General features: G+C 40.3%; 49 protein-coding genes, 3 long non-coding RNA genes and 3 other non-coding genes across 163 annotated transcripts; 26 read left to right on the top strand and 29 right to left on the bottom strand.

Moving 5' to 3' along the window:
- Nucleotides 1–13505: 13505 nt before the first annotated feature.
- On the top strand, nt 13506–19386 carry nr2f2 (nuclear receptor subfamily 2, group F, member 2). 2 transcript variants are annotated; one of them, XM_086073226.1, is made up of 3 exons: nt 13506–14761; nt 15215–15760; nt 17192–19386. In XM_086073226.1, exons 1-3 carry the CDS (start codon nt 14302–14304, stop codon nt 17464–17466), a joined length of 1281 nt encoding a protein of 426 aa, XP_085929352.1. In that variant the 5' UTR covers nt 13506–14301; the 3' UTR covers nt 17467–19386. The 2 variants fall into 2 exon arrangements, with proteins under 2 accessions (XP_085929352.1, XP_085929353.1); XM_086073227.1 differs by having other exon boundaries at nt 13517–14761; nt 15233–15760.
- Nucleotides 19387–37819: 18433 nt separating this feature from the next.
- Nucleotides 37820–207064, bottom strand: LOC147175440 (uncharacterized). Of its 12 annotated transcripts, none has more exons than XM_086073907.1 (13): nt 206757–207064; nt 205989–206041; nt 200385–200481; nt 163223–163297; nt 162601–162693; nt 127208–127339; nt 115704–115787; nt 75661–75757; nt 61575–61646; nt 49331–49363; nt 49134–49226; nt 43064–43240; nt 37820–41060 (listed from the first exon to the last, which is right to left on the bottom strand). In XM_086073907.1, the coding sequence occupies exons 1-5, from the start codon at nt 206782–206784 to the stop codon at nt 162620–162622; spliced, it is 327 nt and encodes a 108-aa protein (XP_085930033.1). In that variant the 5' UTR covers nt 206785–207064; the 3' UTR covers nt 37820–41060; nt 43064–43240; nt 49134–49226; nt 49331–49363; nt 61575–61646; nt 75661–75757; nt 115704–115787; nt 127208–127339; nt 162601–162619. The 12 variants fall into 12 exon arrangements, 11 of the variants coding, with proteins under 11 accessions (XP_085930033.1, XP_085930029.1, XP_085930032.1 ...); XM_086073903.1 differs by lacking the exon at nt 162601–162693 and having other exon boundaries at nt 37820–39000; nt 39077–41060; XM_086073906.1 differs by lacking the exon at nt 162601–162693 and having other exon boundaries at nt 200385–200497.
- A 45735-nt stretch (nt 207065–252799) lies between these two features.
- Nucleotides 252800–303044, bottom strand: LOC147175439 (multiple C2 and transmembrane domain-containing protein 2-like). Of its 4 annotated transcripts, XM_086074465.1 has the most exons (23): nt 301168–303044; nt 299864–300756; nt 297702–297761; nt 297505–297610; nt 294837–294979; nt 294657–294733; nt 293691–293805; nt 293586–293609; nt 288118–288288; nt 287410–287540; nt 287141–287327; nt 285884–285977; nt 285705–285807; nt 285514–285637; nt 285001–285102; nt 284848–284922; nt 284293–284412; nt 268492–268611; nt 266233–266274; nt 260563–260672; nt 260369–260478; nt 257427–257524; nt 252800–254089 (listed from the first exon to the last, which is right to left on the bottom strand). In XM_086074465.1, exons 2-23 carry the CDS (start codon nt 300746–300748, stop codon nt 254030–254032), a joined length of 3057 nt encoding a protein of 1018 aa, XP_085930591.1. In that variant the 5' UTR covers nt 300749–300756; nt 301168–303044; the 3' UTR covers nt 252800–254029. The 4 variants fall into 4 exon arrangements, with proteins under 4 accessions (XP_085930591.1, XP_085930589.1, XP_085930588.1 ...); XM_086074463.1 differs by lacking the exon at nt 301168–303044 and having other exon boundaries at nt 288118–288285; nt 299864–301114; XM_086074462.1 differs by lacking the exon at nt 301168–303044 and having other exon boundaries at nt 299864–301113.
- Nucleotides 303045–303778: 734 nt separating this feature from the next.
- Nucleotides 303779–407068, bottom strand: mef2aa (myocyte enhancer factor 2aa). 11 transcript variants are annotated; one of them, XM_086073428.1, is made up of 11 exons: nt 406676–407068; nt 350050–350310; nt 343763–343966; nt 323379–323510; nt 323176–323310; nt 320195–320411; nt 313765–313949; nt 311297–311323; nt 309069–309198; nt 308852–308975; nt 303779–307872 (listed from the first exon to the last, which is right to left on the bottom strand). In XM_086073428.1, exons 2-11 carry the CDS (start codon nt 350101–350103, stop codon nt 307515–307517), a joined length of 1566 nt encoding a protein of 521 aa, XP_085929554.1. In that variant the 5' UTR covers nt 350104–350310; nt 406676–407068; the 3' UTR covers nt 303779–307514. The 11 variants fall into 11 exon arrangements, with proteins under 11 accessions (XP_085929554.1, XP_085929553.1, XP_085929552.1 ...); XM_086073427.1 differs by lacking the exon at nt 406676–407068 and adding an exon at nt 376362–376625; XM_086073426.1 differs by lacking the exon at nt 406676–407068 and adding an exon at nt 373087–373257.
- A 2480-nt stretch (nt 407069–409548) lies between these two features.
- On the bottom strand, nt 409549–418509 carry synm (synemin, intermediate filament protein). Its single transcript, XM_086074629.1, has 5 exons — nt 417941–418509; nt 416315–416635; nt 415442–415566; nt 413907–413986; nt 409549–413826 (listed from the first exon to the last, which is right to left on the bottom strand). The coding sequence occupies exons 1-5, from the start codon at nt 418418–418420 to the stop codon at nt 411935–411937; spliced, it is 2898 nt and encodes a 965-aa protein (XP_085930755.1). The 5' UTR covers nt 418421–418509; the 3' UTR covers nt 409549–411934.
- A 1121-nt stretch (nt 418510–419630) lies between these two features.
- Nucleotides 419631–507850, bottom strand: LOC147175436 (insulin-like growth factor 1 receptor). The gene is made up of 21 exons (XM_086072847.1): nt 506886–507850; nt 497694–498248; nt 447627–447927; nt 446433–446569; nt 445736–445880; nt 443632–443840; nt 443429–443555; nt 442685–442920; nt 442432–442599; nt 440659–440866; nt 435375–435661; nt 435160–435302; nt 434810–434975; nt 434630–434732; nt 433169–433239; nt 432863–433092; nt 430096–430200; nt 429845–430004; nt 429589–429718; nt 426381–426515; nt 419631–422244 (listed from the first exon to the last, which is right to left on the bottom strand). Exons 1-21 carry the CDS (start codon nt 506974–506976, stop codon nt 421758–421760), a joined length of 4194 nt encoding a protein of 1397 aa, XP_085928973.1. The 5' UTR covers nt 506977–507850; the 3' UTR covers nt 419631–421757.
- A 3924-nt stretch (nt 507851–511774) lies between these two features.
- Nucleotides 511775–516077, top strand: LOC147175435 (high-affinity choline transporter 1-like). 2 transcript variants are annotated; one of them, XM_086073863.1, is made up of 8 exons: nt 511775–511982; nt 512090–512203; nt 513104–513259; nt 513368–513516; nt 513651–513797; nt 514010–514163; nt 514320–514537; nt 514602–516077. In XM_086073863.1, exons 1-8 carry the CDS (start codon nt 511799–511801, stop codon nt 515124–515126), a joined length of 1647 nt encoding a protein of 548 aa, XP_085929989.1. In that variant the 5' UTR covers nt 511775–511798; the 3' UTR covers nt 515127–516077. The 2 variants fall into 2 exon arrangements, with proteins under 2 accessions (XP_085929989.1, XP_085929988.1); XM_086073862.1 differs by having other exon boundaries at nt 511843–511982; nt 513651–513749.
- On the bottom strand, nt 514664–527185 carry LOC147175434 (high affinity choline transporter 1-like). Of its 3 annotated transcripts, XM_086073861.1 has the most exons (12): nt 526837–527185; nt 526407–526640; nt 526197–526310; nt 524647–524802; nt 524292–524440; nt 524005–524151; nt 521223–521376; nt 520890–521107; nt 519119–520100; nt 518103–518225; nt 517483–517527; nt 514664–515540 (listed from the first exon to the last, which is right to left on the bottom strand). In XM_086073861.1, exons 2-9 carry the CDS (start codon nt 526588–526590, stop codon nt 519576–519578), a joined length of 1647 nt encoding a protein of 548 aa, XP_085929987.1. In that variant the 5' UTR covers nt 526591–526640; nt 526837–527185; the 3' UTR covers nt 514664–515540; nt 517483–517527; nt 518103–518225; nt 519119–519575. The 3 variants fall into 3 exon arrangements, with proteins under 3 accessions (XP_085929987.1, XP_085929985.1, XP_085929986.1); XM_086073859.1 differs by having other exon boundaries at nt 526407–527185; XM_086073860.1 differs by lacking the exons at nt 517483–517527; nt 518103–518225 and having other exon boundaries at nt 514664–515014; nt 526407–527185.
- Nucleotides 527186–527380: 195 nt separating this feature from the next.
- On the bottom strand, nt 527381–531482 carry LOC147175433 (high-affinity choline transporter 1-like). Its single transcript, XM_086073864.1, has 4 exons — nt 531469–531482; nt 530906–531107; nt 530488–530644; nt 527381–530360 (listed from the first exon to the last, which is right to left on the bottom strand). The coding sequence occupies exons 2-3, from the start codon at nt 531087–531089 to the stop codon at nt 530523–530525; spliced, it is 306 nt and encodes a 101-aa protein (XP_085929990.1). The 5' UTR covers nt 531090–531107; nt 531469–531482; the 3' UTR covers nt 527381–530360; nt 530488–530522.
- A 3184-nt stretch (nt 531483–534666) lies between these two features.
- Nucleotides 534667–544023, bottom strand: LOC147175432 (high affinity choline transporter 1-like). Its single transcript, XM_086074248.1, has 9 exons — nt 543727–544023; nt 541967–542168; nt 541768–541881; nt 540489–540644; nt 540209–540357; nt 539929–540075; nt 536548–536701; nt 536030–536247; nt 534667–535930 (listed from the first exon to the last, which is right to left on the bottom strand). Exons 2-9 carry the CDS (start codon nt 542148–542150, stop codon nt 535403–535405), a joined length of 1650 nt encoding a protein of 549 aa, XP_085930374.1. The 5' UTR covers nt 542151–542168; nt 543727–544023; the 3' UTR covers nt 534667–535402.
- Nucleotides 544024–546080: 2057 nt separating this feature from the next.
- cfap161 (cilia and flagella associated protein 161) lies at nt 546081–550878 on the bottom strand. The gene is made up of 7 exons (XM_086073058.1): nt 550634–550878; nt 549987–550076; nt 549667–549881; nt 549502–549583; nt 548547–548705; nt 548364–548437; nt 546081–547315 (listed from the first exon to the last, which is right to left on the bottom strand). Exons 1-7 carry the CDS (start codon nt 550724–550726, stop codon nt 547081–547083), a joined length of 948 nt encoding a protein of 315 aa, XP_085929184.1. The 5' UTR covers nt 550727–550878; the 3' UTR covers nt 546081–547080.
- Nucleotides 550879–551959: 1081 nt separating this feature from the next.
- Nucleotides 551960–560332, bottom strand: cers3b (ceramide synthase 3b). Its single transcript, XM_086073057.1, has 11 exons — nt 560108–560332; nt 558334–558507; nt 556745–556862; nt 556345–556463; nt 556202–556259; nt 556067–556117; nt 555903–555995; nt 555149–555277; nt 554794–554900; nt 552630–552783; nt 551960–552549 (listed from the first exon to the last, which is right to left on the bottom strand). Exons 2-11 carry the CDS (start codon nt 558504–558506, stop codon nt 552436–552438), a joined length of 1116 nt encoding a protein of 371 aa, XP_085929183.1. The 5' UTR covers nt 558507; nt 560108–560332; the 3' UTR covers nt 551960–552435.
- Nucleotides 560333–561237: 905 nt separating this feature from the next.
- ano2a (anoctamin 2a) lies at nt 561238–582545 on the bottom strand. Of its 5 annotated transcripts, none has more exons than XM_086073051.1 (28): nt 582062–582545; nt 578777–578973; nt 578353–578664; nt 575304–575399; nt 574612–574784; nt 574223–574277; nt 573588–573639; nt 573076–573131; nt 572935–572982; nt 572789–572853; nt 572321–572455; nt 571671–571831; nt 571312–571394; nt 570936–570947; nt 570053–570127; nt 569912–569968; nt 568837–568911; nt 568375–568576; nt 567540–567651; nt 567402–567459; nt 567231–567331; nt 566980–567143; nt 566751–566903; nt 566527–566579; nt 565508–565674; nt 565280–565385; nt 563813–564359; nt 561238–562320 (listed from the first exon to the last, which is right to left on the bottom strand). In XM_086073051.1, exons 2-28 carry the CDS (start codon nt 578948–578950, stop codon nt 561743–561745), a joined length of 3870 nt encoding a protein of 1289 aa, XP_085929177.1. In that variant the 5' UTR covers nt 578951–578973; nt 582062–582545; the 3' UTR covers nt 561238–561742. The 5 variants fall into 5 exon arrangements, with proteins under 5 accessions (XP_085929177.1, XP_085929181.1, XP_085929179.1 ...); XM_086073055.1 differs by having other exon boundaries at nt 563912–564359; XM_086073053.1 differs by having other exon boundaries at nt 578798–578973.
- A 684-nt stretch (nt 582546–583229) lies between these two features.
- Nucleotides 583230–610977, bottom strand: vwf (von Willebrand factor). Of its 2 annotated transcripts, XM_086073938.1 has the most exons (54): nt 610817–610977; nt 610694–610745; nt 609692–609835; nt 609274–609376; nt 607807–608015; nt 607424–607545; nt 606923–607000; nt 606437–606656; nt 605542–605664; nt 605353–605464; nt 605226–605272; nt 604578–604714; nt 603978–604116; nt 603687–603787; nt 603407–603602; nt 602380–602595; nt 601897–602143; nt 601500–601594; nt 601065–601216; nt 600699–600802; nt 600489–600627; nt 600271–600405; nt 599627–599773; nt 599409–599549; nt 599168–599266; nt 597781–597937; nt 597243–597410; nt 596099–596234; nt 595653–595953; nt 593593–594709; nt 592764–592868; nt 592328–592471; nt 592120–592254; nt 591523–591681; nt 591350–591396; nt 591087–591264; nt 590707–590936; nt 590435–590624; nt 589970–590311; nt 588379–588617; nt 588110–588212; nt 587957–588028; nt 586714–586818; nt 586403–586608; nt 585553–585702; nt 585310–585426; nt 585053–585233; nt 584663–584703; nt 584423–584539; nt 584229–584327; nt 583933–584061; nt 583804–583843; nt 583624–583721; nt 583230–583523 (listed from the first exon to the last, which is right to left on the bottom strand). In XM_086073938.1, the coding sequence occupies exons 1-54, from the start codon at nt 610820–610822 to the stop codon at nt 583338–583340; spliced, it is 8556 nt and encodes a 2851-aa protein (XP_085930064.1). In that variant the 5' UTR covers nt 610823–610977; the 3' UTR covers nt 583230–583337. The 2 variants fall into 2 exon arrangements, with proteins under 2 accessions (XP_085930064.1, XP_085930065.1); XM_086073939.1 differs by lacking the exon at nt 606923–607000.
- A 1749-nt stretch (nt 610978–612726) lies between these two features.
- cd9a (CD9 molecule a) lies at nt 612727–620072 on the top strand. Of its 2 annotated transcripts, none has more exons than XM_086073957.1 (8): nt 612727–613147; nt 616008–616110; nt 616626–616723; nt 617332–617406; nt 617502–617603; nt 618459–618548; nt 619229–619312; nt 619384–620072. In XM_086073957.1, the coding sequence occupies exons 1-8, from the start codon at nt 613079–613081 to the stop codon at nt 619447–619449; spliced, it is 687 nt and encodes a 228-aa protein (XP_085930083.1). In that variant the 5' UTR covers nt 612727–613078; the 3' UTR covers nt 619450–620072. The 2 variants fall into 2 exon arrangements, with proteins under 2 accessions (XP_085930083.1, XP_085930084.1); XM_086073958.1 differs by lacking the exon at nt 612727–613147 and adding an exon at nt 614862–615037.
- Nucleotides 620073–621617: 1545 nt separating this feature from the next.
- On the bottom strand, nt 621618–635542 carry bbs10 (Bardet-Biedl syndrome 10). Of its 7 annotated transcripts, none has more exons than XM_086073955.1 (10): nt 635395–635542; nt 632269–632374; nt 631844–631978; nt 627932–628039; nt 627226–627347; nt 625101–626435; nt 624227–624429; nt 622541–623548; nt 622019–622464; nt 621618–621917 (listed from the first exon to the last, which is right to left on the bottom strand). In XM_086073955.1, exons 7-10 carry the CDS (start codon nt 624418–624420, stop codon nt 621841–621843), a joined length of 1725 nt encoding a protein of 574 aa, XP_085930081.1. In that variant the 5' UTR covers nt 624421–624429; nt 625101–626435; nt 627226–627347; nt 627932–628039; nt 631844–631978; nt 632269–632374; nt 635395–635542; the 3' UTR covers nt 621618–621840. The 7 variants fall into 7 exon arrangements, with proteins under 7 accessions (XP_085930081.1, XP_085930074.1, XP_085930077.1 ...); XM_086073948.1 differs by having other exon boundaries at nt 621618–622464; nt 625101–625989; nt 626364–626435; XM_086073951.1 differs by having other exon boundaries at nt 621618–622464; nt 626364–626435.
- LOC147175426 (synaptotagmin-A-like) lies at nt 626383–634746 on the top strand. The gene is made up of 9 exons (XM_086073956.1): nt 626383–626508; nt 629795–629945; nt 630063–630232; nt 631352–631465; nt 631548–631715; nt 631835–632002; nt 632288–632405; nt 633082–633215; nt 633384–634746. The coding sequence occupies exons 1-9, from the start codon at nt 626440–626442 to the stop codon at nt 633585–633587; spliced, it is 1296 nt and encodes a 431-aa protein (XP_085930082.1). The 5' UTR covers nt 626383–626439; the 3' UTR covers nt 633588–634746.
- On the top strand, nt 635323–675896 carry otogl (otogelin-like). Of its 8 annotated transcripts, none has more exons than XM_086073946.1 (57): nt 635323–635424; nt 635925–635959; nt 637025–637070; nt 637933–638011; nt 638080–638172; nt 638890–639044; nt 639199–639320; nt 639419–639624; nt 640497–640621; nt 640860–640966; nt 641078–641184; nt 641536–641682; nt 642463–642571; nt 642649–642695; nt 642770–642915; nt 643271–643397; nt 644578–644755; nt 644831–644955; nt 645776–645985; nt 646163–646331; nt 646674–646748; nt 647333–647376; nt 647557–647722; nt 648156–648263; nt 648823–648961; nt 650398–650532; nt 650614–650760; nt 651792–651911; nt 651986–652102; nt 654191–654347; nt 654422–654448; nt 654527–654706; nt 655624–655902; nt 657098–657215; nt 657291–657370; nt 657869–658452; nt 660054–660231; nt 660317–660459; nt 661369–661392; nt 661486–661578; nt 662057–662246; nt 662323–662540; nt 662690–662831; nt 663846–664031; nt 664258–664470; nt 665720–665824; nt 665902–666009; nt 667822–667923; nt 668065–668169; nt 668239–668279; nt 668370–668436; nt 668529–668707; nt 669879–669983; nt 670069–670188; nt 672109–672154; nt 674360–674439; nt 674525–675896. In XM_086073946.1, the coding sequence occupies exons 8-57, from the start codon at nt 639540–639542 to the stop codon at nt 674723–674725; spliced, it is 6804 nt and encodes a 2267-aa protein (XP_085930072.1). In that variant the 5' UTR covers nt 635323–635424; nt 635925–635959; nt 637025–637070; nt 637933–638011; nt 638080–638172; nt 638890–639044; nt 639199–639320; nt 639419–639539; the 3' UTR covers nt 674726–675896. The 8 variants fall into 8 exon arrangements, with proteins under 8 accessions (XP_085930072.1, XP_085930071.1, XP_085930069.1 ...); XM_086073945.1 differs by having other exon boundaries at nt 637025–637103; XM_086073943.1 differs by lacking the exon at nt 635323–635424 and adding an exon at nt 635514–635632 and having other exon boundaries at nt 635920–635959.
- A 2080-nt stretch (nt 675897–677976) lies between these two features.
- On the top strand, nt 677977–719353 carry ptprq (protein tyrosine phosphatase receptor type Q). Its single transcript, XM_086072716.1, has 53 exons — nt 677977–678021; nt 678063–678215; nt 678283–678427; nt 679132–679212; nt 681000–681293; nt 681395–681700; nt 683736–683999; nt 684079–684239; nt 686772–686883; nt 688213–688321; nt 688408–688522; nt 689850–689919; nt 690006–690205; nt 691127–691358; nt 691504–691632; nt 691703–691849; nt 692036–692199; nt 693578–694013; nt 694104–694265; nt 694339–694518; nt 694596–694703; nt 696158–696439; nt 696517–696798; nt 697023–697143; nt 697219–697364; nt 697442–697590; nt 697728–697899; nt 700485–700805; nt 700880–701155; nt 701951–702102; nt 702385–702526; nt 703518–703781; nt 703876–704220; nt 705639–705748; nt 705830–706016; nt 706487–706731; nt 707161–707230; nt 708357–708515; nt 708598–708841; nt 708920–708993; nt 709179–709278; nt 710331–710459; nt 711538–711582; nt 713272–713298; nt 713634–713715; nt 713787–713877; nt 714235–714311; nt 714414–714548; nt 714628–714753; nt 714826–714971; nt 716221–716356; nt 717960–718083; nt 718745–719353. Exons 1-53 carry the CDS (start codon nt 677977–677979, stop codon nt 718780–718782), a joined length of 8610 nt encoding a protein of 2869 aa, XP_085928842.1. The 3' UTR covers nt 718783–719353.
- Nucleotides 719354–722523: 3170 nt separating this feature from the next.
- Nucleotides 722524–773224, bottom strand: iqsec3b (IQ motif and Sec7 domain ArfGEF 3b). 4 transcript variants are annotated; one of them, XM_086074657.1, is made up of 15 exons: nt 772450–773224; nt 761687–761761; nt 755645–755765; nt 752263–752649; nt 749766–750466; nt 747209–747370; nt 742462–742584; nt 735409–735575; nt 734224–734363; nt 732080–732211; nt 731871–731970; nt 730894–731052; nt 730558–730650; nt 728898–728976; nt 722524–726516 (listed from the first exon to the last, which is right to left on the bottom strand). In XM_086074657.1, the coding sequence occupies exons 1-15, from the start codon at nt 773010–773012 to the stop codon at nt 726114–726116; spliced, it is 3405 nt and encodes a 1134-aa protein (XP_085930783.1). In that variant the 5' UTR covers nt 773013–773224; the 3' UTR covers nt 722524–726113. The 4 variants fall into 4 exon arrangements, with proteins under 4 accessions (XP_085930783.1, XP_085930784.1, XP_085930786.1 ...); XM_086074658.1 differs by having other exon boundaries at nt 722524–726533; nt 728930–728976; XM_086074660.1 differs by having other exon boundaries at nt 726348–726533.
- Nucleotides 748241–780822, top strand: washc1 (WASH complex subunit 1). Of its 3 annotated transcripts, XM_086074666.1 has the most exons (13): nt 748241–748547; nt 755666–755841; nt 760991–761087; nt 774716–774856; nt 774939–775050; nt 775265–775411; nt 777326–777462; nt 777640–777775; nt 777912–778101; nt 778163–778312; nt 779908–780066; nt 780396–780464; nt 780540–780822. In XM_086074666.1, the coding sequence occupies exons 4-13, from the start codon at nt 774717–774719 to the stop codon at nt 780680–780682; spliced, it is 1383 nt and encodes a 460-aa protein (XP_085930792.1). In that variant the 5' UTR covers nt 748241–748547; nt 755666–755841; nt 760991–761087; nt 774716; the 3' UTR covers nt 780683–780822. The 3 variants fall into 3 exon arrangements, with proteins under 3 accessions (XP_085930792.1, XP_085930793.1, XP_085930791.1); XM_086074667.1 differs by lacking the exon at nt 755666–755841; XM_086074665.1 differs by lacking the exons at nt 748241–748547; nt 755666–755841; nt 760991–761087 and adding an exon at nt 773300–773944.
- A 1066-nt stretch (nt 780823–781888) lies between these two features.
- Nucleotides 781889–797656, bottom strand: ddx11 (DEAD/H (Asp-Glu-Ala-Asp/His) box helicase 11). 3 transcript variants are annotated; one of them, XM_086074663.1, is made up of 29 exons: nt 797422–797656; nt 795995–796071; nt 795066–795204; nt 794776–794991; nt 794600–794686; nt 794115–794251; nt 793974–794034; nt 793779–793886; nt 793318–793405; nt 792905–793107; nt 792726–792800; nt 792535–792612; nt 792404–792450; nt 791301–791380; nt 791189–791230; nt 791020–791087; nt 789537–789575; nt 789318–789456; nt 788830–788964; nt 788639–788751; nt 787583–787655; nt 786213–786316; nt 785874–786023; nt 785094–785162; nt 783786–783889; nt 783550–783634; nt 783297–783372; nt 783052–783202; nt 781889–782279 (listed from the first exon to the last, which is right to left on the bottom strand). In XM_086074663.1, exons 3-29 carry the CDS (start codon nt 795192–795194, stop codon nt 782075–782077), a joined length of 2862 nt encoding a protein of 953 aa, XP_085930789.1. In that variant the 5' UTR covers nt 795195–795204; nt 795995–796071; nt 797422–797656; the 3' UTR covers nt 781889–782074. The 3 variants fall into 3 exon arrangements, with proteins under 3 accessions (XP_085930789.1, XP_085930788.1, XP_085930790.1); XM_086074662.1 differs by lacking the exon at nt 797422–797656 and having other exon boundaries at nt 795995–796139; XM_086074664.1 differs by lacking the exon at nt 797422–797656 and having other exon boundaries at nt 782110–782279; nt 783052–783206; nt 795995–796139.
- fkbp4 (FKBP prolyl isomerase 4) lies at nt 796428–806817 on the top strand. Its single transcript, XM_086074668.1, has 10 exons — nt 796428–796803; nt 799902–800046; nt 800125–800267; nt 801307–801427; nt 801658–801814; nt 802675–802849; nt 802921–803106; nt 803482–803625; nt 806006–806101; nt 806189–806817. The coding sequence occupies exons 1-10, from the start codon at nt 796699–796701 to the stop codon at nt 806285–806287; spliced, it is 1371 nt and encodes a 456-aa protein (XP_085930794.1). The 5' UTR covers nt 796428–796698; the 3' UTR covers nt 806288–806817.
- A 4773-nt stretch (nt 806818–811590) lies between these two features.
- Nucleotides 811591–829683, top strand: b4galnt3b (beta-1,4-N-acetyl-galactosaminyl transferase 3b). 2 transcript variants are annotated; one of them, XM_086073473.1, is made up of 20 exons: nt 811591–812057; nt 817513–817565; nt 817640–817699; nt 819790–819885; nt 820097–820187; nt 820276–820376; nt 820468–820535; nt 822106–822184; nt 822311–822377; nt 822581–822718; nt 822798–822907; nt 824235–824335; nt 824905–824972; nt 825161–826007; nt 826075–826334; nt 827146–827299; nt 827991–828063; nt 828143–828296; nt 828386–828512; nt 829129–829683. In XM_086073473.1, exons 1-20 carry the CDS (start codon nt 811922–811924, stop codon nt 829238–829240), a joined length of 2895 nt encoding a protein of 964 aa, XP_085929599.1. In that variant the 5' UTR covers nt 811591–811921; the 3' UTR covers nt 829241–829683. The 2 variants fall into 2 exon arrangements, 1 of the variants encoding a protein (XP_085929599.1); XR_015094584.1 differs by lacking the exons at nt 827991–828063; nt 829129–829683 and having other exon boundaries at nt 828386–828498.
- An 836-nt stretch (nt 829684–830519) lies between these two features.
- Nucleotides 830520–862666, top strand: c2cd5 (C2 calcium dependent domain containing 5). Of its 19 annotated transcripts, none has more exons than XM_086074621.1 (32): nt 830520–830939; nt 831877–831985; nt 832526–832612; nt 832699–832870; nt 832948–833043; nt 834130–834285; nt 834417–834663; nt 839613–839770; nt 841388–841600; nt 842834–842922; nt 844051–844086; nt 845734–845842; nt 849934–850048; nt 850159–850257; nt 850738–850849; nt 851112–851191; nt 851281–851467; nt 853054–853218; nt 854275–854319; nt 854756–854896; nt 855458–855521; nt 855601–855662; nt 855906–856004; nt 856261–856350; nt 856417–856495; nt 856928–857020; nt 857113–857181; nt 857995–858027; nt 858285–858386; nt 860715–860911; nt 861002–861148; nt 861296–862666. In XM_086074621.1, the coding sequence occupies exons 2-32, from the start codon at nt 831896–831898 to the stop codon at nt 861419–861421; spliced, it is 3558 nt and encodes a 1185-aa protein (XP_085930747.1). In that variant the 5' UTR covers nt 830520–830939; nt 831877–831895; the 3' UTR covers nt 861422–862666. The 19 variants fall into 19 exon arrangements, with proteins under 19 accessions (XP_085930747.1, XP_085930728.1, XP_085930727.1 ...); XM_086074602.1 differs by lacking the exon at nt 841388–841600 and adding an exon at nt 847511–847564 and having other exon boundaries at nt 830527–830939; nt 858315–858386; XM_086074601.1 differs by lacking the exon at nt 841388–841600 and adding an exon at nt 847511–847564 and having other exon boundaries at nt 830527–830939.
- Nucleotides 862667–863126: 460 nt separating this feature from the next.
- lmf2a (lipase maturation factor 2a) lies at nt 863127–871487 on the top strand. Of its 2 annotated transcripts, none has more exons than XM_086074622.1 (14): nt 863127–863396; nt 863996–864249; nt 864319–864347; nt 865341–865534; nt 865936–866114; nt 866211–866349; nt 867965–868093; nt 868169–868274; nt 868356–868452; nt 868578–868760; nt 869613–869781; nt 869903–870014; nt 870531–870639; nt 870804–871487. In XM_086074622.1, the coding sequence occupies exons 1-14, from the start codon at nt 863303–863305 to the stop codon at nt 871161–871163; spliced, it is 2154 nt and encodes a 717-aa protein (XP_085930748.1). In that variant the 5' UTR covers nt 863127–863302; the 3' UTR covers nt 871164–871487. The 2 variants fall into 2 exon arrangements, with proteins under 2 accessions (XP_085930748.1, XP_085930749.1); XM_086074623.1 differs by having other exon boundaries at nt 863142–863340.
- miox (myo-inositol oxygenase) lies at nt 870665–877822 on the bottom strand. Of its 2 annotated transcripts, XM_086074625.1 has the most exons (11): nt 877571–877822; nt 877419–877493; nt 876440–876520; nt 875637–875799; nt 875398–875465; nt 874086–874195; nt 873824–873891; nt 873022–873071; nt 872825–872937; nt 871587–871732; nt 870665–871513 (listed from the first exon to the last, which is right to left on the bottom strand). In XM_086074625.1, the coding sequence occupies exons 1-10, from the start codon at nt 877586–877588 to the stop codon at nt 871624–871626; spliced, it is 855 nt and encodes a 284-aa protein (XP_085930751.1). In that variant the 5' UTR covers nt 877589–877822; the 3' UTR covers nt 870665–871513; nt 871587–871623. The 2 variants fall into 2 exon arrangements, with proteins under 2 accessions (XP_085930751.1, XP_085930750.1); XM_086074624.1 differs by having other exon boundaries at nt 870665–871732.
- A 2461-nt stretch (nt 877823–880283) lies between these two features.
- Nucleotides 880284–886932, bottom strand: adm2b (adrenomedullin 2b). Its single transcript, XM_086072892.1, has 2 exons — nt 886594–886932; nt 880284–881409 (listed from the first exon to the last, which is right to left on the bottom strand). Exons 1-2 carry the CDS (start codon nt 886698–886700, stop codon nt 881055–881057), a joined length of 462 nt encoding a protein of 153 aa, XP_085929018.1. The 5' UTR covers nt 886701–886932; the 3' UTR covers nt 880284–881054.
- LOC147175412 (uncharacterized) lies at nt 886291–909140 on the top strand. 3 transcript variants are annotated; one of them, XR_015094533.1, is made up of 10 exons: nt 886291–886316; nt 886565–886772; nt 886911–887052; nt 887876–887951; nt 888997–889114; nt 890062–890315; nt 896653–896853; nt 898521–898590; nt 907635–907824; nt 908507–909140. It is a non-coding gene; the product is annotated as an uncharacterized LOC147175412 (long non-coding RNA). The 3 variants fall into 3 exon arrangements; XR_015094532.1 differs by lacking the exon at nt 886291–886316 and having other exon boundaries at nt 886331–886772; XR_015094534.1 differs by lacking the exon at nt 886291–886316 and having other exon boundaries at nt 886331–886772; nt 896653–898268.
- Nucleotides 889686–897795, bottom strand: LOC147175413 (MOB kinase activator 2). Of its 2 annotated transcripts, none has more exons than XM_086072890.1 (5): nt 897410–897795; nt 892702–892841; nt 892531–892627; nt 891277–891401; nt 889686–890302 (listed from the first exon to the last, which is right to left on the bottom strand). In XM_086072890.1, the coding sequence occupies exons 1-5, from the start codon at nt 897484–897486 to the stop codon at nt 890040–890042; spliced, it is 702 nt and encodes a 233-aa protein (XP_085929016.1). In that variant the 5' UTR covers nt 897487–897795; the 3' UTR covers nt 889686–890039. The 2 variants fall into 2 exon arrangements, with proteins under 2 accessions (XP_085929016.1, XP_085929017.1); XM_086072891.1 differs by lacking the exon at nt 897410–897795 and adding an exon at nt 896910–897376.
- On the bottom strand, nt 900335–910561 carry ppp6r2b (protein phosphatase 6, regulatory subunit 2b). Its single transcript, XM_086072889.1, has 24 exons — nt 910060–910561; nt 908659–908817; nt 908476–908574; nt 908204–908390; nt 907633–907770; nt 907492–907557; nt 906786–906898; nt 906602–906715; nt 906376–906496; nt 906131–906292; nt 905868–906071; nt 905730–905794; nt 905531–905646; nt 905213–905298; nt 905063–905140; nt 904886–904983; nt 904768–904825; nt 904537–904658; nt 904299–904453; nt 904056–904206; nt 903066–903133; nt 902766–902961; nt 901719–901847; nt 900335–900770 (listed from the first exon to the last, which is right to left on the bottom strand). Exons 2-24 carry the CDS (start codon nt 908784–908786, stop codon nt 900737–900739), a joined length of 2688 nt encoding a protein of 895 aa, XP_085929015.1. The 5' UTR covers nt 908787–908817; nt 910060–910561; the 3' UTR covers nt 900335–900736.
- A 984-nt stretch (nt 910562–911545) lies between these two features.
- On the top strand, nt 911546–918806 carry dnaja2b (DnaJ heat shock protein family (Hsp40) member A2b). The gene is made up of 9 exons (XM_086072535.1): nt 911546–911757; nt 912717–912776; nt 914957–915183; nt 915431–915511; nt 915613–915746; nt 915847–916043; nt 916144–916288; nt 917346–917473; nt 917540–918806. The coding sequence occupies exons 1-9, from the start codon at nt 911680–911682 to the stop codon at nt 917726–917728; spliced, it is 1239 nt and encodes a 412-aa protein (XP_085928661.1). The 5' UTR covers nt 911546–911679; the 3' UTR covers nt 917729–918806.
- Nucleotides 918807–918808: 2 nt separating this feature from the next.
- LOC147175408 (uncharacterized) lies at nt 918809–926765 on the bottom strand. Its single transcript, XM_086072534.1, is given in 18 exon segments — nt 918809–918970; nt 920115–920206; nt 920277–920383; nt 920386–920605; nt 920937–921023; nt 921125–921456; nt 921575–921809; nt 921892–922055; nt 922155–922275; nt 923553–923658; nt 923729–923848; nt 924394–924501; nt 924609–924747; nt 924833–925008; nt 925721–925794; nt 925886–925999; nt 926306–926385; nt 926509–926765. Coding segments are annotated over 17 exon segments (2313 nt in total). The 5' UTR covers nt 926333–926385; nt 926509–926765; the 3' UTR covers nt 918809–918879.
- Nucleotides 919286–925319, top strand: LOC147175409 (uncharacterized). Of its 10 annotated transcripts, none has more exons than XR_015094507.1 (7): nt 919286–919572; nt 919726–920025; nt 920143–920216; nt 920324–921471; nt 921555–921740; nt 921946–922062; nt 924849–925319. It is a non-coding gene; the product is annotated as an uncharacterized LOC147175409 (long non-coding RNA). The 10 variants fall into 10 exon arrangements; XR_015094502.1 differs by having other exon boundaries at nt 920143–920242; XR_015094508.1 differs by having other exon boundaries at nt 919726–920242; nt 920324–920852; nt 920928–921471.
- A 75-nt stretch (nt 926766–926840) lies between the features above and the next one.
- On the bottom strand, nt 926841–960068 carry kcp (kielin cysteine rich BMP regulator). Of its 4 annotated transcripts, none has more exons than XM_086072529.1 (46): nt 959699–960068; nt 957885–958417; nt 957003–957075; nt 955340–955644; nt 954702–954870; nt 951680–951738; nt 951425–951518; nt 950358–950440; nt 950043–950139; nt 949819–949898; nt 949669–949754; nt 949507–949597; nt 949304–949403; nt 948176–948261; nt 948006–948099; nt 947770–947919; nt 946468–946574; nt 946287–946380; nt 945905–946078; nt 944727–944809; nt 944484–944577; nt 944217–944399; nt 943497–943670; nt 942595–942768; nt 941425–941507; nt 941251–941341; nt 940212–940294; nt 939975–940148; nt 939707–939886; nt 938192–938456; nt 936985–937067; nt 936816–936909; nt 935774–935947; nt 935599–935681; nt 934553–934673; nt 934335–934417; nt 934162–934261; nt 933996–934084; nt 933065–933167; nt 932853–932995; nt 931333–931505; nt 931151–931262; nt 930053–930154; nt 929828–929992; nt 928573–928873; nt 926841–927538 (listed from the first exon to the last, which is right to left on the bottom strand). In XM_086072529.1, the coding sequence occupies exons 1-46, from the start codon at nt 959784–959786 to the stop codon at nt 927318–927320; spliced, it is 6294 nt and encodes a 2097-aa protein (XP_085928655.1). In that variant the 5' UTR covers nt 959787–960068; the 3' UTR covers nt 926841–927317. The 4 variants fall into 4 exon arrangements, with proteins under 4 accessions (XP_085928655.1, XP_085928656.1, XP_085928659.1 ...); XM_086072530.1 differs by having other exon boundaries at nt 943497–943667; XM_086072533.1 differs by lacking the exons at nt 957885–958417; nt 959699–960068 and adding an exon at nt 957276–957850.
- A 1872-nt stretch (nt 960069–961940) lies between these two features.
- On the top strand, nt 961941–972708 carry LOC147175406 (cadherin-related family member 5). Of its 3 annotated transcripts, none has more exons than XM_086073490.1 (16): nt 961941–962128; nt 963686–963791; nt 963858–964072; nt 965443–965499; nt 966375–966467; nt 966531–966617; nt 966706–966750; nt 967176–967346; nt 967841–967931; nt 968017–968123; nt 968279–968479; nt 968560–968691; nt 969871–969949; nt 970031–970221; nt 970296–970316; nt 970453–972708. In XM_086073490.1, exons 2-16 carry the CDS (start codon nt 963722–963724, stop codon nt 971302–971304), a joined length of 2412 nt encoding a protein of 803 aa, XP_085929616.1. In that variant the 5' UTR covers nt 961941–962128; nt 963686–963721; the 3' UTR covers nt 971305–972708. The 3 variants fall into 3 exon arrangements, with proteins under 3 accessions (XP_085929616.1, XP_085929614.1, XP_085929615.1); XM_086073488.1 differs by having other exon boundaries at nt 966706–966816; XM_086073489.1 differs by having other exon boundaries at nt 961941–962132; nt 966706–966816.
- A 590-nt stretch (nt 972709–973298) lies between these two features.
- On the bottom strand, nt 973299–977289 carry LOC147175405 (calumenin-B-like). The gene is made up of 7 exons (XM_086073491.1): nt 977143–977289; nt 976131–976328; nt 975747–975940; nt 975517–975671; nt 975375–975435; nt 975068–975261; nt 973299–974756 (listed from the first exon to the last, which is right to left on the bottom strand). The coding sequence occupies exons 2-7, from the start codon at nt 976325–976327 to the stop codon at nt 974652–974654; spliced, it is 906 nt and encodes a 301-aa protein (XP_085929617.1). The 5' UTR covers nt 976328; nt 977143–977289; the 3' UTR covers nt 973299–974651.
- A 1001-nt stretch (nt 977290–978290) lies between these two features.
- Nucleotides 978291–981754, top strand: LOC147175404 (uncharacterized). The gene is made up of 3 exons (XR_015094580.1): nt 978291–978426; nt 979286–979469; nt 979783–981754. It is a non-coding gene; the product is annotated as an uncharacterized LOC147175404 (long non-coding RNA).
- Nucleotides 981730–984345, bottom strand: LOC147175403 (calumenin-B). The gene is made up of 6 exons (XM_086073423.1): nt 984101–984345; nt 983511–983704; nt 983272–983438; nt 983125–983185; nt 982771–982967; nt 981730–982619 (listed from the first exon to the last, which is right to left on the bottom strand). Exons 1-6 carry the CDS (start codon nt 984319–984321, stop codon nt 982515–982517), a joined length of 945 nt encoding a protein of 314 aa, XP_085929549.1. The 5' UTR covers nt 984322–984345; the 3' UTR covers nt 981730–982514.
- Nucleotides 984346–985760: 1415 nt separating this feature from the next.
- Nucleotides 985761–988383, bottom strand: gtf3c6 (general transcription factor IIIC, polypeptide 6, alpha). Of its 2 annotated transcripts, none has more exons than XM_086073422.1 (6): nt 988237–988383; nt 987953–988033; nt 987788–987851; nt 987247–987291; nt 987051–987158; nt 985761–986834 (listed from the first exon to the last, which is right to left on the bottom strand). In XM_086073422.1, the coding sequence occupies exons 1-6, from the start codon at nt 988258–988260 to the stop codon at nt 986740–986742; spliced, it is 417 nt and encodes a 138-aa protein (XP_085929548.1). In that variant the 5' UTR covers nt 988261–988383; the 3' UTR covers nt 985761–986739. The 2 variants fall into 2 exon arrangements, with proteins under 2 accessions (XP_085929548.1, XP_085929547.1); XM_086073421.1 differs by having other exon boundaries at nt 985761–986837; nt 988237–988377.
- Nucleotides 988384–988904: 521 nt separating this feature from the next.
- LOC147175401 (B-cell receptor-associated protein 29-like) lies at nt 988905–994899 on the top strand. 2 transcript variants are annotated; one of them, XM_086073420.1, is made up of 8 exons: nt 988905–989047; nt 990042–990146; nt 990661–990761; nt 991307–991454; nt 993058–993193; nt 993274–993370; nt 993621–993721; nt 993808–994899. In XM_086073420.1, exons 2-8 carry the CDS (start codon nt 990055–990057, stop codon nt 993841–993843), a joined length of 711 nt encoding a protein of 236 aa, XP_085929546.1. In that variant the 5' UTR covers nt 988905–989047; nt 990042–990054; the 3' UTR covers nt 993844–994899. The 2 variants fall into 2 exon arrangements, with proteins under 2 accessions (XP_085929546.1, XP_085929545.1); XM_086073419.1 differs by having other exon boundaries at nt 988960–989047; nt 990007–990146.
- Nucleotides 994900–995498: 599 nt separating this feature from the next.
- On the top strand, nt 995499–1023678 carry cnot1 (CCR4-NOT transcription complex, subunit 1). 4 transcript variants are annotated; one of them, XM_086074090.1, is made up of 50 exons: nt 995499–995644; nt 997965–998263; nt 998351–998458; nt 1001039–1001137; nt 1001268–1001336; nt 1001452–1001506; nt 1001592–1001795; nt 1001944–1002112; nt 1002201–1002327; nt 1002391–1002501; nt 1003640–1003810; nt 1003968–1004095; nt 1004203–1004443; nt 1004656–1004775; nt 1004906–1005028; nt 1005106–1005257; nt 1005361–1005511; nt 1007046–1007259; nt 1007415–1007564; nt 1009125–1009249; nt 1009392–1009678; nt 1009772–1009850; nt 1010136–1010384; nt 1011943–1012083; nt 1012160–1012339; nt 1012415–1012531; nt 1012642–1012752; nt 1012826–1012903; nt 1013581–1013758; nt 1013852–1014006; nt 1014214–1014510; nt 1014594–1014734; nt 1015547–1015651; nt 1015742–1015861; nt 1015964–1016158; nt 1016244–1016386; nt 1016524–1016632; nt 1017390–1017559; nt 1018165–1018396; nt 1018475–1018723; nt 1019459–1019622; nt 1019698–1019815; nt 1019895–1019996; nt 1021145–1021318; nt 1021457–1021606; nt 1021707–1021887; nt 1021961–1022093; nt 1022239–1022373; nt 1022547–1022612; nt 1022754–1023678. In XM_086074090.1, the coding sequence occupies exons 2-49, from the start codon at nt 998162–998164 to the stop codon at nt 1022593–1022595; spliced, it is 7161 nt and encodes a 2386-aa protein (XP_085930216.1). In that variant the 5' UTR covers nt 995499–995644; nt 997965–998161; the 3' UTR covers nt 1022596–1022612; nt 1022754–1023678. The 4 variants fall into 4 exon arrangements, with proteins under 4 accessions (XP_085930216.1, XP_085930215.1, XP_085930214.1 ...); XM_086074089.1 differs by lacking the exon at nt 1022547–1022612 and having other exon boundaries at nt 1001045–1001137; nt 1007046–1007247; nt 1010145–1010384; XM_086074088.1 differs by lacking the exon at nt 1022547–1022612 and having other exon boundaries at nt 1001045–1001137.
- On the bottom strand, nt 1022518–1028025 carry setd6 (SET domain containing 6, protein lysine methyltransferase). Its single transcript, XM_086074097.1, has 9 exons — nt 1027763–1028025; nt 1027068–1027139; nt 1026579–1026723; nt 1026208–1026349; nt 1025920–1026114; nt 1025364–1025511; nt 1025054–1025234; nt 1024669–1024787; nt 1022518–1024400 (listed from the first exon to the last, which is right to left on the bottom strand). The coding sequence occupies exons 1-9, from the start codon at nt 1027787–1027789 to the stop codon at nt 1024077–1024079; spliced, it is 1353 nt and encodes a 450-aa protein (XP_085930223.1). The 5' UTR covers nt 1027790–1028025; the 3' UTR covers nt 1022518–1024076.
- Nucleotides 1027526–1054886, top strand: polr3b (polymerase (RNA) III (DNA directed) polypeptide B). Of its 2 annotated transcripts, none has more exons than XM_086074092.1 (28): nt 1027526–1027561; nt 1030607–1030639; nt 1030769–1030825; nt 1031169–1031233; nt 1031451–1031526; nt 1032598–1032698; nt 1032989–1033080; nt 1033199–1033316; nt 1033805–1033913; nt 1035072–1035194; nt 1036807–1036923; nt 1036998–1037132; nt 1038886–1039047; nt 1040196–1040396; nt 1040507–1040669; nt 1041859–1042012; nt 1042079–1042153; nt 1042233–1042331; nt 1043371–1043498; nt 1044897–1045106; nt 1046031–1046189; nt 1046433–1046550; nt 1047509–1047651; nt 1050989–1051092; nt 1052296–1052462; nt 1052844–1052957; nt 1053042–1053215; nt 1054737–1054886. In XM_086074092.1, exons 4-28 carry the CDS (start codon nt 1031181–1031183, stop codon nt 1054864–1054866), a joined length of 3225 nt encoding a protein of 1074 aa, XP_085930218.1. In that variant the 5' UTR covers nt 1027526–1027561; nt 1030607–1030639; nt 1030769–1030825; nt 1031169–1031180; the 3' UTR covers nt 1054867–1054886. The 2 variants fall into 2 exon arrangements, with proteins under 2 accessions (XP_085930218.1, XP_085930217.1); XM_086074091.1 differs by lacking the exon at nt 1027526–1027561 and adding an exon at nt 1029529–1029848.
- Nucleotides 1028132–1028203, top strand: trnap-ugg (transfer RNA proline (anticodon UGG)). The gene has a single exon. It is a non-coding gene; the product is annotated as a tRNA-Pro (tRNA).
- trnap-agg (transfer RNA proline (anticodon AGG)) lies at nt 1028441–1028512 on the top strand. Its single transcript has one exon. It is a non-coding gene; the product is annotated as a tRNA-Pro (tRNA).
- Nucleotides 1032338–1032409, top strand: trnap-agg (transfer RNA proline (anticodon AGG)). The gene has a single exon. It is a non-coding gene; the product is annotated as a tRNA-Pro (tRNA).
- A 761-nt stretch (nt 1054887–1055647) lies between the features above and the next one.
- rfx4 (regulatory factor X, 4) lies at nt 1055648–1082376 on the top strand. Of its 3 annotated transcripts, none has more exons than XM_086074095.1 (19): nt 1055648–1055790; nt 1058130–1058311; nt 1065612–1065698; nt 1065792–1065852; nt 1066241–1066364; nt 1067423–1067484; nt 1068377–1068590; nt 1070042–1070119; nt 1070206–1070369; nt 1070738–1070838; nt 1071433–1071491; nt 1071602–1071746; nt 1073034–1073128; nt 1073700–1073817; nt 1074951–1075070; nt 1076190–1076339; nt 1076588–1076735; nt 1078404–1078542; nt 1080501–1082376. In XM_086074095.1, exons 1-19 carry the CDS (start codon nt 1055651–1055653, stop codon nt 1080777–1080779), a joined length of 2466 nt encoding a protein of 821 aa, XP_085930221.1. In that variant the 5' UTR covers nt 1055648–1055650; the 3' UTR covers nt 1080780–1082376. The 3 variants fall into 3 exon arrangements, with proteins under 3 accessions (XP_085930221.1, XP_085930220.1, XP_085930222.1); XM_086074094.1 differs by having other exon boundaries at nt 1076549–1076735; XM_086074096.1 differs by lacking the exon at nt 1055648–1055790 and having other exon boundaries at nt 1058170–1058311; nt 1076549–1076735.
- A 1667-nt stretch (nt 1082377–1084043) lies between these two features.
- Nucleotides 1084044–1092513, top strand: ric8b (RIC8 guanine nucleotide exchange factor B). Its single transcript, XM_086072912.1, has 10 exons — nt 1084044–1084224; nt 1084587–1084634; nt 1084893–1085525; nt 1085693–1085787; nt 1086748–1086898; nt 1087316–1087411; nt 1087497–1087641; nt 1088159–1088303; nt 1088531–1088650; nt 1090382–1092513. Exons 1-10 carry the CDS (start codon nt 1084141–1084143, stop codon nt 1090488–1090490), a joined length of 1626 nt encoding a protein of 541 aa, XP_085929038.1. The 5' UTR covers nt 1084044–1084140; the 3' UTR covers nt 1090491–1092513.
- Nucleotides 1092514–1092534: 21 nt separating this feature from the next.
- Nucleotides 1092535–1099965, bottom strand: LOC147175392 (NAD-dependent protein deacetylase sirtuin-3). 5 transcript variants are annotated; one of them, XM_086072913.1, is made up of 8 exons: nt 1099782–1099965; nt 1094970–1095164; nt 1094724–1094885; nt 1094426–1094658; nt 1093491–1093591; nt 1093265–1093426; nt 1092984–1093196; nt 1092535–1092777 (listed from the first exon to the last, which is right to left on the bottom strand). In XM_086072913.1, the coding sequence occupies exons 2-8, from the start codon at nt 1095161–1095163 to the stop codon at nt 1092670–1092672; spliced, it is 1173 nt and encodes a 390-aa protein (XP_085929039.1). In that variant the 5' UTR covers nt 1095164; nt 1099782–1099965; the 3' UTR covers nt 1092535–1092669. The 5 variants fall into 5 exon arrangements, with proteins under 5 accessions (XP_085929039.1, XP_085929043.1, XP_085929041.1 ...); XM_086072917.1 differs by having other exon boundaries at nt 1092535–1092774; XM_086072915.1 differs by lacking the exon at nt 1099782–1099965 and adding an exon at nt 1096223–1096367.
- A 353-nt stretch (nt 1099966–1100318) lies between these two features.
- Nucleotides 1100319–1104394, top strand: tmem263 (transmembrane protein 263). The gene is made up of 3 exons (XM_086072918.1): nt 1100319–1100481; nt 1101802–1101870; nt 1103056–1104394. Exons 2-3 carry the CDS (start codon nt 1101804–1101806, stop codon nt 1103352–1103354), a joined length of 366 nt encoding a protein of 121 aa, XP_085929044.1. The 5' UTR covers nt 1100319–1100481; nt 1101802–1101803; the 3' UTR covers nt 1103355–1104394.
- Nucleotides 1104395–1104687: 293 nt separating this feature from the next.
- Nucleotides 1104688–1107739, bottom strand: LOC147175390 (zona pellucida sperm-binding protein 4-like). Its single transcript, XM_086072910.1, has 8 exons — nt 1106757–1107739; nt 1106457–1106641; nt 1106273–1106370; nt 1106028–1106188; nt 1105762–1105954; nt 1105353–1105500; nt 1105042–1105120; nt 1104688–1104955 (listed from the first exon to the last, which is right to left on the bottom strand). The coding sequence occupies exons 1-8, from the start codon at nt 1107709–1107711 to the stop codon at nt 1104864–1104866; spliced, it is 1911 nt and encodes a 636-aa protein (XP_085929036.1). The 5' UTR covers nt 1107712–1107739; the 3' UTR covers nt 1104688–1104863.
- A 3192-nt stretch (nt 1107740–1110931) lies between these two features.
- Nucleotides 1110932–1117100, bottom strand: LOC147175389 (zona pellucida sperm-binding protein 4-like). The gene is made up of 8 exons (XM_086072909.1): nt 1115883–1117100; nt 1115384–1115568; nt 1115195–1115292; nt 1114755–1114915; nt 1114494–1114686; nt 1112158–1112305; nt 1112004–1112079; nt 1110932–1111914 (listed from the first exon to the last, which is right to left on the bottom strand). The coding sequence occupies exons 1-8, from the start codon at nt 1117045–1117047 to the stop codon at nt 1111829–1111831; spliced, it is 2112 nt and encodes a 703-aa protein (XP_085929035.1). The 5' UTR covers nt 1117048–1117100; the 3' UTR covers nt 1110932–1111828.
- Nucleotides 1117101–1118309: 1209 nt separating this feature from the next.
- Nucleotides 1118310–1149195, top strand: LOC147175387 (uncharacterized). Of its 4 annotated transcripts, none has more exons than XM_086074819.1 (20): nt 1118310–1118461; nt 1120528–1120698; nt 1120804–1120910; nt 1121311–1121425; nt 1122048–1122164; nt 1122489–1122550; nt 1123003–1123158; nt 1124081–1124272; nt 1124379–1124478; nt 1125187–1125328; nt 1126151–1126334; nt 1126417–1126516; nt 1126598–1126731; nt 1126813–1126844; nt 1127073–1127185; nt 1128038–1128192; nt 1129356–1129450; nt 1129529–1129607; nt 1129680–1129788; nt 1148646–1149195. In XM_086074819.1, the coding sequence occupies exons 1-20, from the start codon at nt 1118377–1118379 to the stop codon at nt 1148720–1148722; spliced, it is 2325 nt and encodes a 774-aa protein (XP_085930945.1). In that variant the 5' UTR covers nt 1118310–1118376; the 3' UTR covers nt 1148723–1149195. The 4 variants fall into 4 exon arrangements, with proteins under 4 accessions (XP_085930945.1, XP_085930948.1, XP_085930949.1 ...); XM_086074822.1 differs by lacking the exon at nt 1148646–1149195 and adding an exon at nt 1148139–1148312; XM_086074823.1 differs by lacking the exon at nt 1148646–1149195 and adding an exon at nt 1134416–1137673.
- LOC147175388 (kelch domain-containing protein 10-like) lies at nt 1132083–1139586 on the bottom strand. Of its 2 annotated transcripts, none has more exons than XM_086074824.1 (10): nt 1139328–1139586; nt 1137767–1137859; nt 1137471–1137692; nt 1135976–1136130; nt 1135751–1135899; nt 1135588–1135672; nt 1134829–1134895; nt 1134685–1134732; nt 1134435–1134574; nt 1132083–1133322 (listed from the first exon to the last, which is right to left on the bottom strand). In XM_086074824.1, the coding sequence occupies exons 1-10, from the start codon at nt 1139410–1139412 to the stop codon at nt 1133113–1133115; spliced, it is 1254 nt and encodes a 417-aa protein (XP_085930950.1). In that variant the 5' UTR covers nt 1139413–1139586; the 3' UTR covers nt 1132083–1133112. The 2 variants fall into 2 exon arrangements, with proteins under 2 accessions (XP_085930950.1, XP_085930951.1); XM_086074825.1 differs by having other exon boundaries at nt 1135588–1135666.
- Nucleotides 1149196–1153433: the final 4238 nt, after the last annotated feature.

Here is a 1153433-nt window from a genome sequence, read left to right as displayed (position 1 = left end):
CCTGCTTAGAAGCACGATTGTGGGGTGAGAGTCCTCAGGTAACGACGGCGTTGCGCTGATGGTAGTTCATTTTGGTAAAAATTTAATATATAAATAAAACAATCCAAACAACAAAGGAACACTGTTGTTTAGCTCTCTAAACCATTTTCACCTTAAAGACAACGGAAGGCGTCTGACTGTGTAGTCGTTCATTTGCTTGGACACGGACATTTTTGTTGCGTTTAACACTATATTAGAGTATTAACTTCCAGTGTGCCAAAAGATGATTATATGATACTTAATTGTACACTGAGCTACTCCAAATAACACACTTGATAATATATCTTTAAAAAATACATTTTTACACCACCTTCAATTGAAGTTCATAATCAACCTGGCGGTAGGAAATACTCTTGCAAAAGAAAAGACTGGTTTCATACCTTTGCATTCTCTCAAGTTCAACATAAATGATACATTACATTTATTGATATTAAAGAGGAGTTTTTAAGTACTCGAGGGCATTGGATTTTTCCTCCGTCTGCAAGCCACTCCAATCAAGAAGCCCAACACTGACTGTGAGGCTTAATTGCCGTCCGTCTTTATTGTAGCAAAAGAAGGTCACACGAGTTGGGAAAGCTTTCCTGATTCTCCCGTGAAAATCCTGGGACGGTCCCGTCGTAATTGCGTTGGTGGCCATAATTTTCACTCTCCGTATTTGCAAACCGGTCCAAATAACCCGACTACCTTTTCATCGCCACCCTGTAATAAAGTGTCCTCATCTATCCCATTATGCTGCAAACGCTGGAGCATCCCCGGGTATAAATGTCAGCCGCCTTTTTGTACAAGTTACACACGTGCCCACATTAGAGCTGGCCCGATTGTTCTGTACATAAACGCTGGCAGTGTAACAGAGGGTTGGATTTCAGATAACGTAAAACCAGACTAATGGCTTCCAGACCGGATGGTGCTCTTTGTCCGAAGACTCTAATGTGAGATCGCGCTGCATGTCAGGGATGGGATCAAATTGACACTTGTGTGGATTACAAAGTCCCTCATTTTGATTTGTCAGCTAGTGTGACAGTTGGAATTAATTTGGATTTTAAAGGGGACGTATTATGGAAAGGTGACCTTTCAATCATTTGGATACCGTTAGTTACCCTGTCAAGTGTGAAATGTAAGAACCAAGTAAATATTCATCTGCGGTAAATTGTTTGAATTTGTTTGAACATGACTTGGCTGCTAAGCTGGGTGAGGATGCACCATTTTCAAGGGACTAGCGATCTACTTGTGTTTGTTGACGATTACACAGATCTATTTGTGCCAAGTGTAAATAGGCAGCTAGGTGACGAAGTGTTGCCACTGCGAGTGAAAATACAATTCATACTTTTATAGTTTAGGCTTTAAAAACGTTTTTTTTTTAAATTCAGGACTCAACAGCCGACTTCTTGCTCTGCTCATTGTCCTCAGGTTGGTTGTTTGGTCCGTTCATCCATCCGTCCGTCAGTTGGTAGGTCGGTTGATTGATTAATTTACTATCGCCCGTACGCATGTATTGTTGAAAACTGTAAGTTATTATTTGCGTTGACTCTGATTAATCACAAAAATATATTGCATTAATCATGTATTAATGCAGATTAATCACACTATTAATTTTGATCATCTGTTATCTTGACAGCGGATGGTTATTTTAAAGGTAGCACAGGTTGCGTTTGAGCAATAAACATACAACACTACAAACAACACTACAAATTATGCAAATAATTAATTTAATAGAAAAATAGGAGGATGAGAGTGTGCAGTGGATCAAAAAATGTTGAAGACATCCTCATAACATTAAATATCGAAAGACGTAACAGGTGCTCTTCAAATTTGGCAGGCCCAAAAAAATTTGTTTTAAATGATTAAAAATTCTAAAATGTGATTAATCTGATTTAAAAATGTTATCATTTGACAGCTCTAGTAATTATCATAAAACTGTAGTCAGTAACTTATTTCCAACATTTTCAAAGTTTGTCTGGAAATTCAACACGTAACAATAAAAATGACAAACCGACAATAATTTCAACTCATTGCTTTGACGAGTGTCGTTCTTCAACACTTGCTGTTTTGACTGCAAATGCCATCGTCATTTAGCCGAAAAGCAGTCATGTGACGGTGTCGACAATCCAAGGACCTCTTTGTCCATTCATCAGCACCCCTGATTGTGCCTAAGTCACGGTTAGCTGCAGGCAGGGCCCGCAGATAGAGATCAGCGGATGATTGGGCGCACACATTCTTAACATGACTGACCTGTGACATCTCCAGGGCTGTCCGGCAGCCCGTCATTAGCCGCACAATGCCGCGCTTTCTTCACCTCTTATCTTTGGCCGATGACATTGAGAGTTTCTGCATTAACTCGTCAGCCAAAAAAGCCCGTCGTTAGAGGCATCGCCGTGATGTTGCATCACCGAGTGTGTCGGCGATTCTGTGGCAGCGCGATGACAGAATGGCACCGCTAAGGGCTCGCTCTGAGACCCGTTACCTCCCCCAAGCACAGCATCTGAAAGTACCCGTCGCGATTCGTGTGCGTTAGCATATGTTGCATTTTCTTGCATCGTTCTATGCTATCCTGAGCACTTGAAGAAATGACACGATGAAAAGTAGTCAGTGTACAGATTATATAACAATGTAAGTTTATTGTTCCCTCAAAATAACTCCAAATACAGCCAATAACAGCTACAGTAAATGCCTGGCAACAAAAGTGAGTACACCCCAAAGTGAAAGTTGTGGCCACCATTACACTCTAAAAACAGTTGGGTCAAAAGTAACCCAACTATGGATCAAAAATGGACCCATCCACTTTATGGGTCAATTTGACTCAACTTTCTGGGTTGTTTTATACAAAATGGCCCAATTTTTTGATCCAAGTAAAGGATCTCACCAATATTTATGAGTTGTTTTACACTAAAAGATCCATTTCTTGACTCAGAGTTGGGTCAAATTGACCCAAGTAGAGGATCGGTCCATTTTTGACCCAAAATTTGACTCTATTTAGAGAGGGACCAAATAGACTCCGTTTTAGAGTCGGCTAAGATTTACACAAGAAAGAGAGTCAAATAAAGAATTGAAAGAAAAAAAGAAAAGTCGCTCAAGGGTTGAGGAGCGAACTCACGACCGTCAGTTTGGGAGACTGCCACACTACCACCTGAGCTACCACCCCCTTCTACTGTTAATTTATCTCCGAGAGACCAAAGACAGTTTTTGGTCTCTTGGAGTTAGGAAGATTCCATGAAATCATGGAATTCATCAGCGCTTCAAAGGTTGCAACTGGACTAGGAAAGAAAATAACACGGTTCCCACCTGTTTTTAGGCCTGGCTGTTAATAAAGTAAAAGTTCCGTGCCATCTAAGAAGAGTGTTGAGCATAATGAAATTTCTCTAATTTTATGGTAATGAAAGTTTACTCTTGATCTCATCTGGACTTGGACTTGTGGACTCTGACCTTTGTGACTCAAATTTGACTAATATCCAGCAGTCCTGATGCTTTTCACCATAGAACATTAGTAAGAAAATTGCACCCAAAAAAGAAAAAAAAAAGATATGATGGAATTGGAAGTGTTAGTAGAAGAGGAAAACAGACACATTATAGCGTTACAGAGAATGATGACTGATCATTTTGGGAAATGTATGTAAATCAGTAATTCAAATCATAATCTAATCACAATTATTTATTACCACAATATCTGGGAAGCAAACAATTCTATGATCCTTGAGTATATTAATGGTCTCGAAGAATCATTAAATCTAAGTAAAATGGCCATTAAAATATTTTTTTCTTTTCTTATCACTTTTCATATCTCACTCAATACGCTTCCATTATGATGTTGGCAGGATGCCTTCATTCCTCAATAGCTTGGATTTCTCACAAATGTCACGCGTTTGCCCTCATTACGCTACGAGGTCCATATGTGTGTGCGTGTTTGCGCGTGCGTCCACCCACAATCAAGTGCAAAGTGAATGAGAGTGCTTATGTGTTAATATGTCATTTCCAGCGATCAGTCAGCGCTGCCTTTCCTCTCTTGTTTACGGCCATGCCACCACAATTACAAGCGAGGGTGGGGGGGGGGGGAGAATAAAATGTCTGTGAAAGATTGATAGCTTTGGTCTTTAGTTCAATTGTAAATTAGAATAGCAAGTCCCCGTGGGATACAAGAGCTCTATTTATGATTAAGAAAAAGCTTCCATTATGGAGTGCCGCTTGGAAAAGTTTGCTCCCTCTTCACAAACAGGCAATTAGCTTGATGGAACGGGTTCTACTTTTTTTTTTCGACCCACTTACGTGAACCCGTATTATGACCATCAGCCTGATGGTTTATGGTATTATTTTCATGCTGTTTGAATAAACTCATTCCTTTTCCCAGCACTAAATCATAGACTGTATAGTGGGTTGGAGGGGGGGGGGATTTTACTAACTCAATTGTTGGTAATCTTTCATTAAAGAAAAGAAATTGGAAACGGACAAAAGTAAAACTGGCCTGCACATAAATGATGATACTATCGGTTTAGTTGTGCATCCTTTTGTGGTCATCACTCAAATCGAATGTTGTCCAAGTGACTTGTGCACCTGTCACCAGGTACTTTGGCCAACTCCTCAGTGCTTCAGTCGACTCAGGTTTGACAGCTGCTTTCTCCAGACGATGCGTTTCAGCTCCTTCTGCAGATGTTCAATAGGATTTGGATCAGGGTCAGAACCATTGAAACCAGCCTAGGGTTTTGCTCTTAGCCGTTCTTGGGTGTTTTGTAGTGATGGGAAAATGAAGCTTCATGAAGCACTTGTGATATTTTTTGACTCCCCTGGTTTAAATATAAAGGCTAGTGCAAAGGAAATTGATTACATTTCCACTGCATCTTTCAACCAAGAGTGGCATCTAGAGGAGTCAAAAAATATTACAAGTGCTTCATGAAGCTTCATTTTCCCATCACTAGTGTTTTGTGTCATTTGATGTGCGGTAAAACAATGAACACATTTTTAGGAGAATAAAGCTTAATTAATGGAAAAAAATATTACAGAACTTTTGAAAATGCTCTTTAATCCTCTTAATTCTATCAAATTGTCCTTGATGTTGTTTAGTAGAACATGACGAAATGTCATGAATCGGGTTTTAAACAAACTGACATAGTATGACTTTGTGTCACTCACAGTCTCAGTAATAAAACGTGGACAGGTCTCAAGCCCTGACATGACATTTGACAAGCATTTGATTTCTTCCTAGTAAATGTTGCTGCCAGCTACTTGCAAAGAGAAATTGTGTTTATTTGTCACTTCCACGTACTCGTCCTACCCCGTACTAAATATAAGCACTTTGGCACTATGCGTGGACACACACATTGCTTTTTTGCTTGTTACATGATGCCACTCACATGAGCAAGTTGAAACTTGAAAATATTTTTCAACTACAGTACAGTAGTACTCAAGCGTAGACCTCCTCCAAGGCCAAACACCTGAGCTGAACCAACACTTTTCTAGATAGCCAAATCCTGTACATGCATTTTTTTTAAGTCAATGAAAATAGATTGGGATGAAGAATATTAAAAATTATCAAACTTCACCTTTTTCAATATTTAATAATTTTCCTTGCTGAATTATGTGAAATTGTTTATTCAGATAATTAAATGAAGAATTTATTTTCATTTTTAAATATTAGCTTTAACTATTTGTTTAAAGAAAAAAGGTTTGTTTGTTTTTTGTTTTGTTTTGTTTTGTTTTATAATAAATCAATCAACCAATTAAAGAAGAAAATAATAATTAGCCAAATACTTGGGGGGGGGGGGGCACAGAAGGGAAATTCCACCTCTCTAAAATAAATCAACAAAATTAATTATGAATCAAATACTTTTTTTTTAATTGAGTAACTTTTTCATCAATATGATTTGTTTGCTGTTCGCAGGTACTATTTACATGACCTCATGAGAACTCTCTAAATACGCTAATTACTTTGTCAATGTTATCTGCAATGCTAACAATACACAGCAGCGTCGTCGCAGTCATAACGTCCAGAGGGACTTCAAAAACAGAATGTCTTTATTATCCTAAAGTTTCTGTTTTGGTTGTTCAGTCCACTCTTTGCGTGTCGGGCAAGACGGTGTTAAGCGAGTCTATCTGGTGGCCACTTGACCTGTTGACGCCATTCTGCTAAAGTCTTCGTCTTACGAGTGAAAGTGATACTCACTGACCTTTCAAGTTGCCGCGAGCTGTCGTCTTGTGATTGTGTCCGACGGCTCAGGGAACCCTTCCCCGTGGAATTTCCTTGCCAGCCCTGAGAAAAGTGTCTTTGTTGACAAATTCCTAATAATTAAAAAGTAAATTAGAGGGATACATTTTCAAAATAGCGTTTTAATGATGTTCTACTGTCAGATAATTTTTTTACAATATGTGTGTGTTTTTTTAATGCTGTAAATGTTAATGCTAAATTGGAAAATGACCAAAATGACTCTAAAATGGCTGCTTAGAACCTAAATGGCAGACTTTCTGTGTCTTTTAAAGCATGGCTTTAGACTTAAGTTTTGAGTTTGATACTCACTTCTGAAACAAATGTGCTCAAATTAAATATATATTAGCTTCCTGTTTATTATTATTATTATTATTATTATTATTATTAATTGGCTAAGTCCACGACCAAATTGGTTGACACAAAAATGTCTGCCTTGAAACAGGGGCGGAGTGATTACCAGAGTCATCGTAGGAATAGTTATTACTTATAATGAATGACCTTTATGATTTCTCACAATAATTAGGAAACAGTGATCACTTCTCCAACATTCTTAGAAAGTCACAATGCCTCATTGCCCGCTGAGCTGTTTTTTTTGGATCAGGCCTGCTCGCCGGTCTCGTATATCTCGTTGAATTTTGGTATCCATTGCACAAATTCTGTGGGACAAGTTTAAGTTGCCAGCAACGGGTTTTCAGTTATGGAAAACCCCTCAAAATGGTGACTTATGTGTTGTAAGAAAAAGAACAGTGCCGTTTGCACAGATAAGAAGAAACTTAAATCACATCGTTCCACTCGCCTGTTGCTAGAAGTTGAATAGTCACAATAGCAAAACAACAGACGAGCTTTTCCGAACACCAGCAGCGCCTGCGGCTCTTTTTTCCCGTCACGTTGAAAAAATTCCTCTCGATACTTTGCATCACAAGCCAGATGAGTGTTCTCAGCTCTATCACAGCACAATGTGTGGCCGCCTTCGCTTTCATGCTTTGGCCCGAGGGCACGTATTCCTCCGCCTGCTGCTGCCGCTGAACATTACACCCGTTTATAATGCCATCATCGAGCCAGTCGCTCGCCTTCCGCCGCCGCCGCCGTTTACTGCTTTTCTTCCATGCCTGCTCGTTCATGCGGACGAACAACGTGTACTTGTGTTGTTATTTCATCATCTTCTGTTTAGGGTTCTGCCGTAATCATTGTTTATTATACTTCCTGAGAATTACTCGCCTTTTGGAGGGCTCCGAATGCTTGAGAACTCACCAATTTTTGCGAGGGTGTGTATTTAAGTGGATTGCTCCATTGTGACCAGGGGCGGCTTGAGGACTTTTTCTCCCCTGCAGCTAAGGGGGGGACTGATAAATGGGGGGGATAATGTATTTTTGAATAATGTATTAAATTTAAAAAAGGCTTGATTGGGGCCTAACTGGAACCCCCCTTTTCCCCCAGCTTTGGTATAGCGCCATCTCTGATTGTGACCAATCGAAAGTAACTCAATAGTGCCCCCTGGAAAGTTTAAAAGAATTAGCTTCGAACACCAGTTTCAGTGGTAGGGCCTGACATGCGCACAAAAATGAACAGGAAGTCGGCCATTGAACTACAAATTTTGGCCAGATAAGCCCCAATCCGATCATCATGGTGGGAATTTGCAACACTTGAAGTGATCAATATGTAGTTAATAACTTAAATTCTCAATCTATCTGAGTAATGTAAAGGGGAGGAGACATTTTGCACATTGTTCTCTTGCTTGTACTAGAAAGCATGTGAAATGAAAACAAAACAAAACATGTATAACACATAGAGGTGGCATTTTCAGGAAGGACAGACAGGGTTTTTGTTTTAAATGATTTCTTTATTTCAAGCATCTAAAATTCAGGATTTTGAAATACTATTCAAATAGGATAATGACTTTAAAAAAAATAATACAAAAATACACATACAAATAATTGGTAAAAAGTATTTGATGTAAAAAATAAAATCATATGCATAAACATGAAAGATAATATCACAAAAATCCATCTAAAAAAATAAGGTACGTCTTGTCCAGAATGAATACATAAAAATGTCAATATAGCTTATAAAAGCTACAAATTTGTCTGAAAAGTAAAAAAAAAAGTTTCACTATTGTATACGGTGACGTTCACTGTCGCTAGGGACGGTCGGCAGGTGGTCCAACATTATTCCCAAATACACTCTGTATAAATGAATAAATGATAAATTATTTTTTATTGCTTGCATGGTTGCAGTTCCTTAATCACATTCAAACGATCTAACTATTAAAAACAGACTCGTGCTAGAGCAGCATAGGAATACAACAGAACTCAACGACACCTTCGGTTGCTGTCGCTTAAGACGCCGTCGGCTGGACGGCAGACGCCTCAGAAGAAAAAGAAGAAGGAAAAAAATGGGTGCACAGTTTGAGTCGAAGGCACTCCAGCTGCAGCAGGTCTTCTCTGAGGGGATGTGTGTGTGTGTGTGGGGGGGGGGGGGGGGGGGTCCTAGCTTTACAACAGTCGTGGCAAAAATATACTCACACTCTGTACTTAAGTAGAAGAATAAATACTTTTTTATTTATTTTTTTCAAAGATGGTGGAATTACTGATTCATCTTCTTTACGTCATCCTTCCGCGCCGCTTCTCCTCTCAAAGGTGACAGGTGCGCTGAAGCTGATCCCCTGAACTGGTCGCCAGCCAATCGCACGGCGCGCGTAGACAACACTCACTAATCACATTCACATTATTGAGCGATTCAGCGAGTTCGCTTGAGCTGGATGTGCTCATTTGGGAATGCGGGAAACATATGCAAACGCGGATTGAAACCCACAACCTCAGATGTGCTAACCACTCACCCTCCTTCAAGAAAAAAAAATCATCGACAGTAACAAATCTCCATGTAACGTACTTAACCCTGAAAAATCTATACAGCGAGAAAGTAGTTGTACTTGATTACTTCCCAGTTCCCATTACAACAGCTCTCCTTTCAAACTGCCGCTCATGTGTACTCAGCGTTGGAGCTTCTGATTCCGACAAGCAAGACTAAAGCGGGCTGGCGGTGGGCCCAAAGAGTGATCATTGAGACAAATTGATCTCGATCTGTGCAAATTGCTACTGTCGTCTGTCAGTGGCAAATGGAGCCGCGAGCTACAGCGAATGCAACTTTAGGAATGGATCCACATCACAATTAACACTTGCATTATTGCTTATTTGGGCAAATTGCTCTGTACTGTATTTGGGCAGAACAAACACACACGCGCTGTCACCACAAAAGCCATAAAACAATGAAATGAGCCTATAATTTGAAGCTGTTGTTATATCCGAAGCCACAACATTAGGTACGTCTGAAAAGATGGCACTTTTAACCCAGTTCATTAGACTTAAAACTATAATACACAATACAAGTTCATTTTATGAAATGATGTTAAGTATTCAAATCATAATCATCAAACTGTGCAGAAAACGTGACGTGCATAAAAATGTCATTTTACAGTAACATCCCTTATTAATACAAAGTAGGCAAATGATGACGTTCTGCTTATATCAACATGTATAGGTGCAAACAAACATAAAGTAATATAGGATATGATAATAATAATAAAAAATGTCATTGAGGAGATTTTAAAATGAATCTGAATTGAAAATAATAATAATTTTATAAAAGTCTTTACCTGAGTGTGTGAAAAGTGTCCCCGTAGTTGCTGACGTGAGCAAGTGGCCCTCTTGAAGTTGATTAGGCGGGTTAACCTTTGCACCCGCGCGGCTCTGCTGAGGTTAATCAGGCCGGGAACTTTACGGACCCCCGGGGGTCACTGGTCCGCTATCTGCGCACAGATAACATTAAGCGAGACCCCCCCCCCCCCTAACCCAAACACACACACACACACACACACACCTCCCTTGACATATTTTGTTCGTCTTTGTATGACTATAGACGGAAAGGTGACGTCTTAACATGATTGATTATGATACATCAACTTGTCAATTTTGGGGTGGGGGGGGGGGGGGGCTGACCTCGAGCAGGGCACGTCTGAATTTATATTTGTATTTTTAATTCATTCGAATTCAATCTATTTTTCTTTCTTTTTTTTACTTTACTCACATGGGGAACCCAACAAAATATTAACTAGATCAATATATATACATATAAACATAATATTGAAATATTGTTTCATCTAATATATTTATTTATCGATTGGCACCGCTGCCGCTCATTGCGTCATCTCACGTGCTGTGGCGTGCGCGTGTGTGCGAGCTATGTTCTACAAACATGGGGAAATCATTAGCGTGCGGTGCGGTGCGTGCGTGCGTGTGCGTGTGTGATCAGTAAATATGAAGTACACGGCGACATCCTCGTGTCTGTCTCGTCCTGATCGATTGTTGTTGTGCACACACACTTGATGTAGTGTGCGTGTGTTTGCGTGCGTGTGTGTGTGCGTGTGCGTGTCTATCATTCCGCCTGAAGGGAGTACAACTGCTAATCACACACCATAAACTGTCGCAACCCGCAAGGAAAATACATATCAATTCAATTCAATTAAATAAATTAATTAATTTGCATGCAATAAAATATATATTTTTTAACAATAATAAAATAAATCTATCATTTTAAACGTATTGTAATTTATTTTTGCACGAGAGACGTTGTAATTATTTTTTTAAAACCTCACAATTCATTTGAAATTGTTATTACAGAGTATTTTATATCATTTACAGCAAATACACGTCATTATGATAATGGTTTATATATGTATTTTTAATTATTTTTATGATACATAAGTGCCGTTTACTTGCCACCAGTTTATCCTGAGGGCTATTTATGATATTATCTTATATTCTATTACAGTAAGTCATTTAAACGGCGCCATTTATGTTAATCTGTGCATGCTTAAATGAGAATTGAAATATGTGGACGTATATGTCACATATAATGCATGCTTCCCATACATACAGATTGTACACAGACAGGTGCCCCCCCCACCCCCCACCCCAACCTTCTCGCTCCCTCCCTCCCCCCTCCTCCCACCAGCACCCCCTCCCTTTCTGCTCACTCCATCCCACACAAAGCTTTTTTTTTCCTTTTTTTTTTTTTTTTTTCAGTTTGTGCGCTGTATGAAGGAGAGAGAAGAGAAAAGACGCCGGGGATGTTTCTATCTATACTTTGTGGTCGTCGTCGTCGTCTTAATTATTGACAAGCCTTTGAATTTGACTTCATTAATTTCCAGATTAATTTATTGCGAGCTTTCTGCAAAGTTTTTGCACGCAAAGACATGACTGTTTTGCAATAAACGACGAGTTCTTTCTTGTTTTATTTTTTTGTTTTTTTACTCTTTAAATTATATCCTTTTTTCTTTTTTTTTTGCATGTGTGGAAAAGAAACCCGCCTGATTCTCACTCCAAATTAAAGATTTGAAAGGGGAGAGAAGATGCACCCCGCCACGGACGAGTCAGCAGCGTATGCATTTGGTAGGTGTGCTGCCGTAACAACAAATCACCATTAAAAATCACTTTGCATACATAATTTGGATTATATTTGTAATTTAAGGTGATCCGCGTAATCTAAATAAATCCGGCAGCTAATATTTACTGTTAATGCTAATTTCTGCTCATAAAGTGTGCAAAAATGAATACTTACCAAAACTGAAGCGAGGCTGCCTCCGAAATATTTAAGAAGCGTTTCTCTTATTTGCAGAATCAGCAAATAAAAGCGACAAAGCCACGCAATTAACAGATGATTTGTTTTATAAAAAAAAAAAAATGCTGAATCTTGAATATAAATACACGTGGAGTAAATCCAGATTGTCCAACAGTGTGTGTGGTCGCTGGTTTGAGTTGGTCCGAGGCTGTGGCGAGCAGACGACTGAAAGCAGGCAGCTTGTGGAGCGTCGACATGCGCGCGCCTCGCAATGAACGCGGGGCGGGCAGGCGGGCATGCAATATATTTTGAGACGCTAGGGGGCAGCCATACCCTGCGCTGGGACCACAATGCATAGAGCACACAATCGCGCACGCACGCACACACACAAGAGTTCAAGTGTCACAGCCTGTGGTCATGAATGAGGTCATAGCCTGGCTTTTAATAATAATATTGAGGAAAACTTTATTGACAACAACAGCAAGCAGATTTGTGGACTTTTTTCTACTGAAAGTGTCATTTTATTGAACATATGGGTTTATAATTCTAATTATCTGTTTTGTTTTGTTTTTATAGTGACAATTTATAGGCATCTTTAAGACATAACATTTTGTCTTTTTATTTATTTATTACCTTGCAACTAATCCCTGTTGTAATGTACAATAAGTAATATTATTCGCCGATGTGTGAATATTCTCATATCATATACGTGAGGCGGCTTGAGCTGGAGTATGTCGTTGAATAGAATTAGAGAGAACTTTTGTTTTGCATCCATCCTTCCTTCCACTTTCTGGATCGCAAAACCTGACGGCTGCGCGGGACGCATGCACAAATCGCTGTAATAAGCCCAATCACAGAGCTCGTATACATTTTATTTGTGCTTTATTTTTTGCAGATATTAGATTTTTTGTGTGTGTGTGTGTCATTTTATTATAAATGTATGTAGGCTATACAGTTGATTTACTTGTTGTTTGCCTGTATGCACAAAGTATTGTAGTCTAATGTGGATGAATGTGAGATAAAAGAAAAAAATAAAATGTTAATTATTTATATAGCCTAATTATTTTTCATTTTATATTTTATCTCATTGTTGATCTGCAAAATCGTGTAATAGTCTGTGTATTTGTGAGATATTGGGGGGAAATGCATTTTTTTTTAATGTATTTACTTATATTTATTTATTTTTCCTATAGGTAGGCTACACAATTGTATAGAGTGCGTGTGAATGGTAACTATAAAATGTACAAGAAAACAATGTTCTCTTTACTTTTAAATATTGTATATATTTTATTTAATGCATTTTCTTTTAATAATGTACGTAATCATCCCCTTGCCCCTTCCCCCCCCCCCTTTTTTTACCCATTTATGTTGTTGAAAATGAAGATAAAAGTCAACAGTTGCTTTATTTGTGTTTAATGTTGCTATCCAAGACATTGTGAGACATATTTTTCATGTTCGGTATGGCCGAGAAGAAGAAACTACTCCCCCCCCGCCTCCCTCCTCGCCCCTTCTTCCTGGAAATCCGCCTCCTTTTAGGACCCGGCGGCCCTGGCTCGACCTCGGCCGCGTCTTGGCTCGGCACCAAGTGGCACAGCCGCGGCTCAGCAGCCAATGGGGAGCGAGGGGGGCGGTCCTACACACACTCCGCCTTCCTTATATGGCAGCGCGTCGCCATGGCAACGTGTGCTAAGTTGCAGCAGTCGTGTCAAAGTTCACTATATAGAGAAGCTCAGCGAGCTGATCAGAGAGAAAGCATTCTGCCAGCCGTGCTCCTCTTAAGCCAAAAACCTCCCCGACCGCCTTTTTAACATATTTCCGCACTTTGATTCGCCTTTTTCGACCGCATTCGAATCATATTTTCATCGCACGGAAGACAACGAGAAGAAGGAGACGCGAGGATTCTAAAAAGCGGAGATCTCCACATTTGCTGGTTTAAGAAGCGGATTTTTCCCTTTTTTTAAGTGGAAAGAATTCTTCCAGACTCGCAACCCGGAGCTTGTTGGTCCACATTCGACCGCCGGTCTTCTCCATCCTCGCCCCCCCTTTCCTCCTCCTACTCTTCCTCCTCCTCCTCTTCCTCCCTCCAAAAAGCCAAGCCGGTCCATGCTGCTTGCTCGCTCTCGTCCCGGCACTCGGCCCACCTTCCCCGCCGACGGTGGTGCTGGATGGCCGGCGGTAGGAGCCCCCTTGACTCGGCCTCGCTGGTGAGAAGCAGCCTCCCTCTCGTCGTCGTCGTCGTCGTCTTCTTCCTCCGCCTACTCCTCCTCGTCCTCGTCGTCGTCGAGTCGACTCATTCCGGGAGCGGAGCGTCGAGCGCGGCGCCTCGGCTGTGGTGACATCCCACCCCACCCCTCGCCTCCCAGGTCGGCGCGTGGAACGACAACCCCCCGAAAAGGTCAAAAAAGAGACAAAACGGCCGAGCAAAAAGTTTCCCCCCCGTTGACTGAGAGGCAGATATGGCAATGGTAGTGTGGAGAGGCTCCCAGGACGACGTGGCGGACACCCAGGGCGCCCTCTCCTCGCAGACCCAAGGCGGGCTGGCGCTGGGCAATGCACAGCCGGGCCAGCTGGGTCTGACGGCCGCGCAGGTGGCGCCGCCGACCCCGCAGACTCCCGCGCAGGGCGGCCCCAACAACGGCCAGTCGGGACCCGGCGGCGGCGGCCAAGGCGCGCAGCAGCAGCCGGACAAGCAGCCGCAGCACATCGAGTGCGTGGTGTGCGGGGACAAGTCGAGCGGCAAGCACTACGGCCAGTTCACCTGCGAGGGCTGCAAGAGCTTCTTCAAACGCAGCGTGCGGCGGAACCTGACGTACACATGCCGGGCCAACCGGAACTGTCCCATCGACCAGCACCACCGCAACCAGTGCCAGTACTGCCGCCTCAAAAAATGCCTCAAGGTCGGCATGAGACGGGAAGGTATTGGGACTTTTTGTTTACCTCACCTTTTCGGCTTTGTGTGTGTGTGTGTTGTGTGTGTGCGATGCAGCGGGTGCTCCCTGGCGAGGTGGCCGGTCGGAGCGTGCCTCAGTGCCGCCTTGTGCCGGCGCTCGAGTCGGGGGAGCTCCGCTGGATCTTTTTTTCTTGTTGTAATATTCTCACCATAAACGATGAAATATAACTGCAGACATCGAATATGTGTAGCTGTGCTGATTAAAAAAAAAAAAAGCATATAAAGGCTCGAGTCGGCGTCCACTCGAGGTCTATTGTTTACCGAGTGTGCGTGGAGTATTCTTGCAAAATACAGCCGCGCGGGTCGAGGGTTCCACACGCCTTTGTGCTCCGTTACGTGTTGGTGCGTTATTGCTGCCATTTTGCGAGCCGCTATCGGCCGCCGCTTGACGTGCAGAATTCAGGCTTCAATATCTGTAGTCTCTCTTTTTACTGCAGCCGTGCAAAGGGGACGGGTGCCGCCCACGCAGCCGCACCACGGCCAGTTCGCGCTGACCAACGGGGACCCGCTGCACTGCCACTCGTACCTCTCGGGATATATCTCGCTGCTGCTACGCGCGGAGCCCTACCCGACGTCCCGCTACGGCAGCCAGTGCATGCAGCCCAACAACATCATGGGCATCGAGAACATTTGCGAACTGGCGGCGCGCATGCTCTTCAGCGCGGTGGAGTGGGCCCGGAATATCCCCTTCTTCCCGGACCTGCAGATCACCGACCAGGTGGCCCTGCTGCGGCTGACGTGGAGCGAGCTGTTCGTGCTCAACGCCGCGCAGTGCTCCATGCCGCTGCATGTGGCTCCGCTGCTGGCGGCGGCCGGCCTGCACGCCTCGCCCATGTCGGCGGACCGCGTGGTGGCCTTCATGGACCACATTCGGATCTTCCAGGAGCAGGTGGAGAAGCTCAAGGCGCTGCACGTCGACTCGGCCGAGTACAGCTGCCTCAAGGCCATCGTGCTCTTCACCACAGGTGAGATCATGGGCGCGTTTCTCGCTCTCTTGCTCCGCCATTTGTCACCCCGAGTCTTGTTTGGGGTCGCTGACAGATATAAATGATGTGTGATGTGAGTGTGTGAGGGGTGGTGGTGGGGGGGCTCAGACAGACTGGGGGCAGGGGGTACCAAAATTATAGAGACAGAGAAAGACAAGCCTAATATTGCACAGGGTGTGTGTGGGCAAGTCAAGTTTTAATGCTAATGTTTTGTTATTGGCGACGTGCCATGTAAATAATGTGTACAAAGGAGCTCGCACTTTATTTGGACTATTGTAATGCTACACAAAAATAAACATTTTAATTTGAAATTTGTAATGCTAAAAAACTAGCTAATGCATGTGTAGCCCAATTTAAAAAAAAAATTAAACATATGCTCTCGTAACTAATTGTACTGTTTAAAAAAATGACAAAAATTAAACGTAAGTTTGTTGAACATGAAAAACTTAAAAAATTACATACCAAAATATAAATATAAACCAGTATAACAATATGTGTATTGGCTATTGTTGCTAATGATATAGCTTTTTAAAAAAAACATGCTAATTCGTGCTGCTCCCAAAATCATTACCGGTAATATATAAAAAAATAAAATAACTGTTTTTAATTTTTGTGAGATATAGCTTTATAATTGTAATATATATGACATGTAACCAATTTATACATACGCCTACTAACCATATCGCACAAAACAACAAACTAACTCGATAATAAATTTGCCGTGCAATAGTAAACTTTAGATATTATTTTCATACAATATTGAACTAATTTTTTCTTATTTGTAATTGTACTGCACACACACACACAAAAGAGAGCAACCAGGGATGGCGCTAAAGTGGGGCTAGCGGGGGCTAAAGCCCCGCCAGAAATCTGTGTAGCCCAAGTTAAGCAGTTCATTTGATATACTAAAATATATTTAGAAATTGTTTTATTTTTTTGAGTCTAATTCCACTTTAAAATGTTACATTTGTTGCACAATGAAGCATATTTTTATTGTCCATTTCCTTTTTGGGTTATTGTCACTATATTGGGCACATATATTATTTTATATGTAAGGACTATTATACGTAAGTGTACTGCTACAAAATACAAACTCTAAAAATAACGTAATAGAAAAATTAGTAGCTGTATAAAATGATAGTTATTGTCATCAATCCACCAAGATAAACACAAGTTGATTATAAACTTCCACATAGTGATGATGTGGAGTGAGGAGTGAAGGGGGGGGAGGGGGGGGGGTCTTCCCTAAAGGTCAAACCACCATAACAACCCCCCTCTTCTTCTTGCACCTTGCACCAACATACACTAGCAGCATCATGCATGTAAATTACACTGAAATTGAGTTTGTTTGTTTTTCTCCCCCAAATCCCCCACCCCTCCACCCTCCACCCCTCCCCCCATCCTCCCCAGACGCGTGCGGCCTGTCGGACGTGGCCCACGTGGAGAGCCTGCAGGAGAAATCCCAGTGCGCCCTGGAGGAGTACGTTCGCAGCCAGTACCCCAACCAGCCCACCCGCTTCGGCAAGCTGCTGCTGCGTCTGCCCTCGCTGCGCACCGTCTCGTCGTCCGTCATCGAGCAGTTGTTTTTCGTCCGCCTGGTAGGTAAGACCCCCATCGAAACGCTCATCAGGGACATGTTGCTGTCGGGGAGCAGCTTTAACTGGCCTTACATGTCCATTCAGTAAAGGATGAGGACGGTGCTGGTGCGTGAGGGTGTGGGTGGGTGGGTGTGTGGCGAGGGAGTGGGGGGCTGCTGGCCGGAGAGGACGATTCGATGATTTTAGCTGCTTCTTTTTTTTTTGTGCTCTGGAGGAATATTGGAAGGACACAAACAAATACACACACACAAAAAAAAAAAAACTGTGAATTTTCCCCTCCCTCCTTCCACTCCAAAAAAGGACACCGACTCTCTGAGTGACTGAACTGAAAAGAGGAAAAACGTGGGATTTTGTTGAGGACATTTCAAGTATTAAGTGCATTTTATGTTGAAAAAAGGAAGGGAATTTTGTTTATATCACTTGTGTCCTGTGTCCAAATGTATAGTTGTGTGTGTGTGTGTGTGTGTGTGTGTGTGTGTGTGCGCGCGCGCGCGTGCGCGTGTGTTTTGTACTTTCCTCCTTGTTTTTTTTCTCTCTCCGGTTCCAAACCGGCTTAAAATGTGAGCGTGTCGTACATTGTGTTATTTTCCTTCCGCGTGGGAAATAATGTGTACAAAAGAAAAACAAAAAAAGAGAGGAATTAAAACCACAGCAATAGTTGTTGTAGACTTTTTTGTCATCTTAGAAGCTTCATGCTTGCAAGCGCACTTAACGTTTTCAACGAAGAAGAATACTTTGCATTATTTGTCCTCGTTCAACGATTGGCAGCCTTAAACTCGTTTAGTTTACACGATGACATGAGGGGAGGTGATCAAAAGTGGAAAAGCCAAGGCGATGCGGTGTTTAATAGCAGTATTATGTGATGGAATAAAAGCAAACCTCCCCTTTTTCCTCCGATTGAAGTGCCTGACAAGCATGACGCCATTTCTCCACAACAACCTGCATGGTGAAACTGGTGTGGGGTGGGAGGGATTTTCCTCCCCGATTGTGCACCCTTAAGATGAGCGAATCGGCCGTGCGAGCATGCCGATGTGAGGCAGTATTGTTGTAAATATAGGTCAACTTGTTTCTTTTCTAGCAGCTCCGCGTGGCCCGGAGCAAATGTGTGGTTGCCATCATTTTCGCTCGTCTTTCCAACGGAGTGTCGGCTCGGTAGCACTGACGAGTTCTGTACATACATACATATTATTATTATTATTAATTATTATTATTATTACAACCACATTTTCTTTTGTTTTTGTTTTTACTTTTTTCTCAGTTTGTTTTTGGTTTCATGTATATTTAGACTGTGAATGCATGGCCACAGGTCGCTAACCTATTTTACCCTCTTTGCTATATAAATGTAAATGTTCTTTCTTTTTATTGAGGGTGGGGATTGGAGGGTGGGGAGGGGGGGGGGCTGTATAGATATAATCTGTGCGTTCACTACACACGAGCCCTTGTATTTAAAGACATACACACACTTAAAAAAAAAACACAAATAAGTGAAAGTTCGTCAGTTTATGAGGACTTTGAAACAGGGTGAGCAGTTTAGGGGTGCTTTGACGTGTGCGCGTGTGTGTGGGTGTGTGCGCGCGCGTGTGCGAACAATCCTTTCAATTGTTTAGAGGCCACAATTTCACACACATAGAAAAAAAAATGATTAAGAAAAAAAATCGTGATCACACACACGCACGCACGCACGCACACACACGTGGACCAGAGAATGATAAATGATTGTAATTATGAACCCACCTTTTTTATATAAATATATAAAAAATATATGACTGCAGGGTATTGATAACGTATAGATACTTTTTTTTAAATGATGAATTAATTGCAAGTGATACCTATGAGTGTGTGTGCGTGTATGAGCGTGTGTGTGTGTGCGCGCGCGCGAAAGTTTCTAATAGTTGAACACGATTCTCGTTCGTTCGTTCGTTTGTTTGTTTTGTGTTAGCTTATTGTACAACGAAGCATTCTGCTGTAAATTTGTTCTTGGTATTAAATTATAATTTATGAATTTCATATCTTTTCATGGCTTTTTTTCTCCTGGTGAAAAATGAATGGTGGGGGATAGGAGATCCCCTTTCTCCAGTTTATTTCTTCTTTGGTATCGGCCTATTTGCATTCAATTGTCGGGTGCACCTCTCAAAACTACTCCGATCACAAATTTCTAGAGACAAGAAAACTTGTTTCCCGGGGTTGTGACTATAATCAGTATTAGCAGTGCTGATGAGGAAAAAGGTGCAACTTTGACTCCTGCTGCTGCTGCTGCTGCTGCTGCTGCTGCTGCTGCTGCTGCTGCTGCTGCTGTGTTGCGCATGCGTGCTTGCTAATGATGACGACGATGATGATGATGGCGTCATTAATCTACTGTCTGCGATATTGATGACGTCAAAAAAATCGCAACAGAAAAACATCACTAAACGACGTATCGGCTTTAAGATGCACTTAATCAACATTATTATTATTATTATTATTATTATTAGAACAGCAGGACCACCTAATGAGGTCTCTTTACATAAGTGATGTAACAAGGTTTTTCATTTAGTGCATTAAAAAAAATCTTACGATGACGTGCCCATTAAAATCACAATTCTTAGTATAGTGTATTTATTTGTAATTCCCCCAAACACCCCCCCCCCCCACCCCCAAAAAATACTAATACACCACTCTTGGTTAAAATGGCAATTTATCATCCACAAAATTCCCCTAAATCATTTCATTAATATTTGTTGTAACGTGTGTTAATGATGTGTGTGTTACTGTAACATGTCCTCCTTTATCACGGTCATGTTCATGATTTATTTATTTACACACACACAAACACACACACACTGAGTATATAGGCCTATTGCACACGTCGGGCCATAAATGTGAGAAAACATCGCCATCTACCCGCAGAGTTCGAAAGTGCACATTGAGTGGACCCTGGCGGGCAAGAGTTCAGCGCGCACGCGGGCGCGCACGCACGCAGGCAGGGTCATCGACTTTGTGCATTCGTGAAGCTTGTGAGCTGCAAACTTGATTGACGCTTTTGCTGCCCTGCCACACACTGGGGACACTACATTAGGCACACCTGATGACGTGTCCATTTTCAAAAAGTGATTTTCGTATTATTGTTATTGTGCTGCATTGCACCGAGAGAAGTTTGGAATAATTGAACCAGCGACCAGCTGAGGCCAAAATATTAGGAACAGCCACGCCCGATGTTAAACCCATTGTTCTATGAAAAATGGGAGGGGAGGGGGGTGGGGGGCACTTAAAATGTTTACTTTTAGGCTGAAATGTTGCATTTAAATACTTCCTTTAACGTGGGCAGTTGCAGTTTGTGTATTCAAATGACACGCATACGCTTTAAACACTTTGGCGACAAAATTCGAATTATTTCTCAACTGAAAGAAAGCCTTGCTCTCTCGTGCATGGAAACAAAACACAATTTCTATAATGATGGCACTCATCTGAAATATTACACACATATTGTACTATAGGCTGCTGTACTTAGTACTGCATTTAAAATGGATGAGTTGGAAGGACACACTTTAAAGCCTTAAATACTCCCAATGGCATGTTACTCATTTTATATATGATGATACAGTACAGTTATGCACCACACACACACAGACACTCACGATAATAATAATAATAATTATAATAAAATAAAATCATAATAATAATAATAATGAATCCATTGTTTATTTGAAAACCAATCAAAATGCAATTAATTATCGTAATCTTTGTAAATGCCCCCCCCCCCATTTTGCACTCATGGTGTCTTAAAAAAAATTGTGCACTAACCCTACAATCAGACAACCTTGAGTTTCATTTTCTCGATTTTAAGCGTTTTGTTTTCTGCAATATGTGTGTGTGGGGGACGAGAAGATCATATACCAAATACAACACATTGCATTGGCCGTTAATCATGTGCTAAACTCCCAAAATAAACTCCAACTTTATTTCACCTCAATTACAGAACCTCGATTTAATTTCGTACAATAGCTGAAACAAAAAAATACTTGGGGGGCGGGGTGGTGACATACAGATGATGCGGATGATGAAGGATGAGGGCATGCCTTTTAAATATTGAAAACGCACGCACGCATACACGCACGCACACGAGCACGCACAGTCTACTATACTTGCACTCTGTATTATTTATAAAGTCTTGCATTTCCAGTGGTCAGAATGAGACTTTAAAGCATTTTAAAGCCTTCAATATCTCCACAAATATATTTTATTGATAGCTTATTGGAGATAGGCCTCGCTTTACAGGTTGCCACTTTTTTAAAGCACACATTTTTATTGTGCACCCTTTGATGTTATTCGTGTAATTTCATAAATTATCTTTTATACACACGATCACTAAAATGATACAAATTCGTTTTTTTTCTTGTTTTGAAATGTGTGTTTCGTTGTTTGGAGGACATTAGTTGGGGATAAGACATTTTAAAGGCAACGTTTGATGCTTATAAAATGCCTGGAAGGACACTTTCAAACATTGAAGTGAAATAAAAAAATAATTGGGTTGATTTTTATTTTTTATTTCATTTAGTTTATTTTTATTGAGCTTCACACTTTGGGTTGCCAGTTTCATGGATGTGTTACCCGGAAGAATTTGGAAAGCATGCTAGGGTCGTGTAGAAAATAAATAAAGTAAAATAAAGGTGACAAGTGGATTAAAAATATATCGGCTATATCAGTCTCAAAATGCTTTCTTTCTTTCTTTCTTTCTTTCTTTCTTTCTTTCTTTCTTTCTTTCTTACTTTCTTTCTTTCTTTCTTTCTTTCTTTAATTGATAGCTTATCAGGGATAGCACTTTAGATGCTCATTTTTAGGAATACTCCACAGTCTTCATGCTTTTTTCCCCAATTTGGAGAACACACGTGACATGTTCCCTTTAAGAAAAAAAAATCAAAAATCAAACAATATTTATGAATATTGGTTATTGGAATCATACATTATTACGCATCCAATAACCACTGATTCGGCGTCAATTGGCGACCTCAAAAAATATCATCATCATCATCGTCGTCGTCATGACAACCATTATGATTAACAACCCAGGCCTTTCACACCTACAGGTGAAAATCACCACAACAATTCAGCGTTCAAGTAAAAACGTATAAGATGCTTAATTTGGGGATTCGTATTGTAATTAGTAAGCAAATGCATGCTGTGCTAAATGTAGTTTATTGTTAAATGACTTAAAATATGTGCTGACGTGTTGGTGCTAATAGTAACTTGTAATGTCCAATCTCTCGAGACCTTGAGATGTTGGACATTAGGGATGAAGAAATGAACGAGAAAAACACAAACACGATTTACATTAATCATTTGTATTTAATGTACTTCACACACTGAGCATCCACGTTATTTAAATTAAATAATCACATTCATTTTACAATTTGTAAGCTATCACACACACACAAATCGTACTCGTTTATTCGCTTCACACTGTCTACTCACATAAAAATATAACAAATACATTGTTATTGTTTCAAAAGTAAAATTACTCTTTAAAAAAAAAGAAAGAAAGAAAGAATAGGCTAAATCCATCATTCCTTGTGATTCCTTCTCGTCCGTAAATGTGCTGATGTGCGGTCAATTGTGGAGATGACATTACAGGAGGAGAAAGAATACACTCCTGCCTCCTCCCTCGTGCTCGCCCCCGCCGCCGAGTGACCCCCACAGGACCCGGTGAGTGGCGCCGGCCCCGCAGCACTAATGACCAGCGGCCGGGAAGGGAAGACAAGCAAGAGGAGGGCGGTCATGCTGCTGCAGTGACGGCGGCGTCCTGCAGAGGGCGCCCTGAAGCATCTTTCACCTCACACGCCTGCTTCTCTTTCATCCGCTTGCTCTCTTTCTTCATCTTCATTTTTTTCATTCATAAAGACGTGAAAATATTATTTAGGTTTTTTTTTTAAACAGAAAATTATTTATAAAACGAAAAAGTTGAAAGAAGTATTTTTTTTTTGTAATGAATTAAAAGACGCAATTGGCCACTGAAGTTTATTTTATTTGTGACATTGAATGTGACTATGTGGAAAACGAAATCTAATTCGCTATTTCAAACTATTGTGAAACAGATCGCATTATTTGTTATGATTATATTGATTATAACGAAAAAAACCATCTCAAGAAATTAGAAGAGTACATCGACATTATTTTGAATATGGAATGAATTTCCTGTGTTTAAAAATGTATAATTTGAGTTTCACGTTTATAAAATTGAAAGAAAAAAAAAAGAACTTTCCTACCATATTTTCATTTATTGAGTTACACCTGCATGCTTAAAAAAATTAGACGTCAGACATTTGTTATAAATGGAACGTACAAAAAATCGTATAGTTTCGTTTCATTTTGTTATCTTCTAAAGACTTTATTCATTCTTACTTGAAACCAGGATTAGTTTTTATAATAATCTTTTGGTTCGTTTTGTTTTTATTGCTCTTTTAAATGTAGACAAATACTACAGTGGCATTGAAAAAATTAAATTATTTAAATAGTCCAAAATGTAAAGAAAGAAAATATTTCCCCTCATCGTTAAATGATGTATTTTCTTGCCACATTTCGCCTTAATTACGTTAAAAAAAATGTTTTATTTCAAACCATAGGCAACGAAATTTGATATTTTAAAAATAATTTTCGTAAATTTCAGAACTGCTTGCATTCTCCCCAAAACAATAAAAATAAAAAAATGCAGGAAATGAAAACGAAAAAACCCCACAAAAAAGTGAATGCCAATTAATGTCTGAATTTTGAATCTAACGTTAAATATTGTCATTGTGTGGAGAAAAAAATGAAGAAAGTTCACGCAGTACATGTCGTAAAGTAAATTAGCAAACAATTCACATTTCACGCCAGTAAATTTCGGCATCATGTGTGCACATTTTTAAAAAACGAAGAAAAATATGCAACGAATGTGGTTAAGTTGAATTAGATTACATTTTGAATGTAGTCTTTAAATGTCAGATGTAATAACTTCAACAGGTTTGATGAAATATGTATTTATTTATTTGAGAATAATGTATACATGTCATCAGAATGGTTTGCATTTTTTTCCGTGTGTGCTGGAATTCAAATGAAATGCCAATTTCAAGTCTTGAAATTCAACATTGCCTCAGTTTTGCTGAACTCATTTCAAGATGTTAAATGAGCAGAAAATGTCAATTTGCATTTATATATTAATTATTTGTTAAAATGTTTAAAAAAAAACGACAATACTACTACCGCGAATGTAAATACATCCAAATGTATTTAGATAAAACATGCCACTTGTATGGTAAATGTTTGTAGTTATTTTGTGCTTAAAAAAAAAAAAAGATAAGGTGAAATCATCCGAATGATGTCTTTAAAAGTTTGAAGTCGGACTTTGTTTACTCACTCTTGACATTCCCAAACGTGCACAGTCAAGCCGTTTTGTTCCCGCTTTACTTTTGTGGATGCAAACTTAAATTGCTTCGGTTTGTTGTTGTTGTTTCCTTCTTCTTTTTTTTTTTTTGCTGGCTGCATGTGGACTTTTATCGTGCTTGTGTGGTGCTTTGCGGTTGCGCATTGGCGGCGGCGGACAATAACGCGCCAATTGTCGATGCTTTGTGACCCAGCAAATGCGAGGGTGGCTCTCGTGGCTTTGCTATGTAATTATGCAAAACACTTTGCATAAAGACTTTGCCATCCGATCTAATGATAGGAGCCTTTTGCCCGCATGCGTGCGTGCATGCATGCGTGCATGGAGCCGGCCGGCCAAAGCAGACCGCCGGACGGCGGAGGGCTGCCGATGCTCCTTGTGCAGGTCGTGCACGCGCGACGGCGGTGGTGTGTTCAAACGCAGAGGTTTTTTTTTATGTGAATTCGGGAGATCGATTAAACACGGTTGCGTTCAAACGCACTCGTTTTCTGTCTATGCATGCCGTCAAAACGCCAATTTAATGTTGGGCTACACAGTCCGTAAGTTTACATTTATGGCAACAATGTTCCGAAAGAAATTGCTGAGTTGTTTCTATTTCTATCTATATTAAAATTAGTTGTTTAATTGCCTAACTTAAAATTGTTATCAGTTTGTTGAATAAATTTGTTTTTAGTTAATCGAACTTTTTACCCCATTATAAACAAATGAAACCAAGCTAAATAATTTCCAAAAATAGTAAAAAATTAATGTGACGTCATTACAAATCGGTTGATTTATTATTATTATTATTTTGTAGCAGGTATGTCCAAATTAACTGAGATTTCACAAGTGTGCACACCCTCTTGTAACTATAACTTGGAATTCACCCAATCACATTCCAATGTTTGAAAAGAAAAAAACAGCACACACCTGCCATTCATTCAAAGTCCTGATTAATTCCAAAGATGTTCAAGGAGGCTTTTTTTTTCTCTAGCAGAAGCCGGAAGATTTTGTGCTGAGATATTGAGAACTGTTCGTAATTCCTTCCACCTTGACTAAAGCCCCAGTTAGCTGAATAAAAAAAACTCCCTCAAAGAATAATATTGCCACCAGCATGCTTCACTGTAGAAGAGGTGTTCTTTTTTTTGTTTTCGTTTGTTTGGAATTTGGAAATTAATTTGTACATTTCTCTTGACTTATACATTTGAGATGCTCTCTTGTCAACCACGGCTTGTGCTGCAAGGACCACAAAAACGTCAGGAAAAGCCTACTAGAACATTTGACGGTGGCAGGTGTGTGCGGACTCCCATTTAAAATGAGTTTGAATGTGATTGGTTCATAAGAGGGTGTGCACATTTATGCAACCACATTTCAGTTGTTTGTACTTGCTTTTTTTGCTTAATTTAACAGTGGAACAAATTTTGGTCTCATTTTCTATATTACTGCATTTAAATGGGGGGGGGGGGCTTTTTATAGCCACTATATTTACCATTGGTGTGTTCAAATAATTTTTTTGTGTGTGTCTAAAGTGCCGACACAGATACAGCGGTGGTGTGTTCAATGACAATCGTTTGTTTTTGTGTGCGTCTTGAAAGCAGCAAAGGCGATTTTGCCGCAACTTTGTAAGCATCATATGCGATCCGTGTGACATCCGCGCATGTTCTTTCCTCCCTCCCTCGCTTTTGTGGTGCACTCTGCCATGCTTGTGTGCACTTAATAAACACTTGCAGAGGTGTGAATCCGAGAGCTTTTGCGGTAAATGAAGTGCCAGAAGAGGCAGAGAGGAATAAAGGGATGTGCAGCTGTCAGGGGTCACAAGCAGGCAGGCGGGCTGAGATTGCTTCCACACTAAAGAAAGAAAGAAGAAGAAGAAGAAGAAGAAAACACGTGACACGCGTGAAGACTTTGCTGAATTTCAAGCTGAGATCCGTGAAGGAAGGAAGGAAGGAGGAGGACATGTGGCCTTCAAACGCGCAAACGTGAGGGAGGAATCAAACTTGCATTCAAACCTGCGACACGTCCTCTCATATTCGCCTCCAAGACAACCAAAGCACTGCCGAGTCTTTCACAAATACAAAGAGATGTTTGTTTTTCCACTGTAACATATTTAAAAATAAACATGATCAAACTACAAATGGAAAAATGTCTTATTCTCGAAAATTCATTTTATTTTTGTAATTTGCAATTCATATTTAAAAAATTATATATTAATGGTGTATATGCCACGCAGTAGGCGGGACTTCCGATTTCCGGGTTTTCACTCATCAACTTTGTTTCAGTGGGCCGAGTCCCAGTACTTGCGCTTCCACCTTTGTGCCCCTCAGTTGCACGTTCCCGTCTACGGGTGCGAGGCTGCGAGTGTGTAGTGTCTGTCTCAGTGTCCGAAGCCCTCCCGCCGATGAGCGGGAGCGGGAGCGCGCGGTTAATGTGACGTGATAATGCTAATGTGTAAAACCCGGAAGTCCGTGGCCTCTACCTCATTGCCTTTAATTATTTTTTGCTTGTATACCTCAAATGTCTCAAAACAAAGCAAAAACGTATACACTTAAAAAAAAAAGAAAAAAATAACGCTAACAATGAAATCTGTAAAGGTGAATCTGTGAGCATGGTCTTTTTTTTTTTGAATACTATATGAAGCTAGTTGGATCTATCAGTGCTGTGCTTCCCGCTGGCCGCACTCAAAATGTTGTGCAAATCCCCCTCAGATTTGTGGTGGTCTCTCTTCAGCTCGCTGCTGCTCTTCATTATTAAGCTGGAGGGTTCTCAGCGGGACACGAAACGGACAGCGAGTTCTTCCTCAAGCTGATGGGAAAACAACGTGAAGATGATCTTCATCATTTCTGAAGATGATCATCATTTCAACAGCGGATTTGAGCGAGATGATAGCGCTGCGGCGTTCACACTTGCTTGCTAAACACGCCACTTACTATAAAATGAAGCTGAAGGCGAATGTAAAGGATTGTGGGGGTTGAAATTTGCATTGCTGTCGGGCAAAAAGTCACATTAAGGTACGACATATTCAAATGTATTTTTTCTGGAGCGCGAACACGGCTTATGTGGCTAATGCTACGAGGAGAACAAATACTGCTTCACTGCTTTAAATTAGCACAGCGCCAGACTGCAGCTGTCTGTACTAATTAAACATTCCGAGAATGTGTTTAATACTAGTTTATGGTGACGCGCTAATGCTACGTATGAGAGCACACAATTACAAGCCCCCTTGTTTAGATTAGCACAACGTTCTGTGCTATTTGAATCATGTTTTGAGAGGATGAATGTTTATTTTTGGTGGCATGCTAACATGACTAATGTGGCTAATGCTACAAGGGGGAACAAATAATTGGACAGTTCACTGGTACTGTAGCTGTTTGTGTTAATATATCATCCTGAGAAGGTGTTTAATACTAGTTTATGGTGACATGCTAACATTGCTAATGTAGCTAATGCTACAAGAGGGAAGACATAAAGAATAGCCCGCTGATTTAAAGCAACGCACCAGTCTGTTCTTGCTGAATCATGTTCCGAGATGAACATTTATTCCAACACGTAGGCCTATCTAATGCTAATGCTAGCTTATGAATCTATTACTGTGAGCGTAGCTCACTGTTTTAAAATAGCCTAGCTCTTTTCTGAGGGTTGGCGGCATTCTATCATGTCACATGTTGCTAATGCTACGAGGGGGGGGGAACAAATCATTTATGCTCTAAGCTAATGAAATCATATTCTGGGATAATGCAACCAATTCATTCTTGTTTTTGATAGAATGCTATCACGGCTAATTTGGATAATGGTTGAAATAATCAGATCGGAAAGCTTGAATTTGATTTTAATTCTCAAAAATTATTCTTGTTTTTAGTGTCATGCTACCATAAATAATGCTCCAGTGAATTAAATGATCGCACAGTTGAAATTTACAGTAAATGGGAGCATATACTACTGTAAGTAGCCATCTGAGCGAGTTGTGATGGATGAATAAATATTTATTGTGATTTTGGTTTCATGCCAACACAGCTAATGTGGCAAACGCTACAAGGCGGATTACATAATCGTCGAGCGTACGTGTTTTAATTGCACACCAACACAACGTAGTCAAATAATGTAACATACTGTATGCAACGATGACAAATATGACTTACAATGAAACAAAAAAAAAAATTTGATACGAAATGTTAAATTCAGCATAACTTACTGAGTTAAATAGAATCTTTATCAGTGTTTTTAGCTAACAGCTGAATTTAACACTATGTGGGAGATTGGATAGTTGGATAGTTCACATTAAAATTGCACCACATTTTTTATTATTTTTTTGACATTATTAATGATTTGTCTTGTTTTTGGCATCATGCTAATGCTAACATCACTAATGCTACAAAGTAATTTAAATGTTTGGCTACCTCTAACCTTAAAAGGGACCATGAAAGTTGCGAAATTAGGACGATGAATACAATGAGGCTAACGCTTCTCGGCGGATTCAACAATGATGTTGAAATGAACGCATAAACACGACTTTGACAGCTGAAAAAAAATTACGTGACATTAGCATGCCCGCTAGCACAGTGGCGAAAGGGGACACTGACTCCACAGACTCACTTCAAATGAATCATGACTTAAACAACATTTGTCTTTGGCTTGATCACATACTCAAAGTTTTCCGCCACAACAGAGATGAGCAACCAGTTGCAGTTTTAGAAGTGATCGTCTCTTAGCGGGGCTTTGAGAAGAAAGTCCTGGGCTCCAAGGGCCTGCGCGGTGTTAAAGAGCTCTGATCTGGGCCGTGACAGCTTTTGGACCAATCAGACAGTTGAACACGCCGCTCCCACTGTCACTTTCAATTTTGGCGTGACCCCGCCGTCCCGGGGTGGGGGAGAAGTGTCACAACGTGCGACTGAAAGCTCGCATTATCCATCTGACAGCTTCACTCATCTGGACGTAATGACAACAAAAAATACACTCGAGGCAACACAGGTGGGTAAATCATGGCTTGCGGCCCGCAAATGGGCTGCTTCGTTCTTTTATCCAAAACATTTATTATCATTTATTTAATTACATAATTTGTTAAATGAATACATAAGATTTCATTAAATAGTTGATTAGTTCCTTATAATTCATTCTAAATAATAATAATTAAAAATATATATATATAATAATAAATGAGCACCACTGATGATAACTGAAAATGTTAGACGTGTCACGACAATGCAGGTACATTTATATAAACACTCAACGACATGGGCCATTTTTAATAAAACATTATGAATGCTGCCACATGTAATATACGTTCAATTTCCTTGACCAAATGTTTTTCCCCCCCTCTCATATAAAAGAAGATGTGACGTTATCAGCATGGTCATTATCAGACGTGCTGCTCGACGGTCGGCTTCATTGTGTTGGCCACCGACTGGATAAAAGTACGTTCCATTGTGAATGGCGTACGTACGCTAGCCTACTCATCAAATCCAAAATAGTGTCTACATGTTTTTGCCATTTGACTTGGATTATGTTGGCGTTAAACCACACTTTGAGATTATTTACGTTTTTGGTGGCACAGCTCATGTGGCTAAACATATACACGATGCATCACAATGCAAACATTGTGCATTTGACATACATCACGTTTTTGGCGATATGCTAACATTGCTAATGCTGCAAGACGGAATCAATAAGCAAACAACTGAAACATTAAAACGGTATTTTATATGTGGCTAATGCTAAGAGTCAAATGATACATTGTTGTATATTGTGATTCAATCTTCGCATACCTACCATATTACAGCGGCTGCATATAGGGGAGCCAGCGATACATCATTCATAGCGGTATGCTAACATAGCTAATGCGAAAAAGCTAAAAACTGGAACAGCTGCTGCAGCCTTATGAACAGGTTAAATAACAAGCTTTGTGCTAAAATGTTTTTTTTGTGGCCAATACTAAAAGATGAATTGTAGCGATGGCACAACGAATCACAGCAACGCAGCTTTCTGAACCACCTAAATGGAGCGTTTATTTATGTGAAGGGTGGCATGCTAACACGGCTAATGATTACATTGAATGAATTAACTGTGGTGGGTAAAAACAAACATGCAGGGAGCAGGGGGAAAAAAAGGGGGCTTTACGTGCTAAAATAAATAAGTAAAAGAAGAACTAACTAAATTTATAACCACATGGTATACCGTACTATATGGTATGTATCCAGTGTATATAATCCATACAGTACATTCATGTTGCTGGCATGTGTTGATGACATCATCAATGGTCTGGTATTTCCCCCTGTGTTGTGTTGTGTGTGTCATTAAGTGAGCACTAATGAATGTTGACTAGGAGACTGGCTGGCTCCCGCCGCTGACCTCGGCTATTATTAGCGTGACCTCCCTTTGGCTTGACCAACAAAAGCAAACAAAAAAACAGTTTTTGATATGATTGCAGGGAGTACACTCGGACCGACGAAGGGACGGCCTGCCTGCTGCTCGTCGAGCTATGAAAGCAACATTACTCACATATTAGGCATACATTTGTGCTTGAGCATTAGCAGCAATGTGTACGTTTGCCGGATAGACAGTAAACGACTCGACTTCACCTAATGAGGACACGAAAATGGATGAATGTTGAGCAGCAAACTTATTTGAACTTGTTAGTTGAAAAGGTAACACAACAAAGGTTAAGAAAAGTTATGCGCGTTAATTAGTTCTTGTGGTACGGAATTGTTTCAAAATGCCAGTGGTTGGCCTCGGGTCGTAGGTTCAAATCCAGGCTCCGGCCTTCCTGTGTGGCGTTTGCATGTGCTCCCAGTGCTTAAATACATTTTTCCTAAATAATAATATTAATAATAATTTAGGAGGATTTTGTAAGACAAAAGTTATTGTAAAAATTAACAATAAAAATTTGCTATTAATATAGCATATGGTAAGTGACATTCTCATGTGAATTTAGTAGGACTTATTTTAAACTGCAGAAAATAGTTTTTAAAAAAGAAGCAGTATGGACATGTGTGCACATAAATGGAAAAGGAGCTGTCAAAGGACCTTTCATAGAATTTAGTATGTTTTTTGTACAGTACATTAACTTCTACTGTTTTTCAATTCTGTGCATATGCAGTATAATATTATATAGGCCTATATGCTGCTTTTCTGTGCTAAATTCACATTATGCAAATATTAGGATTTTTTTTGCATATATTTATTATTTATTTAAAGATGTTCAAAAACATAGTAAACATCTAAATCACACATATAGTCAACATATTGTGGGTATCCCATTGGGAATTTTGACTGTCCATTTTGAGAAAATGTATCGTGTGATTTTCTCAGACGTTTTCATTCGTTTCTTTAACTCAGAAAGTATGAAACGGGACAACCAAGGTCGTTTAACACAACACAACACAAAGTAGGCCAAATGCATATCATTTTGTGCAGACAAATTATCTATAAACGAACCTCAAAAATACAATACTGTATTTCTTATGGAAAGTCCAAGCAAACAGTATCCTCTTGCAGGCCTGACACGAGAAGACCAAGCAGCAGCAGGGAAGATGTCACGTGACGACACCTGTCCTCATTGCCACACATGATTGGCCACTGGTGTGCGCTGCTGACCCCGCCCCCTTCGGTTCTTCCCCACCACCAGTCAGGTTCACTAAAAGGTTTGTTATGGCCAACAGTTTGCGTGGGTGGACTTTCACGCAGAGAGCGCACACGAGGGGCGGATCGGGTCACAATTAAAAAGCCAATCATTAGTCCTGTGCTGACATTTTAATCAAGAGGGGTCAAAGAAAAAAAGAAAAAAAAAGCCACACGTAACCTCGCTCCTCCTAATGAGAAAAACACACGAAGTTGTTGACAAATAAAAAAACGCTGATATTTTCTATAAAAAATGGCGTTATATATTTTAAATGTAAACTCTTAACTTTTGTAGTTTATGAAAATCTAAAACGCTAGAATTAGACCTTTTAGATAAGTTGATAGAAAGGAATTATTTTTACAATAGGTCTACGTTAATTATTGTGCCGTGCAGCTGAAATGCAGTAACTGTAAGTAGGCTAAATGAGGTAAATAAAATATAGAATCAAATAAGTAAAACAAAAAAGCCAGGTAGTGATTTAATTTCAATAACACACACACACACACACGTACACAAAAATAATCGAAAGTACATCGTTGTTTTAAAAGATTAAAATAATATAGCACATGAAAAAATGCACTCACCTATCCCTGACTATCAAAGCACGAGCGGTGCAGACTGCAGAAGAGAATCTGCTGATGTGGTGACAATGTGCTAAATGTGTCCAAGTTGCACCTTTGACACGCGCTTTAAGAGCAAAATGATGGAAGTCATCATCCTCATCAGGGGGGTAATTATGGGTTGGATGATGACTTGGCTCCAGTTGCCAACAACAACAACAACAACAACAACACTGGGCGCTTAAGCATCTTGTCTTTGTGGCAGACATTATTGGACCTTCCTTCCAGTCATTTTTTTTTCTCAAAATATAAAATCTTTTTATTCTTTTAAACGCCGTCATCCTCCCGTTTATTTTTATTTTTATTTTTTTAAATGGTTGGCCACATTTGCACCTGACCTCTCCCGTCCATCCCTCTCTGTTTTTCAGGTGAGGCCAATTAATTACCTGTTGGTTTGAAACCACTTGTGGGCATACTTCTTCTTTCCAAACACAACACGTGAGTTAAAAAGAGGCGATGTGCCCGCATTGATTGCCAGCACTCGATCGTCTCCTCTGCGAGCTGGTTGGCATTTCATTACAGACGAGAGCAAGAGATAAGTGCCCACAAGGAGCGCCGCGAATCCGCACAGGGGGACTGTTGCGTTGCTAAGAGACGGAGAAGGCGCCAAACTTTCGACTCGATTCTGACCTTATGCAAATGAGCTTGTGACAGCCGTGACACAAATATTAATAATAAATAATAAAGCAGCGCTTCTGGATTGGATTGATGCACTAAATAAACATCTGGACATCACCTGCCGTCGGTTTGATATCCAATAAACTCAAACTTGTAAAAATTAAAATAAATAACAATAAAATCGATCTTTGTGTTTTTGTTTGTACATTTATGCTATAGGATTAGTGGTTTTTGGTATTACTGTACAGGGATTTTAAAACGCACCTTCGGTGCAGTACCATATTGTGCCACAACATGCAGGGCAGCACTAATGGAAGAAATTCACAGCAAGAAGATGCAGAAAATGTCACAACTAATTCCAACCAAAAATTATTATTATTTTTTAAATTGATTTTTACAGTATTCACATGTGATGCATTCATGTGTGGGAAAGGAGAGCCACAGTCAATGCAATTTCTAGCTGTTTATTGAATGACAACAAAACAATTAAAACACTCCCACGTCACATTGCACCCCACCAGGCCCCGCCCCTTAAAGGCTTGCATAATACAAGTTTGTTGGTTTGATTGTCTTTGCATGAAGAAAACCGTTTGGAGATGCTTTTTATTGGACGTATTTTGCGACATGCTAAAATCTCAACGCAAAAAAAGCAGTTGCGTGACATTTGGCGGCAAGATTATTCACATGTGAGACATCAAAACGTGGAGCACCTTTCTTGACCCGCGTGTCATTTAACACAAGAGTGATAATGACGCCACGGAAGGGGCTTGCTTACACAAGGGCCAGTAGAGGTTACGACCCGCCAGAGAGGCCGTATCGGGTCCATCCGAAGAGGAAGCCGATAATGGCCTTTTAGGATTCATCTCCCCGTGCCCCACCACCACAAAGTCAATCAATAGTGCGAGTGGATCAGCATGAGGTTACTGTATGAGCAACTGGTGAGCTGCACGTCGGCTAATTGGCAGCCAAGGAAGTGCACCGCAGCGTCAGACCTAATCCATTCCACCAAAGTTGTAGGTTATTCCCAAAAACATGTTATCATCGCAGTGTTCACTTCAGTGACACTAACTTGAAGGCGGCAGCTTAAAATATGATTTTGTAAAAAAAAAAAAAAATTGTAATATGAGCTATGTCAAATATAGTATAGCTTACACAGATTCAAGCACAATTGGAATATGCATCCAAAATCCATGAATACCATATCAACAGATTGGAATCAGGCCGCTTTCAAATGTGGATACAAATAGGATCTGATACGGTCGAAATATTAAAAGCATATAAACATGAAATATGGTCATTTAGGTGTCTAGCGATCTAAAGATAAAGTACGACGAGTACAGACATGATTTGTGTTGTCCATATAATAGAGGTGTAAAGGCATATGATCTTAATATTAGGTTTTACACGATCAGGATTTTGGAGCCAATCCCTGAGGAGCAAGTTAAAATAAATAAATAAATAACCGATCATTGGTCTGATCAGAAGATGGACCAACATATCTATTTAAACAACTTTAAATGTATTTACTGTACAGTCAACTGCCACTATCTGCAAGGGATTTGACCCGCCCCGGCCCACAAACAGCTAAAATTTGCATATTGATGGCCATTGAACTGCATCAGGCACAAATAATAACAATTAAAACCTAAAAATTCTCCCCAAAATGCTGGTAAACATTCAATACACGGAAGATAAATAAATACAATCTTAGAAAAGATTAGAAAAAAATAAATCTTAACTGTACATGCTGTGAACCCTTACATGACGTCAATGACATCACAGAACATCATTTGTGTTGGATGTAATGTTTTATTTCACGGATCCGATGACATCATTGATTGATTTGCAAACTTTGACATTATTGCTGATCGCTCGTGTTGTTCCGATACCATTTTTTGGCTTCCATCTTGCCATGCCTCAGTCACTGCTCTGTTTTAAGCTAACTTTTAAACAAGAGCAAGTATTAGCCAACATGGTAGTTTGGGGCAACTTGTCTCAGTCATTTTGGGGTTTGTCGTCACATATGAAAAGAATGGGCCAATAAAAAATGCACTTTTGACAACTCTGTTTACGTAAGACAGAATTGCCCTTCAGATGAGTCTGAAAAGTGAGAAAATTAGTTTGCTAGGTTTTGTTTCATTGTTTAAAAATGGATTTTCCACTTGTTGAACTACCTAAAGCCAGGACAGATTTAAGTTTCATGATGAACCAGCAATCAACCCATTAACCAAAATTCTTTAGTTTTTCAAATTTAATTGAATGAAGAAAAACGAGCTATGACCTACATGCCAGCAGTTCCTAAGGACTTGAATCTGTTTCATAATATTTTATGTGAAAGTTTGCTCAATGGCTATGGTGAATTTCCAAGATCAACGATAAACAATTTCTCCGTCTGTAAAAACAAACAAACAAAAAACAGGAAAACAAGGATAATTGTGTCCTTGTTTTATTAGTTGCTAAATCCAGTTTGACATCTTACCCCAATATACAGTAGTGTGACAACTTACCCATTGGTGGGGCAACATGTCACATGTTCACTCCCTCTATTCGATTGCTTATAACTTTGCACTGACACAAAGTATGTAAACAAAAAATATACCTAAGACTTTGGTCTTTCATCTGGTATACATTTTATTTATATATGATGTATTGATTCCAAGAAGTCTATAAAAGTATAAAAAGTGATACAACTAGCCCCGGTCTCCCCTACTTGTTGATACCAATGCCAGCGTTTTAATGCGGGGCCCCTCCTGATACTGGTATCGGTACAACACTACTGAACACCCACCGATTTTGCGTAAAACAAAATACCCGACGATCTGATCTGTCTACTAAATATGCTACAATGTTGGTGTAAACAAAAATCATATATGGTACATTAGACATTGAATATGGTGTAAATATGATTAACTCAAATTGTATAATTCCAATCAATTGGGGAGGGGCATTTAAATGCTATGCGCCCTTTTTTTTCTCCATTTATCCATGATTTATGGATCATTGTTTACATCTGTGTTGACTGGGCCTTGCGTTGAAGCTTATTTCTGAGCGATCACGTCCATACGGCGAACGTGCCACTTGAAATGGAGACAAGACTGAAAGACGGGACGTAGGAATTAAACGGGACTTGCGCACTTGGACATCGAGTGTAAATCCCGCCATAGATCCCAGTCCTGCCGCGGTGCTTGCACAACGAGGGGGGAGGAAGGGAGGGAAGGAGGTGCCGAGGTGAGTAAAGAGAGCGGCGTTCAAAGCCAACCTTGTCAATAGTACTCACAGTGGGCCAGGAGAGTGTAATAGCACTTGGCTGATTCCACATTGATATCATATAATCCAGTGTGCCCCCGTTTCACTATCATATTTATCTAACCTGCTGGGGGACAGGCTAAGGGGCGGCGGCGTCCCCGCTGCTCGGAGCAGACGCGCTACACGGCGCCCTCGTGTATTCTTATTGATTACTCCCACCCGGCGGCCCCCCGACACCGTAATTTAACTCAGCGGGCGCTGCACTTTAATGCTGGAATTCAAACATTGCAGCCACACTTGAAGATACAAAAACAATTGACACTTGCAAAATGGGCACCCGCCTCTCTTAAATGGGATCTGAAGGGGAATGGATCATTTCATGTTCAGGTTTTTTTTTTTTGTTGTTTTTTTTTTTAACTCTCACTCTCTTGCTGCCTGTGCGCAGTCAATGTTTTTTAGCACAAGAAAATAATGTGACAGTACAGCAACTTGCTCATTCTAAGCACAGAGCTTGTATTTCATGTTTTACGTGGAAACATGGAACAGTGAACCCTTCCATTGTGTTCTCAACACTGTGACCCACACACATTTAGTCATAAAAAAAACACAATAAACAAAATTCAAATACGTTTTTTGAAATGATTGTAAAATTCTTTTTTTTTTAAAAGGTATAGCCATATGAATTATTTTGATTCCAATTTAACAAATACACAAAAATGAGGATTACATTTAGTAATTTTGAACCTCAACATAACATTTAATCAAAAATTTATTTAAAAATATATAATTAAATTAGTAATACGCAAACGTAAAAATAATGAAAACCATGCATAATAAATGTAATTCTCATAAACATTTTTTTTTTCAAAAGGGTCATTTTGACCCACACTATAAATGATAAAAAAATGCTAATGCAAAAAAAAAAAAAAAACATTCGAAATTATTTATTTTATAAAGACTTAAAAATAAGGAAACCATAACAAGAGTATACTATCTATCTTTAAATATTATTTAGCCCTGGATCTTCAAATGACGCACATTTTAACAGGAGGCTTAAAGCAATGATAAGCTCTTTACACTGGCCGAAATGAAAACAATTTAAATACAGTATGCAAATTATGAACCCACCTCAAGTGATATCATGAGGTGCACACAGAAAGGGAGCAGAAGGCTACCTGGAGCCTCGCCCTGCTAAATTTGGGCATGAGGCAGGCATCACATTCACTCCTCGGTGTCGACTTAGAGTCTTCACTGAACCTGTTTGGAATGCGGAAGGAGGAAAACCTGGAGAAAAAAACCCCACACAAATACGGTGAGAACTTATTAATTCCATACAGGAAGACCGGGAGGCAAGGTTCGAACCCAGAACTGCAAAACTGTTTCCAAAATTTAAATCCTTATAAATTGTTTTGTTTTTCTGCAACATTACTATTTTTGACAACAGAAACTTTTTTTGTTCCAAATGTTTTTGACAGTACAAATATCTATTTTGAATAAAATAAATAAACTAGAATACTAAAAATATATCTATTTTAAAACATTTTTTGGGGGCTAATTATATAGTCAAGTATTTCACACATAAACTTGGGCAACAAATTGAATTATAATCACTTTATGGTCAATTGCTGAGATCAAATGGATCCCAAGAATGAAAGATGTCCCATCTATAAAAGCATATTTTTTTTGAAAACCAAGCTGATATCAACACTATCAATTGCATAGACAAAAAGAAAAACACATTCCAAAAAAAGGTTGTGTTTGACCGAGTGATCCAAGACTGACTGACTGAGGCCTCCATAGTGCAGCTAAAAGCAACATCAGCCGGGAAGAAGGTGCATCAATGAACTGTAATGACTTTTGTTTCCTTTAATGAGAGGGAAAGGATTTGATGTTAATGCTGTTGATCACCACAGACGCTTCAATACGCCTAATTAACCACACAACGCACACAACGTAATCAATAAATAAAATGATGTTTCCTCAGGGCTACAACATCGTACGTTTCTTTCTATAGAATAATGAAAAGATTGCGTTTATCTGATGTGTTGTTGTGGCTGGCCGGCCGGCCGGCAGCCCCCTTCCTTCCCTGTCGCGGGCTGTGCAGCGGGACGCACTCCAGAGATCCATCCATCTCAATCCCAGGCTGCAGCTGACACCTTACAAAGAGGTACAATTAATAAGGGCATTATCCAGCGGTGGGCAACAATAGAGCCCTAACGCACAGACACCAACCTCGGGAGGCCCGCCGACCAGGAAAAGTGTGTGTGTTTGTAGGGAAGAGGGCTAGGGAAGGGGGGGGGGGGAAGGGTGTGACACGGTGCTTCGAAATTGGACGCCTTACAAGCAACGTCTTGAATCGCGACAGTCCATTAGGATTGACAACGCGACCTCCAAGGACATATTTTCATTCACATATTGGACAGAACTGAATGCATCCATTCAATAATCACAAATGAATCGAGCTGGTGCTGGAAATCTAACAGCTTTAAAATATCAACACTTTTAAAACCAAGTATAAATTTGGAGGATCATGTGGCGGAAAAAAGCACAAATTAGTAGAAATGTGATATTTTGTGTGTGGTTTTATTTTATTTGTTATTATTTCCTACTAAACAAAGGGTAGAAGGAACCTTTTCCTTTTCATCATCGGCCATTTTAGTTTTTAAAAAGGTGTCATTAGTAGAAATCAGACTTTTTTTTGTGTGGTACTACTCCCTACTAATTGCACCTCAATTGCATTCGTTCCAAAAGGGGTTGGGAATTCATTTCCCACATCAGTTGCCATTCCAGTTTTTTTTTTTTAAGGTGTAATTAGTAGAAATCTGGCATATTGTGTGCTTTTTTTTTTCCATATTATATTCAACTAATTGCACGCTAATTCCATTTTTTTTTACTCCAGAGGTGGTGAATCTTGTACTTTCAAAGGGTGTAATTAGTAGAAATGCTTCAAGTTTTGTCAGTTTTTTTTGGTACAATTTCCAACTAATTGCACATCAATGGCAAAGAGAGTCCTTTTTCAGTGACCATTATAGTCTTCTACATGCCATAATATATTTATAAAAATAAGATGACGCTACATTTAAGTCCCATGGAAACAACAACCTTTCTACTCCTTTTCGAACATGTGTGTGTAAATGTGTAGTTTATGATCCACTGCGAAACTTTCCTATGTTGCTTTCGCTGCTTTAATGTTGTGTTTGTTGCTTTGTATGTTTTGTGTATTTTGTTTTCACAAGTGTACTTTTATTACCAGTTGTTTTTTTTTAAATATACATGTTCGAAATAAATTAAAAACAAGCAAATAAAAAAAATACAATCTTATATTAACATCATTTGTGGGTTGATTGTTGAAAAAAAAAACTTATTTTTTAAAATTCTAAATAACATATTGTCTGACATTTTCTGTTTTTATAATGTTATTGCCGGCTGGATCAAACATTGTTGCGGACAACATAAGGCCCACGCCCCGCAGGTTCCTCACCCCTTCTGTACACATTTTTTATTTTCATGGGACTTAAAAAAAGATTTATCGTTATTATTCATTCTGTTATGTTGTGGGTCAAATTAACCTGTGCTAATATTTTAACCGTCGTATTATCTTTTTGGTCAATGATCAGTGACGTCATTGTTTATTAAATGGCAAATTTCAAATTTGTAAAATAACAAAATCCTATTTAGGGGGTCCAACATTTAGTAACTCAAAAATAATCTTGGTTAAAAATAAAATAAAAGTCAGTTTATAATTATTTTCTGAAGGTTTAAATATAAGAAAACTGAAGTTAACAATGCATATTTATGTCATTTTATAGTTGAGTTTCCATTAAACTAGGCAAAAGTCGGTTTAGTCATTAAACAGATAAGAAAATAAATAGGTCAATCAGATAATTAATAAATATATTTGCATACAATAAAATGTGAGGGAAATAAGATTATTGTCGCGAGGACATGGTGCCCAGATGGAGAGAGGACGAGCAGCAGTGAGTAGATGTGCAGCTATCAAACAAACAGGACAAGCGATGATGGCGCTGCCATCAAAGTGTCCTATTAGTGCAGCTTGAGCGCAGCATTGTGCTTCACAGGCGAGAGGGCGGAGACGGCGCCGCGCTGACATTTACAGCAAAACCAGGGGTTGTTTGTGGTCACTGCACTGGAGACAAATGCCGGACCCCGAGGGTCGAGGGTCACGGGCTACATTTCACCCGCGGCGGAGGTCCCTCTGTTGGAGAAGACAAACAGATAAAGGAGCCGAGGTGTGATGAGCTCCCACTGTCGTGGAAATCAATGCGAGGACTGAAGGAGGAACTTGTACGTCTCCTCTTAGTCAGTCCTCCGCGTTGAGCTTTTTTTCTCTTTTCCCCCGCTCGTTCCGCAAGGGAAAGGATGAGCTTGGTTATGGATTAACGCCGTGATCAATAACAAGATAGGAGGCTGCAAAGCTGAGCAAAATTAATTCGAAATGCAGTCAAACTCTTATCGACCCGCAGCCAGGGTAGCAGGTAGCTGATAATCCACCAATATTGTGATGAGCGGCTAATCTCTCATTTTAAATATGACCTCCACTGCAGCATAATAAAAGTTGAGAGCGGCCACCCATTTTGTTGGCGTCTAATCAGCCTGGAGATTTTCTCACCTATTCATCTCCATCCAAGCGCTAATCTTCCTCTCTGAGCCCCAGTCAATTAAAGCACTTTCATATCGGCAGTGCTTAAAAGAAAAAGAAAAAAACACTCACTGAACTTTGCAGTGGCATTTGTGTGGCATAGCCAGTCGGGAAGTCAATTTTGACATCGCACGTTTGCCGATTTGTAAACACAATAGACAAATAATGGGCTTGGACGACTTAAGACCAACTTAAAATATGATGGTTGTTAAATTTTAAGCAGGTTTATGCAGCTTTGATGAAGAACTGAATTTATTGTCTCACTTCTGAAAAATAAACGTGTTCATTGCTGGGATACAAATAGTTGGGTTTGTGGAGAGCCTACTCACAATTGAAAAAGTTGAAATGGGTCGTGCCCGGAAGAAGTTGCCACTCCAAGCAAAACACGATACACTCTAAAAACAATTGGGTCAAAAGTAACCCAATTATGGATAAAAAATGGACCGATCCACTTTATGGGTCAATTTGACCCAACTTTCTGGTGGGTTGTTTTATACAAAATGACCCAATTTTTTGGACCCAAGTAAAGGATCTTACCAATACTTATGAGTTGTTTTACGCCGAAAGACCAGTTTCTTGTCAAATCAACCCAAGTAGAGGATTGGTCCATTTTTGACTCATAGTTGGGTTATTTTTGACCCAACTGTTTTTAGAGTGTAGAAGTCTCAATGCCTTGGTGGAGGTCTATTGCGCGTCTACATAATTCTAGTACAACTAGATATCACAATTTATTTTTGGTGCAAACTATTCCCAGTTTTTCACCCGAAAAGTCACCTATTGGTATTTTCTTAGTGTTCTTTCGAAACACCCTGAAATGCCACAAGAAGTGACCAAAACCCTGTCTAATTATAAATTGGTGTCAAGGAGGTACGATGAAGTGATATAAGTTCAGTGGAAGTTAACTTTGAACTCGCACACACATCAGCCCTGGCAAAAAAAAAAAATTTATCTATGAAAATTGGGAAGCATAACAGCCCAAGACTTACAAAAAAATACTTTTGGAGTCATACCCCAAACCTAACAGGAAGTCCACCATTTTGATTTTATTTTGTAATTTGGCGCTCTTTTTTTGGCCTATTATAGAGGTCATATTTCAAGGAACTCCACTGAGAGAATTTACCTGATCGTCATCTCATCTAAATGTTTACGATGAAAACATATAGAAAGCCTTTTATTTTATCACACGCTGTTGCCGTGGCGCTGACATTTTTTTAAGGGTTATGTAAGTGAAGTTTGAAATGTTATCGTGCTTTGTGATCATAATTTGCGTTATAGTTCAAACAATGCAGGGAGTAAAATAGATTTGAGATTCTTGGGAGTTCTTTTTGCTATTTGCAGCACAGCTCGTGAATATCGGGGGATTACTGTAAAGTAACCCAGATTGTGAAATTCAACTTGAAATAAGATATTTGTTACCTCTATTTGTGTTATTTGTTCAAACTACAATGCTGATCCAATCCAATCAGTGGCTCTTTTGAAATATTCTAATTCGATGCTCGTGGAGTGCAAATGAGGCAATCATTTTGTGTCAATCCATCTCATCAGCACACGACGCTCACCGAAATATCATCTTAATTATTCCCCACTGAGGTTCGCTAACTCCAAGCTGTCATTCACTCCTTCCTGCGAGGACCAATCAGCGCTCCTGGCCTCGCCCCCGGGCACCACTCGGGACCGGGTCACCTCCGACTCGCATCCCCCTTCATTGGGGGTACGAGCTGAGGGGAGCGCCGGCTCTGCATCAAAAGCAGAAAAACAAAGCAGGTTAATTGGTGATCAACACAGTGGGACTTTAATGAGGCTCGCTCGCCCGCGGCCGGGCCCGCTCCGCGACGCAACTTTCCCGTTGTTTTCTTTGATCGCTTTGGCTTGTTCCGTGTCTGTCACCGTCGCCCGTAATTACCTTTAGCGCCAAATGGTCGCCGTGAGAGATAGGTGTCTGTAATTAATAACATTTCCATAAATTTGAATCGCTAACCAGTCTCATTAGCCGAGTCCCCCCGTCTTTTTGTCTCGCCTCGACTTCTCGTGTCATCTTTCTCCAACTCCGACGATGCACAATAGTGCCACTTAGGGCGAGAGACTCACTTGATGTGTGCCACATTTTTCCAGTAATCCAATTTTATTGCAGGTAATTAAACGCAGCACGCGCCAGGTCAACGCGATTGTTGGAAGTATGGAAGTTTTTTCAATTAAGTCAATCAAACTTTGATGGAGTGTAAACACCGAGGAACAGCGGCTAAACGCTATTGGCACTTCCTGGTTTGGACGGCAGTCATGTTGGCAGCGAGACGGCCTGTGTTGTGTTCACTTGACGACTACAATTACCCAGAGGGGAGTGTGTGTGTGTGTGTGGGGGGGGGGGGGGGGGGCTCTTTAAGGAAACACCTGTTGTTTTGATGACTTCCAACACGTGCCAACACAAAGTCTTTTATCGTGACGAATAATTACTTGTTCCCCTGCCGAATTTGTAAGATTGCTCACTTACAGAGAAAGTAACAATCAAAAACATCAGTCAAAATGACACAAGTTACATAACATTGTGCAATTGAGTGAGATCAGTCTGGGATCCCCTTGGAACCAGAATTCGGGCTCCCCACAGGTTGTCAATTGGCCAGTCAAGTAGCAATAGTCCTGATCTGCGTTGTGTCATGTGTATGAAATACGCCTGTTCTAACAAGGCACTCTCTACACCAACCATGGGCAAGACAAAAGATGCTCGAGAAAGATGTCCATCACCATGGCGTCTTTATTCCAAAGTGGAAGACATAAAATGACCATCAATTTCTTCAGCAAGAACACTGCAGATGGATCGCGGACGAGTCTTCCAGCATTGCAATGACTCAAAAAGTAAGAAGTGGCAACAAAGAAGAAGCAGAAAGAAGAAGGTCAAACACGCACATACAAAAAAAGAAATAAAAGGAGAGAGAGCTACGTCTCATCAGTGTGCCGATAAACAAGATTTTTCAAGTACTAGCTTGGGTTTTGCTTTGTGACCAAATATTTTGATTTTTCATCCTCCATTCGAGTTGCAAACAAACAAAATGTTCACAGGCAAACTTAAGGTGGACTTTTATCGCGTTACAAACGGGCTTTCTTGAGACTACGGTTCAAAATGCCTTTACATCATTCCTACAGACCAAGCGTGATTGTTCATTTTCACCTTCTCCCCAAAACATTTGCTGATGGTTTTGTAACCCATTCCAACCTTGTGCACCTCTTTAATCTTGTTACAACGGATTCCAAAAACATATTGTATTTCACAGGACTCGTTGATATCAGCAGTATCAGCAAGTAGTTACATTTACGCACTCTTGATTGATATTCTGTCTATCCCTATCATCAATAAACAACTACACCAATTTGCAAATTTCTTTCAAAGTGAGCAAACTTCCACATTCACAAGAGGCTCAAATCATTATTTCCCTCTTTGTAAACCGAGAAAACACACCAGTCTCTCCCTAATGCCACCGTATTAATAATTCATTCCCCATTAAAGACGAGCGGACGACCACATATGCCATCAACGTTATAATCTGTGTGTGTTTACCTGCCAGGAGTGAAAATGAGGCTTTTGCTCAATGATAGCCGACCAAGCGGGCCAGTCTTTGTTACCTCCGCTCTATAATCTGCTGGAGAGCAGCCTATCATTAGAGCGGGCGGCGCCCTAATAGACTGACACGGATGCTGTGGGGAGCAATTGATTCTGCACGTCAATCAGCGGGCGGCGGAGAAGTGGCTTGTTTGTGCCGCACGTCACAACAAGCACCTTGGAAAAGAGAGAGATGAAGGAGAAGAAGAAGAAGAAGAAGAAGAAGAAGAAGAAGAAGAAGAGCCTTCGTGAGGAGGTCATTAGCGGATTCTTCATCCTTTGTATGCTGTGCTTAACGTGCATATCTACACTGGAAATTGACTATATATGATTGGAATAATATCAATACGTCGCCATGACCAATTTTAGTAGCTCGTCTTAGAAGTACAATTTGGAATTTTGCTTGTTGAACTGCTTATTGAAGTCAATAAGCGGGGGGTTCACTGTAATTGACAAAAAGGATTCATCGGCCAGCTCGAACCTATGTAATAGGTTTCCAGGCTTTTATTAATCAATGAAGAAAACTAAGCAAGCGTCCCCTTCCTCCTTTTAAGACGCCGACCCTCGTCTTTATCCGCGGACATCTGAGCCCACTTGGAATGAAAGTCGCAGCTGGATGGAGAGAATACATCTCCCTGGCTAAAAGGGAATGGCCCCACCTGATTAAGAAGGGTAGGGAAAATACTTTGGAAGGCCAATGGGAAGGGGGTCAAGGAAAAGACCACCCTCGTCCACCCACCACTGTCATTTTTCTATGACGGCACCTCCCCTTGGGTCAAAGCTGAGGCCGACTTTTCATGAACAGAGCGCGTCCACGTCAAACATGAGATTAAAGCGGCACGGTGGCATCTTGCGGGGACCAAATGAAAATATCAAGCGCTAAGCCTCCCCCACCCGCCCCCTACTACTATCCCCCCCACCCCCCCTTGTGAAAAGCCAGGGACAGGTATCTCATATTAGAGAGGCAGCCTAGTTAGCAGAGGTGGGCCTGCTGCTTTCCACACTCTCAGCGCCGGTCAAAAGGCCAGGCTGGCTTTGGAATTGCTTTATTGCTGCAATATATTACAGTAGAGGCTCGCACAAGCAGCTTATTAAGGAGGCAGGCGAGAGATGCCCTCCCGACTCACCCGCAACAACCCGGAAACTTTCATACAGCGCGGAATAAAATGATGTTTTTTTAAAAATAAATGTTCTTCAAAAGTCAACTCAATTACTATATATTTTTCTTTAACACAAACATTTTGACGAATAAAGAAACGTATACAGTGCCGATGGGTTTATTACTAAGGAGCCACACAGAAAAGAAAAAAAACATACAAACAGAAAAAAACACACGATGATAATTTAATATTTATTTTTTAACAGAATAAAGTTGCAATATTAAAAAAATATAAAACTTTTTGTTATTTTCGTAATTGACAATGTTTGTCTCATGGACTGAAGATTGCAACTCTTATTTTATTTTATTAATAAAATACCCTTGTTACTTCTTTATTAGTATCTCTCCCATTGGTTTCTCCGAATAGCTTTTTTAAAACTTCAACACTATTAGCATAACATCTTTTTTCCTCATCATGTGACAATTTGATTTTTTCATAGCATCGGCACTTTTGTTCTCAAAATATGAACGACTATTTTACAAAATGTATACATTTATATTGAAATATATTTTCCTTGAAAAGTAAATAATATATATACTGATGATGGCGACTTTTATTCTCTTATATTAAAACATTGCTCTCGTTACATAGCCTACAAATCGTTTCTCGTTATAGCCATACTTCATTTTCATAACCATTTTTTTATGCTTCAGGACTATACGCGTAACATGGATCCATCATAATGATATTTTCTCATTGCTTCACAGTTTTTTTTCATGATAAGAATGACTATTTCACAAAGTTTACAAATTGTAAAAAAGTGCAACTTTTGTCTTGTAAATTTACATGTGCACAACTTTTATCTCGCCATTTTTTTTTCCCGTTGTTCATTTTCACCAATGTAGCTCTTTTTTTGGGGGGGGGCAGATAAATTGTCAAACTCGATGTATTTCGGATAGGTTGAAATGCAAGAGATGCCATTTTGTAGCCCACCAATGACCATCGTCATAGTAACGATAAAGTAGAAGTTGCAGGGCAGCAGAAAACACGTAAGCTGCAGCTTCAGCTCTTTAAGTGGCTTGGAGGGATGAAAGAGGCTTATCGGCCTCTTGTTTCCACATAACATACCCATATATGAGGGCTCGAGAGGGCAAACTATCTATCTATCTATCTATCTATCTATCTATCTATCTATCTATCTATCTATCTATCTATCTATCTATCTATCTATCTATCTATCTATCTATCTATCTATCTATCTATCTATCTATCTATCTATCTATCTATCTATCTATCTATCTATCTATCTATCCATCTATCTATCTATCTATCAATCATGGTTTATGCATCAGGCCAGTTTATCTAATACTAAAAGTCTAAAAAAAGAAAAAAAGAGGAGAAAATGTGAGAAAACACCCTCCAGCCTTACGTTTTCGCTCCTCTTTTTTCGTGGAACTAAATGGATAAATAAAGGCTACAAAATATTTTTCCAACGCGGCGATTTTTTCCTCCCGGCACATCCATCGTATTTCTAATCATAAATTATAGTAAGACATGAGCTGATCTGGAAGGCTTTTCTCTAATCCACCCCCGCCCCCCAGAAAGGGGGTCTTTACTGGAAGGCGAGTTGTGTGATGGAGCGGGCCCCAGTCGCACAATGTTGCATCGGGCTACAGCATTCAAGCTTAAGCCAACTTATCAACTACATTCAAAGCACATCCATTGAGCTTCGCTGTGACCAGATTTTTTTTTTTTTTTTTTTGCAGATCTATTAGGAATACTCTTATCTGTATTTAGCATATGCTGTGTACGTGTGTGCGCGTGCGTGTCTGGCAGCTTTAGACGGATTTACACTCAAAACACCTCAAGCTATTCTTGAGCGGGAACCGCTGATAACATTGGCAAAACTTGTGCAGACGACCACAAAACGATGAATTTATTTGACAAACTGTCATATCGTTTTTATTTACATCCTGACGCTTTTGTCCATTTATTTCCTTTTAAAACATAATTTAGCATTTAAAATGGCGAGTTTGTTTATTTGTTGTGCTAAAGGTTACACGTTTTTGCGCATTATCGTGTTTTGGGGTTTAGAATTGAAGAAGACGCGTGAAAGAAATGTTGCGAGTTAGCAGGAACTTTTCCTCCACAATTGAGCCACGGCTAATCCGAGCGTGAAGCCTTTCACTGGGGAAAAAAAAGTCCTGCTGCAAGACAGAGAGAAAGAGAGAGAGAGAGAGAGAGAGAGAGAGAGAAAAAAAGCTGCTGCGGCGGCAGAAAGTCTGTTCACAAAAAGCCGTAATTGCACTGCTAATTAGGCTTACATTTGCTTTTAACTACAATTAGTCATTAAAAGGGAAATTTTGATCCGTGCACCGAATCATTAGGAGAATTTTCTTTTTATTTTATTTTAAAGATTTGATTTGAACATTCTCCTGTTATGTTTGCTACACTAAAAAACAGTCAATAAAAATGTAATAACAAAAACAAAACGTTGACATTTCTGGCAGGGTTATATTTTTTAATTTATAAATAATATAAATAAGAAAAGAACAAGCCGATTTTTTGCATCCTTAAAGAATAAAAATAGGTCAGTTTACTTACTTACAAACTTACTTGAATTTTAGAAGAAAAAATATATATGCAGTGTGAGTGGTCAGATTAAAATATATATATTTTTAAACGTTAACATCAGTGAATTTGACCCACAATATAAAAGAGAGTAGCAAATTAATTAGTTAATAAAAAAAAACCAAAACCCATTGCACAACAAGAGGCTTAAATGCTTAAAAAAAAAAAAAGAAAAAAAAAAAGGGGTCCAGATAGTTTCCTCATGATGTTTTCAAGACACAATGTTAATGTTTTTCTTCCTAAATTTCGTATGACTTCTCCAGATTCATTTTCCAAATGAGCCCTTTTATAATGTATTTTTTTTACCTTCTGAGAGCCTCTTTTCCTTTTTCTTTCTCGGGGGGCCTTTGAGAGAGGAGTGCACATTCACAGCTCCCAAGCAGCAGTGTCCTCTCGTACCTGTTGAGAACACTTTCATCCTTTAATGGGGCTTGTTAGCCACATTGTTAACGGCGGCTGTGAGGGAGCAACATCACAGCTAATAATAATAATAGTTTACTTACTTATTCAGATAACGCTGCTGCACATGCACCGCCCTGCAGGCAAAAAACACAATACAAATGATTACTAAAAATAATTTGTACCTTTGTTATGTACATAATTTACATGCTAGTTGTGCATAATAATAAAAAAAAACATGTAGTGTAGAGGTTTTGTGTGCTTTTGCTCGGACTTCAGTGGATGAATAAAACACATTTACACTCATAAAACCACACCGCCATCTCGATGAGAGTAACTTTATAAATTTTAAGTAAAATTATATAAGAAAAATGTCCTATTTAAAAGAAGGAATCAACATTTAGAAGAATAAAGTTTTATTTTTATTTTTTTTTTAACAAAAAAATAAAGTCTCATTTCTACAACACTGTTGTTAACTGCTGGGTCAAAAACAATCCAATTTTGGTCAGAAATTGGACTGACCCGCCACTTGGGTCAATTTGACCCAATGTTGGTTATTTTTGTAGCAAAATAACCAATTTTTTGGGTTGTTTGGTACAAAAAAATATATATATATATATATTTTTTTGCACAACCCATAATAACCCAGAAAGTTGGGTCAAATTGGTCAGTCTAATTATTGACCAATTTATTTTTTATTTTTGACCCAGCAGTTTTGAAGTAAATATATATATATGTTACAAGAACGGTCGTTTTTTTTGTGTGTGCAAAAAAAGTTACATTATATAAGAAAAAGACACAATATTATGAGAACAGAGTTACATAATTGAGAAACAAGTTGTAATATAAAAAAAGGCATTTGTCATCAAAAAACACATATTGTATGATAAAACATGTCACAGTACTGCACGAATGTTATTGTTTTTATTATAAGAAAATGATATGATATACGGTATATATAATATATAAAGTAAGATAACGTTTTGGAAAAAAGCAATTTAAATGTCACAATATTAAGAGAATAGATTAGTTAAAGAAAATTGTTCTTTAAATTTAAAAACAATTACTTTATTATTATTTAATATTATCACCAGCGATATATATTTGAAATGTCATAAATTTACAGTACAAACGTGTAGGACTTTTTTTTTTTTTTTTGTCCTCCAGTGTGTGCCTGCTAGCACATTAGCGGATAAATGGGTTCCCCAAAATGGAAGCTAACTCATTGGAATTAAATTTATCAGCATGTGTGCTCAGAGGTAATAAGCTGTCAGTTAGAAAATGAAGATTTGTATTTAGATATATGACAGCAAGGAGGCGGACGGAGGAGGGGGTGGGGGGTGGAATGAATAGGTTGGAGTAAATGAAGCTGCTTTACAACTAAATGACTTATTTGGGAGGCGACCAAGAGAATCGGCAGGACGACGACGACGGCGATGATTGCAGATAATATTCTCCCCCGTGGAGCTGAAGATTGCAAATATGAAATAATAATGATGTAAGGCCAGTCCGCAGAGAGTTAACAAGGGAGGGGGCGTTGGCGGAAATGCGCACAGTGAGGTCTTGTCAAACCTTGCAATTATTATAATCTCATTAACAAAAAAACAAACAAAAAAAAAAGCTGCCATGTGTTGATGAAAATCAATTTTGTACTCATCCACCAACTCATTGCGCGATCACATGGAAAAAATGTCAGCAGTCAAAGCAGCGCTCACTTAACCTGTCTGTTATGTTGTGGGTCAAACTGACCCGTTTGAGAAATAAAACAAAATGTTGCCCCCCCCCCCCGCCCCCAGGGTAATTTTTTTGTATATTTTTTTAACAAATACATTTTTGTTGTATTTTTAACATTTTTATATAATTTTAACCAAAAAAAACTATTGAATAATTATCATTTAATAGTAACAATTTAATAATCTGTGATTGGCTGGCAACCAGTTCAGGTTGTACCCCGCCTCCTGCCCGAAGTCGGCTGGGATAGGCTCCAGCACCCTGCATTGTGCTAATAAAATTTTTGGATGATCACACCGTGCCACACTGACCCGTTTGAATATCTAAATATATAGCTATGTATATATTGCAGAAGAAAAAAAATCATAAATTTTTTTAATAAGAAAATTAAAAAATCTAGAATATTGCTAAAAAATATGATTTAATTCACTTCCTTTTTATTGCAAAAAAATACATTGTACTATATTAAATGTGTATGATTAAAGATAAAACAGGTCAAGTGAACCCCTTTTATTATCTCTATTTTTTTTTTTAAGTTTCATCCTTTTTTGTGTTTTAACCTTATCGTGAATCACATGTAATTACTTGAAAACGAGTAATATACCGATAATGAAAAATGTTGGATTGGATTTAATTTAAAAAAAAAAGGAAAAAGAAAAAAAAACACAACTGTGATGATTACATAAAAAATGGACCATTTCAGAATCTAGAAAAAAAAATAGATTAAACTTATTTTCCTGGTCATTCCATATTTCCTTCTTAAATTACAAAAAAAAAACCTCCATAAAACTCATATTTACATCCTGTTCTTAAAAAAAAGTATACACAAAATATTTATTTGCATTGTGCTGTTGTCTTTTTTTTTTTGATGAACAAACATAAAGCAGGATCAAACTTTTTTCTTTTTTGAAGCCAACAGGAGAGTTTGACAGTCCCGATCGTTGTGGAAGCGACGTATCGGTTTCAAACTGAAATGTTCATCAGAGCAGGAGTTCTCTTTTTAAGAAGTGGCTGAGCTGATGAAAGGCAGTCTACGTTACAACCGAGCTTGGGGGGGATGTGTGGGTGTGCGCGCTGCGCTAAGGCAGCTGGATTTCAATTGATTAGCTAGCCATGCGTGATGAAAGTTTTTTTTTTTTCCTGCCTCCCCTCCCACAAGTGACACCGTCGCTGTAGACTTTCAAAGAGAAGTACGCCAGGATACTGCCGCAAAAGTGCCAGAAAGCACTCGAGAGAAAATTAGAGCAGTTGAGGAGTGAACGCCACACATTCAAAGTAAGCACATGTGACACCAACTGTCTTATTAGCACCACCACTACTTTTTATTTCAAGGCATTTGTCACTTGTGTAATTGCGTTATTTTGGACATTCATGTGTTTATTGGTGAATATGTTTCAACCAATTTGTTCAAAGTGTTGTTTTTTTTCATTTTCAAAGGGTCAGCGTGACTTGCTCACAATGTTTGCTTGTTTTCTTCATTTGAAAAAGAAAAAAAATAAGAAAATGGTTTAGTCCTATTTTTAGTAGATTTTTGTAGGTTTAAATGTTAAAAATAGAATAGCACAATGCTTTTTTGAAAGGAAGGCCATCAGAATAAGTTTATTAATAACAAGAACAACAAAATCCCTCTACATTTTCAGGACACTCTGCAATAAACTCAACAAAAAAATACAAAAATACAAATGATTATTATTGTTTTAATTTTAAAACCGACCAACATAATAAATGTAATGTAAATGTAAGATTTTTCTTCTTCTAGATTTTCAAATGACCCACAATTGTTCTTTCTTGATTTTAAAACTATGAAACACGTCAATCGGACCTGCAACACACCAGGAGGGTTAAAGGAATGTTCCTAGATTTTTTCAAGTGTGACCCTTCAATTATATTTTTTTCTAGATTCTGAAACAATGAAACATGTCCATTTACCCCACAACATGCAGGAAGGTTAAAAGTTTTTTTCTTCTCGATTTTAGACACTGTCAGCCACCTATTTTTAGATTTGAGATTCTAAAAATGTGATACATTTGACCCACAATACGCCAGGAGGATTCAAATAAATGTTTCTAGATTTTTGACAAAATGACCTAGCTATTCTTTTCTAGATTATTAAACGTTAAAACGCGTCAGTTTGTTCTATAATACACCAGAAAATTTTAAACTATGAAACATCAATTTCAGGAGGTTTAAAAGAAAGCTTTCTAGATTTTTTCTTTTTTTAAAAAAAGCTCAGTATTGTTCATTCAGGTTTCTAGATTTTTGACAGTGTGACCCACCATTTTTTTCTAATTTCCAAAACAGTAAAATATCAATTTGTCCAACAACACACTAGGTAGTAGGGCCCGTTCGATTAATCGGCCGCCGATTATAATCGGCCGATTACTGGCCTTCAAACATCAGCCAAAACAATCGGCCAGTTAGTTATTTTCCCCTTAAAACGTTATCATCAAAGAACACCGAAGTTTCCGACGCTGTGAAAGTACCCCGAATGCACCATTTTGCTTGTGTAGCATTAGCAACTAGCAAGTGTGTAGCGTATGTTATTCTGGTTATCTTGTTGTCCCTAAGGGTCCTTTAATATGTTTAAGGACACCTCAGTTGGAGTTAACTGCGAAACTAAACACACGACGTTAAGAATTAAATTCACTGTATATTTAAATACAAAACATACTTCTTTTTAAACATCGCTAGCTTAGCACTAATGCTAAAAGCGAAGGGAGGATCCTATTCAAATGCTAACAGGAAGCTAGCATCGACTTCGGGAGTGTTTTTCCTTCAAATGAACGAATATCCACACACAAATCTTGTGGGAACACATACCCACACATGCGATAATACGCAAATTCTTCCCAATGTGTGAAAAACGAGTTATTTCAAAAAAATAGTAAAAATAATATAAGATAAAAATATATAAAATAAAAGGTTAATGCTTTACAACAGTTGTAAACAAGTAAGAATGGTTTTATTATTGATACATAAATCTATACAATAACCTTGTATACTTCATGAAATTTGTTAATAAGGTCATACTATGGATTTGTCATTCAAAGCAGATAATCAAAATAATAGTGAAAGTTTGTGTGTAAGTGACACCCATTGAAAAGGAATTGGGGAGAGGGATCACTGTATGCGTTATATATATATTTTTAAATAATCGGCTGATTAATCAGTACTTTTTTTTTTTTTGCCAAAAATCGGTATCAGCCTAAAAAAATGCATATCGGTCGGGCCCAGCTAGGTAGGTTAAAATAAATAAATGTGTCTAGATTTTTTACAGTATGACCCATATTTTTTTTCTAGATTCAGAAACTGTGAAACGTGTATTTTGTAGAATTTTGACAGCACGATAACCAATTCTCTTTCTAGTTTTTGAAACAGGAAAATATAGATTTTAAACTTTGAATTTAGTTTTTTTTTTTTTAATGATCCATCAAAAGTGAACATTATCTGTCTTCCATCCAATTGTTTCAAATTTTTAAAGCGAATTTACTAAATAATAAAGCGAATATTGAGAAGGGACTCCCCCGCTGTAGGTGGCAGTATACACCGTAGAGAAGCGATCCACTAGTCATTTTTTGAAGAAGAAGAAGACCAGGAAGCGACTATCGCAAAAACTTTCCACAGCCAAATTTGCATTTTCCTTTTTTCGATTCGCTTCAAAATCCACCCCCTCCAAGCGTCAAAACTTTTTGGGTGCAATTTCGTATATTTCTACCGCTTCTCATTCAGTTTTAATTTCGCATTTGTTGAAAACTCAAATAAAAATGGGCGTATGGAAACCCAACGTGTGACGAGGCACCATTTTTTTCTATTCTCCTCCCAATAATTGGCGTTCAGCGGAATGACACGCATGCGTAGGCGTCGGTTTATGTCCCCCGTGGACAGAAAGAGTGCGATGCGATAGATAGACGTGCTTTCATGTGAGCGGCGTGGTGTAAACAAGAGTCTTATAAAAAAAAATGCAGCGTCTGTATAGGGCTCATGTCAGATGCCTGTCAAATCATTAAAAAAAAAGAAAAAAAAAAGAGAGGGGGAGCCTTATCGGACGGCGAGGATCAGCAATAGTGGCGGCCGCATCATGGGGACGTCTTCCACCCGAGCGAGGACGGGGGGCAACTTGAGGGCTTTTGTGAATTTATACAGGCGGAGAGATAAAAATCAGCTTCATATTTCTCCAGCCAATAGCGCTGATGAAAGCGGGCCGAGGGAGAATTACACGGCAAGAGTTTGGTCAGCGCACCCGACGCCTTTCCAAAGCAGGGAATTGAAAAGGTAATGAGAAAAAGGCGCGCTGCAGGTTGGCTCTGTTTAATAAGTCATCATGCCTCTCTATCTATTGTTGAGTCGCGCGCACACCCACAACAGATTGCGCCCCCCCCCCCCTCCAACGTACTCCGCAGCTTACAAATGAGCATTAGCGCCACACCGATGAGGAAAATAGGAACGTTAGCAGAAAAATAAGTCTCCATATTATATCTTATTTGAACAACAAAAAGGTTGTAATAGAGTAAGAAAAGAAGCGCAATATTATGTGGAAGTTTTTTTGGGACAAAACGTGAAAAAATAAATAATCTTGATATATTTATTCTCATGCTCAAATGCAAGCCTCGTTAAATGTGTGACTTTTTATGTGGAAAAATATATCATACCGTGGTAGAACATTGTGACAATAATAATCAAATTCTTACATTTTTTGATCATTAAAAACAATTCCTGTAAAATTGTAAATTGTTATTTATTTTATTTACAATATTCCTTTCGGTAATATTTCACCAACTTTTTGATCAAAAACCTCAACATTTTTTTCCTTCTTATTTAGTAGCCTGTAGATTGTATTGCGTTCCGATTATATGTCACTAATTCAGTTCCCCCCCAAAAAATCTGAATTTATTAATCGCGAGGGCCTTTGGTGTACGATCGTCAGTGAGGAAGACGTCAGCGTTGTCGCGTGGAATGCAGAGTGACGTAAACGGCGGCAGATGAACGCGCTTGTCATCGCCGTGTTTTTTGCTCCTTTTGTAAAAGTGCTTCTTCATCTCGTCGCTCATCAGACAAACTGCCGGCACGCCACTGATCTCTTTTCTTCTCGCCACAAATGATCTGTCTCCCAGTAAACTCTGCACACATGCAGAAATTAAACACCACCCCCCCAAAAAAAAAAAAAAACGACGAAAAGGAGCCTGAAGGAAAATGAATTTCAATGTGAAGCCAGTGATGATGAATGAATAAAGCGCGCTGATGACACTTGACACACATTTGATGAAAAGGGAGAGTAAAAGCAAAAAAGAAGAAAAAAAAAATCAAAAATAAAAATGACTACTTTTGTGTGTGCGTCTGTGTGTAATTACAACCTGACACATATAATGGACCATATTTCCCATTTTGACAGCACACTTGACAGAATCGTCTTTTGTCTCTTTATCGTCGCCTGTGGCTACACGTGAAAACAACACGATTAGCGCACGCCAACCGGAACGGCGTCTTTGTGGTACACTTGTACGCTTCCATCTCGCTACGCCGGGCAGCGTCGCGCACTCTGATCATCCCGCGGGGGCCGTCGTCCGGGATTTCTCCGGCGGCGTTCTTAACATGGAAATTGACCCCCCCCTTTCCCACTCCCCAGGTCGCCACATCTTCGGACCTGAGCTACCGCTGGCTGCTGACAGCTTAAATCAACGGGCAATTCTTTATAATGTGGCCTGATGATTAGCCCACTTAGCCTGGCCAATTTCAACCTGCTGGAAGAATTTAAAGGCGCTGATTGGGAGGACCTAATTTCCACTATTTGCAATGGGAGTTAGGTAGTAGAAAGCAATTTTATGTTGTGTATTATGTCTTTAAGGGAGGGTGCTTCACACCGTTTGAAAAATAAATCAGAACAATCAAGTCGTAGTGAAATGCTGACCAAAACAAATGTGTTTGACTGCTTTTTAAAAATGTATATAGAAAAGTATACGGTTAATCGATTAATCTAATAATCCTGTACAATTTCATTTTGCATTAATGTTCATTAAAAAATGTTTTTTCCATATATATATATATATATATATATATATATATATATATAAATAATCGATTATTCTACCGATTATTTCATCGATTAATCAAATAATCCGATACAACAACACTACATAATTTTTTTTTTCCCACAGATGAAGCTTTATTAACCATTTATTGTTGCTTATTTGGTATTGTAACAACATTAACACATAAGAGTGATTGTAGTCACCAAACTTTTTGAAAGGTATAATTAAAAGTAAAGCAGAAGTTTGCAAATGTCGTATTTTGATTAAGAAAAATAAATCAGAGAATAATTACTGTTAAGAGACTGAAATCAGAGGATTTGGACAATTTTAGCTCCAAATGATTACTTGACTATAAAAAGCGTTGATCTTGTTTTTTTCTTTTTTTTATAATCGATTGCTCTTGACTCCTCTAGTTACTACACAAACCATAAGTTAGCAAATGTCTTATCTTGATTAAACACAAATCAGATAATAATTAACTGCTGAGCAGCTGAAACCAGAGGATGTGGACAATTTGAAGATAAACCGTGTCTCTAAACGATTACTCGATTATTCAAGTAGTTGCCAATTAATCGATTCATTCTGACATCTCTACAGAAGAGGCAGCTTTAATTGTGAATTTTGGGCGACCGCAATGACAGGACAATAAACTGACAGCAGAACCATCGAGCATTGAAGACTGTAAGTGACGCTAGTGAATCGGAAAACGAACAGGGAGTCACCGGAAGACAAAACAGGAGGAGTGAAGTGACTCACTATATGAGATCTAGACAAACCGTCTCCTGAAGTTTTGTTGACACAGGTCACCCGGTCAATTAATTGCCAATACTATTTTTGCTACAAAATAAATAAAAACTCTATATTAACCAAAAAAATCAAATAGAAATCCTACCTGAGAGGAAATGCGGCTGATTTCACCAAAGCACCCCATAAACTAAAGAAATCAAAGAAAACCACCATGGAATAAAAAGTCTACTTTTTATGGGTGAGCAAGTGGACTGACCAGGACACTTGATACAAACCCGAGCCAAGACTCAAAAGTGTGAAGTGCGTTGAGCGAGTCGGGGAACAGAGGAGGGGGGGGGGGGGGTGTGGGGGGGATCTGTCAACGTCCAATCTGGGATGTCTTTATTTGACATCGCGGGGTTTTTGTCAGCGCTTTTGGCGAGGCCGTCCGGCCCCGCTGGTGTCCCTTTCACCCCTAAAAGGCAGCTGGGCCGTGACCTCCGCACGGGGGATGCTACCCCCCCCTCCTACCCACGACATCTCATTCATCCCCCCCCCCCCCCCTTGCCGGATAACTTTATTCATCCCGCGCATGGTAGTCGCCACATTCACGCCGATACAATGTGGACACTCGAGGGCATTCAGCTAAAAGGGAAGAAGGGGAGGCGTTATGTCTTCATTTCTCCGTTTTGACAGCTAAGGACGGAACGGGCTTGGAAAGGAGCTATAAATGTGGACGAGGAACCGGCGAAGTCCATTCCAGTCGTCGTCAATTGGCCGAGCGGAGATGAAAGCGGCTGGCAGGGACGGCGGAGCTTATTTTCACCTGCCTAACGGCGAAAAGCAGCGCTCGGAGCGGACCACCCTGCTCTTCTCTCATCATTCATATTCAAGCCAGGGCCTCTTGACAAGTCTGCTGATCTCACTCGATGTTTTGTGAGTGGGACAATACGTGTTCAGTGCGTGGGCAAAAAAAAAAAAAAAAAAAAAAAAAGGAAAAGCAGAGGCCCGTCGCACTTCTTCGTGGCTCATCCGGGTTTTCTCCTCCCCAAAAATGACGCAATCCAAAAAACTAACAAACACAGACGACAAACTAGACAAAGTGCAATTTCTGCAGAATGCTAAATGCTAATAGCGGAATGCTAAGCCGAATGCTTATGAAGGAAACTGAAAGATAAATGATGTGATTATTCCACATTTTTAATTGTAGTTGAATGACAAATGAATAAAAAGAAAAGTTGTGTTGAGACGTTATACGTATGGAAGTGGGCGTGGAAAAAGTTCAACGTCAGTCCCATTGAAAATGAATGGCAACAAGTTGATATTTAACATTAAATTGTGCCGATACTGTAAGTAATGTGGAATCAGATGATATATTCCCAAAATGGCGTGAATTTTTAAAGCAAGTTGAAATTGGAACGGTGTAAATGGGATGAATTTTGTGGGAGTTATTGCACGGCAAAAAATGCTTCCAGCATTCCCACAATAATCGGTTATTTGTCATTAACAGAACTTCCGACTGAGATGGAGCCAAAGGCGCTCTTCTGGCATGTTTAAGGAAACCGGTATAAAACCTGCAGAAATTGGCAGTTCTCAAACCTGGTGTTGTAATCAATGTCTCACTTTATCACCAACAACAAAACAGCTTTTGTTTTGTAGATGGAATTGGATGGATCTGGCAAATATTTAACAAGCCACTAGGTGTCAAAATGAATCGATCAAACGACAACTAATCGTAATCGTCAACCATTTGAACAACTATTGTTCAAACGAGTAATCGTTAAGAGCCATTGTTTAACTTAAAATCGCCCAAATCCTACGATTCCATCTTTCCACAGTTATTCTCCGATTTCTGAAGTCCTTCATGAAATCTGACGAAAATGTGAAAATCAGAAACCGAAGCAGAAACAGAATCGGTTCAAAAAGTTTCATGACTGCAACATCAAACCCTCTCATTGTTTAGTTGTTATTCTAATCAGTAAACAATACCAAATAAACAACAATTGGTTAATAAACAATAATTAGTGAAAAAAAGGTTTTGTAATACACTTCGACGTAGAGGCGCAACGATTAATCGACAACTAATTGATGATTAAACTAATCAATAATTATTGTTAATTGATATAAATATCTTTTTCAATGTAAAATTGTTCAAATGCTCGGAATTTCAGCTCGTCAAACAGTAAATATTCTCCGATTTCTGTAGACCTCATGAAGGTGGACCGATTATTTTTGTTTTGAACCCCCCCCAAAAAACAACAACTGCAGCACAATACAAACAAAAAACTAGTCTAAAATCAGAATCATTGCAATGGTTTCATGGAGTGCATGCCCAAATTAAAAAAATCCCTGTAAAAAAAAGTGTGAACATTTGGGATGGAGCCTTTCTTTCTTTCTTTTTTTTTGTGGGCGTGGCGATTTTGATATCTAAAAGGGAGGTTTATACATTAGCGCAGTAGTTGCAAAACACTGTTGATATTCAAATGATTATTGTGCAAAATCTGGGATAAGCTTGTGTGTGAGAGCTCTTCTAAGTGCCTACAACTATTGCTAATTCCCCTCAGCATTGTGGGCCGAACAAAGGCCTTAATCCCATCTCACTTTTGCGGAGGGCCGGGGCTATTTTCCCTCTCGTAAACCAACAACACTCCCCCCCAAGCCGGAGCTGAGAGCCTCTGAGAAAGGGGCCAGTGTGTGTATACTTCAAGGCCTTTTTTTTTTTTTTTTTTTTGTGTGTGTGTGTGTGTGTGTCGAACTTGGCTAGTGCTCTGCATAAACTTTTAAGTGGTCCCAGTAGACCACAAACACCTTTTTGCCAGAAAAATAAGCTAGCGCAAACTGTAAGAAGAAGGGGGAGGAGGGGAAACCAAACACTCTTAACCTGAACAATGCGAGAAGAAAAAAATATGAGCTCTTTTATGCGTCAGGCTGCAAAGAGTTAACTTTTTTTTTTTTCTCTCTTCTTCAGGCACTTGTAAATGAATTTTCATTCTCCTGATAGCGGACCTCTTTCTGTGCATTGTAAATGGTGTAATACATTATTTATAACGCGGCTGGTCCACTATCAAAGCGAGGCGAGCTCGTTGTACTTTGTAGTTGAGCTCGCCGAGCGGGAAAGGAGAGCACTTTCTCTGGCTTTGACTTCCTACTTTTGTTATTCAGCCCACACTTCATGTTTATGATGTCATTGATTACGCCGCAGGGATGCAACTTCAAATGGGACAAACATTTATCAAATTAGCCAAGGACGCATATGAACTCGTTCACTGCCATTGACGGCTATAGACGTCAAAAATTCATTTGAACTTTTTCTATTAGTTTAACATTTTTTTCCACTTTTGTTAACAAGAGCATGAAAACCTATATATATATATATATGTTTTATTGTTCATTTAGAACAGATATAACATTTGTGATTAATAGTGAGTTAACTAGTGAAGTCATGCAATTAATTACGATTACAAATTTTAATCGCCTGACGTCCCAAATTTTTAATAATCTTTTCTTTTTTTAAATCGCGTCAGGCGATTTTAATTTTTGATGGTAATTAACTGCATGACCTCAATAGTTAACTCACGATTAATCACAAATTTTATATCTGTTGTAAATGTACAATAAAAAAAAGTTTCTAGGTTTTTATACTCTTGTTAACAAAAGTGGAAAAAAATGTTAAACTAATAGAAATAGTTCAAATAAATTTTTGACGCTTATAGCCGTCAATGGCAATGAATGAGTTAAAAATTAAATGATATCGTATATATCAAATAAAATCCATGTCTCAATTAATTTCAGTTTCTTTATTATTCTAATCCCTTCAACCGAAAAAAAAAAAAAAAGTGGTCGGACAGCTATGCGCACAACTCACATCTGGTGTTCCACAGGGTTCAATTCTGGGGCCTCTGCTGTTTTCATTGTATTTGCTGTCCGTGGATTCCATCTGAAGAAAAAACAGCGGTGGTTGTTATAAAGTGCTCGATAAATTTACACTTGAGTTGAGCGACTGCATGATTTGCGATGTCAATTAAAGGAACGCTTTTAAAAATTGAATTATTTTTAGCTGATTTTGACTCTTTATAAACATGAGAACAACATGCCAAATTTGTTTTGGGAGTTATCTCATGTTTTTAGTTGTTATCGTGGACGCCAGGATAATATGGCTGTTAACGTGTTATAAACTTACCAAGCTCATATGTAAAAATTTTTACATGAACATCATGCAAATCAACTTGCGACTGTGATTGGCTAGTTAAGATCCAATCATGAACCAGAAGTGTTGACATCATCCAAATTGTGCGTTTTATTGGTTTAGACACGCAAATATGTCATGTCCACTGCAACCATCTCTGAAGGGGTTCAAATGCACGGAAATGGGAAATAATTAATTTAATCTGCACAATTTTTGAGGTATGTACAGTCGTCTTATTTTATCCTGCAAAATTGGGGGTGGGGGGATTTAGCAAGGGTCATATTATTTACCAACTCAACTTTTAGGGGATTTATGGTGGTCTTATTTTATCCTGCACAACTTTTGGGTGATTTACGGTAGTCTTATTTCATATTTCTCAACTTTTGGGGTTCGACGTTACAGTAATAATATTTTACCTATTGATTGATTCGTGGAATTATTGTTCTTACATTTTAACAAATGCTGAATAGATTTTCATCACAGAACAGTAAGCAGAACATCATCAAACGAAAACGACTCATTTGACATCAGATGTTGGACTATAAACTTGATCTCATCAGAGTTTTTGGGCGTACATGGACATCATGGATACAGTTTATGAATGTGTGACCAGCATGTGAGCCATGTACGGTGTGTACTTTAAGGGCAAAGCAAAGATAAACCAAGCCCCCCCCCCACCCATTCACAAACAGTCTTCTTTTAATCTAAATCAATTAGACACCCATGAAGGGCAATCAACTGGCAACTCCTGTCAGCGCGCACAATGCAGTGTCAAGAAATTCCAATTACATGCCAGCGTAGACAAGCTGAGCTGCACTTATGTCATGTTGGTGCCGTTGACTTGCAGTAAAATACCCCCCCCCCCCCCCCCTCGCTAAAAGACGCCCACAGGACTCCACAAGTGTTGTCTTAATAACCGCAGGGACGCACTGAGGTGAGTGTAACCTTTCGCATACAACGCTCACTCCTGCAAAGTGATAGGCCTTTGCTGGATGCTAATGCTTGCTAGCATCCCAGGATAGCACCATCACGTATCTGTTGTCCAAGCCGGCCTGTAATGTTATTTTCCCCAGCTCGCCTCTGACAAGACAGAAAAGTGATGAATCGGTTTCTTGTCTGTACAGAGGACCACTTGAGACCGTTTCCACTGGATCTGGACCACTACGATTAATAGCTCCACACCAAGTCTGTAAATAGATTGATGATGTAAAGAAGTCACCGCCTCTGGGGGTCAACGGGGATGAAATAGGACAACTTCCCAGATGTCTTAATAACATGTCAGGGACATGCGGTCATCAAAATACCCCAAGGGTGAAGAATGAAGGTGGGTGGGGCAGTCCGGTCTTAGTCAAATGGCAGGCTTCTTTCTCAATTTGTTTTTGGCGCCAAATGTCGTAACCTGAAGTCAAACAAGTATTGCAGGTCGCGAGAATCTTGAGGTCACGTTTAAGCTCCTCAAATGTTTTAAGATGAATTTCTGGTGGTATTGTACAAATGGCAAAGTACAGTGTATAGTCATAATTAGGGCGGGGTATACCAATTTCCTGAATCAATTTGGTTTCGATTCACACAAGTGAGGTCACGTTTAAGCTCCTCAAATGTTTTAAGATGAATTTCTGGTGGTATTCTACAAATGGCAAAGTACAGTGTATAGTCATAATTAGGGCGGGGTTTACCAATTTCCTGAATCAATTTGGTTTGGATTCACACAAGTTCAATTCAATTTAGATTTTCTTTTTATTTGATTCAATTCAACTCAACCTAATCCAATATTGATGAGGGAACATCAATTCTTAAATATCAATGTCGTGATAAAAACTCACAAACATTAAATTCCAAATTAAATTATGCAGAAGAAGTAACTGGTCAAATCACTATAATAATAATAATAATAATAAATATTATTAGTCTATTTTTTTGTCAATTTAAGTAACACGTTATAATCACTTACTGTAAGTGTTACACAAACATTGACATCAGCAAGGATGAGATGAAAATACTATTTTCATAATTATAATTTGTTATTGTAAATTGATGGAGTCAGGACGAAACCCGATAAATCACAATTTGGTAATTTTCATATTTCCCCCCCAAAATGTATACTTTTGGTCAGTCCACACGTGTGTGTGTCATTTCTACGAATTATTGACCAAAAAGATTCTTAATTGTCTTAAAGTGAACTAAGTCAGGTCTTTAGTAAATGTAAGAAAATACTGTGGGAAAAAAACCCATTTAGGCCTTTAAGATGAGATGGTTTTTTTTTGTTATGAAAAAAGAATATAACTTGTCCCATTTAAAAATATGAAAATAAAAGATGACTTAAGCCTATTATTACAAATACTGTAATATTTTTTGTTTAACCCTTCACACGTAACTTGAGGTTTGAACATGTAAAATTGCATGCAATATGTTCAGGGATAAGAATATATATATATTAGAATATATATATATTTTTAAACATGATTTTACTTTTAAAAAGAAGTAGGCTACTTAGTCCCGATTATCTTAGCCGGACTATTACAGTAAATCATAAACTGGCGTGATAACTTGTAACTTCTAGCTATTCATTAAAATAAAACCTCTTATCGGTCTTGTGGCGGGATAAAAAAATAAAAAGGGAATTTGGTGTGGGGGGAGCCATGTTTCACCTCAGAGTTTAATGAATAAGGAAGAAGTTGCAACAATAGCCCCCGCTGCATTGGAAATCTTAACCCCCTGCGCCCTCATTTGGAGAGCGGGCATATCTGCCGGCTGCACCGGTCTAATCTGTGCCACGTATGTGTGACCAGGTGAGACGCGGCGTTAATTCCAGATTGCGTGGAGAGCGGCGCAGGCAGGAAGAGCGACGCTACGGGAGCCCACGTGTGACCCCGGCAGGGATTGGCGGGCGGGGGTGTTAATTGGACAGGAGTGCGATGGGACGCCGGAACTCCTTCTAGACTTCCAAGACGAGCGCTCATCATTCCGCGCGCTTTGGATGCAACCCAGCAAATTATTTGTCCTCTGATAGTCACGTGATTTCGCTCCCGCCAGGCACACAGATAAAAAGGGGGATGGGGAGGTGTAGAAATGATTTACAGGTATTCAACTTCGGTCTGAAAAGGCAGCTATGAAGAAAATACTTGAGCAAGTTGGGGTTGAAACCATCATGCCATCAGCGCACACATGAAGTCTGCCAACCGGTTTTCCGGTATGGTAACGTAACGTTCGGTGTAACTACGGAAGCGCGGAACTGCCACTGTGGAGTAAACGTTTTTGACTGGTCTATGTCGTTCGAACGTATTGTAAAGTTGTTTGAACATAATCATAAAGTGGTTCGAACGTCTTGAAAAAGTGTTTCGAACACATGAATAAAGTTGAACTCAGCTCATCGACAGTGAAAGTTAAGTAAAGTCAACATTGATTACAGAAAATGCTGAGGTGTGCCCCAATAATTGATTCACATAAGAATCGCAATTCTTATTTACTATGATTCAGAATCGATATAAAATGTCATAAAATTAATTTTATTTATTTATTTTATAGTATACAAGCTACAAAACTTATAGCTAGCTACATAAAGCAGCAGTTGTTGTCCACACCCTGTTTTTGTGGGGGGAAAAAAATGCACTTTCCTTCCATTCAAATCTAAAAAAAAAAAAAAAAAAAAGGTAAAAAAAAAAGGAAGAAGACACTTTAATATTTCTATTTGTCATTCTGTCTCGCAAAGCACACTGGAGTAGATCGTGATGATTCTTTGCACGAGTATACATCGAAGCAGAAATCATTGTCAATCAAGCAATTCTGAATCGAAAATAATTTTGAATCAAAAATCGATTCTGAATGGAATCACAGAGCCAAAAATCTGAATCGAATCAAATCGTGAGACAGTCAAAGATTCCCACACCTATTGCATTTTCGGCATTATTACATTGTTCGTTGCTATCTTCATCTTGTCCACCTGTGAAGTGGCTGCAGTCAATCCCTCGTGGCCGCATGGGAAAATGCAGCATTTATGTATTTCTGTTTTACTAACAGGTTCGAACAACTTTACCAAGACATTCAAAATGACTTTATCGATACTTTTGAACCACTTCGCAGTACATTTAAACAACGGAGCCCAGTCAAAACGGTTTAGTCCACATTGGCAGTTCCACGCATAATATAACCTGATATTAATCTACGTCTTATTTCTTTTCCCAGATGGAAAAAAAGGGACGTTCCAGCTGGTCACCGACGGCCATTATTTGAGGAATCATATACGTTTTGAAATAACAGCGACGACAATGGCCATGTTTGGTATTGCCAAATGTAATAATTTTTTTTTTTTTTTACTTATTCATTCATGGACAAATTAAAAAAGGACATCACAATTGTTTGTTTAATATCCCGCATTTTCCATTTGCCTTTACAATGAAAAATTGGACATTGTCATGCAACAGGCAACAATTATTGCTGCTTTTATTTCAATATGAAACCGTATGCAACCTTCCTCTTTAACCTTAGCCATTGTGTCATATGCAGATGAGTTTTTTTTTTTTTATACCTTTGTTAAGAGGACTGCATCTTACTTTCGATAATAAGCCAAAGGATTAAATGAAACTACATGCAAGCCAAATCATTTTTTTTTCTTGGCGCATCCATAGAAAATCTGCGTAGAAAAGATAATTGTGTTTAACAGATGCATTGTAAAAAATTGGCTCCAAAATTGGCAAATTAATGATGATTTGTGGTAATTGATACATTCGTTAACATTTCATAAAGACTTAAACTGTACGCTAAACGACTAAGAACTGCAAGACTCACCTCATACTTGCCAAATAGGGAGACTACTGAGTTTGCAAACAGTAATTGAGACGAGCCAATTAATTGGGTTAGACCTTATAATAAACAATTGTAAATGGTAAATAAAGTGGTTATCATCACATTTGTAAACAATTTGAGAATGGTGACATAATGATTGCCAAATAGTGAGCCTACTGATTTTGATAGCTACAAATGGGACAAGCCCTTTGTTTATAATAAAGGTTTGCTTGCGAATAGCACGTAAAGTGCTTAACACATTTGTTACTGCTTTACAAAGACGTAAAGCTAATTCTTGCCAAAAAGTGAGCCAACTGAATTTGCAACATCTTCGAATGGGTTTGGGAAGTGCGCATTTGTTAACGCTTCATAACAATGTTGATCTAAAGCTTGACAAATAGTGAGACATTTTTCCCCTTCAATTTTTCTAGGCAAATGACAAATGGGGGTAGCTTATAAACATTTGATGCAAATAGATATAATTCGTTTTTTTTCCTCTCGCTCTCTCTCTCTCTCTCTCTACATTTTCCCACACTTGGGAGCGGGCGTAATAACACTAAATACATAATCTAATATGGTGGTTATGGTCTGAATGAATGCTCTTTTGGCCGGGTTGTCAGCGTGCTATAGATTTCTCAACAGCCGTGGACGAGGCCGCTGTGAGCTGTCAGATTTGCGGCTGATATCTCTATTAAGCAAAAGGGGGAAATCTATTGTTGTCCGGGGGGGGGGGGGGGGGGGGGGGATTTCCAAGCGGGCCGACTTTTTAAAAACGACAACCACAATGTGCACGTTCAGCTTGATCAGTGCGGGAGGATTTCGGGGTGCGTCGGTGGGGGGTGGGGTGTGTGTGGGCACTACTCTCTTTGTGACACATGCAGCACGGACATAATGAATTATATTATAATTACAAAGCGCAGTCTGTAGAAGTGGACAATATAGATATTTGGCCAGGGGGGCGGAGTGTGCTGCTCCATAGAGACTGGCCCACTCCAGACTGCATTTCTATTGAGATCAATTTAACTAAGACACATCTCAATATGAATGAATGGGGCTTTGTCTGGGGAATAAAAACATTTGAACAGGGATGCCTCCTCCTTGTCATTCGTGCGGGCCGAACACGGACAGTTTTTACACGCTGGAAAAAGCATTGGAAAATGGATGTATTTTTCAATGATTAAATATATAAGCGGTCCAAAAACTGTTATGTTATGTTGGAATTGACCGACCCGTTCTGAAGTTCAAAAAATGATGAACTTTGTTAAGTATTGTTTTAAATCAAGTTCAGTGCCGGTTCTGGCAGGGGCACCGCAACTTAGCTCATGGTAGCTCGACAGTGAAAATAGGATCATTTCATTAACAGCTTGGAAAATCGAGTAGATTCACTATTTGCCAAGCAAAAGACTTTATAACGCATTACCAAAGGTATCAATGACTACTTAATACACCATTTACATATGCGTTCTACACCAACACAAATGATAAGTTAGCATCATTTGCGAGCAAAATCGGTAGCAGGTGAGTGTGGCAGTTTTCGATTACATAGCAGTAGATTCAGTTGTGTTCATTTACCAAACATCTAAATAGAAAATATTATAATTAAATTATTAGCTGCTCTCATTAAAGCTATTGAAAACAGTAGGGCAAGTGCTCTCACTATTTGGCAAGCATGAGGTGATTCAAATGAATAGTAAATGGTGGTAATTTAGTAATAAATAGCTTTGTTGTACAGGATAAAATACAGATGTGTGGCACTTTCCATTTAGTGGGCCCACTTACTGTTGAAAGCAATTAATGATTGTTAATTATGCATTTAGTACTTAGTTATTACACTTTTAAAAACAACTGATATTGCATGTAGTAGGATACACTTATTGCTAAGTAGTAGTGATATTTCAGAGCCATCAGAGAGGCTCGTGTTGCTTTTCTGTCTAGTGCGCCATGCTGAGATTGGGCCAAAAAAGCAATGGGGAGGAGAAAAAAAAAACTGGCAAGCGGCTGAGCAGAGGAGGATTTGACGGAAAGGTGACAAAGAGTTCAAACAAAATGAGGCTTGTAGATTAGCAGCGCTCCCCTCGGTGACAGGTGTCATCTCTGGGGGCAGTCTGTCACTCTGCTGCCTGCCACTCTTCATCCACAATGAAGCCAGAGAGGATAAGGAAGGGAAGGCGTATTCTGCTCTACCTGCCCGTGACCAACCAAAAAAAGGTGGTCAAGCAAAGCAAATCATAAAAAATAATAATAATAATAATAATATATATATATATATATATATATATATATATATATATATATATATATATATATATATATATATTAGGGGTGTGAATTGCCTAGTACCTGGCGATTCGATTTGTATCACGATTCATAGGTCCCGATTCGATTCGATACCGATTAAACCCGATACGAATCTCTAAGTTGATTATTGCGATTTTTTTGTATTACTCAAATTAAAAAAAAATACTAAACCGTAAACTTGTACATGTAGACAGTAAGATTTGTACGAAAATGTATTTATTTATCTGAAACTTTAGGCTTCTAAGTGTGAGCGACTTTATTTAACAAACGATCTGTTGCAATCAGTTTCATGTTTGAACAGCATTGAAATAAAATTTTTAAGGCTTAATGTTCCATTAATATAACATTCTTCCATGCTTTATGTGTGAACCCTAACCCTAAGACGTTGCGCGCTGTAATATCGCAATATATTTTAACACCCCTAATATATATATATATATATATATATATATATATATATATATATATATATATATATATATATATATATATATATATATATATATATATTCTATCCAAGCATTAAAAAAGCACACCGGTGAGGGCGGCAAAGGGCACACAGCATAGCAGCAAACATTTTGCCACCAGGGACGGAAAGATCACAAAACAAAGAAGCCAGCCAGACCGAAGCTATTGTTCTTTTGTGAACGGGCCCTGTGAGTTTTTGCCCAGACTATTAACAAGTCTGTGATACAGGAAGGCATTAATCGGGGCAGATCGGAGGCAGCCAGGCTGAGACCTGCCACTCTTCACAGCCATCTGCTCCACAGATTGCGGCGCGCCAAGCCACTGCCGGACCCTCCAGCGTAGTCCAAGTGGCCGGAGGGTCACCCGCCGCTACTTCTTTATCTCTTCTCTTATTGATTAAGGTTGGCCAGGTATCATCATCTGGGCAGGGTGACAAACACAAGCCGAAGAAAAGGAGCGAATGGCATGAAACATATTCCGATGTTTGGCTTTGACAGATGAAGGATGCCCCCTATTGACTTTGTCAAGAAAGATCGAAACCAGCGAAGAGAGAGAGAGAGCGAGCAGAAATGATGTAGAGGAGCTCACATTAGAAGAGAAATGGAGCTCCAAAGGCGGACCCGACGATAAATTCACATTTAAAATATTCATTGCACAGGTTGGGGAGGGAGGGGAGGTTACATCGAGTAGTTGGCACCATCACCAATGGTGAAACTCATTCTGAATAGCAAGGGGGTTCTGTAGAATCAGACGTCTAACAGATGAGGTGGTGGGCGCCGCGAGTCCACAACATGTATAACATCCTTTTCACATAAACTATGCTAGTTTATGTAAATGACAAAAGCTACATGGTTGCAATCAGTATTATGCTGAAATGAGAGGAAGCGTGGTTGAGTTAGCGTTCCTGCTGGTAAATAAGAGTACACAGAAATGAGTAGAGTAGCACAATTAGACAGTCACTAGGGCTACACAAAATCTAAATCGGGTAATTATTGAGTTAGTGGGACGACACTAATATTAGTGAGTAGGATAATACAAACACATACATATAGGTAGATAGCAGGACTATGCTAACGCTAAGGTTAGTTTGGCAGAATTTGTACAGTTATCAGAATTGCACAAAAACTGGAGTTAGTTACACAAACAGAAAGACTAACTTCAGAACTATGCTAAAACTTGGCCAGCGAGTTAGCAGTGACATGACAACAATACTACACACAAAAGTTAGTTATGACAACACAAACTACTTAGGTTTAGCAGGACTAGGCTAAAACCTGGCTCGTTAGATAAGATTACACAAAAACGGTTCACTAGTTAGTTGGAAGGATTACACAAAAGTAGTAGGAGGACTACACTAACATAACAGTTAGTTAGTTTGAGGTTAATGCAGTTAACAAATTAGAATTACAGAAAAAAGACATTGGTAGAGTAGGACTACACAAAACCTACAGCAGTGAGGGAGTGGTAATACACAACGACATTGAGTTAGTAACAGGTTATGATGAAAGTTACAGTAGTTAGTTGGTTACTTAGTAGGATTACACAACTCACTTACGCAATAGCTAAATAATAGCAAGATTACCCTAAAACGACAATGAACAACCTTATAGGTCGTTTTGCCATGCAACAAAATACGACCTATTGTTACGTATTGTAGTTTAGCGACCTCAATCGGCCATGTTAAATAGCGAAAAATTGGTAAAGTGAACCTAGGGGTGGGCGATATATCGATATTAAATAGTTTTCTGTGAAATCGTAAATTTATAATAAAATAATGGTGATATTCTATTTTTGCAAGATCGCCCACCCTTAAGTGAACCATAAGTGGAAATGAACAGGACTCAAACCCGGGTCATCTGGTTGGAAGACGAACATCTATCTTACTGAGCTAACAGACCTGTTCATATTTTTGTGTATTTTAGTGTTGACATGTTACAGGGTTTTTCCTGGCTCAAATTGGTATCAGCCTGACTATGATTTTACGATTAGGGACTATAAATTAGAAATTAAATTAATATAAAGTTAGCATTAATTTTTGCCATTTTTTAACTACAATAATAAAAAAAAAAATCATCCACCAGTGCATATTCAATTGTAAATATACTTCAGCGTTGTTGTAAAACACTTATGTTTATTGCATATACTGTGTTTTTATGACAACAAACGGTTGCTCCATGATCTGTTTCTTCTTTGGTACATTAAAGTTAAAAAATAATTTAATAAAAGAAAGAAAGCTGTTTGTTCTTCGGTTGCTGCTTCAAGTCTTTCCGGTGCACTGCCGTTGATATAGCGCCTCCATAATGGCGCCACACCGCAACTGCGCGCTGAGCGATATCAGTGGCTCAGGCTGGGGGTGGAAAGCAAATTAGGTGGAGGTGGCCATTAAAACCCTGCATGAATGTAAATTTGTCGTCACTGGGACTAATGGTTAGGGTTAGTATCAGGCTTTCGTTACGTCTTTACATGGGGTGCTAATGGTTGAGGTTAGGAAGAGGCTGAGTTTTGCGCTGTCGCTAAACTATAATACGTAACACTTCATCGTAATTTGGCACATTTCAAAACAACCCATGTGGTCGTATTGTGTTGGGGGACTGTTTCAGGTATTGAGTAGGCTTACACAAAACTTTTGTTAGTAGCAGGATAACGCTGAAACTAGTTAGTTAGTTAATTAGTGTGTTTATAGGATTACCCCCCCCCCCCCCCCCAAAAAAAATAGTTAACATGACAAAAATAAAATTGCAGTCAATTTGCTGGTCAGCGAATGGGATTACACAAAATAGGACAGGACTAAATGGAGCAGGAGTCCGCAAAAACTATACTTAAGTTACCGAGTTGGGTAACACAAAAACGACTTGAATTGTATTTCCTTTCAATAAATGTAATAAACTCGGCACTCGGGTACACGAGTGCACACACACGCACACACACACACACATAGGCTCTGTGAACCGAACGTCCGCCGGGGGAAACGGACCACCCCCGGGCACAGTTGTGCCGGAGTGAGTAATGAGGCGGGCTGTTTCCAGCCCGGCTGATGGAGGCGCCCATTAACAGGCACGCTTCAGGGTATCTCCAGGCTGCCCAATGGAAATGAGATCTGAAAGAGCATGTAGAATGTGTTGTCACATCCAAGTGACACTTATTAGCTTTATTTCCTCCTCATTGTTGCTGGCGCACCACCTCTGGGTAAATCCAATATCTGGCGCACGGTTGTTGTTTGACTGCTTGCTTTATCGTTGTTAGTAGTTGATTTCTGGAAATATTTGGCATTTTGCAATATTTTGTGACTACTACCGGCCATTGGGCAGAAGTTCTTGACACGAGTTATTGTTACGCGTGAGCTACAGATACGACGCCGCTCGACTGAAGTGAATTATAACACTGGAGCGATTAAGGTACTGTGTATTGCATGTGGGCAAGGAGAGCCGCATTGACGATACACTTTTTAGTCATTTATGTAAACGAGACAAACAACAGAAAATGAGAACGCTCACAAAGAACTGCTGTGGGCCACAACTCACGCCCATGACGTTCCCACAATGACTAACGCAACTTTTGACGTTACTCGCTAGGCCACGCCCCTTAAAGGCACACATCCAACACACAAATTGACAGCGCATTACATAATTACAATATATAAAACAGTTCATTTCTCTAAACTCTCATGTCTTGTTATGTTTTAAACAAAAGAGTGCTATTTTCCTTTATTTTAAAACAACGTATTTTTTTTATTGACGGCTAGGACAGGACAAGATCTTTCTGTCATCCATCCATCAGCTGCTGCTCTTACAATTCAAAATGACAAAGTACTAAATGACTTTTTCAGGCAAATTCAGTGACTTAATTTCAAATATGACACATTTTTGTTGAATATCCACTGTAGAATATCTGCCACTGTTCTTTCAAAGCCACACATTTCTCATTTCATCTCACCGCAGTCCAGAGAGTGGATTATTTGCACTGATGCATTCTCTTCATGTCTTTGCGACTGGATATTGGCGGGTGGACGACGACCATCACAGCACAATTATGTTTCCGTCCACCCAACAGCGTTGAGCGCATATAGTATTTTAGCGGCGTGTCCGCCGTATGGCCCGGCTTTAGGAAGGGTGAGTGGCACCTCATTTCACGCAGCCTAATGGCTTGACACCGAGAGCACAGTGAGGAGCTTCCCTTCATTTTTGCGCTGGAACTTTTATGAGACGCACGGATTAGGGCTTGATTGAAAGTCACCGTGAGCTGCCTCCTACCACAGCAGCGTTTTAAACTTCTCGTTGACGGCTTCATTTTATTAATGACACGCGCGTACACAGACAGCAGTCAACGCACCTCGAAGGAGGTTTGTGCGAAATATTCGGCACTACACGAGTCAAAGATGAAGATCGATAGATGCAAAGTGTGTTCCAAATAGTTATGCATGTAGGATTTAATTATATAACATGCTTAAGTTCACACAATTGCTTCATACTCCCGATAGTGATAATGATCTGATGCTGACGTGACAGAATATTGTACCGTATGGAATATTTCAATATAATTCAATACCACTTTCTTTCAGACCAATTCTTGAGCAGTCACCGATACCAATACCACTAGTACTTTGATACCGACAATTTCCCGCAACCCCCCCCCCCCCAAACAAAAAAAACAATGAATGACAGATCGTTTTAAAGAAAGACCTATATACCCCAATATCGTATTTTTCCTTAAAATTGAATGAAATTAATGGCAATTTTCTATTCTTCTAATTTCTCATCGTAAAACGGCCAAAAGACAGGAATACCACTACCTTGAAATAACGCCAGGTATCGGCTCGATAGATACCTGGTACTCGCCCGTCCCTAGTCATAATATAAAACTGTTCTCGAAAAATTATGAATTTGATTTAAAAAATATTGAGATTTAGCTAGAAACTATGACTTTATCTAAAAAAAAAATTTTTCCCCCCCTATAACCTCAGTTTTGAAAATTATATATATATAAACATTTCAAGCAGCTCCATGTTATAACTTCTTATCAAAATCATATTCAACTTTTTGAGAATAACATTATTCTTATAATAATAAGATTTGAATCTCAAATTTACAACTTCTAATTTTTTTAAATATTTTTTTTCTCATGTGAAAAATATCACCCTTGTTTCATGAAACTAGATGAATCTTGAAATTATGGTACCATTTTTTATAAAAAAATATGTATTTGGAAAATACACGACTTGCACTATCTATAAAATATATATCTTTAATGTAGCAAGAGTATGATTTATGTTGGATATATTCAGCTTTGTTTGTATAACTGACTTTAATTTTGAAAATATACAGCTTTTTCTTATACATTTTACAAAAAAAATTAGGACTCGTACTGTAGTGTTTTTTTCGTTTCTATGTTGTCTCAAAACTCCTCAGCAAGTTTTTATCTTACCTATTTTTTTTACACTGTTATGAAAAATAAATACTGTTATCAAAGTGGTTTTGTTTGATAAAACCCTCATTATTATAAAGAGAGTATAAAAAACATTCCTTGAGAAAAACAACATCTACCTAATAATTTAGAACACAGTGTATTCATGACACACCCACTAATCAATTGAGTTTTTTTTTGTTGTGAATTCAAAGATGAACGCACATTGGGGTGGGGACGGGGGCAAATATATCGCCTGCATGTGACAGACACGGCAGCCCTCCGGCTTAGTTGTCACAAAACCGGCGACCAGCCAGAGCTCGTCAGGTCGCCGTCGCGGCATAATTGTGTTGTGACACCTTGAACCCGCCACTGGTTGTGCAGCGTGCTAATTTTCTGATAGCGTGCCGCGTGGGCTGCTGGAATCACAGCTATGATGGCTGTAATTTGTGCGGCAAGGGGGAAAAAAGGAGGGGAGTGGGGGGGGGACATCAACAGGATAAATACAAATTAAAATTGATGCGGGTCTTTGAGTAGTTTGCGTTAGGGGGAGGCTGTGCAGCGAGAGCTTGCTATTTGGTCCCTCCATTACACGGCAGGGCCCTGAAGGCAAAGATGTGCTGCAGCATGTGATCACAGGCTTGATAACAAAGCTTAGAAAGCACCTGCTTTCATGGGCGCCGCTTTGAAAATGCTGCACGGCGACATGTCAAGGCTGTTACCCTCCAGTATTAACACGGCGGAACAACTGTATAAAAGAATCTGCGATTTATCAAACAATGCTTGTGGACTAAGAGCGTATCTGTGTGCGTGTTACCGTCCCGCAAAGCCAAAAGGGGCGTCCCGCTGGACTCTCGTCTCACCGCGTCTCCACCCGCCAGTTCAAGAGCTCTTCATTACACAATCCCGAATGTCTGAGGGGAGAAAATAAACAATGATGAGCTCGCCGTGTGCACGTAACCTTTCTGAGGCTTCGGTCGACGGCGACCGAGCGCGCCGCCGGATCAAAACGAAGCAGGATAAAACGCAGATGCAAAAACGTTTCACTCAACAGGGCACATCATTACAGAATTAATAAGAGTATCATGCCCACTAAACATTTTTAAAAATATGTATTTTTTTACAGTATCCTCATTATAATGCTCCTGCATGTGGGAAAGGAGAGCCACATATGCCAGTGCACTTTTCAGCTATTTATTCAATGCCGGGAGAACCATAAAACACAAACACACAAACATCATATGCCACCCTGCCAGGCCCCGCCTCTTAAAGGCACATGCATGTAAACATACGACAATCCATAGTCTAAAAACAAATTCTAAAGTGGGTTGCGGGGGTATATACTCTTTTTTTTATTTTTTATGTGGTGCATTAAAAAAAAAATAGGGGGGGGGGGTTGCGGCGGGGACACGGACAGGGGACCGCAGCGGGGGTATATACTCTATCAGGACATATATGCGCCTCTACAAAAAAATACTTTTTCGGTGCACATAAAACGTTTCAATGAGTCACGACCGAAAAAACCCCCCCACAAAGCCCTTTTCAAGACAGATGTGTTAATTTACGAAGCATTTTTAACAATGCCGTCTAACTTGGGCGGAATATCATTTTGTGGATTCGCTACTTGCATCTGTAATTATGATTACAGTTTACAGCGGCTGTGGCCAAGCCACAAAATCTGTAATTGTGACGGTTCAGCTTTTTGATACGTTTTAGGAATTTACAGTCAATTGAGTCATGTCATGTTGTTGTTTCCAGTATAATACTTACTTGCTACTTGTCACCACCAGTGTATCAAAGTTCACATACACATAAAACCGCTTATAACATGGAAACCCGTAATGCCCTCACATGTGGGAAAGGGGAGTCACTTTTCTGTTTATACCACACCACAAAATTGCCAGCGTTAGATTAACACTGAAAGTCTTAAATCTAACACTAGAAAAGTCTGTCCACACCAATGAGTGTAAATCTGACACTTTTCAAAGTGTTACTTCTTTCACACTTAACCAGTGTTACTCCAACACTGTATAGTGTTAAAAAATACACTGGTAAACACTGAGTAGTGTTGAAAAGTATTCTACACTAATGTCAGTGTTAAACATTTAACTCAAACTACACTTTAATCTGGTAAATGGTACTTACTGGGGGTTCAGTATTTTGCTCAAGGATACTTTTGAAAGAGTCACACTGGCCTGGGATTGAACCCGCGATCTCAGGGTCGGGAGGCGACCACAACTGGATGTATTGCTACTGAAATGTCGACAGCGCGCTGGAAAATGGGAAAGTGTCTCCTTCACCAGAAATGAGGGTGTGGTCAATTTAACAGTCAAGGTAGTGCTATTCAGGTTACAACCAACATCCGCCCCAACACTCAAGGAAATTTACTTTACTTTAAAAAATGAGGTTTTAATCCCAACAGTGTTGACATAACACTGCTTACTGCATATTTGATGGAACACTGTAAAGCTAGCTGTGAACAACATGCACATGATTAGATTTTTTCATGCTTGCAATTTTTTAAGTTCAAATTCTACATTTTTTACTCAATTGAAATGAGTAGCAGATTTGAGACCAAACATTCCAAGCAGCGCCATGGATCCGCCGCTGAGTGAGTGTTTTGCACAGAGGCGAGGAATGGAGCTTGACAGGCTCATCAGCGACGCGCTTCTCGCAATCCACTGATATAATAATTATAGCGTCCCCCGTCTTTAGTGCAGGTTGATTGTTCTTGCTGTGAGCTAACACACTTAATTGTACTATGCAAATGAGAGCAATTACAAAGCTTTTAGGTGAAGCGATGACAGCTGAGCTCGGTTTTCCACCGAGGCCTCGCCCCAAAACCGTTGTCATGGGAACCTGCCATAGAATCACACACGCACATACAAACCCGCACGGCTGTCTAATGGATATAATCTCATGATATAGCCGCAAATTGCCTCCTCTCCAGTTGCCGGGGTTGATCCATTCTTTGATTACTAAATATATTCTCAATTTGGTTTGACTAAAAAGGAGGGTTGGGTCGGAACAACAACGAAAATTCATTTTTTGAAACAGACTTAATGAGATTGTAAAATACGCTCTCATACACACAGTGAGAGACGCCAGTGTCAACAATCAGTCCAATGTATCAAAAATAATTTGAGATGATTCGCCCCCACCCGTCGCTGCGCGCATTTAAAAGTTTCTAATTGCCAGCGTAATGTTGTGATCAAAATGGCTTCGTTGCGCAAGTGATACGCTGATGAAAGATAACCACTGATCGTATCGGGATGCGTCAAAACACCAAAGCTCACAGCAAGTCACACTTTTTCAGACAAGTATAAATCAAGCCACGGATGGTCGTCTTCATCTTCCCTACAATTACATTCAATATTCCCTGCAATGTATCATTTGGATGGAACTCTTAGTTGATGAATACACAGTTTTAATCTCACGTTTTTATTTTTTTTTATGCCAAATTAAAGGCAATAAGTGGAACACCACTGCAGTGTTTGCGCCACATCATCTATATGACAATTAATCTGGCAGAGTCTTTCATGAATTAAATATGAACGAGGTGTTCTGGAGGTAAATGACAAGAGGCAGAGCGTAATTGAGGTGGCGGCAACACGGCCTTCCCCGACTAATCTCTGACTGGGTCACGTGACTGGGGCCGCTCCCCCAATGGCGGCCGCTCTTTTCGCCACAAAAGCCGGGGCAGCTGGGAAAATTGATTTCCTCGTGCAAGGTGTATTTGATAGCTTTTGAAATCAAAAATTGAAATGAACTAACCTGCGCCCCGCACGCAAAAGAGCAAATTAAACAAGCTCGGTGGCGGCGGCGGCGGCGGCGGCGGCGGCGGCTGCTTTTTTTTTTGTCTTCCCTCAGAGCTCTGGAGAGAAATGTTAAAATGCTTCGCAGACGTACAGTAAATTTGTGTTAATATCATATTTATATGCATATAAATATTACTACAATATAATACATATCTAATGAATTGTTTTGGTTTTATTGACAATGAAGGAACTGGGAATAATTATTTAGCAATTTAACAGTAAATATGTATTTTTTAAATTCAACATACAATATGTTTTCTCAATATAATAATATTGTACAATGAAATATATACGATTATTTATACACCTATGCATTTTATGATTTACAACCAGATATATATTTTAAAACTGATTGAACAATGAGTACCTCATTGTTTTAAATATGTATTTATGAACGTAAAATAATTACCTTTTTGTATGGTATGATAATGTATAATGATTAATAATATATATATATATGTGGTAAATTATTTGGTATGACTTCAACCAAATAAATATTTTTAAATTAATAAAATAAAAATTGTATATAAAACTACATGATTACTGATATGCTACATTATTTCAAAGAAAATTATTAATACATTTTTAGGTATTTGACAATTAACTATAAATACATGTGTTTTTGTATTTATGTTGCTATGGTTTGTTAACATACTGATAATCAAAATAGTCACCACAATCCGAGTGAAACCAAATCTCACTACATTAACTTTAATATTTCTAAATAAAAGTCAACTATAGAAAGTATTTTTTGTTTTCATACTACGCCCACTCCGGAATGTTTAATTCCCTCTTCATTACAGGAACAATGTAAACAGCCGCGCAAACACAGACGCCGGGTCCTTTGTGCGAGCGAGTCAAAGTGGACTAGACGAGCCGAGGAAACACGAGCGCCGACAAAAAAGGACGGTGCGGCCAAACAGATGTTGCTGCAGGTGGACGCCAAGATCAATAGGCGCCGGAGTTACCTGAGCCTCGGCAACTCGTAGCAGATGTTAAACAGACTGATGCCCCCTGGAAGGCTGATCAATGGACAGGAGGCAGATGGAGGAGAACATGGGGGAGTGCTGCGAGGCGCCGCTAGTTACAACACAGATATATTAGAAAAAAAACAATAGGAGTCACATTTTAAATGCAAGTTTAACTCTTAGGAGGATTGCAATTCCTGCCAAAACTCAGTCATGTTAATTACTGAAGTCTTATTTACAGGTCGCTGGAGCACGTCGGTGACCAGGTGAGAGGGAACGGAGGACTCGTGCGCTTCATGCCGGGCTACAAACTTGAGCTAATTAGGAAGCAGCGAGGAGGTGTCACACGATGCCACACCACACCAACCTTTAACGCCCATTAGTCGATTAAATACACACTCAAATGGGGGCCACTCGTTTGTTATCAATCTTCTTCTACGAGGACCAGTCACTAAATTACGCTTGTTTGCGGTGAAGAAATAGCCTTGTGCTATGCCATACATAAATAACGATACAATATTCATGCAAATATGTAAAAATGGTGTTTCTATATAGCTGAAAAACAGAATAACAAATTGTATTATTATTTAAGCCTCCTGGTTTTTTTTCTTTCAATGACACACATAAAAAGTTGGGTCAACGTGACTGTTCTACTACAGAAAATAGAAAAAAAAATTATTTTCTTGTATATTTTGGGGGGGAAATTGTTAAAACGTTCATGGGTCAATTTGATTCGCTGCCCGCTTTTTTTTTCTTTTTTTTCTCGATTTTGGAGAAATGAAATCCAGAAATAAAATAAACATTTTGCATGGCATTATATTCAATATTTTTGTTTTTTGGTTGTCGTTGTTGCTGTAAACAGGTCAAGTTGACAGCAAAATAGCAGGAGGGTAAATAAAAGCGTTTATTTACTTTTTTAATTATCTTAACTTTCCGTTAAATTTATGTCTTACAAAAATGGCCATGGGTAAATTTGACTCAATGCATGTTTAACATGCATTTAAACAACAAGCAATGAATGAATGAATAATAAATACAGTCAATGTGGTAATATTGAAAAATTAATCACAGATATAAAATAAATTATATTCACATAGCATTTACATTACAAATAGCTTGTTTTTATAAAAAAAATACAGTTGTAAACTTTAAAATATTAAATTTTCATTCATGGTAACAATATAATTAATATTTTAATAACCACAGCAATATGTATAGCAGTCTGATATATTTTCACAATAATGTTTATGATCCATATTTAAAATGTATTTTTTTAATGCACAATATTTTCAGGTAATGTATTATTTGAACTTTTATTTATTTATTATTATTGTCAACATTTGGACACGCTCTTCCACGATTCATATATGACATAAATGCCAAATCATTTTACAGTGTATTTTTTTATTTCACAGTATATTGTATTTGATTCATTTTGTCAATTTGGATAATTTTTTTTGTCTTCTGTGTGATTGCGTTAAGCGCCTCTCCTGCTGTATGCGCCATCAAACCTCATCTGTGAATGAACCTATTCTGACTCTCAATAGGATGCATTGTGCGCATTAATAGCGGCTCATACACACGACACACATTTCAAACTGAAACCATTTCCCACACACCCAAACTCCAACGTCCTGCCAAACGGCAGGCACGCAGCAAGGATTGTCTGACGGGGCACGTCCCCGTGGCCTCGGCTGTCCGAGGAGCAACTTGAACCGGGCGATAACCCGACAGACTTTATCTTGTCTTCGGTGAAGCCTGAAGACGACACTTCAACCGCACGCGCCGACGTACACCCCCCGAGAGCCCTAACCTTCCCCTGGTCCCCGCCGCCGTAGCCTGAAAGCTGTCAGCGGCCTGTTGCTTATTGATGTTTCTGCATGTTTTATGTCTCGGGGAGATATGACGGCCGTGACACGGTGCTGATTTCAATCAGCCTCTGCCGAGTGACAGCTGGGGCAAGTGAGAAGAAGAAGGAGAAGGAGGAAACAAAAAAAAAAAGGGTTGGGATGTCATTGGCTCAGATCAGATCTGGCCTCGTTCTCCTCCTCCCTTCTAATGAAAATGTTTCATTCACGTCTCACGGCTCTCTCCCCCTGGCTGATGAATTCAAGGAGAAGAAATAAAAGGAGGAACGAATAGCGGAGGGGAAAGAAATTCGGCTTTTGTGCGATTGGGCCGGGGCGAGAAGAGAAGATGACCCCCGGAGCCAAAGGTTCTGACACCGCATCAATCCCTTTAGGGGGCGAGGCCTGCCGGTCCGGCGCTGGCTGGAGATTACTTGAGCACATCTGAGGGATGGCTCGCTCTATCTATTTCACACGTTCTATGCAGAGGAGAGCCGGCCTTGTATGCTTTGGATCCTGAGCTGCCCGCTAAATTAGGTCTGAGATCATTCCGCCGAATGAAGGGGAGCCATCCAAGGCAATTCAATCCCACAAGCATTGACAGAGAGCTTACTGAATCCCAGGAAAAAAAGAAGAAGGGGGACGTGCATTTATTCCCTCTTTCTCTTTATGATAGCGATGAGGGGAATGTACCCCGAGTAATCCCAATAAGGCTCTTAACTTGCAAATTCAAGTATAGGCACACATGTACCGGTAAGACGCTCCCACGCTGCTTTCTCACATGCTGCTGACAAGCATCTATCCTCGCGTCACGGCCGCCTTTTCAATTCCATCGTTTATTTCAAACTCTTCAACTCGTTAATATATAAAAAAAAATAATCTACAAGCGCTCATTTACAAATTACCGGTAAACACGCACAATAGCTCGGTAAATATTTTGTACACTAATTAATTTTCTCATGAGTAAGCTTTTCCAAGACATAAATGGAATGCAGTTGCACCCTCACAACATGTACTTTATAGACTTTTGTTGACTTTTATGGTGAAAGTATACTACTACGGCAATAAAAAATCTGGAATATATTACATTAGAATTGCAAGTATTTAATATAGGTAAAATATTCTACTAGGGAGGAAATAGTTAGCTGATAAAACCTGGGTAACATGGTCAAATTTTAGACGCTTATATAAAAAAAATTAATTGTTAATAATAATTTTCGTCAATACCGTATTTAGGGTATCTGACAGTCGTGTTGTTTCGAGGTTACGAATGGTGCACAGTGAATTTGTGTGCCAGTGTAAGAATACTTCAGAATACTTAACCATCAGAACAAGCAGGCATGTCAGTTACTGCCAGATTTAATGTTTTTTTTATTTCAATGTTTTTTTCTTAAGGCCTGGTTTTGGTTTTCATATGAATAAGTACTGTCACTATTGCGTTAGCATAGGTTGTTGAAAGTCTATCGGGTCGTTCAGACTTTATGTACAAACTTGGGCTACGCAGCCGACATAGAAAAGCAATGTTTGATAACCCAATGACCTTCTGTATTGTACATTTATATTACAACAATTTAGCCACAACATTAAGACCAATTGCTCTAGGCAGGCTACAAGAAAGCTTTTACAAATGTATCAAATATTCTGCTGGTGATGAAACGGTTTCATCGTGACAACATTTCAGTTACAGCGTTACAGTATATTGTTATTATTGTTAATACCATATTTAACACCTCTGGGGGTAAACGGCTCATCGCTGGCTGCGTTTTGTATTTGGTGACGCAGCGTGTTATTTGCGATAACATCGGCAGATAACAGGAAGATGCTAGGTGCTAATGGTATGCCTCCACCTTGCTTGCAAATTCATTATGGTGATGAAAATACATGTGGTTGGCACATAACCATATTTGATTTATTAACTTAATGCATATGTCGCCATTCAGGAATGAGGATAATGTGTTGGAATAGGGTAGGCTATTTGTCGGTAAATGATTTACTTGAAAAAAATTTTTTTTTTAATTCATGCTTTATTATTCTCTTATCATTCGCTTTCTTCCTGTTTACATTCTAGAAACCAATTTTGTGATCTTGCGTGAAAATTCATTTTGGTTGCTGGATTTTACAATTTCCAACAAAAAACAAGTGTATAAACTTGGTGAATTGGTATTTTTGTTTATAATAATACTTAAGGAGCTTGAATCAGTACTTTTTTTGTTGGTACTTATACTTAGTATACTAATATCGTATTACTATGATAACTCTGGTTATTGTTATATGTCCCTATCGTCTTATCTTTATATTTTGTCTTTACAAAGTTCATAATCTAATAATAATCTAAAATGTGTTCATGTATTCTTGTAGTCGTTTATTTTTTACTCTTATTTAAATATTAGAGGGACCCAAATTATTTGACATTTTAGACTATGATGCAGTCTTGCACAAAATATTGTTACATACTCTGTCAATCAAAACTGAAAATGATGACGAAATATTTGCTACAGCTCTTATATTGGATATCATAGGATGTGTATTTTAATTATAATATTTTCATAACTACCAAACCGCACTCCTTGAATTTTTCGTCTTTTATTTACTCGTGTCAGTCCCTCGTATCTATTGCGTTCCTCGCTGTCATCGCTGGTCATTTCAAGTTAAGTCTTCTCAAAGTTTTTGTTTTCTTCAATCAGATAAAATGGTTCATTCGCTGTACTGTCAAATTAATAGCACAAGTATCTGCTTTGCTTTGAGTGCAGTCGCATTTCTCTTTCATTTTTTTTCCTCCTCGCTGTAGAAACACAATTACTCTGGGGGGCGGTCCATAATGAGATTCAAAACAAAGACTAAATTAGCTGTCATTAAATTATTTCAATTTCCTTTCCCCGCTAATAGAAGATTGTGACAGGTGTCATAGTTGGCGTCACGTTGGCCCGGCAACATGCTAGAATGGATAATTGATCCATCAAAACGCATCAAGCCCGGGCAATAACTGGCTCCAGACAGAACACGCATGGAAAATCGAATTTAAACCCTGGCATTGACAGCCCTCCACGCCATCGCTCTGTCAATCAAGTATGCATTCTCCTTCTGACAACCTTGTTCACATGTTGTTAAATCTAAAGCAGTGGTCCCCGACCGCCGGTAAGGGTCCGCGGAATATTCAGTAATGGGCAGCAAAATAAGATTACACTTTTTTTTTTTGTTGTTTAGAGTTTAAAAGTAGCTTAACATAGAAGCAGAAGAAGTTTCAAGAAATATAAAGCTGCATTTCAGACGCAATTTCAGCAGTTGTACTTTTTCTGCAACAGTAACACACCTTGGATGTGACCGGCTTGTTGAAGGGAAACTCCTAGCAATTCCACCTCCGCCGCCACCCTTTTCACTCTGCGCTTGGATTCATTACTCTATATCGTCATCAGCACTTTATTAAACTGGTCTCATAATAACCACTCAACACTTCCAAGTGACTGTTTACTGCTTTTCTAAAGTTCCATCTTACTGAAGTACACAACAGTAGACATTTAAACGTAACTATAATTTGTTACCATTTTAATAAAGAGGGTTAAAGAGGGCGTGAACCTGAAAAAATTATTTACAATAGTATGTTCTATGCATCCCCATTAGTCTAAAAAAAAGCATTCTGAAAAAGATTGTAATTGTGCAATTTGAATTAAACAGCAAAATTCGCCTGTTTTTATCCATCCCAGAGAACGGCCATTTTGCCACTTGCTGTCGTCTAAAAACGTCCTAATCGCGACACAGCTCGCGAACGTCATATGACCAAATTCAGAAAACAGGTGAGCTGTGTTTGGTCGTTACCCGAGCACTGAGCAACTATGATGTCATTTTCAGTCGACGGCTAAATGGCAAAATGACCGCGCCCTCAGATGGATACAAACGGGAGGATTTTGCTTATTTAATTCATATTCGACAAGTGCAATATCGATCAGAATGCCGTGTTTGTACTAGTGTGGGCTCATACAACATATTATTGTAAAAAAAAAGATTTTAGGTTGACTTTCCCTTAAAGAACGATTTTGCTTTTTAATGTAACTGAACTGTGAACGTTTGCTTTGTTTTGTTTCTGTCCTCCCAACATGACGGCTTGCTCTCAATGATTTCTCAAGATTGAAATAGTATATGGTGAGTTGCTACTTTGAATAATTTAATTATTTGTTTGCATGGTGCATTTTACGTAAAAAGGCAAATAAAGGTTGGCGGCCGCTGTTCCAAATGAGAGGAGGAGGAACATGAAAGAGAAAAGCATTCTCCGAGGAACTGTCACACAGAAAGCAAGATGCCACGAGAGGGGAGGGGGGCGGCTGTTGTAGGAATGCCTTCAGTGGCTCAGCTTTTCACATTTTAATTTGGGGTCTGCGGCGGTAGAGCCTGAGCGAGCGGGTCCTGGGAGTCGGGCCTGGTGCTCTGACCCCTGAACATAGACTGTCAGCCCAGCCCGGCGGAGGATCACCGGGGGCCGCCGTGCCGGGTGCTTTGAAAGCCGTCGCCAATTCAGCCCTAAGATGCGGCTGAATAGCCGCCGCCGCTGCAGACGCCGCCACCAGTGAATAAACAGGTTGCGCCAGGAAGAGAATTTGCTTTCGAAATGTGTTTGTCCTCTGACCTCGCATCCAACCTCGTGGCCCCACCGCCTTTGAAGCCCGGAGTATGTTTTTTTTTTCTTATGGAGGATGCTGAAAGGAGGGCCCCTGTCAGTATAAATATATTAATAATCTGACAGCTTCATCTGCTTTTGAGGGCCCAGCTTGACAGGCTCACAAAAGGCCGGGCGCTGTCTACACGTCCGCGTCTTCCTGTCTGAACAACGCACGCACACACACTGCGTTTATTAAGACATCACACTCCTGCCAGCCATTGATTTTTACAGCCATCTCTGTCACTTACTGTACGAGGGCCCCCCCGATGGCAGCGCCCAAATCGACCGCGACAGCCTCGTGTAAGGCGCAGAAAATGTTTGAGAGGAATGCTCAGTTCAAGTAAACGTGTTTTTTATTCTGCTGTGTCTCTTTAATCTCATATATGCTAGCCCAGTTGTGGGATCAAACGTGGATACATGACAGAAATTGATTCTATTTGATTTTGTTTGGTAAAAGACAAAGAATGATGGCTTTTCCACCTTGTTTTTTTGTTTTGTTTAACAAAGACAGTTAGTATTGCCAGCAACAGGGTCACATTTAAGCATTTACCCTACATTCCAATCCAAGACTGAAAAAAAGACCAGATTACCGCATTTTTTAAAATATTATTTTGAGTGATTATCCTGTGGTGTGGGGTATGTTAAAAGTGATTTTTTTCTTCCTGATCTTCGGCTGGGTCCAACGATCGTAAACAGTTAAGGTACACTCAGACTGATAACCAGCCTAAATTTGAACAATTTCCATCCCTTCTGATCAAAATCAGCAAAGGCCCTATTGTTGGTTGTCTCTAAATATTATTGTAGGATGCAGTGTGCTACATTGTTTTTAAATGTCTTTAAATCTTAAACTTGGACTGAAAGCGTGTAAATAATGGGGCCAAATTTGAGCCTTCTCCATCATTTGCAATCAAAGTGCCCCATTGTTGGATGTTTCTAAAATATTTTTCCTCCTCAATCTGCTTTGAAAATCGGTCAGACTAACAATCGTGAATTTTAAGTGGGGGTACACACATACTGATATTCAAACTCAGCCAAAGGCCCAATCATCAAACATCTCAAAAAGATTATCATGAATAATTATCGTGTGGTGTACTTTGTGTTAAGGACTTTATCTTCACCTCTTGGTTTGGAAAACAATCGTAAATGTTGAATTTTTTTTGAAATATTTACAATAACAAATCCTTCGTGGTCAACGTGGAATTGGGCGAAGCCAACGACCACAGTTGGGTTTCGATCCAACCATTTTTATTCGAATTTTCAAGAGATGCAAAAATAAAACTGAATGGAAACACTAGAAATTCAAAAAAGGACCAAAAATTTGCAAACAATGTTTTACGCTTAGAGGGGGTGGATTTTGAAACGTATCGAAAAAAGGAAAATGCTCATTTTGGCTATGGAAACTGGATACAAGTCACACGTACGCTTGTAGTCCCAAAAGCAATGTCGGACAATAAATTAAGGTATTTTTGGGGGGACGAAACAGAAATTTTATTGGAATTAATTAAAGAAGCGAATATTAATGCTATTTTAGATGGAAAACAGAATTACAGAAGGAAACTCATACGACGTCATCGCACGGCGCAGTTGCTTCCTGGTCGTCGTCTTCTTTTAAATTACTGGTGGATCACATCTCTTAATGGTGTACAGTATACCGCCACCTACAGGTGTGGAGTCCCCTCTAAATATTCGCAAAAGAAGAACAGATGGAAACCGGCATAAGTCGCATGTCTGTTTTGCTAATTTTTTAGTAAATTTGCTTTAAAAAATGAGAGACAATTGGATGGAAACCTGACTATTGTGATTGTGACATGAAACCGAACGATAGCCAATCAGGAAGGGGGCACTTTTGCCAGGCACAAATAGAGGAGAAGCAACTGGTTGTGATGAGTGCTTGTAAAACCTGTTACAAAAATCGTTCAACCAGAACAAAAATGACAAGGGGAAGAGTCTGCGTAGTTATTTGACAAGGTAACAGTCTACTACGACTCTTCCTCTTTTTATTTTTTGTCCTTCTTGATGCCCTGTGGCACAATGCTGCCACTCACAGGTCATTACTGGCACTACAACTGATTTGGTTATGGGTGTGGTGTGTTAGTCATCTTCAGTACACATTACACAGAGCAGTAAACACAGACATGCTTTATTTCCTTTTGTGTGGTGTCTCAAATTTAAATAAGCAATTAAGATGCTAAAAAGTGCTTTGTGTGTACTCTGCTTAAGTTTTGATAGAAGCCTGTACGAGTTGAACAAAGAAAGAAGGGGGTGGATTTGTGCATGTGCCTGTGGAAAAGAGCCCCGCCTCTCAGACAACGTGGAGAGACAGAGGGAGAGCAGGGGTCAGAGGGAGCACAGGTAATTGAGGTGTCCCCGCCCCTTCCCTCTCCTCTCCCCCTTTTTTTCCGGGGCTTCTCACCCCATCCTTTCACCCCGCCACCCTCTATCGGCACAGCGGGCACAATTACGCTTCCCATCACCCCACCAGCTGGCCCCCGTGATCCTGCACTTCTTACTAAACGCGACTCCATTGGCCCCTTTCCCTCTTAACCTCTCAGCAGCCGTTCTGGGGGGAAATAGGCCGAGTTGCACTGCACGCCAACAGCAGGGAAAAAAGAACTCAAGGCCGCTCTGCTACTTTTCAACAGTTTGGGAAAATAGGGTCAAATGCAGGTTGTGCATTGAGAATGAAGAGTGGGTTCATAGCAGGTGCAGTATGGCTAACTGCATGTGAATCATCCACAAATTTGCCACTGACTCAGAAGTTTTACTAAATGCTGAATTGCCCCAATTTTTCACAACACATTTCTATTATATTGTTGTTCTAATAAAAAAATGTTGTTTTTTTCTTTGAACGACACTTACATTGTAGATCGAATTGATTACGTAAACAACAAAATACATTTGAAAATGTATGTATAAAAGCATATTATTCAAAATGATACATTAAAATATTTTCGTTTATTGTGCTTGTAGTTGTAGTAATGTATCATACATGTACTGCATATATTTTTAACATGTTTGATTTTCATGCAACTCATTGAGGTAACTACAATTACTGTGTAAGGCATTCAATGTAATTTATTAGGCAAACAAACCTAACAAACATTTTGAAGTGCACAGTAGTAGTAACATTTGCCTTATTGATTACGAACGGCGCGTAATGAACTAGTAAGAATACAAATAATATAAGAAAAGGTTCGTTACAGATTTTCCTGCGAGGGTTTTACATTTTGGGCCTTGAAGTCTTTCACAGAAATGATTACAACAATAAATAATAATACATTTGAAGAATACTCAAAAATTATTTACAGTCCAGGCAAGCAATACGCAATCAGACTTTTCAATTGCTAGCATAGCTTAGTGATACAGGCTAGCTCGTGTTCTGACTTATTTACAAAATCGGGAATGGGACTGTCGCAAGTTGAAAACTCGCTAGACTGTCCTTTTTTATTAAAAATGTAGTTTTTACAGGTACTTTATCAATATAGTATTGTCAAACACATATCATAAAACAATTGCAGTCATTCTTTCTAGAGGTTGAAATTAGATGAAATATGTGATGTGTGAATGGATGTAAGTGACAAACAATCGGAATTTTTTTTGTCCACTTGCTGCGACACTAACAAGTTGAATCAAGCAGAAGTGCCTTTCAACATGTATGTTAATTGCGGGTTTATTTCAAGACGCAGGCACCTGCGCGTTGGTCTGATCCGATTCCTCCAACACGCTCGGGGTGTTTCTTGATAGACAGCGTTTTCACCCCATCCCCTCGCATTAATGAGCCGCGAGGCGCTCCAGCAGCGTTATTACCTGAAATAATACCATATGGTAAAATGTAAACAACATCTGCATATTCATGTCACAACTTCATCTGTTTAATTAGTTCCAGCAAAGCAGTTTAGCCTCTGAGCCGCACCCCCCGTTAGAGCCCTGTCCCGCTGTCGTTCCTGACAGTCTTCCCATTGTTCAATTGACACCGCCTAGCACTGATGCTTTCAACGCCAGGAGTGTCTTAAAGGCCACACATCAGGTGAAGTCAGCTTCTCAAACCTGTCTTGCCCCCTTTTTAGAGAGCGGATCCACCAATTAATTGACAATCATCTGTTAAAAAGGTTCTCAAACTGGGGTACGCGAGTCAAGATGATTCTGACGCTGATAACTTCGGGGGCCACAAAATAACTTGTAATTCATTATTCAATTATTCATTAGTCAACCCCTGTTTATTGTGGGAGCCTTTGCTAAAAATTATAGGTTAACTCCTTCCACACACAGTTAACATATTTGAACTTTATATATATAAACAATTGAACAGAAAAATCAATTGCAAGAATAAAATGTGTACACGATTGTGCCTTTAAGGGGCGGGGCGGCGTGTGACTTCAGCGTGACATGAATAATTCATCTTTAACGGGTAATATCGATTTACTGTCATGAAACTGCAAATGTAATGGTTGTCGCTGACCAAGTATCACATCTGATGCATGCCTAAGTGACCAATTACTAATTATCAATTTGACGTTTGTGTCAGATTCAGTTCCATGTAGATTTTAAGTGACACACATCCAATATGGCCGTTTACACGGATAAAACACATCATACAACCTGTATCCGCAGATGCCCAAACTGCATGAAGATAAGTCCAAAGGTGTCAACATCTGGTTCCCATTGGGGGCTCATTTAGGAAAATTGGCGAGGTGGAGTTGGTCAACGTAACGCCCTAGAATTAGTCAAAAAAGGCTGCTTCAAACCAAAATGGTTGAATTCCTCTTCTATTTTAAGTGATGATGATGATGTCCCCTAGAGTGTGTGTCGATTGGTGAAACTGGTGTCGGGGGCTAATGATTAACTTTGGAAATATCTACAAATTGATCAAATTTGGATGCCATGCCAAGAGTTCAAAGTACAAGCCCTGGAATTTTTCCCAAACTGCTGCTTCAATTTAAAATGGCCGACAAAGCATCACATTTTGGATGTGTCATTGAGGCTTTTTGTGCATACTCTCATAATCAACTTGTTCACCCAATTTCATATTAATTGCGAATACTGTGTAGGGTGTGTGTAAGAGTTGAAAAAAAAGGCAAATTATTTATCAGAAACACAGAAATTCCAAATGGACCTTCATTCTGCCTGGTGCTTGGACCCTCCAAAAAAAAAAAATCCATGGCACAGCAAGTACAGTATAAGTGGTGCGACACAATGACGGCACAAGTGGCAGAAAATTCCCAGGGTCAATCTTAAATTCTGTTGGGACTTCATAATGTAAACTCATTCAATCAAAGACAATAAAGGCAGGGAAATGGTTAAAAAAAAAAGAAAGAAGGAAAAACAGAGCAATGTGGAATGAGAAGCTCAAGCGGGCATTCTCTAATTAAATTCCCCTTCATCAGACGCTCATTTGTGCACAGGCATTAATACTTTTGACCCCTGTGTAGCCTGAACGCTAACATGCCTGAGGAGAAGGGGAGGGTAAAAGAGGAGAGCAATGAAAGAGGGGGGAAAAAAACATGAAGGAATATCTTATTAAAGGGAGTCAGGCGTGTTTTGGCCCCGCTCGCTTGATGGCTGGCTCTCGGTGTCGCGACCTACTGGCGTCGGAGCTAATACGGCAGTGTACGCCGCGTCATTGTTCTCAATCAATAACTAATTATCAAAGTACTGGCTCCGACTGGTATTGTCCTCTCGGCCCGGAGCCCCTTGTTGCGCGCTGAATGACAGAAATGGGGAAGAAAGGGGAACAGAGGGTGGCTTTTGGCTGCACACTGATGTGCTGCCGCCACAACATCCTTGCAGGCCTTTCAAGAAACACTGTGCCGTCAGTTTGCATTAGCGTCCCATACTAATTGATATGAATTAGAACAGAAGAATTATTGTTGCGGCTGAATGTCATAACGATATCCTGGGAGACAAAGAGGGGAGAGAAAACGGCACACAAAACACACAAGTAAGAAAAGAAAGGCCGAGCAGACTGCTGCTACCGACTGCTTTAAACCAGTGTTAGCCAACCTTCATTTAGCCAATACATTAGAAGAATGTCATGGCACACCTCCAAACTTAAAGGTTACAGAAAGTATACACTATTGTACAAAAGTTTGGGGTCACTTAGAAAAATCCTTATTTGCGAAAGAAAAGCAGTGATTTCTCAATTAAGAAAGCACTGATCAGAAACCGAGGTGATGTTGTTGGTAGAAACCTCCGCCTCGATCTATGGAAATGTTTTTCTTTTTAGTTCGAATTGGCTTACCTTAACTAGAATCCCGCGTCACATTGTGGCCAAAGATAGAATCCTGGTCGGCAATTGCGCCTTCTAGTGCTGGAAACATTGTTGTTGTGGTGGAAGCCACATGCTAACAGCGGCAGCAGAGTTCTAGTTCTTCATCTACTTCCATTTCTTCTTCTACTGTCTTTTAGCAGTTGTCACACACTTTTGGTGCATTACAGCCACCTTCTTTAGTATGCGACTATGAAGGTGACCGCCGGCGGTAATGAACAGAAAGTCAACATGATTAGGGAACGGGGATTTTTTCAGTCCGAGCTCGAAATTTAATATATAAATCAGACCTGAGTGTAAGTTGTAGGATCAGCCAAACTTCGAAAATCTGAATCAGTTGTAATCTTTTTTTCTTCTTCAATTTTACAAGAGAGGAATCATATTCAAAGAGCAAAAATGTGATTAATCATGATTAATTATGTGAAACTGTGATTAATTAGTTCATACTTTTTTTCTTTTTTTTTAACTAAGTTAAATTGGATCATTTCCCAGCAGAGTGGTTGGGAATCATTGCTTAAAACAATAGGAAAGGGGGGACGGTGAGGGTTGTGGTGGGGTTGTAAAAGTAGACGGCCATATTTAATTATTTCAATCTTGTTTGCAAATACATATCAGAACTGTTAAGCCAACAACAGTGCACCTTTTTCCCCAAATAAAAAAGTAGGGCCTGCTGTATCTTAGGCATCACCAGGTTTAAACACGGTGCTCTAATCGTTGATACAATGTCCTTTTATCACCTTGTCATTGTTGGTTGCTTTTTACAAATGAGCTGACAGAAATAGAGGGAGCCGGTAATTTGTAGCTGGCAACACTGGCCGGATTGTGTGCTGGTGCCTGTCTGTCTCAGTACTTCCTAATGGGGTGGCTCGTCCTGTCATCCCATGTGGCAGCACAGTTCACTTCTCCTCAATCCCGTCGGTGCCACAGGCACCAGGACTGGGGGGAGGTGGAGTGGGGTACGGTACGCAGCCCCCCAGGAACCCAGGGGGTGGCTGCTTGCTTGCCTCAGTGGTGGGCAAGGGTCAGCCTGGTAAAAAAAAGTGCAGCCTCAGGACAGCGAGTCTAATCCCACAGCAAGAGCACAGCAGCTGGAGCAGGCCGTCCGTTCAGACTGTATAATGATATCCCTCGCCCTGGATCTGATGTTTGACCTCATTACCAGAGTTTAATTGTGTTTCTAACGCAGTTTTTCTTCTTCCCTGCTCGCCCTCTTTTTCACAACTCTCCAGGACTTCCCCCTTTTTGCTTACCAAAATTAATTCATTACTAAAACTATGTGGACATTAATGGACTGAACCAGTTTCAAGAACAGGAAAGCGGAATGGCTTCATACAAGCAGATATGGATGTGAGACAGCGCAAACGTTAACAAACACCTGATTGCATTCAATATACAGTATGTTATGTTTATTCTCAGCATCTACCTTAAGCGGCATCTAAAAAACAAGGCCTAAGTTATTACAAAACTGATATTCAGAAATCTCATACAATTAACTAATTTCTCCTACAAACAGGTGGTTATTGTAATCATAACGGTTCAAAATAGAACAGAGGGTATTACCCAACAGTTCATTAACACTTTTGGAATCTACCTGGTCCTTATCACTTTGTGTTCATTACCAAGGAGTGTGAAAAAGACAGACAAACTACATAAACAATGACAGTGTTGCCAACACTTCTAATTAGGGAACCATTCGGAATTTACTATTATGTACCTGCCATTCTTTTGAGCTATTTGGATGCTAAACCCAACCAAATTGATTGTTGATGTTTCCTCCCCGACAGTAAAATGAATGAAAGTACGTCAAATTACAACCCTCAAAATAAATCATCAAACACTACAAGAGGATATCAGTTTACAAAATCCTCAAGACACACAGACTTATAAATGGTAAAAGTGTTTTTTCATACTAATACTGTCGACTGTAATTTACAGCAGCATTTGCATGGGCTAGTGACAGACTATAAGTTGTGCATCTCTCCCCAAAAGACAACTGGATACGGTTTTCGATACATCAGATGCTAAACGATTAAAAGACGGTTCAATCTGAAAGTGGAACGATTCGATTTGGTCAACTCGGTGGATTGCGATTCGATTCAATATGGTACGGCTCAGTTTGAGAGGGTATGAATGAATCATTTTACATACATTTGAATGAACTTGCCAGTACTGTAAATGTGCCATTTCCTTCTAAGATATCTCTCTCCATTAAAAGACGATTCAATATGTATCCCAATATATTTCAAAGTGGAATAAGTTGATTTGGTTTGATGCGCTCGTATGTTTTAAATAAAAAAAACGATTTTCTGGTTTAAACCGGCTTTTAATACACCCCAAGTGGCCACCGTAGGAACCAAGCCCTTGTGAATCAAGGACCCCCATTTACAAAAATGGAGAAAAAAATGTGAAGCAGATTTTGCACCAGAATGCCCAGATAGTAGGATGCGATTATATAATATAATTTCTTTAATGAAATAGTACCAAGAATTGTTTGTAGATTGAAGAACCAGCGAGCTAAGCAATGCACTTCCACTTTGCCAACTACCTGTAATGCCATTCAATATGAATAATGGAAGAAAAAAAAATGCAGTAGATGCTAGGTGCCATAGAGAGATCAGTGCTCTTCCCTGCCGTCATCAACATCCTGCCTCCCACACAGATCAAGAGCTATTGTCACCAGTCCAGCTAAGTTGCAGCCCTCGCAACCTGCACGTCCTTGCCCGGCTACCTGTGTCATGCGGATGAATCCTCTGCTGTTCCTGGCGCTGCCACTCTTTTGAAAACATCACATCTCAAATAAAAAGGACACTCCATTGTGTGTTAAGTGTAGGCGAACTCTGGAGTACGGTGTCGGTGAAAGGTCAGAGGCAGAAGGCATCCCGCGTGTGCAAACAGAGTGGCAGTGAAAATGATGATGCGCTGTATTTGAAAATGTCTCATTACTACCCTCCGTTCTCAGTTTCTTGGGCTCAGCCAGTGCAACAATGTGCCCTTGAGAAACAGACCCCAATTAATTTGTTTGCATTGTGCATGCGGACAGATTTTCCAATATTTTCATCATGAAAGAGAAATTATAATTCTACGATTCATAACGGGCACAATCCATTTCGATGGGGCTATTGTCAGAGTGGAGCATAACACCACGAAAAGCACTAATCCTGCAACGGGCAGCATACTTTAATGAGCAGTCTGTCTCCAGGCATGTGATATCCTGGCTTAGGGCAAAGCAGTGCGTCGCGGGGGTCAGCTCCTAATGGAAGGTTCCACGGCTTTCCCCCTCTCTGGAGATGGGCGGAGACAACTTAGGTTGACCTGGTAAGTCAATTTACTCTCCTCTGACCCTTAAAAACGATGACTGGATATGAGAGATTGTCAGGATATCTACCTGCTACTTTAGAAGCAAGAATCTTTAGACGATGCAAATTCAAATCGCAAAACGTGGACCTTAGGGCGGGAATTGAAGCCAAGTTGTCGCTTCGAATTAGGATACTGTCGGGAGTTGAGAGCAGGGGCAGTACACCGATGTATCAGATCACCATCGTAATGACATCAGTGACCGATCCCAGGTGGCATATAAAAAAAGGGGTCGTGGCCAAATGGCATTAGTAAAATACAGGCAAACGAAGGAAGAAATGAAATGGGGAAGGAAAAGTGTGCATGTGATAAGGGGAAAGCAGGCTGAATATTATTGCTGGACTTGACCAAGCTGTGCAAATAGTCACGGGATTGTAAAGTCAATAATATGTGCAATCTTCGCAGAGAGGAAGCATAATCAACAAAAACCCATATGGAGGGTTGAATGCCAGATTTTTCTTTCCAAATGTCAGAGGAGTGTGATTGCAGAAGGGCAGGAATGACAGACGAAGATCGGCGAGGTGAGCAGCAGAGACACTGGGACATGCCGACTCTGTGCTGATGAGGTCCTGGACAGCCAGAAGGAGGCAAAGAGCAGCGGCCCAGGGGGGCAGGAGAGCACCCTGTCCCAAGGCTGCTTCCTTCCCAAAAGCCAAGACGAGTCAGCCGAGCCGCTGCTATCTAATGGGAGGTGTCGGCTTGAAACTCAATAGGTTAACAGGACAGTTTGGAGCAGGGCACTGACAAATGGTAGCAGGAGGGATTCTGAACTGAAAGCACTTGAAGGACACATGCAGTATTATTTTGCACAATTTAAAATAGTTTTGAGGCGTTTCGTCAAAATTACTCTTGGGTCACAAATTACAGCACAGCTTTCCCCCCCTCTTTTAGCCTAGCTGAATATATCCAGTTTTAAGGGAGGGGGCCTGTATTGACTGCAAGGTGACCAAATGTGAGTGAGATTGTGTTTTATTAGCAGCAGAGCTGTAGTATTGGTATCGGTATCTAGTATCGGTATCGTTGACTACACAAGAGCCGATATTGGTATCCTAAGAAAAAAAGTGGTATCGAACATCCCTAATTAGTTGTGGTAGGAAGTGGTTACTTGTTGAACACGGAGCCTAAAAAAGTGCGAGCCCCGATGAAGACAGTAAAGGAATGGACAGTATTTTCACTAGTGAATTTGATCGATTATGGGGAATGGACTAGTAATTCACTATGTCCTAAACAAATGGTAGCAGGAAGGGATTCCGAAGACACTTAACAGGGAATTCAAATATTATCTGCAGCCCAACTAGTCTAAACACGATATTCTGATTAATTCTGTGTTTATGGAATATCAATTAAGCAGCAAAATCGACTTGATTTTATCCTTCTGCACAGGGCTCAGGAAACAACCATTCACGATTCACCTGTTTTCTGGGTTTGGTCACGTGACGTTCGCAAGCAGACCTGTGATTGGTCGTTACCTGAGACCTATAGGCAACTGTGATGTCATTTTCAGTCGAAAATGGCCACCCCTTGAGATGCATAAAAACAAGTCGATTTTGCTGCTTAATTGATATTCCACAATTCCACATTAATCAGAATGCCATGTTTAGACTAGTGGGGCTGCATAGAACATAGTATTGTAAAGAACATTTTGGGGTTGACTTCTCCTTTAAAACAATTCTCGCTAAACTACGCTCGGTGTCCTGGCTTTGGGTATGTGGTGCATGCACCGCACATATCGGCAATTTTTTTTCCAATCCACCTCATCAACAGCTGCAGTAAACAATAGCGTATGTGTGGCTTATTTAGCTCGCTCTGGACTTTTAGGTGATACTGTTTCTATGTAGTGCTGGCAAATGGTGACCTTTGCCCTGCATCGCTGCCAAGTCCTGAGCCGAGTAACTTGCAGTGGGGACAGTATTATGTCAATTAGCAGGCTTGTGACATCACAATTGGGCCAAATTCAAAATTAGCCAGCTCACAAGACACATTTTGGGGAAAAAAAGCTGCTCACAAAAGTTGTGTTGTGTAATTTCACACTTGAGGGGTGGGCAGTCACTCCAGAGCACCCAATTATTTGCATAAAAACAATAAAATTGAGTCAATTTTCATTCAAAAATGTCTTCTTTAAGTAGCATCATTTTAATGATGTAGGCATGTTCCACTTTCAGCCACTTTAACCCGTTTTCTATTTCTCCTTCTGATGTCATTGCTATTCTTCTTTTCAGCTCTTTTAAGTCATTATAAACGTGTTCCCTCTCTCGCTCTAGCTTGCGCTGGCTTTAGTCGTCTTGAATAAAATAAGCACAGATTTGCTGGAAAATCAGTGGCTTTTGTGTGTGGTTGCAGGAGCATGGTGAAATGTTTGGACACTAATACCCATTCATTTCACTAGCGCTATAAATAAAAGCTGCCAGCTCCGCGGCCGCCGTGAAGTGGTATTCTTTGGTGCCCAGCAGGATGTCCTGTCCACATTAGCGCAGCGGGGAAAACTGGCCCGGAACAGCCAGACAACTAAATCAAGACATTGTCAACTTCTGACAAAATTGCCATGGGAGGGGGGGTGGAACGGGCGAGTGCATGTCTGCTTGCGCGCATGCATTACAATACAGGGAGAGCGGGGGGGAAATACATCTTTTCAAAAACATGCTATATTCTTGAAAATAATTGCTTTAAGACTTACACCATGGGGTTCGCATGAATACGGCAAGATAAGAGAGGCAGCGCTTAGCTGGAAAAATATAAGCTTAACCTTCACTTCTGATAAGGTCTGTTTTTTTTTTTTCTCCATCCATGCTGAAATTCCTTGCCAAACTCTAATCGGATGGAGCCAGCTTCAAACAAGACTATTATGAGGAGCATAATTGATTAATTGATTGTTAAGAATTTGGTTGATTGTGTGGAAGTGATAGAAATTGAGTCAAAATGCATGATGTCCTCTATGGGAAGTTGAGCTACAGTACATGCTATAGCTATTGTAAATCTACGTTGAAACAGGAGTCCAGAACAGCCAGAGAGCTGTTTGTGATCCAAATTAAGTATATATAATTATATTGGTGACTACTCATGAGTTGAGTACTAAAAAAGTGGTATCAAACATCCCTAGTAACATTACATTACTTTTTAGGAATAAATCTTTATTTTCTCCCTTTTTTTTTTTTAACACTATGACCTTCTATGACAGTGTTTTTTTTTTTATGTTAGTAATGATGATGATGGTGGTACTTGGAGAGCATTTTTTGAGGAGGTAAAACGTTCTGTTCTAGTCTATTATTAGTTTTAATAATTCCTCAAACTTGTCAATACATTTTTCCACAAGCTCTATGTTAACTGCTCACGTTCTTACATCTAATTTGTTCACATTGGATCATTTGCATGATGGGCTGTGTTAAACAGGTTACAAATAAAATAAAATAAAGTTCTAATGCATTTCATTTGGTGGGTGTGGCTTATATGATGACATGCTTCCAGTCATTTTTCGTCACCTAATTAAAGTGCACATGACCTTGCAATCCGTACATCAACTTTCCTAATCCTTTCCAACTAAACGAGGGCGGGGGAAGATCAGAGTCAACTCTTACAGCCTCTGTGCTAAACAGACACAGGGTCAGGGCGAACAGCGCACATGTGACATCATGTCATAAAGCGTACGCCTTTTATAAGCGCAGCAGCATTCGGGCCGGCCTTGGGCAGGCAAGATTTGCAGGTGGTTGATTGCCTGATCTTCACAGAGGTTAATTCTTAGGCAGTGCTAAAAGCTGCTGGGGTCTGAAAGCGAGTCCCTATCATCAGAGGAGGCCTTAGTGCCAACAAGACCCAGATAATGACAACTTTGACCTCAGCTAAGTACATAACACAGCAAGAGCTCTTGGATGTGCTGCCCGGAACAATGTACGAGGGAAACGGGGGGAAAAAAATGCTGGGCCAGAGCCACAGCTGTGTCGTACCTTGCCAATAGGGCTGCCATTTTGATTAGGACCAAGTTGAGCTGTTTCATTTAGCTGGATGTGAGCAAGAGAGAAAATATATGGGAGACAAGGTTTTCCCTATTTTTTTTTCTATTGTTCAGGGATTGAGCCATTAGGTCAATTCCATGGGAAATCAAATGAAATACGGTTTGGCAGTGCCACCGTGAGGTTGCGGCAGGACTTTATGCAGCGCAGGACAATCTGGACCAAATCCAGACCACCCCCACCCCCCACACCTCCCTCTTTACTTTGGAAATATGTGAACTGGAGATGAGAGGACTGCTCCCCTCTCTCTGCGGGCTCTAAGTTGGGAGAGTCTTTGCTGCAGGGTTCAGTGGACCTTGAGAAAACACCAGCAAAATCAGTCACCATCATCCCTCCTGGGAGCAAAGCTGACTGGCCACTTCTGAGGCTCCACTGACCCAACGCCTGAACCCTGCTGCTCTCCATTCCCTGCCCCGACTCAGCCACTGGGAATCTATGACCTCAAGTTCATTTGGGAATCACACACACTTCTAAGGCCGTAGCTGCCTCTGTCACGTTTTTTTTAAACGGCATGTGTGCCCTCCACTGGTTCGGTTACAAGACAGGTTTAGTTGTGTAACTTTGTGTTCGATCATATAGGCCAGATGGCTCTTAATTGGTTGGCCGTGGGAGCATTTTATCAAAAAGGCGTGAGAGTGCGATTGCTGCTGTGACAGACTGTCTACGTGACGAAGAGATGGAACGGTCGCACAAAGGAGTCGCCAGCCAAGCATGCGGGCGGGGAGTGGGGGGTTGTGTTTTGGGGCGGGGTCTGTGTTTCTGCAGGGTATGCGAAATAAAACGTGTGGAGGCATGGAAGGCCAAAAAGATGTCAATGATCTACTCGGGCACATTTTATTAATCAAGTTGTGTCAGTATTTAATCGTCTCAGATTTTTTATATTTTTTATTTAATTTCAGGTCAAACAACATCAATACAGAAGAGATGTTTTTTAATGTTATTATTGTAAAAATATGTTGAGCAAATGTCATTTTAGAGAAGCTTCCAGCACATTTACATTTTATTTTAAAACAATAGTACAATTTGTCATGCGAAGATTAAGGAATGGTTAAAGACAATGACACAGTATGCTAAAGCATGCATTAGTTTCACTTTTTGAATCGAATTACTGAATGATATGGATTTTTCTTGTTTAAACATTTATTAGGGATGGATGAGAACTGATACTAGGTATCGATATTGGGCCAATACCCGGCCTTATTTCAAAGTGTCGGTACTCGCAACAGCGGCCTATTGGCTGCCCTCTTATGGACGTTTTATCATCAGGAACTAGAAATTAGAAGAATCATTTCATGCACTTTTAAGGTAAAATGCTACATTAGGATACATAGGCATTTCTTTCAAATTATATGTCATTCTTTTAAACTGAAACTTTATGTATCAAAAATACTAAGGGTATCGGTACTTGGTATTGGTATGAGTGACTACACAAGAGTTGAGTACTCATACTGGTATCGGTGTAATTTTTTTTTTATTGAACATCCCTAAAATTTATAGCAAGTCACTTGTATACACATACTGTATAAATCAAACTAATCATATTAAGTCAATTATACAGTAATATTATTTCATGAGTTTATAGCAAATGTTGCATAATAATCAACATATGCTTTATTGTTCTATAAGTGTTTTTAATGTTTAAAAATATTGTTTTTTTAATCAGACTGCAAATAGAAAACAGACAAAGACAAATATTAATAACAACGTAGAAAAACTTTTGCAATACTGTACTTACATTTGTCACAAATAGTTGCTCTTGTAAAACACATTTAGAATTTACCTTCACAAGATTGTGCTAAGTTTAGAGTTGCACGAAAAACTTACAACTACTTAATTGAATATCGTTTTTTAAGACGCTCCAGTAATTACAACACTAGTAGTAAATGTATTAGTACAGAAAACAAGCACCGCGATCTTCCGATATGGATGCAAGAGCCAACAACTAAGATCCACTGCTGAATATCCTAATAATGTAAACCTAACAAGTTTGGGCAAGGAGCTGCGGAAAAATTGCTTTTTTTCCTCTCCTCTCTAGCGTTGCCAAAACTATACAAATCTGCCTCGATTGCAATCAGACACAATTATTAGCACAGCTAATAGCCAGGCCTTTGTTGGGTGAAATCCTACCACTTTTCTATAACAAGATGTCTTTACTAGTAAGTGGCAAATGAGGCCGTGTCAAAAAGGAAGGTCGAGGGAGAGGTTGAAGAAGACGTCAGATCAACAGCAGTCCGACACAGGATCCTATTAATCAGTGACACTGTACAGGTGCCCTCAGCCAAAAGCCTGCGGCACTGTAGAAGTTTAAGGTGTTGCTTGATTCATTAGAGCTTGTGTCTGGCCCGGGGTGACGGCACCCTCGTTGTCCTGAGAGGGCTGCACACCGGCATGTCTCTTCTTCCTGTCAACACTGTGTCACTGTAATTTCTTTTTCCCGACGCCCCAGTCTTGACACCTGGAAAGGTTTGACCGAGCGCGGTGCCAAGAGATCATAGGAGAGTCCCATTTAAAGGAAGTGGTTGACACTGTTGACATTTCATTCTCTCCTTTCTTGCTGTGCCTTCCCACTTTTTTTTCCACCTCACCGCGGTATTAAGAAAAAGGTAGACAAGTTGTTCATTGTTTGAAAGGCCAGATAAGGATCAGTCATAACTCTGATGTTCTTTAGGAATTAAGCCAGACATGAACACCGCCATCTGCATGTTTGAAACTGATCACAGATGGCTTAGGGAGATGTAGATAATAAAATATCTCGCAGTCCGTTGAATTAAAGATGTAATCTTGCGCACATCATTAGCAACAGGGAAAGACAGATTTATTCAGGCAATATTGGTGATTACGGCCACGCTGAAGTTACAACTAACTAAAAAATCACATTGTGCTTTTTGTTTTTGTCTTGTCGGCGTCTTGAAGTATTTACTGTATGAAGTCATCCATGATATACCCCAAGAACATAATAGCTGGCAATGCACGTGTAGTGCTAATAATGTAATGTGCCCCTCCCTGAGGGAGCTGATCTCCTCATCTGGGTCACTGTGAGTATTAAGAGGGTTAAGGGTGCACGGTGAATTTATTGCAGGTCTTGCAGCACCAATGGGCCAGAGCACTAATGGATGACCTTGGGGTTTGGACGTTTCAGACTTGAGGAGATCATGTCTCACCACCTCCCTGCCACCAAGATGACCCCGGCCATCTCTGCCCCTGGCCTCAACCTTTAACTCACTGATCTTTGACCAAATTATTAAGCAGACACCTGCTTTCCGGTGTATGGTCAGGGCAGGGGGGGGGGGGGGGGGGGGGGGGGGTTGGAGGACTCACTCTGCGTACGCTAATTTGATGGGGATGTGTGCTGTGACACCATCCATCCCGCTAAAGAGAAACCCATCTGTTCCCAGCAGTGTAACTTTCACTGACAATGAGTCATCTGGTTAATGTTTACATTGGAGAAGCAGGGCTCTTTACTTTCCTATTATGCGCATTTTAAACACTAATGATTTACACTACTGGCGGAGATGAAGTCGAAAGTCAAACGGCGACTCCAGGAATATCATGAACAAGTTTAGCTTCATTATTTTATTATACACATTACACTGTCTATCGCTTGTTTGTCATAGAGCAAATAAGCTACTTTCTACACATTGTTTAACTGAACTTTAAATGTTAAGGTGCATTGTGCCATTTAAAAAGGTCATATTAAAGCTTTTTCTACATCACGCATGCTCCACCAATGCCCAGATGAGTACGAAGAGTCCTGACTGTTTTACTCTGACTGCACCTATCAGCTTTTATCTTCCCTTGATAGTAGAGTGTGCGGACCCTTACACTCCAGTTTCTTTGGGGAAGGGTGGAGTGGTGGAAGGTGACGTCATGCGCGTCTCCGCGGAGTAGCGGACATGTGGCGCGCACTTAAGATCGTGCATGTACTCGCACGCGCACCATGAACGAGCCTGACACAGATGTTGCAGTTACGCTTTGGGAGTAAAAAAGTGGCAAACTGCATAAAGATGCTTTAAATTTCACATTTTACACAATTAAAATATTTGTCAATAGTATCACTACATACCATAAGTGACAAAAGAGTATTGGGAAGTAACTAAATACTTGTTACTTTTAAACACAAAAAGTATAGATTTACTAATATATATTTTTGGTCAAATCCAATTATTGCCTAAAATTTGGTATAAAATCTAGTGACTCCAGTTTCATTGTGGTGGGCAAAAAAACATACCACAATTGTAGTTTTGTTGATTATACTGTATATAAGTAGAGTTTTTATTATATAAAAGATGCCATTAAGACAGTGCTTCTCAATTATTTTCCGTTACGCACCCTTCAGGAAGAAAACATTTTGCGCCCCCCAACTCTCAGCCACAACTAAAAATAATTTAATTTGTCTCTAAAATGATTAGAAGTACACTTCTAGATAACATTGTAGCCCTAAAACGGTGAAAAGAAAGCAATATAGATAAATTCACAACAAATGTTTTTTTATTCTCTAGCATTAACTATATTCACCGCATCATTCACTGAGTTCCATGATGATATTACTGCATGTAATATAGTGTAATTTATTTTGTAAAGAGTATATTTTCTTATGATGCAATGCTTTCTAGGTGCCCTTGTGTGGGCGTAACAGACCATCTGAGCAAAAGGATGACTGTCTCCACCACCATTTCTCTTTTTGGGCAAAATCAAATGTTTGAATTCTGTACCAAGGCACAAGCCATGCCTCTTTGAGATATTCTAGTGGCTGCACACAAAGCATCAAGTCTTCTTCCAAAATGCAAGCTGTGTGGTCTTTGTGATAGCCCTATTACAGCATGAAGGACTCTTACTTTGGGCTGCATGTCTGTGTGTGTGTGTTTGCTTGTATGGATAACTGTACTTTCCGGCAGGAAAAAAAAGAAGATCTTAAGAGGAAGTCTTTGAATGTAGGACAGTGGAGCTGTCGCTGCTAATCTCCCCCTACGGCTTTACAGGCGGCTGTGGATTTAGGAGTTGGCATCCTAACTGACCAGTGCTGTTTGATTAGATAACAGGGGATCTACTGCAGGCATCAGTGGTCCGCCGTGCTGAAATGAAACACTTTGCTCTCTACCCAACCTGCTTAGAACGCGATGGGGGTGATTCTTCATCTGTCTGAAAAGTGACGAGCTGCCAAGCGGCATCCCACCCGAGCGATACCACTATGGCGACGCCACGACGGGGACTGTACCTCACTTGTAGCAGATGTTAGGAATTAGCCCTCCTGTTGGTTGCTGCGGCGTGCCCTGCAGCTCTCCTTGAAACTCGGAAATGTGGGATTGTAATGCTGACGAGCTGCCAAGCGGTCACAGAATCATACAGTCACAATTCATTCCGGAAGTCAATTAGTTCCAACACTCAGCGACTCACCAACTAAACTAAATACATGAATGGAAATAGAATGAATGCATTGTAGCCCCAGAACTAAGTTATGTCTACCATTTAAAAAAAAAAAGGTTGAAGCCTTGATTGTTTGATTTTAAAAACATTACAGATAGTAGACTTCACCAAACCAAATTGTGTACATGCTGTTGAATATAAACACCAACATTATTCTCATGTTTTGGTATTATGTCCTTCTTTTCCTCAAACACAATACAATTAGAATTTCTAACAGTGAACACAGAAATGTGTGATGAAGCATATTTGTTTGAATTATCTCTTTTGTGAACCGAGGTTTGATTGTATCTAAGTTGTGTCTTTGGGTTCCAACATGCCATTTTTGACTTTGTATTTTATGTTGGTTGACTAACAAAGCTTGAATGCTGCCACTGTAATGATGATCAGTTTGAAAACATGACAAATCTGTGAGTTAGGAGCTTAGAAGTTGCAATACAACATATTGCCAAGGCTAAAGATTTCTATCACAATAAAAGCCATTAGGCAATAATCGATCCATGTCACGTTGTATCGTATCTACAGTATCTAAGTGAAAAAGGGATATTCTTGCACATTTAGCATACAATTTATTGCAAATAAATGATGGCATTTTATAAAAACAACACAATCATACATTTAGCATCAGCAATAGAAATGGTCTGTTAACAGCTTTTTGTTTTTAAATGTTTAATCGGACATGGACACGTAATGTTCATTATCACAGGTTTTTGGCACTTGTTTTATTAAAACAAAGCAATGGCTATTAGCTCCTTTCTGCCGCAGTAGCAATCCAGCTAAATGGTCAAATCCAAACTAAACAAAAATTGTTCATTGGCCGTTTGCAAACATCAACTAATTGATTATTTTTTAAATGACTAGGGACTAAATCAATAGTGCACTGACGAAAAGTGTAATAGTCCTATTATTAGTTCATTGTGCTTAATTCAAAAACTCAAAATGACAACTATTCTTGTGAAAACATTTGGTTGGTCGTAAATACAAAAATAATTGTAAATCAATAAGTATGGTGATAGCTGAGTATGCCTTCATGTGCCGCCTGATTTCATATTATTTTGCTGTTACGCAAGCTACTTCATTGATTCGCAACCTCTAAACATAAGCCATTTCTCAGTATGTGTTGTTGTCCATTCTTATTTCATTGTGATTTTGTGAAATGTCATCAGTTGCGGCCCAAGTACTGTTCTAAATTTGAATGCAAATACGCATCAATCAAAAACGCAACAATACCCAGAAGTTGTTCTTGTCAGCCATCTTAAACCAGGTAGCTTAAATGCATCGGTTTGATACTTGTGAAGATTCTGTGAGGAAAATATCCCAAGATGCATTTCTTGCTGCTATCGTGTCGGGGGAAGTTAACAATTACACAGCCATTGCAATTTACAAAGAGTACGTTCTTAGGAAGACAGTACTTGGCGAGTTCACAAGACTGTACTCTGTATTCTTCATATTGAGAAACGGCCTTAGTCTGTCGGTAAACTGGGGACCCGTCATTGTCTTAAGAAAGTCATTGTTGGGGATTGGAATTTAACTACATTTCATTGATCTGACTCTGGCAAAAATTAACGATTGATTATGTCCTTAGCTGCAGCTCAGCAAAATCACAGGTACATCGCAATAAATTCCAAAGGGCATTCATTTTAATATCTATCCTCTCAAAGCTAACTAACCTTTCCCACTGACGAGTCAAAGCAGGCTTGCCACGCTCCGGCGGATGCAGGGCCCTTTGTCCGCGAGAACGCAAGCGAGTGCATTGGGGTGGATCTCGCATCTGATACAGAAATATTTGGGGGTGCCTGCACGGGAGCGAATAATGTGCAACAATGATATCTTTGATCATTGCCACAGCTCCCCAACATAGGGACTGTGTCGAGTGTGGTTATCTTCAAGCCATTTATATTCCCCCAGCACAAATCACTGCATAGTTCCCTCATCCCCTGTAGGAGGACTGGGTTTCAAAAGCAATTTCAGCTGAAAAATAAGGTGCTTTTCTTCAATTTTCAAGCCATTTGTATTGGGGGTTAGTGTTGTTTACCTAGCTAGCACACTGGTATTTACATAGCTCTTTAAAGGAAAAAATGGCTGGGTATGATTTATGGACTGCACCAAGAGTGCAATTTTCTATGTCGAACACCTAATCTGAGAGGCCGTGGAGAAAGGTCACATTGGCCATACAAATAGTGTGGCCCTTGCACATGCTGTGGGTGGATATTCATTCTCTTTAGGTCTGATTTATGATATGCAGAGCACACTGAGCTCCACATCTCCTTTGCTTCCAGACATACACGTATTGCCATCATAATAGAGAAGAGATGAAAAGGGAATAATCATTTTACTTTAAATACTGATTTTGATAACACACCGGTTACACAACACACCTATGGTATACAAAGACAGACCTGATGTTATTCTGGTATTTTGTTTTCTTGGGCATGTTAGCGATACTTTAAAAACCTACAGTGACTACATTTACATGCAGTCAAACGTTGATAAAAGTAAAAATTCCAGTTTCTTAAACATTTATTTTGGGATAACCCGTTTATATGCGTAAGCGGACACAGTTACACCCGTATACATTGCAATTGGAATACCCTCATTTAAACGGCAACGCAAGGAAGCCATAACGCAAATAGACGCCATTTCTGCTTCTTACTTTCTACCGTCAATTAACCACATTATATTCATGTCATTGACTACAAAAGTCTGGTGGTCCTGTGCTGCTTATGAATTATAGACACGCATATAATGTGTGTATTTATACACACTGTAGCATTTTCGCCATAGAGAATGAAAATAATGTGAAAATGCTATGGATAAATCAATGTATTAGTTGGGCTCGCTTATTGAGAGGCAACGTAAGATGGCCGTCACAGATCCCTTGCGAATAGAGCATGCGCAGAACACAAACAAATGTTCCTTTCAATGGCGGAACCCCGAAATGCATATAAAGTACAGTAATCGGGTTAGAAAAGGGGTAACTCGGGGGCTTATTTGGGTTTTTAAAAACCTGAATAAGATCATATTCGGGTTTACATAGCCTTTCAAAATCTAAATATTGCCAATATTTGGGTTTTGAAAGGGTTATTGACTGCATGTAATCGGAGTCAGTTCCAAAAGCAGAAAACAATCCTTGCTTTTGCAATTAACCCCCCCCTCAAAAAAAAGAAAACAACTAAATAAGAGACAAAGAGAAACAGAGAACGCAATGTTGTCAGGTGTTGGGATCAATGCCATGTTTCACAGTTGTAACCTTTAGCCTACCCCTTGACTTCACGGCGATATGATACCATGTGTGTGCTAGAGATGGACGGATATTTTCCCATACTTCGAGAACTCGATACAGCCAGGAGACAATTTCTCTCCTCTTTGATTTCCCACATTCATCTTTCTGTTACTCAATTTGATCCGTACAACAGGATAGAAAACTGATGTTTAATGGATTATGGTCTGAATAGTTTTGATTGCTAAGTATCTGTAGCTAGCAATCATTTTAATTGATCATGTATTAAAAGGTGACACTGACAGTGTACCTTCATTAATATTAATGTCAACGTCTTACTCGGGTGGTATGGCTTCACAGCAAGGAAACCTGTTGTCTATACCGCAGACGAGACATACAGAAAGGTCAGCCAATTCACAGATCTATTGAAACTTACTAACAAAGGGCATCACAATCAAGATATCAACCACTGGGTTGAAATGACAGAACTCAATGTAGGGTTTTTTTCCATGCCAACTGAGTGAGAAACTGTGCTGTTTCTAGAACTTGATGGGAATACTGTAGTAGTGACAGCAGTATATTCAAGTCGAATTTGAAATGCATTGTTGCACAAAGAAACACCGTCTGCTTCGGTAAGTGACTGATGGTTGGAACTTGTTTTCCTCTGGCACCATGACGCATTTTCCTGGGAAAAGTATAGAATGTCAGTTTTGTCCCTGATTCCATTTCACATTGGAAATTAAACACCCGTTATTTACAGTGCGCTCACTCCTTGTATGGCCAGACCAATTTATGTAGGAAGAAGCAGATCAAGTTCAGTCCTTAATGACAAAACCTCAGCTGACCTCTCCAGAGAAAACAAATGCAGCCCCAAGGTGATGCTCCAGTATGGCTAACTACTTGGGTGTCCTAGGGAAAGGAACAGATGTAGCCCTGAGGACCAAGAAGGGGTGAGTAGCGGGTCAAGGTCACCATACGCCAAGGTTAGGGTCAGATAAGCGCGGCTGGGCTTGGGGTCTTCACATGCCCGCGGGCCTTAAAAGGGAGGCGTGGACACACACTCCAGCGCTTTGGCTGAAGTGTTATTCCACCAAGGGCCTGAGGGACGGGTGAGGGAAGGGGGCACCGAGGTTCAGGACAATACAGTATGCTTGTGTTGCACACTTTTCGTTGGAGGGTCTTTCTTTCGAAAACACAGTTGTTTACTTGCCATTCAATTGGCAAAGCATTGTACAAAGCTAAGAATAAACATAGGCTTTTAAGTGTGTTCATAGGCCACTGATAGAAGGTCGGATTTAACGATCTAAAGATTTACAAACCAAAACCTGAAACTTTCTACTCTATGAGAGAGTTAGAGCTCCTGGGTTTAATATGGTACAACCAAACATTTGACGCTACGAACAGAACGTATCAAACTATTTTGATGTCCTAGATGCAACTAAATTCATTTATATAGCATTTCATTATCCAGTTAACAATTTAAAAAATAGTTTTACTAGAATACATGCCTAGAGTTTTTACAGTCTACAGAATAAATTATTCAAAAGGAAATGGACTGTAAAGGTCTTTTTTCCATTATTTTTTTAAACTTACAATCTAAAAACAGTTGGGTCAAAAGTAACCCAAATATGGATCAAAAATAGACCAATACAACCATAGTTGTTTTGTTTTTTGACCCAACTGTTTTTAGAGTGTACTGACATTTTGAGGGTAAAGCACACATAATGAACAAAGTTGTGCAGCAACATAAGAATATGTCATCATATGGCACAAGACAAGACAGCATGCTCAGGAATCATACTTCCTATTCTCAAAGTTTTTTAGTCATGGCCTACAAGTGTTTTAATGCAAATATTTTCTGTAATTATAGCTTTACAAGTGCAGTACCCGAGGTTAGACACAATTTAAGTTGTGTTTCGGTTACCTTACTGCTGTACGATTGGAACTCTAGAGTAAACTGAGGTCCCCATATAAAGCCCCTTTCCTCCTGGAAATAAAATACTAATGGCATCGTAATTAGTGTTACAACCACAGCAGGTTTCGCAGTTGGTGTCTTGATAGAGGGGACATCTGTCAAACTGACGTAACTGGTGTTAGAAAAGTAGTGCCGTATTTCTGAGCAAATGATGTTGTAATACAAGGGGTCCTCCGTTTACAGTGGGCCAGACATTGTCGTTTCGAGGTTACAAACAAGAAAGCATGTTCGGTTACTGCCATAATTGCTGATTTCCATTTGATTGTTTCTTTTAATGGCAGATACGGAAGTGTTTTTCATAAAAACAAAATATATATTTACTGTAATGATTGGAGGTTAGTGACTAAAATGCGTATTTAATTTGCATGAAAAATGCTTAAGCTGAATGTTTCCATAAACTTTTTCCAAACTATTTGTTAACATAACAACTGTTCCATCACTGCTGCAGCCTTTATACTATTTTTCTAAGTTCGACAAGGCATATTTACATGATATTTGGTCCATAGATATAAAAAAAAAAAAAATGTTGCTGTTATGTTCTAGCCAAAAGGAATTATCTCTAATTGGAAAAATCTAAATAAATGACTTGAGGTTGTTTTTTTTTAAGACGAGGAAATGTCAGCCTGCGCCATTAGTTACAGCGAGAGATCCCATGGTATTTGGAGGGAATAAATTAGTCAGAGCACATTTATTTGGACTTAATTAATAAGATAACCTAAGTGATTTATTTGATTCCCTAGACTGTGTGGCGCAATAATAAGCTACAGTATGCGGTACATTCGCTGAATGGGACAACAGCAACACAGTGAGACAGCAATTACTGTCATATTTACGGGGAAGAGGATGCTAATGGGGAGATTCTCTTTGCCAGGATCAAATCAAATGTAAATGTATCCGGGTGCTTGTGTGGCTGCCTCTAATTAGCAGGCGCAGCAGAGTTTGATAAACTCTTAAAGATTGTGCTTCCTACGGTTGTCAGCTCATTACGCGCATGTTCACGCTGTAAGCAGTGCGCATTTCATTCCAATTCTGTTTCCCTCAAGCAGCATTTATAAGTAATAAAGAGCTCTTCGCTTGCCACGCAGGAATGAGTGAGCTGTCATATAGAGAAATAATACGACAGTGAGAAGATGAAAGAAGGGGAGCTAAAGAAGTACTCCGCATATTTCAAAGGGAAAATAGATGTTATCTACGGTGTTTACAATGCAGACTAATCAATCCAGCTCTATGTATGTACCTGTGAATGCATAGCTCCCATGCACAAAAACACTTTCCCATAAAAGGAAGCATACATCTGACTACTGCACACACTCATATTAACAATACATAAATGATCAAACGACTAATAGATGGCTTCAACAAGTATATTTTGTCAGTGTGCAGCAATGCATTTAGTGCCATGACTGAAGAAAGAGTTTCGGTAGGGAAGCAACTTAATACGACACATTTTACTTAGAAGCATGCTGCACTATTCTGGACTGGTACAATATAACTATAATTACATTTTTAACATTGTATTATTTATTTAACAAGGGACAGTGCATATTAATAGACATTTACATGTAAACATGCCAGATTATAACCGTCAGATCATTTACATCTCTAGTCCCTTGATGTGATATTATGAATACAAATACAATTAAAAAACTAGGGTAAGAAAAGTCAATGCATATGCAAAACACACTACAAGTACGCAGATCATTCATTCATTAAGTGGCAGCAGTAAGATGCCAATATGTTTAAGCAGACATAGTGTTGACATGTTCTGATATGTGTTATATTGACCAAACGGATAGTTTACTTCAGGCATACTTAACAAATATTAAAATGGTGTGAAAATACATCATACTGTAATTGCATCCATACTGAAAACAACTTCACATAATAAAACAAAGTCCTCAAACAGTAGCCTCCACTCTAATTGATGTTTTGCCCCAAAATAATTACATGGTTGTGCTGTCCAAATAAATGACATACCTCTAATAAACACCTCCATCTTCCCCCCCATTGAAACACAGACTGTCCCACAAGGCAGTAATTACCTAAGTCTTTAGCAAAACACACGTGGCCTATAGAGGAGACATGGCATCTGCAAAGCTGACTTTTATGAGTCATTCAAAAATCATTAAGGGACAAACTTGTAATGGTGCAAGCAGATGCAGTCTGAATCAAAGTGTATGAGATTTCAGTGTGCTGTCGTCATAAATATCGGTATCTATGGATGAATTAGCCTTCACCGAATCAACTGTAGTCAAGAAAGTCTATTAAATCAGATTAATTAGACCTCAAAAGTCAAAATTAAAACGCCGCACTCTATTTTGCAAACAAAAAAAAGGTTTCTAATTAGTGCAATTGCATTGTACAAATGTTATTTACTGCTATGTGGTTCAAATTCTTTCCCTGGCTGTCGAATCTCTGCAGAAAGCTTTTGTTGCTTTTCAGCACTCAATGATGATAAAACAAAGCTCATGTTGTTTTCTCAATGAAAAAAAGTTGCCTCAAATGATTCTCAAAATGTCTCAAAACTCTTGAGCATAATTAAATAAATGTGGTCCATAAGTATAAATACGTAGGTGCCTTAATTGATGACTCACTCACTTTCAAGCTACATTTAGAAAATCGTGTAAAGAAGCTGAGGCTAAAACTAGTTTTTTCAGTTTGGAAACTAGCTGTGTTTTTCTTTTAATGTAAATGCACACATATAAAGGTAGATTCCCTTTGAAATACATCGCAAAATCAGCATACAAAGTATATATATCTCTAGTTGTAAAATGCACTTCACCCGTAATAGATTACTGGTACTCTGCAGTTGAGTAAATAAAATATATTCACAAATAGCTTACTGAATACTGTCATCAAAGCAGTGACAAAGCACCATCAATGCTTTAAAAAAATGAAAGTGAAAGAAAGGATGAGTGTGAACGGGTGGGGATGAAGGAGAGAGAACGATGACACCACAAAAGGTCACTCCTTTTTCTGTAGTCAATCATTGACATTTAAACGCGACGTTTCAAACGTCACCGATAAAACGGTGGCAGATAATGGCGAGCGGGCCGCCAACGCAGCCGCGCAATTATAACCGTAATGAGATGCAAGAATGCAAATGTCTTTGTGCGTGCTCGGCCTCTCTTTTGTGGGGTGCGGCAGTCGGCGGCGGCGGCGTCTGCGGAGGGATGATAGATGCCACGCTGGTGGCGGCTGACAGAATGGTGACATGTGGGTGTGTGGGAGCAAGTGGGGGACAGAACTGGGGCAAAATGTGTCACAGATATCCTCCACAAAAACGGTAAAAAACCCACAACTGAGTCGAGTTCGACTGAACACAATTGTTCATGTTTTCGCTGTCGGTTAGCTTTACAGTGGGTGACTTCAAATTTGTTTTAAATGTGTTGTTAGTGTATTTCGATGATGTCAAACTGGCAATGATGGAGCATGTCCATTCTGTGCGTTTACAGTAAAAAAAATAAAGAAATGAAGAAAAATGATTTGTTTTAAGCCTTATTTAGGACTTCCTGAATTGTTTAAGATGGCCAAAACTCAACCGATATTAAAAGTGTATGTACAAAAAATAAGTACTTAAAAACAACAACATCAATAAATCAATCAAATAAAGATTATGTTCCCACATACCTGATCAAGGAAAATTTGTCAAAGTCTATCGCTAATTGTGTGAAATATTGTGTGTAATTTCCGAATTCTTAAATTTGGGTACAACATGTTGAATTGAATTAAAAAATGACCCTTAACTGTTTAAAATAATATTGTTTTCTCATATTGTATACAGATAAAACAAATAAATAAATTAGCTAAATTCCCATATCCTGGATCAAGGAGACAGTCCCATAGCTAACTGGGACCTCCTAATTCAATAATCAATTAGGGGTTCAGCCAGAAAATTCCTGCATGGACATTCGGACCTAAAATTAGCAATTAAAAAACATAATTGGTTAAAATAATCTTTTTCCCCTATGTATTTAAAAACAATAACAATTTAAGTACCTGATCAAAGAAACCCCAAATCAGGACAAGTTAATGAATAGGAGTTAAGCAAGAATAAAAATGTTTCGATAGTTGAATGCACGTTTGACTAATTTCTGACGTGCCAAATGTGGGTATTAAAAGAGGACGGACTCCATCATGTCTTCCCATTTTCACTTCATTGACACTTGAGGTAATTTAGTGTATTGTGACAGTGCATAGACCTCACATCTATGTGTCTCATTTTAAAAAAGAAAGAAAAGAAAGCACATAATAAGAAACTCGGGTACAAATTCCATACTTTGTAGGTTCATCCTCTTTTAGAAGTGCAGACCACCCTTCTCCATCAGGAGGCCTGATAAGAATGGGAAACAAAACATGCTAGCAGTCATGCTGTTTGTTAGAGGCAATTAATTTCTCGGAGGCCTTGGTTCCATTCAGGGCGAGCTTTTGTGCTCTAAATCCCGCTATTGGGGAGCGTCTCTTGTGCGGCGTAGGAGGCTCTGAGACAGAGCCGAGGATCGGCAAGGAAAGGGAGAAGCTTTGGGTGACAGATTATCTTGGGCCAGTTAAGCATGTAATTGCTCAAATGAGTTAAAATCCCTTCAAATAGCTGTCTCGCCACCTCACCGCACCACTTCATATACTCAAATATTTGACAATTGGCAAAGATGAACCTAAAAATGGTCCTTAGTAGTCCACTGCTAAGGCTTTTTCTTTAAAAAAAAAACCCAAAAAAACGTATTCAGTGTACTGTTAATTGTTAAAGGGGAGATAAAATCACATTTTACTATTTAATTGCTTGTATAGAAAAAGTTGGGTGCCTCGAGTGCCTACCCACCAATCAAGTTGCACACGATTAAATAGTTCATTTTGTTCCCCAAAATGAGTCTGTATGCAAGCTGTTTTGCAGAATTCAGCCATTCAGCCATTTTCTATGGCACATTTGAGATGAAGACTATCCTAATTGACTTTGGCTGAGGTCCAGGGTACACCATGGACTGGTCGGCAGTAAATCACAGGGCACATAAGGACAAACAAGCATACATACTGACTTTCACACCTATTGTATTTATGTTTAACTAAAGTCTTCAATGAACGGAAAATGGATGTTACTGGAAGGTGAGAGGAAGCTGGAGAAATCCCACATAAACACGGAGATCAAATGAATACTCCTCAGAGGAAGGCCAGATGAGATTTAAACCAAGAATCTTACAACTGTGCAGCAGACATGCTAGCCAGTAGTCCACTATGCTGCCAATGTAGCTAAATTGTGATGTAACAAGTGTCCGCTATACAGAGTTTGCATAATTCTGCGACTTGGTGATGAAGTGCAGGGAAAAACCAAACACGGCTCACCTGTCTTCTGAGCTTGGTCATGAGAGAGTCCTGATGCACTTTACTGTCATTTTCAGCCGACATCAAGTGGCAAAATGCCCGTCCCTAAGATGGATGGATAAGCATAATATTAATCAGAATGCCGTGTTTAGACTAGTGAGACGGCATAGAACATATTATTGTTAAGAACATTTTTGACTTGACTTCCCCTTTAAAGTAAGATAATTTCCTAGTGCCGTTTGCCGTTTTGCTTTAGTTCTTAATCCTTGAGATATTTAGATGAAAAGATATAATGATATATAGGAACTGCTTTCTGTTTTCTCGTTGCTGCGCATCGCTGGAACGACGCAAAACCAGACTGTGATGTCACCACCGCTGTGCAACCACTGATAAAGATCACATACAAGAATGGAGACGGTTCAAGTGAAGCGACAGAGGGAAGGTTTCACACGAAAGCAGACAGATTTAGATCTGGAGAATGTGTGTCTCCTTTTTGCCAAGTCTTTATCACATAGCCACTGTTGCTACACAGGAAGGAGCCATGACTTAGAGGGAGGCTCTACTCCATGCCAGTCCGCAGAGGGTAATTGAATTGACTGTTCTCTTGAGTGTTTTTTTGAAATCATTAAAACCAATCACAGATTTTCCTTTACTGTTTTGTATCAGCTTCATTCAGCGCTAAATGTGATTATACTGTACATACATTTTCTATATGGTGTTATAAAAATGAACGAGGGGGTGCGTGGGGGACTACTTTGTTTTGTGATGAACACGATGAGTGGGGCGGGGGGGGGGGGTGAATGGGAATGGAAACACGTTGCCAGGTGTGTTCAGCCCACGCCAAATGCCACCCTCGGAGCAGGGAGGGTGTCCCGCATTGCTCTCCCCGAATGAACACCATGGAGGGCGTGTGCGTATGTCTGAATGTTATTCACACCACATCAAACTGGGCTTGCAAAGAGGTGCAAAACTGGGGCTGGCAGCTTCCCAAACCAAAACAACCTGGAAGAATGTCATGCATTACACAGGCCCGGAACACAGTTCATGCATGAATTATTGGAGGGGAAAAAACGGAGGATGGTTCAGCTTTCACAAATAGGTGAACTGTTATTGCAGACGGAGGCTAGAATAATGAACAGAAATTAGTTCCTGATCTGAAAAACAACGATAACTAGAATAATTAACAGAAATAACCAAGAACATGGTTTGGTTAGCATATTAATTTTAGTGACAAAAAAAACCCATGAAAACATTTGGCGAACATCTGGTCAACGTTGCAACCTTGAATGAATCCTGACCAACTGATGAGAAATCAACATTCACTACCTTCAACGTTCACCCGCCTCAATGGGATACGGGCTTAAGACCTATACACTAAAGTCAATTCAGCTACAAAGGAAACAAATTGCAACAACAACTAAAAATATGTACAAATCCCAAAAAAATACAAATATGTGCCAATCGAAATGGCATCAAATCTGGAAGAGATCAAGATGAAACTTGGTTTAACTTTACGGCTTCTGACCTTGTATATACTCGACAGTGCAACGCTCACTCAAACTGGATAATACTGATTTTACTCATTTTATTGATTGAATTTTTTAGTAGATTGCATTTAATGGTAAATACATTTTATTTGGGACGCCTACTCAATCTGAAAAAAAAAAAAACCCCTGTAAAGACAAAAAACAACAACCCTGGAGTTAAGACTAAGAGGGCACAAACAGGTGCTCGTCAAAAAAATAGAATATCCTCGAAAAGTTGAATCATTTCCGTAATTCCATTCAAAAAGTCAAATTTTCATAGACCATAGATTCAGGGCCCACAACTCGAGTGATTTCAAGTATTTATTTTTTACATTATTTGGGCTTCCAGCTCATAAAACCTACGAAAACAGGATGTCAAAAAATGTTAATAATGTGAAGAAATCACAATGCATACTTCCCAGTGTTTGGAAAAATGGAAAAAAAAGATGGATGGTATTTTCAAAGCAATATGTCAATCTTCAATAGTTGGTTGGATTCCCTTTGACTTAACCACTGCCTCCATGCGCCGTGGAATCCAACCAACTATTGAAGATTGACATATTGTTTTGAAAATACCATCCATCCATCCATCTTTTTTTTTCTTTTTTGGGTGATTTCTTCACATTATTCTAATTTTTTGACATCCTGTTTTAGTGGGGTTTATGAGCTGGAAGTCCAAATAAAATAAATACTTAAATTGTGGGCCCTGAATTTATAATTTATGAAAGTTTGACATTTTGAACGGAATTACAGAAATAATAAAAATTTTCGAGGATATTCAATTTTTTTGACGAGCACCTGTAGTGGACAAAACAATAAAAACAATCTAATGGCAGAGCTTAAATGTTACAAGCCAGCTTTTAAAATCGACAATACACTACAACACAAACTAGATTTGTGAAGCAATTACAATCATTTAGGACTGTCGACTTTGCTAAGGTGAGACATTGTGTGGACTGTCTTCACCGTGGCTGACAGGTGACGGGCAGACAAGGTCAGTGGATGTACATGCTCTCATTTAAAAACACAGACACGAGAGCAGAACCGGGGTTAGTTGGCTCTATCGGAGCTGTCAATCAATTAATGACAATTATTGAGCAAGGACATTGTGGGAGGTGACGGAGAGGCAATGTGCACGACCACGAGGTGGAGGGGACGCAACACAGGGAACGGGACGAATTATGGAGATTGAAAAATAATGACCAAAACTGAATGATATTAGCAGCCCACGCAAGCAGATCGCTTGCTTCCGCGGACGTGTAAAGTGTGTTCAATGAGCACCGTGACAGCCATTTTGGATCTTGATTTGCTCATTAAGACGACATTCGATAACTTAATAGAAATCCCATGAAGAAGGAATGAAGCTTAACCAAATTACGGGAAGAGTTAAATGAACCTTAAGTCATTTAATTGTGATATTGGTTGGCTTTTCTCGCACACTTGTGCGAATAACAAGCCACTGCATCCCATCCCACCTTGCGCAGGGTTGCACAAATAAATACGGGACTGTCTGAAGCAGGACAGGAGAGGAGGTAGGAAAAAAAAGTGGGAGGGAGGCACAGCATTCCGAAATTATCCAGCTGGCAGGCTTTAATTCTGTACCGTTCTAATTAAAATGCAAATTAAATTTATAATTAGCAAGTGCTGTATCCTGAGAAAGCACCTTGCGTGCGGCCCCAACATATGGGGCAAGCAGCGGTGGGCAGTGCTGTCTCTAGGACAGTGCTTCTCAACTGTTGTCACCCTGGGAGCCGCATTTGCCAATTGTTGCCAAGTCGCAACCTACTTCAAAACTTAACAAAATGGAACGTGTATTGTTCAAGATTATCCTTTGAAAATGTACCTTACAGATAGTAATGATCCCAAAACTCTTTAACTAAATTTTTTTATTCATTTGACAAAACTGACCGTAGATATACAGTACAGGCCAAAGGTTTGGACACACCTCATTCAATGTGTCAATTGCTATTTACATTGTAGATTTTCACTTTAGGAATCAATGAATGGATACGTGGAGTTATGTACTTCAAAAAAGGTGAACTAATTGAAAACATGTTTTATATTCAAGTTTATAGTCACTCTTTGATTTTTTGGGGGGGATTTTTTTTTTTTGCACACTCTTGGAAATTCAACAATATTTAAAATAGTTGATATCCAGCTCCTGAAGCAGATAGAAACATAATTTCATAAACATTTTAGAGCTTATGCCTGTGGCGTTCACACAAACCTAAGTTTATTATTATACACCTTCAATGTAAAAACATAAATAAATAATCAACCAACAAATGTTGCATCTCTGGGTATATAATTCCATAGATATTTACCTTCAATAATGGAGCGCAGTGGGATCAAGTGGTAATTATTCGTTGTCCATTCAGTTACAAAATTTTCAACATCCTAATTGCCTACAAACATATTTCTTAATAGTATGTCACTGTTGACTCGTTACACTGATTCGAATTCCTCCCGCGCCGTCGTCAATCGCGTCATTTGTTTCAGAACTCCCGTGAATCTGCGTCAACCATAAATGCTCGAATACAATTCCAGGACATGCCACGAGGCACATGTCACCTTCTTGCGCATATTCTGATGCATTTAATCGGCTAAGAGACCAAGAATTGGTCAAAACAAAACAAAATCACATGTCCGCGCTCCTGGCTTTAAAGGGAGAAGTGCACTTACGGATCGTTTCATTAAGTAATGTGGATAAAATGACGACTACACATACAAACATGAATGCTATGGCTATGCACAAATCGGTGGTGACTCAAATCGAGATGTAAACCGGCAGTTAAACGAACGCCGAATCTGAATTTTCAGACTCACCTTGTGCATTATCAGAGAGGGCTGTTTGTTTCAGTATGATATAAACGTATGCACATAGGAAATGCACATGCGTGAATGCTTTTTTGTATTCAAGTTAACCGGGTAAGAGAATATGTCATTTGTAAGTAAATTGAGATGAGATCATCATCGTTCCTTTAGCATAGCAATACAGGCTACCTCTTGCCACATTTTTGTTCATGGACTGCTGTGAATTTTTTTTTAATTTTGTGAATCATGTAAGCCAATAAGTCAATAAAGATAAAGAAACTCAGCTTTAAGAGTCCAGCAAGGTTTGTCGAGGACAGGGGTGAGAAAGCTGTCCCTGTCCGCCAGACCTGACGAGGCATGGGGAGCGCGTCTGACTTTTATTCTGCTGCTGCTCGCCCATGTCACAGGTCAGTGCTCGTGTCACCTCAGCGAGAGGCACGAGTGCGGCGAGATCGAAAGGTTTCTGACCAAAATTAACCTTTGCTGAGTCGAAGATAATTATTTTTTCATTGATGGTGTATCTTTGTAAACACAAGACTGTGGTATCTCTTTACCAAGCGCCCTTCCGCCACCACAATTGAGCTTTTTTTCTTATACAGGCACACAAGCAATCCCGGGCTATTATCAGTTTGGGGGATGACAGGCCACAAACTGTAGTTGACTCTCTTTTGTTGTCTCACACAAGCTGAAGTCAGGCCATTCGGGTAGGGGGAAGGCTTTGTTTGAGATGGCTGACTTTTCCCACTGACACAGCAGAAACGGCACATCAGTCAGCCATCAGTTGTCACAGCTCGCAGCGAAGGGTCACCGCGGCTCACCGTCCAAAAAGAAAAAAGGCCAGATTTCGCCATGCACTCTCGCCCAGCTGGATGGTATGCTGGTGGCACCGTGTCAAGAGACTGCTATGCCGCGCTGAAGTCACTCTTTTGTGAACGACTTAGGCAATGAGAAGGTCTCACGTGACCTCTTCAACACTTTCTGTCCACCTTGTCACCTAGGCTGGACCATATGACACAGTTAAGTCTCTTGAAGGCAAGACGGATTTATCTCCAAAGCTGTCACTTGAGTTAACCTGTCAAGGACAATTGGACATGGCCCTATGTCACAACTCACTGTCTTCTGTCAAGACATTCAGCAAATAAAGCAAAGGGCACTTAAAAGGACTACAGTGAACCCCCGTTATACTTGTAGGGTCGGGGACCAGGCCCTGACATAAATAGCGAACATCAGTGAGTAATTGATTCACCCCCCCAAAAAATAAAAAATAAAATATATTATTAATTTAACCGATTAAGGCCTAAAGTACGGAAGCCTATTGCATTCACTTGAGAAAAAAAAGTCCTGTTTTTCTGACAAATTTTTGGGGGGAGCTTTGTTTTTTTGAGTTTTTTTTTTTACTGTTTTAATTTTTTTTATTTTCCTCTGTTTTTCTGAATATTTTTTTCAGTTTTTCTGAGTATTTTTTTCCTGTTTTATAAAATAATTTTATAAAAGTTTTTTAAAGGGGTTTCCCCATTAGAGAACAAACCACAATACAGTGGAACACATTCATTCCTTTATTGAGAGCCAGTAAGTAAACATGACCCTCTTATTGCATATGGAGTTATGCGGGAAAGTGTCCGCTTCTGCTATTAGCGAGTCTGCAACAAGTCACTTGGAGTTCAGAGGTAAAAGAATAAAAACAAATTACCAGCTGTTTTTCTGAATATTTTTTTTCCGTTTTTCTGAATAATTACCCGCACACCCCAAAATGTTTTTCTGAGCAATTTTCCTCCAGTTTTTTTTTTGACAGAAAAAAATATTCAGTTAAACTGAAACAAATATTCTCAAACACAGAAAATAAAAAAATACAAATTCTCAAAAAAATAAAGCTCCCCCCAAAAAAGTTGTCAGAAAAACAGGAGTAGTTTTTTTTTCAAGTGAATGCAATGCACTTCCGTACTAAAGCGCCTGGCAAAAACATGCCTCTAAAATCTAAGGGTGACTTTTGAGTCACACCCTGAAAACCTGAAAAATGTTCCTGAAAATTTAACAATATTAAAAATAACATATCTCAGCTCCTGAAGCAGATAGAAACATAATTACACAAACATTTCAGAGCTCACACCTGTGTCATCCACACAAACCTAAGTTTATTATAATAAACCTTCAATATATATATATTTTTAAATCAACAAACAAACGTCGCATCTGCGGATATATAACTACGTTGACTTGTACGTTGACTTTAGCATTATCATTGTTTTTTTGTTTTTAAACGAAGTATGTATTGTATTTAAACAATGTGTGTAATTATTTTCGTGTGTTTAGTTTTACAGTCAACTCCAACTGTGGTGTCAATAAAGCACTATTACAGAATTACATCACACACACTTGCTGTGCAAGTACCATGATGCATTCAGGGTACTTTCACAACATCGGCAACTTGCACCAACACACCGCCGCTCAGCACATTAACTCATTCACTCCCAGCCATTTACACTGAACCAATCCTCTTTGCTCCCTGCTGTTTTACTGGATTTTGACTGATTTTGCAAGGCCCACAGGATATTGTGATCTATTGCTATAAAAACATGGAACCTACCCAAAAGAAGATTAGAGTCTCTTCTTTTAGCAGGAAAAAAAGTATACTTTTATTTGTTTCTGTTTTGCAGCAATTAGCATTAGAATATAGCTAAGTTTCATCATTATTCACAAATCTGCTTAGAACTGTGCGTAAATCAGCTTGTTTTCAACATGGCCCTGGTTGATCTCTTCTACTCTGCTGGCCGTTTTTGTAATAACTACTATTGCTTCAACCGTTTTGTGCAGTTCAGAGGCTGCATCAAAGCCTTCTGTATGCTCTAGCATTAAAAAACAAATTGTTTTATAAACACATCTTTGGGATACTTAAAACATTTAAAATAGAACGTATTTATACGTTTTGGGGAGCAAATGAGTTAATTGTTCTTCTATTTTCAATTGCTTAACATCGAGAGAAGCGAAAATTGAAATCACGATTAAATCTCGATTAATTGCCCAGACTTACTAAGCAATATTGATGAGCTTAAGACTGACCTGTCAACTTGGACAGAGTGTGTGTGTGGGGGGGGGGGGGGCTTCTGCCATAATAACCCCATGACAGTGTTGGACAAAAAAAGTCAAAATGATGTATGGCTCAACTCATTTGACAGTCAGCATGAGACAAAACACAGTTTTCTAAATATAAAGTCACTATTGTGCCGGACCGTCCACGACGTGTTCACGCTAGCGACTTTGGTGGCGCCACCTGTTGCCTTGTTAATCGTAGTGAGAAGATACTCATAAATCATAACGTTCTTCAATTAATCACGCTGTCAGCTCCTAGGTGAGAGGTTGCGGCGGGAAGAGACAGAGGTCGCCGTCGTGGTGTGAACAGGTCGACGTTTACGCAGCATCTCTTATTCTTGGGAAGTGTCAATGGAGAAGCCAGCCGAACAAAAGGGGGAATCAAAGTCAGAGGGATGGGAGGAAAACGGGGGTTGGGTCGGCGTGGTAAACGCAGAAGAAAAGAAGCGGGGAGCAGAGCATAAAAGGCCGTCAAATTGACCTGTCATTACATCAAGACAGCAGTGCCACGCCGCCACATTATCACACTCACCATACAGTTTGAGATGACAGAGTTTGCACAACTTACCAGGTTCCTGACGCATCTCCATTTGCATAATTAACTAGTCATTCACATGTCACTCATTGGACTTCCATTCATTTGTCGGAGACTTCTGATTACACGGCATGCACCGTATCAGTCGTCACATGATTGGCGCCAGTGAAAACATCAATTAAAGTCTATTAATGAGGTCTTACGCGTTATGAGTTAAAGGAGCGTGTATAATCATTGTTACTAAACAATTTCACACTGGGTATTGTGTGCCTGATATGTAACTTAAAAATATATTCAATTACTATACATAGATGGAAATTCAAGAACAGAACTATATACTGCTCTGGAAAAGCATAGAGATACATTTTCCTGAAAACCAGTCAAAATTTTGTCTGCATGTAAGTATGCATCACTATAATTTGGAATATGGCGAAAAGGTTTTTATTTCACTAGGTCAATTCAAAAGTGAAACTCACAGATTCACTACACTAAAACAGCACTTATCCTGTGGAGTATTGGGGGGAGCTGGAGCCTCTCCTGAGTGACAAATATCACTGGACTGGACAGACATCAATTCACACTCACTTGAACTTTTACAGAGTGATAACTGTGCATGTGCCCGTATGTGTACGGAAGTCAGGAGAGTCAACCGTTTCTTCATCTGTGACCAAAAATATAATCAAAAGCTAAAGTAATTTCAGCGTTGCAGCAATTGCCTTAACAGAGAGAGAAAAAGTCCTTATTTATCATAGCAGGAGGCAGCTACGAGGTCTCCGAGGTCTGTCCATCATTTATCATCGATAGCGTTAGTCCTCATAAGTGTCACAGGTGAGGTGGAGAATATCCCTGCGGATATCAAGTGGCAGGGTAAACTCTACACGGGTGGTAAGCCAATCGCAGGTCTCTGATGTCCAGACTGTCATATTATTTTACTTCTTAGTCTGATGTTTGCATTATGTGCATATCAAATGCTGACAAGAACTCGTCTGGTTCAGTTTCCTGAAGACAAGCAAGAAATCCAGTGGCCTGAAAGAGTCAAAAGAGGCACTGGAATGATGGGAAAAAAGCCAGGGAGAGCCACAGGTCCATTGGATACGGGGCACAAAATCTTCACACTGGAAATGGATTCGACATTTTTGTGTAATTCCACATCTTGTCACCATGCAATAAAAAGATGACAACATCTGAAATATGAATGAATATGAGTAACTCGAGACCATGATGCCAATGAAGTCAATGTCAAACCATTGAAACTATGTGCATGATTGACTGTCTGCCATTCAGCCACGAGCTTATAAATCTTCTTCAACCCGCTCATTATAGATTCGTAGTCGTGGCATTTTAACCTTAACATATTGCAGTTTATCAGTAAAAAGACCTGAGCAAGCTAAGAAAATGTAATGTAGAATGTTAAACTGCAAAGTCTTCTCAGTCAAAAATAAAAATACAGTTGTAAACGTGAACTGAAGGAATCCTCTTTGTGACACTGCGTACTCATAAAAGGTGATTAAACGTAAATTTCCTCCAGCTATAGAAATTATTCCTGACATTACTTTATCTCAGTTTGTGCCGCTCATTTTAATAAAAGATTGCCATTTGCGAAATATGCGCCACTCTTACCTGCGCTTGCCATGCTTAAAAGCAAAGTATTTTAACCCTCAATCGAACCGGGTCACAGATGATCGCGACAGCCTGTAATTTTGCATCTTAATGTGCTATACATTAAAGCTGAACTTTACCAAGCTTGAGATGCCAATTTACTCGATTTATCTCTTTGCATTAGTGACTGACATTTAAGGCTTACAAATGTTGCCGTGGGTTTTCCCACTCATTGCCCACCTTGGAATTTGCCAGGGATTTTATTCATTGATTACAAGGTGTTTGAAAGTCTAATGCAATTATTTTTGATCCTGAATGAGTCTACTTTGTTTAAATGGTACTAAGGTACCTACCGATCAGGGCAAAGAAATGGGTCTTAGCTCAGCACATGGTTTAAGTTGCGACAGACTAAACAATGATTATATTTTATGCTGCGTATTGTTCCTTTTATTCCTTTAAGACATGCAGGTTATTTATGCATCATTGGCAATAGGGCTTCTTTAGCACTTTGATTAAATGCTTTAATCAATCACAATCCTGGGCTGTTTATTAATCACTTTATCAAACAGTTGATGCATTGCTGCTTTTAATGGACTCCATTTATTTTGATTTCTCCTCTCTTCATCTTATGGAAGGCCTCTCCCAATCTGGGACAGATAAAAAAAAAAGCGGGGGTGGAATGCACGAACGGCCTTGTGAGCTCGTTCAGTGTGGTGTCCTTAACTTCACGGCAATCACTCTTGAGCAATTTATTCATGACAACACGTGCCCTGAGCGATGGCTGTAGGTAAGCCACGTAGCTTAACGCAGATGAACAGGCAACCGTTCATTTGTCTGCTCACCTGACACCAGGGTGATGTATGATCCCAATAAGATGCATACACTTAAGTTATTTCCCCCCTTCTTAGTCCGTACAGGATTCGTATAATGTTACAGGACAATGACCAGAGATTTGACTTTCCTGTAAGAATTGGAATTAAATCACAATCACTATTTTTATTCGAATTTTCAAGAATTGCAAAAATAAACCTGAATGGAACACCATGAAAAAAAAAAAAAAAGCCTAAAATTCAAAAACATATTTTTACGCTTGGAAGGGGTGGATTTTCATAATAAACCTTAGCATACCGAAGAACACATGGACATTAATGACTTGGGTCGCTTTTATTTTGAAGTAAAGCGTGGAGGCTGTCTTGACTCGTCTTTTGACTCATGGTTGGAGCCAATTGATATCGCCGTCACAAACTCTAGACACCAGTATCAACACAATGCCATCCCAAAATCATGTTCAATTGGTAATTAAGGACAATAAAAAAAAAAATAATAATAAAAAATTATTATGCTGATAGTCAGCCAAGTGTCTTGTGGAAGAGAGACACTCTCATATAGCGTCATCTCATGTCGCATTCTTCAATCCTCTCAATATACGCAAAAAGAAATTGCTGATATCTTGTACTATGCGCTAACATCTCAAACTTGTCTATTTTTCATCTGGTTATTCTCCACAAAATAGTTTGACCAATTCCAAATTGTACAACTAGAACGTTCCAAAGTTTTTCGATCCAGGTCAACAAATTCCATAATGAATGAAACTTTCGAAAAAAAAGACACTTGTGAGCCTCCATTTCAAGTTGGATACACTAACAGGACCAAGGTAGTCATTGAACCTGCCATGATCTGGTCAGAAATAAGCATAATTAGCAAACAAACCACCTCCTTTTAAGCTTCATCCCTGCCAACCCCGCCATCACTCAACCGCCAAAGTCTGCCGGTCTGGACTCATGTGCAGACTTTCTGTCTCATCCATTTCTATCCCCCCTGTCTGCCCTCCTGCTTCTCCTCCTCTCTCTATTGTGCGCTAAAAAGCTATTGTCTGCATCATCTGAAACCCCGCTCAGCGTTATGAAGCGATGGTGAAAAACATTAGAGTGTACAGGTTTGGAACATTGAATAGAAAATTGTACTTAAGTGGTCTTCTCTTGCCCGTCACCTCTGGCCTCTACCCTCCTCCACATGAGAAGGGCTGCAGGGGTGGGCTGGCAGGGGACACCAACGGGGCAACGGCGAACTTGAAAGCCGCCAGCGTTTGCAGCACTCTTGAAAAAAAAAAAAAAACCAAGCATTTCACACCTGAAGCCTTTCATGCGGGGGCCTCGAGGCATCCCCTTCAAGGCTTTTAATTGGCTATTGCTTCAGGGCTCGTTCAGAGCGCCCATTATGGCGAGGCGATGAGCGGCCAAGTATGCGGAGTGAAAAGGGTGCTTCTCCCAGATGGGCCCGGTGGCATTAGAAAGTGCCCGATCACTTCTTGCTGTTGACTGGCAGAGCGTATTTCACAAGTGCACAAACGCAGTGTTGCGGAACTCAATCATAAGACTTTTCAATACGTAAAACGATGGGCGTTGTCGCGGCATATTAATGGCATCAAGTAAGGCACACATGGCAGAACAAGCTTTTCTTTGATACCTTCAAGTCTACCATTCCTGTTTATAAATGACGGCATGTGAAGAAGCAAGAGAAGGATTTAGTTATTAACACATTCAAACAAACCCTGCAGCGTGCCTGCACACTTCAGGCATTTTGATCACTTACAGCCTTTGAAATGAAGACATTTGTGGCTTCTCCCTACATATATTTCATGCTTTAATCTTGGCAGAGGCAGGCAAGCCCCGAGGATACGATGTTCCACTTTTTGCTTGGCAGATCTACCTTAAAAGATCGAGTAGTTTTTCCTCGCCCGTGCCATCTGCTATCTGAAGTTTCAACCGGCCACAGCCCCGAGGCAGAGAAGCATCTACTGGCAATCCTTTTCGAGGGCACCCAGTCCCTGCGGATGGACAGCCACGGGGGAACTAGATAAACTAGGCGTTTAGTCTCTGGGCGGCTGATGAGGAAGGGATTCGCTTTGAGCTAGGTTGCGCTGCCAAACTGTGATTACAAAAATTGGGAGGCGACAAAGATAGAGCTCAGATTTGATAAATTTCCCTACTATTTACTTACAAGGAAGAAAAAAAAATAATACGAAAATGAAAAATAATTTTTGGGGTGGGGGGGGGGGGGGGGCAAATGCGCAACAATTATAAAACACAACCCAACAAACAACAAATCCTTAATTACCTCTTTCACATCTGTCCAGCTGCCTGTTACACTTTTGGCAAAAAAACACTTTAAAAAGATTAGACCATAAATGACCTGCTATATTTGCATTAACACCTCAGCTGGCGGGCACAGACAGCACCAACACACAAATACAAGGCAAAATCATTGAAGAAAAGTACAATGGGCCTCCCGAGCTCACTTCACCATCTTTGTTCAAATAGCGAGTGTCAACATTAAAGAATCTTTGACGTCTTAATAATCTCAAAATAATAATAAAAAAAATTGTCCAGCAGTATATTATTCAAACAACAACTTTGGATTTAGCCCAGAAAGAACTACACGGTGGTGTAAATAATCACTTTTTTTAAATACTAAACATTATAAATCAGTGAGTGACATTACTTGCTCTATAATCTATGGACCACTAAAGTACCACATTGAGACTATATATACTGGTCTGTATTTTGTTGATTGCTGCATTCCAATGATCTTAGACTCCCACTGGCAGCAAACAGAATTTAAGTCTTACAAATTTGTAACCATATTTTGAAGATGCTTTTAAATGCAGGTTAAATAAAACTGTACTCTTCCCATACCTATGATTAAGGTCTTGCAAAGGATTTTCAAAAGCATGTTTTCAAAGATCTTGTTCTTGCACGTTCTGTGGTTTTAGTAATTTTAGTAAAATATTTTGTATTTATTTCCTTGGCTTTCAAATCTCTTTAACTCTTTTAAATGTTACAGTTTGTGCAGCATATTGTTTTATGTTGGCTATGAAATGTGATATAAATCTAATTTACATTTATTTTGCAACACCTTGGTATTTCCTAGGTAATGGTTAATGCCAAATGTTAGTTTCTTATTAAGTCCATAATATAATTGATAATTGATTGATTTGAAATCGTCTTCTTTTTTTTTCCTTTTCAAATAGTGTTATTCACGGGATTTTACAGTAGTTACATGATAAGCTCTCACTTAGCCCAAACTTTTGTATTTCTTCTTCCACTATGACTCTTTCTTGTCTGCATGCAGTGCTGCCTCTCACAGGTCAGTCTTAGAACCACACCAGACATCTATTGGTATCTTATATATAAAAAAAACGGTATGTCTGTGTACCTAGCTTAAGTTGCCAACACTGCCCAACGGAAGTAAATAAAATTTCCCACAGTAATACGTAGCGCTGCATTTTCAAGTCAGCCAGGAGATAAATCTTCTACGCCGCTGTCATTGTTCTTTATTGCATTACGATTCATTACATGTGAATGTGCTTAGCATGCTTCTGAAAAGCATCACGACGGCCATAACGTACTCATAGCTCATAATGGGTTTATACAGGGGAGCATGTCAGTGGCTCAGATGAGTCGCATTTGTCAAGGATAAACTGACAGTGCATGATGAAGCAAGAGATTGCTTGGGAATAACTTCACTGACTCTTTTAAAGCACGCTCTCTCTGTCTCTCTCTCTGTCTTGTGGGGGTTAAAAGAGAAGGAAGTGATTTTTAGAAAGGCACCAAGGCGGATCTAATCATCGGCCAGCGGGTTTTGCAGGTAGCATCCGTCAGTGCCACGCTGCAACGCGATACGAGACGCGGGATAGATCACTGTCGGCGGTGCCACTGTTCCCCGAGACCTCATCCTTCACAGGGGCCAAACTGGTTGCGGTTAGGGAACTGAACTTGGGATGGGGGGCCATGGGTTCAATATCTCCGCCAGACACCGAGCCGAGATACTTAACCCGAGCTGCCGCGATGAACATTTGGGCTAATAAATAGATGGCATATAAAATGTCAGCGCCGCTGCCTGTAGAGAGCCGCGCGGCAATAATAGACCTGAGTATTCCCGGACTCTGCATATCACAATAAAGCAGACAGACAACGCCGGGAGACGGCAGGGGCATGTTTTCGACGTGCCTGACATATAGTATACTCCAATTGCTATTGGAATTAGTGCAGACTGGAAGATGCTTTTAAAAGGCAATAAAGAAATCTCATTAGATTTGATGGCTTGTTTATTTGACTACTTTTTAATTCATATTTTTTCCAGTAGCTGCCTTTACTCTAAAAATAATTGCAATTTATTTTTATTTTCATGTGGCCCAGTGGTGAAACCCTAGAGTAAGCTATAGTCTATTTCTTGTATCTTGACTTAAGTTTCGCTCCAATGTTCACAGAGTAAGAGGGAGAAAAAAATAAATCAATAAAGCAACACGACAGCAAGTCTCAAGAGGGTTTCACTTTGGATTAAGAAAAGAGCGGCAGGGGGGAGAATGCAATACCGGGACGCCATTGACATTATTATCAAAATCCTTATTGATTGCTGATGTGTAAAAATAAAAAAAGGCAATCTTACAGGTAGTAATTGAATGAGAATCCAGCACCGCGACTGGGAATGATAGGCAATGACGTGACATTAAGCAACGTGAGGCGAGGGGGCAGTGGTTTAAGTGATCTGGCAGCCCTCCTGTCAGGATCGATCAGTCTCGCTGAAATTTAGAGCAACACTCCAAATTGGTCTTAATAGCGTGTTTCATCCTCCCCGCGCCAACAGGGAGCCAGTGCCCTTCATCGCGCCGGGTTCCTTAGCCTCTCTTTCAATTGGGGCGCAGCACTGATCTCGCTGGCCGGGCAAAGGGGGCAGCCCGCAGCATCAAGTGGCTTAAATCCCCACTTCTGATAGTCGTGAAGGTTCCTCTCCTTGTGCTAAAGTGCTAAAATAGCTTGGAAAACAAGCTGCGCCAAAGCCCTCACAATTTTCTGATCAAGATCCACAGAAGGGGCAGGAGCCCGAGCGAACACTGCTGTCGCAAACTAACTGGGTGCTAAGGCAAAGAAAAGAGAGTCACCGAAGGTCCCTCTGGCACTCTATTGGAAAGTCATCTGCTTACATCATTAGGCTAAGCATGCTGAAACAAATGACCAGATGTTCCCTTTTCTACTCATCTTACTGTTAACATTTTTTAAATATGTATCACCATTCACCTTGGTACAATAATGCTGTTTGCAAAATAATAACAAGTACCTCCTGCTATTTTTTTTCGCTAACTTGCTGTGTTCGTGGTGTTCCATTTGAAGAGGATCAAGTCACACCGTTACTTATACTCTCCACAGAGAAGAAGAAAGGCAATTGAGGTCTCGTCCTCCGCGACCCACCACCCGCACTCGGTAGGGGATTTTTTTTCCCTTCTTTTTTCTTTCTTCGGGAGGGTCTACATTTGCTTAGTACATTTACAGATAGGAAAATGGTGCTCCTTAAAGAAGTCTGGAGCCTGCTGAGCATGCAAACACACATTTCATTCTGATTGGGGATTTTCTTTTCAAGTATGTTCATGGAATATTAGCACCAAAATCAATAATCCTTCAATGTACTTGTCTTTTCCTGCACATTCTTTTTTAAAGATTAATTTGGGTTAATTGTAAATAATGACCATTATGTTATTTAACCAAAACAAAACAGTGATCTTTAAATAAAATGAAGCAGCTATGTTTTATTTATATAAGTGGTGGCCAAAATTTGCTCCGCTTTGTGCTTAAATCCATCCTCCAATTGTTCAATTACAATGTTTTTATTAATTCTATTTCATACTTACATTTATTTATCTCATTAAATAAATTAAATGATTTACTGCAAAGAAAAGTGTGTGTTTTCTTTCTCTCTCGCTCTGTGTGTGTGTGTGTGTGTGTGTGTGTGTGTGTGTGTGTGTGTGTGTGTGTGTGTGTGTGTGTGTGTGTGTGTGTGTGTGTGTATATATATATATATATATATATATATATATAAAGGTTACTATCAGTTATAAAATAATTAAAAAGGAGAATTATTATAATATTCAAATATAATGATAATAATGTAAACGTTCCATATTTTACAGACACATTTAATTTTACCTGCTATTTTTTTCTACAAATGAAGTATCCGTTTTAAAAATTCCATGCGGCCCTTGAGCACAAAAGTTTGCTAACCCCTGCTCAATATGGACGTGGTTTGAAAGATGGCGAAACCCCTCTTTTTCTTGACATCTACAAGAAAAAAAGACTGATTTTTTTTTTCCCAAATTGCTCACGCATTCGCCTCTTATCAACAGCCCGGCAGCGATTGTGATTCATAGCAGTCATTTAGTTGATAATGTATTCATTCACTACAAAGTGGTAAACACACACATATCTAGGGTATCGGCGCCGTTGCAAGGATGGCTGTGCTAAACAGGAGGCAGAAAACTGAAGATGGTGTTGATTGATAAATTGACAGGTTAATTTTGGGACGGATAATGAGAGTAGGACCCTAAGAGATGCAGGAGAGGAATGCTCTGGCCTCTTTGCTCTACTTTGGATGCAGTGCCATCTGTCTATTACTGAAAGAACCGCATGCAGACTCATATAGGCTCAACAAGGTTCTTCTTGCCTTTGTTCTATTGTATTCTAAAAAAAAATCATAAAATAGTCAATTATTTCCAACAATATCGTACATTTTTCTTTAAAGGATAATGTACATGTACGTGTCTTCAATCTCTCATGTGTAATTAAGAAAGGAAAATCTTGCTTAATTAGAGGGCAAATGGTGAGAACGCAAGAGGAGGTTTAACTAGAGGTGAGTAAAAGGTTTCTTATACACATTCCCACTGCTTGTCACTGCAATGTGCCAAGTCGGCTAGCACTTTTAATTAAGTCTGACTACTGTTACTGTACATCTCCTTCTCCATGAATCAGCACACATGTCCCTAATGATAATCAAAGGCCAATGTTTTACTTGCACACCTAACGCCCATTATCCTGTCCAAAAGCATCTTTTTAGCCAGCAAGATGTGTGAAACGTGAACATCGGAAATCATCACAATTAAAAGTGACAAGACAGGCATAATTGCACACTGGGATTTTACAGAATGCCTACAAAATTTGCTTTTAAATAAAATCTAATAAAAATGGAAGCTGAATGATGTCTTGACACAGTGATCGAAGGCAATTAAATTTACATATTGTCGTACTACGGGACTTAAAATGACCCAATTTATTTTTTATTCTTTGTAGCGAGGCTTCAAGAGAGCTTTTTTCCCTCTCCTTTTGGTATGTGGCTCGATAGAATTTTCTGGCAAGTCTGTCTCTTTGCAGTCTCCATTGCGAAGCATATAGTAACAAAAAGAAAGTATAATCTAAATGAATCAGAAAACAGAATTTTTAAAAATCTGCACTGTGTGATTTTATTGAGTAATTATGAAATGTATGTAGAGTATTTGTAATGTCAAAAATGACTTTGAAATTGCAGTGAAATGGCAAATAGAAACGTATATTTGGTCTTTGTGTTAGCAAAGCAGAAACCTTTGTTTGCTCTAATATAAGATGATAATGATGATGACCGTGGCAGATGACAACTCTGTCGCCATGGATGCGACCCAAGGCAAAAAAGAAAAGAAAAAAGTTTGATTAAAAAAATAAATAATAATTTTTATTTATATCATGTCCAAACCGCATAAGTCACAATTTGGTAAAATGTCATGTTTTCAAAAATCTTTATTATTGGTGAGTGTGAGTGTTTTACAAATTATTGATCAATCTAAAGTGTTGAAAATGGCTTGCTCTCTTTGTTGATGCATTTTAATGGCTCAACAAACATGCCGTTTTTGGGGTCTGAGGTACAAAATTTTGCCAGCGATATATACATATATATGCACGTATATACATATCTAAATATATTTCTATTATAAACTAAATATGTGCTTGATATACTTATTTTTTTATGTCCAGGGAAGCGAATCATGAATACTTGATGATGTGTGTTGAAATCATTGACGTGCATTAAGCAGCCAAATTTAGTATGAATAGACTAAAACTTTTGGCAACAATGCTGTGTTCCACCGCCGTTTTCATCTGGTTGCATTTTGTCACGTATTGTTGTGAAAAAAAGAGCGCAATTGTGATGAGAAAAAGCTTGGCTTAGTGTGTTATTGTAGCGGTGTAAACGCCTGCTGATTATAAATAAGTGCACGGTTGCACCTAAGGAGTTGCTGCACTCCTCCCCATTTGTTTCAGCATCGTCCTGAACTCTGACAGACACCAGCGGGACCAAAAAGAAGAGGTGCAGAGGACAACTCTTGGTGGGGTGGGAGGGGTGATCCACCCTCCTGTTTCTAAAGCATCCAGCAGCTTGATCCCGTGTCACACGGAGGGCAAGGCTCGGCTCTGCCTCGATTTGCCTTTGAAATCCAAACGTTTAATTGTGGTCAGTGAAAAGGAGGTTCAATCAAATGAATGGTTGAGGCGTATGAGCGGAGGGCGGTCCCTACTGAGGAGCGTCAGGCTGTAAAATGAGTACATAAAAAAAAAAATTAAATCAAGAGGGAATAATGAAATTAGGGATGGCATGGCGGGAGAACTTGAAGCGTTGACCCCGATCGTCCACGGTGAAAAGCAAGAGATTAGAAAACGTTTCATGCTAATTTCCATGGAGATTTCTGTAATTTCGCAAAAATTACTTCTTCCCGCTTTGATTTGTCCACATTGGCCGCCACTCCCACACCCCCATCTCCTGCTAGCATTGTCGGGGTGGTCCGCTCTATCACGCCTCTGCTCTCGTGGGCCCTTGATGGCCCCTCGCGGCGGCCTGCCATCGTGAGATTACTGAAGCGATGCTGACGTCTCTATCAGCCCCAGCGCCACCGCCATGCCCTCTCCCACCCCCACATCCCCCCTACTCGACTTCTTTTCTGCCCACCCACAAGCAAACTCTCCCAGATCCGTCAGATGATGGCTTCATTGGTTTGCGCGGCACCCTGCAAACTCGTACCATCCTATCCTCCGAGAAGACCCCCCCCACACACGCTCACCCAACCCCCTCACATTGTAGACTGTTTCACCTTTCGCTATCCCTCAGCCTCCTCTCCCTCAGCTTCATCCTGGTTTGTGCTTCTGCCTGCCACATCAAAGGAGAACCTGGGGTCACGGAGCCACAGGCATGGAATATAAATGCAGCCAACTGTGTGGCAGTATGGGAAATCAATCCTCTAAAGATAGCCCCATACTCTTCATGAACCCATCAGCATTCTCTGATACATATAGAAACACGTATGGCCCCTTTGTGCATTGTGCAGTGACGTTCTTTTTACCTTTGTGTTCAACATTCCTTGTCAACTTTAGCATGACAGTATATCATCTGAAGAACAATTGAATCAACATTGGGATACTGTGGATTAGCTTTACAAAAACAACAAACATTTTGGCCAAGTTCTCAGTATGATTAAGTGTAGTTCATAAAGTTCTTAATGAAGACTGATTCATATATGATAGTAATACGTTGGTACTGACATGACTGGATATAGCATAATTAGATGGATACTAATTTCAGTTTCAACAAATATAGGTGAATATTTGTTGATTGATTACATTGGTTTTCAAAGCCAGAAAGAAGAGCACTGATTGGGAGACATTTTGTTTTATTTTTGTATACATTTTCTGAACACACATTCAAAAAAAAAAAAAATATGTATCACACATATTTAGAAAATAAGTGCAATGAAGAGATAATTTTTAGTTTTTTCATTTACACAATTAAGTTTTTAATTATATCTCCTTTTTGCAAAGCCAGAAAAGTAGTACTTTTTGTATTGTACTTCTGTAATTCTCCTTGTGTATTACATTTAAAAAAAATAAGTATTCTAATATTTGCGTGCCATTTTTTTTTTTTACATTTTTGTTCAAGTCCTGATAATTTGTTAAATGAAGGGGAAACTTAAATTACGTTTTGTGGTATTTATTTTTGTGCACTTTAAGAAAATAATTCGGACATGAAAAATATAAGGTGAAAATGTTTTATGATCGTTCTATTTTTTCTTTTTGACAAAAAAAATTATTATATTTATTTACAGCTTGATAATGAATCTTCCGTTATTAAAAAGTATTACTGTTATTGGTTTATTTACTTGGTATGACAAATTATAAATATAAATATGACGGTTTAAATGCCAGTGTCAATTGAGTGCATTGTTAAATTTATGTAGCACTTTTATTGGATTCCAACAAATTTACCAGGACTAAACATGCGAGTCCATGCAAGAAAATGAGAAAACCACAGCAGCACAAGTATGTAAATAACATCTGTTGGAGGTCTGTTTCTTGCCTGCATAAACTGGGGATGCTTCTTGAAATGAGTCATGTAAATTTAACTTGACGTTTGACACCTGTGATACAGTTGAACTGACAAGTGAATGGCGGTAGGGGGGTGAAATAAAGACGTGGCCGACAGACCTCGAATTGTATCATCCTTCAGGAATGAACGGGTGTGTGTGTGTGGGGGGGGGGGTGTAAGCTCCACGGTCGGTGAGCTCGTACGTCGCCTTGCTGCGGTTTAAGCGCAGTAGATAAACACTCTGTCGGAGGATGTCATCGTCTACATTAGTGATGGAGATGCCATGCTGGCCACGCCGTTTGACTGACACCATGTTTTGTGCAGCTTGACAGGGGCTTGTAAATGCTAACTCCCTGTGGCAGGGTCTCATGGCCTACTGAAGCCAAAGCATGGCAACACCTAGTGGTGCCGAGGCACTACACTGACATTCTGAGGAGATAATGTATATTGTCTTTACCTGGGGGGCACATGGACTAACACAGGTGGCACTGGCAAATGTACTCACACTCTGAAAAACTACAGACTCTGTAATGTTTTTTCTGTAAGAAAAAAAAGCAAAAATGCATTTGTCAAAAATATATAGAATTTGAATGGTAACTTGGTACGATAATAAAAAAAGGTTATTTGCATACATTTGTTTCCCTTCATTCATTATCTTACATATAATGTAAGTTACATCTAGCATATTGTTATGTAAAAGCTAGCTAGCTTGCTTCAATCAACAAGCTACCACAGATTCTTTAACATTGTAATTTGAGTTGCAAAAAAATAAAAAGTCAACCAGCTAATGATGACAATTGGAAAAAAATAATACAACTTGTAAAACATCACTGAAAAAAACGAGCCTACTTTGATCAAATAAGGAGCATAAAGTACATGTGTGTATTTTAAAATAAATATTCAAGTTTCGAGATCTGAAAGGTCTAATTAAATCCAGTAACAGAGTATTTGTACATCAATATTTCTAACCACTCTGAGCTATATTAACCTATAGTCAGTAAGACGAACGTACACATTTAACACAAACAACAGTCTTAGATGTGTAAAAACAGCACAAAGAGGAAGGAAGGGGCTTTAAGAAACACTCTGTGCAAACCACAAGCAGACAGGCATCATCTTGAAGTGTCTCTACCACAAAAGGCTTCACTTACCACAATATGGAAGATGTGTGTGTTCAGCACAAGCCTAATGCACTTACAGTCCGCCACAGCACATATACACTGCAGCCGCACAATGGGCGCGATATGGGTTTTTCCATGCTTTCAGAAAGTGGATACAAGAGTTTCCCGCTCGGTTAGAGTATTCCCGTCAAAACTGGGTTTGTTTGCTTCTTGCTACAGAGTGTTCGGACCACAAGACAGTAAAACTTTGAGCAGAAAAATAAGATCGAAATGACTAAAAAATAAGAACGCTATCTTTTAAGAACAAAAGCTACATTTTCACAGGGACAAAATTGTTGTTTCAGAAAGTAAATGTCAAAATATTTCACCTACTTAAGCTAATGTGTTTCTCTAAGGATGTGTCATACACACCCAAACAGATTGAAGTTAGTCCTTTTTTGAAATGTGCATATCGCTGGTGTCAAGCCAAAACCTTGTACCTCTGAAATTGTCACTTTTCAGGAGACCCCAAAAATGTCATATTTGTTCAACCGTTAACATTACATCATCAAAGAGAGCAAGCCATTTTCAACACTTTAGATTGGTCAATAATTCGTAAAAATGACACCCACACATGTGGACTGACCAAAAGTATAGATTTTTTTTTTTAATATATGAAATTTGTGGAATTGTGACTTATGAGGTTTCAGCCTGACGCCGGAATCCTTAACATGTACGATTATGGAGAGAAAATATGAGAAATGTTACAAGAATAAAGACAGAAAATTTGTCACTTTATGACAAACTGACAAAATTACGAGAAAAAAAGTGTTTTGTTGTAAATCTGTAAATCTCAAATGTGTTTGTCTTGTCTTAGCTGATATAAAGTAACTTGAATATTCTTCTGGCTAACTTCTTAGATAAAATTATGCACAACAACATCTTGTTAGTCTACAAATAGGAAAAATCTTGAACTCCATGCGATTATTTCATCTTTTTGTTCCAAAAACATTTTGCATTTGCAAACAATGGCATGGAGAATTCAAGTGCCTGCAGCCCCAAAAAGAACCCTGGCCATGGATGTGCTGGAGAGTTGCTGTGTAGGCTGGAGGGCTGGACAGTGTACACTTCTTCCACCCCCTAATGCCCTGCCCATTGATCTTTCCCGTAACTACAGCTCCCCACAGTAACCTGTACAATCTGTGCAGGGGAGTGCTCCCAGGCAACCCCCACTTCAAAGGTGCATATTTACTCTTAGAAAATTTAGAGAAAGTGCAGCTGTGGATGCATCCTCCAACCTCAATCAATGATAGGGCTGCTACTCCTGACCCTCCCCCCTGCTGGCTAATAAAGTGCTTCTTAGGCTTGGTGGTTTCTTGGCGAGCCTTATGGGCTTGGTTCAAGCTAGCACTTAGGTTGGTTTCCATTGTCTGCCTCCATCAAATTGATTCTGCTTCTTCTTTTTTTTCTATCTTCTTGTTGCTCAGCAAAGTTGCATGCATGACGTCAGAATTTGTACTATTTAAATTTCCTTTATCCCAAGACTCCGTGCTGGTCCCAAGCAGAACAGGAGTCAGGTAGGGTAAACATATGTCAAATATTATATGCAAATGAGCTTGCAACAAATAGAGGGAAAAATTAGTCAACGAAATAAGCACCATTACCAAAAACATTAACTCGACTTGAGAAAAGCTGGGAAAGAATAAAAAAAATTCCTGGAATTTAGAATTGTGGCTTTCTTAAATATTCTTCAGAAAGTGAAACGTCTGGCGCATGTAGGTTGCTTTTAATTCACTCTTTTTGTCTGTTCATCCCAAAAAAGTTCAATTGGGTTAAAATGTGGAGATGAAATGTACTTTATTTTCTTAGTTTGGGTAACCCAACCTGTTTTTTTAACCACTTACTCTACTTTGGCCCTTAAGGTATTAATTGAACTTTAATTAGATTATGTTCAATAAAAAATGTAAAAAAAAAATATTAAGATTGCGGTGTTTTAAAACCAGTACTTTAGTTTATATATTGTTTAAATACGGCATGTCTCCGGGCGTCATTCAACAGTGCCTCTGTTGACTACAGCAAGGTAGTGCACTCCATTCTGCCTGAACTGCTTCCGGGCCCAATTCATTCCATATTAACAACACAATTCGACTAAGACTATTATTCCTATGTCTACACGCAAGTGTACTCTTTTTAATTAGTGTAATTTAGTAGTTGGAGCGAACAAACAAGGGTATTAGCCAAAAATATCCTCACAATTCTAACTGTATGATAAAATTAATAAGGCACTTTAGACAAACAACACTGTAATTAACTAAAAACTTACTGGAATATAAAAGTGAAAACATTTATTTGGGAGTTGTTTGCATGTACATATTATATAATTATTTTTAAAAACAAAACGATATTCTTAATGTTTCCAGCAAACAAAAATTGCTCTGAAAATATTCATTAAAAAGCTGTTTCAGAAAGAAAGAAAGAAAGAAAGAAAGAAAGAAAGAAAAGATTTAATAATTTTATTACAAATGAAATGCATACGTTTTACACTTGGAAGGAGATAATTGATCATTCTTATTCTTTAAAAAGATATGACAGTAGCTAAAATGAAGGGAAAAAATACTGGTAATTAAGTGGTGCGATATTCTAATTAGCGAACATTCAAGCTCTTTTCTCTGCTTTGGGTCCTTTCCCTGCAGCAATTACAAAAATAAATGTCAGCTATGATTTTCTCTCCCTTTTATTTCTTCCTTTGTTTCACTTAAATGTCTGCAAAGCGTCCCAGTGGGATATAAAAAAAAGAAAAAGAAAAGAAAGGAAACTGTCCTTGTTTTCACTGTACTTGGCAGAGAAATCAGCTTTGAAGGATTGGAGTAAATAATGTTAAAGAAGACTAAAACTAAGTACTGCCATGGAAAAAAAAATTGACAACCAAGTGTTCTCAATTTTCTTGTTGATTTTATTACCTGCATGGTAGCACTAAAAGTGTATCATATGACTGACAGACATTAGAGAAAACATGAAATGCGTTTAAAGCACTGTTTTTGTCACAATAGCATGATGTAAGACCTTCAGTGATTTTATCAAGAATAGCAAGAAAAATGGTGACATATCAGCTATTTTTGTTTTCATTATTAATTGTATCCAAACAAATGCACCTTTTGTAGCAGGCATTCAAAATGAGCAAAAACAGTGGTCTGATCATTTGTTCTGTAACTACCAATAATTTACCAATTGTTTGTTTCACAGCTAAATAGCCCTAAATAATGGCAAACGTGTTACTGGTAGTACAAGAACATTAGAGAAGATGAGAATTAACAAGAGCGTTTCACAAAGATCCACTAACGTGGTGGCGCACCATTAAAAGCTTTAAGCAGATAAAACTGTTCAATGTGTCCGTAAGCAAAGTTCCGGAAGAGCTCGTGACAACCACCAGCCCCACAAGAGGGAGAACAAATGGTGGAAATGGTGGCTGCCGGTGTCAAGGGTGCAGAGAAGGTCGTTCAGTAACCAGAAGGTTGGCTGTTCGATCCCCGCTCTCTCCAAGTCATGTGTTGTTGTGTCCTTGGGCAAGGCACTTCATACACATTGCCTGCAGTGCTAATCACACTGGTGTATGGAAGGTGCGGATGTTTGGTGGTGGTCGGAGGGGCCGTAGGCGCACACTGGCAGCCACGCTTCTGTCAGCCTGCCCCAGGGCAGCTGTGGCTAGTTAAGTAGTGTACCGCCACCACAGTATGAATGTGTGAGCGCATGAATAATTTATCCATTCCATTGTAAAGCGTCTTTGAGTGTCTAGAAAAGCGCTATACAAATTGGATGCATTATTATTATTAAATGGTATAAATTACCAAAGAAACCCACTTGACAATCATGAGCTACAAATCCGAACGATCAAAATCCTGCATGTTGTAGACTTTTTCATTCTCAGGCACATCGTAGCACAAGTCTCGCTCGGCGCTTCGCTAACATGTTGACAGCACTTTGTTAGTAGGTATCAGCTTGCTGTGAGCAGACACCGGGAGGGGAGCGAGGGATGTGGTAATCATCTCTATCTTTGGCTCCTTTGGCAGCGTTTCTCCCCCAACCCTTCGCGGCCGGCATGCTGGCAGACACTCGCCATTGAATGGCTGTCAGGCAGAAAGGGGTGCAGTGATGTGGGGATGTGGGCTCGGGGCTAAGCCGGTTCACAGTCATTTCTTTCCAAAAGGCGCTGAAGCTAAAAACCCTAAGTGGCATTCCCCATTTTACCTGCACTGGCAGTTTTGACAATGCTAACAAGGAGAGCAATGGGAAAGAGTCGAACTCGATTATGCCTCCCTGGTGGGTTTAGACCGGCTACTGCTGTGCTTGTAGTTTCAAGCTTTGTAACAGTAAAATGTTACGGCTTCTGCAAAGAGTTAGAACGGTCTCTTTAAATGCCACAAGCAGTCTACCGATGAGTTTCAGAGGGTGACTTAAAAGCAATAAATAAAAATTGCCGGTGGGGGGATGTGACCTTTAATGGTGTTTACAGGGGAAGTCAGCCCAAAAATTGTCATTATGATAATATGTTCTATGTAGTTCTAACAGTGTAAACTGTATTCTGATTAATATTGCATTTGTGAATTATGAATTAAGCAGCAAAACCCACCTGTTTTTAATCAATTTCAGGGGGTGACCATTTTGCCACTTGCTGTCGTTTGAAAATGACTACAGTTGCTCAGAGGGAACGTACAATCATGGCTCAGCTTGCAAACGTCACATGACCAAAGTCAGAAAACAGGCGTGATTGGTCATTACCTGATTCCTGAGCAACTTTGATGTCATTTCCAGTCGACAGCAAGTGGCAAATGGCCGCCCGAAATGAATGATATGTTGGTATTGTAGAGTTCAGTGGTGCCAATCAGGTTGAGATGACGGTTAATATAAAATATGCTTTGCAGTATAGAAACCAAAAATATAATCTCCAAAAACAGTAGAGTTAAATAAGATAAAAGAAATCCCTTCCACCGATATTTTATCAGATTCCCAACTAGATAACGCCATGTTTGTAATGACTTGTGTTTGTATCTGGTAGAGAATTCAATTTATATTCAGTGTACATCAACGGTAAACACAATCGCAGCACTCCAATTCCCTATGCTCCATTGTGAAGACATTTATTAGATGCCTGAATAATAGTCTAGCACTTTGCTGTAATAAATAAACAAATTAGGCATGACTTGTGTGTAAAAACAAAAAAAGCGATAGAGCCCAATTGTTCATGCCAAATTATTTGGAAATGTATCTAATCATCAAAAGGGAGAGACAAACAACAAAAGGTTAAGACTTTGAGGAAAAAAATGAAAAATAAACACTATGGAAAAGTAGTCCAACTTAAATGGCAGAAAACAGCAGCGCGCTTTGCTAACTTGCAGTTTCTCACAACCTGGACCTGTGATCTTTAGAATGATACCCTGCAGTTCATAGCAACAAATACGCTCAATCACTCGGGGAGATCCGAAGTCTCTCTGTTGGCCAATTACTGCTTCTTAAAAGCCCGGGGCGTAGAGGAAACTTTGACTCCTGGAAATAAAGACCAATGTGAGAGAGAAACACTGCAGCTATTAAAATCTTTATAATTCTGCAAATCACCAGCGATTTGTTTTGCCTCGTGGCTTGTTCCACTACATTCTTGTTGCTATTGCAAGGGGCACGGGGTGATTACAATTGAGAAGAGCAACCTTATTTTTACAACTCTGCTTGGGAAATAAATAAATAAAATAATTGTGATGCCTTTTTTCTTGTTGTTGGGAGGGCAGAAGGCAAAGATCTCCTCTGTGTCATAATTGCCTGAAGTTAGAGAGTAAAGGCTCCGGACTGCTGATGTTAGTGTGGGCCTTTCATCAGGAGGGCTGGAGTCAGAACTGCTTTATAAAATCAGGGACTCAAGAGAATCACACCTCTTTCATTTATGGAATGAAAGCCTTTTGAAAAAGAGAAAAGTTATCACTTATCTATTGCTGAATTAGACCTTTCCTTGACTTGCTCCGCTGCTGTTGGCTTTGCTGTTATTGTTGGTGATCATGCGTCCCATTATTCATGGCGGATTTTTGCTTATTTCTGCTTTCTATACCAAACATGCCACACGCTGATTAATTTTCAGGACAGATTTTGAAATTAGTTTGCTTATTCAGATAGAATGGGAAGTCAAAAGTGCTGGAGAGGATCACACAATTATGGAGTAAAAATCACTCCAATTAAACACCGGCGTGTTAACTTTTTAGAGAGCGGCTCACACTTCACCTTCGTAATTAAAAGCCCGCCATGGGGAAAAGTGGAAAAGGAAAACACCAACATTGGCAATGGGGGCATTTAGCAAGCTGATGGATTTTCCAAAAACCCTCCTTTGGCTCGCCTGGTGCTCCAGGTTAAGAACGGCACTACTTTCCCCCATTCAGCCAGGCAAGCTCCCAGACAAGAGCCCCGACTGAGGACGCTTTGAAACTTCAGCCTCGAATCACCAGAGTATCCTACAGCAGGAACCTGATGGACGAATGGTTCATAAGAAGGATGTCCCGACCATAAATCAGACTACGGGGGTGACAGCGCACAAAATAGGTGAATTGTCCTTGGGTGTGCAATGCAGGCGGTGCCCCTTGTGTCCCAGCGTCGCACCACCCTTTTTATTATTTGGGAGCGAGTCAAACGGATGCCCTACCAGCCATTCTTCCCTCCCCCTTGTGTTTCCTACCCCACACGCACACTCTCCCCGGCTGGACCTCGCTATGAACTGTTTCCAGAGTCAGTTACTGGTGTAATTGAAAGTGCTTTGTCATCGCTTTCAGCCAAACACTGATGGATGTGAAGTTGAATGAGGTTTGGGGTTTAGTTATACGAGTGAGCCTGTGTGAGATTTATCACCAGAGGCTTAAGAGGCTACAAGAGACCATTAAAGTGCCGCCGCAGCCTACATCGTCGCAAACTGTTCATTATTATTCATTAAAATAGAATGCCTTTAATATAGCTACTTTCCAATGTGAGGGGAAAAAACACTGCATTTACACACAAGAGGTGTTCTTAAAGCAAACTCATCTGAAAAAAAAGAAACCCCCGACAAAGAAAATCATCAGGAGTGGATTGAATAGAATAACTTGGTTTAACTTTTTTTTTCTGTTATTTTTTTAATGCTTCAGCAGTTTCAGAATCTTCAAAAATCTTCCTGCAATTAGCGAAAATAAATTATACCCTGGATACAATTTAAGTTAAAGTGAATAAATAAATCAAGTGGAAACATTTTAATGTGTGAAGAGATTTTCATTATCATTTGATGCTGATGTTGATTGATATGATTTAATGCGCCAGATTAAAATTGCAGGTATGTCCTCGGGATATGCTTTTTCTAAATTGAAAATGCTCAATATTTTCTTCTTAGTTGTTTGCCAATTCATTGTGTCAGTTCCAGCCAGAAGATACCCATAAAATAATAAAATAAATTACTCAAAATTAGGAGCATTTGATACCACGTTTTTCACTCTGATCCGGTACGAGAACTCAACCGATACAGATACCATGTACCGACTAGCATGTTTCTTAAAAATGCAAAAATAATGGCAATTTTCTATTCTTCTAAATTCTAATTTCTAGGCGGCCGATACATGATAGTGAGGTGTTGGCCCGTTACTCGCACATCCCTTCTCAAAATGTAATATGGTTGGTTTGATACTACGTGACTGAGCGGACGCAATTCCGATTTTTTTGCTCTCAAGCAAAAAAATTAAAAAAAAACAGTAGTAGTGACATATCTGGCCTTCTCTCTCAGTTGACAACAAATTCATACTTTAAATTGAATATTACATTTTTAAAAACACACAGTAATGTTAGATACCAATTGACTGTGTACTACATATCGTCACTAATAAAATGACACTTGTCAGTTCAAATGAAGTGGTCTGAACTGTCTTATAACTAAATATAAGTGATTTAAATTTGCAACTCTAGAGTTGTGTCCATAATTAAATAAGGAAAACAATTGCAGACAGAGGAGGAGTCAGCCAAGGCCAGATAAACAGTAAATAATATAAGTATTTATTTTGTACTTAATTTATCATGAATTCTGTGAATGTAAACATAATCATATAGGACATGCACCACTTGAAATAATCATGACATCATGACAACAACCAAAATTTCTTATAGGCATTACATTGGAAAGCGGGCACTTGGCCAGCACTGTAAATCCATCCTTTGAGTTTAATGGTGCAGTTTATCAAGACTTTATTGCAATTTTTCAATGATCAAGTGTGGTTTCCAGGAAACCAATGGAACCATTTAATTTCATTTCTAGATCAACAACCTCATGCAAAGCGTGGGAGGCGCGCTAGTTCTCATTGTCTCCCACTTATTATAGGCTGCTCCCAGCTGCCCAAACTGTGAGGGCCTGGATCACGTCCAGCATCGGCTCTGATCTGGGCCTCTTTGTGATTTTGAGTAGTACAGAGCTGCTGTCCTAGAGCCATGTTGGAATGCAAGAGCAGTGGTGGAGAGGTGCAGAGGGAAGTGACCTCGCTGTATGATGCGAGCGCAAGTAACTGGGCAAGAGTAACACACTGAGGTTGGTGGGATTATAAATAAGTAGCTATGCTGAAGACAGCAAATAGGAGAGGTGCCCACAGCGTGGTTGTAAACGGTGCCCTTTTCCAACATTGGCCCGAAGCTACCAAGACAGGACGGATAAAATAGGACTAATGAAACCATTCGCCTTATTCCTTCTCACATATTTTACAATTCCACTGCAGTTCTTATTTTGTTTGAAGGACTGAATAGGAATTGGAATTTAAAAAAAATATAACAAAAATCTTTGAAAGTAAAATGCTTCACTGGTAAAATCGTAGATTGACTGATTGAAAAATGTGTCATAAATTTTGTGAGAAAATGTTGTCCAAAAGATCAAGAATCCCAAAACAAGATCACAATGAAAACTGCACGGATCTGGAACAAAGCATACTGATATTAGCGCTGCCTCCTACTCTTGCCTCCCAATCTGTGGTGGTGATTTTCTGTTTCTATGGTATTACAGTGATAATCCTATGCCTTGGGAAAAAAAATGACGAGGACAATACACATTTTGTGGGACTCAAGGGCAAGATTTGCCACGCATTTGAAGTTTCGGGCTGTTTTATTAAGAGTTACCTGCATAACTGCTTTTTGCACTTACATCACAATTTATCTGAATGTTCAATGAGTAAAATTCATCAGAAAACAAATCTAATCCAAGGTCGAATAGCTCCCTGCAATTTAATATGCTTAAGTGTCTGAGGTTCCAAGTGGGTCTGTGTCCACATTGAGGGACACACATGACTGACCGTTTTGAGGCCGGTGTGTCATCATGTCAAGCAAAAGACTTTAAGAGGACAGAGACCTCGCCACAGGCGCTAAATACCTGACAGGAGAGACAAAGGCAATGTCATTAAACAGGAAGCAAAGTGTGCAGCATAAACACTGCTAACTGAGTCACTCAGTGAAACTAAATATTGCTTAAGGAGAATTAAATTTGAATGTGGACCATATGGTGATGCGCTCTACTCTGGAGTTGGTCTTCCCAAAAATTTTAAATGGGATTTATTGTACTGCTGTTGTTGTTTTAACAAGTTGTACCTAACATATTGAACACAGTCAAATGGAACATTTCGTGCATTGCTAAATGCGAATAAACCCCTCAAATCAAAAGATGTGTTGTTGCCTGTGGGAAAATTAGCATGGTAAATGAACATTAGCTCGCAGATGGTTTGTGATGGGGCACCGCCGTGGCTGCTAACAAACAATTGATTAACTTGTAAACTCCCATTGCCCAGCTGTTATTCAGGCTGTTTACCATAAATAAAAGAGGGGGAGTAGGGAAAGAATCCAGATGCTTTGAGTGTGGCAGGAAAGCAATCTGTCATTGTTCTCAACTAACACTGATGGATGCTGCTTTGAATGGGGATTGGTTTTAGTTAAACATGACAAAGTGAGGGATGACACGCCACTGGTCACAAAGGTCCAGGGGTCCGACAACGCCTCAAGCGCTTGCTCTTTTCGGCCAAGGCAATGTAATGTTCATGTTTCAGCTGCCAATAAAAGAGGCATGTTGTCAACGCATTTAAGTTTTGCCGTGCATTGTCAAGGTGAGAAATGAAAGAACTGACAAGTATGTAAGTGCACCCTGATGGTGGTTCATTAAGTTTTTAGTGAATTAATTTCTCGCTTTAAATTAGACTAGTTGCTGAATATAACAACAAATTGAACAACTCCAGCGGGGTCAGCATTTGCCACATTTGGCTAATGAGAAATACACTTGGAATTTGACGCCTTAGGGAAAGCTTCAAAATGAGAGAAAAGCTCATTTGGCAGAGATTGGCCAGTCGCGAAAGTTAAATAAATGCTTACAGGTTTTAAGCACTTCAGGTGTCTAAGAGGAATTTATGCATTTATTCAGAGGTTATTTCACAGGTTGCTAAATCTCTCTCGCTCAGTCGCTCAAATCACGTGATTGATTATTTTATCAGTCATTTTCTCCCAAATTGATAAAAGAAATAAATAATTAAATAATAATAATAATAATAAAAGTGTGAAATACAAAATGTCACTAAAAATTTCACATTACTTCATGGTCAAATGACAGCCAATTTTCAAAGTATCTAATAGTTTATCCTGAATTGTAAAAACTTAGTTTATTGTTAAAATTAGGTTTTAGCTGAATCCACATATATTCATAATTTAAATGAGGTCACATTTTTGGGACTCATTTTATTAAGAAAAAAAAATCCATATTTCCAACTTGACTTGATATGTCTCCCCGAAGCATTTCTTTCTACTGAAAAACTTCTACTGGTGATACAACTGCAAGGATACCATGTTCATGTTCTCAATAAAAACAAAATGATGTAACCAGAGAAGTGTAAAGGAATGAATGGGCCCTGAAGTGATAGCTTTCCAAATTCTGGTGGGGGAAAAATTATACTGAGCGTTCATCACTCATTGTCAAATATGGTATGTCACATTTAACTGACTGTAAAACATTCAGTGCTTTCATGCTCTATCTACTTGTTCACTCACACAGCAGCTTGACGACATGACAAAAAATATGACTATGAGCTCTTGTGTGCACTAAGTATTCTGATACTGTATTCAGGCCAAAACATTATTTGACATGACATTTTTCTAATGAAGTGTCAAGAACAAACCAAATTAATCTCCCTGTGGAGCAAAAAACTAGCCCGCCATCTCCATGACAATCTGTCAATTAGATTTTAATATTGTTGATTTATAAACATCCAAAGGCTTTACCAAAATGTAATTATGATTGGACAGGAAAAGACTGCCTGCTCCAAACATGGACCGTTTGATTTTGTGTACAAAACCCATTACTTAAATCAATACTAATAACAAGTCCCCTGTACTGTATTATTTGTGCAACTCCACTGAGTTGCTTTATGGGTATAAAGATACTTTATCCAGAACGCTTGTACAAAACACACTAGTGCTACATTTATAAGATATGATCCTTGTATTTTCAAAATACAATTGGTCATTTCGGAAGCTATCCATCCAATTTTTATTGCACTTAGATTTATTAGGGTGACATAACAAATCTCCAGACAAAATTGATTGTTCAATTGAAAAAAAGTCTGAATTATTTAATAATAGTAAGCTAATGATGAAGCAGCAAGTCAAGCTGTAGACGCTTTTTGTCAAACACCCTGCCGCAGATTGCTTTGCACAAATACATTTCTAGTCATCTGAGAGACAGAATGTTAGATGGGCATGTTTTGTGTGATGCTGCTTTTATTTCTTTAATGTGCTTCCATGTGGCCAGGCTGTTCGCAGTCTTGGCTGCGGTGCGGGCGGCTAAAGCAAATTGTCGATACTAGGCAGCAGAACACAAGGCTGCCTTCTTAGAAAAAGAAACAGTGGAGGAGTTCTAGCAGTCAGCCTACAGACAGGAAGACTCAAGAGGAAACACCAGAAAGCCATTAACTAACCACAGTATTATGGTAATCTATTAGCTGAGAAGAGCTACAGACAGCTAATGAACTGGACTTAGACACCCCCACTTCCCTCCACACTCCTTCAGAAGCCTCACCAACCATCAAACACACAAACACAAATGCACAGCACGTATACATGGACTGACAAGCGCATTGAGAGGCAATGCAGAGAGTCCTCATCTTGTACAAAACAGCATGACAGATCAATGCCTGATTCCCAAACCAAGGAAAAGGTTACTCACACTCTCACTGGGATTACATTTGCAACCCCGCTACAACAAGACACTCCCGTTCCAATTTAAACCTACTAGTCAACCCCCTACCCAACCTCAAAAATAAATTTAAAAAAATGCACCATGGGCCTACATATCTCCTAATTACGAGCAAGATGGTAGGGCTTTTTGTCTATGGTTATGCTTGCAGCATCAGTGTGTGGAGTGTGAAAACAGATCTGATGGACTGGTGCCCTCGGCTCCCCCTGATCAGGCTCTAGCAGGTATCCCCCATGATTGACAGCTCACAGGTCAGCCGTCCATCTCCCAGTCTGTTAGAGGGTGGGCGGTAAAGAGATTTGGAATGCCTGGGACCCTGATTGCTTTATTGCTCGTCTGTCAGAACCATTGTATAGCTCTGTATTATTAGGGATCGCCATCTCTCACATTCTGGAAGGTGCCGCGCCTCGGCTCTGCATAAAGAATCACCACTCTATTCAAAATCCCCCTTTTCTTTTTGGCTGAAAAGGAAGAAAGCGTAGATTCTTCCACGAAAGCTCCTGTATTTGGTTTGTCAGATAATGCGACGCATGTCTCGGGGGAATGGTTGGATGGCGCGAGCAAGCAGGAAATTTGCCATCCCATTTGGCAGCCATTTTTCAAGTAATACCAACAATGGTCTTGAACATTACATTGGGATTACTCTGAAGTCTCTGATTATGTATCTAATTCATTATATACATCTGTGGTATGCACTCCACTGAAGCTTATGTCTTTATTTTTATGTTGGAGTTTGACGCCTTCCTTCAATATGCCAAAAAAATTCAAGCCTAATAATTAAGCAGAGTACATGACAGAGATTTCTCTTTTTACTATAGATATCCTTGATGGACTACTAAAATAACTCCAGTTCTAATGCCGGTGTTAATGCTGTCAGAAGGAGTTGTGCACATACCGTGGCTGTAGCTCAACCTCCCATAGCTGCTTGATACCATGTTTCGCTTTAGGCCGCAAACTACAGTAATTGTATCATCTGCTTTAGACGTTCCTACATTGGCGACGTAACCCAAATTCTGACAATTTGTACTGTCTGCGAAAATCTCCTGAAGCCTTTTATGAACCCTGACAAAAACCTCAAATAGCTGCATTCGCATGCATTTGTAGCTCAGTGAGATTTTCATTTATGGATGTATTTAAATTTCCACTTAAAAAAAATAATTATGCTGACACTGGGAACTCCCTACGCTTTTTATTTTAATAATTAAAAAAATTAAAAAATAAGAAATTATGTAGAAATTTTGGAAAAATGTATCCCCAGTAGAAATTTACATGCTTAGTTTTTAATTTTAGCATAACACATGCTGATGACTCTAGAAGCTCCCTGCAATTTTTGTTAGAATTTTTAAACAAAACTGTCAATTATTTGTATGTTAAGGATTAAAAGAAAAAGTACATTTTTAAAATTTTTACAATAATATTTGCTTTTACTGAAAATTATTATCGGCTTGAAATATAGGCTATCGGTCTCCTTGACGACTATGGCCATGAAAAAAAACACATCGGTCTATCACTAATACAGAGTGTCAGAAAAAATATTTACAAAATTTGAAATATGAATTGCTGACTGACTACGTATCCTAGCCAAATTAAATTAATGGGTTTCATGTTGAAAACTAAAAGATTTATCAAAATTCCAACAGATTTTAGATTTTCTAACCAAATTCATAAAGCTTCATTAATACTATGCATGCTACTTGTGTTTCCACATATGCGAATGCTGTTTTTCACCTTGGGAAAAACAAAGTACTGTATAACATTAAAATTAAGTTTACAATTAAATTTGCAGCTGTGGCCACATTCTGGTTAGTAAGGTAGCATGGCTGATACTGGTATATATTAAACAAACAAACAAATCTAAAGTTATAGAATTGGCACATAACTTGTATGCATTAAAAAAATGGGATTTGAAATGAAAGATAACATTCATGACTAAAATAGAGCAAATTGTGTGTTAGCAAAATACAGGCAAAGAGAATTATGGTGGGATAATGTTCTGAAAACGACATCTTTCTTTCAATGTAACAAAACAAAGAGCTTAGTCCAAAGATACAATGGTCCAGCAAACAATGCCCCACCACAAATCCCTAGCTGTTTTTTGTTTTTGTTTTTTTGCCATGTTATTCCATGGCTGAGATGACAGACTGGGAAGTTGTCAAAAGTCATCGAACCAGTGCCTCTAAGTCTCACGGAGCCCAGGTGATGGCCATGTCTCTTCCCCTGGTGCTCCAGGCCAAGGCAGCTACAAGCCCACTGGGGTGTCATGTCAGCGTCTCAATGGAAATGAGGCGACAAGCACAGACTCACACCTTTGAGGCCAGAGAGGCATCTCGGAGGAGAGTCCCGATATCACTCCCACCCAAAAATCCGTGACCATCTCGTGTTGTTGACTTCTTGAATGCCACAGTGAGCGTGCGCTTCACCCTCTGTGTCCTGGCAGTGCTACCCTTGTGAAGCCTGCTGGGAGCGGTGGTGAGATGTTAGATTAGACCTGCAAGTCTGGACTGGCTTCCAATGGGGTGGGGAGGAAGGGGGGTACATCCCATAGGGACTGACCAGTCTGTCTATGGGCCATGCTTCATTATCTCGGGGTGTGAAAGCCTCTTTTTCAAAAGCTGTCTACTTAAAATATCGTCCAATTATTGTCCATTGGTGGTCTTCTTTTTTCTTTTTCTTTTTTACTGAGAAGCAGAAGAAATTACGATTTTGTACAAAAGTAACAAATTCATTAGGTGGAAATAGATTTTTCAGCTGTTTGAAAATGCTTAGATTTTTGTTAACATATTTCATAACAACTTTTATTTGTTTAAGTTTAGAAAATAAAGTAATAATAATCTCAATAAAATTTGATAACCTTTTGCTAGCTGTGCAGTTATTTTTTTTAACAACAATGCAAACATGTTTTGGTAGGAAGCCCTAATAAACATGCATTTTCAAAAAAGTGATTGATTTGGTGGAAGAATATTACACAACAATTCCAAGTACAGTAATACTGTCTGGTGAGTAAATAAGCAATAAAACTCAGTCTGAAGAAATGCAATGATAAAGATGTGAAGGTATTGCGGTTGCAACTGCCAATTTATTGATTGAAAACACACAATAAGGTATACAGTACACTAAGGACATGTAGCGCTCATTTTAGCAAACAATGATTTTTAATTAGCGATAATTGTTTCTCATTGTGTTTCTGTGATTATGTGAGAAAGGAATGATAACCTCATCATCCCTCTCACTTAAAAGCCTTCTTACTGGAAGCCATATTGATTTTGTTAGTCTGAGAGTCCTTGCTTTGCCTGGCCTTTACCTCAGGGACAAATCTAATTGTTTATCTCTGGACAGACTTCTGCTTTCTTTTACTCCCTTCTGTCTCATTACGTGCCAACATTTGTCAAGTCAAGTCTCTCCACACTCTCAAATCTCGCTTTACAGCATGTCATTCGGCAGCCCACTACAGATGGCTCGCTTATCAGCAGACCCTCCCACATGGAATGCTGTGAACATGACAGCACTAAAGACGTATAAAATAAATAAATAAAAAGTGTACTCAAACTGACATACAATTTAATCACTCACAAGAGACAGAGTCTGGTTTCTCAGTTAATTTCTGGAGAAATAGTTTGTCTGATAACAATTCCCTATCACACGATGCCTATCACAGATCATTGAGGAAAATACCATCTTAAATTATGATATTAAGTTATGTTAGCTATTGGACAAAACTTGAAAAGTTTAATTAAATGTCAATCTCCAGACTTAAGTCATAATTGGCCAAAGGATGACAGCAACACGAGGCCTGAGGAATGGGCATGCTCATCAGGGATCAAGAATATGGTCAATTATGTGAAATTCATTGTGGATTAATTACGTTTCGTAGCAAATGAGGCAAAATGGAGTGCACTTCTTGGCCAACACAGGTGCAATTGATTGAATCTTAACTAGTTTGTGATCTAAAGAAAGAGAACATGAGGTCAGCTACTGTATGGGAAATTGATGTACAGCACCGACATGTAGACCATGACCGCATATAGGCAGCATTACAGTTACGTTCATGCTGTAAGCCCCCCCCCCCCCCCCCCCATCTTTAATACCTGTTACTTAAACAGAAAAAAAGGATGCAGTTTATTAGCAGATTTGACAGATTTTCCCAAAGTTTAACATTCTTGTCTATTCTTGGCTTCTCTTTAATCACATTCGCTGTTCATGAATTTTGCAATGATCTCCGGCATGTCGAAGTGTTAACTGTTCACATTTTAAAATCAAACCAACACACAATGAAGCAAGTGGGCCGCATTCAGATCTGTTTTGCACACCCTCATCTTGCCAAAAACGCAACAAGAAAGCGAGACCGACAGTGATGAACTGTGCTGCTTTTCTTTAACTTGGGACACTGAAGGCAAAGATTTTTGTGGATTCAGTAAACAGGTAAACGTTAATAAATTTGATTACCCTGAGATTCTGGACATTATTTTTGCTGCGCTTAATTTATGTTACTGACTGAATTCTACGGTTCTCTGCTCAGTATCAGTATACTATCAAGACATTCAAATTAAAACACCAACATTATTACAAGGAAACAGTGAAATATGACTCACTGTACAATTTTCCATTTGACCTGCTGTTTTATTCCATACTATGCACCTATACATTTAACATTATCCGCCTCTTTAATACAGTGAGTTTTATTTTGTAAACACAAATTTTGACTTTTGCATCGTAATTTGTTTGCATCTGCACTACAAAATAACAAAAGTTCTACTACACAGCTAATTTTTCTTGCGTTTTTCTCCAGCAGGATAGACTGGTACCGTGGCCTGCTTACTGGACTTTCTAAACGAGTAATATACATCCAGAATTCTGCTGCTCAAGACTGGACTAAACTAGACCTGACAGACCAATTGTCCAAATACTCCTGGGCCTCAACATACAGTACGTCAACTGACCAAAAACAATCAATCATGTAGAGCTGTCCTCCTTTGTAGTAAAATTGACCACAATCATATTAGCCCAGTGTTGCGGTCTCTGAATTGACTCCCTGACCTCATAACAGCTAAGCTTGTGAACAAGTCTCCTACTGGAGCCCAGAGTCATGACTAAACACAGTAAGGCAACGTTTTAGGTTGATGATGCTACAATCTGGAACAGTCTTCCTGAATATGTGAGACAATGTTCAAATTCAGGCTGAAAACAGTTCTATTTAACAGTACATACTGTATGAAAACTAAACGCATTTTACCTGCAGCACTCCTCACTTTTAATTCAATTAATTAATCACTTGGTTTTATGGAATGTCATGATTTTGTCTTGTAATTTTATGCAGCTGTGAAGCATTTTGAATTTCCGTGCGTACGAATTGTGCTCTACAAATAAACTTGCCTTGTCTAATTGCAGTATAAATTTCTCTCTTGTTTGGAATCTGACTTGCTACTTCTACGCAGGGTCACTGTAATCATTTTAATAAGTGCTTAAAATCAAACTTTTTCAATTTGAACTACTTTACCCATCATACTCTACACATCTTCTTAACTGGCAACTGCAAACGCTTCAAATAGAGCGGACAGCAGTTGGCAAATTGGTGTCTCCAAGTTGTGCCACGATGACTAAATCAGGTTTAGAAATGTTTTCTTTAAACATCGTTAGCAGCCATCCAAACACTCATCGTGCTGTTAGAAGCCCTCGGTCCAGTTTTATCAGAGAGTTAACTCCGGCGAAGTAGGCCAGATCAATAAGAACATTCTGAGGGAGCAGTCGGAGACGAACGTTAGAGGCCCGGGGAAGGGTGTCGGGTGGGGGAGAAGGCGAAAAGCAGGGAGCAATCAGAGCGCTAAAGGTGTGTGCGTATGTGTGTGTGTGTGTGTGGTGTGTGTGTGTGTGTGTGTGTGTGTGTGTGTGTGTGTGTGTGTGTGTGTGTGTGTGTGTGTGTGTGTGTGTGTGTGTGTGTGTGTGTGTGTGTGTGTGTGTGTGTGTGTGTGTGTGTGTGTGTGTGGGTGTGGGTGTGGGTGTGTGTGTGTGTGTGTGTGGGTGTGTGTGTGTGTGAGTGTGTGTGTGTGTGTGCGTGAACATGCGCCTTCAGGAGTGGATCGATGCACTGACAGCAGCTCGGCTTTGTTCTGGCATGGTACTCAGATGTTAGGCGTGCGTAACATGATTGCTTTAAGGTTTTTGTTGCGGCTACTTGTGTTTTTGTTTGTCACTTTGCTCGACTCCTCGTAGCATGTCCCCGCTGTCGCTTTTGTCTGCGAGTTAGCTGGGTGTGCGTTCTCATTATTTCTTGTACATTTTCTTTAATCACCCAAGTGCCATTTTAGTCGTCACGTTTTGACACATTTCTGAATGTGGGATGAGCGCCAAGGCCAATGCCTAAGGGCAAGAAAAAATGTTGTGCATGAGCAATTTTGAAAGAAAAATAAACAAGCATCTGCATGCTTGTGAATCCATTTGAAGATTAAAAATATTAATTTAAAAGCATTAGGAGAGACGTTGGTGCCCCTGCATTCTTTTGATACAAGTAATGTTTGCTTTTGACAGGAGAGGTGAGGAGCGGGGGGTCTTTGACATCGCTCGTCATTTCTCTAGTTCCAAAGAGCTTTTTATCTTCACAAAAACACATTCTTCATCCTCATGCTAACCAAGTTAAGCACTTTGCATCACTAAATACCCCACGAAGAATTATTTGCGATGAGAGCTTGGGTGTGCCTGCCTGCTGACTGAAAGGTGTTGACCGCAAAGGACAAGTAGGTGTCAATAGACCTGCTCTCAGTGCCTATGGGACGTTGAGACGCATGAGCTCTTTTCCAAGGCTTTAATAAGATAGCACAGATGCGCTCTTGTTTGAGCACAGTGCTGCGTCTCATTGTACTTTGGCCTCCCAACCCCGCCATTGCAAGCCCTCCATTGCTTGGGACGCATGAGAGGGTCTCATTAGGACAGGCAAACGAAAACCGGGGTCAAGGTATAAAGGTAGTCCCCACTAAGAAGCATGCCTCCGAGATGAGTTGGGGAGCGCCACCGCGTCCTAGCGGCCACCCCTGCGGACCTCTGGCCCTCCCCATCCATGACCTCCCATACCCACCATTATTTGATGAAGCAGAGCTTGATAATTATTTAGTGTGGATGAAGAAGGGGGCACAGTCTGAAAAGGAGTGTCCCACTCTAAAGGAGAGGATAGTCGGGGATGATAGAAGAAGAAAAAAAACTAACAAAAAAAAAGATCAAAAGCAGGCCTTTCGCTTTTCATGCCTCAGAGGCTCCAAAGAGGATAAAGAACAATTGGGCCCTGGGTATTCTGTCCTCTCTGGCAATTAGACTCAGCTGATGAAGTGAAAGGGATGAATGGCAGGGTTCAAGGCCTTCTCTAGGATTCACACAACAGGGTGTGTTTTTACCCTCTCCTCCTTTATCCCTCATCTCCCCAAATGCGGCTGAAATATTTCCAGATGAAGACAATGTGACTCGAGGTGCCAAATCGCAATCACGGGCGGGGGCTGACGAGATTGAGGAGCTTTAAGAGGAGCCGAGGGGGCACAAACAGACCGTTGTGCAATCACGTGCGCAAACACATTTTCTGCAAAGTGCCCGCCAAATAGATGGGCATTTCTGATCACAAGAGTAAAGTCCAATCTACTTTGCGCAAAGATTATCTTGGCACAGTCCAATGACTACTCCACAGGTTCCTCAACTAGTAACTGCACTTTTGCATCGTTAAAAGTAACTGATTAAGACATGGAAGAACATATCTGAGATTAATTTGACTACATTTAACAACTATTTGATAGGATTTATCTTAATTTTAGTTTTTCAATTAGAGAGCATAATTGATAGTTGATATATTTATGGATTTAGGTCAACTTCCCACATCTGATGTCACAATCCTTAAAAATGAGGAAAGTCACTTATAAAGTGGAATTTACGGGACAATTTTGTTTTTAAAGGGGAAGTCAACCCAAAAATGTTCTTTAAAATATGTTGTATGTGCTATTGTGCCCCCACTAGTCCAAACACGGAATTCTGCATTTGTAGGATATAAAGTTAAGCAGCAAAATCCACCTTTTTTTTTTTTATCCATCTCCGGGGACGGCCATTTTGCCATTCGCTGTTAACTGAAAATTGCATCATAGTTGCTCAGGGTTCAGGTAACGACCAATCATGGTCCACCTGTTTGTCACCACCTATGAAGTAATTTTCAGTCGACAGCAAGCAGCAAAACGGCCGCCACCTCAGATGGATAAAAATGGGTCGATTTTGCCGGTTAACTCATATTCCACAAACAAAATATTAACCAGAATAAAGTGTTCAGAGTGGTGGGGCTGCATAATACATATTATTGTATTTATTAATTTATTTTTTTACTTGACTTCCCCTTTAAAATACTGTATATATATTTGAGCATATCCCTGCTGGCGTGCACTGCTTACACTAAAGACACGGCTGCAATGAGAGACGAGCAATTCTAAAATGTTGTCAGTGTTGATAAATTAGCAACCTTTTCAACCCCTCTCGTGACTATTTTATTTGTTTAAGCTACTAGAAACGGTACTCCCCCAAAGTAATAAACATGACGAGCAGAATCATTTTCATTGTTTTACATATGACAAGAAAGGAGCCAACGAAATCACAAAGTCAATTGCACTGAACATTGATTTGCAAAAGCAGTTATCCACAATGCAAACTTCAAGCCTAAAGTAAGTGCTTACGAGCCACAAAAAAACTAATTTGGCTAGCCTTACCTTGAAAACTCTTGAGAAAAAAACATGACAAAAGACAGAAAGGTCTGGAGGGAGTGTGGTGATAGCCTTGCAGTTTGACAGCTCATCTTAGGATGTTAAATTACTCAAAATGGTTATTAAGTTGTTTTGACAAAAGGGACATTTGTGAGAGGAAGCAATTATTTTCACATAACCAATAAAGAAACAAACATTTACAGTATTCTACTATTATTGTGGAAGTTGCGGGGGACATTTTTATTTTTTGAAGATTGTTTGATATAAGAAAAAATAAAGCAAATTCTAGTAGCGGAAAAAAACTAATCTAAAAAAGCAAAACTTCATTATATATTTTTTCTCATGAATGACATTTTAGATTAAGGTCATATCTGCGCAGCGCTAAACTCAATACTGCACAGAATTCTGGAGGTTCAATTCATTAACATGTCCATCCATAGTTTAAAATAAAAATATAAAGAAAAAAAACATGACGGTTACTTTCTAAATAAGTACAGTAGCTGGAGCTGAAACCCTACACTATTGTAATTGCGTACAACCAATGTATACCAGTCTCTGTCTTTAAAACAAAGCGTGCAATCCTTGTCAGTTGATATATTTAGGCATTCATTATTCATTAAAGACTCACAAGATGCCAAGTTATGATGCCGCTGTGTAGGCGGAAATCTTAACCTGGCAAATGAATCAGGCTTAATGAAAGCTGCGGTTTGAGGTTCGCTAATATGTTATTGTAAATCTTTTAGCACTTGATTTACATTTTTGATGAAAGTGGGAAATGAGCCCAAAAAAAGGGGGGGGGGGTCTCAGTTGAAGGCAAAGGTCCCCCCCGCTGTACACTGAATATTGACTAAGTTTGATTCATTGTAATATTATTGAACTCTAACAAAGTAATGCCATCAATTTCAGTTTTTGGATAGGATTTCAGTTGATGCAGTTCTAAAAGCATAGCTCGCTAATGACTAGTCACCATTACATTTGTGTTTATTTCACTGTTCTTACAGTGTCCCAAGCCGGTGAATGGACCTAGGAAGGCTTTGATGATGCTGCCACACTGCACTAAAACCTTAAGATGATTAGTGATATTCTTAAAACCCAAGTCCGCTGATAATGTGTTTAAAGAAGCAATACGGCTTTCCCAAAGCTTTGAGTTCAAAGTCTGAGAAAGCATGGGGTCAGAATGCCAATGAGCCAAACAAAGAGTAGCCAAAACGGGCTTTGGAGGGGATTTGAAACTCAGGGCCCAGGACTCTTTTGATGGAAAAATAGCTGTAGCCTTAGACATACTGTGTATCACATGGTCAGGCTTTTTTTGTTGTTGAAGGGGGTTAACGGTGAATGACAAAAAGTTCAATTCACAGGGTACAATGTAACACCTAAACTAGTTGAGGTATTTGACTGTCAAGGTCTTATAAGGTTTTTCAACACCAAAAAATATCAATACATCCACCATTCCAACGCAATTCCAAATACAGTGGTATTTTGCATTACGAATGCCCCAATTTACACCTTTTTTTTTTTCAAACAGTCGCTTGTTTACTTACTTTACGAGACATTTTATGTATAGTCAAACACAAATAGAAACAATTAAATCCTAGTAAAGAGCATCTGGAGTAACATAGTGGTAAAAGACTGACCTGACTGAATGAAACTTTTGAAGGTCACTCATTAGGCCCACCTCCACAAAGGTATATCAACATATGTTACTGCTGTGCGTGCGCACGTGTGAGATTTTTGGCTTAATTACACACTAAAAAAAAGTTTATTAATTTGTATTATTTTTTTTATGTTTTATCATGTTTTATACAAATACTTTAAAATGCAGTGCTTTAAAACATGTAACAAAGTTTGGGTGGTGGGGGCTGGACTAAATTATTGTCATTGGGGAAAAGTGATTTAATGTTTAAGTACAATGAGTTATGAGCTTGGTCATAGAACCAATTAAACTTTTAAGTCAAGGTATTGCTGTACGTGCAACTGTGATAAGGCACCAGATTATTATTTTTTTTAAGCACTGCATTCCCAGAAAGGGCCAAAGATGTTATGCAAGTCATTCTTAGCTTAAAGTATAGTATAACCTAGCTTCAATTTTACTCTGTAATGAACATCATATTTAATACTTATAATTACCATAAACAATTCCATTAATCAATCAATTAAAACTGGCAGATGACACAGATAGATGTTTCGCACAAAAAAATGTATAATAACGGGTGTCACTTTTTAATTGCTTACATTTTCTCCCACTTTTTTGAAGGTGACAAGGCCATTACTCTAAAGTCGCCACTTATCGCTGCCATCGCAGGAGGATTAATGGTCTCACTCGGGGCCGGTGAGAAATGTTTAAGTTGTCCTGATTATCAGTGCAAGAAAAAGAATCGTGGTTATTTGTCATTGTGTTAAGCAGTGAGAGAGACTAATCAGACAACCTCCAGAGTTAAGAACGTGATTAACCCTTTCGGCGACTGTCGTACAGACAGGGAGTCGCGGCTAAACCATCCATCAGCATTGCTGTTATGCTTGGAAAACCTGGAGTGTCGGTTGATATGATGAAAACATAAATCCCCAAAAGGCAGTGAACGGAAACTCGCAAAAGGTGCGTAAACTATTGCCTTATTGCAAACGAGACCAAAATATAACATAACCTGCTAGTCAAAGACACCATTAGAGAATAATCGCACATTCTTCTTCATGACAAATCCTCAAGATAGGAGCACTCCTAAAATACTGTATGCAATTTCACCAGGATATGCATGCTTGCAAAATCACAAACTTTTCCAGCATATTGAGGCCCTTAAAAGGCAATTCAATCTTCAGAAAAATACTTGATTATTTCGAGAGGACCTTCGCATGGGCTAGTCACAGGCACTAATAACCACCTTACAGTTATTGTACTACAACACAAAAGTCTCCCAACCTAATGTCAATGCTAAGCACTTCCTAATTTGAATCCAGTAATAAATTGTACTTACAGCAGGAATCAGAAGTTGCACTTCATTATAACCACATCAAATTACTATTGCTGCCATAGTGACATTTAATTCAATATATTTACTGTACATATATTGTCCTGTAGCAGTATATAGCAGTAATTTAACCAAACAAACTCAACACTACTATTAAACATCATCTAATAATGAGATAATTTGGGCAGTTGGCTAGCATTATCAGATTTATATAATACATTTATGTTAAAATGCTTTGGGACACATTTCACTTTTTTCAGTAATGTATTGACACTTCGCTCATTGGATAAGACAGGTCACATGTTCTACTGCCATTTCGACAAATAAGATTCCTTTCACTATAAAAGGGCAACGTGAAGACTTTTAGTTTGTTTTTAACTGCAATCACCAGATGCAATAGCAGCTGCACAACCCATTTAACACATTTGTGTCATGAAGGAGATGACCCCCCCCCCCTTACTGGTCCCTAAGGCGTTTGGACTAGCCAGGCTGGCTACATTATTTTCCTTGTCTGTCACCTTTATAGTATCTGTTAAGACACACTGCGCTTATCTGTTGGTGGAAGGTTTTGTCTTCCTTTTTTGCCCATGAATGTTTTATATAGTGGAGGCAGAAAGATTGTTCTTTGCAATGAGAGCGGCCGGCGAAAGACAAATTGCTCAGGAACGTCTAAATGGCAGTCAATGATAAGTCATTGTAAGGCAAGTAAGTGACTTCCAATAGAGTGGCTAGGGAGACAGAGAATAATGGCAGAGCACAGGTGAAAAATAGATGTTTGGCTTGGTGTAATTACTCCATTAGGGGGCTCTCTGTTAATCTGGTGCCGCTGAGGCAAGTGTTTTTCCAGCAATTGGGGGGCGGGGCTGGTGACGTGAAAATTAATGCGGCCGTGGTACCCAATCGCAACACGTACTATGAAGAGTTTACTAGGGGAAGCTACAGGGGAGCATCCAAAGTCCAACCAGGACAGTACATTCCTTGATGCTGGTTGAGACAAAACTGACGAACATATTGTACAGGCAAACATACCCTTCATACAAATATAGAGACATCAAGCATGGTGCAATAAATGAAGCAAACCACTCCCGTTCCAAAGAAATAAAAGTCAAAACATACTTGGGGTGAGTTGAATCCTTCATAAGGTGAACAGTTGTGACACTCGTTGGCTTCCAAGTCGAGATGTTCTCATTTCAAAAGGCATGTTGCCAACTGGAAATAAAGTGAATCAATATGTTCCAAAGTCAGCTTGAAAACGGCACATAACCAAACTCAGAAAACAGGTGAGCCATGATTGGTTGTTACCTGAGCCCTGAGCAACTGTGATGTCATTTCCAGTCGCCAGCAAGTAGTTAAATGGAGAAATGAGCCAAATGAGATGGAGAAAAACAAGTGGATGTTGCTGCTTTATTGCAAAAATAAAAAATCATCCTTTTTTCTCTCCTCTCATACGCTGTCTGTGGTCATGTCGACTGTATAGTGTATTTAGAAGGGTTCCCTGAATTAACTTTATAGGGTCTTTTATATTCTGTATACTTTATTGTATTGCTCATATTGTAGTGAGAAGTCAAGCACCACTCCCCACTCTGTGGTTATTATACGTTTGACAAAAAAAGCAAATACAAAGTAAAACTTATTAAGGTCCTTTAGAGCCCTCGTGAGATTCGATTTGAAATTATCTCTTTGTTTGGCTTTGATCGTTGAACTCCAAACTACAACCTTCAAGGTGTTCATTAATTACCTGTGATATCGTCCCATGCGACATGTGGTGTGTGTGGACAGTGCTTCAACTTCTTGTGTCTCAGGTACCGCAATCCTGATGAAGAAGAAAAAACTGGGTTAGACCAGAAAAAGGGGGACACGAGTGAAAAACAACAACAACAAAAACACCCACACTCCTGATTTCCACACAATTTTTCCAACATTTGGTGTTTGCTTCTTCCGCCTGAAGCTATCTAGACAAAAGCAGGAGGGGGGAAAAAATGCTCCAATATGTTCTTATGCGTTTACTCTGACCACACAAGCTGTTTTCTCCAGTTAACTTTTAAAACAGTGCTACGAGCGCTGCCCACAGCTTTATCGCCCGAGCTCAGACTGACCTCATCCTCACCTTTTCGCGCTAGTTCCCATCTGTTTGGGTCCCACCCTACAATCCATCCCAGTTGGCTGTAGGCCCATAATCACTGCGATGGACTTTTTCAACGGAACCCCCGAACAAAACCCTGCAGCCAGGAGATGAAGACTTAAATGTGTGTGTGAGTGTGTTCCGAGAAAGCTCAGCTCTCGCACCTCCAAGTTTTCTTGGACACCCGTCAGGATTGGAGAGTGTAGACAATGTACAGACATTACCATTGTTTTTACTCCATTTTGGTTAATAACAACAATTGGTAACAACAATAATAATAGAATGATTCTATTTACATGCTTATTCATGGAATTAAACTACAAAATGTATACACAACTGATATGTCTATGTATAATACCGGTACTCTTCTCGAGGCTTAAATTGCGGATTTCAATTTGACCACTTTAATTTAAAAAATATATATTTGTAGTATGTATTGTACATTTTAATTTTGAGGGTAACAGGACAGTTACACTGGCAGGCAGGTATACTGGCATGGTTTCATGACATTTTGCTAAACTGAAATTCATAACACTTAATAATTATGGTTGTGACTGTAGCGTGCATGCATACTACAGATGGGTTTAATTTATGTGCACTGCTTTTATTGGTAGTAATTATATTTTGAAAAGTGTTTATAGGAAGCAACAGTGTAACCACCACAAACATTTACTCATGTGTAATAAATAAAGTTGGATTCTGCGGTTGTGTTCAAAACTGTGAGGAATGAGGAACAGAAACCTGACCACTTTCATCTCGATGAGTACCAAAAAGACTGGTTGTTAGAAAAAAAAACAAACAGAATTACTCCTAGAATTTCCACCAATCTGATCGGATAGATCGAAGTGGCTGTTATTTTGCATTTCATGTGATTGGGTGTAAAACCATGGTTTGCCGAATCATTACAGCCAACACAATCTGGTTTACTTGGGGGACGTTGTTAGAGCTGTCGTTTAGTCCGAAAGTCGGTCTATTTTTAACCTTGTTTTTGTTTTTTAGCTGCGAGTCTTGTGAGCGGACAGCCTTTGCGCTGGTAGGCGGAAGTTCCGCCTCCGCAGCTTCCACCATCCAATCACAAAGTAATAGTGTTGACATTATATGAGAGATTATACAGGAAACAAGTGTCTTAAATATGTATTTTTCCATTTTGTGATCGGATCTAATCTGTGATCTTCTTCTTTATTTTTTTACTCTCTGATCGCACCCAAAAATGTTGATCGCGTAAAGTCTCATTGCTCCTTTCTTTCACCGTTCTTTCAATTTCACAGGGCTGTGATCTGAATATCAGAAGAATAAAGTTGGAATTTAAAAATACTTAATTAAGATGAAAAGAAAACCTATTTGGAGGATTGAAGTAATTCTACAAAAAAAAGGTCATTTTAAAAGTCATGAAGAGTCTCGAGGAGGCTAGCTCGAGATGCTAATGTAACAGTTGACCGCTTCACTCATTGCTCTGCATGTCAAACATCACAAATAGATAGACTTAAACTAGCGTGGCAACCTAGGATTCAGGTTCCGTGATAAGAGAGATAAAATATGGGAACCCCTACCTCTTCAACCATGATCATTTTCACCAGTGTCAGACCTGAGGTTCTCAACTTTTTGGGTGCAGGGACACCTTAAAGGGGAGAATTTTTTTGCAAGGACTACTTCATAATACGTGTAACACTAAATGCTATGGGAGTGAACATATTGCCTGGTATAAATAAATTATTTATTATTATTATATTCAAAAAAGTCCAAATGTTACAATAAAGTAATTCTAAAATTTCTTTGAATAAAGTAAGCACAGTAATTTATTAATTTTATAAGACAAAGTTGTAATATAATATAAACTTCAACACAAGAATAAAGTAATTTTAGCAAGTGAATATCAAAAGTGCAACTTTTTTCTTGTTATATTACGCCTTTTATATAATGTAAATGACACATTTACTCTACAAATAATAATAATAATAAAAAAAACTATAATTCAAATTTTAATCACAATCATATCACACCTTTTAATCGGCTCAGAGCTAAGGTATGGATGGAGGAGTAATTGATTTAGCGTGTTTGATGTTTGTCTCATTGACGTGCTGGGAAGAATACGTTGTACCGACTCACAAACTATGGCTTGCAGACTGCAAGGGACCCCAGTTCGAGAGCCACCGCGTTAAAGACTTTCACATAATCCACCATTTTGGCACAAGGCAGTCTCGTCTGTACCTAATGCTGTGGCCAGTAAGAGTACCACTGCGCGGCCTTCCTTTGCTTTAAATTGCTGATCCAAATCCTCGCAGCAGCTCATTAGAGGAGTAAGCTGACCTTCAACCGGACGAGCTATTAGCAGGCAAAGGCGTACAGGTCTCACACAAAGCCGTCAAACGAGAGTGGGTGGAGGAAGGGGACGTGAAGGGGACGTGGTGTGTACACAATGCGTCCAGCTGGACTATTTTCACCGCCCAAAACGTTAGAGGTTCTAACTAGACGAGTTCCGAGGTGACGTGAGCCCTGCGAACCGTTGGAAAAGGGACAATTTTGGGGTCACGCTCTTGTTTTCTGTGTGTTTAATTTCCTATCGATGGTGACACGGACCGTGGCGTGAACCTATACCTGTGGTATCATCCTGCTAAAAGTCTGGCTTCTCTCAACCCCCCCCCCCCCCACACACCCTACCCCACCCCTCCGTCTACACACACACACACATACACAGTCGTCACTGACACCCAGGCCCAAAGCGAGTTTATTGGCCATCCAACTCAGGAAAAGGGAAACATGGAAGTGGCGGCCTGCAGCGCCCCCAAGTGTATAATGGCCGAACTGGCACTGGGTGATAACTCAGTAAATGAGATTGACAATGACTGAAAATGTGATTCATTTCAGTAGTTTAGTGAAACTCATGCAGATTTACAGAGTAAAATATTTTTCTTTATTATTATTTTTAAATATAATTGATTATTATAACTTAAGCTACATTAAAAACAAATTCATAAAAAATATTATTAATATAGGAAATGGGAAGGAATTGTTTTTATGAAAAGTATTATCCAGTTCAAAGTTTTAAAATGTATATGTCAATATATATAATAATATTTATATAAATAAAAAAAGATGACATGATGAAAATAAATACTTTTACTAAAGAATATGTATTCTGTTCATCATTTTCTACCAGGATTTCATCAGTCCGAAAAAAGTGTTGCCTTCATTTTCTTCAATAAAAATAATTGTATTCTTTATTTAAAATAGCTATTTATTTACATATAGCAAGTCATTAATTCACTATTTCAGGTCAAGTGAGTTGTAACATTTCACTATCCTGAATCCCTCTCTTCACTAATCCTTAGTGTGAAATACAACACTAGCCAGTATTAAAGCGCAGTTAAAGATGTATTTGGTAATAGCTCAATCCAATAGATACAATGTATAAAACACAGTGTATTTTGAGTGTGTACTATATAGGAAAACCTGGTTTAAAGACCTGCATGTGAAATTTCCTGGAAGTGAGATCGCCATTTTAATTTGCAGGTTAATACATGCAGAAAGGTTTTTTAGTTTAGTTTTTTTCCGGTTACTATGAAGCTACATGCTGCACTTTCACCTGAGCTCAAAAGTTTGCTACAATGGCATTTTTGCTCAGCACAAACAAAGTTCACAGTGGCACCAAATTCTCAGGGAACCCGTTGCATCACAAGCATCACTCTTCCCTTCATCTGATGCTAATGTAGAACAAAAAAAGAGAGCAAAAGAGATATCTGGCTTTAAAGACATGGCCGTCTGCTGCGCTCGGCGTTTGAAGCCGTAAATGTGACATAAGACTTCAAGAGGAAACCCCAAGACTGGCGGTTTAAAGATGAGTGCGAGGCAGCCACGGCAACACGGTTCGTCTCCATCCAGAGGGATATTCTGCGGCCAAGCTTGATTATTGGAGATGAAGGACAGCCTGAGAGGATGTGGGATTGTTAAACCCTTGAATCCTTTCAACAAAGCCCTCCTATAACAATCTTCTCTCCGCCGTCGCTGCATTTATTGTGTGCACCATTGAGTTTTCTCTCTTTTCTCTCTCCCGTGGTCACATTCAGGTAGAATAACAGGCGGGGGGGGTATATCGTTTTTGGCATTCAGTGGTGAAATGTAGGTATTTTATTTATCATCAATTACGCGTGTATTGTTTGTTTTGAAAACCAAACAGACCTTGAATGACTAAAGGGAAAAAGTGTTGGCTGCATTTCACAGGCTCATCCTCGGCACCAACTAATCACGACGCCGTGCTGCATATGTAGACGCCACTTCAACCGTCATTAGTATTATGCGAAACCCTGGCTGCGGACTCAAAACCTCTGCTCCCCCCTTTTGCTATGAGAGGGCTGCGCTTCATTTAATGCCCTGTCCATTATTGCCAGCATATTTGAAAGGTGCTAAGCCTTGAAACGGTTCCCGTATTATTTTCGGGCCCGGCTGAATATTTCACGGCGGGAGGCAGAAAATGAGACCTTCCCTCAAGAGACTGCCTGCAGAGCATTCTACACGGTAAGGTCTCACACTGTGCAAAAACACATTTGAACAAACAATTATATATTTATCCGCAACGCTTTTGAGGTTCTGCTTTATTTTTCTCCTCGTGCTGCACCCGTTACAGGTAAAACAAGAAAAGCTATTCAATATTGAAGTGCGCCGCAACTAAAGCTTCCTCTGGCTAGCTCGTGGAGAGGCAAGATCAGTGTGCGGTGAGTAATCAGCGACCCTAAAATAAGGTGTTTTATCATCACCTCGGCGATGGGAGCATATTCCCGGGAAAGTGGAGATCCCTTCAAAGAGCAGTAGTGGGCTAAAAACAAGGACCTCGCAACATTGATTGCTGAATCACCTTGTACTGCCTTGAAATCAGATCTCAGTCTTGGGAGATTAGCCAGGAACGGTCTGTGGACTACTGCATGATTTAATAAACGTGTATAAACGTGTAGACAATTGTCTCATCTGTAACAAAGTTTTTTGTTTTTTTTTGGTATTCCTGCCTAGAGAGTTTGCTTTTAAAGCTGCTTTAGTAGAGGCTTTCTTACATGCTTACAGGCACATGAGTCTTTGGTTTGAGAAAAGTTCCTTAAGACAAAACTGGCAAACGTACACAGACATACCAGTAATAGAAGCAAATGTGAGCATTTTTTGGTTCTTACAATCAAAGTCAGCAAAACAAAACAAAAAAAAAAAGAGTCTGTTCTTTGTGTGCATGACCATATCTACAGAACATATAAGAGAAGCTTTAATGAGTTGAAGTTCACTTCCAAGCAATTGCCTAAAATTTAAAACATTCTAAAGTTAGTGAGCCAAACGTCTGCACTGGAAATGAAAGGGTTTTAAGGAACATACTGGAGCTATACAGTTATCAACCCTTAAAACTGCCTTCAGCACATATACTATAGGGCTGCAGAATATATCGAAAAAATATTGCTATTGCGATTTTGGCCCATGCAATATGCATATGGCAAAGACGTGCAATAAGTTCCATATGGAATTGTATGCTTTTATCTGAATTTGACCCATCAGACGCTAACTAAGATGTGCATCGCCATCCAATAGTTGAACATTATCGAGAGGAAAAAATTAACTAAGAATACATTGAGTTTGCTTGTTTGCCGCATGAAAAAATTTAATTCTTTCATTAGATAATAAAAATGTAATTTCTTTAGGTACATGTTAAATATCACAATAATATCGATATCGCTATATTCAGCAACTATTACGCATGTTTTCCCAATATCGTGCAGCCCTAATATACTATATACATTGTTTTTATGAATCACCATATTCCACATGCCAAACAATATTTCTTTTTATTCAGATGTGCACAGTTTTAAAATGTCATTTCCTGCTCAGCCCGTGATCTTATCGTTATTTTTCTTCCCCTCATTGACATTTTGAGTCAGCATTAATAATAAAATTATCAAACACCGGGGGGGAAAAAATGCCAACCCTTTGCAATTTAAGATTGACATATAGAAAATGATTCGATTCCATTCTCATAAAGCTGACGTAACGAGGCGATTTGCACCTAAAAGTAGATTTTACAGCAGCAAAAAAGTCAAACAACAAAGCTGCGCTTAATCATTGAAACTTCAGCCGGCGCTGACCTTTGGGAAGGATCTATATCTCCCTTTCCTGGAGGAAACGATGTGGATAGCGAGGCGCTTGTGTCCTTTGTGTTTTGTGAAGATATTGAGTGTTTGAAGTGTTAACACTGACACTAAGCCTTTGGGGTGAGCGGGCAAAGGGAACATGTCACACAATGGGACAGGACTTGGATCTTTGCTTCACCTCTACTGACCTCTCAGCACTCTCATTGGTTTTTCGGGGTTCCTCCAGTCAAGGCTACTTGGAGCTGACTGTCTGACTCCACTTTATCACCCCTATATGATAATGGAACCTCGAAATTCAAGTTGTCTATTCAATGATCCCTTTTTATACAATGTTAAAGGCCTCTCTCAGTTGACTTTTGGTACACTCAGGACTTCCTGCCAGTTAGTTGCAGGGCACATACACATAGACAACAACTACTGCTATGTAACACAAACGTGTACGCAAGTTCACAACCACGTACCGGTAGATTCAATCGCTTATTTTTAAGTTAACACTGTTGTCAAATCATAATTAATTACAGTCAATATTTGTATGAAAACCCCATCATGAATATATAGTGTTTAAATTAAAACAATAAGAAACAAATGCAAAATATAAGAGATGCACGATAATGCTATACTCAACCGATACCGATAAACCAATAATTTAGAAAGTGCCAATGTTGATAACTGATAAGAAAGCTGATAATTGTTTGCAAAATTAACTTTAATACAAATATACTTTTGAGTCCTACTATAAGGCTAACATGTACAAATACATTGAAACATTGTGTAAAGCACAATGAAACTGAATTTTATTGATATAATTTTGAGTTTGCCAAAACAAAACAGTCACGTTTTAAAAATGCAACAAAAAACTGCGAAGGTAACATGTTGGGAAGACACAGTAAAGAAAGCCCACATTGGCGACTGCCATGTTGCCATGATGCATCTTCTGTCAACACGAGGTCCGTTGTGCGCATTATGACGTCACAAATATGCGACACTACCATAGGAGAGGGGAGGGGTTGAGGAGTCGGGCACAACTTGAGCCACAACCACAACAGATGGACCAACGTGGCAAGTCTATTATCGGCGGACTTCTGTATTATCCGTTTGACGTTAAATCGGTCGATAATTGCCAATAATTATCGGCCAACGATATTATCGTGCATCCCTATAAAATATTGATTTTTATGCCAGGTCTGATGTGTGTGCAAAGTGTCATGCGTTTCCACCTGGTTTTAGACCCTAAACAACAGTATCAGTTTTCTATGTGAACAGCATACCGCCACTATATAACTTTTATGTTATCCATATTTAGATAAATTCCCAAGGGGTAGTTAAGTAGAAACTCAAAATAGGCCAAAAACTGCGACAAATTCCAAAATAAATTCAAAATGGCAGACTTCCTGTTTAGTTTAGCATATGGTTCCAAGACTTCTTTGTAGTTCGTTGGCTGTTACATATGCCGCCCATTTTTTGTAGATCTAGGGGAAACGCAAAATTGAGAATGCTAAACTAAGAAGGAATTTTGAAAGGCTAAATTTGGTGCCCTGCCTCCCCGATGTTGTTCCACGTGTTGAGATGGTGCAGTCCAAGTTCGAAGTCTATCAGGTTAACCCTCTACGTAAGGGGGCAAAAGTATAACCCTGTAATTGTGCAAAAATGGGCCAAAATGGTATATTCAAATACTCATAGCTCACTTCCTGTACACCTGTACATATTAGATTATGGCTTTTTGTTGTACATCCGAAGATGCTAGATGTGTCTCCCAATTTCCGTAGCGCTAGGTCAAACATACCGGAATAGGAATCCATAAAACCTCTGTGGGTGGCGCTACAGCACCATATTTGTTTTTGTACAACAAAAATTATAAAATTTTACATCTGGCCCGATGTGTGTGTTAAGTTTGGTGAGTTTTCGTTCTTGAATGTCAAAAGTGTGAATGTAGAGAATTATTATTATTATTATTAATAAAATCGTATTATTAATATAATTACATGTATTATAATAATTGTCAAAACAATTTAAATGATGGTAAAATTACAGCTTACTTGGTGGCCTATTAGGCATTCGCTGTCACGCAAATGACCTTTGTTAATGAATCTTTGGATTTTGGTTGACAATGTTTTTGTGTGATCTTCCCATGTTAATGCCTCCAGTAGCTTGGCTGACATACTCCATTGAGGCCACACATAAAACAGTGTGCCATCTGCACCTGGAGCATTGCTATCGGCTCACGGTCTCCCCCCACCCCTCTTTCTCTCTATGCCTGTACTCGGGCTTCCTCCTGCCTGACCTCTCTCTTCCCATTCCGGGCTACACAAGCCGAACCAAAGGCAGCTTTCAAGGGGGGGCTGTCTGCTCGTATCAAGTCAGGGGGCCTTTTCAGAATCGGTTCAGAGATCATAGCAAGTGGAAGTCATGGAAGAAGATGACCCTTTCCTCCAGGCTTGATCGGATCTTGGCCCAGTCAAAGCCGGCAGGGCTCGGGTCTCTGGACAGCTCCACCTCTGCGGGCTTTGACTCTCTGATAGCGGGAATGAAAGAGGGCACTGAGAGAGAGCAGCGGTTCCGATGTGTCAGGCTCAATGTCCTGGCCGTCTCGCAGAGCCAAGTGGGTAAAGCAAAGGACACCGCCAGCAGGCAGCAGGCCAGAACAAGACCCCTATATTGTGTGACATGTCATCTAATGGCTGTCGTTTTGCTTTAAATCTGTGCGTCGGAGATCGTCCGGGACAATGACATAGTTCATAAAGGGTAAGGAAAATAAACAACTCCGAGCCAACCAATGAACATACTGCTGGTAACAACAACAAAAATACAGACAACAACCTTTGCCTATTAGCACCAATTAGCATCTGTTGATGTCCTACAAACCTCTCTTATCGCCATTGGTAATTACTTGCAGATGTTTTTTGTTTACATGGTGAGAAAACAACGTCTCGCTTGGAAAGTTATTCCTTTTGGAGTTTGGCACCTATTTTTTGCAGCAGAAGAGTCAGATGGCAGACAAACCTTTGAACTTCGCTCACTGTAAACACGCATACATTGACACAGAGGGAGCCAGTTGCTTCTTGTTGACACGTGAGATTATTCACCATGCGTGTCTGACCCTCCTCTACTTGACTCAGGAGCCCCCACCCCATCCTTACTTGTCCCGCCACCTCCACAGATCCCAGCATTTATTAAGATTACGTATTTACTTTAAGTCTCTTTGCATAATGGTGAGCAGGTTCCCCCGGCTGGTACTGTGTCTTTCAAGTGATCGGCAAGGATGGGACTGAATTTTAAACGCGCCGCGCCTCGCCTCCAAGTTGACCTTGTGCAGAAAGCCCAGTGATCTCATTCTTTGCCGTGGCGCAAAGCTGCTGATTTCCTCTGTAGCGGCGTTGCTCGTATTGAAGAAAGGAGCCTTGTACGGCCCGCACATCACTGCGGGCTACTTCCACGGACTGGCTTTCTTTAAACAGAGCGGCTAGGCAGGGAAAAAGGCTCGATTCATAACGCTTTGATATGGAAATCTAGGTTAATTTCTCTCTCCAAAGGGAGTAATTTCCAGGATTATTATCCATCTTTGGCAGGTAGATGAGCGAGCACAGCCATTTCAGACTGAAAAGCGCCTCCAGTTATTCATTTGAAATGATAGGTAGAGAAACAAGACTACACCTACGGAACTAACTAAAATAGTGCGCATGAATATTATACACACTACGCCAAAAATATTAGAACAGTGAGGCCAGTGAAGTCCATCCAGTTGTGCTGGAGATTAGTGGTGCAAAAATAATTTTCATGGTGGGCCACATTGCAGCTCTGATTTTGATGAATGTGAAACCAATCCATGTATAATGCATAATTAACACAACTAATTGATAGAAAACTATTTTGGAAACCAAAAGTCAAGCAAAATAGTATTGTACTATTGGACGTTATTTTATAAAGGGATTTAGTTAAAAACAAATTGCTTGCAATATCTAAACATTACTAATAGTGAACACAATTTGCATTTGAGCCAAGTGGGCTAACTCCACTCATGTTATTTTTAAGTTAAGTATATGAGTAGAGAAAGATATTCAGCTAAATATTTGTCTAAATAAAGGTTTAGTTGCAATTTTTTACATAAAGCAGCCCTGCTTTAGTCCCTAATTGCACACAGGACTTCTCCTTATTCACAAATGCAACACTGGGCCAATATTCCAGAAAAAGAGCTTCAAAAATAGGTAGATGTTTCAGAAAGTAATGCTAAGCTTGGGTGCCACTGTACTTTGAAGCATAGAGAAGATGAAAATTCATTGAGAACCAATAAATTAATTTACCGCCCAGAAATTGTGTCGTAAGGGTGAGAACATGTGAGACAAATCTGCACTTCCTGTTTAGATCAGCCTATTAAAACAACAGCTTCTTACACACGGCAACATTTTTCCACCTTTATTCCAGGTCCTGTTCTGTATAAACAGCACCAACACAGAATCAGGCGGACAAAAACAATAGAATTAAACCTTAGCATTAGTATTAGCAGTAGCAGCATGTTCATCACTGCACGTAAACAACATAATGTGTAATTTATGTCAACCGTTTCAAAATACCATTAAAATGAGTGGTTTTTAGCTGTTGGTGCTGCATTCACACTTGCAAAAAGTATTTAAGACTTTTCTAAAAAGAGCCTTCACTTGCCAGTCATCATGCTGGTACCACTTTATCCATGTCTCTAAGTGCCTGAAAGCATTTATTAGAGTGACGCCCAACAGTTACTCTGATACTGTGCCTGTCAGTCTCAGGCAGTGCAGGGCTGTCCAATGCAACTCAGGCGGGTTATGAAGGTTAATATTGCCTAGCGCTCCAAATTCAAATGACGACAAGACGGGTTCATTGATGAATGACTGATAGTCGACCCCATATTTCACTTGTCATTGCGGCGGCTAATGCTTCCTCAGACAAGCGTTGTCAGGAGAGGTTTGCAGCTTAACCCTTGCTCGTATTCTCCTTGCCTCGCCGTCGGCGTCACAGCCGATGACTCAGCACGGCTCGTCGTCAAATGTGGTTAGGACGCCTCCACGGCATCAGTCGGAGCGTAGATTTTCTTTGAATGTGTATGTTTGTGCGCAGTATGATCAGTCCATTAATTCTGCTATCACAATGTTACAGTCCTAGCCAAGCCAAACTGATGAAGCCTACTCAGATGAGAGGCAAAACATCTTCTAAGACAGAGTAGTCTAGTTGCAATCGATTCAGTAAACTGAAATGATCTGTATGAATGAAAGTATCCAGAAGCATCCTGCTATCATCTTTTAACCTAATAATGTGGAGTTAAAGTTGCAATTTGTTTGGACATACGGCGCACAGAGCAAATAAAACCTTATAAATCACCAGTCGAGAACACATATTCTTCTGGAAAAAAATTTCAGTTGATTATTCAACAATTTTCATAGAAAATGTGATCAGCAATTGTGAGGTGGTTTAGTTTGGTATTGAAATATTTTGATTTTTCTTTGACATTTCCCCTTAAAGGGGAAGTCAACAGCCCCAAAAATTTATAGTGTTGTATATGTTTGATGTATTATCTATTTTAATGTACTTGTCAATCAATTTTACTTGTTTATAACACCCCAAAAATATTATGTTTTCCATACAACGCTGACATTCATTGCACATTTCCTATTAACCTTGATCAGTGGGTTAAAGAATATGTTTTTACATACCGTATCTACTGTATCTGTGGCGCTGCCTGGTGGACAACACATTTTTTCTAGGGTTCCCTAGTTGTACCTTGTGTTTTTGCAATCGTTTCTGCTGCTGCTGGTCGCATTGCTGCTCTTGCGCTTTGTACAGTACTTCCGCAAGCAACATTACGTTGACCAATAAGATGAGCGGATTCTGTATCGTCATACTCGGAATGAATGTGTTGTTAGCTAATGGTCACAGAGCAGAAGGTTCTTGGAACGTTACCGTAAGTTGTCACATAAAAGGCCTTGTTCATTCATTATTAATTCCACTGACATTTTATGGACTGTTTATGACTCTCACTGTATTATGGGACAAAATGCGTCCCTTGACAACTTAATACGGAACGCATACTTATAGTTCTAAATACGGGACGTTCCGATTCCGTATTTTAAGGGACGGTTAAACCCGAGTTAAGCAGTAAAATCTAGCAGTTTTTATCAGTATCAGAAGGCAGCCATTTTGTCACTTGCTGTCGAGTGAAAATTAAGTCACAGCTGCTCAGGCCTGAGGTAACAACCAATCACAGCTCAGTTTTAGAAAGCAAGTGAGCTGTGATTGGTTATTGCCTGAGCCCTGAGCAACTGTGATGGCAGCAAGTGGCAAAATGGCCGCCCCCTGAGATGGATAAAAATGGTTGGATTTTGCCGCAAAACTCATATTCCACAAATGTAATTTTAATCAGAATGTCGTGTTTAGTGAGGTCACATATAACATATTATTGCCAAGAAATGTTTAAGGTTGACTTCCACTTTAATCCGAGAGCTGGACAAAAGTGTTGCAAGACAATTTCAATCAATTCCTTGTTTTCAAAACCATAAAAAGATTGTTTGAGGTTTCACTAAAAAACCCAAGAGAAACACCAACTGTTCTACTTCCTGGGACTCTATAATGTCTTGTCTGTTAATAATGACCTTTAAAAGAGACATTTTAAGGCTATGATACATAGATCACCTTAGTAATGTCACATGCTATATTGTTAGATGGCCTTCAGATAGTAACCTCCTCAGGCCGAGCTGGATCCTCGATATGCCACCGCTTTGTTCAGGTCTCGATAGCTGCCTCATGCCCCTGGGTTTTGCTCTTTGTAGATTTCACTGATGAAACCTTGCGGTGATGAGGGCAATATGCCAGATGGGAGCACTTTGAGTGGTAAACGGAAGCGGGCACAATAATGACTTGCGTCATCTGTGGTTCAGTGGGCACAAAGTCGAAGGGCAAAACGATAGAAGAGGCATATTGCGATGTAAAAAGGGCACCTCAGTCAAAATGGATATTGCAATGATGTTGGGTTAGTTGTCCTTATTGTTTTTTATTATTATTTATTTTCCTAGAGGTAGATTACAATTGCCTCTCTAGTCATTTTGAAGCAATTTGATCCTCGAACAGGGAAAGTCACTTCTTCTCTACTCCAGCATGCTTCATCATATCTTGCTACTTGTGAATAAAATATACATCAAGCTTATATATGGAGTAAAACATCATAGCCTTCCTGCGTCTCAGTCGACATGCTCGTGTTCCGTCTTCCCAGCCTCAGCTCCACACAGCCATTAAGCACCATTACCGTGCAGGGCCATTTCATGGTCAGAGAGCATTTCAGTGTTGGCCCTCCCTGGGGCCACGGAATCAGCCAAGTGACTTCCAACCCTGCTCCAACAACAAATGTTTTACATTTTGTTGTGTTTTTCACTCCGCTTTTTCCCTTTAACATCTACTCACTGTGCACTTTGACTCATCAAGTGTAACTCTACTATACATGACTGATGCCAGTTCGGTAGCCGTATTGAACTACAACCCGCAAGGATGAGTAAACTCTGTTCCTACTGCCAGTTATACTTGATATTGCTACCTTACATAGTCAAAAAAAAGCCAAAAATAATTTACTGAGCATGCAACAGAGAATTGTTGATTATTGCTATGGGTCATCCCCACGTGTCCATGTATTCTTATGCGTAAATAATAATAATAATAATAATAATAATAATAATAATAATAATAATAATAATAATAATAATAATAATAATAAATTGAGACGCACTGGTGGCATAGTGACACGAAAAAAATACCGCCACATCGTGAGAACCCAAACATCTGGGTTTCCTCCGAAAGGAACTAAACCAAGTTGAAGTCAAGCTGCTCTGCAGAGTTTGTCCCCAAGAATGAAGCATCAGCATCCGAACACATGGAGGAGAAACCTGTTTGTGAACAAAGAGCAACGGCTTGTGGCATCAAGTCCAACAGAAGAGTTTTACTGTAGGCAACAAGCAGGTGTTGTGAGCAGTCCCCCCTTAAAGTGTCACTGCCACCATCAGTTTCGTCTCCAACATGATTTTAGCAAAGTTTTGATGCATAGTGTGAAAAAAACAAACTGATTGGCGTCAGAGGAAAATGACACCACCACTAGGAGACAGAAAGACCACCCGCTGTCAGTTTGTGCGCCAGCTGAATAGTCAAACGCTGACAGCCACCACAGATGCAGTCTTTACGCTACCTGAAGCCCCTTTGCACTACACAAAGCACAATAATTTGCACTTCTGTTGAGCTACAGATTTTATTAAATTAATAAATTAGCCAAGTGATTTGAAACCCTGCTCCAAGAAAATAAGTTTAGATTAGTCAAATTGACTGAGTCAAAATAGCTGTGAAACTCTTCTTTGCTTGTTTAAGATTGTATAATACAGTTGCAATCAAATGATGCCGAAATGTTAAATTTAGTGGTGTCAAAGTTAAAGCGATAACTAATGAATTAATCATGAAAAATTATCGCATTAATCATGAATTAACGCACGTTGATCGCACTATTAATTTTGACCACAGATGGTCCTTTATCTTGACAGCGGATGGTTACGTTAAAGATAACACAGGCTATGTTTGAGCAATAAACATAACTACACGCATTAAGGTAAAGCATTTAATAAGTGTTTGTGTATGACAGTCAGAATATTTGTTCATGTCAAAATATTGGGGTCATTTTTTTCCCATTTTAAATCATGCAAGTAACTAACAGATTAGAAAAAGAGGAGAATGAGCATATGCAGTGGACAAAAAGTTTTGAAGACGAAATCATAACAATAAATGACGAAAGAATTAACACATAACAGGTGCTCTTTAAATTTGGCAAGCAAAAAATGTTGATAAAAAGCCTTTTTAATTAAGCGTTAATCGTGATTAATCAAAATTTTAAGAAGGGATTAATCTGGTTTAGCAAATTTAAGCGTTTGACAGCTCTGATTAAAATTGTTATATTCTATTCAACTATGTTATAACTACACTTTTTTTTGCAAAATAGACTGATAAAAAAAAATAATAATAAAAAATATGAAAATGTTTGTAAAATGTATTTTGTTGGAACGGATTAACAACATTTCCATTCTTTGGAATGTGGAATGACAATTTCAGACTTCTTTTGAGTTACAAGTGTGGTCAAAGAACAAATTAAATTTGAATCTCAAGGCATCCCTGTGATTCATAAATTCATAGATGTGTCCCTTACTGCTGAGGCTCCTCCCCCTACTTATTCATAACTGCATAACAACTTGAACAAAAGAAATAAAGTGAGCTTGTCAGAATACGGCTCAATCAGGAAAGTAAGGAAGCGGCACATACATTTCATAAAGATGACACCACCAGTGGGAGAGAGACGGCGAGACCACCCACTGTCAAGTTGTGCACCACCTCAACAGTCAAGCGTTGACAACCACCACAGATGCACTCTTTACGCTATCTGATGCCCAATAATTTGCATTACTTCCAACTCCAGAAAAAACCCCAACTAATAATATTTCTCATAGATTTGCTACTTATTTCAATGTTTTTGTGAGATAAAACGGATTGCGCAGGTTGCTTATTAATTTGTGCCGTCACACCCGTCAGCTTGACGTTGTCGTTCAGTGCGGCGGGAATCCAAACATGCCGCTTCTGCCTCACGCTGCTGGCGGATGACACTCGGGGAGAGATCACTGGAGCTCAGTAGGAAGCTTCCTCTTAGCTGAACTACACAGCTGTTCAGCTCTCAAAACTTGACTGCTCGGCATATGTTGTGGAAAATCACTCCAGTGACAAATCTGCGCCTCAATTCAACACTGTCTTGGTAAAAATGTGATGGATTTCTTGTGGAATTAAGGATTCAAATGCTATCATCAAAATTATTTAAAAAAATTTAAAACATGAAATATTTCACGAGTAGTGAAACAATTTACAATTGTCATAGTGATGAGATAGTAAATTAATAAATTGATTGGTGGTGCACCAAAACTGACACTATGAATATTCTCAACACGCATAGGTTGACGAGGGGTATCAGCCGTCAGGCGATTACAATTTTTTATCATAATTAATCGCATCACTTTAGTCTAGTTAACTCACGATTAATCGCAAATTTTATATCTGTTCTCATGTACAATAAAATGTACAATAAAGTTTTCATACTCTTGTTAACATAAAAGTGTGGGGGGGAATAACTAATAGAAATATGGCTGCATATTTTCGTTATTGATAGTTATTTCATAATAATTCAAAAATGTAGTTAAATTAAAAAGTTACTGTAGTGTAAAAAACGAGTGTAATATTGATTTGTGGTGAGGTAATTTTTCTGCCACTAGATGGCATGATTGCATTTGTAAGACTTTGGTGACAGCTCAGAGCATTTTTCTTTTCAGATTAAGAGCGATCTAATCTTTAACATGAAATAACTTGTGAAATTCTGCACATTTAAAAAATAAATATCTGCATTATTATTATTACTGCAAACTTTTGACGTGTGTCTGTCTGCTGCGTTGCAACTGGAATTTCCAAGTAAGAGGCGATCATTAATCGCATGTTAATAAAATTTGTGGCATTAAAGGAACTTTAAATTAACTGAAAATTAACACACTTATTTTGACACCCTTACTGTTGACTAATGTTCCAGAGTGTTTTTATTTTATTTTTTATTTTTTCAAGTGGTCCGACCTAGCAGGACAACACAGCAGGCCTCAGGACAAACCTCCCTGTCTCCTGAGATGGAGAGACTGGCCAACTGTGTTGACTGATTGTTAGCATTAGTGGCTGTGAGTGTGATTAATATGCTTGCCCCCAACATTGCGCATGGAAAAAAAAAAGGGGTGTACAATATGACTGAAGTGGCATGGCCGCATTTCACACATTTTAAAGCAAAAAATGGCACAACGTGAATGTGGCTTAGGTGTTATTGCATTAATTCCTCCAGCCTGGTTGTGAGGGAGGACACTGTGGGCCTAATGAGCTGGTTGTGTGGGATGCTGTAAGTGCTGCCGAGGCGCTGGCATCTATTTTAGTGAGTTTTCGGGACGGTGGTAATTGCTGCAGTGTGAGGTTATTTTCTTCATTCACGCCTACAGCTGCAGACTTCCTGTCTGGATGGAGAGGTTACTGCACTACCACACTGCTTTCGCCAAACATTGACCAATAATTTGAGAAGTCACATCTCATTACAACCTCTTACTAGGCTGTCACCCTTTAAGTACTTGATGACACGAATGCCAAACCGCTTCTAATAAAAGTCAAGCTCATCATAGAGGATACTATTTTAATAAAACCATTAGGGGTGGGAATCTTTGAATGTCTCACAATTCGATTCGATTTCGATTTTTGGGTCAGCGATTCAATTCAGAATCGATTTTTGATTAAGAACGATTTTTGCTTCAGAATGATTTGATTGACAATGATATTTGCTTCAATCTATAGATGTGCAAGGAATTGTAATGATCTACTCCAGTCTGACTCGCTAATGCTAATTAGCGCGCTACCCGCAGCACTTTTATCACTCAAAAGAACGGCTCCACACTGCAAAAAAAACAACTTTTATTGGAATAACTTGATCATGACTTTTTCCTTCTACTCTCTAATGTGGCTACAACTTAACAGTGTATTAGACCGCATGGAACCAAACTGCCCCTAAGTGGCCAAATCGGGTACAACATGAACAGTGCTCCAAATACAGGCACACACAGAAAAGCAAAACAGTATAAAATATTTTAAATAAAATCACTTTTGGGACATTTAAAAATCGATTCTGAATCGTACTAAATGAGTATTGTGATTCTTATGAGAATCGATTTTTTTGCACACCCATAAAAAACATACATTTTTTTTTTTTCAAAGACTAGTATGAGCATGCTAGAACTCATACAAAGGCCCCAATTTTAGCATCTTGCAAATGGGACATTTTTAGTTTACAGGTATTTCAACAATCTTCACAAATACTGTATGATATACTATGAGCTCCAATACAAATATTTGACTAATTTACACGAGGAAAAAATGCAATGTGTGTTCTTACTCCTCGTTTGGTGCATTGCATTCAACATGAATAATAAGCAAAATAAGTAAAATTACAACCTCTCAATCACGCTCAGATCCAGTTCCTGCAAGTGATGGTGTACCTACTCGAGTGTCTTGTACAGTAAGATCACATCCACACAGTCGCTTATAATGGCTCTATAGTATTCCATTTACGTGCGGGTGTGGGGACATAAGATAGCGTAGCGATTAAGTGAGCAGCTCACTCAACATCTGTCAGAGGTTCATCTGTGTAGCAGAGATCCATGGATCGGGCACTCCCTCCGTGCCCCTATGGAAAAAGAGGCCTGCCAGAATGAGGAATGATAGCTAAAGCCCTTATTATTAGAATTAATTGTCTTTTAGTCATGCAGTGGAGCAAGAGTGCCAGGGTAAAGCAAGGAGGGGAATAATGAGGGCTCTGCAGCAGTCGTCATGTTTTCTTTTAAAAGGCAGCCCATCACAAAACAATCGCTGGGAACTTCTCGGCTCCATCAAGGTGATTTAGCTCAGTGACAAGTGGGAAGTCATGACGACGTGAAATGCGTTCTGTTAAGAGTAGCGATGAAAAATAAAAAAGATCACAGTGATTGCTTGTTCACTTCATTCACAATGACCTCCTTTCATACTACTTTCTGTTGTTTGAATTCTTAACAACTGACGTTAGGTTCAAACAATGAACACTTATGAAACATTTAAGATACTTTAAATATATTTTGCACCAAAACGTCAACAAGTACAGAGGGAGTCCTGTTTGCACCAGTCCCCTTCCCAACCTGAATTTTGAACCAATTCTTTACAGTACACAAATCACTAACCAATCACTAAGAGCTCTATTTTTCAAGATTTTGGAGCCTCATTTTACATAATTGGCAACTTTTTTCATACATTGAAGTTTTACTTGCTAAGACTCCTCTTTGTGGTGTGTCAAACTTATAAGAGATTTAAATTTCCATTTAGCCCTCAAAAGGTGAAGTTTTGAGTTTTTGACACATCATCATTCGCGCCTTCTGTTAAGTATCACAAAAAAATGGTTAAAATAAAATACAATAAATACAAATAAATAAGTAAATTAAATAAACAGAAAAATTAATTAAATTAAATCCATAATAATTGTTGCACATTATTTTAACTATATAAAACGTGATCACATGTCTGTGGCTTTGTGAAACCAGTTCAGAAATATAAATATGATAAATAATTAATTTAACTTGGACAAGACATTTAGTAACCTACATTTGTAACCGTGTAAAGTATGATGAGACCACCATAAACTGAAGACACCTTGCTCAATAAAATCCTAAATATAGACTCCACTTAAACCTTCACGCAAGTTACAGCTCAACAGACAGACCACAGTCACTTTCCCAGTAAATTTATACATAACTGGTAAATAACTCTATTGCCTTTAAATACATTGAAGAAGTGTGACGCAGCAAACACACAAGGCTGGGCTTCATGTCATAATAGCCTCATTTTCAATTGTTTAATTACTGGATCTTAGCAACCGAGGATGAATTTAGTGCATGTCTCCTGTCAATTGGTGCAATTAGTTTGCGTTGGCTTCAAGCAATACTAATCTGTGCTAGAGCAGACAAGCCCCTTCAATAACTTTCACAAACTTCCACAAACATGATGGAATATCTGTCAGCGGGGCGGCATTAACATTGTACATGATTAAGTGAGTATTAACAAAACTCGTCAAGCGGAAGATGTGTTTGCGTAAAGATGGCATTGAGCCGCGAGCCGCTATACTATTTATTATTATTATTATTGTTATTAGTATTATTATTATTAATTACAGTAATATCCTGCTATTCGAGGATAATAAGGGCCAAGCCCTGCCACAAATAGCAAAAATTGTAATAGGAATAGAAAATTTCCATTAATTTAATGCAATTTTACAAATTTTAAGGGAGGATACATTTGGGACCAAAAAGGGAGTTTTTCTTTATAATTGTTGTTATTATTATTTATCTATTTATTTATTTTCTTTACAGTAGACCGCCCACTATTCACAAGCGGATAGAAACCAGGCCGGAACATAAATAGCAAAAAATCTGTGTATAATTGACGCCCATTGAAATGTTTTGGGGAGGAAAAAAGTTTTTACGCATTATGATTATTTAATTAATCGAGCGATTAATCAAAAATCTGTGTCTTCTTATGTCAAATATTGGGATCAGCCTGAAAAAATCCATCTCAGTCAAGTTCTTCTTGAGGCACTGACTGTTTGGAAATATTTAAGTATAATATCACATTTTGAAGCTAGCCAGGGTACAGCAATTATTTCCAAGTTCTTTGTCATCCCTGCAGCATTTCTTCATACTTAGCAATTATACAGTAGTGATTGGTTCAAATCCCAATTTAAGCTTTGCTCTGACATATTGCCCACTCAATGTGCCGTACGTGCGTTTGCATTTTTTTCATGTGTATTTCTATGTTTGTTTGACTGTGCTTGTGTTTGTGTGCCGTTACTGTATGTGTTGTGTTCACGGTGGAGGTGGCTGGTGGCACTGTACCAAGTCGTCACGGATCTGGGGGATGAAATTTACCATTTCAAAAGACGCCTGTGTTTCTAAACTTTACACACGTACACGCAAACGTGCGTGCGCACACACAGTCGTATAATCACCCACCCACACGCCGCTTCCCCAGCTTGTCGACGTGCAACGTGGGCTGCAGAGGCTTGTGCGAACAGATGGGAGGAACCAGCATAAAATAAAGTTAAACTGGAACAGAATGACTATGCAAGTGGTGTGGCTGCCCTTTGTTTGCTAGGAAGGTGATCCTCAGCAGCTGGGGATGATGGAACGCATGATTAAAATTACCAGAGGGAATGATTAATATCTCCTTAAAGCCCACACTTCCAGCATATCAATCATCTCATTACAGTGAAAAGTTAATTGTGTGAGGGGAGGGTTGGGCCCCCTAAACCATGAAAAAGTAGCCCACCCCTCGACATGTTTACACACACAACAAAACTGTACTCCGCACTTAAGAAATGTTCAACAACTCCCTTGACCTCAGGTACGTAGTCACGAAACTGGATTTAAAAGACTGACAAACTGAGAATTTATTTGAAATTTATTATTTAGGAATGTTAAGATATATTTTTTCTTCCAGATTCCACCTTACATCCTGACACTTGCCTGACTCCTGCAGTCATAAAAGAGCATGCGAGGGCCACTAAAAATTACTAAAAATTCACCAGCGGCCAGGCCCCACGACCGTCATCCTGAGTCTATCATTATTTCAAGCCGAACCAAACTGTAATCATCACTGCGTCATCGTTATTTTAGCGATAGTCAATCGGCATAGAAAATGTACCAGTAGCATGCCTGACATAAGTTAACCCACCAAAGGACCCCATACTTGTCCATCAACATGCCTGACGTAAATTAGCACACCAAAGGATCCCATTACAGGGGTTTTCCTGGCTCAAATTGAGGCAGAGGTGGTATCATCCTGACAATGACGGGTGTCTTATTTTAAGGTATCGTACTCACGGCGGTGACGATACCATTATCGGCTGCCCTTCTGCGGCTGTTTTACGATCACGGACAAGAACCCTGCCACAGCTGTCCAACAAAATGCCTGACGTAAATTAGCACACCAAAGGATCCTATAGCTGTCCAACAAACATGCCTGACGTAAAATACACAAACTTAGCACTAACTAACAGCTTTAGTGACGATTCCAGTAACGGACGAAAACCCACTTCCGTCGGTACATAGTGTGTTAATTTTTTGAAGTTTCCGGACTGAATAGTGACGGAATGTCCACCTCTAAGTAACACAGCATGCCTTCTTATGCTGCATTTCTACATATTCTTGTGCCACAAACTACTTTATTCCGCATTGCTCATAATCTTGAATCATTGAAAGTTGGATAAGCTGTCGAGGATAAGCAGTACATATAATGGATGGACGGGTGGATGTGTCCTATGGCTTTTTGATCAATAATCAGGGTTTCACCAGCTAGAAATTTGCTTGCCAGATGGCCATGGCCAGGATTCCAGGACTGCTGGAATTCGAAACAACCTTTCCCATTCGAAATAATGGAAATATTAATAATCTATGTCAAAGTTTGGAAGATTCATCCCTTGATAACCACCTCAACTGAATGAGGTACTCTTGATTGACTCCCTACTGTGTTCACTAAGGTGAAAAAATGAACATAAATACTTGCCATGTTTGCATATCTGCTTCATTTATTAGCACTACGACATTACAGAAGTTTGGGATTCTCGCGTACACACATACAGTACTAAACTATGACAAAAGAAAGGCAAAACAAATGAAGCAGTGTACAAGGCCAGATGAGGGGAGATGAGAGTTCCTATGCCTATGGTGGCCTGCATTGCCCTTGCCTTGCCTTCCTATCCCCTAGCTGCCAGTATGTCCTACTCTTTGCCCTCTCTGCTCTAGTGCGCTCGCTCCCGACCGCCCCTCCCACCTCTCCCTGCGTGCCTATGCTTCCTGAGCCAGCTGCTCCCACTTCATCTTCAGCAGCGTCACCAGGCGGGGTATTAATCATGTTTTTCGAGGGGGACACTCTGCTATTTATCTCCCTGACACCTCCAGCATTCAGAGGCCCGTTGCTGGGCACAGCCCATTGAGTAGTAAGATTACACATTACTTCGCTCCATTGCTTTCTGCTGCCCTCTCCATTGACTAGCTGTTCAACGGCGGCGATGAGCTTGCACGATCTGACATCATTTATGCTCTACATGTATAACACGCATAGTCCAATTTCACCGTTATTGCCATATTTCACATATTTGCCAGTGTTGAGCATGTGTACACGAGTCAAAAGGCTGTCGCATACCAAGCGATGCGGCCGAAACCGACTGACCTCTCATACAGTGTGCAGGGTATGCCAACTTTTTCCGGAGAACCGAAAAAAGTTTTGCGGCACTTCGTATTGTGAATTGCAGCTGCGCGATGTGATGTCACAGATTACAGCTAGTCAAAATACACATGAACACTTACACATTCTAAAAAATACATAATTAAAAGTAAATGAATATATGTTTTCTACTTAACTAATAGTATTTTGCTACCGTAGGATAATCAAAAATAGTTGTCACACAGGCTAATTAAATATTCATGCAGCCAACTCTGCATAAATATACAGAACGAGGTTACTACTGAAGGGAAGAGTCCATCAATGAATCAACATGGTACTAAAATAATACATTAAATGCACAAACCACCTAATGTTTTGTCCTTTTTTTTTAGCAGTCTGTCCTTGACCATGTTCTGCTTTTCACTCGATTCATTAGTCATTGCTATAAATTGAAAAAGTAATATTTTTGATTGCTTGCAAGGTTTACAATCCAAGACGCACTCACTTAAGCTTTCGGAGTCCGTAGAAATGATAGCATCTCTGGAATCCAATTTCACAAGTTGACCCTTTACTTTTTCTTTTTTTTTTTACTTAGACTGCATATTGGCGCACTCACGTCAATTACAGCACATGCCACAGCTTAAAATCTCCATCCAGTACCTACTTGTGCTTTGAGGAGGGGATCAAATGCAGGAAGGGATGCACTGCCATTTTCCACATATTGGCTTCAGTTGGGTAAAAGTGTGAGAATTTGTAGATGGCAAGAATCCACTACCTCCTTCTGGAGGAACATTATCAAGCAACTGAATTAGACAAGAGGTGTCTTGGAGAAACAGGAAGCAGTTATGTTGGCTGATGGTCAGCCTAATGGGGTGATGGGAATGCTGGATGAATGAGGGATTCTCCAGGGAAGCCCGCAGTGAGTTCTGCTCGAGTGTCAACCAACTCCACTTGTGAAAATGGAGGATGAAATTGCTTGAAATCCTGCCAAATAGTTAATCAAATATGTGTTCAAAAGGGAAGTGAACATTTTTAGAACAATAAAGCTAAGTACTCTCTCAACCTCCCCACCATTCTTCTTTGCTGTTATGATTATCACTTTTTCCTTTTTTTACCCAAAAGCATATTTAAAAACTAACTAGTCAAATGTTGGCATAAGACATTTGTGTAATGATTTTCAAGATGCCTTGATTCAAAAGCCCATTTTCTTTTCTTTTTTTCAAACACAAAGGCTGAGCTATCAGCAAAGGTTTTTGAAAGCTTGGTCTGAATCCAGGAACATTTTGGGAACATAAAAAAAATGATATTCTGATTAGTACTGCGGATTGTTGCAAAAATAAAATTGTAAAATACGGTACATTGAACCAGCCTCAACTCACATTAGCTACACGAAGGCCAGCTACGAGCATCACTGCTTTACTAATGGCAGAATTAAATGTCAGCAACTATGCAAATAATGCTTCAGCATACAAAACCACACCAGTGGAAAACCACAGATGAGTTTAGACCAACCTTTCTGGACCACTAAAACCTTAACACAAAACACCACCATAGGACAATGACCATCCAATCTCTACTGTACAAATACAAGTGAAGCAAAGACATTGGATTTGTTTCAAATAAAGAAAAATAGTAAGCAATCAAACGGACTGTTGACGTGCTATTGAATATGTTTGCAAGCTGGCTCTGTCATAAAAATATGTTAGCCTAAATGAATAAACTCCCCCGCTTAGTAAAATTCACATTGCGCAAAACACCAGCCCAGGAGGTGGACAGAGAGTTGCTCATTTTAATTTCAGTAAAAAGAACATAAACTGAATTCCAAGAAAAAGCACATGCACTCCCACAACGCAAGTGCAACTTTTTCTAAGTTCCTGCCATATATTTCCCAATATTTTGTTAAAAGAAGACAGCAAAGAACTAACAGCCTTAGTAACCTAAAAATCTGTGAATCATAACATGACAGGGTTTTTTTTCTATGTCATTGGCCAGCATGTGGTCTTCACTTGAGCGGTAGCATACATATTAACATAAACCAAACGGGTTTGAAATGTTAAACGTCAGACAGGCCACTGCTTCTTAAGACTGTTGGCTTCTATATAGAGTCGATCTCTCAGATGAAAGCCATGGACTCTCCTCAAAACCTTGAAAATGGAGCACACTATATGGCAGTGATAACAAGAATTTGGCTTCAAACAGGTAGAACATCAAATAGGCCTGTATGTGTCTCTCCGACAGGTGCGCTTGTTGGGTGTGTGACCGTCCATTTACTTCTGTGTGTGCTGTACATTTCTGCCTACTTCTCTGCCATTATTATGTTATGTTAGACTGAGTGCATAGGTGTGTGTGTTTCTATCAAACCCCCAGTCTGGCCTCTAATAACACTGTATATTGTACCTGGGGCCGCCGAATTTGGACACATGTTCACCTCGCTTTTGATGGCCAGAAATGGAGACGGGAAGAAAGGGGACAACATTTGGACCGGGGATTCACCAAAGGGAACAAGATGAAAAGGAAGAGACAAGATGGCAAGAGAACACCCCCCCTCCCCCTCCTTTCCCTTGTCATGACCGACAGAGTGGCCCATTCATCTGCTCTAATTCGGGGGCATTAGTGCCTCACAGGATCAACAATGTCAAGGCTACAAACAAGAGTTGTTGTTGACTTCACTGCTGCTGATCCTTTTTCATGTGTCCCGCAGCATTCTTTTGTACAGTACATTTCACAAGTGTGGCACTGTAAGGTTATTGTGGGCGCATCAAAGTAGAGATCTACTACTACACACACAGACGCAATAGATTGAATTTTAAAATTAGCATTACTGCTTGTGATCATTTGGATCAGTATGTGATATTCAATTTGCCATCTCTATTAAACATGGTGTGTGGAGTGTGATGTGACCTCCAGAGTCAAAGGAGTAATAAAGTGTTCGAATGATGAATCACCCTATCTGTCACAAATTCCTGGAGGACTGCTGATATTCCTTCTACAAATATTCTATTGATTCTGATCAGCCCGTGGAAAGTTGTGGCATGACCTTTCTATACAATTCTCCGGGTCCTGTCCAGGCCAGCATCTGCGTCTCTCAGCAGCTGAGAGGCTCATTAATGCTTTTGAAGGTACGTACCACTATGTCCTATTTTGGAAGCTGTGATTTATTGTTGGCATACATTGAAACTGGAAATGCTCTTTGCAGTGACAGTTTTGTTCGTAGTTTTCATTACAAAGGTTGCCTGTGTTCCTGTAGCCTCATGTTAGAATATACAGTACAATTCAAGGCTACCTTCGGAAACAAGTGCATTTCACACCAAGCCTGGTATTCACTTTTTGAAATGTGAATATATATTTTTAATTTGCTTCAAATATGAACTGTGGTGATGTTCAAAACTCTATCAAAGCTCAGTGTCATTTCACTGTGTAATCAGCGCTGTCATTTTAATTAAATAGTCCTATTTCAAATGCCTGCTTTAATAACTAGCCTGTTCGATTATTCATCTGTTGCGGTATCTTTATGGCCAGCATCAATAGATTATTAGTAACACAAAGTGTGTTCCAGAGCTTATAATTATAGTTGTGGCGCTGAAAATTAACCTTAAAAAAGCAAGGTTAATTCTCCACTGTAAGAACTTCAAAAAGCTTTGATCACACATTTTAAATCGTCACATGTATTTTTTCTCTACTGTATAACCAAATGCAACAAATTACCAAGCATTGCCGTAACCATCTCACTTATCAGATAATATTTCTTCAGAAACAACTAAAAACTGAAAGAGGCTGAAGTAAAAGCCTGGAAAAGCTTTTCAAATGAAGACTGCAACTGTCTGACACTTGGAAAAACGAAAAGCTTCAAAGCTTCTCTCCTGAGTTGTTTAACACATCCAGATGAAAGTACTATGGAGAAAAAAAAGCTGGAATTTTGAGTTTTCGGTTCATATGATGAATGGATGGATGGATGTCTCATTCATCAACCCAAATGTCTTCAGTATACTGTACAACACAAACAAAAGAACTGACCATGCCATTCCAATAATTTGGGAAGGGACTGTATTCGCACACACTCACACACACACACTCAGCATATGAAATTAACTGTCAGTCTTGCGGATAAAAAAATATATTTTTTAAATATTGAAATGATTCGTTTAACTCGAGTCAACATTTTATACACAAATCTCAAATTGAATACATTCTATTTAAAAAATCATGCATCTGCCGCAATTAGCAGTTTAATTGAAGAGCTGTAAGCTTAACAAGTCGCTCATTAAGAACTCTGAAATAGAAACTCATGTTTAAAAAAAATATATTTTGCTTTTTTTTTTAACCTCAATCTACCTTAATTTCACTTCAATTAGATTATCCTGTCTCCTGGTACATGTAATACATAAACTATTGATCCAATCAGAGATAGTCGTAATCAGCACTGTGCTGTGTTAGGTCTCTTATTTCACAGCAAGTAATTAATATAGTTAAGTTCAGAGAACCTTTAAAGAAACAGCTAATCCTTCAGATTCTGTTTAAACTGCTGCTATTGTACTGCTAACTGTCAACAAAGCTGAGCTATGGTTGTAGTCATTCGTGTATTCATGTCCTTAATTTATTTATTTAAAAAAAAAAAACGGTTTAATTGTGCTCATTAAATTGTGCCAATGTTTCTGATGTGGCCAATGAGTACAACTGAGGCCATTTATTTGAACTTCACCCTCAAATAGAATCACTGTGTATCCCATGTGTATGCAAAGTGAGGAACAGCATCGATCCTTTAATCCTGTCCCAAAGGTTCCTTTAGAGAGGTGCATTAAAGAAGCCCTTAAAATCCGGAATTGCCAATAATGAGCAGTCATTACTCAAATTACCACCGGTCCTGATTGGGTTTAGGGTAATGAAGAAAACATGATCAATCATCATCACGGCCTGGTGACTTCATGTCAGATCACCGGGCTTGCATTATGACTGGCAGGGCAGAGCTCCACCTACTGGAGTCACATCCTTTCAAAATGAGCCTCCATTCTCAAAATGTCAATGACGCATGCAGAAAATGCAGTAGCCTAACTCCAGTAATACCCCTCTATTCACAGGGAATAGGATCCAATGGCTGTCATGAAGAGTGGAAAAAAAGTGTGAATAGTGAACTACGATTGTATATTTCATATTAATAATATATCATATTATATTATAATTAACCCGGAAGTGAGTGTATGTGAAGAGTTAGCCAGCTAATGAGCTTTAAATCAACTGTTCTGCATGTAGCCCATCTCGGCAGTGTATCAAACCTCTGGTTTAAAGCTGCGCTATGTAACGATTTGCCCCAAAATATTTTTATAACAGCCTTTCTTTTTTTTTTTACCATTTATGACTGAAACATTTTTTAAACTTCTGCAAGCCTTTTTCGCCAATAGTATTCAGACTGAATTCTGGTTTGAATTTACCGCCCTCTGTCTGCGGATGTGACTTTGTGTATGTGTAGAAGGGCGTGTGCAGTAAAAAAAATTGGCCACAGGTGGCAGTAGTGATTCTGAATTTATTTTTCTGCATTCAGCAGCTTTGAATCCTTTTATTTTTTATGTCATATAAGATTATTGTTGTAATAAAGCATTCCACGTGTATTCAAATGTTAGCAGCCAGCTCTCAGAATTCACATGCAATTTCTCCAGAAATTGCACATTGCCTAGTTAGAAGATGTTATGTCATAAATGGTCACATAAAATGGCTATTCCAAATATATTTTTGTGCAGCTTTAAGTAAGCCTCTCTTGCCATCGCATGACAAAAAAGTGAAAGGCATCGCCCCAGAGAGATTGTCTCCTTAGCTAGTTAGTTTATGTCGCTGAGACCGCTGGTGTGGAGGATTTTTTGTTGTTGTTTGTACAACACCAATAAGTGCAATAACCGACCTGCACCTCTAGACACAATGTGGAACGAGGTCTAAGTAAGCCAGTTACAATTTTTTGACATTTAACAGGAGTTAAAACAGTGGCAGTTTGCTGGTGGCTACCCAACACCTGCTCGCTGTCTTAGTTCAATAGATTCTTGCTGTTGTTTTACTTTTGGCTTAGTAAATTTGCAAATAAGTGATAGTGCGGCTTAAAGCTCTATTTACCATTTTAATCTTTTTTTTTTTATTTAATCTGTTGGACAGGGACAATTATTTTGTTTTGTCTTGGGAAAAGCCTATGATGCGAATGTATTTGAATACTCATGGTAACACGAATGGCGAGTGGAGATTTTGGGCGCAAGTCTAAGCTCTTCTGTATATCATTTCAAAGTCATTTTACCAATCTGTTAGTTAGGCTGATCAGGGTACTTCTGCCAGGAATCTTATGTGTTGTGTCAATTGTTAGTTTTACTAATCTCTACCATAATATAAATTGTCAATAACTCAATTTTTTTTTCTATCCTGATAGGGATAATGTAACCGGAGTGACAACAATGGAGTCCATTCAGTATGCTCATCTTCTCCCACTAGTTCACCTGCCCTCAATGTCTTGCAGCAGACACCGCAGACGGTACAGAGCAAAGTTTTATTGCTGATCCAATCCTAGTTTAGATCCAACGCGCACCAAAGCTTCTAAAGTTGCCTCCCATCAATAATGAGGTCTCATTTACACAAATTACTCCGAACGCTGATTAGGTATTATCTAACAGCGAGGGCCACTCCGATCAATCATCATCAGCCTGGGGACCGTCAATGGACATCGAAAGGTTAACCCAGATCTTAAAAGGGCCTGCCAGTGTCAGCAGAATGCAAGCGCGAGGCCTCCGTGCTGTCGATAGAGCAGTCCGACAATTAGGTAATGATTAAAATAGCAGCACCTGGGACTAGATGAGAAAATGAGCCATCGTGGCATAATCTCACAATGATTTGTTTATAAATCCATCCGAGCAAGTAGATAAAAGTCACCTTAGTGTGAGGTAAGTATATGATTTGTTTGCTTGTCATCGCAAAATTGTCTTTAGTGGAGACTGGAAAAGAGCAATTTGATATTCTAGTTTGAAGTTAGAACATATTAATTGTAAATGTCTTTCAAAATATTAACCTTTTCAACGAGTTCTAGTGTATTTATTGACGGCTCTTTAGTATTATATACGAATAATCAAGCGGAAATGCCCATCTTGTCGCACCGTACGTCAATCTTCTCATTCAAGATTGATTTGCCTTGTGACTGAAGACCAAATTTGTTCATGGTCCAAGCAAGGAACGAGCGGATTTGTGTGACAGCTTCCTCAGCTGAGAATATTAGCGATGGATCCCCATGATGGCGCTATGACAGGGCTAAGTGGCATCCGATCCAATCCTGTCCTCGCTCCATAAATTTGCTCTGGCAATTCCATTTCTTGGCAGGATGAAAAAAATAAGAGCTTTTTAAATATCACTTGAAGGTTGTTTCTTTTCAGGTAATGATTATTTATGACAGAAGAGGAACATCTATGTCAACAACGCCGGGTGTTTACTATTTGATTCTCATAATTAAATAGCACATTTTCTGTCATTGTTCCATCTCACTTATCATAACCTACATTGTAATATAATTTGACTATTTTCTTTAGTTAAAAAAATTAACCCTGACTGTAATGACAAGTTTGCTCTATATGATTTATTTGGTTGTTACTAACATAACTATGAGATAAATTTTTCAAAAATCATTTCCAGTTTAATACATTTTGTAGAAACTTTATTTGTACGTTTACGTTGCAACACATTCAGGGTGGACTGATGTAAAATGGCGGCTGGCTCTGCTGAGCTATGCGAAACAGATATAAAGAAAGGGAGGTAACCTCGTAGAGTTCCCTAAAGAAACAACATGCGATCGTGAGCGTCGCCTCGCCCACGCCATGTTCTCCACCAGACGCATTCAAGAGTTGTGATTGTCCCTTCAGGAACGCTACAGAGCTTAGTAACAATCAAATAAATCATAAGCAGCAAACATGTCATTACAGTCAGGGTATCATTTAATGAATTTATGTTAGGTAGTTGACAAATGAGTCATTTAGCAAGGGTCTGTTTGATCTGCAGATTTACCCATCCAGAGAGATGGCCATGTTTGACACTAAGTGGATGGATTTACTGGCAGGAGGGTCATGACACAAAGCCCAAAAGCAGGACAAACTCCTCCAAAACCCAACTATCTACGAATTACTCCTTATTCGGTGCCAATTAAAGGCCACCTTTAGCCAAATGCTTTCTCATTGCAAAACCTTGTTACCCAAATCAGCTGGTGGCCATCCGCATACATCTGCCCCATCAGGGTTGAAGGCCAGAGCATGCTGTGTGCCTCCTCTAATACAAATGAACTTCTTCAGATAGGTCTGACTCTTACAGCGGTGAACAAACGCTGCATCCTCTTCGTGTAATGGGTAGCAGTGGGGCACAGAAGAGAGACCGTAAGACATAAAGGGCCACTGCCTCTGGATGGGGGCGAGTGCTTATCAGGGCACTGGGATTACTGCACGTCCCCCGCTGCCAAGTCACATGCACTTGCTGCTCTCGTACAACCAAGTCGCGTTACAAGTGTTATTACTTCACCTTTCATCGGGTTGCTTCTGCTCGTGAGATCATCTAATGAACCACAGGGCACCACAAGTACATAAGCCACTGAAGGTAGGCGACTGTCTTGAGATGCTCGTATAGGTTGTCCTCAAGAGAACCAAAATGACATGGAGGTGAGGCCTGACTATAATGGCCGTAGCCTTTTGATCATTATGTGCTTAACACTGTAGATCTTCATTACCGATGCTATTTTTCATTGAATTTACAGTGCTAGTCCTGAGTGACCTAGTTCAACCGAACCGACTGGGAGCCCTCAGCTCCAAAGGGATGGTGAAAAGTAATGCACAAGTGCTTATTTAATAACGATTCCTGCCGTATATTTGAAAAAAAAAAGTGAAATGATTGACAACATCTATTCAGTGTGCGGAGCATTACCATACATGTCCATCCCGTCTGGTGGGAGAGGATGTCCCTGTCATCGCTTCCCATGAAGTGGTTCTGCCTGATCACTGTCAATAAATAAATCTGATAATTGTCAGCGCAGACAGCTGTTTGTGACAGCTTTGTTGTCTTGACTCGCTGCATCCTGTCATTCCTGCCGAGGGAAAGCGGAGTCTTATATACTGTGACTGCCATCCGGAGAGCGGGAACATTTGCACATGAATCAATTGTCAGCATCACTGTTCTCTGAAAACTCTGTGACAGCTTAGATAAGCCGACCGTGTTGTTGTGCACATTTCTTCTCAGCGGCGTACAAAGTTTTCACAGATATTTTTTTCCTCATCATGTGTGATTCAAGGAATCTGGAATATCAAGGTTATAGCTATCATTATAAAAACACAAGTGCGGAAATCTTCACAATAATGGACTGGAGCATAACGGGCAGAAAAGTAGATGAAACAACCTTTTTTAAATAAAAAATAAATATCTCCCTTTCAACAGCTACTTGAAAGTGAGCTTTCCCGATTGTGATTGTTGCTCTTGTTGCTCAAGATAACTGCTTGACATTTGCTAAATCAGTCAGTGTCAGTTTTGCCTACACTACTTGAAAGCGCTCCCAACTTTGCCATTTGCCAATGTTCTGTCACTCAAGTGTTTTTTACTCGTGAAGAAGATAAACAAAAACTCAGAAAGAAAACAGCAATTGTTATTTTATAAATAAATACCAATGAAAGGCCCCATGAGTTATCTTGTTCAATCATTGGTATAGTAAGAGCAGTATGTGTTGATCACCATACATGCATTTCTGTGACAGCGCGGAGGAGCGAAGGAATACTCATTAAATATTCTGTTTGCATTTTTTTCTAGGCAAATCTTAGGAAGGTGTGATATTTTGGGTCACCTAGAAAAAAAAATTAATCAACATGCTAAGTTTAGGTTTAATCAGCATAAAAATCAAAACCAACATAATTTTTTTTCTTTTCAAATAAAAGTGCATACAGTATCTCCTTTAAAGAACGAAAGAACACCAAATTAACACAACCGTGCCTTAATAAATCAATCCTAGGACAGGTAAGGACCTTACCCAAATGTCTCCCACAAAGTTGAAAGTATAGAATTGTCCAAACAAACTAATTAAGATTCAAGGACAAACTAAGTAGTCCAAACGAACCTCTGGTTGATTCATTCATGTTCAGTAGCGTTCTTGGCATAAAGTAGCTATCCTAGCTCAGGGGTTAATAAGTTTGGGCCAATGAAGAAGAACCTGAGCCAACAAAAAGCCACTTACACCGGTAGGCAGCGGCCCATTGATCGACGGCAACGAGAGGAAACCCTCTCCAGTTGCACTTAATCCTGCACGTCTCTTCAATGTTTTGGCAGTGTCAGTGCACTCGGGGGGGCTCCTGGTGCAACGATAATCACAGCGATCAGTGTTCTTTGAGGCTTGACCAGCCACAATAATCTGTTCACGTCAACGATTGTGCACGCACTTGTGCCTAATGGCTCTTAAGTTCCTCTACCCTCCAAGCTTTCCCTGCACCCTCACAGCCTGCAAAGCTCCAAGGGTGATCAATTAAAATCACTACAACATTTAAAGGCCCATCAATAAACAGTCCCCTATGACTCAATGCAACCTGTTGAAGTGTGAATGGATTTGGCTCGCATGCATTCTCTCCCCCCATGCAGAGCCAATGGGTTGCAGTACAGAATGACAGAGAGTGAAAGAGGGTTAGCTCAGCCAAACTTGGGGCGAGGACCCAAAATGGCTGACCAAATATTTGAGTTACACAAACCAATCAAGGATAGCACTGCAAGATGTGCTAGTTTACCTAGTGGCGTAAGAATAACTCAGTCAGTCACCGTTATACTTAACAAGGTGTATCTTATAATATATATTTTATACATATATTTATATTCATGGTCAAGAAATGTGTGGTTTTTCTCTTAAACAGAACTAGACATTTGCAATTTCTGGAGAAATTGTGTGAAAAGGCTGAAAAGGCTAAATGGGGGGAAAAAATAATTGAAGCAAGTAAAATGCTGTGGAGTGATTCTGAATGATGGAGAATGATATTGAATAACATGGAATGACAATGACCTGCTGCTTATGTTGGAGTGATTTGAATCTGTAAATATATGTGGAAAATGGAGGATAATATGTACTTTTGGGGGGTGTTAGAAAATTTTGTGAATGAGAATAATGAGTGAGACGGCTTGAACATGGTGAAGTTGGAATGGTTTGAATTAATCAATAATATTTAAGGAGGAGTGAATAATGTAGAATATGAGATTATTTTTTAGCATGAAAAATTTGAGATTTTTCATATGTGCGAAATTTTGTCATGTTGGAATTTCCAAGGTGAATTGAATGCACTGAATGATTTAAATTCCAAATGGGAATGATGTAACCCTGTAATGTTAAATGCACCATTGGGAATTAATGTTGAATTTTTGTTGAAAAATTGTGAATTTCAGAAAAACTGAATATTTGGAATGAGAAAAATAGTAGCCCCCATGGCGTGATATTTTGGAATATGTTGAAATTAGAATAGTGTGAATCTGATGAATTATATGGAACTAGATGTATGCCAAAAAAGTGGCAGGATTAAAAAATAAGAAAAACATATGTGTGAAGGCCTTCAGCATTCACACAAATATACACTGACTTCACTATTCTGTGAGTGTGGGTAGTGATGTATTACAGCACGTTTTGAAGACTTGGGTCTATGTCACCGCCCTAGGAACGGATCTCTGTCGTAAACCGAGGACCCCCTGTAATGCTGCCGAGGCGATACTCTGCATAATAAAATCTACCATTAACATTTACACACAGGAGGTATAAAGCATTTACACCAAATGATTAAAGTCTAGGAAGAGTTGAGAAACATAAAAATGGCATTAGACATAGCAGGTCAAAAGCATTTTCATGAGCAGTGTGGTTTTACGGCCACCTTTCTGTTGTTACAGAGGAGATTGAAGTTGATGCTATAAATGGGCCGAGGAAGTCCCTTAGGAGAGAATCAGATGACACGAGTTACTAAATCTTATGGAGACACCATCTGCCGCTGTATTGGGAATGCCGACCTCTGCCGACATTTATAACTGATCAGACCCCCGAAAAGCAATGTCAACTGTAAAACTGTGGGTCAATTTCACCATTGCTTATTTTCCAACAGAGCTGAATGAAGTTTAGCTACCACAAACTACTGTTTGTACATATGTGTATGTGTAATGCTCCTATTTGGAGCAAGAACTGCAAAAACTTCCCTTCTCACACTCCGTGAACATATTTACTGCCTGGAGCACTGTAAAGTGTTGGCTAGTGTGTATGGTGATTAAATCCAGGCCATGTAACTGACACTATGGAGTCGGTCGTGGGTGGATACGATCGCCTGCGGCGCGGGGTCGTGACACTGAAGTAGCAGACTTTCTCCCTGTCCTTAGCAGGGAGTGACACGGCGAGGCCGCTCACTGATGCCTTTCACGTGGGAATCGCAGCCGGGAGCAATACCGAAACAAAACCGTCTGTGAGACTATGTGGGAAAATTCAATTTTGAGTTTTGAATCCCTTCATGTTTCCTCTAAAGTAAACTTCAAGTCCAAAGTTTATTATTTCATTCTGCATTTTTTTTTTGTCCAAAGAAAGGGAGCAGCTGTGTTTTGAGGTCATACAATCGAGGCCAACTAAAAATAAATCGACTTGTAAAGTCTTGGAGCCATTGTTGTGGATTCGGAGGCCAAGTTATTTGCTATCAGGGATATAAGACTGCATTCACTGGGGAGTTATTTTTGATTTAAAGAGTGGATTCTTAATTGGCAGTGACAGTCAAGACGCATTAGCGTTGTCATTTGGTTAAATATTCTCAGGGTTTGACTGCAAAGGTGTCAAAGTCTCTGCTTTGCTGCGCTAAACCTCTGAGCAGTGCTAATCAGTTTGTGCGCATTGGAAGTTCTGACTACTGAGCCATACAATCTCCACACCTCAAAGACACCTCTCCTATGGAACAGCAGGGGGGCCGCTCGCTTTACACTCGGCAAGTTCTTTTGCAGAAGTTTTGCAGGCTTATTACTCAAGGGGGGTCTTTGCTGTTTTTTTCTTGCATGTCCCATGGGTGTCTTTTCCAGCTGTAATGAGGCCTCCTAGACCAGAAAGCTCCCTTTAAAACAAGGAGTAATGAGTCCTTGTTGGCAGAGAATAAGGATTTGCGGTACTCGGAGGAAAGGGAAGGTCACAAAGAGGAGTTTTATTTTGGGAAACTGTCTTGTTTCAGAAGCAAACACGGCTTGAAGGAAAACACTACAAAGTCCTCGTCCAGGAACTGATTGTCACGGTCTGATGGCATTTCAGCACCTTTTGATGCACCGAGGTAGACTTGACAGCTTGCGTTCTATACCTGATGTTTGGAATTGTTGGCAAAGGAATGGTCTTTAGGGTGAAGTAGCTGTTCCTCCCCTATGCTTGCATCTCAGCGGATGTACAGTATGTTGATATTCTCAAGTGACAGACAAATCAAAGCCAAGGGCAAACATGCAGACAAGCGTGGCTGTCGTCTAAAACGGGATAGTTAAGTTAAACATTTCATTCTGTCAAATATCATTACAGTCATGGTATGAGATTTCCAAGGTCAGATTCAAGTAGGATGTTTATAGGGAATGCATACCGAGTGCAGTGCAAGCTACTATATGATAGACTATTGTATATTTATATGTATATCCCCATGTGTGCCGTAAGAGCCAATACAAACATTGACGTTTACAATAGTGAAATTTAAGCAATCGCATAAAATAGGTAGTCACTGGACACTCCATGCATACCTTAGCCCGCAAATAGGTTGTAGCCCAACATTGACCTTCAGCATAGGAGATTGAGTTCAGCATTTGCTAACCTGCATTTGGGTGGAGAGGCCAGGCACTTGGTGGCAGCCTCACGTCATACCTCCGTTTGCAGTAATAGCAGCCGAGCCGCCAGCCTCCGTGACACATCTGAGCATAATTGGCCCTGACAAGAGGGCAAATCATCAACGCGGGCCTGATAAGCATTACAGCCCGATGACAGCACGCAGAAGTGTATTAGCAACAGTGTGACATATCACATTACCGCAGTGAATACAATAAAGGAGATACTAAACATTATGGCAGCTTCAATGACCGTCCATTTCTCTGCTCTCCCGCCAGGCCCATTACGTCCTGTTTTCCATTGCTAATTTGTCGCACGCATTTGTGTCACCTTAAGACAGACTAAATGGGTATTATGACGAACATCAGGGTGATACTGTACATAAGCAATTAATTCATGAGGCTTTAAGACATTTCTTTTGTCACACTTACGCCTCGATTTGACTGTGGCACTGAAATGATCATTAGCGTGTGCTCAGAAGTGCAGTGAAAATCCTGACGCAACCCCCATGGAGGTTGTATTTTTATGTGTCCGTTTGCCGATATATTCACGTTGTCCTTCTGGTGGCTGTTTTATGATCAGGAATTACAAATTAGAAAAACTGAATATTGTCATTAAGTGCATGCAATTTTAAGGAAAAATTCTATACGGGTATTGCGATATACAATACTTTCTTTAAAATGATCTGCCATTCTTTTTGGGGAGGAAATTTTATGGATCAAAAGTTCAGTACTTGTACTCGTATCAATCTGGAAAAAAAGTGGTATCGAACGCGTATATATTTTATCTTCAAGGTTTTTTTTGTTTTTTTCAGGGTGCTCCGATTACAGTCTTATGCTGCTCATTTCAATACCGATCATCCATGAGTGAAATCGACCAATACTGATCACATCGGTTAGCTGCACATTTTTCAGTTATAGAGCAGCTCACAAATGACTATCAGGCTTATGATAACTGGAAACGATCCCAGCTGACAATGAGCAGGAGACTCAGTAGGTTACACCCTGGACTGGTCACCAATCAATCTTAGGGCACATATAGACAAGCAACCATTCACATTCACTTTTATGGGTAATTTAGAGTCTCCTTTGAACATGAAAATTGTTGTTTTGAAGTGGGAGGAAGCAAGAGTACTCGGAGAAAACTTACACAGATGATTTTACAGACACTGGAAATCGTATCGTGAATGTCAGGCTGATATGCAAACTACTTTTGCTGAATGTTTTGCATGAATATTTTAAAGAGTAAAATCATCTGCAAAAAATGTTTAATCAACTTTTCCATATAGCTGTTGTCCCTTTAAATAAGGTAATAACAATCGATGCACTCCTAAACTTTAGTCTTCCAATTAACATATGATGCTTGTGCCACATAATGCTGATGAAACTCTAAATTGTTATGCTTTCATGTTTTTTGTTGAATTTTCCTCCAGTTTCTGTTGCGAGACGGCTGACTTCTCACATGCAGACAGTGGAAAATCCATTTCAGCAGGGCAGTGCACAGTGTGTAACCGGAGCCCCAGGGTACCGCGACAGGTCTTGAACCTGATAACTTGTACATGTTTTATAGCTGTTACATTATAAATTATTTCCACAGGCCAAGGTCTTGTGGGAGGGGGAGTTGTATTCTCTCAGCTTCAGTTACTGGTAACATCTTTTAATGACATTAACAAATTTGCCGCTCTAGTGTTACAAATGCTATCTAGGAAATCTTAAACGCCTCCGCAGTAAATATGAGGTTATGATATTATCTGGCACAGCCTATTGTGCGCTCGGTGGAACGTATGGCTATTAAAAGTGGGCCAGCAGTGGTAACAATTACGCACATGAATGCCCCGCGTTGCCGCCTAACAGCCTGTCTGCATTTCCGGTTGTAACAGTGAGCTATGGGCCTGAAAACACCCGTTTTATTGGCTGCAAACACGCCTTTTTTACAACTTAGTTCTACCGTTTTTTTTCTTAACCACTCATTAACATTTTGCTATTCCTACTCAGATTGCTAATGAGGCCCTAAGAAAAGCCTTTTCCCACGTGCATGTGTTTTAGGGCTCATAAGTGTGTCTGTTGTACATTAAATTAGCCTCATGTTATGTGTACTTACTGTATAGCCTACCCTTAAAACTGCTGGGTCAAAAATAACCAAATTTTGGTAAAAAAATGGACTGATCCGCTACTTGGGTTAATTTGGCAAGTTGTATCAAATTAACCCAATTTTGTTTTGTATCAAAACAAAAAAAGAACCCAAATTTGGGACAAATCAACCCAAGTAGCAGGTCAGTCAAATTTTTCACTTAAATTGTGTTATTTCAACCCTAAGTTGGGTTAAATTGACCCAACTTGTTTTGTATCAAAACAACCCAAATTTGGGCCAAATTGACCCAAGCAGTGGGTTGGTCCATTTTTTGACCAAATTTGGGTTATTTTTGACTCAGCAGTTTTAAGAGTGTATGGGTTCATGCGGCAACCACATTCACATCTATGTGTTACACAGTGTGGATAAACAGTACATACATAAGTAATGTGACGTTTTTTTTCCAGGCACATAATCGCAAATCAGACACCCATCCATGTAATGTGTTACGTCATGAAGTAATAAAACCCAAGCAGCCTAATGTAATTCAAGCTTTGCCCTTCACATTAGTCAATGTACGAGTGGAGGCAAAAACTAATGGCCCGATAAGACGACGGGACGCTAAAGGAATTATATCATCATTTAATTTAGCCATGCCTAGTGTTTTATTTAAGTTTGCGTGACATTGTAATCTAGACAAAATAGAAAAAGAGATAAGGACGAGAATTTCATATCTAATATCGATGCCTGGGAAGTAATGAGCTGCCAGATATGATCCTAAAAAGCCTGGAAGACTTATTCTTACCTGCGTGGCCGCACGAGACATGACAACTTTTAATCTTGGTGTGGAACTGCGCCAAAGCCCGTTTTATCCCCAAAGACAGGGCGAGGGATTTGCTAGCACTAATGGAGTTCATAGATTGGAGCGTGTCAGATAAGGAGTCAGTGGACGTGAGTGACAGCAGTGGTCTCATGACTCTTACAGCCGTTTTTCTGCAACAATGCTGACTTGAGCTGTTGCGGCGCAAGTCTTGCGGCATTAGAGCCATACGAGCACACAGCGAGCTGACAGATATTCATGGGCAATGACAGTTTGCAAATATCTCAATCTGGAGAGAGCCACTCGGGGTGACAATGAGGAGCGCTGTGAAATTGGAGGAGTCAGCAGCCAGCGTTTATTTCATCAGGCCCTTTTCCCGACGAGGTGCAATTGCCTGACAGCTGGAGGTGATTGGTGCATATGTCAAGACTCCCACAGGCCCGTTGTCACCGCTCGTTTCTCTAATGAGAACGTGCGGTGCCGAGACAAAAGAATGGCAGTGGAGCGCATTATAGCATGTCTAAAAGGTCTGAAGTCACATCCAAGTTGTCATGTGGCATCATGATAGGGACGAATGAAAATTTGTCAGATAAACAAACAGGCGCTGTGCTGAGTTGGGCCAAAACTGGCAATAATGTCCATTGTGTTGAAGTGATGGCTACGAGAGACTGACATTTCGGACGCTAAATCTAATCATCTCATCTACAAAGTCAATCACCAGACCTTAACCCAACAGAGCCTTTATTTAACATCCTGAAACTCCCAGAAACAAACAGCAACTGAAAGAGGCTGCAGTAAAGCATTTCAAATGAACAATGCAACAGTCTGGTGAAGTCATTGGGTTGGTTGAGTTGAGTTGGTGGGTTGGGTCTTTGAAGTTATTGCAAGTAAAGGTTCTGCCACCAAATATGAAATGTTATCCTCTTTTAAGTTAATTTTAATACATTAACATTTTTTGACTAATTAATTGCAAAATTTCCCATAATAAATCGCAATTAATCACACTACTTCTACTTCAATTTTTACTATTTTCTACGAAGCTTGTAATAGACATTTACTTGGGTAAAATATTGAATTAATGCAAAATTATCAAATTTAAAGTACATTTTGATTCAAAGGCTGTTATAGCTTTCTTTGATCCTTGAATACGATTCTGTTTCTGTAAAATACAACTGTTGAACAAAACGATTAAAACTGGTTCATCTTTCATATTTTCTTCTCATTGAAACAATTCTCAAAACGACCAGTTTACAGATTCAGTTCTGCCCATGGATACTACACTCCTAGTAGCGTATTTACTCAAAATTACTTAAATTGATTACATTTAGGCAAATTACTTAAGATTTCTTCAACAAGCATCAAGCAAGTAAAACTGTAAGTAAAACTACCTATGTTTGCTCATTGCACCGGTGACTCCACAGAAAGGAAATAAAACTTAGTTAATGGAGTTATTTATTTTTAAAAAAATAATAATTTTGGCAGCCCTTTTTAATTTTGTATTTTTATTTTTGCACAGTCAGAGTTAAGCCTGTACCCCATTGTGGGGCGAATTTGAATTGTTGTGAAGGTAGTGAATGTTGATTTCTTGTCAGGGTTCATTCAAGGTCGTAAACGTTCACCAGTAGCAGTTGCCTGTCGCAATGAAATGTTGAACGTGCTCAAAATGTTGTTGCGACAAGAACACCTGTTAAAACTCTTGGCAAACGTCTGGTGAACGTTTGCAACCTTGACGAGAAAACAATATTAGCTACCTTTGCAAATGTTCGCCCCTCAGTGGGATACAGGCTTAATTATGACTGCTCTTAAAATAAAAACCAACCTACTCTTTTAAATCGGGTCGTGTCAAAGGCAATGACGGGCACGAGACTTTTTATTAGAGGAGATGGAAAATAGTTAACCACAAACAGCTGAACCAACAACACTCAACAAACTTGGAAAATATTTTCAGAAGGAAACGGGTAATTCCCCCCTAAAATCAAGAGCAAGGTGAGGACGAAGACGCCACAAGCGAATTGCTAGCATCTGAGCTTCCACCCCCGTGACCCGCGTCATTTCCAACTTGTTCTCCCCGTTTGAAACAAAGACATTTGGTTCTTTGCAGCGCTCAAGTGACACTTGCAAAAGTAAATATGAACTCAAATCCCCCGCACCAACCCATCAAAATGTAATTACGTTAAGTGCAGGCATATGTTGAATCACAGACCTGGTGTCGCGCAATTGTCATTTGAGTTAACTCTGACCTTTTCAATGAGGTCTGGAACTAACTGATTTCATCTGCAACAGCTGCCTTATTTTTTTTGCTTTTTTTTCACGACTTGTGAAACGCTCAAGATCCAAAGAGGCTCACGTTTCTGTCCACTTGCATGTGTCAGGACCTTTCTCAACACTTTGGGTTTCAACTAGTATTATGTTGACCCGTGTTTAATTGAGCATGGCAGTGTGTCTGCGGCACTGCGTCTGTCACAGAAACACTATATGAACACGCCACCAACTCTTTGCACCGCAAATGATTGCCTCTTTTACTGTAAAACGTTTGTACTAACATCCGTTCTTGTCATTAGTAGGCTATACAACATACAATGGCTTTTTCTCACAGGAGCTCTTATTTACGGTAATGTCAATAAAATCCAAAATATTGTGTCAATTGCTTTTATTTTATATAATAGGTATATCGTATGAGAGACTTTGCTGAGCTCTACTTACCAGTTTGTTGAATGTCCTACTCCAAAAGTTGGGGCTACTATGTCTTCCATTATCTGTGGAGAATGGAGACAAACATTTGTGGACATCAACACAAATTCAAAGTACAAGCATGACAAATTATCAATATTTTGTGTCTCTTTTCAGCCAATATACGCTGATAACAATCTATTAAATCACTTTATGCTCTCCCTACATTTCTTTTTACTAGTGGTGCAACGGATCACAAAAGTCAGTCAGTCGGTTCAGAATGGATCAGGGATTTGAGTCACGGATCAGATAGTTTTTTGGGATCAGCAAAAAATATATAAAAATAGTACTTTGTCTTCATTCATTTTGTAAAGCGCTTATTCCATTAAATTAAAGGGGGAAACAAACAAACCATCAATTCGAAATGTCTTATATAGCCGTTTAAGATTCAGGAATACAACTTTTAAGTGCAATATGTGGCAGAAACATTCATATTTTTACATGGTTCATGAGTACAATAACAAGGTATTAATGGCTTAAAGTTGTGTTCCTATAATCTAAACAACTAAATTTGACATTTGGTGTTGAATGTTTTTCTGTTTTTAATGGGCAAAAGTGTTTTATAAAATAAATGAAGTTCTATTTATGTTGTTTGTCGTTTTTTTATGAAAATATCTCAACATGCAATTTAAGGCACAATCCCTTCATTTAAACATGAAGAGTGAATTACAATGTAGCCTTGGTCCAGAATATTGAAAAATAATTAAAATAGGTCAGGTACCAGCTGTCAAACTTACTTACCAGCCGGCAGCCAGACACTCATGCACATTGGTCATGCTAGCCGCTAGCCGCTAGCCGCTAGCCGCTAGCCGCTAGCCGCTAGCCGCTAGCCGCTAGCCGCTAGCCGCTAGCCGCTAGCCGCTAGCCGCTAGCCGCTAGCCGCTAGCCGCTAGCCGCTAGCCGCTAGCCGCTAGCCACTTACGTCGGAGACTTCTGACTTTTCATACAATGACGCCTGACGGCATAATTAATTGTCGGTTTAGCGTCCTAAATTTGCGATTGGACATGAGTTCGGGATTGCGTTGTGTTGATGTTGGTCGCAACTACAATATCACTCAAAGAAACGTCTAAAAGGGAAGTCAGCCAGCCATTACATCTCGACGTGAGAATACTTCAAAGTAAAAGTTAACTAAGGCTATTCGCATTGCCGACAATGTATTACTGTATCTGGCAGATTTATTTTGAAGTTAGGTTTAGAGTTTTATGTTTCAGCTTCCTTGACATGTCATGTCAGAATGGTATTGACTGTGAATGCGCACTTTGTTTTGATTTGCACCCCCTATGGTTTATTCCTATTTTTTTTGTTTTTTTGTTTTGCAGATTTGGAATAACATGTAGGACAAATATAGTATGCCACACGTCGCACAGGATTCACCACTGACGACTGAGTCAGTACGTTAGTGATAGAAAATGGCACATTTTGAATTTTAAGCACAAAAACAGGCTACACTAGTGTCATGGTAACGTATATTGAGGGGCCCCGGGGTAATGTTAGTACAAAGTATTTTTTTATCTCCTAAATGTTACTGATATTTAAATGAATATGTCATGTGAAAAAACTGAAAATGGAAATTAAAGTAATTGGCACATTTTTTTGTAGCTAACATTAGTGTGGTCTTTGTCATTTTGTTTTATACTCTGGGAATGCTCACGTTACGATTATTGTCGCGAGCACAAAGTTAATGGATGGATGAATACTCATCAAAACAACAATCCATATGAAAGTGAAAAACAAGTAATCATGTTTAATCAATTCACGCCTGATGAGCAGTTTAAAGCAAGGTCAAAACACGCCACCGCCGCACGTGCTTTGCAGTCGGCGAGACAAAAAGCGGATGTAAAGCACACCATTTAGAAGGGACTTGTGAGGTGATACTTTTTAATTGCTTCAGACAAATTTGTTTGGAGGCGGCGCTCGTCAAATTCAAAAACATGCAAGTGGATTTCAGTGGGTGAATGCGTAAAAAGGTGCGTCCTTGGGGAACGCTGTGTTGTGCCAGTAATGAGTGGTGGGCATGAAAGACTCCACTCCGACAGATGTATCCATTTAAAAAGAGGAAAGGCTGTGTTTAGCACGGCGCACTGAACAAATTGCATGCAACTTTCACTACCGCACGTATTTATTTTAGACTCATGGGGATGGGCCATTCTTATCAGGCCCCTAAGGATGAGGATGAGATTCCCAATAGCCCCTCGGTCTAAATGAACCGTGATTAGTATTCTACCTTTTAGACAAGCTGGCCACAATGTGTAGCAATCATAATTGGGGTGACATGGAAAGCAATTAGCTTTGGGAGTTGGTGGAGATGTGCCAGCTTGCTTCCCTTGAGCAAGGCAGACCATATGTAATGCTCAGAGTGTACGTAATAACTTCTGTACGTGGAATGAATTTAATTCTGTCTGACAGTATAACACTCAACAAAAATATAGAAGCAATACATTTGTTTTTGCTTCCATTTTTTATGAGATGAACTCAAAGATCTAAAACTTTTACCACAAACACAATATCATCATTTCTCCCAAATATTGATTACGAACCAGTCTAAATCTGTGATAGTGAGCACTTCTCCTTTGCCACGATAACATCCCATCCTCACAGGTGTGCTTTATCAAGATGCTGATTATACACCATGAATAGTGCACAAGTGTGCCTTAGACTGCTCACAATAAAAGGCCACTCTGAAAAGTGCAGTTTTGTTTTATTGGGGGAAGATAATCTGGTAACTCAGAAAACCAGTCAGTACCGGCCTGTAAAGTGGGATGGCAAATAATCTTGGCAAAGGAGAAGTGCTCACTATCACAGATGTCTTAGACAGAAATGAAATGGTGATATTGTGCATGCGGAAAACGTTTTAGATCTTTGAGTTCATATCATACAAAATGGGAGCAAAAACAAAAGTGTTGTGTTTATATTTTTGTTGAAATGTTTCCATGTTAAACACATACTTACCATATTCAATTTGATGATATTGTGTATAAAATATGTGTTTACATTCCCCTGGCCAACACATACCAAAAAGTATATACAGTCCAAGCGAGACTTTGCCACTTTTTGCGTGGGCTTCATTCAGGGCAGCATGGTTTCTCAGCTAATATTTTTTTGACAAGGTCATTCCCACTTGCAGCCTGTACCATGAGGCCCTCTTGTCAAGTACTCCCTGACTCCTAGTGAACCGCAGAAGGTCAGCGGACTCAAACGACAATGCTGGCCACTTCTTCATCCCGCTCGGACAGGAAGTTAAAGACTTTTGTTCCACTCCTTACGCGGGCAATTATTTGTGCCACGATTCCCCCTCCCCGTAGGCTCTGTGACACAGATGTGGCTCTAGGGGTGATGGATAGTGCTCCATTGAATGAAGATGAACCTTTTCCTTCTGGCGAAGAGAAGGTGTTGACACTGTGTGCTCTTGGCTTCCTCCACTCCTCCTGGAGGGTGCAGTCATTTATCCTGATTTAGTGCAGAGAGGTACATCAGTACTTCCTTTTAGCACTGGACAGAGACGGATACGGTGGCTCTCATGATGCAAACCTCTGAAGGATGTTGTTTGCGGTGGTGGGATGTAGTGAAGCACAAATATTTCCTTACTGTACTTCAGTTTTTCATTTACCGGGACCTTATATGACATTTTGCCTTTACTCTATGCATAACCTGTACTCTGTACTCCATAATTGGCCAAAATAGGCTTGCTATCTTTTTCAACCTCCGTGGATGATGCAACTTGGCTCTATTAAGAGAATTGTGTGGGAACACGTTTTGATAGCATAAAAGTCCGAGCCAACACTAACTAGCTGGGGAAAAAAAAGCCAAAATATATTATTATTATTATTATTATTATTATTATTATTATTTCTGGAGGTGGATATTGCACCATAGCTTTCCCACAGAGACCTTTGTGAAATGGGCTTATCACAAAGATCCCGAAGCCCATGGCAGCAGGTCACTGTAATGCCATTTTCACACTGCACTCAGTGTAAAGAAGTCACGCAGCAAAGGAAAATTGAAAAGTTTCCAGCCTGCCCATATTTTGGAAGCGATGACGTAAGTTAAATTACGGAGATTGTGCCTACTGGTGCTACAATAGTCTAATCTAATTACAGATACTAGGATCGGACCAAAGAGGGCTGATTTAAATAAAAAGTAAAAAATAAAAAATCACAATATGTACTACTGTCAGGTCTTAATGACAGCTTTAACAAATGTGGCAAAAAGTGTCGTGTTTTTTTTTTTTTACATATACAAATCCCGCTTTTAAGCAAAGGAGTCAAAATTATATATATATATTTGTGTTTGTTTGTGTAAAAAAAAAGAGAAAAAAAAGCAACAAGTTTGTTGGTAAAAGGCGTCACCAGCGCTTCCCACGCCGCTAATAGCGAGCACGTGGAAATGAGTGGCTCGCCGTGCAGTGGCAACGGAGGCAGAGGATGTGTTAATTGAAAGTTAGTATCACTTTGCGGCCATTACGCAAGGATACCTGAGACGCGTAAATGCCAGCGAGTTAGGCGGCACCTGCTGTCACCGGCTAATTGCGTTGGGCTCGGTCATGTCTGTCACAGAGCGAGTGTTCCCCATCATGCTCTTCGTCCACTTACGGTTGTATTACCAGCTGAGCTGACATTACCCGGGCGGCCACGGGGGAACTGGAGCCAGCGTGTGACCTCAAAAGCTTATCATGTCATTATTCTGCCATTTGATTGCTTTCTTTGCTGTAGTTTATTCCTCTTTGGAAATTTGAGTACATAAAAACTCTGTATGAGAACACATACAAAATATTGTAAGTATCAAATATGGAGGTAGATAATGTACGTAATGTGAGCTGGGAGGAGGTGAGTGTCTGAGTGTGAGCTGTGGCCAACAGCAGTTCCTGTGTAAGTATGTTCATTGTGTTTTTGTGTTTGACTGTTCCCCCAGCATTCAATAAACAGCTGAGAACTGTGACTGTGGCTCTCCTTTCCCACATGCAGGGGCATTAAGTAGATAATATAGCTTACTTAAACCACAGATTTATGTGGTATGGCAGGGATTTGGGCGATACATAAGAAATACGTTCAACAAAAAATATTCAATGTAGAGGGGCCGCAGTACATATTAAATAAATAATTTTTTCTCTGATATCATGCTATTGAGCTACTGGCAGCACACACAAAAAAAAACAAGCTGTGTTTCCTATTCATCCTCACTTACATATGCATCAGTGCCATACCAGGGTGCCGTGCAGATGACTCACCGAGGAGCCATACTGTGCTTTTGAGGACCCTGCTAGGGCTTGCAATGTATAATCTGATTTAGACCAGAGCACGCTCCTATTTATTTTTAATTGTCCCACTTTAGCATTTAAGAGCTATTGATCGCCCTCCCGGAAAAGCGTGAAGTGACAGAATCACTATTGTGCTCCCTGCTTGGAGAAGGTGCATCAAAGGACATTTTAATGTCACTGACTTTCTGAGGGAATTTGAAGGGACAATTTGAACTGCACAGAAGGACACATATCAGTTGCAGTCTCAGGCAGAAATGTACAGTATGTGGCGTGACGGTCATTTGTAGTCAATCAAAAAGGGTTGATTCGGTGTATATAGGGCAGAGATTTCACACAAACATTTCATTTATGTCTCATAAAATGTGTTAATTAAGTTATTTATTTACAACAGCCATAAAGGTTTATTGTTCTTCTTTAAACTTGTATCTGGGATTAGTCAAGGTGACCTTTTAAGGAGACTGAGTGAGGGGAAACAAATGTTTCTGAGAAGAGTTACTGTACTTGACTACACATGTAGTGTTAATTTAACTCTTGTTTAGCAAATTTTGTTAAGTACTCTCTCTCCCTGTGTTAAATATTTAACAATTTCAAAAGTGTTGATTTAACTTTACAGAGGTCTGAGCTATACAAAGTGTTACAATCAACTCTGAAGGAATCAATTAAAAACTGGACTTTTTGCTGTTGACTGTGCCATTAGAGAAGAGTTACTTGTCAACACCAGTAGTGTTAATTTAACTCTGGTATCGAGTTGAAAAAAAGTGCTCTCTCCCAGTGTTAAATATTTAGCAATTTTAAAAGTGTAATTGTGACATTATAAATTGGCAAAATTAACTCATTCTCTCCCAGCCATTTTCACTGAAGCAACCCTCTTCGCTCCCGGCCGTTTTACTGGATTTTGGCTGATTTTGCAAGGCCCACAGAATATTGTGTTCTATTGCTATAAAAACCTACCAAAAGAAAGATTATCTTCTTTCATCAAGAAAAAAAATATATATTTCTATCTGTTTCCATTTTACAGCAATTAGCATTAGAATATAGCTAAGTTTCATCATTATACACAAATCTGTTGACAACACTGGGGAAAAGCGCTTAATGCAAGATGGCCCTGGTTGAGCTCTTATACTCTGCTGCCACCTGCTGGTCGTTTTTGTAATAGCTACCATTGCTTTAAGCGACCTCCTCAGGTCAGAGGCTGCATCAAAGCCTTCTGTATGCTCTAGCATAAAAAATACATTTTAAAAAACAAAACGTATAAATACCTTTTTGGGACAATGGCAATATTTAAGTAGAACGTTTTTATACGTTTTTGGGAGCAAACAAGTTAAGAAGTGCTTTCCCACAGAGACGTTTGTGAAATGGGCTCATCACAAAGGATTTACTTGATTGTGGAATTTCACACTTGAATGGTGTTCAGGCACTCCAGACACCAAACTATCTCTATATTAGCAATAAAAAAAAAAGTCAATTTTCAAAAGTACTTCACCGTAAAACCTATTTTCTCAGTGCTTTAAAACTATTGTAGGTAAATATTTTACCTCTTTCTGCTCTACTGTAACACATTGATTTATTTGTCCACTAACCTTGTAACCTACCCAGCACTCTGTGTTCTCCCCGAAATGCATCCAAGACCTCTCCCGCCCTCCCTCCTTCTTCTCCCACCGCCCACAGATGTTTTGATTAGCAGCAACTCGTATGCTGGTCAGATCCCGGGATTAATGATGGATAATTTGCCTAAGGTTGGCACGGCACACCGCCGCACTGCCAGACTTTAGATGCCATATGGGCAGAAGCAGCTGTTTTCATTACTCTCCCTTGCCCAGATGTGTCAAACAGGATGCCGACTTCAATCCGCAATCTTGCTGGCACTTGGTAGGGGGCTGCTTTCTACTAGCTTGGCAGCTAATTACTTTAATGTAGCCTAGGATGGAGGCCCTGTATTTTTTTTTTTTTGAAAGGCCTTTTGCAAACAGCCGAATGCCAGCTGTCACCTCTGTGCACAATGAGAGAAGATGGATAGGTAGTCGCCGTGGATCTAATGAGGTTGGCCGCGGGCACCAGACCGGGATCAGGGGGCCGCCACTTCTCAGGAACGGCGGGAAGGTCATTGCAAAAAATACCCGCCGCTCGGCACACGTGGCAGTTCCTCGGTGACTTTTACATCCCGTCTTGCCCGTGCCGTCCGGATTGTCCGCGACTCTCCCTCGCTGTTGAATTGAACACGTGGAAAAGGCAGTCATCGGAGCCGCCGGGCGTAACGTGCCAAGACCACACACAGGAGAAGCTGGCACGGGAACAGAGAGTGGCGAGTGAAAACAGAGAGGAGGATGCTGCCAGAATGTCAGCTGGGCCTATACATGGAGTTGCACGCACCATGGAACATGTGTTGGGCGTGTTCTCCATCCTGCTGAGCAGCTCCCTTTTATTGTTCGCCGATAAGTACCCAGATTTGTCACTAATGACACTCTTTTCTTTTTTTTCTTTTATACATACAATACATATATATTGTTGCTTCTGTGCAGCAAAGCCCTAGTGGTAAACACGTCTGCCTCAAAGTTTTGAATCTGGCTTTCTCAAGGTACACCAACTTCTTCCTTTACATCATCCTTTTTGCGTGTGCCGATCACCTGCATGGACTTCAGCGGGTCCGTTTCTGCTTCCGCCATATGGACTGTGCACCTATCCGACGCTGAATTTAAAGGGGTTCCACTCCAATAGCTGCTCAGCAAGTCAGCTGTGTTAACTCCCACAACGGTGTAAATGTCTGTCTCCATAGAGCAAATCGGCAAGTGTTAAATTTCCAGTGTTCAATCAAATACGCACTAAGCAGTGTTATTTCAACACTTTTAGGATTAAAAATGTACACTGTCAGAGTACATTTCCTTGAGTGTTGGGGCGGATGTTGGGTGTAACCTGAATAACACTACCTTAAGTGTTAAATTGACCACACCCTCATTTCCAGTGAAGGAGAAACTTTCCAAATTTCCAGCACGTTGTCGACATTTCAATAGCAAATTCATCCAGTTGTTGTTCTTGGGGTGGCGTGGCTCAGTGGTAGAGCGGTCGCCTCCCGACCCTAAGATCGTGGGTTCCTAGGCCAGTGTGACTATGTCAAAGTGTCTTTGAGCAAGATACCGAAACCCAGTTGCTCCTGAAACCGTGTTATCAGTAGTCAAAATGTAAAGCGCTTTGATGGCCTCGTAAAGAAGAAAAAATTATGTATGAATAAAGTACCACTTACCAGAGTGAAGTTTGAGTTACATTTGACACTTGTTAGTGTTTAAAACACCAGAGTTACGTGTAGTTTGGCCGAATTAAATGTTTAACACTGACTAATGAAAAGTACTTTCAACACTACTCAGTGTTTACCAGTGTAAATCTTTCACGATTCAATTCCGATTTTTGGGTGTGCGATTTGATTCAGAATCGATTTTCGGTTAAGAATGATTTTTGATTCAAAATGATTTGATTAACAATTATTTTTGCTTCAATTTATAGATGTGCAAAGAATCCTAATGATCTACTCCAGTCTGACTCGCTAATGCTAATTAGCGCGCTACTCGCGGCACTTTTATCATTCAATAGAACGGCTCCACGCTGCAAAAAAACAGCTTTTTCCTTCTACTCTCTAATGTTGTTACAACTTAACAGCGTATCAGACTGCGTGGAACCACATTGCCCCTAAGTGGCCAAATCGAGTACAACATGAACAGCGCTCCCAATAAAGGCACACACAAACAGATTTTGGGACAATTAAAATCGTACTAAATGAGAATCGATTTTTTTATACAGTGTTGGAGTAACACTGGTGTGAAAGTATGAAAAAATAAATACTTTGAAAAGTGTCCAATTTACACTCGTTGGCGTGGACACATATCAACTTTTTTCTAGTGTTAGATTTAACACTCTTTTTTAACTCTCGATTTTTCTTTCTAACTGAGCAAATCTGTGAAAATACCAAAATAAATAGAATGAAAAACTCCATGCGCACATGTTAGACCACTCTATCCGCAAACCTAACGGGGATAGAACATGTATTTAGAACTTTCTTCCAGCATGGAGGTGATTGACAAGGGCCAGATTAAACATCCCTCGCTTTCTGCAGCATTGACACGCGTCAAACCGGCTGAATGATACAAATAATAGCTCGGTGCAATTCAATCAATTCCATCATCACGGCAGCGCGGGCCATCAATACGTTTTCATTATGTTGAGATGCCATGTCTATATTCGCACTTAAACAGTGCCCGCCGGCGAGGGTTTGGCAGCGACATCGTGATGGAGGGGTCAGCGATGCCTGTCTGCAGCCTCTCGATATTTCCCTCAATAAGACGTAATGCTTTCATACCTGCGCGTCCTCCATCGAGAGGCCGCCGTCAGTCAATAGGCCGTCACGCTTCACTACAAAAGGCGAGCGTGATGGGTGGCGGTGGCTTCATCTCGCCAAGGGTGCCACGTCCTCATTCGTACGGCTTGACATAGAAAATAATGCTTGTGAGGCAATGGTTAGAAGATGTGGCTCACAGTTATGAGGTTATGAATTTGAATCTCAGGTCTGACCTTCCTTTGTGAAGTTTGCCAATACATGATAGATTCATTGATTAGTTGGAATTGGTCATACGTGTGAACGTGAGCTTGACTTTTTAACATTTTCGAGTTAAACGTGTCATTTATGATTTTTTTGATTTTTTTAAGCAACAAACCAAAATCTGAGTCATCAGTGAGCTTCAGATACGCAATTGATTAAGTGAAATGGAAAATGGGCCGGCCCGTGATGGGCAAAAATCCATGTAGAATTGACATCTATTGATGTCTTCTTTTTTTCAAACCCCCAAATTCTTGAGGAAAAAAAACCTCCAAGAAGTGTTTTCCACGAAAAATGGGGATTGCCAACCCTCTGAAAAATTTAATATAAATACGAGGTTGTTGAACTGTGAGTATGTGAGGGTCCACTGCACTCTATTGTAATGCCCTCATAAGTGGGCAAGGAGAGCCACATTAGCTGATGCACTTTCAGACATTCGCTAAATGGGACAGCCAAACACACAGATAGAAAATGAGAACACTTACAAGGAGCTACTGGAGGCCACAAACCAGCCAACCCAACTCCAGCTCATCATGTCACTAACAAGGCAACACCTCTTAAAGGCCCACATCAAACGCAAGAATACTAAACTATGTACAGTAATTACTAACGATTAATTGGCCGGCCAATTAAACCAATATTAATTAATTAAAATATACAAAAATCCGCTTCTTTTTTGTGTGTGTGTTTTTTTTTACACATTACTGTATAGCTAAGACAAAGATAATGACTTTCAAACAACCCCTTCCTCCAAAAAGGAGGATTTCTTTCTCTCAGTTGTAAAGAATACGAAGGTTATGTCAAATGTTCTGCTTATAATTTATATATTTATTTTTATCAACATGCAACAAGGAACAAGGAACCAAAAACTTTATTTAATTTGACAATATATACTTTTTCATTAATCGGCAGATTAACCGGTTATTTAAATTTTATTCTGAAAAATATCGTAATTAGCATTGGCCTAAAAAAAAAAATCCATATTGGTGGTATGAGTTTATTATGATTTCCTTTTTTTGCGAAATACATTGCTGTGACGAACAAAAAAATAGTTGGACATTTCAATTCATATCACTGCAGAAAAATTATTTGATATACAAATCACGCAACATCACCAGGGTTTTGTATCGTTTGCAGCTGTCTGTTTTTGCATCAGTATTGATCTTAATGTTACACTTCATCTTTTGGCGCCCGTTGGGGGGAAGGACGAGCAAAGAGAGCGTTTAGCGAATCAAACGACATTTTTAGGCAAGGCTTTCTTCTTCTTCTTTTTTCCCCTCCTCTTGTCGGGCTTTGACTGACATTTTGCTCAAATTACCAGCAATGCCTGAGGGAAGGTGCATGTCAAACCTTTAAACTGTTATTATTCCGTACACAAAGCATGTTTTCAGTCGTCCAATGTATTATTCAAAGTGGTGTTTGTTCATTGGGGCTCCCACTACACTTTTCCGTGTAGTGTGCATCCCCTTCACAACACTTTATAGTCACGCTCACTTTTGGGCCCCTGAGTGGCTTCTCCCACAGGAGCCTATTATCCTTCTTAGCATATGCAAAAAGCTCGTCGGATCGTGTATCGCACTCACTTAGGGACTTGACACCCGCATTATGAGACCGCTACTCAGCCAACAGTATTGCAGGGGCCACGTCTCATTAGGAAAAACTCTCTTGGCGCGTATGCTGAGGGGGCTTCTCACAAAGAAAGTCACTTAGCGTTTGGAGTAAACATGAACGGCCACAACAGCGCGGAGATACGCCACAATCTCGGTGCTGATCAACTCGAAACAGACAATATTTTAATGACAGAAGAGTTGGAAGCTGGAATTAATTAATTAATAGCTTCCATTTATTTCAGTGTTTATGTGTAGGCGGGTTGATAACGACGTCATGGTATATTTTTTTTTCAGTTTTGTTTTTCTCTCAAAACTGCCTCAGTAGCCTCGCGCTGACGTCACTGTTGTCTGCCTTCTGCGCTTGACGCACAAGTGCGTAGTGATAATCCAGTAGGCCGGGTTGTAACTGCAAAAGCTGTGGCTAACTGTCATAGCTCACCAGCGTTAGCCACAGAGCCCGAAAGTTTGCGTATTTCACCAAAAATACTGAAGAGGAATGTGATGCAAAAACCTTGCTACAGAAACAGACCAACATGGACATTCGTCTCGGTCAGTTATTTGGCTAGCTAGCTGCTACTATTTACGTCACTGTTAGGGAAGCTACTTGCTTATAACTGTGTATGTTAACATTAGCTTAGGGCTAACAATGATAATATTATTAGCCTTAGCACACAGATTATGTGGGTGGTGTGACGATATAACCACAGATATGAAATAAAAGACGAGATACGCCAGTGCGCTGTAGCAGCCTGGCTGAGCGGTGTGCCTATGCGGCGGCCATGTTGGTGGGGGCAATGTTCCCACCAAAGGCCTTTTTACTTTTTTGTCAAAGTGTATGCTAATTAAAAACATCTGAAAAAATTTAGTAATATTTTTACTGTGAAAGGTTATTTCCCTTGTTGTGATTGCAAAAAAATTGGGACGTTTTTGGCTCCATTTTAAAGTGCACTGCACATTTAAAGCTAAAAATGAGTATCACTTCCTTTTAAATTTCACTGTCTCAGGAATGCTGGCACAGAATTTGTTCTTCTAAAAACTTAACTTGAAAGTTCTTAGAATGTGAGAGGAAGCTGGAGTACTTATGTGTAAGATTCCAACCTTGAACCTCAGAAGCATGAGGCAGACGTGCTAATCAGTAGGCCACCGTGCTCACAGTCGTCACTGGTATTACCCAAATGCGAAACTGACAGAAGACATTGAGCGCCATTTTTCGTAAAAGACCACATTGTGCTCTGACTTTGTTCGCCTACACCCCAAACTGCAAAATTGGATTTCCTTAATTAAATTATCCCCCCACCTCCCCTCCCTCTTGCTTATCGGAAACTCGGGGGGGGGGGGGGGTGTTGGCTCAAGTCAGTGAGAAAATGTGTCTGGGTATTTTTTTTAGCGATGCATAATGCTGGTTTGTACAGAGAATGAAATGTTTTGTTCTGCCCCCCCCCCCCCCCCAATTCCATTCGGACTGCCTTTTTTTTCTGTATTTAACGGGCCGTGTCTGCTTTCTTCTCTGTGTTGTGCCAGCATCAGCCCCTGAGCCTCTCGCCGGGAGAAGGCTTTGATGTGTCCTCGCAACCCCCCCTCCACCCAAAACCACCCCCTCGAGCCCTGATTGGCAGAGAGCTGGTGGGGCTGGCGGGCCCCGACGTGGGAGTGGGACAGGGGGGGGGGGGGGGGGGTGGATGAAAGCTCGTGGGGCAGCAAGGGGGCACCTGTACATAGAGCCTGGCCTGTGCGCCTGCTTCATCTTCAAGCGTTCAAGCGTTCGCCTCGACCGTCGGCTGAACTCGGGTGTCAGCGACCATCACACGGTCGCTGTGACCTCCCTCTCTCGCAATTTATTTCCTTTCTCTCTCACTCCACATCCTCCTCTTTTTTCTCTTTTGGCGCTTTTGTCTGCGTGACAGGTGAATCTCTCTATTAAATAGGAATGAAATGAGATTCTCACGAGTTTTAAAATGCATACAATGTTCGACACAAGTTGGAAAAAATGACCATTAAAGGGGTTTGTAAAGCACAAGGCTGTTCTCACTAGTCTGTGGGAATTGGATTAAGCATAAAACGATCCTCGGTGCCATTTAGACTTACCCAAAGGTCAAAGAAAAAGCGCCAACCCTTCTTTTCTTTTCTTTTTTTCCACTGAGATGTCCCAGCAATACGAGTACTGTTTAAGCATGAATGTGCATCTCTGTCATCTTATTTCCTTTGAATCCCAAAGAAAGAGGACTTTTGGTTCAAAGCTAATGTATGTGTGGCCAAGGATGTTGGTGATGGTCACATACGCTTATGAAACAATCCATTCAGTACACCTACAAGTGAAAAAGTGTTGTTTAATAAAATATTGCTGCTCTTATTGACACTTCCAGAAAGGCATTCATTCGTTTAATTTGTGTATTAATGTAGTGCTGTAGTAGAACTGTCTTATATCAAATTTATATTTGAAAAATAATCCATACATCCAAATTTTGCAAATGGTAGGGCACGTACTGATAAATAAACATTCACACTCACATTTGGGCCTATGGCCACTTTGTAGTTACAGTTTCCCTCAGAGGGCCAATAAGACGATGAAACCAAATAATTATTACATGTACAAAATAAATTGATAGATTACTATTTTTGAAATCAGAAGTCAAGAATAATAGTTTGTTCAAGTTAATGTAAACAGAGTAACAAAAAAATCTCTGTTAATGTTATTATTTATTACACATGACACTTTGAAATTTTGGTACAGATTTTAGCAATTTTATTTTAGAAAATCAGCTTCCACATATGACTTTTAATTTGTGTCATATTTGATACATCCGGTCACAATACTTTTACATTTATAATTGTCAAACATATAATAATAGACATATCAAACATGTTAGAATTTCCCAAAATTCAAAAGAACATTTCCTACTTTTAATAAATATAGGTGTCTCTCCTTTCTCAATTGGGGCGATGGCGCAAGGATGCTGGTAAAGTAATCAACCGGGAGATACTGCCCTCTAATGGATGAGCCATGCAATGCATGTGTCAGATCATATTCGTCAGGGTTCTAATGGGGAAAAAATATATTATACTATAAATGTCTTGTATTTCATATGAAATTTTTGGCTTTAAAAGGTTAACATTTAGGATCGGTAGCCTTGACTATTTAAAATTGGGAAGCAAAAATGTCTCTATATGCCCCTCCCCAAAAGAGGATAACCACTCTTAATAATCTTTTAGACATCTGATAATCGGGACATCCAAATTTGCTAATTACGGGTGTACCCTGCTTTGGAGCAACATATATTTCACTTCCAATACCTATATTGATAACTGACCTAATGCCCAGTGTGCCTCCACGATGTATCGAAGGTGTTAGCAGAACAATATTTTGATCGATTGTGTGACCATCTGTGCAGTGTTGCTGATGTGCATCGTGTTCCTCTATTAGGAAATTATTAAGAAGCCTCTCCATATTTTGGTAGCTGTTTGTAAGCACAAAGCTCTCGGTTGACCCCGTGTAAATGCAGTTGTTGCAGAGGTGACCCGCTTGTAAATGAGGGTCATGGTTCAGGTGCTGGAGGTCACCACCATTGGCTTTCTCCGGCGCACGGGGGCACCTTAGCAGCCCGATGCTGTCGACCCCGCCGAGTGCTGAACGTGCATTTGATTGCGTTAAGGCCAATGAGGGTGGAGCTGGGAGGTCACCTCCGAACTCATTGAGATGTGAGAGGTGACAGGCGGCATCTGTCAAATGCGCCGGACAGGAGTGTTTGCTCAGCAATCACAGCACATTCTTTAGAGGGGACCAGGGTTGTTATAGTTTTGGAATTTTTCATTTGAGTTAGTTTTTATTTTGTTTTTTTTAATTTTGTTAGTTTTAATTCGATTTCAGGGTGGTTCTGTTAGTTTTTTATTTGTTTTAGTTATTTCATAAATGCTTAGTTTTAGTATTATTATTTTTTATTTTTTTTAAGGTGTGTATTACTTGTGCGCAATATTTAAAAAACACCATGGGAGCAACGTCATCTGAAGGTGCTTTTCTGTTGGCTGCTGCTAGATGACGTCACTTTTGTGTGACACACTTTCAAATGTCCTTATTCCGGTTAATATCAAAATATTATAAATAGACATTTTTGCTATAATTATATGTATATGTAGTTTTAGTTTTTTTAAGAAGCATTTTCGTTTTTATTTTATTTCGTTAATGAAATCGTTTTTTGAATTTAATTTTTTTCATTAGTTTTAGTTAACTAAAATAACCTTGGCGAGGACACAAGCACTTGATAGCCTGTCGGAAACTACTGACGATATTATTAAAAACAAGAGAAAATACAAATATTGATTATAAATACAAGCTGTAATGAAAAGTGATTTGAATTCAAATCAGTTTAGATTCAAAAGATGAGAGCGCATCGATTTGAACCGAATTGTTTCACTTTAAAATGTATCCTCCTTGAACATATCCTCTGACAAATTAGCATAGCGAAGGTACCTGCTTCCAATCGAGGATCGTGGGCGTATTTTCTAGTGTTTAACAAGGAACTGTGCCATTTCAGCCATGGGTCCTTGAAACTTTTTCGTGCGACCTGTCATGACAGCCGTGTCTTTCTAATCACATGTGGAAATTCAAATTGAGGGCAACATTTTTTCCAACTTAATCGTGATTTTCATGCCGAACACAAGTCTAGCGCAACACAGTCTATCAGAGGTTTCTTTGTTTTGGTATTTTGGTTGACGGGCGTAATTATAAAGGGGAATTTGGCCATTGTGGGCGTGAACACAGCCGACTTGTTTCCCAGCCAATGGGAGCGCAGTCTTTGATACTGTCAAAGCAGAAATCATGTCAAGTTGGCAAGCATGATTGAAATATAATAAAGATGATAGTTCAATGCACGCTGTTGTCATAATTGTGAATGAAATACGATTTCATCCACCACATACGTCCAAACAAACTGCCTGTGTCTCAATAAAATCCACCAAAATCACATTACACCCCCTGCGCCACAACTTAGACCTGTCATAAGCTGATGTAAGGTCGAGTCTACTTTCAGCCACACAACTGTCAAGTGCGCCGGGGGCGTGTAATAAAAACATGCTCTGTCCACAGAAAAGCCCAACATGGTCTGCCAAATTCCCAAACACGGTAAACTAGACTTGAAAATCAAGATGCGACACTTTTTAGGCCAAGTACACACGTGTTGTCGATGAAAATAGCAACCTAAACTTGGATTTTAATTCTGCCTGTTAGCGAGAGCCACAGCAGCGTTATAACTGGCATTGATGTTTCTGTATTAGGCAATTTGTAACTAATGGTTGTGTTTCCATAGTCAGGAACCCGGCTGCTGCCAGCGGGATCGAGCGGATTCACCTCCGATGGGCACCAGGGGTTGATATTCGGATTCACGGCATGCCAGTGGGTTAATTCTGTGGGTGCTGTCCCCCCTGGCGGGGAGTGGGCGGGTCTGCCCCTCTGTTGGCTGCTGGGTGGCGGCTGCGTCTTGGCCGTTCCCTGGGTCTCTTGGGGGGTGCTGCGTTGCGGGGCTTTCCCTGGTGTCGGGGGCGGCGCCGTTCCGGCGCGGTCCGTCGCTCTGGGCCCGGCGACGCGGTTCGGGGCCTGTGGGCCGCCGGGGTGCCCGGTGGTTCCCTCTCCCCTCCCCCTTCCTCCCCCTTGCTGCCTCTCCCTCCTCGCCTCTCCCCGCCCGTCCTCCGCCTCCCTGTCCCCTCTCCCTCGTCGCCCTTCCTCCTCCTCTCCCCCTCTCCTTGCGTCCCTGCCGCTGCCCCCTGCCCTTCTTGTCGTCCCCTTCCCTCCTCCCTTCCCCTTCCCCGGTACGCCTTCCTTCCCCTCCCCTGGGCCGGGGGCTCCATCCATGGCCCGGGTCTCGGTGCTATGGGGGCCGGCGGGGGTGGCTGGGGTTTGGTGTCGTGCCCGCCCCGCTCCGGTGGGCGTCCTGACACCTCGGGCGGGACCCAGTATCCGGGGGGCGAGCCCTATCGCCCCGCCGGACGGGTCCCATATGCCCGCCGGGGTCCTGGTGGGGTGGGTGGGGGCTTGGTGGGCCGGTGCGCCTCCTGCCCCCGCCCGGTTGGGGGGGGCCCCGCTGGTCACACCTCTTAACTCACTACACTAGGTTTGCACAATACACTTTTATAGACATATAGGGCACATAACACACTTTGGGGGGTGGGGTAGGGTGGAAACACCGTCTTCACCCTACAACTCCCCTCCAATTTTAATACACCACACAACTTGTGGGTGGGGGGGGGGCTTGTGGGGGTGCCATCGGTTGGGGGCCGCAGTATAGAGCAGTGCTGCGGTCCCCTGTCCGTGTCGCCACCCGCCCCCCCCCCCCCGCCCTATCTATTTTTTTTAATGCACCACATACACTCAGCAACATGCTTGGGTGGCGGGTGGATCGGAGCGTGGGAATATCATTTCCATCGGCTCCGGTTCACCTGCTCCTAATTTTAATGCACCACACACACACACTTGTATATACACTGGGTGGGGTCACATTCACGGTTTAGGGGTAGAGTTCGCCAGTCCGCGAGCTGGCGGACTCAGTAACAGGGGTTAATTTTCACAAAGAACGCTGGGGTGACGACCGGGGCCTTCCCCCGCTGGGCCTGGGGTTCGGGGGTGTCGGCCGCCCTCCGGTGCCCCCATCTCCCCCTTCTGCCCCCGGTGTTCCGTCCTTCCACACGGCGGGGGGTGGGGTGGGCGCGGCTGCCCTCTCCGCTCCGCTGTCCGGCCCCTCTTCGGCGCCGGTGCCTGGGTGCGGGTGGTCCCCGGGGGCTGGGGGTCGGGGGTTGGGGGGCTGCCGGTTGGTCGGGGTGGGGTCGGGGGGGGGCGGCTTTGTTGGGGGGGGGCGGTGGTGGGGGTTGCGGGGTGGGGGGGTGCTGGGGGTGGGGGGTGTCTGGGGGATTGGGGGCATGGGGGCGGCTGGGGCTGGGTTGGGGTGGGTGGCGGGGGTGGATGGGGGGCGGGGGGTTGTGGGGGGGGGCGGGGGTTGGGGGCCGGTGGGGTGCCTGGTGGGCCTGCAGTGCCCCGTCCTGCTGCGTTGGGCCGGGGGTGCGGGCCGTGTTGGGGCGGGGGGCGCTCCTGCTCCTGGGTTTGCTCTCCGGCCGGTGGCCCTGGTGGGGCCCGGGGGTCGTCCTTTGGCGCTGCCGCGGCCTGGGGGGCCCTGAGGTGTTGCGCTTGCTCTGTTCCGGCGGGGGTCGACGGCTCCCCTCTTTGGTGGAGATTTTCATGCATGCCAGATCCACCACACCAGCATCTACCGAAACTCAGACACAATCTGTTTCCTCCTCAGGTTATTGAATCGGTGGAGGCTGGTGTCTCGGATCTCACGCGGCTTCGTCTGTCCTTCCTTCCTTTTCTCGGTCTCTCCGTTGGTCTCTTGAGGCCTCCCTGATTTTATGTTTTTTGGATTTGTTGGGGTCTGGATGTTTCTTGGGCTGGGGAGGAGTTCTGGTGGGGGGTGTCTGGTCGGTGCTGGATTTCACCTTCCTTGGTTTTCTTCGGTCCCCTCGGGTCTCCTGGTGTTCGATTTAGGTGAACGGTATGAGATTTTTTTTCTAATAGGTTTTCTGGTGAGCTAACAAACACACGCACGCACGCACGCACGCACACACACATACTCACCCACACACACAAAAAAAAAAAAAAATGTATGTATGTATGTATGTATATATGTATGTATATATGTGTATATATATATATATATATATATTAAAAAAAAAAGAAAAAAAAAAAAAAAAAAGAGCAATGATGATGACATTTCCGAATGAACAATACTGAGCTCTTATAAAAAAAAAAGAAAAAAAAAGAAAATAGCAACCCGTTGTTTACTTGTTACCAAGGTTCCAACTTCCTCAAACATGGAGAGGTGTTGGATCTCATCATTGCCGTCACACAGACAACAATCACGTGTTTGTCATTGATGAAATCCAGCACACTCATGTACCCACCCCTCCCCCACCCCAAAATGAATACCTGGAAGAACTTATGACAAAAAATAAGAGAGGGGAAAACATGTCAAAGACTTTCAGGGCCGCCTACTTGTATGTGCCGGAGAATGCGGGCGCACCACAGCATCACCACGCACATCACTTAGGCTAAATCCCAAAGGCCGTGACTGGCGCAGTGTGTCCCGCATTAGCTCCACCGCAGCTGGCTGAAATGCACTCGCCTGAGTGGAATGAGAGCCGCCAGGCACCGCGCACACCACGCCGGCGGCTTTGTCAGACACAGATCAATGCAACGCGGCAGCGCTCACTCAGACCCAGACGCCCGCGCTCACATGCCTGCAAGGACAAATGCGGCGTCTTGAGGGGGGTCCTTGATACGCCTTGAATGCGAAGGTGTTTGTTTGTCCCGCCAATCGAGCTTCCATGCGTGGACTGGCGACCGGTTTAGGCCGCTATTGAAAGTAGCCTACGCTCCGTGTACACTATGTGAGTGTGAAGCTAATGAATTTGTTCTAATAGAGGAGTAAAGTATGATTTGGTAAATGCTGACACTAATTCCGAGTTTGATAAAGGAGAAAAACAATAAACATGACTTGCGTCGAAGCACTAAGTGAAAGTGGGTCATTATTGTGGAGCTGAACTCCGCTGCAGCCGCAAAGCAGCACTGAGGACAATCATTTATTTATGAAGTGGCCTGTGACTTGAGAGCTCTTGAACTTGGATCTGTGGATCTCCTGAGAGGTTTACTGTGCATGCTGTAACAGAAGCGATGTGCGTTTAACACAGCGGAGGTCGCCAATATGCTGTTAATAATACTCGTTTGATACATTTGCTCTGCAATGTGCAATTTGTCTTTGATGGCTGGACGGAACGGCACGCTAATGTACACTGTAAATTCTGCAGAGTAAATTTGATTTGATTTAGTGCGGGACCAAATAGACTCAGTTTTAGAGTAATATTTACACTTGGAAGAGAGTAAAATAAAGAATTGAAAAAATAAATAAAAGTCATTAATGGGTTGAGGAACGAACTCACGACCTTCGGCTTGCGAGACAGCCAATCTACTCCCTGAGCCACGCAGATCCCGTTGTTTTAGTATATTGCTCGTGTCAGCTGGAATCATTCTAACTCTAGAGGGACCAAATTGTATACAGACCAAAACATGGTCTCTTAGAGATAAGCAAACAGTAGGAGGGGCATAGCTCAGGCGGTAGTGCGGCAGTCGAGCTGAAGGTCGTGAGTTTGGTCCTCAACCCTTGAGAAACTTTTATTTTAGTTTTTCAATTCTTCTCTATATTAGCCTACTCTAAAACTGAGTCTATTTGGTACCACTCTAAATAGTCAAATTTACTCTAAATAAAGTCAAATTTACTCTGTAGGCTTTGATTGTATAGTGCTTGTCCTCATTAGGGTTGTGGTTGAGGTAGCGCTGACAAGCAAGCAAGCATTCGCACTCACATTCTATTCTAATTAAGAGTCACAACAGACAACAATCAACCATCGCTGTTTTCTTAAGAAGCAACCCAGGGATGAGCATGCAGATACAATGGAAACAGCAGAGGCCCCAGAATTGAACCCTGTGGAACACCATATGCGAGTTCATATTGCACATATTGATTCATTTGACCACTTTCTTTTTTTGCTGGACATGGTTAATATAAAGGGATTACAATAATGAAGAAATCACACAATAATGAAAAAATGACACAAAGTTAAATTTAGGGGTGGCCCACAAAGGCTATCTGCTAATCTGTTATTTACCATTATTTTACCATTCCGGCCCACTTGGTAATATTTTTTTCCTCCATGCGCCCCTGAGCTAATATGAGTTTGACACCATTACAAATTATGATCACAAAACAGTTTAATATAATATCAAACTCATTTTACAAAACATGTGTAAAGACTCTTAAAGAATGTTTGCCTCTCAGTCGAGATGACTTTGTTTTACTGTCTTGACACTAATTCCTATTTAGGAAACTTTGGACGATTCAGAAAGAGCACAAAAAATGGACCGGTTCCTCAAAAGGCACAACACAAATGGTGAATTTATGAACCATAAATATCCACGATTACCGATACGTGAATGGCCTCTAATTAAAACAGCAGACCGTGTGACACCAAGTGTCGGAAACAGGAGCCTTCAAGGAGGCGGAGTTGAGGTTCAATTGACACAAGGGGAGCACCCGTCATCACCCGGCCATGTTGTGGACATGATTGGCAGCGCCGACTGCTCATCACGGCTCAAAGCACTCTGTGGCGGGGAGGACTGTAACTTGGGCCCTATTGTTTAGCAGCTCCCCAAGACAGGAGGACACCGAAATTATTCTGAAGAGCAGGAGGCACACGCTGGAAGGTGACCTTTAACTGCACTTCCTTAGCTGAATCTCATCCAATTAGAGGACTGTATATTTTCCCTAATAGCGGCTGATGAGGCCGGGCGTATGAGCCGGCACGCCCGGCCGGCGTTGCTATGCAGCGAGATGGCTGCTTAGCGGCGGAGGAGCGCTGGGGAATAAGTGAGCAGAGAGCTTTAATTTGATAGGGTTAGAATCCTGCAGGCTCTGGGGTCGCGGGTCACCAGGAGCTCGCCTCGCGCCCAATATGAAGAAATCACAAGTAAATTGCTTACATCTGCCGCCGGTGGCTGCGACGGCCGTGATTGGATCCCCCGGAGGTGAGGCGCTATCTGACGTGGGGCTTCTGCGGAAGGGGGGGCCAAGGCGCAACCACGGCCTTGTAATTGGAGTAATTGGGAATAAATTGTGTGAAAGCTTGGAGAACATTCACACATATGTTATTCTGAACCTAAATTCTTTATATTTATTATTATTCTCAACACTTTTTTGTCCTCATAAAAAGTCCACACTTCTCAACCGATAAAAACTTGACATTTTTCGCTCATATAGAAAAGCCGTGCTAATATTTTTCACATTCAGTAACGTTCACTTTCCCCATAATTCTAATCATGGCCAAAAACTCACCGATTTTGTAAGCACGTCTATCCTGGTGGAAATTTTGCGTGTATCGAAAACAGCGGCAAAATTCCTCAGTAGTGCCTTCTGGAAAACCAACACCAGTTTCACTGATCAACAGGAAATTGGTTGGACATTTTTGTCACAGCAAGACGCACAAAAAAAAAGTCTCAAGGAGCCATTCATGAATTTGAACAGGAAGTCGGCCATTTTGGTTTTGAATCAGTTATTCTGGGCAAATTCTAGGCGGTCTCGTACTTTGACGAACTCCTACGGGGGGATTCACACAAATAAGCCCCAATTGGGACGGGCGAATGTGAGTGCAAATAGTTATTTGTCAAAATGTGGTATTCTATGAGAAAATTCCAAAATCAATGAACAAATTCAATAAAATGACAATTTCTCAGCTGATTTAAATCATTATAACTTCAAAATATTTTAGTATTAACTCTTTTAGTATTCACCAATATCAAGTACCGATTCAACTAGTATTTCAGTGCTTTTGATACATAGAATTTTATTTAACAAAATTACAAACAATTACCTCCGGCAGAGCTTCTCCATTGTGCCGGGGGGATGCGGGGGACGTTGAGTCCGAGTGGACCATGTTCCGTGCTTCCATTGTTGAAGCGGCCGATCGGAGCTGTGGCCGTAAGGTGGTTGGTGCCTGTCGGGGCGGCAATCCTCGAACCCGCTGGTGGACACCAGCGGTAAGGGATGCCGTCAAGCTGAAGAAGGAGTCCTATTGGGCCTTTTTGGCCTGTGCGACTCCGGAGGCTGCTGACATGTACCGGCTGGCCAAGCGGAATGCGGCTTCGGTGGTCGCTGAGGCAAAAACTTGGACATGGGAGGAGTTCGGTGAGGCCATGGAGAACGACTTCCGGACGGCTTCGAGGAAATTCTGGTCCACCATCCGGCGTCTCAGGAGAGGAAAGCAGTGCGCCATTAACACTGTGTATAGTGGAGATGGGGTGCTGTTGACCTCGGCTTGGGACGTCGTGAATCGGTGGGGAGAATACTTCGAAGACCTCCTCAATTCCACCGACACGCCTTCCTTTGAGGAAGCAGAGTCTGGGGACTCTGAGGTGGGCCCCCCTATCTCTGGGGTCGAAGTCACTGAAGTGGTTGGAAAGCTTCTCGGTGGCAGGGCCTCGGGGGTGGATGAGGTTCGCACGGAGTTCCTAAAGGTTCTGGATGTTGTGGGGCTGTCGTGGTTGACACGTCTCTACAACATCGCGTGGACATCAGGGACAGTGCCTCTGGATTGGCAGACCGGGGTGATGGTTCCTCTTTTTAAGAAGGGGGACCGGAGGGTGTGTTCCAACTTTAGAGGGATCACACTCCTCAGCCTCCCAGGTAAGGTCTATTCGGGGGTGCTGGAGAGGAGGGTCCGTCGGGAAGTTGAATCTCGGATTCAGGAGGAGCAGTGTGGTTTTCGTGCCGGCCGTGGAACAGTGGACCAGCTCTACACCCTCAGCAGGATCCTTGGGGGTGCGTGGGAGTTCGCCCAACCAGTCCACATGTGTTTTGTGGACTTGGAGAAGGCATTTGACCGTGTCCCTCGGGGAGTCCTGTGGGTGGTGCTTCGGGAGTATGAGGTACCGGGCCCCCTGATACGGGCTATTCGGTCCCTGTACGACCGATGTCAGAGTTTGGTCCGCATTGCCGGCAGTAAGTCGAATTTGTTTCCTGTTTGGGTTGGACTCCACCAAGGTTGCCCTTTGTCACCGATTCTGTTCATAACTTTTATGGACAGAATTTCTAGGCGCAGTGTTGAGGGGGTCCGGTTTGGTGGCCTCAACATTGCATCTCTGCTTTTTGCAGATGATGTGGTGCTGTTGGCTTCTTCAAGCCGTGATCTCCAGCTCTCGCTGGAGCGGTTCGCAGCCGAGTGTGAAGCGGTTGGGATGAGGTTCAGCACCTCCAAATCCAAGACCATGGTCCTCAGTCGGAAAAGGGTGGGTGAGGTGGCTCGGGCATCTGGTTCGGATGCCTCTTGGGCGTCTCCCTGGGGAGGTGTTCCGGGCATGTCCTACCGGCGGGAGGCCCCGGGGACGACCCAGGAGACGCTGGAGCGACTACGTCTCACGGCTGGCTTGGGAACGCCTTGGGATCTCGTCGGAGGAGCTGGCTGAAGTGGCTGGGGAGAGGGAATTCTGAGAGGGAATTGAAGACGGAACGGAACGGAACAAACAATTACGATCAAACACCTTTATTTCTATATAATAAGTCACCAACGTGTCAAACTGCTGCAATATAGCACCACCTACTGCTGAGGAGGACTTAGGCCCGATCCTATTACTTCCTCTTCACCCTGCACCCTTTGTCTCGTTTATCTCTCCCTTCTCTCTTCTACTTCTTTGGGGAGGCAAAGACAAAAAAAATGCCTCTAGGAATTGGGAACGTACTATCGTTATCCAATCCGCTACGTTGTTACCCCGAGCCGCTGCAGCTGCGTGCTGGTTGAGCCAATTTCTTCCAAAGTATAGAACATTTGATAAAACCACTATGACACTTAATAAATATTAGCATACTTACATTTACATGTCTCCTGTGTTTTGTTATTTCCTGGTGTGGCCATTACTTCCCGCGGTGTTGCAGAGGGGGCGTGACTGTAGGAAGGTCGGCATCTATCTTCGTGAAAATTGACCTGCAGCCCGCATCTTTAATCCTCACCCTACATTTTATGGAGAATTGGGAAACTCCTTTGTCCACGTGAACGCTCCTTCATAAGGGGGAGGGACGAGATGAGGGGTAAGGGGCGGTATTGGGATTGGGCCTTACTCGATACGATACCCGTTATCGGTACTCGCTCGAACCGAGAAGTTCACATTTTCAGTCAGCAAAATCTCACATTAATGGTAATATTTTACAAATTGACATCTATCCTTTATAACGAAACATTCTTTTTTTTTTTTATTTATCCCCATTTTATATTGAAAATTTCACAAATAAATGGAAATACACTTTATTCAGTTCAGTTCATTCATATTTAAAAATAACCACTTTTCTTTCATTCGAAATTGACAAACCCCGTTGAAATAATGGTGAGAATAAAAACAAAACAAAAAAAATGCTACGCTTAAATTATTTCAGCTTTTTCCGAAGTTTCACATTCGACATTTCTAATGAATTGTCCAGTGTTTCAATTCAGCGTCAATTCACTTTTTCTCCAGAGATTGCATCAACCTTGTTGATGTTGAAAATGCTTCGAGGGAGGAAGCGTGCAAGCCGTTGTGTTGCAATCCCGACAAGCGGCTGCAAAGTCTCCCCGATGAAAACCGAGCCCACAAATGAGGTGCAACAAAAGTGCCGCGTAAAAATGACTATCCATCAACAATGTCCCCGGTCTGGAACACTGGCAATAATACAGCCAATGAATAATCTTATATCAGGTCAAAGTTGGAGACGCTCCATATTGCATCCTCCGCATTCCCGCCCGACATGAAGCGCCTTGTTTGTCTTCTATTCATTGTGATTATAGCTCAGCCGTTTTTGCCCACACGTTCCTCATCCCCGGCATTGGGACACAGTCCAACGTAAACTGGGCCAGCTTGTGAATTATCGCAAAAAGCTGTGGCACGTGACACCTCGTTGCAAGGTCTCTGTCACCAATTACGTGTCTATTAAGAACCAGTCAATCAGTCAAGGCGCAAATGGGCCGGCCTCCGTGGGCTGCTGCTATTGACGGCATGCTGTCAATAGTCCATCTGATATGATTTAGCCCAGGAGAAAACTGTTTGCGCCACACACGTCCCTTTGCTTATTGACCAACAATTACTTTAACAAGCCTTTTTAATGGCGTGTATTATTATTCACATTGGATTTGCAGTTTGTCAACCACTCCATCAGCTGGAGCGTACAACGATTTTCTTTTCCGTTCATTATGTTATGACATGTTTTGTCTGCTGGCCGCATTTGACAACGCCGCACCACAAATTGGATGTCTGGTTGACTAATTTGATTCCTCCTCCCCAAAAAAAAGCCCGAAAGGAAATCCCTGTTAGCTGCCTCTAATGATGGACGCTAATATTGTGATTTCAACCATCCCAACCTAATCGAAACAGTTATGATTGCATCCTGTTGCCATTTTCGCTTAAATGACTGGAAAATGACGTTATGTGCTAGAAAGCCTCAAAGAAGATGAAGAATGTTTTTAAGCATTTACATATGAAATTCTTTAAGGTGGCATAACGGGTCAAATTGACTTGTGAATATCGTCGGGTCTCCAGAGTTGCGGCCTCCCTTTCAAGAGTGAGATTACACAAGCAAGTCAATCTTTTGTGAGCTGCCATGTTCCTAAACTGTGTCTGCAAATGAGCTGTTCTGAGTTTTGCAGATTTGCAAAGTCACAACCGGTTACTTCAGCAGCAATGACATTACATCACATTGTGATTTTGATAAAAGACTAAATAGTTGCAAAATGCCAATTAAAGCTGCAAAAAATGTCAATTTAGCATCGGCCATCTGTCGAGGATACCTGCTTCTGATCGGGGCTCATCTGGACCAACTCCCTCGTTGAACTTCGCCGAAGGACGAGCCATTTGGCTGATTTTGTTAAGGGTTGAACCATGGAATTCCGGCAAACTGACTGATTTCCCGTTTGATTTCACTCTTTCATGCAACCTGTTGGTAATTTCCTTTTCTCCTTTCCAAACGGTTAAACGGATTACTTTCCCCAGATCTATTTTGGGAGCCCTACGGTACACGCGTAGGCTACATTTGTACGGATTTCATCCGCATTTGCTCACAAAACTAAAATGATCATCATAATAGTGACTGACAGTGGCCAGACATTGTCCTGATTTTTAGTATCAGACTGATCTTTTGAAACTCAGGCCCTTTGTGGCGGGGTTTCCATCCACCCTTTTTTATTCAAATTTTCAAGAAACGCGAAAGTAAAACTGAATGGAAACGACCTGATACACGTCACACGTTTTGACCGGATATTATGTTTGTAGTCACAAAGCAACGGCGGACAATAAAGTAATGTATGTTTGGGGAACGGGGGGTGAAACAGAAATCATTTTGGAATGAATTAAAGAAGTGAATCTTAATGCAATTTTAAGTGGAAAACAGCAATGAAACGCTACGTTTTATTAAGAATTACAAAAGCAAACTCATACCATGTCATCGCACAGCGCAGTCGCTTCCTGTTTTTCTTCTTCTTTTAAATTACTGGTGGATCACATCTCTATGGTGTATACCGCCACCTACAGCGCCGGAGTCCCCGCTCAATATTCGCAAAAAGAAAACGGACATAAGTCGCATGTCCGTTCTGCGCATTTCAGTAAATTTGTTTAAAAATTCGAAACAATTGGATGGAAACGCAAAGTATGTCATGTGAAACCCGGCTGATGGCCCTCAACTCTCCTCCGTAATCAAAGTGAGGCTCTCATTGATTTTTCTCATCCATTTTACCGACGTACATCTGCGCATACTCATATTGTGGTCCCTGAGATCAGTGGTTATCAAACTGGGGTCTTGGGGCCCTTTCTTCATGGCGTAAATGAACTGAGCCCTGCTGGGACGAGCAACAAACTGTAATTGAGGCTCCATCAAAAAGTTAGAAAAGTAATAATAAAGTTTATAGTCCTCTATAGATGCTATAAGATGTTGCAAAAGCTTCTACTTTTGGTTTCGACAGGGTATCATGCTATCCGATAAAAGCTCCTCCACTCACTCCAACATGGTTCTTTGGCACCAAGATGTCTTCGGATATTATCTTGGATGAACGTGACTTTCGGGCATTCAGGAGGAAACATCAGAAGTCCCTGGATCCAAAAAGTTTTGAGAATCATTGACGTACGTAGAGTGGAAGTCTTCTAGCCGTCCTTCCACTGGAGGATTGTTTAAAGGCAGACAGGGATTATCTTAATTAGTCAAGGATATCGACGCCGCCTTTCCCGACACTGCGGAAACAACAAAAGCAATCGTGCTAAAACGAGAAATGAGCTTTAACGCTCTCTGGAGGGTTTCTTCCTATTTCTGACAAAAAAAACAGAAGGCCGTTCCTAAGATCCAGCTGAGGTGGCTCAAGGAGCCTTGCCTTAAAACGCGCTCCCGTGCTAATGGGAAGATCCGAGGGTCAGTCGGGGTCTTTCCTCAACAGGAAATGAGCTTTTGGTAGCCCGTGTTCCCAAGGTAATGACAATCTATGTATGTGTTTAATCTTAGCTAATATTGTTATAATAATGGGATAAACTATTAAAAACAAGCGTGCGGCGGCGGTCCAAAAGACCACCGGCGCAACTTGACTTTTGTTGCAAGGGGAAACTAAACGTTCACTTTGTCACGGAAGCATCATTTGAGGTTGCATTTAAAGGCAGATGAGTTATAAAGAGATCCTTATAGCGTCCTTCAAATGTAACATTTTCTATTAATTTTTTTTACAATGCATTGCTTGTGGCCCAAATGAGAGAGGCCACATCATTTGGAGGCTGCATTTGAAGGCCAACAAAGTCATAAGGCAGACCCACTTCAAAGGCTTCTCAAATGGTGCCTTCTTGTGTTTTTGCCCAATGTGTCTCAATTGAGGCGCAATTTAGAGGCTGCAACTGAAGTCCAATTATGTCATAAGGCAGTGTCACTCCAAAAGGTCCTTCAAATGTGGCCTTCTTTTCTATTTTTGTCCTGCATGATGTATTTCTTTTGTTCTAGATGAGGTGCTTTGGAGGGAGCATTTGAAGGCAGAAAGCAATTAAAAGACTGTCCCCACTTCCAACACTCCTTCACATGCAGCCTCTTTTTTATTCATGCAAGCTATAAGCGCTTTGTTACACCTGCAGCTCTTGTGAAATCGCCATATAAATAAAGGTGAGCTAAATTGAGATGATGTCATTTCAGGATGCATTTGAAGGCAGATGGCATCATAAGGCTGCACTTTAAAAAAACCTTCACATGCAGCCTCTTTTTCTTTTTTATTTATTTTTTTGTACACCGATTATTGAATTCTGCATGCCAGTGTCTGTATCAAGAACACAAAAAACACACACAAAAAAAAAAGACACACACACATGCAGACACGCACACACAGGATCCTGCGTCCAGAAATCCGGGAAGCCAAGACATCAAATACTTTAACTTGCATGCAGCTAACTCTCGCCCGAGACATTTTGATCACGTCATCCCCTCTGGAAAATTGCAATTAAGTTGCGAGAGATAAAACATGCCAACTACTCTGCATTTCAAGGCTTGATTGGCCTATCAGCGAGGCAACGCGTCGCCGCGGTTTTTCATCACTGTTAATTGATCCTTTCTTTAATTAACGTGGAAAGAAAAGCCCGTATCTCGCGCGCCTCGTGTCTGTCTGTCATAACACAATAAAGGCCCTCTTCCTCGCGCCCGTGTCCCTCCGCTGGCTGGCAGGCGGCCAAATGGACTATTTACGGCGTGGCGATCTCACCGCGACGAGTTCAATGGCCGGCTTCATTAACGGGCGCTTTTCGCGGCAAATTCTCATTTGCATGAGGTGGCGCCTTGCTTTTAATATGCATGTGAAGGTTAGTGGTCGGGCCAAGCCGCTCTTTCTACTACTATTGCTCGGACTATTGTTCCTCTGGCTCCTCCTTGAACACCCCCCAATGTCACAGACACTGACACTTTTCCCCTCTGATTCAATTAGACCGGCTTTGTCTTTAACATTTTTGTCGCCCTCTGTGGTCTCTTGCCTGAATTTAATACAAGCATGGATTCATATTCTAATTTGACACTTACGAGAATAAATGCTAGACAAAAATCTGTCGAGGATCCCTGCTTCCAATTGGGATTCATTTGGGACCATTCTTGAGCAGGACTAAGTTAAAGCACAAGCCTCGGAATTTGCGCAAAATGCCTGCTTTAAAACAAAATGGCCGACTTCCCCCTCAATTTCAGGAAAGGTTCCTTGAGATGTTTTTGTCCATCATGTTATGACAGATTAAATTGTTGATTTTTGTTTTTTCTCTGTTTTTTTGTGTCGGATGCAATTAAATTCGAAAAACTACTAACATCTTTTAAAGGACAACTATTTTATATAGGGTAGAAATATATCATATTCAAGCATAAAAATAAACCTCTTGCTTTGTTCTAAGCAGACAAAACAGACAGCTCTCCTTGCCCACATGTGAGGGCATCAGTGTAACTTAACAGCTCAATTGATGTTTTTGCATTAATATTTAAGCGGCGACATGTCTGAAGCTTGCTTGCACCTCAAATCTCGGCTCGCGACCCCGAAGAACAACAGAAAAACCAACCAGGGAATAACTTGTAACTCAAATAATTTTCCAACTTCGAAAGGCAAATCTATAAAAAAAAAATTAAAAAAAAAGGACTTCAAAACAATGTTGGTAATCTCCGTATGGTGGGTATTACCATGCCAGAGTTTTCTTTGTTGAAGTTCCTTGGGCGTGGTCTTCAAGACTTACTTTTTGATATTTCTTTTTTCAGCTTTTTTTAGACTACTTTAGCAGTTAGCCTGCTATTCTGACAGCTCTACCTGGCAGTAATGGCCGCCTCCAGGAGGTGTGAAGTCGGGTCTTAACACTTGGCCTTTTTCCACAGAGCGTATGTGCAGTCGCCATTGGAGCGTAAAAGTCTGTTTTTCTTTTTCCTCCCTTCCTCAACAGAAAGGCTGCAGAGAAATGAACATGTGAGTATCTGTTTCCGTCTAATTAAATCCACTGAACAGCCCTCAAGCGTCCTCTGCCAGCACCGCGCGTTCTGTGGGTGCACACTGCCACCTACTGACCAAAAACAAATACAAACCCCAAACATCCACTCCATCCTCTCTGGGCCATCTCACTGCCTTGATTGCTGCTAACGGCTGATGGTGGCATCAGTCGCGGCGTGCCAGGATAAAACAACTCTTTTAAGATCACATATCTCTTTTGAAGGCTTCTTTATTACTATTTGTACAACACGGCGGGCCGCCTCTAATGGCTGCAAATCAGCCGAGCCGGGGGCGTAAATGCAAGCAAGCAAGCGCCGGCGCTCTTATGTGTTATCATTGCTGCGAGGTGTGTTTTGTGCAAAAGGCCTCCTCATTTGCCGTCACTTGCTTGCTGTTGTTGCTTTTGGAGAACAAAGCCGAGAAGCAGAAGTGGTGGCTGGAGGAGCAATTTTTGTCCATCAAGGGGGCTTGTTGAGGAGTTCAATTATTTGTCTTGTGAAGTATTCCAAGGATGTGGTCAGCTCGTCAGCAGCAAGACGACGACGAAGTGTTCGGCGCATGGACTTGAAGGGATGATGTCCTTTTGCGGGGGATACAATGAGTTATGCAGTCAACTCGGCTTATCGTGGGGGAAATCCTACTTAATAAGAACATAATACAATTTATTTGTAGTTTTGCACATCCCAGAAACATATTTAAAGTTCACTTAAAGTTTAAAGTATGCTAGCTTAATGCAAACAAATCATGTGAAACGCTATAGACAGGCTAACGGTCATTAGCATAAATGTTCCAGTAATTGTAAACCTTCAAACAACTGCTACTTTAACACGCACACAGAGCAACAACACATACAAAGAGGGCATGTAACAATACTCGCGGGCGTATATTCTCTCCGTTCTGTGGGAACAACAACTTTAAGCTTAGGGTAGTTGGGGACCTTCTCTGCCTCTTCCTCTTGCTGTTAATTACACTGCATCTCTTCCACTAATATACACACATTACTAGTTAAGCCAAAATACACTTTTCCAAAACTCTATAAATCCATTTGGATTATTCTGTGTAAAAATTAAATACTCGAAAAACGTCACGCCAAGATTGATCCTTTCCAAATTTTACTTCATCCATTTCAAATGATTTGTGATTTTTTTTTTCCTGTAGCAAATTAATATTTAGCACAGGGTCTTCAAAAAGTTATTGTGCACTCACATTATTATTATTATTATTTTTTGCTAAAAGACATGTCAACATAGACTATTTTAGCTCTGAAAAACTGCACAGTGACCTTCTGAAAATAAGGACAGGCCTATATATGTATGTGTGTGTTTGTAAAATAAATAAAACAAAACAGTATATGTCCACTATATTTTGACATGAAGTGGAGATGTATGTCTTTTCAAGCTGGAAATGCAGCCCCTATAAAATGGTGACAGCTAAAGATGAAAATATGAAGGATAGTACAATACGTACTGTTAACAACGCGTTGTCTTTAAAAAAAAAAAAAAAACTTTCTAAATAATGTAATCAGTAAAGTAACTAAGTTACTTTTAAAATTGAGTAATCCGTAAAGTAAGTTACAGTTATAATCATGTAATCTGAAAAGCAAATAAATTGCTTTTTCAAGTAACTGTGGCAACATTGTGTAAGTATTTGTTGTAATATGGGGACCATAGGGCAATGCATCAGTCTGTAAAGGATGCTCAAGTGTGGATTACATCCCATCTTTAGTTACCAGCGATTTGAACATACATAATAAGAAGCTTCGCAGACAAACCCCATACTGTATTCTCTGCAGTTTACAATGAAATCCATGCAATCTGACGTCTCTCGCCACACACTGATTGCGTCTGATTGGCTCTGAGGAGCATTTTACAGTCTAGCAGCCTCAAATTATAGGAAAAGGGAGGCCTCGGCATCCCCTCATTGCCCACCATAACTTGAGCCACGCACATTGCAGGCAAGAAAAGGAAAGAATTGAGATCCAGTGGAGTTAAAGTGGCTGTTAAAAGTGAAATCCATCACCAGTTTGTGTAAAAACGGATCACTTTCAGAACTCCTGATAATGTCCATCCATTTCTGGCAGTCAAACAGACTCTGGAGAAGTGACTGATTTTACGGCCAACTCAATCATCAAGAAAGTGCGTGTAGCTTTAAAGCCACGGAGCTCCAGTGTGCGCATGTTAACACCATTAAATCACCTCAAATGTCTTCATGATTCAATCTTTCCCACAGCCGACGACAAGCCAATTGGATTTCCCCAAAGTGGCTGTCCATTTCCTGTCTGTGTGTGACGAGTGGCCGCTCAGCTGTGTGTGCGGGGGATTGGAATACCCGCTCGCTATAACACCCCCCCCCCCCCTCCCCATATCACGTTCAATGTAAAGCCTGTGGATCAAGATTATTGGTCAAAAATAATAGGAGTGTCAAAAGGAATCCGTTAATTTTGAGTTAATTTAAAGTTCCTTTAACGCCACAATTTTTTTTTCACATACAACCGCCCCTTACTTGGAAAGCCTGTACTGGGGGATCCAAGTCAAAATTGAGCAGGAATACATTTTATAATAATGCATATATTTGTGAAGACTGGGGTCAAGTTGCATTTGACACTTTTAAAAATGTGCAGAATTTCACAAATTACCTCATGTTACGGATTAGATAGCTAACTCATTCATTGCCATCCACGAATTTACTCGGGTTTTTAATCTACCCGCTCAGTGCCATCCACAAATGAACTCGGGTTTTGCGTTTTTTTTTTAATGCACGGGACGTAGAACAACCCTCATGCAAGTCCCCAGCAAGTATTGAGCTTAAAATGTATTGTAATGAGGTGTGGTTGCCAGTAGATGGCAACAGTAGCTTTGATCAGAGGAGAGCCAGCATATTGGGGGGGAGTAGAAGAAGCCCACAGTAGACAAGGAAGTCGGTGGTAGCATGTGGAGGAGCATTAGCTTAGCGATAAGAAATGTGTTAAGACGTGGGAAGCCACCGGGGGTTCGCGCGTCTGTTTGACTTTCTCATTTTCTCATTTTACGATTACAAACTTTAATCCCCTAAAAACAAATGCTTGGAGTCCAAATTTTCAAGTGTTTTTTTTTTTTCTTGAACATTCAGTCCCGGAAGCCAGTGTTACTCAGCAACATGACATTTTGTAGGCATGTCTATTATGAACCACCCAAAAAACCGGAAACCTTCAAAGACGGGGTGACTTGTTGGTGGACGATGATGACTCACCATAAAACAATGAGTTGATACTGGATTTTTGCCACCTGATTCTCTTGACATTGCATATTAAGTTATATTACATATTACGCATATACCTGCTCGAAGTGTCTTCATATTAATCCTTCGCCACGTATTCGTTCCTGTTCTTCAAGGTTGGATATTTTGAGAAGGCATTCTTCTTTTGTCACAAGGATATGTTTGTCGGCAGCCCATTCTGCTCTCCAAATTTTGGGGGTGGCGTACACCCAGATGGGACTGTGGCCTTGTGGAAGGCTGTCAGCGGCGCTCTATAGCACGGCGGCTCTTAGCGGCCATGACTCCAATGACCTGCTTTCCCGCTCTCTGCTGAATAGCTGCTGGCACCTCTCCCTGGCCTGTCTGCTAGATGAGACACAAGTTTAAAGAGATAGCTTCCCCCTCCTTTCTCTCACCCCCGCCCCGCGACCATTACATTTTGTCCTTGATTATGTTATTATCCTGCGTGTGTGGCTATGCCCTGCAGGTCAATGGAGAAGAATCACACACAAATACAATAAAATAACTCCTCTTCTGTCTTCTTGATTTCCCTTTATAAAAAAAAAAAAAACGAGGGAAGCTTTTCCCTCATCAGGAGCCATTTCAGTTTTTAAGTAAATCTTCCGAGGGCACACTGAAAAATGTGATGAGAGTGATGCTGGAACAATTATGCATTGTGAGGTTTTGTGGATTAAATGCTTTTCAGCTCAGAAGTTACTCTGAGGTTTTAGGGATTCGGGTTAGACTTTGGAGTTTGGTGTAACAAGCCTCTTAGTTGTATGAATAAAAACTTTGAGGCTTACGGACATATGAGGAGGTTGGTGGTTGGAGTTAATGTTGGGTTTTAGGGGTTGGAGTTAGTGTTGGGGTTTTTATTTGGGTAAGAATTAGGATTAGAGTTAGGTTTTGGTGCACACTTGTGGTAACGGGGTTATGGTTTAGAATTAGTGGGTACGGGTAACGGTAAGGTTAGGGTTAGGCAAGACATGAAGGTTACTGTTAAGGTAAGGTTCAGCTGCGTTTTTTGGTTAATATTCGAGACCTTTATACCATGGTTAGAGTAGGGCTGCAGCTAGTAACTGTTTTTTACGATTAACCGTGGTTTTTAAACGTCAGGATTATATAACCGCAGGCGTTCAACAACACCGGTTATTTCCGCTCACAACAGACCGTCAGTTTAAACTCCCAAGAAACGTATCTCGGCATACGCATTTGGCTGCAAAATGCCGACGTGTGTAGCGGTAAACTGCACAAATCGCCAGTTTCCCGTGTAATTATGATTGAAATGGAATGAAATTGAAAGATGATTTTTGTTTTAAGATGAAAGAGAAAGAGGGTACATACCATCCACTTGCTATAACTATAACATCCAATTGCCCAAACCCTAGTATTAGGAGACTATGTCTAATCTGTATGTGCAGTATTCTGCTCGCAAGATGGGAGCACCAAGATGGCTGCCCTGTGGCTTCAACAGCTAGCGCGTACGGGTATGGGCTATGGCTGATCCAATAAATAGCGCAGATCAGTGGGCTCAGTTAACCATCGCTATGACAATGCTAACACACACCAGATCGCAAAGAAAACGAGCTCTTCCCTCGGTACGGTAAAGTGTCATTTTGGTTCTGATGCAGACAGAGGCTCGGCAGAGTTTGTTTTTCAGAAGGGAAGTACATACCAGTACCTAATATGTTTCACTGTTAAGTGTATAATTTACGTTTCAAATGGCAGCTACTTTATATTTTATTATTCAGTTATTTATTTTCAGCTTGTTAAAATAAACCTAAAGTTAAAGCCAATTTGAGCTTTTCAAGTTCAAAACTATATATATTTTTTAACTTATTTGTGTGCTTTAAAAGACAGCAACCTTTTTCCCCAGTTATTTATTGTTTTTATTGATTTATTGATAAGAATAACCGTAAAACCGCGTTTTTTTCTCAGACTATAATCGTACACCAAAATCTGAAACCGTTGCACCCCTAGGTTAGAGTTAATGTCACATTTGGGGTTGTTGCAGAGGTACACAGGTATTAGTTGGACCCAAAACAGGGAAGCAGGCAAGAGAGAGTTCAGGGCGATCTCAAAAAAGTTTTTCTTTTCAAAAACAGAACATAAAAGGTACAAGGTAGCACGATCAAGGGTACAAATAAACGCGACACACTCAACATCACAAGGACACAACGGCGCTTCAAAGCCAGAGGAAGAGGGTACGGAAAACAGGACAACTAAATAGAAACAGACCGTCCAGACAACAAGGCACTCTTGGACAAAACACAAGGCTAGAGAGCTGATTGGTCGACACAAGCGGAACACAGGTGGAGGCAAACGAGCAAGCTGGGAAGACTAACCAAAATCACAAAATAGGGAACTGAAATGACTTGTACAAATGTCACGTGAAACCCAAAACCAAAGGACGAACTAAACACAGATCAATGAGTTTGTCTTACACGACTCCAATCAGTTACGGGATTAAGGAAAGACAAACTGGGCAGACGGCTAATGCTTGCATTCCCTCCAACAGACAGACTGGACCAGGTTTGCTACCTACTTAATCCTCAGCGTATTTAAATGATATTTGGCATAAACACACTGAAGGGAATAGCCAACTCTCGATTGGCAGAAGCACCTCAGTTGATTCCCTGCACTCAAGACATATCTCCATTATTCATCATTATCATCTTAACAAAACAATACAGTGTGGACACGTTTTTAAATACTTTGTCCTTCACTCCCCAAAACATATTATATCGTTTTTTTATGTTTATTTTATGCAAGAGCATACAGGAGGCTTTGATGCAGCTTCTGACATGAAGAGGTCGCTTAAAGCGATGGTACAAAAACGGCCAGCAGATGGTAGCAGAGTATAAGAGATCAGCCAGGGCCATGTTACAACAAGCTCTTTTTAACAGTGTTTTCACCAGGAATGTGAATATCGATGAAACTTTATTCTAATGCTAATTGCTGCAAAACGGAAATAGATACAAATACACTCTAATCTTTGTTTTGGTAGGTTCCATGTTTTTATAGCAATTGAACGCAATATTCTGTGGGCCTTGCAAAATCTGTAAAATCCAGTAAAACAGCCGGGAGTGAAAGGGATTGCTTCTGTGAAAATAGCTGTGAGTGAATGAGTTAACAAGAAACATTGCGACATGAAAGCAATAATAACAGTTAAGAGTTGCCAAGTTCCCACTGAAGTCGCGGGTACCAAAAGCACTGCCCGCTCCTGAGTTTCAAACGTTAAAACGCGAGCAAACACGTCTCTCGCGTTCACTTTTATCACGCTTGGTTGAGGTACCGTAATTGCACATTGGAAGAGGAGGCCTTTACGCTAAATGAGAGCGTGCGGCTCTGGCGGCCAGCGGGTCAGCTAGCGGGCGGCGATGAGACGAAGCAGAGCACAAAAGAGCGCCGACGTAACATGTGGGCCACATTAGAAAAGGTAACGGCGGCGGTCCTTGGGAGAAAAAAAAAAAACGCCTTTGAGGGCACCGGGGTCCGAGGAGCAGCAGCAGGTTAGTGCGTCAGCGGGGAGTCCACGTATGAGAATGATTAGAGGAGCAGGTGCCGCTTTTAGCGCTGCTCAACGCACCCTCATTAATCTTACATTGTCATAAGGCATTACAGCAGATGATACTTTACGAGCGTGTCACATTCCTCCTCCTCGCGTGTGTGTGCGTGCTTTGTTTCATATGGAGAATATTTGGAGCGTCATTACCATTATGGAGCGCTCCTTCATTACAGCCTTGAATGTGCACGGAGAAGAAAGAAAGGGGCCTCTTAATCACTCTAAGTGGATTACCTCACCTCGTCCATGACATCATGCTACATATTACATACATCATGTATATTGTTTGACATGATCACAGCCCAACAATCATCTGGGTTGCAGATTTTAGAGAGGCTACTAATTTGGACGTGCGACAGGTTTCGTCGAACCGTGTCGGGGTTTTTATTTGTAGGCCAATTCATTTGTTTTTATACTTGTATGAAAGTTAACAGCATGTTGGACAAGAGGTTGGCACGTCTGCTTCGTAGTAGTGAGATTCGGGTTCGAATTTCGGCTTGCGCCTTCCTGTGTGAAGTTTGCATGTTCTACTCTTGCTTGCATGGGTTTTCTCAAAGTATTTCTGATGCATACACCACATGTATGGACCGTTTACATTGATTTATCATTGTGTGATTCGGGGACTTGATGAAGTGCTGCATCCATGAGTGAAAATAAAATCCATACTTTTACTTTTAAATTTTTCTTACCACGCTAAGATTCACACTTGTACTTTCCATGCAATCCGCACTCATCATTGGCCCCGCAGTATAGGCGGGGGCGGGGTCAACAGTGTCTCATTTGCATGATTCGGAACCACCATGAAAACAGGATGATTTCAGTGCGTCCTGCAATTCTTGATCACTTTAGGTATTTTGACAAAAATCATATTAACAGATATGTTAAGACACTTTGGATCAGTTTAAAAGTGTGGGAAAAAATATTTGTTTAAAGGGGAAGTCAATTTTTGGGAGTATGTGCCTCAATACTCCACACAAAATCATTTAATAAATGAGTATGAGAGGAAGAGAGAGAGAGGAAAAAAAGGAAAGCACCTGTTTATCATACAGCTCAGGAGGCGGCCATTTTGCCACTTGCTGTCGACTGAAAATGACGCAAGCAAGTGTGATGTAATTTTCAGTCGCCGGCATTTGTCACACAATGCAAAATGGCCACCCTCTGAGATGGGAAAAAACAGGTGGACTTTTCAGCCCAATTCATCTTCCACAAACACAAAATGAATCAGAATCGTGTTTAAACTCGTGGGGGCGCATAGAACATGTCATTGTTAAGAAATATTTTGACTTGGCTTCCCCTTTTGAGAAAATCTATACTCAGTTACCGAAACAACATGATTCCTTTTCAAATATTTTGATGAGGTTTTACAACAATGCATTTGAGTTTGTGAAACTTTTTACACTTACATAATGTGCTTCTCCCAAACTTTTGCCCGAGCCAGCCAAACTCCTGTGAGTGGGTGTCGTCGCCTCAGTAGCGATTTACAAACAATAAGTGGAGGAATGAACAAATCAATAAATCACACTCTCTCTAGATATTTGCAAGGCAACCTTATTTTTTATTATCTTTTTTTTTTTTTGCCTTACTTTCTTCATCTAAGGTGTTTTATTTGTTTTTTTTCTTCTACCTCTGCCAGGCAGGAGCCCAGGAATCCCAAATTATCCAGGGGGGTTAGGGGGCGCCATGCTCCCTGAGCCCCGAGCCCCACAGTGGAGGTAACGTATTCAATGGCCCGCGGCGAGTGGAGTAGAGCGGGCGGCCCCGCTGCATACTGATGGCGGCCAGAGGAGCCTCGTAATTGGAGCTGCCGAGGAGAGGGGAGAGGAGGGCAAGCGCGCTGAGATGATTGCTTTGTTTTCTGGCTTCCTGTCGGCGCGCCTCAAAACTCCTCCCCCCTCCGACATCACCTCCCCCATTACTCGCCCCCTCCTCCCCACTTTGCTCCAAGTCGAGCCATGAAGAAATTGAATAGAGATAGGCGCTAATTGGTCTCTTGCTGCTTGCTAAAAAGGACCATAGACATTTTTTTCATTTGCCTATTGCAGTGTTTGCCAACCTTTATTGAGCCAAGGCACATATTTTACTCTTTTTTTTTTTTTTTTTCACCACCAAGCAAAATTATCAAGTAAACCAGTAAACGATATGTTCCAGACCCACATCTAGCGCGCAGACTTTGTCTCAGATCCCAATCTAAACTGTGACGCACGGACGTCAATACGCAAATACAGAAGGCCTATTTTCCACTTTTAACTTCCTATGATCAAAAAATGTATATTCACGTCACTCTCCACACTAAAAAAGTAGTCATTTCCTCCTTGCTGAAAAATTGTGGTTATGTGCTAAATATACACGAGGGTATCAAAATTAGTGCGTTAATTTTGAGTTCATTTAAAGTTCCTTTAACACCACTAAAAAAAAAATTACGCACGATAATGAACCCCCCTTGGAAAGCCTCGTCCACGTCAAAATTTAGCATTAATAAATTAATTTAATAAATTAAAAAATAATGCATTTGTGAAGACTGGGGTCAAGTTGTATTTTAAATTTTTAAAAATGTGCAGGATTTCACAAGTTAGGCTACTTAATGTTAAAGCTAATAATATGAAAAGAAAAATGCACTGAGCTATCAATGTCTTACAAATGCAATTATGCCACCGAGTGGCAGAAAAATGACCAACACAAGTCAATATCACACTCGTTTTATACAGTACATATTTTTAATTAATTTAACTCAATTTTATGAAATATTATAAAATTACTGTATCAATGACTAAAATATGCAGCCATAATTGTATTAGTTTAACATTTTTTCCATTTTATGAAAACTTAGAAAAAAATATTTTAATTGTACATTTACAACAGATATAAAATTTGCGATTAATCATGAGTTAACTATTAAAGTCCAGCGATTAATTATGATTACAAATTTTAATTGCCTGACACCCCTAATATACACACTGTGGCATTTTTGCCATAGAGACAGAAAATAACATGAACACGGCACTGAGAAATCAATGCAATCAAGTTAGGCTTGTTTAGCGAGTGGCAACGTAAGATGGCCGCCATGCACACAAGTAGTTCCAGTACTCAAAAGATCAAGATTCCTGGCGGATAGAGAATGCACAGAACAAAAACCAAAGTTCGGTTCAAAAGAGGTCTACCGATCACATTTACATGACCAAATATTCGAGTTAAAAAGAGGGGTCTTATATTTGGGTTTTTAAAAATGCTAATTCAGGATCTCAGGACGTGCGGTCCAATGGAACGAAACTTGGATTCCTTTCTTAGTGTAAATGAACCCAATCTGCTGCACGTGGAAACTTCCTGCTGATCTGGGAGTCAAGAGTTGCTGGGACTGTTTTGCCAAGTTGTTCTACAGCGGGATCTTTTTAATCACTGCCCAACATGCAAATATGTAAAAATATACAAACCACCCCCGGCTGTGAATCCCAAATGTGTCTTGTACAACGACTAACAATAATGTACTTTTAGTCTTGCGCGCAAATCAGGTCCCGACTGTCACGTTTGCGCTTCCTTCCTGCTGCTGATCTGTTAATTCCGCCCAGCGCGCTTCTTCCTTGGGACCCGGCGTATCCATATTCATCCGCAGCCTATAGAAGGTGTCAAACGGAGCCGTCCTAATTGTGTCCTTGATGAAAGCCTATTAATATTGAACGCTTGTGCGCGGCCAGCGCAAAAAGCGGATGCGTTCACGTCTCTAATGATACCTGATTCCCTCGGGCCGTGCGGCCAGACTCTCCGCCGCCGCTGCCGCCGATTCATCACGGGAAAAAAAAAAAAATGGCGCCGATTCCTCGGGAGGCGGAGAATCACGTAGTTATGTCACTGTTAATGATAGGAGGAAATAGCGGTTACTGGATCCTACCTTTAGCTTGGGTAGGCGTCAACAATAATACTTCAACACTATTAAATATAATCAATATCGATAAATGATGGCTGGATCTTTTACTCTTTTTCCTTAAGTACCAGAATATTTTTTTACACAAGTATCTGTACTTTTGCCACGTCTGCTCTTTGCATTGTTTTCTCGCAGCCACTATTAGGAAGCGAAACACATTCACATGCAGCGCGAGTCGCCGTTTTAATTCCACTGGACTGGCAAGTGGACTCCCATGCCACCTCGTCTTTAAGTGAGCCACTTGTGGTCCTCGGGTGTCACGGCCCGGCAAACCTCTGATCTCGGGTCCGAGACGTTGCCGGTGCCGCGGGCGCCATCCCAGCTGTTGTCTTCATTTGAATGCGCTGGGAATAATATTAAAGCGGAATGGGCTTGAATTTATTAATGAGCGGGGCCCTGGGAGAGGTGCTTTTAAAGGCCAATGATTTCATACGGGCACTTAAAGGCCATCGTCGTCTTGGAAGAATGATGGTGTCGTAACAGCGCTGTAAACTGCTATTAGTCACCATTTTCCCTCTTTTGTTGCTTCTGCTTGGCTCGAGTCCCAGTGCGAGTGGACCAGACACAAAATGGTGCACCTGCCTAAAGACATCCCATACCAACCCCCCCCCCCCACCCAAAAAAAAGCTAATAACGCTCACTTTAGATTGACACTCTCAAGAGAGTTATTCATGAATAGAATTTCAGTTCCATATACTTTAAACTATATACAAGTAATAACCCAATATAATAAAAAAATAAAATAAAAAAATAAAGATATTTGCAATGCCTGCAACCTATGTTCTGTGCGCAGACAGCCGGACATTGGATTCTTCCAGCAACAGAATTCTCTCTCCCTGGATTACACCGAGGGTTCCGAATTGTTTTTGTCCTCGAAATTGTCAAAATGTTTTATGCAAAGCGGATCTTGGTTTGCTTGGAAACGTAAACACGGGGATGGAAATGTGCAACTTGAGGTCGGCCACCTAAGATTTTAGGATTACAATCGGGTAAAGGATTTTTTTTTTTAATTCATTAAGATAATTTCATATATCATTAAAGCCCCTTCAGACCCATACATGGTTGCAGTGGACATGAGATATTAGCGGGTCTAAACCAATAAAACGCATCATTTGGATGATGTCAACACTTCTGGTTTATCGTCCTGTGGACAAAAAAAAAGGTTGTGCTTTACCTTGACTAGTTTCGGCGACGACGAGGAAAGCGGCCATTTGTAGACAAGATTTTATTTTTTTTGCCACTTCTGGTTCATGATTGGATCTTATCCTAGATACACCAATCCGACGCCGGGAGTCGGACAGCGTTGGGCCGACAGCATTCACCGTCTGATCGGTGTATAAATGACTGTCGTTGAGTCGGATCGAGTTGGAACGCGTCAGAGGGGGGCGTTTCCAGCAAATTCGACATGTTGAATCGGCGTTGGGTGTTGGGGGCATTTGACCCCTGTGATTGGCTGTTAGCTAGCGAAGTAAGGAACGCGGATAAACAGTACTGATGGAAAGCCTGGACCATTTTTTCCCCCGCTCATTTTGCGCATCGTCATCCTGCTGTACGTGCTGCTGACGTGACTCGTCGAGTTTGTCACGGCCCCAAACTTGCGAAAGACGTCAGTGACACAACTTCGTCCTGAAATCACGTTCAAGCTCCAGTTAAGCGCGCTAAGGCATAAATGCGCTGACATTGTATTGTACGGAATCTGTTGCCAGCGTTTAACGGAGGCTGCCAGCTAGCAGCACAAGCAGTAAGCTAGCCGCCCTAGCTAGCAGTGCTAAAGTTCCCCAAAATCGCAACTGTGGCACTGACGTCACTTATCGCCGCATGGACCAAAATCTATGGGGAGAGATTCAGAGAGGAAAATAGTGTACTGCTAATGCACAATTTTTACATTTAAAAACTTCAACACATTGCAAATGCATTTCAACACAAAATAGCAAATTGTAAGCATAAAATATATAGAAAACGCCAGCCATATGGGAGTGTCTGTGCCTTTAGGAGGCGGGGTTTACGCCTCTTTTCATGCTCAATAATTGGTGGAAAAGTGCATCAGCGACTGTGGCTCTCCTTTCCCACATGCACGGGCATTACAGTCGGTAAGCAGACTGTGAAAACGCCGTCCAATATTGAACCACGATATAGGGCAACACCCTTGACTGGTCGCCAATCAATCAATAGTGACGGACAAGCTTTGGCCCGACTGCCACGCAAGCATGACTAAGGATATGCCGAGACGAGCGGAACATTCAAATGAAGACGTTTAACATGCAACACAAGAGGCCCTCTCTCTCTCTCTCTCTCGCGCGCTAGTTTGACGCCCGCTCTGGGGCTCAACATCAGAGCAACGTCTGCATGGAGAGGAAAACAGGTTGTATGGGGGTCCGCACGCACGCACGCACGCACGCACACAAACACGCACACACAGAGCGCCTGTGGTGCTGCCTGAAGGACTGCCATGGAAACAAGTCGTGTGACAGGCTCTGGATGTGTGCGTGTGAAGTGGGGGTGGGGGAGTGGGGGGGGGGGGGGGTCCGCAACAGCTGCAGGCGCTTCCTTTTTTGACAGCCAGATGAAGACATCACTGCCACACCATGAACAACAACTACTGGGGAGTTTCAAACAGCGGGTCTCAAAATGGGGTCCCCACACACATTTCCTGGGGTCCACAAAATGATTTGCAAAAAAATGATTTTGCATCATTTATACGGTAAACGGTGCAAAAAAAATGCATCATATCAGTGGTCAGCCCATGTTAACTGCTGTGTGGTTAAAATGTTCATGAGCAAGTTTGCAAAAATATCCAGGGGACCAGCTTGGAATTCTTGGACCAGCTTGGAATTCTTGGACCATATTGCATTGTGGGACTTTGTGTTCCCCTTCGGGAGAAAACACTGATAAATAATTCTCGCAATATAATGGCATGTCTTCGCAGTCCAAGCGCGCCAGTGCGTGCAGCAACCGGCGTAACCCTGCTGTCACATTCTTCTTTACGATCCGTTGGGAGGCGGCGATTCAGTGCCTAATAACCTCAGTGATGCGCACGGCACACATCTGACAGCTTTGGAAGCACAACAAGTCATTCACATTGTGAACTGTTATCAGGTGGGGGCAAACAATTTGTAACCAATTCAAGTCATATATTGTAGTTATCCCCCCGCTATTTTGCGGTTCACATACACTTTTGTGCAAAAGTGGTGGGCTACTATAGCTTTGTTTTTATAGTACTTTCAATGCGCAAAATTTGCCCCAAAATAACAATGACATCATGTTAAAGAAAGACTTATATGTGCCATATAGCATTTTTCCTCAAAATTGCAATTTTCTATTCTTGTTATTTCTATTTCCTGATAGTAAAATGGCCACATAACAAGGCGTCTGCCAATACTGGTATCGGTTACTGATACCTTAAAATAAGGTCGGGTATCAGCCTGATTAGGATTCCTGGTATTGGTACTCGCACATCCCTATTTTTATTGTTTGATTGTTTTTAGTGTTACTCAATATGATAGCATTTGAACTGTCCATCCGCAGGACTCATATTGGCCCCGCCCATCTTTTCCAATTCTTAATTATTATATCTAATTACTTAATACTTTATCCTTGGCGGGGGTTTACACTCCACTAATAATAATTAATTAACAGTAAGGCCAAGTGGAATCTTCAGAGATATAAAGTAGGCTACCACATTTGGACATTTTAGTATTTGTTGTTCCCACAGAGCAGAGAGAATCTGTTTTGCATGCATTGTTGCTCCATATGTGTTGAAGGAGCAGTTGTTTTTATATATGTTTATAACGTGACGTCATCATCTAATCATCACATTATAGGCCTATGTTAGCATTAAGACAGAGGAATTATATGGTCTGGTTGAATGTTATGGTATTTAATATGCCGGCTTGACAATGAACTGCAACTGGGAGTGACAAACAGCTTGAAGCGAGCACACTTGGCCTCTTGGAGAGCTGTGAGCAAAGAATAAGGAAAGGAATACTATTTAAAAAAATAAAAAAGAAGAAGCAAAAAAATAACTAAAATACTAGAGAAAAAAAACAATACTAAAAGAAACATAAAAAATACAAATGAAAAAAAGTTAAATGTGTTTAAAACATGCCAAAACTTTATTATTATTAATATTATTTTTCTTTTATGTGTTTATGTCTTTTTTGCCTGTGTTGATTTTTCAACAAAAATTAGAAATTAGTCTACACCCCCCCCCCCCCCCCACGCCTAAAAAAAAAAATTCTAGTAGTATCACTAATTCATTACTCCCCAAAATCCATCTTTGAGTATTCTGCAAATGATCTGATGGAACACCCAAAGCCCACCACAGCCAAAACCAGGCCCCGGGGCCCGTGCAGAGCCACCACCTGAAGGCGGGTTTTGTGCACCAGTGTGTGTATGTGTTTGGGATTTAGCTAGTCAGAAGCTCCGGGGTCACCTCCACACCTCCCTCTCCCTTTTGAAACGGACCCCTGGTGGCAGTTCCTGGGAGAGCCAAGTGATGTCTCTATCAGCCTGTCAAAAAAGAGATAGCCCGGGGCTCCACCGGGGTCCCCCCCGAGCCAATCAAAGTCTTCACAAAGCACAGATGGATGCTCTTTCACCACTGGGCTACTGCTGTTGGGGAAAGGGGGGGGGGGGGGCATCAAACCCCCCCAACCTCAGATCAGCTCTGACTATGATTATGTTATATTGTCAGCGATTTTTCCCCCCTCTTCCTGCAATGAAATATAGCACTTATACAGAAATAATCTCGTATCAATATACTCAAAATACACATTGTCTGCATGTCAACAAGTGGATGCACAAATTAATTGAGCTTTTTTTGCCATCTAACAGAGGCGCATTCAACTCTTCTGCCTGTTATTATACATCACTGGCATAAATAGATGAAAATAAATGAATAAAGAAAGTGAATAAAGTGAATAAATAAATAAATAAATATATATATATATATATATATATATATTTTTTTTTTTTTAATGGGTAATTTCCCAAGCCACTCTCGACGATCTCTTGCAGTACAGTTCTTGGGAAATCACTGAAATTATTGGCAGACTGATTGAGATTTTTAGGACATTTATTTATTTTTTAAATAACAGCATGGTGTGAAAAATTAGTTGCAGAGATTAAATACACTCTAAAAAGAGAATTGTTGAACCAATTTAAGTCTAAAAAGATAATTGTTGACCAACTTAATTGAATTGCTGTGGTAGCACCCAATTGAATTAAGTTAATTAAAATTAATATATTAAGTTTAACTCATTCACTCCCAGCCATTTTCACTGAAGCAACCCCCTTCACTCCCGGCTGTTTTACTGGATTTTGACTGATTTTGCAAGGCCCACAGAATATTGTTCCAATGCTATAAAAAAAAAAAACATGGAACCTACCAAGATTAGAGTCTCTTCTTCCATCAGGAAAAAAAAGTATATTTGTATCTGTTTCCGTTTTGCAGAAATTAGCATTAGAATGAGCTAAATTTAATCTTTATTCACAAATCTGTTGAAAACACTGGCAAAAAGAGCTTGTTGCAACATGGCTCTGGCTGATCTCTTATACTCTGCTGCCACCTGCTGGCCGTTTTGTTTTTGTTGTAATAACTACCATTGCTTTAAGCGACCTCTTCGTGTCAGAAGCTGTATCAAGGCCTTCTGTATGTCCTAGCGTAAAAAAATAATTTAAAAAAATAACGTATAAAGATGTTTTTGGAAGTGAAGGACAAAGTGTTAAAAACTTATTTGTATACGCTTTTGGGTTTTAATGAACTAATGTGATTAAACTTAATGACATCATAATTAATTAAACTTAAAAATATATCAACTTGGATTAACTTAATTCAATCCTGTTTTACCACTTGAAGTAATTCAATTAAATTGGTCAACAATTCTCTTTTTAGCGGGTCAGCTGACAGCATTCATATGACATCCTTGCCAAAAAAGGACAGCAGCTTGGCTTTTAATGATATTAGTGCACGGATCAAGAGTACATATAGGAATATATTGACATAGTTTGTTTTAAATAAAATTTAGCTTGGGGCGAAAATCTGACCAAAAAAAAAAAGTCAAAGACACTTTTTTTTCTTCTTCTTTTTTTACCTCCCGGCTGGTGATTGACGGGGCCGTGAGCTGCCCTCCTCCACTTCCTCCTCCTGCTGTCAGCCGGGGAGGCAAACACACAGTCCAGAGGGCGACGTGGGGGGGCAAGGGGTGCCGAGCCGGGGCACTACAGTGGAGCCCGGGTGGCACCGGTGCGTTGTTTGTCAGGCGGACTGGGTCGAACCTCTGCTCTCTTACTTCTTCTTGCGTGGCAGGTTATGGCCGGTGGGCGCTCTCAGTGCGCTGTAGTGCACCTGCAAAAACAAGCAGGAGTTTTTTAGCGGGAGGCAGGTAATCCGAGCTCAGCCGAGCGCACGGTAATGGCTCCCCTGAGGAGAAGCCGGTGCAGTGGGGAGAAAAAGCAAGGCGGGCTTGCAATGTAATGAATCTTTTTTTCTTTTTCTTTTTTTATACGAGAGCAGAGGGGATTAATCACGCACAGGAAGCATTACCGGAATCAAAGGTTTTGTACGAAGGTCTCATTCTGCAGCCCAATCACAAACATCAACAGCTGAGATGACCTGCAAAGTTACTGAAACTTACTGCGCTGTGTACATCCATAAAGAAAACGTCCAAGCCTGAGAAAAATAATCCTCATACTTTTTCTCCTTGAAAAGATCATCAAACTTTTACGCCCATATCGACAGCATAGGCAAAAACATACATTTTTTGGGCAGATTCCTACTTTTGATTGAGACTCATTTGGCGAATAAACTGGAATTAAAAAAATTGCTGCATTAAAAGCAAAATGACCAACTTCTTGTTCCGTTTCATGCATGGGTCCAAGAGATTTTTTTGTCTGACTTGTCCACCAGATTTCGTGAAAATGGTGTCGGGCTAATTTTTTGTTTTCCTTCTTCATGGTGAGTCATCCAAATGATCATCACACGGTGTTCCTTACACATTTGATGGCATGGGTAAAAAAAAAAAAAAAAAAAAAGTACAAAAATAAAAGGTAGTTTACTTAAATTATTAAAAGAATCAAGAATCAAGAAAAATATTTTTGAAATAAAACGGCAATTTAAGGATTTTAAAAGCATTTACACTTGGGGCTACTCTTGGCAACTTACTCCATTTATGTGCAGCATGTCAGGTAAATGCTGCTTCGCCGTGTTTGCTTTGAACTTTAGCTCCACTAATTAAACCTACATGGCCAACTTCATTGATCAATTCCAGCCATGGGTTATTGGGACTTTTTGGCAGACATTATGACATGCATGTGCACCCAGTTTTGTATCAATGAAACTGGTGCCCATGTTTCTGCATTTCCTGGACAAACAACTGGAAGTAGGCAAAGGATATTTGGAAACATTTTGACTGACTTTTTTTTAAACATTTATTTAAATCCTGGACCATAAAAATGGTTTGATTTTGTGCAAAAGTGTTGCAAGGTAACATCTTCTTCAATTCAGTACACATGTCAAATTACCCAAGACTCACTCAAGTTTTCAGCATCCACAAATCATTCTTGCTTGACACTCAAGAAGTACGATTGGGCGGTGTACACTTTTCAAGTGATCACGGGGTGTCATGAAGAGCAGCGAGCTAAAAACATGCTAAAAAGTTGCTTTTGAAGCCCGACGGCAGGCAGGCGCTCAAACAAGGCGGCAAATCTGTTGAGTAAAAAGGTAAGGAAGCGTTATGCTAATTAGCCGGGCGGGCCACTATTAGAAACAGGAGATGGGAGTGTGGGAACAAAGTGGCAGCCTGGTGCATCACAACATGAAACTGCGCTCAGAACTGACAGATGCTTCTCATTTCCGCGTTGTCAGAAGTCTTGCGTTTGAGGACGACTTTGTAGATTTGTGCAGCCGCTAATTGCCAAGTCACATTTGCAAGAAGGACAGGAGTCCATTTGCAGCCTTTGTGGTGGTTTTTGTTGCATCCGACGACTGTTCCAAGTCAACAAAAACAAAATATGCGCTTTCTTACATGGGGCCTCCTGGGTATATGATGTTAAGGTTATTTCACCTCCCCCCAAAGCAATAATAAAAGGCACTTGGGATGAATCTTAAGAATGTTGGAGCTATTTCCAACATGTACTTTCTCTCAAAAAAGTATTGTTTCCTTGTGTTCAAAGCTGAATTTTTTTTTTTGTATCCCGACAGGGGAGGAAGACGGACAAAAGGAGCTGGAATCAAAAATGTATCCGCCACCTTGTTTTGCCAACTTGGCTGTCCAAATCTCAAACGAGACAGGCTCCAGCGACATCACAGACGAGTTGGCCATGTTGGACATCAAGGGTGAGAGAGTCTCGCCTGGATTCGCACCGTCAGGATTTTTTTTCCCCCGGGGTTCGGCGAAGGGGTGAACTACCTGGAGATGAAGGGAAGCGACGTGGCACCTCATTTCCTAGCAGGGCAAATCTCGACTCCTTTACGGAAGCTTTGGGATGCCGACGTCAATGACGCGTCAGCCGAGGTTAACGTGTCAGCATTCATTGACCTTCGTCACTCTGCAGCAGAGGCAGTGGAACTAACAAAGCAAAAAGACTTTGTCATTGTACTCATTGCAGTTTTTCCTAATGAATTTCAATGGGCATCAACTACATGCGGATGACAAACATGGAACCAACCCAAAAAAAAAGATAGAGTAGAGTCTCTTCTTTCACCAGGAAAAATGTATATTTCTATTGGTTTCCATTTTGCAGCAATTAACATTAGAATGCAGCTAAGTTTCATTATTATTCACAAATCTGTATAGAACTGTGGGGAAATCAGCTTGTTTGCAACATGGCCCTGGTTGATCTCTTATACTCTGCTGCCACCTGCTGGCCATTTTTTGTAATAACTACCATTGCTTTAAGCGACCTCTTCAGGTCAGAGGCTGCATTAAAGCAAAAACAGAAACAAAAATAAATAAATATATGTTTTAGTATCACTGCCATATTTAAACTAGAACGTTTTTATACGTTTTGGGGAGCAAATTAGTTTTAAAGGGGAAGTCAACCCCACTCCCCAAAATTATTTACAATAATATGTTACATGTGACCTCACTAGTCTAAAAAAATACATTGTGATTAATATTACATTTGTGGAATATGAGTTATGAAGCAAAATCCAGCTGTTTTTATCCATCTCAAGGGGCGGCCATTTTGCTGCTGGCTGTTGACTGAAGATGACATCACAGTTGCTCAGGTCTCAACTGTGCTGTTATCTTCATCTGCTGCTTAACCCATATTCCACAAATATTATTATGTTTAGACTGGTGAGGTCACGTTTAACATATTATTGTCAAGAAATGTTTAAGGTTGACTTCCACTTTAAAATGAGACGATTGTGCAGCTTTAAAGTATAATGCTAAGGCTTGAAACTTATTTACGACTTGCACATACAGTATGTGACTTACTCCCTGAGGCCGCATTGCCTACCTGAATATCAGCGCTCCTTGCCCAGACCCGACAGATCTGAACATCTCCCCACTGAGGATAATTGGGCCGAGGGGCCACTTTAAAAAAACGTCGGGCCATTAATAATCAAACAAAGCCAAAAGATGCATTTCCGGCGCGCTTGGGGACTCTCGTACGGCAAATAATGCAAACGCCTTGTGGGAATCGGGTCCCTATTTGTTTGTAAAAATAAGGCCCTTTACCTTCTCAACATCAGACGGCATCCTCTTGAGGAAATCCAGCAGCTCGTTATTGTCGATTGCATACGGGTTGCGTAGCTTCTTGGTAAATTTGTGAACGCCTGTGAAAAAGAAGAATGAGTTCGTCAATGGATGCTTTGCTTCTGCCCATGGTCTGGTGAGTTATCCCAGTATATACAACAATACAATAATAACATACAAAAAAGAAACAAATAGTACAACATAATCATGCCCGGCTCTTTATGTCTTTATCCAAGTTACAGATCCTTCATTCATGTATTTATTTTTATTGTCAGCATTAGACCCTTGCACATATATAGATACCAACATTCGGGCTGAATCTCAGTTTCTGCCCCCATTCACATTAAAGTCAGTAAAAGACTGATTATCCAAAGTTTTTAAAGATTGTCCTGAGCGAGTATTCGGTGGTAGAGTGCGGTGTTTGCGAAGAGTGATTATTGTCCCCAATCCTCTCAGAAAATAGCCAGGGCTGGAAGCAACTCTAATGTATTAAGTACATTAATCTTGACGATTAATTTCATCCATCTATCCATTTTCGATAGTGAATACAGTACATACAGGGGACCACAAAGGATTATCCTAAAAGAGTTTAATATAATTTTAAACTCCTTTTATAACATTTGATTTTGAAAATGCTGCGGAAATGTGTGTGAATGAGAACATGCAGCAAAGACAAACTAAGTTAAACTTAATTTCTCCCTGACATAAAATAATACAGTACTTCCTTGAAACTAGTAACTACTTTCCTATTAGAGAGAGAGAGAGAGAGAAAGAACACAAAAATACTAGGGATGGGCAAGTACCGATACCAGGTTTTGGTATTGGATCGATACTCTGCCATATTTCAAGGTATCCGTACTTGAGACATCAGCAAATAAGTTGCCCTCTTGTGGCCTTTATTTCAATCAGGAACTAGAAATTAGAACAATAGAAAATTGCCATTAATTACGTGCAATGTTAAAGAAAAATGCTATTTTGGGATTTTTTTTGTTTTAATGTATCAAAAGTACTAGTGGTATTGATACTTGGTATCGACATCACTAACTACTCAAGAGTTGAGTACTCTGGAATCGATCTGAAAAAAAGAAGCATTGAACGTCCTTAAAAAATACACAAATATGTAACGCTTTCAGAGAATAGTTAGGGAAAGGTTCCACATAAAAAAAACATACTTTGTAAGTAGTGAATGACCACGAGAAGGAGGTTGACTGTATTGCTTCATTTTGACAGGACGAGCCAACTTCTGCCCACTTTCAAGCGCAACTCTGTCAGACGCTAACGCATAGAAATGAGTGAAAAACACATCTCAGCGGTCTGGTAATGGGACTAATATACTGGCAGCTTGCGAGTGCCTCACCTCAACGTGCAGACAAAGAACCCCAGGACCTAAATATGTGCACGCAACTTGAAAGGCTTGCCTTGAAACCGCAGGGATGGAGGTTAACAGGGGAGGCAGAGAAGCGTCTGCGTGTTTTTGTTTGATACGATGTGGATTTTGGTATTGATTGCGTGGAAGGCTGCGTGGAAACAGAGAGCGGCTGTGGGCTGGCGAGCTAGTGGAGGAGAGCCCGTGGAGGGCAACGCATCTCCCTGACCACTGAGATGACGGTCTGCGTTGTATAGCCACACTAGATAATGAGAGGCCTTCAGACCGCCCAAGGATATGCTGTGTTATATACAGCTCCGCAGCTCTCCTTTGTGTTCCCGACAAACCCGGGGCCTTTGCCTGCACTGGGCTTCACCATCGCAGCCCACACGGAGCCCGGCGTACCTCTGCACACGTCTGATCTGGTTGCATGTGCAGAGGTGTATGGGAGACGTCTTGAAAGGACTCATTAAATGATGGGTGTAAAGTTAGGATGGGCAGTGAAATAGTAGTCGTAAACCGAGGGTGCCCACGAGCTGGAGCATGAGGTTCCACGAAAATAATTGGCAATAATTATTATTAGTTCGATTAAACTTCTTTTCCAGACAGATACCAGTGCGAGTTCTCCAATCTTAAGTAATCGCTAATACCGCCAGTGCATAAAATTCCACAAAAATTACAATTCATTTGCTCCCACAAACGTTCTATGTTCAATATTGCCATGGTCTCAAAAACATATTTATACACTTTTTTTAAAATGTTTTTTTAATGCATACAGAAGGCTTTGATGCGGCCTCTGACTTGAAGAGGTCGCTTAAAGTAATGGTAGTTATTACAAAAAACAGCCAGCAGGTGGGAGCAGAGTATAAGAGATCAACAGAGCCCTGTTGCAAAAAAGTTTTTCCCCAGTATTTTCAACAGATTTGTGAAAAATGAAGAAACTTAGCTATATTCTAATGCTAATTGCTGCAAAACGGAAATTGATACAAATGTACTTTTTTTTTCCTGATGAAGGAAGAGACTCTAATCTTTCTTTTGGTAGGTTTCAATTTTTTTTTATAGCAGTAGAACACAATATTATGTGGCCCTTGGAAAAATCCGTCAAAATCCAGTAAATAGCCGAGAGCAAAGGGGGTTGCTTCAGTGAAAATGGCTGGGAGTGAATGAGTTAAAAAAAAACAAAAAAAACCTACATATACCAATATAACATGTTTCCATAAAATTTTCTATTTTCAAGATTCTGCAGTTCCTTATGTAAAATGACCACAAAGACAAAGTATCGATTATTATGTTGTTTCACTGTTTGTCAGCAGTTTGGCCGCGACTATAGCTGGGATTCCATTACCCTCAGAAATGCACAAAATGCAAATTGCGCAATAGCAAACTGGTAATGGAAACACATAATTTAAAAAAATGTCAATCTTCGGTCTACAAGTAGAAATTGTACTAGGTCGAAATTGTAGAAATGGCGTTTTTATTTTGTGTAAAACCGTAATGGAAACCCAGCTCATGTGATATATTCCATTAGAATTTTCCCCAACAGCGTAATTGTACTTACCCCATATGAGCACAATGTAGCGCAGTGGAATAAAATATAATAGTGATGTGGCTGCAAAGAGGACCAGGCAGGCCAAACACGACATGAACGGAACAGACCAGTTGAATAAGCTGCAAAAGAAGGAAAATCGCATCAAAATCTATTTGAAACATTTCTAACGAGGCCAAATCTGGTACAAAAATGCATTTGTTTACTTCTTTGTCCGCTCCGCGATGTTTGCAAGTTCTTCCAAAATGTTCTGGACGGTCAACACGACTTCTTGCACCATGTGGATCTTGTCCATTAAACCCTTTTTTCCAGGTTCCTAAAAACATAAAACAAAAGCCGTGATGAGGTCAACTGTTTGGTCATTGGGCTGCTTAGACGAAGACTAAAGTGTGTCTACTTAGATATGTGTTATTTGTCTATTGAATGGACGTAATGAGCAAACAACATCCATTTCGGGACCGTGCTTTTCAAAATGACACCAAATTTGCTTAAATTTTTTTTTCAATTAATCCAATTTAAGCTCTAAAAATACATGCACAGAATACACAAATACTACATACATGAACAAGTAGTCAAAATGATTATCTGCATTCAGTTTCCACTTTGCAGACGTTCCGTTGTGGCAGCCTGCGTGGAGTGCGTTCCAAAATATAGAAAACTGTGCAGCTTGGTTCAATAACCCAAAGTATCTTTACACTTCCTCCACATGCTTTACCGTTTGTCAAGACGTTATTTGCATTTAACGCACTGACATCATAATTGAGTGTGGCAATGCAATAAGTCAACACGTGTGAGGTAGGAGGGGGGGGGGGGTGGAGTGTTTGTCTTTTTGATCACATCAAGGCACGGAATAAGGACGCATGTGAAGCCTTCCAGAGGGAGAGGAGTGCGTCGAGATAACGCCGCCTAAAGAGGCCTGAAAAGGCTCACATCAAAAGGAGGAAATAATGACAGGAATGATGACAGCGGAGGGAGGAGGAGGAGGGCAGTTGCCACGCAGGCTGGAAGATGTCTGCCGTATATGTTTATGATAGCAGACAAGTGCATTGACGTGGTCCAGGCGGAACGCCGCTATCACAGTTCGGCGAGGCCGCCCATGGGAACGCGCCGTCTGCAAGCGGGGAGAGAAGGGAGAGACTCCCCGCTGGCAGGCCCACAGGAAGAGAGCCATTCCCACACTAGCGCGTCCTCCCCCACCGGGTGTTGGATCCTGGCTCCGCATTGGAGGCCAAAAAAGGCAAAAATATGGCAAATATGCTTTGGTTGAGAGGAACATCTCACGCTCGCATCAAGGGGATTATCAGTGTTTGTACTTAAGTTTGGTACAGTGTGCACTTTTGAATTGGGGCGGGTACAAAACCACTACAGTCAACCCTCGTCTATCATGGGGGATATATTCCACACTCATGCGCAGTAGGTGAAAACACGGGAAATAGAGAGACCATAAAATTATGTAAACAAATACACAGCCTGTGAAAATAGCTGGGAGTGAATGAGTTACTTTTTAACATTACCTGTCAATAAATTAGTACGTACTGCATGTACCTTTGGTTTAATGTATGGTATCGGCCCCGTTCACGTTCAGAGAATAAAATCGGAACCGTAAAAGTCATTTTCCCATAAAAAGCATCACATTACATTTAAAATAAAATGTAGAAAAAAAAGAGAAAATTCTCAAATGTAAACATTTAAAAATAGCTACAATAAAATGATAATCACCGTATGCTAGATGACATACAGTGGTAACATAGGGAGTCCTAATTATCACACATTTATCAAAAACAATATGTTTGTAATTGATTGATCAGTTAGCATGGCGCCTTTTCGTCACGTTTTGTTACTCTTTGACATCCTTTAGTGACAATGATACTTGTAGTCAGTGTAGTTTGTTTCCTGTTATGGAGGAAACGGTTAGCAGCTCAGAAGAGGAGCTCTTCAGTTCCTTCAGCGGCAGACTTTTATACTCTAGGTGCAGGAAGGCGACTCTTCATTTGCACTTAATATGGTCACCATACAGCACAAAACACATTCACATGTTGCTTATGCGCAATATTTTCTATTCGTTAAAACCATGATGCTGTTTGTAAAGATTAATTAAGAATTTGCATCCACCCCCCACCCCCCTCATTTTGTTTTATTTTGATACTAATGTTGTATATTATCTTCTGCTGCTCTAACCAGTCTACAGGTCAATAAAGTCATCTTCTTCTGCACCAAGGAACAAAGAATTGTTAATAATATATCAAATTCCATACACTGGATGTATATACTGTATAATAAGCACAAAAATGCACAATACAAATATGGCAGGCAAGAATAAAGAGCAAAGGAATTGGCTTTCATATGTGAAAGAAAAAAAACAGACAAATAGATGTCCTGTGAAGTATAAATAAATAGGCGGCTCTCTGAAGATGATCATTATTCATTTCCTTTCGCGGGGAAAAAAAAAATCATGAAATACTCCATCTCCTCGGTGACAAGACATACTTTCCATTTCTTTCTTCCTGGAAATTTAAATAAAACAATTTGAAATGGAACGCACAAATCCTAAATGTCTACTGATTAGAAAAAGCTTCTAAAAACACATTTTCATCTCTCAGCTCAAGTTGTTAAAAAAAAAAACTGTGATAATGGAAAACCAATATGATCACCTGAACAAAAGTAAACATAAGATGTTTGTGATAGAAGTGGGAGGAAAGCGCGATTGGACTCCGATTAATTAGAAGAAGCGGTGGAAAGTAAGATTCTAGTCAAAGATGGGGCGCACCAGAGGTGTCAAAAGTACTCAAACTGTGTACTTGAGTAGAAGTACAAATAGTTATGTAAAACGGAATTGATTAACTTGTACTGTCATATTCATACAATGAAAACTGTTCACAATGGAAAATTATTATTATCTATGAAGTTATTAGATGGTCATTGTGTCGTCATCCATGAGGTTGAAAAAAAATAAGGATCCTATTTTGACAGTAAGTAAGTAAGCAATAGAAAGTAAAGGTTTTCATAGCGCCGCTGAGCAGCGCATACAAGCAGATCAATTAAGCTCAAATGTGTTGAGAAGGCAATTATTGTGGCATGGCATGCTCCAAATGATGGCATGGACGGTCTGGTGCACTCAAGGAGACCCGGCGGTGACTCTCGGCTGAGGAATGGAGCGACCCAGCAACCCCTCTGGCCCAGTCTCGCACCCCAACAACGACCTCCTCTGCCCCCCCCTCCTTTCCCTCCCCCATAACTTCCCTCTGGGAGCAAGTGGAGCTCCCAGCCCGTTTCATCTTCCCCTGTTAAGTTCTATTGGAGATCTATGGACTCCTTTTGCCTCTTCTGTTTCTTTGTGTTATGATTAAATAGCGTCTGTGTGCACAATTGATACCTAAGGCCAAAGGGAAGTCACTTTGCCCACATATAATTTGTAAGCTGTTTGGTCCCACCCCTGAGGACAGATTTGTTCACAGGCCGAGATCTGTTGTGTATTATCCAGTTGTAACACCGGGTCACCTTTCGGCTCTCTTTAACATCATGCCTTAACGTTCCCGTGGTTCGCATATTTCCCTCCTCGGGGGGAAGAAGGGGGAATAAAAAACATATTTTGGGTGGTAATCACAACCTCCTTACGGGAGGAGGGGTGGAAATCTTTCTTCGCATGTTAGCGGAGAGGCTTTGAAGGCGTCAAACTTAAAACTGATCACTCTTTAACCCCAAATATTTGAAAGGCAGACTTTGATAGGAGGTGTAAAGCGACACGGGCTTGATCTCGCCGAGCGATATCGCGCTCAAGTGACAGCGCAGACCATAACACCACTTTCAAATAAGCCACTTTAAATTAAAGATGACAGCTTAAAACAAACACGGGCCGCTGCTTAATTAGTAAATGAAAGGAGATATTTCATTTTTTCCCTCTCGCAGTGTGCAAAAGGGCTTAGCACGGCTCACGGAAAAAGGGAGAAAAAAAACATTTCAGAGAGCTTTAAGATGAGAGGGAGACGCTCGCATCGGCGTTTCTTCGACTAAACTACAAAGACCTTGATCATAAGCGGAGGTTCAAGGTGAAGACAAATGTAATAAATATCCTCTGAAGCGTTGCTATTACATTAATTACACTGCGTCAATCCTGTCACATAGCTATAAAGAACAATTTTAGTGCTATTTTCCGTTAACTTTTGTGTGTGTGTTTGCAGACATATCGTGCGAGTTTCATCATCCTTGCAGACAGGATGTGATGGTGTATATGTTTTTTTTTCTTCCTCTTTTCTCCCCCGTAGCCCGCGGTCACCGCAGCAGAATATATTGAGCGCATTATGGATATGAATGCCGGGCTTAGACGCGCAGCACAAGGGTCAGCGCTTGCAGGCTTTGCGTTGGGTCCGCACTTCATTGCCATAAAGCAATAATGCACATCGCTGTTAACTGTCCCTTCCTTACACCAAACGGCGGGATGAGTGTAATTGAATGTGGTATTCCGTGGCATGGGGAGAAGTCGAATTTTTCAGGCTCCTTAAACATTTCCTGTTGTTTTAGTTTTCCTGCAGACAGTAATAAAGATGCTTTATGATTTTTCTCACCAAGTGAACAAGTGGAAGTGGCTTGTAAGCCCTTAGGGCAAAAACGCAAGTTTTTACAGCTACTTTGGGAGTAAATATCACCCGCTGCTTTTCCATTTAGACAGTAATGACACAAGAGATCTAAATCAATCCACCAAATGTGCTTTACAAGGCCAGAAAATGTGAATATATGTGTTGCAAAAAGGGTTGTGGGAGCTTTGTGGATTTATTTAAGTGACGTCGAATACCGCAAGGTATGCTTTGTCTGTCATTTATAGAGGCTATGCAGGGAAACATTTCTAGTAGTTGATAATGTGAACAGGCAGCATGGCGGAATACTGGTTGGCTCATCTGCCTCACAGTGGTGAAAAATCTCCATCTCGCGTTTGTATGGCTTTTTTTCTGGTTTCCTCACAAATTCTAAATATTGTCGCTGTCCTGTGAAAAACACTTATGTCCAGTTTTGTCATATCTTTACGTTTTCACATTTATGGAATGAATCTGAATGCAGACATCCCAAAACGTAAAGAATAAATAAATAAAAGTATCACGATGCAGAGGTCACGATATGATACGCATCACGATACATGCTCTTCAAGGCGATACGTATTCTGATACTTTACATTACTTTCCATATGAAAACAGACATGTATATATACCCAAATGATATTTTTATTATGCTGGATGGCAAAAACGCTTGCTTCTTTTAATGTTAGCAGCGCTTCAGGTTTACCGCCATCGCCATGCCTGATTGAAATGCATGCGCACTGCATAACAAGAAGCAGCTTTGGGCACTGGAAAACGTTATGACTGAAAGTGCAATTTCGATTCTGACGTCTCCGTATCGATACGTGTACAGTATTGAAAAGAGGTTAGCAACACTATATTCCCATATCAATTTTTTGAGCACACCCCTACCATACAGTCGTGATCAAACTACAGTCAGCAACTCATACCGGCACACCCGGCAAATCACCCTCGCACACATACCAACTTGCTGCAAAGGATAAACTGCGGCCTCCGATGTTCCTATCGGTATTCATGTTGGTAGCCCAATTCGTTGACTGCACTCATGCATTTTGGTAACAAAGAATCTCAATGCTTCACTTTTTAGCCACAATTAATACTGTAAACACATTGTTTTCATAATAATGTAATGGTACGGCTTTACAGTAGCCATAACATATTGTGACATTAAAACTTTCCTCAAGCCTCAGTCAGTCAGCATTCAAGGTAAACATTAAAAGGTGCACCTGGATTATTGATAAAACCTCAAGACGTAGCACCAAAACACATTATCCCGTAAAAATGTTGGTGCGAGGCGAGATAAAATACCTTCTCGTCGTCCTCCTCATCCTCACCCATGCTCATGTTTACCTGGGAGAAAATAAAAGGGCAGAGAGAGATTCAAGTGAATGGTGCATTTGTGGGACGGGAGCATTTTTAACAAACACCTCGTAATGAAATTTCCTTTGAGTACATTCACCCCTATTGGGAGAGGCTTGTTTCCATAGAGACGGCATCACGAGGTGACCTCAGACAAAAGGAAAAGGTGAAAGAGAACCTTCTTCACGCGAGCACTGTCACACCAAAGCAATCTCATTTCTTCGCAACGCAAGCACACAAAAAAAACCAGGGGGCGAAGAAAAAAAAACATTTAATTTGGATGTTGTTGCCGATATCACTTTATATCAAGTCATCCCTGACCCTGCTGTGACATTGCCTGAGAACGGAGCTTTTGTCATTGGCACCCGGAGGGCTACGGCAACTGCATGTGGAGGGTGAGCTCGGGCTTTAACATTGCCCAGGGATGCAACCTTTGCCTGCAGCCGCAAACACACTGGCTGCTGATGGGGCATCACTTTGGGGAGGATGTGCGAGCGGGCCAGGCTTGTGGCAGGGGTGCGAGTCGGAAGTGTGAACAGCATTAACCTTCAGAGGCGTGTGTAGGGCAAACATCAAGCCCATTGCGCTTCTCTGCAGGGTGGAGAACGCTAGCTTAAAAGCGTGCGATACAAAAAGGATGGATGGATGTTGTGTGTTTGTTTACATGTAAACATATAAATACGGTACATACGCATACTCGCCCTTGAATGGAACGAGGGTGAAAGGGATGAGAATTGTCCATTTCACCGTTATTGATGACGTTAGCAAATTCAATGTTTCAGTTAGTACGCTATGAATAACTGTTCGGATAAAGGACGGACGGATGGATTTTCAATACATTCGGAATCTTGGGTAAAAGATTTAAGGTTTTAAAGATTTAAAGGGGAAGTCAATCCATTTTTTATTTTATTTTTTTACAATAACTCATTCTATGCAGCCCCACTAGCCTAAATATGGTATTCTGTTTAATATTGTGCTAGTGGGGTATGAGTTAAGCAGCAAAATCCAGCCGTTTTTATCCATCTCAGGGGGCGGCCATTTTGCCCTTTGCTGTCGACTGAAGATGACATCGCAGTTGCTCAGGTCTCAGGTAACAACCAATCACAGTGCAGCTTCAGAAAACAGGTGAGCTGTGAGTGGTAGTTGCCTGCTCAGGGGGAGCAACATTGATGTCATCTTCAGTCGCCAGTAAGTAGCAAAATGGCTGCCCCCTGAGATGGATAAAAAAGGCTGGATTTTGCGTCATAGCTCATATTCCACAAATGTAATATTAACCAGAATGTCATGTTTAGACTAGTAAGGTCACATATAACATATTATTATCAAGAAATGTTTAAGGTTGACTTCCACTTTAACATTATTTCGAAGGCTGCCCCGTCATTATTTTTGTGTACGGAGGAAGTTCTAAATTTGGTCGCATTGTACGCACAAATTCAAGCACGAACATATCAAGTCATCAACAACACGTCACAGATTTGTGCTTATGCACTGTTCGTTCGTGAATGAGACCCATTGACTTGGCTGGTCTAAAATCATTCATTTATTGCCCCTGACGAAGTCCTTTGTTATTTTGTCTGGGTGCTTTGGTTTCGGTTTGCTGCATGATAAATTTTCTCAATCCGTTTTGCTGCATTGTTCTTGAATTTGGCAGGCAACATTTTTCATTTCAGAGCAGATAATTTCTTTCATCAAACTTTAGCCTTACAATTATCTTGAAGAAGGATAGAAAAACAGATTATTAAGAACTTTTCTTGTTTCCTTTTTTGTGGCAAATTCTGCGTTCGGTGAATTTTGTAGGTTACATTGAAATGGCCTCTCCTGTCTCTATTTCAAATCTTAACGTTGATGGCACATTTCTGTATGGTTGCAATGCGCATCATACTTTCTTTTTGTGCTTTCTCTCCCTCTGTCGACTTTGTCTAACACCCTGCGGGCTTAATTTGAACTTGTTGCACTCCATTTTTCTGTTTGGAATTACCGACAACCCACACATGAGACTGACACTTTTCCTACCCACACTTTAACTATAATTCCAATAAATTATGTCAAACTGCCCACTTTTTGAGTCGTACGCCAGCACTGAAAGATACTGCGGGTATTAAGCCTAAAGACAGACTTGTAATAATATGTAAATCACAGATTGTGTAGATTTCAGTGTCTTTATCGTGCTGGGTTACTTATGCAAACTGCAATGCGAATTTCCCTCACCAGGTCCTGGTTGGAGCTGCCGTTCTTGCCACGGAGATGCATGTAGTTCCAACCGATGAGCAGGAGCAGGAAGAGGGGAAACATGAAGAGCTCCCAGTGCCATACTGTCACCAGGAAGATCTGAGGAGACAGGACAGGACAGATTAAATGCGATACAGCTCATCATAGTCATGCATCTTCAAAATCCCCATGTGTGCACCGAAAACAAAATCTAAAATTGATTTAAGCGCATTTTAAATCTCTTGAAAAAGCACCGCAGACTGGAAAGCCTTTTGAGAGTTTGGCAACAGATTATGTCTGAAAATTCAAGGGACAACTTTTTAATACGTCCAAATCCTATTTATACACACGGAGATAGCGCTGTGTTGGCATAGAGCACTCTTGCTGAACAGAAAGTATGACGGATAGGCGCGGTATGCCGTCTTTTTTAACCAGCGCGTCAAATCCTCTTAGAGTCAGAGACAGCGAGAAGCTCTGACGAGGCACATATGGCAACCGGAGGAGCATTTGCAGCGTTTACCCCCTCGGCTGCGATGATCCTGACCCCCGGTAGAAATAAGGCGGATCATGCTGAATGCGTAATCTCTTATAATTCTGTAAAGAAGTAACGCACGAAACGCCGCTGCATTTCACAGCGGAGTGCTAATTGGATGGTTGCTTTTAAAGCCACTTAGTGGCAGTCTAATGAGTCTGCCTATAACCCAAATCATCAGGAACGTGTGAAAAGGATTTTACCAGCCGCTTGACAAGGAGGAGGAGGGAAAAAATGTCCCCGATATTAAGTCTATAAAAGCAAAACTATGCAAAGTATGTGTATATTAATTTACGCTTCTTTTGTTAAAACAGGGTGCAGGCATATTGACAAATGTGACCTTCAGTCAGATCAAAGTCAGGAAAGGCCTGACTGTCAGTTGCCACCAAGGGTGAAAAAAGGTGCACGATCGGGGTTCAAGGCAGTCTCTAATTGGCCACGTCACATGCAAGGTCGACTACATCACCCGCAAGGGGAGATCTTACAATTAACCTGTATATAAACAAACTTTGCAAATGCCAATCGAGTCAATTTCTGCTTCCGCAATGTCAAGCACCTCCCTGATTTTTAATGGGAATGAGGGGAGCCGCTTCAATTGGCTGGGAGTTGGCTTTGTTCCATCCCACAAAAGTGCAAAATGCCTTATTCTATCTGCACTTGTCAAGCAAAATACCAAAAACAAACAAAACTCCACCCGTGCGCACAGTTACACTGCACTTTGTGCTAGACTGGTGCTGGGCAGAGTCTTCAAGGAACCTACCATGCATGTTTTTGGCATGTGAGACAATAAAATAAAAAAAACACATATTCAATCAAAGTTAGCCAAATAAGTGTAAACAAAAAAAAGTGTTAGATTTTAGAGCAAGTACATTTTTACCTTGCAATGACATTTAGAACCCGCACTCACAGTATGCTAGCGCCTTGAAGCTAGAAGATAACAACAGGCTCAAAAGAGCTGCAGGCTGCTTGGAGAGGGAACAATATGTTTGCATTAAAGCCCGAGACAGGACGTGAAATACGGAGAGAGCGAGAAAGAGCTCGGGGCCTCGGTATAGCGGGGCCTCGCAAACAACAGACTGCTCGTGTCACAGCCACCACGCTTGGCGCGTGTACACGTCGGCTCCCGGGGGCCAGTCTACCTAGTGCCGCACCAGGACGCAGGGAACAGTGAGTAATGCCGACAAACGCCCCCGAGCCTCTCCACTGCACCACTTAGTATCCTTGACAGAGCAGTAGGTGAGCTGAAACGACGACAGTAAACCGCTGCTATTCGTAGGGAGGACCGAGGATTGCTGCAAATTGTGAAGAAGAAGAAAAGCGCAAGTAATTAAGAACACAATTGGTTGTATTGGTGGCAAGTTGTACATCAGTGATTCACTGTTTAAGTACAGTACAGTTGATTTCAGATTATATTATTGATTTATTTATCCAGTTACAACCTGTCCAAGAACAATGAAAATAAGAATGACCGACCCATGTTTCTTAGATACATTTAAAAAATAAAATAAAACATAGTTCAAGCTCTGCTACTTTAAGGGAGGCACAGTATGAACCTGGAAAAAAAGACTAGGGGAAAAACAGGAAGAAAACAAAACAAAAGTTCTATGTAGCTAACAATCTGTGCATCATGATGAATTCATTTGTTTGTGCGACTCGGCCACTAGGATGCAGCATAGTGTAGTGAGTTAGACACAAATGAAGAAGAGTTTCACTCCATTACTATAAGTGAACCGGTATTCTGCAGTAATATTAGTCGTTTTTCACAGAGGATAAAGAATATATAACTGTCGAGTATTCTTATATTGTTATATCTTCCACTCCTTAAAACTTTCTCACACCATCACAAAGATGCCATGTATTAGCCCATCTATGTGTTAGCATTAAACTTCCGGTAATGGACTTAAAGTGGAAGTCAACCCCATTTTTTGACAATAATATGTTCTATGCAGCACCACTGGTCTAAACATGGTATTGGCTGGCTGATATTGTGTTATTGGAATATGAGTTAGCTAGCAAAATTCACCCGTTTTTATCCATCTCAGGCGGGCGGCCATTTTGCCACTTGCTGTCAACTAAAGATGACATCAATCTTGCTCAGGTCTCAGGTAACAACCAATCACAGCTCAGCTTCAGAAAACAGGTGAGCTCTGATTGGTTGTTGCCTGAGCAACATTGATGTCATCTACAGTTGACAGCAAGTGGCAAAATGGCTGCCCGTTGAGATGGATCAAACCGTCATAACTCTCATTCCGCAAATATAATATTAGTTAAAATGTCATATTTAGACTAGCGAGGTCACATATAACATATTATTGTCAAGAAATGTTTAAGGTTGCCTTCCAATTTAAAGGCAAAAATACGTGGTTATTCGAAATATGCAACACATACTTTTGCGGCTTGTTGTGAACTGAGCTGAGATGAGTTCCTTGCTATAAATTGCTCCTATCATTTTTTTCCCTCTCAAATCAAAGCAAAAAAGAACAATTGGAGAATCGACAGTTCGTATCGTAAAATACTTGTAAGTTTTGTTCCTCGTATCTCCAGGCAGTCACCAGTGAATCTGCAAATAGGCGGGGGGGTTACTGTACAACGAGTTTCACAAATAGACAATATGCTGCTGTTATTCTTTTAATAGCTCATTTGCATTACAGCGACAAACTAGCACAAGTGGGGGGTAAAAGTGGGAAAAAAATAGGTAAACAATGAATATGCATGGAGGCTTTGTTATGAATAACCTGCGTCATGTGTTTTCACCTCAGCTCCCGTGAGACGCTTCCAGAGCTATGCTCACCCCCCGAGGAATTCAGCTGGCTGGCCGACTGGTAGCTTGTCATATTCCCCCCCTTATTCCCATTATAGATAAAAAAAACAAAAAGGGAGAAAAAGGGAGGAAAGGAAAAGTGACACGGGCCCAGCAGGAATGTCGCACCTCCTTGCACTCGCCTGGCAAAAGCTGCCGCATTAGCCACTAAAAGTCTAATTGCTCGGCCTCCATCTTCCCGCGCGAGTCAACAGAGGAGGCCAATTCATTTCCGCCCGAAGGGGGGAGAGAATCTGTCACAGGTATTCATAATCGCCCACTAATGCAAATTTCTGCTCGCTACGTTCCGGCTCAGCGGACAAGATAAAAGCCTACAGGAAGACAATGCCTGGTGTCGGGAGAAAAGTGAGCGCCTAAATGAGGCTACAAAACCAAAACTGTCAGACATAGCTCCACCATTCCTCTCTCACTGGTGTGTTCTGCCTTTACAAGATTTCTTTGGGATGAAAAGTGAAACATCTGGGTGGTAAAAAAAATAAAATAAAAAAAAATCACTCAGGTTGTTGTCAAGTATCCCAAAGTAATGAGCAGAGGCAGAAATGTACTCTTCCTGCTCAATGTCTCCTCAGTAGAAAGGAGACGAGACTAATTCCCCCCAACTAAGTGGCTTGTGTTTTATTAGCAAGCGGTTGAGTGATTAAAGGACGCAATAGACAAAGTGCAACTGTAAATCTGTATAAAAATAATCCGCGTTTTAATTTCCGTCAAAGACGAACGGAGGCGCTTTTCTACTTCTCCCTCCCCACCTTCGTTCCATCAACAAATTACACTCGGTGAGCGAAACCTCGACCTTCTGAAACATGACAAATGCGTTAAAGGCAATAGACGAAACAAAGCAAAGAGATGACAAACAATGTAGGTGAGCACGCGGCACAAGTGCCTAACACTGGGATGGGTAAAGTATGGCTCAGGGGCCACATATGGCCTACAACTTCCATTAATTTGGTCCACCAAACATTATTAAGAGTCCTGTAGTAAATGTTACATTCTTTTATCCATTTCCCACCCAGATTGGTCAATTGTAATGTATTTATCTCATGAAATTATTGTTTTTTGATTTATTGTAAATAATAAAATAATAACTGAACCAAGTAACACGAGTTGCAACATTATGAGAAAAAAGTTCTCACATCATCACAACACACAAAAAATCGGAATATTTCGAGAGAAAAAAATTCAATTTGATGAAAATAGAACTGTAATGTTATGACAATGTTATTTCACATGAAATAATTATAGTTTTACACATACTGTGTTCATTTATTTAATTACATTTTAGCTTCACAGCTAAGAAAATTTAACTTAAATGATAACATTTGAAAATGACAATTATTTATTTTATTAGGAATTGTAATTATTGTGGATTGCAAATAAGTAAATATAATATGACAAAAACACTAACCGAACCTCATGATGATGATTATTATTATTATAATATGTATACATTAATGATAATTAAATTAATTCAAAATAAATAAAATAACAGGAAAGGGAAACTTTATTTGTCTCAGAATGGAAAAATCAGAATAAGAGTTAGGGTTAAATAACATAAAAAAATAATAATAAAAGAGAGAGAGAGAAAAAGAGAGAGAGAGAGAGAATTAATTACTGTCTATATTTATTATTGTTCAAATAAACACTTGGAAATTTACATATTTGAAATAAAACAATACATGCATTTTTATTTAATTTCTTAAATGTTGCTTAATTATTTAGAATTGAATGAATTATAAATAATACAATTTAAAAATGTGAATAAATTGTTATTATAACTACTTTGCATTTTGTTTAACCTCATCTACAAGTGACCTGACCCACCTGTCTGTATTAAAAATCAAATATGGCTCTTAAGCAACAAAGTTTGCCTACCTGGGCTAACAAATGTGTTGTATTTGAACAAGTGTTAGTGTATAAATTAGGGAGGCGCGTTGCTACCTTTTAGCTGAAAAATAACTGCATGATTCCAAGCGGGGGGCCGGGAAGGAGGAGAAACAATGTATTCATAAAACAATTAGCACATAGAGGAATTTTAACTGTACTTATGATGGAGATGCACTCTCTTTAGCCACCTGTAAGCGATGGGAAAAGAGGGCAAGCAAATCTGCCAGCAGGGTTAAGAACAGCCTGACAGAGTTGTTTTATAGCACCATTAATATGATTCCACTGAATGTAGCACGCGAATCCCTCACAACCACCGCCCTTTGCTTAGTAGCATGGAATTAGGCACCTAATAATAAAGCACTCAGCGATTCAAAGTGTGAATAAAACAACTTAAAGCTGAGCAAGCATGGCGGCTCCAGTGCCACCCACGCTCTCCCGGGAGGGAGCGTAGAGGATAAAAGATCAACAAAAGGGACAAAGACATGCCGCAAAAGAGTTTCTGACATCCTGTAAATTGATTAACAAGAGGAAGAGGCGGGGGGTGGCGACCAGTTTAGCCACACTATGCGAGTGACTGGCAGGCGTAGCAGCATATTGGCAAATGTTTCCTTTACAAGATGGACTCCAAAATACTGAGACTGTGAACCCCCACCTTTTCACGGTTTGCTATATACGAATTCACATATTTGCCTTTTATTTCTGCGGAACCCATTTGCTTAAAATAATACACCAATTTATATCTTAAGATGATGTCACAAGATTGCAACAAATATTGCGGAGGTGGCAAATCCAGGTCCTGAAAATATAAACCCGGCCACAGTTTGGCTTTAGCCCCTGATACTAGCTATCTTTTTTTTCCTTTTCTTTAATACACTCACACATATATACAAACATGGTCTTCCGGGTGGAGAAGCGGGGAAGCGAACCCACGCTGGCTGCATCAAAGGCAAGTGACGGTAGCACTTCGCCACCCTGAGCCCTGATGCTAACTAGCTAGCTAGCAATCTCCCTAGCAGGTAAACAAGCACCATGGGCGCTAGCTAGGGAGCTAGCTAGCTGGCACCTGGGGCTAAAGCCAAACTGTGGCAGGGATTTTACTTTCTGGACCGGGATTTGCCACCTCTACAAATAAGAAAGTAGTAATTGGTGACTGCAAAAAGCAGCAAATATCACTACAATTATCATCATAGTTTCAGAACCACTACCAGCAGTCATATTTTTTGTGAGGTTCTAGGTATCCACCCCCCCTCCCAGTCAAACTTTAGAAATGACGTTTAAAGGCTCAATATGTCTTTTGCGGTGTAATGAATTAACACGATAAGAAAAATCTGATCAAATCAAAAGGCACACACGCTTGTCGCTGGTCTTGAAACCGAGGGCCGGTTGCAGAGGAGCGTCGGGGCTCTCAAGCAGCTGTAAACGCAGAGCAATGAGACATGTAATGTGTGTTGAGCTCGGGCCAGTGCGGGGACAGGCTTTCATGGGCGGGGGGGTGTAGAGGGGAGGGGTGTCGGCAGGCAGGCAGGCGGAGGAAGCGCAGATAAGATTTCTCTTCGGGGCACGAGGAGAGAGTGTATGTGGGCAGCCGCGGCGCTCTGAGCAAATTATTTCTGAATAAATATTTCACATACGCTCAGCTCAAGTTGTATCGACTGAGGAGGAGAAAGAGGAGGAGGAGGAAGGGAAACATATAGTAGAGTGGCTGCTTGGTGAGAGTATGAAAAGGAGGGAAAACTGCTTTTTTTCCCAGGTAGAGGTCAGTTGCACTTGGAGTGCAATTCTATTTACAAGTTATGAATGAACTTGTGTAATTGAAGGTTGGTTTTCGGTAAACTGATAATAAAATAAAACAGCCCCTGTTGGGACTAAATTTACTTCATAGTCACAACACCGCACACAGGTAGCATCCATTGACTGGCTCACTAACCCTGTCCTGTCCCATTTGCTACTCGCATGTCCTTTCCTTACTGTTCCAGCAAAACGATGCTGATCCAGATTCACGGCGCTGTTTGACTCAATAATGAAACAAGACAAATTGAAACTAAATAACACACACATGTATTGTTGCATATGACCATCAAATTTTGACAGTCTGCTTAAGAGAACAATAGACTACAAAATCATGTCGCATATCTGTAACTGATTCCAATTGGGCCTCATTTGGGCAAATTTCTCAGAAGTAGTAGTAGTTTTTGGTGCACTATCATGATAGACAGCCACAAAATTTAACGTTTATTTTTTATTTTTTAGTTAACATAGCCCAAGAGTGCTATTGAGTGAGTTTTGTAACAGAAACAATCCCATCTGTAGCACGTCATTCCTGTGCTCTATTCTACAGGCATGCCTAATCAATTTACGTTCAAGATATTTGTAGGATTAAGCGCGGGTTGATTGGTCACGGATGGAAAGTAAGGCACAAGGATGACGCAATAGAACGGAAACTGTTGTTGTTATACCATCTCAGACACTACGTTACGTACGTTAGTGTAGCAAGAAAACTAACACAGTACCCCACATATCAAAATAATGATATCAACGATTATATAGAGGTGGGCGAGTCAATGAATTTTGAGCGTCCGTTATTCATCAACAATCGGGACACACTTCCGTCATTGTCAATCCATCAATATTTCAACCAAACTGTAATTGTCAATCGCTATTCCTCAGCGAAATAGCCGTCAGTCATTGTTTCCTTCATTCGTCAGCAAAATTATGTTAGGACTGATCCAGTTATTGATGATTACATTGACATATAAAACCCACTTCCGGCAGTGCTTAGTCCGTCAAAGTTTCTCGTTAAAAGATAATCGGAAACACAATGGCCGTTTGTCATTGACGGAATGACACACCTTCCTTTAATATTGACAGAATGTTCACCTCTGGGATTATATCATACGGTAGATGTTTTTATAACGTAATGCCGTATTGCTCTAAATTGAATTGAAATTTCCTCTTCAGAACATTTTCAACTTATTTGCAAAGATGAAACGACATATAACATCTCCGTATTTAAACAAAACTGTTCAGGCATGAAAAGGCAAACAGATCTACTTCACTGCATGACTGACTGAGGGAAAAAAAAGAAACTAAATTTAGCAGTGATCAGTCATTGTCACTTACTTCAAGGCAATTAAAAATAAACCAATTTGTCCGACTTGTGCGGAGAAGATAAGAAAATGCTCGTAAGGACGTCTGCACAGTCTCTCCATCGACAAGCAAAGCATTAGCATGTGCTCCCAAGGGCCAGATCTAGACGTCACCCCCCCCCCCCCCCCAAAGCCCCCACCCCTCACCCTCCCTGCATGTCTGACACATGCCAGGGCCACTGCAGCACCAGTGCGAGGGGGGTCGGTCAGCAGGGGGTCCCGTAGTGCCTGTCAGCGGCGGCCACGCTGACCCCGCACTCGGGCGCTGGCCACTAGTGTTTAATCCGTGTCGGGTGCGTTAACACTGAGCGACCTCCTGGGTGACATATCTGCCATGTGAGCCTTTTCCCCCTACCCAAAGGGTGGGGGTGGGGGAATGGCATGGACTCGCTGTCAGCTCCACTCACACATACATTAACACACCAGGGCATAGGGTCCCCCCCCCTCCTCTTCCCGTACTGGGGCGAGGGGTGGGTCAGCGCCTCAAGCGCCTGGGCTTGAGATGTCCACTGTGGCCAGTAAGGTGGCGAGTAAGTCATTAAAATACGACACACACGGTGGGGTTAAACACAGAGCATTCCTCCGTGAGGGGTAACTTGTATTAAATATTTGAGGGGGGGGGGGGGGGGGGGGATAGCGAGACAACCACAGGCTTCCGTTTCTGTATAATTTGAAAATTAATCGTTCACTATATATATTTTTATTATATTTAGCTTTGTGGAGTTTTTATTTACTTTTTCCCCATTGGAGGGCATTACAATATGCAAATATAATGTAAAAACCCACAATATAAAATATTATATATATATATATATATATATATATAATATCCGTGAGAACATCGCATTTTTTAGCTTTTTTGTGATAAAGCATCTTACCATGCTTATTAATTTCATAATAACTACTGATAATACTTTAAAAAAAAAGAAAAAGAAAGACTATTACTCAATATACAGTACATTAATACAATAATGCCTTCGGAAAAGAAAGAAAAAAGCCTTAGCCCAAACACGACTATGCCTGTAGTTCTTATTCCCACCCAATGAGATCATGAGAGATCATCAGGTGTGCCGCTAGAAATAATCAATGTTCACTTTAATAGTCTGAAAATTATTTATTTACTACAAATGTATTTGTGTTCATCAATCTATGTCAGTGATGTATAGTGACAGGCAGAACAATTTAATTCCCATCCACTAGATGGCGAAGGCACAATTACAATTACTGTTGTCATTCATACGACAAAAGACACAGAACCAGATGTCGATAAATTATGATAAGATCATCACTTCAATATAAGCACATTTGGTGACATTTGTTGTTCTGTTGTGTGCTGTTAGATTTTCCTAATGAACAAAATGTGCCTTGGATCAATAAAGGTTGGGAAACACCGCTGTAAATAACCACCTGGCACCACTATGTGAGCAAATATGTTATCTTGAGGCGGATTTAATGTGATGAATTAGACTTTAAGAAGTCACGACGAGTGAAATGTGAGTCGTCATCATTTTCACAGAAAAGTTGCTCTAATAAAGAGGCTGTGTTTCAAGGTTGCACATGGCATTCATTCGACCCCGAGAGCTGTCGCCCGATACCGTGGTCGCAATACCGCCTTAAATCAGGAACTGCTGCCGGCGTATTGTTTAATAATTAATAAATTACCGACTCCAAACGGCGTGAATGCACACACACTTCACCGTCACGGCCGTCGTCGGTTTTGTTCCCGCTAGACGCGTTCCCACCGCACAAGCTGTGAGAACTCCCACAGCTCGGGGGGAGCGAGAGAGCGTAACCCCCACGGGAGTGAAGAGCGGCACTCCTTTTGAGGCCTCCAACTTTTTTTTTTTTGTCACCCCCGAAAAGGAGAGAGAAAACAGATGCAAAGCAGAAACAAGGAGACGATTAACAGCCGTGCCGCTGGACTCCCAAAGCCTCCACTTTTCAGGGACGGGTGTTGACAAGAACAATTACCACTGAGTCTGATTGCGTCTTTGATCTGGGGTGTTCTGGTTAATGGCCGCCACTGCCAAGGGTTCTACACAGGTGGTCACCCGAGATCCCCGGCAGGCCCGAGATGAACCCTGCCCTCGCCTTGACGTCGATTATATCGGCAGTTACCAAAGATGGCAAAAGTACTCGCACTTTGTATTTCAGTCTCTTGTACAAAAAAGGAGTCTGGTAAAAGTAGATGTTCTGATTCAACTCTTTTACTTAAATGAAAGTAAAAAGTACAGCCTCTGAAATACAAATGTATCCTCTACAATGCCCGTTTTGTGGTGGTGATAACCTGAAGAGTAACATGTCAGTTGTTTTTAAAAACAAAAGCTCTCAAAGTGTTGCTAATGTTGCAAACAACACAAAAATGCACATTTAGCTAATGATAGTTCAATTGGGGGGAAAAAGATCACCTGGTTTGTATGCATGTTTTCCGATTTGATTTTTCAGAGGTGCTTATGACGCCGCAAATCATTCAACATCAAACTTTGCTCTTAGACAAGGATATAAAAAGAGGAATATCTTGCTTCTTCAAATCTGAGTCAGACTCTCAATCAATGTCTTCTTTACCGCTCTCTACTTGTCTCGTCATCAACTGAGATTGAAAAAAATAACAAGCCATTTTGACAAAGCAAGGGGAACAACATGCATTTTTCAAACATAGGGAGTAAAAACAAAAAGTTCCCAGAAAAATAAATACTCCATTACAATAACCTGAAAAATCTATTTAAAGTACAGTAACTAAGTAGTTGCACTGCCAAACGTATTTACGACGGCGCCGCATCAAACATTCATCAAATGCCATCTTTACAGTGTGTGATGAGAGCCAATCAGCATTTCACAGGCCGTCAAAAAAGCGGCTGGCAGGGTCAAAAAGAAAAGCCACTCCAGCTATATACAGGTTTCCCAAGCACGTTGAAATATTAATTCTCCTTAAATACTTTAAGCACTTCTAATGACAGTGAGGCTCCGAATCAGCTTTCAAGTGCAAATCATCCCTTTTCTCTTTAACTCTCAATCAAAAGTTGAACTTCTGAAGACGATTAATTTGCCTGGCTAATACGTGCTAATTTAAGATTTCTCTTCCAACTTGTATTTTGCACGGCTCACAAAACGTAGGATCTCACAACTAACTTGTTCCCCAAGAAGGGCTCCTATGGGGGGGGGGGGGGGGGGTAGTGTCAGATGGCCCTCGTTCACCATCTCCTGCAGTGCTATAGCGCCATCTTAAGGCTGCATTCAGACATGCAACAAAGAACTCTGCATGACCCCTTTTGGAGGATGTATAGCACATTCTTCTGGCTCTGCATCTTAGCAGGAAAAATAACATCTAAAGGAGGTTATTTTATGAAGATTTTTTAGCTGTCACAGTTCCTCGCTGTTGTCAAACTCTTGAAAAGCTCCAATCCAAGGCTCATTACCGTAGCACAAACACGCTGAGAGGTGGGAGAGGAAAAATTTGAATTTTCTTGTTTATATTTGTGTCCACTTGTGAAAATGTTGATGACCTTCCAGAACTTCGTATCTGTTTTAAAGAGTGTAACAACATAATGTTTTTACCTAATTAGTAAGATACGTTTTACACAACATATTCAGTGCACTGGTGGCAAACTCAACTAAACTTTTTTTTTTTTTACAACTACCAACATTTATTGCCATCACAAAGCTTTTAAAATATGACCCAGGGAAGTTAACTCCACACAGAGATATTCCATGTGGGCGGCAGACGAGCTAAGGACGACTCCACCATGCGGATGGTCACTTTTTTTTCTTTTTTTTTTTACTTACAACAAAATACACACACAAAAATAGGAACAAGTTATCACTATTTCATTTTAGTGTAGGATTGTCCAAACTGTCTCATATTCGGATTCTAAGACAAATAAAGGCTGATTAAATGTGTGTCCCAGGAGTTTGTGAATATTCCAGTATGTCTCCAGTATACAACAGAGTTGCGTTCCTACCGTAGCAACAAATCACTAATTTACACCAATGCAGTAGTAAAATTACAGTATGATCACATACTTTTTACGCCTTTGTGCTAATTATTTCACTCCTTATCGCTCAAAACAGCGCATGCCAGTACCATTGTAAACCAAGGACTCTCTATATTTTGATTTTTGTTGTGGTACAAATCTGGAACATATTAGGTAAGGTACAGAACGTGCAACTGGTTGGAGCTTGAGCTACAAGTCTCCTCCGTAAACAAATACAGTGCAGCTCAGCTTTTGGCAAGACAGGGAGTCCTCCTCTTCTTTTCCAACAGTGAATTTATACGCAAGTCGGAACGCGGCTATCCGGCGCTGACACTGTTGTAAGTCATAGCTAGTTACTAGTTATTAGCTTTCTGTTGAAACGCCATCAGAAAAACGTCAGCTGCACAGCTGCCATGTCTGTAAAAACGACCTACCGTGACAGAGGGTGGTAGCAGTCGTGTAAAGGTAACTACAGTGCCAACTAGTCACAAGTATGTTATCTTTTTTTTTTCTGATTACAGATTCTTGGTTTACGTTGATGACGTAAACCAAATTTGTATGCAAGTTGTAACATACCATAAGTAACAAACACAGCACTCCTATTTACATTACATAATCGTATGACAAACATGTGGAGGACATACTGTAAATAAGAAACAGCTTAAAAAAGTATGGCGGTAACTGAGCGAGCCATTCAACACTCCTTGCTAATACAATGTTAGCAGCCAAAATGTTCCTTTTCGCATCCTTTTTATGCGGCAGGAATGATCCGTCATGTGATAATTTGAATACCTTATACACGCCAATGAGGTGTTTCATAATGCATACATGCATCTACATAAACAGGATAAAAATGGAGGCTGCATGCCGCGCCGAGGTCAGAAAATTGGCCTGCGGGACTGAGTGATATAATAGCTAAGTATTTCTGGTAAAGCACTCGGTGAGGAGCATCCCCGCGGTCCCAGCAGAGGCCGCGGCGGCTGTAATGCATTACAGGATGTATGCGGTGTAAAAAGGCTCACGCCGGTCCACCCGGCTTGATAAATAATGTATTGTAATGTATATTGAAGCGGCGGCGCAAACTGCGGCGTTTCCTACCGGCGTACCCGGAGAAGCAGACACTAGTGGTATAATTATGCACATCGCAGAGGCAAGCAGAGGCCATCTGTCAATGTCGGAATCAGTTACCTTATTACCACTGCCTAAAGATATAAAGATAGGAGTGGGAGCCGCTTTCATTAGAGCGCACGGGCGGCGGCGTACTACACCGTAGACGGCTCCAAACGCTAACCTAATTGCCGATGATGACTGGGAGGAGGGGTCGCTGGCCTCGAAGTGGGCAGGGGCATGGCACACAGAGGCCCACTCGTTAGCCTTTTGAGCTAAGACGGTCGTTTTCTGTTTGATGATTGTGAATGATCGGTAAAGAAAAAAAGTTTTGTATAATGCTTGGTTGTGCAGAGTAGGGCTGTGCCCAAATCAGTGGTGATTCGAATAGAGATATGAATTCACTGTTGAAATGAATCAGAATCAGAATTTTTGTATTTAAGTGGGAATTATTGTCGTGTGTATTAGTGTCACAGGAGTGTTAGAATAGCATGTGATGTAATGTTCCAGGTTAGCTTAGTGCTAGCTAGCTAGCTACTATGACAAAACGCGGATGGATTTAAACCAAAAAGCAAAAAATCGAGGTGGGGTGAGGGGCGGAGCGGGTGTCAGTGTACGGCGAGGGAAGTTGGATTTTAAAGCTGCAATATGGAACTTTTTTTCCCCCAAAACATCTTTACAGTAGTCTTTATTTGACCATTTATGACTGAAATGTTTTTCTAATTATTAGATTAACACCTTAGCTCTTCACAATGGGCACTCCTGAAAGCCTCTGGTACAGACTGGATTTGAATTTCCTGCGCTCTGTCTGCGGATGTGACGTCGTGTGCGCGTTGTGAATGTGACGAAGGGTATGTGCAGTTTCATTTTTTGTCAGTAGGTGGCAGTAGCGATTCAAAATGGAATATTCTACGTTCAGTAGCTAAGCTTTCAGCTTTAAAGCTGAAAAAGAAAACCATTCCATAGTTTTACGCGGTTGCATCAATGAGTCGGATATGCTTTGATATATTTTCTAAAAGGTAAAGTTTTGAAGAAGCGCTTTGAGAAACATTAGGTATAGATAAAGCAAAAAGTGCATTCCAGTTACATTATGATCAAATTGGATTTTTTTATTTTTTGGACGACGACGAGTTTTTCGACAAAAGTACAATTAGTAATGATCCAACAATTCAACAATTAGTAATGATCCAGCTGAGAATTTTTTTTAAAGGTTTTAAAGTCATTATAGTTTCTTTCAGAGTTTCAGTGCACGACCTGAGTTCCATCGTTTTCGGTTTTCGGTTACGGCCAATAATTGTCATTTCTGTGCATTCCTAATCACTATGTATGCGGTGTGCTGTTTTGTTCTTCTGGAGAAAATTAGTGAGCATAAAAATGCCATTTTTGTTCTGATTGCGTGGAGGTCCCTCACATTTTAAAATCAGTTAAAGATGTTACAAATGTTACCCAACCTTAAGAAAAACAAAACAAAACAACTCCTGATTAAAATTGTGTGTCCTAAAACTCATGTACATTCCATACCTTTGTGCTTGGGTCTTTTCTCTGACCCGTCACCTGTCAGCCTTCACTTCCTCAATCTTGCCTCCCACTCTGCTTCTTATACAACCACCTGCATTGTTTTCCACCTTCCTATATATCTGTGCGTCCCCCTGCCTGTCTGTGTGTCTTGCCATTTCAGGCGAGGCTGAGATACGTAGGCCTAAAGCCTCAAGGCGAATCACTCCTCGGGATCAACGTGAAGGGCTTCACAGGATATGGCAGGCGCGAGTTGCGTGCCATCCTGAGACGGCGCCGACGGAAAGAAAGGTGGCGAAAGGCTAGCTTTTCACTACACGCCCCGTCTGTGACCGCCTCCTCACCCTGACGAGTGTGCGCTCTTAATCATGACATTACAGCGTGCCGCTCTTGAGGGGGATTCACGGGGGCGATTTGAGATTATTTTACTTTAGGACCTCAGATCACGTCGCCTCATTAAAAACAGCTAAACAGAGACATTTAAAACGCTGGTTCACATCTCGGAGGCAGGCCGTCACTCCTCCACGTGATCCTCCACCGTGATCCCTCCTCACGCCGTCCCTCGGGTTGGGAGGCTTTGCTCTCAAGTCAGACGCACACACGCACCAAATTTCGACTCGAAAGTCATCAGAACTGAGGGAGAGCCATGCGGGGTTTGATTGAAGGATAAAGCGCATACACGTGGGACCAAAACAGAAGGCAGACATTGTTGTTCATGAGGAAGGGAAAAGGACAAGCGGGGAGGGAACCAGCGATTCTCCCCAACAAGACAAAAATGTCTCACCTGGAGGCTCAAAGGCGATTCATGAACGTGAGGCAATGGCTTACCAGAAAGGCGATGAGACTCCGTTGCGTGTTCTCCCATTGAAAACAGCTCTTAATGTACTGTAACATGTACAGAACCGCTGTGCTGGTTTTCCGAACCCGGTAGATATTATTGGCAAGAACCTTAATGGGGAAGAATTGCAGCAAAACACCGGTTAGTATTATTGGGTATAAGAGACATGATGTTTATGATTGAAAATCATGTGGTAGACTAACTTATAATTTAAAACAATAGATAGTTAATTCCATAGTAGAGGTAAAAAAAAATGTTTTGCATAATTTATCATTTATTTGATTAAAGTTAATTAATCACTTAGTTCATCAAAAATATAAAATGAATAGGCCTCTGTGAATATATTAAATCAAAATGTATTTCACCAACATTATTCATTATATAATTTACAATGACGCAAACAGATTGTTTAATGAGAAACAAAAATATACCCAAAAAATAAATGAATAATAAAATAAAAATGTTTAGGAAAATGCTCACTGGTAGGAATTCAATATTTTCTTTGCCCACCCCTGCTTGATCATAAAAGACTACGGCTGTCATACCTTTTTCGAGAATTTTACGTTTTCCTCTGTAAATTTTTCTTCCTTTGGTTGGAAACTTCTAATACCAGCTCGAACCTAACAAAATACAAAATAAACTGTTCATTTCAAATTTCAAGTTATCTGATGCATCCTTCAAAATGCTTTTCTGCTTACTTTATTGTATATAACCTCCAACACAAGCGTGATGGTTCCTTTGGCTGGGCCACTCAAGTCCTCTTTCTTCAAGTAGAGACAAATCTGCTGCTCATTTTGAATCTTTGAACACAGTCAGAAATATTGTGAAAAATTGACTTTTTAATTGCTTGTATACAAACACAGCGTGTCAAGGTGTTGTCATTTGTGTTTGCGGTGTGTCTCCTGCATGTGCCGTGTCCACAGAGCTGAACACTAATCGATAATTTGCTTAGTTGGTGATGAAGTGCTTCCACCACGAGTGAAAATACAATCTATGCTTTTAGAGTCTTGATGGGAGTCGCATTACACTCGGGGCTCAACACCTCCCTAAAGTCATTGTTGCATCGGCACACCGCACAGTAGACAAGTAGTACAGGGAGTAGACTTTTTTTTTGGGGGGGGGGGGGGGTATGGTAAACATATGGTGAAAAAGTGAACAATATCAGTTCTTTACACAAGACAAAATTGCAGTACATAAATGTAGTGACTTACAGTCAGTAATGGAATGGCCACTTTGCCCAAAAAGCCTGGTGCTTTATCTCCGTTTTCATCCAGGATGATCAGCTCCAGCACATCAAAAATGTCCTTAACAGGGCTGCAACACAACAGAAGCAGACTAATATAATACAATATAAATCATGAGGGGAAAAATATATATGTAAATATGCCATTGACCTTCTTACAATGTGATTGCTTTGTTCCACTCCGGATTGACGTTCTTGTAGACGGTGTGGGTTTGAAGTTTGCTATTTCCCAGTGCAATCACACAATAGGGGTTGCTTTTCCCTGCAAATGGCAATGCTGCGTTAATAATAATAAAGACATCAAATCATCGTGAAAAAGCGGCGTGGTGAATGGTTACCATTGATGTCTGTAGCAGGAAGCTCATTTGCTTTTAAAATCTTGACTTGGAGGAAACCAATTTCTCCCATGCATTTATATGACTTTGTAAGGCTCTGCAGGAAAAAAACAGGGGGGGGGGTAAAAGAAACTAAATTAGGGTTGGACTACATCCACTTGATTAAAGTGAGCAAATGAAATAACAAATCGTTAACCTCAGATTTTGGTGTAAATGCATGCTGCTAGTTTACTTTCAAACTCGGCTTGTGAAAAAAACAAAAAACAATGTCATGTTGACACAGAGAAGATCCGGCACCTTCAGAGTGGTCAATGGAGATTTAAATTCAACATCTTCAAACAACATGTGATACAAGAGGGAATAAAACTCTGCACTTCCTGTACGCAAAGTGCCAATGAAAAGGAAGCTATGGTGTATTTACAATGGAGAAGATTTGGCTTGGTTATTTATTGATTATTTATTGGTTATTGATTTATTAATATCATTATTAATGTTTTATGTTCTGTGTATAGTGCTTTGTTACATCTGGAGTTGAGTTGAGAGTAAATAGTGTGTTTATTTCTTAATCACAGATTTGCCAGAGCATCGTTATATCATGTATCTGTTTAACTTATTTGCTCGCAAAAACGTATGAATACGTTCTATTTGAAATATTACCATGCTCCCAAAGATGTATTTTTTTTTAATGTTTTCTTTATGCTAGAGCCTACAGAAGGTTTTGATGCGGCCTCTAAACCTAAGAGAAAGGTTGAAGCAATGGTAGCTGTTAATATTACTATTTTATTAATAATATTACATTTGTGGAATATGAGTTATGAAGCAAAATCCAGCCATTTTTATTCATCTCAGGGGGCGGCCATTTTGCCACTTGCTGTCGACTGATGATGACATCACAGTTACTCAGGGCTCAGGCGACGACAAATCACAGCTCACCTGTTTTCTGAAGCTGATCTGTGATTGGTTGTTACCTGAGAACTGAGCAACTGTGATGTCATTTTCACTTGACAGCAAGTGGCAAAATGGCCGCCTTCTAATATTGATGGACTTTGCTGCTTAACTCATATTCCACTAATGTAATATGAACCAAAATACCGTATTTATAATAGTGGGGTTTCATAGAACATATTATTGTCGCAAATTTTTTTTTACTTCCTCTTTAACACTATTATAGTTATAAAAGCTGTGGATATTTCACTAAAATAAATCCACAGTTTGTCTGCACATCCCAAAATGTCTTGTTTTATTTTTGGAAATACTCACAAATGTTTCCACCACAGCGTCTCTCTCGTCAGGCTTCTCCAAAGGAGCGGTCTCGATGTCGGAGACCGAAACCCCCCAGCAGCGTAGAAGAGTGACCAAAAACACTAGCCTGCCCTTTCCTGGATCCAGCATTTGAGTGTAAAGCTGCCTCTCATTAAACACAAGGTTGGATAGGTCAACCTCAAACCTGCAACACACCAAAAAAAGGGGGGAGTTGGTTGCACTGGAAAAGTAAGCTACATTGACATTACCCAGCAGGAAGTACTCACATTCCCCACGATTCCTCACCCTTCCTGCCTCTCTTTAAATACACCTCCACCTGCAGAGTTTCCTGGTTATCTGCAAACTGATTGAAGTTAAACCGCTCTCTCCACTGGGGATTGGCTTGAATGCAGAGGTTCTGAGGGGCAATAAAGACAGACTCATCTCATACACGCACACATTTGCATTAAACGCGTTATCAAACTCGACAGTGCCGGCATGACAGGTGGATTAAGCCATCATTGCAGGACAACCAGCCGAGAAAACGAGGCGCTCGTACACTCAAGTAGCCACGCAGGGATTGCAAACACTGACAGCTCCCAATTAGAATGGGCTTTGTTCGACAAACAAACAAACAAGTGGAGAGGGACGGCTGAGAGGTTTACAAAGAAATGACACGACAGCAGCGAGGCGGGTTGGGGAGGGTGCTAGGGAAAAAAACACGTGCAGGTAGACGAACAGAAGCGTGCTGCGTATGCAAATGAAAGAGGCAACGGAGCCCGGCAGCGCCGAGTGAATGGCAGCCCGGCCCACTCTAATGAGCTGCCTGTGCCACGGCCCAGTGAGCCAAGGTGGAGGTGAGTCACACGCGGGTACCCGTTGCGGCGGAGAAGCCCCAACCGCAAAAGAAAAGACTTGAAGTCAAAACAGAATGTGTCACGAAGAGACAGGAGAGCGTGAGAAACCGGCCCAGGGAGGCTTTTTAAAAATCGAACCTTGCTCTTGTACTTCTGATCGCCGAGACGAAAGCGGACATAGATGTCGCCTTGGCCGTACTGGGGTAGATCCTGGCCCTCCACCAGGGTGATGGCGAGAGCCCCCGTCCACAAGCGGCTCTTAGGTTGACTCCTCTGCATCTCAGCCGGGCTCTGGTACTGCGTAGCCTTCTGTGCAATGCAGATGTTACCAGAGGTGAGAAGATTTTTTTTTTCTCACGACTATTTTTTAGTCCCTACAAAAGCAAATATCTGTACTTTCTACCCCTTACTATGTTTTAATATTGTGTTTTTCAACGTCTGCAAATAAATGACACAAAGGCAAAAAAATACATAAATAGGGAGAAGTAAAGACAACCATGGTTGAGATCATGACTGATTAAGACTTATAAGGTGGAAAATATAGGTGCAGCGGCAAAATTGAAGGATGCATTAATAACAACAACAACAAACTCGGATATAAGATATTCCCCATTTATGGCCTCAATTAAAAGAGTTGTTTGTTGGTGCCACTGCCAACCTAAAAAAACGGCAGCTTCTGGAATTCATTATAATTCTCCATCTCATTTGAAAAACAGATACAGCTAATGCTAATTTAGCATTTTTGTTAAGTTTTGTTGGTGTAGGACATGTTGTCAGTTTAGTCTTGATCAGCATGCTAAAATTTATATGAGTATCGTTTTTTTTTTTCTTTAAATACAAACTATACACAAGTTAATAAAAGAGGGAAACTATTATATGAGTGTGGTGAAGTTTTTGCGTGTGTGCCAAGTTATTAAAGCGTAATGTCCAATACTACTTCAGTGATCAGTACCAAGCACCAAAACCCCCCTAGTACTTCTGATACATACAATTTCCCAAGAAAAACAATGACAGATAATTATAATGAAAGACCTGAAAATTTTGTGAAATTAAACATTTTTTTCTATTGTTCACAAGTACCTACTTTGAAATAAGGTCGTTTATCAGCCCGATACACACCTGGTATCGGTACTTGCCCATCCCTAAAAACGGATATTGTATACAACTGGCAGTAAAAATGTATTGTTACTTTTTACTTTTGTAACATTCACAGTCGCTACATTTTAACTTTTGGAGTTGAATCAGTACTTCTACTTCAAAAAAATAAAATAAATAACACAAATATATGCACTTCTACTTACGGTATGTAGAGGGCGTACTTTTGCTACCTCTGGTTATAACCTTGGTTTCAGTTGTGTCTCAACTAGTTTTGCACAATAAGACAACAGCAGAGTTCAGTTGTTACAATGGCTAAATCAACTAATTAGTAAACAAAAACACACATGCAATAAATAAAAAAAACTGCCACTTTTCACAAAATTGACCTGGCTAATAAGAAAGTACTATTTGTTGTCAAAGATATATGTTGAAATGTTCCAAGATCTTAGCATGATAGGGAGGAGCCAAGTTTAGCATGGGATGCTATGCTAGTAAAAATTACCCAGAATCATTCGGAGCATTTTTTCAAGATCAAATAATCCGTAAACCATTTATATTTTAACTGTAACGTTGCAAGGTGAGTTTTAAACTGATTTGGGATCATAGTTTGTGGTATATTTAAGGTTTCAAATTAAATTAAGTAACCTGCTAATGTGTGACTGTATAATGGAGTGTATGGGCAGTGACTTATTTTACACAATTCTACGGTAGTTAAAACATTGCCAACGCAATGGTTACAAATCGGCGGTCGGGGAGCGTCCCGGAAGGAAATTATATTCTACTGTACGTGCAAATTGCGCACGCTCCCCACCGCGTACACGTTCCCGCCTCAGCCTGACACCTCGTCATGTTTCGCCGAGCGTTTTAAAAAGTAAGACAAGGGTTTACACTACGCAACACATCTCTGTTGGAGGACATTAGCACATCTCTTTTCTGACAGGCAAGGCTGGCAAAGAGCGAGGGAGGAAAGGGAGCAGGACGACAGCGAGCAGCCAGATGTCCCGGGCTGTGACAGTCCCACTCATCACTGGCTTCCAGGCTGAGTGTTGGGAGTCAGGACACTTGGCACGCTGCACCGGAGACAGCAGGCGGCAGTGAGTAATGATGCACAGCGAGCGCGCACACGGCTCTCTCATCAGCATATTATGCAAAAAATGCAGCATGTATGGCCCACATTACAGCTATATGGGTACATCCTTGAGATTCATATACTCAACGGCCACAACATTAGGTACACTTGATGAAGTCCAGTAGCAAAAATGCTGCCTTTAAAAAGATAATAATACTCCATTTTGAGCGTTTTTACTTGTAGTTGACAGTGATGCAGAGTAATTGATTGGTTTACAGTATCTCACGAAAATGAGTACACTCCTCACATTTTTGTAAATATTCTATTATATGTTTTCATGGGACTTTGCTTCAATGGAAAGTAGTCAGAGCACAGCTTGTATTACAGTGTAAAATAAAAATAAAAAACATTTTTATTTTTTATTTTTAAAAAGATGATCATTATTAAGACATCCAGCGCACAAATTATATTTGTTGTGTGTAAAATAATTCTGGGGGCGGGGATCAATAAGTCATGGCTTCAACCTGTTAGCCCTTCTTTCGGATGTTGTTAATGTTGCAAATGATGTGATCGGTGAAATCTGTTGTAATAATACATAATGTAATGTCCGAAATGAAAAATAAAAAAGTTTATAATCCCCTAAAAAATATTTAAACCACTTGTAACAAAAGTGAGTACACCCCTAAGTGAAACAGTTTCTCCACCCCACCTCCCCCACTCCCTACATGGTCTGACATTATGTCAAATAAAAAAAGGTAAGCAGAGATGCATGGAGTTTTGATGGGATGCACAGCCAGATGAGAAAGACGGTATGGTAGACAGATGCGCCGCATTTTATGGACTAATGCACAAGTTGACAAGCAGATGAAGTGCTGCCTAATATGTCAAACTCATCTTACAACATTTAACCTAACAAATAAATGATTTAAAGATTAAAAAATATATCTCATTAAACTCATTCACTGCCATTGACGCCTATAGACGTCAAATATCCATTTTAACTAGGCTGCCAGTGAATGAATTAAGTACACGTGTACTCAGGCTCAAAATAGCCCATGCTTGTCATACTGTACAAAGCTTGTCTCTCAGTCAAGGTGTATCACTTGGAGATACTTCCTTGGACCACTTATACTACTTTCTTATTTAGTCAGGGCTCTGGAGTCCTCTTCTGGCATCTTAGGGTGTTTTCAGTGAACAATAGAGGATTGGCAAATAGGTGAAGTTGCAAAAAGAAAAACGCAAACGTGAGTGGGATTATTGTAAAACAAGCCAATAGAAAAACATGGAAAGCACGACCTTGACATTGGTTCTGCGGAACAATGAGCGGGGATAGCTGCCGTTCATTTTCATGATCTCAACACCTCAAAACGGGTGTTCTTGTGAGGTTTATAAAAGAGGTGTAACTGAGCTGTCACCAACATCAACATCCAAATGTGATTATGCCATCTAGTGGCAGAAAAATGACCTCAACAGAAATCAATATCACACTCGTTTTTTAGAGTACAGCATATCTTTTTAATTTTAACAAAATTTTATGAATCATTATGAAATTACTATATCAATGAATAAAAGATGTAGCCATATTTCTTTTTTTTCTTATTCTATAAAATATTTATATGTAGCCATATTTCTATTAGTTTAATATTTTTTCCCACTCTTATATTAACGAGTATGAAAAATTTGAAAATAAATATTTTGTTGTACATTTAGAACAATTAATTACGATTAAAAAACTTAATCGCCTGTCACCCTTAGTATTTTTCATAAAATCATGTCACAGAAGTATTGTTACGACACCTGCGCTTTAAAAAGCATGTTATTAAACATAACATGTTCTCATGCTTTGCATTAGTCAACATGTCGGAAATTGAGGACAAGCTTGGCAAATGGACTCTTCCCGCCGTGCACCGCAAAGGGAGTAAGACAGAGCGGCCTTGATATGTTTCCCTGTTAGTGTTCCCGTGAGGCTGCTCAGTGATAGCATGGTGCTTTAAAAACACAAACAACAGAGAGGTTGCGTCAGGCCGACGGTAATTAAAGAGCAGGACCATCATCGGCTCAAACATCTTTGATTGTCCGGCTTCTCGGGCCGGAAACAAACAACTCCCCCGCCGCTCCAGCCCCTTCTGCCCCGCTACGGAGGTCTCAACCTGCTTTGCCACCCAATCCGGAGGGGATCAAAGCTCATCTCGGGGACCTGAATTAACACGGAATACCGCAGGCTAGGCCCTATAAATATCAGCCCTCTTCAAAAGGAGAGAGAACAGAGGGAGTGGAACGGCGATAGAAAACAGACCTCAGCCAAGTCGTCCCAAGTGTTTATCTTGGCCACGTTTCTATCTCAGCGGCCAATAAAACAATTCCACTTAACTGCAAGTGGCCCCCGAAGAGAATCTATTCCTGGTCCTAAAAAGGGCCGCGCGATGGCTTCCATATGGCGAGACAGCATGGGGACAGGCGCAACGAGCTCAGACCCGGGTCCATTTGGCCGCCGCCTCGCCACTGTCCGTCCGCAGCTGTGATATTACTCCCTAACATCTGGGTTATTGCCCACTTTGCCTGGGAATTATCAGCCGTGCCGATCTTCGGCATGTTGCTCTGGCAGTGTGCCGCCTTTGCCGCCAAAGCCTCCCTACACGCTTGGAAACGGAGTTTTTACTCCCGTCTCCGTGGTGGCAACACGCACGGGGGAGTGAAAGCAAAGACAGAGGGGGAGTGGAACTGTAAAAGCTGGCGATTCAGCACTTCCAGGATAGGTGTTAAACGCAGTAAGATATTGTCAAAAATGATATGAGGGAGGTGGGGACGGTGGAGGGGGGCTGGCATTGTTACATTGTCAAATTAGCAGTGTGACTTAGGCAGCGGAAACCCGTGCAGAGTCCCACTGCACATTTCCCATCTCCCTTTGAGTACCTTTAACCATCTGTAGTGCATGAAAATGGCTTCATTCCTTTGTCATCTCATTTCAAATTGAGATTGTCTGCTGGACCATCAAGAGACGAAACAGTGGCAGATGTAGAGACTGCATAGGTGTGAATATAAACCCACTCGATGCGGTGCTCGTCAGTCCCAAGCAGCCGCACAACTGTTTCGCACTGAATCTAATTACGGCAGCAGTGTCCCGAAAGCCACTTGAGAGGCGACGCAACTTTGTTTACTACAAAACACAATTACCGTCCTGTAATATTCATCTAAGAGTGGTCAATGTTATTATTTTGGTTTGGATCAGAATATCATATTGTGTCTTTTCTGCTGATAAATTGCAAATATGAAGGTGCAATGTGAAAGCACCATAGTGGTTCTGAAACCAAGGTTGCAATACAAAAGTCCACAGTCCATCCACCTTGGTCTTTGTTGCACGATAGCACAGTGAGCTACTGCCCCCTAGTGTTCTCATCACAAAACTCATCAAGTTGAGGCCACATGTTGGCAATCTTACCTTTGGCTTTTTGGCTGGATATCTCTGTACAAAAATAACATGGACAAGAGTCAACACAACACGGTTTTCATTGCTGGGCATACTTTCCACATTACAAATACTCACCCACTTTCGTTTGATGGTGGCGTCTCGAAACATTAGGGACACATCCACGAAGATGACGCCCAAGTCGCCCTCTTTGCTTTTAGGGTCAGTGAGGGGCAACTCCAATTCATAATTCCTACAGAGAAAGGTGACATTTCATTTTCATGTCCTAGAAAACTTTTTATGATGTCAGGCCTCTTTAAAAATGACAGTAATATTTCACTGCAAAACAAAAACAGTGGATTAAAAAACTGAAAAAAGTTTTTGAAAATATATCTCTATTGTGTTAAAGGGTTATCTGTGTTCTCCTTCATGAACCATGAAAAATAAAGAGTCAAACAAGGACCAAAATATATTTTATAACAGAGCATGCGTTTGTCATAGGAGGCTATTTATTACCTTTAAATGGACATGTGAAACTCAATAAAATAGAATAGGTTGGAAATTTTCTTAAATTTTGCTGAATTGATAGACATGAAACTCCTATATTATAAAAAAATTTAAAAAACACATTGGATTTTTTTTAAGAATCCCTACCTAAATTTTATATTAAAATCATCTTGAATTGTTTTAGTTGTAATTTTCAATTTTTTTGAAATGGGAAATTGTGGGATTACATTGGTTAATTTACTAAACTCAAAATATAAAAATGATCAAAATGTGAAATTTCGCAGTGTGTAATAAATGTATACATAATTTACATTATATATCATAGATAAGTGTCACTTTTTGAATTAAATCCAGAAATAAATGAATTTTATCGAGCTGCACCTATATATGCCTTCAACAGCAAATCCATGTACAGCATATACAGTATAGCAAGTGGTTGTCTGAATGCTTTATATGGCTGGGGTGCTAAAGCTGTCCATTAACATTGATGGGGAGTTTTTATGAAATACTTTTTGCTGTAAAACACATTTCATTGCCTACACCTGTCTTATATTGTTTTCATAACCCACAACACAGATGTAAAGGGACGCCACTCACTTGTGAAGTTCGAGGTCCTTCAGCGCGATTGTGCTAGAACCCATGAATTCATCAGTAGTCAGATTTTTATTATAGACCTGTAATGAAATGGAGTAGATAAATGATCAATTGAGAGGGTTTCGACTGTGTGAAATCATGTATTTCCATTCAAATCAAAAGTTTGAGGACAACTACGCCTACCCGGACATCCACAATATGTTCTTTGTCCCGCAGGGGATACGAGAAGAACTCATTCCACCTGGGATTGAAGTTTTTATAAACCACTTTGCTCTTGTAGAACTGCTTTCCTTCCAGTTTGAACTTCACGTAGGGGTCGCTCTTACCTTCAAAGCACAACGGGTACATATTAGCATAATGTATCGCATCGTAGAGGTCGTCAAATTGTCTTATAGAAGAACACACATGCTCTGATTCCTGAGGAGGTGTACCACACACACTGCCCGCGTAGCCGTTTAATTGTGAAAGAGCCGAAACACTCGCCAGCGTGAGACGAGCAGAAAGCGAAAATCTCGAAGCAACCAGTGTTAATCTCCCAAGCTTGTTAATAAAGTCTGGGGTGAGGGTATGAGATTTCTTTGTTTCTGCAATTGCAAAAAGAAAAAAGAAAAAAAGAAAGCCATTTCCATGCCTTCATTTGTGTCGGGGTGGGGGATAAAGGGGTGTCGGAGAGAGCCTGCAGGGATGCTTGAATCACATGACAAAGGCCCTGTGGGGATGGGCTGTCAGGCCTGTCAGCTCCCTACTCCAAATGAACATCTCGCAAAAGGCAGGCAGGACCCACAGCAGCTCCACCCTGCCAGCCTGTGACAGGAAAACCTCCAGGCAACTTGACAGGGGGAGAATGTGGCAGCTCGTGAGGAGAAAAGCTCTGGCACAAGCGAGGGTCGGTGACGATGTAAATTAATGGGGGAGGATGGGGGGGCAAACCCAAAGAGTGCGAGGGGGGGGGGGGGCTGGTCCCTTTCAGAATATGTAATGACAATGTACGCCCTTGGCGAGCCTTTGGCACACCGCTGATTGTTGGGCAAACAGGGGCGAGGCACGGAACGTGTGTGGGTTGCATCATCACGGAGCCATCTTGTCAGCGATGAGGGCACCCGGTGCCCTTTGATATCACATTGAGACGTGTAACGCCAATACAGTCAATGGCAAGGGATACATGAAGTATATCCCTGTTTAGTCAAAAATTTAAGGGGTCATTAAAAATAATATTAAAAAACACCTTGGAGGATATGCTAACCGCTCATCTGCCTAAACAAGCCTCCTTTTTTAAAATTTTGCACATTACGTGTTTCGGCCCTGTAACTTCAATTGCATTATAATGTTTTAATTTTATTCATCTTGTGCTGGAAAAGGTGCTAATTTTGTTAGTGATTATGTGTGGTTTTAGCATGACGGATGAGTGAGAATATGTAATGTTATGCCATATTGTTGACAAATAAAAACAAGACTAAATGTGGTTTACACAATAAAAGTGTTGCTAAAATGTTTCTTCGTTTTTTGTTAACAAAAACGAGACATGACGAAAAGTCCCAAATTTCACTAAATGTCATGTTGTCATTTCCTAGTGGTAGCAGTATTTCGATCAGAAGAAGAACGCCGAACAATTGTGAAAGGGACCGATAACCGCTTAAACGCTAAAATAAAATGTCATCAGTTTTCTTTGACTAAAACTAAAAATGCAGTGGTGGCAAAACCAGATTGAGAAAGTAAAAACCTGGCCGAACTTTAGCCAAGCCAGACTGTGGCAGCGTTTTTACTTTCTGGACCAGGATTTGCCATCTCTGTTAAAAAAAAATACCATCACTTACCTTAAAGTAAAACTGACTAAAATGCAGTGTTGGGAACGTTACTTTAAAAAAGTAACTAGTAATTGTTACTCATTACTTGCTTAAAAAAGTAACTGAGTTAGTAATTGAATTACTTCTTAATAAAAGTAACTCGTTATCAGGCAAAAGTAATTATTGTCGCTACTTAAAAAAAATGATATCAAATAAATTTGGATTATTATTATTATTATTATTATTAATGCTGATGACATTTGACTAAAATGTCATCAGTTTTTGTCAACTAAAGCTTGACTAAAATATTCATGGACAATTCTAACTAAAATAAGAATAAAATAGCCAGACTTGTAGTCGACTAAAACTTGACTAGACTAAAAAAAGAGCATGGACATGACTGAAACTATAAACAAACTAAAATGATAGCTTTACTCAAGGAAAGGCCGCCAAAAACAACACAATTCAATTGGCTCACAATGAAGTAAAATTCAGACTTGTACATGTGCCTCTTCCTGGTTTTGGATTTATGAAAACTTGAACTAAATTGATTCCTCACTTCATTTAAAATACCAAAAATAACTTTACGGAGGTTTTCCTGCAGCACAACAAAGTGAATGTTTAATTCATTTCAGACAGTTAATTGCCAAGTGGGCATGGGAGTCACCCTGTCAGCACTGGGATTGTAAGGTGATCAACCAGAATAGGCTCCAGTTCACCCCGGTGATCCGGAACAGGGCGCCAATGTTGCATGGACTTGAGGATACAGTTTCTATCCGCATGTCAATTTGAGTTTGTGAGATTTTAATATCCTGGTGAACTGATCACATTCTGCGCGTTCTCATACTGGTCTGACAGCATACTTGTCAACTGTGATGACTGCACACGACCACAACCCTTGGCAGGAGACGACATCCTCGCTAGCAAATACCAGCTACTTCTCATCTTGCTTTCAAAGACTTTTGACACACTTTTAAAAGGGTCCAATGGGCCCAAAACAAAAGCAGTGAAAGGTCAAGTTAGGGCAGACTGTAAATCAGTCAAATGTTTCAATATTGTTCACCTACCGCGTTTGTCCCGTATGACCAGGTTTTGTCCATGTTTCAAGCTGATGCAAAGCAGGTACCTCTGGAGTGGGGCCGGGACTTGGAGGTCTGACCCTGCAGCTAAAAACTGCCCGCCCCCCCAAGGAAAACACATTTATATTTGTCTACATTAGTGCTTTAAAAACCTTATTTTGGCAAAATAGTCTTGTGGCACTCACTGAGCTTTCTAGTGGGTCCAGAAGAGTTTCATCAAAGAATTCACATGGTTCACTAGACATCTGTATTAGGAACAAGTCAAAATGATTGCGGGGAATACAAACATCTAAGAAGTTAATGAAAGGAATGTGAATGTTTTCTGAACTCGAGGATTGAAGCCCTCAAAAAAAGTGTACTACTTAAAAGGGACTGTTGCGTTGGTCCAGAGTTGAGTTGGTCGTCGGTTTACAGCGATACTGGCATACCTTTTGAGTTTATAAACCGCTCGCATTGAACTGGATTGCGCAATGGTGTAAGAATATGTGGTCACACGGCACAAGAAGGCATGTTCAGTTACTTCCATACATACTACTTTTGATAGTTTTGTATTAATAGTCCAGAAAGTTTTTGATGATTTATTTAATGTCAGTACATGATAGAGTGTGGATCGCAACGTGCAGCACTTTGGAAACGCTTGTTTATAAAGTGTGCTTTTGAAATAAAGTGGATTGAGTCTTTTGTCAAGTGATATTGTGTCTGCAGTTACTAAACAACAGAATAACCTGACCACAAAAGTCAAGTTTGTGCAGCAACACGGAAGTAATCAATAACAAAATAATGAATACACAAATTAAAGACAGTGTAGCGTACTCCCTAATGCTTTCACTGTAGTTTAAAATTAAGCACTTCATTTTGATGGTATTTTGGATATACAGTTTGTGTTTTGATCGGCCTATTTCAAGGGCGCCTGGCTCACACTGACATGATCTGATCTTTGCATTTATGCTGCATTTGCATCGGCAGATATCTGCGTTATCCACATTTGGAAGAGGCCTGATCCTGTTCTAGGTAAAGATAAACTCGTCTTTATGATCGTTTCAACAACACAGCCAAATCCCAGGTGGTCATTTAACTTAACACTGAATAACAGCCGCGTTTTATCAGGTTGCGCCAGCACAACACAGTACCGCCGACAAATAGACTGGGATTAAGTGGAATGAAAACACAGACGAAAACATTAGCATGCCAAAAGACACTAAACAAGTGCACCTCTGAGCCTGCTAGGTGTAAATATTGAATATGTACCAATTGGTAATAAATGTAGCGGCAAAATATTGCAATACTTTTAAAAGGAACCCCGACTGTAATGACAAGTTTTCGCTTTATTATTTATTTAGTTGTTACTAACATACTGTAACTATGAGATACATTTTCCAAAAATAATTTCCAGTTTAATACATTTTGCCGAAACTTTATTTGTACGTATGCCACCGTTGTTGTTTACGTCGCAACGCTTTCTGTGTAGTGACGTATAATGGCCAATCACTCTCTGACGAGCAACGCAAAACGGGTATAAAGAAAGTGAGGTAAGCCTCGTAGCGTTCATAAAGAAACAACATGCGATCGGGAGAGTCACCCTCTCCCACGCCGTGCTCGAGAGCGCTCCCGATCGCATGCTGCTTCTTTAGGAACGCTACGAGACTTCCCTCGCTTTCTTTATACCCGTTTCGCGTTGCTTGGCAGAGAGCGAGTGACCTTTTTTTGGGGGGTTTTGGTTGTTTTGGTTGGTTTATTGAACATATAAACATAGAAATACATTACAAGTATAAAATATAAGAATAGGAAGAAAGAAAAGAGTTGACATGCTCATAAGGGAGTCGGAAGAAGTTAAAAACTCATCTAGTCCTACCCCTTATGTTTTGACTCAATAGATACAATAATACAGTAGCATATGTACATGTAATGCATAGGCATACATCATAATAATTCCTCCTCATATTCACACATACAATTTTCATTACACTCATACTGATACCATTCTACAACACTACGCAGATCCAATGTGACGTAAACAACAATGGCGGCGTACGTCCAAATAAAGTTTCTACAAAATGTATTCAATTAAACTGGAAACCATTTTTGAAAAGTGACTCTCATAGATATGATAGTAACAACCAAATACTACGTAAGATTTGATGTCCACCATGTAAAGGCTATAATATTCTACAATTCTTCAAACTATCAGGACCCCCACGCACCTTCAAAAATAACATCTTCCAATCTTGACTCAACTAGAACAAAAAAGTTTAACTGTATACTCCAATCAGTAATCTCCCAGTTGTCATTGACACCAGAAATAATCACTAAACTAGCAAATATATCTACAAATGTATATCAAACTGACCTCAATTTCCTCTTGAGTGCCTCCTTCCAGTGAAGATTCCTCAATGCTGTAGTCGTTGGAGGAAATCACAACATCCGGGTCCAGTCCCTCCGTGTCCGTCAACCACGGCATGGCCGCCTGGTCCTCGCCGGACCAACAATACTCACTACCACTCTCTGCGCTGTCCAGAGGTTTACCGAGAGTATCCAACGTCAGAGGCGTATTTTCTCTGTGTTCTGACCGGCTCCCTTTCCCGGACGGTGGCCTGAATTTCACAACCTTTGAACGTGCGTTGACGTTTGATTGTTCCCCTATTGAGTTTGCTCTGTCCAGCGCGTCAGTGATTTTCACTCTGTCTGCGGGAGTGTCCTCGGGTATCCAAGATTGTTCGGAGATCATTGCGGAATTCGGTCTCGGTGATCTGGCTGATGCTTTGGTAAAAACGAATTTTGGCATTGGAATAGGGTCAAAGTTTAAAATGTGTCCTTTCCTCTTGGCTACGGGCGTGTTTACAGTCTTCTGCATGCTTGAAATCCCCACGTTATTTACTTCCTCATAGAGATTTGCAGAGTCCAATGGAGAAGTAATTCTATTGTAGCCTATGTCTACAGGAAGCCTTGCGTCAATTTCTTTGTCGAAAAAAGTCGAGCCATCTGGGATAGAGCCGCTCGCAACAGAATCACTATCACTAAATCCAAATGATGTAGCCTCGGATTTTTTGGGCAAGGCGGTCTTGGGTGGAACAGCCACGCCATGTTTGAGACTCAGGTCCGGTACAGATATACTGCGCCTGAGGCCTACTTTTGGTTTTTGCTTGTCTGATGCCTTCTTACCGGGTTTCATCAGATTGGCCAGCCTTGTTTTCATGCGGAGATTGTCTATTAACTTCTTTTTCTTGACCTCCATTTTGTTTCCTTGGAAATGAAAGAGTACACACATTAACTTGAAATGTGCACAGGCCAAAGTTGAACGATGACGACCTCCTAAAAGACAATTGCTACTCTGAATCAATTGGTGTCTTAGGTTTAGGAATGCAACATTCTCACAATTTGTATGAACCGATTAAAAACACTGTAGATGGATTCTACCCTGAAACATAGTGAAACTAAAATGTAAAGCTTCCAAAGTCATAACATAATACAAAATTGTCATTTAGCTCAATTAGAAACAGAAATAGTGATGACATTAGTGCAATAGTCATGATAAATCTTAAGCATTATCCCATAAAGCCAAAATATTTCCCATAAGTCGGAAATAATATGTCAATAGAATATATTCCTTTATTAACGTACTCTGCAAGTAGACTGAAGTTCAAAACAAGCTACCTGTTCTGTCGAATGTCGTCCCAAAATCCGAGTTGCTTTCAATGAGGTGGCCCTGTCACATTATGTCTTTGATTTCAAAGGATATGCGTCAAAACGTGCCAGTCGTTGATCGGTCATTGGTGGGAGTGGCCCCACTGGCTCAAACCGGCCATACCTGTCTTGCGAGACGAGTTTCAACACCTGTGAAATGCAACTGTAGCATTTCAAAGCCGAGCCGGTAAAAGCTACGTTCCAAGGTTGTGCAGGAGGATGAAATGATTCCTTAAATGATTTTACAAAATTAATTTCGGGACTAGGGTTGATCTTCACTATCTGACAGGGAAACATGGAAATACAAAAATAGACATCAAGAATCATATCGTTGCATCCTAAACACGTTTTTTTAACAGTTCAGGCAATGTTTTCAGGAACATTTTAACATTCTTAACATCATTTTATGTCCGTTTTATTGGTGCACCCTGCTCATTTGTAGGTATGTCCTTTTTCTTTTTCTTAATACGACAATCATTTATTGTGAATTATTTTATGTACTATAGTCCCCTGCGGGTTTTGGGAACCACTGTGTTAAGACATCCGCCAATCAATTGCTGTGATCGTGAGGGCGGGGGGAAAAAATCTGGCCTAATTTTTTCCTGTGTTGGCCTTGCTTTACTAGTGAAACTCTGCCTTCTGACTATCCAAAAATACTGCTGGATGGATAGAGTGACAAGACGGCGGCATATGAAATACTGGCAATCTTGCTCATTTCAGGTCTTCCAAAATGCATCTCTACCACCACACAAGCCACCCCCCTCCCATGTTTGTTTACTCATCATTTGTGTTTGCAAAGTATAAACTGTCTTTCTCCATCCACACAAAAAGTGAATGCGACAGACCCGCCGGTGTTCAACTGTGTCTCTCCCCCATTCTACGCCGCCAGTAGAGTGGAGACTGTATGACAACAGATGCGTTTGAGTCTAGGCCCAAGCTTGTTCAATATTTGCCCAGGTCTTAACGATGGATCAGGCCCACACGAAAGAACCCCGGCTTGGCTCCCGGTTGAAAGGCGGGATTTGGGAGGATTGGAACAGGGCAAGCCCCTCCGGCAGGTGGCCCGTAGCCCCTTCTCACGCAACTCAAACAAGGCCCAAAGCCCACTTGGTAACTCTACACATGCACACTGGACCTGTTCCCGCCTGCTGCACAGCTGCTCCGAGAGACGGCAAACCACAAAAACGTAACCGATAGCACAAAATAGAAGATTTGACATGTTAAAATACACAAGGGATCTTCATAAACCCTATTTTCCCTCTGCTTTGTATCCTCATGTTGAAATTTGATGATGCATATACATTAAAAATGTCATCATCGTGCAGTTTAGGTACAAGGTTATAGTTGAATTAAAATGGTTAATTTGTTCTCAATTTTGAAACTAACTACACTTATAAACCATTTACCTATATTAGTGCTTGTCCCTCATATTTTCATTTTAAATAATTCAAATTATGACCACTAATTCCACTTTGTAAACATCAAAATTTAAGAGGTTGAATCCCTGCTTTATGGCCATAATCTAAATGTATGATGGAGCAATATTTCATATCACTATGAAAATGAACTTTAAAATCTTACTAAAGGTGGCTTTATCACTGTTTAGACATTAAAGACACATTATATCAGCAATTTAATACTTTAAATCACAAATTCAGTGGTTTACATTTCGATTTAAAAAACAAAAACATTACTTCAGTGAGAAACAAGCGATTTTTTGTTTCGTTTGCCATACATTACCGCTTTTTACCCTTCTTCTTTGATGTCATCAATTCAAGGGAAGAGTGGAAAAAAATGATCCATGGTTTTACAGCGTCAATTGCAGGGCGGGTGGTGAAACTACAAGCTTAACCTTTTTACCTTGACCGTTCCATTCTTCTTCATGAATTCACTTGGCTAAAGAGATGCAAATTATTTGTTGTCTCACAGCGCCACGAGCAGGCCAGTTACTAGAAGTACAACAATGTGACAAGAAGGCCTGCAATCCATCCTGGGGCAATTAATATTAATATTAATATATATATATATATATATATATATATATATATATATATATATATATTAATATATATATATATATATATATATATATATATATTAATATATATATATATTAATATATATATATATATATATTAATATATATATATATATTAATATATATATATATATATATTAATATATATATATATATATATATATAAATATATATATATATATATATAAATATATATATATATATATATATTAATATATATATATATATATTAATATATATATATATATATATATATAAATATATATATAAATATATAAATATATATATAAATATATATATATATATATATAAATATATATATATATATATAAATATATATATAAATATATATATATATATATATATATATATATATATATATATATATATATATATATATATATATATATAATTAATTAATTATAAATATATATATATATATATAAAATCTTAGTTGATCAGTATGATGCGTACACACAATGATAGTGCTTCAGGCCAATAAATGCATTTAATGGGCAAGTCAAAGATGAAGTAGACACCACGTCCAGACTGAACATACACTGATGTGTTTAATCAAGTTTGCTGCTCTCTGTGTCTGTGTGTTTGTGTGTTTTCACAACAAGAGAACAAATGCTATGTGAGCGTTTGTCATTTTTTTTATATATATATACACAGAAAGAGAAAGGTATTAACCTAAATAACACATTAAAAGCCAATAATTGTACTTTTCTGAAAATACAAATTTGTACAACAAATATCTAATAGCATAGTATTTGAATTGTTCAATAAAAACTTCACTTGAATATTTTTTCCATTATAGGATGAAATTAAAATAAAACCCAGTTTAACTTAACATTTTTTTTCTCTTTTTTTTGAAAAACAAATATCTTCATTGGCAACAAAGTCCAGCTTGTGCCGCCAAAACGGTCTGAGCAGTCAAACCGAGAAAACAGCTTCTTTTACTTAATAAGTCAACTAATTAGGACTACAAACACTGAGCAAACACACACATTTGTGTTTTTCATATATATATTTATAAAAAGCCAGCAAGCAAAGCAAAGTGTGTTTCCTTTCACATTCGTCATCCAGAGAAGAGTACGTCACTGTTTTGGCCGTGCGCTTTTTCTTCTTCTTGAGAAGCGAGGTGTGTTTTTTAAAATATTTTTTTATTATCGAGTGGTGTTGTCTTTCTTTGGAATAAGGCATTTCCTACATGTGCATATAGATACTAGAAAATTCCCTGATAAGAGTAAAATGGCGTCAAGTGCTAAAAACCGTGTGCTGCTATGTTTGGAGTACTTTGTTATTGCTAGTTTGGCCTGCTGTGTACTGTTTAAAGCTGCCATAGGGAACTATTTACTACTTAATGGGGGGGGGGGGGGGGGGCATGCATTCACTGTACATTATGAGCATTTGTGGGTTAAATGGTTTAGGAGCTTTTAATGACGGTACTAGAATCACTTTTTGGGAGGCCTCATCACGCACCTGTAATGGCATGTAATTAAAAGGTATCTGGCCGTGTACAATTCAGTTTTTAAGTTCAATAAATTTGCATCCAATCTATAAAAACTGCTAACATATTTTTTTTGTATAGTTTTTATTTAATCTTTTATGTACAATGCATTTTCTGCATTAAAAAAAAACACCCCACTGGTCTGGCATCCAAATTTAATTCATCACGGCTAAAGAGACTCTCCAACACACTCTCAAAATTTGAAATTTGAACAAAATGTTCTGTGGAGATTATCAGAATAACGTTGTGTCCTTTTTTTTATTTTAACATTTTTGGGATGTCTGCATTTAGTTTCATCCAATAAACATTAAAATGTAAATAATGACAAAAACGAACATACGTGTTTTTCACAGGTTCTCCATCCAAGTAGTTAAAATAAATAGCCAATCATCCAATTATGTAAAATGATCCGCAAAATTTGGATTGCAATGACCTGGATGCCACCCACACACACACACACACACACACACACACACACACGAAAGCATTCAACACAGACGAGAGCAATGAAAATGACTTAGACATCCTCTCCTTCCCCACGAGTGCGTTTTGCTTTTTCTTTGGCTTTTTTTTTGTGATGCCATCACAGAATGGTAGCAGTGACAACTAACAAGAGGAAATTTGTGGAAGAAGTAACTGATGCAAATATTTAACTTATCATGTCATACATAGTAGTTGAGTTTGACTAAAATGTTTGCACTTGTATAACTATTAAGGATGCTATTAGGATGGTGACAGTCAAATTTATAGAGCTGATGTAATATCCTATGTGGAAATTTGAATAACATTGACCTTAGGAGGTTCCACTATACCGTTACATGGGTGTATGTGTAATTGTGTATGAAATCAATTCCTGCAGCGGTGGCACTTACGAGGCTAACAGTCTACCTGTGGGTCCCCCTTATGCGTTGACATCATATTATATGTGGTTCATATGTTGCTAGTGATTTGGTGGGCTCCACAACTGCATAGATCACCACGGGGGTGTGTACTGAAGACTTAGTGGTGTGAAGCCAGAAGCGCACGGCCAATGCAGAGCGACGCGCCTCCTGAGAGCGGCGAAATGTTGATGCCGAGTCGCGCGTGTGCTGATAGAGGGGAAACGAGTCAAGGCTGTGGCACGGGATTTGATCGGTGATTCCCAAACACCGTGAGGGAATGACCAAAATTGACTTCCTTGGTCTGAAATGAGTTACATTGACAGTCAGAGCAATTAAATGCTTTTCCACTAGATGGCAGAATTGAATTGTGTTCATCTAAACAGGCCCAGATTTCATACCAAGTGATTTTTTTTAGGTTGTACACTGCAGAAAACTTGGTGTTTATCCCAAAAAATATATTCTTTTTTTTCTTCTTGATAGCAGTACATACTGGCGAAATCATTCTGAAAGTGGCTATTCATCAAAGGTGTTGGCTCAACAATTTTGTGCGGAAAAAAAATGGCTTTCAAATGGAGATGATCTGTCACGATAAACAAATACTAGTGTGACATAAAAAACAAACTTTGGCTTGTCTTACTGATGACTGGGCAAGTTGACCTTCAATGCACACTTAGCTTCCCGATCTCCTACTTTTAAATTAAAAGGAGACATAGTATGCTTTTTCCCCACCCCTAGGATTAACAGCAAACTTTACGTGCAAAGTCTGGGATTTTTTTTGTTGTTGCACTAGAATAAAGTGTAATTGCACATCCACTACAGTAGGTGGCAGTGGCGCTTTCTGTTAAGAGTGCCCAAGGAGTATGAGCTCCTCTGCAGAAGTGCACCTCCAACAATTCTATAGACAATGACATTTACAGTTGCGGCAGAGACTAGCACTGTCTTGCCCCGATGACCGTTTCGGAACAGTACTTTGACTTTTCAAAGAGGCCCAGTAAGAATTGGTGAAAAAGAAGTACGTTAAAGTCATACAGCTTGACTTGATAAGCTTAACATTGGTTGTTAATTGGAGAGTCTTTGCCGCACATTCATTTACACTTGTACTCATATTTATGTATTTATAATAATCTCCAAGTCCTTTCTTTTTAAGGGTAATGTCTCAAAGGGGAAGTCAACCCCAAAATGTTCTTTACAGTAATATGGTCTACGTAACGACCAATGACAGCTCAACTGCTTTCTGAAACTAAACTGTTATTGGTTGTTACCTGAGCATCTGTGATGTCATTTTCAGTCGACAGCAAGTGGCAAGATGGATAAAAACGAGTATTATTTGTGGTGTATTTACATTTTATAAACTAGTCAGGATGTAGAGGAGGGCGCGAGCGGTTCTATGATTCCACTTTTTTCAAGGGTTCGGCCCCGCTCCCCTGCAAATAGCATGGGGATTACAGCTCAAGCAATCAAAAAGCCAATTTCCCATAATATGCCCCCCCACCCCTTAACAGCAACATGGACACTACTCCATTTTTGCAAACGTTTCTTTGATTTGATTTTCTCCTGCTGCTTCTACATTCTCGACATCAATAAATTAGAGGCCACTTGATACATGTAAATCTACGCGAGTGTGTGAATGTGTGTGTGTTTACAGCATGATTTTAGAAACCGTTGCCCTCAGCTTGCTCTGATTGTTTGCGAGCACAACAGTGAAACAGCATTGACGTCATATAATTGGCAGATGACTACAAACAATCTATTGTAACATGTTTGTCTGTGAACTCTTCTCACCAGTACCTGCTTCAATTACAAATTGAACCCGGGGTTGTTGAGTAACGATATCATTAGCTAGAAGGACCCTTTGCTCTTGCCTGCTGCACACCCGCCGGACGCTCTATGTCACCCACGCGTCCATGCGCAGGCGCTTGACCGAGGGACTTTCCCTGTCGCCTGCCGCCGGCGCCCGGCCCAGGCCGAGGGGCGAGTGGAAGTCCGCCCGGTGGTCCTCGCGGTCGCTGCCGTCGTAAGAGCTGCAGGAGGAGCTGAGGCTGTCGGCGGGCGAGCGTCCCAGACCCTCCTGTTGCCGGCCGGGGCCCTGCTGCTGCTGGGGGTGCAGCGGAGGCTGCTGGGGCGGGAAACCGGAGGGGGTGACGCGCTCTCGCGGTGGCGAGATAGGCTCTGACTTAATGTTGACGCTCTGGCTCGTGCAGATGGAGAGGTTGGAGCCCTGAGGTAGGTGCCCTCCGCCGCTGCTGGGGAGGGGGCAAAACAACATGTCAACTACATACAATAGTGGACTTTGAAGACTTGGGTCTACTTGCCCACATGTGAGGGCATTACAGTACCTTCACGGCGGTCACTTGTAAGTGAAGGTACCACTGTGTTGTTAGCGATACAGAAAAAACAGTAAATGAGGTGTACAATTTTCCAGCATGCTTTAAACAGGATATGGCGCCATCTGGAGGACTAATATAAAAATGAAAAAAAAAAAAAAAATTCTCACTTATATCCAAAAATATTTTTGTACAGTATTTTTGTAGTTTATTTTACCCTCCAAAACCCGCTAAGAAACAAATCTGCACACATATATGCATACAAACATGTACAAACGTGCATTCAATATTTGTATTATCAAATTAAGCTGTTTTTTAAAATCCTCCCCAAAAAATTTGATTGTAGAAAAAAATGCCTATTTTTATTATTTCACCGATACTTTTTATTAATTAAGATTTTCTTTTGCTCAAGACTAAACATGGGCTCGTATGCAGACCCTAACTTCACCAACCGGCTTCAATCTCACATCACTTTAATATCAAAACATAATTAACAAGATTCTAAAAATATACTGTAATTATCTCTTTATTTATTATTACATTAAATAAATTATTTCACATAACACAAATTTGTACTGACAATGTGAACCAGAACAACAAACTATCAGAATCAGCCATCTTTGTTGTTTACATTCGCCTCAAACGCTTTGAGGTCAAAATGGGGCAATCCGGGTGAAATAATTCCGAAATCCCACCATCGTCGAATGCAGCATAAGCATTTCTGACATACCAAAGATGCAATTGTAACAAGAGCGTTCAAGGATTAAGGAAAGGTTGGACGACAAAAATCAGTCAAACTTTCAAATCTGAACACCCCGGTGCTCATACAATTGCTGTTATTTTGTTTTGTACTCCATCTGAGGTGCGTGCCCTCTTTGCTGGGTAGAGTATTACTCACACCAAAGAATTAAGCGCCGCTTGGCCCAGTTGATGCTGTTGCCATGCTGACATAGAGCCCAGCGAGATCCCGGGAGAGCTGAAGCCCTGCAGGGAGGAGAGCTCTGCACTGCTCAGGGAATACTCTGCAAAAACAACAAACACAAGTAGAAACTCCTTAATCATGATGGCAAAAGAACAGCCGTCTAACACATGAGGCTTTAGGGGGCGGGGCTTACCAGCAGGGTTGTAGGAGGTGGGCATGCCCGAGTAGACCAGGCCTTGTGGAGGTAAGCTGGGTGTGGTGACCGATACCACTGGGGTGGCCAGTGGCTGGCTCGACTGGGAGCTGCTTATCCTTTGGGTGCTCTGCAAGGAGAAAAACAATACAATAATACGCTAGAGTATTGTCGTAGTTGTAGTAGTATTTTACATGCCTGCCTTCCACTAGGGTGAGTGTTTTCATCACTGATTGTGTGATGAAAAAAACACTCAAGTTGGATCACTTGATATGTAAAAAGTGTTCACTTAGGAAATATTTTGTACAGTATATCAATATCATATGATGTTAGCTGTACCATTATTATTATCATTATTATTTATGATAATGTTTTTTCGAACCCTAATCTAATTATTTACTATGTAATTATGTCTACATTTTATCCAATCTAATCAATGATCAAAAATGAAATATTTATGTATTATGATTTATATATAATTAAGTTTGTAACTCAATAATGTATTTATGCACTGTATTTATTTATTAGTTAATTCAGTTTAACATATTAATGGTTACAAATATACTGTATAATATATTAACCTGAACAGTAACAATACAATATAGCTGTAACAACAACAGTGACAATAATAACAGCAAACAATATGGTTTTATTAATCTGTATAATTTTTTTTACTAAATACCATTTTACAAAACAAATGATTAATGTCTCACTTGTGAAATTATTAATAAAATCAACAGTAAATAACTGATCATTGATTTCATGTAAGAAAAAAAAGGTCAATATATAAGAACTATTGGCATGCCATCATCCTTTACTGTACTTTAATAGCTGCAATAATTTCTTCTACCACACGGTGGTGCTGTATACCTCCAGTTTGCTATGGTAATAATCTGACTTGATCCAACACAAACAGCACACGTCCTTCAACTTTTTTGTTTAAAATGTCATGCATTGAAGTGCACTACCCAAGACGAATTCAGTGGCAGGGAACTTTGGCTGTAATCGAATGCAGTGTTGCGTAATCCACACCAAACAACACGGCATACTGCGGCCATGCGGCAACAATCAATAGCAGACATGATGGCCAATGTAATGTAACAAACATGTGTGCAACTGCCATAGTATCATCTCATCATCATGCCGACAGCTTCCTCGCACTGTTCCAGCACTCTGAGGCCAGATGACTTCAACATGGATCTGACACAATGACCTCATTCTAGATGATGTCACTATCTTCCTGATGAAAAAAATAAAAGTGTGTTGTTCTGAAAATGCTACAGAAAAACACACACTGAAACAAGCGCACAACAGCCCTTCACAGTTCGGGCTTGGAGTGGCCTACGTGTATGCGGAGGAGCAAACTCAACAGACGGAGGCAATTTTCACAAGTCAAAAAGCCAAAACATGCAGTGGCAAACTGGCTTCTCTCAACAACATACTAGTCAGGCACTTTTTAAGCAGGGTACACACATGCAGATAATCGGTCTGATTTTGAACATTTTCACCCCTTCCTAACAATGACAGCAAAGTCAATGATTCCTGTTAGCATTACAGTGGGATACTACACTGCCTTTAGCATTAGCACTACCCTTGTTTTAAAAATGAGGCATTATTTTGTATTTAAATAGACAATGTGTGTAATTATTTTTATTATGTTGGCAAAAACTTGAAGTTGGAGTGCGGCATGTGCACTGTGCAGTAGGACAATCATTTATTTTTTGGTACAAAATAAAACGTTTAAACGTAATAAATATATATATATATATATATATATATATATATATATATATATATATATATATATATATATATATATATATATATATATATATATATATATATATATATATATATATATATAAGACAGATAAAATTATTTTAAACACTATAATTATGCAAGTTCCTTTTGGATGAAACAAAATGTATTATTATTATTTTTTTTTTTTTTTAAAGGTGCAAATTTTAAAAAGTCACAAATTAGTATTAATGTTTTTTTTACGATTATGCTGATTTTGTAATTGTGGAGTGTAATAATTGTAATTGAATTTCAATTAATTGCACAGCCCTATATCAGAACGTTTTAAAGTTCAAGTCAAAATCGAAATCACGATAAAATTTCGATGAATCGTCCAGCCGTACTGAAAATGTGAGTACCCTTCTTAAAAACACATCCGTAATCCGTGCACTATGCCTCAAAGTCAACCAACTGCCCAGGCAAAACTCACCAAACCCATTTCCTCCTCCTCCTCCGGCTAACCTCAACAGAGCAAGGGATCGGAAAAGTAGTTACAAGGGGGTAGATAACACACCAGTTGTTAAAAACGCTGCAGTAGTCATTTTGTCTGTTGCGACACTGGCGAAGAAGCAAAAAGCGCCAGATGTGAGGCGTCTTGACTTCACACGCGTGGCCACAACAATGGAGCGACGTGCGAATGGCTTGCGAGGGCGTAAGAATTGCAAAGTTGTTTAGAGGCCCGCAACAAAGAAGACAAACGACAGCACAGATTGCAAAATGAGAGCACAGAAAGTGTTCCAGCTAATATTTCTTCACTGCTATGATTCATATACCAAACTGGGAATGCTCAAAATTGGCTTCCGCGTTAATAGACCACTTTAATAGACTTCTTTAAAAATCCTTTGAAGTAGACACCTTCAAATAAATGCCAGGCACTTTTTGTAGATGACTAAATAGAAACCTTTGAACTCTATTTGAGGAAATGCTACTCCTTCCTTACACTATACTGTCCCTACTCCCATTTCTCCTGTGACCGGGCCGGGGTTGCCTTAATACACACACTCGATCAATAGCATGAGTAAAACGCGACAAGGGCGACAAGATATTATCTGGCTCACACCCTGGGCCCCCTGATTAAGTCTTCATCTACACTCTGTCATGCCGAGATGTGATTAATTTAATACCATTACTGTCTAATGACAGGCTGTCTACAGACGTGCCACAGCCGCCAACCTCGGAAAAGCTTGTGAGCAACTGAAAGGCTCAGACACCACCGACTAGCCTGCTTCTTAAAACACAACCCGACTCACTCCAGTTAGGAGCGCAAAAGCTAATGCTAGTATGTGTATAGCAAATAGGAAACGGCAAAACAATTAAACGGCAACCCTAATGCACAGTTCCTAAAATGAATGCATTAGGCAGGATTCACAATAGATGGTTCAAGTGACAATTCTTAAAGTAATTCTAAGGTAGCATAAAAACCTAAAAGATGTGGAATTTGGTACTTTCACAAGCATCAGATATCTGCCAATGCAACAGACAAATCAGATATAACATAACAGAAACACTTTTTTAAATTTTAATTTTTTTAAACACCCGTTGCAAAGTATCTAAACTACAGCGAAAGTAAAAGCAATCAAATGTAATCTAAATATGCTACAATAGATGTTATGTTACCTTCAGGGACTATTTATTTAAAAATTCAGTTAACTTTATAAGAGCTGCTGCTGACCTTGGGAACTCTCAGCACTTTTTTTTTTATTAAAGTTCCAAATGACTGCCATTTAATAAAGAAGGCGAGAAATATGAATTCAAGAAAGAATTCTCGGCCAAGTAAAAATATGTCTCCCTCTCTCACCTCCTCTTGTCTGCCATACGCCATCAAGACTCTTCAATAGAGGTCAAAATGATATTAAAACATAATTTATCCACTCCATGTAGATTTATTGTACACCTTTATCCATAAAAATGTGTATTTTGTTTTGTTCTGTGAATGTAAACACATCCATATGGTATATGCGCCACTTGTAATGTACAGTATGGCAATACACAGTCAACATAATCAAATACAAACACTAAATGGTGTATTGGACACTTGATCCTCAGGTCCAGAATAAAACAAGAAGAGTCTAGTGTAGCCTCGGGTGTTCCGTGTGGTCAATGAGCTCTACATCTTCATTATCATGATTAGACAAAGCCTGGTGTTTAAATGTGAATAATTGAGTGAGCGTTACATCACTTGAGCGGCACATAGTCTCAGTAGGGATCTTTTGGACAAAAACAGCTCTGCTAAAATCTCATGAATCTCTGAAAACCTAATGCAAAACAAAACACAAAGTGTGACAAACTATTTATCAATTAAATGATCAATCAGTGATCGCACAAGACCACCATTAGGTGAAATCGCGGGTTTACAGACTAAGGACTTTAAACTCATTTGCTCAGAAAACATAAAAACGTTCTATTTTAAAGATTGCCATGGTCTCAAAGACGTATTTATAAGTTTTTTTATGTCATTTTTTTAATGCTAGAGCATACAGAAGGCTTTGATAGAGCCTCTGACCTGAAGAGGTCGCATAAAGCAATGGTAGTTATTTCATAAAACGGCCAGTAGGTGGCAGCAGAGTATAAGAGATCAATCAGGGCCATGTTGCAACAAGCTCTTTTCCACCCCAGAGTTTTCAACATATTTGTGAATAATGATGAAATTCAGCTATATTCTAATGCTAATTACTGGAAAATGGAAACAGAAATATACTCTTTTTTTCCTTATGCTCTTTCTTTTGGTAGTTTCCATGTTTTTATAGCAATAAGATACAATATTCTGTGGGCCTTGCAAAATCCAGTAAAACAGCCGGGAGCAAAGGGGGTTGCTTCAGTGAAAATGGCTGGGAGTGAGTGAGTTAATAGCCCAATACGTTTGTCCATGTAGTGCATATTAGGAGTCCATCTACTCACCAGCGGGGGCATCATCCCTTTGCTCGACGGAGGAATGACAACCCTCAGGTCTGGCTTGCGGCCTCCCATCCCCATGTTCCCTCCGGGGGGCGGCGGTGACTTGGTGGGCATGACTTTACCCAGGCCGTTGCCGCTGGGCGCGCTGAGGAGGCCCGGGGAGGCCCTGGCGTTGGTGAAGCCGTTTCCTGCACAGGCGAACACAACCAACAGCAACACGTCGTCAAAAAGCACCCAGCGTGACCGGCAACCGTCGTCATCAAGGCCACCGTGCCACTCGCGTTGTTTTTTTCCACACGGCGTTAAGTGTTTTCAACCCTCTGGGAAGTTTTAATGGACGTGGATAATTATCCCGAACAGTTACAAAAATAAAATGTCCATTTCAAAATTGATGAGCCTTTTATTTTTTAGTGTGAATGATTACATTAAAGTGGGTTCTTTTTGTGTCTGGAGACAAGGGGCAGTTTCCGGTTAAATGTACCGTGACTGCTTAAAAGAAATAGCTGAAACCATTACGGCCGGATAAAAACAATTAAAAGAAAATGACAATGAACTAGCACACGCTGGACTCTCACTTTGATGCTCACACATTTACTTTTTCATTCGAGTTTCAACACATTTACTGAATGAATACAAGTGCCATATATTGTAACTAACCTTGCCAAAACATTGTAAAACATGTACATTTATAATGCGCATGCTTATAGAATCCCCAATTTTTGGGGGGGTAATCCGACTTAAAACAATCAATAAATACACAGGACTATAAAGTCACTACGTTGCACAAGATGGTAAAAAATTGCATCATGATGAAGAATAAAAGTCACACTGGAAAATAAGTCGCAAAAGGAAATTTATTTTACAAAAACAAAGACCAAAAATATGTGAGCTCAAACTCGCACCCAAAACTCCTGTTGACTAAAAAACAAGTTCCAGTTGAGTTTGAAACTTCCTTTTCTAACTACGGAAATCCAAGAAACGAAGAAGACGAAATAGAACAAAAAGAAGTTGCTGCTTCTCACGATTTACTAGAGAACCAGTAGGCACAATAAATGACCAAGATTCTACCTATGGATACATTGCGACCGGGACTCTAGGTAATGTAAGCCATTTTAAACTAAAAAGAAAAACGTTTCCGTACTGAGAAGCAGAAGTTTGGAATCCAACTGTAACTCATTCGCTGATGTCAACACAATTGGATGATGGGGATTTTAGGTACCGGGCCAGTAGTGTGACAAATACAGTAGATGGGACTCACTCAGTTATTACATAAAACGGGGTAAGAAAGAATGAATGGTATCTGGCACCGCATCAACAGATCAGTAACACTTCACCAAGTCGCTGACTTTTGACTTCCATTGTGTGTACGGCGTGTCCAAGTGTGTGTGTCCGCAACCTAGAGGCTCTTTTGCATTAGGAACAAAATGGAACAATAAGCCGCTCGATAAGGACCGGGTAACAATTCCCGCTCAAATAAACAGTTCTGAAGGCCACAATAGTATCGCACAGCTGAATCAACAGTATGTACACAAGCAGCTGTCAGCTGGGACTTTGATCACGTAAGAATTGACTGCAGTCTTTAACTGCCGAGTGGATGGACCATAGAAAAAGGCAAGTTGTGACAGGTGATGAAAACAAGTAGTTTAAGGCAAATCAATGAGCGGTGCTACTTATGCATGAGTGCTATAGGAAATTAATCATAAATGGGAGGGACTGAATGTGGTATGTATTACAGTAAACAGCACTTACTTGTGATGTACAGTTTTATTCCATCATGCGACATCTTGAGTCAGACAAGTTGGCTGTTAATTGTTTAAACTTGAATAACCTGAAGCCACCATTAAACAAACAATTGTTTTTCACGCTGCCACGGGCGCGCTGGCGTTCGACTTGAAACCGGCAAACACTTGTACGCACCTTCGTCATGAAGACAGATGGCAGGAATTTGCATTTGGCACGGCTGCGCTCCTCTCTTCTGGGCAACTCTCAACTTCTTTATTTTCATTTAAAAGAACCTAAATTATTCCGCATTAAATTGTGACCAACTTTTGCTAGTACTGTATCGAAATATTTCAATATTATCATTTCTATTTTGGGATTTAAACTCCTTATAGATGTGCAAATAAATGCTATGTGCAATCCCATTAAGTTATTATGTGCATATGCTGTGGATGAAAAACGAGATACAGTAGTCACTGCAACGTTGTTAGCATCTCTGCATTCCTAGTATTTGTTCCAATATGAGCGGGAATAAAGTAGCACGGCACACACAAATTTTCTTTTTGAATTTAGACATAAATCAGCATTCCGTGATGACCTTATACAGCATTTGCAACAACATTAGTGAGAATAATGATTACAAAATGTAAATAGTTAAATATTCTGTTTCCAATCAAAATTGAAGCTGACTGTTGATTTGTGTGTGTTTTTTCTGAAGAAAAAAAAAAGACAAGGCATGTCCTCCACATCCAATAAATTAAGTTATAATACTACAAAAATGTTAAATTTTTACGAGGAAGAAAAAGCCACAACTTTTACGAGAATAACGTTGAATTCTTACGAGCATAAATATGGGCCGATTTACACAGCATGGTCCAAGTGACATAATTCCGATGTTTTGTTCTCAAGTGGCACAATTTAGGATATGTGGCTAGAAATAAATATGGAATCTGTTCAGATCATAACAAGGTCTAAATGTGACTAAATATCCAACACGTATTAGATAAGTGACAATGTGAGTGCAGCATAGACACACAGAAAAAAAGTACTTCGTAAATGCTGGCTTGACGTCATCCAAATCTGACAATTGATGAGCAACGCAAAACAGCCTAAACAGACAATTAAACACATTAAATCAATGGGGTCAGCAAAGGCCGATTGAAACATTTCTTTTTTCTTTTTTTTATATATTGTTTAACTTATACTGTCACTACTGGGTGTTGATTCTTGTACGGCTATATCATGAATTTGTCTTGTAATGTACAACAACAAATACAACAGTTTAAAAAAAAAAAGTCAGATCTGGGTATGACATTGGAATTGGGCACTTGGATCTACAGTGTAAATCAAGCTTTCACTCTAGGCTGAGAACTGTTGCGTTTGTTTATATTTTTCAACATTCACTTGACTAAACTTTTTCTTCAACACCACTAAGACTCCAAAACATACTCCACATCAGTCATCTGCTGATTCACCGCAACTTGCATTTGGAAACGACGGGGGTGCAATTAGGGTGTAATTGTGTACATTGTTGTGCTCTGTTGTTGAATGGCACACTGGGGTACTGATATAAAATTAGACAGGAGATACAACAGATGGCTATTTAGAGAACAAAAGGGAGGGAAATATATTTGTTCCCCGACATCATGGCGGCTTGTGAGACGATTCCGTGTAAGAAGAAAAGCACATCCCAGGGATTAAATGAGCCACCACTTCTCCAAACGGGGAAGCTGCTTGAAAGTGGACATGAGTCCAGTGAAAACACACTGATGGTGGGGCGGGACAGCCATTCAGCGCTGCAACAATTTCCATCGTTTTTTGCTGTGAAGCCTGCGCCTACTCGTGGTTCACTCTTCACAAATTCACCTATTTGAAGTGAAATCTGTCCTCAACTATTTGCTGAAAAACTCGTCTATTTGCATAGTTTTGTGCTCTCTCCATGATGCCACAAGATGGTGCCAAAGCACTAGCTAATAGGAAAGTAGTAATTGGTGTGACAAAAGCATTGTTGCGGTGATACATTTGGACTAATTCCACAAGTAAACAAATAAACTGAACACACATCACAACTTGCCTGCCTTGCACACGGTAGAGAAAAAGACTCCCATAAAAATAAAAATAAAAAAGACCTCCACGTTGCATAGGTCAAAATAAGACGATTGAGAGAAACAAAAACATACACTTACAGTACCATTAAAATATTGATAATAATGATAATAATAATAATATAAAAAAGATAATAATAATAATAATAATAATAATAACAATAATTACGTTGTGCCGGTAAAACTATATAACCGTAAATACCTCCAAAATGAGAATGATAAATAAATAAATAAATAAACCCTTCAATTCCACAGGTTGGGGGAAAAAAACTACCATAAAACCCCCAAAAGTTGGGCAGGTTATAATAAGGCTATGTAAAAACACTAAAAAGTTGTGCAGGTTAAAAATGAGACGACTATTATTATATTGAAGAAAATCCATAGCTATACAAGTTCTAAAAACGGGCTAGAGATTGAACTGCCATAAAAACACCAGAAGTCGTGCAATAGTTGCTGTCACTATTGCACGACTTCTGGTGTTCTTTATGGCAGTTCAATCTCTAGCCCGTTATTAGAACTTGTTATAGCTATGGATTTCTTCAATATATATTAGTCGTCCTCATTTATTACCTTGCACACCTTTATAGTGTCTTTTACATAGCCTTCTCTATAACCTGACAACTTTGCGGGACCCTTTTGGAGACAGGCGAGTCGAGTGGCAGGGAAAGAGTTAAAAGCCCACCTGCCGCCGCCCCTCACACAGCACATTGCAGCCATGACAGGCTGTCCGGTCATTGTGTACTGAGGACTTAAGAGGGATATCATGGCCTGAATACCTCCCGGGTTATGCTGGTCTGGGCATCTTACGGACCCAGGCCAGCCTTATAAGGCTTGTGAGGGTAGATGCACCTGTCAACACATGGAAGTAAACACCACGGGGAGAATCAGGCTTGGAGTGGTGGTGTTTTGAAAATAAATGCTCAATTTAAAAACCATTTCTAAACTCTCACGTGTGTATTTCACAAGCACATCACATATGAGTCCCTGAGCAAGCAGTGACTATACAGCCAAGCAAAAAGGCCCCCAATCTGTGGCTGATTTGTCTTGAACCAATCACAGATGGATAACACAAGCATCCAGCTCAAGTGCTAAGCAGGAGGTCCAGTGGGCAGAGCTACAGAGAGCACATAAATCTCTTCGGGAAGGACTGACCCGCTGGGCCCGAGCCCACGCCGCTTGGCACTGATAGCTCTGCGCTATCAAGTAGGCCACCTAATGAGATGCACAGAGTGATATGATTAACCATCTGCACGGGGGGAAAAAAAGAGCACCGCATGTGTCGAGGGTTCCACACAAGACATGAACATCATGTCGTGTAGATTTATCTTCAGAGTCTGTAAAAGGCAAGTTCTCTCCTATAAGTGTCTGCCATGGAGGGGACATTTTTGGAAAACATCAAGCGGTGTTGAGGAACGTTTCAAGGAGACCTAGTAGGATTTATAACAGTTAAAATATTTGTATAACTCTTCTGATGAAACATCGACTTAAAACTAGTTGAATGGTACCTTTGGCATGGTCTGAGGGGGTCTGTATCATTTTTACTGGCACTAAACAACTTTGAAGAGGATGGTAGGAACACTGTTACAGAAAAAAAACTACAAATGTGCTGACTGCTTTATGGCATATGTCACTTCCCCCTTTACCCATTCGATACAAAGTCATAAGTCAATTTGAATATTGTGAGCTAAAAAAAGACGCAATGCGCTTGTCCTCATGAGAAACGTGGTCTTCCTTCAGGCATAACGTTACCGACTTTGATTATGGCGCCCCCATATGGGCAAAGTAAACTGAAAGTCTTTAGTGTTGCTTTAATACAAATAAAATGTCTATTTTGTTAAAATACTCCAAAGGTATAAAAGTCTAGCGGACTAAACATACTGACTTTCTTTTTTTAAATATTTTTCAAGCCTTTTTAGTTTTAAAGGTAATGTTATTTGAGGAGTTTGAAATTATACTAAACTGTCTTGGGATTTTAGCTAAGGGATGTTTTACTATACATGAAAATAAAGCATTTATCAGGGCTGCTCTTAAACGTTTTATGAATGTGCGAGAGGACTTAGAAGAGTTAAACCAAAATCAAAAGTGCTGTATGTCGAGTCCCACGTAAGTTTTTCTCTTAAAACAGCATTTAACTAAAAAGACTTGAGAGTGGCTACGGTGGAAAAACAAGCAAACTGGAAGGACAAGGCATCAGACACTTGTGCTATGAAGTCACGTCGGAACGTGGCATTTCGCGCCTTGCTGCATGTACTCGTATTATATGCAGTGTAGCCAAAGCCATCTGGACTCACGAAATCACAGCCCATAGTCATCCCAGTACCAGAAGACGCCTCATTGTTACACAATGCTTGATGGTAAAGCTTGTAAAGGTGTCAGAGACCTGCTGAGTAAATGAGGTGGGGTATTTATTTATTATGGTTACATGGCGTTATGTTTGTGATGGGGTCCTGGTCATTATTTATCCCTGGACCCAAAGTCTGAGAACTCCTCTCAGGATCCATAAAAGTGGTTCAACAAAACAGACAATTGTCATAATTGAACGAAACTCTTTGGCCTGTAGTGCCTCATCAGCCATGTCTTTGAGGGCGGGGCGGCGTCCACCAACTAACCTGCACTGGTGGGCCTCTGAGGGCCCCCGCTGGATCCCACATTCCTATGCAAGGAAGCCTGCGGAGGGGACAGCAACCCGTTGTCGCCGAGGGAAGCTGCGGCCGCCGCTAAGTTCTGGCTGCCCAGAGTCAGGCCTCCCGGCTGGTACATGGCGTTGTGGTTGGACACGGGCACGGCCACATGCATGGAGAAGTTCTGCTGAGGCAACGCTGTGGGCTGCGAGATGGACACCAAAACACACACCTTCAGTCAATTACACATAAACACAATCCAAGGTCTGATGTTGATGATCTGTGGTTGTCTAGGTATTAGCAAATGAGGGGTTTGTTTTGATTAATGGGCTGATTCAAAAAACAGCTTGGCGCACACGTGACAGCAAAAATAGAGCAACAGAAACAATCATTTGCAATTTCTGTGGAGTCAAGGTATGTTAAAAAATGTATTCAACAATAATTGGATGTGATGATACACAACATTTTGTCAGACATTAGTTAATTAAGCCCAGAATGATTCGTCCGCTAGACACTACATGAGTAGTGAATTTTTATTTCGGAACTTTTTCATCGTTCCCTTTTTTTGTTAATTTTCAGTGCCGATTACTTTTTTTGTCACTTTTATAAGAGATCCTATTAGCTTAGGGAAAAATATACTTAAGACTAACACCGCAAAAATCCCAAGACAAAGTTGCACAGGTTAAAATAAAACCAATAACACATAAGTAAAAGAAAAAAACAAAAATGTATAAAAATATAATAAAATAACAATAGTAACATAATGACATAATAAATATAAATACAAATAAAAAATACATAATATTAAAAAATAAAAAAAATAAAAAAAAATTAAACTTTTTTAAAAAACACCCTCTGCCATTATATATATTAAAAAAAGAGTGCAGATAAAAAAACAGACTACCGTTAAAATCCGTAGCTTTTCAGACCAAAATTAAACCATCGCAAAAATATTTGCGCAGGTTAAAATATGACTTCTGTAAAGCCCCCCAAAATAAGACTACCATAAATATATAATTGTGGGGGTTAAAAAACAAAAAAACAAAAAACGGACTATTGTAAAATCACCAAAATTGTGCGGGGTAAAAGTAAACCTTCCATAAAAACCCCAGAAGTTACACACATTAAATTATGACTATTTCAAAACCCTAAAGCTGAACATCTTACAGTGTTTTACCTATTTGTTTGGTGTCTTTTTCAACAAAAAGACATTCAAATTTGCTTTAACTCAACATTTGTCCAGCGTATGAATCACTTTGGGCTATAAACACAAGAGTAAATACAGTAGATACAATTTCTGTGCTGCTGTCGCACAAACAAAACTGTCAAATCTTGGAAGAAAAACAACAACATGCATTCTGGTGATCACATTGGCATTGCAGCAGTCAGCACAACAGGCGCACGTTTTGCCTTTTAAAGCATCTGTGTGTGCATTTGTCAACATAGCAAAGACGGATTGTGACAGGTACAAGAATGGTGACACATTTAGTGAGCATGTGCTGACTGCAAAGCGGCAATGACAACGGCAAGTGTCAGTGATTATAAAAGAATTTAAAAAATCATTACAGCCTTCATCCAGTGGGTCAGTCGGTGCGTTATTGCGACTTTTGTTAATGGCAAAGTGGTGCTCTTCAGGTCAGGAACAAAGAGATATAGGCACATGTGATAAGATCACAAAAATGCGTTCATTATCAAGTTAAATATGATGTTGATCAAATGTTTTGGGAGCTGATGTTTGACCCTCTTGTGATGATTGTTTCGTTGCCATACAAGCAAAATGTTCATGGGTCAATGTGGCCCATTGTATGTTTAACCATCAGAAAAGTGAAGTCAATATATAGTGCATAAAATCTGTAATAATAAATATTCTAATTTCACCATATAATTTATTTTACTTTATTTTCATCTAATTTAGTAAAATAATTTTCAGAAAACACGCATTTTGAGGGATCCTGGGAACTTAATGGGGTATATGCCACGGAAGAGGCGGGACTTACAACTTCCGGGTTTTCACACATCAGCTATGTTTCTGGTTCTGGGTTGGGACAAGTGGGCCGCGTCCCAGTACTTGTGATTCCGCCTTTGTGCCCCTCTGTTGCACATTCCCGTCACCGGGTGCGAGTCTGTAGTGTGTCTGTCTCAGTTGTTCGAAGCATTTCAAAAAAGCTGAGACGCCCTGCGCGTCGTCGGTGGGGGGGATGTAAGTGTTGGAACCGACGAGGAAACAGAGCTGATGTGTGAAACCCGAAAGTCGGACGTCCGTGACATCTACCCCATTGATAAAGTCTAGCACCATAAACCCCCCAAAGCTAAATTGTAAAAACCATAAAAGTTGAACAACAAAAAATTAAACTATGACATAAATCCTCAAAATGTTCAGGTTAAAACGAGACAATTGTTAAAAAAAAAAGTTTTTGAAAAAGGAAAAAGTTTTAATTAAGTATTTATTATAAATTTAAATGATACATACTTAACATAGTATGGGGGTTGGAAATAATAATAAAAAATAGCAACAACAACAAAAAGTGTAGTACAATTAGGTGTTTTGTATTGTAAAATATTTTTCTAGATACGTAAACTTAAAAAAAAATTAACAATAAGTGGTCAAATCAACCGCAACATAAGAGGTTTTTTACTATGAAAACAAACTTCCCTATTTATGTCATGTGCATGGCCCTTGTGTAGCTGATTACTGACTTTGTAAATATGTTTGAATATGTGATCTTATCAAGGTGCTCTATAAATCACTTGCAGCACAAATCAATAGAACAATCCAGAAGTCGAGGCGTTATGCTTAATAGAAAGCAAAATTCTGAAAGAGATCTTGGACAGATTAACAAAAAGAGAAAAAAAAGTTAAATGAATTAAAAATGTTTAAAAAATAAATAAAAAGAGAGAAAATCCTTTGTGGCACACAAAGCCAAGCACAAAAAAAAAAAAACGGTTTTGTTTTTATTAACAGTACTTACGATTTTATGATTTCTCATCATATTATCAAACTCCTCATTAATTTTTTTATACTTTTCTTCAGTGTGAGGAGTGAGGACATACGAGGCATCGGGGTCCGGGCTATCGCAACCTCGGTGTTCTTTCTTGTTTAGCGCCTGCAGTGAACATCGACATAGAGACAACCATCAACACAAAACAGCAGGGGACAGTAGGAAGTACTTACACCGCAGCGCTTGTACATTAAATCGCTCTCTTCGCTTAGTTTGCCGAAATGGTCGTCGGTGAGGGGGCTGTGCCCGAAACAGTCGTCTGGATCGGGGCTAGCACAGTCATTATGGCCTTTGTTTCTTAATTTCTGAAAGGAAGATGCACAATTGGGAAATAAAAACAACACAAGACAAGTCATGTCTCTCGCTTTGCAGAGCAACAGAGTGAACAATGTGTTAATGGGCAGCTTTAACACCATGCTAAGCTAATATCGCTTCATGACGTTGTGGAGGGAAATGTCATTCCATCACAAACAGATTAAGGGTCAGTCCAGGAGACATTCTGTGGGGGCCGGGCCAATATATATATTTTAATGTAAGCCTTGGCTGCAGAGTGCAGTTGAAGACGTGGCTCAAAGTGAGGTGGACCTGAATGCTTGACTCTACCCCACACGGATTGTCGACCTCTATGCGCCTTGTTTTTGTTTCCTTGGTGTCTTTAATGATGTGTGATGTGTCGTCTGAACGGCACCCTTATTGTTAACACTTTCTAAAACATCAAAAATGACAAACTGACCAAAATCCAAACTACCTTACAAACTAACCTCAACCATCTCGGAACTGCAACCTCTGCTTGGTGCATGTGGTAATAATGCACCCATCCCACTCATAGGACATTAGGCCACAATTTTTTAACCCAATAGCCTCGACGCTCCCATTTTCAGGGTCCCCAAACAAGCTGGCCGCGCTTCCGTGGCTCTACGACCCTTCGTTCACCCGGAATGGACGTCAAAATGGCTGTTTTGGCCACTTTCATTTAGTTAGCTCGGCAAGTGTTATAAAATATTGAAGTCATAAGATGCCACATAATTAAATCTGCCAATTTTGTTAAAAGATTTTGTCAAAACTGTTTTGCAAAAAAAAAAGAGGCGCTTAGATCCATGTGGCCGGAGTCAAATATTTAGGTCCACCCCACGCCTCTCTCTAACTGCGCTCTGCAGCCACGGCTACTTGATGGTTTTAGGCCAATGCTGATTCCAATATTTGGCAAAATAAAAATATGATAAGCTAATTAATTAAAAAGATATAAATTGAATAAGATAAGTTGTTGTATTTTTTGGTCCCTTAATGCTTACAAGAGATACCCTTAAAATATTGAACCTAAAAATACTCATATGACAAGAAAAAATGCTTGATTGGTGTATGTTTATATATATATATATATATATATATATATATATATATATATATATATATATAAAGAATGAAAGACTCCTCTAAAAGTCATTTCAACTTCAAATCTAGGAAATGTTCAAATAATTTTCAGCTTGATATGAGTTATGGCAGTTCATAATTTATGAATGGATGCACTTCTTTAATATAAATATCCTTTATTAAAACACCATATACTGCTGTCTAAATTTTTTCTTTCTGCATCTCCTCCCTCTTTGACCCACTCGTTCCCTCCTTTTCTCTGACTATGGGGTTAGCATGTTTGTTATATTTGACTTATCAGAAGCGCAACCCTTCTGTGCTTAAGAGGATCGCACAACAGAGTGCTTTCCCACTATTTAACTCTCTACGGTGGGATCTTAATCCCTGTGAGTAATATACAGTGCAGTGCAAATGTAAAGCAGTCACAGTGCTTACATTTTTGCACATTTGATGTTCCAGCTTTATTCCAAAATGGATTATTTCCATTATTTGCCTCAACATTCTATACAAAGCCCCATTACGACAACATAAAAGTTTGAGAATTTTGCAGATGCATTAATCTGTTACTTAACATATTTGCTTTTCAAATAAAAAAATTAAACATTTAACATTAAACATTTTTACATCGTTATAGAGTTGTGTGTAGACTCCTGTGGGGGGGGGAAAAAATACATTTATTCCAAAATGTGGAAAAAGTACTGTGAATAATATCCGAATGTTCTGTTTTTGATTAGTGGGCATTAATTTGTGCAAAGCACTCTCACGACAAGTCAAAATAAAAATAAAAACTTTAAACACATGCGGCACTGCTCCTCATTACCGCTGTGAATAGCGGCGCTAACAAGGCAGGCTGACAACCTGTGACAGCTTGTGATACGGCAGTGGACGCACATCAAAACATGATTTATGGCCGCCTCTCAAGGCTTCTCTATCGGGCGGCTGCAGGCCTGGAGCGGCAAGTCGCTCGTGCCAGGCAGGCTGCCGGTGAAGGGGGCGGGGGACGAAGATGTAGGCCTCGTGCATGTGTACAGGAAGGTCACCGACTCCTGCACGTATCGGGGTCACGGCGAGACCACCCCTACACAAACTAATGAGACCTCACGCTCGGCTTCTCGGCTTTATCGCCTGGCAAAATGATGAAACCAGTGTATGTGTGTGTGTGTGTGTGTGTGTGTGTGTGAGACATGCAGGCAGAATAGGAGTGAGTGTTGTTTTGAGCGAGAATGTGCAAGTTCGGTGCAAGATCACCAGGAAGGAGCGTCAAATCACTTGATGGAAACGTGACAGCAGCCCTCATCTGTGCAGACTATGCGACTAACCTCCACGATGCAGGCCAAAACCTCACTTTTTACAAGCATTTCCGAAAACGCCGAGACACGGTTTGAGGAAATTCCTGCAAAATATTGAAAGCAGATTTCACAGGAACTCTTGCAGCTCTTTCTCCCTGGTCTGGCTTTTATTTGACTACAAGGAAAAGAACTCAGGGTTTTTAAAAATAGAAGCTTTATCAAAAAAACAACGCGTTCTACAATCTGTAAAATCCTCTTTTTGTTTTGTTTCGATAGATGCTAACTTTCATTGACTCATTCACTTCAAAGCAATTCTCCATTTTGTCCTGATGTTCTATAACCCACAGAATATTGTCCAAAACCCACAACATAATAAGCAGAATCTTATTGTTTGTTTCTAGCTTTTTGTGTTCTCTAGTAATCAGCAGAAAAGGTGGGTTGGTTTTCACCCAAAACACTGGTTTCTGACTAAAAAGTGGAGAAAACTAGATTTAATTTAGACGTTTCTATTTTTTTCAAACTATGACAACAAAAACAAGGCTTTCAATGGCAAAACAAAACATTTTATACAGAGTATAACACTAAGAAAGGTGCTGTGAGCGACGCAAACTTAATTGTCAGCGGCGTTTTGTACCTTTCGCTCGCCATTTGCACCAGGAACCGTCTCATCTTTTCTCAAGCGACAAACCCTTTCGACTACAAACCGCAACACAATTATTAATACCATCTATATGCATGCTCTGTTAATGTGCCAGGTGCCTAAATTAGTATGACTTCATATTCGTTGGCATTTCTCTCCCTTATAATGGACGTGAAGTTGAGATTCACCGTCTAATATTTACTCTCTACTCAAAAGTTGCATGATCTCAGATCCAAAGCGAACAAACTTTAATTTAATGGACAATCTGGGCGAGATCCTCTTCCACGCTTAAACGTACTTGAGAAATAATCGTAACCCCCAACTTCTGAACGGTTCTGGACTCAAATGTACTGCTATAAACCTAACCTGAATGTTTGTGGCTAAAAGTGACTGATATAATAACCCGAACCCCAAAACTCCCTAACCCTATAATCCTAACCTTAACATTGATCTCCTAAAGTTAATCACAATTTCTGAAGATTCTGAACATAAAATGACTGCTATAACGCTAACCCTCATAAGTCCCTCCACTTTGACTAAAGCCACAATTCTAGATTCCCGACCAAAAAAACAAGCCAAAGCATCAAGCCGCCGCCACCAGGCTTCGTTAGTGGTACGGCGTCCTTCTGGTATTTGCTTCGGTTCCAACCATAAGACGCCCATTTGAGGTCTACTGAACTCAAGAGATAGTGCAGATAGAATAGATAGGTTGGACTGGGATGCTTCCAATCCCACCCACTTATTCCCGGCTATAGTGGTCACAATAAGAACAAGAGACAACTGGCCCACGTAATAACCGGGTCTCACTGAACCACACAAGCACTAAGACCAGTGTGGTAGAGAGCGGTGACATTCCTCTGGTTCTAAGACAACGCCTTGCTGCTTCATTTCCTGTTTACCGAGCAAACGCGCTTTATAGTCAGCCCTCCTTTAAAGGCCTGTGTGTTTTTCTGGCCTTCCACTATGCACTTTCTTCCCCCGCCTGCCAAAAAGTCTGATGTGAACCTGCACATTTAAAACTCCATCCTACTCATTATGGGAATATCACAACAGCGTTCTGCACACACCCACAGGCCTGAGCCTTGTAGGGAGGGCTTGACAGCAGAGGAACAAGATACGAGGACAAGCAGTTGTGCTCAGACATTCAACATAAATCACGGTAATACATATTATCTTTAAAAGGCTATATAAAGCGCTGATTCAAGGTACTGCATATGCAAGACAGCTGCTGTGCATTAGTTCATCAATGAAAGAGTTCCAGTTAACTCTGCTGAGGCATCCTCATGCATGTGAGTGACTGAAGGCTGCAAGGGAAGGTTGGAGGTGGGGGGTTGAGCGTGCTTGTAAATCTTTTCCGAATGACTTGGCATGTTCAGCATGTCACGCAGTGAGCACCCACAGTTCCCAGTAAATGGATCACTAAAGCAGCACATTGCCAAACAGGTGTCGCACGTCCTAACACCTGACAGAACCTGGCATCCCCTCCATATCACCCAATCTAAGTCAGCTGTGCCGATACATGACCATATAAGTAACAACTTGCAGACACTGGAGGATAGCTGACCCCAAAAGCAACCTGGATCTTTCTTACTTTTGCAAAAGCTACCTAGCACCATCAAAACCAATCTTTTTATAAAAGTATGCCTTCTTTTGCTCTTTCAGCTTTGCAGATACCATGTCTGAAAAGACGCCTACCAAAACACATGGTGGCATCAGCCATTGTAAAGCAGCAGTAAGTGGCACCACCTGCTAAGCTCACTACAGGGAGGGCTCCATTTGTGATGACATTCCATTCTGCAGCCATTCCAGAGCAGCTATGTAAGACGAATTTGTAAGTCAGAATGCACTGTACGCTAACCTACGCTGCCAAATATACTGCACAATAAATATTTGTATGAAAAATACTTTTGAGCCATAAATATGAAGCAATTAAAAAAAAACTATGGTAACTGAGTTTGCCTTCTTGTGCCGCAGGACCTCATATTGTAACGCATCCATATTGTACATATTCCAAAATGATCATAAAATGGTCACTTCAGCCTTGTTTTCTATTTTTACCGCATGGCTTCTTCAGACTTTTTAGTGGGTCTCCTCATGATACATGTGCTTACCGAATGTCAAGTTTTTGAAAGATTCCAGGGACCACAGTTAGCAGTACAACTATAGCAGTATATAACAGCATATTCACCAGCTCCTTGAGAGGTACATTTAGGACTTTTTAATGAGATGCTCTCCCTTCCCTCATGACAAGAAGAGCTTTATCACAGTAACTTTTTCATGTACTATACAATGCAAGAAGTGTATTTAAGGCATGGGAAGAAGAGGCACATATAGTGGAAAAGAAGAGCCCATGTTTACATATCATTTTCATTAAACATGAAAAGTTGAAATGAAAAAACCCCAGATGAGCTTCTTTTACTGTTATAAATCTGATATTGTTCATTGCATTATGATTAAACTATTCCTTGTGGTTCAAAAAATACATGGGAAGAGGACATAAAAAAAAAAAAGAATTGCAATTATTAAATCACAATTACAATACTAAGAGGAGAAAAACAAATCACAATTAGATAATTATTCAAAATCATTCTGCTTTGTGGTGTTTCGGCTTTTGGAATGGAAAATCAAGTTACAAGCTAGGTCACAGAACAAATTAAGCTTGTAAATCAAGGTACCACTGAAAGCAAGCATCCTTTGTGTTGATATGCGACTGCAATCTTTCCACCTTGGTAGAGGTCTGCAATCTAGTGATAGCCTTTTTAGTTCAGTGTGTTTCAAGCATGTTCTTATAGACACAGCCTTTAACCCAGCAGTGCCATGAATTGGCCCCTAGCACCAGGACTCGCAAAGGTAGCATGCTAATCCTCATGACATCACTATTGTGTCCAGGCGGTTCCGTCTAATGGGATTATCAAAGGGCTCCTTTGAATGCAAAGGCACTCGGAAATCAGCAGCTCGGGAGGCAGCTGATAGGAGACTTTTATCTTGCCAAGGAACATTGCCGCGCTTATATAACACCTTAAGAGACTTTCACTAGAACCGTGTTCTAAATTCCCCTTGCGGCGCTGTTGTCCTCACTTGAGGGGAATAAAAAAAATAAAAAAAAATCAGCTTTTTGTTTTTTTCATTTTATTTTGGGGTTTTCAGGCCACAGCATATCAAGGCCAACCTTAAAAAAAATTCCCATTACACAACAACAACAAAATTGCCAGACATCTTGTTCAATCTTGTGGCGCTTACGGATGACTGAGTGGACTGATATCAGGATATGAGGCTGGAGTCATATCCTTCCTTTTGGTTCACTCTATTGTCTCGGTCGTTAGTGGATAGAAAGAGCTAAAGGAGGGGCCAAGTTCTGAGCGCCAAAGTTTAAATTTCATTTGGATGTATGAAAAGAGGACAAAAAAAAATTCAATGACACATGATTAAGGCCTAACCTTTGGACACACCACAAAGCAGAACCACAAGCCTAGGTGATGATTCAGGATTTGATTGACAGGATTGCCAATTAAAATGCAACTGATTTGACCGAGGACTGAGAGGCTACGGCTGTTCTGAGACCGTCGTGAATGATGACTGATGCGACAAAGCTATTAGCCCCCGCAGCCGCCGAGAGTAATCATCGGCCCGCGTATTTCCAGTGTGAGACGGGAGGGAATTCAACTGCAAATGAATGAAAGACAAACCAATGTCATCAGGAGAATGAGATCACAGACTGTGTCAAAATAGAAAAAGGTGGCACAGACAGGGCTGGTTTACAAGGAAGTTGAGTTCCTATAGCAGCAGCAGCATAACCCAAACTTGTATGCAAATTGAAACACCCTGTTGTTGACTACTAAATTATGCTATTGCATAACGTCGCTGTTATGTGAAAAACACTTATGTCCATTTTTCCCCCATTTTTTTGATTTTTACGTTTTTGGAATGTCTGCATTCAGTTTCATCACAAAAACATAAAAATGTAAATAAATAAAAAATGAAAAAGAAGTGATGATAAGTTAATTTGTAATTACAGTAAATACTTCTAGGCCAAGAATATTAAACAAAAACAGTAAGTATGACGGGAACTGACCGTGCCATGTAACCTCACATTACTAGGCTAGTTCACTGCAAGCTGTTTGCAACCTTGAAGTGTCGTAACTAACAGATGTGGACTTTCCATCAATATTGACGGAAGGTCCGTCGTCAATGAATGCCTGTTTCGTTGACGATTGCCAAACAATAGGAAACTTCGAAAAATTGACAGAAGTGGGTTTCGTCCATCAAACTACTCAATCTGTCAATGATGGAGTGCCCATTTTAATGACGGAAACATTGACGGAGACGCACTTCGAATGACTGACTGACAATTACAATGTGGCTCAACTTAATTAAAATATTGACGGATTGTCGATGACGGAAGGGTGTCCTGACAAATGACGAATGCTCCAAATTCATTGAAATGCCTACCTCTCACAATGAGGCTAAGTATTTGTATGAAAACCATTTCTAGGCCGTGAATATTAAACATGAATATGTGCATTGTGCAGAGGTAAGGTAACTAGCATGCCTTTTCGTGCCGTCGTCTTACTGACATTAACCTCGAACTGACGTGTTGGAACGACATATTTAAAAACAGCAACAATTATCATTTCAGTTTCAACCATTTACCTCCATCTTCCCTCCACTGGCCATTGAGTGGAGGATCATTAGCTGCCAGGCCGTTTGAAACCATACCCCCCACCCTGAACTCCAATCCTTGCCGGCCTCTAAAATATTCATAAGGACAATTAGGAGTTCCGATTAAGTGAATACGGTGAGCCGGTGTTGGGCAGCAGAGAGGGCAGGAAATGCCAGCAGGACGTCTGTTCTGCAACACTCTACACCCTGACCGCAGACCCGAGTCCTCATCAATCTGAGGCAACCTCCGTATTCTGGCCCCGGTCGGTCCAGGTTGCTGCAGATGAGAGGGATAGGTGGCATGCTGCCAGCCCATCCCAGCAGGCTTTGCTCTGTCCTCGCCCCTGGGCAGGAGGAGGTTGGCTGCACAGCGGGAACACCGGGAGGAGGGGGGCACAAGGGCGAGCTGGTTGTTGCCAACTCAAAAGACACCGCTGTGTATTTCAGCCCCTCATTGAAGGTCGCCGAAGAACACAAGGGTGGACTCAGGGCTTGTGGTTTAATGATCTTTTAACAGCTTCGCCAACGTAACTGCCGCCCGACGAGATCCAATCAAATTAGGTCAGCCCAATCTTGACCCATTTCATGTGGATCATAACACACAGGTTTACGAGTGGAGACATTACGCAATTAATTCCCACCATCCAACACACGCTGCTTCCAGTTATGTTCAAGACCCCACAGTGTTGTTGTATTTCACGGCTTGCTTGTGTAGTACGTGTCCTGTGATTCTGCTCTGTAAACAATACAGAATCACAGACATCCAGCCATTGTCTATACCGCGCCGCATCCTGTTAAGGGTCATAACAGGACTGGAACTTAACCCAGCTGAATAAGGGTGAGAGGTGGGGTACACTCTGGAATGATGGCCTATCAATCGCAGTACTGACATATAACAGAACCACTCAAACCAGTCAGTGAACTATGGTTTGGGGATCCACAAAATATTTTGCAAAAGGTAACAATTTATTTAGAAACATGCATACCTACATACGGAGACCAACTTGGCAAAAGAACAGACTAGTCCACTTATGCATCCCTACCTTAGATTCGGACCAATAAAAAAATATCCCTGCTTGAATAAAGCACCCCAACAACCTCAAACCCAGAACAAAAGCTGTATTATTACAATAAAAGTAGTATTCTACGGAGCCCCTAAGGTGACATGGTAAGGGGAAAAAAATAATTTGCGTTCCCTCACAAAAAACTTTGCATTCCCTCGCAAAGATTGCGAGATAACGCTTTTTTTTTTTTTATAAACGAGTTGACGTGCTTCCAGGTCATCTTCTGTGTGACCAAAAGCGCCAGTATGGAGCGTGTAGCAGTGGGAAAGTACACGCTCCACGGTCGGGCCCTAAGGGCTCTGTGGAAAAAATAATTTCCCCTAAGGGGTGCCTGGAGTCAAACTCGTGCCTTAAACAGCCTGGTAAAGCTGGGTTTGAGCGGTTCTGTATCAGCGTCATGGATGCAGAATGGGTGGAGGTGGGGCATTGGGACCAGGCCATTCCGCCAAAACTCATTTGAGAGGACAGTCAACGCAATGCCTGGATGGCAGAATAGGGGTACAAAAGTTTCACACAATCCTGCACCATTGTAAACTTGATGCCAAAATTATTCATAACCTGGTCACATTACTATAACTACTTTTTTAACTCTTTCAATACATATGACGTATCAGTACATCATAAGCGTCATAGTCGCGGCGTACATATACCATATTTATACGTCATAAGCTTTTTTTATGCAAGAGTGTACAGGAGGATCTGGCGCAGCTTCTGACTGAAAGATTAGGCTTGACTGCAACGTTATTTTAAAGAAACGGCCAGCAGGTGGCAACAAGTATAAGATCAGCCAGTGTCACGCAAGGATCTTGTTGCAGAAGAAGAGAAGGAGGAAGTGTAGGCTGGGACTGGGAGTGTCGTCTTTCACTAGCGTAGTGTGGGATCACTGATAGCAGCAAAGAGCCGCAGAGAGGAAGTAGAAAATAAGCAATCGGCAGAACAAAACAGTTAACCCTGGAGGATTCCTTTTTGGCTTTAAAAAAAAGCATCATCATTGGCTCACCAACGGCGGCGATAAGAGTTGCTGCACGACAAGGAACGACGCTTCGTTTGTCGAGCAAATACAACGAGCAACCGTCAAGCGATGATCTGTGGGGTTAACGGCTCATTTCACCAGTCACGTCGACCCCCTCGACCACTGGATGCTGCGGCAGAGCTGCAGTCAGACCAGCCAATTGTTTATTTTTATGTGCAATAAACTGTTATTTTGTTATCAAAACCACTTTTTGGAACGTTTTATTGCACGAAAAAAGAAGAGAGTGAGATTCTAATCTTTCTTTTGTATGATCCATGTTTATATAGCAATAGAACACAATACTCTGTGGCCCTTGCAAGATCGATCAAAATCCAGTAAAACGGCTGGTATTGAAGTGGGTTGCTCCAATGAATTAATTGCTTGAGTAAAAACAGTTGGATGGCTTTGTGATGGGGATTTGTCAAGTTAAATGAGTGTAATCCTTCGTACAACTATGATAATTAATTTTATTACAGAAATAAAACAATCTATTTTACACACATTTACATTTTAACTTTGTATTTATTTTTTTAGCGAAAACATTTTGCCCAGGGGTTGTTTATATCATGTCTTTCATGGAAATCGGTTATGTAGTACTACCATCATTACCCAGAATAAAATAACCAATGTAAAATAACCTAACATAAATCAGAAATACATTTTAAAATAATAAACTATCATTGTTGTTTTGTTCTGTTTTTACTTGCACATCTTATCCTTTGCAGGGAGATGAGAATATTAGTTCCATATTTGGAGATGAAATAGATCCTACATGAAGCATTAGCGTCACTGCTAACTAATGTTTAGAATAAAAAGGGGGAAAAAATCCACTGATACTTGTTTTGTGCTTCCTTTCATGCGCTCTGCAGAGACACCCTCAGTGTGAAATGAGACATACGCAACATAGTTGAGAGGGTGGAAAAGGAGCGCTGACGTCAATGAAGCATGATTTGTGCCAAAGGCGGAAATCTCTTGGCAGTAACCTGGTAACAAGCACCGTAATACTAAGCTGAGACATAATAACAACGTCGAAGGCATGACCAGGTAAGTAAGAAAGAAAGAGAAAGAGAGAGAGAGTGCTAACCCTAACTTCGCAATTTCAAGTTGGCAATGGATTTTCTCCTTTCACAGTCTTCTTTGTGGGATAACTACATGAACAATCCGATGACTGTCTCGTTGCCCACAGATAACTACATGGGAGGCGGATGAATCTTTTTTTCCAGCGAAGCCCAAAGGGAAAGAGTTCTTGTCCTATTATAAGTGACATTAGAAAAAAAATCCAACACTTGGCTCACAACAGAAACTTGAGCAGAACCCAAAAGAAAACGCTCCTGACATCCACGTAAGACAATGCTCACCAACGTTTTTCACCTTTTTGAAAACAACTTCTTCGGTACTGATGAATGTAAAAAGCTACAGAACCAGTAAGATCCACACTTACGAAAAAATGTATTACCTCAAATTACCTTTATTTGCACAGCGGTGCCTTGAGGTACATTAGAAGTGTTTATTTTATTTTATTAATTTTTTGTGTGGATACACCCGGTTTGATTCCACATGGTGAACTCAAATGTGTCAACTTTAAATCAGGAAAAAATTCACACACAAAAAAGTGTCATGGTTGTTTGATGCCACTCAGTTATAGTCCTCTTCTAGCATTAAATGAGGGGAATTACATGTTGTGCATTTAAAATGACTCTCTGCTAGCTTAATGCTAACACATAATGGGAAATGCCAGAGAAGGGATAATAGATAGCATTGATATGGTGGAGTTATAGGACTTCAACCCCCCAACCTCCCCTAAAAAATTCCCCAAAAATTCACAATGTAGACTCGGATCAAAAATACAAAATGGAAAAATGAGCCACAGGACTAAATTCGATTTTAACATTTACTTGGTTTATCTATGTGGCCCAGGCGTTTGATTACAGCCAATACTTGTTAGCTTCCCTAATTAGTCCAACGGCCCCAGAACATAGACACTCAAATTATGTATATCAAGGACAAGCATGTTGAAGCATTGTTGTAATCGTTTTAATGCATATGTTTGACAAATGCTTTCACTGATGTTTGGCTGTCCGATCACATTGTTTTCAACTCACTCATGACCAGATGTTTTTATTTTATTTTCTTTCCACCCAATTGGGCCAATTGCGAGTAAAAAATAAAAAAATAAAAAAATCTGAATTGCGTCACTTTAACAGAGTAGCGTAAATCCAGCCCAAGAGTATTAACAAGACTGGACCCACGCTTAACCAGCTCTTCCTTCAGATCATCAACAACCCAAAAAAAAAAAACAGGAATACAAAACTCAAAAATATACGTACTAAGTCCCCTTTAATATCACTCCAATAAATCACAGGGCTCAAAAACGTTATTAAAAATGTGCCGGCAGAAAATGTCAGATATATTGCAAAACCCTACAAAATCAACATCAAGGCAATAAGCCTATGTCAATAGGAATGATATTTGGTTTTGCTTAAACAGGCAGAACATAAAAAGAGGAAACATTCAAATGCAGAGAGAGAAGACCGCTAACTGTAGCCTTATAAAATAAAGTATGAAGCATATTTCAGTCCTATTTTGAACTTTTTGTCCAGATATACAATACGGCCTCTAGGTCATCCCTTATAAAACAATCTAATGAAAAACAATAATTACTAAATGGAAATGCGTCCATTGGTGTTCAGAATGGAATGACAACACCGTTAGATATAATGCCTTTAGACCAGTTTTTAGAAACCGTTTTCAAAACAAACATGTGTAGAATTATTGCTCATTCAAATAATTGGATGACAATTCAAAAGCAATTAACACATTGCCAATTTCATCTGGAAAATAGCGGTTTAAAAATGTTTGAATAGGTTCCGTTCTACTCTTTTCTATGCGAGTTTTGCTCAAGGTCTTTCATTCCAACCCTGCCTCATTCATTTTTCTTCCTATGCTTGCCCTCCTCCACAGCCTCCATTTCCGTTGAGCCACCAGCGGTAGGATAATTGATCAATCACACTAATTGAAGAGTAAGGACAGCTAGCCCACCATAGCAGATGTGCCAATTTGCATTCATTAAGACAGAAATGAGCCTTAATCACTATGGCGCTCAGGTTTTGATTGACAATCTAAACCCCCGCCCACCACCGACACAAACTCCAACCCTCACACAATGCCCATTCAGCACCATGACATGGTCAAATATATATGTCTTAGAATTACAGTATAAATAACACATTGTTTGTCTGTTTTTATGCTGAAAATCTTGAATTGGCATTAGTAGTAACATGACTTGCTTGTTACCAGGTTACATTGTATCATCACTGTGCGTGCGCACGCACACACCACACACACACCACACACACCACACACACACACACACACACACTAACAAAAACTAACTGAAGAATTCAGTTTAAAAAAACAGGTGAATCGCAAATTAGTATAGTAAATTTCATTTATTCCAATATGTCAATTCAAAAGGTGAAAAGTTTTTGTATTATTTGAAGTTCTTGAAATGGTTAGTTTCATGTTTTTGTAGCTGTAAACTATTATTACATTTATACAAAATAAAATCTAAATATTTATTTATGTGTGTACCAGTAGTAAATCTATTGAGTTTCACTTTGAACTACTTTCCATAATTTTCTCTTTTAAGAGTTATACTATTCATTAAAATACCAGATATTTGGATATACATGTATTTCGCAACATTTCATAATATAATTTATAGATAAGTAAATATGGCAACAGATCTCAACTTCAATGACAAAATTAAATATATTCTCTGCTACTTTATGTAATTTTCTACTTAAGTAAACCGTAAGAAAACGGTGTCCTATTCACGTTTCTTTTGAATAATTATAGATTTTAAACCTTATAAATGGGGCAAGTAACAATAAATAAAAGATACCCAGGGAGTGCTTGGAAAGACCAAAAGTGGCTGACATTCTGGAACGGTCAGAATTTACATTTTGCATTGAATGATTTATACAAGTCCATTTATAACAAAAAAAATTGTTGATAGCAATTGTGATATGAAAGCTAATGGAAGCTGCCTGACAATTATATGCTCATTTCCTCTTACTGTAGAGGTCGTGTGAGAGGGAGGCTGTTCTTTCATGAAAAGAAGAGGAATTGTCCATTTCCCCCCCAAGGAACAATGGCCAGCCCTATTTATTATGAGGGAAGATAAGCCAAATTTCCCTATGAATGATCGCTGCTTGTTTACGTTCACAATTCATCAGGACACAAGACATGCAAGAGAGCCACGAAATGCAAACGTCTTTGAATAACAGTGAAGGCTATTCATTTATCACAGATAATTTGGTATTTGGCTCAAATTAGGTTAGGGCCCATTTACGATAGTTTAATCTGTATATGATTACAGTTAATGTTGACTACATGTGCCTGCAAACTGTACTAATTTGAAGATGCAACATGTACCTTGATGGCTCTGCGAGACACCTGGCCAATCAAAGTCGAGTCTGCAGCGTGATTTGAAATGTTTCGCCTGTGACGTACAGGCGTCCCTCTGTGTCCACCATCATGGTGTGAGGTTAGAAGTGGAGCAAGGGCAAAATCTCATTAGCTCCTCACGGGGAGAGAGGGAGGAAGAGTGAATATTATTAGATTAATCTAATGATGAACTGCAGCATTTTCATTTGTGGCATAAAAAGAATTCAATAAGAAAGACAATTGGGCAGTGGAGTTAAAACCTGTCATGAGGGCTTTCCTGCTTTCGGGACAACAACAAGACACAAAAACGCCACGGACAAAAAATAGTCTCTCCGAGAAAACTGTCTACCTACTTAAAAACATTCAAAGAACTCCTTCCAGAAAAAAAGGATGTTGTAGGTAGGTCTGTGTCTTGTTTTTTTGCTCAGGCAGCATTCCTTAAAACCCCAAAATGACTCTCGAAACAACTGCCTTAACCTTGGTTTGCCACACTTCCCAAAATCATTGTCAATAACGGCTGTTCTTTTTAATCCATCTACAAACGCAAGTCAAGATTCTACCCTCCAAAGGATAAATTGAACATCAAATAAAATAATACACAACCAATTCCTAGAAATATGTCTGTGAGCAGAGACATTTTGAATTTTTGCCAGTTTATGACTAATCAGTGATGCTAATTTACATAATAACTGCCCCTGTACTACGCCCTTGCAATGGACAGTTAGGCTGCTAGATGCGCCACTGTCAAACAACGGCCATACTGGGAAGATATGGTTTAATTAGCCAGTTGTGATTTTACACATGCGTCATTCTTGTATGGCCTAGAAACGGGCAGCGGGTAGGTGACCATCTCTTTCGCTGGAGTAGGTCTCGAGAGTCTCAAAATCATGAACAAGGCAGTGTGCCATCTAAAAACAGCAGTTATGATTCTCCCACAAGGCCCAAAATCCAATTGATTGGAAACAGACAGTTGGGTTTTGGGAGAGGCCAAAATGTAAAATCTGAATTTTGTTAAGACTTTGATGTCACAGTGCAGCTTATTTATATAACATTGCCCCACACCCAGTCTTCACTGTCCAGGACTTGAGAGATAGGCTGGGCAAAAATCTGGCATTTTCAAGCAATGCCTAGACAACACAGAGACACGATCATGACAGAACCAAAATTCGGAAGCATAGATTAAGCATTGGCTTCTGAAAAGCGTCAAATACCTACATTTGCAAAGGAGATCATTTAACTTTCAGGCTTTTTTCATCCCACTCTGGAATATGGGTAGGAGATGACAACACATAAGCCCACTGTCTTCATGGTAAAGAAAGATGCAATCACAACTCACGAGCCCGCCTGTAGACCAGACTTGTCGATCAAAATGTGTGGCTCATTATTCATTCGGGAAAAACAAAAAGCTGAAAGTCTAGACAAGTGTTCTACAACTGATATCAGTCAAGACTGAAAGGAATTTCCCTTTGTACTGTATTACATTGAAAATAGGCCAAAACACTGTAGTTCTGCAGGCCAGCCGACTCTATCCTTAACTTTATCTTTGCTTTTGGTTTGAACGTATAGACAGTGATTTTCCACCGAAGTGCCTGTAAGGGTACAACTGACACACGTGAAAGCGCTCATCCATTATCACTCACAAATGCACACACAAAGAAAAAAATCCAGGCCGACTGTTCCGCTTTGGATTGTGAGCCAAGTCTGAGACAAAGTCCACAGTCCTCCACCGGGTTATCAAACTGTGGGCCAGACTCACATCCATCCATCTGTGGAAAACATGAGACGTTCTCCCAAACTGTACACTAGTTATCTGCAGATGCTACTGCTGAGCAGGAATGTGACCTTTTTAATTCAGTTTCTAACCAAAGGACGACCATTCCTGTAAAAAGTACGAGGATCGCATTGACCCGGCAGCCTCCTTGTTGGAGACAAACAGGCACATGATTGTTAAGATGGCAAAAGACTGCTTTAACGCAATAAAAATTATATAGATAAGTGTCCAGGAAAAGTGCCCTCATGTGAGGCTCGTTTCTCTTGACAAACAGGGAGTTTGGAATTTGGATTCTTGTTGTAATTCCAAGTGGGGAGCCTATCGAAAGGGATGGCTTAAAAGGCTTACGTTTGGATGTCGCACACAAACGTGCAAGAAGACTGGATTTCAACAACCACCTTTGACAGGGACGAGCGAAAGCCAGTTGTGTGTGTGGTGATGCTCTGAAGTGGAATGGCTGGGTTATTTCTGCTCTGCTTCTTCACTTCTGAGCGCTGACCATGTAGCCGGTAGGCAGATGGGGGTAGGAGAGGAGGGGGTTGGTTTGTCCGGGACAACGCTGCCTTGTTGTCGCCTTTTGTGCAATGGGGGTGACGCTTCCTTGAGAGTAGCCAGAAGGGCTGCAATCAGCTCAGCTACAGGCTCCCCATACATGTACTGTACATGAGAGATCTTGGTGTGATGACTAACTGGGACCTGGATTGTAAAGGCCACTAAAAAGCTGTGATTCGTCTACTTATAACCACTCAAAGAATCAAAGATCTTCTGTCCAAGTGTGATGGTGTTCATTTTCACTAGATTATTGGCCCATTGTGGCTTTTACAGGTCTGAACAAAAAAAATCAATCTGACAGCATCTGGTCTAAAAGGCTGCTGCTCAAGTTCTTACTGTTACTAAGAAACCATATAAAACTGGTCCTAAAATCTTAACACTGTTTTTGTAAGTCAAAAAAATTATTTTAAGATCTTACAGTTGGTGTACGGTCTTGGAGCTAAATATGTTGCAGATCCCTCAGGTAATTGAGTGCAAGCTTATTGAGTGTTTCCAGAGCCAAAATAAAACAAAGCGAAGTAGCATTCAGCTTCTGTGCTCCTCAATTTTCAGACAAAATTTCAAAACAACAAAGCTCTACTCAATTTTGGTACATTTATATCTAACCCAAAAATGTTTTGTTCGTTCTGCTTTTTCAAAAAATCAAAAATGTAACTTTAAAGCTTTGCCTCTGTGAAGCAGTATGGAATTACCTTGTGTGTAATGATGCCACACTAATAAATATGCCTAACACCGATATGTTGACACAAACATCAGTGGCATGTAAGTATGCAAAACAAAAAGTGTGGTGGTACTGATCAAACTATCATCTCAAAACCTAGACAAGCAAAAGAGAAGAAATTTGTGGTCACCGTTATGTAAGAAAGGGATGTGTCCATTTATTTTTTATGCAGGTGAGAGCACTAGCTTTTTTTTGCTACAGGGCCCCCCCCCCGATGAAAGAGTGACTGCACGAGTCTACTGGCTTTCCAGAGCACACTTTGCTCCAGCTCTGCCAAGCAGGTAATTCACAAGCAGTGGCAGCAGCGGCATGAATAAAAGATAATAGGCCACAGCTGACTCTTCTGTGCTACATGTAATGTCTCTAATTTCACAGAGAAAAAGCCTTCATAAGGTGCAATAGGCGAGAGATTTCCTCCCTTAGAACCCTGATATCTACTAACTGGCTAAAGAGGAGATTTTTGACAAGGGAAAATAAAAAAAAATGCGATGCATGTGTATTTTGATCAATAAATAGACATGAAATGTTGAGGTTATAAATGGCGCACTATGAACATGTTAGTAAAGTGGCATAAGAATATGGCATAATAATAAGGACTTTCATTTAAAAATATCAATAATGAATTTGCTACTCTACTAGCATACAGTAGTTTCTGACTTATTTTGCTTTGATGAAAAAGGTTTGCTTTCAGTTCAAGAAAACATAATTTTTTGGGGGGGTTAAAACAAAAGAGTTGGAATACAGTTAAACAATGGGTCTTCGGTTCACGACAGTTGCAAGTTTCAAGGTTGCATGTGGCGTGCAAAGAATGTGTTTTTGCGTCAGCATACTTTGTGCCCTCGCGGCACAAGTTTCCGCTTGACTGGATGGGTTTATAATTATTAGTGTTGTTCCAATACCGATACTGGTATCGGGAGAGGCCCCGATACTGCATTAAAACTAAGGGTGGGGGGAGAAAAAAAAATCTATATTGCAATATATTGTTGTGCTCTCCGTTACAATAAATATATTAATACACTAACAACAGTATCGATATTTTATGACGACACACCAGCGCAAAGCACATAATGGATTTACCCCGTCATTCAGACATGTCAATGAAGCTGGAAACCTATTCAACGTAACACGCCGCCTACACTAAGGCTTACTTAAAAAATACAACTTTACCAAACAATACATTGAAGCCAATGCAATTGCCTTGGTGGGCTTTTACTTTGAAGTCGGCCTGCGTGGCAACATGGCCGCCAGCTTGACTTCCTTTTTCGACGCGTTAGCTTACATATCAAAGATTTTATTTAAATTACACATTTTCTACCAACAATATCACAATGCCATCCCAAAAGTATATTTAATTGGTAATTTAGGCTGCTAAGAAACCGCTAGTTAATAACGTCATCATTGCATGATACGCCGTAGTGTTAGCATTAGTGCCTGGTTGGTACGGTGGCCCTGAAGTGCAAAAAAAGGGCTGGCAACAGTAATGAGTGACACTTACCTGGCTTGCTTTCTTTACTCTTTCAATATCCTGGGCCTAGGCTACTTTGTAATTCACTCTCCATGTTTCAAGTAAGGGAATGTGCCTTAAATTACACTGTCTTTTTCATTATATAAAAAAAAAAAAAAAAAGAGATAATAGAACTTTGTCTTAATTTATTTTATAAAACACTTTTTCCAATAAATAAAAACATTCAACTCAAAATGTCAAATATTGACGTTTAGATTTAGGAAAACAACTTCAAGCCATTAATACCTTGTTATTTTATACACATAAAATAAGAATGTATCTGCTTCTTATTGCACTTAAAGTTGTGTTCATAAATACTATACGACCAAATTAGACATTTTGAGTCGATTTTTTAATTATTATTATTTAATGGGCAAAAGCATGCATATAATCGGTATCAGCGGTATACGCTCCAAAATTGGCCCAGTGTACGAATTTTCAGCAAACCTGTATATCGCAATATGTTATGATGTCATTGAAATTATAATTTACCATCAGGTAACTAAGTTGAAAATGTTAGTCCTTAAATTGTTAAATGTTTTAATTTTTTGATTAATTTAAGAAAAGTGAAGGGAAACGGCAAAGCAGTGTTTTGCACTACAGTACTGTTTCACCTTTTATTTATTCTCATGTTTCACATTGTTCTGTATTTCTCCTATAATTGCAGTTTTGCACATAAATCTTTTGGGAGTAGCATTTTTGACTATTGCGCAAGAGGGCAGGGTACACATTGGACTGGTCACCAATAAATCATAGAGGACATACAGACTACTCTGCATTCACACCTACGGGCAATTAAGTGTATTTAATGAAGCTAAGAATTTTTGAATCACGGGAGGTCCAGAAACTCCAAACAGATTTGAACCATCATCCACAGTGAGGCAGAAGTGCTTAACACAGAGGTGAACTGGGGTATTTTTCCTGAAAATGTATGTCAAATTCTCAATTGTTGCAGTTCCACTGATAGAACAACATCTTGTTAGTAGAAGGTCTAGAATTAAGATCCCACCTTCATTAATGTCATTTAGACAAACCATTCTCTAAACTGGCATAACTCAGTAGCCTGCCAATTGGGGGACACACAAGTGATGCCAAAAGCTGAATTTCTATTGTTCTTTACAGCAACTAAAACCCAGGTTGAAGACATGTCAGCGACAACAGGGACTGTATCTTTGGGGAAACAGGTTCCTTATAGTGGTCAGATAAGTTTCCTCCACCAGTTACTGGACATGAACATATCAGGGAGTGCAGAACTCATGTGACCTATTGAAGAAGGAAACTTTTACATTTGCTTCATGTCTAAAGCATTAGCAAAGCACTATTATCTGGGTAATGGGTGTTAAAGAGGGAGGGATATTCCAAGGCCTTGTACCCAGAATAAAATAGTTATTCCGTGTTAAATGCAATTTACCAATTTAAGCGACAGCTACACCAACAAAAGAAGTAATGGGAGCGAGTGGAGATGTGTTGCTGTTTTTTTCCCCCACAAAGTCAGTCGAAACACACACACACACAAAATGCTCACCTCCACAATGTCGGAGTTGGTTCTGCTCTCATGGGGCTCGTTGTACTCGGTGTACTTGAGCAGCACTTTGTCCATGTCCGTGCTGGCATACTGAAACAGCTTGTTGGAGCTGTTGAAAATGATGAGGGCTATCTCGCAGTCGCACAGCACGCTCAGCTCGTAGGCCTTCTTCATCAGGCCGAACTTCCTCTTTGTGAAGGTAACCTGATGGAGAAATGGAAATAACAGTTGGTTACATGGGAATTTACAAAACATATAACTCAAATGAAACAATACTGTTAAGAGTTGATCTTATAACCATACAGTGATGGCATTCCACATTTTATTGTTACAGACTTATTCCAAATTGGTTAAATTACAATACGAGGACACCCGGCACTGGATAACCTTTTCTGAATTTGACCAAATTCCTGGAGAAATTATATACTCGTATGTACAGAGGGCCAACTTCCTTCATTGCATTCCAGATTAGTGAGAATCAAATAATCCTCAATTTGTGTTTTACTTATTCTTTGTCTTTTTTTCTGACACCTATTTAAAATTAATCAGCTTCAACAAGGACTGTCAGAAAAATGGAAGATAAATATACATGCTGGAAGTTGCATCGAATACTGTAAGTCAGTGAGTGGTGTCCAAACTCTGTCCTAGAGGGCTGAGTCCTGCAGGTTTTGGATGTTTCTCTTCTCCAACACACCTGAAGCGCATCAGCAAGCTCTGCATAAGACTGATTACGATCCTTTTCATTGGAATAGGTGCGTTGGAGCAGGGAAACATCCAAAACCTGCAGGACCTGAGTTTGGACAACAATGCTTTATTAGACTCCCATTGAAAGACTGGAGCACTTCCATTGCTCATTTGTCATTTCTCATTTTACAAGACATGATAAGCAATTTTCAAAAACATTTAAAACAGTTTTTAACAGTCTACCTAATAGCTAATAACCAAATGGCTTTTGTAAAAAAAATCTTTAATTTCTATAGAATTATTTTATATTCATTTCATATTTATATAAAAAAAAAAAATACATAAAAAAAACATGTCAGCAGGCATCCTAACATCTCAACAGTTTTGATCCGCGATTTGAAGCCATTTGACAGACAACAAGCTGTCGTCCACTAGAAATGTTGGCATTGGTCCAACATGTCGAGTTAAGAGGTCAGTGCAAGACAGCGAGCTGAGTCAGAGGGGTCCATACATTACTGTTGCCGCTGACTCCATATACGGAAAGATATCTGTGTAGCGCAGCACAAGCTTTGTAACTTGAGCCCTCAGATGGGACATCAGGTCATACATCACTCCAGCTGGTAATGTAACCCCCCCGCCAAAACGCCCCCAAGCAAAGTGACTATGTTCTGTATCTGCAATTTTTGTTTCTGTGGTGCACACGGTTCAACATTTATTTATTCTTTAAAAGTGATGTCTCTTTTAAAAATATTTACAAAATAATAAACACATTTTGCCCTAAGAGCTTTTCATTTTTGTTGGCCCTTCCCAACTTCTATTTTGTGACCAATTTTCCTTACTACTTTATTTCTTTCCGTAACGTTTCTGCAATTCGGTCTTTGTGAATGTCACTCGTTGATGGGCTCAAAGCGGATAACAATATGAAGGCAGACAAATGGATATGCACAGAGACCAATATCAGGAGAGCACCTTGCACTTCTAAGCAGTTCCACTGAGCGCTCAGCCCGCACTCATCTGCCCGTCTGAGTGTCTGTTTGCTTGCTCAACCTAGCGGAACGCGCGCGTAGGGGAAGGTGGGGGCCTTCACGTGAAGGGAAAAACGATTAACAAATTGTCCGCTCTTTAGCAGATGAATGCAGGGCTTTAAGCCACAGAGATGAGCGGATCGTTTTTTTTTTCTGCAGGAAGCATGCGGATTGAAACGCTGAGGCGTAGAGACTTCGTTACACCTGGATGGGTGGCAGAGTGCTGAGTGCACGGCTGCTGAGCCAGTATCTTCACTTGCTCCTTGGCACAAAAACATAAACGCACAAAAACAATGACAGATAATTTTAAAGAAAGACCTATATATATCCCAATATAGCAATTTTCCTTAAAAATTATATTCTTCTAATTTCTAGTTCTAGGTTGCTGAACAATGCTCTACAGTAAACTCAAGCTAATAAACCACAGGTTGTTTGGGCAACACATAGACACTTTGGGTTTTCTGTAAACCATTTATTGTTCTGGATAATTTGGTAAAATGTCTTTGAAATTATATTAAAAGCAATTTGGGATTATAATTTGTGATGTATTCATGGTTTAAACTATTACTAACATTTATAGTGACTCAGGGAATTTCGCTATTCGAGTAAGAATAGAATAAGTTGACTATTTTTGAAAGTGGTGTGCCCTTTTTTTACCTCATGACAACCTGAAATGTTTAAACACGTCGCTATTTATTCATAAATATATCTAGAATCACGAACAATTAAAACCTTTATGATGGCATCAGTTGAGTCAGTGGGGCATAAACACACAAACATCCTCGGAGTAAATGGGAAGCACAAGTCAAACACACCCACAAAGTTAGCGTGGGTGTATTATGCTTATGATAGCAACATTATATGATCTGCCAAGGTCCATTAGTCTCTTTAATAGTGGATGGATGAGGTGGAAGGATGGATGTATGTCTGAGTCTACGGCCAGGCTGCAACTAGCAGAAGCATTCTTGCTTCACTCTCAGTTATTTTGCAGTTTAAAGAACAAGAGCTGTGAACTACATCCAAAAACACATTCGCTCTGGCAGTAGGAGCCTTGGAATTCATCCAAAATGGCTATTACAGACCAAAATGGCAGACTTGACAACTGTTTGACCCACAATGGAAGGCATAGGCAGCATAAAAAAATAAAACAGAAAAACGCTTGCCAACTTAGCATTGCCCATCTGTCTCGGTTACCTGCTTTCAATAGGGGCTCATTATTTTGAATTCCCTATTAGTTTGTCAACTTACGAGCCCTGAAGTTCTCCCGGACGAGATGCTTCAAACCTAAATGTGTGACTTTGGACAATAAACGTTGACGGCATGCATGCCCAAACGCAGTGCCAATATGCTTCAGATTGGGGCTGCCTGTTCAATTTGAGCATGAGTTTCCCCCCTTTTGTGTCCTGTTGTAATAAACATGTCTACACAATTTCATGTTGATCAGTACAATTGGGAGTCCGGGGTCTGTTTTTCCAAGGGGCCCTTCAGAGTGACTTTTGGGAGGTTATATTTGGTACTCCTAAAACATTTTCACCAGCAATGGTGAGCTTTCTGGTATGTTTATGCTTCCCCAAAAGGAGATTTATTTGTCAAAATAACAGATTCCAAGAGGGCCCCCCCTTACGCTCTAACCCATCATATTTAAATCTGCCAATCAATGTTTTACTCACATTCCCATCATTATGTGCACCACAGTCAAGTCAAACAAAGCCAGCACATACACATGTGCATGCGCACACGCACTATCTCACACAGAGTTGATGTGCCAGTCAAAGGGTCTATCAATGTCATTCCTCGGGCAGAGGCGCCAAACAAGACAAACAAGACATCTGGGGCTGTGACTGCAGCTGTGACTGGGCCATGGCGGAAGATGCCAGAGTTGCCAGCACCTTCGTAGGGGTTAGAAGCTGGAAGCCTTATTAGAACCTCATGTCGCCCCTGATGGCAGACATGAGGATTGAGAGACAGCAAGAGGGAGAGAGAGGTAAACAGACAGAGAGGGAAAGGGAGGGAGAGAGACAGAGAGAGAAGAGAAACAAGTGAAGAGAGAAAGAAGAGAAAAGAGAAGAGAGAACAGATGAGAGAGAGAAGAACAGAGAAGAGACGAAACGAGAAGAGAGGAGACGAAATGAGAAGAAAAGAGATGAAACGAGAAGAGAAGAGAAGAGAAGAGAAGAGAAAACAAAGAAAGTGAGAGAAACAGAATGACAAAGAGAGGTCTAGCGCCAGCTGGCAGAGTGATCTTGGCCCTCTGGCTGCTGTAGTGCATAGTCCACTGTTACTGTCGGTCTGGATCATCTCTGGTGGAGAGAGCAAAGTGCCTCCAGGATTACCAATGTGGACAAATGAGGGTGCAAAGGTCTTGTCCTGGGTGGGAATGACCTTGAAATGGTATCCTGAAGTGACCTTGAAATGAGATGGAGGCCACGTCATGCTAATTTGCAAATTACAGATCCTTGGTGAGAATGTTAAATAGTTACAAAGCCTGACATGTTACAAGACTTGCTAAATGAAATGCACTTGGATTAAATACACCTTAACCTTTAGATTAGCATTTTCCAAACTTTGAGATCAAAAACATGTCAAACCTGAAGACCAGCTTTTTTAAAACTTACAGTCCATTTGAGACTATCCCAAATTTTGGTTTGAGACAAAAAAAATATGCACATTGCTTCTAATATGCAAGTTCACAGTACATCCGCCTCTATTAGAATCTGTTCCATATGCCCGTTTAAAATTCCTATTCATGAACTCCTTGAATGAGAAGAATCAAGCATTGCTGGACGGTCGTTATCTAGCATTCATTGGCAATCAATGTGACAACCTGGCTTGATTATTGGGGCTTTTCTGCGTGCTGGACCATCACGCATCACTGGAAGTATTTGACGGTGTATGTTGCCATGGAACGGAGCAGGTATCTTGTTCAAGGATACTTCGTACAGGACCAATCGAACCTGCAGCTTTCACGCCCCCACGTCATGTATTCAGATCAATAAAACCGAGCCTGTCAAATGACAATTACGAATCTCACCTTGAGCCACAAACGGCAACATCCTGTAGAGCGGCATTGCTATCTTGATACACAGCAGAACAACAAAAACAACACAACGTGACAGTGGACCAAAGAAACTGTCCGAGTTCAACTCATACTGAATGTTCATATCAGTCGTTTGAGAAGTTTAATGGGAGGCTTGGATGATGACATCTTTTACTAAAGACATTTTCTTTATCTATAGTGACTTGGGAACAGGCCAGGGTGTAGTACACCGTTGACCAATCTATTACACGCTTGTTCCTTGTTCTTAAATTAAAACAAGTTCACTTCCAAGAGCTCCTGACCAATCAAGAGTGTTCTGAAGAGTGCTTTTTATCTGATTGATAGTTTATTTCGCAGAAGCAGACGGCGTGAATTCCATCCAGCTCTGCGGCTACTCCAGACCAGAGTAGCAGAGTATGCTATGCACCCCACTGACCCGCCCTGCTAAATGAGAGGGTGCTGCGGTGCCGTGGCCGCTCTTAATTGCTACCAAACACATTTCAGAGAAGGGGAGCCATTCCTACTACCAAGGCCCTGGGAGTGGGGTGGGCTGACGACTACCACTCCCGCCCAGCGTTCCTGCTGCCTCATCAATTTTTCTGGCCGAAATTGCAGGGTGGCAGGGGACGCGCGTCTGTAAATATGACAAAGAAATGTCACAGTCGTCGTTGAGTTGGATGAGACTTGAGGGAGGAATGTCTCTTTACATCAATGCAAACAAAGACAGCTGCTGGACTCTGGATGGAAGTAAGGCAGGAGGGAAAGCTGGGATGTAGAGTAGGTAGGTAGGAAAAGGCATTTTGATGACAGAGACAATTTGGAAATCACATCAGCATCGTACAAAGTACATTAAGAGCACTCAGTGCAGACCTCTGTCAAGGCTTAGACAACTGAAATATTTTCTGCTTGGATCTAGAAATTATTATCAAGATTCCATATAAACGCTACAAACTATAATCTTATCTTGTGACAGTTGACAGCAATATGAGTTTCGTGACAGCAATACGAGTTCTGTTAAATTAGATTTTTGTGTTTTTCATGTTAAATTAAATTGGGCCCTACGATTTACTGTCAATTTTGCTCCCAAAATCCGCTTCACCAGCAACCCTAATGAAGATGAGCACCATATAACGGATGGAAATTAATTCTCTAATCTAGATCAGAACTGGACAGAACAGTGTCCAAGTCTGCATATTCAGCGGATTTTGTTCAAACGTAAGAGTAAGCATCAAACATGCACTGTTGTTGTCAATGAGTAGCATGTGGGTCTGTCATTAGCACGTCCACGTCACAATCAGAAGGCATTTTCTATTGAAACACCTCCCAGGCAATCTGAACACTGTAATGTAATAGCCATTGATCCATTTTCTATAGCAATTGTCCTCGGTGAGCTGTAGCGTATACCAGTTGTCTTTGGGCGAGACAGAAAGGCCTAAACAGAGATTCAAACCCCGAACCTCAGAGCTGTGAGGCAGACGTGATAACCACCAGCCTACGGTGATGCCAAACAGTAACATCAAATTTACTTTTTGAACATGTACCTGTCTGTTCCTTTCATCCATTATCCTGGTGATCTGTATCTTCTTCCGCCCCATGGCTCCTTGTCCTTTTTCCCGTCTCTCTGACACTTCACGGACAATATTGGACAATCGACAACACACATGCAAACACACATACACACACACGCACACACACTTCTAGTCCACCGCTCTCCTAGCACATTGTGCAAGTCCTTCTTCTGGTATGCGCACTTTCACTGGTCTCCACGCACCATATGCTCTTCAGCAGTCACCCGGCACAATCTACAAAAAAAAAAAGACACGGCCATAGCTAGTGAGCAAGAGAGAGAGGGGGAACAGAGTTAACATGACACTCGGTAATGTCTCCTCAGGCACTTCAAAGCACAAGTGTCTTCTGTTCTCAATGTCATTTCGAGTATGAAACCCACATGTCCGGGGCCTTATCTCCTCATGTGAGCCACAGCTGAAGTCAATGAAAGACAGCCTGTGACAGCGGGGTACATTAACAGACTATTACATCACAGTTTAAAAAAAACTTTAACAACAAAAATCAACAAACAGGTGAGACGATAAAGGATGTCAATTATCACATTATTATCATATGACATCCATCTATCTTTTGTTTGGGTTTATGATTTAAGAAGCAGTTGCTACCCAGCTAATTAATGGCTTGTGCTAGCAACTACCACAAAATATTATTTTCAGTCTTATAGAGTAGATAATGATAACGGCAATATCATGATATCGTTGCATTCTATGTGTGCATTTTCAGCACCCACTGGTGGTTAGTTTATTAGTGAAGTGTAATTTTAATTAGGCATGTTTTGACCACCTAAGTGTACGACCCAAAGTAATGGCCAGATGAAGGGGAATGTTAACACATTTGAGTTCCACAATTGACTCGATTCAGTGTGAAGCAAGGTAAGTGACCTAATATTACGTTTTATTAGTGATTGGAGGTGGTTTATGTACATTGAGGTTAATGCTACCTGTACTATTTAGAACTATATCTATTATCAGCTAATTAACATTGTATAGATGAGACATTTACACGGAATTGCTCAAGTTTATTTTATTTATATTTTTTGTTCAACAGAAACCACACCCACAAAACAGTCAAAGAGAAAACCTGGTTTGATTATTGCTCTCATAGACAAAACGTTCGAACCAAACATACTGTGGCAGTTAACACTCTCATAAATCAGTCATACCAGCAAATAATTGTAAACATCTCCATCAAAAAGCATTACTTTTCTGACGTTTCAGCCAAACACAGCATCGTGAACTACATAGATCATGATACTTTGCATGACAATAAAATAAATTAAAAAAAACGGCTGGCCAAGCATATTTCTGTCACTGCTGTTATATTGTGCCTTTTGTTTCCTAATTATCAGGAGCTTTTTTTGTTTTGTTTTTTTAATCGCCAACCTCGCCACAATACATTGATAATTATATCGTAAGGTTTGCATCGTGACAATTTTATCGTCACGTTTGTATATTGTTACATTCCTTTTACAGAGTCAGATTTTCTGTACTCGTTTGATGTTTTTTTTGTTATCGGTTAACTCTTACCAAGTTTGTAAAAATGCAATTATTTAAAGTTTCAACCATGTGCACAAAAAGCGTTTATGCTCCGTTTGCAAGCAGAGTGGTGACATCGTATTGACCTTCCCAATCTGACCACCATGCCAACTTTGCTCTTAAGATGATTAAGACAGCACCCAGTCCTAGGCTGACATCCGTACAAGTCTCCTCAGCTGCAAGCGAGATCACGAGGGTGAAAAAGGTGGGAGTATATGTATATAAATACATATTCCTACATACGTGTGTAACCTAGCCACTGTTCCCTTGGGAACATCCATGCCCGTCCTAACCGTTTCCCTAACAGAAGAATTATAGCCCCTGCCCTGAAGGCACATCAATCACTTTTTGCGAGCAGATAAAACATGTCTAAATACTGCATTCCCCCTTATGGCTGCAAATGTAGAAGGGTTAACAACTGCGACAATTAGTAGTGAAACAAGCAAGCCAGAGGCAGAATTGGCAGTGTCAATGAAAATGACCGCTCTCCAGTGGCATGCAGTCATTATGGCTTATAGATGAACTGAAATTATGGTGTCTGGCTTTCTGGATCAAGGCAAACTTGACTAAGATCTCCCTGCTAAGCGGTCACAAATGTCCATATAAGCCAGGACAGGAAAATGTGTAAACTTGATTTTGATCAAGAGCTAGGTAACTCAAAATTTTATGCTACAAGCTCCAGGGGTTCTTCAGTTTATGACAGAGTTCTGTTCCTACAGCAGTGATTTAGGTTTGTAACGAAAATATGTACACAAGTCAGAACACTTAGCTTATTATACTAACTCAGTAGTAAATTCATAATTGCTGTCAACATTTGTATTGCAAAGACTTCAGGGCCATAAATATCAAAACAATCAATTGAAAAACAGATAAAAAAACTGCTACGAGTGTCACTTCTTGGGCCACACGTTGCAAACTAGTTCATTTTATGCCATTCATAACATCAAATAGTCATGATTACAGTAAATATTTGGGATAAATATTGATGCCGTGGTAAACCATACCTGCGTAGGGATTCAAGACTAACATTGAAGTTATCATGTCAGAGTATTGGATTGAAGTTAAGCATTGTAAAACTTAAATCAATTCTGAAAATCTGATAACTATGTTGTCTATTATTAGGTTTGTGCGCTAGCAACCAGTTAGCTCGCTTGCTAAGGGGTAGCATGTAGCGCTAGTACGAAATGCTAGTGGTCAACCCCGCCCATATCATGCCAAGAGTTTGTAGTTTGGGTGAGTTTTTAATTTGTCCAAATGTTTTCATAAAAACTCCTGCTAAATAAGCTTTTCAGGATACAATTAACTCCAATGCCCCTTTTGCATTAATGCTCAGTCAGTTTATTCAAGTAACCACATTAAGACTCTCACTAATCAAGACATACTACATTTAGCATACATAATCCTACTAAATAAACAATTATTATGTATTAGGGCTAGTGAAACAGCAAAAATAATTATCAATTAATCAATGTATTAAACAATGTACTGTACCCTTTATGCTGATGATGTTAAATGGACTAAACAGACGTTTCAGGTTGTGGTTCTGTGCCCAAAAGCCATCTTTAGCTTAGCTTCGGGCTAAGGTTTGTTCGGCGTATGCAGTAAAATGAGAGAGCTGCACACCTGCTGTCTGAATTCCCTCTCAGCTTGTCATTTCACATCTGTGTAAGAGAAATGTCATGGCAGCGTCCATTATGCCTCCAGTCTTGAGCTGTCCTGCTGTGACAGCCGGGATAATGATGTGCAACATGCTTGCATACTCGATTTGCAGGTATCACTATTCTTGCATTTGGGTAGATTTTCTTGATCAGCCACCTGGGATAATGATTGGTTTGACTTTTAAGCGAAGCAAGCAAACCAAAATACCTAAATTTCACTGGTTCTCTTTGCATTGTACAAATATGGCAAGGCAGTGCAGTGGCTGAAAACAATGGACTATATGCCACGGAGGAGGCGGGACTTCCGACTTCCGGATTTTCCCCCATCAACTTTGTTTCCGTTTCCGGTTTGCGACGTTTGGGCCGCGTCCCAGTACTTGCGCTTCTGTCTTTGTGCCCTCAGTTGCGCGTTCCCGTCGACGGGTGCGAGGCTGCGAGTGTGTAGTGTCTGTCTCAGTGTCCAAAGCATTTCAGATAGCCGAGACGCCTTCCCGCCGATGAGCGGGAACGAGTGTTGGAATGCGGCCAGCAGTTACAGGCGCTGATGTGTAAAACCCGGGAGTCGGAAGTCCATGGCATCGACCCCATTGCAGGGATCAATATGCTAACTAGTAGTGATGTATTCATCACCAAACATGTTTCAGGCTGCACATTTATCCAAGTTATATAAACTATCCTAAACCACAGTCCCCCTTTACCGAAAAGTGGCACAGTTTGGGTTGGATATTTTGGATACCAAACAGTATTGCTTGCTGGGAACAGTGCTATGGCAGCAGATGTATCTCAAAAATGTGTATGGAGGTGTGGGTGGGGGCAAAGTTTGAAGTCTTTCTTGGAAGAGGAAATCATAAGAAGTGTAGCCAGAGAGCCTGGCTCACGTTAAAGCAGGGATTCCAACTGCTTATACTCACAATCCAATCACAGGCCTCGAGTAGACAAGATTCCACTTCCTGCCCGTCCACTTCCTGTTATTCTTCCGCACGTCTGCATGTTCTCCGCAGTCAAAGGGTAAAGCTGGAGAGGAGGAAAGGGAGGGACCACCTAGGGGATACCCTTCCCATCTGAGCACCATTGTGATGATTAGTGCGAGACTAAACAACCACAGAGGGGCTCATCTCTGGTGACTACACTTTGCAGGCCTATTATGTTTACTCTGAGGTTGATTAAACAGGCTCAATGATGTGCAGAAGCTTACAATTGGCTGGTGGAGACCTTTCCCGCTTTTTTACTTTCCAAAGCACTCATCTGGTTGGTTATGTAAGAATGAATCACAGATATCCAGTCAACCATTTTCTGTACCTCTTATCCTCATTAGGTTTGCAGGTAAGCAGGAGCCTATCCCACCCACACCTATAGGCCATTTTGAATCTTCAATGAACCCAAAAGCATGCCGAGTACAGTACCCGGACAAATCCCATTAGAGATTCAAACGCAGTTGTAAATACTGTGAGTACGGACCACTACTGCAGTAGGCTACCGTGCTGTGTCACACCACTGGAAGGGTAGCCTCAAAACAAACAAACCTAAAATGTACGCTTTTACCAATTTGTTTCAATGGAGCCTTGACATCCGTGTGGTAGGAAACAAGCAGCACCTCCCCCACTACCTTGTTTCGGCTTTCATCAGGAGTTGTTGTACCTGTAAATGGGGCTGTTGGCCGGAGGGGAGCAAAGGCGAGCCAGCTCTTTCATGCCCCCCTGACCCACACCCCAATTTACTCTCCATCCACCACCACCCCACCCCCTCTTTTTTGTGGGTTTATCTCTCTCTCCAGGGGCGAAAAGGCAGGATTGTAGCCGCTGCAGCATCACTAGTGTTAATGTCGCTTGATGATAATCTAGTGGAGGGGCTGATCCCTTAACAACAAACAACCCCTCCCTCCCCGTGCTTCTTTTCAGACATGATTGTCTCCTTCTTTTTCTTTCGATGAGTGAATGTTATATCAATGTCACTTGTCCCACAGTTTCCACAGCAACTAATGAGATGTAATTAAAGAGTGAAAATGAGTGAAAAGGGAAGCGTTGACAGAAAAATGTAGAAGGATATAGGGCTGGGCGATTGGGCCATAAAAGAAAATTTTGGATTTTCTTTACAAAAAATGTATTTCCCAGAACAATGGTATAAATTGTGGAGCAAAAAAAGAGCATAATACAGTTTTTTTGAGTATTTTGTGAAATATATCTTCTTGTCTGTTGCCAAAATCCCACTATATCACAGAAAATTTGTAGTTTGTAGCGATTGTTGTGGGTTTTACAGTAAACTTCCTGTAATGCCCTCACATGTGGGTAAGGAGAGCCACAGTCACTAATATACTTTATAGCAATTTATGGAACTCTACGAGAACAGTAAAAGACAAACACATTGGCTACAGTTCCTCACCAGGCACTCACATGTAGCCTTGCTGACATCACATTGCCAACCAAACAAGCCCCGCCTCTTAAAGACACATATCTACAAAGACACTTCCTTACTTGGAGTAGTTTCTATATGTTTTATGCTTGCAATTATTTGTGTTTGTCCAAAAGTTAAAAAAGTGGATATGAATTAAGTTTAAATGTTATTAAATGCTAATAATTCCTCAGTTCATCGCTGGTGAGTCAGAAACGTATACATGGTTGTTCAATGTGTGTCTCTAAATTTAAAACACAATTTTAAAAGTAGGTAAAACAGACTCTTACAAGAGTGGAAACTTGAAAGTGATACAGAAGGTCATGGCATATCTTCCTCGCCTTACTCGATAAAGTAATATGTATCATCCCCACGCGACGAGTCAGATTGCGCCTAAAAGAAAAATCAATCAAATGGTGTATAAAAATTTATAGTTGAAAAGGAGTGTGTGACCTAAAACTAGCGCACACGCCCAAACGGCAGCCGAGCAGACAGCAAGTGGTTAATCTGCCACCATGACGACGGCAGCTCGGCCCAACTCTCCAATGACCCAGCTGTAATCCCTCACTGAATCAATGCAAGTTCAAACAATCCTTCATGCAGCTCGCACCTTGCGCGAGCTGGGGAATGGCGAGACTGGAAGCTACTTATCACCTACGAAATGACATCAAAAGGAACTAAAACCCCCATAGGAAGGGAGAGAAAAGGTTTCACCGGTTGGCCAAATGACAACGCCATCTGAAAACCAAGCAGATCTGCGCATCATTTACAAAAAAAATGTAAAAACGATGACGACTAACAACCAAATAGGATATAGGTACGCTGACAGCGCGAGCGCACAGACACCTCCATCACACTCTCGCGCAACTGGCAGGGGAAGAGAGGACTATGCAAGGTGACTTTGACCGAGTGCCCTGGGGTTTCACGAGAAGACGACGCTACATTAATTTCATGTCTCTTTTCTAACTGAGTTAGTAGCACAGAGCAGCGGATTGAGAACAAAAAAATAATACGGACCCGTCAGCATTAAAGGTAAAGGGATGCAAAGAGGCAAATAATAATTTTAAAGAATAACAAAAATATCTATTTAGATTGATTGACTATAACATTTTCAGCGCGCTTCCCGTGTTTGGTAGATGTTTTGGGGAAGTGAGTGTGATAAAATATCATATGACTTATTGTTAAACGTCAGCATTACGAATGTCACGGCTCACCTGGGATAAATTGAAGTTGCAATAACTGCGGTGTTGAGTGTGTTCTTATAAGGGGTGTCGTCGAGTGATTGACATCATCTGAAGTAGGAGTGTGACGATATCTCGATACGGCAATAAATCGTGATACTTTGTCTCACGGTAAATTATCGATATGCCTACGCCAAGTATCGATATTTGTAGTTAATATACATTGTTCATTACCTATTGAGCAATTACTTGGTGGAGCGCCTCATAAGAGTGGCGGGGAAATGTGCAGAAGTCTTCAGGCGAAGAAGACTCAACAAAACACCGGCCGCATACAAGTCAAAGACTACACGAAAAACATACGTACATACATACACACACACACACACACACACAACGCTATACCTCACAAAACAAAATTGAGCTTAAGCTCCCGAATGTCGGGCCAGCCTCCCGACCTTCCATACTGCACTAGTGCAACAACGAATGAGTAATGGCGTGATCAATGAATTACGAATTACGGCAGAAGTAAACACGAATGAATAGTGGACTAAAAAAGGCCGGTCGAATTTATGGCTCAGCTTTATGGACAACGGAAAAAACTAACACACGAGAGGGGGCTGGCTAACTATAAACGAAAAGAGGAATACACACACAAACAGCCAGACCACAACTGAAGACTACCGGGTAAAGTATCCGGTCGAAAACATTTTACTGAGAAAAAGAATACCAACTTCCAAGGCTAAACAAATGCCCTCGAGTAGTCAGAACGAGTATGTCTCACCAGCGACGAATGGACATCTATCATTTATTGCCATTTCCACGCAGTGATTGGGAACTCAAATCATATGTGCTCTTTTTTTTCTTTTGTAAAAAGAAAAACATGAGCTTACTTTTACAAATGTGTATTATATCTTCAAGTTTTTAAAGAAAATTATGTTTCGACTTTTTGAAGCACGCAACTTCTGAGGAATATTAATATTGATTTAAAATGTATGTAATTGTATTTACTTTTTCAATGTTACACAAAAAATTGTGTCAGTTTATAAAATGAACCAAATGACTATGTGACTGACTGACATGTTGCATGCATGACAATAGTGTTTAAGACACAAATTTGTTCACAGAAAGTATTCTCTGTTAAGACATTTGTATTTGTTTAAAAAAAAAAAGAAGACACCAAAGTTTTAATATTGTGTTTCAGTGATGGTATCGTGGACTTATTTCCTGACCAATATATCGATAATCGCGGTATCGTCACATCGTGAAATAATTGTTATTGTGAGACTTGCATCGCAAATTTTATCGTATCGTAAGTCGGGTTGGCCAAAATTGACCGGCTGGTTTGTGTGGAAGCATCAGGGTGCAGTTGTGGGTGTTCTCATTTTGTCTTTGTGAGTTGGATTCATTTGGTTCAATAAAGGGTTGAAAGTGAGTCAGCAACTGTGGCATTGTAACACTTTAATTGCTCCATTTTTTTTGTACCCACTTCACTTAGGCGGCGGCACATCTGAGGCTTGCTCATGAATACAATTTTGGCTCGTAAGGTAGTACTTAATTATACTTTCTTACCTATTATTATGATTAATGATAAAAATAATGGTAGGGCGCGAACGATATGGAGCTATGAGGCTGTTTTTTGGCCAACTCCGATTTCCGATAATTGGTAGAATTAAATTCCCATAACTGATTAATGCGCCCATTAATTAAAAAAATATACAATGTCATAATGGTATTAAATAACTTATTTTTTGGTCCCTTAACACTTACATATGACTGTTTGACAATACTTTGTCCCATTGTACTTGTTTAACATTAACGCAGAAAGAAAAAAAAATGCCCATTTTGGGGGGCTTGATGTTTGAATGTCTTTATGTTGTAAAGCAGAGGTGGGCAAACTCTGTCCTCGATGGCCGGAGTCCTGCAGGTTTTGGAGGTTTCCCTCTTTCAACACATGCTGATTCCAATCGAGAGGATCGTAATCAGGTTTATGCAGAGCTTGCTGATAGCTGATCATATATCAGCTGTGTTGCAGAAGGGGAACAAACCTGCAGGACTCTGGCCCTCGAGGACCGAGTTTGCCCACCCCTGTTGTACGAGGACAGAGTTTGCCCACCTCTGTTGTAAAGTGCTGTGTAAAAACACAAACACAAACAAACAAATAATAATCTGATTTGAAGACCGATAATATCAGCAGAGCAGGCCTTAATCAATAGTAATCAATGATCATACATATTAGGGGTGTTGGAAAAAATCGATTCGGCAATATATCGCGATACTACAGCTCGCAATTCTTGAATCGATTCGATATGCAGCTGAATCGATTTTTAAACATACATTTTTTATGGGAATATTCAACAAACCGTTTTAGGGTTACGATTCACACATTAAGCATGGAAGAATGTTATATTAATGGAACATTAAGCCTTAATATTTTATTTCAGTGCTGTTCAAACATGAAACAGACTGCAACCTGTTTCTTAAATGCAGTGGCTCAGTTATAAGCCTGAATTTTCAGATAAATAAATACATTTTCATACAAATCTTACAGTGTACATGTACAAGTTTGCTGATTAGTATTTTCTAAATTTGAGTCTTTTTTTTTTTAATCGCAATAATCAATTTATAGATTTGTATCGAATTGAATCGTGACCTATGAATCGTGATACAAATTGAATCGCCAGGTACTAGGCAAATTAACACCCCTAATACATATTTATGTATTTATGATTGAGAACAATTATGTTTGACTAAAACTTTTCTGATCTACTTCCTGTGTTGAGATAGCTGGTGTTTTGAGAAAGTAAGATTGACAGAGTTGGATGCAGAAAATAAGGCTTGACTGTGTTAACGTAAGGGAAGATGGTAGAGGGGAAACGAGACTAAAAGCAGCATCCCGCACCCATGCCATCCTACCTCAGAGGTAGTGTGTGTGGCGGCGTGGTAATATAATTACTGCTGGGACACTTCTATTCCCAATGATCCATTTGCGTCAGTCAGGTTCTCGTGGCCCCAGCCAATGAATGCGTTTTCAGTTTCTCAAGGATAAAGAGATGACCCTCTCCTAACGGTGGTATCCATTTCATGTGGAAGAAGCTCCTCTCATTCTCAAGGTAAATCCCTAGATGGAAACTTTTACCCAACTACCGAATGACAACTTCTTTGATGAGAGGGTAGGGTGATGATTTATGGCTCATTAAAAATGAATGCAAATGAGAAGTCAGACACACAGCACAGCTTGTATAGTTTCCCAGTTGCCCCACTTTCTGCCTCTTTTTCAGAATCGCACAAAGTCAAGCGTCTGGTTTTCTTCAAAACAAACGCTGGATCATCTCGAATCTCTTTTAAGTCACAGATCAACACAAAACTGTTCGGTCTATCCCAATGGCCACATGCTCCGCCTGTCGCACGATCGCAGTGATTTGAACTTTTCGTGAGTTGGAGCCGTGCATCCATTCAAAAAGAAATTATCAAACATGACGGAAGTGCACCACAATTGCCACACCCGTCACCTTTTACCACTCTGTGCCAAAAAAACAAAAAAACAGGTGGTGCCATTAGGTTGCTGTAAATACCTGAACTAGGACACCTAAGCTTAGGTTTACGAGAGTTTAAACACTGTAGAAAAAAATAACCTGCTAAACATTTAAATGTGCATCCAATCAAACAACCAAAACGATAAATAGTCATGTCTTCAATACAACAAAAGAATCAGTATACAGTAGGAGACACTGGTAATAGTCTTCCACTCTTTGCAGCCATTCCTACGTATCGTGCTATGTCTAGTAAATGTAATTGTCAGATGAACAGGCTAACGGCGCAAATCACGTTAGCAACATGGGAATGCCTGTTTAACAAGTTAATGTCTTGACATGGTACGCCAGAAATAAACTGTCTTTATGACTCTTTGTAACACGATGCTCCCACACTTACACGTGATATAGAAGGGGTTGTCAGTTTATTTACACTACTACATGGACTTGGGATGTGCTCCTAAATAGTAAATTCATGTTGGATGAAATTCCTATTTTTGTGTTGAACTAACAAAATGCAATGTGTGGAACAGGCGGGCAGCATGATCAGATGGGATTGTGATTGTCATGCAAATACAGTACATACAATAATTATGATTTAATTATTCCATAAGCATCGGCCGAATTATGTTTGTTTAGATTTAGTTTGGCAAGGTGCATTACTGTAACCTTTTTTCCAGAGGTGGGCATTTTACATACATTTGCTGGTCCGTCATTGTCGATGCCCGGCGCCCCCTTTCATCATCGTCAGTCCATCCTTTTTTTTTTCAAGCCGAACATACCTGTAATCATCAGTCCGTCGTCTTATTTTACCCATGCTTCCATCGTCACTTTGTCACCGCTATTTTAGGCCTGAGAGACAAAGGTGGGCATTCCGTCAACTAGTGGGCATACTAGCCGTAGCCGAAATAGTAGAAACCGGCGTGAAATCATACACACAAGCATAGTTACAATCATCTCTTCGACACAAACATTTAAAGTACAAGTCGCAGGAACCGCAAAACTATAGCAAAGTGTGGCATAATCAAAACAAATATGGTACTTAGAGTACAGTAACAAAAGTATTTGAAAGTCATTATTTCCCAACACCTGCCTATCAGGCGTCTTACTTTCTTTTAGTGAGTTTTTTTTGCCTTTTTTCGGATTTTGATTCTCCACATGCCTTCAAATGTACCAACATATTCAAATTTGGGTTTCGATGTAGACATTGAAACGGAACTCCCTCTTAAACCCAAACAAATAAATTTGTTCCTGATTATTACCTTTTAGTAATATATATGATGCACATATGGTTCCAATGAACTGCATTCAGTGCTGCCGGTTGGCGCATGGATTTGCATGGCTGTCGATCATCTGACTTCTCATTGGGGAACAATGATAATGCCAACGCCATAGGGAGCAACGGTGCCCGACCCTCCCAGGAAGCCTGCGAGCTGTGTTAAGTGCGGCGGCAGCCTTTTGATGTTGCGCGCACACTGCAACTCCGAAATGGTAAACAGCGATGATGAACTCAGATCTTCCTCCGGGGGGAATCCACAGCGTAAGGATATTAGGGGATGTCATGCATAATGTGTCTCAGCAGCGTTTGCGCCGATCTCACAGCGTGGTTGGAAAACACTGAGGATCAAGATTAAACTCAGTTTCCAGATATTCACTACTTCCACAATGTTTGATAACCAGCAGGCTGTTTGAACCCAATGAGGAGTACGTGCCAGAGAAAGAAAAACAACAGTTGGTACTATATGTTCTAAGAGGCTCCCCCCTATACTGTTTTAAGTGCTTTTTTTTGTCTTGTTGCAAAGGAAAAAATAAAAAGCTAGTCATAAATATTTGATTTTCTCTTCCCATTTTTATCCTCCACTTGATGCCTCTTTCTACATGGTGGTGCATAAAAGCTTTATGCAATCTGGCCAACCAGGATGGCCCGTGAGTCACATCGACACTGAACTGGACCTGCTCAACCGGCAGTGAGATTTCATTTTCTATAACATAGATACAGCACATAGCTGATTTTGTTGGTATGTAAAAGGCAGTGTTCACACAGGGTCAGTTGAGTCAACCCTCCAGTAATTTTACAGGTCAAATGGGCCACTGTTAAAGTTTAAAATGTGAAAATTAATAAATATTGTTAAACAGAACTACTTTTGTTGGTCATTATTTTTTGCTCTGAGTAAAATTGTTTTTGCACTTATTATAAAGTTGCACTCCTCTCCTGGTAAATTAGCCATCCTGTTACAATGAATGTCAAAATGACAAACTTCTACAACAGATTTGTATTTAATATATATATATATATATATATATAAAAATTATTGTATTATTTTATATTGTTTAAATGACTGGCTGGTAAACCAGTATATGTAATTTAACATTTTGATTTTAATTTAATCTTGCATAATTAAATGAATTATAAATAAAAATACAAAATAAAAATTAACAATTTTATTAAAATGATACTTTTACATAATGCTCTTTTTTAATTTTGTTCCTGGCCAATAAATGAGCTGGACTTTACATTTTAGGAACAAAGGTTGCCCTTGGGCAAAAAAGTACAGCATGTCAGAAATACTGCCCAATTTTTTATGTTTATAACTGGGAAACTTTTAGTCGGATTGTATAAAAAAAAGTCTGAGACTATGATCCGGAAATCCTAAATACGTAATTTTTCATTTCACACAAAAGTATATCTTCAGTTGCTTACTGATATCACACACAAGGACAGTTTCATTTTTATATTGGAACGATGCTTCCGAGTAATTACCAGTTTAACACGGCACTGACTCAAATCTAGCATCTGCGACCAGAATGGCGAGGGGGGGTTTGTCTGCTGCGACAGCCGCAGAGTTTTTCTTGCAGTTTCTTCCTCACCCCCACACCCGAATCAGATGATGCTATCTCACTGTCACATGAACACTGTGTCCAAACACCATGAAAAAGAGAAATGGAGTGAGACGGAGCCAGAAGGAGCCAGAGAGAAAGAGCGCGAGAGATACCCCCACAGGCCCTGCTGCTTGCCTCACCAGGACTCTTCTCCATCAAGCTGTTTCCTGGTAACCTCTGGTCTCCAGCCCATGAGCAAATGACTACTTGACATTGGCAGGTTCTTGGTATTTCACGTTCTGTGTGACCTATCACAAACTATTCTGGCCAAGCCTCGCTTTCAAATGACGTAGCAGTGGGGACATGCAAACCAAAAGAACACCATCTGATGTGATCACAGGCTACCGATGGCTCACTGACACCATTTTCACCTCGACAGGCAAGCAGAGGCGCAAACAGCGGGCAGATTCGACACCTCGCAACACAATCACGGTCCTCCTAGATCTGTGAGATGCACAGAGCAGAGCTGCAACAAATCAGACAGAGCTTTGCTACAACAAATCAGAGCCCAAATTTCTCTCTCTAAATCAGGAGTTGGATTTGGAGGTCCTGGTGTTAAGAACTTGCCACGGAAGAGTCCTCAATTTACGGCCTGCAAGTCAGATACCAGCCGTTCAAGTGGAGCGTGTGCATGATTGCGGAGGCATCACTTCCCTTTGCTGTCGTAATGGTTTTGCTGAATAAGGCCAGCACTCAGCTTACCTCCTGCCGCCTCCAGCTGTCTTAGTTCACAAGGCTCCTCAGACAGACAGAAAAAACAAGGATATCGCAGGCTGGGTCCTTTCCTGCGGGGCTCCAACTCTTGCCACAGCTACTGGATTGAACTCGTGTAGGAACACTTGGTTTGTTTGTCTACTGCTCGACAAATATGAAATATTGGTTTCGTGTGACTGAAATAGGACTTTTAAAGGGGACATATGATGGGAAATTGTAGGGATGGGCAATACCGGGTATTGGAAATGGGCTGATACCCATCCTTATTTCAAGGTATCGGTATTAGAAGAACAGAAAATTGTATTGTAAAATAATGTATGCAATTTTAAACGGGATGACACAAGAGTTGAGTACTCGTAATTTACTTTTCATTCATGTTATTGCTAGCTCTGTCCCAAGTCCCCATGGTAACGAAAGATTGGTATTGGCCCTAGAATAGATAGCAAATGGTGAGCTGCGCTTCCTTTGCATGACACTGGACAGTCCACTTAAAACGGGCTAATTTTATGAACTGTGGTGTGTATTTCATAGTTTACACTTGCTTTTTCACACTAATAAGTAGCTCTGCCCCCAGTTGTCATGGTTACAAAGTCAATCTTTTGTAGCCTGTGAGAGTGAGCAGTAACTCATTTGCACGTGACACGGTCAACCTCTCAAAACTGGCTAATTTCAGCCAGGGTTTTTCCTGTGTACAAAACTCAGAGGCGGCCGCCTCCACCTCATTTGCTCGCCACCTCCAGCCTGAGTGACTGATAATGAATGATTGCTTTGACATGATAATAGTAATATTCTTATTGGAACATGGAATTATATGTTGGCTGTAAAAATAATTATAAGCAGAGTCAGTTAATTTACAGAATACATGCATGTCATGGTCAAGATTAGGGATGTTTGATACCACTTTTTACCCGACTGATACGCAACTCTTGATTAGGCACCGCTACTGATACCAAATACCAATACCACCAGAGAATAAAATTCCCCACCCATAAATGACAGATGATTTCAAAGAAAGACATATTCATCCCAATTTTTTTTTCCTTAAAATTGCATGAAGGTAATGGCAAATTTGTAGCAATAAAATTTCTAATTTCTAGTCCCTGATCGTAAAACGGACGAAAGAGGGTGGCCAATTATGGTATTGGTCACCGCCGTGAGTACCGATACCTTAAAATAAGACCGGTATTGGCACCGATACAGATACCTTGTATCGGTAGTTACCCATCAAAGTCAGGATGATGCCACCTCTGCCTCAATTTGGGCCAGGAAAAACCCTGCGGTGCACTAAAAAGGATGTATAGTATTGTGTTTTACAAAAGGATGTCACTGTCATGTTACCAACTGTAAACAAATAAAATTATTTTTATTTTTTTATTTTTTTAACATCATCTTGCACATTTTGGTCTGTTCATGACCATGACAAACTAAGGGGAGATATATTTATTCAGCAATTTGTCTAATAAAAGTAAGCACGGGCCATTTTCACTCACGGTGGTAGCACATCAAGCTCCCTAATTACACTTGTTAACTAGCACAGTGACATTGCTAAACACAACAATACTTCCACCTCAAGTGTGAACATGCAGCCTTAATATTTAGGACTCCAAAATGTGCATGTATAGTTAACAGTGCAAATGTTACTCCACTTTTTTTTCTTTTTCTTTTTTACAACGCTAAACTAAATGGTCGTAAAGCCACCAATGAGTGACATGACGTTTCAAATCACTTTGATTAGCGCTCGGCCAGCGACTGTAAACAACTCCACCAGTCAAGAACTCGGGAGGACCTTGTAGAAACTTTTCTCCGCTCATAATCCGATTGTTTATCTGCGAGTACAACGTCTTCAGTTTACCAACAGAATACAAAGCAGGAATTCAAATCTCCAGTGTAAGATGCTTTTTAAGATCCACATAGTCGGGCATCAAAAATTCAATACAGCGGGGTATATTAGTAAGCATGCATATCTTTTGATCTCGTAAATTAGATTATAATATATTCCTTTGAATTATATTTTTTTCTTTCCCGAGTCTCATTAAAATTCTGTTAAAATGCAACTCAGCAAATAGATTTCTCTTTTAACTCTTGTTCCAAGAGTCAGTTTCAGTGACAGAACACTTTATAACTAAATAATATTACCAGTCACCAGTTTTTATGACTGATCTGAAGCCTTACGGACTTTGTTGTAGACAACAACGGCGATGCAAACCGCAAACACATTTGGGCTTGTTGGTCGTGAACCCGCATACTCTTGCAATGATGCGGAGTGTGATTGTGCGGTTCCTCCTGCAGACCCCAAGTAAGTGCAGGTGACATCTCACAAAGGTGCTAAATGACTTTGCAAAGTCATCACCTCATGCTTACACAGTTTCCACCACAAGTCAAAACAGAGATGGTAACTATGAACACGGCGAAGAGCAACCAAGGAAGGACAAGTAGGTAAAAGTTGAAAGTGAGATTAGATGAGGTCAAACCTTTGGATAAGGTGGTTTGCATTAAGTTCCCGGTGGCCACGGCAGACCCATTTGGCTGAAATGCAGTGCAGTGTGGGATTTGGGCCATTTTTTCCCCTCCATATTCAAGTCTTTCAAATTTTTCTCATGATCTATTATAGTATCCATAATGGCCCATGAAGGTAAGGGGCTGCTTAGTCCCGGGGGCTCACAATCACGCTACAGTTTGGCCCACAGTCTACTAAGGATGACAGTACGTTCAGTCCTTGCCCATTACGTTATGAATGTCCCTCATGTTTCTAACGTTCTGATCAAGGTCTGACATGGTTTTCACCTTCTGTCAAAGATTTCTACGGATGAAACAAACGCCTAGCAGCTTTGGAGCATGTTTTTTGCCAAGTTTGAAGCTCCCCTGCATGTCCCCCACTTTAAAAAAATATATATATATATATACCAGACTCGCTGTGTCGTGTCTGGCTATAGTACAACACAACATGGCCTATCGCACCAGGCTTGTGAACTGTCACACATAACGTGACTGAACGCAATGAAAAGGTTACATATACGTTTACATAATGTATGAGAAGCAAAATATGGCAAAACGCGCATCACACATGGCAGAACACGACAAAACTTGAAAGTACTGTCATGTGCCGAGGAAATACAGACAGTATGCTTCCCGTCCCACAATGGACCACCTTCAAGTTTTGTTACAGCCTCTTACGTCACGTTTTGTTCCTTTATGTACCGTGACTGCTATGGAAGGGGGAAAAAAATTGATTGGTCGGAGGTAAGCTGGACTTTGAGCAAAAGGCGGATGACACCCTGGACTGGTTGGCAGTCATTCGCAGGCCACATATTGAGAGGCAACACGGATCTGATCGACCGGATCGGGATAAGACAATATTTGGAATTTTATGCAAAATCGGTCATTGGTTGTAATGTCTTAATTTGTTGGGCTGATCAAGGTTATGTTTAATGTTTTGTCAGCCGGAATTTATGGTCATTTATGATAGACTACAGAGGTCTGCGCTCTAATCTATTAACAATTTGATATGGTCAGCAGGTTTTACCGATTTGTTTGCATTGTGGCGGTGAAACGCAGATTAAGAGAGCGGTACTGCTCCAGGATCTTCCAAGCAAACTTGCAAGTGAGGTCCAGTCCAGACCTCCGGTCAGGATTGGTTGACAGAGACAGAAAAAAAAACGACAACCCCGGCCCTTAAGCTGCTCGGCCCTGCTCAGCAGCACATGTGCTGAGTGAGCCAAACCCAGTGGCTTACCACCAGAGGTCTCAGTCAAGGGCAGAACAGTTGAAAGGTCATCGCTTGCCGTCTTGCTATACAAATAGGGCCTCGCTGAGTAATACATTCGGAGCTCACGTCAAGCCTTTATTGGAAAAGTTGCTGCTTGTGAGATCTGTTTTCTTGGCTTTCTATTCTTTTGGAATTGAATTTTTGCACAACTGACGTCACTCGTGGTGTGGTCTGCTTGTCTTGGGAGAGCGACAAAAGGTTTGGTTGTAAAGTTGAATTATGAGAACGGAAACTAAAAGTAAATGTAGGACGTGCACACAATCCGGTTACAAAAGTTTCTCTTACAATCAATCATGACCCCCCCCCCCCAAAGTTAAAAAAAAATATTAATTTTGTGCTACTTATGCAACATTTTTTTCTCCCCTAATTGAAATGTACAGGCAACAATTGACAAAAAAATATATAGTATTTATATATTTATTATCTTAATATAAGCAAAACAACAACTAGTTCACTTTGTACCAATTTTTGGGGCGTTAACATTGGCTACAAGAACATTTATTTTTATATTTTACAGCCAAACCTTGCACAGTCATGGTTCAGCACCCATTTTTTTAAAGATTTTTGGGGGTTTGATATTCCCCCGAATTTTCACTATTCGCTCGGGCCAGCCCAGTCCTCCCTGTCCTGCGCAAATAGTTTGGGTCAACTGTACATATACGGATATAAAAAAAAGAATTTTTTAATCATTCATGCATCATGTCTTTTGACAACAAATGTGCATTTTCTGACTTTGATGCATTTATTTTCTAAATTGTATTAAATATATAATCTACAAACATTCTTAATGGTGAAGCTAAGTGTAATAAAAAAAATGATATTTACATTTTATTATACCATGTATAATGTAAAGTATTGCACTTTAGGTATATTGTTTTACTTTGTGCTTTTATGCCGTTTACTACACAAAATGCTTTTTTTATTTTCATTGAAATACTTTAGTTGTTATACATTTAATAAAATCTGCAAAAAATGAAATTACATTTTCTATAAAAAATATATATATATATATATATATATATTTATTCGTGTATGTATTCGTGAATTTTAATGCTAAAAACTTTTGGGGGGGAAAAATAAAAAAAAGCTTGCTTGTTACACTTACACACACACTAAACATAATCTGGGCCCAAAAATTGAAGACTTGCAGTGAGAAACCAAAGCCTATGGTGCTAGCTTGACACACTGCACACATGGTGACCTATTTAGCATTAACCCAAAACTGTAAATTATAAATATGTTCATATAAATTATTGTGATTATTTATCATGGAGTAGCAGGAATAAGTCCAAATGAGTCGGCTGACTAGAGTTTTTTGTTTTGCTTTGTTTTTTGGGGGAGTGATGGCGTCCTGTAAACCGCGTTGCAAGACACTGTCTGCCAGGCTCTAGATTCTGCATGCGACCTCCAGGTCTCACAGTAGAACGCTGGAATCTCCATATTGATGATGGCGCGCCAATAAACAATGACTCATGTTACCAAATGCTTTCTCAGTCAAAAGGGAGAACAAGCACTCACTAGGCGAGCTTGATATTTTTTCTCCCAATAGTAAAAGTGATTTTGTTTTGGGGGAAAAAAAGAAGAAAGTAAGTAATAAAGTTCACAAAAAAAAGTGGAACCGCTAAGGCTGTTCATTTTGTTGTGATTTCAAACGAAATTTTACCCCACTGGGGGGGCACTACAGTTAGTGAGCCAAGTTTTGGATGTCATGTCTTCAACCCTTGTCAAATGGAAAATTTCCACCAGACTAGACACACACACAAAACTTGGTGAATAGGGCAATTTATTTGACCTAAGAATAACGACGACGAACAAACTTAACTTTTATGAGGGCCTTCACATTTCTGACTACGTTTCATAATTCTGGTCACTATCGGGAGACTTGTGATAAGAAAATACTGTTGGACCACAATGACTATAATGAAAAGGTATCTTTTCTGATCTTTCTCCACTGCGCTCTGGCTCCCAGCGTTCTTCGTGCTCCTCACAGAGAACATCCTGGCAGCAGAAAAGCGGAGGAGAAGGCCTTGTTTTGTTTTTTTTTTGCTCTGTGTTGAACGCCCGTTTTCTCTTTCTGACAACCGGCGTTAATTGCAGATCCGACGCGCCCACGCACTCCACGTTTGCGGTGGAAGGAGAACGCTGGAGCGCAGAGATTAAAGTGGGGACCGAGTGTGGTGAGAGGATGTTGCAGCTGCCCTGTTCCTCGCACATCCTGTATCTTTCTTTCAATTAGGAACTCGAGTAAAGACGCTGACAAGTACTAAATGCACATTACTAGAAACTGACCGATGTGAAATTCATAAACTTTAAAACCAATAAAACAAGCTATTTACATCATGGAAAAGGCAGAAATATAGCGGGTCACTGAGGTTAGACCAAGAGATGGCCGCATGTTCAAGACAGACACTGACGAGGGCACAATCAGACGTACTAACACAGCCTATAAATTGTTCAAATGATACTTGTCCGCATTTTAGGCATAAAAGCTCACGTGACGTGGATTATGAGCAACATTACCGTTGAGGCCCGGGGCAGTGCGTCAATCTTAATGACTGCAGATTGGAGGCTCTATTACTGCTTCTCCATCAAAACCGAGCGGCAAACAGCCAGCCGCAGATGTGATGTTAACGGCCATCATGACCAAAGACAAATACCAGACGACTCTGATAACGATCCTCCATTTGTGCTGGGAATTGGGAATTAAATACAGTTGAGCTGAGCTTGGAGTTTGACCAAGACGTTGGCGCACCTCATGAGAGCTCAGTTCAAATGTTAGTAATGAATGTGGGTTTGTGTTTGTTTGTTTTTCAACACTTACTCCAATAGTTGTGAGGGGGGAATATACACTTTAAGTTGTTAGAAATTACTAAGGCTGTTTTTTGCACTGCATGTCAAAGACCCTATACTCAGGTATAGGGACCATGCCCTGTCACGAATAGCATATATCCGCAAGTAAGTGACACCTCTAGGGCTGGGCGATATGGCCAAAAAATAAAATCTCGATTTTTGCAGTCATTCAGGACGATTACGATTTTAATCTAATAAACCCTAGAAACATCAATCATTTATTAAAAAGTAATTCCTGTGCAAAATGTTCAGACAACAATAATGTGTACTGATTCTAAATTAGTTTCAACAAAAACTTAACCTACATAGTTTGTACTTAAATACCATAATTAAATAGTTGGTAGCTACTGTAAACATGTCTTGTAAACCACCCAAACAGCATTGGACAAAATTACAAAGTTGATTCTGAATAATGCTAAATGAGAATCGATTTGTTGAGGCACACGCCTGTTCAACATTCACAAGGATACCACCAGATGGCGCGCCTGAGCACTAAGATAAATAGGTGAGTTTGGAACTGTTAAGAACAAAATCTTAAGTGAAGCATATCAAAATGTCTTTACACTGGTCAACACATGTAACAACCCGCATGCATACAACTCCACAACTGCTCCACGTAGCATTTAGCCCCTAAAATTTGAAGCTGAGCAAGTAATTAAAAAAAATTATAATAATTATCTACTCATGTGGGACCAGCACATTAGGCAGATTTGTTTTAAAGGATTATTATTTTAAATATTTTTTTGTTATTGACAAATTTCTGCTCCACACTTAAAGTAATCATGTGAAAATGAATGGAAATATGATTAAAGTATTTACGCTGCAAGTCGCTAAATTTTCTACTTGTGCCCCTAAAATTTTAGTTTTTAGGGTCCACTGTGCTCCTATAGAATATATATATATTTTTTTTTAATAAAGTTAAAATTGAGCTATGATTGAAAGATGCATAGGCTTTAGTTGGCCTGGGATGACTTGACTTTGACCTGGCTTGATTTAAATTAGGGAACGATTCTTTGGGGGAGTTCCATTCACGCTGCCATGACACTAGTACCACTTGAGGGCAAAAATATATATATTGTGTCACTTGTATCGCACAGTGTAAATCCAACCTATAAGGGATGGATTCAAGACACCCAGTTGTCTTTCGCGGTTATTGGTGTAATGTATTTTGTTGATTTATCTAGTTAATTTCCTTCCGTTAAAGTAAATGCATACATGTTATCCTCGTTAGGGTAACTGGAGACACTGGATGGAGACTCAGGCTACTAAACTGGTCGCTAAAGCAATTGCACGGAACATAAATGCAAGCAACCATTCACAAGCCCAAGTTCCATTTTAAAGCAGACAGATAGTACTCACTTTTCACAGTAAATTAATAACTTAAAGCTCACAGCATTTCTTTCACATGCTTACAGTTGGCAGCAAATCTCTTAATCGTGACAAGACCAGGAGCGCAAACCACCAACTGTGATGTCAAAAACCAGGTGCTGACATGTTGATTGGTACTGTTAATATTACACAAGCCATCAACAAAAAAAGACGTCAAGTTGCTAAATGTCGACGAGAAATAATGAACTGCAAGGCTATTATTCAAAAAGCAGGTGCTGCCATGGTTATGAAGACTTATATCATCAAAAAGTGGGCACACTTAAGACAAACAAGCCCATCTATTTGTATCAGATAAATAAATGGAAATTCCTAACTTTTCTCTGGCCACACCAACTATTTTTGGAGCACATTGACGGGTAGCATCATGGCATACTGCTAAAAGTGTTTAAGTTGAATCATATAAGCAAATTGTAAGAAAATTATTATTTTACTTGGCTAAGAGAAGACAAATGTGACAACTTTTTTTTTGTCGAACAAGAGATAAGCTAACGCAAGTGTACAAATCACCATCTGTGCTGTGAACTTGCATGCACAAAGAACGTGATCAGCACTGTTCATAGACATGCTGTGCAGTAAAGTCAAAAAGCTGGGGGAGGGGGGGGGGGAAGCATCACTTTACTGTACAATTGTAGTTATACTCGTTTAAAAGAGATAATTGTGAATACTGTTAAGTTTGTTTCTTGCCTAAACATCAAGAGTGCAAAGTGTGGGGAAAAAAAGCAGGTGCTGCCATGGTGATTGGCACCGTGAATGAGACAATATCATCAAAGAGTAGACAAACTTTCGCCAAATGTCGACTTTAATCAGGTTAAGAGGGGAGAACTGTCAACTTTTATCTCGTCATTACGCACTAAACTGTCTCGGGAGAAAATGACAGGTAGAATCGTGACGTCCTATCCGCGCAGCAGCAGTAAAATAGTCGCTAGTTGAAAGTCGTAGTCTAAGAAAATGAACAGTTACTTTTTTTCTTTTTTTTTTATACGTGTTCCAATCTCGACGATCCACTGTACTGTACTGAACTGCAAGCCTCCCTCTGGCGCTTTCCTGGCGTTACTAACTCGCTCTCGTCGGCCACGGCCGCCTTTCACCAACAAATGTTTCTATTTGCGTTCACTCACCTTTTTCGTCCCGGGTCGTGTTGGAGACACTCTATCGGTCGCTCCGCTGGACAAAACGTAATTTCGCTTCACATTGAACACGCTGGGCTGCTATTTTCGGGGGTGTTGAGAAGAAGGAGGGGGTAAGCTGACAAACTCAGAAAAAGCCAGTCTGCCTCTTGACAGCGAGGCTCCGCCCCTTGCAAGACGTCATCGCTTCTCGCCCACGCCTACTCAACTCACTCGCTCTCTTTGGCGCATGCGTACAACAAGGAGTGAGTTTATATTACAAAAGTTGGCGACCGGTTTTAAACTAAATTCTTCCAATATAGGTTATAAGGAGACGAAATATGGACAAAAATGAACAGATGGACAAAGTAAAAAAAAAAAAGGAAAAAACGCAGCATTGTTCAGACAACAGCGTTGACCCGTGAGTGGCGTGTTTAACGTCCAATCCTGGCACGCAGCGCCTTATGAGAACGGCCAATCGGAGAAATGTAGGCAGGAACATGTCACGTGTAAAGTGCCAAAGGGGAGGCGTGGCAGTGCCTTTGGAACATGACAGCAGTTTGTTGGTCGGGAGGAGAGCAGGTGCTATTAGTTTGGTCACTGACACTACACCTCAGACGTAACAGTGACGAATGCAAGCCTATCTTCACTTTCACTTGCTTTTCCCCCTCCAATTCGTGAGCAAAAACAAAACAAAAAGGGTGTAACTGCGGGGTAGGACCATTAATGATAATATTTATTTATTTTATTAAATGTTTTCTATTTTTCCTCCCCCCAAAAAATAATAACATTGAATGAAAATGACAAATTGCAATGTAAATGTTCCAAAAGTAGGTATACACTTTTCAAATTAACTTACTCAAGGAAGGAGATAAGGATAGAATAGCTCAAGGGAGGGAGGGGCTTGGAGGGATAGAAGGAACAAAACAAAGATGGCAAGGAAGGAAATATAAACCATATGAAACAAAGACATGGCGAATGGAAGGAAATAAGGATATGAAAGTGAGGAAGGATGAAGGAATGATACAAGTAACTAAACATGGATGTATGCAAGGAAGAGAAGGAGGAGGTTGGAAGTATGTATTGAAAGATGAAAGCATGTACGGAAAGATGGATACAAGGATGAATGAAGGGAAGGAAAAATGAAGGGATGAACTAAGGAATTAATGAAGATGAAGGAGAGACGGATGGAATGCAGAAAACAAGGAAGGAAGGGAGAGGGAGAAAGGAAAGAGAATTATGGTTGGATGTATGCAGGAAGGAAGGAAGGACAAATCATTAAAGGAAACAAGAAGAAATGGAAAAAAGAAAGATGAAGGATGAAGGTAGGAAAGGGAGGACATATGTGGGACAAGAAGGAAATGTGAAGGAAGGATGTAATAAAACAAAGATGCTATGAATGGAAGGGAACAAGAACAGACAAATGAACAAAGGCAACATGTAAAGAGGAATGTAAAGAAGGATGCACGCGTGGGTGGAAGCATGAAGGAAGAGTGGAAGGAAGGCAGGGAGGAAGGAAGGAAGAGGGTAACCCAATTTTATGTTGAAAGCTATCAAAACAGTTATTATATATATAGTGCTGTTTTTATAGCCTACTTCAGTACATTTCACAAAGTTATTCCACTATGACCAGAGCCTTTTTTGTACACAAATGACATGTGTGTGAGTACTTTTGCCAACTCCGGTCAACCAACAGATATACAATAAATCAATGTAGCAGTAATAATTGTTCAGCATAGTACTGTTAAGACTCATCTTAACATCATGAGACTGAATCATGGTCATGGGACATGATCGACACATTCTTGATTAATTCAAGCATTATTTCAATATCATGCGATATAGGCAAAAAGTCCCTCAATGTACTTGTCAGGATGCCTGTGTAAACATAATCATTATTAACTTGGCAAAGTCTAAAGAGTTTAATCAAGAGTGCAGTACACCTTAAAATCAACATGATAGTTTAGATAATTGACCATTCAGCCCCCCCCAATCTGCTTCACACATGGACGGAGCGGCCGGTATCGGATAACACTAGAGGAGAGTCAGGGTAAAAAAGAGTTGGAAACAAGCAGCGTACAAGCGTTACAGACTAACTGGCCATGTCTGCATTGTTCTGCTCTTGGCTTTTGGCCACGAGGCCGTCCAGGTTAAATGAGAGTGTGCTTTATGGCCAGCACGGGGCGAGGCAGACTGGCTCTTCCTGCAGTTTTTCTTCATCCGCTTTTGCTTTGCTGTGCAAACTCAAGCTGTACAAGGACAATATTATGGCAAGCAGAAATTCCATGTGTCAGGTATTAGTAGAACAGCACATACACAGTATTATGTTGCTTGTGTCAATTAAAATGCTCCAAAAACTACATCGGGCTCCGTTTGGAAGTGTCTTATCGACTTTTAAAATCAAAATCATATTTCGAGGCTGACATTATTGACATGCCAATGGTACACCACAGTACACTTGTAGCATATGTCTATACATTAAAGACAACGATTTCTACATTTTGACTCAAGCACATCCAAGCAGTCTGGTTTGATTATGTTTTCTAAATATGATTGATATTTTCATGGTCACAAGTTGCTAAGGATCTCAAAATGTGCACCATACAACTGTTGGAACCCTTCCATCAAGGTACCAACCACAGTGGTCAGGTCTCAAATGTGAGGTGCAGTACGTTGGTAGGTTGGACTGAGGTCCACCTGTACAATGTAATTCTGTAAATAACAAACACAGCAAATTGCTATCTAGCCAACATAACCCACAATGGAAATGCAGAAAATGGGATTACCAAATAAATCGGTCCATACCACATGGAGAAAACGTAGGCTTCATAGTCTCCATTTGATACGAGTACCTTAGTGGTAACATCGTTCTATAGAATATGGTATCCATTTAGCATTGTAAACAAAGTTTCTATATATTCCTGCATTCGGGACACAGGAGTTATCAAACATTGTTGACGCCCCAAATTTTTAAATATGGTCATAGGTCATTTGAGGGAAGTTCCTAATGGGAGTACTAAAGTATGAGCCCAGAAAATCACCCAAATCATTTGCTTCAAACCAAAAAATGATCGACTTCAAGTGTAGTTTTAATAGGATACACACATTTTCACAAATTAGTGAGTTTTGGGGCCTATTGTGTCACTATTATTTGTGAGTCTTTTAGTAATGGTTATGTTCTCATGACATACAGGAGCCAACTAAACATAACCACAGTTTGCAATTTAGGAAACAGGCACATCCCAATAATCACTATAAACACTTCAATAAATAAAGTTAAACGTTACCCTCGCTTGGCATCAAATCCCTCGTCAATCGAGTCGCCTTGCCTGTTTCTTGTTGCCCCACAAATGCCTTCACAGAACCTGCTGTTCCAGTCTCTACTTGGCCTCCCTCTTGATTGTCTTCATTACAACTCTTTGTCTTTCTGCAGCCTCGGTTTCACTCGGCCCATCGATCCAACCCGAAGCCAGACCAGCTGGCTTTGAATACTTCGCCGCAAGCCCTAAGAGGCCCGACTTCCAACACCGTTCCTCCTTTTGTATCTGTCTGCACAGAGGCAGGGGGTGAGGGTGAGGGGATAGAGGGTGTTTGGCTTGAACCCGACGAGGATATGGATTTGTCGGGCATGCGTCCATCTGTGGACGAGTCACAAGTGTCAATCAAGAGTCAAGCAGGTGTTGTCCTCACTGAGGTGCGGTGAGAGCACAGAGCAGGTTTTCAGGGGCTCAACTATAGATACAGAAGAGTCTCCAAAAATGATTGTTTTAATTACAAAGAGACATATCGTGGAAAACTGAATTGTAAAATTGTTTGCATACAAATACATGTAGTGTCTGCCAGTGATGGTCTGAATATACAGAAACATTACCATTTAAAATCAAATAGTTAAGCAGAGCTGCCGTGTGAGCACGGATGCTCGTTTTTATCTTTAGCCTCTAGACTAGTGGTAAACACTTGTCTCAGCAGAACCCACTAAACCTAATCACCGGTTGTCCTGGTAACAAAAGCCATGCTTAAAATGATTCAGAAATCTACCCCCCACCCCCCCCTCCCCCCATTTTATTTTCTAGATGTTAATCAACTTAACTTTGAGAATAATTTTCCTGACATGGCTTCTATCTACAGGTGGGTCACAACTAGGGATGCTCGATACCACTTTTTTCAGACCGGTACCAGTACATGTACTCAACTCTTGAGTAGTCACTGATACCGATACCAAATACCAATACCACTAGTACTTTTGATGCATACAAAATTCCGCCAAAAAAGCAATTACAGATATTTTTAAAGGAAGACCTATTGTATATATCGCAATATAGCATTTTTTGTTAAAAATGAATGAAATTAAAGCCAGTTTTCTATTCACAGTTTTCTATTTTCTATTGATACCGATATGGAACTCGCCCATCCTAGTCACAACTATATGTATTTCGTACAATCAAAACGTTGTCTGAGAGGTCCTATTATTGTGATGCAACAATGAGGCTAATTGACATCATGCATACTCTACTCAAATATCACTGGGTGACATAATGATTAAATGCCGCTTCCACAGTAAAAAAAGATTTTACTGTATATAACAACATTCGCTTATCGCAACTCCTAGCTCTGCCTCCAAGCGTCGTCATAACCAACTAAGTTTTAAAAAAATGGTTCACGATTCCAAACCATTTAGATCTAAAGATTAATAAATGCAACTAAAGGAACCCTTATACTTAACATAAATTACAATTACATGTACAATACGACATTTATTGCGAGCAGTCCAACAAGTTGTGCGGAGCTTGCCAAATAACTGTTTGTTCCAGTACAGCCATGACATGACAGCTGGCATTTCCAACACTGCGCCACACCACAAATAGACCCAGACACTCTTTCTTCCCCCAATTAAAAAAGAGCCCAAAACACACGTCTCTTGCAGAGAGCTTGATTAGGCTCCATAAGTCTTGTTTGATTCGCAGCAGCACTACAGAGAAGGACAGAGATGTTTATTTTGTACATGAGAAAAAACAATGAGTCACACCACTTCCCCCCCCCCCCCCCGAAAAGCCAACACTTCGTTATCTGCCGTTCTGAGAAGGCCCTCGATGCCCCTCGCCAACCTTTTTCTCATTTATGACTGTCAACATAACAACATTTACCTTTCATTACACATGGCTGGCATTAATCACTAATTGGTTTTATGAAATGCATGTGCATGTAAAGCGGAACATAATGCAATCCATGGCACTGCTTGACTTAAAAGTAATTTCAAAACTTCTCCAAATGGAAATAATGCAAAGCGAATTCATTTCATTCTGGCTTGATCTGTTGCCATCATTAAAATATGTGTTAAGTCAGTGGTGTCAAACATACGGCCCACGTGCCGGATCGGGCTGCCAAATGGGTTTAATCCGGCCCACCATATGATCTTGTAAAGTAAAAAAAAAAAAAAAAAAGAGTAACGTCAACCCAATTAAACAGACAGCCAAAATCAAAACGTATAAATTTGCAATTTCACCAGCAAACCTCAGATGAGCAATGCAACTTGAACATAGAACTGACCTGGATGTCACTATTTTACACACAACCTAAAGTTACGGTTTGTTGAAAAAAAACAAAAAACATAGACCTACAAAAATCAAACATGCTGAATAAGGCACACATGCTATTGGTAGCACAAACACATATGACATAGGATTAACGTCCTATAAATTAAACCGATAACACAGTGCATTCTGGGAACAATATAAATGCAAAACAGGTAGATATGACATGCCCGCAACTCATACGGGCGAAGTGTTGCCGCGTTCCATTTACATTTGTGTTATTTTCTGTTATTTCTGCTATTTACAGTTGAACCCCGCTATTTAGGACTGACCTGCAAATAGCAAAAATCTATGTATAACTGACGCCAATTGTTTTTAAGTTATATACCATGATTTTACCGGTCCGGTCCCACTCCATGTGGCCCCTGAGCTAATACAAGTTTGACACCCCTGTGTTAAGTGAACATTAACTTTCAAACAGTGGGAAGATTTTATGGCGAATCCTCAAAATGATTAAACTTTGACACCATGCTCTTCTAGATGGCAGAAGCGAGAATTTTTCTTCTTGTGATGAACGTTTAAGCAACTTATTTGTCAAACTTTCCAATACTGAATGTGTTTTTTGTCAATTTTGGCATGTTGAGGCCCACAAAAAGCTGATGGTGCCATAATAAAGTTAAATCAATCACTCTTTGAAGGGGAGAGATCAGGAAGAGATTTGTAGAGGGATTCTATCCTCTCATATTTTTTTTAATACACGACTGGGTTCCATTCCTAAAGCGAGACGTAACACAATGTTGGAATGCTGTGCAGCCTATCACTAACCTGTGCTAAAGTAATAATAATTCCAGTAACTTTTTGTATGAAAAACACTTTAGGGCCCTTGCTATAAGGTTTGCTGTCAAGCCTGAAACAATGCAACGGATTAATCAATTCAAGGTGCAAAAACGTCTTAGTCACAGTGACTTACTTCATTCATATTGATGACACAAAAAAGGAATCCAAAGAAATGTGAAAATGTTTCCCCGTCATACTGCGATCAGACTCCATAAATAAGACACGTCGTCTCAGAGTCTGCATCTCCTCTCTCAATTGCTGTTGTAATTAAAATGTAGCAGGCTGCCCGCTGACAGCCCAGAATAACACACAACTGCTAGGCAATGACAGAATGACATCTGAATGACAATCAGTATACTGGCAACTAAGGATGGGCATTTGGCTAAAATACAACAATCCACCATGATTTAATCTGTTAATTATTTTTATTTTATTGATTTATTTTTAGATGGAAGAATCTGTTTCGGGATATTTGGGATTTCCTATTTCCATGCCGGTGTTTCCAAATCTCTGTGTTAGTGTGTAGGCCATAGCTCAGCAGCATGTTGTCCCTTTACAAACCATGAACTAATTGAATCGACAGTGGTTGTGTTGGTGACAGCCAGTAGTTTAGCCTGGTTTGAGGGGGCACTCCTCCTGTCTCATGTAGATGACCAACTATTTACCTTACCCTCCTCTACTGGGGGTGAAGCTATAAATAAGCTGAGACCAGGCTTAAAAACAAAACAAAAAGACTTACTAAAGAATTTGGGGAAATGGGCAACTCTCAAAAGATTTACTTGATTGTCTAATTTCTTACTCGATAGGTAAACAAGCACTCCAGAGGTGCAACTATATGTTTTCAAGCTATTCAAAAGTCACCATCCCATAATATGTGCCCTTAAGGTTGAAGACTGATCTTGTAATGTGGTTCTAGAATCGATGTTGTAAAGTGTAACTGACAAGGATCTTGTTTATCTCTCACTTCGCAGCCAAGTTTGATTTCCTCCCAAGGCAGAGAACTTCAGCATTGAAAAGGTCTTTTTGTGATGATCTCTCCTGGGAAAACACGAGTCTCATGAGTGTCTTGATTTATGCATTTGCGAGTGTTGTGTTCGTCACACTACTTGAATGCTTATCAGCAGTAAGCTGCCGTATCCCAAACACAGGTCTTACTTTCCCGCAAAATGTTCGAAGAGCTGGATAATAAGGAGACAATCTTTAATTATCTGCAGTGCTCGCACGAGCCTGTATCTCCATTTATAAAAATGGATCTCCATTGTACTGAACTCGTTAAAAATTGAACAAGGTCAGGAATGAAGCTGTGCTCGCCATTATTCATTTTACCCCCTAATTTCAACTAGTTTTTAATTAATCACCTAAAATGACAAGTTGCTCGGTGATATTAGCAAATTCCGTCTTCATGTAAAGTGACTGCAAAAAGACCCGAGGGAACAAAATCCCATGGCTCAGTTTAATAAAAAAGGACAAGCAACATTTATTGAGAAAGACTCCATTTCAGGCAATCTCACATTGCCATTGCCTAATTTTTCTATACATCTGACTACATGATTGCATCATGGTCTGATGATGAAGTTCAACAGGCAGCAGGTAGCATGTCTCTTAATCCTCCATAAAAAAAAAAAAACATAAGGGCCAAGCACATTCAAGAGAAAATGCCCCAAAGGGACATGTGGGTGGACATCGTTTCAGCCTTTCCGTGACTTTTTATCCGTTTCTCCACATCAAGCTAATACTGTGCTGTATAATGTATTTTGTCAGACTATACTGAGAGAAAGCCAATTATGTACCGCTCTTCACTTACAACATTTTAAGTGTTCCGCAGTACTAGAAATTTTAAACAGGCTATCAGACTCAATATAAACTTGCTGGCGACTTCATTAGGTGCAAATGGTCGTAAAATGCCTCTCAGGATGATGAAAAAGCAGTTTGAAACTAATGCAAGCTAAGATCCAAAACAAACCTCAAGTCTGATTAGATTTAGAAAATTTGCATCATAAAACATTTATTAAATGTAGAGGCAATGTTAAAAGCCAGCCCGACACCAAACAGCACGCAGCTGGCCTAATCAGTCATACGTCAAAGATTGCACAAAACAACATAGCGGCCATATGCTAACACATAACGGAAAACATTATTTACTGGCTAATGGATAGCATCGATAGTCGCAGTTTTATAACAAACTGTGGAAGAACACATGCAGACAGACGATATCACTGTACTCACAACAGGCATATATTTTGTAACCTCTGCGAAATATATTTACAATAATTGCAGCTTACTGAGTCACAAAAAGTAGTGGTGACTCTTATTTGTTTGTGTCTGCATAACTATAATATACTGCCCCTTGGTGGTCAAGGCAGTAACAACAGTAAAAGCAGCACAATAAATTAAGGCATTAAATAACGATGTACAAACTGTTTGAATGTAATATAATATTCTATTTAAATATGAGGGCTGGTGTTGGGTTGATACTTCACAATTTAGTACAATTCATATTTTTTGAAAAGTGATTATTTTGGAGTTAAAATATTTCGGCACAAAATTATTACTCCGTTTTTTGTTTTTTTTATAGAGTACAATACTAAAGAGAGCTGTTTTCCTTACACTTAGCAAAAAATCAGGTTGGTTTATGAGAGGGTCTGGAACGGAATAATGGCATTTCGAGTCATTTCAATGTGGAAATATGATTTGAGATACAAGTGCGTTCATAGGTATTCTACACTGAGAAAATACCATACATGGTATCGGTACTAGCCCATTCCCAATTGAAATGTAAAAACTTCTTCTTCTTTTTTTAGCCTACTAATAATAAGGTGGAGGTGGTGGGGTCACAAAAACACATGCATTCAGATTTAGCATGCACCTTTACTACATCATATACCAAATCTGGCAGTTTTGTACAATCTGAACATCTGTTTAGTCAGGCACTTTTAAAAGCTGGCTTTAACACGGAGCAGAACTTTGCACACATATTCCCTCACAATTCTTCTTCCTGAAAAACCGTGGACTCAAAGCATTATAACTCTCTCCAAGCATACAGTGCCGCTATCCACACTCCAATTCACAGGAGATCATTTGCTATTCGTGTTTTACAAATGTGCTTGAGAAAAATCCCTAAATCTTTTCTGGCAAAGTCGCACAAGCATGTCATCCAGCATGAAAAGACAGCGGGTGTGTTGGGAAAAGAGGGGCTTTGTTTCCTGAATTGCCGCCGTCAGCTTCCTTTGTGGCAGACTTTGTCTCGACAGTATCCTACTGGTTCCACAAAGGTAAACAGAGGATCCACTCAGAGGGGGCAATCGCACTTTTACCGACAACAGGTAATACATTTGCATGTCAGGCCTGCGCGTCACAGATTAAACCCGCTTTGTTGAGGGTGATTTATGGCGGCGATGGCGTGCTGGGTGCGCTTGGCTGTGAGGGGCTTGATGGCTGGCGTGCGTGGGCAGTAAGCAGGTGGGGCGGCGGGTTTGGTGAGTGTCAGATTTGTCTCGCAGGAAGACTGATCTGTAGCTGCTCCCGTGGTCCTGAATGCAACGGGCAACTCTATCATCAATTTCAAAGATAAATCAACAGCGCTTTGTCTTTTACTACATTCACATAAGCAAACTATGAAGGACCACGATCAAGCAACATCGTATTTTTTCATATACTTCCCACAAAGAAAGACATGAACTGAATGTCCATCAATTTTTCTCAAGACCTTTCATGTATCATGACATTTACTTTAGATTAGGGTGACCAGAAGTCCAGATAAACCGTGACAGTCCCGTTTTTGAGCCTTGTGACCCGAGCCTCGGTGGATTTCACCAGCCACACTGTTTTGCCCTGCTTTTACGCAGGTCCTGTCTGAATCAAGAGAATCAGTGAACAGAATCAGAGCCTGCAGTGTTTCCGGTGAGCTACCTAAACTCGAATAAGACAATCGATAGCCTTACCCGGACAAGAGACAGTCTGGAGATCAGAAAGAAATTATCAGAGCCCAGCGAGTGCCCTAACCCAGGGAACCAAAACAACCGAACTGATCAGAAACATGGCAGACGTACATGATTCAGTTGTATCAATTACTAACTTCGGTAAGAAGGCACAGTGGAAAAACTGCAGTTGTTGGTCAGATGATTTTTTAAATATGTACATTAAATTAACTGACACAAGTCCGCAGACTCAATGGAAACATTAAGAACTCAGATGATTTGGTTTTGTTTGTTCACTGATTAAGTTTGAGTCAGTGTTTGAATCTATGGGGGCGAAAAAAATTATTTAGAATTCTTATTTCACGAGACTACTAGATTGTAGTAAGGTGATGTCATCAAGTCTATGGATCCGCGACATACTGTAGAGGAGAACTCAGTGACCTAAAGTCCTACTACACTGTGTGCTTTATCTACAGCATCTGTGACAAGCCATTAAAATCGATGTATTTTATCTTCTGCTTTTGATTTCACACAGAAATCAACATTTTCCTTCCACAGAAGCGTGGCATAATCATCACCACGGAAAGTCTGCATATCATAAACACTCTAAAATAGCTCTAGGTGGTCAGGAAGTGGGAATAACGGCCTGTCAAAAAAAATGGAACCCACATCCACAAAGGCATGCCTTCAGTGCACAGGGTTGGTTAGGGCCTACATGATGTGTATAATTGCACTCACTGTTTAACATTTATTACATTCGGTGCACACCATTGCGGTTTGTTTGTCCCTACACGCTGGGCATACAGCACTAATGTGTGCCTGGGCAAATATTTGTGGCACTATATCAAATTCGGCTGACAAATTGGGGATATCAGAGAGGCCAAATAAGCTCGGTCGGGTGTGTGAAATAACAGAGTTGTTAGGCCCTCCCCTGTTCCGTACACAGATTGGCCTATCACACATCCGAGTGCTTCAAGTGTTTGCACACACAGGTTTGCAGTACTGTATATCACACTGTGGCTTATTAAAAGCTTGAACAAAATCTGGCTTTCACTGCCTGCCCTCCTTAGTTGCCACTCTCAGAACAGCTCCCTGCAGGAACTCCATGTGGCCTGACTAAACATCTCGTTGCAACCCCCACCCCACCCTCTGACAACATGAAAGGATTGTACATGTGAAGCCAAATGGAGATAATATGAGTGTGCCCAAATCAGAGCAGAATGGCTGGAAAGTGATTTCCTGATTTTTTTTGAAACTCTTACTCTGTATAGAAAGATTAGACTCTATAGGACAGAGTTGGGCAAATTTGGTCCTCGAGGGCCGGAGTCCTGCAAAGGCCCACTAAGTATGGCATGTCACTTTTGATACCACTGGTCATATACAGTAACTATGAGTTAGTTCCCTAAATCTGGATATGAATTTAGTTCTATTGTCGGTTGACTAAAAGAGGTGGGCCAAACTTGCCACACCATTTTTGGCGTCATATGACTCAGAATTCAAGAGTAGTAGCACTTTCAACACATTGAAGACATCAGCCAGACTTGTTTCAAGTCCACCATTAATGACCAGTGGGAGAGAGAGAGAAATGTATTGTAAGTGTTTTCTGACCAGAGTTGATCATAGCATGCTGGGAATTTCCCTCCATTTCCTCATGTTCTTGACCTCCTACCCTATATTGTATGTGTAAGAAGGAGGAGGTCCGAGGCCGGGCGCAGTTTGTACAGCTTGACTAGGCTGACAGATCAGCTCAACTGCAGCTCTGAGTGCCGCATAGTTCTATTGTTCGGTTTGCTGCCGCTGGGCAACTCCTCGCCATTGTGTCTGACTTTAGTGAAGTACGATACCAAGGTACGGACGCTAGCCTGTATCTCTATGGAACATTCATGTAGCATGTAGTAGGTGCTCTTGGTTGTGAGTTAGGTTACAGAAACCAATTGTTTCTCATGTTTTCACCAGCAAATAAAATAATTAGTATTGTATGTAGCAGATCGTGAGATATTCACCACCATAAAACAATTATGACAATTAGAAATGACAATGTTTTGAAAAGGTGGTTCTGTCTCATGAAAACACTGAGTATGACTTTGGTTACCATAACCAGCAGCTATGTAAAAAAAAAGAATGGAAAAAAAAAAAGTAAAAAAATAAATAAAGTGTCTATAAAGACAATAAAAGAGAGCGTTGTATTTTCACCCGTGAACGGCAGCACTTCACCACCATAGTGCCTGTGGCGCATGTAGCATGTAAGGCATGAGCCTTGATTTGTATAATTGTCTATATCAGTGGTCTAAACCCTAAATAAACCACAAACTATGATCTCAAATATATATTTTCATCTAGTTTTGATACCTAAGTGTGCACATAGCCTTTTGGCACAAAAACAAACTGGCAACGATGATGTTTGTAAATCTATTCCAGCCCTCGCGGTCACATGGCAACCAGTCTACGACTAACATTTTATCTCACCTTGGAGATAACAAAAGCAGCAGCGTAGTATAGACGCAACACAACACATCAAAGTGAGACCCGAGCAAGCCGGAGATGCCGTCGTGGGTGTGTGTCGCAGAGGAATAGTCCACTTTTTATGTAACACACACAGATGATTAAAGAGTTCAACACAGCAAGCAGACTAATGACTCCGCTGGGTTGTGGGGGAACTTGGGAGAGAAAGACCCTCTGGAGAATACTCAGTGAAACTGGCGACGGCTTCTAAAATATACAAATGCGTTCATCACAGCAGTGTCTTTTTAGATCAGCGCTGTGCACATATGCAGGTGGAAGAGAGAGAGGATGAAAAATGATAAAACAACATCAAGCAGGCCTAGATAATCTGCCGTTACACGAGGAAACTGGAAAATAAATTCCCATGAAATCGGAATTCGACCAAATCCTGGACAAAAAGTTGCCTCGTAAGGTACATAGTTAGATATTGTAGGTAGCTTGAGCTAGGCCGTTGTGTCACTGTGCCGATTTTGCTGGCTCTTCATCTTCCTATATATCTGCACCCTTGTGCACTTACCAGTTTAAATCAGTTATCGAGTCACACATTGTTATATGGGCTACGCTAGGCTATGGAGGTGGCCAAGACAGTAGGGACCATTTTGGACAGATTAGACCTTCTTTTGCATCTGGCAGAAAAGGCCTCCACAGCCATGTCTCAATCTTTCTGGCATCCATTAAACAGTTCAATTGAAAATATGCAGTTTTCTGATAGTTACATTTTATATCAGATAAAAGGACCACTGAAAGTTCCCTCAGAACTTTTCAGTTGGTGCTGTGACCCGGATACATCCTACATATCCTATTTGGCGTCAGCTCAGAGAGGCATAAAGCTGGGGTGGACAAAGTAGAGTCCATTCTTTAATCCAGCCAACAGAGCATATACATTGGTTAATGAATATAATTTTACATGTTTTGACTGTCGGCCTAAATAATTAGCTAATTGTTTAATTGTCAATGAAGCACAAAATAATAATTTAAAAAAACATGCATTGAATGTAATACAGTATTTTTATGTATTTGTAATGTTTGGTTGATTAATACTAATTAAATTAATTAAAATGTTTTCATGAGTGGGGAGATTAGTTTTGCCTTGTTGTTATGTTCATCAAACACCGTGTAGTAACACCACTTACAGCTTTTTTTTTGTTTCTTTTTGCCTACAGTCCAGAGTCATATGTTTCTCAGGCAGATAAATGGACACCAGTGTGTCCCTCGTGAGGGGTGACAGAGTGATGAATAGCTAAATTGTCTCCAGGACAGAGTGCAAGAATTATTGTCAGCCTCTATAGGAGGAGGGATTAATAACCACAACCTCGTGACACGGTAATCATGGGAGATTAAGAGGGGAAAAAAAGTCCTCAAGCAAGGGAGGTGCGAAGTTTGACCTTTAGTTAGATAAACAATGATGAACGCTCAGTATCCATAATTGTAAGGCAGATTTCAGTAGTGCACGCCAGTGAAACAATGAAATTTGTTATGCTAAAATGATGACATAAAGAGTTATTTTATTTTATTTCTATTTGATATTACTAAGAAAATGCCATGTCTATGTAAGTACATGTTTTTTCAAACATTATTATTATTATTTTTTTTTTTTATGCCTTTTGTTGACTTGAGTTATAATAGATATTGTAGGTACATTTATTTAAAAAAAATACTTGGATTAATTACAATGCCCTGCTGAAAATCGCTGTTCATTAACATTCAGACAAATTAATCCATTAATGGCCATTGGGCGTCTCGACATGTCTGAAAGAAAACGCATACATTTTTGTAAGTATGCGTACCCCGGTGAACAATGTAAAAACACGCATGAACCCCCTAAACGCAGTCAGTAGAGAGTTGGAAAAAAAAGCCCCAAAACCAATTTTAACTGATGACACAAAACTGGGTGATCATGTCTATCATAACAGCGCGCATGAAAACGTGTCAAAGACCAACATCTGAAATTGAACAGGAAGTTGGCCATACTGGTTCAAAGCAGCCATTTTAGGCTAATTCCAGGGCTCAAACCAGCACAATATGCACAATAGGAAGCTTTTTTCCGCATTGCCCTCTAATGTGGGCATCAAAATCTGACGATCATTTCGAGGATTCACCAAGCAAAACGGTGCAAGCTGACATGATTATTTTCTTTACTTGAACTTAAAACGTAAATGCTATGTGCATATTGTTTGGATTTAATTATCTTTTTTTTTATTTAAAATGACCATGTTTACACTTTAAATGCTAAAAATTATTTTAGCATTTAAAGTGTAAACATGGTCATTTTAAAGAAAAAAAAAGATAACTTTAAATGCTAAAAATTATTTTAGCATTTAAAGTGTAATTATACTTCAATTTCTATATTGTTTGGAAAGATTTTGATACTTCAGCAAGGCATTGGGATAGTTTAGATTTTTCTTTTCAGCATCTTGTTTGAGTAGCCTGCAAATCTGTGTTCATGTGGACGGATTTTTTTTTTTATTACTGTGGATTGTGGATTCAGAGTTGTAAAAATATTCTATTAATAGACATGGCCTTCTCACAAGTACGTGGGATGAAAATACAGTATGTAATAATAATGCATCAGATTTTATATAGACACTCCAAGACGCTTTACAATGGAATAGATACATTATTCATGCACTCACACATTCACACTGTGGTGGCGGTACACTACTTAAGTAGCCACAGCTGCCCTGGGGCAGGCTGACGGAAGTGTGGCTGCCAGTGTGCGCCTACGGCCCCTCCGACCACCACCAAACATTCGCACCTCTCATACATCAGTGTGGCAAGCACTGGAGGCAATGTGTGTGAATTGTCTTGCCCAAAGACACAACGACACATGACTTGGGGAGAGCAGGGATTGAACAGCCGGTCTTCTGGTTACTGAACGACCATCTCTACACCCTGAGCCATGGCCACCACATTGCAAATCTATTAAAACATTTCTGATGTTATTGTACACACATCGGCACTGGCTACCGAGAAGGTCCTTGAGGTGGTTCAAGTCCATTCTGTTGGGAGTTCCTGTGTTCAGCAAAGCTGAGGTGGCCTCCCACTCTCTAGAGAATGGTCACAGTCATTGTTTGTTGCCAAGTAGAAGGCACACATTGTTTTGCGTGGCATGTTTTGATGCTGCAAAGCATTGGTAGCTGCCTCGTTGTCGCTCTCAGAGGACAATAACAACTACACAATGAATGAAAATGTGGCAGTCTATTAAAAGACACGGTCCATCGCGTCCATCAGAGAGGTAGTTTTCCTCACAAGATCTTCAAACTCAGAGATTTATTTATTATCAAATAACATTCTCTATTGATTTTTTAATGATATTCACACAGTTAATTCAACATCTACAGAGTCAAATTTAACACTTCAAAAGTTTCTATTTTGGTTCACAGACTCCACACTAAATATAATTAAAATAAAACTTTTGTAAATAACAGCAATTTGGGACATTTAAATCTGAAAATGTTAAAATTACACTTCAGGAGTTAAAATCAATCCCCCAAAATTTAAACTTGAAATTTTAACACTCCCATTTTTGCTGCGCGCCTTGCACAAAGGTTTAGTCAAGATTTTGGTCGCCAAATGTTCATTTTATCAGTCTTGAATGGCAAGAGTGAAGAAATGTCATCGGCGGGGCATCACACAGGATAATGGGGCAGGCAAACGTCACGCCTGAAGCCGCAGCTGCTGCTGCTGGCTCAGGCGTATTACAGAAATGTCTTATTACTGCACGTTGCCTCAGGTGGTAGGAATCGAAAGACATACATTGCATACCATTTGAATAGTTTAATTGCATGCTACTGTAGAATATGTTTGAAATGATTATTTCATTGAAGATATGTCATATACGTTTAATCTTTTTTTTTTTCGTCAATGTCACATCTACATGAGCAGTGGTGGCAAAAGTACTAAGACTCTGTAGTGTACTTAAGTTAAAGTAGAGATACTTGGCTAAAATAAAATACAGTGGTAGATTGGCGGATTCAACTCAAGCAAGCAACAATGGTTACAATCATTTGTCCCTTTTGAAAAGGAATCCATATTGTGGGCAACGGATTCGCAGCTGCACTGTGCAATCCAGCGGGGAATAACAACATAAACAATAGTGCCGATAGTTGTCCAAAGTGTTGTTGTTGGGATTAGCATGGTAATCTTGGGGCTCAGAGAGCTCTCTATTGGCACACCTCATCGCCATTGTGTGTGTGTGTCTGTGGGCGCAGGAGTAAATAATTTAATTATTCTGAGATTGTCATTTTGGTTGAGAGAGGAATAAATTCGAGACTGATAAGGACAAACTATGTAGATGAGAGGTGCTAATGGAGATCTTTGGTTTCTCTGGACGGGTAGAAGCCCTCGAGAGGTGGACCTGACAACAGCTGGGGCCTCGCTTTGTGTCTTCGGGTGGTGCCTGTATTTTACCCCTCTATCTTCATCTCATGCTTTCAATCAGAGGGGACCATAAATTATTGTCAGAAGTAATCCCAGCTGTCCACAATGGGTTTGCTTCTGGCTCCCAGCCTGTCCTGCTCGATCAAGTCACTGCATTCTGCCACTGCTGATAGCAGCCAAGCCGCAGGTCAGTCAAAGTTGGGGCCTTCTGAGACTTATGTCATGACGTCACATTATATTGAAATTCTAAAAGTCATTTCAATAAAGTATATGTTACAATAGGTGGCATATGTAGTGTAAAAAAACAGTAGAAATGGTCATTAAAATATGAATGTTGCAGGCTGTTATGTTATTAAATAATTATTTTTGTTGGATTATTTTGTTTAAGTGACAACAATCTTTCATTGATTGAAGCATTTGATGCAAGCAGGTTGCACTGTTCCACATATCGAACTGTGAGCTAAAATCAAGGAGGTATGAACTAGGGCTGGAACCAACGATTGTCCCTTTTTATACTTTTATCTAGTTCTTGGAATCAATACATCATATATAAACAAAATGTATACCAGATGAAAGACCAACGTTTTAGGTATGTTTTTTGTATTCATGTCATTTTCATTCCTTTTGTCAGTGCAGAGTTATAAGCCATCAATTAGAAGGAGTGAACAAGTGACATATTGCCCCATAAATGGGTAAGTTGTCACACTATATGGGGTAAGGTGTCACACTGGATTTTGCAACTATGCTCAAATTTGGCCTGATCTCTTAACTAATAAATTACACTCATTAAAAAAGAAGAAAAGAAAAGAAGAATACTTTCAGCAAGGTTAGTATGCGGCCCGCTAATGGTTTGCAAGGTGTCATACAGAGTCCTGGCAAGTTCAAGTTACCAAGGAAACAGTTCTCAATTCTTTTGGCTTAACACCACACAAAAAAAAACTGACTTGGAAGTCTGCTGCAAATGCAATGATATTATTCCTATTGTCCTCAATGAAGTCATTGTTGGCTGAGACGGAACACGGCGTGTTTATACCTCCTATCGGTAACTTTGTTGTCGGTGATGATAAGAGTGGGCGAGTTGTTAACCACTGAATATAAAAATTTGTGAGAACAATTCTTCATATTGTGCGATGCTGGAAAGCAACACACATGGCAGACTGTGCACTGTGATCGAGCGTGATCTTTCATTGTTGCAGGACAAAAAAGATGTGTTTTTATCACTCAACGAAATGCGAGCTCCACACCAGTCAGAAAACTGGGCTTCCCCTCTTTTTGCCTGTCCGCAAAATATTAATCTGGCGGCTTCTCTGGCAAGTCGCCCGGGAAATCGTGGCGCACTCTGCGATTTTCCACCACGGTGCTGTTATTTTGCTGTGAAAACTCCCAGCACACAGCAGCGCACCCACCTCTGGCAAGACACTGCTGTCAAAGCCGATCATCAGGAGAGCGGCTGTCCCTTTCAATTAGCCTCGTCTGTCTAAGAACAGGGGCCCGGCGCAGGAACAGCCAGGAGAGCAGGTGGGAGGCGAAGGGAGTGCTGGAAAAGTAAGCCCAAAACTCCAGACGGGGACCGAAATACCCGCCACTGCTGTGCGCTAAGTCCCTCTGTAGATCCTCGCCACGGCCCACGACGCATCAGTAAAAACGAGCAGGCTCCATGGAAACGTGGCCATTTGGCACCGTGGCTGGGAATGCGCCGCAGCACAAATGAGGCAGATAATTCCCCAAATAACTATATCTCCCTCCCCTCTTGTGCAATTGACTTGATGAAAAATTAGTGTGAGAAAGAGCCAAGTCACATGCTAATAGGAGCTACTTAAGAGGACCAACAACTTATATGGGGTAGTTCAAGTGACAAATGAAAGGTGGCTGCAAGCGACACTAAAGGGCCGAGAAGTGGCGCACTGGGAGCAAAGAAAATAAAAAAAGAAAAAGAAAAGAAAGAAAGGGCAGCAGCCGAGCCCCCAGGTTGTTTATTTCGAATGCCACATTCAGGTGGGATTTGCAGAGTCGCACCCTAGCTGACATCTTTGTCGCAGTGGAAAGAGCCCGAGGTAGAGGATGGTAAACATGGGCAGCTGTAGCACAAGCGGAGAGGTCCCTGTGGGGCTCCGCTGGGATTTTCGATCGACCAACGATGGGCTACAATCATGATAACGCACATATCTGGAATTCCATTCATCCATTTTCTATTGTGCTTGTCCCCATTTGTATCATGGGTGAGCACTTTTAGTGGGGTACATCCAAGTATGTTTGCCAGTCAATTGCAGGAATCTGGAAAAATAAAGATAAATCGATAATACCGATCAACAGAGGATGGCAATTTACAACCACCTTCTTCTTCTTCTTCTTCTTTTACTAATACTACATACTAATGCTGCATTTGAGGAAGGTGCCGGACATATTCCACTTAGAATCTCCAAGTTCTGCCCTCAAAGCGTTTAAGGAAAATGTAAACAACAAAGATGGCTGATTCTGATCTGTTTTGGGTTAAAGTTTGATGATCGACTTGGTCACTTTAAAACCTTCAACTTCTTCCCCAATTAAATTAGCTGCCATGTTCCAGGGGCAACATGCTATGAGCAAAGGGCATAAAATGAACAGACCCCCACAGCCCTCCACCGACAAGATTGAGGGGCATAAACTGGGTAAAACGTCCCCTGTCCCCTTTTCTGTTCATGTGCGGTTCTGGATGCTTACTGATGAAGTGAGACAAGCCACTTATTCCATGTGCATTGTAGCTTAAAATAACATAATTCTATTAGCAGCACATAACTAGGGTAGAACAATGTAATGCCATAAAGGATATCTAATAGACTATACTTATGAGTATCACGGCACATGACCAGAAAGTGGATGATTGTTTGATACATGGATATGGAAGACTCCCCGTTCTGACTTTATTTACTACGGGATGGCCCTAGTATGTCAGTGCACTTTAAAGTAATGCCAGACACTGACATCCAGCTGCTTTTTTATATCTCGTGTCCCACGTGCATCCGGTTCTATCCATATGTAACTGAGGATATGACTGTCTCTTTGTTCTCTTACCCTTCACAAAAGAGTATTTTGACACTTAATATTGTATTCACTTCCTTTCATCCTGAGTCAGACACATGTGCCACGATGACTTGGATTGCCTGGTTGGCTTAATACAAAACAACATTTGAAAAAATGAAAATTTGGTTGACTTCGATGACAGGATAAGTGTCTATAATACAGCTGTTTTTTTATTTGGTAATGTACTATCATAAATTGTGTGCTATAATGGGACAATGATAAAATCTTAATAATTGATTGGGCAAGGATCCACTGAGTAGAAATTTTTACTTTAAGGTAGAAGGATCATGTGATTTCTTCCAGCTGATAAATGGTGAATAATGATGATAATGGAAAGTTAACAACAAAAGTGAAATAAACGAAACCTAAAACCCAAAAAACAGGAAGTCAACCCAATTTATTTATTGTTACAATGTGTCTATGTGCCCCCATTACTTTAAACATGGCATTTTGGTTAATATTGTGTTTGTGGAATTTGAATTAAGCAGCAAAATTCGTCAATTTTTATCAATCGCAGGAGGCGGCCATGTTGCTACTTGCTGTTGACCGAAAATTACATAAAATTTGCAGGCAGTGACCAATCACGGCTTAGCTTCAAAAAACAAGTTAGCAAGTATGTGCCTAGTGAGTGACTACCAACAAGTCCAGTGTGTACCCTGCCTCGCAACCAATATCAGCTTGGATAGGCGCTAATGTCGACTACTACTACATTAGTGATTAACTCATTCACTCCCAGCCATTTTCACTGAAGCAACCCCCTTTGTTCCCTGCTGTTTTACTTGATTTTGATTGATTTTGCAAGGCCCACAGAATATTGTGTTCTATTGCTATAAAAACATGGAACCTACCAAAAGAAAGATTAGAGTCCCTTCTTTCATCAGGAAAAAAAAGTATATTTCTATCTGTTTCCATTTTGCAGCAATTAGCTTTAGAATGTAGCTAAGTTTCATCATTATTCACAAATCTGTTCAAAACAGTGGGAAAAAGAGCTTTTTGCAAAATGGCCCTGGTTGATCTCTTATACTCTGTTGCCTCCTGCAGGCCGTTTTTGTAATAACTTTGAGCATTCTCTTCAGTTCAGAGTCTGCATCAAAGACTTCTGTATGTATATATTAAAAAAAAGTCTAAATACGTTTTTGGGACCATGGTAATATTTAACTCTTTGACCGGCAAAAACGTTTAATAACGTTTAGTAAAATCCAAATTAGTGCCGCCAAAAACGTTAAAAGACCTTAACTATGTTTTTGAATGGAAACGGGTGGAGGAAAGCCTTGGCCCGCTGCGCTCAAAGTATCAAGCAGATCGAGTTAGTATAATGACTATTTATAGGCACTAGATGGCAGCGATGACTATCTTTGGACAAGATCGGGTAGGAGTCAGTAGTAGAAGATGTGAGGAAGAGCTAGAGTGTTGAGGGGAGAATGGCTGAGGAAGCGAAAATGGCGACCTGTTGCAAGCAGCTCACGCTTGAGCATTTTTTTCAAAGACAAAAAACATCGACCAGTGCTAAAGAGCACATTGATGATGATGATGGGGACTCCGAGGTTGACGCCGAAGTTGAAGCGTTGACGTGGCAGCTTCGACCACGTCGTAAAGCCTCACCGGCTAGCGATGATAACGCCGGAAAACGTGGTGCACAACCGAGCACTTCTGCACAGGCGGACGTTCAATCGGACGATGAAGAGTACAATGCATATTCATCGGAGGAGTGGGTACAGTCTGATTACGGAGAAGACACTGGTTCTGGACTACAATGCCACCATGAATGGAGTGGATAAGATGGATCAGAACATCTCCTAGCACCCATTCACGCGGAAAACATTGAAATGGCACAAAAAATGTGTTGCCTATCTATATCAAATATGCATGTTCAATGCATATATCCTGCACAAAACAAAAAATCCTGGGAAGTGCCAACACTTTTTGGAGTTTATCCGGCTAGGTGGTGAGAGGGTGGCTGTTACCACAAGACAAGGAGGAGGAAGTTGTTGCAGGTATAGGAACTGAAGGGCATGAGGAAGCCAGACGTAACAGCTGGTCACCGTATCATGATCCTGAGAGTAGACTTGATGGCAACATGGCCAAACACACACTGCAGTACATACCTGCTACTCCCCGGAAAAAAAGGCCGGCAAGAAAGTGTAGGGTCTGCACGCAAAGGGGCAATCGCAGTGAAACTAATCTGTGGGGCAAATCCTGCTGCGTCCCCTTGCACGCAGGGGAGTGTTACACAATATACCACACAAAAAGAAAAATTGTGTAGTTGAAAAATCCACACAATTGTAAATAGTAACACACACACACCACACATGAACAGTTGCACACATTTGTAAATAGTTGTAAATTGTTTTGTCAAATTGTTACACTGTTGAATGTAAATAAACTTATTTTGCTATCAAAAAACACTTTTTCATTGTTGGTGGTAGTGTTTTATAGAAGTAAAGCACTGTTTAGGTGTTTGTGGCATCATTCATGGAAAAAAAAGTGTCAAATTCACTAGAGTGCATGAAATAATATCGTTTCACAAAAAAACTTGATTTCTACGTATTTTGGTCCAAAACAGAGCATTTGGGTGAAACTAACCTATTTTCTATTGTTGATTACTGAAAAACTGAATGAGGTAGAAACAAACTATTTTTTTCTGATGAAAGATGACAGTTCAATCTTTCATTTGGTAGTATCTGTGTTTCCATAGTCCAAACACAACATTTTGTGTGGACCTTGAAAGATCAGCCAAAATGCTCTAAATCAGCTGGCACCCACATGTTCTCTTTTCTGAAAATGGTTGGCAGTCAAAGAGTTAAAATAGAACGTATTTATTCAAATATTTTACGTATAATTTTTGGGAGCAAATAAGTTCAAATCTACAAACAGTCCGAATTTTGAATTACCAAGTATTTGGAAGAGGTGTGGACTCAACTCTCCAGCTGACGGGTGACACGGAGGCCCATAAATTGTCAGTCGAGACAAACTGCGGCTCCCGGTAGCGCCCCAGATCTGACGGAGCACCCCCACCTCCCCTCCTCCTCCATCAGTCACATCATCGGAAGTCAACGGAGGAGTACGCGCCCCGCTCGCGGTCACGCCAACCATGAGACGCAAGCTGTTCCTCTCCAGGTGCTCATTAATGCACTTGTCCTTGATACCTCCGCTGTACAGAAACACAAAGACAAACACATGGCCGCCATGTTCTAATTACGCCACACACATGCTCACATTTGCCAAACAGACATGCAAATGTCAGACAAGTCTTTACTACACTCCTACTGTGGTTGCTCTTGTCTCCCTTTTTGTCTTATTTAAAAAAAGAAAAATAAATTATTGTGTATAACAGTGGTCTCAAACTTGGAGCCGGGGGGGGGGGGGGGGGGGTAGCGGCCTACAGAATGATATTTTCCGGCCCGCTACTTGACATCAAAGCTTACTAGTGTAGCCCCTAGTTGCCCTGGTCTTTTGTGCTTTTTTGTCTTTAGATTTTTTGATTAATTTTGTCTGAACCATTTCAAGAGAAGGTGCCTTGATTTGTTCTCCTAACTGTTCAATAAAAAGCCACAGTACATTATGGCCTCATTGGCCTTAGTATAGTATTTCATGGCCACAAAAAAATAGCATTTTGTACACAGGTTTTATTCAGATTATGGCCACAATTTTAGTTTCCTTAGTATTTCCTGTGTGAAGCTTCATAATCGTACATACACAGTGACAGTTGAAACCTTTCAAGTGGAGGACATTGGGGACAGTCGATATAGGTGCTTTCTCTCCAGCTGAAAAATTCATTAAGATTCCTCAACAATTAGCATAGGATCCTAATTACCATATGAAAACGATCCGCCGTAACATCACCAAGCTTTTCTGTCTCTGCTCCAAATTCCGATCCTTTACTATTATCACCCATTCCCGACTGAGATACAGCATGACGGGACGACCCGACTATTGTTTTATAGCCCCAGCTCTCCGAGACCCACTCGAATGTTCGTCGTCATACCTCCAATGGTTCTTTTTCTCCATTATGCAGTTAAGCTAGACAGTTAATTATCCAAGAGCAGAGAGGCCGGGTCTCTTTTGCCGGCTGCGATAACGATATGCTTTGCTGGGCAGAGAATGAAGAGGGTCGGCCCGTGGGGAGCCTCGCTGATGTCAGGCAATCTTTCAAAAAAAAAGACCAAGCAATTAAATGCACCAGTGCTATCATGGATGACTCGTGTTATTGAGGATACTGGCTAGCTCCTCTAATGGGGATATTTAGGGCAATTATGATAAAGATGTCAAGGCAACCTCCCTGCAATGGTTGCCTTTACAAGGGTTGCTTCTAAGTGTAGGATCACCATGAAACAAAAAAAGGTTTGACTAAGGACTTGGTTCAGTCCCACGTGGAAGTCTTAGCTCCACCACTTAAGACATGTCTCGTGTGAAAAATGTTGTCTGGAGATGCTAAATGGGCTAATCTGTCCTTGGAGTTGAATTTTTAAATTGGCATTCCAAAGCCCATAACGACAGGTCTTAAGCAAATAAACACTCGGGTGGTCAATTAAAGACTAAAGACAAGCTGATTTGCTCCCTTTGGATGTAGCACATCTGGTCCGGGGAGAAGATGGCAGAGCCGCTCTTATTTAATGGATAACGGAAGCCGGCCATCTGTAAGGTAGCGCACAAAGAACTCTTTCATGTGACCGCAGTTTGAATGGTTTCCACTTTTGCCCATGCGCTACCTTTCTGACATTTCACATCAAAGTTGCTGGTCAGGGACATGATTACGAGCTACTGGTCACCACACCTAGAGAACAATAAGCCAGCTCTTTTGCAAAGTTAGCATATGCCATCCACATGGCTGGCATGACACCACACATACTGACTGCTGTTTGAAGTGGGTTCAAGGAAGCAAAAGGGAAAAAGTACAATGTGGAGGCAGCATGTAGTCTTTTCTGTCTCGAACGTGCCAAGCAGCTGCTCAAACTCTGTCTAAACCAAACGCTCAGAAGATGGTTTATTAAGTGTGTCCGTGGCTAATGCACTGTGAGGCCTGGATCGTGATCGATATTGGACATTGGTCCAGAAGAAACAATCCCAAAATCCAGATGATGAAAATCGCTCCTGTGAAGCTAACACTGTGGCTGTTTTGCAGTTCTTGGACCAAAGTCAAGCTAGCCAGGAGAGCATGAGAAGATGAAACACTTAAGTGAATGTGGTAGACTCCCATTCCTTTTGGCCGTAATACAGGTAGTCGTTATTGTGCTATGTGTACTAAAACTACAGAGATTTAGTGCTATGAGCTGTCATTCTGAGAGAAATGTATACAATTTGAGTCCTCAGGTTACAGTGGTGCTACCCTACAACATTTTTTTGTGTTAGCATTTTTCATTTTATTGTAGTGTTTTCATAAAAATGTTTACTGTGATTATGGCCATGGGCGGACTGGCCATCGGGAATTTCCCCAACACGCGGTCCATTTGAGGACTAATGAGGACAAGAATTAAAAAGAGTAAATTGACCGCACTATGGTTAAGGGAAAAAACACTAATTAGTGGTCTGATAACATTTGAATGCATCTCCATAAACACCATCACAACTCCCGCTTACTCTCTTCATCATCTTGTCTTTCATTATGTTGACTCTGACTTTTGGCCTTACGTGATGTGCGTATTTGTCTTTACTGTCAACCAAATGCAAGCAGCACACCGGCATCACAAGAAAGAAGAAGTGTGGGTTGGTTCTTTGAAGCACAAGCCAATCAATCAGGCCAGATTTGTCCTTCTGGAGCAACAAGACCCCATGCTAGCCAGTCATCACTCATGCACCTCCTCTAGTTGTCCTGCTGCTTATTTTCACACCATCTTATCACTCGACAGCCAACAGGAGGACTTTTTTTGTTTTGTTCTTTCCAGCTCGATTCCCCTTGAAGTTTGCTCTCCAGCTCTGCCGCCATACGTGAGTTACGTTTTTCCGTGGTGAAAGGCGGAAAATTACCTCCAAATGTTTGGCCACCATTCAAAAGAAAGCAGCGGGAAGTTGGAGAAAAGAAGGAGTACTTTAAATACTTATATGACTGCCATTTGACCTTTTTATCACATCTTTATAGTCTTTAAGAGATGATGGTAAAAGGTACCGTACAGGATTTTGCACAAGGTCAGTTCAAGATGGGAGTTTGACATTGTCACGCAACACAAAATATTTTCCATACAGTGGAGCCTCTGATGTCGAACGCAAGCTGTTCCAATAGGATAAGTTACGTAAAACACTATTGGGTGATGTCACAAGGTTTGTCTTACTTTTGAGATATATTTTTTTAAGGAAGTTTTGTTTGAACTCCGAATTGCACCATTTTTGGGTCAAATGACTTCCCCGGTATGAGGTACTACAATGTACTAAGTACTTTGTGGAAGTGGGTTGTCTTGTGGGACCGAGGCTTTAACCCAGTACAATAAAAATCTTGCAGAAGCTGAGTGGTGTTTGTACTACAAGGTCAACTTTAAGAGGTTAGCTACTCATCAATTTACAGTTGCATGTAGAAAAGTGGCTTAAGAGTATACATACAAATAGTCGGTACTCCAGGGTGTCCACCTATCAAGTGTGACAACAAGTAAATCTTCCTGTGTCTGATTTGACAGACACGTGATTGAGACACATGGGAACTCCATTAAGGATTGCTGTAAATTTACAACTGACTAAGAATTGCCTTAGACTAGCCACCTTTTACCCGACGAGAAAAGAGTTAGGGGACGTCATCGTACCGCATAAATCGTACTTACAGTCTTGACTCAGAAAGAAAACCCTACAGATCAGTCATGCCATCAAAAGCAAAGTATAATCTTACAAAGTGCAACCGTGTGAGTCATTGCGACCCATTCGAATTATACGTTCTCCTTCATGTGCAACAGGCCTGGGTTAGGGGGCGGGGGGTAGAGGGGAGATCACGGTGACCTGCAGCATGTACATAAACCACAGCCACAGTGATGGATGGCCATCTTGACAGTGATGTTCAACTGTGAAGTGGAAGACCCCTCCCGTGACTCCCATAAACACACACAAGCCGCAAAAGTCCACATGTAGCATTCTCCGTATAAGCGAAGCTGCTTGACGCTTCCTTTCCTCTTGGAAAATATTGTGGGTGTATTTGCATGATCCATAAAGCAAAACCAGGGAGAACATTTTCTTGGCCACAAAATTAAAAAAAAAGCAAGTAAGCAACAGTGAGAAGCTCGTCACATACAAGAGGAATTCTGAAGGGTTTGAGGCAGTAGTGCTAATTTGAAGGTCATTTAAAGAGCGCCAGGCGGTGCGGCTCTGGAGGGGGGCCACGGAACAAGTGCAGGGGGAGGCCGCCTGTGTCGCGCCACAGTGAGGTGGGCGATCCACACCTCTCCCCGGTACCCCTCATCAATCTCCTCTATCCACTGAGACCCGCCTTTGACCCACATAGCCGGCAGGGGGGTGAAGGGCGGGGGCGAGAGCCTTTATTTTATTATTGATACCTTTGCATCACACAAACTCAACCAACCTGAGCCAAATCAGCGGAGAAGCCACAAAAGGTCAAAGAACCACAGGCAGACGTTTCGCCCCTCATTCACAGTCAAAGTGACAGAAACGCCCTCTGACATCACGGGCAAGTTTCGTGAACGGTGTAAATCCTGTGCGCCTTATCGTGTAACTGTGCTTGCTGGGGGCGGGTTAGACCCGGTGTTGGTAATGCATCTCTGTAGGAGTGGTAACAGAGGACTTTAATCACGATCAGGGGTGCAAAGCAGTCTCCAATTGCCTTTTTCACGTGCATGGACGACTACATTTTCCGCATTGAGAGATGCTGCTAAATGTACTTTGCACCCACTAATCTGCTGCATGCGCCCTAGCAAGTCAATTTCTGCTTCCCCAATTTTAAGAACTGTGTGCGTCTCGACTGCACTGATTTTAAAGGAAATTAGGGGAGCCGCTTCGATTGCCACAGAGTTAGCTGCATTCCATCCCATAAACCGCAAATGGTGGGAAATGCTAACTTCTACCTGCGCCCAAAATACTAAAAGATATGAAAATAAGGCCTTATGTCTAAAAAGGGAGAACGATTGGAGTTCTGTTGATTTCCTCAGCCATTAAACTTATGTAGAGATGTGTCGGGATGTCACTTAAGTAGTGTGATTGCTCCAAACATGACATGATGACTTGTCCTTTGCACGTCAAAAGATCAGGCGATATCGGGTTCCATGAATCATTTCCACACATGTAACAGAGTAGGTTCTTTTGTTTTGTTTTTTACAAGAAAAGATAGATTGGTCCAAGCTTATGCGGGCCACAAATAACTCATTACAAATTGTACCTTTAAGCAGAACAGATTTATTTGGCTGTCAGCCACTAAAGGCTTCTTCTTTCATCTTCATCTTTATCAGACATCATTTTTTAACTTCAGGGTGTTAAATGCACCAGCGTTAGATGATTTATGTCGCTGATCAGTTTTCACGATAAAACCAGGCCACTACCAATATTAAATATTATCATATTCAGCACAAATAATTCTGGTGTTTGTTTGTGGAACTCGAGTAAAAACAAACCATTCTTGGCAGAGGTTCGAGGCTCTAGCGTTGTGTTCAATTGTATCCATTGAAATGTGTCTGCATTTTTGCTGCATTTGAGTTTCTCACTTGCTGCTACAAAGAAAAATCGTTTGTAAACGTGGTGTGGTAAGCAGTCGTTGAAATGCTGAATGAGATAAAGCTCCCGTTGCCACAATGCAAAGCTGAAACTTCAATTATGAGCCAGTGTACATGCTGTCAGCACACAAAACACAGTTATTGGTTTAGCGTAGCATTGTCTTAACAAAGAATGGCAACATCACCTCCAAAGCGCCTGGTAATCTTTGATTTTGACACTCAATAGAAAGGCGAGAAGTAGCATTAGGGGCGAAACAATTGCAGATTTGTTTCTCGTGTACGCCTCAAATTAGGCCAGGGTTTGGGGGGGGATAAATGTAAGTTTAAGCCATTGGAAGACTCTGCCTAAGCGGAGAACAATTCTGTGTGAGTGCATCACCATTGTTTCACACTAGCATTGGCATGGAAAGATGCCGCCGGATGGAAAGAGAAGCTTATCTTATCGTTCTTCAACTATAGTGTGTCTTTGTTGTGGACAGCCTCAGTGGGCTGGAAAAAAAAAAGGATGGGTGCTTGGATGGCTTTAGCTTTGTTCTTGCCTCTCCTTTACAGCATTAAATGCTTAAAAATGTGTTGATACGCCAAGCAGGGAAAACAAACAACATTATTGAGGACATTAGAACTATATACTGTGGAAGTTGGAGCACACAAGTTTGCCTCAAAAGAGGCTACTAGCCCCTAAGTGAGCGCTGAGTTAGCAGCAAGTGCTGTTAGCTTAGCGGTGAGCACATTCAACTTGAATATTTTAAACTTTACTAACCAGGATTTGAACAATCCCGGATCCTTGACATCGAAATTTAGCATAGAAAATGTTAAAGTCTGAATCGTTTCAGGAGAACCAGCATGCTAGTCCTGTTTCCACTTGATTTCTAATTTTATCCCTAATATAGGGTAAATATTAAAACTTGTAATTTTCATGGAGGTCATGTTCATTGTTGAAAAAGTGTGTGTGTGTGTGTGTGTGTGTGTGTGTGTGTGTGTGTGTGTGTGTGTGTGTGTGTGTGTGTGTGTGTGTGTGTGTGTGTGTGTGTGTGTGTGTGTGTGTGTGTGTGTGTGTGTGTGTGTGTGTGTGTGTGTGTGTGTGATATTGTTTGTGTGCCTTACACAGGAAGTGGCGACAGCTGTACAAATTCTCAACGCTGGTGTGTGGTTTTAACAAATAACTGTGACAGACGTGAATGTGATAATATAACGACTGTGACTCCGAGTTGTTAGGTCGAAAAAGAATATAACCCAGTAATAAAATGAAGTTTAAAAACTAGAATAAATAGTAAAATGCCAATCGTGACATGACATATTGTTTGCATTAGAATTCAGCCCGGATTGATTAGCTGCTCATATTCTTACGTTTGCGTACTTGCCAATACAGCGTACCGACACATGATATTGATCATGCTATTAAGTTAACTCTTGGAACAATGATGAAAATGCATTAAAATAATAATGGATTGGAATTTTGCCATGGAAAAAAAATGCTGAAATTCGGACCAATTGTCGGTAAAAGTGTACCTTACTGCTTGAGACCTCTTTACGATTGTCTACAGTTTTCCCAGCAGATCAGAGGATGAAAGATTTAATCTTTAAGAGACAATCAATAATTGTGGCTGTAACACTTCCCATTCCCACTTCGTGTTTGTGTTTCACTAGAGAAAAACCGGCGAGTGATTGGAAGCCTCTGAATTCACTTTGGTTAGTGTGAGAAATGTTAAGTGCTTTCCTTTAACCCATCAGCGTCCGCCCCCACACATCCCCTGATTGTCCACGAGTGCACACCAAACACGCACAAACGTCTGCGAGGTCTTAGACTTTGAGGCCTGTCACCGAGGGCCTGCTGTCAACCCCCCATCCGCCGCTCTGTTTTTCTCGCCCCCTCCGCTCCCGTCGTCTCTGGACGCCAGCCTGACATACCAGACCTTGTTCGTTAGCACATATTTTTACCCACCGTTACTAAATTAGGAAGCCAGAGGGAGCGAAGAGCTGTGCGGCTGCCAAGGCAGAAGAAGAAGGGGTCTGATCAGGCCTGCGTTTGCCCAGGGCGCATGCCAACCCGAGCAGCTTCATTACCAGCCACTTGGGTTGCAGAAATAGAAGACCCGGCAGGGAGCGGGGCCAAGCGCGGCCCTGAATGGCCTGCCAAAAGTTCACGGGACAAACAAACAAATAAACGGCTCCTCTTATGGCTTGCCAGAATCAACCGACGGCAAGGAGCCGTAAGAAGTGATCTTACATATGACGGGGGCCATTTGAAAAGTGGCGACAGACACACTGCTAGTCTACATTTACCGAGAAAACTGTCTCCGGAGTCCAATTTCTTAAAGTAGCCAGAGAGACACAAGTTCTTGTTTATTTGGCATTGATGCTTGGCGCTATGTACATTTCCTCTTCCTAGTGGCTTGACAAATGTATGCTTGTGAAAGGATAGTATGATGTGAATGTGGCTATTTATGAGCTTTAAACACACCGTGCAGGCATTAAAGCTACTTATGACTTTACTTTTCAATTTCATGGCTTCAACATTGGAGACATCGAATAAATACAGTGGTACCTCAGAGTTTGAACATAATTCGTTCCTGCGAAGTGTTCAAAGTCCGAATTGTTCAACCTCGGAAACATTTTTTTCCCATAGGAAATAATGTAAATGCAATTAATCCATTCCCAAGCTCCAAAAACAGACAATTACCATTTTAATTTCTATTTATGTTTTTTTACATTTACACCCTGCATGGCAGGGGTGGCCAAGTTTGGTCCTCGAGAGCCCCTTTCCAACCTGTTTTCCATGTCTCCCTCCTTCAGCGCAGCTGAATCTAATGATCAGCTCATCAGCAAGCTTATCAGAAGCCTGATAACGATCCTGATCATGAATCAGGTGTGTTAGTGTAGAGAAACATGGCAAACAGGCTGGGTAGTGGCTCGTGGTTCGTAGCATTGTATGTTTTTCTTTGCTGCCCCTGGCACTGTTGTCTTTCTTTGGGCCCATGGCGGAGAAAATTGTCGTGGAAAAATCTAAATGCACTCGCAAATATGGAGCACATTACAGTATCTACAGTCTACTGTTCATATTCACGTATTTGCTATTAGTGGCTGGACACTGGTTGCTTTTCACCAGACTGTGAATTAGGGATGGGCAAGTACTGTTACCAAGTATCGATGCCAGGCCTTGTTTTAAGGTATCGGTACTCGTGATGGTGATCAATACCAGTATCAGTCGCCCTCTTTTAGCTGTTTTACGATCAGGAACTAAAAGTTAGTAATTGGAAGAATGGAAAATTGGCGTTAATGTCATATAATTTTAAAGAAAAATGCTATATTGGGATGTATAATATTCAATTCTCTGTCATTGTTTTTTGTTGTTGTAAAGTTTCATATAGCAAAAGTACTACTGGTATCGGCACTTGGTATCGTTATGCCCATTTTATGAATGAAAAATTAAAATGGTTTTCATTATCATTTTACTTGTGTGTGGCTAGCTAACTTGTTTTGTTTATATGGGTAATTGTTAGCCTCATAACATTTTAAGACCATTATATGAAGCTTTCCATGTATGTCCTAAATTATAGATATTATTTTGTAGAAAATAGCAAAATTGTAGATAACAGTAAATAATAATAATTTTAAAAAAATGTTTAAAGAAGAAATGTTTTATGTGTTTTAGAATAAATTAACGGTGCTGGGTCTGGTGAAATCCTTATCCGTCATTGGCAGGCAGAACAATTAATTAAATAAGTCCAGATTTCACACTGAATAAGTATATTTGAGTAAATTAAGATAAGATGATCATTATTTCAGTATATATACACTTTTTATGTTGGTAGTGTGCTATGACATGTTTCTAATGTAAATCATATGTACCTTGGCTCAATAGGTAAACACTGCTATAGGCCATCCAGATACTAGACATTGCATGCAAGCATCATTCTCCATTTCTCCCAGCAGATGGAAGTGTTGGAACGAGCTAGTACAAAATTAAAGCACTTGTAGTACACTGACATCTTGAGGTGGTGTAGGAATATTACAACCCACAACCCACATCATTGATGAACCATACAAGCAGGTTCAGTTCTAATTCATTCATTTGATTGCACAAAAATATTTTAACAAAAATGACGTCTTAATTTGGGGTCATACGGGTGTAGTTTAAGGAATAATGCAACATACTAAAACGACTCAACAAACGGCTTCTGGCTGACATTTAGGAGCTGAATTTAGATTTTTGACTACTAGGGGGCGACAGTATTACATTTTTTACCAGACTAAAAGTATCCGACTATTGTCGTGATACATTCGTTTTCAATTCATCAACAAATGAGTAAGACTTTGGCTATTAAATTTGATCTAATGTCAAACTATCAGTGCACACTAAAGCCTGTAACAACAAACAGATTTGACCCAAAACATTACGCCTCACACATGAGGGTTTTATTTCACAGTTTCTTACATGAAAGCATTAGCTCAGCTTACAAATCACTGGTACAATGTTTATCACAACCAGGGTTGGGAGGGCTACTTTTAAAATGTAATCTATTACAGTTACAAGTTACCTGCTAAAAAATGTAGTTAGTAACGTAACAGTTAGATAGATAGATAGATAGATAGATAGATAGATAGAGTTGCGTGACATCATCAACAGCAAAATGAAATTTTATCCCAGTCACAAGTTTAGCCGTGTATATGTTGTGTATGATGTTTAAATAGTGAATTGGTTGGTGGGAGGAAGATTTGTTTGGAAGGTGTAACTCACATTATGCTTGTAGGCTAGCGGGCTAGCTAGCAAGAAGCTACAGCGCGTAGCATGCCGCTGGACCCTCAGCTCAAACTTTCGCTCCGAGTAAGTTCCAGTGAATACCGGTCGCCATTTCCTCCTCCCGTCCGTGAAGCTTTTTCAAATTGCCCGCGTGTGGAGGACACGACTAGTCAGTTCGTTCGTTCGTTCCCATCTCCCTGACATGTAGCAACCGTCCCACTCGCCCGGGCGTGCACGCGCTTTCGCTCTCTCTCTCTCTAATGGTGTTCCCTCGGAGATAAGCAGTTTCCCTGGTAGGATCACTGTATTCAATTTAGAATCTATTAGAAGACCTGAGGATGTTGCCTGATGCATTCAGTGTCCTTGCAGCGAATAATGGCGTCACCTTCACTCTCTCGTCTGCTAAGTCAAGGCATGCATTACGACAGGGAACCTCCCTGTCGTAATGTTGTTCTTTTAATTGTTCTTTTAATTTCCCTGTTCTTTTAATTAGCCAAATATGGATCAAAACGTGTGAAAACACTAGTTTCAAAGTTATTTTGGCAAGGTTACGAATCCACAGAGGGGTCGGTATTAAAAAAATAAAATAAAAACTTTTTGTTGTTCATTCTATTGTGTTTCCTTATGAAGGTTTGAATCATTGTGCTGCCATGGTGGCCATGGCAGTTCCATCTTTTCTGAATTCCGCAACCAGGCCAGAATAAGCAGGCACAATACACATACACAAGCATAATAAATACAAACAAGAGTTTTTCCCTAATTCAAGCAGTGTTGATATGTGATCTCACTTGTTTCATGCCATTGCTGTGAGTCACAGCCTCAGGCGCTAAGAGGGGCCTCACATATTCAAGAACTCTTCCCTCATCCTCACTACAGCAGCACAATAGTGAGTCTATATTCACTGAGATGTGCCAGAACTGAGTGACAGACACAATGACTTCATTAGGAGTTCTATGCTGTCTTCCTATATACCATGGTTGATTTAATAACATGTTGTTATGGGAACCAAACAAACAGCTGGATGTGTTATGTAATACAGTGTCAAAAAAAGTATTAAACTAAAATCTGCGTATTCGCAGTTCTGCATCCGCAGATTTGAGAATATTTGTGGATTTGTTTTCATTTATTTTATATATATTTTTGATTGTTCCCATTCGAAGGAATTTTTATCACAATTTTTATGAAAAACATATACTGAACGTTTATCAGTATATATTGAAGAATATTTTAGGTTTGTTAAAAAACAAACACTTTTTTAAATTCAATTTGGCTGATTATTTTAGCCAATTAGTTTTATTTAATCGGCCGTCCAATTAAATGGTCAGGCCCTAATTAACAATAACAATACAGTATATATTATTATACTATATTATTTTTCAGCATGTTATATTAAAATACATTATGTGATTCTTTCAGACACCAGAGAAGGCCTTGCATGCCCTGACAACTTCCCGCTATTTAAAATATATATGGCGATATGGAGATAAGCTATTTCTACCAAGCGCGCTAAAAGGATGCTATCAGGGTCACAAGCTAATCTCGGAAGCTTGCAGTGGGCAACGTAGCCCTCTCTGGTGTAAAATATCACACAGGGTGACTTTGTGGTTCCTCAACCTGGACGAAGCCAAACAGATGGCACAATAACACTCTTTTAGAAAGTGAAAGGCTAACTACTGTGCATTAAAGTCACGTTGACCCCAATTAGTGTGGAATGCCATTACTGTCCTCCTCCCTAATGTCCTTGGCAAAAGGTGTTAGGCTTCTTTATCAGTAAAACAAACAGCTGGATTCAGTATTTTTTTTTTCACCTTTAGAATTATAAAATGTCTGTTCTCTGTGTTTCTTACAAGTGAGAAATTCTTCAAAATAAACATCCCTCTAGTAGCGGCAGACCTGGATGAGTAAGTGAGTAAATGCGCCCCGTTGCTATGGAGGTTTGTTATTGCATCCAAGTAGAGGGCCCCGAGTGTGACAGGCCGTAGTCTCTCATCACCGTGCTTGATGGGACATTTTTGACCACTGACTTAAAGGAAATAAGCCTGAACTCTCTTTCACTCCCGCGAATGTGTCATTATTGGCACTCAAGGTTGCTTTTACAAAGGAAAACTGCTTCGTACAGTCAATACCAAAAAAGAAAACGAACAATGATCATACTAGTCTACATACACACACACATGCTGACATTTCCCTCCTCTTCCCGTGTTGTGCAGTCGAAAAAGAGCCTTCCATTACATCAACCCTAGCAACGGTGAAAACATCCAAGAGGCCAGATGGAGTCAATCCAGATTACACAATGTTTGCCCAGTGTAGAGGAAAAGTTAGCTACGTCCCTTTTCCTGCCTCAATACTTTTTTTCCACTAAAATTAATCTACTGATTTAAAGTGTATTTTCTTTTATATATATATATATATATATATATATATATATATATATATATATATATATATATATATATATATAATTGCGTAGAGTTCCTCTTGTTAACCAAAGTGGGGCACACAAACGTTATCTGAAGCGCTACAGTGGTTATTTATGGGACGTTTAGTACGTTCCCATATTCTTTGGAACTGTTTATTCCCTTCTGAATATGACTCACAATGCTCATATTTCACTGTGTTGCTCTTAACTTGTTTTATTTTTAATTCGAGTGCCCTGGAGACCAAGGTTGTTGTTTAGAGCACAGTGCGAGAGGGTAAAAAATGATGTTTGATGGTGTAAACCTACAGAATCTTTGGCTATATTTTGCAACAAATGTGATTAAGTTTTGAGTTGTCTGGTTAATCATTTTTTAATGACATGACTTTTGGATGATGTTAAAAAACAGCAACGAATAATTAAAGTGTAAAAAAAAAAGTATACAAACAACCTCTGAAAACATACCACAGTATTTTATTAAGTGGAAATGTGGACTAAGTAGAATACAATTTTAATCAATAAAAGTAACGGCAACATGTTTATCATGACAACAATGTGAAACATGTTGAATTAGTAAGAATGGGATCATTAAACAGCCCTTAAACGTTGATTTTGTACATGTTGAGATGCCATGGGATGACACTAATACAAAATTCCTATAATGTAAGTTTTGGTTTGATTGACAGAGGCTACTGTATAGCATCAACAAACTATTTTAAAGCACTGATTCAAATTATGTTAAAATATGTTGTCTGACAACTTAAAAACAAAATAAACACACAACATGTAATTTCTTTAGACATGACCTGACCTTTCAAGGTGTACACAACACAACAAAACCTTGTGACCGTTCAGTGCTGCTAAGCTGATACAAAAATAGTCCGCTGTAACGAACACACTCTCTTATGTAAGGCTCCTTTCCAGCCAGCACAGATAGCACAAAGTGTCAAGTGGACAGTATCCAGAAACCGTCACCATTTCCTCTTTGTGACATTGTTATTATGACTTTCTTATTCATTCAGAATGAGTCGCAACATTATTCCCTCCTTCTAGATATAAGCCACCAAGATGAAAATACTGCACAGAGTACCTCACAGACCTCCCAACGGGTACACCTGGCACACAAAGTTGTGAAAGTTGAGTGACCGGATGCCGGTGAATGGCACCACCAACATATTAAACCTGCACAGTAAAAGGTTAGGACAGAAATAGTGACAACCAAAATCATACGCACATCAGCCGTTATGTGTTTTTTGTATTATTATTATTATTTTTTACCATCACCTGAACTATACTCCATTACTTTAAAATAGTATGCAAAAAAAATGACAGAATAGTAAATATAATTCTGTGAAAATGTTAGTACTGTAAATGTTAGTACTGTATATGTATATATAGTATAGTTCAACTATGCCGTTTCAGCTAAAAGTGCAGTGACATAAAACACGTGCATTCAGTGTTTTTAAACGAGACCTAGTATGCTTTTTTTTCTCCTCAATTTAAGACAGTGCCCAGAGTTCTTCATAACATGTTAGTGACATGCTTTCATCAAGCAACCCCAAACAAGAATTACACTACTGACAGTCAAAGCATGGATTGTAAGAACTTTATCACCAAGTTGCAGAAATAAAAAGGAAATCAACCCAGAAATATATATTTTTTGACAATAATATGATCTATGCCCCACTGGTCTAAATATGGTATTTTGGTTAATATTGCGTTAGTGGAATATGAGTTTAAGCAGCAAAATCCCTCTTAGTGGGCGGCCATTTTGCCACTTTCTGTCAACGGAAGATGACATCAATGTTGCTCAGGTCTCAGGTCACAAACAATCACAGCTCAGCTTCAGAAAACAGGTGAGCTGTGTGTGATTGGTCATTGCCTGAGCCCTGAGCGACTGTGATGTCATCTTCAGTTGACAGCAAGTGGCAAAATGGCCGCCCCCTGAGATGGATAAAAATGGCTGGATTTTTGCTTCATAAACTCATATTCCACAAATGTAATATTAATTAGAGTGTTATATTTAGACTAGTGAGGTCACATATAACTGATTATTGTCAATAAATATTTAAGGTTGATTTCCACTTTAAACTTGTCAATTATTGCGCTGATTCGTGCACAGTATGTGGCGCATGCACATAACGGAACGGCTCGCTCCCAAACACATTTTGGGAAACAGCCATCTTACAAAATATTTACTTGGGCAGGGACTCCAGAGACCAGATTTAAGTAGTCGATTTTCTCTAATATATGCCTAAATGTCTTTTGAGAGACATTAACAATCAATCACTGATCAGGTGTGAGGTTAGAAATGACATCACTTTCTATTTATAATTCAAATCTAATGTTAGCATCCCAGCTCTAGCATATTGAGAATATCAGATGGAACATCAATCAACAGTGTTGATTGATAGAAATCAGGACAGTAGGGGCACAACAGAAAAGTGAACACTTAACACTCACATCATGTCAAATGTCATTCAAAATCGACAGTGATCTTTTCTAAATCCGTTGTGAGTGTAAATTATGCTCTGAAGAAAGACGACTATAGATCTACCTATCTGATGTTTTGATCTACGTCTCTGGGTCATGTTGTTAAAATAGAGGTCTTGATTTGAAATTTGACAAACGAAAAGGATAATCCTCCAACTGTAACAACTGATAAGTTACCTCAAAATGGCAGCTATGGACAGATGTTAAATCCCCGCAAGGGTTCTGCAATCCAAGAGCTGCAGTGTCTGCTATCAACACGAACACTATGCGGTGAATCTACCTTTACTGATCAAATACAATATTCTTGACCATCTGTGGAACTTTTCAATGTCCCCCGATTGTTTCATTCACTCTTGATCTGAGCTCGCGTCAGTATGGCTACTGTGTCCCTCCATTTTGACGGAAATCGACCTCTTCTCAGACGGCCCGAGTTTGATCTGTCTCTCTGTGACAAGGGACGAAGATTCGCCTTCCCTCGCAATGTCAAAATCATCACCCAGCACAACATGCTGTTCTTTAGAGATCCTGAAGCTGTAACCTTCCCCAGATCCTCCCTGCAAGGCGTTCCCAAAGTTGGACGCCCTCAGCGCAGCCATGATCTGCTCATCCGATAAATCGTCATGGTCCAGCAGCCCGGAGTCCTCCAGTGTTTGCGAGACGTTCAGCTCGGCCACAATGGTTGTGGTTCCGCTGTCACTTGACTGCCGGACTTTCTTGATGTCAACTGCGGCGTTCTTTGGACTTTCACTGCTTACTTTAGTGAGGAAAGCCAATTCCTCCTTCAGTGGACCTGACACAGAGCCTTGTAACTTCTCCAAAGCCCCCCTCAGTTGCTCTTTGGGCTCCAACGAGTCCTCTCGCAGGAACTCGAGCATCGACTCCTGCACTGTAGGCGAAACGTGGATCTCCTCTTCAATGATGCATTCGGGAATGCTCTCATTGAGGAAAGTCCGATCTGACATAAATCTATATTGATCCTTTTCTTCAAGGATGGTTCTGGTTTGTGGAAGTCGGGCATCTTGATAGTACCTCTCATCAGACAAATCATCCACCATGCCATAATGTCCGTATGAGGTAATGCCGCAACTCTCCTCGGGTTCAGAGAGATTATCGTCTGGTGTGGAGACAAAATACTCAGCGGGCTCTTGGTCATGGCTGAAATATAAAGACTCACTCTCCTCCTGAGCCTGAACTGTTCCAATTTTGGACCTTTTCATGGCATCATCACCGCTCTTCTCAACTTGCGTATCTTGGTCTTCTTCCACCTCCTCAATTTGGAAATATGCAGAGGGCTCATAAAAACAAGATCTCGACTTCTCATTAACTTCTTCTTCATAAGACTCAACCGGCTGCTCAATAATTTCCACATTGACAGATTTATTTTGCAGGTTCCCTTCTCCCTGTAGACCACTGAGCAGGTTCCTGATCATGCATCCTGTTGCTGTGTCCTTAATGTCCTCCAAGGATACCTTCTTCACCCCTTGGCTCAGCAACTGATTCAGGGCCGACTCCTCTGAAACATCCACCTCCTCCTCCACCTTAGACTGCAACACAATCTGAGTCTTCGTTGAGCCGTCCCCTTGTTCGGTTTTCTCCACGTGATAGGTAATCTTTGATTCTCCGGAGGAGCAAACCTTGGCTTCCAGACCAGCTGGTTTGATCACCGTCTCAATGATCTCCTCAACAGACAAACTGTCTAATGCCTTTCGCTCACTTGACTCAATTGTTGATTTGGTTTTGCCTTCATCCTTAGTCTCACTTTCACATCGATTTCCTTTATCTGGTTCATCTGCTCCTTCCATACCCCTTTCCCTCTCTGGTTTTGTGTCAAGGCTCCTCCTTGGTAGTGATATCACTTTACCTGATGTGGTCTCAGCAGAGAACTTTGTGAAAGCGGTTTTATTCTCTACCTTAGAGACGTGTTCAACTTTCCTGGTTTTCTCTGCTGACATTGGGCTTTGTCGCACATTCTGGATTATTTCTTTATCTCTGGGAACAGCTGAAGAAGTGGCAGCCCGAACTTTGGTGAATGAGACCATGTCCCTTCTGGAGGCTGGACTCTGATGTTGAGCTGTGCTTGCAAGTGAAATTGGAATGACCCTGGAGGGACTTCTCGACCCTGAGGGAGCTATGGGAGATCTTCTCATAATAGACGTTGACGGTGTGAACCTGACGTCCATACGCTGTCTGGTTGTGGTGGAAGTTCTTGGCGTGTAGAGTTGGCTGGGTGTCTTGATATCTGAGAGGATATGACATTTATTGAGTGACATTTATTTATAATGTATTTAATTCAATTGTAATCCAAATGAAAGCTTTTACCTATGATCCTTTCCCTTTGGTGTTCGCTCATCCTTCTGTGAGCGTCTTGAAGCCCAACTCTCTCACCCTCTAAGAGCGCTCTAGACAAACATAAGGACAGTTTGATCTACAAGCAATGAATGAGGCCCCCGTGTCACACACCCCTTTTAATGGCTTATCTTCAAAATTCGCCTATATTAGATGTCAGAGCCAATAAATAAAAAAAACAATCTTGGATATCTGCATCTGACTGTGGTTCATTTTGGAAAATCCTGGCTTGAAACTGCCAAAATGGCTACTTCAAACTAAAAGGGTGGACTTCCTGATCAATTTCAGGCATCGCTTCATGATACTTTTGTTGTGAGAGACATATCCATCCATTTGGGTCAGTCGGTTAAACCGTTGTCAGGGATATTTTTTTGTTTTCGAAATTTCTAGTCGCGTGAAAATGACAAAACAGTATCTCAGGTCTCAGGTAAAAACCAATGACAACTCAGCTTCAGAAAACAGGTGAGCTGCGATTGACTGAGCCCTGAGCAACTGTGATGTCATCTTCAGTCGAAAGCAAGTGGCAAAATGGCCGCCCCTTGAGATGGATAAAAACGGATGGATTTTGTTGCATAACTCATATTTTACAAATGTAATATTAATCAGAATGCCATGTTTAGACTAGTCATGCCAGATATAACCTATTATTGTCAAGAAATGTTTAACGTTGACTTTCCCTTTAAGGCCCCCAAATAGGTGATTCTGAATAACAAAAAAATTCCACGTAGGGAATACTTAACCATTTTTAAAGCCAAACACGTACAAAAATTGCATATAAATAAAGTTCTACGGATCATAATTGCTCGCGTAGGAAAATATTAGACCAAAGATAATTACCGTACAAGGGGTTGTACGTCTTCCAGCGCTTCCATCTTGAACCTCTAAAGCTAAACAGGCTTAGAAGACACTATGATCCCAAGTCCTGGCTATACATGGTGGTAATGCTTATTAAAAAAAAAAAGGGGGGGGGGGGCTTACGAACCGATCACTGTAATCTAATTAATACCACTTTGCAATCTTTTTAATCTTCAATCCTGGGCCATGTTTCAAGTAACAAACATGAGCAAATGAGAAAAAGAAGCTCTCCCGGCGAGTGCTTCCCAACAGACTGAGCTCAAAATAACAGTTACAATGTGGGACTGTCCATACTTCCCTTTAAATTCCAATGCAAATTCTGACTCGTGACAGTGCCACCTCCAAAACATTTGGCCTATTGCACCTTCCGAATGACAAGGGCTGGATTTATTTTTGCATGGTTCCTGTGACACAATTGGAATATGCGTCATGGCAGCGCAAAGAGTCAAAAGACACATAGGATCGGGTGTCTTCAGATCGGAATCAGGCACCTTCTAAATGGAGAATTTAGTCATCGAAATAAACCAATTGGTGACACTCGCTTTTGTCAAATTGGTTAAACTACAGCACAAGCATAGACAATTAAACACGGCCTATTTAAGTTAAATAAGGAAATCGACATTGAATTCGACAAGATTATAACGAGGGTTTACCTGTAGGCTGCCACCTCCATGCCCAGGTCCATCTTGACCCGCAGCAGATGTTGATGATCCTGCATCCTCTGCGCGACGGCCTGCGCCATTGTTTTCCTTTCCCGTTCCAGCTGCTCGATAATCATCTGCAAAGAACAATATAAGACAAAACAGAAGTTGTGGGTTGTGTTTTCTTTGGCCTTTTGTGACCATAGGGTTTTCCCTACCACCAGAAAGAGAAACATTTCGGCCATTAACAAACAGAATTTAACTTATTCAGGCGTCACTAGCAAGCTTTGTGATGGCATAAATACAAACTGGCAAAGATTTAAATGCATAGTTTTTAACATAAACGGTTAACTTAGTTACTGATGTTGTCATTTGATTGTCCTGCTTGTGGAGCTTTATCTTTAAGAGCCTACTTAATAGGGATTTTTCAGTCTGAGAGCTAATTGGCTTAAGTGGCCAGGAAGCCGACACGTCCTGGAGATGTCCAAGCCGTAAGGATTGCAAGCTTCACGTTTCTGCATTTAAGAACAGTGGCTGTGGCACAGGGATCTTTTTTGCACATTTCCAATTCTATTTTTTTTATTTTTATTAATGTATCATCCCCACCAAGGCTGGAAATGCTAGGGAAAGTTGAGGGTACGTTCTAAATTGGTTTTTGAGGTATTTAAATTAAGCCTTCTGGATTTTAATGAAATTGAAAATGCGCTAAAGCTTTTGACAGGCAATGTCTGAGGGGCCAGTGCAGTATCGGATTAGGATTGTAACATTTGCATATACGCATTAGGTACACAATGAAGAAAAGTATAGGGGCCAATAATTGATCCCTGGGGGACACCTTTACTGACAGAGAGCGGACTGGATGTGTACCTAAAGCAGTGACCTCACCTGATACTCGCCCACGTCCTGACTGAATTTGTCCTGCATGTGCAGGAGTTGCTCCTCCAGACGCATTTGCAGCTGCCCTTGTTTCTCCGCATCCGTGCGTAATTTGTCCAACTCGGAGTTGTGCAGCATCTTCTCCCGCTGCAGGTCACTCAGCATGGCCTGGTCCTCCTGGATGGCCCGTTCCATCTCCTCTACCTTCTGTTGGTATATCTCGAAGGTCTGCATCCAGCCCTCGGACATCCCGCGGGCGTATTCCTGCACCTCCTCCATGGAGGCTGCAGGAGGCCCATGGTAACTCTGCATGACCACCTTGGAGTTCACCTGAGACAGAGGTGGCAAAGGTCCTCACACTCTGTGCTTGAGTGCAGATTCTTACTTAAAAAACAACAACAAATGACTCCGGTAAAAGTACAAGATTATTTTGAAGTCCAAAAGTCAAATGAATTTTGACTGTCAACTATTTACAGTACCTGTTTTGATGACTTGACTCAAGAGAAAAAAATATATATTTTAAATCTCTTTTATTGCGTTTCATAGTGAGAAGGGGTTACAAATTTTACATCACATTGTTTACGTGGTAGCTAGCATTAGCTTAATTTAGGCTATCAAAATAAGATATTCTCATAACTTTGTTCAAGTTGTGAATTTAGAAACAAAAACAATAATTAAAATAATATTTTTTTTCAAAATTGACAATATTTTGAATGACATAAATTGGTCTTTTTTTTAAGCTGACAACACATTCACCAAAATCATTATTTTGGCAATGAAGAGGGGTAAAAGTACAAACAACCGTACAAATAAATGAAAACACAAAAGATCATTGAGCAGATGTTACCACTGAAGCCGTGCTCCTTCGGCACACATCAACACACAACTTATAAAGCATGGGTGTCAAATACATTTTTTCTTGCTGGCCCAGGTCCACATTGTTTCCCTCAGAGGACCATTATGACTGTGTTGAATCACCTCCTCATATTATATACCGTATACATGAGACAATAGTTTCATGGATAACTCATTTTGAAATCAGAAGAATAAGAGTTTCTTAAATTATTGTTCAAGTTACTGCAGTAACAGAAAATAACAAAAATGCGTGCAATATCACAATACTATTATTTATCCCATATGACAATTTGAATTTTTGATACATATTTTAGCAAGCATCATGAAAGTTGACATGCATTATTTGCTTTTGCGGGGCAACATAAAATAAAGTGCCGGGCCAGATCTGGCCCCTAAGCCTTGAGTTTGACATCTGTGTACAAAAGTGTGCGTGTACGGCATTTGGCTTGACTACACTTTGTGAAACCAGTTAATTTCGTCGCATATTTTTATTATTATTATATTTTATTGTTTTGTTGTTGTCGTCACTTTCAGCTTGTCCCATCAGAGGTCGCCACAGCGAGTCCCTCGCATTATTTATTTATTTATTTAGACCGGACGCCCTTCCTGACACATCCCACCAATTTTTGTTTGGGAGCGAGAGTGGATGGACATGGAGGACTTGTCCGGTACCACTAAGTGCAAACAAACGCTCACGTAACAGATACCAACCTGATAATGTAATAAAGCACAGTAACGAAGTATATGTAATTGTGTACTCAAGTACTTCCTCCCACTGACCTGGGAGTCCATTTGTTGTCTGAGCTGTCCCATCTGCTGCCGGTGCGTCTCCTCCAAGAACGCGTACTCCCTCTGAAGCTCCAGCAAACTCTGATGGAGCAACGCGTTGTTCTGCTGGGCCGCCCGGAGCTCTTTCTCGCGGCCGTGCAGCTCCCCGCCGATGTCCCGGCACTCGTCGCTCTGCTGGCTGCACAGTGAACGCACCATCTCCAACTCCCTGCACAACCTCTCGCGCTCCATCTCGGCGCGGGACTTCTCTAGCGCCACCCGCTCCATCGTCCGCCTCAGGTCGCGCACTTCGGCCTTGTGGCGCGGCTCCCGCTCCGTCACCTGGGCCTGTCTGAGCTGCTTAATCTCGGCCAGGAGTCGCGCGTTCTCTCGCTCCAGTTGCTGCGTCCTGGTGAGGTACTGAGTCAATCGGCCGTTGAGCTGCTGCAGCTGCTGCTTGTCGGCCTCAAAAGTTCTCCTTGAAGGCAACATTGTGGCGTCAAAATGGTTCGGGAACCAAAAAATGTTCCGTCTCTGAGAGCTCTTTCCTCCTTGTGTCCGTGCAAGTAAGTGTGACGTCACTTGCCTTCACTAACCCTTTGACAAGTGCACCAGGAGGGGCGTGTCCGCCTTTGAGGATCGCCCTGCCTGAAGGATCTGGCAGATGCTGCGATGCGTTTAAGGAATGTCGGACATCTGAGAACTCCCTTGCACTTTGATCTATCTATCTTTTTCGGAATTGACAGACCTCTAACTGGAACAGGAACTTGTGACAGATTTATAGAACCTCCGAGCTCCAGGCTGCAACAAGTGATTGACTTACTTGCAGGCTGTTAGCTGGAGCAGGGAGAAAGATTGACATTCCTCCAGGCTCTCAGCTGGAAAAGGAACAGGTGAATGACATACCTGGTACAGCTGGCTTCGGGCAGTCGGCGGGATACACCCTGAACTGCTTGCCAGCCAATCGCAGATGAAATAAAAAAAAAATGTACTTAAATGAAACTAACACTAACTATATGCTATAATTTTAGCATACATTTTAAGTGGACTTATTATTTATAGTCATCATCATCATCATCATTATCCATCACGTGAACGTGAGCGTTGCCTGGTTGGAACGTCTGGGTTCCAGAATTCACCAGAAGCACATGAACGCATCAGTGCTTACAATACTGTGCAGTGGAGAATGGCGCCACCCCGTGGCCTACTTGAACCTCATGCTCACTTGGACTCGAATCACGCTACAAATGGAACGCAGTTCATTCAACACAATTGATTAAAAAAAAAAATTCCATCAGTAAAGTGACATGACGTGACATGGTTCAGATACTACGGAAATATTATTGACTCATATTGTATTAAAATGTTCACTAAAATTGTAATTGAAATGACTAACAAAAAACTACGTGTGCAAGCTATCAATGTCTAAATCATATAACATTAATTGTATTTTTAAAATGATATATATGTTACCATTGTAAGGTATTTTTATGTATAGTAACCCAAGATGCGCAGATCTGCAGTATATGGTACACATTCTCACACACGCACACATGATGCATGTTGGGTTTTGTGTGCTGATTCAATTATTTCTAGTGTTCTCACATTAAATTTTCCTTTAAACAAATTATATTATTTTAATACATGGTAAATCAAATAATCTTTCCCTCCTTGGTGAAAAAAAAACTGCCAACAAAGAAAATACACAAAAAAATTCATCTTTATACTGAATCATGGGGGCATTTATACAGTGATTTAAACTGATATCATTGGAGGAAGAAAAAAAATACATGAAAAAATAAATAACACATCTAGAAGATTAAAAAAGAAAAAAAAAGCAACATTTCAAAAAATAAAATACAAATCAGGACAAATCCTTCAAAATGACATAACATCAATTTTTAAGACCTTTTAATCATTAAATATTTTCCGCTCTTGAAGCCATTCTTTATTTGGTTTGAGAAGAAATAATATAACACTTGAACGGGGCCGGGGGAGTGTGTGTTGCGCTGACAAAAAAAAAAGAAAAAAGAGTGGGAAACATGATTAATTAAGGCAAACAAGACCCAGTTAGCCCTACACTGCTTTGACTGGGCTTTAAAAACAAACATTTGGTTAATGTGGCTAAAAGAAAAAGAAAAAAAGAGGCACCGACACAATGAAAGATGACGGGGGAGGATGAACTTTGAGAATAAGCGAATGTGTGATGAAAAAAAGAAAAGCCTTTAAAAAAAAAAAAAACTTTGACCTGAGATTGAGTCGCACCCTGAGGCGCAGTGCTAAACCACAAAAAGTACAAAAAAGGGTGCAGAAGAAAGCTCACGCGACGGAGCTAAGGTGTCCATTCCAAATAATAATAATAATAATAATAATAATAATAATAATAATACAGACATCCAACAAAAAAATACGGACATAAATGTTAAAAAAAAAAAAAAAATATTTTTTTCCATTTTACCTTATATTTCTAATAGATTTTTGTAGATAAAGTAGTGGAGAGAAAAGCAAACCTGAAGGATTTCAGAAAAAAAGAGAATAAATAGCAGCTTTGTCATGTACGCACACACACTCACACACACACACATCGACAGAGGCAAATGTACCTTAGAAATGTACAAAGGTGGCAAACTGCAGACCGACTGCACGTAGTAAAAGTCAACTGTAGGATCATCACATGCACTTCCTGCTTTCGGTCTGCTGCGCCAAGTGCATGCTGGGAGTCCAAGTCGATCCATTGCCGGGATGCGGTTGAGTCAGCCGCAACAAGTTTGCTGTCTGAAGAAGGCAACAAGATGATCCTGCCGGGACAGGCAGTTATTCTGCTCAAAAGCAGGAGTTCAGAACATTCGGAGACTGTCCCATCCCGCCAAAAGTGATAAAATAACAATGAGTCGATTAATCCATCTGACATAATGCTCATGTGGTCGTTTGGATGAGTCTGTGCTTCAGAATATTATATACAAAAAAATATATACCTATTCATTTTAGTAACAATAATGGCAACCAAATGGATTTACAGTTCAAACAACAAATAATATTGATGGCAATTTTTCATACTGCACATTTTAAAAGCTGCTCTTTTAATTGAGTCTTTGAGAATCTTACGATGTCAAACTTTGGATAAAATGTGACAGATGTGTTATTAAGACTTTGGGAAGTGTTTTGTGTCACAAATCTCCTTTACATACTAAATATGTGAAATTATGTCGTACCAAATTATATATAAAAAATAAGTTAAATGCCCGTTATTATTGATTTTGTGAACGTTTTTTGCACTTTCATTTAGAAGTGGAAGGATTAAACCGCAACTAATCGATTATCAAAGTAATGGATAGTGATTTTTTGAAAATAATCGACTACATTACAACTTTGTAGTTGACCTCATTTGTTGGCATATTTCGTCCAACATTTCCATTGTACTCTGAAGCACAGCCTCAATTTGGCAACTTAGTGTTATTTTCTTTTAAAGACAACACACCTTATTCTGGTCGCACAAATTTTTGTCTGAAATGTTCGACGAAAGTACACAGATTTAAAAAGGTACAAAACCCCCCAAATGTTATTATAGAGAGAATTGGTATATAAATACACACTCCACAACGTCCTCTCTCAGGAAAAAAAGTGCTCTTCTGTTGACTTATACTGGCAGATATGCTTAAAAAAAAAGTTCTGTAGTCTTTTGAAGTCTTCCAATTTCCTTCTCGAAGGAGTGATGTAACAGACACCGAATCTCTCTCTCTATGTAGAAGAAGTCACTTCACAGAGACGCAGAGAGATTTGGGTTACCCTGTGTCGGAGGATGGGGGGGGGGTTCGAGTGGGGGCTGATATTAGCAGGCGGACGATTGGGGCAGAGGAAGCGCCCGCTCGTTCTTCCTGCCGTTCATGTGCGCGTAGGGCTGCAGCTCATCAAAATTGGGCCTGAGCAGCACCACCGGCCCGTTGGCCGCCACCGCGTGTTTGCCGTCCGAAGGCCCCGCGGCAGGCGAGCCGGGTCTCAGGTAAGGGCCGGGGGGGCACTGTGCAGCCGGAGGCGACTGCTGAGCCGAGGAGGGAGGCGGCGTGCTCGCGGCGCATCCCGCCGACGGGGCGGCGAGCGGGGGCTGGAGGGTGGCGGCGGGGTCGAGCGGAATGTTCTCCATGTTCTCCACCTGCATGTCCAGCTCCTCTGTATCGGGCGGCTTGTTCTCCTCGCTGTAGAAGAAGCTGACTTCCCGGAAGGGCGGCTCCAGCTGATCCTTGATGCTGCTGATGATCTCCAGAAAGGACGGACGCATCTTGGGGTTGTACTGCCAGCACATCCGCATCAGCTCGAACCTGTGCGCAACAAAGAGCAGTCCAGTCAATATGCTGCATTCTGAGCACATTTAGAAAAAATACGGGGAGGTTCTCGGTTTACGATGGAGGTCCGTTCCAACTGAACATGTTGAAGTTGAAATGGTTTGAATCAATCAAAAATAATAATAATAATAATGCAGAAATTAGAGGAAAAAAACAAAAACAAAAAAAATCATAATTTTGAAATTTCAAAAGGGAATGTATTTTTGGATTTTGTTCGTGGGTAATTTAGTGGTGAAAATGTTGAATATTTGGTAAAGGGGAATTTTTGTCATGTTGAAAATCATGCCAAAGATGAATTGAATGAGCTGATTGATTTAAATTTCAAATAGCAATGAATTGAATCTGTTAAGTTGAAGGCATCATTTAGAATAAATAATGAACATTTGGTGGAAAATTTTTGACTTTTCAGAAAAATGTAAATTTCTGAAATGAGAACAATAGTACCCCTGAATAGTATGAATTTTTAGAGTGTACTGAAATTGGAATGCTGTGAATATGTGTGGAAAACAAAGAAGCCATTAATTCACAAATTCACATATTCTATATATGTGAGTTTGTGAAATTTCGGGGGGACATTTTCAGAAAATTGTGAAAAGTGTGAAATTGTTGGTACATATACATTTTTTAAATGTTGAAAATGCTTCCCAAGGTGAGCTGAATGAGCTGCAGGTTTTGAATGTCAAATGTGACAATAGGAATGAATGGTGAATTCTTGGTTGAAAAATGGTCAATTTTGAGCAAACCATGAATTTTTGGAATGAGAGAAATACGAGCACCCTTGTCATGAATTTTTGGAACATGTAGAAGTTAGAATGGCGAGAATCGGTCAAAAAATGTGGAAGAAGAAGCAAAACAAAAAAGTGTGAGGAACGATGCAAATGTGTAATGTTGAATGAACCATTGGGAATGAATGGTGAATTCTTGGTTGAAAAATGGCAAATTTTGAGAAAACCATGAATTTTTGGAATGACAAAAATACGAGCACACTTGGCAAGAATTTTTGGAACATGTAGAAATTGGAATGGTGAGAAACAGTCAAAAAATGTGGAAGGAGTAGCAGGATGAAAAAGTGCGAGGGATAAAATAGTGCACTTATTATTGCTCTGAAGCTTGACTTTACATAATAAACGTGCACTAAAAATACCAATAGATGTTACCAAATGCCTTAAATTGGACAAAATGAATCTTTGCTTCTCTTTCTCGCCTGCAGGTGGCAGCAGAGACTACATTTTGTTACCTTACTGACGTACAGTCACTGACCACTTTTAGGTACACCTGCAAACTAAAAAAAAAGCCGTTGAAAAAAATCTGCCTTTACCAAAATAAATGCTCCTTTTTGAGATGATGAATTAATGAAGTAATCCATCACACCTAATATTTTAGCTTTGACTGAAATTATTAACTTCATGTAAACTAATTGTCCAATTAAATATACAACACAATTTATTGTGATCATTTCCTAATCACTAACTTAAAATGTGGCCATTTTATGAATAACATTCTGCTTATGCAGCAATAAAACATCCGCCTCACACACTGGATTGGACGTTCTCCAATGAGGTCCATCACGGTTCAAATTCATTTCAGCGAGCGATGACGCGACTGTCCGTCACAAATCATTTCAATATGACTCCTGTTTGGCACGTCCCCACTTGGGAGGTTGGAGTCGGTAACCCCGAGGGATCTGATCCTGGAGAGGACCCGGACAAGGCGGAACCATTCCAAGCTTTCCCGCTCTTTGTGCCAACCTTAAGCTACTCATTCAAGCCTGACTAAACAGAAACCACAACTACCAGAGTTTTCAAAATTTCATTATTATTATTATTATTATTGTTATTATTAAAAAGGAATAAGTTCTATAAACTAAATTAACAATAATTATTATATAAAAAATATTTTCCTGTGAAAGGGAATTCCCAGTTCTCGCGTATGCAGAACAATGCGCCGGCATCCTTGTTCTTTTGGTTTTCTTGCAGTCCACACCAGTGAAGTTTTGGATTTTTCCTTATAGTTAGTTTTTATTTTGTTTTGACTTTATTTTTTAAATTCAGTTAATTTTAATTAGTTTATAAAGCAAGTTTGTTAGATATTATTTTTCTTTTTTTTTTAATGCTTTGTTTTAGTTTAGTTTTGTATTCATTTTAATATTAGTTTTAGTGTTAGTTTTAGTATTAGTTTCAGTTTTTCAAATATTGGGAGTACTTGTTGAGTGCAAGATTTAAAAGAAAAAGAGGTCACTAAATATTGTGTAATAAAGTACACTAAATTTATCAAAAAATGGGCTTGCTTTTTCTGAAGCTACGATTGTAAAGCAATACCGAAATGAATTGAAAAACTTCAAAAGCTCATGAATATCAATTGACAAAACGAAATTTCCGCTAAAATTATAGTACATTTTATAAATGTAAAAGATAAATATATATATATTTTTTTTTTTGTAAAATTTTCTTTTTTAGCTTCAGTTTTTTTGTTATTTTTCGTTGACTATATTAACCTTGACATCCACAAACATAGAATTGGCTGACTTTGCCCCTCCCAGCTTTGCATCAAGAGGCGTGTCATATCAACCTATGATTCTGAGCACAATTACGAGATTCAGTGAAAAAGAGGGTGAAAAATGTTTTGTATTTTTTTGATCCTTAGCAAATATTGTGACCAAAGCCATCACAGACACTAGGCAACACAAATGCAAATGCATATTTTCAAATCACTTCTAATACTTTTTTGTTTTGATTTAGAATGCTGCAATTTTTGCACTGTATCCCACCTCCCATTCTCAACCCCCCAGCACACCACCTCTGTAACACAATCCACACACTGCTGCAATCAGGACAACAGTCAGGCTGCCATAGAAACCAGAAGTTTGTGTCTGCACAACATTAGGCTGTGCTTTCCTTTTTTTTCCTTTTCTTTCTTTCTTTCTTTCTTTCTTTCTTTCTTCTTCCACAACTTGCTGTCTCTTTTCTAAGGTGAGGTCAACCATAGCGAGGGGAGGAGGAAGGAAAGGGTGAGCAGAATGCCTTCTCGTTGAGGTAAGAGACGCGCATGTATGCACCGTGTCCGCTGACCCAATGGGGTTCTCAAACTGGGGTCCGTGGGCCCTTTGTGGTCTGCGAGTCATAGAATAATATGCAATATCAAAACAAATCTGTAATAATAGAATAAAGTTGGATTATTAGAATTCTCTTAAAATATTTTTTTTCACCTCAATAAACATTGAGTTTAATATTATTACTTTTTTTTTTGTCTGTAAGTAAATATACTTTTTTTCCCCATGTTTCCAGAACATTTCAACTTTTTTGACAAAAAAAAAGTTCTTAATTCCTATGGTATTTAATAGCACGTGGTAATAGGACTATAGAGCACGGTTATGGTCAAAATTATAATCAGGATTATTTTGATCAATATTGTAAATGATCATTAATTGCAATTATTTATCATGTTAGAGTAAACATCAGTATTTTTCAAAGTTTTTTTTTCCAAACAAATTATACATAATAATAATCATAAGAATAATATATATTTTTAATATACTTTAACCAAGGGCAAACTGAATAAACATGCTAAAATCTTGTTTAATGTCACTTGCTATGAATCCAAAACAAGTCCAGCGGACATATGACAATCATCTTAACATAACCATGACAAAATCATGATCGCTCTGAAAATTTGATTAATTTATTATTAGGGTTAGGATTAAAAGGGTGCCGATGGAAAAATGTCTCCCCTTGACCTTAAAAAGTGTGAGACCCCATCCTTCAACAAGCGAATAATAAATGAATGAGAAAGCAATGACTGGCATGAACATTGGGGGGGGGGGGGGTACATTCTCTGGCCCCGAGCCGGTGGGTGTCGCGTCATCAACAGGACGTTTTTAAACTGTGACGCCAACCTTGGGCGCACCCGCAGCACATGATAGCTTCACAACTAACCACACTTAAAATAGGCAGAATATTAACAGGAGTCAAGGGTGGATGATACAACACACGCTTAGATGAATAGAGTATGTGCACCCCTGGAAGACTTTTTGACATTTTGTAACGATTTTGTCAGCTTGGCAAAGGCTGGATTAACCTGAAAGGAAAAATAAAACGGAAGGTAAAACGACTCACAGCATGTCGGGGCAATTGTCAGACTTGTCCAGGAGTCCTCCCTCCATGACGAAGCGCAGCACCTGCTCGTTGGACATGCCCTGGTAGGGTTGCTCCGCTAAGGTGGCGATCTCCCACAGCACCACGCCAAACGACCTGTTTGCAAAACAAAACATATCCTCACGTGCTGAATTTGATCAATTGATAAGCAAGTGAGACACAAACTTCTTAAGGTCCATCTAGTTTGCTGCATAAATGGGCTAACAATGAAATCCAAGCAGAAACTAAAGTTCATGTCATCACGATCTCTTTTTTTTTTCCTCAATTGACAAAAGCCCTCACAAGCCTTTTTAAGTAAGCAAATCTGCCAAATAATAATACATAATTATCAAACTTTTTTTGTTATGATGGACATGTACACCAGGACGTTGCCCTCAAATGGTTAACTCTCTTTCTTGGTAACAGAGAGAAATTAGTTTATTTGAATTCATGTTTCATCAAACAAATCGAGAATTCGCAAGGTTCCGACAGGTTTCTTCAAGTTACGTAAATTTAAAACGTATTCAGACCTATTTAAGGCATTTAAAATACTTAATACGCAGCCATATTGGCAAATAAGGTGGAAAAAATTGCATCTGTCTTCGGTGAGCTTTGTAAAAATTTGGACACAGGGCTGCGTTGCGTTCTCAAAAACTGGCTCCTGTTTATTTTGGCTACGTTATTCTCATCTAAATGACAATTGACAAATTTGAGGAGAAATGAGAGACGGAGAAGTCGCAAAAGACGCATATATCACAATGTAAGACATTTTCAAGACTTTTTAGGGTATTATTTATAAATGCTAAATTCAATGCTTTTAAGCCTTTTTAAGACACTGCAGGAACCCTGATTGAGTCTGGGGTACCCCAGGGATCAATGTTCGGCCCTTTATTGTTTTTAATTTACATCAACGACTTGCCAACGTCTTGCAATAAGTTTGCTTTATTTTGTTTTCACTGATACCAGATTCATAAGATTAGATTAATAAATTAACTATTAATGCAAAAAAGAAAAAAAATACTTGATATTTTGTGGTAAGAATATATCTTAAAAGAAGAAACCAAAATATTAATTAACGGAAACTAAATTTCTCAAGCACCTCATAGCAAGTTGATCGATGAAACCGGTGCCTTGGTTCATCTTTTGGACATTAGAGCTTAGCCTAGCCCCGGCGTAGCGCCCTTTCGGGACTGTGGACAATTTAGTCAATAAACTTAACATGCATGTTTTTGGAATGTGGGCGTAAGTTACTAGAAAAAAAACATAGGTAAGAACGGTAAGCTGAGGTTCAAACACCAGAACTGTGACACCGATGTGCTAACCACTAAACCGCTGTGTTTCCCACATCCCAATCAATTTTAAAACAAGTTACAGACACTGTTGCTTTGAACAGCTGTTGACTATTTATAAACGGACAGATGTACTCCGATGAAGTCAGAGTGACAGCTGGCAGTGTTGCAAATAATATTGGCTTCTCCATCGAAGGACAAGAGTTCGCACCGCGCTTAGAGTAAACGTCACCTCAGTTGGCTCGCCAGCCTCCTCACCGACGAAGAAATTCTGACTGCGACCGACACCGACCGCAATATTTGCTCGCCCTCGCAAGCGGTGTTTTCACCAACAGACACAACCGAGCACACACGGGCTCGAGCTAACAGTGACACTCGCGCAAAAAATAATCGGCCATTTTTTGGTGGGCCGTCGCGCCAAACTTCATGCGCTGCTCAACATCAAACGGGGAAGATGCATTTTCGCCATGTGGAAGGGGAGTCTGCGCTGGCGCGGCAACCCGCTCATTTGGGGAAACATCTGGAGGCGTTTAAGGCCATTCTTAAGGACTGACACATGGGACACTTGGAGTTGGGAAACAAAAAAAGTTTACAAACACTTTTAGGTCCCCGCAATCATGTTGCTGTTCATAGAAACACGCTAAAACGCCGCAATACAAGCGAGAAGAGGAGAAAACAATACAATGGCTGTCAAGTCACTAATAACTGATACATGAGACTGCTCTTTGCGTTTATCTTTCTTCTTCAAAAAAATAAATATATTTTTTTGGGTCCTTAATATAACTCAAGATTTGCCAATTTTTGGTAAAAATGTATGTATTTTAGGGGTCCGTAACAGAATTGCACAAAAAATAATCAGCAGTGCTACCTGGAAAGTTAGAATTAGCAATAGTAGCTTAGCAAAATAAACAAGTTATGTTCCATTTTTTCAGATGTTTGCAGTTATAAAATAACACAGTTTTTAAATTGCATTTATTTATTTAGCACTATGACACCTATGATATCTAAAACATTGACTGGGGCAAAGTGGTTGATGGAGTGACGTTCCCCAGCATTTACATTATCAAGAGTACTGTAATATTTGTTGTATTAATTTAGCCATTTTTAATTAAAAATAAAGGGGAAAAGTACATTGAATGTATTAACAATTTAGTTAATTGTTAAAAAAAAAAATGTGTGCACATTTAACATCTTCACTAATTTGTTAATGAACTATCATTACGGTAAATAATACTAATACTAATAATATTTAATTTAAATATAGAAACAGTTATTTTATGTTGACAAATTATTTTACATATTTTATATTTACATTTTGACTGAATAAATAACCTGCCACATCCATTTTAAAAATATAAATCTGAGCAGAAAAAAAGTGTCCCCCACTAAGCCTGTATGGACTTAAAGAGGGATTTTATGATAAAAACAAAACAAAAACAATACTTTTTGTCATATTTGTTAAAACTGCCATACATATAGGCAGAATTTACATAAGTAACCACCACATCCGAGAAAAAAGAAAGAAGGTGTGACTTACAGGCGCACTCATAAAGGGCACGACCCTTGCAAAAAATAAACCTTCAAACCTTCAAGTATCTAGTGTTATACAGTATTAACACTCCATTGCAACGAACTAAGGTGCTTTTCTGGGTCACAAGGTCAGAGGTCAGTGTGAGGCTGCGGAGGGGTGCCCACTGCGACTGAACCTGCGAGTACGTGGTGGTTTCTTGGAAATCAAATTAGACGCACAAGATAGTGCCAGAGACGACTTAAAAAAAAAAATCATACTCATCACGTGCTACCATCAGGTCATGATAACAGTTTTAACAAATATAACAACAAATGACTTTTGGGAAATTGCTAATTCCCCTGTAAATGCACTCAATTGTGTTTTCTCCTACCAGACGTCAGACATGGTAGTAAACACGCCGTCTTTCAGCGACTCGGGTGACATCCAGCGGACGGGCAGCAGGCCCTTTCCTCCTTTTCGGTAGTAATCCGTCTCGTAAATATCTCTGGTCATGCCAAAATCTGCAGGAAAAAGGAAAGGGAGGAATGAAGCTCATCCATTCAGCACTGCTCAAGGCACTCAGTGAAGTGCTCGTATTTATTTTGAAAGGACATCTAAATCACACAGAGCCCTGAAGCTTCACTCACCTCCAATCTTCACCGTAAAGTCTTCCGCCACCATGCAGTTTCTGGCCGCCAGGTCCCGGTGGACAAATTTATTGGCATTTAAGTACGCCATGCCATCGGCGATCTCTCCCGCCATCTGGATCATCTTCTTGAGCGGGGGCAAGACCTGGACATTGGTGTTCTGCAGGAGGGAACCGCAAGTAAGGTGACATTTTCATGCCAGTACTAAAAAACAGCTCATATAGATGATAAAAAAAAAGAAAAAAGATTACTTCTTTGCGAAGAGAACGCAGGTGACTCTTTAGATCTCCGCTAGTCATCAGTTCCATAATCACCAAGGTGGGTTGTCCCTGGGAGACCACGCCCAGAAGCCTCACCTACACCAATTATGACAGAGCAACACAGGTCAAGGATTGATCTCAATATCAGCGTCAGTCAGAATTGACTGGTTCTAATGCACATAATTTAAAGAGGAGTAAAATTGAGACTTTGGGGGGTTTCCCCTGCCCATATGTGCAAGTCTTAGAGTTTTGTTGTAATGGCTTTCATTATGTGGCTGTATGTGCTGTTTTTTTTCCAGGTTCATTCTATGCCCCCTTTTGAAGGAGCCGCGGTGGAGCCTGCTTTGTTCCCCCCTTTTCTTTATGTTTTCTTTTTTCATCTAAAATCTCGTGAAGCTGATAGCGGTTTCCAGGCTTACAGTTTTATCTCCCTCTGTTTGTCATTGTCATATTTTTTTTTATGTTTGATTTTTTTATGTTTCTTGGACTGGTTTTGACTGTGAAGACATATTCCTGTTTTATTTGACATATTTGGCCAATAAAGATGATTTTGATTTAGATAATACCACAACTTCTAAAGATAAGGCCTGTATAATGCTGCTAATGCTAATGCTGGATATGGCCTGCTAATGCTAGCAGTTTATTTTTGTGTTTCCTTGAATGTTACTATGAACAGGTACTAGGTAGTACTTGCTTTTTTTCAATGGAATAGGGTCACTCGTGAGTCAAAAGGGAAACATGACTGTGGAAAGCGGTTGCAGAAGAGGAAGCTAGGGTGCTTTCCAAAACAAATCCCAAGGTTTAGCGTTGAGGGTTTGGTTATGGTTAGAAGAGTATAGGATACATACATAGACTGCCTATATTTACATAGGTTGGAGTCACTTCGGGGGTTTTGTGTTTTCTGGTCCGAGATGTGTTGTCAGGGAGTGTCGACATGATCAGACTGTTTTCTTGCCTCTTGCTTGCGATGATTCACCTACAACTGCAAGGAAGTACTCTCTTGCCTCATGGAGACAGATAGTGTCTCCTCTGCGAAGAATGAATCCCAGAGAAGATAAGAAGAGCGACAAGAGTCGGCGCTGAAGTGAAGTGAGAGAGACGACTAATTGATCATTCTGCGGAGTGGGAGGTTACTCGCCAGCAGATGAGCTAACGGGCTGTTGGAAATGTGCAGTTATTAGGTGACATTCCACCTTACCTGCATGCTGTGATGGCGAGATTGTAATTTCAGTATTTTAGCGCCCTCATACTCGTCTATTTTAACATGCATCCCTGAGGTTTATTACGAATTATAAAGCTCTGACTCACCACTGTGAGTTATCCTCTGGGGTCGGATGGCCTGCATTGTCAACCCGCAGACTCACTGGCGCACCTTTATTTGTAAGGCAATTCTTGGGCTGCTTTCCCCTCTATCTTTGTGTTTTTATCAGGCAGAGAAGCACCGGACAGTATTCATTGCGTTCGCAGGACAGAAATTGGTAAAAAAAAAAGCTTTTGGGTACTCAGCACCATCAACCTGGAATCTTCTGCTGAATTACTTAAAGCTAAAAAAAAAATGGTGTCCTTAAATGTTTTAAAATCTAAACTAAAAGACATGGAAACAGCAATAATTTTATTGATCATTTAATCCAAAATGTTGTACTTTGTATTTTTTTATTGTTATTTGTCCCACTCTGTACTGTATTTCTGTAACTTTGTGTTATTTTGCTGCTGCCTGCCGGTCTCTCTTGAAAAATAGGTTTTTAATCTCAATGGGACCAACCTGGTTAAATAAAGGTTAAATGAAAAAAAAAAGTAGGATTTTACAGTGAAATGTTTTATTCTCTCCATTCTGGGCAGAAAACACAGCAAGTTTACTGGCCCAAGCCCTGTAAGATTTAGACATTGACCAATAAGCTTCTAGAGTCCATCTTGGCAGCACGATGGGGCAAGTGGTTACCGTTTCTGCATCACTGTCAAAGGTTCGTAGCTAGAGTCCGGGGGAATTAAAGATGAAATGTTTTAATCTTTCTGTTCCAGATTAAAAACACAGAAAGACTAAATTTAGGTGAGAATTTTTTTGAAAATCTGAAGGTTTACGGATCCAAGTCACGAGAAGCTATACTGCAACCATTAGTAGAAAAGGTTGGAATTGGGTTGGGATTTATTTGCGTTTAATTCGCACTTCTGCTTTACAGTCAAAAGTTCCTTGTTCAAATGTTGGCTCATATTTTCCATATAGGATGTGTGTAGGGTGTGTGTATGTTTGCAAACTTGACCATGAACGCGAATGTAAATGGCTGTTTGTCTGTGTACAGTGGCTGAGTGGCTGGCAGTCCAGGATATACTAGCGTACAGTAGACGGTGATAAATCAGGGTTGGCTTGAGGTCAAATTCAATGAAGCCTCACTTCCTGTCTCAATCCAATCATGCTTGCTGCCAAATTAAGGATGAATGTTAATTACGCGCTTCTTAAAACGTGCTCTGATTCCCTGTGATTTATTTCTTACGGCGCAAGCATTTTAGAAGAGTCCGTGGGAAAGATTCTCTTACAAAACGCCTTTAGTGGAGTTGATGAGACAGGGATCGCGCTGATTAAGGGTTGCATCGCCTGGAGGCTGATTCTCGCCCCAGGCTGTAAAAAGTGGAGTGATCGTGACCCGCCGAACTCCTGCAACATCTTGAGAGTCTGCGCTTGATTTCACGTTCATTTATAGTCACGCCACAATGATTCATCCGCACCTACGTCAGGCGTTTTTTTTTCTTTCAGGGCGCTTACCACATGGTGGCAGTTGAACTCCTTCATGACGGACGCCTCGTTCAAAAATTCGATCCGCTCCCTCATGCTGGCTGACTCGTTGACCGTCTTGATGGCCACTCGGGTCTCGGGCTCGTCCTTCACCACTCCCTTGGCGATGCCCTCGTAAACCATGCCAAAGGAGCCCTGGCCCAGCTCGCGGTGCATGGTGATCTTCTCTCTCGCCACCTCCCACTCGTCCGGGACGTACACTATTCGCACCGCGGCAGCAGGTCAAGGAAACGTGCAGGATATAAGAAGATCTTATGTGTTTGGGATGCTTCTTACTCTCTGCAGCACTGAAGTACTCCGGATTGACTGAGGCGTAAAGGACACCATTCCCCAGTCGGTCGCTATTCCTGTTGACGCAGTACACAGCACAGTTTAAATGTGGACTGACTCAGCAATCAATCAGACGCTGGGCTAGACCACGGGGACATTCGGTACTGAGCTGCACTGAGAAAAATATCATAAAATGTTTGAATGATTATCAGTGTCGGAAATAAGTCTCATTTTGTCTTATTATCAGTCACGCGAACCCATCGAGAAACAGGAAGCCCGCAAGCTAGCAAGAAGGAGTAAAAAACAAACGTGTTTGAGGAGCTTCTATAGAAAAGGTAAAATGATAAGACAGACCTTGGGGGTGAACAGTTAGGGAAAAGCACATTTCTAACCTGCCCCATCACTGTAAAAAAAAAAAAAAAGTACCTGAAAAAACCTAGTAACATTTTTGTCACATTTTAAGAGTTTTGAGTACATTTTACCAGTTTGTTAAAAAAAAAAAGAAGCTTATCAAGGGTTGCGGAACTAACTCACAACCTTCAGATTGGGAAACCGCCACTCTACCACTTGAGCCATGCCACTCCAACTTTGTGTTACTATATTGATGGTATCAGGCGGAATATTTGTACCTCCAAGAGACCTTAGAACTCAAGGCGAACATTTGTTCAGAATTTTCTTGCAACAAGGAAAACCATTAAAACTGTAGGCGGACGTTTAGTAAATGTTTGAGAACCTCGAACGAACCCTAACAGGAACGCGCATTAGCTCGCAAACGTTTGCCTCTCAGTGGGATACGGGCTTTAAATACAAAATATAAATCTTTTTCTCTTTTTTTTATGAAAAAGTATAAATGTTTGCATTAATTAATATTTCATAGAAAAAATAAATAAAAGGGATAAAATTATTATGTAAAATATTTTACGTACATACACGTTCATGCTCTAAAAGCAATAACGCATCTACAAAGGACCAGGCTTCGAAAGCGTGGAACTGCCAATGTGGAGTAAACAATTTTAACTGGGCTATGTCATTTGAACGTACTGCAAAGTCATTCAAACACAGCCACTGTCGCTACAAATACGTTTGGGCGCAAGGTTTAGCAAATTTTCTGGCAGAAAAGTGATTTGAATGTTTTGGTAAAGTCATGAGAACTTATCGATAAGGTCGTATCTATAAAATTGTTTGGAGGGTACTGGTAAAATGTTATAAAATATATATTTTTAGCATTTTTCCGACATTTTACCAATACGTTTGAATGACTTTACCAAAAATACTCGAACAACTTTATCAATACGTTGAAATGACTTTGCAGTACGTTCAAACGACATAGACCAATTAAAACTGTTTACGCTCATGTACCTGGCCAATCTGTCTGTTTTGAAAAATCAAATCAAATCAAATCAAACCTGGCCCTTGAGCACAAACATTTTCCCAACATCATGTTGCAAGCTCATGACAAATACTTGCCTCTTTTTGTTAACAAAGAAGAGGATGGTGGTGAGTCCGGCGATGAAGACAGTCACAATGATGGGAATGATGATGATCAGATACAGCGCCACACCATTGTCTCCTGTGAGGACACGACAGGATTGATCAGCATGGATCGACGACCGCCCTCCTGATTACCATTTGACTACATTATATTACGTTTGAGCGGAGGCACGTAGAAGGACACGCTTTCCGTCCAAGAGCCGTTGCCCGCCAAGGACGTGGCTCGAACGCAGGCCGAGTAGTTCCCCGAGCCCAGGTTGCTGAGGCGAGCCCCTCGGTGCTTGCGGTACTGTTCGCGAGATACACACTCGTGCTTCTCGGGCTGAAATTCAGGAAAGCACACGGAGAATATATTTATAAAAGAGACGTAACCGTGGTCTTACGAGTAGTAAGTACAGGTACGTGTATTCAAATGTTGGGAATAAGCGTAAGTCACAGAAAAATACTAACCAAGTATTTGTACTTGGTTACTTCCCACCACTGACGAAAGGTGACTTGTGACTCACCTCAGTCCCCAACCGGTACTTGATCTCGTACATGAGGATGAGACCGTTGGGCATGACGGGCTCGGGCCAACGCAGCAGCACGCAACCTTCCATCTTGTCGTTCCTCTCATAAAAAACTTTCCCAGGAATGTCGTCCGCTTTGTCTGGATACAAAAATAAACGTGAATGTGACGAAGATATCCTAACAAGGTGTTTAAATTGCTAAACATTCCTACCTGCAGGCTTGGTTCTGGCAAAGACGAAGGCCCCAACGCTACAGTGGCCGACCTCCTCATTGCAGGCGTGGATGTCGATATGGTAGACGGTGAAGGGCTTCAAGTTGGGGATCTCCAAGCCCTCCGAGGTGCTCTTGTCCTCGGAGAAGGGGTACTCCATAATCGGAGGCATCCCATCAGTGCCGTTAGCGCTTGGACCGAGCGTGCCGTTGCCCCTGCCGGCACCCTCGTGCAACCCGGTGCCATTTGCCAGACCGAAGAGGTCCCGGCGACGACGATCTTGGGGTCTGGAACAAAGATCGCAACCAGTTTTCAACACTTGACATTGGACAATAATTTACAAAAATAACACCCACACCTGCGGAGTTATCAATAGCATAGATTTGTGAAAAAAATGTGACATTTACCAAACTGTGTTATCCAAGATAAAAAGTTGGCCGTATATTTTTTTAGAATACATTTTGTTGAAGAAAAAGAAAAAGCTATATTTTTTAGGATAAAAAAGTAGGATATTTTCAAAATTGATATTGTCATATGAGGATGAAGTCATATATTTTCAAGATAAAAAGTTTATATTTTCCAGATGAATGTACGGTAAACACATTACGAGTATAAACTCACACATTTGAGAAAGTTTTACATTTTTGACAAGTGACTAACCTAGACAATACAGTATATGACTTTTTAAGATGTTAATCTTGAAATTATATAACTCTTTATATTTAAAATATGCAACTTCCATACATAGATTTTCCCCCCTCAAAAATACCTATTTCTTTTTTTATAGAATTTTTTTTCTTAATAATGTAAAAATTACGAATTCAATCTGTGCTACATATGACATTTCATTTTTCGAAGACATTCGTTTTTATCTTCAAAGATTTCCCTTATAATCTCTCGTTTTTAATCTTATTTTATCACCTTCTAATCTTTTTTTCTCTTTTCAGGGTGGTCCTACAACTCTGTTGTAGAAAATGACTACAAGAGACAAGGCCAGAAAATCAAATTATAACTAATCATAATTGCCTGTTTGGAGTGTTTTACACAAAGCTTAAACATCCCACCGGACATGCTTGCATGACTCTGTTTGTGTGTGTGTGTGTGTGTGTGTGTGTGTGTGTGCGTGTGTGCCATTTGTCCAGATGCTGCATACTACTCCCCGCGGAGCAATGCAGCCGGATGAGGTCAGACAGATCATAGCGAGGCAGACAGATTATTTGGTAGTACGAGAGAAAGGGGAACAAAACACGAAGGCTATTGAATCATAACGACAAATTGGAAGCGGCTGAATGGAAACGACAGGCAACTTGAGCCGTAGCGCCAATCTGCCACTCATCGAAATGTAATCATGATTTTGATTTGGGCTTTTCACGATCTTAAGAAGAACAGTTAATGTGTCGAATGGGTGCGGTGTGTTTTTGAAAGTTCCTGTGATGTGAAAGCACCCTGAACGCACCATGTTGCTAGGACAACAAGCATGTGGCGAATGTCATTCTGGCGTGCCTTAAGCTTTTTAATGACACCCCAATTGGAACGAATTGCAAGACTAAAAATACATTAAAAATAATTACACATTGTTCGTTAATGTAGATAAATACAAGACATACTTTGTTTTAGAAATATCGCCAGTGCTAATGCTAGCAGTCAATGTAAAATCCCACTGAAAGGCTAATAGAAAATTTGTCTCAATTTAAAAGAGCGATAATAAATATTGAACATTCACACACACTCACAAGCCACAAATGCTGTAGCAACACATACAAATGAGTAATAAAACAATGCTCAAAGTCACATATTTGTCCTAATCGGTAAAAAAAAATGAGTTGCATCAATAAAGCTCAATTGTGATTTCTTCTACTCTTCATATATTAATTTTTTATTATTATTATTTTTTAATCTGGTTCTTTCAATTTAAAGTTGAGCTTTAATAGTTGAATAAGTATGATTATTATTTTTCTATAATCGTCCCGGCCCGAGCTTGAGGCTGTCATTAGGGATGTCAGACAGGTGCTGACGGCAGCACAGCTCCAGGCTAACAGTTACCTGTGAACATGGCAGGCCAGTTGGCTCCAAATGACTTGTTGAAGGGAAAACAAGTATTTACTGTATTTCAAACCATGTGGAAAAAGCTACACGGATCCCAGCAATGACAAAATTGACACGTGGTCGTCACAGAAGTTTTGGACAAGAAATTCATGCTATTTTTAACTTATTTGCTGGCAAAAAAACGTATAAAATATGTTCTTTTTTTAAAGGTTTCAAAGACGTATTTATACATTTTTTATGTGTTTTTTTTTATGCTGGAGCATACAGAAAGCTTTAATGCAGCCTTTCAACTGCAGAGAAAGGTTGAAGAAATGGTAGTTATTACAAAAACGGCCAGCAGGTGAGAGCAGAGCAAAAGAGATCAACCAGGGCCATGTTGAAAAAAGCTAGTTTACCCACAGTTCTATACAGATTTTTGAATAATTATGAAACTTATAGCTATATTCCAATGCTGTAAAATGGAAAGAGATAGAAATCTACTTTTTTTCCTGATGAAAGAAATAGTCAAATGTTTCTTTTGGTAGGTTCCATGTTTTTACAGCAATAGAACACAATATTCTGTTTTGCAAAATCTGTAATTGTAATTCTATGTAGTTTTAATTTTAATTCTATGTAGTTTTTTATTTTATTTTGTTTTCAGACAGCATGTTAGTTTTTTTTTATTAGTTTTAGTTTTTTTTGTGTGTAAAGTGTTTCTTATGTGCAATATTACAAAAAAATATATAGCACATTAAGTATTGTGTGAAAAATATCAACAAAAATATAATTTGGAGGACCTGGAGAAAAACAAAAAAACAAAAAGGCAAGACCAGAGTTGAGATTCAAAGTCCAACCTTAAAAATGTGAGACAGATGTGCTAACCCCTCGTCCGCCGTGCCGCCTTCCGAGCCATTTTAAAGATTTTAAATTGGGAATAGTGATATGACTGCCAGTCAAGTGCAACATGATACATCTTTGAAGAGACAAGAGGACGATTGATGCCTGGGAGAGAACAGTCTCACACACACGCTAACATTCCTCCCTGGCAGTTAGAACTGGTGTGGCACAATCCGGAGAAAGTCAATACAAATATAACACGCCGATGATGTATATGCTGTATGCAAATGTGTGAGTGTCATTTAGTCCGGGCTGAGGGACGACGAGCCCCTTTAATAGTGTCGGGTTATCATGAGCGAGTCGTCAGCTGACTGCCGCCTGACCTTACAGCTAAGTGACTTACTACAGCCAGTGTCGTGACCTGAGCCCGCTAAAAAAAGAGCAACCTTTACGTAATGGAATCCTTAAGAGGAAAGCGGTGACGACACCTTCCGTCGAACAGGGTGCACATTATTAGCGCTGGGCCTTAGTTGTCTGTTTTTCCTACTTTGTGTTTGTCTTCTAGAGTTCGCGAGACGTCGCAATGGGGCTCTGTCCTCATTCTTTAACAAACCAGATGTACATTTCTTGGCAATATCTCGACCCCAGCAGGGGGGGAAAAGGATTTGCTGCCAATGGACAGACGCATGAAGCTGACCTGAGAGAAGTCATGCATGCTTGTAGATTACAATGAATTCCGATACGGTTTCGATAAATGCACCCTTAGCGTTGTTCAGTAAGCCAATCAGGTTCCATGAAACTTCTTTTACACGACAACGAATAAACAAAGAGCAGCACAGTGGGGAGCAGCCCTGTCTAGAACACTCTAAGATGCCACAAGATGGCGCCAAGGCCCTGGCTAAATAGGAAAGTAGTAATTAACATCAAGGAAGTATGTTGAAATGACACACCATCACTAAAAGACTAACATCTTTGCATTTTTTAATTTGAGAATATTTAATACTGAAGAAAGTTTAAATAAATAAATGAATGGATGATATAATATAATATAATATAATATAATATAATATAATATAATATAATATAATATAATATAATATAATATAATATAATATAATATAATATAATATAATATAATATAATATAATTAATTGTTCTTAGGAAGTCACAGTGTCCCATCACTGGTGAGCTATTTTTAAAACAGACCCGCAGGCTATTTATGTTGTCCTTGGGGCTAACCAGCAACCACTGGAAGTTTTTTTTTTATAAAGAACAATTAAATAGTACAATTTAAAATACAGGCATTAATCAGTGCATAAAGGCATTTGTGTTTCTTTCACCTTGCTCCTTCCCTCCTCATTCTCCTCTGTACATAAATGCTCACCAAGAATAAGAAAAAAAAGTTATTTGGCGTAAACTAACTTTGAAGAGGTGACTCCTCTGTGCAGAAGTCCCCTCATCCTAAGTGACAGCCATTATTAGCAATTATTGGAAGCTTGACTTTTTAAAATTAAACCGTCAAACCGGTAATCAGCCCGCGCAAAATTGTTAGTTTAATTCCTGGAGGGCCTATGCCAAATGTGCATGTACATGCACACAAACTATGTGTAAGCCATTTATTTTTATGTATACGTTTATATATGTCACTCATTTTTGTGAAATTAAAAAATGATAATTAATGGTTATAGTTTGTAGTGTACTCAAGGAAGTGATGATTCTCAACTGTTGACGTCCCAACCATCCTCTCAGCCCCTAAACGAAAAATAAAATGAAATAAAAATGAACATAGAAATATTGAAATCCGAATGGAGCGGTTGGATGCAGGCCGAAAATGTTTCCTCCAGCCTTTGTGTTTCCCCACAAGAGAGCGAGCATCTAAACAGCCAGCCGGGAGTGGAGGATATGAGTTCAGTTACAATAAAAAGCCACGTTTTATCATTCCTTCTTCGAAAGCCACATCGATCCAACTCCACATGAGCGTCGGGGGAGAAAAAAAAAAGGCTCGGATGCATGATCTTTGGCGGCGCGGCGGCATCGCTTACAATATGGATTTATAAGATACCTACTGAGTGCTCATCGGATTAACCGACAAGCGCGTGATGGATTGAAGCCGTTTGCAGACACCTGCATTGTTTGCCCGCGTTTGTCTGTGAAGAATGTGAGAGCGGAAGTCTTCGAAACGGCGTGAAACATCCGCAGCCACCGGCAAAGTTAACACAACGCAGATGTCGGTGGCTGCTGTGCGAGAACAAAGACGACTAAGCGGCGTGAAAAGCGGAAAGTGGACCCTTCAGAATATTTAATCACCGCTCTGTCGCCGCCTTTGTTTGTTTAGCCTCCCGAATGTAGCCACGTCCAAATGTCCTCTGCGCCATCCGTTGTCATGGCAACAAAAAGGCACCTAAAGTCTCATTAACTGTACCTTTGCAGAAAGATGGCATTGTGAAGAAAGTTCTCGAAGAGCTTTAAAAAGACGCGGTCGTCCTTCTCCCGGTCTTTCTCCTCGGGCGTCTTGGGACAAACGCAGCAAGGACCCTTCTTGGGCCCCGACAGGTCCGACTTGGTGGGCTTGGTGATCTCCTCCATGTCGGTAAATCCCGTCGCCGGGATCCGGATTGGGATCTTCAGATCTGGTTTGGATGAGAGCGTGACATTTTTTTTTTCAACGGTTTCCTGTTAGGGTTGGATCAGAACATCTCGACTGGCTGTTTGGGGGCTTCAAATCCACAGACAGCGCTACTAAATCTTGAGACAGCGAACCTCAAGTCAAAATGTCCCTGAGGCCATACAAATTGGAATTCCACTGGAACTTTAGGGGAAAATATGTCTGAAAAAACCTCACGAGTTTGCATTGGACATCAATGGACATATTTAGGCCAAGTTTTGCTTTTTGCGGCTTTTTTGTGTGACACTTATTCCAGAAGAAGGGCCAGCCACAACAAGGGATGTTAAAGGGGGCCTGCTAGGTATATATAAAAAAAAATTATTTGGGCTTTTAAATAACTGATGACAAATACGTACAGAAAAAATAATAGTTTCTAAATGTACTTTTTTTTAAATTGATTTTTGTTTTAATTTTGAACAAAAACAAAAAGTGCAGGGAGTTGCCAGTGTCAGCTTTATTTAAATACATGAATGTTCTGTGAAGCTAACCAAGTTTTAAATTGATTTTTTTCACTCTTTTAAAAAAGGAAATGAAAGGGGAACAGAAAGAGGTAAAACTTGCTATATGTGCCCTTGGTCAACACAAAATGAATGACAGCAGGCAGTCAAGATGTTTTCAACATAATTTTACAAATGAATTCAACAGCATGATTTTGTGCTATACTGTACTTTTTTGTAATTGTGCTTTTATACATAACAAATAAATACAGATTGACTGAGATGTTTTGGTTTAACAATCCAGATTATTCCACAAACTGACAATTTGAATTGAATTACATCTTTCTTTTTTAATTGTTCTGTGTTTAGATTTGGAGAAAAAAATATCAGTCATTTGTACGTACTTTCTCTTTTCTTTAACCAGATTTGCATGTTATTTGGTAACATTTCATGATGGGCTTTAAGCATTATTTTAAGGCGGTTATACTCCATCATTTCATTTGATCTCTTAATCTCACTGAGCAATGAATGCTTGTGAACGTTGCAAATTTTGGGTTTATGTCAAGGCGCATAAAAGGTTTCAAAGATATTTGCAGACTGTGAAAAATTATGTGAATTATTATTATTTTTTAACTGTTTCTTTGCAACCTTTTGCAACATTTTACGAACGAGTTCACACGTACTGGCCACTCAGGGAGTTACCAACTTCATCAACCTTCAGATTTGTAAAAAATAAATGAATAAAAAAAAGGCATTGATAATTGGCCTGGCTAATCGGTTTATCTCTAATATATTATTATAATATTCTCTCCTTTCTCCGCCCATGACTTGCCGGCTGGGCCAGGCGTAAATCTGCCATTTTCAAACACCTGGCGAACCACAGGGAAATACTATTTGTATTGGTGTTTGGTTGTATATGTCCCACTGCATGCCCCTCCCCCACAGATCCACACGCTAATGAATAATTACGGTTGTGTATTTCGTGAATCGTCCCTTTAATGACTTTATCCGCGAGGGAGGGGTGTTAACGGTACTTTGGCCTAAATGTTGGTAAGTTCCTGTTTCGTCAATCACACACGGGAATCGTACCGACCTTTGGAGCAGTAGTTGTGCAGGTAGAGCTCCCGGTCTTCTGACTGCTGCTGCCAGCGGACCAGGTAGTAGGTCAAGTTGCCGTTGGGAAAAAGTGGCGGCGACCATTTGACCAGCAGCTTGGTGGAGGAGTTGGCGTAGGCACGGGGATCTTTGGGCACAGTCGGCACTAGCGGCGGACAAGGTGCATTGTTAAGAGCCGTGATTCCCGTGATTTTGCGGGACCATTTCAACATGAGCAAAAAATGACTTACGCGATGGCCGCGTGCGAATGTATATGATGTCACTCTTCGCGCCGGGAATGTGTTTGTCCTCCACCCGCAGGGTAATGGCCTTGACGAAAATGGCATACTGGGTCCAGGGTTTGAGGTGGTGAATGGGGACTTTGGGGTCAGTATTATTATCCTGAGGAAGATCCACGTCCACCATGTGCCAGCTGTTGGAGCCGCAACCATCCTGACCGTCGAATTCGGTGATGTTCTGAGAAGGGCTGGCGAGCCGGCACAAAAACATAGCCTCGAATGACATCTGCTCGTTCCTTGGTTCCAAAATAAAACTAATGCTAGGGTATATCTGCAGACACCATCCGACTTGAAAGAGCTTTTCTTAGCTCATTATTTACAAATGTGTATTTGCTGTCACTGCCAAAGGGAAAAAATATATCGAAAAAAAAAACATTCCAAACTTCCAGGCAGCCCTGGCAAAATTCTAAGCAGTAATCACGGCTGGGATGTAAGAAAATAAACACTGATGGTGCAAATATCATGGCAACCATTCTGAAATTAGAACAAAAATCAAACCACGATGTTTTTTCTTCTTCTGGTTGCCAATTGGCAGCAAAATATGCATAGTTATGCAAAGCAAGCATAAACAAATGTTGTCCCAACATAGAATAGGCTTTTGTATCGGAAACCCTTCATCAAGCCTCAATGTTGAGCTATTTATACGTAATGACAGTGTGTTATATAGCATTATGAGCCGTCTTTGGGAGCACTTACGCCTCCTTGTAGTAGACCATGAAGCTGATAAGGCCTTTGTAATCCCGCGGGTGGTAACGCTCCCATGTCAGACGGATGGTGTAGCTGGACGTGCTGTTGGACAAGATCTTGAGGATGTGGCTCTCACCTGAAAGCATCACATAAAGCCGATCGGCGAGACGTTCGCTGACCGCCCAGTCGTCGCGGGTGCGACCAAAACTCACAGCTGGCCCTTTCGCCGTTGTTGCGGAAGTCGCCCTCCTCTGGCTTGTCGGCGACGCCGGCCTTCTCCCACATGGTGTGGATCTCGGACATGCAGAGTTTGGGATTCAGGCGGAAAAACAAGCGCCCGGCACGGATGGTCAGGTTGTGCTGAGTCCAGTCCCAAAGGTTGTGAAGGTGCTGGTTGTTGATGGCAGAGAAGGAATACAACCTGGTGACAGACATTAAAGACACTTTTAAAAGGGACACATTATAGAACATTTACTATTTGACTTATTCTCTGCCAGCCGTTAAAGTTCCAGTTGACAGTTTTAGGACATTTTGTCTGATCTTTCAAGATGGACAGAACATTATTCTGTGACAACACGAACATTTGCTTATAGCTTTTTCCGTTTCTTAGTAATCACAAGTAGGACATTGATGGTTTTGGAGACAATGAGCTTTTTGTAACAAGAAAGATGTCAAGCAGAAATGTGACTTATGTTTTACTTTTGTGACACCTTGCACCACAATGAAAGACGCCGTGAGGCACCATGAATTGTGTCATCTTTTCTCACGATCCTGACATACTTTCTACTAAATACCACAACACACAGCTACTCTGTTTATTAGGGATGTAACAATAATGGCAATATTTTTTAATTGCTAAGATATCGCCGTCATCATGTTACGATATTAAAAGCAGCACAACTGATAAAAAGGCCAGGTTGTTTTCCATTTGTGCAGTTTCAGCACCCTCTAGTGGCTAGTTTATTAGTTTACGTTTAATTAGGCATGTTTTGGCCAACTATGATTAAGTCCAACTCTAATCGCCAGATGAACTACTCAGTGAAAAATTTTTTGGGTGGCAGTAAATGGTGAGATTTACAAGTTTATTTAATACTTGCGCATTAAGTAAATAGTAGCTGTGATATGTCATTAATCCAATTCCAGCCCCACTAAAAACCCCCACAATTATTTTTGTTACGTATTTTTAATTTAAAAAAAAACTAGCACTGTATTGGATAGGGGTGGAGATGACGCAGTCATGTCTTCACTCCACTCATCAGACCGTGGCATGTACGATCGCACAAGAACGCGTGGAATGAAGGGAATGCCTGCCATCCTCAACGGCCTTCCACGGAGTGAAACTCTACCCCGGGAGGAACGACGAAGGGGGCAACAGACTTTCCCATGACCCCATTGACCATTACCCAAGAGAAGAAAAAAACTCTCTTATTCTCTTATCTAAAACGCCCTGCGATATCCCAGTGGTGAGGCGACTCAAAGGAAGCAAACTTTCAAGTCATTTATCCGTGTGTGGACGTATTGCTGCATGGGCTCGCATACCTTTTCAAAGGCAAATTACTTCAAGCTTTTTTAAGCAGATGTAGGCTTATATAAAATAACATTGTGTGAAATTTTAACATGGGTATTCATAGTTTATTTTTAATTGAGTTGCAATATTGATGATTGGTGTATAAATAAAGTTTGACTGATTGAAGTAGCCCTTTATATAGATAACCAAATCCAGCACGATAAATATAATGCAAAATTCCCTAAAATCCTTTTTACAAATTAATTTACAATTATGTATTGTTTAATATTTATAAATGATTCATATATGTATATATTTGTGTCTACAATATTTTTTTTATTATGAATATATATATATATATATATATATATATATATATATATATATATATATATATATATATATATATATATATATATATATATATATATATATATATAAGTACTTCACCTTATTTAGTTTTTCAATTATTATTTTTCTAATAATTTTTTTCTCTTTAACAATAGAAACACGTTTTTAATGTGTACCAAAAAAAAATTACAATTTAGTCGAAAATCCAGCACAATAAATGCAAATGGAAATGTGCAATTCATTTTAATTTAACTTATTATTTTAAGTCAGACACTGTAGCTTTTAGTATATATATATTTATATATATCTTTATGTACTTTATGCACACTAACACTCACTTGACAACAACTTGATGTATCTTTTTTGATAACATTGTCAGCAACATCTCCACTCATGTCCCTCCGCTGCCCCGGGCACGCACGTAAGCACGCACACACACACACACACACAGGCCCTACTTGTCCATGAGCTCCTCCCCGTTGATGTAACGCAGACTCTTGAGGAAGGACAGCGATCCAAGTGTGTGGGAGTGACGAATCCTCACGTAGCCCGTCACCGTCTGGATCAGGCCCATGAAGCTCTCCAGCTCAGACGCTATGTTATCTGGGGACCGCAGACACGCAGCACACGCAGCACATGAAAGCCATATTAGGACAACAAGCGGGGGACTTCTGTTGCAGTGACGCCCGCGCTCAACGCAGGCGCCCAATTAGGTCTCGCTTTGTTGTTTGTGGCAGAGCGTGGTGGTGTGGCGGCTGACTTCTTCTCGATTGGATTTGAATTTAAATCACTAATTAAGGAAGAAGAAAAAACTCTCGGAATTGTGCTTGTGTGTCAGACTACTTTTCAAAGGCGATTTAAAAGTCCAAAAATGGGTAACATACTTTGAGACTGACAGCCTTACACAGTTGCAATTCCTAGAGAACAGCCAAATCAAATGTGCTGCTTTTGCCGGCAAAATCACAAATATTTCGAGACAACAAAATACGGTTTGCTGCTGTGCCCTTTAAAGCAAGGATATATATTCTTGATTTTTATCTCTAATATTTGATAGAATCTTCTCCTATTTTCAACTTAAGGACACAACGTCGAGTACAGGCCTTGGCGGAGGTCAGCTCCGCCGTCCCAAGCGCACGACGACCGCATCTCACTCACTTCCGTGGCGGATGTTGATATCCAGATTGCCGGCGATGACGGTGCAGTCCTTCAGGGACTGAGCAGCGTTCACCGAGTCGATGACGGAGGTCGAGCAGATTTTATCGCATAAGCCATTACAGGCGCTGCACAGCATCCTGGAAAGAAAACGACAAAGGGCAGAAATGCGCCACAGGGCTCAATGAGTGGCCGAGGACGAGATCTTGCCAATGTGTTAATATCGTCTGCATATGACAGGAATCTTTGTGCTTTACTTTGAGGATGTCGGTCCAACCCCTTTGATGCTACAGGACTCTGGTAAATATGTTTAATCACATCGAATACTCAGACTTGGATCTTTGGATCCAAAGGCACTTTTTTTGAAATTGTGATTCTTAGGCCAAGTCAATTGTGTTTTTATGGGATTTCCCATATTCAAGATTAAAATTTTGCAGAAAATTCAGCCCCCAAAACAAGTGTCACCAAGATGAAATTTGGTAGGGATGTCTATCAAGAGCAGACGCGCCAAAGAGTCTCACAAAATAACTAGACCAAGGGTGTCAAACATGCAGCCAGCGGGCCAGAACCGGCCTGTTAGTGGGTCCAATGTGAACCGTGGGGACCCAATACTAACTGCAGTTTTTCACTAAAATTAATGGTTGTTGCAAATTTTGTCTACTGAAGGTCACACTGACAACCGCTTAAATGAAATTCTGAAATTCGATTGTTTCTCACGATTTAATGCAAAAGTTTTATGCTAATTTTTTTTCAAACGTACGGCCGGCGGGCCAGAACCGGCCTGTCAATGGGTCCAATCTGGCCCGTGGGGACATAATACTAACTGCAGTTTTTCACAAAAATGAACGGTTCTTGTAAATTGTGTCCACTGGAGGGCGCACTGATAACCATTTAGAGTAAATGACATTCTGAAAATTGGTTGTTAGTCACGATTTGATGCAAACGTTTTATGGAAATTCAAATAATATATATATAATATATAATAATTATTTTAAATCATCTTTTATCTGTAATATTTGTGTACCTTGTCTACAAATGACCTCACTCATTTATTTTAAAACTTTCAAATGCGACCCTTGAGCACGAAAGTATATCCATCATCCATCAAGCCTTCTAGCCCAACACGCAGCAGGACACCATTCATGGCGTGTCCAAATTGACACCACCTGAAGCGGAAGCGAAGGCGTCCGTCCTTACCGGTTGCTCTCGTTGCGCGCGAAGCCGGAGGGGCAGTCGGGCATGCATTCGCCCTCGTGGATGACAAAATGAACGTCGCTGGGCAGGTGCACTTGGGAGCACAGGTCCATGGTGATGCAGCGCCAGCCCTCGAACTTGTACGTGTCGGGCGGGCAGTCGGGCACGCAGCGGCCCTCGTGGAAGTAGTGGAGGCAGGCCGAGCACGCTGCGTCGCTGCTGACTTCGCTGCAGCTGCCCAGGCACTGGCTGTGGCAGCACTCGCCCTTGTCGGTGCACGCTTGCTTGCAGTGGCTGGGGCACACTGGAGGAGACACAGAGAGGACGGCGGGAAGACGTCAGCTGGAAAGAAATCGGATAACGACCAGGGATGTTCGAAAGTCAGGAATTTCCAAATATTGGCAGGTTGAGGACATAATCCTCATGTTGGATCACTCTTTTCTTGTAAATAAAATGTGTCACCACTTTGGAAGGGGCGGGAAAAAAAACACCAATGATGTTGCACTCGCTTGTAAATAACACAATGCTTCTGCAGGCACAGAGGGGGGGGGGGGGGGGGGATCAATGGGTAAATGACCGTGTGTGTTTCAAATAGAGCCGCAAGGCGTCATGAATAATAGAAACGTCTCATTTGTTTGTTGTGAGCAGCGTGGTCGGGAGATTATCAATAGCACATTTTATTGCGCTGGCTCGAGGCCTTTACACAGGATGTAAAATTACTAGTAATGTGTCAGCCTGTCACACGGCATGAGCCACAATAGCCAACAAACACAGAAAGAAACGCAAACCCTAAACGGCGATGACGCAGAAAAGGTTGCGACTCGTGAAGAAGACGTCAGACGCATGTTACGAAACATGTTGAAGCTTTTTTTTTTTTTACACATATTCATCTAGTAAAACTGTATATATATATATATATATATATATATATATGTTGTTGTTTTTTTGGTCAGTTGTACTATATTTGAACATTTTCATATAAATCTAGATTTATATGTATTAGTGTATAGTAACATTTCTGTGTATTTATTTATTTATTTATTATATTGTGTAATATTTTTACATCACTGATATTAAGCACCAGGCTTCCCATTCTAAAGGAGCATGGTTTGAGAATTGTTTTTTTTTCTCTCCCAGGTTCATGCTGTGCCCCCCAATTCTCGGATAGGTTTCGACTGTGAAGACAAATTTCTTGTGTGTTTTAAATACTTGGGCAATAAAGATGATCCTGATATTTTGTATTTTTATCTCATCATTTTTTTGTATACTGCCTGTGTAAACTTTGTGTATATTATCTACCTTTATCATCATTATCTATAATTTTCTTTATTTATTTTTGTATTTTTTTTTAATTTTTCATCTAAGATTTTTGTATTTTTCTAATATTTGCGTATTTTTTATGTAATATTTTTCAAAATTTTAAGCATTATTACTTTGGCAATTGTATCAGCTCAGGCTTCATTTTTTTCTAATCATTTTCTATTTTTTTCTAAAATTTTTGTATTTTTCGTCTTACTTATTTTTTATATTTGTGTATTTTTAATGTAATATTTTTACATATTTTAAGCAATTGAACCACCTCAGGTTAGGTGTCACTTCCCGTAAAAAAAAACAAATCTGTGATCACGACATATTTTTTTTTATACTGTCAGCTAAATGTTGGAAAATGTATTAAAATATGAGAAAAATATTATTTATCCATAAATGCTTTCCATCGCCAAGTGGCCTGTGCTGGCCAGCTAAAAGCAAGCATCAAGGAAAGGCAAGAGTTGAGATGTCTTTGGCGCAAATGTAACCGCACCCCCCATGTAACCCCACCCTTGGGAGTAGTTTGTGTTGTTGTATGTATGTTTATGGTCTTGGGTTATTACTCCAAGACAAATTTCTCCACAGGGCCAATAAAGCTGAACAACTGCCTCCTGGTGAAAGGGTAGAGGGAAGTAGACACACACACAGCACACGCACCATTGTCGTGAGGTCCTTTTATACTGCTTGTAAAAGTCGGCATTTTTTTTACTTTTAAACTGGAACGACACTAAATTGAGACATGAGCTGCGACGCTTATTGACAAGTGAAATTGCACTGCTTGATGATGAAGTGCCGCCCCATCAGTGAAAATACAATGCATTCTTTTGTTGCCTGACACCAGATCCCCTCATAGTCGCCATGGTAACAAAACTCATACTTGGCATTCGACCCACAGTTGGGTGGGGGGGGGGGGGGGCGAGTGCTGGGGAGAGCACTGGTGTATTATTGGCGACTCCCCCAAAACCCACAAAAATGTGAAAAGTCTACTTCTCAATCCTCGGGGTCAAAACGTGTGGCGTCTAGTCACATCACAAGGCGGAAATGAACCGCACTCATTTCCTGGCTTTGAAATGAGAATCGGCTGGCGAGCTAATCGGCAGATGAATATTTCATGCAGCTTTACAAAACATCTGTGCGGCTTAACCATGTGACGGTGCGGGGGGCGGGGGAGGGGGGGGGGGGGTCACGGCAATCAAATACTACAGAAGAGGAATTCCACAACAGGGGAAAATTACAAACATCTTTTTGGATCTGATTTCTAATATCCTTAAAGTAATCCCCTTGCAGTTTAACGCACTTTTGCAGCCTTCTCTGTTCTCTGTCATGCCTTCATTCTGCTTCCCGGATTCCTCCACAGCTTTTTTTTTTCGCGGCCATCTTCGACTTCATTATCCATGTATTTAAAACAAGTCGCCTTGATGACCACCTTGACCTTGCAAAAGAGGAACAAATCTCGCGGAGCCAGATTGGGTGACTACGGAGGTTGCTCCAGCTTCTTCTTGGCCAGGAACTGTCGGATGCTCATGGCATTGTGAGCAGGTGCGGCCACGAATTGTCACCTGTTCTCATGCGCTGAAGAAGCAAACGTAGCAGGTTCTCTTTGAAGACCTGATGGTCAATCGTCCGGCCCATTGATGGGGAGTTAGTAGTAGTACTGTGTATATTTTGTGATACCTGCCCTGGAACTTTTGGTTCAGGAACTTGTAGCTTTGCAGGATTTGACGCAGGATTTGGACTCTAGTGAGTTCAAAGCAGCCAAGATTACAGCGTGACTTTTTTTTCCCCTTCAATTTCTTGGAATGTAACCAAAAGAGGGCAGCCAAGGCAAGCTGTAATGAGCCACCTTTGCTGAGGCTCCCCCAACTTTTTTTTTTTTTTTTTTACTGCAGTATCATCTCCGTAGATTCCTCAAGCGATAGAAATTCCAAACATGCACAGCAGAAGAAAAGCGGAACAAAGAGTGCAAGCCCTAAATCCATATAAGTCGACCCGGTTTCAGTGTGTCACCAAACAAGCCATGGTGTCAAGGATACAATCCTCTATTTATGGACGTGCCAAACGCTGCCCCAATTTCCACCCTGGACTCGGCCGGGCCATTGTGGCTTTTCCACTACTTCAAAGGAGAGGGACGTCCTGAGTCACATAAGGTGGCATCCTTCCCTTTTACGACCATAAGTTTAATTAGACGGGGATTGAATGGGAAAGCATCAGCAGTTTGGTGGATGGTAATTTGAACAAAATTCCACGGCCCACTAATTTGGAATGTTTACAGTTATGCGGCAACTGATTATTGGCCACCCTCTTTGTGGGTGTTTTACAATCAGAAACTACAAATGAGAACATTTCCCTTAATTTCATACAATTTTAAGGGAAAATGCTATATTGTGATATATAGGTCCTTAAAAAATTAGCTGTCTGTTTTTGGGGCGAAATTTTATGTATCAAAAAGTAGTTTTGGTACTTAGTATCGGTAACTACTAAAGAGTTGAGTTCTCATACTGGTATCGGACTGAAAAAAAGTGATACTGAACATCTCTACTTAAAATGGTAGTCAGAAAATACCCAAAAAGTAAATTCGTCCAATAATGTTTGTTTTTGTATTTGTTTTTGTTTGTATCCCCCCCCCAATATGTTTACATTTTCTCCCCAATATTGTGCATTTTTTCAAATGTTAGTATTTTTAAGTGATATATATTAAGTGTTACAGTGTTACCATGGCTTATGCTAGCCAAAATTTCCAACACAAGAAAACTTCAGTGACGTTGTTACTCTAGCAAAGTAGAAAAATTACAGTAACGTAATGCCCTAACATGTAACATGTATTTAACTGGTGCCGTGACTTATGTGTGTCGCAACTTATGAATTTTCAATCGATTGCTCGGTTGACATTTTACTTTGTATTGCTAGTTAAAATTTGAAATACAAGCTAGCTTCAGCGGCGTTGCTACAAGTGAAGTAGAAAAATGAAGGTAACGTAATACCTTCGTCTTGTGTTTTTTCCACTATTAGTATTTTTAAGTAACATTTATTTAGTAATAAACTGGCGCCATGACTTAAGCATGTCACAACTTATGAGTTTTCAATTTGTTACTAGGTCGATATTTTACTTTATATTGCTAGCCAAAATTTCAAATACAAGCTAGCTTCAGCGACGTTGCTGCAAGTTAAGTAGAAAAATTCAGGTAACGTAATAACTTAGTATATGTTTTTTCTACTATTAGTACTTTTAAGTAACATTTATTTAGTAATAAACTGGCGCTGTGACTTTGTTACTAGGTCGAAAACCAACATTTCAAATACAAGCTAGCTTCAGTGATGTTGCTACTCTAGTGAAGTAATACCTTTGCATGTGAGCAAGGAGAGACACAGTTGCTTCATTGAATGGGACAACCTGTCAAATGCACAAATGTAGAACAACAACACTCGCAAAAATCTACAACAGGCCAGAACTCCTGCTCACACGCTAGCTAACCAGCTAAGTTGAGCTAGCATGACTCGGGCTTATGATGTCACAGTTGAGGCCTCGCCCCTTAAAAAAACATCCAAGACACAAATACTACAGGACATACAGTACTACATAATGACACGCTATATATTCATTCCGAGTGTGTGCTGAAACTTTTACAACAACCTCGAGCATCAAATGTTTACGATGTTATTCCTCTCGTACGGCGGTTATACAACCCCCTCCCGCCACCCTGCAGCAAACGGTCGGGTCTGACGCCGGCCCGCCACTGCTGCTCACCACAGCGCCGCAATACGAGCGTCAACCGTGTCCTTTTTTCATCAACGGTAAACAAGACGAGAGTCGGCACAGGGAGCACAGAGTTCCCCTTCTGAGCAAGTGCCATTAAAAGGAGAGCAAGAGGAAAAGGAGAAGGAGGAGGAGGGGGGCAAGAGACGGAAAAGTGCCCAGCATTGTTTGATTAGTTGTTTGTTTGTTTTTTTTAGGTGGGGGTTGCAAAGCTATCGCCCAGCCAGCAGACTATGTGAAGAATCTGCAGAATGTTCCGGACTGCGGAGAATGTTAATCCCCTTTTCCGCTACAACAACACAGAAACATGAGCGGCTTGTCCTGGCAATTCAAAGTACCGGAAACCCCCGTTTATCGCTTGCAAAAGGTGAAAATCAGCAATATAGAGAGACCATATAAAAAACTTAAAAAAAAAAAACAAAAGTAAATGAAAGCTGAAGTGTATTTTTTTTACAAACACAAGCAATAAATTAATATGTATTACTAACAGTTATCAGATTTCATGTAAATGGTTGGTCTTTGGTTGAGCAACTTTTTAACTTGCCATCTTTTTAACCATCCACTATGACAACTTCACAAAATTCTACCAAACATGTGGTGTCATAAACAAGTCAGTAAGTCATGAATCCGATTACAACAATAATGCAAACAAATCTGTGACTTTTTCATTTTTAACTTTTCATTATTTCATGAAACAATTCCATAAACATATTGACAGCACTTCTTAAACTGAACGTATACACACTGAATCAATAAATGAATAATATATAAAGCCGGTTGAAAGACCAAAATTAAGCATTTTCCCCCCGAAATTGCAGCCCGTGCGATTTGAAAATGACACATTGCAATGTTGAATTGAATCTGATAAATAGTTCTACTACTTAAACTTATCAAAACACATTTTAAATGAATGCTAACACACACACACCAAAATGCGAACATAAAATGTATAGAAAATACTGTACACGATGTAGTGTCTGCATGTGCCATTAAGAGGCAGGGCCTAGTTGGGGGGCATGCTACATCAACGAGTCTGCATGTGAGTATCTAGGCGTGAACTATGGCTAACAGCAGTTTCTGATTGTGACGACACCAAGTAGATGAAATGGCGAATGTGGCTCTCCTTTCCCACATGCAAGGGCATCATAAGTATACTGTAAATTATATGGATATTATTATATAGCAATTATATTAACATTATTATACTGTACAAATAAATAACATGTATGATCAATATCAATTCAGACTGATTATATTCACAACAATAAGGTACTCGTGCAAATTCGAATAAGATCCAGTAGAAGGGTTCTAGCGAAATGATCATAATACAGCAATCCAGCTAGCATTATGAGCATTAAACTATAATCCGTACACTTGATTCATCGCTTTTTGCAATGGATATCATAATGCTGGTGTTTAGTTTGTGTTACAGCTGGATGGCCTCCTTTATCCCAACGCGGTCACGCCACTCACACTGCTTACTAGCAGTTTAAGCAGGCTGACATGCTACACTACCAAATGATTATACTCATCGACTCTTGTGAAAATCACCCTCAAAATGGAGAAAAAGCTCAGCATGTCCTGCTTGTGTCCGAAGTTGACAGACGGTTGGGAAATCATTCATTATTTACAATAGCTGTCGTGGGCTGGGGGTGGTAGGGTAGTCTCCAGGAGTAAGGGCGGGAGCTCCCCGCAGGGACCAGCGGTGGGCGGGCAGGGGAGGGTCTAATCCACATGACTGACATGTTATTGAGTCTGGCGCAGAGGTGGTAAACAACCCTGCTCGGGGTAGAGTGAGCGGAGCTGAGGGAGGGGAGGAGGTGGCGGGTGGTGTAACCGTGGCGATTATGTGCGGCTTTTCCAACAGATTTCAGTGTGAGGGTAAAGAAAAACCTGGGAGGAGTGAATCCAATCAGAAAAAAAATCTGTTTTTAACGGTAAAAATGCAGAAAATGCATTTTTTACGCACCCCCCTGCGTGGACGTGAAGTCTTCCACTTGCTGTTGGAACTGGTGGGCTCGGGTTACTGGCAGCAGACAAGTGGGATACAGTAGTAGCAGACGGCAGGACTATCAAAAGCACCCCCTCCTCAAGGTTCCTTTTCTTCATCTGGCCACATCCTTATCCGGCAATCCAATCCTCCCCGGGAGCCCCCCCGCGGTGGATAGCCCCCTTTGCACTTGTTTAAAACCACATCAGACCAGACGGCCAGCGCAGAGGACGCTTCCTTCGCTCTCAGCCAAAGCGAAACCACATCAGAGCTGATGGTTGAGTAGCGCATCCCGGATCACGTTTCAGGATGGACCGAGCCCATCTCAAGTGCTCTTTTTCACCTCGTCACAGCTACAACAATGCGTGCCGCACTATAACGCAGGGTGCAGTGTGAGATCGCAAGGCGGCCATCCATCACCCAATCACACTCAAGTCGTCCAAAATAGCCACAGGCATGCATTCTTTTTTTGTTGAAAATGACTAAGATTACAGAATCTCTCCGAGTCGCTTACAGAAGTAGTAGTCGTAGAAGCAGCAGCCTACTTTTCTTCTTCGTTTGTGTCTGTATACATAAATGTATTATACTGCCTCCCTGTGGCCATGGTGGGCACACCAGAAGGAGCAGCACAAATAATTGGATTGCAGCATTAAATCATGAACACCAAATTGTTTAAATCTTTACATTTTATTAAATTATGTTAAAAAAAAATGTTTAAGTTACATTTTGAGGGGGGCGGATAAATGGCATTTCTATTTGTTTCAATGGGGAATAATGATTTCAGGCACGTGGTTTGAGTAGTGCTTGACCATTTAATCAGTCAATAGTGCTTTTAAAACAAAAAATAACACCCAAAAAAGGTAGAAAATAGGCCATGTTTTCCCTGTGTATAAAAGTTAAAGAAATACGAAAGAACTAAGTATTACAAAACAGTTAATTGCCTATAATTCATTACTGTTGTAAGCCTTCAAGGACCAACAAAAATAAATACATTTATTCATTTGATATATATATACATATTTTAATTAATCTTCTGATTAATCAGTTATCAGAATTTTATCCTGCCAAATATTAAAATCAGCCTAAAAAAATCCATATTGTTCCTGGCCTAGTTTTGAGCACGATCACGGAATGAATTAAATGCGCATCTCATGGCACCTATACACTATATAATTATTATTATTTTTTTATATATATATTTTTTATACATTGCTAATACAGGGCTATTTTTCTGCATAAAAACTATAATAAATAGTTATTTTTAATTTTAGGAGGAGTAAAATGAGTTGCGAGCAAAGTCATACAGTAGAAAAAATTTAACTCATCAGTCAAGATAGCACTGTATGTACTTTTTGCGATTTTTTTTTGGTGGTGTGCCTTGACATATTTCAAATATGTCCTTGGCTCAATAAAAGTTTGGAAAGACTTCTGCAATGTATCGTGATGTGTTTCCTGAGGTGTTCCCGCCTGGTCTCAGTGCGTCCGGGGTCTCTTCCACTCGCCTGCCCAATAAAGAGCAGCAATGTGTTTTTCACCCAACTATGTGCTGCTGCTGTGTGTGCAGGCATGCATGGCATTTCCCCCCTCAGTCCCAACAACAACACACACACACAGACACACACACACACACACACACACACAGACACAGACACACACACACACACACACACACACACACACACACACACACACACACACACACACACACACACACTCGTCAAACTTCTACCCTCAGGCCAGGGCTTTCTGTGCAGCTGCTTTCTTTGATTGCACCCGCTAACAGGATGCAGGTACAGTATTTGGAACTGTCGCACAGCAAAAGCACTTTATCACTGAGTTTGTTCCTTTTTCAAACTAGGAAATCAGAATTGACTTTATTTTTTTGTATTTTGTAATTAGGAAATCTGTCGTCATCATCAAACTATCTGGTGAGTCTTTGAAAACTTAAAGGGGGCATACAGTGAACCACCGTTCCAGAAACTCTAGAAAAATAGGTGAAAATCTGCGATATATACAGTATATAGACCCTGCAGTATTAAAAAAAAATTATTTATTATTTTACCCCTCCCAAACAGGTTTAAAACGATGAAAACCCACTTTTACATTTTAAATGTATTAAAAAAAAAAGGCATGGACCGATCTTAGATTCTGACAGTCAGATAACTGTGAGCAAAAATATTGCAGTATCACGGTATTAAAATTACAGCTCCAATTTTTTTTTTTTACATTTGGGTAAATAACATTTTCTTCCCGATTGAACCCAATCTATTAAAAAAAATAAATAAATAAATAAATAAATATATATATATATATATATATATATATATATATATATATATATATATATCGATTATTTGATACATTAAGAAATGTGCACTAAATTTAATTAATTAAACAAACAAATAAATAAATAGCATTCTTCTAATTCTTCTTATTAAGTCACAGTGTCCCATCACTAGTAGGCTATTTTTTAGAACAGACCTACTCATGTGGTCCTGCTAATCGGCCCGTGCCTAATTTTCAGATTGTATTTTCCACGTGTAGAGGCAACACTTCACTACAAAGCTGGCAATCACATTTGTTAATTCATATAACGTCAGACTCAATACCTTCAAGTATGTGCCGTTTATCACAAGAAAATAAGAAAAATTAGTACACAAGCAAGACAAAATTAAATATTTCAAAATATGTACCCTGCTAACAGCAAACAGTGTTGACTACATAAGCGAATTGACATTTAGCGTGATACATTTTATTACGTTAAGTTTGCAATACATTCAACTTTAGTCCTAAAAATACGCTTCTTTCTCCCACAGACAGTCTGCACTTGCGAATCCCAAAAGGTCTGACTTGGCAGAAATGTCCAGAAACGCCGACTCGTTTCCTCGACAAAGACCACGTAGCAGTCACGCTACTCGCACAGAGACTCTCCTCCGTCGCAAATGGCCAGCCTACATCGGACACCCATCAGTCCGAAGATTTGCACTGCGTCTTTAAATAGTAGGCATGACTTTTTACAGGCGGATCCAGATTTCAACTCCTTCTTATTGAATGATTTTTATTTTGCAAATGTCATCTGAATGCCATCTGTTAGTGATCTGGTTATTTCTGTAGACCTCCTATGCACTCCCCACCCAAAGTGTTGGCAAATTCCTTTATTTTGCTGTAGACTGAGGCAAGAGATCAACAGCTCAGCTTTAATTTCCAGGTATTTTCATGTGGATCCAATACACAACTTACAAGATAGTACAAATCAACAATATCCATTAATCCATTTTTTTTTAATAGCGCTCGTCTTCATGAGGGTCACAGGTGGGGTGAATCCCAGCTCCCGGTTGTAAAACTCTGGTGTTCCAATACTTTTGTCCACAGAGCGTTTCTAAATCCCCGGGCATGAGTGAAGCACCTTGAGGGAAAACTGTTTTCTTTTCCACACATTTGGAGGTGTTTCCTTGCTTCTAAAAATACCCGACTTCCCAGATTTGCTTCATTAAATACACTGTGTTTCCTGGCAAGTGCTTGAGCCCGGCTGGAGCTTGGATGGGGTGCAAAACTGGCGCTTTGCCGCCTCGCTATCTGCACCACTTAAAGCGTGTCAAGGCCTTTGGCGAATCGCACTCTAATTACACACTTCTGAATGCAGCATTACAAAAGATGGCGCTTTCAAGCCAGTACAGGCTTCGCGTTGTACTGCAAGAGAAGTGTACAATGTGACTATTTTATTGCAGCCACCTGGCTGTGGACGCACCTGTAACACGACAAGCAAGCTACCCAGAGAACCACAAGTTGGGTGGACCAATGTGGACTCTAACACTTTGGCAGAACAAACACCTTAAAAAACATGTGCAAGGTAAACACACCTGTCCTTATGAACTATGTTAAAAAATAAATAATAAAAAACAGTTTTCAGGTGTGTCTGTGACGTGCTTTCATCACGGCTGAAGAATGACAGCAAACTTAACACCCTATAATTGTCCTCAGTTTGTGCCCTTCCCAACATAAAAGGTTTCGGAACTACCGGTAGTCAGTACTAGCTTGCGCATCCCTCAGTTATCACAGTCCTTAATGTTAAAAAAAAAGAAAAAAAGAAGAAAAAGGAAAAGAAAAAAAAGTTTTATATTTATGATCTAGAAATGTTTTTTATTGTAATTCTGACTTAATAACTGTTATGCCGGGTTCAGACCGGACATGAAATGTCACGTCGCCCCACATGTCTCCCATGCTTACATTGCTAGACAATCTAGTGGCCGGTGGTTGTGTTGGCTGCTAAATGCAATCTTGGTTGACGGTTCAACAGCTGTAAATAATACAGTCCACGCACAGATACTCCAATTTCCTCGTTCCCCATTCCCCAAGTTTGCTCCCTGTCCTGGCCGGGAAATGGAAGCTGTTGGGACATTCTCGAAGTCGAATGGCTGCTGTGCAAAGTCAAAGCCAAAAAGTTCACATCAGCAAAGAACGTCAAACGGGTGAAGGAGAAAAATATATTCGCTTTAAACGCATCATGGATTAACGTGCAAACTGCATTAAATGCGCCGGCAGAAATGCAGAATACAGCCTGACAGCAGCATTAGCATACGCCGCGTACATTAGCGCACATTGCATTCGTACAAATGTCATAAATCGAGGATCCCCCAGCACTGGTTTCAAACGCCAGATATTAAGTTACAAGTAAGACACTGGCTCAAATAGAACATCACGATGGCATACACTGCAGTCTCTATATGTCCTAACTAAAGACTTCTTTTTAGCAGACAGAAGGTGGGTTGCTGGTGCATGGAGGCAGACTGCAGCGATGAACCCTCCAGCCGCACCTCGCCTCAGCCCTTCTCACTGTATTCATCACAGTTTGCCACCTCATTTCTGTACATTCATATTAGCAACTTACATCTTATATCCAAAAGGCAACAAATACAAATGCGCTTGATGTGAGGCTGTCGAGCTTTGCGTTCACATCATCTATCAGTGGGTCTTCAAAGCGTCATTGAGACTTTATGCTTGTCCTTTCAGGTGTAATTGTCTGATAAGATAACACACTCCCACACGGAAACAGGAAAAAGACAAAGTATCGATCCAACGTGCTTAGTACACTGCAGTCCCTTATTCCACACAGGGGAGACCCGTCGGCAGTTTGTCTTTCTGTGAGAAAAAAAAAATCCGCCTTGTTCTGCCAATGATCAATCAGTGTAGGCAGTTTAAAGCGTATAGGTTGAAGGTCTTGTGGACGTTGGTCCCGTTCGGACCTGGAATTAACAGTACAAGATTGCGCCAACAAACTCCAAGGACAATCCAATTGCTTTGATTTCACCAATGATGTAAAATGTCAGTCTTGAACAATTAACTGCTTTCTCTCATTCTTTACATGTCTAAAAACAGAAAGCCAGTTCAGTTTTATCGTTTCCATAAGAAATAAAATAAAAAAAGTGTTAAAGTCAACATGAAGGCGCAATTCCAGTAAAAAGTAATAACGGTGTATGACATACGTGATAGCCTTGCCTTATTTGTAATTGGGCAACGACGGTGCCAAATATAACAGCTGGTTAAAGTCTGTGCGGTCCAGTGTGGCAAAACGCAATTGCTGCGTCGCCTTCAGTTAAGTTGCACTTGCATGTCTGAGCACAGACGTAGCGCCTCAAAAAATTAATGTCACTCTCAATACGAACAGTGCAGCATGCACAAACCATGAGGACCATAAGAGGAACTATGGACTTGTATCCTAAATACACATTTGCATATATGGTTACCATTCACTCTTATACTCTTACATTTTTTTTTAAGTGTTGTGTCCGTTGTACTACAAACTAGCTAGCGCTAAGTTAACCAAGAAGGATTCCTCTTTCTGGTCCAGCTTCCAAGTTTGTAAATCAATTTCTGCTAAGACGGCGTCAGAGGCCAACAGCCAAGTAACGACAAAAGTGTTGATAAACTGCCTCGATGGGCTTTACCGACTAACAGTTTAATATGATGCTTATTAGCCGGCTAAAGATTCCCATACACACGCAAACGTTTCAGATTGTTTGAAGTGCATTCGTCGCAAGATGCAAATGGTACAAAAAGACGGCAAAGAGAAAACGTCAGGCGCATATAGTGTCTTATTCGAAAGGTTAGCGGCTTCTGTTTAGTGTCCTTTTGTCTCTCTCGCTCTGTTCGATTCATTAGTGGCTTGCATTGTGTCCCACTCGGGTTATGATGTCACGCAGTATTTACATAGCTGAAGCAGCTATCACGCCCAGCGATGGAAGCCAGATGAGCATTCCAAAAAGCACAAAATGAAGTCTATGTGGATATAGGCTGACGTCTTTGGGACGAGCGGTCAAAATGCTGGGAAAGAAGCAGAAGAGGGAACTTGATGTGGATGCAGCCGGACAGCTGACGGCCTTAAATGCTCCGTGGTCCGCACTTCCAATTGGGTCCCGGTGACATCATGGCTCCAACCCCATTTTGCACCTCCTCTTTTTTCAGAGATCACTTCCTCCTTCCTTGTCTTTCTCCCCACTTGATCTGGGTGTTCCTGTCTTTTTTTCTCCAGGCTCCGTCTCACGGCTCACAAGCACTCTTTCATTTGGCTGTCCCCCTCTTCTGGACCTCAGCGGCTCACATGGCCACCCTTGTTCAACGAGTAGGAGGAGGAGGAAGAGAGAAGAAAAACAAGAGCAAACTATAAAAGAGAGTTGTTTCGTTCCGGCGGGAAGGAAGCTCCATGCTGAGTGCATGTGTTTGCGTAACACTTTCCCCTTAATGATACTGTACTCCATTGTCAAAGTTGACATTTGCTTTTGCACCTATAGTTGTCTGGTCTTGAATCACTTGAGATCATAAACTAGGTCTATAGTGTGTCCCCCCCAACCCCCCCCCCCCCTCCCCCACTGGTTTGGTTCGTTTGATGTGAACTAAAATGCGCCACAACAAACCACACAAGATAGCTCTCTACTCTTATGGTCAGTGGCGAGTGCCAGGATGTAAATAGCAGAGGTGGGCAATTCCATCTCTCCCACATTATTGGCAAGTACGTTATGACGCAAAACCTCGAAAAAATACGCAAGCTAAGAATGACTTTTGTATTGACCTGGCTCAACAGCCGAAAACTTGTTTCAGACGGTGCTCCATCCATGTGGTTTTTTTCAGGGGGTTTGCGTCAAAGCATTTGTCAAAAATGTGGGCACTCGCTGAAAGTGTGGGCATCCATCAACGACGGGGCAAAAGTGACCACTTCTTTGTAAACAGGAAGTGCAGTGCATCGGCAAGTGCCATATAGAATATTTTGAGCAGCTGATAGACATTAAATATAACAGTACTTCCAGTCACACATTCTTTATTCTCTGCAAGAAGCTGAGAGGAGCTAAGACGTCTGTACAGATGTCCAGCTACAGTATATCTGTAAGTCTGTCTTAAACTGTCTCCAGGTGGCCAAGGCGGGTAGCAGCAAAATTGACGCAAAGTGTGTCAAAATTTGTTTACAAACTTTTTTTGGGAGGAGGGGGGAGGCTGGAACGGATTAATGGTATTTCCATTCATTTCAATGGAAAATGATGTTTTATACGAGTGATTTCAGTTACAAGCATTTAGGTGGTATGAATTAAACTCTTATCTTGAGGCACCACTGTAAATGGGTCTTTTGCCTGCTGCTTATCACCTCAAATATGTAAAAGGTCGACTAATTTGCATACTACCACTCCCACACTGTTTTTCCGGCTAAGACTTGGCAGCTAGTTTGAAAATAGGGCAAAGATCGGCCAAGTGATAGCTGGACTAAATGGAAGCACTATCATGTCGGGGGCCAAAAGCTAAGTAGTACTTCAGTGTTTTTGGAGGTACAGATAATAACTTATCAGCCTGATTAAGAAAAATAAATAGCAGGCCACTGATGCAAACTAGACACTGAGGCTTTAAGAATCGCAAAAAGTCAGTTGTAACCAAAAGAAACGGCCTGAACCAAAGTACCTCACTCTAATAAACTTGACATTCACCTAAATCATGAAAGCAAAAACCCAAAGTCTGACCCCAAAAAGTCTTCAATGAACCCTTGAGAAGATGGCCCAAGGGGCCTGAAGAAATGCCAGAGGAGAATCAAGGATTTGGGCACCAACCCCAGGCGCCCTCCAACCACAGGAAGTGCAAAGCCCCCACCGTGTCAAACACAAGACTTCCAGAAAGGAATGAGACAAAACACCCGATGCTTTCTCCCCCCGCTACCCCTCAAACAAACAATGGCCTCCATTGTAAAGCGGCGTAGCACACTCATAGTCGAGAAAGACATAAAGACGCAGTTTGAAAACAGTGGGCAATTTCAACTCCCCTCCTCTTCCTCTTCCTGGCTCCAGGTCACTGACAACTTTGAAAATACGTCTTTGTCTTTGCGCCGTTACGGAGCTCACGCAACTCAACGGGGCAGAGCTGCTGCAGTGTTAGTGCACCAACAGGGCGCCTCCGCGGGGTGGTGGGGAATTCTCAGGAGGGCGGCAGACTGCACTGCAGAGACTTGGAGAACGTAAACATGAGCCCGAGGGGCCGTCCCTCCCCCCACCCCTCCCAGATGGGGATCTCAAGCTAGAAAACTTGGGTCAAGAAAAAGAAAACAAGAGCAGTCAGTGTTTCACAGCCTTCATCAAGGCTCATATTAAACTTAAGAAAAATCAGAAGGCACACATATATACGGTGTTATCTTATCCATTTTACCCCCAGAAAAAATCAAATGCCTTTAATCTGTTTCAGCCTATTCAAAAAACACCACCATTCTGTTACATGTTTTTAATAAAAAAATATAGCAATATATTGTTTAAAAAACCATAGTAACACCTAAGGTCCATTAAACGTATTTATTTCAATATTACTATGCAGCCATACACAAAAAGGAAAGTAGAGCAGCCGTTTGGAAATTGCAGTTTAACTTTATTTGATTACACAATACTTGTCACCTTTTTTTTAAGAAAAAAAAATTGATTTAACAATACTCCAAATTAAAAACTAAAGCTTAAGCTAAAACTAATAAAAACTAAACTAAACAAAGCATTTTCTTAAAAAAAAATTAAAAAAAGCTAACAAAGCCGCTCAAAGAAACAAATTAAAATTAACTGAAAAAAAAAAAAAAAGCATTCAAACTCTTTGGTAGGCCAGAGCGGAGATCCGAACCCAGACTCTCAGAACTGTGAGGCAGAAGTGCTGCTGCCATCATTCTCAAAGTCTCGGATGATATTCTGAGTTTTCAAGCAGCTTTATATGCATGTTTTGGTCCAACTCCAAATTGTACAACTGTGTATATACACAAACTGTATATATCATTGAATGCATATTTCTTGTCCAATTGCCTGAACTTTCCACACAAAGTTCCACGGCAAAGTCGTTTTTAGACATCCGTGAGTTACAGCAGGCTAAAACACAACTTCCCAAGATGACAGAGGCAATAAGTCCCAAACTTGTGATCGCCTCCTCTCAGCCCAAGGGTCTCTTATCCCGCTTTACATTGTTTCCAAGACATCATTCTTTTACTCTCACATCTAACAAAGAGACACTGCACCATGGATGCGAGTTGATTCCATACTTGCGGACTGTCTCTCTTCCCGCTGAGCCCGGATACGATAATTTGCCAGTTATTTCACAAATGTGTTGTTAACTACTCTCCGTCTCCGCCGCTGTCAAATTACACGTCATAAACGGTCACAAATGACGGGCTGGAGGCTGTATTTACGGCTCTGAAGCCCTACCCAAAAAACGTCAGTCTGCCAAACAACAAAGGGAGACTATGTGTGCCGAAAACTCTAAACATAAACGCAACAATCCTCAATTTAACGCAAAAAAAAAAAAGTGGATTTGCACTACAGGACCAAATGCACCAATTCAGATTTAATCCTTATATCCAAATTTTGGGACTTCCTATTTCCTGGCTGTGTTTATATTGACACAAAATGTGAAACAACCTGCATACACCGACGCCTAAAATTGCACGAAAATAAGTCCACAATTGTTGCCAAAGGTCAGTGACAACACATAAGTGATCGATAACAAATAACTGCAATAATGAAATGTAATATAACATAAAATTTAGTTTGGCTTGACTAAATTTTCCACCTCTTGAATGACAGGAAAGAGGATAAACACCACGTTACCCGACTGGCTGATGTTGACAATTTTGTTTATTTTATGACAGATACGCCACTAATGTAGAGTATTTAGAGCATATTCAGTGTCTACACTCTAAAAAAGAGTTGGGTCAATAGTAACCCATTTATGGATCAAAAATGGACCGATCCTATTTATTAACTTTCTGGGTTGTTTTATACAAAATGACCCAATTTTTTGACCCAAGTAAAAAATCTGACCAATATGTACGAGTTGTTTTACACTAAAAGACCAATTTATTGACTCAAAGTTGGGTCAAATTGACCAATGACCCAAGTAGAGGATCGGTCCATTTTTGACCCATAGTTGGGTTATTTTTGGCCCAACTGTTTATAGAGTGTACAAGGCTTGAAATTAGGGGTGTTCCATATCTTACCTTCTACGATATCACCGGTGTATTTTTTTGGGTGCTAAAAATTTTAAACATTGCAAAATTGACGTGATGATGTAATGCGTAACATCACACGTCTTTGAGTCTATTTGGACATACACGCGTCGCTCGCAGCTGCAAAAAAAACCAATGTCGGAGCGTGCGAGGCTGTGAGCTGCAGCCAGTTCTGTCGGCAAAGTGGAAGTGCGAGTGAGCTACCTTATGTCAAACGCTCCCCACGTGATTCCATTGCTTTTTTTCCCCCCTTCGAGATTGGTTGCAGAGCGCTAGCCTATGAGAATGGGTGTCCGTATTTGGCAGGTTTCAGCAACCAAAAACGTGGCTTTATGACATTGGAGGGCTTAGGCGGAGGAGGGCGTTTGTGTTCAAATAATGAGTTACCGTGGCAACCAGGCACGTCGATGGTTTGAGGATATGATTGGCTTTTCAAAACGTCCATCACCAAAAACCTTCGCTACGACTGGCTCAAGCGGCGACGCGAGTTTTGTAATGAGGACCATTTGACGCACAAAGACGGCCATTGGGTTGCGTGGACCCTGTGACCGATAAAACATCTATCTATTGAACCAAACAAGGTTATATTCGGAAGCCAGCACCCAAATGTTTGTTGACGAGTCTTCCGAGGCTAATCTGTGGAGGCTATATGAGGCAACAAGTCATCCTGGGTCGATGTGCGTATTTTGGAACTTGCAGCACCAAATAACGGGTCGTTGTAGGCAAACAATTTTCCCGGAACACTTTCATTGGACTCTTTTCGAAGTAATTGGACCAGTTTTGACCAAGTGGGACATCTGGTTTGGAATAGCGGTGGCTATACAGAGTAAGCTGCATCTTTTCTTGCATTTAGTCAGACAATTGTCTATCTTTGAAACGATGTACAGCATGATGAGCAAACATGCTGGATAGTGAGAGAGAGCCACCAGCGCGCTCCGGAAAATGGCGTCGGTCGGTCGGAATGATAACAGGTTTTAACTAGCTGCTGTGGCGTAAGTAGCACGGAGCTTCCCTCAACCTCTGACGACCCGCGGTAGGTAACGTGAGCCCAGCGAAGCTTTTTGGGACCATCCTGAGGGTTTTCTACTTTCTTTTGGCAGTCGTCTCAACAACTGATTCTCAAATTTGCTATTGAACGCGTTTGGAAGGAAGTGCGGTACGTAACCGCTTATTTCGAGCCTCGGTTTGTACATTTTTAATGTTTCATATTTACATTTTATTTATGGTATATATATATATATATGGCTCTAATCACACTTAACTGTCTATGCTTTTGCTGTAGTTAAGACTCATAGCAGGTGTTTGGATGAAATCAGTTTGTTGTTTATGTCATCATTCGTGTATTTCTGATCTGCGTTTCTAATCTCAAGTCACATTAGCAGATACGTACATATCCAATTTTTAGAGGCCTCATTCCGACTTGAAGATATCTGACTCCATCATTATAATTTTTTTACTTTTATACTTCCATACATAGTTGCATCAAAAAAAGGCTTCCAGCCGCTCTGCCACACTGAAATCTCAAGCACAATATTATCTTAACCTGCTGTTAAATATTTCTAGTGGGCGAGTTATACATTGTGAGGATTCACACCTACTGGATCACCGATTGTTCTACGAGAACACTTGATTGTGCACACAACACACACTTAGTAACAGGCCGCCGGGGGACAGATAGCTGGCGGATAGCGGGAATGCGAGCATGCCGCTCAATTGCTGAGCCATCAATCACACGCACACACACACTCATAAACGCACACACGCACCGAGCGAGACGGCGCAAACACAGGAAACAGGCGACCGTATCCTTTAACTAGCACTCCAAAGAAAAGCCATCAAAGGGCCGCCGAGGACTCCGGGCTTTTTTCCACGGCCACGTTTCCGAGCGCTTTTTTCCTGCGGAGGTTTTGATTAGGGCGCAATTGCTCTCCCCTGACCCCCACCGAGGAGTTCTGTGTGTGTGACAGTGTGCGTTTGTCTGCAGCCCACTGCTTCAGGGCTGCGCTGTACTCGGCTGAGGTCACGGACTCTGCAGAGGTTTGATGCTATCGCGTAACATGCGAGTCACCTCCACAACGACTGATTATGATCACATTTTGTTTTTTTTAAACATTAGAACATAGGGTGAGCAGATGCTCCATTTTGACCGGGACAGTCTCCTTTTTGAGCCTTGGGTCCCAGCCCCACCCCGACCCAACCACGTTGATGTCAATCGCACAGTTGCCATAGCAATTCATATGCTAACCCCATGAAAAGGGAATTTAAATGCTAAATTCATGTTTGCGTTCTACGGCAGCAAGTGTTGACCAGAAACACAGAAGAACTGTCAACCAAGATAGCATTTAGCATTAGCACCACTACTCCAGCATGTCACGACTGCTCCGTAGCAGGTTTTATTGGCATCATCATTTTGCAGATCGCCGATATAGATAGCGAGTAAGAATCACACAATCATGGGCATTCAGCTTTGATCATTTTCCTGCTTTGACCATTTTGCGCGCATCACAAGATTCCGATAAGAGCTTACTTTAGATGTGGTTTTTTTGGTACTATTTTCGGAACTTCATGCTCTTTGGTCAAGCACATCTAAAGCATGTAATCTAATTAAAACGCCATCTCAAGTTCTGTTTTTGAAGCAATTGTTCGCCGAGCGCTCCCCCGGACGAACACGAGGGAGTCAAAAGGAACACGGCGGCAGTCGAGCCTGCAAGAGTGTGTTTCTGTTTAAAAAATAAAAAAAAAGGAACAAAAAGCAGGCGACACCATGCCGGCACACCTGAAGCACAGCAGTCATTAGTACGTTGACTGCCCTCGGGGGACGAAAACAAGATGAAAGAGTCGCCTTGAGAGCAGCCTCACACTGCCTTCCTGAAAGTGTGTCTAATGCGGCATAAACAAGACTTTTGAATCATCTCCAGGCCCGGGCGTCAGGAGGAGGCCGTTTATGAGGTGTAAACAACAGAGGCGGGGGGACTTGCCTCAAGTCAGACTTAAGTCACCACTTTCAGATCTTGGGACTTGCCTGGCTAAACCTAATGAAAGACTCAACTATACTTGCAGTCATGAAACTTAGCTGGACTTCGACTTGACAGGTCTTGTCAGTTTATTTTTTATTTGAAAGTTATTTTCCGTGACGTGCATGCTAGGCAAAGGGGCGATTACTGGTTTGATGGTTTACAAAATCAAGTTTTAAATAACCGCTAATACTGATGCACACTGGTCATGAGCTCTTCTCTTTTTTGAGGGGACGTCTAAGCACGGCACAATATGATTGACTGCTTGCTGAGTTGAGTAAATGAAGTTAATTGCCTCCAATTGAGTTTTTTTCCTCCTATAGGAACTGAGGAAGAGGAAAAGGAGGAAGCAAGTGAGACACTGCAAACTAGGGGTGTGAATTGCCGAGTAGCTTGCGATTCGATCTGTATCACAATTCATAGGTCACGATTCGATTCGATTAATCCCGATACGAATCTATAAGTCAATTATTGTGATTTTTTTAAAACTCAAATTTAGAGAATACTAATCAGTAAATTTGTACATGTACACTGTAAGATTTGCATGAAATTGTACTTTAGGCTTATAACTATGAGCCACTGTATTTAACAAACAGGTTGCAATCTATTTCATCTTTGAACAGCATTGAAATCAAATTTTAAGGCTTAATGTTCCATTAATATAACATTCTTCCATGCTTAAAGTGTGAACCCTAACCCTAATTAAGACATTTTGTTGAATATTGATCATAAAAATCGTATAAATCAATTCGATACGAGAATTGTGCACTCCTAATATATTGCCGTATCGATTTTATTTAACAACCCTAGTGCAAACACTGATGCCTTTTTTTTACATTTATTTATGTTTTGCTTTTTAAATGGCAGATGTTTTTTCCGTACCAAATATTCTATATTTTGTTTTAAAACAATGTGTTCAATGGAGGGGAAAAAAATGCAGTTTTTATTTACCCAAATTTACTTTACCGAAGAAAACATAATTGACAATACAAAGATTGATTTGGGACGTGTGAAGGTCAAAGTTCAGACACCGAGTTCAAAGTGGCTAATGGGTGAACATATGTTATGACTGGGGAAGGTTGAGGACTCGACTTATGACTTGCTGAAACCAAATAATAACTCAAGACTCGACTTGACTTGCTTTATTTTACAATGTGACTTAATTCCACCTCTGGTAAACAACACCAGAGGACGTCCTTGTGCATCAGCGACACGTGCCAGTGTCGTCCTGTCCACACGGTCGCTGTGTGTCGACTCTCATTACTTACACGGCTGACTCGCTCCCTAAAAGCACCTGCGACATAATGCTGTACAGTAAAAGGTTGGGAGGGGGGGGGGGGGGGGCTCGGCTCGCCATGACGACGTCAAGGCTGCACTATCCCTGACCTTGCTCACGTAAGCTGACTGGCTCTTCCAAGAAAAGTATTCCAGTCATGGCATATTGAATGCTAATAATTTAGCGAGGACAAAAAAAACAAAAACATTCCCATCATCCTTCATACACGTGGATGCCTTCATGCAGTTTGTCTGGAAAATACGTCTGGAAATTCGCACAGTATTTCAGGGTTCAAAGCAATGTCACACGAGCACAAATGTTAGTCCACCCTGCTGTAAATTGTCCAATAGGTGTGAATTTGAGTGGAAAGGCATGTCTAAACATCTGCCCTGTGATTGGCTGGCAATCAGTTGATGATTTAACCATGTTGAAGGCAAGTACCCAGAAAACGGATGGATGAATAAAAAATGAGTCCCAGACTGGATTGCGTTGGACCTCAGAGGTTCAACCGAGTGGGAGGAGAGAACGTTCCACACTCCAATCTACGTCTTCATCGCGTGCGGCAAGACCTGCCGGCCACAAACTCCCTGCAGACGGCCGCGGGCAAACAACAACGTTCTGTCGGCGTCTGACAGCAGATGACGCAAAACCGCTGGCGGTAAGGCTGCAGCGATCAATACGACTTGGCAGCTCTACACGTACTGAACTTGTATCATGCACTTCCATGCATTATACATACTGCATATATAAATACATATACACTCACTCGACACTTTATTATTAGAATACACCTGCACATTCTCATGAGGTCCAACAAATTGCCATAATTGTGACCCTGCTTTCAAACCATACTTCTACTCTGAAGCCCTATGTTGAAACCCTAACCATGATTTGAAACCCTACTTTAAAAATTGATGTCACACATTTTCACAGTAGAATTTTGTAATCACTAATTCCATAGCCACTGTTTTATAACCTGCGCTTAAAACCCTACTTTGAAACCTAACCCCAATCTGAAATCTTAACCTTTTCTTTATAACCCTCATTTGAAGAAACACTTACTCCTAGTTTGAAACCCTAACCCCCATTCAAAACCCTACTTTAAAACCTAATCTAAAACCCTAAACTTATTTTAAAAATCCAAATTGAAACACAAATAGTTTAAAACCGTACTTTGAAAAATGAGGTCACACATTTTGACCGTTGAATTTTTTTAAACCTACTTTTATAGCCACTGTTATAAATTGTGACCCTGCTTTGAAACCCTACTCCTACTCTGAAACCTTAACTTTAGTTTAAAACCCTAACCATTATGGGCCTAATTATTGAATCATTACAGGAAAACGCTCAATAATAATAATGCTGAATCTAAGAATGTGAGGCAAATTATGAATAGAATGCTTACAGCTAGCTACTGATGAACACTTAATTGCTGTTAAGCGTGAAGCCTCTGCCCAAATTAGACGTTTCCTTCTGCAGCGTGCGCAAAAGCGCCTCAAACGGAGTCTTGAACGCAACTCAAACACACACAAAAGCCTTGTGAGCGGGCATGGAGTGTGTTATGTGCGTGTTGTGTGTGGCGGCCCTCCCCAGGATCCTCCTCACCCCGCCTACCCTCATTCATAAAATGGCCGCCTCGCCACTCCAGCTGCTGGCATGGAATTTATGGATGAGGGGGTCAGGAGCAGCAACGGGCCAAGAGGGACTTGTTTGTTTTATCCCTTCCCTCCCTCCTTTCCATTCCCTCCATTTGTGTCCCTTTTCCATCCAAATCCTTCCACCACACATATGCCAGCCTGGTCCCCTTCCACCTTTAAAGCGCCAGCCCTCAAACAAACCTGATAACCTCCTGGTCCAAGCAGAGTTAGGGGTAGTGGCTCCTCCTCGAGAGGCCAGCGAGTGGGGAGCGCAGCATAGGAGATGGGGGTGGGAAAGAGGGGACAACAATCTCAAGTTGCATCCTTTGGATGGCAATCTCCATATTTTTGCTCTCACCACATCACACTCCGAGCGGAGGCACGCGTTCAAAGCGACGTAAGGCTGGAACTCGTTTTTCCATACGCTGTTTGTAGTCCAAGAATAGAAGGGAGATTGTTTTTGGGGGTTTGGGGGGGACAAAAGCAAGGTGCTAATTGGATGGGACGGCACACAGGAGGAGGCAGAGACAATGCAAGGGGGACCCTGGGGTGGATAGAACTTGATTTGGTCGACCCTAAATCCAATTTACTCATTCACAGTATTAATAAATTTTCCCCATTGAAAAAATGCGCCATTAATCGATTTCAGCCCTGCAAAAAACACCACAAACATTTTTTTGTATTTTTGTATTTTTGTTATGATTTTTATGTCACCTATTTTGACATTATTTGATTGTTTATGTTATTTTAAACATTCTAATATAACATCATTTAATCTGTTCTTACCAAAAGAAGGCAAACTATAAATATATATTTTTTAATTATATATATATACTGTATATATTTTAAAGATCATTACAAAAACCTTTATGTTTGCCATTTGGTTCCCTTGTTGTGCCCAACGTGAACCGAACAGGGATTTAGAGTTAATCCAAAGATTCCTACTACGTTGCCAGTATGACAAACTATGTGCCGCAGTTTTCATCAAACTCCCAATTGTGCAACTTCCTGGGCTTTTTCCAACTTCCACTGTGAGTGACTGTACCCCTACTGTGACTTCTATAAATTGATCAATCTGACAACAGCCGAAAACCAAAGCCACTCAGACATCGCCACAGGGCACAATAATAGGTGTCAGTATATGTGTGTGTGTGTGTGTTTGTGTGTCTGGTCTGAGGTGAATGAGTGCATGGATGCTAATGCATCTGTCCCCCTCCTGACCCTGCGCACCAGCCTGCAGTGTTGCTTTGTAAGCAGACAAATTAAAACTCACTCAAGCAGCAGCCCCCACCGCCCCTATTAACACAAAAACACACCAAACGGTACTCCAGAGACACATGTCGGGGGGATCGGAAAGATGCACCCCTCGAGTTTGCATTCTTGACTGTTCTCAATAGTAGCACGTGTTGGGTTCATAAGATGGATAAAGCCACTCCCTTACAAATACAAATCAGTCTGATTGGAACAAATGATCATCAAACACTGGCGCCATACTTCCCCCTCATTGGATAACAAGCTTTCTAAAAGCTTTGCACAAGCCCATCTGCCTCAGATACCTGCTTCTGATCAGGGGTCATGAATGGGTAAAAATGTCCCAGTAGGAGTTTGGCAAAGTACGAGCTGGAGAATTCATCAGGCACTTTAAACCAAAATTGACGACTTTTTGTTGTATTTTGTACAATCGGTGAAACTGGCCCATTTTGATAGGGGCTCATCTGGGCATATTCTCCTAAGCAGGAGTTCATCCAAGTACAAGCCCTGGAATTAGCCCGAAATTGACGTGACAAACCAAAATAGCTAAATTCCAGCTTTCCATGGGCACAACTCTTAAAATATACACACTGTCACCAAGATACACACACTTGCAAAAATGTGTAAGTTTTACGAGGCTCTTGTGGAACAATACATTTAACAAAGTAAGAGTCGGCCAAGTATAATCGAGCATGTCATTCATGTAGCATATTTTGTTGCTGATCCACAAGCAGCAGTTGCCCACCCTTAAGCCCACCCACCATCCGCCGTCTCTGGATTCAAACCTGGCGCCACACCACTCAAACTTTCCAACAGCCCAGTTCAGAATGGCATTGTTCAGTCTGCGTACGTGCGTCAGTCCCACCACAAGTTCGGCACCGCTAGCTTGGAAGGTGGAGTGTATGGGATGTGAGGATGGGGCTACGCGCAAAAGGGGTGACTGGTAACAAGGCCAGCCGTATTTAAACTGGCATCTTAAAAAAAATAGGGCTGGCTTGGGGAACAAATGAAGTAGCATCCAAGCGGCAGTGCATAGTGTGGTTACGGCTGCCTGGCTATTTATATGAAGAGAAGGCAGCCGCTACTATTGGATCCAGATGTTAAGGGAACAGACAGCCGCTTGACTAGAAGCTGGTAGCCTGGACCAAGAGAGTGTCCACTACAAGGACCATGTGAGGTCAATGACCCCAAAATGCCGAGTCAAATACAGTAATATTGGCTTTGTCTTCAGGCGTAGCAGCATGTGTCTCATTCCCTTACTTCATCAGTGATCATTGTTTGTGCACCTGCCATATTGTTTTCAAGCAATATTACAGCAGTTAGCCATTTTTGCAGGTCTTTGTGAATGGGTAACCTTTTTAGATAACAGCTGTCATTACACTTTTTTAACAAGGCAACTGAATAAATGTAAAGTCAGAAAAGACAAGAGCAGAGCGGCTATGGCTCAGTTGGTTGTCCAGTGACCAAAAGGGTCAACTGCTTGATTCCTGGTTCTGACTGTTCACTGTGGTAAGTGTATTTGAGCAAGTCACAGAACCATACATTGTCTCCAGCTCGGCATTGTAAATGACAAACTGTTCTTAATTGCCTTACCTGATAAAACAAAGGAAAGTGTAGCCTCATACTTGTGGAATGATGGACTGACAAGGTGTGATAGATGCATCAAAAATCCATAGAGGCATGTCCATCTTGTGCGTCTGGAAAGGCAATCAAGCATTCCACTGGCTTTGCTCATGCTGTTTGGTAGAGTCCTTATATGATGTGTTAAAGGTGAATGGCATTCATCTGACACGAGTGGCTTCAAACATTCAACTGCATCCTCCTCCAAGCTATCTTGCATACCTTAGCTATGCTCATCTCCTCCACCTGACCCATTCACGCCAGCTTGACCAGTGTACTTGAATGACAAAAGTGCTGGTGAGAGGAACAAAATGTGATGTTTTCCCAGATGATGGATCGCCAAAGTCCTGCTACCCACACTCAAGTGGTCTAAGAACCCATTGATCCACTGGAGGTCCCAATGACACATCATCCATCCTTGGGCTAAGAGATTAATTTTAATTGAACAGTAAGTCTTCATCGTGGTCTCCAGTTGACTTTAGTGAGTACCAAGTCTTTGGACTACTTAACTTTGGCCTCCTCCACACAATGGGGGGGGACGATATTCCCAGAAAGTACACTCCCTTTAATCACCAGCAGGATCTAATCGACTCAGGCATGTGCAGCCAGAGACACGAATACACCCGAGTGCTGTTGGCGGTTGAGGGACGGGAAGTCTTGAACAGTAGCCATCGTGAACTGAGCTACCAGGAAGACACACTGGAGCTCTCTCTGACAGAGCTCCAGTCTGTGTGGTCTGTCTGTCTACTTTGATTGATAAAAATAAAAATATGCGTGAAGATATTGTGTGCCTATCCTTTGAATGGTGGTCAAGTGCTTTTCAAAACAGATGTCTGTTCCCCTCTGGATCATGTGTTGTTATCACAAAGGGATCCAACTGTAATTCTTTGTATCGGACGATTTGTCAAATCTCTAAAATGTCCATTCATTCATTTTCTATAACTCTTTTTCTCATTAGGGTTGCAGGTAACTGGAGCCTAGCTCTTGTGACTTTAGGCAAAAGGCAGGACTGGTTGCCAGTCGATTGCAGGGCACATGTAGGCAAACAAGCATCCTCACAGCAATTCTACAATCAACTTGAGGCAGGATTTTGGGGCTGAAAAAAATTCCTTTGAAAAGTGGCATCCTACTTGAGCAACAAAAAAAAAATGAAGATGACTCTTTCAAACAAAACAATACAGACAAATCTATAGATCATTCTCCTGATGACAGGGTGGGCCCTTTACCATCTCTCCAGTACTTTTCCTGGTTCCACTCATAAGGCAAAGCAAGGCCAACGGTGGTCCAGCATTCCACAAGCCTACGTGCTACGCGACACATCCACACAAGGGCTAGCGCTCTGCAGAGCAAGCAGAGCCCCTGCCCCCCATGATACCCTCTCAGTACACGCTGTCACACTCAATCATGACAAACTCCAGCACACCTGGCATTGAGTAGCCCACACGTTTTACATTGACTAACTGAGTGACTTCTTGTGTTTGGCCTTCAAGTCCAAACAAGCTTTCAGACCAGCATAGAATCAAAAGAGCACAGAGTTACGACCGACAACAATCATGAAAACAATTTTCAAATTGGGGTTGTTGACCAGTGTGTAATAAAGAGGGCCCTAATGGGCTTAAGTCAAAGCCCCGACTGCCCACTGCTTTCTTAAGCCTGTTTGACCAGCTGTCTGTCTGCCTGAAGACAGACTCAAAAGCCACTCGTGCACACCCAAACACTTGACGGAGGGACGACTAAAGTGTGCCCCGACCTTCCGCCCGCCCCTCCTCCCCATCTGCCGTACCAACTGCCAAAATCCAATCACAACAACAGCAAAGAACACAAGCTCGACTAAAACCTTGGATTCGAGATCACACTTTGTTCCAGAGACATCTGATGGATAGTTTTATTGACAATGACACGATATTTTTATAATCCAACATGTTTTTCTCAGCTAGGGGTTCAAGTTTTTCAAAACATTATGACCAGTCCAAGGACGAATAGGACAAAAATGTCAATCATATGCGTTGTCGTTCACATAATCAGATTTCTTCCCGAACTATAAATGCACGTTCACAGGCAATAGTTTGTGAGATCTGTGTTTTGGTATTGTATACCTCAGGTCATTAATTATTCTTGTAGTTAAGATCTCTCTGTCCATCAATCTACATATGCTCAAGTTTTGATTAACCTCAGTTTAAAACCAATAAACCCAGTCTGTGTGCTTTGGACAATGAAACTTCAGATTTCTTTAGGTAGCTAGCTAGCTAGTTAGTGAACTGTCTTTCTATTAGAGCCTTTCAACTCTTGTGTTTGTGCACGTGTGTGCCTAAGAATTTCTTCCACACTGGTGTCATTATGGCGCTGGCAAGGAGCAGGTTCACTCAGTGGAATGGAGTTTGTTAGATCTCCCTCATCATCTGGTCCTTCGCTCTCCCTGGTTCCCCATCCTACGTTTCCACTGGTACTAACCAGATAGAACTGCAAGATGAATGACTAGATTAATTGCCTGTGATAGCTCAGGGCTCTGCCTGTGTGCGTGGGAGGGGAACACTCCATGGGCCGTGTCAGTGCCTACGACTTTGTCTGCACGTAGTTTGAACTACGCTTGACAGGTTCGTCATCCCTTTGCTCCCACTGCCCTCTAACCCTAATTGAGGCCAGTAATGTAACAACGGTCTCTTAACCCCACTTAGTCTCGACACATGTACGGGTCTGCTGTCCTGCACTCCTCTCTCCCGGGCCCACGTTAGGAAACCACAAGTCTCGCCTGGCCCTCTCGGATTGCTGCAGCTGTCAGAGAATGCCCAAAGGACTCTGGCCTGCTTCCTCAGTTTACCAAAGAGACACTCCTCTCTGGCCTTTTTGCTCTCTGGCTGCCGCTGCACACATTTTTGTCTTTGGGTCTAACTTTCCAGTGAGGGGGAACGGGGTTCAACTGTGAAGTGGTAAACATTTCAAATACATAAACTCAGCAGGGGACTGCATGGATACATACACCCAAGTGTCGCACAATAGATCATGATCTTGACAGATGATGTCGCAATCCAATCAATGAGGATCGCTAAGCCAGGCATCTCATTCCTACAGTTGGTACGAATTTAGAGTTTCTTAAAATCCTGTTGCTTTACCATGTGTCATTGTAATACAAAATAACAAAATGAGAGTTTGGTCCGTTTTTGTGTAAGCCTGTTTTGTGATGGCAGTGACGTATCTGCTAGAGTCACTCAATCTGCACGCCTGAAAACAACACAGCTGATTGGGCACTAAAAATAGTAACATTTGCCAGAAGAAAAATGTAAACAATGAGTAGAGCCATGCCGCTACGCTGTAGTGTGAAAAGGAGCATTAGCAGGTTGAAGCGCGTACTTGTTGTACCTTTTTCTGGAAGGTACCTCTAATCCAGTTACAGATTTAAGCAAAGGAAATTATTCCATGGAATCCTTCCCCTTTTATCCTAAGATCGCCAGAATGCTTCCTGTCAACTCTACGGGCACTTGAAAGGCTTCACCAGTCTAAATATTTGTAGAAATCTGCGGAATTCAACAAAGTCAATTACTCCTAACCTGTCTGCAATTAGACCCAAATTCCAGCTTTGTTAATACGATCCTGTGTAAAACATTTGACGCTCTGCTGTGACGCACATGACAGTTTTTGAATTTGAAGGCCGTAGGAAAGTATGAAGGTGATCCAACCCAGAGCAACAACGGTCGAGCCATAAGCACTACGTGACTCCAGAGAGAAAGCATTAACATGTTCAGCTTTTTAGCCAACTTTGGGTTGGTAAATTGGTAGCTGGAGCCTGCCTGTCGTGAGGCAGCATAACTTTGGCAGTGGCTTTTCACACACTAGAGAAAGAAGGCTATCACTGATTTTGATTAATAATCATCACCATAAGCACTAAGGGGAAAAAACTGGGGTGTAGATTTCTATATATAGACTGATTATTTTGGGTCCTTGAGGCCCCCAGCCAAGTGTAGTGCAAGTGACGTTTCAGCAGTTCTCGAGATATTGTAGATTCATTTGAGTCAATTCCCAGTCAAATGTTTGTGGTAGACATGCCTACACAGGAACATGCCATTGGAGATGAAATGAGAAACCAAAGTGTTATTACAGAGCCATGCCTGACATGATAAGTAGCTTGGTTTATGGCGCTAGTCTTAAAGGGTTCACCCGTGAATTCCAATTGGTGGCGTACTGAAGCAAGAGCCCCCCCCCCCCCCCCCACTGAGAGCTACAGTCCAGTACAGTTTGCAGCAGTACAGTTTGGAATGGTAAACCCTGATCTGCTATTTCCACCAAGAAGATAGATGGAGGTAGTTGCCTGTGGTAGTAATTGTTTAGACTTCACAAGCGTATAATTGTTATGCCACACATAGCTTTAATTGTTTGACTACATGAGTGTGTGATTGTTGTGTCAAAAATCGTTAATTAGGAGAGTAATTTTTTTAACTGCACGAATGTGTGATTGTTATGCCAAACAGCTGTAAATGTGAGATGGCTTGTTTTGACTACATATACGTGTGCCTACACACAGCTTTAACCTAGTGTGATAGTTTTGAATGCTGAAGTGTGTGATTCCCATGCCACACATAGGATTAACTTTATGATTGTTTTGACTACATGGAACTGTGATTATTATACCACACACAGCTTTAACTGTGAGAGTGTTTGTTTTGACTACATGAGCCTGTCATTGTAATACTTGAATAGCTTTGACAGTGAGAGTGATTATTTTGACTCCATAAGTGTGGGGTTGTTATGCCACAGCTTTAACTTTGAGTTTTGACTACAAGAGCATGTGATTGTTATGCTACAAAGAGCTTAATCAGTGAGAGTAATTATTTTGATGACGGGTGTGTGATTGTTATGCCATGTATAGCTTTCACTGTGAGGATGATTGTTCTGACTACACGGGTAACACATCACTTTAGTATGCCTTAGGTAATCCTAATACACCTCATGTAACCTTAATATTACACACTTACTTGAATGCACCACACAGAGCCTTGACATGTCATACATAACCGGAATCAAGAGTGTCATTGTTGTGGCCTCATTTGTGACCTCATTTCAACCCTTTTCACACAAATGTATGATAACCAAATTAAACAGTATACATGGCGTCTTAAGAGTGTGGCGTAGACCGTGCCAAGTCGGATGAACAATAGATATTTTTTTTAACAAGACTGCGATATGTATTCCCTCGTGAAATTTTATTGACACATTGGAGCCGACCTGCATTTTGCTCATTGTTATTTTGCGTGAGCGGGACAAAAGTTCCCAGACTCAGATATGGTCCTCCAGGCTGAGGACGAGACATGCGAAGAAAAGATGGCACTTGCTCTTGAGCGAGTGATGGGGAAACAAAAGGCCTTCTTCCAAGAAATCCTCCCAGCGTGGGTCACACAGTGAAGGGAACCTCGAATCCCCCCTACCTCCTTTACCCTCTATCCCCCCCATACACACACGCTGTGCCAAACAAAGCCCTGAACGCAAAACACTGTCTGGATGTCGCACATGTATTCAGAACAACACATACTTTCGCCAGACAGACGTGACGGCAATAAGTGAATAATAGCAAAACCGTGACAGTATGTAAGACAGTGGCTCATCTAAGCATATAATCTCTCCATTGTCTTCCCGCTTTCTTTCTCATTACTGCCGCATTTCCTTCTTTCCCTCACAGACACAGGAATCTTCAGAATGTAACATCGCCAGCAGGGAGACCAGCCGCAGCAATGAACTTGGCTAACCCCGTGGAAAAAAAGGAAAATGAGTGGACCCTATTGCGCCGCAGTCTCAAATTTGGCACACTGCTCAGTTTTCTTGCTATCCACAGTCTCCTCTTGAATAAAATTATCCCCTCACCAACAGTTTAGCTCACAAAATGAGTGGACCCTGTTGCTCCACAGTCTCCACTTTGCGTTAGGCCTGTTTTATTGCTGCCCGCAGTATCTTCTTGAATACAATTTTCTCTTTATAGTAGGGGTGTTTTCATACTCTTGTTAACAAAAAAAGTGGAATTTTTTTTAAACCAATAGAAATATGGCTGAATCTTTTAGTCATTGATACAGTCATTTCTTAATCATTCATAAAATTTAGTTCAAATTAAGAAGAAAAACATTTGCGTTATATTGATTTGTGTTGGTCATTTTTATGCTACTAGATGGCATAATTACGTTTGTCAGACGTTGGTGACAGCTCAGTGCATTTTTCTTTTCATATTAAGAGCCGTCTAATCTTTAAAGTTGAAGTAACTTAGTTGTGACATTCAAAATTGTTAAAATTGTAAAATACAACTTGACCCCAGTCTCCACAAATATATGCATTATTATTGAATTTATTCCGACTAAATTTTGACGTGGACGTGTCTGCTGCGTTGCAACTGAAATTCCCCCAGTACGGGATTTCCAAGTGAGGGGCTGCCATTAAAAATGATTGTGCCGTTAAAAGAACTTTAGATTAACTGAAAAATTAACACACTAATTTTGACACCCCTACTTTATAAACAATAGAGGTGAAAAAATTACTGTCCACCGCAATGTAGCCGTCCGTTGTCATGCTGCTCTCAGTCGCCTCTTAAATAAAATTGTCTTCTCTTCTGACCCAAAGCTACATTAAAAAATACAATAACCCTCATTCTTCTCCATTTTACTTTTTTTGCTAAAAAGGTCCTAATTCAGACTGATGTTTAATGTGGTTGGTCTTTTGCGATTTTCCCTGATACTAATTTGAAGTGAGAAAACAGGCGAGTTTAGCAGCTACTGTTCAGTGTAAAAGTGAAAATAGAGCATCCATTCACCTAAATAACATCCTCATGTCTTGCTTACTTCCAGTAGGATTTGTTTTCCCCTGCCTGGATCCAATGGAGCGAGACACTTTAAGAAGTCAATTAGTAGATTTACAATCCTTTCGCCTGAGGTCTCAACCAAAAAGGCAACAGGAAATGAGGAGAGTAGTTAACAGACAGTAAAGACGGCCGCCATGTGTAACGAAAAGCAATAGATCCAATAACGCAAAGCCATTATGTCCCGGCCATCGATTCAGAGGTGACGGCAGAAATAATAACTTCCACATATTAAACTCAACGCCAGAGTGTCAATATCGTACAGCAGACACCTAATGGCTCTGCCAATGTAATCGGAGTTTTACGGTCAGTTGAGGGAATAATGAGGCGCGATCTTGGCTTTGGTGTTTTTAAAGAGCTTGATATGGAATGCAAAGTGTCCAATGTCAATAAGTAGTCTATGATTTTACTGGCAGTAAAAAATAACACCAAAGGCCCTTTAAAGATGTTTTTTGTGATGGAGGTACTACATGATTTCAGATTTTTTTTAAAGTCAATATAAATATTTAAAAAATTGTTTGACGACAGTAATTTCTGGATGAGAGCGAGACAATTTGCGCCCTCATTATGGAAAAGGAAGTAGCGGGAACCCGGTGTGGTAACATTAAAACACCTGCGGCTTACAGTCGTGTGCGGCTTATAGGTGTAACAAAACTCGAGTATTCCCCAAATGCAGCTAGCGCGGCTTATAGTCAGGTGCGCCTTATGGTCCAGAAATTACTGCAGTCGTTGATGTCACTTGTGTTGGCAACAGCAGCTGACAGTTGATTGTCAACAGCCGTTATTTTGTAACCTCACAATTATGATCAATGGAAGGAAACGGTTTAAAAAAAGAATTCTCCCCCAAAACAGTAAATAAGCAAAAAAAAAAGAAACAAACAAATAAAAAAGAAAGTTAGCCTGACTCTTAAGGGCCGGAAGTGAAAATAGGTAAAACAAATCATTCCGTTTCACTGTACCCTTCCAGCCTCAGTGATGGAAAACTCCCTCTGCTGATACACACGACAGAGTTGGATGGAGGATGCCAAGCGATTAAGTGGAAAGCGCACTGGAGTCTGGAAGTGTTTTAATAAGCTGGAAACTATTTCCAAAAGGCTTTACAGCACCAATGATGACCAAAGACAAAGGGCTCCATTGTCAAGGCGCACTGTGTATTTTTCTTCACCCCATCCAATTCGCTTGCCAAGATGAGGCAAGGAGCAGGCGATAGGCCCCTAAGCAACCCCCCCCACCCCCCCTCAACTCCACCTCTAGTCCCCCTGGTCCCTTTTTAGGCTCGTCGTCACCCATCCCGACATGTCTGCGCACACAGGCGCAGCCGCCTGCACCACAAAAGACAGCCAGTGTGGGACCTCCTCCGTTGAGTCATAAAAAGAGCACGCCGCCGAGCCTCCCGCAGGGGCCCGCTGCCAATATCCTAATTCAATCTATACTGCCTGATAACCTCAATGTGGGCCAGTCACAGGCTAAGAATTTACACCATGAAAACGTCCTTGCATTCCAGCAACAGGTGTGTCTGTGGGCTGACCAAAAGGAAAATGAAAGACGGACAAACACAGATGTATTGCACATGGATTTCTTTAGGTCCACAATAGTAGAATCCAGTAAGAAGAAGAATTGTATCTCCTATTTCAATGAGAAATACACTTTTTTCCTCATACTTTAAAACAGTTCCCAAAGTCTCTTATTTTACTGTTTTAAAGTTAGAATATCTAGGAAAAAAAATATTTTAATTTTTTTAAATATTTGATTAGCTTAAATTTCTGCTGGCTGTTTTTTCTTTTTATTGTATACAGTATTTCTAATGACTTAATCTTACTTTTTATCACTTTATCACTAATTAAACACATAAAAAATAAGATTTAAATAACGTGTCATAACAGCATGAAAGGGATATATTAAATTTTCAGCCACTTTTTTGAGTCTCACTGAAAATTTGCCTGCATTGATGTAATTTCTATTCTGACAATATACGGTGAACCTCCACTATATCGTGGGTCAACTTTTTTTTACAACCCGCTATATTGCTGAATCTTTTTAGCAATCATTTTTATTGAAGTTATTATTATTATTTTATTTATATATTTCTGTATTCATTTATTTACAATATGCTATACAGGATCCACTATTGGGGGATTATAACTACTGTAACGTCAATGTTAACTTCCATCAATACTTATTTTTTTGCATGCTATATTAGCATTAAGCTAGCAAACCTTTATTATACGGTTTGGTTGAACTTTTTATTTTATTATTTAGTTTTAATATACAACCTTGAATTGCAAACGGAAGTTCCGAGCAGGCATGGGTGCCAAATGTGGAAGTGTCCGTCTCCACGGCAACAGCCATGCGTGCCTCCAGAGCGTGTGGGGGTGTGTTTACGTGCCAGGACATGAGCTGATAATTGCGTGTGGATACACCTATGAAATGTATCTACTGTATCTGTCTATCTATCCATCTATCAGAGTGACATTAAGGGAACCAAGGAATTAATAATGCCACTTTCAAATATATTTCCTCAAAGTTAAACACAAAATTACCCCACTAAAAACTGTTCTCAAGTCTTGACTTCAAGTAAAAGCCCACCATGAATCACTTCCTCCACTGAGGCCAACATGCCTGGGAACTGACATTCACCACTTGAGGCTTTTTCTCGTCATTAAACCAGTGGCCGGAGAAGAAAGAGGTATAAAAACTTTAAAAGCATTCCGGGTCTGCCACACCGTATACTTCCTGAGCCCCCTCACCGGGCCGAGGGGGCAGATGCCTTGTTTTTATGATGTCCTTGAGGACTCCAGATGCACGCAATGCCAATTATACGAGCTCTCCTGGGAGCGGCCCCAGAATCCAGCATGCCTAATAGCTCTTCTTCTATGTGCCAGACCTACGTAGGCGCAAATCTGGAGGCTAGTACAAATTCTGCTCCTTAAATTGTATAGATCTGGGGGAAATGGCATTTTCTATTTGACAAACAAATCCATGAGAAGTGACTTGGAAAAAAAGTAGAAATTAAGAGGTCTTCGCAACCCTTCTTTATGAGGAATGAATCAATGTGACTACCGAACTTTGACAAACTCCTCCTACTTTGAATGGTAAAGGCAAAGAAACAATTTCCCCATCTGTTTGGGACACCTTGTGCTTCTTTTGTAGCGTAATCTAAAATTTCTGGAGAAAAATGAGTGTAAAATCTTTGCACCAATTTCTTACTTTTAGCCACGTTTCAGAATGTCATTAAAGTGGTTATCAGTGTGCCCTCTGGTGGACAAAATGTGTAACAACTACAGTTTGTGTTGTACTCATGGGCCAAATTGCAGTCCCAGATGGGCCGGTTATGGCCCGCGGGCGGTATGTTTAACACCACTGACTTAGAGTTTTCATGTAAAAACACAGGATGGCCGGAGCTGAGACTGTACAAGTATATCCATATTGACTACAGTAATTTCTGTACTATAAGCCGCTTTTTCACTTGCGTTCGACCCTGCGGCTAATACAAAGGTGCGGCTTATCCATCAGATCACAAGGGGGCGCACTATATAGGAAGCGCAAGAGCGTCAGGCAGAGCAAAACAAACCAAGTGAGCCCAAATACAGTAAAAGAGACAGAACGAGAGCGAGACAATTTGCGCCCTCATTATGGAGAAGAAGCAGCATTAAAACACCTGCGGCTTAGAGTCGGGTGCAGCTTATATGTGTAACAAACTCGAGTGTTCCCCCAATTTAGTTAGTGCGGCTTATGGTCAGGTGCGCCTTATAGTCCAGAAATTACTGGTATATAAATGACTGAAATTCTTGTGGGTTTTTTTTGTTTGACATTTCCTCAACGACTTGTGTGTTCAATCCAATATGTACACTTGATAAAGCATCCTGTGGAATGTCAATATTTCATAAAACAAACAGTCTTTTATTTTGAAACAGTTTCACCAAATAAAAGGTGGGAGCAAAAATCTCATGAAAAGGAAGAAAGTCCCCCATTTTGTTAACGTTTACACAATTCCATCAAATTTATGAGGCCCATGTTAGGTCATTGAAACCTTGAATGCTCATCTGGATAATAAAAAACGAAACAGACGTTGGACAAAATTCTGGGGGCTTTCCTTCACAGAAGCACCAACACTGGTCCATGATTCCACACACAGGAGGAGGAGGAGGAAAGAAAAGAGGAAGATAATAGCACGTATTACACAGGGAGCCAGGTGGAATGCAAAAACAACACTCTTTACACAAGCAAGCGCATGCCTTTTCCGGAAGAACCGAGTCACCTTTTACAGTGAATACCTCAATGGAACTATTCCCAGGAACATCTTCTACTGGGTTATAGAGAGGAAAGTAGTCCAAGCAATATGCCTAAATGCAAATTCTTCTGTTCTGAAAAAAACAAAGCACCCCTTTGAGCATTTGTCAACATTCCAGCCTTAATCCAGCTGCCTACAGACCATCTAATAGGTCATAAAAGGCAGAAGGACAACAGCAGTGTTTGCATGCAGGGCGTGGGCCGGTCCGACATCAGTCACGTCGAGTCAGGCAGCTGAGACGAAAGGAAGGAGGCGACCAAGGCAAGCGCAAGCACGCCTGAAAAGTGACCTCAGGTATACCTGTTCCAGGTGTGATTGAGTTTCCGTCCAGGTGGTGCTCCCCACTTCGGTATACAGTCTTTCCTCTATTGTATCAGGGTTCCATGTTTGCCAACGTTTTTTCAGGGTTGAAATTTTTACTGTCCAAATGCCTGTTGGGTATTGCTATATGGTTTGTTTGTATGTGTTGCCGCTCTGTGTGTGCTAAAGTAGCAATTGTTTGAAGGGTTATAATTAGGGATGTTCAACACCAATTTTTTTTCCAGACAAATACCAGTACGAGTACTCAACTCTTGAGTAGTCACCGATAACGACACCGGTCTTTCTTCTTTTAGCTTAAAAAATATTGTCTCCCAACATTGTTAAATTTTATTGCAAGAATATGTAGTTGGACCCTTGCGTATTATCCATCCACTACCATGAAGGCCTGCTAATCATGAACATCCTGTGAGTGAAAAGCCAATTTAGGAAGGATGAATGAGGATGGCGGCAGCTCCCAGGTGACGCAGCCTTTCCCCATTTCTGCAAGCGGAGCGAGAGCTCCAGTAGGAGGGGATGGTCGGACCTCCAGAGACCTCTATATTTATCTGACACAGTAACAAGCCGCTGTCAGGCTGCGGCATGGTGCAGTACAGCTGCAAAGGTTCCCACCGTGCAAACATCACCGCAACTCTCATCCTCTATTTGGATCCGGGAAGGGATGACGGGCGGAATGTCATCACTTTGTGACTCATAGCGCAAACGGGAAAGAACAATGGTTGCCTCATCAGCAGGACTTCACAAAACACATGTTTCAAATTTGAGAGCTGGCACCTCCGACCTCAAATGCCCCCCCACCAACCCCCCCAAGTCCAACAAAGGAACAACTGGTGATCTCTGTTGTTTGTGTTTGTTTTCCACGGGCTTACTGAGGCGGCTGGCCAAGGAGCTGATGCCCATGCCAAAAGAGCTGGGGAGGCCGCCACCTGCGCACATTAGCCAGCATGCTGACAACTGCGCCGGACCCCCGAGGGATCCCTCCCGTGAAGACTGAAGAGAAACGGGAAGGAGGTGGTGAAGGTCATTTTGAACAGCGTAAGACAAGGGACTATTTTATGGATCATCTTCCGTCTTTGAAGCATGCAGCCCTATCGCCCAAGAGCAATTCCTTCACATCCACACAATGTTCCCTATAACTGTAAACAACCACATTCACTGGCATCCGTGAAAATTTACCAACCATTGATCTTGTCATAGCGCTAGAAGTAAAGAAAATGGACAGTGAGGCTTGGCTATGGTGAAGTTGGTTAGGTATTAAATCTTGAACAAACAACTTGAGCTAATCCATTTTCAATCGTAGTTAATCCGGGCAGGGCCAAAGTTCAAATTCTTTAGCACTACCCACAAAAAGCACAACACTAGAAATGTTATATTTGTGTTTCATCGATTAATAATTCACGTGATAGTGATATCCAATACAGAAACATGAGTTGATGCCAGTGACTGCCGATGCTAAAGGCTAAATCGCTTGCTAGACCACCGTGTTACAGCATGTATTAGCTACAGTGCTCGTTTCATTAAGCCCTTTTCACACTGTACTTAGCAGGGCGCAGGGCGTCATCGTCAAACTAATTCATTGTTTATGTAGTGAGGGGCAGGCACACCGGAATAGAGCTGGGCGGCATAGCTGTGATGGCAAGACACCTCAAATTAAAAATATAGGGGTGATTTTTTTTGCCATTTTGGCAGACTTATTTAAAGGTAACAGCATGACGACAATGGAGGAAACCTTAACAAATGTGGCGTCTCACTGTTCCGAGGTCTGGAACACACTAGAGATTACGTGTTTAAATACAGTACTTCCTGCTCAGCCTAAAATATCATACCTTAACGCAGTCTTAAACTTTTCAAGTTCCCACCAAGCCATTAGTAAAATGAGCATAGGCAGGGTTTTCTTTCGCAACAATGAATGACATATTTTAAAAGTGTGGTCTACTTCTCATTTAAACCATCGGCAAAAGTTTTGTGCTTACGAGGGACTTCCAAATATGGGCACACAGGAAACCAGGGCACTGTCGTGTTTCCACCTTTTAGCGAGGACCTTTCACACTGAGCTACTGCAGTGTGAAAGGGGCTTTAGGGTCAGGGGTAAGCTGGAGCCTTAGATCCTTGGAACAGACTCTGTATCGGACAAGACTTAAAATCAAGAGACTCGACTAAGGCTTGTGCCAAAAATGACTACTATGAAGTAGCAATAAAAAGGAGCTTAGCATCCAGTTAAATGCTAACTATTCATATTCATAATTGTTCATTTAAGTCATGCACAGGCATGTTATGTCACTGCCAAGTTGGCCCAGCCATGTGTGAATGACTGTGTTATATGGAGGCATGGGGGTGGGGAGTCCAGGATGGACAAGGAGGCTGAGAGGCGGACCGACAAACCCACCAGCCCACCACCGCCACCCATCGTGCTTCCTGCCATTTAAAGCAGTACTGAGGGGAGAACTACCGCCAAGGGCCCCCACAGCACCGGGAGAGGAAGTTATGCGATTCAAGCAGATTTATGAATGAGTGGTGAAAGCAAAAGGATGAGTCACGGCCTCCGCGCTGCGCAACCAGACGGCACCGCGGCTTCTGGGTGCCTCTAGTAGGCAACACTTTTGGGTTTTGACACAAACAGTCACGTTGTGCGCGAGCATTCGTGGCCTCTTTTAGCGTACGGGTCAAGCTCAAGTTAAGAGATGAAGAAAAAAAAAACAGGCAATCAAACCGAGAACCTTTGACAGGGCTTATTTATAGGCCTCTAAAGCAGCAGTCATCACTGCATGAAAAGGCCTGCTGTTCATATTTAGACACACTTTACAACTGTGTCATCGAAAATGATTTGCTAGCATGCTATCAAATTAAAACATGATGTAAAAAAACAACAACCGAAACCCAGTTTCACGAACGGTTTGGTTTTATTTTGTTCAGCGTTTTCATTGTTAAAAGTCCCTAAAGGGTCATTGGTTGCAGGAATGTAAACAGGATGGAACCAAAGACAGGTTGGCAGGGTACAAGCATACCAATAATCAGGCCAAATACGAGCATGGTTTGCCCCCGTCCCACCAACATGTTAAAGGCTTGATTATTGGATAAAGATTATCCTGAGCCGCGATCAAGTGAATCAAAGAGAGAGACAAGTGATCTCTTAAAACGGGAGCAACTGTGTTGCGGAGGACGCCGAAGGAGTCCGAACAGAAAGAACCGCAAACAAGCCCAGCCAAGTCAGAATGACAAGAGGAGGACGCGCATCACGTTATATAAGTTGTTTTTATGACTCAGCTGTGTTGGGTACCAAAAGTAAAAGCACTTGATCCGCCGTCTCAAGAGAAGACGATGGATCCGATTAGTCGGACGTCTGTCAGGTGGCAGGCGTGGATGACGGATGGAGTGGAGGATCTTTGGCATTAACGCTGGCAGGCTGCCCACGCTGCCGACTAAACGGAGCGCAGTGCGAACGCTGGGTGTGTGGGCAAGCAGACTCGGATGCTCAATTGCACTTTTGCAAGTCAGAAATTTCAGATGTAGGCTATTTCCAATGTTTTCTGCAAAGTAATATTCCTGTTCAGAGACTTTCTGTCTGCTCCGGTTATGTTGCTTTTTCTCATGATCGGTTTAAGACAGAACTCTGGTCTTATGGTGGCCTACACTCACACTGGGCCAATCAACAATACCACCATTTGTGACCCATAAAACCTGATATTTCGGTAACATCGTAAACCGAAAAACGCTTGTACACGTGAGAAAACAACTCACTGAACTTATCAGTCGGAAGGAGTAACTTTATCCTCAAAATATTCAAATTAAACCGCAAATCTGCACAACTGCTAAGCAAACAGCAATAAATGACTTATTTGAACTTGATTGGCCAGGATCTGCTAATGTTGAATAAAAATTATAATAATAGTAAAAAATATTTAGCAGCAGCATATCAGTTGAAAATGTCAAATAGCTGACCAGAATTCAAGTTCAGGTTCTGTGTTCCCTCGCGACCCAGCGAGCGGGAATCGTACTTGAAAGACAGAAAAACTCTCATTCCAATAAAGCACAACGCATAAAATTCCTAACACCTCCAACGTTCGCTAAATCTTTATAACAGGCATGAAGGGAGCACGGTCTCACTACAGGGAGAATAAATCATGCAGAAGCCCCATAAATCCATCAACAGGGATTCTCTTTGGCTACTCTTGGTTTGTTTTCCAGTAAAAAAAAAAAGAAAAAGAAAAAAAAAAGACGACAATACAAAATGAAGGTTCCTCAAAACAGATCAAGATGACCATCAACATCATCTCCGTAACTATCAAATAATATCTGCATAGTTTTGGTAAGATACGGGTTTTCATATCACACACTACACACGCCGCCCGTAAAAAAAAAAAATGTTAAACTCCCACCCGTACTATAAAATAATCTTAGGTCAAAGCGCTCCGCCTGGAGATATCCAGTGGTTCTCTGGCAAGGAAGACGTAAACATGATCAAATGCAAAAAAATAATAAAATAAATGTCTCTTGGGTCAGCGCAGAGGATCTTTCAGCATGCAAGGCTGCAAAATGCTTTAACGCCGTAGACACGCCGTGTTAGGTTCAAGACAAGGACACACAGACACGAAAAAAAAAAAAAAAGCCAAGCACTCAACGTCTTCCTGAGCAAAATATCAAAACATTTTCTTACTAGACCGCCAGAGAGATTTCTTCCCAGATATCCCAATGAAACATTTGGGAGGTGTTGTTCTTTAATCACCAATTAACTAAGAGTCTGGACTGTAAAATGAATATTCTAATTCAATACCGCGCTGACATTTAAACGGGAATTTATAACATTCACAGATGGAATGACCTATATGGAAAAAGATTAAGATAATTGAAATTTACAAATAGCAATTTAAGAAAATGTAGTCAAATTGTTTTGACATTAATTCATTCAACATACTAAAATCAATCAAGAAAACAATTATGTATTGTAGGGCTTGACGGAGTCAATCGGCTGATTATGGAGCTTCAAACATCAACCCAAAAATAATTGACCAAATGGCCGATGTTTGCCGATTATTTTTATCTTTATGTCCTAGAGCTGGCATTTTATCATGATTTCGATTCTTTAAAACATTATAATCAAAGAAAAATGATTAATGTGCAGAATGGTGCGGCGTTTTGCCAAGTTCCCGATATTGTAAAAGTACCCTGAATGCACCATATTGCCTGCATAACAAGTGTGTATTCTGAAAAAAATAAAAAATAAAAATAAAATGACACCCATTGAAAATGCATTAGGAGTGAAAATAAGATTTTATGCATTATGTATTTTTTTAATTAATCAGCAGATTAAATAGGTAATTGCTGGGGGGTGCTTCCTGACAAAAATTGGTATCGGCATCATCGAAAAAAAATTCTAGCTAATATATTGGTTATATTTTCTAGTCATTCTATATTTCTAGAACAACTTCTACAAAACAGCTTTCTATTAAAAGGTGACAAGGCAAGAAGTTTAGGATTTTTTTAGATTTTGGGTGGTTTCTGCCCTGTATCTCACCAGGCTTGATCCACCCCTGCACTAAATCGCGACCAAATCCGATCTCCACATTCGGAACCAAAACAAGACAAAGTGTAGCTTTTTTTTAAACAGTTACATTAGAATCATTGTTCATACATCGGACCCTGACACAGAACAGAACGTGGAAGTTCTTTTTTCTCCTTTAAAATTTAATTATGTATTTATTCACCAGTGTTTTGGAGAAAAATGATGTGAATATTTGTTTGCATCTAGAAAACCTTTACAGTACATAAACCCATTTATTAGTGGCACTTATTTTTGTGACTCCATTCTCACTCTGCCCACTTCCGCCATTTTTTTTTAACTAGCTTAGCAGGATGTGTCAAATGTTTTTTGGGGGGGCCGCCGGAAAGTGGATGTCGGGCCGCAAATAGCCCCCAGGCTGCAGTTTGGACACCTCTGTGAGGCAGGCATACTAACTGTAGTCCAGTACGCTGTTTTACATAATTTGACATACATTTGTTTTAATCACAAATCTTTATTAATGGTCAGTCTTATTGAAATGAACTATTACAATAAATGACCTGTCGTGTATATATTTTCAAGTTCTAGACTTCGCCCCGAAGAAAGTTTCCGTAAGTTGTCTAAACTTTCAATTGGGGACCCCTGGGTCCTAAAATGTGTGAAGAGGTTCTGCTGCCTGTCTAATTGTGAACGACCTCCCGACAATGTGGCTTTGGGCTCATTTGCCGGCCCGTCTGAGGCAAACACAAGACCTGTGGGGGCTGTTTGAAGCAGGCCAGACACTTTTTAGTCACGGGACCACCCCCACCCCCCCTACAAACTCCAAGCAAACAGCGTGTAATGTCAGAGGATCCGAGGCCTGAGCAAACAAGCCAGTTGGCCGGCGCCGCAGTGATGAGAGGAGGGCTCGGACAAGCGCTATCTGACAGGCGGAGATGTTAACAGCTCTCGATAAGCGGCGTGGAGGAAAGCAGGAAGCGGCAGAGGAGAGACTGACAAGGACAAGCGCAGATACGGGGAGGGGAGTGATGGTTTACTCTAAGGCAGGTTTTTTTTTTACTCCTCCCAGCATGTATTTTTTTTCTTTTAAATGAAAGCTAAACGCAGTCGATTATTTTGATTGTAGATCCTTTTAAAGACTTGTATAATCCCAATAAAGAATGTTTTAAGTTATTTGAAGTCAAAATGATGTACTAAACACTTTACAGGAGAGTGAAACATTGAGTCGTAGATTTGTGTTGCGGTAATGTTCTGCCACTAGATGGCATTAGTGTTGCATGTTGCACATTGGTGACAAAAAGAAGTACACTTTTCTTTTCAAATTTCGAGCAATTTGTGTTTGGAACATGAAGCAACTTATGGACTCCGGGCCATTTTGTTTATTGTAAATTAAAAATGATTAGAGACGGGCAATACCAGGTACTCGCAACGGATATCGATACTAGTATTAGCCCGCGCTCTTGTAGCCATTTTTCGGTCAGGAAGAACTGGGGGGGGAACGAAAGTTTTGTTCCGTCTCGTTCGTTTCCTGTGTTGTCTCCTTATGAGGTAACACTTGTTCATTTCATCACTTCCGGCAGCGCCATTTCGGTGTGCGTTACTGAGAATAAGTAAATACTCTCGTTGTGAGTAATATCATCCATATCTGTGGTTCGATGCGCGTTACATACGTGTATAGCTCGCGTAACTTCACAGTGTTTAATTGCCTCGTTTACATTTGCTGCTTTTTTTCTGGCCACTGGATTATTCGTTTTATCTCATTTAAAAAATATATATTTTATTGTGTGCTCTATGCAAAATGACTTATGAACAAATTGAAAAAAATATAATTGCCATTAATTTCATTAAATTTTAAGGAAATTTGCTGTAGTTGGGATATATATGTCTTTTTTTTATTATCTGTCACTGTTTTGGGGAAATTGTATGTATCATAAGTACTAATGGTATCAGCCCTTGTTATCAGAATTGGTGAGTACTGAAGAATTGAGTATCGGTCTAAAAAAAAGTGGTATAGAACGTCCCGAACATTTATCATTGCTAAATTGTGTTTCAGTGAATAAAGCATGAATAACAATTGTATTTTTATTTTTTTAATGTCTCTGGACATTGTATTTAATGCATTTTAATGCCATGCAAGACCTTAATTTCAGCAAAATCCATTTAATAATCGTCAATGTTTTTAATGAGCCGCGGAAACCTTGTTTTGGAGTTTCTTATTTTTTACCTGTGCAACTTTTGAGGTTTTTAATCTAATGTTATGTTTACCTGCACATTTTCCCCTTTACTTTTATTTTAACATGCGCAACTTTTGTTTTTCTTTTCAACGTCTGACGAGCACAATGATAAGCGATAATTTATTCTACTGCTGTTTCCACTCCTCCGATTGCTTCACTTTGGCGAGATCTTATTCTCGAGCTGGTATACTTGACATTTGTCTGACATTTCCCCCCCTCTGAGCCGCTTTTTCACACGGCTCGTCAGTCACAGCCTCACTCCCACTCCCACTACCGCTCCCGCTTCCGCTTAGGTCGGCCGCCCCGATGGAGCATAAAGCCGCCTTATTGTGTCCACCGCCGTTATGCAAAGTGTCATGTTGTCTGGCGAGTGGACAAACATGTGGCGGGCAGATCGTGAACAAGACGCGGAGGGCCCGGAGGGTTACGGCGGTGCGCTGCAGGCAGACAACAGGCTCCCTCGCCTCATGGAGTGTAATTAAAGAGGAGGCTGGGCCGTATTGACGAGGAAAACCGCTGCATGCCCTTGAAGGAACATCTGCACTGGAGAAAAATAAGCCAATTATGTCGGTGCGTGTGCGTGCGCAGGAAGGAGACGGCCATTACATGAAGTCTTTAAAGCAACTGCTCCGAGCAATCTTCAACTGTTTTTCCACCTTACACATGTGACATGGAATTCACTTTAAAGAGGGCATCTTCATTCATTTCATTTGAGTATCTGGTGCGCTTTCCTAACTAGTGTAAAACTACACAACTCGGTATATCTTTCGTGAGCCTGTGAATGAGTTGTTCCAAATGGTGGTGTAAGAGTAGGGCTCATTTACATAATCCCGCCTACCACTTGGTTTCTTCTTGGCCCTTTCCAAGTCCGTTTCACTAACTGACAGGTGTAGAGGTGCAACCATTACTCGATGACTATTATCAAATGAATCGATAATTATTTTTATAATCCGGGGATTGTTTAGGTTTCTTTTCGCTCAAATGCTGAGAATTTCGACTCCTCAACAGTAAATATTGTCCGATTTCTGTAGTCCTCCATGAAAGCAGACTGATTATCCGATTATGAAACAATTGTTTTGACTTTGGAAAACAATTATCAACATTCTTGCCGATTTTCCTTACGTTACAGACCAAACCAGTTACGTAATTAATTTATGTGTGTGCACAAATCTGGCTCCGTACTTTGTGAAGTTTTCTTGTCCTCCCGATTCTTGCGTTCATTTCTCTAAGTCGCTGGTGTCCAAACTAAGGCTCGGGGTCCATTTGTGGTCCTCCGTCCATTTTTTTAGTGCAGTGGTTCGCAACCTTTTTTCAGTGATGTACCGCCTGTGAAATATTTTTTCAGCCAACCTGATTGGAATTTTTTTTTTTTTACCGTGCTGTACTATCATTGTCTGATTTATTATTAAACTTTGGAACTCTACTTGTATTTATGTGGTCTTTTGAACTATTTGGAAATAAAAAATATGTAACAAAAAAAAAAAACATAGATAATGTAATTATAAATAAAGATTTGTGCACAGAATATAAATAAAATAATAAATAATTAACTGAATTTTAAATAAAGTTTTCAAGTGATTGACAGGTGGCAAATGACAAGTTGGGTCGAACCATTCTTGTATGGGGGAAATGCTGGGTTTTTAGGACACTGAAATTCAATTGCCTACTGAATAGAAAATATATTTTTAGAAATATTGACATATACTTTTAAAAGATATTTTGAAATCTCATGTACCCCCCTGAAGTGCCTTCACGTACGCCCAGGGGTGCTCTTACATCCATTTGGGAACTGCTGTTTTAGTGGACCGCATATAGATAAATGTAAAATGACCCCTTCAAAGTAAAGTCTCCACATACTTCGTTGGGAAACAAATAAAGTCATGCAAGCCTGTAACACGACAATATTACTCTGTTGCTGCTACGGTCAAGCTGCCGTCTGTCCGACGGCCGCTTCTTATTTTCCCACAGTGTCCCTCCCTCGTGCCTTTATCTGCAGCCTTGAGACTTCAAGACCCCTCTAGATGAATGTGTTTAGCCTGACCTCGGCCCGGGCCTCTGAGAATGCTTGAAAACATCCTCCAGCGTGACAGAACAACAGAGGGTTTTCGCCATATAACAGCACAGGCGCACCTCCCGCACGGGAGAAACCGCCGGGGCTCCAAGGTCACATTAACTCAATGGAGCCATTGACAGCATGGTAGCCGTTTGTAGATAGCGGAAAAGCCTCAAACGACATCTATTTCCAAGCAACGTAAATCTTTTAATTCCATTGCCCGGCGGTTTATGGATCATAACAATCGATGGCAGCACAAGGGTCAGCCAAGCACGTTCACAAATCAACTGAAAGCACAATAAAGTCCATCAGGAAGCAGAAGGAGAAGTCAGTAGAGAAAGGTCGCTAGCTTTATTTCCACTGCTTGTTCTGGGGGGGGGGGGGGGGGCTGCGCGGAGGAAACATTTTCCCACCATTACATGCGGACAAAAGGAGCTGAAAGGTAGAGAGAAGTTGGAGAAAAAAAAACATTTCTCAATGAATTTCTACATGATTTATCTTTGTGATATGAGATATTAAGACTTCATCCACCAAACTCTTGAGTGAGATTCTTGTGACACTGACTATTTAGCATATAAAGGCTTTGGAAACTAGAATGAGGGACCCCCGACGAAAACCCATCATTGGCCTCTTTATAGCGCAACAATAAAGTGCGTGACCTCCCCCGTACGCTTGAATAATCATCGCTGACCACGACCTCTGGAAGACAATGTTGTGAACAGTGCATGGGTGGCCAAAGGAAGCAAGCCGAGGAAGAGAAACATAATATGCTGAGGACTCCGCTACAGCAATCTTTCAAATGAGTGTCTAAGCTCCTCCCACATTAGAGGCCAAAGGCAAAAGATCTTGGGAATGTCGCATCGCCCATTTATCCGGGATACATGCTTCTGGAAGTTCCGATTGGGGTTCATTTGTGTGAATTCCCAAAATGGCTGACTTACTGAGACTAAGACTAAGACTCTTTCATCTGCCCTGTTATGATGTACATGTGCACTCCATTAGGTGATTTTTTTTCTAACTTTCAAAGTATTCCTGAAAATCCTCATCAACCTTTGATGCCATGCTCCGCCTACATTAGATAACGTGGACAAAAGCTTGACAATTTAACATCGTCGACCTGTCTAGGTCATCGGCAACATTATCCCCCAAGGACCACATGAGTAGCCCCGGGGACCTGTTCTAAAATGAGCTCACCAGTGATGGTAGAGGATTTTCTAGGAATGTTGTCGAAGTGAAACCGTAAACACTTGGAGAGATTCATAAAAAATAATGTACTGCATATTTCCTAAATAATGAGAAATCATTAACATCAGTTTCGTAATGAATATCACTTGTTATTAATAACAACATATAGAGCTTATAGTTGAGCAAATATGTTATTTCAGAAGTGTGTATCAAACTGGTAGGTAAGTAGATCATAGTTTTAAAAATATTGGCGATCCCTGGTCTAGGATACAAAACGGTATTCAGTAGTTGAATAATAACCAAACGCAATGTAAAAAATCCACATGAAACACATCATTAAATTAGTTAGCATACTAGCCAATACTAGCAACTAGCATAAACTGGCGCGACATCACACGCGAGCAAACAGGTATGCTACAATGTACAATAAACACTTGCCACGGGCATCCTAAGAGATTAAACTCACCTTTTGGCTTCGACACACAATAAGAAACGAATAAGAATGTAGGCATGTCGGCAATATAGGCATATATCTGTAACTGTGAAGTTTTACGGCATGAGGGAACGCTAACTGCTTGAGAGAAGCAAAGGAAAACACAGCTACTTGCCAGCTGCATTTAATGGCCGCTCAAAATAGAAAACGCAATCATTAAACAAAACGCTAACAACGGCTAATAATTCAACAATGTGGGCTTTCTAACAGAGAGGGCCGTTGATACTTGACCTGCGTAGTGACGATTACACTGAAAAACTCACTTCTGTCAGTACTGACAGACTAATAACGCTTAATTGCTAAATGCTAATTACCCAAGCTAAACTTAGCTCCTCCTTGATATACAAAGCTACACTTCAACAATCTTACTTCACACCAATTACTACTTTCTGGGGGGTTTCTTCTTCAAGTCATATGACCCTCCTCTGAACACATGACGCGACCACTGGATGAGAGTTAAAACAGGGATGACCCTCCACGGCATGCTTCAATATGCCCTCTTTCACAAATCGTAAAAAAAGGAAGAAAAAAAAAAGGCCCTAAGGCAAATATTTAACTGACAAGGTCCAGACAGGTAAACTAGCTGGTTTCTTGGCAGAGCAGCGGAGGCCTCTCTAATACCTGCATCTCTATACCGCTGCGCTCCATAAATAGCTGGATCCGAAGGAACGAGGAGTGCCTATAATGAACAGAGCGCAGATGTTTGCACTAGCAAGGTGAGGACGACGGAAATGAAGGGAAAACACGGGGCGGCTCAGAGAGATTTGTCCGTTGCGGTCTGCTGGGATGGAAAGAACAAAAAGCGGCAGTAGCGCTTACCTTTCTGCCGCTTGTTTGAGGTCCAGCATCGGTACTCTTGTTTGTTATTGAAGGACAGCAGGTTGTCCTCCATCATGCCCGGGCAGACGTTGTCGCACTCCTTGGCCTTCTTATTGCCACTCACGATGTTGTTGAAGTCGGCGTTCATGATGAGAGACCAGTCCACAGAGTCCAAGTAACACAGCTCGGGGTTCTTCTCGATCCGGATGGCCCCGCGCGTGATGTTCCTCAGGTTGTATAAGCCGATGTCCTTCAGGCTGGTCATCTCATAGATCACCAGAGCGTAGTTGTAGAAGAGGTTACGTCCGCGGATGACGCTCAGGTTGGGGAACAGCGTGCTCAGGCTATCCAGGCCCGGGATGCGGAACAGCAGCAGGTAGTCGGTGATGACGGTCAGCTTGGGGAAGCTGAGCGAGCGGAACACTTCCTGGTTCTTGGTTTTGCTGTTGTTGGTCTTGATGAGGAGGATCTGCAGGTAGCCCTCCACCACCGTGCAGTTCTCCAGCCGCTTGAACTCGCTGATGTCGTTCCGGATGTCGATGCTGGGGCCGCAGACTGCGATAAAAAACGGAGGGACACGCGTCAATGAATGGTGAAGGACAAATTCTTTCCCAGGTCGAGCTCATGACGAATGCCATCGAAAAGGATTTCATCTATACCAGTTCCAAAACATACGTTTTTAAGAATGCATTTTTAGCAAAGAGAAATTGTGAGGCACTTTAGTCAAGACAAACCAAATTAATTTTATTAATGCAGCACTTTTCATATCGTACCGTGTGTTGAAAACGCAACACAACGTGCTTTACGGAGATTTTTAAAAAGCCAATGGAAATTAGAGATCGACCGATAATGGTTCTTTCAAAACCAATACTACGCCGATTGTTAGGGGAAATATTGGCATCAAAAGTTGAAAAGTTACAAACTCCAATTCATAACTTTATTGAAATGTCTTTAAGCACATGCAGTATTTATTGAAATTTAAAATTGTAAAAAAAAAAAAGTTCAGGGAGCAAGTATTCAGCATGTCTTAAAAAGTTACATTAACATTTAAACAAGTAAATACAGTCAACAGTATCTCTGAAAATTTAAATAAGTAGTTTCCTGATTTGAGCCATTATCACTCAGATTATTAAAACAGGCCGATACCGTTATTCGTCAAAATGCAGTATATCGGCACCGATAATCGGTCTTGCCAATAATCGGTCAAGCCGTAATGGAAATCTTCTCATCTTTTTGCAGTTTTGTGCTCTTGCCAATGGCTTGCCTAAATAGGAAAGTAGCACAGTGTCAAGTAAGTATAATATATCTTGACATCGGGTACTAGTTACTAGTTACAGCCCACGGGTCTGTTCTAAAAATAGCTCAACAATGATGGGACATTGTAACTTACTAAAAATAAATAAAACAGAACAAGAATGTTAACAATTATTTATGTATTACACAACACAATTTTGTTTACAAGTAGTATCAATTGGGGTGGGGGGGCGTGGTTGAATTGTTGAATTTGCCTACTGTTTATATAGAAACATATTTCATCAAAGAAATAGTTTGACAATGGCATATCTTGGGTTAGATTGGAGTACGTTTCTGATCCTCTGCATTGAAAAAGCTAGACGTCTGAATGATTGAGTGAACTGATTATTCCCGTATTATTCCCGGTCGAAGCACTGGCAGCATCGGGCAGTTCATCATTTCGGACGTCAAGTAGACCCGAGTCACTTATCGTCACTTGACACCAACCGTGCCTGGAGGCGTCCCGCAAACACTCGCTCACACAAAAATGTTAACAATAAAGACGGCATTCATTATGGACGTCAAGTGACTGTCCCTTTCATTGGCCCTATCGATTACAACGCGGGAATTAACGCAGAGCCATTTTCTCATAACGTAATTGGCTTTTACTGGAAGTTTTGGCAGGGGAGAGGCAGAACATCGGAAACTGTGGCTCGCCTTTCCCACATAGGAGGGCATTAGAGAGTCCATCGCTGGGATGATGTTCCAGACCAACCCCACAAGGACTGAAATCCATCATGTAGAAATAAAAAAGAAATAACTATTTCGACAATAACAAAATATTTGTACAGTCTACCTAAATTCGATTATTAAAGCTAAAAATAAAAATAAAAATAAAAATACAAGACATGAGCTATGCTATTTGCATCTGTTTTCTTAATGTATTTATTCAAAAATGAAAGAAAATGAAGCAAAAAAATAATTTTTATTGATTTTTTCCGCCAAAGACCTAGTAAGCATTTTCGCTCTTCAGGTTATTTTGCCTCACGTCAAAGGTCGGCGCTCAACAGGCGGCGACGCATGCTTAAACCTGTTATGTTCTTACAGAGGCTTAACTGCCGCACAATGTCACAATGTGTGCGTGTCCCAGTAGATCAACTGGACCTCACTGCGCCATCAAGTCAAAACACACGGCGCCGCCGTAAACATAAGGTCCGTTTATCTGCACGCAAAAAGTCCCTGAATGAGCTGAACGAGGTTGTAATTCCAGATCAACTGCAGCCATACAAAGCAAAATAGAGTCCGATTTATTCCCTGCAATCAAACCCGAGGCCTCGGGCTCCCCTTCTCTAGTTTCTTTTACAGTTTTCCGCGAGAAAGGGAGGGGATGGAGCCTCTCACACACAAAGGCTAATTTGTTTGTTAGTAAAAAGAGAAACTCTCTCCCACTACTTCCTGATGAGGCCATTATTATTACAATCTGGGGGGGCGGGGGTGGGGGGGCAGTCTGGAGCAACTGGAGGGTCTGCACTGGGCATTGATGGGCCGTCAGGGCTGGTGACGCCTTCTGGCCCAAACACTATCAGAAGCATTTAAAATATAAAGAACTAAAGAGTCCATTTTCTTTGGTTGCACTGTTTCCAGTATGTGGATGTAAATCTGTCGTGCTGTCTGATGTAACTTAATCCATATGAGCAATGGGGCCATTTCTTTACATAGTTACAAAAGAGAAAACACAACAGGAACAAGAATGAACTTGTAATGTGAGAAGTAAAAAGTTTTCATATTAAGAGGATTCCTCCAGTTAATTGGGAAAAAGTGGTAATATTACAGTTGGAATCAATGAAATGGAATCCTAAAATGAAAGGATGGAGAAGAAGAATGGAAGCTAACACCCCCTCCCCAACCCCCACCCCGTCTCATTAGCCAGGTTAACCACCAGGAATTCCAATCATTTCCATGAAACGGATGGAAGAGGCTGAAATTTAAGCTACCGGCGTTTGTGATGGCCGCCGGCAGGTTGAATCAATTTTTGCCTCCTTCACTCAAAGTACAAAAGGAAATGGCTGGCATTATTTAAAACTAGTTTTGTACTTTTTTCCCTTCCAAATAATGAGCTTTAAAAAAGAAAAAGAAAAAAACACATTTTTTTGACCAGTTAATACAGTTCAAGTTAATAAAAAATTACAAAATAACTACATCAAAAAGTGAGAAATCATCTTCGTGAACGCAATGAAATTAAAAATGACAATGCTTTTGGAAATAATTAAAACTAACTAAAACTACATCTTACGTTTATAAAACTAACAGTCTTAAATAAAAAAAATTATAAAAATAATCGTTTACTTCATTACATATCGTGACTTTTTTTGTTTCGTCTTGCACGCGCCAAATACTCCATACATTGAAATGGAAAAAAAACTCAAACTAATACTAAAACTAGTAAAATACTAAACTAACATTAAACATTTTGGAAAAAATCTAAACTAACAAAACTTGCTTTAAAAACGAATTAAAACTAACTGAATTGATACAACAAAATCCTAAACAAAATACAAACTGATGATAAATCAAAAACTTTTATAATAATGAAACAAATTCCATCAAAGTGTGTGGCTTGAATGGTCAAACAGTAACTCCACCTTTCACACAGCCGATATCACCCAAAAAAAAAAAAAGTTAGCAGGAAAAGTTGTAATGAAACAAAATCAATGAAGTACCCATTCCTCACTTTCACCCATTGACATAAACCAGAAGAACTTGAATGCATCCCATCTTTAGCCCCTCCTCCAAACTCCGGTGCCCATCACAAGCTCAAACCTTTTGCAACCCCCGCACGCTAATCGAAAGCAAGCTTAATAGCCTCCTAATCTGATTTGAATTGTTTAAACGGGGGGGGGGGGGGGGGGGGCTATTTTTAAACTAAATTAGCATCCCTTACAGCGGCCGACGTCGCCAGCGTCAAATATAGACTCTGGGACAGCAAATGTGTGTTGTTGTTTTTTTGCACTGTTTATCATCACGCCGCTGACACAGAGCATTCTGGGTAAACACATAATTGCATCCTTCGCCGGGCATGGAGCTGTAAAGTGCAGCGAGATCAGGAGCCGCATTCTTCTCTCGCGCCATGTTGAGTTCAAGGACAGCCGTTCGCTTTTTTTTGGGCATCTCACAACAACAATCATCAACAACTAATAATATTGCTGCACTGAGAAAGTGGGAGGATTCATTTAATTCTATTTAATTATGTCAGTAAAAAAATAAAAAATAAAGATTGCACACTTCACGTAAAAAGAATAAATAAATTATGGGCAAAATTGTCAATACCAGAGAAGAGGGAAACCAGAATGTTGCCCGGAGTAAAAATTAGTTTGACACCCCCCCCCCCCCCTTCCCAAAAAGCGTTAGCTGTGACGTCAGCGCGTTACACAAGCACAAAAGAATGCAGGAAGTGTTTTGAAAAGAGTACAAAAGCCAAGACGTGGACGCGTAGCGGGAACGTCATGGGGTACCGTTCCCGTCCCATCAGCACCTGCCACATCAGATGGCCGTAATCCTCGGCATACTGGAAGTCATCTGACCGCCGCGGCGTCTGTTGGGCCACTTCCCCTCAGCGGACCTCACTTCAAACACTGGGTGGGGGTTGTGCGGCGTGGGGCCCGCACCGCAACCCAAAACAGTAACGTGACACTCGCAGGCACGGCAAATATCCTCCATCTGTCGGGAAGGCCGGCATGCGTGTCAAATATTTCCACGTCATACTCGATCACGACTTCATACACGGTCGATTACAAGGATTTGTAGGATGGAAGTACATGACCATTGACTGATTCATATTTTGCTTGCGGAATATGAATTAAGCAGCAAAATCCACCCAAGGGGGCGGCCATTTTGCCACTTGCTGTTGACTGGATATAACTTCACAGTCGACCAATCACGACTCACCTCTTTTCTGAGTTTGCTCGTGTGACATTCGCAAGCTGAGCCATGATTGGGTCGAACAACTGTGATGTCATTTTCAGTCGACAGCAAGTGGCAAAATGGCCGCCCCTTGAGATGGATAAAAAGGGGGTGGGTTTTGCTGCTTAACTCAGATTTCGCAAACACCATGTGACTACCAAGGTTATTTTACTTAACGAAAACTAAGGAAAAACGAAAATTCAAAAAACACTTCAGTTAACGAAATAAAATAAAAAAGAAAATGCTTTTTAAAAAACGAAAACTAACTAAAACTACATTTTATTTTTACAAAACTAACTAACTATAATTATAGTGAAAATGTCCCCCGTTTTAGTCTTTGGTAATTAATTTAATACATGAGCCTGTGGAGATGATTTTAAATGTGATTTTAAGTACATTTATTTCAATATTAACCGAAATAAAGACGTTTGAAAGTGTGTCACACTGAAGTGATGTTTTCATTTTACGATAAAGGGTTAAATACTGTGTAAGTAATACACATTAAAAAATAAAAAAAATAAAACGAAAAGTCGAAAACTAATACTGAAACTAACTAAAACTAAACTAAATCTAAGCATTAAAAAAACTAAAACTAATAACCACCCTGAAAACTAATTAAAACGAACTAAATTTAAATAACAAAACGAAATAAAAAGTAACTAAAATGAAAATTCCCAAACTATAATAACCTAACATAACTGCATATTGCAAATACGATTTTTGACTTAGTTCTCTGTCAAACTAACCTCACTCGAAAAGTCAAATAAATACAACTTTATTTTGCACTTGCTTCGTTAAAGTCAGAGACCAGACTGCCCCCTCAAAACAGCGAGGCTAGCATCAAATATGTGCTATAATTCTTGATCCTCGGGGCATTATGTTTTAAAATGTAAGAAAAAATACATAACATGTCTCCCTTCATTCTGCCAAACACTTTTCGACGCGAATGTTTCTCATCTCGGACATCAGCTCGGCTTTCAAGCGACATAACGAGAAGGAGCTTGCAGTCATCCTGCACAATTTGCCGCAGGCGGCGGCGAGGACGCGCCGAACCCGAGCGGGGAGGACGCTCCACTTGAAATCAAGTGTTTAATTAAGCGTTGAAAAGCTCAGCTGGCAGCCCGGGAGGACAGCGTTTGGCGTCAACCGACGAGCCCGCGCACATACACGCACACACAAACACACACAAACACACACTACAATCGTCGTTTGCTTGTTTCGCACTTCGGAATAATAGCGCGGTGAACTACAAAAAAAAACGCACAGTATTGAATGCATCAGACGGAATCTGACGTGCGGACAATAAACAAAAACGGCGATGAATGGGGTTCGCTCGTTTTTAAATTGCATCCAAGAGGAGATTAAGGGCAGCAGCGTGAAAACAGTGGTGTATAGGCGTGATAGTGAAAAGGACAACAACTAAACTAAAGGACACTTTGAGCTGGGGTAATGAGGTCATCACGTGGATTTTCAATCAATTTGAATAGTCAAGGGACCGAGCAAAATATCCATGAAACACAGCTAAGGCCTGACTAAAGGAAGCTCCTCTTGTAACAATCCGCAGTGTGGCACCGCGCCACAGGGTGGCGCCTCCTTGTTTTTGTTGTGCATATGCAGCACTTTTTTTTCATTTCGGCCATCAATGTTTTTGACGCCTGTGGACCAGTTTTTTGCTTTTCAGCTGCGCCGTCCATGGCTGATCAGCCACCGCGCAGCACACGCTTCAACATCATGATTCCAACAGATGGCGACAAAACAAGATGTTTATATAAGACAGGGATTTTGGTCTGAGTAGAAAAACAGGAAGTAGTTGAGTTTGTCAGCAAATAATGATGGATAGGATAAAAAAACAAACATCTGTGACGACACTGCGTCTTGGAAAAGCCAATTTATTTCAATCATAAGTAGTGAAAGTCGTACTTTTACAGATACATTATTTTGAAAATCTTCTTTGAAAATCATTTTTGTTTGTTCCTTAGTAACCTAATTTCCTGAGAATGTGATTTTTTTTTGTTAGCTGTCAACAATAAATAAACAAAAAGATTACACATGAAATATTTCACACTGTGTCGTGACTCTCATATGCAAATTCCACTTTTTGAAAGCGAACGACTGAACACAATGACATTTTCCACCGCATTCTCATTTACTGACATGCACCTGTACATCGTCAGGATAGTGTAGCGGCTTACCGAGCATCTGACATACGAAGACATGAAAGCAGCCCATTTGAACTCTTTTGCGCCTTTCAAGTCAAGACAAGTCACCGATATCGGAGCCCTCATTAAGGCCAACAGCAGCCACGTGCTAACCGCCTTGTGACAATTTCAACAATCATTCTAGTTTTTCCGGAGCAACATATCCCTTTCATAAATAATTGAGCGGGGAACACTGGGGTGCTTCACGGAAAAAAAACGACAAGAGGACGCCTGTGCTCCAATGACCCCAAAACGCTATTGGTCAAACACGGGCAGCCATCGATTTAATAGCAACTAATAGTAGAGGTGTGAACAGCAAAAAAAAAACAATTCAAGGCTTCACGCGCGCACACAATCAAGAAAAACACGTCTGTTTTAACCAGTGGTTATTTTTGCATGTTCTATTTCCAAGTTCTTGTCAGTGATTGCCGGTCATAGGCTTCTTTTTGCCGCGGCGAGGAAAGTTGACGGCGGTCGGAGATGAAAGGGTGATTAATTCAATTTAACCGGAATGCGCACATTAAAGAAACGAGCAGAGTGGGAAAATAAAGTTAAAAAAATGCTGCATTTGAACCCCTGTCGCCAAGTAAATATATTTTCCCACTAAAAGATACCAAAAGATCAATTGAGCTACTCAGAATCCATCGCGCGGAAAAAAACAAGACGTAAACAAACAACCTGGAGAAGATTGAGGAAAATAGTGAGGTCTGCCGTTTTTACCAAATTTTACTCAAGTGGAGTCTGAGGGCCGCTGCAGCAAAGTGGAGACTGTGGAGCGTAATACTGCCATGAAAACAAAAAGCCAGACAAAACCGTGGACTACTCGCCAGCCAATCACGGGCAATTTACAACACCGATGGCGGACAATGAAGGTCCCAGAGATTACTGTAGGTGTCTAAGGGTTGTTTCGGCAAAGTGGAAGGCAGCACCGTTGACTGGCCAACAGCCAATCACGGGGCATCATAATGACTTACAACATATAACACCGTTGTCAAATGACAAATTTGCTCGACTCATGAGTGACCAAGCGCTGTGGTCTACATCCAAGTTATAAAAGATTTAGGGCCGATGCAGCGACGTGGAGACTGCGGAGTACAGTAATGTTTTATTTTCCCTAATCTTTCTTTGGCTGGGGGGGGGGGGGGGGGGCGGTTAGATGATCAATTATTCCAATTTTATTTTCACCCAAAAAAGGAAATGATGCACTTCCCTTTGGTGATAAGAATGCCCCATGTTGTTGCCATAAAACGTCATCTGGTGTTGATAAAAAAGCAGATTCTGTTCATAAAGCCATCTAGTCGATGTGTGACTATGAGATCAGATGTGTGTCACTAAACGCAGCAAAAATGGCCACATGGTCCGAGTAGTAACCTTCAGCTCCACGCTGCAGAGTCATCCTGGGCTTTTTTTTGACAACTAAGGTGTGTCCTTCTGCCGTGACTATTTCAAATAATAACCATCACATAATCATCATGATGATAACAGTGACAAACCGCTAGCGAAATGCAGGCGACCTTGCGCACGGTGAAGCACAATTTTGCCACAATCGCGCGGGGTTTTGAACGCACCATATGGCCAGCCAATCTTAATTTAACGTCACGTTTTTCCATTTATCATAACAATAATGATGTTGTGAATAATGATAATAATACTATTACTTTTATGCCTATGTTTATATTCTATTGAAGATGTTCCCTTTCATTAAAAAGGTGTTTCCTCGATCATGCTTACTCACTTGTGTTAAATTGAAAAGAACATTAAAATTAAATGAAAAATACTGAGGGAAAAAAAAGACACTTACTCTCGCCATATATGCATATGGTGGAAAGGGTCGTCAACACAGCCCAAAACAAGACAGTGCTGCTGCCCATTAGTAGTTTCTCAGCTTTCATGATCCTTATTTCCTTTTCTTAAAAATAAAAATAAAAAAATCACAATAATAAAGATAAATCCAATGGGATGCTGGAATATACAACAAGGCTCCGGAACGATTGGGGGGGAAAAAACGGTAGTCCAAATGGCTGTGCTGGCTCCTCGTCCAATGGGATTTTAAATAAAAATATCAAAAAAAATTAAATTTAAATTGAATTAAAATTAACATATGCAAAAAAAATATGTATATGTACTAAGTATTATTTCCTCAAAAGTGCACTGCCCGCTATCGGAGCAGCAACACGATGATGGTAATCCCCGTCTTCAGTCTCCATGTCTTCTCCTTCCAATAACAACAACAAGGCCTCAGAATGGGTTTCAAATCCACAATATATCAGCACTTCAATTCAACCCTCATCCCTACCATCCTCATCATCAGCAGGCGTGAAAGCCTCTCGCGTGGACGCGTGGAGCAAAAAAAAGAAGAAGAAAAAACACCCAAAACGAGACAGAAGAAGGGTGGCGGCTGCGTGGTGATACTGAGGGTCAAAAAAAAATGAATGAAGCCCGCCTGGTGGGTGTCTTGACGCCGGGAAGCCAAGCGAGCAGCTCCGGTGTTTAATGCCCGTCGTGGTCGTGCCAATGGGTGGGCTCGGGTTAAATGTGCCACGCAACAGCAGAATGGGGCTGAAAAGCGTGGGGTACGCACGCGTCTATTTCCACCACCGACGTCTTTTTTCCTTCTTTCGTCGTCGAGAGCGAGAGAAAAACAAAGTCCACGTTGCAGCTGCTAAAATCCCACGGCGTGAGTGTGCGTGTGTGTGTTAGTGGGCCCTTCCGTGGAATCTCTGCTGTAAACAAGAGTCGGCTTCTCTCACTCGCACACACGCACGCGCGCACCATACGCACACGCATAGTGATCCGGATAAGGTGGCGGGGAGGAAAAAGCGTAGTGGATTTGGGAACCGGCGGGGATGGATTCCTATCGTCGAGAACCGTTGTCTTCACTGGTTACTGGACAATTCAAGGCATGAGTAGAGCGATTAGGGCGTACAAGTAGAATGGTTGTGTCTTAGTAACATTGTTTCCACTAGTAAGCAATTAGTGCCACCTTTGGCCCAGCAGTACACAATTATTTAACCTATGAGTTGAGTTGTGTTCAGTTGAGTTAATTGATTTCCATGTCTTTCTTCTGGTTGTATTTCCCTTAAAACCACTTTCTATTTATTGTTGTTTCTTTTACAGTTGTGACGCGTCCTACGACTTTACGTTCTTCATACATTTAATTTGCTATAATAGCTCAATTTGTTCAGGGATAGAAACCATTATTATACTAACACAGGTTCTTTTAATGGTCTGCTGTCGACCTCTACTGTCCTTACAACGTCATTACAGGGGTACCGGAAGTCGTGCTTCCAGGATGGGAGGTTCACAGTCCGTCCTAGGGCCCTCTATCAAACATGTGCGGGTGCCTCAGAGATGTGTCAGCAACACTCGAATGGATACCTAAAGATAGGCAGGTGACAATGTAGTAAATAATTACTTTTTCATTAAAGTGAGTGACATTGGCGAATTTCCTTGGTGCACGTGACCTGATGGTTGGGAATCAATGGCCATGCTATGAAATAATCCTGGTTTTTGTTTCCCATATTAGTACTCTCTTTTATGGCGTCCATTACAGTTATAGCTCAATTTCCAATTGTGTAAATTAGAAGATGACAGACAGCCAATAGTTAGTTTCCTTACTTAATTTTTATAGCACTTTTCCACCTTACAAGGCCCTCAAAGCGCTTTACATTCGACTACTCATTCACCTGGTGATGACGCAGCATCCGGAGCAACTGGGGGTTCAGTATCTTGCTCAAGGATACTTCAACAACCGGATTACAATGTCATGGGATCAAACTCACAACTTCTGGGTTGGGAGGCGACCACTCTGCTACCGAGCCACGCCGACCCCTAGTTTCCGTACTGGGGAGCTGGCAACACTGATCTACTGTTTGATTGTAATAGTTGACACTTGGCCACCAGATGTCGCTGTGGGAAGATGTTTCGAACGTTCCAAAAGATCGATTATTTTTGTGAATTAACCGTTTCAATTGATTTGATCGTTTTAATGTTCCATTTCTGCCATCCCTACTGTTAGGTGCCGTGAGACAAAAACAAGGCCAGGACACACGATGCAGAGAAACAGGAGCAAAGCGTTAGATAAGAAGCTTTATTGTCATTGTAAAATACAACAAAATTTCCTTTGGTTGCATCTCAATAGCAGCAACGAGTGACATAATTAACCCGATAAATAATAGTCATAAAAATAAATGAATACTAAAATTGTAAAAGAGGCAATAAAGTAATAATAAAGTAAATAAAGTAATAAAGTCGTCCGTTAAGCTGCAGAGTAGTTGGCTTTGTGCATATGCTGATTGTCTCTTCACAGCCATGGGCATGAAACCGTTCTACAGCCTGTTGGTGCGGGTTCTCATGACTCATGAGTCTACCGGAAGGGAGGTTCGAGAAGTGTATGTGTCCTGGGTGGGCGGAGTGAGTCACTGCGGATCTTTGTGGCCCGATGGAAGAGCCGGCTCGAGTGGATCTCGAGTGGCGAGCCTGTGTGTGATGTGGTCTTTGTCTTACGGAAGTCGATGATGAGTTCTTTTGTCTTCTTGGTGTTGAGGTTGAGGTGGTGGTCGCTATACCAAGCTGGCAGTGCTCGGACCCCCTCCCTCCCTGTATGGTGCTTCATCGTCATTGCAGATTTTTCCAACAATGGTTGTATCATCCGCAAATTTAATGAGGGTGTTGGAGTCATGGGCGGCAATACAATCATGGGTGTACAGCGTATATGGGACTGGACTCAAAACACAGCCCTGGGGAACACCGGTGTTGAGAACAATGGTGGAGGATATGGAGGTGCCCATCTTGACATGTTGGGGTCTGTTCGTCAGGAAGTCCAGTTTATTTGTTCTCAAAGGTCTGAACAGAAAATCACCTTACGTTTTGACCAGGGAGAGACTGGTAGAAAAAAATAAAAAGAACAACAACCGGAGTACAGGAAATCCCTTATCGTGGCGCATGGTGGGAGGAGACAGGCAACAACGTGGCAAGCTACCGGTAAGGGACGCTACCGGCACACACACACACAGAACAAAGGGAGAGGCTAATTAAGTCGGCAGTTGGCTAATCAAGCTGATGACAGTCAGGTGTGTGAGCAAGCCTCCGCCTGCAATGTTGCCGCCTCCTAGCTGCCACGCTCCGGAACTGCAGAGGGGGAGAAAACAGAACCATGACAGGATTGTCACAGACAAAATTAAACTAACCTTATTGAGTACATCTTGCCAGAATTTCTTCACCTTAACGTTCACTCAAATTTCCTCCTGTAGTATTTGCATGATCACTCGATCCAGACACAAGCCAGTTACAGAATGTTGAGATTAAACTCTTGTCATAAAAGTTTTTAATCATCAAGATCTCCAGAGATGAAAGTTGTGGCAGTTCAAGAGAGTGGTTCTCCATTTTTTTAAATAAAGCTTCTAATTTGTAAAGATTAAAACAAAAACAACAAAGTTTTCTTGGAACTCCAACTTTATTACTAATAAATCCGGTCAGGTTTGACTGGTCTCTTGTTTGAGCAAGTATTTACCTGCACTCGTCATCCTGTTACCTTGTGTCATCCAATCATCTCCCCCAGCCACTTGCGTCTTGTCCAGGTGTCTCTCGTTGTCTCGTCCTGTTGGCTTGTGTTTAGTTTCCTGGTTTCTTTCAATCGAGGCTGGATCATTGTCGCTGTCACCACTCTTGCATTTTGTTGTTACTTTGATTTTTGGTCTTTTCAGAACTTATTTAGGGTTTTATCCAGTTCCCTTGTTAATGTTTTTGTTCAATAAATTGTGTTCAGTATTACATGCATCCCTGCCTTGGTTCTCCTGCCTCCCTGCATTTGGGTCCTCCACCCCATCGTGACAACTGGTTTCGAGCGGAAGACAATCAAAGTCTTTCTCAGTGAATTAGGTAGACTACCATAGTTGTAGGATTCGATATACATATTGTAAAGAGGTTGTACCAATTTAGTAGTGGCTTATGTAAAAAAAAAAATCCTGATTTCACCGATCTCATTGTCTGAGTTTGATAAGCAACATTATGAACACGGGAAAACAAAGATTTAATTTTCCAACAATGCCAACTGTGCCATTTTGCAATTCACAATTTTATTTTGTTTTATTATCTGACGTCTCAAAATTTCCCATTGTTCTTGGTGGACTTTTCTTCTTCCTCCTCCTCCAAGGGTGAATTCTTGTCATTAATGATTGACATTTTTGATGAGTGCTTTCTGATGCATGGCCTCGAAAAAATACACGGACTGAGAAGAACCGTCTGAACTAAGCTTTCTTCCGTCGGTGCCCAGTCAGAATGATTTTCCTTTTTGTTCTTTTTCAACCTTAACGTGTTGTTGTGTTTCAGCTATGGCCACGTCCATTCCTCTGTTTGTTTGTTACTTTGTTAATAGTTAATAAAGTTTGTCACTTGGGTGTCAGTGTCCGCTTCTCACACCAGCCTCACATGTTTTCTTGCAAAGCACATTCGTTTAATAATTTACTTTTAGTAAGCCTTTTTTTATTTCTGTACTTTTTTTAAATTAAATGTCAATTTGTTTTTTAATCATGTTCAGCATATTTCAATAAAAGTCTAACTACCATGTTTTGTAAGTAAAGACGAATACTAAAGTTTGTGCATATTTTGACCCCTCAGGGCAATAAACATGTTTGATGTTGAGTAGCAAGTCAATGAATAATTAAAGTCTATCTCATAAACCTTGTCCTCATCCTGGTGTCAATTGTTGCAAGCATGGCAGTGGATGTGGTTGGACTTGTGGCTGTCGCTGGTTTTTACCTTCTCGTCCTGGTAACTGGAATACTGGCATCACGTAAGTCGAAGAAAATAGAAAAGAAATGTGCTGGTCAGAAGAGCGAAATTGCCATTGTCGGGGGCCGCAGCATCAACATTGTGATTGGTGTTTTTACCATGACAGGTATACTTCCTCTCCTGTTTTTCACTTAGTGATACTCTCATAAATGTTAATAAGAGCACTTTTCTTTAATTGTATTTCTTGTGTTTTTCATTTGTGCTGACTTGTAGCCACATGGGTTGGTGGAGGTTACATTTTGGGAACTGCTGAGGCTGTTTACTCTCCAGCTCAAGGTCTTCTCTGGGCTTTTGGCCCTCTTGCATATCTTGTGAATTTTCTTTGTGGTAAGTATCCGAATCTTGTGTGATTTAGGCCCAGTTTCACAAACAGGGCTTCTTTTTTTTTTAAGCCATGACAATGTCTTCTGACTAAAGTGGTCATTAGGCTTCAATTTTTAAATTCATTTTAAACAAACTTATTCTTTGCCATAATTGTAGACTCTGATACTGTTGTTATTTTTTTCAGCTGGTTAGCACGTCTGCTTCATAGTTCAGAATTTGTGGGTTCAAATCTGGGCTTGACCTTCCTGTGTGGAGTTTGCATGTATGTTCTTCCTGTGCCTATGTGGGTTTTTACTACCGCTTCCTCCCGCATACCTAAAACATGCATGGTAGGTTAATTGAACACTCTAAATTGCCCGTAAGTGTAAGTTCAGTTCCAGTTTCAGTTTAGTTTATTATTTAGTTTATTATGCGCAGTAACATTAAAAAGGTGGCTGCACCAGATTTAGCATAATGCGAGTGTCCACCTAAATTGACAATAGCCATATTGATAATTGTGATTCACGCGAGGCAGTTCTCCCCAATATACCACGAGAATTCAGCTTGCAGCGCAAGGTTACTTTTCATTTGTAGTCTGCAAAGAATAACATAACAATTGTGAGTGGTTGTTTGTCTGTATCCGCCCCGCTGCAATAGGCTGGGGACCAGTTCAGGGTGTACCCAGCCTATCGCCGAAACTCAGCTGGGATAGGCTCCAGCACACCTGCAACCATAGTGAGGATAAGTGGTACAGAGAACGGAGAATGAATGGTAGCACTCGCGAGGACACAAATGACTTATTTGGTGTTCTACATTTGAAATTGTGTTGCGAGTACTGAGTAGTCCAAAAGGTTATCTTACATTTTGAATACAAATCATCATAACACTCATCTTATTGACCTGCTATGTTTTGTGTTTTTCCAGCGGGGTTATTTTTTGCCAAACCAATGAGGTCCAAACGCTACGTGACCATGTTGGACCCATTTCAGCATCGCTACGGTCAATTGTTCACTACAGCAATATTTTGTCCTGCTTTGTTAAGTGATATTTTATGGGTAGCCTGCATCCTTGCTGGTCTAGGTTAGTCATTGTATTTTTTTGTGAAATCTTGTAGCAATAGTATTAATAAAAAAAAAAAGTTTTTTAAATAATGTCTCTAAATTAATATAGCCGACATGTGATTTCCAGGGGCAACAATGAGCACCATCCTTGATCTGTCTTCTACAATCTCCATCCTGATCTCTGCGGCCGTCTCTATCATCTACACTTTTTTAGGAGGCCTCTACGCTGTTGCGTACACTGATGTCATCCAACTGTCCTTCATGTTTGTCAGTCTGGTGAGCTCACAATAGTGTACCTGTAATTGTAGTTTGTTTCGAAGAGAGGCAAGGCAGTCGTTTGTCGTAAATATCTGTGTATTTTTAAAATGATTTTTTACCTATGAATAACGAATGATTGTTTTGTGTTTTAGTGGATATGTGTTCCCTTTATGGCTCTCAGTCCTGCGGTGACTAACCTCTCACAAACGACCCATTTCAACCAGTCAACCATCCACTCATGGTTAGGAGAGGTGAAGCTTGAGGATGCAGGAAAATGGACAGATGACTTTTTAGTTGTGGTCAGATAAGTTTACTTCATCATAGGAAACTGACTATAATCACTAAATGGGATGTTAGCCAGAAACCAATTACCAACTGGTCTGGCATCAACTGATTGACTGTGTGGTTGCCACTTCTTGTTTCTTCAGTGTCTCACCTTAAAGTCTAGACTATTCTATTCATGTTGTTGAACATGCGTAACTAATATGATTGATCCTTACGTATGCTTAAGGCTTTAGGTGGCCTGGCTTGTCAGTCGCTTTTCCAGAGGATCCTTGCAGCAACCTCGTCATCAAAGGCTCAGGTTACCTGCTTTGCTGCTGCCGGTTTTTCATTTATTATGGGAATCCCCTCGGTGATCATTGGAGCCACAGCTGCTTGTGCAGGTACACTCACATCTCCAAAAACTCTGCTACACACAGTGAGCTGACAAAGTTAGTGAGATCACAAGACCCTCACACATAGGAAATGTGTGGACAACTTCATTTCGTTCACACCCTGCCTCCCTTTGCGCCTCTTCCGCTCTTTTCCTTCTCTCCAAGACTGGAACCAAACAGAATACGGTCTACCCCCACCTTATGAGCGCGGAGAGGCGGGGAATGTCCTGCCGCTGGCTCTGTCCTACATCACGCCCGCCTGGGTGTCGGTGTTAGGCATTGGCGCTATAGCAGCAGCAGTTATGTCCTCCTTGGATTCGGGGTTGCTGTCATCGGCATCCATGTTCACGCAGAACATATACAAGACGACTTTGAGGAAGCAGGTGTGTGTCGATGTGGGCAGGGTGGGGACAACAATGCAATTTAATGATGTTTGTTTACCCACAGGCATCAGACAGAGAGCTGCAGTGGGTGATCAGGATTAGTGTGCTGCTGGTGGGCGTGGCTGGAACCGGTCTGGCCTTTAACAAGAGCAGCATCTTTGCTCTCTGGCTGCTCACGACCGACCTTCTCTACTGCATTGTGACCCCGCAGCTGGTCTGCGTGGTGCACCTCCGCTCTGCCAATTGCTACGGTGCCATCAGTGGCTACGTGGTAGCTTGGCTGCTGCGTGTGCTGAGCGGCGAGCCAGCGCTCGGCATCCCTTCTGTACTGCTCTACCCGGGCTGGAGGGAGGAAGATGGCGTCATCAAGCAGTACTTTCCTTTCCGGACTCTGATTGCGTTCGTTTCTCTGGTGACTGTCGTTGGGGTGTCCTGGCTGTTCCAGTTTGGCTTCTCTAGCCAGCTCATTCCTCAGTCCTGGGATGTGTTGGGTGTATGTAAAAAAAAGAAAATGGAGGCAGAATTCGAAGAGAGTCCAATACCTCCTTCCAATGAAGAAAGGAGTTTTGTCTGTAATACGCCATTATAGGCTCAAATTAACAGGCAAAGGTCATATCATATATTTTTTGCACAGTGCTTATACAATCCTTTTCTGAGCAACCCGAGGAGTTAGAGAGGGCCTGATTCTCTTATGTCTTGGTTTATTTATTGTGACTTTGCAAAATGAATGAGCAAGCACGTTCACGGTGACCACATTATGGTGATCTTTGTTTAACATTAGAATTATTATTTTAACAAAAAAAAAAATGGCTCAAAAAGCAACTTTAAATGCGCATCACCATCCAGTAAGTGAACAGCGGTATTACAAACATACATACAAGCAAACTTTATATGCAGGTTAAAAATTGCTTCGGTCCCGCTCCTCTTCCCACCTCAACATATTCCCATTGAGTGTGTCTGCAAATCGCTGCTTGCTTCTATTTGTGTGTGTGGAGCCCAGACTCTAAAAACAAGCGAGCACCGTAAAGACAATATACAATAAGTAAAAAACAACAACAGCAAATAATACACATTTTGTGAACTTCTTTTTAGGTCATCTCAAACTGTTTAAAATATGGGAGAACTAGAGTCAATCCCAGCTGATTCTAGACAAGAGATGGTGTACATCCTGAACTGGTTGTTGGCCAGTAACAATTTCAGAATCTTACTATAAGAAAATTCGAAAGACGCACAAGAGATCTCATGCAGACAGCCTCAAGAGTACTATTACCAAGTAACAGTCATGCAAACAATTAGTATACCAATTAGTAAACCTTCCAATCACAAAGTTGATGTTGCAGCCCCCGATGATGATTGTTTGATTCGAAATGGAATATTCTACGTTCAGTAGCATTAAACCCTATTGAGAATTTGTGGCAAATGCTTAAAGTAACAAATCCATGTCAGCAAGCCAACAAATCTAACTGCACTGCTCCAACTCTGTCAAGAGGAGTGGTCAAAGATTCAACCAGAAGCTTACCAAAAGTGCCTAATTGTGAAAATGGCCAAGAGACATGTATTGACGATGTAGTAATTTGCTCACTTTTTCTGTTAAGCACTAATAAAGTCATAAAAGAACATTTCATGAATGTTTTTTTGTGTGTGACAATAAAGTATCCGTTCCACTTTATCAGAGAAAAATCTGCGTTATAGGAACAACTGGATGCTCAGGAGAGCCATGATATTATGTTCTTTACAAGTGCATCTGTACACTTTTGATCACGACTGTAGTTGTTTCCTGACCATGGCTGTCTCGTCCTAGCTAAAGAAGCTGGGGCTCTTGCTCATGTTACTCTGATGTAGGCCTGCAATAATCAAGCAAATGCACCAGCCATTAACAGACAATGTTGCATGGGCCTGCAATTACATAGCCTACTGTCATTCCGAAATGTCACCATTTTTTACAGAGCAGAATTCTACCCGCTACGCTAAGTCGAAACCTTAACCAAAATCGGAACGGTGACAATTTGACAATAGTCTGGAATAGCTGGAAACTCTCAACATTTTAACCGGCCCGGACGTGCATGAGCCCCAATTATAAGTTCTAAGTAATGAATTTATTTGAATCAAACACGAGGCTTGCTCTATTGCTAATATAGGTATATATGGTCTCAGCAGCTTGCTAGTGTACCAAGTAGCATGCAGGCTAACCCATACAGCATTCAGTGTTATACCTGAACAAATTCAATAAACAAAAGTGATTTTAGGAGCTATTCCAGCCTGTGGTCATCAGTATACATTACTTACAGGAAGACGCAGGCAACTGACCTGCAGCCTTGGAGTGAGTAGAGGAGCGATTCACCTGAACTCTCTCTACGTGACTTTGCTCAATGTGTTTTCGTTTTTTTTAATGCTAGCTCACGACTTCAGGCAAGGGCTTGAACATTCAATTTTACTAAGTTAATTTTATATTAATAAATAAATAAATGTCAATAAGCGAAGTGTGCATTACATTTGCAAGTGCCTGAAGATCAAGTTTAAAAAAACTTGCTACCAAACAAAGCCGTCATTTGAATGGCGCCGAATGGAGTGCTCAAAGTGTTTCAGCCCTTAAGTGACAAAACGACAGGTGCACTTGGTGCTACTCTTAACTGTCCTAATGGAGTTTATCAACAAAACAAAAAAACACCATTGCAATGCTTGAGAAGACAGTAGCGTATGTTTGTAAACCTCCGTTTCACTCTTCCCAATTTCCAGACAGAAAAGAAAGATCCAAACGGACGTATAAGAGGCTAAAATTAAAAAAAAATTTAAACACGTTTATTTTGTCAATATCCTGAAAGCGAGGGACGGAAGCATCAAGAAGCTTGCTAGCGGACGTACGTGTAACCAAGCTAATGGAGTGACAGTCATTTAAGAACCTGCTTTTAGCCCCAATTGACCCCTTCAGTGAAGAAAGCTCCTACCCGTCTCTTGATCGCGTCCCAGTGTTGTGTCCTCGGGTCCAACTCCTGGTAAAGTGCACACATTCAGTCAAATAATAAGCACTTAAATAGGCTTAACTGTCGTGTCCCGGCATAGTGTAGTCAGTAACGACATGCTATTCATGTTTAAAATAGATTCAGTAAATAACATCAACTTTCCAACGGTTGAAATGGTCCAAATCAGCGCTTCCCCCGTTAGACTCCATTCGTTTTCAATGACAAGTTGGTAGCAGGCTACCAGCCGGCCTACCCATAATGCACCGCGCTGCCGAGATGTGCACTTCTCTTATTGGTGACTCACGCCCCACATACAAAGCGAATTTGATGTATGGACGCTCTGTGATATTGAATGGTGAGCCTGTAAAGGCTTTTGAGGCTGCACATACAGTACCATCCATTCTACTTTATCACTTTTATCAAAACATAATACAATACCTCAAGATATTGATACTTGCGACCTCTTGTGGCCGTTTTATGATCAAGAAAATTAGGAGAATAAAAAAAATTGCCATTCATTTCATGCAATTTTAAGGAAAACTGCTGGCAATGATGTCTTTAAAATGATTGTTGTTTTTTTTTGTTTTGGCGGCACGGTGACTGACTGGTTAGCACGTCCGCCTCCCAGTGCAGAGGACGTGAGATCGAGTCCGGGCTTCGGCCTTCCCGGGTGGAGTATGCATGTTCTCCCCGTGCTTGCGTGGGTTTTCTCCGGGTACTCCGGTTTCCTTCCACATTCCAAAGACATGCATGGCAGGTTAATTGAACACTCCAAATTGTCCATAAGTGTGATTGTTCGTCTGTGTGTCCTGCGATTGGCTGGCAGCCAGTGCCCCCCCCCCCCAACTCCCCCCGTAAAGCCCGATTCTCGATACAGTCGACCTGAATTAATTAGCACAACCTGCAGAATAGTAGAAAAATCCAATAGGGCACTGGTAAGAATACAGTAAATCAATCACGTGGATCAGTTCCAATTGAAAGCCTACAGAAAATGTATTTCCAACGCAAAAAAATGTTTTGGGGTGTGTGTGTTTTTACTCTCAAACAGATGCTAAATTAAGTTGAAAGTGTTCATTTGAATATAGCACATAAAATAGGCATATATTTAGGTATAGTGTCGATTGACAACAACAGGCAACTAAGGTAAAACAAATAGCAAAAAAGGCACATGTTCCCATCTCAGGTCTGAACATCAAGATACACTTGCTTCTGTTGGAGTTAGCAGCACATGCTGTGTTCATTTTTCATTATATAGAAAAATAATCAACAGCAATTACATTGTTTATGCAACACGTTATTTTTGTCATGTCTACAGATGATAACGAGTGTGGTAGTGTCTAATTAAAATGTGTCTAAGTGTGGAATGACATCGAGACACCCATGAGCACTTTGCGTACAAAGGATGCGTTCATTGTTTTTGTTTGACAGAAAAATAAACAAAAGTAATGTGTTGCATTAAAAAATGGGGGGGGGGGGGTTCTTATGTTGTCGGCTGTGGCAACGAAGGAACAAGACGAAATCGTCAAAGACTTTCAAAAATACTCGTCATAGAAACTATCTCCTCGTGTTGGCGACAAAATTACACAATAATACGGTATATTTTTATGTAAGCACAACTTACCTCAAATCAGACAAATTTCCCAAGTTAGTCAGCAGCCGCTGGACGTGACTCGCAACTTGTACTTGCCGGAAAAGGAAGTAGTGTCGTTTCCGACCGGACACTACTGAAACTAATGCTTGTCAAAGGTTCCTAGGCATGCGTTTGCAATAAATCGACCGGCAGTGAACAAAGACAAAAGCTATTTTGGCCGCATTTTGAGCGGAAACACATTGCTACCTCATCACCACAATCAGCGTTAAAGGGTTTTAAGGAAAAATGTCAGTGGGTTAAATGGGACATTGAAATCAGATTCCTGCGATATCATTAGCTGCTCTAGTATTTTGCATTTAAGCCCAAAGATCAGGGGTTCCTATTCACTGTGACAGTTAATACTTTACAGAAGAAAGCAGTTTCAAAAATAAGTAGGAAGGTGCACATAAATATGCATAAATAAAGGCTTGACACCGATACTGTGGGCCTATAAAGCTGTATTAAAGACATAGTTATTTTCGTCATTGGAAATTGGTATTTGTGTCCCCTCCTCTTCTTTTTCTTCTATTTTCTTTTTGAATGCATTCAACACATCCCAGGACTGAGGAATGAACTGGCGAGAGAAGCCCAGCTGGAATAGCCAAGAGATGAGTATAATGGCGGCCAAAGAAATGAGCACAATCAGTGTCCTGAAGGGAAAGTACTGCGTGACGACGCCATCTTCCTCCCTCCAGCCTGGGTAGAGCAGCACAGGAGGGATGCCTAGTGCTGGCTCTCCGCTCAGCACACGTAGCAGCAAACCTATCAGGTAGCCACTGATGGCACCGTAGCCATTGGTAAAGTGGAGGTGCACCACACAGGTCAACTGTGGGATCATAATGCAGTAAAGTATGTCGTTGGCTAATACCCAAAGAGCAAGGATGCTGCCCTTGTTAAAGGCCAGACTGGTTCCAGCCAACCCCACCAGCAGCACACTAATCCGGATCACCCACTGTAGTTCCCTTTCTGATGCCTGCAGGTAAAAAAAAAAAACATCATGAAATACACGTACAAACACAACTTTATTTGTAAAACAATTTTAAAACAACCATAGTGTCAGGGGCTGCGTAAAGCGTGCGTGATTGGTCGCAAAATAAACCAGCAAAGTCGAAACAAATAAAGAGCTAACTAGGGAGGCGGGCAGAGAGCCATAAGAGAAGGGCACAAAAGCCAAAAGACAAACACAAAAAAAGCATACACAAGGCAGATACTAAAAGAACAAACAAATCACAGGAGTACTAACTAATGAACGGAAGACGAGCAGTACTACTGGCAAGGACAAAACTAAAGATGAGGAACATGAGAGTAAGAAGCTGGCAACGTCTGTGATGACTAGCAATGACAATATCTCGGCACCCTTCTCCTGTTTCTCCTGCGTCTAAATACTCTGCTGATGATAATGGGCAGCAGGTGTGAGTGACGCAGGAGACCACCGCCACACACCTGGGCTCTAAATAAAGGAAAAAACCCAACAGAACCAAGCAACGAACCAGGATGTGACACGTAGCTGCATACAAGGTGCCGTACATACATTTAAAGCAGAGTTTCATGCTAAGTTGAAAGCCAAATAATAAAAATGAGGTTTAAAAATGGACAGAGAGTTGGAGATTGCCTCGGTACCTAAGGTAGTGTCTGCTCCACTGACCTCAGGCACCGGGCAAGTGCGTAGGGGAGCATGAGCTCAGAGAGGTAAAGTGAGGCGAGACCATTTCAAGATAAAAAAAATTTGAAAAAGGAGGAGTACATGCACCCACGTACACACCTGCTTTCTCAAGGATGTCTTGTATACATTTTGTGTGAACATGGACGCCGATGACAGCAACGCTGAGTCCATGGAGGACATAACTGCTGCTGCTAGAGCCCCGATGCCTAACACTGACACCCAGGTGGGTGTGATATAGGACAAAGCCAATGGTAGGATATTTCCTGCTTCTCCACGCTCATAAGGTGGGGGTAGACCATATTCTGTCTGGTTCCAGTCTTAGAGAGAAAGAGAAAGCATGGAGGAGGCACAGAAATTGCGGTAAATACGACAATAAGTAGACGTAAGTAAGTTCTTATTCACATGGTGGAGTGTTGTAGATTGTGTGCATACCCGCAGAAGCAACTACAGCTCCAATGATCACTGAGGGGATTCCCATAATAAAAGCACAACCACCAGCAGTATAACAAGTGAACTGAGCCCGGGCCGAGGAGGATGCTGCAAGAATCCTCTGGAATAGAGCCTGAGATGCCAGTCCCCCAACAGCCTACGACACAACACGCATAAGCATGCACAGTTCAGCAAGTGTGCCATTTATATCTCCAATATAATGGATAAAAATGGACTATGTACTGTTTCACTGTCATCCAATTCTCCTGTGCTTATCTGGGACCGGATTGCGGGGGCAGCAGCTTTAGCAGGGAAGCCCAGACTTTTTTCACCCCAGCCACTATGTTCAGCTGTTCCGGTGGGATCCCAAGACACAGACATTGTCTCTCTAGCATGTCCTGTGTTGTCACCTCGGTGGGATCTTCCCGGAACGCCTAACCAGAGAGACCTCCAGGGGTCCATTTCACAAAGCATGTTCAAGAAACACTGAGACTAACCCTGAACAGCAAGTTGGCATATACTGAGAGAGGAAATTTTGCGTTTTCGGTTCCAGGACGGCTGATTTGAGGTTTTATCAATGCAGAGTTGTTTCACCTGGAGTTACCACAACATTAAAAAGTCCACATCAATGGAGCCCCAATTCATCAATTCACCAAGGCAACCCACACCAGATGCATGTTTTTTTTTAATCATTGTTTGTTTAGTACTGCCTTTTGTTCCGCCTTCTAAACTTGGGAATAAATGCGCATAGCAGGAAGGTGGAGGCAGGAAGTCCTTTGGTGCTGAGGGCATCCACTTTCTCCTTTCTGCAGAAAGACAAACTAATTTGATGAAGATTTAAATGTAACCCTGACAAACCTGTTGAATGGTAGCTCATTAATTCATTTCATTTAGGTGCGATCCAGCAGGGGAGAAGTGCACTTGACTTATGATGATGGACTGTGATGTGAAACGGTAGCGCTCAAAAAGACAACTGTCCGGAAATGCCATTATGCCAGCATATCTATGTGCAGTCTGATTCCCTGCGCAATATTGCAGCACCTTCATCGATATGTCAAAAGGACATGTTATGTACTTTATGCTACACACTATAGGCGTATTTACGCAAAAAGTCGCCATAGCGGACTGAATGAATGAGGAAATGAAATGTCGTGTGTGGCTAAAAGGAAAACCTGCTAACGACCAGGTTAGGTTCACGGACACTGTTACTACGGTAACTAACCGAGAGCTTAAATGACCTCTTTTTATGAAATAGGCTAGAGTTACCTCTTTTCCTCTGGTTTCAGTTACTTCCCTTTCTGAAACGGAAGATGCAGAATATCCCACATTTCAGGGTTTCTTGACCTAGGGTTCTCACTAAACCTGCTTTGTGAAATAGACCCCAGGGGCATCCTGACCAGATGACTGAGCCATCTCATCTGGCTCCTCTCGATGCAGAAGACCAGTGGCTATACACTAAGTCCCTCCCGGTTGACCGAGCTTCTCACACTATGTGAATGCAAGAGTCAGAAGACCCTGCAAACCAATTTCGGCCACTTGTATCAGGGATGTTATTCTTTCAGTCACGACCTACAACTCGTGACCATAGGTGAGGGTGGGCCTTTCAGCTCAGCTCCTTTTTCAACATGACAGACCGCTAGAGTCTACGTCACTGCAGGGTCTGCACCAATCCGGCTGTAGACCTCCCACTCTATCCTCACCTCACTCGTAAACAAGACCCCAAGATCCATGAACTCTTCTACTTGGGGCAGGATCTCATCTGCGACCCTGAGAGGGTAGTCCATCCTTTCCGACTGTGGACCATGGTCTCAGATTTCTCAGCCCATATAAGAGGGTTTAGAAGCCCCTACTTCCAAAGTAACCTCTTTCACCAAGTCCATAAAACACATGTACTGCAGACTGGTTGGGCGACGACTAAAACCACACTGCTCCTCGTGAATTTGAAATTCCCAATGCCCACACATGCTTGATACCTCTCACCATGGCCAACTCCAAGGTGGATCCCCTCTCAAAAGCACACACCTGCTCAGGCTCCTTCCCTGCCAGAGAGGTGAACTTCCAGGTCCCTACACCACCAAGGTTCCCAACTTTTGCTGCCGCCCAGCTCCCACTGAACTGTTGCTCTATCCCACAGGTGATGAGCCAATAGGAAGGGGGACCCACATTTTCAGGATGCACCCAGTGCTGGCCATGAAGTACTACTTCCAGGCCTGGCTCCAGAGCGTCCTGGCAAGGGTCAACTTTGAGCTATTTCTGTTCTTTCCGTCACGAACCAACACTTGTGACTATAGGTGAGGGTGGGAACATAGATTGACCGGTAAATTGAGATATCTTTGAACCGTGATTTGTTTGGTGCCTCACCTAGGACCTGTTTACCATGCGACGGGTTGCTCTGCCAGAGACATAAATCCCCCGACAACTTAGCTCCTAATACAGGGGCGGGCAAACTCAGTCCTCGAGGGCTGGAGTCCTGCAGGTTTAAGAAGTTTCCCTCTTCCAACATAAACTGATTCCAATCAACAGGATTGTTATCAGGCTTATGCAGAGCTTGCTGATGAGCTGATCATATGTCAGCTGTGTTGGAGAAGGGAAACATCCAAAACCTGCAGGACTCCAGCCCTCAAGGACCGAGTTTGCCCATCCCTGCGCTAGGTTCAGTTGAAAAACACAAACTCCTCCACCACAATAAGGCGACATCTAAGGGAGCAGTGTATGTAGCATATTAAGCACAAGAGATCTGTAACATTTATATAAACACATCTGATAAAGTAAAGTTTGATCTGACCAGCACGAAAAATTCATCTGTCCACTTTCCTGCGTCCTCAAGCTTCACCTGTCCTAGCCAGGAGACAATGTTTGACTGGTTGAAAGTGGTTGTTTGTGAGAGGTCAGTCACCGCAGGACTGAGAAACATGAATGGAATACAGAGCCACTAAAACAAAAACACAAACATTTGTTAGACACAGCAAAAAAAGAAAACAAAAAATAATTTCCAAAAAGCGGCTGCCTTGACATTCCCTAACGGAACGACTGCAATCACATAACCTATGTACACTTTTCTTGATAGCTCACCAGACTGACAAATATGAAGGACAGCTGGATGATATCAGTGTACGCAACAGCGTAGAGTCCTCCTAAAAAAGTGTAGATGATAGAGACGGCCGCAGAGATCGGGATTGAGATTGTAGATGATAAATCAAGGATGATGCTCATCGTCCCACCTGGAATGGAAATCACACGCAATACTAAATCAAAGGAGCATGTGGCCAAATCCCTTTGATTTTGGGACACTTACTTCTGCCATCATACACACACTATAAACTCATTGCAGCATAGAGCTTTTAAAATGAACCTTGTGTCACCTGTTCGCGTCTCGCCTATGTTAGGAGGAGAAAAGCATGAAAAGCGCTCAAATGTAATTACTAACCTAGAGCGGCAAGGATGCAGGCCACCCACAAAATATCACCCACCAGAGCAGGAAGTAATAGTGCTGTAGTGAACAATTGGCCATAACGATGCTGAAATGGGTCCAACATGGTCACGTAGTGTTTGGACCTCATTGGTTTGGCAAAAAACACTCCAGCTGGTAAAACACAAAACATACCAGACCAATAAGTGTCTTACAACAACAACAAGAACAACAAACAGTGCCGGTCATATCTTAAAATCAGTCTCACCCATTGTAAATAGATTACAGTATACTGCCCTTATAGATATACGGTAGATATTAATCTGTTCATACAAGCAATAAAAATAGTACGCAATATGAAATGCAGATAACAATGAGCCATCCTCATGCTCACCTTTTCTCTTGCAATAAAATTTCGGCAGTTTGGGCACATTTTTTATACCTTAAGTCTTGACAATGTGTTGTTTGCGTCTGCCATCCTAAATTACACATTCACACTGGGGTGGCGGTAAGTTACCTAAGTAGCCACAGCTGCCCTGGGGCACTCTGACGGAACCACCACCAAACATTTGCACCTTCCGTGTGAGTAGCACTGGAGGCAATGTGTGTGAAGTGCCTTGCCCATGGACACAACGACACATGACTTGGGGAGAGCGGGGATCGAACAGCCGCCCTACTGGTTACTGAACGACCGTCTCCACAATTTTTATTAAGCATGAAAAGCACAAAAGATCATGTTATACGCCATCGTTAAATTTGCTGATGACACAGCTGCGGTCCACAACAACAATGAGACAGCCTACAGAGAAGAGATCCAGCACTTGACACAATAATTTGGACTTGAACGTTTCAAAGTTATAAATCGATTTTCGGAAATTAAAATGGACTAAGCACTCTGATCTTGACATCAATGGAGAGAAGGTGGAAAGGGTGGACTGTTTCAGATACCTGGAAGTACACATAACAGCTGATCTCACCTGGCCAGTGCATATCAGTCATCGGGTGAGAAAAGGCTATACGTCTTCAAGAAACCGAGGCAGTCCCAGCTCCCTGAATACCTGCTGGTCAGGTTCTACAAGGCCACTGTGGAGAGTCTCCTGTCATATTGCTGCGCAGTGTGGTATGCAAAATCTACAGCAGCAGACAGGAAGAGACTCTCCATATGAGAACGGCGGAGAAGATGATAGGGATTACATTGCCCCCGCTGGCTGAGATCTATGCTGGCAGGCTACACAGTAAAGCCAGCTCCATCTCAAAAGACCCCATGCACCGTGGCCACAAACGGTTTACCTCCCTCTCTTCTACTAGAAGATAAGATAATTAATAATTAAGATAATTAGACTACTACAAAGTTAAATGCATAAAACCTCCTGGATAAATGCACTTACGCATGACCACTTTTAAATGGACTTTATATTGGCATTATAGGGCTTATTATATTATTTGTTGTGTATAAGTATGTCATTGTTGATCATTTATGTTTTTATGATATTGTGCCAAAGGCAAGGATGCTGCTGAAATAAGTTTCATTGTGTACACAATGACAAATAAAGTTCTATTTTACTTACCAATGACGAAATTCAATAAATATGCAAGAGGTCCGAAAGCCCAGACGAGACCTTGAACTGGAGAGTAAACAGCCTCTGCAGTCCCCAAAATGTAACCTCCACCAACCCATGTCGCTGAAAGAAAACACAAATAAGAAGTGCAAATGAAAAATGGGGAAGAAAAAAAAAACATTCACTGAGTGGCAAACGTGAGAAGAAACTAAATCTTACCTGTCATGGTAAACGTGCCAACCACAACGTTGATATTGCGTCCCCCGAGGATGGCGATTTCGCTCTTTTTCCCCGTGCATTTCTTCTCCTCTTGCTTTGACTTGCGCGAGGCATAGATCCCACTTAGCAGGATAACCAAATAAAAGACCCCCACAGCCACAAATCCAGCCACATGCACTGCCATGCTTGCCAACGATCACTGCCGACGGACACGGCAGCCACAAGATTTACAAACTGGGTGTGACAGCATCAAGACATCAGTTAGATCATTTGTACAAAAAACATTTAAATAAATTGTGGATAGGGTTAGGGAGAATTTCTACATATACTATATAGCAGTACATTTGTTACATTCTCTTTACAGCAACGTGACCCTCTTGTGCAATAAAGTGTTGTCACATACTGTGGTGGGTAAATAAATGTGTCGTACCCAAGTTGTACAGCGAGCGCCAAGAATGTAATCCTTTCAGGAATGTTCTTGTATTGGTGGTTTTACAAAAAAAAAAAAACATGTTTACAAGCTAGCAAGATGCCATCATGAAAACCATTCAGTGTAACTAACGTGCGTTAATTTAACTGGAAATGAATTTGGTAGACTCACCGCTCCTTGAAGTGTTCAAAGTGCTCGTGTTACTTCTTGTTCTTTTGCAATCGTCCTCCCCTCACAAGCAGGTTTATCTTTTACTCAAACTCACACGTACAACAACCCTGAGCAGTTCAGTGCCTTTCTATTACTACCTTGTGTAAACTTAATTATGAACATAGTAAAAGGCAGTAAAATAAAATCGACCAATTAGCTCACTTTACATGAGTAGTTACATAACCAGAGGCATCCAAACATACCAAAGTCTGTATTATACCTGCCTATTACATATTGTTGTGCATATATTATTTTAATAACATGCTGAAATAGTCATGAAGTTGTGCGCGTGGGAGACGGTGGACCCAAAGGCAACACATCAGGGAGACAGGAATTGTGAACAAAAGGAGAAACTTTATTGGAACAAGTGGGGACGGGGCGAGAGGAGGCTGGTTGCCGTGACGGGACGGGACCCATACAAAACCGAAACGTGACAGAAATATTGTGTTTCAGTACATACTTTGTGTTAAGGAAAAAAGGCTAAAGATAAAATATGTGCTTTAACATTAAGATCGTAATCCTGAGCTTTAAAATTTTGTTTTGATCAGGCTCCTTTGTTTAAGGCTCAAAACCCTGCTACCGGGGGGGTTGTGCCCTGGTGTTACCATGGCCTGGGGGGCTGTGCTTGCCTGTTCGGGCCGAGGTCGACGGCTCCCCTCATTGGTGGAGGTTCTCGTGCATTCCAAATCCACCACACCAGCATCTACTAATGAATTTGCTTCTCCCACTGGTTGCTGAATCAGTGAAGGCTAGTATGTGTGGATCTCACTCTGCTTCATCTGTCCTTCCTTCCTTTAGTCTTTCCTCTGGTCTCTTGAGGTCACCCTAATCTGTTAGAATTGAGATGTTTCTGGGGTTGGTTTTGCAACTCTGTGGGTGGTGTCTGGTTGGTGATAAAATTCACTTTGTTTCATCTTTTTTTCCTTTGATTCTTCCTTTGGTCTCCTGACAGCTTCACGACTCTGGCGGGACTCTGAAGTGTTCGGTTAAGGTGAAGGGTATGGGATTTTTAATAGGTTTCAGGTTAATTAAAGAGTACAAACTCATACACGCGCACAAACACACGCCCCCCCCCCCCCCCCAAAAAAAATGGACCCATGATGATGACATGATGACTCGGGAAGGCTGCCGAATGAATAATACTGAGCTCTGTAAAGTATTAGGCTTTCCGCCCTATATTACACCGCATGCGTGTGCGTTGCGGATCCGCTCCGCTCCGGCGGCAGAGTCTATTCGTTTCCATCAGCTTGTTCAAATTACACCGGTTGCGTATGCGCTGAGCCCGCCGGACGAATAGACCTATTTTCTATTTTGTGCTAAACGACGCATCCGTTGGCATCCATCAAGTCGCAAAGTAGCAAAGAACACATGGAGCGGGACAGGAAGAATGACGCAGTTTCAAAATAAATAAATTCTGGTTACTTTTCAGAATAAAACACTCACCAGATCCTATATGGCAATAATGTCAGCAAAACGTCATAATGGGCGTAGCCAGGCCTGGAGTCAGCAAGCCAAGTGCTTATTCACGGTTTAAAAACCAGCAAACATGGACGAGGAGAGATTCATAATGTAGGTGGAAAGCCACAAAATTATATATAACACGGCACATCCTTTTTAGAATGACAACCTAAAGAAGGATGCTACATGGAACGTCATATAGCAAAAGCTATGGGAATGGACGGTGAGTTATTACTAACTTCAGTAAAAACTTTTACAATGCAAGGTGTGTAATTTCAAGCAGTAGAGAACACAGGATTGTTGTCGTGCTCAGGGTGTCACAATGTAACATGGAGATGTAAACGCAACAAATGGTAAAAGAAAAAAATAAATAAATAAAAAGGTTCAATCAAAGGAAGTCCACCTCTCTTTCTGCTTCTGACTTTCTGTGTGTTTGTCGTTGTTGTTATTGCCACATTATCTTGTGCGATCACGCGAGACACGGCGACGGAGCAGCCGGACCACAGTTGTCCATGGTATTGACGTGCCCGGCGCACGCAGTCATGGTTGACGTTACAAAACATGGAGTCAACACTAAAATAATTACTGGCCTGTTAGCTCAAATAAGACGCTCATCTTCCTACCAGACGACCCGGGTTCGAGTTCCAATAACTCCTGTTATGGTTCAGTTTATTATATATTATATTTACATGGCCGATAGGGGTCGCTAAACTACAGTACGTAACACTTTGCCGTAATTTGCCACATTTCAAAACGACCTATGTGGTCATAGTAATTGGAGGACTGTTTCTCAGTGTCAGCTGTAGGGAAGTCTATTTGTCCACAGCTGTTAAACACGGGTCAATGTGGCGGCCATGTTGGCAGGAGCGACTTTCTTATCAAAACAATGGACAGGTGGCGAACGTTAGCTTAGCATCCACCATAGGCACGCAGCTCAAAAGGAGGGTGTCGTATCTACTTATTCATATCTATGGCTGTTTTTTTTTTTTTTTTTTTTTTTTACTCTTGTCATGTAAGCTACATGTCTCTTAAACATTTCATTTTTGGTAAAGAGTTGTCTTTTTGGGGGGGGTAGAGCCCTTTTATCAATGGCATTTCAAGCTACATTGTGCTTCATGAACACGACCAGTTGCATACCTTTACTACCCCCAACATGGTAAATTTGGATAAACTTTACAACTTTTCAAATAGCTGCCTTTGATATTTATTTACGATAATTTGATACTGTGCTGACCATTTTCAAGTTACCGGGTACTAAAAAATTATGAATTAATAATTTTGTAGTGTATTGGGTGTTTTTAGACCACTAAAAAGTACTTCAGTGAAATGATGATGACACCTTTCCCCAATTATTTAAGTTAGTTAACTTGAGATTCCACCGTATGCTCAAAGTGTCGCTGTGATGATCAAATGTGATATACGGTTGTTTTCATGCAGCGACCATCTACAATAACAGAAAAAAGTAATAAAATAAAGCAAAAATATTTGACCAAAATGAGAAAGCTTGAGATGGGCTGTTTGTGCGATGTCAGTCACCGCAGGACAGAGAATCATAAACGGAATACAGAGCCACTAAAACACAAAACAAACACGAGTTAGTCATAACCAGTATGATTGCAAAGTGCATAGAAAAGCTGATTTTTAAAACAAAGGGCGCCTTATCGTTCACAGAGCGACTGCAATCACGCGACCTTGGTACCGATCCTTGATAGCTCACCAGACTGACAAATATGAAGGACAGTTGGATGATATCCGTGTACGCAACGGCGTAGAGGCCTCCTGAAAACGTGTAGATGATAGAGATGGCCGCAGAGATCAGGATGGAGATTGTGGATGGATTATACTCATCGTCCCCCCTGAAAATGACATGCAATATTGAATCCAAGAAAAATAAACACAACATGAGCATGTAGCCACATTCGACATATTTGAATATGAATTATTCATTTATTTATTAAAAAGCCTTGAAATTCAATGACTAACCTAGAGCAGCGAGGATGCAGGCAACCCACAAAATATCACTGATCAAAGGAGGAATTAATATTGCTGTTGTGAACAACTGGGCCGTAGCGATTCTGAAAAGGGTCCAACATGGTCACGTAGCGTTTGGACCTCATTTGTTTCGCAAAAAACAATCCTCCTTGACAGACAGACAACAGACCAAAGTCAATTGTTTTGATGATTTCCACTTGAAGAAAGAGCCTTGGGTTAATATTGAAACACACACAATATTATATTTTTCATAGTAGCTAATTTTGTGTTTTAAAATAATAATGTTGTGTTGTAATACGGCAGTCCGATCCGCATCAGCCAATCACGGCCTTACTGAAAATAATGTTCGGTACGCTGGCTTATACGAAACGAATACGTCAATGTCTACATTTTTTCAAACTAATCTTACCTGTCATGGTAAAAACGCCAATCAGGACGTTGATGTTGCGTCCCCCGACGATGGTGACTTCGCTCTTTTTGCCGGCGCATTTCTTCTCCACTTTCTTTGATTTGCGTGCCGCCAAGATGCCAGTCAGCAGGATGACGGCGTAAAAGGCAATCACAGCCACGAGTCCGGCCACATGCACGGCCATGCTTGCAAACTGATGATACTGACAAAAAACATTTATCCAAGTTTAAGCACAAGGCATTAATGAGGCTCACATGGTTAAACATTAAACAACATAAAACAATTTTAAAGGGCAGTTTTATTTTTGCCTCTTTTTTTTAAATGAAGTCCTATGAAAGAAATATGTCAAAATGATTGGCCTTTGGTTTATTATTGTATATTACGGGAGATTATTGTGATTTTCCAAAACCATATCAAGGAGTCATAAATGTCGGCGATACACAGCAGACTCCGCAGTATAACAAAGGACACACTCCATTGTCAGAAAGGAGTCCAATTATTTACTTTTTACCTTCAAGCACCAACATACTGTACCCAAGTGGTTTCCTTTACAGCTGACATACTTGTTGCACAATGTTCTGACACACCCTTCCAAAGTGAGGCGCCTAAATCCGATTGTGACTTAATGCCTCTGGCCATTCTTCGTCTCTGTCTGGCATCCTTCCATTCAGACGTCGTTTTGCTTTGGACAGAGAAAAAAATCCCGACCTTTGATCGTGTCTCCTGGTCTGGAGTCGAGAGGTTACGAAGATGGTCGTTATTTGATTCCAGTGATTTCACCAATGATGTCCTCAAGTAGACCTTCATAAATGGGTTCTGTCTAATAATGGTTGCTTGGAAAATTTAGTCTGTGACTGACGAGCTTCAACACCCTGGACCTGATGATCAGATTGGGTCTGGGAATCTTCTTCATCTGTTCCACTCAGTCTTATCAGTGTCCTTTACCTCACTGTCCTTCATCTGACTTGACATTTTGAAATCCCTAACTTAAATGTGAATGAATGAATTGAAACTTTTAAACTCAAACTTGAACAATTAAACAACACACTGGACTGCAATGTCACTTAGTAAAATTTCGATTTAAGAAATTGATTATCTTTAACAGGCATTCAATGATTAGCTTTCTTCTTCTTCTTCTTCTTTTTTTAAAGACAATATAAGGTTTGTATTTACCTTCACTAGTTTCAACGTTCACTACCGCCTTCTTCAAAAGTTGTCAGCTTTGGCAGCCCCCCCCCCAATTCGCAATTTATGAGAACAAAATTTGCAAGGAGACAAATTACTGTCGCGTATGTCCGGACTTGCCCGCTGGCTTCCTTAGGATGTTTTATTACCGTGAAAACTACATTACATACGAAACACAGTTACTTTAACATAAAGGGAAATTCACACACAGCATGAATATCAAGAAATAAAATGTATACCTGAGAACAAATCGGGGGGGGGGGGGGGGGGGGCAATGGTTGGATGCATGCTATATGGGAATAAATCGTCTTCTTCAGTCTTCTTGTTTTACATCTGGTTCGCAAGGTGAGGTGAAAGTATTCCAACTTCTCAAAAAGCAAGCTAAAATCGTAAGAGCAGACCAACAGGATGTTTACCTTTCAAAATAAAAGTTCACAAGGAAACGCCATTGTATCCAAAAGCAAAAAAACAAAACTTGCCCCACACCCCATGATTGGTCGTTACCCATTTCCTCAGCACAGGTGATGTCATCCTCAGATGACAGCTTGTGGCAAAAATGAGTAAAATATTAACTTTTTACGGCTGAAAATGGATCGATAAGTCAAATTGTGGCAGTAGTAAGAAGCGTATACGACTGACTGGAAACACGTCTTTATTCATCAACTGCCAACAATAGAATGGCGAATATTGCGCCTACAAACATTCATATATATATTTTTATTATTATTTTTTCAACCATTGGTAAAGCGTTCCCACGAAGAATGCACAATTAACAAGTATATTGTGTCACCTTTAAAACAGTGTTGTGTGAGTCCATTTCAATCGTTGTAACAATCCGGTACTTCTCAAGAGTTCAAGAGAGGGCATCAACCAAGGTCGCCATCTTGGGGTCAAGCTGCAGAACACGGGCAAGCGGAGCTCTACCAAAAACACGTGATCTCCAATTACGTCTTTTTCTTTATTTTTTTATATTTTTTTTACTAAGCCTAAACGTAACTATAACACTAAACGTAATCATAAGCTTAACTCAAGCTAACGTCAAGTTGTATTATTTGTATTTTTGAGTATATTTCGTTGTTTTAAATAAGACGACTGTTGGCGCTTTCGTCACCACCGGAAACACGTGACACCCCCATTTGAACACCAAAGTTGTAGCGTAGCGCCACTGAATGGCGAATGTGGCGTAATTATACGCTTCACGTTGGTTTGTCTGAACTAGGTGGATGGAATCTGAATTATGTCGTGATGGAAATATTAATTTACAAAAGCGTTAGCCTCTGTGAATTTTGAAGTCAGTTAGAATATGCATATATATTGACGTGGTGCTGCACTAGACACGTCAGCAAATTAAGTGAACCTGTCTGTTTGTTCACTTAATTTGACAGTCATGTACATTGCTGTAAAATGATAACTGTTGACTGAACATTGAGTGATGAAGAAGAGCGGAAAACAATAACAAATTTCCTTTCAATTTAAGCAGAGTTGGTTTACACATAATACATTTATGCTTCTAAAGTTCTAGGAAGCCTACTCCTCAATTGTGCAGGATTGTTGGATTAAGCATGCTGCAATACCCCGAGTCTTAAGTGGCATAAAACGCCCATAGTTATATTTAAAAAGAATAATAATAATAAATAAAAAATAAAAACTGTCAATTTCCCTTCCCTTATATCTAGCCCAGGGCTCATTACCTTTCCATTTGAAATACCACTCTTGCCAATTCAAGCATTTTAAAACTTATGGCTCGAATGCAAGTACTTGAAAATTTGGGAATAACTCACAATTAAGGACTCGTAACTTTTTATTTAGGTGTAAACAAATAACGCGTCACATGCAATTGAAAACAAGTTTGAGGATAACACCCTGTGGCGATATGGTGTAATAAAACACAATCAATAAAACATTTTTAGAGTAAACCAACCGACTCCAAATATTTCTCCATAGAACATGAGAATTGCAAACTGAGTACACAACATAACATAGAATCGTGCATTCGAACAAGACAAAAGGAAAATAAAACAAAACAAAAAAAGAGGTCTAATCAGACAATAAATTCTTCAAATTCAAATTTCCTACATGTTTGTATACTGTTTTGTTCAAATTCACTAAATCGTTGATTTTAAATAGTATAGCTTGTTTAAAAACAAAATAAGTACTTGCTTTAAAAAAAAAAAAAGCGTTTCGCGTGTTTCCGGCTGCCAATGTGGAGTAAACATTTTTGGCTGGAGAGTACGTTTGAACGTATTTAAACTACTTCCGTACTTATACCTTTGAGTGAAGATACTGCTTTTTGTGTTTGTGTTACACTATGAGTATTTTTAAGTGACACTGCAATCGGCCTGTATTTTGTATTGTGCCAACTTTCTTAAGTACTTTCTAACACTGTTACAGGGAAGACTTATTTTGTGCAGAACAACTTCCCAAGGTTATACGATTGTAGTGTGAAGATTTTTTTTTATTTTGAACCAATTGAGTATGTAAGTTAATTGACTGTTTAATTGCCTTGTATTTCAATTAAGCCCTTACCAGCAGTGAATGTGGTAGTATGCGATAATGTGAAATAAAAACATTGACTGTTCAGTTTTTGTTGATTTATTAAAATGAAGAAAAACACCGATTCGAATGAGGCCCCAGGTAATTATTTCTGCTTGGGGTCCCGAAGAGACCCATCGCCTCTGATCGCTGTCATTTGGGCCCACGGGAGCTAGCGTTAGCTTTCTGTACAGCCGTTCAGCCCCATTGAGCTCTCTGCTGTCCCAAATGAGTTATTACAGTTGCATGGCTACCCCAGGCCCAGTCGAACCAAGAGCAATACAATATGTAACAAGTTTGTGTAGCGTTTTAAAGCAATTCTTAATACTTGTCAAGCATTTTTAACACCAAAAATAGTAGAAAACGCCAGTAGAACACTGGTAAACACTTGACAATAAGTTTCTGAGTATGAAGTGTCGCCCCCTAACAGTTCTTATTGAGTGCAAAGAGGTCCAATAGCTTCCGAGGAGGTCAGAGAATAGAAATATAATAACATCACATGGACCAGTTTTACTACAAAGTTGACAGAAATAGGTGGTATGGAAAAAAGGATAAAGATAAAATATGGGCTTCAAAATTGAGATCGTAATCCTGAGATTTTACAGTAGTAGTTGCCTTAAAATTTTGCCTCTTTTGTTTCGGGCTCAACACTCTGCCAAAAGCTTTGGGCTCCCTTTCACCGCAATATTCAATACTTTGTAGAAGAAACTACAGGATAGAAAATATCTAAGAATGTGTGCATAAATATGCATGAAATAAGGTATGGCTGATACTATGTGCCTATAATGCTGTATTAAAAACATAATTCTTTTCGTCATTGAAAGTTTGCATTGGTCTCTCCTCCTCTTCTTCTTCAGCCTCCATTTTCTCTTTGAACGCATCAAACACATCCCAGGACTGAGGAATCAGCTGGTGGGAGAAGCCCAACTGGACCAGCCAAGACACGAGAACCACAGCCGCCAGGGAAACGAACGCAATCAGAGTCCGGAAGGGAAAGTACTGCGTGACGGCGCCGTCCTCCTCCCGCCATCCCGGGTAGAGCAGCACAGGCGGGATGCTGAGCGCCGGCTCGCCGCTCAGAATACGCAGCAGCAGAGCTATTACGTAACCACTGATGGCACCGTAGCAATTGGCAGAGCGGAGGTGCACCACGCAGGCCAGCTGCGGGGTCACAACGCAGTAGAGAAGGTCGGTCGCGAGCAGCCAGAGAGCAAGGATGCTGCTCTTGTTAAAGGCCAGACCGGTTCCAGCCAGGCCCACCAGCAGCACACTAATCTTAATCACCCACGTCAGCTCTCTGTCTGATGCCTGAAAAACAAACAGACCCCCCCCCCAAAAAAAAAAAACATCACGAAAACGTCATGTTGCGGCGCTCATTGTTGAACCAGTCACGCATCTCGCACACACCTGCTTCCTCAAAGTCGTCTTGTATATGTTCTGTGTGAACATGGATGCCGATGACAGCAACGTTGAGTCCATGGAGGACATAACTGCTGCTGCTATAGCGCCAATGCCTAACACTGACACCCAGGTGGGTGTGATGTAGCACAGAGCCAACGGCAGGACATTCCCCGCCTCTCCGCGCTCATAAGGTGGGGGTAGACCGTATTCTGTCTGGTTCCAGTCTTAGAGAGAAGATATAGAGGCACATACACAGACAAGATAGGGAAAAGAAATGGCGGTAATGGGGACAAAAAGTAGGTATGAGGCCGAGTTAATTATCACATTAGGAACCAAGACGAACTTCCTTCATTTCTTTGACGCGCATGTTCAACTACTTTAATAGTGGAAAAAGAAAAGAAAACCCTTCCGAACCAAACGGATGACATTGTGTATCTGTGATGGTTGGACGCCGCGCATGCATTTCAGCGACCTGACCTCTAATACTACATACGGTGGGGAGTGGCTACAGGTTGTGCGTTTACCTGCAGATGCAGCCACGGCTCCAATGATGACGGAGGGGATTCCCATAATAAACGAAAAGCCAGCAGCAGCAAAGCAGGTAACCTGAGCCTTGGATGAGGAGGCCGCTGCAAGGATCCTCTGGTGCAAAGACTGGTATGCCAGTCCACCTAAAGCCTGCAACATACATAAATTCATCAAGTGTATCAATGATTCATCTTTTAAGTTTTTACTAAATAAAAAAATTATATATATATATATATAAATAAATCGCCATTCTCATTTAGTACGATTCAGATTCGATTTTTAAAAGTCCCAAATCGATTTTATTCAAGTTATTTTATACCGTCTTCCCTTTGGTTGTGTGTGCCTTTATTGGGAGCGCTGTTCATGTTGTACCCGATTTGGCCACTGAGGGGCAGTGTGGTTCCACGCGGTCTGATACACTGTTAAGTTGTAGCCACATTAGAGAGCAGAAGAAAAAAGTCACGATCAAGTTATTCCAATAAAAGTTGCTTTTTTTGCAGCGTGGAGCCGTTCTTTTGGGTGATAAAAGTGCCGCGAGTAGAGCGCTAATTTGCAATAGCGAGTCAGACTGGAGTAGATCATTACGATTCCTTGAACATCTATAAATTGAAGCACAGATCTTTGTCAATCAAATGATGTTGAATCAAAAACCGTTCTTAATCGAAAATCGATTCGGAATTGAATCGCACACCCAAAAATCGGAATCAAATCGATATATGACAACTAAATATAATGTGCGCCTGTTCTGGAGCTCAGATTTCATTCTTGTTGAGAGGCGAGTGAAGTTGCGTGCAGGCACGATTCTCATGTTAACTGGTGTATCCCCTGCCGCGGGATCGTACAACTTTTACCAGAGAAGTGGAGATTCTTTGAAAACGTTCCTTCTAAACAGGTATTTAAACTTCAAACATCTGGAACAAAACCGAAAAAACATCAACATTCATCAGTCGTCTGAGCTTGTCCTATGTATTTCGGAGATTTCCTACTGCGTGTGAGGTCTTTGAACGCACCTATTGACCATTTGCACCGACGTCACGTGATCACGTGACTGCCCTACGACGGACGGCGGAAGGAAATGATTGTTGAATGGAAGTGGACGTGACCCGGAGCCACTTAGCAACTGTTATTTTACAAATTAAAAGTTATTATTGCCCATCGAGCCATGGAATCTACTACTTCAACCGAAGTTCGCCTGTCAGTCGAAGTTGCACATTTAGTCGCGGCTCAGAGCGCGATATTTACTTTAGTTGGAGAGCGCTAGTTTGAAAACAGCCCTTACTTTCTGTTGCCTGCTGTTTTGACCAAGTTAATCAAATCGCCGACTTTGCCGGAATTCACAGCGCACGACCTATATCATTACGTAGTCAATGCCGTCTCTTCTCCTTAATAGAACTTGTATTATACCTTAATATAATACACTGCCCCTCAGTGGCCAAATCGGGTACAACATGAACAGCGGGGCTGATTGAAAAGCTTGTCGCTGGCTGAGTCTCTGGGACGAGATGCTACGCTCACACCGGGGGACAATATACCTCGTAATGCAAAGGTAAAACTTGTTTATCATGCGAACCGACTTATTTTTACATAGTCCGTTCTATATTGAAACGCTGTGATGACGTTATGTTACCATGTTTACTAGCATGGAACGAATCGTAGTGGCAAGCTATGCAGTCATTTCATGAATACGACTCCGGCTCCAGAGTGGAAAACTCCAAGCACAAAGACGAAATCCCTCATTATTAAACAGTCAAATGCACTTAATAGTTTTGAAGAAGGTGCATTTTAAAACCAAGCTGTGTGTTCGTGCAGTTGGAGTGGACGCTAACTATCTGGCTCGTTAATTTGAAACACGCAATTTGACACCTGTTACAATCTTTGTTAGAGTGTACGTTTACTAGTCAAATGTATGCACATTTATCTACTAACCTCGCAAAAAATGATCGCTGCAAATCCGTGAATACTTTGTGGGCTGCCAGTAAACATTTGTTTTACTCCTTTGTCTGCCTGTACAACCGACCGCAAAGCAAGATATGACCATTTTAAAAGATAATTGATTAGAGAAAGGACTTTACGCTGTACGAGATTCAATGGTTGCAATACAGGCAAGTGGCTCTTCTGCCGTCCAGTGACTGTGACGTCGCGTGCAAAAAGGTCAATAGTCGAGTGCAGAACGCGAGCGAGTTCTTTTGTTTCTCTGCGATAAATATTTGTTTCTTGTTGCAAAACCTTGTTTCTAAAACTGAAAAACACACGTGTTCGTTATGTGTTTATTGAAAAACATGCGTTGTACCCGCAGTAGGGGATGCAGAATGAGACTGGCGACCCATCAGAACGACCTTGCCCACTGTTGCCGCGTGTGAACGCAAAGGAGTGGGCCAAACACAACCTCTTAAGGCCAGACTGTCTGTACCAGGAATTCGAAGTCTTTGGGCTTTTTTCGATGTGAAAGCGCCTAATGTGGCGTCCATGTTGGCAGGGGCGACTTTCCCATCAAAACAGCTGTTTGTCAATATTTGCGTCAAATGATAAATGAACGGACAAGAGCGCTAATTGAGAAGAGTGTTATATGGACGGAGGTGGTTGGCATGCTAGCAGGGGAGTCTTTTCAAATGTAATGGAGTATAAACATTAGCTTAGCGACCACCATAGGCACGTTGCTCAAAAGGAGTGCGTCGTATCTACCTATTCATATCTATGGCTGATTTTTACACGGGTGCGAGTCTACTCGTCGAACGTGCTATTTTCGGCTTTTTGTTGTTGTTGTAAATCCCTTATCTATGGCGTGTAATCGTAACGGAGGTGAAAAAAGGAAGCGCTAAAATCGTGCTTTATGAACGTGACCAGATGCACGTCATTATCGCCCCCTCCCCCAAACACAAACAGGTTCAAGCCTTTCAAAAAAATTATACTGTACTGGGCATTTTTAGAACCTCCCCAGCCAGATTGATTATTGGGGTAGTTCTTCACATTATCAATCTGGTACTTCACTAGGCAGACCCGTTCGGGAAAGGCGGGGCTTGCTGTACAATACTTCGAGCTGATTGGATGATGCGGCATCTTTGCACATTTTGTTTTGACCAATCAAGGCAATGGGTGAAACTCTCGTCTTCCGTCTCGTCTTCGAGCACGAACGTCTTTACCAGGTAAAAATGTACGAAACTCCTCTCGCTGTTCAAATTCAATAAGGAAACGTGAGTAATTCTGCGAGAACATAATCAATTGCAGCATCCATTCGTCTGTTAGGTTTTTTTTTGTGTGTTTTTTAGTGCTCCTGGAAAACAAAAAGTGACATACACAGCTATCATGCAGTGATGATCTATAACAGAAACAATATATATATATTTTTTAAAATCATATAATGAAGCAAAATATCTGACCAACATGAGAAAGTCATCTGTCCATTTTCCTGCGTCCTCAAGCTTCACTTCTCCCAACCATGAGTGGATGGCTGACTGGTTGAGATGGGCTGTTTGTGCGATGTCAGTCACCGCAGGACTGAGAATCATAAACGGAATACAGAGCCACTAAAACACAAAACAAACACGAGTTAGTCATGAGAGTGCGAAACGTGCGAAAAAAAAACAAAAACATTTTTCAAACAAAGGCCGCTTTTTCACTGCAATCACGCGACCTTGGTACCGATCCTTGATAGCTCACCAGACTGACAAATATGAAAGACAGTTGGATGATATCCGTGTACGCAACGGCGTAGAGGCCTCCTAAAAAAGTGTAGATGATAGAGACGGCCGCAGAGATCAGGATGGAGACAACTGATGATACTTCAAGGATGATGCTCATCGTCCCACCTAGAAATGACACAACATTAAACCATTAGCAAAACAAACGCAGCATTAATGCAAGGACCACATTCAGTGATCACAATTGAAGAGGAATTATTCATTCATTCATTCAAAAGCCTTGAAATTCAATGACTAACCTAGTGCAGTGAGGATGCAGGCAACCCACAAAATATCGCTGAGCAAAGCGGGAAGTAATATTGCGGTAGTGAACAACTGGCCGTAGCGATTCTGGAAAGGGTCCAACATGGTCACGTAGCGTTTGGACCTCATTTGTTTCGCAAAAAACAATCCTCCTTGAGAAGACAGACAACAGACCAAAGTTAACCGCTTTCCACTAAAGGAGCCTTGGGTTAATATTCAAACTTAAACAATGACTGAATGTTCATTAATCTTTTACTGAGGTTCGAGTGACATTGAATACCAATTGAAGTCAGTAAATTCATTTGCGGGGGGGGGGGGGGGGGGGGTCATCACGCCTTCATCCAGAAAAAGAAAACAATCATGTGTTTGATGTATTATTTCGGATTATTTCTTTGTCCCCAAAAATGGTCTCGGAGATGACAAAAGGGGCCTTCGACTGTCCTGCTGTCAATAACGTTGGTCTCTCCAGATGCCCGTTATTTGACCTATAGGAGAAGGGCGTTTAGTTCTTGGGTCTTTTGGTTCCACTGCGAGACAAGAGGAGGAGGTTCAAATGACGGAAGGGCCGTGGGCCAAGTTAATTTCGGAGGAGATAAGCTGCCGATGTCCACAACGCGGAATTTGCCATCAAAGAACATCTCATCGCCCACCTTTTTTGAATCCTCCGGTAGGTATTAACATGTCACATGACCCTAAAATCTCAGCCTCATGATCAACCACATGGTTCGTGAAGGACGACGGACCGACACTGGACTTGCAGGTCAACTATGTAACATAATACATTGCAAATGCAACAACGTAAGTCTGGTCATCTGGCAAATACGCAACGACAAGGCTGCCGCATGCAGTGGGAGCCGGCTAGTAAACGAGTGGATCATGGGACGGATTATATTTAGAACAGATATAACAATAATCAAGTAATTAAAGAAAAAAGAAAATATTATTCAAAAATTAGAGGCGTCAGACGATTAATTTTTTAAAATTCTAATTAATCGCATTACTTCAATAGTTATAACTCATGACTAATCACATTTTATATCTGCTCTAAATGTACAATATATTATTTTCCTCGGTTTTCATACTTTTAACAAAAGTGGAAAAAAAATGTGAAACTAACAGAAATAGTTCAAATGAATTTTTGACGTCTATAGTCGTCAATGGCAGTGAATGAGTTAACAATAAACGGTATTAAATAATTACATGTATGAACATACTTTCCCCAACCAAATCCTGCCATAATTTTAACGACGACTGTTTCCCTCTTCAGACACTCACCTAACAGAAAATTCAAAAGATAAGCAGGAGGGCCAAAAGCCCAGACGAGACCTTGAGTCGGAGAGTAAACAGCCTCGGCAGTCCCCATAATGTAACCTCCTCCAACCCATGTTGCTAAAAGGAAACCGATAAGAAACACAAGTCAATAATCAAATCAAAGCATTAATAAGAGACAAATTTGAGAAAAAACTAATCTTACCTGTCATGGTAAAAACGCCAATCAGGACGTTGATGTTGCGTCCCCCGACGATGGTGACTTCGCTCTTTTTGCCGGCGCATTTCTTCTCCACTTTCTTTGATTTGCGTGCCGCCAAGATGCCAGTCAGCAGGATGACGGCGTAAAAGGCAACCACGGCCACGAGTCCGGCCACATGCACCGCCATGCTTGCAAACCGATGACACTGACAAAAAAAAAAACATAACCCGACAATAAACTCAAGGTTTATGAGCCTCGCATGGTTAAACATTCATTTCTCGCTCGCTCTCCCGACTGTATAAGCCTCGCCGGCTTCCGCTTCCACTATTCGCAAACGCGAGGTGAGATCAAGTTCTAATCATATTTATGCAGAGCGCTACTTAGCGGCAGCGAGCAGGGAAATCTATTTATATGGTCGCAACCAGTTTGCCGGCTTGAAGAAGCGTGGATCACTGACAAACAGGAAGACGATCGAAGCTGTGCACCTTTGCTCTGGCGCGACCTAATCGAAACAGATGCTGAGAGACGGTCGCATCCCTCGACTGTACTGGGGCTGCTCGACAATAACATTTTCATAAATCGGCAACAAGCTTTTTGACTGTCTTTTAATTGGCTCGTTCGATGTGAAGAAGTTTGGCAGCGAGCCTCGTTTGTGGGGGATGTACATTGTAAATGTCCCAAATCAACCAAGTTGACATAAGTGATTTTTGATATGTGTGAACCAATTAACACTTAATGTAAGCTAATGTTATTTCAACAAAGTTAAGAGACGCTGGCTGAAAGAGAAGCCGCCAGGCAGGCTTCCCGTTCTTGGACAGGCCTTTTTAGGGATCAATAATGTCATCCGAGTCTGAAGATCAGAAAATGTTTCTTATCGTTTACATTATGAGGGGGGGTCTTCTGGTTCACAGGTTCTTCTGGGAGTCATAAAATGTCCAAGCTATACGCTGTCAGGGAAAATTCATTTTTCGAAGGGTCGCAGCTGAGAGTGGCGGCCAACCAACCGCAAGGCATACAGAGAAATGGCCGTTCACAGTACGGACAATATAGTCGTCAGTAAACCTTCAAAAATATGTTTTTCAAATGTAGGAGGCTGCCGGATGCAACTCCAACCCCAAACGTGAGCTGTGAGGCAGAAGTGCTAACCACCTCGCCACTGTGCTGCAAAAATGTCGTAGATATCTCACTTTATTTTTTCGCTACAGCAAGGCTGCCAACCTTGCCTGTGCCAGTATAGGTCACCAGTTTTTGTCTTTCTCTTCTTCTTTTTTTTGTGGGGTGGGGGAAGAAGGGGTGAGGTGGGCACTATAAATTTTAAACGTAGGTGCTCCGCACTTATACATTGAATTAGTTTTAAATCTTCATTATGAGCTGAAAAAAATGCATTTTCTGTTAGTAGGCTACAAATGTGATGGGGTGGGGAGGGGACGCTTTTATAGCTTTCTCCTCATCTACACTCACTAGCACAATACAATACATTCACTCACAGGGCGAGAGAAAGAAAAACGTCAAATGTATGCAAGTAGGTCCATCCGTGTGACTTGTGCTACATTACAGGTAGGCTACATCATACATGACGCTAACGGTTTGTACGTATGTGTGAAATGCGCGGGCTTAAAAAAAAATCCGTTAAAGCGACCGCGGGCCGATGAGCTCCATCCACCTGCCATCGTCAGAAGATAAAAAAAAAATATATATATATATATATATATATATATATCTTAATTGAAACATATCAAAGGGGCCTCCACGTTCAAACTCACCGCTCTGCGAAACGTCGGAACGGTCTGCTGCTGCTGCTGCTGCTGCTTGCTCCTCTCCTCTCCTCTCTTTTCACATCTGCCTTCCTCCCCCCTCGCAGGTTATCAAGTCCTCGAAGCTCGACTCCCTCTGCTCTATTGTTCGTCCTCGGCCAGCTGCCCTAATCGTGCTGCGTTCACATGCCGTCACGGCGAGTGGAAAATTTCAGAAACATGACCCCGGATAGTGTGGCACTGCCTACTACCCTAAACCCACGCACCCACGCACGCACGCACGCACGGCCGCTGGTTACTCGCCACGGTAGAGACGTCATCGTGTCGACGTCAGAAGCCCTGTGCGAATGGCCACGTGATACGTTATATATGTTTTTAGACTCGAAAATATCTCTATGTTGATGGGCAAATGGCGGCTCAAATGGCGCATGCGCATGCCCCTTGGTGAATTATTATTATTACTATTTTATAAACCTAAAATAAATAGTTGATAAAAACATTGATAAAGATTCAATGTATGTTTTCCAAGGGCAAAAAATTGAAATGCTGTGGGGGCTTCCAGGCAAAACAGGGCGGGGTGGGGTGGGTGGGGGGCAAAATATTTAAAACAAACAAACCAAAAAACAACAGAAGAATTAGAACAACAAAAGAAAAATCCTTGGGGGTGGGGCGGATGAGAGAACATGAATATGCAAATCCACGGCTGCCGAACAGCGAGGTTGGAGTGGTGGGCTGTAAGTTGTAATATCACCATTCACCCCTAGATGGCAGAACGAGCTTAGTTGCACAGTTACAATGAGAGTAGACCTCAAATTGTTTGTGCATTTGGAATAATATATATATTGGACAAACATAATATGATTAAAAAATGGTGAGTTGATTTTTGAGAGAGAAAAAAACATTTGTTTTGCTGTTGCCATGTTTGCCATGTCCTTGAATGGTACTATATTTTATGCTCTGGGGGGGGGGGGGGGGGGGCAATATTTGGTTATTTGGTTACCTACCCACTCACCCACCCCAATAGCACTGTGGAAACACATGTAAGATGTTCATTTGTGTTCCTGTCTCAACAAACTTTCTGTTTTGTTTGTTTTTTAAAGTCGTAACGGATAGATCCAGCTTAATACTGTACATATATAATTGGCACGCAGTACCACCATGGGGCCGACGTCAGGTCAGGAAGTGAGACTTGGAAGCGATGGAATAGAGATGGACAATGGAGGAAGAAGAGAAATTAAATCATTCAGTGAAGTCACTGAGAACAAGATGAAGACTTTTTCCAGGACTTACAATAACGAGGCTTGGCAAAGTGCACGCAAGGAAGCGAATGCGTTTTCAAACATCGGCAACTGACGTTGCAGTTGGCGAAACAAAATTTTACATTTTACACAGCTGGGTACTCGTGTGGCTTAACACGTTGCGGAGTTAACATTGTGTAAGTTCCTAATGTTTTGGCTGGGTGAACTTCAGCCAATGAGGAAAGGAAACAAGCGAGTGGCCCAGATTTGTGTCTTGACTTCATAAAGGTTGGGAATCAATGATGATATCGTCACAATTTAGTACTAAATAGTTGTGAGTTGATGTTTTTAACTCATTCACTGCCATTGACGGTTATAGACGTCCAAAAATCAATGGAACTATTGTATTGTCATTGGATGTTGCTGTAGAATTTTGACATGACAAAATGTGCAAAAAGTGAAGCGCTGTCATTACTGTCCATAATGTGACATTTACCATCAGAGAAAATCTCATGGCCAGTTGCAAGAATCCCCTATTTGGTATTAACAAGTCACATGACACAAAAATCTGAACCTCATGATCAGACGCTTGGCCGCTACAGGATTGTGGCGAAATCGCACTTGCAAAGCTCTTGGGCCATGTCCAAAATGAGGGATAGAGAACATTCTTGCAGAACTGTGATTTTAGGAGTCAAAGAAAACAACCGGCATTAATACTTTGATCATCACACAATTAGCTCATATCGTCCGTTTATTCATTTTGAACTCATTCACTGACATAAATTCATTTAAAAAAAAAGATTGTTAAAAATTAGGGGCAAGAAGCGGTTATTTAAATTTTTTTTAATTAAGCGCATGACTTCACTAGTTAACTCACGATTAATCACAAATTTTATATCTGTTCTAAAGGTACAATAAAACAATTCTAGGTTTTCATACTCTTGTTAACAAAAGTGGAAAAAATGTTAAACTAATAGAAAGTTAAAACAAATTTTTGACGTTTATAGCCGTCAACGGCAGTGAAATGAATTTTTTTAAAAAAAGGAAAGAAAATATTATAAAAAATTTGGGGTGTCAGGCGATTAAAGTTTTTCATCGTAATTAATCTCATGACTTCACTAGTTAACTCGCGATTAATCACAAATTTCATATCTGTTCATCTAAATGTACAATAAAGAAATTCTAGGTTTTCATATTCAAAAGAGGAAAAAACTGTTAAACTAATAGAAATAGTTTAAATTAATTTTGGACGTTCATGGCAGTAAATGACATTTTGGCATACACTCTAATTTACATAATAACATGTTAATCATACAACATTCAATTAGTAATGCTGTTTTATTTAGGCCCGCTATGGCATGATGTACATTTTGGAAATTTGAATACAGTACATTTGTTGTTGGGTTCCAAGCAGTCATTTTGTTTTAAACTTTTGTGATGTTGTATTCAGATTAGTTGACAGAGTGTAAAACTCACCATACTTGAAACAAAAACAAAAAACTGTTCAGAATGTGTTAGTCCTTAAAAGGGAAGAAAATAAACGTTAGGCTATACGTTACATTTAACACAATGCATAACATTTATTGTACAAAATGAAAAATGCTTAAACGAATATTTACTTTCAGAATGACTACTTTACATCTCCTTTGAACTACTATTTTTGCCTTTCTTGACGACGCTCACAGTCTCAAAATGAGTCACGCAACACAGATGTGAAGCATTTTTCGAATTAATTAACACTTTTTTGATATACTTGTTTTGAAAGGGGAAGCCCACACTAGTCTAAACCCGGTGTTTTGATTAAAACTGCATTTGTGGAAGATGAATTTAGCTCAGGGGGGGGGGGGGGCGGCCATTTTGCCACTTGTTGACATCAGAGACTACGTTAAAATATAAGGTTATAAGCTAAAGTTAAGGTCAAAATCCCTCACCGTGGGCTTCCATATCACATTTTCTATTATTGTTATTTTTTTACAAATCATAAGATGACCACCCCGCGTTTGACAAAACATATCAAATTCTTATAGAAACATGCATTCCTGGTGAATGTGTTGTAGCGGTGCAAAGTTTGGGGGATGGGAGATCATCCAAGCATTGAACTTTCCTTTTTGTTCAAGTAAACAAATTACCTGTCTTCACTATAATTACACACACTACATCTGATAAACTCCGATGGATCGTCTGGGTTTTCTCGCAGCAACGATACGCAGTTGCCCTCCGATTTCAGCCGATTGAGAAGCAGGAGGCCCTCCCCGGCTGGGTCAGAGGTGCACACGATCCAGTGGTTGTTAGACTTCTCTGCTTTTTGGACATCCAAGAAAGTATGAACGGTCACCTCGTATTCGTTGCCGTATGAGGTCCTGCCGAGGGGACGAGAAGGATTATTAAAAGACATGAAAACAAATCTTGATTACATTAGTAGTAGTCATGCTATTCATATATATAAAAAAGAAAAGAAATACGGTGGCCCTAAAAAACTACTATATGAAGAGATACGTTTTTTGTGTGTGTTTTTTTTTTTTTAAGCTGACAAAATAAGGGCCAGGTCTTTAATTTATTTTTTATATTATTATTTATAACTAATTATGGAATGGCTTTCTTAGCTTTATACTTACTTGCAACTAATCAGCTATTTATTTAAAAAATAATAATAATCCGAATTAAAAAAATTTAAATAAATGTAAATATGAGTGTCAGGCGATTCAAATTTTAATCGTAATTAATTGCATGAGTTCAATAGTTAACAAACGATTAATCACTCATTTTATATCTGTCCTGAATGTACAATAAAATATTTTTTCCAAAATTTTCATGCTCTACTTAACACAATTGGAAACAAAAAGTAATAACAAATATAGCTGCATCTTTTAGTCATTAATACAGTAACTTCATAATAATTCATAATATTTAGTTAAAATTAATAAGATGTACTGCACTAAAAAACAAGTGCGATGTTGATTTGTTTTTAGGTAATTTTTCTGCCACTAGATGGCATAATTGCATTTGCAAGACATTGGTGACAGCTCAGTGCATTTTTCTTCTCTATTAAGACCTATCTAATCTTTAACATGAAGTAACTTGTGGAATTCTGCAAATTTTCAAAATTGTAAAATACAACTTGACCCCAGTCTCTATAAATATATGCATTATTATTAAATGTATTACTGCTAAATTTTGACGTGGACGTGTCTGCTGCGTTGCGACTGGAATTCCCCCAGACAGGCTTTCCAAGTAAGGAGAGGTCATTAATCCCGCTTTATAAAAATTAACAGCGTTAAAGGAACTTTAAATTAACTCAAAATTAATACGCAAATTTTGACACCCATAATAAACACATTTTAATTAGGGATAAACAGAAAAAAGTGCAAATAAATTTGTGAACCGCTAATACGCAAAGGATTACCGTACCCAAGGATAAGACGTTCCATAACAGCCAGAGCCTGGTGTGTCTTGCAGTGGAGGATGACCACGTTGACGTTGGCCTGTGAGGCGAGGAAGCAAAGATGACGCATGCTACAAAGCAGTGGTGGAAAATGCTGAAAAATCGCTGGTGTGGATGAAACGTATAACCGCAGAGACAAAGACACTTACGGGTACGGGAAGACCCTCGTGCTCGAGCCTCTCCTGGGGGTCAAAGTGCACCACCTTCCACCAGGCGAGGAAGCATTCGTTCTCGTCCAAGTTGACCTCCTGGAGGCGAGACCTCAGCGCGCACTTCCGGAACGTCTGCGCGTCACTCGTCAAGTACAGCTGAGAGAGGAAAAAAATATTTTGTTTTTGTCACATCTACAACACAGGCAGCCCAAGGGGGGAAATAAATACATAAAAAAAATATATATATATATATTTTAAATTATTATTATTATTTTATTATTTTTTATATTTAATTTAATTTAATATTTTATATGATTTTTTATTTTTTAAATAAAACTATGCATTGAGTAGACATTATTTTGAATAAAAAATAGCATACATATTAAAAAAACCCAGTTTTTTTGTGTTGCGGATTAATTTTTTAATTGTAATTTTTTTACATTGAATTTCAAATTAATTACAAAAACTAATTTTTGTGTTTAATAATAAAAAAGTCCTTATATTTTATAAACAGTTTTGCACTGTAAATTTGTTATTATAATTATTTTTTTAATTTGTATTTCAGTTAAAATATGTCAACATTTTAATAAAAACTGCATTTATGTATTATTGCAATAGAATTATAATTTTTCTCATTTATCAAATATATTATTTGTGTATTTTTATTTAATTAAAAAATATTGGTGCTGATGTATTGCAGTAGAAATGTTAAATTTAAATATTTCTAGTTACATTAAAAATAATAATGAACTATAATTTAAAATATTTTTATAATTACATTTTTAAATACAAAATAAAATGCAATTAACATAAAACTGTTTATTGCAATAGAATATTTTAATATTTTTAAATTGCAAAAGAGAGGAAACTGAAAACAAACCAAACAAAGCAATGTATTAGGAATGGGTGTGAGGTTTTTTTTATTTGAGAGGGGTGTGGTGGGATCACTTACTCCACCGGCAAAGTCACTTGTTGTTTTCAGGGCAAAACTTTGCTCATAATGCAGAGTTGCTCCTTCTGGGGTGCCATCCACACTGTTGTCACACAATTAGCATGACAAGATTCCGCCAATGCAATACAAGAGTGCGTGCATGCATGTGTGTGTGTGTGTGCATACCTGGTAATAATAAACGCCGTGCGCACACTGGGCTGAATGCTTCTCCCAGCACTGACTCCACACGGACCTCGAATGCAGGGAGAAGGATTCTTGGTCATGTGATCAATGTACGCGTTGACGCCCAGCACTAAACACTGCCCCTGTTCACCGATGTTCACCAACATCACAACATCTCCAAAGTGCAGTGCACCATCCGGGGTCTTGCTCAGCTCCACCTGTACACACGTGGGCATAGTCATTGTCATCATCATCATCATCATCATCATCATCATCATCATCATCATCATCATCATCATCATTATCTATGTGTATGATGGTACCGGATTGAGGATGTTGTTCTTGAGTAAGTCGACTCTCTGGGCAATCAGTTCGCCATTTTCCCTTTTATGTAGGTACTTGTTCCTCACATACTGTAGTAAAAACACACATCAAGTATTTACAGTAAATGGCATTTGTCTACTAAAGAAATGTGGATAGATGGATGAACAGGTAGATGAAGACTTGGTAGATATATGGGTAGATAGATAGATGGGTATAATATATATATATATATATATATATATATATATATATATATATATATATATATATATATATATATATATATATATATACATATATATATATATATATATATACACATATATATATATATATATATATATATATATACACATATATATATATATATACATATATATATATATATATACACATATATATATATATACATATATATATATAGATAGATACATTAAATGTTCTGTACACAACTGAGAGGGAAACGTCCCCCCCTATATATATAGATACATTAAATGTTCTGTACACAACTGAGAGGGAAACAGCCCCCCCCCCCCCCTCACCCCACCGTCGTACTTTTCGAGTACGGTGTTTGTTATTAAAGCTAGCCAAACCTAGCTAAAACAGCTACAAAACCAAATATCAAAAGCGTCATTTGACCACAAACCTCTTCCAGGTGCTGCTCCTCGTTCCAGTTTCCAATTTTCACGCTCGTGCGGTAGGTTTTAAACTCGGGCATGGAGGTCATTTTGTTAGCCATGTTGGCGTTTGCTTGGAGGACAATTTCAAGCTAAATGGCTAGCGTGGTGGTTTCTATGGTAACGTTTATCCAACCCAAGCTCACACCGAGCGCCGCTAGAGGGCACCAAAACCCCGACACATGTCTAACGTAAACCAAGTGATGTGCTTTACGCATGCGTATAAAGAGCGTGTCAAACTTTGATGTAGAAATTACGTCAACGGTGTGTCGTGCTGTGATGTGACGTCAAGGCGTCCCTGTCGACTTGGAAGTAGCTGTCGCTGTTGTAATATTAATCACAATGTAACTGCTGTTTTACTCCCAACTTTTATTGATCATAACCAGCTTGTTGTGGTTAGTTAAATTGTGGAAACATTTCATGAAAATTGCATGCTGTTATTACTGTATTTGACCTTTTCACGTTTAATTGTAAAAATAAATAGCATATTGCAAACATTAAAGTCGTCAAAAGTTGTATTAAATTCATATACATAACTAAATACACACGCTCCTTCCTACATACATTAGTGTTTATGTGACTGTACTTAGTACTATATAGGGTAGGTTTTTTTTTAAAATACGAGATTGACCATAAAATAATGACTCTGTAATGAACAATGACATTCACTATGAGTAATTACCAGCTACTATGTCTAATAACACTAATAAGACTTTTTTTTTAATTGGTAGAATGCATTGTCAAACTTGCATAATCAGTATTAATTTTCATGACCTTTTCATGAGAGATTTTGTGATTTTTTTTCTCACTTTTGATTACTAATTGGTTAAAACCAAGGACTTGTTCTGGGCAAACAGTAGAAAATAAATGATCCGATGAGATAAAACAAGACACAATTTTTAATTATCGGGGAGAGGGGAACTGTTATGTTAAGGCTAATATTAAATATAGCCAGAATTCTGCGTCGACCGAACAGGACAGGACATGAAGAGTATTATCAAATGGACTCTCTTGCACTGAACCCATGCTGTTCAGTCAGTATAGTTTACAGTCATTTTGTGTATAATTTCAAGTGCTCAACTTTGGCCGCAAGTGTGACATCCACTGTGAGCTGTCATCGTCCTGGAAGGGGAATCCTCTCATCTGCAATTCCTTCGCAAGGTATCTTCCTAGTTTCCCCAAATTGATTTTCCAGCAGTTTTTCCTTGCCTCGATAGGGCTGCTAAATTATATTTTTGTGTGAATTGCTGTAAAGCCCTTTCAGGCTTTTGTGATTAAGAAATATAAAAAATGAATTGAAAAGAGTGTTTTATTTAAGCTTCGCCGATATGCAGCTTCATATCAGGTCATGGCTTATCCTTCACAGTTCTTTAAAAAAAATAAAAATAATCTACTCACATAGCACTGTGCATCTTGGAAGTATTCACAGCGGTTCCCCTATTCTACATTTTCGATACAATAAAATCATTTTTATCCTCAAAATTCAACACGCAACACCTGTTTTTTTCTGACCGCTAGAGGGCGTACGTTCACTATAGGTTACAATGTCAGCAAGTCATGGGAAATGACACACCAGGAGATTTCTCAAGTGATTGCACTGAAGACACCGGTGTTGAAAATTTAAATTTGGGGCATTCCCCATTCAAGGTAATGCTGGAAATCAGGCCGTAACAGACAAAATGTAGAACAAAATGAATTGCGATGAATACTTTCCAGATGCATTTCTATCCAGTCTACTAGGGTTTTTGTCCAAGTCACTATTCTTATCCCATCAGTGACCGTTGGCCCGGCCCCGGATTCCGGCACCGTTCATGTGACACCGCTTGTAGTTTCTCTCCTCCTCGCTGTCATCCTCCTCTTCATCGCTCCTGTCGTCCCCTTCCAGCTGCACATGCAAAAAGCACAACAAAGTCAAGTGAGGGTGTCGTACAAAAGGTAGGACGGACCCGGCTGTAATAAACGCACCTGGCTGAAGAGACACTTGAAGAGCATCTTTGATATGAGTAGGGCCCAGTAGACGTGCAGCATCTGGAGCACCAGCAGCATGACGTTGAAGAAATAGTAGCCGAAGAACGCAGCGTACCTCTCAAGCGGGTACACCCACGTGCAGTGGATCACCCTGCGGAGATCACAATTAATTTGGATTTTCCACTCCTAAACAGATTTTACTTACTACCTGTGAGTCATTTATTTGGTTCTAGTTAATGTTGCCATGAGTTGGACAGTTGCTATGAGGCTGAACGATTTTGGAATATAATTTATATGTTGGGGGGTTTTCCCCTTAACTCATTCACTGCCATAAATTAATTTAACTATTTCTATTAGTTAAACATGTTTTCCCACTTTTGTTAACAAGAGAATGAAAACCTAGAATTGTTTTTGTTGTATATTTAGAACAGATATAAAACTTGTGATTAATCGCGAATTAACTAGTGAAGTCATGCAATTAATTACAATTTAAAAATGTAATCGCCTGACGCCCCTAATAAAAAATCAAAAAAATTATTTAAAATTTTTTAAAATAAAAATTAACTAGTGAAGTCATGAGATTAACTACACGTAAAAAATGTAATCACCTGACGCCCCTAATTTTTTTCTTTTTTTTTTAAATAAAATAAAATAAAGGATTATTAGTTCACTAGTTAACTCACGATTAATCACAAATTTTACATCTGCTCTAAATTTAAACATTTTCTCTCTCTAGGTTTTCATAATCTTGTTATCAAAAGTGGAAAAAAATGTTAAACTAACAGAAATAGAATAGAATAGAATAGAAAGGTCTCTCTTCCCATATATTTTTTTACCAAACACGAGTAATTATACATTAATCTACTACAATAAACAATACCAGGTTTGTTATACATAAATGTTTTGGTCTTATAAGTTCTGGCATACATAAAGACAAATGACAAAAGACAACTTCTTCCAAACAGTCTACCAAGTGTGGTGTAAACACGTCAATAAGTCATCAATCAAATTATAATAATAATGCAAACAAACTTGTGACAAATTTTTACGTTTCATCAAATGACATGTAAACATGTGGACTGCACGTCTTAAGCACTAAACTATCGAGACACTATACATATAAATAAAATATACATGCATAACTGTGATCAATTTTCCTCCCCAAGTTGATATATACCAGGGGTCACCAACCTTTTTGAAGCTTTAATGCAAAGGGCTACCAGTGTTTGATAGACAAAAATATCAAAAATCTGAAATAACAAATTTACTCAAATTACCTTAGTTTGATATTGGTATTAACTCATTCACTGCCATTGACGGCTGTAGACGTAAACAAATTAATTTGAGCTATTTCTATTAGTTTAACATGTTTTCCCACTTTAGTTAACAAGTATGAAAACCTAGAATTTTTTTATTGTATTAGAACAGATATAAAATTTGTGATTAATCACAAATTAACTAGTGAAGTCATGCGATTAATTACGATAAAAATAATTAATCGCCTGGCGGCCCTAATTTTTAATAATCTTTTCTTAAAAAAAAAAAAAGATGATTAAAAATTAAAAGAAAAAAAAGAAAAGAAATGATTATTAAAAATTAGGGGCATCGGGCGATTAAAATTTGAAATCGTAATTAATCGCATGACTTCACGAGCTGTTCTAAATGTACCCAAAAAATCTAGGCTTTCATACTCTTGTTAACAAAAGTGGGAAAAAAACGTTAAACTAATAGAAATAGTTAAAATTAATTTTTGGTGTCTATTGCTGTCAATGGCAGTGAATGAGTTAATAAGGGCCAATCAATTTAACCGGCAATATTAGCTTTCTATTAAAAAAATATATATATTTAAAAAGAAAAAAGAAAAAAAAAGAACCATTTTTAAAATGATTATCATTTTTACAAATTAACACAATATAACATGAGAGGAAAAATAACCATGTTCAAACATCCCCCCCCCCTCTGCGAAAGATAAGGGTGAAGTATTTTAATATAGTCAAATATTCTGCCTGTTTTGTTTTCTCTGTTATTTCTACTTGCACTATTATCTTCCATTATGTTGGCACGGATGTCAATGGCAAGGTAAGAATTTCATTCAACAAGGAAAACATGTATTCCCACTATTTGTATGGTAATAAAATTTAATTGAATAGCACATACTCACCAGAAAGGAAAGATCACAAGTCTGGTCAGCATGAAAAGGAAGGTGAAGACCACAAACATAACGTTCGCTGTCTTATGCCACTTAGCATAGTTGAGTACCTTTGCGCCCTGCAACCCCCCCAAAAAAACCTATTGTTATACGTGACAATAGATGCCTTTTTTCCAATATACTGTAGCACAATGAATGTATTATGACATCATTTTGATATTATTGTATCATGATTTACTCAATTATCAGAATACATGCAAAAAGATGACTTTGCACATCCATACAATGCGTCCATAAACATCCTCTGTTTGCTCTGTTCCTCACAATCTGACACGGAGAGATCGACGCACATGATGAGCGCGCTGACCTCGAGCAGGGTGTCGGACGAGTCGTGGAGCGCCATCACGATGGTGCCGACGCGGATGTAGTTGGAGATCCACGAGAACGCCAGCAAAGTTAGCGTAGCGATGTGGTGGATCACCTGCTCTTTAAAGTCCTGCGCCAGCGGGAAAGACGGGAAAACCGGCAATGAATTGAGATTTGAACCCCGAACCTCAGAATAATAAAGCAAAACATTGACCAGCAATGGCTTAAAAACTCAGGTTGGGGCATTTGTATGTCAAGGTACCACTGTATATAATTTTTAACTCATTCACTGCCATTGACGGATATAGACGTCAAAAATTCATTTGAACTATTTCTATTAGTTTAACGTTTTTTTCCCACTTTTGTTAACAAGAGTATGAAAACCTAGAAAATTCAAAAATATAATCGCCTGATGCCCCTAATTTTTAATAATATTTTCTTTTTTTAAATCGCAATTAAAATCTTTAATTGTAATTAATCGCATGATTTCAATAGTTAACTAATGATTAATCACAAATTTTATATCTGTTCTAAATGTACAATAAAACATTTTTTCTAGGTTTTCATACTCTTGTTAACAAAAGTGGAAAAAAATGTGAAACTAATAGAAATAGTTCAAATGCATTTTTGACGTCTATAACCGTCAATGGCAGTGAATGAGTTCAAAGTTCAAAGTCGTTTTTCCTGTTTGAAACTTCTGCTTGGCTGAATAGGTGTAATCAAAACATACAAAGCATTCAAATATACACACTCGCCTTCCGCTTCACATCGAACGTGAGGCTGAGGAGCAACGACAGGTAGAAGCCCATTTCCAGGAAGTAATACCAGTACTGGGATTGCAGCAAAGACTGGACACATGGCAGGACGTTATTTCACATGTCATGTCCTTTCAGTTATTCACATTCAAATTTGGTCTTACCTGTTTAGGGAAGCCTGCCCAAACCTCTTTCAGGCTGTAAAACCAGGGTTTCTAAAATAAATGACAACATACAACAGTGACATGGTAACACTATCAATAGACAATGACAGAGGTGCGAAAAAAACAACCACTTACATCATGGAGGGCAACAATACCGCCAATAAATGCAAAAAAATAGAATACACATCTCCAGCTGTTGAAAAAAACAACAAAAAAAACAGACATGTAAAAAATAATAATAATTGAGAAACATCTTTTGAGTGAAGACACACGCGCACCTGGCCTCACAGAATCTCTTGCGAAGACCTGGACGCTGATGGTTCCGCCTCCTCCTGAACCACAGTTGAACTTTTCGCTCGGTCCAGCTTGTCTTTTTACACAGAGCCCTCACGTCCGCCTGACACGCACACTCACACAATCAGTCACTTTGCCAAACATGAATCAGGCCATTTGCAGGGTCAGTGAAACCACATTGAAGACAATTTTGAAGGACACTTACTGGCAGTCTAAATTATGGGGAGCTTGTTGGGGTCTCCTTTAAATAAATTAATTTTCACCAGAATACATGCGCTTTGCCAATAACATTTGGTGACATTTAGGGCATGTTGAGGCCCCTAATAAACTATTTCATTATCTACGAATAAGGATCTTGCAACATACGGTTTTACATCAGCTTACCTGTGATGGAACGTTTGCTTTTGTGCAGAAGTAGTTTTCCAAGACGGCATTTTGCTCTTCTGCGCGACGTAGTCTGTCTTTAACACCGCAAACGTCGGCCAGCGGCGCAGCCACCAACCTGCACACCATCAGAGCAACATGAAAGGGCAGAATTTTTTTTATATTTACATCTTCATATTATCGTTCAGTAATGTTTTAAAAGCTAGCCAGCTAGCTTCTAAACATAGTAGCTGAACTTCATAAATAAATTCAATTGTAACCCAAATAACAACATTTATTGTTATCAAACAATACTTTTCAAGATTCAGCAGATTTTAGATATAATAGAACCCAAATAATGTATTAAACAGTGTGCATCATAATGCTGCTGCTAAGTCGATTCATTTTGCTTCTCCTTCTGGTGTGCCCACCTTGGCCACTGGGAGGCAGTATAACATAGTCATGCAGATACAAATAAAATGAATAGACTTCGAGTACTGCAAGAAAGAAGCTGTAATCCTATTTTTCAACAGCACAGCTGGTGTCGGGCAGAATTCTTGTGCCTCTAAAATCATCACTTTTCAGGAAACATCATCGTCAAAGACAGCAAGCCATTTTTAACACTTTAGATTGATAAAAAAATGAAGTAAATATAATCGTTTGCTTCTAAAATCATAGGCTAGTGATGCTAACCGCTAGCATGACCATTGTACTGTTTGTTAGCATTAATCTGACAAACTGATACAGTGACAATAGGAACACTTTTACTGAAAGAGATGCATATAAGATTCTGTGTCGCAATGTTCTGAAAAGGTTCAAACATTTTAGCACTTACAAGATTAAACTGCGTTTAATAAATGAAATTGCTAAAAATTAACGCAAATGTCATTAATTAAAAGTATATACACTTTTTTTACCTGACCAGTATGAATTTTAACTAGCGCTGTCAAAGTTAAAGCGTTAACTAATTTATTAACCACAAAAAATTATTGCATGTAATAACGCAAAAATAATCACACTATTCATTTTGACCGCAGATGATCCTTTAGCTGACAGCGGATGGTTACGTTGAAGGTAGCACAGGTTGTGTTTGAGCAATAAACATAGCTATATGCATTAAAGTAAAGCATTTAATAACTGTTTGCGTATGACATTCAGAAAATGTGTTCATGTCAAACTATCGAGGTAATTTACCCCCCCCCCCATTTTAATTTCTGCAAGTAATTAACTGATTAGAAAAAGAGGAGGATGAGAGTGTGCAGTGGATCAAAAAATGTTGAAGACGTCCTTATAACAGTAAATGTCGAAACAATTAACACATAACAGGTGCTCTTTAAATTTGAGGCAATTTAAAAAAAATAATAAGCCTTTTTAATTAAGTGATTAATTGTGAATAATCAAAATTCTAAGATGTGATGAATCTGATTAAAAATTAAAAATTGTTTGACAGCTCTAATTTTAACATAAATATATATATTTTTTTTAACAAGCTATATTTATGACTAAACTTGCAGCTGTGTACCAAAGATGTAGCAAAGAAACATACGTTCACAAATTTTGCTCTAGAATCCTTGTGCAATGTACCAGTCATACTCTTCGTCTCCGCTCACCTCTCAAAAAGGAACCTGACGAAGAGGAGGCAGAGGGCGACTGGCAGCACGCCGTACAGCTGGGAGGCTTTGGCGTAAACGCGACCTTCGCGGTCCTCCAGATCCGCCCATGAGACGTTCACAGGCAGCCACAAACGCTCCCACCACAGCCACTCGGTGACTGTGTGCAACATGCTGTGGGGAAACAGAGCGTGCGCACACAAATCTGTTGCACTGTATAACACAACTATAAGTCATTTATCCTTTTAGTAGTCATTTAGAAGATTGTTGACCAACCTTTTATTCAGCCAAGGCGCATATTTACATTGGAAACATTTCAAGTTAGTCGTTGGCCAAAGTAGATGACCAAATAAGCAAACAAATAATTTTTGGACCAATCAAATTGAATCGTGGTTGGATAGAGAAGATTATAATTATTATTATTATTATTACTGTATGTGACAATGTAGTGCCTGTTTTAGAATGGTTTCTAATTATAAGCATGCTAATTATGTCCCTGCTGACATTGTCATTGACAAAAGTAGACTAGATTTTAGAGTTGATTTAGAATTACGGACTACATCGTAGTTACAGTTTCGTTTTTTTTTTACTGTTTTTTTCTGCTAAAAATGAAAAGAACAATTTAATTTGTCAAGAAACATTAAGTAGAGAGAGACGTGATTTGATTTTGTGGGCCAGAAAAATGGTGTGGTGAGCTGGGTCTGTGATTTAGAGTCTTCAGATTTGATTTAGAGTGAGTTTCTGCATCTGCCTCACAGTTCTGAGGTTGGGGGTTCGAATCTGCACTCTGGCTGTCCTATGTAAAGTTTGCATGTTCACCCCGTACTAGCACGTTTTACTCCAGCTCCAGTTTTGCATATTTGGCTCATTGAAAACACTGAATTGTGCATAGGTGCGAATGCAAGTGTGACACATTATCCGCCCTCCGAAAAACTATTCAGTGCTACTTAATTCTGAAAACACCTGCTTTAGGCTCCGTACCACTGAACATGGACGTACTTTTTGGCAAGAGAAGCTGTGTACATCCTGAACAGGTTGCCAGGCAATTGCTGGGCACATGAAAACAAAAAAAAACATTCACACGAATCCAATATACCCACTAATTTAAGTCTTTATTTTTTCTAGTGTGAGAGGACTCACAGAATATGAACACGCAAACTCCACATAGGATTTGAAGAGTGTGACCTCTTGACTGTGAGGTAGACAAGCTTACCACTATTTAATTGTGCGGTATTTATTTTATTTCACGTGACCTCCTAACTTGCTTACATACTCCCTTAAAGCAATCAAATTCATTTTTGGGGGTATTATTTCCTGCTAAATAGTTCACCATGACAGTACAGCGGTTTTAAAAAGGCGGGCACTTTCAAGACGGCAGAATAGAGAAGGGTCATACTGATAAACAAAAGGAGGTTAAGAGCAATTCACCAATGGAAAGATTACAAAGAAGTAAAGTCCCTTTGACTGCCGTGGACTCTGCCCATACGTGCAGATAAACCATGCAGACAGTTTGTTCACAAAAATGACTAATATTTGTTCGCCACGTTGCCGTTTTACACGCGGAATCGTGTTGTCGCTAAACGAGAAGCCGTTGAGTCAGTTTGTCAGCAAGGCCATGCAGTCATTTGAATAGCTGCGGGCAATGTTTTTCTAGGCGAGTTCAAACAGAGGGAAGGACATTGGGGAAGGCGTGTACTCGTGTGTGGTTAATAACAGCATTTAAAGTATTAAAAAAAAAATTAAAATGACATTAGAAAATTTAGGCCCCACTCACCTTGTGGCTTTTCAAGGCAGCTGTATAAGCAGTGTGTCAAAGTCATGTACGCGCTGTCAGATCCTCTCTAACTGCCTGCCTCTATGAAGACACCTTCATACAAAACCAATATTTACTCATGTCCCGATCACTCCCTTCATTAGTTTGCCGTGTGTGTGCGTTGGAGAGACAGAGGGCAAAAGAGAGAGAGAGAGAGAGAGAGAGAGAGCGAGAGGGCCAAAGAGAGAGACGGCTCACCTGGGTGGAAATCTTAAAACAGTGCCCTCCCCTCTTGGCCTGCTGCGCTGATCACACGCTCCAGAGTTGTTGCAAAGATGTTACTTAGTTAAAAAATAAACAAAACAAAAAAAGGAATCGGATGAGAATTTGAATTCAGCATCCAAGCGAAGTTGTCTTTCTGTGCTCTTACCTGTAGGTATTCCCTCTGGAATGCTGGGGGACCCCCCCCCCCCCCACAAAGGGCCCATTCTGTAGTAGAGGAGGAGGGGGAGGAGTCAATGCAAGGCTTTTGGAGGGGAAACACGAACCTTCCCATTATATGCATGTAAACAGACGGCCAGGTTAGTATCAAAGTTCATGTGCAATTCAAGTGCTGGGAGGCTCCTATTATTGGAAAGCTGAAATGCCAAAGAAAATAATTTGAGGGCAACTTACCTGGTTAACACATCACATCAACGCCAAAACACTGTCAAGATAATAAAGAACCGCACACACACAATGTGTGAAATATCATAAGCAGAGTACTCCCGGTATTAAAGCGGAAGTCAACCGTAAACATTTCTTGACAATAATATGTCATATGTGACCTTACTTGTCTGAACATGACATTCTGATTAATATTACATTTGTGAAATACGGGTTATGAAGCAAAATCCAGCCGTATTTATCCATCTCAGGTGGCGGCCATTTTGCCACTTGCTGTCGGCTGAAAATGACATGGGGAAAAGAGCTTGTTGCAACATGGTCCTGGTTGATCTCTTATACTCTGCTGCCACCGTTTTGTTGTTGTGATAACTACCATTGCTTTAAGCGGCCTCTTCAAGTCAGAGGCTGCATCAAAGCCTTCTGTATGCTCTAGCATAAAACCCCCCCATTAAAAACATACAAGTACGTTTTTGGGACCGTGGCAATATTTAAAATAAAACGTTTTTATACATTTTTGGGAGCAAATGAGTCAAGAACCTAAAATGATTACCAATCAGATTTCAAAAGGAAAACACCAGACATAAAAATATGTTGTTCTTTTAATATATTTTTGCCTTATTTTATATATCAAAACCTCTAAAAATAAATATTTCATCTACTTCTCTACCTTCTTCTATAGGTCCCACACTTCTCAGTGGCGAGACAAATTGGGTACAATGAGTGTCACAGAGGAGGGTGGGCTATTTGAGCTGCGTCTGCAGGGTAAAAACAGGAATAAATAAAAAGATTTTAAGTTCCCATGATATGGTTGCTTTCTTTGAATTGTCTTTCTGTTGTATAAACGTGTGACAATTGAAAAGGATAAGAATGGTCTGGGGGGTATTATTTAGGAATAAGGGTGTGGGTGAGGCTCCAGGCACAGACAAGATAATAATCTGGATTGTCTCCCTCATTCCCCCCACATCTCTTTCTGCTGCCTCCAACCTCCTCTCATACCGCTGTGTTGCGTTTAAGTTCACTGGGGGAAGGGGGCACTCGGTCTCCCAGCTTTGTGAAGCTGGTCGAATGACTCGGCTTGGTGGGACGCTCCTCAGAGCCGGGGGCTCTTTGTCTGGAGGGCAGGGTGGAGCACCGGGCTTTGCCCCTGGAACGAGGCTGCTGAGGCGGGGGGCCTTTAAGGGAGAAGAGTTCGCAGGAGCCGGGGAGCTGCTGCGGGGATTCGATCTTGGGCTTGGCTGACGGCGAAAGTTCCAGGGGGACCAACGGCACGAGAGACGCCTGCTGACGGAACCCGGAGAGGCTGCTGGAGTGGCTGGGTCTCGGCAGGCTGTAACACGTCTCCGCCCCTCGGTGGCGTGAAGGCAGGGTGGAGCAGCGGGCCTTGGCCCCGGCGCCCGGCTCTCGGGTCGGAGGAGCGATGGGCGCAAAGAGCCTTGCGTCCGTGTGGGAGGGGGCCATTTCTGCCATGGAGCTGCTCAGTGACTGGCAGGAAGCTCTTTTGGATGGAAGTTCTTGTTCAAAGCTTGACTGCGGAATCTCTTTATCTTTGATTGACGAGGCGTCTTCATCTGTATGAGAATGTTAGAATTCATGAGAAGACGCTAAAGTCACTTACTTACACCAAGGGTTCTCAAACATTTTGAGACATTTTCCCAAGCATCCCCTCAGTTTTGTCTGGACTGCTAGATGCCGTAGGAATGAAAAAGTTTCCATCATTATCATGTTATCATTAAAAAAATAAAATCCTACCAATATTCGTTATTTACTCCCAAAGTCGATGCTAACTTCCCGTTAGCGTTTGAATGGGATCCGCCATTAACTTTAGCATTAGCGCTAGGCTAGCGATGTTTTAAAAACAAAGCATGTCTTGTATTTAAATATACAGTGGATGTAATTCTTATTGTTGTGTGTTTAGTTTTACAGTTAACTCTAACTGGGGTGTCATTTAACTTAAGCTTAAAGGATGCTTAGGGTCAACAGAATAATATACGCTACACACTTGCTCGTTGCTAATGCTATGCAGAAAAAATGGTGCATTCAGGTTACTCTCACAGCGTTGCAAACCTCCGTTTTCTTTTATTATAAAGTTGTAAGGTGAAAATAATCGCTCATTTGGCCCAATTGGCTGATGTTTGAAGGGCAATAATCAACCGATTATAATCGGTGGCTGATTAATCAGTCGGGTCTTAATACCAACCCATCTTGGACTAGTGTGTCTCATACCAACTACACTGGAATGGTACCAAAAGAGGTTGGGACTTCAATATAAAAATGTTGCAGACTTGTATTTGAGTATTTTTTCATTAATAACTTAAAATAATGAAAACACAAACAGAATCTGACTTGAAAATTGATTGAAATGGCGCATTGGCACAAAAAAAAACTAATGAACTAAAAGCCTTGTTTCCACCAAGGAGCACAGCTCGGTTCAGTACAAATCGGTGCGCAGGTTTATATTTGAACTCTGTTAAAAACAACAACAGCAACAACAAAAATAATGTGGTTCATAATGGAAGGATAATTCAATTTTAATTTACAAAGTTGCTGCTATAAATTCTAATTTTATGAATTGGTGACTTCATTTATTTAAGTGAAATAAAACCTTCAATTTAATTAGGCATTAAACATATTTACAATAATTTAACAAAATAAATTTAATTAAATCTAATATAAACAATAATAAATACTATAAAAATATTGATTTATTTTTATCTCATCTATGAATGACTTGAACGATCTGTTAATTTTATAAATGAAATGTAGCTGCAAAAGTATGGCCACAACTGCTCTAAATTATCCATAGGTGTGCGCGTGTTTGCCAATGTTTACCCTCACCCAGAGTCAGCTGGAATCGGCTGCAGCTCACCTGTGACCCGAATGAGGATGGATAGTTAATTGGCAGTGTACATGTGGTCTTGCAGGTACATTATGATGCGACACTATTTCCAATCACGCCTTTACAAATCCTCGTGATCAGGATTTATCTGATCCAAAAATGTCCCATGCGTACTGAACTGTACAGCTTGGTGGAAACATGCTTTAAAAGGCTTCTTCTCTCACCTGTGAGGCCAAACTGGATCATGAGGGCGTCCAGATCTACAATTGAATCGTCTTCCTCATTTGCTGCTTTTTCATTTTCATCTTCGTAGTCTTGCTCACCTTCTTCGCTTACTTTTATTCCATCCTCCTCGTCCTCGGACTTTTCTGCTTCCTCTTCCCCCCTTTCTTCTTCCACACATCCTCGTTTCTCATCTCCCGTTCCAACTACATCCTCTGATGACTTCCCAGCATCTGAGTCACTATCACTAGTCCGACCGGGCTCCTCTTGAGCTACGTCAACCTCCACCTCCGACACCTCCTCCTCCACGTCTTCCACCTCCTTCTGGACCTGGTGCTCCTCCGATGGTGGCTCCACCACAATGTCTATGTTGGCGGGGAAGGGGAAGACGGAGGGTTTGGTGGAGAGTGACTTCGCGTGAGCCTCCTGGTCTTGATTGAGTAGAAACTCCATCAGCATCATGTTCTCCTTCTTCAGCTGTTCCCGCAGTGACCGTGGCACATCGGGGAACAACCAGGCCACCAGCATGCTGAGGAACATGGCGAGGTTCTGAAAGGAATCAAACTCTGGCGTCATCTGACTTTTTCGGGTATAGTAAACTATTCCCAGGTAGTAATTGAAGAAAAACAAATTTGAACCAATTAAGGCCTTATCTCAATATATGGCATAACAGATGCTGATACTCTTTTAAATTGAGTAATTAACTATTTTACTGCCACACGTTATCCAAAAAACAACCCCCGACAGTGCCAGCCGATTTTGAGCATTTTAACTCATCTTTCAAGGCAAACAGAATATTATGTACTTTGACTACATACACATGGTGGCTTTCCATGCGTTCCATTCTTTCATCAGGAAAAAAAAGTATGTTTCTACCTTATTCCGTTCTTTAGTAATCACCATTTGTAATTAGGTAATTTGAGTGACATTGAGCGAAAATTGAAAACAAGGTTTTTGTGAAAAGAAAAATTTTCTGCACAAGATTGACTTTGACACTAATATTTTTTGTTTAGTGACACTCTGTGAATTAGATTTAATGTGACAAAGGCTTTAATCATTCACATCATCTTTGAAAACGTTCGATTTCATCAGATTGGTCATGTTTTAGTGTAATTCCATACTAATGGGAGCCCATTGAAAAGAGATACAATGCTGCCATCTGCTGGCCATAGTTAGTGGGTGTTTGTGATTTCACAAGTCCATTGAACAGGCTGCACAACACGTTGAACTGCCCATTGAGAAAAAAAAACACGTTAACGTCAATTAACGTTTTTGGCAGCATTCATTTGGATTTTACTATACGTCATTAAACGTTTTTGGCGGTAAAATACTTAAAGGAGACATTCACAATTTACAACAGCCTTTAAGTGTCTTAAATGGCCCGATTGGTCAAAATACGTTCAAACACCGTACTTGAAATCAATATTAATTTCATGGTTTTGAAAAAAAACAAACCCAAAAACCTGTACCTGGAAGAATATGACAAAGACCAGTTTTGCAGCCAGAACAGACCAATAGTGTTTAGAGAAGGTGTAAGCATCTGGTGCCCATGGTGGATCCCTGTAGTCCTTATACCTAATGAACAAAAAGTGAGGTTTAGCATGGCATCAAGTCCATATTGCTACACCGTGGGACACGTTGCTCTTAAGGGAAAACCAAATAGGCGAAGGTTTAAACTTTAAAGGAATCTTCGCCACCTGCACATGGATAACGTTGTGTTGGGTGCGGTGCCTGGCGGGAAGTTGGTGACGTTGAAGTAGGACAGGGAGTGCTCCGTGTAGCCGTTCATGGTGCAGTTGCCGCTGTAAATGTATTGGTACGCCATGCGAGGCACAAACTCCGACGTGAAGGAGATAACGAACGCCTGAGGAGACAAACCACAATTGAAAAACATTAGTCAACGATACTAACCATGCATTTTTTAATAGCGTTTGTCCTATTTGGGTCAGCTGGACAGATTGCCAGTCAAAGACAGGGCACATATCCTGAAAGTAATATGTTGCAGCCTTATACTAAAACTGAGTATAATATTATTTTTATCTTCAAATTGTCACACCAAAATTGAGTAAATTATTATTTTTATTTTCAAATTGTCACACACAACACGCCATATTAACAACGTGAAATTGTTGTTTGAGTTCGCAATTAAAAGAAAGCCCCTTTCCGTCTGTCATAATTGCTAAATAAAAAAGTCATATGATACAAATTATCAGCAAAAAGCTGTCTCTGGCCCTTTTTGAGTCACTAATTTGATATAGTTGATCCCCGTTATGAAAGGAGGGGGGGATAGAGACTAAACATAAAAAAAATTGCGTGGATTGAGTAAGGTAATTGATGTCCATTTAAAATGCATTGATGGGAAGAAAAAAAATAACCTCCACAAATTCTTCAAAAAATGCCAATAAACATTCAGATAAACAGGGAAATCCCCCCTCAAAAATGAAAAAAAATGTTGAAAAAAAATCGGCAAAAATGCAAATCTATGGGGGTCGCACCCTATAGAGGAAATACAACCAGAGTCAAAGGGTATGACTTACGAGGTGTCAATCATTTGTTGCACACTTGTGAGCACACTCATCACCGGCCTTTAAAATTATACATTTTAGTTTCATAGCAACACTCCATTGATGAGATACTTTTCTCGGGTACCAAGATAGCAGGTCAGCTGATAAATCAATATTACATGCATGGACACAAAGCACACGCACACACTTACATTGGTAATGACAGAAAACTTGCTGATTCCACAGAGAATGTCGTACCATATTCCTGAAGGTGGCATGTACGAGGAAGAAAAAAAAAGGAGAAAGAAGGGGAGAGGGAAGCGGAAGACCGTTTGTGTGTGCATGAGGGACAGCAAAGGAGAAGAAAGTGATTACAAGATCCTGGAGAGTCATAGAGTAGCAGTCATGCTATCATGTGCGTGCGTATTCAGTGTACCTATGTCTTTACACCTAACGGCATCCGGCCGCCGGATCTCGGTCACAAACTTGGCCGCGTCAAGGCGGATCTCGATGACGTTGTTGAGCAGAGCAAACGCGGGCGCCAGCGGGAAGGAAGCCACAAACAGAGATACAAATCCGTACTGGATGACTGCGGAGAGAACAACGCCCGTTTGGAATTGCGTGCGGGCAGAGCGCGTGAATGTGTTGGAGGAAAAGACGCTCACTCATCTCCATGTATTCCGGGCTCACGCCCTCAAAAGGCTCCAGGGCAAAATCTTTGTGGAATTGCTGCTTAGATCTTTTCTCGTCGGCTTCGTCCATCTCGCCCTCATCGCCTCTGTCTTTGCCTTTTTGCTCCTGCAGGGTTCTGTACATCTTCCTCAACTTACTAGAAAGAACACAACAAACAATGTTCACTATGACTTGTAAGCTTTGATGTTTGTCAGGAATGTAGGCTGTGAGCAGGTGAACCTACGGAATGAGAACTTCAAACACATTGTTTTGAATGAGCTGTTTTCCGAGCATGATCATGCTGAGCTGGATGCACAGCTCAATGAGGCAGCCTGGAGGCGCACACTAGAGATGGCATACAAAAAGCACGTTTAAAATGATGTCACAGTACACACAAGGAGACGTGAGGCCGTACCTCCTCCATGCGGTAGTCGCCGAAAACATAAACATAGTCTCCAGGCCGACCAGAAAACCTGAAAGACGACAACAAAGGTTCAGGAAAAAAAGAGGAGGCACGGTGGCAAATGAGTGACGGGTGTGAATAGACGCTCACCTGCCCTTGAAGAAGGCCACGTAGAAAATAGGTGCAAAGGCGTTCATGGATTTGAGAAAGAAAGACTTGAAGATCAAACGCTCCTCAAACTCTTCCTGTGTCTTTGGGAGCTCTGATTGGACGAGACAAACACACACAATCAGATTACATTGTAAGACTTGCCCACATATGAGAAATTGACATATTCAAATATAGTGTTGACTTGAGACACGAGTGACCCGACAAAGACATTATTATTTTTTGAACAATTTTGATGCTTTGAATTTACTTGGGAGAAAAAAATCTGAGAATACACAGTGAATAAATCTTCAAAAAATTAGGCTTCAAACTCCCAGTTGACATTTACGGTCAAACTAAACAAAAACAAAAAAGATAATTAAATGTGTATTTAAAACCGCCAAATAACTTTGCTTTTAAGTCTGCTAGCTTAATGCTAACACATAATGGGAAATGATGGGCTAACAAATAGCATTTAAGTGGCAGCATTATAACGCTTTTAGGAAACTACTAAAATTACTACATCTTACTGAGTCACATACAGTAGTTGTGATACTTCTTTTTTTTGTGCCAATATGACTAAACCATACTGCCCACCGGTGGCCAAGTCATGAACACCAGAAGGAGCTGCAATCAATTCATCACGATGCATTAAATGCTAAATCTTTTATATTCTATTTAATCTCAAGCAATGGCCGGATTACACAGAAACATGATCAAAACTCAAAGACAAACGAGGTGCAGAGCTGCAGTATTGCTGGAGGTAGCTTTAGAGTTAGATTCTGATAAGAGGCAAATTCTATATATAGTTTGAAAATATTTTTTTGTTGATGCATACCCAGCTCAGTCAGCCACACAGCAATGGCTCCATAGACTTCCTCTAACACCAGCACCACCAACATGTTGAGGATGATGCCCGTTGTGGTGACCGTCATCCTCACGCTGGCTTTGGCATCATGGTCGGGATTCATGGACCACACGCTTAACATGCAGATGCGATACACGGCTACCCCAAACACGGCCGAGAAAGTAACAAAAACCTGGACACACACATTCGATGTTTACTGCAATTTCTTAATTCTGTAATTACTAGTCAAGTTACACATCACATTTTTTTTCCTAATCAACATTTTATTTTCATTACCCATGTATGTTGTATTTTGCATTTTGTCATTGGGCAATGTCCACTTGTTGGACACTTCAGGTACAAATGCACAGGTATGACATTCAACATGAGAGCTGGATCCATGTATTATTATATATTTTGTTTTTTTTACAGGAATCAATAACACAGGTGTACCAGTAGCAGTAGTGTGGACATGTTGATGAGGTAACCTGGCAGGTGATCCTCGATGTCCAGGGATTCTGGCTCTAGCTGTGAAAAGAATGGCAATAAAAATGGTTGTTATCAATTTCCAATGGTAGTCTTTAGTGTGAGCAAGGCCTTCTCTGCTGACCTAAACACGATCAGAAGCACTGACCTATATTTACAAAACTGAAATTGCGTTCATTTATTTCCAATAGGTAATGGAGCTACTTTCATGATCACGTAATCAGGTAGCATCCACGGAAGCAACATTTCCCCACACAGTTCTAAACCTTACTGTGGTGAACGTCTCAGCATTTCTTCCGTTTGTTATGAAGTACTGTACCTATCTGGCCTAAAACGACATATTGCAACTCTCCATGGCCATACATGGTTTAACAAAATCATGCTACTCTGGTGTTTACAGTGAAAAAGCTCTCAACATCCAAGACAACCAACACAAATTTAAAGACGAACTTTACGCTATTTTCCAAAGTTTACACAACAATCGTCAGTATGTTACTCACAGATTATTTTCTCTGCAAAACTATATTGTTTAATTCAAATAACTGTTTGGTATTTGACATGTGCAGCTATATCACATGATTTGTTTAGTACACACAGTTCAGTTATGGCAATAACAGAGTGCCACTGTTAGTTGCCAACATTCCCTCACACACATTGTGTGTTATGTTTTCCACCTGGCAGGTGTGTGTTTGCCAGATAAACATGGCCTCCCCTCCTGCCGTTCTCTCTGCATCAGTAATCTGGGCTAATCTCAGGCAGGTAAGCAGCTTTGGACTCAACCGTTCACAGAAGTTGGATAGGGTTGGGGATTCTTCCTCTGCGCTTTTATATATATAAAATAACACACATGCTGCCGTGTTTGAATTGTAATTATTCAGCAAAGGCCATTTGAGATGTTTGCATAACAATATTTGTGGATCTTAGTGCACGAGTAGCACTGCCGAACAAATGAGATTAGGATAAGCGTTAGCTCCCAGGCGAGGTTTAAATCACCTTAGCGCAACAGCCCCGCCCTCTCCCCCCATTTATCAACAAGCGCTACCTGGTAGGAAAGCATCTGGTCCCTTTCTCCGTCCACTCCGTCCCCACTTTGAGTCAACTGCAACACAACACAGTTTGGATGTGATTTTAAATGCATTTACCACCCTTAGTCACGACAATCAGATATGTATGGCACCTTCACCTTCTTTTTCCACTTTGCTTTCATTTTGGCTTTTTTCTCCTGTAATGCCTCTTCATACTCGGGCCTCAGCTCTTCCTACAAAACACACAAGACACTCACAGTATAAAGGCATTGCATAAGGACATGTTACTTTTTTTTTTTTGTCAAATGGTTCGAAATATGATTTTTACTCTTACTAACTTGCCAACTAAGCACACTCAATTTTTTTTTTTACAGAAATACAATAAACATGTTAATTGTATCCATTTTTTACTTTATTAAAATTGTTTGACTTTATTATTTCCAATTAATTAATGTACATTTTAATATATATTTTTTTAAATGCTAAATTAATGCAACCAATAGAACAGAACTCTTGATAATCTAAATGCTCAATGGGCTGGATTAAAAAATAAAGTGGGCCGTATGAGGTCCATTGGCCATACTTTGCCTGCAAAAAAGAGCACAAAAGTTCAAAAATGCCGCGTGAGACCCATTGTGGCACATCATAGAAATCCAGAAAATTGGTTTCTAATTCTGCATTTGTAATTATTCTACCATCTGCCATTGTTGCTTTTTTGTGTGTTTTACTCCAACCCCTGAACAATGAACTTGTTGCTTCTTATAGGTCTGAGTGATTTATTAATTTCATCTGATAATTTTATTATTTCTTAATTTTATTATATTATTGCTTAGGACAAAATTTTACTTTCTTTTATGTCATTAATTGAAATCAGAAGAATCCTGGAAGAGGACAGAACTTGCTTTGAATATTGTCAAAATTGATTAAAATTAGAAATCACTTTTTTTGTAGGAAAAAAAAAAGACAGATTTTATTTTAAGGCCCTATCGCCCAGCCCTAGCTTCCTATAGATGCAAAAAATGTCAACAGACACATGCTCACCTGGACTCGTTCCTTTGGCCAGCAAATGTAAAGGACAAACAAGCGCGCAATAAAAAAGTTGACAATTGTTACAGGCAAGTGAGTATTTATGGTCATCCTCTCAAGCAAGTTTGCCCCATTTAAGAAGGGACCAATCTCATTAAGGCGTGTGTGAAAGAGTCATGCTAGTGCACGTGCGCGCATATTTACGTCTGAGTGTGTGCATGCATGCATGTGTGAGGTCGGACCCCAGTTGACCCGGAGCCTGTGAGGTTTAACCCTCTCAGGTCGGCTGATTTAGGATTAGACATTTAGACTACGTGACGGCTTTAGAAGCAACATGCTCAAAATGGTGATAAATAAACAAGGTGCTGCATGTGGCTGACGTGTACGGTACCTCCTCATCCTCCAAGCTGGTCAGATCCCATGTGTGTTTCAGACACATCTGTCGTCGTTTCCAGTGCTCCAGGAAGCAAGCAGCTAGAAGATGACACACAAACAATTGTGTTCAATATGAAATATAAGATATACATCACACATTATACCTGTTGTTTTTGTACTTTTTTTATACTTGATTTTACTGTATTTTCGCCTTGTTTTGCCTTATTGCCTGCAATCAGGTCGGCATTGTAACCTGGTTAAGTAAAGGTTAAATATTAAAGTCCCTGTCACACTTCAATCATTCACATTTTCAAACCAAAACAGCAAATAAGTTAAAAAAAAAAAGAATGAGACAAAAAGTAACATGATAGTTACCCCATAGAGACATGAAGATGGCAAATAGAACCGTGGTTCCGTTGTCAAACAGGTAGGACGCTTTGGCTAGTGAGCACACCGTACTCAGCTGCCAGTAGTCACACACTCCGTCACACAGCGGACACATGGTGATGTTCAGGTTGTCGTCGCACGTCTCCTGACTGCAGAGCCGTTGAATAAAACGTTACTGACATTTTTGAAAGTACACATTAACTCATTCACTGCCATTGACGGCTATTGAAGTCAAAAATTCATTTGAACTATTTCTATTTCCACTTTTGTTAACAACAGTATGAAAAGCTAGATTTTTTCATTGTACATTTAAAACAGCTAGAAAATGTATGATTAATCAAGAGTTAACTATTAAAGTAATGCGATTAATTACAATTAAAAATTTTAATTGCCGCGATTAAAGAAAAGAAAAGATTATTAAAAATTAGGAGCGTCAGGCGATGACATTTTTTAAGCGTAATTAATTGCATGACTTCGCGAGTTAACTCACGATTAATCACTAAAAAATCTAGGTTTTCATACTCTTATTAACAAAAATGGAAAAAAATGTTAAACTAATAGAAATGGTTAAAATGAATATTTGACGTCTATAACCGTCAATGGCAGTGAATGAGTTAAGATTTAGCATATGTGCCTACCTCGGCACGTTGGTGTCCACAGTGAAGATGCCATACAGGAAGACAATGATGCCTAGTACGGATGGAGGGATGAGGAGCTGAGTGTAGACACCAAGCCAGGCAAAGTACAAGCCAATCTGCTCTCCAAAGTAGTTCCTGTCCAATGAGAAGTAACATATAAGGAAGGCTTTTTTTTTGTTACATCTTCACTGTAGGAACGTGCTGCTTTCTGTCTTCTTTTATACATCCATCGTACAAGTAGGGGGGGGGGGTGCATGTTGTGATATTTTGATGCCAAAAAACGCTTTGTGACTCCCAGTAATTTTTTCCCCTGTGTGAGACGGTCCAAATGGCTCTTTGAGTATTTAAAGTTGCCGACCCCTGGTCTAGTGTATACAGTGTATATGAGACTCTTGTGTGATTAAGGGCTATATAAATAAACTTGACTTGACAAGCTCTAAAGAAAAAGGATGAGAGTTAAAGAGCAACCTTATCAGGTCCACAGGCTGGTACTTGAGCATGACTCCGTAGTTGGCCCATTCTTCATGAAGGACCTGAGGGACAACCAAAGATTCCGCCACAAATAAATGTCTTTGTAATGTTAACCGTGCAATGACATGATAAACGGGGCTCACCTGTCTGTCATTTCGCTGATCTTTACCTCCTCTCCTAGAAAATGGGCCCTGTATCCCAAAATAAGCACTTGTGTACAACATTTCCATTTATAGCAATAAAATACACTCCATGCATGATAAACTTTATATGAGGATGCTCACATCATGCAAAGGGAAGGCAGAGATGTAGACCCCCCGAGCCAATAAGGACATGATGCCTGTAGTAAATAGACAGCATTCAGGATATCATGACTCATCTAAAGAATTAACTAATTCACTGCCATTGACAGTTATAGACGTCAAAAATTCATTTGAACTATTTCTATTTTTTTTTTTTTTAAATCCACTTTTGTTAACCAGAGTACGAAAACCTAGAAAAAATATTTTCTTGTACATTTACAACAGATATAAAATATGTGATTAATCATGAGTTAACTATTAAAATCATGCGATTAATTACAATTAAAGATTTTAATCGCCTGACACGATTTAAAAAAAGAAAAGATTATTAAAAATTAGGGGCATCAGGCGATAACATTTTTTAATTTTCTAGGTTTTCATACTCTTGTTAACTTAACTAATAGAAATAATTCCAATGAATTTTTGACGTCTATAGCCGTCAATGGCAGTGAATGAGTTAAAATAGTAGCCACAGGGGGCAATATGGTTCTCACCGGTGGTTTGGCAGGAGTGTCTGCAGATTGTGCGTGAAATAATCTCTGCAACCTGCACACAAACACAGTAAGCGGGTTATGAAACAAGGTCTGGATTTACACTCCATGGTTCATGTGATACCATTCCAATTGTTTTTGCTCTCCGGTGGCACAATTGAGATACGCATTGTTGTAACGTAAAGCAGGGGAGAAACCCCCCCCCACATGTAATTGAATATTTTGAGATTAGAAGCAGATTTCTTCCAAATGTGAATGAAATATGCCTCTTTTGAAATACACCAGTTTGGTACGTACTTATATACATCGGTGTCTACTGAAACAACACAAATAAACACATTAAAAAACATAGATTGTAAATGTCAACTATAACGAACCCATATGGTCTACTTTGACTGGGACAAGGCCTAAAGCAGACCACCACCTCAAAGTTGTTGCTATGGAGATTTCTGCATCGGCCTGGTCTTCCTGCAGTATTTCAACTCATTAAATAGACTCTCGCACTATTCTAGTTAACATTGTATGGCACCCCTGTTGTTGTTGTTTTTTAGTTTTTCCTTGCCCTCTTGTGGTTAAGATCAGGCATTAAATTGGAATTGGCTACTTGGACCAACCCAAATGTAAAGTTTTCCACTTACTATTCTGCTGCGTGTCGCATTATCAAAGACAGTTTCTGTTGATGTGATGTCATACCTGCAAGGAGAACAACCAAATCAGACATAAACCTCTGCCAGCTTTTTTATTATTGTGGAAAAGACACTAAATGGAACATTACACACACAGGATGTGAAAATGGAAGACAATGTTCACTTCATATGTGACTGCTCAGCCTCAAAAACTAAACAAAAAAAAATGTTGCGTTCAACACATACAGTATATGTTTAGTTTACTCATAAAAAGTACTCTCACAATCTCTGTTCTCGTACAACCAAAAACGTGCTTGATTGTTAGTTTTACACAAAATCTGGCTTTGAACATTTCTGAGAGGCGACTGCCCCTTACAATTTGTGAGTGGGCTATTACTTACAGGTGGAGCTTGTCTCTGATAAAAGGGTGTTTGAGCGTCTTGAAATGGACGTGCGTCTGCGGGTCCCGCTGGACATCGAAATCGAGGACGTCCGGCTGGAACGGCGCGTTCATTGTTGCGGCGAAGGAGTCCCACGTTCCCGCAATGCCCGCTCTTTTCCGCAGCTCACATTTCTGCTCAGTAAAAAAAAAAAAAAAGATAAAAATGTACACTTGTATCACAAGTCATGTGATCGCAAATTTTTAGTCCTAAAATTGGTTAAAACATTTTCATTGAATTTTTATTTGTTTATTTAATTAAATAATTTGTCAATTTATTGGTCATACAAAAAACAATCTACTTATTAATTCATTAAAAATTTTATTGAATATAGTATACCAATACCAAAATGTATAATTATATAAAATATTTGCAAGTTAATAGATTATGTAATTAGTTTGTACATTTAATATAAATTAAAAAAAGGCCAAATAAATAATTGTATTTGATTAAATAATTGTAAATGAATTATAACTAAAATAATTATACTACTTCGATTTAAATTAAATTATTATAATTTTTTACCTCATCTCCAAATAACCTGGCCCATCTATCCATAAAAATAAATAAATAAATAAAATAAAATGTGGCCCTTAAGAACAGATGTTTCCCCTCCCCAGAATTGGAAAAAGAGGTGAGTGAGAGTAAGCTACCTTTTTGACAGCAACTTTAATCTTCTGAAGTTCAGCCTCTCGACTGAGTATTGTCCATGGGATGTGCAGCCGGATGAAGCTGATGCCATTTGCCCTCTGCGTATGAACACAAGTTCCCACAACATAACATCAACAAAATAAAACAACGTTCGAACAATGAGTTTTTGAACAGAGTGCGTGCTGCCTCAGGCATATTTCCATGGTATAATTTTTTTGTAAAATAAATTTCCCCGTGACACAAGAAGGTACATTAATTTATGTTTTGTATTAAAAGTATTGATTCGTGGTTTTATGAATAGATATTGGGCTATGAAAAGGAATATCGATTCAATATCGATATATAAATTTTTTTAAACCCAGCCCTAGTGGGCAGGCAACCCAACTATTTGTAGACAAGCAATGTAAATCAATTTTCCATAATATTTACTCTTGAATTACTTAAGGAATGACCCAAAAGAGAGGCAATCTGGTGATGATAATGATATTAAAAACAATAAACTGCACCACTGAATCATAGATGATTTAATTACAGCAATGACCTTCATGCCGGGATGCCAAGTATTATTGCGGCACCTGTTCCAGCTGCATTTGTGAGATGACGAAAAATCCATCCCAAATGTTATACTCTTCCCTACACACCTGCATAATCTAATGAAATCCCAAGAGCTGTATCAAAACCTTCACAAATTTACAATATCAGCAGCGTTCGCACACAAATAATCTTGAACTCCGCACCCAGTCGACTTTCCTAAAAAAAACTTGGGTCACTGACAGATGGTCGGCAGTGACGACACGCGCCGACTCATGCAATCAAAGCGAACCCCCCCCGGCCGGCCGGCCATACGTCTCTCTCGTGCCAGCACAAACACTTCTGAGCAGTGGATCACTCTCTAATAAGGCCCTATAATCTGGCTTTTGGCTTCACACTGGTGGTCAGTGGTCTTAATCCTCAACCAAAACAGCAGCTGATAACACACTCTAGCGCCTCGCAACGTGCATACAAAACACACACATGCAACATTGCGTCTAAAATAAGCAGGATGCTTATGTTGTCAAACCGTGCAGACATTATGTTCTCTCTCCAACTAGGAACAGATGACCGCAAGGTATTCCACTGGTCATCCTCCGATTGTTTTCCCAATACAGTTACGAACTGTCCACTGTCACGCAATATTTTGCTTTGTGTGTGTTTCTGCTCGGACAATACACTGTGTGGCTTTCGTAAATAACGGTGACATCACAATCATTATAACAGCTTGCTCACAGAAACACAAAAGATGTACTTGGTTGTTAAATCTTACACTTGATGGGTGGGCAGGCAAAGAAAAACAAGTTATTAATAATACCGTGTGTCAGTTTTAAAGGAGTACAAATTTGGCCCATGATGCATGCTTCAAAAATTGATGAACACCTTTTAAATAATACTATTACACTTGTCCTTCTAAAAAACAAAAAATGTACGAGCAGGTCAAAATCCAATGCAAGCACGCAAGAGGATACAACTAAGATGGCAAGCCTCAGCTTCAGACTCTGCGTCATCCTTAACCTGTTTGGCAGCCGTCCAGTAACAGGACTTGTGTTCACTTTCCTTAAGTGTGACCCATAAATGTCGGTCAAAAAATATAAAAGCAGCAATGAGAAGGCAAGGCATCGACATGATAATCATGAAGTTTGACGATGAGTACTGCCCGCAAAACGGCTTTGCGATTAGGCGTCCGTCTACCTGCTTCCGTTTGGGACTGATTTGGCCGAATTCCCAAGTACCTGTTCATCAAGATACACGGCCATGATATTCCCCCAAAAAGGCTAACTTCCTCTTCCGTATTGCTTAGGCATTTAGGCTTTTTTTTATCTGTCCTGTTATGATAGACATGGCAAGCCAGTTTGGACTGGAACCCCAAATCCCCATTCTCTAATCATGTTGGTGGCAGCAAACGAGTTCCGGTTGGATTTGATACTTCCACTTCTAACTACGGGAAAGTTTATTTTTCTTTTTTGTTTTTGTTTAAAATGGCTTACCTTAACTAAAATCCTGCATCACATTGTGGAAAATATCACGCCTTTTTGTGCTGTAAATAGCGAGTTAGCTGGGGAGACAGTCCCTTCTTCTAGAAGAAGAAGAATTGGAAGCAGAATTTTTTTTCTTAGTTTTGTTGTTGTTGTTGCTTTCTTTATAATTCAAAGTCCAACATCCAATTCAAACTGAGCACACAAACCAGAACGGCGCTATCAAACAAGACACAAGAAAAAGAAAACACACAAAACAAAAAACCCCAAAGGGTCTAATCAGAAAATGTTCAAGTTATTAAATACCGACAAGTCTTGCTTCGTCTTAACCCTCCTCAATGTCCTTCCAAACCCTTAAATTTCCTTACAATAAATCAAAAACAGAGGTCGACACTTAATAAATGTACATCTGTGAATAAACTGTTTTAAATGGAAGCAGAAATGGAAGAAGCAGAAGAAGAAATGGAAGAAGAAGAAATAAAAATGGATGAAGAGGAAGAAGTCGATGAAGATGATGTAGCACTGAGTTTTGTGTGATGTATCGCTTAGCATGTGGCGCACAACAAAGAGAGGCGAAATAGGGGCTCTGGGTGACGGAGTGGTACCTACGCTTGCCTTCGATGCAGGCGGTGTGAGTTCGCTTCCCCACCCGGGAGACCTTGTTTGTATGTGTGCGTGGTTGTGTAAGTGAATGTACAAAAAAAAAAAAAAGGATTGGCGAAATAACCAACCAGGATTCAATGCGATGCAGGATTCTAGTTAGGGTAAGCCATTTTAAACTAATAAGAAATACTTTTCCACAATGCGGAAGTTTAGAATACAACCGGAACACGTTCGCTGCCATCAAAAAGATTAGAGAACAGTCAGTTTGAGCTCTTATTTTAATACAATGTATAAAGTTGCACCTGAGTTTAAGTCGCTGGAACAGCCAAACTATAAAAAAAAGTGTGACATAGCCTATAGTCCGAAAAATACGATAATTGGAAGAAGAATAAATACAGCAATTACATATAGTTGAAAGCCCGATAAGAACATTACGCACCTCTTTATCGCGTTCTATCTGCAGTCCAGCATCGAGCAACCCGGTTTCAAACTCCTCCCTCATGACAGCCTTTTCCTCTTCGGACAGTTTTGATTCCTCTGCGTCTCCCGAAGAAGCTCCTCCTCCCGCCTCGCCGGAATCCGGGTCTATTTCCCATAAGCCCGGTATGGGTATGGGAATGCTGCCGTTGGACGCGATGGAGAGGCGTCCCTTGGATGCCCGCCTTTTTTTGTATTTGTAGCACAGCACATAATCCACTTTCCTTTTGCCGTCAGCGAAAAAGAGCCCTGGGCCGAGGTCGATGCCGGACTCCTGTATGAAGAAGAAGAACGGATGAAGCCATTTTCAAACTTCATCTACAATTGACTTGGTCCATCTGTCCCTTTTAAAAATCAAATGCTTGAGCAAAAAAACGTTTTCCCACCCCGATACCCCGACTCCGTACCGGAGGAGGAGGCTCGTTGTTGTCAGGCAGGCCAACAGCGGGAGGGACTCCGTTGGTGGCGTCGAGCCCAAGTCCGGAGAGCGAGCGGGCCAACGAGACGAGCTTTGCAGAGTGAACGGACGACGACTCACTCATTGCTCTGACGGCGGACATGCGGCCTTTTTCGTTTCATCCCTCTGAAGGCAGGAGAAAAAGCAGGAGTTAAAAAAAGCAACTAAACTGTTCTCAACAGCGTCAACATTTTAAAAACATCTGTCAGTATAAGGTAGTTAAAAATCACACAAACATACATATATTATATATCATGCCACTCAAAACATTTTTTTTTTTAAAGCTATTATCCCTGTAAAAGCCGTTTTGTTTTTTTATTCAGGCCCGTATTTTACTCTGAATGCAAATTAATAAGTATAATTTGTCTACCCCATCAAGAAAATAATAATAATAAAAAGTACACAATGTAAAATTGTAAACCTAGTATATTTCAACTATAATCTAAAAAAAAAAAAATCATGCAATTTCATGTAGCCCATCGGTATACGATACCTGCTTCCAATCGGGGTGAATTCCCTAGTTGGAGTTTGTTCGATAAACGCACTGAAATTCATACAAAATGGCTGCTACAATCCACAATGTCTGACTTCCAGTTCAATTTCGGCTGCGGGTAATAAGCTCTTTTCATGCGTCCTGTTTCAATAGAAATATCCATTGTCCACCCAATTCTGTGTCAGCCAAACTTTACGGTCGTTTTCCAACTTCCTGTTCAATTTCAACATGAGTCCTAGAGGACAGTTTTTCGCTCATCCTGAACTGGTTTCAGGGGATGCTACAGAGTGAGTTTTGGGGAGGTGTTGGTTACCCCTAAAATATTTTCACCGTGATACCCACTTTCTGCGTCAGCTATAAAGGTCCACTTAGAGCATTTGTTGCAAAGAGCTCTGAGGTTGATTTGACTTTCCAGTATCATGTGACATTTTAAAGTGACGGATCAAGAATTAAAGCCAAATCTGTCTCTCCACTTTTTGTGCCCCAATTGAAGATGTAGGCTTGGATTAAGCTCTGAGTGACCGGGTGTCGTTTACAACAATCTGCTGGGGTAATTTGGTCGCTGGGCTTCATTCGTTGGGATTTGATTTTTTTATTTTTTATCTATGACCTTTTTTCACTTTAATCTTGACATTCACGATGGAAAAAAAAAGGGTGTTAAAGTGGGAGGACAGAAGGGCAAGTTCAGAGGCTGAAGCTAATAAATGTAAGAATGGTAAAATCGTGTCTTGAAATAAATAGAATCCAACAATAACGTCAGTACTCAGTACAGATGCTCGTAGTAATACAAAAAGATGGTTTTCCTGGCTTGTGTGCATGGCAAAAAAATCCACCAAGCCAAGATGTAGTGGCCCGGGGTTCAGCCATAAAAGTCTGTCCGTCCGAATGTAAAATGTACTTTTGGCAGCTGATTTTTTTTTTTTTTTAGGTCTACTGGCCCGGTCGGTCCAGTGTTTGAAGGTTGGTGGTTGCCCCGGGCCATTGGGCTACTGCTAATGTTGGACCCTGGCTATTTAACTGTAGTTTGCTGTTTGTTAAACTATTTAACTGTTAAGGTACAATTATTACATACGGTTCTTTAAGCGTCTCAATTGGTCTTGTTTACACCTAAGATGTGTGTACGCTCATCTCCACGTAAGCTAGTCAACTTCATTGAACGTATAGACTCGCTTGCGGCGATAATCCCAGTTTACCGCGTGTTGGTAAACAGACTACTGAGATGTAAAGTGAGCATATTAGGTCCAAAGATGGACATCAGAGGCCAGGCTGTCATTATGCGCTACATAGGGCCAGAGGTCAGCAGATATTTGTTAATCTATCCCTGTAGATGTTTGTATCCATGTTTTGATTTTTGTATAGCTACAGTATTTGATTTGTTTTGTTTTATCATAATAGCAGGGCTTGGCGATTCATCCCTGCTGACATGACTTGCACTAACAACAAGGCTGCAAATAGAGTGAAGCTACTGTGCAAAAGTGCCGCCAGTGCTTCCAATTTAGCAACATTTTCAACCCCGCCTGTGACTTTTTCTTAATATTGTGTTCCATGACAACAAAGGAGCCAGGTAGAAAATCACAGTGTCAATCGCTGCTAAAAGTATGGTGCCTATTTATATGTGAACCCACATTTATCACGGGCAACATCCACAGCATTCCACTATTGTGAAAATCATGTTAAAATATGCTTAGAACAGATCATTTCCATTGTTTCCTATATGCAACCTATAATACACTTTCTACCATGTAACCTGTGCACTAATAGAGACATTGTTATGTTGGAACGAACCCGGCAGTAGGGCACATGCGCATGTCTGTCAGGCTTACCGACCTGTAAGCTCTGCTGACAGCTCAACAACACGAATGCAGAAAGGTCAACAAATGCACCCTCATACAAAGGGGTAGAGAGTACTGGGTAACTGAGGGGTCGATGTATTAACGACGTTCCAACAGATTAAACATAAGTGCTAATTTTAAACACTATCCACCCATCTTCTATACTGCTCTCTATTAGGGTCGCAGGTGTGCTGGAGCGTATCCCAGCTGACTTGAGGCAGGACACACTCTGAGACGAGACTTTTGTTTCTTTTGTTTCTTTTTTTTTTACATTATAAAAAGTCTATATTGTTTCAAATTATTGTAAACAGGTGTCACTTTAAAACAGTCAATGAACAAAATAAAACTACTGAGAAATTTAAGCAAGCAAAACAAAGTGACTGTATACAGTAGATATAGAAGACAATAAAAATAAATAAATTTAAAAAAGCACGATAAAGATGAGTCTGAGGAAGAGATTAAAAACATTATACAAAGGCTGTGAAATGTGTGCAATTCTTTCACTGCATATGAGCTTGCACGGTGTATACATGGTCTACATAATTTAAGTAATGACAATGATAATAATAATAGATTTAATTTAATTAGATTATGAAGCCAATGTGGAAATAGTCAAGGTATTTAATTTAACAGTTGTGCGCATCCAGATGGTCAGATCGGGGAAAAGAAGCTTTGCTCCTCGACACACACGCTAAAACACAACAGTGATATAGATTGGTCATAATACATAAAAAAAAAAAAAAGGAAGTAATGTAAGTAGTTTGTTCACAACAGAAGCAGATAGAGGCCAAATGTGCGCGTAAAAGTGCGCACAAGACGCACGACCAATTAGTTAAACGTGCTCAACTATTATTCCACAATCACAAGAAAGAAAAGACTAGATACTCACTAGTGTTCGTGGAGGATCAGCTGGCTGCCCCGTGGAGATGGATGACAATGAAAATGATGATAATAAGACGCGCGAGGTGCGCATTGGCTTGGGCCCGAGATGGTGGACAATCCGCACACGCTCCCGACACCCACTGGTCTTAGCTCGGCGCGCGCACGCCAGCCCGCTAATTCCTCTTGAGTCCGAGTGACATACCGGACATCTTGTTGTTTTTAAAACTAAACGCTTAACATTAGGAAAAAAATAGTGGCAGAAAATAAAACAAACAACGGCAAAAACAAAAACACAACAAAGTTTGACAGCCTGTTCCGCATAGCTAATGATGTCCGGGAGTTTACGCATTTATAAGCCTTTAAGTTAACTTACTAACTTCAACAGTGAATTTTTCCCAAAAGACTGACGTTAAAGAGAAATGCCATTACATTTTGGCATAAATATAACTTTTTTAATCACTCAAGGAAATTTCACCGAAGTTTCACGTAAATTAGCGGCCACATTATTTCTTCTTCGACTATAAATAAAACACGTTTTAGTGAGAACTAGCGCCCCCATAGGACTATACATCATCATCACTGTTGAAGTGGAGTTATTCACAAACGTGGTAAAAACAAATATATATTTAAAAAAAATATATATCAGCCATACTTATTAGTAAGTGTGTTAATGTGTGTAGATCTTTTGGATGTCGAAGTTGGCTCTAACTCTTACAAGTTTTGCTCTGTCCAACCAATCAGATGACAGAAATATGCTTAAGAAATCTGATTGGTTACAGAAACAGTCATTGGATAATATAGTTTAAGTTACATCACGCAGCACTACTGATTCTGAAGGTTATGAGATGGGCAGATTAGATGGATTAACAAATAAATACATTAATACAATTCTAATATCAGAGTTAATGTAAATGTTGTTTAGTGCTTCTGATAGTATTTCGGCCGAAAGTGTCCTTGCTGGCCCTGCTATTGTACTCTCAACATACAATAAATTTTACTAGTGTAACCTGTAGGCTACACAGTGGTGGGTAATCAAGGTCCAGAAAGTAAAATCTCTGCCACAGTTTGGCTATAGCCACAGGTGCTTCTACTCAACTAAAGCCAAACTGTGGCAGGGTTTTTACTTTCTCGACCTGGATTACCCACCTCTGAGAACATATGAATGATTTACAAAATAGAATGGAAACACTTGACTGTGTTGTTTTATTGTAAATTGTAATACGTGTACATTTGTCTTGGATATAGAGGTCAACAAAATTATAATAACTAACTTCTGCCGGCCTCTAAGTGCAATGTTTGGTCTGACAGTTGCATGCGGTAACAGACAGGACAGTGTGGTGGCTGCGGGTTCCATTGGCACACAGGACAGGAACGCTGACTGGCTCTGTCTCCGTGGCGACGCAACACACACACTCCTGCTCCACCGCGGCCCTCTGCAGGGAGTACATGGACTTACTGCGACATTTACCCTGACACACACAGAGACAGAGAGGATCAAATGATGAGACAGTTAGTTTTGGGGATGTTTGATGGGTCGTCAAATTAATGTGCGACTGTGTGTCCACTTACCTCACAATAGTGCAATTCAATCTCCTGCTCTGATTGGCAGTCGTCCACTTTGACATAGTTGAGTGTTCCTGCCGTCCGCCGGCATTCTGACTCTGTACCTTCTCACGAACACGTGTACACAGTACTTTAATTAAAAACAGACTTACAACAAATGAAATAACTAAAAATAGCGCTACTCACACATCTCACAGCATGTTGTTCCAATCTGGCTCACAGTCCCCTGAGAATAAAGAGTTCCGTCAGTAAAAACAGTGCTGAAGCATGTTTGTGTATATGTATGGGCAGGAGGGTTGCATGAGGCGCCCGCACCCCGTGTTGGAGGCACGATTGGCGGTTGAAAGGCGGGCAGGTGGTCGTTCGGATCTGCAGGGCCAGGTCTCCTTCGCTGTTGACGCCGCAAGCGTACTGATTGCAGCCGTCCTCCTTTGTGGTGTTCACCTGGAGATATAGTATAGTATAGTATTGTCACGTTCAGGCGGAAAACTCCTTTGTCCAAATAAGGTCAATTTCCTTTTATTTATTTTTAAAAATGACAGTACTTGAAATATAAAAAAAAAAGTTTATAGCATGGAGCAAAATACATAACACTGTATGTGTGTTAATACCTGCAGAATAATTTGCCTCCCATCAGGCATTTTTAAAAAGCATGTAGTGGCAACACAGCGACCGCAGCAAGCACCTTCCACTTTCTGCTCTGTGTATCCCTGTGGTGAGCAATTTAGTTTATGCGTATACACATACTAGCAGAACAGGCCTTCACTTTACAAATGAAATACAAGATATAAGACATAAGAAATACCATGGGACAAGGAGCACAGGTGGTTCTCCTGCAGGAGAGCCGATGTTTCTTGATGAGGCCGCCCTCCACGATGCACTCGCATCGTGTGCACATGTCTGCCATTAACATCTCTCCTGCCTATGCATGTAAAAAAATATAAAAAATTTAAATCACATATTTGTATACAATACATTTCTCATTATATGTCCCTTTTAATATCAAAGTGATATCAGTCATCATTAAAAATAAAAGATTGCTTACTCCAATGAGCGTGTGGTTCAGGACACAAACATCTAAAGGAACTGTGAAGGAGAAATACATTATCATCAACTGTACTGTCAGGTCAAGCCAACATGAGCTGGTATAAATACGACCTCTGCTGGAAAGACACTGCAACTGCATATGCAAGCAAATAGGTGGGGGATTTACGGATTAATTAATACAGCAGTTTAAAAATATGGCATTAGCATTCAAATTTTCACTAATTGCAAATAGGCTTGGTCCTTTACTCCCGCCAATAGCAACAGTTCACTTTACATAAGGACTAGAAGTGTTTTTAATAGAAATGATCGCCTGTAATTGTGACTATGTCACCCTGTGTTCGCCTTTCACACAATTAGCCTAGCTCGTAGCGTGGTATGTGACGTTTACCACATTGGCAGCGGGGGCAGCAGTCCTGCGTATTGCAGCGTAACTCGGAGCCCAGCGGGCAGGACGGCGTTTCCATTGCGGAGCAGCTGATGTTGGTAGAAGAGGTGAACACCTCGTCCCTTATCCTCACACACTTGAACATGACACATTTGTCGCGAGAAGATTGCCACTGCTCTCCAACCTACAAACACAAATTGAATACATTTAATTTGGCAGAATTGGTGTCTTAATTATTAAGAGCAGTGTGAGTTCTAAACCTGTCTAAGAGTTCCTCCAATCAGTGCGTCCCCCCGCATTTCACCATCTGACTCCACACAACTCGTTGCTCTGCACTTTCCGCAGCATTCTCCACTGGACAGTGTGTATGTTGAACCCTGTGATGTATATGTACAATTGCTCATTTACAAAAAAAAAAACAGTCTAAATCAATCAAAATAGTTGTTCATTGATTTTGGTAACAGACAAAATGTCATTCAAATAGATTATTTTGTCTGTCTCACCAGTGGGCAGTTCCGTTGGCACACTGGCGTAGAGCAGTGAGCAATGTGCAGTGACGTGTCCTTGTCCTGTAATTGGCTGCAGCTGCACTTCTCGCATCCCTCATCCCACTTGCTGCCCACCGCGTGGACCACGTCCCCCACAACACACACCTGTTGGATGAGCATATTCAAAAACGTAATCCAAAAACATTAGGACAAGATTCATTTGTCCATCCCTTTTTCTAGCCTGTCGTAGTTGATTTAGGGCGAGAGGCGGGGTACTCCCTGGACTGATGAATTAGTAATTAAATGAGTAAACCCAAACGTTTGCTTAACAATAACTATGTTGTATGCGACCCTACTAGTCTAAACACAGCGTTCTGATCAATATTCCATTTGTGGAATATGAATTAAGAAAAATCCACGCGCTTTTATCCATCTCAAGCTGCGGCCATTTTGTTACTTGCTGTAGAGTAAAAATGACATTACAGTTGCTCAGGTAACAACCAATAATGGTTGACCTGTTTTCTGAGTTTGGTCATGTGACGTTCCCAAGTTGAGCCGTGATTGGTTGTTATCTGAGCCTTGAGCAACTGTGATGTAATTTCCAGTCAACAGCAAATTACAAAATTTATTTTGTTGTATTAATTAACGCAATATTAATCAGAATACTGTTTAGACTAATGCGGCTTGACTTCCTCTTTAACAAATGTATTAGACCAGTACCTATAGTGTAAAGTTTATGCCACAGCTGCCCCAAATGAACAGCATTGATTATTAGCAGTCATTTTTTTTATGTTTCCGTTTAATATGGATGACATTTATAACTCCAAATTTGTGTATAAATAAGAGAACAGAGAAAAACATTTACTTTGTCCGGCAGGCAGCTTATCTCAGTGCAGCCGCAGTCGTCCGTCTTGGAGGCCGTGATGAAGCCTGCCGGACAAGTGCGAGTGACGTTTTGGCAGCTACACAAGCACTCAAACACATCGCAGCACTTTGTCTTTTTGACCGTCAATTGGCGATGGCCTCCACACACTGGGGTAGGAATAAGAGCGCATTCCTCCTTCTTGCAAACTAGGCGGTGCAAAAGAGATGAAGCCATGTCAGAGTCAAAGCGTTCACAGGCACATGAACGCAGATGTGTGATTTCAGGGTACGGTGGATGAGATTGCGCCTTACCGCACTCGTGTATGGCTCGACACTCTCCTGGGTTCTGCAGAACCAGCGCCTCACCATCCTCACAGCGGGGCGCCTCGGGAACGTCACAACTTGACAGATCACACACTGAATAGTCACAGAGGGAGAAAATGAGCGACATGGACACTGAAGTCTCAGGTAAAAAACTAGAAGTGTTAAAGGAGACATATTATGGCTTTTTCATAATTTAACCAATTGCAGATATCTGATTAACGTGTGGATTTTTTAAACATCAAAATACCCCAAGGATCAAGAATTACAGAATACGTGCTGCTTCTTTTTTACAGCAGTGGTTGTTGTCAAAAGGCTATATGTTGTTAAAATGCTTTAAATACATCGTGTAAGTAAAAAGTTGGTTACCATTCACTTAAACTCGTGAATGGGGCGCTTTTAAATCAAGGGGATTATTTTACAGAAAAATGGAAGTCAACCTTAAACATTTGTTGCCAATAATATGTTATATGTGACCTCACTATTCTAAACATGACATTCTGATTAATATTACATTTTTAGAATATGAGTTAAGAAGCAAAATCCAGCCGTTTTTTTTCCATCTCAGGTGGCGGCCATTTTGCCATTAGCTGTCAACTGAAGATGACATCAATGCTGCTTAGGTCTCAGGTAACTGGCCATTTTGCCACTTGCTGTCGACTGAAGATGACATCAATGCTGCTCAGTCACCTGAGACCTGAGCAACATTGATGTCATCTTCAGTTGACAGCTAGTGGCAAAATGGCCGCCACCTGAGATGGATAAAGACGACTGAATTTTGCTTCTTAACTCATACTCCACTAATGCAATATTCAACAAAATAACTTATTTAGACTAGTGGGGCTGCATAAAACGTATTATTGACAAAAAAATTTTTTGGGGTATACTTGCCCTTTAACTCATTTGCTCCCAAATATGTATGAATAGATTCTATTTTAAATGTTTTAAGTGTCCCAAAGACGTATTTATACTTTTTTTAAACAATTTTTTTATGCTAGAGCATACAGAAGGATTTGTTGCAGCCTCTGAACTGCAGAGATCAGTTGAAGCAATGGTAGTAATAACAAAAACGGCCAGCAGGTGGGAGCAAAGTATAAGAGATCAACCAGCAATCAAACAAGCCCATTTACCCACAGTTTTAAACAGATTTGTGAATAATGATAAAACTTAGCTATATTCTAATGCTAATCGCTGCAACCTGGGAGTGAATGAGTTAACATTATTTTATACATACCACATTCATACTCTGGGCAGCACTTGGATTCTGTCTTCTCCTTCAGCACCTCACAGGCTCCGCACACCGGTTCTACCCCCCCCAAAACAAATCTGTTATAGTGAGTGGCTGTCATAAGAAACGTTAAATAAAAGTGAAATAGAGCATACTCGCCTTTCACGTCGTTGCACGGTCGAGCGCTGCAGTTGATGTGTTGTCGGTCCAAACACAAGCAAATCAAACACGGGTTGTCATCTGGTACCCAAGTCTGCAGATACTGCGCACGCACAACACAAGTACACACACACGCTTGTGTTAAATTACAAACACTGGCGGTACAATCCAAAACAGTTTTGGAGAGCCATTGAACTTGCCAGACGTTTGACCAACGCTTCTCTAACTGATCCTGGTTGAATTCATTTCATTTGGCCTTATTGTCTAACCTGATATGCACGTCCACGACGGTCCACACACTGCTTGCACTTCTCTGGCGACACACACACTCCGTGATGCAGAACCGTCCCACTCGGACAGAAACAGCCCTCGGTGGGTGTGTCTGTGCATGACGACCCGTTAACCGTGGCAACCGACCAGTCACCCCGCGGTGGCTGTGCGCTGTCGCAGTCCTCTACGCAGCCCGTGCGGCACGCGTGGTATTCCATGGTGGCGGGGCACTGTAGGGCTGCAAGAGGGGGAGTTTAGACGGAAGTTTGAAATGGAACAAGAGACTTTCTTTAGAAATTGTGTGTGAATGCTGAGGAGCTGACTTTAACTGAAATGCTGAAGAATTATGGGAAGTGCAGGGAATGTGAATTTGGCCATTTTTTAAACACTGAGTTATAGTACTTTTATAATGATACTTGTTAAAATTTATGAGCTCAATGAGGATTCAACATGTTGCGCGGTAAATGTAATCTTTCTAATAAGAATTGCTCGCAGTGCTAAGAGCATGAAAGCAAATGTCCTGAATAAGCTGAACAATATGAATTTGGAATGTTTTAAATTGGTTGAGAAATGAGAATAGAGTAGGTAAACGTAACATCTTCCTAAATTTGGGACTTTTAGTGTGGAAAAAAGAGTTCCCACAATATCATGAATGAAATTAATATTTTTTTTAAGCTGCAATGATTTGAAGCGGTGGATAGATGTAGAAAGATTAGGTATAGATTGTCTTTTTTGCACCAATTAAGGGAATTTTGTCTTGGAAAATGAAGACATGTGAAAAATGGCACTACAGATATACACGCAATAATGAGCTAAATATTTTTAAATTGGAATAGTTAGAATTGGTTAAAAAATGTGGAACGGAAAATGGTTTTTAAAATTCTGCATTCATTTGGGATTTTGTATTGAACAATGTGGAATACTGTACTAAAAAGTGGGAGATTGAGGTATGTGAAAAATAGTTGCCAATATGTCACGAATGAGCTGAACATTTTGAAATTGGAAGGGTTTGAATCGGTAGAGAAATGTGGAAGCACTATGTTATTAATTTGTAAAATGTATATATTGTGCAATTGAATAAGTTGAGAATTATGGAAAGATGAGTTAAATCAGGAAATTTCTTCATTAAGTTCAATTAGATTTTTTTTGTTGTTGAAAAAAATGGAAAAATGGAAATTTTGCAAATAATAATAAAAAAAGGTGTCCATTGTACTCAATGAGCTAAATATTTTGACACTGGAATTTTTTGAAATGTGTGGAAGGATTTAGTTAAAACAATTCTAAGGAGTTCTGTCATGGAAAATATATAATACTGAAAAACTGAGAATGCTTTAAAAAAACTAAAAAAACACGTACCATAGATGTCACGGATAAGCTGAACATTGGAAGTTGTCATGGTTTGAGTAATAATTGATGTAGAGAAAGATGGAAGGATGATTAGGCCTATATTAATTTGGGGTCACAATGTAAAATTGATGCCTAAATGTTTTGATGAGCGGAATATTTTGATGTGGACTAAATCAGTTGACAAAAGTTTTAGAAGAACAAAAAAGTGGCGGAATATCTATAAATTCCACACATCAGACTTACGGCATATATGGGGGCTTCTCCAGTCTATACACACGCCCCTCTGTCTACACAGGAGTGCGTATGCAGAAATGAGCTCGCACACGTCCGACTCCTCGCACGCCTGCTCCTCGCATTTGGTGAGGAACATCAGGAATGGGATGTGCGTGTGACAGGCCTCAAACACCTGCGAGCGCAGGGCCTGGCATCCCATGGCTGCCCCGGAGGCGCACACCACCTTGCTTCTGGGCACGCACACACCCCTGTCACCGGCTGTCGTCCAGTCGGAGATGAAGGTCATCTGGTTGGAGGTTGGGCTGCCGTTACGCAAGGACAGAACGTTGACGGATTCATCCCCGCAGGCGCCTGCGAAGGATGATATGGGGAAAAGACTACATCACATCAGCGCCAAGGAAGGTCATATGCAAGGTTCAAACCCAGAACCTCTTGCCTGTGAGGCATATGTGTTATCTACTACACTGGCGTTACCACAGAGTCCAGCAGTGTGGCCGCTGATGCTGACATTGAGCAACGTTATGGTGAACTCGTTGCTCTGCGGTGTGAACGTCAAAACGTAGCCGTGGTCAGTCTTGAGCTGCAGCATTACTCCCCCGTATCGCACCAGCTCCAGACCTGCTTGCCTCCATGGTAGCGAAATCTCCTCTTGTCCAATTAACGCCTGCACAAATTGTGTAAATGACTGTCTAAACCAGGTGTGTCCATTTTTTCTCTCACAGTGCATACAGAAAATATCGACTTACCGTCATATCATCCTTCAGTAGGAGTTTACGGGGCCCGTGCGTCACCTCGATGGCTTTCATGCAGACGTGGCTGTACTGTGCCGAGTCCTGACAAGGGCCGTTGTGGAGCGTGACCTCCGAACCTTCGCTGACAGCGAGGAGGGTGTAGGAGCACAGGCCCTCTGCGTCCAGCCTGAGTGGCAAGCTGTCAAATCGCACCACATGATTGGTGGAGCTGCCTATGCAAATGCCTGTCAACATCCACATACACAGGCAGCGGGGAGAGAGCCAGAGATATGAGGTTATAAATAAACTCAAGAGTGCATTCTAAATGCAATCTTATTGTTTACACAATACAGAGGTGCAAATCAGAACAAGCATGATCCCATGTGCGTACGTACACGGGCATTCCCAATGGCAGCTGCAAGCCTCTTGGACTTTCACGGGCAGCATGTTGTTCCTACACGCCGGCGGCTCCAGTCTATCACAGCTGACTTTGTGGTTCTGCATGGTTACGGCACCGCTGGGATGGCACAGCACTGAATGGCAGCCGTCCTCCAGTAGCCATGACTCTCCAGGCTAAGTTGGAAAACCCCCGAAACATTTATCATCGTAGAGTTATGCACCGCTTTTTGTTGTTGTTGTTACTGTGCCTGTGACTCACTTTCCTCTCTGCGCCACTGTCATCAACGCACACTCCTGGCGGACTAGCTGAGAGCCAAAGCAAATCACAGCCAACAACTACCGTCATAATCACTGATATTACAAAAACGACAACAATGCTGCCGCGACTTAAGTTATTTTCAGCTGTGTCCAAGTGTATGCGAGGACAGGCACCTCTGCAGATTTTTTCTGCGTAACTGCGGTCCAAAGTCAGCAGCATCCGTAACTGATCCATATTCTTTAAGTACAAGATGTTGTCCTGTTTGTGGCCCACAGTGGCCAGCTCGTTCTGGTTGTAGTCTGGACCCACGCCGATGGGCAACACCGACACACCTTAGGGACAAGGCAATCCAAGCAATGGAGTATATGAGAGGTACGAATAGTTGACGCAGGGGTTCTCAAAAGTATTGGGGCTCGGGAGCATTTTTTTTTCTCAGAGGACTCCATAATACCAACATCAATTAAACATACTGACTACATGTACCCCTAAATTCCATTAAAAAGTTTCTTGTAATCAATCAAAAAGTTGATGTTACAGAAACACACTGGTATTTCTGAGGAGGCAGAAAAAATAATCATATTTACAAAAACAAATACAGTACATAATTTGTAAGGATTTTTCAAGATAACATTGATATATGATATTAAAGTAAAAGAAAATCAACAACAACAAAAGATCTCTTTACTCTCTCAAAAATAGAACAACATTTGCAAGGATCCAAAGAGCCTATTTTGAGAATTACCACTCTATAAAGGAACTGTGTTACTTGCCTGCTGCCAGTGCCTCATTTGCTGCTTCTTGGACCTGATCAGTTGACTTGTCAGTCACTATCATCACCACAGCCTTGACCACGCCAACTCTCCCTCCTTTAATGGCCGCTCGGACGGCGTACCGCAGCACCGAGCCTGTGCCGGAGACACAACGTCAGCTCCAATGAGTCAATGATGTGTGCGCTTTATATGTTTTTGTATCCCAAACCGAGTGCAGGGGCCGCTGTTCTCCTTCTGGGAATGTTGTCCACCAAATTGAGGAGGTGCGGCTTGATCTGTTGACCCCCCCAGGGGAATTCCATGGTGATGGTGTCGCCGTACTGTATCACACTCACTTGAGTGCCATTTGGACCTGCACGCAGACGGAACGGGAAAATATTAATATACATTTTAATTTCTTAAAGAACTAGGGCCTGATTTCCTAAACACAAACATGATTGCTCATGCTACTGAAGTGTGAATTTGAGTGTGAAAGGTTATTGGTTTATATTTGCCCTGTGATTGGCTGGAAACAATTCCAGGGTTTAACTTGCCCAAAGTCAAATAAGCTCCAACTCAACCACAATCCAATTGTGGACAAGCACTATAGCAAACGGATGGATGAATCTCTTAACAATGTGTCTTCCAGTCTTTTGTCAACCTACCTACATCCGCTGTGTTGATGAAGGCTTTCACAAAAGTCTTCATGTCGTCAAACTGCTCTCCAGACTTTAGCAGGAAAAGCACGTCCACGGGTGTCGTACAAGGCACTGTGGGAACATGATAGAAAAATTTATATTCACATCAATACCGGTGGCGGGAAATTACATTGATTGAACCCACGTCATTTTACCAATCACCATTTGCAATCACCTACTCGTAATTTTTAGTAGTTTGTGGTATATTTATATATTAACTATTGGCAGTTATAAACACATTAAAAAGGCAAGGTTGTATTCCATTTGTGCAGTTCTAGCACCCTCTGGTGGTTAATTTATTAGTGCAGTTTAATTTTTATTAGGAATGTTTTGGCCATTGCGGCGGTTATCACTCCCATAGATCAGTCATACCAGCAAATATTTTTTAACATCTCCATAAAACAAACATTACTTTTGGCCCACCAAACACAACATTGTGAACTACGTAGACTATGATCCTATGCGGCACTGAGTCAATAGGAGCATATGACAATGACATGGCCAAACCTATTTCTCCGTTACGGCTGTTATTATGTACAAAAACACAATATGAGCTTTTAAAAAAATATATATATATAAATATATATATAGAGTTGAGTTAGAGTTTTTACACATCGTGAGCTTTTTTATATTTTGCCAAGCTCCCCACAATATCGTGACAATTATCGTATTAGATTCATATCAGGATATTTATCGTATTGTGATGTTTGGTTATCAGTACATCAATATTTACTATATATCTACAGTAATGAAGGTTCACTGTGCATGTAAACTGATGGCAGCGTGCTGTCTTTACCTGTAGGCGGGAGGCTGGCGAGCGTTGGGTGGACCACGGGTACCAGCGTGGGAAAGCGCGGCGTGACTGTGGTGCGTGTGATATTGACAACACGATGGACCAGTTTTTTGAGATGCGTGTAGTCCTCCACCATCATCGGATGCTGCGGCGAGCTGAAGGGGAACAAGTCCACCTCCCGCACTTTGGAGCCGACCCCGATGGGATACACGTGTGTTTGGGTACTTGTGGACGGCGGGCGCGTCACCGTGTCTGTAGGCGGGTTCTCCGTCACCAGGAAGACCAGCTGGGGAGGGGCGGGACCGCGTGAAGGCGGGACGGTGGCAGTGTCCTGGTAGATAGTTGCCACGGCAGCGCCGGTGTTTGTCTTGCTTCCACCCCGCCAACGAATCTCCCTGAGACGTTGTAGCAGGAGCATCCTCTGGTACCTCAGATCCCAGCGGCGGATCTCCACGGTCACCGTGACTGAGTACTGGATCACCGTGATGCGGATGTACTCCTCCTTTTCAGACATCTGTGTCACAACTTCCTCCAGGAACAGGAGGGATTTGTTAAAGTTGGCCTCCCCCACTGAATCAGAGCCTTCAATGATGAACGTCACTTCCTTGGTTGGCGGTACAGAAGAGGGCGGTGTGGTGGTGGTTGGAGACAGGACAGAAGGGATGGTAGAAGTGGTGGTGAGGTGTTTGGTAGGGATTGTTTCTGGTCGAGGAGAACGAGTCGTGGTGGTCGTGCTGGACTCCGGCTCGAGCCCCAAAGTGCAAAGATAGTCGGTTAATTCTAAAAGGCGATCAGGCAGCTCGGCCGTGCTACTCAGCACGTAGGCCCTGTTATCCTTGTTGGCCTTTGTGATGTCATTAATCTGCCCCATGTTCACACCGGGACCGAGGGCCACGGTCAGCGTGGTGATGCTCTTCCTCCGGAGCATGTTGATGAACGGGCGCATGGGCCGAGGGTTGGTGCTGGCCGTCAGGATGACGGCGACGCGGCCGGCGTGCTCTCGTTTGTTCTTGTCATAGATGTTGTAAGAGAGATATTTAATGGCCTCGTCCAAAAAGGCGGCGTCACCTCCGGTGTAGTGCAGCTCGTGCACGGTCTTCTTAAACAGCCACTTCTGAACCTGCACGCAAAGTAAAAGAGTGGGAGGAGCACACAATTGTCAGCTGGAATCATTTGAGTGAATGGATTTAGTCTGGAATAATAAAAGTTAAAAGGAGGTGAAGCTGTAATTTTACAATGATATCAAATATCAGCCATAAATTGGCAGCAATTTCAATTTTAAGGTGAGGTCTAACACAACCCCAAATCTTCATAATTATACGTTCCATGCAGCCCCACTAGTCTAAATACGGTATTTGGGTTAATATTGCATCAGTGGAATATGAGTTAAGCAACAAAATCCAGCAGTTTTTATCATTATCAGAAGGCGGCCATTTTGCCACTTGCTATCGAGCGAAAATGGCATCATAGTTGCTCAGGTAACAACCAATCACAGCTCAGCTTCAGAAAACAGGTGAGCTGTGATTGGTCGTTCCACAAATGTAATATTAATCAGAATGTCGTGTTTTGACTACTGAGTTGACATATAATTATCAAGAAATGTTTGAGGTTGACTTCCCCTTTAAAGATGACATATGGAAAAATGACTTTTTAATTGCTTGTTTACAAATAAGCCCTGATCTACCTACCCGCCCACCTAGCAAATGTGAAATTAAACAACCAGATAAACATTTTGTTAGATTTCCCAAAAATGTGTCTGTGCGGGAGCTGTTCTGTATTTTTATGCATAGGGATGTTACATTGAGGCAAATTTACATAATACTGCCCCCACATGGAGTTTTCACAGTGCATAACTCGGCAGGTAAGATGAGTGAAGTTCTGACACTTTCAAGCAACAGCTACACTGTTTGAAACATTATCAGGTCAAAATCAAAAGGTAAGCAGAGCAGCATTGAGTTTTGTTGCATTAGCTTCTGATAAGCAGCACATACATATGTACGACGAATAGAACTATATGAAGTGCTGCCTCCATGAGTGAAAATACAATCCCATGGTCTACCTACCTGTAAATCATATGTTTTGACTCCAGAGTGGTAAAGCAGCACTGCGGCTCGAGTGTGAGCAGAGCCCAAGCGGAAGCGCTCCACCACTCCCACTATAAACTCTTTGGTGGTCTGAAACTCGGTTTCGCTCAAGGCGGTAGAGCCGTCCAGCAGGAAAACCAGATCCATGGCGCGATCGCACATGCCCTCGGGCATCATGGTGCTCATGGGCATGGTTGTAAAGGTGACGGAGGCAAGGGTTGGTGCGGCGGTGGACAAAGTGGTGCAAGCCTCGCAGGTTAGCGTGTTGTTTTCGCAGTGACTTGGGGATAAATCATAAAGAAAGCAAAAAAAAATAAATCATGATTTGTAAATGAATTAATAGTAAAGCTCGACACTGAGCTTTTTGTCGGTACACTCATCTCATTTCAATTATTTTTTTGGAGCACCAGAGTAACCACTCTTACCATATTTTGCAGCGGGCGGGGTCATGGCGACTGATGATGACTTTGTTGCCATGGGAGATTCTTTGACCCTCATGGATGCATACCTGACACTGAGTGGGCTCAACACACTTCATGGCCACCTCATCCAACAGTTGACCTAAGAACATTGTGAACAACGACACACAATTTAAAACAGTTCTGAAATGTCAAAATGAGTGTGTTAAATTTAGAGTTAATTTAAAGTTCCTTTGCGATTAATGACCGCCCCTTACTTGTACACGTCCATGCCAAAATTTAGCAGTAATAAATTTAATAATAATAATCCATATCTTTTAAAAAATATGCAGATTTTCACAAGTTACTTCTTGTTTAAGATTAGATAGCTCTTAATATGAAAAGAAAAATGCACAAAACTGTTAGCAACATCTTACAAATGCAATGATGCCATCTAGTGGCAGAAAAATGACCTCAACACTAATCAATAATCACTAGTTTTTTTACCGTACAGTACATCTTTTTAATTTATTTTTTAATAATTTTATGAATTATTATGAAATGTATGTATTAATGACTAAAAAGATGCAGCCATATCGCTATTAGTTTAACACTTTTTTAAATTTCTATGTTAACAAGGGTATGAAAACTTTTATTTTTTTATTGTACATTTTATTGTACATTTAGAACAGATATGACATTTGTGATTAATCGCGAGTTAACTATTGAAGTCATGTGATTAATTACAAAAAAATAATAATAATAATCGCCTGACACCCCTAGTCTCAATAAAAGGTCTCTGACATTCATTCACCAAAAATAACTTAACATCCATTTATAACACTCTGGGTTAAATTATTTCATTTGGGGGAGTGGTTTTAACTCTTTCAAATGTTCCATTGCTAACCCTGTTCTACAGAGGTCAATGAGTTTTTATTGTGTGAAATGACAAAATCAAGTCAAATTTATGTAAAGGGAACTACATCTGAGAATATGTCTGTGAGCAAGGCGTTCAAAATTTTACAGAATTCGGCTATCATAATTTGTGTTTGCCGATGTGTCCACTACTGTGTGGAAGTTGTTATTTAGCCACACTGTGATGTCACAATTAGTCAAAATTCAAAATGCCTCCCTTAATGTTCAAATTACGGTATGGGAATGTGTTAGACACCTGGTGGACAGTAAGCATGACATCCTTCCACGCATGTGAGGGTGCATTGGAGGGGATCAGGGTGCTGGCAGGTGACGGGACAGGCAGGGCCACAAGTGTTGTACCTCCACTGGCATAGCTCCTCCCCTGTAGCCAGACTCTTCGGGTTCAACTCCTCACAGCTCATCGCTATGGAGACGAAAGGTTTTACTCTCATTTTGGCTGCTGCATTAAATAATTTGTTTGGATACACATTCTATAAAGCAGCGGTGCGTCAACCACAGGTCCATTTAATAAAGGACTGTACAGAGAAATGTGCCAAAGAAAGTCACTGAATACCTTGCTTCCATTTCTAATCTATCTGTGCGAAAAGGGATTTTTTTTTAAATAATGCCCACCAAAACAAAATTACTGGACTGGCTCACATGAATTACAACAACAACTTTCTAAAATGCCGGTCCATATAAATAATACAAATCTCAGGTGAAACCGGTTTGTGATGCAAAAAAGGTCGGGGACCACTGCCATAAAGGACCAAAGCGGTAGTCTTCACACTCACGGCAAAGCTCATTGGATCTCCAGTTGACAGATACACCCGTTTGCGAACAAGCTTGAGCGTAGGCTGCAATGACATCACAAAAACAAGCACAGTCGCCCACTGAGGGACATGTGCATGCCGCCTCCACGCACATCTCTACGTATGGCTCTGCATCCACCTATAAAAAGATATATAAAAAGAAGAAACAACACTGACCACTTACTACTGTATGTACTCAATATATGTACTGTATTAGGGATGTAACGTGATATGTCGATATTAAAACTGCCACAATATATCGTCATGTCCCAATATTAAAAGTAGCCCATCTGCTAAAAAAGTCAGGTTGATTTCCATTCGTGCAGTTATAACACCCTCTGGTGGCTAGTTTTTTAGTGCAGTTTAATTTTCACAAGGCATCTTTTGGCCCTTGTATGTTTAAAATTCATAGATGGAGGAGCATGTAATATGCTTTTGAGTCAATATGTGGAGGAACTCAATGTGTGTTTGCATTAGCAAGTAAGTGCCACAATATAACGTGTTATTAGAGATTGTAGGCTGTTTATATGCATTGCTGTAATGTACAAAAGCACTATATTGTGTTTTTTTTAGCATGAGCACATTCTTTTTTTTTACAATATTGTGACTTTTTTTGTATCGCCAACCTCCCCACAATATCGTGATAATTATCGTACCGTGACCTTCGTATTGCGATAATATCGTATCGTGATGTTTGGATATCGTTACATCCCTATACTGTATATTTGCAAATTACTATTTATTTTTAGAATTAATTTTTGGGGGGATTATGTCAGATGGTACCAGCTAGTGCAAAAACTCCTCTTGGAATCACTATTTATTATTATTACGCTGCTTTTTAAGGGTCTCAACAGCGCCAAAAACGAAATTACAAAAAATGAACTCCCTTTACCAGTTTCACCAATTGACATTAAATTTGTCTGACATCTTTATCATAACAAAATGCAATAAAACTCTCAAGAATCAATGCCTAAAATTAAAAAATAAGTCAGCCATTTTGGTTTGAGGGGGCTATTTTGGGCAAATTCCATGGCACTTTGAGGAATTTGCCCAAATGATCCTGAATCGAAAGCAGGTATCCCAAAAAGATGGTCAAAACTAAATTACCACGATTTTCGCCCACGGCAACTAATGTGGTTGGATTACGGTGTCAAATTGTGGTCATCATTTTGAGGATTCACCATAAAAAGGGAGTATGAGGGGCCCGTTCATTGCAGCTTTAATTATTTTAAATGTTCATTATGGCTAGCTATGTCTGATCAAATATGGTTCTAAAAAAAATGAAACTCTAGCATTGGCTTTCATTTCAGATTTCAATGTACTGAATGTTGATGCTGTTGACTCTTTGGGTTTCTGGAGCTATATTTACCTGACTGTTGCACTCTTTAAAGAGGCGACCAGTGAGCACGCGGCATGACTGCTCAACTGTTACCAGTCGGACGATGTTGTCAGCACACGGAGCAAGTACCTGTAAGCAAAAAAATGTGGTGCAACAATCTTGTGTAAAAAAATATAGAAAGTAGCCCCAAACTTAGTTTGCAAAAATTACATTTTCCACTTGAATCTGAAACTGTCCTCCTGCTCTTAGCCACATTACATACAAACATTACCTGTGTGACATCAGCACAGCTGGGAGCAACCTTCCACGAGTTCCCAAAGTGCAAAGAGTCCACCTCCAGCTGATTGTTACTGCTGACTAGGTCATTATTAACGTTCCCGTCAAAGTTACCGCACAGACCACACACCCGACTCTGCACGTGGGAAAATTACATCAAAAAAGTCAATACTGACAAAGAAAAAACTGTGTATTAGTACATAATGTATATACCCTGTATTCTGCCGATATGTGAACCAGGAGGTGTGTTCCCTTGTCCCAGCTAAGAGAAATGTGTTTCCCCAGCAGTAGGGTGTAGAATTGACCTGATCGGATGATCTCCACCTGTGCACTGTGGGGTACTGGCGCATTCATTCTTACCTGAACAATGACCAAAACATGTCAATGAAATCAAAAAATAGCAAAAATGAGGACGCTGGTGTGTTTTTACGTGTGTGACTCGGTGATACATGGGTACGCTGACTTTTAATTATCAATTTGACTTTGAACTCTAACAAGTAACACCTAATGTTTGATATTTACAAATCCACTTGGAACCTAGCCTCAGCTATTGAAAAACACGAAAAACTTAGCCATTCACAGTTTGTGTGCTTTTTCTGTAATGTTTGTAAGATGCCACAAGATGACACCAGAGCCCTGCCTAAAAGGAAATATTGTTAAGTGATACTTGACTGAGAGACGAAGCTCTTTCTATGTTGGGGAGGAGCAAAGTTTAGCCACTGGAAAAAAAACGCAAATATGTGAATTTGTGAACAGCGCGACATTAATGGGTAGATGCTTACTGTATATAAATCTAAGCTATTATTATTGTTATAACATTTTTATTTCAAGAACAAAAATAACCATTTCCGAAATACCTCGCCATTTTGCATGACAATAAATCCTCCTTGATAGTACACAGACACAGACTTGGCACAGCGATGTCCCACAATGCCACAGGCTTCATTCTCCACAAGCACTCTGAAGGTCCCCTCTTCTCCATTACACATGTCCTGTGTGCAGTGAAGGTAAAAAGAATGGACAAAGAGGTCCATACATACAGTATTTATTCGTTATTTCTTTGAACTGATCTTACCTGGACCAAGACATACTGGCAGAGACCAGGAAAGGAATACTTAAATCCATCAAAGGTGATGTAGTGGGCCTCCCCCACCGTGCGGCACACGCTGTCACAAAACTTGTCAGTGCAGCGCCACTTCCTGTTCTCGCATACGCTGCAAAAATAAACAATAGGTCATGCAATCGCCAAGAAGAAGATTGTCAAAAAACAACAACAACTGTTTACCAGGTGTTGCAGTCAACTTGTATGCTTTGTCCTGCCGCATAAGGCTTGTTGTTATGGTAACAAGGGCACTGCTCTGGCACAATGCAACCTCCGTGGTGGCGTACCTGAAACATCAGTCAACAAGCCTGGTTTCATATCCTTGGCTCCCAGAAATTTGAGTCATGATTTTATTTGTATAGCACTTTTTATACTTAAAAAAGCAACGAGAGTGCCTTACAGTCGGTTTAATTTGCCTGATGGAATTGAAAAAAAGTTGTTCATCTCCAGGGCCAGTAATTTAAACTTCAGTTTTATTCTGGTTTAGCTGTACAAAATTCTGTCAATTAAAAGAATATGAATTGCATGCATGAAGCTACCACTACCTACTGTGCCGGGTGGACAGAGGCAGCCGGGGATACAGGCAAGTGAGACACAGGGGAGGTCCACATTCTGGCAATTTCTGGCACATTCCAGACCTTTTTCCCCCGTGCCACATTTTGCATGGACCAGCGGAGGATGACATGTTGTAGAGCGCCTCTCTGCAAGTACCAACACCAACAAGGAAGGGTGTCACATATAGTTCGTTGTTGAGCTTTGAGAACTTTGCCAGTGACAGTGACTTCTTCCCGTTATACGATAATCTCCTATTTCTTGTCAGCAAGAGTGACAACAGGCCGTAAGGAATACTTAGCGCAGTGTGTTCTGATACGTTTAAAGCATGTGTTGAGGTGGGTAAAACGACATACATTTTTTAATATGGTCACTACATCTCGATCACGGGGTATCGCCAATCACATTATAAAAAATAATTTGGGATTTCACCTCTGGAGGGCGCCGGGTCATCATCGTAGAAGAGATCAGACAGTAAAGTGCTCATTTCTGCAGAGCTGCAGCGCATGGATCCATTCTCACAGTAACTGTAAATAAAAACATACATAAGCTTTCCCCTTTAGTCAATAAAAAACATTTTTAAAGAGTTCTCCTTTTGTTTAGAACAAATAATGTATAGCAACATAAAATGATAGGCAAAACAATTAAATACATTTCCACAAGATGGCACAAGTCACAATTAACCCGAGTATAAAACAGACAAAAAAAAAATCGATAAAACAGACTACTGTGTGTCATGGGCTGGATTTTCCGAATGTTAATTATGAGCCTTGACTGAATAAAATTGCATTCGACAAAATGTCCAACATGTCACATCACGCCCACAGACCAGACGCTGTTGTGATCGGCGTAGACGTCATTGGGCTGGTACAGCTGTCCGTCATGCAGGCACGTGCACTTGTCTGCCGTCACACACTCTCCAGAGTCACTCAGGTATTTTCCCTCTGGGCAAAAACAACCCTCCTCGCAAACTCTTTCCCCTCCGCATCCACCCTCGCCTCCGGACAGGGAGCGGCAGGTGCGGTCGCACACGCTCCCGCAGGCCTCGTACACCTGGCCTCTGGTGCACTCCATCTCTGAGGATTGAAAGCACTGGTTAGCTTTCAGATACTCACAAAACGTTTTAGAGAAAAGCAAGTTGTGCCAAACAATACTCAAATATTGAACAGTTGGCCATGTGTATTGTCAAGTTTAGTGGTCAATTTAAGTCCACTTTAAAAGGTTATGACCCATTTTAGGTTCATCCAGAAATTTCAAGTGCAAACTCGAACTTTTTGTGAGTAGTGTAAATACAAATGAGGAGTGTTTTTACGGCAGAGCGAGGGAGAACGCCAGTGGAGCAGCACCCCTTTGGCGGCGCAGGCAGCTGCGTAGGAGGCCAGGGCGGAGCAGAGGCACTCCTCGCCGTCCACACATGAACACACGTCATAACGACAAAACCGCTGGAAAGGAGCCGGATTGACCAGGAAGTGGCACGGGCCAAAAACGTCTGACGTCATCATTGAGCAGCCTTCTTCTGCAAAACGAACTGAAGAAAGAGAACAGGGCAGATTGGAGATTACGTATACAGTAAACCACCTCTTATCACATTCATTTCTGTGATACATACCTAAAGTAGTCGCTGAAAAAAAATGCACCTACTTGCGGCTTTAGGGCTAAGATGCCACAAGATTGAACCAAAGGGTAAAGGATGTATGTTACTCTTTGTACAATCTAAAACAGTTGGATAAAAAAAATCAACCGACACAACTTTTTGAGTTATTTAGCCCAAAAAGTAGTGATTTGACCTAAAATTAAATTAATAAATACCCAACAAAGCTACCCAATTTTTAGGGTTGTTTTGTGGGTAATACGTTTGACCCAGATTTTGGGGTTAGTGCATTCTAAAAACAGTTGGGTCAAAAATAACCCAACTATGGTTAAAAAATGGAGCGACTTGGGTCAATTTAACCCAACTTTGAGTCAAGAGATGGGTCTTTAAGTGTAAAACAACTCATAAATATTGGTCAGATCCTTTAATTGGGTCAAAAAATGGGTCATTTTGTATAAAACAACCTAGAAAGTTGGGTCAAACTGACCAGTAAAGTGGATCGGTCCATTTTTTATCCATCATTGGGTTACTTTTGACATAACTGTTTTTAGAGTATAGTTCTCATTACCCAATTGTATTGGTCAAAACTTAATGAAACAACCTTTTGAGTTATTTAGCCTAATAAATTGGGTCAAATTCTTTCTGGACCTGGATTCCCCAACCCTGTATATGCAGTAGGTCTTGGTCCCGAAAACCTGAGAATAGTGAGGGTTCACTGTCGAGTCAACGTGTGTGTATGTGTGGTCACCTCTTTTTGGGTTGATGGCACAGGGATCGGCTGCGGCTTTGTGAGTGGACTTGCAGTCACCGTTGATTCTCCAGGACTGACCAAACGCCAGCGGGCCCGCCTCAACCAACCCGGATGTGGACAAGAAGTCATCGCCTTGGTTACCGTTGTAGTTACCGCACAGGCCGCAAGTCCGCCCTGCCCAGCGTGTGCCCAGCTATGAAAAGGTGATTAACATTGTATAACCCGACAAGCCTTTTACATGAATCAACTCAAATGCGCCATAAGGGACTGAATGTACCTTTAAGAGCACCCGGCCCCTCCCATCCCAGTCAAGATGCAGGTTATCGCCATACTTTAGGTGCACAGAGGACTGGATAGATCTTAGGATATGCAAGCGGCCTGGAAATTAAGAAACATTGATGTTTAAGGTTTAATATATAGAGAGATATTGGTTTGTTACAGTCATTGCACTGATTTGAATGCTTAAGCCTTGACAGAGGTCTGTGGTCTCTGAGTTCTCATATTACACTCTTGCCTGTCACAGTCTTCGAGTCACAAAAGGCAGCTGCACCCCATCAAAATGCCGTACCATGGTGCATTGGGGTCTGGATGTCCATGCCGTTGACAGAAACCATCCCTCCGTGCTTCAGCTTCACTGTCATGTCCTCCAGAGAAGACAGACTGAGGGTCACGGAACGCGTGCACACAGCCTCCTGATCATCTGCGCACTGAAAGACAGTCCAATAATAAGCTGTCAGACATGCACACCAAGAGTGACAAAAAGAAAATGCTGAGTTATTATCCTGTCCAAGCTGTCATGCGAGTTCTTACATAACATCTTAGCCATCATGTTTGGGAAGTTGTCCAGACCTGCTTAGGGATCTTTTGGAGGATTTACAACCAGGGTGAGATATTCTGTGGACCATTTTGTAATGCATTGAACCCTCGCTATGCACAGGAGTGAATTCCCATTGTGAAAAAAAAAATTGTGAATAATAGATGAAAAAAATCAATAATCAATATCCTATATTAAAGGCTTAAAGCCTACATTTCCCCCAAGCTAACAGATGGAAACTACATGTACAAGGGTGCTGCCGTATGTATGCACCGCTTTGTTACCCATAAAAATGACACATATGACTTTCCCCCATTTTACAACACATTATTACTGACTCAGTGTGTCCGTTACCTGCACATTTTCAATAATGACAGAGAAGTCCTGCTCTTCACAGTCCCTGGCCAGCAGGTACAGACACGGGCCGGTGAAAGTGAAAAATTTGTTGTCAAAGGTCTTGAAGTGGGACTGACCCACCACCAGGCATTCACCTGCATCCACAGGGGGCAAACCAATTATTAGGTATATTTGCATAATGAGAAGAACTGCATCATACAGACCAATGTTTTTTTGACTATTTAGTTATCACATTTAGGACCATGCGGACAGCAACAATTGTCAGTGCGATGCAATCCACAATAATAAATCTATTGTTTATTATAGAGCTTATTTAATTGCTCAATTGTACCTAATTTTGTGGCTCTATTAGGTCTGCAGCTCCAAATACACAATTTCAATGTAATGCCTAGATCGGATTTTTTTGGACTCACTATTTCCATGAACATTTCAAATGACACATACTGAGGTCACATATTGTTCATCTGGTCTCGGTGGACTTTTCATTTACCGAGGGTAACATCCACCCTACTCCTCTGGCCATTTTCTGCAAATACTTTGCTTATTTAATGATTGGCATAACTCAGATGTATACAATTCCAAACTGTGCCAATTGAGAGCAAAAAATGAATTGCGCCACTTCCATGCAATGTTCATGTCACTCACCGGGGCAGCCTTCATTTGTGCATTCCCATGACCCATGTCGACACACACTATGGGTAAATAAATAAATAAATACAACATAAATGTGGCTATTAGTTCACACATTGTGCAGATGTGTACATTCACTCACCAGGTGTTGCAGTCCTGAGAGATGGTGGAGCCCGGAGGGAAGTGCCGGCCCATGTGCACGCAGGAACACTGAGACACCTCCACACAGCGGTTTCCGTCCAACACTTTACCCGCTGAAAACCACATGCAAATTCTCACACGTTAAGACTAGATGCTGAGGCGGTGGGAAACCAGTAGCTGGGGGAGTTACCAGGGCATGTGCATCCATCCACACAGTCTTCCTTGCAGACCTCCTGGATGTTGAGACTATGGCAGGTTGTGGAGCAGGACTTGGTGCATTCGCTGTAGTGCATTCCAATGGGACATTTGGGGACTGTTTTCACACACACACACTTATTTTTAGTGTGGAGTAAAAAAGTACAAACACTTATTATTTTACTTTACTTTATTACTTTACTTACAATAATTTGTTTTCCAGTATCTTTACTTGAGTATGTATTTTACATACGTCATTTTATTTTGACCCCACACATGAAAAAAAGTTATCTGTACATTCTACTCTCTTCTTTATTAAAAAAAAGTATTACTATTTTCTTTTCAACACTGCAGATGATAACACAATGTAAAAAAATATGTAAATAGAGGGGTGGTCTGACTGATTGAGATCTTAAAAGGCAGATAAAAAAAAAAACTGTGACACCAGGAAGTTGAAAACAGCAGCACCAGGAAGGAACGTTAACCTATCACCTCAAAAATGAATTGTGGCAATTGTGCTGCCTTGTACCAGCAAAATTCCCCACCAGCATTCAAATAATTAACAGTCTAATCTGGAAAAGGAAAAAAAAAACATACAAGGTGTATGTTTTTTTTTTTTGTGCTGTTGCTTATTAGCAGATTTAGCATTTTTTACTACTCGGTTCACAGCATTAGTAAAATTAATTTTTAGTTTTGTATACCGTACATTTCAGTCTGTCCTTTTGTACTTTTAGATAGGTAAAGGAATTGAATAAGTACATCTACTTCTACATGTTAATTATTTATTTTTATTTTTTACACATGTATCTGTACTTCCCCCAAAGTGCAAAGTGTGAGTATTTCTGCCACCTGCTTATCTCACATTAATTAATGACATTTTGCCGACTTACAGCATTCACTCTCCTGCTGCCACCCACGTAAAAGCGTCCCATGGGCATGACACGTGCGGGCATACTCAAGAAGGACTGGACAGTAACAGTCTTCGCTGTCAGCCTGGCCACAGTGGCACGCCTCCTCCTGGCACAGGGACAGGAAGGCCTCGGGAGATACCAAGTGGGCGCAGTGCAGGAACACGGCGGATGTTTGCAACACGCTGCAGCTGGACAGAATCTACAAAAACAAGATATATTATCACCGCTTACGCCTTATCATTACCTCTGCGTAAGGTTGCAAAGGTCTGGGAATTGTAAAAGTAATGCATGGACATTTAGAACATTTACATTTGAACTGCTTGCACACAAATAGTTTGTTCTCTGTGTGTATTACTTTGCCTGGAAATAGGTAAAAATCTGCTCCACTGATTGTCAAGTGTAAATTTACTGTCTTTACGGGGCATGTTTCACTTTTCAGACTTTGGGTTGCATGAGAACAAGTACTTGCTTGCATCGCTGCAACTCCCAAGTTCCGCGCTGGGTCATCACGGTGACGAAAACCCGTGCTTGCCGTTTGCTCTGCTGCAAATGTGACTGGGGTGAGCAGTGGCACATTTTCATGAGACAGGTTCACCCTCAAAATAAGCTATCCAAGTGTTAATAGAGGGTGAAAGAGCGCTGTAATTATTGATTCTTGAGATATATTGACACGTGTCACAGACATGTTATTGAGACACCTGGACAGTGTCTAAAATATTGAAAAAAAATGCATAATATTTCTTCTCTAGCAAAAGAATTTGATTGACGCACTATTGACAAAAAAAAAAGGTTTTTTTTCTGCTTTGCAGCCTACCTCAGTCGTAAGAATTTTCACAATAGAGAGAAGTTATGCTTTGATTTTCTTTGTGTGTGAGTCATTTTTCATTCTCAGTCAAGGATGTTCAAGTTTTTCCAAGCGCTGTTTTGCCTTTTGTGTGTGCCTGTGTGTGTGCGTGTGCGACTGACCTCTGAAGTGTCTTTGGAACTGTTGCAGGACAGACTGGGAGTAGAGACACGTCTGCAGGCTTGACCTGCCCCCTTCACCGCCCATGAATTTGCAAAATCATAGTTATCCTCTGTGAGAAATCCTGAAATGACGCACAACACATAAAGACGTTGACAGCTTCTTCATTAATCACATGCTGCCGCTGCTCTTTGTTTTGTTTAGATTTTTTTTCTTTAACCCGTTATCTTTTCCTGTATGGAATAGTTTCTCTTCCTGTTTCTGAGCCCCGGTGACTCAAACCATTTCCGAAATTCACAGAAAAAAAAGTTGGTACGTGCATACCCGGTTTAACACTGAACACACAACATGGGTGGCCTCACACAAAAGATACACCATCACATACCTTCTTGAGCGGTGTATTCATCAGCCGCCGCTGCATTGAAGTTACCACAGAGCCCACAGGTGTGGTTGGCGTGTTGTTTGGTGAGTGTCAGCGCCACGTTGGCCGCGTTGTCAATGGTCACCGTGAAGCCAAACTCCTCGCTCCACAGCTTGTAGAAGCCCAATTCTTGGCCAGCAAACACGGTGTGTGAAGCGTACGGCAGAGAAAGTCTACAAGGTGACACACAAAGAGTCTTGAATGAGATTCTTTGATTGCAGTTTTATACTGGCAGAAAAGTATCATTACATTTTTTAATCGTAATTAATCACATGGCTTCAATAGTTAACTCACGATTAATTGCAAATGTTATATATTTTCTAAATGTACAATAAAATATTATTTAAGTTCCATACTCTTAACATAATTGATCATTGATACAGTAATTTCATAATAATTCATAACATTTAGTTAAAATTAAAAAGAGTGTGATATTGATTTGTGTTAAGGTCATTATCTGCCACTAGATGGCATAATTGCATTTGTAAGACGGTGACAGCTCAGTGCATTTTTCCTTTTCATATTAAGAGCTATTTAGTCTTCAACATGAAGTCACTTGTGAAATTCTGCACATTTTTAAAATTGTAAAATACAACTTGACCCCAGTCTCCACAAATATATGCATTCTTATTACATTTATTACTGCTAAATTTAGACGTGGACGTGCCTACTGCGTTGCAACTGGAATTCCCACAGTACAGAGTTTCCAAGTAACGGGTGATCATAATTGCGCGTTAAAAAAGTTAGTGATGTCAAAGGAACTTTAACTTAACTTAAAATTAACGCACTAATTTTGACAACCCTAGTAAAAAAATAAATCAATGAATCAACATAGGTTTGGCCTAGTACACAAAGTAAGGTCTACAAAGGCATGCTTGGAGGAGTTTTGGATTATAGAACTTGAAAGGAGACTTTGTGGGATTAAGATTTAGAGCTCTGTCATCGTAAACGGTGTATCTATACGCAGTGGATCCTGATTTTCTTATCAGTGCAAAACTTGCAAACAAGTGTTTTCCAAGCAGGGTGGGGAAGCACTAAATGACTAAAATTGGCTATTTTCACTCCCAGAGTGGCGCAGCCTTCCCTCGCGCAGATCCGTTGGCTTGAATTTGTCTGCAAAATTACCAACATTGGGTCTAATCTGCCTCTGCACAGAGATACACCGCACACCACTCAACGGTTATCCAAAGACTTCGGCCATCTCATAAAAGTGGTTGTGCGTCCTCACTCATCTTCAAATTCAGTGACTGCGATGTTGCCGTGGTGCGGAACCGCAGAACGGCTCATTCCCAGCCAAATTTTCAGGAACAGATTTTTCTCACTTCATAGGTGAATAGACACTCCGACCTAGCTGCAAATAATCTTCCTTTTTGGCTCACAGTTGATGAGTCAACACTTTCTGATCTTTTTCTTTTTTAGGTTTAGTTTTACCTGGTTTCTCCCTGTGATAGCCTTCCGTCGACAGACAGATGCAGCTCAAAGACGTCCCCGAGAAACAGCGTGACTCCGGTTCTTTTGCCCCCAACAAAATCTCCTGCAGGTGAATCACACTGTATATTGTTTGCCTTCTGCCAGACCAAAACGAATTTCACTGACACAAACAACATCTCTTTACTTTTGATCGACACTGTCAAAGTGGTTTTCAGTAAACAATAAATGTCTGTTTGGCAATGTGTTTGTGGTTTGCAGCAATGTAGAACCGCACTGCAGCTAATATTTAGCTCCTCAAGTTAGCAAAACATGTAAGAAAATCAATATATTACAGGGGATAATGTTAATACTTTGTGGGCCAGATTAAAAGACTGGCAAGGGTTGTATGTGGCCTTCTCGCCATATTTGGCTCACCCACCCAGCAGCGTGAAGGAGCGACGTTTGCAGTCCCCAGCCAGCAGGTAGCTGCAGTCGCCGGGAAACTCGTACAAAACCCCATCAAAGGTGTGAACGTAGTGCCGACCAAAGAGGCTGCATCGTCCTGTCATTCCTGCCACGCATGCTGCACACCCACACACATTCACAACACTGTTATGAACACCAAAAGCGTTACAAAAACATCATGCTATGTTTAAAAATAACCCATTTTAGAGTTTAACAATGAAAAAAAATGTCTGTATGACGTCTCTGTGGTGGCTTGAATGAAAAAAGTATTTTCGGATGCCTCAACATGCCGGAAAATTTAAACGTACTTTTTATGTTTTTGTTTTTGTACTTGACACAAAAAATTGGGTCAAATAAACCCAAGTAGTGGTCCGGTCCATTTATTTATTTATTTTACCCCCCCCCCCCCCCCCCTTTAAAAAAAAATAAAAATTATATGTCCTCTACTACACTGAACCCACTCATACCTGCGGTTCAGCACCCATAAATGTACCTATTTGTGCATGTTTTTTATTTCTTTAATGGTTTTTATGTGTTTGTTTTCTGCTCAGACAATCAATATTGGAGGTTTATCACGATTTTTCAAAACTTTTGGGGAGTTAATAAAAAAAAAAAAAGTCCCCGGCCCCACATTTCCCAATGCATTTCAATTAGCGTCAATAATACGCAGATTTTCGCTATCGACAGGCTGGCACGTGCCTTGTCCATAATTAAAATGGCATTTTTGCCATACATCTGGTTAGGAAGTGTGTGGTCCTATGTGGCCCCCCAGTAGCACTGATAAAAAAAAATTGTGGCCCTTTCCATCGTGTAGTAAAATTTCCCATCCCAGATCTATTAGATATACAAACCATCCATCCATCTTTTGTAGCCTTGGACGCTGGACTGTTTGCCAGTCATTCACAGGGCACAAGTAGACAACTAAGCATTTACACACACATTCAAGGATTCAAGAAGTTAATTTTTTTCCACCCACCTGTCAGATGCATCAGAAGCCAAATGCCTCTCAAACAATGGCCCGCGCATAACTGAAACACAAACAGCATGCTTCAATCCCATGATCCTCTTAAACTGACTTCCTAAAACATAAGTACTGTACCTCCATGTCGCTACGCTCGGCTAATCCACAAATCTTGCAAAAAAAGAAAAAAAGACTCTTACAATGTCCAAAAATGCTGCACTTCCAGGTTTTACATGGTGGAACGGCGTGTTGCTATGCGTCACATAACAGGCTCAACTGAGAATGGGGTCAAAAAATTAAAAAGCCTAACTCAAAAGTTCTTCTTTTATATAAAGGAAAACCCTTCCCACCCTGTTATCGTGGCCTTAACATCCATCCCCCTACAGCAGGTTATGTCAAGAAGGCCAGAATATCAGTCCGTACATGTAGCGCGACACCATCAGACGGCCTCAGTGAGACAATACCAGGATATGCCCACTGATGTTCTGGCTGATTGATTAGCCTGCTGGTACAAACCTGCGTCTGTGCCAACCCAAACAATTGAGCTACAAAACACACTGTCGGGGAAGATATCTCACGTGAGAACTGAGGGTTTGATAGTCGCAAGCAAAAACATATGACTAAATTATGCCAAAAATTCCATGAAAACAATGGGAACAAGGTTCTTTGGAAATGTTGACAAAAATCAGATGGGGAAATAATCAGGAGCCTGGTGGGAATCAAAAAAACATTTCCTGGTAATCCACAAATGTCCAGAGTATTTTTTGATTGACTGAACAGAAATGAAAGATTTCAATTAAGCGACTATCCCGTGCATATTTGTGGTGGTTCACTATTTTCACAGATTTACGACTTTCTAACCTGAATATTTGTACATATTAACGAGATCGGAATACCTCGATTTAATGAGGCATTTTTTAATGTTCTGAACATGCTCTATTTGCAATGAATTGTTTGAGGACAAGAACTATAATATGTTGCCACGCCACTCACTAAATGAGCCTAACTTGAATTCTCTGCTACTATTTCAAATTATTTTATGTCTCTCGTCTCTACGGCGTATCGAGACACACAATATAGACGTGTATATATGTCAGTGCGTCTGGCGCGCTACCCTCCGGAAATACACGACCAGAGGTAAACAAACATGACGACACAGTAAAGAACCACACTTTTGGAGTAAGTGAGAAGTAAACCAACGACTTCGTCAGTGTGGTGAGTAACATGAATATAATGTTTTTCTTGACAGTAGGAAATGAAAAGCAGAAATTACGTATTTTTGCGTCATGATGTCACAATGGCCATGCGTACGGGAGTAACTCTATCTCACACATGCAAACAGGTTACCTGGAATGTTTTAGAAACCAGAATTTTGACCATAACCTGAATATTGACTGCATGTAAATGTGTAGTCACTGACAGGAAAGTAGTATATGTTGAAGTGATAATGGTCAAGTGACAGACAAGCTTTGTAAAATGAGGAGGAGCTAAGTATAGCATGGGTTCGCAGCAGAATAAATTACAAAAGTCGTTACCACGTGCAATTTTTTAAAAGTCAAATAATCTGCAATCCATTTATGGGTAACTGTGAAATGAGTTTGAAATTATACTTAAGTGGGATAATAATTTCTGCTATATTTACATCTTGTTAACATAAGCAATTGTAATATTTTTTGTGAGGCCATGAATTACAGTGTTGTATACCAGCTGCCCCGTTGAAAGAAAAATATAACAACAACAAAAAGGGTAGTTCTTCCTCGTTGCAAAGACATGCATGTAAAGTTAATTCAAATATAAAAAATTGTTCATATGTTTGAATTTGAGAGTCAATGTTCATTCCCTTCGAATGACTGGCAGTCAGTCCAGGGTGTCCCCAAAATAAGCATGAATGGGCTCCAGCAGCTCACACTATAGTACTAAAAAATGGATGGATGGATGAATGGATAATTTATTATTTTCCACGAGGGAAAAAAAGGCTCGTTCACGTGCAGTATACTAGTGTAGCCGTATACACCGGGCTAGTCAGCGACCTCGCAAGCGCTTTAGTCGGGATAGTGACGTCATCGCGTTGTGCCACCGATTTAAATCCGGAACAATTCTGACAATTACGTCATCGCACTGTGAGTCGCCCTGTGCACTTTGAATTTGAATTGCGACGCATATGCATTAGGCCGAATTGACAAGCACATAAAACCCCGAACTATGCGGATTTAATGCAGCACCGTGGGCATATCCTGCTTTTTACGCTTGGTTGGGTTTTGCAGCCGAGAGGGGGCAGGGACCACTACAAGCCGCGCGCAACAGCAGCGCCACGCGTGGAGATTGAAGCGTCTCGCTGGACGAACACACAGGTTCGAATCGTCTCAAGACAGCTACTACACGAGATTCGTCGTCGACGTCATGGCGGCGCTATCCGGCGGAGAGATGTGCATCAAGTATCTGATGTTCGCCTTCAACCTGGTCTTCTGGGTGAGTGCGGTTACAAACTCAAATCTATATTTGGCTGTGCGTATTGACGACTGTGAAGCGTGCGTCGCGAGTGGAAATGACCCGGTGCAAACCGTCATATATTGCCGCAGTGTGTTCGAACTAGGTTGTGATTTATTTATGTACTTCTATTAATTTTCACCGAACCGCTACTATATGGTCCCGGCGCATGTGGAGGCTCAGCGGGGCTGCTACTGCTTGCTTGTAATCATCCCCAATGGCCAAGTGACCCAGTTCCTCGGAACACGCTGACGAATTTTCGCGTACTGCATTTTAAAATGGTTGTGTAATAAATAAATAAATAAATGAATATTGACCCCGTCAATTATTGATTGCAAATAGTTGTTGCGTGGTCACGTGGAGAGTAGTGGTGCGCATGTCAGGGAGTCGTCGTGTGTGTGCCTGTTGTGTGTGACAACTGAAGATCTCATGCACGCTATTTATGTCTCACAGTCCCAGTAAGCCCCGCGGGGTGTGTCCCAAATGGGTGTTTGTTTATCTATAACTGTATATGTTAAACTGTGTGTGTAAGTGTGTGAGGGTTTCTCAAGGATGTTTTGGCCTTTTATGGTGATTTTATGTTTTGTAGCTGTATATAGAACTGAGCACAACAATGTGTCACGAGGGGGATGGAGCGTAGCTTGTGTGTGTGAATGGGGAATTACACTGTGGAAATAAACATTGCTAAGAATATTCAGGTGCATCTCATTATACTAACTAGAATATGTAGAAAACACAATTTATTTCAGTAGTTAATTTAAAAAAACAATGAACTCATTTGCCGACATACTGTATGCTTAGGCCATATGTTTGAGATTAAATATTTGATGATTAAAAAATAAATAAATATATATATAATAAATAAAATAAATAATAAGAGGGTGATCGGGGTGACCATTACAAAGGCCAGTGGTACTAGCTACCACTAGTTAAAGCTGGAGAATTTACTAAATTCCTAATTTTAGAGTGTGTTTTTTTTTTCACCTAATCGGCTGGGAAACACTCTGGACCGACTGTCGTAAATGTTAAACATGCTCAATATTTACACTAGATAATTCGTATGTGTTTGGTTAACAATGGTTAAGTAATTCTGAAATTGTGATTCGGCTACGTCTCCAGGGGTGGATCTGTTCTAGCGGGATACAGGGCAGCGGCCACCCCAAAATACAGAACAATACTTAAGTATTTGCCTTATCATAGCAGTTTTTCAAAAATAACTATAATATATATATATTTTTAAATTGTTCAATGGATTGATTTTAGTGTGCGTAAATCAACTGAAGTCAAAGAACATCATACTTTGATTTTTCTGTAAGCGGCCCTCGGAAGGAAAAATGTGGACATCGCTGCTTTAAGAGCAGTAAGACCACACTCCTCATCATCTGTGGGGTTTCTCACATATAAAAAAAAATCTATCCAAGTCTGTCCAACTGCTCGATTAATTAAGAGGCGTAGTGCACGGTTGGGACAACAGGTGAGGTAAATAAGACATTCAGTCTCAACATGTTGCTATCAGATGTGTTGCTATATCTTGGCTGACTGCCTGCAGTTTCTCACACAGGAGTCGTAGCCACAATCTATGCAAGCGTTGAACAAACAGAGGAGGGAAGATGGGCAGGCTTTCGAATGGTAGGCCAGTTTGTTGAGTAGGCCCTGATGTTGTCGCCACTCCCCAAGTGTGCATACAGGCGACTAAAAGGCGTGGCGTTTTCCTAACGCTTTCATTTTGTAACGCCTCACTTTTTTCAGCTCACGCTAACACTGCTCCCTCTCAGGAATATAAAGTTTGTCAACAAACCCGTCAGCATGGCTGTCATTGGGGGGATCAAGTGCGTCAAGTATCTCATGTTTATATTCAACTCGTTCTTCTGGGTAGGTGTGCTTCATTTTTCCTGTTGTGTGTTGTGTGTGTGCTTGGACAGTATGAGACAACGAGGTGTGGATTCTTTGAAGTTTTTATCTTTGTGTGCCAAGAATGATGGAAAACACGCCGTAACGAGGCGTGTGGTTATATGTATGGCATGCACTCGCAATCAGTGAATGTGAAGTTCAACAGTCATGTTCAAGCATGTGTGCTCAAAACAAAATGGCTTCATGCGTAGATGACTGGCAAGTGGAAGAATTTTGGCAACCGCATACACAAATCTGCTAAAACATTAGAGTATGCCAGTACATCAGCCCCCCCCCCCAATACAATAAGTTTATCAAATGTCTATGACAGGGATATACAGTACAGTAAGCCAGAACACAATCTTATATTAAATGGCAGAAGGCAACAGTAACCTGTGTCTTCATACGTCAGAATAGCTTTGAGTTCAACTAAACATCCAGATTTCACAACCAAAGTAAATTGAGAAGCAATCATTATTTCAGTCCAAGATTAGGGATAGGGTTAGATTAGCATTCGCAAATTCACCTCAGTTATTTACAGAAAACCCACCTTTTTCGCTGTTTTGGTGTTCCAGTGGCCAATGTGGTAGGTGGCATTTTGGGACCAAGGCACTATTATTTAAGTGAGCTAAGTTAAGTGAGCCATAGTATTTAAGTGCCAAGGAACTATGTTGCCGAGAGTTAAGTAGCTGTCATTTTGTGACATCTGTAGGATTTTTTTAAACCTTTTAATGGTGTGGGGGTGTCAATTACTCACATTTAGGCTTTCTCCCCCTATTTGAGTCCCAATATAGCTTATATTAATGGGGGTACACATGTGTGTATATACCTCTGTGCCTAAGGTCAATAAATGGGGAAACACTCAATTAGATTCAGCGTGTGTACCTAATGAAGTGTCCTATGCCTGTGATTACACCAAATTAACTCAAAATCTTGTATGCTTTTGCTTCAGCTTGCAGGCACTGCTGTCTTTGCCATCGGCCTGTGGTTGAGATTAGACCCCAAGACCAAAGGCCTGTTTGAAGGACCAGACTCTCCATATGTGTTTTACACCGGTAAGAGGCTTTTCAGCACAAGCGCTGCATTCAAAACAATGGTTGCAAGTCAGTTTCCTTTGAGTGCATCTTGTTTAATGTAGAGACACTGCTTTATTTGTCTTGTTTACATCCACTGCGAGTGACACTGGCACATTTAAAAGCTTCAGTGTGTGTTGAAAGGGAATGTCAAGTGCCGATAATAGTTGGGATTGAGGCACTATTAGTACAATTATTGCTGATGCTAAAAAATGTAATAGGCTTTTTAATTGAACATTCAAACCCCAGAAAATTATTGTAGTACATTACAAAACTGTTTTTGGTTGTCTGGAAGGAAACACAAGGTTTCACTGCCTTACGGTGAGCTTTGTTGCATAATTATTAACGTAAAGGAGAAATAATTTGAATATAAAAAGTCAATATACCATTTGGTTCGTTACCTTCAAAAACAACGAAATCAGATGTGTAATTTATGTCAGCATAAATTGTACTGATTTGGCTCAAAAGGCAGTTTTACTAGATTTTTTTGTTGACAGGTGTGTACATTTTGATCGGAGCTGGGGCGCTAATGATGGTCGTGGGATTTCTTGGATGTTGTGGTGCCATCCAGGAGTCTCCTTGTATGCTGGGATTGGTATGTATCAGTTACAGTCATTCTTAATCACTGTCTGGATAATCTTACTTATTTACTACAAATAGTATATATCTACAAAAGTATGACAAACTTAGCAATTAAATGCTCTTGTGTTTAGTAAATTTGTGAGTAAAGCTGCGGCCACACGACTGAGAACACGTGATCTTGAAGGATCTGCAAAACTACCAGTAAAAATGGTCAGGTGTGGTCAGTACTTGGACAGGAATACAAAGTGACTCAACCAATGTATCATTCATCCTGCTTCCTCATTTTATTCAGTTTTGCATAATGTCAACACTTCCTTTCGCTACATTGTATTGTTAACCTGAGTGGAATGTGAATCGACCTTGAGCCTTTGAAATAACTGTTTTTTATCAGCGTTTACTGAAAAAGGCCGCAGCCAGCCAGCAGACTTAGATGTTGCTACTGTTCACTTCCTGTGTGGCTCTCTCGTCGCCTCCCATCTGGCCTTAATCGTCTTGTACTAAATCTCCCAGTAGGAGGGGTCTATGTAAATCAAGTTCAGTTCCGCTCAGATGACCTGACTTGTTTGTGCATGCCAACAGACATGTGCGCACAGCATTTTAACTCCCTTTTCCTTGCCATAGTTTTTCTTCTTCCTGCTTATCATCTTTGCCATTGAAGTCGCTGCTGGCATCTGGGGATTTTCCAACCAGAGCAAGGTAACTCACTAACTATAAAGTCTTACTTGCCAAACACAACAAACAAGTTCTAGCAGAAGGCAAAAGAAAATCATTGTTTTCTACTTGCATGGCAGGTGGTGGAAGACATTACCACATTCTACATCCAGACCTACAACAACTACAAGAACACAAAGGATGAGCGTCTCAGAGAGACGCTGCGTGTGATTCAAACCGGCGTGAGTTTTCTATTATGATGAAATATCTTGTGGTGCTTGTCAATCTTGTAAATAAGTATTTAAAAGTAGAGAAATCATGCTTTTGTCCCCCCACCCTCCCCCACAATGGCATATATACACTAAACACACCATTTCTGCATTTGGGTTAAGATGGCGTTCTAACTTCCGGTCACATAGCGATAACAATGACAGCATCAAAGGAAAAAAAACAAAACTTGTTGACTGCTGGAAGGGCGTCACGCTACTGTCAATGACATATTGTCTTTCTAATTGCTCCAATTATCCGAATGTCGACAAAGCATCTATATTTGATTTAGTGAGTATATAAGAATATTCAAATAAAATAAAAATAATTACCCGGTAGGGTCCATGGATGTATGATTTATCTTAGTTTCGATTAGGTACAGCCCTGCGAACGCGGCACATGCAGCATGGCAAAAACACAAATACAAGTCTTGTGCTCATAAACGGATTTTCTATTCATATGTAATGATAGGATTAATGTCTCCAACCAATTCAATTCTAAACACTCCTTTACAACAAGGCTGACAGACATGTAGGCTAAAGGAATTCTGCAATGTCGTGAATTTTTTGTGTGTGTGTAAAAGAGGTTTAAATGTTGGTTTGGGAGCTAATCAGTCTAGCATAGCATGAAGCTTGAAAGCAGGGGGTAATCTCGTTTCAATAGGCCGTAAATAGACACTTACGGCTATAAATCCCATTATCAACAAGCATATGAATTGTATGCATGCAGTCAAAAAAAAAGTGTTGCCTGGCAACACCAGTGAGAAGCTTCTCAGGGGAAGGGGGGGAAAAAACAGTTGTTTAAGGGGTTCTTGTGTTGTATTGTTCCAGCTAAATTGTTGCGGTCCAACTGGTACTGTGTTTGATGGTGCCAAAGACACCTGTCCTCCAGGAGAGCTACTTGAGGAGCTCATCACCAAGGTAAGATCGCAACACTTTGATATAATCAAGAGACAGAAATTGTGAAATACGCTTAAAGTCAACCCAGAAGTTTTCTTGACAATAATATGTTCTACGCAGCCCCACATCTAAACACACTATTCTGGATTAATATTGTGTTTATGGAATATGAATAAAGCAGCAAGATCCATCCGGTTTTATCCATCTCAGGGGACGGCCATTTTGCCACTTGCTGTCGACTGAAAATGACATCACAGTTGCTCAGGGGTCATGTAATAAACAATCATGGCTCACCTCTGTTCTTAAGCTGAGCTGTGATTGGTCGTTACCTGTACCCTGAGCAACAGTGATGTCATTTTCAGGATAGTAATTAAAAAAATAAAAATAATAATGCAACGACTATTCCAGGACTGACGATAATGCTTGATGGGCTTAAAAAACAACAACTGATGGGACTTACTTGATGGGTCCTGCTTAAAAGATTGAAGCTTTATCGGAGCGAGCGACGGTGTAATTACATGTCAAAAACACATAATGATGGTGTGGGCTGTCAGTTTTCCATTGCAGACATTCCTTCAGCCTTCTTGCTGTGGTTTCTATGGCAACAATGGTTTTACTAGAGCACTTGTGCACCCTCTAAGTCGTTTCATATAGGTCCTGGAAAAGCCCAAATGAATCTTGTATTCCTTCCTGTGTTACAGAGCTGCCCCGACGCCATTGATGAAGTGTTTGACTCCAAGCTGCACATCATAGGAGGAGTGGGAATCACTATAGGGGTCATTATGGTAAGGCATTTTTAGCCTGGTCGTGCCACTCAAATGAGAACATATGCAACTCAGTTCATCTCTCTTGGCAGGTGTTTGGGATGATCTTTAGCATGCTCCTGTGCTGTGCCATCAGGAAGTCTCGGGAGGTGGTGTGACACCCGCCCGCCCACGCATGATGGAGTCCTTGTTAATGTTGCATGATGCCATTCCCAGAGTCACATGGCTCCCCACTGCCACTTGAAACACTGCTCGTTCAATGAGGGGGGGGGGGGGGGATATCAAACCCTACATCTACGTGGTTGTCAGTCCCAGCTATAAAATGGGTGCCATCTGTTCTTGAGTGGGAAATGTACCGCATTGAGATCACACGAATGAATTTAGTGCTTGTGCAAACGATCTTAAAAGATCAGCTTGTTGTTTATCGATCACTACTCCATTGAGGCCTCTCACCTATTGGAGTTGTGGACCGTGGCCATAAAAGTCCCATGCTTCTTCAGCAGAATGAGTCAGCTGCCAAATGAATGGACGAATTGATTTGAATTAACAGGATTCTCAGCTGTAAACTCTTTTTGTAATTTAAACTCAAGTGTTATTCTTTGTGACATTTTGTTGGCTCTTTCGAAATGCCGTTTTTGTTGTTGTCATATTTTGTCTTTTCAGTCCTCTTTAGATATGCACATGTAATGTTACTGTATGTATTTTCAAAATACTTTTTCATTTTATTGAACTTGGTCGATTCATACGATTCAAGAGTCAAATAAACAAAAATGGAGTTGAAGCTTGAATTTTATCTTATATAGTAACACTGACTAACAACCTTTTTGAGCATCAGTGAAATTAGCCATAAAGTGCCGTCACAATCCGACTCGCTTTCAGATAGTGTGTGCAAAGCGCAGCTGCCAGCTCCCCAACATCCCACTATGCATGCCCCTGCTTACAGACAGATTTGGATAACGTACCAAGCAAAACATTTACCTGGTTGTGTAATTTTACACTTGAGCGGACAGATACTGCAGAGACCAAAGTAATACAATAAATTAAAAAGTCAGTTTTCCATAATAAAGTAGTACCTTGATTGAAGATAGTACCCGTTTTTCAGAGATTTAAGTGACCAATTACAGTAATTGGGTAAAAGGAATTTAAGTCATTGTTACAGAACAAACTAAACTAGTAAATCAAGGTACCACTTCAGGGAAGGACGTAGGGAACGGGAAGATTGGTTTTATTTTTCACTGCCATGTGACTTATGTTAAGAACAAGATTGAAGCTACGAACTTGTTTTTGTGCTTATCTTCTACTCAACTTGGAAAAACTCATGACTCCACTTTATATTAACTAACTCACCGTGATGAATAGACCTGGTGAGGGTGTGATTAGAGAACAGGGAAGTGCACAGTGATTTGGTTGCTGACAGCCAGACCTCCACCCTTGGACCTCTGCTAAAGATAACTGATTATAAAAAGGAATGTGTGTTAATTTATGAGTATGTGTTGTTCTTGTATTTGCTTTGCGGTGGCCGAGGGAAGGGAACAAGGAAAAATGAGATAAGAAAGAGAAGTGCTAAAAAAAGAAAAAAAAGAAGAGAAGTCATGGTAGGAGGTCAGAATAAACACTATGGCTAGAAGCAATTTATGTTTTAAGAATAATCCTGATGATGTGTGGTGACACAACTAGTGTAACATTTGGCTAAGTGTAAAATGACATCTGAAATGTTATCTATGCTTGTACAAGCCTCCTACATTAGGCGGTTTATTTAGCACAAATTTAGTTTTAGTCTGGAAAAGGGCCGAATTTTTCAGAAATATATTTTAATCTTATTGGATTATTGTTTTGCTCATCAGATTGCTCAGGAACCAATCAGATCAGATCTGAAAAACTGCTAGTAAAACTGGAGGTTTACAAGCGTTTGACGTTTGCCTTGAACATACCCTGTCCAAATAAAAAATAGTCACAATCATGTCACATTAAGTTTGACAACAACAAAAAAATTCCAATTACTCGCCAAATCGTGTCCTCCACGCAAATAACGCCCTAATTAATAACAATCATCCATCTATTCATATATCAACTTGAAAAAATAAACACCATACCACAACTAGATTCTTTGTTGAAATTACCTGCTGTAATTACCGTGTCTCGTGGTAGATACTAGACTAATACAGCACAGATATGACGTGGGTAAAACTGAATACGGTCGAGTTCAAAGACAAAATGCTGCAAAACATTTCAACATTGAACCACAATTAATTAAATACTATGATATATTATTGTCCAGGAGCTCTTCTGTATTATTTATAAAATACGAATAAAAAATATGTATGAATGAGGTATTTCAATTAATATTTATTTGTGGGGGGGAATTATGAATGTAACAGCATTCATAAGTGTTCCCTCAAGTAGATACCTAGTCAAATGTTTACAAATTGCTTTAGGAAACAGAGACAAAATGGAAAACATGATAAAGTGTGATATTCTGGAACTCACACATGATTTCAACTTTCATATTAGTTTAAAAAAAACCTCAGTCTTCATCCTCGGAGGAATTATTAGCTTTGAGTGATTTTGGGTGCAATTCGGTGGAAATGTGCAGCACAGTGTCCACTCGAAGGAGGCTTTTGACACACTGCAGCACAGACAAAATGAGATGATATTTACAGGAAACAGATTCAAGTCCTGATAACAAATGCATACTTGGTTTAGTGTCTCCTTGAGAACTTTCCTCACCATGATTTGCTTGGCTAATCTCTGGCTCACATAACACTCCATCAGTATGGAAAGGATTCCGATAAAAGCTGCAGACTCGTGATTGAATCTGTGAGAAACGTCTTGGATTGTTGGAGTGAATATGTCGGGCAAAATATAGTAATGCTTCTGCCAAGAGCCGGTAAACAACAGGTATGTCTTTAGAATAGGCATAAGAGCGGCCATGTTGTAGGAGTGCGTGGTGTAAGAGAATCTCAAAAGTGCCGCCAGCGGGTATGACGCAGCCTGGCACAATAGAGGATGGATCTTTAACAGTTGCACCCAGTGGCTCCCATGTTGTTCGCAGCATACGGAAAACATCCTGAACGGCACCTGCATATTGTTCCGTTTGCCCTTCGCCCAAGCCACAGATGATGATACTATAGGGCTGCTCTCCTCTGGTATCTGGAAAAGCCACGTGAACGTATCTGGGGAAGAGGGGAAAAAAAAGCAGAATTGTGAGCATCAAACCACCTGAGAGCAGCATCAATATTGCATCCTCACCTATGGGCTCCCAGAAGAACTGGTTGACAAAATGCCAAAGAAGCAATATGTTCTGGTTGGATCCCCTGACAGTCTGAGACAGCAGCGACCCCGCTCAGGTGGAGGAAGAGCGCAAGTTCATCTTCGTCGACGCACTCCACGACGCACATCTCCGCCTGTGTCGCTAAAGTCAGGACAGCTTCAGACTGCTTGACGGCAGACAGCAGGATGGAGACGCCAAGTGTCTGAAGGGTGGCAAAAATCTGCTCCAGTGAGCTTTCCGTCCAGGCGCTAAAGTGCATGATGCTCTTGCCGTGTGTTCCATTCCCGATCTCCAGCATGTCACTTGCGTCGAGCCATTTGGGTTGCAGGGATATGGTAAAAACCACCGCCTTGACTGGATGCTGGTGATTGCCATGGTAGTATGTCGCAAAGTCCCTGTGGATGACTTGTCCCTCAATCAAACGTGAACAACTAACAGGAAAGCCAGACGCCGGTGTATGCAGAGCAGGGAAATTGTCATTTAGGAACTGGAGTGGCCAGGAACATAAATCAGATTTTGAGCTATGAAAACTCCTGATCTTGTCTGATGCGGGACATTTGTTATTTTTACAGTTCCAGTTGCAGAGCAGTTTGAAAATGAGCTTTCCCATGAAGTCACAGTGGGCACACCCCAAACGAGTACGAAAGAAAGATGTCAACAACAGTTCAACATGAATCTCATCTGAGTTCGATGCCGATTGCACGCTTGCGGTCAAATCCTCCGCTGACAGACGGAATCCATAAGGAGCCACTGCAACCGTAATCAGATCATCCAGCTTCTCCAACGCAAAAGCCAGCATTTGGTCAGCCAAGCGCCTGGCAGTGGCCGACTCGGCTGCTTCCCTTGAGTTATAGACGCGAGATACATTTGGCTCCTTAGAAGCTGCTGTGTAAATGGTGCGTAACAACGACGCCAAAAGAAGGATAAATGATTTGGAGCCATCCCCTGTTTTCCCGCTGTGCTTCCAGACGCACTCAACCATCATCCTATAATGAACGAGAAACAAATACAGGGTATTTGCAAAATCTCTTTACAATTTAAATTGCCATTCCCATGGCTAAATTGTTCACCTTATGTGACTTCCCTGGAATCTTTCTATGGGGTTACTTTAAAGATGCACAACGCGCACAGACACAGGACGTCAATGATTTGAAGCAAAAGATCACTGATGATGACATTGCCACAATTGACAAGGCTATGCAAAAGCGAACATGGCAAGAATCTGAGTACGATCTTAATGATTTTAGTGCAACTAATGGTGCCATATAAATATGTATTAATGAGGCAAAATAAATAAAAGTAAATCGTCATTTTGTAATAACGCCGACCAATGTGTCTATTCATTTGGATTTTTAATACATCTGTTAATTTGTAAAGAAATTAAATACATGCATTTGGCCTTTTACACAAGTACTAATTAACAACCTTTCCACACCTTTTTTCCAGGTCACAGTTTTGCATTTAAAACAGCAGGGATACATAATAAATGCGGGAAAAAATGACCCAATAATTTTCCACTATTGGGAGTAATATCACAGGCTGGACATTGAACACACACGTCGAATGCATTGTTGTCCCAAAACTATTTTCTATGTCACACTAGATGCTGTCTTAATCACGCACCTAATTATCTAACTTACTGGAAGCTGAGTCATTCTAGTTACCTGGCGAGCGGGTTCTCAAGTCGTAGCACCGTGAGAATTTGTGTCCCGCTGCGGCTCAACATCGCATGACCGTTGTCTCGGGTGAAAAGCACCTGTCCTCCCTCGGGGCCAAAGGTGCGCAGGACCACAGCCTCCAGCGCGCACACTGTCTGCAGAACATGTTTCTGGTGGAGGTGCTGCACTAGTGGTGGCATTACAAATCACTAGAAAAGAAGAATGCCTGATGGTAATTTGTAAAATAAATATATTATGTTCGCACTTCTTAGCCTGGAAATATAAAATACAAAATGTAAATATTTTTGGCAAACGGAATAAAGGGAAGCAATGTGCTCACAAGGACAAAATTCATTCTTCAGGGTTCTTATGATGAAGCTATTGTGTAGCTTTATGTTGTCCTCCCGAACATGTCATTTATACGTAATGTTAAAATGACGAAATACACTCAATGGACATTACATTAGGAACCCGTGCTACAAGCGCTAATCGTTATAAAGCAGGGGTGGGCACACTCGGTCCTGGGTTTTGGATGTTTTCCTTCTCCAACACAGCTGGTTTATGATCAGGTCATCAGCAAGCTCTGCATAAGCTTGGTAACGATCCTGTTGATTAGAATCAGCTGCGTTTCAGCAGGGAAACCTCCAAAAACCTGCAGGACGCCGGCCCTTGAGGACCGAGTTTACCCACCAGTTATAAAGTATCACTCAACCAAACCTTGCATCGACGGACTGTAGCATCCCCTAGCTATTGCATTGCTAAACTGACGACAACTAGCGATTCAGCCGTCTCATTTAGTTTCTTTGGCGGTCGTATCGAGTCAAAGAACCACACGCAGGCGATAATATTTAAGGAAATAATTAATAAACATAGAACTCACCATTGCGGAATCCAAACAAGGACGCTTCCATTTGTATCCTGGAGACGGGTCTTCTTCTCTTGTAAATACGCATTCGCAATGTCGTTCAGAAGACACTACTGCCGCGTAGCGTGTGGCGGTATGAATTGCAGTCAAATTAAGTTCGATAGCAGGTCCTCAGTTTCCGGACATAGGCTACGACGTTACATTACATTTCCCGGTAACGAACGCATCTGTGGCTAGTGTTACTTGTTAGAGTTTGCTAGTGTTAGTCTGCACTGACTTACATACAAATTCTCTTTATACATATATTTTATTAGTACATTTCTCGTAAAATATGTTCCATATTTGAAATAGGTGTAATTTTATACGTAAACTCATCCACATTTGCAACACGGACAAACTGATTTTTTATTAGCACATTTCTAGCAAATTATTTTCTGCATTTAAATTTCAAGCCTGAGTCATCCTAGACTCATGCTTAAACTGTACATTGTACAGTATATGCATTTGGTCATATATATACACAACTCTACAAATGTTTGTCTCATATAATAATAGCCTTTTTCTTTGGAGTGGAGTACATGTATAAAAGAATCTCCAGAGACGTCAGTTTTTATTCCTCGTTGACATTGTTGCCATATTTGCCTTGCAACTTTGGAAGGAATCCCTCAATGTATTCCCAAGACTGCCCCAAAAAAAGCCTAGTCATGTTTTATGAAGCTGCAATGACCTTAACCTTTGTCAAAAATGATTGAATTCATCCTTGAATCCACTTTGTGTGCAACCTTCCGCCTCTCCCTCTCCCTCTCTCTCTGCCTCACCCTCCCGCCTGTACAGCATCTCTCGCACATTTCTGGTGTTTCAAGGTGAACGGGGCCTGGGTCCGGAACTTGATCTCTCTTTGTTGCTGCAGAAACCACATCCTAAGTTTCTAAATCAGGCAGCTATTGTCTATACATAGACAATATCAGGGAGCTTATGTAGTGAGACACACACACAAAAAACAAACATGCTCATATGCTTAACCTGAATGTTAATGCACACTATTGCTGAACTTTCAGTATGCTAACAAGCTTTTAAAAAGCAGTGTCACTCCACTGATGAATATTCAGAAGTGGTCCAGTGAGTGTGACCAGTATGGATGAGACCGAGAAAAATTTGAGATGCAACATGACTTAAGTTTACATTCAAAACTATCTTGTCCAGTTCCTCATTATTGCTCTTAAAACTTTCTGAATGGCGCAAAAACACAAAGGACGTCATATTGACTCTCTCCCTTACCACATGCTTGTCCTCCGCCTGTCCTGTCCAGTTCTGTCATCCTCTCTCCTCATCCTCCTCTTCCTCTCTGTACTGTATGTGGGGGGGTGAAAAAAGAGCACTTGTGAGTCCGGACATCGCTGCTGTTTGGACATTCGAGATATTGGTAGGTCTTTTTTTTTTCTTTAACTCTCTTTGATGCTGAACACTTTCAAACAATTTACTCAAAAAGTCTGACTTTACAAACATTAGGATGTATTATAGGCGTGAGAATACCATAAGACTATGCATGACTGGGTCTTGTTTTAGGAAATCCTGCTGGTTAGTAGGTTTACACAACGACATTTTCTTAAAATATATATTTTTTTGTAGTGGTGGTAGGGAAAAAATAGTTTATTTATTATTGCCAGCACTGTATTTTTGATGTAACGTATTTGCAAAATTGTGAGTATGAGGGTTTCATATATCACAAATATATATTCAACATGATTCCTCCATCCTGAAAAAAAAAAAGTTAAGTGTTCTGTATTACTATATTAAATATGTACGGTATACACAATTGAGAAGTTCTGGCTCTGAATCTCAATGATGCATTTTCTCCCTGTGCTCGTGTTGTTTTTCTCCGGTTCCCCGTCTACTTATGTTAAAAACAAACAAACATGCATGTTAGGTTAAATGAAAACTCTAATATGTATAGGTGTGAATTTGAATGTAAATGGTTGTTTTGCCTATGTGCCAATTTGTGTACGTGCTTTGTTTTCCACCAAATTCAGCTGAAATTGCTTGAAGCTCACTTGCAACACCTTTGTAGTAAAAAAAAAAAAGGGAAAAAAAGAACAATAATTCTACCGATTAAAAGTTAGTTGTCAAGGAAAACAGTGACCTTGGCGCCTAGCTGTCACCTCTGGAGCAGCGGGCGCACACGTCCTCACGCATGATGCTCCCCTCTTCCCTCCATGTCACAGCTCGGTCACTCGCAGTCAACATCCTGCTTTGCTGTTAGTGCTGAACAGCAGAAAAAGGAGCGTCATCTGACACCAGCGGTCATATGAGAATATTATGGCGTCAATTGATCAGTTGCATTTAGCTGTTTTTTTGGGGTGGGGGGTGGGGGGGGGCTGGATACAAGACATGTATTACGGCCCTACTGATTTGCAAAAAAATATGTATATATTTAGGGCCAATAAGTCATAATAACTCATGTCTGTCAAGTTTAAATTAATTCAAAAAAAAAAAAATAATAATCGCCAAGTGTATAAAACGATGCTCCAAAATTGTGAAAATAGGGACCTACCCCGAGTTTGTTAGATACTGGGGGCGTGTCCACAGACTGCACTGAAATAAAATAACCCTTATCCTTTCAGCTGCTATTCAAAAATGTGCCAATTTCAGTCAGTGTGAGCCACAGACAGACTCCCACTGTGTTTATAAAAACAGGCAACTTTCCCTGAAGTGTCTCTGTTATGTGTACCCACACATGATAACAACCCGATTTAATGGCTCTTTAGCTCATTAGCTTACTAGCTAGCTAGCGCGTAAGTTTGCTCTTAAGTTACTGTATCTCGCGAGCAAATGTCATAAACAGTTACCTTTGCTTGAAGTGTCCCTGTTGTGTTGTCTTGCGCGCAGTGAGTTGGACAGCCTCGCCGATGCTGTTGCGTTGGTCCACGTGCCCGCTGCTGGTGGTTACTAGCTAGCTGAAATTATGGAGGGAGAAAAAAAAGGATTTAGCGCTATATCTTAACACATCAGTAGGCTACTACATTGTTCTGAGTCTTTGCACATGTTTTTTTTTATACTTATCTTCAAACATATTTAATGTATTTATAAACAAATCACTGAAATCAATTTACAGGGTCTTTAAATGTCATCCTCTAGCTACAAGACGTCTTCATTATTAAAATGTGTATAGTAAATCGTAAGTCACAATTTTATGAGAAAGGTAGTAAAGCACATTATTCCCCCTTTTTTTTTAATAACCTCGTTTAAAGCTTCATAGAACTTCTTAAAACTTTCAGGGGTGGTCTTGCCTAAAGCAAATGAGCCAATGCTCACTCCACCCCTGCCTATATAAAAGGCTTTCTATTAGGGATGTCAAAACGAGTGCGTTAATTTTGAGTTAATTTAAAGTTCTTTTAACACTACAAAAAAAATTATGATCACCCCTTACTTGGAAAACCTGTACTGGGGTAATTCCAGTCGCAACACAGTAGACACGTCCATGGCAAAATTTAGCAGTAATAAATTTAATAATTATTAGAAGTGGGAATCTTTGACTGTCTCATGATTCGATTCCGATTTTATGGTCTGCGATTTAATTCCGAAATGATTTTCGATTCAGAACGATTTTTTAATTCAAAATGACTTGATTGACAATGATTTCTGCTTCAATTTATAGATATGCAAAGAATCGTCATGATCTACTCCAGTCTGACTCGCTAATGCTAATTAGCGCGCTACTCGTGGCACTTTTATCACTCAAAACAACGGCTATTCATATAAAATGCTTCAGGAATGCATACAGAGAAGCATGTTAACATTACTCACTCTTCCTACGCTGCAAAAAACAACAACTTTTATTGGCATAATTTGATCCTAACTTTTTCCTTCTACTCTCTAATGTGGCTACAACTTAACATTTTATCAGAACCACACTGGCCCCAAGTGGCCAAATTTGGTACAACATAAATAGCGCTCCCAGGCACACACAAACAAGGCAAGACAGTAAAAAAGAATTTCAATACAATCAAATTTGGGACATTTAAAATAGATTCTGAATCTTACTAAATGAGCATTGCGATTCTCATGAGAATAGATTTTTTGGCACACCCCTAATAATTTGTGGAGACTGGGGTCAAGTTGTATTTTACAATTTTAAAAACATGCAGATTTTCACAAGTTACTACATGTTAAAGATTAAATAGCTCTTAAAAGAAAAAGAAAAATGCACTTAGTGGCAGAAATATGACCTCAACACAAATCAATATCTCACTCGTTTTTGTTTTTTACAGTACAGTACATCTTTTTAATTCTAACTCAATTTTATGAATTATTATAAATTACTGTATCAATGACTAAAAGATGCAGCCAAATTTTTATTAGTTGAACATTTTTTTCCACTTTCCACGTTCAATACAAAACATTTATTGAACATTTTATTGTACATTTAGAACAGATATAAAATTGGCAATTAATCATGAGTTAACTATTGAAGCCATGTGATTAATTATAATACAAACATTTTATTGCCTGACACCCTTACTTTCTATACTATGATGACGACTGGGATTGATGATCAGGGGCTTGGGCCAAGGTGGCAACCCAGCATATGTGAAGAACAAAATAAGTACCTTTTATATAATATGACCCTTTACTGATCATAATTGGAGGTCCTTGCTCTACTGAGTGTTATTATTCTCTTTACACACTACATTCCCTTTATCATTTCTCAGTCCTATGAGGAGTGCAACATGTCGGAAAGCCAGCAAGCTGTTCCGATCATCCCAACGAGAGCCGCCCAATGGCCCAACGCCACCGAAAACCAAACACATCCTGCAGGCCAAAGTGCTCACAAGTTCATGAGTGAGCCTCACCAAATCCACAGTGAGTTCATGCAATACTGTACATAGCCCAACTTACATTGTTGAGACAGACATACTGTACAGTATAGAAACACTTTCCAAGTAGTTTGCATATGAATTTGTGTAAAATGTTTTGCAGAATCATCGTGGGTCGTGGCGGCCTTCTGCATTGTGAGTTTGTGTGTATTGCTCTCCTTCGGCGTGTGCGCATGGAAGAAATGTCTGAAAAAGGACAAGGACAAGAAAAAAGGAAAAGAGAAGAGCAAGGGAGGAGATATTGACACGGAAAATGATGGCCGAGACAAAGAGGTACACCTCCTGCAACCTTGTGCTTGTAATGTATCAGAGTGCTGACATCTGGGCCCGTGTCGAAAGTGTTACTTTTATGTTCACATCACGGGATGCATTGCACATCACTCATTTCATTTTTTCAATGCGGTCCGAACATGCGGATGCTTGAACCTGAGACACCTTACGGTAGTGACAGAAAAATTTAACACAATTTGATGTTTGTTTCTTTGGTACGCCGGAAATGTTCATGGGCCAGTTTTGAATGTTTAATTAGTAAAACAACAACAAAAACTACTAAGTATTCCGTCAATATTTAGTGCAAGTTGTTTTGTTTTTCACAAATATTGGGAAACCGTTTTTCCACTTTTAGCCAAAACCAGCAGTGATGAATGGTCCCCTGTGCCACCTTTTGCATGAAACTATCAAAATGATCTACATTGACACCATGCTCTTCCCACATTAGCTGCGATATACGCCAAAAAGCGTTGCAGTGTAGCATATAGCCCATTTGTCTGGGATACTTGCTTCCAATTTGGGCACATAGGAGTTTGTCAAACCACAATCCCTTGAATTTTGATATCGTGGGCTAGCCTACTGTATGATTTAAAAAAAAAAGAACAATTGCAAAAAGGACAGCAAAAAATAATAGTAAAATAATAAAATTATTACTAGCAAAATTATCTGCCAACAGAACAAGAACATTTTACTTAAATTTACCTCTAAGGCTTTTAAAAATAAGAAAATAATAATAGAACCATATCAACAACAGTGGTCTTGAAAATAGTATTTTAGACTAAAAACAACTTGAAGTTTTTTCAAGCTCTAATATATATAACTATTTACTTAAAACACACAACTATTCATTACGTTTGGTCATGTCCCATTTTTATTGTCTTTGGTAAGACCCAGCCAGGGATTGAACCCACAACCGCCCAGCCTGAGGGTTGACACTCTACCAACGAAACAAACCACTTGAGCTAGATTGCACTTTTGTCTGACTGTTTTCTTAAAATTAGAAAATTCCATTTATGAAACCCCTGATCGGGGCCTTTGATGTTGGTTAGTAATCCACTTTAAATGTGGAAAATGTTTGTTGCAAGCCTCAACATGTCGCATGTTCATTGTGTGTGTGTACAGCCACTAAAAGTCGAAAGCAAGAAGGAAACGGAGTTATCAGACATCCAGCCAAAGGAGGATGAGAAGTTGGGCAAACTATATTTCACGTTGGACTACAACTTCACTGATAATATGGTGAGATGTCTGCCCACATCCCAAATGTCATCTGACAGCAATAACTTCCCTTAATATTTAATGTTCTCTGCTCTCACACCAGCTCGTAGTGGGCATCTTGCAGGCCGCCGGGCTTCCTGCCATGGATGTGGGCGGAAGCTCGGACCCTTACGTTAAAGTCTATCTGCTGCCGGACAAAAAGAAAAAGTTTGAAACCAAAGTTCACAGAAAGACTCTGGAACCCAACTTCAATGAGACGTTCACATTTAAGGTGATTTTCTTTTCTTCAATTTGTTTGTTTTCATATGCTGAGGAAGCCGTCCGGGAGAAAAAAACTAACACAAGGGGAACATGCAAACTGTATTTGTGTATTCATGTGCGGCCATGCAGGTACCGTACACAGAGCTGGGGGGCAAAACGCTGGTGATGACCGTGTACGACTTTGACCGCTTCTCCAAGCACGATGCCATCGGGGTGGTGAAGATCCCCATGAGCAGCGTAGACTTCAGTCAATCGCTGCAGGAGTGGCGGGATCTGCAGAAGGCGGAAAAAGAGGAGGTGGGTATGTGTGTATACAACATACGATTCCAGACTTTGTTGTGTGAATCCGAAATCATCGAATGAGATCCGATATGGCTGTATACAGGTTACTAATGAACTTTTTGTAAAATCAAACATTATTCGTGCTTGAAGCGCTAAAGGGCTGAAATCAACGAGACCTTCACTTTAGGGATAATTTCCATTTTTGTATGCATTGGATCTTATTTAATTGCGTACTGTACTTGGCAGTGAGGAGTACATATTTTTTTCTTAAGCATCAGTACCTCTCTTTCTGTGCATCAGAGTGAGCGGCTTGGAGACATTTGTTTATCCTTGAGGTATGTTCCGACAGCGGGGAAGCTGACTGTAGTGATTCTGGAGGCCAAAAACCTGAAGAAAATGGATGTGGGTGGATTATCAGGTGAGTCAATTAAAAAAAGTATCTTCTCTCGTCACGAGAGATGTCACGTTCAACTGACATTTTAATGCTTGAGTTGAGGCGCAATCATTATTGATGCCCACTGCTAAATGAACTGCACTAGGGGTGGGAATCTTTGAATGACTCACGATTCGATTCCAATTTTTGGGTGTGCGATTCGATTCAGAATCGATTTTCGATTAAGAGCGATTTTTGATTCAAAATGATTTGCTTGACAATGATTTTTGCTTCAATTTATAGATGTTCAAGGAATCGAAATGATCTACTCCAGTCTGACTAATGCTAATTAGCGCTCTACTCGCGGCACTTTTATCACTCAAAAGAATGGCTCCACGCTGAAAAAAACCTTTTTATTGGAATAACTTGATCGTGAATTTTCCTTTTACTCTTTAATGTGGCTACAACTTAACAGTGTATCAGACCGTGTGGAACCACACTGCCCCTAAGTGGCCAAATCAGGTACAACATGAACAGCGCTCCCAATAAAGGCACAGACAAACAAAGGGAAGACAGTATAAAATAATTTAAATAAAATCAATTTTGGGGCATTTAAAATCGATTTTGAATCGTACTAAATGAGAATCGCTTTTCTTATGAGAATCGATTTTTAGGCACAGCCCTAAACTGCACCATTTAATGTTCCCATTCTTCCCACCAGACCCTTATGTGAAGATCCACTTAATGCTGAATGGGAAACGACTTAAGAAAAAGAAAACCACCATCAAGAAGAACACTTTGAATCCTTACTACAATGAGTCATTCAGTTTTGAAGTGTCGTGTGAACAAATAGAGGTAAACCACAGTATTACTTTCCATTGTATTAAACACAATATGGCAAGCCCATTAATATACTATTGAGAAACACCTCTCAAAATGTAAAAGCAAAATGTGACCATACACGAACACATTTACAAATGCTTTCATTTTCCATTTTTTTTGTGTATCAATTCACATTGCTAGAAGGTGCAGGTAGCAGTGACCGTGCTGGACTATGACAAGATTGGGAAAAACGACGCCATCGGGAAAGTACTGCTGGGCAGGAGCATCGCTGGAACCGAGCATCATCATTGGTCGGACATGCTCGCCAACCCGAGGCGGCCAATCGCGCAGTGGCACAGCCTTCAACCGGAGGACGACATTAATGCGCTGATTTCGAAGAAATAAACATGAGGGCCAGAATGGATGAACAGACTCTCCTGATGTTATCTCCTCAATAAGCTTTCCCTAGTCTATTTATCAAACATGGGCATTAAACGTATAAAGGGTGAAAATTAATTGACAGCATAGAGTCAAGGTAACTAGTCAAACTTAAAAAATTGAAATTATTGTTAAACATGTATGAAATGTACAGGAACCATTTGAAATTTAAATTTTAAATTAGAAATTCTTAAAGAACTGTGTAAACTAGGGCTGGGCAATAAATCGAATTGATTCGATACATCGTCATTTTAAAAATCTAATCATCGAAAATGTGTTAAATCGTAAAATCGAGTTTTGTCTTCTGGATTATTAAAAGATGCTGTTCTTATGTTCTGTTGCATCCAAATGTTTTTGTGAGTTGTAATTTTGCCCAATGCTGGATGGGTGGTTTACAAGACATGTTTACAGTAGCTACCAACTACTTAATTGTGGCATTTAAGTACAAACTATGAAGGTTATAAAACTAATTTAGAATCAGTATACATTATTGTTGCCTGAACATTTTGCACAGGAATTATTTTTGAATAAATGAAACCTTTAAATAAATTTTTCTTGGGTTTCTTGGAAATCGAGATTTCATTTTTTGGCCATATCGCCCAGCCCTAGTGTAAACTTTATAAAACTAAAAGTACTCACCCTTTTCCTGTAGATATGCCTGAAGGGCATCTATCTCCCATTCTTGTAATGTATTGATGTCAATTAACTGATGCCGCATTAAACTGAACAGCCATCACAGAAGCTTTTGTCACACATTTCCATTTTGCAAACAGCTGCACCCTTCTGGATAAAAAAGCAAAAGCAAAAGCAAAACACTAGTGGATTTAGGGAAACCTTTAGGAGGTAAAATTTTCCAGGAAATGTGAGCGTTTGAAACTTGGGGTTCCGCTGTATAGTATTAGATTCCTTAAGAACATCAAAGCTTTTTAAAATATTTACTCCACAATTTCCATTTGATATCAATATCCAATTATGATACACTTATGTTTTAACACAAAAAAAGGAAAAGGTTCCAAACTATGTACAAACCCTCTAAACAAGATTCGTGCGTGTGTCTTTTCCTCCACCTGCTCTACTCAACCACATACACAGTACATCTGCTTCTGGATATGATTATGACACAACATGGGAGAGACAATTTTGCTTGATTAGCTGTTGAATATGCACACAGAAGTGATTATTCTATCCAATTTATTTTCTTTTTTTATTGTGTAAATATGCATCACATTCTTTTGAATGCAATAAAAGGAGCATATTATAACTAATGTGCTCATTCGATACTACTTAAACTGAGAATAGCATCATCAGACCTTTGACTGTTATAAAATAACGGAAAAAGATGGATGGATGGATAGATAAATACAACGTTTTTTTTCATAAGTAGAAAAAGGCAAAGCAGACAGTAATATTTAGACAGTAAAACTAAAGCAAGTAGACGCATTACTTATTGTCATACACTACAGTAAACACTAAAGTTAATGTTTATTAGGCAAAGGTATTTAAAAATGAAAGGTAGAATTTAATGCTTGATTAATACTTGAAATGCGCGTTGACATGTTAATTGAAAGATAATTTATTACTACGTAATCAATACACTTTCAATATGAAGTTGAGTAGCTAGAGTAATGGCGGCGGTGATTGTGTCTTCCTGCTCTCCTATTCTCGTCGCAACTCATCATTGAGGTTTTAAAAAAACACATTAAGCGCTATCAATTTATTTCCGTTTGTTTTTCTAACGTGGAAGAACTTGAGAATATTCTCGTGTCGTCGTCACCTGTTTAGTGGAAGTAGCTGTTGTCACCAGGTAAGCTAGTCTTCCCCTCCTACTTGCACCAGAACGTTCTTTTCTTTTCGGGGGGGGGGGGGGGGGGGGGGGGTCAGCGTGGTCCAAATATGCTCCCGAGACCAGTGACATGCACCTGATTCTGAGATGAGCCTCAAGCAGACATTGAGACGGATTGCTGTCATGTTGTTGTCTCTCTCCCACCTCCTCCTTTTTCTTCTTGTGGCGGGTAAGTGAGACAGCTCTTCGTCACAAACTTTCAATACCATTTTTTTTTTCTATACAAGATTTCCTCGGTTTAGGATATCCGCAAAATTAAGGGCTTCGAGGTTATTAAACACTAAAAAGAGAACAAGAAGGCACGCTAGCAGTTACCGCCGTACTTTTTATTTAATTTAAAAAAAATATATCACTACTTTTACTACGTACAGTACTACTTAAATGTGATAGAGGCCATTTAAAAAACATAAAAATAATACTTGTTTCTATTTTCTTGTCGTTGCCTGGAATGCTTAGCCCAGAATCGACCTTCAGGTTCAGAAGCAAGGCATCAAAGGTAAACAAATATTTTGTGTGTATATATATATATATATATATATATTTTTTTTTTAAACAACAATTAGTTGCAAAATCCTGTGTGACATCTTACCCCATATAGTGTGACAACTTACCCATTGGTGGGGCAACATGTCATATGTTCACTCCCTCTATTTGATGGCTTATAACTCTGCACTGACACATAGTATGAAAATGACATGAATACAAAAGACTTTGGTCTTTCGTCTGGGATACATTTTGTTTATGTATGATTTATTGATTCCAAGAAGTATATAAAAGTATAAAAAGTGATACAACTAGCCCCGGTCTCCCCTACTCATCAACGGTCTGACCGTTCTAGAAGATGGATGGCAAACAATACTACATATTGTGTTTGATATGAGTGAGTTTGATATTTGATTAGTTTGATATTTCACAGTTTAAGTAATGGTCATTTTTCATTGAAACTGTAAGAGATGTATTTTTGTTTCCTAATTTGTTATATTCAAAATACAATGTTTTTATTTCTACTGCACATTTCTCATTTTGGTTAATTTGTATGTTTTTGCCTCTGAAACATCAGTAAAAACTCAGTGTCATGCACTGCAGTTCTACACTACTGTACTGTCAACTTCACACATCTAACTGTCAATTGGATCACCCATGGGATTTTAATTTCAATGAAAACAAGAATAGCGCACTTTAAATACAACTGTACAGCAAAATGTATTTATAAGCGCTACATTCAAACAAGCATTATTGAAGGAGAGCACAAAATTAAAGATTTATAAGACTCGAGAATAGAAGTTACGCTGCGGAGTTAGTTTAAATTGGATTTACTGAAGGCAGAAGAAGATAAAAAGGTGTACAAATTGATCTTTGCCTTTCAATGTTCAGTTCCAACTCGTGACAGAAAAAAAAAGCAGATTTATTCATACTGATATTGGTGTTAAATACAAATATCAGTATACCGGCAAAAACCCAACAGTCTTTCCAGCGTATGTGACAAACAGTATCAGTAGTAAAGTGCGCTTAAACCCCTCTCGCCACTCCTTACCTCTAGTGTGTGCGTTTGTGTGTGCAGACGGGCTAATGCACTTCGAAGGAAACGGGATATCCTCTGGGATGAGGTTGGTACACTACACCGAAGAGAACCAGAGCAGGTCAGAGCGCCCACATCATGTGCAAAACAAAAAAACACACTTAAATGGCGCACAAGGCTGTCTTTGTACACAACATGGCACACCTTTACACGCTGTCAGAGAGTCATTGTCAGTTTCAGAGAGACGCTGTCAATTTGTTTTAAAATGAATCATCATTTAAACCAGGGGTGCTCAAGTTCGGTCCTCGAGAGCCCATATCCAGCCTGTTTTCCATGTTTCCCTCCTGCAGCACAGCTGAATCGAATGATCAGCTAATCAGCAAGCTTTGCAGAAGCCTGATAACGATCCTGATCATGAATCAGGTGTGTTAGTGGAGAGAAACATGGAAAACAGGCTGGATAGGGGCTCTCGAGGACCGAACTTGAGCACCCCTGATTTAAACCAATGTTTCCCATAGATTGTATAGTGTGGTACTCCCTCTAGTGGTACATGAAGAATCACTCAATTAAATGTTCAAATTGTGCATTATTTTACAGTAGTTGATGCCATCTTTTGTTTTGGAAGAATTATTTCGGTGCAATTTTCATTACATTTATGTGTAATATGTTTGAATCGAATCATTGTGTGACGTTATATGCAGCATTTTATTTTGTAAGCACAGTGTTAATGTCCAAGATGTGCATAGTGCTACGATGGTTTACAATAACAAGACATTTTAAGTGTTCTTTTTAGGAATAATGCCTCTGCCTCATTTTATTGGATGCTTAGTCCCACTTTGCTACTGTATTTTAACGTTGGTCAAAATAGTAATCTTAGGAAAGCAAATTATTTTTTGAGGTGGTACTTGGTGTAAAAAGCCTGACAACAACTGATTCAAACCATTAACCAGACATACAGACCTCAGCATTCTGACGAGACTCTGTCCCGCACCGTATTGCACAACTTTACAGCCAGAGACTCCTCGTCAGGTAAGCACTGACAGTCTGAAAGGTCAAGGTGTTGATGATGGAAACTGACTGTATGCTTTCTCCTCCAGAATATTGTAGCTGCCTCAATGGCGGCTGGTGTCAGGACGATGGGGTTTGTGACTGTACCCAGTTCCAGGCGCTGGGAGACCGCTGCCAGATTGGTCAGTAAAGTGTTAACACAAATGCAAAATTTGACACATTTTCAATCAAATATTTATTCAGGTGTTGAATAAAGGCAATTGGATTGTTTTTATTTGACGTATCACCTTTAATCCAAAAGGCTTCTTCATTTGACTGAAGAAGTGGGAATTAATTATGCTTGCATATTATTCTGCACACGTCATACTCCCTGGTTGTCTTACTAGTATTCATGAAAGATTTATGCACTACAAAATAATTAATTTCCGCGGATCCCTTGCTTTCTATCCCACTCACACAGCAAGGGAATTGTCATAAAGACATTTTTAATCTGATTTAGCATCCACACATGTTGGAAAGAGATATGGGACCAAGCTGAAGCTTGCCAAAACCCAATTCAGTCAAACTGATTATTTAGCTAGATAAGGCTAATAGCTCAAGCAACTGAGCATGTGTAAATGCAATAATCACATATTTTATCAGCTCATTTACAGAGAAATACTATCAGATGTAAAAAATTTGCCCTTTCCTAAGAATATAAGATGATTCACTTTATCCGCCATCAGACCCCCGTAAATGTCAGCGTCGTCAGCTGTGGGGATTCAGTGAACTGTGAAGAGCCTCGGAGGGGCGGGAGGGAATCCTCCTTAAATAAACAATGTTGACATACAATGATAAAATTGAGATGGGTATCTTTTTTTAATTCATTGAATTTATGTCTCCTAAATTTGATCCCTCAGTACCCAACCAGGGTCAAGACAGAGACGGGATCTGCAGGTCCTGGGGTCAGCACCACTACGAGACCTTTGATGGGATCTACTTCTACTTTCCTGGGACGTGTTCCTACATCCTGGCACAGGATTGCCACTCTGCAACACCACAGTATACTGTGTGGGTAAGAGAAAGCACATAGAATATCAAAAAAAAAAAAAGTCACATCACAAATTAAAATGCATTTTGATCTGAGTATTGAGACACTGTCAATATAGCTGAGGATTTCGGCTCATTTCTGCATTCCTCATTGACTGGTCCTTTTGGTGTGTGTTCAGGTGCACAACAGCCGAGTGTGCGACGGGAGGGTGTATTCATGTCCAAGAGCTCTCAGCCTGCTTTTCCCTAATGAGGAAGAAATCCACATATCTGCATACCATGTCCACCAGGGCGGACGCAGGTATGTGATGTGCAGAGATAATCTTGTAGTAGGTTAATTAGCTTATTTTGTGGAGGATTTTTAAATGTAAAAAAAAGCCTGTCTTTGTGTAATCCCAGGCTCAGTCTGCCTCACACGATAGGCGGTGTTTTTATCGAGCGTCTGGCCGATTACCTGCTGGTGAAGAGTGTTTTTGGTTTCTCCTTGGCCTGGGATGGAGGCACGGGGGTTTACCTAAAGATGAGTCAGGAGCACCAGGGTGCCCCCTGTGGCTTGTGTGGGAATTTCAACCACATAGCGAGTGATGACCTCACCACAGCCCGCGGTAGGCTGCTACCTCATTCTCTTAATTCTTTTGTAGACACAAATCTCTTTTATTCTCTTCTCATCTCAATTAAAATTAGGGCCCGAGTAACGGGTAGTACGAATGCTTCTTGTCTTAATTTTTCTTCTGTCTCAATGACTGACACAAAATTGGGTGGACTTGTCTATTACAATAGGAGGCACAGTAAAGTGTCAAAGACCCATGCCCAAAATTAAACAGGAAGTCAGCTATTGTGGTTTGAAACAGCCATTTTGTGCGAATTTCAGGGCTTGTACTTGTAGTGTTGAACTCCTATAAACAAATTCGCCCAAATGAATCCCACTCGTATATACTAGACAGACGTGCGATGCAAAATTGACATTTAATTGGATCAAAGTTTGCTAAATATTTAGAACGTCTGCCATTTTGGTTTGAAACAGCCATTTTAGGTGAATTCCAGGACTTGTACTTTGACAAACTCATACTAGCTCATTCACTGCCAGCCCAGTTACAATTATATTTCATTCCTTTTTTAAATTGATTTTTCATTTATTTCAGGCAACAACTTACAATTAAACAAAAGAGAAACAATTCATACTGTAGTTCCATTACATGAACAATATATGTGACCAAAAAAATAAGAGAGAAAAGAGAAGAAAACATTTTTACGTCTCTATCCGTTAATGGCAGTGAATGAGCTAGGGAATCCACTCAAATATTACACAATGTGAAACATTTTTTAAACTGTGTTATCCTACATACAGTAGATGAGTGGATGGATTACATCAAAGTTGATGAATGTTAAAAGGATTCACCATGAAATTGGGAGAGCAAGTGCCTTTTCATCACTTCCATTTCCATATCCACCGTATGTCATGAGTGTGTATTTTCAGGCATTCAGACCAATGAGCCCGCAGTGTTTGCTAACAGCTGGGCGGTTGACCTGCCTCATGAAAGACCCTGCCCGTCAGTGGACCTCGACTTCAATGGACCATGTGACTCAGAATCAGATATGGACGTAAGAACCACATTGACACATGGCACTTAAAGTCTTTATAGACTGATCACAGTGTGTAATATCTAACTACTCAAAGGGAGAGAGAATGGCAACCTGTCCAGGGTGCACCGTGCCCCTTGCCCAAAGTCTGAACACTGCCACAATCTTGTTAAAGTTACTTCCCATATTTGAAATGAAATAGAAGACAGCAAGTGTGGTGCGGCTTTTGTCGCCATTGCTATTCCATTCATGTCTGCAGGATGCCATCGAGAAATGCAGCGCTCTCCTTTTCTTCCCGTTCCTGTCCTGTCACGAGAATATTGATCCCAACCCATTTGTGGCCGGATGTGTCTCTGACCTCTGTGTGTAAGTCACATCTATCTGTACTACGTATTTACCCTTCACTGTCATTTTTATGTGTTTAACATGCTAGCTCGGCTACAGTCCCACATCATTTGAAGTGTATTTCTACCATAGAGCTGATGATGAGGAGACATTTTGCAGGGCCTTGGTGGAGTACACCCGGGCCTGCTCGCATGTGGGGTATCCAGTGAGGGAGTGGAGGGATAGCTTCCCCTCTTGCAGTAAGTTCTCAGTACAACTTCCGACTTTTGAACAGCTGGAAATCTGCATTTGTGTGCTATCTGATCTTAATAATATGTTGTACTGTTTATTGTAGAATGATGCACATCACACATACAAACAAAATCTCCAGAAACAAGCAACTGTCCCCGTCTTCCTTTTCCTTTACCAAGTCTGTGGCTTGGCCCAACTTAAAATGTTAGATATTAAACAAGTCTAACATTTACACACACATTTTTTAAGAGCGGATCAGGGAACCACACCCCACACCACAGGATATTCACTCAAGACAAATCTTTTGGAGACATCCATCAGTCAAGCTTTTGTGTGTGTGAAACTCTCTTAACCTGCAGATGATGGCTGCAAGGAGAGCTTCGTGTACAGAGACTGTATCAGTTGCTGCCCTCCCACCTGCACCTTTGAAAAAGAGTGTCTCGGAACCAACCTGCATTGCCTGGACGGCTGCTACTGTCCTGATGGTAGTGAAGACAAGGAACTTAGTAATTTGTGTTAACTGCTAATTTATTACTTGCATTACAACCAGTGTTTCTTTGATATATAGAAATTAAATAGTAGGCCATATGTCAAGGAAACTATATAACTGAAGTTAGGTGTTCTTTTTACATGGTATTTTTTTTGCAATGAAAATTTAGTCAACTACATGGACATGCATGATTTAACTTAGCTCTAATTAGAAAAAAACTTTAAAAAAGCATGTTGTGGAAAATTTAAATACAAATAGTGGCTTTCTGGAGTGTCTGCCCACCCATCAAGTGTGAAATTGCACAACTAAGTAAATATGTCCTATTTCCCAAACTAAATCTGTGAGCGAGGCAGGGGAAAAAAAATCAGCTAAATTTTACATAACAGTGGGGCTAATGTGTCAAGTGCATGCACACATCTGCAGACCACGTACTTGATCGGTGTAATTTGGCATATTGATGATGATGAAGTGCTGCTGAAGAGTGAAAATACAATCCACACTTTTACTGTTTTTTATTATTCTTCGGAGCCAGCAACTTCATCGTCATGGTAACAAAATCGACTCTGTATTGGCCCTGCAGTATGAAGGTTAACAGTGGCTCATTTTAATAAGACAAGCTCGACAAAGGATGCTATAATTCTTGATCCTTGGTGTGTTTGATGTAAAAATATTAAAAGCAAACATCCCCATGTTTTTTTTCTGGATCAACATTAATTTCTCAAGTTGTTTTTTTTCTTCAATACTGCTTATCCGTGTCACAAATTCAAAATCTGACCATGCTATTGTTTTTCTCTAGGGCTCATTCTACAAAATGGAACATGTATAGCTGCTTCTCAGTGCCCATGTGTTTACCACGGTTCGTCATACGTGCACGGACATGCGCTTAGACAAGGTTGCAATGTTTGGTAAGTTTTAACATGTATTCAATTAAGAAGGATTCATTTCCCCAATGTGCTCTTAAACAATTCAATTCTTTTTTTAGTATTTGCATGGGTGGTGTATGGAACTGTACTGAGAGCAACTGCACCGGTGAGACTGTCTGACCTTTTGCTGGGAAAGCAGTGAATCTATTATTTTACTACTTTGGTCCATCCCACCCTCAGCGGAGTGTTCGGTAATGGGCGACGTGTTTGTGACCACTTTTGACGGGAGGATGTTTCTGCAGCCGGGCGCGTGCCAGTACGTCCTCGCAAAGAGCCGTGGCAGCAGCAGATTTACCGTCACACTGCAATACACGACCTGCACTGAGGTGCTGAAGAGATGATGTCTACACACCCTTACAGTACAGCCGTCAGGGACACAACTCTCGCACATTACTGATTTTTTTCTGTTCTTTAACACAACCAACATACTCACACACACACACACAGTAATAATGAAAGTTACTGTCATTCAAAATCCTGATAAGTGCTCAGACACTTAAGATGCTTTCATAAACGCTACTAAAGTGCTCTCATCGAGCACATAGTGTGCATAAGAGCATTTCAGTCGCATGAATGAGAGGGTTTCTTTAATGAGTATAAGAGGTAATCCTGAATGATGTCCCTGGTGGCCCCTCATAATTCCACATATGCACGTTAAACCCACCTTTTTCATGTGTACAGAAGCAGGTCTGCATTCAGTCAGTGACTCTGGTGCTGGAGGAGGATGTGAGTCATCAGATCACTCTGACCAGAGAAGGAGGGGTGATGATCGGTGTCAATTCAGCACCCATCCTGCCTTATATTGATGGTGGCTATGAACTAATGTATTCACTTTAACCTGTTGCATAATGTTTCTGGGTCATTTTCGTTTTGTTTGATTACACAAAATTGTCAGGAATAAACTCAATTGCTTCCCCCCCCCCCCCCCACACACACACACAGTTTAAAACGTTAATGTTAAATTAACACAAGATAACTCTTCATGGTTAAATTGACCCACTGACTTGAAAAAGGCAAATTGAAAGGATTTGACTAACAAAGTAAGAGTTTAGCATGTGGTGCATGTGTTTTATTTTTGCTTTTGTCTATCCATCTCTTTTAGCCTCTTCTTTGCATGCCAGCTTCAACATGTGAAATATTTATATTTCAAATGATTCCTCACCTATCAATTTCATTCAATATTATTCAGTACCATTCCTCATCATTCCATATTATTCCACATTATCCCACATGGGCCATATTGTTCACTGTCATTCAGTTATCACTTTATATTATTTCATATAGTCAACATCATCATTCATTGACATCTTATTACAAATCATTTATTTCAGCCTTCACATGCACTTTCACCAGAAATTGCATTCTCGAGTTTCCATGTATTATTCAAGTGACATTCCCATCTACACTAACTGAACACATGAAACCACCCATATGCAGACAAGACACATAAAAATAAATGCATGAGCATTAGCACTGGCCAGTGTGACAGAAGTAATCAATATTATATAAATAGTACAAAAATTAAATGTTACATAGTGTTTAGCAGGCTTGGGCTGACTTTTACCACCCATTGATTTAAATAAGGGTAAACCCCACATTACTCTAATGGCCGCCACCATGTGCAAATTATTTTTGCAGATTTAATGATGCCTCTAGGTACTATATTTGCATCATATTTAATGCTGTATGTTTATTCTGTAGTTCATATTTACAGTGGGTGAACTCGTGTTAGTTGGGCAGAACTGGATGTGTAAACAATAAAACATCATTCATGTTGCCATGATTTGCACCCCAATTGTGCCACTTAGAGGGGGGGGGGATATGCAGCGTAAAGACAGCTTTATTCATCCAAGAAGACAAATAACTTTTTTAACTCCATACTTTAGTGGGTCTACTTGAGTCACAACATAACAGATTTTGAGTTCCGAGTTTAATTCAACGCCTTGCCAGTCATTTTCATGTTTTTTTCTTCCCTTTTGTGTGTGTAGATGCAATGGACGTGCGCAAGCTGACCTCGGCGTTCACCCAACTGAAGGCACGGGTGGGACTGAGGCTGCATTATGACGGCAAAGGTGGGCGAGTCCATTTGCAGCTAGACAGCCGCTGGCGTGGTTTGACTCTCGGCCTTTGCGGCACCTTGAATGGAAATCTTCGAGATGACTTTCTGTGAGTTGGCACTTTTCACTTCTAAGTATGCCAATGACTGTTTTTATTGCATTTATGTATTCCATTTGTGTATAGGTCCCCTGCTGGTATGATTGAGGGTACGCCACAGCTTCATGCAAATGCTTGGAAGGTGTCTTCAGCTTGTGTTGCACCAGTGAACCTGCCCATCATTGACCCGTGTGAGATGAACCTACAGAATGGTAATTAAATTAATGAAAGTGAGATTGCAGTGGAAACTCAGCACACCGGACATTGTATATTACAGAAGGAAAATAGCTCTCAAAATGTCGATGTTCGGTACCACTCTGATACCAAGTACCGATACCACTAGTGCTTTTAATACATAACATTTTAATACATACAATTTTTCCCTCCAAAAAATAACAGATAATTGTAAAGAAAGACCAGTTTCCTTAAAAATGCATGAAATGAATGGCAAATTTATATTCTTCTTGCTAGTTCCTTATCTTAAAACGGCCACACGAGGCTTTATACCGAGTACTCGCTGTGCAACTCCAGCATATTTTTACTATTAATAGCAGTGACCTTGTTGCACTTGTATGACTGTTAAATAAATATTAAAATGCTACCTCTAGCATTTCCTGTACAGTTTAAAGGTTCTAATTTGACACAACACAGATTTTCATTTAAAAAAAACAACAACTCCTCTCAGCTGGCCTTGGAAGGCTTCAGGATCCACGTGGAAGCGCTTGACAAATTCGATGGTAAGAGGGAGTCTGGGCTGCTTTGTTTAAGCTAATGGCCCCACAACTTGATCCCAGATAAGTGGAATAAGATGGCTTGATGGATGGACAAAAGATTTATTTGATTGCGTAATTTCACACATGATGGGTGGGCAGGCATTTCAGAAACCTAATATTTTGTATACAAACCATTATATGTCCTCTTTAAGACTGTTTTAAGGCTTGTTGTATGATAAAAAGCCATGCGTGGAATTTCTTTAACATTGTCCAACATTGTACATATTATAGATAATGCGTTGTCTGCATCTCTTTTTAGTATTCTATGCCTCCCAGTGTGAGGTGCTCCTGGGGAGTGTGTTCACCCCGTGCCACGGCTACATTGGTCCAAACGTCTACCGGCAGCAGTGTCGCTACCAGGCCTGCCGCTGCGGGAGCGCTTGTCTGTGCACCGCTCTGGCTCACTACGCCTTGCTCTGCTCCAAGCATGGAGTTGACATTAATTTCCGAGCGCACGTCTCTGAATGTGGTGAGTTGTGAGAGCCGCTGAAGTGAGTTTAATAATCACTGTTGAGATTGAGAAAGCAATATCTTTGCATAATTGTAATAATAAATTATGGGAAAGGGCTTATGGGATTTTTTGTTTGTTTGCAAAAGTAGGTCATGTCTTCTTTTTTTTTTCCTCATATTGGTTGTGTAAATACAGGAGTGGTGTGTCTCGAAGGGATGCTGTACCACTCGTGTGTGTCGTCCTGCGGGCGGTCCTGTCGCGCTCTCTCCAGCATGGAGATGTGTAACCCCGACGATTGCGCTGAGGGGTGTGGCTGTCCTGACGGCAGTTACTATGACGACGTGCGCCAGCGATGTGTGCGACTGTAAGACTTCTGAAGTCTCCAGGGGAAATAAGATCTGAACACACCCCTGTATAAATAGCATTTTAAAAAATGCACCATGACAAATCATTTAAAATATCCAACCTTTTTTTCTTTCTTTTTTTAAAGAGAGCTATGATGATAACATGTTGACTCGGGAAGGCTGCCGAATGAATGATACTGAGCTCTCTCTCAAAAATGAAAAAAAAAAAAAAGCATCCATCCATTTTGTATACTGCAATTAGTTATAGCCTTTTCCCTTCTGACTCTTATTTAACAAGCATGTGTTCACATCCGCTCACTCATAAGCAGCAGTCATGATCTAGTAACTTCTGTTATTGTCAGGGCTCAATGCCACTGCTACACCATGGCTGGTGTGTCTCAACCCGGCGAGGTCATCTTTAGCGCCACTGGACCCTGGTGAGTCACAGCTTTCTTGCTCGGGAAAGTAGAAAGCCATTTTGGCTTCTCTCCCATGCACTTGGAACATCCATGCAACGTTAGCGACACAAATACAGTGAACCCTCATAATATTTCTTTTATAATTGCCTTTATTAATTATTTAAAACATAATATGAACCTAGTTATGATCCCAAAACTCATTTTACAACATTAACCTAAAAAATAAATGGCTTACAGATGATTTGATGGGAAAAAAAAGCACAGAATGCTGGCGTGAAATTTGACAAAAAAAACATTCCAAATAATACTTTCCTATTAGCCACTTTAGCATGCCTTTAACTCAGTGATACAAAGATATTCTCATTTTATAACTCATTTACTCCCAGCCCAGATAAAATGGATAATTGATGTCTATAGCCGTCAATGGCAGTGAATGAGTTAAATTAGAAAAGACTATATACCTTTAGCTGGGCACTCTGTATCTATTTATTGAGCAGCTAGGCCAACTGAATCATTGAGGATTCCCTGTAAAGCAGTTGGGATGTTCAAATTGACAAATTGCTCTTCGGCTAACCTCTCTTTTCTACTTTATTTTCTACCAGCTTGTGCAAGAATGGGAAGCTGGAGTGTGTGCCAGAGGAAAAAGGTAACCCCCTCCAGAGTTCTTATTTCTTCTAACAACAAAGTGCTGTTTCAGGCTATGTCCCCCTTGCTGAAATCAAGCTTATTATGTTAGTAGTCTTGTTGCTTGTTTCCCAGGACTACCTTGTGTGGTTGGTACGGAGGACAGAGGCATTGATTTCCTTGCATCTCTGTTTGTGTGTAGAGCCAGACAGCCCAGAGATCGGGCATTGCCCCACGGGTAAAGTGTACCACAGTTGCGCCGAGCAGAGAGGCGGCGTGGCCTGCGCGCCGACGTGCCACAACCTCATGTTGAATGTCACCTGCCCTCCCAACACGCCTTGCATCCCAGGCTGCGTCTGCCCTTCTGGGTAATACATGATTTTTTATTCATTTGTGTCATCGAGGTTCTGAAATTGCCTTACAGGTACTGAGAAATAATATAATTACAAAAAAAAACAGCAGTGCATTTTCAGCTCTTTTGGCAAATCTATGACAAAATGATCTCATTAAAGAGATTAATTTTCAAATGTATGCAAGTGGATGTGAGCACAAAAGAACAAAAACCGCAGGCTGACATTGAGATAGAGATGTAATTAGTGAGTAGTCATCTGCAATGATTAAAGGCACGGTGTGCTTAATCAAGAGAGAGCATGCTGCGTGTATGCTTTCATCTTCAAGATCTTCACACTAATATTAGTACCTTGTCCTGCATATCTTTCTTGCTTCCTTTCAGAATACGTCTGTGTGTCTACAATCTTGTTCTGAATGTATATTTGTACGTTTGGTCTATTCTATTTAAAGGTTGGTGCTGCACCGTGGGGAGTGTTACTTTCCAGACAACTGCCCTTGTGTCTGGCTTGGCCTTGAGTACCTCCCTGGAGAAACTGTGGAAACGTCCTGTTATAAATGGTATGTTAAAGGCTCTCTTTGAACGGCTTTTTAATATTCTCATAACGAATGAAGGGGGCTTTGGAGCTTTCAAAATGCCAGAAAACTCACCAGTTTTTGTAAGTATGTGTATCCTGGTGCAAATGTACTGTATATAGATAAAAGGTCCACTCAGTGGCACCTCCTGGAAGGCTAGAGAAAAAAAAATCACCCCTCATACTATTTACAGTACAACAATTATCATAATCAAATACCTATGCTTGAACTTGAACAAAAAGTCGGCCATTTTGAATTTCGGGCAAATTCCTATTCCAATATAGATGGCATAGCAACATGGCATCAAAGTTGAAGGATTATTTTGACCCTGCTTGCAGCTTTATTGGTATTATTAAATAAACACAGTTTTCTGTCAGTTTTCACATCCTAATACATTGTACACTAATAATACACGATGTGTTCGATTTACTATTGTCATTCATTTGGAACAAACGACATTAAAAAAACTTGCACTCTGTTTTATTTTGTCTTCCTTTTACTTTTTTCCTCACACGCATACACCTGCTGTTCGCCAACTCCTCAGCGTGTGTCACCGTGGCTATTTTAACTGTAGTTATTCACCGTGTCCAGCTGTGTGTACTGTCTACAGCGACAGACATTACCACACCTTCGACGGCCTGGAATACGACTACCACTCGGACTGTCAGGTCTACCTGCTCAAAGTAAGTGTATGAATCCCTATTTGGGTTGAACGATTTTGAAAAATAACCTAATTGCATTTTTTTTTTTAAACCTTCAATAAACAATTTATGCAATTGCGTATTTTTTCAAGATCCTCTTCCCCTATGTATTTTTTTAAGAAACACAAGTAATAAATTCATCTGTATTACAATATCCGATTTGTTTTACATAGTTTGGTCTTTTAGGTTAGGCATAGGTTAAAACAGGCAATTGAACCATTAATTAATATGAAAGACAGATTATCTACCTCGGTTAGAGTTGGCAACTTACTAACACTTTAACTTGTAGTCTTTTAAACATTCACTCCGACAACTTCATTAAATCCTACCAAACAAGTGTGGCAAAAGTCAATAAGTCAAAAATCTAATGGCTACAATTATGCAAATAAATCAATGGCTTTATCACTTCTACTTTTCATGTTTTATGCAACGATATGTCTGTCACATATGCTTTTTTTTCATACTTTAAAAGAGGTCCAAGTTGTCTTAAAAATTGTCTCTTACATTTTTCTAACAAAATAAGCAAACGATAAAGAACTAAAGCACACTGGAAATTCACTTTTCGTACCAGGAGTCAGTCGGTTCTGTTTAATGAAAATTAAATACGGCTTTTGTTACCATGACGACTAGGGGCAGATCTATTTCATGCGTTTCTTGCTGAAAAGGAAATGTTCACCCCACCACGTCCGGCTTGTACAAAGCCACCACAGGCTAACTGACCCGTATTTTCCCTCATCAAGGCAGAACTTCATTACCAAGCCACGAAATTTACACATTTCAATTTGTGAGGTTGATCGCTGCATGTAGAAGACAGACACATTAGCATCACAGTCCAGTAAGTTTCCAAATAGCTTGCTTGGAGACATTTTCACATATAGTCAGATAACAAAATATTTACAGTATTAAGCTGTTTAATTTCACACTTGATGAGCAGGCATTAGAGAGACCCTAATATTTTTATACTATTAATTAAAAAGTGCATTTTTAGGTCACCTTCAAGGACCGTTTTGACCAAAGGGTGATTTGGCTCTGGTAGAGAGCAGCAAAGTCTCGGAGTGTTTTTTTTTTTTTTTTTTTTTTAATCAGAGTAGGTAAAGGCGTGTGTATGTGTGTACTCCTTTGTTTGTGCCTTGGTAATGCTCGGCAAGGATTTAGCACGACAAAGAGACCAGTGTTCAGCCCAAACCTCAGGGTTCTTGTGCTCCCAGGGATATAGAATTAGAATGGCTGGAACAGGCGTGCCGATTGAGACCTGACAGATTTGCAGACCACCGTGCAGACCCGAAAAGAGTGGGCAAGTGGGTCCTAGCTGTTTAATTACGCTGCCGTATTTCCTGAGTGTGTACAATCCAAATGTCAATGTTAGGTCTCTTCTCAAGGGGGATTTTGTTAATGAATGACCTTCTTCCTGTGCGCAGAGTTCAGGGCAAACTGAAGTATCCATTGTTGCCCAAAATAAGGACTGCTATGAGAGTGGCATTGTGTGCATGAAAACGCTGGTCATACACGTGGGACTTACCAAGATCTACTTCATGGACAACTCTGGCAATCCTGTACACTCTCACACAACTTCATAAAATATATCTTAAAATCTATATGCAATTAAAATGTGTTACTGTCGCTTTCCCATACAGAGCCCATCTACTGTGGTGGGACGCGAGTCAGCGTACAAGCTGTGGAAAGCCGGCTTCTACACCGTGGTCCACTTCCCCGATCAGGACTTGACCGTCCTCTGGGACCGTAAGACAAGCGTGCACATCACAGCCGGGCCTCGGTGGAAGGTGTGCAGCTGTCAATCATTTTAAATTAGGGCAGATTTCATAGTCGTCTGACTGCTCTTGTATCCCAACGTAGGGACTTGGGGATGGCATTTTATTGGCAGTCAGTCTGATGCCCGCCGCTATTCCTCCGCAGTGATTTTGTGTGCGTGTGCATGTGTGTATTTCCGTGTGCATGTGTGTATTTCTACTACAGGTCACAGTTTTATAAGTTTACATTCCAAATTCCTTGTTTATAATGCTTGAAGGGCAAAAAAATACTCCCCCCCCCCCCCATTTTCATTTTGTTCTGACATTTTCAAAGTAATTTATTTGAGCTGTTATTATTGTAACCGGATGTACATAAACAGGCTCAGCACGGTGCCCTAGTGGTTGGCATGTATGACACAGTTTTTCAATTTGGGTTCGGATCCCATGTTAGATCTTCCTGTGTGGAGTTTGCATGTTCTACTCTTGTTTTTTCTCTGAGCACTCGTCTTCCTCTTATATTTCAAAAACATGCATGTTAGGTTCATTGACAGCTGGGATAGGATCAAAGTCACTCACAGCCATACACAAAATGGTTGGAAATCCATAGAGTGTCAGAACAAAAAAGTGGAGGATGCCTGGTAGGATACATTTCCGTTGCCTGTAACATACATTTACAAAGAAATCACAAAAGTGATATAATGCATTATGAAACACAAATGCTACATAATATACAACAACTCTACCAAGCAATAAGGTATGTGCTGCTTATCAGACAAAAACAGCTAATCCACAGCTAATCTGGGTATCGAGCAAAACTCAATTCTTATCTTTTGGCTTTGAAATTGTGGATATTTCAGAGAGTGTGTTGTGGCCAGATCCAGCCTAGCTGATCACATCATGGGCAGAGAAACTGAAAAATCGATGGGGGCAGTAAATTAGCCCCACTATTACAGGCGTGCTTGTCTAGATGAAAATTTGCAAATAGACATATAACAAAAGATTAACTTGTTTGGTTTCATTTTCTATAATAATCCCCTTTAAATCATTTGGATTTTTTTCTCCAGGGCCTTCTCAACGGATTATGTGGAAATTTTGACGGTGTGACTGTTAATGACATGACCACGTTCAGCCACATGGAGGTTAACAATGCACAGACCTTTGGCGATAGCTGGGCTCTGGGACAGGTACGACACCCAAATCCACCACCACCACCACCACCATCTTGCTTACCATCTCCATTGCTCCTTGTGTGTTGTAGTGTCAAAGTGATTATGTGGTGGAGCGACCGTGCGAAGCCGACTTGGGGAGACAGCCGTACGCAAAGAGGGAATGCGCACTCCTGTACAGCGAGGTCTTTGCATCTTGTCACAGTGTGGTGAGTAGAGATGCTGCACTGATAATTAAAAGTAAATAGTATGAGTATTTTGAATAAAATGATGACTATCATCACAATATTGTTCAAATAAATGACAGATACATGCACTCATTGCAAGTTTTATTTGGCGTTAAGGCTGGGATTTTTTGGGATATTTGATTTATGATTTATATTTTTTAGGCTTTCGAAATTGAATTTAAAATTGAACCCTTCTAACAACCTCCACTAAGACACACACACAGTGAAGTTACTACACAGTATTTACATGTGCATCCAGTAGATGGAGTCCTATATTTGCACACATGAGCAGCTGGTGGACGGCAGCTTCACAATAAAGCACAAACAACAGAGGACTGTACTCGATGCATTACAGTGCTTAGAAGAGATGAAGACGTATAATTAATGATTGTCCGGATGCTGATTAGGAGATGATTAATCATGTACTGCAAGTCATATAATGCTTGATAATGCTGTCATGCTTCTGATGCATCTTAATTGAAAAGATAATCATAATAATAATAATAATAATAATAATAAATAAATGAGATGTATGTTCCAAAAAGACGAGGAGGTGAATTCCTATTATGCTGGCCATATCTCACAGAAACATAACCTTTTGAAACAGCTGTCATAATGTAGGGCAACACAGAGTTGCAAGAAAAGTATGTGAAGCTGGATTTCTGCATAAATTGCATAATAATAATTCCACAGGGTTCATATACTTTTTCTTACAACAGTAATTTATAGCACATGCATATTCACTCTGCCACAATGGTTACCCGATCCCTTCTGTACCGACCCACAATCCTTTGCCCAGATAGCTCATCACTTATCTGAATTATTGACAAGTACTCACCCCCTAAACAAGGCCTCTCATCATTTACCCCCATGGAGACATGGAGAAGGTCCCTCCTGTATGATACATTTTATAACAGTGCAAATACAGTAACGGGTAAACTTAGCATTAGCACTATCATACTTATTCAATGCATCTGGAAAATATTTACAGTGCCTCACTTTCTCCCCTTTATATCATGTTACAACCTTAGTCTAAAATGGAAAAAAAAATCCTCTCACAATTCTGCATACAAAACAAAATATTCACAACATAAAAATGTAAATATTTGTTGAAAATTTTACAAATGCATTATTTCATTCTTCTTTTTAAAGTAAGAAGTCTTGCGTACATAACTATTGACAGCCTTGGCAAAGAAGCTCAAAATAAGCTCTGATGCGTCCTGAATCCTGTTATCATAGGATGATGTGTGTCAAATTTTGAGAAGAAAATTTAACTTAAGCCATTTTTGAACAAGGCTGTAATGCAACAAATTGAGCTGTGAATCCCTTCCAGATCATTTCTTACATTGAATGTGAGGCCAGTGGAGGTGGCAAGAGTACTCACATTCAGTACTTAAATAGAAGTATGTGTAAAAAAAAAAAAAAAAAAAAGGAGGTGGTAAAGGTAGAAGTACTATTTGACTTCTTTATTTAAGTCAAAGTAAACAAAATGTACAGATTCTGAAATATTTTTACAGTAAGTACAAATGTAAAAGTTAATTTTTGCTGTCTTTCAACCAGTCAAGATCTCAACTGCCGTCGGCTCAATGTCCAGCTGTCTTTTTTTACGTCGTCATCAGCCCATTTTGACAAAGAACACATATCTGTTTTCAAATGTTGGGAGGAAAATTAAAAAGTCACCAGAAAAAATATTCAAGTAAAGAATAGTCCATCCATCCATCCATTTTCTGTACCGCTTGTCCTCACAAGGGTCGCGGGGGTTGCTGGAGCCTATCCCAGCTGGCTTCGGGCAGTAGGCGGGGTAGTAATTTTTTAAATTAGTTTAGTACAAAAACTGTATTGTATTTGTACTTCAAATATCAATCAATAAAATTGTATTTATAGAGTAGGCTACTTTTCATATTTAAAAAATACAAGACAAAGTGCTATACAGATATAAAAACAATAATTTAAAAAAGCATCAGGTATACATACAGAAACTGTTGCTTCCTACCACTAGATGCCAGCGAGCGTGTTTCTGTCTAATGCAGTGAGCTTGCATGTACTGTACATGACATGCGTACCCTCTAGGTGGATGTGGCCTGGTTCTACAGAAATTGCCTGACGGACACTTGCAACTGTGACCGAGGGGGCGACTGTGAATGTCTGTGCACATCCATCGCCGTCTATGCCCACAAATGCTGCCAGCACGGCATCGCCATACACTGGAGGTCGCCCTCTGTGTGTCGTGAGTACACAAACACACACGTGTACAATCACATGCTGGCTGTCAACTGTGTCCTGAATGTTTCTTCATTTCAGCCCAGGATTGTGAATACTACAACCAAGGTATTCATAATTGTAATCCCGGCCCTTACTCAGCCACTTCCTTAAAGCGAAACTCATTTTATGTACTGTGCACCTCAGCAATAGGCGACGGCCCGTATTCCTTGGTGAGCGCTGTCCACAATAACACAATGATGGGAGTGAATCGCACAAGCGGCTCAGTGTTTCCTTTGGTGAGAGACACGTCAGGCCATTCGCCTGCCTCGGGCCTCTTCTTCAACTTTATGGTCACGGCAGGCCTGCACAGGAACAGGACGTCACGTAAGCATCGCAGGTTCTCAACCATGGAACGCTACTATAGTGGAACCTCCAAAGTTAAATATGGGAACAAGGATAGCTTATTTAAATGTTTGAGGGGGGGGGGCTCAATTTTTCGTCAGTGCTACTCGTCGGCCGCATTGGACTGTGCACTTCCTAGCCAAATGTATGCAAAAGACAAGGCTATTTTAAATTGGGACATAGTGTGTGAATGTCTTTTTTTTTTTTTAATTGAACCAATGTACAGAAGGGCATCTTGAAATTTTTAACGCTAAACTGTACATAAAAGAACCACTCCTTAGCTACAAAGACTTTGAAGCAAAGATAAATATGAACCATATTATTTGTAACACTATTAAGCATTGCATATAACCATGATTATCTCTAAACAAATTCGGCAGGTAGGTTTGTGTTTAAATTCACTGACTATATAATCTGCTTTGTATTTTACCTTAAAGACATCCTTTTCTTGACCTAATTTGTTACTGGATTTTTGTCACATTCTTGTCTCTCTTCTTCTCTGCTGGAGTAGTACAGTCTCGAGGTTGGAGGCATTCTTAAGTGATGTCTGCCATCTAGTGGTGAACACTGTTATTACAAGACAAAACTGTTCCCTGACAGCAAACATATTTATCCTCAAAAATGTATCCAGGGCTACTCCGAGTGTGGGCTACCATTTGCCCATCCCTCGTCCAGAGACTGGTCAACCTTCAATAAATCCAGAGTTAGATTATTATTTTTTCCCAATTGGAGATGAAAAAAGTGCAGGTGCAGTATGTGCTTCGCAGTCAAAAGACGGCTGTGAATCTTGGGAAATCCCAAAACCATGGATGGACAATTTCATGGGTGTTCCACTTCAGAGGTTCCACTGTACTCTTTTAGGGATGCAGTAGTTTCATCCCCAGGGGTTATTTCCCCAGGCGTCCCCGTGGTGTCCCTGGAGTCTGCGGAGAGACCCAATTTCTTCCTCGTGGTGTTGGGGAAGAGATGTGTCCAGCTGGAGCGTTGGAGTCGAGGGGAGGAGTTCAGACGGCGTGCGACGTTCATCCAGCATCAGGGACTGTTCCTGCCTGGTCACACCTCGTTCGAACTCGCAGGCCAACCGGGGATCTTTCTGACCCTAACACGCACCGCCGTGCGAGCTCTGAGATATGACACCTCTTCCGGTTTCAAAGCCAGCAGCAGTTTCATACTCGAGGGTCTGTAATACTCTTTGACGGAAATGGTTCTCTACCTCAGGGTTACCAAACAATTTTTTCCAAGGACCCTATTTATCAACCTAGGATCAATTAAACCGTGTATCCATTGAAATCGGAATTATTTACTATTACAGTTTTATTTTTAAACGTTTTAACCAAATTATTATGAATTAAATTATTAATAGAACTTAACCAAATTCACAGTATTTCTCTGCCATCACTAGTTGCTGTGCACTTCTTAAATAAACATAGCTAGCCTCGGGGTGTCAGGCGCTTAAAAATTGTAATCGTAATTAATCACATGACTTCAACAGTTAACTCATGATTAACCACAAATGTTACATCTGTTCTAAATGTACAATATGATGCACAATAAAAAAAATCTAGGTTTTCATTCTCTTAACAAAAAAGTGGGGGGGAAAGTTAAACTAATAGAAATATGGCTGCATATTTTAGTCATTGATACAGTAATTTCATAATAATTCATAAAATTGATTTAAAATTAAAAAGATGTACTGTACTGTAAAAAAAACGGGTATGATATGGATTTATGTTGAGGTCATTTTTCTGCCACTAGATGGCATAATTCCATCTGTAAGACATCAGTGCATTTTTATTTTCATATTAAGAGCTTTCTAATCTTTAACATGTAGTAACATGTGAAATTCTGCACATTTTTAAAATTCTAAAATCCAACTTGACCCCAGTCTCCACAAATATATGCATTCTTATTACATTTATTACTGCTAAATTTTGACGTTTACGTGTCTGCTGTGTTGCGACCCAGTACAGGCTTTCTAAGTAATCATTAATCGCGTGTTTAAAAAAATTGTGACGTTAAAGGAACTTTAAATTAACTCAAAATTAACGCGCCAATTTTGACACCCCTAATGTTTATACCTCTTACTGTTCTTTTTACTTTAAGCTAGATTACTCATAAAATCTATATAACAATTTATGATTCGATCATTACAGAAAAAGATGTATGTGTCATCACAATCATATCAGAGCTTCTAAATGGCCCAATGCAAAGTTAGGAACAAGTAATTGGTTTAGTCCCCATATGTATAGTAACTATGCACTTTAAAAAAAGAACACAACATAATTTACTAATGGATGGACCCCAGTTTGAGAACCACTGCTCTACATTTATAGATCCATCAGCACTAAGCAATTTGCTCCTCTCTTCATGCAGAGACTCATTTTGTCATCCCCTACCGGATGATGTGTGAGTGGCGCTATCAGGCCTGCGCCAGCCCTTGCGTGCGCACTTGCAGTGACCCAGATGCTACACGCTGCAACTTCCTGCCTCTGTAAGAGCACCGCCTCTCATGACGCACACTCAAATGTATTTTAAAGGGATTTTAACGACTTGCTGTATATCACAGCGTGGAGGGCTGCTTCCCACGATGTCCCAAGAACATGGTCCTAGATGAGGTCACTAGCAGATGTGTCTACATAGAGGATTGTGAGTAATGTTGTCAGTGGGACCTCGAAGGTTGAACACAATCCGTTTTGGGGTGATGGGCACGTGCGTACGGCCTGGATTGGTCGCCAGTCAATCGCAGGATAAATATAGAGAAACAGTCACGCACGCTCACATTCACACCTGTGGGCATTTTTTAATTTACAATCTTAGCAAGCATGTGTTTGGAAGGTGAGAGGTAGAAAATGGGCCCGAGCCAAGATTCAAACCCAGAACCTCTCAAGTGTGAGGCAGACCCGACCATTACGACAATATTGTGTTGCCGCTTTTTGAACAATTCTTACCATGTATGTAATTATTAGACATACATAACCTTTCTTGACAAGATTTTGTCACTTTTATTATTCTTAACTGGAAAAATAATGCAAATTTTCAAAATCAGGAGTATTTGACTTAAAAACTTCCACTCTCCACACTGTAGCACGTGTTTTTGAATAGGGCAAAACTCTTCAAAACTTGTGATATGAAATGTCTTCTTAGGCGTGACTCTTCCCCCGACTCCCACACCCTTTGCATTTTTGACGCGACCCGACATAACTACAACATCGCCACCGACAACAAGGCGTATGACTACTACAACCACTGTGAGCACCGATAGTGTACTCACTACATCTTCCACTACCATGAGCCCATCCACTGTTGCCGCTACTTTCAGTCCATCTCCTCCAGGGATCGCCACCACTACAACTCCCCCAACTCCGACGCCCACAACACCCTCAACTCCTCTCACCTCACGCCTCATTTCAACTCCAGTTCCTCTCAGTTCCTCTTCAGTTCCTCTCACCACTAGTGTTCCCACAACATCAACCCCAGTGCCACCCTTCCCCGTGCCGTCGACGCCACCTTCCGTCATCTCCCCCGTAACTAGCACCGTTACCACGGCTACTCCTCCTCAAACTCAACCCGCACTGACGGCCGCTTCGACGGTTGTCACGACAACCTCTGTGCCAAGTGGCACAAGCACCGAGCCGGTGACTGCGGCAATAGCGACAAGTCAAGACACCTTTCCGACAAAAGAGGCTTCGACCACGCCGCCGTCCTTCATGCCCACAACGCCATGTACTGTAAGTCTTTCGGTATCTACAAGCATGGCCGTGCCGTGCACACTGCAATGTTTTTTGAGGGGCAAACAAAATAGTCACAATCTTCCTGAGAATCAAGGTGATAAATCTGAATAGTGATTGTCTTGTCCTGTCCTGTCCTGTCCTGTCCTGTCCTATTTGCTGCTTGTTGTGTCTCTTCTTCATATGGCATATACCCATGTCCTCTCCTGTCCTGTCCTACCCCTTCTTGTCCTATTTGCTCATTGTCACATACCTTCTTCACAGGGTGGAACTACCCAGTCCTGTCCTATTTGCTGCACTTGGCGTCCCTTCCTCACAGGGTAGACTAGTAAAACCTGGCTCACTATTCCCTGCCCTGTCTTATCCTGTGTTGTCCTGTGCCATTTAGTTGTTATTGCATGATGCATCCTTTCGTGTAATGCTGCCTGGCTCACTCCCGCGTGGCCACTGTCACTGATCTATAATAATGCGGTCTAATTTACAACACATATTTGAATGAAAAACACTCTATAACTGAGGACCCCCTGTGGTTTCTAGTTGCCTTTTTTCCTATCGAAACCAAACTATACCAGGAGCCTGCAACTTGCGGCTCTGAAGCCACATGTGGCTCTTTATTCCCTCAACTGTGGCTCCCTGTAGATCTCGAGAAATATATATATATATATAAATATGTATATGTATATATATATATATATATATATATATATATATTTTATTTTATTTATTTTTTTTTTTACAGAAATACAGTTCTTTAAATGAATTAATGATTTAGATTAAAAAACAATTCATCATTAAATGTTAAAAAAATGACAGGGTCCACTTTTTTAAGTTGTCAGAACAAAAGAGATGAAAGGTAGATGGCAAAGTTTTTTAAATTACTTAAAAGTCAAAATGTCACAGAATTGACTAAAAAAGTCAGTAAAGAAAATGTTTTAAAAAAGTAATCATAAAATGTCCAAAAGCAAAAGAAGGGCAAAAAATTACCATAAAATGTTCACAAAATTGCCCAAAAGTCAGAAAACCTTTTTTTTTTTTTAAGGCAGAAAGCAAAATATATAAAAATCACTGATAAAATGTCTAAAAACAAAAAAAGAAATCACAAAAATTATTATAAAATGTACACAATATTGTCAAAAATGTCAGAAAATGTATAGCAAAAAGACAGAATTTTTTTCGTAAAATAGCAAAAAAATGTAATTAAAAAAAGGAAGAATTAGAAAAATTACCATAATTATTCATAAAATTGCCAAAAATGTCAGTCATTTAAGGCAGAAAAGTCTAAAATATATGATAAACGAAGTCTGAAAAATTACAACCCCCAAAAAATGAGGAAAGGTAGAAGAAAATGAATGTCTACGTATTCGATGCTGCTCTCCTATTTTTGTGTTGTGGTGCAGCTCAAATTAGCTCTCAGTACACAAACACACTGCTTCCTTCATCCCAATCTTCAAATGTTTTGTGGTTCAGGACAGATTTTCTGTAATTATTTTGGCCTAAAATGGCTCTTTTGACAGTAATGGTTGCTGACCCCTGACCTATATCTATTCTAACTATATTGCCCATTCTATTTGCGCATACGTGTATGCTCCATATCCCTTCAGCCTCCATATGTCTACCGTATCGACGAGTGTGCAGAGCTCATATGTTTCAACGGACAGCTGCTGCTTTACAACGCATCCTTGCATTGCCGCTTCAACACCACTCGACCCCGCTGCAGCCTGTTGGGCCTCTCTGTCCTCATCAACATGGACCCCTGCTGCCCACAGTGGCAGTGCCCTTGTAAGCCGCCGCATTGTCACTCATTGTTATACTCTGATGGTGCAGATCAAACAAGACGGATGATCAAGAGGGTTTGTTTTGCCAGGTCGTTGCACTGTGATGTCTGACCTACGCATGATCACGTTTGATGGCAATAATGTGGCCTTGTATGATAACGGCTCCTATGTCCTGGTTAAGATGCCGGGAGAGACTATTATTGGCACCGTAGAGAAATGTCCAACCAGCCAGGTAATACATAACACTGATTATAAAAAGAGGCCCACTCCATTCTGTATCTGGCCCACAGAGCGTTTATATTATCTTGAGTCCTGTAACATTTATTGCCATAATTCTGCTGTTATTTTATTAAATTGAATAATTTATTTACTTATTTTTTTCATTTTTAACTGTGTACCTTTTCGTAAATAATAAAATTATATAAAAGTAGTAGTCAAACAGGCCATTTATTTTTGTATTCATTTAATTAAATAATTGTTTTTAAAAATGATCATTATTAAATATATGCAGTCTTGTGAAATTGGTTTGTTGTTGGAATTTTTAAACTTTTTTTTTCTCCAACATGTAGCCTGTTTAACCCTATAAAGCCAAACGTATCATATTAAATTAAATACAAGACATTTTGAGCCCTTTATTTCATGAGTATAATATTTCCCCCCCTTAAAACCCTGACGTATATGATCTGACACAAGTATTGCACGGATAATCCATTAGAGGGCAGTATCACCCAGCTGATGGCTTGTTTAAATTGCAAGATCACCCCAATTGAGAAAGGAGAGACACCTGTACTTAATTAATAGTTGGAAGTGGTCTTTTTGATTTTTGGAAATACTAATATGTTTGATATGTCTGTTTATTATTATATTTTTGACAGTTATAAATGTCAAATTTAAAGCATTGTGATCGGATGTATCAAATATGACACAAATCAAAAGTCATATATGGAAATTGATTGTTCAAAAGTACCAATAAATACTTTATATACAAATAATCAGAATGTTCTCTCATATGTCATGGTTCAGGCTTTATAGGGTTAATTTGGTTTGTATAGGACATGTAGTTACTCATAAACCACATTCATATTTCAAATGATATAATGTATTATTATTATAATTATGTTGTTTTTGTTATCCTTCCCAGAGCGTAAACTCAATCAGGAGACCTGTGAGTGGCACACACACACACACACAGTTTGTTCCATTGCAATTGCTTTGTTTGTTTGTGTTTATAATGTGCTTTATTTTTCTTTCTCCACAGAGTCCAACAAGTGGAACATCTGGTCTGTGTTTAAAGAAATTGAATATCACAACCCATTCCGACCGTATTGTTATCAATCGACTGGATCGAAAGGTGACCCTTTTTAGCTGATGTTAATATTCAGTTTATTCTATTTGAATATTCTTATTTGCAGGTGCATCTCAATTAATTAGATTATTGTGGAAAATGTCATTTCAATTTTAAAAGTTTAACTCATATTATTATAGTAAATCGATTATAGATTACCAGTATGATTCTAAAAAAAACAATGATTTGATGATTTCATTTTTATAATTTTGATGATTATAGCTTACACTTGAAGATATGAGAAAGTTAAATATTTATTTTTGCTATACATTTTGTGATTTTTTTTTATTGGTGTGCCATGGTTTTTTTTTCACGTAAGAGATCTTCCTTAATCTAATTAAAACCCCTGACACAAGAAACAGTCAAAATGATTTTAATGTAGAATTTTGATATGAGTTTCACTTTTTCAGTTCAACTACGGAAATAAATACACTTTTCTACAACAATTCGTTTTTTTAAGATGCACCTGTATGCATGTGTGTAGGTAACAGTAAACTACAGGCCCACCAGGCTGCCATTTTCCCTCCACTCTCTTCATGTGGAAGACACCGGCACTATGTATCTTATCAAAACGCCTGGCCATGTCAGCATACAATGGTATCACAGCACAGGGATCATGGTGCTGCAGTACATCACGCCTAACAAAGCATCTGTGCCCACTCGAGGCCTGTGCGGTAAGACCTGATGGGGGGAATCTAACAAACACGAGCTGACATTTGGAGTTGACCCCGTGTCTACCCGTCACGGCAGGTTGCTGCGACGGCAACCCGGAGAATGACCTGAGGTTGCCCAATGGCACGGTGGTGAGAGAGGTGGGAGACATGATGCTCTTCCTGCAGGCATGGCGGGTCCCCATGCCCGACGAAAGCGAGCACACTCGCAGGGTTGGAGACAACTGCACCGTCGGGGATTGCTCCATCTGCCTCTACATGCTCCATCAGAGAGTCTTCGCACCGTGCCATAGCAAGGTGTGTCTTTTGGAATCGTGGGTTTGCCTCCTGACAGTCCTCCTCCCCACTATATAACAGCACAGTGGTTGGGAATCAGTGCTAATGTATCATAGTACTGTCTACCACAATGAACGGAGAAATACGACAATGGTTCAAATCTTTTGCAGGTGCCTCCGGACCAGTTCTGTGACATCATGTGGGCGGGCGACCTGCATTACAAGGACCATCAGTGTGACTTCCTGGCGGCGTACGTGGCTGTCTGCTACACACACCAAGTGTGCATCAGCTGGAGACGACACAATTTCTGCCGTGAGAACATAGATACAGTGATACTTTGACTTAAAAGTGCCCTAACTTAAGAGTTTTGGGAGTTAAGAGCCATCGGGTTTTTTTACTAGCCAAAATTTGAGATATGACTGTGCTGCGTTGGTCAAATTAACTGAAAAAAATGGAGCAATGAAGGAACTCTCAAAGGAACCCTCAAATGTGGGCAAGGCGAGCCATAGTCAAACACACAATGTATTTATTAGGGCTGGGTATCGATTCCAATTTACTTAATTCAATTTCGATTCACAAGAGTTCAGTTTGATTTGATTTTAATTTTTCCCGATTCAATTTGATTCACTTCACTTCAATCCAATATTGATTAAATATCAAGGACATAATAAAAACTCCACAAATATCTAAAGGATCAGTTTGTCACTTTTTTACTCATGACTGCCACCTCTGGCCCAAAGCGTAACTACAGGATCTGTGTCAGGCTCGTTCATGGTGCGCGTGACTTCAAATGACGTAAAGAAAAACTCCGCCCCTCCCCAAAGAAACTGTAGCGTGTGAGGATCCGCACACTCTACTATAAAGGGAAGATAAAAGCTGATAGATGCAGTCGGAGTAAAACAGTCAGGGCTCTTCGTACTCATCTGGGCATTGGTGGCGCATGCATGATGTAGAAAAGCTTTAATATTACCTTTTTAAACGGCATAAGGCACCTTTAATTCCAAAGTAAATTGTAGTACGTGTTATTAGTAACATTTTCATAATTGTAAATGCAATAAAATCATGTCAACAGTAATTTCAAGAAAACTAAGACTTAAAAAAAAATCCCTCTTAAAAACTCTATTTTCTTAAGAATTTATGGGAAAAAGAGATATTAAAATAATCGATTATGTGGTTTTATGAATCAATATCGGGCCTGAAAAGGAAAATCGATTCGATAGATTAGATTTTTTAAACCCAGCCCTAATATTTATTAGATTTTTGATGAGTAAATTGAGTTACAAGCTCGGTCACGGAAATCCTCAAAGCTCATCACTCTCCCAACAGCTCTGCGGTGCCCCCCCGGCAAGGAGTACCGTCCTTGCGTGAACACCTGCGCCAGCCTCACCTGTCTGAACAGGGACTACTACGAAGAAACCGCCTGCCCCTTCGTCCGGGAGGAGTGTGTTTGCCGCGGCGGGACTCTCTTGCATCGTGCCGATTCCCCGCACTGCGTGACTGAGGATCGCTGCGGTGAGTCGCACTGAAAAAATTAGGCACCTTCACCTACACTTGAAAAATACTTGACTAATATAAAACATCCCAGAAAAAAAAGAAGCTGTAATGCAATTGAGAATAACACCAAACTAGTGCAAAGCTGATCATGGTAATCAGAGCTTTTTAAACTGGAGGCAGCCACCTCCAAATTGTATATGCAGGAAAAACCCTGGTTTTGTGAATTAGCATCTGGCTTCCATAGCATGCACGGACAACGAAGGCAGGCCCCGGGCCCCTGGCGAGGTTTGGAACGGCTCGGCTCAAGGCTGCTGCCTGTACAAGTGCATGGAGAATGGCTCCGTGCTAGCCGTGGAGCCTGACTGCGGTTTTGTCCCAACGCCGATGTGCGAGAGGCAGGGAGAGTACGTGCTGGAGGTGCTGGAGGAAGGCGCTTGCTGTCCTAAGAAGATCTGCGGTGAGTTCACGTGTCAAGATGAAACACTGTCAAAATGTTTTTTAGCCTGTTTATCCTTGCCTCGTTTTTTGGCCCACGGTTTGCTACATTTTCAGTACGTGATTTGTGCATGAAGAGAACAACTTTTTCTTTCAAATGTTGTAGTGTACTGAATAAAATAACCGTTAACTTCCTACAGTATTCATATACATACACGTGACAAGACAGAAGTAGTTGGGTTCGGGCGTTAACAAAAATGTATGTAAACAAAAACATTACCTGTGTATCAGTTGAACAGGCACAGCATAACATGGGTCGAGCGTTTCCAGCCTACCAGCATCCCTCATCAGGACAAGAGCTATAAAATATGGATGACGAGCTGGCAATATTCACAAGCTTCTTACTCCTGAATTCAAGTTGACATTCAAGCTTCTAAACGACTTTTTGTCAACTCAAGCACCTTATCCGGTTATTATTCGTTCCTGCTTGAGGCTCATGCCCCCAAACTCTTGTCTATTCCTCCAGGGCTGAAGTCAGGGATACATGTACTGAAAAGATAATGCCTTGTTCTCCACAGTGGACGTAGATATTTTTATGGTTTTCTCAGCGAATCCACCTTTTTTATCGACTTCTAGTCTGGACATAGAGGGATAAATATTTTTTTTTTTAAAAGGGAAAATCAACGTTAAACATTTCTTGACAATAATATGTTATATGTCACCTGACTAGTCTAAACATGGAGTTCTGATTAATATTACATTTGTGTAATATGAGTGCAAATAAGCATCAAAAACCAGCCGTTTTTATCCGTCTCATTTTGCCACTTGCTGTCAACTGAAGATGACATCACAATTGCTCAGGGCTCAGGCAAAGACCAATCACAGCTCACCTGTTTTCTGAAGCTGAGCTGTGATTGCTTGTTTTCTGAGCAACTGTGATGTCATTTTCACTCGACAGCAAGTGGCAAAATGGCTGCCTATTGATAACATTTGCTGGATTTTGCTGCTTAACTCAAATTCCACTAACGCAATTCAAAATACCATATTTAGACTAGTGGGGCTGCAAAGAACATATTATTGTCAAGAATTTGGGGGATGTTTGGCTTACCCTTTAAGCCAACGCTAACAATACATGACACTAAATACTGTATAAAGGATATTCAAATTTGAAATTATATTAACAGGTGAGCTGAAGCCTATCACGTTGTCACATTTTACCGGTAAACATTCCATCCCTATTCTGACAAACCCCTCGCCACCCTTCCTTCCAGATTGCAACATGACCATATGTGACAGTGAAGCACCGACTTGTGATGACGGCGACCGACTGGTGATCGGTTACAGCGCCCTCTCCTGCTGCCCGGAGTACAGATGCGGTGAGAATCTGTGTTGTCCACAATTTGTGTTTGACATACTTTGCCCTTAATGCTGTGTTGTCACCAACCTTCTGCAGAGTGTGACCCTGCGGCGTGCTCGCCCGCCCCTTCCCCCAGCTGTAGGGAAGACCAGTTTTTGGTGGAGATACGAGAGGGGAAACTGTGCTGCTATTCTTACCTCTGCGGTAGGCCTGTGATTTATTAAAACTTTAAAGGAAACAGACTTTTTGTTTGTTTGTGATGTGCTTTCACCACAACTGATTCTCCAGTAGGTGACGTGGGTGTTTCAGCATCATAATGTATCATCCGGTATAGAGTTGTTTAAAAGTGGCTCTGTACACCACTGAGCTGATCCTGTCATGGTTTACTGAAGGGGTGTCCAAACTACAGCCCAGGGGACATTTGTGGCTCGCCATCCATTTTTTAGCTGACCCCCGCATATATAAAAAATAAAGCCCAGCAGTTATCCAATGACCGTGCAGTTTTGCACAGTAGATGGCTAGATCGACTGTGTAAATAAATAAATAAATAAAAGTGCTGTGTCACAGCAGGGATGAATTAGAAATAAGTTGTGTCGGTTATTTGTCACAAGTAGCTGATTCTGAACAAAAGATGAAGGTATTATAGCGCATAAATTGTACACACAGCGGTGCATATTTCCTCACCATATTTCTTTTCAGGGGGACGGGGACGCTGAGCTTTCCTTGCAGTCTTAGAGCCACTGATATCCAGATAACTATTTACACCGAAAATAGTACCAACATTTCTCTATCTCTTTATCATGCCTCATTAATAAAGCTATTTCAATTTCAGGAGCAAAAGTGTTTTCTTCCATTTTATGCTCTCTGTGTTAAAGTCTGATTTGTGAGCATATCAAATTAATGAACATATCAAATTCACTCCCAGTCATTTCCACTGAAGCAACCCCCTTCGCTCCCGGCTGTTTTACTGGATTTTGACAGATTTTGCAAGGACCACAGAATAGTATGTTCTACTGCTATAAAAACATGGAAACTACCAAAAGAAAGATTAGAATTTCTTCTTTCATCAGGAAAAAAGTATGTTTCAGTTTTGCAGCAATTAGCTTTAGAATATAGTTTTACCATTATTCTCAAACCTGTTGAAAACAGTGGGGAAAAGAGCTTGTTGCAACATGGCCCTGGCTGATCTCTTATACTCTGCTGCCACCTGCTGGCCGTTTTTTGTAATAACTACCATTGCTTTAAGCGACCTCTTCAGGTCAGAGGCTGCATCAAAGCCTTCTGTATGCTCTAGCATAAAAAATATATAAATAAGTTTTTGGGGGCATGGCAATATTTAAAATAGAACCTTTTTATACGTTTTTGGGAGCAAATGAGTTAAGAGACTCAAGCAAACACAGCATTGAAAATTGTCATCTTATTACCGATTACTCTTCGTCGCTGTTCTTTGAAAAACACTTAAGTCCATTTTTTGGGGTACATTTTTACGTTTATGGGATGAAACTAAATGCAGACATCTCATTTAAATGGACCTAAGTGTTTTTCACAGGACAGCGACGTCTTGCATTGCTTCGATGGAGAGCTGCTCATGGCAGGAGCAGATCTATTCTAGTGGATGCAGGGTACTTGTGACCCACCCCAAAATCATGATAAATAAACTTTTGTACTTATTACCTTTACCAGGTGTTAAAAATAACGACAACAACAAAAAAACAGACTATGTCAAATTGGTCCTTGTATCCAATTTTTCTGTATGAGGCCTTTGAAGGAAAAATTCTGGACACTCCTGGTTTACTGTGTAAAGTAACCACCCTGCTATGTCACCATTCTTGCTCACAGAAAGAATGTATATGTGTGTTTAATTTCACACATGATGGTTAGATCGGCACTGCAGACACCCGACAATTCATATAAGAAGGCATTTTTTTCATAAAGTGTCCCATTTAAGGAGCAGTGTGACTGTTTACTACGCCTCCGTCAACTGAAGGGCTATAATGGCGTGTTTTGCCTGTGCAGTGTGCGACACGTGCATGGAGCCTGTTCCAACTTGCTCGCATGGAGAAATCCTGGCTGTGGATCTGAACACCACCCACGCCTGCTGTCCACAATATCTTTGTGGTGAGCGGTCCCGCCATATGGCATCAACTAAAAGCCATTGTTATAGCTTTTTGTGTTTACCATTTTGAAGGCTGTTGTTACTTTATTCGTCTAGGTGTGTTTTCTGCACAGTTGTAACTATATACATTTCCTGTGTTACAGTGTGTGATGTCAACAAATGTCCCAAATCATCTGTGAGCTGTGCACCGGGTCTTACTTTGGTTGAAAACACCCCGCCTGGCTATTGCTGTCCGCAGCAGCACTGTGGTACATAAACACTTACATTTCAAGCTAGTTCTTCCTTTCACATGCTACGTTTGTCTCTGTCCCTCACAGAATGTCAATGTGAGGACAGTGCTCTCAAAGTGTGCCAGCTTGTAAGTAAGCGGCATTAAAACTCTAAAGCAGGGTTTTGTTCACATTGAGACAGCAGAATCGCTTTAGTCAGGGCTTTTATCTTCTCTCAGGGGGAGGTTCTATTCCAGGTCCCAGACATCAGCAGCAGCGACTGTGGCTGTCCTCGACACGCGTGCCGTATGTGGAATGCAAGCAGAAAGACACACAATTTGCGAAAAGTGTTTTTTGCTGTAATCATTGATTTCATGCATGTGTGTGCTTGGCTTTAGAGAAAGCGGAGGTGTGTCTTTTCCAAGGGGTGACAGTGCTGGGACCGGGCCAGTCCCTTGTTCAGTACTTTGAGGCACAGTTGTGCTACACTGTTCATTGCCTGCATCACAGAGATCCAAACACAGGCTTCTACGCCATGGAAATCACATCGGTCAACTGCTCCCAACAATGTGAACCCGTATGTATGCAGCGTGTTTAAAACGTCATCATTTAGTCTTTAAGTGGGGTACAAACAAGGGTCGTTTTTGATTTTTCACGATAGTTAGTTTTTTTTTTTTTTGATTCAGTTAGTTTTAGTTATATATTTTTTGTTTGTTTTTTAGCAGATTGGTTCATTTTTATTAAAAAATAATAATAATTCGCTTTAGTTTTAGCATTATGTTTTCTATGGGGTTTTTTTTTCAATTGAAGGGGTATTTGTTGAGTTAAAGAGACAAGCTCGATAAGATAAAAAGAATAGAGGTCACAATATGTAATAAGTAAACAACTGTTCGACCTTCCTTTTTCTATACGGCCAAACAGTAATACAGCATAAATACATTTAAAATAAATCCCAAAAGCTCAAGTACAAAATTAATTGACAGAGACAAAAAACAATGGACATTCTAACTATAATTATAGATAATTTTAGAAACGTAAAATTCCTTTACAGTTATTTATTTATTTTCAAAAGCACTCTCATTTTTATTTTAAGAAAAGTGTTTGTTTTTTTCAATTAGTTTTTGTTCATTGTAATAGGTTTGGAAGACACTTACCAATTTTTTAGAATTAGAGACACGGCGTGTGATAAGAAACTAATCGGCAAATGTGTGCTTATTGCTCTTATACTGGGTGGTGTTCTCAACATAAGGATCTCCATCAACAATGGTGTCTATTGTAGTACTAGACCTGTGAGAGGCAACATTGTGCCACAGGGCACCCTGACTACAGGAAAATAATTTGCAATCATAATATTGAACAAGTTTAACATTTACGATTGTCGGCTCAGATAGTTTTTGAACAGATCAGAGAGAAAAAAATAACTCTAGAACAGGGTTCACCAATTCCGGTCCTCGAGGTCCATAGTCCTGCAGGTTTTAGATTTTTCCGCCCACTAGCACACCTGATTCATATAACGAGCTCATCATAATGCCGTTCCTGATCTTTAGTATCAGGGGTGTTGGTATGCGGAAACATCTACAACCTGCAGGACTCCGGACCTCAAGGACCGGAATTGGTGAATTCTGTTTTAGGATAATCAGTCAGGATACTCTTTGAGAGACATCCAATAATCCAGCCTTTGCTGACTTATCGGAATGGGTTTCCCTTGCTAAGTTACCAGTAAGGACTTTCCTCCTCTGTCTCAACAGAACCAGGTATACGCATCTTCCACTGACCCCCAGGTATGCTGCGGCTCATGTAAAAACATCTCCTGCATCTTCACCAACGACAATGGAACAACAGAACTTTTTGCCGTGAGAGCAAACAAAACTGAACAAAACCCCATTTTTGAAGTTGAGGATGAGTGCAATGATGTGTGTTGTGTGTGTGTGTATGCAGGTAGGAAGCTCCTGGGTGGAGAACTGCACCCGTTACGACTGCATGGAAACGGCGATGGGAGCCATGGTGCTGGCCTCCGGCGTGGTTTGCCCACCATTCAATGACACCGAGTGCATTCAGGTTGTGGAACAAAGACAGACGGTTTTGACTCTGTATACGAGATGGACACAAGTATTGGGACACCCTGCTTCCAGCAAGTTGTAGTAACAAAATGTGATTTTTTATTTTTATTTTTATCCATTGGACCCGAGAGACAGTCCCACAAAGTTGGAAGCATAATTTGTCTCATAAAGATAAACTATAAATACGTTATCAAAGACTAACACAATATACAGTGGCTGTTGACCTTTTGCACGTGACGTCACAGCCCTTATGGGAACGCACCCTCCGGGACGCTGGACGGCAAAAGAGCCACTTGCCTGTATTGTAACCATTGAATCTCATACAGCGTAAAGTCTTTTATCTAATCGATTATATTATAAAATGGTCACATATTGCTGTGCGGTCGGTTGTACAGACAGACACAGGAGTAAACCAAATGTTGCTTTTTATCGCATACCTACTAATGAAGACGAACGACGTCGATGGATAGCAGCAATCAACAGAAAGGACTGGCAGCCCACAAAGTATTCACGGATTTGCAGCGATCATTTTTTGCGAGGTTAGTAGATAAATGTGCATACATTTGACTAGTAAACGTACGCTCTAACAAAGATTGTAACAGAGGTGTCGAATTGCGTGTTTCAAATCACATTAACGTAAGATCGTTAGCGTCCACTCCAACTGCACGAACACACAACTTGGTTTTAAAATGCACCTTCTTCAAAACTATCAAGTGCATCTGACTGTTTAATAATGAGGGATTTCGTCTTTGTGCTTGGAGTTTTCCACTCTGGAGCCGGAGTCGTATTCATGAAATGACTGCATAGCTTGCCACTATGATTTGTTCCATGCTAGTAAACATGGTAACATAACGTAATCACAGCGTTTCAATATAGAACGGACTATGTAAAAATAAGTCGGTTCGCATGATAAACAAGTTTTACCTTTGCATTACGAGGTATATTGTCCCCCGGTGTGAGCGTAGCATCTCGTCCCAGAGACTCAGCCAGCGACAAGCTTTTCAATCAGCCCCGCCCGGTGTAAGGAGAAGAGACGGCATTGACTACGTAATGATATAGGTCGTGCGCTGTGAATTCCGGCAAAGTCGGCGATTTGATTAACTTGGTCAAAACAGCAGGCAACAGAAGGTAAGGGGCTGTTTTCAAACTAGCCATCTCCAACTTGAGTAAATATATTGCGTTCTATGAGTCCCGACTAAATGTGCAGCTTCGACTGACAGGCGAACTTCGGTTGAAGTAGTAGATTCCATGGCTCGATGGGCAATAATAACCTTTAATTAGTAAAATAACAGTTGCTAAGTCGCTCCGAGTTACGTCCACTTCCATTCAACAATCATTTCCTTCCGCCGTCCGTCGTAGATCACGTGATCACGTGACGTCGGTGCAAATGGTCAATAATAAATCTATGCACCCCTGTTTCAATGCAAGGTTTTGATGATGCATAGATACATCATTTCAAAACTTTTTTCACCATTAATGTGACCTGCAACCCGCCTAACTCAATTGGGAAAAAAAAAAAAGGGAGTAAGGAATGGAAAATTATGAAATGAGATAGTGATTGCACAATTGGGCACACCCTCATAAATGGAGATGTGGCTGTGTTCAGAATTAACTAATCACATTCAAACTCATAGGAAATGAGAGGCAGCCCACAACAGCCATTCGAATTGCCTCAAATCAAGTTCGGCTGTTCTAGTAGGCTTTTCCTGACATTTTTGTCACATCCTACAACACTAGCAATGTTCCACAGGGGTGTGTAGACTTTCTATAACCACTGTATCCCACCAGACATCCTCCCATCTGTTTATGATCCATTTTGTTGTTGTTGTTTTGGTCTTGTGAGCTGGCATACCTTTGTCAACATCAAGATACATAATCAGAAGATTAAAAATAAGTGACAAATATTCTGTACTTGCAGAATGGCGGTGTGGTTCAGACCTACGTGGACGGCTGCTGCAGGACATGTGAGTCTCCGCGTTTATTCACGCTTGAGAAGGGTGAGCGCCTTGTTGCCTGACAGCAGATGGGCTTTATTGGCTGAATTGTTTATTTTTTTGGGTGGGGTGTGCGGCCTGTTGTAGCAATTGGCGATCAATCCTGAAGCTTGGCCTGTTTTTCATTTCCCCACAACCTGCGGCTTTTGTCTATTGATCGGCAGCCGTAAAAAGCGAAAGTTATCATCATCTCTGCATCAATAGTGTAGTGGTTCGCTTCAGGTGATCGGAAGTGGATTGTTTCTTCACTGCTTTGACCTTACAGTTGCTCCGCGGTGAGGATGCGAGCTGGCGCCGAGATTCTGGTGATCTTAAGGCATCATGTGATTTTCTGTCTTTATGTCGATGAGGTGTGGAAGAGGGAGCAAAATCCACGTGCATGTGAGCCGCTCTGGGCTGCATCCTTTCTGTGCGGTTTCTTTGCCATGTTGACTTCTTGATGTTGTTTTTTTTTCTTTTACTGATTTTTGTCTTCTCCTGGCGCTTTCTTTCTTTGCTGTCCTGACGATGCTACCAGGTGCTGGAGTGGGTGTTTTACCCCTTACCGTTAATCCCGTAACCCCCACTGGTAGTACTAACTGTGACACAGGTATGTGCTGCTTGATATAAGATGATGAGGCCTGATCCAATTGATTGACTTGCAATTATCTGACATTCAATCCCCACTGTTACCAAGAGCAGTCTGAGCACCCCACCAATGAAATACCTGCTGCTGGGCAACAAAGCATCCAGCTCAATAGTCCTCACCGGGTCTCTAATAGAGTGTGTGTGCATGTGTGTATATATTTGTGTGTTCTTCATCATCATTTGCCTCAATGATAACTTACACCGACCGGCCGAGGTATGTGGTGGTAATTGTGCACATTTATTGTAACAACCTTTTGCAGTGTTTACACACAATAATGTTTTGGCTCATAGAGTCATATGAGTGTGAATATCTGTTCATTAGAATATCGTGGAAAGCTTCATTTATTTTAGGAGTGAAGTTGTTATAAAATGTATGTATGTTACATATATATATATATATATATATATATATATATATATATATATATATATATATATATATATATATATATATATATATATATATATATTTATAAAAAAAAGTATTATTATTATTATTTTGGTTCATATCATGGCTTGCCTGCTGTAGTACTCAAGCTGATCAAACTATCGGACAGAAATTCCTTGTTTGTTTAACCATAATACAATAATCAATAAAGATTGTTCAGATTCTGAAATACCCTAAAGGCAGATTGAAATAAAATTCATGATTACAGATTACAACAAAGGAAAACCCCAAATTCACCACCTCAAGAAATCTGAATATTACATAAAAAGGAATCAAAGTATGTGCACATGGTACCTGGCTTCACTTATTTGCTTCATTTGTTCCATGACCAAGCTGGTATTTAGGTTTACAGTGCAGTATTATGAACACATAATAAATTAAAATGTAAGGATATAAGATGTACAACAACCGTTGTCTTGTTTGTGTGCTGGCGTACTATTGGTCCTTGCAAATATTTAATTTTTCTATGTGTGTTTGACTTGTTGTCGAATTTATTGAATAAATGGAACAATAGACTCAACTTGTAACAATTCATCTATCCTGGTGAAAATGTGGACTTAAGAGGTCCTAGACATATCTCCTCCTTCCCTAAACTAAGATGACCAAACATCCTCATTTGCCCAGACATGTCCACTTTTTAAATAGTTGAAATGGATGGCATCTTTGAATAAACTTTGTTAATTTAAGTATCTTGAAGCGGGCCAAGGGAATAGGAAAATATGAAAAACGAAAATACTCTCTAAGTGTTGCTCACTGAGCCCCAACACCGTTTTCACCTATCGATATGAATTTTGCTGGACATGTCTATCATAATATGGTGCACGAAAAACTTTGAGGAACTCATGGCTGAAATTCAATGGGAAGTCGGCCATTTTGTTTTGAAGTAACCATTTGGGGGAAATTCCAGGGCTTTCAAATAACCCCCAATCAGAAAGAAGTATCCTACTGATCTTTTTGCATACGTCATCTGACATGGCAGATCGTGCCGTCAATATATAGCTCTTGTAATGGATTACATTATATGGTTCAGGTTTACCCCCAAAAAAGTGAATGTGAGTGACTTGTCCTCCTTTTGTGTTTTTCTGTGAACATGAGTACAGGCAAAGAGGACGGTAAGACATGCAAGCGAGTGGCCATCCGGACCAGCATACGTAAAGATGATTGCAGGAGCAACACACCAGTAAGAAAACGCACAATCACAAAATTATTCAGCCCATCGCCATGTCGCACATGAATCTTTCTACTCTACCGCGGCCTCGTTGCAGGTGACAGTCTTCTCCTGTGACGGCAAATGTCCGTCGGCCACCATTTTCAACTTCAACATCAACAGTCACGCCAGGTTCTGTAAGTGCTGCCGCGAGAATGGACTGCAGTCCCGCTCGGTGGCGCTCTACTGCACACGCAACGGCACCAGCGTGGAATACCGCTTTCAAGAGCCCCTGGACTGCACCTGCCAGTGGAATTGAGTTAAGGGTTCCGGCAGGGAAATAACAGGGCTCGATATTTGTGATGCTGGAATGACATAATACATGGAAGGTATCGTGTTAGATTTTGTACAGCACTTAGAGATGAAGGTAATACAACGATTCAAAGGGGACAAATTATGCAAAATTGAGTTTTTAATTGTTTGTATACAAATAGTTAGGACTCTGATGTGCCTGCTCTCCAATCAAATGTGATATTAAACAAACGAGTAAAACTCGTTAGCTGTCTAATTACGACAACGTGCCTATGAGCAAGCTGTTCAGAATTTTGCACGTTATTGATGTCACTCAAATGAGGCAGATGGGCACCCCACAGAGCTTGGGGTCCGTTTGACGTTTCATCCTTAGAGGGCGTTTTTCCTTGCCTCCATTGCCAAGTTCTTCCTTAATGTGGTTTTGGTGGTAGGATGGATGTTGGCCCCCCAAAAATGGGCTGATTTCAGGAAGACACAAAGGCATGAAAAGTGTAGTTATTGATCCTTGGGGTATTTTGCCAAAACGAAGGCACCTTGGAACTGTTTTATATTGTTAAAAAAACCACACACAAAACACGCATAATGTCTCTCCTCTAAAACATCAAATACAAAAATAGACAGAATTTAAAATTGCTAATCCATTCAATTAATGTGTTCTATCTATGTCATTTTAAGCCCAAATGTGTTTTGTTTTTTTAAAGGGGGAAAAAAAGTTATTGTGTATATACGGACATTTTACATGATGCTCTTTTTTACCTTATAGAAGTAGTAGCTAAAACTCAATAATCTTTCTAATTTCTTACTTGAATAGAAGAATAAAAGTTACAAATGTATTTTTGTCTGAATTATTACCGTACTTTGCCGCAGCGGTTATTTCAGGGTGCATTTACACTCTTGGTCCAAGTGCCCAATTAGGATTTAGGCTAATGCCTTTATCCGTCTATTTCCAAGTACAATACATCTCAAGGGATATATCCAGTACGGCTGTGTTTATACTTTTGAATGAAACACGCCTACTCAAATTGCATTTAATAACACGGAACGAAGCAATAATGAATAAATAATACAAACATGATTTGCATAGCATTCGGTTGATCTGGCGTTATTTATTTACTTAATCTTGAATGTATTATATCGTTGCTGTCATGTAAAAAACACTTAAGTCCATTGTTGGCTTTTTTTTTTCTTTTCATTTTTACGTTTATGGGATGAAATAAAACTGAATGCAGACACCCCCCCCCCCCCCCCAAAAAAAAATAATATTTTTTTTTTTAAAGGACATAGGCCAGCGACAATACTTAGACCATATTAAGCTTTCTATGCTTTTGCTATTGTTAACATTTTACACGTAGGTTATTGTGCCACTGGAAGGAAAAACATTTTAATCGTATCACTTAAACCATGTAGTATAACTCCAGCATTGAAGCCAAGTTTGTTACATCTTTTGATGACCTGCAGTTTTATATTGTTAAAAAAACCACACACAAAACACGCATAATGTCTCTCCTCTAAAACATCAAATACAAAAATAGACAGAATTTAAAATTGCTAATCCATTCAATTAATGTGTTCTATCTATGTCATTTTAAGCCCAAATGTGTTTTGTTTTTTTAAAGGGGGAAAAAAAGTTATTGTGTATATACGGACATTTTACATGATGCTCTTTTTTACCCTATAGAAGTAGTAGCTAAAACTCAATAATCTTTCTAATTTCTTACTTGAATAGAAGAATAAAAGTTACAAATGTATTTTTGTCTGAATTATTACCGTACTTTGCCGCAGCGGTTATTTCAGGGTGCATTTACACTCTTGGTCCAAGTGCCCAATTAGGATTTAGGCTAATGCCTTTATCCGTCTATTTCCAAGTACAATACATCTCAAGGGATATATCCAGCACGGCTGTGTTTATACTTTTGAATGAAACACGCCTACTCAAATTGCATTTAATAACACGGAACGAAGCAATAATGAATAAATAATACAAACATGATTTGCATAGCATTCGGTTGATCTGGCGTTATTTATTTACTTAATCTTGAATGTATTATATCGTTGCTGTCATGTAAAAAACACTTAAGTCCACTGTTGGCTTTTTTTTTTCTTTTCATTTTTACGTTTATGGGATGAAATAAAACTGAATGCAGACCCCCCCCCCCAAAAAAAAATATATATATATTTTTTTTTAAAGGACATAGGCCAGCGACAATACTTAGACCATATTAAGCTTTCTATGCTTTTGTTATTGTTAACATTTTACACGTAGGTTATTGTGCCACTGGAAGGAAAAACATTTTAATCGTATCACTTAAACCATGTAGTATAACTCCAGCATTGAAGCCAAGTTTGTTACATCTTTTGATGACCTGCAGTCTTTTTGAGCAAACAACCTGATTCAGCATGGGTAGTGTTTATGTCCACGAGGTTATTGCCTTTGTGGGAATCGCTTCTCCATAACCCAACTTCTCATCAAGCTCGCTTCTGTGCCGTGCTGCGACTATTCTCTCCTTCACATTCTCATCATTCCTCTTGGCCAAGTGGGCACGCCACACCCGGCGTCCCTGTCAAAACCACCACAGATCACATTTCAGATTATAGTTACTATTCCAACACAGAGTACATGGTGTTTTGTATGCAAAAATGAAGGCTCTTCGAAGAGATACGCTCACATACAAGTGGCACATAGTGACAGTGGAGCTGGATTTTTGAATATATAAATACACCAGATAAGCTAATAGTTAGCCTTAGCATCTTCTGTTTCTTCTTCGACTACTACTACTCTTTCTTTTCTTTTTGTGTTTTCTGGCAGTTTCACATCTTAATAGCAGGATATATTTGTGTGATTTCTGACATAATTAAAAATCTATTAAAATGTTGGGGGGGAAATGGTATTTACATTGCTTCGGCCACATCTTCCCTCCTCTCCTGCCCTCAGGGGCCCGATTGTGGAGTGGCCCTGAGTTGTCATGGCGAAGTGCTCTTATCCCAACATAGAAGCCAGAACAAAGTGGGCTGAACTCCCTCACACGCACACATACATGTCATCATGCAACTATCTTGGATTGTAGCTTCTTGGCTCTGGTCTATGTTCCAGTGACACAAATAGTATACGCTTGGGACTTTCCATTGCCCATTGCCGATGTTTACACACTGCTGTTTTGGGGTTTCTTTTTGAGCCTGCTGGCATACACGCACGCACACACACTCACATAGGATTGTCGCCGAGGACTGCAAGTTTGATCTGTGAGATGTGCTCTTTCAATGGGTGCAATAGAGCATCTTTGCTTGTTTGCCAGTTTCTTCCAGGTAAGCTTGTTGTTTTTATTCACTTTGCTCTTTACTTGCAGCAGTGGAGTGACTTTGCTCTTCTTCAGGTGGTCTCACCTACCTGTGAGCAGCCTTCAAACCCCGTGGAGCTTGACCTCTTGTTCGCCTACCTCCCTTCGGTGAAAAGTCTGGATGGCTTTACAGTGACCTGCGAAACCGCAAGAAACCGCCGGGTAGGAAGTTTGCAGTTTTTTATCTATTTATTTTATAAAGAGCTGCAATAAAGTGCAATCTTTGCAGGTGTATGTGGAGTCTTTTGGCGGCTTTGCATGTCGTCCTGACTGCAAAATCTCCTTGAGGCTGGTGGAGGACCCTGAAGGCTACAGCATCACATTGAGAGCCTTTAGGAATGGCGTCATATATGAGGACAAAGGTTTTCATTATGGTGAGTTTGTAAGCTAAATGTAAAAATGCATGTCAACGGGATTTGAAGTTTTCAGTTCAGTTTCTGGACATCAACACATAAATTGAATGTACAAAAATTGTGTTTTCATTTAATGTATAAATGTATAAATTGTATTTTATCAACGCATACATTTTTCCCTTTAATTTTTAAAATACAATTTGTGCTATTCAAATTCATGTACAGTATTTAGTCCTCTACTTATTCATTTAGTCCTAGTCATAGGGTGAGTCTTTTCTTCTTAAAAAATAATAATTAAAATGTCCCCTTTTTTTTAATGATATGTAAATTACTGTTAGGTGTATTTTGTCTTTAAAATAATATATTCAGTCTTCCATTTCCTTATTTTGTTGTATTTCATAGTAAGGAAGTTTATTGCTGCTTTTATTGTTATTTTAATTTGTACTTTATTTTTAAACTGTGTATATTTAAATTAATTTATTAATCCCATTATGTATAAAGGTAATTATTTTCTTCTTTTCCATTTTTCAGATTTTGCTTGTCTTGCTTGTTCTTGCTTCTTCTTGTTCAAAATTAGGTAGTAAAATTAGGTCTTTTTTTTCTCCCCCTAACCCTTTTATATTTTTATAATTAGCCTTGATATCATTTGTAACTTTCAAATATATTTAAATAATGTCAGAGTTGCACATTCCAAATTTAGCCTTCCTTAAATGTTTGGGTTCCAGTTCCTGCCTCCCTGCCCTCCTTCCACGTGTCCACCAGCACCAGCGCTGCCACCCTCACTTGGAAACTTCCCCGGGAACAAAGTTTGTCAACATGGAGTCTATACAACGCGCACACGGGATCTCTGACGCACGTCTTTAATGTGGATTCATCCGAGTCATCATTCACAGCGAATGGTCTCCAACCTGGAACACTTTTCAAGTCCAACCTTGTGGTTATTTATTTTCTAAAACACCTCAATATCACGTTGAGACAGAGACTGAGCATCCATCTGGAAACAGGTACAGTGCAGGCTAAAATGGAAAATAGCCAAATCTTCCTTTATTGGTCCAGAAAATGTTATTTATTCAATACAATGATTTCACAATGAGTTAATACATTTGTGAATAAATGGCATCAACATTTCAGTATACAGTCAACCCCTGCCTATATTAGTGGTTTGTATTCACCACTTACATAACTTACTGATAGCTAACTAATGTTCATGTTTTTAGCTCAATGCCACACAGACTGGCTGGCCAATGGGAGAAGCTGCTACAGCGTAAGCAGGACAGCGTCGGCCCGGAAGGATGCTGAGCATGTTTGCCAAAAATGGGCCGCTGGGAGTCATCTGGCTGAGCTGAAGACGAAGGAAGATTTGCTTTTCGTGTCGTCTCATCTGCAGGGACATAACGCTTGGTTACTAATGTGGATGAGACTCAGTGGCAAGCTGGTAGGCTAAACATCATTGGAGATTTTAAATTCCATTGGCTTGTCTCTGGGGGGATAATCTACTGCTCAAGGTCAATGCGCCAGAAACATTATTTTAAAGAGGAAGTGAAGTCAAACATGTTCTTAAAATAATATGTTTTATGTACCCCAGCAGAAAATTCCACCTGGTTTTATCCATCTCGAGGGCGGCCATTTTGCCTTGTACTGCCACCCTGCTGTCACCTATGACATCATTGTCCCCAAGGGTTGAGCTTGCAAACGTCGCATGACCAAACCCAGAACCAGTTATCCATTAGTCGTTACCCGCACTGTTAGGCATTGATGCCATTTTCAGTCGACAGGAAGTGGAAGTACAAGACAAAATGGCCGCCTCCTGAGATGGATAAAAACAAGTGGATTTTTCTGCTTAAGTCATATTCCACCAACTCAATGTTGTTTGGAGTGATTTATCAACAAACCCAAACATTTTCTTCCAAATCCTGCCACTTTCTTTTTCTTTCGCTGCCCAAGTATCACTTTTCTCCCACAGGACGAGGGACAACTGTGGTCGGACCGTTCCAATATGATGATGTCATCACTGGAAATCGATCAGACTGACTGTTTTGCCCTTCAAAGGAACGTCACGGGACCGGGATACTTCCCAACTACAGTTTTGTGTCACACCCCATTACCTCTCATCTGCCAGTATCAAAGTAAATATATGATCTGTCTTGAAGGGGCACAGGGTGTCTTCGTGTTATGAAGGAACTCTAAAACCAGAGTTTGGTGCCCCCCCCCCAAAAAACAATTATAATTTCTATATTTAATTACAATTCCTATGTTAGCCAAGCAATTTGTGGCCCACCGTATATACTAAAGATAACGTTTGATCCAGCATGTGTCATTATTGAAAAAATGGATAAGCACTTTGACATCAACTTCAATCCGCTGCATAAAATGTCAGCCTCCATTGAATGTCTGAAAAATGATTAGCTTAATCTGCTTAATTCTTCTTCCTCAATCGTAAATTGACTTGGAAAACATGAATACAAAAGCATGTCCCAGCATTATGATCAACTCACCTTCGAACTTTAAACTGTGCAAAAAAAAACTATGTAACATTTTGGCTCCTCCACAGTCCCTTCAGTGCCGCCCACATTCACATTCGCCCTTGTTCAAGTGACCGAGCGTCAGGTGGAGCTCCGCTGGAGCGATTTACCGTCCCTGAACTCACCAACCGACAGCACGATCTTTGACATCTTCCTCCACTATCAATGTGAGGTCGCAGGAGATCAAACTAAGTGGCCAGAGAGCCTCCATTTAACGAAACCTGTCAGGGTCCCCGTCTCCCTGGCGTCTAGAGGGGTAACAGTCACAGGTTTGTCTCCGGGGAGCGTGTACTCCTTCACGCTTCAAGCATCTCACTATGCAGGTGCTACTTGGACTTTGGGACAGACAAGAGAAGCCTACACGAGTAAGTCAAGGCCCAGGCTAATAAACTGTCATGCAAACTGGAATATCAAGTCTATGCAAAAATCCATTTGGCTTCACACACGGTTCTTCTCCTTCTTCCAGAACCTTCTCCTCCACAAAACATCACCATTGGGCTCAGAACAGAGACACAACTTGGTCTTCACTGGACGCTGTCAGACTTCCAGTCCAAGGCCGGATGGCGATTTGTCATCCATTATAAGGACTTGTTTTCGAGCGAGGTGGAGATGGTTGGGATGGCCAACATCTCCAGGTCTTCAGCTAGCAGTGACTTCTTCGATGCTCTGATTGGAGGACTGGAGGCTCACAGGAAGTACAGCGTTGATGTACGCACGGTCACGCAACATGGGATGGAGAGCTGTGAGCAGCCGCCTGTGATTGTAGATGCAGGTCTGTTGGGTTTCTTTTCATTTGTCTTGATAATGTAGTATACACAGTGATTCACTATACCACAAGTGGAATGCGGGTATTCTACTGGTATACAAAAGAATCACTCCCTAAAAACTAGGGTGGACATATTGGTGCCAATATTTGGCATTTTTACAAATACTGGGATCGTCCTTTTTATGAATCTGAAGGCCGATAATGCTGGTATCTCACTGAACGGTGAATGCTTGTGAATGTAGCTTTAGGTTTTCATCGGGATTTGTAAGATGTTCGAAGACAGTTTTTACTTGTCGCAAAGACATTTCGAACATATTCTGACAATTTTTCACTGTCTGCGAAGTTGTTTGGAAACCTTTTACAAACTCTGACGGAAACCCCAAATTAGCTACATTCGCATGCTTTTGTCGCTCAGTGAGGTACAATGAACTTTTCATTTATGGATTCATTTAAATTTCCACTTTATAAAAAAAAGGATGCTGACACAGGGAACTCCCTACACTTTTTATATTTAAAAATAAAATAATAATAATAAAATTAAGACATTTTGTTGAAATTTTGGAAAACATTATTTACAGTAGAAAACTTTAAGGAACTATTTATTTGCTAAGTTTTTAAATTAGCTTAATACATGCTTTTGACTAAGCAAGCACCCTGTAATTTGTTATATTTTTTTTAAACTGTCAATTCTTTATTGTCGCTGTCCTGTGAAAATGAGATGGATTTGAATGCAGAAAATGTAAAAATGTTAAAAAAAAAAGACAAAAATGGACATAAGTGTATTTCACAGGACATTGCCGATATGTTTCAAATGAAAAGAAAACTCTTTTTTTTCACGCTAATATTTTCTCTTTTATTGCAAATGAAGATCAGCTTGAAATATTGGTTATCGGTCTCCTTGACAACTAATAATTAGTATCGTATTGACCTTGAAAAAAAAATTTGTTCTATCATTACTAAGTACAGTTCAGTTGTACTTGACTTTAAAATTCATCACATTTGCATTTAATTTTTAAGAGCGTTTTGTACATTTTTCATTCACCTTTTATGTGCAGTAAGTTTCAATGGCAGTCACTTACAGTTAAGGATGCGCGAGTACCGATCGGTGCCGACACCAGCCTTTTTTTCTGAATCAATAAGAAACATTTAAATTCAAAGTGCCAATTGACGCTGTCACTATGTTATTTAATCTCCAGTCCCCGCTGGGGAAATTGTCACAGACGGTGAAAGTGACCAACTCAGTTAGTCACATGGAGACCCCAACCAGGATGGGCGGATTCCTACAAAGTGGCACATCCATCAAGCACCACTTGATGATGTCATTTATTTGACACAAAAAACAGTCTTTCCTCACATTTGCGTCACATTCCGGGTTCACCTTTTAGTTACTAAGCAACTGCTGTCAGCACATGACAGATTGAGTTTCCAGCCGTTTAAAGATGTATGATCCCCGTAGAGCCTCGGCCAGAGAGAATGACCAAGCGCCTTTCAGCATGCTGCTCGTGAATGTGACTGAGACTTTATTTTCTAGTGTGAGTGTGCACGTGTGTGTTCCTAATTGTTTTCGGCCTCCTGTGCTCACACCAATATCCTGGATGGAAATGTCCAGGGTACCTGCCACATGGTCCGGGACTTGTTACCTGGGTTAAACTACACGACTACAGCATAAGCATGCATTCGTTCATAACGTGAGGGGCTCTGAATGTAGTCAAGTGGTCCATGGATTCAGCACTTGTAAGGCGCATACACAAATATGTATTTTTTTTGACAAATGTTTTCAATTTGTCGGTTGTACGTGCCATGCAGGGGCTTGTCTTTCAATGACCATGGACAATGTCCATCTGGCTCCTTCTCCTTACTAAGCTTCTGTTCCCTGAGGCAGTCACAAAGCATGTCGTCCAAATTATATTTCTTATTATTGTTAGCCGCTGTAAAATTATCCAAAGTTTGAACATAAACCCTGTGGTTAAACATACAGGAGGAAAATTAAATCTGCATTTTACTGTAACTGGACTGGACCAAACTTACCATATTTTTTCAGGCCCTGCAGGAGTGTGCGGTCTCCGTGTGATACACGTTAACTCCACGTCCGTGACCGTGAGCTGGGACGTGGCCTCTGGGGACTTTGACTTCCATAGAGTCACCGTGGCCAACGCCTCCGTCGCCATTGCCGTACTCAGCGTACCGAAGGATGAGAGCGTTGCTGTGGTTACAGGGCTGGCGGGGGGCTGCACTTACAATGTAAGTGCCCATAGAGTGAGGGAGGCCACTTCGGGGCGCTCTGACTTCGTGACCGTCACCACGGGTACGCAGAGTACATGCAATTCCAGTCAAGCACCCCCGATTCATTCATCCATTGATGTTTCCCATTTCTTTCTCTTAAGTGCCTACTCGTGTGAGGGGAGTGCGTGTTGTTCGTGTGTCGGCACGTGCTTTCTCAGTGCGATGGCAAGAGGCTGCAGGCTGTGTGAATCATTACCGAGTCGACCTGCAACCAAATCACGGGAACGTCACAGTGTACCCAGCGAGCGATAAATATGTTCAGGTACATTTTGGAGTGCACTCACGTTCACAACTATGGGCTATTTAGAGTTTGAAATAAACCGAAAATAAAGGCTGTCTTCGAACGAATAATGGTTTATCTCTATCTTAATGTGTCGTACAGGAATTTCGTCCAAGCCAAAGCATAACAAAACGTGGCTGTGGTCAGTAGTCAGACTTAACATTACAGTGCAGAATTGTGCCACCCACTTTCAGCCAAGCTCCTCCCCTTCCTGGTTCCTTCCGGCTACCAGGTGTCTCATACCCCAACTCCCCCAAATGTAACCCTACCCATCACATACACACACACACACACACACAGCTGAGTAATAGATCTCATGACTTATTAAGTTGGCTTCACGAGCTGCACCTTGAATGTTTTATTTGCTCAAACGGAGAATGAAAGCATTCACTGTCTTCTGTTCTTAACACCAAAACTTTGGAAAACTGTTCCTCCATGACTAACTCTGCCAGGTTCAGTCATGGCACGGAGCATCTCGTAGGCATTCTACAGCTGCGCGGATTATTTGAACCAACTCTGGATGCACTTCAGCACTAGGGTGACTCAACTAAACCTTTAACTGGGCTTTCCGTAATGGCCTTCTTTTATCGTATCCTGCTGCCCACACTCTGCATGGCTCTCGTTTACTTACAGGTAAGGCCCAATGTAATAATAATAAGTAATGTAAGTAATCTGTACAGTACTACCCAAACCACTCATATATCTGCAATCTGTCATTTCAAACGGGTATCTTTCCCAATGCAATGAAAGCTAATGTCTTTTTTTCCCTTCGAATTCTAGACTAATTTCACTTCTGCCTCATTTCTCAAAAATAATTGAAACACTTTTTGCGACTGGATTAAATAATTTCATTGAGAGCCATAACCTACTAAGTGAACAGCAATATGCGTTCGGATATAAAAGGTCAACTACCATATCAGTCATTGATTTGCCAGCGCAAATAGCAGATGCAATTGATAATAAAATTTATATAGTTGGAATGATTGAGAATTAGAGGAAAAGTGTTATCATGGCCAATTGACTTACTTGCAAATCGAAAACGTGTTAAATGAAGTCAAATCAGTGGAGGTCCCCAGCAATCTATTCTTGGGCCAGTATGGTATCAAAATTATACTTTTTGCTGATGACACCACTTTGCTTTGCTCTGGGAAAGATGTAACAGAGATTCTGAACACAGTACAAGTGGAATTCAATACTTTGAAGCAATGGTTTGACATTAAAGTTATCCTTAAGTAGAGATAAAACAAAAATGTATATTATTTAGACCAATAATCTATCACAAATTATATATAAAAAACTGTATATAATTTTTTTTTTATTAGGTGTTATTGTTGATCATAATTTGCGCTGGAAGACGCTAATAAACTACTGTATCGTAAAACTAAATGATCCAAAGCCATTGAAATTGAACTGAGAGGAAGATTGATGTTTAGGAAAGGAAAAACCAGAACAACTTCTTGGTAGAAGAAGTTAACCTTTGTAATAATTTTGATTGTGATTTGAAACTGTGCAACTCAATTTAGAGTTTCAAAAATATGCACAAATGCAGTCTAAACATTCAGTATAACATGCATACCATTAGAATAACACAAGAAATGACAATTGAAATGAAATCAAATCCTTGCTCACATCATCATTAAACGAGCAATTGCAATTTATGTGGTGTAGAGGTGTACATAATAATGTACAAATAAGACCTAAGTGACAAATAGCAAATGATGAAGTGTCCACATTGTGTGTTTGTGAATTTGTTCCCATCTTTACCAATGTGTTTTTACAAATAGAATCAATTATTGTCTTTGTCTGCACTTGTGCGAGAGTGCTTTTTCATCTAAAGCGCTCACTTTGCTTGACAAGCCGTTGTTTTTGCTGACATGTTTTGCTGCCGCAGCCTATTATTTCTGCTTTTATGCTTTATTGTTGCTCCCATTCCCTCTCATGTTCTGACAAATTACGTATTGCCTTCCCCACATAAAACACAAATAACTCATCACAGATCATTTTATACGCTGCGAAAAACAGAGATGGCTACCTGGCAATGATAAGCCTGATCAGCATAGTAAAACATTCGGTTTGAGTGAAGATAACTCATAGTTCGAGTTAAAAATCAATTGAAATAAAGCTTCTAGCAGCAACGAATGGACCCTGGGATAGTCTGGATTAATTGCTTCTATTTTGAAATCTTTTTGTTGAATTCTTTCGTTGGAGTTCGCCAAAATACAATCCCTGAAATGTATTCAAAATGTCTGCTTCAAGTAAGAATTGCTAATTTCCTGTTCAATTTTCCTTGAGACTTTTTCGTGCTTCCTGTTATGATACACGTCCAACAAAATTCACGTTGATCAGTGAAACTGGTGTCAGGGGCTGTTTTTTTTTTTGTGGAAGCTTGCTAATAATAATGAAGTGATTTCGCACCAACATGCTTTGGCCCTAATAATAACAAACCACATATAGTCTTGATATCTTGTTGATGGTGATCTTTATTGATATGTGTTGTTGCTTTGTTTACTTTAGGCTGATGTTGACGGCGTCAGTCCGTCCACACAATACTCACTGACTGTCACGGCAGCATCTTCAACCAACATCAGCCCGGGAGTCAGCCGCATGATCAACACCAATGAGAGCGGTAAGACGGGCCGATGCCCCATTTGGCTCGTGTGTACTAAATGACGCAAACAACACTAAAGTACCTCACAGGGCTCATTATTTTATGAATAAAGATGTATCGAGGGTACAAATGGTGGTACAAATGGTGTACCTTTTAAGGGTAACAAGACATCTACGGCTCAATTATATATATTTTTTTCTGTTTCATCATCACATTGAAGAATAAGAATGTGTCAGTATTTGTGAATGTGGCTATTAAATTCCTCTCTGGTAATGCGTTTGAACTACATGATGAATGACTCAGCACTGAGTCTCTTAAATGTCACTTTTAAGTGAAGCCTCAGATCAACGGAAACGCGAACGCAGTTCCTCGCTCTCGCTAGCACATTTTTTTACTGTTGCTATAATAATGCTGTAAGTGCTACCTTTCAGTAATAAAATGGAAATGACTGACAGATGTATTAAAACTCCGCTTCACATTTATAGTCACTAAAATGCCAACAGCTGTACTGTACTTATCGTCACAACATTCCTAAAAGAAAAAGACAGATACATTGTTGTAGGACATCTCTTTTGTGTTTTTTGTTTTTTGTTTTTACACTTTAAAGATTTTAAACAGCAACAACCAAAATGATTATTTTATGAATACAAGACCCCAAATCATACAATTAAATCTAAACTGTCTGCTTCTCTTATTGGTTACTTGAATGTAAACAGCACAAAGGTTTGTTATGGACTAGTAGTGAGTAATATGTAAATAAGACAAAACAAACTAACAATTATTGATGACATTAATCATCATCTATTCTGTAGCAAGCTACAACACTACACTTTAAAATTCCTTCTCCATGACGTTATCCCTGAAAAGTAGCCACTTGCATGCTAAACCGAAGACGGATCTGTTGAGAAATGGTACAAATTTTCCAGCAAGGTGAGGGCCATATCAAAAATACTTTCCTTCATCCCGTTATACCTGATTTGACTGGACTTTGTTGCTAATGCTATCGCTAATAATAGCAACACACTGCGTCACATAGTATAAAGACGAGCTAGCGATGGTGTTATTTAGTCCCAGAGAAGCAGATGTAACAATTATTAGAATGTACAAAAAAAAAAACACATATCAAACACGATTTTAAAATATTCCGTAGTCTATTCAGTACATTAAAACTCAACCACCATATTACATCTAATGGAAGTCAACTAGCTTAATGCTAAGCACGCGCTAGCATGCGTGCAAACAGTTAACGACAAGGAACACTCTACTCTAAATTGTTATTATGGTTTATGTAAACCGTAAATACTTTCATCCCTGATGACGGAATAGTAACAAAATGTTGCTCTGCAGCTCCTGGACCTCCCTCAGGACTAAAAGGGCATCCTGTAGGTTCCAATGGGATTATGCTCTCCTGGACCATGCCTCCTGATACCAACGATATTGATGAATATATCATCAGGTATCATTGGTCTCTCTATTTAGCAATACGTTTTGGATCCAAATACATCAGCTTGCTATGAGTTGAGATACCTTAATGCTTCTTAGGTTCAAGGAAGTGTGTCCTTACCCGGATCCCGACTTCACACATGTAAGAAGGCCCCTGGATGTCCCGGAGATTCTTCTCACTGAGTTCACCTCGGGTTCCACGTACCACATTCAGGTACTCGCTCTCCATTGGGACACTACATTACATACAACTTACTATTTTTACTGTTATTGTCATTCATGCTGTCTGTTTTAAATGCACACTTCCTCCTTTTATAGGGATACATTTTAAGGGGACTTAAAATAATTTAATAAATTAAACTGATGCCCAGACATCACTTTAAAAGGCAGCATACATACCTAAAAGTCTATTAGTGACGAAAGGTTGTGATAATGAAAAATTCTAAATAATTATAACAACAATACACTATACGGTGGTTTAAATCTTGGTTCTGGCGTTCTTGTGTGTCATTTACATGTTTTTCCTGGGCTTGCGTGGGTTCACGCCAAGTATTCCTTCCACATTTCAAAAACATGTTTTTAGTTCATTGAAGACATGAAATTGTCTTAAACTGCAAATGTGAGGGTGAATTGTTGTTTGTCTATACTGGTATAATATTATAACGATATTCATAATTTATATACTACATCAATCTCCCATTGGCTAGAAATCAGTCCATGGTGCACCCTGGCTCTTGTCCAGCCATCTGTGATAAGCTCCAGCTCACTCTTAATGAGGACAAGAGCTATATAAAATGGATGGATGGATATTATACCAGTAATTGACTGTTCCTTGTTCCAAGGCAGGATTTGTTCCTCATGTGAATTTACCCCTTCATCTCGTGTTGCAAATTCATAAGTCTGTTATGTTTGGTTGAGGACATGACAAAAAGACATTACTGGAGAGATCCTAGTCAACTTCAGCGTGCCCTTGAGCAAGCCTGAAACTGCAAAATGACAACACCAAATCTTGTTGGTCGTGTGGTACAATACACAAATTTTATCTTGAAGTCTACCTGGAATGTGTTCAACATCTCTTTCACACTGATCCCGCAAGCAGTCTCTCGATCGGGCTCAATGTCGGTAATTGATCCCGATTGCATTATTAATCACGTAAACAGAGCTATGGATCAGCCGGGGCTCTTTTCACAGTCTGTTATGACCGAATGAATGTGACAGTACTTAGTTTGGAGAATTCATTAACCCACACTGACCCTTATACAGATGTCATGTAAAAGCCTTGGTGGCACTTTGAGATTATATGTGCACCTACTCCATCTATTGGGGGTGTGTGTGTGTGGGGGGGGGGGGGGGGTTCGTATTACAACATTGGAGTTGCTAAAGGATACCGTCTCATGCTTTAAAAATTTTTTTTTTTTTACACAAGTTAAAACATTTGCCAGGTGTCTTAATGGGGTGTTTTCATCCAAATATTCCACGGATCATGACAGTATAAATATTCAATTCATTTCATACACTACCATCCAACGTCCTGTCTTTAGGTGGCAGCCTCTTCTCCTGTTGGCACCGGCCCATTCAGTAAACCTGTCTACACAAAGACCAATGAGTCCCGTAAGTACCCACACACACAATTCTCCTTTTAATAAATGGTTCTATGGAAGTATGTGTGTACAATTGTGTGTGTGTGTTGAATGTAGCTCCAGGCCTGGTGACCAACCTGACCGCCTTTGCCCAAAATCACACCTCAGTACTGGTCAAGTGGTTCCTGCCGCACCGCATCAACGGCCTCATCACAAAGTTTGCCGTAAAGGCCAAGCTCGCTCGCACCAGCCAGACGGTGCGCAACCTGGAGGTCAACGCCGAGGACATCATGACGGGGGCGCTGCCTCACTGCAATGTGCGCCCTTTAAAATGAGCCTACCCGTTTTAAGATCAATGGTTTGCAACCTTTATTGAGCCAAGACTCATATGAAGCGTTAGAAAAATAAAACGACTGTAAAATCGACATAAGTTGGGTACATTAAATATAAGATTACCGTGTATCCCATAAAAGTTAGGCAGGCTAAAATTAAACTAGTATTTAAAAAAAAAACATGCACACAAAAGTTGGCTTGGTTAAATTTAAGACTACCACAAATCCCACAAAAGTTAGGCAGGCTAAAATTAAACTACATTTAAAAAATGCAAACGTTGGGTTGGATACATTTAAGACCACCATAAATCCTACAAAAGTTCGGCAAGATCAAATGAAACTTACATAAAAAAAAAAAGTTGGGCTGGTTAAAGACTAAAATTTAACTACCATAAAAAACGCAAAAGTTGGCCATGTGAAATATAAGACCATCATAAAAACCTCAAAATCTGCGGGAGCGAGTGATAGAAAACCTCAGAACTCCCAGCGAGGCATAGCGCTTTCTGGCAATTCCCGAGAGATTTTCCCCAGCAGGAAAATCTAATTATGCCAGTTTTAACATCGTGCGCCTGTCTACCAAAATGGAAAAGTTTGATTAGTTAAAATAAGACGAACATAAATAACAAGTGTGTGAAAATAATTTAATAACAGGTGTAGTTCCATTTAGAAAGTTATTTGGACAGGGAGAGCGAGCAGTAAGCATACACAGCTTAATTGAACCTTCTGCCATTGAGTGGAAGAACATTGAATTGTTCTGCCTTTCACTATATATCACTGGCATAGATAGATGAACAAAGATTTGTAGTGGGAAAAAAAAAGTGAAATTGGATGATTTGCGTGACTTTGCTGCCTCACGGTGAAATTAGTACCAGTGAAACGTCTGCCTGTTTGTGTTTATTTGTTTAGGATGCAGCAGATATTTTGTCTCGGGCAACCGTCAGCCCCATGGAAATGACGGCGGCGGCGTCTCCGGCTTACACCCTCACCGCCGTGCCCTCCGCGGCCGCCTGGAGCGTACCCATCTCCGTAGGGGTGGATCAGCTGCGGCCTTACACCGCTTATCTTTTCGAAGTGTCTGCCTTCACATCTGACGGGGAGGGGCAGATCGCCTCCACCATGGTCCGCATGCCTGAGTCAGGTACGGGGGAGGGATAAAAAGTTTATAGGCTGGATTTACACCGCAGGTCAAGTGCTCAATACTGATTTAATTCCCTGCCTCTGTGTTGTTTTTTTCTCCTAATATATGAGAAGAAATATTTTTCCTGTGTGTATGTGCACTACAGCCCCAGAAGATCCCCCACAAAACCTCGTCGTATTGAACGTGACGTCTCGATCGATATCCTTCGCCTGGAACTCTCCCAACATCATCACTGGGAAATTCACCTACGTGCTCTTCTTGTACGGGCCTACAGGTCAGTACATATTGACTCGGCTTGAAAAGACAGCAGTAAGATGTGATTTGAATAACTCTTCTGCGCGTAGGATATTTGTATGAGAACAACACAGCGGACATGCGATTCTCCTTCACTGGCTTGGTTCCGTACACCAAGTACGTGGTGGAGGTGGGGGCCAAAGCAGCCGGAGAAGTTGGTCCGGTAGCTCAGGATGATGTGAGGACATTGGCTGAAGGTAAAGACACTCGTGCGTGTGTGTATGAGCATTCGAATAAACCCACTTAGCAGTGTTCCTTCCATCCATTTTCTATAGCCCTTGTCCTCATTTAGCTATTCGCAGAGCACTTTGCCATCATGTAGAAGGACTTATTTAAAGCCGTCAATAAAAATAACATGCACGTTTTCGGAATTGGTGGTGTAGCGCCCAGTGCGGTTCAGGACCTGATGGCGGTTGCAGAGGATGCCGTGTCAGTCCGTGTGAACTGGACAAGTCCGGCCCAGCCCAACGGTCCAATCACTCAGTACAGACTGCAGGTCCTGCTGAATGACACTCTGTTACAGGACATCAGCCTCGTAGGCGAGCGGGTAAACTGCCTCGTTTTTAAAGTCAACCACTCAAAAATGTCTTGACAATATGTTTTATGCAGCCGCACTAGTCTAAATACAATATTCTGTTTAGTATTGTGTGAGTGGAATATGAGTAAAGCAGCAAAATCCAGCCGTTTTTAGCCATCTCATGGGGCGGCCATTTTGCCACTTGACGTCACACTTGCTAAAATCTCAAGTAACAACCTATTACAGCTCATCTTGAGAAAACAGGTGAGCTGTGATTGGTCGTTGCCTGAGTCCTGAGCAACTGTGATGTAATCTTCAGTCGACGTCAAGTGGCAAAATGGCCACCCCATGAGATGGATAAAAATGGCTGGATTTTGCTTCATAACTCGTATTCCTTAAATCTAATATTAATTAAAATGTCATGTTTACACCAGTGAAGTCACATAAAACATTATTGTCAAGAAATGTTTATGGTTGACTTCCGCTTTAAGCCAACAAATATTCAGCTTTTGGGTGTCATTTCAGAATCTGACAAATATTAACTATAATTTTTACATCTTAATTTATCCTTCTCTAAACTTTTCAATGCAGCTCTCTAGCGTCTACGCTGCTTTGCCTTTCTGTGACTCCTCCAGTCTCTCTTTGTCTCGGTTGCAACCTGACAATGTGACAAGCTAAGCTCAGTGGCCGCTTCCTGTTGGAAGCCTTTCTTCTTAGTCTCATGTTTTCAAAAAATGAACAGCATGATGAAGTTTAACTCATTCACTGCCATTGACGGCTATAGACGTCCAAAATTCATTTTAACTATTTCTAATAGTTTAAAAACATATATGTATGAAAACCTAGAAAACATTTTTTGTGTAAATTTAGAACTGATATAAAATTTGTGATTAATCGTTAGTTAACTAGTGAAGTCATTAAGTGAAGTCAAGTGATTAATTACAACAAATTTAAAAAAAATCGCCTGACGGGCCTAATTTTAAAAAAGTATTAAAAATATTAAATAAAAATCGTAATTAATTGCATGATAATTTTATATATGTTATTAATGTACAATAAAAAATATATAGATTTTCATAAAAAATGAAATGGAAAGAAATATTGTTAAACTAATAGAAATAGTTCACATGAATTTTTGACGTCTATAATCGTCAATGGCAGTGAATGAGTTAATCACCAATTCTAATTAAACCAGGAATCGTATTGGTCCATTCATGGATCAAAAACTTGAATTTTGCCAATCAGCTCCTTGTTAGAAAGGATCAAGTGAAAGAAAGTTCAGTCGAGAGAAGGTCAAATTAAGTTCACCCGTAAAGATTATTGTGCATTTTGAAATTTCGCCCGGCTATCCCTGACATTTTGTGAGTAGTGTCCGTTCATCTGTGGACATTCTATCTTCTCTCCACAGAAAACATATGAACCTTATGAAGCTGAATCACTCAGCCCAGATCAGGATGCCGGTCCAGGGCGGCGTAAGAGGAACGCCGATCTTGTTTGGACCTCCACCTCCGCTCATTTTGACCCCACACAGTCTCCCGACGTCACCTCCATCAGTCTGGCGATCACTCACCTCGCAAGTGCTCAGCAAAGCAGTGACGCTCAAACCAAGCAGGATTCTGACCCTTCTGTTGCTCCGATGGTCACGCAAACCCCCAGCAACACTTACCGTTCATTTCAGCCTCCCACCACTGCTTTTTTCGCTACACCCGTACCGCCTGTTACACTTCCACCCTGGCTGACGACACCACCACAATCCTCCCACCTCACTCACACACCTGGCAACATGCGCCTGTCCACTCGCCAAGCATCTATTACAGGACATGCGGCGGCTTCTGGAAGTACAGGTAAAGCCTTTATGACTGAAACCGCGTTATAAACTGCTAACAAGAAGTGGAGTGGCCTAAATCATTTCTATCTATTTGCGCATGCTGCAGGCGTAACAATGCGAGAGGAGGTGACAGACCTGTCGACGGACGAGCTCTATTACCTGGTGTTTGACCTTGAACCCTTCACCGAGTACACTTTTAGGGTCTCCGCCTCCACCATAGTGGGCGAAGGGCCCGCCGCCGACATCACAGAGAAGACACGAGAGCAAGGTATGTTACGGTAACTGTTTACCATCCTAAGAGGATTCGCCGTCATGTGCTTTCATGGCAATGTGTCATGTAGTCCCCAGTTCAGTACAGGAACTTTCCTACCGAAACATCAGCTCCACCTCCATACTTGTGAGCTGGGCGGCGCCACTCAACCCCAATGGGCGAATCACACATTACACCGTCTATGGCTTTGTACTGCACAGTGATCAGCATCTGGAGTTTGTCACAAACTCTACCAGCTTAGTGATAACAGGTAGATTGCTCACCCTGTGACAACATATTGTGATACAACAGGCGTCATGATAATACTTGGAAATGTCTTGTTTACAGATTTGGAAAAATATACAGATTATTTTCTACATGTGGCAGCGTCCACGGCTGCGGGTCAGAGTTTGCGATCCCAGGAAGATGGCATCTTGGTTCTCACATTAGAGGACGGTAGGAATTGATTTGCTGTGCTGAGTTTCAGCAGTTACAACAGTAAATGTCACAGTCGTAACATAAAATGGATTTTGTCTATATGTAATCTGGGACCGTTAAATACATTTCATAGTTTTTAAAATGTGGGAAGCAGGCTTATGATAGTTTGAGGCTTTTCATCATATTTAGTTTTTTGTGTGTACATTTTTGTAAATTCAAAATACTTGGGTTTTGTTCAGTTTTTATTAGTTTTTTTTAATATATGCAGAATTTGTATACAGAGTAATAATGTAAAGTATTAATAAAATTCTCAAACAACTGTTTGACCTTCCTTCCAAAGTAAATACATTCAAAATAAACCCTGAAAGCTTATGTATGATGTTAAGTGATAAAAATGATGACATTTTTGCAATAATTATAGTTAGTTTTAGTTATTTTGTAGTTTCATTTCATTTAGTTTCTTTTAAGCATTTCAATTTTTTTATTTTTTTTTCATTAGTGAAAATATCTTTTTAAATTATACTTTTAGTCATTTTGTGAGTTTTCGTTAGCTATAATTATTTTATTGGGAAGGTTAAAATTAGAGCTGTCAAATGATTACATTTTTAAATCAGATTAATCACATTTTAGAATTTTGATTAATCATGATTAATCACTTAATTTAAGAAAAGGCATTTTTATCAACTTTTTTTTTGCTTCGACATTTAATGTTATGAGGACGTCTTCAACATTTATTGATCCACTGCACACTCTCATCCTCTTCTTTTTCTAATCGGTTTATTACTTGCATAATTTAAAATGGGGAAAGAAATGACCCAGATAGTTTGACATGAACAAATATTCTGAATGCCATACACAAACATTTATTAAATGCTTTTGCATGTAGTTATGTTTATTGCTCAAACACAACCTGTACTACCTTTAACGTAACCATCCCCTGTCAGATAAAGAATCATCTGCGGTCAAAATTAATAGTGTCATTAATCTGCGGTAATTCATGATTAATGCGATAATTTTTTAGATTAAGTAATTAGTTAATGCTTTAACTTTGACAGCACTAGTTAAAATATGAAATGTTTTTAAAAAAAAATGTTGGCCTCTCAATATGACTGAGCTGAGTTGGCTGTAATGTTCTTTTTGACTCTCTACCAGAGTTAAATATTTAAACCATATTAACATTTGCGGTGTAAATGAAATCAACTCGTTTTCAGTGTTAAAAAGTACTACACTAGATTATGTCATATTTTTACACTACACACTAGTGTAAAATTAGCACTGGTCAGTGTTGACTAGTGTAAAATTTCAACGACCATCAGAGTTGTTTTGACTCCATATTGGTGTAAAAGGAAAAAAAGTGTTTAACTATTTTTAGTATGGCCCAATCTCGACAATTTTGAAGTGTTAAATGTAACTCTGTAGGTGTTGAATTAACACTTGCCAATTTTGCTGCATGTATATCATTTTCCCCTCAGAACCGGATTCCCCTCCAATAAACCTCACCGTGGTGGACACCAGCTCGTCAACAGTCACCCTGACCTGGTCTGCGCCAGAGAAAGCCAACGGGGTGATCCAACAGTACACGGTCCTCTATGAGAACCACTCGTATTCCAATTCAGTGAACACCTCCAGCAACAGAGTCACTCTGACGCACCTGAGGCCCTTCACCTACTACAACGTCTCCGTCATGGCCTTCACACGTTTCGGCCACGGCAACCACACTTCGGACTATTTAAGCGTATTGTCTAGGGAGGATGGTGAGTTTATGGAAAATTAAAAAATCCGAAGTCCAGTCAGGATCGTTTCAGTGGACAATCTTGTGTGTTGTTTTCAGTGCCAGGCAGTCCTCCATACAGCCTCTCCTACGAGTCGCTCAGTCCCAACGAGGTGAACGTGACCTGGCAACCTCCATTGGTGCCCAATGGCGTCATAACCCATTACAGCTTGGAGTTGTGGAATTCCACTCACTACCTCAATCTCACCTCCCCTTCCAACTTCCTGCACCTGACTCACTTACGGAAGTATGCTCGCTATCGTGTCACGGTGCAGGCGCACACGCGGGCCGGGCCGGGGAATTTCAGCTCCGAGCCGCTCAACATCACCACGCTGGAGGATGGTGAGACGGACGGATGGGCGGGGGTGAGGGAGGGGGTCTTAATTCCTTTATTTCCTCTCTCCGTCTTCTCCTTCCTTATGCTTCTTTCTCTTTCAGGTCAGCGACAACTAATCTTTTTTTTTTTATCTAGCAGCAAAAGACAGACGAGATTCCGGTGCTACAGGTTCTTCATAGATTCTATTGTTGTTGTTATATGATTGGCCAGTTTCTCTCCCACATCACAGCTCCAGACATGCCTCCTCAGTTCTTCCACGCTAGAAAGTTATCCGACTCTGAGGTTGAGCTTTCCTGGCGTCCGCCGCTCCAAGTCAATTCGGACATACTCTACTACGTTGTCAGAGTGTGGTGAGTTGCTATGCAGTGAATGTACAGTATGTGTAATAGGAACCAAGAATGTTTCCAATGTGACGTCTTGGTCAGGAACGAGACAATGGATCTGCTGCAGAATGTGACTGAGATGTCAGTGGTTATAAATGTGGACTTTGAGAGCCTCTACAATGCATCCGTCTCCAGCTGGACCAGGCTGGGAGACGGAGGGATGCGGGCCTACATTATCTCAGACGCAGGTGCCAGATGAACGAGAGTGTCCACACATTTGCTAAACTTTGTATGAAACGGTCTCTGATCATCATTTGTCCTTCAGAGCCCCTTGAAGCACCCCAGAATGTGACCTTTGCAAACGCGACTGTCTCCACTGTGACATTGCTGTGGTATCCACCCGCTGATCCCGATGGGATCGTTATTGTTCACTATACAATTTACTACGCGGACAACAGCACTGTGGCCAAACAGGTGAGACGCACAAACTTGCGGAGCAAACCAAAACTTAAAGTTTCCAATTGTCTGCCATAAATTTGAGGAAATTTCAACGTATCAGCTGGGGGGATATGAAAAAATGCTGCCACTCGTGTCGTCGTGTCTCGTCACAGGAAGTTCCGGTTTCGGATGTGTCCGTCCCTTTATCAGTGGACACGCTTCTGTCCTGGACTCTGATTGGTCTTATTGGGGGCACAAACTACACAGTGTGGATGACTTCAAGCAGTGTACGTGGGGACGGAGGAGTCCGGAGCGAGCCGCTTACATTGCTCTTACCTGAAGACGGTCAGTCAAATACACGCAAACACCGAGATACGCAACGAAAGGCAGAACACCACACACTCTCACCGGCCTTATCATTAGGTTCGCCTGCACAATCTTATGAGAGCTAATTTAAGAAATAAATAAAAAATGCCTTCACAAAGATTATATTGGACTGTTTAGAGAAGAGAGAAAAAAATGTAGGGAAAGGAAAAACGGATATTCTTTTTTTAGATTAAAACTGCGGAATAGTGGTTCGCACATCTGCCTGATTGCCTCACAGTCAGGAGATCCAGGTTTGAATCTCCTTTAGAACATCTCTCTATGGAAATTGCACTTAGGTGTGAATATGAATTGAATAATGGATACAATAATATAATATAATAGCAGCTTCAGAAAACAGGTAAGCTGTGATTGGTCATTGCCTGAACCTGAGCAACTGTGGATGTCATCTTCAGTCGACAGCAAGTGGCAAAATGGCCGCCCCCTGAGATGGATAAAATCAGCTGGATTTTGCTTCATAACTCATATTCCACAAATATAATATTAATCACAATGTTATGTTTAGACTAGTGAGGTTACATATAACATTTTATTGCAAAGACATGTTTAACGTTGACTTCCATTTTAAACATCTAAGGATGTGGGCAACTTCTACTTCATCTTTAGTTAAACAGGTTATTTATTACATATAGGCCCTAGTGATTACATTATTAATAAATACAGTCATCGGTATTTGGTTAAATGTTTCATGTTTTCTTTCTGAAAAATGCTGAAAAAAGTCTTAGGCCATTATTTTAGGAAGGTGATGTAATTGTCCTACTAGCATGCCAAAGTATAACGGCAAGAAAATAGCCCGATTTTATGAATTAATTTGGAGATGACATATAGTTTTATTATATTATCAAACACTGAAATCGTTTTTGAGTACATCATATTCATTTTCTATCCTGCTACTGTTCAGAAATGTCAAACAGTAGCAGAAAAAAAATTACTAATAAAACACTCGTTCTACTAGTGCGCCCTCTGTATTCTATTAGTACACTGAATTATGCGAGTGTCAATCAAAACAGGGCATTGTTATCTTTTCAAAGGCAAGATTTTATATATAATACATCTTTTGTATTCAATCTCATTATGTTGTGTAGGTGTACCCAATAAAGTGTCCGGTGAGCCCCCAATTGATCACATCGAGTCATAATTTCACTGGAAGCCGCGTCTGCACACCTTTTTCAACACCCTCCTTCCATTTCCCCACAAAAAATGACATAAAAACTCTGCTCAGTCTGCTGACTGAAAGGAAATAACTCTTCATCTGGCAAACTGGCTCTTCTTTTTTTTGTTTTTTTTTTGTCCCGCGGACAACCAGTTTGCATTTCCTTTCACTTAGCAGGATGAAAGTTAAGTGGGATTAGAGGGGAAAAAGAACAAAGGGAGAGTGCAAAAGCACTTGATGACAGAGGAATAACAAAGGCTGACAGGTCTCGTGAGCGGGATTCGCACACTGCCCTCGTGCTGCCGTTGCCTCGTTGCCATGGATACGGCCATTCTCCCGCACGCATGTGATATTCTCTTGAACCCCCTTTGATGCTGTGAACAAGTTGACGTCAAAAGGCTTTGTTTTTATGTGATTTTGTGAAAAAGGGTGCAGATAGCTTCCAGTGTTTTAGCCTCAATTCAATAAGCATTGAAGAATTGGTCATGAAACGATGACGTCTGGTAACTGACTGTGTATTTCTGCCTGTGATCTAGCCGCTCCACTCTCGGCCGAGCAGCGAACCACCACGCCGCCTTGTCTCTGCCGCTCAGCCAAGCCCAGCGGGGGGTTCGCTCCCCCCCGCCGGCACTGACTCCACACATACCTGGCCTACCTCAATTCACTCATTGATCTTAAATATTACATTTACCCTTCCCAATTCTTTTTCAGGTTAAACATGAAGGATGAGTATTGTCTTCCTTTTCCTCCATCCCTAAAGGCAAATTTCCTTTCTGAATGCCACTTTTTTTTTTTTTTTGTTCTCTATCACTGTTTGTCTTCTTGATTTCCGTATTTCTCTGCTGCAATAATGACAACTGTGACAAATGACGACTGACTCGTTCATATTAAAGGAGACATATGAACTATTTCACTGCCATTGACGGTTATAGACGTCAAAATTTCATTTCAACTGGGCTGGCAGGGAATTATGTTAAGCATTCCCAGGTGTCCTAATAACATTGGCAGGCTTTGTATTTTGTACCTAAGACTTCAGTATGAGAATGTTGTGTACCAATGGGCCGGTAAAATGAGAGCTTTTTTTCTCTTGGATACACTACAATAATCGGTGTCAAATTGCCAGTACAGGAAAAATCATTGCAGCTCTTCTTACCTATTTAGTCCGACCATGGCCATCTTATAAACTAGAATTTTGGTGTCATAATTTAGCAGCATTACAGCTCACTCACAGACACGTTTTTAGAAAAAAAAGATTTATCTGGTTGTGTAGTTTCACAATTGGAAGCTATTAAGAAAGGCAATTTTACATAGTATGTCTCCTTTAATACACAAAAAAAACATTGTCGTTCCCTAAGAATATAATCTAACACTATCCCACCTTTCTTCCCTTTAGTGCCGTCCGACTCGGTCCACAACCTGACCGCTCAGATCTTCAGCTCCACCGCCATCGTTGTGAGCTGGGACCCTCCCCTGGAACCCAACGGCCGCCCCCACTACATCCTCACCTTGCAGGAGGCCGGCATCATCCCCGTTGTATCCAACCAAGCCACCCCCGTGGTCAACAAAACCATCAAGCGCACCACCACCGACACAGTCTTCCTCTTCACCAAACTCCGGAAGTATTTCCCTTACGTGTTGACCGTTACCCCGGCGACAGGGGCTGGCCCCGCCAATAACCACACCAGCACCATGTACCTGAGGACGTTTGAGGATGGTTGGTTCAAAGACACAAACCACGGCCATTGTTTATGCATATGTGACGTTTATGTTACATGTTTTCGGTGTCAGTCCCCAGTTCTGCTCCGGTGCTGATCTCGGCCACGAATCTGTCGTCATCATCCATTGGCGTGGCATGGCAGCGCCCCCTGGAGGCCAATGGGGAGATTATGGAGTACACACTCACGCTGTTCGGCCCGCGAGGCTCCAGCTTCATACAGACCTCCGAGAGCTCCTTCACGCTCATTGGCCTGCTGCCGTACACGGCTTACAACCTGAGCATCACCGCAGCGACGCGCAGAGGTTCAGGGCCGCCGCTCGTATTGATGCTGCACACTGATGAGAGCGGTAAGTGTGTGTGGGTAATTACCCTCTATGTGTGTGGGTGTGTCCTTGATCATTTGTGAAATATGAGTTAAACAACAAAATCCAGCAGTTACTATCACTATCAAAAGGCAGCCATTTTACCACTTGCTGTCAACTGAAGATGACATCACAGTTGCTCAGGGCTCAGGCAATGACCAATCACAGCTCAGCTTCGGAAAACAGGTGAGCTGTGATTGGTCATAAAAGGGGAAGTCAACCTTGACAATAAAATGTTATATGTGACCTCACTAGTCTAAGCATGACATGTTTATTATTAATATTACATTTGTGGAGTATGAGTTATGAAGCAAAATCCTGCCATTTTTATCCATCTCCCATTTTGGACTTGCTGTTGACTGAAAATGAAATTACACTTGCTCAGGGCTCAGGCAACGACCAATCACAGTTCACACGTTTTCTGAAGCCGAGCTGTGATGTAATTTTCACCCGACAGCAAGTGGCAAAAGGGCTTCTGATATAGATAATAACTGCTGGATTTAGCTGCTTAACTCATATTCCACTAATGCAATATGAACCAAAATTCTGTATTTAGACTAGTGGGGCTGCATAGAACATAATATTGTCCAAAAAAAATTGGGGGGTTGACTTCCCCTTAATCTATCACACGGAAAACAAAACAAATGTGATATCAAATTCAAGACTATTTTTCCATTGTGTATTTTTTTTAAAATCTGAATTCAAAAGAACAATGAATATACAAAGTGGCAACATGATAAGAAAACAATCCCCGTTACTTTATAACTTTCTGTGTTCCAGGCCCCATGTCCCCTCCCCGCAACCTGACCATATTCAACCACACGGCCGTGTCCGTGTGGTTGAGCTGGGAGCCCCCCCTGGAGCCCAACGGGGTGGTCCTGCAGTACGGCTTCCGGATCCGAGAACTCATCACACACACCGTCACACACCGGGTACCGTCAATTTCACACGCCGGAAGCCCAGTCCGTAATAACGAAAACATGAAGGTGCACTCGGGAGATCCGCTCGGCAAAAACACACACCTGTCACACGGATTAGCGGCTCTAATTTCACACTCCAGATGCCTCTCCAAGTTAACATTATATTCACCCGCACGTGCGCATACAATAAGATATCATCAGCAAGTAATCAGGATTGGGTGACTATCTCCTTTTTTCTTTTTTTTTTACATATAGGTATGTTTGTGTGTGTGTGTGTCTGTGTGCACCATACAGAATTCATCCGGTCCATCAACTGCTGAGTACATCTCCGGCTTCAGGCCTCATAGTTCCTACGAGATCAGCGTTTACAGTTACACGCAAGTAGGCCATGGCAACCAGTTTAGCAGCCCGGTGACCTTCACAACCAATGAATCTGGTAAGAAAAGACAAGAATAGCCTTTAAATGAGTGGATAACAGAGAATTTTCTGGATTTGCAATAATGTTACGCTAAAGCCTTTTTCTATAATTGATTAATCTATTTTTTTATATACACAATCTATTTTTTTATGTACACAACAATTAATTAAGTTTCTTATCAAGCAAAATGAGTGTAAAAAAAAATGCCGACAATAGGAAAGTTGTAATTGGTCTTTCTTTGGGACATTCTAAAACACTAACATGAGAAAACTATGACCAATCACCAACAAAATTCATATGCACATCTCGACCTATGTTAATCAAACAATCACCCCAATATTTTTTTTTAATGTTAAGGGTATTTAGTGTCTTACTCTCAATTTAAAAAACACACACACAAAAACCGTAACCCTATAAAGCCTGAACCATGAAATATATGAAATAAAATTGTAGAGTATTTATTTGTCTTTTTGGGGAAAAAAATAAAATAAAATCCACTTCCACATATGACATTTGATTTGTGTCTTATTTGATACATCCGGTCACAATGCTTTAAATTTGTACATTTATAACTCAAATATATAATAAACAGACATATCAAACATAATAGTATTTCCAAAAATCAGAAAAGAACATTTCCCACTATTAATAAGTTTTTATTCAGTTTTTCAAAATCAAATAATCTGGAAACCATAAGGAATAACGGGCCAGCAAAATTTTATAAAATGCCTACCTCACCACCTCGCTATTTTTGGGGTCTCCTTAAAAGCGACTATTTTGGATTCAAGGTTTCGGCCCGGCGCCATGGATAGATGTTAGGTTCAGAGAAAGTTTAAATTTAGTTCAGAGGGTATTTGCTCATCAATATTTCTATATTCTGTGCTAATACAATTGCTGCCTTGTTTCAGTCTGAATAAAATAACCAGACATCCCAGCTTCTGGGAGACAGACGAATAATTACTTTGAGCTAATTTTAGAAGATCAACATGTCTGCCCTTTGTGTCTGCAGTGTCAGAAGCTGTAGGGAACCTGTCGTGTTCAGGAATCAGCTGGGATTCCATTCAGTTATCTTGGGACCCTCCTTTCAACCCGAACGGGCAGATCCTCTTTTATGAAATTGTAATGGAGGCGGACTCGTACCAGGTCAACACAGCAGAACACACAGTGACTGGACTACCACCGGACCAGGACTACATACTCAGTGTGGCCGCGGTCAACTCCGCAGGATCTGGAGAGCAAATCAACTGCACTGCTTCTACTCTTTCCGAGTCAGGTACATACACCATAAATGTAATCCCTTCAGAGAATCCCAAAACGAAAAAGAGAGAATGTTAAACATAATCCTTAATCCTGGTCTTTCTGTTTAGTCCCATCTGCCCCTCGCTTCCTTGCCATCTCTCAGGTCACGTCTGTCAACGTGACGCTGGAGTGGGCTCGCCCTCTCTCCGTCCCGGGTCTGCTCAAAGAGTACCACCTGGTCACAGAGTTGCTCGACACGAAATGCGAACTTTATGACCTCATCCCTGAACAATTGGCCTCGGATTGCGTGGAATCAAGTGTCACCGTGTTGTTCAACGCTTCGGAGGTGGCCTCCGGTGTCACGGTCCATCCTCTGGCTAAGTACAGACCCTACCGCTTCAAAGTGGCAGCAGTGACCAATGCAGGGGTTGGAGACTATACAGAGTGGAATTATGCAAGCACCCTCGCTGGCAGTAAGAATAATCATAATGATGTTATGTCCTTATGGCAGCGGAGTTTGAGCTATACTCTCACTGGACACGTCATTAGGTGCATCCAGCAGATTTTTTTTTACAACATTGACCTCATTAGGATTACAGATGAGCTGGAGCCTCCACACTCCAAAACCATCCATTTTCAGTTTCAACGGCTCTAAATTGTCAGATCTGAATGCTTGTTTGTCTGTATCTAAAGAAAATGCATGTACGGATCCATTAGTTGGTATAGCTCAGGGGTCGGCAACCACTACTGTCAAAAGAGACATTTTAAGCCAAGTAAATACATAAAAAAATCTGTCTGGAGCCACAAAACATTTGAACATTGTGATGAAGGAACCAGTGTGTTAGTGTTAGCCTAACGTACTGAAGGCCCAACAGCTAATTAGAGCTCCACCATAACAGAAAAATAAGCAGCATGCAATACTTTGAGATTCGTGTTCTGAACATACATTTTTAGACCTTTCTGTCAAATTTCTTAAATTTTTTGACTTCTTTATGGACATATGGTAATTTTCTGGCACTTCTTCTTCTTTTTTTTTTGTGTGTGTGGGGGGGGGGGGGCATTTGATGTTTATTTTACGTTTTTTTCTGCCTTTTTTGCTATAAATTTTTGACATTTTGGGCAATTTGTGGGCATTTTATGGTATTTTGTCATAATTCCTTTTTGAACATTTTCTTCCTTCCTTTTCTAAATCAACTTCTGATCTTTTTTGTGTGTGGCAATTTTGTGGAATTTTTTGGGTTCATTTGGGGATTTCTTCTTTTGTTTTGGACATTTTAAAGTTACTTTTTTTCTTTTCTGCCTTTTTTAAAATAAAAGTTCTGACTGTTGGGCAGTTTCATGGACATTTTATGGTAATTTTCTGCTTTTCCTCTTCCTTTTTGGACATTTGTAGGTATTTTATTTTTTTCATCTACCTTTTTTCTCTTTTTCTGATGACTTAAACTTTTGGATCACTAATTCATTTAAAGAAAATATTATCTTAAAAAAAAGATAATTATATGTACAATAATTGTAATAATAATTTGTACTTTAAGTTTACTGTCTTTTAGAGATACACAGGGAGCCACAGGAGAGGGACTACAGAGCCATATGTGGCTCCAGAGCCGCAGGTTGCAGACCACTGGTGTAGCTGTACCTAATGTTGAGGCTTTATTCATTAATTCCGATTACATTATGCCTAAAACAGCAATAGCATTCATTGAACCATGATCTAAACTGATGTTTAATCATTTGTAACATTTTTGCATTGATGCAACCAAGCAGCAATCAGCTGTAATGCTTGTCTTTAATCTTTGAAATTAGCAGGTCCTCTGGGAGTGGAACTAATGAGTTAAGCAGGATTGGAAAGGAAAAAAGTATGTACGTAATGATATGTGTGTCTTTCTGTCAGACCCAGATGCCCCTCCACGTGACATCAAGGTGCTGGCAAGCTCCAGCAGCTTCCGTATAGACTGGGACCCTCCAGACATTATTTCCGGACCGACGTCCTATCTCGTGCAGGTCATTTCTCTCACTCACTTTGTGTAAACTCTGACGACGCTGATACAATATACTGAATATTTCCAACTGCTGCGCCACTAGGTGGATGGTCCCGGTTTGAATTACTCGTCCATACGAGCGCCTGGGGAGTTGACCACGGTGGTTGTAACCAACTTAACGGCGTTCTCGCCTTATTCTGTGATGGTCATCGCCTTCACCGGCCCTGTGGAGAACGCCACTGAGGACGGCAAGGCCATTGGGCCCTTCGTTTTTCAAACACTAGAAGAAGGTGTGTGGGGAAAAAGTCATGATAAGAAAGACAAAAATGGAAGAATAAGAAAAAATTGACTCAAGTTTGTGTAGTCTGTTTTTTAACTACATACTAATTGATTTGTTTGGATTTATATTTTATTATTGCCTTTTTTTAACAGAATTATTTAATGCTAATAGTACATCAGAATATATATTTCACGGCAAGACCATTTGGGAGGAAAAAAAATTAAATAATTGTGTATGCTATAAATAAGAACAATTGCAGCTTAATGCCATTGCCCAATTTCCCTTAGAAAGATGATGATGATGATGATGATGAGAAATGTTCTAATCCCTAATATCCCTAATAATAAGAAACGAATGAAATATAAATTAATACCATAATAACTGAATAATTCAGCATGGAAAAAATGTAGTTCCTGTTTATACTCCATAAATATTCTAATCCGCTAATTGAGTTGTTATTCAATCCAATTTTCCCTGCAGAGCCTAAAGACCCACCAAAGAACGTGGTGGTGTCCGTCATACCGGATGAGGTGAACCGGGTCAAGGTGACCTTCACGCCGCCGGAAGAGCCTAATGGACAAATCACGTCCTACTTTGTGCACATCTACGAGAAGGAGCTCCTAGTGAGGAACATCAGCCTGAATACCACCCAAAACCAAGAAGACAACGGCATACTTAGTGCCGTCATCGACGGCCTCAAGGGTGGTCACGACTACACTTTTCAGGTGGGGGGGGGTGGGGGGGAGAAATTGTTGAATAATGTTGGTGACTCTCTATTTTATTTAAGTCGTTCTGTGAGGACTGGTTAATTGTTTTTGTTAATAAAATATAATTATAATAATAAAATAAAAAATATTAAATGTGATGGCAATTTTTTTTCTTTGATCTAATTATATTAATTATAAATAATCAAATAATGAAATCTGAGAGTTGAAGTAGTGGTAGTGTATGAAACATCTTTTCATATGCATATTTTGTACGTTGAACCTTGAAAGGAATTAAATACATTTAAATAATGAGATGGAAATATGCAAATATATAATCACACAATTGTACATACCCATTTGCACAATTTTGACCTGGCCTATCTGTCATTTGCCAACCCCCGTTGAACCCTTAATTGTTTTTTGTGCGTGTTGCTCTCCCTCATCTAGATTTCAGCAAGGAACGGCGCCGGTTGGAGTCCAACCAGCTTGCGCGTCCATATAACAACAGAAATCAAAGGTATGGTATTCCCACTTATTTCCGGGGCGCGCTCGTCCGGGCCTGTCTACATCTGACACTTCTAAATTGAATTCACGTCTGTGTGCGCCTAGCGGCGGAGCACTCTTTCCGTTACGGTTCGAAGCACATCCGAGGCTTGCCATGTTTGCGCAGAAATGTTACATTTGCAGAGAAGTGAGGACTGGATTTGACTGACACTGCCAGAGAATTATTTGTTTCTCTTTATGATTACCATTGCGGAGAGGTGTATCGGCTAGTTTGACACACATGGAGGTAATTAGAAACCCATAACCAGTAATTCCTTATATAACTTTGCTTCATTGTTCACCTCAGCTGCTGAAAAAGTGGTGTGATTACCACATTAGTTTAGCAATTATTCATATTATAGAGATTGTTTAATGTAATGATTCTCAACCAGGATTTAACTGAATTAGATTTAAATTAATTTGACTGAAAATAATAATTATTATTATTATTATTATTACGACTATATCTTTTTGTTATTTTTTCTATGCCTTAAACACTTTTTTTCAAATCCCTGGGGGTGGGGGTGATATGTGATGTCAGGGGAGGCAGCAAATAGACCTGGGGAACTTTTTTTGTTTTCTGTTGTTTCACATTCACTACAGTAGGTGGCAGCTACGGAAGCGTATTGCATTCACTCAAAAAAAGTTGTTTCTGTTTTTTGAGTTTTGCCTATTTTTTTCCCTCTTTTTCTGAATGTTTTTTTTATATTCTTTTCTGTCATTAAAAAAAAAAATCCGAAAGAATATTCAGAAAAACTGAAAAAAATATTCAGGAAAAACAGGAAGAAAAAAAAAAGAAAAAATACTAAAAATGAGGGTCTTGACTCAATAAAGGTTGAGAAACATTGGTTTAGCTTTAGCATATTGCTAGCATCAGCCGATACATTGTACCTCCAAAATAGTCACTTTTCAGGAGACCCCAAAATGATCATGTTTGTATTTTCAACACTTTAGATTGGTCAGTAATTCGTAAGAATGACACCCACACGTGTGGATTGACCAATAGTATAGATTTTTGAAAACAAATTAATTTACGAAATGCACCAAATGTTGTGTGTATGCATGTGGCTCAACGGTGATGATTTTTATTTGTTTTGCAGCGCCGGCCAAGCCCACCCAAAGACCCCAGCCAGTGCTTGGCCACAGAGGGGTTACCATGGTTACCCACCGGAGTATCACCATCCACATCCCGGCGTGTTTCTATAGTGATGACAACGGCCCAATTGCAAAAATCCAGGTCATCGTGGCTGAATCAGGGGGTACGACTTGTCACAAACGTCGCTTTGAGTCCGTCGGACTTTGACAAAAAAAAAATCTGCTTCCTATTCCATCATGCCACAGTGAAGGACGTCGCAAACCTTACAACCTGGAGGGACGCCTTCTTCAAGCATCCCGGCCCGTACTTGACGGACCAGGGCTTCCCCAACCCGCCGTGTTCGGTGGTCAGTCGCAGGGTGTCCAAAAGCCTCCGACGCAACAATACCACGGCGGAGACGTACGTGATAGGAGAGCGCGACGAATGTCTGCAGGAGAACAACACGGAAGTGCTCTGTAACGGGCCTCTGAAGGCCAACACTGTTTATGTGTGAGTGGACCATGTGCCATCAAATGTTTTTTAATACATCAAAACTGTTTTTATGACCATACTGTGTGCATTCTACAGGTATAAGTTCAGAGCAACTAACACCGTCGGCCAATACACTGACTCTGACTACTCCGACCATATTAAAACTGCAGGTAAACTTACGGGTGCATCTCAATAAATATGAAAATGGAAAAAAAAAAAGGCAAACTCAAACAAATTTCACATTTTGTAGCAAAATAAATTTATCCACTATATTGTAATGCATTGACCTGTGTATACATTAAAAATAATAATACATCAAAAATAATCGCCTGACACTCATTTTGTCTCCCTGTAGTGCACGGGCTGTTGAGCAGAGACGAGCAGATCATCTTGGGTGTACTCCTCTCCTTCTTCTTGGCAGTGCTGCTGATTGTCATCATCTGTGCGTCCGTCAAGTAAGGAAATGGAAACACTCAGCGCCCTTTGTTAATAAAATCACAAAACACTCAGGAACTAATCAAAACACTCGGGCAAATGCAAGTTAAATTCATGAAGAGCAGAGGTAGAACGGTGTGTGCATACTGTATTATGGAGTAAGAGGACAGCAATATAATGAAAAATTCATTTTAATTTTCGAGAATATTATTTGCAAAACTTTTTTTTTTTTTTGCCTAAATCATCTCCTCGTGACGCAAATGGTTAAATTTTTCAAAAAATCTGAAAAAACGACTTAGCCGATTATTTTAAGAAAGTGTCGATTTGTAAAATAGGCTTGACTGTTTATTAATTTTGCATGTCTTGAATTAAATGAGTATAACTTAATTGTAACATACTACTGGGAAGGCAAATATACTTTGAATTAATTGTACTGTATGTAGGCATGGGCCAATATTAAACTCTGATGGTATGATAGCAGTGAGGAAACAAAATATATATTATTGAAATATTTGGGTAAATAAAATCCCCCCAAAATTCCCCATTGAACACAATCTATTTTATTTTTAAACAAAATAATTATTTAATTAATTCATTCATTCATTCATATTTGGTACAGAAGATATGTGTACCATTAATTATTCATTGTAAATCACAGTGTCCCATCACTGGTGAGCTATTTTTACAACAGACCCCTGAGCTACTCACGTTGTCCATGGGGCTAACTAGTACTGACTGGCACCATTTTCATTATTATTTTTTTTTAGGACAATGCATATTAACAAAGCAAAAAGGCATCCGTGTTTGCGGGTTTTTTCATCTTGCTCTCTCCCTAATCCGTCGTGTGTAACTCGTCCCTCCTCTCCCAAAAAAGTTCAAAGGGGCGGCCAATCATATTGTGCCCTGCTTAGACGTCCCATCAAGCAAGAAATGAAGAGCTCATTACGGGTGATAGCCAGTATTAGTGGTTATTGCGGTTACTTTTAAAACCACGGTAAACAGTCAAATCGGTAATCGGCCCATGCCTATAACTGTATACATGATGTATAACGAGTCTTGACACATTTTCCAGGGTCCACCAGCGCAAGAAGGAGGGCGGAACGTATTCCCCCCGAGAAGCGGAGATCATCGAGACCAAGTGCAAACTGGATCAGTTGATTGCTGTGGCAGACTTGGAGCTCAAGCAAGAAAAAGTCAACCGGTTCGTACATCAAATATGACGACGCTGAACAAGTGTTGGCAACGCTTGGCGTGACTTCGCGCCGGCCGCTCCAGATATACGACGTTAAATGCGAATCGAACAAGACCAAAGTGTCCCCGCCGCCGCCAACATGATGTACGCTCCCGTCAGCACTAAATCATCTTGTTGTTGCCGAGCTGGAGCAAAAATAGAAGCGGCGCGTTTGGGACGGCGCGGCGGCATTGTGGCTTTATATTTGTTCTTTTCTTCTTTGCAGACATGACGTCTGTGACTTTCCAAACATTTTCCCTGACAAATGTACCTTTGCTTAAAAATGTCAATGCGTCAGTCACTGGTAAATACCTTGAAAGGATTTATCCCTTTTTGTAATATGCTGGGAATTAGTTTGAGTCAAGCTCATGGCAGCTCATGTAAAAAGGGACGTGTAAAGTTAAACCGACTCCAAAAAGAAGCAAAAGTGCAGGAAGAGGAAACCTGTACACAAAAGTGCCGCACTGAACTGCCTTTGACCCTTTAATATATCCAACTCCACTATTTTAGAGAATATATGGCAGTATCATCAAATATTTAAGACAGCGGCCCTTAATATGCATTTGGTACTTACTTTACGCTCCTGGTGAAAGAAGGCCACTCCTTTTCATAGCACTCGTTTTGGGAAGCAAAGATTTGAGGTTGTTGCATATTAATCTTTGCCTTAAGCGGACCCTGTCTTCTACAATACGTGCCTTTTGTTTGAGATGCTGCCAGAATCGATCCGAATAATAACTCACTTGTGCGTGTCGCTGAAATAACTTTGCTGCACAATCACGTGCGCAGTTAAGCGGGCTACACACATACGGACGCAGCATATGGATTTGCTATCGTAAATATTTAACGGGTTTAGTTAACATTTTTGATGGTTGGACTGTTTTCTGAAATATTCCACTTAACGCCGCAGGTTTTTCACTCACTATATGGCTTTTGTTGATTTTAATCGGAAAGGAGGGAAACATTTTATTTATTTATTTTGGTTCGATTATCGTCATATGTCTACTCTACTTTAGACCTCTTGCAATGAGTACTTTCCCCCCCGCACTAGGTATTCATCCTTCTTCTTCCGACGGAAGGAGATCTACGTCATCCAGTAAGTGTTTCGACTCTTCATGCTGCTTTCCACGTTTTTATTTGCTGTGTTCACCTTTGCCCTCCATTCACCACGAGCTCGTACATACTGTCGGCATGCTTGACCTACACGCTGCAAGGCACATTTTGTGTGTGTTATTGGTTTAACCTCACGCTATCTCCAACCTGTTTGGGAGGCGGAATAGTTTTAGAAGGCAAGCACAGGTTAGTTTGATCTGGTTCATGGGTTCAGAATGGCAAAGAAAAAGCCGGTGATACAGAACTTATACTTGTGTTGTATTTTCTAGCCAGAGTTTAGGTTTAAAGGTAGGGTTTGTAGTTGGGGATTCAAGTCTGGAAACCTGGGAGAGACTGTGAAAGTGGTGATGAGCCCCTTCCTTCCTTCCTTCCTTCCTCTGTTCTTTTCATCCTTCCTTCCTTTCAAATAATCTATATAATCGCAAGTTTGCTTAATTTACTGTTTTTATCTTATTTCCTAAGCATTCCATACAGTTTAGTAGTTCACCGTATAATTCCTTGCAGGGAGATAGCGGCATACTGTCACGTACGCCGTGCTACGTGACAGTATGTCAAATATTTATGAATCTAGTTTTATACTCGAGTAAATTGTGTTTTACCATTCGCGGTCTGGGGTCGCCATTGTCGTCAGTGCCGTCACTTGTAGTCCGTCGGCGAATTCAGGGTCCTTTTTTTTAACCGACTTCGCAAGTGGAATTTCCGAGTTCAAGGGGGCGTTCCCGTACACACTTCCTGTTTTGAACTCGGAAAAGTCAGATTTCCGACCATCCTCGAATGCAGCATACCTTTCGTAGCAACCTTAATACATTTACTCATTTCCACTTCATTTTATTCCTTCTTTCCTTTCATGCAGTCCCTCCTCCTTTCCATCCTTCCTGTTCCTATCATATATCCATCAACCCTTCCTTCCTTCCTTCTTTCCTTACTTTTGCCCTTCCTTTCTATACCAGCCTTCTTACGCCTTAACCTTCCTTTCATCCTTCCTACCTTGCTTGATTTCTTTATTACGTTCACATTGTTTCCTTCTTTCCTCCTGCTCTTTTCTTTACCAGTCTTTTCTTCTTTCATCCATTCTTCTTTCCTACCTTCATTCTTCTTATATTACTTCCTTACTTCCTTCATTCCTCCCCTCTTACCTTTTCGTAGCAACCTTGATGCATTCCTCCTTTCCACTTCATTTTATTCCTTCCTTCCTTTCATCCTCCTTTCCATCCTTCCTGTTCTTGTCATACATCCACCAACCCTCCCTATCTTCTTTCCTTCCTTCCTTTTTTCCTTCCTTCCTTTCTTTCTTCCTTCCTTCCGTCAGCCATCCCATTCCTTCATACTTCATCCTCCCTTCCGTCCATACTTCCATCCTCTATTCATTCTTTTTTTCCCTCTCTATTTTCTTTCATTCCTGCCTTTGTTGTTTACTTCCTTCATCCCATACATTAGTTCATTAAAAGATCGCATACTGTATTGACTTTTAACCCAGCCTGTGCAGTATGTGCTGTATATGTTCATTTAACAGTCTCTAACTGTTATTGATTCAATCTCCTTTGCTTAAGCAGACAAGATAAATTGTTTTCTTTTAATGAGGATTTTCTGTGCAGAAATAGCACCGGCGCAATTGTGATTAAGCTTGTTCTTTTTTTTTTCCCCAATTTTTTTGCCATCTATTTTCATCCAGACTCCTCAGCTACAGGAAATCGCTCAAGTAAGTCATCCTGCATAAATAATGTATAAATGTGTATAAATAATATGCTGACAGTAGCTGCGGCATCCCAACACAGATTTTCGTACTGCTCGCTTTATGGAAATGTTAGTCACACATTTGCCGAACATTTGCCACATCTGATCCGCCGTTAAAAAATATGATAAATATTTTGTAGGCTATTTAAAGTAAGTATTATATTTTAATGTCAGTCATATCAATCAGAATCTTTATTTATTTAACCAGAAACAAACTGGCACACAGAGTTGAAAGTACATGTCCTCGATTACTTCCCACTACTGGCTATTGTGGTCCATCATTTGACTTTTTTTTTCAAGGCCTGTCAACAAGAAGTCTTTCCTCCAGCACGTCGAGGATCTTTGCAGCAACGACAATGCCAAATTCCAGGAGGAGTTTTCCGTGAGTGAACATCAAATGTGAGTGATTTCTAATCACGGAATCAGACACTTTGCAACGTTTGCCCCCTCCAGGAACTCCCCAAACTACTTCAGGACTTGGCCACCACAGACGCAGACCTGCCTTGGAACAAATCCAAGAACCGTTTCCCCAATATAAAGCCCTGTGAGTGTACGCATGGCAAATACTAAACTTTTCTCATTTTAAAAATTAGTTTCAGCGCCACCTAGTGCGATGGACTGTATTTGTTTTGTTTTGTTCTCTGAGAAGGTCCTCATTTTATGATGGAGACTGATATTATGCACCATGACTGTCATTTTAATGCAGTCTGACTAACGCTGCCGCATCCTAAAAAGTTAACATTGTTGCGTGTATTTCATTTTGGGGATTACCGGTAAGAAAAAATATATATATATTTGCATGCTAGTGTATATAAAAAAAAAAAAATCATGATATGCTGTGATTTGCACACTATTTCTGAGGGAATATTCCTTCTAGTTGAGCTATACATTTTGTGTCCAGATAACAACAATCGCGTAAAACTGCTGTCAGAACCAGGAACTGCAGGCTCGGACTACATCAACGCCAGTTTTGTCTCAGTGAGTGTCAAATGATGAAAACTGAACAATGCATTCATTTCGTCTGTTCCAATTCTGTCAGTATGAATGATTTTTTTAAGAGTTTATATGTGTTCCCCGAAGGGCTACTTGTGTCCCAATGAGTTCATCGCCACCCAGGGTCCTCTGCCCAACACGGTGGCTGACTTTTGGAAGATGATCTGGGAAACGGGCACCCGCACCATCGCCATGCTCACGCAGTGCCACGAAAAAGGCAGAGTGCGTCACTAAAATGTTTCACGCCCTTCATCATGACGATTCCATCTTCATTTTCACACATTTGTATATCCCGTTGTAGATTCGATGCCACAAGTACTGGCCAGAGGACAACAAGCCCATGTCAGTGTTTGGTGACATCCTTATTTCAAAAATATCCGAAGAAACTCTTCCTGATTGGACTGTCAGAATGCTTAAAGTGGAAAAGGTAACTCTATACCGAATACAAGTCCTGAAAATGGAGTTCAAACAAAACCTTGCTTCATGTTTCACTCCGCAGCATGGACACTACATTTTGGTCCGCCATTTCAACTACACGTCGTGGCCCGAGCATGGCGTCCCAGAATGCTGCGGCACCCTCATCAAGTTTGTCCGGGCGGTCCGAACGCACCGGCACGACCACACCACCATAGCGGTGCACTGCAGGTACCCGCAAGTGCATGGCTGCTGTTTTTTTATTTAGCTTTTTAAAGTCTTGAGTCATTGAATCCCATGCACAGTCTGTATGCAGGAAATTGATCGTTTCAGAGTTCTGTTGTAATGTTTTTCATGATGTGACTGTGCATGGAGGGTTTTTTTTTATTTTGCCAGGTCCATACTGCGCTCCCCTTTTAAAGCTGCTCAATGTAGAAATATGCCCAAAAACATATTTTTAATTGACCATTACATCTTAAACATCATCAACATCTTAAAATGATCAGATTAACACCTTAGCTGCTCACAATGGGTATTCCTGCAAGCCTCTGGCCAATAGTTTTCACACTGGATACAGGTTTGAATTTCTTGCCCTCTGTCTGCTGATGTAGCATTATATACTTTACATGCATTTTTCATGGCAGTAGCGATTTGAAATTCAATTTTCTGCATTGAGCAGCTTTAAAGTATTGTAGGAATACGGGAAGCTAATTTAGCAAACCGCCAGGCTTCCCGTTCTTTCTCATTTTGTTGGTCATTGTTATTTTTCGTTTTTCTTGGAAGTTTTGCGTCTGTGAAGTCAAATTCCTTCAGATTCTGATTTCAAATGTTTATGGATGGGTGAAACAATTAAAGAGGAATTAGGATTGAGGATTTGACAACGCACAATTTGTGATTAATCGTGAGTTAACTCATGAAGTCATGCAATTAATTATGATTTTAAAAAATTATCGCCTGATGCTCCTAATTTTTAATAATCTTTTCTTCTTTTTTTTATCGCGTCAGGCAATTAATTTTTTTAATTGTATTTAATCGCATGATTTCAATAGTTAATTCACGATTAATCATAAATTTTAGATCTGTTCTAAATGTACAATATTTTTTTCTAGATTTTCATACTCTTGTTGTCAAAAGTGGAAAAAAAGTTAAACTGATAGAAATAGTTCAAATGACTTTTTGACGTCAATAGCCATCAATGAGTTGATTAACTTCAACTTCAGTACACATCCAAAATGACAACCAACTTCAGCTCTCCAAATCTATTCTTCAAACCAATCTGCTGGCTCAAAAATAATCAAAGTAACCCAATGTGCTCAAAATCAAACAGTTAATCAATGAGTGAGTTAGAAAAACAACCCTGCATTTTGTTGTTTGTGGTAATAGACAGAATGTTTATACGTATTCTGTGAGCAAATTTACAAATTGAACAAATGTATTGTAGTCATTGTGTGTTTGTGTTTGTGTGTGTGTGTGGACTCAGTGCCGGCGTGGGCCGAACGGGCGTGTTCATCGCTCTGGACCATCTCATCCAGCACATCCGAGATCACGACTTTGTGGACGTTTACGGCCTGGTGGCTGAGCTGCGCAGCGAGAGGATGTGCATGGTGCAGAATCTGGTAAGCACACACACACACTTTTTTTTTTTTTTGTCACCCTGCGATCGACACGACAAAAATAATTCAGAATATCCTCTTAAAATGTGCCGGGTTGCTTTTAAGCATCAGCAAATGTCTGTGTAGTTGTCCTACTTTACTCCTTTGATCCCATTCCCTGTGAGGCATTATTAGAAAATTCTCTTTTTTTGACTAAGATGATCTGGCAGCAGATTAAACGTGTATTGTGAGCAGGATTCCCCCATCCTGACAAAGCGCGGCGCTATCCTAAAATCACCCGACCTGCTAATTACTAATGGATGGATCGCTTGTGTGTCTCACTGTGGATGTGGGTCTGCGCTGTTATTATTATTATCACAGCTCATTGTTTGTGTTTACATTGTTGGACCCACGTTTGTTGTTTAGTATCAGATTTAATTCTCGAACACTATTAAGCTTCCTCTTATGTTTGTGTCATGCGAGATTAATAGGGATGTTTGATACCAGTACAATTTTGTGTCCCGGTACAGATATTGCAGCCTAGAGTACAGCCCGATACCGATATTGATACGATATCAGCAGGAACAAACGTGCTTGTATTCATTTTTGGTGTGTGAAATATTAGAAGAGACTTGATCAAGTGATATTATTCAAGCAAAGAACAATAATCAGAAACAGTAGGTAGGAGAAAATATGACCCATTTATTCCAAACAGGATTCTGCTTGTATATTAGTGCTAATATCGGAGATTTTGAATGTAGACCGATATAATCCAATACTGTTTTTTGGCTGATATCGGACCGATACCTGAAATCAATATCGGATCGGGACACCCCTAATTTTTCTTTAAAATTGCATGAAATTAATGGTAATTTCCTATTCTTATAAATGATCATTTCTAGTTCTTGATTGTAAAATGTCCACAAGAGGGCGGCGTACTGATACCTCAATACAAGGCTGATATTAGTACTCACATTTTTGATATGTAAAATTTCCCCCCAAAAAATGACATATAATTTGGATAATTAAAATCGGATGAAAATTATTGGCAGTTTTCTATACTTATTTCTAATATCTAGCTCCTAATCATAAAAGAGCCAAAAGGCGCAAATACGATACCTTGAAATAAGGCCCGGTATCGGTCTGGTATCGATACCTGATATCAGTTGAGTACACACCCATACATGTACAAAATAAATTAAAATAACGACATAAATAAGAAATAATAAAAAGTAACTTTCCAGTGTTGCCTTGTCGACATAAACACTTAAAAAAAAATATATCACCTTCTTTGGCCACCTGAGAATCATCTTCAACAAATTATAGACGCAATGATATATCAGTGTGACGCATCAATGGAAACCGGGCCTTATTAGGCAGATTTTTTTGGGGTACGGCTCTTGTATTGGCTCTCATGAGATTGTGCAGGAGCGTCTAATGAAGTGTCTGCTGGATGTATGTGTTGTGCATTCTGCACAGTGGGAAGACGGATTGGCCACACGGTACTTATTGTCACTTTTTGTTTGCGCATATGCCGCGTTTTGGTGGGATCAGCATGTTTTGCTCGTGTTGCTTGCTATTTTCAGGATCGTGTGTGTGTGTGTGTGTGTGTGCGTGTGCGTGTCAGGCCCAATACATCTTCTTGCACCAGAGCACGCTGGAACTGCTGAACAACAAAGGCAACAGTCAGTCCATCTGGTTTGTCAGCTACTCAGCTCTGGAGAAGATGGACTCGCTGGATGCGATGGAAGGTAACAACACAACACAACACAACACGCACAATAGCTAAAAACCCAAGCACATATTCGACATTCGAAAACTTCATTTATGCATAAATAATATATACAGTGAGCCTCCACCTATTGATTGTTGCTATTTACAAATTGACATTGTTTCTCTGTGCAACTCATCATTTCTTCACTCTAAAATCTCTTTTTGATTGTTGTGCTCTTTGCACTAAGAGGCCATAAGATGGCACCAAAGCCATGGCTGATAGGAAAGTAGTAATTTATGTCACGATAGTATATCGAAGTGAAAGAGATTAGCATTTTTGTATGTCTGGTAAAAGGTAAGTCATTCCAGCATGTGCATTTTTCCAGTATTTTAAAGTTAATGCGTTGGATGAGTTTGAAATGATACTAAAAAAGTTTTGGGATCACAGTTTGTCTTATATTTGAACACAAATGGGATATATTTGCAGGTAGCAGGAATTAGGATTAATTGCATCTTTTGCTGTCTTGTGGAAGAGCATTTATTATTTTTTTCACTGACATAGATACAGTAGAAGAACAAAGATACAAAATTTAAAATACGAATTCTCGGACCAAATTGTATACACGCCTGATTATCTTTCTTGGGAATCACACTCACATACTTGTTGGGTCACACATGTCACTGCACATTCGTCTACAGGTGACGTTGAACTGGAATGGGAAGAGACCACGATGTAGACGGACACCTTTGCCAGAGGTCGGTGTGTTATTTTTGGGGGGAACATTAGAAGAAAGAGCATGAAAAGGACAAAAATTGATCATTTGGAACGTTTCTCCCTTCAAGGACCTTCCCGTTTTCACGGTGAGGAAAAAAGTGTGAGCACTCAAAGCGTCCTATCCCATTTTTGCACACATTGAGTCCACTGCGTATTGTCATGACTGCATCATATTGCAAGTTGGTGTGTTTTTGTAAGATAATTTATTCAGCCATATTTCTTTTCTTTTCTACATCTTTGTAAATTCTTCTGCCCGCTTTGAGGAGTTGACGGCATTCCAATTTTTGGTTTAGATCCTTTTCTCCAGAGTGATTTGCACCAGTAAAAGCCGCTTGAATTTTTATTCTTCTTCTTGTTGTTGTCTTTTACAGCCTTAGTACTTGAATTAGCAGCACCCTTGACAACTTGTATGTCAAATGAAGTCGTCGTGACATTGTGCGGTCACATGACAAAATAAACTGGCCTCTGCTATTTAACACATACAGTTAGGGCCAAAAGTATTTGGACAATGAAATTGTTTTTAGAGTGGCTTTTTAATTACTATTATTATTATTATCAATATATTTTTATTTTTATTTTTATTTTTATTTTTATTTTTATTTTTATTTTTATTTTTATTTTTATTTTTATTTTTATTTTTATTTTTATTTATTTTTATTTTATACTTTTTTATAATAAAAAAAAATTTAAATTTAAATTTTAATTTTAATTTATTTATTTTTACTTTGCACACCTCACCACAATAGATAAGGTCGGCCTGAAAGCAATATTTCCCATAGGGAATACATTTAATCCATCCCAGACATCCAAAAATATTAACAACAATATATTTTCCAGAGAATACCTACAGGATTACAGAAATCAGTGTGGAATAACTATAAATGACGAACGATATGGATATATGAACATTTAAAATCACGATGAATTTTGATGGCTTACGGGAGGGTGGAGCCGTTTTCGTACTTTGATACGAGTTTTGAAATCCTGTTGCGTTTCTCACACTTTGTTAAATGACGTTCTGTCGCATTGTGTGAAAAAGGTTCAACAGGTAGACAAGATTGTATTAAACCGAGACAATACTCTGCAAAACTCGGACAGGCTGTGGTAATATTAGCGTAACATCCTGTTAAGCCATGTCTTCAAAATAAAAGCATGTCAGTATAATAATTTCAGTCACCACACTTTCTTACTATTTTATGCGTCTTTGTTGAGTACAACTTGTAAATAAGCCACCATGTGGCCAAAGAGTGTGGTTATTGCACCGTACTGTCTGCTTTTATTTTGAAGGCCTTACTTTAGATAGGATGTTTCACTGATGTTGCGCAAACATGTCAGTACGCCTTGATGTTTGTTGAAACGTTTTCGCAAATCCTTTGGATGGTTTCTTTGTATGAGAAACTGGACAAAATTAGATGAAAAAAAAATAGATGCAATTGTAGGAAAGCTGAGGTTCCACTATCAGAAAATTCATCAATTAGGAATGGCGGCCATTTTATGTGGCGCGGATCCGTTTTCAAGTATTTGGCCAACTGACATAATTTGAAGTAATATGATGGGCTGGTAACCAGCCCAGAGTTGACTCCGCCTCTCTCCCAAAGTCAGCCGAGAATAATAATTTAATGAGATAGGTGTTCAAGATTACAAATTGTAGCGTTTTGATGGGCGGTCCTGTCTTGTGCTAATGCTAACCTTTCCTACTGCAGCATGCGCCCACCTGAGAACGACCAAGGCTTTGTCAAAGTCTTCGCTGTTGTGTGTTGTATACGGCCAAATCAGAATCCAATACTTATGCAGACCACTGCATCCATTTCCTCATGTACATTCCTCAAGTGCTGTCACACTCAATATTGCATCCCCGTGCCGTAATGAATGAGCTCAGCGCCCGTGTGCTAAAGGCACAGGGAAACCATTACAGGCTGATTCTCCCATAAGCCACCTGCCCGCCATCCTTAGCGCCCCCTTCATCTACCTGCTGCAAAATCTTTCACCAGAGCGGCGGAGTCAATATTGACAACACACAAAGGATGCACAGAGAATAAAAACTACTTTATTCTTTCATTCTCTCCAAACAAACAAAGAAAAAATTAGAAATACTCTTTTTTTTTTCTTTATAATAAACATGTTGATCTTTAAGAAATCTTCTTTTGTTTTCATTTATAAATAGCGTGAGGGTGCAAATATTCATGACAGTGCTTCCACAGTGAGGCCGCCACATCCCCATGACAACCGCGGAGAAGGAGGGATGGAGGATGGCTCAGAACAGGGAGGAAGATAATAAAAACTATCAAATGCATTTTTGTCTAAAAATTGCATGTGAATGCTGAAGAACCGACGCTGAACAGAAATGATGTAGAATTGATATAGATGAAGAAAATGGAAGATTAGAAATGTCTTCATTACTTTCAGTATTTTGCTGTGGGAAATTTGGAATTCCAGGAAAATGTTAGGTGTGTTGGATAGTGAAAATGTTGTCCAAGTCCTGAATGAGCTGAACATTTTGACGTTGGAATGGTTTGAATCTGTTGAGAAAGAGACCTGGAGTTCTGGAGAAAAGAGGGAATCTTTGGAATGTGGGGAAAAAAAATCCAGACGTGATAGGTGGAAAGTTTCGGTGGAGAAATGTGGAAAAAAAAATTCAGTGGGTATAATTTCTCAGAAAATGTAGAATTCCGGAAAAAGTGTGGAAGGTTGATTGATGAAAAATTTGGAATTTAGCCGTGAAAAATAAATAATTCTGAAGAAAAGATGGAATCTTTGGAATGTGAAAAAAAATCCAGACATTTTTGATGTGGAAATAATTTTTGTCCAATTTCTTAACGATTTCATTGGGGATCATTTCTCGGAAAATGTAGAATTCTGTGGAAGGCTGATTAAAAATTGACAATTTGTTTTGGGAATTTAACCGTGGAAAATGTGGAGTTCTGGAGAAAAAAAGGGCATCTTTGGAATGTCCCAAAAAAAATCTACCATTTTTTTATGCGGAAATTGTTTGAATCAGAAGAATTATTCGTATGAAAATGCCTCCATTTATTTGGAAATTTAAAAAATCTGGAGAAAAGTTGAACTGTTCGGAATGTGAAAATCACTTGGAAACTTTTAACAATGGAATGTGCAATGCTTAGGACAATTTTTTTTAATTTTGCCATGGAAAATGTGGAATACTGATGTGAAAAAGCTGTCGTGAATATTTTGCCATTTAAATAGTCCGTGAATTCTGCCATGAGAAACGTGGAATTTTGGAAGCCAACATGCTCTTCAGCATTCACACCGTAAACAAACATGGTAGAAAATGACATCAGTGGACGCGACGATTATGATAAAAACGCAGACTGAAGTCGCTACGTCCGTTTTTTCGAAGCTTTACATGCTGAACAGCGCTCATCAAGTCAGTGGAAAGTCATGGAAGGAAAAAACAAATCCAAACAACAAAGCAGGAAGAAGACGAGCGTTTCCTAAAATGGATTCTGTGTTGATTTGGCTGCTATGTTTTTGCGAGTGTGTGTGTGTGTATTCACCCAAACAGCATAGCCCTTTGCACGTCTCCTCTTAATGATACAATACTACTGTAACAACGATTGCAATAATAATACTAATATCGTGTGTTGCCATGGTAACCGCTCTAAAACCTATAAAAGCTTGCAGTTTTCCTGCTCGGCTGCAGGACGCCCCGCCCACCCCAAACCCACCCCAAACCCACCCACGCCCGATATTAAACGCTAATAATCATCATCATCATCATAACTATAGCTCTGTGTTTATCTCTCTTTTTAAACTAGACTCTTCGCTGTACAAATTGAGCAGACGTAGACACACGCACACACGGACGCGAGACCACGTTCTCAGAATAGAATCTATATATTTACAATATCTCTTTAATATATTCTGTGGTGCAAAAAAAGGTACAAGACGTGCTCGGTGCGTCTCTACTGTACAAAGCGGTCCAACCCGAATGCCTGCTGCTGCTTTTTCCCTATTTCCTGATTATTGTTTTTTTTTATATATTTTCACTGTGCCAGAACATAAAAAGTGCTTTACGAGCAGATCCAGCAATCCAAACCCACCAGCCGCCCTCCCCGTTCATGTGTGTGTGTGGAGCCATTAATTTTTCTTCCTCAACTAAAGCTATAAGTGAGAGTTTCCCGGCTGATAAATGGCCTTCACCAACAACAATATTCACAGTGGAGAAAGCCATTAGGAGTGAATGTACAAGAGGAAGAGAAGCCTGATGAATTATGGCCACGGTGCCAGTGTGAGGAGGGGAAATGCAAGTCAGAGGGACGCTCAGCATTCCTGCTACTTCATGTCTGCCAAACGTGTTAGGGCCACACCGAAAAGGAAAAAAAAAATAATACAATATTAACGTGAGGAATAACGACAAATGTTACAAAAATGAAGTCATTATATTGCAGGAACACGAGAGTCATTTTACAAAAATATATGTCTATTTTTTTTTTTTTTTACCAAAAAACTCATCATTATTTTTAATAGCAATTAAGAGGGGGGAAAGTATTATTTTTCTTTAATGAAAATTAGGTCAAAAAATATTACAAGCATACATTGTTAATTTTATGGTGCCAAAACTCATAATTTTATGAGATATAACCGTGTGACATTATGAGAAAAGGAATCATTTCATTAGTATAGAGGAGTAATATTACAAAAACAAATGTCAATTTTGCAATATAGTCAAACGATGAAGTAAGCTGTAATATTGGCAAATAATCATAATGTTATGAGAATAATGTGATTTTTAAATAAGAAAAAAAAAGTTGTTATTTTAGGGAAAGACAGACACATAAGAGAGAGAAAGAGAATAAAAATCATAATTTTAATTAAAAATTTTATCTGAAAATTATGAGATTATGGTGGTAATTTTTCAGGGGAAAAAAAGGTCTGGGTTTTTACCTAACTACATTATGCAAGAAAAAGTTATTTTTGTAACTGTATTCAGAAGCAAGGGTCAAATAATATTATGTAAATTAATTATGAGGGGGGGAGACAAAAATATAATGGGGATAAACTTGTGATATTACAAGTCGTGTTAAGAGGGGAAAAAAAATCTTAATTTCATATTACAAAAAAAACAAATTATGGCATAGTCATTTTACAAGAAAAAAATGTCATAATATTACTAAAAGTAAAAATTTTTAGATTGAAGTTATACAGAAAACGATTATTGAATCAATTATGAAAGTTACAATAAAATAAAATAAAAATATATCTTGAAAAGTCCTTATTTTATGAGAATAAATCCAGTTGTAGCATTTCTATCCCAAAAATTTGGGATGTTCAAATTCTTGGGTCCTGATGAGCACTTTTGGAAAAATAAATACATTTCAGTTAACACAATGGCAGATAACTATGAACACATGATTTAAACATTTTCAACATGTGCGAAAATGATTAAAGAAACTAAAGAGACAAAAATTACACTAACATAAAAGTAAAATGTAAAATATGATAAGGGTGTACATATTTTAAATAACTAAGACAAATATGATTCAAATGGCCGGAGTAGCGCCAAATACTGGCAAGGGGGACTAGTATCAATGGCTGGTATCGACGTCCTTTAAGAGTTTTCCGATACCTTGAAATAAGGCTGGTATCGGCCCAGTATTCACTCATCCCTACAATAAATTATAGCATTTTTTTTCCAAGAAAAACATGTCAGGACTTCATTCATGTAACATAATTTTTTTCCGTGACACTCCGACTTTTATGAGAATACAAGTTGTTTGTAATTTGATAAATAAAAATAAAATAAAAAATATCTCCAGCGTGGCCCTAACACAGCTTGCTGACACAATACGAAAAGCGTACTTTGTTGTGGTGACGTGATGTGCTGCCACAAAGCGTTGGGGGAAACCCACGCACGTGACGTGATCGTGTACATGCAGGGGAGACATCTTTGTACCGTTCTTGTTCTTTGCGTGTTTTCCTCCCTTTTCTCTATCATCGGATCCTTCGAGGAAGAAGTGCAACCACAAGCAGCTTTTTTCACGGTAGATAAGAACAAAAAATAATTGCCAGACTTGTGCTGAGATTAGTCTTTTTTTTTCTCTCTTTTTTTTTTAAATGTCCTGTTTTCTCAATAACGTCCTCTGTTTTATGGCAGGGGTGAGCAAAGTAAGGCCCAGGGGCTACATGTGGCCCTCGCCGTTCTTATATCTGGCCCACACACAGTCCTGTAGAATGGGTTAGCCCTTTTTCCGAGGGTTGGTGTATTAAAATGTATTGATTTTTTATTTATTTATTATTATTCATATACAACATTATTTGTTGCATTGAATTAGCCATTTTCATCCTAAAATTGGCCAATTCATTTTTGCTTATATCATTGATCTCCAAAACAAAAACATTCACAAAATATATTTTTTAGCTGTCTTATTTAATTACATAATTGATTCATTTTTAAATGAAAAAAATAAGCATTATAAAATATAAGTAAATGTCATAAAAATATACCATAAATTATAGGGTTTTTTTGTTAAAATAAACAATTTGACATCAAATACAAAAATAAATTGTGAAATAAAATTCTTTTTTATTTAGCTAAATAATTAATTTATTTAGCTAAATAATTGGTTAATAAATTAAAATAAAATTTGTTATAAATGAAATGTTTAAATTAGCATCAATAATTTTTTATTAAAATAATTTTACAAACGACGCAATAATGAATGGATGATAAATATGTCATTATAAATACTGTATATATTTATATTTTATATTTTTTAACTATAACATTTTTATTCCATACAATAAATAATTATAAGTACAATTAAATGCTTACATTTGCTCAATCCATTATATTTAAATGACCCTTAAATACATATTTAAATATTTTATATAATTAAATAGCGTACATAAATATTTGTAAAATATATATATTATTGTTATCAATAAATAAGTTGTAAATAATGAAAAAATTAAGAACCGGCATCAATTAATCAGTTTACGTATTTGAACGTTTTTATGTTTTTGTTTTTGTGTACCGTGTCTAAAAATGAACCGTCCCATCTGTTGATTTTCGAAACCAAATGTGGCCCTTGAGAACATAAGTTTGCACACCCCTGCTTTTTGGGGATCTTGACGCTTTTTTGGGGCTGCCGCTTTTGTACAAACGATGTTGCAATCTGGGACGGACGTGCTCAGCGAGCAGGCCAATTGTCTTTACAAAATGGCGTCCCAACAACTCCATGTTGTGGGCCACGAGGGGGGGGTCATAGTGGCTGTTTGTTTGTTTGTTTCAAGGGACAGGGGGCGAAGGGGGGGGGGGGGGGTTGGGGGGGCTCAGACGATGCTGCGGGAGCCGCTGGAATTGCGTCTGCGCATGAGCGGCATGGTGTGGTGCAATGGCATGGGCGAGTCCGGCGGGCAGAACTGGTGCGGGTGGTTGTAAGGGGGCGGGGGCGGCGGCAGGGGGGGCTGGGGCCCGTCTCCCTGGACGTGGACGGGCGTGGACATGGCCGAGCGCAGGAGTTGGTGGGCAGCCGGGCCCTGGCTGAGGAAGGCCTCCATGCGGCCCCGCCCGCTCTGGTCCACCACGATGACTTTGACAATCTGCTGGCACTGGATCAGCGTCTCCGGGCGCAGCTCCCCGGCCGGGGCGGGGCCCAGCAGGGCGGGCGGGCCGGTCAGGGCCAGGGGGGGCGTCGGCTCAATGCTGGGCGGGCTCAGTTGGTAGGTCTGCAGCCTGTTGTGAATTGACACCTAGTTTAGAAACAGCCAGAGAACGCACGGGGAGTTACCAGCCTGAACGCAGCCTTACGCAGCCCTCTGGTGTGACACGCACGGGGGCATGCAGGCATGCACGGAGGTGGCGTGCACGGTCAGCGCGTGCAACACACACACACAGGCACACGCTTTCTCGCCTTCGCAATCATTTTTGCCGTATATTCCGGCTAAAATAAGACCGACTCCAAAAAGTTAGGATGCTGTGTAAAATGCCCATCTATACCAAAACATTTCTTTTAACAAAAAACGTATAAATACATTCGATTTTCAATGTTTAAGTGTCCCAAAGATGTATTTATATGTTTTTTAAGGTTTTTTTTTAATGCTAGAACGTACAGAAGGCTTTGATTCAGCCTTTGAAGTGCAGCGAACGGATGAAGCAATAGAAGTATTTACAAAAACGGCCAGCAGGTGGCAGCAGAGTATAAGAGCTCAGCCAGGGCCATGTTGAAAACAAGCTCATTTACCCACAGTTCTAACAAGATTTGTGAATAATGATGACACTTGGCTATATTCTAATGCTAATTGCTGCAAAACTGAAACAGATAGAAATAAAAAAAAATCCTGATGAAAGAAGAGACTAATCTTTCTTTTGGTAGGTTCCATGTTTTTATAGCAATAGAACACAATATTCTGTGGGCCTTGCAAAATCAGTCAAAATCCAGTAAAACAGCCGGGAGCGAAGGGGGTTGCTTCAGTGAAAATGGCTGGGAGTGAATGAGTTAAAGGTTTATGTGCAATAGTCAGATATTTTAATATTTAATTGTAAATTTCAATAAATATGATGTAATAAATACTAGGGCCAACCGATACGGATATTTTTTTTAGGCTGATGTCAATTCCATATTTGGCAGAATAAAACTCTGATAACCGATTCAAGAGCCAATTAATAAATATATATATATATATATATATTTATTTTTTTTGGTCCCCTAACACTTAATACACAATACAGATATGAATTACAAGCAGAATATTTAACTGTGTTACAATACAATGTCCTTTCATGTTTAACTTTCCAGAGAGAACCGCTTTGGCATTCCTTTTGTTTTTTTGGTCAGTTAAATGCAGATTTTTGCTATTCATGGTCCAGCCCAGTTCCTATCCCCTGTGAATATTGGTGCACTGTGAATAATTTTTTTTATGCTATCTTTTATTTCTTACTGATGTGTATATATATATATGTATATATATATATGTATATATATATATATATATATATATATATATGTATATATATATATATATATGCATATATATATATATATATATATATATATATATATATATATATATATATATATACACACACACACACAATATATATAGCACAGTGGTCCCTTGTATTTTATTTGACTGTTTTCTAGTAAAAGTAGAGCTGTCAAACATTTTTGAATCAGATTATTCACATCTTAGAATTTTGATTAATCATGATTAATAACTTAATTAAAAAGGCTTTTTAATTTAAAAAAATTGCCCGCCAAATTTGAAAAGCACCTGTTATGTTGTTTTTTAAAATATTTATTTTCTTCAAAATTTTTTGATACACTGAACACTCATTCTCCTCTTTTTCTAATTAGTTAATTACTTGCAAAATTTAAAATGGGGGGGGGGAAAGACCCCATATTTTGACTCAATTATTTGTCAAAGTTTTTTTTTTTTTGCATTCAGGCTCTGTACCGAGCCCCCTGGAATAGTGAAGGATTACTGCACTGTATACGCTAAAAACCGTTTACACCGCATCCAAACTCTCACTCGTGTCCTATAAAGAGAGGAGAGGTCGTAAGGGGGGTGTGGGGGGGTTTGGGGGGTTGTATTGCAGGTGGGCGAGTAGGGTGTGGGTGTATTTGGTAGAAGATCGAGGGATAAAGTGACACCGAGGGCATGGTGCCTGCCTAACACACTGACTGACATGTCTCAAAAGGACTGGCCGAGGCGGGAGAGAGACACACGGTGAAAGGGAGAAGAAACACACACGGTGGACACACAAACACACACGGGCTGCCTTATGTTTGCCTCGTCGAGGCTTAGCAGCAGCTGATGGAGAAAGGATGTTCTCTCCTCGGCAAGTGGCGGATGATCCACTCGACGGCCTCTAGGCTGCCTTTGTATCCTTGGTGATGAGCCCCAAGTGGAGCTTTTCACCTTTATTTTTTATTTTTTTTAGATTCTTATTATTATCATTGTTAAAGCCAAGCATGACTTTCTTCTTTATGTGTCACGCACACACACACACACACACACACACACACACACACACACACACACACACACACACACGCACATTGACAGAGAAGCAGACAAGACCCAACGGAGGTGAACGAGCACACACACACTTACCTGAGGGAGACAAGAGTGGTTTTGGCACTCACCTCCACAGCGTTGTTGTTGCCGCTTTTATCGTACACGTCCTGTTGACCTGCCGGAGCACACGAGGAGTCAACAGGCGCACTTCGGAATATCAAGAGCACTCAGGAGGTGAAAGAATACCTCCACAAAGGCATTTGTGTCAGTGAATAAATGAGTCACTCGGTAGAACTCCAAGGTTGAACCACATTGTACAGGATTATTGATTACTATAGGCTATTCATAAAATAACTTATTGCATTTTTAAGCAATCTTTTTTTAAAGAAATAATGACATAGCAGAAAGTAAAGTAGAAGTTGTTTGAAGGTGTATATTACCGTAACAGCGATGCTAATTTCCGTTAGCCCATCTATGGTGTTTCACAGTGTATGTTAGCAGTAAGTTAGCGGACTTTCATTATTATGCCAGGATTGGTTAAAAATATTGCTGTTTAAACAGTCAGTGTTTAATTCGCTATTCTTTTACGTTAGAATTTTACTCCGAGCTCTAATCTGCTCCAGCAAGTCTACTGTCACATCTTGGAGTTTGTAAAAGCTTGTCATTAAAAACATAACATAACATGTGCTACAATAACATGACAAGATTGTACAGTTTTTCTTCTTAAATGGGGGGAACACTTACATTGTTTGCCATATTTTGTCTTGGTTTGTTTGTTTGTTAGCTAGCTAGCAGGCTCCTTCCTGGTTTGTAAAGAACGATGTAAGATAGTGGCAGACTGACTAGCATGTCAGGGTGTGTGTTGTAGACAGTTCCGCTGTGAGAAATCAATAAATTCAGATCCATTCAGACTAACAGGTTCGTGGATTTAAAAAAAATAATAATCAGGGTTGACTATTCGTTTGTTAGCTAGCAGGCTACTTCCTGGTTCATAAAGAATGAATATAGTGGCAGACTGGCTACCATGTCGGTCAAGTCAATTAATTTGGGCTTATTCAGACTTTTAAACAGGATGATAGATTTAGAGAAAAAAAAATCAGCAGAGCTAAAGGTTCCTACGCTTAAAATCTACTTTCCATTTGTTTGTATGACATATGAATGCATATGCCCCAAATTGCACTGATATTATGCGCAACCTTGACAGCTAACAGCTACAAATACCGCCGACATGCACTGTAATTAAATTAAAATATTCCCATCTTTCCGGGCTTCTAATCAGCACTAAGTAGGGAAGCTGTCGTTTTGAGGGATTTTTTTTTAGTGTGCAAGGAAACGCTTCAGCAGTTTGGGGATAAAAAAAAAAATGCTTATTTGCTTTTCTCCAGTGAGCGAGATAAGGAGATTTAACACGACGTGCATTAGGGCTTAACTTTTTTGGGGGCAAAAAAAAAATAATAATAAAACTTTTAAGATTGACCGACCTTCAGTGAACACATAGATACATATACATAGCAACTTTTAGCCTGTGGCTAGCTTTGGGGCAGAACAAATTAGCTTCTTCTTCTTTTTTTTTCTTTTTTTTTAAACAACTCAATACAACTTAAATAAACAGTCAATATAGAAATAGTGAGTCACATGACATCTGAACTCATCACTGGACGTTTGTATAGAAACCTGGCAAAAGGAACCACTCCCATTAAGTACACTGATACTTGCTTGTGCTATATAAAATGGATGGCTGGACTTTAGTCTTCACCTGAGGGGGACCCGTGTCCTGTGTGTGCGTCCACTTGGCCGCCATTGGTGTGTATGCTGTGAGGCTGGATGCCCTGTTGCCTCTCCAGTTCCCCTTAAAAACGTCAAAAGACAAACACAAGTGTGAGTTATACACACTCGAGTGTATAGTCGTCAAATGCCTTCAGTGGTGGGATACTATAACTAATACTTTGTTCCTGTACTCAAGTAGATTTACTTGACTATTTGTTTTCCTGGTGGCTTTTAACTAACAGTACACTCCAGTCTCCACTTTTTGTAAAAAAGTTGAGTATCCGTACTTCTACTGAATGACGGCGTGTGAGTACTTTTGCCTTACACTGGATATGTATGTGCTCCATCTCGTTGACTTCGGAAATGGCCTCTCGCAGCTCCTCGGCGAATTTCCGCAGCTCCTCCCCGCTTGGCGAGCAAAAGCTGACCAGCTGCTTCTTCTCGGAGGTAAACGGGCTCAGCATGGTGACGCCATGGGCGTAGTCTGGCGCCACACAGAACACACGACGTGGTCATTCATTATTATTATCCAGTATTGTGAAACAGATAGTCGTAAATAGCGCCCTCTGTTTGCCCTCAAGATGACAAAATTGGATGGACAGGAAGTCGGCCATTTTGATTTGAAGTGAACTCCTACTAGGGAACATTTTACAATAGTTTTTAATGCATCACATACACTTTAATCGAAACATTTTGTTAGGTTTCGGTTTTGTAGGGGTTGGATTTTGTTTATTATGGGTATGTTTGTTGTTTTTGTCTGTGGTTGGTGTTTGTCACGTGTTCCTGATTTCCTCCCCTTGCCTCGTTATGTCTGATCACGTCCACCTGTGGTTCTTCCCTTCCCATTGTGTCTGACCAATCGGTGCCCTCAGCCTATTGTGTTCCCCAGGTGTGTCTCATTAGTGTCGGTGTATTTAGTCTGTTGTGTTTGTCCAGTCCGGGTTGGTCCGTTGTCGTGTCCAAGTTTTGCCCATGTCTTGCTAGTTCCTCGTCATGCCACTTGAGTTTGCTTTGATTTAGGACGTTGTTGTTTTTTTGTCGGCACGTTGTGCACCACCTTGTTTTTGTTTAATTAATAAAACCGTTTTGTTTTTGGACTTTACCTCGGCCCCCCCACACACACACACTTGGGTCCAAAACCACAGCCGACCACGACACATTTAAGTAAAATCGAACATTCAAAACAATTATGAATACTTATATCACACTTAATGAGATTAGATGAGTTAGGCGGGATAAGTGACATATGGGTGGTGTTCAGAATTAGATTGTGCAGGTGCATCAAATGTGAATTCATTGTACATTCATTGCTGAAGAGGTGAAACTGCATTCCCAGGAGACCCATCGCTTTGCAGAAGGTGTAAGAAGCCGAGCTTTTCTTCTTGGGGCACAGCTTCAGGATCTGGAAAACGCAGCCAAACAGGTTTCGAATGTAAGAAAGCCGCTCGACCGAATTAAACAACACGGGAGCCAAATGCTGATCGGCGTCCCATGTTTTGGAGCGTGCTCACCAAGAGCAGGTCGTTGAAGAGGAAGACCTCTCTCTGGAGCTGCGACAGTTTCTGTTTATGAGGTTTATTGGCATCGGGAACCTCGAACAGGCGACAGCAGCACACCAGACGTCTGTGAGGTACGGCCAAGATCTGCACAGGGACGGTGGAAGAAATAAGCGGGGATAAATAAGTTACTAGGTAGGCAAGTAGGTCAGTTCATCATGGTGTAGTCCAGGGTATACTGGGTATAGCCACTTAATGCACACCCTTCAGCCATGGCCTACCCTCCTCTGCCTCTAATTGGCTGGTACCCCCTTCAACCCTTCAAAGGCGTCCCAGAAATTTAGCTCAGGTGAACTGATTTGCCCTCCTACACAGGGATGCTTGATCGCGACGTGGGTTCGATTCCCAGGGTGGATGCTGCCGAATACACACTAACTACATGCTTTAGTTAAGTTTTATAGTAGCTATAGGCTGGTACTTGATTTTTAAGTACCGGTAAATTAAAACGCAAGAATGGGGACAAATAGTTTAACTCATTCACGCCTATAAACGTAAAAAAATAATGTTAAGTATTTCTATTAGTTTAACATTTTTTCCCACTTTTGTTAACAAGAGTATGAAATCCTAGACTTTTTTTTTTAATAATCTTTTTTTATTTTTTATAAAAAGATTATTAAAAATTAGGGGCGTCAGGCGATAATTTTTTTTTATTGTAATTAATCGCATGACTTTAATAGTTAACTCACGATTAATCACACATTTTAAATCTGTTCTAAAAATGTTTTTTCTAGGTTTTCATACTCTTGTTAACAAAAGTGAAAAAAAAAATGTTAAATAGAAATAGTTCAAATGAATTTTTGACGTCTATAGCCGTCAATGGCAGTGAATGAGTTAAGATTCAGCATAAAACAAGACTGAGGTCTTTTATTTATTGTTCACTAAATGTTGCAATTTGTTTTATAACATATACTTTATGTGTGCCTCTTGATAAATACATTTGACATTATTTAAGACTACTGGTGTTACCAAACTGTTCTCATCAAATAAATGTATTATTGTGAGCAAGTACAAATGAGAGATTTTTAATTCTTACATGTCACCGTTTCTAAAAGACGACGTTTTTCTGGACTACTCAAAAAACAAACAAACATGAAAATTAAGAGTATACCCACTTCTCCGGGGAGCACTACACCACTGGTTGGCGGGTTAATTACCATCAGTGCAATAAGGGATTTTGGTAGGTAGATCAGTCATTTTGGTCATTTTTGTCAAGAGTTTGGGAAGGACGATCAGTCTTCACTGGTAATAATAATTATAATAACATTTATTTCAGAGTGCCTTTCAGGACACTGAAGGTCGCTGTACAAAAAATATTAAAAACAAAGAACCCAAAAAATCTCAGTAAGACAAGGTCAAAATAAATCAATTATGTGAATGGAATGGTTTAGTCAAGTCATACAAAATAAAGATTTATTTAAAAAAAATAATAATAATAAAAAATAAATTAAAAAAAGAGAGCAAGTATTCCTTTTACTGTATTGATTTTTAGCCTTGGTATTCCTTTATTTATTTTTCATTATTTTTCTATGCCCTAATTGTTGGGTCTGCGTTTAATTGTTTAGTTTAGTCTGCCCTGTAAAGTGTCCTTGGGTGTCATGAAAGGCGCTGATAAATAACATTTATTATTATTATTAACTCATTCACTGCCATTGATGGCTAGTGATGTCAAAAAGTCATTTGAACTATTTCTATTAGTTTAACATTTTTTCCACTTTTGTTAACAAGAGTATGAAAACCTATGAAAAAAAATATTGTACATTTAGATCAGATATCAAATGTATGATTAATCGTGAGTTAACTATTGAAGTCATGCGATTAATTACAATTAAAAAAATTAATTGCCTGATGCGATTTATAAAAAAAGAAAAGATTATTCAAAAATGAGGAGCGTCAGGCGAATATTTTTTTTTATCGTTATTAATTGCATGACTTGAGTTAACTCGTGATTAATCACACATTTTATATCTGTTCTAAATGCACAATAAAAAAAATCTAGGTAAAAAGTGTTAAACGAACAGAAATAGTTCAAATGAATATTTGACGTCTATAACCGTCAATGGCAGTGTATGAGTTAAGTAGCACAAATGACCAAGGCTTACAGTCTTCAGGCCAAGGATGGACTGCTCCACGCGGCTCACGTAGGTCACATGGTCCTCATTGGACCGCAGCTCTCTTTGTTGGATCCTTTCATAGATGCCAGCCACCATCTCTCTGGGGATGTCTGCGCCATCATCCACACCTGAAAGGGCAGACGTGCCAAAAAAACAACAACAGCAAAACATCAGCCTGACTCACTGTGAACAATCCCGTCTGCAAGGCCGGGTCAAGCACCCTTCAAAAAGTTCAGATTTCCCGTTATTTGGGAATTTATGAGATGGCGAGGGCTAGAGGAGGGAGGGAAAGGAAACGCATGACCAAATTGTTTTGTTAAAACACAGGTGAGGTATTTGTTTTGCAAGGCTCGGGATCTTAGATTAGATTAGATTCAAAATTATTATTTCATTCTTCAAAAAAAAAAGAAGAAAGTAAAACGATATCTGCCCCTGATCAACACAAAAAAAATGATCAACACAAAATAAATGACGGCAAGCAAGTCATGATGCTTTCAAAATAACAGTGAAACAAAATAATGACCTTACGGCATGACCTTGTGCTATATATATTTTTCTGATATTAAATTAGAGTACATTAGATTACATTAGATGGACGGACGGACGGACGGACGGACGGACCGACAGAGAGAGAGAGAGAGACTGTGAAATGAGTGCCCCTGCAGTGCTGGCCACTCACAGCCACACCATGCAGGGCGACTGCACTGAATCATGACGTTTTCTTCCGTGGTTTCCATGACAATGAACTGGCTGTCTGGAAGCCACTGTTGACTGAAAAAAAAAATGCTGTTGAGCAAAGGTAAATAGAAGTCAAAGTGCTGGCGGGCGAGCGCAGGTGATGAGATGCATGTGGAAAATACCAGCTCGTATCGTTAAATCGCAATGAGGCGCAATTAATTGGCACGCTCTCTGGGGCAGAACCCGAGGCGCTGAAGATATATCAGACATGGAACACCAGGCGAGCGAGAGACTTTCACTTCAGGTAAACAGGCGATGAGTTAAACCCTTTTCACACTGCACTCGCTCGGTGTGAAAGAGTCATGCAGCAGAGAAAAACTAATGGCTTGGCGAGAACTTGGATCGTTTAATCATGCCCGAAATTACCCAAAAATAATTTATTCACATTTTTTATATCTCAAAAACGTGACATTTGCGTCTGTGCATAACTGTTACCTCTGAGGTTGCGTATGAAGTCATCGAGGCCCATCTTGCGCTGCGGTTTGATGTTGGGCGAGTACATGTCTGTGTTGAGGAGGACCACAGCGAAGGCCAGGATGAAGATGGTGTCGGGGTTGTGGAACTGCTGCACCACATCAGGATTACACATGCAGTAGCGCTGGCTGAGTGGACATAAAAAGAAACAACATAAATACATTATAGGGCCCGACCGATTATAATTGGCTGATTATTGCCCTTCAAACATCTGCCAAAACAAGGGGAAATAATCGGCCATTTGGCCCAATTGGCCGATTATTTTCCCCTTAAAACGTTAGAATCGAAGAAAACCGAAGTTTGCGACGCTGTGAAAGTACCCTGAATGCATCATTTTGCTTGCGTAGCATTAGCAACTAGCAAGTGTGCAGCGTATGTTATTTTGGTTATTTTGTTGTCCCTAAGCGTCCTTTAAGCTGTTTGATGACACCCCAGTTGGAGTTATCTGTAAAATTAAACACACGACAATAAGAATTACATCCACTGTAAATTTAAATACAAAACATGTTGAGTTTTTAAAACACTGCTAGCCTAGCACTAATGCTAAAAAAGAAGGGAGATCCCGTTCAAATGCTAACTAAGTTAGCTTCAACTTCGGGAATTTGATAATAACCATTCTTACTTATTTACAACAAAGAATAATGGTTTTATTATTGACACATAAATTGATACAATAATCTTGTATACTTCATGAAATTTGTTGATAAGGTCATACTATGGACTTGTCATTCAAAGCAGAGCAAATCTTAATAGCAAGAGTTTGTGCATAAGGGACACCTATTGAAAAAGGAATTTGGGGGGGGGGGGGGGGTCATTTTATGCATTAAATATATTTTTTTTAAATAATCAATATTCTTTCAAATATAATTGTATTGAAGGGTTAATTTTAATTTAATAAGTGATTATCTTCCAATTTTTATGAAAGTATTTTGATGTGTAAAATTAAAAGGATTTAAGAGACTGGCATTGCTTTCCTCAATTGAAAATATCTTCTTTTTAAAAATAAAGAAAATCTGATATATTGTATTGTTTCTCTTTTTTATGTCAATGGGGGATGTTATTTTTCTGGATTTTAAAAAGTATTTTAATTTGTGTTTATTTTTTTCACGATTCTAAAAAATATATACATTTGAGGAAGTATTATTTTATTATGTATTATTACTATAAAACATATATGTTTTATTTATAATACTTCAATTAGTACTATAATGTAATTTAGAGAGGGGATGTAAAAAAAAAACTTTAAAATATATATTAATTAGTGATATAACTTTCCATTTGTGTTTTAATTTATAATAATATTGTTTTGGAAATTTGATCCAAATTCATTGGATGGTAATATTTGTTTGCATTTTTGGAAAGTTAATTTAATGATGATGAAATATTACCTGGATTTTTTTTTTTTGACAAGGTCATTTGTAGGTGAAAGGTTGAAACAAATAAATGATTCCAAATGAATAGCGTAGAGCTAAAAGATTGTTAGTTAATAGTTTCCCAGTTTGGATCTTGTGCCAAAATATGTACATTAATAAATGTCATTCTTTTTACTCTGCATCACCTTTGTATCCCGCAACACTCACTTTTGCTGTGACATGAAACCTGCCAAGCTCACCTTTCCATTTATTTGGTCGACTCAAAAGGGTTTGACTACTGTATAGAATGATGCTGAAAAAAATGCTTTAATATTCCGCCTAGCTCTCTTGAATTGCACTTACAGGCTTCCACTGAATATTAGAAACACCTCTCAAAATCTTTTTTGTGGCCCCTGAAGCGAAGGCTAACTTAATGACGCGCCCCCTGACTTCATGGCTTGTGGCTTTATTATTATTATTATGACACACATTTTCTCTTCATTCTTCTATTTAAGATATGGTTATGATATGAGGAAGGACACAATATCAGCATCAGGGAGTGTGTGCTTTAGGGGGAAACGTGCAAATAATTCAAGGCGACATAATATGGAAAATATATGTAGTTGGGTAAAATTGTCGATCAGCATTAAAATGTTGTGAACTCAAGTAGGCCGGTCTGAGCCCTGAAACTCCAGTGCTGAAAACGAGTCCCACTCCGGCCCTGATGGTGTCTCATGATAATTAATGGCGCTGAAAGGACACGTTTGACAGTGCAAAGCGGTTTGCGCCATCGGTGGTGAAGTAACACTCGGCTCGTCACGTTGGCTCGCACAAGCACGATGAGATGCTGCACTTTGTCTGCTCCGTCGCTGCCCGCAGGATTCAAAACGTCTCGCTCGCACCTCCCCGACTCCTTGACTGTCACTTGCGCTTACACACTGGTGCATTCTGGGAGTGGGGGGGCTTTTGTCACAGCAGCCATGTCGAGACGCCGGCGCAGAGGCTATACGAAGACTTTTGCACATTATTTAGCACATGATGGCACAATTTGTAAATGTCACAAATTACATTTAGAATGGCACTCACTAAGTTAAACCGCTAGCATTTGTTGACATTTGCTTAACATTGTTGATTTGCCCTTGTTTGTAGGCGGTTACTTTCTGGTTCATGAACAACTATATATTGTTTTTGGTACACTATATTTCATTTTCTAACACCAAAACAAAACAAAAAAGGGCTTATATTCGCCAGCTAACGTGGCTAGCTAACGTTAGCTAGTATTCATTAATAGTGTGACCACAAGGTTTTCAAAAAAAAGGGCTTATATTCGCCAGCTAACGTGGCTAGCTAACATTAGCTAGTATTCATTAATAGTGTGACCACCAGGTTTTCACACCAAAAAAAATAAAATAAAAGGCTTATATTCGCCAGCTAAGGTTAGCTAGTATTCATTAATAGTGTGACCACCAGGTTTTCAAAATTAAATGGGTTTTAATAGGTTTATCGTATTAAATGCTATGACGACTGTGTGATTGACATAAATGTGGCAAAAAAAGAAAAAGAAAAACCTACATAATAATGGCACAAAACAATGAGATTGGCAAAATCCGCTGGGACACGGAACGCAAGGTTAAAAAACGGGACTGTGCCGGTCCACCTATGTTAATCAGACATATAAACCATCAATATTATAATGGCCTGTCTAACATGGCTAGCTAATGTTAGCTATTATAAGCCAAGTTATCGACATGACTCCATATTGTTATCATTGAGAAGTTGAGTTGAGTCCACATTGCACACATAATCAACTCCCAAAAATACAAAAACATTAGAGTGGAAAAAAGTGTAAGTAAAAAAAAAAAGAAAGTATAATAAAGTAAAATAGTGTTTTTTTGTCTTAGTTTTTGTAGGGGTTATCAAACTTTTTAGGACCATGGGATAATTTTTTCCGACATAACCCCAGTTTTCATTTTACAACAAAATTCCAGCGGTTCAAATTAGCTGTGAAAATCAAGCTTTTTTTTTTTTCCTTTTGCTTGTAGTCTGATTGATGAGCATTCCAAGAATACGCCTTTAAAGGGGTGCAAGGATGTGCAAGATCTTCTCACAGTATAAATTATTGACACATTTTTGTTTTTATTTGAGTTTTGGCAAGATCCAGCAAACGAATAGTTTTCCTGCTGCTTTCAGCCAGTGAGCAAACGAAGTGACATAGTAGCTTCCCCACTCGTTTACTTGATGTAATATGCAGCAAATGTTGAAGCGAGGCGAGCTCCACTACTGAATGCATGACTCCACACACAAACGCACACACGCGCTTTTTGTGCATGTTTATGCACCGCTGCATGAATAAACAGCAATAACGCGTATGTGTACGTCACTTTTGGCTCCGCATCTTATGTCAGCAGTCTGTTTCAACAGCGGCTTGGCATCTTCGCATCATGAAGGTCCGCACGCCAGCTGGCACAAAGAAGCCTTCGCCACGATGACGGCGCAACGCACACACGCGCACGGATGACATAACAAGTGTTATGTAAGACGCACGGCACATCCCGATAAGGTCCGCTCACTTGTGACCTATGCTCACAAAGTGTGGTCCGTGATTGCCGGTGACAGATGTGTAATGTGCACCACCCAAAGGGCACCTCTGACTCGCCAGCATGTGATGAAGTGTTCTGATTGGCCTTCAAATGAGGGAAGTGTGATGATTATTTGCTTTTCCCCTTCACCGCCTTTCTTCTATAAAGGTCATCGAATATACAGGGGGTCGTTAGCTAGTAAAGGATTTTGGTACGTTCCGCCTGAGATTCTGCTCGTTCTTTGTCTTTGATGCTCATTATATGAAGGACCAGAAGGGAGGACTGCAATAATGGTGAGTGCATTGCTTGTTTAGTGCTGTTGAACTGTTAAGCAAGTTAGCATTTAGCATTAGCTAAAGCAATAACACAACCACCAGTCATCAGATTGACGAGCAATTACATTTGAAATTGTAGCGTCCCGTTTTTAATTTCGAAAATCTGGTCACTCCATTCTAAAGACGTTTGATGGTGTCAAGTTCTTCCACAAAAATTCATCAACTGTCATGCTGAAATTAATCCAAACATTTACACACTGTTCCCGCAAAGTTGGACATAGCAATTCAGATGACAATATGCTAATGTTCAGAAACGAGGACACATTCAAAAGCGCTGTCAGGTAACGCTCGATCAAACAACATGAAATCACTATTGTTGTTACGATAAAATAAGAAAGTCCTTATTTTTTCGCACAAAGGACACGCGCAGTGCATTACATTAACAGTGGCACATCTATAGCACTAAATCACAGCAGCAATTTTTCTCAAATTTGTCCCTGCGAGCGATGTGTGGACACATCCAGGACGCTTCAAGGGCAGCGCTGCGGAGACAATTTGTTTGCTCACTTACTTCTCTTTATACTTTCAAACTCAGTGACTACAGGAGCGCCATAAAGACAGGATCAAAACTAGAATTGAAGGGAAAATATTATGGAAACGTGACTTTTGAATTGCTTGCATAGCTTGTCTCTGGAGTTCCTGCCCACTCATCAAGTGTGAAATCATAAAATAAAGAAATGCTTTTGTGAGCTTCCCAATTCCCCAAATTGTTTGTTTGTGCTACTGAATTGTGATGCGACAGCGGGGCTAATCCACTGTACATGATACTGAACCCCACACTGAGTTAGCCAAAGCCAAATTAGCATTAGCTTCCGAAACAACCATATCGGGCGTTGAAAACAAACAGGCAAATCAGAATTTTTCCATTCAAGTTCAAACGTGTTATAACATATTAGCATATCTATATGGGGAGTGCGTGGTTTATTTGAGCGGACTCCTAGAAGTAGTTATGGGAATATTCGTCTGGCAAAAACCTCACTCTTGGCTAGCTAACTCTGTCCTAGCAACAATAATATTTAACCAGCTATCACCTCACTATTGGTCAGTTAACGTAAAGCTAGCAACAAACGAAATTTGCAAACATGGACGCCGGACCTGAGAGACAAATTAGCATAGCACTAGCTAGTATTATGCTAGTAGCAATATAGATGAATTTAAAATGTTTTTTGTTCTGCTGTTGGCCATGGTACGGTGGAGGGGACTATTGCTGCATTCGAGGATGGGTCGAAGTCTGACTTTTCCGACTTCAAACCAGGAAGTACGGGAACGCCCCATTGAACTTGGAAATCCCACTTGCGAAGTCAGAAACAAAAAGTCGTCCGACTTCACCGACGGACTACAATGTGACGTCACTCTACAATGGCGACCCCTTTGGAAACACAGACCGTGAATGGTAAGACACAATTTACTCGAGTATAAAACTAGATAGCTTTATTCATTCATAAATATTCGATGTAACTCCATGTAACATAACCTATGTGACAGTATGACGTTATCTCCCTGCATGAAATGATACAGTAAACTACAGAGGTGTATGGAATGCATTGAAAGATAAAAACAACAAATAAAAACAACAAATGAAGCAAAATTGCAAGAAGGCAAGTTTGCTGGAAGTCAAAATGAGTTTTAAGGACCAAAATAAAAAACTATTTATCACTATCCGCCATTTTGTTTGTTTACTTTCGCCTCAAATGCTTTCCGGTCGTAACTGGGATAAAACAACTCAGATAAATACGACCTTTATCGAATGTATGGATGACTAAAACTGCCCAAATTCAAAATAAAGTGAAAATAAAAACGGATATAAAAAATATAATTAAAAAATTTAATACAAATGTATTTATATATGTGTATATTAATTTTTTTGTTGTTAATGTTTTTATTTCCATTTATATTTTTTTATTTTATTTTAGAATAATATTTTTTAGATCCGTTTTTATTTTCACTTTTATCATTTATTTAGTCATTTATTTATTTTGAATTTTGGTAGTTTTGGTCCTCCATACGAATGCAGCATACGCTCCGCTATGCTAGAATGAGAAGTGAGAAAAAGTGCGATACAAGTGCTCTCTATTTACCATTTTGATCAATAGATGTTATTTGGTGGCTAATGTCAATACAAACAACAAATGTGGCTCTTTGGTGTGAGTCCGAACTCTCATAAATTAAAAAAAAAAAAATAATCCACAATATATTGGATGAAACACAGCCTTAACACCGCCAAATCCTAAAAACAATGTGTTTGAAAAATGTCGCCAGGAGGCGGTTGTTGTGAAGTAGAGATGCATCTATTTTTGTACACTCACTGATTTGCATCATTTTTTTTGGGTGCTGTAATTGGCGAGTTCATCCACGGTTGCAGGCAATCAGTATAATTTGTTAATGATACCAGAGATTTTGCTCTCATCACAACCTGTCACCATCAGCTCTCACAAGCACTTAAAGGTTATTAAAATGTCTCTCTGGATGTGGATGTCTGCTCGCCCCAAGGCTGATACATGACATCAAAGATCCTTTTCCTCTTTTTTTTTTTTTTTTTTAAGATTTGGTGCAGAATATGTGAGCACCGGTCGCCGACGGCATAACAACAAAGCAGCGTGCCCATTTGGTTGCGAGCGTGTGATGGATTTATGTTGTTGTGTTATTCAAGAGAATTGCTGATTAGCTACCAGGTACCAAAATGCGCACCTGCTGCATTTCTTAAGCCCCCGCGTGCAAATTTGAGTTGTCGTGCTCCCAGCGTCTCACCTAAAGGCCTCGATGAGTCGCTCCACCTTCTGCGCCTCGCCTTGCACGCGCACGTGAGCCTGGAACTTTCTCAGGGCCTCGTCCAGCTCCATGCCCGAGAAATCCATCTCGTCCACCACGCAGCTGCCAGCAACCGCACACACACACGGGGGAGGGGGGGGGAAATAGACGAAACAATTTAGCACATATAGGAGAGGTGACGTGAGCATTTGTATCCGAGCGAATGCACACACGCGCGCGCACACACACGCTGATGGCCAAACCTTCCTCTTACGGTCATACTTCCATTACTGAGGCGCTGACCTGGAAGACACACACATAACCGCACACACACCGGCGGAAAGAGGAAAGTGATGACAGTGGGAGATAAGAGGCATGGGAGTCACATAATGACATTCAAAGGAGTACATGAAAGCCTGAGAATGTGCCAATGGCAGCAGCACATACATGTGTGTGCGTGTGCGCGTGTGAGTGTGACCTATTTCGACAATCTCTGCAACAACCTCAGCAAAAAGCCTGTCTCTCCATCCTGGATGTTTTTCACTAAACATGAGCCTTTTCAATGAAAGCGTGTTGCACACTTTTACTACGCTGAAGACCAGAAAAGTAGAGGTGGGGTCTAGTGCTACTAGTACTACTTTTTATACTGTATATATTTCTTGGAATCAATACAGCATATATAAACAAAATGTATACCAGATGAAAGACCAAAGTCTTAGGTATATTTTTTGTATTCATGTCATTTTCATACCTTTTGTCTGTGCAGAGTTATAAGCCATCAAATAGAGAAAGTGAACATGTGACATGTTGCCCCACCAATGGGTAAGTTGTCACACTATATGGGGTAAGATGTCACACTGGATTTTGCAACTAATAAAACAAGGACACATTTATCCTTGTTCTCCTGTTTTGTGTGTGTGTGTGTGTTTGTTCTTACAGCCAGAGAAATTGTTTATCATTGATCTTGAAAATAGTCATTGAGCAAACTTTAGCATAAAATATTATGAAATAGATTAAAGTCCTTAGGAACTGCTGGGCCTGGCATATAGGTCATAGCTCTCAGTCTCAAATGCCTGTTTTGCTTTCTTTAAACTGGAAATTTGAGAATAAATTGAATTAAAATAAATAAATAAAGCATTTCGGTTAATGGATGGATGGTTCATCATCAATTTAGTTCTGACGTGTGTATTCTGTAGTTCCAACAACTGGAAAATCAATTTGTAAACAATGAAACAAAACATGGCAAACTAATTTCCTCACTCTTCTGACTCATCATCTGAAGGGTAATTCTGGCATACGTTAACCGAGTTGCCAAGGTGCATTTTTCATTGGCCCATTCTATGCATATGTGACAACAAATCGCAAAATGAATGAGACAAGTTGCCCCAAACTACCATGTTGGCTAATTCTTGCTCTTGTTTAAGTTAGCTTAAAACAGAGCAGTGACTAGAACTCATCTCAGCTCACAACGTGCTATTCTCTTCTCAGACAGTACACAACCCCTGACCGTTTATACGAAGAAAACTATTATCCCACTTTTTGTGGCGCCCTCTGGTGGAGAAAAAAATTGCAACGTGACAACTTACCCGTGATACAACTCGCCCAGGTCTCCCTACAAAAGCGTATTCCTTCCAAAGACATGTACATTCTCAAGAATGAATCTGTACTATAACGAGAACAAAAGTTATTTAATTAAGAAAAATTCCAAATTTTATACGATTTTTTTTTTATTACAAGAATAAAACTACAATGTTGAATGAAAGGGCAATTGTAATGTTGTGAGAATAAAGTTGTATTAAAAAATTTTAATAAAATTACGAGACAAATAATTGGACATTTCTGACAATAAAGTTGGAATATTACAAGGGGGAAAATTTTAATTTTACAAGAATAGAGTTGCAATATTACATGAAAAGGGTTGTAATTGTATAATACATAATATGTAAAATTAAATGATTGTATTTTTCCAAGAAAACGATAGAAAGTTACATGAAAAAAATAATGTAAATGTATGAGATTACAGTTGCAATATTATGAGATACAAGTTTAATGACATAAGATTGAAGGAGAAAATTTTGGGAAATTTAGACCAACTTATATATTTTTTGTGAAGTAGAATAAAATGGTATTATTTAGTGAAGCAATTCATTTCAAGAGAATAAAATGGTAATATTAAAATAATTAGAATACCTTGTAGAAAAAGTGACCAACCATTTAAGGTATCGGGTGCACGTGGACAGACTGCTGATACCAGCCACCGATACTTAAAATAAAACAAAACTGACATTGACTAAGTTCCCGAGGCTCGACTTTTTGGAGAGTGAAATTAGGAAGTGTAGTGATATTGACTGTATAATTAATCATTCTAGAATTGTATACTTTGCGGATTAAATTATCGGCATCGGTGGCCTTTACACACACGGAAGATAATATTTCATGATCTCCTCCTTGCAGCTATTGCATAACATTTTCCACTGTGAAGCCTGTGATAGGATCTCTTTCCATTTCTTTTTGAGGAGTTTTGCAGTAATGCAGCAGACAAATCAAAGCTCATTCTTAACCTTGGAAAACATTTGACAAAAAAGCTCTTCAGATCCAAAGAAGCTTTTTACCCCCCCCCCCCCCCCCCATCTTTTTAATCCAATTTGATGCGGCTCTCAGCAACACGACAACTTCAAATTTTCAAAGTTGCTTCTTAATGTGCTTTTAGTTGTGGTCACTATTCAGCAACTGCGAAACACGACAATGAGTCCTAGAGGTGCTCGAAACGGAGGACAGCTGATTTAAATGTGAAGATAAAAGTGGTCGGAGCTGCCGCTAATGCAACTCTAAGGGTGTAAAGTAGCTCACAATATCGCTATATCTCACTAAAAATGCATTTGCGCCTGTGCTTATTACTTGCAGGTAGCCAGAATATCAGCATAGCTGTCGATGCACAAGTCAATAAAAGCGGTGGAGTGCTAAACCTGCAAAAGGTCTTGTATAATTCATCACTGTGGCCCGCCATCACAACATCAACGTGAATGATGTCGCTGATAAAATGTTGAAAGGAAAGGTCGCTGTTGAATGATGGGAAATGTAGGCACTGTTTCCACAAGCTCTGCAAAAACCTCAGCAAGTAAAAAAATAAAATAAAAAAATAACTCAGCCTCCATTCTAGATGTAATAAGGATGAATGGATTTGTAATAAAAGTGCGGATTTCAGGGCTGCTCTGAATAATGACGAAGACAACAGTAAGGAAAGTGAAGAGAGTGTTTTCAAAGATACCAGACAAAACATTATACATTTCCAAAAACAAACATCTAAAATTATGATTAAAAAGTGTCAAAGTTATGAGAATAAAGTTGTATTTTTCCAACAAAAATGGACTAAAATATTATGAGGAAATTTCAGTAAATTTATGAGAATAAAGTTTATTTTTAAATTTTTAAAAGAAAGACAGATAGACCGTTACAAGAAAAATAGTGGTTCACTTACAATAATATAGAATAATTGTATGACAATAAAGTTTTTAATTATTACAACAATACGAAATTATACACTGTTACAAAATAATGTTGTGATATTACAAGAAAATATTTTATATGTTTACATTTTATATTAAAATAAAGTTGCTTGTTTTCCAAGAAAAAGATGAAAAACTTTTATATTTACTATAGTATTGTTGCTGTAATTTTGATGAATGGAATATTACAGTGAAATTTTGTACTATTATGAGACTTCTAGAATCGGAAGGAAATGAGAGACATTGTCACTTTACAAGAAAATGTTTGTAATAATATGAGACTAAAGTTGTATTTTTTTTTAATGAGATGCAACATTATGGGATGAATAATTGTAAAATTACAAGAATAAATTTGTAATTTGAGAATGATCTTGCATTTTCCAAGAAAAAAAATTCTTGCATTTCCTCCTTTCCTTCTTGCTAAATTGTAGTGTCATAAAATTTAAATGGAACTTTAACAAAAAAAAAAATATTGTCAGGAGAGCACTGTCGAATTGTCTTGAGACAAAAGTTTATTTTTTTATGTAAACTAACTTTACGAGAACAAAGTAGTAGGATTATGTTTTAATGAGAAAACTCTTCTAAAGGTACAAGAATACAGTCGTCATAAAGTTACGAAAAAGAATCATGTTTTTATTGGTAGGAAATAAGACTATAAAGTTGTGCAGATAAAACAACTGCAAGAAATTTGAATTACTGAATAAAGGAATGTGAAGAGCCTTTCTAACAGAATTCATTACTAGTCATTCTTTATCTGCCTTTGAACCGGCTTATTTTTTCTTCACTGTATTTTTTTTTTCTTCTGACCTTTTATTCAATCCCCATTGCAACATTTGAAAGATGGCAATGGTTCAATTGCTTGAAAAAGAAACCTAATGGCTTACAAAGACTCTAGAAAGCAGTCGTAAATTATTTATATTGAATCTAAAGTTGTCTCCGTTGGTTGAGCCAAACAAACGCTAGCCACTTGAAGGTTCTATTTAAAGCCACATGTCCAAATATTGGATATTGATAAATGCGGTGGGAGAAACTATACATATACATACTCTATACATTAAATGTTTTGTGTGAAATACTAAAAGGGGCGTGTCCTAGTGATGTCAGGAGCCATAATATGTTCCCTCATAGGATATAACGAGAGTGTAACGTATCACCATTGTTGACAAACAACAACTATGTTGTAAAAATACACTTAACAAAACATAGTGTTGTGTACGGTGTCGAAAAGGATGCCGACTCACTCAAGAACGTCTCGGTTGAACTGCAGCTTGCTGTTGCCCAGGAACTCGCCAATCATCTGCCTGCTCAGGCCTTTCCTCTGCAGCAGGAAGTGAGCCACGCCGATGGCCGTGTCGGGCACGAAGCCGCGCGTGATCAGGAAGTGGATGCCTTTCTCCGGGTTCCTGTCACCACAAGGGACCAATGGTAAAAAGACGAGATCATGATGACATCATAAAAACGATTTAACAACAAGCAGGGCGGGACTAAATGAGTGACAGCTCCTTAATCGTATTGATGTCGTCCAAATGAGACACTACAATTTAAAAGTCGCAAGAAAGACTCATTCGTTATGAAGTCACACAAAAAACATAATCTAAAGAAAAAATATATATAGGCTACCATAAAATCACATGAATAACATGCACCCACGTACAAAAAAACAAAAACAAAAAATCACCCTTGTAAAGTTTCTCTCACTCTCCCCTCTCTCTGTAGGCCCACTTATGTGTATAATTTCTGGCACCCTTTTGTTTTTATTAGCGTGAATAATAATAATAATAATAATAATACTAACAATAATAATAATAACCAGGTACTTGGTAAAGGTCTAAACAATATGAAAATGTTTCATTTCTTATTAAGCCCCCTGCATATTTGAAAAATGCACCCCCCCCCAAAAAAAAAGTTATTATGGAATTTTATGGGGGGGGGGAAATTATTGTCATGTAATTAATCATTGGAATTATTTTAAATATACTAACTGACACAATAAAAACAACTTTTTAAATTAAAAATAAATAATTTAAGACGATGGGAAAATACATCATATTACACTGTATATGATTTCTATACATACAATAATTCTTGAATATTTTCAGATGCATTTATACTAAGGCTGCCCGTTTAACGCGTTAATCTAGATCGATTAATTACGCGCAAATTAGTGCGTTAAAAAAAATAACGCAATTGATCTCAAGTGGCAAGTCAATGTGCAAGCATTAGAAATTTGGCCCATTGAAGGACCCGTAGCTGTAGTCTTTAGCGGCGCGCCAGTAGAGCAGTGAACAGCAGCAGACATGCACAAGAGAGCGAGGCAAATTTACTTGGATTTAGATTAAAGCTGTCATTTTGACGGTTCTATTCATTTCAATGTACATATTTCACGTTGCCGGGACCCGTAGTTGGCGGCGCCACTGGGCAAGTGCCATTCAGCACGGAGGCTGTGGTTTTGGATACAAGCTAGTTCACCGTGGCAGATAAAAAACTATACTACAGAGGAGACTTGACAGCTACATTCTGAGATGAAGCTGACAGGTAGCCGTGTGTACCGCTCCACTGGAAGTTGTGACGCAGTTTAAGGTATAGTAAAAGCCTATAGTAAAAAAAATAACAAATAAAAGGCTGCTAGATGTGACAGAGGCATTACAAGCCCGATAATAGAAATCAATAAAGGGTCCACTACCCGTCTTTATTTATTAGGGGCTTTGTTAGCTACTCAAAACAGTGAGTAATAACCATATTCGGCTCAAAATGACGGCTCCGAGCGATCTAGTTTTTAAATCTGGTAGTGCTAGTTTCTTAAATGGCAAGTTTATTTATAAAAAGAACAAAGTTGTGTGTTGTCAGATTCTGTAACCTGGTTTGGGGTGGGTTTTGATTTAAGGAGTTGATACTGTAGCCCCAGTTTCTCTTTTGGGTTTGAGTTGTTATGACCCAGATATTGTAGTTTTAGATTTTTGTTAACCTTTCCTTCTAACCTCCAGTTTTTTAGTTTAGCTCAAAAAGCACCACAGCTATTATCAGTTCATCTCGTGCCATCCATACATCGAACCTCAGTTTGTGGAAGTTTAGATTCAATTTTGTTAAATTTTTAAAAAATCTTTTAATATAATGCCTGGCCTAATTGGTTAGTTGATGTGCTTATACTTATTCTTTTGAATTTATTTATCAAGTACACTTCAACAATAAAAATGTGGATTTCAAATCTTCTCTTCTTGTTTTATTAATAGATTAGTCGTGCACTAACAATCTTGTAATGTCCTAGAATTCAAATTCATTATTTGGGGACCTTCAGCAGATATGAGGTTAAAATAGATTAATTAGATGAATTAAACATCCTGTAAATAATTAGCTTAATAAGTAACATTGTAAGAGAGGGAGAGAAAGAGAGAGAGAGAGAGAGAGAGAGAGAGAGAGAGAGAGAAGAAATTGCTTATGAAAATAAAGAAAATGTGAGTGCATTCATGCTCAAAGCTGTTAACCGAGGACGCGTCCGGGTCATAGCGGCTGTCAGCGATGCGTGATGCTTAATCAACTTTAATTCGAAATAACTAATAGTAATGATAAGAAGTAAAGGCCAGTTGTGCTCTCCCTCTATTTATGGCTCCTTTCACATTGTTCATGCCCTCCGCTTCTCTCTTTTATATCTCCTCCATCGCCTCGATGCCTTTGCCTTTATTTTCTTGTCTGTAGTGAGCCCCTCCCACAAAAGAAACTCCCAGGGCTGAAAGTGTACTTTGAAGAGCGACTAGCGCATGTACGTGTGTGCGCGTGCGCGTTGCGGTTCCACACACTCACACGTTGAAGAGGTTTAATCCAATGCGATAGAGCCGTTTACGATGTGTGTCAGTGGAGAGGGTGGGCGAGCGACAGGATGCCGGATCCTGGCATCGATCCCTGGGCAGGGAGACCACCAGGGCCTGCAGGGCATCGGGGCCGGTGCCCGCCGCCAGCTGCTGCGGGTGGGTGTAGTGGTACTGCTGGTACTGTGTGTAAATCTGGGCCGGCTGCTGGTCGGACTGCGCCGAGGTGACGATGGCGGTGGAGGTGGACCCGCTTCTGTCCGTGATGCCGTCCCCGATTAGGGCGCCCCCCGCGAGGGGCACGGCCGAGCCCCTGCGCGACCCCGGGTCCAAATTCTCCAGCTCCTCGCTGGGAGGCGGCGCGGGGAACTCGGGCTCCTCGGCGGACTCCCCTCCGACGAGGCCCATCCCACTCAGCGAGGTCTTCCTGCTGCCCGCCTCGCCGCTGGCGTTGCCCAGGGAGGTGGTGGTGGTGGTGGTGGTAGCGGAAGAGATGGTGTAGGAACTATTGCTGTCGATGTGGACGGTGACGTCCCGGAAGGCCATGAGCAGGGAGCTGGCGCTGCGGGGGAGGCAGGCGCTCTCGGCGGCGGCACGGAGGGCCCCGGGGTCCATCAGGAGGCCCTGACCTTCCGAACTCTCCGATACGCTCCAACCACGGAGCGCCTCGTCTATCGACTGGGCCAGCGAGTGAAGCTAAAAGTACAAAAGAAAATGATTTGAAGACTCTGAACAGATGTGAATTTGAGTGCCACGACAACAAGAGCTATAAAAATGGATGGATTTTTTTTGTCACCTTGATACATTGTGGTACACATACCTGCACATTTTAAAAAGGAACAGTCACTAGGGTGTCTAATAATGATGAAGTACATTGGTGCAGAATAAAGGACAAAAAAGGACGCCTACTCCCAGCAGGTTAGTTAATTATCTGCCCTTTGTAAGACCAGTGGGTCTAAATGAATAGCGACAGTGTCTCAGTAATTAGATCATGTGGAAACAAGCGTCTTCTTTTTTTTTATTATTTAAAAATGATATGAGAGGAAGGCGTCACCTGATTCAGGGATTTAATTAGATTTTATTGTCAATGTTCTACTGTTTCCAGATCAAATAGTGGATCAAAATGCTGTTTCTTTCTCTCTTTCTCTTTCTGTCAATCTCTAAAGTAGTGCTAACTAAAACAATTTTGATGAATATATACCCATTAAAAATTATAGCATTAATTCTGGAGATTAATTTAAATCAACTCAATCCATTGACGGCTATTGACGTCAAAAATAAATTAGAACTATTTCTATTAGTTAATTTTTTTCCACTTTTGTTAACAAGAGTATGAAAACCTAGATTTTTTTCATTGTATATTTAGAACAGATATCACATTTATGATTAATCGTGAGTTAATTATTGAAGTCATATGATTAATTACAATTAAAAACGTAATTAATTGCATGAATACGAGTTAACTCATGATAAATAACATTTGATATCTGTTCTAAATGTACAATAAAAAAATTATAGGTTTTCATACTACTAAAAATGTTAAACTAATAGAAATAGTTCAAATGATTTTTTTACGTCTATAACCGTCAATGGCAGTGAATGAGTTAATTAAAGTTAACTCAGTAAAAATAAAAATAAAACTCAGTGGCAGAAAGATGAATAAACATCGACTATAGGTAGTTTTATTTTCTAATTTACTTGCTTGATGCTTGTTGGAGAACTCTAAAGCACTTTGCAGATCCGTTGTATTTTGCAGGAGAAGTATTCTACTCAAAGATCAAAGAAAGCTAGAATAGTCTTTGATTCTAAATATACTTTCCATTTGCTGATTTTACTCCAGTAAATAACTGTTACAAGCTTTGAAGAAAAAAGTAGAAGCCGAAGTAGAAAAATGTGATTAATCGCGATTAATTGTGGAAAATTGTGCGATTAGTTAGTTTTAAAAAATGTAATCGTTTGACAGCACTAATACACATCTATACGCATCATACATTTTCTATATATGCATGTATGTTAAGATTAAGATTCACTGATTGTCACACCCACACGGGCAAAATGTATTCTCCGCATTTGACCTGGCCAGGGCTTGAACCCACGACCTCCCAATCTCAGGGTAGACACTCTACCACTATTTCACTGAGCTGGTATGTTTGTATGTATGCATATGTGTGCCTACGTATATACAGTATATACTGCAAGGTTGTTAACAAAATAATATTTAAAAAATCAAAAACAACTACACTATACTATATAACTTGATTTTAAATGTTTTTTCCCCCCCAGTTATTACAGCACGGCCATTAGTTGGAAGAAAGCAAGTCGAACAGTTGAGTGGGAGTTGTGGTTGTTTTAATGTGTGTCAAGAAGTGATGCTAACTAGCAGCAGCCAATAAAAAAAGCGCCACCAGATGATGTTACTCATAGTCTCCTATGCCGCTAAATTAATAGGAAGCAGGATTAAAAATGTTTTAATGTAACTCCATTCATCTTACTTGTTCGGAGAAACAGTCCTCCAACTGTGAGAGCGAGGGCCCGGGGCTTTGGGAGGGCGCCGGTCCCGAGATCAGAGGGGCGGACGCGGGAGACGGGGGAAGGGAAGTGGAGCGACACGGCGGAGGCGGCGGCGTCTTGGAACGGAGTGGGATCTGCCCCCCTCCCGGATGGAGAGAGTAACTGTGTCTCTGGGTGCTATTGCGGTTCCGTCCCGACGGGCTGTGTTGGCGCAGGGAGATCCGGCGGGGTAGCTTGCTCTCCGAGAGCGAGTTGCGGATCTTTTGGAAATTTTTGCTGAGCTGGTACTGACGGAAGGCGGTCTGGATGCGGCGGGCGGCTCGTCTGGCGATGAGGTGGCCTCCGTACTTCTGCTCCAGGTCTTCTATCTGGAGAGAGGAAGGCAGAGTTAAAAAAAAAAAAAAAGGGATTTCCATTTGGAGGAGACGTTAGTCAACAGTTACAGTATTTATTGTATTGTCCTTCAACAGCTTATGTGGCTCAATGGGCCTTGAAAAGGAGGATGGCAAAGAGCAAACATTATGTGTACCTAAGGTTTTATATCTATCTAATGCTGTGTTTTCTAAACTTTATTGAGCCAAAGCGGATCCTGTGCAGTGCTAGTGGTATGATGTACGAGTTTTGAATCAAGTGAAATGCCATTCATCTGTTCCAGCCCCCGAGTAAACGTATGCATGATGAACAATTTATACATATATAGAGTTTCACAGTTATAACCAGCCCAGCCAACTCTGACGTTGAAAATAAGTAGAAAAAAAGCGTGGCAAGTTAGCCTCACGCATCTGTCCAGAACACCTGTTTCCAATTGGGAGACGTTTGCCTGAATTCCTTAGTAGTGATTTGTCAAAGCACAAGACCTAGAATTCGTCCCTGAACGACTTCTGCACACTGAAGCTACAATTTCTGCTGAGTAACAAGTCGCTCGAGACAGTTTGCTCAGCAGATAGCTTGCTGTGTGCGTAATTTTTCAGTGAGTTTTCCGCCTCACGAATCTTTGAAATGACTAACAGTTTTTATGTTGTTCACCTCGAGGTAAAACAAACTCACTCAGCTGCATGCTGAGGGCAGAAATTCAGGTAGACAACCAAAACGCATCCTACGTGATTTCAAAATGGCTACTCCCAGAGAAGTTGTCAGCAATGTAAGAGGAACTTCCGATTTTAAGAACATGGATAAACATCTTAATTGGATTTTCTTAGAGACAACAACAAAATCGGACTGGACAGAGAGGCCTACAATCCGTATAGTGGATACTGTATCAGGCATGTTAGCATGCTAATCCCGTTTTGCGTACCATATGTAAACCACTTACAACGTGGAAAAATCTGAAGGCCTCTTCAAGCATAAACATGACCAAAAATAATGCATACACAGCGAGCTAGCTGCTGAACAAATGGTGTGGAAGGGACTTTTTGCTTAGCAGATAGCTTAGCAAACCGAATGGCTGCTGCGAATTAACATGATCGATTTTTTTTAATGATCCTCAAACTTTGACAAAAAAAGCTTTGGCCTTCATTCATTAGCTTAGGAAAAAAAAATGTTGGAATTTAGTGTCAGCTATCTGTCTGTGATACCTGCTCCGGATTGAGGTTCATTTTGACAAATTTCCCAGTACGAGCCCTGGAATTTGCTGGAAATGGCTGCTTCAACCCAAAATTGCTGACTTCCTTTCCAATTCCGTGCATGGGCCCTTGACACTTTTGGTGAATCTTGTGATGACAGACATGTCCACCCAATTTCATGTTCATCGATCAAATTGGTTTCAGCAGCTAATATGTTTTATAATAACTTTCCAGGGAACGGGTGAGTGAGTTTTTGGGGAGTCATGTGCAAGATGTCTAAAAAAAAGAAATACGTTTTCACCAAGATACACAGGTTTGGTAGATATAGATATACAGTATATCACCGGAACAAAACTGACCATTTTTATCTTTGTAAAAGCAGGACACATTGGTTCTGATTTCCAGGCGGGTCTAGTGAATTGTCCCCAAAAAGTTGCACTGCCAAACTTTCTAGCAAAGAAGACAAATCAGAGCAAAAGAGAAAAGGAGGACAGCCGACGCACATCATGAGAATACCCCGCAAAATGTACACACACACACACACACATAGAAGCCGAAGCCGTTATTAGCTGTTACCATAGCAACCTAGCATCTTTCATGCTCCTGTCGCTGTGGATGTTGAGACACTGGTGTTCGCTTTTTTTAAAACTCCCTTTCATGTGTCAACAGAGACAGAAATAGATCTGAATGGGCTTCTTCTTTTGCAGCACGCAATGTCATTCTCGCACCCTCACCACCCTACACCCACTTCCACGCATGTGCCCCCCTCACGCTCAAAGATAAACTTCGCTCCATCTCTCTCCTGCCAAGGGCGAAACACATACCCCAATATGAGGGGCCGACAGGGACATAATTCAGTTTTAAAGTGGACCCCCACTATTCACAAAAGCCGCAAATAGCAAATATCCACATATAATTTACTCTCATTGTAAATGCATAGCATTTTTTTAACCCCTTAAAATTATTGGGAGGAAAAACAGGATAAGCGTTTTTGAAAATTGGGGGTAAAAAAACAAATTTTAAATATATTTAAAAATCTTGTGCCGAACTGTGAGCATTTCTTACACATTTCTGAAATGTGCTCATAAAATATACTGACATGCTCTCACACACTGCTGCAAGGCTCCCATAAACACTCTCGCAAGACATACTAAAACACATGGGTATAAAATAGTAGTAAAATGCTCTCACACGTTATATTGAAATGTGCTAGGTTTCCACACATACTGAAAGGGTAAAAGATTACTGAAATGCATATTTCTGTACTGTATACTAAATTACAGGAATGCATTTCAGTATGATGTATGAGAGCACCACTGTATATTGTATGACACCGTTTCAGGAAATTGTAGGAACGTTTCAGTGTAGTATATGAAAGTACAAAAGCATGTCTGGATGAAGTGTGAGAGCATCTCAGTATTTCATAGAGCATATTAGCATAATTGTGAGAGAGCAATTCAGTATTGTTGTAGAGCATTTCATTATGTTGTGTGAACAGTTCAGTATATTAGATAAGAGTGTTTCATTATGATGTGTGAGAAAATGTCAGTGAGTGAGAGTGTATATGTGTGTAAGCTGTTCAGTATATTGAATGAGAGATTTTTAGTATTTGTGTGAGAGCATTTCAGTATGACGTATGAGACAATTTAAGTATAACACATAATATTTAAGTAACTCATGAGAGCATTTCAGTATAATTTGTGAGAATTCCTCAGGTGTGTGCCTGTGAGAGCATTTCAGTTGTATGTGAGAGGTAACCTTGAATTCCAATGTGTCCCTGACGGCCTGGAGAAGGACGTACCTGTTTGTTTTTGTTCTCCAGGGAGATCTCGTACTCGCTGGGCCCCTCCCGCTTGGCTGCGGTGGCCTCCGCGTCGCGTCCCCCCGAGGACGAGCCGTCCTCCAGGCTCAGCAACCGGCCACTGTCGTGGGAATAAGAGCGGATAGCGATCAGCGGTCGCCTCCGTCCATGACCTTCAAAACACATCTGTGGAGTGTGTAAGTGTGTGCGTGTGCGCGTGTGTGTGTGTGTGCGTGCGTGCGTGTGTGGTCTTGTTTTTGTTACATAGTGGGGCCAACATTCTGGGATTTGTGAGGCCCACCCGTCCATTTGGGGCCATTTTGCTGGGCCCGACAAGTTTAGACCCCTTTTTGAGGGTCAAGACTTGGTTTTAGAGTTTAGGTTTGAATTGGGTTATGGTTGAGGTTAGGGTAAGGAATAGGGGTAGGCAATCATTTTTTATGGTTAGGGTTAGGGGGAGGGGCTAGGAAATGTGTTATGTCAATGAGATGGCCCCACAAAGATAGTAAAACAAACCTGTGTGTGTGTGTGCGTGCGTGTGTGTGTGTGTGAGGAGCAGCAGGTGGGAAACGATTGCTGGAGGCCATAGCAGAACACAATTTCATCACAGTTTGCAGCAAATCTTTTCTCAAGCCTTTATCAGGATATTGCAATCATATAATTTAATTTCATTATGTGCAGTCCTATTATGTATTATTATCTATTCTATTTATATTTTGGCTGGACAGAAATGCAGCAAGTAGCTCCCGAGGACACCTCATAAAAAGATAACCAGTAAAATTGTTTTTTTCCTAGTCGTCGCTAGGCAAGATTTGTCATGTTCACCTCATGAGCCACTGAACGAATAGTCGAATAGCATACCTAACTACACTTCAAAAACAGCACTCTGCTCTGTATTGCATATATTAAAGCACACACATCGGAACCAATGGCCCTAATGCAGAGTTTCAGCTGGCGCCGTGGTGTGTAAACGCTCTGTGTTCAACTTCTTAGCATGAATTATAGCAAGAGAATGAGAATGTCTGCATGCGCTTGTGAGACACAGTGAGACAATCTCCTCAAAGTCAAACATGACTTGCATAAAAAGTAGCAAGATAACTTAATCAGCCTCTGCAGATGTTTTGCAAACAATCATCTATAACATGAGTATGGAAAATTTAAAGTCTGTTTGAATGCAGCTTTAACAAGGTTTATTGTGGATGCCTTTAAAAATTCCCTGTCCTCTGTTTCTTTTTTTTAATCCCAGTTTGCATCCACCTGACTGACTATCATAGTTCCACTTTTCTATCTAAATGGATCAACTTGCTTCTAAAATTCACGCCTCCCGGGTTCAAGTGTTCTTTTCATTCGTTTATCTTTCAAATACACTTAATACTTTGTCATTTTCCCATAATTTATCTTTCAATTTACTTCATAAGCATTCAGCTATTAGCATTCAGCTTTCAGCATTCCCACACAATTTCTGCAGAAATTGCACTTAGTTCTAGTTCTTAACTCATTCACTGCCATTGACTATTTCTATTAGTTTAACATTTTTCCCCCACTTTTGTTAACAAGAGTATGAAAACCTAGAAGAAAATTATTGTACATTTAGAACAGATGTAAAATTTGTGATTATTCGTGAGTTAACTATTGAAATCATGCGATTAATTACAATTACAAATTTTAATCGCCTGACGCCCCTAATTTTTAATAATCTTTTCTTTAAAAAAAAATATATATATTTAAAAAAAGATGTCTAGGTTTTCATACTCTTGTTAACAAAAGTGGAAAAAATGTTAAACTAATAGAAATAGTTTAAATAAATTTTTGACGTTTATAGCCGTCAATGGTAGTGAATGAGTTAAATGTCATTGTTAGAAATGCACTTCAAATTAAGTGGAAATAGGTGTAATTTTTATGTTAAGCAGGGTTGTCAGTACTTGATGAATGCAACGTAATGCAATGTAATATACTTTAGTAGCAAGTAAGATACTTTTTCAAGGTAACTGTGGCAACAATGGTCAGTAAAGTGTTTCCATGTACCGGTAGTCCATTCATCACTTGAAAATGGAGAATCTTCACCGAGCCAAACCGGCAACTCATGGGCAGAAAAACATCGCAACTTAACTCATCTTTATATGGTCGTGAGGGTTGAATTCCAGCAGAACCACTGTTACATCACAGTTTGGCAAAATTCAGAACATTTTGGGATAATACACGGCTCACAAAATATTTAATTGGTAATGTAATTTCACACTTGATTGGCAGGCAGGCACTCTAGAGATACGACTATTTTTATGCGAGCTATTAAAAAGACAATTTTCCATAACATGTCCTTTGTGAGCTCTGATTTTCATTTGACAAATATTATATTGTGATTGCTCGCCTCCCTGTCCTCAAAACACTTCTTAATTCATTCAGAGTGTATTCACAAGTGTAACACACTGGAGGCTGAACAACAATAGGCAGGTTAAAAATCCTATTCAAAGCGCGCACTCGGAGTTCCTCTTGTTATTGTTGTTATCTAGCCAATATCCCGCTCAGAAATAAGGCCACGAGAGAAGCATTGTGTCTCTCGAATGAACTGGAGCGAGTCAGGTTCAGTCGCAAATAGAACGGAAAGGCGGCGGAAACAAGAGGAGGACGCGCAATGAGAAAGCGAGCGCCGAATCAGAATACATTAGAGTACATTAGAATACATTAGAGGGTTTAAAAAGCAAGAGTTGAGCAATTTATGCATCTGACTGCAAAAAGCTTCTGTAATGCTCTGTGAGACATCCCCCCACCTACTCACAGGCTGCACGTGGGACATGAGGCACAAGTGGACATCTGTCAAAAAATATTCGTCAAAGAAACACATTTTTAAAAATACATATTTTATTTAGTAGTTGGTTGAATAATCATATATATTTACATTCATTCCAAAAGAGCATGATTAATTATTTTATTTAAAAAAATTAATTATTTTATTGTTGCGTGATTCAGTATTTTTTCTAAAATAATTACAATTAAAAAAATGCATCCAATTAAACAAATTTAACAATTTAACTAATTAATTTAAATAAATAATACTATAAAAAAGTAACATGTTAGTTACCGAAATAAATGATTTTACATGCATATTTGACCTATTTTTATTCATCACATTAAATCTTTTTTGGATTTTTGTGAATCGTAGAATAATATTTTTTTGTAAAATACTCTTGTTTATAGACATATTAAATAATATATTTATTTTATGAAAAAAGGTTAATTATATTAAATTAATTATAGATAATCTAGTTGATACTTGATTTATTTATTTATTAATAAATTACTTATTTCATGTAAAAAAAAATGCTTATTTTATTCATGTTATTAAAGATGTAGTTAATCATTGACAACACAATTCACAATACAATTTTCTTACAATTTCCTTACAATTTTATACATTCAACAATATTACATTAACGTTTATATTATGAAATAATTGGTCAACAATTATAGTATATATAATTATAAATAATATTTTTTTAAATTATAATAATTCTTATTTATTATTTAAAACTTTATTTAACTTTATAATAAAATGTATTTATTATTTAAAACCCTATTTTTATTTATCACATTGTAGATTAAATAAAAAAATAAAATAAAATAAACTAATTAATTATAAATACATGAATCATAAATAATCCTGCAATAATATCGATATTAATTTTGACATATTTCACTCAAACACAATTTTTTTTAACCTCATCGACATGATTTGACACATGTCCGTTAAAAAAAAAAAATCTAATTTAAGTCCATCCCAATTATATACAGTACAGTCGAGTCCTGCACTGCACGTACACAATACATTTACATACATGACCTTAGCGCGGGAGGAAGGGTGATTACTTGCGCTGGAGTGGATGAGTCACGTTATGGTTAAACACAGTGCAATGTCACGTGATGCCACGTTAACGTTAAATGTCTGTTTCTCATCATCGTGGTCGACTGAGCACATTTTCGCCGCTATGTGTGTGTGTGTGTGTGTGTGTGTGTGACAGTGCGGTCATCTCAACAGAGGAAGGAGAGAAACACCAGAAGGAGACCCCCAAATCATAAATGTTTGTCATGAGATGGATGTTATTATCTAAAAAAATAAAAGTGCCGAATTTCTCACCCGACATAAGGCTGCAGAATGTAATAAGATCCCTCATAAGCTCCGCAAATTGCAAGTTGATCAGTTGAGATTGAATGCTGATACAGTATAAGCCTCTGAACACATTCAATGGGATATTCATTGTACAATTTCAGTCGCTGCCAAATGTGCAATCTGGATTTGATCAGGAGGAAATTTGACTTCTGATCCTGTGTATCTGTGAAAACCTATTTGAATCAGAAAATTGTTGAGTCTTGAGGTAGACACCTCAAAGAATTCACATCACTCATTTAACCAAATGATTGGAAGCAGGTATCCTAGATAGATGAGTGAGGGTAAATTACGGTGCTTTTCCATGCCACCCAATGATAAACATATAAATGTTTATTTTTGAGGATTTGCCATGAAAATGTGAGTGTGAGCGCTAATTCACTGCAGCTGGGATTATGATGCTATTTCCTCATTTTGATATGTTATTGCAAATGTTTTGCTGCCGCTTGTAAATCCAATTTGCTATCTGAAGATAATGAAAATAAAGGGAAAGCGTACACACGCCCACACGCACATACACAAACAGCACTCAAACACACACGTCACCTCATCGCTGTGCTACAAAACCCGCAACTGTTTTCTTGTCCCCCCCACCCCCCCACCCCGTCATCGCCGGGTTGCTAGGGGCGATAACGTATTGACAGTATTGACTAAGGCCTGCGTGCTCAATAACCTCGAGGCCCTGATGGCTATTTGTTACAAAGTGTTGAATGTGGCTGCATCTGTGACCACAAGTGAACACACAAACACACACCATAATGTGCGGTCAGCTGCACACAGACCAAAATGTCATTTGGTACGATAATAAACCTTCCGTAACGGCCATGTTGGAGCCTTACAATGACTTCTGACGGTTGCCCGTTTACAAACAAGGAGACAAAAGGCGAAGAGATCATTCCATTTATTGCGTTAGCATTAGCATTAATTTCAACAAAGGCGAAGAATCGAAGCGTGTAAACAAAGGACGACAATGGAGGAGTTTCATTTGTTAGTGTTCCAGTCCAAGCCTTTCTTGCCCTCCAGGCTAACGTAGCTCCTGCGCTTATCTGCGTAATACAGATGTGAGTCAAAGTCAAATTGTCAGACCTCACCGTTGCTGCAGTTATGGCCGACAGGGACTCTTAGATTTTATATGACCGCTATTTTGCTCATTTATGTATTTTTGTGCTTGCTTATCCCAACAGATCTTTGGATGAGAGACGGAGTGCACCCAAAACTCGTCACCAGAAATCGACATGGAATATAATGGTGATGTTTGAGGCACCGACGGCTGCTCATCAGGTAAACTGATCCCCTCTCTTATGATTTTAATTGATTGTATACATAACAAAAAAAATAATACAACATCAAACCGGTAACATTTCGTTTTTTAGCAGTACATACTATTTGGGCAGGGACGCGAGGGGATGACTAAGGAGTGAAGTTAGGCTACATTTAGATCTTGCTAGCAGTTTCAAGACGATATACTCTAACTTTAAGACAATAGAAGCTTGTTCTCGGAATGTGGGGGGGAAGCCACAGTACCAGGAGGAAAGCCCCGCAATCACGGGGAGAACACACAAACCTTCCACATGAAGGCTGGAGCCCGGATTTGAATCCCCTAGCTCATGTGCTAACCACACATAAGCCATGTGATAAATATGTGATTTGATTTCTGCAGTATCATTTATAGTATTCAAACACTGGATCAAACAAGCAGTTGCTGTTTCTTTACTATCACCAACTACTGGCCTGGCATGCATATTACAACCTTTTCAATCATTTGTGCAGGTCTCTCTGTACGAGCCAACCATAAAAATAAAAAAATAAACTTCCCCAAAATACATGCATGCATGTAAAAAAAAGTTTTTTGTATCTCACATACAATTGGTCCACCTTACCTAGAGGCGGCGCTTGCGTCAGCCTCAGGATGCTCCGGGGCCGGGCAGCAAAACTGATGCAGCACAGTTTCGCTTCTGCGAACCAAAGAGGAAACAAGAAAATTATTTGTTTGTCTGTTTGTTTTGCCAGCATCCTGCCAACCAGCTCACACCAAAAGTTCTGGAAAAAGAGACTTTCATTAAACTCCTCGGGATTATTTGGCACTGATCCCTTAGTAAATACCCTATGTGGGTCAATTCCGGGCTGAGACTGCTTACAGTGCGTTGATACTAGCGTCCAGATGTTGATACCCGCGACGCATCACTCATCGCTGTGATTTAGCCGTGTTCCTGAAACAGTGTGACAGATGGTCACTTGCAGCTATTTCCCAGCACTTTCATTCATATTTGAGTTATGATATCTGGGCTGGAGACAACCTCATAAATACTTTTGAAAGATTGTCTCACCTTTGAGGTGCGGTAGTGAGCATTAAGTGTACTGGAAAGAGAGGAGGCAAAAGTACTCACACTCAACTGAAGTACAGATACTTGTGTAAAAAAAAAAAAAAAAGGCTTTAGTAAAAGTAGAAGCAGGGGCTTCTAAAAGTAAAGATTAAAAAGTATAGACGGCAGGATATGTCAAAAAAGTAAATAAAAGTGGGTCACGTGATGGAAAGTTCTGGATCATTAGCCTGATTTGCTAACGTTGTACATAAGCTACTTCATAAGCTAATATGAAGAGAACCATGATTTCCTCTGTTGTTTTAGTTACATATTCAATACAGGAAAACATTTGTCTGACATTGGTCTGGCAAAACTACAAAAAGAAGATCGATGCCGGATACTTTTGCATATTCCTTAAAAGGGAAGTCAACCCCCCCCCAAAACCTTTTGACAGTAATATGGTCTATGCAGCTTCACTAGTCTAAATATAGTATTCTAGTTAATATTGTGTTAGTGGAATATTAGCTATCCATCTCAGGGGGTGGCCATTTTGCCACTTGCTGTCGACTAAAGATGACATATGCTGCTTAGGTCTCAGGTAACAACCAATCACAGCTCAGCTTCAGAAAACAGCTGAGCTGTGATTGGTCATTGCCTGATCAACATTAATGTCATCTTTAGTCGACAGCAAGTGGCAAAATGGATGGATTTGCTTCATAACTCATATTCCAAAAATGTAACATTAATAAGAATGTCATGTTTAGACTAGTGAGGTCACCTATAACATATTGTCAAGAAATGTTTAAGTTTAACTTCCCTTTTAAGAAGTAACATTCATTCTCCAACCCTATGAAGTAACCAAGCAGAAACTGTTTGGGAAAATGCTCCATTTTGGATTGCCTTACACACTAGCTTGTTATCAAAATACAACCAGATCAATGAAAGAACGTTTTGTCCAGGAGTGTCTTTATTATTCGCCATTGTTACCCTGACAACAACTGCAGTTGTCAGGATGATTCCACCACAAATAATCCACTTCCCAATACAGCTGTCTGTAATATAAATACTCAAGTAAACTACAAGCATCTGAAAAATCTTCTTAATTAGAGTAATAAAATATTTGTACATGCTTCACTGCCCTCTAGAATAGAAACATCCCCATGAATACTTTTGATGGATTGTCTCACCTGAAGGGATGCTGTACGTCTCCCAGCATTAAGTGTACTGTAAAGGTCTGCTTTTCAGAGATGGCCTTTCTCCGCAATACATGCATTCTTGTTTGACTGCGCTGCAAAAGCGTCTCCTGACCTGCACTCAGCATATTGTATGTGACGCAAAGTCACAGTGACAGGCAGTCAGAGTCAATGCCAGGACTCACACTGACAGTCGCAGCTATAAAAAGATTCCTTTTCCTCCACAACTTCCACATCCAGAAGGAAACTACACAGACATCAGTCCATTTCCTACAGTGCTCGTCTTGTTCGGGGGTGGCGCGTGACTTGAAAGGTGGGGATCGCCCCTGGACTGGCCGCCAAACAGCCATTCACACTTACATACACACGTATGGACAATTTAAGGAGACAATGACCAGGCTTGGGGAGTAACGGAATACATGTACCGCCATTACGTAATCAGATTACATTTTTTTTTAAACTGTATTCAATTACAGTTATAGGAAAAAACGTGTAATCAGATTACAGGTACACTTATTAAAAATGGGGATTACTTCGAGGGATTACAATTTCTACGATGAGAGAGAGTGCGAAAGAGGGCGAGAGAGAGAGAGAGAGAGAGAGCGCATGCACGCCCGCGCGCGTGGGACCGTTGCTACATGTCGGGGAGGTGGGAACGAACGAACTGACTAGTCGTGTCCTCCACACGCGGGCAGTTTGAAAAAGCTTCACGGACGGGAGGAGGAAATGGCGACCGGTATTCAGTGGAACTTACTCGGAGCAAAAGTTTGATGTCACGTATCATCATCGCTCTATCTATGTATCTATCTATCTATCTATCTATCTATCTATCTATCTATCTATCTATCTATCAAACTGTGAGGTGTGGTTGCTTTCAGTGACAGTTCGAAAACAGCATATGGCCTCAATCAATCAATAGCCTACATGTTTTTTAATTACACAAGGATGTTTGCTATTTGTAGGCTGCCCGGGTCCCTATCACCCGCAAATAGCAGGGGCACATTGTATAGAATATATATAGTGGTGATATTTATTTTGATTTTGTCTTCATGAGCATACTTAATATTGGAGTAATCCAAAAGTAATCCAGTTACATTACTTTAATATCATGGTACTTGGATTACGTGACAAACTCCATTTTTTAGCAGGTAACTTGTAACTGTAACGGATTACATTTGAAAAGTAACCCTCCCAACCCTGACAATGACCCAAACTGGCATGTTTTTGGAAGTGTGAGAAAGCCGGCATACCTGGAGAACGTGAACACGCCACACATGAAGGCCTGAACCAAGAATCGAATCTGGGACCTCAGAACTGTAAGGCAAACATGCTAACCGCTACTCCACCGTTATTCATACAAGTTCTAAAACCATCTAGATGAAGCAAAATGCGAGGAGAGAGACCTTCAAGACGGATTTGTAAACAATGACTAAATGCTAATTAGTTGTTTGTTTTTTTGCGTTTGATTAAACTGCCAACTGTAAGTGGAATAACACAAGTATGATTATTACTCATGTGGTAATCCAAAGTTTAACCACAAGATGTAATTCCATTTATCTGATTATTGGTAGCACGCGGGTTAATCGGGCTGACTGACTGACGCTAATTAGCTTGGTTGCTTAAGATAACTCAACAGTGCACTTAACTCACCTTTCTTTTTAATTGTCATGTCTCTTGGAGCAGCACCACAAAGAAAGACAGAGATTTAAAAAAAAAAATCTATTTTGAGATGAAACAATTGTTTTCAGATGTTTACAAAGTCCCCCTCCCCCCCAGGGGCCCGTTCACGGAGCGTAAATGACTCGTCTAATCAAGAGGAGACAGCTACAGAGGCAGGAGGGATCTTAAATGTACTCGTATAGGAAATGTCACTTCCTGCTGCTGAGGAAGTCGGCGTGATAGAATGAGCTCTTTCCGTAGACAGGTGCACGTGCACTTGGAGTAAAAACTGCCACGTCCTCGTTTTCGTGCCAGGACAAATCTAGTTTACTGTATTTGGGAATTTGGGAGACAGCATTGCGTCTGGCTTGCTGTTCCGATGGACCGAGGGTGTTTTCTATTACATACACGACACACCCGGTGCGAGGGTTATCACGATACTAACATTTCAAACTCAAATAGCGATACCCAGGAAACTACTCGATACCATTTTTGATACCGTGGCGATTAAAAAAAAAAAAAAAAAGACAAATAATTTTAAAATGCATAGAACAATATTGTATTAACATAACCGCCAATAAATAATCAATTAAATAAAGTTATGAATAATCAGAAAATAAAAAAATACAATCACTTTTTCACATGCAATTAACACAAATGAAAGAATACGCCATATTAAAAAAATGCCACAATGACAACATTTTTGGTTGTCTGAGGTAAAAACACACAGGAAACATCAATAAGGAAAAAAATGAGGAGGTTAACTATACAAGTAATCAGAACTATATTTTTAGGTAGTAAACTACATGGAGAAAAAAACAATCCGTAAAAATGAACATGAAATGCTGCAGTTGCACTCAGCTACACCTTTTTTTAAAAGGCTAAAACTGAAAAGTTCCAATATCTATTAAGACATAAAAGGATTTAGAAAGTGCACTTTATTCTATGAATGACTGTCTAAGCTTGTCGTATCACTGGTATGACATGAGGCACAACTTGAAGCGGCAAGCAGTACACGAAGCTAACCGTGAGCCCGCGGCTAAGGGCGAACAACAAAACAACAGTCACTGAGCATAAAGCTAACCGAGGTAGCCGGCTAATGGCTAATAACAAAACAACAAGGCATTTTTCTTTTTCTTGTCCACCAAGACTCGCTGGTTTAGCCCTCCTGGCTGCGGGTGGCTGTCTGCTGAGGCTGCGCTGCTAGTGGAGCGTGTGCGGCTAACGCTGCGGGAAAGCTACAACGTATCGAAAGTGATACCGTATCCGGATACGACATGTTAGTATCGATACTTTGAAAGGTATCGATATTTTGACAACCCTACCTGGTGCGACTCGTGACGGAAAGACTCTAGATTGGGTGAACTCAGGTCTAAGTCGTGACACAGATGGGGTAATGCGATTTTACCGTAGCATGTTTAAAAGACAACAGAAGTTGAAACCAAAGTGCTGTACAGGTTTAAAAAAAAATCTCTCAAGCCTCGCCTGCATTTAAAAACCAATGCTGCACAGTTAGACTTTTTGTTTAAGTCACTCAACTGTGTGATGCGATGAGAAAGCCTTCCAAACAATACCGAACAAGATTAGAACCAGATTTTCTCCATCCATTCCATTTTTTTTTTGAACAGTACTTAACCGCAAGCATATTCCAGCTGACTTTGGGATTGAGTCCACCATGGACTGGTAGCCAGCCAATCACAGAGCGCATATAGACAAACATACTGTACATTCACACGTCGGAGCTAACCATCAGTTCACCACTCAGCCCATTTCCGTGATTTCCCGTGAGAGAAATTGAGTGGCGGCCCTTAACAGATCTACCACAGAGATGTCACTGTAATTGGAAAAGCAAATGTTGATCATTAGTGAGGGAATCGTAGTGTTAAGAGCTCAGTTTTTGCTCGTTTTTGTTGTCGCTTTATTTGTGGTCACCTAGGCTGTCAAACACACACAAACACACTCTTCTGCCATCCACTCGTTTGTACAAGGACTTCCACCTAACGGCCATCCGCATCCGAGGTGGCGTACAAATAGAGCAGGTGAATATTTTAAGAGTACACGCCTTCTGCTGTCGGCCAGTGTTGCCGTCATGCCTACAACGGCCTTGCTCTTTTGTATCGCTACTTCAAGCGCAGTATGTTCAGTCGTCAGTCGCTTGCCGGGAGGCTCGCATGCAACTCGCGCCCAGGATGACCGCCAGTACATTTTGACGGGATGTCCCTCAGTCCCTTGGCGTGGATTGTTTGTTCAGGACAGATAAAGCGGGAAGACGGCTCCCTTAAAAAATGGATCGCGCCCTTCCTTTTCTTCCCTTCCCTGCACCTGAGCTGGTCCACTCCAAAGTCAGCCTCAAGCTCCTTCCGCAAACCTCCTCCGAAGGGGCCTCCATCAAAGAGCGTTACTGAGCGTGCATCTTCTATTTCTCGCTCCCCCTCCTGAGAATGGCTGATTACCGTTCGCTCCACGGGCTAAGTGGGCCAGATAGGGTAGGCTCAGCTGGAAAGAGAGGGAGAGAATCCTTTCTCTGAACCTCTTGCTTCCCTGCGAAAAAAAAACCCCAGGGTGCAAACACGTGCACCGGCAACACTGGCAACAATGCAAAATACGCGCAGCCAAAAAAAGATTACACACCAGCCCACGTGTCATTTAGATGGAGACACACTCATAAACGCGTGCAGCGAGTGTGTGAGGCCAACAGGCCGCTTCATTAGAAACACCCGAGACACATCATCCAACACAAAACGTCATCATAATAAATATTCATGCCAAATTTTGTTTGACGGAGAGGTATCCATGCGTCAACAAATACTGAGGTTGGAGTTTGCAGTGGTATAGCGAAACATCACATTGGTAGATGTTTCTAATGTTTTGGCTGCGAAATGTAGCTGCAAGAGTGATTTTTGAGTCCTGTGAAAGGTCATTTGAAAGTCGTAGTAGTAGTAGCAGAGGAGTTGAATATGAACTCATTCACTGCCATTGACGGTTATAAACGTCAAAAAATAATTTGAACTATTTCTATTAGTTCAACATGTTTTTTTCTACTTTTGTTAACAAGGGTATAAAAACCTAGAATTTTGTTATTGTACATTTAGAACAGATATAAAATGTGTGATTAATTGAGAGTTAACTATTGAAGTCATGCGATTAATTATAATTCAAATTTTTAATTGCCTGATGCCCCTAATTTTTAATAATCATCTCGTCAGGAGATTACAATTTTTTATTGTAATTAATTGCATGACTTCACGAGTTAACTCACGATTAATCACAAATTTTATATCTGTTCTAAATGTACAATAAAATAAATGTCTAGGTTTTCATACTCTTGTTAGCAAAAGTGGGGAAACATTTTTGATATAATAGAAATAATTCAAATGAATTTTTGACGTGCATAGCCGTCAATGGCAGTGAATGAGTTAATAGTAATATCAATAGCCTAATGATAGAAAAGTAAATATAGCAGCAGTAGTAGAAGTACTTGTAGTAGTAGTAGCGATAAGTACTGGTAGAAGAGGATTAGTAGTAGGACAAATAGCGTTTGTTATGTAGTAAAAGTTGTGACACAGTAGTAGTAGATGGTTCTTCGTTTATATAGCACTTTTCCACCTTACAAGGCCCTCAAAGCGCTTTACATTTGACTACCGATGACACACATCAGAAGCAACTGGGGGTTCTGTATCTGGCTCAAAGATACTTCAACGTGGTCACAACGGCATGGGATGGAACCTACAACCTCTGGGTTGGGAGACGACCATTCTACCACTGAGCCACGTTGACCCCAGTAGTAGTAGTAGCAGCAGCAAACTAGCAGTACTAGTAATAGGACAATAGATTATCAGTACTGGGAGTACTAGACTATTTGTAGTAGTAGTAGTTTAGTAAAAGAGGGGCGGTAGGTAGGAGTAGTGGAAGTAGCAGTCCTTGTAGTAGTAGTAGGTTGTTGTATAATAGTGGTAGTATAACTAATAGTAGTAGAGTAATGCAGTAATAGAAGAGTGGTAGGAGTAGTAGACGAGTGGTAGAAAGAGAAGTAGTAGTAGGTTGGCAATTAGTACTAGTTGAATGGTAATAGTACATAGCAGGGCGAGTAGTAAACTAGTAGCAATTGGAGTAGTAGATTAGTAGGAGGAGGAGGCTTGATAGACCAGTATTAGTGATAAGTTGAAGTAGTAGTAGCAAAGTAGTAGAAGTGGTAGTTTGGGATGTAGGAGGAGCTGACGAGTAGTAATAAAGTGGCGTAGTAAAAATAGAGGAGTGGTAGGAGTCATAGACTGCAGGCGGAGGAGGAAGAGGAGGAGTAGACAACTAGTTATATTAGTAATCATAAATATAGTATTATTGTTAATTATTATTATTAGTAGTAGTAGTTATCGTCGTTGAAGTAGTGGTAGTAGAGTAATAGTAAAGTAGTGGTAGGAGTAGTAGACTACAATAGCAGTCGAAGTAGGAGTAGCAGTAATATGTTGTTTAGTTGTACTAGTAGAGTAGTAGAAGTAGTAGTAGTTGAAAAGTCCACAAATAGTAGTAGGAGTAATAGATTGGTAGTAGTAGTAGTAGTACTATTTATTTTATTTTTTTTAAATAATACTATATTGTTGTTGTTATTTTTGTTGTGTAGCCACAGTTGACTGAGAAATACTCTTTTGACACTATAAAACAAAAAGCCCACATGCTGGAAATCTCTCGTTCAAGCGTTGTATGAGCGCGAGTGTCTGCTTGACATTTTATTGACAGATGTAATTGAAGAAAGTGAATGGCTGGCACCTACGAGCTTCGAGTGCCAGGCAGAGATTTCAACAAAAAAAGAAAAAAGTGTGATGTAATCAATGCTGTTAGGGGATTCAATGCTGCCATGCTGTCATCTTACATTTAGAAGATTTAAAAACAAACACTTCCAACTCCCTTCCGTCTCCAAGATACACATTGAGCGCGCACAAGCTTACATGAGCTATGGATCAACATTGACTAATTGCACTCCAATTTGGAATGTAATTACAAAGTATCTATCTAGCTAGCTAGCTAGCTAGGTGGCTATCTAGCTATCTATCTATCTATTCATCCGTCCGTCCATCCATCCACGTCTCTATCATTCAAAAATATTATACTCATAGAGCAGGCGTTTGTGCACAGTAAGGGAAAGTCTACCTAGAGGGTTGAACGGGAACTCGGCACCAACAAAAGCGCTATTCAGCGGCTGCTTCAGAGAGTGATAAAGCTTTACCGATTTCAGGTTGCTCAGCATCATAAGCTTCTGCTTGAAGCGCTCAGCAGATCTCCACACTCAAAACCAAAACAAGAGCGATCGGTAGTAAGCTGACAATCTTTAAAGCCGTGTTTCCGTGAGGATCCTTAATGTGACGTGTTCACAAATCGTCCCTTGACGCGAGCAGAAAAGTGGTGGAAAACACTTTTGCTTCTGAAACCGCGTTATCTTTATTCACTGAGGCATTATGTAGAGATTGTTGTTACTATTTTTGTTTTTGCATATCAAGTAAAAAGCTCCACACAAAACCAATTTGGGTACAGCGGAACCTCAATTTAACAGACAAAAAATTGTGTCCAGTCCCTGAAAACGCCCTTTGTGCAGTCAAAGTCTGTTAGTTACAGAGTGGGCCACAATTGGTCACAGCGCCAGGAAGTAAACAGCGCCGGCTGTGGTGTAATCAACAGATACTGCCACACATATTTCCAGGTTGTGCCACTGTTTCCATAGACATACAGTATATTAGAGTAGACAATTGGTTTTATGTCATATACTGTAAATGCCATACTGTATTGAATTATTAATGATCAAACGGTGTGGTTTGGCCTTTTTTTTTTAATGAATTACATTTTATATTGTACTGCAGTGTTGTGAAAGAGTCCAACTGGGGAAGAGTTGAGAATTAGCATTAGCTAAAAACTCTATTATTTTTAAGCGATGTGCCAAACGATCCAAAGTCCATTGCACCACCAAGTTACCGCCGCATTCGAGGAAGGTGGGAAATCGGATTGATCCCACTTGTGACCTCAAAGCATTTGAGGCAAATGTGAACAACAAAGATGATGATGAGGCTGATTACGATAGATTGTTGTTCTGGTTAATGCAGTCAGTCGGGTCTCCGAGTTCGGAGGGGCGTTCCCGTGCACACTTCCTGGTTTGAAGTCAGAAAAGGCCGACTTCCCACCTTCCTCGAATGCAGCATTAGACCGCCATTTTGACTTGTGACGTAATATTCATATGAATGGCTGTTGTTTACTGGAGCGATTTCTGCTCCACGTATCTCAAGAATACTATTTTTGGTACGGTATACATTTTTTTCTTCAAGTCCTAATCTACGGAATCTATTCATGATGGAGGTGGAAAAAAAGAAGTGCACTGACATTTGGGCACTGAAATGTAGGTAAGTTTGGATAAACTTGAAAACTTTTGAGTTTCAAGCTTCTTCTTTCTTTTCTTTTTTACATTTATTTACAATAGTTTTATACTGTAGTCCTACTGGGCTTTTATTTTTTACACCCACATCTTAAATGCTTACGCCCCAAGCCACCATTTTTTTTAATAGCAATGCAGGCTGTGTCCAATATTTTTAGTATATTTAATCAGTGTGATCAAATATGGATGGCGTGCTGCAAAGGGCTCGCGGGCTGGACTTTTACCAACTATAAAATGCTCAACAAAAAAAAGAGTGTCTTTCTCTCATTAGATGATCAGTGGTATACTATGAGGGGGTGCAAAGGGGGGCTGTGCGCGTTCACGTGGTGCACGTGCATCCCATCTAACAGGAAAACATCAGAGGCCCGTCGGTTGCCCCATGAGACGTGAACAAGCCGCACATTCATTAACAGCAGAAGCGGCAACGTGGATGCACCGCATCACATCACTCGCCGGGCTGCCCCCACACACTCACGCACGCACACGCACTCACATGTAAGTAAGTAAGCATGCGTCACACACATATAACCTCCACACGCTCATGCCACACGCATGCATTGCACACACAAACGTGCATTGAACACTCATGTATTTATTACAAACACACACATGAATGCACCCACATGCACATGTGCATTATGCACGCGTATGTGCATCACGCACACACACACACACACAAATGCACTACACAAAACAGCACACGCGACTACACGCACACATGCTTTACCACAAATAGGCTACATTACACGCGTATGCATGTCACACGCGCGAACATACACACACCCACTCACACACACACACCCACACACACACACACAGCTGTTTGTTACGTAATGGTCCAGTTTCGCTTTTAAATAATCTCTCTCCCTCTCGCTCTCTCACGCGCGCGGGCACACGCACACATTAAAAGCGTATTTTTTTTTCAACTGAGCAACTCTCAATAATAATAAAACCAACGAAGGAGAAAATTAGGGATCATCTTGCTGGAATGTGGAGCAATGATATAGCAACAGAGCGCAATAGTAGTTTCCTAATGCATTTCTGGACAATTTTGGCTGTTTGTCTGAACTCACTCGGATGTCTTGGTGAGGGCCAGTGACCGACACAGGGTAGTCGGGGTCATCGGAACCAAGGAACGGCAGCCGCTGCTACTCCCGTCGTTCTCGGGATCACTCTCGACCAGCGAATCCGTGGTCGGCTCGGCCGGAACCAGCTGCATGTCCCCCGGGTCCAGAGGCTCCGCGGGAGGAGGCTGGACCACCGCGGCCCCGTCGACTTCTTTTTCCGGTGCGGCCGCTTGCTCCGGCACGGGGCTCGCCGCGGGGTTCGCCGCGGAGCTCTTGGTTTGGGGGTCCTGGGCGAGGTGGAGGTGATGGAGGCAGCCCGCCTCGGGGTGAAGCTGATGGTGATGATGGAGGAGGTGATGCGGGTACGCGGGGTAGGGATGCTGATGCTGTTGCACGCGGACATCTCGCAGGTGCCTGTTCTCCCCGATGAGCTCATCCACCCGCCGGTCCAGCTCCTCGATGCGGGAGCGCTGCGTCTGGATGAGACTTTGCTGGTTCTGCACGATTGTGGTGAGCTCCCGCAGGTACAAGATCGCCTGCACCGGATTTTCCAGCAGACTGGAGCTCATCCTACACGCAAGGCTCGGACAATGGCCAGAAAGAGAGAGGCGAAAAGGACGCGGAGGAGAGGGAGGACGTATAGGGACGAGCTCTCCTTGGGCTTGTTGTTGTTTTTTCTTCTTTTTGAAGGATGCAGCGACAGTGCTCGCCTCCACTTGTGCTCCCTCCCTCCAGTCTCCCTCTCTCACTGCGCTGAGAGGTGCTGAAGAGAGGACCTAGATCCAGCTGTGATGGGAGGGAGGGGGAGAGGAACGAGGAGGAGGGGCGGGGGTGGGGAGGCACTGATGCGCCATTACGCGCAGGAACGATCAAACTTCAGGGCAAACACGCAGCCTACAGGCGATGCGACATCAAAACAGCACATGCATTGGCCACAAAACAGAGGTGGCAAAAAACACCTCACATTATGTCTGTACATTGTGCTTACGTCTTAAGTAGAAATCTAGAGAAAAATAATACGATTCTGCAGTACACCTAATTTGACTCCTTTAGTAAAAGACAAACTATGAAAAGTTGTGACTTTCAGTTTGTCACATCAGGGGCCGCCGCAGAGTCAATAACAACATTTCCGTGTGCACTTCAGCGCCATACAAGGAATAACAAAGGCGTCACGTGGCACACAGACGCTAATTTTTTTCCACACCACAAACTCTCCCTGGAAGTACTCATAAGCAAATAAAATCAATGATAATTAATTGGAGAGGTTTGTTTTAAAATGTGCCGTTTTTAAAGTGTCTGTTACGTTTCTTTTCCCAGTGCGTCTTAATTTACTGTCCTAATATATTTCCGAGGGTACTTGAACGCAACATAACGAATGGTGAAGTCACATGACACGTTGACGCGGAAACCGGCCGTTGTTTTGCTAGCGCCGTTAGCCTAGCGTCTTTCCTGCATTTAAATGCCGTGAGAGTGGTAATAATCCCACAAAATCAATGGTCAGGTAAGGAGTTTGTTCTTAAAATCGTGCAGTTTTCTAATTGTTATTACAATAGATATATTACGGCATTTATTTCCCATTAGTGCAAAGTCTTCGATCGTCATTAGTGTTTAGGATAGAATATAAACATTTGTCGTATTTCGCTCGATGTGCGCGCGTGTATTGCCCCTTTAAAAGTTCAATGAATTATGCATATAAAGGGTTGACATACTAAAGTAATGTAATGGGATCGTGTGTTGTTGCTGCTACAGTCATGTGAGCGTCAGATGAGAGTAGGAATGCTAATGAAATGAGCTGATGAACTGAATGTACATTCCCTGCAAGATTGTTGTACCAGACTCCTATCACTCCTGTGCACTTTGTTTCCTTACTCGAGCCTGCACACAAATTAGAGTGAGTTTAAAACAGTATCTCACAAGAGTATATTTCTATTATGTATTTTTATGGGACAACTGAATTATTGACATTTTGCAACAATATTAAGTAGTAAATCAATTTACTGTCCCTTGAAAACAATCCAACGCATAGCCATTATATCTTAAACTGTTGGCAACACAAGTGAATACACCTCCAAGTGAGAATGCTCATTTGGGCCAATGTGTCAATATTTTGTGTGGTCACCATCATTTTCTAAGCATTGAGCTAACCGTCATGGGCATGCTATGTTGTTTCGCTGTCATAACCGGCCAAACGTAACGACGATGCGGCCCAGGAGGTGAAAACAATGTTGGCAACCGAATAATTGGGGACATGCTTTTACCATTTGTGATGCAGGATGACCCAAAAGCTCTGCCTGGAGGGTCAGGTGTACTCGGTGCCTCTCATCCAGCCGGACCTGAGGAGAGAAGAAGCCATTCACCAGATAGCAGATGCATTGTTCTTCTTGGAGACCATCTCGACTGACATTTTTAGGAGGTAAGTTCCACACAACTTTGCTTAAAATGATCACCAATCACGTTTCGGAAATTTAACTTTCTTTTTGTCGTATTGCTTTTAGAGTGTCGGAGAGTGTTGAGAAAAATCGCCACAACCTGCAGAGCGTCACCAACCGAATCCGACTGGTTCAGGCTCGTGTTGACAGGATCAAAGGCAGTAAAAAAGCTACCAAGGTAAAAAAAAAGAAAAAAAAAAAGAAAAGAAAACTAACATTCAGTTTAGATGGTCAGACGTGACATCTACAGATGCTGCCATAGTATTGAAATCTGCTCGATAGCAATTCAATTTTTGAGTGGATTTATTCTATGCAGGACAAACCGAACGACGAAAACAGACACCTGGAAAATGTTTAGTGTTGATCCTTTAAAAAGCTCTCTGTGTCTGTAGGTTTTCTCCAGTGCCAAATACCCAGCCCCAGACCGACTCCACGACTACTTGTCCATCTTCACCGGAGCCACTGACCCCTCGACACAAGCTCGCCCGCGACAAAGAATACAGAACAAACTTCGACCCTTCGATGAGAAGACTTTGCAGGTAACCCGATGGACGACATGGTGACTTATATCACGTTTTGTTGTCTGGGTGTGCAGATCAGCGTTTATTTCTGATAAGCCGCACATACGAATGCTCAGTTAAGTTGTCAACATGGTGTTGGGCAGTTGTTTGGGAATGTGTCCACTGCGCGTACCACACACACACACACACACACACACACACACACACACACACACACACACACACACACACACACACACACACACACACACACACACACACACACACACACACGTACACACACACACACACACGTACACACAGATCAACACAATCACATTGACAAGCATGATTTCCATCATTAGTGGCTTATTTGCGCCCCTTCTAAACAGGCTAATTGCAGCAACACTCAAAAAGAGATTGAAAAGTGTGCTGTAGCTCTTGATGGTGACGCACCTGGGAGATGTTTTAAATTGTGAGCCAAACACACACTATGTCTCCTTTAAGAAAAAGAAACACTTCCAGTATTTCCCCCGGCAGCACTGCTTTGTTTTGCAATAAGATTTTTCCAAGTGTCTTGTCTCGAGACAAACGAAAACACATTGTGCAATTTCCTTCGGTGCACAAATGCATTATTCAGTTTCCCACATGGAGAAACATCTGATTCACTTCTGCCTGCACTTACCTGACCCCTTTTTCCCCCCTCGTTTGTTCTTCCTCACTATTTGCAGGGGCTGTAATCGCTGACCAAAATTCCCCGCCTCCTAAAAAAAGGTTTCGTTGCTTATATTAATAGTTTAAACCCTAAATATAATTCAAACTATGGTCCTAAAATACTTGCATTTTATCATTTCAAACTCATCTTACGACTTCATTCGCCTTAAAAATAAACGGCTGATTATAGATGATTTGATTCGACTCAAGTGTGAGGATGCTATGTCGCTGCTTTTCAACACGTACAAATACCATTACTACTTTCCTATTTTATTACATTCTTGACTCTCAAATGTTCTCATTTTTAATATCGCAAAAGACTTATCTTTGGATTCCAAAGTTAGTTTCCGTTACCTTGCACAAGCGCTTCCAACGTTAGCTTTCGCGCTTTTAATGTTAGCGTCGCAAGTTTGCTTTCAATGTTATCGGCAATGTTAGAGCTAAGGAAGACCAATGTTAGCTTTCAAAGTTAGCTACAAAAAAGCTTGAAAAGTTCAACTCCTAAGTAAGCTTACAGCAGTCCCTCAAATGTTAGCTACTGATATTAGCTTCAGAGTTAGCATCTGCAGTTAGCTTCGAACATTATCTCTTATGTTTCGCTTATATTTCTAATGTTAGCTTGAATATTACTTTTAACATAGATCCCACGGTTAGTTTCAGGGATAGCTTTTGAAGATAGTGTCCATGTTAGCTTCATTTATTCAAACAATAAAGAAAGAGCTAGCGAAGACGAAACATTGGCCTCGAGTGTTACAATCCAAAGTTAGCTTCGGCGTTAGCGCTCAGATTTATGATAACGTTATTGAGTCGATGATGCTGATTATTTAAACGATATACAGTAGTGACAGTCTTGTAATCAGTTTCATAGTTGCACGAGTTAGCGGTGTAACCAGCATGGCAACTAGATAACTGTCTATGCGACAGTTTAAAAATAAGCAACTTGGTTTCATGTTTGGGTTAAGGGATGTTGTTTTGTTTTTTTTCTTATAAAATGGTTATTTTCATGTTTGTTTGTTTTTACTTTAACTGTTATGCGTTGACATTTCCTGGAATAAAACATGGCCTTTTTTCTTAAAAAAAAAAAAAAGAAGGGCTAATGCTAGCTACTTCTCAACTAACGTGGCACTTAAGCCAGGTGCAGGGTCACACGGCGTTACTGGAGAAAAGTGACATTTTTTGTTTACAGCTCAACACCTCACCTCCTGTTTTTGTTTTTGTTTTTTTTTGTCTCCCTGGCAGGAGAAGCTGGTTTACTTCCCCGTGTGCGCAGGCAACAAGAAGAAGTCAGAAGACGAGACCGAAGAAGGGCTGGGCAGCCTGCCGCGCAACATCTCCTCCGTCAGCTCGTTGTTGCTCTTCAACACCACGGAGAACCTGTGGGTACACGCGCGCAGCCGTCGAAACGATAAATATCAGATACAAGTGCAGAGAGCTGAAAAACCGACTTGAGTGTACAGTACAACAGAGTATTTGTACTTAGTTACTTCGCATCGCATAAGCGCGTGCAACACGAAAGACGCCGTTTAATTGCCTCCCTCCGTGTTGCGTTAAAGCTACAAGAAGTACGTCTTCCTCGACCCTCTGGCGGGAGCTGTGATCAAGACGCACACGGCCATCGAGACCGAAAGAGAGGAGAAACCTTTCGACGCTCCGTTGTCCATCACAAAGCGAGAGCAGCTCGAGAGATTGGTAATTTACAACCGCCCTTTCCCGGCAAAAGTATTGGGACACCTTAACTATCAACTGGAAGGGCTTTTTCCAAGCATGCCTTGATGAAGAAGCAGCGTGTTCCTGCATCCATCATCGGTTGTCGATGTTTTGACAGACGGCAGAGAACTACTTCTACGTACCGGACTTGGGTCAGGTGCCAGAAATCGACGTGCCGTCATACCTGCCGGACCTGCCGGGCATCGCCGACGACTTGTCCTACAGCGCCGACCTGGGGCCCGGGTTTGCCCCGTCGGGACCCACCCACAGCATCCCCGAGCTTCCGGCCTTCTCGGAGGACTGCGCAGGTATTCAACCAGGAGGTGGCGGCGTGAAAGCAGCTTGCTTGACTCACTCGTCCCGTTTCAGGTGATCTTCACCCCAGCGTTTGTCCTCCTCCTCCTCCTCCGCCGCCGCCTCCTCCTCCTGCACCTGCCTCTCCTGCAGGACCGCCCCCTCCGCCACCTCCTCCTCCGCCACCTCCTGCAGAAACCGGCTCAGATGAAGATCCAAGCTCAGGTTTGCCAATCATGAAAGAAAAGCTGGGTGATCATTAACCACTTCACCAACAACATGGCTGCGAACAGGGAGGTTATAGTTTACAAACTTAGTTTTGGTCGCTTCATGTAGCGACTTTTCAGAGTCTTCTTATAACTATTTAAAGAAAAAAAGTGACTATCGTCTTTAACCCACAGGAACCACAATAAATGTTCCCGAAATATGTTTAATGATAAAACACATCCCTATAAACCTCTTTCGTTGCAAATATTTCAAACGAAAGTTTCATCAGGAAATAGTATCATTATTAATTATTTCACTTTGAAATGGGTCCGTTTGACCAAGCTATGTTTAATGTTCCAAAAGCATTCTGATAAACATTAGTAACCATTTTAATTGAAAATATGTCATAGTAAACCATTTTAACTCATTTTCTCCCAAAAACGTATAAATATGTCCTATTTTAAATATTGCCATGGTCCCAAAAACGTATTTGTATGTTTTTTATGCTTGAAGCAATGGTAGTTATTACAAAAACGGCCAGCAGGTGGCAGCAGAGTATAAGAGATCAACCAGGGCCATGTTGCAACAAGCTGTGTTTTCAACAGGTTTGTGAATAATGATGACACTTAGCTATATTCTGATGCTAATTGCTGCAAAATGAAAACAGAAATTTACTTTTTTTTTTACCTGATGAAAAAAGATACTCTAATTTTTCTTTCTGTAGGTTCCATGTTTTTATAGCAATAGAACACAATATTCAGTGGGCCTTGCAAAATCAGTCCAAATCCAGTAAAAACGCCAGGAGCGAAGGGGGTTGCTTCAGTGAAAATGGCTGGGAGTGAATGAGTTCATTGATGAGAAGTTTCATGGCAGCAATCGACTAATGTGTAGTTCTTCAACTTTAAAATGAGTCAATTTGCCTCCGCTTATGTTGCATGTCCCAAAAGCATTTTGATAACCATTTTAATTGAAAATATGTCACAGTAACCCATTTTAGTAGATGAGAATTTGTATTTTTACTTTAAAATGGGTCAGTTTAACCCTGGCTCAATGTTCCAAAAGCATCCCAAAAACATTGTTACAGCTCATTAATTGTTTTTATTGCAAATATGTCGAAATGAGCGAAAAAATAATATTTGTTGTTCTTTTCGTTGAAAGTGGGTTATTTTGACCCATAACATAACAGGAGGGTTAATTTCCACTAAGAGACATGAAGGTAGTCATTTTCACAACGCTTTCCATATGATAGTAAGGAGCCTGATACAAGGCAGGCAGAGTCACTCATGCTGAACATTAAGAAACGGTGGCCATTTGTCATTTTTCCACATTGGAAATGAATTATCCATGCAGAAAAAAAAATGTGTTGCTATTATTTATGTGCAAATTGATGAAAGGAAAAAATGGCTTTAAAAATATTTTATGGCAGAAGGTGAAAAAAAAATACAAAAAGCAAAACATTGTCATTTGTGTTTTCTATAAGTATACATTTAAAAATTTTGTGAAAAACATCGGTGATTTTTGTTTTCAAGGCCCGATCACCCAGCCCTAATCAAACACGGGATTGATCGAACCATTCCAAACACTCCCTCGCTTTCCCTTCCACCGCCCCGCAGGACAAGTGTCGGGCGCCCCCAGCGAGGTGGTCCAGCCCTCAGACGGCCGAGCCAGCCTCCTGGAGTCCATCCGCAACGCCGGCGGCATCGGCAAAGCCAAGTTGCGCGACGTCAAGGAGCGCAAGATGGAGAAGAAGAAACAGAAGGAGCAGGAACAAGGTGGGAAGGCGGCATGTTTTATTAACGCCGACGCCAAAGGCAGCTTTTAAGAGTCGCCGATGTGCAATCGTGAGTGGAGCGTAACCAGCGAGACGAGACGAGTCACTCGCCGTGTTAAACAGTATAAAAAAATATATATATTATGTTGACAAGTTTTAGAGTAAAACCATATAAGATGCGTATGAACCTTTTAACCTTGACGTCACGCGCACCCCCACGCGCCTGTCGTAGTTTGCGTTAAGTCGAAAGGTAATCTCGCTGTTGTAGGCCATATTGTGTCTATTGTCAGTCAGACAACAACCGAACAAATGACTTTCGTCTCTGAGCAGTCGTCGCGGCATCCACCGGCGGCGACTTCATGTCCGATCTCTTCAACAAGCTCGCCATGCGCAGGAAAGGTACATACAAGAACGCAAGCGTGGTGGGTATTGAGGGGGGGGAAGATAAAAATGACGCATCTTTTCTTTCTTCAGGTATTTCTGGGAAGGGTCCGGTTGGCGGGGATTCAACCGAACCCCCCGCCGGCGCCGGAGGAGCGTTTGCGAGAATGTCAGATGTCATCCCTCCACTTCCCGCCCCGCAAACGACGACGGATGACGACGACTGGGAGGTCTGAAGAAGTGGAATGTAAAGATTGAATGCACTGATAATTGGAGTTGGAACTTTTTTCAGAAAGTTTCAGATACATTTCCTTGGTTGAATAATAACATTTTGTCATAAGCAGACGGCGTGAAAAAATAAAGCAATTAAAAAGCATGACATTTCAGCAGGTTTATTTGTAGGTAGAACATTAAAAAAATATTTTATTGAACAAGCAATTCTTTTATTGAAGAACAAAAACATGAATGTAGATATATTACTTAACCCCCCCGACCCAAACAATTGAAAAACTGAGGATTGCATAGATATTCAACTGTATATGCCGAAAATCTAGTTTTTAGTTAGATTCATGCTAAAAATGTATTTCCCACACGTATATTTAAGTTCCTTATTAACTCATCCACTGCCATTGACGGCTATAGACGTCAAAAATTAATTTGAACTATTTATATGAGTTTAAAAATTGTAATCTTTTATTTGTAATTAATTGCATGACTTCTAGTTAACTCACAAATAATCATAAATTTGATATCTGTTCTAAATGTACAATATTTTTTCCCTAGGTTTTCATACTCTTATTAACAAAAGTGAGCAAATTTTTTAACTAATAGAAATAGTTCAAATTAATTTTTGACGTCTATAGCCGTCAATGGCAGTGAATGAGTTAAGAGCCCTGCTTTAATTTTTTTTAAATCACTGGGTTAGTTTCCAACTTCATGGGATTTTGCAACCCTATCAATACTATAAAAGCACTTGGCAATTTACAAAGTACCAAAATAGGAGTATTACATAACCTTTGACTATAAAATGGTGTCAATCATGTACAAGTTTCAAGAGTAGAAACACTCGTGAGAGTCGACGCATTTTACTCGCGGGTTTTTTTCTCTCCCCTGTCTTCAATAAACCAATGTTTGCATTACGTAACAATGCACCTTCAATATTTAATGCAGCAAATGAAAGCCGTGCAGCATTGTCGCCGCTTCAATAATTCAGTTGGACACGCAGCATTTAGAAATGTTCCAACAATGTTGCAGACTCACAGCAGATGTAAAAAAAAAAAAAATCTACACCCCCCCGTTCAAATGGTTTTTGTGATTAAAAAAAGAAAAGACCAAGATAAATCATTCAAACCTTTTCCTACAACTGTGACCTGTACAACTCAATTGTTAAACAAGTTGAAGCTTTTAGGGAGAAGTAGAAATAAAGAAATGACAAAATGTGGTTTACAAGTATGCGCACCCTTTTATAACGGGGGATGTGGTTGCTTTCGGACCAGACCGATCACATCCATGCGAAACGCACAAATACATTTCAGCTGTTCTAGTAGGCTTTTCCTGACATGTTTGTTGTCGCGTCTTATAGGAGAGAGCATCATAGGGAGCTCGTTTTTCAAAGGTCTCCTCATGTATTACATATACCAAGAATAACCAGCAATAACTGAACGTTGCAAAAAAATGGATGAAAAGACTAACTGGTCAAGGAGGCTGACGGCAACACTGAAGGAACAGCAGGAATTTCTGGCTGCGAAGGACGTTTGACACGATATCATCGCAGCACTCGGAATCCAGTGGGGGTTAAAACGAGTCGGGCTTTTGCTTCTTCTCCACAAAGAACTGAAAAAGGAACACGTTTGGACAATCAGAACAAGTAAATAAATACCTACAAAAGTACCTTGATTTGGAAGTTAAATAGATTTGTTCCTTAATGAAGTACATTGAAAAAACATTTATTTTGTAAAAACTTAAACCTTGACAGGAGGATTTTTGTGTCTTGCACTCACAGCAATATTTCAAGCCTAACTTAAGATTTATGTAATTTTTTTTACATGACAAATTCCCATTTACTTTTTTGTTATGTTTTATAATTTTAACACAAACCAAATAAACCTTATATGATAAATATTCATTAGTCTAATAAAGCCTATTTATTTGAAACGCATAATCATCAGGTTTATGTATTTAGTATTAATAAAGTATAATTACTCTAAATTAATAATTGATTATTTAAAATACATAAAGTATATTGTTTGAATTGCAGGTCACCTTGCATGATAAATATACTGCTATGTGAAAAATACTTCTTTTTTTTTTTTTCATTTCTTGTTTTGTTTTTGGGATGAAACTGAATGCGGACGTCCCAAAAACGTAAGAAAATAATATATACTTTATTAATACCAATACATAAACCTTAGAATTATGCATTTCAAATAAATAGGATTTATTAGACTAATAAATATGTATCATGTAAGTTTTATTTGGTAGGTTTGTGTTAAAATGACCTAAAATAAATAAAATAAAAATAGTAAATGGGAATTTATTATTTAAAAAAAATGACATACATCTTAAATTAGGCTTGAAATATTTATAAATAAGTCAAGCTCCTCACCTTCCGCAAGGCGGCGAACGCGGGGCCAAAGCTTTGGTGCGTACTGGTGCGACTCCGGATCCAAGCGGGAAGTTTTGCCAGCGTGGCGGGACGGGAGTAGCGACGGTCGCACAGCACGATGGAGGAGTGGTCGCCACGGTGACGGATAGCTCTGCCTTTTTGAGACCAGGAAATAAAAACACTTGTTGTTGATGACGTGAACAAAGTTATTGACCAGTGGAGCCATCACAGAAGTTTTCTCATACCTATTGATTGATTGACAGCCTTCATGCAGAGATTTTCGATGAGTGCTTGGCCCGGGCTCTTCCCTCCGTTGTGAGTCTGGAACATCATAAAAGGTTTTAGAGCGCGTTTGGCGGCTCACGGAAGATTTAACTTGTTTGATTTCACACAAAAAAAATAGGCGGAGACCCAACTACATGCATAGCAGCCATTAATAAAATTAAGGAAAAATAAGTATTTTAAGAGTCCCCAAAAAAAGTACATTAAAGCAGTTACCAGATGTTTATCCAGGTAAGCCATCTTTTCCTGCAGTTCTGGTGATTTGATGTTGGGATAAGGCATTCCCACCATCACCACACACCTGGAGGTCATGGATACACAAGATCTGTTCTAGATCTCGACGAAATGGCCTAAATTCCAAATCTCAACTTTTTTTTTTTTACTAACATAGAAATTGTACTTCTTTTTTTTTTTTTTTACAAACTCATTACAATCTCTGCAGAAGTGCATACCTGCCGAGGTCGTCGGAGAAGTTGATCCCCTCGCTCATCTTCCCGCCCACCACGGAGAACAGCAGTGCCCCCGTTAGGCCACCGCCTCCTTGCTGAGTGCACCTCTGTTAAGAGACGTGACATTTATGGGCATATTGTATCGTGATACGAGTTGAAATCATTCCGTGACCATGCTTGCAACTCAAATCACTCGTATCTCAAATCCGCCGGCCCCTTTGAAATGCAGTTAATTCGTTCCAGTCCACCTAAAACACCCCAAATTCTTTGGAACACACTTTTTAATCAAATAAAATACCACCGTACAGTAGTGAACGACAAAAAAACATACATAGATAACATACCAAATAGAATGTAAAGGAATATTTTTTTCTTAAATTTCATACTTTTTCGCTTGGCTTTCATTGAACTTAAATCATTTTCAAATTATTATTATTTTTTTTTTTAAACAAACGGCAATGACGTGGGGTTCCCCAGGGGTCAATCCTAGGACCCTTACTGTTCAATCTCTACATGCTTACAATACAGAAGGCCAGTCAATATGCAGCTAAAAATGTCCTACTACTTCTACCACAAATTCAAGCTTTAATTCAATTGACATCATCAGCTTCTTGGCAATACAGCTGCACAAAAAACAACAACACGGAATATACAACACAAAACACAAATGCACTAGACTAAGACGGATGCAAAGGCGGCTTCGCTCCTCAAACAAATCTCGTACACAGTCTGTCTGTCAACAACAATGGCGGTATAGCCGTGTCGTCATCTTGCGCAGCCTCCTTAGCTTTGCTTATGCTTTTGCAGCAAAATACTTTGTTTCTTTATTCCCACGTTCAAAAGCGGTGTTGTACTTGAATCACCCGCCATTGTTAGGGGGGGAAAAAAAAAGTGTTCGTCTTCTTCGCGGACTCTTTTTCGACGCTTTCCGTTAACTCCCTGTGGCTGCGCCACAGCGCCACTCCAGACTTGGCATATACATTACAGCCGTTAAACGTCCTCAGCGTCTTCTTTTGGACACACGCACGCTTTGAAATGCTTCTGTGTGTACGAGATTTGTTTGAGGAACGAAGCCGGCTTTGCTTCCGTCTGGACGGGGCCTAAGGGTGGCTGAATGTTGCAAAGGTCACTACTACCCATCTAGCGGTAAAGTGGCTGAAATGCACTTGTGAGTCAAATTCTTGCTCTAACACAAAGCAAAAAAAAAAAAGACTGAGCTACGGCTCATAACTCGAAAAATTCAAGTCTATGTACCACTGTGCACATGGAGCAATATTGCAGAAGTGTGTATGGGAAATGGGAGTTATTCACCTGGATACAACGAGAGAACTCGCCCAGCACCTGCTCGACCTGGTTGGCCTTCTTCGGCTCCTGGAAGATCTGAAAAAAAAAAAAAATCACATTTGGCTTTAAATGAGAATTCTCTGAGCAACCTTTAAGCAAACTGATTTTTCTCTCTCTCAAATCTCTCTTGTTAAAGTATGTAAAAATATTACACAAAACAACCTCTGTTCCATTACGGTTTTTGGTGGCAGCTTGATCCAACTACATAACCCATAATGCTTTGCAAGGTTGGCTCACGCGCACAACGGCTCTCTTCCGCCCGTCACCGAGTCAAAAGGCGCAAAAGCAAGCTGGTAATGGAAACTCTCAAATATCGCGATATACGCTCTTGTGACGTGTCGAAATAGAAGTATTTAGCAAAAGTGTCATGGAAACGTTTTTTTGCGCACTCCCTGTAGTCATGTGACCCCCGCCCGGTCATGGAGGAAAGGAAGTAAAAAGTACAGGGCCACTCACTTTGGTGTCGGAGCTGCTTCCGGAGGGCGTAACGAGCACAAAGCGATTCAGTTATGGAGCCAATACGCCGGCATTCAACGCACGTCCCATATCGTTGCAAACGAGCGACATACGGCGCACGTCGTGGTTGAAATCCATCCGTTCGCGCCATAACACGAGTTATAAGCGCTTATGAGAAAATACGGTTCAATCTAACACATGAAAGGGGCGGCGGATAAAAAAAAAGAGTAAATGTAACTCGTTACTGCCAACCTCTGATAAAGGAAAATCATTTCCGGTCACATAGCCTACCTTCTTCTTGTTGGCGAGTCGGGTCAGAATGCCGGCGGACTCCCAATGAGCCACGATGCGCCTCGAGTACTCGTACGAGGGAAAGAAGCACACCACGCCGCCTGGCACCACGTTGCAGATGTTTGAGATGATTCGGCCCGTCTCGTCCATCTGTCAGGAAGTCAAATTATGATTCAAAACAATTACGCAAACTGTAGGCTTGATTTAAACTGCAAGTGGCACATTTCCCATCAGATACATATAAAAAAAAATTGGGGGCATTTTCCATGACAAATGGCACATAATTGTGACGCTTCAGATCAAACAAATAAAAAAATACGTTTTTGAAAATCGTGTTACCATGCGAGGAGAGTCTCTGTTTTGGTACGTGAAGTCCAGTTCCTGACCGGATGGACCGCTGCACAGCACAATGGGAAGGAGGTTCTCAGGTGGAATGACATGGCCTGCGGAGACAAAAGAATGAAAAATGAAAAGAAAAAAAAAAGGTAACCTTAAATTTTATAGATGAAAACGCATTTGCCTATTACATATTTAACACCGGATACTTCATCCGCACAAGTAAATAAATGCCACGCCCCAAGTAAACACAAACTTTACTTCATTACCACAGCATACATGCAACGAAAGCTAACACCACCATTTAATAATCAAAACCACAATATACTGTTGAATCAAGTATTAAATGTAAACACACCGTATATAGCAAAGCATGTTGAATGAGTAAACTTCTCCCAATAAATGCCTTCGTTATGAAGCAAAGCAAACAGTCTAGAAAATGTCATAATTGGTGGGAAAAGCTCATAGGAAATGCATGTGTGCATAAATAAATGCCTGCATCTAATAAAAGGTAGGAGGGTAATGCATTATTAAATTAAAATGTAATTTGTGTAAAACGGCATGTGTGTATAAATTAAGGCTTTACCCTAATTAAGGCCTTCATTTATTAAATAAAAAGTACATGTGTATAAATAAAGGACGCCAAGTGGTAAATGCCTTGAATAAGACGTAATAAGTTATGTATCATTATTTGTGGGGAAAAAAAATATACTGTTAAAATGCACATGCAATAAGAATTAATTTTCTATTGAATTAAGTGTCATCTGTGGGAATTTATTTTTATTTTTTATAACGCATTCATGTACTTGTATAAGTAAACACCGACTTCAATAAATTTCATAAGAAATAATAAAATGAATTATATGTGATTATTTGTGGAATAATGAGTTATAATAGTAATAATAATAATAATAATAAGGTGCACCCCTCACAAATGCCTTGCCCCTTATAAATGGCCTTCCCGTATTCTCAGCATTTGAACCCCTGAAGCAGTAGCGGTGAGAATTTTCTTTTTTCCATACAGTTTACTGAGCTATCGCCACATGAACAGTAATCAGGGCGCAACTAAAGGTTTTACCATGCCAGGCGTTAAAACCCGTCATAAAACAACCCTCTTTCATAAAAAGAGAATGGGATGGGCCAAATGTTTATTGCCGTATATTGCTTCGCCTCACAAACAATGGCTCACTATTGAGCGATGTGGCCCTCAAAGCTCTTAAAAAGTATTGATTTGAAGCTTGCCGGGGACGCAGGAGAATTCCTCCGCATACTAAACGCAGCTTACTGTCCTTTACTATAAAAACTGAAATATCGACAAAGCCGTTACGGATATTTAGCAGAGTGGCCGTGATGCCAAATGGGGCCCCACTTACCACAGGAAAACTCGGTGATGCGCTCTTCTTGCACTCCAGCGGAAAAAAGCAGCTCTTGTTTGAAGTCTGACACCTGCGCAGAGCAGCTTTTAGCATCTGTTAATCACGTTTTTGTCATTACATTGCAGCGAAACCCCGACACTTATCGAGGGGGATACGTTCCAGACTCACCAGGGATTCATGAAAATCTTTTCTTTCTTTTTTTTTTTTTAAACATACATTTCTCTATGCATTATATCAGGGGTGTCAAACATACAGCCCAGGGTTTAATCCGGCCCGCGAGATAATTTTGTGAAGTAAACATTTTTTTTTTAGTAACATAAACACATATGACAAGGATTAACGTCTTTATAACTTCATTGACTGGGCCACACAATGCATTCTGGTAACAATATATATGCAAAACAGGTCGATTTAACACGTCCGGAACTGCAAAATGTTTTAAAAAAACAAAGTGTGTTTTAATAAGTGTAAATGTATCAAAAGTTGTATTCAAAGTGTGCAAGAGGGGACAATTATAAATATATATAAAAATATATACATAAAAAAAATAATTAATTAATAAATACAATAAAAATGTATATATATATATATATATATATATATATATATATAAAAAAAAATATATATATATATATAAATATAAAATATAAAAATATAAAATATAAATATATAGAAAATATAAATGTATATAAAAAAAGATTTATATATATATATATATATATATATATATATATATTTGAATACATTTACACTTATTGAAACACACTTCTTCTTTTTTAAACATTGTACAGTAAAGCACAGTTGATCACCGGGGATACATTCCAGACCCACGCGTGATCAGTTAATATAGTTTTATAGTTTTACCCTTCCCACATGCGTTAAACCCATTTAAACTTAATTGCCTCATTTTGACCTGAAATACAAAGCAAAAAATAAAACAACCAAACGAAGTCAAGGGACTGCTGCATACAGTGTAAAACACCATTAAAAACAATTGATGAAAAATAAAGCGATCAACGACGACACCGTATTTTCTGCTCAAGAGCAACTCACGGGCTGCATGGTTCCTCCCGCGATGATGACGGCCCTGCACTCCTTCAACACCTGGGCGAAGTGGACGGCCGGGTTCAAGAGAAGGAACTTGACACTGCTCTCTGACAGATTTCCTACGCATTTGCAGAATTACGTTTGCCGTCAGTGCCTTTACAGATCGCTGTTATAGTGCTGTGTGTTTAAAACAGTACCTTGCCTGTGTATGACCACACGGCCGTCAGCGTTGCTGTTGGTGAGAGCCATGAAGAAGCCCTCCACTTGCATCATAGGGGAAGCACCCAGTGCTTTCTCTGCCTCGAAGGACCCCTGTTGGTCATTTGGAGGAGCTGCAGATAATAGGAGCTGGATCATAATCTTTAAAAAGGGAACATTCCATTTAAGCAATTTTGTATCGCGATTGTCCTTATTACATCTAGTGGAGCCTATCCCAGAAATTTAGGTGCCACTTAGTGTGGGGAAATAACACTCTTTGTTGGGCAAATCTAAATTACAGTGAGATAAAGACGGAATAAGGAGTCAAAACTGTTGCCTTTGCTCTGTTTTGACCGTTAATTTAACAATATTGATATCATACTGGTCATAGAACTGCATCAATTGCCAATCTAAAACATTAGAACATGACCCTGTGGGCGCTCAAACAATTTCCATCACTGTATTCGCCAAGCATCTGACGTCCGACCTGGTGCCGTGCTCTGGTTGCCGTGCAGGGACTGAAGGTAGCGGTTCAAGCCCTCCGTGCGCCGGTTCTCCTTCTGGGAGCCAACGGGAGTGTGCGGAGTCACGCCCGAACCCACATACTTCTCCACAAATCCACCCAGCTGTGGGGGAAAAAAAGGAGACACGGTTGTGAGGTTTGGCGTTTAAATAAATTGGAAATGTCAACTCGTTGCCGACTTACTTTTCTGCTGATCATGCTCTTCTCAAAGTATCTGTGCAGCTAGCAAAGCAAGGAGGAAGACAAGTTGTAGGTTGTATTATGGTATTAATTGATTGATTGCTCAATATACTGGATTGACTCTGACTCAAACTCATCATCAATCAGTCAAAATTTTGACCCACCGGCCACAACATTAGGTACCGTCTACTCCGCATCTAATGAGATCAAATGCAGGCGCTGTGCAGAAATTTTGATTTGACTCATATTACAGTGGGGCCTACCACCCTCGAAACGTAAAACACTTATATCTAAAATCAACTTTCACTACTGAAAATGAATTGACACGGTTTTAATTTGTTCCCTTTTAATTAGTAGAATAGCCCTCTACTGTATTGCACTTCATAAAACCATATAGTAATAACAATTAAAATGTAAAGAATTCTAAAGTCACAATTGATATTAGTATTAGTTTTGATTGGTAGGTTGGTTTGGTGTGTAATTGGATGTATAGGTAGGTTGGTTTTCTTTGGGGAGGGAGTTTGTTTTGCCTTTGGTAGGTAGTGTTGAATTATTAACATTGTTTTTCTGTTTCAATATATATTCTTCAAAGTGTTTTTGATTTTAGTTAGATATGTAAAACTGTTCCCATATGTTAGTGGAATGTGGTCTGTTTTCCCCCTAAGGAAGTGAGGTGTCTGACTTAATCTGAATAATCTACAGGGCAGATATGAGGGAATCTCTGGTGCGAAGCTGCTACAGAGTTCAATAGTTTATCTAGGAAGCCAATAATTTACCTCACATCTGTTAAGGACTGAAAGAACTCAATGGGAGATGGCCTGATTGTATTTCACTCTGCTGACAGGACAAGATCAAAGGGGGGGCACAGTCTCTTCCTCGGGGGCTGTGCTCTGTGTGGAGTTTTATGGGGGGTCCCTGGTGCAAGGTGTTTGCCCACATCCTTGAGGAAGTGTTTAAGATAGGGAGAGGGCGTGTGTAGACTTGTTTAGACAGGAAATGTCACATGTTCTGATAGACCAAAAGGTACTTTCTTTGTCAATGGAGGGGGTGGGAACGTTTTCTGTATATATGCATGCATGAACTTTGAGAAGAACACATTTGGGGGTGAGCTGCATGATTGAGCAGTAACTCCAAGTGGCTTTCAGAATCTGAAATAAAGCTGGCAAACTTGTTCACAGATTTCAACTTTGAATTTATTTGAACACGCAGAAATCAGAGAAATGATTTCCAACAGTAGCTAGCTAGCTAGCTAGCTAGTTTAGGTCGGTAGCTAGTTAGCTACCTACAGTATTTGGACGGGTATGTAGCTACTGTAGGTAGGTAGGCAGCTCGGATAAGTAGGTCATTTTCTTCGTTTTTGTTGACTCATTAAATTGCACAGGTATAAATAATGAAGCAGAGGTAGATACACAAATAAGAATAACTTTCCCAAAAAAATACATATAGTGGAAGAGCACTATATTCATGCTTTAAAGCAGACAACTACCTTAAACAAGTTGATGTTGTCAATTTGGGCTCTGAAGAGAAAGTTGTTGATGGTGAGCATCTCTGTTGCTGGAGGGGGGGGGGGGGGGGAGAGACAATGAAGAACCCTTTAATCGAAAGTTTCATCCAGATGTTTGCCTGTGAATGTTTATTTGTGCGTGTTGTCTGACCTGCTTGTGTAGTTTGACTCTGTGGATTCGGACCCACCTTGCCTGAGGGGACAGCATTTACATCATAATGTATGATAACAACGTCGGTCAAAGGAAAATCAATTTCACTCACCTCCCAGCACTCGCACCAGCCCCTCAATAACAAAGAGAATTTGTTTGATGTACATGACATTCTTCGCCTTCAGCCGACTCCTGATGAAGGAGATATTAAAAGAGACATTCACAATTCAAAAGTTCCCTGCTGCCATGCTTTTGTCAAAATAGCACAAGGCATTTGCTCCCAAAAAAAAAACATATGTTCTATTTTAAATGGTCTAAGTGTCCCGACCCAAAGACATATTTATACGTTTTTTTAAAAAGTTTTTATGCTTTAAGGTTTTTTTTCTGTATGCTAGAGCATACTGAAGGCTTTGATGAAGCCTCTCAACTGCACAAAATGATTGAAGCAATTGTAGTTACAAAAACGGCCAGCAGGTGGCACCAGAGTAGAAGAGATCAACCAGAGCCATGTTGAAAACAAGCTGGTTTACTCACAATGCTAAGCAGATTTGTGAATAATAATGACGCTTAACTATATTCTAATGCTAATTGCTGCAAAACGGAAACAGATATAAATATACTTTTGTTTCTTGATGAAAGAAGAGACTCTAATCTTTCTTTTGGAAGGTTCCATGATTTTATAACAATAGAACACAATATTCTTTGGGCCTTGCTAAATCAGTCAAAATCTAGTAAAACAGCCAGGAGCGAAGGGGATTGCTTCAGTGAAAATGGCTGGGAGTGAATGAGTTAACCATTTTAGTTTATTTTGTATTAAACAATATCAAATAAACAACAATAATAAGTTAATAAACAGTCATCGGAAAAATGGTTTTACAATGAAATTTTATGCAAAATAATATTTTAGCTCATTATTTAATTAATCAACGGAATAATCTCAATAGAATGATCCATTTAAAAAAATATTTGACTGACAGCCCTAGTTTTTGTGCAGCCATCACTTAAAAATGGTGGATCATCGCCCAACATAGCTTCATATTCATAAGTTGACAAACTGTGTGGGCGCATAATTATGTAAATTAACCATCTTATAACATCACAATCCAGCAACCTTCATAATGCATTTTTTTTTTTTTACATACAGTTTACAAAAGAATAATTAAAAAAATTAATAAGAAAGCAACCTTAAAAATTGCAGACGTCAAAGTGAATCACCTGAATCGTTCAGCATACTGGCTGAGCTGCGAATGGGCCCGGCAAAGCTGCAATTGACAAGAACAAGCACATCTCAGGTTATATTCAGTACATTATAAACAAACAAAAAAACTATCGCGCAGCGCTTCTACCTGTGCGCCGCTGAGCTCTGAACTGTGTATGCAGGAGAGTGTGTCGCTGAGGTTGTGAGCTTCGTCTATGATCACCACCTGTTGACACAAACGCTTCATAAGTTCAAATTTGATACATTCATGTCCATTGCACCCCCCCCCCCCCCCGTGATACGTTGACGGACACATTCTTGCAAAATCTTGTTGAGTACCTGGTCCTTCAGCTGAATCCCCGCCGCCCGCCTTGTGGCCTCATGCAACACCATCTGATAAGGCAACACCACCAACTGCACAAACAAGCACAATGCAAGCCATTCAGCTTTCGGACAAGCCGAACATTCCATGAATGCGCAATGAGAGGACGACGACGACGACGACGACGAGTACAAACCTGCGCCTGAGGGACGGCGAGGCGCGTGGCGTAGTAAGGACACGAATGGCTCTCCCTGCCCAGCTTAAGAAGTTGCTCGATGTCGTGGACGCTGCCCAGGAGTTCGTCCCGCATCTGTTGCAGCGCCGAGACTTTGTTGTAGGGACAGACGCTCTTCGCCGGGCCTCGTTTCCTCTTGGCGCCCTCGTCGTGATGCGGTTTCTCTTTTTTGAAAACAGTCAGTTGTTATCATTCGCTAAATTGTATATGTTTGAACTTTGAACTAGGAATGTCACAATCATTTTGTGGCACTCGAGTCAGAGTCACGTTATTTTGAGTATCTGCCGATCCCAAGTGCCGATCCGATACCTCAGCAATGCATTATAAGAAGGGGGGGAAAAAAAAGGAAATGCCTTCTTCGGCTTGTTTCTAACCGTGTTTGTTTTTCTGCATCTCCATGCAGCGGTCGTTGATGCGCTGATGGCTGCCCAGGCGTCGCACCTCCTCGTTGACGCAGAGATTCTGCAAAACGAGAGCACGTTTTCATTCATTTTAGATTATTTGTGGATAAGGTTATCCCAGCTGGCGTTTTTTGGCCTTGAATCTGGAAATGGCCAAGTACCTCCTACATAATTGCTGTGGGTTGTTATAGACCTCTATCTGCCACCAAAGACGAGTTAGCATTTTTTGTCCAAATTAAATTACAATGATCGATTAACGGGAGGGGAGGGGGGGGGGCTTAATTAAGATTGGTTCAATTCAGCTTCTGATGAAATAATTTTTTTTTCTCCAAAACTCATACCAATAAAGTGCATTTTTGACATCGACAGACGTCCATGGCAGTGAATGAGTTAATAGTCATTTGCGTAAATTTTCGTGCGAGTGCACATTTTACCTGCCGGGAGCCCAACGTGACCAGACTGACATCCTTGCTGAAGGGGCTCTTCTGGACCTCATGGACGAACTGAGCAAGCTGCGAGTGTGTGCGGCTGCAGTAGTAAATCTATGATCACACACAACATGCATCTGTGTAGTATTCACATGACGGGGGGCACTAAATTGTGCCATCATGTGACGCGCATCACGCGACCTTTGTGACGTGCTCTTCCACGAGCTCGTCATCCTCTTCTTCTTCTTCGCCTCCACAGAATCTGAGGAGATATAAACATCCATCCTGCTGTTATGATGTGAGATCATGCCGCTAAGGTTTCAAAGTGGGCCCCCCAAGCACCTGCTCTTTGACTTTGACTCGTCGTCACTTTCATACTCCGCAATGATCAGATCTTCGTCGTCTTGATTCGCCGCCGCGTCGGTTTGACCCTCTTCACTCAGCTGCAGCAACTTGAATGCTTCGTCCTGCTCGCAGCTCTGCGGACAACACAAAAAGACGAAGAGGACGCTTAGAATAGTCCACCTGTTAAGGAAAAAAACAACAACATTTATATGAACATTTCAGAAGGCGGCCTGACTAGTCCAACGTGTGTGGGGGCGTTTCACAGCTGAGCTTGTTAATAAGATCATCTCTCTCGTCGGACTGTGGGTCCAAATTCAGCTATTTTTCCTGTTGGTTTCACCTCGAGTGCAGTTTTTGCTCTTTTGTCTTAAGTCAGTACTTTGAATCTACCTGTGTAGGTTATATATTGAGTTTTCCTTCCATGCAACACACACCAGGTCCCCACATCAACCAAACATTTTAAGTGAAATATTGGAGCTTACCTTTCTTTTCAACGCGTACTTGAGTTGAACATTGTTTCTAATCCGTTCTAAGCGCTCCTCTCGCTTCTTTCTTTTCATTTCGTCCTCCTAAAACGTAACGACAACAGACAAGTGTGAGCAAAGAATGTGCGAGGAGGAACTTTAGCCAAACATCTGCAGGCGGATAACTCCCTCACCTTCAACTTTGACACTAAATCACGTTCAGCCTTTTTCTGCACAAAACTGGTGATCCAGTCCGGTTCTGTGGATGAACTCTGGACAGAGGCCTCCGGATCGGATGAAGAAAGTGACATCTCGCCCTCCTGCACCAGGGCGGCTGCTTCTTCTTTTCTTTTGTTTTCAAAGTCTGTCAGCCAGCTGAGCGCTCCACATATCAGACTCAGAGATTTACCCTGGATCAGAGGGAATACATATTTAAATTTGGAATCATCTTGAATGAGTCACGCTCTGAAATGCACGAGCGTACCGTCCCTGTGGGGCTCTCAAAGATGCCAACTTTGCCATGTTCCAGTGCACTGTACAAGGAGCGCATGAACTCCTCTTGGATGGTGTACGGCTGGTAAGGAAATGGAAATTGGGATCTGCCATTTTCCATGATGACAAACCTGAGGGCCGAATGGGAACGCAATGTATTTAAAGTTATTAAATGATCGTACACAAATAGCAGTGCCTCTGGAGTGTCTGGTATCAAGTGTGAAATTAAGTTTCCAAGGAAAATTTTTAATTATCTACCCATTTCTAAAAATGTGTTTGTTATGAAACAATGGTGGCTACTTTGCATAATAACCACCCTCACACAGTTTCTCAGGAATATGCTCAAAATGTCAATAATTCTTGATCCTAAGGATCTTTTGACAAAATCATGCCACAGACACGAAATTAGTAACACAACTGGGAACCGTTTTGAATTGTTATACACACAATTACAGTATATCGATTACAATTGCATTTATTAAACACAGTTCAGCCTCATAAGTGTAGAAAATGCCGTCCTTCAAAGTTGTAATCGATCTTTTCCAGACACACAAATTCTGATTTGCATACATTTCAATAAACGTTTCAGAGATTAACCCTTTCAAATTGTTAGCTTTCAAAACAGGGTTTCAAGGCAAGTGTTTCAAAATAAGGATTCAAGATAGGATTAGGGTTTCAAAATTAGGTTTCTAGCCATGGTTTCATGTTAGGGTTAGAGTACGTTTTTTGGTCAAATTGTGGTTTAAAGCCAGGGTTCGGGTTTAAAACAAGGGTTAAGGTTTGAAATGAGGGTTTCAAGGCAGTGTTAGGTTTTCAATTCCACTTTTCAGTCACAAAATACATGTTTTGCAACGCTCTCTTTCAACCATTATCCTTTCGCAAATTAGACGCTACAAAACAGCATAATTAAGCATTACTTACAGTCCTTTTAACGATCTCGTCAGGACAACTTGTGGTCCTTTGGGTGGCACCGGTGGTCACTTTCGAACAGACGACATCTTCACACGACACATAAATAGGGTGAAAATTGTAAAAGTTTATCTGTTTTGACTCGTTTCAATTCCCGCGCCAACAGAGCGCAAAGGGCACCGAAAATGACCAATAAGGAACGAGCTCAGCTAACGTGTGCGCGTTTTACTGACAGTCGCAGCACTCATGGGCGGTTACTTTATATGAATATCACTTTCCAATCATATGTGGCGTTTATAAACAATATTTTTTAGATATTATACTGTGAATTATTCAAATTGAAACATAATCTTCTGAAGGAGATGCCGTTTTTTTCGCAATTTGTTGTTGTTTAGAACCGCATTTTCGGGAGATGCTGGCGCAGTTTTTTAGCACTTCCCGTGCTACGTTATTTTCCATGGTTCCTTCCACAATGTCTGGAAAGTTCTCTGCTTGAGCTGCATGACAGGGACTCTCATTCGCGCGTGGACTTTGCATGCTTTGATCAGATAAAATCGTCAACTCTTTGCTTGGCGGTCGGTTAACGCGTCGTGTGCACTACCGAATTGGTAAAGCAATAGGCAGTGGATAGCTGGCGTTAATCCACCGGATCGGTGTTGCGTTTGGGGGCTAGTTATTAAAGTCAGGCTTGTATTTACTGTAGCCTCATATTTACAATGACGGCGCAAACGGCAGGACAGGCGCAAGCGGCAGAAGGACACCGCGCCATCCCTGTGGAGGGAGACGACATCACGCCCAATAAAGATGGAGGTGTTTTGAAGGTAAATATGCACGTCGAGTATTATTCCCTTTTTTTCTACGTTAAAGCGCTTGGGCTGGTAGCGTTAGCTGTTGTCAGCTAGCTCTCCGCGGGCACGCTGCTAACCGTTTATCAATTGTTGTACTTAGTAGCTAATCACGGGGACGTTCAACAAGCTCAATAAAATGAGAGTTCTGTGGACGTTCTAGAAACGTAAACGTTTGCGACTTTCAAGATATAAAGACGTGTTAGTAATGAATAACCTGTTGGTGCGGTGAGCACGTGCCAAGACATCTTTCTTACAATTTCATCCTTATTATTCAACTCATGCTTATTAATTCACCGTTCCCAAATATTTAATGAGCCAAGGCACAATTAACATTAATTTTAGACTAGTAACGAAATCCTTTTCGGATCAGACAAGTGAATTTGGAGTTCGAATCTTGTATCGCACGTGCCTGGATTTTCTCCAGATACTGTGGGTTACTCTTGCATTAAAAAAGAAAAAAACATGTTTGGTTGAGTGTGATGAATTGACTGCCACCAGTCCAGGGAACGAGCCACCTTTTGCCACAAACGCAGCTCGGATTGGCTCCGCCTCACCTGTGACCTTAAAAGACAATACATGAATGTCTTGTACCTGTTTGGAGTGCCTGCCCAGCCATCAAGTGTAAAATTGAACAACCAAGTAAATCATTTAGTTGTCTGCCTGTGCGCCAACAGTTCCTCACTTCTGCCCCACTGTTACCAAATAGCAGGGTTAATATAACCTCCCTCAACACTGATTTTCTCAGCCAGTTACTTGGCCAGCTCGGTTGGATGAAGTGCTTTCATATCTTTTGGTTTAGCATTCACTCAGGGTGGGCTTCATCCTGAAAAAAACAGCACTGCTGACCAGACCAAATAGGAGAACTCGGTACCGGTTTTAGAGATGCCCAGCTGTCGTCGGATGGACGATGTTTCAAAGCCAAATAACTACTTTGAAGCGGCAGCCACGGCACATGTCGCGTTAAAGCCAAAAGGGGCTGCAACAGATCAGAAGGGTCGAATGCAAGTGGAAAAAAAGTTGCGGCTTGTAGTCCAGAAATGACTGTAATTAATTGTATTGAAATGCTCATGCAGTAATGCAGTTGGATCGAATAACCTGTCGGTTTTGTTCGTTATTGAACATGTGCCAAGAATGCTAGGGGCTGAAACACCTGTGATGCAAATTCAACAAAATGAAAATATATTCATGCAAAAGGCTGTCATTTTCCACCCCCACAGTTACACACTAACCAGGTGTCTTAATAGCATGGGGCAGCCAATCCGGAGACCCAACAATAAACATTAAAAAGTTGGGGGTTTTCGTGTTCAAGTTGCGCTTGGGATATGCCACCGTGCACTAGAGTGAAGGGGGGGGGGGGTGTATGATGACCCATTTTCAGCTGGGCCTTCCTTCACCCATCGTAAGTGTTAAGAAGGCACCACATTAATCATCTGATTAATCTCTTACCGGTATTTTATTCTGCCAAATATCAGAATAGAGCCTCCAAAAGTCCATATTGGTTGGACCCTAGGAAATAGACTTTATAAAATCAGTTTAACATTCTTTTATGTTGTGTTTGTTCAAAGCAGTGCCATTTTTCTTCATTTGTGGTATTTTGGGTTTCTGGAACAGATAAATGGCATTTCAATGGGGAAATTGTTTTTGATATACAAGTAAATTGTAGGGGTGTGCCAAAAGAATCGCGATTCTCATTTAGTACGATTCAGAATCGGTTTTAAATGTCCCAAAATCTATTTTATTAAAATTATTTTATACTGTCTTGCCTTTGTCTGTGTGTGCCTTTTTATTGGGAGCGCTGTTCATGTTGTACCCGATTTGGCCACTTAGAGGCAGTGTGGTTCCACGCGGTCTAATACACTGTTAAGTTGTAGCCACATTAGAGAGTAGAAGGAAAAAGTCATGATCAAGTCATTCCAATAAAAGTTTTTTTTTTTTTTTTTGCAGTGTTCTTTTGAGTGATAGAATTAGCATTAGCGAGTCAGACTGGAATAGAACATTACAATTCCTTGCACGTCTATAGATTGAAGCAAAACTCATTGTCAATCCAATCATTTTGAATCAAATGATCGAAAATCGATTCTGAATAGAATCGAAACGTGAGACATTCAAAGATTCCCACCCCTAGTTAATTGAGTTCCAAGTTTGGTCATGGAACAAATAAAACTTTTGAGTCAAGGTACCAGTGTATGTCCTTCTTTAAGTCTCACAACTAGGCCTGTCGCAATACGAAATTTTGCTTGCCGATAAATTGCCCCAGAAATGCGATAAACGATCATATTTTTCAACTAATATAATGATAATGGAGTAATAAATAAATCCATAAAATTCCCACACAAGAGTCGTTGCATCCGGCTTTGATACCAGCTCCATTTGTCCACATTATTTCCAAAGGATGACTGTCCCCTACTGCTCGGGGGCCCTCATTCTGAATCTGATGCGCCAAATGCACCGCCGTTGTGCCGGGTTGGTTGCCCCCGAGCAGCTTTGTATCCCATGCCATGGGATCTTATGACTTTTACCACAAAAAGTGTTGATTTTTCGAAAATGTTTCTTGTTCCTAACCATAACCTTAACTCATTCACTGCCATTGACAGCTATAGACATAAAAAAAATCAATTGAACTATTTTTTTTCTTTCATTTTTGTTAACAAGAGTATTTTTTGTGTGTTCATTTAGAACAGATATAAAATTTGTGATTAATCGTGAGTTAACTATTGAAGTCATGTGATAAATAACAATTAAAAAAATTTAGTCGCCTGATGCCCCTAATTAAAGAAAGAAAAGATTATTAAAAATTAGGGGCGTCGGATGATTAAAATGTTTAATTGTAATTAATCGCATGACTTCAATAGTTAACTCACGATTAACCACAAATTTTATATCTGTTCTAAATGTACGATAAAAAAAAATCTAGGTTTTCATACTCTTGTTGACAAAAGTAGGGGGGGTGGGTGTGAAACTAAGAAATAGTTCCAATGAATTTTTGACATCCATAGCCGTCAATGGCAGTGAATGAGTTAATTGATTTATTGCATATCGCGACAGCCCTCCTCACAACCGTATGTTTTCAGTTGGTGAAAAGGGAAGGCACCAGCACGGAGCTGCCAATGACCGGGGACAAAGTGTTTGTACACTACGTGGGCACCCTCCTGGACGGCACGCCCTTTGACTCCAGCAGAGACAGAGGAGAGAAGTTCTCCTTCGAGCTGGGCAAAGGTTGGTTTCCCATCGTTGAGAAGACATCATCCCGTCACGCCGGCGACGATCTTTCCCACCTTTTTTTTGGGCGTGCAGGTCAAGTCATCAAGGCGTGGGACATCGGCGTGGGTACTATGAAAGAAGGCGAGCTCTGCCAGCTCATCTGTAAATCCGAGTATGCGTACGGGACTTCGGGCTGCCCGCCAAAGATTCCCCCTGAAGCCACACTTGTTTTTGAGGTAAGCCTGACCTACATACACGTTCTTGTTGTCAGTATCAATTTTGTACTGGACAGAATAATGTTGCCTAAGGGGGGGGGCATAGTGGAGGTCTGTATGGAAGTCGCTTCAACTTCCGTATGACGACGTTATGGTCCTTTTAAGTCAGTACACTAGCTGAGGGTAAATAACAGCGACAAATTGCGTCATCTTTTTTTACCTCATCTTAAGCGGGGTGTACATGCATTGATTTTTAACGTTTAAAAAGTTCTACATTGACAATTGTTGGTTTTGACCATTTTGCGAGTAGATTGGGAGGGTGGGGGGCAAATATGTCAGTATAATCTTTAACTCATTCACTGCCATAAATTCATAAAAATAAAAAAAGATTATTAATAATTAGGGGCGGCAGGCGATTACAAATTTGAATTGTAATTAATCGCATGAATTCAATAGTTAACTCACAATTAATCACACATTTTATATCTGTTCTAAATGTACAGTAAAAAAAAATCTAGGTTTTCATACTCTTGTTAACAAAAGTGGAGGGGAAAAAAAAGAGTTAAACTAATAGAAATAGTTCAAATAAATGACGTTTATAGCCGTCAATGGCAGTGAATTAATAAAAAAAAAAAACATTCAAAATTTGGGGCGTCAGGCGATTAAAATTTGTAATCATAATTAATCGCATGACTTCACTAGTTAACTCACAATTAATCACACATTTTATATCTGTTCTAAATGTACTATAAAAAAATTATATCTTTTCATACTCTTGTTAACAAAAGTCGAAAAAAATGTTAAACTAATAGAAATAGTTCAAATAAATTTTTGACGTATCGTCTATAGCCGTCAATGGCAGTGAATGAGTTAAAGATATATGACCTTGATTGAAAGGCAGGTTGAAATTAGGCTGCCATTTTAATTAATGAGCAATAGTAATTGCGCAGGAAAATCTTTCGGGGGCCGCGCGCGCGACTGAACTGAACGACTTTGAACCTGAACCACGAAATTCTTACCAATCTGTTGCTCTATGCAACCCTACCGTCTTCACCTGTAGGTGGAACTTTTTGAATTCCAAGGGAAGGATTTAACCGAAGAGGAGGATGGAGGTCTTATCCGTCGCATTATCACTAAAGGGCAACCCTATTGCAAGCCCAATGAAGGATCCTCTGTTGAAGGTAACAACATTTCTCACAATGACGTCACACAAGAAAAGCCGTTTTAGGGATTTCACTTTTGATACGATACCGATATTGCAGACTTGAGTATTGGCCGATATTAGTCCGATTTGATATCAGCCCGAGTCTTGTTTTAGATGTAGTATTCATTGGCTACATTTACACAGTCTGAGATCTCAAAGCTGTATGAAACTATACATTGTATGCATTATGGACTGTCTCCTCTTCAGTGACGGTGGAGGGCAGCTACGAGGGGCGCGTGTTTGACAAGAGGGACCTCAAGTTCGAGATTGGAGACTCGGACGGTCTGGACTTGCCGGTGGGAGCGAAAAAAGCCATCATGGCCATGGAGGAAGGAGAGGAAGCTCTGTTCCATATCAAACCCAAGTACGAGCACATGTTTAGTGAGCAGCTGCAATTGGAGATTTATAAGGGACATAATGCGCAAAAGCTCATTTAATTGCTAAGGTAAAAAAAAAAAGAAGAAAAAAGAAGTGGACTTCTGGATATGGGGGACCCAAAATGTCAAAATGAATAAAAAGTGAAAATAAAAACATAAATAATATTAAGGGGTGTAAATTGCCTAGTACCTGGTGATTCGATTCGTATCACGATTCATAGGTCACGATTCGATTTGATGCCGATTAATCCCGATCCGAATCTATAAATTGATTATTGCGATTTTATTAAATTTTTTACACTCAAATTTAGAAAATACAAATCAGTGAACTTGTACATGTCCACTGTAAGATTTGTATGAAAATATATTTATTTATCTGAAAATTCAGGCTTATAACTAAGCCACGGCATTTAACAAACAGGTTGCAGTCTGCTTCATGTTTAACTTAATGTTCCATTAATATAGAAATTTTCCATGCGTAATGTGTGAATCTTAACCCTAAGTAAGACGTTTTGTTGAATATTCCCATAAAAAAATTGATGTTTAAAAATCGATTCGGCCGCATATTGAATCGATTCGAGAATTGCGTGCTGTAATATCGTGATATATTGCCGAATCGATTTTTTTCTAACACCCCTATAAAATATCATTCAAAAAGTAAATACAAAAAAAATTTATATAAATGGAAATAATAACTAAAAATATGTGTGTATATATATATTTATATATATACACGCCCACACACAAATAAATAAATAAATAAATACAAAATAAAAAATGAGATAAAAAAAAAATCTAAATCAATCTAAAAACAATGAGTTCAGCTAAATTTGTGTTTTTCTTGCAGGTATGGTTTTGGGAACGATGGAAACGCCAAATACAACATCCCTGGCGGGGCGATCTTGCAGTACAAGATCAAGCTGACTGCCTTAGAAAAGGCCAAAGAGACGTGGGAGATGAATTCGTCGGAGAAGTTGGAACAGAGCGGCGTCGTGAAAGAGAAGGGGACGCAATATTTTAAGGTGCGTACCGGCGAGCTGCGCTTTTGAACCGAGGGTGTTGCCTAACCGGCGCTGATTGCGTTCGCTTTCAGAAAGGTTTGTACAAGCGGGCGTCCACGCAGTACAAGAGGATCATATCGTGGCTTGACAATGAGTCGGTGATGTCCGAGGAGGAGGAGGAGAAGGCCAAAGCGCTGCGGCTGGCTGCGCATCTCAACTTGGCCATGTGCTACCTGAAGCTCAAGGAGCCCAACCAAGCTCTGGAAAACTGTGACAAGGCAAGAAAGATGTCAACACGCACAAAACGACACACTCAGTGTGCTGTGAATTATTTTATTTTTTTAAATACCATAATTCTTTTTTTTTTTAACCCTCAGACTCGATACCAGTACGAGCATTCGCCCATTCGTATTTCCCATAAATAATGTATCTTATGATAGTGACAGCCAGTGCACTTGCATGCTCTTCCACTAGGTGGCAGAAGGTACCGAATTAACCTGTTAGCCTTTCATACAACAGCATGTTGTGTACATTTTCATCATTTCACTTCATATGCGTTTGTGAGCTTTTACAGTCAAATGGAGAATCTGCTCCTCAGCTCACTGAAGGATCCCATTGTTTGAACGAAGCCCGTTCGGTGTGTGTGATCGCAGGCCCTGGAGTTGGACGAGTCCAGCGAGAAGGCGCTATTCCGAAGGGGAGAGGCACGATTCAGCATGAAGGAGTTCGACAAAGCCAGGGATGACTTTCAGCGCGTCGTTCAACTTTATCCCGCTAACAAAGCTGCCAAGAGTCAGGTATGATGTCACTCCAGGAAGAAGTTACACATTTGTGTGACTTTTGCTTTACTTGGCTGAATAAGCGAAGTGCGCATCTCGGCAGCGCGGTGCATAATGGGTAGGCCAGCTATTAACTTTTCATTGAAAATGAATGGAGTCGAACGGGGAAGCACTGATTTGGACCTTTTCAAAAAGTTTGTTTTTTATTGAATTTATTTTTAAACGTGCATAGCATGTCGTTACTGACTGCCCTCTGCAGGGACACGACAGTTAAGCTTATCGAAGTGCTGAATTGGAATTTGGCTGAATGTGCGCACAACACCGGGAGGCGATCAAGAGACGTGGCAGGATCTTTTTAAACAGTAAACAGTGAGAGTCAAATGAAAATGTAAAAAAATGTGTGTGGGGAAAAAATACAAATGGTGCACTGCTACCACCTGCTGGCCATTTGCATCAATACAACCCTCCAAAAGCGTTGTGATTTTCACAGTGGAAGCATCAGGACCTTTGCAGTCCCTCCAATTAGGAAAAAAAACAACAACTTAATGACATACCAATTGGGTTACATCACCTGTGTTGAAACGAAAACCAATTGTAAACAGACACCACAATATTAATACAAATATGAACTAGGGCCCGGCCGATACCTATTTTTGCCAGAAAAAGCTACAGGTTACCGATGAATCGGCTGATTATTTAGAAATGTATATAATGCATAAAATTATCTCCCCCATTATTTTTCAATGGCTGTCACTTACACACTAACTTCCTCTATTAAGATTTACTCTGCATTGAATGACAAGTCCATAGTGTGACCTTGTCAACAAATTTCATGAAGTATACAAGATTATTGTATAGATGTATGTATCCATAATAAAGCCATTCTTACTTGTTTACAACTGCTGTACTGTATACGCGTACGAGTACATAATTGGGCTATAAAAATGGCAATCACGATTATTTGATTGAGATTGAAATCATGATGAAAAGAATTGGTGACAGCTGCTCAACTATTTAAATGTGTCATCGTAGCATCATGTCCATTCATCCCTGCACTTTGTTTTTCTAGTACAAATTATGTTGCAAATATTATGTGAAATTCAAGCCTTTTGTATTTGTATTACTCTTTTTCATTCTAAGCATGAACCTTTCCTTTTATATATTTGTATCTTGTGTTATTGTCTTTGGACTTAGCAGGCTAACGTGGGACCTCTGGGATTGTATTTCGTGCTATGTCGTGTCATGTGGAAATGTGTGTTAAGACAACAACAAAATCCTTGGACGTTTGTATCCTTGAATTTTGAGTAAAGAAATGCTTTGAATCCTTGAAATATCAACTTTAAAATATAACTTGAAAGGACAATGACAAAATAAAAATAAGAACGTGAAATAAGAATAGAATATACTCTTAATAATAGCAACTGAAAAAAAACAGAACAAATACTGACTGTTCTTGTGTGTTTTGGCCTCTTGAGGGCAGTGTGGTGCCGTGCATCCTATGGTGTACACACTTCAAGTAAATACAGAAGAAAGGTATAATTAAATTTTATTAAAATAACTAGTTTTTCCACACATTGGGAAGAATGTGTGCCTTTGCGTCGCGTTATCTTACCTGTGGGTCTGTGTTCCCACAGCATTGGTGTGTGAATCTTCGTTATTTGAGGGGGAAACGCTCCCGAAGTCGATGCTAACTTCCGGTTAGCATTTGAATGGGATCCTCTCTCCGCTTTTAGCATTAGTGCTAGGCTAGCGATGTTTTAAAAAGAAGCATGTTTTGTATTTAAATGTACATTGGATGTAATTCTTAACGTCGTGTGTTTAGTTTTACAATTAACTCCAACTTGGATGTCATAAAACATCTTAAAGGACGCTTGGGGGGAGGAACAGAATAACCAGAATAACATACGCTTGCTAGTTGCTAATGCTACGCGAGCAAAATGGTGCATTCAGGGTACTTTCACAGCGTTTGGAACTTCGGTTTTCTTCGATAACGTTTTATGGGGAAAATAATCGGCCATTTAACCCAATTGGCCAATGTTTGAAGGGCAATAATCGGTCGGGCCCTAATATGAGCACACAGCTTGGTAATATCAAAATACAAAATGGTCAAACATTGCCTCAGACATGAATCAAAAACAACGTTTTTTTTTTGCAATTAAAGCAGACAACATAAGCCAGTTTCACACCCTTTGCACTATTTCTTCAGTAAAAACACCACAAACACAATTTACCTGGGAATGATCTCTTGGAGGTCGTATCAAAAGGTGCAAACAGGCACAGATGTTATGACGATTGTACTTAACCTGTCTGGGGTTTGCTGTGTAAAAGCCAGCCAGGTAAGGCGAGGCAACATGCTGCCTTATTTTCTTGCCCTGACGTCTCCTTTGTCGTCACCCAGATGGTTCTGTGTCAGAAGCACATGAAGGAGCAGCGCGAGAAGGAAAAGCGCACGTACGCCAACATGTTCAAGAAGTTTGCAGAGAAGGATTCCAAGGTAATCGACATTCCCACCGCAAAAGCGGCAAGTGTACATGATTTCTAACGGCTCGACCGACCTGACCGTGTTTGGTTCCTTTTGCAGGAAGCACCCGAGAAGGTGAAGAACAAGGAGAACGGCAACAGCGAAGATATGGAGATCGAGAGCGCTAAAAAGGAAGCGGAAGGCGACGCGAAAGTCTAAACGCCATCAATGCTGACGGTTCATGTGTTTTTCTGATCTTTGTTACTTCAGCCATTCGTGTTTGTGCGTAACTGTAGGTGTGCGTGCGCGCGTGTGTGTGCGTGTGAGCGTGTCAACAAGAGCACTGACGTTGCTGGCTTTCTTCATCCGGGCCTTTTATCATTGCCGTTACTGTGATGGCGAACTGAGCAGGTGTGATGTGGTTTTAATATTTGTGTGCCCGCGTCCACTTAAAACATTCAACCTGCAGCTTTACAGGCGTGTTTCACAGCTGTCTTGCGTTAGTGCATAAGGTGTGTGCGTGTGCGTGTGTGTGTGTGTAGAGAGAATTGAAAAGCCTTCACTGTAAAGGGCTATTCACCTTGCACTATATTTGTTCTCTATCCTTCATCCATTCATCCAAGCCTCCGCTTTATGGGCCTACTGATCAATTCCTGGACTGGTGGTGGCTGAACACTCTGATACAATGTGCTGGAATGTTTCAAAAGTGTATGTGTATGTAGCAGGAGGTGATACCATTTGGGGGCGGGGGGTGGGGAGATACTTAAGTTCTCTGGTTGAATTCTCCAGCGAAGCCGTTTTAGGTTTGGGTCAACCTACTGGTGCTTTTGAGACTAATAACATTGCACTTCTAATTTCTTTTTTCTCTCCAAAGTGTCGTGCTCGTGATTTCGGAATTGTTGTCAATGCGACAAAATATTCAACTGGAATATTCATCAGTGCTTGTGATTTTCTGAATTGTTGTCAATTCGACCAAAAATAATCAACTGGAATATTTGGACACGAGCATCAAAGCAGCTATAACAGGATCCATGGGCTCGTTCGACCGTCTTAATTTTCTGCTTTGCGTATGAAGTTTTGCCGTTTCAGCCTGTCGAAAAGAAGCTGCAGTGGAAAAGCCACTCGGCGGTCTACTTAATCTGTCGGAAGGGTGCGGAAGGATACAATAAACAATAGTTCCAACTTGCATTGAAATGTCTGTGTGTGATTGTCAATGGCATTTTTAGCACATTTTCAACTACTGAGTCACAATACAGTACATATTAGGCTAGATGGACAAAAAGAAAACATCATTCTAAAACATTGTGAGCGGGGGGTGGAACAAACTGTCATGACGTGAAAAAACATTTGTACTTTTTGAGAAAATAATTTCACAGGAATAAAGTCCAAATTGACAAGCAAAAACTTAATTTTCGGAGGGAAAAATGCCTGAGCAATTATTCAATTGAAATGTCTTGCGCATAAAGGCTAAATAAAAATGGCACCTAAATATGTTCTTAAACCTTAAACTTTAGTTAAATACAACTGAAAGTATTTGGGCAGTGATTCATTTGCGTTCCACACTTTGAGAATTACCAGAATAAAGAATTAAACAGTTTGTGCATTATGATTTTGTGTTTCAATTTCAGGAAAGTGTGGAATCGATATGATGAAACACCAAAAACTGTTGTAAAGCTACAATACATGAACTCATTCACTGCTATTAATGCCTATATACGTCAAAAATACATTACTACTACAACTACTTTTTATTAGTTAAAATATTTTTTTCCACTTTTGTTAAGAGTAAAAACCTAGAATTTTTTATTGTATATTTAGAACAGATATAAAATGTGAGTTAACTATTGAAGTCATGCAATAAATTACGATGACAAATTTCAATCACCTGACGCGCCTAATTTTTTCTTTTTTAAATCTTATTTTTTCAAAATAATAAAAGATTCTCTTAAAATATATTTTTTTCTTTTTAAAATCTTTTTTTAAAGAAAAGATTATTAAAAATGAGGTGCATCAGATGATTATATTTTTTAATTGTAATTAATCGCATGACTTCACTAGTTAACTCACGATATTTTTTTATTATTAAAAAAATTAGGGGCATCAGGTGATTAAAATTTTTAATTGTAATTAATCGCATGACTTCACTTGTTAACTCACAATTAATCACACATTTTATATCTGTTCTAAATGTGCAATAAAAAACTAGGTTTTCATACTCGTTAACAAAAGTAATAGAAATAGTTCAAATGAATTTTTGACGTATATAGGCGTCAATGGCAGTGAATGAGTTAATGCAGAGGAATGCCTAAATATTTTTGCTCTGTAGGAGTGTCGCAACCACTTACGTTGAAATAAAAGTTGTGTAAAGGTTTAGAATTACAGTGACATTGATGCTAGTTGAATAAGCCCGTCTACGGCGTTTTACATTGGGAGTTAGTATCAAGCCAGTAGGCATTCATAAAACAGTTATGGTTTGTGGAAATACATTATGTAATTCTTTTACGAGTTTTCCAGCAGACGTCAACTGGGAGTGGTAGTAAACAGATTGAAGCAAGTAGTTGGCATCTCTCTTGAACAATTGTTCACTATTTGCCATTTGCCATTTCTCAACCCTGGTCCTCGGGGCACACTATCCAGCCTGTATTCCACGTCTCCCTATTACAACGCAGCTGATTCAATGGCAGTTCATCAGCAAGTTCCGGAGAAGCCTGATAACGATCCTCAGCTGCGTTGGAATAGGAAGACATGGAAAACAGGCTTGATATAATACAAACCTAAGTGCTATTGCATTTTTGACCTGAAAATAGGAAACAAAGTCATTTTATTAAAAAAAAAAAAAAAAAAGATTGTGTGGAACAATTAACTCATACACTGCCATAGATGGCTATAGACGTCAAAAATTCATTTTAACTATATTAGTTAAACTTTTTTTTTCCGTTTTTGTTCACGAGAGTATGAAAACATAGGGAAAAAAATATTTTACATTTAGAACAGATATACAATTTGTGATTATTCGTGAGTTAACTAGTGAAGTCAAGCCCCAAATTTTTAATATTTTTTTTTTATCGCGTCAGGTGATTCAAATTTTAATTGTAATTAATCGCATGACTTCAATAGTTAAGTCATGATTGATTACATTTTATATCTGTTCAAAATGTAAAAAAAAAAAATTATAGGTTTTTATAATAACAAAACTTTAAACTAATAGAAATAGTTCAAATTAATTTTTGACGTCTATAGCCGTCAATGGCAGTGAATGAGTTAATAATACAGACCTTTAGCTGTGTGCTGAGAATTTTTTGTGTGTTTCTTTGCATTTACCATTTTCCCTATTATTGTCACACACACAAAAATGATGTACCGTAATAAAGCTACGCGTTGCTGTTTTGTTTTGCCTTTTCCTCAGAGGGAAACACTCACAGAAAAATTGGCTTAAAAAGTTCAGTACAAGTGCCTTCTTTTTATACAATGAGCATCATCTGAGCAGACCAGCCGTGAGAGATCTTATCGGCAGCTGCCTTGGAGACATGGAGTCAGTTTACAGGTGGGATTAGCACACTGTTGTGCCCCACAGGTAAACGCTAAGACACTCAGGGGGCAGCAAGACTGGGAAAACACAACTATAATACACAACCAGTAGAGCTGTACTGTAGAGCCACCAACATCACGGGTGCAGGCCAAAGAGATAAACACTATTGAAGCATTAGAGGGTTGATTGCAATAGATTGTCCTATATTAGACCTTAGCTGACTGATAGACCAATGTCACAACCATGACTGGGAAGAAAAGTGCCTCTGGCAATGTGTACTTGTATTTTGATTTGTATATGTATGGGTTGTTTTTTTTTTACTCACTGACACTTGACACTGTAAGTCAGCTCAGAGCAAAAATATAAAACCTCAATAATTATAATTAACTCATTCACTGCCATTGACGACTATAGACGTCAAAAATTCATGTGAACTATTTCTATTTAACAATTTTTCATTTCATTTTTTAAATTGTACATTAATAACAGATATAAAATTATCATGCGATTAATTAAGATTAAACACCCCTTATTTTATTTATTTTTTAAATTAGGCCCGTCAGGCGATTATTTTTTTAAATTGTAATTAATCACATGACTTCACTTGTTAACTAAAGATTAATCACACATTTTCAATCTGTTCTAAATTGACAATAAAAACATGTTTCTAGGTTTTCATACTCTTGTTAGCAAAAGTTGATTTTTTTTTTTTAACTAATAGAAATGGTTACAATAAATTTTTGACGTCTATAGCCGTCAATGGCAGTGAATGAGATAATGGGTCCTCGCATCTCTTCATGGGGATTCCTTGAACTCAACATCAAACTAAATCATCCATATTAAATGGTGTAAGCAACAAAAATAATAATAACAAATTAGCATAGCCCATTTGACTTGGTCCAGGACACCTGCTATCAATTTTGTCAAAAATTTAAATAGTCAAAAGTCAAAATGGCAAGCGTGTGATGAAGAATCTCGATTTCCTGAAGCTTGAGCAATTGGGTCACACACACAAAGATATCGATACCACCTGTGTGGGCAAATTATTTTATGTTTTGATGATAGACCTCTCAGAATGGCAGCTTTTTAGTGGTTATCACCTCATGAAGTAAACCGCCTACCTGTAAAAAATGCTTCTTCTTCTTTTTTACGCTGGTGCACACCTGTATTTGAATGTTGCTGGATAGATCTCAAATTAAAAGTTGTTGATGGTTCACATTCCTCTGTTGGTTGTAGGGTTAGTAGCCACAAAAAAAAAAAACAAAGGCCTCAAAGTATTTATTAATGCATGTTACTTTTCGGTCAAGTTGTGACTCTCCCAAAAAGGCCATTCATTTGTGCCAAGATGGCCTCTTGTGCCCCAAACAATTCAATAAAACATAGCATTATTATCGTTCTCTGTGTCCTTACCTCTTACAATGTATACATTGGGGTCAAACTGTAAAATCTGTGCTCTTAATAGGAGACACCGTTTGCCAAGGCCTCACTTTAACCTGCAACAGGTATCTTAAAAAGCCAAGGCAAAAAAAACGTAGGAAAAGGATCCGGGTATTGAAATGGCCAGCCTGCAGTCCACTTCTTTCACTTATAAAGCACATTTGGCGCTTCATAAAGGGGAAGGTGCAACAAAGAAAGCCTAAGACAGTTGAACAGTTAGAGAGACGCGTGTTATAGGCGTATTTTACTCTGGAAGGTAGAGTGTCAAGTTACATCACTCTATCCTAAACAACAGCGTTTTCAGAGGACGCTCTTTCAAAATAAGATTTGTTTTATATTACAATACCACTAAAATGAAAAGTTTCAGTGATTGTTTCAGCACGGGTATGTAATACAAGCGATATTTCGCGGTTACATTAGCATTTTTGTGTGATGGTGCTTTGCTTTGAGAATTTCCCCTCCATTAATATAGCTTTGGATTTACAACAATTAAGTCCATTTCCGTTTTCTTCTTCCTGCTGACGTGAAAACGTAGTGTGAAAGTAGTGCTGTTTTGAAGTCGTACGAGTTTGGAGGACGGAGGTGTCGTGAAAGGTGTTGTTCAGCATCAAACGAGTTAGAGCGACTTGTAACAAGAAGTCTCTTTAAAACAATTTCCTGCAGGTTAACTTCTTATTGCTATAACTTGTTTGTCGCCGGAATGGAAGCGACCGAGGCACGAGCGCACCGGGAACAACCGGGTGGCCGGTAGTAGAGCGCGCATTCGCCGGGACAGAAGCACCGGCGACGGACCGGGACCCAGAGACGGCAGTGTCCTTTCCGCCAGGAGGACTACCAGCAGCAAAGCCGATGAATAACCCCGGGGGGGCCGCCAGCTGAGTGCCACGATGATAACCATGTTTTTCCCGGTGAAGAAACTGCGGAGGAACAGCATTTGTGTTCTGTTCGGGGCCATTCTGCTGGTTGCAGCGGTGGCCGTCTACCACGAGATAGTCGCGGCCACAGCATGGAGAGAAGGCTCTGGTAAATTTCACATGCACCTTCCAGAAAGGTTGACATCCAATTTTACTTTTGAAGTTTTGAAGGTAGGAAAATAATTAGATTAAAAAAAAAAAACGCACACATATAACAACTCCGCATTAAACTATAATGTCTTGGGGGTCAAAAGTGACCCACTACATTACCATCTTTAACTGTAGAAAAAATACCTTAAACGATGTTTTCCCAACTTTAAATTGTATGACTTTTCCTAAATCGACCCCATCATTAGAAAAAGTGATAGGTCTACATTCAACCATCCAATCTTTACTTTGTAAAAGGAAAGTGTTAAGACAGTATTTTTGTATCAGGCTATATAACAACAAACTACATGATAAAAAGTAAATTAAATATATGAAAATTAATTACAAACTCGATTCCCCAAAAAGTTGGGACACGATACAAATTGTAAATAAAAACTTGCCAAATGTATATATTTTATTCAGAATAGAACAGGTCAAAAGTTTAAAGTGCGAAAATGTATCATTTTAAGGGAAAACGATGTTGTTTTTAAATTCCATGGTGTCAAGAAATCTCAAAAAATTTGGGAAAAGGCCATTTTCACCACCTCTTCTTCTTATAACAGTCTGCAAACGTCTGGGGATGGAGGAGACACGTTTCTCAAGTTTAGAAATAGGAATGCTGTCCCATTCCAGTCTCTCTAACTGTTCAACTGTTTTGGGCTTTCTTTGTGGCACCTTCCCCTTTATGATGCGCTCCAGAAGTGAAATAAGTGGACCGCGGGCTGGACATTTCAATACCCGGATTTGTTGTAATTGGCGCTGCATGTGGTCTGGCATTATCGTGTTGAGAAATGCAAGATCTTCTCTGAAAGTGACGATGCCCGGATGGGAGCATATGTCGCGCTCCAATCTGAATATACCTTTCTGCATTGACGATGCCTTTCCAGATGTGGAAGCTGCCCATGCCACGCGCGCTCATGCAACCCTATACCGTCACAGACGCAGTGCTGATAACAACTTGGGTTGTCCTTGTCCTCTTTAGTCAGTGTGATATAGCGCCCCAGTTTTCCACAAAGAACTTGGAATCGTGATTGGTCTGAACACAAAACAGGTTTCCACTTTGCCACGCTCCGTTTCTTCTTGGTCTGCTTTAGAAATGGCTTCTTCTTTGCACTGTGGAGTTTCATCTGGCAACGGCGGCTGGCGCGGTGGATTGTGTTCACCCACAATGTTTTCTGGAAGTATTGCTGAGCCCTTTCTGTGATTTCCCTTACAGTAAGCATTCCTGTTTGCGGTGCAGTGCCATTTAAGGGCCTGAAGATCATGGGCAATCCAGTTTGACCCTTGCACACAGAGATTGTTCCAGATTCTCTGAATCTTTGGATGACGTTATGCACTGTAGATGATGATTACAATTTTTCGCTGGTAAACACCTTTCTGATATTTCTCCATCTTTCTGCGCTACATTGGAGGAATTGGCGATTCTCGACCCGTCTTCGCTTCCGAGAGACACTGCCACTCCGAGAAGCACTTTTTATGCTTCAATCAAGTTGCCAATGGACCTCATGAGTGGTAGCGGGTTTTCAGGTGCAATTGACTTTTCCAGCCTCTTGTTGCTACCTGTCTCAACTTTTTTGAGATTTGTTGGCACCATGACATTTACAATCAACATATTTTCCCCTTAAAATGATAACATTTTCTCAGTTTAAACTTTTGATCTGTCATCTATGTTTTATTCTCAACAAAATATTGCATTCCGTTTTTATTCACAATTTGTATAGTGTCCCAACTTTTTGGGAATTGTGTTTATAAATCGAGGTGAGTTGATAACCGGTTGTGATGCAGACATGTTAACCACTACTTGAACAAAATCGCAGTAGGATAAAAAATAAAGAGGGAAAACAATGTTAAATAAAAAGAAATAATAATAATTTAATTGTCATTTACTTCTCATAAAAACACTAAAATAATTTTTCCAATGAGGGGTGAAAAATCAATTAAAATTGGCAAAAAAAAGTTATTCTTTTGCATGCGTGAAAAAAATCGGGACGTTTTATTTTGGGGCCATTTATTTTAGCCCTATTTGGAATAAAATACAAAAAAACAAAACAAAATAAAATGTACGTCAGTAACAGCAACTCTGGCATAAATCTGCTCACCGTTGTGCGTAATCCAATAAAATGTGTTTAAATATTAACTGATTTGTTAAGCACCGCAGACAATCTCTTTCAGCCTTTGATTTATTTTATTATTTTTTTCTACGCTCAAGTTGGCTGAATGATTGCAGGTTAACGCAGGTGAAACAAGAGCGCATGTTCTTTGGAAATAAACAGACCAACCGTGAGAGAGTTGCTGTCCGGGGATCTTTTGTGGGGGGCTGGGGCAGGTCAGGAGTTCATGTCACTGTTTTACTCCTCACATCAGAGGGTGGGAAGCGTCTCATGTCGGCTAACCGCACTTCCTGCCGTCCTCTTTACCTTTATTTGCACCGCGTGGGTTTTAACAGCAGGGCGCCAGGGATGCAGATGAGACCAGTGTGGAAACGACAACGCATGACTCATACACTCGACCGCTCGCTCCGTTTGAACAAAGCCTGGCATGTAAACACACGCTAAGAGCTGCAATGCGAGGCAGGGGTCGCCTCACTATTCATTCCTCACCTTTACATAGGAACGACTGACGCTTGATGCTTGCTAGTCGCAATGGAGGGGAAAATGCTAAAATGTCAGTGTGGAATTCATGGGACTTTAATGCTAATTTTTTTACACATTTTTAAAGGGGAATTCTGTTGGATTGCATCTGAAGGTCAGTGGTTAACATTGTTGGAGATACGGAACCCTGCAAGTTTCATACGCGCATTCACCAAACTTGAGCTGTCACTAATTAAATTTTTTAGAATCGATTATCCTATCACTTAATCCATTAGATCAAAGTTACAGTAAAACTAAAACAAATGCCAAAACTAAGAGCATGATTAATAATGAAAGAAAACTAATAACGATTTATAATAACAACTCAAGTAATAATACAAATGAATGAATTCACATTTCCTAATCTTTGATGGCACAATTCAAGTAAATGTCTAAAAATGCGTTCACTTTAAAGCTACTGAACATGTATATTCAATTTCGAATGGCTACTGCCGCCTATTGACGAAAAATTAAACTGCACTTCTTCACATACACAACGCGCAAATGACGTCACATCCGGGAAATTCAAACCCAAATCCATTGTGAATACCATTGGCCAGAGCCTTGCAGAAGTAACCATTGTGAACAGCTAAGGTGCTAATCTATTAATTAGAAAATGTTTGAGTCATAAATGATCAATTCATTTTTTGGGGGGCAAATGAATAATTCCGTACATTTAAAAGTAATCATTCATACTAACAACCTTTTTGTTGAGACTCATGCAAATGAGACAATATTCACCCACATTGTGGGGCGCAGACACATCATCCGAATACCGTCGAGTCAGTTTTCCATTTTATTTCGTCTTTCATGCAAACACTTGCCGTTGTGGTTTCCTCTGATGCCGCAATCAGGACCGCAACATCATGTTCGTCACGAAGAGGTCGCAGAGACACGGCTGCGAACCCGTACGCTTTGTCTTTGAACAAAGCTACTGCTACTTGTTTCCTTTTCTTTTTTTCGCCCCTCTTGCAGGTCACATGAACGCTTTTAGGGAAAAGCAAAGCAGTTAATAAATGTCCCTTGAGGTGAAATGGCTGTGAGTGGTTGGAGGCGGGGACGCTGTGAACCGTGGAAGAAAAGAAAACAGAAATCTACTTGGCAATCTTATTTTGATGTTGACATTGAAATTCGTTTTGACACCGAGTTGCAAATGTTTGACTAAGTCAACAATTGCGTGCAAAAGTCTTAAGTTTCGGGTGAGTTCAAACACAGTAGGGTTATATGAGAAGGGGAATTGTTTTTTTCTTTTTTTTAAAGAAGGATCATCATCTGTCGTCTGTATTTGTTTGCTATTGCGACAACCACAATATGTAACCAACTATAATTACAATTTGAAAACGGGATCCAATGTATTTTTTTATTTTATTCCTAATGTTAACCAAACACCACCAACACCTTGAAGCCATTATTTGCACCAACCGGTCATTCAGGAATAATGGTGACTGATTGATTGCTTGAAGTCATTAGCAACGTTCAGTCTGTGCTGGGCGTCGTGTGGACGAAAGAAGATGGAGATAAAAATACTCTTAACCGCCACCCTAGAATTACGCGACACCAAAGTTAGCGCTGCCTTTGGGTTTGGGTGTCTCCGCCCCTGAGATAATGACAGCCTTTATTTTATGAAGCTCTGGAAGCTCCGAACCCTTGCTTCACGCCTCAGGTCGTCAAAAACACAAACACGGCAAAATGCTGTCATTTGAAAGATGACGGAAGTGTGATTTATTTATTTTTGCCAAGTTGCTTATCATCTTAATGAAGTGAGAGGTATGTGCAATGAATTCACACACGGGCGTTATGTGACGCAAGAGCACAAAAGCAGTGGCATCATAGAGTAGCATTAAGAGTGGATAACTGATGTAAGATCGATTGAGGGAGGGGAAGCCTAGCGAGGAGAAGTGAAGGAAATCATCTTGTATGAAGCTGGTGACAAGCGCAACATCAGAATTGAAGCCCTCGTACTTTTTTTTTTTTCCATCTGGTGTTTTGTGGCCAAACTGGAAAGTTTAGAGTGAGGTTAGTCCTAGCTATGGCAGGAACTGGCTCCATATACAATTACTTCCTCATGATGTTTAAATTTAAACATGTTGCTTGTTTGAAGAGCTAGTTTGATTTTTTGGGGGTATTATTTAAGAATCTAAAAGCATACAAGTTACATTTTTAACTCATTCACTGCCATTGACAGCTATAGACGTAAAAAATTCCTTTGAACAATTTCTATTAGATGAATTTTTTTTTTCCATTTTTGTTAACAAGAGTATGAAAACCCAGATTTGTTTTTGTACATTTAGAACAGATATAAAATGTGTGATTAATCGTGAGTTAACAAGTGAAGTCATGCAATTAATTACGTTTACAAATGGTAATCGCCTGATGCCCCCAATTTTTAATAATCTTTTCTTTAAAAAAAATAATTTATTTATATATATATATATATTATTTTTTTAACAGAAAATATTATTAATATATATATATATATATATATATGTTTTAATTTTTAATCGTAATTAATCGCATGACTTCACTAGTTAACTCACCATTTATTGTGGTTGGGAGTTGAGTCTCTTCACTTATGACAAAAACACAGCCGATTTTCTGGTGCATATTTTGTTTTTGTATCGCTATTGTCAATGTAGCCACATATTCCATTCGCATGTATTGCTTATGATGTCCATTTCCTGTTCTATGGTGGCCATTACATTTTTATTCCATTCAAAAATGTACCCTGTAGTCTATTTTTAGCCATTTTTCGCAACCCTTTTGGACTTCTTTTACTGGTTTCTGCAGGTTCCATTCCATATGACGGCAGTGGCTGGAGGAGCTCCATTTTTGACCAAAGGGTAAACCCAGTGTGTGTGTGTGTGCGTGCGTGCGTGTGCGTTGCGCAGTTACGTTAATGATGTGTATTTTCCAGGTTGGAGCGGGCCGTCCACTGGGGGATTCCGGATTTTTGCCGCAAGCCTGGAAACCACAGGTGCGCATGTGTATGTACATGACATTATTGTGTGCGCGTGTGGATCCCGCTCTAATTTTGATTACATATTTTTGACTTAGTTTGCATTGTTGTTCACGACACGTAACGAAATAAATATTTAGTTAAATATGGTAATCATTTCTATCCATCCTATATATTATATGTCTGTATCCCGTCTATCTATCTAATTAGCTTGTTACTGAGAATAAAGGGTACGGATGGATGGGTGGATGGATCTTTTTTTTTTTTTGTCTTGTTAGTTAAGTAGACACAGTACGTATTTTTGTCTGTCTGTCAATCTGTCTAGTTAGCTTGCTAGTTATGTGTCTCTCAGCCTACTTGTCCAGTGAGCATGTTGTGTATCTGCATTTTGATCACTAATCATATGACATAAGTCACGCCGCACCATACAGGAATGATAGGAAATACCGTTTTTAGATTTTGCTCCGAACACAACTCTAATACACGTTGTGTAAAGTGTCAGTAATTCCAGCCACACAAATAAGGAAATAACTTTTGTTAATAGATAGCAGCAGACTATTTCAGCAGAATTGCTTACAATTATTTTGTGTCACGCAACCACTGTGCCTGTGTAGTCGTGCTACCATTTGTGTAACTGCGACCACGACATGGGAGGAGGCTCGTTCTGTTGCTTTGTTCTCGCCCGCTTATACGCACGGTGTATGCACAGTACCTACACATTCAGGATACACGTGCAGCTCAAATAACGCGGCCTCTTTAGCAGCTGTCACAGAGGTTTTATGTCGACCTTCTCATCTTTTATTAGTGAAGCTGATTTCTTCTCACTTAAATAATAAATGTCTCCTATATTTGACACACCACTAAGAAGATTGTTACCCCTTAAATGCACGATTTATCAATCCCTCTTACACTTGACCATTACCATGACCATTTGACCACCATGAGCGGGGTAAAAAAAAAAAAAGACCCCAACTAGACTGAATGCATTTTATGCTGTAAACTTTTAAGTGTGAGTTGTTGTTTGTCTATTTGTGCCCTGGGATTAGTTGATGACCAGTTCAGCGCGTACCCCCGCCTCTCGCCCTATGACAGCTGAGACAGCTGTTTTTTGTGTGTAATTGTGTAAGTGCAATTGACTTTTCCAGCCTCTTTATTAAGGGGTGGGAATCTTTGAATGTCTCACGATTCGATTGAATTTCGATTTTTGGGCCTGCGATTCGATTCAAAAACGATTTTCGATTGAGAACGATTTTTGATTCAAAATTATTTGATTGACAATGATTTTTGCTTCAATCTATAGATGTGCAAGGAATTGTAATGATCTACTCCAGTCTGACTCGCTAATGCTAATTAGCGCGCGACTCACGGCACTTTTATCACTCAAAAGATCGGCTCCACACTGCAAAAAAACAACTTTTATTGGAATAACTTGATCCGGACTTTTTCCTTCTACTCTCTAATGTGGCTACAACTTAACAGTGTATTAGACCGCGTGGAACCACACTGCCCCTAAGTGGCCAAATCTGGTACAACATGAACAGTGCTCCAAATAAAAGGCACACACAGACAAAGGCAAGACAGTATAAAATAATTTAAATAAAATCAATTTTGGGACATTTAAAATCGATTCTGGATCGTACTAAATGAGAATCAATTTTTTGCCACACCCCTACTCTTATTGCTACCTGTCCCAATTTTTTGGGGGGGATTTGTTGGCACCATAACATTTACAATCAACATATTTTTCCCTTAAAATTATAAATGTTCTCAGTTTAAACTTTTGACCTGTCATCTATGTTCTATTCTGAACAAAATATAGAAATTTGGCACTTCCACATAATAGCATTCAACTTTTTGGGAATTGTGTTTGTAATTAAAAGCATGTTTAGCACAGTATACCAAAATCAAATGTCACCGTTTCCGTAGTGTAGGCCTACCACAGATTGTGCAGATAAGATAGTTTGACGTGTGTGTGGGTCCTTGACAGCATAGAGGTTGCTAAGTCTGCAAAAAAATGATCTGCGGTAACCTGCGGACGTTTGTGCGCTTCTGTTTTGCTGAGGTAGGTTAGATGTTTACTTGATGACTGACACTCTTTCGCCTCTCAGTATATGGGCCAGGCCAATTTGCATGTGTTTGAGGACTGGTGCGGCAGCTCCACAGACACGTTACGGCGCAACCTGCACTACCCGCTGCACCCTCATGTGAGTGCTAGTCTGCATGCAATACACTCGATTATGCAGTCATCATTATCAGTGCTCCACAGCACACTTATTGTCAACATTGTGTGACTTTTGACGAACACATGCTAACAGTTGTTTGCAGTCTTGGTACATTCCACATCCGCATGCTAGATCCTCATTTCCCATGACCTGAGATCCTGACTGGCTTTCCGCTCTTGCCTCTTTCTTCCAGTCCAGGACTACAGTGCGCAAGCTGGCCGTTTCGCCCCAGTGGACCAACTACGGGCTCCGGATCTTCGGTTATTTACATCCTTACACTGACGGTACAACACCTTGGCTTTGTCCCGTCATGAATCGTATCTATCGTCCTGTCGTGAATTGGCAGCATCTTTTTTTCTTTGCCATTCTCAGGAGAGTTTGTGTTTGCCCTGAGCTCTCACGATAACTCGGAATTCTGGCTCAGCACAGACGACTCTCCCGCCCATCTGCAGTTACTCGCATGGGTTGGAAAGGTACAAACCTCTGCTGTGTTCATTGGACAGGGGGGGGGGAAAGGAGTGGTTCTAGGCCCGCGTGTGTTTTGATCATTTCCTGTCTTTCTAGACCAGATCAGAGTGGACAGCCCCAGGCGAGTTCGAGAAGTATGCCAGTCAGATCTCCAAAGCAACTCAGTGAGTCCATTTTAGTGAGGGTGCACGCTTGGCGTGGCCAGTAAGCAACTCTTAACTCATTCACTGCTATAGACGTCAAAAATTCATGTGAACTATTTCTATTAGTTAAAAAAAAAATCATTTCATTAAATTTTTTTATGAAGACCTATATTTTTTTTATTGCACATTTATTACAAATATAAAATTATCATGCGATTAATTACGATTAAACGGCCCTTATTTTAATAATATATTTTTTTAATTAGGCCTGTCTGGCGATAATTTTTTTCTATTGTAATTAATCACATGACTTCACTTGTTAACTAACGATTAATCACAAATTTTATATCTGTTCTAAATTTACAATATTTTTTTCGAGGTTTTCATACTCTTGTTAGCAAAAGTGGGAAAAAAAAGTAAAACTAATAGAAATAGTTCAAATGAACTTTTGACGTCTGTAGCCGTCAATGGCAGTGAATGAGTTAAATAAAACAAACCTCTTTTGGTTTGGTAAATCAGGTTGACTATTCCTACTTGGACGTATATTCATGACATTTGGGGCTTATCTGGATATTTTATGATATACAGTACATTACTCATTAGTGCCTTTCTGGTATTTCAGCAAGCTGACGTCATTTGTCAACGCTCACACACATGCTAGCTAATTTCTTGGGCAAATATTTTCAGCCTTCTCGGAATCTAAACATATAGATCTGTAATCTATATATAATGGAATATGATCAAAACGCTCACTATGAGTCAACTTTTCTAGACCCTTGTTGCTCGTATCGCGGAATGTTTAGTCATGCGTGCGTGCGGTTGACTGGAACCTCCTGGGGGATTTTCTTGGTTACACATATAAAGACGCTCGGGTTGCATCATTTGCAGCACTGGCCGCTGTTAGCCCACAACGTTGCAACTGCCTCAACGTCGCGACTTTGTGGGGTGTCTTCATTGAAGCACCCTTAATAGGACGTATTAGGATATGATGAGACAAACACGGGAAATATGAGCAATTTAGAGTGGGGGAAATAATGATTTGATTTTCTGCTGAGTTTGTTTGCTCACTTTTGAAGAGGAATTAACAGTCTTAATATTTATTTATTTATTGTTATGTTTATCAGTCAAATATTCATTAAAACATGTTAAAGCTGTAAAATTGTATCTTTTTTTTTTTTTTTGAGTGAGGGAAATATTTGACACCCAACAAAATTGTTTGCGTGTAGCTCAGAAAGGATTGTGGCTTGGAAACTCTATAAATCTTTCAAGCATTTTGGAAACAGGCTTCAGCTCCTCCCACTGTTTTTCTATTGCCTTGCAGTTGAGAAACTGACCTATTAAGCCACGCCTTTTTGATACAGATAATGATATTCCTGTCTATTACTATTATCACTACATAACCGACTGGAGACTTCTCCTTTCTTTGACCAAACCTAGGATAAAATATAATTTACTTCCCTACTTCGCTCTGTTTCACATACACAGCACCTCAAACACGTAATCGAATACAGTCGTGGATTTGAAGGATTGACATTTGCATGTTCCTGCTAAAATGAACGTCAACGTTGCTGTATCTACTTCTGCTTTACAGACTTTCTACTCATAGGAGGTACTTTTTCGAGCTGATCCACAAGCAGAATGACAGAGGCACTGACCATGTGGAAGTGGCTGTAAGTACCTCATATTATATATAGCCCCCCCCCCCCCCCCCCCCCAAAAAAAAATCACAACCTCTTTTCCATGTTAGCATTCAAGTGGACACTACAACTAAATTGCCGGTGTTTATTTTGGAATAGTGGAAGCTGTTTGATGACGACTTGAGGTTTATGATCATTGACTCCAACTACATCTCCCTCTTTGTTAGTAAGTATCTGCACATTGTGGTAATACAGTGTTTCAGAAAGAGATACAAAAAAAAAAAAAAGAAAGTGGATTGGTGAGTTTATGCTAGCTGGGGAAAGTGAATTTGTGAACAGCAAACGACAAATTGTTGAACTGCACAATAGTAATCGTCTCCCATTCTACAAGCTTATTCTTTAACGCCCGGTGGCTTTTTTCCCCCGCAGATGAGTCGGCACTGCTAATGAGCGACGTTGCGCACATACCACAAACGGTCGCGAGCCACCAACGTGGCACTCCACGGAAGCACAGCGCCACCACTCCAGACCTCCTAAAAGAAGACCCACGAGATGCTTTCTATCAAGGTTCTAGGCGCTGTCCAAAAGTGTTTGTTTTTTTTCCCTTTAATCCTCCCTGACATCCGTGCGCCGCGTTTGTCACCAGTGCCTTTGATAGACGGCAGTTTCCTGCAAGGCGTTCTGCCCAACTGCTCGTACAAGCCCAGCTACACCATCAAAGACTTTCCCATCACTCGATACCAAGGAATTCAGTTTGTATGTGTTATTCTTATGCCCATTGTGAAAAAAAATCCAGTATGAGTTGCTTTTAAAAATTCTGCCTTTGTATAGACAAGTAGTCTTGATTGAGATATTCATTTATCATCATTTAAAATGGCCGTGGTCGCAGGGGTGTAGAACTGGACTGCATCTTGTAAGGTTGTAGTTTCAGCATTTCTTTCTACCTTATTAACAGGTACATCCCAATAAATGTGTTTTGTCATATAGGGATAGACCGATTATTGGCGCCGATATTCAGCATTTTAACGAATATCAGCATCGGCCATTTTGAAGAATCATCATTTAAAAACGTGTTCAGGGAAATAAAATTTAAAAAAAATCAGGGAAGTAAGTTTTCATAGATGATTGTCACCCTGGGAACTCGGCACCTTCTGTCTTTGTTTGAAATTAAAACTAGACAAGTACAATTTTAATCATTCAGATATTTTGACATTTAAAAAAACTTTATTTACTTTAGCAAACAATAGGGAGCTATTTACTCAAGTTTTTATTTAACTTTTGAAGACATGCTACAGCCCTTGGAAGATTCCTGAACTTTTTGTTAAATTTGTAAACCAAAGATGTCTATTGATTAAGATATTTTTTTAACTCCAATATTTTACAAACTCTAAACGTTGTTCAATAAATATATGCTTACATTTTTTTTTTTATTATAGCTGGAGTTTGTATATTTTTTTTCCATTTTTGATGCCAATATTTTCCCCTTTAGTGAAAATGAATATCAGCTCCAAATATCGGTTATTGGCGTCCTTGACTACTAATAATCGGTATCGGTCCTGAGAAAAAAAACATCGGTCTGTCTCTAATATCATAGAAAAGTTCATTTATTTTAGTAATAAAGTCAATATGTTTAGAGTTATTTAACACATTGGGAAATACTACAGATGGCCAATTCCTACCGGATTTTGATATTAAAAATCATGCTGATTGTTTCATGAGGTGGTGAAATTGTTTTTCAGCTGCAAGTATTTCACTCTGTTTGTAGTGAAAGTACATAAACATCAGAATGTCACTTTTTGAATTGAACTACTGGACTATCAAAATCAGGATCATCTTTATTGGTCAAGTAATAAATAATTGCTGGCAACAAATTTATTGTGTATTTAAACAAGACATTTGTTGCTACTCGTTGCTAACATTCACATAAAATGAGCACGATAACTAATTATACATGTAGGACATAAACTGTACAAAAATAGGCAGTACCGAATGTTTTAAAACAATATAGTGTACTTTAGTGTTACCCCTTCACATGGCACTGTTGTGGTTACTGACTGCATGACTCTTTAAACTGACTCCTCAGGTCCACATGTCCTACGTATATCCCAACGACTACACTCGACTGACACACATGGAAGGAGAGAATAGCTGCTTTTACCCAGAGAACCCCAACTACATGAAGAGGTGCGTAAATATATATTTTCCTCTAGAGACTGAAATCGCTTGGCTTTGACATTTAGTTTTTATTTCCGTCTGGATCGGATATAAAACTAAGAAGATTATTAGAGCACCGGTTTTCAGTTGGGCTAAAGTATTGGAACAGGTAAATAGATTTAGATGAAAAAGTCTGAATTGAATGAATTATTGTACTCATTATAATTGGTTCATTATCTTGTTTTTCATTCGTAGACAAATCTCTGGGTTAAAAATAGGAGTACACACTGAAACTAGTCTTCTTCATAGGCAAACCCCAAAACAGAAACTGAGTAGAAACACTTGGCGCAATTTATTGTTTGTAAGACACACCTTTCTGTCAGTCACATGTTCCAATATCATTTTGCTCATATGAAAAATGGCCGGTTTAAAACACAAACATACTCTGCCTGGAAATAAAAGCTAAAATGTTGATCTTTTGATGTGTTTTAAGTCCACTGCAAAATAAAGGATTAATAAAGACTTCATTTGCTTTAGTGGAGATACGGAAGTGGACGTGTTTACTGTAACATTACATCTAAACCTGCAACTTCTTCCAGGTTTGGCTTTTCTCGATACATGAGACTGGATCGACCTGATGGGTTGGAAAAGAGAAACGCAGCCAGTGGTATTTTTTGCTTTTAAAAAACTATATTTAACATAATTTTTTCTTTCTTTTTGTCAATTTCTCATTTTCTTGTTTTTCTATTTTCCTTTTCTAATTGTTCCTCCTCTTTTTGTTCTTTGTTCATGTTCATCTCTTTAAGATTATAATTCCATTTCTCAACTTCTCTCTCTCTCTTCTCCTTATGTCAGACTACAGCTTCCAGAAGAGAAAGTTAGCCCTGGGGGAGGACGACGAGCCTGGCAGGGACATGTTTCCCGGCCACATGGAGGCCAAAGCAGCCCTAAAGCGGGATCTTCTCCCCGACTATGGGGATGATTACGACGACTACTCACTGAAACGGAGGCGCAAACTCTTTTTCATGGTGTTGCATGACGCAAACGACACTTTGAAAAAGTCCGCTTACGGCAGTCGTCATAAAGCTGAGATGGGTAGAGGAGTAACTCGGCAGAAGAAAGTAGCTGAGATTGATCACTCGGTGGTCACGCAAAGCTCCAAGCAGCAGAAGCGATCGGCGGTAAAACCGGAGGGGGCTGTTAAAATAGCAGCGGACGTGAAACCAAAGGGAAGGCAAAAATCTGCAAAAGGGCCAAATCTTAAATCTGTGGAAAAAATACAACTCAAGCACCCCTTAACCAAAACGAAGCATGCTCCAAAGGACATCAACTCCGTACGGACAAATGTTAAAAGAAACAAAACCTACCTCCAGACAGATCAGAAGTCTCTCCAGCCTGTCAACACTTATGCTCCTCCCACTGAGGTTCCCAACAGGCAGGAGAGTAGGACAGATAGCAGAGACATCGACTCTGACACTTTCTGGGAACCGGAGGAAGACGAGGACCTCAGCCCGGCGCCCGTGTTTGACGCGGAGGTGGACTGGAGTCAGACCTTCCAGGTCCATCACGTGGACCTGCAGGACATGCGCTCCGATTGGATCGACCTGCTCTGCAACATCTCGGGGAACCTGCTGCTGCACTCCAGCGACGCGCTTGCAGTCGCCAAAGCTTTCGTGGCTCAACTCAACAAAAAGCATGGAAAGTGAGTGTGTCCTTGCTCGCATAAATAATACCTTTGTTGTGTCTGACGTGTTTGTGGGTGTGTGCAGCCCCTTCACGCTGGTTCGCGTGATTAATGTGGAAAAACATTTGGACGGCGCCCGGGGCAGCCGCTACCTCCTTGAGCTGGAGCTGAAAGACACCAGGGGCCAACTGCTGCGCCTTTCGCACTACATCTACGCGCTGATACGCCACCAACGCGCTCGCCGGCGCCGGCAGGACTTCGGGCGGGCCATACCTCAGCTGGTGCTGTGCAACCCGGTCGGCTTCCGATGGAACCCCGTAGCCATGGTCCATTTCATAGTGCCAGGTATGGTCCACTTAGCTTGAGTTGATAGTCAATAAAGTGCAAAAGTGCCGGTTCGTATATTAGAAGGAACGTAAATGTAACGTAAATGAGCCAAGTGATTGGCACTAAGTCCTTATTTTTCATGTCAAATGAATACCTTTTTAAAAAGAATCTTTCCCACTTGCTGTCAACTGAAGATGACATCACCTGAGCCATGATTGGTCGTCACCTACTTCCTCAGCACAGGTGATATCATCTTCAATCGACAGCAAGTGTAAATATTAGTTTTTAAATGTATTCATTTTACATTAAAAATAATGAAGTTATCAAAATAATTCTGGACAAATTATTAACTTTTGCTGCTGAAAATGGCTGAATGAGTCAAGTATCCCTTTTAAGTGATATAACCTGTGTTACTTTCTTTAATAAACTAAATCATTTAACCAGTTACTGCCTCCGTAAAATTAAATTTTGAGTTTTTATCATGTCCTTATTTAACAAGAATTGATGTTCCATAATAAATCAATACCGGATTGAATTGACGTGAATCAAATCGGAATCGAATCGAGGAAATTGGAATCGATACCCAGCCCTAGTATTTATTTTATTAAGCATATTAGTAAGATAAGCAATTTTGCATGTACTGTACATAAAAAAAGCATGTTAAATTGTAATTTAATGAGTTAAAATATAGGTCAATAAAAGAAAAACTATTATTTCCTCTTTTACAAATGACCTGGCCCATCAAGTTCCTCGAATGTTTGATTATCAAAATAAGCTTTTGTACAGTGTTTGCTCTAAGTGAGAAGTGATGCTTGTCTGACTTCCTCAGTGAAAAACCAGGCTCGCTGGGTACAGCTGCTCATCGACGACATGGCTGGCTTGTTCAAGGCGACGGGCGACGCCAACTTTAACCTCATCATCGCTGACTATAACAGCACTGATATGGATGTGAGGGCGGCCCTCAAGAAGTCTTCCCTCCCCAGGTAATGTGATTTCATATCGAAATTCTTTCTGACAACAATGAACTCATTCCCTCCCAGCCATTTTCACTGAAGCAACCCCCTTCGCTCCCGGCTGCTTTACTGGATTTTGAATGAATTTGCAAGGCCCACCAAATATTGTGTTCTATTGCGATTAAAAACATGGAAAAGAAAGATTAGAGTGTCTTCTTTCATCAGGAAAAAGGTGTATATCTTTTCATCATTGTTCACAAATTTGTTTAAAACAGTGGGGGGGGGGGGGCTTTTTTCAACATGGCCCTGGTTAATCTCTTATACCATGCTGGCACCTGCTGGCTGTTTTCGTAATAACTACCATTGCTTCAAACATTCTCTTCAGTTCTGAGGCTGCATCAAAGCCTTTTGTATGCTCTAGCATAAAAACAACGTTAAAAAAAAAAAAGTATAACTATGTCTATGAGAGCATGGTAATATTTATAAAAGAACGTATTTATACGTTTTTTTTTAGCAAATGAGTTAATTGTGGCGCTCTGCATATTTATAATGTAAATGTCATTCTGACAATGTTAATCAAACTGCATTTTAGTGGTGGTTATTATGGCTTTATACTTGGAGTGGCAAGTATTTTTTAGTGGTGCTACTTGATGTGAAAACGACCTAATATTGTGTCCGGTGAGTGTATCCTCACACTATGACTGTCTGTGGGGTTCTTCAGGTACCAGTACATGAAGCTGAGCGGTAACTTTGAGCGCTCTGCCGGTCTCCAAGCAGGCATCGATCTGATAGACGTGAGCGGCCGTACCCGAGCTTTTTCACCAATGAGTCATCTCAGCTTGAATGTTGTTCCTTTCTTATCCTTGCCTCCAGGATGACCACAGCATTGTGTTTCTTTGCGACCTCCACATCTGTTTCCCTCCCTCCATCTTGGATAGCATTCGCAAACACTGCATAGAGGGATTCATGGCCTTTGCGCCCATTCTTATGAGGCTGGACTGCGGGGCAACACCCTTGGACGGCAGAGGTATTAGAGGAAGCATCTGGGGAGAACGCCAGAGAGGTGTTGTGAGTGCAGTGTGGCATCGTACCCTAACAACTATGTTTGTGTTAAAGGTTACTGGGAGGTGAACGGCTTTGGCTTACTGGGTATCTATAAGTCTGATCTGGATGCAGTGGGAGGAATGAACACCAAGGAGTTCACCAACAAGTGGGGAGGGGAAGACTGGGAGCTCCTTGACCGGTTTGTTCAAGTTTACTATGAATGAAGCACAACTGAAACACCATCATAATGAACTCATTCACTGCCATTGACGGCTATAGACGGCAAAAATTAATTTGAACTATTTTTATTAGTTTAACATTTTTGTCCCACTTTTGCTAACAAGAGTATGAAAACCTAGAAAAAAAATTATTGTGAATTTAGAACAGATATAAAATGCGTGATTAATCGTTAGTTAACTAGTGAAGTCATGTGATTAATTACAATTAAAAAAATGTAATCACCTAACGGGCCTAATTTTAAAAAAATATATAAAAAATAAGGGGCGTTTAATCGTAATTCATCACATGATAATTTTATATCTCTTATAAATGTACAATAACAAATTATAGGTTTTTAATAAAAAATGAAATTAAATGTTGTTGTTTTTTAACTAATAGTAATAGTTCACATGAATTTATGACGTTTATAGTCGTCAATGGCAGTGAATGAGTTAAAGCTACTTAAAGGTCATACTAAAGTCAAGGTCATAGTGCATTTGAGTTTAGTCGAATATCCCAAACATTTTCTGAGTAATGTATGAAAAAAATGGAAAACACTTTTGACTGTTTCTCCCCTTGTTGTCTCATTGCTGCAGGATCCTCCAGGCCGGATTAGAGGTGGAGCGGATCCACCTGCGCAACTTCTTCCACCACTACCACTCCAAACGCGGCATGTGGAACCATCGCACGAGGTCCGGACCAAGGTGACCCGGTCAAAACCCACGCGGGGACTGCCCAGAGCACTTTAACAGCCGGAGCCTGCTGCGTTCCCAATTGTCGTGACTACTGATCAGCATAACAGGATGTCACGGCGTGAACGGTCAAGGTTGTCGCCATGGCGATGGTGCTGATAACATCAGAGTTGTTTCCACTGGATGTACTGCTGACTGCAGAAGAGGGTACTAGCCAACCAGCTTCCACTCGCTATGCAAGCATGTAAATGATGATAGTGTACGTCACCAACTGCAGAGTGATGATGCACACTACTGGATGCAACACTCCATGGATAAGTACACACAAGCGTCTTACTCTTAAGTCTTGCACATTAGTCTTAACTGGGAAAAAAAAGTTGTTGTTTTTTTATGTGAAATTGTCTGTTTTTGTCAGCAGATACTGTATATGATGCCATAAATTATGGAAAACTTAACTTATTGTGGCATTTTTAAAATGTGTCTTATTCATAATAATAATACAGTGTCATATTTGTGATGTCATTTGCTCACCAAAGATGATCTGGATGTTAAACACAAGCGGTTTCTATTTTAAAAAACAAACAAACAGAAAAAACTGCACACACAAAAAAAAACTCATTTGTTTTATTATGTATTGTGAAATGTAGCAAGTGGAATTCAGACTTTCATTTCCAGTGGAGGAAAAAGTCATATATTACTGGTATGAGCTGAGCCATGTGTTTTTTTGTTTGTTTGTTTTTTTAAATGTGTTTGCATTTTCTGATTGTTCAGACAAACCAAATCTTGCTTCAGGTAATGTTGAATTATTTCTGCATTCATTTTTGTAAAATCTCTTATTCAATGTTTTTACGATGCATTCAAGGATGTTATTATCGTTATTTTCTAAAGATATACCTTATTAATCGCAATGTCGACTTTTGTACAATGTGAGAGTCTTCTCTCAGGGTCACTTTTTATCCACACTGTCTTGACACATTTTACAATTAAAATTTATCAAAAATAATGTGTTGATTGCCTTCGTTTGGTGTAATTTGATTAACATTGAATTCACACGAAAATCTCAGTCGACATACGATCTGGTGTTAAAATCTCAGATCATATATGGAGTTTCGTGGCAGAAGAGTGTGTGAGTAAATGTGTGCTCTCTGTGAAAATATATGAAATTATAGCAGAATGAACGATAAATATATCATTGACGCTTTTGATGCTGCCTTCAATTACCTTGTGGAAATGACGCTGGCGTATACTCCGCAATTTTTTCACGCTTTATCCACTAGGTGTACGTGGAAACGTGTGTTTTTCTCTTGACGATCCATTTCGAAATAACAAATGCTTCGTTTTGTTTCTTGTAAACACACCTCACGTGAAATAGTATTTTTTACGAGGGACTTTGAAGGCAACAGTCCCCAAACCTCATTCATCATGGGCTCAATAATAGCTAGCCCGTAGTTACCTAGTCCTAAATGAGCTTAGCTCGGACGTTATATCGATACCATTAAAATCGTTTCTTCTGGCGACATACTATCTGGTATACAACCAATTTAGCGTTAACGTTCTCCCGCTTGGTGCACTTGGAACGTACGCGCCTCGTGTTATGGGATCGAAACGGACATTGGGCTTTCTGGAGCTACTGGCTGTCAACGACAATCATGTCCGAGGGAGCCGAGCCTTCCGCGGCTCTCTGACGAGCTAATTGTGGATGTCGTAGGTACTGGGTAAGGAAAAAACTGCTTCTACAGATCATGTTTGGTGGCACTGTACTGAAACATGGCCGTTAGATGTGGAGGACCTAAGTATCTTTTCTCGTTAGCATGGCTAACGGGCTAGCTGGCCAGAATGGGGCTTTCTTTAACTAAATTACCCGCAACATTAAAACTGAGTCGAACGTGTTTTCGAAACGAATGACGTGTCTTAATTGGATTTACAGTGCGTGAAGGCTTCATTTGTGATGCTGTCCAAAACAAATGTCAGTCAAGGACTATTGCAGGTGTCATTTACAGGGGTCCTCTCCTTACGACGGAGTTCCGTTCGTACATAACCGTCGTAACGTTTGTTTGTACTTAGGTACGAACTCATAGCATTGCTGTGCTCTGGTATGGTTTGCCATGGTATGCTTTTATTGTCAATCCGCAAAATGAAGTCAATTACAATAAACAATACAAAAAAAACATCGTGTTTTTAAAATGGCATAATTAGTATTGCAGTAATTATTTACATGTCATAATTACAATAAATATTTGCATGGATATACGCAAGTCAGAATGCGCCATAGTCTATCACTAACCAGTTATTGCAAACAGTGCAGCAATGAAAAACAGTAAGTAAATCAAATGAGTTTGCCATCTTGTGCCCTCATGACAACATACTCGTATGCCACCAAGCAAACGAGTTCATTGCGTGTAGTTTGTAATCTCAAAATGTAATACCATCAGTGAATATTTCTATTTCTATGAAAAAACACTTTTAGGCCATCTAAATAAAACAAATACATCAAAAACGGTAAATACTGCTCCAGCTGGGTGTGCCTTCTTTACATTTTATAATGTTACGCATCATGTGTTGGAATGTCATATGTCTGGACCATTGATAACTGAAGACCGCCTGTCTGTACATATAAAGCCCTCCTTAAATACAATCGTCATTTGTTTGCAGATCCACCTAAATTTGAATCATGCCTGGAAAACTAAAAGCAAAAATTGTGGCAGGCCGCCACTTACCTATCATGGACAGAGCCAGTGAGCTTACAGATGCTTTTGTAGAGGTAAGTAAAGGATGTTTTTGGCAATCAAAGAGGCATATTATGCATTTCCTTAGCAATTTGAAACAGTTACAATGTGCTTTTGACATGCTTTTGTCAGAATACCCCACGGATTAAGACTTTACAGTGTAAACCCTATTTTTTTTTTAGCCTCTCTTAACTCAACATCAGCCACTGAGCACCCTACCATCCACTGTCTGGCTTTTGTGTCCTTTAAGAGGTAGACGAGCGACTACTACTACTTGCACAAGTGCAGCTCAGAAAAAGCATAGATTGTATTTGTTACCTGCGGAGGCAGTACGTCACCACCAGGCCCCCCAATTGCAGTGCAGATCAGTGCGTCACATCGTTTGTGATGTCATAATCTGGCATAATTCAGATTGGTTTTCTCACGGACAATATTGGAACTAGATTACAAAGACCCAAGTATTTGTATACAACCAATTAAAAACAAAGACTTTACATAATATGTCCCTGTTCAAGATTGCCAGATGTATTTGCTCCAAATAAATAATGGCATATTTTCATTTCTTTGCCATGCAGGTGAAGTTTGGAAACATTACGTTCAAAACAGACGTCTGCCCTAAATCCCTCAATCCACAGTGGAACTCGGAATGGTTCAAATTTGAGGTAAAACTGCATTAAATGATGCCCTTGTAGTGGCCATTGAGTGTAAATGATCTATTAATCGCTCTATTCCTTCTCTCGATGTTCAGGTTGATGATGAGGACCTGCAGGACGAGCCGCTGCAGATCACCGTGTTGGACCACGACACGTACAGCGCAAACGACGCCATCGGGAAGGTTTACATCGACATTGACCCGCTGCTGTGCAGTGAGGCCGCCTCCGTCATCTCCGGCTGGTTTCCCATTTATGACACCATCCACGGTACTCGAATGGCACATGAGCATTCCCCAATATGGCTCGCTCTCTTATTCCGCCCTCTCGTTCTTATTTGTTGTTAGGTATCCGTGGGGAGATTAATGTCCTGATCAAAGTGGAGCTCTTCAATGACTTGAACCGCTTCAGACAATCCTCCTGTGGAGTCAAGTTCTTCTGCAGTATGTTTTGTCTCTATTTTACAGTACCGCTCAGAAAATAATACAGTGGAACGAACTGACACACTCTAAAAACTGTTGGGTCAAAAGTAACCCAATTATGGATCAAAAATGGACTGATCCACTTTATGGGTCAATTTGACCCAACTTTCTGGGTTGTTTTATATAAAATTACCCCGTTTTTTGACCCAAGAAAAGGATCTGAGTCTGACCAATATTTATGAGTTGTTTTACACTAAAAGACCCATTTCTTGACTCAAAGTTGGGTCAAATTAACCCAAGTAGAGGATGGTCCATTTTTTTTACCCATAGTTGGGTTATTTTTGACCCAACTGTTTTTAGAGTGTATCAGTCCGTGCACAATCGGGCTGAACGAGTTTAAAATAATTCAATTACAGTTGTATATTTTTTAATATTACGAAAGGCAATTATTGTTTTTAAGGTCATCTTTCTTTTTCATTTTTTTCAACAAACATAAGCAATAAATTAATCGATTTTACAATAACAATATCATATTTTTTATATACTTATTGTACTTACAATACAATAAATGCAAATGAACCATGAATTAATATGAAAGTCAGTACTGTATTGATCTACTTTAGTTAGAACTTTGATTTGTAGTCTTTTTCCAACTTCATAAATTCTACCAAAGTGTGGCGGACATGTAAGTCAGACATGAATCATAAATTGCAACAATAATAGAAATATGGCTTTCTCAATCTCGATCTTTTTCAATTCTCATGAAACAATGATATGTAAACATGTACTGCACTAAGCGCTGAACTTAACTAGAAACTAAATTTTAAAAATGTACAGTTTTTTTTAATCAAATTGCAGCCTATGCGATTTGCAAATTGTCTTCTACTACATTGCGATGGCGATTTGAATTTGATAAATTGTTCAGTCCTACTTTCCAGAATGCAAATTTTGAAATAGTTAAACTTTAGAGACTTCTCTGTGTTCAGATTGGATTTGTTTGCACATGTAGCTGCAGTTTAGAAGCACATTTTAGTTGATAATAACATATTAACAAGGGCAAAAAGTGGGCAAAGTGGGCAAAATAATTATATCACTTGTGTGTGGCAGCCACTTCCATACCGCGGTATTACCGGGCGGCGATGGTGCACGGCTTTGTGGAGGAGCTCGTGGTGAACGAAGACCCCGAATACCAGTGGATTGATCGCATCAGAACCCCCCGAGCATCCAATGAAGCCCGACAGAGGCTCATCTCACTCATGTCTGGTAGGAAAACAAATGCAATGCCTGTATGCCAGCACAGGGCTTGGAAATCTCTGTTGAAGCGCAACCTGCTTTCATCTGCTTTTTTTTTTTTTTTTTTCAATTTTTATTGACCCGTCTCTGTGTTCCTGTAGGGGAGCTTCAGAGGAAGATAGGTCTCAAAGTGCTAGAGATGGGAGGGAATGCAGTGGTGGGCTACTTGCAGTGTTTCGACCTGGAGGGAGAGTCAGGTCTGGTGGTACGGGCCATAGGTACCGCCTGCACTCTGGATAAACTCACCGCTGCAGGCGCCGCCGCCATCACCACCGCCACCACACACATGCACCCCAGCACAGCCCCCGCTTCCAATGCCTGCAATTCCCCTTCCAAGGATGGAAAGGAGTGAGTAGCAATCGAGCATGACGAATAAATGATGATCATGAGCACGTGAGGGAGTGTGTGGATAAAATGCCTGCCTTCCGGTCGGTGTGTGTGCCTTGGTATCTGTCACCTTTATTGCATCTGTCACCTTTATTGCATCTTGAATCAGTACACAGCATCCTTAGACACACACAAATACAGAAAACAAATAACATACGTAAATTTCACCTTCCCTGCTCCGTCTGCTCGCACATGGCTTGCTTGCTCTCAGCTCTGCATGTGCTCGTTCCACATCTAATACTGTTCACAAAAAGTCCGAGATATTTAGTGTCTGGGGGAAATTTGTGGATAAACCTAAGAGGTGCAAAAACCTTTACAAGTTAAGCTAGTTTGAACGTTTTGAAACTTTTAATTACACATGTCCAACTGTTCAATGTTTCTGTCAATTTTGCACAACTTGCTGTCAATTAACAAGGCGCCGATTGGTAAAATTCACAACAACTGTTTGAGTCATAAGTTTCATAAAAGGATGTCCAATTCTATGCATTTTGTTTGACTGTTTCAGTTGCTCAGTATCTCTATTGCAACCTGCTGATGACACTCTGATACCAATCTTAGTGGCAACTTCCCTCTGAGAAGATCCTCTAATGGCGAGCTACTCAGGCCCCAGACTGCCCCTAACTGGTGGCATTTTGCTAAACATTTTTATATGCTCGCGGCTGTGTGACAAGTAAATTTGCTGATTTTTTTTTCTTTAAATTACTATTCTTCAATGTAAATTTGCTGTTTTGTTTTTTTCTTTAAAATTACTATTCCTGAATATTTATTGTTGCTGACAAACTCCACACTTCAGCCTATTTATCAATAAGCGAAGTGCGCATTACGTTTGCGCTTGCGTGAAAATCAAGTAAAAAAAAAAACTTGCTACCAAACAAAGCCATCATTTGAATGGCGCGGAATGGAGTGCTCAAAGTGTTTGCGTAACTGCACACCTTAAAGCTTGCAAGCATTGTTTAAACGACTTTCGGCCTTAAGTAACAAAACGACAGGTGCACTTTTGGTGCCATTCTTAACTGTCCTAATGGTGTTTATCGGCAAAAAAACACCATTGCAATGCTCGAGAAGACAGAAGTGTACACTTGTAAACCTCCGTTTACGCTTCCCAATTTCCAGACAGAAAAGAAAGATCCAAACGGACGTATAAGAGGCTAAAATAGATTTTTTTTTAACACATTTATTTAGTCAATATCCTGAAAGCGAGGGAACAGACGGAAGCATCACAAAGCTTGCTCGCGGACGTACGTGTAACCAAGCTAATGGAGTGAAAGTCATCAAGAACCTGCTTTTAGCCCCAATTGACCCCTTCAGTAAAGAAAGCTCCTACCCGTCTCTTGATCGCGTCTCGGTGTTGTGTCCTCGGTCCAACTCAATCAAATAATAAGCACCTAAATAGGCTTAACTGTCGTGTCCCGGCAGAGTGTAGTCAGTAACGACATGCTATTCATGTTTAAAATAGATTCAGTAAATAACATCAACTTTCCAACGGTTGAAATGGTCCAAATCAGCGCTTCCCCCGTTAGACTCCATTCGTTTTCAATGACAAGTTGGTAGCAGGCTACCAGCCGGCCTACCCATAATGCACCGCGCTGCCGAGATGCGCACTTCGCTTATAGTATAGTGAAGAGTGAGTGGAGTGAATATTTACTTTGCAAGTCGACTTACTGCGTGAGCCCCTAAATGTTCTTATTGTGCCCCTGAAATGACAGATTAGGGCCACATTGCTTGCTCCTAGCACACAAAAAAAAGTTTGTCTGGAGCCTTGAGTGTTGATCAATTGTTAGGTGTCGCATTGGTCTCATGATGTCAAAATGTGAACAGCATGATGAAGAGAACTGTTGAAATATAATTTCTAATTGAACCAGGAAATTCGTTGGTCCATTCATGGATCAAGCACCTGTTGTGCATTTTATTTTTTGCGCCTTGTTGGACAACAACTAGTTGTAAAAAACGTACTGAGGCATTGAACAGTTGGAAATGTGCTTTCAGAGGTTTAGACTCAAATTGCATTCAACAGTAAAGGTTGTAATGCATTTTAGGTTGATCCTGCAAGTTCGCCTAAAAGTGCAATATCCCTAATTTTTTAGGGATTAGCGAGGTTTTAGTGCATGTGTTCCGATCTGCTTCCATGCAAGTGTACCTTACTATGCTCGTACCTGTGTGTCAGGGGGGGTTGACAAATGAACAATAGAAGTATCATTCACATGTCAGTATGATACGTTTTTATACTCATGTCCTACTTCTGGCTGGATTTACACATTCCAATTCCATGTCTATATCTGATAAAAAAAAAAATTTAAAATATATTTCTATATGCCTTTTCAAGAGACACATATCCCTTATGGCTGTGCTTACACTGATAGAACACATGAAACAACACTTATGCGCATATACCCATACTATAGTAATGGATGTAAAGAATAATGCATTCAATAATACAAATATTCGATGTTACACATAGTGTGGCCTGGGTTTACTCTTACCCCCCACTGATTTAAATGAGGTTAACCTGCACTTTACTCTATTGGTTGCCCTTCGTAATTGTTTTTGCTTATTTAATGTTGGGCTTCGATTAGAATATTTTGAATGGGGTATGCATTCGCTGTCGTTTAGATTTAGAGCGAATGTTTTTTTTAGCAGACATCCAATACTCATCAGATTTTTATCCACATTAGGGAGAGGCTCAGTTCTGTTCTGAAACTACCCTCAGTGTAAATTCAGCCTGTGTCTTTATACTCGACAAAAGTAATCATTTTCATCATCCAATACTATCTGATGTTTTTGTTGACAATGCCACATTATGAACAAAAGAACATGTGAGAAAGCTACAAATTACTCCACCAAAATGAACATAGTTTATATGAAATGCTTGCTGTGCTATAACCGCTACTAGATGATTATCAAAGAATTTTACTTCTCCTTTTTGGGGCTCTACATCTTTTTAGCCCTGTTGTGTTTGCATCCCTGTTGTGCATGTGACTCACTCTGCTTGCAGAGGGCAAACTTGTCCCCTTCCACCCTCTCCTTGTCTGTTGTGATTACGTGTTGTGGGTTGTTGTGTGCTTTTCTTTTCTTCTTTCCTCCTCTCTGGCTGCGCAAGGACTGACACAATTCTTACTGTGTGGCCAACACGACTGGTCGTCTCTCTCTTTCTCTTTCTCCTCTCCTCTCCTCCGGTGTGTCCGTGCTCTTCGGCCCAGGTCTCCCTTAGCCCACGGATGCCGCTCCACCCACAACAGCCCAGTGCATTCGGCGTGCAGCGCACAGAGACTGTCCCAGAACTTCTCTGTCTCTGTGCCCACACTCATCTTCTCTGGTATGCAGAGGCAGGGAGGGAAGGAAGTCAAAGACATGCCGATTTTTAACATCTTAACCGATTTTTGACTTTTTTTTCCAAATGTGTGATGAGGGAAATATCGCCCTGTGCGTTCCTAATAATTAAATACGAAGAAGAAATAGCAGAAACTCGGCTAACTATAACTATTAGATGATCTAATAACTATGTCGCAGTTGTAAATGCCCGGTTGTCCGTATGTGTGTACCTCGCTTTAGGGGATACCTCATCTTATGTGATGTTCATATGTAGGTCGTTTAAATACTTGATAAAGAAGATGAGATACATGTTAAAGATTAGGTGCAGTTTAGGTGGCTTTATTATATAGTGCTACACTGCATCATACCGAGGTCTTCTGTATTTCTAATATTTTGGCGGCAACGGCGGGTCATTGGTTGGCACTGCTGCGTCACAGCTGGAAGGTTAGGGTTGCGATGATAGTTTTGATCATCGACTTTATTTAGGCCCGTGAGAGGGGGGGGGGGGGGAATGTTATGCACCTCTCATTGTGATGCTGTTGTTAAACATATATAAAAATATTAGTTCGGTATTTCATTACTCAAAAGCAGTTCTAAAAAAAAAAACATCATTTCAGGATTTTTCAGCATATCTATTTTTAAATCAGTGTCTATCTGTCCATCCATCCAGTTTCTATACCACTTACTGTATTCTGTTCAGGGTCGTGGGACGCTTGAGCCTGTCCCAGCTGACTTGGGACAAAAAGCAGACTACCTTGACTGGTCGCCAGTCAGTCACAAGACAGACACAGACAACTTTTCACACTGACTATCTCTGCATTATTTGTTTCTTGTTCAAAAACAGTGCTTCGGTACATTAATCTTAGAATTTCTCAACTTGATTTTAGATTTACAAAATCCCTGTGATCATTTCTTAAAAACTCCTCACATCCTTTAGTTTTCCAGCATAACTTATTCTCAGTAGGAGGTAAAATGAAAAAAAATAAAATAAACATTGTCGTTCAAAATGACCAGATGGTATTTCTAATGTAGGCCTTTCCAAACTACATGCAGGAAATTTTTTTACGTGCATTTCATGAAGAAAACCTTTATTGAAACATGATCTGTGAAAGGTAAATAATACCACTGCCCTGAATGTTGATTGAAATGTAATATAATCGATGTTGTGTTTTTTTGGAACTTATGTTTCTGGTGCTTTTGGATAAGAGGCCGAATTTAGCCCGGAGCATTACTGCGAACGTAGTAGCAGGGTTTAAGTAAAAATGGAATTGTTTTGATAGAGTCCTCAAGAGTCCTAAGAGAAGTGTTGACCTGTGCTTCACTCCACTGGGACACATGCTTCAGTTGTTCTACTTGTGTTTGATTGTTTTGTTTTTTAAAATTAATTTCGTGTGTCTTTAAGTTTCTGTATCTTTGCCTTTTTCCTAATTTGACCTTTCATGCTCGCTTTGTTTCTTTCTTTTTGCTTTTGTTCTCCAGCCATGTGTAGCACCTCAAGCACACCTCCTGCAAATACAAACACTCATTTTCCACTCATTCACGCACACATGCTGAGGCTGTGACTGATGTGTGTGTGTGTGTGTGTCATATTCTCCCACCAGGCCGGTTTTTGGTGAGGACCTTCCCTCGTCATCCGGCCCGCCCACACCTTTCAGAGCCCCCCCCACCAATCCCTTCTCTCCTTCCCCCTTCTGTCCCCCTCAAGCCAGCCGCCAGTCCTCATCATCAGACACAGACCTCAGTTTGACGCCCAAGACGGGTAAGCACATGAGGCATCACCCCCAATCTGTCTACCAGACCCCAACCTCCTTGGTACCCCCATGCCCCACTCAATACTACACTGAGGTGCTTCTGTGGTGTTTTTCCATGTTTACAGTTGATTTCTTATTCTTATCATTTATGCTTCTAATTCTGCCATGTGGTCCATCCTCTGTGGTGAAGACACACAAACGCTGTATGTGCATTCATTTCGTTTGTTGAGTTTGATGTCTTCATAGAAGCACAGTGTCACAATTTTTATAATGATAATACCAGGTGTAGTACAGCCAGATACGGCACCCTACCTACGCGGCTCGCCTAATTTCTATTGTTTATACTGCTTACAGATGTGACTCACACTACAAACAAAATAAGTCTGGTAAAAGAAGAAGTACTGAATCAACTCCTTAAGGCTGCGTTCAGGCTGCAGGCATACCTGATTCCAATCAGATTTCTCCTCAAATCAGATTTTTTTAGGGCTGACTGTTTGGGCCACATTATTGAGTATTGACCCATTATTGACAGGTTTCTGTGGCAACGATGTTGGAAGGGAGGCTTCGTCTAGTACGTGTAGTGTTTGATGTCATATAATTGCGACATTTTTAACCTCTACGCACTGCCTGACTGGCCTTTTTTATTTATTTTCATCGACACTATGCCTATGAGTACGAGACCGTGCAATACTGTAATGAGCTGTTTCCGGTTGTGAATGTGCAGAGCTGACAGGGTAGCTGAACTGGCTTAAGCGTTTGAGTAACGTAGACTGTCTGTCACGTGTGGGCTGTGTTTGTTGGACCCCAAAAGAAAAGGGCACACCCAGCCAGGGCGAAAGGCACTCCGTTTTAATGGAACAACAAAAGGCGCACAACACATGGACAACGAGTTGCTTTAACAAAAGACGACAACAAAAAGGTGTACGTCGTGGGCATAAACAGGAAAACATAAAATTACGCCAGACGGCGGATAAAACAGAGAGGGAGTGTAGCACACAAAAATGACGACTAAAGAAAAACGCTACTAGTCGAATTAGTAGTGGTGTCCACAACACCAAGAAAAACTGCAGCTAGGAAGGTAGCAGTATCAAAAATGTCAGGTACAGCAAGGAGGGGTATTGACAGCGCTCTCTGGTCTAGCAAGGAGTGACGTCACCGACAATCGAAACTGATCTGAGCTGTTCAGACTCAGACGCATCCTGTCGTATTTCATGTGCCTTGTGACTGTTCGACTACGAAGGAAAGCCATTCAGCTGGCCTAAAAATCGGCCTCAGTAAAAAAAGTACAGACTCTAAAAAATACCTTGTTTTGAGAGAAGAACTAGGCTGTTACCAGTTTTGCTTCCACCAGCCAATCAGAAGACGGAAAAATGCTGACATCATCAACAGCTCTATGTCTCCATTCCTACCTTCTGCTGTAATTTTAGCACAAAGCTATACCAATGCAGTAGTAATGTCACAATTACAGTAAACTGTAGGATCACCTCAAGAGCCAAGTAGAGCAAGGCCAAACTGAAGCGTGCAGTGAAAAAGTCACCCCTAAACTATCCGCCTCCATCTGATCCTCCTCTGCTCACCTCCTGAACCTCTTTCCTTCTCATTGCTCCTGACTTGCTGCTTGTCAGAAGAGCTTCAGTCCGTGAGACGCAGACCGGGTATCTTCCTCTGCCCCAGCTCTCCCGTCCTCTCCACATCTTTCTCTGGCTCGGCGAGCGGGGGGGCTTCTGAGTCCATCCCGAGAAATACCACCCTTCCCCCTCCTGCTTCCACCCACTCTGACTCTGCCCTGCTGAGAAAGAGTGTGTCCTTCACAGAAGACTTTTTGCTGGAGGCCTCGGGTACTGCTTGGATGCCGTGTGCTATTTATGTCACGGGATTGCAATAACAGCACGGTGTGAGTGACAACTGTATACTCACCATTAAGTCAGCAAGCGTTGCCTAACAGAGTGATTCCCTACCACATTAGTGTGCCGTGTGATCATCAGGTGTGCCCGATTGGTCTGAAAATGTTCATTTACTATAAGTATACTAAAGCGCTTCACAAAGGTGTATTTGACTTTGGAGTGAAATTTCAGGATGTACCTAAAATGCACTACACCCGTCACAGGTCAATTTAATTTGATGTTCTGTTCTCTAAGCTTTTGAATGCAAATGTCCAACTGTTGAATAGTTCAGTACTTTTTTGCACAACTTCTTGGTCTCTAACCAAGAACTGAAAGACAAAATTCACAATAGTAACTAGGGGTGTGCCAAAAAATCGATTCTCATAAGAATCGCGATTCTCATTTAGTACGATTCAGAATCTATTTTAAATGTCCCAAAATTGTTTTTATGTAAATTATTTTATACTGTCTTGCCTTTGTTTGTGTGTGCCTTTATTGGGAGCGCTGTTCATGTTGTACTCGATTTGGCCACTTAGGGGCAGTCTGGTTCCACGCGGTCTGAAAGACTGTTAAGTTGTAGCCACATTAGAGAGTAGAAGGGAAAAAGTCACAATCAAGTTATTCCAATAAAAATTGTTTTTTTGCAGCGTGGAGCTGTTCTTTTGAGTGGTAAAAGTGCCGCGAGTAGCTCGCTAATTAGCATTAGCGAGTCAGACTGGAGTAGATCATTACGATTCCTTGCACATCTATAAATTTAAGCAAAAATCATTGTCAATCAAATCATTGTCAATCAAAAATCGTTCTTAACCGAAAATCGATTCTGAATCGAACCGCAGACACAAAAATCGGAATAGAATCGTGAGACATTCAAGGGTTCCCACCCCTAATAGTAACCAATTTTTTTGTTAGTCATGTATGTGCCTTGGCTCAATATAGGATGGGAAGCAATAGTCTAACATCTCACTTGCCTATTGAAACAAAAAAATTATCATATCCCAGTATGCAGCTTTCCCCCCCTCTCTTTTATTTCCCTTTAAAGCAATTTAGTGAAGGTTTGCACGAGGGCAAACACATTTGTGTGTTAAACATAGTTGTTTTGACTCGTTCTAACATTTACATTGCAGTGTTGTTATTAACGTAAGCTTGGAACAGGTTCTCGAGTGACATGAGACTCTCTTCTGTGGCCAGGAATGGGCAGCGGGGGCAGCGCCGGCAAGGAAGCAGGACCCCTGAAGACGCTGCTCAGACAGCAGACTCAGACGGCTCTGGAGCAGAGGGTACGTTGATGAGTCACAGTTACAAATACAGAGGCGCAGTGACAGATTTATTTAGGGCTGGGTACATTTTTGCCGTTTAGGCACCTACCATTGTTCAAAGTGTGTTCCAGCTGACATGCACTTCTGCACTAACAATATGGCTGTAAACAGAGTTGATTATTTCCTGCAATGAAACAGACTACATGGGCAGAATCTTATTATTATTATTTTTTACGTTTTTCGTCTGAGCCTCAGCTCGCCTTGCCTCGCTCTAGTGTGTGTGTGAGAGAGCTGGAGGGGGTGGTGTGTGACTTTTGGACAACAGACATGTACCCGCCGGGACATCTTTTTAAAAAGGAAATATAGTGGATCCACACACAGGCCGATGCTCAGGGTTAGAGACGGTCGTTCAGTAACCAGAAGGTCGGCGGTTCGATCCCCGCTCTCCCCAAGTCATGTATCGTTGTGTCTTTGGGCAAGGCACTTCACACACATTGCCTCCAGTGCTACTCACACTGGTGTATGAATGTTTGGTGGTGGTCAGAGGGGCTACTTACCGCCACCACAGTGTGAATGTGTGAGTGCATGAATAATGTATCCATCCCATTGTAAAGCGTAATTGAGTGTCTAGAAAAGCGCTATATAAATCCGATGTTTTATTATTATTATTACACATGGTTCAACACCGACCGATTAATCGATTTTTTTTCTTCTTCTTTTTCCTTGTTTTGTTTTTGGGGGCGGGAGCCGAAAGGTTATTTGTGAAAAACACATTGGCGGTACATCAGCATTTTTTTTTTACATCATTTGTAAAGAATGTTCTTATTATTTCTGTCGGAGTTGATGCAAGTTAATGCTCGGAAAATCGGGCAAAGATTTTTTTTTCAATTATAATTTTCTTTTTCTATAAAGAAATGGAAATAAAGTGATTGAAGTCTGCTGTTTGTCAGGAAAAAAACTGCCCCCCCCCCCAATTAATTTATTTATGCATTTTTAGGTCATCTCGTCAAAGCGTTTGTGGTCAAATAGAAGCAGCTCGAGATGTGATTTCCTCTCAAATGTCTTTTTTTTCTTTCTTCTGGGGCATGGGTGTGCGCAAGAACAAACATTGTTCCTTTTTTTGTCCCCTCGATCACCTGTGCTTCTCAGGGAGCCTCCTCCTCTGGGTTGTATTTAAACGCCAGGGTATGTCGCATCTGAGTCACTCTCTATCCATATTACCCTGTAACACTCTGACAAGCTGACAGCCACCGCCACCAATTCCGAACCTGCCCTTCACCCTCCTTTGCCACTTTGAAAAGACTGGGCTGGAGGGCTGGAGAGGATTATGTGTGGCCTTCAGGTTTGAAAGAGTGCGTGACTTTGTTCTGGACTCCCCTCAGCCCCACCCCCATCCAACTTTCCCTGCTCCTTTTGAATTACTTTCCCCCTCAGACAGGAATGAGCACGCTCACCTCATCATCTCATTCTTGCCAAGCTCAGAACCCGGACAGTCACGTCAGTCATGTTTAGTGTCTCATTTAACACGCTGGATTAGAGGACATTTAATTGTTTGTTGTCCTCACAGCGCACATTCATGACATGCACTTTCACGTTTGGTTTATTTGACAAATTGTAATCATCAGAAGGAATACCACGATGCTAAGTAGCTGCTCAGGTATTTCAAACGCATGGGTTTGCATCATGTTGTCTGACATGAGACAATATAGAACTGTATCTGCATTTTATCATCCGTGTACTTCATTCAGTCTCTTCCAGAACTACTTGAAATGTCATAAAGGTTTGGAGCAAGTAGGGAATTTGCATGGGGGGAGGGGGGCATACACCTCTCTTGTTGCATGTTGCTACATTCCTAACCTAAACTGACTTACCCAGTATGGTTTAGGTTTCTGTCTTGTCAGAGTTTACCCATTTAGAATCCGTTGAGACGCAGTAGCTTTTGGATGGCAAATTTGAACTTTTCCATCCTAAACCTTCGGTTATTTACACCTGCACAACCTGCTGAGATTTAATAAAAGAGCTGTATCAAAAATATGTCTCCCGACATAAACAATATTGCCAAATTTTGAATGAATTTTGCTCTGTATTAATTATTGTGGTTGTATTTTGCTGTGGATAGATCCACACTGTACCATATTCTGACACTCATTTATCAACCCAAACACTGAAATATTAGGCTGGATTTACACTTCATACACTTCTTTTTTTTTTTGTTTGCTTATAAATGGCACAATTCATATATGCTTCATTTCAGCCTAAACAGAAAGAAAGGCATGTAATCAGGTATCATTAGATCGGAATCAGGATTCTTCTAAATTATTAATATCTAATATGTATTGGATTTTAGGTACGTGCCAATTTGAGTGCAGAGTAAATAAACGCTCAGATCAAATTACCCAATGCAAGCTTGACATTATCAGAATACACTGATTGGTGACATAAACATAGCCATATCCGCCCAAATAACACAAATAAACATATTAAATATAAACTGCAGCAGAAGCATAGGTCCTTAAATACAGTGTTGAACATTAAATAAGCAAAATAATTGTTGATGGTGTTATTTGTTTCGTCATTTGAAACAGTCATATCGGGTATGTGTCATTTGAAATGCACATAAATATAGACACGAGACAGTCAAAAATATGAGATAGGCATTTTAATCAGAATTGGGTGCTTGAGACTACAGAGCAAATCCAGCCTAAGAAAGTATAACCACACTAATAAGCATATTATTAAACTTTGATACAATTGTTTTATTATATCTCATTCGAGACACAAGTTGCTTAGATGCGTAATCATGGTTATGTTTTCCATTTCTATTGTGTCCAGGAGTTCCCCTTCTTCACATTGACGTCTTTCCCACCTGCCTTTCTGGTTCACGTGGGCGGAGTTGTCAGCGCTCGCTCGGTCAAACTGCTGGACCGCATACACAACCCCGGTGAGTTCATGAACACAACCAATGTAGCTTGTCCTCCAACATCTAGTAACACCAAAAAAAAAAAAAGTCAAACTGTCACTGAGCCAGTCTCTAGTCTTGTCATTGTTGAAGTTTTTTTCTGTGTATATTTCTATTCGTTTGTCACAAGGATGATAGTCTTGTATGTCATACAGGTGAAAAGTGTTTCTGGTCACGTATAGAAAGGGCTGCTGTTAGTAGCATTAGACCGCGACGGCTAACACATCCACTGTACAGGTTTAATGGATAAGGCACCTTTCACATTGTGTGTTGTTTAACTGGCTGTTGATGTGACACATAGCTTTGTGTGTGTTGTCGCCTGCCGTGTTACTGTGCGTGCGATGATCCTTAGAGTTGAGGTGCGATACTGTAAAAGTGGTGCATGGCTCCCAGTCTTGCCTGCTGCTGTTGCTGCTGCTGCTGCTTCTGTGTGGTGATTTTGGCTGCAGCCGGCATTGGGCTAGCTACCAGATTGTCATGGTAACACTTGGGTACTTTATCAGGTACACCTGCACAATCGATGAGTTAATTGGAGGCCAAAGTATTGCATTTACAGTTACCCCCGCCACCCACAACCCCACCTACCCTTCATATCGCAGTTTGTTTGCTCACCCCTTTTATTACTTTTTTTTATTCCAGGAAATCACAGGGCAGGCAGATGAGTTTGGTACGGACCATTTTCAATAGTATGTAAACGGAACGGCTTTATGAAATTTGGGACAAAAATAAATAAATCCTGAATTATGCATAATTATTAGAATTTATTGTCATTTCGGATCACAGTCACAAATATACTTGTTGAGCCATTTATTTAACAGTAGAAGAACATCACACACGCTCTGAAGCTGCTTTCCACCACATCTCAAGCAGATTCACTGATGTATTTAAAAATTGTGTATAAAAAGTGTGTGTATTGGCTACTTTTCCTCAATTGGATGCGATTTGATTTTGCCGGTGTACCCAATAAAATGTCCAGTGCGTCTATTGGGCACAGCTTGTTTTTCAGTCAGAGTTACCTGAATAGTCATCATTGTAAGCCTAAGAGAAGTATTTTAATGTCTTTACTAGTCTTAAATGGTTTTGTCGTTATGAATGCGTAAAGTCTGGGTTAGGAGTAGGACACATATTTGGTAGAATAAGTCAGTGCAATTGGTTGTCTTGTGAAATAACTGTTAAGATTACTTTCCATGAATGGCTAAAAAATTTCTTAATATTTAATTGTGATTTGCTTGTTGTTTCTGTAGTGTATTATATAAGAACATATGGCTACTCTTTCTTTTTCTTTTCTTTTTTTACAAGTAGACATCACGAGCTGATTTTAGTTCAGAACTGACCATGTATGCATCGTGGAAGGCCAGTCGATGTCCTTTTAATTTTGGGAAGTTGCTGTGCAATTTGATTGATTATTCACTCGAATACACAATACAGAAAGCCTTTGATTGTCATTTTTATCTTTACATATACTGATATTCAGTTTGTAGTTGGAGGCAAAAAAAAAAGGTCCCCTTTGGCTTGTTATTCTGCATCGATCGAATGTGTGTTTAATGTATACTAGTGTAAATGGAGTGCTGCTGTTGTGTCAGACTGTCTCTTCTTCTCTTTTTCTTTCTCTTTCTCTCTCTCCTGTACTAATGGTGTGATCTGGCCCAGCCTTGGGTAACACACGCTCGTACAAACTGCTAGACTGGAATAGTGTCACGGCAGGTATTCCCCCCCCCCCCCCCCCTTTTTACTGCTCTCACCCGTGGGAGTTTGGCAGCTCAGTGATGTGGAGGCTAGTTCGGTCATCGATTTGAATACAGTTGTCCTCCTGACCAATTCACTCATTGCCCTGCGTAAAACTCAGTGAGCTGTCATCTCCTCTCTCTTTATCTGTGTGAATGTGTTAGGGTGCGTGCGTGTGGAGCTTGAGTTGGGCATGCGCTATGCTCTCACCCCCACCCAGCCTGGCCTGATAAATCCTTCCACACCCCCATTCCAACTCTCCGACCAGCTTGTCCCGCTGCAGCTCTCCCTTGACGTTGTCCTGGATCTGTGCTAGTGCTTCCTCAAGCTGCATCGTGACCCCCCCACTCACCCTCCCCGTTGAGGTTTAGGAGGTTGACAGATAACCACTGACCAGGCATGTTCACTCCTAACTAACAGGGCCGTATTCATACGGCGACAAGGATGGAGCAGATGGATGAAAGGAAGTCTGGCAGTTTAGGAAAATTGGAAAAAACAAGGAATGATTGGGATGGAAAGGATGCATGCTTTGGGGGATGATAAGATATATTACAATGAACCCTGGTGGATGAATATGGCCCTCCTCTGCCCATAAGCGTGCACATGGTTGAGAGTGTGCACGTGGGTGCCTGTGTGACAGTCGGCTTTTGGTTTGCAGGAAGCCGCTCGTGGGCTCGATGCCTGACATTTCAGTCATTGGCCTTCATCTTTGATTATTTTCCCTGCTCCCTCTCATGGATCCATTCCTATAACCTCGAGTTTTATCTCAATAGCATGTGGACCCATGGGGTGTGACTCAATACTCTAATGTAGCTCGCTTTTTATTATGGGAATCAGAACTTGCAATTATTTCAAGCATCGTCAACATTTAAGCTCTTTGGGCTAATAAAAGTGTTTTGCTATTGGATCAAAGCCTCACGAGACTATTGAAACACACCCATACATGATGAAGGTTTGATTATAGTTTATTTCACAAGCCTGGGTTCATCTTATTCAGCCACACGTCCGATTTCCTTTCTCTCAGTGTGGCTGATTGAATGGAGAGCAAGGCAATATGAATATATATTAAGCAATATTTTATACACAGACAGGGGGTCCTCTGTTTATGACTGAGATCCGTTCCTTTGGCGACGTTACCCGAATATGCAGATAAGTCGCAATGCGCCGTAGTCCATCAATATTTTATTTTATATCAATATTTGTATGAAAAACTCTTAAATTAAAAACATGCCTCTACGTATGCAGTGAACCACCACAAAATTCCATATATCAATAGTTTCAAATGTAAATATTTTATATATTACAACTTATGTGTTTTTGGAAAACTGCACCAGAAGCACCCTTGTACTGTTCATGTGGGTAAGACTTTGTGAGATCCACTCACAACCCTGGCAACCCAGCAAATGGCTGAGGAAATGCTTTGCAGACAAACTATGTAAACGGGTGCATTTGTAAGCCGCGAGTAGGCAGTAAGTTCATTGTATTATTAATACGCTGCTTTCATTCTGTAACCTCCCAATGTCATAATTGTGCCTTGTGACCATATATTCTCATTACCTTGAAATATCATTAACCAGGGGTGGGAATCTTTGAATGTCTCACGATTCGATTTCCGAAATCGTTATGATCTACTCCAGTCTGACTCGCCAATGCTAATTAGTGCTCTACTCGCTGCACTTTTATCACAAACAAACAAACAAACAAACAAAACAAACAAACTTTTATTGGAATAACTTGATTGTGACTTTTTCCTTCTACTCTCTAATGTGGCTACAACTTAACAGTGTATCAGACCGCATGGAACCACACTGCCCCTAAGTGGCCAAATCGAGTACAACATGAACAGCGCTCTGAATAAAGGCACACACAAACAAAGGGAAGACAGTATAAAATAATTTAAATAAAATCGATTCTGAATCGTACTAAATGAGAATCGCGATTCTTATGAGAATCAAGTTTTTGGGCACACCCCTATCATTAACCGAGGACCCCCGTTACAAACAGTTACAAGTATTCTTTTCAGTTGAGTTCGCCTTCATCATTATCATTTTCATTGCCACTTTGGTCTACAAAATGATGAGCATTCATTTTGTCCTGCTTTGAAAACACATTGGTGCTCCACAAGTAACCAGAAAATATGAGTTGCCTGTTTATTTTCTGGTGCTTTAAGTAAACAAATTGAGACCAGAGAGATGTGTGTCAAATATCATGTTGGCATGTTTGCTTTTCGACAGTCAGGTTTAGTGTGTCTTGCAGAAAATAAAGTCCAATGAATGTTTGGAAGATATTTCATCCAGTCAGTAGTCCTGTTGTAGTTTTGTTGATTGGGGCGTTGTGTGTTTTTCTAGATGAGCCAGAAACCCGCGACGCCTGGTGGGAGGAGATACGACAGGAAATCAAGTCTCATGCCAAAGCTCTCGGTTGCCATGCCGTCGTGGGATACAGCGAGAGCACCAGCATCTGGTATGGACTAAAATTTCCAGTAAAATGTTCTCAAGTAAAATAAATATTTTCTCTAAATGTTTGCATCCTTGTTTTAATCGCCCTTTCTTTCCACCCTCCACCAAACTCAGTGAAGAGGTGTGCATCCTGTCCGCGTCCGGCACGGCAGCCATCTTGAATCCTCGCTACATGCGTGAAGGATGTTTGGATGTTGGAAGCATTGACCACAGGTGCTTTTGATCCCTAATTTGACACGCACAATGTAAATAATCTATTGTGGATTTGTACAAGTGGTAGTGGAGGAATACAGTCACAACATTTTTGTACCGATTGTTTCCAGTTAAAGAATCTAGGTTAGGTCAACGATTGACCCTCGAAGGAAATACATTACAAATGTTGTTCAAGTCTGGTATGATTTGACAGCTATAACAATACATGTGCAATGCAAGAATACGGAATTAAGTAAATCCCAATTCCATTAAAATTAAAAAGAAAGTCTCACTTTTCAGAGATAGTAAAGACGGGCTTAAATCTGAATCGACACTGTCTGTGTTAATGTAACAATATGAGGGGAAAAACTCAGTGTGAGTGTCATTGTCACAGCTTTTTCCATTGGATTTCATTAGATTGGTGAGGTACAATATATCGAATGTATCTATTGTGCATAAATCCACTTGTATAGTCTGACAGCAAATTGTTGCCTTCACCAGGTTTGAGGATCCGTCTCCCTCGAGTTGCGGTTTCTGTCACATCCCGTACGATGAGTTCAACATGCCCTTTCCCGCCCACCTCACCTACTGCTACCTCTGCAGACGCCAAAAGGTCTCAAGTGCATTTGCTGTTCTTTGACAGTGTTTAAATGCCGTCTATTGGTAGGAAATATAATTGATTACTTTATAAGGGCCCAAACGCCATTGCTGGAATCACTGTTTATTTTGTCGTCCAATAAACCAAATTGCCTTTTTGGGGGCCTCAACATGTGCTGAAAGCGCATCAGTATTTCCATGTGCATGTATCCTAATGAAAACCTATGCACTGTATTTTAGGGGTCTCAAAAAATTATTATAAATTATATTTTTGCTAGGTCCCTGATGTTCTGTTCACAACAATCGACCTGCCATCAGATGCAGCCGTCACCGGGAAAGGATGTCTCATTCAGGCCAGGTATGAGTCCTCAAAGCAACCTGGGAGGAAGCTCATCCGTCCATCCCTCGAATCGATACAAGTTAACAGCAGTGTTTGTCACCTCGCAGATTATGTCGTCTGAAGAAGCGAGCTCAGGGGGAGGTGAACGCCACGGCCATCTCCAACCTGCTTCCTTTTATGGAATACGAATTGCACACTCAGTTGATGAACAAGCTGAAGCTGCACAGCATGAACGCTCTGTTTGGCCTCCACATACAGATCAGTGTTGGCGAGAACATGCTGCTCGGGCTGGCTGTAGGTCCACTTTTTAATCCAATATAGCAATCTCCTGCATATTCACAGTTCACTATTCATGAATTCATATATAGTGAACACCTGCATATTTGCGGTTGGTTATTTGCCAGTTGGTGTTTATTTTTTATTTATTTTTATTTTTTATTTTTTTTATTTTTTTTGCTATTGCCTGAAAAACTCCTATTCACTGTTTTTGTGCCAAAGCAAAAGCCCCAGATGCTATTTTGGCAGCAAGGAAGTATGTTGAAGTAAATTGAGATATAAAGTATATTTAGACATAAGTACAGTGGAACCTCGGAGTTCGAATATTTCGGAACTCATACAAATCGGACTTCGACCAAAAAATCGGAATAAAAAATGCCTCGGCATTTGACCTCATTCTCGGAGTTTGAACATCCAAGCAAAGCCGAATGTACCTTGTTCGGGTTGCCGAGTGAAGCCGAGTGATGCCAAATGCTCACGTTGCGGTAGTGGAGACGAAGCGCTGCTCATTCCCAGTCAGAGCGGGTGAATAATCCCGGAGGTGCTCCGTACATTCGCGAGTGCATTTTGATTTTTCCACGACAATTTTCTTCGACATGGGCCCAAAGAAAGACAGCAGATCCAATGGCAGAAAAGAAAAATGTACAGTCCTGTAACCATAGTGGATTTAGGAAGGAGATTATAGCACCGACCATGATTACTTCTGTAAATTCTGCACAGCCTTAGCTGTTCAACAACGTGCCTGACGCTAAACAGCGCACAAGGACCCCTTAGTAATGTAATAATATGCACAATGTAAAATACACTAAGTCAGCATTGAACTAAAGGATGTATTAACACAGCATTTCCATCCACTAATGCCATCACTCCACAACATAAAAGGTGAGGTATTTTTTTATTGTTTCAAATACTGTACAGGGTGTACATGTTTTTTACATAAATAGAAGTTAAAATAGGAATTTTCTGTTTTTGGAGCTTAGGAACGGCTTAATTGTATTTACATTATTTCCTATGGGAAAAAATGTTTTGGAGGTTGAACAATTCGGACTTCGAACAATTCACAGGAACAAATTGTGTTCAAACTCTTGAGGTACCACTGTAGTGTAAAGACAATTTCAAACCTTTTTTTTTTTAGCTATCATTGGCAGTTTTCGGTGTCAATCCACAATTGTTTGTATCTTTTTGTTTCTCTGGAACCAATCTCCATCTGTTTGCTGAAAAACTCATCTGTTTGCATTTTTTAGTGCTTTTTCTGAAATACCCAAAGATGGCGTGGAAGGAAATACATTTTTGTTATGGAACTCTGTTTGATACGAGAGGCTCTAAACAGGCATGTGCATGTACATGGGCACTTGTGGTGCATTTTTATTTTTTTAATCTGTAAGACATTTGTTTTCAAATGTATTGTAAGATGAGTTTGAAATTATATTAATTTGTTTTAAGGATAATGTTTTTTGTCATATTTACACTTTGAACTATTAATATAAAAGGTCGTAAGTAGCAGGGCCATGCCCCTATATACCTCGAGTAGCAGAGGTTTACTGTAATCCATCTTCATCACCGTCTTTGCTTCCTTTTTCAAAAGTGTGTGTGTATGTATTCAGTCTGCCACAGGAGTGTATCTGACCGCCCTGCCTTCACCTGGAGGCATTCAGATCGCAGGGAAGACTCCGGGTGACCTGAGCAACGAGCACCACATGTTGACCATCCAGAAGAGGATCAACGACACCATCGCCAAGAACAAAGAGCTCTATCAGATCACGACACCGGTGAGATGCACTACACTCGCTCGGAGTATCAATGATGTCAAATACACCTTATTTTTCATCGTAGATCTTTACTCAACCATGATGAATGAATACTTTTGTATTTCCCCACATTTTACTTTAGGGGTTCCACCGCGATACTTAAGCTTTTAGTTTGTCCTAGGGCAGGGGTTAGTAACCTTTACTGTTAAAAGAGCAATTTTAGGCCAAATAAATAGCCAAAAGTCTGTCTAGAGCCTCAAAACATTTGAACATTGTGACGAACGAAACAGTGTGTTTGTGTTAGTCTAATGTACTGAAGGCCCAAAAGCTAATTAGAACTGTCACATAGTGGAAAAATATGCAGCATCCAATATTTTGAGGATCATTTTCTATACCTTTTGTCATCTGTTTTTTAAAATTGTATTTATTATTATTTTTTATATATAATATTTCATACATATTTTTTTCACGCATTTTTAGTCTGTTCTGCCTTTCTGTGAAATTGTAAAAAAAATTGCAACTTTTGGGACATTTTATAGTAAGTTTTAGGATTTCTTCTTTTGTTTTTGGACATATACTTTTTAAACTTTTTTTTCTGCATTTATAAAATTAAATTCTCTGACATTTTTTGCCACTTCAAGGACATTTTATGCGAATTTTCTGTTTTTCTTCCTTTTTGGATTGAACCTTTTTCATCCACCTTTCATCTCTTTTTTCTGACAATTTAGACATTTGGACTCTGACATTTTTTGGAAATTTTTGGGGACATTTTTCATTTAATCGTTAATAAATTTAAATAATATTTAATCAAAAATAAATAAACAATAATTGCTACTTCTTTTTTTTTTAGCGAGAGAGATCCACAGGGGGGAACCACAGGGGGACTAAAGAGCCACATGTGGCTCCAGAGCCGCAGATTGCAGACCCCTGTCCTAGGGGAATCAGTTTAGAAACCTTGTCCATTATCTTTTGTGGCCTCAAGTCCTCATACATTGCTCTACAGTCTTATCTGTTGTCTTGTGTTCTCTGTACGTCCTGATAAACTTTACCAATTTTATCTCTCTCTGGTCATCAAAGAAATTATTTACCCTGGACCCCGAGGTGCTCAGCGACATAAACATGGTACTGATCACTGTGCGACACGGCAACGCATGACAAATGCTTCACTCTTGTTAATCACAACCTCTACCAACACCTCACCCCTTTGTGATAACCGTTTAACTTGGCGGTGGGGGGAACGTTCGGGAGCGGGCCAACGTGTAACCCACCTCAGTTCCTTTTGTGGCAGGAGGCTTTAGCCATATTGTGACTCATTGTATTTGTTAACTATGTCCATCTTCCTGCCCATTCACCCTGTGTGTGCGTGTGCGTGTGCGTGAGCGTGTGCAGATCTATTTTCAAATTAACACCAGCCGTGCAGTGAGTTGACTGATGGTGGTCTGTGAGCGAGCATGAGGCATGTCCCTCTACAACTGGGGGGAGTGCAGTGATGTCCAACTACTTTAAACATCAGTTCAGCTTTTTTGTCCTTTTTTTTGGGGGGTTACTTATTTTTCAGGAGTTCACAGAGGAAGTGGTGGGTTCTCCCATCCCGGAGCCCAGACAACGAACCAGGCTGTTCCGCTCCCACTCAGAAAGTTCCGACGAGCTGTCAGAACTGGACCTCTCTCATGGCAAGAAGGATGCTTTTGTCCTGGAGGTGGGTGCATTGCCATGAAAGTCAGATGATTGGTGTTAAAGGCTATACGTTTTATTTGTAGATCAGGCATAAGCAAAGTATGGCTTGCAAGCCATAAACACATTTTTTTAAACAATTTTTGGAGGAAACTCAGCTAATTTAGTGATGCAAATATTACAGGACTTTTTATTTTGAAAAAAAATTGTGCTGATGATTTTTTTACAAATGTTTTTAATCATGAGTCCTGTAATATTTGTTGCATCAAATTAGTGTGTTTTATTCCTAAAATATAGCAGTTGAAATGTGTTTATTTATTTTTGTGTTAATTTATCTAAGTAAAAAATGCATACAGTATTATTCAAATAAACAATTTATCTAAACATTAAAAAAAATATATTTTAATGTATTGTTTATGTTGGTTGTTTAATTCTTTATAATTAAACTGCTTGTAAATGACCAAATAAAAGCATGAGAATGAATTATTTATTATTGAAATTCACTATTTTGCACACTCATTTTGACCATTTTTTGTGACTTTATCTATGAATGACCTGGCGTCCATTTTGTCCGTCCCTGCTGTAGATAGATGACACTGATGCCGTGGAAGATATTCACTCCCTACTCACGGACGCCTCACCTCCCACGGGTATGTGAACAGAGTCATCATAGTGAAAACGCACATTTTGATCCTTAATCCCCTGTCTTTTTTTTTTTTTTTTTTTTAGGGTTCCACAGCTGCAACACTGAGAACATGCCTGGGATTTACAACTGGACCTCTGGAATACAGGTCTCTCGTCACACTGGTTTGACAGTTTAAGTGGGGTTCACACATAGAAATTTTAACAGATTGTTAAAATGTGAGAGACCCGTTTTTCATGCCTGCTTTTAAGGACTACATGATAATTATTCAGGATAATCTTTTAGAGAAATCCAGTCATGCTCAAATGTGTCCAAATTAGGAAGTGTGTAGCCCACACACAAGAGGGTCAACATTTCAAGTAAATGTAAGTTGTGATTGCTTTTTTTCCAGATGTTTACATCAGTGAGGGTGCTAAGGTTGAGTAATGCCAATCTCACCAATCAAGGCTTGAACAAAATCTTCACTGACCTGTGTGAGAACCTGCTAAAGGTTTGTATGACAAACACAGTGATACCTCTAAGTTTTTAATAACCGTAAAATGAATCTCTCCCTGGGGCAAACTGTTGCCATAAGAAAACCTTAACTTGTAGCTAAAATATAGAATAAGACTTTTTTTCTATTCTATCATTTTTATAAAGTGCAAAAATAAGTAACTAATGTAAAATGTCAGTATATAAAAAGCACATGGCTTCTTCCTTGATTGCAAGTGGCAAAGCTTATGGTCAGTTTGTTGTGATTATTTCAGAGTTTGTACTTCAAATTGCGTTCTATGACCCCCTGCTGTATTTGTCATCTCAACTTCACCGTAGCAGTGCCGGAAGAAGAACTCATACAGGTGAGTGGGGGGCGTCCCTTGTGCCTATAGCCTCCGTTACCTTTCACACTTCTGCTGTGCTTGCAGGTTGCCGTGACGGCAGTTGCCATGACGTTCGACAAGGACCAGATCCAGGAGAAGCCAGCGGACAAGCCCATTACCAAAGGCGGGTAGCAGTTTGTGGCAAAAACTCTGCAGCTTTGCTCGGCTTTTGTCTTGATGCGGGGGCAGTGTTATGTAAAGTGCCTGAACTGTGACATAACATCACAATTCAGCTAAATTCAGAACGGCTTTACATTATGGGGAATAGGCAGCTTACTAAAGATTTGCGTAGTTTTATTTTATTTTTTATTTTTTTGATTTGCACTCCAAAATCTGAACTGTGTGTTATACAAGCATTAAAAAGTGACTTTTGCATAATATGTACTTTAAACTTGAATACATTCATTGGTAGTTTCTAAATCAGTACTTAGGGAAGCTTCAGGCTACACGCCGGGACATGAATTTTTTTTTTTTTTTTTTTTTTACCAAAGTAAACATGGAAATGTGAGATGCTCAAACACTTTTGTCATGTGGAATGTCTGTGGGTGTGTTTCAGGATGCAGTGAGACTGAAGAGCAGCTGCAGTTTCCCCTGGAGCTCTGTGCCGACTCCCCTTCCGCCAACACGCAGCCGTCATTGAAAACCGCAGGTAACGTCAAGCTTTCTTCTCAAGATTGCCCTCACGCGCCCATCGTTTCAACTAACAGGCTTCGTCACCCATTTCCTCCACTAACGCCTCAGGGTCAGTCTCTTTACTCACTCCGGCTGCAAAACTCTGCCAAAATCAGCTGGTTATTGTGCACCCGGAAGGTAAATGCTCAGCCATGTCAGGTTGCAGAGTTTGGTCTCGTCCGTTGTGAACCTAGTGGATAATAGTGTCATGTTGTCGGACACAGAGCTGTTTTAGATTGAGCAATCTGGCTGGATTTACACTGCACGGTCGGTTCAAGTGCAACAATTCCTTTTTTTTTTTTTTTTTGCTTTGTTATCTTTTTTATCCAGTGATACATTTGAGATCTTTTTTTTTTTTTTCAAAATGCAATTGGTCTTACCTTTTATATTAAATGTGCGTCGGATGTTCCTAACAAACCAAAGCGGGTCAAAATCAATAAAGAACTGGATGAGTTAAAATGAAAACACAGTTAACCTCAATACAAGTGAATGGAAGGGATCAACGGGGACTCCCATTTCAAGATGGTGGCTTGGTCTGCACATCCTCAACCAGCTGAGGCTTAATCTTGTGGTCATGTATGCCAATAGTGCCACGCTTTCACACACACGTTAAATACAAATGAATAAAAATGGCATACAGTGATGTCTCTTGCGCGAGGTCTCCGGCAGGAAATGCACAAATTCGTTTTATTTATTTATTTTAATTGTATTTATTTGTTACTCTTCACGTGCAGCAGAGAGGACAGGGAGTCTCTGCCTCTCCTGCTTGCCCTAACTGCACGTCCCTAGTGAAGAAGAGTTGGTCAAGTGCACCCGAACTCTAGCGGTTTTGTAACATTTTGTGAATATGTACCTGCAGTGTATATCCAGCCCTGGATTTTGAATGGACATGTAATCCTTTCATATCAAACGCAAATGGGAAGACATTGTTGTTGGTGTGTCTATTCACAGCTGGCTCAACAAGTGCTGCTGTGTCACCCAGAGGTAAGACCCCCCCCCCCCCCCTTCCCCTCCCCTCATGCACCTTCGTATGTAACCAGCCCCCACCTGATCTATCTGCTACCAAAACTAAAACGCAGGCCCATTTTTTGCTTTACCATCCTTATGTCTCGGACAGAAATATCCCACACCGCTCCAGACCTCATCCACTTTTGTTCTTTTTCTGTTTTTTTGTTTTTTTTCCTCGTTGTCTTTTGTGTGGTTGTGGGTTTTGTGTGTGTGTGTGTGTGTGTTCTCTCCAGCTGCCTCCGTTGATTACGGTTCCTTTGCAGACAGATGCAGCACCTGGCTAGAACTGCTTAGGCTGAAAGCTCACACCATAAGACGGGGATCAGTTAAGACAAGTAGGACACAATCACGAGCACACTCTGCTGCCCACGTGCAAAGATACAGAGCACGCACGCACATGCACACAACGCACATGTCATACAACGTCCGTGCATGCTGCTGTGGGATGGAGCAGTAGGAATTCAATTGCAGCTTTTTGTTGGATAGTGTGAAAGTTTTTAAGGCCCTGCCCCTTTTGAAAGTTAAAGTGCCACTGATTGTCACACCCACCTAGGTGGGGCGAAATTCGCTCTCCGCATTCGACCCATCCCCTGAGGGAGCGGTGAGCAGCAGCAGGGGTCGCGCTCAGGAATCATTTGGTGATCTAACACCCCAATTCCAACCCTTTAATGCTAATGAGCGTCAAGCAGGGCAGCAATGGGTTCCATTTTTTTATAGTCTTTGGTATGACCTGGGCGGGGATTGAACCCACGACCTCCCAGTCTCAGGGTGGACACTCTGCCACTATTCCACTGAGCTGGGTTTGGGGATTTATCTATTCAGCAGCGTGCCTGTTTGATGATGGCAAATTAATAGAAGTTGTAGAAGACATTTTTTTCCCCAAATGCATTTCGCCCACAAAATATTAACTCCATTCGGTCCAAATATTGAGAAAAGTTGCTCTCTCAGGCCACAAATATTAACTAGGTGCACCTGCACAATCTAATGAGATTCAAAACAAGAGCTGAGTTCATCTTCTTGAAAGAAGAAATCTTGATATCCAGTGAAATTCATTGTTGTCACCAATGCTGTTTTTTTAGTTTTAACAATGTTTCCTGACATATTTGTTTTAATAGGCGTCTCGTCATTGGGTGTAATTTTAGCCACGCCCAATAAATCAAGAAAACTGAAATGCTCAAAGAAAAACAGTTGAACACCCTAAGATTCAGTACTACATATTATCTTATGATTCTGTATAATATAAACTACCTTTTGTATTGAACGACAGAAAAAGTATTTTCTACCAGATTCAAGTTTATTAAGATGCAGCCTGTAAAATAGTATATACAAATTCACTTGGCCACTCAATGAGGAAATATAGTATGTAAATGATTGTAGTTTAGTTTGCAGTTAGCGTACTCAATTAAACGGTTCTGATGCAGTGAGGGTCTGCACCACTGCATACTACAATAACAGTAATGATTGTCTCATTGGATTTCATGTTATTGTGCAGATGCGCCTAATAAAGTGGTGGCCTATTTGTATGCTTATCCGAGATCCACAGTGCCTTTGAAAGCTTTTTTTTTTCCTGCTTGATTTAGACAAGCCATCTACAACCAAATTTGCCCTTTCACACGCTGGCTTGTGCATTATTATTGTGCCCGCCTCGGTTCATAGCCATCTCCGTCCGTTTTCCCATCGCCCAAAGTCCGAAAAAGTAACTTGTCATGTTGTCGTCTCCCTGACATGTAAACGTACACCACAGCTGTTCCCAGGTCTGTGTGTCTGTCTGCAGACACTGTGTAAACTGTCTTGTCCGCCTGTCACGCATGGAAAGTGATTGTCTGGCCACCCGCACCATCCACACGACTGCATTGGTTTTAATAATCACATGTACATGCACTTTGTTTTGGTCAGATCACATGTTACGTAAACACCACAAGGATGTTTGCTGAAAAGGTCATTTCATGCTTCAAAATTTTTGTTTTTCGATACATTACGATTCATTTTAGCATTTTAGCACCCTACAGAATGAGTATAAAATAATATGAATGGGATGGGGCAGAGGGGTGATTCGCTATTTTAGAGGTCCAGGTGTCACCTTTACATTTTGCCGTTAGCCCAATTTGGCACTTTCAGTGCTAGATTTGGCAACTTCTCAAATAACCCTAACAACTTCTTCTTTTTTTTTCCTACAAAAGCACCTAGCAACAAGTTTAGCCATGCTTGAAATTTGCTTTAAATGACTTTGAAGATTGATGCAAATGCGAGAAAAGTAATTCAAAGGCTAAAACGCACACTTTTGACCTTAATATGACACGTGGTCTGTCTGCCTAGCTGCAAAAGTGCATTGTGAGATCCTAAATGTACTTAATACATTGAAGTAGTTCAACAGCTACGGTGAAAACCAAATTAATACAAATATATATGAAAACGAACCTGTAATTTGCTGTTTTATTACTTTAAAAAAAAAGTGTGGTAACAAACAAACTACAACTTTCAATTATTTATTTATTTATTTTTGCTTAGATAATTGATCAATTCGTACAATGTCACTATGTAAGACACGGATATTCTATGTACTTTAATTACACAGTGTTGTCACGGTCACCTCAGTCAGCTGCCTTTAGCAATTTAGCAACATGCCCTGCAAAGAATTCTGTTTGTGGTCTGTGAACCTTCAGTCTCATCTCTGGAGCGCTCCAGTTCGCTGACCGAGAGCCGGTCCCGCTCGCTGCGCTCCAACCGTTGCTCATTCGGAGGAAGCTCGGTCACCGTGGTGAAGATGACGCCGCTTTCCTTCCTCCCCGGCACGCGTGTGGTGAAATACTTGGGAATCATTAACATGTTCTTCATTCGTGAGACCACGTCCTTACGAGAAGTACGGTTAAAAAATGACTCAAATCACCCCTAAACAAAAACGAAAAAAGGTGAATTCGCAGCCAGTCTTGTGTGTTTTCATCCTTTTCAGGAAGGTGGTGTGAGTGGCTTCCTCCATTCGTTCATAGCCGAGGTGTTTGCCATGGTTCGTGCCCACGTCGCAGCTTTGGGGGGAAATGCCGTTGTGTCCTACAGCATGAAGGAGTGCGTGTTAATGGAGAATCCCAATAAGAACCAGGTACACTTAACTCCCAACAAACAGATTAAAGACATATGTCATGCTAAATAAATAAATATTTATAACCAGTCACAGAACAAATTCAAGTCTTGGGGTACGATCGGACCTGTTTCAGTGTTTTAATCCACCCGTTTGTGTTTGTCACAGGCTCAGTGTCTCATCAATGTGAGTGGCGACGCCGTCATATGCGTGCGAGAATCAGATCAGGAGCCCGCGTCATCCGCGACAAACCTCGTGCAAGCGTGCACGAGTGGAATGGAAGGGGCCACATGACACCCGCCCTCACACACTATACAGTCTAGCCGTCCAAATGGGAGCAATCTTCATCTGCCTTAACTTTGTCAAATATCCCAAAGTTCGTATGCTGGTCATAATAAGCAACACATTGCGCACAAAAGAAAGCTGCAAATACTGGCGTGGATTTTAAACAACGGCCAAAGAGGCGCCTAACGTTTGCTTGTTGAACCGCCATCCGCCTCAAGTGTCAGCCCAAAGCTCCCAAGTATCATTCGGATTTGGTTACCAGATACGACCATAATACACTCATTTAAACTGGACTGCACAAATACCAATATAAAACTTGTCAAATATATATTTTACAGTAAACGTGTCAAACAAATCAATTGTGTTGTTTATTCTTAGTATAAACAACATCATGTTGTGCTGGAAAAAATCACTCTAACCACATGGTTATCGCTCAACAGACATTCGAAAATCAGACCTTTGATAAAAAATTAAAAATAAAGGTCAAATTTGGCCCAGTTGTTGGTACCCACTTCAGTCATTGGTCCAACTGACTCTACAATATTTCTAATGCACTTGGATTCTCATTCAGTGTTTTTAATTGTCTACATTTCACAGGGGGTATTTTAAAGTGACAGTCATCAGCATACAAAATTTGCCAAGTCCATCTTGTACTGTCTTTATTTTTAAAGATGCTCCAGATCAGTGTTGCTCCCAGGAAACATCACCAACCCTATTTCTTGAGTGTCAAATAACCAGGTCACCGCCCCGGCGCCCCGTCCTGTTCAGTCTATTTGATGTGATTTATACAATTTGTAATGGTTTTATCGCAAATGATAAAAACGTTCAAAATGGTATATGTTCAAAGTAACCATGGCTTATTATTATAGGTCAAATTTCTTTGCTCAGCTTGAATCGCTGCTGTTTTCATGTTTAGTCTGAGTCCTAATCCTGCTACTGATTTTTGTCTGTGTGGTTGATTCATGATGAGATGATGATCCAGTGCTGGATTTTTTTTAAGCAGACTATAAATTTGCTTTCTAATCATTTGTTGTTGTTTTGTAAGTGCAATAAATGCTCGTTTGAATTAGTGGTACTATAAATCTTTTTTTGTTTGTTTAGTTTTTTGGGGGGTAAAAAAACAGGTTGTGCTCGATTTCCTGTGTTTGTGTCCAAACTTGAATGTGCTAGAAGCATGCAGACCAAATTTTTATCGCCATGAACTTGTAATGCTTGCCTGGTTAATACTTGCACAATAAACTCAAACAAATGTAAGACTGTGTTCGTTGATTTCTATGATAATTAAAAAATAATAATAATAATCAAAATTATACGGCACTCGGCAGTAAATGTCTAATTACAGCAAATAAATAGATAGCATTTTAGCTTGGTGACGTATTACTGAGCTAAACAGTAGGCATGGAGTAACTGTTCGTAACCTCAAAACCGCGTATTCGCGTCGGGAGTCGGGACATTCTCCATCTTCGAAATTATTCGTTTTTCCCATATTTTGATGATCATGACGAAAACGTAACCCTGTATACAAACTATGCTCTTAATAACATTTGTTAATTTATAACGGCAAATACAATATTTATAAGACTTTTAAAAAGCATTCTTTGATCCTACCGAGCCTGAAGGCATTATCACGGTAATCTCACGGCATTTCCTCACCTCCTCGCGAGGAGTCCAACGCTTGATCAATGAATACTCCGCGGCGGTGGGTGTCGCTAGCGAGTCACTCACACATAAACGCAAGTAATGTGAAGTTGTGAACGTGGCTAGATATCAGCACGGTAGCCCGCGCTGTCTAGCATCCGGCTCCTTCGCGTCCCAACCCGGCTGGGCGAGCTACTCGAACGTCCCGCGGTCGCAGGGTCGTGCCGCCCAGGATCAAGCTCACTCCCAAACATGGGGGAAACCGTTTTGCCACGACGCATGTTCCTCTGGTGCATGGCTGTCATCTATTTGATTGCATTTGTTTCGCTCTACATGCAAATTCCAGGTAAGGCAACTTTGAAGATTGACACACTGAAGTTGGCTTTACCGAGCTACCTTGCTAATGGTTCGGAACTCTGCACAGCGGCATACGTGGCTCGGGGAAGTTCTGTAATGGTCTCCGCCTTTTAAAAGGGAAATTTAAAGAACATTAATCGAAACACTCAAACTAATCTGGGGATAAACACCGAGCTCAGATTTGAACTACATTACCCACAATTCCCAGTGTACAACACTGACAGGTATGTAGGAAATCTGGCAAGAATGGGGTTGGTCGTATGTCATGTTTTTGAACACTGACAGTTATGGGGTAATGAGCCATGGCTATGCATTGTTATTGTAACGCCCTTGAATGTAGTTTGGATGATGACACCAACGCTGATGCTCTTAAATCAGTTTTAACATAAACATAAAAGTCCCGGCTTGTTAAAAAAAAAAAAGCTATTCATAGCTTAATTGTACATAACTTGCTTAAATGTCACAATGAAGTAGTTAGTAAGTACCCACCCAACAAGCATTCTGCCACAAAATTACAACTCACAATAACATTTGGAAACATCAGCTTTAATTGATTCCAATTAAACTCTTTTGTTGGTGTTTTTGTAGGTCTCTATGGCAACGACGGTCTCCTCCCTGCTGGTAAGCAGCTGCGCTTTAGCGGCAAGTCTCTAGGCGAGCAGCTGCTGGACTCGCCCACCCTACTGTGGCTCAGCCCTCACCTGGGCCTTGACACACACACGGCAATGGAGTTGTTGTGCCTGGTGGGGGCGGCGCTCAGCCTGGCCGCCACACTGGTGGCGTCGCTGCGGGACAGCGTGGTCTTCTTCTGCCTCTGGGCTTTGTACTTGTCCATGTACCAGGTAATGTTGACCTACTGCTGGAGATGATAATGTAATATCAAGTAAATAATCACTTTGTTTCTGTGGCAGGTGGGGCAGGTTTTCCTCTACTTCCAATGGTGAGTGGTCACATTCTTAAAATGGCAGAATGCTGATTAGTGCCTAGAAGCCAAAGGCTCCCAACTTATATTTATTTTTACTTTACATTAGACATATTGTAGTTTCTGCAATCTGGTGGCGTGGACTAGCTTTTAATTTAATTGGGATGCCCGTCACTATACATCGCTGGCATAGATAGATAAACAAAGCTACGTTATTTATGGTAAATAATCCTTTTAGATCAATTTTGTAGGGCTGAGCAATTATGGTAAAAAAAAAGTAAATATATAATAGACTGATATTGAAATTACAATTAATAAACAGTTATTTATTGATTTAAAAACTTGGAAATTAAACAAATTACAAAGTAAAATAATAGTGTATTATTAAGATAATAGCAATGAAAAAAAAATCACTGGCTGTTCCTGCTGTGCATACCTTAACCTCATAGGGGCAGTGTGGTGCCATACATGCATGGAGTACACACTCCCATTAAGATAAGCGTAGAAGAAGAAATTGTGATTTAGCTTCATTAATATAACTTATTTTTTTCACAGATCAGGAACACTATGTGCTTTTGAGTATTATATTACCTTTCTTGTATTGTTCTTACAGCGTTTATGAGTTATTATTCACTCACGGAACGCAATGCTAATTTTCTATTAGCCTGTCAATGGTATTTTACATCGACGACGAGCAATAGCACTAGCAATGTTTCTAAAACAGTAAGTATGTTTTATATTTAAATTTACAATACTTGTAATTGTTTTAGTTGGGTGTTAAGTTTTACAGTAAACTCCCAAGTGGGGTGTCATTAAACAGTAAAGCACGCTCAGGGAGGGTAGAATAACTTTCGTCATACATGGTGTATTCAGGGTGCTTAAAAAATTGCCTTGCCCTACAATTCAATGTAATTGTGTAATTCCCGCAACACACCTGATCTCTTATTACTCTCTCAGCGACTGAGAATCACTGTTATAAGCCTCTTAACAAGCACTCTGGCTTTCCTCCAGGGACAACCTGCTTCTGGAGACGGGCTTCCTCACCATCCTCGTGGCTCCAATGACTCTCATCAGAGGCTCTCGGGCGGCCTGTGAGCACGACCGCGTCACCTTTTGGCTCGTCCGATGGCTGCTCTTCCGCCTCATGTTTGCCTCCGGAGTGGTGAAGCTCACCTCACGTTGTCCTACTTGGTGGGGTTTAACCGGTATGCCGCCTCTTGCCACTCATACATCTCTTTTGAACAGTGAAAACAATTATTTTCAAAACGTCGTTCACAAACACCTTTGGCGGCATGACCAATTTATGCAGGGATCATGAGTTGTATTCTTTCAGTGACCAAGGCGTTAACTGAATTATGTATGGGGCATTTGCTGAGTGCCGGATAATAAAAGTTTGTGTATTTGACTGTTACCTTATGTCTTCAATACAGTATTACTAAAATAAATAGATTTAAGAATCAACCACAAAAGCCCATGTACATAATTAACTGACAGAAATGAAGATGGACAATTTCTTTATATTTAGTTAGAAACGTAAATATAGTTTCAAAACATTTCATTACACTAATCAAGGATATATATTTTTTGCCCTATTTGTATCAACCAGCGATGACCTACCACTATGAAACCCAGTGCATTCCCACCCCACTGGCTTGGTTTGCCCACCAGTTGCCCGTGTGGTGGCAGAAGCTGAGCGTGGCGGGCACCTTCACCATCGAGATCGCCATGCCGCTGCTCTTTTTCAGTCCTCTGCGCAGGCTCAGACTCGGCACTTTCTACTTGCAGGTGAGCGTGCGCCACATGTCAGGTCTTGCCTGCAGTCATTTTTCCAAGTCATTTGAATGATTTATTTTTTTCCCCCCCTTTCATTTTTATGTACAGGTGCTGTTGCAAGTGTTGATCATTTTGTCAGGCAACTACAATTTCTTTAACCTCCTGACCATGGCTGTTTGCTTGTCCTTGCTGGACGACCGGCATGTGCGCTTCTGGCTGCGCACGGCAGAAGATGCTGAACACAAAGGTGAGACAAATCATGAAGCCTTAACAGTGATCATGCTCTGCACTAAAAATGTACAAGTACGTGACAAGTTTTTGTTGTTGTTGTAGTTCTTAGAAGGTGTTTTTGTAGTTCTTACTCTTAAAAGTTTTTTTTTTTTTATCTTTAAAGTTGCATTATGGAGTGGGTCACTTTTTTACTCATGACTGCCACCTCTGGCTTAAAGTGTAACTGCATCGTCTGTATGAACCTTGTGCATGACAACTTTAAAAGAGGCCACACTGAAAAGAAAAATGCTTCTTTTTTTTTTTTTTTAAATAACCCCATCTTAACCTAGGTGTACTTCAAAAAAAGGTAATATAAGATTTTTCTCAAAATATTCCAACCTCATAAAATGAAAACATTTTGAGAAATATTTTTGTAATACTAAAATTTTATTGTTAAGTTGCGACTGTATCATTTTCTTGTATCATTCTCATAATTTTTATGACTTACGTCTCATGAAATTAAATTTTTCTTATTATATGTAATCAATCTTTGAAATGTTTATTTTAGTGAATTTAGTAGTGCTGTCAAAGTTAAAGCATTAACTAATTAATTAATCACAAACAATTATCGCATTAATCATGGTTTAACGCAGATTAATCACGCTATTAATTTGACCGCTGCTGATCCTTTAGCTGACAGCGGATGGTTACGTTAAAGGTAGCACAGGTTGTGTTTCAGCAATAAACATAAACACATATATTAAAGTAAAGCATTTAATAAATGTTTGTGTATGACATTCAGAATATTTGTTCATGTCAATCTATTGGGGTCATTTTTTTCCATTTTAAATTATGCAAGTAATTAACTGATTTTAAAAAGAGGCAGATGAGTGTGCAGTGGACAAAATCATAACATTAAATGTCGAAAATATTAACACATAACAGATGCTCTTCAAATTTGGCGTTCAAAAAATGTTGATTAAAAAAGCCTTTTTAATCATGCGATTAATCAAAATTCAAATATGTGATTAATCTGATTTAAAAATGTAATCGTTTGACAGCTCTAGAATGAAGTGATATTATTCTTGTAATTCTATGACTTTAATTAGTTGTTGTTTTTCTTAACAGTGTGCTCTGAATATGACTTCATACAGAGATTCAAATCTGGATCTCCAGACAGTTAGATGTGCTTAACTTTATTCCACAGTATTTCTTCTGCTCGTAATATTGCAGCTTAACTCGTATTACAACTTTCTTTCATAATGTTACAGTTCTTATTTTCTACCTTTTTACTATTAAGACTTGTTTTATGAAAAATTGCCATTTTCTTTTCTTTTTTTCTCTCCACATTATTCTCTAAATGTATTACTTGTTAATTTTTTTTTCTTGTTATGTTTTGCCGCAAATACTAATATGTATCACAAACCGATGTTTGAAACCAGATCTCCTGTCTGTAAGGCACAAGCTGGATAATGCAACTTCTCCTCTCATTGTAAAATTCCTCAAAGTACAATTGTGATCTGCTGAGCACTAACTCGCCATGCCGTTCAAAATTGAAACTTGGTTCTGGTCGCATTTTGGCTACGACAGTTCTTTTCTGTTGGTGTGACCCAAAAAACTACTTCATGCATTATATACTTAACTCCATTCAGAGTCCAAACTGTGGTCGTGGCTGCGTTCCATTCTGGAGCTTGCTGTCTTGTCTCTGATTATCTTTGGCGCAATCGTGTGTTTTGACCTGAAAGTGGACACGACTACGAGGGCCATCACTTCCAAAATGGGTACGCTTTGTATGAAAAGGCTGTCTTTAAATATACACATGCAAAATTCATTTTTTTTTTAAAAATCTCTTTCAGCATTCACCTACCACCACTTTAACCACTTTCTGAAGAGTGCCATCTTCCCATGCGTGTGGGTCGGCGTTCTCTCCCTCACTTGGGAGATTCTCGCAGCCATGCACAGGTACCGCTCCTGTGTTTGCGTGTGTGCGGCACTATTCGTAGTAGGTTGTTTTGATATTTAAAAAATGCCATTTCTTCCCAGGTGTGCGTGTGTCTCTGGTTTCCTCAGGAGGTTTTGGTCTACACTCCAGTGGACGGTATTTGCTGCCGCCGCCGCCGCCATGTTCACTATCAGCCTGGTGAGTTGAACTTCACATGTCGGTGTTAACAAGAGCAAGAGCCAATATTTTGAATAACAAAATACATTTGCCCATTTGCAAGGATTGTATCCAGCATTTTTTTCCTTCTTTTTTTTTTTTTGCAGGTGCCATTCACCTACATAGAACATGACTCCACTTCCAAGCTGTGGCCCGAAGTGCGTCGAGCCTACAGTCTTGTGGATCGCTACCAGCTGGTTAACTCGTACGGGTTGTTCCGAAGGATGACTGGCGTGGGTGGGCGGCCCGAGGTCGTCGTAGAGGGAAGTAACGACGGCATCACCTGGACGGTGAGAGGAGCAAAACTAAGTCTTTGTCCTGAATCACAATTATTATTTTTTTTGGGCCTGCTGTCTCAGTATATAGTGTCCTTAATGTATTCCTCACAATGTGGATGGACAAAAGGCTTCATTTGTGTTGATTTTGTAAAATACTGAACGCTTAGTTCATGACGTCATGTAATTTATTCATTTATTTTGGAAGGTCTACCAGTTGATGTTGCTCTGGTTCATTGTAACTATATGAAAGCAATGACATATTGACGGAGTAGGGTTCAAAATCAATTTTTATCACACTAAAGAGTGAACAGAACTAAATAGTCCTCTATAAAAATCCCAATTCAATGGTACCTTGGCTTACAAGTGCTCTAATTTAAGAATTTTTCGAGTTATGAGCAATCGCTTGTTCTTTTTTTTTCTTTTCTTTTTTGAGCCAAAATTTGATTTTCAAATAAGGTTCAGGCACTCTGCCACTAGATGGCGGCAGTGAACCTCACAACCATCAGTCCACGTTATTAATTAGTACGGTACAGTTGTGTTTTGTGCTCACATTTTTTGGATTATGTTTTTAAGTCAAGGTACGACTGTCTAGTGATTGGGATGCCTTAGAACCGCATGTGGCTATTTTATCCTTCTGCTGTGTTTCTTTGACTTTGGAAAATAAATCATGAGTATTTAATTTTAAATAATTATTATTTTTTTTAACTTATTAAAAATCTGAAGATTTTGAAAATGTGAAAAAAAAGTATTTAAAAAAAATTGGGGAATAAATTTGAAAATGTGAAGATTGCTCTTGAAACATTCAAATCAAGCTTTTTCCTACTCTTTTTGTGGCACCTTTTTCTTTTTCTTCTTCCCTTGCAGGAAATCGACTTTATGTACAAACCTGGCAACCTGAGCGCTCCGCCCCCAATGGTGACGCCCCACCAGCCCCGCTTGGACTGGCAGATGTGGTTCGCCGCCCTCGGTAGCCACACGCAGGCGCCGTGGTTCACCAGCCTCGTGCACCGACTCCTGCAGGGCAAGACGGACGGTAAGGCCGCTTCTGAAACTGAAGTCTGCTCCTTGTCAGACAATGTACGTGAATAGAGGCTAGCCGTGATTGCGCATTTTGGCTGCTTTAATGGCCGACACGTTTTATTTGTGTGGCGCAGTCGTCGAGCTGATCCAGACAGATGTCACTCGCTACCCTTTCCACCAGCAGCCCCCTGCCTATCTGCGAGCCCACCGCTACCGATACTGGTTTACCGAACCCAAAGAGGATGGGTTAGTAGAACTCACACTCAGGTTCAAAATCAAATACTTAACTCATTCACTGCCATTGACGGCTCTAGACGTGAACAATTTATTTGAACTATTTCTAATAGTTAAAAAAAGAAAATCCCACTTTTGTTAACTAGAGTAAGAAAACCTAGATTTTTTTATTGTACATTTAGAACAGATATAAAATGTGTGATTAATCGTGAGTTAACTAATGAAGTCATGCGATTAATAACGATTAGAAATTTTTATCGCCTGATGCCTCAAATTTTTAATAATCTTTTTTCTTTTTGTAATTAATCGCATTTTAATAGTTAACTCATGATTAATCCCAAATTTTATATCTGTCCTAAATGTACAATAAAAAAAATTTTCTAGGTTTTCATACTCTTATTAACAAAAGTGGGGGGGAAATGTGAAACTAATAGAAATAGTTCAAATTAATTTTTGACGTCTATAGCCGTCAATGGCAGTGAATGAGTTAGATAACAGGTGCAGTAATAAGATGCTGCCTGTGTACAGAACATACCCGCAGCGCTGGTGGAGGAGGGTCTACAGTGATGAATTTTACCCTGTTGTGTATCTGGGCCACCCATTCCTCGAGAGCATGCTCCAGCAACATGGACTCAAGGTACATTTGGGGGAGGGTGCCTGCATTCGGTACTTGAAGACTTTATTTTTTTAAGGGTTGCTAAAACAGATGAAAGGCATTTCAGTGCATTTCAACAGGTTAAGACAGGTTGCTGCTTACTTCACTCTAAACTGAGCATTATTGTATGAATAACAACTTGGCAGGACAAGTCGCCTCCACGCCGCCTGTTGAACTCCGCCGTAGCCCGGTCGGTGCGGTGGGTGCGCGCCCAGGTGTCGGGCGTCCACGCACCAACGCTCATCTGGACACTGGTCGGTTGCAGCGCCACCTTGTGCCTGCTGCTGGCGTTACCCAGGAGGCAAAAGCACGCCGCGGGCATTTCCGATCCAAAAGAGGCTGCGCCCGACGCAAAAAAGACGGTGGATGAGGAAAAAGAGGATTGTGTGGGTAAAAAGGATGGTGAGGAGAATGAGAGAGAGGATGTCACTGATGATGATGATGATGATGATGATGATGATGATGATGAAGAGGAGGGAGAAGTAGTAGAGTCAGAAGACCAGTGAGAGAGAAGGGCTGATGTTACCAAATTGAGCAAAGAGGTATGTGTGTATATATTTGTACTTTGTTTTGGGCTCACTTGTGTACATGTTCATATGAAATATCACTTTGAATGATTTATTTTTTAATTTTATTTAGGGAAACACTCACTTTGCAACCAACATGAACCCGGAAGTTGCATGCAAGCATTTTTTCTACTTGTGGTAACTTCAAGTTGTGTCAATGTAGCACTTTTATACACACAAACACGTCGTTTCTTTGTGTGCACTACATAAAAAACGTTTTGTTTTTTAAAAATTGAAATACAATAAATGGTTGTCTTGAAAGTCGTTTTTATCCAACAACTGCTTCATACCTGTCACAAAGAACAACATATAGCGACTAAATACTGGAAATTAGTGTGGTTTCAAAGAAAGAAAAAAACGCACTGTTTGGTGGTGAATGAATAATTTTCGCTGTGCTCTTTCACCACTTCAGTATGCCGGGACAGTACTTGTCGATCAATGACTGATAGTACGGACGCAGCTTCTCCACGTCAGGCAGCTCCGACGCTTTTGTGTAGAGATCGAATTTGCTGCAAGGAAAACAAACGCACACAGAGGTGCAGTTAAGGTCAAAATTCTTAGTCCCTACTGAAACTAATAGACATTTCCTGAAAATACTGCACAATGTTAGAACAGTTTGTGTCACGTCAAAATACTTCTGTGACACAACTGGATCATGTTAAATAGTTTTATGAAAGTAACATTTTACATACACTTTTAATTTTTTTTACAAATGACCTGATACTCCTTAAAATTCAAATGTGGCACTTGAGCGCAACAGTTTGCAGATCTATTGGATCACATTTATTATGAGGGAGAACTAGATTTGTAAAAAAAAAAAATTATTATAATATTAAAAACTATTTTCGTATAGAGTACAGCGATAGACCGATTATCTGTGCCGATATTCAGCATTTTGATGAATATTGACATCTGCCATTTTGAAGAATCATATGGCCGATAATAGATCCATTTAAAAAAGTGTTACCTTCAAGAAACAAATTATTTACATTTTTAGAGCTGCTGCTAACTTTGGGAACTCTCTGCACATTATTTTTTATTTTTTTATTTTAATTCAAACTAAGGTAAGTAAAAATGTAATACTTCAAATATTTTGAAATTTTGAATACTTTATTTACTGTAGAAAATAATTGTTTTTATTTAACTTTTGAAAACATGCTACTGGGAGATCCCGGAACTTTTTGATGTCTTTTGACTAAGATTTTTTTTTTGTAAAAAAAAACAACACTATTTTACAAACCCTAAAAGTTGCTAAATAAACATGCTGAAGTTTGTATTTTTTCTTTCAAAATTTTGATGCCTATATTTGACCTTTTTTAGTGAAAAAATATCGGTTATCGGCGTCCTTGACTTCTAATAATCGGTATCGTTATCGGCCCTGAAAATAAAATTGGTCTATCTCTAATAAGAGAATATAATTTTAAAAAGTGTTTTTGTTTTAGACGGCTGCTTTCTTTGTTCTTACGAACCAAAACAATTAATGTCTTACAGTCATGTCACTGGAGAACATTCAGATTTTTTTCGACATGTCTTGAATAGGGCTTATTAATTTTGAACTTAATGCAAGTCAACCGAAAAAAAACAAATTGTCTGCCACTCACTTAAACTCGTTTACCCAAGGTAGCATTTGCAGGTCTTTGTCGTCACACAGGTACATGTAGTCGCCTTGGGAGTGCCAGGGGTAGAAGGAATGGTAGCGGATCATGTTGAGGCCCTGCAAGGACAGCACATAATCAGCGTGGCACTGAGTCGGGATGTGGCCGCGGGGGTGTATGACTCAGCGAGGGCCGTTACTTGCCTCCTCGGGGATGTTGCACTTGTTGAACTGCAGAACGCGGTAAAGGTACTCTGAGGCACACAACACCAAGACATTATAGACCTCCAATAGCTTGGCTTCAGTCCACACTTTTTGATCTTTGGTTGGTTTATATTAGTTTTCTTTTTTACTGCTAATTTGATTTGAGCAAATAAAGTGAACTATAAACCAAATCTACAATAAAATACTATCTCTGATTTTAACTCATTCACTGCCATTGACGTCTATAGACGTCAAAAATTCATTTGAACTATTTCTATTAGTTAAAAAAATCCCACTTTTGTTAACAAGTGTATGAAAACCTACATTTTTTTATTGTACATTTAGAACAGATATAAAAGGCGTGATTAATCGTGAGTTAACTAATGAAGTCATGCGATTAATTACGATTAGAAATTTTAATCGCCTGACGCCTCTAATTTTTAATAATCTTTTCTTTCTTTTTTTAAATCGCGTCAGGCGATTAAATTATTTAATTGTAATTAATTGCATGGCTTCAATAGTTAACTCACGATTAATCACAAATGTTATATCTGTTCTAAATATACAATAATTTTTCTAGGTTTTCATACTCTTGTTAACAAAAGTGGAAAAAAATGTTAAACTAACTAGAAATAGTTCAAATGATTTTTTGACGTCTATAGCCGTCAATGGCAGCGAATGAGTTAAAATGCTATGACTAATTAAAAGATCTAATGCAGTTTATATCAAAGGCCCATAGTAAACAACCCTTTTGACCCAAATTTAAAAAATAACACAACTCTTTTTAGAGTGTGTTACTCACCATCATGGCCCCAGGACATGAGGACATTGTCAAGCCCGCAGTATTCATTGTAGATTCCATATTTTGAGCTGAACAAAAACATCAGAATACATGAAAAGTTGTGCATCTTTAAGAAAATAGTGATTGTCATGTTAAATAAACAAGAATAAAATTTGCTGTACTTCATTTGTGCGATCAGTTTTCTTTTAAGAATAAATCAGCCCATCAAACCTTGACAACAAATCCTGCTTTTGGGTGTCAGTTTTAGCGGGAGCATATCTACTTGTATCTGGGATTTGTGTCGTCCGGGTTTTCTTTGAAGGTGCTGTCTCGGAACACGATGGAGTCTTGAAACTCGCAGCCCACGGGGAACGTGTCACCCACCACGGCCCACTGTGGACGGATGTGGAAGAAAGACCATGGGCCACAAGTAGAATATTTCCATGTAAACAGTGCATGTTCCAGGTTGAGAATATATTCATAATATCTATATATCAAATGATGCTAAATATATTATTAGCCTGACTGATATTAAATCTCATTCACTGCCATTGACGGCTATAAACATAAAAAAAATCATTTGAACTATTTCTATTAGTTGAACATTTTTCCCACTTTTGTTAACAAGAGTATGAAAACTTTGATTGTTTTTTTATTGTACAATTAGAAAATGTGTGATTAATCGTGAGTTAACTAGTGAAGTCATGCTATTAATTATGATTTAAAAAATTAATCGCCTGATGCCATTAATTTTTTAATAATCTTTTTTTTTAAATAAAATAAAAAAATTAAATTACTTTTTTAAATAAAAAAATAAGAAAAGATTATTAAAAATTGGAAAATTTTCATAATTAATCCCATGACTTCACTAGTTAACTCACGATTAATCAAAAATGTTATATATTTTCTAAATGTGCAGTAAAAAAAATAATGTTCTGGGTTTTCATACTCTTGTTGACGTCTATAGCCGTCAATGGCTGTGAATGAGTTAAGGATCGCATATCCCTTTATTAACTCATTCACTGCCATACATTTATTTTAACTATTTCTATTAGTTAAAATGTTTTTCCACTTTTGTTAAGAGTATACAAACCTGGAAAAAAAATGTTGGGGTACATTTAGAATTGCGATTACACATTTTAATCGTCTGATGCCCCTAATTTTTAATAATCTTTTTTCACTGGTTAACTCACGATTAATCACAAACTCTATCTGTTCTAAATGTACAATAAAAAACATTATAGGTTTTCATAACAAAAGTGGAAAAATGTTAAATAGAAATAGTTCAAATGAATTTTTGACCTTTATAACCGTCAATGGCAGTGAATGAGTTCATTTTGAAGGTTGATGCCAATTTCCCATAAAAAGTACACACATTTAAGGTATCTGTCGGTTCACAGATTTAACACATTGGTGAATCTAAAAATCGATTTTAGTTTCAAATATTTGTTGTTGTTTCAGAAAAAATATCAAATTTCACCAGTAAAAACAACATTTACGGGATTTTTATTGCTGCCATATGTCAAAACAGTTAACATTTGACGTGAACAGTAGGTAAGAGTAACCCCAAAAATTTTTTTTTAATTGCGTCTTACCTGAGGTTCCCCCCACAGCGCCATAACTTTCCCAACATCGTGAATCAGACCCACGAGCTGGAACCAGTCTGGGAGGAAGACATTTAACATACATGATACAGACTCCATTTGATGTGCTAATGGTGTCATATTTATGCACTCAATTGGTATTTACATGAACACAATCCTGTGTCTTTTTGCATTAATTTACTACTTTTATACCTTTCACGCTCTCATGAAGGTGTCAGTGACGTACGTACCTTTGTCTGGATGCTCTCTGCGAACGCCCTCGGCCGTCTGGAAGGCGTGCAAGGAGTTGGGGAAGTTCACGTCTGGATCGGACTCGTCCACCAGCTGGTCCAGGGACATGATGGCGTCCATCAAGGGCATCTCGACATGGGTGCAGCCACTCCATTCCAAGTGCTGCGGGGAAGGCCCAAAGGTAGCGGTACCCTGGATTTATTTCTGTTATAGTCTTCAGAACTCTAAATATCATTAGCACTTAGTCATGCTTCATTTTGGAACATGGAACCATTTGAATATGATAAAAAAAAAGGCTTAAGTTATTGAAAATATTAGCATTAGCAAACAGCAACAACACCCCACAGTAGATGGCGAGGGGTGAGCAGTGGCTCATTTGCATGAGATGGGGCAGCATTGTTCTTAACACATTACAACATTGGTCCAAGATAATTATGTTCAACCCCCTCTCTAAGTACAAAAAAAATATATATATATATATATATATATATATATTAAACGACAAAGTACAGTTCAGTGTTGTCTATTATTCTTTATATTTTTTGTCCTAATTAATTAGCTGATTTATTAATTTGCTATCAGAATTTTCTGCTAAATTATCTGAAAAAAATAATGGCAGTCGAACACCAAAGGTTAGACTGCACTGAAGATATGGGTTAACCAATTCAAATTTCCGACTGAACATGACCTGGCTTGGTGACTTAATAGATAATCGGTCAATAACACCCCCCCCCCCCCCCCCCAAAAAAAAAGTTCACAAAACATGGATTCAGAGAATGTGTGTTAGTGTGTGCAGTCTCACCTTTCGCTTGACAAAGTCCACATTCTGGTTGGTGTGCATCAGCTTGTATGTGTCGTACACATGGTCAGCAACAGTCCCCTTCTGAAGCGACGCAATCGACGTTATTTTAAATTCATATCAATTTGCATTTGCGTGCATAAAAGTGTCAATTTACGACAGCTGTTGTGAAGGGTTGCTGCAGGTGTACCTAATGAACTGTCCAGTGAGTAACCATGCATGAACGTACTGAAAAACAGATTCTCAGTTTTGGCCTAAACATACATCCATTTTAATACATGAGTATACGGAGTAAAACTTAAATTGAGTTTAGTATATTAGTACAATTCTGTTGACTAAATATTTAATGACTTTTTTAAATAAATTTTGAGGATTACAGCTAACAACAAAAAAACATAATTAACTCATTCACTGCCATTGACGGCTACAGACGTCAAAAATTCATTTGAACTATTTCTATTAGTTTAACATTTTTCCCACTTTTGTCAACAAGAGTTATGAAAACCAAGATTTTTTTTTAATGTATTAGAACAGATATAAAATATGTGATTAATCGTGAGTTAACTAGTGAAGTTTTACAAATTGTAATCGCCTGATGCCCGTAATTTTTTATAATCTTTTCTTTAAATAATAAAAAAAAAAGATCATAAAAAATTAAATTTATTTTATTATTTTTTCTAAAAAGAAAAGATAATTAAAAATTAGGGGCGTCAGGATTTTAATCGTAATTAATCGCATGCTTCACTAGTTAACTCACGATTAATCACAAATTGTATATCTGTTTTAAACGTACAACAAATTTTGAGGTTTTCATACTCTTGTTAACAAAAGTAGGAAAAAAATGTTAAACTAATAAAAATAGTTAGTCAATGGCAGTGTATCCACAGGTGCATTTCAGTAGTGAGTTCCTACCAACTGTTTTTTTCATTTCAGTCTTTGCACATATACTGTACATTGACAATTAATTTGTTTATTAACTTGCCTCAAAGTTTCTATAGTCTTCCTTTTTGGTTTTCGGTGTCAGATTTGTGTGATAATCCAGATATGGGTCTGGACCCTGCAACAACAACAACAATACCATTCAGATTTACATAACATACAGTATATAACGTTTTCCTGAAGAAGCCTACTTACCAAGTTGATGCCACTCATGTTTGTAAGATGACAAGTTGTTGTTGTTGTGTTGCCAATTTATATGTTGCGTCCACTCTGTGTGTCCAGTCACAGTTTAACCAAACTTCAGCGAAACCGACGCGGTGTTTGTATTCAACATTGACCTTTGTGTGTTTATGCAATCCTGCCCATGTTCGAGTTTTCCAATAACTTGTTTCCACCCGCCAAGAAGTACTCAGTGTGCTTCTTTGTCGACACCAACTAGTTGATCTTTAATGCTGCTGAAAACAGCACTACTCCTATCAAACCTGCAAACCCAGCTTTGACGTCACATCACTTGTGATATGGTACTTGCGGATGCATGTGGATCCAAATCAAATAAGATTTGCGTAACACCGGGCTAAGAACAGATCGATTGCCATTTGGACGTGTGTGCGTGAGACGACAAAAACTGAATTGAGTTAGTCAGACTTAGTGCAGCCATGATCAACGTTGAAATCTCACAGGGCACTTGGCAGTAAGTGGTAAAGATTACGATTGACAGGACGGACGTCAACACAACCAGCAATTGCGCCGACCGCAGAACGCTCCATCAATATAGTTTTTGGATGCATCAAACATCCCGAATATGAAAATTGGTCAGTATTGTGATCATACAAAATTGTCAGTAACTTTTCTCTTGGTATTCATGACACTCTACTTGACTTTGACGAGTCATCCTTTTTATATTCCAAAGTTTGAATTTACACACCAAACCTCAATACCAGCATCACACCAACAAAAGCATAAACATGGAGACTTTGCGCCGAAATCAGCCAAGACAAATAGATAAGGCATGATCTAACCAACTTCTCACACCGAGAAAGATGCACTTTTCAAGCGACTTAATTTCGCCATCGGGCCAGAATAAGTCACTATAGTGTACCTTATCACGGCAACAGGTTTAGCCATCAGAACGGCCTTCTTAACTTCTTAGGAAGAGCAGTGACATCACAAAGAAAGGACGAGGATATCACCACTAAGAAAATGGCAACACTGGAAAAGCTTAACTCATTTTAAATATTACCAGTGTCCCAAAAACGTATTTATATGTTTCCCCCCCCCCCCCCAAATTTATGCTAGAGCATAAGCAGCCTCTAAACGGTTATTACAAAAACGGCCAGCAGGTGGCAGCAGAGTCTAAGAGATCAGCCAGGCCCATGTTGCAACAAGCTTTTTGCCAGTGTTTTCAACAAGTTTGTGAATAATGAAGAAACTTAGCTATATTCTAATGCTAATTGCTGCAAAACGGAAACAGATAGAAATGTAAATGTTTTCCTGATGAAAGAAGAGAATATATATTTCTTTTGGTAGGTTCCATGTTTTTATAGCAATAGAACACAATAATCTAAAAAAAAAAAAAAAAAAAAAAAGAACACAATAATCGGTGGGCCTTGCAAAATCAGTTAAAATCCAGTAAAACAGCCGGGAGCAAAGGTGATTGCTTCAGTGAAAATGGCTGGGATTGAATGAGTGAAAGCAAGAAGGGAAAAAAATGGCTTCCGAGACTAGAAAAGGACAAAGGAGTTGTTATGCCTATGTCTCAAACGTTAATTGGACTATTTTGTTATGATTTAGAGACAGACATGAATCCCCAAAGAATGGGGAAAAGGTCATTCATTTAAAAGTAGTTGACTCACAATAAAGGTCGCAGGTCAACAAATGGCAACTTCTCCACAGAGTTAATAAATCGTTTGCATGGTTTATAGTATTTGTTTTGAAAAACTCATAGGTTCGAGAAAGTCATTGCCAGTTATTGAAAACTTGATTTCAGTTACTGCTGACGGTGGACCAAAAAGTTATTAGGCTAAGGGGGAAGCTTAAAATATTTATTTTTAAATGACTATCAATCAATATAATTAACTTTTAAGAACGTAATTTTATGTTTACTACACTTGGGTTATCATTTGTTTCATGATCATAAATATTAAAGTGGTGATAACTACAGAATGTCAAAAATAAGAATTTGAGAAGGAGCAAATCTTTTCACAGCACTTTGTGTAGTATTATGAGGCTCTTAACTCATCCACTGACTGCCATTGACGGCTATAGACGTCAAAAATTCATTTGAACTATTTCTAGTTAGTTGTATTTTTTTCCACTTTTGTTAACAATAATTGTTTTATTTATTTAGAACAGATATAAAATTTATGATTAATTGCGAGTTAACTATTGAAGTCATGCGATTAATTACAATTAAAAAATGTAATTGACGCATCGAATTTTTAAGTCTTTTTTTTTATTAGGGACATCGGGCGATAATTTTTTTTAATTGTAATTAATCACATGACATCACTAGTTAACTCCCGATTAATCACACATTTTATATCTGTTCTAAATGTACAATTAAAAAAAATTATAGGTTTTCATACTCGTTAACAAAAGTGAAAAAAAAAAGTGAAACTTATAGAAATAGTCCAAATTAATTTTTGACGTCTATAGCCGTCAATGGCAGTCAATGAGTTAATGGAGGGTGCTGGCAGTTTGGAACATTGACAGATTTGCAATGTCATGATGCACAAATTTGATGCCAGGAGCTTTGGCATTTCCTCTTGTTGCGTGCGTGTGCATGCGAATAAGGGTGTATTTGTGGCGAGAGAAAGAAATTGTCCCAATTATAAATGTTGCTCTTATCAATCAAAAACAATAACATTACAACACAAACAAGATGTAGAAACCATAAAACACACACAGGAGATTTTCTGGTGGTTTTATTACATAATATGAAGAAGAAAAAAAGTAAACTAAGGTAAACATCTCTCATAACAGAAAAAAACGAGGTATCAGTAATGTGTGAACATTTTAAAGTTAAATAACAGTGCTTTAGAAGTCAAACTCAATAACAGACCCAATTCAGTGCGTGTAACTTTTCACCTCAAATAACACTTGAATAATCCTACATGCTTCAATGAAAATGGATCAAAGGCTTACAGTGTTAAAGCCTTGAAAATCATTCCGTTAAAAGCTTCCCTCCACTTATTGCAATAAAGAATGTCAATTACATGGATAAATTAGGTTTGATTTCCATCCCCCCCAAAAAATTGCAACAACAAAAAAGTGTGATTCTTTTGGCTGTTGTAGTGTGTGCGTGCGCAAGTGTGTTTTGTTTTGTGGTTCAAAAGCCTCTAGTCTTGTTCTCCTCCTAAGGCACAACTTTAGGTACGCCTATGCAATCTAAGGACAATCTCAAAACTGAGCACTCCAAGCATGAAAGCCATTTTGATCCTAGTTATTCAATTAGTTGTCACATGGGCCAAGGAAGAATGTGTTGGCACTCTAAATACTCTAAATACCAATTCTAATGGAACCAGGAATTGTATTGACTAAGTCATAATCAATGGTTATTGTTAGAGAGCAACGGGTTGGGGCGTGTGCGCTGAAAACTTTTGAGCAGGTCGAATAGAAGTTCATCCAAAATGGAGCACAGTTCTACGATGAATATTAAAATCTCAACTACATGCAAGTCTTAGCCGTAGCTGTGAGGACTGCGAGGGTTGATGGGGGAGGAGTCTTCCCTGCCGCTGCGTCCAATCAGCTGGTAGAGACGATGGCTGAGGTTCTGCACCTGACAGGTGCCCAGGACGCAGCCCGCCCTCATCACCTGCCCGTGGGCCCTTCGGCCGTTGGCGTGACGACGTCCTCGGTACCTATTTCGAGCGCCTGGCCGTGATTCCTGCTTCAATTCGGACCACCTCGGCGGGGGCTCCTTCGTTAGGAGGACCCGCCAGATGAAACGGCTCTCTGCCAGGATGATGGCGTCGTCATGGGCGATGGCGTAATTGGATGTAGGCGGTGTCATGTGTTTGGAGGATTTGGATGACCTGGAAAACACAAAAATAATCTTTTTTGTCATTTTAATGGTGCCCAACACAAACTTGATTGTGGCATGTGGAGAGTTTCGAATAAATAACGCCGGTTTCACCCATCAACACAAAATTGGGTAGACATGTCTATCGTAACAACTTGCATGAAAACAGCCGTTGGTCAGCCATTTTGGGCAAATTCCACAATTGTACATTGACGGACTTTTGGAATTTGCCCAATCCTAGACAAATTGCAAATCTTGTTTGACTATGCCATATAAGTGCTGTGGGCTGGGCACAGCATTGTACTAAAATGTGACAGTCTTCGCCATGAATGGTGCAGTAGCTTGGGAAGTATGGTACGCCATAGTGAAAGCGCTAATCCACCTTGTCCAACCCCTTTTCTGCTGTCAAAGGCTAACACCTCTATCATGCTAATGCTTCAATTTAGAATAGCAAAAAACACATTAGCGATTTGTCGGCAGCTCACAGGTTTGCTAAAGTGATCCTATTGTTTAATGATAGAAAATGAAAGGATACAGATATCACATTTTATATTTGTTGGGTCCAAATGCTCAACGTAATCCATTTTAACTTTTGTCATGTTGCTGCCTGATATAGCTTATCTTGCTACTTCGGGTGTTAGCATCAGAATCCGAATGTGCACGACAGTCGACAACCAAAAACAATAATACTCTAATTAAAATATGATATAGTAAAACAAATTAAAAAAAATATATATATATCAAGTTATTTTGAATAGGGAAGCTATCCTTTTTTAATGTTGATATCAATGCAAGCTATCTAGTATAGAGTGTTTTCCACACCATGTTAATACTTGGGCGGGCCACCCAAGTAAACTGGCCACCACCCAAGAAGTTTTCAAGAAAATGTATCACAAAAAAATAAATAAATATATATATATATATATTTAAATTTAAAAAACGTGTCGCAACGGGATATACCGCATGTAATGTTAGTTCCGCGTCATTTTGTGGATCGTGAGGCTAGACGAGACGTAGTAAAAGGACTAAGATCACCCACCCTCCGACCCATGCAGGAGCCCACCCACCCAAATAGATTTCAAATCTGTAGGAAACACAATGAATTATTCATGTTTGTTACAATTAATTAATTTTCAAAGTACAGTAAACACCCCAGTATTTATTGGTGATTAACACCGCCCACAAAATGTTGATAATTGATTATAATAATAGTTTAAATCCCAAATATACTCCAAACTATGATCCCAAAACACTTACGTTACCCATAAAACAAAATTTCTTGCCTATGGGAAAAAAAGGTCTTGCATGTTTACCTGCACTAAGACTTCCTCTAAAAACCCATGGTAACAAGTAACAACGATCTCTTAATTGATATGTATCATTAGTCGACACTAATTACTACTTTCCTACTAGCCAGGCTTGGGTACCATCTTTTAGCCTCTTAAGGAAGAGCACAAAAATATTTAAATAGGTAAGTGTTTGAGCGATAGGCAGGGATTCACTAAATGATCGCATTAACGTCGTCCTCTGAAGTTATGAGACGTGACGGAATTTTGGCTAAATCATCTTCACGAGGCTTGCAGCCATTTCATCAAAGGTTTCATTATTAGACTCTTAATTACAACTTGTGGACACTGTGGTCTTATGCGGCTCTCGCCCAGAGAACCCATCTTTCCAGTTAATCGGCAATGGAATTAGAGGGTTGCGCAAGAAGAAAAAAAAAGTAAAGACTGTACAAAGGCTCCTCCACTTACTTGAATTGGAAGTACAGTACTTTCCTTCTCACCTCCCTGCTCTCGCCTTATCTGGGTTCATCACAATACTTTTTTTTCTTCCCATTCACGTCCACTCTCTTTCAGGCATTTCTGGATGTCACAGTGGTGACCAGGAAGGACTCAAAAACTTTCTAGCACATAATTCATCTGTTTGCTGCAAGGTCAGTACAGTTAGAGGAATTAAGTGCATTTCAGAAATATATATTAGGACTCCGATCAGATTTTTTTGCCAGATTGTGACATCACAATTGTGCCAATTTATATACTGCAATACCACAACATAGAGTTCCTCCTCCTATTACTTGGTTGTGAATCTGGGTGATGATCTGTCATTTTTTAAGCGCTGGTTGGACTACACGACATGTATTAACAAGTGTAATTCGAAGGTTTGGTGATGAAGCGCTGCCTTTATGAGTGAAAATACAATCCAAGCTTTGACTGTCATTACGGGCACTTCCACAAGTAGGTGGAGTGAGGCAGCTTCTACGCCCTTTGTCGCCAGGTAACACAAGCTATACTCTGTGGGGCGAGCAGTGGCTCATTTGCATGAGATGCCACGCCCCCTCAAAAACAGGCTGTTAACTTTTTGTGGAGAAATACAGAGTGAATTTGTTTTCATGTGGAAAATAGCACCGTCTTGTCTGTAAGCTTTATCCTGTAAGAAATCCTGACTGATATTCTGATCTCACTGCCAATATGCACACACGCATAAAATTCATGTGCATTTTAGCCATCATGAAAAAACAAATAACAAAAAATAAACAGTAATATACCCTACTTTTCCACTACGCAACTGCCCGTACAGGCTCGCAGGAAAGCACATATCAAATTTTGGAGCTCCAAAATTTCACTTCTCCACATTCCTGGTAATGCTCCATTTATTATTTCCTCTGTCACAGTGCTTAATTACGAGAGATAATGTCCATGTTTTACTTTCTTCTTCGCCTTGTGCAGTACTTGTTGTTGCCAGTGACGGTATTGTGTTAAATCCGTCACGCTCACTTCCATCCTCCACTTTCCCACCAGCCGCTGATCTTCAGCGGGACCCCCTGCGGCGCAAACTTTTATGAAACTCGTTTTTTCTCCCCTTACGTAATAGTTTGAGAACAAGGTCCCACCGTGCAACATTTAAAAACAAGCCAGGAACAGATTTTTACAAACCTAAATATGCTATTTATTTTTCAATCTAATGTTACATTGTTACTTATTGAGGATACTAACATAATAAAATATGTTGTGGTCTAACTCGTCTCACTGGGGGGCTTTTTTCTTCCTTTCTTTCTTTTTTTATTTTTTATTTTTACTGCGAGACGGCCCCTCGCTAAGCACATGTGTCCTTGTCCCAAATCCCGTTAAATCACCCTCACCTCCGTCTCACCTCTGGGCCGCTGAAAGGAATGACCTCATTTCTCATTCCCACTACTTTGCTGGGCTCCACCGCAACGCCTGAGAAGCTATTGTGATTGTTTGTCACGAAACCTCTTGATTGTATTCCAGTAGCCATCTTTGTTGACATTATGAGACAAGGAGAGCCACAGTCGGCAATGCACTTTCAGCCATTTATTGTAGAGACCAAACAGTCAAGTACGAAATGAGATCACTCACTAGGAGCTGCTGTAGGCCACGACTCACGCTCAGGCGCTCACGCACAAGCCGGGTTTACATGGCGACTTTTGAATTATTCCAATTGAAATCATTTCGAATGACGATCTATGGTCACCTGTTTACATGTGACATGATCCATTCCGATCGGCCCTCCTTTAATCAGATCAGCCCCATGACAGCTGTGTGTTTATAAAGATGGAGTTCATTTGTCATTTAGCACAATAGTTGTTTTAGTTTAGTTTAGTTTGTTATTTAACTGTTTACATGGCGCTCAATTCGGATTGACAAAAGGAATATTCCACCTGTGTGATTCCGAAACCGGTTTAGGGTTCAATTCCATTCAGATTCAGCCTTTTCATTCCGATTGAGGCGTTTACCGGTATATGGAGCTTTTTTTTTTATTCTCTTCGGCCGTTCTGATTCATTCTAATCGGAATACATGGCTTCATGTAAACCTGGCTACAATCTAACCAGACAAACCAACTCCAGCTTCTGATGTCACTTAAAAGGCCCATGATGACCCTTAACTTAAAAGGCATACATCCAACACAAATACTATACATGACATACTGTAATTAAACAAGGTTTATTTCTTTATATTTTCTTCCATTTCATTTTGGTTTCAATACTATAGAGTGTCATGCTATTTTTCATTTTTTTAAACACACACACACACAAACAAAGTGGTGCTGTTTATTGGGGCTGGAACAGATTAATAGCATTTCAATGGGGAACACTGATTTGATTTACACTAAGTAAGTAAAGTGTGGTACGATCTTTTTTCTTTTTTTTTAATCAGCTTTATTGAACCATAGAATAAGTACAGAACAGTATACCCGAAATAAACAAAATTAAACCTTATGTATTAGTATACTAGTGTAAAACATAAAGAAAACAAATCAACAACACAAGAACCAACAACAAAACCAATACTGCCTGGGGTTTCATATACATCAAAAATATTTTTTTATTAATGAATTTTAAAAAAAAATGTTTTTGCAAATATTGATAGTTTTCAGAGCCTTTCTGTTAAAAGAGTAATTTCTAAGTTTAATATAGGTGATCCTATCAATGTGAAAGTGTGTGAAGGTTTTTGATTTCCTTACTTGCATTTATGAAGAAAACATTTTGTCCTAAGGGTACGATCTTGGTCGTGGAACAAACTATGGCTAGTTCTTGATCAAATCATTTCAAAATAGGCTACATTGTAACTACATTTGACACATTTGTGTTATTAAAAACATTTCAGTGTATCCATGTGAAAATAGAAGAGACACCAAAGAACATCTGGAAAATAAAAAATGATTTAAAAAGAGCGCCTGATCATAAATGCTAATAAATATATGTATATAAATATATTTAATACTAAGATTAAACTAAATTAAGATTATACGCATTTAGTTTTTGTAATATAACGGTGCTTTTTAGTTCAGACGTGAAACTACAAGAAATAACTAAAAACACTCGGAAAATAATCGTTTTAAAATAAAGCGGCATAATTAGAGAAACAATTTCTGGGGTCCTAACCACTAGTAACCAGGTAGTCGTTTAACGTTTCATGTACTTTACTATTGTTGTTGTTGGTAATTTACTCGAAATATAATCACAGACGAGAAGGTCTTCAAAACTACATTAACTAAGAAAAGCTATTAAAACACATCGAGCTAATATTTGTTCCTATATTTGCTAATGGTTACGTACTCACGTCACAGCTAGGTGCACACTTGGCCAAGACAAACGATGAACTTGTCCTTTTCATTGCTGCCTCTTTTTTTTATGACGGATTAGTGGCGACGGTGTGAGCTGAGAAGTCTTACCTGTGTCTGGTACTCTGGAGGTTGTGGCTCAATGGTACCCGAGTCTGGGTCTCCAAGGGCAGGAGGCCGAATAGAAGACACGTCCACGCCGTCAGCAGCGCACACATGACGGCGCAAAGGAGTCACAGAAGCCTCTTTGTCGCACTCGCACAGGAGCAAGGCGCGTTTGAACACACAAGGTTGTGCGGATAAAACAACAGCAATTGTACCACGAGTTACTTTGAGGAAATTCTTGTGTTTGAAAATGTGGCTTCTCACTAGATGACAAGGGCTGTTTTGAGGGGGAGCAGCTGGAGTCATTTGTGTTTCTTGCTTAGAAAGTCTGATTGAGGAGGGAGCAAGAGGATGAGGACTGGAGGAGGAGGAAGAATGCTTACTATGTCCTGCAACAATCCTTTGAACAACACCCGTACAAGCTTTCTACAACACCTGGCATCATATAGTGAACTGTGCATTGAGGTGAGTTAAATCACACTGAAGTAACCAGGCATTGAATTTAAAAGTTGCATTCAATAGGTAAAGCAATAGGGATGTTCAAAGCTGGGAAGTTTTCATGGGAATTAACTAGAGCTGTCAAACGATTACATTTTTTAATCGCATTTTAGAATTTTGATTAATCACGATTAATCGCTTAATTAAAAAGGCTTTTTTATCAACATTTTTTGCACGCCAAATTTGAAGAGCACCGGTTATGTGTTCATTCTTTTGACATTTAATGTTATGAGGACGTTTTCAACATTGTTTGACCCACTGCACACGCTCATCGTCCTCTTTTTCTAATCAGTTAATTACTTGCATAATTTAAAATGAGGAAAAAATGACCCCAATATTTTGACATGAACAAATATTCTGAATGTTATACACAAACATTTATTAAATGCCTTACTTTAATGTCTGTAGTTATGTTTATTGCTTAAACACAACCTGTGCTACTTTTAACATAACCATCCGCTGTCAGCTAAAAGATATGCGGTCAAAATTAATTGTGTGATTAATCGGCGTTAATACATGATTAATGCGATACATTTTTGTGATTAATAAATAGTTAACACTTTAACTTTGACAGCACTAGAATTAAAACAAACCATTTTGCCACCTCGAGCCAAAGATGACTTTAAAGGAGTGAAATTAACTTGACCCACATTCTCATGAACTTGTGAAACCAACATGTGAGCTGATATGGGCAACAATAACAAAGCCGTTGGGAGGGCAGCATGCAAGTGTTTTGAAATGTACGTTTTGCTTCTGCTCGCCAACCAGTTTGATGACGTGCTTTTGGTAGGTTTTTAGGTCAGCAGAGAATTCCAGCCCACCCCAGGTTTGATGTCCTCACGCCTACAAACTTTCGCCCTGAGAAGGTAATAATGAGTCTATAAAATGTACATAAAAAGGTGCAACCCATTAAACGAGAGGACTGGAGGCAGCTCCTCTTTATTTATGAGTGTGACAAAAAGTGTTAACACGTTTAAGTTGATTATCAGCAGTAGTTTCCCGTTCAATGTTTTAGTAGCGAAAGGAGGACACAGGTGACAAGCTCAGACTGTGAAACAGATTTAGAAGAACGTCCTGTACTCTCAGGTGGTTAATTAAACTGCTAAATTGTTGGGTGTCTTTGACTCAGCACTTTACAGTATTACACTCGTAAGCTCACTTTCCATTGCCGCTAGCCGCAACTCAGGCTAAACATATGCCACAAAACTCATCCAACAAAATATACGAGCAGTGTTGGCATCTTAGTGTACCTTACCCTTTGCATAGGAGGACTGATTCCTAACAACATTTATTCAGAGTTGTTGGTCCTCTTTTGATTAGTTTTTTTTTTTTAAAGAACTCTCCTAATAGCAAATATTGGACATTTAATTAATTTGTCACAAGATGAAACTGCCACTATTCATAAGTAAAAGTACGCAAGTATGCGTCAAGCTAGGTGGCGCTATTGAGTGAATTTTTTATTTATTTTTTGCATATTTCCATTGGTTATCATTAGTTCCAGTTTTCCATCTAAATGAATAGAGGGTACTGAATGCCTAGGTAGTGCTGTTGAGTGATTTTTTTTGTGTGCATTTTTTCATTGGATATCATTAGTTCCACTTTTCCATGAATGGAGGGTACTTTCAGATAACACTTTTCCAAATAAATTTCAACTTGCTTCAAAAATTCACGCATCTCAGGTTCAAGTGTTCTTTTTATTAATTTATCAACTAATACTTTGTAATTTTCACAAAATGTATCTTTCAATTTACTTCATAAGCATTCATCTTAGCATTCAGCTATTAGCATTCCTATGCAATTTCTGCAATGTTTTTGCAATATGTCACCACTAGTCTAAACATGATATTGTGATACAATATTGCATTTGATTTGTGGAATAAGAATTAAGCAGATTATTTCACCCATTTTCAGCCATCCGAGAGGTGGCTGACAATTTATGCCACACTGCCCCCTGCTGTCGACTGAAACTGACGTCAAAGTGCCCACCAGCTCACGTTGCAAACGTCACGTGACCAAACCCAGAAAACAGGTGAGCCATGACATCATAGTTGGACAACATATTTGGACATCTGCAGTTTAGAGTTTCGGACATTTCAATTTGGGCGTAGGAATTGAGATGAGCATTTCTAAATTTGTTATTGATGAAAAAGATGAATTAGTAGGTTGGTGTCTTCACATCAACACTATTAAACACCAAAGACTATTTTGCGGCGTACACTCCCTTCTGTTTTCTAGTTTTCTGTTTTCATTTATTGCCGTTGTGTTATTGCTGCTTCATTCTACCACGTACTTCTGGCGCAATAAATACCAGTTCTGCTTCTAAGCTTATCATCTGCTGAGGCGTTTGCCAGGAGGTGGCGCTGTTTGCCCAACAGTGAGCAGTTTGAGGCAGCACAGCCGCGCAGTTTCCTCCCATAATCTCAAAAACATGCATGTTAGGGTCACTCAAGACACTAAATTGTCCATAGGTTGACTGGTGACCAGTCTCGGGCGCACCCCGCCTATCAACCAAAGTCAGCCAGCATGGACTCACACGTTATCCTAATGATGACAAACCCTTATCGTAAACAACGGATGGATAAATGACAAGTTTGATAATATGACATTTCAATGTTATTTACATATTATTTATTTTTCAGACACGTGTTTCTGGCACAAGTAGAATACATACAAACACAAGTCATTCCATACATCATTCAGCAGAGGATATATACTGTGTGTGTGTGTATCATGCGTCTTGACAACCTTGTATCATACTTTATGGCGGATGTACATGTTAAACACAATTACACGTTTAACTGGATTGTCAAAAGTCCGTTGATTCTGCGTGGTTTTTCTTTCAATTAAATAACGTCGTGGCTCTTTAATGACCAGCAAGATTTCAATCACAACATCAACTATACACAACAGGAGCCCGATACTGCTGACCAGGGCGCGCCTTTCAAAGTAATCCTTCATTTCATTTGTTTTTCCAAGATTCCTCCTTGTAGTCCCAGAGCCAAGATAAGGTCCTGCAGCGGTTCAGTGTCCTCGGCATCCAGCAGCGCGTGCTGCCGGCAGAAGAGCGTGAGGTGCGTGAAGAGCGTGTTGAGGTGCGCGTGCAGGCCCAGCGCGTGCGTCTGACGGAAGTGGGACCAGTAGATGTGGGCCAGAGTCCTGAAGAGCAACAAAAACACCTTCTGCACCAGGAAGATGAAGCCGGTGGGGAACACTGAGCCTGAAATTGAAAGGTGAGCGCTTGAGGGGGATTTTCGGCAAATTTCCTGGTGCCAACATTTAGCGAACCGAGGCACGCATGTTACATTAAATTAAATGTCATCATGGCACACCATCAAGCAAAAGTGTAAATACTGAATATTGATGAGCTTACTCACAAAAGTAATTACTCTGTGAAATATGGGCCTGTTTAGTGTAACTCAAAGCTATTATTATCCTCAAACGTTGACGTCTAGCCCACATACATGATTGCTCGGCCCACATCACGTTGGTAAAAAAAGTTTTGTGATTCGTCATCTTCCATCTGTCGGTTCCAATTGGGGCTCATAATAAGAGTTCATCAAAGTCCTGGAATTCACCCAAAATGGTGACTTCAAAACAAAATGGCTGACCGCGCACAGACAGATTGGGAAAAAAAACATATAAATATATACAGCATTGTTTATTTATTTATTTATTTGGGCTGTTGTTGTAGTAGAGTATTTATATATCCGATTGAGAACATACATTACCACCCAATTTCATGTTGAATGTCTAAACTAATTTTTAGTGTTGTTCCGATACTGATACTGGTATCGGCAGGTGAGTACTAACAAGTAACATGCCGATACCATCAATTCTGACACTAATACAGAACTTTGGATGCAGCATCTTGTGTCTTGCTCATGCACGACATTCACTGATGTGGGACATGTTCACTGCATGCCGAGCTAAGATATCCTATTGGCCCTTGAATGTTCTGAACCAATGGCAGGACAGCTTTTTCATGTTGAGAAAAAACAAACTTGGGTATCGGAATCAGTATCGGGGGCCAAAAAACGGTATGGGAACAACACTACCAATTTTGTAGGGCTTTTTTTTTTTTTTTTCACTGATTGAGTTGGTGGTTCAAATTGAGGATGCCTGAAATCCAAACGGTGCTTAAAAGGGAGTGAGCAAGGCATTGAAAGTTGGTGCGTGCGTTCAGGTCTTTACCCGCTTTTGTAGGGAACACCTCTTCATCTGTGAGAAGGTCCTGAATGTAGGACATGGCATAGTCAAAGTACAGAGGAGCAGAACATTTCAGCTTTCTGCCATGGTCGTCAGTCCAAACATAAACTCTAAAAAAAAAATTAAAAAAAAGAGAGAGAGAGAGAAAGCATAGTCAATAAAGAGGAAATATTTAGGAAAATTGATGGCTTATCTTGTACAAATACTGTAGTTGGGTGTGAAATTAAGCAACCAAGTAAATCTTTTATGAGCTGCCTATTTCCCAAATTGTGACATCACAATTTCGTTAGTATTTGTGATCAGCAAAATGTCAGCTGCATGTATGCTTCACTAATTGTCAAGTGTCAATTTCTGCATTTACTATCTTTATGGGGGCTTGTGCGCTCTGCAGTTTGCAGTATTTTTTTAGACTCACGGTTTAACAAGCAGCTATCCTTTAATTACCTTAAAAAAATCATTTCAACCTCCAACATTTTTTTAAACATAAAAAAAAGTAGTTGAGTCAGCAAGAGCCAAACAGAGTATGCCGGGATACACTGTTTTTTTTAAATTATTTTTTATTATTAGTAGTATAATTATCATTCATCTAAGGCATAGGTGTCCAACTCAAGGCCGGAGGGCCAGATTCGGCCCTCCACATTATTTGTTTTGTGGCCCGCGAAAGCAAATCATGTTGTGCATGTCTATTTGCTAAAACATCAAAATTGCAAATTGTCTTCACTTTTAATAACATATATTGGAATTTTTTTTTTTTATCTCACTTTTAAAATCGTTATTGTTATTGTTGTTGGTTTCTGATTTCAGAACTAGTTATCCACTGATTTGTTGTGTAGTATGTAAGCGAGCATACAGTTATATGGCTTGACAGTCATAATGGATCTCCGAGGAAAAACAAACTTATAATGTGGCTCGCAACAAAAATTTGCTTGACATTGTTGAATTAGGGCATTTCAAAAAGCACATAAAAACGACAAAATAGTCATAGCTCAGTGTAGATTCGACACCAAAACTCAAATTTGTCGTGTATAAAGCGGCCTGCGAATAGGCGGGGGTTGACTGCATGTCTCTTTAAACTGTTCCATAGCGCTTCACTGGGTTTCACCTTCTTTTTATGTGGTGGCAGCAATACACATAAAACACACACGACTTTTAAAGGTTCACCTCACAAAATAACGACGGCATAAATAACCATATTATCGTGACGGCTCCATTTCGCAGCGCCGTGCACCATTAACTCACGTGTCGCCTGGTCCACAGGCGGTCGGGCAGGTGCTGGGGGTGCAGAATTCTGACAGCGCGCTGGAGAACAGGTTTATGTGCTTGAAAAACGACACGGCTGCGGAGAAAGGGCGAAAATGAAACCGCGCATCATCTTTAAGTCAGCGTGTCACTGAAAGTGAAGTCGCTCACTGTTGCTGGCCAGCCACTCGGCCTTGTCCACGCCGGGCGGGAGCGACGTGAGCGCGCACATGTCCATATGGTTGATGTGCTGGCACACGTGCTCCTGCTGGAGGTACGGACGCGACTCCAGGATGTTGTTGTTGATCCCCCTTTGAAGCACAGAGCAGGGGTTATGATACATTTCACGGTCTGGAGTTAACTACACATACATACATTGGCAACTGTGCAGTGTGATGTGGGCACTCAGTCGAGCATTCGACCTTTCCTGCATTTCTAAATTCATTCTGCTTTCCAGTTATTAAAGGGGATGTCACACCCCCACCCCCTGAAAAAAGCCCCACTGGTCTAAATATGGTATTCTGGTTAATATTGTGTTAGTCGAATATGAGTTAAGCAGCAAAATCCAGCCGTTTTTATCCATCTCAAGGTGCGGCCATTTTGCCACCTGCTGTCGACTGAAGATGACGTCAATGTTGCTCCGGTCTCAGGTAACAACCAATCACCTTCAGAAAAGAGGTGAGCTGTGATTGGTCGTTGCCTGCCCTGAGCAACTGTGATGTCATATTCAGTCGCCAGCAAGTGGCAAAACGGCCGCTTCCAGAGATGGATAAAAACGGCTGGATTTTGCTTCATAACTCTTATTCCACAAAAATAATATTAATCAGAATGTCATGTTTATACTAGTGAGGTTACATATAACATATTATTGTCAAGAATTGTTAAAGGTTGACTTCCACTTTAAGCGACAGCTGTAAAGCATTGGCGTCCAATTTCTACACAAATTTTAGTTTCTAGCCAAAGTCTGGAAAACAAACCAATTCATTGCGCAACATTAGTGACTTCAAAACCTCGTATGTCAGTACCGTCGTAAACGCAGTATCCCCTCTGCTGTATAAATGTATGGAAATGGACCAAAGGCAAAACAGTTGGCAACGTTTGAATACTGCACATGCAAAGCACTGAGCCAGGCTGCAGCAAAGACAGGCTTTTTTACACATCATGTGGCAAGGACGCACAATAGGTGGTGGTCTGCCTCGCATTCAGCAGATCCGAGTTTGAATCTCCATTGTTTTTTTCTCCAGCTTCTTCCAAAAAAGATTTTTGAATGGTGTTTGTCTATAGATGTAAATAGTTGCTTGTCATTTTGTGCCCAGCCATTTACCGGTGACCAGTCCAGGGTGCACGCTGCCTTTTGTTCAAAATCAGATGGGATAGACTGGATGGAAAGTGCCAAGTGGATGGATGGTTTCATACCGAGTACTTTCTCATGTGTGGTCCTGTTCAGATTTGTGTGGAAAATCCTGTACTATTCTTGTAGCCACATAAGGACAAAAATCTCGGCTTTAAATATGGGATCTTCCAAAGTGATTGCAACGTAAACAAACAAATGGGAAAGGCCCTGGAGCTGTAAGATGCCTTGAGATAAGAGTGTCTTGACTTAGTAGTTTTTCGAAATACTAGGTGTTGCTTGACCAATTTTTTGGTTTTGAGATATGAGCAAAATCTGAGTACGTTCAGACCCCACAACTCGATGGCGGCATCGTACTTAACAATCAGCCGGCTTCAATTCACATTGGTTTCCTTGCAGGGGAAGGACAATATCAGTTGGTGGCAGTAATGTGCCATTAAGCCTGTTTTGCAAGAAGACCCACAGAACGAGAACAAGGAAGGATGCAGTACATTAGACACATACGTGTTTTTGTGTTTTCATTTCTGCGTTTGCAGGTAATGTGGATAGAAGAATAGTTTTTTTAAATTAAATTTTCAACTCATTTGCTCCCAAAAATGTATAAAAATATTCTATTTTAAATATTGCCATGGTCCCAAAAACGTTTTGTGTGTGTGTGTGTGTTTTGATGCAGCCTCTGACCTGAAGAGGTTGCTTAAAGCAAGGGTAGTTATTACAAAAAAATGGCCAGTTGGTAGCAGCAGAGTATAAGAGATCAACCAGGGCCATGTTGCAACAAGTTCTTTTCCCCAGTGTTTTCAACTGGTTTGTGAATAATGTTGAAACTTAGCTATATTCTAATGCTAATTGCTGCAAAACGAAAACAGACACAAACACACTTTTTTTTCTGATGAAAGAAGAGACCCTAATCTTTCTTTTGGTAGGTCCATGTTTTTATAGAAATAGAACACAATATTCTGTGGGCTTTGCAAAATCAGTCAAAATCCAGTAAAACAGCTGGGAGCGAAGGGTGGTTGCTTCAGTGAAAACGGCTGGGAGTGAATGGGTGAATAAGTACAATAGTGTTGAGTGGAATGTTTCTTATGAAAAACAGGTGTAAAATCACATTCTGGGTGTTTTGTGGGAGGCTGGAATTGTTTAAATGCATTTCGATTGATTTCAATGGAGAAAGGTGATTTAAGATAAGAGTGTTTTGATATACAAGCGTGATTATTTAAAAAATACTTAAAATCGTATCTCAAAGCACGCCTATTGGTGACATACACTGAATCAACTGAAGTCGAGCTCTATCTGTTGACTTTCAAGTTATGATCTACAAATCTAAAGGGACATTTAACACTGTATAATAAACATACAACAAAGTATAATAACTACTCACCTTTTTGAAAATATGTGAGAAACATAATGGACGGCAAATATGTGCTGTTTGGTGATAAGTTTTACCGTTCATTTCCAGCTGGAATTGAATGTCCACTGTTCAAGTCAATTGAGTTACAAGCTTTAATTAAACTCGTAAGACGAGGTACCGCTGTAGTTGCATTATTTGCAACACAATCATGCAGCTGCCGTACTGCTTTTAGACAGCAGCTGGTCGTTTCCTTGTTCCGACCTCGCCTGCTTACTATCTGTTCTGCGGGGGCTCTCGCACCCAGAGAGAATTAGTCTAATGGTCCAAGCCCAACGTGAAGGTCAGCAAGGTGGCTGAGAGTGTGATTAATCCACATTTCCACCAAGCAGTGCAGTTCAGTTGTGTCGATGCGCGTTGCCACTGTTAGATAGCATAGTAAATGTTTTGACATCATATCAGCCAGATAACAAATGAACTATTATATTATCTGATGAAGAAATACTACAGTGTCAATAAAGAAGATCCACAGAGAACATCGTGAGTGACAAGAAGACAAAAAAGCTTGATTGCTATCTAGCAGGCGTAACAATGCAGATCGACGGAATTGTTGGGATTCTTCACTTTATTTATGTCACACATTTGTTTGTGTTGCTAGGTAGAGTTCACACAGGATTCCATCTCAAAGTATTCAATTCATAATTGAATCGCAGTGCTGTTTTAAATACAAAATCTCCAGGGAAAAGCATTACCGGTGGTACCTTGACTTACGAGCACTATATTTTATATAGATTACATTTTGTATTGCTATTATATTATACGATAACACTATATGGTGCCAACGGTTGCCAAATCAAGTAATAATTATATTAAAAAATCCAACAAAAGTGCGCTCAGAAAGGTAGGATACATTACACAAAAAGGGGCTGGCAACTTTTACTTTCACGTTTTTCTTTTTTTTCTTTTTCAATTTCCTTGATTGATTTAGGGCGAAAGTAACCCAATGATTGGTTTGTTTTTCACATAGTCTATCAATTAATTATTGTGTTTTAACTCTCAGGCTGTGTTTGTTTCATTGGTACACCAGAAATGTTCATGGGAGAATATGACCCTCATCAATATAAAATAAGCTTTTTTTTTTTCATTATTAAAATGCTTTTAGGACTGGTCAATTTGACAGGCTTGAATATGTTGAATGTTATGTTGTTTATCGACCCTAGAACAAAAATATTGTTAAATAATTTGAATAAAACTGTTCTGCTGGCTTTATTTTTCACTTTTCTCAAAAGGAACAAAAAAAATAATCCAGAACTAGCATTATGTTGTGTATTTTGTCATGTTTGCCCATGAACACAACAAATCCCTCATACAGTGTTATGATTATTTTAATATCTATCCAACCTTTTTTTTTTATGCCGCTTGTCAGGTGAGCTGGAGCCTCTCCTGCATGTTTTTGGGCTGTAGGAGCAACCCAGAGTAACCGCAGAAAACCCACGCAAGCAGGGGAGAACATGCTAACTCCACACACAGTCCACAGAGGACGAGAATCGAACCCAGAACCTCGCAACCGTGAAGCAGATGTGATCCACCGTCATGTTAAGTTCAACAGACACGCTCGATGCTTCAGGTGGGTCGTCCCTTTTCTTCACAGTCATGCTGATGTAATGAAAAAAAGCGTCAAACCTGGTATCTCTTGACTCTGAGGCAGATGTGCTAACCATTAGTCCACCGTGCCTATTTTGGTACCCCTTAGTGGAAATTCCCTCAAAGAACTGTGCTGCTTGGTAGAAGGAAATGGAGCGAACATCCTGTCCTGCCTGGTCTTCTTTTCCTTGAACCCCTTTAAGGCCTCTGGGCCTATAGAGGTGGTCTACACACAAAACGCACAATGGACCCACAGCTGGCGTGTTTGTACATAAACACTGGGCAAGTGGAGGTGACGCGTGTTTATCTTGGCCTGCTGTCCTGTTGCCGAGTTGGAATCAACAGCGTGTATTTAAAAGAGCAAACATTTGCGCAATAACTTCAGCTCGCTGCTATCACTTTGCACTACTCGTCTGCCCGAGGAATCCACTGATGCCATCACGCAAATATGCGACGCACACTTTACGCTCTTATCTGCAGGACATTCTTGCTTCTTTTTTTTCTTTTTTTAAGCGAGAAAATGTTAAAGCGCAACTTACAGTTTGCCATCGCAGACGTCAGGAGGAGCGTTGCCGTCCACTTTGGTGGCGGTGGGGTAACTATGGCAACCCCCCATGGCGGGTAGCTAAGAGCAAAGCCAGCCCCCAGTTTCCATCCCGAGCACGCTAATACGCACGCACTTTTACGCACAGCATATTCTAACACAACTTATGGATCCACACAGCTGGAAAGCACTCAGCTCCCCCTTTTTTTGACAACTTTGTTAGCTGGGGGGGGAAAAAAAGAAAGAAAAAGTAGTCCCAGGAGTTGAAGATCGTTTCCAGCTGTTCGACTTCAGTCGTGTGTGTGTGGGTGAGCGGTGTGTGTGAGTGAGTGTGTCTCTTTGTCTGGAGTCCCACGCCCCACAAGCGCCGCCTCCTCAGCTATGAGCGGACAGGCAGGTTTCACCAACACTAGTTGAAATACTCCACCCCTTCCCCTTTCCATAACGTGTGTGTGAGAGAGAGTGTGTGTGTGTGTGTGTGTGTGAGGAGCAGATGCACACAAAGTAAAGGCGGCTAAAAAGAGAGGAGGGACAAACTGCCCACAGCAATGAGTGCTATTTGTAAAACTTGATCTGATGATGGCAGCGCGGTGCACTAGTGGTTCGCAGGTCTGCCTCACAGTTCTCAATTATGTGTTTGAGTGAAACACCAAAAACAAATTCCACACGGTGACAAAACATAAAGAGAGATGATAGATTAGAAGAACAGATTGGAACACACAAGGCGCTCATTTGCATGAGATTGGGGGCCGCCCCCTCAAAACAGGCTGAATTCACCGTGGCATGGAAACGATACTGTAATTTCCCTGCCCATGACTTGGCAGTTTGGCTGGGTGAAGAGCCTCCATTTTCAAGTGAGTGTGACCCAATTTCAATCCATTTGAAATTTAAAGTGTACTGTATAATCGACACAGCTATGCGCTATGAGCACATCAAACAACAATGTAGCTTGGCCAGATTGTGTCAAATGGGACACCTAGGAACTGTTTTAAATAGTAAAAAAAAAAGGAAAAAAAAGAGGGGGGGCAATATGTAAGCATAATATATTTCAACTTCTCTCAATGGCCAAAACTATTTCAAAAGAATGATTTTACTTTGATTTTCAGTGGAAAGTCAGCTGCTGTCCAAGGAGTAGTTGATGGTGTGCAACCAACCAGAAGCTCACCTGCCCTCAAGGTAAACATATTTGTTTTGTTTGTGCATGTGTCCATCCGTGTCACAGTAGGCCTCTCACGCACACACACACACACACACATATACTGACTCGCATTTCTTTTGACATATTTATTAAGTTCATATATGAATTTACAAGCTAAAGTGACAGCAAGTAACAGACACGTTGCTTTAAAAAAGAAAAACACACTAGCATCAGTTTCTGACAAAGAAAGGCATTTCACAACACTTTATTTTCTACCACACACACCTTGCCATTCCTACAAAGCATTGTGCCATTACAGTCACATCTGCGCAGCAATCTCCTACACTGGAAATGACTTTGATAATTCAGCGGTCAAAAATCCCCATTTTACTCCTCCCTGAAACCTGATTTTTTTTGTGCACTTCATACATGGAACAAATAAAAGCATCACATTCATTAAGGTGGGGGGGGGGGGGCTCACTGCTGCTTTGGATTTTAATGGCTGCCAAAAATAGATGCTGGGAATACTCAATGGCTTTGGCAGAAAGCAAAACGTATTCAAACATGTACTGTACATGAGTGCCATTCTACAGTCTAATGGAGCCTTTATAAAATAGAACAAAATGCTTATGAATCAGATTCAGATCTACCCAAATTGTTCTATTCGTCCAGCTAACATAGACAAACAAGCAGTCACATTTACGGACAATGTAGTCTTCACTGAACCTAACGTGCATCTTCTTGGAATGTGGGACGAAATCAGAGTGTTTGGTGAAGTGTGGGGAGAACACACCAACTCCACACAGCGAGGGCCTGAGCCAATGTTTGAACCCTGTGAGGCAGACATGCTAACCACTAGAGCAATGTGCTACCTGCAAATAATTCCACAGAGACAATGTGTAACTAAAGTCCCCACCATCCCTAAGAGACGAATGGAAAGGTAAATAAACGCCTTATCCTGAATAAACGCTTCACACAGTCCGCAATGAAGTAAACAAACGCCCCTGGCCACTGTGTGAGGAAACACGCTTGGTACCTACTTTTATTTTTGTCTTTTTTTTGTCTCACTTTCCAGCTGGTTGCCTAATGCGCTATAAAGATATTAGCGCAATGATATGGAAGACTACACACACACACACATACACGCCTTCCTCTGGAACTGATGCTGGAATACCAAAACATCATTATTGCCTCATTTCAACGACACAAAAACACATACACGTTCATTTTTTCCATCGTTTGTTCAAAAAATAGATGATTATATGTGTATATTATACATTTATATTACGTTCATTACCAAGAGTAGCCACAACCTAATACAGGTGCAAAGATCACAATAGTACACTGACAGTTCCGAGGAGGAGGAGGTATGAATGGGAACATGCACATCTGTGTCTTTTTGGAGGATTTTTATTTTATTTTAAATAACACAGTGTGTGTGTGTGTGTGCTTTCTTTTTGTATCGGGCATACCTCTCCTCGGACCTGAGTAACCTCTGCACGTCGGACAGAGCTCACTCTCTCTCACACGCACGCACACACATTTAAACCAGAACAGAGATTGATTCTCCATTTTTCCGATACGCTCGATCAGGTATGATCATTATGTTGAAAATATTTGCCTGTCACCATATCCTTGATACCTACTTTCAAGTAAACCAATTAGGGCGCACTAATGGAACTGTTATTTATTAGTCATGTTTTTGGGCGGCGTTTCCGTTTACTTAAGCTAGATATCAAGGATATGGACTAAATGCTCATACAGCTTTCCTTACACTTTGTATTTTTGTAATTTTTTTTTTTTTTTTGGTGCTGCCTGTCTTGACTAGGTCTCTCTTGAAATCTTAATCTCAACGAGATTGAGAAACCAGCTACATAAAAGATAAATAAATAAATTAAAATAATACACATAAATGCTGAGCTGAAAATTTTGTTTTGTTGTGTGTTTGAAGTGTCAACAGTCAAATGCTGCAAAACTCGCTCCGAGCTCCGATTCATGCGCGAGATAAGCCTCCCCTGACTGTTGTTTTTGTCTTGGTCAGATCATTAATGTGTAACCTCATGCTTCTCTAGCATCGAATGCAAGTGTGCCACTGGGCTGACAAACATGGCTGCTAAGAGAAATCATAGAACGGCGTGGCTGCATGTGGAAGGGTGGCCGTTGATGATGATGATGATGATGTGGTTAGGCCGGCCCATTGGCGGAGGGCTGCTTCTCTCTGTAAAACAAATTGACAAAAAAAAAAAAGGACAGGTTTACAGTTGAGTGCGACTAGAAGCAATAAAACAGCATTGGGCTCCGTGATGTGTGACAAGAGAGATGTTAAAGTGCAGGGAAACAATGGAGAGAATGGAGGCGAGCCATAATTGTTCGTCTTTCTCTCCCCTAAAATAAACATTCTGAGCATGTGTGACATTTCCTCATTTAGTGGCATTGAATGCCGCACCTTAATTAATTGCATGCGTTCTTTCACTCTCCTCGGAACAGTTGATTTTAGTTACCTCCACTGTGTGTTGCAGTAGATGTCATAGTATGACACACACTGCCTGTAGAGAAGGGTCTGGCATCTGTAAAGCTGATGTTTACGGTCAACCCTCCAAAAAATGTTGACAATATGTCCTTTCTATGCAGCCCCACTAGTCTAAATATGGCATTCTGGTTAATTTTGCGTTAGTGTAATATGAGTTGAGCAGCAAAATCCAGCCATTTTTATCCATCTCAGGAGGTGGCCATTTTGCCACATGCTGTCGACTGAAGATGACATCAATGTTGCTCAGGTCTCAGGTAACAGCCAATCACAGCTCAGCTTCAGAAAACAGGTGAGCTGTGATTCGGTGTTGCCGCCCCCTAAGATGGCAAAAAAAGGCTGGATTTCGCTTCATAACTCATATTTCACAAATTTAATATTAATCAGAATGTCATGGTTAGACTAGTGAGGTTATATATAACATATTATTTTCAAGAATTGTTTAAGGTTGACTTCCACTTTAAAGACTGCACTCATTGCAGTTGAGGGAACAAACACCTATTTTTTTGAGAAAATACCTTTCCTCTTGAAATGCCTGATAATTCCCTGCAGTTGAGTAAACGTACACCCCCAGCTGCTATTTGAGGAAACACCCCTAGATCCAATTTGAGGAAGTAACTCAACATAGACAGTACTTACTGTGTGACAGCAGCAGGCTGCTGTGTAGGACTGGTCTTAGCTGGACTGGGACAGTCTCCGTGTTTCCTTCCAGATTCCGCATCCGCCTCATTTCCTTTCCCTTTGTCCTCTGCCGTCTTCTCTGCGTGACTTCAAAAGAAACAAACAAAAAACAGTGGTCTTTGCAAAGAGGAGAAAATGAGAGTTAGTCACACGAGCTCCCACCAGAGAGAAAACAAACATTGGTTGCACATCCTGGTTAAAAGCACACAGTCGTTATCGGCTGTTGACTGTGCCCGGCTGCGCAGCCCAAACAAGGATCAAAATTGTGCATGCTTGTAAAAGGGGTGGGAGTATTTGTTAGTTAGTCGCGTGCTAATGCATTGACTTGGACTGAAAAGAGTTTTTTTTGTTCAAAGCATGCCATGTGGTAAAACGGGGACCTTCCCCACTTGCTCGCTCCACAGGAAAGACACTCGCTGGATGTTTAATAGGAAATGATGCACTAGATATGTCATTATTGCAAACATCTGTTGCTCACATGTGAGACCACAGACAACTCCTTTTGCTATTTATGGCTGTGTTAATGCTGGACTGGTCTTGGGAATAGGGACTAGCTAAGCTAATGTAAGGGTATGTAGTGGTTAGTGCAGTCCACTGATAAATTAGTCTTGATCATCACACGCATCCTTCAAGACAACAAGCAACAAGTCTTTTTGCTAAGACCAATTTTTTTTCTCACATAAACACCAGAAAATCATCACACGCTTCACATACCGTCTAGTGGCTGGTCTGAATACTCTGAGGGTGGGGGAGGGGTGGGGGTGGGTGAAACAGGTGGGAAGAAACAGGTGGGGGCGATATCAGAACAGCAACAAAGAGAAGAGGGAGGGAGAGGGAAAAGCTTTGAGGGATAAAGGAGGGACGATCTTTGTGAGAAACAGTAGATTGGAGATAGAATAAACTGTCAGTGACTCAAATGAAGGCTACGTGAGGACTAAAACGAATCCGCTGCAGTCTGTAGCTTCTTGAAGCTAAAGTATTGGTCGGTGAGCACGTTTCTCGTACCTGCTGAACACGGCACGCTCGTTCTTGGCGTCCACGGTGAGCCGGATGGTCTCCTTCCCGTCGCCAGTGTTGATGGTCTCGGTGGTCGCGGGCCCCGTCTTGCTTTCATCTTCGTCCGTGTCGGAGCTGCTGGAGGAGGAGCTGTCCGACGCCACCAGGGGTGCTTTCCTCGCCCCGCATACGCTCCACACGCAGGCTGGAGGGGAAAGATGAGAGAGACCCATTTATTGAGCATGGAGGGATTAATTCCACTCTTAATGTTTGTATTTCCGTTACGAAAAACAATCAAGCACATCTTACGGTTCTGACTTGGTTTGGTGCTAAGGTCCGAGTCCACGGGTGAGCTGCACCGGGGGCCTGTTTCAGAACTGGGGATAGATGTTATGTCAAAAACATGAGTGAGAGAGAGCATGACAAACACACCGCAACCATTTTGAGAAGTCTGGTGAAAGTCCGGGAGGTCACATTCCTTGCATTCCCAGCTCTAAATTTAATTTCCGACATGATCCAAAACATTCAGCGGCTGACACCTTGGACTAGCAAAAATATGCATACCTACATAGTGAAACCCCCTTTGATTGCGGGGTTCCAGGCACATTTGTGGTGAACATCTGTAATTGAGACGATGTACATAAGACATATTGTCATTTTTTAATACTAGTTTTACTCCATTCGCACACTATAAACACACTTTTAAACCACCAAAATGTACTCAAGCAACGATATAATGTGTATGGTTAAATACTGTGTGTATTGTAATAGCTTTACTGTATATGTGCCTTTAAGAGGCGGGACTTGGTGGGGTGCGTGGGCTGACAGCAACCTATGCGTGAGCATGTATGTTTTTGTTTTACCATTGTCCCAGGATTTATTAAGTGTTTGAAAATTGCATCCTAACTGTGCGGCTCTCCTTTCTCACATGTGAGGGCATTATGAGAAGACTATTATTACACTGGGACCATGTCGACTCCAGATAGCCATTAATTCATTTACAGTGAATGTTCTGGATGAGATGCCTGAGAGAGAGGGCCTGTAGAACTGGACTGAGGACTAAATTCACTGAGCACGTTTTGGTGGTTTCTCTTTTGGAATGTCGCCCCGGCCTTGTTCTGCTCCTCATAAATGCCACTAACTGCAGGTTGCTAAAGTTTGAATTTAAGGGTTTGCTTCTCTTCAAGTTGTGCGGGCAACGAGCGGAAACAAAACCTCGTGGTGGTTGGAGACATTTAGCTGTGAGATTTCCAGCTGTGATCGTATTGCTGGGTACGAGCAGGCGTTTTGCAGGCTCACCAACAGAAAGGCTGGAAGTCTGTAAACTTGGCCCAGCCCTTCTCCTGTGTCTCAGTGGCGGCGGGCTGGGGACTATCCCAGGCTGCAAAGCCGCCGCCTGCCGCGGGAGCCTTTGAGTTCACCTCCCCAAAGTCTGCAATCCAGCCGGAGTCTGAGGAACAATCAACATGAGGCACTTACTCAAAGCCTGTCATTCCCTCCGAGCGACCCAAACAATGGTATGATGATCATATGCTATCTCACTCTTTGTGGCCTCCGTCTGGCTGGAGAACGGGTCCATGTCGTCTTTCAGCTCCTCTCCTTCGTCAGAATCTGAGCTCGCTGCTTTGTCAGGAGTCGCCGACCTATCGCACGCTTTACTCGGGGCTTGGCCTTGGGCTGCCTGCGGCCCACCGAACCTTGATTGGGGAGATCAAATAAACATCTCCACGTTGTGACACTGTTGAGGGTGACTAAGGCTGCAATGAGAACATCTGCAAACCTGTTCCTTGACTTGGTTTGTGTTTCATAGTTAAATTCTTTTTCATCCCAGATGTCCTCTTCGTCATCATCAAAGGCTTGAATCCTCTCCTTGGCGCAGGCGTCAAACGAAGCCGTATTGGCCTGCAAAGTAGACGTAGCACTCTCAAAAGGTTTGATTTGTTTTAATACAGAAAAACAGCACTTTATCGTCTAAAAACACAATAACAAGCTGTGTGATTCTTAAACTCACACTGTCCTGGCCTGCGTCAATGTTGATATTAATCTCTGCGATTCGATTAAACGTTGCCCTGCAATGAGAGAAGCGTTAGACTAAAGTCCCACATGCAGGCCCACTGTAGCACACACACCCAATGCCGTCGTCGTGATCGGTGAACTCGTCGTCGTTGAAACCAAACTGATCGACAAAATTGGCCGTCATCTGCTGAATTTGATAGTCTGAGAAAGCCTGAAGCATAAACACAAAAACGGTTTGCTTACAAGGCGTCCTAGCAGACACTCATTATATTCTACGTGTGCGCTTAAACCTGCTGGAGTGTCAGTTCTTTGGGGAAGGGGCTCTCCATGTCGTCTTCCGAGGATGGCCGTGGATTACCGCTGCCAACCTAAAAGACACAAACAAAACGTAGGGGAGTTTATAATCTTAAAAAGCTGTGTTATGTATTGCACATGTTTACCAGATCTATGGTGTTTCTCTTGTTGGTCTCGGAAAGCGTCTGGTTCACAAAAGTCTCCCAGCGCCCCCTGCAGTCATCTGGTAGCTCTACAGCCAAAAAGGAAAAAACACAACATTATCCGGAGGGTAGTTGAAAAATGGTCAATTGTATTTTACATGCATGTTATACCTCTTTCATGGCTACAAATGTGTATATTGTGGCCACAAACTAGCATATTGCGCACACGTTATACAGTATCGATATCCATCTTTGCAGCATTAAGTGATAGTCAAGTACCGATAGCGTGGACGACGTGAATGAATTACTGCCTACTCGTACCGCTGATGAGATCAGTAATCTGGGTGTGAACCGGGCCTTTCTCCAGATTGTGGACAATCGTGTTGGCGATTCTGGTCAGATGCCCCATGTAGCCTCTCCTCATTCCACCTTCTGACCTAAAACAGACAATTTCCACACTTGGATCGTCCCACACAGTAGTAAACAAACAACCCTGCATCCTCGACAGTCTTACACTTACTGGCTTTTATCATTCTCTTCCCAAGCCAGTAGAATTCTCTGCACAAGGCGGCAATGCTGAAATAACTTGAGAAATCGGATTGGGGGATTAGTTGTCAAACAGCACCAAAGATTTCATCAGCATGATAAAGACACCTACGTGCGTCACCAATAAATTATGTGCAGAATTGTCTTGGGCGGCTGCGACCTCTGTCGACGCATCCTGAGGAGGCTTGAGGTCATCTTGAGAGCCGAGACCCGGCTGGAGTCTCATTTCGTGGGCACAAGGCCGCAGGATGGCCGCCACGCATAGCTCCACTTGGAGGTGCAGGAAGTTGTTCCAGGTGTACTTGAAGAACGAGTTCTGAAAGTACAATTGGGTCATTGTTTCAACGCACAATGAAAAGTGTGGGTTCGTCTCACCAAAAGCAGGTCCATTGTATTGAGTCGGCAGAGTTCCTGTGCTATGACTGCGTGGCTGGCGGAGCTGGTGTACAAAAGGGAGGCCATGAGTCTGGCAACGTGCAGCCGCGTGTTCCCCAAAGGTTCCTCCAGCATGCCCAAAGTAGTCAGCATAGGATTTCGCTAAAATGTGGGATAGAGATCAAAGAGACTGATGCTCTCACGAAGCCCTCCAAATATTCTCATCTCGTGCATCTTTTACATACTTTAGGAGGCTCCAGAAGTAGCTGGTGGAAATGAAGCAGGTGTGGCTGAATGGCCAACAGGATGCTGCTGTTAACGGTGTAACTTCTCTCAAACCCCTGAGCGTCCATGACACCATCCACGCTGCCGTTCCGGAAAAAAGAAGAAGAAGAGCTTCAAAATGGAAAGTTTGGGCAATTTCACAGCAACGCGAAGGTTGATAAAAGCAAGAAAGGTTTGGCAACCCACACAGGCCTCCTGATTTCCAGCAGAGTGAGCAGAACCTGAATCCCATTGACAATGCAGCTCTCAGTCCTGTCTCCTGAGAACATGTTCTGGAGCAGCTGCTCCACACACTCCTGCCTGCAGAACAGAGACGGACACCATCTTTGTAAAAAGCTCGATCGGGAGCGATTGTGTCTGTGTGACGTACGATTCCAGCACGGTCAGCAACGGGTCAGACTGGGACAGCTCCTGAAGCTGATTGGCCTGGTCTCTGCTTAAACGAATGATGTCGCACAAAGTCTGGGATGCGTTGGACTGCCTCTTGACAGAAGTAACACACAGACACGTGGACTTTCAGAATTGTAAATGTCAAAGCTAGACTGATTTGCACATTTGCCAATTCATTACATACATGAGCTTTCAGGGTAGATTTTAAATGTATTTATTTCGGTATTCCTGTAGTGGAAGGTGGAAATTTGAACAGTCATTTGGTAATTATTCCTTTTTTTTCACACAATACTTTTTTTTTTATCTTGCACTCAACAAATGCTCTCGATATGAAAAAAAATCTAATAAATAAAACACTAAAAAATTAAAAAATACCAAAATTGCACTCAAAATGAACTAACTGAATTTGATAAACAAAAGTCAAAACGAAATTTAAAAAAAACTATTAAAACCCTGGTTTTAGTTCAGTGTGACTGACTGCTCCTTGTGAATGTTCTCATTTCGTATTTGTAGGTTTGACTGTTTGTCCTTGCTCAGTCAACTAACTGCCAATGCATCAGCAACTGTGGCTCTCCTTGCCCACATACAGGGTATTAAAGTAATTTGTAAGTCAAGGCACCACTACTTTCAATTAAGCCAGGGAAATCCTCACGAGTTGCTGCAAAACGACTAAAATGCGCACGTACCTCTTCATCCATCTCCGGATGAATAATGTTAACGAGTCTCTGGGCCAGCTTTTCTTCATTCAGCCACTGTAAACAGTAACCACAAAATAAAATATGAGTGTTCCCATCACTTTGTAAACCATACGTTCATTCGTCTCTTACAGCGAGAGTCTCCAGTCGAAGAGGGGGCGGCTCCACGCAGCTAATAAGTCGTAGCAGGACATCCATCATGGCCGACGTGTCGATGTGCTTTAGAACCAAGGCGAGGAATCCCTCCTTCCGCCGCAGGAAACTAATCACCTGAACACAAGTCAGAAACACCAAGGTCACAAGGTCAACTGCGGTTCTGCAAGCGTAAGTGGCAACCACCGTGCCAGCCAAAGCCAGTCATTTAGCTTTTAATTACTTCTAAGACACTGCCAGTATAGATGACACCGAATTTGGGGAGTGCCTTGCTTTTCCTTCTTCTTTTTTTTTTTTTAAAGCAAATAGAGTAGAACACCATAAGAGTCAGGTCAATAAAATAACTTTTCTGGGGGGTCCCTTAGCATTTACATTATTTCCATTACTGACTATAAGAATTTTTTTTTTTCATGTAAACACATCTTAGGTTGTAGGTTCCACTGTACACAAGAGCAAGTGACTTAACTTAAACCAATCTCTGACTATAAAGATAGTGCGTACTATTAAAAGGTACTGTGACCCTTTGACAAATTAAGAGTAAAGATGTTACCTGCTCAGTTTTCCGTGCAATGAGGTTCCCAATGGTCTTACTGAAGAATGATGACAGCAGGGGGTTGAGAGGGGAGGGCTGCTCCAGGAAGGCATACAGGCTTTCCAAGAGAGGCTCCTCATTGCCCAGCTTGTCGTTGATCACGCCCACATCACTTGTCAACAACTCGCATGCTACATTTGAATACCTGTCAATGAACGCAACACACATGCTTGTGAACATGTATTTGGGCACATTATGCATATGTAACCATCAGCATGAACGGCATATACTTGAATCGCTTGGTCTCCTCTATACCAGCAGGAGGCTCGGTGGTAATCTTGCGAACCAGCTCCTGCATGCACTGGTCCTGGCAAAGGAACAGGAGGAGTCTAGAGAAGCCATAATGAAAAGGAAAGTCAGTCGAGTCAGCGAGATGCCAACGATGGAGGCAGAGGAGATGTAATAATAATGACCTCCTGTTCTGAGCCTTGCACTCCTGCAGCACGTCTTCCTCATCCATGAGCTCAGCGAGCGTGACATCCTCCTTGTCTAGTAATGCTTCCAGATGAGAAGCTGTGTGGAGGTCAAATTTCCAAAACATGGCTGACGTCAGCGGCGGACCGTGATCTTAGCTGTATGGAGAGAATTTGGTATTGTGATTGGTGCTATAAAACAACACTGCATATTTGTGGAAATTATTGACTAACATGAATTTGGGTTAGGGTGAACAATTAAAAAAAAATTAACTACATAATTTCAAATTTTTTACATCCCTCAATAGTGTGATTTTTTGTTATAGTGGGCTTCGAATATAAGTTTTTATTTTGTAGAATAATTTGATCATTGCTTCTTCTCCACAGGATACTATTCCTTTTATTCTCTCCTCTCTTGCTTCTTATTTGCAAATGTCTTCACAGAGCATCAATAAACGTCATCAGTGGCCTGTTGCTGTAAATATTGCTGCCATCAAGGATTATGAGTAATATTCTTTCATAAAGGTTGGTCAGGTGCAACATATGCTAAAGGAGGGTTAAAAGGTTGCATCAAGGCACCCTTCCTTTTAGAAGAAGAACCTTTTTTCAAAGTACGTTCAGGTCATCTCACTCAGATAGGAAAGTTCCTAACAGGTTAAGCAAAATAGAAGATTTTGACATTTTCATCTCTTTGCCAGCGATGACGAAACAATTAAATGGTCTTCCACGAGATGGCAAAAGGTGCAATTGACCTGTAAATCCACCTGTTGCCATTCAATCAACATAATTCAAGATACCTCAACAAGCCCGCATTTCTCAGTAAATGTGTTTTATTAGTAAATGTGTAAGCAAGTTGAGAAATTTCAGTATTGTATACTTAATGTGATTTTTTTTTAGTGGGGTGGAAGGCGTGATTTATTTTTATTTTTTTCGTGTACAATATGTGCAATATGTATAGTTCTAATAATGTAAAGTGATCAAGAGGGTCAGTAGTTTTAAGTTTAGTTGTATGGATTTTTTTATGTTTCACAGCACAAACAATGATTTAGGAAAATACACAAATGTTATACAGGTCTGTCGGGGTAAAATATGTTGCAAAAGAGCGTCACTTGACATGTAACGCAGCCATGACACAAGCTTAATTACCATTCATTTAATTAACAGCACTACGGTTCAATTGGCTTTTCTCCCGTTTATAACACCTTCCCCTGTTGGTTTCCACTAGCGACATTCCTTTCATAGACTGCAAAGGAAAGATAAATGTGTTATATTTGTTATCGTGCTATATGTGACGAGCTAGCTAGCTGACCTCCTCGGTCAGCCCCCTCGGCTCTGCGTCAGCACTTTCCACTTGACTTCCTTTTTAAATAAAATATTTTTAATGTGACAAGCGAGGCTTACCTTTCAGTCGTCATCGTTCTCGGTCATCCTCTAAGCTTGGGCAGTCAGGTCACCCGGAGCGGCCGATAGCGGGGATCTTCTATTCCAATTGTGGCGTATTTTAGCTTCACGCTAGCAGTGTCCTCCACTCGCCATCCACCCACCGGAGCGCGGTGGTCTTGGAGCGCCGTCGACCGCACCGACACCAGCCGAAATCAACGACGACCGGTGGTGTCACCGATCAAAATGGCGGAGAAGATAAAACGTAGTCCATAAGTTCAGCTGTCCGTCAAGCCGTGTAACCATCAGCCTGATGACATTTACGACGTGAATGGGGACGCTGTCAGCAGTTACATGTCGTCAAGGGATTTAAAATAACAATTTAGAGTCACGTTACAATTAGTGCAAACACAAGGAATACTTTAGAAAGATTGGAGACGAAATATTTCACAATTCCAATGATGAATGCATTATTCCACCCGGTCTCTATAGATACTGTGGCGATGACTTCAGGGAGTGTCTTTCAATTCTCACTATTTCAGCCGAAGAGTTTAGGGACACGGACAAAAAAACACAAATTGTGGAACTAAATCTATTTTTCTATAATAGATTAGCTACTACATAATAGATAGCTAGACTATCTATCTATCTATCTATCTATCTATCTATCTATCTATCTATCTATCTATCTATCTATCTATCTATCTATCTATCTATCATGCTGGTATTATAAAGTTTAATTACTGTGCAAAAGTATTCGTGTTAGTACTGTATAATGTCAGAAGCGGGTTGGTCAGTGAATGGCCAAACTATTGCGACCAGTCCAGGGTGTATACCAGTTTTTCAACTCCCAAAATCTGTTCAGTTAGGTGTGAATGTGGGCTTGCTCTTGTTACTTGCCTTGCAATTGGCCACAAAGTCTATTTAGGTCGATTCAATACTCTAAATTGCTTAGAAAGGTAAATGATTTGAGTGTGAATGCTTGTTTATCTATTTTGTGGCGACAGAGTCAAGGGCTATACCCCCCTTAGGTTGTCTTCAGGCTGAGACTGGCCTATGCTCTCATGTAATTCCTCCCACATTCCAAAAACATAAACTTTAGGTTCATTAAAATTCTCTAAATTGTCAACGGGTGTGAATGTTATAGTGAATGCTTAATTGTGCGCTCGTGTCGCCCAACCAGAGATCGACAGCAGCCCAAATGAATAAATAGTCCAAAAAATGAATACATTAATTAATTAAAAAGCGGATTGTCGTTATTTAGCATTTTTATTTTGTATTGGTTTACCTAATGAGCAGGCAATGTGTCTTAAGCCTGCCCACCACTGGTGGTCTTCATACAAACACAATTGCTCTCTGCAATCAAGCGTCACAAAGAGCGTCATGGTACGTACGGCTAATAATAAAACCTGATTATGGCCCCGTGTGAAGTTCTAGAAATCCCCTCTGCCCGCCCTCTAGAAATGTGACTGCTCTGGTTGGGGGCGTCTACGTCAGAGGGGGGGACTTTGTGTCTGAATCTGGCAACCCGGGACGAATTTGTGTCTGAATCTGGCAACCCGGGACGATCGCAGCCGGCTTAGCTTGTTTCCTTCCTCACTCAGCTGAACGTCCGCAGAAGGTGGCCGGCTCCCAAGCATCATGTCGAAAGTCGCGGACACTAAACTCTACGACATCCTCGGCGTCTCACCGTCGGCCTCCGAAAATGAACTAAAAAAGGTGAGAACGTTGCAAATTGAGAATAATGAGACGGCGATGTAGGTCACCTGTAAAATGGGCCTAGAATTCTGCTTGGCCAACATGAGCTAGCTAGGTAGCTAGCTCGCTAGATAGCTTGTAAACTAAGCGAGAGAACTGCGAAGCAAACTATACACGGCGTTCCCCACGGTGACGGTGCAACAAATCTCTTTCCCATCTTCGGAATATGTCACATTTCATTTGTACACTGAAAACATAGTGACTGCTGAACGTTAACAAAAACTTAATGTGACCACGAGTGTCGTAGCTCGCCGGATATTAGACGATACATTTCAGGAAATAGTCGTCGCCGTGTAGCCCATTAAGCATTAAGTAAATATACCATTACAATGAACATTATTTTGTGCCCATACATTTTGTATGTGTCGTGTTCCATTGCTTCGCGGAGCAATTCGTGTGTATCTTAAATCATCCTACGTGAATGTGTAATGGTTGGTATGTCCAAGATGGTTATTTAACGATCTTTAACTGTTATGCTAATGTCACTTATGCACATCTGTTGAAAATGCCATAAAAACTTAATTTTCCCCATTAGGTGTGCTTTGATAAAAGTTAATCTTAAAAGTTAAACCTGTCAGTCATATACCACCTATATTTCTAACCCAACATTGCAGATACACAACTGTTCTATGAGTCAGTGGGTTGTTTCACAATATTTTTAAAGGAATAGTGCTATCATACTCTTTTGATGTCCTACTATTAGAAGAATGGTTTAATTTTAGTTTAAATGTCAAGATGTCTTGAAGTGTCAAAGGCAGCGATGCCCCTGCTGGTGTCCTGATGGTTTTGACAGCAGGCCTACAGTCGATGCCGTATAGCTTTTTTTTTTATGCACAGCTGATGCTTGACTGAGATCAAGGCTCTGGTTTGTTCTTTCCCATGAGATTAACAATTGATGTGGCCCTCTTGGTTTATTACAGGCCTACCGCAAATTGGCTAAAGAGTACCATCCCGACAAGAACCCGGATGCTGGAGACAAGGTATGAAATGCTCAGCAGTGGTTTTATATACAAGAAAAAGATGACGGGGCACCGACCACGTTGATAGGCTGCGTACGAATCCCACTGTAAATAAGGGGACTGTAAATCATTTGTTTTAAAGCTTAAACTCTGTTTATGATTTGGCAGTTACTAAACCTTTTAGCATTCTAAACTGCCATACAAGTGAGGAAAATGGAATTCACTGTTGTATCTTGGCAACAAAAAATGCTTACATCTTTGACACGGGGCTCATATATAGGGATTTGTAGCAAGTACTGTACATGCAATATGATTTTAACATTCTTAACTAGTACAAGTGATAAAAATGGATTGGGTAGTAGTAAAACTGCAAGCTCATTTTCTGGTGTACGTTCTGCCGTATTGTACTGGTAGGATGATAATGCAATTTCACTTTTTATTCCAAAATTGTAAATCAATTACAAAATCTCCCAACCAAAAAAATACTAACTGCCTTTTTTCCTGCCACTTAGCATATTTGCACCACTTGTGATAATCATAACTTCCCAATAAGACAATAGAAAATCATTCAGCTGTTGGGGCACCATGCCCCAGGACAGGAAGTCAGTCAGTCAGACAAACACATGCAAACAGCAGTATAAGCATTACAACACTTTCATTTCTCAAATTATTATTGCCGTTTGTATTGAGGGCAGTGGTGATTCCGTAAATCAACAGTTGGTTGCAGGAGATGTATTTCATTTTTGCTAATCACACAGACAGACAACGCTATTTGCGGATGATGAATATGTTCACATCAAACTGCTTTCCCCTTAAGCATAGCCCTAGCTTGCTTTTTTTTGTTGTTTTGTTTTTGCATTGCTGCTTGGTCCCCCAGTCCTAACAAAAAACACAAAGAAGTCTTCACACTCCTTTTCAAAAATCCCTTTTTTTGTGCTTTTTTTTGTGTGGATGGGATATAGTAATAAATGAGAGTAGGTCGTTTCTAAACTTTTACCACCATTAATATGAACTTTTATCTGGGGATGCACAATAATATCGGTGGCCGATAATTATCGGCAATCTATCGACCTATTTGACGTGATACAGATCAACCCAGGTAATAAAGAAATCCACAGATGATGATGATAATAATAATAATAGACATGCCACGTTGGTCCATCTGTTGTTGCTCAAGTGTTGCCTAACTCATCAACCCCCTCCCCTATTTGTGTCGCATATTTGTGACCTCATAATGCGCGCGACCTCGTGTTCACAAAAGATGCATCATGGCAGAAGCCAGTGTGGGCTTTCTTTACTGTGTCTCTCCAAAATATTACCCTCGCCGTTTTTTGATGCATTTTTGAAACTTGACTTTTGGCAAACTCAAAATGACTTACCGGTTGTCTTTGAAGCAGAAATATCAATAAAATTCAGCTTCCATGGTGCTTTACACAATGTTTCAATGTATTTGTACATGTAGGACTCCACTGTATATTTCTATTCAAGTTAATGTTGCAAACAATTATCGGCTTACTTATTGGTTATCGACATCGGCACTTTCTAAATTATTGCTTTATCGGTATTGGTTGAAAATAGTATTATCGTGCATCCCCATTTTTATCAATTGGAAATAATGCAATCTTTTATTTGGGGTGTTTTAATCGCTTTTTTTTGCACAATTATATACATCCTTAAAGGGAGATTTTTGCAGCAATTACTTGCCAGAAATTGCTGAAGTTTCTTCAGTGCTGTCGGCCTCTTGACAGCCTCCCTGACCGTTTTTCTTCCCATCTTTTCATCAATTTTTAGAGGGACTTCTTGGTATTGTCACTGTTGTGCCTTATGATTTGCATGACAACTGTTTTTACTGTATTCCATGGTATGTTTAATACCTTGGAAATTATTTTGTACCCCTGTCATGACCAAGCAATGTCTCAGTTGGGGAAAAGTTGTGAATTTTTGTTGGGTCACATTTTTTATGTTTAACCAAACAAATGGAAGGGCTCATCACAAATGATTTTGTCTTTTGGGAGTATATTAGAATTACTTGCTCTTTTGACATTCAAAATAACACACCTTGCTTTTTTTTTTTTTTTTATAACTCAAAAGAGTTTGGTATTTTATTTATAGTAAATTTTTGTTTGATGGCAAAACTTTGACATGGCAACTAACTAACAAAAATCGATCCATTTGTGTGTGCGTTTCATGTTGTCGTCCAGTTTAAAGAGATCAGTTTTGCATATGAAGTACTGACAACCCCGGAGAAGAAAGAGCTCTACGACCGCTATGGCGAACAGGGGCTACGGGAAGGCGGAGGCGGCGGGCCCGGCATGGACGATATCTTCTCTCACATTTTCGGCGGAGGACTCTTCGGGTTCATGGGGGGACAGAGCAGAGGTCGCAACGGAGGACGGAGGCGAGGCGAAGACATGGTGCACCCTCTGAAGTAAATGGGCTTTTAAAAGTGACACATAGTGGACCTTTTTTTTAAAAAAAATTTGCAGAATTGCGTTTATCTTACATGAGCTGTCCATTTCCCAAATTGTTCGAGCTATTGTTAGTCTAATTTAAGTTTCTCTACGCATGACTTGGCAGCTAGGCTTATTGAAGATCTGCCATTTTCAAGCGTGAATGTCAACATTGTGGTATTATATACTGATGTGTTATTTTATTTTTATTTTTTTCCCTGCCAGAGTTTCACTTGAAGACCTCTACAATGGTAAAACTACTAAGCTCCAGCTGAGCAAGAATGTGCTTTGTGTTACCTGCAATGGGTGAGTCATTTTTTTTCTTTTTTTCTGTGACTGTTTTGTACTGTTAGAAATAAGACAACTGTACATTTGACAGTGCTGACATTCTTCCATTTGCCATCCAGTCAGGGGGGCAAAGCGGGCGCAGTGCAGAAGTGTGTGGCATGCAGAGGACTAGGTATGAGGGTGGTGATTCGGCAGCTGGCCCCTGGTATGGTCCAACAGGTGCAGTCGGTCTGTACAGACTGCAAAGGAGAGGGTAATGTGACTGGAAACAATTCACACAATTTCATGCGCGGGGTCGGGGGGATCCAAAAACTAATCTCCAAATCTTGGTCCGCTTGTTTGTGTTTGCGCAGGCGAGGTTATTAGTGAAAAAGATCGCTGTAAAAAGTGTGAAGGTCAGAAGGTCTGTAAGGAAACAAAGCTGCTAGAGGTGCACGTGGACAAAGGCATGAGACATGGACAGAAGATCACCTTCACTGGGGAAGCTGACCAAGCGCCGGGTGTGGAACCCGGCGACATTGTCCTGGTCCTACAGGAGAAAGAACATGACGTAAATTAAAAAAACAACAACAAAAAACTTGAATGAAAATGAAAAATGCATGAGGTCGTTATTGAATCAGGGCCTCAATTAGTTTTCGTCTTCGTCTCAGGAATTCCGCCGGGAAAGCAATGACCTTCACATCGTGCAGCGCATTGGCCTTGTGGAGGCGCTGTGTGGCTTCCAGATAACTGTCACACATCTGGATGGACGGCAGCTGCTTGTCAAGTACCCACCTGGCAAAGTCATAGAACCAGGTACGCTACGCGTGCCTACTTGGCAATACAGCGATACCTTGACCCGAAAATGCATCAATTTCAGAGTTACGAGCCATCGCTAACTCTTCAAGTTTAGCGTTGGCTGACAGCGTTGCAAATTTCTGTCATTTCTCTTATAACAATATATTTACAAAAACATTTAAACGTATCATTCTTATTTAGTGTTAAATGTATTCAATACTTGAAAGTGCAATATGCAACAGACAACAGTGGTTTTTATTTTTTGTATTTAAACTAGTGCTGTAAAAGTTAAAAGTGTTAACTGATTAATTAATCACAAAAAAATGATCGCATTAATCATGAATTAACACAGCTTAATCGCACTATTAATTTTGACCATGGATTATCATTTAGCATGACAGCGGATGGCTACGTTTAAGGTAGCACAGTTTGTGTTTGAGCAATAAACACAATTTCATGCATTAAAAGTAAAACATTTAATGAATGTTTGCGTATCACATTTAGAATATTTGTTCATGTCAAAAATATCGGGGTCATTTTCTTCCATTTTAAAAGTAAGTAACTGATTAGAAAAAGAGGAGGATAAGCGTGTGCAGTGGATCAAAATATGTTGAAGACGTCCTCATAACATTAAATGTCAAAAGAATTAACACATAACCGGCGCTCTTTAAATTTGGTGGGGGGAAATATGTAGATAAGGCTTTTTTTATTAAGCGATTAATAAAAATTCTAAAATGTGATTAGTCTGATTACAATTTTTAATCGTATGGCAGCTCTTTTTTTTTTAAACATAAACAACATTTTTTAATAGCTGAATTGATTCTGAATCTTTTTAATACGACAAACGATGCATTAAAAAAAACAAAGATGGCTTCGAATAGCAAAAAATCTATGTAATAATAGTTGATGTCCCCCGAAAAGATTTATAGTTTAGAATATTACAACATTCTTAAAAACAAACCTCTCACAAGTTAATTGATTATTTCATTCTTGTGATCACGCGTTTTAACAATGTTGAAGCCAAATTGGCTTTTTTTTTTTTTTGGTATTGTCTTATTTCATTGTATGTCTTCAGGCTGCGTTCGTGTGGTGAAGGGCGAGGGAATGCCACAATACAGAAACCCCTTTGAGAAGGGAGACCTCTACATTAAGTTTGACGTGCAGTTCCCCGCGAACAACTGGATTAGCCCCGAAAAGCTAAACGTAAGTCCCCGTTTGAGAAACGGCGTTTCCTGAAGCAACAACAATGACGAACAATCGCTCTTCCAGGAGCTGGAGTGCCTGCTGCCCAGCCGCGCCGAGGATCCCCTTATTTCCGCCGACGCCGAGGAAGTGGAGCTGATGGAGTTCGACAGGAGTCAAGGGTCGGGCGGGGGCGCCAGGAGAGAGGCCTACAACGACAGCTCCGACGAAGAGGGCGGCCATCACGGCCCGGGGGTCCAATGCGCGCACCAATAGAGAAGACGTTGATGCGTGTTTCTGTGCATCATTCCTCCACAGCCCCATTGTTACAACACCATTCAAGACTTGACACACACACACACACACACACGCGCGCGCACACATTTCTCCTGTCACGGAGACACACCCGACACACCCGACACACCCGACACACACACACACACACACACACACACACACACACACACACACACACACACACACACACACACACACACACACACACATGTGCACCCTCCTCAGTTCTATGGTTGCCCATAAGAGATACTCACAATAGTGCTCAGCAAAGCCTCAGGCCAAAACTTGATTCAGACTTCCGTGTCAGCTGTTCATGCTAACAAACAGTTGCTCAAATGTAAGAAAAAAAAGAAAAAAAAAAGAGAATATTGTTGACTAGTGTACATGGTTTAGTGTAATCCATCACACACAAGCATGCTGCTTACTTGGTGACGACGTACAACCTGGGTCCACACACACACACACGCGCACACACAGACATCAATCAAGCCTGAAGACTCCACACAGCAATGATTTTCCAAAATGGTCCCCCGTGCTGTCAGCTCGCTATGACGTGACAAAAGTTCCAAGTCGTAGTACCGATCTTTGAAGTTTTATGTTGGTGTTTCTTGAGACCACTCAACCTGATCTGTGAACTCTTGTATGTTAACGCGGCGGTGGCCCGTCAAGTCGAAGCGGTTTTGGAATGTTCCGCCTTTCTACCGCCGCCTTGTTTAAGCTGTACAATGCGAGCGGACGCTGTCAAACTGTTGAATGTTTGCCATCTCACTTCACAAGGGCAAGACAACATATCGGATTTGTTTGGCAAAGTTACGTCACTACAAGATTGACCCTCCAAACCTGAGCGACACAGCCACGGCCCTTTATGTTGCGTAAAACAGCGCCCTCTACAGTATCAATCTCTTAGCGGCCGACTTTATATGATAAGGACTTTATGGAGCTTCGGTGTGTACATTTGGTCGCAGACTACAGGAGCTTGTCATTGAAGTGATATTACTGTTAATGCTTATGTTTGTCCATATAATTATACTGTATAATAAACAATCTGCAAGTCCAACATTGTTTACATATGAAGCGTTTAATTTTCTGTGCTGCGTAAACTGGCGTTTGTTCTGTTTTTAGCCAGACGCTCATTGCAAGTCGTCTTGGTCCAACCTGTCTTCACTTCCTCTGCTCTCAAGATGCACTGGAGCCAGAAGTTCCTTGAAGCCTGCTGTGTTTCTTCAGAAAGAAAAAATACAAAATATAGACATGACAACACTAAAGTCGGGTGATTTTTCACCGAAGCAAATGTATTTTCATCATTTTCAATATGGTGCATTTGTCTTGGGCTTCACCATTTTTAACATCTTCGAAGGTGTGGGGGTGTGTACCCCAACGCATGCTTTCGGGTGATTTTCACCCGGCAATAGTGAAATAGGGTAAATTACGGATGGGGTGGATTTCACCTGGTGATAGTGTTAGTGTAAAAAAAATAATCTGGCAATCTTGCCACATGGAGGCGGGACTTCCACCTTCCTGGTTTTCACACATCAACTTTGTTTCCCTTTCCTGTTTTCTTTACAACGTGTGGGCCGCGTTCCAGTTCTTACGCTTCCGCCTTTGTGCTCCTAGGTTGAGGGTTCCCGTGTGTAGTGTGTCTGTCTCAGTTGTCCGAAGCATTTCAAAGAGTTGAGACGTCCTACGCGCTCCCGCCGATGGGCGGAAGTGCCCGGTTGGGGAGCGCAGGGGTGGAGGTGCGAGTGTTGGAACGCGGCCTTAAGTGGCCGGAAACGACGACGCGGATGTGTGAAACCCGGAAGTCCGTGGCATCAACCCGATAGGTAAGCAAGAGTGGTCCTCGAATGTGTATGCTATTCCTTATTTAGTTATAGCCTACTTAATTTATAAGGAGTAATTTCAAAGGAAATTCTTATGGGGAAAGCAATATTTTAGTCAATTGGTAATTTTTACTTTTTTGTTCCTCTCTCCTGCAGCTGTTTGCGTGTCAAGGAGTTTGTGCCTTTACCAGGGAGGTCTCACATGTCCCAGGAATGGGTGGAGCAAAAACCAAGTTTCCAGTATCATTTTTATTTTTAGAAATTTTTATGATCTCAAATGCCACATTTTTCAGTAATTTAGGAGCATGTTTTTAGGGTCTTCCTCGGTTTAATTTTTCCATTTTGTAACACATACTACAGTTGCAAATAAAAGAAAACCGCTCACATTTATCATGTGGTGTCATATTTCGATCAATTTTTTATGCCACATACTTTTTATGGGGTATATAATATCAGGTAAAAATTACCTGGCAAAAGTGATGGTGTTACCGTTTATAGCGAAAGTGTTCTTGGGTTAATGTAATGTATCTAATATGAGTACTTACCTTTTTCTTCTGGACTGCATGATAAAAGATCGTTCCCTTCTGAGCTGCTCCAGTTGTTCTCGGACCAACGTCTTCTGCTGACTCTTGTCTTCCTGAAGAACGGTCAATGCATCAATTTGCCTTGTTCTGTACGAATATTGTCAATAATGTAAACACCTTTACTTGTGGTATGTCTTTTCTGAGGTGTCTCATCCTCTCCCTGTGTTTAGGCCCGAATAAATCCTCATCTGCCTTCCTGCTTTGGATGATGGACAGACGTTCCTGGACCTGAAGCAAGAAAGGTCATCATCATCATCATCATCGTTGTCCCAGTCACCGTTTTCTCTTACCCGCAGCTGCTGTCTGTCTCGGTCCCTCTGCTGCTTCCTCTCCACCCGGCTGTGCACGTCCACCAGCTTACGCATGGTCTTTTCCCTCTCCAATGCAGACAGCGGCTCTCTTGGTCGCACGCCCTCCCTTGCTGTCATTCTCCCCTTTGTGTTGTGGTATCCCTTCGGGAGCAGCATGAAATCGACATTTATATATTTTATGTATTTTTATATTTATTTTTTGAATCTCGTTTTTATTGTTTTTTACTATATATGTATTTTTTTTTCGTTTTTATCTTTAGTTATTGAATCATATATTTTTATATCCGTTTTTTTTTTTTAATTTCCACTTTATATATTTAGGCATTTTTGGTCCTCCATCTTCTGGACGAAACGGGAGGAAATTTATTAAAAATGGAACCCTTTCGAGGTAAAGTAGAACTTTTGGGAGCACCTCCTCAGTGAAAACCTGTAAAGGTTCATTCGTGGATTTGATTTTTATCAGAAGACGTACTGTAGCCTGTGCAAGAGCCTTCACCACGTCGCCGTCCTCGTCAGTTGCCTTCAAGGCCTGCTGTTTTTCTGACTCCTTCAATTTGAGCTATAGTGAATCAAAAAGCGACAGAATGACAAGCGACAGAATGACAAGCGTCCCTTTTTCTTTTTCTTTTTTTTATGTGTGTGACATGACTACATGAGCACCTCCTGCTGGCCGCCGTGTTGCTCTGCAGGTTGAGCTGGGCTTAACTCTGCTCCGCGGCTTTCTCCGGCCGTATGTTTGGTTTTGCCGCTCTCCCCACTTGGCCGCACTTGGACATCAACATGCTGTGCAGCCTCGCGCTCTTGTCCTGCGCTGTCCTCAAGACGTGTGCTCCAAGCCAGAGTGATCAGCGAGTCCTGTTCCTCGCAGTTCTTCGTCTCGCTGTCCTGCTCCTCGCCATCGCGTACCCCTTCGTTGTCGACCCGACTCATTGTATCTGGAACACATGAAACCTCCAAATAGGGCAGACCTCCTCCCAGTGTCACGCCACAACCTGGAAGGAGTAAACGTAGGTCACCCTCAAGGATAGTTGATCAGGTACACATCCAGAACACTGATCCATAATTTGTATTGGATCTCGTTTGATTATAGCTAACAATGTGGCCTGGTACCCGCGCAGACACCCTGTTTATCGGGCACGTCCTCAGTTTGGACTCCGTCCGTTTGTGTGCTGATCGTCTCGGCTGCTCTCGGAGGAGTGACGTTCACTTGCTCCAGGCTGCTCAAATGAGCGTATGAAGTTTCTGAAGGGGCGTCAGGATCGAGGAGTTGGAGCAGGTTGGTGCGCAGGTTCGCTGTTTGGAGTTTGGACCGGTACTCTCGTCGCAGTACTTGGAGACGCTCGTTCTTTAAATTTTTTTTAAAAAAAAGTCTTCTTGCGTCACTTTGATGTCACTGCATTTGATGACATCATCGCTGGCGTTATTACCTCGTCCGACAGTGCCAGAAGGAATGACGATGTTTGCTTCTCTTGGATCTCCAGGAGGTCTGCCAAGAGGACCGAGGTGGCTCGATCCAGATGGTCTTGGGACCACTGTGTTGGGGGTTGATCCTCATCGCTGGAGTGGATTTGTTGCAGCCTCTTTATGCAACCTGTCAGGCAAGAAAGATGACTCTTTTTTTTTTCAGGAGTGATGTGCAAAAAAAATAAAAAAACGGTTAAAAGTAATATTATGAATGTATACACAATACTTGTTTTATGAGAATCTGCGGGAACTGGTCTTTGTACATCCTCCAATGTGACGTCATGCAACAGGCGGACCAGCTGCTTCCTCTCCTGCTGCTGAGTCAGCACCAATAACTGCAGTAATGACTGCATTTGGCGTTGAAGGATTATATTACGTACACGAGAGAGTGGATATATTGGCACCAAAACAGTTACTGGTTGACATTCCAAAACCCTAAACTTAACATTTGAAATCCTAATTTAAAAGCTTAACCCTGATGTAAATCATTATTTGAAACCCTGCCTCAAAACTTGTAAGGAGCTCAAATGCTAAAAATTGAAATCGTCACTAACTCATTCACTGCCATTGACGGCTATAGACGTCAAAAATTAATTTGAACTATTGCTATGAGTTAAACATTTTTTTCCACTTTTGTTAACAAGAGTATGAAAACCTAGATTTTTGGGGTACATTTGGAACAGATATGAGATTTGTGATTAATCGCGAGTTAACTAGTGAAGTCATGTGATTAATTACGATTAAAAACTAATCACCTGACGTCCCAAATTTTTTATCTTTTTATTTTTTTCATTCACTGCCATTGACTATAAACGTCAACATTTCATTTTAACTATTTCTATTTAACATTTTTTCCCCCACTTTTGTTAACAAGAGAATGAAAACCTGGAATTTTATTATTGTACATTTAGAACCGATATAAAATTTGTGATTAATCGTGAGTCATGCAATGAATTACAATTAAAAAATTTAAATCGCCTCTTGCTCCTAATTTTTAATGATCTTTAAAAAAAAAAAAATTATGGCAGTGAATGAGCTAAAAAAAAAAATACTGTAGAATTTACAGTAAACAACTGGTTAAAAAAAGAAAAGGAAAAGTTGCCAGCTAATTAATGCAAAATCTCAGTTAATTACTGTAAAAAATATATTACAGCATATTAACTGGTTTTTTACAGTATAAATTTCAGTTACTTAAAATACAATAACTAATTCATATACAGTAAAAAAAAAATCTGTAATAGTTTTTACAGTAATTAACTGAGATTTTACAATAATTAGCTGGCAATTTTTTTTTTGCCAGTTATTTACTGTCAATTCTTTACAGTCCTAACTCATCCTTCTCAAGTAGGGGGGATGACATTTTTTATTATTATTATTTTTTTACTATACGAGAATTAAGTGTAATTGCACATCCACTGCAGTAGGTGGCAGTGGCGCTCTCATTGTCAGAGAGTGCGCAAGGAGTATTAGCTCCTCTGCAGAGGCTTACTTGATAGCAATTTTATAGTTAAATGGTGATGGCGGAGAAATGTTTTCTTCTTCCATGGTTGGTGTAACAAAAAAAGTAATTGGGAATCACCGCCCTAACTTGATATGGGGATTGTTCTGGAAAATGAGGCAGTACCTGCGGTGACGCTGGTGAATCGTAGTCTTCCGCGTTTTCTTCAATGTCGTCAGCGTGTAGTAATGCCGCAGCCTGCTCTTCTCTGCATGGACTGTGAACGTGCGGCCTGCGAAGACACGCAATCAACCGGCGCAGTGTCGAAAGCATCGTGTCGAAATTGCGATCGTTCATCTCACCACGTGTGCCAGGATTGTCTAACGGCCCAACATGCCTCGTAGACGTTTTTTGCTTTTTGAGCTCCGAGTGTTGCTGATCGGATGTACAAACACAACAGTCGCAGGCTCTCCTTGTCCAGCCTGCAAAGTCACAACAATCAAGACTGAGTCATTCAAAAATTCAATAAACATTTTAACTCATTCACTGCCATTGACGGTTATAGACGTCAAAAATTCATTTGAACTATTTCTATTAGTTTCACATTTTTTTCCACTTTTGTTAACAAGAGTATGAAAACCTAGAATTTATTTTTTATTGTACATTTAGAACAGATATAAAATGTGTGATTAATTGTGAGTTAACTATTGAAGTCATGTGATTAATTACAATTTTAAAAAAAATCGCCTGATGCCCGTAATTAAAAAAAGAAAAGATTATTAAAAATTAGGGGCGTCAGAAGATTAAATTTTTTAATTGTAATTAATCGCATGACTTCAATAGTTAACTCACGCTTAACCACAAATTTTATATCTGTTCTAAATGTACAATAAAACAAATTCTAGGTTTTCATACTCTTGTTAACAAAAGTGGGAAAAAATGTGAAACTAATAGAAATAGTTCAAATGAATTTTTGACGTCTATAGCCGTCAATGGCAGTGAATGAGTTAAGTATTGTTTGTTGTACCTCTCCACTAAGGCTGTTAATTCGTCCCTCTCTTGTCGACGGCACGTGTTTAATTTATACAAGAGAGAAACTGCAGTGAAGCACTTTTTTCTTGACTCAGGGTACGATCTGAACACAATGTTTAAAATGACAGGATTCAAATAAATTCCAATGTTGGGGGACGATTGCAGATCACAAGAACGACGTCATCATTCGAGGAAAAAATACGAACCAACCTGTAAATTGTAAACGCTCCCGGCAGCGCCGCCAAAGCCATTTTGTCGTCGGACGCCAACGCGTCCTCTGCGAGCTCCTCAAGCCAAAGCTCCTCATGGTGACGTCGCCGTGGCGTCAGGGTCTCCCACACGTGCACACCTGTGAAATATATATATATATTTTTTTAAAGTGCCGTTCCAAGTCGGAGAGGAGGAAAGCTTCAAGGTTAATGTGTTGTCCTTACTGTGGTGTTTCCGCAGCATGTCAGCATAAAGCAAACGAGCCACCACATCGTACTTGACATCATTCAAGAGGACGACGTCTAAACAGGAGGCCGATCCCCAAGATTCACATTTGACCTCTGACCTTTGACCTGGCCAGGGACAGGCCAGCATGCTTTGCACACCTTCTGTCACCAGTCTGAACTCACAGAAATCCCCCCAAAAAGAGTCAAATCAAATATTCAAGCAAGTTCAAGTTTTCATGCCGAATGTGCGAAATTCACTGGGAATAAACACAAGTTTTCTGAATCAAAAATGATCATCAAAGTTTGATGCTATAATCTGCTCACATTAAAGGCAAAAAAAAGGCAAAGCAGCTTCACAACCTGCTTCCAATCGGGGCTCATTTGTGTGAATTTCCAGGTTTGTCAAAAACAAACAAAAAAACAGCCTAATGTGGAACTTGCCCAAAATGGCTGCTTTAAAACAAAATGGCTGACTTCCTGTTTTGTTTTTGTTTGTTTTTTTTTGGGGGGGGGGGGGGTAATTTAAAAAAAACATAAATTTTGTGGATGCTTACGTTTTTACCATTACTGTTCTGTTTTGATTGATACAGTCTGTATTTCAAATATGTTTACTTTTGTAGTTTGTAACAACCCGCAGTGTGGCACCGCGCCACAGGGTGGCGCATCTTTGTTTTTGTGGGTATGTTCTTTTTCGTTTTTGAGCAGTGAATGTTTTTGACGCTGGGGAGCACGATAATTGTAACGCGCGTGGCGCCTAACCCAAATTTTTTATTTTTATAAAAGTGAACCTATAGATTTCCAGTTGCTCCCCCGTTTTTTTTTTTTGCTGTCCCGCTGCGCCGCGCATTACAAGTTGTAGTGTGTACTGTTGGACCCCCCCCTTACCTGGCCCAGCTGTTTCTGGCTGCCTTTTGGAGCCGCCGCGCTCCTCTCATGTCTTCTTCCACCTGTGTCTTCCTCTGTGTTGTCGAGGAACGAACATACATAAACACGGGTGATACGTGCCACATTCCTTAATAAACATTATAGCTATTCTACAGAGAACTGTACCTGTGCAGTTTGGTGTGGGCACTTGAGCACAGGAGCCTCAGTGACGGGTGAACTGTTACATACATGCAGCGTGTCCAGATGTCCTGCCTTGAGCAGCTGGAGTTCCCAATGTAACTACAAACAATCACGAGTGAGTGCGCCAACTTTTATATCAAGAATGTCGCTTGGTCAATTATTATTATCATTATTATTTTTAGCTTTGTGTTTCGATAAAGATGTACGTTATGAAATGAACATCACTTTTTTTGTAGGTGTAAAGGGACAGGCGATCGTGTCAAACATAATAGTGTGCCTCCACCTGGTGGCTGCAAGTGGAATTACATGCACACAAAATTCAGGTTGTGAGGAGTGGGCTACGGTACGGTATGATATGATATGAATTAAACTCATTCGTCGAGGTAAGTCTTCGTCTTCGTTTACCTTTTCCTTCTCCTTCATTCTCTTCATTTCTATGAGAACATCCAAAATGCGCTCACCAAGGCAGGACCATTCATTTTCACCTACGGAAATCGAATTATGTAGATCAAAATGTTAAGATAACGATTTTGAATGGACAAAAATAGATTTTAGTGAAGTGGCTTTTTTTTTTCTTCCTTATTTTCTAAATGCGTGTGTGTTACGACCTTCTTGACGGACATGCGCACTTGGTCCTCGCTGCAGGCGTCACGAACCACTTCCACTTCGCAGGAAAAATCTCCTCGCACAGCAGACATGCACGCCCGCAAACAAGATGGGACCGAATGAAACGATTCAACTTCCTTACCTGCTTCATGGTGCGCCACCTGCGGGTCTATGAATTATACACAATGTTGCTCGTGGTTACCGCAGCCGCCGAGAGGGAAGCAGGATCATGTGACAAATACAGTGAATGGGGCTCCACATTTAGACAGGAGGACCTCAATTAAGCTAGAAACATCTCAAGGGTGATCAGAAATTGGAGTGCATCTGAGCAGAGGACGTTGTTACCAGTAAGAGCTTTATTGGTTAAAAAGAAAAAAGAAAAACCTGAGATAATGTGACATTGCACAGTGCTTGAAAAACATGAATCTCCATTTGGAACACAGCACACATATTTTAGAAACGTGTTAAAAAAAAAATAACTACAAGTGAACATTCAAGTTAAGATACTGCACCTTGTGGTCTATAAATAGCACAGCATATTCAGTCACTGTTGAATGCAGCAACACGGTGAGTTAGCGGTTGGCCTATCTGCCTCACATTCTGGAGGTTCGGGTTTTGAAATTTTGACACTTTCTGTCTTTCCCCTACATTCCAAAAACACGTTGGCCTCACTGAAGACTTGAAATCATCTGTAGCTCTGATTGGTTGTTTGTAAGAGCTCTCTGATTGGCCGGCGAGAGTCATTCTGGGTCAGACCCCGTTTTAGACGACGAGTGCGGACGAGCGCTAAAGAGATTGGATTGATGAAGCGTCACGAGCGGTCGCCGTGGATGATCTTCGGGCACTTGCTGGGATGGATGCAGTAGTTGCTGTGCAGCACCAGGCCGGCGGGGCACTGGCAGCCCGGCACGCAGGGCTTGAAGCAGCGGCTCTCTATCGCCCCCAGCGGGGCGCCGGCGTTCAAGCAGGTGACGGGGCACGGCGGCCCGCACTCGTCAAACACGAAGCCCCTCTCCGTCGGGCAGCTCACCGCTGCGGATGGCAAGCAAATATTTCTTATTTATCCATTTACAGAATAAATTGTTTATCATAATTGAGGTTAAGTCATTGCTTGTGCTTGTTAAAAAAAACAAAAGCATGTGAAGAGGACCTTTATCCAAAGGAGACTAAGGGCTTTTTCACTCCCGAACCTCAATACTCCACAATATCCACTTTGCTCTATTCGCCCCAATAGTGGACTACTGAATTTTGTCAGTGGATAAGCGGATGAAAAAAAGCAGGGTTTCTTAACGAATATTAACTTTTTAGAATGTGGAATGTGAATGAAGCATTTTTTTAAGAGACATAGGACAGAAAAAAAATTGGAGCACTGCAGCAAAGTAGAGACTGTGGAGTGGTTAGTTTTGACAGTGAAGAATAGGATGGGGGGTTGGGTGGCGATTCTTTTATATTTACTTTTCAGCATATTGTAGGTTAATGTGTTACATCCAAGAGGAGACTATGGGCAACAAAGCAAAGTGAAAACAGCGGAGTTGTTTTGACAGTGAAGAAGTGGTGAAAAAAAAGGCGAAAGTCTTTTGTATTTCCTTCTTAGCATATTGTAGGTAAATGCATTCCATCCAATAGGACACCAAGGGCAACAAGAATACAGACTGCTGCTACAAAATGGAGACTGTGGAGGTGTCAGCATTGCCAGTGGAGGTTCACTTGCATTTACTTGATGGCATATTGTAATATATTTTTTATAAACGAGGAGACTAAGGGCAGCAAAAAAATTGCCTCCACAGGAAAAACAAACTACTCCACAGCCTTAATTTTTTTTTGCTGCCCTAAGTCTCCTCTCGGATAAAAATGTGTGTTCCCTTACTACATGCCAAGAAGTACTTTAAATACAAGATAACCTACTATCTTTCTCAACATTTGCCCTGGCAAAACAACCGCTCCATAGTCTCTACTTTACTGCAGCCCTCAATCTCCTCTCGGATAATTACGTGTTCGTCTACCACATTAAGCAAATCAGATCAGACGCGCCCCTTGTCCTCCATTGCTCGGCTTTTGCAACTCACCGCACAGCGAGGGCCCCCTCCACTGCAGGACCACGCCGGCCTCCCGACACTGGCCGGCGTACGCCTCCAGGGCGTCGCACAGGCACTCGTCGGTGTTGGCGCCGCAGGCGCACAGGTCGTAGACGCAGGCGGCGTACCAGGCCTCGGGGGGCACCACGCGGTGACACGACCTGAACGCCGCTGACTTGAGGACCTTGCAGCGGGCGTTGGCGTTTTTGCGGGCGTGGTAGCCCGCCTCCTTGCAGGGGTCCACGTCCTCGCCCGGGCGGCACGATGCCAGGGAGTGACTTCCGTTTGTCACCTGGCTCACACGAGAATGCATTTCATCAGCATGCAACATTCTATTGGATTATTTCTTTATTTTAATTATTTTTATTTGATTCATTATTGAAACTAACCAGACTGTTTTGTTGAACAACTCTGATGTCACACATAGACAGAATCACCAATAATTTTTGAGTTCAGAGTTTCCGCAGGACAATAAAAAAGCATTAATATTCATTAAATGGATTTTGTGAAAATTAAAGCCTTAAATTTCATAAAACAAGCATTAGAATTATTTATTTATTTATTTTTATTATCATTAATTTTATACATATTTTTGGAGACTGGGGGCAAAATGGGCAGGAGTCCACAAGTTGTTCATTTTCCAATTAATTTGCTCTTAATTTGAAAGAAAAACATTCCTGTCACCAATGTCTAACATTAAATGCTAATGCCACCTAGTAGCAGAAAAATGACCTCAAAACAAATCTGACTTCAGGTTTTACACTCATTTTAACTGTATAGTATATATATATTTTTTTTATACTTCAAATCATTTTATAAATTACTGTTAATTACTGTAGGAATAAAGTTACGACCATATTTGTATTAGGTAAGCATTTTTGTCAACTTTTATGTTAATTAACAAGAGTATGAAAAACTTGAAAAAATTTTGTAGTTTTAAAATAGATATAGAATAAGCAATCAATTTGTGATTAATTAAAGCAATACAATTAAAGCAATTAGTTAATTATTTGGCAAGTTAATTGTGTAAATCATGTCATTAATTACGATTAAATATTTGAATGGACGAATAGCTATGTGGTATGTTAACATGTAAGTATGTGCGCACGTGTGTGTATACAAAGTTGGACGTGGGCATTCAATTTGTTTTTATTTACTGTAATAATAATTCAAATGTTTTCAGTCTCATGAAAAATAAAAGAATTGTCCTCCCTCACATAAGTGTTTGAAATGTTTTTGTTCTTACCCTCCAGCTGTTGCCAAAATCGGCTTCCGACAGGCTTAAGTGTCCGCTGGGCATGCGCAGGTCATCCTGGTGGTAGTTGTTGAAGTTTCCACACAAGCCGCAGGTGTGTCCCTTGTAGGAGCCCGGAACGCTCACCTCCAGGTGGGAGCGGCCGTTCCACAGCACCTGCATGCGAGGGCGTTATTAATATGTTGCGGTCGCTCGCCGAATTGAGCTCGAACAGACTTTGAGGCCGATGTTGCTGTTGAGGAGGATGGTGTTGGCCTTCCGTTCCACGTAGATGTACGGTTCTCGGAGGAACGGCAACGTCACCGTCTCGTCGTCTACCTGAGGAGCGCAGTCGGGCGGGACAATCATTTGACATTTGACTTGCTAAAACCGAGTTGCTTGATATTTAGATGGGATCAGGGTTATAATTGTTTGGGATTTTGTTCGTTTTAATTTCATTTTGACTTTTGTTTTTTTTCCATTGAGTTAGTTTGAATTAGTTTCTAGAGCAAGTTTGTTCTTTTTTTCCCTGAAGATGCTTTTTTAGTTTAGTGTCAATTCGTTTAAAAAAAATATATATGGAATATTTTTTTGGGTGCAAAAGACAAAAAAAAGGTCACTCAGTAGCCTATTGTGTAATAAAGTAAACTGCAATTCTGAAACTTCCTTCTTATGTACAGCAAAGCCAAAACAAATAAATTTAAACTGTATGATGTTAAGTGTTGAAAATGAAATTTTTACTATAATCATATAGTAATGGTTGTTAGTTTTTTAAACGTAAGATATAGTTTCAGTTAATTTAAATGTTTTTGTTTTCCGGCAACGCTAATGATAGCATTCAATGTAAAATCCCATTGACGTGCTAGCATCAAATTAGCATCAAAATGCTGTACTTTAATGAATCTTCACGTGCAAATGCTAAAGGAACACATGCATACGTTTAATATAAAGATATTCAAAGGCATATATTCTTCCTTAAATGTTAGATTAATATAGTTAATATTACTAACAAAGTTCAATAGCAACGTTACTCGACTACTTTACTTCTTATCTGAATGTAAGTGTGCACTCCATGCATGCATGCATGGCACCACACTGCCACTCAGAGGCCAAGGCACACATTGCAGGAGTAAGATAAGTACAATAATGATATAGTAAGTAATATCATTATTTTACCTTGTTGCTCATTTATTTTCTGGTTATGTTGAAAATTGTGCTTTTAGTACTTCAATAAATACAAATTTATGAAATAATCATGATTTCAATACCAACCAGGATTCATAATCACCCAGAGGATGGCAATCCACTTTCCTGGTGTTTTTTTCCCACACAAACCTTTACAAGCCAGTCCTGCAGCAGCTGCACTGTGACATCACCGATGAAGACGGTCACTTCTTTGGTCCACGACACCCCTTGGCGGCCGCGGTCGTCGTTGGTGGCGTGAATACTTGAAAAGAAGAGGAAAGACATCATGGAAGTGTCGCATGCTTTTCCCGTTGCCACGGCGACCCTCTCACCTGAAGTCTCCGCCCTGGCAGTCCTGCGCCAGGACGTAGGTGCACGAGCCCTGAAAGTGCAGCATGCGCCCGTCGAAGGTGCGGTAGTGAGGGTCGCCGAACGCAATGCACGTGGCCGGCCGGGGGATGCAGTGGGGGCAGCACAAGCCGGGTACCACCGATGGCATCTCATCCTAAAACACACACACACATACACACACATATAATGGAGTGTGTGTGTGTTTTGATGATGTGCCTAATGTAAACCCTCGTAATAAACATGTTCTATTTGCATGTTTGATTTATTAAATGGACAAACAAAAAAAAAAAAAAAAAGAAGATTTTCATTTTGTCAATGTGGGTTGTTTTCTGTTTAGATGTTTTAGTTTTTGAAAAAAAAAATTGGGGGGGGGGGATTTTACAGTAATATACATTTAAGTAAAGATTAGCGAATCGTCATATTTCATTTTAGTTTTTAGTTTTGATATTAACAAACATTTTTTAAATGATCCTTTTCACTTTGCCATTATGAGTGCACCTAGGTTTTCAGTAAAAAATTTTTTTATCCAATATACAGTAAATCCCAGCTAATTTGTTAATCACCATATTTTAATAAAAAAATTAAATAATGTACAATCATTTTGAAATTATACTTTTTAGTCTGTTTTTAAATTTAGAGGCTTTTTTTTAAAGAAAAATAAATCCAATTCTGGATTCACTCCAATGTAAAGCCTTATTGATTTTGGAAATTATATGATACATTATTTATATTCTATTTTAAAAAGCATACATATTTTCAAGTAATGATTGCCACTTCGTCATGTGTTTTCTTTGTATTTTTTTTGTATTAATGTAATTTTTTTAATTTTTTGGAGTCACACAGTATACATGTTTTAACTCATTCACTGCCATTGACGGCTATAGACGTCAAAAATTCTTTTGAACTATTTCTATTAGTTTAACTTTTTTTCCCACTTTTGTTAACGAGTATGAAAAGCTAGAATTTTTTAATTGTACATTTATAACAGATGTAAAATTTGTGATTAATCGTGAGTTAACTGGTGAAGTCATGCGATTAATTACAATTAAAAATGTTAATCGGCCATCGCCCCTAATTTTTTATTATCTATCTTTATGATGAATTTATGGCAGTGAATTTTAAAATAATTTTCACTGCCATTTTGATTTTTTGCAAGTGGATTTTTTCCCCCAGAAAAAAAATTTTTAATACATTTTTCGAGTTTGATGTATATTGGATTAACTCCCGCCAATTCTCCATTAGCCATGATAACACTGGGAAACATTTTTTTTTTTTTAAATCTGCTGAGTTAGATTTGTATTCTGATTAAAACTAAAATTCCAAAATTGCCGTCCATTACCCTCCACAGCTGTCAGACCAAATTCAACAAAAAATGTTTTCCCCAGTGTGATACGCAATTATAATTTTTTGGGGTGTGAGTCCATTATTTGTGATTTTTTTTCTATTTTCACAACAGGTGTTGGTCCCTAACCTAACCCAATGTCTTGTGGTAGCTACTGACCGTATGGCAGCTGAGGGGAGGGCAGCGTTCACTGTGACAGTGCACGTCCCCAGACACGCAAGTGCAGCCGGTGCACTCGTCCACCTGCCACTGCTCGTTGGACTGGTACGCCGTGCCCTGGTGCGCGCATGGTACGCCCCAGTCTACAACACACACACTCACACGTGGTTACATACAGCAAACACATTCATAAGCTCATATGGTTGTGTTACCTTGACATTCATGACAGCATTTCCCTGCTACTTTCACTTGTTTCTGACCGTCGGGACAAGGCGCATTTGAACACTCCTCAATGCTGCACTCGATGTAGCCCAACTAAATAGCACACACAGATTTGTTAAAGAAAAAAAAAACGGGAAAACATATATATATATTTAAAGACAATAATAATAATAATAATAATTTAACTCTTTGACCACCAAAAACGTTTAATGACGTATGCTAAAATCCTAATGAATGCCGCCAATAACGTCAATTGACATCAACTAAAAACATTTTTTTCTCAATGAGCAATGCAACGTCTTGTGCAGCGCTGCCTTGTCATTGGGGTTGTCAAATCTCAAAACACCCACTAACTATGGCCAGCAGATGGCAGCATTGTATCTATTTTCAAAGGGCTCCCAGTGTATGAAATGACAATGAAACATGAAATAGAACGTTTTCAAGGATAACGTGAATGATCAAAGTCTTTGTCACATTAAATCAAATTCACAGAGCGTCACCAAACATAAAATATTAGCGTCAAAGTCACTGTTGTGCAGAAAAATTTTCTTTTCACAAAAAACTCTTGTTAGTTTTTTATTTTATTTTTTTTTTATTATATTTTTTTTATTTTTTATTTTTATTTTATTTTATTTTATTTTATTTTTTTCTATTTTCACTCATGTCACTCAAATTACCTATTTTCAAATGGTGATTGATTACTAAAGAACGGAATAAAGTAGAAATTTACTTTTTTCTAATGAATGAATGGAATCCAATCTTTAATATGATATCCATGTTTATGTAGTCATAGCGCACAATATTCTGTTCACCTTGAAAGATGATTGAAAATGCTCGAAATCGGCTGGCATTGTCGGGGTTGTTTTTTGGATAATGTTTGGCAGTCAAAATAAAAACCTTGAAAAACAGAATTCGACTTACATTACAGGTGCAAGTAACACAGTCGTCGTCGCTGTCCGTCCAGCTGCTGCCGCTCGCCACGCGCCGATTCTGACCCTCGATCACGCAGTCTAAGCATCGGATCCCAATCATTTTCAACACCAAATTGACAAAAGCGTTCACTCAGTGGTGGAGGAGGTTTGCACACCTTTACACACGGGGCAGCACGAGTCTGCCGGGGTGAACTGCTCACCGGCAGGACAAGTTAGTGGGGGGCAGCCTCGATGCAGGCACGTCCATGTTAGATCCTACGACACACACACACACACTGTAAAAAAAAATTCAAAAAGGTGCATATTCTGCTGTGTTTTGTTGCGTTACCCTGCACTGGCAGGTGAAACAGGGGTCGTCTGTAGCCAGCACCTCATTGCCAATGAGCGTAGAAGTGCAGTTACTGAGAGGCTCTGGACACACACACAAAAAAAAGTTGCATGAAAAAGAATCCGACCTGGCCATTCAAAAGGGTTCACATACTCTTCCTTGCGACCGCATATCGATATCAAGCGTTGATTAATAGCGCAGGTATGAGTACTACTGACGTGCGCAGACAGGACAGCAGGCGTCGGGTCCTGAGAACAAGATGTTGTTCTTGGGACAATCCACCAGACTTGGACACTGTTTGCGGTAACAGCGCAGGTGTTGCTCCCCGTCTGGCATCACCTGAACACACACATGGTTAGGGTTACTTCGTTCTATGATTACAGGGCTTCTGCAGGTATCGGCAAATCAAATTTGTATTCAATTAGATTTTTAAATGTTTTATTAACGCACACGCCCTGCTGCATATATGGCTGTCAATTGAGTCGAATTTTTAATCATGATTAATCACATGATTTCAACAGTTAACTGGTAATTAAACGCAAATTAATTGCTGCTTTTATATCTGTTTTAAATGTACAATAAAAAAAATGAATTCCCTTGTTTATTAACATAAGTTGACAAACATATTTACCTAATACAAGCATGGTCGTAACTCAATTAATTGATACTGTAATTTATTTAAAAAAATATTTGAAGTTAAAAAGAACTACAGATAAACAGAGTGTAACACATTGAGGCAGTTTTTTTTTAATAGGTAATTTTTCTGCCACTAGGTGGCATTAGCATTCCATGTTGGACATTGGCGACACGAACAGTACATTTTGCTTTTCAAATTAATTGGAAATTGAAGGAATTTATGGACTAATTTTGTTTATTGTAAATTAAAACAAGTCCTTAGGCTCTACAAATATATATATATAAGATTAATGCGTCTGGACATCGTTTTAATGCTTTAAAAAAATACACAGCATGTCACGTAGTCAATTTTGCTTCAAACGTTTTGTTGTTGTGTTAGGATAGTAGATATTTCATACATGAAATGAAAAACATATCATTAAAAATGAAATATATTAAAAGCACATATTTTGCAAGTATGCACATATTTTGTCCATATTAGAAATTGCATTTCTGTCTATGGTTAGGAAGTGTGATGTCCTGTGTCGCCCCCTATTGGCACTGATGAAAAATTGAGGCCCCCCCTCCACATTTAAGTTGCACACCTTTGCACACGAGAGTGGTCATAAAATCTCCGTTTTTCCCCTACCTCACAGGTGCAGACCTGACAGGGATCTCCAGCCGGATGGAAGCTGTCCCCTGGGCCGTACACCTTGCCCTCAAACACACAGTCTACAAAAGAAAATTAAAAAAATCACATGACACAGTGAAAGACCCCAAAATGGCAGACCATCGCTTCTTCTCCACCACTGAGTTGCCCTTACCGGCACACACGGGGCAGCACTCGCCAGGCACCTCGATGAAGTTGCTGCACGGGGACAGGCAGCGGATTTCCGAGCATGTTGTCACGCCGTCCACGCACATGCAGCTGCGGCAGTGGGACGAGTCGGCGAACCAGCTGCTTCCTTCCGCGTACTCGCCTCCGCCGTACATACAACCTGGCGACAGCGAAGTACAAATCACTTGATTTTGGGTGCTGGGTTGATTATGAGAAATAATAATAATAATCACAATTATTTTTGATTGATAGCGAAACCACGATTAATAAACATGTCATTGATTTCAAAGCTACCAAAACTCAACTTTGAAAATAACTTGAAAGAACAGCCAGAAAATACATTAGCAACCAATAATAATAATAATAATAATAATAATAATTATTATTATTATTATTATTATAAGCAATAAGAAATAAGCAATAAGAAATAAACATAAATAAATGGCAGGTGTTTTCGCTGTGGCCTCTTGGGGGCAGTGTAGAGCCACGCATGCATGAGGTATACATTTACATGAAGATACCAAGAGTAGAAGAAAAATGTTGTGATTGAGCTTTATTATGATAAATATTTTTTTCAGTTAAGGAAAAATACTGTATATGCCTTAGAGTGTTGTTGTATTACTTGTCTGCATGAGTTACTATAGAATTGCCGCGTGAATATTCATTACTTGAAGGAGTATCAGACCCGGAAATTTATGCTAATTGTCTGTTAGCATGCCAATGGGATTTTACATTGACCGCTAGCATTAGCACTGGCGATGTTTCTAAATCGAAGCATGTCTTGTATTTAAATATACAATGTGTGAAATTCTTTTTGGTGTGTGTTTAGTAAACTACACCTGATGTCTTTAAACAATTTAAAGCACACATTTCAACACATTTCTTTTTCTGACCACTTTTTATTTGTATTCTTTATGTTGGAAAGCAGGTATCTGTATTTTGCCATTCTTTAAATTGTCAAAACAATCTCATATTTGTACTTTGTATTTCCTACCACGTTGTGTTGGTGACCGTGCGCTGGCATTTACCTCTGCAGCGAGGACAGCAGGCCCCGGGCTCGGTCAGTTGATGCATACAGGCCAGCTCGGGACACTGTGGAGACGAACACTGCACTTCTCCAGCCTGGAACGTATACAATGTGTCAGCACTTGTAAATTTCTGCCATCTTTAGTTGAGGGAAAGGATGAGAATTCCCACCTGACAGGTACATGTGGAGCAGTGGTTTGATGACAGGGTCCAAGTTTGGCCATCACTGTACTCTTGTCCATTCAGCATACATCCTGAAAACACATTAGTTACACTTTAAAATGGATAATAATGTTCTTTTTAGGGCTCAAGCTCAAGAGTAAAGAATTGCTGTTTTCTTTTTCACTTTTTTTGGGGGGGGCTGACCAATTTTTTTTCAAAGTATGTGTATCCTGGTCATAATATTTGTATTTTTTGAGTCCCAAACACACTCTAAAAACAGTCGAGTCAAAAATAACCCAACTATGGGTCAAAAATGGACGGATCCTCTACTTGGGTCAATTTTATCCAACTTTGATTCAAGAAATGGGTCTTTTAGTGTAAAACAACTCATAAATATTGGTCAGATCCTTTACTTGGGTCAAAAAATGAAGTAATTTTGTATAAAACAACCCAGAAAGTTGTGTCAAATTGACCAAAGTAGAGGATTTGTCAATTTTTGACCCATAGTTGGGTTACTTTTGACCCAACTCTTTTTAGAGTGCATTACGACCTAAATCTCAATGAGTAGCAGCCTTAAAAAGAAAAAGAAAAAGAATGAATTTGTGTGGACATAAAAAAAAGTTTCAAGTACCCATGCTTGAAATTTGAACAGGAAGTCGGCCATTTTGGCTTGAAGCAGCCATTTTGCGCAAATTTTAGGTTTTGTACCATGGCTAATTTCTACTAGCAAAAATGAATCTCATTCGAAAGCTGCTAGCTCGAAATGCGATGCTAAATTGCCAAGATTTTTGGTTGCCAAGTCCATCTCAGGTGGTCTCAATTGGTTCAAATATTGCTACAAATAGCCTATTGTATCTTTGGTCATCTATTTATGCCAGGGATATTTAGTGTCAGGCATAACTTAAATTCAATGCGCTAGATGGCAGAAGGCTCAAGTAACTTGTTTATCCACGTTATCTTTCATAAAGCAGACTAAAAGCTTGTTGCAGGCCAAGATTTCACAGTAAGTAAATTTATGAGTAAATTGAGACAAGCCCCTCAATATTCTGTAGACCGTATTTTTCTGACTATAATTTGCTCCGTAGTATAAGTTGCATTAGTCAAAAGTCTCATGCTGCTGCTATGTGACTATTGGGCAGCATTCAGTTTACCAGGCCAGCCTATTTTTATTTTTTATTTTTTAACATGACAGTTCAATCACATCGGTCCGCCGTACCCGTGCACTCAGGGCAGCACTGTCCCGGTTTGGTGACGGCTCGGCCGCAGGGCGCCGGCGGGCACGCGAGGGGCACGCAGGTGACCGTGCCTCTGACGCAGGTGCAACGCTGGCAAGGCTCGGAGGAGGGAGCGAAGGCCAGGCCGTGGGTGCGGATCACGCCCTGGTAGAGGCAGGAGTCACACACGGGACAGCAGGCGTCGGACGGGACGGGGTGGGAACACTGCACGGGGCAAGGTCTCCTCTTACAGCTCACCACTTCCTCCTTAAGGATGCAACCACAATAAAAAAAAAAAATACATTTTAAAACAAGTGCTGCACATTGAGATCCACGCACTATCATACAAATAAAATCTAGTAAAGCCAACTTATATAAAAAAAGCTGTCAATAAAATACTAAAATACAATAAGTAAAAAAAAAATTAACATAAATAACGTGTCCTTCGTACATACAACCTGGCCACAGTGAAGTACAAATCGACACCTTCTTAAAAGTCATTCTTTCAGATTTTTCAGGAAACACAAAAAAATTAGCCATTTGCATCATGAGGCAAAAAATAATAATTGCCCCCAAAAATTATTCTAAGACGAAATACTTAAGTTTATAGAGCTGGCTAGGCGATTATGGGAAGAAGAATCACGATTATTATTATTATTATTATTATTATACTAAAACTCAACTTTGATAATAACTTACAATCCAGAAAATACATTAGTAACTAATAATAACAATAATAATAACAACAACAATAACAATAATAATAATAATAATAATAATAATAATAATAATAATAATAAATAAAAATAAAGACCGGCTGTTTTCGCTATGTCCGCCTTGGCCTCTTGGGGGCAGTGTGGTGAGTACATTAAGATGAAGATACGAACAGCAGAAGAAAAAAGTTGTGAATGAGCTTTATCAAGATAACTATTTTTTTTCCGATAAGGAAGAATATATGCCTTTGAGTATTGTTATATTAGTTGTCTGCATGTGTTACTACAGAATTAGTGTGTGAATATTCATTACTTGAAGGAGTATCAGTCTCGGAAATTGATGCTAATTTTCTATTAGCATGTCAATGGGATTTTACATTGACTGCTTGCATTAGTCGGCCATTTTGGCTTGAAGCAGGCATTTTGCATAAATTCCAAGGGTTGTACACCATGACTAATTTCTACTTGCAAATTGAGCCAAATATTAGTCCCATTCGAAAGTCGGTATCTTAGACAGAAATGTGACGCTAAAATGTCAAGATTTTTGGTTGCCTAGGCCATCTCAGGTGGTCTTAATTGGTCCAAATATCGTCTCTTTTTTCATCTATCTATGCCATGAATTGAGACAAGACCCTCAATATTTTGGTATACTGTATTTTTCTGACTACACATTACTACGAGTGAAAGTGAGGGGAAAACTGAGCACTAGTTGATATATGTGAGCTACTAGTACTATTATGGAAGCGCTATATGTTAATATAATTTTATAATGTTACTAGTGTACAGTTTTATAAGTGGACTGACCAGGCAGGAGCATGAGGAGCAGGAGTCAGAGGGCGACGGGAAGGACAAACCGGACGGATAGTCCCTCCCGTGATGTCGACACGTCCCCATGCAGACGGGGCAGCACTCGCCCGGGGGGGTCTCCGGATTCAAGCAGGTGGTGCTCGGACACGACACGCGTGAGCACAGCACGTCGCCGTTCTGCGCGCACACACGATAACTCAGATTTAAAAAGCACCGTTTCATTTCTATTCCTTTATTCAATGAGCTTCAGAGTGTTTGCACCAACCAGACATGAGCAGAGCTGACAGCGATCTGTTGGATGCGGGAATCGTTCTCCATCGAAACAGTTGCGTCCCTCAAAGTTACATCCGTCGCACACGCCGCACGCGCATCCGTCCAGCGTCGGATGAGAGCAGGACACGGTGGGACATCTTTTCTGCGTGCAAAGCACTTGGCCTCTCTGAGGAGAACAACGAGCACCATTTTGGGGATCTGTTATCTTGATGGTGATTTTTGTACTTACTGAGCACGTGCACTCCCGACAGCTGCTTTCTCGTCCTGCCAGGACTTGCCCGTCTATGTAATCCACACCTTGGAAGCGGCAGCCTGCACACATGTAGACGATGAGATCATTTGGACAGTAAGTAACTGATCAGCAGTGATAGAAACAAAACAAAAAATGAGTTGTAATTGAGTTGGTAGGACAAATGTATCAAAGCTGAGGCCCCGGAGCCAGATCCGGCCTTGCAACTTAATTTTTTTAGGCCCACCAAAGCAAATACTACTTTAATGTTTTTAGTTATTTTCAATTCCCACCCCCAATTTTTTTTTCTTTACCCGTTCCAGATATTACAAGCATTTTTGGTAATGTATTTATTTCCATGATTTTCACATGATTGCCGTCTGGGGGAAACCAGAAATCACATTGTGGCCTGGAATGAAATTGAGTTCTAGGAGATCAATAAAAAATATATATTAAGTTTACAATGAATTAAGAAATGTAAAAACTAATATAACAAAAATATGCAAATATTATATAGTACTGCAATAATGATAAAAAACAGAAATTATTAATTGATCGTTGGAAAATTATTGACAGTTGGAAATCCACATAATATATTCAATTTCAGATTAAAATAATACAATTATAAATGAAACTAAAATTGCTACAAAAATATTATTACTGAGGATTAATCGTATAGTGTATAAATTATATTAAATGCATTTAAAATCAAAATTAAAACTAAAATAAAAAGATTCAGCTAAATATATTAAATATTAATACTTTACATAAAAAATAAATATAAAAACAACTTTACACATACAAAATAAAAATAAAATAAAGGAAAATTAAATTACAAAATATATTCATATATTAGTAATGCAAAATCAGATTAAAACTGAGTTTAAAAAAAACTAACTTTTATAACGTGAATGAAATCATTTCCAGGGTTAGTAAGTGTCAAATATTCATCTTATCACGCAATGATTTCATGATGGCAATATAGTGAGCATGTAATTGTCATACATGTACACAACATATTAGCCAAAGGACGTCATACCGTCGCACACAGGACATCCGCATGCATTTGTGACCGGGTGAGGGCACAGCGTCACTGGACATGACTTTTTCACACAGCGCACAGTACCAGTCTGAAAGCAAACGAACACATTTGTGGTAAGTGAAGCTGTAAAGGCAAATGTGAGTGTGTGTGTGTGTGTGTGTTTGATGCTACCTGACAGGTGCACTCAGAGCAAGGGTTTCCCGGGTCAGGAATGGACTGTCCATTTGCGAGCACTGCTCCGTTGTAAAAGCAGCCTGACACATCAAGACAAATATTTAGACTGTATTGCCCTTTTGAGTAAGTGTAAATAATGATATATACGGAATGTGACAAATGAAATGAAAAAAAACTAAACAAATTCTAGTAAAATGTTTAATTCCCCTGATAGTATTAGATAACAATATACGGGTACTTGTATTTTTATTTTTTGGGGGTATCAAAGTTATTAAACATAATATTAATAACAATATTTTTACATGTCTGTAAAGATTTTTCTTGTAATAAATACAAATGTTCTAGCAATATTTTTTTTAATTTTCTTGCAATAATGCTTCTTTTTTTCCTCCTCCTAATACTTGATGATTATTAGTCATATTTTGAATTTTATGATTCCATTGTCCCCTGAATTTTTTTTATTTTTGGTAATATTTTTTAAAACAAAAAGGAAAAAGTCACATGAAAAAAGGGAATAAAAAATTTAATATTTTGATTTTTTTTTTTAAGTTATTGTTCTCAGTGAAATATCCTAAATTTATTCTCCTAAAATTATAATTTGTTCTTGTAATAATCAACATTTTTCCAGTCGTATTTCCCATTGCATAATTATCACTTCATTCTCTGAGGATTGTACTTTTTCCTCTAAAGATTTTTAAAAATTATTATTACATACAAAAATATTTTATTTTTGTAAAATAATATAATATATTTTTTAACAACAATTAATTGTTTGATTAATTAAACATGAATTAATATTACAAAAATTATTCTTGTAAAATTAAATATGTATTTCTCTCTAATAATAACACATGTTTTTACCATTTTTCTTGTAAAATCAAGATATTTTCTCATAGTTTCCCCCCCCCCGTCGGGTCGGGTCGAGGGGGTAGCAGCTTTAGCTTCAAACATTGTTTTTAATATTATCACTTAATTCTCCTAAAATTATACTTTAAAAAAAAAAACTTCTTTATTTACCTTATACTTTTTGTTAATGTTATACTGCACTAAGTAGTAAAATTTTGGGGGTACAAATTGAAAAAACAAAACCTTTCATAAATATTATGACTTCTTTGTGGTAAAATGAAATCCCAACTTGACAACACACACGTTTCGGCTGCAACTCACGTTCACACTCGGCACAGCACTGTCCGGGTGCTTTGTACGGGTGGCGGCATTCTCCATAGCAGGGCAGCTTGGTGCAGACCACCTCTCCCGCATAGCAGTAGCACACAGCGCAGGGGTCCCTGTCGTCAGCAAACTCGGCGCCGTCGGCGTGTTCCTTCCCGTTATACATGCAGCCTGTGCAAAGCGCACGCACCATCAGATACACTCAGATAATATTTGATGGATTGATTTATATAGTGTCTAGAATAGATACGTTGGCTGCAAGTGCAGTCCAGCGTTGCAACCCTGCCAGTATTTAATTGGAATTTTTTAAATGTTATTAAAATAAAATAAAGGCTACCTTTTTGACTTAACATAAATTATTTTTAGCATTATTTTATTATTTTAAAATATAATTATTATTATTAATTTAAAAAATTGTATTTCTGTATTGCACTTAACACAAACGGTTAAAAAAAAAAAGACTTAACTCATAATATTTTTATGGCAGTCTTTTTTGGCCTGTCATATTTAACTATTAATATTGTCATGGCAAAATCAAACATTTATTATGTACATTATTTAAAATATATAATTGTTCAATTTGGGGACCTCATAAAGTCACACAGCCTTGTAGTCTTTCTCTTTAAACTTGAATGTGCTGCAATCCAAATTATGTTGTTGACGTCCTGGTAGTGTTTTTGAAGCTAGATAGCACTTTGTCAACAGCATAGAGTGTGCAACATACCTCAATATTTTCTATGGCTGACATACTGCAATTAGTGTTACTTTCTAACACGTTACAGACATCACTGGTGTAGCCCATGTTTACATTGTTTTCACAAAACATAAAAAGTTGAAGTGAAGTTCACCCGAAAACCCAATTTCATCCCGAACATTTTGTGAGTTGAAGTTTTCCTTACCGTCACAGGACTTGCAGCAGTGTCGCTGCACAGGATGCTTACAGTTGCTGGGGGGGCAACGCTTCGTCTCGCACCTTACCGACCCCTCGTGGCACACGCACGCAGCACACGGGTCCGAAGCGTCGTCCCACATCTCGCCGTTGGCTCGCTCTCGACCTTCGTACAGGCAGCCTGCTAGAAATACAGGTTACATCAGGTTTTCATAATAATAATAATAATAATAATAATAATAATATAGTTTGTAATTAAATTATAGTTATGAATTATGGTTAATAAAAAAATAAAATTAGAATTATTTAAAAATAATAATTAAAATATATATGGATGATTACTTTAGTTGTTTCTTTTAACATTTACAATAACCAATTTTACTGTTATTCAATAAAATAAAATAAAATATATAATTTTAGTAATAAAAAAAATACCAATTATTTAATATAATCAAATGGTAAATGTATTGTAAATGAGCAAAAGTGTTAGTTTGTCCTCTATTACAATTACTCATTGAGAAAATGGAAATAAAATGAAATAAACTAATAAAAATGGAATGAAAAAGTAATATAAATTACAGACATTTCAATTAACCAATTCCAGACAAAAAACATACAAATTAATGCAACAAATATTACCGTTCTTCTGATAACGTAAACGCTTGACGGGACAGATTAAAACACTGAGCAGGCCATGTGTGGCCCGAGGGCCATCCCCCCCAACTCGTACCTTGACAGGTGCGGCAGCAGTCCCGCGTGACGGGATGGGCACATGAGGCGAAGAGGCACGGCTTCCTCTGACAGTGCACGGTGCCGTTGGCGCACGAGCACAACTGGCAGCGGTCCGACGGCGAGTAGAAGCGCTCTCCGTGTCGGTACCTTTGGACTTCCAACTCGCAGTCCAGAGGGGGCGCTGCAGCCACGCGTGAGAAAACAATGCGTGACATTATTTTCAAGACAATCAATTCAAATTGTGCCTTGGGATGCAATTCCTCACCAGGACACTGGGGGCAGCATTCGCCAGGCAACACTTTCGGGTTGGAGCATGACAGGAGTGGACACCTCTTCATAAGACATTGGACGTTTCCATTCTACAGAAGACAAAAAGACTTACTATGCACGCCATAATTTAATTGACTTACATTGTCGAGTCAAAGTCAAATGGCCAAAAAGTTTGAAACAAATGACTTGACGTGATTTCCTCAGGGGAAAATAAGCCAGTGTGGATGTGAATACTCACAAGGCAGCTGCAGGTCCTGCAAGCGTCAGTGGGATGTTCAAACTGGTGACCGTTGGGATGATCCTTCCCGGCGTAGCTGCATCCTGAATGGCAACAGGTCATTGGCACTCGTCACAGTAACATGCATATCAACAGCCTTGCACTGTACTTTTAGGTACATTTGAGATCGATTCAGTAGTAAAACTGTTCAGTAGTTTGTGCAAGAGTGTTTCAGTGATATGTGAGAGCATTTAAGTAATGCGTGTGTGAGCAAAATGTGTTTAGAAGTCTTTTAGATCATTTCAGTAGAGTGTGAGAGTGTTTAAGTAATGTGTGAGAGCATTTCAGTGGTGTGTGAGTAAATATTTTTGAGAAGTAACTTGAGAGCATTCTAGTTGTGTATGAGTGTTTCACTGTTTCAGTAGTGTAATGTGAGAGAATTATTATTAGTAGTGTGTAAAGCGTATACCTGAGAGAGTTTCTGAAGTGTAGCATTAGAAAAAAAAATTCAAAGTGAATTTTAGAGCAATCTAGTAAGTGAGAGTGTTTCAGGAGTGCCTGTGAGTGATTCATTTTTGAATACTGTGTTGGAGATTTTCAGTACTGAGGGTTAGAGCGTTTAAGTAAAGCATGAGAGCAGTGAAATTAAAAGAATTTTTAGAAATGAATTTGAGAGCATTCTTATAGCGTGCGTGTGAAAGCATTTCAGTTAAGTGAGAGAGCCGGCGTGAGTAAATATTTTTCCTTAAAGTGTGTGGGAGCATTTCAGTAAGTTGTGAGATTGATTCACAAGTGTGTGAGAGCATTTCAGTACTGCGTGTGTGTGTGTGTGTAAATACTTTTTCAGTAGTATGTGTGACAATGTTTCAGCTAGTGAGTATTTTGGTAATGTGGGAGATTGTTTCAGCAGTGTTTCTGAGCATTTCAGTAGTGTGTGAGAGCATTTCAGTGGTCTGTGTGAGTGAATGATTTTTCCTTTGTGGATGTGGGAGCGTTTCAGTCAGGTGTGAGATTGTTTCAGTAGTATTTGCGAACACTTCAGTCATGTCTGAGAACATTTCAGTAGTGTGTGTGAGTGAATACATTTAGAGTAGCATGTGTGACAATGGTTCCCGATGTCTGAGAGTGTTTCGGTAACATGCAACGGTTTCAGTGGCACGTGTAAGCAAAAATGGCGTCGTACGTGTGGACGGGCTCACCGTTGCAGTCGTTTCTGCAGCACGTGCCCGCGAGAGGAGCATTGCAGCGCGGCCGAAGACACTGAGCCTGCCGGCAGTCGATCCTGCCGCTCTCGCACGTGCACTCCTCGCATGCGCTCATCGGGTTGGCGACGGCCTGGCCGTCCACAAATACGTGCTTCTCAAACAAACAGTCTTGGCGTTGGAATCAAGAAGCAAAGACAACAGAAAATGAGATGATAACCTCTCACACAACAACAGAAAAAATGGGTCGACTGAAATGCACTCTCGCACTACTGACAAAGGATTTGGTCAACACACATTACTGAAACGCTCTTACATTCACTATTGAAAGCCTCTCACACAATACTGGAATGCTCTCACATGAACGACTAAAAGACACCTGGACATTTCGGGCAGCACTCTCCCGGGGCTGTGTACGGGTTGCTGCAGTTGAGTGCTGGACAAGGTCTTCTCTCACACTCCACAGTGCCGTGCTGCAAAAGGGGCGAGGGAGGCGGTGGGTCGCAGGGTGAGCAGGAAGGAGTGTGAAGTGGAACGTGTCGGTGGCATCGCACGCTCACCAGGCAGGTGCAGGCGTGGCACGGCTGCTCGGGCGTCCCAAACGTCTGCCCGTTGCCGTAGAGACGGTGATGATACGTGCAGCTGTCGCACACTGCGCAGCACGAGCCTGACACCAGACGTATAAACACATATTATAACTTTATTTTACAATGATGATGACTTTTCTCGTGTACGTTGTAATGTTAGTCGACTATATTTTTAATTTTTTATCTTTTTCTTATCATATTTATTCATTTTTTTTGTTTTTAATTTTTACTTTTGCTCTTGTGTTATTGTGACTTTATTCTGGTAAAATATTAAATGAACTTTTCTCATGTTACATGATAAAATATAAAAAACAACATGTAAAATAATAATAATACAATAATGAAATTATTGCATCCCTGTTGTCACCTTTTTTCATGTTATGCCAATTTCTTTACTCTTGGGATATTAACATCACATAAAATGGCATTTTGTCATTAATATTATGATTTTATTCTCAGAATATTGACTTTTTCATCATTTTACTCATAATATAACACATTTTCTTGTAAAATGATAAATTGATTCTACTAAAATGTTAGTCTTTTTTAAATCAGGATTTTACAATATCCCCCTCCCCAAATTGTTTTTTTTTTACACAAAATATGATTTTTCATGACTTTATTTGCATTTACACTGATTTAATATTCATAATGCTTTATGTTTCTAAAATGTTTCATTTTCATGAAATGTGTTTCTAGTGATTTTTTAAAATCTTCATATTTTTCTTTGATAATTTACAATGTTTTCTTGTATTATTTTTACTGTTTTCCTAGTAATATTGCTAAATTATTTACATTTTTTGTCTTATATTATTACTTTAAGAATTTTTTTTTCATAATATAAGTTTGTGCTTGTAAAACATAAAATGTAAAAAAAAATTATCTTATCATAGTATTATGATACTTTCTAGGAACATTTGTACTTTTTTCTTGTATTTTAGTCTCCTAAAATTATCATCTTCTCGTACAAATGTTTCCATAAATATTTTCTGCAATATTAATGTTTATTCTATTAATATTTCTAATGCATTCTTGTAATAATTGGACTGTTTCTTGTTGTATTGGCACTTGTGTATTTTCTCATACTACCATATTTTCTAGCAACACTGTTTCTCATCATAAATTGATTATTTTAAAATTAAGATAAATGTTCTTATAATGTAAAACATTTTACGCTTATATTACTTTATACTCCTAAAATTATTTTTTTTCTAATATGACTTCATCATTATGATTCAATCCTGACTTAACACACACGCAAACACAATTGTTTACCAGCAGTTTTGGTAGGATGCAGACAGGTGATGGAGGGGCAGCGGACGGGGGTGCACTGGGGGTCTCCATCCACACACGTGCAGCTGGAGCATGGATCGTCGGGGCGCCACTTGGAGCCATCTTCATATTCGGAACCGTCGAGCACGCATTCTGCAAGGAGATCAAGATGATGTCATCCATCCACTGCCTTGTACCGAATCCAGTGTCCGCCAAGACCAACTGCAGATAGAGTCTACCTGTGCAGACGGGGCAGCAGCGATGCGGGTCCCGTACGGGGTTGGAGCATCGCACAGGAGGACACTTCTCTTCGTGGCAAACAACGTTGCCGTTCTGTAATGCGGGAAACGCGCATCAGAGCGACACAGACTTACAAAGCATAAGAAACGTTGGTTGTGCGAGGACTTGCCTTACACCTGCACTGCAGGCAGGGTCCGCTTCCCGGGGGGACAAACGCTTTTCCGTCGGCATATACCCGCCCGTCAAACTCACACTCTGTCCCAGCATACACACAAGGAGAGGTCAATATCGATTCAATCAATTATATTAGATGACTACTTTTTCTGGAAAAAAATAATTCTTGAAAATATGCTATATATTTTTTGCACTATCTATCTGTACACTCAACAATAAGACAAAAAAACTTGAAAATAAAATATAAGTTTTCTCAAAAATGTTTTAGGTAAATTTTCAGCGGAAAAAAAATAATTTTAAATGATTAATAAATGACAGTTTTATTTTACAAAATGTGACTTTTTCATAATGGAAAAACTTTCATTTTCATTCTTGAAAATGTGAAAAAAAATCTTGAAAATGTATGACTTATCTTAAAAATGTACTTTTAACTAAATTAACTTTAAACTTGAAAATAAACTTTTTTTCATAAAAATATCTGATTTTTTTCAGAGTAATTAAGTACGTTATTTAAAAAAATAAAAATAAATAAACAACCCTTTTCTTGAAAATACAAGACTTTTTGACTTGAAAATATACATCTTATACATTTTCTGGAAAAATTTAAACCTTTTTTCTTGAGAATGGATTTTTAAACTATTTTTTATGCAACTATTTTTTATGCAACTTTTTAAAAACATAAGAATGTGATCTTCAAAAATACTGTAAATTACATTTCTCTTGAAAAATAATATTTTTTTCTTGAGAATGCATAAAGTATTTCTTGAACATACACAACTTTTTTCTTAAATATATTTTTTACTATATATTTACTCTTTTTACTTAAAAATTTAATGAAAAATATAAGACTTTTTCCAGATTTTTTTTATGTATTTGAAAATGTTCCTTGTCATGACTGTTTTTCTCTGAAAATCTAGAACATTTTATTCTTGAATGTGTCTAATTTTATTATAGAAAATATCACCATTTCATCTGTAATATACAACTTTTTCCTTGAAACACGTGAATACATATTGTACAAAATCGCTCTAAATTATACAACCTTTTTCTCCAAATATATATATATTTTTTATTTATTTTTTTCCTCTCTCTCACAATTTTAATCTAGAATACCAGTACAAACCATTGCATGTTGGGCAACACTCTCCCTTGCGTTTTGCCGGGTGGCTGCAGCTTGGCGCAGGACACGATGCCTCTGTGCGCTCGCAGGACACTTCTCCTGCCTGACAAAACAAGTGGAATATTTGCATTACACTCACGTCCACATAATAAAATCCTCACCTCATAAAACAACCTTCAACACTACTTATTCAAGGCGCAACTCACAAAGCAGCGGCACTCGATGCAAGGGTCACCCGTGGACGGAACCTTCTGTCCATCCAGGTACACTCGAGACTCGTACTCGCACTCAGCACACCTGCGAGTCACATAAACATATTGGATGCATAGGTAACTTATTGAGTAAGGGGCAGTAGGCGTCCATGTTACCGTGGGCAACAGTCTCCGGCACCATGCACGGGATTTGGACAAAAAAGAGCTGGGCAGGGATGAGGCGAACATGCCACATTTCCATCCTGTAACACAATGGTGGTGTTTACTACACAGTCACGCTTGAAATGCTCAAATTGTTGGACGTACCACACATGAGCACTCTTCACAGCGATCTCCTGCCGGGATCAGAGCTCCATTTGGGAAGTGGTGACCATCCACACCACAGCCTGGAAGACACACACTCAAGGTCACACTTGATGAACTCATTCACTATCATTGATAGCTCTATAAGTCAAAAATAAATTTCAAGTGGGCTGGCAATTAATGATTATTACACACACACACACACACACACACACACACACACATACCTTGACACACTGGACAGCATGCGTGGTGTGGAGGAGGCGCAGGGTTGGTACAGGGCAACGGAGGGCAAGGCTCCCTCTCGCAGCGAACTTCGCCCTCCTGGGGGCGGAGCATAACGGGAAATGAGCCAATTTCACTTATTGCTGCTCTTCATCTTTCTATGCCAGCGACGTATAATGACAGGCCGAATACTTTAATGTTCTTCCACTACCACCGCACATCATTTAAGGATTGTGGGTACATTTGGTGGTGTGCCGTGAGATTTTTCAAATGTAAAATGTGCGCCTGGGCCAAATAACAGGTCAGGGAACACTCACCAAACAGTGGCAGACATCACATGGACTCTCAGCTGGCCTCCATTTTGCATTGTGGCCGTAACGCACGCCTGAGTGGATGCAGCCTGACGACACAAATTCACTCTTGTGTTATCGAGCAAGGGTTGTTGGTTTTGTTGTTGTTGTTTTTTTTTTCAACCCAAATTATATTTTGTAACGCGTGGTGGTGGAGCCAAGGACAGCCATGGCTGCTGGATATAGCCAAATGGAGCAAAGGAGTTTCCACATGTACTCAAAAAAAAGATACCACGCATCGCTAGAAATAGAAAAGCCGTGTATGTACACATGACCATTCATGTCCATCATGGCAAAAGTGTACAGTAGTACTGAAAGGAAGAACTTGGGATGTTATTTTTTGAAGATTGCAACAGTCGGTAGTACGGTACCACACCACACGGTGGCGCCTCTTTCATTTGTTATACCGATAATACATATACAAACTTGTCTTGAAAATATGCACAAAAATATTCTAGAGAAAATACTACTTTTTTCCTTCAACATATACGCCTCTTCCCGTAATACTTTTTCTCTAAAATGAACATCTTCACTGTAAAACAGACCCCCCCCCCCCCCCCCCCCCCAAAAAATGAAATCACCCTTTTCCCTCTAAAATATAAATCAGGGATCACTAACCATGGGCATGGGTAATAATGATAATAATAATAATAATGTCATTTACATCAAGTGGTGTGTTGGCCCTGGAGAAGTTTGTTCTCCTCAAATTTGTTATTTCAGGAGCGTGTATAAAAATGGTAGCCCTTTATTTTATCAGTACCCAAGAATTAGCTCTCGGTTTCAAAAAAGTTGGTGACCTCTGTAATAACACATTTTATTTTTATTGGAAATTACTTATAATTTAAAAAATATATAATTTTCCCCTCTCCAATATAAAATATAATAATAAAATACATGAAAACTAGTGTAACATTACTTTTCCCTAAACGACTAGACCTTTTTCTGTAAAATAAAAAATCTTGGATATGCAGTTATTCTTGAAAATCTTGACTATGGGGTTTAGCTAAGTGTAGGTTGTTACTGCAATGTGTTACCTGCACATCGCTGGCAGCACTCTCCAGGTACGCTCTCCCTTTGGGTGCAGTCCAGCGGCGGGCACGCCACACCCGAACAATCCCTCTCACCCCCCTATGGTAAAAAAACAAACAAAAATCTTTCACTATTAGCACTGTTAGCATATGTATATTACAACTTTACTCTGACTTTTTTCTTCTCTTCTAGTAATACTTTGAAGTACATTTAAATATTTCTTGTGGAGTATGTGGTGTATAGAGTTCGGAAAAACTCACCCCACACGTGTTGTCGCTGTGGGACACATTATGAACTCTTGTGTCTTGGGGCTCGCAGTCTGGGCAGAAGAGCAAGCATCATGTTCCGGTTATACAGTAACGTGTAACATACGTGTACGTGCATTCGTTTGTGCATGTGATCCAAGCAGCAGGAGTGAGTGCACTGCTAAGCCACAAGAAGAGGAATGTGGAAAAAATTGTGTCAAACCCCCCCACTATCAGCATCAGGTTTTGACCAGGTCACACTGCATGGGCAACATCTGGCTCCACTCGTAATGACAGGGCGGCACGCATGTGATGTCACACATTTGTGTGAGGAGGGAGGGGGCTACGGGAAGGAGCCCTTTGAGCATTCAAATCTATTTCCTTCTTATCCACCACAAGGTTCGTGTACGAGTAGTTACAGTCTTTGACCCCACTAATAAGACCATTCAATGTCACTCACTCACTAGACCAAAAAGTAGCACAACTAAAAAGACAGTCATTTCTATTAGTGCGCTGAATTGTCTTACTAGTGAGGTCAAAGGTGAACTAGTACTTAACTCATTCACTCCCAGCCATTTTCACTGAAGCAATCCCCTTCACTCCCGGCTGTTTTACTGGATATTGACAGATTTTTCAAGGCCCTCAGAATATTGTGTTCTATTGCTATAAAAATATGGAACCTACAAAAGAAAGATTAAAGACTCTTCTTTCATCAGGAAAAAAAAGTATATTTCCATCTGTTTCCGCCTCGCAGATGTTAGCATTAGAATATGGCTAAGTTTCATCATTATTCACAAATCAATTTAGAATTGTGAGTAAATTAGCTTTTTTTTCAACATGGCCCCTGGTTGATCTCTTTTGCTCTGCTGCCACCTGCTGGTTGTTTGTGTAACAACTGCCATTTCTTCAACCGTTCTTTGCAGTTGAGAGGTTTCATCATAGACATAAAAAAAAATGATACAAAATGCATAAATACGTCTTTGGGACACTTAAAACATTTAAAATAGAACATATACAAACATTTGACTAGGTTGCAGCAGTCAAACAACTGTGTCTTACTAGTGCCATTTCCCCCCCCCCACTATTGTATAAAATACTTCATGCTACTAGTCCACGTAGTTGTGCACTTTCTTCAATGTCAAGCCATGAAAGTATTTAGTCCATATCCTTGATATCTAGCTTAAGGTTCTAGTAGACAACAACATGCTACTAGTGAGGCAAACCATTGCACTAGTTGGCAAATATGTTCTACTAGAACTACTAGTGACATGATAGTATAGTACTATATATAGTACATTGTAGCCATAGTACTAGCTTAGTAGGTAGGTAGGTTTGCGCCATCCTACTAGTGCGCAGAAGAGTCATACAGTAGTGGAAAAACTTTACTAGTAATTCATTTTACTAGTGCACTTAAGTGTCTTATTAGTGAGGAGGAAGGGCGTACTAGTTGATGGTTGGTGATAGATAAATAAATAAATAAATGCTCAAAGAGCTTTCCATAGGGGCCGCACTTATGTGGAGGATTTCCCGTAGATCAAATATTACACATACGCACGCACGTGCGCGCACACATAGATAAGTGACATCAGTGCCTCAGTGGGAGTTCACCAAATGGAATTTTTGGGGAGATAATGACTTTAATAGCGTGTGTGTGTGTGTGTGTGTGTGAGGAAGGGGGGGGGGGGCTTAATCACAGAGAGAGGAAGAGTATGGGGTGGCCTGAAGCCAACAAACATTTCCTCTAGCAAACCAAGCGTGAATGAGATCAAAGTGTGTGCATGTGCGTGTGCGTATCTGGAGTCTCCTCAGGCCGACACGCAGAAACAATTAATGGCAAGATGGAAGAGCAGGCAAAGGGAAGCGATTATGTGAGGACCTTGCTCACAGTAGGGAGCGCAAGTGGTAGGCAATGGCGTGCAAAAGTGGGGAGATCCGTCTTCCATCCAATTTTTAGGGGGCATGGTACATATCCTCGTGGGCCCCCTGCCATCAACTGTGCTTCAGTCAGGAGATTCAGGTTCGAATGGAGTGTTGCAAAAAAAAAAGTATTTGGATGCTAGGCCTTTCAACCTATACAGGAAGTGAAAATGGAAGCGGGATGTCGGAGTTCTGATGGAGGCGCTGTTGAGATTTTCCCGCACCAAAATCATCAGCCTACAAAAGGATGCTTTTCTTCCTCTTGTCCTAAATGAACACTTACTTAGATTACTAGAGCATGAGCTACACTCAAACTGCTGAGTCCATATTCATAATAGAGGATTAAGTCCATTGTTACTATGTAGGGACTTTTGTCTTAACACCTCTCTGCCCCCCACCCCCCTCATTCCATTTAAGAGTCACTGGAAAGTCGTAGGAGGCCAATAAAAACATAAACTCTCAAAAAGTGAATACTTGCTCGCCAGCTGTGAGTCATGAGTGACAGACAGCAAGTGTTTTTTAATGGGATGAAACCAGATAGGCGACCAGTCAGTACACATACCAACACAGTTGTCCCAGTAATGGCAACAGAGCATGTATTCATCCAAGACCTTGACCGGCACTTCCTGTGTCATCTGCTACTTTGTATATCTTTTATATATATATTTTTTTTAAATATATTTTTTTCTGTCAGTGATGTCATGTTTACATATTTTTATTTTTAATCGGATTGTTTTCAGTTATTACTATTTTTATTTTAATAGGATTCATTAACCTGTTCCTCAATCTGATTTCTTAAAAATCTTTTCTCTTTAAATAGTATATATATACAATATATTTTTTGGTTTTTTAAATAAATTTTTTTAATTTAATGGATTTTTTCTTTGAATCTGATAATCTTACTAGATTTACAGCATTCAACTTTTTTTTCCCCGTTTATTGTCTATTAATTTTAAAATACATTTGTTCTTTTCCACTTGAGCTTGGAGCAAGTCTAGCATTTATGTATGTATGTTTATATGTATGTATGTATGTATGTACTGTATATATATATATATATATATATATATATATATATATATATATATATATATATATATATATATATATTTACAGGTACCTCTGATGGTGGCTTGACAGGTGACCGTTCCGGACGTGCACGTGCAGACAGTGCTGATGTCGGTCTGCCAGCGTCGGCCGTCCTCTACCTCTCTGCCTTCCCACACACATGACCGCCGCACACATTCGCATCCCTCCAGGTGGTGCACTCGCGACTGCAACTCTTCGTTCTATCACAACATACATACAAAATGGATACAGTTACCGTTCGAAACTTTGGGGTCACTTCATCAACGGATCCCTGAACACAGCAGCAACACATGTAGACAGATTATACAACAATACAGGCAGGCATATATTCTTCATCCTCTGCAAAGAACAACTAATATTCAGATTCAGTACAGTATATTCGTATGTTTGTCTTATACAGCCCCCTGGTGGCCAAGGTATGAACACCAGAATGTTTTTATAAAGCATAACATAATAATAGATTTTTCTTTAAAAAATAAGGACATTTTTAAGTAATGCCTAAACTTTTGACTGGTACTGTACAGTATACAGTACAGTGTGTTTTCATGGAAAAACATGATAAAAGGTCAACTTTATTGTAAAATGTTTGAAGTGCAGTGTAACTTTATATTGCATACATTTCTTTCAATAATAATTTTAAAAAGCATGGCTCGTATGTTTGGTCTCCACCTGAGCTTGGAGCAGGTCCAGCATACGAGCCAGGTCCTCCAGCCTGCTCTCAAGCCTGCTGAGGCCCTCGTCCTGTTGGGCCTGGGAAAGGGGCTTCCCCCCTTGAGGGAGTCCTGGTGGGCCCAGGACCGCTCCCCTTTGCAGCTGCTCACTCTGGATGCTGTGTGATGGATAATGAGCACTCTGGAGCGGTGCCCTGTGCTTCCTTTGAGCTTTTTTGCCGAAAGAAGCCTCCTGTTGCAGTACTGGTCCACTGGCATTGTGTGAATCTCCACTGTGCATGTGAGTGGATGCAGGCAGATCATCTAGAAGAAGACATAACAAGTAAGAGCTATAGCATACAAATACTCTTACATGATTTGTTTAAATTAAAAGCACATTTAAGGCTTAAGTGGACCGACTGCCCGAGGCCTTGGAAGTTTCCAGGAAGTGGTTTCCAGGCCGAGTTAATTGACTTTAAGTGTTTGTGTAGCCGCTGATGGCAAGACAAGATGTTAAAAATGTAAACAAGAAGCAGGAAATGAGTGTTAGTGTGGCCTTCGCACACTGAAATTGTTAAATTGTCACAAAAGTATGCTTGCACTACAGGGTGTATTGTTGACCAGACACCAAATGCACATGTACAGACGTGCGCAAAACCACAAAGACAGATCACACCGAAAAAGACAAGGAGAATGTTTGGAAAGGTGTGTTGTCACATGTCTACCGTGCGGTCATATGGAAAGCATGTAGTTCCATACTTATGATTCTCTACATCCTGATTTTTTAATTATTTTTATTTTATTGACATTTTTAATAAATATTTTTCTTGTAATATATCTTGGTTTTTCTTACAATCTTGTTTTTCCTTTCAAATAAAAAAATAAATAAAACATGATTTTTTAATTATAATATATTACTGTGATATGATTTTTGTTATTGTGATTTTCTGTCAGTGACGTCATGTTGACATATTTTTTCTTTTAATCATTTTTTAAACTATTTTTCCTTTTAATTCCATTCATTATTCTGCTCCTTAATTTGATTATTCAATCTTTTCTCTTGTAATATTTCTTTATAAATTACATTTCAATCTGTATATATATGATTTCATTTAAAAAAATGCTGAATTAATCAGATTTCTTTTATTAGAATTTGACATTTATTATTTTAATCTGATACATTTTAGTAGAAAAACAACATATTTCATGTAATTGGATTTTTTTCTTTTAAACTGATTTTTCACCCAATTATTTTATACTAGATGTATAAAAAAAATTCCGTCAATCAACTTTTTCTTTTTATATATATATTTTTTTATTTTAATCCATTATTTTATTTCAATATATGTTACCCTATTTAATAGTGTTTATTTCAATCTGATTATTTTTAATTTGAAATATATAAAATATTTTTCATCTTTAATTTAATCTGACTTTTGCTTAAAACTGGTTTTGCAATTGTGTTTTTCTACTTTTAATCAGATTTTTAACTTTTTTCCCCTTTTAACTCATTTTTGAAAAATAAGCTTTCACACTAACAGAAGACCACACACACACACACACACACACACACACACACACACACACACACACGACACAGTCAATCTTTCATTTCAAACATTATCATCAAGCAGATATATATATATAGTTACACTCTTTTTTTTTAAGTTGTAAATGTTTACCTGTCACGTTGTCACAGTGCCAAGGACGTGCCTCATAGGCCTTGATTGAGATCTCTGCTTTTTTTAAATGACCCTGCAAAAAAGTCATACAACGCACAAATAACATTGAGGCACCGCATCTCCTTCATCTCCTCCATCTGCCTTTCTGATGCACCAATAAATCTGGAACAGTTTAAATATATACTCAACAGGCCACTTGACCCCTTTTTCACATTGCTTCATAGCCCATTTGTAACGCTTCCTGATATAATGAGGCATGTTTCTCTTATTCACCTCACTTTATTAGTCGTTTCTTGACTAAGCATGTTTTATCTTGTGGGTGTCTTCTAATATTCTTCAGTTTCCACAAAAGTAAAACCTAAACATGTAAAGCCTGTTAAGTATTTACAATCAAAAGTCGAATGTGTTCAACACAGAATACAGCCACTAACAGTTAGCCTAGCTGTCTTCTTCTTTTTTTCCGCAATCTGGATACCTTGTGGCACTGTCCTGCCTCTCACAGGTCATTCTTGGTACTACGTCAGTTGTTGTTGTTTGCTTTGGTTTTTCCCCAATACAAAACATTTTTCAAGTTTTTTAAACTGATTATGTGTGTACCTGGATTAGACAGCACCATGAGCTAGCTAGCAAATTCACTATTCACATTTGTTTTTCTATAAAATCCAGTGTTCGCCATTCGCAGAAAAAAAATACAGCCCTTGCTAGGAAAGTAATATTTTTTACAGGTTGTGAAGTACACGCCAGCATCCTTGCACTTGTAGTGTATTTTTTCCAAAATCAAATCATCTGTAAGAATAAAAAAAATCCTGCGAAATTGGTGGAAATGCCCATCTTGTTTGATAAAGAAATCCAACTAAATATGTCATGTGTGCTAAAACTTACACTAAATTTACTGGCTTTTCTCCCTGGTGTGCTTCCCAGGGTGACAACAACATCTTGCGGTAGTTCCAGCTCCAACTTCTCCTCCGGTTTTACGAGGACAACTTGGACTTCTTGACAGTCCACAAAATATACGAGCCGGTCTGGCTCCAGGCTGACGGCCAACTGCACCCATTCCCCTGAAGAGAAGGGGTTGGTCCCGGGGAAAAGAAGGCCTCGGACGCCCCCTCTTGCCCAATAGTCCACTCGCAGAACATCATCCGGTGTGGAGGAGGTAAGCTGGAGAAGAATGGACGATGACGACGACGGTGTGGAGAGAGACAAAAGGGTGACGTTGGTGCCCTGCAGCTGCTGGCCCACCAAGTACAGCCCCATGCCGCCCTGGAGTTCGGAGCGTAGGATTCGGGAATACTGAGCAGGGAGCGTCAGGTGAGGCGCTCTGGCACGGATTCTGTACACAGCACCCGTGGGGCTGTGCAGTCTGGACACACCGCTTTTTGGGTGGGATATGTTGAGAGCTGACAGAAGGTCAATCACTGGGGAAACACATGATATGACACTTTACATTATGCTGGAACATTGACACGCTAACATGAGCATTGTGAGGCATAGTTTTGGAGTCTGAATTATAACAGATGTAATGGATCTTATGGCAGTTCATTACTGCGTTATGGAATGCAACGTTAATGCCGTATGACTCCACAGTGGGAGAGAAATAGCGATGGATGAATGGACAGACAGACAGACGGACGGATGGATGGATACTTGGTGGGTTGGATGTTGGATGGATGAATGCAGTAAGGATGGATGGATAGTTGTTGGATTGATGATGGACGATGAATGGATGGATCGATGGATGCATGGATGGGTACATGAACGGATGGACGGACAGACAGATGAATGGATGGATGGATTAATAGATACCTGGTTGGTTGGATGTTGGATGGACGTATGAAGTAAGGATGGATGATAATTGTTGGATTGATGATGGACGATGGATGGACGAACAGACAAACGGACAGATGGACGCATGGATTAATACTTGGTAGGTTGGATGTTGGATGGATGAATGCAATAAGGATGGATGGATAGTTGTTGGATTGATTATGGACAATGAATGGACAATGAATGGATGGATGGATGGATGGACAGATGATGGATGGATGTAATAGATAAGTATTTGGGTGATGAGTGAATGAAAAATATACAGTAGCGCATGCACATTATATCACTTATTACATTACTTAAATAACATTTTCATGTCAAACAATTCCACTCACTTTTATTTTGTGAAAAAAAAATTTAAAACCATATTTGCAAAACAGGATTTTTGTTCTGAATTAATAGAATGCATCATATGCGGAGTAGAAGATGACATCACCAGAACAATAAAACCCATCCATTCATCTTCTTAACCTCTTGTCCTCACAAGGGTCGCGGGGCAAAACAATAAAATAATTGATAAAATCCTTCTTCTTTACTCCCTATCCTCATATTTTATTTTTGTGTGACTTTTTTTTTAATCCACGTTTAATTCCACTGTCTGCATGCAATAAAGTCATCTGAAGTGGAAGCAGCTCGAAAGCAAAATAGCCATTAAGGCCAATGTCTTTTCTTCTTTCTTTTTTTATGGAGTGTTGGGTGGGAAATATTATCATCTACTCTCAACTAGTCAAATCAATTCTGGCATATTTTGAGAATTTCCATGCATTGTATTCCGCTGCATTATCTTGAGTGCATCACAAACTAAACACAGACCTGCAATAAAGTTGTCCAACATGTCAAGGCGAATGTATGAATAAGAAAAAGCAACTTACCGTTGTCCTGATATGGTGCAGACGATCCTTGCGCAGACACTGCCACCACCCACAGTATGTCCAAAAACAACACTAGGACACTCTCCATTCTCTGTCCTATGATATCATTGAGTTTGGAGGTTCAACAAGGAGATGTTCCACACAGAGATCATGCAGAGAGTGTGAACACGGAACATCTGGATTCCCTCAGAAGGCCGCACACCGCATACTTGTTTCACCACTCCACGCTCACTATCACTTTTGCCGTCCTCATTCTTCTTCTGCTTGTGAGAAGAGTTGCAAGGTGAGCGGGAAGGAAGTCTTTGCACTTTCACAAAGTTTTTTTTTCCTCCCCTTGTTTTTCCTTCGTTTTGTTGGGAGTCTCTCCACCCATCACGGGTGTTGATTCTCATACAACCCCCCACCCCCCACCCCCTCCCTCTCTAACTCTCTCTCCCTCTCTCTCTTCAATCCCCCTGGCTATCAGATAAACCTGGTGTGGAGGCTGGAGAGGAGCCACGAGACCCAGTGGACAAGAAACACATGGTTTGTTTTTTTTACCCATAGGAAGTGACGCTAATAGAAATAATATGCTGCAGGGTCAAAATGTCACGCTCGTAAAATGCTCAACTGTACAGGCAATATGCTGTAGTGAACCGCTTTATTAATTTTGACAACACATAAAATGTGAAATGGACGCATACTATACAACACCACAAAACATTTATTAACTGTAAAGAAACACTTAACATAAGTAAACTGCTATGATAAATTGCGTATTCCCCTTTAAATTTGATGATGAGTTAAAAAAAAAAAGGTGTCAGGCAAGTCAACGTCATGCTTTTTAATATTTGTCATTCTTCGTCCATACGTTAGCCTCTAGTCCTCTCCAAAAGTATTTGGACAGCAAGGTCAATTCCCTTCTTTTTTTTTGTATACTGAATACATTTGGGTTTCAGATCGAATTCTGAACTTTTGTTTTCATATTCATCTTTTGAGATACACTGACACTGATATACAATTTACAACAAACAACAAATACAACAAATATTTATACTGATATTTTCCAAGAAAATTTCCTTGATACCAATTACTACTTATTCAGGGTTTTGGTGCTATTTTGGGGTACCTTAGCGCATTGCATAAAGAGCCCCGAAATACGCCAATAGGTGAATTTTTCACCAAATAAACTGAGGATAGCTTCCACAGAAAGAAAGAAAAAACCTGAATCAGTGAATTTATGAATAACTGTTCTGAAGCAGGCTGGGGTTCACGGCCCCAAGGATGTTTAATGTGAGCGCGTGAGTGACTTGTGTGACACCCCGGCACTTACTGTATCGACACCCCTGAACTCTTGTGACATCTGGTGGACAGCTCCCATCACTGCACAACGTCACCTGTTGCTGCGTCGCCCCGTTCAACTACAAAGTAAACAGGTATATGTGCATAAATAAATAAATACAATAAAATGACAACCAAACAGCTGTGTATTGATAAAAATAAATAAAAAAAACACACACACAAAGAAAGCATCAAGTTAAATCAGGCGCGTATTTGAATGCTTACTGTGTTTTTGGAAACTACATGACCACGGGAATGTTTTTTTTCCATTGTGAACACAAAAGTTGCCACAAACACAGAAAACACATCTTCAGTAAAACACAAACAAAAAAACCGAGACAGACGCGTTCGCACACGCGCACGCCTGTGAGAAAGGATGTGGGTTAATCTTCAGAAGGTAAATGACGGATGTTTGATAACTAATCCCTTGTCAGGCCTCGTTAGTCCTTTTGCATCGTTCATTAAACAAATCCAGCATTGAGCCACGTTATGGCCAAATATAAGGTCCTCAAACCAATATTATAACTTGGGATCTATAAAATAATTTGCAATAACATATGATTTAAAAAAAGTGCATACATACTTTAATTGTCGTTAGGATTATGGGAGTCTTGACCCAAAAAGTCACATCACATTCAGCTCGAAAGAAGGCAACAAAATGAGCGTTTCTTTCTTTCTTTTTTTTTGAATGATCGACTCCTACTTGCCTGCTTGGCCTCATTTGCATAACAATCTGTTTCTCAAGGTCAAACGGCGTCTTTTGAACCAGACAAAGCTCTTAAATTCACCGATGGCAACAGTCTGGGCCCTCGATGCCAGCGTCTTGCCAGCATCTTAATCTGATTGGCTCCATTTTACCCCCTGACCAGGTAAGCCCCACCCCCCGTAGGCTTTATCCCCTGAGCTGACGTTTATCCCTCCGTACCCCCTCCTTAAGCTGCCGTCTGCTTTTTAACGTGCGTGGCCGGTGGCTTTGGTGGATCGGGTGCGTGTTCTGTTTCCACTTTTGTTTTGAAGTTGTTGGTCCATATGCGGCATTTGCTCGAAGCAGCAACGTGACGGAGGACATGGAGGCTGATGCACCCGCCGCAGAGGATTTGACAACAGTAGGTCGGTATGGGAAGCCGTTTGAGCATTTTGCGATATTCTTGACATGCAATTTAAACACTAATACACTCTTTGCCTTAAAGAAAGAAAGAAAAGAAAATACAGTGGTGTAGTAGGCCTAGGTGTTCATCTAAAACGAGACAGGTTTTAGTCCTGAAATGTATATTTAATTTTATTTTAAGTCACTGTAACATTATGCACAGGTTTAATATTAATGAAGAGGTTGTTTGCAGTTGTTGTTTTTAACCCGCGCAGCCCCACAGCTTCATGTTGACCTACAAATTTGGGCTTCAGAAATTATCAAAATTGTTGAAATTATTTTGGAATATACTCTCTGGAAAATCTGGAAAATAAAAGAAATGCCCAGCTAGTGCTTGCTAACAAATGAGCATAAGATGAGCAAACAGGAGGCAGATGAGGGGTTTCAAAGTGGAACTAGAGCTGCGAGCAACTATAAAGGGCCCTTGCAGCCCGGGCCACTTTGGGGTACTTGCACGTTGGGGTACTGGCACTTTCGAATTTGAATTTATTTTGAAAATAAAACTTTAGATATGGATTTTTTGTTTTTGTTTTCCAGGTTTGATGACCGTGCAAAGCTCAATGAGTTTTGGTCAATGTTAAGACCTTCAAAAATCTCTGTCCTTTTTTAATTTTTGGCATTGAGTTGCCCCGAGCGTCATTAAAAAATTTTTTTTATATACATCATCATTTTATTCATAGCACAATATTGCTTTTATTGTCCATCAAAAATAAATAAATAAATAAAAAGTACAGATGTATGGATAGGTGTGATGCCACTGAACATTTTGAGAGGTCAAAAGTAAAAAAAAAAACCTATTCGTAAATGACTTAGTTATCACACTTACAAAGAGTATCCAAATGTTGCACAAAATACCGTATGTGGGGTAATTTTTTTCGCCCCAGGGGCTAGGTGGCGCTATATTTATAACTGAATGTTGTCATATAGTCGTACAGTATTTCGAAAACTCAAGATTTTGTCTCCTATTGTTGGGCCAGGTATTGACATGGTCCAGGCCAAGTTTGAAGTAAATCAGTTGAAACGTGTAGGAGAAGTGGGCAAAAGTATGCTCCCTGTAAATGAGCAGAAATCGGCAAAAATCGGACATTCAAAAATGAATAGCTCACTTCCTGTTTATTTTAGCATATGGGTCCAAGAGAGTGTTTTGTAGGTCTTGGGCTCCCTCATATACTTAATTTGTTTGTAGATCTTGCTTAAATGTACAACTGCGGCTAGTTCGTAAAAAAAGTGTAGGGGGCGGTAATGAGTCATTTTTGTAAAAATCACACAATACCCATTGAAATATTGCTCATGTTGCCAAGCCAGATGTGTGTGACAAGTTTCATGAGTTTCTGTGCATATTTAGGCCCTCAATATCAGTGTTGTTTTCTTGGCACGCCCACAGCGTTTTGCAAAAACACAAACTTCGTTTTGTGACATCATGAAGGCCTAAACAGGTCAACAGTTCAGCCAACTAATAGCAAGCAGACATTCTCTAGCCTGATACTAATTGTTTCTCAATCGTACCTTGCACCTTTCAGCAACCTCGAGATCCTGAGGCCTGTCTAAGCTCAGGAATGGCTGCAGCTGTCAAACTGAAGTGGACCCCCCTTCTGATGCTCCTCCTGCATCTACCTGCAGTCGCAGGTACGTCACACTGCCCTCTATCAATCCCGTCTCCTTCTTCTGTAAACCTTCTCGTGTGGGGTGCAGGGATGTCGGGATGGGGTGGTTGCTTGGACGGCCAGGACGTCTACTCCAGGGTGGCGGAAAACAGCCTCTGTGGAGAAGTGGTGGCTGACCTCATGGCGGACCCCCCGGGGGAGGGGGTTGAATGGAGGCTGCACGGGAAAGACGCCGATTGGTTTTTCGTGGATGGAGGACTCATACGTTTGAATTCATCTCCAGAGAAAGTGCTTGACCGAGAGGTGTTTCCCAAAGAACTGTAAATGTATCTGTATGTCAGTGTGATCAACCTGAATAGCAAAAGATGAAAGGTTAAAGCTTGGACGGCGCCTCGCAATCTCCCTTATCCTCCTGCCAGCCGACTGCTAGAAAGTCAAAGGGTCAATTAGATTAAGTGCCACTCCCGTCTTTCCTCAAATACACAGAGATTTAAGAGTCGTGTTAATCGTTTTGTTTTATACAGTACCTAGTAAGTGTTGTGTGAAATATTGCCCTACCTTCCATAAAGCTTTAAAGAACTGCATTCATTAGATCTTATGCAAAAAAAAGCAACAACACAGAAATAAACTAAACCAATCAAGCAGCACTCAATCAACTGACCATGCAACCAACACCTAACCTACCAATCGGGTAACAAACCAACTGACCACCAACCATTTAACTTTTACAATTAACTCATTCAAAAACGTCAAAAATACATTTGAACTATTTCTATTAGTTTAACATTTTCTTTCCTCTTTGTTAACAAGAGTATGGAAAAACTAGACTTTTTTTAATTGTAAATTTAGAACAGATATAAAATTTGTGATTAATCGTGAGTTAACTAGTAAAGTCATGCGATTAATCAAGATTAAAATTTTAATCACCTGACGCCCCAAATTTTTTAACAATCTTTTCTTTTCTTTTTCTTTTTAATTCATTCGCTGCCATTGACGGCTATAAACGTTGAAAATTCATTTTAACTCATTTCTATTAGTTTAACATTTTTTCCACTTTTGTTAACAAGAGTATGAAAACCTATTAAAAAAAAATCATCGTACATTTAGAACAGATATAACATTTGAGAATAATCGGGAGTTAACTAGTGAAGTCATACGATTAATTACAATACAAAATTTAATTGCCTGTCGCCCCTAATTTTTTATAATTTAATAATTTAAAAAAATGAATTTGTGGCAGTGAATGAGTTACACTAACCTTACAACTTAGAAACCAATCAACAATTGACCTGACCAAGAAACTTTCTATCTACTAACTAATCAATCAACCATGTAACAAACCAACCAAATAACTGGCCATCGAGTCAACCAGCCAAAACTAAGAGCTAAACTAGGGTAACTGAAACAACTAACCAAACAAACACAAAATGAACAATTGACCACGCAACTGAGCAACAATTAACCAACCAAATAACTGAGTAACTGCAAACTAACCAAATAACTCACCAACTCGTTAACCAGCCAACACCTTACAAAACAATTAAATACCTATTATAACAAAAATCAATCAACAAATCATCAATCATCCAAACTAACATCTGAACAACCAACCAAGCAACTAACTGACGTGTTTATGTGTCTTCCCCCTTACATCACCACTTCCTGTGTTTCAGATGCAGGGTCCTGTGCTGATGGTGGAATTGTCATGCTATGAAGATGACGTGCTTCAGGTACAATTTCAAAATAGAAAGGGAAGAAGTGGTAAAAGTACTCAAACTGTGTACTTGAGTAGAAGTACTGTCTAATTATTCTAAATACAATAGTACTGATTCGAACTCCTGGACTGATGTTTAAAACAAATACAGATTCTGAAATGCTCATAACACAAATTTTTTTTAAAGAAATGTTAGCATACATTTTATACAAAACCTGTTTGGATAACTTGGCAATTTTTTTCTGCACACAAAATAGTTTTCTTTTTTGATTAACTTACAATGTACTCATACTAAAAAGAAGAAAAGTATGATGTTGCGTTGCTGTTTTAAGGGCTAGCTAGCCTTGGCTCAACTATGTGTTCCTACATAGCACATGTTGTTAAGTGAGTAACAGAATGCTAAATTAGCTAATGATAACAACTGAAAAAGATGCAATTTACTTCCGTCATTTTTTTCCCCCCTCAGATTAGACAGCATTTCTGAACATCAGAAAGTGGCGCTTTTTAGCTAGCACACAATGTGCTATGAATCATTCTTGTAGCCAACAACATCAAACAAGTCTCTTAAATAAGGCCCTGGATGAAAAATATCTTGCTGCTCCAAATCTACTGCCTGATTTTTGTTCTTACTTCCTTTCCCGCCTCATAAGGCCCCAAGATCTCAATAAATCGAGATTCCAACCTTCACTGACTTGACCTCTCTCTCTTTACGGCGTGTTGTCAGCGCAGTGGCTGGGGGAAAAAAAGCAACAATCCTATTTTGAAAAAGGATTACAAAGTACTGATGTGTTTTTAAATGGAGGAAATCCAATTAAAAAGCTGTCATAGCAAAACTACTCAATGTACCTGAAAAATCTCCATGAACAAATTTGTCTTCGACTGTCACTGCAGAGCGTTTCCAGGATTGTGGTGGAGGTTCTCAACGAGAATGACAACTGGCCCGAGTTTGTGGAAGACACCGTCCAATCTGTTGTCGTCAGCGAGGTAGGGCGCTAAGGCAGAAAAAGTGCACTTTTAACGATTGGTTACGTTATGCCTGTTGTCCAGCTGACTCCGGTCGATACGCTCGTGTTTACCGTCCTGGCAACTGATGCGGACAATGACCAGCTCATTTACTCCATTGACCAGTCATCTGTAAGTTCATCTACGGTGATGAAAACTACCACCAAGATGAGATATCTGGTCTCTAATATCTGGTCATATGTGCTTATGTGTTTTTCAGCCTGACGCAGACTATTTCAAAATCAACCTTTTCTACAGCGGGGAGGTGATGCTCGCCAAAGCTCTTGACTATGAGACCAAAACGCAGCTCTTTCTCACCGTCCACGCCGCCGTAAAATATATTTTTTTCACATCGATTTTTTTATGCCATCAGGGCTAGTGGTTAGCATGTAGCATGCCTGCCTTTCAGCTCTGAGATTCATTGTTCAAATGTTCCTGGATGGAGTTTGCATAATCCCCGCCATAAAACAAAATCATGCATGTTAGCCTCATTGGAGACTCTAAATTGTCCACAGGTGTGAATGTGAGCGTGACTGGTTGTTTTTTCTATCTGGTCTTATGCGAGTGACTGTTGTACTGGACTGTTGTGTGGGTTTGACTCCGGCTCATCTGCCACCTGAATGAAGATAATGGATAAAAACACTGCGCATGTCCACCGATCAAGACTTTAACAACCCCTCTCCGTGACAGGAAATGAACACAGCTGAGAGCTTCAACACTAGCGTCGACATCACGGTCGAAGTCCAGGATGGAGACGACCAGTACCCTCAGTTCCTACCCTGCACGCTGCTGTTTCAGGACCGCACCAATCGGATTTGCACCAGTCCCGTGTACACCGTCAACGTCACAGAAGGCAAAGAGGTTGGTCGTATTGTGGCTTTCACCTTTTGCTCGTTTATGTGCCTTCGTGTTAGATCTTTGCATAGCAAGTGGGTCACAAGTCGGCGATGAGGTTGCCTGAATCATTTGGTCCTGGGTCATCACCTCTGTCTAGTTCCAGGTACAAGTTTCTTGAAACAGGAACTTCCAGGAAAGTCGGGGACATTTAGATGGCTAAGTTTGCTTCTTGGAATTTTGTCCTTGAGGTAAACTTTTTGTCTGAAGGTGTAAATGGGTTTGAAATGCATTGGAACAATATGCTACATTTGTAGAAAATCATTCCGATTTTCTCTGACAAACCAGTCAGTCATGTAAGGGACCGCCACATTCCACCTTCTGTTTGTATTATCAGCCTCGGGTGGAGTGGCCCTTCTGGTGGATTTGACAAAGGCCCAGTTAGGATACTCACAGTTTGCAAGAAGCTTCCTGATATGATTCTGCTCCTTCCGTCTTCTGTATGTCATGTTCGGATATAGGACTTTGTACTGGATTTCTTTCCTGGTCCCATCCATGCAGTGGATGGTGACAGAGGACTCAGCGCCACAGTCAACTATGCCATCCTTTCAGGTTGTGCAATAAAAATGTTCGACGATCTTTTCTTCTTTTTTTTTTTTTTACCAGAATTTTAACCATGCTTTTGTTTTCGTGCCAGGAGACGACCACGGCCGTTTCCTGATGGACCGAATGACCGGAGAGATGAGGTTCACCCGGGCGGTGAAGGACAGACTCGCCACGCCGGCACTACATCTTCAAGTCATGGTGAGAATGACTCGAGTCACGTATTCTAACTATAATTGTGACTTGATAGTGCCGGTAAGAGGTGGTAAATCAGTCACCACTTAAGGCTGAAGTAACAAATACTTGGCCAGCCACTTATGCTTCCCTCTGGGCTGACTCGGTATACTGCAACTCAGGCCTTTCAGGACGACGACCCCAGGAAGTACTCGGTTGCCACTGTGCTGGTCCGCGTGCTGGCGGTGAACCGGTTCCATCCGGTGTTTGACATGGCTGAATACCACGGCTTTGTGACGGCGGGGAAGAGTCCCGCCTCCCTGGTTTATACCTACGGCAACAGGGCGTTGATGTTACATGTGCAGGACCAGGACTTTAAACATGTAGGTCCATCTACGAAACGTCCACAGTACAATGAAGTCTGTGGCCGTTGTTCAGTTGTTCTCCCTGTCCTGTCCTGCAGGGATTTAATCCGATGATCTACTTCACCTTCAGCCCCACGTCCAATCACACGGGCATCTACCGGGTCACACAGGAGGGGCTCCTCATTGCCAGGACCAATCAGCTCAAAGCAAGACAAAAGCACCTTCTGCATGTAAGCCCCAGCGACTAACAACTGACTCATTGCATGCCTTTTGCTGTCCACCGAATGATATGATCTGCTGCTGACTTTGGAGGTTTGCTCACTTACAAAGAAATTCAAATACTTTAGAAGTAAAAGAAATCAGTAGTGTTCCCTCACTTTTTGCGGGTGATACGTTCCACGTCCACCCTTGAGGTGAATTTCCACGAACTAGAGGTTCTTTAAAAAAAAAAGTTTTTTCCCTTCAATAACCACGAATACTGTCTGTCATCTCATTGAGGTCTTTGGCATTGTAAACAAGCTTTGTTGAAGTTAATTGCCTTCAATTATCTTGTTTTTCCATTTTGTCCTGCAGTGCACGTGCAAGGAGGAGAGGGAGGGGGGGGGGGGGGGGGGGAATGAGACGCATTGTGTATGAGTAACTTGGATCTGTTCGAAAAATAGCTCACCAGTGATGGGACACTGACTTGCCAAGAAGAATTAAAGGATTACTCAACAGGAAGTTAAGACTCTTGCTCTACCCCTCGCTAAGATTTGAAATCGGCGCTCAAAGGGGGCGTTGCCTGGAGGACCGTTGGGTTGCGAATGGGGAGAGGGTTGGGCGTGATCTGGCTGTGATTGACAGCAGCAACTCACTAAGACGCCGTTTAAGGAGGCGGGTACGAGAATGAGCCGGTGGGTGGCGGGGCCGACTACGTTATGCGGAACAAGTGACGTAGTACGTATTAGTGATGGGCATTACATTTCTTTTAAATGAAATGAATCTTTAGAATCAGTTCATTAAAAAGAACCGTTCAAAAGATTCGTTCAACGAATCGTTCGTCTACTGGCCCAAATTCAAGCTTTACACAAACAAAAATGTACTAAAATGTAAAAAATAATGACCAGAACATGTAGACAGCATTTGTAGAGACCAGTTTATGCAGTTTATCAGCAAAAAAAAAAGTTTTGTGTTGAATGAAAAAGCAGTTTTTATTTACTTATATATTACGAAAAAGGGCAAAAATAGCATAAATAAATGGACCCAAATAAAAATTCACGATAGAGTGTATCCGCAATAAGTGAACCGCAAAGTTTGGTGGGGAAACCTTCACTGGCAAGTGCAGTGATTTGACGTTTCTTGTAGTTAGTTATCTAGTTTGCACCAAGTGTTTTCTTGGTAACTGAGGTCCCAATATCAATACGTGGCAGGTAATGGCGAGAGACCGGGAGTCAGGTGACGCCGTTGTCGCTACCGTGGTGGTAGAGGTGTTATCTGAAAGCCAATCAAGTAAGTAAGAACCCTTCTCAAATGCCTCCCAAAGTGAAGCAATATCAAATATACGCCGGATATTTATACACTCCGTCACAGTTCCTCTGAGTGCGCTGGTAGACGACCGCGCCATCAGTTGCACCCTGGGCAAAGCCTTGTTCCTCAGCACGGCTTTCCTGACGGTGCTGGGCTCCGCCGCGACTCTGGTTCTGTGGCTCAAGAGGAAACAAAAGGGCCATCTGGACCCCCTGGAGAGAGGCTGCGTGCCCCAGGGCAAGCACCCCAATGTGGTGAGACGTCTGCACAAACAGGATCAGCTTAGAAAAGCATGGCAGTGTTCTGAACGTGCTTGTTTTGTCCGCAGAGCCTTCGATGGTTCCAACTGGTGAGTTGTGGAGTTGTATCTGCTACAGTTAGTTACAGTAGTTTCTTTTCTATCTTTTTTTTCATGACTAGATTGCTAGTTAGATGAATGGCCATTATTGATGGAATGAGCGATGGATGTTTGACTGTTACGTCAGGTGAATCCGAGCAACAGCACGCCACGGGTGGATGATGTGAGCTTCAGCAGTGAAGACTACGGAACCACGAACCCTTCGTTCAGCTTCTCGGGCAAAGATCCGACATCTTGCCAAGGGCCCATCCAGCCCAACAGCAGCAACAACAAGCCGACGGCTCCCCTCGATGCCACGTTGAGCTTGTCTGAAGCGACGTGTACCACCATCACCTTCAACAACGTCTCCACCCCCACCAGAAAGCTGTCTTGCTTGTCCACCTTCAGGCCACATTCTGTGGACAGCAACCCCGTCGAGCCCAAAGAAAGCAGCTCGGAGACGCCGCCATTAGATGAAGCCGTACGGTCCACCTGTCTGGACTCACAAACAAGCACCGGAGAGGACCCTCTTGACACCCCCGCCAGCCCCTCGCCTTCGTCCGTCAGCGTCCCACGCAGCCACGCCCGGATAGCCTCAGCCGAGATAGAGAAACCTTTCAACAAACCTCATGTGGCGTCACCACCAAACCCTGCACACTCCCCTCGACTGCCCTCACCCCTTGCCAAACAGACTAGCACACCGCCGCCCACCCCCGAGCAGGCCCCCTTGAAGGCCACGCTGGTCATGGTGGACGCGTCACCTGAATTGTCGGAGCAGAGGTGGAGCGAAGAGGAGGATCAGCCCTGCACGTCGCTGGACCAGCCTGAGCAACCGGAAGACCAGCAGGTAGACCACCCGTCAAATTCCGAGGACGACAACGGATTTTTGGGAGATGAAGACGCCGATAAGAACAGCGAGAGCGAATTAGAGGAGGATGAGGAAGAGCTACTGAGCATAATGAGCCGGTGCAACCCAATGTTTGTCACGTTCACACCGTGAAGGAAATGGATGCAGTGGACACAAGGGGCGCCTTAACCCAATAGTCAACCCCCGCTATTCACATTTGAAAATGTAAAATAGTCAACCCGTAAAATACCAATTACCAGAATGACCTAAAATGCCAATTTAGAGATTTGGGATTTGCTTGGTTAGATTATGAAAGATCGCTCAATTTTAATTTGGCAAGACTCAATTTGTACTACATGACTTGCTCGCATGTTTACATTTGAAAACCTGCATTTTCCAAAAAAGTGTCTCATTTGTTGTGCTTTTGAAAGAAGTGTTTTGTGTAGTGCGCAAGCAGCCCCGCATGCAAACTGCAGTTCAATGCGTGCTTCAACACTGGGTGGACTTAAACGTTTGATTGCGCTTACACGGATTTTTCAAAATGATAAAAAAAAATTAAAAAAAATCCAACTAAATTTGCAGATTTAATGATGCGCCGTCTTATAAAGTGAAATTGGGGTTTTTTTTACACATTATGGAGAATCAAAAATGACACTAAACGGTTTAAGGCGGAAGTGCAGTACTACATGTCCCCAACAGATCCCTGGACGGTTGAGGTTAGTATTTAGGTTTCGTCAGTTTTTAATTTTCGTTGTTCAATAAAGTGTTCAAAATATACTGTAATCGTTATGGTTAGAGTAAGAAAGAAAGAAAAAGGCGCTTCAGGTCGAAAATCTGTGGGCGGAGTCAAACGTTTAGGTCCACCTGACGTTGAGGCACGCCTCGAACTGCGCTCTGCATCCAGGGCTTACTCGTAGTGCGCGTGTGAACCTGGTAAAATGCCAGATTGCTATGATGCGACATACAGATGCTACCTCATGAAACACACAATGCAAACATTTCAACGATGAGACTAATGCACATACTGATATTGATTGCAGAGGTAGCTAATGTAAAATATACATGTTGTGATTGAGCAAAATTGTATGACTGGACTGATGACATACTGAACCCAAATAATGACTACAATAGACTTAAAACTGTAATGTAATGAAAATGTAATGTATGCTCTCGCGGAGCCAAACAAGGCACCTTTTAGTTTCATAAGTCACATGTTGAGCATAACCCAACTGTCACTTCACGCCAAACGTTACAGTCATGACTATACGACCAATTTACATTTCATCCATCTCTTAACACGAACATAAAACCTTTTTAATCAAGTACCTGAGGATAGGTTAGACATTAAAATGTGAATAGGTTAATTTGCAAATAGTGAACTGTTGAGTATGCGGGGGTTCACTGTAAACAAGATGTCCAAACACAAGTACTACGGGTTTGTATATTTTCATTGACACAAATGCACAAAACATCTCCCACTCTAGGAATGTATTAGCCCATTCAGATTTCAGACTTGTCTTTCCTATTAAAGAGAATTTTCTCAATGAGAAATGTTAACTGCTGTATATTTTCTGCACCATGCATGCTTGTGAGTAAGAGGTTAATAATCCTTAAAATGGGTTTGTCATGCAATGTTTGCAGCAATCAAAACAATTGCTTACTTTACAGAGGTAATCAAACTAATTGACTTGGCATGGCAATAATTGCCAGTAAGTACATACATTAGAATAATGTAGTTTATTTCTTTACATTGTCTTATGTAAACTTATGGCCCACCCTCTAGTGTTTCCTCGCTATAACGTTCACTTTTCGCAGCCTCGCATATTTTTTGGGCAATTTTGCATGCATTGTTTTTACAGTAATGTACTTTTTTTATAAAAATTTACGGTTTGAACATTTGAAAAAAATGTTGAGAAAATGTAAATGCCTCGATGAGAAAAACGGTATAAACTGTGTGGTGAGGGCTTTTAGAGCCAAAACCAATGTTAAACATAAAGCTAACTACTTAGCGGATTTCATTTATTGCGTTTTTTTTTTTTTTAACCTAACCCCAGCGGAAAACAAACACTATTTTTCCTTGACTAATTGAGTAACAAGCTTGTGAGCGGAACAAGATACCACTTAATAGCACAAATGCTCCAACCCAGAACATTTTATTTTATTTTATTTATTTAACATAGTAGCATTCATTTAAAACAAATGTTTGGAGAACAGTTATTTTTTTTAAATGCCATTTTATCATGTTCTCAATAAAAATATACTGTGTACACACAAGACACACAAAAGCAGGTGATTTTGTTCATTTTTTGTTGTAGTCCAATTTAGCCCTAATTACACACTTAGATAATCTAATAAATTGGTGTATACAATGAAGTAGCAACGTGACAAGATTTCACAAATAGTCGATCAAAATACGAGTCTGCTGGAATGGTGACTTGACATTCAAACTGAGTACACTGCAGCCAGAACATCTGGTAAAAAAAAAAATAGCCTTGAAATGAAGTAAACATTTTTCACACCACTTCTCCAATTGGCTGACAAGTTTCGTTTAAAAATATCCACGAATAGGCTCTTGGAGGCCAAAATTCTGATGGGTTGTCCTAATCAATGGCAGAAGAAAACAATAAAAGCAAAACAAGGGTTCTTTTTTTTAACCTGTATTTCTTGTACAAAATGGTCCATTCAGATATTATGATTGTATTAAATTATGAAATCAAATCTACTCATAAAAAGCTGAAACAGTATCAAATAAAATGAAACAATGTGATCATCAAAAATAAATTAATGTGTGAACTTTGACATCTAACAAGATGCCAAACAGGCAAAACATTCCTGTATCAAATTAAGCTCAGAGTCTTGAGTCTTGAGTCTTGAGGGGGGTGGGGGGGGGGGGGGGTCATCTTTTGGTTGTTTTTTTATACTTAGTAATGAATTTCGCTGTTCGGTTTCCTTTTCTACTTATTGTGTACAGGTCAGTAACTGACATTTGCCTTATTCCTGCCAAGTGGCAGAAAGCTCAATTGAAACTGAGCAACTTATTGACAATTGTAACAGCTCTAATGCATTGAATTCATAACATATTATTGTATGCAGCCCACTAGTCGGCATGCAAACGGTGTGGCTGCATGGTTAAGAACCACTTATTTCAGGTATGAACTTATGGCCACCCCTATATGCGTCATGGTTTCAACCTGGCCATCCCAATGAAAAATTTCAGGCTACTATGCCCCTGGTCCTAATTTATGTGTCAAAATTACAGTGCTTTCTTTAACAGCGTTTCTTGGAACATAATTATTGAGGAAGAGCAATATGGGTGATACAATAGGTCATGTATTTTAGGAATCAATTGATTTTGCTTAATTTATTAGTTATGAAAAATTTCAGTGGGGTTTCAGGGTTTTTTTGGGCGGGAGGAGAAAAACAGTGGGCACTTATCACGTTGCTAAATACAGCCGAGAAATACTAAGTAGTAGACAAAATCTTTGTGGACGGCCACAAATTTAGAACTCATCGTGTCGAGCGATGGCTTTTCCAAATTCGGGGGCCTTTCTGCCCACAAACAGCTCGTACTTGTCCAGGATTTCAGCCTTGGTCAGGCGGCCGTCCTAGTGAAGATTAAATAGAGAAGGATTTAGACATGTTTTTTTAGCAGCTTCCGTAGTTCAAAGTGTGTTGCTTCCACTAACAACATGGCTAGGAACACAGTGAAGCAGTCACTATTGCCAAATTAATAACCTATTTTTCCAAACCCTATAATAATGACTATACAAAAAAAAGCGACTGGCGGCTTTACTGGAGATTATAAACAACATGAGCAGAATAAATTTCAACTAATTTTCATATATTGCGCACAGCAAGAAAGGAGACCAGTGGAAGAAATTTATTTTCAGTTTGGAAACGTTTGACCTTGGCTTACTTTGTCTGCATCGGCCTCTTGGAACAGGAGCTCGGCCTCGGCGTCAGCGTGGCGGTTTTCATCGGGCAAGAGCCAGTCTCGGATCTCCTCCCTTTCCAGCTTTCCATCCGTGTTCTTGTCTAGGAACTTGAAATAGTCTCTGTCCATCTGCACCAGCTCTGGCTCTCGAATGTCCTCCTCGGCGTACTTTTTGCCTAAAAGGGTGAACAACATTATGGTCAGGGTCTATTTGTCTTTCAGTGTTTGCTTAGAGCAGGAAGTGTGATCTCAATCAATTTTCACACCTTTGACTTGATAAAGAAATTACCAATGTACTCTCCCAGGTCAATGACGCCATCTCCATTCTCGTCCAGGTCGTCCAGTGTTTCCTACAGGGGAAGAAAGAGGGCGATGTAAATGAACATTAACTGTCACACTTGTGTTATCTGTGAGGTGTATTTCTCACTCACAATCACCATAATTTCTTCCATGTGCTCAAAATGCTCAGGGTAAACGAAGGAGGCAAACTCGCTTTTGTTGACCTTCAGGTCGCCGTCCAGATCGGCTATCTTGAACCTCCTGTCGTCGCGTGCCATCATTTGTTTGTAGCCGACGTCGGGGTCATCTGCCGTCAAAGCGGTGTGTGTGAGTGTCGGGAGGCGTGGGTGTGGATTGTAAAACTCCGGCTAAGGGTTCTTACCGAAAAACCTTCCGTACGTCGCATTCTTGTACTCCTCCCATGAAACCTCGCCATCGCCGTCGAAGTCGAACGTCATCCATTGGCCATCAATGTTCTTATAGATCCAACCCTTGCGCACGTGTCTGAGCCACTTCATCATCTCATCCATGGTCACAAAGCTGTCCTCGTCTTCGCCGATAAGCTCCACAAGCATGCTGCAAAAAAAACTTGGTGAAAATCAGACCTACCGCCATATGAAACTACTTTTTATTTGTTCTATATTCATGGCCTTTTATTTTTAAATATAGGTTAGAGACAGATATCTACAATTGATATGCTGTGGTGCAGTTCTCCTTTCTCCTTGCACTTTCATCTTATTCTCCCCATTTAGGAGCACAACCATACCCAAGTCGCTGCTTGCACTCCTCGGGAGTGAGCTGCTCAAAGGTCTTGGCCTGGCCCAAGAATCTCTCCTGTTCCTCAATGTCGTTGCGCTCCCACTCGCCGACAGGTTCATCGTGGAAGCGGCCCTTCTCCGCCGGCTTGCTGGTGGCGTACACTACGCCGAGGGCAAAGCACATAAAAAATGGCCACAGCTCCATCCTGCCAATGGAGCCAGAGGGGGAAATGGTGTATTGTGTTACATTGTTAGCTCGGGAATTCAGAGCTGCCAAATAAAGGGATTAGAGGGGCTAATTCAACTCAAAACTTAAAAAGGTCGAAATTGAAAAAAAATTATTAAGGCAAAGGTTTAGCAAATAATAGTTTATTTATTATGATATATATATATGTCAAAAACACTAACAAACAACAAATGTGTATATTGTCGATATAGTGCGCTTTTCTCAAATGTCAAATTAGGAACTTTAAGTGCAAACAATCAGAACATGCAGAAAGCACTGCTAGGATATTTTAGATTCATCCAAAAATTGCCTCATGTTCACAGTGGGATACCAGCTGACTGTGTGCCCATCCCACTGTGAACATGTGACTAACTTCTATATAAGTAGTTGTATGACAGTCCTTTTCAGCTTGCCCTGACGAAGGCCTACCAAGGCCGAAACACGGTGGCATTTTTTTAATCAACTGGCCATGTGGCAATAAAGGCCTTTTACTTGGAACACCTTTGAGTGCCTCAGTTTTTTTTTAGGAACTTTTAAGTGTTTTGGTCGATCCTTCATGTTTCCTTTAAATAGGTTATGTTACAAATGATTCCAGGGTAATCAACCGTATAATGTTCTCTTGTACAAAATAAAAGGGTTACATACATTTCAAGGTTCAAGTACTTTTAGCATGTTTTGATAAGTATAATGAAAAATGACTCAAATCTGCTCTATTTGCTCAACTTTTTGTCTTTAACTTAACTTCGAGTTGTCTTTAATTTAACTTTCTTCCAAGCTTGAGTCTTTTCTCTCACCCTTGCTGCACCTCTCTTCGTTTTTTTGTTGTTGCTATATTAACTAGGACAGTTGATAAATTGGGAGCTGTTCCACTGCTTCTTGTGAATGCTGTCCGGTTAGAGAATCTGCCAGATAGAAAGTCCAACTAAAACGTGACTCATGAAGTTTCGGGTGTTTATTACATTCAAACTTTAATGTAATGTCATAAAGGGTTGAAAGGATTTTGATCCATGAGGTACTCCAAGGAAACTTGAAAGAAGCCTTTATACAACAACTTTACAACTCAAGGGTGTGTGTGTGTGTGTGTGTGTGTGTGGGGGGGGGGGGTGACAATAAACAATATAAACAACCTTAAAATGGAGCTGTTAATTTCTTCGTCAGCGAACAAACTTAAAAATTCTGCTGGGGATCAAATAAATAAAATAAATGAGGGATCTTAAAAATTCAGCTGGGGATCAAATAAATCAAATAAATGAGGGATCTTAAAAATTCAGCTGGGGATCAAATAAATAAAATAAATAAGGGATCTTAAAAATTCAGCTGGGGATCAAATAAATAAAATAAATAAGGGATCAGCAATGTGGTGCCCACCAGGTAGCCCCCAAAGACCACATGAGTATCCTGTTCTTAAAAAAACAACAACTCACCAATAATGGGACATTGTGATTTTCTAACACTGGCACAGATTTCTAGAAATAAAATAGTGCATTTTTATATTTATCCCTATCCAAATGATTATGAGAAATCATTAGCAGGATCAATGCCTTTACGAAAACAATTATCAATGTATCAAACTGGAAACACTTTGCATGAATCACTACCCAAAAGTAACTCTCTGTTTCAAAAATGTTGGTGTTCCCTATTATTAATAACTCTTACAGCTGCTTCTTTTTTTGTAACTCAACTTTTGTGTGCGTTGGCCCATAACGCAATACACAAAGTCAATTATCAAAGTAACACTGAACAATCGAGTATATGCAATGATTTCTTATTTGGACATTTCCACTTAACTGAATTTAATACAGAAAACTCATCTAAATAAATCTACAGTAAATTCAGTTGACTGAAATATACAACATGTAAAGGGTAATTAGGCATCTTAAAAGTGTCCTTGAAGTTCTGATGTAATGTTTACATGCCATCAAAAATGCTTTCAACCCTTTACATGACCTTAAAAGACTATCTGGCAGGTTGTCTGCGTAACCGGATAATATTTACTTACATTGCCTCTTTTTCTTCTAGGAAGCAATAGAAGACATGGACAAGACTGGTGATGACATAATTGACAGAAGAATACACTGGTATGCTTAAAGTCAAAAGTGTCATTTTGGGGCCTGAAAACAGACTTGAGAACACACTTATTTTTCTGTGCACCAAAATTACATTAATGGAAATGTATACAAACTTAACGTAATAACAAAATGTAACACTTTTCAAGTTTTCAGGCTTCAAGTCAAAGGCCTTGGCCATCAGGGGGCAGTATAACACATAATTATATGCATGGAGACTTGATAATGAAACGTATGGAATACGGCACAACAAACAAGACTGTATATTGTGTATATATTTGTTGCTACAGCTGTGTACACTAGAATATCTGTTTAAAAGTTTTATATCTAAATTCGCAATTCTTGGTTTTGAGTACACACACATTTTCACTTTGAGGCAGTAGCCTACTGTACAGTGATGCTCCAGAACCAAATAAGAGATGCTGCTTCAAGATGGTAATTTGTCAAGCCCAGTTGAAGTTGACTGTAAAACTGACACATAAAAAATAAAAAAAACAATCCACCAGTGTAAATTCAAAGAAATGTCTAACTAAACCATACATTGTAAATGCTATTATTTAATGTGAAACACCGTAGACAGACAAATGGAAATAAATAAATGTAAACTTTCAAACAACTACTACTTTACTGAAGATGCGCAACCCAAAATTCTGACTGGCCGAACCTATAGCAACCCGATAGCTTAAAAATGAGTGCGATAGCATTAGTGTGAACAATGAATCGCAATACAGCGGGGAAGCAAGCACTGTACAGCATTTTTCAAGAAATAGTCATTCTCTTGCAAACCTATTGTAAGTATATTTTAGCTGCTTGTTAGAGGGACCGAGACAGCACAAGTAGAACCTGACCATGTCGTTGTCCACCTTCTCAGGTGACATGTACAGGCATGAGGGCAAGCGAGAGCCTGAGTGGGTGAAGATGGACAGGCAGCAGTTCGCCGAGATCAGAGACAAGAACAAGGACGGCAAGATGGATGTGAAATAGATCCGAGACTGGATCTTAACCCCTGAATACGATCAATCCGAGGCCAACGAGGCCAAGCACCTGGTTTATAAGTAAGCCCTCGCATCTTTTACCTCCTCTTAACTAGGCCTGGGCAATATGGATTTAGAAGAAAATCTCATATTTCTTTCCACATAATCTAACCTCTGTTTGATTATTACTTCTTGCCAGGCACAAAATGTGAAAATTATTCTGCTCATGTTGTGTGTTTAATGGTAATGCTAGTCTCTCTTGAAAAAGTGAAGCAGCCATGTTGTTAAAGTGCGTCAGCAGCAGCACGCTTTGAACTAACTGAATCCACTAACAAAATACAGCAGATTTATAATAAAATCATCTACATAATAATTTAAACTCTCCTTTCATTAGGACGGACGCCTGACCAAAGCTGAAACCCTGGACAAGTACGGTATGTTCGTAGGCAGCCAGGCCACCGACTTTGGAAGAGCCCGTGTTTGGCACGACGAGCTCTAAATTTGGAACAATCCACAAAGATTGTATGTTTACTACTGCTCCTTACTTTTCTTCGCAGTGGACTGAATTCATTTCTAAAATACATTACCTATTCTACTGTCCACAGTGATATTTCAAGAACAATGGCATCTGCCATTGGTGCTATTTATGTGGAGTTTTTAGGGCAATAGAGACGCCGTACGATAATTTTGATGCACTGACTTGGAGAATCCCTAACAATCAAAAATGTTCTCCCTTTTTTCCCCACAAATATAGCTTAATTTCTGTGAATCCAATTTTAAAAATTATTGTAGAATGTTTGAATTATGTTGATAATGTTTTTAATACATGCACAAGTTCATGTAATGTGATTTGATCAACGTTTCACACACGCGAACTTCTCCAAATTCGTTGGTCCCGTTTAGTTCAAACTAAACGTCACTGCAAGCAAAATTGTTTTGGCCGTTTACTTTTCTGCAATACATGGTAACCCCCGCACGATCCGCAGTATATATTTCCCCCACAGGGATGGACTCAAAAATTAAGCCCTGGCATTTTCTCTCCAGACCAGCCCACGACATTATTAACGGCAGAGACTCATTTCTCTGTTAATTAAACCTGCACAGGGCAGCTGCCCTGCATTTTTCACAACTACAGGTAATTAAAATGCTATAGACAATGTTAAAGTTGGGACTTGGCTCAATCCACACTACTACTTAATGTCCAAATACAGCTGTCGTTTACAAGAAAAGTAGTTCTAAAAAAAATTCTCACCATATGAAAGAAGTCTACAGCCAAACTTTGGTGCAGCGTAGGCAGAGAGAGAGCAAGTCCCCCAACATGGACAAGGCGAATTAACTAGGAGTCAGGATTGCTAGTGGTCAGCCTATGAGGGACATGGACACGATTCCTGTAATATCACAAAATATTAATTCATCATGTAACAAAAACAGATAAGAGGCTTTACATCCAAACTTTTAATGCATTTGCAATTTGTAAGAAGGAATTACACCGCTAGCATGTGACCAGATGACTGTTGTGGCGGTGGTATTATTTATGAGACTTAATTGTGATCAGAGAATGCACCAAAACATATTGTATATTTGAGAGCTTTAAAATGGCCTGCATTTTTTTTTTTAACTGATGCCTGAAATATATATTTTGAACAGCCATTCCATCCTTTCCTAGCTTCCAGGTCATATAAATCAATATAGTCTCTGAATTTTTATACATTAAAAAAATTCAATATTTTAGCCCAATAGCTTCCAGGTCATGTGATTTACTTAAAATCTGTGTGGAATGATGCAACAAGGGCACACTAGAATCTTTTTAGCTCAACTCCGAAATGTGTTGCGAATATCCGTCCTAAAACAAACCACCTCGGTTGATAACGTGGTTCCTTCTTAATGGAGAAAATATGTTTGGCTATGTAGCCAAGGTAGCCCACAGTTTGCCAGTCCTGGGCCACGTGTTCACCTGAGTAGTAAGTACAGGAAGCAGCCCATGACAGAGGTGGGCCTCTTCATCCTCTTGTCCAGCTTTTTCTTAGTACTGTACCTGCCCAGAAGACCAAGCCATAGAAAAAGGCCGCCGTGAGCATCAAGTTACTCAGTGTCACCTAAAGCCCTGAGCCCCCATAACTTTTATGAGTCTGCTCTTATTCATACCTTTCCTGTATAGCGTGTATATGAAGTAGCGCTAGTCTTTTGCCTAAGTTGTGTACAATTCCATACAGGTGGTCCGCACAGGATTTTGGAAAAAAACTCTTCAGGCCAAACTGAGGTCTTGCTTGACCAACTAGAACTTTTCCACATCTCAAATAAGTGCAGCAGCATTCATTAATATTTAAAGATTCCTGGTAAATGTTTTTTAAATGTATTTTTTATTAAGATGTTCTCAAACACAAAAACTGTACTTGATCAACTCAGTTTGTAGACCAACATATTTACAGTTAAATCTCTACAAAAGGCTTCTTATACAGTGAGCCAGTAAAAAAAAAAAAAAAACTCAAAAATATGTTAATATGAAAAACTATGAACAGTGGTTCTAAATCTTGGTGGTGATAAGCATAACAAAGATATTTGTAGTAAAGTTTTTGCAATTGAGAAGGCTTTTCTTGAGTGTTTTTGGTCTGACACACCAAAGTCTAAAATAATGCCAAAACGTGGATGTCAGTCATTAAAAAGACAAGAAAATGTACTGTACACACAAATACATAAAAAACTCAAAAGCAATGACAAGACAGGGCATCATTCTGTCCATAAATTTAGATGCCTTAAACTAACAAAATGAGCAAATGGCAAAAAAATTTGTAGTCCAATTTAGCCCTTGTGACAAACATCCTAATGATACAATGTCTTTAAATCAGGCAGGGTTATTGTCCAGTGCATTGCAAAAAGAAAAAAAAAAAGCGCCTGCATGCTGCGACCTTTACTTTATCACCATTAAAATAGTTTGACCCAAACAATGAAGCTTTGAAGAAGTAGCATATGTGCGTGTGCATGACAGAAACATTCAACAAATGAAATAAATTAAATGACCTCATAGTGTATATATATATATATTTAAAAAACAACAACAATGACGTCCACTGTGAAGAGAAGTAAGGAGGCGGCGTGGACGCAAAGTCTGTGTGGACGGCTACAAATTTAGAACTCGTCATGCCGAGTAAGAGCTTCTCCAAAGTCGGTGGCCTGGCTACCCACAAACAGGTCGTACTTGTCCACGATTTCAGCCTTGGTCAGGCGGCCGTCCTAGTGAAAGGTGGTTCAATGAAATTACTATACAGAGAATTATTTATATATTTACTTTTTTTGTTTTTAAAGAGATGTCTTAATTTTTTTAGCGGCTTCTGTAGTTCGAGGGTAGGGAACTTGTTTTTTTGTATGAGACGTGAAGGCTTACTTTGTCTGAGTCGGACTCATAGACCAGGTGCTTGGCTTCGGCCTCAGCGTGGTCGTAGTCATTTGGCAAGATCCAGTCTCGTGTCTCCTCCCTGTCCATCTTGCCGTCCTTGTTCTTGTCCCGGAACTCACTGAACTGCTCCCTCTCGGTCTTTACCCATTCGGGCTCTGCTGCGCCCTCCTGGCTGTACATGTCACCTGTGAAGGTGAACGGCACCATGATCAGGTTCTCCTCATGTCGTCGTGTTCACAGCTGATTCTTAAGCCATTTATTGAATATTACATTAAGGCAGGCAAGTCCTCAAGCTATTTTCAGGCCCCACAAATGACATTTTTGATTTGATAAACAACTCACCAATATACTCTTCCAGGTCAATTAGACCATCTCCATTCTTGTCAATATCCTCCATAGTTTCCTACAGTGATGAAAAGAGGGCAGGTCAATGTAAATCAAGAGTCATTTGTTAGTGATGTTATCCGTGGGGCTTATTTGATCACTCACAATCACCACAATGTCTTTCATGTGGTCAAACTCCTCAGGGTGAATGAAGGCAGTGAACTCTTCTTTGTTGGCCCTCTGGTCACCGTTCTCGTCAGCCATCTTGAACCTCCTCTCGTCACGCACCATCATCTGCCTGTAGCTGAAGCCATCGTCAGGTTCGGGGTCATCTGTTGACAAAGGCGTGTGAGAGCATTGGCGGTGCTGCGGCGGATTCTTAATCTCCGGCTAAAGGTTCTTACCGAGAATGTATCCATACGTGGCGTTCTTGTACTCCTCCCATGACACCACACCATCGCCATTGAGATCATGCGTCTTCCACTGGCGATCCACGTCCTCGTAGATCCACCTCTTTTGCGAGTGTTTGATCCACTTCTTCATCTCCTCTGCGGTCACAAAGCCATCCTTGTCTTCATCAATGCGCTCCACCAGCATTCTGCAGACAACGCAAAACGTGAATCGGTGAAAGGCAGATTTAGGCAAAGGAGGAAATACTGAAAATAAGGAATTGGCACAACATCAACACATAGTTCAGTATCTGTGAAGACCTGGTTTTGCCAATGGAAAACCATTGGAGGTCCATAAAATAATTTTTTTTTTCTTGCTCCAATCAGTTTTGCACTATTTATTTTGTGACTTTTTACACAAGATGATCAAAGGTGACATGATGCTCTAATCTGCACACAGTCACAAAAGTAAATAATACAATACACCGTGAAACAAATGACTTATCTTTCACAAATCTCCCAGAAACCCACACAAATGGAATTCCCATCTTTCCTTTTCTGAGCCGATATGAAAAAAAGGCCCCACATTATGAGACCATCCTTACCCGAGTCGTTCTTTGCTTTCCTCAGGAGTGAGCTGGTCGAAGGTCTTGGCCTCCTCCTGGCCCAGGAAGGCCTCGTGGTCGTATTCAAAGTTATCTGTGTCGTCGTGCTCCAAGTTGCTGAGCAGATCATCGTGTTGGACACGGTCCTTCTTCTCCATGGGCTTGCTGGTGGCATACACCACGCAGAGGGCAAAGCACATTAAAAACGGCCGCAGCTCCATCCTGCCAATGCAGACGCAGTCACCCTCTCTGCACCTGGAAAGGGTGAAATGGTGAAATGTACATTGTTAGCATGAAAAGGAGATGAAAAATAGTGAGGGATTTGTGTGTCACAATGTCACCGTTAAATACTTAAGTTCATAGCTGGCAAACAAATTGTCTACCATAGCTGGCGAACAAATTGTCTACAGCAGTGGTAGATGCACAAGGAGGTTTGTCTTCGGAATCTGAATCATCCTTATTCACTCGGTATGTAAAACGCATAAGGAATTTGTCTCCGGTAGTATGGGCTACATGAAACTACGACAAAGAGACAGGACACAGAAGCTTTAAATTTGTTTGGAACTTCATGAGTGTCACAAATGTGATAAATCTTTTCTCAAGCGTATATAGTGACTGGGTATGACACACAGCTTCAACCATGGTCGCAAGAAAAGAAAGTAAATCACAGCTATCTGCTTCCAATAATGACGTCATTTCCAACCGGAGGACAGGCTTAAATCTGAAACTATACCTAAAAAAAGTCAACAAACCGTGGAAATGTGTTTTTTGTTTTGTTTTTTAGGGGGTGGGGGGTATTAAAGTGTTCCCTTTCTGGATTAAATAAATTATATCGTTCCAATTCACAACAAGAGTTATCTCCAGGGAATTTGCACATGGAGCAGATACAATCACGTTCCTGTAACTTTGACAACTAAACCTAACATGAGGACAAAGTCAAACGTTGACACAATGTTGAAGATTGACACAAGCAAGTAATAAGGGTATCATAGCTACTCGTTTCTTCTTAAAGATTGCATCAGACCGGATGACAAGCGACGTTTTGTTAAAAATAACACACCAGAGCAAGCAAGTGGAACATCTTTGAAAATACATAGCTGGAACGAAGTCCATAGGATAAATCTTAAAGAGTGACCGTTACGTCCAAAGCTGACTTGTTATGTTCGACCGGCTAGCTTCGCGCAACATTTTTTATAATACAGCGTACAACGTCCAACACTGACCTAATTCCGAGATTGCGCACCAGTTAAACAAACATACGCTAATGACAATTAAATTGAACAACATTGGTGTTTGAAGCCCAAATTCATTCTTAAAGCACTTACCGATGCCTTGAGACAAGTTCGTCGATGTGGCTGTAGCCTCAACTCCAGGAAACACACCCATACACTTCCGATGGTCGAACGCCGACTGACCAATGACGTTGCGAGGACGCAGATGCCATGTCGCTCGCTCATTGGTCCACATCCTGTGAGCATTGGTGATTGGATTGGCCGAAAACCGCCACGTCCTCAAAGGCAACGTTTTCCTTTCATTCAAATTGTTTCCAAGTACGTACAAGTAGGATATTTTTTTGTAGTTTTTATTATTAAAAAACTACGTCCTCAAAGGCAACGTTTTCCTTTCATTCAAAATTGTTTCCAAGTACGTACAAGTAGGATATTTTTTTGTAGTTTTTATTATTAAAAAACTTTTACACTACGTCATTACAATTAGTACAAAACAAAAGCAAATCACAAAACTAAAGACATGCCACATTCCTGCTTATGTTTACTATTATGCTTTGTAGTTTTCATTAACATACATGACATGCCTGAATGTAAACTGAAACAATACATTGTATTAAGAGGCACAAAGAATGTACATGCAAACAGCAATATGAGCTTGCTGGCAGGGTGGACATGTTTGGCTTTAAATAAGAAGCAAATGGCTACTTCTAATAGGGCTGCTCTTTTTAAGAAGAAAATATTCTTCAGGATTAATTTGGTAATAATTAAAATCGCGATTAGGACGTTCGTTTGTTTTTTGGTGCAAAACAAGAAAATGTTTAAATGTTAAAAAAAAATATTAAGACAAATAAATTTATTTGAAACACTATCATTATGCAAGTTTATTTTGCACCAAACAACATTTATTTAATTAGTTATATTAAAATAAAATAAAAAGTGCAAATATATACATTTAAACAACTCAAAATTAGTATTATAATCTTTTATTTGTGTTTACGATTATACCAATTTTGTAATTGTGGAGTGTAATAATTGAAATTGTAATTGAATTTCGATTAATTGCACAGCCCTAACTTCTAATAATTCTGTTACATTTCCATGATGACTGAGTAATTCTGATGAAAACACCAAAGGCACATTATGTTATTTACCCGTTGCCTGGTGCAGTCACAATTCCACCACAGTAACTCAACTGTAAATTTAAGTAGGAAAACCAAACAAACAAATAAAAATGTGGCATACTGATCACACAATATTGTATTTGCTTGATCCATCTGTACTGATTTGTGGAATAAAATATGACCATCCACCCATATTCACTCAGTACTGGCTGTATTTTTTTTTTATTCTATTCTAAAGTAAAACAACAGAGCTGGTTCCTTCACTTGGATGATCACCAACTTCTTCATCTCATCCTATTGCCAGTTCTTCACCCCCCTCTTTTGTTTCGTGACTTTCTTCACCCGACTGGAAGATTGTGTCGCCCTGCTTATCGCCTTCACCACCTGCTGCAAAGGAAAAATCCCACCACAACAAAAAAAAAAAATAGTGTCTTGCAATATTCATAGTAAATAAATGATCATTTTCCGGCCAAATTGGATAATTTATTTTGACATACCTGATAATCTTTCACAACACACTAACGTGACACGGCGTAGTGATTGGGTCTCACTAGTTCAGAGTACACTTGTGATTGTGTACCACACAATGTTAGCTCTTACCTGCGTCACTTTCATTTTCTTTCTTCTCGCTGAGGAAGACTCGCTGCATCATGAGTTTCTTTGTTGTGTGACACCTGTAGTTGAGCTCAGGTACACTGGCTTCTTTTCCTGGAGACACACACAATCACAAAGCTCAGGTATTACTGTGACAAAAGCAGTAATACTTCAAAGAACACATGTAGCATGGAGACTTTACCTTTGCCTGGTTCCTCTTCAAAGAGAACGCATGTTCCCAGGGCATCTTTGGAAGGGGAAATAATCAGTCATATCGTGAGTAAATACATTATGATTTTTTCTTATTATGCTCTGAGATGTGCATTTTACAGTAGCAATTTCCTTCACAAGGGCCAGTTTTGTTTCAAAGAACATATCATGCCTGTGAATGATGGAATGTATTATTATTATTATCTCACTTGTATAATTTATTTCAGTAGTGCCCCAGGCCTCAGTGAAAGGCGAAAAAGTAACGCTTGGTTAACAAGATTACAAGTTGACTCCCATATTTCTGACAAGAACCTGGCAGTACCTGGTAAAGAAAGTGAAGATCTATTTATTTGGTCGTGTCCCCATATGGTGTTTTTATTGTACTGTATTTATTTCTGGCCCATTGATGCATCTGTTACCTGATCTATTTGCAAAGATAATAAAGGTGCAAGATTTTTTGTCTTTAAAAGTGTATGTATGTTTCGTGTATGTGTCTCCCTGAGTCATTTGATTGCAGTGAGGTTTCGTCTTACCTTCATATTCTCCTGCAAACACATACGGACCAACTTGCATCATTGGCTGCTCACTATCAATATCCTTTCAATACAAATAAGATGAGGTTTTTAAGGAACACAGTAAATGACAACGGATATTTTTATGACAACAAAACATACCACAAGAATCAAATAATAATTTACCAGTATGTTGCAGGTGTCCCAAGACTTGAACATAGCGTCATTATTTAGGATTCCAGAGAGTTCGACAACAACAAGCTGCTCCTAGACACACACAGTATGCGTATCATTATCTGATTGTTATGAGACAGTATATTCAAACAAAACAAAACAAAAAAAAGCACTATCAACAACAGCACAAATAAGCAGTCAATCCATGCACTTCTTTGAACAAAACTCATCATAGGATGCAACCGTGTCGTAACCAGTCCAAAAACATATATATATACATTAATAATAGAACATACCTCATCTTCCCATTCGTCATCCATGTTTATTGTCCTGTTACCCACGCGAAGGTCGATAATCTTCCTGCCGTCTGTATGAAAATATTAGTTCGAGTCGACATCTTCCGCAATTGCTACGGTGGCCGAGTAGGGACCAAGCGCTATTATGTAGTTGAGGCTCCTGACCGCTAAATGTCGCTGTGTTCTCTTTCACCCCCCCCCCCCCAAAAAAACCAAAAACAACAAACAAAAAACAATTACACACATTTTTTGTTACAGTACTTCTAAAAGGCCATTTTAAATACACTGAATATCGTTCTCTGCATAACATGATAATAATATAAGAATAATTTGTAATGAGGTCAGGTTTCCATTTCAAAACACTGCAATACAAAATGACACTACATGAGCTACCAGTAATTGGTCACTGGTCAATATATGCCATCTGGCAAAACACGTTAATGGTTACTACGTTAATAAGGAGGTAAGCAATATAAAAACACTCACAGAGTTTGCAAAACTAAAAGCACATGCTGCTTTGTAGCCTACTGAGTTTGGAATTTTGTAACACACACTATGAAAATGTGAACACAACTGACTCAATTTAATCTTGAAATAATAGAATATAATAATAATAGAATAAAAAGAAAATAATTACCATTTGACCAATGATCAATTGACGATACACAGGGTAACTGTTTTGTGCTCCTGAAATGATTGACATATGAGACTGTTGTGCAGCACACATGCAGCTGTTGCGTGTGTAAGTGAGTGCATGTGCGGGTGTGTGTGCATGGACTTTTCTGGACGCCCTGTGATCACACAACATTTGGTAAGTCAAACTCTCTGTAATCTATAGCTATATAGCCTGCTTTGTTTAATTGAAATAAATGTACAGTCCCACTTTCCCCTTGCTTTTGAAGAGAGTAATGACTAAACACTCATGGGCGGGTGAGAAAAAGGCTATAAATAAAAAATGGCTGGAAAATCTTTCTGCTTGCCATAACAGCTACATAATGTGGGTATGATATACACTCCCTGGACAATGTATTAGATACATGTGCATAACCCACAAAGAGCCAAAACAAGACCGTTATCAAACATTCCAACTTGATAAAAACAATAATAAGCCGTTTTGATTTATATTTGATCATATTTGTTTTGTGCTTGCAATTATTACCGCAGCACACTCTTAGATAGCCTACTCCGTGTCAACATTCAGAGCGATGTCAGTCTCTTACAACAACAAACAAAAAAACTCAGTACAGGCACGTTTTCCGTTTTCTTGTTTTACAATATTATGCAAACTATTCCAAAAGTGTCTTATAACAAAAAGAGCAAGTGCCCATAAAAACTATTTTAAAAAATGTAGATGCAGCATTTCATACACAATATACAACATACACAATAGCGTGTATATGTCAGATGGACACATCACCAAAAAACAATGCAGCTCTGCTTACCTTTGGACCTTTGACATAAAAGCATGACCATGCAGGTTGTAGGTGTTTCTGAAGGATAGTGTTTCATACAGCATAATCTCACTTGAAAATAGCACTTAATATTCACCCATCGCAATTGATTATGTCATTTGCAGAGTAAATCACACTTGATGCATGAGCAGACACTATTTGTGTACAAGCCATTAAGAATTCAACATTTCCATAATATGTCCAAACATCATTTGTATACTTTTTTTCTCAGCACGAGCCTCCCTCGCAAATATCCACTTACTTCCCTTGCAAAAGCAGATTTATTTATTTATTTATTTTTGCTTCTTGATCCTTAAAGAATCGTGCCCCTGCACTCCAACCTGTGATCTATAGGACACAGACCAGGATGACTCTTCAGTGGACGGCAGTGGCCTTCTTTCTATATGCAGAGATAGCCATCAATCTCATCCTGTGTGCTCCGTTCATATCAGCACGGAGGTAAGATTATACACTACGAGTATACTGCAATGCAAAAGCAAATATTTGTAGGGGGAAATGAATTGAAGTACAGTGATTCCCAGTCCACGTTAGTGTGCTGTGACTGTTGAGTGTTCCGCAGGTGGGCAAAAAGAAATGGTGGGCTGACTCCTCTTTAACACAAGTTTGATTGTAATAGGTTTACTCTGAAGATAGCCACATACCCAGTCACAAGAGGGTGTGTACACTTGTGCAACCACATTATCACAGTTTTTTTCTTTTTACTTCCTTTCTTAAAAAGGTGTATTTGTTCCCAATCGAGTTAGCCTGGTTCTAGGTCACACGAATGGTGGAAAATGTCTTGAAATGAGTACCTATACTAATATTTTATATCTACTTTAACCAAAAACTGTTTTCTTTTTTTAGGCTAGAACAGATTATGACATTCCAATTCATTTCATGTACAGTATGTGCCTTGTCTCTATTAAAATTGGAAATATTGTACATATACAGTCAGTATGTCTTGTTTTTGCAGATGGCGCTTGGTTTTCAGTTGGAAAATATGGAAGTGGTTATCCCCTTATTGGCGCAAGTGCTTCTTCACCATCATCATGGTTCTTATTGTTCTTTTCCTCGGTGAGCATAACGTTGCTGCAAACAGTTCCAAACTGCCGATGTATTAATATTGACCATAGTATTGATTGACACCTGCTCACCCTCCAGTCAAGTGCAAACACTATTCTTTGTTATACTCTACTTTAGCAGATTTTTCATATACTTGAGTATTTATTTTTTGGGTGACTTTTTACTAGTTGAAACTAGATATTGGTACTTTCTAATCCTTACTTTGCCAAAATAGGCTTTTTACTTTTCCAACCTACTTGAGAGGGCTAAAGTTATCTGCAGCGGAGATCTTGATTGAATGTTTGAGGTCGTGGGGACTCAAGGTTCTGGGATCATGTTGTTTTGATACTGTATCTAGGATGCCTCTTCCCCAGTACGAGTATACGCAAATTCCTAAAATCATTGTGAAAAGTCATCTAAACTGGTATAATTTATTTGATTTGTATGCTAGTGACAACAAGTCAGGTAAAGGAGTTCAATCAGCAGTAGCAGTACCTGTACAACAACTTGACTACAGAGTGTGAGTAGAATAATTTTGCCACCTCTGCCACCTTCAGATGCTGCTCGCGAGGTGCACAAGTACTCAAACCCCGAACCCATGCAAGAGGCTAAGGTGAACTCCAATCTCTTCGACCACCTTCACATGAGGCTCTTCAGAGCTCAGAGGAACCTCTACATCTCAGGCTTCTCACTCTTCCTGTGGCTGTTAGTCTTATTTCCTTCCAGATGCAAAGGTGATATAAGTTTGCTAAAGCAGCTAAAGCATGTTTCCAGCTTCTGATAGCATCCGAAGAAGGGCTACATGCAGACGAAACGTGTGCGGAAGAGGGCCCTGAGTAGTTCATTCACTGCACTGGTCACAACACAACAATCTAGCGTGAATTTTTTTTTTTATAAAGTCTGCTTTACAACGGTAATAATGACATGCGACACATTATTTGAAGTGTACTTATTTTCAACCAGTCAATCAATTATTCAATGAGATAAATTTATACAAATATAGAAAAACTGATAAATGTCTTATGACCCAATTCTAAGGGTAAAAAACTCAAAATTAAAGATAAATGAAGCCAACAGTCTGGATTTAAGTGTGGAGCGTATGTGTTTATATTTTGCTCACAGCTGGGCTATGCATTAGCTGGCAAGCAAACTGTCATACATCACCTTCAATAATCGTACAGTACTGTATACAGTGAACTCCTGTTTATCCCGGGGGATATTTTCCAGACCGGGGGATATTTTCCAGACCTAGGCTAGAGAGAAATGATGTAAGAAAAAAAAATATATATATATACTGTAGTTTTACCACACCGTAAAAGCTTTTAACAAAACTCAAACATTAAACAGAAGAGAATTAAATATTACAAATTCAAACACCAAACATATTAACTAAACCATATAAATTGATCTAAAAACGTCTTGTTTAATAATAGATGGGCTAACAGAAATTAACATACAGTGGATGTAGTAATTATGGACCTTCAAACAACTGCTGCTTTAAAACACGGAGCAGCAACACATACAAACAGATCATACAACAATAATATATTCGCATATGGAAAGAGACCAAGCCCTGCCACAAATAGTACATATTTGTGAGTCATTGACGTCCCACAAAAGGTTCATAATTACAGATGCAACAAGATGGTGACAAAGCACTACTTTTGACTGAATGAAGCTACTCAACTCACTACAACATAGTTCCTTGGCAACAAGATGCCACAAGATGGCATCAAAGGACTACTTTCGCTAAATGAAGCTGCTCACCTCAAGTTCCTTGGAACTAAGGTGCCACAAGCTTGTGCCAAAGCAATTACTTTGATATTAGACAAGGATTTGGCCCAGTCACAAAAAAACGGGTAATGGCTGAATTTTTCAGTAAATAACACAGGAGAGCTATCGTGATAGTTGCCATCCATCATACAGCTAACCTGTTTTTTTGTTACTGCACTGAAACAAGTTTAAAAAAAGAGTATTGCAAAACACATATTAGCTTCTCATTTTAGATTTTAAAAAACCCCAGAATATTTGAAGGTGAGTCGTAAATCATGAATATGCAGAGGAACGCTGTAATGCAAAATGCCATAGACGGCTAATGTAAATTACAATAATTATAAACCTTCAACCACCTGATACTTTTCCTCGTGGAGCAGCACTGCATGCAGTAGCTACCACAAAAGCCGTTGTTAAATCTGGGCTATAGATTAGCGAACAATGAACCGTCATATACTGGGGGTTCACTGTATAGATGTTTGGGGTTGAGTTCCAAACAGGCCGTCTTGCTTTATTTGTACTTTTCATGTTGCAGTGTCATGCGCCGGGTCATCATCTTGCTAAACCAGGTGGCCGTTGCTGCGGAGAATAACGTGGGTCTTCAGTCGCAGATGGAGAACGCTGCCAAAGCTGCCAACCAGCATCAAGAGGACAACCGCGTACTCAAACAAGTAAGAGGGAGTCGCAGCTTCATGACAGCACTTTATATTGGAAAGTGTGACTGTGGTAAATGTAATAATTTCCCCTATAGGTTATTTTAGATGAGGAAAAGGTCATTTCAGACAGGAATGATCAGCTGAAGATTGAAGTTGAGAGCCTGGCCAGTCAGCTGAAGACGGCAAAAGAGGGTGAGTATGATCCCCCCCCCCCTCCCTTTTGATAACGATGTGTGATGTTCATTGTCTACACAAACGAGCTCAAAGAAACTAAAACATTCTTGTTTGAATTGAAGAAGAAGAAAAAGAACCGTGGTCCGCTGTAGAACTGCTATAAGAACCAGGCTGAATTAGGAAATTATCTATCTTCTAAACTGAAATGTCACGGCGGAGGATTGAGCACCCCAAAGCAACTCATTTGAAGTCCTGCTTTTGTGTGCAGCTGTGTGCAAGTCCCACGCTGAAGTGGAAGCCATGAACAGGCAGGCCAAAGGTCTGGCCAAGGAGTACGACCGACTGCTGAGCGAGCATCATCAACTTCAGGTAAGTAAGCCTGGATGAATTCATGAAGATGATGCGTTCATTGACCATGATAGCTCTGTTTATTTGATACTTTTTTTGATCCCCAGAATCTTCAGAGTGCTCCTGACAAAAAGGTCCAATGATAAACATACGTAGAAGGATACTGTCAATTCTTCAAGGGAATATATTATAGAAAATGTACTTTTTATTGTTCGTAGTGGTAGTATCGAGTACAGATGTAACAATAAAGGCAATATCTCAATATTGCAATATTAAAAATGCCACAATATCGTCGTTGTCATGTCACGATATTAAAAGCAGCAGATCTGTTTAAAAAAAGTCAGGTTGATTTCCATTTGTTCAGTTCTAGCACCCTCGGGTGGCTAGTTTTGTAGTGCAGTTTAATTTTCACAAGGCATGTTTTGGCCCTTCTATGTTTAAAATCCACGCTAATGGTCTGAAGAAGGGGAACGTAATATGCTTGTGAACCAAGTCATGTGGAGGAACTCAATGTGCGCATGCATTAGCAAGTAAGTACCTCACTAAGTGTTATTAGAGATTATAGGTTGTTTATATGCATTGCTGCTATGTACAAAAGCACAATATTGTTTTTTGTGTGTGCACAATATTGTTTTGCGTGTGTGGTTTTTTTTTTAGTATGAGCTCATTCTTTTACAATATTGTGACCTTTTTTATATCGCCAACCTCCCAACAACATTGTGATAATTATCATATTATGATGTTTGGATATTGTTACATCCCTAGTGTCAAGTGAAGTGGGGGGAAAATTAAATATTAAGGTACCGTAAAGCCCTTGCATGTGGACAAGGAGAGCCACAGTTGCTGATGCATTTTCAGCAGTTTTTCAAATGGGACAAACAGTACACAGTAATACAAAATTCACAAATACTACAGTATGTATTACTGTATATAGATTTTGTTACAATGTAGTGTTATGTTTCTTTATCAATAACACATCATTAAAATATTGTGTGTGTGTTTTGTGCCTTTAATGGATTAATGGCATTTCATTCAAGTGGGGAATTAAATTGAGGTACCAGCTTAGTCATTTATATGTTATCTACAGTAGCCTGTGTATTCAGTAGGAGTGGGTTCCTTGCCCGCAGTCAGAATTATTTTCGTAAGCCTCAAAAACACACACTGCTTGAGAGACAATAAAGAGGAAGGAGTAGGCTATTTTCTTCAGAAGGGATTTGAACGAACAAAAATAATAATAATAAAAGACATTTTCCTCTTGCAAAAGAAAAGCTTGGACTTAGTCTGTGTTCTTTAAATCCTGTCAGATTTTCTGCTTTAACACTGACAAACACATGATTAGCTAAGCTTGGCGAAGATCCAGAGCCACTTTCAAGCAACGTCCGCAGTCCAGGTATGGTCGATTTAGCCAGTGGTGCCTTCACGCAAGGACCATTAATTTGCAGTACACTATAGAGCCATGTTCTTCCCGTACTTCCCTCCAACCTGCCGTTCTATCTATCTATCTATCTATCTATCTATCTATCTATCTATCTATCTATCTATCTATCTATCTATCTATCTATCTATCTATCTATCTATCTATCTATCTATCTATCTATCTATCTATCTATCTATCTATCTATCTATCTATCTATCTATCTATCTATCTATCTATCTATCTATCACCTTCTTCTTACCTGTCGATACATATTGAAAACAATAGGTGCCGCACTTAGCAGGTGAACGCGCGAGGAGAGCGTTTCTAGCGCATGTGTGGCGCGCGCACGTACGTTCACGTTCACGCACTCTTCTTGCGGCGAGAGCGCGCCGCGGCGGTGACAGTCGCCATTTTATTTTGAAAATCAAACTGTACTTGGAGGCGCTGCGACCCTCTTCCATTTCGCCCAAGTTAGTTTGGAGAGAACGAAGGAGGAATGAGCTACTGAATTACTCTCGTGGAGCACGGTGAGATTTGGAATATATGCCCGCTGACAAGTCCCTCTGTATTTGGCGCTCACGCTAATTTTAACGCGTACGGCAGCGATTTGAAATCAACAGGACGGCGGTTAGCTACCAGCGTCGGGGATGGACTATTTACTGGAAAGCAGCTGTCATACATGATCAAATTGCTTAATTTGACAGTTGTTTGTGTTTATTTTCCCGTTGGTGGTGCACCTCAATATTGCACAAAGTCCACTTTCATACATACTGAAATAAGAGTCAAGGTACCATACAGTTGTTGGGTTCAAGATGCTTGGATCTGAAGTGATAGCAGTTCCGTAGACTAGACGGCGCTCGTTGGAGATGAGCTAACGATGCTAACGCTGCCGTTAGCCAATCCATAGGGATTGCTTCTATAGCTTCCTGCTGTTATGTTTGCCCAGTTTTCTTGAGTTCCTTACAAATAAGATCCCCGGTTGTCCGGTTGTTTGTTAAAACGGTTATATAATCAAAAGTTTGCAGCAAACAATGCTAACCTTGTTACTCGGGCCTGGGATACTAGCACGGTTAGCTTCGGTATTAGCGTGAACAAGCACTAGACTGTGCTTTACCATAATAATTTCCCTTGTACGACATCAATTAGCTTTTTGAATGTAAGTGTCATTTTTTATGGTGGCGTAATATTGCCAAATTATTAAAACGAGATCTCCATGTAAAGTTAATCAGCTATTAGTCAGCTCACGTTATAATATGCTGTTAGCCTCGACGGCTAGGTGTGCTCTAGGTACACACTCGGAAACAAGTTCGACTTCTAGCTTGTTCAAATTCTGAATTGGGTAGCTAACTGACTGTAGAGTTTATATCGTAGATGTGAAATTACGACTCCAATCGGGCACTTGGCTAAATTGTAGCAACATTTCGATTGCTTGTTTATGGCTCGCGCGGATCATTGGCTCACTGTCGTCCATGCACTTGCCCTTTGTTTCACGGAGTGTTTTTCGTTTCTTTTTTTACACCGTACAGTGCAGCGTCCCACGTCTCTGTTGTGTGAACCTTCGTGTTGTTTGATGTGAACGAACCACCTTGTGCATTGGTTGGTAAAGAAGTGTGTTATCTGGAAGGAGCTACCGATTGTGCTTCTTGTTTGAGCTCAGCTGAGGCCTAGTGTGAGCAATCTGCAGTCTCGTTTTGGGGGGTTAGTTCACGTCCCAAAGATGGCCACTAAACTTTGTGTCGTAGGCCTCCAGATGGATGTGCCAGAGTCAAATATTTCAGTAATGGACGATGTGATGAAGGAAACATTTTGAGCTGTCATGCTCACAAGTCTCAAAAAGTCTCTTATTTTTCATGTCAAGGAGTTGGAAAAGACAGTGATTCCTTGCTATTTTGTTTTGGATCCAAAAAGCTAAATATTCTCCAGGAAAACAATGTTTTGCCTATGATAACTTATTACATATACACCTCCAAATGATGACCCTCAAATGCTGCATCATTTTATAGTCATCTGTAAACATTGCCCTGAAAAATAAATGGCTTACTGATATTTTGATTTATGGGAAATAAAGCATGTTGGCATGTGTGTCACCATTCTGTAAAAATACCCACTACTATAATGAGCCATTTTATGACATTGACTCAGTAATGCGTTTATACTCATTTTATATACATCCTGTATATTGGTAATGGCGCTATTGCTTTAGTTGGTCACTGTACCATATGTATAACCACTAGCCGTTTACAGCTGATCAGCCACTAGTGATCTGGACCATTTTCAGCATCATCTTGAAGGTTAGCGCCTTGTTTTCGCTGGTGTCACCCCCACAAGGAGCCTTACCTTCTACTTGAAGTTTTCAATCACAAAACTTTTCGCTGTCAAACTAGCCAGTTATCAGTCAGTGGCCAAGGCTAGCGGGCTGCTTCCAGCCTTTTTTCCATGTCTCCCGCAAGCAACACAGGTGTTTCAAATGGTCAGCTAATCAGCAAGCTATGCATGAAGCCTGATAACGCTCCTCAGCTGTGTTGGCTGGGGAGACATGGAAAACAGGCTGGGTAGGGGTACTCGAGGACCGGGACTGAGAACCAGTGCCTTAGAAGGTGCCAGGGCATTTGTGTGGCATCTTAGGACATTACAGAAAGAGCGTGAAAATACCGGATAGGTGCGAATATCTGTGTTTTTCATCAAATATCAAATCCAAATGATTGCTAATTGTGTCACTGTACGAATATTGGCCAGCATGGAAGCGGAACCCTCAATTCCATTTACAGAATTTTATACTACCTACTTGTATACACTGATCTTCTGAGTTACGTGGCCATTATTAATTTTTTATTCTCTTCCTTGCAGATGCTGATCCTTATTTTAAACTGAAAGACTCTACCTAGGACCGAGAGACACTGACAGAAAACCTCATTTGGACGTCCAAATTTTTTTACACTTTTTTGGGGGGGGGGGAGGAAAAGTAACCTATCACTGAAGTGACTAAAGGGGAATAATGGTGATTTTGCGCCGTGCTCGGCCGCCTGCTTCCGCCCCAACCAGCAATGAATCTTGACTCGCTCTCGCTGGCTTTGTCTCAAATCAGCTATCTGGTGGACAATTTGACAAAGAAAAACTACAGAGCCAGCCAGCAAGAAATACAGCATGTAAGTGTTTAAAAAAAATACACATTGGCACAGAGGAGCATGTAGTCTGAAGGTGTGGCGTTAATAACTCAGCGGGCCTTTTTCCAGATTGTAAATCGTCACGGTCCTGAGGCAGACAGGCATCTACTCCGCTGTCTTTTCTCACACGTGGATTTCAGTGGCGATGGTAAAAGTAGCGGCAAGGATTTTCACCAGGTAATAATAATAATAATAAAAAAGAAACCATTGAATACCTTTTGATTTGTATTGAGTGTGTAGCTGCATTATTTTTATGTGCTCAATTTTGACCAGCCTGCCACTACAAATATGTATTACAATTTAAGTAGGTTTGGGGCCACCCTAATAAGAAACAAATATGGAAATTTTTTTGGTCTTTTTTTCGAGATTGAAGTGGTAATATTGCGAGAATTAAATGGAAAAAAATATTTTAGCACACTAAAATCAGATTAATATGAGTATAAGGAGATGGAAAAAATATTTTAGCAAACTAAAATCAGATTAATATGAGTATAAGGAGTTTGAAATGTAAATGTTTGTGTATTCCGGAGTATGAAGCACCTGAATTTGTGATGCTGTGGACTACCTCCAACACACATTTTTGCCTTCATGAAGTAGTCTGCAATTACGTTTAGGGGCAGAAGTTGTTCTTCTTTCTGCCCCCTTTTGATTAAAATAAAGATAGAAAGAAAGAAAAGAAAAGGTGATCACTGTTGGTATGGTATGCGTCTATCTACAATAAGAGTCCACTAAATCCGTCAATGCAGCCAAACATTTGCATATGTATTAAAGGTTTATCATGTGATTCCAGATGCAGTAAGCTTAGGGCCCCTTGCTGGCTGAGATGGTGTTCCCCAGGTTTCCTCTCCCTCAGGACCCAAAATCTTGACTATAGTTTCCCTGTTTTACCCTGTGAAATTATTAAAATATAACTTAACCACGTCTTATTCATTCTTCATACTCATAAAAAATGTTATTCTCGTAATCTTACGACTTCAATCTCGGCAGCCCCTCCCCCCAATATACAGTTACCTCCAAAAGTACTGGAACATCAAGGTCAATTCCTTTGTTTTTGTTGTTTACTGAAGACATTTGTGTGAATATGAGACAAGTGCAGAATTGTTAAAATCAGGACAGAGCATCTTTTGTTTGAACCCACCCACTTTTCAAGTGAGAAAAAGTATTGGAACATGTGACTGATGGGTGTTTGAAGTTGCTCAGGTGTTGCCTTTTAGATCGATTGCTTAAACGTAACAGAATGCTTCTTTTTCGCTTTGGGTTTCATCCGTGAAAACTGCATTTGCTGTTAAGAAAACATGAAGACCACAGAGCTGTCTATGGGAGAAAAGTAAACCATTTTGAAGCTGAGAGAAGAAGGAAAATCAATCTGAGCAATTACACAAATATTGGGCATAGCCAGTACAATAATTTGGAATCTCCTGAGAAACTACAGGTGTGCTGAGCAACACACGTTGAAGCAGGTTGGCCAAGGGTATCAACTGCAGTTGACAAACATTGCAAGAGCTGTGAGGAAACACAGAAAGACAAGTCAGTGGCATCACTGCCAACATCTCCACAGGGCAGGGGTCAAGGTATCTGACATGCCACTGTTCAAAGATTTTGAGAGAGGGCATACCATAATATGCAAACCATTTATCATCAAAAAGTCAGAAGGCAAGATTGTGTTTTGAAAGTTGTATGGGCTGATGAGACCAGGATTAACCTCTACCAAAGGGATGAAAAGGCCAAAGTATGGAGAAAGGAAGGATCTGCTTATGATCTAAAACATACACAAGCTCATCTGTGAAGCATGGTGGAAGTAAAGTCATAACTTGGGCTTGCATGGCCGCTTCTGCAACGGGCATCACTAGTCTTTATTGATGATGTAACTCATGATTGTAGCAGCAAAATGAATTGTGAGGTCTTCAAAACCATTTTATCTTGCAATTTACAGAATAATGTATCCAAACTAATCTGGGAGTGGAAAGTGGAAGGTCTTAGATTGGCCAATTTATTCACCAGACCATAACACAATAGAAAAATGTATTTTACTTCTGAAGAGACTGAAGGGAGAACGGAAAGAAGCTATAGTAAAGGCCTGGAAAAACATTTCAAATGGAGAATGCAACAGTCTGAAGTCAATGGGTTGCAGGCTTGATGCAGTTACTGCAAGTAAGGGTTATGCCACTAAGTATTTGTTGTTCACTTTAATTTAAAAATGTATGTTTCAATACTTTTGCTGTCTTGAAAAGTGGGTGAGTTCAAACTAAATTAACTATATTTTGAGTTGTTTAAAACATTCACAGTAAATGTAAATTATATGAAATAAAAGCTAGAATTGTGAACTTTTCTCATTCATCTTTCTTTCTGATCAGAAACCCAAATGTCTTAAGTATACAACAAAAACAAAGGAAGTTGACCTTGCAGTTTCAGTCCTTTTTGAAGTGGACTTCCTATAACTTAAACCTCTTAAGATTGACTTAAATCTTGAAGCGAAATATATATATTTTTTTACTCTTTGGTGTTGTCCTAAAACTTCATACACTAGTGAGACATCTTTACTGAATTAAAAAAGTTGCATTTGGAATAATGACATCACTCTTAGTTCATTCTCCTTCAAACACGACACGCACATTATGGCCGTGGACATACAGTATGTGCATACTAGTATCTACTTTCTCATTGTTTTTGTGAGACGTTTGCCTTCGTTGCCCTTCATATGCCTTTGTTGTCTTTGCTATCTTCTCTCCGGCATGCTGTGTTTCCAACTTGCCCAAGACACAGTTTCTGATCCAGGAGTGTGTGTCGCTGATATCAAAGCCCAACTTTATCTCGACTCTGTGCTACGCCATCGACAATCCCTTGCACTACCAAAAGGTATGGAACAGTTTTTGACCTAACATTATCTAAAATACAATTAATACACATCAAGCAAAGTGTTTGTATACAGCTATTTACCATGACATGTTCAGTAGCTAATGAGCGTTTGACATGTGTTTTATTTCAGAGTTTGAAACCATCTGCCCACTTATTCACTCAACTAAGTAAAGTTCTTAAGCTCAGCAAGGTCCAAGAGGTAAGTCACTTGAGCCAACTGTTGCAATGAGTACACACAGTAACGCGTAAAAAAATATATTTCTGAAATGGACGAACATGCTTTGGAAAGTTCTTCTCAATCATTTACATTATAGGTGATATTTGGCCTTGCACTGCTAAACTCCTGCAACGCAGACCTTCGGGGATTTGGTAAGCAGTCCTAGATAGAGCTTGATTAGAGTGCTTCAGTGAAAAATGTGTACATTTGTGTCCTAACAATTTTTTATTTGCTCAGCTACGCAGTTCATAAAGCAGAAGCTTCCCGATCTCCTGCGGTCATACATCGACGCAGATCTTGGCGGAAATCAAGAAGGCGGCTTTCAGGACATCGCCATAGAGGTCTTACACCTGCTGCTCTCCCATTTACTGTTTGGCCAGAAGGGAGCTAGTGGGGTCGGACTGGAACAGATTGACGCCTTCTTGAAGACACTTTGCCGAGGTAAGTTGGCAAGGTCCTCAAATTCACTTATCAGCTAATAAACTTAAATCAATGATTTTTTGGGATATTTTTTTCCCCAGACCAATACTTGTACAAGTACTCAACTCTTGGGAATCGTACGATTGAGTGTCATCTGTGTTTGTTTCAGATTTCCCGCAAGAGCGCTGCCCTGTGGTGCTCGCACCACTGTTGTACCCTGAAAAACGGGACATTCTCATGGATAGGATCCTGCCTGACTCCGGGGAGTTAGCCAAGACCATAATGGAGAGTTCTCTTGCAGAATTCATGCAGGAAGTAGGCTACGGCTTCTGCGCCAGGTATTTTTGCTCTAGCCTTGAATTGGTGCCCAAGTTGTGTCCACTCCTTTGTTGTCAGTAGTGACCCACTTGTTTTCGTTCTTCTCAGTTTGGATGAGTGCAGAAACATAATCCTCCAGTATGGGGTGAGGGAGGTGACAGCCAGCCAGGTAGCTCGGGTCCTGGGCATGATGGCTCGTACCCACTCTGGCCTAACTGATGGTATCCCCCTACAGGTGAGTTAGTTGCTTGTATGCAAGTTGACTCCACATTCTAGCTTGTTTTGTACCCTCTCTTAGTCAATCTCTGCTCCTGGAAGTGGCATTTGGAGTGATGGGAAGGATAAGAACGATGGCTCACAGGTGCACACGTGGAATGTTGAGGTGCTCATCGATGTGGTTAAGGAAGTGGTAAGTCCACACTCTTTTACACCGTTGTTCAAATATAGGTACATAATTATATATATTCTTTTAATTAGTGTTATACCGATACTGGTATCGGCAGAGGCCCCAATACTGCATTAAAACAGTGGTACCGTACTATCAAGTAACATGCCGATACCATTAATTCTGACACTAATCTAGGACTTTGGATGCAGCATCTTGTCTTACTCATGCACGACATTCACTGATGTGTGACATGTTCGCTGCATGCCGAGCTAAGATATCTTATTGGCCTTTGAATGCTCTGAACCAATGGCAGGACAGCTTTTTTCATGTTGAGAAAAAAAAACCTTAGGTATCGGCTCCGGCCGATACTGCAAAACTGGGTATCGGAATCGGTATCCGGGGCCAACAAACGGTATCGGAACAACACTAATTTTAATCCCATATACCTCCACATAATAGAGGATGACATTATTGCTACTAAATCACTAAAGCATTACGTTCTGCAGTGCACACTATTTGCCCTGCTGTGTAAGAAGTGCATATGTTAATCTCTTAGATGTTTGTCATTAGCTGGCGTCAACTGTTGATTCACTGCAAGCGTGAAATGAGGTTTGTGATTGGCTGACCTTCATGATACATTGAAATGGTTCCCTAGGCTTTACATGCAGTTAAAAACGGGGAAAATTCATACAGTTCATTTTGAGAAATTATCATGACTGATCATATCTCGGTATTGATAAAACGATGTACCATTCAGCCACAGTAAATAAACCTAAATTCAAGCTGAAAATATGCAGTTATTGCATATCTTGTGTTTTCATTTCAAAAGAGCCAACAAGATGGGACTTGTCAATGGCCCACTATTTATGAAACCAAGTTTATAGTTTGTACTTTGATGCAGTCTTGCACCTTTTGTAAATATGTGGTGAGAGCTTTGTGCGTGTGCGTGTGTGTGTGTGTGTGTGTGTGTGTGTGTGTGTGTGTGTGTGTGTGTGTGCGCGCGCCTTTGTCTTTGCTACATTGTGGGGGCCATACACGCCGTGTTTTTTCCAGGTTTAACTACCATTGTGGGGACCAACTTGAAATTGTGTGTGTGTGTGCGTGCGTGTTATTGTTTCACTTCTACTCATTACTCACTTTGAACATGTCAACCCTGTAGAATCCAAACCTGAACTTCAAAGAGGTGACGTACGAACTGGATCATGCAGGATTCCTAATCCGGGACAGTAAGGGCCTGCATATAGTGGTGTACGGCATTCAGCGGGGTTTGGGCATGGAGGTATTCCCTGTTGATCTCATATATCGGCCATGGAAACACGCAGAAGGACAGGTAACATTACAGCAAGATGTCAATTAACGTGTGTGGTTTTGTATGTCAAGTTCACAAGAATATCGTAAAGTTGTTGCATACTTAATGGTTATAATTTTCACCATTTGTTAAATGTTTGCCTGCAATTCTCTAAACTCCTACTTTGTTTTTTCCCCAGTTATCATTCATTCAGCACTCTCTAATGAGCCCTGAAGTGTTCTGCTTCGCTGACTACCCTTGCCACACAGTGGCCATCGACATCCTAAAAGCGCCACCAGAAGATGACAACAGGGAGATTGCAACATGGTGTGAAATTGGTCCATTTTGAGACATGTGCTACTACTGTACCCTCTTACCAAGACAAGCATATTGCATTACCCCACATGTGCCTGAAACTTCTGAACTTATTACAGGAAGAGTCTGGATTTGGTGGAAAGCCTGCTTAGGCTATCAGAGGTTGGCCAGTACGAGCAGGTGAAACAGCTCTTCAGCTTTCCTATCAAGCACTGCCCGGATATGCTTGTTATGGCATTGCTGCAGATCTCCACCTCCTGGCATACACTGCGCCATGAGCTCATCTCTACTCTCATGCCCATCTTTCTGGGCAACCACCCTAACTCTGCTATCATCCTGCACTATGCCTGGCATGGACAGGTTGGTCATCAAAAGTATCTTGCTAAAATATTATCACTGATACCTGACCAAGATGCTGTCCACAAATCAATATGTATATACTTTTTGCCTCTTATCTTTTTGTTTCATCTAGTACGACGAGTAGGAACACTAACTTTTGAAACTAATATTAATACAATAGTTGTGTAACTGAGTTCTGAGCACACAAAACTGACAGCTTTTTTCTTTTCCAGGGACAATCTCCTTCCATCCGTCAGTTAATTATGCATTCAATGGCTGAGTGGTATATGAGAGGTGAGCAGTATGACCAAGCCAAGTTGTCTCGCATCCTGGATGTGGCCCAAGACTTGAAGGTTTGCCAAAACACATCAAAAACATTGAAACAGACTAGCCTATAGCACAAAAGTGGGAGATTGTTGGACTGTTCCGTTAGTGATTGTTCTGTTATGTTTACCCATATGCCAATATGATTTTTTCCTCTAGTCTCTCTCGATGCTGCTGAATGGTACTCCATTTGCCTTTGTTATTGACCTTGCTGCACTTGCCTCTCGCCGTGAATACCTCAAACTTGATAAATGGCTGACTGACAAAATTAGAGAGCATGGGGTATGTCTCACTGTTAATGTTTTAAGCCAAAACAGTGGAATCTGTATGGAGGTAATTTTGTTTTTCATATGAATCAGGAACCTTTTATCCAAGCTTGTGTCACATTCCTGAAGAGGCGATGCCCATCCATTATGGGGGGCCTCGCCCCAGACAAGGACCAGCCCAAAAGCGCTCAGTTGCCTCCAGAGACCTTAGCCACCATGTTGGCCTGTCTTCAGTCTTGCGCTGGGTGAGAGCCACCTGTCATTCAATGTTTGTGTTTGTACTTTGCCTAGCATAGTTATTTTTAGTGCAGCATTTTCTAATTGATTGTTGTTTTACCTATCCCTTAGGAGTGTTTCACAAGAGCTGTCTGAGACTATCCTGACCATGGTTGCAAACTGCAGCAATGTTATGAACAAAGCCCGGCAACCACCACCTGGAGTCATGCCTAAAGGTCGGGCTCCAAGCACCAGCAGCCTGGATGCCATTTCCCCTGTTCAGGTATCTTGCTTTAATAACACACACTGTACATCTAAAATGTATAATATTTATTGTAATTATGACCTAACTACTGCATTACTGTAGGATTGTGTGATTCCTGACTAAAATAAGTTGACTTCAGTTTAAGTTTTTGTTTCAGGATTACAGTAATCACCTACAATATAGCACATTGTTGTTTAACATGAAACATTTTTAGGTTAAAATTAGTGTTGTTGTTCAAATACAGTATTTTGGATACCAATTCCGATACCCAGACAGTCTTACAGTATCGGCCGATACCGTACCGATACCTAGTTGTTGTTTTCTTCAACATGAAAAAGCTGCCCTGCCATTAGTTCAGAGCATTCAAGGGCCAATAGGATATCTTGGCTCGGCATGCAGTGAACAACTTTATAACTTTGTCCATCTTTATCCTGTTTTCAAAAGGTAAGGTCAGTAAATGCCATCCACAAGAAAGACGCAAGATGCTGCATCAAAAGTCTTATATTAGTGTTGCAAATAATGGTATCGGCATGTTACTTGGTAGTACTGACCGCTGTTTTAATGCAGTAGCGGGGTCTCTCCCGATACCAGTATCGGAACAACACTAGTTAAAATGTTTGCAATGTGTTTTTAAAGTACGTTTCAGTGTGATTAGTGTGTGGGGGAGGCTTATACCATAAATGTTTTTTTAAATTCCAGTATTCTATAAATTTTATGAGGCGGCACGGTGGATGACTGGTTAGCACGTCCGATGACTGGTTAGCACGTCCGCCTCCCAATGCAGAGGACGTGAGATCGAGTCCGGGCTTCGGCCTTGCCGGGTGGAGTATGCATGTTCTCCCCGTGCTTGCGTGGGTTTTCTCCGGGTACTCCGGTTTCCTCCCACATTCCAAAGACATGCATGTCAGGTTAATTGAACACTTCAAATTGTCCATAGTGTGTGATTGTCAGTATGGATGGTTGTTCGTCTCTGTGTGCCCTGCAATTGGCTGGCAACCAGTTCAGGGTGTACCCCGCCTACTGCCCGAAGCCAGCTGGGATAGACTCCAGCGTGTCCCCCGCGACCCTTGTCAGGACAAGCAGTTAAGAAAATGGATGGATTGCACAGTTTTGTGTGTTTTTAAATACGTTCACAATTAGCCTCTTCAGTTGAAATGCTTAGGAATGGTCTATACTGAGTTCAGGTTGAAGATGTATGTAAATTCACCATCGGATTTACAACTTGTTACGACCACCCATTTTCTCTGTGTCACTGAATAAATAAATAAATCATATTTCTAAAATTCGTTTGCATAACCTGTGCCCGTTTTCCCCCACCCCAAAAAGGGTATCTGTTTGACGTATGGCAGCCAGTGCACAGAGGTTTAAGGTTGCGAGAGATAAAATATATATATATCTTTTTTAAATGTTGTGAGATGGCCCCTACTAAACATCCATAACTTTGTCCATCTTTATCCTGTTTTCAAAAGGTTAATATCATCAAAATCTATTAGCTGATACAATAAACAAACATTGCACAAGTTGTTAAAATCCTTTCTTTTGCTTTTGTCAGATGGACCCTCTTACTGGCATGGGCTCCTTGAACCTCGGCGGCACGGCCACCTCCCACACTCAGAGCATGCAGGGCTTCCCCACCTCCCTTAGTTCTGCTTTCAGTAACCCCCAATCGCCAGCAAAGGCATTTCCACCACTCTCAAGTACCAATCCAAGCACACCTTTTGGGGGTATTGGCAGCTTGTCCTCGCAGCTCCCTGGTATGGACTCTGGTACTGTGCTTTTTTTTATTTTTATTTTTTATTAGTCTTTTCCTTTAATATCAGCATTGGAAGTAATTTCTTGATTTAAACACCACTAGATGCACACCCAAAAATGCTATCATTAGAACAGATTAGGAAATGAAACATCCTCATGTTTCTTTCAGGTCCCTTGGGCTCGGGCATCGGCACTGGCATTGGCACTGGCATCGGCACTGGCATTGGTTCTAGTCTTGGAATGCCAGCAGTAAGCACTGATCCATTCAGCACCAGAAAGATGAGCACACCGAGCCTGAACCCACCTACCTTTCAGCAGAGTAAGATGAAGGCCTGTAAGTGGCGGTGGTAGTGGTGTGACTGAGAGCCTCGCCATGCGCTGCTCAACACTGTATTTCCTCTGCAATTGTCATATTATAACTACATTTGCAAACCTATATAAGTGGGACATTGTGGTCTTGACAAATATGGCGTACAAGTACAATCCGTCTACTGTTTTGGAGATATCAGGTCTGATTCAAAAATGCCATTTAACCTTTAAGATATTTTGTAGAGGAAATACAGGTCAGTCTTCCATTCCTTGTCTGCTTAAGCTGACAGCCCCACTTTGGTCAATTTACTTTTTAAGCCTTGTGAATGCACGAGTGTACAGGTGCATCTCAGTAAATTATCAGAAGTCAAAAAGTCAAAGTGAAACTGAAATTTCTTACACGTTAAATGAATCTAAAGAATACAAAATCTTTACAGCCCCCAAATTTTACATTTCATTAAATCAGAATAGTTAATATTTCTACTTGTATTAGAGTAGTTTGTGCAAAAGGAGCTCCAATTTATTTTTAATAAAATACATTTATATAGCTCCTTTCAAGGACCCAAACGGGACACTAGCCGGGTTTACATGGAGACTTTTTAGTCATTCCGATTGAAATCATTCCGAATGAAGATTTCTGGTCACCTGTTTACATGTGGCCTGATCCATTCCGATCTGCCCTTTATATGCTCCCCTCCTTGAATCTGATCTGCCCCGTGGCAGCCGCGGGACGCACGGACATCAATCACATGATTTATCAAGATGGAGTTCATTCGTCAGTAGGCACAGTAGTTGTGATAGTTTTAAGACCTTTATTTTAGCAACATCTTGATTCAAAACAAGTTTAAAGTACTTAAAAACAAGTTATCCCCTCGCAGAAAAAAAAGCTCTTGGGGAGACGCCGCCATTTCAGTGGGTAGAAACGGCGGCATCATTGATGCATTTACGTAAAGACGGAGCATGCGCATGCCACATGCAGCCTCGCCATTCCGATTGAAGCGTATACATGACGCTCGTTCTGATTGACAAAAGGAATATACCACCCCTGTAATTCCGAATGAAATTCCATTTGGATTCAGTCTTTTCATTTCGATTGAGGTGGAGCCATTTTTGTTCCGTTTTGGCCATTCGGATTCATTCTAATTGGAATACATGACTCCAAGTAAACCCAGCTACTGTTGCGGGTGGGATAGAATTGAAGGCATGGATAATATTTCCAGCATCGGGGTCAGAGAGTGAATACCAGAGTCAGATGTTTTTGATATGGAAGAAGGCAGACTTGATGACCGATTTGACGTGTGACTGGAACAAATGCACTGTATTGGATTAAATAAAGTTCAGGCCACTCTGTTATGAACTGTTTGAACATTTAGTTCGGCGATTCTTTGTCGTACAGTATACTAGAAGGAGCCTACGTACCACTAGGTGTACTAGAACCACACGTCATTGAGATGCACTTGTATACATGTGACTTTCCACACAAGAAAAAAAATATGTGGCTCATGCTTTGCTTATTTTAAATTATTGCCTTCCTGTAAATCTTAAATCTGCAAAATTCTTCTCCTACCAGCTGACCTTTCTCAGGTTTGGCCCGAGGCAAACCAGCACTTTAGCAAGGAGATAGATGATGAAGCCAACAGTTACTTCCAGCGCATCTACAACCATCCGCCTCACCCGACTATGTCTGTGGATGAAGTAAGTAGTCAAATATATTTGTTGTGATTTGAGTCATACATTGAATGGATTTAGTGCTGCCTGTTATGGTGTAACTTTCCTGGATGGTAACCCCAATGTTTACCATGGATGTAAATCACAGAGCAAAATTGTCCACCTCCAGGTTCTAGAGATGCTACAGCGATTCAAAGATTCTACCATCAAAAGGGAGCGGGAAGTGTTCAATTGTATGCTTCGGAACTTGTTTGAGGAATACCGCTTCTTCCCCCAATACCCGGACAAAGAGCTGCACATCACAGCCTGCCTGTTTGGTGGCATCATTGAAAAGGGTCTTGTCACCTACATGGCCCTCGGCCTTGCCCTCAGATATGTGCTTGAAGCCTTAAGAAAACCATATGGATCCAAAATGTATTACTTTGGAATCGCTGCCCTAGACCGGTTCAAAAACAGGTATTTAAACATGTTAGTTATTTCAACAGATATCATGTTGTGTATGTATATAACCCTGTATGGCTAAAATTGGTAAATCTCTTGTGCATTTAGATTGAAGGATTACCCCCAGTATTGTCAACATCTTGCATCAATTGCTCATTTTTTGCAGTTCCCCCACCATTTACAAGAGGTAACCAGGTTTCCTTAATTTTGCGCATAATGTTTTTGAAGTCTAGATGGTAGGGCTGAACGATTTGTAAAAAAATTAAAATAAAATTTAAATCACAATTTCAAACAATGCTGTCGCATGATCCTCAAAGCGTTGGATCAAAATCCCATTATCTGTCTGATAAAAATCACATTTCAATCTTTTCCGCATTTCGTTCAGCCCTACTAGATGCCCCTAGTATTGTCTGCGAGGAGAGGCTATTGAAAGATAGATTAAATCCTACGCTCTGCATCTTCCAATATCCTGTGTGTGCAGTATATTGAGTATGGCCAACAGTCACGGGACCCCCCGGTGAAGATGCAAGGCTCCATCACCACCCCAGGCAGTCTGGCGCTGGCACAGGTTCAAGCCCAATCACAGCAACCCGGTGTCCCAAAAGCACCGCAACCAGGACAGACGAGCGCCCTTGTCACGACCACTACGACTACTACCACGGCCGCTAAGACCACTACCATCACAAGGCCAACACCCAGCAGCTTCAAAAAGGATGTGCCTGTGAGTTTGACTAAACATCAACAGTGAAACCCACATTATCACTGGGGACACATTCCAGACTCAACCTCAATAAGTTTAAATCTGTTTGTTGTGACCATATAAAAAAAAAAGTGTGTGTAATTTTAACCATCCCACATGCTTTAAACACATTTAACTAATTAAACATTTAAAACTAACAGAAAACTTGTGAATTAAACATATTTAAACACCAAAATCTATAAACAAAACCTTACAGTTTGGTCTAAGTCCTCTAGCATAATACTAACAATGCTGTAAACATAACGGAAATTAGCATGGATGTTACAGTAATTATAAACCTCCATAGGCTACACATACAAACACAACATACAACCATACTCATACGCATCTGGTTTGTGGAAACAGCGAATTTTAACCGGAAAATGTGGTACTGTATTACACAGAAGGGAACATTCAGTTATACTTGTTAATTTACTCTAAATCTCTTCCGCTAGACCTCAGTGCTACCCAGCAAGTTGTGACTTATTGGCGCGTGACTTTAAGGCTACGTTCACACTGCAGGCAAATGCGACCCAGATCTGATTTTTTTTTCTTTCCCCAAATGCAACCTGTATCTGACTTTTTTTAGTCTGAACGGCTCAATTCCGATTTTTTTTTCATATCCGACCTGGGTCACTTTCATATGTGGTCCTAGATTATGATACGTATCAGAATTTTTGCAATGCGACCGCATTCTGAACGGCCAGGTCTCATATATCTGACCCCGTCGTTATAAAAAGTCCAATATGCACTCCGCGGGGGCATTAAGCTTGATTTATGCTTGACACAGCCGGGAGACGTACGTAAATTGGCAAAGGTGTTTTGAGCATGAGTTGTGGCTTTATATTTGACTTAAATTTAATTCCACTTGAAATATGAAGTAGAAAGATGACATTTATGGTGGTGATATTAGTAATTTAGCCACGCAGACGGCTCATTTATTACACGCCTGCAATGACGTGACGTCATCGTTGGGGAGGGGAAAAAAGGAGAGGTCGCTGTGAGATAAGGCGCTCAAACAGGCTCGCCTCATTTTCACAAAATATTATTTTTACCTCCTCCTGCATCACTTCTCTGTAGACATGAGATGGTAAAAATATGAGCCCCAACAACTGACTTATAAAAGTCCGTGGCCCGGACATACTGGACCATACATATTTACTTCCGCAAACACAGCGTTGAGTGACGTATCTTCTTCTGCGCATGCGGGTCACTTTGGGGACGCATTACGTCCACACAGCAGACAGACTGAGGTCACAATTAATAGGTAATGTGAACACTTACTCAAAAAAATCTGATTTCGCAATGAAATCGGAATTGAGCATTAAGACCTGCAGTGTGATCGTAGCCTAAAACTTGCCCATATACTGTAAAAACCTCAATGTTAGTTTTGACATTCACTTTATAGGAGGGATGCGAACGATGAACCGCAATATAGTGGGGGTTCACTGTCATTCTGCATGTACATTTTCACACATTTTTGGTGTATCGTACTTGTTGGTAAGGTAAGCTAAACTGCAATTTGTATTCCTCCATGCAGCCCTCCATAAACACTACAAATATAGACACTCTACTGGTGGCCACTGACCAAACAGAAAGGATTGTAGAACCTCCAGAGAATGTCCAGGAGAAGATTGCTTTCATCTTCAATAACCTTTCTCAGTCAAACATGACACAAAAGGTAAATAAGGGATACAAATATCAATTGTCATTGATCATAATAAGAGAAGCTGTTTTTAATCTTCCGTTTTAATCAGGTAGAGGAGTTGAAGGAGACAGTGAAAGAAGAGTTTATGCCTTGGGTGTCTCAATATCTGGTGATGAAGCGTGTCAGCATTGAGCCCAATTTCCACAGTCTCTACTCCAACTTTCTGGACACACTCAAGAATCCCGAGTTTGTCAAAATGGTCCTTATAGAGACTTACAGGAACATCAAGGTTGGATATTTATAAGAACTACTGCAAATTCTGTTTGTTGTCTACTATAAAAGCTGCCTCTTGTTCTCCGTTTAGGTTTTATTGACATCTGACAAGGCTGCTGCCAATTTCTCTGATCGCTCATTGCTGAAGAACCTGGGTCACTGGCTGGGCATGATTACACTGGCCAAAAACAAGCCTATTCTCCATACAGTAAGATGTTTGTTTGGTCCCTTAGTATCTCAGTTGGACTTTCAGATAACTTAATTATTTTCCCCATAAATTGAAATGGCTGAATGTTCTCTGCCACCCCATTTTTACAGGACCTGGAAATTAAGTCGCTGTTACTGGAAGCCTATGTGAAAGGCCAACAGGAGCTACTTTATGTGGTTCCCTTTGTGGCCAAGGTTTTGGAGTCCAGCCTGCGAAGCATGGTAAGCAACATGGATTGAGAACGATCGTCACGACTCAAACCTGCCACTTAATGGTTCGTTTTGACTTTTGTAGGTTTTCAGGCCCCAGAACCCTTGGACCATGGCCATCATGAATGTTCTCGCAGAGCTACATCAGGAACATGACCTCAAGGTAATTTTACTTGTTTTAGAAACCTCAAAAATAAAATATATTTTTTTAATTAAATAAAAATGTCTTAAAGGGACAGTGTGTATTATTTGGCGCCATGTAATAATTCATTGATTTTTCAAAACACTATTAATTTCAATAATATGCAAAAAAAAAAAAAAAAATCACGCCAACGTACATTTTTTTTTTTTTTTTTTTTTTTGTTATCGTAGGTCTAGTAATCGTTAATATTACATTGGTCACGCCGCGCCTTACAGAAGGCTGACATGTTTCACTGCCATCTTTCTGCTACAAACACCCAAAGAAGAACTTTGCGACCGTAGTTAGCCTCTAGTGATAGTTGCAGATCGTGTCGGACCCAATGGGTCGACCGCCGCTTACCTTCCACAGCTGGAATGTGCATATGGCCGTTGTTGAATCCCGTGATTCGGGCTCCAGCAGCTTGTCTCACAATTTGTTCATGCTAGTTTTGTTAGCTACTTTTGTTGCCACTCTTGCTAGCTTCCACCCTCCAAATAATAATTGGTAGTAATTGGTGGTTGGCTTGCACATGCTTCAAAATTGTTGCATTCTATCAGTTCATCACTAGATGGCACTAAATTCTACACACTGTTTCTTTAACATTCATTTATATTTTCTGAGAATGCTGCAAAAAGGATAACGTTTGCGTTCCATTTCAGCTTAACCTGAAATTTGAGATTGAAGTTCTTTGTAAGAACTTGTCTCTGGACATCAATGACCTGAAGCCAGGGAACCTGTTGAAGGATAAGGACAAGCTTAAGAGTCTCGAGGAGCAGCTTTCGGCACCAAAGAAAGAAGCAAAACCGCCAGATGAAATGCTTCCAGTTTCTACATCAGGTAAGTCTACATTTAACACATTGATTTAACACACATTTTCTGTTTGCCTATGCTTTGTTCTTATGTTGACTTTTTTTTTTTTGTGACCAACAGGAGACTTTGTTCCATTTTCGGCACCACCCTCCACTCCAGCTGCTACCATCACCCCTTGCACAACCACAGGCCCCCCCACCCCACAGTTCAGTTATCACGACATCAATGTGTATGCCTTGGCAGGCCTGGCACCACATATCAATATAAATGCCAATGTGAGTATTGGTTGAATTTCATTAAGTTCACATCTACAGTGTGATTGACAAGTAACTCTGAATATTAAAATGCAGCGGATACCCACATACTTGTGGTTTGGCGCCTGCTGATTCACATTCTAGGATCCCCCCCACCCAATATTTATGGTTATTGTTGCTACACATTTTCTTCACCATCCATCCTCTCACCATCATCTCTCTCTTAAGATCCCTCTTCTACAAGCCCATCCTCAGTTGAAGCAGTGTGTGAGGCAATCAGTAGAGCGTGCCGTCCAGGAGCTCGTGCACCCCGTGGTTGACCGCTCTATCAAAATCGCCATGACGACATGCGAGCAAATCATCCGCAAGGACTTCGCACTGGATTCGGAGGAGTCTCGTATGCGTGTGGCGGCCCACCACATGATGAGGAACCTGACTGCCGGCATGGCCATGATCACCTGCCGGGAGCCCCTGCTCGTCAGCATTGCTGCTAATCTCAAAAACAGTTTTGCGGCTGCGCTGAGGGTAAGCTCAGTTATGCTGCTTCTTTACAACCCTCTTACCTTCTTTGACAAATCATTCATGTTTTTTGACCCCTTTTTTGTCAGGCGCCGACTCCCCAGCAGAGGGAAATGATGGAGGAGGCTGCAGCCAGGGTTGCGCAGGAGAACTGTGAACTAGCATGTTGTTTTATTCAGAAGACAGCGGTGGAGAAGGCTGGCCCTGAAATGGACAAGAGACTTGCCACGGTGAGTGCTTGGAAAGGTTACATTCAAACATCTATGCATTAGCAATGGCTTTAACCAAAACAGGCGGTTTTTCAATATTGATTGAATACTAGGGATGCCCCGATCCGATCACCTGATCGAAAATCGGGCCCGGTCACGTGGTTGCTGACTTGATCGGAATCGGCCGTTGTCTCGCGATCAGGACTCTGATAAATATATTTATATATATAATTATTTTCATAACTTTTTATTAGATTTGAACTTTTAGACATATGCCGCCATTGTTATTTATGTCGCAACGCATTCAGTGCGTAGTGACGTAGAATGATGGCTGGCTCTCTGCCGAGTAATGTGAATATTATTATTATTATTATTATTATTATTATTAAATGCGTATAAAGAAAGCAAGGTAAGCCTCGTAGCATTCCTAAAGAAACGACATGCGATCGGGAGAGTCACCCTCCCCCATGCTGTGCTCTCGTCATTCACCAGACTCATTCAAGAGTTTTGATCGTCCCTTTAGGAACTCTACGAAGGCTTTCCTTGCTTTCTTTATACGCGTTTCACATCACATACGTCACTACGCACTGAATGTGTTGCGACGTAAATAACAATGGCGGCATACGTCCAAATAAAGTTTCTACAAAATGTATTAAACTGGAAATGATTTTTGAAAAATGTATCTCATAGTTATGTTAGTAACAACCAAATAAATAATATATAGCAAACTTGTCATTACAATCGGGGTTCCTTTTTAAAAGTTTATTTAAGAAGTATGCCTGATTTTGACCCACTCTATATTTCTATCAACTTGTGTTTCACTTTTCGTGTAGGAATTTGAGTTGAGAAAGCATGCACGCCAAGAAGGACGCCGTTACTGTGATCCAGTTGTTTTGACTTACCAGGCTGAACGTATGCCTGAACAGATAAGATTAAAGGTAAGTGTTTAACAGGTTACTTCAATTTGATATCAGTTTAGTATATTTGCCCACCTAACTCGCCGTACACATTCTTTCTTTGTTTTTCAGGTGGGAGGAGTGGACCCCAAGCAGCTAGCTGTGTATGAAGAGTTTGCGAGGAATGTTCCTGGTTTCTTACCCAGTAATGATCTCTCTCAACCAACGGGTTTCCTTGCTCAACCAATGAAGGTGACTTACTACTTTTGTCACAAATGTGTCAAGTAAATTTCCACAAATTGCTCCTCACAAAGCAGTGTGATATTTTCTTGCAATGACCTTATTTGTCAACAGCAACAAGCGTGGGCCACAGATGATGTTGCACAAATCTATGACAAGTGCATGGCAGACTTGGAGCAGCATCTTCACGCCATCCCTCAGGCGCTCTCCATGAATCCTCTGACGCAAGCCCTGCGCAGCCTGCTAGAGGCTGTGGCCTTAGCAAGAAACTCCAGGGATGGTATTGCAGCTCTTGGATTGCTACAGAAGGTTAGGATATAAGGCTGCAGTTTATCGCAGAGGTTATGTTCTAGGCCTACATGCAATAGGTGGAAATTTTCCTCTCCTTTTGCAGGCTGTGGAAGGTCTTCTGGATGCCACTAGCGGGGCTGATAATGACTTGCTTCTCCGGTATCGGGAGTGCCACCTGCTGGTTCTTAAGGCCCTCCAGGATGGGCGTGCATACGGACCACAGTGGTGCAACAAACAGATCACCAGGTCAGAATCAATTCATCCTTGTTACGACGGTGCTCTGTTGCTACTATGGCGATGATGTAAACAGAATTTGTGGCTGCTGCAGTTTCGCCAACACAGTTAGAAAAGCACTTGTTTGTTTGTGTGTTTTTGATTGACAGGTGTCTAATTGAATGCCGGGATGAGTACAAGTACAATGTTGAGGCGGTGGAGCTTTTGATCCGAAACCATCTTGTAAATATGCAGCAGTATGATTTGCATCTGGCCCAGGTACGCCAAACCTACACATAGAATTGTCAATCTAGAAAACGGCAGTCTTGATTTGAGATTCTGCAACCTGTTAAGGCAGCCGTACACTGCGCAATGCTTCCAAATCCGAACCCCCCGACCATCGCAGGGGTGGCTACTCACCTTGGGGCGATGTTAGCATAAGGACTCCTTGTGATGTGAACTGCGCAAGCCTCTCACGTTCTGAGGCTCCTTATACAATATGTTGTTGTGTGTCACCTTTTTAATCAATAAAAAAATTGAGTTTCAGTCAAGAAAGATGCAGGCTGCTACAGAAAAAGGACATGGCATGAATAAAGACCAAAAAAAGGGATATTGAAAGGTCCGGCTCGCTCCCAATCATTTGAATGTAACGAGCTTGTTATGTACATCACTCGCATATATTTCTACCACAGGCTTCACTATTTCATCCACAGGTACTTACAAAATTATGAATATGGTTAAATATTGTGTGTACTATATATATGCTGTATTTCTATGGCTTGGCGGCGCGTAGCGGGCAGCTGTGTCTTGCTGGCTTATAACCCGGTAATTAATTTAAAAAATAATAATAATAATTTGGGGGCTTGTTTGAAAGCTCCTTTGCGTTTTGATTGGCTACAATTTGCGATGTCGCTACATCGTGCAACTGCGAGTCAAATTTTGAATCTCCGCAAAAGCAGTTGACGAGAACCCACACACACACATAAGTGTGGATAACTTAAAGTTAATAAATTGTTCCATTATTCTTTGCTTGCAGTCTATGGAGAATGGACTTCACTACATGGCGGTGGCGTTTGCCATGCAGTTAGTGAAACTGCTGCTGGTGGACGAGCGCAGTGTCAGCCATGTCACAGAAGCGGACCTCTTCCACACCATTGAGACCTTAATGAGGACCTGTGCACACTCTCGAGCAAATGCACCAGAAGGGTAAATTACAGGGTTGGAATATAGTGAAGCCTTGCTTCCATTGCGGTTGATCGTTCATGATCCCGGTATAATCTGATTTTTTTTGCCGATCATTTTGTTATGGGTGTTTATATTATACAGGTAAGTCTGAATTTAGAGTTGCGCGCCTTCAGTGTAGTACAATGTACAGGGAGAGATGCAGTGTAAAAGTTACAGCAAGAGGCCCTTTCAGTGTAATACAGTGCACATTTTGCCATTTTAATCTTAGTAGTTCTCACAGAGCAGGCATATGCCAGAGTATTGTTGTTTGCTCTGTTTTGCTAATCCGTGTGCTAAAATAACAGTTTGAAGGTGAAAAATTACCTTAGCAGTATGTGAATCAGTTATCCTGGCTATTGTGTTTCTCTATATTAGACAATGTTGCACATTAGACAAAATGTGTGTTAGGAATTTTTAATTGGGTTTAAAAGTTTTTGGGAGGGGTTATTACAAAAATGCATGTGGTTTTCCCATCATATGATTGGCGATAAATGGAGATTCACTGTTTACACTTGTTTTGGATGAATGGAACGTGGCAAGCTAAAGTCTAGTTTTGTATTTTAAAGTGTTTGTTAATGTTTCCCCAGTCTTCCCCAGTTGATGGATGTTGTCCGCTCCAACTACGAGGCCATGATTGATCGGGCCCACGGCGGCCCAAACTTCATGATGCACTCTGGGATCTCCCAGGCTTCGGAGTATGACGATCCCCCCGGCCTGAGGGAGAAGGCTGAGTATCTCTTGAGGGAGTGGGTCAACCTTTACCACTCGGCTGCTGCTGGCCGAGACAGCACCAAAGCGTTCTCCGCCTTTGTTGGCCAGGTAGTCAGCCACTCATTAAAAGGCAAAGCTGACCAATATTGTGACTTGTCTCATAGTCTCGGACATTTCGCCACTCAGATGCACCAGCAGGGTATTCTGAAGACGGACGACCTGATCACGCGCTTCTTCCGCCTGTGCACTGAGATGTGTGTGGAGATCAGTTACCGTGCGCAGGCTGAACAGCAGCACAACCCAGCGGCCAGCGCAGCCATCATCAGAGCAAAGTGCTACCACAACCTGGACGCCTTTGTTCGACTCATAGCCCTGCTTGTCAAACATTCTGGCGAGGCTTCCAACACTGTGACCAAGATCAACCTCCTCAACAAGGTACAGCATCTTGTACACGTGCAGGGTGGTCCTGGGTCTCCAAGTGAGTTCCATTCCTATGCAGCGACAACCAAACATTGTAGGAATGTGGCTCAATTTAGTGACTGTTCAGAACCCCTCTACCTCTAGTTAGTATTTAACAAAAATGTCACAAGTAAATATACTTTTGGCGACGCAGTTAGTGCAGAAGTTCTTTCTACCAAGAAGTCAGCTGCAATTTGCTCCACCTCCCCACGCCCTTGAACAGATCAAGTGCCGTAGAAAATGGATGAATGGAACGTAACCAAACCCAATTAAATAAATCCAATATTAATCCATCGTTGCTAGCTGACCTGCACTGCTTAAACTAACATGCTTTCAAGATGCAATTACTTTGCAGAGGTGGCTTTGCCTCACCTGTAGAGCTCGACATGAGAAAAGTGTGAGGAAGCTGTCCATCACGAACCTATGCTAGTGCAGTAATAAATTAACAATTACAGTAAACTTGTATGCAAAGCAAGCAGTAAGGAAGGCAGTACTGTCTTGTTGCGTGCGTGATCGTGTTATCATGCTACATACACCACTTCATTGTGCAGTTAATATCCTCGTATGGCAGTTAGGTCAAACTGAGGATCCTTACTATTCCAAATTGACACAAGAGCTTCGTAATAGCAGATATGAGGTCTGAATGTCTAGCTGATCTACAAAAGCTACCCTACAATCCCCGTACCTGGATTTAACGCATTTTCCCAATAGGTGCTGGGAATCGTCGTTGGGGTGTTGATCCAGGATCACGATGTCCGCCACACAGAATTCCAGCAGCTGCCCTACCACCGCATTTTCATCATGCTACTGTTGGAGCTCAACGCTCCCGAGCACGTCCTGGAGACCATCAACTTCCAGACGCTCACCGCCTTCTGGTAGGGCATGCATCTGCAGCTGCCTGAGCTTTCTTGAGATTTTTGACTAAATTAACCTTGCTTATTTTTCTTCAGCAACACCTTCCACATCCTGAGACCCACCAAGGCACCAGGTTTTGTGTACGCTTGGCTTGAACTGATCTCTCATCGCATCTTCATCGCCCGCATGCTTGCGCACACGCCACAGCAGAAGGTTTGTCATCTGCGTTTTCACAATTCAGGTGAATGCATGACAAATGTTATTGCAGTCTAAATGTTTTGTCGTCTCCCAGGGTTGGCCGATGTACGCACAGTTGCTCATTGATCTCTTCAAGTACCTGGCACCGTTCCTGAGGAATGTAGAGCTCAACAAACCTATGCAAATCCTCTACAAGGTATGCTTTGTTTGCGTGCCTCTTACTGTGTTCATTTTATTGCTACAGTACTACTTCAGTGGTACATTGACTTGTATGTGCCCCAACTAAGTTAACAATGTTTTTTTTTCTTCTTAGTTACAAGCCGTTTAGGCTTGTCGCAGAATTGATTATCCTATCCATTATTACATCATATAGTCTTTATTTTTGTCTTTAAGTTTAACCCAATAAGGCCGGGAGCGCATTACCGCGTTCTACCACTAGAGCCGGCAGCGCTTTGGCGCTTTTCTTCCTTTTAAAGCCGGAAGAGCGAATACGTCATTTTGTTTTGTTTTGATCAATTCTTCGTCTCTAAGCTGATGAAATGCATCAGAATATACACGAGAGGGTGACGTGGACGTCATAGCATGTCTTAAAATTTTATTCGAGCATTCATGGCTGACGTAGATTCGCGTAAGTTATGAAATAAATGACGGCAAATCAGTGTAACCAGTCGACAGTGACATATTGTTAAGAAATATGTTTGTAGACAATGAGGATGTTGAACATTTCGACATCTTTGTAACGGAATGGACGACGAATAATTACTACTGGATTCCCCGAGATTTTTACAACTGCACTACGGTGTTGAAGGTAAAATTACCCGCTGATGCGACATAGTTGTTTGTTGAATTTTAAAAATATATATATTAAAGGTTTATTAATAAAACTTAGGTTTGTGTAAATGCTACTGGTGTAAGCTCTAAAATGTTTTGGGAATTATGTTTATCTGCTTCGAGAGCTGAGGCGTCAATTATTTAGTAGGCATTGACAATATTGTTGAAGTTCCAGGACAACTTCAGGTTTTCGGGGGTGACTCTAAAGTCACCCATAGGTTTTAGAGGCATGTTTTGGCAGACACTTAAGGTCTTAATGGGTTAAAGCGACCCCAAACCTGGTACTTTTTTCTTTCTCTGTATTTCTAACTGGCAGCCATGTGCCATTGACTGAGTGTGAACATCCGTGCGGTAAACTTGGACAGCCCCCAAACACAAATATGATTTTCAAATTATTAACGATAGTTTTAGGCAGAATTTTTGTTTTAAGTTCAACACATTCCTGTGGTCAAGTTGGCAGTTTCTCCTTCACCATCGCCAGCTCCAATTGTTTGAACTGTTGTCTTGTTTCAGGGCACACTGCGAGTACTGCTGGTCCTGTTGCATGACTTCCCAGAGTTCTTGTGCGATTACCATTATGGGTTCTGTGACGTGATTCCACCCAACTGCATTCAGCTGCGCAACCTCATCCTGAGTGCCTTTCCACGCAACATGAGACTCCCCGACCCTTTCACGCCCAATCTCAAGGTAGTAAGCACTATCACACAGAGACAGACTGATAAAAGATGCACACTAGGGGGGGGTTTACAGACTGACTTGACTCAAATGTACTCCACAGTGATGTTTTTCTTTGTATTTGCTGAGGGTCAGTGATTTCATTTGCAGGTGGACATGCTGAGTGAGATCAACATCGCTCCTCGCATCCTCACCAACTTCACAGCTGTCATGCCTTCCCAGTTCAAGAAGGATCTGGACTCGTATCTGAAAACGCGTTCGCCGGTCACTTTCCTCTCAGAGCTGCGCAGTAATCTACAGGTAAAGGCCTATTTTTCCCCCGTTTCTTCTTCTTTCCCCTTTTTTTTTTTTAAATTATGGGTGCGCTATTGGAAATGTAAAACCTCCATTTGTCTGTCAGGTTTCCAACGAGCCAGGAAACCGCTACAACATCCAGCTGATCAACGCGTTAGTGTTGTATGTGGGCACGCAGGCCATCGCGCACATCCACAACAAGGGCAGCACACCCTCCATGAGCACCATCACTCACTCTGCACACATGGACATCTTCCAAAACCTGGCTGTGGACCTGGACACAGAGGGTAACTTGGCTGGATGCACACTTGACCGGGCGCTTATAACGATGACACTAAACATGTGTGTGGCGCTTTATAGGACGTTACTTGTTCTTGAACGCCATCGCCAATCAGCTGCGCTACCCGAACAGCCACACGCATTACTTCAGCTGCACCATGCTCTATCTGTTTGCCGAGGCAAACACTGAGGCCATCCAGGAGCAGATCACCAGGTTAGTCTTTGTACTCACGCGCGTGGGCACGATCACATCATGGAATGATTAATTGTATTACAACTGGGATGATTGAGTTTATATTCGAGTCAATAGGGGTCTGATGACAGAACAAATGAGTACTTAAACATCTCCTCTCACACAGGGTCCTGTTGGAGAGGCTGATTGTGAACCGGCCTCACCCGTGGGGTCTCCTCATCACCTTCATCGAGCTTATCAAGAATCCAGCCTTCAAGTTCTGGAGCCATGACTTTGTGCACTGTGCCCCTGAGATTGAAAAGTAGGTTTAATTGGCGATAACACTTTATTTCTAAAATACAATCATCCTATACAGTTTTTAATGGCTCAAATTGAGGCAGAGTGCTCGTTATGCGTTGCCATAATCATATGTATATGAATGAGACGGCTTATAGGTTGTCATGATTTTAATAATCGGCTTCAACTTTTTTACAGGGAATCAAGTAGAATGAAGAAAAATGAACATTCAGTGGTGTTTCTTTAAACAGCTACTTTAGAGAGGTGTGTTTTCAATGGCCTGGATAGTATTTTTTTTGTCAGTTGGCTCAGGGTCCGCTAAATTGAACTCTGTTAAAACTCTGGTTACTTAGTTACTTCCCAGCACTGCTTGATGTGTTGAAAGTGTCCCCCTGTCCCTATCAGGTTGTTCCAGTCGGTGGCTCAGTGCTGCATGGGTCAGAAGCAAGCCCAGCAGGTGATGGAAGGAACCGGTGCCAGCTAGCCTGGCTCACATTCGGCTTGTAGCCCTCGAGAGAGAGAACACACACGTACGCACCTCCCCCTTCACTGTTGGCAGCACTGGATAAACTGGCAACCAGAGTCTTTGTTGAGAAATGTGGACTTAAGGACTACTGCTCCAGGTTCTGAAGATTTACATTTTGTTTTTGTTGATCCCTTTTGGAGCCGAGTCCAGAAGGAATAATGGGTTTGAGAAATGCTGTTTAAATACTTTTTTGATGCTTTGATGTAAATAATGGGGGGGACGGGAGAGTCTAAGTGGTGAGTAGGGAACATGTCGCGTACATGGTACAACTGACATTTTAAAAACAAAAAAACAAAACCTGAACATAATTTCACTCTACCAAAGTTTTTTGGTTTGCTTCCCTCTCACAAATCCTTTTTTCCCCCCTCACTTTATTTGCCCTCAGAGGCTGAAAGCTAAAAAATAATTGAAGAAAAAAATGTTTGCTTTTTTTTTTCTTTCCTGTCCTTAAGTGGACCCGAAGATGTAGTCTAGTCTCCCGGGGGAGGGTGTCGTGTTTGTGGTGTCCGATGGAGATGCTTTACTGATGGTTTACTGGTGGTTGGCACTGACACCTCTCTCTCCCTGGCACTTGTAAAATTGTGCAAAGTGAAAATGGTTGACATTATATCTTGACAATTTGTACAAAGATTCAAATTGAAGAACAACAGAAGGACCAATACAGCCCATTTTGTAACATTTTGAATGTTTTGTAAATGTATTGGTCCATGTGTATTTTGTAGTCCTTTCTAGTTTGCCTTTAGTTCTTGCTACTTAATTGCAGTATGCATATACATACAGTTAATAAAGCATTCAAACTGCAAATCATGATTGTAAGGCCTCTTACTCTGACTTGATCGATAAAATACTACCCTCCTTCCCTGCTATATCATGTGATTGTCCAGGACTGCTATGTTTTAAAAAGTTATTATTTGGGGGATTATTTAGTATACAGTGCCTATACCTGGGAAAACTGGACCTTTTGCCACATTTCAGGCTTCAAACAAGGGAAGGGGAATTTTATTTATTTTTAAACAAACCCACAAACATTCAAATTGGCACAAAAAAAACAGTAGTGAATCTTCGGGTGCCACTGTACTTCTGAAAATATTCATAATTTTAAATGTTTATAGCATATAGGAGGGGTAAAAGTTTTATTATTATCAAGTAAGCTACATGTACTATAGGCTGATAATTGATAAATGTTGCAGTGGAGGAAAGGTTCATGTCTTTGTGAGTTCCATGACTTTGTCCAAGATGCTTTTCTGTCCATATCGAACCTGCAGCGCATTCCTCTGTCTACTGCTCAGTCTCTCTAGCGAAGCCTGGTCCTCCATCAGGGCCAAGTCGCGGTCCACGTCGGGGTAGCCCCTCACGGTCAGACGTGCCGCTTCGTGGATGAGCCGCTTCCACTTAGTCTTTAATCCCGGAAGCCCATCGTTGGAGAACGCCTGAGCAATCGTCTCGTCGTCCTCATCCTCGTCGTCCTCCCATTCGTAATTGTCGTCTTTGAACTCCAATAACTCTTCCCTGGACATGCACAGCACCTGAAACCACACATGAATGCATACTAAAATGTTTTGGCATAGAATTCAGAATAACATTACACACAGCACTGACATTTTCGTTTTTGAATTTTCCTGCTCACAACTACTGAAACCATTCACTCCCACTAATGAAAATGTTGTTCACATAAAGTTCAGTATTGAAATCCCTCGCATATGTCATTGAAATAGTCTCCCACTATTTTATGGTAGTAGCTTAAACAACAAAAAAATGTCATTAATGATCTATCTACCCTGTGTACAGTCTCACCTTGAGTACACTGTGTAGCTCCATGTCGGTGAGGCAGCCGTGTTTTCCGAAAACAAGTGCTTCTTTGTTTCGTAGCAACCCCCACATCATATCCAACAGTTGCCGATCCAAATCTGGCTCTGTAAAGCAAAATTATGATTCTGATAGTGTTCCCCTTCTATGTTGTAGATCATTGTTGGTGCCCTCACTACAGTGCAGATGGGTGATTACAATATACAGCCAAGTCTAATTTACAGTTTTTGTATGAAGTACCATGTGCCAACAACATGCCTGTCATGAATTAAGTAGCAAAATCCAGCCATTTGTATCCATCTCAGTTATTGCTGGCAGCTGAAAATGACATCACAGTCCCTATTTGCGTTCAGAATGATAATCGAGAGATAACCTTTTGTGGCCGCTTTGTGCAGGTTGGCGACGGGGATGTCGGCGGTGTCGTCGACGTTGTCGGCGTGCGGCTGGGTGAAGCCGTACATGTGCAGCAGCTGCCAGTTGGCCAACTGCCCGTACGTGTTGAACACTTCCTCGCCTTTTTTGATGGGGCGCACGCATACCATTTTCAACGTGTCCTGTGAGGGGGGGAAAAACATGTTTTTAAGTAAACTTCTTTTCTTTTATTTAGCTGACAAAGCATATCACAGATATCTTATTGAGACAACTGGGAAATGCTTCTAGAAATGCATCATTTGTGTCTTTACTGGTGTAAACTCCAGATTGGCATTGTGCTTGGACACATGGTTGAGCATGTCGGCCATGGGAACCATCATAGGTGGATTGGGGAACTTTTCTTCATTCTCCTCATCATCATCATCATCTTCTTCTTCTTCTGCTTGTGGCTCTTGGAAACTGCACAAGGAAGGAATACACCGTCAAGCTCTTTATTGCCAGCCTCTGTTTATGTTTACTGTCAAACTAAACATAAAACAGAATTATATATTGTCTATTTTAGTCAACTACTGTACACAACTACCTTAAATGAACTCCATTTAGCTTAATTCTAACAAACAATGTGAAATACCATAAACAGGCTAACAAATAGCAACAAATGTCTCCAAGGACCAGCATAGCATCCACTATACTGAAGCAAAAAAAAAAAAAAGTGTCAAAAACTTAATTATTTACATTATTTTTACTATATCTTATATTAAAATCATAACGGGGTCACTGTTGTGCATGTATTAAAATAATATAGAGAACTAAGGAATTTCATATTCAAAATAAGCATAAATTTTTTTTTTAGTTTGTTTGACTAACCTGTAGGCCATGACAAAAGCCACCAGCTGCGTGTACAGCTCCAGCGTGTGTGTGTGGGTGTTCCACGTGTCAGGATGCTTGGCAATGATGGGCAGGACCACATCTCTGTATTCCCTCTGGATGTTAGCCAGGTCTATGTCCACCGCCTCTGGGATGCCGGTTCCCCTCAGTAGGTCATCTCTCTCCTCTTTGGACCTGAATGGACCATTAACAGTGTCCAGTTGTGACCACTGGCGGGTGATGACTTAACGCATCTAACTTTTCTTGTGTGTTTTTTTTTTTCTTCACCAGAACATGGGGTGGTCTAGCATCTTGAAGTCGGTCCATAATGACAGATAAGGTTTCCATTTGGAGTGCGCTGTGGTGTATTCATATAGCAGAGTTAGCAGGAGAGGCACCCAGCCTGACATGCTATGCAGGGAGACCTTCTCTGTGGAGGACAGTGTAGAACTCTTTAAAAACTATTTTACACGTTTGTTCCATATCTATCTTTTTATAGGCCTAACTCTGTATTTCTTTGCGACTTGAAAATTGCATTCATTGCAATGGTGATTTGAATTTGATTGTTCCATAAAAATGATTGCATAAAAATCTGCAGGGCAATTGATGGACTGTAGTATAGTGGTGATCGGTGAAACACCATGTAATGCAGTAGTTACCTCGCTCCAGCAGTGCCGAGACGTGTGTCGTCCCCTGGTGAAGAAGAGACGATCTGGGGATGGTGAACAACACCTCGCCTTCTTCGATGTTGTCCTGAGCTAACATCCCGTATTCGGCCACCATGCCTTCTTTGCTCACTTGTACCTGCATAAGCAATTGAAAAGTTCAAACAGTTATCCTCAACTAGTACGTCAGGTGAGAAATGATCCAATTATACTTTAATAGTAAAAAAAAAAAAGAAGTATTCATTTACTAGAATATTTATTTACCATCTTTGTTCAACTCTCTACGCCTGTGATCTTAAGTGAAAGGCTCTTCAATGCTTTTCAACTTAACCTGTGCATCTTCCACCTTTTATGACACTTTTGTTTGCTGCTGCACCGTGACATTTTTTTTATTACGTAAAACATGTGCTTTGGCTCAGTCACTATTGGGAAACACTGATCCAACCGACACAAGAAAAGATTCGGCTTTGGAGATCAACGTACCTTAGTGCTGAGCACTAGACCAATTTTGTCGCACCATCGGAGGAAATTCTGCAGGGGAGCATCGTCGTCCACCTGCACAGTAAGAGAAACAGTTACACAAAACATTCTGTTGCAAACCGTTACAATATACAAGAGTCGCTGCAGCTCAAATGAAAAGCAAACCCAAAACCATAGGACTGAGCCAAGTTTACCACGCAGGGAATGTGAGGCCGAAGACATTCAGAATCAGACAGCTATATAGATATATTTTACTTTACTTTTAACTTGAAACATGTTTTTATTTTTTATTAAACATAATACAGCATTTTGTTGTATGTATCGGACAGGGTGACAAAGTTTTGTGTAACATGTAAGCTACTTGAAAATGATTAATTTAGTTGTTTGTAGCCCATTAGGTGACAATAAAGTTTTGTAAAGAAAAAACATACAATACGCTTATCTACGCACACGCATGCAATCGAAGTTAGCTTACAACGTGGTTGGCGAAATGTCAGGTAAAATGCAGTCCCGATGGTTTATTGTTGCTTAAATATATTCTCCTTACATATTAAGCCTCATGCCAACGCTAGCATAACAATTAGAAAATAAGTATTAGTGGCTCACTGTTATCGCCACAACACGTGTTTTCAACTTGTACGTTGCATTCGTAGCACCGCAAAAATGCGTTGTCTTAAATTGATCTGATGTTACCGAACCTTGGTTCGCTTTGCTTCAGATGCCATTTTCTGCTGTTTTAATGAATCCTGTCAAGCGGCAAATATTATTTTAAAGCGCTTCACGGTCCATGGCTGAGTAGCTCAAAGCATGTGCAGGCAGGAAGAGGAACAGAACCGGAAAGACTGTGCAGAGCAGAGCAGTAGGCATTCCTTGAGGACACGCGAACTCTATAAAGCTAGCAAAATGTCGTTAGAGCAATTACTACCATGCTAACACCGATACCCATAAGCTTCATTACTAAATAATGTTGCATTTAATCAAATCCACCGTTTTCCGTTATATTAGTTCTATTTCAGCGTCAGCGTAATCAAATCGTTATATTTCCATTGATTTCCATTCGTAAATGTGGCTCGTTGGTCTAGGGGTATGATTCTCGCTTTGGGTGCGAGAGGTCCCGGGTTCAAATCCCGGACGAGCCCAGCTTTTTTAAAAACATTTATCATTTTGTCTATCTTTGCGGTTGCCTATTTTACCTCCCAATTGTTTGTGCACCAATAAAGGGTCTCGAAAAATGACAGCACCGGAAATTCCACGTGATCATTAAATGTAATGTCTGTTTGTGACCACACGGGGCGCGCTACTACACATTCCAAAAATGTCCAAACGCCACATCATGAAATGTATGTACTTGGACAGTTTTGAACATGAAGAATTGTGGCTCGTTGGTCTAGGGGTATGATTCTCGCTTAGGGTGCGAGAGGTCCCGGGTTCAAATCCCGGACGAGCCCATCTTATTTTAACGATTGAGGGTGTTTAAGTAAATACTTTAGTGTCAAGTCATCAAAGTTAGTTTACACTAAGATCCTGTATGTAGGTATAAGTAAGTATAGGGTTCGTGTCTTGACTGTACATGTATTACATGGACGTTGGTTAACTGCATGGCCTAAATAAACTAAAGTACAATCATCTGTTACATAGATTTATGGCCATGAATAACCAGTAAGTGGTTGTTTTGTCTTTATCTTTACAGTGTTTAAGCCAGAGGAACAATGTGCCAAAACCACTAAAAATACATCCTCATACCTCCAAAATGTCTCCCCCCTCTACACCCCAATTCCCACACACACGCAAATACTATGTTTGTTCAACCATCGTCAAAGAGAGAAAGCCATTTTCTTTAGATTGGTCAGTAATTTGTAAAATAACAAATAAATCCATCCTTCCATTTTCTTAACCGCTTATTCCTCACAAGGGTCGCGGGGTGCTGGAGCCTATTCCAGCTGGCTTCGGGCAGTAGGCGGGGTACACCCTGAACTGGTTGCCAGCCAATATAAAAATAAATTCATAATAATAATAATAACAACCCCCACACAGTGTGCACTGAGCAGTTGTATAGATTTGTGAAAAATATTAAATTTATCAAATTGTGACATGGATGGTTCTATTTCGTCCCTCCCGACCGCCAGGTGGCGGTGTTATACGTAACTCGTTTTTGCACATGGCTTGTAGTTCTAAAGATATGAGTACACAAAACAGGGCTTTTGTGGTTTCCCGAAATCCGTAAAGTATGTTGAAAATTAATTCAACATATTTTCCAAAATTGTATTGTAATATTTTTTGACGAATTTAAGTCTGAAGTAGTTCAGTTAAATGTGAAAGGAAAGTGTATTATTTTACAATGTTTTTTATTTCCTTACATTTTTAGTTTTACATCAACTCTTCTTTGTTTCCGAGCCACTCGGAGAAACACAACACAAGCCGTCAAAGTAAAGAGAATAAAATGGGCTTTTATAGTTTTATTTTTGTTGGATTTAAGTCTAAAGTTATTATATATTCTGTTAAATGTGAAATAACAGTGTTATCTTCGAATCGTTTTTTTATTTTACTAATGGCGGAACAAATCTTTATTTTCGTACCTACACGGAAGTGTTATATTGAAACACACAATCGCAGGCATGCTGCAGCGACTTCCGACAGCAACACTAACAAAATGGTTAAGGTTAAGAATTTAACATAAACATTTAAACAATACTTTAAAGACTTAACGTCAGGATGGAGGTGCTCGGAGGCGAGTTTTGTAACATGTCGCAGCAGGAACTGGCGGCTCCTGTCAACACTATAGAGGTAAGTTGAAACACGGCGACATGACCTGATGTTGTCAGCATGAGTTCGAGCCCTGTCGTTTTGTCTTCTTGGCCAAGTCAAGTCAAATCCCGTGCTCAATCAGTATAAGTCCCAAGTCAAGCCATTTTATTGATGCGGTCTTACCTGCAGTATCTTGTCCCTGTAACGAGAGAAAGCCGATAAGATCATCAAACAATGACATTATTAGTTATTGTATCCTGCATGTATATGTATAACAGATCAAGATCATCTCTCCACTTCAATACCAATAATAATGTATTTGATATTTGTGTGCCAATAGAAACTCGTTTGAAACTATAAAGTTCTCTTTGTTTGCATAGTACCTCAAATTATTTCCAATCTGCACGTTTTTGCATTTGCAAAATTAATACTTAATTTTTGATGCTGTATATTTATTTAATTTTCATTACATCATATTTATGTCATGCATTTGTTCAATTCTTATGTAAAACGATTACTGGTACTGCTTCATTCACGCACCAACTTCTGAATTATTTTAAGAACAAGCCAATGGATTTACAGATATTTACTTTGCTGAATGGATCTTTGACGAAAGTCCAATGTTTTTATCTGTCTGTCCAATATCTTTGAATTTTTTTTCCCCATTTTACGTCACACTTGTAGTTTTTATAGCCGAAAGTAATAACTTTCAGAACCCCAACATGACATGACAAAGCTGTCTGATCACAGAGGGTGTGTTTGTTTCATGTGGCCTTAATTTCTGTTAAATTCAACAGGAAAAATGGAAGCTTTTGCCTGCCTTCTTGAAGGTAAAACACACAGACCTACTTTTTTTTTCTGGATTTAAATGTATACTTATCCATCAGCACAATGCAACTTCTCCAAATCACATTGAGGTGTCACATTTTAAAGACCTGAATTTCTGACGTGATTTTAAGGTGAAAGGCTTGGTGAAGCAGCACATCGACTCGTTCAACTATTTCATCAATGTGGAGGTAAACCCAAGTCAGCCAGCCAACCGTGGGTGTGGGGGTGTGGGTGGGTGGTTGTGTGTGTGTGTGTGTGTGTGTGTGTGTGTGGGTGGGTGGGTGGGTGGGTGTATGTGTATGAGCGAAAATGTGTCAGTGAAGTGTGTCTTGTGTATCTGTCTGTCCGTCTGCGACCCTGTCCGTCCGTCTGTGTGTTTTTCCATATATCTGAAAAAATTTGAATCCTTGAGTGCGTCTGTCCGTGAACAACAGTCAGTGAATACGTGTCCATAAGTGTGTACATTTTTGTGTGTGTCCATCCGCATGTCCCTTAGCTTGTAATGTACAATCTCAACATTCCCCTCCACAGATCAAGAAAATTATGAGTGCCAACGAGAAGATAACAAGTGACGCGGACCCAATGTGGTACATTAAGTGAGTCGCGTAACCAGTGGGCTAATAAGCTTTCAGAGTGACAAGCATTCACAAGATTCCAGTGACCTTGATTTAATGAAAATCGTGATTGTCTGGCCGATCTGACTTTTTTTTACAGATAGTTCTAGAATTATTTGCCAGCTCATCTCCAAATCAATTAGCACTCCTTGATATTTGTAGTCGATGACTTGCTTACTCGTCCTTTTTATTCTTGCAGGTACCTCAATATCTACATTGGCATGCCTGATGTTGAAGAGAGCTTCAACGTGACCCGGCCAGTCTCCCCTCATGAGGTGAGCCAACTACCTTGTAACAGTTAATACACAATCTACAAATATTGCATATTTTGGGATGTTATTTTAAAAAGGCCTATACTTCATCATTTGTCATGTTTAATAATGATCTGATTTTTTTTTTTAAATAATTGGAAGAAAATGTCCTAATGTATGTAAATGCCAAAGTACCAAGCAGTATTAGGACACCATGAAAAGAAAATTGCACTACAAAATAATACATACTAATTGTCGTTTTATCACAACTTTAATCTAAAAATATCCAACTTTTCCCCCTGAAAATATCCAATTTATTTCTTGTACGCTATGACTTTTTAAAATCTTTAACTACTTAATTAATTTTTATCTTGAAAATGCTAATCTAAAAAAATACTCTGGAAAATACATTTCTTTAAAAATGACATCATTCTTGTCATATGTTTTTAATTTTCTAAATATGACTTTTTAAATCGAATACACAACTTGTAAATCTTTATTCTGTTTTCAGAATAATATAGATTAATATAATTTTTCATGATAAATATCCAAATAAAACCTAATAAAACCTCTCGAAAATATTACTTTAGTCCTGTAATATCAGGAGTTTAAACTTTAAATTCACAACTTTTCTTTCTTGTAAGATTACTTGTAGTCTATTTATTTTGTATTTATTTAATCAGTGTGGCCCTAAAATAATTCTTTGTACCAATGCATCTTTGACAATCAAACCTGCATTTTCGCGGTGTGGCCAATAGGGGCGCTGCTGTACCAAAGCTGATGGATCTGCCACATCACCACTTTTTGTAGACTTTTGTCTTCATCTTTCACATGTGGCTCGTTGGTCTAGGGGTATGATTCTCGCTTAGGGTGCGAGAGGTCCCGGGTTCAAATCCCGGACGAGCCCTCTCTTTTTGGGGGCGTTAGCAGCATACATAGATAAATAGTTTATGGCCGAAAAAAGTTATTGTATTAAATCACATTTTATTTGATTAGTCTGCATTGTGGACTGCCACATTTTAACAAACAAAGAAAGACATGCCACATTTTTATTTTTTATGCAAGTTTTCCAATTTTTTTCTTTTTTTGTGCCAGTGTCGTCTCCGAGACATGACCTACTCTGCACCCATCACCGTGGACATCGAGTACACACGCGGCAGTCAGAGAATCATCCGCAATGCTCTGCCTATTGGAAGGTACCTCTAAATTTTAGCCTAGTATGTCAAACATGTTTTCTTCACTGGCCCACATTTTAGTTATGGTTGTCCTCAGGTGTGGAAGTACTATATCTTGAGTGGTCCAATTTCACTTAGTTTGTTTGAAAATTATAATTATTTACAAATATTAATCTTTTCGGGGGGGTTTTCTTTTAGGGAAGTGTAGCAATAGTAGTTTGTCTTGTGTTTTAAGGGCTCCATCAGCTTCGCTGTTAGATAAATCATAATCTCTTTCAGACATTTTAACTTCTCAATGTGTGTTTTGTCAGGATGCCCATCATGCTGCGAAGCTCTAACTGTGTCCTCACAGGAAAGACACCCTTGGAGTTCTCCAAACTTAACGAATGTCCTCTTGATCCAGGTACTTGGTGTCATTTTAGCAGTTTCCACTTTGTTTATTGTCTTCAAACATGCCATTGTTTATCTTCAGGGATGCATTACTTCTTCTTCTTCTTTTTTAAATCCCTTTGGCAATTTAGGTGGTTATTTTATTGTAAAAGGTCAAGAGAAAGTCATTCTAATCCAGGAGCAGCTGTCCAAAAATAGGATAATTGTGGAGCAGGACAGGAAAGGTGCGGTGGGAGCCTCCGTTACAAGGTAGAGACGACCAGCAAAAAGCATCACTACGCAGCGACCTAGCATAAAAGATAAACAAAATTGTCTTCATCAGCCCCAGCACAACCTCGTGAATTCATTAGACGCTTCACATTCCTGTTAGGGTATATTATAGAGTATAATTTTCAATTTTAGAATCAGAATACAGAAGAACTTCCTCGAAAAGAAGTGGCGGCAATACTTTGGCAATTTAAACACAATTTAAAAAGAGCATCCCAAAACAAGGGTTTGGGTCTCAGGATGTTAAATTTTGGCCATAAAATTTAGCAGTTTGTTTCTCATAATGCATATAATGGTAAGTACTACAATAATCAATAAAAAACAAACAAACATAGAAATTATAAATTGATTATTCTTTGCAAGTGAGACCCCTTTCAAATTCAATACGGGATCAAAACAGAATTTCTCTGTTGTTGCAGTGTTATTTTTCTTCCTTATCCTTGTTAACTGTGTGACCCAAACCATCACAGCTCCACCCACGAGAAGAAAAGCAGAACAAACATGATTGTGAAACAAGGGCGATTCTACCTGAAGCACAACACGCTGACAGAGGATGCGCCCATTGCCATTATATTCAAGGTATGTGCTTTGAGTGGTGCACCAGGGGGCGCCACAAGACCACGTTCATAAAACAACAACAGCAGAGGCAGGCTTTTTAAGTTATTTGAGGTCATCCACATCCGTGTACTGAAAATGTTTTCGATATTAAAGTTTATCATTAACTAAAACGTTTTCCTTTGCTCACCTCTTCCTGAATTAGTTCCACATATGAGCAAGCAAGGCAACATGGAATCATCCATTGCGTGAGAAGAGAGGGGGGACCCCTATTGATAGTGACAGATTAAGCATTTTGATGTGTTTTTAAGCATGTCAATTAAGACTAAAATAAAAATGATTGCTTTAAAAAAGGTTAAATAAACAACTGATAGTATGATATGAAATGTATATACATATAATTAGTAATCATCATCCATGAAAGTAGCATGTACTAGGCACGTTTAAAAAAGTTTGATAAATTCTGACTGTCTGTTGAGTCTTGAATGTATGTAGGTTGAACAAAATGACTTGACTTTCTAAAACACAACACATGGCACACTGCAAAAAAAAAAAGCGGATTTTTCAACTAGAAACATAAGAGACTTGTGAAAGCATGTTTCAAATCACAGTCTAGCGGAGTCTGACTTAATTCCGTGAAAATGTCAGTCAGCCATCTGGTGTCATTATTAACTTCTTTGCCCGTCGAGGACAAATCTCACATCAGCCTTGAGCGTCGACGATCTTCCGAGCAGGGGCCGTTATCCCGACGTTATTACTTTTGTGTGCTCGCTTTGTTTGTATGTGCTTGTCTCCCATCCCGCCTGAGACTCTCATCGCAAATGGAGACAGTTCCACAAAACGCATCCAGTGCGGGATGAGCGCGCCGGTTCCCACAGCCTCGCATTTCCATAAGCAAATGTCACAGACAATTCCTGTGACTCTTTGTACACACATACACACACTTCTTCTTGGTTCACCTCTGCTCTCATTTTTTTTTTTAGACGTCTGTTGTGTTGTCACCTCCACAGTGAGGTCTTGTCTACACAAATCCTTTCTGTCTGCAATTGTCCTTCGTTCACAGAGATCCCTACAAGTGCTTCAGATTTTAGAGAAGTTAAACAGAAAAGGGATTAATTTAGTTGGCTTATTGTAGAAAAGATATTAACTATTTGATGATCACATCTTTTGTCTTTCCAATAGGGAATGGGTGTGGAGAGTGACCAAGAGATCGTACAGATGATTGGCACAGAGGAACACGTCATGGCCAGCTTCGCCCCGAGCCTAGAGGAGTGTCAGAAAGCCCAAATCTTCACACAGACCCAGGTAGCTTGTTCACTGCAGGGCTTAAAGTACTCCAGCACAGTGCCGGATTTACTGTTTTTCTTGTCACCATCAAATTTGGAACATTTTGAAAATTTCTTTGCAGCAAGAAAAGCGATTTGCAAGCAAAAAAAGGGTCTGGCGAACCTCTTTGCAACGTTTTGCAATCTTGAATGAAATCTGAAGGGGGAAAACACTCGCTACATTCGGACACACTCGCAAGGCTGCGCCGCTCAGTGAGATACGGGCTTATACTGGAAACAAATATGAAAAACAAATGGTGCTGGCCATGGCTCCATGTAAAAGGGGACACAAATTGACGCAGACCGGTGAGAGCAGAGAGTGTTGGTACGACATGAAGCGAACCCCGGCCACAAAACTTGATTTAACTCGAATTAAGCTAATATCATTATCATATTATGTAACATAGACTATTTTTGCAATTATGCTCCAATGAGACCACACTGCTTTTGTATTATGGGTGTTTTTAAAAGAGAATAATGACCAACCATCACTGAATAAGATGTCTTCTAAAAAGCAGCTCTTGACAGCAGACCCTTGCCTTTCTTAATCACCTCCAGCCTGTTAAATCTTGTGTTTTTTTGACATCCACAAATACAATTTGTTTGGATCTTTCTTCCCTCTTAAAGATTATGTTGTTAAAAGGAGCCGCCTGGTGCACTGATGAGGCGTCATTTGTAGCCTAGCAACCGGACGCTACTGCGCTCCTGTTTCTGCCTCCCCCCATGTCTTTTCAGTGTGTTCACTTGGTCATTGTATTGTTCACAAAGAGACCTAAATCTATATCGTTAAAGGCAGATAAAGATGAGGAATGTTCTTATCAGATTATGATGGGTAATTTGCCTCAGTCTTTTTTTGGTTGTATTTACACTTTAGACCCAAGTGCCCAAGTCATACTTTTGCTGTGTGGGTTGGGGTGTGCGTGAAGTCTGATATACAGCATTCAGATCGTAATCAGGCCTCTTCCAATTGTGGACACAAATTACATATGTATCAGAGGCATGTGGCATAAGAAGGCACACTCAGTTATCGCCGTTATTTGATTGTTTTAGTGTTATGGTTAAAAAGTGTTTTGTCATACAAATATTTAATTGATTCTGTTTTTAATGCTGTGTTAATTATAGAACATGTCACGTTGAGACTGTCACCGCAGGAACGGAACTCTGACGGACAACATCATTGCCGATAAAAGAGTTATAAATCTGTCCCAAAAAATTATAATCTGGTATAAACTGACATACGTCAAACATTGCGAGGGGGAAAAACTGACCCCAAAAATCTGGAAAAATACAGCAAAAAAAGTCTGACAAATATCACTAACCATGGTCAAATATCAGAAAAAAATAAAATAAAATTATAAAATCTGGCAAAAGCTTACAAAAAAACCTGACATACATAATATAATTATGAAATAATTATTAATTAATTCATAATTAATTATTATTAAATTATCAAAAAAGACAGCCTGACGAAGCACTAGGATAGTGATGGACTACGCCATCTTTCAACTTTGGTACAAATCGAGGTCAGCACGTCCCAAGGACTCTACTGACAAATAATCTCGTCTTGATCACAATTTTTGTGTTGTTTCTAGGCTCTGAAGTACCTTGGGAATAAAGTCCGCAGGCAGCGAATGTGGGGAGGACCCAAGAAAACCAAAATGGAGGAGGCCAGGGAACTGCTGGCGTCGCTGATTCTCACACATGTGCCTGTATGTGGAAGAAAAACCCCAGAAGTGAGCCCAGTGCACACAATATAACATCATCATTGTGTGTCCGTGTTCAGGTCAAAGAGTTTAACTTCAGAGCCAAGTGTATTTACCTAGCCGTGATGGTGCGCAGGGTAATCCTGGCTCAAGGGAACAACAAGGTGGATGACAGAGATTACTATGGCAACAAACGTCTTGAGTTGGCTGGACAGGTATGTCTTTCCTTGTGACTCATGGCTAAGTGTCACAATGCAGGTCAATTCCAATGTTTTTTCCCAGTGTGACATGTATCTGTTTTTTTGTTTGTTTACATGACAATGTGAGCATTACAATTCGTTTTTTTTTTAAATTGTATAATTTTTTTTTGCAATCCAACCTTCGTGTTTGGATATAAATCTGATAAGCATCTGATGCAAGTCCTGTATGGACGCACAGGTCGCACTCATCTGACTTCATGAAACGTCATCAAAAGGCGACAAATGTCACAATTTTTGACGTGTGAAGAGTAGTTGACAGTCAGAGAAGATTCTTTAGAGCTGATAAATATAAGAAAATGTTCACTCCAATTGCACAAAATCCTCGAAATTGCCACAAATTCGTCATGACAAGATCTTCACGAGGGGCCATATTTACTTGGGCAAATGCACAACACCTCATGTTTGTGTGCATGCGCCACTTGACGTCGTGTTTTGTGCGCATGCGTGACACTTCCCAGACTAATTCAGTCCACGTTAGAAATCTAATTTGTTTTTGTAATGTGAAAGGTGACATTAAAAGATTGGATTTAACCCCACAAAAAACTGAATTAGGCATAATATCCTGTATTGTGACCTTAGCCCATGTTTGTATTTCCATTGTCAAACTAATTTACACTACTCTTAAAAATTTTGAGAGGTTGGGATATTCAACTCACTCAGGACATCTTGGGAACTATTTATTGCTTTGCCTAAATCTCCACATTTATCACAGTAAAATCCCCAAATTTCTTGACTCATTCCAACTTCTAATCTTCAAATGCATTTCAGTTCAGCATCAGCTCCTCAACAGTTAAGCAATTTTCCCAAAAAGTGCATATATATATATATATATAAAACTATTGTAAGAATGATTTCACTTCCCATTACTTAAATTAATTTTATTCTAAATCTAAACAAATTTGAGGTCGTACAATAGATTGTGGATTCACAGTTTAACGTCTAACTTTATAAAAAAAACAAAAAAACTTGGCTGTTGTGCATTTGATTTCAGTCTGCCTAAGATCTTCAAATAACCTAAAATTATGCAAACCATTTTTCACAATGCAGCAGATCACGGCATCAGAAGCGAGCCCCTGAGTCCTCACCTATATCTTTTGTTCCCTTCTCCTCCTTTTAATAGGTCTCATTATTTTTCCCTCCGCTTTGTTTTTCTCTGTTTTGTTTTCTTCACCCCCGCCTACCCTGCTTGTATTGCAGTCTGCCTTTGTCGGAGAGAGATATGCGGTGGCACCGAAATCCCAACACTGTGGAACTGCGGGGATTTTTCAGCGCTCTGACAATAGACGCGCTGCCTTGACTGGAGCGATTGAGCTAATCCGCAGGCTCTGATAATGTCATTACTGCTGTCTTAACGCCTTTAATTTCGCCCCCACCCCAACCTGGAACAGGAGTTGGGAGGAGGCGGGAGGGAGTACTCTTTCAAAAGGGGCTTACGCCAACATTCATCTCACTCTCCAATTATGCTTCCCTAACATTCAACTAATTGGCCTGGCTGCGCAACGGAAGCTTAATTTCTTTATTAATTTCAAACCTGTTTGTTGTGATGTATGCTAAAGTCCAGGCGGGGCAGATGGAGTCAGGGCAGGAATCATGACTTGGGCCCACCTCGTTGTTTGTTGTTTAATGTATATAACTTTAAAATCACACACGTCACACTGACTGACGTCTCTGAATTTTAAGCAAATCTGACGGCGACATACTTTTCCAGCTTCTGTCCCTGCTCTTTGAAGACCTGTTCAAGAAGTTCAACTCTGAGCTGAAGAAGATTGCCGACCAGATCATCCCCAAACAGAGGGCGGCGCAGTTTGATGTGGTCAAGCACATGAGACAGGACCAGATCACCAATGGCATGATCAACGCCATTTCCACCGTGAGTGTGTGCATGAGCGTTATGATTGGCTCAACACAACTCATTTATGTGTTGTTTGGCTTTGTCACACGGACGTACGGCTGAACTACTAATTGAATTCAAATCAACATCACATTGTATAGAATGCAATTTTCACATCGTTAAGGCAGCAATTTGTCTGTATTGTTATTTTTCTGATTTACAATATACTAATTCAGGGTTTCCATGGGTCATTAAAAAGCATTACAATTCATTAGGATTTTGCTAAAATTAAGGCCTTAAGTGACATTAAGACGCATTAAATACAATGTCGAGAGACATTATGCTTTATTTTACATACAACGTTGTGTAAAAGAGTCACTAACACAATTTAGCATTAAAAATATGTATTTGCGGGTACTGGTGACTACAGTAATTTCTGGACTATAAGGCGCACCTGACTATAAGCCGCGCTAGCTAAATTTGGGGAATTCTCGAATTTGCCGCAGGTGTTTTAATATTACTACACCGGGTTTCCGCTACTTTCTTTTCCATAATGAGGGCGCAAATTGTCTCGCTCTCGTTCTGTCTTTCCTACTGTATTTGGGTTTTGTGCGCCCCCTTGTGATTGATGGCTAAGCCGCACCTTTGTATTAGCCGCAGGGTCGAATGCAAGTGAAAAAAGTAGCGACTTATAGTCCAGAAATTACTGTAGTTATAATTTACAACAAACAAAATGGCCTGGAGGCCACAAGGTGCTTCCTGTTCCAAATACCAATCGCTCTGAATCTGAAAAGAAAAATACTGTGTTCCTGTCGCCAATGTCTAACATGAAACATTAATGCCACCTAGTGGCAGACAAATTACCTCAACACTAATCTATGACTCAATGTTTCACACTCCTTTTAACCGTAACTGTTAACTGTAACTTTATGAATCACTTACTACAAAATTACTGTATCGATTAACTTAAAGATACAACCATCCATGTATTTGGTAACCATATTTGTCCACTTTTATTTTATGGTTAGAGATTGTAAGAATATGAAGAACTTGAAAAATATTGTACATTTAGAACCGATATAACATGCCATCACCCAAAGCCAGCACACACACGACCAATGAGAAAATGAATGGATGTATGTATTCAACTGATTTTGAACGATATTCAAACATTGTTCTTGTTACAGGGTAACTGGTCCCTGAAGAGGTTCAAAATGGACCGCCAGGGTGTGACGCAGGTGTTGTCTCGCCTCTCTTTCATTTCGGCTCTGGGCATGATGACCCGGATCTCATCGCAGTTCGAGAAGACCCGGAAAGTTAGTGGCCCGCGCTCCTTGCAGCCCTCACAGTGGGGCATGCTGTGCCCGTCCGACACACCTGAAGGCGAGGTGAACCTCCTTCTACACACGATTGCTTTGGTTGCTCACATCATATTAATGTCAATTTGTTCAGTTGATTTAATATATGATGTCCATGTCATGTCGTTTTGTTGTGGTAGGCCTGCGGGCTGGTGAAGAACTTGGCCCTGATGACTCACATCACCACTGACATGGAGGACGGTCCCATCATCAAGCTGGCCTTCAACCTGGGTGTGGAAGACGTCAACTTGCTGTGTGGAGAGGAGCTCTCCTACCCCAGCGTCTTCCTCGTCTTCCTTAACGGTAAAGCATTCACTCCATGCACACCCTGAGCAACAGGATCAGATGCTTTTTTTGCTTTAGATCACACTCTGCCATGAGAGATCTCATGTCTTTGTTCATTTATGTCAGTGACGTGTATGTTTGACACACCTAAAATAAACATTCCCAGATTTCACGCTAAATGAATTGATGAATGCATTGAGATGAGATCATCATTATTTCAGTATACTTGTGACATTTTTTTTCTAATATAAAATATGTCCCTTGGCTCATTAAACGTTGGAAAACTGCTTGAGATCGCCATAAAGCAAACTAATCCTCCGTGTGAATACATAAAGGAAAATTTTCATTTTTGTGTTAATGTATCATTAATTTCACAGCAGCAGTTTACTGCGCTTTAATTACTCCGTGTTTGTGTGGCTACTGATAACTGTCACATGACGTTAGCTGCCGTAGTATTTAATTAGCTACAAGCAGCAGGTGTTGAAGTCCCTCAGAGTGCTTTCAGTGTGCATGCGCGCACACGCACAAGGGCGCGCACACACACTCTGCTCTGTTCTCCACCGACTCGCCTGTTTGATGTGATATGAAGAGAACCTCAGAAAGAACGGTACCATAGGCTACATAGTGAACCTGACACACATTACAATTGAGGTTACAATGGACACCCTACCTAAAATCTTTATATTTCATTTATTTTACAGTATTACCTTTAAAAAGTAAATGGTGGACTGCAAGGTTGATGGCGTACCGTATTTGAAACTACTTATTTGCTATTAGCCATTTTGTTGTTTTTGACTGAGTGTTACATACTTGTAATGTAGATACATTTAAAAAAAATATATAACTATATAATTCTATCTTTAGTTTTATTTTTAATTTTGTGCTTTTGAAGATGACGCTTTTTTAAGCAACAATGCAGCATTCCAATGTTTTCAGTATTACAATAGACAAGATTTCTATTGATTGATATTAAAAAAAAAGTAAACTTAATCCATCTAACCTCCTTTTTTGTCTCAAAACTTGATTTCAAATGGTTAGAAAAGGGAAAATTAAATTGACCTGTAAAGGTTAATGTGCATCCTGGGTTCATGCTGAAATTTCACCCGAAAACTATTTTTGTGAGTGGTGTATTTTTGGAAAACCCTCTTAATTTATACACCTAAACATGGACGATATATTTAAAGTAATTCGCTGCCCTCGTCCACAGGAAACATTCTCGGCGTCATTCGAGATCATCCCAAGCTTGTCAGCATTTTCAGACTGATGCGCAGGGCGGGATTCATCAACGAGTTTGTGTCCATTTCCACCAATATGGCCGACCGCTGCGTGTACATCTCATCGGATGGTGGACGCCTCTGCAGGTTTGTCCGATCAGGGATTGAAATAACAAGTCAAGGTACTACTCTTCTTGTTTGTTCCCTTCATAGGCCCTACATTATCGTGAAAAAGGGTCAACCCATGGTGAAAAACAAACACATCGAGGATCTGTCGCAAGGTTACAGGTGACGCCAGGCGCTTATTCTTAAGATCCCAGCTGTCGCTTGGATGGTGCTTGTCTAATAAGTGTTTTATCCATTCCAGATCCTTTGAGGACTTCCTGCATGATGGTCTGGTGGAGTACCTGGATGTCAATGAGGAGAACGACTGTCAAATCGCCCTTTATGAGTACATGATAAACAAGTGAGTGGCGCTGAACAATTTTCCTGGGATGATGGTTGAACTCTGATGAAAATCACCAACTTCCGATTCCATGCAAGGGTTATTAAGACTCTTGCGTACTGTTATAACAGGGATGTCAAACTCATTTTAATTCAGGGGCCACCTTCAACCAAAATTGACCCAGGTGGGCCGGACCAGTGTGTCTGTGGCCTAATAAGCTATAAATAATGACATTAATTTTTTTTTATAATAATTAAAGTACAAGTACGTTCTGAAAATATTCTCAATTATTAATGTCCTATTGCAGAGTAATTTGAAATTTGTGCCCTCCAATGAACAAAATTAGCAACAACAGTTCATTTTAGTGAAAAACTGCAATTTGAGTTGTCCTTACTGGCTAGATTAGACCACTTGATGGGCCGGTTCTGGTCCGGGGGCTGTATGTTTGACACATCTGTGTTTCAAGACATGTCCAATAAATTTATACCAACTGGCGAAACTGGTATGAAGGGCTACAGCAACAAAAAAGTCCTTGTTTTGCAATAAGTACAATTAAACGGACATACATAGATCCCCCATAAATATATACTGTATGCCAAATAAACATTTGACCTCAGTATGCAAAAAATTAGATTAGATTACATAACATTAGTTTATCCATCCATACACCCATCATCTACCGCTCATCTGGGGTCGGGTCGCGGGGGCGGCAGCTTTAGCAGGGAAGGCCAGACTTCCTTCTCCCCAGCCACTTCAACCAGCTCTTCCGACAGGATCCCAATGCGTTCCCAGGCCAGCCGAGAGACATAGTCTCTCCAGCGTGTCCTGGGTCGTCCCCGCGGCCTCCCGCCGGTGGGACATGCCCGGAACACCTCTCCAGGGAGGCGTCCAGGAGGCATCCGAACCAGATGCCCGAGCCACCTCAACTGGTTCCTCTCAACGCGGAGGAGTAGCGGCTCGAACATTAGTTTATGATCGCATTTAATGACTATGGCATAAAATACTTAGAATACTTAAAATAATTAGCAATTTGCATTTGTATTATTTTCCTTCTCTGTAGAGACACAACCCACTTGGAGATCGAGCCCTTCACACTTCTGGGGGTGTGCGCCGGCCTCATTCCCTACCCCCACCACAACCAGTCGCCCAGAAACACATACCAGTGTGCTATGGGCAAGCAGGCCATGGGTAAGAGCAAGGCTAGGGAACTCGGGTTCCTCGAGAGCCAAAAGATCAGGATTGTTATTAGGCTTCTACAGAGCTTGCTGATGATCTGATCATTTGAATTAAGGGTGTTGGAGGAGGGAGACATCTAAAACAGGCAGGATATGGCTCTCCAGGAACCGGAGTTATGGTATTTAGTAGATGAAGAGTGATTCCGAACACAGACTGTGTTCTCAGTGCAGGTTAAAATCCGACTGAAGAAGAGCAGAAATAGTCAAGCCTTGAAACTCAGTATATGTGTGATTCCCTGTATGTTTGTGTGAGTGTATGCGCATGGACATCAAACATGGGGAGCTTGCGTAGGTCCTCCATTGTGCCGTGTGTGTGCGGAGGCCCTTTCCCTGCCAGTCACCCCGAGTGTCATTAGCAATTCATTGTGTCTGCGCTGGCCGTGCTCGGGGTGGGGGGGGGGGGGGGTGGGGGGTTCGGTGTGCTCAGCTGCGAAAGAGCGCCGAGTGCGCACCCGCGGCTCCTTGGTAACCACAACTTCCCCAAACGGCCCCGCTAACATTTGTAACCCCCACTACAACTCTTTAGCCCCCCATCTTTACAAAAAAAAACACAGACTGGAACTATATTTGGCCCAATATCCTCTGCCTGCTCTGTTTTGTGTGGACAAGCCTATACATGTGCAAATCTGCTTGTGCGGCCGGGGCCTATTATCACTGGCTCTGCGCTTGTAGCCCAATTGTTAAGTAATAGCATGTGACAAATGTCAAAGGGTCCCAGGGAGGCCATTAATTATGCCATAACTCGTCCAGTTCCGCCTCACTGGCGGAGTAAAACACCCCCCCAAAATAAACATAAATTCACCATTCGGTGCGGACGGCTATGAAAGTAATGAGATATTAACAAATTCAGAGGAGATTGGTAATTTATCGTGTATCCATATCTACCAGTTATATAGATCTGTAAATCACATTTCAACTTAACACTTTAATTTACTTTTTAAAGTATTCTTTAGTGCCTGCTCTCACTTTTACAAGTTACATATAAAGCTGAAAATGGCTATTGAGTGTAGATCAATAGTTCTCTGAAAAAGAAGTCAAGCATGCTTGCTTCAAGCAGTTTATTTTTCACTCACCTTTTACTTTTATTTACTATAAAACTGTTACATAAAACAAAATAGAATTACAAATTTGTCCATGTATTTTTTTCTACTGCTTATCTTCATATTTTAGTCAAACAAACGTTTGCTAGGTTAATGCTAGCATATAATGGGAAATTTCATAGGTATGCTAAGGGACTTAGCATAAATGTTTTTTTTATTGATGATGCAGTGGAATCCTACCCACCCTCAAGTTATAAAATCAACTTGGTAAACATTGTAAATGAGTAAATGGTGAGCATTCCTTTCTCTAGGTACGATCGGCTACAACCAGAGGAACCGCATCGACACGCTGATGTACCTGCTGGCGTACCCGCAGAGGCCCATGGTCAAAACCAAAACCATCGAGCTGATCGACTTTGAGAAACTGCCCGCTGGTCAGAACGCTACCGTGGCCGTAATGAGCTACAGCGGCTACGACATAGAGGACGCGCTGGTCCTCAATAAAGCATCGCTGGACAGAGGTGAGCGACACATGGCAAAGGAGCATCTATAATCCGTCCTGGACATATTGACAATTCCTATACCCAGTGGGAAACCATAAATTTGGTACCTGGGCCTTCAGTGGGGACTTCTTAATAACTTCATTAATCACATTTGCAATTCTAGAAACTTTCAGTACTATGCAAAAATGCAATATAACAGCACACAAGTGTGGCATGTGTATCAGTGGTTCAGAACTAATCTTTAATACAAAAAAATGAAACGGTGAAATAAAATACATCATTTTAATCAGCGAGGCTGATTATTAATTTATTATCAATGTATATAAATCGCTACAGTTGGCTGTAACAAGTTCTAGTCTGACCAGCAAATCAGAGGAGAGAAAAATGCTGATGTCATCGTGGGCCAGCTCACTGGCCTTCGGAGGACAAATTTCTAATCTGATTGGTCAAAGCAGGGGTGCCTTAGTCCGGTCCCCGAGAGCCCCTAATGGGCATGTTTTAGGTCAGGGGTGCTCAAGTTCGGTCCTCGAGAGCCCCTATCCAGCCTGTTTTCCATGTTTCTCTTCACTAACACACCTGATTTGTGATCAGGCTTCTGCAAAGCTTGCTGATTAGCTGATCATTAGATTCAGCTGTGCTGCAGGAGGGAAACATGGAAAAAAGGCTGGATAGGGACTCTCGAGGACCAAACTCAAGCACCCCTGTTTTAGGTGCCCCCCCCCCCCAACACACCTGATTCAAATGATTCACCACTGGGTTAAAGTAACAGTCCCATTGCTAATATTGCTAAAGTTGCATCGGCCAGCACTCCTCATACATGTATTGGAAGCAGTTCAACCAATAGAAATGCTATGAAATGAGGAGAATAGACCGTTGTTAATAAATTAATTCAATGGAAAAAAATATTCAAATTTATGCTGCTAACACTGACTACCCCTCCAGGTTTTGGTCGTTGTCTGGTGTACAAAAACGCTAAGTGCACGCTGCGCCGTTACACCAACCAAACCTTCGACAAGGTGTTGGGCCCCATGCTTGACGCCGCCACCAGAAAGCCAATCTGGAGGCACAACATCCTGGACGCTGATGGGATCTGCTCCCCTGGTGAGTCGCTGGAGGACCGGTGGTTGACCAGCACGCTCTGGTGTACTTTTTTATGAATAGAGTCGCTATTTGCGGGGATGGCCAATAGCGAACAAATTAATCGTCACCTCTAAAATGTCGAGTATTGTTTTGTTTGAACCTAAAGGTCACTAAAACTAATGGACCACTTTTTGGCAACAGGAATGACATCTTAATATAAAAAAATGGGAAACAAATGAAAAACAGTCAAGTGCTGTGCTGCAGGTGAGAAAGTGGAGAACAAGCAGGTGCTGGTAAACAAATCCATGCCGACCGTCACTCAGACACCACTGGAGGGCAGCACCCAGCCAGGACAGCCTCAGTACAGAGAAGTACCCATCAGGTGAGCTTAATTCGCCACCCATTCATTTGCTTATCCTTTTGAGGGTTGCGGGGAGCTGGAGCCTCTCCCAGTCGACTTCAGGCGAAAGGGAGACTACACCCTTGATCGGTCGTCAGTCAATCAAACGAAACATTTATAGACGGATTACCATTTACATCCACTTTCGCGTTATTACTGAGTGGGAACAGTCCGGCATTTGAAAACTGTTATCGCCAACCACTGTTCTGTGACACATTAGTGTGCTATGAGAGTTCGTCAGGGCTGTGGCTGGAAATGATCCTATTCCAAATAATTTGTCCCAAAATTATTTATTGATGACAAATAATGTTTCTTTGTTCATCTATTCATGCTGATGACATATAGCCCCCAAAAAATAATTAAATGCTGTTCGACTAGATGGCTGTAGATACAGTTAAGTTATGTATCCACCTCCTGCCATTTTCACACACACAAAAATAGCCTTGTGTTGAACTAAACAAACCCAAATTTGACTCTAAAAACTGTTTTATCAAAAGTAACCCAATTATGAATCAAAAATGGACTGAGCCACTTTATGGGTCAATTTGACTTGACTTTCTGGGTTGTTTTACACTAAAAGACCCATTTCTTGACTCAGTTGGGTCAAATTGAAAAGTAGAGGGTCTGTCTATTGTTTACCTATAGTTGGGTTATTTTCTGTCACTCATGTGGCCACACCTATAGCAGCTGTGGTTTAGATTCAGTTTATCCCAAAAAACATTAATTTCACTTTACAAAACCAGTTTATTACTTTCAATTCTCTTCTATTTAAAAATATATATAATTAAGTGTTAGTTCCGTCATTTTTTTCTTCGAAACTTTTTCTGACCTTTTTATTTTGAGATTCGGTCATGTAAGATTTGGCTCAATAAAGATTGGGGGGGGGGGGGGGGCGTTTCCTTTTTTGCTGTGACTAATAATTTGCCCTCTTGCTTGGCAGCTACAAAGGCTCAACGGACTCGTACATTGAAAAGGTGATGATCTCGTCCAACGCCGAAGATGCCTTCCTCATCAAGATTCTACTCCGGCAGACCAGAAGGCCCGAGATCGGAGACAAGTTCAGCAGTCGGCACGGACAGAAAGGTGAGCGAGCGGCAAGGGAAACCTGTTGCACAAGACTCCACAGGTTATCGAGTCCCATCCTCCCTCCCTCCTGCATGTGTCCTCGTCCCTCAAGAGCTCTTTTCAATTAATTGGCTCTTTGTCCTGTGCCAGACTATGCAAATTTATTACACCCCAGCAGTATTCTGGCCTAAAAAAAGTGTTTACAACCTTCATTGTTGGCCGGAACCTCCCCTATAGAGGTGCCTCTATGATGTTTTAATCAAAAAAAGCTAACTGGCGCCGTGCATAATTTACTCTCTTCATTAAGGCGGTGGCCACAGGGCGGTCAGCTCGGGACGGGACAATGTCTCCTGTCTCGCATCGTGACGGAGAGCTCAGGGTCGTCGGAGGGTTAGTCCGGGTGGGGGGGGAGTCTGTCGATGTGGTCACTCACTGTAGAGAAGAACGTTAGCAGCAAAAACTACCATGATGTCTAGCAAGAACCCAGAACAGTCTGATGGAGAGACCATTTTTCAAATTTAGATTAATTTCTTAGTGAATTTAAAGAATATGGTATCTATTGTGGCTGGCTGTTAATTCCTCAGAGTAAAATGTATTTATTTTTATTTTTTATAAGAAAAATCGGATCCCCTCCGCTTAGAGAAAACGTAAATATGACATTATTTGAAGCAAGTTTCCCCCCCAACTTCTGGGACTTTTTTATTTCTCCTGATACCAAACAAACTTTGTAACAGCAAATTATTTTTTTTACGTCTTTGCAGATAATGTGATTACTTTAGAGTACTTCACAATTTACCATCATTACATCACCTTGGCAAAATATTTGCAGTTTGGACGCACGTACCTCTGCTCCAAAAGTTTCCAACATTTTGATCAATAAACTTTTTAACGCGGAAATTAATCAGTTAGAATTACTCGCTAAAATCAATTAACCTGCCAGCCCTAGCTAGCAGCTATGAATCTGTTGATCCAAATTTTGATTATTCGGCGTTGGTGGTGGTTTCTCTAGTTTTCCACCTCTCTATAAGTTTTTGTTATTTATTTAGAAAGTGAATGTGAGTGTCCTTCAGCTTCTCATGACTGGTCCTATAAGACCTGGTCAGCAGAGCAGAATAAGTTAATTATTTCCCGGTCCCTCACACACACACACACACAGCTGTTGTGTGTGTGTGTGTGCGCGTGCGTGCGTGCGTGTATGTGTGTGTGGACATAGTGAGAAGGAGGGGGTGGTCCATTGTGCAAGCCGCCAGCATGGAGCTGTAAGAGCTGTGATGGAGGGCGCTGGACCCTCGCTGTTGTCTCTCCTTTCTCTGTTGATTTCATGCCTCTTTTATCATCCACTTTCACACAAAACAAACAACACCGAGCACGTCTGCCATGGGAACCGCTGCCCGGTCCTCACCGTTCACCTTCCCCACTATTTTACCCCACTTTCTATGTTTTTCTCCGACACGTTTCTTCCCCCCCCCACTCCTTTGACTACGTTGGCCTTCCTCCCGCTCCCATTCAGCCTGCCGCTTCCTGCTGCTGGACGACTTTCCAGTAAAACGCGGCGCTTGTTGCTGGTCAACATCCTGTCGCAACATCCTGCCCGACATTAGCAGTCAGTGGCACGGACCAGGCAGGCCAAAAAAAGGGATTTATCTTCTTTTTTTTTTCCCACGTGCAGAGGTTTCAATATCTCCTCTCCAAACGTTCCCCCTTCACTGCCTCTGAGCTGAGGGTCGGCCATGTGTAATCCCGCTGTCGAGTTTAAACACCTTTTCTCCATTTCCTGCTCTGTTTCTCTTTTTCTGCGCTCCCGATTTTTTTTCATTTGCAAATGGGCCTAAAATCTGTTTGTCCTGGCCAGGCAAGAGAACTGTGGGCCCCCCTCGGCAAACATTTGCACTCCCACTTAAACTCTCGGCTATGAGGCTGCTTGACGAATCATAAAAGCGAGCCCGTCTGTCCACATGAGAGAGGAAATGATCCAGCAGAAGCCCACACCAAAGAACACAGGACTGGAAACTCCAACAATAAACACAATGAGTGCCTAAACATTTAACATATATGGTAAAAAATAGAACATAAGAAATAAATTAAAAAATCTGACAAAAATATGCGACAAACTTTGCACATAAGTCAAGCAAAATATAACCCCAAAAAATTTCAAAAACATAGCAAACGGATAAAAACTGATAACAAAAAAAAAATGAATATGAAGCTTCAAAATCCCCACCCGCTTTTATCCATTTCATGGGCCGGCCATGTTGCCACTTACTGCCAATTTTCTTTGGTCATGTGACGTGATCATCACACAGTACAACAAGGCAAAAAAGTGTCCTTTGTGCAAATATTCACCGTATACATTACTTCACTATGGCGTGTTCTGATTTTAAAGTTCAAATTCTAGCAACGTAACCATGGTAGGAACAGAACTCTGTCGTAAATTGACCAAGTCCAATAGTGGATCATCAGAGTTTATCATTCAATCATTCATTTACAGCTATTTCCGCAAGATAACATTTCCTATTTAGACACTGCTTTGGCGGCATGGATACATTTGTGAATAATGCAGGGAATTACTATACATTTTATAAGTGGGTAACTGGGTATTCGGGATAGACCGCTAATCGGCCTGGCTGATATTGGGCATTTTGACGAATATTGGTATTGGCCTTTTTAAAAAGTCTGACGGCCGATAAAAGGTCATTTTAATTTTAATCTCAGGGAACTATTTATATACATTTTCAGTTAACTTTATAAAGATGCTGTTGACCTTGGGAACCTTCTGAACCCTTTGTTTTTGCTTGACATTCAAACAAAGAAATGTGAAAGTTTTAAGATTTCAGGTACTGTTTTTTTAATTTTTGAAATAAATATTTACTGTGGAAAACTATAGGGAGCTATGTTTTTACTTGTTTAAGCTTCATTTAACTTTTAAAGACTTACTGGTAACCTTGGGAGCTCCCTGAACATTTTGTTAGAAATTTAAAAGGATGTCTATTGTCTAAGATAAAAAAATAAAAATAAAGTTTGCATTTTGAAAAGTTATGTTCAATAAACATGCTTTAAGACATTACATAATTTATGTTTATGGACCCTATTTGTGTCTGCAATAAAGAATTGATTGAATATCGGCCTCCTTGACTAGTACTAATAATCATCATCAGTATCGGCCCTGAAAAACCCATATCGGTGTATCTCTGCTCGGTATATATGCCAAAACAAAAAGTTTGCATATCGACTGTATAGCATGGCGCAACTGCTGATGTGCAATTCAGTAGTGGAGGAGCACGAATTACAATAGGAGGTGACAAGCTGTAATAATAATACTTCACAATAATAGCACGTTTGTGTTTTTATATTTCAGGTGTCTGCGGCCTCATTGTCCCCCAAGAGGACATGCCTTTCTGTGACACAGGCATTTGTCCGGACATCATCATGAACCCACATGGCTATCCTTCCCGAATGACGGTATGCTGTTTTTATTTTCAACATCTGTACTGGGAGTCATCAGTTTATGACTGTGCCGCCATTCTCCGTTTCATTCATCAAGTGTCTTTTCTGTCTGTACTGTAGTATTTGTGTGTTGGCTTTTAAGGGACATGACCTCAGAAGCTGGAGGGTTGGTCTGCGTGTGAGCTTCTGGGTGTGAGTTGTGGCAGACAGCAGCTTCCTGAGAGTGTTCTCATTTTATTATTGTGTGTCTGACTGTTTGTATGGTTGAATAAACTGCTGAGAGTACTTTGGAAACTGTTCAACCATTCGACAGCTCATAACTAGAAAAACCTATAAGTCGGGCACTTGTAAGTCAAGGTGTCACTGTACTTGTGTATGACATAGCTAAAAAAAAATAAAAAAGGGGGGGGGGCATTAAAATTGTCATAGACAAGTTTTGACATAAAACACCGTCAATACTCCAATTTGTGAGACATTTAATTTGAAATTATATCTGTGTGTATCCCATCAAGGTTAAAAAATCCTCATTATATCCTCCTGAGGTTATCATTGTCTCCCAGAGCTCTCGTCCTTTTGACTAAGCGACAGTTTGACTGCACCGCACAAACAGATAGCCGTTGCCGCGGAGACGGACGCCAACAGAGTGTTGCAAGTTTTATCAAACGCTCACAGAAGACGTTTGGAACGTCTCTGCCTGTAAAATCAGCAGTGATCTTTACTGCTCAAGTTGCCGGTGCCAGCGTGGTTGCTAGCCGCTGCCGTCGCCATGGCGAGCGCTCGGCAATGTTTGGCTGCGGAGGACGTCGCCCGAGAAGGAGAGTAGGTGTCGGCCTTTTATGTGGCGGGGTCAGGGGTCGTGTGGGGGCAACCTTAGCGAAATTGCTGAAATCAGTCATCCCCACGCTGGGGGTACACGTGTTACCTAATGCAGTGATTCCCAACCAGTGTGCCGTGAGACATCATCAGGTGTGCCGTGGGAAATTATCCAATTAAATAAATCTTTATTTATATCATACAAATAATGACAAAATGAAGCTCCTCCCCTCAGTTCAACATTGTTCTGTGGCACCAAGCAATACTTTTAGATTAGGCATGGTTTTGGACTGAGCACAGGAGCAGCCAATATGTTTTGCGATTTTCTGCAAATAACAGAAATAGGTTCCCCACCAAAAAAAGTGACAAGCGGAAGTGCTAATGAACACAAACTTTTTGTGTCAGGTGGGGAAGCTCATCGAGCTGCTGGCCGGCAAGGCGGGAGTCCTGGGCGGACGCTTCCACTACGGGACGGCCTTCGGGGGCAGCAAAGTGAAGGATGTGTGCGAGGACTTGATTCGCTATGGATACAACTACCAGGGGAAGGACTATGTCACCTCGGGCATCACTGGGTAAACATAACCATTAACACAGTGGTTCTTAACCTGGGGTTCGACAGAGGCAATTTGGTGCACTCAGTAGTCAACTTGTGGCTGTTGTGATGGTTTGTTGTGTGATTTCTTTATTATTGCAATCTAAAGAAATCGGTCGAATATATAAAATGTTAATTTACATGTATAATGCAACGTATTGGTGTTCCCCAGGGTTAAATTCTGGGGCCTCTGCTGTTTGTAAACTAAGCAATTCAAAGTTTAGCACGACTAGCAATCAAAACTAAAGGAACATGAAGATTGGAAATACAAGAACATTTAATTAATACCTCTTTCACAGTGTCAAACAAATTTCCTTTCATTTTATTCAGTTTTAAACTGGCTCATATTTTATCCCCTCAGTGAGCCACTGGAGGCGTACATTTACTTTGGACCTGTTTATTACCAAAAACTGAAGCACATGGTCTTGGACAAGATGCATGCCCGAGCGCGCGGTCCCAGAGCCGTCCTGACCAGGTAATCTTTTACTTCCACCCGTCTTCTGAGGGGCTCTAAACGAAGAACACATTTCAATTATTTTTCGCCCTGGTTGGTCTTAAGGCAGCCGACGGAGGGCCGCTCCAGAGATGGAGGTTTGCGTCTGGGAGAGATGGAGCGCGACTGTTTGATCGGTTACGGCGCCAGCATGTTGCTGCTGGAGCGCCTCATGATCTCCAGTGATGCCTTTGAGGTGGACGTGTGTGGACAGTGTGGCCTTTTGGGATACTCCGGCTGGTAAGATGCAGTTGGCACCGGGATGCTTAAAATGCATATTTAATAAAAATTCTAGTGCACAATCAATGTAAGTCACTTGTAAGTCAAAAATATATTTAAAAAAACAACAACAACACCTTCATCCATGCAGGGATGTCAGATTTATATTACTATAATACATTACAATCATATCAGCGCTTTTCCAGTGCCTATTCCCAGAATTGATCAGAAAGTCGGCCATTTTGGTTTGGAGCAGCCATTTTGCACAAATTCTAGGGCTTGTACTTTAAAGGGGGGAAGTCTACCCCTCCCAAAAATTCTTGACAGTAATATGTTCTATGCAGCCCCACTAGTCTAAATACGGCATTTTGGTTAATATTGTGTTAGTGGAATATGATTTAAGCAGCAAAATCCAGCAGTTTTTATCATTATCAGAAGGCGGCCATTTTGCCACTTGCTGTCAGAGATGGGAAAGTACAATTAAATAAAAAATGACTTTGGTAAAAGTACTCATTCAGTAATTACTCAAAAAAGTACAGGCTCTAAAATGTACTTCACGAATATCCAAAAAAGTGCTATATAAATCGAATGCATTATTATTATTATTATTAAAAGTAAAAAGTATTGTTTCCTCCTCGTGTCATATAATTTGAAGACCATTAAATTAAAAAGATCATCACTTAAACCCTTAAAAATTAAGCCCTTGCAACATTTTTTACTCCTCTAGATGGTGCCCTTGTTTTAAAGATGCAATGGAAATTAATTAAGTTTCCACAACTTGCCTTAAATACACCTATAAATTATATGCTTAATGATGTTTACAGAAGGAAACTTGTACATTTTTTAAATTAAATAATTATAACTGTTATTCAACAAAATATGCCTCTGCCAAATCTAATATTGGGGTTTAAGGAACTGAGCAATAAAAGAAAGAGTGTCTTCAAAGCAGCACATACCCTCCACTTGTTCATTTTTTATTTTATTTTTTTATTTTTTTGCTTGTTAAAAAATAGTCACCACCCAGCCACAAAAGTATTTGTACTTCGTTACTTCCCATCTCTGCTTGCTGTCGAGTGAAAATGACATCATCGTTGCTCTGGTCTCAACAACCAATCATAGCTCAGCTTCAGAAAACATGTGAGCTGTGATTGGGTGTTGCCTGAACCCTGAGCCCCTGTGAGCTCACCTTCAGTCGACAGCATGTGGCAAAATGGCCACCTCCTGAGATGGATAAAAACGGCTGGATTTGACTTCATAACTCATATTCCACAAATGTAATATTAATCAGAATGTCATGTTTAGACTAGTGAGGTCACATATAACATATTGTCAAGAATTGTTTAAGGTTGACTTATTGGGAATTTGCCCAAATTAGCCGCAATCAGAATCAGGTACCTTTAGAAGGATGCACAGCGCTTTTGCCTGTTTGAATATATTGTTGTGGTCCCAAGGAAAACCATCCACATGCTGGTACCAAGTATGTCTTACTCGCTGATTGCTCCCCTCACTACCATCCCAACCCCCCCCCCCCCCCCCCCACAGGTGTCACTACTGCAAGTCATCATGTCACGTGTCGTCGCTGCGCATCCCCTACGCTTGCAAGCTGCTCTTCCAGGAGCTGCAGTCCATGAACATCATCCCCCGACTCAAGCTGTCGCGCTACAACGATTGACGGCACCAGGGAAACAGGCAAAAGCCGCACGGTTCTTTTTCTCACCATTTATTTTTTTTTGTTATTTCAAGTGTCAGCATTATGATGGTGGTTTGTGTAAATAATAAACACTTGAGATTGTTTGTCACATTCAACTCTTGCTTCGGCTTATTTCGCGAATGTTGACAATCACCCGAGTCAACGAATAACGGGATAGGCTGTTATGTATGACCTTACATATGAGAAAGGAGAGCCACAATTCTGAGGTTCCATATAAATTCAATTTTAAAAAGCAGTGTAATAAAAAAAAATGCATTAATGTATTATTTAGGATAATCCAATTTTTTAAAGCTGAATAAATTTTTGCTTTTTCCAATTGAAATGCTAAATTAAATGAACTTTTCTGCCATATTCTAATTTATTGAGATGCACCTGCTTATAAATTAAAATAGGGGAAACACTGTAATAAAGCCTATGTAATAACGTGACATCTCGCCCTCATTTTGAATCAAGAGTTGAAACCATGAATAAAAATGACTTGTTTGTTTTGCCCTGTGGCTGATAAAAGCTCCTGTGATGATGTCATAACCCGCTTTGTATTGGGCGACATTGATGTCAAGTCGACAAAATCCCTTTTTGGTCGTATGATTTCCTCCCATCAAAGCCTGAATGCCAAACACATACAATTGAGGACTTTAGCAATGGGACAAAAGGCGTGTACATCCGTTTGTGAGCGTGCACGACACGTGATAAGAGGAAGGGATGCACCTGCCCTTGTTAATTGGCTGCAATTAATGACATCCTCATGACTTTTGTATATTGCGCCTTAATGTGCACTTTAAACATGTCTTTCCTTGTGTGTGCGAGTGTGTGCTTCAGCTTCCCAGGTGGCTTGTGGGTAAAAAAAAAACAAAAATGTCCAGCGAAAAAGTCCTCTACGTTGCGGTGAGTAATTCAGCCATAATCCTCCTTTCTCCTCTTCTTCTGCTTCTCCTCCTCCTCTCCTGTGGTTCCATTCATATTCTAATCACAGCTTTCCCTTCTCCAGCTCTCAGGCACTCCATCAGAGCCCCGACCAGCCTGGGGCTTTACACTTTTACCCCCCTCTGCCCCCCTTTTTCTCACTCACTTTCTCTTCTCTTTGCCTCCCCGCCTTTTGTGACTGTCCCCCCCTGCTTGTCGCAGGCGCACCAAAATAAGGTTGAGGTGATAAACCCCCTGACAGGAAATCAGTATTACTGCGCTTATTGCACACTTTATACTGCTAAATGACTGCACGTTTGTGTACAGGTCCTGAATGGATATTTTAATGTTGTTTAAAAATATTAAAATAGAGGTGCTTCATGACAGATTATAACTTTGTCTCTTTTCCAGCCACAGTCTGAAGTGGCAAGTAAAAAAGGCAAGGAAGAAAAATTCAGTCAAGTCATCAAACTTTATTTGTATAGCTCAATGCATATGAAAAGTGCATAATGTAAAAATGTCCAGAAAAAAAAAATACATTACATAAACATTTACAAGCAAAGTAAAGAAATAAAATAGTTAAATTTATTTTAATAATGCTTTAAAATACCTCAATCAAAGATATAGGGGGTGGGAAATCATATTTTAAAAGATTTAAAAGCATTTGCACTTGACTTCTGTTGGCGTCTTATACCATTTTCGTGCAGCACAACAGCTAAATGGTGCTTCACCATGTTTGCTTTGAACTAGGGCAGCAGCTATAGAATATTTAGGTATTCATATGTTCTACTGAAAATCTTATCGAATAATCGAGTATTCGGATAAAATAGAAAACAAATATGTATATTTTAAGAACAATTACAGAAGACAGGAAAACACATTTCCACTTAACTCATTCACTCCCAGCCATTTTCACAGAAGCAATCCCCTTCACTCCCGGCTGTTTTACAGGATTTTGACTGATTTTGCAAGGCCCACAGACTATTGTGCTCTATTGCTATAAAAACATGGAACCTACCAAAAGAAAGAGTCTCTTCTTTCGTCAGGAAAAAAGTATACTTCTATCTGTTTCCGTTTTGCAGCAATTAACATTAGAATATAGCTAAGTTTCATCATTATTCAAAAATCTATTTAGAAATGTGAGTAATGAGCTTTTTTTCAACATGGCCCCTGGTTGATCTCTTTTGCTCTACTGCCACCTGCTGGCCGTTTGTGTAATAACTACAATTTCTTCAACCGTTCTTTGCACTTGAGAGGCTGCATCAAAGCCTTCTGTATACTCTAGCACAGGGGTGGGCACCCTCAGTCTTTGAGGGCCAGAGTCCTGCAGGTTTTGGATGTTTCCCTTCTCCAACACAGCTGATTTATGATCAGCTCATCAGCAAGCCCTGCATAAGCTTGGTAACGATCCTGTTGATTGGAATCAGGGAAACCTCCAAAACATGCCCACCACTTCTCTAGCATAAAATGTTTTTGTTTTTTTTAACACACGTATAAATATGTCTTTGGGACACTTAAAACATTTAAAATAGAACGTATTTATACGTATTTGGGAGCAAATGGGTTAATAATGAATAACATTTTTTTTTTGTTTTTAGATAATTAACACTTTTTACCTAAATATAAATTCTGCTTAGCAGCTCAGTATTTTCCTGTTCAGAAACATTAGTGTGATTTTAGACAAATCTCTCCCCATTAATTTTGGTCTATCAAACAAAGTGACCAGAACCACAGTAGCGATTTTGCCAGCTAAAACATCACATTTGAGTTTTTAAACACCTGTACAGTAATAACACGCACGACTCAGATGTCGCTAGTGAGTGACTCCGTGCAACTCGTAGCGAAATTCGTTGTATGTTTCAAATCCAGTCCTTAGAAATGATTTTTTTTCTTTGGATACTTTGGAAGTGAGAGCTGTGTGTGGTGTGAAAGCGTATGAAATGCCATCATGGAGGATGGGGAGGCCTACCCTCCCTCCACCCTCCCTGCTTCTGCTTTTTTTTTTTTTTCCTTGGGAGGGGAGCTTTTCTTATTCAAAAGAGGCCCACAAAAGACTTCCAGTGAGCCTTGCCACATCCCCATCTGACTCGGGGGCCATTCATCAGCCCCGCAAGCCTATCAATGACATGTCCCCATCAGGGCTCCTATAAAAATCAGCCCCCTTTCCCATGAAACATCAGCAAACATTTTGACGGCTCTGCCTTTGCCCCCGCTGGATTTCTGGAGGACCCTCTAAAACACCCCCCCCCCCTCCTACGGTTCCCCATCATTCCCCACCCACACGTACCCTCGCTCTCACTCTCTCTCTCTCGTCCACCCAGAGCCTCAGCATCTCCCCTCCGCCGGCCAGTGGTCGCGGAGACGGCGAGCCGGGCGAGGAAACAGAGCAGGTGGAGGAGGAGGCGGAGGAGGGAAAGTCGCGGCCGTTTTCTATTCGGAGGAGTGCTGGATGGGAAGAGGATGCACTGCGGGCTGCTGGAGGAGCCTGACATGGATTCCACAGGTCAGTGGGATGCCGCCTCGGGCCTCGTGTGAAACGCTTTGGGGAAGGGCCCAAAGGGAAGGGCCATCAAAGGCAGGGAAGTCGGCCTTTCACTTGTTGCTGGTTTCCTCGTTTTTGCAAAGTTGGACCAAAAGTTCGCTTATCATTTCTGATTTTGGGGGGACATTTTTCACCATTATGGGGCTGTCTTTGGTGTATGTCTAGTTTTTGCTTATTTTGTTCTGAAAGAGTGTTGCTGCTCTTTTCATCTGATTTTTTTAGGAAAATGTCAAATTTGATGGAATTGGTTGGGTTTTCTAAAACAACTTCTAAAAAAAAGTATATTTCTTAATATTTTTTGGTTGTATTTTTAAAATAATAATTAGACATGTCTATTTACAACGTTGCATTTTTAAATAGTATGATATGTTTTGTTGTTCCCTTTTTTTCTGCTAGTTTCTTAAGTTTAATATGGGTGAACATTTTCTAATGAAAAAAATTCAGGAGTAACTTTTATTTAATTTTTACATACTATTTTTCATAAATTGTTGATTTTTTTTTAAAGTAACTCCCTGATTTTTATTATTACGTTGAGGTCATTTCTTGATTTTTGGGGGTGGGAGAAAAGCTTAAAGTTGGGGGGAAATGAATTTGTGAATAATTAAAAACAAATGTTTTGGTAAAACTTTTTCCCATTAATTGGCTGTCTTTGGTATACATGTACTTTCTTATTTCTTATTTTATTTTGGAAAAAGTAGCTCATCCTTTTAGCTAAATTCTTCAGTTTTTGTCAAGTTTAAAAATGGAGAAACATTTGTACTTAGATTCAGGTGATTTTTAATATATTTGTCTATACATTTAATTTTATTTTTCTAAAATAGTATCCTTTAAAACCGGTATTTGGGTTTTTGAGTAGCGTGAAGTGTTGCAAAAAAGGCAGTAAATGATGCATAATTTTAAAATTGTGGCTAAATTTGTACAAATAATTTTTATTCAGGTGTAGATTTGATCAGTTCTGTTTTATATTGTTTTTAAGTGGCAGCTTTTTTTCCCTTTCTTAAATTCTTACATTTTGTATTAGGGGAAACATATCTTTAAAAAAGAAGATAATTGAAATGTCTTTTAAAGTTGCATCTTTAATAAACGTTCTAATTTAATCAGCTATAGGAAAGAAATTCAATGTATGGTCAATGTTTCCTCATTTCAGCAGCGATTGTTTAAAATAAACAAAAACAATCAGTGTCTTAAAGTTTAGGATAGGGTGAAGGGAGTGTTGTTTTGACATAAAACAAATTTTTTGCTTTTACATAAAAGTAAAATTTAAAAAAACATCATTGTGTTTTTTAAACATTTACAATTATGTCACTTTTCTTTATAGGGAAACTTTAATTTGAGTTTATTATATATGTATATATTGAGTAAAGGAGTACAATTATTTTGAATTAAAGTAGTATTTGTGGCAAAAGCGTCAAGTGTCAAGTCACTTTTTAAACAAAAATTTCAAGCTGAATAAAGTCAGTGACATCAATGTTTTTTTTCACCAACTTTATGTATCAATAAATTATTAGTGCAAGTACAGTGTAATTCCTTCCTTTGAGCGGCAATGGGGTTGATTGAGCATGCAAGTGCACGCCGGCCGTGTGTGTCGGGTCACTTAGTCCTCAGTGAGTGTTGAGAAATGTGTGAACATCCGTCCCACTTGTTGATCGACTTTAATCCAATTATTTCCGTCCCGTACTTATCTTCCCCCGAAGCAAATGAAGCCTGTGTGGAGAATTAGCTTCACTTCAGCTGCTTTCGCTTTTTTTTTTTCACCTTTACCCCCCCCCTGTGCTCCCCCACTTAAAAAATAAAAATATTTTAAATCAAATTATAACGATAAAATAAAATCACAATCTGCTGCTTGGAGGCCCGAGTTTGTGCTTGTGCTGTTGCCCCGATGGAAAAACTAAAGTTGCTTCAAAGTTATGTAATACCAATTAGCATATTAGCACATAGAAGGCTATTAAAAAAATGAGGGGATGAGGTCCAGACTGACTTGTTTGATGGAAATTTGTAATAAAGTGGAACTATATAAAGTATTCCTCAGTAGTATCAGTAATAATATTAGTAGTATTTTTTTTAAAGAATTCATTTTATCTCTTGCTATGATGCCTTGGAGGGATGGTGTGGTCCAAAGTCAGCTGAGTATTAGACATGAATTTGCAATGCTTTTGCATTGATCAATAAATGTGGAAGAATATACATATGTAACGGATTTCTTAGTTTGGGGAATTTTACTGTATGTGTAATGTCTTAAAATATTTCCCAAGAAGTCCTGAGTGAGCTCTGTTTTGTTGTTTGAATAGTTTGAATCAGTGGAGAAATGTGGACGGAGGAGGTAAATATGTAAACATTTTGGAATTTTACTGTGGAAATTTAGAAAATGTGTTAGTTCGATACATGTCCTGAACCAGCTGAACTGTTTCCGGTTGGAATGATTTGAATCAGCCTAAGAAATGTAAAAATAAATGTCAAATATCTCCAAATTTTTGTTATGAGAATGTGCCATAAGTTTTGGAATTTAAAGAATAGTAGCCTTGATCGCCAGAATTCTGTGATTAGTTTTGAATTTGGAATTGTGTTAGCATGTTGAAGTATTGACCGAACAAAATGGCTTGAGATCGTTAGAGAGGAAGTCAAGTAAAAAAATAAATAAAAAAGCCACTTCTTTTAATAATGTTATATCGTATTCGGCCTCACTCGTCTAAACACAGTAATATGATTAATATTGCGTTTGTGGAATATGGGCTAAGCAGCTAAATCCACCCGAACTTTTTATCCATATCAGGGGGCGGCCAATTTGCCACTTGCTGGCTAGTAAAATGACAAATGGGCTTAGTTTGCAAATGTCACATGACCAAATCCAGAAAACAAGTCAAGTCATTTTTATTTATATATTTATTTATATAGGTGAGCCATGATTGGCTCTTAGGCACTGTGATGTCATTTTCAATCGACAGCAAGTGGCAAAATGGCCGCACCCTGAGAAGGATAAAAACTGGTGGATTTTCTTCATTCATATTCCACAATTGCAAAATTAATCAGAATTCCGTGCTTAGACTTGAACGTACTGTTGTCAAGACCATTTTTCATTTTCATTTAAACATCTTATTCATTGATTGTTTTTTTTTTCTTGTGGAATTGTGGGGAAACTAGTAATATTTGGAATGTGAAAAACTCAAGCCCAAATTAATTAATTGTGGGACAGTTTGATGGTTTGAATCGGCTGACAAATTTTGAAGGACAAAAAATGGACGGAATAATATAATAGTACGGAATAACATGTGCGAGTGCTCTTTGGGATTTCTGCCAAGACAACATTTGTCTTGGGGATGAAGGTACCTAATGTTTTGTCTCAAATTACATGAAAGCACATTGCTATAGTACACACACTAAAAAAAAAGGATGCGTTTGCTTTCCCAACCCACTTGCTGGGAAGCTTTGGATTTTGAGAAGATTGGGTTACTTTTACCCAAATTTGGGTTAAAATATCATCTTTTTGACCGAGCAGATTTGGTCCAAGATTGTACAGTATTTGAGTGGGCTGAAAAGATAAAGCCGGTTGCCATTTTGTGTATCGAAGTTGAAGTAAATTGAATCTATAACTCTTAGAAGATGTTGGTGTGGTAAAGTTGTCGGAGGACATGGATGACGTGTCATGGGGTTCAGATCTTGGTCAGAGTGATGAGTTTTAGCTTATTAGCTTAGCTTATTTTTTTTCTTTTAGCTTATCTTATATTCATTAGCTCTATCTCATCTGTATGAGTAATTTTTAATCCCTTATTGGATCAAAATCTTGACTCAACGTGCTGGGTATAAATAACCCAGCACTGGGTTCGCTATTTCACCCAGTTTGGGTTACTTTTAACCATCATGTGTTTTTGATACTACTTATCACCTCGTGAACATTTGGCACGCACAAACTGTGTCAATTTAAACTTTATTTATAATTCTTTCTGTCAGTCCGAATTTAATGCTGCGTACCTTCAATGTAGCACCACGTTGTGTCGCAACAGGCCGATCAGCACAGATGTTGAGAAGATGTGACAGAGAAGGTCCCCAACTAAGCTTCAGTAATAGTCCCATAGGACGGATAGACTATATGCCTGTGAGGATTTGTTGTCTGCTTATTGTACTCTAATTACCGTTAGCTCATTTGTGGTATTTGACATTATATGTTAGCATGTAGAGGAATTTCGTTCCGTGTTTTTTGTCAGATTCTGCTTTTTCTTTCCTTTAAGTGATGTTAGAGCAAGAGAGTGAGAACAGGCGCTAAGGAATACATTAAACGATGTGTTTTAATAAGCTTAAATGTGTTTAAAGTGTATGGGTGGGGTAAAACTACTAATATGTATATTGTGGGCCCCCCTCCCCCCACCCCCAATAAAATGGGGGCTCATAGTATAACTAGTACTAATAATAATGACTATGACAATAATGACATTTGTTGTTTGTCCCCTGCTGGGACACTCGTGCATGTTCCCTTTATCATATTCTCTGTCCCCTTCCCTCCCAGAGCACTTTTCAGGACTGTGACCCCCCCCCCCCCCTTTTTTTTTCTTCCGACAGTGCATCCCAACAACAGACGTTCTTCTTATCACATCCTATCAGTGTTAGTGTAAAAGAAAGGGGACTTCTTTTTTTTTTTTTTACCTCACCATCACACCGTTCCATATCATTCACACCTCCTTGTGACCCTGAGCAAAATTTTATTTTGGGTCCAGGTGTTATTGGTCATTCATTCACCTACTAATTAAACACTTGACTGGAGGACTGGGGTTAATTTACATAATATTCCAAGTGATAAAGCACTAAGTGGGATGCCGAATAATGGAGCCTTACTAAAAGTAACACTGTGAAAGTGTTATTTGGGTCTTTTTTTCCCTTTCTTTTTGCTTCAAAAAGCTGCAACTACAATGTGCAAAATGTAATGCAACAACAAAAGAATACTTAAAATGTATAGTTGTTGCAACTCCCAGTTAAAGTTTATTATAATACTAAACAAAACTGAAAATTACGCGTGTATTTCACCAAACCACATAACATTGCCCTACAAAAGTCCGTTAGCTTAATGCTAATACATAATGCAAAACGTCATAAGAGGACTAATGAAACTAGCAGAGGTGGGCACTTCCATCAATTCCTGTCAATGACGACGGCCACCTCGCAAAATCTCGAAAAAATACACGGGATGAGCATCGGACTGAAGCATATTTATGACGATCCAGACAGTCCTTCTCGTTCCGTGTATTTTTGCAAGACTTCGTGTCAAAGTATTCGCCGAATATGTGGAAGCGCATGGTGAAAGGTGGGCATCGTCATTGACGGAATTTGACAATTGACAGAAGTGCCCACCTCTGTCATCAATGTGGCGGTGTTATGATATGGAGGACCAAAACTGCCAAAATTCAAAATAAATAAATGACTAAATAAATTGATAAATTACTAAAAGTGAAAATTAAAATGCATATAAAAAAATATAATTCAAAAATTTAATGCAAATGTATTTATTTAATTATATATATATATATATATAATTTGTTATTTCCATTAATATTCGAATTATGTTTTATATCCATTTCTATTTTCACTTTTAGTCATTTATTTATTTAGTCATTTATATATTTTGAATTTTCCTCCATATTATATATCTTTAAACAAATAATAGTGTTGCGCCCCGCTCTTTAGCAACATGCAAACTAACAAAAACAGTACTCGCAGGGATATATTCTTTATCATCTGCAATTTACTGAGCAGTTATGAACTTGTGACCGCCTCCTTCATGTTTATATCCGTATGTATTCGTCTGCTTCGGCCAAGGGTTTTTACATTCTATTATTACTGTATGTTTTGAAATTACAGTGCTTTTAGAGTGCTCTTTTTCTAATAAACCAAATTATTATTATTAAATTATCTTAAATGTATTATTTATTTATTTTATCTTAAATTTATTTAAATTTCTTATAAACTTAGAAACAGAAATTGTTCATGTTTTATTGGGGGGGCCTGGAACGGATTCATGTCTTATATGAAGTTCAATTGACAGATCTTAAAACTATGTAAAAGTGTGAAAAACTACCTGATCCAACATTTGACTTTTTTTTATGGTACTGTTCTTCCTCAATACCACTCAATAAATAAATAAATTAGTACTCCATTCTCCGTTGACCGTTAATTGTTCTTGGGGATCCCCTCGTAGTCACAAGGCGCTAAGCAGGTGCTTAGTTTGCTTATGCCTTGGTCCAATTCTCATTAAAATGCTAATGTCCTTCTGATAAACACCAAGCAAAGTCTCTATAGGCTGATTAATTAATTTAATACTTCTTGGTTTTTCGGAATTCCAATAGTGAGCCTCCCAGTAAGCTCATACACAGTCACACACATGAACACACACGCACACAAACACACACACACCAGTTGAGCTGGAAATGAAAACGGGCACAATGGCCTTCTCACTAAATGTGTGCAGGCTCTTTTAAGACGGGGTGCTCCGTCGTCGTCGTCTTCTCCCGGGGGAGGAAGGCAGGCAGGGAGGGAGGGAGGGAGGGAGTGAGTAATGGGGTCCATGGGGGTCGTGGTGGGGGTGGTGGGACAATGCTCGTTGGATTCCTGCCGTGTGGATAAAAAAGCCCATCAAATAGAGCCGTGGCTATTGCAAGCCATTTGAGCATTTACGCCACATCCTTGATAGCCAGCTGAAGAACCATGTCGTAGCATGCTAGCGCATCGCTAACTGGGAAGCTGTTAAAGCATTTATTTCATATACCAGCTATCAAGATCAAGCTCTGTTTATGTACTAGTATGCTCTTTGTCCTCACTAGTATGACAACTTTGGCGTATTACATTCTTAATAACTGCTGGGTCAAAACTTTAAAAGTAAACCAAATTAGGTGAAATAGCTAATCTAGACCTAGCGTCCGGTCCAAAAATGTCCAAGACAATGCTGGATTATTTATACTTCGGGGTATTTTTGGGGCAAATTGCTACGTAGAGCAGCTTTAATGTTACACGATATTGGCTCTTTTTATTTGTAAAAAAGGAAAATAAAATAATGCTAACGTTGAATGGTATCACAATTTATTCATAAAAAAGTCAACATGAACCCACTTTGAATGTTACAAGATAGCACATACTGATAACATTTTGCTTCACCACTGATCACACAAAGTTGTGATGTCGACTTTTTCCTTGAAAAGCTTGGAAATCCCTTTTCTAGATTGCATGTTTTGATTTCTGTCCAAGTGTCATATTGAGCTCCGTTGCGCGTGTCCGTCCGCAGAGAGCTGGATCGAGCGGTGCCTCAACGAGAGCGAGAGCAAACGCTACTCCAGCCACATGTCCCTGGGCAACATGTCCACCGACGAGCGTGAGTCACATCAGAGACAATGTCACGGTGACCTCAAGCAAAGAAATGACACGATTGTTATTGATTAGTAGCATGATTGTGTCCTCATTTCAGATGAAGAAAAGGAAAATAACAGGGCCTCCAAACCGCATTCGACGCCTGCCACTCTGGAATGGTAGGTTTTGATGCACTTTTATGTACAAATAGTGGAGTGAAAAGTTAAAAAAATTAACAAAATATTAGTATCATGTCACATTATCCAAAGTTTGGACTTAATTTCCTCATCTATTCTACAGTGGTTTTTAACCTTGGTGGAGGTACTCACCCCATCAGTTTCCTATGCGTATTCACTAAACCCTTCTTCATTAAAAAAAAAAAAAAAAAAAGCATTTGGTTCAAGATATAGGTATAGGGTTTATTTGTGAACAAAATGAACAGGGATAGTAGCCTTTTCATCCAATCTAGCTCTCTTCGCCTTGAATTCAGATAACGCTAATACAGTACAATATGCGTCTTGCTGCCCTCGCGGTTTGTAATTCTTGTGCGTTCGCCGTGCGGTCCAGGCTTGAGGAGAACTATGAGATCGCAGAAGGCGTGTGCATCCCGAGAAGCGCCCTCTACATGCACTACCTCGACTTCAGCGAGAAACACGACACGCAGCCGGTCAACGCGGCCAGCTTTGGGAAGGTAACGTTAACAAAATATCTATAAATATATATGTATATGTATATCTATAAATATATATATATATATATATATATATATATATATATATAAATATATATATATATATATATCTAGGATCTATATATATATATATATATATATATATATATATCTAGGATCTATATATATATATATATATATATATCTATATATATATATATATATATATATATATAGTCGTAGTCATAGTCATGGCTCTCCCGAGCTTCCAGTCTTGTACTTTGTATATTTATCCCGCCGCTCACCGAACTGTTAACAGGATCTTTTCGGATCGGCGTCCTTCCACTCCACAGAGTTTGGTGCTTTATGAGTTTTTGGGCTAAACGAGGCGGGCAAAGCTACCCCGCTCGGCCTCAGTGTGAAGCCTCCAGCGGCAGAATCCAATCCCGCCGACAAGATGACCGACTTTGCTCCGTTCTCACAAGCCTGACAAAGCCACCCGGCCCTCGTGCGCTGGACCCCCCCCGCCCCCCCCAAAAAACTGCCAGCCCTCCCCTCCCTTGTCCTCCTCTCCCCGCTTTTCCCCTCGGCGGCTCCTGTCGGAAGATATTGAAAAAGAGAAGGGGCCGGGATTAATGTGTAATTAAAGGAAATTTGGAAGGGTGAGATGTTGCGGAATGTTAGATCAGTGGCTGGAGCGGTGTGGGGTGTCCTTTAGGAAGGCTTCATTGATTCGGGACAAAAAAAAGAGGGAGAGGAGAGGAGAAGTAGAGAGCGGGCCCTGCACCGCCTCCCCTGTCTGCTCATTTATCAAGCGGGGGGCCTGACAGAAAGTTCACAGCTTGGCCTCTGTTTTCACGGCACACAATGGAGAGCGACACTGTTTGCTAAAGTTCCTCCACCCGCGGCCCGACCCTTGGAGACGGCCACACAAAAAAAAGTGGGGGATAGTGGGAAACTTATCATTTATTGCTGGCCAATAAGAATTCAAGGGAAAGTTTCTGTGACCGTCAAATATGCTAATGAATCAGCTATGAGAAGTGCACACTAAGCATCTTTTTGTTTTTGTTTTGAAACAGATTATCCGACAACAGTTTCCAGCACTCACCACCAGACGACTCGGCACGAGAGGCCAGTCCAAGTAAGTAGCTTGTCATCTTGTTTTTATTTTCTCCTATTTATTTTTATTGTCATTAAAAAAAAATTGCATAGATTTTTTTGTGTTTATTATTATTATTCGGAAAGTAATTTACCATTATTTTTTTGTATTTAGGATTTTTTTCAGTTCATTTATATTTTTCTTTCTTTCTTTGTTGTTTCTTAACTTGCTTTTTTTAAATTCCAGAAATGTTAGTTATTTATTTTTCTATTATTATTATTATTATTATTATTGTTGATGCCCATCGAAATGCATTGCGGTAAAAAAAAATGGGGGTATTTTTTTTTATATAAAAAAAAAATACCCAAATATGCGAAAATGTGGATTTACTGTGTGATTAATTTTTTAGCCGATAATTTTTTTATCTTAATTTTTTGTAATTATTTTTTAAGTGTTTTAATTAGATTTTTTTAGATTTTTTCAAATTCCTTCTGTGCGAAAACAAAATTATTTTATTTAAAATTAATATAAAAATAATTTAAAATGTATCAATCTAAAAATATATATATTTTCATATTCCCCTTGTGCATTGGCAAAGCTAGCATTTTTTATTTCTAATCTACAAAAAAAAATTGTTTAAGATTTCAAATTTTAATTATTTTATTATTTTCGTATTCCTCTTGTACAATGACAAAAGTTAATTAGCCGTACCATTGTTTCCATATTTCTTAATAATATATGAAAACTGTTGTTGATTGTTACATCAATACATGATTGCTTCATAACATGTCAGAAAATAGGCAAAAATGATGATCAATCTTTTCCAAAGTAAACTGGCCTGCTTCCTATTACTAACAGCTTCATGTACGTCCACTAACTATACGTGAACGTATGTCGATAAATAGCCATGTAAGTGTGATGGCGCTGGTTGCAGGTACCATTACTACGGCATCGCGGTGAAGGAGACGTCGCAGTACTACGATGTGATGTACTCCAAGAAGGGCGCGGCGTGGGTGAACGAGGCAGGCAAGAAGGAGGTGACCAAGCAGACAGTGGCGTATTCACCGCGCTCCAAGCTGGGGACGCTGCTGCCAGAGTTCCCAAATGTCAAAGACCTCCATTTGCCAGCCAGCTTGCCAGAAGAGCGGGTAAACACGCAGTTGTGCTTTTATTCCGTCCTCAGCAGTGGTGGCAAATAACCAAGTACAAATACTCAAGTTACTTTGCTTACTGTGATTTCCTGTATCTGTACTATATGTAATTACTAAAAAATACAATTTAAACACACTTTTTTTATAAACTCATGACATAAGAAAAAGTAATTATGAGCATAAAATTTCAGGAAAATACTGTACATGTTAGTCTCTGTGTACATGTATGTGCCTTTTAAGAGGCGGAGCCTGATGGGGTGATGTGTGACATTGGCCAGTTTGCGTGCGAGTGGCTGGGTGTGAGCTGTGGCCAACAGTAGCTTTCATGTGCATGCCTTACTGAGCTTCCATGCATAGGTGACTGTGGCTCTTCTTTCCCATATGCGAGGGCATTACAATTTAGTACGTGCAATGTAAAAACCCATTAACTCATTTGCTCCCAAAAACCTATAAATAAGTTCAATTTTAAATGTTTAATTGTCCCGAAGACGTATTTATACGTTTATATGTTGTTTTTTTAGGATAGAGCATACAGAAGGCTTTGATGCAGCCTCTCAACTGCAAAGAACGGTTGAAGAAATGGTAGTTATTACACAAACGGCCAGCAAGTGGCAGCAGAGCAAAAGAGATCAACCAGGGCCATGTTGAAAAAAAAAGCTAATTTACTCACAGTTCTAAGTAGATTTGTGAATAATGATGAAACTTATGCTATATTCGAATGCTGATTGCTGCAAAACAAAAACAGATAGAAATATACTTTTTTCCAGATGAAAGAAGAGACTCTAATCTTTATTTTGGTAGGTTCCATTTTTTATAGCAATAGAACACAATATTCTGTGGGCCTTGCAAAATCAGTCAAAATCCAGTAAAACAGCTGGGTTTGAAGGGGATCGCTTCAGTGAAAATGGCTTAGACGGAATGAGTTAAAAAAACAAACAGTAGCTTTTACTCGTTCTTTTGTTAGTCAGTTACCGACATTAGCAATTAGCTTTTATAGCATAGCATTTCAGAGTCGACACATTTGTACTTTTACATAAGGAGTTAAATCACTACTTGTGCATTTTCTGGAAGTAAAAGTATCTTTCCTTTAAGTTAAAAGTACATAACGTGGTTCTTAGCAATAGAGACCCCCCCGCCCTCTGCATTTGGCCCGGACCCTGGAGAAGGACCCGGAGGATTTATACGCTGGCTCCTGGCTAACTCTTAATCTTTGGTGGGAGATAATAAGATCTCAGCACAGACAAAGGCCTGGCACTAGCTGTCCGCCTTTTGACACACATGGCGGGGGTGATTTGAAATGTTTTGCTGATCTCTAAAGGCTGCTTTACAGCTCCCGTGCTGTAACGCCAATTCGGCCGTTCCCATGCTTTGCGCGGGATTTATCTCCTTGTTTTGCTGGCGCATTTCCTTGCGCCTCCGTCGATCAATACTGCGCTTGTCGCCCACAGGTGTCAACCTTCATCATGATGTACAGAACACACTGCCAGAGGATACTGGACACGGTCATCCGGGCCAACTTTGACGAGGCGAGGCTTTCTTTTGAGCTTCAATCAAACTGCTTCTGTTGCAAAAACAACATTGGACATCATTGTGTGTGTGTGTGCGTGTGTAGGTCCAAAGCTTCCTGTTGCACTTTTGGCAAGGCATGCCGCCCCACATGCTGCCCGTGCTCAGCTCGCCCACCGTAGTCAACATCGTCGGGGTGTGCGACTCCATCCTCTACAAGGCCATCTCCGGGGTACTCATGCCGACCGTCCTCCAAGCGTTACCTGACAGGTGAGAAGGGAGACCACTGCTGTAAACACCCACTGGACACAACATTAGGTACACCTGCACAAGCTCATCAGATGCATCCATACATTTTTTACATCGTTGGGGGGGTGTTTGAAAGTCATTAGCTTTGTCTTATGCTGTAATGTCTTGTTTAAAAAAAAAACGATATTAATTAATTTTATTTAAATGTATTATTATTATTATTAAAATATATATTTTTCATTTTATTAGTTGAGAATCAGACCGTGTGATTCCAGGATTTTTTTTATTTTATTGTTAATATTAGAAGATTACCGCACTAGCCATATGAGATGCATTAACCCTCCCCCCCCCCAGTTAAATACCCTTTTTTCTGTCTTTCCTTTACACAGTTTGACGCAGGTGATCCGTAAATTTGCCAAACAATTAGAAGAGTGGCTCAAAATCGCACTTCATGATCTCCCGGAGAACCTGAGGAACATCAAATTTGAGTGTAAGTGGCTTAAAGATTCTCATCTTTAGAGACTCATTCAGAATGTTTGTAAATAATAAGCACCAGGACCGCTAGATCTTGTTTATGCTTTCGGGGTTGCTTATATGTTGTTGTTTTTTCTTATTCTCAATTTCCTTCCAAAATAAATCCAGTGGGACTTGTGCATGATAATGTTAAGGATAAGAGTTTTATGTTGTCAGCAGTTCTATAGAAAAGACTTAGCTGGTGACTGTGTAGCAAAATATGTTAGTTGTTTTTGGGAGTCTTGTTTTTTTTCTTCCTGACAAGACAAGTTCATCGTGCTAGCAATTTCACAGTCAAAAGACAATGTTTGTGCCATTAATCAATCATAGTCTTCTTAATTTGATAACAATTGGGCATAGTCTAAGATTTAAAAAAAAAACACTCAATGGTAGGCTAGGCTAAATTGCAAGTAATGCTAGCTAGCTAATCCAGGTTACGGCATTTCATTTGTTGCTATCTCTTGAAATAATTTGACAGTCCCTTAATGATCACGTTACTTATGTCTGAGTCATAATTTTCAAAGGAAATACACCAGACTCCATCCTATTTATTCCCCTGTAATCTTTTCAGTGTCCAGGAGATTCTCGCAAATCCTCAAACGGCAAACGTCCCTAAACCATCTGTGTCAGGTGCGTACTGCGCGGCCTGAGAGCTTTTTAATAAAATCCTTATGAACAAACACGGCCCCTCAGATAAGAATTTGTCCTGATGGCGATAATGTCTGTGTGACCGTCCACAGGCGTCGCGTACGGTGATAAATAGCGCCGACATCACATTCCAAATGCTGGAGGACTGGAGGAACGTGGACCTGAACAGCATCACCAAGCAGACGCTTTATACCATGGAGGACTCGCAGGAGGAGCACCGACAACTCATCATACACTGTAAGCACTTTTTGGGGGGGGTCCCCGATCAGGTGGTCACGCAGAATGAGGACATTTGTTTGTACAAAAAAAAAAAGCATAGGAAGGCTAACAGGGTTAAAAGCCATTACATGGATTTGGCCAAAAAAAAATGAAGGCCTTAAATGGCATTAAAAACATTCAATACTATTTCAATACAGTTGATGTAATAAAATTGTTGTTCATGCTTTATTTTACATACAACGTTGTCCAAAGGAGTCACTATAACACAATTTAGCATTTAATAAATATAACAAAAATATATGTATTTGTGGGGACTGATGACTGGTTGTAATTTATAATGAACAAATGACCTGGAGTCCATACGTTGCTTCATGTTCCAAATACCAAATGGTCTGAATTTGAAAAGAAAAAGTGTACTCTGTCGGTCACCAATGTCCAACATGAAACACCAATGCCACCTAGTGGCAGATATTACCTCAACACAAATCTATGACTCATTGTTTCACACTCCTTCTACCCGTTTAGTACTGTATATCTATTTGACTTCAAATAACTTTATGAATTACTTAATATAAAATTACTGTATTAATGAACTAAAAGATACAGCCACATATGGATTTGGTAACCACATTTGTCCACTTTTATGTTAACTACCAAGAGTATGAAAAACTTGAGAAAAAAAATGGATTGTGTACATTTACAACAGATATAAAATGTGTGATTAATTTCCAATTAATCAAGAGTTTGCAAATCATGCTATTAATTCCGATTAAAAACTGTAATTGTCTGACAGCCCTAATATATAAATAGCATATAGATATATGTGTGTGTTTATATGAGTATGACATGGGCATTAAATTACAGTAATTTCTGGACTATAAGGCGCACCTAACCATAAGCCGCGCCAGCGAAATTTGGTGAATACTGTACTCGAGTTTGTTACACATATAAGCCGCACCCGACTGTAACGTTTTAATGTTACCGCACCAGGTTCCCACTACTTTATTTTCCATAATGAGGGCACAAATTGTCTCGCTCTCGTTCTGTCTCTCCTACTGTATTTGGGCTCACTTGGTTTGTTTTGCTCTGCCTGACGCTCTTGCGCTTCCTTTATCGTGCGCCCCCCTTGTGATCTGATGGATAAGCCGCACCTTTGTATTAGCCGCAGGGTCGAAAGCAAGTGAAAATAATAGCGGCTTATAGTCCAGAAATTACTGTAGTTTTAAGTTGCATTAAGTATTAAATTTGATTTGCTGATACCTGCAGAAACCCTGATAAAGACCTCCAAATGTCCTTCTGTCTCAGTGTACCAGGAGTTTGATCGCCTCTTGGAGGAGCAGTCGCCCATCGAGGCCTACATCGAGTGGCTCGATTCCATGGTGGACCGCTGTGTCGTCAAGGTAAGACAGTCGTCTGTTCACTATATAGTGAACCCTTCATGGGGATGTGTTCCACAAACCCCTGAATACAGTTACAATGAAAACAGCCGAGGCCCCAGAATTGCACCCTGTGGAACACCATACGTTCTGTTAACCATGTGAATTCATATTGCACTTCATATGCATCTTCATATGCATCATGTTTTCGACGCAAAAAATATTTTCAAAGCTTGTAAAAAGACACCTGCAGCTCTGAGCTTGCTGGTCTCTCACTCACACGGCAATCCTCCCTGTTAATGATGTCTACAAGCTTCCCATTTGCGCCCATTATACGCCCGATATGGCCTTGTAAAATGTGGTCGCCCTGGCAACGTCTCGGCCCGGCCAGACAATGGTTCAATAGGAAGGCGTGTCCCCGGGGGCAAATTAAATAGTTGACTTGTTGACATGTTTTCTGGTCTCGGAGGGTTAAGCCCCAAACACAGGCCGAGAGGGGTTAATACTGGCATCCAGACCCCCCCCCCAACCCACAACCCCCCAACCCCACATCCCCTCGTCTTTTCATATGGAAATGGTCGCCTTCTCTTTCTAGGTGTCGGGAAAGAGGCCCGGCTGCCTGAAGAAGGTGGCCCAACAGTTCCTGTTGATGTGGTCCTGCTTCGGGACCAGAGTCATTCGGGATATGACGCTCCACAGCGCCCCCAGCTTTGGTGAGCTGCAACTACTACTGCTCCTTAACTCATTCACTCCCAGCCATTCTCACTGAAGCAATCCCCCGCACTCCCGGTTGTTTTACTGGATTTTGACTGATTTTGCGAGCACCACAGAATATTGTGTTCCATTGCTATAAAAACACACCTACCAAAAGAAAGATTAAGGTCTCTTCTTTCATCAGGAAAAAAAGTATATTTCTATCTGTTTCCGTTTTGTAACAATTAGCATTAGAATTGTGCTAAGTTTCATCATTATTCACTAATCTATTTAGGATTCTGAGTAATTGAGGGTTTTTTCAACATGTTCCTGGTTCATTTCCTATGTTTTTCTGTCACCTGCTAGCCCTTTGTGTAATAACTACAATTTCTTCAACCGTTCTTTGCAGTTGTGAGGCTGCAACAAAGTCTTCTGTATGCTCTAGCATAAAAAAAACATAAATAAAAAAAAACATGTGTAAATATGTCTTTGGGACACTTAAAACATTTAAAATACAACGTATTTATACGTTTTTGGGAGCAAATGAGATAAACAGAAGGTTATGACTTCCATTGCTGGTAATGAGGATTGTACCCAGATAAATCGAGCCAATTGGATTGCAGGTGAAGTGGGCGTGGCTTGGATAATTGAGGTGTCGTAAAATGAATAGGGAAAGTGACCTCTCGTTGCCTGGCCCTTCTCCTTTGAATATCAAAGACACAGCTGGCTGTCATGTTTCCGTAAAGCAGCTTTACGTGCAACAAACAGCTAATTAACGTGACCTCCCGCGAGCCGCCTTCCCCAATGTGCTTGTGAGTTTCCATTTTATGACAGCTCAGGATTGCACCGGACTCCCCTGAATAGTCAGCGAGTGTTTATCATGCAGTCACACATGCACAATGACACAATTGTTGGTGCTCTCACACAACCACCGGCACTCGGAGGTCAGCAAGGGTCTATTTCTGGCACTGACCCGGATTGGGGAAAAATCAGGGATGTGTTCAAAATCATTTATGACTTCCTCGGGATTTTATGTATATAGAGAGGAAAACATAGTCAAGTTACTTTCCCCCAGTGGGGAAGATATGATGTTAAAGTGTGGTAGATGTTTTTTGCATGGCTGTGGTGGCAATAACGCACCCTTGTGACACAGGCTCCTTCCACCTGATCCACCTCATGTTTGACGACTACGTCCTGTACCTGCTGGAGTCGCTGCACTGCCAGGAGAGGGCCAACGAGCTCATGAGGGCCATGAAAAGCAAAGGCGGCACAGGTGAGGACGATGATGAAACAAACTCAGGCTGTTGTGTTGTGATTTTTGACTTCCTTCATTCCCTCCCTCATTGAGAAATTGTTGTTATTTATTGTTTTTTTTTTGTTTAATTAAATCTTTTTTTCTTTACTATTTTTTTTCTCAGATTTTAGATTATTTATTTTTTCTTACAATATTTAAAATTGCTTATTTACTATATCCTTTGTATTTTTCTTCACTGTTTCTCCTATTTATTCTGATTCCCCTTATATTAAAAAAATATATATTTTTATTTTATTTTTCTGATGTTTAAAATGTTTTCTGTAATATTTTCTCTCATATGTTTGAATAGTCTTTTGTTTTCTGTGTTTTTTTTACAATTGTCTTCTCATTTTTATATTTTTCTTTGTTGTTTTTTTCCACTCATATTTTTTTCTTTAATATTTTCCACACATTTAGAAGTATTATTTATTTTAAAATTTTCCTGCTTTTTCTTTACATTTTTCTCTGGAATTTATTTCACCTCATATGTTTTCTTTCATATGTTATGTACTTATGCGCTATACCCACACATTTTTCTTTGTATTTTTTTAAATACATTTTTATCTCCACTCATACTTTTTTTTAATCAGTTTTCTTTTCCGTTTTTTTACTCTTTTTTTTTTTTGATTTTGTTTTGTATATCTCCATTCATATTTGTAAATCTTTCTATGTACAGTATTTTATTAATATTTTTACCCCTCATGTTTTTGGCCTTAATACTACACAGTGCCTCTCAATTTATTTTTTTTACGCCCACAACACCCCCCCCCCCCTTCCAAACTCACTGCCATGACTGTAAATAGTATAATTTGTCTTTGAAATTGTTGTAATTACGCCTGTGCAGAGAAGCTAATACTCCTTGCTCACTCTCTGACAATGAGAGCGCCACTGCCACCTACTGTAGTGGATGTGCAATTACACTTTATTCTAGTACGGCACACGTGCCCCACCCTGCCATCAGGCCCGCCCCCCTATTTGAGAACTACTGCCTTAGAAGAAATAGACATTCATGTGATTTCTGAGATTTCTTCTTCTAATCATTTTGTAATCAATTCTAGTAAAACGCTGTCGTTTCAATGTTGATGTCATTTCCCACAGAGCGAGATGAAGATTTCACACTGACCGAAATAACCGCCACCTCCTCGCCGTCCCCGGGTGCCTACTCGCCCGCCCACTCCGTCCACTCGGCCGCTGTGTCGTCGTCGTCGCCCGCGGCTGACGCGTCGCCCGAGTACCCGTCCAGCACAGGTGAGAGAGGCCAAAGTTATCACAGTCTTGTCAAAATGCATTTTTTTGTACTTAAATACCTGTCAGTGTGTGCTTTTTTTATTTTTTATTGTTTTACTTAAGTTAAAACATTGCTTCTTACCTTTACCAGAATCTTTTGTTACACAAGTATCTACAGAGTGTGAGTTTTAGCCACTTTAGCCACCTCTGTGTATGTATGTGTCTGGCAGGCGCCGTTCAGTCATATACGTGGTCCCTTACATACACAGTGACAACAGCAGGAGGTTCGGCACCCGACGCCGGCCAACAGCTGTCCTGCATGAGGAGCAGCAGCAGCAGCAGCGCCGCCGGCACGACGCCGCCGCCGCCCTCCTCCGCCCATCGACTGCCCGTCTACGCCCACAGAGAGGAGCATGGGTAATTCCATCTTGAAATCTCGGGATGTGTTCGAAGTGAGCGTCATACATGCCACCACTTGAGTAAAATAAAAATGGCGCAATTAAGATAAGCCACCCTGACTCCAACCCCTAGTGTTAATTAGTTAATTAATTACTATATTGGTGCAATGCATCATGGGAAATATAGCTTTGTTCTCTCTCCCACACTATACTACCACATACACCAGAGGTGGGCATCGAGGGCCGGAGTCCTGCAGGTTTTGTATGTTGCCCTTCTCCAACACAGCTGATATATGATCAGCTCATCAGCAAGCTCTGCATAAGCCTGATCATGATCCTGTTGATTGGAATCAGCTTGTGCTGGAAGTGAGAAACCTCCAAAACCTGCAGGACTCCGGCCTTCGAGGACTGAGATTGCCCACCTCTGACATACATACATTCACTACAAAATGGCAACGGCACTGTATAGTAGAGCTGGGCAATTATGGAAAAATAATAATCACGATTATTTTGATTGATATTGGCATCACAATGAATAAACATGATTATTTACTGCTTGAAACTTGGCATTTCCTACACGACCAAACCTCAACTTTAATCGCAACTTGAAAATATAACCAAAAAATAAATTAAAACAGTATATCAACTCAACTTTACATAGATCATATAAAGTGCTGTACAATGACAGTAAAAACAATAAATTAATGACATGAACAGTAAACACAATAAAACACTAAAACAGAGGTTGCCTAACATATGACTTAATATTGCTTATTTTAATATTATGTAGTTAAACACTATATATGTAAATATTAATGTATCTAACATTATGTAATGCTGTATACGCAACATATATTAAAATAGCAATAAAAAACAAGAAATAAAAAAAATTACATCTGCTGTTCCCTTTTTTTTGTAAAAATGTAATTTACTGTTCAGATAATGGATGATGGATGATGTAATTGAATGTATGTTTTTTTAATGTACTGTATAGAAAGTATATATAAGGTATATAATTTAATTTGTTTTGTTTTTTTATATTTATTTTTTATTTTTTTATATATTTTTTTAAATAATTTGATCAAATTAAATTTTGAAACATAATTGTATGTGATTCGATTTAAAAACTAATTCGACTTACAAACAACCTCTCGGAACCCATTGTGTTTGTAAATTGAGGACTACCTGTATTAGATTTGGGGGGGGGGATTACACCTCTAAGTCATTATGATTCCCCACACACACGGCTCCTACCCTTCTAAACACTTGTTACACAAATATCTGCTGTTCCTGCTATGCACTGCTTTACCTCTTAGGGGCAGTGTGGGGGCAATGGAGATGGACATCCATTACTAACATTAAGATCAAAAGAGCAGAAGAAGAAATTGTGATTGATTATTAATATAACTCCCTTTTCACAGATTAAGTCTGTGTGAGTATCATTATATTACCTCTGTATGTGTTACTACAGCGTTTATGTTTGAATATTTGTTACTTGAAGGTAAACCCCCACTGTGAGTTCTAATGCTAACTCTTACTAGCCCCTTAATAGGGTTCTCCATTGACTGCTAGCAATAAGCTAAAATTAGGTATATCTTTTATTTAAAGCTACAATGTGTCCATTTTTCTTTAATTATAATTTTTTTTATATGATGAGCCCGTTTAAAATGCATCCCTGCCTTTTCAGGTACACGGGCAGCTACAACTACGGCAGCTACGCCAACCAGCATCCTCACGCCATCCCCAGCCAGTACCCAGGCCTCGCCCACGACACCGCCATCCCGGCACCGCTCCACTACTCCGCCTACCACCGCTCATCTGCACAGGTCAGTTTCACCCTCAGACTAAAAGGCAATTCAATTGTTGAGAGAATAATAATTACAGCTGCAAGCAGTGTTGGACCTAAATGACCGACTCCCATGTTCAATTTCAGGCATGTCCTTGAGACGTTTCTATATGTGCGTCCGGTCGTAAAAGGCATGTTCCTCATAGTCCCGCAATCCTGCTCTGCACGCAGCGGAAGCAGCTGTCGGTGTTCCATCGTCATGCGAGTATTACTAAAATATTGTTATTCAATGCTCTCTTTTCAGCTGGGAGGCCCCCCGCTCTGCCCTTTGACACCCCCGCGATGACCGTCTTTTTCCGCGCGGCGACCGCTCATAATGGAGCCGACTGTGGTGTTTATATGTTAACGTGAACACGTACTTCCTCTTTATTAAGACGCGTTTGGGCTTAAATCGGGCACAATGCGGCGGCTTTGTCCCTGGGAGGGGTTGGACTTTGTCTAATGTCTGAAATATGGTAGTCAGCATGCACATACAGTGTGTGCTGTTTGGCATCTGTCGTCATAGCAACGCAAGAAGAAGCTTTATTTTTAACATCTGCTTGATTTATAAACTTGCTCGACTTGTGTTTATATCTTAGCAACAGCGGCCACTTGACTAATCCCCCGGAGGATTTAAAAATTACAAATAAAAACATTTGTGTGTTTTTTTTTCTCCAGTTGTTTTACCCCCCAAATAAATACATAAATAAGAATGCAGATAAACATCCAGTAGCACTTTTGAAAAATTGTGGGGCTCTCAAGCATTTACAGTAGGTTACCCATCCATCCCTGTCTTAGAAAATTACTTTCTTGAACACAATAAGAAATTTAGAGCTACTATTCTGTATATTAAAGCAACAGCCACACAATTATCAACAAAATGACATTTTACATTTATATTATTTTTATTCAATCCAGAGCACAAGAAACTGAGCCAGGTTCTTACTGTTAAAAGCTAAGCTAGGCTAGGCTATGTTTTTGCTACGTTGTGATTATTTTTAAATGGTTTTGTTGTATTTTAGAGTAGGCTAAACTATGTTTTGCTACATTGAGATTATTTTTAAGGACGCTATCCCTACTTTCTCTAACTTTATTTTTTAAGAAGTTGAGTCTTGGGCCGTTTTAGACGAAGCTAAGCTAGAGTTAGCTAGACTGTGTTTTGCTAAATTGCTGTTATTTTTAAAGGAACCGAGGCTCTGTTTTAGGCTAGGTTAGGCTTTGTTTTGCTATGTGTGCTGTTACAGTATTTTCCAAGGAATTGAGCCTGGTTCCTCCCTTCAATTTGTTGTTGTAACATTTAAAACAATGAAAGTTTTTCTTTTTTTTATGCTGTGCTGTTATCATAGGCAAAGTAATGGATTTAATTAATGTAATTTTATGTAAATAAATGACATGCATGTCAAACATTAATTCTGAATATCTATTTGTTTAAATTAATATAATTCAGAAAATTTAATTAACTAAATTTTCTATATTGTCCCAATTAAAATGTAAATTTTATTAATATTTTTTGACACTTTGTGTGTGTGTGTGTGTGTGTGGGGGGGGGGGGGTTATTTCTTGTCATTGAAATGAAATAATATTTGAAGATACAACAGTGGCACCTTCACTCTTCAGTTTAATTCGATACTGGACCAAGAGCTGGGTATTGCCAACAACCTCACGATACAATGCGTATCACGATACAGGGGTCATGATACGATACGTATCGCAATACACGTGTATCCCGATACATGGCCTTGAAGGCAATACAGATTTTATTATTTTTAGTTTTTTATATTACTTTATGTACATTTTTATGAAAACAGATGCATACTGCTTTCAAAAACACAACCATTTGTGTTTAATTAAGATAAATAGCATTGTATTATTTAAAAATATGACGAAAACATTTTAGGAGTCACGATGGCACGCCACTGCAGTCCTTCATCATAACGTCTCTTCTCATTTTCCCCTCAGTACCAGTTCAACGGTCAGATGTCCCGCATGGAACCTTGTCTGATGAGCAGCACGCCCCGACTGCACCCTGCGCCCGTGACCACCCGCTGGCCGGATATATCCTCGGTCAACGGCTGCTACGGTAGCCCGCCTATGCACTCGTCACGCTACGCCACGTCGGGGGACGTTTACTCGCCTCTGGTCCCGCGCAGGAACTCCGAGTATGAGCACTCGCAGCATTTCCCCGGTTTCGCCTATATCAATGGAGAGGCCGCCGCCGCCACTGGCTGGGCCAAGTAGCCTTCGTCAACGCTTTGAACTGTAAAGAACACTCATCGTTCAGTCAAGGTGTGAGGATGCTGACAGGACAAAAAATGTCAATCATGTGTGGGATTGGTGCGGCGGCGTTTCTACAATTCCTGCTTTTTGTTCGTCCGTCGCTAAAAATCTGTGAAGTTATGTACAGTGTCATGAAAAAGTGTTTGCCTCCTTCCAGATGTAATTGTTTTTGGTTTTTTTGCATATTTATCGCACTTAAAGGTAGAGTTTGCTGTCTTGTAGCTGCTAGCAAGATTTGAACGTAGCATACACAGCAGCACGCCAGGATAGCTATATTGCTAGCGTGACTTGTGATGGAGTATTGCCAAAAATGAAATGTTACTGGTTTGTTTGTATTTTTTGAACTGCACAATTAATTCAATCATAAGCACGGCGATCATCTTAATAATCTGATGCAATGGTCACTTCTGGTGTGGTGATTTTCTAAAAAAAAATATATATATATATTTTAACATTTTCAGGTCATAAGCAGTTTATGTCAAAAAAGTGTCAATACAAACTCTACTTTTAAATGTTTCAGATCATCAGACCAATTTTATACAACGAGACCATAATTTTTTTTTTTTACCCCTCACGTGAGCTTTAAACAACACAAACTTAAAATTATTCCTTAGCTTCTATTCTCACACTCACTTGTACAGTTCTTCCAAAAAGAGACAATGCGTTTTATTACGTCAGCCATCTTACAAAAGCCCTCCCAACATGCAAAACAAAACACCATATGCGCGCTAACAGAAATTAGCATACATGCTAACCTTCAATGACTGCTACGTCAACTTAACATGCAGCAGCAATACATGCAAATAATGCTCATGTTCTTTCTTCTATTTCACATAGAGCCATGGAAATCATTTAGACACTGCATTTCGTATTTATATCACTTGAAAAAGATTTTTCGATAAATATACATTTTGTCAAAATCAGGAAGGGGGCAAATACATCACGACACAATATTATTATCATTAAAATAGAAGAAAAAAAACTGCAGCAGAATCATGCAACGCTGCCGCCAAGCTGTGCCTTTATTTTCAGCAATGTACGCCTCTGCCAGTTAGCCCGCGATGCCTGAAATTATTTTGAGGGGTCCGCACAAAGCTCTCAAGTGGATGTGCAGCAGCACTGCCTTAATGTTCTCCTGAGAAAAAAAAAGCCCAAAACATGACAGAAAGTGACGTCCTGCCATCCGCGCCTGAGGTTCAAAAACGTGTATTGTGTGACTTTTTTTTTTCCGTGTGATAAATTCTATATATATGCTATGTATTTTCTGTAACTATATAACATGGTGTATCCTTTGCTTTCTATGGTACTCGGTTGTTTTGTTTTGTAAGCCGATTAGTACATTAACCTTGGGTTGTGTGTTTTTATAATGCACTGAAATGCTACTGAGGACCTATTACCCTATGGGTATTTATAAAAAGAAAAAACAAAAGAAGGGAAATTATTCAAATGTACAGTAACATTGTTCAATGCAAGCACTGGAAACGCATCTGTGGTGAATGTCGGAGGATTACAGGTGAAAGGGAGATTGTTACCACATAAAGGATTTCATTATGGAAAATTGCTGACTCGCTTTTGTTTGGTTTTTATTTAACCAAATAAGTTAAGGAAATCAATTTAAATGTTTGCAATGCCACCGCAGAATGTTGGTGATCTTTTTTTTTTTTCATTTAACATTTTTTAAATAAGTACAAATTTAAAAGTGAATCATAGTGAGTAATTTTGATTTAAGAGGAGAAAAAAGGGAAGTTTATTACAATGTATTTTTTCTAAATTGAATATTAGATTTAAAAGGTGTTGATTTATACATTCTGAAAAAATACATAAGTGATTAGTGATACAGAATGGATCATGTATAATTTTGATTTAAAAAAATATAAGTAAATAAAAAAAAATTATGTGATTTATTATATAAAAATATAGATTTGTACATTTTAGAAGTAAATTAATTAAAAATTTAACAGTTTTTATTATTTTAAACATCTTTTTTATATATTTATAAATTTATTGTTTTGATTGATTTATTCCCAAAAAGGAATATTGAGTCGTTTTTATTTACTGTATTTTATTCTACATAATTTTCAATTATTAAATAAAGTCAAGTATTGTTTTGCATACTTAAAAATAAATTAAATATATTCATTCTAATTTATTTTATTCTATTTTCCTAATAGAAATATGAAGTCATGTTTTTGTATTTATTGAAAAGTGCTGTGCTGTTTTAGTTGTATTTATTCTGAGGCAATTAGTCAACACATTTCACAGTAAATTATTTAGAATGTAATTTTATTCAATGTTTAATCAAATTTAAATAACGCAGCAGAAAACAATGACTTTGCCAGAGAAAAGAATGTCCACCGAATTAGGGTCACTGCTCCTTAGTCCCCTTAACCTTTCAACCCCTGACCCCCCACTGAGGTTTGTTTCCTCTTTGTCATGTGTGCCAAGCACCCTGAAAATCAAGGCTCTGAATGCAGTGAAGTAAGAGAAGGCCAAATCACCTGATCCAGAGTGTCAATATCAACAGTACCTCCAAAAACAAAGGAATTGACCTTGCCATTCCAATATATATGGAGGGGACTGTATAGTATAACATTAGCCTCATATCAATTGCCTAAGTCAAATTTGAACGTCTTCAGAAAGCAACTAAATTCAACTTTATTTTTTAGAGCACTTGAAAAAACAACTGCAGCTAAACAACCACAATTACTAAAATGAATGAATAAATACTGACAAAACTGAAGAAAAATAGCAAACGCATTGGTATTTTTATTGACATTATTACATTCATTTAAAAATAACTTAGGCAACAATGCTATGATGCTAACAATAGTAAAAATCTATTGCAATTAATTGTAATTTATTTTTATTGTGTTTAATTATTTTTGATTTGATCTCACTGATATTTTCTTTTAAATAACGTCTTTTACAAATAAATGTATTATTTATTTATTTTTCTAACTACACCAGACACGTTTGTGTTTGACTATCTGCATGAAGTGAATGAACGATTTTGATTAACTATGATTTGTGTAATGAAAATATAAAGCAAACATTGTAGAAATGTTTCTTTATTTCATTTATTTAAAAAAAAAAAAAAAACATTTTTGAAGTAAATTACGATTGTAATGATGAATGTCTGAAATCCGCCGCTGGTAACAGTCTTTAAACACACCAAGCGAAGAGCAAAGAGCCGCCCTAAACAGTGGCAAAATTTCCGCACCGGCGAACCGACACGTAAACGCATCAAGCTAGCCTGAGAGCTAGCTAGCCAGCCACTCAAAACCCACACAAGCAGCCGTGTTGTGTTTCTTTGACAGCCGTCATGGACTTAAATAAGGTGTTGTCGCAGCTCGAAAGTGCCAACGAGGTGAACATAGAGGAGCTTCTCCGGGAGTTTAATCGAGAGGTAAGTTGTGCTTGGTCTATTTCTTTTTCTTTGCGTCGGCTATAAACAAACGTAGCTCGAGCGTCAGCTAGCAGCCTTGCTAATTAAGCGGATTGCTTTTAAGTCGACGAGTTATCCCGATAAGCCTCCTAAAGACAAAAGTACAGCCTTGTGATGTTTAACGTCTAATAACATTCTAGTTGTGTCCCGACGCCAACAAAATGTATGTTAAGCCTTGTGTAAATAATGTGCACATCACAGTCACAACATTAACGTACTTATGTAGTTTATGGCGTCATTAAGCAACAAAATGCATTCACCGTTCGACTTCTATTGTGCAATTGGTATGTTAATTGCCTACAATAAGCTTTTCTCCTTTCCAGAACAGCCACACCTTCACTTTTGACCAGAAGGAGGAAACACTGCGCAGTGTAAGCAAACGCCATCATTGTATTATGCATTGCATCCATCATTGGAGCGCTTACCCTTATAAGGGTGGCGGGTGGAACTGGGGTCCATTCCTTAGGAAGAGAGGCGTTTGTTTAGAGTCCTCAATAAGAGCTGACTTTGAGCAATGGCACTCTACACCCATCACAATTAACCTAACATGTATGTTTTCAGAATGTGTGAACGTTTGACATATGTATTCTAATCGCACATTGCCAATAAGAGACCTGTTGTGATTTCAGAAGCTGTGCCAGAGTGTGCTGATAGTGCTCGGGATGCAAGTGCAGCCCAGCTGTCAAAAGACGTGTCTGGAGACGCTCCGCATCCTCTCCCGCGACAAGTGCGTCCTGGCACCCGTCGCCACCCGGGACGGCATGCTAACTCTGGCCAGGATGGCCCGGCTGGGCACCGGGGAGACGGCGGGCGACGGCCAGGATCCCCCGCAGCCAAGCGCGCCGGTGGCCGAGGAGGAGAGGGTGGTGGTGGTGGAGGCCCTGAAGTGCCTGTGCAACGTGGTGTACAACAGCGCGGCGGCTCAGCAGGTGAGCGTGGACGTGAAGCTGGCCCACGGCCTGTGCGCCAGCCTGCACACGGCCGCCGCGTGGCACCACGAGGTGGGCCTGTTCACGCTGCGCCTCCTCTTCCTGCTGTCGGCGCTGCGCTCGGATCTGCGGGGGGAGCTGAGGAAGGAGAGGCAGGTGGTGAAGCTCCTGGCCGAGGTGCTGGAGCACACCCTTGACGTGAGGTGGGACGGCACATACGAGGCGGCCCGGCCCGACCCGCAGGCTTTGCCCCTGCCAGCAGAGGACAATGAGAGAACGATGGAAGCTCTCAAAGCCCTTTTCAACCTCACTGTGTGCAATGTTGGCGGCCAGGTGAGTGGATTGTGTTGCTCATCCATTTTATATAGCCTCATTAGTCACTAGATACATTTTATTTTTCACATAGGGCACTCACAATAAAAATACAAAAGGAGACAAGGTCTCATAAAGTAATTGTTTGACCAGCGCCCTTTTTAAAAATTGTATTTAATTTTTCTAAGGAGGATGACCACCAGTACAGAGTCATTGCTGCCATTTTGCGCCATGTGCTGATGTTACGGACTGAGACAGAAGCGAAAACGGAGGAAGCACACAGGTGGGGAACTTGAGCTTCTCGTACCGTACGTCCATTGTTGCTTTAGTGCCTGTGTTCTGTCAAACAGGCATTGAAAAGACTCAAAGCAAAAAGCAATCGCTGTCACTTGACAGCCATAGCATGCACGCATCACACAGACCCAGGATTATGTCATACAAGTGGTGGTTTGTGCATACGATACCTTGGACGCTTCAGCCAGGATTGACTTAATCCACCTCTTAATAGCTCAGAAACAATATTCATCTAATATAAACATAACAAAAGATTTAAAACATTTCGATACAATCTGTCATGTTTTGCCCTGACCAGCCAATCAAAGTTAAATCTGTTCTGTACAAAGTGATCACGTCATAGAATAAACCCCTCAGCTGATATTGGCTTTTGGAGCTTAGTGGCTAGCCAGGAAGCGACTGCATAATAAGCTTCATGTCTTTGCAGCTCAAGTGGCACAAAGAGAAAATCACTGACTGAAGCAGGGAACACACATCATAGTTTTTAACATCATAACCATTTTTATTTTAATGCGAGTCCCCACACACCAAGAAGAAAAAAATCAGCATGTGTCTTCCTGCTGCCTGTATAAAATGTGGTGTAATCGTCATAACACACGGCAGACGGCATACACGATGATGTTTGTTGTAGTACCACGACTCACCTGTGAGAGGCAATGCGGTGCCACAGGGCGAGTCCAGACTGCAAAAATAATACTGCGAAATGCAAAGAAGTAGCTGGGCTAACTGTAAATCTCATTCTACTATACTCAGTACAATACCTTTGCACAATTTTATCCTTGCCATTTTTTTATTGCGGTGAGCAGGATAAACGGTGGTTCATTATGTTGAAATACAAACGACCGAAGACGACTTTATGACGTTGATAGCCCTGTGGCCCGACGAGCCTCAATTTTCTCCCCAAAAGTCTATGCTGGAGTGTGAGCATATTTTTCTGCGTAACGCATAGCCACGCCGTCAACCTGCTGAACAACCTGCCCGTGTCCTGCCTGGACGCGTTAATCGACCTGCCCGTACGGGGAGGCCTGGAGGAATATGGTGGCAAAAACATGGAGGCCATACAGGTGCTACTGGACTTCATGGAGAAACGGATAGACAAGGTAAAAAATGATGATATTAGGTACACCAGCACTACATCTAATGAAGTAGCGGTGAATCAAGGAGTGGTTGCTAATCAATAAAACTCTGAATTGGTCTAAAACTATGAACAAAGGCACAGGATGTGCACACGCAAAACTGCAAGCGCTCAGATTCGAACCAGGATCTCTCGGCTGCAAGGCAAACCTACTAACCACTAAGGCACCGACCGATATGTCCACTATTCGGAAGGCATCGATCAGGAATTATTGTTTAACCTTGATCAAAGTCTGCTCTCTTTACTCTGTGCCATTTTAGCAGTATAGTTGTACTTTGCCTTAAAAGTTCCACAGTAGTCATTCGACGCTTCTAACGATCAAATGTTTACTGAGATGCTTTTAGCGTTACTGCATGTAGAGCTAACGATCCATATGTGTTAGGGCTCCAACTACAAAGAGGGTCTTACTCCTGTGCTCAGCCTGCTGACTGAAGGGTCCAGACACCACCGAGAAATCCGAAGATATATCAAAGTTCAGGTACTGGAGCCCCCCCCCCCCAACATCTTCATCAAATGCCTGATTTTTATTTTTTATTTAATTTTTTCAATTGTCCACTCTATAGGTGCTTCCTCCACTCACAGATGTGAAGATGAGGCCGGAGGTGGGAACCACCACCAGGAACAAACTGGTGCGCCTGATGACGCACGTGGAGATGGCTGTCAAGCAGGCGGCCGCAGAGTTTCTCTTTGTTTTGTGTAAAGAGAGTGGTAAGGAAGGAGGACGAGTGCGCGTTTGTCAGGCCACGAGCAGAAACATCCGTTTGCCTTGCCCGGCTGTCGAGTACACCCGCATCCGTGTGGGACTCATTTATAATATATATATTTTTTTATCTCTTGTAGAAATGTGCCAAAATGTGACTTGTGGAATTTGTCCTAAAATGGCCAATTTCCTGTTCAATATTGTGCATAGGTCCTTGAGACTTTATTTTTTTGAGTGCTTTTAGTTGTTGACATGCTCACCCAATTTCAAATTGACTGGCAATTTTTTTTTTCTTCAATTTTTATTTTTTTTTCAATCCTTCCAAAGCCTAAAAATAATCATAAAACTGGAACTTGTATCAAGCCAAATTAGTCAATAATAATACCTCTTAAGGGTGTTGTGTGATTTCGGGCTAGGAGACTTGCTTACTGTTTTCACCTGAAATGACATTTTGTCACTGTATCCTATAAATCCAAATGGGCTCCATTAGTTTACATGAACGTGCTCTGTGTTTGTGTTATTTAGTGGACAACCTGTTGAAGTACACAGGTTACGGGAACGCGGCGGGACTCCTGATGGCACGAGGGCTGCTGGGAGGAGGGCGGGGAGAGACGGAGTACTCCCCGGATGAAGACTCGGACACAGAGGAGTACAAAACTGCCAAACCTTTGTGAGTGTCTCTCATTAGAAATTTCAGACTTTTTAAGTTGGGCAATTTTAAGAAGTGAAAAGGAAACCAGTGCATCCATTTTAAATGTGTTTTCCTTTTGAGTAACAGCATGACCGGAACAGCCCATAACAAGTGTCAACAATAAAGCTCTTGTATTAGATGACACTGTACCTAATAAAGTGGGTTGTGCGTGTATAGTATAAAATAACCTTTTTGTTTTTCCCCAGCATCAACCCAATCACTGGTCATGTGGAGGAACCCATGCCGAACCCCATGGAGGAAATGACCGAGGAGCAGAAGGAGTACGAAGCACAGAAGCTTGTCAACATGCTGGACAAGTTGTCAAGGTAACCACGGCAACCGTAGCTTTTTTCGGTGGTTTATTGAACAGGATCAAATGAGAGCACTTGCAAGGAGCTGCTGTACGTCATAATTCGTACCCGGGTGCTCACCAGGATTACAATAAAATTTCATTTTGACTTTTGTTTTTTTAAATTCAGTTGTCAATCATTTTTAGAGTTTTATTATTATTTTTAATATAGGGTATTTCTTCTGTGCAAGATTCAAACAACAAACTACAATAAGAGATTGTCATATACTGTCCATTCAGTGTTGGACACCAAAAAAAAAAAACAAGTGAAAAACAAAATCCACGGCTATCATGCGCTGAGCCAAGGTCCCGTGCAAGTTCGGAGACATATTTTTTGTTTTGTCCAACCCTGAAGGTGTTTGCCATATAAAGGTGTTGACAGTGTGCTAACATTTTAACAAGCAGCAGCATTGAGGCACCTTGATGTATATTAGCGCTGACCTTTGCCGCGCTCGCGTCCCAGCGGCCGTCTCGTCTCTCCCTGCCAACCGAGTCGCCCCAGCAAGGAATCTCGTCTGCGTCAATTAGCCGGAAGCAGCGCACAAAATTGTTATTAGAGCTCCATTAATTAGGCTCCACCTAATTGGTTAACGGAGCAGACCTATTGCGCAGGTTTTCTATTCATGGTTTCTAATAACCAAACTGAGCGCCCTGACTTTATTCTTGTGAGGAGAGGCTGAACAATTGCACGGGCCCGGCTATTGTGGCAAGGGCTGATGCGTAATGAGGCACGTGCGCGCCCCATAAAGAGGAAGATTCTTTTCAGGGAAGCGCTTCGCCTTTCTTTCATCCTGGTGTTGCGACTCCACAACACACAACACGGGCTCTAAGGGGATGAATCAACCCTGGAAGAATGTCCTCCGCTAACTGCTTAACTGCTCCTCCAATTAGCACATACTCTACCTGCAGCCTTTTGTCAATTTTGTGTGTTGTTAATTGGGGGGGTGGGGGGGTAAACATCTCGTTAGGCTTCACTGGATCTGCTGACTTTTGACTTTGGGAATCACTGCGTTGTTGACAAAGAACTGTCACCTATAGCGTATCATATGACGAGATGTTCCCCGTAAGAATCTTCATAACGTTTGTAAACATTAGACGCAAGGGTTCTACTTCCTGATCAAAGAATGTGGTTGACTTTTGCTGGCCCGAAGTGAAACCATGGCAAAATGTCGCGATCCGTTTTTCTTGTCGACTGGCTGGGACCAGTCTGGTCAGAGTGGAGTCATCTTGAAGGGAGTGGCCGTGCACGCACGCACGCACGCACGCACGCACGCACGCACGCACGCACGCACGCACGCACGCACGCACGCACGCACGCACGCACGGGAGGTATAATTGGATTAGCATGAAGGGGCAGTCGTGGCTTTGAGGAGATTAGCCCCAGTGCTGATCCTGTAATTAAACTGCCGCTGGAGAAGAGGAGGAGGAGGAGGAGAGCGAGGGGGGGTGTGGGGGGTTGTCTGGACTGTGTCATGGACAAGCGTCCATGGGGGGGGGATTTGGGGACTCCGAAATGCCACGTAAGTACAAAAAAAAAGTCAAATACTTATAATACGGCCTATTGACAATGATAAAACACTTTTTTTGCACACCAAATCGTTTCTCAAATATTAACTTTCAAGAGATGAGAAATGTAAAGTATACATATCCAGTAAAGGTTCCATTTGCGAGAGCGGCTCACAAGTCAGCCATGTTTTTGTGTGTGCAGGCAGAACTTGATCCGTCCCATGGGAGTCAAGTCAGATGGGACGTTGGCACCCCTGGAAGAAACACTGCGCGCGCTACCAGGAGACGATGCTGGATCAGACTCTGATTAGAGTTTTATGCCCGCATGTCGGCACGGGAGCGGGTAGGTAACCCCCCCCCCCCCCCCAACAAAGCTGTGTCGCATATCAGACAGACCGACCGCCTCATGGAAGGTGGATTCCTCCTTAGAAGAATGTTGTCCTAACTGTTTCCTACATTTATTTAATATGTGGCCAAGCACAACAATACAAATTGTCACCGTTTCTTCGACGTGAAAGAACAGATGTCATTTTTATTCTGGTTATTGGGCTCTTCCTAATTGGCATATAGAACAGAGAAGGTGGGAAATCAATCAATCACGTCTGTTCACCAGTAAAGATTTGAGAGCATTTGGGGTTTATTCTGAAATTTCACCTGAAATATTTTTGTACAAAAAAAAGTATTTGGGGACTGCTACTCATATACTGTGAGCTTTCACATGCAATTGCAAGTGTGCTTGACCTCCGTTACAGGCGTTATTTAAATAATAGTTGATTGTATGGCAATCATTCCTTCACCTGTACTTTTTGTAGAACTTTTCCTGCTCCATATTTTAATTTTTTTTCATTTGTTGTATTCATTTATTGACCTAAATTAAAACATGAAGTCTGTACTGAGCGTGGCACAGATCTATTCGGGTTGAGGTGTAGTTACAATTTGGGAAAAGTGTCACTGTGAATCTTTTTTGAAGCTCAAAGGGAGCCTCGTGGCTTTGTTCTCGGCTAACATTCTACGTGCTCGGTATTACTGTAAAGAAAATGTTTTTATTTCAATATTTACTATACAGTGGTACCTTGACTTGCACGCGGTTCTTCCAGCTTAAGACGAGTTACATTTAAATTCTATTTGAAATGAAATTTAAGACCAGCTTCCATAAATGATGTGCAGCTGCCCGTAAGAATCCTGACCAAAAACGACATCACCGTCGCCACTTTGTTGGTTCCACTATTGTGATTGCACAATTGTTACGAGTCACGCGGTCATTTTTGTGGTTTAAGAATGGTCATTTATTTTGAGATTTGAGACCATTATTTACAATCATAAAATCCTTATAATGTGTTGACTTTGTTCCTCTTTAATATTGCATTTATGATTCTTTTTCAAGGTCCTCTTGCCATGTTTTCATGTTCATTTTTTATTTTTTGAATAAACAATATCAGGTCTTGTAGGTTAGGGTTATGCAAAAAAAAAAAAAAAAGTACAAATGAACAGTGGATTACTATAAAAGACAATTTATCTACTTAAATTAGTTATTTTACTAAATATTTTTTCATTCAGTCTTAAGAGTTCACTAATCACTACAGCAACCCAAAATTCTACCAAACAAGTCAGTAAATCATTACAACAATTAATGCATACATTTCTGTGACTTTATCACTTCAACTTTCCATGTTTTATGAAGCAAGTCAAAGTTCACTGCACATCTTAAGCACTGAACTTATCTATAACACAATATAAAAAAAAAAAAAATATATATATATATATATATAAATTAAGCCAACCTGCAAGAAGCTTTCCTCCCCAAAATGCAGCCTTTGTGATTTTAAAAATTGCATTCTACTACATTGATGTCGATTTAATTTCAATTAACTCATTCATTCCCGGGTAACTTTTTTTTTTTAAGTCTTGGCTGTTTTTTCACGTGTGAGTTTAAAGGAAGGTTTGAAAATGGATGGCCTTTGAATGACTTGTTCATCCCTGTGCTAATTTAATCTGAAAATTGATCTTATATACGAGTAAACTGATTTATGCGCCAGCCGGCAGGTCAGAAAAATAAATTCTTAAGTCAAGGTCCCACTGTAATTTCTAAATACAATTTGAGGCCTAACTTTATTGTCAACATTCCTTTCAACCAGTATATTTTGGTGATGATGAACTCCACATCTAACCTCCTGCATACATCAATTTATATTGCATGTCATATCATTTTTTTTTCCCCTGAAGAGAATGTGTTCTTTTTGCACTTTTACATGATGTAAACCTCACTATATTTATTTTATCTAGTGAACACTGAAACAAACAAAACAATGTGTTTAATAAAAAATGTAAAACAAGTTCTCCACTGTCTTCATTAAATATTGCATAAAATAGTGTTTTTACTGTTTAAAACATACACAGATGGCTATATGTCGTCACATGTACACAAGAGCATTACAACCAGATGTGTCGGCATCAAACATGATCAGGAACAATAGTCAAACGTTCCCGCCGTCAGTTACTCGGACAGGAGGAGGCCGAGCACTTGCTGTCCGTCTCAGAGTCCGATTCGTCCTCGCCGCCGGTTCTGCTTGTGCCGTTGACCAACGTCGGGATGTGCTGCTGAGAGAATTCATTTGATTGGAGCACAACCCCGACTCCATTTTATAAACCCGCCCTTAACACCCATTAAAAAAATATATACAGTAATTGCGCCATGGGCTGTGTCAAATGTTATTTTTGCCGTATGCTTCTAAAAAGCAGTTGGACTACAAAATGGTCGGCTGGTCAGACTTTGGACATAGCTTCTCATCTATTTGCGAGCCAACCTCTTGTTCCAGACTCTTCATCAGCCCCACGATGTCGTCGTTCCAGCCCAGCATTTCGGCGAACCGCCGCACCGTGTTCTCCAGATCGCCCAGTTCCACGTGGTCCCCTCTGCGCAGCGGCACCCTCTGAAACGGGCCCACGGCGTGCCGGTTGAGGAGGAGCCGCGGCACCTTGGAGCGCACCGTGTTCACCAAACTGGCGAAAGGCTCGATCTGAAACGCCATTTGGTGAGAATTGAGCAACGCTGGAAGGCGAGAGCGCCGCGGACGCTGCTGAGCACCTGCAGCGAGGTCCCCATGATGATGAGCAGGTCGGCTTTGGGGAAATCTTTGGTGTGGAGGAAGTATTTCTGAGGAAGGTCTTCGCCGAAGAAGACCACGTCGGGCTTGACTGTGGCGGCGCAGAACGTGCACGAGGGGATGTCACCATTCATGATGGCACGCTAGGAGACAAATGGCCGCGTCAAAACGGGCTATACAAATACGCTCGCGGAGGTTCCAGCGCACCTTTGCTTCCTCTGCCGGGTACGGCGTGTAGCACAGGTGACAGGAAGCGGTGGCAAAACTGCCATGAGCTTCTACCAGTTTGTCATCTGGAATGCCGCACACTGAGAAAGTAAACATTACTTCATGAGTAAACAAGGCCAGTGAGAATGTAAATGTTAAAGAAACGGTGTAGAATTTAGTGCCATCTAGTGGTGAACTGATAGAATGCAACAATTTTGAAGCACGTGCAAGCCAACCACAAACTACTACCAATGGGCTCTTTGCACAAATCCACTACTTCCTGAACTCAGTACCACTTCTTCAGTCCCTGTCTTTCACGATTGGACAAATTGATTAAGCCAGGTGTGTCTGGCCATTGTCGTCGTGGTTACTGAGGTCAGGCACACCTGGATTAATCAGTTTGTCCAATCGTGAAAGGCAGGAAATAAAGGAGTGAGTTCAGGAAGTAGTGGATTTGTGCAAAGAGCCCATTATTATTTGGAGGAAGGAAGCTAGCAAGAGTGGCTAGCAAGAACTAGCTGGAGTGGCTAACAAAAGTAGCTAACAGGAGAAGCTAGCAAAAACTAGCATGAAAAAATGGTGAGAATCACGGGACTCAACGACGACCATCTGCAGGCCCCAGCTGTGGAAGGTAAGCGGCGGTCGACCCATTGGGTCCGGCCCCATCTGCAACTACCACCAAAGGCTGTGACTACATTCGCAAAGTTCTTCTCTTTCGGGTGTTCGTAGCAGAAAGATGGTGGCGGAACATGGCAGCCTATTGAAAGACGCGGTGTGACCTATGCATTAACAATTACCAGCCCTGTGATTATATAAAAAAAATAATGTACGTTGATGAGAGAGGACAATTAATATTAGTTCACCACTATATGGTGCTAAATAATACTGTCCCTTTACAAATACAGTAAAAAAAAAAAAACAGTATTGTCACTCACGTTTCTCCAAGCCGTCAATATTCTGCGTGTACACGCGGAGCAGCAGGCCTTTGTGGTGCAGCATGCGGATGAAATAGTGGATGTAGTTGGGCCTGTGGCTGCCGGGATAAAGCACCTTGGCTAGAGAGAAGAAAGGCTGCGGGTCGCTGGAGAAGTAGTCGACGTTGAAAATGGCTTCCGGGTAGGGGACGTCGTATGCCTCCAAGTTGGCGTAAAGGCCCGTTCCTGGAGATCTGACGCACGCAAGTAGCCAGTTGAGGAGAGGGGAGCTCAGTAAGACAGAGAAGAGGGCACGCACCGAAAGTCAGGAATTCCGCTGGCGGTGCTGATTCCAGCTCCGGTCACCACCACCATGTTCTTGCAGCGGCCCAGCTTCATCATGCGGACCACGGAGGCCAGACCACCAGCAGATTTGGCCACAGGGGAAGAATTCTGATGTTGGCCTAACTGCTTTTCTTCACTGAAGAAACCAAGAGAAGGCATGTTGGGAATGTTCCTAGATGATAGAATCATCCGGTTCTGTAAGAATCAAAAGTTGCCCCACCTGGAAGTCGGGTCTCCCGGTCCGCTCATGCTCATCTGACGGAGGTCTTGGGCCAAGGCCGAGTCGGACTGCTTCTTGCGCTGTTTACCATACTGGCCCAGTCCAGAGTCCGGAGACTCTGCGCTTCTGGAACTGCGTGTTATTCGCACCGCTGCAGGCCGCAGGGATCTTTTATCCTCGTTGGACTTGGACATCCTGGCACGGTGACACAGTAACGAAATCAAATGACAGAGGAGGAAATGTGCCATTGCAGTCACCGGCGGCCATTTTCACGTGATTTACCGTCGCTACGGTGAAAATGCCAAACAATTTGATAACCCGGACATCCCAACCCAAACATCTTATGTGTGATGAACTTAAGTGTCCTCAGCAAACTCATTCCTCTCATCAGGCCATATTTAGAAAGCTCTTCATGTGGAGTCAACACTTCTCTGGTCTCCCTTGGCGCCCTGAAATGCTTTAAAACTGTTGAACAAAAGCTAATGGCCGCAATATATTTAGCAGAACCGCCCCCCCCCCCCCTTTCCATCTATCCTGACAGCACATTTACCCACCCCTCACTTCTGAGAAGCTCCACTAATACAGTCCACAGCTGTGGCAGCTTTACTGTTCAGGGGAAAGCAGAGGGGTTAGCAGAGGTGGAGGGGGGGCACTGTTAAAAAAAGAAGAAGAAAAAAAAAAGACCAAGATTGACCATGTGTCAACAAACCCAGCTGGGGAACAGAAAACAAAAAAAAAGATGTCCCCCCTCCCTCCTTCCCTGAGTAGGGACTGGAGAGATAAATGATACAGAGGCGGGATTCAATAAAGAGGGAACAGAAGAGCACAAGGAGGAAGGGGGTCTTCTTTTCCAAAGCTATTCCGGGCGGGGAGGAATGAGTGATCAGCAAGGAAGCGAACAAAAGGCGCTACAAGCCATAAAACAAGGCTGCCTCCTGATACGGCGTTCACTTCTCCCTTCCGGTGACCACTTTAGCACCCCCTAGAGGCCAAACAAGACTACAGCAATCTGGGGTCGAAAAAGTGATGCCCAACATTCTTACCGGTTATGTCAGCAGAGGTGGGTAGTAACGAGGTACATGTACTCCGTTACATTTACTTGAGTAAAATGTACTTCTAAGAGTAGTGTTACCACACAGTACGTTTTACTTTTACTCGAGTAGATGTGTAAAGAAGTAACGCTACTCTTACTCCGTTATATCGGGCTACACGTTTCAGTCGTTACCGCCGCCCCATTCATACATTAGATTTACCGTATTTTCACGTGTGGGAGTAATTCCGCGGACGCTCTAGTGATGTGACGTTCACGAACGAATCAAGTCTTTTGAACGGCTCTTCGATGTGACGATGGGAACCGAGTCTTTATAGAGACCCGTTCGCTTTTGGAGGGAGCGTCTTCTTCGCATATTAGTGTCAATCAAACAATTAACTTGTGGGTGGTTAAGCTCTAAAGCAAGCAAAAAGGAGGACAATGCTCACTGCGCATGCCTGCTTTAGCACCATGGCAGAAGTTAGAACACAACGAGCTCACAAAGTTATTTTTTTTATTTCATGATTTGAAGATGCCAGCATTTGCACATGTTTTTGTCTATCTGATTACGTTGTTTTTTTTAATTTTTAAAATAAATAAATAAGACTTCATGTTCAAGCAGTTACTCAGTACTTGAGTATTCTTTTCAGCGAATACTTTTTTTTACATGTACTTGAATGATTTTTTTTATTACTACTTTTAACTTTTACTTGAGTAATATTTTAAAGTAACGCTATTCTTACTTGAGTAAAATGTTTGAATACTCTACCCACCTCTGTATGTTAGTATACCAAAGTTGTCCTACAAGTATGTAGAAATGTCACAGGGCAATGGGGGGAAAAACCCTAAGTAGTATGAAAGTTTGTTTTCCTAGTGCAATTGTCTTAATAAAGAGCGTTAAGAAATAAACAAATCTTTTTAGCCTAATTTGGAAAGGCAATAGCTCCGCCACACACTTTAGTGGTGTTTTTTTTGGGGGGGGAGGGGGCACATTTAAGAACTATTAAAAACAGCGGGATGTCCAGGTTGTCTTTTGTGTGGACTCCCCACAGTCAGAAACTGCTGCTGAGTACAGGCAATAAATCAGCCGCCCACTTAGTTATTAAGGTCAAATAGAGGAGACAACACCATCTTTAAAATTGTTTTAAAAAAAACAACAATTACTCTGCATTCTTTTGCCCAATTCAAACATCAATCGCATTGGTGAGAGAAAGCCTAATTGTGATAGAAAATGCTCTAAACGTTCTTTAATAATAAAAGGATCCTTGTATAAATGACAAAAGGTCTTTTAAAAAGGATTTGAGTGAAAGCCCCCTTACGCCCAGCCCTCCCTTGTTTGTCCTTTCACACAGTTTGCTCTTCACAGTGGAGAAGTCGAAGGCCCGTTGTGGCCCCAGTGTGCCACAGCACTGGACCACCAGCGGTGTCGCTGCTCACATGAGGGCTGCGGTGATCTCATTAGGACCCTGGACCACAACACTGGCCACACTCCAGTGCTCACCATTACACCCCCTCCCACCCAAAAAGATAATCCTTTTACAATTTCAAACGGGAGGGGCTCCGACCCAAATGTGGACAAAGAGCAAATCAAGTTGGTGTAAAAACAACCACAAGAATTATAACGGTGTGATTTGTAGACCCAATATTACAACAGCAGCACACAATTGGTCAACTCCAGAAGAATATTTCTCAACCTTTGTTGGGCCAAAATAAATGACAAAAATGTCGCATAAGTAGCAATTTTGAGAGAAAGACTATAAAATGGCGCCAAAGCTCACCTTTTTGTTTGACACGTCTTTGCCGCTATCTTGTGGCATCTTGCGCATTGCAGAAGAACAAAATCTGCCAATAAGGTTATTAATGCCAATATGCAAATTAGCGAATAGGCAAGTGTCAGTACCTCCATTTTGTTAGTTACAAATGGCAACTAATACAAGAACATTGCTTTGGTGCCATCTTGTGGCATCTTTAAGCCAAGGACCAACGTTTAAGTTAGGGGAGACACTTCATTTAGTCAGGCCATTGCCTTGTCTAATAGGAAAAAGTGATTTGTCGCCATCTTGTGGCGTCAAAAGGAAATTACAAGTATTTTGGGGCATTGACAAGGTACAGTTAAGTTTTTAGCGGACTTTTTCTATTCATTATTATATTAAGAGGGGTTCATTTTTGTTCTAAATAGTACTTCTATTTGCCAGTTACAAATTGTAGAGGCTTAAAATTAGTAGGAGGGTTAGCAAAATGTAACTACAAAGCAGCTTGAACAAGTCAAATAGTGCTTACTGTCTAACTCTTCCAAGTCATTTGTAATGTTAAGGTTTTCTTTCATTTATTTATAATTATAAAGCGGCAGAAACTGTTCATGTGACAGGAAAAGAAATCATACTAAAGGACAAAAATGTGCCATTTTAATTTTCACTAATCCAACGTCACCAGAATAGCACTCATCCTGCGGGTGGTGCTTGTCCATGGCGTTTAACCCCGGCACTCATTTCAGTCCCCCTCCTGCCAAAACATGGGACGGCAACAGGCGGCTTTGGTCACCATGGAAACCTCTTCATCACTTGGTCAGAGGCAACAGCCTCAATGTTGTGCCTCCCCACCTGCTCGCTAATGACATATCAGTGTGTGTAGCGCCTTTGTGCGGCCCTCCACAGACACAAAGCCACGCGTGCTAATTTGTGTTAGCATATTGGTTTGGTGTCGCACAAGGGAAGGAGGTCGACTAATGACTCTTGTCCCGCGGTACTCCTCTGAGGCCGTTCCTACTAGCTCCATTTCCAAGTCCATACTACTCAGGCCTAGAAACAGGACAATAAGTCATTGTTTTCTGTTAGCTTTTATTTTCAATATTAACATAAGATTATTCAGTTAATTAAAAAAAGATCACATCTGTAGATCTTCAGATGCTGTTTTGTCACGTCACAAAAGGATGACACATTTACTCCAGAATGGATGAAAATGTTAACTTTTGATAGCAAATTTCAACACAGAAGGGTCCAAAGTTCAGCCCAAGGGTCATTTGTGGCCCACTGAATGCTTTTTTATTTTTATTTGGTGTGCTTATTGCAATAATAAAATTCAACACGTCCTACATTTAAGTTATGAGGAAATGTTAAAACGTTGAAAGAGAGCACACTGTTTTTAATTGAAAATGTAATAAAAGTTTAATGTTAGATACTACTATATCTAAATATTTCCAAGACTTGCAAAAATAGAATAAATTGTTTTTTTCTCGTATCTATATGCACTTTTATTCCAATTTGTAAAGTAGTTGTTTTAGAAATAATATTTTTTATCCCAATCAGTCCAATGTGCAAAATAGATATGATGCAGCGTAAGAATACCTGACATGTACTTTTGTGTTTTTAATTTGTTTTGTATTGATGTCCTAGAATTATTTTAAAACACATTTAGTTTACTGCAATTATGAATGTATTACTAATTTGTTCAATTATAGTGGCCTCCGACGCGTTCCTGAGGTACAAACTCTGCTTACGTCGCCGCCCAATGAACCCCGTCGTCAATCGAGGATCCCTCTATTTTTCTGACCAATAAAAACTTTAGAAGGGTTATGCTGCCACCTGCTGTAATCGGCAGCTAATTGCACGTGTATACTCTGGAGACTTGCCTCTTTGTTTACTTTCAATACATTTCCTAAACAACAGACAGCATATGAGACCAGGTAACTGTCTTCTCATCGTTTAACGTTGACTCCCGGGGTTACGTTTACCTCAATACAGTTTTGGTACCACAAACATACATTTAAAAACGAGGTTAGCTACCTTTTTGTCTCCACCGAGCAGAACTTCTGAGAGTCCAGCAAGCGAGGGTGTTGTGGGATAGTGTAGAAATACTGGGGGTGGGGGCTAAATTAACCAGGTATGAACCGAATCGTAAAAGCACACAACTGTCATCTCAGCGGCTGCTTCCGGACACTCACGAAGCCATTACAAACACTGGCGGGAAAAAAAACTGACCTCATGTCACGTGGTATAGACGTTCCGTTTTCCTTTTCTATTGTCGTGTTTATTTTGGTTTTATATTGTATTTTATTTGTGATTCAATGGATGATAAAAAATAAATTGATCATATATAAAGTGGGGGGAAAAGTGCTTTGTGTACTTCAATGATCCCGGAAACAAAGTGACCATACGTCATTTCCGTTTATAGATTGAAATGGTATGTTGTGTATACATATAGATTATTTAGCAAATATAATTTAAATGAATCCCACATTTTCCACAACGTTTTAGATATTTTATAGAACTTTAACTTTAACCAAAGCGTAACGACAGAGACGCGAGAGAGCGACAAACACACACGCACTCACACGCACAAGGGGGTGGAGCCTTGACTCATCCTCGGAAAAAAACAACCTACTCGGACGGACCAGTTTCTTCGTCGACCACATAAATTCACGCCTAAATTATCTTTCTAAATATTTGGAGTCATTTTCTTGTGTCAAAGGGTGTTAAAAAGAAGGTAAGTTGCCATATTGTATACACTTACTGGAGTTAGTTCGTCGTAAAATGTCAGCCATGATATCAGCCGCTGCTCCTAAAACTAATATGTGTTAAAAAAATAAAAATAAAAAAACGCTCTAAAACTGGCAAGAGTTGTACTGTAATTGTTAGTGGCGCATACGACAAACATTCTAAAAAACTAAACAAAAAAATGCGTTTTTGTCCACCGGGAGCAAAGTGACGTGTCTGGCTGTGTGACCTAGAATATTCCAAAGAAGGCGAAAATGAACAGCGTTTCCTGTAGCTATATAAACGACAATAAAAGATCGCGTTTACATTTATCACGATCACGAATGCATGCATTGCAAGCGGTTTTGTGTCCGTTTCCGTTTGTGTAAAGTTAACCAAAGTTAGCTCTCGTGGGTTTTAGCCGCGTTGCTAACGTGCGATGCTTCCCATAAAGCCTTTAAATCCTCGCTCCATACTGCCACGTAGCCGTCATCCATATGTCAACAAGTAACGGCATGCCCTGCTTTATTTCCGGCGATGTTGTTTTTACTTTAAATAGCTTGCCGCACGTCCACACCTCGTTGCAGTTTTCGGTCGTGCTGTAGAAGCTCTCTTTGTATTTGCAGTGAACAGGTCTGCCTTGTTTGTGGATCAAGCAGCACAGCCCAGAGCGAACTAAACCTAAATATGAATTCATTGGTTAATAAAAAGGGATGTAACCAAATGTGTATTATAGAAAGAGCGGGAGAGGGCTGAAAACGAACGATTATTTTAAAATGAGGTTAATTATTTTTTATTAGTAGTAAAAAAAAAAAGGAAAAAAAAGTTTAATTTCCACCACTTTATTAAAAAAACAACATTATTTGAATTTGACAGAGCGAAAAATGTACAAACAAATTGATTATGATTCAGCTACTGCTTTGGTTAATGACATGGCAGAAACTTGGCAAAAATGCTAATCATTCTTTTCCAAAGTAAAAGCGAATACTTGCCAATACCTTATTGTGGTTAAACACGAAACTAATCAATTTGCTTTTATGGAGGACTAGAGAAATCTGCAAATATTTTCTCTTGAACAGATCAAATCAGAGGATTTGTCTAATTTGAAGTTAAACACAGTTTTTGAATGATTAATTCATGATCAAAATAGTTGTCCGTGATATATTATATACTGTAAACATGCTTTCCAGGTCTGTCTACAGTTATGTAATATATATATGCTCGCATGTACTCAAAAACTGCCTAAGTGGTCTATTCTTGCCAGTTTGCTCCTTGATAACACTTTATGTGTAAATATATTTTGGTTAATGTCTGCATTATTTCTCCACAGGGATGAGCCAGGCAGAGCAGGTGGTTGAGGGCCCACCTGCTAACATTGATGATGAGCCAGCAGATTCAGGTCAGTGAAGGAAGACTAAAGTATTTGAATGTCCAGCGGGTTGCACGCACACACACACACACACACACGCGTGCACACACGCTCGCACAAACACACACACACAAGTTTGTTTTACTATCTTTGTGGGGCCATTTCATTGACATAATGCATTTCCTAGCCCCTCCCCCTAACCTCAACCATAACCCAATTCAAACCTAAATTCTATAACCAAGTCTTGACCCTTAAAAAGAGGTCTAAACTTGTGGGGCCCAGAAAAATGGCCCCACATGGACGGGCGGGCCCAACAACTCTGTGAAATTCCGAAATGTTGGCCCCACTATGTAACAAAAACAAGATAACACACACACACACACACACAGCCCAGATTTGAAACCCCGACCTCGTGGATGCATATGCCGCCTAAGCTGAGTGTATTTTACAAAATTAATGCAAATAAGCACTTTGTGTCCATCTGTGTTTTTTTTTCTTCTTTTTTCTCAATTCATTTTCGTGCCACAACTCATTAATTTGTCTTGCACCGAAAATAATGGAAATAAATTGACACAATGCATCATGGGATTTATTGCTTTTCAAGTGATCATCGGTTGTTTAATACTTACCAAGGTTCATTGTGGGGTACATTTAGGGCATACTAACCTTTATTTGCTACACCAGTGATTCCCAACCAAGGAATCTTGTCAAAACTAATGACATTTGATTAAAATAATGTCAAATGCGTCTTTATTTATCCAGCTACATATAGTCAAAGGCAGAACTTCAAAGCTCTCTTCCACTAGATGGCAGAATGTGCAACAAACCTGTTCATTCACTTGTTGGCTTTCATACAGCAGAACAACAAGTCATGTCTTCCTGCAAGTATTTACATTTTGCGTTTAATTTCGCACGCTAAGTTAGTTAATGGGTCAATTGGGACCAGATAATCATTATTTCAGTATTCATATTTTTGTGACATTTTTGTTTGGTGGTGTGCTATGAGATTTTTCTTACGAAAAAGTACACCCAAGAGAATTTCTGTGAATAAAAGACACTATCGTCTGTTGGGAATAAATACATTCTAATTCATGAAACAAATACTCCATTTGGGCTTGTCAATGTTCTGATAGTCTTTATGACAGCAGAGAAGGTCTTGCTTGCCTTCGACTACCCACCACTAAATTTCAGTGACATGTCGCATTTATCCATCAGACCCCCTCAAAGAGCACCCACCGACTCAGACGGGCATGCTGGGCAGGTTGGCGGGGGGCTTGTACGGCGCCACCAAGGGGGCTTTAGGAGCTACTGTGGGCGGCGTGACCTGGATAGGAGGGAAAAGCCTGGATCTCACCAAGACGGCCGTCAGCTCCGTGGCGGCCGTGCCCGCGGCCGGAGTGGGCCTAGTCAAGGGGGGAGTGTGCGCCGTCGCCGGAGGCGTGATGGCGGTCGGTTCCGCCGCTGTCAGCAAAGTTCCAATCGGGGGAGGCAAAAAGAAGGACAAGTCCGACTGACGGCAAGAGAAACGAGAGCACGCTGCTGGCGTGTTGATCACACTGAGGGTTGGCAGCATCAGATGTAACCGGGTCGCAGCAGCCGGCGATGAGCAACACGGGACTCGAACAATCAATGTGAATGTGGCGTTCTTTGCTTTCTTTGTATCCACTTCCTGTTCAGTATAATGGCGTGTATATAAACCCCAAGTAAGAGACTGTACCTATTTGTGGTGCAGGGAACACTTTTCTTTTTACCGAGGCATCAAGTGGTCCAATAAAATGTCCGTGTCTCATTTTGATCACGAGCCTCAGGACTTTTTTCACTGCACAAGGCAAACCCTAAATGCACTTGAATGGCACCAGCAAGACAATCAGCCATGAATTCGAATCAATAATTGAGCATCAGTTTTTTTTTTTTCAGTGTTTTTATTTAATTCGTCATATACTACCAACAAAACAATTGGAATATTCAGATGAAATTTCAGGATGACTAAATTGCACTCCATCCTCCATTTTCTCCACAGTTGACCTTAATTTGACCTCTTACCGTAGATGCAAACGTCCAACTGTTCAATTGTTGTGTACGTTTTGCACAGCTTGCTGTTTTCTAGCAAGGACCCGAATGGAGCATATTACTCAACAGGTGTTTGTGTTGGGCCAAAACATTTCCAAGGACGTTATGCTCTTTTGTGACTCTTCCAGTCTTTCTGTAGCAACCTCCGCTCAGTGGCCGCCTCTGTTCGAAGCCTGGCCATAATTATGTGCTTCTGCTCAATTGTTAGGTGTCCACCTGGACTTGGGATGTCAATATGTGAAAAGCAAAAATGAAGGGGACTGTTTAATTTGTTCACAATGTGTTAGTCACTATAAATAAATGTCAATCAATACTTGACCTCTGAATGAAACCTTATGAACTCAAATGTACCAGCTCCTCCATTTTTGCTTTCATGTTCATTGTTCAATGCTCATGCAACATGTTTGTTTGTTTTATTTATCTTTCAAATGTGAACTGTCATGTTGGCTTCTGACTACCCTTTGAATAAAGAAATGGAAAAATATGTGTGTGTTTGTGTGCGAATGTGAAATGCAGAGGAAATAATTGCAAGCTTGTATTTTACGATAGCTTCACTTGTACAGTGACAATTGTGTTCAACGTTTTATTTATGTTAGGGGGGGGGGGGGGGGCTGGATGTTTTAGTGTTGTGTTACTTCAGTTTGGCCACTGCTTATAGCAATAGCCTATATGGTAGCTTTTTGTTTTCAAATGATATAAAGACAAATACGCTGAATTACAATTGTTCATTGTATTATATTATTTACAGTGCAAAAAAGTATTGTAGGACACAAAATATAAGTATTCAAAGTACATAAAAGCACTTTTTTAATATTGTTTGCTTACAAGCATTTGAGGAATCCATTTCATTCTCATTGCCGTGCATATTTGGCGGCTACACCTTCGAGTAGACTTCAAAGTCAGGAAACCAATACGTCGTTTCGATGAAATGTCAAACTTTGCAACTGCGCCGTTTACGCTGTGGGGCTGACCATCTGAAGAGGTCCAGAGGAGACCACGATTCTTGTCTCGGACAGCTTCTCCACCGCATCTTTCACTGCTCTCCCTGCACAAACACACAAAGCGCGTTGTTAGATCGAGGCGCTATGTTGACATGGAATCGAGTACATTTAGAGACAGAGAGCCCCTTACTTCTCCGACTGAAGCAGTTCGGCTCACAAGAGAAGCCAGCTCCAGCGTTGCAGACCGATGTACTGCAGTGAATGTACACCTGGACAAGAAGAGCAGTCCACGTATGTTTATATGAGCTCTTTCAATGGTAACTTGTTTCTGATCAAATAGCTTGGCGTGTTAGAAGAGACACTGTGAGCTGGCAAACTGCTTACAGTCAAAAACCTTTGCAGCTAAGTCAACAGTCTGACAAGGTTTGAAAGTCATTTCAAATTTACGACTGAGGAGTTTGGAAGTTTTGTCGGCTGTACTGCAGCCCCGAGACGGGTTACCTGTTCCCTTTGTGGTTCTAGTGAACTGGGGTCTACGAAGGTAAACATTTGGAAAACGAAACGCCTGTAATGACTTGGGAAGTCCAGACCAGAGCCAGAACCAACTGGAACCAGTGTGGACCTGTAGCGATCATCTCTGTTAGGGCACCTGGAGAAGGAACAGTTCAGGACAAGGCAATTAGCAAGGTCTTTGTGTTAGCGAAGAAATTGCAAAATCTTTCAACCTGACAACATGAAAGTCAGTCGACCCAATGAGCAAACTTGTCAACTCTTGTGTTCAAACGAGAAGCTTTCACTTGCCTCTTTTATGCTAGCTTCCACTAGCTGCTTTAATCCCGGGGAAACCCCGGTCCCTTGAGGCTACACTGCCATCTATTGGTTAGCACACGTCACTACAATTTGTTCTTACCCGCCAATGAGAATGTCCCACTGAGGCAAACTGTGAGGATTTGCACCAGTGGTGGTCCAACAGCGCCCGAGGTTCAGGACAAGGTGGGGATCAGTCCTGTCCATGAGTTGAACCTCCACATACACAGGATCCCTCAAGATTCTGGTCACAGGATAGTCCGCGACCGTGTAGAAAGAGTTGTAGGCCACATCCACTGTGAGCCAGACACACTATTTACGTGTGTGTCTCCAAAAACAAAGTGTGGTAACATGAGTGTGTGCACACACCTTCATTACAACCTTTCGTAAGGCATTGTCCATTACCCAACCTTAGCTGCACACTGATAGGACCCATAGCAGACACGGATAGAGGGGGTGCATTCATTTGTAGAACTTCCACGACTAGAGTCTCAATTGTAGTGGCTGTGTACCGACACTGGAAGAGTAAACTGAAAAGAGAACAGTTTAATCAGGTTTGCCGTTAACGGAGCGTTCAGTTGGACAGGAATTCACATAGCATCATAATTCCTTACTCGTAGCTGCTATCTCTGGTAATGGCACCCAGAGGTCCCATTGCCACTTCATATGAGGAGGTCATCCTGTTCTCATAGATGATCATACCAGGCTCCTCCTGCAAGAGATGTTTCCGAGATGAATATCCACGAGCAGGTTTTGGACTCGAGAATTTGTATGTGGTTTTGAAAATCAGGATCTAACCGCCACAACGGTGCCACAGGACGTCACTGGAAACTGGAAAATGGCAAAGGCGGAATTTGAGTCAACGCTCGTGCAGCCAGGACCTTCTCCCAGCAGTGAAATGGTTTCAAGGTCGATGTAGGGCAAAGTGGCATCTCTGGCCACCACTACAATAAACTGAGCATCTTTGGTGCACTGGATAGTCACTACAAGACAAAGACAATGTCATACATCACAGCATTTTCATGTTCTGACTATAAAGATGAAAACGAAGTTATAGCTTGATTGCTCAAGAAGATTGTTAGGTCCTCAAAAACTCACCCACTTTCCCGAAGTAGCACATGCCTCCGTTATAGCAGCAGTTAAGAGCTTCACAATCCGATGCAGAGATACTGTCACTTCCACATGGGACTCGAGCAGTTGCATACACATCACAACTATTGATCGGAGGAGTTGGGTGGTTGGGGTCGGGGTTCTTCGTATGTTGCCGCGAATGATCAAAAACTAAAGCGCCTTTTTGAAATAATTGTTTTTGGTAAGCTTTCTGATCAGACCAATCTCTTTTAACATCCTGTACTTGTTTCTGCTCTTGCTGAGACCAATCACCTTTAATAACCTGCCCTGGAGGAGGAACCGGATTCTGCCCTCCTTGATGTTGACCTTGGTTCTGCCATCCAGGATTTGGCCCTGGAAGAGGAACCGGATTCTGCCCTCCTTGATGTTGACCTTGGTTCATCCATCCAGGATTTGGCCCTGGAAGAGGAACCGGATTCTGCCCTCCTTGATGTTGACCTTGGTTCTGCCATCCAGTATTTTGCCCTGGAGGAGGAACTTTCCAAAGGGGAGTATCGTTTACAATAGGATTCTGCCATCCAGGATTTTGCTCTTGAGGAGGAACTTTCCAAAGGGCAGGATCGTTTACAATAGGATTCTGCCATCCAGGATTTTGAGGGTTCTGCCCATGCCAAGTATTACTATTGTACACTTTCTGCCATCCAGGAATTTTTTTAATAGGATTCTGCTCTGAAGGATTGACAGGAGGATGTTCTGGAGAACCAGGATACCACGGATGTGAAGGATCCACAGGTTCAGTTGGAAACGGGCCGTCAGGATTAAAGGGGGTCTGGCCGTTCTGAACGTTGTTCGGATGTGGCCAACACTGAGCTGTCCTTGTGAAGCATACCAGCAGCCCTAATGCCACGAAGAAGATAAGACCCCAGCGGTTTGCCATGGTTTCACGCTGGTTAGACCTGGACACTCCCCAAGTGGTCCGCATATGTGAGCTGATGCATTTATATGTGACTAGAACCAATGATTTAACCACACCTCCTCAAATCGAGGCTGGTTTTGTCAAAGGCTTAGAGGATTTATTATGTAACCCTGTTTTTTTTTGTTTTGTTTTTTTTCCTGCTGTGTGCTTTTATAAACTTTTTGGAAGCTTCTCAAGGTCAGGCGCATGGCGATGAGTGGCATTGTGACATTATGTTACTAGCGATATTTATGTCACAAAAACCTTTTCAAAGGTCTTTGCGAACCATGTTGGTTGCCAACAGTTTATTTGATATGTGGATAGCGTCAGAGATATCGATCTTTAGCTGGAACCAATAACAAGGTGAGCTTTTATAAGATAGACAGTCCTCAATATCTTTAGGAAATTAGATGATCAGATGAAAGCATTAAAGATTCACTTGTTTCGCCAATTTGAATATTTTACAGGCAATGTATTTATTTATTTATTTGGTATAATAATTATATGCATACTAGCTTGGATCATTCTCATAGTCCCTACTCACACTCTGATGTATAGCCTATATCAGTGGTGTCCAAACTATGGCCCGGTGGCCATTTGTATATAAAAACAACAACAACTTATGACTCGGCCGAAAACCCTATAGGGTTGAAATTGTTGACAACCACTACCAATAAAAAAAAATTACACTCATAGAGCCTTTCTAGATATGCGGTGAAACTATTTACAACTAACATAGTAACATTTCTCTTCATTTTTATTTGATTTTTTTTTTTAATGCTGAGAGAGCTCAGTATTGTTCATTCAATAATCTTACCGATTCGGCATGTCGTCATCATTGCTCTCACTCTTTTTTCTTCTTCTTTTTTTTGGTATGTGCGTGTGTGTGCATATGTGCGTGCGTGTGAGTGTGTGCTCATTAATTCACCTAAAACCTATTCAAAATCCCACACCGTTCACCTAAACCGAATACTTCAGAATCCCGCTAGAGTCGTGAAGTTGTCAGGAGACCCGAGGAAGGATCAAAGAAAAGAAAGAAAAATTGAAATCCAGCACCGACCAGACATCACCTACTACCCACCGGGTTACCAACCAGAATCTTTCACCAACCCCAGAAACATCTAAATTCCTACCAATTAGGGAGACTTCAAGAGACCAAAGGAAAGACTGAGGAAAGGAAGGAAGGATAGATGAAGCAGAGTGAGATCCACAAACATCAGCCTCCACCGATTCAACGACCAGAGGAAAAAGCAGATTGTGTTTGAATTTCGATAGATGCTGGTGTGGTGGATCTGGCATGCATGAAAACCTCCACCAAAGAGGGGAGCCGTCGACCCCGGCCAGGACAGAGCAAGCGCAACCCCCCAGGGCCCACCAGGCCGCGGCAGCGCCAATGCACAACCCCCGGGCCCCGCAGGGGCCACCGGCCGAAGAGCAAACCCAGGAGCCCGGAGCGCCCCCCCCCACCTCAACACGGCCCGCGCCCGGCAGGCCCACCAGGCACCCCACCGGCCCACAGCCCCCGCTACCCCCAGTCCCTACAAACTGAGCTATTGTTGACTGTGAGCAAATTTATGCAACTTCAACCTTTTACTTCGTAGTCCCCTGATCTAAATAGCGACTCAGTTAATAATTAAACTAGTTGACGTTTTAACTGACTCATTTCTTTTCAACAAGGCTTTATGACAAGCGTAAAACGTACATACCAATATTGAGTGCAGAATATGAATCATAACAACTAATAAGTTGTAAATACAAATGTTTTAAATGAACCCTTCTCGATCTGCTATAAAACTTATCAGGCAGTTTGCTAGCCAAAGGCCTTGCCAAGGTACAAGTGTTCTGTTCAGGGGTGACCATGGACACTGACCAGCTGGTCACCGCGACTTGTTGGCTCCGATGACCATCCAGCCCCACTGGACAGAAAAGAGCCACCTGATAGGGTGAGTGACAGTGCAGAAACAAATGTTGAGATATGCAATCTTTGTCGGTCAGAATCACGATTCGGTGAATCACAATGTTCTCACAAGATTAAAATATTTCCACCAACTTTAGAAAAATATGAATAAAGTAACTCCTGCACAATTTTGTGGCTGTAGTGTGTACATTTTTGGGGGTAAATATCGTTCTGCTGTTAGTGCAGCACATCCAGGTCACTGCAGGTGTTTTTCATTTATGCAGATCGAGGCACAAAGGATTCCATGTTGCTTGAACATAGTTTGATAATACACTGTTTCCCAACCTTTATTGAGCCAAGGCACATCTTTTACATTTGAGGAACGTCATGTCATGGCTTACCACCAAATAAAAATGCGTCATGTGAAATCCGTCCCGTTGAGTTGAAAATAAAACTGTTAATTTGTTGTATGAATGGAAAAAGGGGGTACCGCTCTCCACCGGTTAATTGTGCCTTCTGCCATCTAGTGGTCAAACATTTAAATGTTCGACCTGTAAATGAATACATTATTTATAGCAAATAAATGAATGATTTTCGGACCAATTAGGTGAAATTTAACCGGATTTCCCAATATTGAACAGTACCGTCAATCACTGCGTAAATGATAGTGCTGCGCGAGATTACATTGAGCCAAAGCCAATATTCTACATTCATTTCGAGTACACGGAATACATAACCCAAGTCATCATGTCACTTTAATTGTGTTCCTTTCCAGTCAGCCCTACATTGCTTGTCCTTATTTGAGTCATGGGTGAGGTGAAGCCGATCCCAGCTGACTTTTGGAGAGAGGACAACTGAGCCCTGCAACAACAACAAAAAAAGATCGAGGTGGATGGATGTGTTTTGGATATTGTGTCATCGTGAATAGATAGCAGTTATGTGAAAGCACTGACATATGCTTATATTGTAACGCCCTCGCACGTGGTAAAGGAGAACCACAGTCACTGATGCACATTTAGTAAGTTTATTGATGAACAATGTTACATACGCCACCTCGCCGGAATCTGACACTTTTAAGGCACATGCGTGTTGACATTTTTTTAAAAATGCTTTTTGGCCTTCAAATACGTTTATTTGTAATTAAAAGCTGCATTTCCATAAGTCTGTCTGTTTTAATGTTATGTTGTAGTTTTTTTTTTTTAAAGTATGTGTTTCAACTTTCAACAATAAGATCAAAGTTCTGAAATTCTTATTAGTTATTTGGAGTGAGTTTATGACCAATGAGTGTTGGAGGTGCGTTGTAACAAATACAAATCGGATCCTGTGGAAAGTAATTCAATAACAACAAAGTCAGTTTTATACAAATCTTTTATTGGCCCTTATGAAATTACTTTTTGATTATTACGATTATAAGTGATTCCCAACAAAAATGGTGCAATTTCATTTCAGTTGTCCTAAAATTAATTAATGAATTATCAAATACGTTTCCATTCGATGGAAGAAGGTACAATAAACCTGTGAATGCGTCTGTTACCATCACGATGACTAAGAATGAATAAGACTTCATGTGAATATATTGGATTTGAGTTCAATTAAACATGCACTGATTTCCACTAATATATGTGAGTGAATTAAGACAAGATCATCATTATTTCAGTAGTTATACTTTTGGTGACATTTTTTGGGGTAGTTTTTTTTCAAATGTAAAATGGGTGCCTTAGGTTAGGTTAGGTTAGGTTAGGGAACACTGGATTTTTGTACCTACCGGTAATACTGGAACCATCACATATTTCTTTTCTTTTTTCTTGGCCTTGAAATGACCTCATTTAAAAAATAATAATAATAATTGTCCATTGATCCTGTGTGTGACACTGTTATGGTCATGCAAACATGTTTTAAAGATTACCACTGGCACAATGTGAACTACAAAAAAGAAGAGGCTTTCTTTAGCGACATTAAAATATATTGTTTTGAATATTGTGTCGCAATGCAGTTAAAATGGAAGCTTTCAAAAGTGTCAATATTCTTTGGTTGAAGCTAGAAATTGAAATAAAATGATGCCGTCATACTGAACACAAATTTCAAGACAGTCATTGTTCTCTCGTGTTTTTTTTTTTTGTTCTTGTTGCCGTCATTACAATTTTATACTCGACTGTTCATTCCACGCCGCCAATCACGTAACAGTGTTCAGTTTCCAAATGCTTTAAAAGCTTCCGGCAAAAAAACGGGATCTCTTCTATTTGCTGTTCAGGGCTTGATCATGACCAGGGGTCCAGCAGAGACCACAATCTTTGTTTCCCCATGCGTCTGGGCCACAGAGTTCACATCTCTCTCTGCATGAACAAAAACACATCCAAATATGGTTGACAATCACAAATGCATATCCTGAAGATATTTTGCATTTTGTAAGCGAATTCCTTACTTCTCCTGTAGCATACGGGCTCACAGGACTGGCCAGAAGCGGCACTGCACACAGACGTGCTACAGTGAATGAACACCTAGGGAAAGAAAACTGTATTAGGACGGTCTTGCAGACATGTTGCTGCAACAGTTCTTTGATGCGGATCGTGCATTACATGTTGACTCTGAGGTGCGAGTGAGCTGGAGTCTACGAAAGTAAACATTTTGAAAATGAAGCGCCTGTGGTGACTTGGGAAGTCCACGCCGTATCCAGGACCAACAGGAACTGGGACAGCTGCGTAGCGATCGTCAATGTTTGGACACCTGGAGGGAGAAATGATTGTTAATACTTGATATATTTCATTTTTGGCAACGTTTGAAGAGTTGCTGTATTTAGTTTTAAGGATAGGAAACTGGAATAACTTTATTTTCTCATGACCTGGTCGTTGAGCTTTTTGCACACAATGATAACTTTTTTTTTTTAAATGTTTCCTTTATTTCATACCATTTTTTTCATCAAATGTATGTAATTTGGGCATGTATCACACACTGATCTGCTAAATACTAAGTATAATAAGTAGTTAATTAATACTAATTCAAAAACATTTTTACATGGTTGCATTGTCTACAGAAGGTTATTTCATGAAATGAGCCATTTTGATTCCGTATTTTCATTTTTCGTAATCATCTTGAACATTTTGCATGTGTCCCTGAAATTGCTGTCCACTCTTGTCAATAATGGAGAAACTGTCCCTTTATATGTTACTATCAGCATTTTGTCTTTGTTCAGTGGAGGCTGAAACAGTGGCTGGTTGTAGAATAAATATGTACCTATATGATTTGTAATTTTCATCATTAGTGTTTAGTTTCACGTTGTCAACCTTAACGATTATCAATTGGTATGAAAGCCTTTGAGTAATTCTAAATATATATATTTTTAGGGCTGCCAAAGTTAAAACTTTATTTCCTGAGTTAAAGCTTTAACTCTGCTTTAACTCCGGAGTTAAAGATTTAACTGCAGAGTTAAAGCGTTAACTCAAGATTCAATGCCAGGTTGAGCCAAAAATGTCCACCCTGTCATTGTCCACCCTGTCAGCAAGGTCACATATTTTGCTGTTTGAATGTACGTTCTGCATGCATTTAATTTATGTTAAAAAAATAAATTAAAAAAAATGTGTGTGTGCTGGGCCAACGTGCGTTTCTAACTGCATAAAGAATAAATGTCGGTGTCGGGTGGACTCCTCGTACCTGTGAAATCATCACTTTTCAGGACGCCAAAATAAAAAATAAAAAAATAAATAAAAACAATGTTCAATTATTAGCATTGCATTGCAAAGAGAGCAAGACATTTTCAACACTTAAAATTGGTAAAAAAAAAAAAAAAGTAAATAAATGAATAAATAAATAACATATACACACACGTGGACTGACCAATAGTAAAGATTTCTGGAAAAACATGAAATTTACCAAATTGTGATATAGTAGGCTTCAACCCTAAGCCAATTATATAAAGTTCAATGGAGGCTCAAAGGAACCTTATGGTGATGTTGACTATTTTTATCATCTGTTGTCATGTTTTAAGAAAAAACGGATATGAGAAAATTCACTTGCTGAACTATCTGTCTATATGTCTTTTATGATGTGTTTATCCTTTGGTGAAATATTACAGAAAAACATTAAATTTCATAGGCCAGCTAGAATCCTCCTCAAAGGATTTGGTCAATGTTATTTTACATTGATCATTTATTCGTTTCTGTATAGCTCACGAAAGAGATGGGAAAGTACAGATATTGTTATTGAGCCGATACCCAGCCTTTCCAAGGTATTAGTATGTTTTTTTTTGTTGGTATTGGTAATGGTGACTACTCAAGAGTTGGGTACTCGTACTGATATCGATCTAAAAAAAAGTGGTATTGAAGATCACTAGTTCTTGAGAAAGTGTTTTTTACTGTATTGCTAGATTTGATTCATTTTCTTAATGGGGAAGTCAACCTTAAACATTTCTTCACAATAATATTTTAGATGCGACCTCACTGGTCCAAACATGACATTCTGATTAATATTACATTTGTGAAATATGAGTTATACAGCAAAATCCAGCCGTTTTTATCCATCTCAGGGGGGCGGCCATTTTGCCACTTGCTGTCCACTGAAGATGACATCACAGTTGCTCAGGGCTCAGACAACGACCAATCACCGCACTCACCTGTTTTCTGAACAACATTGATACAATCTTCAATTGACAGCAAGTGACAAAATGGCCGCCCCCCTGAGATGGATAAAAATGGCTGGATTTTGCTGCTTAACGTTATATTAACCAATTCTATCTATGTTATTGTCAAAAAAGGGGGGGGGGGTGACTTCCTCTTTAATTGTTTTAACAGTGCATCTTTTATGACCCTTGAGTTACAAATAAACAATTGAATTGAATAAATAGTTCACCACCACAGTGAGCAGACATTGACAATGTAATAACATGTGCAGGGATCTTGAAAATAGCTTGCGCTGTTACCCATTGATCAGAATGTCCCACTGAGGCACACTGTGAGGACTGGCACCGTTGGTGGTCCAACAGCGACCGAGGTTGAGGACAAGATGGGGATCGGTCCTGTCCACAAGTCGAACATCCACGTACACGTTGTCCCTCAAGATTTTGCTCACAGGGTAGTCGGCTTCCGTGTAAAAAGAGCTGTAGGCCACTTCCACTGTGAGTGAGACGCTAATTAAATCCCGTCTCCAAAACAAAAACGTATCACGGAGAGTGCGCGCTTACCTTCATTACAACCCTTCGTAAGGCATTGTCCATTACCCAACCTCAGCTGCACATTGATGGGACCCAGAGCGGCTACTGATAGAGGAGGATTCTGCAATGGTAGAGTTTCTACAATCAGGGTCTCGACCGAAGTGGCTGTGTATCTACACTGGAAGAGTAAACTGGGAAAAAAAAGAAAGGTTGCATTAATTGGATTGATAGAGAGCATTCAGTGTGACTTAGGGTTAGGGTTCTATCTCTCTCTCTCTCTCTCTCTCTCTCTCTCTCTCTCTCTCTCTCTCTCTCTCTCTCTCTCTCTCTCTCTCTCTCTCTCTCGCTCGCTAGCTAAGCTATTGACCCTTTTCTTTCTTTCCATTTTTATTTTCATTTCTTTAATGTGTTTTTATGTTCAATAAATAAATACATCTTTTTTTTTGTGAGAGTGTAAGACAATGCCTTACTCATAGTTGCTGTCCCTGGTTATGGCACCCAGAGGCCCCACTGAAACTTCGTACGAGGAGGTCATCCTATTCTCATAGATGATTTTACCAGCTTCTTCCTGCAAAAGATGAGAAGTGAAAATAAACACATGCCTTGTTTGTTTGTTTGTTTGTGTCTGTGTATTTTGGCAAATGAAGAAAAGGTCTAACCGTAACGATGGAACCGCAGGCTGTCACAGGAAACTGGTAGATGGAAAAAGCAGAATTGGAGTCAACCTGTGTGCAGCTCGGACCATCTGCCATCAATGATATAGTATCGATGTCTATTTTGGGCAGAGTGGCATCTCTGGCCACGACCAAAATAAACTGAGCATCTTTGGTGCACTGGACGGTCACTAGAAGAATACAACAACAATGTGATTGGTTTAAACTCCTTAATGAGACACATTATTGGGCAAAAACAAGTGGATATGATCAGAATGAGAAAAGGCAAAGCAAAGCATATTCACCACCTGTATTTTTTTTCTTTTCTTTTTTTTTGTGGTCGGAATTAAATACTGTTCATTCACTCAATCAAAATGGGAAACAGTTAGTTAAGCAGATCCCACAAATGACTTATCTTGTTTGAACCCGACTAAAATTTCTAACTTCTAAAAATATGTATCGATCAAAAATACTAAGTGGAAAAAAAAGTAAAATGATTACACACCACTTTTTCCAAAGTAGCAACTGTGGCCATCGTGGCAGCAGCTAATGGCTTCACATGTATTGGCAGAAATATCAGAACTTCCACACGGGATTCTTTGGTATCGCGACACATCACAGTTCTGCAAATTGGGGTCTTTCACAACGGGCTGGTAAGGGATCGGTGCCTTTTTTCCATGGTGTTGTTGCTGAGGTCCCTGGGAATAATACTGATCAGATAATCCTCGCGGTAGTGCGTTTTTGGGGTATGGTCCCATCATTAAAGGATTCTGAAAGTTCGTATAGTAACAATTGCGGCCATCGTAGCAGCAGCCCATGGATTCACATACAGTGGCCGAAATATCAGGATTTCCACATCGGACTCTTCGGATGTGTGGCACGTTACACTTCTGGAAATTGGGGTCTGTCCCACCAGGCTGGTGAGGGACAGGTGTCATTGTCCCAGGTTGCTGTGACTGAGGTCCCTGGGAATAAAACTGATTAGAAAATCCTCGAGGTAAGAACCTTTTTGGTTTTGAAACCCGTGATGAAGGATGCTCAACTGGTGGCATGAAATCGTAGTAAAGCATAGGCACTCTTTGATCATCTGTTGGCTTTGACACTGGAGGGTTGTATAAACCATGACCCGATGGGTTGAAAGGGTCTGGGTGAGCAGGACTAAACCATGGAGTGTGCACCGCGGGTCCTGAAAGCTCTGATGTAGAGTCCACTGAAGGATGGTTCCATGATGGTGGCTTTGGATTCTGCGGGCCGTGAGGGGGTTTCATGTAGATGTACGGGCCTGTCCCATGTGGATTCCGTTGGTGTCCAGAAGGCGGCTTTGGTAGTGGTGGAGGATTTTGCCATAGATGAGGTTGGAGAAACGGCCATGAATGCATATGTGGTGTTTCGGGGTTCGGAGGAGGACCGACAGGTACGTAAGGTGGAAAAACTTGGTCAGGGGGATAAGGTGTTCCGATGTAGGGGGGAGATGGGCCCAATGGTGGTTTGGGGGGTGGCGGCTTTGGTATTCGATGAGGCGGCATTGGCATGTCATAAGGGTTATTGTAGGGCGGATCTAGTAGATCCAGATGCTGTCTAGAAGGCTTCCAAGCTTCTACCTTTGTCCCAGTGAAGCACCATAGCAGTGCTAGCGCCACAAATGAGGTGGCACTCCAGCGTTTGATCATGGCTTCACTGAAGTTTGATCCGGACAGTTCCCAAGTGCGCCGATTGTGTACCACCTTATTTATATTTGGAAAGAGTGGGTTTCTTTAAAGCACCACCTCTCCTGGTAAAAATAACCACCAATCGAGGCCTCCTTTCTCTCCAAAGCCAGTGTAAACTTCAGATTTTTTTCTTGGCTGCTTCACAAGGCCAGTGCTAGAAATTGTTGTGCATCTCTGGCGAAAGGGCAGCTTGACATTTGGGTCACTCAAACTTTTCAAAAGGACTTTGTGACCTCAAGCTGTATTTGATACCAAATATTTATTTGGAACAGAATAAAGAGAACAAATACAGAGTTAAATGTTTATCAGCAAGTACCAAGCAGTTCAAGGTTTAGATGACACTGACGCAAAGCATAACAGGGGGCATGTTAATCACTTACTTGGAATAGAAAAATTATACGATTTACAATATGCTTCTTCAAGTTCTGCGCTGCTGCAGATTATATTCACACTTATTCAATTTGTAATTGAGCTGCATCTGCAATGTGGCCTGGACCAAGGTGGGGCTCACTTGGTATTCAGTACTTTACAAAGATAAAGCAAACTGCTTTATCGCAGCCTGTGACAATTATAGCTGCCACTTCTTGACATGTATTTATATCTATCTATCTATCTATCTATCTATCTATCTATCTATCTATCTATCTATCTATCTATCTATCTATCTATCTATCTATCTATCTATCTATCTATCTATCTATCTATCTATCTATCTATCAAAACTATTTAAAATTATGATTGTAATTATTTTTAAGTGTAAATAACTTTGGTCACATTTTCACTTTTTTGTTATATAAAAAGAGTATTATGTTTCAAGATTTTCACGTCTTCTCATTCACAGTCAATAAATGATCAATTACTATGAGGTGTTCGGCTGCAACAATTCAGGCGGGAGGGTGTGTCTCATTTCACCGTTAAACGAATCAGGAACAGACAGGGATGGCGCTACACCGTGGCTAGGGGGTGCTACAGCCCCGTCAGAAATGTGTGTTGCTCCAGGCTCTTCCAGCATTGTATTTATATTCGTAAATATATTTCTAAATTTTCTCAGCACGTCTACTTATCAGTCAAGCTCCGTACCCTTGAGACTTAAAAAAAACAACAAATAAATCCATCCCACTGTGCATACTACCGATATTTGAGAGCTTTCCCTTTAAAAGTAGAGAACTATTGGTTGCCTACATTTCCCACAATTCCACTTGCTCAATCGCAGTCAAATCCGCTTGCGCTGGATCGGACTGGCGCGGCTCGGCTGACAGCTGCTGTGCTTGCTTCTCTCCGCAGCTCAGGATGTCTCGCTCCTCTCCGCAGGGCTCAGACGCAAATAGCCGGAGGAGGAAGAGGCCGACTGAACACCCTCGAGTTGAGCTACAAAGTAAGTTATCTGGCAACACAAACCGTACTCGTACACGACGAATACTCCACTACTTTACAGTATGCCTATGGCAAACCGGCAATGTTGAGTAACGCAGGTGTAACGTGCATAGTAAATTTACACTAAGGGTTGACGGCTTCATTGAAAGACCGTGTAAAGTGAATTAAAAAAAAAGTTTCGGAGTGTGTAAAGACTGAGAAATCTGTAGTACTCTACTGAATTGTGGAGACAGAGTTTAAACCATTAAAAAAAAAAAAAATTCTGTTTTCCAGAATTTTTGGGTATGACCAAAATTGCGCCCAGTGACGCACTGAATTTGGCTTCCAGTATGAGTCGCCCGCAGGGCTGGACTGACCATCTAAAATGTATATCCCGGTGGGCCTGTGTTTTATGGGGCAGATGTGGTGCTATTAACCCCCCCCCCCCTTTTCATTTTACCCCAAGAGACCAGCTCACAATTTAGAGGGAGCAGCCAATTAATCAATTTAAAATTTAGAGTAAAAACTGAACCAATCAACATCAGTGACAAAGCTGCTCGAGCTTATCGGGCTGGACCGGCAGATCTAAATCTAAATAACTGGTCCGATTTATTTGTGCCAGTCCAGCCCTGGTCGCCCCTCCCACACCACACTATATCATTTTTACCACGACAGCGAGTTATCTAATGCTATAAACCAACCCAATATGCATCATCTCCGTATTGACAATGCCAATATTTCCGCAATGCAAATGCTTCGTTTAGGCTACACGGTGAAGACAAAGGCTTAAATCTTAATTCATGGCAATTAACCCATTTTCACGATTACTCTGTCTTTGCCAAATGACATATGAATGAGGGTTTATTTACGAGAAGTAGGGCTTCCATCCTTGCATGTCATTTGACCAAAGGGTCACAAACAGAAATTGTTGTCATCATTTTCCGACTCCCAGTCAGCAGCAGTCTGCACGTGTGTGTCTGGGCAACTTCTATGCGAGTGTGCTCATCGTGTTCATGTGTTTTACTGTTCTCGTGGATTTCAGTAAATGGCTGAAAAGTATGTCAATTATCAACAACTGTGGCTCTCCTTTCCCACATTGCACATTGCAGTAAGTGTACTGTCAAAACCCTCAAAAAATCTGCAATATAATGGTGAAAATCAGCCCTTCTGTAGACCTACCCTGCTGCAGATGAGATTCAAAAGTGGGAAGTGAGAGGAGTTATTTGAGAAACATTGAAAGGGGGAAGTCACGAGGATTGTGCAAAATCCTCTCGTGAAAGCAGCACGTTTTGTATCGGTTGACACGGGTGCCACTGAATTACTCCCATTAGATGAATGGCCTTTATTGAAGTCACACTCCTTCTTTTGCCTGTTAGCAAGATGAATGATGATGGGTTAGTTAGTTCAGTAAGGGGCAACTGGTGTTTTTTTTGTAATCATTAGATTATCATGTGATAAAATCCTTTGTTATTAGGGTTACAAAGTTCTTAGAATTTTCAGGAATTTATGGGAATAACCGAAGAATATTGAATTGAATTTTGTCTTACTTAAACTTACAGTTAATATACTTTTTTATTTTAGCGTAATCCTGACTAAACAAGACTATCTACTTGGGATATACCAGTTTGTCTGATGTCTGTGGATCTCACTCTGCTTCATCTATCCTTCCTTCCTTTCCTCAGTCTTTCCTTTGGTCTCTTGAGGTCTCCCTAATTTGTTGGAATTTACATGTTTCTGGGGTTGGTGAAAGATTCTGGTTGGTAAACCCGGTGGGTAGTAGGTGATGTCTGGTCGGTGCTGGATTTCACTTTTCTTTCTTTTCTTTGATCCTTCCTCGGGTCTCCCGACAAACCTCACGACTCTAGCTGGATTCTGAAGTATTCGGTTTAGGTGAACGGTATGGGATTTTTAATAGGTTTTAGGTGAATTAATGAGCACACACACCCACACATGCACATACTCACACATGCACATACAAAAATAATAGCACGTTTGCTTCACATGTCAACATGTCATGTGTTTGAAGTCAGCTGGTATATGATCCAGTTCACCAGTGACCCTAATGAGTACATGTGCTGTGTGTTGCAGATCCTCCACAGGAACAACAGCAGGATGACCAGGCGGCTGACCATGAAGGACATGTTCATGAGTGCCCTTTGCAAGGTCCACAATGTCACGCAGCAGAGTGTTGCTCTGCAGCTGCACACCAGCCAATATGTCCCGCCCAGTTTGCTACAAAATACCTGTCAACACATGCTTGTGAGTACTGGCAATGTTTATGTTTGCCATCATTACAGATTATCCGAGAAAACATTGTATTTATTATATTTATATTTATTGGATTATTTTTCATCAACTCCCCAGATCCAAGTCATCAGTCTTATGAGGATAGCTGGGAGGAGATTCAAAGCATAAGGACCATAAGAGCCGAGAACAATGTGGAAGCCAACAAGCTGGTCAACAACTACAGGGTATGAAGTGAATTGAATGACAAAAGTGAGCAGCACTCATTTGTATCCACCAGGTGTGACAGAAACTTTCCAGGATATTTCAGATGTTCTTTTTTTATATATTTATTCTTTTTTTTTTTTACAATATTTATTCAATAATTTTATGAGTTAGGAAAAAAAAAATATATTTTTTTTTTTACAATGTCAAGGAAATTTTGTGACACCTACATACAATACTCATATAAAAAAAATGAAGTGATAGCTTATAAAATGAAAAAGTCATAAGTTTGGGCACTGTTACTTACCACTTGCTGTTTTCGAACAAGGAGCTGAGCAGCAAAATTGACAACAGGTGGTTGAATCATATATCAAGTGACACACTACACTTTTGAAAAGTGCATGTGCGCTGAATGTCTTTCAGTTTGGCTTTCGAAAATGGAAGAGCCACGTGACAGAGCGTCCCTTTGAAGACAGGTCTGAAGTGGTGAAAGAGCTCTACTCGGAACTGAACGTCATAAAGCCACACACTGGTCCAGGTACACTTTTGGACTCTTGTGTTTATCTCTTCAGTCTAATATTACCAAAAAGGCATGGCGACAATACAATGCCTACACGAGGGTTACATGCAAAATCTACAGTATAATCAACTTTCATTTTGAAGTGCACAACCCACGGCGGTCTTTAATATTGCCCACCGAGCATGTTTTATTAGTTTATGCCATTAAATAAATGTAAAAATAAATCATAAAAATTCCCAATTTATCGGTGGAGAAACTCACTGTGGATGTTGTTATGTAAATGAGATGATTTTGAATTGTTCATTCACAAATACATTGTCAGAAATAGACAGATTACACAAGAGTTACCTGGTTGTTGAATTTGAGATTCGATGGGCAGTCAAGAGACCCAACTATTTGTGTATAAACAATTAGAAGTCAGTTTTCTGAAAACCAAATTTACTTTTTAGCTGACAGTGATTTTGATGAGCTTGGACTGAATTGTTTTTTAAAGATGATCTTTTTCCTATATAACCCGCCCCCCCCCCCCAAAAAAATTAAAATGATTTAAAAAAAAGATACATTAAATTATTATTATTAAAATAAAATAAAATGGTGTATCTTACTAATAATATACTTTTTTTTTTTGTTCTGTTGGCAGGCCATCTCTTCACATGTGGAAATGTGGTGTATGTGTTTCTATTTGGTTGGTGGCTCTCCCTGATGTACCTGCTGGTGGGCATAGTAATGTTCCTCACTGTCATCGGTGCACCCTACGGTAGGTGGGGTCATTAATTACGATTACTGTAGGAGTACGTTGAACCCCCATTTATCACTGGGGATTCCAACCAGACCCTCACATGATTAGGCTAGCTAAATGCTAACATACAGTATAATGTGAAAGGCTACAGATGAGCTTTGGAAATTAGCATTGATGGCACAGGAATGACCTTCTAATAACCTTCACACAACCGTATTTTTAATACACGTGGCTCGACAACACAACAGCGAACGATGAACCGCGATACCACTGGGGTTCAATGAAGTTCATCTTTGCTTCTTATTACGCTTTCTCCATCGCTCTCCCTTTCCTCCTCTTCAGGAAAGCTCTGCTGGAAGCTGTCCTGTTACTTCCTGTGGCCATTTGGCAAGTTAGTTCACCAGGTATTAAGCCATACGTTTACTGGACATTACATTAAGCCACAGCTATATATTCAAAGTATATTATATTTACATACACACAGTATCGTATATCGTCACTGTCGCTTGGAAACCTTGTGTGTCCAATTTTGGTCAATTAGGCCTACATATTTTTTTTTCACAAATCTGTATTATTGGTCAATCCCTATTATCATGATTTCTTAATTAATTAATCAATTTATTTATTTATCTTACAAATTATTGGCTTTCTCTCTGCAAACAAGGCATTTTTTTGTTTTCTTGTAAAGTGAAAGTCAAAGTTTAAGAGACGTGAGCATTCCCCCTTATATTCCTGCTTCTTCTTTTCAACAAGTACACACATCTTATGCCTGTTTTCGTTGGCTTCTTATGATTGTGAGTGATTGATTATTATTCTAATGGTGACACTTTCCTATGTCGGACATGTATTCATACAGATTGGACATACATTTCGCAGATGTTGTGAGCAAATGCCCGACTGCGAGTGCACTGTGGAGTGGGTCGAGGACGGCTCGCCGGTGCTGCTGCCATCACCCACTGAGAGTCCCATCCCGGAGGAGGCGTCAGAGCAACCAGCGCACCGTGGCTACTGGGTAACGCTAACTAACTGTGCCTGTACACTCACCTGCCACTTCATTAGGGACACCTCTACAATGTAATGACATCATGTTGCTAATACTCTAAGTATGAGATGCACATTGTGCAATAAAGCCCCTAATTAGACTCCAATATGAAGAGACCATTTTTTTTTTTAAAAAGAAGACGATTGTACTGAATAAAGTATTGCATTAATCATGAAAAGTATTGCATTAATCATGAATTAACGCAAATTAATCGCACTATTAATTTTGACCATAGATTAGCCTTCAGCGTGACAGCGGATGGCTACGTTTAAGATAGCACAGGTTGTGTTTGAGCAATAAACATAATTTCATGCATTAAAGTAAAGCATTTAATGAATGTTTGCGTATCACATTTAGAATATTTGTTCATGTCAAACTATCGGGGTAATTTTTTCCCATTTTAAATTATGCAAGTAATTAACTGATTAGGGGGGAAAAAAGGAGGATGAGCGTGTGCAGTGGATCAAAAGATGTTGAAAACGTCCTCTAACATTAAATGTCAAAAGAATTAACACATAACCGGTGCTCTTCAAATTTGGCGGGGAATTTTTTGGGATAAAAAAGCCTTTTTTATTAGGCGATTAATCGAGATTAATCAGAATTCTAAGATGTGATTAATCTGATTTAAAAAAAATTACCGTTTGACAGCTCTAATATTTAAACACTAAAATGTTGAACCAATCAATGCAAATTTCCTCCAATGGAAGTCTGCTAGCCTAATGCTAACGTGTACTGTATGATTGGAAATGTCAAAGATAGGCTCATGGAAATGTGCGTGAACGTTAAAGTAATCACACAGAGCATACAACTATACTCACAGTCATGTATTGTTACATCTCATCCAGTAGACATCAACAAGAACTGTTTCCTGAGCCCCACCTCTGGTTTTTAGTGTCGTTTCTCAACTTATGCGTGGCTGTTGCTGGGATACCCCCCTCTGGTGATTACCCACTCTCTGGTCTGCCTCTTCTCCTGGATCCTGGTCTTCACCATCCCCGTAGCCAAGATGAATGCACGCACTCTTGGCGTCATCCTTCTCTTGCCTCCAGAGGAAGTGTCTGTGTCACCCAGTTTTCAGAGGAAGGCAAGGGAGCATATTTTTACCCCCCCCCCATTCTACAACACAGGTGCTTATTAACACTGATAAAAATATATCATTTTAATTTCTTTTCATTTCTTTTGCACTTTAGCGTGAAGGCTACGAGAGCCGGACGCTGCTGTGCTGCTACCATGCGGCAAACTGGTACTACTACAAGTACACTGTCGATGGCATCAACGTATTTGCTGTCAGTATCCTTCACAGCTGTGAGGATTCATTTATTCACTTTCAGTTTTATATAAAGTAGTACTTTGATTTACATGTTCGCTAGATTTTTTCGGGTTTGAAGCAAGTTGCAACCAGGTCAGAACACGCTGTAATTGATCACTAATCGTCGCTAAAAGAGTAGCAAATGTAATTAATTACAGTAACTATTTCTATGAAAGTCATTTCTAGGCCATGTATTTAAAACAGTCAAATGAAAAAGAGTAAGCAAGGCCCAAAATGAGCGTGCCTTCTTGTGCCGCCTGACCCCGTAGTCTTCCACTGCCCAGCAAGCTACTGCATTTTGCCTATCTATTTATTTTTTTGTCAGATGGTTATTAGTTCTTTTCATTTCATTTTTTTGTCAGCCTTGTGATCTTCAAGGTGTAAATTTCTATTTTTAATTTCTTGTCACATGTATGCATTTGCATTCGATGTTTGTCCAAGGTTTGTCTTATTTTTCTGTTTTTTCCCCGCATATTTTTTTTCCGTTTTTCTTTTTTTGCTCAATTATTTCCGTTTTTATGTGAAAAGCACTTCTAAACTTATATAAAACAATCAAACTTAGCGTTTCTTTGTGCCACATGCACAAGCAGATAGCTCATTTGACTGTCTTTTTTTTGTCAGATTTTGTCATGGTTTTTGCTAAATTGTTTCAAATTAAGCTCACCTATTACCTTTGACCCTCCTCCCAGACCTCCTCCCTCTTGTCATAATTGCACTGATAATCGGTTACATAGACAGGGAAAACCAGTACGCCAGCTCTGATGTCAAGTTCGCCATAGCAACTGTCTCCATCATACCTCTGTCGTACTACATCGGCATGGGCATCGCCAGGTGAGCTCACTTCTTCCGACCTTCAAGTGAATGCAAGTTAAGGCTTCTTAAACTTTTGGCTGCAGTCATGCCCTACAGGTGAGAAAGTTTTTCTTAATGGACACCTTCATAATTGTAACGGCAAGACATCAATCATGTGCATTTTCACTGTGTTTTTCTATTCGACAAAAAAGGAGCTAAATGGAAGGCTATCACAAAGTCGATTGTGCAGGATGACACATTTATGTGATACACTACAATGATTTTAGAGCTTTTGATTGGCCCAAAGCTAAAGCTTGGAGGAGTAAAAAATAACATTCAACGCTCACATAAAAAAAAAAAAAAGCTCTCACAATCACCCAAAAAAAAGCAATTTTCTCATTTTTTGGGGTGTGAAATCTATTATGGCGTATATTAGGGCTACGTATAATTTTTTTTTTAGAGTGGGTGAGGGGTAATATTCCGAGAAATTAGCGAGAGAAAAAAACTGGCAAATTTGTTTTTGAGTTTTTTTTCTCAGAATATTACCCCCCTTCTAAAGATAAATAAATATATATATATTTATTTTTTTTATTTTATATATATATACACATACATGGCCCTAATACGCCGTCGTATGAATCCGTTTTAAGTGAGATTTTTTTTTTCTCCAAAATTTTCTGTGTGTGAAAGCAAGCTCAAAACAGAATAACGGGCTCCCTTCAGTACTTCTAAAAAACAATACAACATAATTGGAAAATACTTTTGCGGACGCCCATGTTACGGCTCAGGGACCCCACTTTGAAAACCACTGATGATAACAACAACTATTATAAAGTTGCTACTTTTGTCACTCTCCCGCAGCATCTCGGCCCAGAGTAACTTCGCCGTGGGCGCCGTCGTCAACGCCACCTTCGGCTCCATCACCGAGTTGACTTTTTACATCACGGCTCTGCTGAGGGGTCACCGGGAAGCCAACCCGTGCCTGCAGGAGGTCGTGAAGGCGGCGCTGACCGGCACGCTTCTGGGGTGCATCCTCTTCATCCCTGTGAGGCGTCACGTTGTGTCAACAAACGCACGCGTGGCAACATTCCACGTTATTGGAGCAATGCAACTATTTCCTCCTCCAGGGCATCTGTATGATAATTGGAGGTTTGAGACACCGAGAGCAAAGATTTAACAGCCGCTGCACAGGAGTGAGCTCTGCGCTGCTTTTCATCTCTGTCGGAGGTAAGTGGTTGGCCGTGCATTTGGTAACTTCTAGTCAGTGGGGATCTGACGTAATCCATCTTACCACTTTCATGTCCGCAGGCGTGTTCGCCCCGACGATGTTCTCTAAGGCTTATGGGAACTTTGTGTGCGACTCGTGCACCAACTCCACGTCAACAAACACGACCAGCAACAGCAGTGGCCCGTTCATCTGCCGCAACTGCCACTATGATGTGGTGAGTGCGCTCCGTCCGAAAAAGATTATAATGTTATACAGAAGGAATGGATATCCGTGTGACTTTTTTTCTATTCAACAGAACAATGGCACGCTGTTCCATCACCATGTTGAGTAAGACATTTTATTTTTTTTTCTCCATAAGCATGAAAAATGTTTTCCATTTTGTATACCGTTTTTTGGTTTGAATGTTTGCTTCAGATCCTCATGCGAAAAATGATGATGATCTCGTCTCTAAAATGATGATGATCTCGTCTCAATTTATTTACTCAGTGAACACAAAACTATGATTCCGTTTTTCGAATGGCAGCAGGTGGTACACGGTCTACCTTTGTTTTCTAGGCCCCTCGTGTACACCGTTTCGGCCCTCTTGCCTGTGGCTTACATCATTGGATTGATTTTCACGCTCAAGACACACTCCCACATCTACGACATTCATGTTGGAGACAGACAAGGTAGGACTTTGTTTGCCCGATGTGAGACTGAATTGTAATATGCTAGGGGTGTCCAAACGTTTTCGTTTGAGAGCCACATACAGGAAATCAGAAGGACGCAAGGGAAATTGTGCTTAGTCCTAAAAAATTGTACAAATAATTGATTTGTGTTTTTGCATATCTAGAAAAATGTTACGGTATATAACCAATTTATTTGTAGTAGTGGCATTTTTTTCCGACACCCTTCTTACTTTGATCATCTCCAAACATTTTATTTTATTTTATTTTAACTCATTCACTCCCAGCCATTTTCACTAAAGCAATCCCCTTCACTCCCGGCTCTTTTACTTGATTTTGACTGATTTTGCAAGGCCCACAGAAGATTGTGTACTATTGCTATAAAAACATGGAACCTACCAAAAGAAAGATAAGAGTTTCTTCTTTCATCAGGAAAAAAAGTATATTTCTATCTGTTTGCAGCAATTAGCATTAGAATATAGCTACGTTTCATCATTATTCACAAATCTTTTCAGAAATGTGAGTAAAAGAGATTTTTTTCAACATGACCTCGGTTCATCTCTTTTGCTCTGCTGGCTGTTTGTGTAATAACTAAAAAAAAATTAAATCGTTCTTTGCTGTTGAGAGGCTACACCCAAGCCTTTTGTAAGCGTAAAAAAAAGAGGAAGATACAAAAACGTATAAATATGTCTTTGGGACATGTAAAACATTCAAAATAGAACATATTTATACGTTTTTGGGAGCAAATTAGTTAACTGTGTCAAATGCCATTTTTAGTATATGTCGCGGGCCACTGAAAAAGCTTGGACACCACCGTGCTAATTGCCGCTAATTCACCAGGTGTTTTCTGAACAGAAAGCGGCCTCCACCAGCATGGTGGTGCTGTGGTTCACTGGTCCCGATGGAGATCTCTACTCATCCTCATCATGGCCACCGTGCTCACGTCTGCTTGTGCCGACCTGGCCACCCAACACATCCAGCCCATCCTCAATCAGCCTAAAATCTCCCAGGTTGGTGCATATTGCAAAAGTACTCACACTCTGTCCTAAGTAAAAGGGCAGGACAGATTAATTGACCGGACAATTTAATTAGTTCTAAACTGTTTTGCCTGTAATTCATATCTTTAATGTTGTAAGCATTAAGGGACCCAAAAAAATCAGATATTTTATTCACTATACGGTTTATAAATTAATCGGGCGATTAATCGGTCGTCGTTACTTTATTATAACAAATATCAGAATCGACCATGGCTTCAAAAAAGTCTATATTGGTCGGGCTGTCCTTGTCGGCAATGCTCCGTGATTCACATTCTTCTATGTCACTGCTGTCAGTTTTTTTTTTTTCACTTTAAAGTTCCCAAGATTTCCATCAATCAATCGTTAAATGTGTTTTTAGTTCTTGTTTGTCATTTGGGGAGGTTGAAAATTGTAAAAAGCCTATTTTGACAAAGTAGTCGGATGTACAGATCTTTGTAAGAATGTACGGAGTAAAAGTAAAAAGTCAGATAAGTACTCAAGTAAATATATAGATACCTTAAAATTCTACTTCAGTACTAAGTAGAGCTGAAAAACGATTACATTTTTTAATCAGATTAATCTTAGAATTTTGATTCATCACAATTAATCGCTTAATTAAAAAGGCTATTTTATGAAAAAAATGTTGCCCGCCAAATTTAACGAGCACCTGTTATGTTAATTTTTTCCACATTTAATGTTATGAGGACGTCTTTAAAAAATGATATCTACTGCACACGCTCATCCTCATCAGTTAATTACTTGCATCATTTAAAAAAATGACCCCAATAATAGTTTGACATGAACAAATATTCTGAATGTCATACGCAAACATTTATTAAATGCTTTACTGTAACGCATGTAGTTATGTTTATTGCTCAAACAAAACCTGTGCTAATTTTAATGTAACCATTCGCTGTCAGCTAAATCTGCGGTTAAAATAAAAATAGAAATTAATAGTGTGATTAGTCTGCGTTAATACATGATTAATGCGATAATTTTTTGTGATTAATTAATTAGTTAACGCATTAACGTTGACAGCACTAATATTTGCACTTGGTTACTCCCACCACTGCAGATTGCCGTGCTGGCTCGCTTGCTCTTTTTATGGAATCTTCGCAATCCTGGGTTTATGTGTTTTTATTGTTTTTCTTTTCCAGTATTTTATCGGAGTAACGGTTCTCGCCATGGTTCCTGAGATCCCTGAGATTGTCAACGGTATCCAGTTTGCACTTCAGAATAACATAAGTCTCAGGTACCCTCATGAAAAAAATCCTTTTAAAATGTGATTTTTGGCATTTTGTTCATGTTTTTTTTGTTTTTTTGCCTTCAGTTTAGAAGTGGGAAGCTGCATCGCTGTGCAGGTCTGCATGCTTCAGATTCCAATCCTCGTCTTGTTCAACACCTTTTACGTAAGGTCTTCTCATTGTGCAGTGAAGCATTCACGCATTGGTTTGAAATTAAACCCATTGCTGCTTTGACAGGATGTGGGCTTTGTACTGTTGTTCAGCGACCTGCACCTTTGGACCAGCATCTTCAGCGTGATTCTCGTCAACTACATCTTCATGGATGGCAAGTCGGATTATTTTCAAGGTAAGTATTTAAGCACAGCTTGCTGTTGTGCAAGTACAAAAGTAATCCATCATATGAGTGATATACAATACTATAGAGAAGGGGTGGGCAAATGTTTGTGCATTTGCTTTTTAGACGTTCTAGTTTTGGTCGTGGGTGAATATACTGTGTGTATAAAGTATGGAAAATTGTTTTGTTTATGCTTTTGCATTCAAAAATCCAATATTCCCCCCTTTTTTTGCCTTCTATTTTTTTAAATGCAGGTACAGCTCTGGTAGTTGTCTATCTGATCCTATTGGCTCTCTATTACTTTGCTCCATCACCAGCAGGCTGCTGACTTGGAGGACCTAAAGCAAAACATCGCACTTCTCACAAAAAAAAAAAAAATAGGGACAGATGAACCTTAAATACTTGATAACATGTACAGATAAATGTCATTTAACCTTCTATAAACCTTTGATGGTTGCAGTGCATTTTAGGTTCATTCCGAAATGTCACCCCAAAGCCTCATATACCAAACTTTTTGATGTCTATATAATAATTGGACAACTAAATGAACCGCTGTTGTTCACTGGTCAAGCCCCACCCCCCTCCAAGATAGATTGCGTTCTGTAATATCAAGTGGTGGAACAGCCAGGACGCCTTTTTTGTCGTGTTAACTCGATGCTAACATTACAAGTTGTGTGGATGTTAGCACTGTGAATTACACTCCACAACTCCAGATTTGCAAATGTTGCTTTCAACCCCAAAGACATTGACAGAACTTATACTCACCAATGTCACTCCATGTTTTACAACCTGAACCTGACAGGACTTTTGTTTTATATTTCCTATTGATGTTTACAATTATGCATATTCATCATGAATACGAGGGAGGTCCGATCACCCTAATGACTGTTACTACACGTGCATCTCAATGAATTACATAATAGTAGAAGTTTACTGTATTTCAGTAGTTCAACTCAAAAGGTGACACTCCTATTATAAATAGGGATGCACGATAATATCGGTGGCCGATAATTATCGTCAATTATCGACCAATTTGACATCCTACAAATAAACCAGGTAATAATTTTATTTTTAAAACATGACTGTTTTGTTTTGGCAAACTCAAAATGAGTTTCTTTGAAGCAGAGATATCAATAAAATTCCGCTTGATGGTGCTTTACACAATGTTTACATGTATTCGTCCATGTTAGCGTTAAAGTAGGACTCAAAAGTATATTTGTATTCAAGTTAATTTTGCAAAAAAATTATCGACCTACTTATCAGTTATCGACATCGGCACTTTTTAAATGATTGGTTTATCGGTATCGGTTGAAAATAGCATTATCGTGCATCCCTAATTATAAAGGTTGATTAATGATTACACACAGGAAAATACTTTTCAAATGCCATTTCCTTCCTAATTTTTATTACAACCAACTTTCTTAGCAGTAAGCTGCCCACGTGGACTAAATGATCGATATCCCTATGTTAATGAAAGAAAAACCTACAGTGGTCGCAGAAATAACTTGAATCTGAAGAGTAATAACAATGGAAAAAAAAGAAAATTAACCAGTGAAAATCAGAGTACTTTTGATTTGTGGTTAATAGAATTCTTGCATACACACTTAAGATATTGAATTACACCGCCAGCGTCCAAAAGTAAGAAAGAACCAAAAACAAATGAATACCCTTCAAAAATAGCTTTCCAAACAACTACTTGTGAAGTGAATCACAATTTTTTAATTTGATTTTTGCATCATAATTCCAATATTTAACTGCAACAGAAACATAACTCCTTTGTATTCATTTAACATATTTTTGTACAATAAACTTACAAACCGCTCTTAAATCATAAGACTCCTGAATTTAAAATAACTTTAGTATGAAGGAAGCGATTGCATCTTTGCTCTGAACATTATTGCATTATTTTAGTCTTAAGTCTTCATAGCATTTGATTAGAAAAAAAAGTGGGTCAGTATGAGCGTCTTATTAATAATACATATTGCTTATTTTTGCAAAACCACATTTGCATTTATTGTGGTTTTGAGAGTAGATCCCTACAATTCTACACAGGACTTTTTGAATTGAACTACTGAAATAAGTTAAATTATCATGGAGAATTTATTAAGATGTGCTTGTATAAGAGAGCCAAATGTTTTGTCTTGGATTTAAACAGTATCTCTTTTTTTCTTTCTAATAGAGCTAACTCGTTGAACAATGTGCAGTATTTGTTTTTACGTCAATGTGTCAAAAATAGTATGTGATATTTTAATAGAAAAAAAAAAAGACTGAAAATGTGTCAATCCAACTCCATACAAATGTTTGAAAAAAAAATTGTCTTGCCGACTTTTATTGCACAACAGGAATTAGAAAAATTTACACCATCAAATGCTCCATTCGAGTAGACATTTGTGTACAGTAGAGTGGCATGCCGACATGCAGGAGAGATCACAAACATCACAAAAACATCTCCGACACGAGCAAGGCCTACTTTGAACACTGAAGCAGACATATTATTATATTCATATTAACAAATGTTCGCAAAGTGGCAATGTGAACAAATTAAACTTCCAATACCAATAGACCGAACCAAATAGATGTGCTTTTCAAATGGTACCTTCTTACCAGTGAAAAATAAATAAATAATAAAATGTTCTATATTACACTTTCAGGCAACGGCATTTAGATAAAAAAAATAATAATAATATAAAAAAAAAAACAAGCAAACATCACTCAAGAGTAAACAGCAGCACAGTGATTTAAAACAACTTAGTAGCTGAGAAGTGTATCCTGCACGCACCAGCACCATCGATCATAAAGAGGAAATTGAGCATTCAAAAGGCACCAGATGGAGAAAAAAAAAAAGAAAAAAAAAAAGACTGCTGCAAGTGAAAAAAAAAATTGGAGGAGGCACTAGGAAAGTCACAGTGATGCCATAAAAAAAAGAGATTTTTTTTCCCCCACTTTGAATAATCACAGCTGTATATTACATATAAAAACAAAACTTCCTACTTTTGTCAGACAGTTCCATGCACTTGCACTTTGTTTTTTCAAGAAACATAAACGATCAAGTGGAACATTTTGACACAATTTTTTTTAAAGCGCCACTGTTTACCTCTTAAAAATGCAACTCAGGTATTGAGGCCATAAAAAATTAAAAAAATTATCACATGATTGACCAAATTAAAATTGCTTGTAAAGTGTGTTCAGACACGCTGACTCAACACAGATGTCTAAAACAGAACACATTCACAAAATGCTGAAAAAAAATGGAACAGACTAAAATTCTCAAGGCAATCACCATGCAACTCTCGTCTCCGGCCAATCACGGAACGGCTCCTGTGTGGGGAATTGTACCTACTTGAGCCGCTGGATGAGCGTGTGCGGCAATCCCAGGCTGAGCAGCTGCAGCGTGGACAGTTGAGCTAAGTGAGGCACCGTCTTTAGTAGCCTCTCCCAGGCCAGCTCAAGCAGGCCAGGCACCACCAGCCACACTTTGTACAACGAAGCCGTACGACGATTGCCCGACATGTTCACCACACCGCCGTGGACATACATGCAGCCCGCCTGAGGAAAAAGAAGATGATGATTTTTTTTAATTCTTTTTTTAGGGGTGTCAAAATTAGTGCGTTCATTTTGAGTTCCTTTAATGCCACAAAAAAAAATTTAAACGCGCGATTAGCCTGTACTGGGGGAATTCCAGTTGGGGTCAAGTTGTATTTTACAATTTTTAAAATGTGCAGAATTTCACAAGTTACTTCATGTTAAAGATTAGATAGCTCTTAATATGAAAAAAAAATGCACTCAGCTGTTACCGTCTTACAAATGCAATTATGCCATCTCGTGGCAGAAAATGACCAACACAAATCAATATCACACTTGTTTTTTATACATTTTACACACCTTTTTAATTTTAACTCAATTTTATAATTTATTAAATTACTGTATCAATGACTAAAAGATGTAGCCATATTTCTATTAGTCTCACATTTTTTTCCACTTTTATATTAACAAGAGTATGAAAACTTAGAACAAATATTTTACTGTACATTTAGAACAGATATAAAATTTTAGATTTATTGTGAGTTAATTATTGAAGTTATGCAATAAATTACGATTAAAAATTGTAATCGCCTGACACCCCTATTGTTTTTATACTGAGTTTACAACAAGAAGACATTAGACCAGTATTATTATTATTTTTTTTTTAGGGGTGTTAGAAAAAAATCGATTCAGCAATATATCGCAATATTACAGCGCGCAATTCTCGAATCGATTCGATATGCGGCCAAATCGATTTTTAAACATCAATTTTTTTATGGGTTAGGATTCACACATTAAGCATGGAAGAATGTTATATGAATGAAATATTAAACCTTAATATTTTATTTCAGTGCTGTTCAAACATGACTGCTGACTGCAACCTGTTTGTTAAATGCAGTGGCTCAGTTACAAGCCTACATTTTCAGATAAATAAATACATTTTCATACAAATCTTACAGTGTACATGTACAAGTTCACTGATTAGTATTTTCTAAATTTGAGTAAAAATAAAAAAAATCGCAATAATAAATTTATAGATTCGTATCGGGATTAATCGAATTGAATCGAGACCTATGAATCGTGATGCGGATCAAATTTCTTCTTCTTGTTATTACAGCATTGATGTAATGACTCACAGGCGTGACGGCGGCACAATGGAAGTAGGCAGGCTCCGGCATGACGGTAGGCAACTTGGTCCACTGAAAGGTGCCAAGGTGGAGCTTCCACAGGTCTGCCATGATCATTTGACCATCGTAGCCGCCGCATATAAACACCTCTGTAAGGGAGAACAACAAGATAGTGGGAAAAGTAGTTGAAGAAGAGATGAGGAAGAATGTAGACAGCAACATGGCATTTGAGCCAAGGTTGCCATGGAGGAGAACTCACCTTGTCGGACCTGCACACAGCTGTGACAGCGACGGGCAGCGGGGTACCCTGTCATCAATATTCAGTTATACAATGGTTAGAATATAAAATACAAATATATGACCTGTGGGGGGAAAAAAAGATTCAAGGCATTAAGGCACCAACCTAGTTTTCCATGGGGTTTCGTGACTATTTCCTCCCAGTAATTTGTCTCCAGGTTATATGCATGAATCTGGAAAAAGTCACAAATACAGAAAATACACATATATATATATATATATATATACACACATTTAATTTTGAATTTTTTTCTTCTGCTTGGTGTGTTGCAAGCCGAAATGTGAACTAAGAGCCAGCCTCTTCAAATTTGCTCTTGTTCCTTGTTTGAATGTCATGTCGTCGTCCATTTCCTTTGTTGTAAATTTGATTAATTAAGCTTTTTTATTATTATTATTATCCTTTGCTGAATTCACCATCTTGTTGCTTTGGTGCCAAATTATTTATGGGTCTCACGCAGCTATTGGCGCCCAGCAAACACACCCGCAGTGGAAATGCTAACCAAACACCTAATGGCAACACCTGTTTCTTTTGAAGACTATTTGAGGTGCGGCGCTTAAGTGGTCTTAAGGTCTTGGTGTAAGGCAAGGCAAAATTTAAGTCACAAGCTTCAGATGTGAGTGAAGAAAAACAATGGAGCAATTGAAGTCAAGTATTATTATTATATTTTAAATAGTACAGTTGCTATTTTGTCTATTTAAAAACACATTTTGAAAATTGTGGGTTTTTTTTTTGGAGGGCTGGAACGAATTATTGGCATTTCAGTTCAATTCAATGGGGAAAATTGATTTGACGCGAGTATGAATACAAATCTTTGTCATGGAACAAATTAAACTCCCAAGTCAAGGTGCCCCTGCATATCCTTACCTTGTCCAGGTGATAGGATGACCAGGAGGTCCCGCCTCCTAGAACGTAAATCCTTTGCCCATCATGAGCTAGCTCATGTCTGTACCTAGAACATCACACATGCAGCAGCACTGCGATGATGTCACACCTTTCCAATCAACTGTGACGTGCACTAGTCTCTCACCTCTCCTCCGGTAGATCCAAGGGGGCGTTGTTGGGCTTGATGTGGCTCCACTCTTTGGTGGCCAGGTCCAACCGGTGCAGGTCGGTGCTGTAAAAGTAGCCCGTCGTCCCTCCAAAAACATACAGGCAGCCATTTATGATGACCATCGCCTGCAAAATGGCAACGCCGTTTGTTTGTGGGCCGTTTACTAAGCAAAAGCCGGGCGCGACTAGAACCGTAAGTTACCTGGCCGTAGATCTTGTTGGGCCTCGTCCCTTTGCAGCCCAGCAGGTTCCATTGTTTGTACTTGACGTTGCAAACGTGGACGTCGTTTCCGTTGTTTTCACCAAATGGAATGCCGGTGCCGCCAAACACCAGCAGGTTGTTCCCATGGAAGACAGCTAAAGCGGGGTACACACGTAGCATACGAGCAAGAAAATCAGGCTGACTTTCAGCATCGTTTCTCACCATCCAGTTAAAAGTGAGAAAAGGCAATTGTCACATATCTCGGGATGATCCAAAGCCTGTGGTGTGGGGATATGTTAAGAGTTCATTTTTCATTTTGAACTGGTTGGAAAATTGTTACTCTGTTCCTAGTTAAGCGAGTTTGTTTTTCTCCATTGTTGAATTCACTATCAAGTTTCAAAGCTTCAACACACTCAGTCCGCTTGGCATCGTTTATGTTACTATTCATTTCCTCACTAATGTCGGCGCATAGAAAATTAATAATAATGGATCCGATTTATATAGTACGCATGTACGCACAGATGTGTCTGCCGACGATTTGAGGTGCGGTGTTTTTTGAAGCACACCCTGCAATTACTTACTTAACCGTTAAAGCCGTGAGAGCCGATATGTCATTTTGTTGCGTTTTGACCAATTCTTGGTCTCTTAGCCGATGAAACGCATCAGAATGTGCACGATAGGGTGACGTGGGCCTCGTAGCATGTCCTGGAATTTTATTCGAGCGTTTATGGTTGACGCAGATTCACGGGAGTTATGAAACAAATGACGCGATTTAATGACGACGGCGCGGGAGGAATTCGAATCAGTGTAACGAGTCGACAGTGACATACTGTTAAGAAATATGTTTGAAGACGATGAGGATGTTGAAAATGTTGACTGCTTTGTAACGGAACGGATGACGAATAAACCCCCCCGAGGTTATTACAACTGCGCTCCAGTGATGAAAGTAAATATATTTGGAGTTATACACCCGCAGATGCGACTTTTGTTTGTTGATTTAAAAAATATATATATATTGAAGGTTTATAATAATAAACTTAGGTGTGTGTGTGAACGTCCACAGGTGTGAGCTCTAAAATGTTTTGGGAATTAAGTTTCTATCTGCTTCAGGAGCTGAGATTATCTCAGTTCCTAAAGCAGATAGAAACATAATGCATCAGAATAAAATTAAATAATTTATATGTAATTGTTTTTAATATTGTTGAATTTCCAGGAAAATTTAAGGTTTTTGGGGGTGACTTTTGAGGCATGTTTTGCCAGGTGCTTTAGGCCTTAATGGGTTAAGGTAAGGTACGTTGTATATTCAAGCAAATGTCAAACCATCGGCTTGTTTCAAATGAGACGTGTTTTTACGACAATAATAAATATGAAATACATTGTTAAATTAAACCTCAATCTCAGGACCCCTTTTGTAAAATTTGTGCTCCATCCAATGCAGTGTGGGAACAATTGGCCATCTCACAATAACTGCAACGTAGTTCTTAACGGCCCTTACTTGACATGGAAGCGAGCTCGGTGGGGATGTAACCCTCCGTTTGAACGCGTTGCCAGGTGGCGGTGGCGAAATGAAAACTCCACAGCTCCCTGAAGAGAGGAAAGGCTTCGTTTTCTGCCCCACCCGCCTCCTCGAAATCCGGGTTGTAGCCGCCAAACACGTACAGGTGGGTGCTGTCTGCGACGCAGCGGTGTCCACTACGGGCCGAGGGCACCCAGGGTCCTATGAACATTTACAACGCTAAAGTGGCTCTCCTTCACGACTGGAGCATGTCGGGGGAAAGTAAAACAAATTACCTTCTCTCAGAAACCTGTTGGGGATGCGCAAATTGGGGAACGCGGGGGATAGGAGTCGTCGAGCCTGGAGCCAGCGTGCCCGCATCTTGAAGCCTGTAAACGTTCAGACACCCACTTAGTTCGGTCCAGATAGGCAACCAGCTTCGGCTAGCTACTCATGTGGCTGTGAGTAGCGCCTAAGAAACGACAAGCCATGCTAATTGCTACGCTAAACAAAGATCGACCTCGCATGATTAACGCCACCATTAAGTGCTTCGGTGATCTGTATTTGTAATGTTATTCGTTTGTTTTCACGATACATAGTCCTGAGTTTTGTTTATGACATGAGGTCTGCACAATAAATGTTCTTAAAATTACATTAGTCAGAAGATCTAATTGTTATTATTGTTATTTTAGTTTTTACCAATTTACCTCGGTCTCTCTAGTCAAGAAAATACAGTCTGCTACTATATACAATGTTAATTTAATAAATAATAACAGTTGATCACATAAAAAAGAAAAACAATTGTTCATTTGTTATGCGGTATTGACACATTTTTATTTAGTAAAACCCTTGCTTCAGGTCCTTGGGAACAAAATGGTCTACAAAATTAGAATGTTGTTTCTCCCAGTGCAGAGGACGCGAGATCGAGTCCGGGCTTCGGCCTTCCTGGGTGGAGTTTGCATGTTCTCCCCGTGCCTGTGTGGGTTTTCTCGGGGTACTCCGGTTTCCTCCCACATTCAAAAGACATGCACGGCAGGCTAATTGAACACTCCAAATTGTCCATAGGTGTGATTGTGAGTGTGGATGGTTGTTTGTCTCTGTGTGCCCTGCGATTGGCTGGCAAACAGTTCAGGGTGTACCCCGCCTACTGCCTGAAGCCAACTGGGATAGGCTCCAGCGATCCTTGTGAGGACAAGCGGTTAAGAAAATTGATGTATGTTTCTAAAATAAGTCATTGATTTGCAAAACTGCTCTACAAAGAAAATAATAATAATTGATTGTGAAATACATTTCAGCCATATCGCTCAGCCTTACCTGTGTCAATAATATGCTTACTGTTTCGTTACTGCATTGCAGTGGAATTGTACTTAAAATGTTTGTTGATCAGATTGTAATAGTTTACCAGTCAACATAATACTAAGGACTAAAATACATAAATGTTCTTTTGTTTGTCTGTTTTAAAAATGAGATGAATTAAACCTGTAAAAATGCTATTGTGATGTTGATTGTGATGCGGTCGAGAAATCTGGTGCACTTAACTTTGGTGCTCGTGCAACCAAGAAAAGAAAAAGTTGAGCGCACCAGTGCAAGTCGCTCGTCTTCTAGATCCCTGAATTTGAAGTGTCGTGTTACCAGTTTGGAGATTATCAACACTACAGCGACTACCTGGTTTGCTTTAGTGTAACTGGGAAACGTAGCTAGCCTTAGCATGGTGAGTGCATGTTGTATACAAGAAAAACACACATAAATAGAACATAAACATGCACCGTGTTGTATCAAAACAGGTAATGATATTAATAATAAAGGCGTCGAAAGCGGCCGTGCCAGTTCAGATTTGCACTTGTTTAGTTTACACACCTGAATCTCGACTCGAGGGCCTCCAGGACAGTTTCACGAACTTATTGAGATGACTGCAGCTTCTGTCCTGTACCGGCGTAGACATGTTGACAAGGCAGTAACACGGACCGAGAGGTTTGGCTTGCGAACGCGAACGGCAACCCCCAAAACGTCGCTTTAATGAGGCACGCCGTTAGAGGGGAAACATGTTGAGAAATAATACAGCTGCAGTGCCTTGAGCATAGACGCCAACTGCTGCTGTTGATAGTGGTGCGCTACGATCAGCTGATCCGGTCTGACCAATCAGAGACGAGATGCCGTGATTCCCATTCAAGAGATGCACGCTGTTGTGTACTGTTAAAAACAACAAACCAACATACAAAAAACTGTTGCGTACTGTTAAAAAAGCAGCAACCAAAAACTAAAAGCCTTCTTGCTTGCAATACAGCAAATCACCAGCAAATCGGATAACTGCATTAAATAAAAAACAAAATAATCACCCCCCCCCCCCTCCCAGATAATTTGGCAAATCGGTGACTGCATTATTCCCGACCACCAATATTTTTTATTTGTAAATATTTGTTGTGTTTTCAAGAATGGCGGTGAAAGGACGCTCTCTGCTCATTAAAAAACATTAGAATTAGGATCTTTGTAATTTCATCTATGAGCATTATTTTGATTTCAAAATGTGATGAAATGTCATTTGATTACTATAACAATCTGCCTGGTCTGTATTCTGGTGTTTTCACCGTGCAAAGGACGGGTTGCATTACAGAAATATTAGAAATGCCCGAATGTTTGGAATTATCCATCATTTGAGTCACTGTGTTTTGACAACTAAAAAAAAAAAACTCATTTTGTCAAGTGACCTTGAGCGCTCAGAGAGGTGCGTATTATTATTATTATTATTATTATTATTATTCATCTATTTACTACTACTACTACTACAGGGACTGAGAATGTGACGCACTTTTGTTTCTTGCATAGCAATATTTCTTTACAGAGATAATTTTGTACTATCCAAAAGTAATTTTATGCTGTATACTGTAACTACACTATTATAAAAATAATTTTAGCCACTAGATGGCGTGGTCAAGCCAGCCATCCTCAGCTGTGGGTTTTGTATCCACGGGCCTCATTATTAGCACATGATGAGGCTGCATTTCTCCAAAACGCAAACACAGGCTTGCCCGATGAATATTTAAGAAGGATGGAGGAAACGAAGGCCGGTAATCCAAGGTCATTGTAAAAAAAAAAAAAGTACTTTTATGCCTTCTTAAAGTCTTTCAAGTAGTCATCTGCGGTTGTTTAATCTGTTTATTAATACACTTTCAAATCATTGTAATGAAGAGTATTCTGGCCTTGCAAAACACAAACACATATACGCGAACATTGTCTTATTCACAGTTCCTAGTGTCACAGGTGAGCTGGATCTCAGCTGAGAAATGCAAAAATGTTCAATTTCATCGAACACTTGCTGTACTCTTAGTTGTATATTTAAACTTTAACTGGAAGTGGCAATAACTAGCTAGAAGTTTCTTTTTTGAAGATGCGTTCACTGTGCTAAACTGTTACTCGTGAAGTGAAAGTTGCTTTAGTTCACTGCCACCATATCAGAATCAGAATTGATGTTATTGCCATTGTCGGCGACAACCAAGATTTTGTTTCCCCGCGGTCCCATGGTAGGCCTGTATAATGGTAGTCGTCAAAATAAAATATAAGTAGACTTAGATTAAGAAAATAAACTATATTCAATAATCCAAACAGTTATTGCACATTGTTTCTCAAACTTTTGCTCGCAAGTCAAAGCAAATAATGGTTTGAATGACATGTCGTATCTTGAAAAACTGACGAGTCAGGTCACTTGTATCTCAGGTAATAATTTCGCAGTGGTCTCTTCATTTTTTTTTTTTTGCAGAGCTAATTATAGGCCTAGTGCAGGCCCTGCAGGCAGAAAAATACCCCAAAGTCACACATGATTTAATAACACGCACACACAATGTGAGTGGATCTGTTCGGCTTTTTCAAATCTATTCCGTTTTAAATAGAGCTCAGGGTCTTTTTTAACCGTTTCCCTCTTAAGCACCTCTCGAGACGATTACTGCTCATTTGATCTGTGTTAATGCTATAGCATTCAAATCATGAGAACAAAAAGCCACTTTATTGTTACACGAGGAACACAAATTTCTGTCAAACACTGCGGGGGGGGGGGGGGGGTAGCGAAAAGGGGCGTATTAAAGATCACAACCTCAAATATCAACTCTGCACACTGTTGCCAAGTCCTGTTGCTATGGAGATTGCATCCTTCTGCAGGTGTGAGTAACGACAGAGGAAGTCAACTGTGCTTCCCTCTCTGTCTCTTTATGCTCGTCTGTATGGCACACGGGGCTCAGCGTGCATGTGCGAGCGCGTGTGAGCGCGCTTCCGTCGCAGACATGCTTGCAAACAGCCCCGAGGTTGAAACATCCAGCTTCTGTTTTTTAAGTCTCCCTCCATATATTCGCTCTCTGTTTATTATCGAGATCGGCCTCTCGCTAATAGAAGCTTATTGTCTTTTTGTACGTGCGTCATGTTTCGGCTTTCTGCTCAGGAGGTCTGTCCGAAGGCGACAACCGGGGACCTTGTGAACTGTGCAAATGTAATTAAGCCTCAGGCAGGTGTGTGCAAATAAATAGCTGCACGGGTCCCAATTGTGCTAGCAGACATGCAGTGGACTGCGATGGTTTAGTTGTTTCAAGGAATTCACTGTAGGAGCCTGGATATGTTTAGAATTATGAGCAGAAATAACCTTTGGTGGAGTACATCATCTCTTAAAGGGGAAGCCAATTCCCCAAATTGTTTTTGCGTTAAGCAGCAAAATCCAGCTGTTTTTATTCATCTCAGGGGGAGGCCATTTTGCCACTCGCTGTCGACTGAAGATGACGTCAATATTGCGCAGGTCTCAGGTAACAACCAATCACAGCTCAGCGTCAGAAAACAGGGGAGCTGTGATTGGTCGTTGCTTGAGCCTTGAGCAACTGTGATGTCATCTTCAGTCAACAGCATGTGGCAAAATGGCCGCCCACAGTTACTCAGGGCTCAGGCAACGACCAATCACAGCTCACCTGTTTTCTGAAGCTGAGCTGTGATTGGTTGTTACCCGAGACCTGAATAACTGTGATGTCATCTTCAGTCGACGGCAAGTGGCAAAATGGCCGCCCCCTGATATGGATAAAAATGGCTGCATTTTGCTTCATAACTCTTATTCCACAAATGTAATATTAATCAAAATGTCATGTTTATGACCTTGACTAGTGAGGTCACATATAACATATTATTGTCAAGAAATGTTTAAGGTTGACTTCCACTTTAATCAGTCTGTCTTTTATATTAACTCATTCAATGCCATTGACGGCTATTGACGTCAAAAATTCATTTGAACTATTTCTTTATTAGTTTAACATTTTTCCCCCTTTTGTTAACAAGAGTATGAAAACCTAGAAAAAAAATATTGTACGTTTAGAAATGGATAAAAAAATTATGAATACTTGTGAGTCAACAATTGAAGTTATGCGATTAATTACAATAAAAAAAGTAATCGCCTGACGCGATTTAAAAAGAAAAGAAAAGATTATTAAAAATTAGGAGCGTCGGGATAAAATTTTTAAATCGTAATTAATTGCATGACTTCACGAGTTAACTCGCGATTAATCACAAATTTTATATCTGTTCTAAATGTACAATAAAAAAAAACTCAAGGTTCTCATACTCTTGTTAACAAAAGTGAAAAACAAAAAGTTAAACTAATAGAAATAGTTCAAATGAATATTTGACGTCCATAACTGTCAATGGCAGTGAATGAGTTAATTCATGATTCATAACCCCACCCCCCCTCCAAAAAACCCCAATGACAGATAATTTAAAAGAAAGACCTACTGTATATATCTCAATATATAATATTCCCTTAAAATGGCATTAAATTAATGGCAATTTCTTTCTAATTTCGAGTACCAGTAACTTGCCGGCTCAACTCGCCCATCCCTAGAAAAAATAATACACACAACTACATTAGCACATGACATCATCCAACTTTATTTTTTAAAAGTCTGCTGAAATGAATTGAATGTTCATTATTACATAAGCACGGATGTCAGTAATCTGGTCAGCATTTCATATTTCTTGTACTGCATTTGTTCCTAAATTGTCCAATAAGCCTCTTTAAAGATACCGTATAATAACCAGCGATAAATCAATGCACATATTGTAATCGCAGGCCTGTCGAAATGTCAAAGATAGGCTGCGCAGACATATCAGATGGAAATAGAGGCCATATTTTTTGCGCAAGCATTACACCCTCGCATTGACTTGTCCAAGTGGATCAGATTTGGAGCCGTTGTTGCGCACTGCAGGCGGCTGCTACTCGCCTTTGAGTCTAACCGAGGCAGACTGAGGGGAGGCTTATTAAACCCTGGGCTGCAGCCTTATTCTGAGGACCACAAAAGTGCACCGTGCGACATAAATAGCTCGCTATAATGTTCACCATCATCTAAATATATAGTACGAAGTGCACACGTTAAGATGTAGCAGGCTCTGTGCAGAAGTATTATTAATAGGGGCTGACATTTTCACAGTTCATGGCTGAATCACTTCTTTGCAAGCCTTGGTGAGCCTGCACATTTGTAACACGATGCATAAAAAGCTCACCCAAGGCTCCGAATGTGCTCATAATTGCATTCAGGAGAAAAGACAAAAGATGACCGACTGCAGCGAAAGTGCAATGGGACTTCCCCCCCCCCCCCCACCCCCCACCCATCCGTCACTTACTTCGTTTTCTGCTCTTTAAAGCCAGCGAAGCACAAAGTTTTTCACCACCAAATGCCTAATCACCACTCGGGCAATGTGTGAAATTTGCAATTTACAAATACCGTACATTATTTAAATACTGCCTAGGCATGTTTTATAGCGTACTTTAAGATCATTAATTTAACACGCTTTAGAATGATGCAAACATTCAAAAACAATACTGTATTGAGATTTTTAAAAAAAAATGTACAATGCGACAGTGTACCGATTACTGTTTACTGTTAAAAAAAAACAAAAATAACTTTTTTTCTAAATTAACAAACTCATCCATAATCATGCCTAAAAATGTGCGTTATAAAAAAAATAAAAAAAATAAACCATTGCTTTCTGTAGCCGTAAAATGCAGGATGATAGAGGACTGAGACATTCAAAAATCTTTAATATCTTCTCTAAAATATGGCCGCATTTGAAACAGTTCCACTCCATCTTTATTTAAATAGCGCTTTCACAACAACTAAAAGTGAGTCATATGGTCATTTTGATTACTTGGACGGCGGACGGCAGAAAATGACTATGCTGTGAAACTGGATCCCAAAGCAGACTCAGAAGCCAAATGAACAAAAAAAAAACCCATTGTTTATTAAATGAAGGAGCACAAGAAACGTGAAGACTAAGGATGCTTGCAACAACATGAGGATATAAAATGGTCGACCAAAAATGACACAACATAAAGATCAGTGGTATTGTAGAAAAATACAGGATAACAGAAACTAAAGGAGATAAAAGGTTCTATGATGAAAAATTTTAGTCAAGAATACACAAACAAACTTTAAAGGGGAAATGAAAGGGCAACCCCACTGGTCTAAATATGTTTTTTTTTTTTTGGTTAGTATTGCGTTAGTGGAATATGAGTAAAGCAGCAAAATCCAGCCGTTTTTATCCATCTCAGGGGGCGGCCATTTTGCCACTTGCTGTCGACTGAAGATGACATCAATGTTGCTCAGGGCTCAGGTAACGACCAATGACAGCTCACCAGCAAGTGGCAAAATGGTCGCTCTCTGAGATGGATAAGAATGACTGGATTTTGTTTCATAACTCTTATTCCACAAATGTAATATTAATCAGAATGTCATGTTTAGACTAGTGAGGTCACATATGACATATTGTCAAGAAATGTTTACGGTTCACTTCCACTTTAAATCCCATCACAAGGACGGTTGTTGATACGTTGTAAACAGCCCGCCGTATTATTGAGAGGACCCGTCAACAACCCAACGTGGCCCCCGGCGAGCACTGGGCCATAGAGTGAGCGATAGCGCTCTGCCAGGATAGGACCATTAAGGCTCATTAGCCCCCATTGATAGCCGTGATGATCGGGCCTGCGCGAGCAAGAAGGCGGCCGAAAGAGAAGGTCAGCGTATGGATCTTAATCTGACCTCACTAACCCGCCTCGCACCGGCAGCATCTGTCATGCTCACATTTTATCTCGACATTGATTGAGTAGTGTGTGTGTGTGTGGGGGGGGGGGGGGGGTGTTGTTGATAATAGCTCCTGCAGTGTGTCCCTCCGCTCCACTGTGTGATTTTTTTACACGAGTGCAGTGCACATGGCACAAGCATCTCCATCAACTTGGAAAATGAACAATAATGCCAAACGGCAATCCTCTTTTTTGCTACTCCAACTAAACGCTATTCAAAAAAAAAGTTAACATAGGCCACTGGATTTTGTGTGACATTTCAGAATGAACCTAAAATGTGCAAAAATCAGCACGTTGTGTGTTAATTTAATTTCATCTTCCATTGATTGTTCGCATGTGTACAAAATGTTTTGGACAAAAAGCAAAAACAATGTTCCGGCCTGAAAGGCTAAGTTAACATGACAAAGAGTGGGTGGGTCCACAAAATAAGAGATGCTTCCAGTAGGAAGAGCGCACTTATGTAATCGAGGGGGGCTTGTTTACGTGTCCCCTCTGAGTTCATGTTAGCTGATAGAAGACACCCTGCCTTCGCTGCTCTTCTTGGCTTCTGCCACATTGCATTAATGTCTTTATTCATAGAGACTGGTAATTGGCCTACTTTTATTCCAGCATTTGTCTTCTATGTGAATTTGTACAGTAGAAAGAGAGGACAGGAGATTTAGAAGCACAAAGGTGTCAAGTCAATTCAAAAGTGTGTTTCTAAATACAATACAAATGTACATGTGCAAAAGATGGACAATTCTGTAGTAGACTGCTAGACTAGAATTGTGTATATCATTGAACTGTGTTTCACCATTTCAGTTTGTCAGAGAACATCATGTTAGTGGTTATCTGTAGCTATTACTAGCTAGCAATGGCAACATGCTAGCTAGCTAGCTATGCCAACACCCAAAAGATGCATCTTTTCTTGGAATAGTTCACTGCAAGGCCACAAGAGTGCCTCGTTGCGGTGTTGAAAAGCCCCTCGACAAACCCTTGTTCCTTCTACAGTGGCTTTAAACCACTGATTTGAATATATTACTGGATAGGCGATAGCCCGTACACGCCCGTGCAAGCCGTTGAAGCGACAGGGCAGCCATCTTGCTCCTCCCATCTCGCGAGCAGACTACTGTATAAACTATACGTTATACGTACAGACTAGACATATAGAGCTCGTAGGCAGTTAATATAGGGCCGGGGGGGGGGGGGGGGGGGGTTTGTGGCGGGATGGTCACTATTTTTTAACAATTAAAAAAAAAAATGAACAAGTGGAAACACAGTAAGTGCTGCTTTGAAGACCCCGTTTTTCTTTTATCGCTCAGTTCCTTAGACCCCAATATTAGATTTGGCAGAGGCGTCTTTTGTTAAATTACAGTTGTAATTCTTTCATAAAAAATATACAAGTTTCCTCCTGTAAACATCATTAAGCATCTAATTTATACATGTATTTAAGGCAAGTTGTAAAATGTCTGAAGTCGTCTTGTTTATGTTTAACAAATTTAAAGCATCATAAATCATGCTGTTTCTACTAAGTACTTCCTCGAATGTTCTCCAATTTTGATACTGTAAATGTATAGGATCGTATGCCGAGAAACGTTTCTTGGGTGGAGCAATATGGCGGACTCACGGCTTCAAAAGTCTTGGCCTATCGGCTATCCCGTCATATATTCAGATCAGATAAAAGTCAATTTACACGGCTCAAACACGTAATTATTAGTAAGCAAAAGAAAGATGCTAGACAAAATAGCATACGCTTTTCTTGGTGGAAGAAGTGGTAATTAATTGACTGTTACATACTTGCAGATTATTTTATTTTTTTGTCATTCAAGAGACTTTTACCAAAACTACAACCAGAAAATGAATACATAATAACAAAATACAATTAAATATGTTACGTGTCGTTATTGTATATCTAATGTTTGGTCAAATGTTGTTTTCTTTCTCAGACGACACCTAGTGTATTTAGTGTAGGTATAACTAACTGTACATGTATTTATAGATGGATTATCGGTTTGCATCCACAGCCTCTCCGGTTTCTCTCCCAACATGTCCATAATGCAGTTTATTCAGTACTGTACATCAAAGTTAAAGGAAAGAGGCCAGTACTCGAACTCTACTGAAACGATCTGTAAAGTCAACAATGTCTGGCATTTTACTTTCAAGGTTAGTCTGACCCCAAAACTCCCAAGTTGAAAAGTTGACAAAGCTCAGCAGAGGACAGCTGGTAATGTTTAATCACAGGAGGAGTTTTCCCTGTGAGGCATGCAGATTTTGCTTTCACTTTGTGACAGTCACAGCCGGCCTCCTCCACCTGGAAACACACAACCCTGAACCTTGGGCCAAAGGCACAACTTTTCACCCTCTAATGAACTATAAATTAATTAATAAGAGGGAGGTGAAGCTATTTGATGAAGCGAAACGTCCGTTACGTAGATGCAGCAAGATGAGATGCGAATTGTACAGTGATACTTATTTCTCTATGTGCTGTATCGAACATCAATCCACATTATTGTGTATAATGTTGGCTTTTTTTTTTTCTGTTCTTCCACACTCATCCTCATTCATGCACATATTCTATTGTTTCCTTTTCGTAGGCGCCTCACAGGGAAAAAAAAGCCGCTGAGTGTTACATTCAATTACAAACCTGCTGCGGCCGCACGCGTTCCAACCAGACGAGATGGCAGGAGCACAAATCACAATGCCTTGGGCCGCAGCCAAGAGAGCTGGGTTCGTGCCACGGCCCGGACCGGCAGCTCTCCGAGATGGGCTCGTCGCAGACGCTCCTCCGCGCGTCTCTCTCGCTCTCGTCGGCGCACTCGGGTCAGCAGAAAGGGAATGTAACACACATTGTTGGCCCCGGCGCTCTATTATTCATGTCTCGCTCCCAGAATAGCGTACTCAAACAGTACATGCGGTTTCATCTGGCATGGGAAAAAAAAAAACACACGTGGAGTGAAAAGTTGCATGTTTCCAAACCAATAAGATGGCTTTTGTTACCAACAAATAAAGTGCTTTGATTGGCACTTTATTAATTCTTGTTTTCTAAATGTCCCACCTGGCAGTTTGAGTATGTGTGCAGTTCTGTATGTTTTGTGAAAAAGGTGGCAATTCTCTCATGTCGGTGAATGCTCATCCATCCTGCCATGTGAACCAAGCCAGACATCCTGGCTGCATGTGACCAAGACTCGGCGGCCTCTGGGGACGCTGCAACATCTCAGCACTGTTACACAACCGCAGAACAACACGTGGCCGCGTTTGTCTACAATAATACCGCAGAGATGTGAGTATTGCGGCTACCGTTACGGTTTGGGTCATCGTACGCTTTGGAACAGTCTCCAGCAGGGAGGAAAGTTGCATCAAGCATGTACTGGACGGGGGTATTTGGTTTATGATAGAGGTAACTATAATTCAGAACATTTATTTTATAATACAATATTGCTGAGGTGAGGGCATATCGAAGAAACACAAATATAAACGTTTATTTTAATTTTTATTTATTTATTAAATTTTCATTCATTTCAATAGGCACAATCTCAAGACACCGCTGTATTGTAATAAAAATAATAATCTAGGCAATACTTATAACAAAACTGTCATGAAACCCATTTGTCAACCAATCAACAGCATCAAGCTCCACCCATTAACTCATTAACTGCCATATAGATGTCAAAAATTCATTAGAACTATTGCTATTAGTTTCAAAAAAAAATTCCCACTTTTGTTAACAAGAGTATGAAAACCTAGAAAAAAATATTGTACATTTAGAACAGATATAAAATTTGTGATTAATCGTGAGTTAACTATTGAAGCCATGCGATTAATTACAATTTTAAAAAAATAATCGTCTGACGCCCCTAAGTTTTTAATAATATTTATTTTCTTTTTTTAATTAGGGGCAACAGGCGATTAAAATATTTAATTGTAATTAATCACATGACTTAACTTGTTAACTCAAGAGTAATCACGAATTGTATATCTGTTCTAAATGTACAATACATTTTTTCTAGGTTTTCATACTCTTGTTAACAAAAGTGGGGAAAAATGTGAAACTAATAGAAATAGTTCAAATGAATTTTTGACGTCTATAGCCGTCAATGGCAGTGAATGAGTTAATGGAGTTAAGTCCCACATAGTGCCCCTCAGTAGTGACAAATAGCCAGATGAGAGATGCTTACAGGCCTATATGAGATTTTAGTATTACTTAGAGAAAAGTTCATTTATTTTAGTAGTTCAATTCAAAAAGTCAAAGTCATGTTATATAGACTCATTAAGGCTGCTCAATGTAAAAATATGCCCAAAAATATCTTTACAATATCCGTTTTATATGACCATGACATCATGTGCGCATTGTGTACGTGAGAAGGGAGTGTGCAGTTCCATTTTTCGGCCACACGTGGCAGTAGTGATTTGGAATAAAATGTTCTGCATGGAGCAACATTAAACACCAATCAAATATTTCATGTTCTTCGGATTTGAGTTTTTGTTATTAATTTGTAATGTTGTATTTTATTTATTTATTTATTTGATCTATGCCATCTGCATATATATGGCGGGCATAATAAATAAATGTATACATGTTTTAAGCTAAAAACCAAATTATTTTATTTGCCATGCTGCATTTATCAGGGCGATTATGCTGCTGAATACTACTAAAAATAAATAAATAAAATCATTTGCAACCAACAGGATGCAGTCGCTCAATTTACATACATAAATTCAACTTTCAAGTTTTCTTTCAATTATAACACTAAAGGGACAATTGTATGTAGACCAATCAATCAGCAGACAATCAACCCCGTGCTACATAAGCGAACTGTAGTGCAACCAAGTCGGTCTGTGGCGCCATTATACTGTATGATACTATAACCAAATTGAACCGAACCATAAGTGATAAAAAACTCGTCATACTAACAAACTGGTAAAAAAATAAATAAATAGTATTTTGGATCGGATGGGCGATGCGCGGCAATACAGTCACAATACTGTCAGAACATCATGTCTGGTGTGTCCAGTACCCCCCCCCCCCCCCCCACCCTCCCCACCTTCCCACTTGTAAGCTGTGATTGACAGGCGGGCTAACCAGTCTTGACAGCGGCGAATGAGGCCGAGTTGCGAGCGAGCAGCATGTCTGCCTGCCACATTGGAGAGGACACAAACAGACCCCTGTTCTTGTTTACCCCAAACTGGTTTGTACTGTAACTCAGCCCAACAGCTCCTGCCAGGCCAGCGTAGCACAAGTGTGATTATTCTGACCACAGCGCAACAAGAAGCGCTCTCTGTTGCAGATAAATATACTGCTATGTGAAAAACACTTATGACCATTTTTTTTTTGTCTTTGGGATGAAACTGAATGCAGACATACCAAAAATGTACAAATGAAAAAAAGTCATTATACTTTTAATTATAAATAAACCAGAGGATTATGCATTTCAAATAAATAGGCGTTATTAGACTAATGAATATGTTTCATATAGAAGTGTTATGTGGTAGTTTTATGTTAAAATGATCTAAAAATAATTAAAAAAAAAATTTTTTTAAAGAAAATGGGAATTTGTTATGTGAAAAAAATACATAAATCTTAAATTAGGCTTGAATTATTTCTGTGAGTGTTGCTTGGAACATATTTAAAACACATTTTTCAGACACATTATGTAATATATTGCCATATTGTCACCATGTATAAGTTATGTTAATAATCAATTAATTATTAAAAAAAATAGTTTTTTTAATTAATTATAATTTATTTATTTATTTGCTACCCAGGCTGTCAAAGGGGAATGGGTGTGCTTTGGGGATAGCACTCTACCCCCCCCCCCCCCCCTCCAATTTTTTTTTTAAACAAAATATATTCATTAATTAATTTGTTGATGTTGACTTTTTCTTTTTTTTTATCTGTTCAGGTTGGTTTCAATGAGTCGGTACGTGTTTGTATTTTTTTTCCTTCTGATCACATCGCACATTGCATGGCAACTGCCTTAATCATAACTGCCCCATAGGCTATTGAAAAAAATGGCATATGCCAACTTGAATGAAGCATATTTTGATTTCCTTCAGCTCTGCTTTTTATCCCAAGTCTACTGCATTGCAGAGCCACACCAACCCCCCCCCCCCCCCACACACACACACACACACACACTCCCTTTATTCGATTCCTCTGAAGTAAAACTAATCCAGATTGTTAAACACGACATCATGCTTTAAAAGGATTTAAGAAGCCTGTTTACATTTTCTCTTCCAGTAGGCTGTGACTGCCACAACTTATTTTGTCTCCACACGGCAACAAGCATGAGGGAGCCCCGCACGCATAAAACAAAAAAGTGTGTTTCTTTAAAAAAAAAAAAAGGAAGAAAAAAAAGGAAGGAGTAATTAGTAAATGTCATTTGAGAGGGCTATGGCGAATTAGAAACGTGCTGGATCATGTAATTAGGACCGCAGCCAGGATCCTCTGTGACAGCAGCAGAAAACACCAGATGACACACACACACGCACATACGCACGCACGCACACACAGTGACAGAAAGACATTCCCGCTGGCTTTTACACACACATGCGCGCATGCATGGACAGATCACACAGTGTCAAAGAAGACTGACAGTGATGCTTGACTGTTATGGCGTGGATTTTTTCGCCCCCCTCAGCCGTTTTTCATATCTGACCGCATATCTTGATCGTCCCATTTGAAAGACAGCATGTGGATTTGAAGCGATGAACCATCTCTCCTTTCGGAATAAAAAAAAAAAAAATGTAGGTAGTAGTGTATTTAAAAGACTGAAAGCCCACTTAGCTTAATGCTAACAAACAATACAAAACACCATTGCCGTGCTCACGTTAGCGTCGATAGTCACGTTTTGAAAACGATGGCTATTTGAAGTTACATCATTTTCATCATACAGCGTGTGTTGTACTTTTCCATTTCCATCCTGTCAAAGTAAAATATCAGTTGATTTCAAAAACATTTCAAAACAATTCAACGTATAATTGCTAAACAGGAAGAGGTCAGCTTCCTAACTGAATCATGCTGCAAAGTCAAATCACTGTTGTCACTTTTGCGTTACTTGCTTATTCGTGCACGAACACTGAAGGCAGCTCACTGACTGCCTACATCGTCTTGAGGTGGAAGATTTTAAAGTACAGGGATCATCTAGCTCACTGGGCGTTGATGATGTGGATTTATGGCGAACTAGATTGAAGACAGAAAGGAAAACAATGGAGATGCGGTAATAAATAAATCTCTCTAGAAAGTTGCCCAAGGACTGATGGCAGCAGATTAGAGACTTTGCCTTTTAAACAAATTGGATGCTCAGAGAGGCTGTTTTTTTTTGTGTTTTTTTTATCGTCAAGCTCTGCAACTTCGCCGACAAAAACAAAAGTCTTTTCCATCCTATATGATGACACAGCGCTTTAAAAAAATGCCTCCTTTAGAACTGTAGTGCAACCTCAGTAGTTGAATTTGTTATGACACTTCATTGATTTGAAGTTTTATATTGTGCAAGGATGAGAGGGTGTGAGTGTCACAGATCAGTGTCTTTGCGAGTGTGTGACAAATGATTGACACCTTGTAAGCCACGCCTTCTGTCTCTGATTGGTTGTTTTTCCTCAGGCTCGGTGGTCTCTTGCATATCCAATTACAAATACAAGAGAAAGCTGATTTTTTTTTCTCTCTCAAATCTATGACTGTTTCAACAAATATGTCCAAAAAGTTTTTTTTGTTTTTTTTTAATGCAATGCAAACTCACAAACTAAAAATCCTGGGTTGTTTTCCTAATCCACTCGCTGCATTGTTGTGGATTTTTGATCAGATTCGGTTACTCAAAGTTGGGTTGATGATTGAATTTGGATGGGCTGAAGGTGGTTGCCATGTTTGAGTTGTGTCGTAAAGTTGAAATAGA

Source organism: Leptonotus elevatus, chromosome 4 (genome assembly GCF_054856555.1).
Source record: "Leptonotus elevatus isolate MCC_2025b chromosome 4, RoL_Lele_1.0, whole genome shotgun sequence".
In the NCBI taxonomy this organism is placed as follows: domain Eukaryota; kingdom Metazoa; phylum Chordata; class Actinopteri; order Syngnathiformes; family Syngnathidae; genus Leptonotus; species Leptonotus elevatus.
Note: the sequence above shows the minus strand (reverse complement) of the source record. Positions and strands in the feature narration are given on the sequence as shown.

What these genes read in the sequence shown, in the direction of transcription:
- nr2f2 (XM_086073226.1), top strand. Translation starts at nt 14,302, where the DNA reads ATGGCAATGGTAGTGTGGAGAGGCTCCCAGGACGACGTGGCGGACACC. An exon ending in GGTCGGCATGAGACGGGAAG is followed by an intron (nt 14,762 to 15,214) that starts GTATTGGGACTT and finishes CAATATCTGTAG; the next exon opens with TCTCTCTTTTTACTGCAGCC. An exon ending in CATCGTGCTCTTCACCACAG is followed by an intron (nt 15,761 to 17,191) that starts GTGAGATCATGG and finishes CATCCTCCCCAG; the next exon opens with ACGCGTGCGGCCTGTCGGAC.
- LOC147175440 (XM_086073901.1), bottom strand. Translation starts at nt 206,784, where the DNA reads ATGTGCATGAGTGTCTGGCTGCCGGCTG. An exon ending in GCCTCTCCACCCAAATGCAG is followed by an intron (nt 163,298 to 200,384) that starts GTTAGCAAATGC and finishes CTTCTTCATCAG; the next exon opens with GATTGCGGTACCTGAGACAC. An exon ending in CGCATGGGACGATATCACAG is followed by an intron (nt 127,340 to 163,222) that starts GTAATTAATGAA and finishes TTTTTTTTCAAG; the next exon opens with AGTGCTGCAAACGCTGGCGG.
- LOC147175439 (XM_086074462.1), bottom strand. Translation starts at nt 300,781, where the DNA reads ATGTGTGTACTCTTTCATTTCCAAGGAAACAAAATGGAGGTCAAGAAA. An exon ending in TGGCCATTCCATTACTGACT is followed by an intron (nt 285,103 to 285,513) that starts GTAAGTCACTAC and finishes CTGTGTTCAAAG; the next exon opens with ATTCAAAATGAGCAGCAGAT. An exon ending in ATGAGGAGGACGACGAGAAG is followed by an intron (nt 260,673 to 266,232) that starts GTATTTTATCTC and finishes TTATGTTTTTAG; the next exon opens with GAACCTGGAAAAAAGGGTTT.
- mef2aa (XM_086073428.1), bottom strand. Translation starts at nt 350,103, where the DNA reads ATGGGGCGGAAGAAGATACAGATCACCAGGATAATGGATGAAAGGAAC. An exon ending in TGATGAGAAATCATAAAATC is followed by an intron (nt 320,412 to 323,175) that starts GTAAGTACTGTT and finishes TCCATCTCGCAG; the next exon opens with CCCACAGCGTTGCCTCAGCA. An exon ending in AAGGGATGATGCCCCCGCTG is followed by an intron (nt 311,324 to 313,764) that starts GTGAGTAGATGG and finishes TGTTGAGGTTAG; the next exon opens with CCGGAGGAGGAGGAGGAAAT.
- synm (XM_086074629.1), bottom strand. Translation starts at nt 418,420, where the DNA reads ATGTTGCCTTCAAGGAGAACTTTTGAGGCCGACAAGCAGCAGCTGCAG. An exon ending in GACAACAAATGGACTCCCAG is followed by an intron (nt 416,636 to 417,940) that starts GTCAGTGGGAGG and finishes CCTCTGTCTCAG; the next exon opens with GTGAACTCCAAGGTGGTCAT. An exon ending in CCAAAGGGAAAGGATCATAG is followed by an intron (nt 413,827 to 413,906) that starts GTAAAAGCTTTC and finishes ATATCCTCTCAG; the next exon opens with ATATCAAGACACCCAGCCAA.
- LOC147175436 (XM_086072847.1), bottom strand. Translation starts at nt 506,976, where the DNA reads ATGAAAGCTGAGAAACTACTAATGGGCAGCAGCACTGTCTTGTTTTGG. An exon ending in CATTCGCACGCGGCCATCGC is followed by an intron (nt 442,600 to 442,684) that starts GTAAGTCATTTT and finishes GTCCGCCGCTAG; the next exon opens with TGCCGACTGTGCCCAAAGAT. An exon ending in AATGCCATCTTTCTGCAAAG is followed by an intron (nt 435,662 to 440,658) that starts GTACAGTTAATG and finishes TCTTTGTTCCAG; the next exon opens with ACCCCAAGATCGTCGTCGCC.
- LOC147175435 (XM_086073863.1), top strand. Translation starts at nt 511,799, where the DNA reads ATGGCAGTGGATGTGGTTGGACTTGTGGCTGTCGCTGGTTTTTACCTT. An exon ending in TGGTGTTTTTACCATGACAG is followed by an intron (nt 511,983 to 512,089) that starts GTATACTTCCTC and finishes GCTGACTTGTAG; the next exon opens with CCACATGGGTTGGTGGAGGT. An exon ending in TCTTGTGAATTTTCTTTGTG is followed by an intron (nt 512,204 to 513,103) that starts GTAAGTATCCGA and finishes GTGTTTTTCCAG; the next exon opens with CGGGGTTATTTTTTGCCAAA.
- LOC147175434 (XM_086073859.1), bottom strand. Translation starts at nt 526,590, where the DNA reads ATGGCAGTGCATGTGGCTGGATTTGTGGCTGTGGGGGTCTTTTATTTG. An exon ending in CTGCATCCTTGCCGCTCTAG is followed by an intron (nt 524,441 to 524,646) that starts GTTAGTAATTAC and finishes TTTCCATTCCAG; the next exon opens with GTGGGACGATGAGCATCATC. An exon ending in CAGATGAATTTTTCGTGCTG is followed by an intron (nt 521,377 to 524,004) that starts GTCAGATCAAAC and finishes GTTGTGTCGTAG; the next exon opens with GCTGTTGGGGGACTGGCATC.
- LOC147175433 (XM_086073864.1), bottom strand. Translation starts at nt 531,089, where the DNA reads ATGGCCGTGCATGTGGCCGGACTCGTGGCTGTGATTGCCTTTTACGCC. An exon ending in TGGCGTTTTTACCATGACAG is followed by an intron (nt 530,645 to 530,905) that starts GTAAGATTAGTT and finishes CTGTCTGTCAAG; the next exon opens with GAGGATTGTTTTTTGCGAAA.
- LOC147175432 (XM_086074248.1), bottom strand. Translation starts at nt 542,150, where the DNA reads ATGGCGGTGCATGTGGCCGGACTCGTGGCCGTGGTTGCCTTTTACGCC. An exon ending in TGGCGTTTTTACCATGACAG is followed by an intron (nt 541,882 to 541,966) that starts GTAAGATTAGTT and finishes GTTTCCTTTTAG; the next exon opens with CAACATGGGTTGGAGGAGGT. An exon ending in AGACGACTTTGAGGAAGCAG is followed by an intron (nt 535,931 to 536,029) that starts GTGTGTGCGAGA and finishes TTTGTTTTTCAG; the next exon opens with GCATCAGACAGAGAGCTGAC.
- cfap161 (XM_086073058.1), bottom strand. Translation starts at nt 550,726, where the DNA reads ATGGCTAACAAAATGACCTCCATGCCCGAGTTTAAAACCTACCGCACG. An exon ending in AGGAGCAGCACCTGGAAGAG is followed by an intron (nt 550,077 to 550,633) that starts GTTTGTGGTCAA and finishes TTTTTACTACAG; the next exon opens with TATGTGAGGAACAAGTACCT. An exon ending in CAAGTGACTTTGCCGGTGGA is followed by an intron (nt 548,706 to 549,501) that starts GTAAGTGATCCC and finishes TTCCTCTCTCAG; the next exon opens with CTGTACTTGACGAGTGACGC.
- cers3b (XM_086073057.1), bottom strand. Translation starts at nt 558,506, where the DNA reads ATGTTGCACACAGTCACCGAGTGGCTGTGGTGGGAGCGTTTGTGGCTG. An exon ending in GTCAGGTTCCTTTTTGAGAG is followed by an intron (nt 556,863 to 558,333) that starts GTGAGCGGAGAC and finishes GATGGTGTGCAG; the next exon opens with GTTGGTGGCTGCGCCGCTGG. An exon ending in AAGAGATTCTGTGAGGCCAG is followed by an intron (nt 556,260 to 556,344) that starts GTGCGCGTGTGT and finishes TTTTTTCAACAG; the next exon opens with CTGGAGATGTGTATTCTATT.
- ano2a (XM_086073051.1), bottom strand. Translation starts at nt 578,950, where the DNA reads ATGTCCGCCGTCAGAGCAATGAGTGAGTCGTCGTCCGTTCACTCTGCA. An exon ending in AAGCAAAGTGGAAAAAGAAG is followed by an intron (nt 569,969 to 570,052) that starts GTGAAGGTGCCA and finishes GTTGTGTTGCAG; the next exon opens with TTGACTCAAAGTGGGGACGG. An exon ending in AGTTTTCTGTCATTACCAAT is followed by an intron (nt 565,675 to 566,526) that starts GTAAGTGTGTGC and finishes TTGTCTCCTCAG; the next exon opens with GCGTTCGTTATCTCCTTCAC.
- vwf (XM_086073938.1), bottom strand. An exon ending in ACAGTGGCGCAGAGAGGAAA is followed by an intron (nt 591,265 to 591,349) that starts GTGAGTCACAGG and finishes TTTCCAACTTAG; the next exon opens with CCTGGAGAGTCATGGCTACT. An exon ending in TACTGAAGGATGATATGACG is followed by an intron (nt 590,625 to 590,706) that starts GTAAGTCGATAT and finishes CAATTTGTGCAG; the next exon opens with GCGTTAATTGGACAAGAGGA.
- cd9a (XM_086073957.1), top strand. Translation starts at nt 613,079, where the DNA reads ATGGCGGCGCTATCCGGCGGAGAGATGTGCATCAAGTATCTGATGTTC. An exon ending in CCTTCAACCTGGTCTTCTGG is followed by an intron (nt 613,148 to 616,007) that starts GTGAGTGCGGTT and finishes CTTTTGCTTCAG; the next exon opens with CTTGCAGGCACTGCTGTCTT. An exon ending in TCACTATAGGGGTCATTATG is followed by an intron (nt 619,313 to 619,383) that starts GTAAGGCATTTT and finishes CTCTCTTGGCAG; the next exon opens with GTGTTTGGGATGATCTTTAG.
- bbs10 (XM_086073948.1), bottom strand. Translation starts at nt 624,420, where the DNA reads ATGCCACCACTAGTGCAGCACCTCCACCAGAAACATGTTCTGCAGACA. An exon ending in CTTGAGAACCCGCTCGCCAG is followed by an intron (nt 623,549 to 624,226) that starts GTAACTAGAATG and finishes CGTTCATTATAG; the next exon opens with GATGATGGTTGAGTGCGTCT. An exon ending in GTTCTTCTGGGAGCCCATAG is followed by an intron (nt 622,465 to 622,540) that starts GTGAGGATGCAA and finishes CCTCTTCCCCAG; the next exon opens with ATACGTTCACGTGGCTTTTC.
- LOC147175426 (XM_086073956.1), top strand. Translation starts at nt 626,440, where the DNA reads ATGTGGGGGGGTGAAAAAAGAGCACTTGTGAGTCCGGACATCGCTGCT. An exon ending in ACAACTTCACTGATAATATG is followed by an intron (nt 631,466 to 631,547) that starts GTGAGATGTCTG and finishes CTCTCACACCAG; the next exon opens with CTCGTAGTGGGCATCTTGCA. An exon ending in TGTCGTGTGAACAAATAGAG is followed by an intron (nt 633,216 to 633,383) that starts GTAAACCACAGT and finishes TCACATTGCTAG; the next exon opens with AAGGTGCAGGTAGCAGTGAC.
- otogl (XM_086073940.1), top strand. Translation starts at nt 635,551, where the DNA reads ATGAGCCTCAAGCAGACATTGAGACGGATTGCTGTCATGTTGTTGTCT. An exon ending in GGGAGACCGCTGCCAGATTG is followed by an intron (nt 638,173 to 638,889) that starts GTCAGTAAAGTG and finishes TTGATCCCTCAG; the next exon opens with TACCCAACCAGGGTCAAGAC. An exon ending in CGTGACTGAGGATCGCTGCG is followed by an intron (nt 664,032 to 664,257) that starts GTGAGTCGCACT and finishes TGGCTTCCATAG; the next exon opens with CATGCACGGACAACGAAGGC.
- ptprq (XM_086072716.1), top strand. Translation starts at nt 677,977, where the DNA reads ATGGGTGCAATAGAGCATCTTTGCTTGTTTGCCAGTTTCTTCCAG. An exon ending in CTTCTTGTACGGGCCTACAG is followed by an intron (nt 691,633 to 691,702) that starts GTCAGTACATAT and finishes TTCTGCGCGTAG; the next exon opens with GATATTTGTATGAGAACAAC. An exon ending in TGTGAGGACATTGGCTGAAG is followed by an intron (nt 691,850 to 692,035) that starts GTAAAGACACTC and finishes TTGGTGGTGTAG; the next exon opens with CGCCCAGTGCGGTTCAGGAC.
- iqsec3b (XM_086074657.1), bottom strand. Translation starts at nt 773,012, where the DNA reads ATGAGCTCCAGTCTGCTGGAAAATCCGGTGCAGGCGATCTTGTACCTG. An exon ending in TGGAGAACAAAAACAAACAG is followed by an intron (nt 752,650 to 755,644) that starts GTACGTCCTTCT and finishes TCCTCTCTCCAG; the next exon opens with ATAGAAGACCTGGAGCAGAA. An exon ending in AGGACTGTTTCTCCGAACAA is followed by an intron (nt 750,467 to 752,262) that starts GTAAGATGAATG and finishes TTGTACTTTTAG; the next exon opens with CTTCACTCGCTGGCCCAGTC.
- washc1 (XM_086074665.1), top strand. An exon ending in AGATGAAGATCCAAGCTCAG is followed by an intron (nt 778,313 to 779,907) that starts GTTTGCCAATCA and finishes ACCGCCCCGCAG; the next exon opens with GACAAGTGTCGGGCGCCCCC. An exon ending in GCTCGCCATGCGCAGGAAAG is followed by an intron (nt 780,465 to 780,539) that starts GTACATACAAGA and finishes TTCTTTCTTCAG; the next exon opens with GTATTTCTGGGAAGGGTCCG.
- ddx11 (XM_086074663.1), bottom strand. Translation starts at nt 795,194, where the DNA reads ATGGAAAATGGCAGATCCCAATTTCCATTTCCTTACCAGCCGTACACC. An exon ending in GGATTCAGCTGAAGGACCAG is followed by an intron (nt 792,613 to 792,725) that starts GTACTCAACAAG and finishes TTGTGTCAACAG; the next exon opens with GTGGTGATCATAGACGAAGC. An exon ending in TGTGGTCATACACAGGCAAG is followed by an intron (nt 788,752 to 788,829) that starts GTACTGTTTTAA and finishes GCAAATGCGTAG; the next exon opens with GAAATCTGTCAGAGAGCAGT.
- fkbp4 (XM_086074668.1), top strand. Translation starts at nt 796,699, where the DNA reads ATGACGGCGCAAACGGCAGGACAGGCGCAAGCGGCAGAAGGACACCGC. An exon ending in AAGCCACACTTGTTTTTGAG is followed by an intron (nt 800,268 to 801,306) that starts GTAAGCCTGACC and finishes CTTCACCTGTAG; the next exon opens with GTGGAACTTTTTGAATTCCA. An exon ending in TGAAGGATCCTCTGTTGAAG is followed by an intron (nt 801,428 to 801,657) that starts GTAACAACATTT and finishes TCTCCTCTTCAG; the next exon opens with TGACGGTGGAGGGCAGCTAC.
- b4galnt3b (XM_086073473.1), top strand. Translation starts at nt 811,922, where the DNA reads ATGATAACCATGTTTTTCCCGGTGAAGAAACTGCGGAGGAACAGCATT. An exon ending in CTGACCATGTGGAAGTGGCT is followed by an intron (nt 822,185 to 822,310) that starts GTAAGTACCTCA and finishes ATTTTGGAATAG; the next exon opens with TGGAAGCTGTTTGATGACGA. An exon ending in ACGAGATGCTTTCTATCAAG is followed by an intron (nt 822,719 to 822,797) that starts GTTCTAGGCGCT and finishes GTTTGTCACCAG; the next exon opens with TGCCTTTGATAGACGGCAGT.
- c2cd5 (XM_086074621.1), top strand. Translation starts at nt 831,896, where the DNA reads ATGCCTGGAAAACTAAAAGCAAAAATTGTGGCAGGCCGCCACTTACCT. An exon ending in TTACAGATGCTTTTGTAGAG is followed by an intron (nt 831,986 to 832,525) that starts GTAAGTAAAGGA and finishes TTTGCCATGCAG; the next exon opens with GTGAAGTTTGGAAACATTAC. An exon ending in GGTTATTGTGCACCCGGAAG is followed by an intron (nt 857,182 to 857,994) that starts GTAAATGCTCAG and finishes GTCTATTCACAG; the next exon opens with CTGGCTCAACAAGTGCTGCT.
- lmf2a (XM_086074622.1), top strand. Translation starts at nt 863,303, where the DNA reads ATGGGGGAAACCGTTTTGCCACGACGCATGTTCCTCTGGTGCATGGCT. An exon ending in AGAAGATGCTGAACACAAAG is followed by an intron (nt 866,350 to 867,964) that starts GTGAGACAAATC and finishes AACTCCATTCAG; the next exon opens with AGTCCAAACTGTGGTCGTGG. An exon ending in ACGACGGCATCACCTGGACG is followed by an intron (nt 868,761 to 869,612) that starts GTGAGAGGAGCA and finishes CTTCCCTTGCAG; the next exon opens with GAAATCGACTTTATGTACAA.
- miox (XM_086074624.1), bottom strand. An exon ending in AAGACTATAGAAACTTTGAG is followed by an intron (nt 876,521 to 877,418) that starts GCAAGTTAATAA and finishes GCGTCGCTTCAG; the next exon opens with AAGGGGACTGTTGCTGACCA. An exon ending in CCTTGGGTAAACGAGTTTAA is followed by an intron (nt 871,733 to 872,824) that starts GTGAGTGGCAGA and finishes TTTTCCTTGCAG; the next exon opens with CAAATTCGATCTCTACACAA.
- adm2b (XM_086072892.1), bottom strand. Translation starts at nt 886,700, where the DNA reads ATGTGTGCGCTGCTGACGGCGTGGACGTGTCTTCTATTCGGCCTCCTG. An exon ending in CTCCAGAGTACCAGACACAG is followed by an intron (nt 881,410 to 886,593) that starts GTAAGACTTCTC and finishes TGTGTTTTCCAG; the next exon opens with GTCATCCAAATCCTCCAAAC.
- LOC147175413 (XM_086072890.1), bottom strand. Translation starts at nt 897,486, where the DNA reads ATGGGGGGTTGCCATAGTTACCCCACCGCCACCAAAGTGGACGGCAAC. An exon ending in GACGTCTGCGATGGCAAACT is followed by an intron (nt 892,842 to 897,409) that starts GTAAGTTGCGCT and finishes TGTGCTTCAAAG; the next exon opens with GGGGATCAACAACAACATCC. An exon ending in GGTGTTCCCTACAAAAGCGG is followed by an intron (nt 890,303 to 891,276) that starts GTAAAGACCTGA and finishes TTTCAATTTCAG; the next exon opens with GCTCAGTGTTCCCCACCGGC.
- ppp6r2b (XM_086072889.1), bottom strand. Translation starts at nt 908,786, where the DNA reads ATGTTTTGGAAATTTGACCTCCACACAGCTTCTCATCTGGAAGCATTA. An exon ending in TTGCTGACCGTGCTGGAATC is followed by an intron (nt 906,716 to 906,785) that starts GTACGTCACACA and finishes TCTGTTCTGCAG; the next exon opens with GCAGGAGTGTGTGGAGCAGC. An exon ending in GAAGAGAATGATAAAAGCCA is followed by an intron (nt 905,647 to 905,729) that starts GTAAGTGTAAGA and finishes TGTCTGTTTTAG; the next exon opens with GTCAGAAGGTGGAATGAGGA.
- dnaja2b (XM_086072535.1), top strand. Translation starts at nt 911,680, where the DNA reads ATGTCGAAAGTCGCGGACACTAAACTCTACGACATCCTCGGCGTCTCA. An exon ending in TACAGACTGCAAAGGAGAGG is followed by an intron (nt 915,747 to 915,846) that starts GTAATGTGACTG and finishes GTGTTTGCGCAG; the next exon opens with GCGAGGTTATTAGTGAAAAA. An exon ending in TACAGGAGAAAGAACATGAC is followed by an intron (nt 916,044 to 916,143) that starts GTAAATTAAAAA and finishes TCTTCGTCTCAG; the next exon opens with GAATTCCGCCGGGAAAGCAA.
- kcp (XM_086072529.1), bottom strand. Translation starts at nt 959,786, where the DNA reads ATGGAGAGTGTCCTAGTGTTGTTTTTGGACATACTGTGGGTGGTGGCA. An exon ending in GCCTGCAGTGCAGGTGTAAG is followed by an intron (nt 948,100 to 948,175) that starts GCAAGTCCTCGC and finishes CCCGCATTACAG; the next exon opens with AACGGCAACGTTGTTTGCCA. An exon ending in CTGCTGCCCCGTCTGCACAG is followed by an intron (nt 947,920 to 948,005) that starts GTAGACTCTATC and finishes ATCTCCTTGCAG; the next exon opens with AATGCGTGCTCGACGGTTCC.
- LOC147175406 (XM_086073488.1), top strand. Translation starts at nt 963,722, where the DNA reads ATGGCTGCAGCTGTCAAACTGAAGTGGACCCCCCTTCTGATGCTCCTC. An exon ending in GTTATCTGAAAGCCAATCAA is followed by an intron (nt 969,950 to 970,030) that starts GTAAGTAAGAAC and finishes ACTCCGTCACAG; the next exon opens with TTCCTCTGAGTGCGCTGGTA. An exon ending in AGGGCAAGCACCCCAATGTG is followed by an intron (nt 970,222 to 970,295) that starts GTGAGACGTCTG and finishes TTTTGTCCGCAG; the next exon opens with AGCCTTCGATGGTTCCAACT.
- LOC147175405 (XM_086073491.1), bottom strand. Translation starts at nt 976,327, where the DNA reads ATGGAGCTGTGGCCATTTTTTATGTGCTTTGCCCTCGGCGTAGTGTAC. An exon ending in TGACCTGGGAGAGTACATTG is followed by an intron (nt 975,262 to 975,374) that starts GTAATTTCTTTA and finishes TCACCCTTTTAG; the next exon opens with GCAAAAAGTACGCCGAGGAG. An exon ending in AAGAGGCCGATGCAGACAAA is followed by an intron (nt 974,757 to 975,067) that starts GTAAGCCAAGGT and finishes AATCTTCACTAG; the next exon opens with GACGGCCGCCTGACCAAGGC.
- LOC147175403 (XM_086073423.1), bottom strand. Translation starts at nt 984,321, where the DNA reads ATGGAGCTGCGGCCGTTTTTAATGTGCTTTGCCCTCTGCGTGGTGTAT. An exon ending in GAAAGCAAAGAACGACTCGG is followed by an intron (nt 983,705 to 984,100) that starts GTAAGGATGGTC and finishes CGTTGTCTGCAG; the next exon opens with AATGCTGGTGGAGCGCATTG. An exon ending in CACGTATGGATACATTCTCG is followed by an intron (nt 983,439 to 983,510) that starts GTAAGAACCTTT and finishes CTTTGTCAACAG; the next exon opens with ATGACCCCGAACCTGACGAT.
- gtf3c6 (XM_086073421.1), bottom strand. Translation starts at nt 988,260, where the DNA reads ATGGATGACGAATGGGAAGATGAG. An exon ending in GTTTGCAGGAGAATATGAAG is followed by an intron (nt 987,292 to 987,787) that starts GTAAGACGAAAC and finishes CCCCTTCCAAAG; the next exon opens with ATGCCCTGGGAACATGCGTT. An exon ending in TGAAGAGGAACCAGGCAAAG is followed by an intron (nt 987,159 to 987,246) that starts GTAAAGTCTCCA and finishes GTGTGTCTCCAG; the next exon opens with GAAAAGAAGCCAGTGTACCT.
- LOC147175401 (XM_086073419.1), top strand. Translation starts at nt 988,991, where the DNA reads ATGTGCGGGTGTGTGTGCATGGACTTTTCTGGACGCCCTGTGATCACA. An exon ending in CTGTGATCACACAACATTTG is followed by an intron (nt 989,048 to 990,006) that starts GTAAGTCAAACT and finishes TGATCCTTAAAG; the next exon opens with AATCGTGCCCCTGCACTCCA. An exon ending in CCGTTCATATCAGCACGGAG is followed by an intron (nt 990,147 to 990,660) that starts GTAAGATTATAC and finishes TTGTTTTTGCAG; the next exon opens with ATGGCGCTTGGTTTTCAGTT.
- cnot1 (XM_086074087.1), top strand. Translation starts at nt 998,162, where the DNA reads ATGAATCTTGACTCGCTCTCGCTGGCTTTGTCTCAAATCAGCTATCTG. An exon ending in GCTCCCTGGTATGGACTCTG is followed by an intron (nt 1,007,260 to 1,007,414) that starts GTACTGTGCTTT and finishes TGTTTCTTTCAG; the next exon opens with GTCCCTTGGGCTCGGGCATC. An exon ending in TGGACAAGAGACTTGCCACG is followed by an intron (nt 1,014,735 to 1,015,546) that starts GTGAGTGCTTGG and finishes CTTTTCGTGTAG; the next exon opens with GAATTTGAGTTGAGAAAGCA.
- setd6 (XM_086074097.1), bottom strand. Translation starts at nt 1,027,789, where the DNA reads ATGGCATCTGAAGCAAAGCGAACCAAG. An exon ending in GCTTTTGTCATGGCCTACAG is followed by an intron (nt 1,025,512 to 1,025,919) that starts GTTAGTCAAACA and finishes TTCCTTGTGCAG; the next exon opens with TTTCCAAGAGCCACAAGCAG. An exon ending in CCAATCTGGAGTTTACACCA is followed by an intron (nt 1,025,235 to 1,025,363) that starts GTAAAGACACAA and finishes CCCCCCTCACAG; the next exon opens with GACACGTTGAAAATGGTATG.
- polr3b (XM_086074091.1), top strand. Translation starts at nt 1,029,777, where the DNA reads ATGGAGGTGCTCGGAGGCGAGTTTTGTAACATGTCGCAGCAGGAACTG. An exon ending in GATCTGTCGCAAGGTTACAG is followed by an intron (nt 1,042,154 to 1,042,232) that starts GTGACGCCAGGC and finishes TATCCATTCCAG; the next exon opens with ATCCTTTGAGGACTTCCTGC. An exon ending in GCTATCCTTCCCGAATGACG is followed by an intron (nt 1,051,093 to 1,052,295) that starts GTATGCTGTTTT and finishes TTTTTGTGTCAG; the next exon opens with GTGGGGAAGCTCATCGAGCT.
- rfx4 (XM_086074094.1), top strand. Translation starts at nt 1,055,651, where the DNA reads ATGACTTTTGTATATTGCGCCTTAATGTGCACTTTAAACATGTCTTTC. An exon ending in GCCTGACATGGATTCCACAG is followed by an intron (nt 1,058,312 to 1,065,611) that starts GTCAGTGGGATG and finishes GTCCGTCCGCAG; the next exon opens with AGAGCTGGATCGAGCGGTGC. An exon ending in CGAGTACCCGTCCAGCACAG is followed by an intron (nt 1,076,340 to 1,076,548) that starts GTGAGAGAGGCC and finishes TGTGTCTGGCAG; the next exon opens with GCGCCGTTCAGTCATATACG.
- ric8b (XM_086072912.1), top strand. Translation starts at nt 1,084,141, where the DNA reads ATGGACTTAAATAAGGTGTTGTCGCAGCTCGAAAGTGCCAACGAGGTG. An exon ending in AGGAGGAAACACTGCGCAGT is followed by an intron (nt 1,084,635 to 1,084,892) that starts GTAAGCAAACGC and finishes TTGTGATTTCAG; the next exon opens with AAGCTGTGCCAGAGTGTGCT. An exon ending in TGTTTTGTGTAAAGAGAGTG is followed by an intron (nt 1,087,642 to 1,088,158) that starts GTAAGGAAGGAG and finishes TGTGTTATTTAG; the next exon opens with TGGACAACCTGTTGAAGTAC.
- LOC147175392 (XM_086072913.1), bottom strand. Translation starts at nt 1,095,163, where the DNA reads ATGTCCAAGTCCAACGAGGATAAAAGATCCCTGCGGCCTGCAGCGGTG. An exon ending in TATTGACGGCTTGGAGAAAC is followed by an intron (nt 1,093,592 to 1,094,425) that starts GTGAGTGACAAT and finishes TTACTTTCTCAG; the next exon opens with TGTGCGGCATTCCAGATGAC. An exon ending in ACCCGGCAGAGGAAGCAAAG is followed by an intron (nt 1,093,427 to 1,093,490) that starts GTGCGCTGGAAC and finishes TTTGTCTCCTAG; the next exon opens with CGTGCCATCATGAATGGTGA.
- tmem263 (XM_086072918.1), top strand. Translation starts at nt 1,101,804, where the DNA reads ATGAGCCAGGCAGAGCAGGTGGTTGAGGGCCCACCTGCTAACATTGAT. An exon ending in TGATGAGCCAGCAGATTCAG is followed by an intron (nt 1,101,871 to 1,103,055) that starts GTCAGTGAAGGA and finishes TTTATCCATCAG; the next exon opens with ACCCCCTCAAAGAGCACCCA.
- LOC147175390 (XM_086072910.1), bottom strand. Translation starts at nt 1,107,711, where the DNA reads ATGCGGACCACTTGGGGAGTGTCCAGGTCTAACCAGCGTGAAACCATG. An exon ending in GTGCTACTTCGGGAAAGTGG is followed by an intron (nt 1,106,642 to 1,106,756) that starts GTGAGTTTTTGA and finishes TTTGTCTTGTAG; the next exon opens with TGACTATCCAGTGCACCAAA. An exon ending in TGGGACATTCTCATTGGCGG is followed by an intron (nt 1,105,501 to 1,105,761) that starts GTAAGAACAAAT and finishes TTCCTTCTCCAG; the next exon opens with GTGCCCTAACAGAGATGATC.
- LOC147175389 (XM_086072909.1), bottom strand. Translation starts at nt 1,117,047, where the DNA reads ATGATCAAACGCTGGAGTGCCACCTCATTTGTGGCGCTAGCACTGCTA. An exon ending in ACCAGGGACAGCAACTATGA is followed by an intron (nt 1,114,916 to 1,115,194) that starts GTAAGGCATTGT and finishes TTTTTTTCCCAG; the next exon opens with TTTACTCTTCCAGTGTAGAT. An exon ending in TCGCACCTCAGAGTCAACAT is followed by an intron (nt 1,112,080 to 1,112,157) that starts GTAATGCACGAT and finishes TTCTTTCCCTAG; the next exon opens with GTGTTCATTCACTGTAGCAC.
- LOC147175387 (XM_086074819.1), top strand. Translation starts at nt 1,118,377, where the DNA reads ATGTCTCGCTCCTCTCCGCAGGGCTCAGACGCAAATAGCCGGAGGAGG. An exon ending in AAAGCCACACACTGGTCCAG is followed by an intron (nt 1,121,426 to 1,122,047) that starts GTACACTTTTGG and finishes TTCTGTTGGCAG; the next exon opens with GCCATCTCTTCACATGTGGA. An exon ending in CACCCAGTTTTCAGAGGAAG is followed by an intron (nt 1,124,273 to 1,124,378) that starts GCAAGGGAGCAT and finishes TTTGCACTTTAG; the next exon opens with CGTGAAGGCTACGAGAGCCG.
- LOC147175388 (XM_086074824.1), bottom strand. Translation starts at nt 1,139,412, where the DNA reads ATGTCTACGCCGGTACAGGACAGAAGCTGCAGTCATCTCAATAAGTTC. An exon ending in GCCCTCGAGTCGAGATTCAG is followed by an intron (nt 1,137,860 to 1,139,327) that starts GTGTGTAAACTA and finishes GAACGTTTACAG; the next exon opens with GCTTCAAGATGCGGGCACGC. An exon ending in ATTGTGCCGCCGTCACGCCT is followed by an intron (nt 1,133,323 to 1,134,434) that starts GTGAGTCATTAC and finishes CTTTTTCCTCAG; the next exon opens with GCGGGCTGCATGTATGTCCA.